Consider the following 1,029,033-nt stretch of genomic DNA (forward strand, 5'->3'; position numbering starts at 1 on the left):
CACACAAGCTAAAGCCACGTAAGAGTCTTCAGGGTGGACAGGGTTCTATAAACCTCCCACGACAGCACACGGGTTTTGTATATTTACTTGATTACTGTTTAGCGCCACAGGGTGAACCCAACCCGCTCATCGTCTTCCTATATTCAGCTGAAAGACTAGAAGATTCCTCCGTCAGTCCGCCCAGGAACTTGGGAGACCTTCCTGGATGATGCCTGGACAGATGAGGGGGGACGGGAGGCCCCGGTCCTTCGTTTCTGCCTCCAAACGCCCAGGGCGAGAGCTCTGCAGCAGGCTCAAGTCGGGGGATGGCAAGTCCCCATCGCCTGACTCCCCTTCTCCCTTTCCTCGCCAAGTCCTTATGGAGAACACGTGCTGTTCACAGCGGGGTTAGTGGTTCTCCGTGTATCCTGAAGATATACATTACATCTCTGGTGGAAACGGTTTCTTTTTTTATTCATGTTTGTTTATTTTGAGAGAGAACAAGCAGTGCAAGCTGGGGAGGGGCAGAGAGGGGATCCCAAGCAGGCTGGGTGCTGTTAGCGTGGAGCCCGACGCAGGGCTCGATCTCCTGAACTGTGGGATCATGAGGTTCGTGAGATCGTGACCTGAGCTGAAGTCAGACGCTTAACCCCTAGGCGCCCCTAGTGGAAACGATTTCCGAGAACAGTGGTTTTCAACCCAAACCGACAACATCAGTCCACTGAGAAACAGTCACCTGTCTTCAACCTGCCTGAACTCCCATGAGTCAGAGAATTTTCTATTTTTCTGTAGTTTTTCTATACTTTGTATTAAAAAAACAAAGCAAAACAAAAAGAAAAACCCACAAAACCCATTAAAACAGTGAGGGGGTTTTGTGTTCGTGTTTTGTTTTCCTGAATCTGCAATCTGCATATTTCTCCGAATATGCAGAGCAGGATTAGGAGACGCCATCTTGGAAGAATCAAAGAGCTGTGACGGGAACGGGTATTTTACTGTGACTTTTGTCACCTTGTGACTCAGGAGACGACAGTGTACGAATCCCCGCGGCCTCCGATGCGAGTAAGCGAAGGCCGTGCACAAACCACGCAAAGAAGTAGTTACTGGGTCCCACGTTTCAGGGGCTTTTCATAATAAGGTTACGCCAGAGATACAGCAACAAAGAAAGAGTAGTTTATTTAACAAAATTAGAACCCTCACAGCCACTTTAAACAACGACACAGACCGCCCAACGGTTCAAGCACGCTCGGGACATTTAACACTGCCGGCGGCCTTGAATCTCGAGTTCCGCTCGGAGTGAGGCTCCCCGACCGTCTCGGTGACCAGTCTTCGCCCTCGACGGCGCCCCGAATGGGATGACACGTCAGGACAGACGACGCAAGGCTCACACCCCCTCAGGGCGCCTGCTCGCCTGAGACGGGTCACATGGCCTTCGATGTTTCTCGACGCACCTTCTTTCGTGAGAAAACAATCATCAACGGTTTAAAAGTAAGTTTCTGAAGCCGCGGATAAAACACATTCGCCACGGAAGAACCCAGCACTGGCGAGCTCGGCGGCTTACGAGCGAAACCGCGGACGTGACCTTCGCACCAAGTCCTTGCGGCACCTGCCCACGTTCTTGTCTCCCGAAAAGCCCTCCCGTTCAAGGTTGAGCGGACGCTTCTCAAGCACAAGGAAACAAAGCGAGAGGATACGGTCTACGGGCAGGAGGCCACAGCGTCTGCTACCAGTGCCAGGATGCGGACCAGACACGCGGTCTCGGGCCCTGGTCGGCTCCGCCGCGGGTCCCCGTCCGCGGGGCTCGGCTTCTGCCCCCGGAGGGAAACCACGGAAAGGCACTTACCCAGCTCATCTGGGAGAAGGGAAGGGAAGAAGGGGCTGCCCCTGCACCGCGACCACGAGTCCCCAGGTCCGGCCGGCGCGGTGCACGGCCCCCCTCCGTCCTGTGGACGTGGCCTCGGGGCCGTCAGGTCCTCCTGCCGGCGGGCGCACCGATGGCCCGGGACCGCTGACGGTCGTACCTCACAGACACGACGAGGAACAGCAGGAGGGTGGCTCCCTGGATAGCAGCCAGGAGGAAGAAGTAATAGTTCAGATGGCAGCCGTTAATGTTCCCTGGGGAAGACGAGAGAGGCGTGTGAGCTGCGCTTGGGTACTTCCGAAGGTTTCATCTATCACCTTCGGTCCCGAGCAAGGTCAGGGTGATTTTCACCTGCAGCTGTTAAGAAATAAGCGGCTAAAAGTCAAAGAGCCCCGTGTCTCCGAAACTCAAGATACACAGCGCTCTGAAGCTGGCTGCGTGTCTCCACCACGGGTGGGGTGGGGGGTCCCTGGCATGACCCCTGCTCCTCAAACGTCTCACCCTAGAAGACAAAGGAGGAGGACCAGGGGGCTGCAGCGACACAACCTGTTTCTTTTTTTTTTTTTTTTTTAATTTTTTTTTCAACGTTTATTTATTTTTGGGACAGAGAGAGACAGAGCATGAATGGGGGAGGGGCAGAGAGAGAGAGGGAGACACAGAATCAGAAACAGGCTCCAGGCTCCGAGCCATCAGCCCAGAGCCCGACACGGGGCTCGAACTCACGGACCGCGAGATCATGACCTGGCTGAAGTCGGACGCTTAACCGACTGCGCCACCCAGGCGCCCCAACACAACCTGTTTCTGTCCACACCCCCAGGGGAATCCGGGCGGTGGGCCGAAGAGAAGCGTGCGACAAGGCGAGTGACGGGAGTGCCGACTGGACGCAGCAGAGAAAGTCTTTTTTTACTTCAAGTTGCTCCCGCCCGGAAAGAGCGGGGAAGTGAACAAAGGACCCCCTGCGTCCCTGCCCCCGGAAGCAGATACGTGACCACAGGGTGTTGCCTTCCAGTCTTTTCCTGCAGCGCTTGCCCCTCAAGGTCCATGGTCGTGTCCCCCCGCCAACGGCTGGCCTAGCGCGGAGCCGCCGTCCTGCGGAACAGCAGGAAGGCGACTAAAGAGAGACCATCTCCACGCGGAGTCCTGCGGGTGGTGTTCCCTGCAACTCGGGTCTCGAATCTGGACGTTTCTCAACACCGCACGCAACACCAGAACACAGCCTGGACGCCGCGGCCAGTTAGGGCTCAGGATTTACCGCATGGTTCGGTAGCTCAGGGACACCGAACTCACTCCAGAGCGCGTGTGCCCTTCACAAACCAGAGTGCACGGTGACATACACTCTACGTACCACAGGAAGACAGAAGTGTGTCTTTAAATGTCTTCCCGCAAATGTGCAGGTCTCAGCATCCTCAAGGTGATACAGGAGCGAACTTGACCCCAGTACCTAACATACCAAATGCTCAACTCGGCCCCAAGCACTAAGCGCGGCATTTCCCATGCAATATTCCCTTTAGTTCCCAATAAATCCCGAGGAGGCGGAAGAGGTTCCAGCCACAGACCGTGGAGCTCAACCAACAAAGGTCAAATCCAAATGGCCTGACAATCTGGGCTGTTTCCTCATCTGCAGAAGGGGGCCCACGAGACCTTGCGGGCAGCGTCATCATTTGGAGGAAACGAGCAGGTAATGGCCCTGACACAGTGCCCAGCCCACCCGTCTGCCACCGTCCTGTCCTCAGTCTCCAGGTGGGTCCAGGACCATCCACCCCACGGACTGGCGGTCTCTCCACGGGAGAAGCGAGTGTTTAAAGCACCGCTGACCCAACCGCTCAGCACGGAGAAGGAGGGACGCGTGGACAACATACAGCGATGTTTCTACACAAACATCCACGCACAACACGTTGCCCTGGGCTCCCTACATGGACTGACCCTGTCACCACGGCCCAAAGGCGTCCCACCCCTTCCGCCATCTGTCACCTACTGAAAACGCTCCCTGACACAACTCTCGACAGATGAGCAAACACTGTACTTGGTCCCACAGCAGCTCTGACTTCTTACGAAACGGGGGCTTTGTTCCTCTGAAGGGCTTTGTGAAGCTGGCTTATCCTGGTACATCCCTCTGTCTGAACATATACTCATCTGCACCAACGTTTCCGGAAGCCTATATTGATAAACGCAGCTAACAATACATCGAATGTAAGTTTGTACGTGTGCTCACACACTTCTAGAGAACTCTCGTGCACACAGGCTGCGGGAGACCATGATCTCGCACGCGGGCTGGTTTGGGAAGGGATGTGGGGACACCTGAGCTTCGGCAGGCCACCTCTCAGCAGACAGGCAAGAACAGCGCTTGAGCCCTCACGGCGGGCCAGGCTCCATTCGGGCACTGGGAGAGAGCCGCACGCCCTTGGCGGAGCCCAGGGTCTGTGGCCACCACCGTGGTGTCAGCATTCAGCGCTAAGAGACGAGGTCGTTGTCAGGACACCGGTGACGTCCCTCTGCCGGCCGATTTTGAAACGCGCATCTCCCCAAAGTGAAGAGCCATTTACAACTTCGAAGCTTAGAGCAGGCACGCGCAGGGACTACACGCTGCGTTCCCTGGCAGGTCGGCCTGTGGGGGTGACAGAGGGCATTCAGAGATGGCGTCACCCCGTAGAAGCAATCGCCCCGTGCTTTCTTGGGCTCTTTACCAACTGCAGGACGATGCACATACGGACAAACTCTGGGAGGTTGTACTTGGGAGGACAGACGCTTGGGCCACGGAGAACTGACCTTACACATGCCCCAGACACATGTGTGAGAACCAGCATTTGACTCACGACAGCCTCCAACTGGAAACCTCGCTAGCACCCAGCAGGAGAGAACAGGTAAGTGAACTGGACAGACCCTTCCCCCGGCTACTCCTCAAATAATAAAGAACCAGCCACGGGAGGATCCACACACGAGAGCGTGGAAGGGAGCGGCCACAGCAGAGCACAGAAAAAGGCGGTCCACGGTGCCGGACATCACAGCGCTCTACACCTAGCGGGGTGGGGAGTGGGCTGGCCGCAGGGAAGCCTCCCGAAACGTCCTGCATTCTGATCTGGGTGGAAAACGTCTCAAACTGTGCACTTCAGACTGGTGCACCTCGCCGTATGAATCACTCTGGGCCCGATGAGGATGAAAACCAAGCACGCCCGCAGAACAGGTAGGGAAGGAAGGAGGGGGAAGGGTGGGGGCTCTCCCTTCACACCGCAGTCCTGTGACTGCAGGGGAAGCCACTTCTGGGCCGATCATGACACGCTAAGCCAGCCCTAATGCTGCTTCAGCAGCAGCCTGAACACAGAAGCTGAAGGGAAGGAGTGGAACAGCAGAGAGCCAGGAACAGCACGGACGGAGCCCAGGATTACACCTGGGCTATTAAAACCAGGTTTGATTTTGGAGGGCGGCTACCGTGAGCCATTCTCTGCCCAAATCCCCAGGTGGGAGGGAGCAGAGAGGGAGCTGCCTGGACCACTGCACAGTTCCTACATCTGCGGCCCCGCCTCGCCTTGCCTCGCCACCCAGGCTGCGGGGGCCGCAAGCACAGCTCACCAAAACTCTCCTCACTGGCGTGGCAGTAAGGAGCGGGGAGCGGCGTGGGGCCGTCCCAGGCTACACGCTCTGAAAACAACACCAACAGACAAGACCCGGTCCAAGCTTGTGCGTGTGCCATGTGCGAGAACTGGAGACAAGCCTCGCAGGGCAGGGCTGGAAGCGACCCTGTCAGAAATGAGGGGTGAACCGTAGTAAAGTCTGAGATACTCAATTAGTGACCAAATACTAAGTTAGCCCAGAAGGGATCAAATCTCTGGGAAGCAATGAGATTGACCAAAACCAATCAATCCTTCAGGATATGCTGAAAACTAAGAGAAAGACATAGAATCCACATTGAGGAATCACAGAGACCTGGTCTCTGCAGCAGGGCTCTCTCTGAAGGAGGGCTGTCCTGCGTGCACAAGAACAGATCACGGTCACCAGGACCCATGAGATTTCTCGGATGCCGTGTGCACCTGCTGTCCCTCCAGGGGCCCTGTGTGCAGAAACCAAGTCCTCGACCTGCCGCTCTCTTCAGGACGACCGGGTCTGTGCCTGCCATGGAGACGCTCCAGCAGCTGGAATGCACTGCAGCCCACACCCCAGGGCCCACACTGACGGCCTAGGTTTCTGGACGTCACATTGGGACTCCACAGGCTTACACTCACCCCTTAGGATGGGAATTTAACTCAGCGCAGGGCTTTTGGAATTCTGTAATTTCTGGAAAAGTCCCCACGCTTTCCTCAGAGTTTTAAGGGGATTTAAGACCTGAAGGTGGCTAAGAGTGCTGACCTGAGTTAATGCTGCAAGATTACATAAGAATGTAATGAAGTAATAAAGTTGTTTTCAGAGGCAAAACGGTAACATAAAAAGAAAGAAACTTCCTTCATCTCCTGCGTCCATTTAAAAGCCACCATAAATCTGGAAACAGCAAAACTCTGGTCTTTTTTGAGTGACTCTGTTTAGCACCCAAGATGCCACCTACTGGTATGAGCTGTAAAATCCCATTATGACAGGTCACAAGGAAAGAAAAACAACTATTTACCTACCTGTTTTTTTAATATCAGAAAATGTAAAGCTACTGTCAGGAAAAGAAAGGAAAATACAAACCAAGATTCAATAAAGGGAATTATGTGCTAGAGCGTTTATCTGCCTCACGAAGATTGTGGTCCACAAGGGGGTCCAAGACGTCTCCGGAAGGCAGCAGCCCCAGAGACTGGCCCCTGGGGCAGATAGAGGCTCACAGGGGCCTCGGGAAACTGGTCAGGATGAAGGAGATCAGGTGTTTGGGGGGGGGGGGGCGGCTCACGCCAATCCAGGAACTGCACACGGCCACCCCCGGGCAGCCCACCTCCCCTAACGTGACCTTGGCGCTCAGACGCCTGGCCTGCCGTAGCGTAAGCAGCGGGTTCTGCCAGTGGCCGTTTTCAAACCGCCGGCGGGGCCCTCACCGAAGTCTGTGTGGTTGCTCATCCAGCCGATGGCTTTGATGGACACCAGCTCCAACAGTCCAGAGCCCACGAACGAGCCGACGCCAGAGAAGAAGAAGAAGAAGCCCATGATGGCGCTCTGCATGGACTTGGGGGCCGCCGAGTAGGCAAACTCTAGACCTGTAAAAACAAGGGGGTTGCTTCTGTGAGAGGCGGGGGCTGACGGTGCCCTGCCTCAAACGGCAGGGTGAGCACGGGCCCCACGTGGGGACTCAGCTCCCTGCCCTACTCTGAGGACCGTAGTTAACACAAGGTCAAGAGGTCAGGGGCCCCTTCTCTTCACCATGACAGTCCTTCCAGTCACGGGGCAAAATGTCAAGTCCTTGCTTTCAAACTGAAGGTAACATCTGACTTCTCAGTGCTTGGATTTCGGGATGGATCCGTATGGAAAGGAAGACGTTAAAGAATCAAACTTCTATATTTTCAACCGAGAGGGGTCTGAAAACAATGTACGTACACTAAAATGGGATTCTGTGTTAAGACTTCTATCTTAACGGCAATATATCTTAAAATAATTTCAACAGAGACATCTATAAGTTCCGGTTTTGATAATAACTAGATGTGGAGATGTGCAGTGTAGACAACGGTTTGATTTATATCTTTCACAGATCGTGAGCCAATTCTGCGGCAGTCACTGAGAGGTGAGGAGGGGGAACCACCGCCCACATCCCCCCACAACACACCCGGCTCTGTCGATAATTTTCTCGCCCTCCCCCTCCCTCCCAGAAGCCGGACACGGGCCTGCACACAACACACTCGTCCACACCCCACAGAACCTCACTCCCAGGACAAGAGAGGCTCGTGCAGACACGTTTAGCAATCGGGTTTGCCTCCTTCACGAAGCCGACCCAGCACACCCAGACACCCAGAGCTCTGGCAGCGGCCCACGGCCGGGGGCCCGGGGGCCGCAGGGTAACCGCAGAGCTGTGCTCAGGAAGCGCCTGACCCGGGACTTCCTCCTTCGCCACAGCAGGGGACAAATGCATGGGAATGTCTTTGGGAAGCCTGCTTTTATACCCAGGAAGGAAGGAGAACCTCACTTCTACAGGATTACCATACTTACCAACTCACATTCTGAACCATAGCTGTTGCCAGGAGATACAGAGGCAATCTGCTGTCCCTGCGTCACCCCCTCAACACAGGGACACGGCCTCCTGCCTTCAAACCAGACCCCAACCCCGACCTCAGAGAAGCCTCACCTGATATACTTGCAAAGATCTCACTGACGCCAATCAGCACGTACTGTGGGACCTGCCACCATATGGGCAGGTCGGCAGCATAATACACGACTCTTCCAATGGTCTGATTAATGGTTTTCTCTTTAACAAGGTCCAGCCTTTTGCTTTCCAAAATTCCTGGAATTAAGTAGGAAATAAGTAGGTTAATAGAACCTCTATTTGTTAACATTTGCAATTAAACTAAAAAACTACAGGTCTGTTACGATTATTGATTATTTTGAAAATCACATGAAGGAACAAGGCCCAGGGACACAGCTTTCCCCGGAGGTCCCCAATCTAGAGAACCTCCCAGCTCCCAGCTTCCTAGTTACTCAAACACTGATCGAACCATACACAACTCATGTGGGCTTTTCACAGCGCCTCACACAGGAGACTCAACACGTGGGGTTTAATCCTCAAACGTCCGGATGGCTCACCTGTACCCCTTCTGTTTCTAACAGGAGGAGCCAGGCCACGCTAAATAGCGCTGTGACAGAGTAAGAATGCGTCCGCTTGTCAGAAGGCAGTGAGGCTGGAGACGTTTCCTCGTCCTGGTACCCGACTCGGGCTGCTGTGCTGACTTATCATCGTTACTCCTGCAACCTGCTACTGACAGTGACGCCAGGTTCCTTGTGACCCCAGCGAGCAGACCGCCTTCAGCGGCCCTGTGACCCCGCTCAGCTACTGGTCTTTCGTCAAGTGCAACAAAGAGACACTGGAAAACAAGCAGGAGTACAGACAGCCACTCCCTGTAACACGCATGCACGCACACGCGCACACACACACGCGCGCGCGCACACACACACACACACACACACACACACGGAGTGAGGCTTACAAAGAACAGCCGTAGCACCAAGTTCTTAGGTGGAAGAGGCCACCACTTTTGTTTCTAAAGAACTCTGTGAATAAAATCATGGACCCTAGCCTTTGAAAAGCACGCCAACGCGTACGTATTTAAAACCAGAGAGTGGGGAGGGTCCAGGCTACCAGTGAGGGGGTGGAAGACACATTCTGGAAGCTGTCCCCAAGCTATGTGTCCAGTGAAACGTCCAGAGAGAGAACGCGTGGAAGGAGCAAGGGAAGGGGACGCCTCCGGCTCACTGCCATCAGAGACACCTGCGTCCCTTCCCTGGCCGCGTGTCCAGGGGACCCCAGCCCCCACACCACGTCCTCTCACGGGACATGCAGGTGCAGAGCCGTCTGGCTAGTGCTCCCGCCTGCTGGGGACAGGGCATCTGAGGCGTGCGGTGCCTTATCCACAAGTGACAGCTGTCCTACAGCAGGGCTGCGGGCAGCAGCGTTAGCCCGGCTGGAGCATCTTCCAACCACGGGACAGAGTGTGACCCGCTTCCTGTGGGTTGGCCGAGGCTCCCCTCAGACTGCCAGGTCACGGCACCGGCCACCAGCGTGCAGCTGGGTCTGCAGGGAAGGACCCTTCCAACCAGTCCTGGGGGTGAAAACTGAAGCGGGAAAAAACTCTCTTCTTCACAGGGAAGGCCGCACAGTTAAGGGGACGTGTGTGCGTGAGTGTCTGGGGGCAGGGACACCAGCAGGGACATCAGAGGAGAGATGTGACGCGCCGTGGGACAAGACCTCTGTGGTCTCAGCAAGACAACATGGACAAGACACAGACTGCGGGAGAGGAGGCCGGGACAAGGGGCAGTGGCCAGGGGGACCCAGGTGACAGGCCCGGGAGGGGACATGAGAAAACAGATGAGGGTGCTCCTGTGGGGGCCGTGGGGCCAACCCCACAGCAGACAAGAGGACGCTGCCAGTGGAGGCTGGGGGGCTCCACCAACGACAGAGGCCTGGGCACAGGCCGTCATCAGTGTTAACAGTGGGAAATAACGAGGAAGCACAGACCTAACGGGAAGGAACGTGCTGGAACCGCCAGTGTGGCAAACTCTTCAGTGGAGGACGTGACTCTGCACAGGTCCAGACGAGCACCCGCGGCGGGGGCCGGATGAGTGCCACTGCCCAGGGTGAGGGGAAGGACCAGCCACGACACAGCCGGCAGGCAGGAGTGAGGGGAGAGGGGACGCCCAACAACATGGCAGAGGAAAGATTTGAGAAACACACACCTGGAGTAACAAATGGGCGCCATTTACGGCGTGTTCCTTGAGCCAACGGGCAGCCCTGTGCTCGCGGCTTCACAGACACAATGGCATCTGTGATTCACAGAACTGGACAGAATCCCCTCCAAGCTCTTTAACCACGAGCAGCGCTAAGTCTGCCCCCCACCCCCAGCCATGCCCAGGTCTCAGGGGCCCCACGTGCTCTGCCTCGCTACCAAAGGACCATCCTCCCTTGGTGACGCAGTCAACCCCTGGAGAAGCGCGAGAACAGCATCATCAGCTCGAAACACAGGGACGACCAGACACACACCCCTCCCGGTCCTTGACACAACGAGTAGACAAAAAGTAAGGCTTCGCGTGGGGCAAGGGCTGCAATCTGGAGACCCGCAGGCAAGGCCTGGGCACCATCGATGTGACACACAGCTCAGGACTCACTGAACGGAGGGGCCACAAAGGTCAGTGCTCGGGCGGCAGTGTGGGAGGCCCACACAGAGTTTCAGGGAGGGTCTGGGCAGGATGCACAAACTACCGCATTCCTGGACCGCACGCTCATCCGTGTGGCCCCAGGCCCCTTGAAGGCACTGAGTTTAGGGCCCCTGCTCTAAAGCATCTGATGAACACAGCTGATGGCACAGCAGAGGAACCATCGTATTCAGCACCCTACAGACGTCTTAGGAAGTGCTACCAGGACAAGAGAGGAGGGCCCGAAGTCCCCAGTGCGGGAGTCATAAAGCCATGATCTCTCCCAAATCCACAATAAAAGTAGGGATCCTTAACCTACGGTTAAACATCAATACCATGGGAACAATTCTCTGAAATTACTCTTGGGTCATACAGGAAATACAATCCCATTTCCACACGCTTAGAAAACAACAGACATTACAACAAATCCAAGCACAGGAAACCTGACAAAGCAGCAGCGACAGGCAAATTCATACCATTCCGTGGTTTTCACTGTTAAACAGGAAAGAGTGAGTGAAAGTAAGTGAAGGATCTAACGCACAAGAGAGAGAAACAGAACAAACCCGAGGTAATAGAAACGCGTCCCTTAATTGTTCTCTGTTACTAGAAAACACGGAGAAAGCGAAATTGATAAATTCAGGAGATGTGTCTGCGGAACAATGTAAAACACATACAGTTCTGGCCAACCTAATTTGAAGAAGAAAGAGCACAGAATACACGAAACTGTAAATGAGGAAGGAGTCCCAGCAGGCTTATTTAGAAGACTATATTTATCTCCAGCCTAGAACTCAGTAAAATGAACGGCTTACTTGGGACATTGGAGAAAAAAAAAGCTTAAGGGATTGCGGAGAAAACACAACCTGCACAAAACTGAGATGGGGTGAAAAAGTCACCCCACGTCTCCTCAGAGTGAGGGGCTCACAGGACTCTCCAGGCAAAGACCTGGACTCCCAGGGAGGAGACGATCACCGTCCCCTGTGGAAATATTCTCCTGCGCACAGGGCCGAGGGGTGCTTCCGGGAGGCCAGGCAAGGTCAACCGTGGTGGGGGCGAGCGGGCGTCAACAGGACAGCAGACTCCAAGCAGTCGAGGCCAGCACCCTCCCACCCTCTCAACACACAGGTGTTTCAGAAATGCAGGAACGAACATCAGGAAGTTAACAGAAATAAAAAACGTGAACATCCCAGGGCGTGGGGGCGGGGGGGCACACACGTAACCCTCTTGGAAACCAAAACATGGTACCTGAGGAAAAGCCAACTTTCATTTCTGCCAACGATACTCAGTAAACGTGAAACACAGCTTACAAATTTGGCATCGTCGTGAGTGTGTATCTCAAACTCAAGTTCTAAGCTTCCCGCTGAGCCGCCCAGCGGACGCCCCCTACCAGCCTGGCAGGAAGCCCAGCCAACACCGCCCAACAGACACAGGGAGGGAGGGTCACCGCGAAGGCAGGAGAAGAAACCATGTGATCTGAAGGCAACACGTGACCATTTGAGAAGAATTCACTGAAACTCAGGATTTAAGAAACCTCCGTGTGAGCAAGCGGAAATACCTCGTGCAGCGAGGAACAAGCCTAACAGGACCTAAAGTGAAGACGTGTTTAAAACTGCAAGACTCCGGGGTGCCTGGGGGGCTCAGTCGGTCGAGTGTCCGACTTTTCTCAGGTCGTGATCTCGCGGTTCGTGAGTTCGGGCCCCGCGTCGGGCTCCGCGCTCACAGCTGGGAGCCCGGAGCCTGCTTCGGATTCTGGGTCTCCCTCTCTCTCTGCTCCTCGAGGCCCTGCTTGCTCTCTGTCTCTGTCTCTCTCAAAAAGAATAATAAAAAAAAAAAGAAACCTGCAAGATACCATAAATAAAGTTGACGGAAAATGACTCAATTGGAAAGAATATGCCTAAGATGAAAGTCTGGATTTCCACATCAGGATAAACAGGAGGAGCCCAGTAGAAAACGCCACAGAGCATACACGGTACACAAATATCAGGGCGGGTTATTTGGGGGAAAATCACCACCACCGCCACCACACGCACTGAAGTGAAGACATAGCGTGTTTAAGCCCCTCAGGTAAGAGACTTCCAGAAAAGGTGCTCAGTACGGACAGGGGTGCTGATGGAACGGAGCGGGCAGCGAGCCACGAGCAGGCACGTGGACGGACAGGCGTGTGCGCACAGACTGGAATCCGCCAGCGTGTGCGGCAAGAGAGGCTGGCTTAAAAAACGACAGGACGTTCAACAACGGAATATCACGTAGTTGTTAAAAGCCATAACTCAAGTGTGTAGCCGCCACAGAAAAACGGTATGTGTAGAGTAAACAAGGAGAGTAGATTATAAATGTGGCTGGCTCGTTTCGTTTCTATTTATTAAAACAAACAAACAAACAATTTACCTGTAACAGAAAAAGTTCTAGGAAGACATGATGTGGTGGTCACTGGATGGTGAGGTTCTGGATGCACTGAGGTCGCCCCTGCTTCCTCTGTGTGTCTGTAATGACCACGGATTGACTAGGTGACACTAATTTCTAAAGACCCGCTGTGGACCAGGGGTTCTTAACTAATGAAGGCTATAGCCCAAAAAAGGCTCTCAGCTGGTTCTGCCCCAATTTCAGGATGCTCTCGGGCCCTGAAGTCTGCGCAAGGACCCCTGCCCACACCCGCGGGACAGAGTCCCACGACACAGTCACGAGGGACAGAGGGGCCGGCAGGCGGATGGAGGGCACCACCAGCCCAGGACAATGGCAGAGCCAATCACCACCTTCCCGGAAGAGAATTCTGTCAGGTTATCAAAAGCCTCCAAAGGGTGCCATGATTACGCTTCTGAGTATTTGGAAAGGAAAGAAATTCCACCGTAGCGGTGACCATGGCAGTGAAAACAAGAGCCTTGACACCCAACACTAGAGAACTGTACGTGAGAGTCGGACACGGGAGGATCTTCATGATACTTCAGGGCTTTGTAAAGCGCATGACAAAGGAAACGAAACACGCCTACCACACAGCACACAGATAATTTTGCCCAGGCACCTGCAAAGTGGTAATTGCAGATTTCCCTAGGCGGTGGAATGATGTGTCCTTAAATGTGTGTGTGTGTGTGTGTGTGTGTGTGTGCACGTGCGTGTGCAACGGCTCATCTGTATTTTGGGGGTTTTCTCCTTACATGTAACATGCATAGCTTTTATTATACTCTGTGGTTTTTCTGACGCTTCTGTTTTCTCATCAGGCTCAAATCAGCTTGCACAACAGGATTTCACATTTGCAAAATCACAAAGGAGGTGCATGTGCACAGACACACAAAGGAGATCAGGCCAGTTCACACCATCCCAGGAGAGAGGCTCTCTAGGGAAATTACAGCTGGTTTTTATCTTCTTCTCTATGCTTCCAAGATTTCCTCTCTTCCCGTGAGCACGTATCGCTTCAGTAATTTAAGAACACACACACAATTTTTAAGAAGAAAAGGAAATCTAACCAACGAACACACTTCCTTTTTTCTTATGCACACTTGAGAAAACCCCTCGGGCCTGCCTGATTCTTTTCATCTCAGGGACGCTAAAGAAAACACTATTACCAGCAGGCATGGTACTAAATGGAAGCTATTGATTGGTTACGGGAGAAGGTAGTAAGGTCAAAGGCAAAACAGTTTCCTTTCGATCGAAATTTTGGTTTGCTACGATAGTTTCAGTCTCTACTCAAAATGTATTAATGTTCCAATTAAGTAATACTCGCCAGAGCTGGCAGTGACGCTGTGTGAAGCTCGGGCCCCTGTTTACGATGCAGTTAATAAACTGCTGGACTCAAGCACGAGACATTTAAAACCTCTGAACCAGTGACATCGAGGCCCCTCCCCAATATCCGGCCACCAAGCACAGAAGAAAGCCTTTTCAAGCCTATTAAGAACAAGCATAGCGGGTGTGTTCCGTTTCTGAGAAATCAATTCCTACGCGGAGTCTCAGGGCCGTTTGGCCACACGAGCGCCCCGCAGGGCGCGAGCAGCCACTCAGGGCACGGCCTGTCCGCCCCACTGGCGCTGGTGACGGGCGGAACCGCCAGGCCGACCGGGCACTCTCAGCGGTCACCGTCTGCCTGCTGCCTCCCACACGGACACGTACAGAGACCACCGGAATGCCCTCCCCGGTTCTCAGGGTGCCCCCCAGAAGCTGTCCAGCCGGAAATCAGACCAAAGCATAGACGATATTAAAGGAGCCCGAATTTAGAATCTGCTAGGAAATGCCTGAAAACCGAGGACACTGCCCTGCCCAGAGGGACAGAACAAGCTGCCTTCCCCAGCACGTGACCAGCGTGGCCATGGTACAGAGAGGGCTCCCCGATGCAGGGACAGAGGGGGGCTGCCCAGGCCAAAGCTGAGCCCACAGCAGGTGCTCAGGGGAGGCGGGACACACAGACACCAACTCCAGGCGGCTCTGTTACTCCAGACGGCCCCGACGATCTCTGACCCTGCTCAATGAGACCTGCAATTAGAGCCCCACTGTAATTTAGTTTTTATTTGCTTTTGCTTATTTCCCTATGTGCCCCAGGACTGGAAGGGAAACAGAATTATAAAGAAAGCACACAGTAAAAACTTCATTCAGACACAACCTCACTTTAATTATCTATTTGATCAAGAGAAAACGTAATTGTCTTCTAAAATGTCCCGGTCGCTGCAATATAGATCTCTTAAGCCTAGGGACTCATTTCTTTAAATCTATTAAGTACTATATCAATATGTTCACTCTGGGGACAGTGCAGGGAGGCTGCTAGAAAACACTGCCGGAGAAAATTAAATTCCGTCTCGGCAGGGCTTCACGTTAAATTCCTCCTAACACCGGGTGATATATAGTTGGTTCAAGAACATCAGCTTTTCTGTTCTCGTTATGTAACTACGCTATCTTACGATTCCATAATTTTCAAATATTGATGAAGGAAGAACTCCAGAGCAAGTTGAGGAAGTCAGTGATACCTCAGTTTCATCAGCAGAAGATATTCCAATCTACGGTTCAGAAGAGAAGAATCACGAAAACACGAGGGAGGCCCCAACGGAAAACTCCCCCCTCAGGGCTGGGATACTTGAGGCATCAGCTCTCAACCGTTTCTTTCTAGGGGGTGCAGGCTGGTCACGAACCTGTGTTTGATAAAACCTTTCTTGTCACACGAAATGCACAATTTTACATAAAAACGCAAAGGGTCCGGGGCAGACTGAAGCCGACTAGTGGACCTAACGTTAAGAACTAAGGGTTGAGAATCCCCATCTTTGAGAATTACATCAACATTCATCCATTCGGCAATCGACAGCTGTCCAAAATCTCAATCAGCAGGAAGACAACAAGCCTCCTTTGATCCAAGCCAAAAGTCACCTTCCAGAGTACGTGGTTTTGGCTCTAGAAGGAAAATGGCGGAGCCGCGGGAAGAACATCTTACACGTCACATAACGGAAACTAGAAAACCACCACCACCCACGTTCACAATGTTCTGTTTTCTGGTGCACACGCGGCAGGACCGGGGGCCGGTCACCGTGCTTGGAGTCACCCACGGCTGCCGAAGCCAGTTTCGGGCTCTCCGAACGAGACACAGACGCCATCTCACCTGCAGCGAAAGCAGAGCACATCACAAAGAACATTCCAACGGCAATCCTTTTTAGGGATGATGGGAGTAGGCCATTTCTTCGCAGAATGGGATCAACCAGTTTATCCTTCAAGGGAATTAACAGCAGGATGAGAACCGCGTCGAACATGGTCAGCCAGGCCGCCGGGAACTGGAAACACACAGACAAGGTTAGTTCTTGGGAGGAACATGCAACCACATAACTAACGTCCAATGGGGACAACTGTCTTTCCAGAACAATCCACTCCTACCAAGTGGAACTGCCTAAGGAAAAAGTCCAGGTTCAAGACACTAGAACTGAAAAAGACCTCTTTCTAAATGCCTCTTCGTCTGCGCTTCTGTGCTTTAAGGGGGGCAAGTGCGGTGAGGATGCTGGTTTAGTGACGTTAGTCAACAATCGGTAAGCGACTCAGCCGACCAAGACCCGTCTCTAAAATGAGCAGAAGCCGCTTCCAGCAAGAATGCTCCTGGTTCCCGCAAGGGCCTGCGGGAGGACCCCATGTGTCACACAAGTTCCAGGGAGACAATTTCCACATCGCCCCCGTTGTTCTCACCGTGTGAGGAGTGGCCGTGAGGCTGGAAATTGCCGGAATCTTCAGGTGAAGACTCTGCAGAACATACGTTGTCTGCATCTGGGTGAGAAAGCGGTACGGTTGGTGTGCGAAGGCTCGAGCACGCGCCCGCCCCCACCCCGCTCTGGGAGCAGACGCGCAACGCTCAGTTTGCAAACAGCCCGGTTATTTGGTCCCCACACGCATCGTCTGCAGAGAACTTCGAGAAAGAAGGAACAGAGAAATGAGACTCAAAGGGGGGGCCTGGAAAACCAGGAGCGCAGCCGCTCCTGGCTCCTCTTGTCGAAGGGTTTTCACGACCCTGAAATAGGCGGAAGGGACTCCGGCACCGACAGTGGGACGCCAAGACCCCGGAGACTCGCAGGAGCGCCACCGAGGCACCCGGGAGCTTCAGGGACGGGCCGGGGGAGGGGGGAGCCCCTGGCGGCACTCACTTGGAAGTACACGGTCCAGTAGGGTATCAAAGCCAAGAAGACGGGGACGATCTTCACAAGGGCCTTCACGTCGTCCACCGTGTCTTCCGTAAACGGCCCTCCGCGAGACCTCTTACATGAATCAAACAGACTGTGTTTAGAAGGGTGCTGAAGGGCTCCAACGCCTTCACTTTGGGAGACAAAATGAAGGAGTTAGTTTTCTTCCACCCCCGGAAATGGGCTGTCTGGCAACAATTTCAGTCTGGAGGCAGGGAGGCAGCTGGCTGCACTGATGTGCCTTCCTTCAGCCCCTCGCTTACTGACTCACGCCGGACGCGGTTCCTACACCAGCGGCCGCACCGCACGGAGGCGGCCGCGGCGGGCACCGGGTCTCGTCTGGCCTCCAGCTCCGCTCACCCACACCAAGGAGGGCCCACAGCTGCCTCTGCTCCGGCTGCCACCCCAGCTACGTCGCTGCACCAGCGTTTAGGAAAAAAAGCTGCGCGGGATGGTGTGGATTCTGAATCGCGCTGCTTTTCAAACGCGAAGACCTCGCGACCATAATACTGAGGTTGTTAACAAAGCCGTTTACTTAAACGCAGCCACCGACGCGGCCGTGAGGAAGGGATCCGTTCCGGGGGGGAGGCTGGGGGCGTGACGGTAACACGACGAGGTCACCTGGCAGCAGGGGGCACTGAGTGCCTGCCCGATAACCTCGACCACGAGCCACGACCACCAAGACGCTCCTGCTGGCCCCACTGCAGAGGAGGCAGCCGGGCCGAAAGGGTAAGGACCCCCTGCTGCGGTGACAAAGCCGGGGGCCAGGACGCCACCCGTCCACTCTCTGGCCACAGGCCTCACCCTCACGCTCAGGCCTTTGGGCCCTGGCTTGGGCACTAGCAACAGAGCTCGCCCGCTTACTCTAGGCCACTGTCACTAGTCAGAAGATGGGCAGGTCCCAGCGGGCAGCTCTCAAACTCTCCAGCGGATATGGTTGCTCCTAGGTCCTTAGGGGTGAAACAGAAAAATTTGTTTTGACGACCAACTACTTTCTAAAGCCAGAACCACCAGGACATAATTAATTATCTTCCAATTCTGCAACTCGAATATAAACGGCTTTCTAGTTGTCTGCTTTGTAGCTTAAACTATCCAACTTAAGTTACCACTATTTTAAATCATTTTTGTCTCATGATTGTTTTTTTATAACGTTGACATTTCTTAACCTGAACGTTCAAGGGGGGGCAAAACACTGAAAACTAACTTAATATTTTAGCTATGTTTTGGACAGGAAAGGTAGGTTCCGTTCAACAAACATTTACTGAGCGCCTGCATGTCTGGGTCCATTCTAGCTGGGAGCCAGGGTCACAGAGATGGCACCCGAGCCGCACGCAGCTTATCTAGTAGGGAAAAGAATCGGGAAAACCACGCTCAGGGAGAAATGCTAAATTCCCAAGATAGTATCAGACTCTTTTGAAAATATTCACTAAGCTTCTCCAATTTTATTTTTTGGCCAGAAGATGTCCAGTCCTAGGTACCTATTACAGACACGGTCGGTGATTTACCACATCATCTACCCATGTGTTTCTCTAAAATCCTGTCAGTGTCGAAGGACAAACCCATTTTATACATCGAATCATTCCCATGTTACTGGTCACACAACTTGCATTACCAACTGTTCTGAATACCGCTAAGTCAAATGCACCTAACGCTTTCCCTAACTCACGCATGTTGTTAGCGTGTTATTGTGCAACACACAAGGGTCCGACAGGAAGCCACAGACACGAATGCCCTGGAACACAGACAGAACCCAGAAAGGGCCCCAGCGTCACGAGGCCGGTGCTCCCCCAGAACTGTCTGCAGAGGCTGCTGTGTGCGCGCAGGCGCGTTCTCCCAGGAAGAGGGTCTAGTGACTCTCAGATTCTCAACCCAAGGTGTGCGTCTCAGAAAAGGATTAGAACTATCCCCACTCAGCCTGACGAGCGCATACACATCAATTTTCTCACGTGACATCGACATGGAGTCATCTCCAAAACACAGACCAGCCCAGACCAAAAAGAACCTGGAGCCACCAGAGCAGATCAGCACCCCGGCAAAACCCCAGGTGAGGCTGCTCATCCCCCTCCCGGCCACGCAGTTCACGGTAACCGGGCTCTCAGCACGGGCCGGGCCACGCTAACAGCCATGCACACGCCAGCTTCTCAGGCTCCACGACGACCCTGCAAGATGAGCCCCTGTCCCCTGTACGAAGAGGGAATGCGGGCGTGGCAAGGTCATTAGCCTGCCCAAGGTCACAGAGCCCGGACCCGTGCGTCAGGAGAACATAGCTTGAGAACTGCCGGGTCCACCAGCTTCTCTGCCAGACAGTCCTTTCGGCCTTAACTGTGCCAGTCGCCCAAAACCGAACCCACAGGGAAATCAGATTCTGAAGTAAGAGTCCAGACCTTTTTCATCATGCCATTTGTGCAGGTCACCCCAGAACGTCCGTGAGGCCGTGCCGTCCTCCTGCAGGAATGTCTACCAGGTACCACACGCACCGACACCCCAAGCCTTCAAGAGGATGGGTCTGCTCACGAGTACTCGACCCAAGGACCGAACGCGTGGGATGAGAGCCCCTGCTTGCGCCTGATGAAGGCAAGGCCGAGGCACAGCTCCAGGAAGACGGCACCGCCACCATGTGCGGTCAGGAATTAGGGGTCTGGGCGCCGCACGGACCCGTCAGAATCCCCGGACGGGCGGGGAGAGCTGAGGGGCCACGGCAGCCCCGGGCGGAGGGGCAGGGCCACGAGAGCTATTTTGGAACAGCTTCAAACCCACCGCATGCGACGAAATACCACACGTTCGTATGGCTCAGGGCACCAGCCACGAGAAGGTGGGTGTGGGGGTTGGCGCACGGAACCTTCCAGAGTTCAGTGCCACCCAGCAAGGAGTGTGCCGCACAAAGCCCTGTGTGGCTGAGGGGTCGGCCTCTGGCTCAGGGACCGCCCGCCCACCCATCAGGAGTGCCTATCAGAATTCTCCTTGAGGGGGTCCACTACCAAGGGTCCCGGAGACTTTTAGGGGTGACAAATATTCTAGATCCTATGTCGAATGAGGCCGTCCTAACTCCAGAACCACACAGTATGAAGGGTGCACTGTACTACAGGTAGATCACGCTTCAATAATAAACCCCGAAACTGCTGAGCTCTCTTCTTGGGCTAAGTTCCGGACTTTTCTGTATTAATATGCATCGAGGGTGACCTACCATCTGTCCCAGCTTGCCCGGGACTTCCCCAGGACGTGGGACTTCCAGCGCTAAAATTGGGAAGTCCCATGCAGAGGGGACGATGCAGTTCCCCTACTGCCTCTCAAAATTCTGCTCTTGTGTCGTCCTGTCCCAGAGCAGCCGCAGGGACCAGTGGATGACGGGGCCCACACTGACCCACTCAGCAGCCGATTCAGAAGACAGACACAACAGCTTACTGTTTCGGAAGTACAAGTTAGCGATTGCTGATGTTTCATTCAAATGAATTCCAAAGCTTTTTAAAGCCAAAAGGGAAACACAGGGAGTATGTATAACGTCTTTTCTCTACTCTCTGCCAATGTCTATCTCTGTCACTTTTACAGAAGTAAGAGGTCCATCCGAACCAGTGGTGACGGGAAACTCAGGGTGGAAGTTAAACACTAAAAGCATGAGTCCCGGAATCAGGCTGCCAGTCTGCCTGGAAGATGGAGACGGCAGGGGCGCCTGGGTGGCTCAGTCCGTTAAGCGTCCGACTTAGGCTCAGGTCATGATCTCGCGGTCGGTGAGTTCGAGGCCCGCGTCGGGCTCTGTGCTGACAGCTCGGAGCCTGGAGCCTGCTTTGGATTCTGTGTCTCCCTCTCTCTCTGCCCCTCCCCTGCTTGTACTCTGTCTCTGACTCTCAAAAATGAATAAACGTTACCAAAATAAAAATAAGAGAATAAACGTTAAAAAAAAATGGAGACGGCAGCGCCTTACAACGTCCTCGCGTGCGCGTGAGACACTGAAGCCGCCAGCCCAGAGCCCTGCACACGGTAATGTGCGTCAGACACAAACCAGTATTGTATCCACAGCGCTGGGAGCATCGTGTCTCAGCCGGCACTCACCCACTGTGACCGTGCTCTCCGATCCGCTTCTGGGGACGGCACGAATACGCCAGTATCCTGAACACATGCGTGAAGGCACTGCCATCGGGCGGCTTGGTGATGAAGACGCTCTGGCCACAGAGGAAGACCAGGAAAGCCACCCCGATGCAGACCGCTGGGATGAGGTAGCCGGTCACGAAGCCCACGTTCTGCTGAATGTAGGCAATGCCTCCCAGCGAAATGATTGCTCCCAGATTAATGCTCCAATAAAACCAATTAAAAAATCTTCTTGTGGCTTCTGGACCTCGGTCTTTAACCTAAAACAACGGGGAGGAAACAGACTTTAAAACGTGATCATCCTCAAGGAAGAGAAACCTGTGTAAGTGACTACGGTCACCGTCACTGTGGCAGCTTGTAAGAAACGCAGCCCCACCAAACGGTGCCTACAGATACATTCGGGGCGCCTGACAGAGGAGCACCCCGTAACTTTAATTACTGCACTTTCTGGGGGTGCTTCTCTTAATCATGCTGAAATCCAAGAAATCCAAGAGAGTTTCTCAAAGTTCTGGCTGGGACCACCTGCTCTGGAAACACTGGAATGTTCCCTACAAGTGCCCATTCACAAGACTCGCATTCCAGACCCACCCAGTCACCATCTTGGGGGTTGGGGCCCAGGAATCGGCATTTTAAACATTTTTCCAGGCGACCTGTAGTCACAGGTAAGTTTTAGAACCACCGTTGTACAACTCCACACCTTGGTAAATCTGGGGCAAAAAGGAAATCCCAGACTGAACCTAAAAGTACATGCTGTTTGCAGGTTAGGAAGGCAATCCAGGGAATCGGGAGATTCTGATAAGGGAGAGACTCCTGGGGGGCTCACGAACCCCTCATCTCCTGAACTCGGACATGAGCCCCAGGTCACACTCTGAGAAGACCATATAATGGGCCCCACAGTGCTGCTGACGTTCCACATGGGGACAGGCCCCTCACACCTTCCCACCTTACCTTGATTTCCACATCCACACGGACACCTTGTCTACACCAGCCAGTGATCTCACACAGTTTTTATTACCTTTCCTAAATATTTGTTAACGTTAATTCATTTTTGAGAGACCAAGAAAGACAGAGTGCAAGCAGGAGTGGGTCAGAGAGAGAGAGGGAGACACAGAATCCGAAGCAGGCTCCAGGCTCCCACCTGTCAGCACAGAGCCCAACACAGGGCCTGAACTCACGAGCCGTGAGATTATGACCTGAGCCAAAGTCGGACGCTTAACCGACTGAGCCACCCAGGCACCCCATCTCACACAATTTTTAAGTAAGCTTCCTAGCTGTGGTTCATGCTGGATTGCATACAAGGACTGCCCTAGGAGCCTCTGTTGTCTCCTCCTTAAGTTATGAAAAGACTAATTTCTGTTCCAGTAACAGACCTGGTTTGTTCCACAGGGCAGAGGCCACACTACCCAAGAACACAGAAGGTTCTCAATGGGGGCCCAGACCACCAAGCACCAGATACAAAAGCACCTTGGTAGCAGTCATATAACCTGATGTGATATTTTCACCTCTATGCTTTAAGTACAGATAGGAAATAGCCAAATCTGTGACTGCAAAGAAAAAACATATTCTAATCCGAAATGATTAAGGACGCCTACTGTCCTGGCAAGAAACCTGCTTCAAGTAATTACATGGGAACCACCACCCCAAACTGAAAATCTGAGTTTTAAATAACCCGCACGTTGTCAGGAGCTTCAACTCGTCCCCCACCCCCGTCAGAAGCGGACAGAGGTCCTAGACCAAAGGCCGGCATGAACGCAGGCTGAAGGATTTATCCTGAGAATTTCTCGTATTCCAAGACAGTTCTTCTGTATCAGTAAACTGGACACGAGTGTCCACCCTATCCCAGACACAGACCGCAGGAAACACCAATTGTAAGCAGAGAAATGGTTACAGAGAAAACACAACGAAGGATAGAAATAGCATGAGAGGTGGTAGGGGTGGGGGGCAGCCAGCCTAGGGGGGAAGAGAACCATGCAATTAATGCAGACAGCGTTCGTATCAGTTCAAGCACGTCGGGCCCTTTTCGTCACCTACGGCAGCACCGCACACATCGTCCTGTGTGAACCTGGCAGTGAACCTGTTCGAACTTCCAAGTGTACTTCACCAGTGTTACTTTAAAAAAAATTTTTTTTTACATTTATTTATTTTTGGAGAGACTGAGACAGAGCTTGAGCAGGGGAGGGGCAGAGAGAGAGGGAGACACAGAATCCAAAGCAGGCTCCAGGCTCTGAGCTGTCAGCACGGAGCCCGACGCGGGGCTCGAGCTCACAAGCCGTGAGATCAGGACCTGAGCTGAAGTGACCTGAGCTGAAGTCGGACGCCCAACCAACCGAGCCACCCAGGCGCCCCAGCCAATGTTACTTTAGAAATCTAAGCCTGTTACTAAGGCCCTAAATAACCACATACCAGTGTTGTTTTTTTTTTTTTTTTCCACAAATGGGAAGCTGGCTCCTGTAAGCTGCAAATCACATGCTTCTGTGCCCTGAGCTGGCAAGCCTACAGCCAGCCACATCACATCGTCATCTGCTCCGGGGCTCATGCCCTTCCCCACCGCGGGTAAACAAGTTTCTCATGTGACCGGTCCAAAGGAGCTACGGCAGTCAATTCAGAAAAGTCCAGCGAAAAGAACAGAACCATGTACAGTAAGTCAAACAGCTGGCAGATTTGGAAAAATTCCTTAAAATGCACAAGACTGCAACTTTTTCCCCCGCCAGGAAAAAAAAAAAAAGTATCATTTCCTCTCTTTATCTGTAAAGTAAGTTTTTCTTCTTTCAGTTCACTATTTGAAAGGACGGTTGCGACCTCTGAAAAAGGTTAAACACTGGGGAGAAATAAGGGGCTGGCAGGACTTCCATCGAAACGGATCGCCTTGGAGTCCTCAGTGGCCCATCCGCTGTCTCAGGGCCGCAGAGGCCCCTCAAAGCTACACTGCCGGACCCCACTCATCTCTCGCTCAGAATGCTCCCTCGAGACCCTGCTGGGGGGTGGGAGGGGAAGGGGACAGTGATAGAGAAGCTTATATTACCTTAAGAACACAAGCAGACGTCCTGGACACAAGAAGAGCCGGGAGGTGACGAGCAACCCACCCTGGAGAGCAGCCCGACCGACCGGCTTCACGCCCAGACCTCCCTCCACCCGGCAGTCAGCACCCGGCACGGAGCGAGCCTGTTGCAGAACAGCAGCAACGCTTTCCTTCTGAATGCTTTTCTCCTGATACAGTCCGCATACGAAACAATTCCCCATTTGGAAACGTCCATCTCGGTGGTTGGTGGCCTACCCGCACTTGAGCAACCACGGCCACCATCCAATTCCACATGCCATCACGCCACCAAGACACTGTTCCTTTTCAGGCACCTCCCACCCTGTCGCCACTGGCCCCCCGCTACCGCTGTTCTGGGAGTCCTCTTGGGCTGTCCTTTGTGGGCATCTGCGTAGAAATGGAACAGAAAGGACACGTCGCGTCTCACGTCTGGATCTTTCACTTGACACAGTGTTGTCAACATCCATCACGTCATAGCGCCCATCAGCGCATCATTTCCACAGCTGGGTGATATTCCATTGCACGGAGGGACCACATCCACCTTATCTGTGCATTGGTTCAAGGACCCCTCACCATTTTACTGAAATGTTTTAATCTTACAGAAAACCTGAAGGAACAGTAAAACATACGCTTTGTGTCCCCTTCACTTAGATCCTTAGTTCTCTTTTTCTGCACCTGTAAATGACATACTCTCCAGGCTGAATGATTTAAAAATAAGTTGCAGCAGGGTGGCAGTTCACCCCACATGAATCCTGAAATAAAGCCATTCTTCTACATGACCACAGACCATTATCGCACTAAGAAACTTAACGTCGGGGCACCTGCGTGGCTCAGCCGGTTAAATGTCCGACTTCGGCTCAGGTCTTGATCTCATGGTTTGCGAGTTCGACCCCCACCTCGGGCTCCACGCTGACAGCTCAGAGCCCTCATCGGATTCTGTGTCTCCCCTCCCTCCCACTCTGTCTCTCTCTCAAAAATAAACATTAAAAAAATTAAAAAGAAACAATGTCAATGCGATTTTATCTAATATGTGGTCTATAATCCAAGTACCCCAACTGCCCCCCAAAATGGCTTAAAAAACACCGAGGATCCCATCATGACACACACAATGCATTTGGTTCTCAAGTGTAACGTCCTTGAATCTAGAGTGGTCAGTCCTATTCTTTTCAGCATTGGGTCATATTTGAAGAGATTAGGCCAGTCATCTGGTCGAAGAGAGCACTTTTTTTTTTAAATGTCCATGTGATTAAGCATGGAGGGTTCCTTCTTTGTCATGCATTCTAAATAACCTTTACAAGACCATTCACTCCTTATGAATGTTAATTGCTAGTCTATTATCCACTGGGAAGAACTGACTTTTAAGTCAGACAGCCCGGGCCCAAACCCAGCTCCCACTCCCCTGCTATGGTTCTGCGCAGGCCAAACGTTCTCAGCCTGTTTCTAGGAAGACAGGTAACTCCAGTACATAGATCGTCAAGAGGCTCAGATCAGGCAGCGTAACAAGAACAGTGAGGGCCATGGCAGGGGATCGCGTGGCTGTGCGGCCCATTCTGTGCCTTCACTGACGGCCCCCAAGCCCCAAAGCCACAAGCCGGGCCTCGAGACCCAACTCTGCACGCTTTGCGTTTCTGCCGCGTTTCTGCCGCAGAATGCCCACGACCCTGGCTTGACCACTTGCTACGATGAAAAGAAACTATCCTTTGTCCATCCACCTCCTTACTGGAAAGGAGATTCAATGACTTCACGTACGCAAAGCACGTTTCACGGGGCAGAGAAGGAAGCCTTCAGGACGTCAGGCATCCATCATTCCCAACGTCATTAGAAGGTGCCACCTTCCTGTAATGGGTGGCCTGACACAGGTACGCTTACAGCTCAGGTTCAAAGGACAGGCTCTCCCATCCTGGCTCAGTCATGTGCTGGCTGTGTGACTTTGGGCCAAAGATTTTTAACCTCCCCAGCCTCAGTTTTCTCATCTGTGAAATGAGCACGACAACAGGGGCGGTGTCACATGGACTCATACACTCCCTGGCATAAGGGCCTGGGGCAGAGCAAGCCCTCGGTAAAAATCACATGGTCATTCAGCACAAAAACCTACGCGTCGTCTTTCCTGTTGCTCACAGATGACCCGCCAGCAATTCCTGCCCACTCCACCTCGACCTATCCTGAATCCACTCTGCCCACCTGAGTCCACATCCCCGTCTCTAATCCGGCCAGCGACATCTGTCTCTACCTGGTCCACGTGTGGGCACCACTTCCCTCACTAGTCTGCACTCCAGACGTCACAAACTTTTTCTGGGAAGGGGCAGAGCGTAAATATCTTAGGTTTTACGAGACCTCCAGTCTCTGTTACGACTCCACAATCTTGCGACTGCATCGTGAAAGCAGCCACACCACAGCTACCGTGTGACCAGCCAACAGGGAGGGCTGTTCCAATAAAGCTTTTTGTACAGAGACTGAAATGTTAAGTTTCACAGAATTTTCACTTGTCGCAAAACACTCTTTTCTTTCCCCCCCCCTACCACTTAAAAACTTAAGAACCGTTCTTATTCTTAGCTTGTGGGCCCTCCCAAAAAAGGAAATAGACCAGCTTTGGCTGTCAGGTCACAGCTGCCAGGCACACCTGCTCTAGAGGCCCCCCTTGCAGAAACACACATCCGATCATGTTATTTCCTCACTCAAACCCCACAATGGCTTCCTACTGTGTTCTATTTCTTTTAGTTTTATTTATTTAAATAATCTCTGCTCCCAACATGGGGCTTGAACTCACAACCCCAAGATCAAGAGTCTCACACTCCTCCAACTGAGCCAGCAAAGCACCCCTCAAAGTTTTTTAAAAACTTCCCAGGACCTGGCCCCTTCTTACCACCTCTCTCCTCACTTCTGTTTTGGGTTTTGTTTTTTTTAATGTATGTGGCATACAACCTTACCTAATTCTGAGTGTGCACAATATGTGCTGACTTAATACATCTCATTTAAGTGTTGCAGCATGACTGTCACTTTAACAGCTAGGGCAACAAGGGCATCCCCTCTCTTGCTGGCCCCAGGCCCTTTGCACCTGTTGTTGGCTTGTCCCCTAAAGCTCTTCTGACAGCTGCTACCTTTGATAGCCTTCAAGACTCCACTCTCAGAAAGGAAGTGACTTCCACCTACAGCCACCTGGCCATCACTCCCAAGAGACCCCTTCCCAGAAGGGAAGGCCGCTCCATGTGCGGGCCCCCTGGCCATCCCCTAGGAGTGCTCACCCCTCCCCAGGGCGCATCGCGGCCAGTCCCTCGGGCCCAGGCTGCCCGCGGCCCAGCCCCGGCGCACATCTGGGCGCACCTGGCGCGCCCGCGCGGCGCTCACCTGGTCGGCGCCGAAGGGCGTGACGTTGGCCTTGACGGCGCCCACGCCCAGGCCGACGAGCGCCAGCGCGGTCAGCGCGGCGGGCGCGCAGTAGCGGGCGGGTGCGTCCGGGCAGGGCGGCGCCGAGCAGTTGCGGACGCGCGTGGGGCGCGGGGCCCCGCAGAAGGCGGGGCGCGTGGCGGGCGCCGCCAGCAGCGGGAAGGCCAGCATGCCCAGCAGGTAGAGCGCCAGACTGAGCAGGATGGCGCGCGCGCGGCCGAGCTGCGCGTCGGCCAGCCAGCCGCCGAACGGCGACACCAGGTAGGCGAGGCCCATGAAGAGCAGCAGCGCCTGGCTGGCCTGCGCGCCCTCCCAGCCGAACGGCTCGCCGTTCAGGAACAGCACCAGGTTGGCCGTGACGCCGTAGAAGGCGGCGCGCTCCAGCAGCTCCGTCAGCAGCACGGCCGCGCACGCCGCGCGCCGGCCCTCGAACGCCTCCCGCCGCGCGCCCAGCAGCGGCGCCCGCTCGCCGCCCGAGCCCTCCATGCGCTCGCCGCCCCGCGCCCCGGCCAACGCGCAGCAGCCGCCGTGCAGCCGCCGCCGCCGCCCTTCTCGCGAGACCCACCCAGCCGCGCCTCGGCCCGCCCCCCCGGAGCCCCCATTGGTCGCTGCCGCTACCTGGCTTCTCGCGAGACCCGCCCCTTCGCGCCCCCATTGGCCGCCGCTGGCGACTTCCGGTTCCTCCCGGAAGCCCGGCCGGGCAGTGGGTCAGCTTCTGCCGGGAGTGGAGCCCCGGGCCCAGGGCGTTGCCATCTACGGGGTTTTAAAAGCAGAATTGTTCCTGTCACTCCGTGGTCTCCGACCTCCGCCTACGAAAGCGTAGACACACCCCCATATGGCGGCTCCGGGTTCTGCCGGTCTTCCAGGCTGATTTGCAAAGCTGGCGCCTGCCTGCGGGCTCTTTCCTGCCCCGGCACGGGCTTCCCGTGCAGGTGCAGCGCTGACGATTGGGGCCGCCTCTGCACGGTAGGTCGGTGAGCGGCACCCCTAGCCTCTGCTGTCCTTCGGGGGCCGGTTCCACCCCCGTCCCCCAGAGTGGCAAGCACCCTGTGTGCAGACGGTCCCCAGATGGCCCCCAGGAAACATCTCCCCATGAAGAGCCGCTACCCCAGGACAAGTCAGGCGCCGAGTTTCCTTCCTTGTCTGTTGGCTGGCATCCCGTTTTCCCTCAACACTCAGCTCCAGCGTCCATCCTTGCAAGCATTTCTCCACCATCCCATCTGAAGTGCATCCCACCCCATCCCATTGCCTTGTTTTAGTTTCTGCATAGCACCTGTCATGGTTTTTTTCCTGTATTTCTTTGTCCTCCCTGGCTCGTACTGGTCCCCACAAGTATAAGTTCCATGGTGGCAGGATCTCATGTGTCTTATTCTTCACCACGCCCACAGCACCTGCAATAGTGACCACTGGCACATGGTGGAGGGGAAGAGCGTCCTCCAGAAACGGCCCCGGCATGGCTTGAGATATTGGGACCCATGGCTGGATGATGGCCGTTCGTGTGAGACCGTTGCCTCTTCCTTCCTCCCTCTTTGAGGCCAGCCAAGAGAAGGATGGAGCCGTTACCTGGGGAGTGGGCTTTCCGGTAGGTCATCTGGCTGAGAAATGCCTCACACAGTGCTGGTGCTGGCACAGCAGGCAGGAGATAAATACTTACTACCCTTTAAAGAGAGAATCATTGAATGACAGTATAGGACCCTCCCATCCAATCCATTAATGCTAATTGTCCTCAATCATTGTCACATTCCTGGTCCTCCCAGAATAGGTCGCATCCCTTTTCATACGTCTTTAGAGTACTCGCTGCGTGTTGTTTTCACAATACTCTTTTAATTTACGATTACATATTTTGCAAAACGATTTAATGTCAGTCTTCAAGCCAGGGAGGGCTGTGATTTTGTTTGTCCGTTACTGTATTTCTAGAATCTACCACAACCCCCACCACGATAACTATGTATGGAATTGGATGATTGAATGGATGTTTGAAGTTTAAATGGTGCCCAAATAATATTTTATATTCATTGTTTTCTTGGTGTTTTTTGTTTGCCTTTTTGAGACCCCTGTGATTTCTACAGCATGTTAGTATCCAAATTTAACTAAAAGGCAAACCACTTAAGATTCCTCTCCAGGATCACACACGTAGTAGACAGTAGAGCTCAGTCTTATTTATTTTTTTTTTAAGTTTATTCATTTGTTCTGAGAGAGAGAGCACGGGAGGGGCAAGAGGGAGGGAGGGAGAGAATCCCAAGCACTGAGAGTGTGGAGCCAGACACGGGGCTTGAGCCCACGAACCATGAGATCATGACCTGAGCTGAAATCAAGAGTCGGGTGCCCAACCAGCTGAGCCCTCCAGACGCCCCGGTGGAGCTCAGTCTTACATACGAGGCTTTTACCTAATTCCTAGTACAGTGCAGTGCTTCTTCCGTCCTCTGGCTGGTACGTGAGACAGAACCTTCAAGTATTTGTTCAAGAGACTGATACAATCGCCACTCTCGGGCAAAGTGCAGGGTAAACATGGGATAAAAATTAAGCCATTCGACGCGGTTCATGAGATGAGTTCTTGTGAAACTCCGCCCGATACAGATGTGCCATTTTGGATGACAGCAGACTAACCCAACTGGATGATCTCCACTGAGAAGTGTAAAGCTAAGTGAACAAAGTGGGGGCAGGAGTTGGAGTTCAGGATGTACACTGAGGAAGTGTGGCACTTCCTGGTCCTGGGGAGGTCTGGTCTGCACTGCAGTCTGACATCTTGAGGTTGCAAAACAGTCCAACTGGAAGAAGTGTTCCGGTTTGTTTGCAGTGATTTTTCACGCGCAGCCCCGGCCCCATGAGTTGCTTCGGTGAAGAGAACGGCGGAGCGTCCCTGGGCCGGGTCTGGGCCTAAACCTTAGGAGGTTCTGGCAGCTTCTCCGATCACAGCCGCCACACTTCAAGCGCCCAACGGCCTCGTGTGTTTGATGCTTCCGTGGTGAGCAGAATGGTGTGGATTACCCCACCACTGCAGAAAGTTCTGTCGGTCAGTGCCGCCCTATACGGATGTGCAGCGGGCACGACCGGTTACTGCCTGTCCAACACGCCCACCCGCCTGTCCTGCAAACAGAATCCTGGTTCCGCTTGGCTGTCTGTTCTCCATTTGTCCTCCCCCAGCCCGCTCCCCACCAGCTAACCGTGTCGCTCAGGAGAAGCTAACTTCATCTTTGTTTCTGGATCCGACTAGTCAAAACCAATGCTAGTCTGTCATGCCTCTTCTGAAACCCAGACTCTACCCCGTTGAGACGCGACGTTCCCCCACGGCCCAGCAGAGGACAAATGACGTAAATTGGCCCAGTCAGGCTGAAAGAAAGGACTCTTGTACCAGGCCTGCAAGAGAGACACTCTTCCAAGGGGGATATGGATTAGGAAGCCTGAGGCCCTCATTGCTGCTGGCAGCTGTCTCACACTCCCGAGACGAGCCAGCTGGGGATGTGGACAGCACGGTAGAGAATCAGGGAGAAGTTAGGTAGTGAAAGATCACAAATCGTACACTGTTTAGGCCACGTGCTGGGTGTTCTGTTACTTGTAGCCAAGACTCACCCGTCATGATTCTGTTAAAAAGTAAGAACATAAAAGGAGAGGGGGTGCCTGGGTGGCTCAGTCGGTTAAGGGTCCGACTTCGGCTCAGGTTGTGATCTCGCGGTCTGTGAGTTCGAGCCCCGCATCGGGCTCTGTGCTGATGGCTCAGAGCCCGGAGCCTGTTCCAGATTCTGTGTCTCCCTCTCTCTGACCCTCCCCCGTTCATGCTCTGTCTCTCTCTGTCTCAAAAATAAATAAACGTTAAAAAAAAATTAAAAAAAAAAAAAGAACATAAAAGGAGAGGGCAGCCTGATTGTTGTCTCACATTGGGCCAGTTTGTGCTTTGAGCTCCTGCCTGGCCCCTGCAGCCCATGCACTCTGAGCCCCTGTGCTAAGCCCCAGTGATTGTAACACTAAATAATTGATACAAGTTGACGGCTCACCACTGTGTGGAGTAGACTCATAATACATGCCTGTTCCTGGAAGTGACTGTGTGAGTCTCTCCTTTGAACCGAAAATAAATGAGTAAATGACCTGAGTCGCACAGCTGGCGTCTGGGGTATAAGTATGGCGTCTGTCATTTTACAGAGTACAGCTTTGTCACAGCCTCTTCGCCTCAAGGGCCCTGTGGGAAAGCGAGCCTTAACTGCAAGGGCGCTGGGGGTGCGGACTGGGGTGCACCACTGGCTGTCAGACACGGGACCCTTCCCTGCTCCAGCACTGCCCTGTCCCCTGGGAGGAGGTGCGATCTGATGGAGTGAATTCAGAAGCCATCAGAGACTGAGCACATTTCAGGGGCGGCCGAACCTCTGACCTTTTCATAATATTTCTGCGGCTCATTTCATCTCTGCGTGGCTCACCCCTTGCTTCCAGACAGTCGTACCTGTTTACTCACAGTTTCGGCTTCCTCAAAACGCCGGTTCACAGCTAGCCGTCACGGATGTTCTGTGCCGTCCGTCGTCACCAGTCAACCGTAGTCCGCAAGGTGCGACGGCTCGGTGTCAGCGCTTGCGGCCCATGCTTCTGCTTTTCTGCTCCCCGGTTCCATCCTGGGGACCACGGCAGGCCCTGCTGGTCTCTGTGCACCAGACCGTGGTGGGAGGCGTTAGCAACGTTACAGTCAGGCCATCCTGTCAATCTTTGGACTCTCCTCTGGGACAGACTTGTCATGAGTTCTGTTTATTTCAGGGAGTCCCTGTTGTAACGGTTCGGTCTGGCTGCAGAGAATCTAGGCAGAAGCAGAAAAGATAAGCAGTAGAGGCACAGTCAACCCCCGGGGTGGAGTCAGGCCTTCCATTCTTTGGCCCACAACAAAGCCAAACTCACCTGCTTGCGCTGCGTGAATTAATTCAGCTCTCGGAATGACGTGTGTTTTCTTTTTACCGGGGAGGGGAGAGTGCGTGGCCAGGAAGTCGGGTTTGTTGGCTTTGCCTTTTTTTAAGCACTCGTTTTACCTGACCCTTGTGCGTAACGACCTCTGCTTCTTGGGGTTATGTTCTCATGTGCTTTAAAAAACCCCGGGCCATCTGCAACAGCCAGGCATTCACCGGCAGAGAGGGAAGGTAGGAGAGAGGGGGAAAGTGAAAGATCAGGAACTTCCCCTTCCTCCCTTTTGAAGACGTGCCAGGTGTGGGGCCACACCTAACCACCCTGTCATAACCACCACTCTACAACTCCTCACGAGTGTCTTAATCCCTATTGCAGTCATAAAATAGGTAATCGGTACCTCCAAGTGTATTTATTTGGTTTTTAGATTAGGGCTCACAGAAAAGGTCAGTGCAGAGAGGAACACGCGGGGAAGACCATCAAAACACACGCATAAAATAATTCAGCAAATGGTAATAAAGGCATTTCCAACCCATGGAGAAAAGCACGGAGTATTCAATGAATTCTGTCGGAATAACCAACTATTACATGTGGGAAAAACAGTTTTCACACTCCGAACCAGCATCAATTCCAGATGGTTAAAATATTGTCATGGAGAAATAAAAGAAAAAGCATTAATTAAAAATGTTGGCAAACGGAAACTCTTAGGGCAGAGAATGTTTTCCTAAGCCTAACAGTAAAGCCACAGGCCATAACAGAAGACTGTTAAGTATCTGACCACATAAAGACTTAAAACTTCCTTGCGTAAAAGAGGGTAATTGCTGTTGACAGCAAACAAACTTAAAAAGTACTTGAAATGCGTATGCCAAACTTAGCGTCTTCGTTTTACCAGTTCTTGGGAGTCTTATGGGATGTATTGGGTAAACATCCAGTAAATAAAACGCGCAGAGTGAGTGTCCGGGCATTCTGGAGGACAGGCTGCCCCGTGGCCCTGCTTAGCATCTATTCTGAGGACAGCACCTTCTTTCTTGGGTTAACCTGTGCCCCTGTGGTGCAGGCAGGACTGGCCTCCCCTGGGCGGGGTGTGGTCATGTGACCTAAGCCTGTCCACTCTGTTGAGCTACGTGATTGGCTCAAAGATGGGATAGTGACCCAAATTGGTCTAATCCGGGCTAAGCCGTGAAAGACATTTCTGGGTCTAGGTTCTGCCCATCGCTTAAAGTAGGTTTTTTCCTGGACATTCAATTGTGACCCCATAATTTCTCTTTCTGATTAAGCAAGTGTGGCTTGTCCCTTGCAATGGAAAAGTTCCAGCTAATAATACAAGCAATAGGCGCACACGCATGCACACAATTTACACCCACGTGCACACACATCACACGCACACACATATTACACATGCATGCGTGCACCTTACACATGCACATATGCATTACACAGGCTTACACAAGCATTGCACACGCACACATTACACACGCATACACATTACACACATGCACACACATTTTTTTTAAAAATGCCCTTCAAAGGGGAAAAAAAAGTTAACACTAATAATTTAAAAACGCAGAAAGACGGGACACGTCACTTGAACTGAAAGGCAGTTTGGGGGAAGTGAAGTGTGTGTGCCCATAAATGGCCAATGGGGAGATACGTTTGGTGCAATGTTTCTAGAGGGCAGTGGGTGTTCATTTCAAAACCACATTCGCCGACACTCCGTGCGTAGTGCCATTTCCAGGAATTTAGAATGCACAGAGACTTAGCTATAAAACGTTCGTCGCAATGTTGCCTAGATTAGCAGGATTGGGAGCAGCAAAGATGTACAGGAGGAAGGCATTGATTGTAGCGCATGGGGACTCTGGGATGCTGTGTCCTTCCTCAAAGGATACAGGGTTCTGAGGTGGAAACCATTTAGGACACACTGTATTTGTTTTCTCTTGTTACTAAACAAATCACCACAACTGTAGCGACGTCAGCACCACCAGCCCACGCTTGTGCAAGTCAGGAGCCTGGGCGTGGCTGACTGGTTCTCAGCTCAGGGTCTCGCACAGCAGAAGTGAGGTCTCATCTGGAGCTCTTTCTGGTTCCTGTGGCCGTGGCAGGATCTAGTGCGTTGAGACGGGCGGTAAAGGTGCCAGTTTCCTGCCAGCTGTCAGGTGGGGACGTGGGGGTGGCCTCTGCCCCAAGGGCCTGCCTCTGCTCTGTGCTCATGGCCGCCGTGGGCCCCAAGGGCAGCAGCAGAGAATCTCCCCGACCTCGCGTCCCTCTCACACCAGAGCCTTGTTGACATCAGGAAATGCCCAGCACCTTTAAAGGGACAGTTACTGGATGAGACTCGCCCCGCATAATCTCCCCATTTTAAGGGCGACTGATTGGGAACTTAACCTACAAATTCTCCTCACCCCACCACCTGGTTGGGCGTTTGATTGAATAACTGGAAGGTGACACGCATCAGGAGGCTGGAAATCTTGGGGCCATGTTAGCACTGTGCCTACCGCGATTATTAAGTAAAAGTGAAAAAGAGCAAATAACAACAGAACAACAACAAAAACCCAACCCGTGTAAAGCATTTTTACTTTTTGTAACGCAATGACAAGCACAAACCAAAGCAATGAAAGTCAACAAAATACCGTGTCCGTATAGCGAGTCAAAGGGACCGCGGCATCCGTTCTGTCTGCTACTCTGGGAGACATCCCACCTTCTCGAGTCTCCGTTCCTTCATCTGTAAAGGGCTGAGAACAGTAGTGCCTACTGTCCAGGGTGGGGGGAGGCCTGGTGGGGGAGAAAACTGCCCAGTGCCTGCGACCCTGGCGGCCGCAGGGGGGTGGGGGGGTGCGACTGTTTTCGTGATTAGATTCACAGACTCTGGAGAAACCTGAGACCCAAGTGCTCATAGTGTTTACCTCAGGGCGGTGGGATTCGGTGTGATTTTTAAGTTCTGTTTTGTGTATCTGTATGTGCTAAACATATGTGGGCGTTTAATACAAATAAATGAAAAAATTTAAAGAATAAATACGGCTCTCAGCATACAACAGGTTGTTACTAGCAGCAGGTGAAATATCTTCCCTTTCATCAGCCTCTGACGTGCACAGAATTGGACCTTTGTCTCTTGTGTTACGAGACCCATGGGGCCATAGAGCAGCAACGGTGCGTTCACGCAGACCATCTCGCGTGGCAGCGATGAGAATCTTGGGGATGAGCTTCCTTGTGCTGCAGAGTTAAGAACCCACCACGCCCCACCTTCAGAACAGCAGTGGGAAGAAAGGGCTGCTTGCTTTTTGCTGAAAGCTCGAAGGGAAGATCATCTGGTTCTGGTTGACTCCCCATTCCCCCCCCCCCCCCCCCGTTCGCCAAGCAACACTAGAAGAAAGCAGTTACTTTAGACCTGCGGCTTTCTTTTGCATTTGATCATGTCAAGTGCTGTCCGGAAAGCCAGAAAAAGGAAACCTAACCAGGGCACTTAAACCACAGTTGTACTTGTGTCTTCTGTTTTTAGGAAGATCCCCGCCCCCCACCCCACACGCCACATTTGTAGTTCTCACTACTGTGGTGGGGGGACAAAGACGGTGCAGAGACTGGAACCTGATAGAAAAAGAGGAGCGTACCTCGTTTGTTAATGTCATGAAGCAAAAAGAGAGAGAGAGAGAAAGATGTCAAGGGTTGATTTTTATCATGAGCCATTTCTACAGTCAGTATCTCGCCCTGAAAATGCGATCACTTTTACACGGGGCAAATAACATAGTTTCATTTTTCCTGGTGCCGTGAACTGGAGAAATAGTCTAAGCAAACACTATGATGAAAGAAAAAACAGATTTTGCTTTACATATATTTTAAGACCCTTGTGTTAGAAGCATCTGGAGAAGCATAAGAGATGCTTACGACCTTTTCTGTTCTAGTCGTGCCCCCCCCCCCCACTAATTATTTCTATGTCATCCCGTGATGTCACATTTGCCTTTGAACCCTTTTCACTGCCTTCTTGGGAGAATCACAAAAGACTTCACCAAAATGAACTAATTAGCTATGATACTGTTTACGGTCCTTCTTTTGTCTCCTAAATGGGCACACGGAAGCAATGAATGAACAAAGAAATGGGCCCCCAAAGATCTGTCAGAATCTCCTACCCTACAGAACAGGTGTATGCCAGAGAAACCCAACGACAGTGAATTTCAGCCCAGCAAATCCTATAGCAGCACTGACTTCCATTAGGAAATCAGGAGGGGCGCCCGGCTGGCTCAGTCGGTGAAGCGTCCGACTTCGGCTCAGGTCACGATCTCGCGGTCCATGGGTTCGAGCCCCGTGTCGGGCTCTGTGCTGACCGCTCAGAGCCTGGAGCCTGCTCGCTCTCTGCCCCTCCCCCGCTCATGCTCTGTCTCTGTCTCAAAAATAAATAAACATTAAAAAAATTTTTTTTAAATCAGGAATGCATCATCGTGGGAACAAAATTTCACAGCAGTGCAAATTCAATGATTTCACTTCATTCAACAAACATCTACCCGGTGCCTACCCTACCGATGACATCTTCCCAAGCAAGGGGGAGGTTGGAGCCGTGACTAAGCTCAGACTCAGGGGTAGGAGGATTGGGAAGGGTCCCAGCACGGCGGTCAGGGCGTTCACACAAGCCATCATCTTTGATATGGGCCTGTTAGTGGGTGGAGTGCTTTGCCTTGGAAAAGATCTGTCCACATACAAGCCCCTGGAACCTGTTATTGCTAAGTGACTGCCATTTGATTCAGGGTGATGATGTGCCCAGCAGTCACGCTACGTTTCCCAGCTGCCCTGGATAGAAGATGTGGCCAGGTACACAGGAAGATAAAGGCCTCAGGGCTGGGTGACACTCCAGGAGGAGCTCTTAAAAGTAAAAGTGTCATTTTGCTGTGCCCTTTTGCCCCTGCTCCCTGCTGCCTGGAATGTGAATGTGATGGGTGGGGCTTCAGCACTCAAGCTTCACCTTGTGGCCCTGCTGGGAACAGAGGCCAAACACTGGGATGCTGGAGTTAGAAAGAAACCTGAGTCCCTAGTGACTGTGGAGCCAAGAAATAAGCTTCAGATTCTTCTTAAAACAGGAATTGAAATGGAGATCATGAAGGAATTGAAGTGAGTCATCAGCCACCATGGTGAACTGAAGAGCCCAGCCCCGTGTGTTAAATTAAACAAAGGCCACTAGACCCACGGGGCTCTGATGCCTTGGTGCTGATGTGAATAAGCCCGGAGGGAGCCTGTAAAGGCCTCAAGGTTAAGGTTACCGAATCGAAATGTAAGAACAACCAATCGGAGACAGCCAACTAGGCTTCAGGCTGTAGCCAATTAACCATCTGGCTTTGCGTCAGCATTTTCTGTGTACAGGTCTCTCCCGGAGCTCCTGTCCCGCCCCAACCTCTTCCAGTTTAGTACTTCTCCACTGGAATCAACTTGTGCTCAAATGAACTTAGAAAAGCTCGATATAGCCCAGTTTATCTTTAACACATCTAAAGGGGTCGGTTGCCTCTTAGATCTGGTCAGTTGTGGAAATGATGGCTTCCTATCTGATTTCTCAAGCATCATCATAGATCCCTGGTGCTGATACCCATCGGGCAGACGCTGGCCACCCGGGTGCGGAGGATGGCAGTCCTTCCGTGGCCGCCTCTGGCTCCTGAGGGAGGGAATCTACAGTCACCCCTGCTGCTGGCCCCTGTGGAAAGAGACCCAGCGCCTCATACATCCCATGGGAGCAACCGGCAACTACCCCTGGTCCCAGGGGGCTGGGGGGGGGGGGGGGGTGACCGACCCTGGTCCCTGTGGGAGGGGACCCCAGATCCCCTCTGCTGCTGGTCCCCAAGGGAGCAGACCCACAGCCTGGCCCCCTTGGGAGCAGACCCACAGCCACACCTGGTCCCTGTAAGAGCGGACCCACGGTTTCCCCTGGACCCCTGAGAGTCCAGCCGTGGTCTCTTCTGGTTCCCCGGGGAGGGGCCCCGAGGAACCCGGGGTGCCGGTCCCGCGGGAGCGGTGTCGCGCTCCCTCCCTCCCGCCCCCCCCCCAACCCCGCGCGCGCGCCTGGGACCCCAGCGCCGAACCGGCGAGCGCGGGCGAGGCCTCGGGAGCGGCGGGCGGGACCGACCGAGCGAGCGCCACCGCCCGCCGCCGCCGGGGTCCGGGTCCGCGTCCCCGGCCCCGCCCCCGCCCTGGGCCTGGTCGGCGGCGGCGGGCGGTCGATGGCCGGGCGGCGGCGGCATGCGGCTCCTGTTCCTGGCCGTGGTGCGGCGGCACACGGGCAACGCCGTCACGGCCGAGCGCGTCCGGTAGGTGCCGGCGCGGGGCGCTCCTGGGCCCCCGGCCCCCCCAGACCGCGCGCACAAACGGACGGGCTCGGCGCGCGCGGGGCCTGTGCGCGCGCGGGGCCTGGACCGCGGCTCCCGGCTCCCGGGCCCGCCGCACGCGCCGCCCCCACGGGCCGCTGGGGGAGGGGGGTCCGGGTGGGGGGGGGGGTCCCCACGCGGGTCCCGGCGCGCCTGGCTTCCGCGTCCCCGGAGCGCCCAGGTCTGGGGACTGCGCGGCGCCTACACTGCGGAGGGCAGAAGACAGCGAGGAAGCGCAGGGCCGCACGCGGTGACACGCGCAGCGTTATCTGATGGGGCAGGGACCGCTCTGTGCACGGGAGCCCTTTGGGCGGGACGCTCCGGGAGACCTCGCGGCCGGAGAGGCGTTGGCGCGGAATCCTGGGTGCAGGAGGGTCCGCCGAAGCCCGGGCTTCGGGAGGGTTTGCAGCCCAGGGCGCGGCACACGTGCGGGCCTGCCCTCCTCGTTGGGTGGGCGCCGGGGGAGGGGGGGGCAGGGGGCAGCGGGGGCGTCATTGCTCGGGGCCCTGCCGCCCGCGGGGGCCTCCCGGCGCCCCACCCCCACCCCACCCCACCCCCGCGCTGTCTGGGCGCGTCTTCCTCTTCCAGGGTGCTTACCTGCTCCACACTCACTTCTGCAATTATCTTGTCCTTTGTTTCCCCGGGGACTTGTTCTCTCCTCCTCACTGGCCTGTGAGCCTCCGGGGGGGGGGGGGGGGGCGGGAGCAGATTGCTGCCTGGGCTTAATGGAAACTTCTTCTTTTTTTGAACCCGCTTGCTTCATGAAATTTCTTAATTTACTTCCCCTCTGCGGGTCAGCTTCCCCATCATTAAAATGAGCCATCGGGGCAAAGCCCGCCCTTTAACGTCCCTTTCCACTGAAACATGTTACAGGTCTTCTAAAGATGGAGAGCAGCAGGATCCTCTCTCACGAGGGGTAGAGGGTACATCAGTTTTCTGAGCTTGGCGATTAGGATTTCGCGGTGAGGATGGGCATCATTCGGGTTTATCTGCCGTCGGATGGCAGTGACCCTGCTTCACTCATGGGCACCCACAGTGAGGAGGGCAGGGTGGCCTCTGCTCTCGTGGAGCACCGTGCCAGCAAGCGAGAGACTCTACGGGAGTGAAGAGAAGTAAAGGAGGCAGCTCCAGATGGTGATTAGTGCCGTGGGCTTAGGGGAGGCTCTCTGAGATGGTGACATTTAAGCGGAGACCTCTGTGACCGAGCGGGCAGTCCCTGAGATCTGGGAGGACAGCTGGGGAGGCGGGTAATAGCACGAGCACGGGTCCCGAGGCCAGCTTGACATGCCTGAGAGACAGAAAGAAGGCCAGGCTCTCTGGAAGACACGAGTCAGGGGGCGAGTGCCGGGAAAGGGTGTCAGAGAGAGAGGCCAGGTCCCACAGGGAGCCAGAGAAAGCATGTCTTTCTGTACCGTTTGGCTCTGGATGTGAACTGTCCATGTGAACCTCAGGATTCCAAAGGCCCCCGGGCGCTCCCAGCCAGGGGGCCGTTAGCAGAAGGAGGCAGGCATGTCCAGTGAGACCGCTGGCCTTTAGCTGGGGCGCGGGGCCCCTGAGTGACTCTGCTCTCTTCCCAGCTGTGCTTCATGAAGCATGACAACAATTGTTCTTTGTGCTTTGGTCTGTTCAGGGCCAGCTTTGTCTGCCCTTCGCCCCGGAGGGATTGCAGAAAAAGAAAAATCAGAGGTTGTCAAAGGCGTCTTGTGTCGTGTAAAAACGGAGGTTCCTGGAGGAGAATGCCAGGTGTCCTGGAAGGGGAGGGGACGGAGGTCCCTACGATGACAGAGGTTCTTGTGGAGCCAGAGCCAAAGACCCCTCTGACCCTCAGGTGACCCTGGACAGTGGGGGAGGGAGACCCCCAAATGCGTAAGACTGGGGTTCCCTTCAGTCTAGCAGAGGAGGGTGTCCGAGTTAGATAAGATTGGAGCTTTACAGAGGAAAACGGGGCCCCTTCTGGTGCATCTGTTTGTAGTTGTAAGTTAACCCCCTGTCCGTAAGTAGGGACGCTGAATTGTCATGAGTACATCCATAGGCAGGTAAGGTGAGGTGTCCCGAGAGCAGGGAGGTGGGTGATCCATCCCAGGCTAGGGGAAACACACAGACCGGTGGAAAACACAAACTCTGGGGCAGGGCTTCCTGCCTTCACTTTCGGGCTCCCTAGCACGTGCGACGTAGGTCTGGTCACCTGAGCTTTGCTGCTCAGAGTTCTTATCCACAAAGAGGGGCTACTGATATGACCTGCCTCATAGGTTCCTTAGGAGGTTTAAATGCGAGTTCGTACATTTTCAGCATTTACAACAGGGCCTGGTGCTCAGTATGCATTTAATAAATGTGAGCGATTCATGATACCATGGGCCCTAACTGGCCAGGGGGGGAAGGCTGGACGTACAGGGAGGACGGTGTCCTAGGCAAAGGGGCAGCGGGCAGGACCATGGGGGAGAGTGCATCCCTTTCAGATCCGAGTTGTGCGGCCTTAGCAATGCCCGATATGCTAGATGGGTGATTCTTAGTGGGATCAGGGGCCAGAAGGATGTGCAGAGGAGGAAGGAGCAGTTTTGTCCCCCGGGGGACGTTGGGCATTGTCTGGAGACATTTTTGGTTGTTACACCGGGTGTGAGAGACCACTGGCATCCAGTGGGTAGGGCCAGGGTGCTGCTGAACAGCCTACGATGCCCGGGGTGGTCCCCACAGTGGAGAATGATCCAGCCCCAAATGTCAGTAGTGCTGAGAGAAAACCCACTCTGGCTGAGGTGGGCGGATAAGGCTGGAGAGGTAGGTGGGGCCCCGTCACACCGGACCTACGGTTTTGGGCCACCAACAGAATTAAGCCACCAAAAGCTATCTGACTTCTGTGTTGTAGAAGGTCCTTTGGACTGCATTCTGGAGGGTGGATGAGGATGGGCAGAGGAGGTTAAGTGTGGGTTTGCCACATTTCAGGAGTAAAATAAACAGGGCTTGGCTGTGGAATGTGGAGCGTGTCAACGACAAAGCTAGAATAATCGAGTGAGAGGTCTGGTGCCCTTTATCCAGGGGAAAACGAGGCACGGAGCAGGGCCGCCCCGTCTCACAAGCAGCGGAGAACTTCCCGAGGGGTCGGGGACAAGAGCGGGTTTCGTGGAGCCTTAGAACCGCAGGGCGGAGACAGGCCTGGCCGGCTGGGAGGTCGGGGCTCCTGGGTCCCGTGAGCCAGCTGAACCCAGTCGGAGGGGCCCGACTGGTGTGTGCTAGGTCTCCTCGAAAGTGATGCATTTCCTGGCTACTGAGGTTCAGGTCTGGGACGTGGGCCAGGCCAACGGGAGGTCTCCATTTTATGGGTCCCGACAGATGAAGAGTTTTCGAAGGTGCAAGCTTGGAAGACGCTGTTTGGGGGGAATAGTTTGTCTGGGGATCAGTCACTAGACAGGGACACTCTTACTGTCTGTGTGGCCCTTCAGGTACCCCTCCGTGTGCTGTGCATGTGAGCTCACCTTGTGTTCTTTAAAGAAAAAAATTTTTAACATTTATTTATTTATTGAGAGAGCACGAGCAGGGGAGGGGCAGAGAGAGAGGGAGACACAGAACCCGAAGCAGGCTCCAGGCTCCGTGCTGTCAGCCCAGAGCCTGACGCGGGGCTCGAACCCACGGACCGTGAGATCGTGACCTGAGCCAAAGTCGGACGCTTCACCGACTGAGCCACCCAGGCACCCCAAAAAATTTCATTTATTTTTAGAGACAGAACAAGTGGGAAAGAAGGAGGCGGGAGAGAGAGAGAGAGAGAGAGAGAGAGAGAGAGTCTCAAGCAGGCTTCACGCTCAGTGCAGAGCCCATTGGGGCTTGATCCCACGATGCTGGGATCATGAACTGAGCTGAAAACAAGAGTCAGATGCTTAACCAGCACAGCCACCGAGGCGCCCCAGTTCATTCTGTGTTCTAACTCCGGGGCCGGCTGTTAATTAGCATTTTAAATACCCTAATCTGGAGTTGTTTCCTAAGCACTGCAAATGTTAGATTTGTTCATTAGCGTAAAGCATCTCAGAAATAATTACCAGTGTCGAGGTTCTGTGGTTTACTGGAGGGGTTCTGGGGGCCCCTGTGTGAACACGTAGTCAGGGAGTCAGCCCCTGGCCCCACTGTGGCACAGATTCAACCGCAAGGTTGGCTGGTCTGGCTGTCCGAGCGGTGGGCAGAGGGGACCTGTGGTTTCCCCACCCACCTCTAATCCCCTGAAGCTGTAAACATTTCCCAGAAGAACCTGACAACAATCTTGACAAGCCTCTAAATCAGGCGGATGGGTTCAGATCAGCCCTTAACAAAAAAGGTCACAATTAGGAGGTGCTCTGGTAAGTTAAACACAGGGTCAGAAACCTAGGGAACAAAGTTCATTTCACTGGTGATGGAGAAATAAATTGCATGAGTAATGGATGTAAGATATATATATATATATATATATATATATATATATATATATATATTTTTTTTTTTTTTTTTTTTTTTTTTTTTTTTTCCACACAGTTGTTTTTGTGAAATGGGGGATCCATAGTCTCAAAAGTGGGAGGCTGGTCCTCAGAACCCTTGAAATAATCTTCTCGATCAAGGCCGGACAAAGTTATGGCCCAGGGCCAAGCGAGGCAGGGCCTGTCCTATGAGTACAATCTGGAGGACGTGGCAGCTCCCAGGGGTGGTGCTGGCCGCTGCTTGCCAATGGCGGTGGCTGTCCGAGCGGCTGGACCGCGACCAGCTGCCCACAAGCCCCAAGGTGTGTACTGTCCAGTCATTTCCAGGAAAGGACTTCTGACCCTGCTGTGAACCAAGCTCTTGTCGGGGCACTGGGGGCCGTGCCTGGAGCTTTGACTGCAGGGCTCCCAAGGGCACAGGGAAGGGCAAGGCTGAGGCTGTTCCAGCCCGAGAAGGGCGTTCTGAGGCTCAGTGACGCCCACGGACGATCGTGCCGGCGTCCCAATGAGCACGAGTGTCACCCACGGGGCGCTGGACTTTGCACGGAGGCTGTCGCTGGCTTGTCCTCTTTCTCCTTCCCGAACAGGGTGTGCAAGACTGGGCACCGCTGTACATAACAGAGGCGAACAGAAGCCTGTATGGAGATGCGCTGGCAGGAAGGGAGTGTCCCCAGGGTGGCGTGGACCCAATCCGGGCTGCTCCCCGCTGCGGTAGTCCTGGGTTCCACGGTGGCCGCCCAGCGTTTGGGAGGAAGGAAAAGTGAGAACGGAGCGCTCACAGGACCACAGGCCGCTGTGGAGGCCACCGGGGTGGGGGTGGGGGGGACGAGGGAGAGCGGGGGCCTGAGAGCGATGGGAAGGGCTGGGAGAGGACAGGGCTGGTTCCGCGGACCTGTGTGTATGGCAGAGTGGGGCCAGGCACTGCAGGGGGTACACACTGCGAGCACATCCTGTGTGCCGTCCCGCCAGGGGCTGCGAGACCACAGAAACACCCCTGGCCCGGGGCGGGACACACATGTCCCAGCCAGGCCGCGAGAGGCAGACACCCAGGCTGGGACCCAGGCGGCCCTGGCTTCCGGGGCGGAAAGCGCAGGGGAGCCAAGGGAGAGGCACGCTCCGGTGAGGATGGCTCCGGTGAGGATGGCGGGGAGCTGCGCCCTGCGCTGGGAAGGATCCCTGAAATGACGAGCAAGGGGGCTGGGAGCTGGCGCCCGGGGCCACGGCCCTCCCACCCCATCTCACCCTGCAGCCCTGGCCAAGCCTAAGCGGGTGGCTGGAGCCTTGCTGGATACACCGAGTGTGATACAAAAGGCCAGGGGAGAGGAGAGGCCAAGGTATTGACAAGAAAATCGCTGAAATGACGGGAAAAGGAATCTTTGCCGGGAGTGGGAGGCGAGGGGCTGTGAGGTCAGAGGTCTTTGTGGTTTTCGTGATTGAGGAGCCTGGGGGAAAGATAAGATTGCGGTCAGAGACTGGATGGCTTCACACAGGGCCTGATGTGGCAAGCAGGTGAACGTGAGCGGTAAAGGCTCTATGCTCCTTGTCCGTAGCGGCATCAGAGTTTTCAGCTTTAAGTAAGTGAAAGCCAGCGCAAACTGCCTGGAGAAGGCAGGGGACTGAGCGGCTCATCCTGTCAAGGGTCTGGAGGTGGGGCAGGCTTCAGGCTGGGTTTTGCAGCTCAGACGGTAAGGACAGGAGTCCACTCTTGCCTTGGCCCACTTCCCATTCCTGCCGGATTTTCCTTGCTGGTCCCTCCACTTCCGGCCCAGCAAGAAGGAGAGTCTGAGTCTCCGCAAGTCCCCCCCCAGGTCCCGGGGCTACATGTCCAGGGCGGGGGCTTGGCCACCAGTATGGGTGTGAAAGCTTCACTGGTTTTTATCAAGGAAAGTGGAAAGCAGACCCCCAGGAACTTTTGAACACATTGGAGGAGCAAGAAATACCTTTGGGAACATTAAAAATCAGAAAATTCGGGGGCACCCGGGTGGCCCAGTCGGTTAAGCGGCCGACTTCCGCTCAGGTCACGATCTCGCGGTTCGTGAGTTCGAGCCCCACGTCGGGCTCCGTGCTGACGGCTCGGAGCCTGGAGCCTGCTTGGGATGCTGTGTCTCCCTCTCTCACTCTGCCCCTCCCCTGCTCACACTCTGTCTCTCTTTCTCTCTAAAAAAATGCAAAATCAGAAAGTTCTCCATAGATACTGAAACACCTTTTTTCTCCTGGTAAATTGGCAGAACGGGCAGTACTGGGACACCTGCCTACCTGGTCCCTGAACCGTGCGAATGAGTGCGTCATTTTACATATTCCAGTGGCCACATTAAACAAAGCAAAAAGAAATGCATAAAATTAATTGTAATGTATTCTTTTGAACTCAGCGTGTGAAAAGATCATGTCAACATTTCATCACCCCAGAAATTTTTAATGAGCTGTGTACGCATTTTACACTTAGCTCATCTCTATTCAGGTGCTTAACACACCTCTTCAGGCACTTAGCACATCACTTTGGGCATTTAGCACATGTCTATTCAGGCACTTAACACATCTCTGATGGGGTTTTGGAGCCTTTGGGGGGGGGGTTCAGAGCCAAAGGCCAAGAAAGAACTCTTGACATCTTGGTGCGAAAATATGATTTTATTAAAGCTCAGGGACAGGTCCCGTGGACAGAAAGAGCTGCCTTTGTAAGTGTGACTGTTTATATACTGTGGAGTGGGGGGGAGGTGAAGTCAAGAGGAAGTTTCTTAAAGGGATTTCCATCTGCTGAAGACCCACAGATCACTGGAGGCCTGGCTGTTGTCAAGCTAAGGCTGTTTTCCCTCTAGCAAAGCATTAGCCTGAAGACAGTAGGGAGTTCCCAGACATGAGGCTATTGATAAGATTGCCCTTTTCTTGTAATTTACTAAGATATTTGTAAACTGATGGAGACTCTGGTCCTGTGATCTCTGTCAGTTTAACCATTTGTTTTCTGTCCTTTCCTGTGTTCTTGGGCAGCCAGCAGTGCCTGAGGAATGTCACACACATCCCACTTGTGTGGGCGGGGAGGGGGGGTGCGGGGGAGGGGAAGGTGTTGTTAGCTCCTGCTTGGCCCTCAACTTGCCTTAGGCTCCCTCATCATCCCTATTCAGGCACTTAGTGCATCTGTTTGGGCACTTAGCACATCCCTATTCAGACACTTAGCACATCTCTGTTCGGACACTTAGCACATCTCTATTCAGGCACTTAGCATATCTCCATTCAGGCACTTAGCACATCTCTATTCAGACACTTAGCATATCTCCATTCAGGCACTTAGCACATCTCTGTTCAGGCACTTAGCATATCTCCATTCAGGCACTTAGCACATCTCTATTCAGGCTAGCTCATCACATCTCGTGGTTTTCCACCCCATTTATTTATTTACTTACTTACTTACCTCACGAGTCCAATCTCAGCAGGCCCTTCCTGACCTGGTCATTTTGCCTGTTTTCTCATGGGACTTTGCACCCTTTTAAAAACGACTGGCTCCACAACAGTAACCTTTTGACTACCAGATTCCCATTAGAATCCCAGTCAAAAAGGAGATAACTCTACAGTTTACAAAACACACTGACAGCATATTATTCCAAGTAATACCCTGTCCTGCAAATGTATTATCAGCTCTCGTAATCCACCGAAGTTTCCCTGGGGCAATGTCTCCTCTGGTTTGCCATCCCAGACTAGGGCCTGAGCCCTTGTGCAAGGCCTTTGCACATCTCCACGAGCGCCCTCATCCCAAGACCAGCACGATGTCTTTGACACATCACAAATTCTTGAAATGCTGTGCAGAGAGCGCCGTTCTGCCCCAAGCCGGCCAACTTTCCCCCGCAAGAAACAGCACATCCCCGTGTCTCCCCGAGCTGCCACTGAGGCGGCCGGCCGGCCAGGTGGTGCTGTGTCCTGTGAGAAGCACTGGGCCTGGCCAGGTGCCCCCAGTCCTTATTTGCATAAGTTCAACACACAAATGATCACGCTTCTCTACCCACTGAGTTAAAGAGGATGGCTTTCAGGCAGGTCGAAGCAGGTAGGATCCCCTCGAATCTGGAGTCAGGTGTGTGCATAGTTCCGTCTCTTCCTAGAACTGCCGAGTAAATGCTTAAAACCTCTTAATTTGTTGGCGATGCTTTCTTTCTCCAAAAAGCCTTCAGTCAAGTTCAGGTTCAAGTTTAGTTGAACCAAATGATCACTTACAGAAGGAATCGGGACAGAGCAATTTATTTTTTTTTTAATTTCTTTTTTTCAATGTTTATTTATTTTTGGGACAGAGAGAGACAGAGCATGAACGGGGGAGGGGCAGAGAGAGAGGGAGACACAGAATCGGAAACAGGCTCCAGGCTCCGAGCCATCAGCCCAGAGCCTGACGCGGGGCTCGAACTCACGGACCGCGAGATCGTGACCTGGCTGAAGTCGGACGCTTAACCGACTGCGCCACCCAGGCGCCCGGGACAGAGCAATTTAAAGGCATCAAAAGCCACCCAGAAACAAGGGCAAACCCTTAGTCATAGAGAATTAGGGAGATTATATATATACGTAGGAATATTTATAAGATCATGAAGTTGGCGTTAAAATGCCATTTAAAAATATGTTTAATAGATCAAGAACAACCCATTATCTGTACCTAACCACCTCCATTCCATATGTCCTATCGTATCAATTCCACATAAGCCAGCAGTGGATCCTCCAAGTGGAATTCAAACTGTTTCTTTTCCACTCATCAACACATTTGTTTTTGGTTTCTTCTTTCTTAGAGCTTTAAGGAAATGGAATGACGGTTATTCGCCCATGCTCAGAAGCACACTGAATTCTTATTTTTGTGCAGTACCCATTTTTAGGCTGATGTGAGCTGATTCTGCTCGTAGGTCGCCCTCAGCCCTGTCAGAGGAGTCGAGGTGGGGTGAGGGGAGGAGGGGCGGTGCTACTGGCCGACAATGATTGATCAGCGTTAAGGGCGGAAACGATAAGATCAAGGTACTCATTGCACTTCAACAGCTTATGCAAACTTACATGTCAGGATCTCAGTTTGTCTTTATTTGCTCAGTGACAGCTGCAACATTGTGCATTTGATCACAGCACAAGAAGAGAACACAGAGAGAGCCATTATCATGCCCAGAGTAGTGCAGGTGAATGCTTCTCGCCCTACTCCCCAGAGTGGGCGGGAGCAAGAAGGATGAACCTGCTGTTTGTGCAGAATTCCTTAGTTTGCATGTGGCTCCCACATTGCAAACAGCTTGGCCATTTGATGACCACTTTGCTTAAAGATTCTACTTCCCTCGTTCTTTTATTCTTTTCCTTACACTGTTGCTCCTAAACGCAAGCCAACTAATTCACCCGGTGTTTAGCTGAAGAAATAACAAGCCATTTTATTGTTGCAGTAAAAACAAACAGAAAAAAGGCTTTCTTGGACTTGAACTTTGTACTACAGTGACTTCTGGATGATTTAAGATGCTCGAGTGTAATTTTAAGTGTGTTTGATCGTCACCTACGGGCTGGCTTTGTAATCAAAGCTGACGTGCAACGTGACTCCCTTATCTGCAGCTCAGAAGGATCATGACAGAGAGAGAGAAAGAGAGAGAGAGGCTCAGCGTGATGGAGAGACAGATGTGTAATGCGATCAGGGGCTGTCGGATGTCACTGAGAAGAGCTGGCATCAGGAAATGGCCTGTCGTGGCCATGGGGACGCAGAATGCATGCCGCGTCGGGTGCCCTGCAGGTGGAAGGCAGGTCTGGAGCTCAGGTGGGGGGTGGGGGTGCGGCTGGCACGTACCGGCAGGGCATACAGGCTGTTGAGGGCGCTGTGTGCTAGGCCAAGGCATTTGGACTTCATCCCGGAGACCCATTCAGCCGTTATTTCATTCAGGTGGCGAGACAGATGCGGGCCCCCTTCTCACAGCTGAGCTGGTGACCCTGAGCCCTTTGAGGGTTTCAGTCAAGGGAGACCTGGGTCGGTTCATTCTAAGTACTCATGCACACGTGCCTGCAACAATGGTAAAACACAGTAGCTACCCGTGGTAAAAGTATCCGGTGTCTCCTCTGGAGACACAATCCTCCCGATTTGTCACTCACCCTACAGATATTCTGGGCACACACACTACATATATACAAAGTATTCTTCCCCTGGCTCTTTTCATTAACCACGGATCCCTTATCCCATATATCCGGGCAGTTGATTCCAAAGTAGAGCTGACTTTGGAACAACATGGGGTTTGCACTGTACCGGTCCACTTACATCCAGAGTTGGTTTTTTTTTTTTCCCCCCAAATACAGTACAGGACTGTAACTGTATTTCCTCTTCTTTATGATTTTCTGAATAACATCTTCTTTTCCCTAGTTTATTGTAAGAATACGGTATATCCTACGCGTAACATACAAGTTCTGGGTTAATCGACGTGTGTGTGTGTTGTTAGTAAGACTTCCAGCCAGCAACAGGCTGTCAGGGAAGTTTTGGAGGAGTCAACGTTATACATGGATTATCAACTGTGTGGAGCGGGAGTGACACCCCAAAGTCCCATGTTGCTCAAGGGTTCCACTGTGCTTTGCAGAGGTCTACCGCATGAGGGCAGGGGAGCTTTAATGGCAGGAGAGCTTGTCTTGTACGTGCCATCATGTAAACCAGTCCCCTCTGCCACACACTGAGGTCACTTCCAGGCTTTTCGGTAGGTGAAACACAGCCGAGGAGCCTCTTCATGGATGCATGTGTTTGCACTCACATCCAAGTGTGTTTTTGGAATTAATTCCTGGAAGTGGAGGTGTTGGGTCACCGAGTGTGTGCATTTTAAATGTGCTAGCTGTTGCTTCGTTGCCCACCAAAGAGGCTGTACCAGTTCACCTGCTCAGAAATGATGCAGAGGGGTGTTTATTTCACAAAGCCTTAGGCAGACTTTTGATCTTTATAGATATTCTTTGTTAAAAAGACGACTAAAGTTGGCCACCATTTCCTGTATCTAAGAACCCCAGGTGAATTTCTGTTTCTATGCACTGCGATTTAGGTCCATGCCTATTTTGGTATCGAGTCGTTACCTGTTTTTTTCTTCTTATTGATCTATGAGAGCTCTTTATTTATGAAGCAGATTCGCTTCTTTCCTTTTATAAGTGTTATAAGTAGTTTTTTTTTCCAGTTTTCTGTTTGTCTTTTGATTTTGCTCATGCTGTTGTCATTCAGAAAGTTTTTTTTAAATCAGATTTATATTCTAGATTTATGTTACAAGGAACTGAACTAGGATGAGAAGAAAGACACGTGTGAAAGGTATTTTTGAGGTAGAATGGAAAGGCCATGAAATGTCTTTTGAAGTCTCTATTAAGAACTGAATTTTAGGGGCTCCTGGGTGGTTCAGTCAGTTGGGCATCTGACTCTTGGTTTGGCTCAGGTCATGATCTCTCGGTTCATGAGTCTGAGCCTCACGTCAGACTCTGTGCTGACAGTGCAGAGCCTGCTTGGGATTGTCTCTCTCTCTCTCTCTCTCTCTGCCCACCTCCTGCTTGTGCTCTCTCCCTCTCTCTGTCTCAAAATAAATAAATAAATAAACTTAAAAAAAATAGCTGAATTTTAGATGCCTAAAAGCAAACTTTGGGTATCATCCATAATTAAGGGACAGGAGAAAAAAGTGGAATCAAGGACATAAAACACAGAGCTTTCTGGCACAGCAAATGCCACTGAAAAATGCGCGTCTTTTGTCTCAGGGCTGCGGAGACTTCCTGAATTAGCCCTTCAACCCGCTGGCCTTGGTCCTGACCACAGTCCCAGGGACCGGACCCTGGTGGGTGAATGGTTGTCGTCAGTGGCTATGAGCCTTGTCCTGTATTTTGGGAGGATTGCCCCTTACAGGACAATTCAGAAAATACGTTTTCTTAACTTTTTGACTTAAATAACCTTTGGAGTCAAGATCTCAGTCGTAGCGGCCGCCTGGGGTATATTTACCTTTTACCTCCTTTTTTTTCCTCCCTCTGTTTGTATTTGTCGATAAAGGGACCACCTGGAGGCTGCAGGCCACGTGTGTATTCTGAAAGACGCCTCCGACTTGGAAAGCTCGTCCGAAATCGCCAAGCTCATCGAGGCCGAGAGCCTGGAGGCAGCACTGGCCCTTCATCTGTACAGAGGAGGCAGACTTCTGCAAGGTAACGGTCTTTCTCGTCAACGTTGACACACCAAAAGCCATGAGAACCAGACGCACGCACAACCCCAGACTAAACAGCTGAAACGGTTTATCCTGTTTATCCGGTTCGACACTGGGAGGGACACAATCGTCTTTCTGCTCTGGCCTTCTTTGTGAGTAAGCTTCTAAAATGACATAACCGTGCCAGTTGGGGACCGATGGGTGTTGAAGGTCTTCTGCTGCGCTGAAAGTATAACTTTCAGAAGTGAAACATACGCGTCTTTTGCAAACACAGAACGGGCACGCATGAAAAACTGCATCCAACACTAAGATCCTAAAGCCCGCTTAAATACCACTCCATTCGAGGAACTGGGTGTTAAATAGGTGATGTAACGCAGAACATCAGAATTGGTTTGCTATTCATGTCCAGTGGGCAGCGAACAAAGCTTTGGGGCTATCTTTTCTACGGGTGCGTTAGGCAGGGCTCTCCGGAGAGACAAGACCCAGGGGACGTGGAGAGACACATTTAAGAGGAGATTTATCATGGCGAGTGGCTTGTGTGAGTGCGGAGGCCCCGGGGTCTCATGGTCTGCCGTCGGCCGGCTGGAAACACCAGAACAGCCAGTGCTGCATTTCAGTCTGAGTCTGGAGGTCTGAGAATCGGAGGGGCGGCTGGCGTAAGTGGCTGGTTGAGCCTGAAAGCCCGAGAACCGGGCACTGGGATGTCCGGGCACAGGGGAAGGAAGAGGGCCGTCCCAGCTCAACAGAGAGAGTGAATTTGCTCTTCCTCCGCCTTCTTGTTCTATCTGGGCTTCCGGCAGATTGGGTAGGACCCGCTTGCATCAGACTGGAATGCTGATTGATCCCACCCAGAAACTCCCTCACAGACACACCCAGAAATAAAGCTTACCAGCTGTCCGGACGCCGACAGGGCACAAACCTTCACCGCTGCACAGAAATGATGTACTTCTCTCTCTGTGGCCCAAAGCCGCATAGTATTTAGTGTAGCTTTACAGAGTACGAGCTCTTAAGTGGTAAATAGTGAAGGTGAACAACAGTACCCTCTCTGAGAAATTAACCGATCATTCCACGCGGGACCTTCAGACGCTGCTTCCCAGGGTCATTGAAAGCACGTGCACACAGTCCCTCTTTTGGGTGTAGCTACAGTTTGGGATATTTCTTGTTAACACTCACGAGGCCAGCTTGACTCCGCGAGAGCACAGAGACCGCCACGTGAAGGCAGAACAGATCATTTCGTCGCAGCCACACAACGCGCGCCTTTTTCCAAACGTGAATTAACTGACATGGCACCGGTGACACATTTCGGGAGCTTGTGTGTCACTTGAGGGCCCCAATTATCCACGGGAGTGCAGCTGTAGTCGGAAAAACGCGCCACGCTTCTGAAAGTCTCGGAAGCGTCATGGCCAACGGTGACGACCTGCTTCTGAACACAGCGTCCAAAGTCACTTCCTGTTCTCGGGCTCTCCCCCCTGCCTCCCGTGCCCACCGCAGGGAGCTGGGTCCTGTCTGGGTGCTCATGTCGTATCTGGGCGCATTCTACCACGTACTCTTTGTAGGGGCTCCTGGTGGCTCAGTTAAGTGTCCAACTCTTGATTTCGGCTCAGGTCCTGATCTCACGGTTCGCGAGATCGGGCCCCCCATCGGGCTCTGCCCTGATGGTGCAGGGCCTGCTTGGGATTCTCTCCCTCTCTCTCTCTCTCTCTCTCTCTCATAATAAATAAATAAACATTAAAAAAAAAACCCAGTATACTCTATAAAATTGAAGCTGCTACATGCACGTGTTAAAACCTCCCTTCAGTGTAGCGCGAACGTCACGGAATGATACAGCACAAAAAGCAAACCTTTCTCCCAATTCTTATTCCACCTGTCGAATTTCTTATCCCCCGAGGCAACTACTTATCATTTTCTTGTGTGCTTTCCGGGAACTGTGTTAGAAGTCCTGTACCAGTTCTCTGTTAGTACCTAACAAACTACCCCCAAAGGCGAGCAGCATGTAGCGATACACGTATTATCTGAATCGCTTCTGTGGGTCTGCAATCCAGAATCAGCTGCGCCGGGGGATTCTGTCTCAGGGGTCTGGCAAGGCTGCAGTCGAGACTCCTTACCACATGCCAAGGCCGGGGCCGCGTCATCTGGAGGCCTGACCAGTCCCGCGTGAGCCATTTCATTTGCAAGGTGGCGCCGTCACACGACTGTTGACAAAAGCCCTCAGTCCCTCGCCACGCGGGCCTCTGCCGAGGTTTCTGGGGTGTCCTCAAGACGGTCAGCTTCTCCAAGAGAGGGCACATGGGAAGCTGGTTTGTCTGTTATGAGCCAGTCTTCGAAGCCATACGGCGTGAGGTCTATAGCCTCTGCTGGTTACACGGGTCATACCTGTGCTTCCGCATTTTTGCCACCCTGCCTGGAACCGTCAGCATGAATTGTTTTCTGCCAACAGAGAAGATGTTCCCGAGAGCATTTCTCCCAGACGGCTCTTTTCTGCTGAACAAGTTTATGACGGTGGATTCTGTTGCAAGTGTCCCGGGACACAGAGTCTGTGGTTGATCTCAAAATAGGAAAAGGAACAGTGTGACTTGCGTTGTGGAGGCCAAGATAAAGTTCACGGCTCTTCAAGCTCCTTGGGAACCTTTACGAGGTTGTCACTGACTGTTGTAGGTGCTGTGCACTCACAAGGCTTCAAGCCCTGAGGCTGGTGGTTCTGTTGACCTTCAGCTGTATTATTGTCTATAAAATTATGTCTGTTTTTTAAATGTCCTGCACACACACGCGTGGAGCGTGTTTTGTGTCCACAAGTGGGTGACTCAGCATCTGCACGGCACATCTCAGAGACCTTTCCAGATCAGTAGGGCTACTTCTGCCTCACTCTTTTTCCTGGCTGTGTGGTATACCTCTGGAAGGATGCGTCGTGTTTATTAAAAGTCTCTCCAGGTCTCGCTGTCACAAGTAACGCCACAGCAGCTGTGACCACATTTTTCACTTCACTCTGTGGGGACACTGGTGGTGTGAATTCTCTGAATAAACCAGCGGCCAGAGGACTGTGTATTCTTCGCTTGGATGGACACCAACAAGTCGCCCTCTAGAAAGGCTACTCCCGTCCGTGCTTAACCAGCAGATGGGAGGACCGATTCGCCCTCACTCTGGTCACGGCCCTGGGTTTTTCCCTGCAAACTTCAGTTTTTCTCAATTTTACCGTGCTTGGCCTTTCTTTCAGATAAATGGAGGAAATGCACAATGTTGCCCAAGGCTGTGCTTTACTCTCACGATTGGCAGGAGGAAGGAAACCCTCCCGAAGCCTGTTGCACAAGGGAAAGGGATCTTACTGCTGGCGGTCCCAAATGTGGAGAAGTGAAACAGCGCCCCCCTTGGTAGATTTAGTTAGACTTTCATGTGTTTATTCCCAGCTGCCCTCTTTATGGTAGCTACACGCCATTTATTCATTCATTCCCGAGGGTCATCTCTTTGAAAGTCAGCCCCTCCTCTGAGCAGCAAACCACAGAAAGCATTAGAACCGCTGTCGGCAAGTCGAGATGGCGCCACGCACCTGGTGACTTTCGCTTACCGTGTCTGGGGGTTTCCATGCACGGGACCGCGTGGCCACCCTGTGCTGTCTCTGTGCCCTGGGCCACGGACGCCGCCCCGTGCTGGTAGCTGGCTGCGTAGGATTCCATTCTGTGCTATGTTTCTGAAACAGTCTTCGTTAGATTAAACTATCTTTTAAAATATATAGCATTCAGGGGCCCCAGGGTGGCTCAGTCGGTTAAGTGTCCGACTTCACTCAGTTCGTGAGTTCGAGCCCCACGTCGGGCTCTATGCCGACAGCTCAGAGCCTGGAGCCTGCTTCCGATTCTGTGTCTCCCTCTCTCTGTGTCCCTCCCCTGCTCACGATGTCTCTCTCTCTCTCTCTCTCTCCCAAAAATAAATAAAACATAAAAAAATTTTTGAATAAAAAAATAAAATATATGGCAATTATTGGTTTATTAAAATTACATATAAGCGGGATTTGGAAACTTCATAAAAACACAAAGAAGGAAATACAGCACTTCAAGTTTCACTACCCAGACATAACCACTGTTCTATGTGTTTGTTTTTATTTATTTTGTATTTTTTTTCAAAATTAAGTTTATAAAACAAGAGGCACTCCTGCAATATAAACTTGCAACTTCTTTATAAAAAAAAACATGAATTGTTGCCTGTGCCAAGAACTATGGTAATTGCTATAAATGTCTGGTAATGTCCAGTCTCCCTCTCTCTGCAATTTGTGTGTGTGTTTTAAAAACCACGATCAATGTTTATAGCAGCGCTTTCGACAATAGCCAAGTCATGGAAAGAGCCGAAATGTCCATTGACTGATGAATGGATAAAGAAGATGTGGTTTATACACAATGGAATACTACTCGGCAATGAAAAAGAATGCAATCTTGCCATTTGCAACAACATGGATGGAACTAGAGGGTATTATGCAAAGCGAAATTAGTCAGAGAAAGATATCATATTACTTCACTCATCTGTGGAATTTGAGAAACTCAACAGATGAACATACGGGAAGGGAAGGAAAAATAAGATGAAAACAGAGAGGGAGACAAACCCTAAGAGACAAATACAGAGAACAAACTGAGGGTTTATGGAGGGGAGGTGGGGGGGGATGGGCTAGATGGGGGATGGGCATTAGGAGGGCACTTTTGGGATGAGCACTGGGTGTCGTAGGTAAGAGATGAATCAGTGGGTTCTGCTCCTGAAGCCAAGACTAAATCGTATGTTAACGAACTTGAATTTAAATAAAATAAACAAATAAATAATAAAAGCCGATCCTATGACAGTTCCACAGTCTGGTTTACCTACCAACACATCAGGGACATTTCCCCGTCACTGAATGGTCTTCGACGGCGTGATTATGAACGGCCACGTCTTACTTTCCGTTTTTCCCCTCAACTGTGAACGATGAGCCGGTCTCTGCAGGAACCTTGGGGACCCGTCTCTAGGATTTTCTCAGAGTGGCACAGCAGCCTCCCAGGCATGTGCATTTTTACAGCTGGCGCCGATGCATACTGCCCAACAGTCGCTCGTCACTCATCACTTGTGTATGTCTGGGCGCAGTAAATATATCTAAATAAAACCTTCACAGCATGGACAAATGGAAGTTCACTTTTCGCTTTAAAACCAGTATTTGCGGGGCGCCTGGGTGGCGCAGTCGGTTAAGCGTCCGACTTCAGCCAGGTCACGATCTCGCGGTCCGTGAGTTCGAGCCCCGCGTCGGGCTCTGGGCTGATGGCTCGGAGTCTGGAGCCTGTTTCCGATTCTGTGTCTCCCTCTCTCTCTGCCCCTCCCCCGTTCATGCTCTGTCTCTCTCTGCCCCAAAAATAAATAAATGTTGAAAAAAAAATTAAAAGAAAAAAAAATAAAACCAGTATTTGCTGAGCGGATAATTAGGTAACCGCGGTTGCTAAGACCAATAGTCAAGGGACGAGAAAAAGCACATTAACAGTATGAATATTTACTGCAGCTATATTCCAGGTGCAATGCAGTTATTAAAAAAAAAACCATATGAATTTCAATGCTTTATTTAAGCGACGGACCGATGACCAGATTAGCTTTCAAAGTAACACATTGTATTTGTTCTTCCCTCCTGCACACGTCTGTGAAAGACTTTTGACGTGTATACCCACCAGTCGTTCAAGTATATGGGAACAGAACTTCACAGCTACCCTTGTCTAAAATATAATAGAAGACTGCTCTTGTGCAGGACGCCCCCTGGGGTCTCCTTCATATGCCCTAAATGGCGCACCAAGCAAGTTTCCCAGGTGACCTGACGTTGGCAGGAAGTTGCACGAGAAGCGTTTTGATGACGCCCTTTCTCCGTTTCTCGTTGAGAATCTGCTCAGGCTTGAACCTGGTGAGGAAGCAGGTGGTGCTGTGTGGCTGATAAAGGAGCCGGGTTCAGGAACCTGTGGTGTTTCTTCCCGGCAGACTATTGGGAATGAGACATTTCTAGCAGAGCCACTGATCTGTGAAATATGACCAGCCACTTGGGTGGCTCTGAGTAAATGCACTTGGAAATGGTTTGTATCCCAGTTCTCAGGCTCAGCTCATTTCCACAAGTGCTGTTGGAAGATTGAACTTTTAGCAGGTATCGTATTAGGAGCAAGGGGTACAAAACTAATAATCCACAATTCCTGTTCTCCAGGATTTTCCAACCTACAAATCAATCCCAAAGCCTTATGGTACATGGCCTGGCATCCAAGTGGGGTGGGTGACTTCCGAGGAACTTGGAGAAGACTTTAGCGAGAAGGGCATGGCTGAGGGAGGTTTTGAAGGGTCAGTAGGAGTTTGCAGACATTTATACACATCATGCTATAGCAGAGGACTTCTAGAATTTTGGGTGCGTTGCTTTGTTTTCTTAACCGTAGAACAAGTGTTGAGAAAAAGATAGAAAAGTAAATGAAATATCCCACATTCCATTCTCCCAGGTGCTGACTTAATTCAGACAGCTTCCGGATTTATGTATTTCGAAACTTCTTCAGCATAAAGCACACTGATACTGTGTCACATGGAGTCCAGGCTGTACCCGTACGGCTTATGCAGGGAGCCATTTAATCTCCTGAGTACGTCAGCCAATTGTGACGTCCATTTCACAGACGAGATGGCTGAGGTTCAGAAAAACTCAGTGACTCACTCAGTTACGCGTTTTCCAAGTGGAGAACCTGGATTCTGAGCAAGGGTGGTCTGCTGTTAAAGTCTGATGTTTTCCTACTAAATTAGGTTTGATATATGTGAGCGCTTGCCAGTTGGCTTAATTAACTAGCGGGGCTGATCATTTTCATTCCGGAACGTTCTCATAACTTTCGAGCAGCTTCTGTGATTACTCGGTGTAATATCTTTCAGGTGTCCACTGTTCTGTCTTTGGAGATTTCAAGGAACGAGACTTCCTCTGCGATTTTCTTTCCCCTCCCAAAGTGGCAGTTTTTGTTAGGGGGATGCCATCCATATTCGCCCCCTGTCGGCACTGTCACAATTCGCCACAAGCCCAGGGGCACAATACAACACACATATATGGTTCTCCAGCTCGCCAGGTCACAGAGCTGAAAGGGATCTCATGGGGCTAAAATCAAGATGTTGGTGGGGGCTGTGTTTCTCTCTGGAGGCTTTGGTGGCAAATCTGTTTCCTTATTTTCCACCTTCTGGAGGGACACGCACTCCCATCCCGAGAGCCGGTGAGGGCAAGTCTGGTCCTCCTCACATGGCGGCCCTGGGGGCTCATTGGCCCGCCTCTTCCACCTGTAAGGCCCCCGTGATTACACTGGCCTGCCTCGGTAATCCAGGATAATCTCTCGCATTTTAGGGTTAGCTGACCGGCCCCCTCGATTCTAAATAGCTTAACCTGCCTCTCCCCTGAAACATTCTTAGGATCCAGGAATTAGGAATGGACATCTTTGGGGCCCATTATTCTTCCCACCTCATACCTCCCTCCCGTCCCCAAAGATCGGTGTCCGTCCCACATGCTAAACCCATTCCCCCTTTCTCGGCATCCCCAGACGTCCACACCCATGACACGCGGTGACTTATCTCTAATGGGAGTGGTTTTCTACAACTATCTGTGGTTTTGGAAAAGGGCATACCTGTCCATGGTAAACAGCACCGACAACATAAAATGTTAGAGTGAAAAGTAAGTTTCCCTCCCATCCCAGATCTGTGGCCTTGTGGGTCCCTTGTCCAGAGGCAATGAAACCAGTATTTTGTGTATTCTTTCACAGAACTTATACATATATACAAATGTGTATTTATATATGTATATGTATATGTGTATGTATATATGTAGATACGTATACATATATATATATGCCAGTCTGCACTTGATTTTTCTCATGTGACAGTAGATTGTTTTGAATCTTTTTGTGTCAGTGTAAACACACACACACAAAACATATGCGTCTCTTGTTTCTTTTTCTTTTTAATTTTTTTAATGTTTATTTACTTTTGAGAGAGAAACAGAGAGTGGGGGAGGGGCAGAGAGAGAAGGAGACACAGAATCTGAAACAGGCTCCAGGCTGTGAGCTGTCAGCACAGAGCCCGATACGGGGCTTGAACTCACGGACCACGAGATCATGACCTGAGCCGAAGTCGAGTGCCTAACTGAGCCACCCAGGTGCCCCATTTTGAAAATTTTTTTAATGTTTATCTTAGAGAGAGAGAGAGAGAGAGCACAAGCAGGGGAGGGGCAGAGAGAGAGGGAGACACAGAATCTGAAACAGGCTCCAGGCTCTGAGCTGTCAGCCCAGAGACCGACGCGGGGCTCGAACCCATGGACTGCGAGATCATGACCTGAGCCAAAGTCGGACGCTTCACTGACTGAGCCACCCAGGTGCCCCTCTTTTTTCTTTTTTTCTTCTTCTTCTTTTTCTTTTTTGCTAAAGGCTGGTCTTCACTGCTGTATCTGAGTTGTTTCCCATCTTTGCTTTCCCCAGCCACCTCGTGGTGCCCGTGGGTGCGATTCTTGGGCTGAGTATCTAGAGGCTGAATCCTTAGCCGTCAGATTGCAGGGAAAGGGCCACCTAGCCAGAGAGGAACAAAGACGGAATGTGCTAATTTGCACTGACAGAAAGAACTCTCAGGCGAAGAAGAGGGAAGGCGAGTCCCCTGTGACCGACACACTGAATCTCGGGCGGGATGGCTGGTTTGAGAAATCCCAGTAGGAACACTCCGCTTAGAGCTGGTCTGTTTGGTGGCTTGCTGGCCAGTGTCTCCTGCAATTTTTGGCCGACTCTGCAAGTCCCTCTGGGGAGTCGCTTCTGCTAAGCACGTCACGTGGCTTGATCTGTGCACACCCGATGCCTCACACGTCTGAGCTCATCCAACGTCCCCTGACTCAGCCTGTCAGCAGCCCAGAGTGCTTCACTCGGAACAGACTTGCTCCCTGGCAGATCTCCTCTTCCTTTACATGTGCAGGGTCTCGGATGGCTCGGGTTCCTACAACAGCCCTGCATTATGCTCCCTGGAGCCATGGTGGCCCCGGGGCGCCCTACGTCTCCCCTGGGCCCTCGCTAGCACGGCACCTGCTACTCCGATCCCCAGCCTGGCTGCACGTGGACTGCTCCTTCTCCGTCACAGACGCCGGATGAGCCCGTCTCCAACGAGCTCGGCTCTGATGGATGGTGGCCACAGCACTGGCTTTCACCTGTTAAAATTTAACGCTAATTGATTTAAAATAGTCCTGGCACCCGTGGTCTGACGTGACCAATCCCCGTGTCGTGTTTCTAACAGGGATACCTATTCTGTTGCTCAGGCGAGCTGGATAAAATGAAACAAACAACAAAGCATGGTCCCCGGGTTTCCATTGCTTGGGGGTGGGCTGGCGAGGGCTGTTGGCAAAGGCACGCTCTGCCTCACTAAGCGTCATAATTTTGCAGGTCACGGGATTCCCTTCGGAATCATCTTCGGTGGAACCGATTTAAATGAAGATGTTAACCATGGAGAGAAGAAGAAAGTGATGGGGAAAGTCCTGGAAGAAGCCAGGTAATGCCTATGAGAACTTCAAGGCCGGGGAGGTGGGGAGGGGGAGTTAACCCTTTGGGGCCTGGTGCATCGAAACCCAAAGACTCAGGAGGCAGTAGTTTGGGAAGTTTCCATCTTCACTTAATAAAGCCAGTGTCTGCGTTTCATTTCTTTCTTTTCTTTCTTTCGCTCGGCACGTTTGAATTCTGCCAGGAAGAGTCACTGTAAACAAGTCATGGCATGAGGATAAACTACGGTTAATATTGGGCCAAGCTTCGTAGAACAGGCTGGCAGGCAGGGCCCTGCTGTCCTGTAGCACAACACACGCACGTCCCAGATCTCGGGCGCACGAAGCAGGGTGTCTGCAGTGTCCTGAGCAGGGCTCTGAGCCGCGTGGGTTTCTGAGCTATGTGAAGCCGTCGGGACAGGGGTCACCGGCGGGATTGCTCAGCGGGGTGCCCTTTGACGAACACCTTCCTGTGTCCCCCTCCCCCGGCCCCTGGCATCCACTGTCCTGCTCTCTGCTTGTCTGCATCTGACTCCTTTAGACCCTCATGTCAGTGGGACCATGCAGTGTGTGTCCTTCGTGCCTGGCTTGCTTCGCAGAGCACAATGTCCTTGATCCGTGCTGTTACAAGATGGCAGGATTTCCTCTTTTTTCAAGGCTGAATAATAGGTCACTGTATGTGCTCTCTACATTTTTTTTTTTTTTTTTTGGTGAAACATATACTACCTAAAATTTTTCAGTTTATTTGTTTATTTTGAGAGAGAGAGAGGCAGGGAGGGCAGACAGAGAGGAGAGAGACAGGATCCCAAGCTCTGCACTGCCAGCACAGAGTCCGACGTGAGGCTCAAACTCATGAACCGTGAGATCATGACCTGAGCCAAACCAAGAGTCAGAGGCCCAACCGACTGAGTCACCCAGGCGCCCCTACAGTTTCTTTATCCACTTGTCTGTCGACGGACATTTAGTTTGCTCCCATGCCCCCAATAAATGGCCAACCACAAAATGTCTGGTCCGTCTCTACCCCTCTCCCAGCTGGGAAGTCGCGGTCAGGGAATCCAGAACTCTTTGAAGCTTTATGTCACCGGAGCATTCCCGATCCCTTTAAAGACAGCGCTCCAGGGTCCACGGTGCAGCCTAAGGCAGCCCCCTCCCCTTTTTATAAGGTGGGAGTCAGTCTTGCCCCTGAAAGCTGGGGTTACAGCGGTGTATTCGTCCATTTCAGACCCACTTCCTCCTGACAATGTCCTGGACGTGAATGTGGGGACACAACCAAGTCCAAATAGACAGTTTACTGTCTGCGTGTGTGTGTGTGTGTGTGTGTGTGTGTGCACCTGTGTGTGTGAGGGAAAGGGAGAGAGGGGGAGAGAAAGAAGGAGGGAAACGGGGAGAGAGAGGGAGGGAAAGGGAGAGAGGGAGAGAGAGGGAGAGTGAGAGAGAGAGGAAGAGGGAAAGAGAGGGAGAGAAAGGAGGGAAAGAGGGAGAGGGAGGGAGAGAGAGGAGGGTTACAGTAAACAAAGGTATACAGAGTTTGGGTTTATCTTGAAAGGTGATCTATCATTATAGGTTTTCTTGATGTTGTTCTTACGCCCTAAACATCTATTACCCTTTGATTCATGCAGTTTGCTATGCACGGTCTTACAGAAGGAAAATAATTCTGCTTGGTAGAAACATTATTGAATGAATTCATCTTGTGGTATTATCATTAGCATTATTCATTGTGTTGTTATTAAAACACATTGATTTTCATCTGGGAGGGGTATTGATTGAAGCCCGTGCGTGGGAAGTCGGATGAATCCTAGATTCCCCGTCGGACAGCACATGGCGTACTTCTCTGTAAAATATTGAACTTGTGTAGCTTTATAATGAGTTTTGTTTTTAATCAAATACTTTTGAAATAGTTATATTTTTCTTATAAAGTCTATTTTTGAACTTTTCCAATGTTTGGAACCTTTTTCCTCTCTGGTATAATATTGAAATTACTTCAGCACCAGCTATTTGGGTCGTATTATAATGTGGTAAGTATCTGGGACTTGTAAATACTAAATTAAGTAAGGGGTTTGAGGCCTGTGGAAATTGTTTTGTGAAGGATTGTGCAGGCTCACCTTAGAGAAACCTAATGTTGCCAAGCAAATGAGCAAAAGAGCTTATGTGAGATACACTGCCTCAGAGATAGTTTCGCCGCTAGGAAATACGTAGCACGTGATGGGTTAAAGCCCATGGGATGGTGGGTCAGAGGGTTCAGCATGAATAATTTCGAAGGGTCTTTGAGCTACAGTGTTACTAAAGATGTTTTCCACGAGCAAAATCACGAGTCAACGTGAGTATGTTTTGAAATGGCGATATTCGTCCGAAAGCGGGAAAGCGGTAGTTTTCTCGTTTTTGTAAGAAATGCATTATTTTAGGGTCACCTGGTGGCTCAGTCGGTTGAGCATCCGACTCTTGATTTTGGCTCAGGTCATGATCCCAGGGTCACGGGATCAAGCCCCACGTCAGGCTCCAATGCTGAGTATAGAGCCTGTTTGGGTCTCTCTCTCTCTCTCTCTCTCTCTCTCTCTCTCTCTCCTCTCTCTGCCCCCTCTGTCTGCCCCCCTCAAAATAAATAAATGAGTAAAATAAATAAATATGTATTTATTAATGTTATTTTAAATTTATTTTCTTAGGATCGTGGGGTCAGAAGCTCTCTTAGTGGTTATCTGCTAGGTGGGTGGGTGTGAACCCAGGGTGCCCCAGCACATGTCCTCTGTCTGATGCAAACCTTCCCAAGGCTGTCGTTGCCCCCTTGACGCCTTGACCCCCTTGAGGCCTAGGTCCTGAGCGAATGGGGCGCCCGGGCAGAAGGGGTCACGGGGTGGGGTGGGCGGGGACAGCCCCTGGGCGAAGGTGCCCGACCCCCCTCTTCTGCGCTCGGGCCCACGCACCTGCTCTTCCTGTTGGGATGGACGGCAGGACTCACCTCCGTTGGCTGGTTGGTTTGTTCAGTCCGCGGGTGTTTTTGCCGGTGTGCGGGTGCCGGGCACGAGTCCAGGGCTGGGGGCGTCCAGCGCGGAGCGATACTCTCAAGGGAGGTGGGGGTGCCGTCCTGCTTGCCAAATGAGGGGGTTCACTTTGCGCAAAGCACCCGGAGGATGCTTTCAACACGCGCCACCAGTCCTGAGCCATTTCTCCCGGCAGGGGGCCCCCCTGAGATGCCCCTGGCTCATCCCGTGTGTACCCAGCCCTAGTTCTGGAAACACCATTGCTCAGTGAATGTAGACATGAACATTCCGTGACCACGTGCCTTCAGTAAACTTTGAAGACGTTAGCACCGTCCTCCTGTGCTGCAGTCAGGGCTAGATGGCCTGTCCTTGGATCTTTTGCTCGTCTCCCGCTTCTGGCTTTCCGGCTTTTTCCTGGCTTCCCTGACCTTGCATGGCAGAAACAACAAAAACAACAAATTGAAATTCTGAGCTTCGTTTGTTTATTCCTTGCACACCCAACTTGTTTCGATGTGCGTGGAGATTAAACCTGATGGCCTCTGACCACACGTGATAGAGATTGATAGCACCTGAAACTCAGCGCCTTGCTGTCTCTGACAAGTGGTCCCAAAGAGCTGTTCCATGGTCATGCTAATTGAATTCTGCCCTAATTGTTTTCCTCATTTTTGTTCACTTTTACTAGATTTGCCGTCGCCTTCACAGAGTCAATGAAGGAAATGGCACAAACACAGTGGGTATGTATTTATTTTGTGATGTTATTTGGGCCGTGCTGGTGAGGTTGGGGGTGGGGGGGCGCTGAAGGCACTTTGATTCGAACTGACGATGTTCCCATGGACAATGCTTACTGTGGCCACAATAGTGTATTATGTTTCCCGTATATCGATGTTTTTTATTTGTGTAGATGCTCTTTTTTTGTTTATTTATTTTTGAGAGAGACAGAGATAGAACGTGAGTGGGTTAGGGGCAGAGAGAGAGGGAGACACAGAATCTGAAGCGGGCTCCAGGCTCCAAGCTGTCAGCACAGAGCCCGACTCAGGACTCAAACTCACGAGCTCTGAGATCATGACCTGAGCCAAAGTCGGACGCTCAACCAACTGAGCCACCCAGGTGCCCCTGTGTAGATACTCAAGATGTCACTGTTTTTTTTTTTTTTTTTTTTTTTTTTTACATTTCTGTTTTCCTTTTGTGCGCTCAGATTGGGTGATTTACAGGCTGTGCTGCAAATGTTGCAGCCAACTCAGGTGCACGCAAAGCAAGTCTTTTAGGCGGTAGATGTAATTTCCAAGGTTGGACCATTTATCCAAAGAGCTTTAAAGCATAGAGGACTTTTTGTAGCTCTGCAAGTTAATTCCCTTATTGACTTCTTTATTCACGATGGCTGGGGGGAGGGGGGCAGGGGAAGGAGCTGGTGGCAGTCTGAGTTCTCAGCGGGGAGTCACAGGAAGGCCTGGCAGAGCGGGCTGGAAATGGAAGGAGCCAACCCAGAGGCCACAAGCACAAGGCTCTGCTCTCGGGGCGGGGGGACCTGCAGGGAGCCTCGGTCACCAGCTCACCCGCTGTGCCCAGCACTTAAGCCCTTAGCATTTGTCCGCATTATTCCTGTTGGGAGTATTTTACAGGCTAGGCACTTTCTTTATGGGATTTCTGTAAGATTTGGTGCTTGTATGCTGCCGCGTCGGGACAAGGGCAGAGGCAGTCTTTCCTAGGACCGGTCCCTCACCAAAAGCTCTGGCTTCTGTGGGCATGTGGGTGCGCTCACCCCCCACGGCCGGGGCGCACACACCTTCTTTCTTCACATCAAACGCTTCCCGGGCAGGAACTGGAGGTGGCCTTTTCCGGCGCAATTTAATACATTGAGCATCTCAGAAGGAAGATCGACGAGCTTCCTGGCCCTGAGTTCCATGTTGCGCCTGTTTGGCCATCTGCGTCCTCGTGGCGTGCCGGTCCTCTGAAGTGATGCTCGTCCCCCTGGGGGATCCCGGGACTCTTTCAGGGTCTCCACAACGTGGAGCCTATTTGCGTAAGAACAGGAAGCCGCTGCGTACCCTTCTCACCATTGCGAAATGAGTGTTGAGAAACACCGCTGACCGCTTTAGTCCCGGTGAAGGCCACCAGTGGGAGCCAGTAAGAGTTGATTTTTCACACCACCCACTTGTAGTTTAAAAAAGAAATCCCTTTAAGATTTCCTTGCTGAGCCAATAATATTGTTTAATTTTATCAACTCTCAACCTTTGAATGTAAGTTTTTTTAACGTCCCGTGTAATGACACAGGGAGTCTACCTAAGGCTGTCTGCTGCCTTCTGAGTGAAGCATGGTGTTTATCTGGAGATAAAGGCGCTTGTGTGGTTGAGTCGCAAATGGAACCAGATACTTGAATGATTGGCAGACAGGCTTGGGCGTTTGTCAGACATTTTTCTTCCAAACGAGTGGCTCGAGCCAGTCACGGCAAGCAAGACGGCTGGCATTGTCTGTTGCCCACAATAACATTTGCCCTGTCGGGCAAAAAAAAAATCAGAATTTCGGAAAGCCACCACGCGGTCGACAGCTTCCCTGGTCATGTTAACACAAGACTCTCCTGGTCATGTTAACACATGAGATTTTTGTTTTGATGTTGTGTCACGAAATGCCTCAACATTCGGAAGATCTGCACCGCTCAGGGAATCCGGTCTTTTTCAGATGACGGAGGTGTGGCTTGTGACATAGTCGTGCACAGGTGAAGTAGCCGTCCAGAGTGCAAGATGGACCCACGGACTTTACTGGAACAGAGCATGATACGATTTCGGGTTCCTTTAGGACGTTCCCATTGGTTGAGTTTTGGTGCAAGCATCTGAGAATAATGCTTGCAGTGATCTGAAAGGCCCCCCCTTTCCAGCCACCTCTCAGGGAGATGCTGAATTTCTTCACATTTCTTCACATACCTGAGTCCAAACAGCATCCTCACACAGGTCCAACGGAGCAGCAGATCTGGGACCCCGCCTGTCTTCTGTTAAGCCAGACAGGAAAGGAAGCTTCTACCTGTTGAAGCGTATGTTCCTGGTCTGTGAATCTGTATGTAGCCCTCCCCCCCCCGCCCCCCGAGCTTCTCCATCTCCAATGTCACCTCTGTCCGTTCACCCTAAGTACAGATGTGCTTACTTACTGTACGTGTTAATTTTTGTTACGTAACAAGCCACACCAAACATAGCGCCTTAGATCAAACACTTGTTATTTATTCTTTGCGTTGCCTGGGTCAGCTCAGCCAGGCTGGGTAGTCTGGGGTGGCCACCTTGCTAACACGGCTGGGGCCTTCGCTAGGATGGTGGGGACAACTGAGGCCTCTCCCCCCGTGGTCTGCTGTCCCCCACGAGGCTCCGCGGCAGGAGAGAGCAGGCACCGGTGTGAAAGCTTTCAACCTGATGCTTGCCTAATGTTTGGCCAAAGCAAGTCAAGGAGTGGAGATAGGGTCTGCCTCATCATGGGAGGGGCTTCAAGGACAGGGACACAAGGAAGGATGCACTTAGCGCCGGTCCGCTCCTTCGCCCTATGTGGTTGTGAGCTCCCTGAGGACGGGGACAAAGTATGGGTCGCTAGTGCGTCCCCAGAGGGGTCACACCTGCTCGTGTTCAGTACACACTTGTTGAATTGGATTTACCAAGGAAGGACCCTTCTTGAGAACTTCTTAATGTAGAAATTTCCACACACAAGCAAAAGCAGCAGGAATAGAAGAGTGAACTCCCATTACCTGCCACCTGCTTACACCCTTCAGTGCTTACTTAACCTACCGTCATTCTTCCCGCTCGCACACACACTCACACACACATGCGTGCGCCCGCACACATACATACACACACGCGCACATGCACAAAGTCACACACACACTCTCACACGCACGCACTCTCACACACATGCATGTGCCTGCACACATACATACACGCGCACATGCACAGTCACACACACACTCTCACACACGCGCACACTCTCACACACGTGCACGCACACACACGCACACACTTATTTTCTGGAATATTAAAAAAAATCACGCCATTTCACCCACAAATATATGCCATTTTACCTACAAATGCACTTTGATAATGATTTTTTTTTTTTAAACCTACGTACCACGTTCTGGACAAATTTTTGTGTGGGAGGACCGTGGGAAGCATGTAAGGAAGGAGTAAAGCGGGACTCGAGGATATTAACGTGATTTAAGATTTTTATCAACAAATTCTGGACGAGCTCGACTGAAGGAGTTTGGATGGGGAAAGGAAGGAGAACGAAATGGGAGCCCCAGGCACGCTGAATCTGAGACAGATATGGGACTCAGTCGTAAATATCCGGAGCGTCGCCGCGGCGTGAGGCTGTCCCGGGGACGAGGGCGCAGCTGGAGATACAGAGCCGGGAGTCACCGGTGTCACAGTGATAACTGACGCGTGGGACAGTTACTCTTACGTGGGTCCAATTTCCTACGTGGTGAGGACCGCACCGAATGCACAGAGCCGCCACGGTCTGGGTGGGTGTGGCAGTAGGGGTGACGATGCCCCAGAGGTACCCGTAGAAGGGCCAGCTTATGTCTGGGAGCTCACCTGAGACCACTCGCGTTCTCAAACGGAGGTGGCCACACCAGAGGGACTGTAATCCCAGGTCAGTGGTCTTTGTTTGCAGAAGAGTCTCTTGCAAGTAGCATAACAAAGCTTGTTTTGTTTTGTTTTTTAAACCAAACAGGAAGCAAATGTTCAGTCTGGGGTGATGATGTAAGAGACCGTATATACTAAAGAAAGGAGGCATCTCGTTTGAGAGTTTAAAGTGGTGGCCGTTAGTTATTAAATTCGAACATGAGCCTGGGTTTTTAATACAGTGTTTTGTGCTATTTTTGGTGGATGATTTTTCAGCAAAGTTCTGCTCAATACTTCACCTGATCAGTTTTTACAGATAAAAAAAAAAAAAGACCTATAAATAATGTAAAGCTTCATTATTCAGCTGCGTTTGTATAATTATTTTAGATGGATTTTTGTAGACAGATGATTTTTTACTTAGGTCTTCTGAACAGAGATACGGTTTTTGAGTAATTACGTTTGACTCTTCATTATTGAATTGCCAGCTTTTGTTTTTAATTTTGTGCCCCTTCGTTTCGGGAGCAGGCTCGACTCGGGTTGTTGTTTACTGCATCCTACCTAATTATTATGAAACCGGAATCAAATTCCGATAGTCTCAGATTAGAAAGATGTGTGGCGTTTGCGTCTGATTGCACAGAACTCACTGACCGTCATTCTGCTCGTGGTTGTGGTTTATTCTTGTGGCTGCTCTTTATCAGGCTCAAATCGGCCCAAACAAAGAGCCGTGTAGGGCCAAGGTGCCATTGCCTTCTTCCCCGTGGAGTCCAATCATTCCACCCCCTGGTCATTGACCTGAGACAATGTGCATGGAGCATTAGCCACCCAGGGAGCTACCCAAGTTGAGGGTCCAACATTTTTATTGGAGCTTCATTCTGTAGGTTTGGGTGGTTGACAGCTCATGTGCAGGAATCCAGTGTTCAAAGGGGACAGATGCCACTTGACTCCAAGTTCCCACCCTAAATGACCCGGTTGGTCTTTGTGGCATGGCCGGCCCCCACCCTAAGCCCATTGGTTGTGACTGGCCCTGCCCTAAACAAAGACACTCCTATCATGTATCATGTAGATTATCTCCCAGAGGTCACATGCAAAGGCCAAGTTCTTTATTGTACTTCGTCCAGCTCCAAAATCTTATTATTTCAGCATGTCATCAATATAAAAATGACGAATGAGATAGTTCACTTTTTTCCTGGTTTGTTTTTGTACTGTCTTCAAACCTCATTGCGCCTCAAGTGCTTAGGGCACATCTCCGTTCAGAGCAGCCCTTGTTCAAGGGTGCCCTGGTCTCCTGTGTCTGGTGGCTGGTTGGTCAGCCCAGCCCTGTACATACAAGTGGGGGATGAGCTTTTTCAAGATTGCAAAGACACACTCTCGCACAGCATTGGGGAGTGGGAGATATCTTAACGGAAATGTATCCAGAACGGGTGTATTTTGCCAGCCCTGGGTCTCTTCCCGCCCTCTGGGAAAGCCAGGGTACTACTTTGGAGGCTGTTTATGGTCCCCTATCAATCTCTGGCTGACTACACAGATTAGTTGGATTGGATTTCAATAAAGATGATTTTATTTTATCTCTTTTAATTGGAAAAGCCTTTGTTTGGGCTCATCGTTATTATTTTTTAGTGTTGTTTAAATCACCCTTAACGTGACAACGTGCCTACTTTGTGAAGGGCACACTCCCAGCGGGCTCTTTACCGAGTCTGCACGCTGTGTCGTTAATATTTATCACACGAGTTCAACGCCGGTCGTGTTTTGTGAAAACGCTGCTCTGTTGGTTTGTGAAATTATAACCTTGATGTGGCGTTTTTAGGAATTTGATTCACTACCCATCTCTAACTTTGATGTGTGCCTTATGGAAACGTAAAGCTAATCTATACAGAATGTTGGTTTCTTATTGCTGTATGTAATACACATTTCAGCATGCAAATTTGGTTTAAAAGTGAAGGATGCTTTCTCTGAATTCACCAGACTTTCACCAGAAAGTGTGACTATTTCACAGGAAGAAAGAAAGAAAAAAAAAAAGAAAGAAAGAAAGAAAGAAAGAAAGAAAAAAAAGAAGGAGAGGAAGGACGGAAGGGAGGAGGGAAGAAGGAAGGAAGGAAGGAAGGAAGGAAGGAAGGAGGGAAGGAAGGAAGGAAGGAAAATTAGGTATACATCTTAATGGAAGTTTTTTCTCTCCACGGAAGCAGTGATCGTGGGTTTAATATGTCTCCGTTGGGTCCAAAACCCCACAGGCTTACAGAAAATTCAACTGCACTCTTGACCCACTTTCTCTAAGAAGTTCTCTGCTGAAAGGACTTTCTCCAAATTCAAATATTTATAAGCTGTTTTGTAAACATCTTGAGTTTGAATAAATATTGCTTGAAGTGGTTATTGAATTCGAAAAACCACAATGATAACCAAAATGGCCCATGTGACTCTCTGCCGAGGTTAGCACTGAGCTAACTAAGCCTTCTGGTGTCTTGACATTTTGGAGTTTTTTGCTTTTTTTTAGTTTGGAGACTGTGCGTCACTGCCTGCTGGGGCTTACCGTTCTGTGGCTCGCCTCGGCACTCATTAAAGAAAAATAACTTTCTCGAAGCAGTTTAGGTATAGGCAATACGTAGAGTGTACTTTTACTTTCAGTGTGTGCGTGTACTCATCAAAATTCTTTTGGAAATTGCAATGCAGAAAGCAAGACAGATTTCGTGGGCTGTCACCTGTGCAGCTGGCAGGACAGGTGAGCTCACTAAGCCAATGGAGGTGCTCCCTCATGCCCGCCCGTCTGAACGAGCCGCGTGTGAACTAATTGCTGACCTATGTACTGAATGCATGTTGTCCTGTGAACGCTTTCTCGCCTCCTTCCCGCATGGTCCACTGCTCTGTACCTGATTATCTCTGAAAATCACACCGGCAGCCGCAGGAGTCGTGCAGACCACAGCTTTTGTTACGGTTCCTACTGTCACGGAAACTCAAAAATCATTCCCCTCGTCAGTTTCGTCCTTAGACGCCCTCCCTACTTGTATGTGGCCCTCCCTGCAAATACCCTGTAACAGAAACTCCAGGGACTGATCACACCCTAGGAAGCTAATCGTTTTTAATAACTTCCATTAAGATTGGCTTTCCTCAGAGATTTCTCGATAGAAATGCAAATGTTCTTTGCATTTTTCTTCCCCAAATGAGATCCCTGGGAATTGGAAAGTTTTAATGTAACCCAAGAATGGAAAACTCATCAGTTCCAGAGCGTAGACCGCCCCACCCGGCACCTTTTACACGGTCATGACCTGGGGCTCAGACATCTGGAATGATCAGAAGTGCTGAGAATTCCTCAAATCACCAAGGAACAGAAAGGCCGGGGAAGCTTTTGAATCACATCAACGATTCCCAGTAAATCTGTTCACTCCATAGATTTAACTGTTGTTGTTGTTGTTGTTGTTGTTGTTTTTTTAAGACGTCTTCCTTCAGGTTTTCCTGTTGGTGTTTCTATTTCCTGTGCTGCCAGTTAGCTTTGGATCCCATGGGACTGGATCTCGATCCAGTCTTCATTCAGAGATATTCCTCACCCCATTCATGAATCCTTTCTTTTCTTGAAAAATCTCTCTTTGTCTGGTTCAGTTGCAAGAGCTCAGTGAAAAGGCTGTGCCCCATCTATCTTCTTTCCTTGCTTAAAAACTGATTTCCAAGGGAAAGTGTAGGGAGAAAGGAAGAGAACCACGTTCCCTGAAAAGAGCCCAAGTCCTATGCGTTTTTGTTTTTATTTTTTTTTAACAAAGGTATACTTTGAAGCTTTCCACTTATGAGCCATGAGTTTTGTAACTCTCTGAAAAGCACTTTTAACGAAGCCATCGTCAAAAGTCACGTTGTAATTTCAAAGTAAAAATCAGTATTTCGTCACAGAGCCTGTGCGTATATTTCAAAAATAATACTTGCTGTGGTTTCTACTTGCAGAGAGCTTGATTTCAGAAGGTTATGTAAATCAAAAAACAGGGGGTTTGTTGTCGCTGCCTGTTATTCCATTATAAAAAGGCATCAGTTACCGTTTGGACCTGCTAGAAAGTCAGGTGTATTTGTAAGTACCTATCCGACGGGACACTGGCTTTTTATACCTACTAGGTAGGTCATGGACAGCCAAATTAAGAGAATGGGCCAACTTAAGTAATGGTTTCTCATAGACAATGGTTTCTCCCCACCCCCTACATGCACACACGCTCACACACAGTCTTCTTTCTCATTTCCTGCATCAATGAGCTAATCTTGCAAGGGAAGTGATATACAAGGATTTTGACTCTTGTGTTACTTCAAGGCAAGAGAAACAATAATAAATATTGAGAAAAGAAAGCTAATTTGTACTTAGAGCATTTTAATATAGATAATGTTTTTCAAAATCAATATAAGCCAGTTGGCTTTTGCCAGATTTCTTTTATTACAGAGATTAAAAATAACCCAGGTCCAGATTTTATATATATATATATATATATATATATATATATATAGTAACTGCATTTTCTCGACTTGCTAGGATGAGTTCTTAAAATACCATTCATAACATGTTTTAAACATCTATATAGGACTTGATACTTATTTTCTCGTGGTCTAGTAGATTTAGGGGAAATAATGCTCAGATATATGCCAAGACCAGCAGATAGATCCAGAAGTTTCCACACAGAGTCCATTCATTCTGCTTATGGAGTTTGGATACCAGTTTAATTAATTTTTGTTTGTGTCAGATGGAATTTTCTTGAAGGCAGCATTTTGGGCCTATGCATTTCTACAGTAGATGGAGCGTATTTCCAATGAAAACAGTGGCAAGGCAAAAACCCTATTTTGCCTTCCCTCAATTAATCAAATCTATGTAGAATTATATTGAATCTGTTTTTGTCAAACGCTGGTGTTCACGTTAATGTCCAAATGCCAGGCTGGTCTGTGTTTGCCAGTGTGTTAGCCTCGCTTTCCGAGCCAAGGTTTTAGACTTGGGGCTGGCCGAAGGCACCCATAGGCAACTCCATACTCCAGTAAAAGTCTCTCCAGCCTTCCGGTGAAATTATAATTACACAAAAGGAGTATTTTAGGGCTCGGAACTTCTATTTCTAATTTCACATTGTTGCTAGTAGCCATTTTTTTTCCATTAAAGTTAACTTTTTTTTTTTTTTTAACTGGTAGGGAGGAGAATTTTTTAAACTTTTTTTAATGGTTTATTATTTTAAGGGCATTTTATTTTAAAAATTTTTTAATGTTTATTTTTTGAGGGGGGCAGAGAGAGACAGAGTGTGAGTCGGGGGCAGGGGGAGAAAGAGAGAGAGGGAGACACAGAATCCGAAGCAGGCTCCAGGCTCCAAGCTGTCAACACAGAGCCCGATGCGGGGCTCGAACTCACGAACCGTGAGATCAAGACCTGAGCCGAAGCCGGACACTCAACTAACTGAGCCGCCCAGGCGCTGCTTAGGGGCTTTTTAAAAGGGGGGTTCCTCCCTGCTTTATGGAGAATTGAGGATGGTCCAGGCTTTTGAGGTCTTGGGTGCTTCTAAGGATTCGATAGAAAACGTAACACTCAGGACCAAAGCAAAGAGCACCAAGTCTCTTGTCTGTGTACCGAGTTGCATTCAGCTCCCTGGAGACGGCGGGATGCTGTGCCTCCTACCCCCTTCCCATCCACCGGGTGGAAGGCAGGGTCACCCCCTTCTCCCTGTCCACTGGCCCCCTTGGTGGGACCGCTTCGGCGTTGGCTAGTTTTCCAAACCTAGAACTGATTGAGGGTGTGGGTGGAAGTGGGTCCGCACCCACGTGCACCAGCATGGGCTCCACGTCACCTTGGGGGTGACGGCACCCATCCACACACATGCAGGCGGGGGAACACCATTCCTGAGCTGGGCTGGTCCCCTCATGCACCGGTGAGATGCGTAGGTCTCATGACAAACCGGTAAAGACCTTCCCTTCCCGTCATGTTCTAAACAGCCATTGGCGCCTATGTGACCCCGCAGCCTTCCGCGCTTTGTGTCGAAACTCGATTTTAAAAGTATTTAAGCCACCGATGCAAAATGAGTTTAAGAAATGGATTCTTTTTCTCTCTAGTAGTTTTCTGAAGGTCCACCAGAAAACACTGCCAGGAGGAGTAAGTTTATATCTTGGTACAAACGTGCTCCGTCACGCAAAGTGCCGCCTGGTCCAAGTCAGAGAGGCGCTCGGGGAGGGTCCTTACAGGGTCCTGGAGACCAGTCCTTCCCGAGCCTTGAAGAATCTGCCCCCACCCCCCCACCGTGCCTGTTTTCCTGTTTCTCAACATACTGGATGTGCTTCTCCCCTCCCCTCACGACCCTCCCTTCCCCCCTTCTCTCCCTTTCCTCCCCTTCTCTTATCTTCTCCACAGGTGGGGGTTGGGGAGTGTATTGTTTCCATTCAAGGATATGTGTCCCCAAACCGCTAGGGCACAAGGTAGACAGACACCACACGGGCTCTGCCGCTGGCTTGTTCTGTGTCTGACCTTCAGTAACTTTTCTACTAACGTCGTAACTGGAAAATTGTGATAACGCACTGCGCCTAATTTAAGGGACCTCTTTCTTTGTGCTTCTGACCTTAAAGATGCTGTGTTTTAATGGGCTAACCCCATTAAAGGCAGAAGGTAGTCTGCTTTTAGAAAGTAACTAGTCTGTGAGCATCTGTGTGGATGATCCTTTGTGATGTTTTCCAAGGCGATTTTTTTAATGGCCTTCCTTTTACTTCTAAAAGACACTTGTAACGGGCTATCCGATTTACTCTGTTTTCTCTCTCCTCTCTTTTCAAAAGCCGCATGCTAGGGGTAAGATCTATGTCCAGAGTCAAGGTAAGAATTTTAAAATGTACGTATTTTTAAAACATGAGTCCATTCAGAGACCTGCCCTGAAGTGTTTGCGGATGAATACAGTGTCTTAGACTTACCTAATAATGATTAGTAGAATGGGTATGCTTGGTATTTCCTTACACGAAGATGAAGGACAGACATGAGAGCATTATAAAAGGGTCATTTAAAATGCAGTTCAGTTAACACTTTCCACCAGCAGAAGCACGGTGCGCTGTGCTCTCGATGGCGTGTTTACAACAGGAGACCCGAGTGTGTCTCTTTTAGTTGGGATGAGGGGAAGTGCACCCCCCGCTTCCTGCCCTCACCCAATCCCAGCCTTTCAGGAAGCTCTCAGCATCTCCTAAACACAGTGAGGAAACCACTGTCTTATTTTTTTCTAATGTTTATTTATTTATTTTAAGAGAGAGAGGGAGAGAGAGCAGGGGAGGGGCAGAGGGAGAGGATCCCAAGCAGGCTCCACACTGTCAGCACAGAGCCCGACACGGGGCTCGAACTCGTATACCGTGAGATCGTGACGCGAGCCAAAATCAAGAGTCAGACGCTCAACCCACAGAGCCGCCCAGGCGCCTGAAAGCGCCGTATTATTGTTTACACGACAGAAATTACAGAAAGAAGTGGTTCCAAAGAACGTGTAGCTGCAAGCTTAGGTCAGCATAGGTGTTGCGGCCAAGGCCATGAGTTCTAGTTTCGTGAGGAGTTTTCCAAGGTGCTGAGCCCCAGAGGGGCCCGGGGCCCCCAGATCCCACCTCAGCCGCACGGTATAAATCCTCTAGGGGGTTCGGTGATATTTGTAGCAGAAGAATCACTTATCAAATAAACCCTTTCTTGGAACTCCCACTTTAAAAAGAGATGCCGTGACTCAGTATGTACAGAAGGCGTGTGAGTGTCAGGGCAGGTGCGGGGTTAACACCTCCCTGTTCCTCCGTCGTGGCCTGATTTATAGCCGGGGAGCACATGGGTGCACCACGAAAACACGGCTTTGAAGCACACATGGGTTTGGACGCAGCCTCTACCCCCTACGCCCTGAGTCGCTGTGAACACCGTCTGAACCTTAGTTTCCATGAACCTTAGTTTCCAGCCGGATAAACCGGAGGGGTCAGTCTGCCTGGCGAGGCTTTAAGGGTTTCCAGGAGTGCGTGGGCGCCTGTGCCCAGGGCAGGCATGCGTGCATGCTCATTAAGTAGGACAAAACTGAGTAAATCTGCATAGCTCAGGGCAGATGACAGTCTCACAGGTACATTGCAGACAGGGTTACATGACTTAACTTACATTTCATAAAATGTCAGATTTTCCCCGTTACCAAGATAAGCCGTTAAGCGTTGCCTCTGAATTTTCTACATCTTAAGATGTGCAACTCAGAGAATGTTAAACTTAAATCCATCCGAGGTGATGATACAGGTAGCAGGATGTGTGATTTGGAGAGGGTTGAGATCAGGAATTTTAGATTAAGAGGTAATTGCTACAGGGGGGCTGTGTTTTAGAGGCCCATATCTTGCATGCATTTTTTAGGGACTCGCGTTTTCCATGACCTGGCGACTGTCCCGCCCAGTAACAGATGGTGAGGTTGAGGGGGTGCACCTTTTCTAGTTGGGGACCCGTGGGCTCCCATGCTGGAGGGATGAACAGGTGTTCACGAAGCACTCAGAACGTTGAGTTCTTTGTAAGAACCACGCGTGAGACCATTACGTAAACATCAGCACAAAATAGCTGGTTACTTCTCATCATCATGGACTTTCTTTCTCTTTCCCAGGAATCGTGACAGGACCAAACTCTGCCTTTAACTGGAACACCTTTCTTCGCCAGTCAGGTGAGAGATGAATCTTCTTACATGAGTTTGACTGGAGTGCATCTTGTCACTGGTGTCGCGTACATGGTATGCTCACGTGGCTTTGGAAAAGAGGCCCGAAGAAAGGGGCTTCCTCAGGTCAAAGAAGTCTACGGTTTTAGGTGAACAAGGGAAGGAGGTAGCAGGAATGGGAGCCAGACAGGATTAGGACAAACGTGGCTTCTCTCCGTTTCCGGAGACGTCATTAGTGGTCTCGTCCTTGGGAGAGCAGGAGGAAGCACGGGTTTGTAGGAGGATTTTTTTAATCTGTTCTGGGTTCAAATCTATTAGATACATGTATATACGGGGGCACCTGGGTGGCTCAGTGGGTTAAGTGTCCGACTCTTGATTTTGGCTCAGGTCATGATCTCACCGTTCATGAGATCAAGTCCCACATCCAACACTATGCCAACAGCATGAAGCCTGCTTGGGATTCTCTCTCTCTCTCTCTCTCTCTCTCTCTCTCTCTCTGCCCCTCCTCTGCTCACGTGCTCTTTTTCAAAATAAGTAAACTAAAAAAAAAAGAAGGTACATGTATATATGTGAATATTTTCTCCTATTTCCTCTGGTTTACCTTTTCATTTTCTCCTAGTTCACCCATTTTTATTTAATGGTTAATTAGCACTGTTTGAGCCCTAAGAAACCTTTGCCTGTTCACAGTTCACAGAGCTATTTCCCCTATTTCTTTTCCTCCAGAGGAGGAAGTGTTTTAGTGTTTTGGCTCTTTCATTAGGATCATAATCCATCTGAAATTAATTTTTAATGGACTGAGCCACCCAGGCCTTTCCATCTGAAGTTAATTTTTGTTGTTGTTTTTGTTTTTTAAAATTTTTTAAATGTTTATTTATTTTTGAGAGAGACAGAGACACATTGTGAGTGGGTTAGGGGTAGAGAGAGAGGGAGACACAGAATCCGAAGCAGGCTCCAGGCTCTGAGCTGTCAGCACAGAGCCCGACACGGGGCTCGAACTCACGAGCCGTGAGATGGTGACCTGAGACAAAGTCGGACACTCAACCGACGGAGCCACCCAGGTGCCCCTGAAGTTAATTTTCATGTGTGGTGTGAGATAGGGAGGAAATTCATTTCTTTCTGAAAGTGGTTCTAGTCTCATTCGTTGAAAGTGTTTTTCTTTCTCCATCGAAATGCTTTGCTGAAAATCAGCTTTCCATCTACCAGTGTCCGTTGATCTATATACGTCTGTCCTTATGCTGATATCACGTTGTCTCCTGCTGTTGGTTTATATAGCATGTCGAGAAATCAGGTAGTGTGAGTCGACAGCTCTGTGTCGGCTAACCTAGGTTTTTTGCATTTCCATATATACTTAATACACCTTGTCAGTCTCTATAAAATCTATAGATCAAGTTAGGGAGAATTGACATCTTAAAAATAATTTGTCTTAAAATCTATGAACATGATATATCTGTCCTCTTATCTAAGTCTCATTTATCTTCATAATGATTTGTACAGGTCTTTATGCCTTTTTTAAAAAAATTATTCTTAGGGATTTTATTATCTTTGTTGCTATTATAAAGGCTTTTTAAGTTTTACTTTTGAATTGTTTGTTGCTAATACGTAAAAACACAATTGAGTTTCGACGTTATATTCTGAAATCTTATGCACTGACTTATTAATTCTAATTACATCACAAGTTTCAATTCCTTTATAGTGTTATTTTGAATTCTGTAAACTTATTTGATCCGTCCCTTCTTAAACTTTTGGATATGTAGTGGCGGAGATGCTAGGATTTCAGTCTTCATATATTTGCCAAGTTGTTGTCTTTGGAACACCTAAAAACAGAAGCTGTGGGTTAGGTTATGCCCTTAATCAGAGCGTTCATACCTGTGCGCAACGTCTCCTGGAAAGGTAGCATCAATGTGCATGTCTGTCAGCCATGCTGCGAGGGCGCCATTTTCCCTACACGCTGCGAGGGCGCCATTTTCCCTACACGCGGTGGAAGTAACAGTCTAGCCTTTGTATCTTCTGTATATGGTATGATCCAACTGCAGTCACAATGTTGAAACAAAACTTTGTCGCACAACATCTTTTTTTTTTTTTAATTTTTTTTTTTCTCAACGTTTATTTATTTTTGGGACAGAGAGAGACAGAGCATGAACGGGGGAGGGGCAGAGAGAGAGGGAGACACAGAATCGGAAGCAGGCTCCGGGCTCCGAGCTGTCGGCGCAGAGCCCGACGCGGGGCTCGAACTCACGGACCGCGAGATCGTGACCTGGCTGAAGTCGGACGCTTAACCGACTGCGCCACCCAGGCGCCCCACAACATCTTTAAATGTAGAGAGTTTGCTGTCCACAGATGAGGCCCCTAAGTGTATACTATTGGGGACTATCACTCCCCTATAGTCTGACCAACCCGGTAGCTCTGCTAAAGATGTGGGAACAGCTGAGTGGACTCACCAAATGCAATGTCAAGTTTGGGAATACCTCTGTTTTAACCTGAACTGCTTCTCCCGAGAGTCAACGGTGCGAGGGGACTGTAGGTGGGGAGCTGACGTTGCAAGCCCGCTGGTAACTTCGGAGAAGAGGCTGAAAAGACAAGACTCCAGGCCCCGTCCGCAGCCAGCATCTGTGTAGCTGGTTTTCACTCCAAGCACAGCAGACAAAAGCCCCCCCCCCCCCCCCCCCACACCGAACGTCAGAGTCAGGTTCCCTTGGAAGAAGAACATTTCCAAGCATTTTATTAGAAACGGTTTTTGAAGTGCATCCATCAACCTCAGGGCCAGCAGCAGGGCCGTCCTCTGCCTCGCGAGTGAACCCTCGCTGTCCCGCTGCTCTGTCACACCAGCAGGTGTGGGCCATTAGTCAGAACCGGTGCGCCCATTTGAAATCGCCTCTTGTGCAGTGACTTCATCGTCCATATCTCACGGGACGCCCGTTGTGGTGTGCCTAAGAGTCATAATTCCCAACGGGGGAGAGATTTCTCATCAAGCCCAGAGTCTCATGGCTCATCGTTTCACCGGTCTTCCTGTCGAGTGATTAACGGAACAGCCGGGAGACATTCAAGACGCCTCAAGACGGCCCTTCCCGCAGAGACCCGCTTGGCGGCTCCGTCTCGACGTGGACGACTACACGCTGTAACTGTGTCCAGGATACACGGCAGAGGCGAGCTCACTGGGGTCGTGGTAGCCGGCTCTGTCGGATCTTGGCGCAAGGATGGATGCGGAATTCATCGGTGTCTCCGGGTTTGGTGACCAGGCGTCCAATCTCATTTGTGGAGCCGTTTACCTTTGTCGCAGGTGACTCTGGAGAGAGACTGCCTTCCCCACCCATCCTCGATCGTACCCTGGCCTCCACAGCCCGTGATGGTGATCTGTCACTTCTGCTTTGAGCTTCAGACAGCAAAGACAGAAGAGACGGTGAATTGGACACAGACTGCTGGTGATCAAATACTCACCCTCAGAATCCTTGTGAACTGTGTAACCTTGCGATCAAGGGGAGGGGGTGGGGAAGGGCCTTGGTTAGCAGCCCAGACCCACAGGGGGGTACTCGATTAGTCACCAAAGTGTAGGGTCTGTTTCCTCAGTATCTGATGTCGATTTGATGACGCATCCTTCCTCACGGTATGACACAGGTTTTGCCAAAAATACTCAGTTCTCTCTCCAAGTCCTAAGTTTCAAATTACTGAATCTTTTGAGTCTAAAACATTGCTTTTATGCTAACCAGATTCCATTTTCCAACAGATCGACTAGGAAAAAATAAAGACTAAAGTAGAAGGGCACCTGGGTGGCTCAGTCGGTTAAGCGTCCGACTTAGGCTCGGGTCATGATCTCCTAGTTTGTGAGTTTGAACCCCGCGTCGGGCTCTGTGCTGATGGCTCAGAGCCTGGAGCCTGCTTCGGATTCTGTGTCTCCTTCTCTCTCTGCCCCTCCCCCACTTGTGCTCTGTCTCTCTCTATTAAAAATAAATAAATGTAGAGGCGCCTGGGTGGCGCAGTCGGTTGGGCGTCCGACTTCAGCCAGGTCACGATCTCGCGGTCCGTGAGTTCGAGCCCCGCGTCAGGCTCTGGGCTGATGGCTCAGAGCCTGGAGCCTGTTTCCGATTCTGTGTCTCCCTCTCTCTCTGCCCCTCCCCCGTTCATGCTCTGTCTCTCTCTGTCCCAAAAATAAATAAAAACGTTGGAAAAAAAAATTTAAAAATAAATAAATGTAAAAAAAAAAAGACTAAAGTAGAATTTTTTCACATGATATTTACAATAGTTATCCTGATCAGGAAATAAAAGCACAGACCTCAGGTTGGTTACCTCGGAGTTTGTGCATTTGCAGGTACAACTTAAACATTGCTATGGTTCAGTGATGGATGATTCTTGCTTCTCGATGGCAATGACCGACACATCGAAAGTTAGTGATTCTTTGTTGGTCATCAAACCCCGAAACTATGAAACCTTAAATTTGACCGTACCTTCCCAGTGTTCTGTTTCCCGTTTTACTCAATTTCTATTGTTAATTTGTTTATTTCATTTTCTGCCTCTCTCCTTTTGTAAACTATACTTCTATTTTCCTGTGTTTCATATGGAGAATTCACGTTACCAGATCCCGCGATATATCCACAGCCTCCAAATCAGATTTTTCAGCTAACATTCACCATGTCTAATGCACTCGACTGAAGTTCTTGGATTCTTTTCTCCTTATAATAACCCATGAGAAAAATACACAGAAGACAGCAGAGAACGTGGCTCACTGCGGACTGGGTTTGTGTCGTGGAGTCATCTGACGAATCACCGGGGGGCTGGGCAGTGGGACTGGCACCTAGCCTGCTGGGGCCCATACAGTGCCAGACCGCGAGAGCGACTCACTCTGTTTTGGAGACAAAAATACCACTCTCCAGGAAATGGTAACATCGGAAGGACGGACGTATAAATCGTGCATTTGTGAGGGATGAGTTCAGACCTTGAGTCACGGTAAACGTGGTTGCTCATAGAAAAACAAAGGGAAGAAAACTAAGTGTGGAGTTAAAAGGAAGAAATGAAATCCACTAAAACGTTGCCGAGGCGTCTGCATCACCTCCAGATGTCCACGGGCCAATTTCTTTTAGTTCTGTTTTGAAATCTAAGAATGGCCACCGTACGTGCCCGTAACCCCGGCCAAGGACACAAGGGGAGTCTGTGCTTCTGTGTGCTGCTTCGGCACATGCTTGTTTGATCATGATTTTCCAGCTGTTATCTTTATGTCTTTGACAATGCTACCGTTGTGTGTGAGAAGTGCACAGAAGCTGTTCAAACCCAAAAGCTGCGTCTGCATTTTATTTTTAAAAATCTTGGAAGTCCTAGAATAAAGCAGAGCATTTAGTCCTTTGTCCTGCCGTTGGCTAACTTTGTTTCCTAAAGTCTCATGACATTTAATCTCAACCCGGGAAGGAGATGAGGAGAGAGGCAAGAGAATGTTAGGTTAGCACTGTGTCCCTCCAGGGTCTGGTGGGTCGGGGCCCTCAAAATCAGTGAGCGAGTTGGGGGCCAGCACATTTAAAACTCGAAATGAGATGAAAGGAATACTTCCATCAGAGTTCCTTGTATGTAATAAGGCTAATATTGTTTGGAACTGTGTGCGTATACAAGCTGTATCATGTGTATGAGGTCTCAGTACGGTACGTATATCTTACCATAAGTCGTGGAACATTTTGAAGATCAATGTTGTAAACCGTGCTTTGCTCTCCCTCAAGGTCGGCTCCCCAGGCATCTGGGGTTGGGGGCAGGTGGGACCTCTGAGCAGAAGGTGAGCACATCTCCCGAGCCTGCTGTTCCGGGTAGCTAACGTGTGTCACATCCAAACAGAGGAACACAGCAGGTTTTCACATCTGTGCTTGCCGCACCGCAAAAATACAGAAGAGAGTGGAGTCTTTTTACCAAGACGTCACATAAGTCCTTAGAATACTGCCGCTTTGGCTGCCGTCTCTGGACGCCATCTTGCCGTGTTTGCTTCGGCATTGTTCCTTTCCTCGGTTCAGTAACACAGGTTCTCTGATTTCCCCCATGTGGGCACTCCATGCTCCTTCTGTCTTCTCTCCTCCTCCTCCTCCTCCTCCTCCTCCTCCTCCTCTTCCTCCCCCTCCTCCCACCTCCTCCTCCTCCTTCTCTCCCCCTCCTCCTCCTCCCCCCCTCCTTCTTTTCTTTTTCTTCTCCTTCTTCTTATCCTGTAATTGAATAGATATTCCACGTACATCATGATGATGATGCCCGTGATGTCGTGCCCTGCCCAGTGGGCCACATGTGGAGATACATCACATCAGTTTCTCCCTCACTGGGGATTTTTTAAAAATATAAACTGAGTGCATGTTTGTGTGTGTGTGTGTGTGTGTGTGTGTGTGTGCGCGCGCGCGCACATACCTTGTGCCCTGGGCTAAGTCTTCCTCCCCTAGTTAAGTGGGTGTCCCCTGAGTTTCTCCTTGTACAGCTGTTACCTTTCTGTTGTAATTAATAAATAATTTCCATGAAGGCACTTGTCATTTTTGTCCTCACCACACGTTCACTCTCTGGCTTCAGTGTTCATAGAGGTTCTGGCCTAGTGATGTGATTTATCTTTCTCACACCTGACCTTCCTGTCCTTAAAGGTATTTGTCAAGGGAAGAGCTTGTGTCCTGGCCTCAAACCCCTCCACTCTTGAATTCAGATTCTGCACATAGCTTCTAGCTTCAACTTTTGGTCAAACAAATACTAAACTTTGTATTTTTTTTTAATTTTTTAAGGTTTATTCATTTTTCAGAGACAGAGCATGAGTGGGGGTGGGGCAGAGAGAGAGGGAGACAGAGAATTCGAAGCAGGCTCCGGGCTCTGAGCTGTCAATGCAGAGCCCAATGTGGGGCTTGAACTCACAGACCATGAGAACATGATCTGAGCCAACGTCAGACGCTTAACCTACTGAGCCACCCAGGTGCCCCTAAGCTTTGTATTTCTAAGCTTAGTCTCAGGGTACTCAGGATATTGGGGAAATATTTTACAAATGCAACATACGTCAATGCAATTGTCAACAGTTACTTTAAAGACTGTGATGTATTTTGAAGGGTTTTCTCAGAGGTACATCCCAACCTTAGCCTCTCAGTAGAGAGTTTTCTGAGACTTGGTCACACACGAGTGTTGTGATTCTCCAGCGTTTGTGATTGTGTGAAGGTGGCATCACTGTGTCTTCTCACAGTCACCCCGATTATATTACAGTCCAAGGTCTGCAAAAGCACAGAGTAACTGAAACTTTTTGTATTAAGTCATGGGGGAAATGAAATGCATGAATGAGAACCCCCCCAACCTCGTGATTTTACGTCCAGTCATATGTGTGGAAATGATGAAGTCATAGGTCAGCTTGCACTAATTATACGGGTAATTTCTACTGAGTCACTTACCTGCAGCCCCACATCAACGCACCTCAACATTAAGGGGCTTCAGAAACCGGCTGGTCTCTCACGACGGAGCGGCTGGCCGCTCGGCCCAGGCCCGGGGAGCGGCACCTGCCGGCTTCACCTGCCTGTGGCTGGGCTCATCCTCCCTTTGCAGTGGGCTGAGGCCCACCAGTCCTGCGTGTGGCCTCCCCGAGCGGGGGTGGTGAGGCGTCTGGCCGCAGAGCCTCGTTATCGAGGAGGCCAGATCGGAAGGTAGTGATGCTCCAGTGGGCAAGCGAGACTGATGCACGCGCCTCCCACGGCTGTGACTCGGAAGGAAGTCACTCCCTGTCCTTCCCCTGGGCTCTGCTGGTCGATGCTGTCACCAAGCCAGCCCAGAGCAGAGGGGTGAAGAAGCGGGTTTCGGCTCTCCAGGAGAGGGGCCACGCTGAGACCTAACCCCTTTATATTTTGGATTTGTGGGCACATCCGCGTTCAGTGTGGGAACCTATGTGTACATGTGTGGACCCGAGAGCATATGACTATACAAAACCGCATCTTACTGGCATTGTCTCCAGATATTTTCCAGGGCCACATTTCTGTAATAATTACCCCTTCTCACTGCACAGAGGAGTTGTGTTTACTGGGCTGAGCTCTGCTCAGCTTTCCCACCAGGACAAACTATTCCCTGCCATGTTGTGTGAAGGTTAGAGGTCAGGGCCCCGTGGCTTCTGAGCTCTACCCCCATGGTATCAAGCTGCCCTCTCTTCTCTGAAAACATCTCAACTCCTCTGTTGCAGGGATTAACCAAAGTGCTGATAATTTACACATCTTCCTCCTGGTGTGTGGGCTGAGACAAGTGAAGGACCCTCTCTATCTGGTGGACGCGTTCTCAGGTACATCTGGTTTATGGAGCTCTGTTTGGGGGTCTGGCCTTTGCGTTTCCGTCTTTAGGGTTTTGAGTTTTGCTGTCTCTGTGTTTCCACACGAGCAGAACGGCTTCTCGATGGTTACTCTGAAACAACCAGAAAAGGAACCATGCTGCATAGTGACCTCCGGTGCCCTTGGCGTCTGAGGAAATAACAAAAATAGTGAATAATTGCAAAAATAATGTAAATGAATCCAAAAATATTTTACACACGTCAGTTTGTACGATGCATTTGGACTTTTGTTGCATAGCTTGAGTTAAATGCTTTGGTGCATCCCAAATTCCATGCTGGTTTGCTCAGTGATCACTCCTGGTGGTCCAGTCGGTGGGAGATCTGGACAGTGCGTAACGTTCCAAAAGGGAGCATTTTACATAAAAGCATAAGGTATCCAACATTTACATTTCAAATACAGGAAAGGCTTGGTTTGCAAGCATAATTCGTTCCAGAAACATGCTTGTAATCCGAAGCACTTGTCTATCAAAGCAAATTTCCCCATAAGAAATAATGGACACTCAGATGATTCGTTACACAACCCAAACATATTCATATAAAAATGATTACAATACTGTAATATAACACAAAATAATAAAGAAAATACAAAGCATAGAGAAAAATAAACAAATTAACCTGAACTTACTTTTGAAAACCTTCGTGGCTGGTGTGAGGGTGACAAGAGAGTGGAGGGTTATTGTGTAGGACGACTTTCACAATCACTAACGGAACCACTGCTATCTACTGGCTCCATGGAACCTTTTTCTGCATGGGGGCCATTATATATGCTCACACGGATGTTGACTTTATTAATAAACTCTTGTCATATTCTGTATTTAATGTAACTGGCAATAAGGTGGCAGAGGAACGGGTCTATATCCGCAGGCAGCCTGACCTGGAATGAAGCAAAGTATTCCTAAGCTCAGTCTTAGATGGAAAAGCAAAGGACTGTCCACAGGTGCTTTGGAAGTGACAGAAAATACACCAGTGCCCATTGTGGGCACCTTCTAACATTCTGAAAAATCACTGATTTCTGCCAGACACCACAGCCTGAGACCGAGTGTGGGAGATAATCACCCACAATCCTGCAGAGAAAGAGAGAGAGAACCATTGGCTCAGCTGTGATCATGTGACATTGCACATCCTGTATGACTCGTATTGCAAGGCATCGCTCATTTATCAAGTTAAAATGTATTAGAAATGTTTGCTCGCTTTGTGGAACACGTGCAGAACAAGTTACTCACAATCCAGGGTTTTATTTTACATATAATTTGACTGTAGGAACGAGAGCCAAATAGTATGAAATAACTCATATTATCACGAACTTAATGTTAAACTTAATAATGTTTTCAGCTGTGACATAAAACCATTAACGTTATTTTTTTTCTCTTTTTCTTCCCAAGAATGGCACCGAGAAGAGCCTAACGTTTACATGGTGATCGTGGGTCCTGAAGTAAGTTGATGCGCCATACACGTGGCCCTCATCCCTGCTTTCTTCTTTCTACGGATTTCCCAAAAGTAGCCGAAGTTCCTTTTCTAGCCAAATTTCTTCCTTTTTGAATAACTAGAGTCTGCCTTTTTAAAAATGAAAACCACACCAAGATTATGAGGCTTTGTAAATCTTTACGGCTAGTTTATCGCTACAAAGGCTAGGTCTGTACAGAAACACGGAGGAGTCACGTAAGGAGAAAGTCCCGTGAAGAGAAATTCTAAGCCGGTGCATAGGCACGCCTTATGTGTGGCCCACATGGTCTCTGAAAGCCCCCGAAACTGCACGACAAACCAACACAGAGCTATTTCTTCAGCCGAGCAGCAGATTAACTGGCTGACTCACATGTAGGAGCCAAGTGGCTTGGAAAACGGCTGTCTGTAAGCACGAAAAAGCCACTCGGCCCGGGGAGATGCTCGTAGCCGTTGTCTGGGGAGTGCAGGCGGGTGGAAGGCCCGGGGGACCCTGCCTCTCGTTCCACGGGCCTCTGGGGTATCCGCTTGTCCCCTGGACGGGGACGCAGGTCAAGCAGGTGCTGCTCTGTTCCACACGCAGGTCTGAGTGCTCAGGATTCGGAGACTCTGGGGGGACACAGCTCTTGAGAACGAACCTTGATTTCCTCCAAGCAGCTTGGAAAATGAAGCACGCTTGGTGTTTCAAGCCGGCAGGGGTGTGACACTGTAGGAGCAGCTCCCGTCCTCCAGGGGGCAGCAGACGGCACCTGCCTTGGGAACAGCATCGCCCACTTTGTCCTGTCTGCCATCCTGGGTTTAGCTGAGCTTGTGACCTCGCCGTGTTCCCCCACTTTATACGACGGGGGCGCCCCTGAGAACCCGACTGAGTGTGGATTCCCACACGACTCTGAGTCCTATCTGTCTTGCGGTGTCCCCGCTGTAGGTTTTCTGGCTCCCTGGGGACCCACAAGGCACGTGGTGGGGGACACACACTTGTCTCGAGGACTTTGGGAAAACAACCCGTCTACCTGGAAAAAGGCTACTTAACCTAATAAATGTATCAAGGGCTAGAATCTGCAGCATGGAAAATGAATGGCCCCATAATCCCTCCACGTGTTTGGTGGAACACGTACTCACGCTCATAGGTACACCTGCATATGCACGTTACACGCGCATATACGGCTGCTCAGTGCCAGCCCGTCAGTGGCAACAAGATTATACCCAGTGACTAATTAATGGTAAGTCCCATAGTGGCAGAGTTGTTTATTATGATTTAAAAAAGTGTTTTTTAAATTTTTTTCATGTTTATTTATTTTTGAGAGAGGCAGAGACAGAATGCGAGTGGGTTAGGGGCAGAGAGAAAGGGAGACACAGAATCCAAAGCAGGCTCCAGGCTCCGAGCTGTCAGCACAGAGCACGACGCGGGGCCTGAACCCACAAGCTGAGAGATCATGACCTGAGCTGAAGTCAGACGCTCAACCGAATGAGCCACCCAGGCGCCCCTAAAAAATTTTTTTTTCAATGTTTATTTATTTTTGAAAGAGAGAGAGAGAGAGAGTGGGAGGGGGGAAGGGGCAGAGAGAGAGGGAGACATAGAATCCAAAGCAGGCTCCAGGCTGCGAGCTATCAGCACAGAGCCCGACGCGGGGCTCGAGCTCACAAGCCGTGAGATCAGGACCTGAGCTGAAGTTGGACGCTCAACTGACTGAGCCACCCAGGTGTCCCTAAAACAATTTTTTTTATGTTTATTTATTTTTGAAAGAGAGAGAGAGAGTGGGAGTGGGGAAGGGGCAGAGAGAGAGGGAGACACAGAATCTGAAGCAGCTCCAGGCTCTGAGCTGTCAGCACAGAGCCTGATGCAGGGCTTGAACTCATGAACCACAAGATCATGACCTGAGCCCAAATCAGATGCTTAACGAACTGAGCCACCCAGGCACCCCTATTATGATGATTATTTTAATTCTCTTTCCACCCTTCTGTTTGAAGAGTGTATTTGGAAGAGAAAGTTTTAGTTTGATGCTAAAATCCTTGCTAACCAAGAGAGAAGGCCTCAGGCTCAGACAGAATTTAACGATGTGGCTTTTGTTTTCCACTGTTTCCATTTTCATGGCTACATTCTATTTATGGCGCATGATCCTGGCTTTCCAACTATGAACACTTTCTTTAAAAATAAATGGAATTGGCTTCAAAAAAAGTATTAAATCAGCAGCAGTACAGATGGTATGCAGATAGGACAAATTATGAAAATGCACACAAGTGGCCGAAGTTGGGGGAACAGTTGTTATAAAGCGCTTGCGTTCGGAGTGGAAGAAACATGGGGAAGAAGGCTTGGTGAGCAGAAACGTTTGCCAGCACTGAACAGAAGACGACCCGACTCCTCCAGCAGACCCTTCCTGTGCCGTGTTTCCTGGAAGGAAACCTGTCGGGAGGTGGCCCTCTTGGAATCACACGGAAAGCACCAAGTGCATGACAGAGGCCCCTTCCCAGGAAAGTAGTGACCAGGAGACACAGGAGCTGGTGTGTGTGTGGCAGGGGGAGGGGGGGCATGGTACTTTCCTGCATCCCCCCCCCCACCCCAGGATCCTCCCCTCGAGCCCCGTCACCTCCAGGTGAGGGACACAGTGCCCCTACGTTCTTGAGGCTTCTCAATCCAAAGCCTTTCAGGACAGACACGGCCATTATTTTGTTGTGTGTACTGAACAGTCAACCACTGTTTCTCACTTCCCAGAGGAAAGATGTCTTTTCTACCATTTGCCTTCGGAACACATCCCTTTCCTCTAACTTTTGCCTGCCTACTTCTGAAAGAACAGTGCACGTCCAGAAATGTGTCTCTTCCCCCCTAATTTCAGCGCAGGGAAACTTGTGGGCTCGGGCAGGAGGTCGGACAGCAGGGGGGGGAGACCGAGGGGACAGTGGTTCAGCTGCACGTTTTTGTGCCCAGACCTGCGGGCCCTCTCTGGACTCCCCAGAGGAGCCGCGGGTCCACACGGCCGCCTGGAAATGGGTGTGCGAAGTGTCTATTTTTAAGCGGGTGCTGGGAAGTAACTAAACACACCCATGTGTGCACACACATACACGCACAGAGGCCCTACAACTCGCCCCCTTGTAGTTTCTTTTTATTTCTTTAACTCCTGGAAGGAGGTGACAAGTGGCTTTGCCAAAGGCTGTGACGACTCCGCCTCGTGATGAGCTGATTGGACCCGATGTCCCAGGATGAGGGGCCCGGCGGTGGTGCGGAGCCCGGTGAGGCGAAGCTGGGCCGCGGTGATGCTGGAGAGCATGTCGCCAGAAGCCTTCTTTTTTTTTTTTTTTTTTTTTTTTAATTTTTTTTTTCAATGTTTATTTATTTTTTTTGGGACAGAGAGAGACAGAGCATGAACGGGGGAGGGGCAGAGAGAGAGGGAGACACAGAATCGGAAACAGGCTCCAGGCTCTGAGCCATCAGCCCAGAGCCTGACGCGGGGCTCGAACTCACGGACCGCGAGATCATGACCTGGCTGAAGTCGGACGCTTAACCGACTGCGCCACCCAGGCGCCCCGAAGCCTTCTTGATTCCATAAGCTCCAGGGGCCCCTCCTCGCTCTTTCCTAGCTAGCCTGATAAGCCCACGACACCTGGGGACAGGCCCTTGCTTAATGAATGCAGACCCAAGACGAGGCCCCGCTGACTGGACCACCTACCGGGGCCCTGAGGACCGTCTGGTGTGCCGATAGCCCACACACTCCTCTGCTTGCATGCAGCTCGGAACACAAAGTGGCGACGGGAGAGGGGAGCCCGGGAAGGGGCGCTTCAGGAGGGGTCCCGGGACCCACGGTGAAGGGTTATGACCTGAGAGTCACTGGCCATAAGTGACTCAGGATTCTAAAGCACCATTTCCACAAGGCCCTTCCCCGCAGGAAATGGGGAAGCACATCCACTGGGTGCACGTTTGCTGCTCAGCAAAAGCAGGAGCCAGCACGGCAACCTGGAGCTCCGCTAGGGTTCGCCCGCCTCCTGCACCGCCGAGGGAGACCACGTCTTCCAGGCCCGAGTCCGCTTAGGGTAACGCAGCGCCGCGCCCCGGAGAGGGCCTGCGTGCAGAAGCGAAGGCTTGGGGTCTCGCCAGTTGTACGCGTCTTGGTCCCTTTGGGCGGCTGCGACAGAATCCCACTGGTGCGATGGCGAACCAGCCACAGAAAAGTATTTCTCACGGTCGTGGAGGCTGGAAGCCTGAGAGGAAGGTGCCAACACGGTTGGGTTCTGGTGCGGCCACTTTCTTCCTGTGTCCTCACGCCAGGGAAGGGGACGAGGACGATCTCCGGGGTCATTTGCGAGACCTGATCCCTCTGGGTAAGACGGATCCTATTCCCGAGGGCTCACCGCCTTGACCCACTCACCTCCCAAAGACCTCACCTCCTGACACCATTGTCTTTGAGAGCCAGGATTTCGATGTATGAATTTGGGGGGCGGGGACACAACACTGAGGCCACAGCAACATATCCCTGTTCATAAAATGTCGTTATCAAATCTAAGGGACAACGAAAGTCACCAACAAAACCTTGATGTGTCACCGAGGAGACAGAGTAACTTGAGCTTCTAAATAAGGCCACGTTGAACCAACAAGTCACAGATTCGCGCAGACAACCTGTCTTCTTGATTCCCTGTGTCCCACAAAAGATACAAAACTGATCTATCGAGACACACATCTCAGATCCTGCAGTGACTCACGCGGCTAGCGTCTTGTTTGTTTGCTTCGTGACCAAAACGGGGGGCGGGGATGCTGGTAAGTGCTCAACAGCTAGTTCTCCTGGGGAGCAGGACAGGGGAGCCCTAGTGCCTGGAAGCCCGACTGGCGTATTTCCACGGTATAGAAGCTTCTAGCATGGTCAGTTTCAAGTTATCAGGGGAGATGATTCTAAAGAGAGTTGAGATGTGTGTGTGCATATGTGGCTGGCGTGGGCAGGAACCAACCCAGCACACGGTAACGTGGTGCCCTGCTCACGTGCTTGCAAACGCACACACACGTAGGAACACGCACACGCACGGGGGCACACGCACCAGAAACCAGCTTTACTAGACAAAGGCTTCTACGGCTTCATTCAGTTCTGTTCTCCGGTCCTTTCTAAAAGACTGCTCTACCCCACTCTTCGCTGCTCTCTTCCATGTCACTTTTAAAAAGCTTGTTTTTACCCCAAAATCGATTTCATGATTTGCTTCCCAATCTGAAGTGTGAACATCACCCACTTGGCCACGCTGGCTGGCGTGGTTGAGTGAGAGTCCCGCTAAACGTATGTGCCCTCCAAGGCCCCAGATGCAGGCCCGGCTCTGCGGGGACCTGACGGCTCCGTGGAAACCAGCTCTCCCTTCGTCGTTACAAGATTTCCAAACATCTGTCGGCTTTCACCGCCAAGGATTCAGCCCAACATCACTTGGGAGCACGAGGAGGGCACTCCAACTTCGCGCTTGAATTTGAGTCCTTGCTGTGACATTAGTGGGTTAATGGAGTCGAGAAGTGGGTCAGAGTCAAACCTCGGGAGACACCGAAACCCACGCTTAATGGCTGTGTCATGTGTGAGATCGACCACCCTGAACATTACCATTATTTTTGGCGTCTGATGTGAGTCCGGTCCTCCTCACTCCGTCCCCTCCTTTGTTAACCGCCAACCTCAGAGGCTGAATAAACTCTTTAGGTACAAAGTACACACTTTAGAAGGGCTGTGGCTTTTCCAGGTCCTATGCAGGGCCTCTCAGCATAAAAGCGCATTGACTTGGTTAGCCGAGGTGTCTCGAACAGTGCGCCATCTGGTATTAGCAAATTAGTGAGGTGTGGGCAGCAGTGGCCCCTCTCGTCCTGTCTGCACGGAGCTCAGCCACAGGGAGACCCCAGGGCAGAAGAAAGTGCTGCCCGGCCAGTGCCCCTCGGCTGCAAGCATCAGACCAACCCCAGCAAATGCAACTTACCGGAAGATGACAAGAGTCACCAAGAGAAGTGTTGGGAGGCTGGAGACCGGGCTTGGGTTTCTGCAAGAGCCCGGAAGCTCCAGAGGCCAGGGGAGTCTTAGCCGGGGACGTTCCATGCAAGGCGCCCCATGGGAGAGGGGGACAAAAATGAGCTCTATCCACTTCTTAGTCTCTGGATCCTTCTGTTCAAGGTCTGAGTTCCAGCTTGGGTTACGTCCCACCCTTTTGTAAGAAGAGGACCAGGCACCCAGTTGATTCTACTTTGAGCAACCATGTCTGGGGGAGGAGACAAGGAAAAGCCCAAAGGAAAGTAGACTCTGGCAGAAGAGGGGACGCTGAAGAGTCACAGAAAAAACAGATGCTCGCGGCATGTGTGGTTTCCCTGTTTGTTTTAACGATTGGACACAAGTGGATACTTAAAAAAATTTTTTTTAATATTTATTTATTTTTGAGAGACAGAGAGAGACAGAGCGTGAGCAGGGGAGGGGCAGAGAGAGAGGGGACACAGAGTCCGAAGCAGGGTTGATTCAGGCTCTGAGCTGTCAGTACAGAGCCTGACATGGGGCTCAAACTCACGGACCGTGAGATCATGACCTGAGACGAAGTCGAGTGCCTAACTGAGCCACCCAGGTGCCCCATTTTGAAAATTTTTTTAATGTTTATCTTAGAGAGAGGGAGAGACAGAGACAGAGTGTGAGAGGGGAAAGGGCAGAGAGAGAGGGAGACACAGAATCCAAAGCAGCTCCAGGCTCTGAGCTGTCAACACACAGCCCGACGCGGGGCTCGAACTCACGAACCGTGAGATTGTGACCTGAGTCAAAGTCGGACACTTAACTGACTGAGCCGCCCTGGCGCCCCAAAAGTGAATACTTTTATAGGTCAATTGATGGGAATAATACAGCCACTCTCTTTGGTCCCTAGCATTTATTCAGGGCTTTTCCTTCAGGGAAACGGAAAGAATGCCCCTGAACGGTGACAATTGTGCTTATTGGTGAAGCTACAGTGTGTCCCTTGCTGTGTCATCCTTTACGGACGTGTCACTGTATGACAGAGCTCGTGGGCAAAGCGTCAAGAGGAGACTTGGTTATTTTTATTTATTTCATCGCTCATTTTCATGGACAATATGTGTGTGTGTGTTTATGTGTGTGTATGTATGTGTGTGTGTGCACGTATGTTTACACATATAAAACCTGACTCCCCTAGGCAATCCTTCAAGAAATACTTACCGAGGGCCACCGTGTTGTGGGCATGTGGACGTGTCCCAGTGAATAGCGCAGACGTGCCCCCCGCCCTCATGGAGCACGTAGTTCAATGCAGACAGAAGCCCACAGATAATTAGGGGCTGGGGGCGTGTCAGTAAAGGAGAGCCAGGGGCTGCCGGGCATTCACGCGGGCTCCTGCCGCTTCCCGCGGCCCAGCCCAGAGGGCAGGTGCCACACCGCTCTTCCGAATATCGTGGCTCTGCCTTTCGACTAGCATTTATCGACTCTAGCATCTGTTTAGAAAATGGCGTGCGTGTTCTTAGGTCACTGGAAAAAAAATCAATGATGTTGTGTACGTTTTATCCTGTAGATGCCATGCATATGTTTATGTTTGTGGCAGTTGTTAGCAAGCACATTCTAGAAAGCTGGCTCTCAGTCCCATACGGAATCTACAGAATCACACATTTGCTGCTAACCACTGGCGGGTGAGTTAACGCCCTTGGACCAAAGGGCATCGTCTGTGTCGCGGACAGGGAAGTTCTGCATGGCCGTGTAGTACGGCGGCTACATTCACAGACTCCGGAGTCAGCTCATGATCGGTGCGCCCGGTGCCTCAGATTCCCCATCTGTGAGGTGGGTACGACCCAGAAAGTGCTGCCTGCCTCACCCTCTGCTGTGGGGACCAGACGGTCGAGCTCTAGTACGGTGCCTGGTTCACAGGCAGCATCGTTCGACGTTGAGGGAAAAAAGACTTCCCCATGCCAGTGTCTCCTTTCGGCGTGGACACACTAGGATCCTGCCTTAGCAGCAGGATGGTTTGAGTCTGGCCTTGGTTTTCTAGTAAAGCTTCCTTGATCTCTCAGTTCAACCATTTTTGCAAAGCGTGTGGCAAGCTCTCGAGTGGGTACGTTTCCTGGGCTCTTTGATAAGGAGTGTGGTATGAACACTGGGTTTGAGCACAGCAGTTTAATGACTTCCCACGGTTACTTCTTATATCAAAGATTATTTTCCTTAAGCCTGGGAGTTGAAACAATATATTTTGCTCAGAAATAAATAAGCGGAGAAGGAGGAAATGAGAATTTTCTTTGATGCCTGAAATGCTTTTGCTTTTTAAAATTTCATAACATGTGCTTTCATTACCTGGAAAAAAAATCTACCCTTCTTTGTTTCTTTATCTTGCGTTTTGTTCCACTTGGCTTCACTAGGAGATTTGAAAATGAACTGATGTGGAAGATAAATCCAGAAAACTTTCATCCAGTTTGTATTTCCAACTTGAAAGTTATTGTTCATACCTTCAGCTACATTTTAGTTAACACGCTAGGTATTTCAGCAGATTTCCAAAATTTTCCCCGATGAATTACTTTTCTCTAATAGCTAATCATGAGGGCAGAGCATGCTAATAAAATTAAAAACGGGGGATCTCTAACTAAAACTTATCGTAAAATACGAATTTGAAAATCAATATGTAAAGCCAAAAGAAGGTTTTCATTAGGCTGTTTCCTTTTTCATGAAAAGATGTTAGGGTTGTGATGCAATTCAATTATTTAAAATCACTTCAACAGAGAGAATCAGAAAAGAGAGACGGAAAGGGTAGGGAAGCCGTGCATTTAGCAAATATCATCAAGCAGAGAGCTGTATGAAAGAACGCGGGCCTGGCCTCAGAGGGAAATGGATGTGCATATGGGGACAAGACGGACATGTACCAGACCAGGCAGGCCTGCATTTGGTAGCAGCTGGAAGGAAGGTTGGGGAGGAGACACTGCTTCCGGTGTAGATGATCGGGGAAGTTCTCCCAGGGAAGTGGCTTGTGCCTTTGCCTTGGGGCTGAATAGGTGTTAGGGATGCAGGGGTGGCATTCCTGGTAGTGAGAATGCAATAATCCAGGGGTGGGGGTGGAGGGGTAGAAATAGAAAGCTACAGGTGGTAAATCATGGGGAAATAAATAGGTAATCCACGTTGGCTTTTTATGAACTATTTGATCAAATCCATGAGTAGACACCAGAGAGGCAATGGAGGACAGCTTTGAGAATTCAGTCTCCTGGCCCAGCACCTGTGCAGCTCAGTGATCCTGGTTAAATCACAGAAGCTCTGTGAGCGTCACTGTCCTCTTGTGTAAAATGGGGTACCAATAGCATTGTTGGCAAGAGCAGCTTAGTAGAACTTAGCCTAGAACTTAGCCACGTTGGGCCCAGAGTACATGGCGAATAAATATTGACTCCTGACAGCAGTAAACAACAAATCATCCGTAAGTAGGAGTTTTTGCTCTTCAAAGATCCATCTAGGAACAGGGGTGTGTTCGCAGCCTCCGCACGTCTGTCTCTAACCCTCCAGCCCAGCGGATGGCTGGCCGAGCTCCACCGCGGGAGGAAGCTGGGAGGTGAGGAGGCCCCTAGACCATGGTTCCTGCAGAACCTACTGCCTGCGGGTTGACCAGCCGACCGGTGGTGAGGGCCCCGCCAATGTGTGGCACCTGCAAGCGTGTGCCCTCTGCTGGGGGCTGAAGAAGCTTCACCCTTCCGGGCCCGCCCGCACAGGGTGCTCAGGGAGAACTGTCCTTCCCGGAAGTGACGCAGGGACTTCTCCTCCCAACATCCCGTGCACAAATTGCTTGGACTCCTGAACACATCTGAGCGTCCAGGGCGAGGCTGTTGCTGGTTATCAAGAGGTGACCGAGGCCTGTCTGGTTGTCCTTGGGGAAGACACCGGCCTGTGTGACACCCCCGCAAAGTCCGTAGGGACTTTGCCAAGGGACACACGGCCAGCACGCGGCACACACGGAGGACATGCTTAAGAATCCTCTAAAATGGGAAACTGCTCGTTCTGAAAACAAAAGCTCTCCTCTTGTCATCGGTGGTCCCGAATATTAGAGATTTTCCCCCCCAGGGGGCCAAAAGGCACCCACCTATGTGATCATGAGTGGAAAAACAGGGGCAGAAATCAGGCATTGGCAACTTCTCCTTTTTCATTTGTGTGCGAATTTTTCATCTAAAAGTGGAGATTTAAAGCACGAAGGCAGGTCGAAGTGCCCCAGCGAGAAAGTTCAGCAACCGGATTTTATAACAATTATACACAAGCCTGTTAAGTTTTCCTGGATCATGCAAGCGTTTGGGGTTTCTCAGCAAACTTTGTCGATGGCAACCAAAAGGTGTTGCCGAATTGTACTCGCATGGTGGATTCCGCCCGTTTATACTCTCTCCTCACTGAGGTGTCTACACCCAAGTACATCTGTCCTCTGTGCTGTTCCTGTAAGTTCGCTATGCAAATACGTTAAACTCTAAAAAGATGGTTTTTTTTTCTGGGAATAATCTCAGTGTTCCTTATGCATCCACGTTTGCTATGTTAGCTTTGAGGGATGCATCTCAAGTCATGCCAGTTGTTTGAAGGATTTGGGGTCCAACACACATGCACACGCGCACACACACACACACACACACACACACACAGTGCTTCCTGGCCAAAAGAAATGAAAAGAAAGTTTCAAGAAAGCAACACGTTTTTTTTTTTTTTTCCCTTCCGTTTGCATGATAAAGTACAGGGATATTGTCATATTCATTAAACTGGCTTGTTTTGTAATTCCTAACACCTGCTGGCAAAGCGTGGATGAGACTAGAAATTGAATCTACCCTCGCTGCTAGCTCACGGGGAGTAACGGGCCAAGCCAGCAGGCACCATATCAGTAAAATGTGTTTATGCCCTCATTGTCTGTATCTTTGGTGACGTGCTCAGAATTTCATGTCACACTGGCAGAAACTTAATATTTGTTATTCTTCATGTTTGTTTATTTTTTGAGCGGTGGGGAGGGACAGAGAGAGAGGGAGACTCAGAATCTGAAGCAGGCTCCAGGCTCTGAGCTGTCAGCACAGAGCCCGACGTGGGGCTCGAACCCACCGAACTGTGAGATCACGACCTGAGCCGAAGTCGGACGTTTAACCGACTGAGTCATCCAGGCTCCCCAAACTATTTTAAAAGCGTATTCGTTGTTGATGACACCAGGGGAGGAAGGGCCAAGGGCAAACCGTGGTCTGCTGGTTGTGTCTGCACTTGGGTGAACACGCGCCGTGTCCCCCGCCCAGGGGGTCCCCTCATGTTCTCCTGGTCCCTCAGAGAGTAAGCTCGATGGATAAGAGGTCACGTGTACCCGCGGTGTCACGGCCTCGGCTCCGAGGGCCAGGCAGGGTGCGAACCTGTGGGCACCGGGCACCTGGCACCTGGCTCTGCACCTGTCAGTCCTGCGCGTTGAGAAGTGAGGCAGCGTCGCGGGCACCGTGCGTGTGAGGCGATGTTTACAGGCCTTGCCGGTGCCGTGGTGCCGTCCGCAGCTCTTTCTAGGACATTCAGCCCTTTCTTCTGCTGTTCCTAACGGTCATGGCCCTGCACTGACGCCTTTGTTCCTCCCTGCAACCCTGAGGCGCTGCTCCGACGCTCACTCGACGGCCGAGGAAACTGAGGCCGGGAGAGGCGCACGAATGCAGGCGCGGCCAGGGGCTCTGAGGGGCCTGGGGGGATCTGAGCCCCGCTGGCCTGCACCCCCTCTCTTCCCATCCCTTCCCCGTCTGGGAATGCGTTTGCTGAAAACCACGCGGACTCTCTTCCGGGACGACACAGTACGGCTACGTCAGTTCAGCACGTCCCTCAGCAGGGCTACAACAGACGAAGCCCGGGCCCTTTCCCTGGGGACAGAACGTCTCCAGACGTGGAGTGGGAGCAAACTCCAGGCTCGAGGACATGAGGTTGTGACTAATTAAAGTTTCACTTGCCGCCCCACCTTTTCTTGAGATATAATTCATAGGCCATCAAAATCACCATCTTAAAGTATGTGATGCAGTGGTTGTTAGTATCTTCACATAGTTATGCAACCATCACGCTTCCCTAATTCTGGAACATTTTCCTCACTGCACTGGAAACCCTATGCTTATTAGCGGCCGCTCCCTGTTGTCTCCACCCCTCCCCCCATTGTCTCCACCCCCACCACCAGTCCCTGGCAGCTGCTTACCTGGTTTCTCTCCCTTTGGATTTGCCGCATTCCGGACGTTCCATGTAAATGGGGTCACATGGTATGAGGCCCCTTTGTGACCACTGATTTCACCGAATGTCTTGTTTTAAGGGTCACGCATGGTGTGACAGGCGTCCGTGATTCTCCCCTGCGTGTGACTGAGTTATATTCCATCGTGGGGGTGGACCTATTTGTGTATCCACACATCCGCCGATGGACATGCCCTTGGCTTTAAAATTGCGTTTCCACGAAGACGCCCTGTCAAAAATAAAACTTTGGGGCGTCTGGGTGGCTCAGTCCGTTAAGCGTCTGACTCTTGATTTCGGCTCAGGTCGTGATCTCCCGGCATGAGATTGAGCCCCACATCCAGCTCTGTGCTGACAGTGTGGGGCCTGTTTGGGATCCTCTCTCTCCCTCCCTCTCTCTCTCAAATAAGTAAATAAAATTAAAAACTATTTTTTAGAAATAAAATACAATGTTAATTCTGTTGGATCCTTTGTCTTAGTTCTGCTAAGGATTCCGACTCATTCTGCCCGAAAGGTTTAGGACAAGAGCCACCACTCGGTGACTCCACCAGACCTTCACGGGACAGCTGTGTGGCCGGCAGACCGCACTGGCTGTGGATGACTTCTGCTCGACACCGTCGGTGGCTGTCCCCGGGGCTCCCCCAGGCTTTGTGTGACAGGCTGAACAGCAGACACGAGGTCATGTGTGTTTCTCTGAACTTCGTCCCCAGTGCGACTCTGTCCCTCGTCGCTATTACCTAGGAGCAGAACCCGTTTGACTTGGTTTTCTCCTTCCTGAGTTGTTGAGTCCGACTCTGTTGCCGTGACATGAAATTCTCTTGAGACCGAGGCTCTTCCTAAAATGTATCCTGGTGTCTTTTCAGGTGGACCCAGTGTTTACAAGGGAAGTGGGAGCCAGAGTAAAGAGGTAAGTGTGGGACGTGAACAAGCATTTCGCAGGACAGGAAACCTGGAGGCTGGTACATCCCCCGCCCCCGACTCACGGTGCCCAGGCTCTGTTCCTGGCCCTTCTGAGCGTCACCCCCTGTAATGTCCCGATGATCCCGGGAGGTCCGAGGTGCTCTCCCTCCCCCCACTCGACAGGAAGGACACCGTGCAGGTAGCGTAATAAATCCCCGCGGGAGTGGCGATGCCCAGCCTCGCTCGCTCAGGGAGATGCGGATGAAGAACACTTAGAATCGTCACTGGTCACACTGGCCAGAGCTGAAAAGACCTGAACTGTCCAGAGCGCGGTTGACCCGGGGGGAAACAGAAACACAGGCTTCAGCAATTGCTCACATAAGAAACAGCCCGGACCAAGTATGAGCCCAGTGACTTGGGTCCTGTCTCTGTCCCACTGTCCTCGACCTGAGGGTGGCAGGTGGAAACTGTCGCCTGTCCCCCTTCCCGCCCCCTCCCCACACGATTCGCAGGGACAGAAGCACGTCCCCACTCGTGTTTCAGGGCTGCGGGCGTGCGGCTGATCCGAGAGATGCCCCAGGGGGACCTACACGCAGCGCTCAAGAACTGCTTCGCGGTGGTGAACAGCTCAGTCTCCGAGGGCATGTCTGCGGCCATCCTGGAGGTAGGCACCAGCCCCAGTCCCGGCACAGGAGCCTGCAGAGGGCCCCTCCTTCCCGAGCTCCTGGGCGGAGGGGGCGTCCTGGTCAGTCGAGGTCCGCACTTGTCACAGCCGCAGGGAGCAAAACGGCATTCCCTGGGATTTTCGGAAGCCGGTTTTAAGTTCTACGCGGGACTTAACACCGTTTCCTGTCTCTTGGCCGTTTGTCCTTGCCAGCTACAAAACAAGACAAAACTCGCTGGCCTCTCTGAGCCGCTAAATCTCTGTGATGGGAAGGCGCTGACTTGTAAGAGGCTGGGCCGGGAACTGGGATTGGGGGGGGGGGGGCGGGTATTGTGGCACGGAGCCTTCTGTTTCTGGATTTCTTCTCCCCCTTTTCAGTACGCTCTCTAATCCCAGAATTCCCGGGATGAGGACGGGTCGGACTCTGGCCTGTGGCGGGGTGGGAGTGGGGACGTGGGGGGGGGGGGTTACAGGCGCAGGGGGAGGGGCCGGGCCGAGCGGATCCCCTCACCCAGCATCCGGCTTCCTAGGCACAGAGACTCGCCTGTTCTGCGGGGGTGGGGGGGGGTGGGAATGGAGCCTGTCTACTTGGGGGTCCTGAAACAGGAGTGGGCACATGCTGTGTCCCCCCGCCCCGACATGTTGTGGGGGGTGGGCGGCAGGCTGTGGCTTCTGAGAACGGGCTCCATCCAAGCCCTTGAACCTTCCGGCTTGAGCCTCTGCAGTGGCTGGGTGGCTCACCAGGGTATCTCGGCATTTCTTGGGGGGCCAGCATGCGTCCAGCCCAGAGGACCTCCCTTCCCCTTGCTGCCACTTCATCTCACTCTGGAGCCCTTTTCCAGAGGGGGCTGAGCGGGGGACGGCCTGCGTTGGCCTGTGGCCCTGACAGCACGTCACGAGTTGCAGCACATACCTGGCTTTCACGGCCCCGAGCACGCGCCTTGCACGCGGTAGGCACACCCAGGGTCTAGGGCAGGATAAGCCCTGCTTGGAGAAGGAAACGGTGGCCATCGGGCCTCCAGGACCGTGGACTCGGTTTCTTGTTTTCTTTCTCGCTACGTGGCTTTCTCCTTCCAACGGCTACCTGGAGTGTTGCCATCTTTTGTGGTCCGTAAGATCCATTTCTTCCCTCGGACACCAGTCGAATTTACCGAACTTCCGGGCAACAGGTACCATTCGGTGTCTCACAGAACACGGTTCGTAACTAAAGCAGGAAAAGGAATAATCCTCCCTAAACTAAGGAACGACTGATGTGGGTGCCTAATATTTTCTCGTGGGATCGTTTAAAGAAGTTAAACCCAAACAGCATCAGGAACAGGGGTAGAAGCTGAACACGGGTGCCTGGATGCCAGCCCCAGGTGCCCCCAGAGCGCACAGCGCGGACCGAAACCCGCTTGTCGTCAGGCACAGCCGGGACCTCCATCCGAGCTGGATGATGAGCGTCTGTCTCCACGAGGCTTGTGCCTGGGGTCAGTGCAGGCCTTGGGGAGACGCCTCCCCTCCTGTCCCAGCTTCAGAAGCGCACGTCTCACAGCCCCAGTCTGGTGCCGATCAGATTCTTTGTATGTAAATACACATTTTCTTGTTCAAGTTCCCTAAGATTCAGTGCAGTCAAGTTCAGGAATGATTTCATAACCAGCACACGCAGCGTCTGACAAGGCAGCTGGGAGCGGATCCGACCACCCCCTGTGTGGCTGTTGTGCGCCTCCTGAGAACCCCAAGTGACCGTTGGGTTGAGGGTTTTGAATGAAACTGATTTTAGGGGAGCGGTCTGGGTCCTCGTCATTAGTGGCCATTCAGAGAAGCAAAGTGGTGAATCACAGAATGGATGCCTATCACTTTTGAAGGAAGCGATCTTCCGACCTCTCAGAATTAGCTTTGTTTTGTTTTTCATGGAAGCAAATAAAAATCTCATTTGCTAAAACACATCTCTTCCCGAGAAACTCCAAAAATCAAGCCCTAGCTGGGTGTGTGGGCGGTAGGGTGAATATTCCTACGGCAAATTCGTGGTTTCAAGTTTGGACTCATTATGGAGTTGAAGTCCCCTGGAATCAAACTGAAGTAATATAAAAAAGTATGCTCTTACTCCAGTCTTCCTACTTAGGGCCTCCTCCCCAACCCAGAACACACACACACACACACACACACACACACACACCACTCTGTGGGTCAAACTCTGTGGGTCAAAGTTTCTGATGCCGGTGGGGGAAGGAAGGCTGTATTCTAATGTTTTTTTTTTTTTTTTTTTTTTAAGAGAGAGAGTATGAGGGGGGAGAGGGGCAGAGAGAGAGAGAGAGAGAGAGAGAGAGAGAGTATCAAGCAAGCTCCACGCTTGGCACAGAGAATTTATGTCCTTGTTTGGGGCAGAAAGGAGGAGCTGGAAATAGGAAGGAGGAAACCCATAAATGAAGGTGGGGTTTTTGGAAAGTAATCACTGCTTGGCAAGAAAGGCGGCTGCATGATTGGGACAGGGTGGGAGGTGAGGCAGCGGTGAGTGGCCGGGGAGGGAGTGGTGGTCAGTGGTGAGTGTTAGTGGCTGAGCTGTGTCCCTGCAGGAGCTCAGGTGTTGGAGTCCTAGCCCCCAGAATGCAGTCTCTTCTGGAGATGGGGCCTCTACCGAGGTGGTCACACGAAGATGAGTGGTTAGGGTGGAGCCCAAGCCACCACGCCGGGTGTCCTCGTGAGAAGAGGCCATCTGGACAGACAGGTGCACACGGAGACAGGGAGAAGATGGCTTCTCAGAACCAAGGAGGGAGGCCTGGACCAGACAGATCCTTCCCACGCCCTCGGAAGGAACCGACCCTGAACCTTGATCTCAGACTCCCCGCCTCCGAACTTGCGACCGCACATCCCGCATGGCTTAAGCCGCCCTGCTGCCGTGCTGTGTTAGCCCTCGCACACCACTGCGGTGGGAGGGGTGCCCGACCTCGACGCTAGGCATTGTGGCGAGCTGCTCTCGTTGGGATCCAGGGGAAGAGGGACAGAGCAGGACGACTAGTGGGGCACCGAGAACCAAACGCATTCCTGCTTCTGCCTGATTCTAAGCTGCTTTCCTTCCGGGAGGGATGGTGGGGCTTTTACAGAAAACAAGTGTCCCCACCAGGCTGTGTAGCTGCCATCCTACCTCGATCCTGTGTGCTCCTCGACACTGGGGAACACGCCTGTCCTGTGACCTCACCTATTCCCGACCAAGGCAATCTCCAGTAAGCGCTGTTTTTCTACGGCCAGGACAAGGCATTAAAGAAAGATAAAGCCACAACATTTATCACCGGACTGAAAACGAAGAAGTTTCCGAGATAAAGAAAAACTCATTAATTTGTGTTCAGTGACATCACCAGCCGTACACACAGCATTTTATCGGATTTAGTACGGTAACAGTAAAAAGTAGGGGCGCCTGGGTGGCGCAGTCGGTTAAGCGTCCGACTTCAGCCAGGTCACGATCTCGCGGTCCGTGAGTTCGAGCCCCGCATCGGGCTCTGGGCTGATGGCTCGGAGCCTGGAGCCTGTTTCCGATTCTGTGTCTCCCTCTCTCTCTGCCCCTCCCCCGTTCATGCTCTGTCTCTCTCTGTCCCAAAAATAAATAAAAACAAACGTTGAAAAAAAAAATTAAAAAAAAAAAGCAACAAAGTAGTCGCTTACTGTGCAAATAAATTTATTGACAAACGATATTTGGGCATGCGTTTTACAGATTGTTATCCTGGGCTTTTGTTCTGGACTGTGGGGCCCACTCTGAATATAGTGAGAGGTATTTCGCACTGTGTCTTTTTTAAATGCTTCTTTAATACAACAATTTTATTGAGCTATAATCCACATAATGAGCGTGTACATTAGTTCACTCATTTAAAGCATCAGTTCATTCCAAGTGTGCGAATTCAGTAGCTCTTAGTCTATTCGCAAGTTGTGAGCCATTAGCAGCTTTAGAAAATTTTCATCGCCTCCCCCCCCCAAACATTGCACACATCATCAGTCACTCGCCGTTTCCCCAGCATCCCCTGCCCCCACACCAAGCCCAGCCTGAGACAACCACTGGTCTGCTCTCTGGTGTCACAGATTTGCCTCTTCCGGACATTTCTTATAAAGCGATCCGACAACACGTGGGCTTTTGAGACCTGCTTCCATCACCGACACGATGTCATGTTCTAGGATGTGTGGGTAGCTCCTTCCTTTTCACTGCTAAACGCACCATGGTAGGAACACACTGCGTGTACAGATCCACGCACCGGCTGATGGACGTCTGGGTGGTTTGCACTTTTTGGCCATTATGAATGCTGCCGCTGTGGACACCTGTGTACACAAGTATCTGCTTGACCACGTGGTTCCACTTCTCTTGGGTTTACATCCAGGAGTGGAGCTGCTGTCCCTTCGAGGAGGAGCCAGTCTGTCTTCCAAAGTGGCTGTGTCATCTCATATCCCACCATCAGGCCATGGGGAAGATCCAGGTCCTCCACACCCTCGTCAACGTGTTACTGTCTTGTTGGCGACAGCCGTCCTATGCTGTGTGACGTGGTTGCACGTTGTGCACTTGACCCGTGATTCTCTATAGATGAATGATATTGAGCATCTTTTCAGGCGTTTGTTGTCCTATTTATATCTTCTTTGAAGAAATCCCTTCTCAAATCTCTTGCCCATGTTTTAAAACAATTTTTTTTAACATTTGTTCATTTTTGAGAGAGAGAGAGAGAGACAGAGACAGAGACAGAGAATGAGTGGGGGAGGGGCAGAGGGAGAGAGGGAGGCACAGAATCTGAAGCAGGCTCCAGGCTCTGAACTGTCAGCACAGAGCCTGATGTGGGGCTTGAACTCATGAACCTCGAGATCATGAGCTGAACCTAAGTTGGACACTTAACCAACTGAGCCACTCAGGCGCCCCTCTCTTGCCCATTTTTATTTATTTATTTTTTTATTAAAAAAATTTTTTTTCAACGTTTATTTATTTTTGGGACAGAGAGAGACAGGGCATGAACGGGGGAGGGGCAGAGAGAGAGGGAGACACAGAATCGGAAACAGGCTCCAGGCTCTGAGCCATCAGCCCAGAGCCTGACGCGGGGCTCGAACTCACGGACCGCGAGATCGTGACCTGGCTGAAGTCGGACGCTTAACCGACTGCGCCACCCAGGCGCCCCTCTTGCCCATTTTTAAATTGGGTTGTTTCGCTCATTATTGAGTTGTAAGAGTTCTTTATATATTATAGATACAAGTCCCTTACCAGATAGATGCTTTACAAATGTTCTCTCCCATTCTATGGGTTGTCTTTTCATTTTCTTAATGGTTTCCTTTGAAGTTCAAAAACTTAAAATTTTTATCAAGTCCAATGTATCTATGTTTGTTGTTATTACTGTTGCTTGCGTTTTTGGTGTCATATCTAAGATTGCTTGCCTAATCCAAGGTCTCAAAGATTTACTCTTGTATTTTCTCCTAGTAGTTTTACGAGTTTAGCTCTTCCATCGGGTTGATGATTCATTTTGAGTTAATTTTCATGTATGGTCTAAGAAAAGGGTCCAAGTTTATTCTTTTGCTTGTGTATACTATAATTTTTATTCCAAACTTTAATATAATTTAATTCACTTTCTTTCCAGCTCCCTAGTTCCTAAGGGCACCTGTTATTTATTTGGGATTTGGGGGTTTGGAATGCAGTCTTGAGCTCTGGGACATGTAGTTTTGCTGTGTGCATCTTACTGATTCAGGTAGAGAAACGATCAGCAACCTTAATCTTACTTGTAATGATAACTATGCCCAGAAATGAGTCTAAGCTCTTCAGTACCATCACTGAAACCTCCCATCACCCTTAACGAAGGAGATTTTATTATCATCCCGATTTTACATCAGAGGAAATAGGCGAACAGGTGAGAGAGCGTGACATTGGCTCAAGATCAGACAATTAGTACAGTTGACCCTTGAGCAACATGTTGGGGGGCGGCGCTGACCCCCGCACATCACAAATCCACGTATACCTACTGACTGCCCCTGAACTTAACTACTGACAGCCTACTGTTGACCAGAAGCCTTACCAATAACATAAAGAGCCAATGAACACACATTTCATATGCTGTATTCTTACCATAAAGTTAGCCAGAGGAAAGAGAATGTAATCAAGAATCATAAGGAAGAGAAAATATGTTTACAGTCCCGTAGCATATTTATAAAAAAAAATCCACATGTAAGTGGGCCCACATGTAAGTGGGACCCTGTTGTTGAAGGGTCAGCTATACGTAAAAGGACCAGGATTCAGACCCGGTCAGAATAGCTTCAGAGCTTTTACTTTAAGAAAATTATTATTATTATTTTTTATCTTTAAAAGTTTCAGCCTCAAATTTAAATCCTGTTACACAGGGTCTTTCTTACCCCCCTCCACTCCATATTTACATTCCCTTCTCCCATAGCCACACTCTGGTTCCCAAAAATGTGATCAGAGAACATACTTTTTATGACTTCAGTCATTTTGAATGTATGGAGTCTTACTCCTTTTGACTTAACATATGGTATGTTCCGGAGGGAAAAAACCATGTGCGCTTGGGAAGAATGTGTCTTCCGTAGTCATTGGAGGCTTGTGCTGAGAATGTCAGGTTAATTTGGTCAGTCCTGTTCAGGTCGTCTGTCTCCTTGATGGTCGTCTGTCTGGTTACTCTATCGGTTATTGAGAGTGGGGTATTGAGACGTCCCATTATTATTATTAAATTGCCTATTTCTCCTTTCAATTCTGTCAGTTTTTGCTTCACATGTTGTGGGGCCTTGTGTTTAGGTGTGTGCACATCTATAATTTTTATGTTGTCCTGATGTATCAATCCTTTTATCGTTATGAAATGTCCCTCTTTGTCTCCAGTAACAGGTCTTGCCCTAAAGTCCATTTCATCTGGTGTTAATACAGCCAGGGCAGTTCCTACGGTTACTGTTTTCGTGGTATATTTTCTCATCCTTTTACTTTCACACTTTTGCATCTTTGAATCCAAAGCGTATCTCTTGTAGGCAGTGAATAGAGTTGTGTCTTGCTGTTTTTAACGGAGCCTCACAATTTCTTCCTTTTTAGTGCAGCGTTTAGTCCATTCACATTTAATGTAGTGACTGAAATGGTTGGTTTCCATCATTTTTTTATGTGCTTCTGGATTCTGTTTGCTACTCTTTTCTTTAGGAATTTTATAGAGAGATTTATATGTGAGATTGGCCTGTGGCTTTCTTTCCTGTGCCATCTGTCTCATGCTTCGGTATTATTGTTGAGCTTGTTTCATAACAACTATTTGGAACATTTCTTTCTTCTCCGTGATCTGGAACAGTTCCTGGAGCCCTAGGATTATGCAGCTTGATGATTTTGTCGAATTCCCTTGTGACACCGTCTGAGATGATCCTTTTGTTGTAGACGGTTTCCTTGATGACTTCTCTGTTTCTTTTATAGAAACTGATCTGTTTTAGCTTTTCTACTTCTACCACGTTTAATTCAGTAAGATGCATTTTTCTTGGAAACTACCCATTTCAGTTAGATTTTCAAACTTATTTGCAAAGATTTCTATAAATATCCTCCTAGAACTTTAAACTTCTTTGTTTCAGTGGTTACTTCCCCCCTCGGTCTGTCTTATTTGCTTTCTCCTTTCTTCTGGTGATCAGGGTACTGGTGACTTCTTTGTTTCATTGGCTTTTTCCCCCCAGTGAATCTCCACATCAGTTCCTTTGTTTTTGTTTTCTACTTCATTAATTACACTTCTATTATTGCCTTTCTCCTACTTCCTTTGTCGTTGTTGTTGTCTTCTTTTCAGGCCTTTCGAGTCCAGCAAGTCTCCTCTACTGTGTCATACCACCTCATTACCTCCCCTCAATCAGCTGGTCCCATCACCTAAGCCTCCTGCATCCTGCCATTTGCAGGTTGATAACAAATGTTTATCAAATGAGTGGACAACTCTCAGCGGTGTGCAGCCTTACGTGTAGGGTGGGTGCTCGATGAGCGCTGGCTGGGTTGATATGCGAATGAGTCTACACAACAGGAGGGGTGATCATAAGATCATTTTTGCGTGAAACAGGGATATGAACTCTGTCATCCCTCAGGATCGGCGGGTCCTGTGACTCTCTGATCACCGGTTTTACAAATCTACCCTTGTCTCTTTAGTGCTACATCTACCTCTGTAGATATCTCCTCTCAATCTCTGTATCTGCCACAGATTCCTGACAAATACTCCGGTGCTCAACCCAAGTTGGGGGATGAACGTACCACTCGAGTATGCAAGTGCTGTGGGGCCTGCCTGGGACAGAGGAACACGCTACGGAGCTCACCATGCACCCTGACGTGTGGCTCACCTTCTTTCTGAACTCTGCCCTGACACGAGGCAGTGGGTGAAACAAGACAATCTCAAAGGTCTCATCCGTGTGGAGGATTCGGCAGTTAGTTGACAAATGTCTAGAAACGAAATCACAGTGTGTTGCGTGAGTTTAACGAGCTAGCGACCTGCACTGTGTGACAAGCAGAGAGACAAGCCATATGACTCATAGCTTCAGTCACCATAATTATGTTACGACCTCGTAACTGATGGAGTTGATGTGCCAGTCAGCTTATGCCACAAACCACATAATGGTGTTTGCGCAAAACGACATCTGAATTTTTCATGCACTGTGGAGAGGAGAGTTTAGTCCCTTCTTCCCAAATGATGCAGCCGAGACCCAGGGAGACGTCCAGGACCTCGACAGTATACTTGCTCCGTTGGCGGTTCTTGGATTGAACAATAGGAACTTTCACAAATGCCTCATTGTGGGGTGGGTGGTATGGGGCAGGAGCCCGGTCAGTTTTCCTCCAGCCCTCCAGGCAACTGGGCTGTACTCCAACGGGGACACCCACTGTGTTCGCCTGGAACAAAGATAATAAGACCGGGATCTTAATTCAAGACCAAGGCCTCTTGATCCCCAGCCCGTGCCGTCATCCAGGATGCCAGACCGTGCCTGCGATGTGTCAGAACCCAAGGGGCCCAACCGGGAATCCATAAGCACTTGAGACCTAGCGTTGGGACGTGACCATTTCAGGTTACTTTTCCCTGGTGCCATCGAGGTGCCTCGTTCCCGAGTGTGATGACCATTGAAGATCCCGGTCTTGGCCCTACAAAAGGAAAATGGAAAATCTGACTCGGAGACCTTCTGTGTGCTTGAGACGCCAACAAGAGAGACTGACAAAGACGGACCCATCACTGCGTTGGGGACACAGCCGGGCGGCTGGGGAGGAGCAGTTCAGCAGGGGCTCTCGTCCACAAGTCAACCTCTACCGCTTTCCCCGGTGGTGGAAGCAAAGTAGCCCCAGAGGAGTGCCGATAGGAAGGGTGTCTCCAGCTCCTGCATTCTCTAGGGCCTGGATCTTGAGCTCAAAGTAGACCTGGAAGGGGTAGGTGACGAAGCGCCAGAAAACAAGGCACGCTCACAGAGACAACAGCGGGTGGTTAAGATGGCCACGGTGAACAACGCAACTGAGAATTCACTCTGCAGATGCTCCTGGGGCATGGGCCCCACAATATTTATTGAGCGTTTACTATGTGTGACGCCGGGCTCTGGTGTTCGGTGGGTGTTGCTGGCGTCCCTGCCTTACGAAGGCTCTGGCGTCACAGAAGCGGCTGTGGTTGGGTAGACTTACGTTTCTGCGAATGGAGTATCACCCCTTCGTGAGCAAACTTTGATTCCACAGAAGCGGACGCCGCAGGCAGAGGCAGCGTGCCCACGACGTGCTTTTGTGGAATGAGAGCCATATTATCGGTCCGCTGTTGGCGCAAGCCAGTCCTGCCCGTGGGCACCAAGCCGCAAAGGGCGTTCCTCGTACCCGCCGGACGGCACCCCCCCGCACGAAAGTCCCAGGTGATAGTAGCCACCGGATACTCGCTGTCGGAGGCCGGAATGGACCCGGAAGAACTGGCCTCTCCCGATACCCTTGCAGGCCGAGCTCCCCAAAACTGCAGGAAGAGAACCAGAGAGGTGCTTCCTTGCCGGGTGGGCGAGGCCAAGTCTTCCTGCTGTGCTCGCGGGCACCGCCCGAGGTCTCCATGCCAGCTCCTGCTGGGCTGCAGATGCCATGTGCGGGCCCCATTCCCTGGGGGGGTGGAGAAGCTGCTTGGTGAATAATCAGGATGATGAATCACGCCCCTTCTTTCTCGTGTGTGCGTGCCGAGGAGACGTGCGCAGTCCTCCCGTTCTCACTGCTTGTGCTGCGGGCAGATTACCCGCCGGGGGAGCGCTGAGGGTAATTAAAGATGTGTACCGCAGGCTGGCACTGCCCAGGCGTCCAGGGAGCGTTTGGAGAGAGCGCGTGTCTCTGTGACACTGTGGCAACCGTGTCAGACAGAGCCTCACGGTATGTAGCTTTCCAGAACTAAAATTCAGCACGTACTTTGACAATGGCGTGCTCCGATTGGCTCATCGCTCTGGCAAGCGGTGTTTCTATGAGCTGCCAGAGGTCCGGTTGCCATAGAAGTTATTCCCCCCACAAACTGGCTCAGGCCGCCGGAGAAGCTCCCGATCGCGACTGCCCACCTGTCTCCTCTCTCTCTTACGTCCTCAGGCGATGGATCTGGAAGTTCCCGTGCTGGCCAGGAACATTCCCGGGAACGCGGCAGTGGTGAAGCATGAAGTCACGGGGCTGTTGTTCTCAGACCCTCAGGTAAGGGAGGTGGGGTCCCCGGGATCGGCTCATCAGAATGATTTTCGTTCTGCGGTTCCCATCTTTTCTCCAGCGCCCAGCGCCCCCCTCCCGCCTGCTCCCCCTCGGCGGGAGCCCTGTGTGCAGCACGTGTCCCCGCCCAGAACAGTCTGATTCTGCCTCCAACAGGTGGCGTGGCCTCGAGCAAGTCAGGTCACCTATGAGATGCTTGGCTGTCTCGCTTCCAAAGCGGGCACGGCCTTCTATTTCTAGAATACCTGCTGGTTTCTAGAAGGTCGCCGTATATCCGATCACCTGTAATGCCTCACAACAATGTACAGGATGAGCGGGGGACTTGCGTCTATGCACGCGCACACACGTGTATTTTGGAAGTAAAACAGGACGGTGCCTCTGAGAGCGGGCACGGCTGGGGCACGCGTATGTGTGTGCCTGGATGTCCGGGAAGCGTGTGAAGGGGTTTCCCGTTTGCAAGCTGCTGAGGTTTCCAGGCTACTCGTGTCTGCCTGCACCCGAACCCCCAGGGACCGCGTGCGAGGCATGTGGCCGGGTCTCCAAGCCCTGTTTTGTCCTCTGGGCACGTGCAGCTCATTGCACCTCCTGCCGCCTGGAGGTGTGAGGGGGGACACGCAGGGCTGAGCGTGTTCACGCCCGCGGCAGAGCCCTGGACCTGTCATCACGGAAGGAGAGGCACTACCACTGACAGCGCCTTGTGTCAGGCGGTCGTAAAGGAAGAGTCTCAGGCCCGAGTTCTGTTCTTCAAGTCTTTAAAAATCAGGTTCTACTTCCCCGCGTCTTTATTAAAGCACATGTTCTATTCAGAAATGGACGGATGTGTGCTTAAAAATTACAGTCCATTCAGCTGTTTGAGAATGCGGTTCTTCAGACTTCCCTGCGGCAGGCGTTCAATCCGAGGCGGCCCTCCCTTTCCCTGGCCGTGACGATGGGTCACCTCTCGTCACGGCCGGCTGGCGCGTTGGCTCGCCCGGGGGGCAGGTGCACCAGCCAGGGGGGCCGGGGGCTTGCCCTCAGCACCAGGGCCTTCCCTTTCAGCAGCAACACAAGGCACAGCCATACGAGCCCGTGAAGCCTTTAGAGTGGGCACTTGCTGATTCTCCAAGCGACGGTTTCTGGATAGCCAAGCTTTTCGGCCCGACGGCATCGTCTGCACCCTGGCAGCTGCTTTCACTTCCATGTCCCCAAAGGCCACGTCTACTCACTTTATAGCTCAATTTCAGAGCGCTGTAACTTTGCCAGCGAGAGTCCCTCCGGTGGGGGATGCCTTCTGACGTCAGCAAGTAACCCCCCCCCCCCCCCCCCCGCCATAGGTCAGGTCACTTCTGCCGGTGACTGGCGTTCCGACTCTCAGACACGGAGCCGCGGCACTCACAGAGTTAAGTCAAGGACTTCCTTTGATTCCAACACCTCTACGTTGGTTTTCACAAAGGATGTTTTTAAAAAATGATTTGGATTGCACATGGTGGGGGGGGGGTGGTGGCTGTGTTTTTTAACAGACTTTAAAAAGCGCGCTAGACGCGGCTGTCACGCACGGCGTTGTTTGTCTTCTTTGCGGTTGGGACCAGACTCGCCCAAGCCCAGAGTGGGAGCTTCCTTCCAAAGCAACATGCGTTTTAAATAAACCAGCACCTCTGGTTATAGTCACGTCAACCGAGGGGCTCCAGTGGGACCGGCCGCTGCCTGGCTAGTTCAGCGCTAGCCCTCGGTCCCCGGGGACGGGACGCAGAAACCTGACGAGGCCCCTGGCTCATGGGCTCCATTCCCCGCTGGCCCACCCTTCCACCCTTCGAAGCAGAAGACACGCTTCGCATAGGTTTTGCCTGAAGGGCATCAGTGGTTCTCGGGGGGGGGGGGCATCCGTATCTATCCTCTGGCTCATTTTGTGAACCTTTTATTAAAACCAACACAACAGCAGGGGCAGAGATGTGACCTTTCCCCCGAGAGCGTAGCCCACACTCGGCGACGGTCCCCATCAGGGCCCTCACTCCCTGACCCTTTCCCTGTGCACCCGTGGCCCCGTCTTCACGCTCCGTGACAGCCAGCCTGCCCGTGGCCGGGGGGGCCAACCGCGTGCTGAGTCCTGAGGGCTCACGTCTTCCCGCCATCGGGTTCGGAGCCAAGCCAGCTCTGTGTGCAGGCCTTCTCCCGGAGCCCCTGGTGGTGCCCGTGTCTGGCCCCAGAAGGTAAACGATCAGGGCGGCGGCAGGAGCCACGGTCATACCTGGTCAGCCCGGACAGCAGAAGTGAGGTCGGGGGAGGAGGCGCATGACGTATGCGCGTGGCCGGGAGCAGGGAGAGGGAAGAGAACAGAAGCGGGTGTGAATGGGGCTCTCTCGGGGCCAGGTGGCTGATGCCCTCATGTCTGGGCACGCGGTGGAGACCACACCCCCTGGGGGAGTGAGTGCCAGCCACCCCGGGCCCTCGGCTGGACTCACGGTCGTCGTCGTGTTTGAAGAGAGGCTGGAAATCCCAGATTGTACTTGGCTTTTACCCATTTGTAAATCTCGATATTTCGGTTTTTAAAGTCATTAAACACAGCACGGGCCTGTCCCAGCATGCAGGGGAAGACTGGCCGTGCAGGCTGCCACCTTGATGTCCGCTCCGGACGAGGGCGGCCCCATCTCTGCAGGAAGGAGAGATGGACATTCCCAGCGAGGTCGTGTCCCAGGTGGCACATTCCTAGGCCCGAGGCTGCGTCTTGCCCTCCGGGCCGCAGGGTCTCATGAGCCAGAAAGAGGGGTTTGGGCGGGAAGGACAAGAGTGGGGGGTTCTCCCCGTGTCTGCGCGACAAGGCACGTGAACCGGTTCACGCACGAGGCGTGTGAGGCAGAGGACTTTTACTGAGCCTCCTGTGTAGCAGGTGCTGAGCTCAGTCCTGGGGACAAATGCTGGGAGAGAAAGGGTCCAGGCCCCCCTGGGGCTCACGGTCTAGGCAGGTGGTGGCAGGATAGGGCAGTGTGTCCCTTTCACGGCCCTCAGCACGAGGGGCACCACCCCTGATGGGAGGCTGGCCCCGTGCTTCACAGGGATGGACTCCTGTCACGCTCACAGGTCCTGCCTGCGGTGGACAAGGCCGGTCTGGAAAGAGGGAGGTTCCCTGCAGGGAAGGGCACTGGGGGTCGGCAGGGCCCCGCACGCGGAAGCTGGGGTGCGTGAGGGCGTGCGTCGCGGGAGAGCTGGAGGCAGTGCAGTGCGCCGCAGGGAACAGCATGAACGAACGAGAACTCACGAGTAGGGTGCCTGGGACTCAGGAACGTGGGGGGCACAGATCTGGTGGGGTCCCCGCGGTCTCCGTGTCCTGGTGCTAGGCTGTGGTTATTTACATGGTACATTTTTTATAGGAAAGTTGACAGCATAAAAATTAAGAAGTGGCCACAACTGACCATTTGGAGACAGCCTCCTCTTTCTCCAGGACACATGCGCACATGGCCACCCCTTCCCGCGTGGACGGGCCAGTCTGTCGCATCTTGGTTTGGTGACACGTCGTGAGCTGCTGTTGTGTCCACGGCCACGGGACGGAGTGTCGCTCCCGTGGATGTAGAGACAGGGGGCCTTTTCTCCCCGGGGCGCCGCACAGCAGAGGTCAGGTGTGTGTCCAGCAGAGCAGGTGGGGGGCGGGGCACGCTGACCCGATGCCTGGGTTCTTTGCCAAGTACTTGCTCCTGCTCTGTCGGGGCCGTTCCCGGAGCTGGTGGTCCCGGAAAGCGTGGCCTTCAGCTACCGCCCCCGGGAGGCACCGCTGGTGGCTGAGGTCCGAGGGAAGGAGAGCGTGACCGCCACGAGTGAGGCTGCGTGCGGACATCCGTGTGGACGAGGGCAGCGCTGTCACCCTCCCCTATGGGTCTGTGGGCCGAGGCGGCCACGCCCGGACTCAGCAGGACAGCGCTGGCCAGGAGGCTTTGCAGGGGCCAGGGGTGGTCTCGGCCGGGCTCTACCCTGACCCCCGGGCCTGCCTCCCACAGCCCGCCGCAGCCAGCCTCGTATCTCGTGTCCCCGAAGTGCGGCCGGGCTACCTTCATGGCCGCTCTCCTTACACGTTTCTTTTTTTTTTTTTTTCAACGTTTATTTATTTTTGGGACAGAGAGAGACAGAGCATGAACGGGGGAGGGGCAGAGAGAGAGGGAGACACGGAATCAGAAACAGGCTCCAGGCTCTGAGCCATCAGCCCAGAGCCCGACGCGGGGCTCGAACTCACAGACCGCGAGATCGTGACCTGGCTGAAGTCGGACGCTTAACCGACTGCGCCACCCAGGCGCCCCTCTCCTTACACGTTTCTTGAGGGCTTTGCTCTTTCTGGCTCACTCTGTGAGGCTCCTGACCCTGCTGTGGTCACCGTGCATCCCCCAGAACCGTCCCCCGGCCACCTCTCCTCCCAACGCCTTCTCTCCCATTCTGGTTCTTTGCTTCCCGAGACCGGAGGCTGAAGGGTCTGAGTGTAATTCCCGCTTCGGCCACTTTGCCTCTTACTGTGTGACCCTGGGCACAGTTCCTGGACCTCTCTGTGCTCCTGCCTCCCTGTCTGTGCGAGGAGCCGTGAGAACAGCACAGGGTCCCCGTCCCTTTCTGCAATTCCGAAATCCAGAGAAGCGCTTGGAAAACAATCTAATTTTCCGTGAGCTTCGTGCCAAAACCGACTTGGCAGCGAAGTCGTATCTGAGCCGACGCGAAGTTATTTGCGGCTTTGTTTATCCTGCTTAGGGTGACCGTTTGGACGTTCTGATTCGGAAATTGTGGTTTGTCGCGTACGGGGCGCCGTCTGAAGCCACCGCAGGGCGCGCGGAAATGGAAAAGGGCACAAACGCCATCGTTAAATCCCCCAAGTCCCGGATTCTGATCATGAGCCGCTGCCCGGCAGAGAGCACGTGACAGGTGCCGGCTGCCGTTCGCTGCTGATCTGCGGCCGGTCCCAGCCCCGCTGGAGGCTCTGGGCCAGACTCCGGCCGTCCTCGCGGAGACGAGAGTGGGAGCAGGCTTGCACCTCCCCGAGGCTCTCTCCTTGACTTGCTCGGGACCCGGAGAGAACGAGGAGGGGATTAGCTTTCCCACCACGTGGATCACATGGGCTGCCCTTTCCCCGCCTGTCCCACGCAGCCCAGGGGGTCAGAACACGCGCCCAGGCCTCCGGCACGCTGTCCCTCGTCCCGGGGCATCGCCGGCTTCGGGGGCCTCGTCTGTGGGGTGACCGGTTGGGCACGAGCCAGGTGCCGTCCTACAAAGCGGCCTGAGCGAGGGGGTTGTTTAATAGCCCGAAGCTCGGCTTTTATATGGTCGGGTCTAGCTTCTCTTGGAGGAATAAGGATAAATGGCTCAGAGAAGGTGGTTGGAGGGTAGAACTCTTGAGAACCATCTAGTTAAGCGCCAGCTGCGGCATTCCGGCTGCAAGGGCGTTGCTTTCCAGGGAGGCTTCCCCCCTGCCCTGTGGCGTTAGGGGGACGTTGTTGTGACAAGGGTGCCAACAGGGCTTTAAATGTCAGTTCTGTGAAACTGCCCCGGCTCGCCATGCCCTGGACCTTGGCGGGTGCCACCGGGAGAGAAGGCGGGTCAGACGGACTCAGTGGCGAGTTTCCCACCAGCCACGGAAGACTCCTCGGGGAGGAAGGGGATCAGAAAATGGCAAACTGCTCGCTGAATCGTTGGGAAAACGAAACCACGCTCTTTCGCGTTGAGTTTTGTGTTTAACTTTAGAAACGTGTGACCTGAGCCCTGGTTTGCACACCTGTGGCCCTGGGGTGGCTCGGGTCCACACCTGCGTCTCACTTACTTTGCCACGTGCTTCACGTTTTGCGTTACTTGTTGGTATTTATCGCGAAGAGCTTTTATGTAAACATCCGGAATCTGGGCCTCTCTTGAGGAGCACGGAGAATGTGACCTCCAGTCCAGGCCTGTATTTTCTGTGGCTCGGGTGGGCGCTCGAGTTTCCAACGCTGGCCTAGAACCCTGTCTGGATCTGGATCTGTCTTTGAGCTCTATACGGTGGGATGTGGGATGTGGGATGCCCATACCTGGCTTCTGTTTCTTTTTCTCTTCTTTTCTTTTCTTTTCTTTTCTTTTCTTTTCTTTTCTTTTCTCTTTTCTTTTCTCTTTTCTCTTCTCTTCTCTTCTCTTCTCTTTTCTTTTCTCTTTTCTGTCTCTTCTCTTTTCTTTTCTTTTCTTTCTTAAAGCTCACTTATTTTTCAGAGAGAGAGTGGGGAGAGGGGTAGTGCAGAGAGAGAGGGAGAGAGAAAATCCCAATCAGCAAAGAGAGAATCCACTGACAATGCAGAGCCCGATGCGGGGCTTGACCTCACGAGCCGCGAGATCATGACCTAAGCTGAAACCAAGAGCCGGGCGCTTAACCGACTGAGCCCCCCAGGCCCCCACATTTCTGTTTCCTCTTAACTGTCTCAGCGGATGTGCCTTTCACACCTTTTAACTTATTCTGAACGACCGGCAAGAGTAGACCGTTACGCTGCATGAAGCCCCTGATGAACGTCCCCGCCCCCAGTATTTGCCCCGTGGGGGGAGAGTCAGCTAGCTGATCAGTTTTCTGGCAAGTTCTACGGCCAACAGCTCTGCAGAATCCAGGGCATTCTGGCCGGCCCGCTGATGCCTTGGGACCTGTGCTGGTTTCCGAGGAGCTCTGCTGAAACTCTCACTGCCTCGCTGCCCGGCGTGTTTGGTGAGGCACGCCTCCGCCCCGGTCCTGGCGGGCATCTCTGTCCATGTGCTGTCATCCTCAGGCAGGCCAGCTCGGGTTTCTCCAAGTGGCGACCTCAGGGCCCGAATGCGAGCAGAAGATGCCCAGGGGCTTTGCGGGGAGGTCAGACACATCACCCGTGACACATCCCACCGGTCAAGCAGGGATTCAAGAGCTGGGGACCCACCCCCACCTGGTGTGCGGGAGGAGTGGCTGAGTCGTACTACAGAGCAGGGTGTACGTGGGGACGGGGGGTGTGGCCACGCCCTCATGTGCAGTCGGCCCCGGCAGGTGCCCCGCCATCTGTCCACCGGCGTTCTTCAGGGTCCATGGGTGTGCCCTCCGCGTGTGGCCTTGGCGGTCATGCAGAAGCTGGTTTAGTCCAGAGGAAAATAGTCCCAGAGCCCCCGGGAGGGAGTCTGACCACCCACCAGTCAGGTTCCCCTTTTCTTTTCCCTGATACTTCTCTCCCTTTACCTCTGGCCACTCACCCAGGGTTTTGTTATGTGATGGCCACGGTGTTTCTGATTCCCCACCTGAGTCTCTCGTGCTAATTTATTTAAGTCTGCGTTCTGTTTGGTCTTCTGTGCTGAGAGGAGACAGTGCACTTTGTCACATTCCATCCGTCCAAGCTCCATCATTCAGGATTTTGCTGCCAAACGGTCACACATTCTGTAGAAATCATAAAGTCCGTGCGTTAGATAAATCCAAGATATGACCAGAGTCGTACAATAATATGCCAAAGCCATAAGCCTCTCGAATAATTTTTATAAGAATGTTGTTCTACTATAAGGTGAGAATAAATATGTTACATTTTTATTATAAAAGAACACCCATTTACTAAAAACTATGTACATAACACATAAAAATATAATTCCGCTCTATCATAAATATCGCTGTTTATATTGCTAGCTATAAAGAGCATTCAACGTTTAATTAACAATAATTTTGAGAGTATGTGGACATTCCTTTCAAACAGCAAAGCATCGTATGTTAATCCGAGTCCTGGCTGTCTTCTTGGCGTTTGCACGGGCTTCCCGGAGTCCTGGAGACAGTGATGGCCAAGCGTGTGCCGGGCTGTGCCCGGGGCCCTCTGTACTGACTCGTTCAATCCCATAAGCATGTCACGAAGCAGATGCTGTCATTGTCCCTCAGTTACAGATGAGGAAACACAGGCACAGAGAGGTTAGGAAGCGTCCCCATCTGGAGGTGGGGTGTGAGGGTAAACGCAGGCCTCCTGGCTCACGAACTTGGCTCTTGGCTGAAACGCAGTATTAACACGTATGCGTGTGACCCTCCTCTCTCTGAATACTGTTGAACAACCGAAAAATAATCATTCTAATTCTTTCCAGTTTTGAAGGGCTTTGATATTCGAAACCCGTCAGCAGGACCGCACTTGGGTTAGTGATGATTGTCTGAGGGTGCCAATAGATAACGTCAATAGATAGTACAGTTACTTAACGGAGGAAAAGCCCAGAAAACCGAGGACATTCGGTCTCCTCTCCCTCCTTCACCCGGGGAGTCTGGGGCAGGGTTGGGCTGACCCATCTGGTGCCACTGACCCTGAAGAGAGGGTAAATGTGAGACTCAGAGAGTTAACTGGCTTGGCCAAAGGCACACAGCTCACTTAGGTCCTGCAGAAGGGTTGGAGCCCAGCTCTGACTCTGCAGCCTGGCACTCTCCCCCCACGGCAGAGCATCTGAAGACAGGCTCTGTGCCCGGGAGGGAGGAAAGAAGGCCCAGCACAGTGGGAAACCGATGGGGCAGGGGTAGCATCGGACAGCGTGTGGGGCTCAGATCCTGGAGCAGGACCCAGGTCACCTCTCAGCCGACACTCATGAGCGAGGGACCAGAGAGTGGACCTAAGAGTCCTTGCGGAGGAAGGAAACAGCAGCTCTCGGCAATCCAGGGAAGAGAGGGGGGAGGCATGGTTGGTGGCTCCGCAAGCTTTCCCCGGACGGTCACCCAGCACGTGTGTGTGTGTGCTTACACCTGTCTCTCTCCCACCCGTCTCTCGGCAGGAGTTTGTGCAGCTGGCAAAGAGACTGGTCAGCGACCCCGCACTAGAGAGAGAAATCGTGGCCAACGGAAGGGAGTACGTGAGAGCGCGTCACTCGTGGCAGGCGGAGAGATGCACCTACCAGAACCTCATCAGGATCCTCGAGGGAAGCATCCAGGACTAAGGGCGCTCGCCCGGTGCCCTCACGCGCCCGCCTGTGGCCGCCGCCAGATGCGCAGCCCCGGGCAGATACCCAGAGACAGAGCTCTGGGCCACCGGGTCCATCCCGGGACAAGTCACACCGGTTTTATCGGAATCCTAGATAAACAACGTCAGTTATAAGGCAGAACCGCATCCGGATGTCTGTGCTTCCAGATAACATCCCGGATGTGTTTACAGATCGGTCCTGATGGAGACGCGGCAGCTCCTGGGCTCATGGGGGTGGGGGGTGGGGACGGGGGAGACCACGTTAGCTGCCGTGGGACCCCAGGTACCACGGGGCCGCATTTGCAAACCACCCAGTGCAGACGCTTCCCTGTGGGTCTTCTGATGACTTAGGACCCGTCGTTGTTCAAAACGCAAAAGCAAAATCGCACGTCCGCACAGAGGGGTCCTGGCAGGTACGTGCACGGGGCCCCCGGCCCGGGGAGGTTTGCTCCTTGGGACACCAGACACAGGGCTGTGGGTGAGTCTCCCGGCAGCACGGCTCGCTCAGCAGTTCCACAGCTGAGAGGCAGGGCATGCGCCCTGGGAAAGCGGCTGGGAAAGCGGGCAGTCCACACTGCAGGCTCCCTGGGAAAGCGGGCAGTCCACACCGCAGGCTCCCTCTGGGAAAGCGGGCAGTCCACACCGCAGGCTCCTCCTGGGAAAGCGGGCAGTCCACACTGCAGGCTCCCCCTGGGAAAGCGGGCAGTCCACACTGCAGGCTCCTCCTGGGAAAGCCGCTGGGAAAGCGGGCAGTCCACACTGCAGGCTCCTCCTGGGAAAGCGGGCAGTCCACACTGCAGGCTCCCTGGGAAAGCGGGCAGTCCACACTGCAGGCTCCTCCTGGGAAAGCGGCTGGGAAAGCAGGCAGTCCACACTGCAGGCTCCTCCTGGGAAAGCGGCTGGGAAAGCGGGCAGTCCACACTGCAGGCTCCCTGGGAAAGCGGGCAGTCCACACTGCAGGCTCCTCCTGGGAAAGCGGCTGGGAAAGCGGGCAGTCCACACTGCAGGCTCCCTGGGAAAGCGGGCAGTCCACACTGCAGGCTCCCCCTGGGAAAGCGGCTGGGAAAGCGGGCAGTCCACACTGCAGGCTCCTCCTGGGAAAGCGGCTGGGAAAGCGGGCAGTCCACACTGCAGGCTCCCCCTGGGAAAGCGGCTGGGAAAGCGGGCAGTCCACACTGCAGGCTCCTCCTGGGAAAGCGGCTGGGAAAGCGGGCAGTCCACACTGCAGGCTCCGGCTGGGAAAGCGGGCAGTCCACACCGCAGGCTCCTCCTGGGAAAGCGGGAGCAAGGGGACGGGGTACACGGAGCTCACAGCCTGGAAGACACTCCAGCAACCCCCAGATGGAGTCTGGGTCATTGCGGTCAGCGTCAGGGACCCAGGGGTGGGGGCCCAGCGGGTCACAGGCTTCCAGCCCGTGGCAGGACCGGCCGTCTGGTGACGTTACCCAGCACCCCACCTTGGAGACCCAGCGTGGCGAGTTTAGCCAAGTGGAGCCGTCACTGGTGTGATGTCCCTGCCGCGGCAGCACGGCGTCCCCAGAACCGGTGCCTACTCGCCTTTGGAGGCCACGCCGGCCCCCGGTGGGTCTTGAGTCACCGCGTTCCCGGGGACGTGCCGTGGCAGCAAAGGGAGTGGAGAGTTCCACCGCGTGGTGGGAGGTAGAGAGCAGTGGGGACTTGAGAAGGTAGAGCAGCCTTGGGAGCCCACGGCACGTGGTGCTTCGTTGGTCGGTCTAGACGCCGGCAGACCCGGGGGCAAGCAGTCACCTCGACTGGGGCTCCATCCAGGACGCAAGGACACGTTCAGGGTCCGGACGCTCCCTGTCCACCTTGCTCAGAGCCGAGCCAGGAAGGCAGCCGCTCCTCACGGCTGGGGTTTGCGCTCGTGACCCTGCCGGGGCCGAGGTTCCTTGGGGGGCACAGCAAGGAGGGGACTCGAGGGAGAAGCCGAGCCCGAGGCGGCTCCCTCTGAATCTGGAACTGGCGGTGCCCCTTAGAGAGAGCCACGTGATGGCTCAGGGGCCACCCAGCGGTGCTGCTGGTTAGAAAACTCTGGTTGTTCGGAAGCTTGAACCCATTCCCTGTTGGAATGCTGCAGTAGATGCTTGATCACGCCGTGCCTGAACGCCATCGGTGTGCGTCCCTAGATAAACACGCTCCCAAGCTGGACGCACTTTGGGGATGGGCGTGTTTCTGAACGAATAAAGTGCGCCACCATCAGCCCAGGGAGACGGCTGTCGTGTGTTCACGTTGTGTGCGGCGCTCTGCGAGAAAGCGCCGCCAGCACCCCCCCCGCCGCCTCCAGCCCCCACCCAAGAGGTGCCAACGCTCCAGAACCTCATCAAGAGGGGTTTCAAACACCATCGCTGTTTTAATGCCGAAGCGCAGACGACAAACGGTGCTTTTCCACAAACACGGCAGATGATTCTACTTTCATACTCAGTTAACTTTACGCTTAAACGTTTTGTGTATCGTTTTCAAATCTGCTGACGCACAGGCTTGAGTGACGCCAGGACTGAATCTCCAGATAGAGCTGAGACACGACAGCCTTCACATACGGAGGGAAACTGCATTTTAAGGAGGCATCGTGTGAGGGAGCCAAGGGGCGCTGCCTCCTCGCAGCCTCTGGTCCCGCGACAGCTGGCGCTGCTGGCTTCCCGTTGAACACCCCCCTTGCCCTTCCACCCTGTTCTGGAAGAGCTCACTGCCTCGGGGCCCTTCTGATCTGAAAGCTTCCTCACAGGCGTTCAAGGCTTACAGACGCAGACCACGCGGGCTCTCTGGGGGCGGCTCTTGGTGGCGGGACTTGCCTGGCGTTGACCCCGAGCTTTCCGCCATGTGGGGAGGGCAGCTCTTACGCGTTTCCCCGATGAAGGACGCAGTCCGTGTCTTGCTCCCACCCCCTAGCTCCTCTTTCCTTGCCTCTCCCCACGCCCCACCCTCCCTTCTCCTTCCTGACCCAAAGTCCTGGGAGGGTCAGGGGGCTCATCTGGAAAGACCTCCCCCTCTAGGCAAGCCGCCCTCATGGGAGAGGCCACTTTTTGTTTTTTAAAGTTTGCTTATTTGAGAGAGGGAGAGAGAGAGAGCACAAATTGGGGAGGGACAGAGGGAGAGGGAGACAGAGAATCCCAAGCAGGCTCCACACTGACAGTGCTGAACCGTGAGATCCTGACGGGAGCGGAAGTCAGACGCTTCACCGACTGAGCCACCCAGGCGCCCCAGGGACAGGCCACTTGTCGAAGCAGTGGTTCGGAGCCTTGGCTTTTAAACTCCTGGCGCCCGGGCCGCATGGCAGACCAGTGCCGTCGGCTCTCGGGCGTGTAGGCTCCCAGGCCCGCAGCTTCTCAACCACCCGGGCTGCCGCCGAGAGGGACCCCTGGGGTCCTCGATGCTCCATCTGAATAGGGACCAGAAGTTCGCTGAAAACGAACTTCTAGGAAGGGGTTGGATCGTGACCTTGTATTGAGAAGTGAATCCAGAATTAAGCACACGGGTTACATTTGCCTCATGTTTAAGATGATTTGTTTACACACGTAGAATTGAAACTCCAAGGGCAGGGCCGAGACGTACTTCCCCCAGAGTAAAAGGCAGGCACGACAAAAGCCCCAGGACCTGGCCCGTGTCCCCAGCGCCTCTCCGTCCTCTGACTGAACGTTCTGTCAGCAGGTGCAGCGGCCACGAGATACCGTGGCTGCAGACTCTGCCGTTGCTTCGGGCATCCCACTTTGTTTTTTTTTTTATTTTTTTTTAACGTTTATTTACTTTTGAGACAGAGAGAGACAGAGCATGAACGGGGGAGGGGCAGAGAGAGCGAGGGAGACACAGAATCGGAAGCAGGCTCCAGGCTCTGAGCCGTCAGCACAGAGCCTGACACGGGGCTCGAACTCACGGACCGCGAGATTATAACCTGAGCCGAAGTCGGACGCCCAACCGACTGAGCCACCCAGGCGCCCCTCGGGCATCCCACTTTGTACTACTCGCTGGGTACTTTTTAATGCCAAGAGAAGTGTTTCTTTCCCACGAGGTTTTAATTTACCCACCCAGACACAGCTCACCTTTTCTCCCCAAAATCTCATTTGCATACAAGCTCTCAGCTAGTGCAGAGTATCGATTAGTGCCTCACACCCCGCAGCTCCTAAATTAAAGGCTCTGAGTCAAAGAACACGGGTTTTCACCCGGATCTCCTAAGAGGTTCACCCGTCTTGGGTGAAACACCACCCCGGAAGACACAATAACACGGTTAAATGGGATTATGTAATTCCAGCCGCTGTAAATGTTCTCGTGATCGCCCTGGACGCATAGGCAGGTCACCGTTCACGTTGGAAGGTCTTGGGAAATTGAAATCTTTTCTGAAGGGATCCGTGAGTCACAGTTTGGCCCAAAGGAAGAGTCTACGTCAAAAAGAAGATACAGCGAACGACCTTCTTGCCTAGGGTTTAGGCTCTACGAGTAGCATTTAGAGGAAAAGTCTTGTGTGGTCATGTTACCAGCATGAACAGCCTGGAGTGCAGCGCCCTGTGCATTCAGTCCTGGTCCAGGCAGGTTGTAGAACCCACCGTGTGAGGTTAGGGAAAGCCGACCTCTGCATGTCTGGTCGTCAGAGGGTTCCAGATCTTAGATGGAGAACTGAATCCCTCGCAGGAAGCGGGGAAGCCTCCCCATTTCCCGCTGGGGGTGATTTCATCCTGTTTCTTTTGTTTATTTTGAGAGAGAGAGAGTATGAGCAGGGGAGGGGCAGAGAGAGAGGGGGGAGAGCGCGAATCCCAAGCAGGTTCTGCACTGTGAGCACAGAGCCCAACGCGGGGCTCCAACTCACATCGTTGAGATGGTGACTTGAGCCAAAATCAGGAGTTGGGCACTCAACCGACGTGCCACCCCGGCGCCCCTCCGTTTTCCTGTTGGCCGTGCAGAGAAGTATTTACGGGAACAGCGAGCCAGGCCCCGTGCTGGGGCCCAGGCGCGGATGTGGGGATGTCGTGGGGTCAAGCCACAGGCAGGACTTGGGGTCAGAGTCAGAGAGGACACGCCCTGCAGACCAGTGAGGCCCCAACCGTCTGTCAGAATGGAAACGGCGGCCGAGCAGTTTCTCGGAGAATCTCAGACTCCAAGGCGACTTCCGGTAGAAACGATTACAAATAAGGTGCAGGGGGGCGGGGGGCGGGGGGAGGGGGGCGTTAGATAAAAGGAACAACTTCATCTTTGTGGCCACGATCTATTCGGAAGAGATTATCTTACAATCCACTTCTATCAGACTCGTAAATAGGCCTTAAAAATCCAGGCTGGGAGAAACGTCTCTCCAAAATGTACACAATTCAGCTAAATCCCAAAGGCTTTGTTCCTGGGAAGGAGAAATGAGCGCAGTGAAGCCTTTCTCAGCAGAGGCCCTGAGCTCACTGCGCACGTCCCAAAGCCTCCGCCCTCAGAAGGCTCGTGCTCCGCTTAAAACGGATTTTCTTCTTTAGCTTCTAATGTAGAAAGACGCTCAGCATTTTCCCAGATCAGAAAGGCCAGCAGGCAGACGTCTGCAAGAGGCCGGAGGCCAAGGGGCCCGGGCGTTCTACGCAGTGAGCTTTCTGACGTGGGTTTTCCGTGCCCGGTTCTCGCATTTTCGAAACGCCCAGAAAAACGGCTTACGGGGTCTCAAGAGCTGCTGACTTCCGTCCTCGAAGGCTTCCTCCCCTCTTTGCGCCTCTGGCCCGTGTTCCCGGATCTCTAGACGCGTTTAGAGGCTTGGCGGGCACAGAAACACCTGGGACTGCAAAGGACCTGCGTTTGTGACGTAAACAGTCTCGTGACCCCGTTTGTGTCACTGAGGGTGAACGTGAATGCCCACGTGCCGGCAACGGTGACCGTCCCCCGAGCTCCTGGAACACAGCGCAGGTTGGGAGGTGCCCCCCGACTTGCACCTTCTGGAAAGGACTTACCGCACAGGACCCTGTCCCCACACGACTCGTCTGGACTCAGGGACGCCCCACCCGGCAGACACAGATCCTGCCAAGGCCCAGCTGGTCTCACCAGGGGTCAGCCCAGTGGCTTTTCCCTGCCGACCAGTCGAACGACACGCCCGCTCGCCAACCTGTGTTCAGGCTCTTTCCCTCCCTGGGTCTCCCCGGAGCCACTTCCGAGCCCCGTCCTTCCCAGCCTTGGGGGCCTCCGCCCATAAGAGGGAAGCCCACGTGCCCAAACCCACGAGACGCCCGCTGCTCTCACGGGCAGAGTCCTCCCTATCGTGAGAACCCTCAGGCGTCCTTTCCGATGAAATGTCTCTTTGCTCAGCGGGGTTTACTTCCCATTCATAGTCTCTCCTCCGCAGTAAGTCTGTGCTCACGACAGCCCCGGGACCTCGTTCTGGCTCTCTCCTCCTCCCCCTGCCTGTCTCTCCCTGTCACTCTCTGATGGGACGCGGGACCGTCTCCATATCCCATGCAGCCATCATCAGCTGGACACCGAGGAATCTCATTTGCATGGCGGTCAGACAAGGGTTCAGCCCAGGTCAAAGGCAGCACCAAGTTGGCGCACTTGAAGGAGCTTTACTAAACCACCCTTATCTCCCGTGAGTTGCCCTCTGTATTTACCTTCCTTCCCACACTGTGCTGCCCTACGAGCTCAAAACCCTTCTCCACAAATGTATTGCCTCTTGTTAAAGTGGGTTTCGTCCAAGTCTGCGGGTCTGGCCACCACTTTGGGGGGATTCGGTTCATTTCTGTGAGCCTCCCTTCCCCACATGCACAAGGAATAAACTTTTTTCTCCAGTTTATGGGACTTGGTTTGCAGGCCCCCGGGTACAGAACCTACAAGGGGGTTTCCTCCCCTCAGCTTTCACATCAGCACGTATATTTTGAACGAGGTACCTAGTTACAAGAAGTGTTATTATTTTTTTTTTTTTGGTGATATGGAAATGGAATTCTGATCCATAGGACTTAAATACAATAAGACTTGATTGTTTCTAGAGTGTTTCTTAAGTAGTTTCGGAACAAGTATTCTTTGAAGAGCCTCATAAGCTGACATTCTGCCTTCACGCAAATTTTTTTCTATTTTTTTTTGACGGAAGAATAACATGCCAGCGTATTAATGGATACGTGTGTATATCTGTGCATGCACACACACGTGTGTAATTCTTTGTGAAGATAAGACCGTTCTGAGCTTATTACGTTTGGGGACGGAGATGGGCTCACATCCATGCCAGATTCGAGAAGAAATAGTCGCATCCTTGGCCTCCGGTTTCTGAGGGGGGCTTTTGAATTTCCTGACGGAGAAAACAAGTCTTGGAAAACGAAGCTGTTCGAATCGCAGAGCAGGAGTGTTTGAGAGAGGAAGGTTTTCATGTCCAAAATGCAAGGCCCAGGCAAGTGTCAGAAGCAAGCTCCTGAAGGAGCCGATAGCTGCTTTCATGATCCGATTAGAAAGAAATGGGCGGGGGGTCAGGTGAGCGGGCGGGGTGGGGTGGGTGGGGGGCAGAAAGCCGGGAGCTGAGCCTGAAGCCTGGGTGCCGGAGCCCTGCCTCCCTCTCCCACCCCGCCTGGGGCATGCACTAAGTGCGGGGACCCTCCCCTCGTGGAGCCCAGGCAGGGTGCGGGCCCCAGAGGCGCAGCCTGGCCCCCGGTGACGTCGGAGCAGAAAGACGTGACCGTTTATAGCAGCTGTTCTAAAATACGCACATTAGAACATTTGAGGTAGGGTAAAACCAACACTTAAAAGACGGATTTTTAGGGGCGTCTGACTCTTGGTTTCGGTTCAGGTCACGACCTCACAGTTGTGAGATCGAGCCCCGCGTCGGGGCTGACGGCACAGAGCCTGCTTGGGATTCTCTATGCCTCCCTCTCTCTCTGCCCCTCCCCTGCTCGTGTGCTCCCTCTCAAAATAAATAAATATACTTCAAAAAAAGAGATTTTAACTCCCAGTCCCCAACAGGGCCACAGGGAGCACCAGGGCCCTCAGGAAGCAGCAGGAAGGGGGCAGATGTGGGCAGCAGCCTTTATGGAGGCCTCCACAGGGACGAATGGGCTCGTCAGGGGGAGCACGATTAGGGCTGGCCCGTGTGAGTGGCTTTCATGGGCTCTAGGGCCTGGGGACTGTCCCTAGTTGTCCGGCACGAGGCTGTCGCGGGTCAGGCCGGAAGAGATTGTCCACATCTGGACGCAGGGCCGATGTTAAAACCTCAGATCGACCAAAGCGAGAAACCTAGTTAACGCACTGTCAGGGACCAGGGGAAAAAGGAAGGGGGAGGGGGACCCCGAAACGGTTGAGTTTAAGCCCAACATCCAAAGTAATAAGAATAATACCAAAGGCTGGAGAGAGCTCACTCTGCACCAGACGCGATCCTGAGGGTCTCCTACTGATTTTAACCCCACAAAAATCCCAAGTTTTGTTGTGATTCCCACGGTACACAGGAGGAAACAGAGGCACGAGGGGGCGGAGGGGACGTGGGAGGGACACGTCGGCCCGGAAGTAGGCAGATGAACGCGGCAGCCAAGGGGTGTGACTGGTGGCAGAGGCTGCGAGGCCTCCTCCCCTCTCCCCTCCAGAGGGAGGCCTGGCCCCCCGTTCCTTGCAAGCTGCAGACAAACCCCCCGCCTTCTCTGGTGACGGCCTGAGCCCCAGAGAGCTTCCTTCCTGGGGGGCCCGGACTCTGAGATGATCTGACGTGGGTTCTAGAGGCCTGGCCCCCTCACCCACCCCGGACGGCTTCCAGAACGCGGGGCTGAGGCCGTCCTCGGGACAGCATTGCACATCTGCGTCTCCATTCACTTCCTGTCTTTCTCTCCCAAGACGGTCTCCGTGTTGGGGTCTGCCTCCTGGGGACCCCAACCTGGGACGGGTCCAGAAAGATAACTCTGCACCTGAATGTGTGACCTGAGACGCCTGCGGCCACGACGAATGACTTTCCACACCCGGGACAAATTCTTCTTGCTTGAGAGAATGTAAAACTCATCTCCCTCCGCGGACGCAGAATCTCCCCGAACTCGCACTCAGAGAAAATTCTGTGGGAAAGGCAACGGCCTTGCCCTGCTGGCCCCGCCCAGGGAGGAAATGAGGTCGAATTCGCTAGGACTGGTGCCATCGGGGACATTTTTAAAAACTGTAAAGTAAGATCAGGTAAAGCCACAAATGTCGTGGTTGACTTCTCTAAATCAACTGCGTTGCGATTATGACAAGAATCATTTGGTTAATATCTGATTTTGCAGATTTCTACGTGTCTGAGTCCTAACCAGTAACATACACATTATTACCAATAATATACGTAACGTACAATCTCTTCCTCTGGCTACAATCCGTTCGTTGGTCCAGAGATGAACATTTGATCTAAGACAGGCAATCGGAATCTTTCTCTGAGAATTCTGAGCTGGGATAAACAGGGAAAAATGCAACAAATATTCAGAACAGAGCAGAATGTGAAACGGAGACAGAGGCGGGGGCAGAGACAGAGACGGGGACAGAGACAGAGACGGGGACAGAGCCAGAGACGGGGACAGAGACAGAGACGGGGACAGAGACAGAGGCGGGGGCAGAGACAGGGACAGAGGGTTTTTTTAACGTGTTCAGTTCCCAGATTCTGGTCGTCCGTGCTATAGTTCCAGCCCTTCGGTTCCAAGGGACCCCCTTGTCTCTCAAACAGATTCTCCTGTCATCTCTTGTTATTTTCGGTTGCACGCGACGAAAAGAGGCTACAGTTACTCCAGAAAGGTGACACTCCGGGCTGTTTGGAGACGACAGTGTCATCGGAACCAGGCACCGGCAGGTCGAGTCTAAATGCTCGCGCCCGAGTCAAGCTTAGCGGTGGGTGAGTTACACCATTCACCAAATCTGGGGTCTGGTCCAGGCCCTGCGGGAGCACCGGGTCATGCCTTTCTCAACCCGTGTTGGAGCTGCTGGGTAGGGACCCTCCCACTGGCTATGAGACTTCCGGCAAGTGGATTCACGGTGGGGGCCAGAGAATGCTAAACGCAGGCCCATATCCGCTCTCTCCTTCTCGCTTACCACCAAGCCCTGCTTTTGCTCAAGGAGGCAACGCGCCCGTTAAAAACACACACCGTGAGTCCAAGTTGTAAGCAGGATTTTCCAGGTGTCACATTACGAGACACAGATGACCTCTGCCCTTAACCTCTTCCCCTTTTTGCTCAGAACTCAGGCGCAATGGCTGGAACTCCAGCAGCCATCTTGCAAGCATGAGGATGGTAGGAAGCCGGCAGCTGAGATGTTCTTGAAGGATATCTAGAGGGTCTCTTTCCATGGGCACAGTAACCCTTCTTTTAAAAAAAAAAAATTCTGGGGCACCCGGGCGGCTCAGTCGGTCAAGTGTCTTGGTTTCGGCTCGGGTCGTGATCTCACGGTTTGTGAGTTCAGGCCCCGCATCGGGCTCTGAGCTGAGAGTGGAGTCTGCTTGGGATCTTCTGGCTCCCTCTCTCCCTGCCCCTCCCCCACTCTCTCTCCTTTCTCAAAATAAACAAACATTAAAAAAAAGATCTGTGTACAAGGTAAATCCATCATGCCATTCATTACGATACCCAATTTTAAACAATGCAAACATCCAGAAATAACCAATTAATTATTATCTGGTGATATAACACGGAATCGTGTGCTGCCTTTAGAAATTATATTATCAATGATATGACTGAACAGGGAGACGTAGTCACCATAGTACGTGGAGTATGGTGACAGTTTTATCAACACTTATGCATAGATATGCATAAAGCGGGACTTACAATGATGCACATGCATCCATGGTTGGGGTGCTGGGGTGACGGATGGGATTTATTTTCCTAAGCGTTCTTCCTGTGGCTTTCTGCTTTCCCAAAACGAGCATGTAATACATTGTTGCAGGTTAAAACCACGTTTTTCCTTTTTTAAGTGAAGGAAACTAAGCAGGGAGATTCATCACGGAGCCCTGAGTCCCCAAGTCTCGCTGACTGTTTCCCGAGTTCCCACTAGGTCCAAACACTGACATGCCGTGCCTATGTGTTATTTCTGGAACAAACCGGCTGAGGCTGTGCCATGAAACGAAGGGCTTCCTTCCCTCTCATTTCTGGGGGTCTCATGGGAGCTATCTCTTCCAAAAAAAAAAAAAAAAGGCTTGAAATCTTCATCAAAAGCTAAAGTCATGCTTTGTTTTCATATCTCACAGGCTTCTGGTTTAAGGCTGTATTTTGATCTTCTTGGGAAGTAGTTAAAGAAATGGTAGCAATAGGGCACGCACCAAATACGGCGCCGTGGGAGTTCACCACCCACCCAGACCAGCACCTGCCTTCCACCTGCGAGGGCTTTAAGGGGGAGATCTGGAGTCACTCTCCGGGCAAATACGGCCGAGGTACTTCTTAACCCGGCTGACACGACCCTGAGCTGTGTTGTGACTGTCCAGTCACAGTGGCTTAATGTGGCTTAAGTCAGTGGCTTAATGGCACACATTGGGGATGCCGGCTTCCATTCACGGGTGCCCAGGGTGACCTAAAGCCCTAGCGGCCCTTATCCCCGGAGCACCCAACTACCCAGATCGGAGCTCTCCGAGCTTAACTTTCGTCGTAGCATAACCTCAGTCATGAGAACTCGAGAATCTCCGGGCAGGAGGCTCTATTTTTCCAGGTGGAAGGCAGTGATGAGCCACGTAGGCAGAGGAAGACAGCCCTCTTTCTCCTTGAGCAACTTGTAACTCAAGCTGAGACCAAACACATGATTAATAACCCACTATAATCGCACGCGCAAAGCGCCATCCGTCTGCGGACTCTCTCGTCCTTCCGGCCGTGGCTGCTGATCAGGCAGGCTCACAGACGATGCTGTAGTTGGGCGAGGAACTTTCTGGTTAATCTTCTTCGCCCATAACATTTCCACGAAAAAATAAAGAAACGGTTTGTCAAGGGCTCGTCCCAGGCGACGAGGCTTCCGTGTGGAAGCCAACGATTTAACGCCTCAGCGGGAACCGAGAATTTCCCATTAAGTCGTCCAGTGCAATCTCGTCATTCTGGGAAGGAGCCCCCTTTCTTCTGTGCTTCTGGGTCGGGCGGAAGCCAGATGCCAGAAAGTCCACACGCTGCATCTAGGTGCCCCCGCTTCGTGGTCGGGGAAGAATTCTCAGAGCGCGCTCTCGAGATGCATTGTTTACCGGTTTGCTGTTCACTGACTTGCGAGCACTCTGCCCGCGGCTTTGTTCTTCCAAAGGGGACACTGGTTGATTACCCCCAGGCCTGCCCCACACTTCATCCGCTGTCCGTTCCGATCCCACCCAGTGTGCCTCAAACGGCCTTCGCGCATTCATCCACTCATCCGTCGTCCCCACAAGTCGTTTCCGAGCACTTACTCCGGGTCGGGCCCTGTTGTGGCCCTGGGGGCCACGGCCGTGAGCCAGGAAAGGCCAGCTCTGCTCGCTGCCCTCATGGCTGGCGATCTTCTGGTGGGCGGAGTCCAACCGTGTACCAGGACACAAATCAATTTTTCAAAAGGTATTTCCAGGTTGTGATGAGTGTGGCGAGGAGACAAAACAGGGCCGGAGGGTGGCCGGGGTCTGGGTGAGCTGGGCGAGATCTCCTGGCATCAGGGCAGGGGGACCTTACACTGATGTGGGTGCACGAGAGGCTGGAACGGAAGGTACCCCAAGCCGGAGGAGCAGATGCCGGTGCCCTGGGACGGAAGGGGGCCCCGGAGCTGGGGGAACAGGAGAGGCGGCGGCCACGGGTGGAGCTCAGGAGAGGCCTGGAGAGAGGTGGGCAGCTCTCTTAGGTCTCGGGGGTGCGGGTTGCGGAGGCCCCTGACGGCCCCGGGGTTTCAATGCCAAACCAGAGAGTTTTGAGCAGGGAGGGGGTGGCCCGGTCAGACTTTGCTCCTGAGCAGAGGTGGATGGCAGGGAGCAGAGTGGTGCTGGAGGAGACCACAGTGGAGGCTTGCGGAGGACGGAGGAGGGGAGCAGAGCAAAAGGGACAGCTCGGGGTCCGTTCTGGAGGTGGAGCTGTTGGAGTGTGCTGTCCCCTCGACGTGGGGGGCGCAGGGAAGGGAGGAGTCAGGGGCGCCCCCTGCTTCTGGCTGGGCAGCCGGGTGGGTGCAAGCACCGGGAGGTGGGAAAGCGGGCGCGGTGGGCGTGGGTGGTGCAGCTGATGCCCCCCCCCCCCCAAGACGACCACAGGACCTTGGCTCTGCTAGGGGTGACACCTTCCCCAGGTGACCGTCCACGCGTCCTGGCTTCCCTTGACCGCACAACGAAGTCCTGGTCAATCTGACAAAAGAGGCAGCACCGGGAGACCTTTCCAGAAAGATCTCTCACAGGGAGCAGCCCCAGAGGCTCACTTTCTCCTTCTCGTTACTTGGAATGATTATGTGAGAGTCGGAGCTGCAGGGTTCGTCTTGAGGCCTTGAGGCGGGAGCCCGGGTCTCCGATGAGGCTGCCGCCCCTCCGCCTCTGGAGCCCGCTGTGTTTATGTGGCTCTTGCCTTTGTCCCCCGCGGCTGCACCCTACCCGTAAGGGGGGTCGGAGGCGGAGGGTCTGTCTGGGCCGGAGCGCAGGGTTAATTAATTAGCTCGTTATTAGTCCTGACGCTGCGCAGTAGGGAAGGAGGCTGCTTTTCACGTCCTACGAGAAAACTTCTTCGGCAGCTTCGCAAGATCAGAGAACGAGGACCGTCCTTCCAGAAATGTTCCAAAGTGACAGTAACCGGCTCCCGCTTCTCCTGACGGGTCCGGTGTGTGCCCGGGGCCCGGGGGGCCGGGGGTGGGGGGGGACCCTCTGTGGCGTGTGGGAAGGAGTGCAGGCTGGGGTGAGTGGGTCAGGGCTGGGGCCTCCTGCCGAGACGCCCGCGGTGGCCCCCAGGTTTTCGGGAAGTGCCAGAGGAACGGCGCGACCGGCGGAGCTCTGCTACGAGGTCACGGTGACCCAGGAGGACGGGCTCCAGGCGCGCGTCCGTCACCTGCGCCGTGGCTCTCGCGGCTGTGACATTCTCCGGGCTTATTTTAGAGAGATTTCACCACAGCGGTCCCCACGGGGAAAAGCAGGAATCGCAGACACTCATGGGTTCCCTGTGCGCCAAGCACCGGCCGCCTCGCCGGCCTGGAATCACGAAGGGCGTCCACGGAGCCTGCAGCCGGGCCACGGGGTCGTGCGGGCCGGACGCTGACGACGCCCCAGGGCAGCTGAGTTTCCCAGGGGCCTGAGAGCGGCCTCCCTGCGTCCCACTTGAAAGGCACGGCGGTCCCATCTCCGAGGTGCAATGAGGACACAGAGAGGGGAAGGGTCTGTCCAAGGTCCCACAGCTGGGTGAGGGGGGGGGGGTGTGGGACCTAGGGCGGTCCTACTCCCGAGCCCTGCTTTGCTTGGGCCTCTGCCCGGTTCTGCTGAATCGGGGCCTCTGGGTGGGGCCCAGAGACTATTCAGCAGGTTCTCCGGCTTTATGCCCAGAAACGTGAGGAGCGTGGTCTGGTTGATTCCTCGGGTGAGGAGCAGGGCAGACGGGGCAGAGCTGAAGCTGGACCCTGGGCCCCCTGCCTCCCTCAGCCCGGAAGAAGCTTGCCGGCCTCTGGGGGTCATGGGGTCCCTGTGGGAGCACCCAGCTCTCCCTCGGCGGCCCCTGGGGGGGCGCGGGAGTGGCCACACAGGTAGGCACAGCAGCCAAGACCTGTCACCCTTCCTGTTAATTCAGTGTGGTGAGCCTCTGTGTGCACCTGCTCTGTCCCCACCTGTGAGGTCCCGGGTCAGGCTCAGCGGCCACCGCCAGGTTTGCGACAGCCTGGGGACAGAGCCCTGGCATTGATTCCAGCCCTTCCTGCCCCTGAGCCTCTGTGACATCCCCCAGTGGCCAGGCACCCCTCCCCCGCCAAGCTCCCCCACCCACAGCCCCACCCCTACCGTGTAGAACACGCCGGTGACACTTTGAAGGCCCGACTCCTATTACATCACGTGGCCATGAACGCTAAGCGTGAGGGCAGGAATAACTTGTCATCTTTTTTTTTAAGCTTATTTATTTATTTTGAGAGAGAGAGAGAGAGAGAGAGAGTGAGCAAGAATGGGGAGTGGGAGAGAGAAAGGAGAGAGAGTTCCCAGCAGGCTCTGCACTGTCAGCACAGAGCCCGACATGGGGCTCGAACCCACGAACCGTGAGATCATGACCTGAGCCAATCAAGAGTCGGATGCTTAACCGACTGAGCCACCCGGGTGCCGCTCATCTTTTTCAAGACACACACACACACACACACACACACACACACTAACATAAGCACAATAAAATAGCTATTGCTCAGGAAAAGAAAAGAAGAAATAAATGTTCCAAATCAAACACACGTGCGCCCTATCCACCTTTACAGTATCCGGCAATTTCCAGCCCGTCCTTCCGCACGGCACGGCAGACCGCACTGTGGGCGAGCCTTCCAGACGAGGGGACTGGAGGGAAGATGGGGGGGTCTGTAGAGTGTGAGCTTTCAGGGTGTGAGCACACGCACGTGTTTCTCTACAGGGAAGCAAGGATGGGCATCGGTAAGACAGAAGCGAAGGGGCACTTTCAGGGGTGCTCTGGATCAAGGCTTTAGGGAGCTGGGGACCAACGGGATATGTGTCCCTTTACATGACTCGTCTTTCCCGCCTTTCTGGATAAAGGTCATCTATCGCTTAAGCTTAGTCTAACCAATACTTAAGCAGCCATTCAGCCGGGTCGGAACCATTTTCGGAGGCTACTCACACCACAGAGGGATCCGAGTTATTGCCAGGGCCCTGAGGAAATTAAATGGGAAGCGGTAACTTTAATCTAACGCAAGTGATCCGGCAAAATTTATGTGTGCAAACAGGCCCATACATGTGCACACACGCTCACTTAGTTGTAAGGCTTGCACAGAGAAACACTGCCCAGCGGGCTCGAGTCTCCTCCTGTCTTTGGACTGAGTTTGAAATGGCAATATGTTACATTAATACTCTGTTAGTTACTATTTTTTTATTTTTATTTTTTATTTAAAAAAATTTTTTTAACGTTTTATTTATTTTTGAGACAGAGAGAGAGCATGAACAGGGGAGGGGCAGAGAGAGAGGGAGACACAGAATCGGAAGCAGGCTCCAGGCTCCGAGCCATCAGCCCAGAGCCCGATGCAGGGCTCGAACTCATGGACCGCGAGATCATGACCTGAGCCGAAGTCGGACGCCCAACTGACTGAGCCACCCAGGCGCCCCTACTGTGTGTTTTAAAAATGGGTTTGAAGTCCTGGGGACCGGAGGTACCGCACGCAGATGGAGGTCGTCGGTGGCGATTAGTGTTGCATGGTGACACGTAGCTGCTACACTTGTGAGCACAGCGTGATGTATAGATGTGTCGCCTCACTGTGTCCTACACCTGAAAGTAACGCAACACTGTGGCAACTACACTTCAGTTAGAAAAAAAAAAGAGGGTTTGAAGTTCCCCAGGAATCAGGCATGTTTTCATACATAATAACCTTTGTTTTTATCGCTGGAAGCTAGAAGCACATTTCCTGCGTTAATTCACGTGGTCCTTGCATTCTTGCTGTGAGGCATGGGCTGTGACTGTCGCCCATTGTGCAGATAAGGAGACTGAGGCACAGGGGAGTGGACAGCCATCCCTCCCCCTCCCCCGGCCCTCGGTGTCCCTCCCGTAAGAAGCCGTGAGCACAGGGTCCACCTGGCTGGTCCGGGCAACCTCCTTGCCTCCAGCCCCCGACCTTCATCCCATCTGCAAAGTGTCCTTGGTCACGGAAGGCAACATATCCATCCACGAGTTCCAGGGATTAGGATGTGGATCTTTTCTTTGGGGGGGCGGGGAGGGTTCACATTCTAGTTACCACATCAGCTAAATCAAGAGTTGGGGAGAGATGCCTGGATCGAATCTGATTCATCCACACTGCTGGCTTCTGCGAACCCATTTGTGCTGGGTGTGCCCTGTGAGTGTCTCATTCTGAGAAGCAGGCCGTCAACCTTTGTGGTCAGCTGTCCCTCCACTCAGTGCACGTTTAGTAAGCCCTCCAGCACATTTGCGATGTCTTGCTTTGAGTAGGTTCTCAGCAAGATTTTCTGGGATTTGAGTGATCATAGTGAGTTTGCACAAATATTGTTTACCTTTGTTCTAGGAACTGTTCTATTTTTAAATTTATTTTATTTAAAAGTTTTCAAATGTATTTTCAGAGAGAATCGGGGAGAGGCAGAGAGAGAGCGAGAGACAGAGAACCCCAAGCGGGCTCTGTTCTGCCAGCTCAGAGCCCGACACGGGGCTCGAGATCGTGACCCCGGCCGAGATCAAGGGTCGGACGCTCAATCACCTGAGCCACCCAGGCGCCCCACTGTTCCGTCCTGTTAACGCGAATCCGCACATCCTGGAGGAAGGCAGGAAAACCCTCTCTGCTTGGGCCGTTAATGCAGCACCCAGCTTCCATTTTTGCTAAGCCTGTTCACTTTTCCAGCATTTGCAAGGTTTGCAGTCTATAGAACTAACTCCCGATGGTGCCTCTAATTTCAGCTTCCTTAGATGACTGTTTCCCTGGGAATAGGAGCAAAGATTAAAACTGGGCCTGAACAGTTGGAATTTATCAGGTGTCGATGAGCCACTTCCCTTGATCGCCCTTCTAAAAGCCTAATTGCTCTCCCCACACTTCGGCTCTCATTCAAGTAACCGGCCGAGGCTTCGGAGGGGAGTCCACACCGAGGAGGCGGCAGGCCGGCCCCCAGCTGGCCGGGAGGCGAGCACAGACCCCTGAGCGAACCCGGCCGCAAGCGGCACCCAGTCCACGGGCAACAATTATAACCGTTAGCCAGCCGTTAAAGTAAAGTGTCATCATAAACTGTTTCCTATATCACAATTAATAAACGACAACAATAAACGAAAACAAAAGGTCCACCATTTCATTTTTATGTCATGGGGGTCTGCTGACGTCTGTTACACAGTGACACGCGCAGTGGGTTCGCAGTCAGAAGAACCGAGGGCCAGCGTTGTGTGGGCTCCGCCAGCCGGGTCTCCGAGAATCACCGAGACGCCACGAGGCCGCTGTCAGCGTCTTCCAGCCCCGTATTTTTATCCAGTTCTTATCCAGAGGTTGTGACGTGATCTAACTGAATCAATACTTAACTGAGACGTTTCGTAAGGAAACCCCCTTTCTGACCCCTTTCAGGAGGATGCGGAATATGCCCTCCCCGGGGGCAGCAGGTGCACAGAGCGGACTCCGGCTGCGGCCTCCGTGTGGTGCACGCTTCCGCCCTGCCCGCTCGGTCCCGATTCGGCCGCCTGCTAGCTGCGACAGCAGGTGCACTGCTCAAATCTCTCTATGGTTCGGTGTCCTCCTCTGTAGGATGGGGATTTGAAGGCCGGCTGTGAAGCTCGGATGATCGGCAGCAGGCAAGGCAGCTTGTCCGGCGCCTACCACCCTGAAAGCAACATGTAAGGGTTTTCCACTATTTGTTACGATTATTAATTACGATTGCCACTTTGTGTTATCAGCTATGCCCTGCAGGTACGCGAGGTCTCAACCCCTGCTCTAATGCCTTTCCACTCTTCTTTCCCACTCTGTTCCCGCGTTGGCAGTCTATACCAGGAAAAAGAAAGGACAGCAGTTGGAAAACAGATTGGCGTCACTGTAGGATTCCGAATACCTAGATTTCCAATTCTCTGTGGAGGTTTTCCACAGACTGCATGGCAGGAAGCATCCTTCAGGCCACGTTGCCTTCGAGAAAAGCCCATGGGTGTCATCACTTTGTAAGACAGTGTGGCGGGAAAGACGGAAGCTAAGGATGCGATGCTCTGGGACCGCGACCCCCTTTCTGAAAGGCCACTCGAGAGGGTACTTGCGCGAGTGCACCGGCCATCAGGATGACACGTACAAAAGTGGTTAACTTTTAAAAATTAACCGAATCTTTAAAAAAATTAACAAACAACATTCTCCTTCTTTTCTCTGTAGTTCCCTGAGTTTTAACACACGTATGGGTTCTGGAACTAGCAGCACAGCCAGGGCCCATGAAATTCCCTCGCGGACATTCCTTCCCTTTATGCTCCCGCCCTCTCCCACCCGCCTCTGGCAACTGGGACCGCTTCTCCATCAGTACACGTGTTGGGTTTTTTGTTTTGTTCTGTTTTTGAGAATAAGACAGAAATGGAGAGATGTGATGGGCCTTTTGAGATAGGCTATCATCTCTAATAATGCAAAATCGAAACTAACCTAAAAGTACACCCACAGGGGAATAGTTAAGTAAACAGGTAAAAACAGCATATGAAATACCACGCAGACGTAAAAAAAAATAAATAAATAAGGTAGGCATATATGCGTTAACACTGATAAAACTCCATGATACGCTACGTTACCACTTATGCGAATTCCCTCCCCTACATAAGGTTCTACATAAGCGCCCAAAAGACTGCCAGGAAGACCCCAACGAAACGAATGGTTATCTGATAGGGGCTGAGATGCTCTCTGCAGACAGCCGATCCCTCGTCCTTCTAGCCCACGGCCACCTCCCTCACTGCCCCACCACCACTCCCCCACCTCACCCCCGGCTCTGTGACATGTTGGGATAGAGACTCTCCAGCACAGTCCCCCCAGTTCTGCTGTTCACGCCCGCTCTCCTTACCTAGTTTAGACAGCACGTTCTATGGTAATCACCAGACTCTTGCTACACCCTGCCCTTCCCCCCACCAACTCTCCTGGCTGTCTTGCCATGTGTTAGACTCACCTAGAGAAAAACCACCCCCAGCTAAATCTAACCCTCGTTTCCTACATGGTGGCACCCAGGCAGGTAAAGGTGGTTGGGGGAAACGTCCACCTGCACCCACTGGTATCACTGTAAATTCTCAACTGACAACCTGATAATTGATTATTATCCCCAACGGCTTCTGGTACAAAAGCACCAGAAGCACGTTAGCAGACCAGCTTTTCTCTGCCCCCATGTATGTAAAAGTTCCCACTGGCTGGGGAAGGAGAAGGGACCAGAAGCCTTCTGCATACCGGATCGAGATGGAGATAACGAGTGTCTTCCACTGACACGATCCAGAAGCCCCGAGAGAGCTGGTTCAGCACCCAGACTTACTTCTCCTTCCCGTCCAGCGAGGACGTCTGACCAAGAGATGGCCAGTGAGATGTCTGGTTTTGATTTGCAAGAACCACCTCCGAGATGGGTTCAAATGACTCCTAAGAGTGTAAGAGCCCAGGACACCTGGGAGGGTTATGTGGTATGGAAATAAAACCGTTCTCTCGGCTACAGCAGGATTAGGAAGAAATAAGTGGAATTTCCTCTCTGGGCACTAACAGCTGCACGGACCACCCTCTGGTAGGGTGATGTGAGTGGAATATGGCATAGCCGATGCCCAGCCAGACTCCGTATTCCCGGGGAGGGCGACTGAGCCTACATGGTCTTTGCTGAATAACTAAAGAGGCGGGTAAGCTGGTTCAGGGTAGAGGGAGAATATCTCAACGAGGGCATCTCGGGCAATGCCCAGATCCCAGCGGAAGGCTTCTGGAACGTGAATATGGGCAACGCCTGGTCAGGGCCGGGTTAAGTGATTTAACAGTGGTCGTGTTCGTGTTCCGGGCAGGTGCACAGAGGGCGTCCTCCACATGGTGACTCTGGGACCCAGGTCCTCTCCACCTTGTGGTTCTGTCCTCCTTCGAGGCTTCTTCGTCCAGCTGGTGGATGGGGAACGAGAGCCGGGCTTCTCCGGGCCGGGCCTTCATCGGCACATGCCGTGTCCGTGTGCAGTGCAGTGACCAAATCTCAGGCATTTGCTTTATGCGGCTGCGGGGACACCAGGAGCTTTAGCTGAGCTGCGTTCCCAACAGAGAAGGAAACTGGGGTTTGGTGAGCCAGCAGCAGCGTGTATAGTCTCCAAACGAAGCAGGTGAATCTCCTTCCTGCCCCCTCGCCGCCGGGTAGGACCGAGCTCCCCTAGGCTCCCTGGCGTCGGAAGCAGGGGTGTGAGGTCGAGGTGGACAGCGACGCAGGGGGAACGAAGACACATCGGAGCCAGGAGGGCTCCCTGACGAATTAGCACATGCTGGCCACAGAGGCTTTCCTGGATCACCTGTAAGTGCACCCCTTGCTGTGCAGACCGTGGCTAAGTATTTTTAGCAAGGCCAAAAGTTCCCTTAAGCACCGCAATTATCCCAGTTGGAGATGTCAGGAGAGTTTACAGTTAAGGAAGGAGTCGGTCTGCCGTAAGCATGATAATGAGGTACACCCTGTGCTGTTTTTACGGCTTTGGAACGGAACATTCCTGCGGCCGCCTTTACATACGGACGGAGGACTCGATTGTCCTTTGGGGAACCATCGAGACATAATTTCTCTTCAGTAGAGCAGGGTAAGTTATTCTGACCCACACAGCTCACACCTCAGGAGGGAAGAATATAAATCAGCACTCTGTGGAAAATCTTCCTTCATTAGGCCCGGCTCTGATGAGGCCCCGTGGGCCTTGCTGGTCTGAAGGCAACACGCAGGCGGACTTCTCCAGAAATAAAAAGAGACCCGAGGTTATGTAAGAGGCTTTCCCGGAAACCGAGGGCTGTTGAAGGGAAATGGGACACGGAACTTGGGTCCTCGCGGGAGAGAAGTCATCTGTCGTAATAAATGGCCTCAGAGAGGGGAGGCGGGCTGCGACGCGGAGGGTATGGGGGGGAGGGAGTCAACACAGCACGTGTGTGGCCAGCTAGGCACATACACGTGCACATACAGTAACACACGCAGTGGTACCCACTTCTGGGGGAGCACCCCATCACGACACGTTTTTTCACATTTACGCAGCAAAACGCACACAAACGTAATTGCAGTAAGTGTGCTAAACGAACACTTGACACGGTTCCTCATTATTAGACCGGGCAATACTTTTGCCGCAAACCTCCAGAAAAAATTTCTGGGTCGTAGAGACATATTTTATGTAATTTGGGAATTGTGGATGAGGGACTGCAGATCGGTCAGGGTGCACAGAGGCCCTTGCACAGTCCCGGGCACGCGCAGGAACCCTGTAAACGTCGACACTACATCTTGGGCGTTGGAAGAGGGTTTCGAGGATCGGTCTGGCAAGGCCAACAAGAGAAGAGGGTTGAGGAGTGACAGAGATCCAGAAGGGCACTGTGTAGCCTGAACGAGGAGGTGGGCCACCGAACGCTCCTGTCCCTGGAGAAGCAGGGTGCGCATGATGAGAACACGTGCTTTGGCACTGGATCAGCTCACACGGGCCCCCGGCCCCAGCATCTCCTCGTGTGTGACCTTGGACGAGATACCTAGCCTTTCCGTGCCTCCTGGAACCCGGCTGTGCCGCGGAGACGCGAAGTGGTCTCTCCTCGGGGGCCCTCGGGGGCCGCCACCGGAGGCCGGGCCCCGTGACGGGTAAGTCACTACTTTTGTCAGTGAGGAACAGGCGGTGGAGACAGACTGCATTTGGGGAAAAAGCACGTGTGCCCGGGGGCAGCGAGGGAAGGAAATCTTTCTAGGGAACGTTGTTTCGGTCACACTCAGGGAATGCAGACTCCTCACTGGACACACGGGCTCAGAGAGGTAAGGTGACTGGCCTGATGTCACACAGGAAATCAAATCCTTCACAAAGCCTGCTGTGGGACTTCTGTCTTCTCCTTTCGGGTGCTGCCTTTCCCCCGCCATATTCCTTTATTTTTCTACTACAGGAGCAAACGAGCCCAGGTTTTCTTGGGATCAGTGTCAGTGTGACTTCAAGGGGGATGGAAACATGACGTATTGAGCACGATAGATGGGGACCGCATTCCCGAGTCCGTGGCTGGTGCAGCTCACACCTACGAGAGCCGGTGGCCCGCAGGTCATGCTCCGAGATGCAGACAGATCCGGAACGCTCCGTGAGCGTGCAGTCTCCGGCCCGGGCTCGAATTTAGAAAAGGCTGCCTCAAACTGTTCCTGCGCTTTAAGATGCGACCAGGGCCCGAAGCCTGGGGTGAACTACTCAGAACCAGGCTGTGCCCCGCCTGCCAGGGATACTGTCCGGGCGGGAAAATCCGTTGAGTGAGGCAGAGCCCGAGAGAGGGGCATACACAGTAGAAGCCACGGTGCCTGGTGCCGCGGAGCAGAGGCACCAACATAGGACCATTCGGGGAAGTCTTTTCACCTGCCCAGTCCTTGCACCTTGCCGTACCGCCCACAATGTCCTCAGGGTCCACCCGCATTGTAGCACAGTGTCAACATTTCCTTTTCTGGACGAATCCCGTCCCCTTGTAGTCAGGCGTTGTGAGTAACACTGCTGGGAGCACAGGTGGCCAAGTAACCATCCGGGTCTCTGCTCTCAGCTCTGCAGAATCATTCTTGCCGATCCCTTACAAGGCGCCGTGCCGGAACCTTCCGCAGCTGTCCCTGTATGGGAAATCCGGGACGCACAGCTTTTCTTTCTACTACTCGTTCACCTTCTTTGCCTCTGAGCAAGTGTCAGTGAATCTGCTGAATTTAATTGTCCTCGTTTTACTTAGGGGTTCTTCTAAATCGCTAGTGTTTTAGCAAGCCCCTTTTATCATTCCTGGAAGGTTATATGCTCCTTTGTAACGGGGACCTCAACTAAGGCATTCCCCTCCCACCACTGTCCCCAATCCCCAGAGAAAACGTACCAGCCCTGTGTGCCACCTTGCTGAGTAATGACGGCCACTCTTATTGAGCCATGTCGAAAATAACGGATTAAAGTCACTCTTCCCTGGGAATACACTGGCATCCACCTAAGACCTAAAGCATCTTAACCGAAAGCAATTTCTAATGCAGGGATTTGTGGCATCTGGCCACCTAGATGGAGGGAAGGATAATCGGAATTTGAGGGCTTTTTTAGGTCAGGAAGACACCTCAGCACAACACGTGCCCATCAGCTGGGTCTGTCAGCTTTGCGCTTAGCAGCGTCCGCAGTCGGCCACAAAAGCTGCCCGCGCCTCCCGGCCTGGCGGCTTCGCCAGCGGCCCGGCGGGTCCTGAGAGGGAGCCTGTTCTTCACGGCCGCCCGGTCCTCCTAACAGCCGGAACATCCCCTCAAAGGTCATTTTTGTTTTCGAAAGATGTGACATTTTTTCAGTTGGTTAATGACAAACTGGGGATCTGCAGTGTGTAGGTCTGTGGTGCTCAGATCAGAGACAGCCATATGGCTCGTGTTTGAATTTCAGACCGTGGGCGAATTTAGGAGAATTTGCTCCTTCACGGGCTCGCTCCCCATCCGGCCCCCGGGGAGTCACAGCTCGTGACACTTAGGTGTCGGCTGGTCCTTTCCTCGGGTGGCTCCCGGACTCACGGCTGGCTGTTCTGTTTTCCTGGAGTGGTGATTTTTAAGTTATTTTGGTCCCTGGTCCCTGGGGGCTTACGCGCCCCACCTGCAGGGGGCGCCCCTCTCTCCCGGCTGGCCTCCGCGTTCACCCCTCCAGGTCCAGACTCCACCCAGCACTCAGAGCCACCCTGCGCGAGCTGCAGACAAGGCTCCCGTCCAACCAGGAGTTCTCCTTGCACTTAGAAGGATTCCCATCACAGCCAGGTGGCCCCGCCCAGGGCCCCCGTCTCCCGCCCCAGCACCGCCCTGTGCCCCACCTTCCCTACCCCTAGGCACGATGCACGTCAGCCCTTGGGGTCCCCTTTCCTGTGAAAACCAGCCCGCCTCTGCTCAGAGCGCTGGCTCAAATGTCACACCCTCTGGGGACACCACTTCCTCCAAAGGGCCATCCGCCCCAGGACTTTCATGTGTGGCCCAGTGGCACGATCTGAAACGACCTTGTCCGTTTACTGCTTTGCTCGTGTGCTGCGTGCCCCTTCCCCGCCCCTCGCCACGAGGACTCCGGAAAAGCGGTCACACTGGCGAAGCTGCGTCCAATGCCGTGAACCCCGCCCGGCCCGCGGCAGGTGCTTGAGGGGCATCTGGAGAACAGACGAGCGTATCCCCGAGTTGCTAGAGAATTGCGTGACACACGGTCTGTGAGGCTGGGCGGGGGCTGGGCGCCGAGCTGAGGCTGTGCCGACGTCACCAACCTTCACGATGACCGACAGGTGCCACCGGGCGGCAGAGGCTGCAGACTGGGGACCTCCCTCGATGTCACGTCTGAGCCCCAGAATGACTATGCCAGGTCAGTTTTCAGAATGTTTATAGAGACTGAGCCAGTATGAACACATTGGAGGGTTTATGTTAAATCCTGGTTTCTAGATTCTGTCCCTATAAGCGCCCCCCAATAAAAAAATCTGCCAGCCCCAGACTCACATTTCACATGGCAACCTGAGGCTGGCGCTGGGCAGCACCTGCTCCTTGTCACTGGGGCTGACTGCTTGCTACCGCGGTCCCAGCCATTGTTACCCTTGCCAGCTGGCTCCCCAGGAGCATCTGAGTTCCTGGGATGAACAGGGGTGCGGTGATCACAGCAGGAGCCTCGGACCCCAAGGGTCTGCCTTTCTGCAGCAAGGGCGGGTTGAGGCAGGAGAGCCACAGTGGCCGTAACCTCCCCCACCTGAGGCAGGCCCCCTGGGGTCACGGATCGGGCTAACGTGGCTGGGGGTGATGCTGGCCGCACGCCTGCCCCCCAGGGAGCTGACGGCCACCAGCTTTGTGCTCCCATCCCGCCTGGGAGGGCGATTCCACTCCGCCTGTAAGTCCAAGCCTTCCAGCCCTCAGGCGCTGGGAGCCAGGCAGCGTCCCACACTGCCACCTAGCTCTCCACCGTCAGCCAGGAGAGGGGCGGAGACAAGTGCGTGTCTGACCGTCCGACACAGTGAACAGGGAGCTCTCACAGGCGCGCTCTTGCTCAATCAGGCCGTGCCCCACACCTCCTGACGGCCCGCCAGGATCGGGCAGGGAAGGAGCTGGCAGGTGGCCGGTGTTCTCGGATTTGCCCCTAAAACCAGGGCTTGAGGGGAGGCACTGTGTACGGTCATCTTGGTCCTGCTTGACGTGCCGCTCCGCTTCTGGACCCTTCCCTGCACACACAGACACACACGCACACACGCACATACAGGCACACGCGTGCACGGGCCTCGTCTCCCTACTGCGCGGCACTCGGGAAAGACGTTGTCAGAGAAAAGCTGTCAAGATCCGAGGTGCAGAGTTTAGTTTGTCAGGTAGGACCCCTGGCGCTCGGCTTTTCTGTGGAGCTCTAACACCACCTAGAACGTGGTAGAACACCTCTTAGGTTGGTCCTGTTCCTCACCCCACGGGGTGCTCGTCTCCTCCCGGAGTCGTCCCTGTCTGTAGTGGGATAAAGAGGTCCTCTCAGATTGACGTCCGCCCGGAACCCCAGGGGTGACCTTATTTGGGAACAGGGCCTTCACAGATGTCATTAGTTAGGGATCCCAAGATGAAGTCATCCTGAATTCAGGGTGGGCCTTAAGTCAAGGACTGGTGTCCTTATACGAACGAAAGGAGCGGCAGAAAGATGCATCGGGGGAAGGAGGCCACGTGAAGACAGAGGCAGAGGAATGCCTAGGGCCACCAAGAGCTGGAAGAGGCAGGACGCGTTGAAGGGGACATGGCCCTGCCCACACTTTGATCTGATTTCAGATCTGATGCCTCCAGAACTGCAAGGGAGTAAAACTGTGGTTGTTTTAAGCCACCCAGCTTGTGGACGCTGGCATGCTTTGTGGGGGATTGCAAAGTCCTGAGGGCAACGTGCTCATCACCCTGGACTGTAATTACTGGTCTCCTCATTTGACCGTAAGTCTCTGTATCCTTGGTTCTGACCATGGCATGGAGCCAGCAGGATTCAGAGCTTGATGGACGAGTGAGCAGGTCAGTGAATGAGTAAACGGATGTGGCTGAGTGAGCCCATGGTGCTGGTGGAGCCACCGAGGCATCATCCCACCCAGAGCCGCGCCCCTCTCTCTGGGCTGAGAACACAGGGAGGCGACGGATCCGGCCTGCAGACCCCTCGTCCCCATTCCGGTCCCGAGAGTGGTCAGATTACTAGGGCTCAGTTTTGGGCATAATGCTCAGAGCGGCCTCTTGAGGGCATTCACCTAAAAGAAGTCATGCTGTCTGTTGCAATTATGAGAGGCCATGCAGGAGTGAGCAGACGCCTCTGTGCACACCTGCGCTGCCTCAAAGCTCAGTCACCATCATCGCCGTGGGATGGCCCGTGGGAGCACAGAGGAGGCGTGAGGAGGCGGCCTCCACCCCGCTTCCCCACGGATCCTGTGCACAGCTGGCAACAGTGACCGAAATGTCCACCCTCGCCACCCCGCCCGCCCTTTGGCTGTCCGGTCTGCACCGGAAAGAGCACGCACGGTTTGAGGACAGGAAAACGTCACGACCTCGGTCCCCGATCGGCGTGTCGCGTCTGCCGCTCTCGGCCTCCGTGGGCCTCGCAGCACCAGGTTACCTGACTGAGAGCAGGTCCGGGAGGGCAGGGGGCTCCTGGAAGCGCTGGGTGTCGGGGGCGAGGCGGACGGGCAGGTGGGAAGGGGTGGCCAGGAACCTGCCCCCATGGGTGGGCTCTGTGTCCCCGCACAGCCACGCAGCAGGACAGGACAGCCATGCAGCTGAGGAGGAAGGGCCCTTCGGCTGGGAAGGGTGAAATCCAGTTCGCCCCGCTTGGAGGCTGCAGGGAAATGGGGCGATTTCAGGCCCCGGGCGACATGAGGTCGGCTTCCGCCGCCTACAGGAAGTCTTTCTGTTCAGCCGAGGAAACGAGCCGGGGACCTGGTTTCCAGGCCAGCGGACATCCGAACGCCTCCCTTGTTTTCGTCACAGCCTCCCCGGTTCTCCTTTCGGGAAGCCGCCTAACACACCGCAGCCATGCTCCAAAGGGGGTCATGTGACCCGTGCCCAGCCAATCCAAAGATGGCAGCCTCAGGCCCATCGTGATTGGCTCGGAGATAGACACATGGCTCAGTCGCGAGCCAATGAGGCTCAAGTCCGGGACATTTACCGGAAGGGCCCGGAAGAGGAAGAGAAAGAGGTTCTCTGTAGGAGACCGGGCCTCTGTGCTGCAGCAGGTGACCCGAGGGACGACGTGTCTGAGACCGGCTGCGGTGTCCGCACCAAGCGAGGCCGCGTCTGGGTGGTGCCCGCCCTGGGAGTCCCGCCTTCTGGTTACGGCGGCCCCGGTGTGGCGGAGCTGTGTGGACGGATGCCCGCAGGTGCACTCGAGACCCGGGGAAGGTGGCTTGCGGGGAGGCCGACCACCACGCGCCCGGTGCTGCAGAGACCACCCATCAGCCGTGTTCGGTCTGAGGCCCCTCTTCTCGGAGCTTCCCACTCACAGGAGTCAACATTTTATCTTCCACGGACTTTTCCTAACATGGGAGGCATCTCATACTTCCAGAAGTTTCTGCCTGGTTGATGCTTCCTGGTGACATATAGAGGCACTCGCATCTCATCAATAACTTCTGTCGGAGATGTATTTTTCAGGAAGATTTGCTTCCAGGAAGCGTGTCTGCAGACAGCTGATTCCATTCGTGTGATTTGTTACCATCTCACAGTTTGATTCACACCGTCTCTGGAAGATGAGGGGAGCATCTTTGGGGGTTCTTCCAGCGTTCTTCGGTTGTCAGTGACAGGTTGCTTTTGACCAGCTTAAAGACGGAAGGGGTTTCGTAGAAGGTTATGGGTGGGGCGCCTGGGTGGCTTAGTCGGTTAAGCGTCCGACTTCAGCTCAGGTCATGATCGCATGGTTGGTGGGTTCAAGCCCCATGTGGAGCTCTGTGCTGACAGCTCCAGAGCCTGGATCCTGTCTCCCTCTCTCTCTGCGCCTCTCCTGCTCTACACGGTGTCTCTCTCTCAAAATAAATGAACATTTTTAAAATTAAAAAAAAAAAAGAAGGTTAAGGGGTACCTTACGAAGTAGAAAGTTAAGCTGAGACTCTGGACTTAGGCTGGAGAGGAAGGAACAAGGCAGCAGAACCGGGGTAGGACAGGGAACAGAGGGCACCTGTGGGACGCCCCGTGGAGGGGATGTCTTGACTGATGGCTCACCCACATCCAATGGGAGGAATGTCGCTCCCAGAGCAAATTCGGGATGCTGCCACCCAACAAAAGGGTGATCAGCAAAACAGCACATGCTTGTTATACCCTGTGTTGCCCTGCTCTCTCTTGATGGACAGAGGGATTGTAGTCAAAATATTTAAGGGCCAGTATGACACTGACCAGAGAGGGAGTCATGGGGATGGGTCTCCTGGACATACCAGCTGAACAGCAGCCCAACTGTAGGCGTTCAGATTCCACTCGTACAGAATCATTTCTTTCCCTGAAGGCTGGAGAGGTCGACACAGAAACACACTGCTTTCTTGTTTACCTTGTCTCCCTCCTCTGTATATTCTCTGGATAATTTCGGAACCAGCGTGTCTAAGGGTATGAGTACCGGGTTAGGAATTCTGACATTCTGTCATTTCAACTGCCCTACTGACATTGAGCCCCGTCGTCTTATTTGCGCCTCAGATTTCCCATCGTGAAACTGGGGTTGTGGTCCTTTAACTCTAATCGAATCCGACAACAGTTCCTTAGAATCCTCCTCACCTAGCATCTCTCTGTGACGGATGACAAGTTCATTCGTTAACTGTCAGAAAGCAACGTTTCTTGAGTAAGACCGCCACTCGTCTTGCGGCCGCTCCCTCGGATGGAAAAGCACAGTCACCAAGGACTTGAAAGATCCCTGTCTCGTGCTCTGACGACAGTTAGAAGTACACACACTTAGCGTTACTGCTCTCGCAGCTAGCTTTACTTGGAGAAACCCACCTCCTCTTCCAAAGGAAAAAAAAAAAAAAAGTACAAAGCCAAACAGTGTCTCTTTTCATCCGGGAGAACAACAGCTTAATTGCCTCAGCCATTTGGTTACCAAATGCAGTGATACGTTCACTAATGAAATGTCTCATGCTATTTGGCTCCTTTGAGGGGAGAAAAGAAAAAAAAAGCTCACCCCAATCTATAAATCAAGTTGAATAATTCTGTTCCCTTCTAAGGGAACTTTTCCCACCCTCTGTGTGTTACGTTATCTGTGTCCAACAGACGGTGGCAGAGGGAAAGATGACAGGACGCTCTAGCAAATCTAATGAAGGAGCTCCAAATATCGTCTCCAAATAAATGAAGTGAATAATGCAAGCGCTCATTCCTGGTTTTTTGTTTTTTGTTTTTGTTTGTTTTTTATAACCACCCCCAGCGCGCGAACCACAAGAAGACGTGACTCACGATGGCTGAGTTGCGAGGTGCCACCAACACGCGTTTCTTAGCGGAAAACAGGCAGCGTCATCGCCGTATTGGATTTCAGGACTTTGTTCGGGAAGTGAGCAAGAACGGGAAGGTGGGAGAAGAAGAATCACGGCCTTTTTTCCAAGTCCAAGTTTTTGCTTCGGATTCCATCGGACGGCAGAAGACAGGTTCCTGGAGTGAAGTTCTTCCTGGATCCGTGGGCGGGCCACCCGTGGGAGATGTCGTCCACGAGGAGAACGCTGCTCAGAGGCGGCTCCCACCGTGGCAGGCCCTTGTCATTTTCTGGCTGTAGCACTGAGATCCTTCTCGGGAAGCCTCCCGGGTGTGGCAATTTCAACAACATCCTAGGGCTGAAGATGAGGCCGTGCTCAGCAGATTCACTGAGCGCTCGCCATAGGCCAGGAATTGCTCTAAATAACTTATTATTTCTTATGACAAACTACAATATAAAATTAGTGAAGTATCCTCATTATAAAACAGAACAGCTCACTGGAATATCACTAATAGTAACATTAAACATTAATTATTATTATTTTATTATTTATTTATTACAGATAATTATTACGTAATTATTATCAACTCAATCCTGCAATTATAATTGAGGTGGCTCGTATTGTCCCCATTTACAGATTAGAGAACTAAGCAGGGAGACTTGTAAATCCGTTACCTGCACGGGATCAAGAGGCAGAAAGGCCCGCAGCTGAACCCAGGAAGTGTGGCTTTGGCTCCTTCTTGCCTTTTAAGGACCACATTCCATTGCCTCTCTTGAGGAATAAAATGCCTCTAGGTGCCCCTACGGATGTCTGTTTATAACATTATACAATTCTTGGGGCGCCTGGGTGGCTCAGTCGGTTTAAGCGTCTTACTTTTGGTTTTGGCTCAGGTCATGAGCTCACAGTTCGTGAGTTCGAGCCCCGCATTGGGTTCTGTGCTGACAGCTCAGAGCCTGGAGCCTGTTTCAGATTCTGTGTCTCCCCCTCTCTCTGCCCCTCCCCCGTTCATGCTCTGTCTCTCTCTGTCTCAAAAATAAATAAACGTTAAAAAAAAAAAAAGAAAGACTATTGGTTTACTTGGTAGATAAAGTTGATTTGGTGCTAATGGGGGTCCCCTGAGCATCCTCCCCAAACAGAGTGGCTGACTGAAATTCCACTTCCCTCCCGCCCGTGGTACCACATCACTTAGGTGACACCACAGACTGGACACCTTACTGATCTGGAAACGGGGGACGGCGTCTGCTGCTTTACCAATCATCCGGTGGCTGTGGCCCCTCTGTGTGGGTCCTGGCTAAGTTTGCTGTGCCTGGTCCCCCCCCCACACACACACCTTAGAGAATTTGGACTCCTCCTGTCCAAAGACACTGCGATACGGTTACAGCACAGCTCCCTGCATCTTGCTTTGTTATTTTCATATAATTTACGGACCACACAGTTAAAACACCCAACCTTTGTAGTCATATGGTGTTGAAATTGAGGAGCGGCAGTGCACTCGAAGTAGTTTTTGAAATCAGGAAAGGTGGATGGGGGGTACTTTCAGAGTAACCTTGTTGGGGATGCAGGAGGCTTGCTAAACCCCACCCGGGGCTTCCTGCAACCCTGGGGGGGGGGGGTGGTGCTGAGCCCTGGGCTCAGCCTCAGTGTCATAAACACACGATCGCCGGCCCAGCCCAGTTAAGAGATTGAGGGGCTGCAAGTAATATCATGTTTTGCACATGACATTTAATCTACGGATATAAATCACAAGGAACACGCATCACTGTTTTCAGCTAAGGTGTGCTCCATTGAATCATTGAGAAGCACAGCCTCACTTGAACGGCTGAATGCTTTGAAAACAAAACGGAAAATGGAGAGGTTACATTAAGTGGGTCTTATCTGTAGTAGACATGCACAGATACAAAGTGGGATCGTCATGTTGAGCGTGTGTGTGTGTGAGTGTGTGTGTGTGTGCGTGCACATGCACCAAGCATATCCATAGGATGCAGGCTCTGGAAACACCCAGGCTAATGTCGTATCCTGGGTGAGCTACTTAGGAGCTGTGTGATCTTGGGCAAGGACCCGGGAGCTTGGAATTCAAGGCCAGGCATTCCGGTTCCAAGTCCTTGCCCTCAACCATTATGCTGCCCTGCTTCTCCGGCATGATAATACATGGGAAGTCAGGAGACAAATGTCCTTCCCACCCCTTTGCCTCTGATTCCCTCCAGAGCCAAACATAATTACTAATTTCTTACCTATCATCCCAGTAATACAGAGTTTGATTGAACGGCTACCTGATCTAGTCCTTACATTTGTACATGTTTGACATAACAGGACGCAATGTTTCACACCATGCAAAGGTATTCGTTTCTTTTGACATCTTTTACCTAAAGCCCATTACATAGAGCTGTCCCTGGTGTGAGCGGTGGTGAGCCACTCCTGGTAGAGTGACATCATGCTGGTGAACTAAGGGGTGGGCAGCTCAGCCCACATCCAGATTGACTTTCCCAAATCCAACCACAATGACAAGACCCCCTTTGATGGCTCTGATGGCACTGTGGCCATCGCTTCCCCAGAAACCATCATACTACCAAAGACACCAGGGACCTTGTATAACCCCATAGACCCTACATAACCGTGGAGTCTGCAGGATCCTGTGTGGTACTAGGAAGCCACACTGGTCCTATAAAGACTAGGGAAACCATCATGGCCCTAGCAAGGTGTCCTAGTTAGCTACTGCTGTATTTACATCCAAGCATGAAAATCTGATGGCTTAAGTTAATAAATACTTGTTCAGCTCACGAATCTGTGCACTGGCTGCACGTTTCTGCTGGTCTCGGCTGGGCTTACTGTTGTTCCTATGTCAGCTGGTGAGTCAATCGTCAGGTTGACTTTGCTGATTTTGACCAGACTCTGGTGTCTGGGGCCTTGGCTAGGATGATGCAATCACCTCTACTAGTCTACATGACGCACTCCCCAGCAGGCTGGCCTGGGCTTGTTGATACGGAGGGGAGAAGCTTCCAAGGGTGACCAGGAGCGGGGCTGTTAAGGCCTTGGGCGGGGGGGGGCGGTCCAATGTCCACCCCACCAAACAAGAAGACTAGCTCAAGTTCAAGAGCGTAGAAATAACGCTCCACCTCTTGATAGACGGGGTTGCAAGTCACATTGGAAATGGCGTGTGCACACAGGCAGGAGAACTGGAACCCCTTTTCTGCAATCAGGCGGTCACAACAGTGGAGTAACTGACCCAGGAGCCTGGAGACGCTGTGTCTACAGAAGGCCTGCGGAGCCAGCCTGCCTTCAAGGGAGCCCCGTGGATGCCATGGCCAGTTCCCTGTTGACAGACATTTAGGTTGTCCCCAGTGTTTTGTTACTTCCAGAGCTCTGCAAGAAGCATCTGCACATCCCCATCTGTCTTGTGCAAACGTGCAGGTCCAGAGAGAGGATCAAAACCCAGTGTGCTTCGCAGAAGGAATCTTCTCTTTTCTGGGCAGGGGCGGGGGAGAGGGAGGGTCATTTGGCGAGATATCTAAACAAACTACACGCAGGCCCCGCACGAGAACAGAGCTCCTTGAGACCTGCTCCCGAAGGCTCGTTCGTCATCAGAGGCAGTGGTCCTGGGCCCGCGGCCGTCTCTGTGCCAAACCCATTTGCTCAGCACACTTCTGCGGGAGTCAGCATGGGCCTCCCGCGCCTTCCACTGAGTGCGCCTCCTCCCGGGTCTCGCCCTGCCATGCACGCGGAGCAAAGGGATGCAGTAAATCAAATCTCTGCCTGATGGTTCAATACTGCAGAGCACCCCAAATCCCGCCCCACAGGTCAGTGCTACTGTTTAAGAGGAAAATTCCTCGCCCATCTCTGACCTTGGGAACCAGCCCGGCGCATGCATAGGCATGCCAAAGGCTAAGAGGAAAGCTATTGATCAGGCCTGGAAGGAGAAGGGATAACGGGGAGTCATAAACGCTTATTAACGGCAGAGAAGGGGCTGGCGCTGGGGTTTCTGGCATGAAAATAAAAGGGCAGAGAGGGAAGGTACAGAATTGGAACATAAAATCTCAGAGTTGGAAGGAACCCAGCCATCTACCAAGGTCAACTGAGGGAAGCTTTTAAACATACCAGCCCCCAGGCCCCCTGCCCCAGATCCACCAAGTTGACATTTCTTAGGGGTGGGTCTCTCCATCTGTATTCCCTAAACGCTCTCTGGGTAGATTTTGGGACTTGCTGACACAGCCCAGGGCCGTCATCCACACCCCGACACCCACAAAAGATGGACCTGGACATATCTACGATGATGACAATACCTGTTTACTGAGCACTTACTATAGCCAGGCGGTGGGTTTCATTGCCCAGCCGTCCTCGCCCCCGCCCCCTACGCTGTGTGTGTAAGTATTTGCCCTACTTCCCATGTAAACAACTGACCGTCAGAGACCGGAAGTGAACAAAGGCCCAGGGCTGGGAGGCGGCAGAACCTAGCTTCACACCAGAAACAATGTGATCCCAAAGCCTGTGCCCTCCTTGTCCCTAACTGCCTCTTCTGTGAGATGGGGTGGTGGTAGCGGCCAGCCCAGACCCGTCCCCAAGGCCCCCAAAGCCCTCGCTCTTAGCCCGTAAACCTTACTGCACTGCATTAGGGTGTGCTTCTCCAATTAAAGATAATACCGAGTGACTCTTATTACAACCGCTACCTGTTCTAGGTTCCTCTGCCTCTGGGGAGGGGGGGACACAATAAAATACAGAGGTGTGTATAAATATATAATAATGCAGAAATATATTTATGTGCATGTGAAGATATACACGTGGTGTATATGTGTGTGTGTGTGTGTGTGTGTGTGTGCGTGAATGTGATAACACACAATCCTCTCCACACATACCCAGCCAAGGTAACTGGAATTCATGGGCCTTCTCGGCACTGCCTTTGGAAGACCCCGTGAGATGGGCTTTCCGAGAGGTCAGGGCCTGGGCAGAGACTGCCCGTGGTCCCCAGAATCCATTCTTCCCGCCTTCCTTTGCGTGAAAGGATCCCCCAAACTTGAGCTAGGCACATGGCTTCCCGGGTGGTGATACTTCCCAGCGTCCCTTGCAGCTCAGGGTGGGTGGGGACGAGTCCAGGCCAATGGGACGTGAGTGGAAGAGAGGTGTGCAACTCCAGGGTCACGTCCACCTGAAGGGAAATTGCTCCCTCCCCTCCTCTGCCTTTTACTTCTCCCTGGAGGCAGAAACGAGGGCTCGGTTCATTGGAGGAGAGGTTCTTGGCCAGAAGCAATTTTGCTGCCTGTGGGACACTTGGAAACGTTTGGAGACATTTTCCGTTGTAAAACAAGGAGGGGGTTGCAACAGGTGCCTAGAGAGCAGAGGTCAGCAGCACAGTAAAACATCCTTCAATAGTTAAAAAATTATGCAGCCCCCAATATTGATAATTCTGAGGTTGAGAAAGGATGTAATGAATGTATTTTCTTTTTCCTGGAAGCTTAGCTTGTATCCTGATATGGGACTTTAATCAAAATGTAAGGCAACAGATGGGGGGTCCCTGGGTGTTTCAGTCGGGTAAGCATCTGACTCCTAATTTCAGCTCAGGTCATGATCTCATGGGTCATGGGATTGAGCTCCACATCGGGCTCTGTGCTGACAGTGCAAAGCCTGCTTGAGATTCTCTCTCTCCCTCTCTCTGCCCCTCCATCTCTCTTTCTCTCTCTCAAAAATAAATAAATAAACATCAAAAAAAAACCCATAAGTGTCAGAGATCCCAAATGACTGTGGCCTGGCTGTAATACTAGGAGAACAGAAATGCCCCGTTATTATCAGGAAACATATGATAGGAAGATCGGTTTGTTTGTTTTTTTTCAGGTAGAATGATTGAAGGCAAGGAACTGACTCTTATAAATACAAGCAAAGTAAAATTTTCTGGAAGGCCACTGGAAGCTCAGAAATTCACTGGGGAGAGAGGACACAGGCAGGGACCAGGGTAGCTTTGGAGACTGGGAAGCAGAAGTGGCAGGAAAGGTCCCAAGCAGGGACACATGGGTTGAGCAGCTCCTGAGAGAATGGATGCATTTCACCAGCCCCTTCTGTCCTTGGTCATTTGTTTGAGAGGTAATGGCCTGAGAGAGCATGTGCCTGGTTAACCAAGCCTAGAATGTGAGTGCACCTGCTGGCTGGGCCCCCAGGTGTGATAGAAAAGCTCCGGGTCAAGGGGCGTCCAGGTGATCTTTGACTTCTGCGCAGAAGGTCAGCCACCTGTCTTTACTGTCCCACCGAGAATGCACACAACTGAGGTCATCCCTTAATAACTTGGACTGTCACTAGGAAATGGGGCTGGATAATACAGTGGCCCTAACCAACAAGCACTGGGTGCGAAGTCAGGAGACAGGGTTCAAACCCTGGCTTTGCCACTCACAGGCCATGTGACTCTGAGTAAATCCCTTTGACCTTTTCCGTCTACAGCTCAAGACCAGGCTCTCTCTCTCAATCCATATCCACCGACCCAAATTGCTCAGCCCTGCTCGAGCGTGGGTACAATATGCTTAATAGCTGCTGGTAATATGTCATCCTCCTTGCCAAGATCTATATATTGACGTGTATGGCTCAGGCTATTTGTCTGTACAATTATACATCAAAAAATGGACAATTTTAATTGCACACATTGATTACGGCTCAGTTATTTGAGGAGCATTTAGACAGGCTGGGTATGATTTTCAAAGCCTTCATATACTTTAAACCATCTCAGCAATTGGAAAGAGACAGAACGGCCTACTGTGCGGTGAATCGCCCCGGAAGCCCAGAGAGGCAGCGGTGAGGTCTCCTCTCCCCTTCATCCCACACGAAAGGTCCCCAAGTTGAAGGTCTGACGCTCATTGATTTACTTGGTGAATGAGGAACAGGGCCGGCAGCCAATTCTTCATTCTCTGAAGGAGCAACCAGAGCCTTACTTGACCTTGGTTGATCTTCCCTGTTCCTTATCCGTTCCCCTTTTTTATGGAAATAAGAAAGCTTACCTGAATTTTCCAAGAGGAGTATCATGGGATTTGGGCGGGAAGGAGTGGGTCTGAGGAGTGGGTCGAAGTTTGGCCAATGGAAGATTTCCATTTTCCCCTGGTTATCTGGTGAGTGGTTCAAGGATGGGTACCTAACTCAAACCAGACCAATGACTCCCTTTCTGGACTCTTGTTGGAACCACTGGGAAAGAGATATTCCCTTTCCTTAGTGGTTTTCTGAACAGTTGGATATAAGCTCATCAATATGGAGAAGGTCATTTTTGTTAGTAGTTGGACAGAACCTACCTGCAAGGGTTGTGATCTCCAGTCTGCAAGATGGCCCTCTAAGATTCTTTTTTTATTTTATTTATTTATTTTGAGAGAGAGACAGAGAGATAGAGAGGAGGGAGAGAGGGAAAGAGAGGGAGCGAGAGAGAGAAAATCCCAAGCAGGCTCTGAGTTATCAGTGCAGATCCCAGCGCAAGGCTTGAACTCACAAACCGTGAGATCATGACCTGAGCTGAGTCAAGAGTCAGACGCTCGGGGCACCTGGGTGGCTCAGTCAGTTAAGCGCCTGACTTTGGCTCAGGTCATGGTCTCATGGTTCGTGGGTCTGAGCCCCGCATCGGGCTCTGTGCTAACAGCTCAGAGCCCGGAGCCTGCTTTGGATTCTGTGTCTCCCTTTCTCTCTGCCCCTCCCCTGCTTGTACTCTATCTCTGTGTCTTCCCAGAATAAGTAGATATTAAAAAAAAAAAGAGACACTTAACCAACTGAGCCACCCAGGTGCCCTGGCCATCTGTGGTTCTTACCTACAGGTGTTCAGGGCCTTGTGTGGTTCCCTCTCATACTACATACAGCTAATCTGTGTGACCAGGAGAATACCAGAAACGATGACATGTGACTTCCAGAGCCGGGTCATGAAACACACTGTGGCTCCCTTCCTGCTGTCTCTCGGATCTCCGGCTCTGGGGCAAGCTGACTGCCAAGCTGTGAGGTCACTCAAGCAAAACTTTAGCAGAGTGGAATGTTCAAGACTTTCAAACAAGCACTAACTTTCCAGACAAGTGGGCGAGCCACCCCAAAGTATATCATCCAGCCCCAAACTGACAGATGCCTGCAGCCTCAGCCACCATCACGACACACCCTGAGCCATACCCCCGAGGGACGGCTCCCAGATTGTGACCCTCAGAAATTGCGATGAGTAATAACTATGCATTGCTGTGAGCTGCTAAGTTTGGGGGGTGTTGTTAAGCGGCAGTGAATAATGAGTACATGCTACTAGCTTGGGTGCAGAAGCACCCCGCCTTGGGGAAGGTGGGTCCTGCCCCATTAAGCGCTCACTGAAACCCTCTTGCTCCACACGGTGGTTTGGTTGCTGTCTGTTTCCGTGGGGGGAGAGTCAGCCCTGCATTCACTGAAACACCATTGGGGGACTGTTTGGACCACAGGCTCGTTATTTAACCCATGTGTGAGCTCTCTCTCTCTCTCTCAGCCACAGTTATTTTCAAATACCTTAAGGAGAACACTGAGTTTTGCATATTCCTTGAGGCTTTTTAAAACTGGGAGCGTAGAGATCCACAGTCAGCAGCGAGAGGCACCTGATGCGGTGGCACATTGATGGCAGCCAGTGGGGCCAGGGCACAGGCGGGACGAAGGAAGGACACAGGGCATGAGGACCGTGCCCCTTCAGGACAGAGGGGACAGAGGGAGCCCAGATCACCCTCAAGACTTACGCTCCTTCCTTTTGGGAGCAAGGAAAAATCTGGAATATCAGTGGGATATTCAGCTGAATCTGGTGACTCGGTAGATACTCTCGGGTTGACATTTTCCTAAGATTGTGGGAAAAAAGGAAGGCGCTAAAAGGAAAACGAGGATCTCATCTTCCGGGGCGTCTGTGTACGTGCTGGGATGGGACAAAATTCCCACTTTCACTGGTGTCCATGTCTTCCGGGGAGTAGCACGCCCTTCCCGTTTTAAGGCTGAAAGACCACAGTCTGTTTTGGTAGAGGGGCACAAGGTTCGAGAAGGTGGCCGGCGGGGGACCTTAAATCACTCCGGCTGCCCTGTAGACCCACTGGGCTGGAAGGGAGCGAGCGCCAGGCTCACAGCCCAAGAGGATGCCCCACGGCACCCAAGCCCCAAGGGTCCTCCAGGCCCAGTGCCAGTCGGCCGTCTTCACCGCGGGCTACGGCGTTCTGTGTCCACGCCAAGAACACCTTGCTGCTTGGCCAAGGTCCCATGGCGACACCTACGGGATCGCTCCCGCCATCTTAACGAGGCAGCCTGGTCCTCCCGTGGGACCGGCTCGCCTGCTATGGCAAAGCCCCGAGTAGTGCACCAGAAAGCATACACTCAGCCGTAGGACTTGGCTGGGGTCACAGGGAGGTGGCTTCCAGCAGGTGAGAGCTTCTAGGGCACAGGTGTGAGAAGCAAGGCGTCCGCAAGGGCTTTGCAAGGGGTGCCCGGGCCAAGCGACATTCTCTCCGCACTGTAGGTGGTGAACTGAGGCTGGGGGTGGTGAAGGGACTTGTGTCTGTCCCCTGGCTCTATCACAGGGTCACGGCAGCACCACAAAAGGCTGCAAATACTGACAAGGGAGTGATCCCAGCTGTCCTCTAAGCAGCTGAGGCCACGCCAAGGTCTGAGCCTGGAAGTCCGCCCACGTCTGCCCCTGGGGAGGAGTGGGAGAGCCCAGTCCTGTTACCTGACCTTCAGCAGCCGGTTGTAGGAGCGCCATGACACCTGCACCCCATGTCCACACGGCTCCAAAGGGCGGATACGGAAGGGGGCTGGCGGTGTGGCCAGAGAACCAGCCAGCACCCAGGCCGTTGGGGGAAAGTCGGGCTCTTGGGTGACACCGTCACAGGCAGAGCAAAGCAGGCACAGTTCTTGGCTGACTGATTCGCCTGCAGCAGCAATGAGAGGCCGACAAGTGGGTCCCCAGTGTTTTCCCCACGCTGGCATCAGAATGAAGATTAGGACTCCAGAGAACACTCCTGTCTCTAGGTGGTGCCTTCATCCTGCTCTTCCTGGCCCAGCCCACGGGGGCATCTAAGTCATGCAGACCCTTGATGGGGGTGGGGAAGTGGCTGGTCTGCCAGCAGTCCAGTCCCCTCCTCCTGCCCTCGGAGCTCCCGCCTCAGCATGGAGGTCTGCTCTCAGGAATCCAGCGGCTCAGTGAACCAAGCGGCATGTGATGAACAGATCGTATTACGATATTGTATCCACCAGGTTGCTGCGACACTAAAAATTCTAAAAATTACACCGTAACAGCAGTGATGTAACAGAACACAGGCTCCTTTCGTGTCAAGAGGAGTGTGGGAGGGTCGGTGCCCTCTGGGTGGGGGGTCCAGGCTGCTCTGACTTGTGCCCCATGTCAGCATGTGGCTTCTGGGTCACCAAAACAGGATAAGAGAGAGTATGGAGAACTCCCACTGTCTCTTCCCCTCCCGCACTGGGAGTGCCACCTGTCACTACCCTTCATAGTCCTTGCTGGTGCCAGTCATGTGGCCCCGAGTGCAGTGCAGGGCAGGCTGTGAGCACCCCAACTCCCCCATGCCCAATCATGTCCAAGTACCTGGGGGCTAGAAAATTCGAAGAAGGGACCCCCATCCTGTCCGTGGGGACAAGAAAGAGCCAGAGAAGTTCTCTTTGTCAGCAGCCTCTGGGGATAGGTTGTATACAACACAACTGGCAGAACACTGAGACGTCTGTCCAATGAGGTTAATCTGGGAAGAAGAGGGATACTGAACTCATACCATGCTTTGTTCACTGAAGCTTAGGCCTTCAGAGCAAGCCAGAAAGGTCTCTATAGAAAGACGAGAAGAGGTATCATCATCTGTGTGTCTCCCGAGGACAGGAATTGCAGCTCCTTTAGTTTCCCTCCCTTGAAGACCAAATCTGGACTTCCCTATTGGCCCAGAGGAAGATGCTTGTGTCACATCCACATGGGGCAACAATTAGATTCTATTTTAAAGTTCCCCTAGTTGTAGTTTGGTTTTCTGGTTCCCACTAAATACCACCTTAATTTGTTAGACCATGCCTTTATCTTCCCTGATCTGTAAGTCATTCATTTTCCATCTGTCCTTCCATCCATCCACGTAAACATAAAAACATCCATCCAACTATCCAGTCATCTGTCCATCTGTCTACCCACCTCTCATCCACCCATCCAATCATCCATGCAACCATCCATCCACCCATGCACCCATCCACATCACATCTGTCCATCTATATGGACATCCATCCATGCAATCAAACACCCATCCATCCATCCATCCATCCATCCATCCTTCTTCCCATCCATCCATGCAAACATACAAACATCCATCCATCCATCCAGAAAATGCTTATTGACTGCTGACTCTTGCTAGGCATGGCTCTAGTCACAGGGAATATAGCATAGAACAGGTTAGACTAGGTCCTTATTCTTCTGGAAAGATAATCTACGAGGGAAGACACAAGCAAGAAAGGAAATACTTAGAAAGGACAGCTCCAGAGTGTTCTGTAAGCCATGGTAGGCAGAAGAGGGGATTGTAGGGGGGGCCGACAGGAGAGCATGAGGTTGCTCTTAAGGTGGTTGGAGCGGGCCTGCGGAAGGGCCAGAGGAGCTGGGGCCCCAATGATGAGGAGGCAACGAGGGCAGAGGCTCCGAGGTGAGGACGAGCCTCTTTTGTGGGAGGACGAGACTGAAGGAGACCAGTGAGTCTGGACTTTGTGAGAGATGTGGGCAGAGGCTGGGTGGGGGCAGGGTGACGGGTGAGGCCACATCACCCTGGGCCTGTGGGCCACAGTCCCGACTCCGGACTCCATTCGAGGATGTGTGGGCGTCACTGGAGGGTTTTAAGCTGGGAGTGACGCGATTGATGCTTTTAAAAGGTCACCCTGTTCATTTTCATTTAGCAAACAGTGAAGTGTCTACCTGGTAGATTCATCCAAGAGCCATGAAATGCTCTGGACGCAGAGGGAGCAGAGTAGAGCAAGGCAGGAGCTTTTAAAGTTATAAACCAATAAACCAAACGCTGGCCAGGGTGCGCTGAGCCTATTAGCATGGCGGGTGGATCCGACTTGATGGACCATCAGGGAACGGCAGCCTTTCGGAAGCCCAAAGTCTGGCCGCCCGGGAAAGAGGCAGCGTGTGGCCCCGTAAGACTCGGGGGGGGGGGGCGGCGCCCAGCCAGAGAGTGGAGGGTGTCTGCAGCCATCTGTGAAGGGGGCTTGCTCTCGCCTCCTCAGCCTGGCCCTCGGTCTTCTGGGCTCCTGCATACGGTTCCAGTGCGGGGTGCAAGAAAAGGCAAGGAAAAAGTAGCAGCGTCAGTTGCTTTGCGGGAGCTGACCCATTCTCACGGCACGAGTCTCGATTTTCCTCTCGGAAACCGTCCTTTCTCTACCGTGAGCCCCTGTGGTTTAGGTGGGGACCTAGCCCTTCGCCAGCTTCCAGGCCTGGAGGGAGACACCCATGAGCAAGGCCTGGGTCACTACATCTTACAGGTGGCAGATTCCTTTTGGCTTCAGCTCGTGACCCAAGCTGGCCTGCAGGGGTCAACTGAGCGACTTTTTCTTTTTCTTTTTTTTAAATGTTTATTAATTTTTGAGAGAGAGAGAGAGACAGAGTGCGAGCAGGGGAGGGGCAGAGAGAGAGGGAGACACAGAATCCGGAGCAGGCTCCAGGCTCCCAGCTGTCAGCACAGAGCCCGACGTGGGGTTCAAACCCAAACCATGAGATCATGACCTGAGCCGAAGTCGGATACTTAACTGGCTGAGCCACCCAGGTGCCCCCCGAATGACTTTTTCTGAAGGCATCCGGACAGTCACTGTCTTTACTCTGAGATTCTTAGCTGGGGAACCAACGAGGCTGGAGCTTCTGGGGGCCCCGTGTGAAAGAGCTCTGCCTGAGAATGAAGTCAAACGGGCAGGTGCAGAGCTGGGACTTGGGGAGGGTAAGACACAGGACCCTTGGGTCAACTGTCTGGGAGTCCGACGTGCTCCCTGGAATAATAAATTCTGTGCCTTCCCGGATTTTTTTATTTTCCTTTCCGAAGTCCAGTTAAAAGATTTTGAAATATCATTTGTGATAAGAAGATTCTCACTAAAGCAAACATCCAGACAGGTCTCCTTCCCTCCCGAGGGGACTACTTTGTCCCTGGAGTGGGTACAATTGTCCCTCCCCCCAGAAGAGATACTGAAGTCCTGACCCTCAGAGCCTGTGCATATGACATTGTTCAGAAAGAGGGTCTTGGCAGATGGAACTGGGCTCAGATCGGGTCATACCGGAGCGGGGTGACTGCAGCCCCTATTAACAGGGGAAAATGTAGACCCAGAGACACAAGGAGAAGGCGGCGTGGTGACAGGCTATCATGAGGACCACCAGAAGCCAGGGAGGAGGCATGGTCACAGCTGTCGGGGGGAACCAAGTCTGCCCGCACCTTGATTTGGGGGCATCTGGCTGCCAGACCGGGGACAGTCGGTTCCTGCTGTTTGAAGCCTCCAGGTTATGGGAGCTGTTGCGACAGCCCCAGGGAAATGAACACACCTCCCAGAGTCACTTAGCCTTTCCGGCACCTTTCCTGCTCCTGTCCACACACGTACGATACGCGCGATTAGCGTCCTTTCCCACACACCCAGCATCGGGGCCAGGGCCGGGGGCAGGCGCGCGGCAGAGAGGAGGGCCTTTTGGCCCTGAGCGGGCGTCCACTGATCCGAGTCAGACTTCCGTTAGACCTCTGGCCACAACGTCCTTCTCCCCCTCCCCATCGCTCCGTCACCCCCCGCCCCCCCCCCCCGGTCACCCCCGGCGCAAACCCAGGCCCTCGATCACCACTGGACTGGGGGACACAGGCCGCCCGCGGGGTGCATCCCAGTTCACCCCCATCCTGCCAGAGCCTCGAGGGCTGCTGCTACAGCGGGGGGGGAGGGGGAGGGTGTCCCCCAGGGAAGCGCTAATGACCACACCCGCGAGGCGCCCATCGGGGTAGTTAATTCACAGTTACGAGCCTTCCCAGAGGGAGAGGATACGCGTCCCCTCACATTTCCAGGGTGTCCTGGCACCACCCCGCTTGCAAAGCGGGTGTGGACAGAGGGACGCAAGGCTTTTGTGGACGCATTCGTGGAAGCCCGCTGGGCCTGTGCCCGGTTCTGGGTTGGCCTGTGTCACCGTCAGCTGCCCTCGACGTGCTCGCAAGTGTAGCTGCCGGGCCTCTGGCCAGAGGTCACGGTTACGGGTCAAAACGTGTCCTGCCCAATTCACACACTGAAGTCCTAACCCTCGGTGGGAGAGGGGACCTTATTTGGAAATGGGGTCTTTGGGGTTCTTACAGAGGCAATTGGTGAAAATGAGGGCTTACGGAGGGGGGGGGGGCCCTCCGATGCGCCTGGCGTCCTGACCAAAGGGGGATCTGGACACAGACACACACAGTGCGCGGGCAAACACCACGGGAACATGAAGGCGGGAGGGGGTGAGGCCGCTACGAGCCCGGGAATGCCAAAGACGGCCAGCAGAGCAGCAGGTGCTGGAGAGAGGCCTCCCACCCTGCTCGCCCCTGACACAGCTGATCCAGCACTTGCGGCCTCCGGGCGGGGAGACGGGAAGTTTCCGCGGTCCGAGCCCGGGTCCGGGACGACGAAGGCAGCCTAGCAGAGCGAGGCCCCTGACGGCAGTCGGTCGGCCACGTCCCGGGCACCGAGGAGCCGTGAAGCCGCAACCTCCAGGAGGCACGGGTGAGCCCGGTTCCTGTTCCCCGGGGGCCTGGCCTCAGTCGGCAGCTGGGCAGCTTCCTGGCTCCAGGGGGCCCCGCGGGGGCAGAGGTGAGGGCGCAGGCCGGGTGCGAGGGACGGCCGGCGGCAGCTCTTTATTACAAAAGACACCGGCTGAAAAATCATCCCGTCAAGACTTTCACACGGCTTCTTCCTTCCTGAGCTCTGGGCAGAGATCGCGTTACGGGCTGTGGGGTGGTGGCCTCTGGGTTGCGTGTGTGTTAGACAACGACGTCTCTGTTTTCCTGGGAGACCACAGGGCTGTTGTTCTCCGTTTCATAGAGCAATATACTTTCCCCTAATTGTCTTGCGAACACAGCACTCCCCTCAGCCTACATTTGCCTCTCTCACTTTTGCGTAGTCATGAGCAGGGAGAAATATTCCTCTATTATACGGAAAGTTGTGGCCCAAATGGCAACTCTGGGTCAGGGAGACAATCTGGGTGTCCTGCCTGGAGGCGGCAATAGCAAACCCACCGTTTCCAACCAGGGCCAGGTTGGGATGTCAGCCCCATTTCGCCAAAGTGTCCGAATTTTCAAAAGGGGATACGAATCCAGATTTTTAAAAGCGAAATGGCCGAAGCGTCTAGGGTCGGCAACGTCTCCGTCCCGTAACGTGTTTTATCTCCTGTCTGTAACGGAGGACGATCTGAAATGTGTTTCGAGGTCATCTCCCTGCCCCCACTAGATGTAACATCCCGGAGAGCAAGTATGTGATGTTTCCTGTCCCACCTGTCACATTTACTGTTCCATCGCCCAAGCCTGCGGCAGTTTCTAGCACACAGTAGGTGCCCAGTAAATGCCAGTGAGTAACTGGCCCACTGATGCTGTTGCATGAATGCAAGAATTTCACGCGACTTCTTTTTCTGTGGAATGGCCTTGGGGCTGCAGTTGACTATTAGGGGAAAGGAAAAGTCAACCTTTTTCATTCAGCCCAGAGCCACGGTGGGCGTCCCTCAGGAAGCTGACATCTGAATGCACACGTGAGATCCAAAAAAAAGGACAGAGCAATTTTCCCCGCTGCAGCCCAGAGGGAGCCGGGATATACGCTCGCCTGCCACGGCTCTCACTTACCACCATCCGTCAGCAGGCTTTTAGCAGGGAATTGCACGTGTGATTTATCTGAAAATCCTTTCGGGTCCTGAAGGAGAGATACTTAGCACACAGTGCACTTTGTCACCATGTGTCAACATTGTCTCGGTGCACAGACCACATTACACCGTGTAAGAGTGTAATTGGATTGTGCTGGGCCCCTTCAATCTGCATTTTCATTTACCAGAAGCCGCAGCGTTTGGAGAGCCGTCCGCCTTGACGCCAGCCCCGCGGAGGGGGTCAGAGTGTGGAAAGACAAAGGACAGCCATAAAGCCGCTGAATGCAAACTTTATATTTACAGTCAGTAAGTTTATAAACATATATTACATCCTTACGACCTACAATACATTCTGCAGGGAGGCGGATCTGGGAGCGGGCAGCGGCTGCTGTATTAAACGACATCACGCGGGTAAAAATGGAAAGAAATACAAGGAGGCTACAGAGAGCAAAGCCCCGTCATTGAGCGAAAGGGTGACAATTTAATTGTCCAACCAGACAAGGTGAGTAGACTTGGGGACAGGAGCAGGTGGCTTATGGCTGCTGGAATCCCAGTCTTAGAGCAAATGGGGAGCACCTCAGTTGGGGGGGTGCTAAGGTGGGAAGGGTGAGCTGGCAGAAACGACACCCATGATCTAAGGAGAATTCAGTTATATGCACTGGAGAAGGGGTGGGAGAAAGAGAGAGGGGAGGAGGAAGGGGGGAGGAGGTAAAGGAGGCGGGAGGAGAAGGAGGACAAAGGGAGAGGAGGGGAGGAGGAAGAAGAGGAGGGGGATGGAAGGATGGGGAGAAGGGGAGGAGGGGAAGAGGGGTAGGAGGAAGAGGAGGAGGGAGGAGGGAGAGGAAGAAAGGAGAGGAGGAGAGGGCGGAGAGAGGAGGAGAGGGGAGGAGGGAGGGGAGGGAGAGGAGAAGAGGAGGAGGGGTGAGGAGGGAGAGAAGGGGAGAAGGGGAGGAAGGGTGAGGAGGGGGAGGGAGGGGAGGAGGAGGGAGAGGAGGAAGGAGGGAAGGGGGAGAAGGGAAGGAGAGAGAGGAGAAGGGGAGGAGGAGGAGAGGGAGAGAAGGGGAGGAGGGGTGAGGAGGGGGAGGGAGGGGAGGAGGAGGGAGAGGAGGAAGAAGGGAAGGGGAGAAGGGAAGGAGGGAGAGGAGAAGGGAGAGGAGGGGAGGAGGAGAGGGAGAGAAGGGGAGGAGGGGTGAGGAGGGGGAGGGAGGGGAGGAGGAGAGAGAGGAGGGAGAAGGGAAGGGGGAGAAGGGAAGGAGGAGAGGAGAAGGGGAGGAGGAGGAGACAGAAAGGGGGAGGGAGGGGAGGAGGAGGGAGAAGGGAAGGAGGGAGAGGAGAGGGAGAGAAGGGGAGGAGGAGGGAGAGAAGGGGAGGAGGAGAGGGAGAAGGGGAGGAAGGGTGAGGAGGGGGAGGGAAGGGAGGAGGAGGGGTGAGGAGGGAAGGAGGAGGGGGGAGAGAGGGAGGGAGAGACACAGAGGAAGCAGAGAAACAGGGTCAGGGAGACACAGAGACAGGAACTGGAGAGGAGAAGGAAGGCAGAGGGACGGAAAGTGACAGGGAAGACACCCAGAGAGACCCGGCCTCTGTGCCCCAGGCCGCTGGCCCTCTCCCGCCCTCCCCCACCGTGGCGGGAGCTGGAGCTGGGCCGGAAGCCGCTCCCCCCCCACCCCACCCCCGTTCTTAGGCTTCCACGGAAGGGAGGGGGGCATTCTGAGTCCTTCGGATTCAAGCCACAGCAAACCTCTCAGGGCTGAGCAGGGTCTCGTCTGCACCCCACGCGCGGACGCCTTGGTCCCCCACGTGTCCAAGCCCGCGCAGAGGGTGGACGGGCTTCCTGCCCCGGCTCTCCCCGGCCCCACACCCGCAGGGACGCCAGCACGTGTCTCTGTGGCCGCGGAGGGAGGCCGGTGTGGCCGTCGCAGGGCTGTCTGCGAACAGCTCTCCCGTCTTTCCGGAGGAACAGGGGAGCCAGTGTCCCTTGGGGTTGAGTTCACGCGAGAACCACTTGCCGCAGAGACCTGCCTCTTCAAGAAGGACACGTGACGTTCGCCTGGCAGGGCCACTGCAGACTGTCCCCTGGAGCTGACACACCGGCCGTGGGGGAGAAGAAGGACGCCGTGAGCGATGGAAAGGCCCCACTGCCCACGAGTGACCAAACGGCTTTCAGAAAGGTGGCCGGGTGGGGGGGGGGGTGAGTACAGATTCTAACACAGTGAACTCGTCCCCAAAAAGCCTGGTTCTTGGAACCAGCCTGACATTCTACGCCCTGTATCCCGAGCTTACGAAGGAAGGAACCCCCGGACCGCTCCGAGGGTTCTGTTGGTTTCTTCTCCGCATCCAGTTACAGAGACATTTGTGGCCCCTCTGCCCACGCGCTCCCTTTCAGTCCCCGTCAGCAGCGCCCCGGTCTGTCGTTGGGCCGGGCTGGGCTTTGGGAGACAATCCGTCGCGGTGACGCCTCCCAGGAGCTGCCTCGCCCTGGCCTCTGCCCCCGACCCCGCGCACGGCCAGCTGTGCGTCCGGACCCCAGCGACACGCCGCCTCCCAGCGAGGCACACGCTTCCGCGGAGTCTTGGTCGCCTTCCACGGTCTGCACGACCGCACACGGGAGCCACGCGGCTTCACAATCTCCAAAGTGCTGTGATTAAAGACAGAAAGAGGGCCGTGGGCAGAGGGGGGCTGCTTATTCCCAGAACCTTTCGGAAGCTCAGTGATTCAGAACTCGGTTTTTCCTGCAAGTTTTAAAAATCCTGCCATGCACGGCGAGCCTCTCGGCACTGACCAAGACACCGTACGGTGGGACGTGTGCACGGGTCCCGACGTGGGGCCACCCCCAGGCGAGCCGGGGGCATTTTCCAGGGCTCTGAGGACAGGGACGACCTCATCGTGTCCGGTCGCTACGCTCCGTCCCCAAATTAAAGGCTGGGAGTTGAGTGCGAAGCAATGTGTGCAAGTGTCCCGGCTTACACGTCCTCACGTAACCTTCCCGCGTAGCGGTGTGGCTGTCTGCTTTCCCCAGGGTCCAGATCCCCGCAGACCCAGTCTGTGTCCTCACCACTGGTCGGGACGGAGTTCACGGCGGGGCACCCTTCTTTATCCGAGGGGATGGTGGTGAAGGTGGTAAATTTTACCCTTTTCCTTTTTGAGGTCGGGGACGTTGGGGGCTCACTCTTCTGATCCTTCCCATCAGCAATGGTGGGTCCCGAACACTTGAACAGCTGCCCGTTGATGCTTTTCTGGGAGTTTGTGCTCAGGAGATACTTACTCTCCTCGAAATACATGTCCCTGTCAATGGCGGTGATCTGCTCATCTTGGGAGGAGGCGAAGTTAATGTGGTTCTCCAGCAGTTCTGACCGGTGGCTCAACCCAACCCAGTCATGGGAGTGACTCATACCTTCTTGCTCTTTGAAGGGAACCTGTTTGTGCCTGTACTTCAACGCAAAGGCCACACAATTTATCAGGAAGACCAAAATGGCCAGGCAGAAGACACCCAACAGGGCGTACATGCCGATCTCCAAGTCGCTCAGCCCTTTGGATGCCTGTGTGAGGCCGTTCTCGTCCACTTCCCCATTGCTGCTGGGCGGGCCCCCCTGGGTCGGGAAGCTGGTGAAGTCAATGGCGACGGTCTGCAGATGGCGGCCATCGTCTAGGAGGCTTTCTTGGTTCTTCTTTCTCTGCAAGGTTGGCCTCTCTGTCGTGGACCCCCTTCCTTCCATGAGGCCCATGGAGGAACTCCCGTAGTACGGTCCCCCCTGACCCCCCCACTCTTGCAAGGGTTTTTTGGGTCTTCTGTCACTGACATTATTTTCTAGGTGAACTCCTGCCCCCGTGTGTCTGCTGTCACTGGTGTTGGGGTTAGCATCACTTTGGCCAAATTTAACTCTGACGTTGGCCGTTCCCACAGCCAGCACACTCTTCCGCTTGGACTTCTGGCACGATTCGCTAATAACCATTTCGACCTTGATCAGAGGACCCTGTCCCTCAGTTTCAGCGGCGATGATCGGCCACTTGACTTTGGGGTCTTGGTGGATGGAGACCACTTTCTCGTCCAGGGACGTGGTCATCAAGGAGAAGTCCTTCCCATCGTAGATATCCAAGGGGGTGACGGAGCCATCGCTGAACTGGACCCAGCAACTGATGGCTGCCTCCTGTCGAATAAAATAAACCAATCAACATGGCCCCAAAGCTCACCGAACACCAAGTCTTTGTAAAGTAGACATTCTGTGGCCAGGATAACACGACCAGAACAAAGGAAAACCTTTTACGCAGCGCAGAAATAAGAGACAAGACGCACGGGAGGTCACGGAAGAAAACCAATTCTTAGGAAGACGCAAAACCGACAGCAAACAACCACCAGACTGAAATGACAGTGAACCCGGGCCCGTAACAAACACTCCAGAATAAGATCCTCTTTTTCCCTCTGGGGTGTGGAAAAAAAGACGGGGTTTTGAGGCAGGGCGAGATCTACGTCTGCGCAAACATAGATTGCACGTCAAAGGAGATTACTGGTTAGTGGGATCATTTGCAAGTGTTACACGTTTACGCGGAAAATATTTATTGTGTTACTTTTTAAGTTGCTTTAATACCGAGTCTCTGCTCATGACTCACAACACAGATGAAAGCCCCTGATGTGGACAGGGGCACACAGAGGAGTGTGGGCTTTGGTCCCGCCTCACCTGGGTCTACAGGACCAGGTTTATACGCGTTTCCGGACCCAGCGTGGGCTTGGGACACCAGGAGTCAAACCAGCCAGGGAGATAAAGCCAGCGCTATCTGGCTTTTCTTTCTCTGCCAGCCACTCCCCCCTCAACCAGCTGGGGAGATGGGGAGGCCAAAGGGCGTCCAAGGCCAAGGTCTGCACACATCTCAGTCTCTTGCCTTTTTACTTTGTTGCTTTAGACCAACTTTCCTTGGGACTAGGTGCACCAGGCAGACGAAATCACCTCCGATTTAATGGGAGTGGAGACGTCACCGTGCTTGACAGAGAACTGGTGGGCCCGTTGCCACCTGCCTCCCCCAGATGTCGGAGAACCTGCCCCACCCCAAGCCCGGAAGGATTACTAGCCTGGACAGGCATGTGATTCTGTACACCCAGCCCGGGCGGACTGGACCAGGGATGAGGCGCACATCTCAGCAGCTCCCAGCCAACGGGCATCTCTCTCTATCTGTCAAACTTGAAATAAGACAGACAGGACTGACGCCTTAGCTGTGGGAGGATGTGTGGGGGGCTCACAAAAATCTGGGGGATGAAGCCCCCCTCGGAGCAACCGCAATGGAGCAGGGCTAAGCAAGCGTTTGGGGACAGCGCTTATCTCCAGGAAAAGAAAAAGAGACAGACCAAAAGGAGGTGTGGCCCCCGAGAGACCGCAGACACTCTTCCTCCTCTGAGCTCCTACAGCCGGGGTCCGTGAGAGCCCCCAATCCTGGTAAGAAACCCCTTGTTTTCTTAAGCTCGCCTGAGTGGATTTCACCTTCTCGCAAGCCAAGGGCCCCCGAGCGTGACAAAAGCCAGTTTCGCACGGGGGCTGTTCAGTCTCTGGAAGCAGGAAGGAAGGCTCCTCCAACGTGGCTCGTGGCTTCAGCTCCTTGGGCTCAGCCACTAGACTCTACTACTGGTCGGCATCGGCTTAGCCCAGCTGCTAGGTGCCAAACGCTACCAAGACGGTGCAGGAGCCCCCGGACGGGACTCTGATTCGCCGGGTTCTTCCGACCTGCCACGAAATCAGAGCAGGAAGTTCAAACGCTCCTGGGCTTCTAGCAACTGAAATGTCAGAGCCAGGTACAGGCAGGGACTAAAGGGCCATCCAAGCCACGCACGCAGGGAGCAAACCCAGGGTCCCCTGTTGAGCTCTGCCTGCTGGGAACGGATTAGCTCTTTGGCCTAATTCTAACTCTATCTTACCGCTTCCTTAACGCCTAGCTGGTGGTCACCTGATTTTATCTCCCCACGAAGACGGAAAGCGGCCTCGGGGTATCTCTCCTTTGTGACCTGCACCTTGCTTCCTGCGGGGCATCCCGCCCCGAGAAAAAGGTTGGTCTTTGGCGACCATTCACATCCGCTACGGGAATCACGCCCTTCCCAGGGTTTTATAACCCAGACCGCTGCACGCACAGGCCACAGCGAAGGGGCCGAGTGACGCCTGCCGAGGAACACCCGGTGAGCGGTACAGGCGGGGGGGGGGGGACGCGAAGGCTCCGTGTGTCCTGGGACAAGCCTGGCTCGGCTCGGAGCACGGGTACAGCCTCGGCGGCTCCGCGGGTGTGGGTGCCGGGGGAGGGGGCTCCCGTCCAGTAGGGAAGCTGCCAGGAACACCCCTGCGTGGGCTGGCGGCCTCCCCGCAGCCCCGTGGGAGGACAGTCCTGCTTCACGAGGCACGGGGCGAATCAACGGCCGGAGACCACGGCTCTGTTGCTCCGCAAGGCTCACTGGCGCCTCCGTGTTCCCCCTAAAAAAGAATGCTTGCCCCCTCTAACGAGGGAGGAGCACATCCAACCTTTGCAGATGGCCTATCTGCAGCACCCTTCGTTTGGAAACCGCGCCATCAACACGCAAACACATACACCGCACGATACACATCGCACACGTACACACACAGCGCCCCGTTGGAGCACGCGGGTTGCGAATGCGGCTGACATCCCCACGAGGTCCTTCTGCCCTGAGCTGAACTATAAACCTGGGGAAGGGAACCTCCGTCGCCCCAGACCTGCCGCCCCGTCTTCCTTGCGGGGACTCGGCAGCAGGCCGCGGGCACCTCCCAGAGGCACTGCTACCCCAGTGCTGGCCGAGGGGCAGCCACGCCTGATGGGCGACCCGCCTGCCGCGTGCCCCCACCTGCTGTGTGGCCCCAGCCCCGCCTCCACACCTGTCTGGGCCTCTGAAGCAGGTCCTGAGCCACCGCAGTGGCAAAGACGGCTCTGTTGCTCCCTGGGCTGAGCTGCAGGGAGAGTGACAGCCCGGTCACCAGCTGGACCCCGAGGTCTGTGATGGTCACCTTCTCATCCAGCACGGAGATGGTCTTTTCCGCCAAGATGGCGTCCGACAGAGGTGACAGGATCTGAAAGGCAGAACCAACACAGAAGGAAAGGCTTTCTGTGGTCGCAGGAACTCCTGCACTGGCGTCAATGATGCGCGGAGAGACAGACGGATGAGCCAGAATGACAGAAACGGGTCTTTCCCACGGATGTCTTCTTCCGAAAGACGTAGCTCTCTTGTGAAAACACGATGCACTTTTAAGCGTTTATTTATTTTCGAGAGAGAGAGAGAGACACAGAGCACAGATCTGAAGCAGCTCCAGGCTCCGGGCCGTCAGCACAGAGCCCGACGCGGGGCTCGAATTCGCACAACGTGAGATCTTGACCGGAGCCGAAGTCGGACGCTCAGCCGACTGAGCCCCCCAGGCGCCCCTCCCAGCCCTCTTTAACCTGCTCTCCTGACACGTTTCTCGGTGCCTGTTGTTACTGATATTTATGAAGACATGTGTCACCGTGGCAGCTCTTCCCAGGACCCCCACATGCCACCTTCCGTCTCTGGGTCCGGTTAGGACAATTTGAATGGCAGTCAGCATGACCTAAGAGTCCTCAGACAAAGCGGACAAGCGGACTTATAACTCAGGAGGACTCGGTGGGAGTAGGTAAGAGGGTCTCAGCAGCAGCTGTCCCACCAGGAAAGACTCTCCAGGTTTAACACGTGGGAAGCTGGCCCGTTTCCCCCTCCGTAACGCCTGATTCGCGAGCACAATGCTGTTCCCCTTGTGCCCACGCTACCATGTAGGGGAGTGATTAATGCCCCGTGTGTGTATCCGGTTTCCAGGCATTAATTTAGCCTGTTGTAGACAGATTCCAGGAATTTAGATCTTTGGTTTAGATCTTTCAATTAAACGCCAACCGTGGAGGTTTCGAGCTCTTGTCTGCGGGGCAGATGTATTTTGTTTCACATAAATAAAACTTTAAAACGGAATTAATGGCCACCCTTAAGACAATCAGAGGATTTACTACAAAAAGATTTCTCGCTTTTCTGGAAAGGCTGCAACATCTGGCCGTACGAGACTCGAGTTTTCGTCGGCAGCTTTAGGATATGAGCAGCAGCCCGGCCCTCACCACTGTCCGCACCGACCCCTACGGTGTTCCCAGCGCTTGGGGGCCTGAGTCAGTAGCTGTCTTTCAGCTCACGCCCGGCCTGCTTTGCTCACAGTTACTTTCTCAGGTCTTAGAGGTCACTGGAGCATGTGACCCCTGGGTCACCTCAAACCCATTTATTTTCTTCCTTGAGTAAAATGATCTCTTTTAAATACCAGCCGATTTTCCAGAACGGACATGCTTTAAATCTTGCACAATCCAATACTTCCCTGACAACAATCCAATACTTCCCTGACAAGGCCTCCTTGTACACAGCTGTGTCAGAAACCCCACTGAATGGCTAAGAGCGGGATCGGGGGCAGCCACGGAGGAACCATGCTTGTTCTCAGACCAGAGGTAGACAACTAGCCCCAAGGGCCCGCCCGGAACAGCGTCCTGAGGAGTGTTTATTTCAAAACTCCATGTTGCAGGAATACCTGGGGTGCTCAGTCAGTTGAGCTTCTGACCCTTGATTTCAGCTCAGGTCGTGATCTCAAGGTTCGCGGGATCAAGCCCCGCATCCGGCTCTGCGCTGACAGCGTGGAGCCTGCTTGGGATTCTCTCTCTCCCTCTCTCTCTGCCTCTTCCCTCTCTCTGCCAACCCCCTTGTTGTACCCTGGTCCTCTCCCATTCATTCCCAGCTACGGGTGCTCCCGACACTGTGGGGGCGACATAACTTTGTTCCTCTCCTCAGCACATTTCTGACACGCCCCACTTTTCGTCCAGCCTGGGGTGGGACCTCACACGGCCGGGCATCACGGCGGATGGAGAGCTGTTCCACGCGACGATGGGCAGCGAGAAGCCGCTGGCCATGCCCACGGTTCCCGTGAGGCTAGCTCGGGCCAAGAGCCTTCTCCCCAGGATGGTAACACCCGCCATGGCGTAGACGGACAGCGTATTCGGCTTTCAAACAAGACCCGACCAGAGGAGCTGTCCAGGGTCTGCCAAATAAATGCAGGCAACACGCGAGGAATCTCGAGATTCCGGTCACGTCATTGCACCGCTTGCATTATTTGGGGGACGATTTCTTTCACTCTAGAAATAGGTGTTGTCCTGAGCAACGACCGACCGTTCTCGTCTGGCCAGAGAAGAGGCAGGGATACAGAGGGCCCCTGCCTGGCGCGCTGCTTACCTGAATGGTGGTCATGCCGAGCTCCTGGCCAATCAGGACTTGGCCCCCTTGCAGCCTGGCGATGCGGGGTTCTTCCACCTGCGTGAAGTCATTCACCAGCTCCGTGATGTCCACCTGCCAGTCTGAGCCCAGCAGGTGGACCAGGTGCCCCCCACGGTCCGCCGCCTCGGCCACAAACTGCGTCAAGACCCGCACCATGGCGTGCTGGTATTGGAGAGTGCACCCACGGCCCCCTCTCCTCTCGTCCTCCTCCTCTTCCTCGCTGTCCCGGGCCGGCCTGTCAAAGGGTCAGCTCAGGTTAACAGGTCCTGATCTGGGCCGACGGCAGGGGCTGCAAGGGGGAGTGGGCAGCGAGCCCAGCCCGGTGGGTACACAGGTGACACTCAAATGTATGAGTCCTGACAGTCAGAAGGGGCTGTGGTGTGGTCAGCAGAGATCCCAAGGTCCCCGGGAGCCCCACCTCCAGGAACGTGCTTGGTGGAACCCCTCCCTTGAGTGTGAGCTGGAACTGGGAACCTTCCTCCAGTGCAAGACCACAGCCAATGGTAGGGGAAGTCGCTTCCAAGATTAGGGTCTGAAAGACTGTGACACGTATCCTTTCCTCGGTTCCTCTCTCGCTTGCTCTCCTGAAGCAAGCTACGGGGTCGTGAGCCACCCTATGGAGCTGGCCACATGCCAGGACAATGAGTGAGGAGCCGGGGCCCTCCGTTCCACGGCCCGGGCCGGCCGGCAGCCACGTACGTGGGCTTGGATGCAGAGCCTTCCCCACACGAGCTCCAGCTGACCAGACAGCCTGTGGGAGACCCAGCTCAGCCACGCCTGGACAGCCGATCCGGAGAAAGGGTGAGATCATACGTGTTTCCTTTCGGCCACTAAGTTTGGGGATAGGTCGTCAAGCTTGGGCATAGGCCACTAAGTTTGGGGATACGTCATTAAGTTGTGCAGTGATGGGTAACTCCTATGACAGGGCTGGGGACGGTGGGAATGGCCCTAAAACCAGCACCGCAAGGAGGTCAGTGTTGAGCTCAAAGCAAGGTCACATGGCAGTAAGTGTAGAAAGGGCCGCCATGGTTCAGCTTGGGGACAGATGTTAGCTGCTCCCCTCGTGTCTGACGCCTTCTACCCAGCCCATCCTTTCTGGCACGTCGTGGTCTCTATCTGAGCGACAGCCCCGTTCTGTTGTCAGAGCTGAGCAGGACAGCCGTGACACTCTGCGTCTTGATGTACCGAGATCAGACTCGGCCCGTCCTCGGGGGAGTCCTGGCACCCACCTGCCCTCGCGGGCTCAGTCACCCCTCCTAAGGCCGCCCTGCCACCTCCACATCAGAGACCCCGGCCACCAAGGAGAGGATCACTGCCGAACCCATCTTCCAACCACATGTGGGACCCACGGCCTGCAAGCTTCCCGCTCACCCAGCAGCACAAAGACTAACAGGGATGGAGCTCCAAGGGCAGGGGTGTAAACAGAGGTCACCCCTCAGACCAGTGCCAGTCTCCTCCCCCGCTGAGCACACAGACACCAGGAGAGCTTCCTCCTCCTCTAATTCCGCGCATGCTCATTTTTGACTTTCTGTAGGTCGCCGGCATGCGAGTCCTCAGGCACGGGTTTCTCCGAGGCGACAAAGTGCCTGAACAAAGAGCCTGACCTCTTGCAACTCTCTTGGTATCTGGTGCCCGGTGCAGACAGAGGGGACCTGTCACTGGGGCACCTGGGGGGCTCGGCTGGTTACGTATCTGACTCTTGATTTGAGCTCAGGTCATGATCTCACGGTTGTGGGATCGTCTGTGCTGAGTGCGGAGCCTGCTTGGGATTCTCTCTCCCTCTCTCTCTGCTCCTCCCCACTCCCCCCCCCAAATAAATAAACTAAAGAAAAAAAAGAAGACCTATCACCCTATCAGGCACCATCAGCACAAAGGGCCAGGCACGCAGGTCACAGGCTCTGACTTCATCTCCCCAGGACCAAGCAATCTGAGAGCTTCTGGGCTGGGGGCACGGAGAGGTTGCCCAGGTCCAGCCAGAATGTATTCCCAGGTCTTCTCCTTCTGGGATCAGCCCATTGGTTCAGGCAGGGTTGACCTCTTCCTCCAGGGGACTGTGGATGAGGCCTCACCAGGCAGTGTATTCCGTGTCCTCGCCACGGTGACTGGATCAGGGACAGGCACACAGCCCAAGGGAGGGTAGCCTAACCCCAGGACTTCTGCTGGAGCCACTGGGGAGGAGAAGGACGCACCTTCTGTGGGTGGAGCGCAAGTCTGGAGCCTCACGTAAAAAGAATACGGGGCCAACACATAGCAAACCAGGCTGAGAGGTAGGGAGAGATTCCACCCGTAAGGGATCCCCGGGTCCACTCAGGCCTGAAATTAGCTACCCTGCAAATTTCCATTTTTAGCCGAAGCCTGTTTGGCGTGGGTCTCTAATATGGAGTCCTGACTAACACGCCCACCGTTTGTTGGAGACGATGGGCACCCTCCAGCCCTTGATCTGGTTGAGCTCGGTGTCCGAGACCTCGATCTGCAGCGGGAGCCGGGGCACCCACACCGTCATCTCCAGAGGGCTGCTCAGGTGCTGGTAGGTGAAGTTCACCACCACGTTCACCTTGCCTTTCATTTCTTTCCCGTTGACAAAGACGTAGTCACAGCGGTCCGACACCTGCGAAGAGGAGAGAGGGGTGGGAGGCATGTGAGTTCTCACGGTATCCCCATCGCCAAAGGAACAGCGGAGAAGGCGGAGGAGGCGGGGGAGGTGCCCTCACTCTCTGAGGAATAAGCCATACTGGTTCGTACACAGGTGCCAACGCAGGTGCCCTGCTGCCTCTGTCCCGCTGCACCTCTTTTGACAGGTGGCCATTGGGTGTCGGGAGCCGTGCCCTCAGTTACCCGGGTGCCGCGTGCTGCCCACCCTCCTCTTGGCCTGCTGGCCCCCCGCTTTGCCTGGTGAAAGGACCCGCTGTGCACACAGCCACCACCCCGAGCACCTCCTGGGGTCAGGCGGAGGCTAGGTTTCGCTGAAACTGATCCCCTGGGTTCCGTCATGCACCAAATTAACGGGTTTAGTGAGCTGGGCAGGGCGAGGAAGACACACGAAGGCGGCGGAGATCATGAGCAGGTATCTGGGAAGATCCTAATTCTTGAGAACACAAAATGAGCCGCGAGTGCAATTGGGGCCTGCAGTGGGGGCCAGAGGTCTTGGTTATAAACTCGGATCTTTCCTTTATGCCCAACGTAGGGGACCCCCTCCCCCCACCTCATGCTAACGGCTTTCTAGTGATGGAAACTGTGCGAAGGAAGTAAACTAAAGATCAGGGAGGAGTGACCCACGGCCTTGCAGGCTTCACCCTGGGGGAGAGTTTGGGAGGGTGGGGGGATCACGTAGTGTATAATGGGATCTCACAGGGGAAGGGGCTGGTGGTAAGTGAAAGGGGTTTCCAGGGGCATCTGGGGGGCTCAGTCGGGCAAGCATTCTCGGCTCAGGTCATGACCTCATGGTTCGTGAGCTCGAGGCCTGCGTCGGGCTCTGCGCTGACAGTGTGGAGCCTGCTTGGGATTCTCTCTCTCTCCCTCTCTCTCTGCCCTTCCCGTGCTCCCACTCTCTTTCTCTCAAAAGAAAGAAATAAACTTAAAAACACATATATTGGGTTTCTGGAGCCTATGTGCTGGGGACTTAGGGGGTATGACACCTGCCGGGGGTACTGACGCTCATAATCTCATGGCTTGGGGCCTATGGTACCGCCGGGCCTTACCTGTTGCCATTCTCGCATGGGGAGGGGCCTCCAGCCTGGGGGTGTCAGGGATACTTTGGGGAGTGCCCGTGAGTGAGCTTGGGTTGCAAGTCCAGGGGCTTCCCCCTTGCTGGCTCTCCCCGTCCCTGGTGGCTTCTAAGTGCCCTCCAGCCCGTCCAGAGTAAGCAGAAGAGGGGGTGTAAAAACACCCTAGAGAGAGGGAGGGAGAGGGAGACAGAGGACAGGGAGGGGGATTCACGTGGCAGACGTAATTCAGTTTAGGATTCTGAGATGAGATTATCCCGGCTTTGGGGTAGGCTGCAAATGCGATCGGTGTCCTTATAAGGAGAAACAGAGGAGGATTTGGCACAGAGACCAGGAGGCCATGTGTAGCTGAGGCCGACGCAGCAGGGACTGGCCACGTGTGCCTGGGCACCGGCTGCCCCGAGCCCCAGGAGCACGCAGGAGCAGATCCTGCCCTGGTGGGGACATGATTCAGGCTTCTGGCCTCCAGAGTCGTGAGGACAGCACGCCTGTCGTAAGACAGCCAGCTTGTGGTCATTGGTCAGAGCGTCCATGGGAAACTAACTCGCACCTGCGCATGCTTCCCCGGCTCTGACCTTCCCCCCCCCCCCCAAACAGGCCTTACTTCTGGGGCTTTTCTCACTGAGCCTCCCGCACGAGGCGCTGGCCCACCCTCGTCTCCAGGGAGCCTGACCCGCGGCTGGGCCGACCCTGACTTGGGAAGACCCCGGGCTCATCCCTCCACGGCCCGCCTGGTCCCAGAGGAACGTGCCTCTCCGGTCCTTGGGCCCCTCTTCTCTCCCTCGCCCTGGCCATCGCCAGATGAACGGTCCAGGTGGGCGGACAAGACCCGCCCGTTGCCTCTGAGCCACCCCGGCACGGTGCTGAAGGTTTGAGGGGACGCTCTGGTGAGACCCGAGACCCTCCTTCGGAGTCGGCTTCCAGCCCGCGGCACCGGGCCACCGTGAGGACGTAGTCAACTCCGACTCCCGCTATGCACCGTCCATCACCTCTGTGAATTTAATGCCATTCCTCTTTGCTGTTTGAATGCCGTATGAATTCAATCTTATTTAAATATCACCAACATTCATGGTAAAATTTATGTCCTTCTTGATACTTTTTCTCTTCCCTTTTATCCCCCCAAGAGCTAGAGGGAAGGATGTTAAAATTCTGTCCACCCCCACCCCCAGATTTGGCAACAAATAAACAGCCTACAGGGATATTTTGCATCCAATTCTCAAGCTACGTGTTACCTTTTTTCAGATTAGTCTTTACCGTGCACGAAAATGATACCATTGATCATCGCGGTAACAAGAAAAGCAGCTAATGTTTACTGAGCGTTTGCTACACGCAAGGCGCCCGTGTGGAGTATCTAATACCTCATTCCACGTAATCCGCAAAATAAGTCTGTTGGGGAGGTGCTATTACCCCATGTTCCAGGTGAGAAACTGAGGCACAGGGTGCCGCAGCCACGAGGGACGTGTTACACTGGGCTAACTGATCAGAAGAGAACTTTACCCAGTTTACGTTGCTGGAAGGCAGCCCACCTCACTCACGTCTGTTGGTGCAAAGCCGACAGGCTTCTGCCAAGGGACAAGCAAGTTTCCAACGAACACACGGAGGAGGAGAGGCGCTCGGTGTGCAGAGGGAGCGGGCCCTGTTAGGGGCTCACCTGCGGTCCCCCCAAGTCCTCTGTGAAGCCCTGCCTCCCAGGACCCCAGACTGCGACCGTATTTGCAGACGGGACCTTGGAAGAGGGGATGATGTTAAAATGCAGCCTTTGGGGGAGACAGGAAGGCACACAAGGGACCCAGAGGCGCTCAGACCAAGTGCGGACACGGTGAGAAGGCGGCCGGAGTAACCAGCCCTGTGGGAACCCTGACCTTGTACTTCCAGCCCCAGAATTGTAGGAAAAGCGTGCTGGGATCTGCATCCGGGCCGTCCCGGCCCCCTTCTCCCTGGTGCCATGCGGTGTGACCGTGGAGCTGTCTGGGGAGGGGACCCCGAGACAGAAGGTCTACCAGGCAGTGGTACCTGTGGAGGACGCGGGAAGGGGCACAAGAAGGGCGGGGGCTCTCAGGTCAGATGCAGACCGGCTGCACCGAGGGGGCGGGCCAAGGCCAGCTGCCCAGGAGGGGAGGGCCGTGCGGGAGAAAGCGGCCAGGCCCTCGTGTCCCCGTCTTCGTGGTCAGCACGGCCCAGCTCGGAACTGAGGGACCCGCGGAGCCAAGCGCCAGAGGACGTCGGCAGAGCAGAGACCCCTTTCTGGAGCTGCGTCCGAGTGGCCCGTATTTATGACACCGAAGTCGGAAATTCTAGCATCTTCAGAATGCTCCATGCGCGACGGCCTATTCTCCCCTCTGAAGCCCTGACTTTAAGTTCCCTGGGAAGCTCTGTCATTTTAATTTTTTTTAATGTTTTTTTTTTTTTTAATTTTTTTTTTCAACATTTATTTATTTTTGGGACAGAGAGAGACAGAGCATGAACGGGGGAGGGGCAGAGAGAGAGGGAGACACAGAATCGGAAGCAGGCTCCAGGCTCTGAGCCATCAGCCCAGAGCCCGACGCGGGGCTCGAACTCACGGACCGCGAGATCGTGACCTGGCTGAAGTCGGACGCTTAACCGACTGCGCCACCCAGGCGCCCCTTTTTTTATGTTTTATATTTATTTTTGAGACAAGAGAGAGAGAGAGAGAGACAGAGCATGAATAGGGGAGGGGCAGAGAGAGAGGGAGACACAGAATCCGAAGCAGGCTCCAGGCTCTGAGCTGTCAGCACAGAGCCCGACGCGGGGCTGGAACTCATGGACCGTGAGATCATGACCTGAGCGGAAGTCGGACGCTCAACCCACTGAGCCACCCAGGTGCCCCAGCTCTGTTCTTTTAAAACCCAAACGAAACACGCTTACACAAGCCCACGCGCCCACCTGCTGTGTTTCCCGGGTCAGAAGGAATAACGCGCTCGGCGAACGCTGCCTTGTCTTTGTTCTGAAAGCCGCCGGCGCGTGGCCCCTGCCGCAGGATCACGGTCGTCTCCTGTCCTGCCCCACGCGGCGGGCCGGCAGGAGCCACGCACACCGAGACCCTCCCACATCCCTTCTGGCTCGGCTGCAGAGACAGCTCCCTGTTAACCACGCGCAGACGCACAGACGCGGAGGGAAAACCGGTATCTTCGGGAAGAGCACCCTTAGCTGAAGGGACCGACTCCTCTCCTGCCGGCAGCTGTTGGACTGCGTTCCCCTGGTGCGAAGCCTTCCCTCAAATAACTGCTCACGGTCCTCGGAAACAGGAAGCCCCTCGGGGACGCTACAGCGTGCGCGTCTCTTTCTTCCGTCTCTCTCGCGTCACACGACGCTCCTGACACGGAAGGAGGAGCTAAGGTGAGGACCAAGCCGACGCCCGCTTCCTTCGGGGCCCGAGCGTCGTTTTCTCTTCGCGCTCCCTGGAGCTCGTGCAGGCCAAGGCCAAGGTCTTGGGAGCACAGAGCCTGTGTCCCCTGCCACGTGCAGAGCAGCGGCTCCGGAGCCCCGCAGAGTGGGTTCTGCTCCGTGGAAAACGCCACGCGGGAGACGCGGCTGTGGGTGCGTGCTACATCAAACGCGGAGGCAGGCAGTCACCGTCTGGGAGCCCCGGCCGCCCCGCCAGCCTCTGGGGCGCGACCCCGCAGAGCACAGGTCTGATGTGCTGGCCCACGGCTCTAGACCGGACATCTCATCCTTGGCCCTGGCTCCTGCTGGGTCCCCGGGGGGCGCTCGGTGACCGGGACGCCCGCACTCCTGTCGTCCGGGTCCCCGCGCCGCCAAGGGAGGACAGGGACGGACGGACGGGAGGACCGTCATGTGCTCTCGGCGTGCAGGCAGGTGAAAACCAACGAGTGGGCACTGTCCTCACGGGGACCCGGGGGGGGGGGGGCGGCGGCCAGACAGCCCTCCTGCTTTGTGGCAGGGAAAGGAAGACGAAGACGCTTCTGGGAGCTGCACAGACAACACGTTCCTCTGACCCACGGCGAGAACACGCTTTCTATTAATGGCTCTCCTCTCCTCATCAATCCCCATCCGACCTCCTGTCCGTGGGGCTGTGATCAGCATTCGGCAACCGCAAAGCGATCCGTCTCCACACAGGTCATGCCTGCCCTCTTCTGTGCTGGTAGCGCCACCGATCGCGGGGAGTGGCCCGGGCGGCTCCTGTGCCAGGATGTCCTGCTGGTGGAGGGTGCCCAAGGCCCGAGCCAGCTCACTGCTGCCCTGCCAGCTGTCCTTCAGAAAGAAGGAGTGGGCATCCTTCCTCCAGGCTGAGGCATCCGAGCGAATGGCACCCCTCTGCCGGAGTCCTGCAGTGCACAACCTGTCCCACCACACACGGCGGTTCTGGAAGACGGCTCCTGACTTCGTAACACTGGAAAACGACCTTAAATCATGACACCACCGGCCCCGTTGCCAAATGCCTCATGGCCTCTTCCTGCTCAATTCCTTTCCTGGCGATGAGCCCTCCCTCCCATGCTCCGTGTGCTGGGCGTCCCCTCCACCATCGTTCTGGTGGCTGCAAAGCACGGGGTGTTCCGGGACTTCTGTCTGAGACTTTCCCAGTCAGTGTTTACTGGCAGGTGGCACCGCCCGCTCTTGCTCTTGAGGCCATCTGTGCACCTGCCCCAGCCTCCCTCCTTCCACCGAGGCACCTTCTGCAAGTGACTGAACAGGAGGGTCCCTTCGTCGTCCAGGCGCCTGCGACGCTTTCCCCACTCGGAGGGGCAGAAACCCCACTAACACCCCACAGACGGCAGCCGGACAGGGAGGGGCAGAGCAGGAGCGCGGACCTGGCCACAGCGTACCCGCCAGGTGTCCCTCCCGGAGACGCAGGACCAAATGACAGTCGCTCCACACACCGGGAGCAGGTCCCAGCACGTAGGAGGGAGGACGGTACACTTAGGTGAAATCACGGAAACGTTGCTCAGCACCCACAAAATCTACAAGCCACTGGCGGTGCCCTTCTGTGTTTGCCCATCGGGGAGACGGTTATTTCTAAAGTCCCGAGTCTGGCCGAAATCCACATGGCTGCAGGAGGTACCCATCCCCCGGCTGTCTCTCCCAAGCAAACCCCATCAGCTCTCCGAGGGCCGTATTCCTGCGCCCAGGCCCCAGCCTCGACCCCGTGGCACCGAGGAAGCTCACTGCGAGCTACTTTTCCCGGATTCTGGGAGGTCGGCCTGAGCCAAGCTGTGTCTCCTATTTCCCGGCCTGGTTTCTGGGCGGCACCTCAGGGTTCGGGGAGAGGGCTCGGATCCGACACCTTTGGAGGCCTGCTCGACTCAGCCGTGGCCCCGCAGGGAGAAGGGAGGCCACAGGGCTCGGATGCATTGTCCCGGGAGGCCACGGCCCCACTCAGGGGCCGGGGAGGCTGAGCCACCGGGGTCGCCCAAACTCTTCTGTCCCCTCTGCCGTCCGGGGAGCCCTCTCTGGCCATCACCTCTGCTCACTCTCTAACGCGGCGTTTCCCAAACTCCCGCAGTGGTCCGCCTCCCCACGGAACAACTGTCAGAGTCAGACGTCGCCTCTGGTTTTAATATTTCGATCAAAATGTTTGACCTGCTTTTCCAGCACGTTGTTGTGACACACTTTAAACATACGGGAAAATCCGCATCGTACAACCAACACCCATACACCTGCCGCCTATCTTCTACAGTGGACGTTTTCTGTGTTTGCTTCAGCAACAGATCTCTCCGCGTTTCAAGCCTCCGTCCCTCTGCTTTTAGGATTCCCTCCAAAGGAAGCTGCAAACATCAGTATCTTTAATGCTAAATGCTTCAACTTGGGGCACTTCCTGCCTCTCTGATTTATCCCTTGCAGGTGCTCCCCTCGCATGATCGCCTGCGTGCCCAGATCTGCCCGCTCCCAAAGATGCACACGGCCCTTGAACGTGCCCCATGTGCTGGGATCTGAGAGCTCGGCGGAGGCAGGGAAACGGCACACTCCATCAGCACTCCTACCCTCCCCCGTCCACCACTGAGAAAACTCACCAGTGGTGCGTCCATCCTCTGGCAATAAAGCCCTTTGGTCCCTATTAACCCCAGAGTGGACTGAGCCATCCTGAAGTCTTTGTTTTCTTTTCAATTTTGCATTCTCTACTTTTTCTCTTCGGTCACAGAATATAACATAGACGCAGCAGAACATTAAACACGTACGGCTGCACGAGAATTATAAAGCAAGCACAGACCAGCAAGTCAGTGCCGTGGTAACACCCTCCCTCTCTGTCTTATCGGAGGTGCCTAAGTCAGCAGAGGTGCTGGCAGGGAAGGGGCGGGAGGGCCGTGCTGGGCCTGCTTCCCCTGTCCGCACAGACCGCCCAGCCCGACCTGGCCCGTGACTCTCCTTGTGAATCACCCAGGCGCTTGCTGACCACACGGCTCTGCGGGCCACACGCACCACATGGGTGCAGGAAGGAGCCAGGAGTGCTCTACACTGACGTGGAGGGAGCACCAGGGCGGATCCCCAAGTGAGGGAGCACCAGGGCGGATCCCCAAGTGAAAACGGTCGGGCAAAAGCACTCGGCGTCCATGGCAAAGGCCAAACACGCCCTCAATGCTGACATTCTTCTCGGCTCTTGGCTGTCACTGCCTCTGTGTCTCAGTGCCCCCTGCATCCTTAGGACACCGGCACCGCCCCACTGCAGAGCAAGGAAGGGGTGTACGTGCCCTGGAAGGAGGCCGTGAGGACCCGGACAACAGAGAAGCACACGGAATAGGGAAGGTCAGAGCATATATGTATATACGTCCTCCAGAGGGACATAGAAAAAGGCAACGGAACCCATAGAAGCAGGGGAGGAAGAGGCAGGGTCGCGACCCATCCTCGGGGAGCACGTGGGCAGCAGACAGCCGCCTGCTGCCATGACAGGTCACTCCCGGGGCGGGAGCCAGGTGGGGACACTAAGACCCGCCACGCAGGACACGTGGACGCATGGGCCGCCAACCTGCGGCCCGGCTCCGTGGTGGCCTGGCTTCTCCCCCTGCTGGTTCTGTTTCCCCCTTTCCCCGCACAGCGGCTGGCCCCCCTCAGAGGCGGTGGCCCCTGATTCCAGCCCAGCACCTGCTCCTGGAGAGCCCGCCTGGTCCACTTAGCCCGGCCGCTGTACCCAATCGCCAAGACGCGGAGACTGTCAGCAGCAAGGGTTCATGTCTCACATTTGCGGAGGCTGGACGTCCAGGGTCAAGGCGCTGGCAGGTCCGAGGTCTGACGGAGCCCGCGTCCTGGCTCGTAGACGCGGTCTCCTCGCTGTGCCCTCCAGTGCTGGGAGGGTGGCACAGCTCTCTGGAGTCTCCTTTATGAGGACATTGATCCCGTTCGTGACCAGCTAACCCCCAAAGACCCTACCTCTCAATGCCATCACCTTGGGCATCAGGTTTCAACACATGAATTTGGAGGGGCTTGGGCGTTCGGTCCACAGCACCATCTATGGCAGGACCTTAGTGTGTCCCTTCCTCCAGGCAGCCCTCGGTTTGCACTGTGCTGGTGAAACAGGTACAGGTCGGGGTGGGGGGGTGCTCAACACATGGTCACAGACCGACGACAGGGTCCTGGAGCAGGAAATCCCACTAACGGAACGCTACACAAATGAGAACTGCCCACCTACCATTATTCTTTAAACCCAGGTGAATATAGCACCAAGAAGAAACCTCAAAACTGCTGATCTCCAGGACCGTCTGCAGACCTTCTACAGGGGGCTGAATCGTGTTCCCCAAATGCTTGTCTACCTAGACCTCAGAATGTGACCTTATTTGGAAATAGGGTCTTTCTAGACATAGTTAGTTAAGATTCGGTCATACTGGGGTCAGGTGTACGCTGGGTCCGGTGAGCAAATCCTTGTAAGAGACAGACGAGGAGAGACACAGGCATCCAGGGAAGAAGCCACGAGATGATAAAGACAGAGGCTGGAAGGAGGCGGCCACTGGCAAGAAGCTGGACGAGGGGAGGAAATGCCGTACCCCAGAGCCTCCGGAGTGGGCACAGCCCTGCGGGCTCCCTGGCCGTGGGATCCTGGCCTCCAGGACTGAGATAGAAGGGAAGTCTGTTGCGGAAAGCCACCAGCTCGCAGTCATTATTACGGAAGCCCCGGGAAACTAACCTGTCCACTGAGTGGGACTCCTGAGCGAGGCCAGTGAATCTGCACCCTGACAGACAATTCTCATTTCTGATTCTCTTTCACCCTGTGAGCTGAGAGCCTGAGCCCAGAGAAGGGCTGACCCAAGGGGCTTCTTACAAAGGTGAGACCCACCCGTAGGTTCTGAAAGGTGTGGGTTTCCATTGCATCTTCCAAAGTGGATGAGCACTGATGACAGAGTCCTCCCTCCCTGTCAGCTCCTCAACAGAAGCCCAGCTTTCCCAGCTGCTCTGGACTGCAGGACTGTCCGATTAGTAGCATTCGATGTTGCGCGGTAACCCTCAATGGGTCAACGTGAATGCTCACACGGGCATTTCAAACACAACCGTGCAGCGTGGGTCGACTCAGCATTACCTACTCAACGTGCTCCCTCACACCTGCAGAAGTGGTGTCACTGGTGGCCTCGGGACCTGGGCCAACAGTCCAGGGGCGCCACGATAGGACCTTTGCTCAGTGGGAGCGGTGGTGGCGGGGTGGCAATGTCATGACCAGAAATGTCTGCTACTCCTCTGCTTCCTCCCTCCCTCCCTCCTCCTTCCTCCCCTTATTATTTAAAAATTCATTTTATGGGGAACCTGGGTGGCTCATTCAGTGAAGCATCTGACCCTGGATTTTGGCTCAGGTCATGACCTCACGGTTCATGACTTGGAGCCCCATGTCAGGCTCTGTGCTGACAGTGCAGAGCCTGCTTAGGACTCTCTCTCCCTCTCTCTCTGCCCCTCCCCTGCTCTCTCTCAAAATAAGTGAACTTAAAAAAGTGCATGGGGCATTCTTTTACAAAATGCAGACTTATCATATCACTACCGCGTTATTCTTGGGACGCCATTTTAAAAACTCATCCATGGTTTTCCATTGCTTTGGGGTAATACAGGAGATTCTCACTGTGCCCCACAAGGTCTGACGTAGCCTGGCCCCTGCTGGGTTCCTGGGTCCCGTCCAGCACACGTCCTCCTCGGCATATCACAAGGTGAAAGAAACGTCAGTCTGAAAAGGAGCCATACCATGCGACACTCTGGCAAAGGCGCAACTATGGACACGGTAAAAAGATTAGCAGACAGACCAGGAGTCAGGAAGGAGGGAGGGATGAACAGTAAAGCACATGTTCTCTTTGGGGCCAAGGAGCCATTCTGTATGATGCTGAAACGGTGGCCACGTGTCATTATGCATCAGCGAAGACTCCCCAAACTCACAGCCAAGAGGGAACCCTAAGGCAAACAATAAGCCGTCATCTCTAATAAAGCGTGAATATTCGTTCAAAAAATCCCCAACACGTACATAACGTTTACTACGTTGCACGCACTCTTCTAAGCGCTTTCCGTTTTTTATTGAATCTCTGTAACAAGCCAGTGAGGCACGTATAATTACCGTGACTGGTTTACGAGAGAGGCACAGAGCCAGAGATGATGGCCCAGGTCTGAACTGGCGGCAGCCCACGCGGGGCACCATCTCGCCGTCTCTAACTCAGTAAACCCCAGCGAGCCCCTGTGACAATCTGATCTCGACTCGACTGCAATGAAAAGAAATACTGACATCAATGAACACGTCTCCTTTTAATGATTCTTTAAAATTCATAAAGCTTGGTCGTGTGTTATGAATGTTTCATGCCGGCTTTTCAAGTCGGAATACCTCATTGGAGATTTTCTTTCCAATTGGTAATTTTTTTGGCATCACAATGGAAAGTGGATACTGGCTCATGGTCTAAAAGTTAAACAGAACAGAAAAGAGAAAGAAGCATGCGCCTGCGAGTCATATGTCCCACCCACACCCGCCAGGTTCCCTGTCCTTCACCCTGAAAGTGATCGTCGTCCATACAGACTCTTGTGAAGCCCTTCTGAGTCTCCGTGTGTCTATGCATTTAAGTATGTACTTTATTATTGGTTTCTAAAATCATGGTGGCCAGTATTCTACCTTCTTTGTTTGTTTGTTTCTCCCTTTAAAAATGTAGCTTGTAGAGAGTCCTAAATCCTTCTTGGTAATATTCAAAAAGTCTGTGAATCAAAGTCATGCTTTTGAAGATGATGGTTGAGTGGCAAAGGGACGCCCCATTTTCCTTTAAACACAGGTGACGGAAATCAGCACGGTGGTCTTCTGAATTATCGGGAACGTCTGCGCGGGGGCCTGGCCAGCCGCTCCGGGGTGCATCATGACGCAGCAACGCTTAGCGCCCAGGATGCACCTGCCCTCCAGCCTCTGTGCCCCCCCACCCCTGGGGCCAGCAAGGTGTCCCTCTCATCTCTGCCCTGCTGGACCCTGGGACGACGAACACAGGAAATATCTAGTTGGAAGCGTATGTGTTCTCTGGTAACTGTGACATATAGTAGTGATCAACCTGAGGGCCTTAAAATTCTGAGTTAAAAAGCAACATCAAAATGGGTCCCTGGGTGCCCGGTGGCTCAGTCAGTTGAGCATCCGACTTCGGCTCAGGTCATGATCTCACGGTTTGTGAGTTCAAGCCCCCACGTCGGGCTCTGTGCTGACGGCTCAGAGCCTGGAGCTTGTGGGGCCGTAGAGGAGGGTGAACTGAAATGGCCAGTAGACCAGCTCGAGGACACGAGACACAGCAATGGTGTTACTTGACCGGACTTTGTATAAAGGAACGTAGCTGCCACATCTGCAATGAGGCGCCACCCTGGAGTCTGAGGAAGGTCACTTGGACCAGCGGGGCTAAGTGCTCCTCGACGCGGCACTGGAGAGAGCCACGGACTGGACATGTGAAGTGAAAGGAATCCGTTCATTCAACAAATGTTTTATGAGCACCTTTGTGTCCTCAACACTGGAGATAAAGCAGTGAATCACACAGATACAGTTTCCTGATTTCAAGAAGTTGATGGTGTCGTCGGGGGCAAAGACATAAATCCCGCCGGCGTCAGGGTCCGGGAAATGAAATGAAGCCGCTTGCTGTGGAGAGATGGGGAGAGGGTGCTGGCGGGAGGGGGGCCATGTTCTCACCGAGACCTGAACCGTAAGTCTTGTGTCAACCGTGGGAGGGCCCGAGCCAGGGGATTCGGGGGGTGGGGCGGGAAAATCGGACAGTGGGGACGAGTGTGGCATCTTGGAGAAATAAAATAAATGGGAGGCGCTGTGGCTGAAGCCTGAGCGAGAGAAGAGGCAGAAGGAGTGTGGGGGTGGGGCATGGGGGTTGGCAAGGCCAGATCACACAAGGCCTGAACGTCCTGGAGAGGAGGTTAGATTTTACGAAAAGCACCACCTGGGGCCATTAGGGTGTTTCGTGCATGCGAGGGACACAGCCTGAGTCACGTGGTTAAGAAGCCACTTGGGCACCTGGGCGAGGAGTGGGCTGTAGGGATGCTGAGCTGAAGCTTCCTCCCACGGACGGGACCACCGGCGTGCGGACGACTGACGGGGAGCGGGCTCGCGGCCTGGTGTCGGGACGCCACCTCAAATGGATTGCAAAGGCAGAGAAGCAACTTCACAGAGGGGCAGCCCGGCAGACAGCACCTTAAGCAAGGGGTCTACGCTGACATCATACTGATGAAAAGCACACCCCTGTCCAATCACGAGAAAACACCAGACAGACCCAAACTGGGAAGCGTCCTTCAACATAGCCACTCAGTACTCTTCAAAAATGCCAAGGTCAGGGGGCGCCTGGGGGGCCCAGTCAGTTGAGCGTCTGACTCTTGATCCCAGCTCGGGTCATGATCTCACGGCTCGTGGGTTCCAGCCCCGCGTTGGGGTCTGCGCTGACAGCACGGAGCCTGCTTGGGATTCCCTCTCTCTGCCCCTCCCCCACGCTCTCTGTCTCTCAAAATAAATTAATCACAAGAAAAGGAAAGGTCATGAAAATAAGGAAAGACAGAGGAACCGTCCCAGATTGGAGGAGACGTAGCAGCCACAAGAGAGAACTTCCCACTCCGCTCTTGTCCCTTCCTTCTTTTCCATGGTCCTTTGGGGCTGCAAGAGCCACCTTCTGGTCACGAGGGGAAGCTCCCTTCGAGGTCACCAGGACAGTGGCCAGCGAAATGCTAACTTGGTCCTGGAACTGCCTATCCCAAATCGTTCTGTTCAGCGAGACAAGAAACATCTCAGCTGTGGCTGCACATCAGCGTTACTTGGGGGGAGTTTTTGAAAGTACGGATTCTTAGGTCTCACCCGAGGCCACCTAACTCTGAACTTGGAGGGGTAGAGGGGTAGTTACTTTTTTATTCTTCTAATGTGCAGCTGCGTTGACATCACTGGCTTAAGCCACCGTTGCTGTTGGACACGGCGTTACTCCCAGCCGGAAGCAGCCTTGACCGGTCCCATCAATGTGTCTGCGTCTACCTATGTGCCAAAAATGACGGAACTCATCGTTCATATGCCATCAACTTCCGGCCTCTTGGAGGCTGGTGAAATCTGGCTCAAATTCCCGCCTCCCCACCCATTTCGCAGTCAGGCGGGAGTTTAACAGAGATGCGTCCCTGAAGAGATCGACTCTACGGCCAGTCAAAGGTCAGCAGCTGCCTTGAATGGTTCTTCTCCCAAGCAATGTGTTCAAATGCTCAGGTGCTGTTGCGCTACTGGCAAAGTAAGTGATTTAACCATAATTATTTAAAACCACTGTCTCTTTCCATTACAACTGTATCTTCCTCAAGCTTAGTCCGTGCCAGAGGGGTTTTGAGTGGCCATGGCATTTTTCTGTCCCGCTATGGGGCAGTTGGACTTGGGATATTACTGGATGTGGGTCTAAGGGGATCCATTTATGTGATGTCCAGTTAGTTCCACGGCTGGCTCTCCTGGTCTAGCACGACGTCAGAAACACTTAGATGGTGAGCTACGACAGCTGGAGCATGTGACATACTGCCTACCGTGAACTTGCATGTGGCACCGGGCTCTGGAAAATGTGGACGGTACAGAAGAAGCGAGGTTTGCGGTCCAAGGAGTCAAAGGCTTGACTGGAAAACTGTTCCCATCACGTGACGTGCAACATTGGGGGTGGAGAGTTCCGTGTCCCTCTTATGATCCGCTTAGAAAAACGTACGCGCTAACATGTCAGAAACCGGGCAGCCTATCAAGTAATAAACACACTCCACATTTTCTTCTTGGAGTGGGAATTATGCAAATTGGATTTTATCAGAATTTCTGTTTTAATGTCTTGCTTACTTGACGCGAAATATTGGCAATGACAAAGATGACGTAAAACTCCTAACACATCAATCTACAAAGATTCCGATGGCAAACTGGTTACAGTTAATGACTGCCAGGAATTCAAAGAGTATCTAAGATTAGTCACTTTGTAAGGAAACGTGAAATGCCCTGAAATCTTACAACTCGTAGAAAGAAGACACAAGAGGGTTTGCCGAAATTTGAGAACAATTATACATGGGGTTAAGCATGTCAGGTTATAAAGCTAAAGGAAAATTTTCTAAACTATCAACATTAAAAACATTTAATGTTGGGGCGCCTGGGTGGCGCAGTCGGTTAAGCGTCCGACTTCAGCCAGGTCACGATCTCGCGGTCCGTGAGTTCGAGCCCCGCGTCGGGCTCTGGGCTGATGGCTCAGAGCCTGGAGCCTGTTTCCGATTCTGTGTCTCCCTCTCTCTCTGCCCCTCCCCCGTTCATGCTCTGTCTCTCTCTGTCCCAAAAATAAATAAAATTTGAAAAAAAAAAAAAAAACAAAAAAAACATTTAATGTTGATCTGCGATGCTAAAAGAAATATCGAATTGCCTTTCAATTCTATCACTAAGTAAAGCACTTATAAGATCATTGTCAGGAATGCTCAAAGTAGATACTGCCAGAAATACGTAGGAAAAGGTAGGACAGATTAGTTACCGATTTACTTAAAAATAAAGATGTTATAATACTTTTGATATGTTTGCTACATTTTGTGATGTCTGTAGCATTTTCCCATTTTTTGCAACTTGTAAGTTGCTGATTCCTTTACTTGATCTAAATAAATATTCAGTAAGCTTGCGTACATGGTCTTGTATTCATTCTCTTAGACGTGCGCCCCCAGCCCAACGGTGAAAGTTTCAAGCTGCACAGAATCTAGGTCTGGCCCCGCCGCATTTCATGGTTTCTGGGTGTTCAGCTCCCCTCCCTGTGCTGTCCACACGGGCTGTCTCAGACCCATCCCAGGCCAGCCCGGAAAATGGCCCTCCGCTGGTTTCCACGACAGAGACCCTCACGATGAGTCTGTCATAAATTCCCGGGGGGCGCACAGGTGACGGGGGCTCACAGTGCCTGCAGATGTAGGCTGGCCTCCTCCCTTCCTCCCCCTCCTCCAGAATAACACACTCCGTGCTCCCCTTGACTCACCAGGAGCGACCCCATCCACTCAGGACCTTGTACGCACGGGTACTTTTGTTTCCACAGAAGCTGAGTTACAGCCTAACGTTCGGATGTGCACACACCTTAACTGGACGACTCAGTGGACATCTACCCAAGCGCGCACCTGTCAAAGCCTCCCGAGCTCAGGACCTCCAGCACTCACACAGACGCCCCAGCTCCTGCTGTCCGTCACCCCCACGCCTCCCATTAACTATTATTCTGACCGTTCTCCCCATAGATTAGTTTTCCCCATTCTAGAACTTCAGAGAAGTAACCACACGGCACATTCTGTCTTGTTTCCAGCCTCGTTTACTTGCTGTTAGGTCTGCGAGGTGTGTCTATGCTCAGTGTTCTCTGTTGCTGACAAGCGTAGAGATGAGCACACAGCGTCCTGTTTATCTCTCCTACGGACGGGCGTCTCCGTCATCGCCAGCCGTCGCTTATCATGAACAAAGCTGTGTACATCCTCATGCACAGCTTTTGCGATGCATGCCATTTTTCTCGGGGTGGAACTGCTCGGTTTTGGGTAGACACGCGTTTTCCATTTTTCTCGGGGTGGAACTGCTCGGTTTTGGGTAGACACGCGTTTTCCATTTTTCTCGGGGTGGAACCGCTCGGTTTTGGGTAGACACGCGTTTTCCATTTTTCTCGGGGTGGAACCGCTCGGTTTTGGGTAGACACGCGTTTTCCATTTTTCTTGGGGTGGAACTGCTCGGTTTTGGGTAGACACGCGTTTTCCAACCCCATAACTCTTAAGGGCTTTCCACCTCCGTCTCAGCCAACAAACTCGGTTTCTTCTCTAAGAGGGATCCTGGTGCCAGCTAGGAACGTAATTATATTTCCCCGTCTCGTTGCAATGATCTGACTGGGGCTGGAACTCATCCGCACAGGAAGACCAGAAGAAAATGGCGTGTTTGCTTTTGGGATGAAGGGTATCTTGACAAGGCTGGGGGGGGGGGGGGGCGGAGCGGGGATGCCTGGCATTTATTAATGGTGCTTTGTGCTTTTCCGTTGGTTTGCACAGATCGACAGCATGAACCAACCCAGAAATAACGTGACGTGTTCCCGGAAGTGTGTTCGTTTCTGGAGGGATTATGCGTGTCGATAGCTGGAAACTCCTGATCAGCTCTTAAGTACCTTCTGGGACACTACCTCCTAATGGACATGTATGTGATCAGAGCCGCTGAAGGACACAGCTCAGAAACCCATTCCTTCTACCCTTTTAGAACATCAGCAAGAGACTAGCTCGGTGCACACGCAATCCTTCTAGCTCGGGGCTTCTTACGCTTTCTGTGATGAAGTTACGTTTTTTTTTCTTTAATTTTCAATCCAGCACAGACTAACACTTCTGTAAAACACGATAAAAATGTGTCTGGAGGATGTGATGCTGTCCGGTTGCTGTCGGCATTTCTGGCTTACGCTGGACTCCTGTACCGATCTTGCCGAGGACTGGCGATCAGGTCTCTGGACCTGAGCTAGCATCCCAACCACCCTTGGTGGTACACCCGAGCCTGTCTGCTCCCCGGCCAGGAGGCTCCCCTCCAAACATCATCAGCATGGTGTCCCTTGCCCCCACAATGCCCCTGCTAATTCTTGCCATGTACGGGGGGCAGGACGTCTCCTGGAGGATGTGCCCGGCTGTGCCAACCCGCACGCGCCTCTCTGTGGGAAGAAGGGAGCGCGGGGGGCATTGCCTGTATGGCTGCTTCTCTGCCCGCAAGTTCTCCCAGTAAATTTCCCTTTACTTTTTTGTTTTTCAACGTTTATTTATTTTTGGGACAGAGAGAGACAGAGCATGAACGGGGGAAGGGCAGAGAGAGAGGGAGACACAGAATCGGAAACAGGCTCCAGGCTCTGAGCCATCAGCCCAGAGCCCGACGCGGGGCTCGAACTCACGGACCGCGAGATCGTGACCTGGCTGAAGTCGGACGCTTAACCGACTGCGCCACCCAGGCGCCCCAAATTTCCCTTTACTTTTGCTCGACGTGTCACAAGAAGTGCATGTGCTTTAAAATTCGCCGAGGCGTGACATACCGGGTATTTAAATGCACAGATATTAATATCTATAAACCTCTCCCTGCGTTTGTATCTATATATCCATATTCATACCCATTGCTGTGGCGTCTGTTTCAGTGATACTCGGAACCGGGAGCACTCTTTGCGTGGTTCTGTGACCCTGAAGACGTGGCTTCCCCTCTGATGCCTTCACTTTCTCCTTTTCCAGCAAGATCCAGTCTGCAGTTTCTGGCTCCCAGACCTCTCCACCAGCAGAGATCCTGGAGCACCGAGTGCCCGCAGAGGGGACAGACGTCACAAACAGCAGCTTGAGAGGCTACGGTGGGTTCGTTCTCTCTCACTTTAATTAGCATGGATAACATCTCGTGTATACTAACCCACTCAAGGCTGCGAGCACCCCATCAGCGTCTAAGGGATTTGGCTCATTAAAGAACAAAAATATGCCAGCCCCGTCAGGGTGGTGGGTGCATGCTATGGGAATAATTACGATACGTATGCGTTTGGCAGGAATTTATATTAGGTATTGAATTAGCATCCTTGAATTAACACAGGGTTCTACTTTAATATATTTTTCAAGAGCCTGATAAAATGAGCCAGAGAAGAGAGTTTTTATCTTCGTCGCTCCAAAATTTTAAATTAACAAAAGCTTTTTTCTCTTCATTATTAGCATCAGGCAATTACAAACCAGGGCCAAGTCCTGCATGAAAGGATGTGTCATTAGAGCTAACAGATCTGTCACTGGGATGCCAAGACGCTTCACCAGGAGGATGTCATATCTGCAGTGGTTCTGGGCGTGTGATGCTCTGCGTTTGGGGACACCATCTAAGGGACAAGTATGCCGTCCAAACCAACCCAACATCTAAAGGGGAAACACTGGGTGCCAAGGACCGGCGGACCCGCCCATCAATCACGCACGCCGAGGGAGACAGATTCATGACACATGCACACATTCGCTTCAAGGCTTTCCTATCGGACTCACGCTAAACGCACCAAAGCACACATTTCCTTGATTAAATTTCTGATATCTCCAATCACTCACCTCCAAAGAGTACTTTTTCTCCTCACCTTGCGATCTTTCAAAGCAAGACCTTTCAAAGCAAGATCTTTTCAAAGCCCGTTCGTTGCCGAACGCGGCACAAACCAAAGTTCCGTACCTCCCTGTGCCAAATGCCTCACGGTCCCCAAATCCAAACGAGTCTGGAGCAGCTGAGGCTCGTTTCATCACCGTGGCTGAGACTTACAGTCATCAGATAGCAGGGGGGTTGGGGGGAAGGGATTGGCAGGTGCCGTTGGCTTCCGGCAGGTTCTGAAGTCTTCCCAAGAGCCAGATTTCGGGCTTTACTCACACAAACGAAAGGAAATAAGCCGAATGCACAAGAAAATCGGCCGTTTTAGGACATGCGAAAAACCTGCTATCCAGGCGTTTGCTAAGTATTGGGGCTTTTGGAAACGCTTGTAGTCTACCCTTGGTTTCTGGGCAGGTGGAAAGCAGAAAGCCGCATAAACGCGACCTCAACCGCAGCGAAGGAGATTTTTGTACACTCGCCGCATTTACGTCTCGAGTTCAGATGCCCGGCTGACCGAGGGGGCGGAGATCGAGGCTGGCTGGCCGTTTGTGCCAACGCCCCGGCGTCCTGTGTCTGTGTCCCCACTCACCTTCTAACCAAAGGGCCCGCTGGTGCCTCACCTTGTTCCCCGAGGCTTCTCTGCGGCTGCCACACGGGCACCTGGGGGCACCGCTTGGAGGGCGACCACCTGTCTCGGGGTGCCAGGACCGCAGAGCTCCCTGGGACGGGGGACCTTCAGCACCACGTCTGGGGTAGCCATGGGCAAACCAGGACAGTTCGTGCCCTTCTGCTCGGTCTCAGGGACCCAGGCGCACACTTAGAAGCGCAAGGAGCTAAGAGCCTAGCAACCCTCCAGCCACGGGGGACTTGGGAACTGTGGGCAGCGCTCCCCTCCTCGAGAGTGGGGCCCCAGCAGCACCGAGCCCCTGAGCTTACGGACGAAGGCCTGCTTTTGTTTTTGGAGGCGGGGAACGGAAAGACACATCGTCTGAGATATTGTTTGAGCACTGCGGTGGTTGCTGGGGTCCGGCTGCAGAGGCCAAGCCTCCTCGCTCAACTCGGGGCGGCTCAGAAGGGCCGTACCAGCCCCAGGACCCCCGTGGGGGCTTTGCGGCACTCAGCGCCCCGCTCTGTCCCATCCTGCCTCTGTCGCTCCCCCCTACAGGTGTGGGTCCCTAAGCGATATCCTGCCTGCTAACCTCCACCTCGGGCTCTGCTTCAGGACAGCCTAACCTGCCACAAGCACTTTCTGGACGCTGAGGATGCAGCGGTTAGAGCAAAACGAATCCTGGCCTCATGGACTTGCATTCCAGGGACCCATACAAACGATAATCCGAGAAGCAAGCAAATTCCCTGGCAGTGAGACACGGTACGGGGGACAGCAAGGCAGGGCTGAGGGATGGACAGTGAGGGGCTGTGCGTCCACACAGCGTGGCCAGGAACGTTCCGGGCGAGTGCCAGGCTTTCCAGAACCTACCGGTGCGGACGTCCGTAGACTACTGCAGACAGTAGACGTTGGTGGGAACCACCCGCCTGTGGGTTACGTGCAACCTGTTCTTACAGGCAGACTAAAGCTCGCCCACGAAACGTGGTCCTCACCCCTTAGAATCATCTGGGAGGCGGGGGTGCTGGAAAAATGCCGAGTCCCAGGACCCACACGGTTCCCAGGGGTTCTGATTCCCCTGGACGGTGGTGGGGCCTGGGCCTCAGAATTTAAACAGCTCTCCAGGTGATTTTACACGACGTGGGGTGGACACCAGCGGGCTAAACGCTCCCTGAGTTGCTCTGTGTCGGAGACTGTGACATTCAGGTGACACAAAGGACTGGTGAGAAAACCCGAAACACAAATTGAGTCTTTTACGTGCAGGTAGGTGCGTATGCGGTCACGTGCACTCACCCACAAGCACCCAGCAGAGCCAGTCCGGACTCTGGCGCGTTTTCCTGAGTTGGGGTGGACAGGCGCCTACTGTTGGAGAAAATCAGCACCCTCACACGCGAGAACTCCTGCCAGAAAGTAGCACTCGGCCACCAGGGATCGGAACCAGGCGCATTCAAAGTGTGCTTAGGAAAACGTGAGGGACTGAGGGCGCATGGTGCCCCGGTCACCGCGGCCCTGCAGGAGCTTCTCACCACGGGGCTTGTGAGACTGGCTTCCAGCGAGGGGCCCAGGTCAAGGGCCGCAGACACTGAGGGCAGGGACGCCCCTGCTGCCCGTGCAGATGCATGAACAAATGTCACCAACTGAGCCTTTTAAAAACTAAAACTTCATTACGTTTAAATCATTTTTGGACATTTATTCATTTTTGAAAGGCGGAGAGAGACAGAGCATGAGCGGGGGAGGGGCAGAGAGAGGGAGACACAGAATCCAAAGCAGGCTCCAGGTTCTGAGCTGTCAGCACAGAGCCCGACGCGGGGCTCGAACTCACGAACTGTGAGATCATGACCTGAGCCGAAGTCGGCCACTTAACTGAGCCACCCAAGTGCCCCAAAACTTCATTACATTTAAAAAAATACCCCAAACCCTGAAAAAGGACCCATCAAGCAGTGCGTGCAATGTTATACTGAAACACGCCCCAGCTGTGTTTCTCTGCACACCCACGGAGCCCCTGGACCAGGAACTCATTCTTTTTTTTATTTTTTTATTTTTTTTAATTAACATTTATTTATTTTTGAGACAGAGAGAGACAGAGCATGAACGGGGAGGGTCAGAGAGAGAAGGAGACACAGAATCCGAAACAGGCTCCAGGCTCCGAGCTGTCAGCCCACAGCCCGACGCAGGGCTCGAACTCACAGACCGCGAGATCATGACCTGAGCCAAAGTTGGACGCTCAACCGACTGAGCCCCCCAGGCGCCCCTAGGAACTCATTCTTATATTCCAGTTCCCACTAAGTGCCCGCAGTCTTTGCTCTTGGAAACTTCAGTGAAATAACCAAAATTAAAGGCAAATATTTTCTCACCATTCTGAAACTTTTTGCTGGAGGACAAATACTGAACTCTCAGCTGGGTTTCGCTCGAACGATTGCAAATTTAGCCGTCCCAAGTTGTCGAAAGCAAGAATTCATGGCACAAAGCAATTATCCTCTGTTTACAAAAAGGTTGGATGAGAAGTTTTCTCCTACACTTTACTGTCGTGTTTATTTGCAATAAGTGATGTTAAAAGCATTTTTGAGAGCAAGAAAAGCTGCAATCAGTTGCTTTAAAAAGAAGAACACTTAAAAAATAGCTTTGCCCGGAATTTGTAAAATAGCAGAAAAAAAACGTATGTGTGTGTATACACACATATAATATGTAATTATATGTTATAAGTTACATAACACATATAATCACACACAATTATAATGTAAGCATAATAATACAGTTGTAATTATACACCTATATATTAAGTTCCTAAATATGTAAGAAAGATTCCGTCTTGAGGAAACGGCAACGTAGTCCTTATAACTGGAAGCATTTTTAAAAAATTAAATTACGGGCAACGGTCTCTGCGGTCAACTAAAAGCAACAATCTCCGTTTCCAGAGACCTTTCACAAAGAGACACAGAGCAGTGTCTGGGGCACTCCTGGAGGTGACAGACTCACCCGAGGAGCGCTGGGCACGCAAATGGCACGGGGCTGGTGCTCGGTTAGCGGAACAGGCTGCCGTGTCCGCGACACTCATTGCAACTGACGTCCAGGTTTCCTTTCAAGGATGCTGGCTGGAGGGCGTTAGCTGCCACTCCCACGACTTGGGATCGGATGCCGATGCCGGTGCTGAGATCCCCTCCCCCCCACCTGTTTCTCTCTCCCTTTCCTGCTTCTCTCTTCTCCCTCCCTCCCGTTGGCCCCTTGTGACTCAGGACTGGCGCCCTTCCTTCTATGTCAACGTCTTCAGCTCAAGGTAATTCTTTTCCTTGACCTGGACAGGCTGGGAATGATTTAGAGCCCTTACTATTTGCCAGGCATTGTTCCCAGGACCTGCAGTACATTATCAAATAGAGGCCCCTTGACCAACGTAGGAGATAATTCCTATTACTCCCACTTAATAACTAGAGCGCGGAAACACCGGGGGAAAATCTGTGTAACGTTACTCAGTGAGGAATTAACGGGGTCCGGCTTTGATCCTGGGCACTCACCTCCGGAGACTGACTCCTCCATGTTGGACCGCGCAGCGCGAAGCAGGACCGGGGAGGCTGGGGCTCTCAGCTGGTCAGACACACCGTGTTTGTGGCTCAGAGCCTCATGTCTGTGGCAGAGACACTGGGTTTGAGGTCCAGCACTGCCCTTGCTAGGGGGTGACTCCTCTCACGGCCTTGTGTGGGATCACACCCTGCTTCCTCTGGGACAGACCTCATCCCCGTGCTGCACACGAGGCACGTCTCGGGCAGGGCCGACCCCAGCCCGCGGCCACAATGGCGGGTCCATGGCTGTGTCTCAAATCAAAGCCAGTCGATCACAGTCCTGCCCTGATATCCTGCTTCGAGTTAAAGTCTGTGAAGAGACATTCTTTCGTCCTCTCTGGTCATGGGGACAAGCGGAAGAAGCAAATGGAATTTCTCGGGGCCGTGCTGGCCTGGATGTGGGGGGAGTCAGGTGAACACAGATCGGGAAGACCGGCCAAGGCGCAGAGATTACAGACTGATGGTGGGACCTTAGCCTCTTCTTGAATCTCACGGCCTTGACCGTCTTGGGAGCACCATTCAGTTACTTGGTAGAATGTCCCTTGATGTGGAGACCCCGGGTGTTTTCTCGTGATTAAGCTGAACTCGTGTGTTTCTCAGCGCCTCGTCTCAAGGGTACGTTAGCACTGCTTGGAAACTCTATTTGAAAATAGCTTCCTGTAGCTTCCCTTTATAAACCCTGGACGAAAACCCACCGGAAGCATCACCGACACCATCTTTTACGACGGCCAACCGTGTGCCAGGTGCTGCGTGACATACTTCATAGTCACTGACTCGCTAACTCCCGTGGAAATCCACTATGACAGGTGCCTACTGCCCCCATTTACCACATGAGAAACCGAGTCAGGGGGACTAAGTGACTTGTCCGAGGTCACGCTGGAGTATGTGGTTAAGTCAGAGCTTGAATCTAAGTCTTAGTGATGGCGTGCCCCACTTTATATTCCCCCCTCCTTGAATGTGACATTCACCTCCGCCTGCCCCTGTAATGTTCAATGCTGCAATGCATTTACCTTTCCAAATTCCCTTGAAGGTGGTAGTGGTTGTGATACCTTGGGGACAACAGGAAATAAGCTGATGGGTTCTGGAAATGTTCTGCTTTCCTGATACACCCTGTGCCAATTTCTGCTTCACTCTTGTTCTTGCTTGGAACGCAGAACTGCGGCTGGAGGTATGGCAGCCATTTTGCAACCATAAGGCAGCAGACATGAGCAAGAAAGTGATTCTATTTCTGAGTATTTACTTGAAGAAAACAAAAACACTAGTTCAAAAAAAGATAAACGCACCCCTATGTTTACTGTAGCATTATTTATAAGAGCCAAGATATGGAAGCAGCCCATCAAGAGATGGGCTGAAGTGGGGCTTGAAGGGTCCGTCAAGAGAGGAATGAATAAAGGAGATGTGTGTGTGTGTATTTATATATGAATAAATGGATACATCTATATCATATATATTATATGTATCATATATATATAAATGGATAAATGGATATATATAAAGGATATATATATATGTATGTATATACACACCACATCTCTTTTACCCATTTATACACATCCATGTGGATATATACAAGTGGATCCTTTATACACACACACGCACACACACACACACACGCACACACACACACACACGCACACACACACACAATGGAATATTCCTCAGCTCTAACAAGAAGGAAATCCTGCCATTCACCACAACATGAGTGCACCTAGAGATATTACGCCAGGTGACATTAGCATAGCAGAGAAAGGCAAATACAGTACGATTTCACTTACGTGTAAGTCTAAGTAAAAAAAATCCCAAATGAACAACGAAGTCGACAAACAGAATTGCAATAATAACAACAAAAAAGAGGAAGACTGGTAACTACGGAGAGCACCCTACTGTTGCCAGGGGAGGAAGATAGTGGCGAAACGGGCGAGGGGCATGAAGACATATGAACTAACATTATATATTAGCTACACTTTAACTCTTAAAAAATCTAAAAACTGGCTCCAGGCTCTGAGCGGTCAGCACAGAGCCCGATGCGGGGCCCGAGCCCACAGACCGCGAGATCATGACCCGAGCCGGAATCGGTCGCTCAATTGACTGAGCCACCCAGGCGCCCCTCGATGCAAATGTTTAATGTAACAATTCCAGATTTTCAAATCCTGGCCAGGATTCGGAAACGTTCAGGCCAAACACAACGTGCGCATTGCGACACAAGACCCACGGACGGACCTTCAATTTGCAACCTCTGACTCCGACAAAAAGCGAACTTCGCGACCTTTGTTTCCTTGAGGGATGTAAGAGAAGGGGGATGTTGCAAGAAACCGGGATGGAACTTTTCTGATCTTTGAACTGGCAATAAAAACGGACAGCAAGAACAAGTTGACAAATAGTATCTTCTCACATTGCCATCCTTCTTCAACCCGGAGGCTGCAGACCATGAAATATGGTGACAGGAAGCCCATTCTTCCAGCCTCGCTGGGTCTCTGCCGGCAGCACCACACCAACGACCCCGCCTTCGTGCGGATGACAAACGGCCGCCTCCAGACTCAGCCTTGGCACGCTGACTTCCGGGGCGGCACACGGCAGCCCCGAGAAACCGTCTCAGCAAGAGCACATTGAAATCCTCCCCTTGTGCACACTCTATTTTTTTTTTTTTGCAACATTAGTTAAAGCTTGCAGGGAGGAAGAAAGATGAGTCCCAGTTTACAGTTAGGAAAATAGAGGGGGGAAAAAGTCAATTCTCCAAGGTCCTACTGAAGGAAGTGCAGGGTTGCCTGGAGGAAATGAATTATTTCTTTCCAGTTGAGTTTCTGGCTCCAAAAATAGGTATGTGGAGGCATGTGTGTGTGTGAATGTATGTGTGTGTGCATGTGTGTGCATGTCCATGTATATGTGCATGCATGTGCGTGCGTGTGTGTGCATGTGTGTGAGTATGCATGTGTATGTGAGTGTGCGTGTATGTGTGCATGCAGGTGTGTATGTGTGCGTGCATGTGTATGTATGAGTGTGCATGTGTGTTCTATGTGTGTGCGTGGCCACATGTGTGTAAATATGCATGCATGTATGTATGTGTGCATGTGTGTGAGCATGTGTATGTATGTGAGCATGCGTGTGCGTGTATGTGTGCACGCAGGTGTCTGTGTGTGCATGTGTGTGCATGCATATGTGTATGTGTAAGTGCATGTATGTGTATGTGTGCATGCATGTGGGTACATGTGTGCGTGCATGTGCATGTATTTGAGTGTGCATGTGTGCACGTGTGTGCATGTGTGTTATGTGCACATGCGTGCATGTATTTGAGTGTGCATGTGCGTTCTATGTGTGTGCATGTGCACATAAGTGTGTAAGTATGCATGCATGTGTGTATGTGTGCATGCATGTGCATGTGTGTGTGTGCACGTACGTATGTGTGCACGGACATGTGCATGCTGGCAGGTACAAGCTGTTTTCAGGTGCTGTCACACGCAGTGCCAATTTCCAGCATATTCAGCCACCAACACGGCCTGGCTACAAGGCCATCCGGTCAGACACGGGCCTTCAGTTCAGCCAGGCCAGTGCAACCCTTCTGAGTATCACCCGTGGTCACAGGGAACACCCGAAGGGGTAAGGGCAGAGGGAGGGGAAGGAAGCGGATTTCCCCGGCCAATAGCACTCGCCACTGGTAAATGACAACAAATAAAAACACATTTCCTATCCTGTCTCTACCGTGGAACTGTTGCCTGGCCCAAAAAACAAGTGACAGCTCTGTTGGCTTTATGTCCCTATTTTAGTAATACACTTTGTTTTGATTTTATTTATTTTTAATTTTTTGCATTTGAGAGAGAGAGAGAGAGAGAGAGCAGGGGAGAGGGGCAGAGAGCGTGAATCCCAAGCAGGCTTCATGCTCCGTGTGGAGCCCAATGAAGGGCCTGATCCCACAACCCAGGGATCACAACCCGAGCTGAAATCAAGAGTTGTAGGCTCCACCAGGGGCCCCTATTAATACATTTTAGAGTCTGTAGAGAAACATGCATTTTTAAACTTGCCATGGACTTCTCCTCTTGTCTCTTAGGGTACTATTCACATACAGTAACGTTTGATAACATGAAGCATGCACTTTGATGGTGTTTGGTGATTTGCACACGATCGTGTGACCCCCCACCACTGAGACACGGGACACGGCCTCTTACTCTCAAGGTTCTCATCTATCTTCATATTTGATTTCCTTTCCCACCATGGGCCACGGGTAACGAGTCATTTGCTTTCTGCCATTGCAATTTTTCCCCCCAGAATTTCATGGAAACAGAATCTTTCAGCATATAATCTTTTATGCTTGCTTCTTCCAGACAGCACAATGCTTCTGAGATGCACCCACATGGCTGAATGTGTCAATAGCTCACCCACGCTGATGGCTCAGAAGCATCCCCTCTCCATGGTTTATCCACCACTGGCTTATCCATTCACCACTTATTATTGGACGTCTGGGTTGCTTCCAGGTTTTGGCTTTTATGAATAATATCACACGCTCTGAATTTCGGCTTGATTTTTTAGCACTACGTATCCCATGGATGACCTCGCAACTCTTAGCTTGAAATATATAAAAACAGAGAAAGGGAAATAACTTTGCTTTCCACAAGTTGGTCACTGGCCCTGCTAAAAACTAGAACAGCCCCAGGAAAGTGGATGCCCTTGGGTTTACGGTCCGTCTCAGGTTCAACGGCCAACATGATTAGATGGGAAATGATCCACTCATCCGACAAATGTCTGCGGTGTGCTTTTCTGTCAAGGCCCCTTCCCGAACTTGGAAACACAATTGTGAATTAGAGTCTTTGCTCTTGCCGAGAGGGCAGCTGGTATACAACCAGAAAAAAAAAAGTCCATGAACAGGTCAGGATTATTTTTGGTGATTCTGTGTATGACAGAGAAATTAAAACAGTGTGATGTGATGGTGAGTACTTCCTTGGGTTGAGTGATTAAGGAAGGGAGGGGCTCCTGGAGGGGTGTCAGCAGGAGAAAGGCGTAGTCGCTGGGAGACTTCAATTGACAGCTATCTTTAGACCTAACTGAAACAATCAGGCATTACCTAGAACAAGTGGTTGGAAAAAAGTGGTTGGGCTGCGTTCTACGGGACCCCAAAACCAGTACAATTTTCCCGGAAAAGACGAGCTCGTCTAAAGTAATAATGATTAGCCAGAAGCAACACAACGGATGTCTTCTCCTAAGTGGACAAAATGTATCTATAAAAAACAATCTCGTGCAACCAGTCATACATTTGTGGACCACCTTGGGAGGTGGTCTCTTCCATAAACATAAACATTTGTTGGACGAACGAGTCATTTCCCATCTAATCATGTTGGCCGTTGAACCCGACCATACACCCTCAAGTTTCCCGACCCCAACCCCCAACATAGTGATCACCACCTGCGGCTGACGGCAGCCCCGATTCTCTGTGCTGACGAAGAACATCACACCCTCCCCAAAGAAATAATAACACGAATCAGAGACCACGATGTGAGCTTCCGTTTACAGCCAGTGTAGCCCATGGATTGGCCTCATAGTCCTTGTTCGCTGTGTGTTTTGTTGAGTTGAATGCATTTATGAAGATCTGATATAGGAGACTTTGATTTCAATGGAATGTTGAGAAATGTATAATTAAGTTGGTAATCAATATTTAAATACAATTTAACTTAATACGTTAGATTTGTTAAATTAAAATTTTTAATTTTAAGCCTATTTATTGTCGGAGTAGCTTATGGCCTTTAGAGAAAAGTTAATTGTTTAAAGACTGAGAAATTGGATGGGGGACACAATACATGTCGTGAGCACTGAATTGCAACGGTAAGGGGGTCATCGGGAAACCGTCTCTCTTCGTGGCTTTCCTTTGCTTCCCTAATCACAGAGACTCTCCCGTAAGCATGGCGCCTGTTGGCATAAGATGCCTGCGGGTAGTCCCAGATGCTTTTCTAATAGCACCCACTGATTTCCAAGATCAAGTGTGATTTGACCGAGTGGCGTCCCGTGCCCGCCCCTCTCCCCATCGTGATCGACACGATAAAATTCTGGTCTGCAATTCTGGAGCCAGAGAGGGTTAGAGTGGCCCATTCAAACCACAGGAACACATGGGGTATTTCCCCCAAGGAAGCTAAGCCTAAGGGGAATTGCTGGGTAGAACCAACAGCCATACACGTATATGAACTTCGGGGAAAAAAAGGAGAGACGTAGCAGTTCTGAGATCTGAGTTCCTGACAGCACAGGATACATGCAAATGAAAAAGGCTTTTTATTGAATTCCCAGGCTTTGACATTGTTCTTACTTTCCTCCGGAAGGTCAGTGCAGTTTGAGAACTCAAATTACGCCCCTCAGAACAGAAGTGAGCGGGAGACCCGCTGAGCTGCACTGACGACTTTGAACTCCCGGGGGAGACTCCCTGCACCATTCGTGGGACGGTTAATTGGGGCTGTCTTGTGACAGCTGGGCAGATGCCTTGATTTATTATTTAACATTTCTCTGCTGGACCCTTATCTACTCAGGTGGTTGATCAGTGGCCTGAGGGCCAAGGTGATATCTACTTATCTTTCTTGGTATTCTCTCCTAACAGAGGCTTTCCTGCAGGTTCTCAGTTAATGAAGAAGAAAGGTAGAAAAAAGGAGGAGCAGAGTGGGCGGCAGGGATGAGCCAGGGTGGAGGGCAAGCCTCGAAATTCTGGAACAAGCAGAACATGGGAGACGGGGATTGTGTGCTCGTCACTCTCTGGCGGAGGTGAAGCCAACGGTCTCTAATAAATCACAGACCCTTGCGCAATCCCTTCCCACATCACCTGTGGGCTTAGTGTCAAAATGATGATGTTCAGATCTGCTTTGGCCAATGTGACATCAGCTAGCATGACGCAGAGGCTTGGGGAGTGCTCGCCCACCGGAGTGCACCCTTTGGAGGCCAGGGGCCACCTGCCGTGCAAGGAAGTCCCACTGGCCCACGTGTGAACCCTCGTGCAGGAGAACCAGGGCCCCGGCTGACCGCTGGACTCGTGACTGAGGCGTCTGGCACCATCCAGCCCTAGTCTGGCTTCCAGACAATGGTGGCCACTCATGTGATGGCAGCTGAGACCAGCCCAAATTACAGAGTCATGCGTATATGTAACTGATGGGTGTTTTAAGCCAGTCTGGCATGGTTTTTCACGCAGTAATAGGTGGTTGGCACACCCTCCATTAGCAATAATCTAAGGCAGTGTGTGTGCGTGTCTGTATCGAAACACATATCTGGGTTAGTTACATATATTTTGTATCTTACACATCTATCGGTCGAAAAACCGATATGCGTGCCATAAAAGTGCACATAATCAAAAGTTATAGAACACAAGACTTCTCCTGCATGCGATGCCTGATAATATTTTCTACCCCTTTCCTTCCACTCTTTCCCTCGTTCCCTCTCCTTCTTCTTCTTTAATTCTGATTAACAATCCCCTAAATCGACTGCACAACTCACTAATGCCTCGTTATTCATTTTTCAAAACCCCTGGTCTAGAGAATGTATTTTTTTTAAATTTTTTTTCAACGTTTATTTATTTTTGAGACAGAGAGAGACAGAGCATGAACGGGGGAGGGGCAGAGAGAGAGGGAGACACAGAATTGGAAACAGGCTCCAGGCTCTGAGCCATCAGCCCAGAGCCTGACGCGGGGCTCGAACTCACGGACCGCGAGATCGTGACCTGGCTGAAGTCGGACGCTTAACCGACTGCGCCATCCAGGCGCCCCGAGAATGTATTTTTAAACTGGGTGGGGGGAGGGAGGGTAGCAGGGATGAGCTGTATGGGGCAGTTCCTTACATTTGTAAGATGACTTCTCTGTGCAAATGGCCGTGTGCCTTTTCTGGGAGCAGGCCCCAGACTTCTGTCACACTGAAAGAAGCAAGCTTTGATAATGAGTCACTCCGTGCTCTCCGGCCAGATGATGTCATCCACGGTCACACTGTCGCCAAGCTGAAGGCGATAACCCTGAATCTCTATCTTCAAACCTGGGCTCTGGATTCGCAGCCAACAGCCTACTGGGTATTTCCACCTAGATGTCCTAAAAGCACCTCAAAATCACTGGTTTCCAAGCCTTTTCAATGTTTTATTACCCCTTCCCTCTGCCCAAACCCAGTGCCTCCTGACATTTTCCATGCCAGAAGTCTGGGAAGTCACTCTTGATGCTTTCTTCTTACCAAGACTATGTAGAATCTGAGGGATTCAGCTAGATACCCTTGAAATCCTTCCTTCCTACCTAGCGTCTTGGCAATTGTCCTGGTTCCAATGTTCACTATCTCTTTCCTGGATTGTCACCAGGAATCGTTAGTGGCTTTCCACAGGGGATTTCCATTTGTCGGGTCTATTTCCTACCACGGCCACCAGAGTGGTCTTTGAAAATTACACGCCATGACATCACTCCCCTCTTTGAACATTCATTAATTCCCCAAACACCATCCATACTACAGAATGACAAACAACAGACTCCTGTGCATAGGCAAAAGGCACTTCACGACTGGCCCAGCTCACGTGTCTAGCTTCGACTTAAGCCACGTCCCACCTCGCAATGGAGTCTTTAGTTATTCCCCTCGACACGCCCCTGCTCAAATCTTTGCACACTTCCCCTGTGGCACGCTTACCCTGTGCGTCCAGCGGGCAAACTTCTACACATGCTCTAAACCTCTGCCTAAAATCTGCCTTTTCTGGAAAGAGTAACAACAGTGGTGGTCAGTGCCTGCTGAGCACAGAACGCTCCACCCAGGGCTTCACATGAATGAGTCCATTGGAGCCGCACATACCCCCACAAGGGAGGTGCTGTTAGTACCCTGATTTTACCAATGGGGAAACTGAGGCCCAAAGGAATTATGAAATCACACAGCCAACAGGAGGCCACTGGCAAGACACAAACCCAGGCAGTCTGGCTTCTGAAGTCAATTTGTTGGCTGAAAAATGCTTTTTATTGGAAGTGATTCCAAACTTATTGAAAAGTTATAAGAAAAATACAAAGAATGCCTTATGCTCTTGACCCAGATACACCTACTTTTAGCATTTTGTCTACTTCCCATTATTTGTTCTTTTATCTATGTATCTATCCATCTATCTGTGTATCTACCTGTGTATCCATCCATCCATCCATCCATCCATCCATCCATCCGTGTATCTATCTATCTACCCATCTATCTGTGTATCTATGTATGTATGTATGTATGTATGTATGTATCCATCTATCTATCTGTGTATCTGTCCATCCATCCATCCATCCATCCATCCATCTGTATATCTATCTATCTATCTATCTATCTATCCATCCATCTATCTGTGTATGTATGTATGTATCCATCTATCTATCTGTGTATCTGTCCGTCCATCCATCCATCCATCCATCCATCCATCCATCCCTCCCTTCCTCCATCCTATCTATCTATCTATCTATCTATCTATCTATCTATCTATACATCTATCTCTCATCTATCCAATCCATCCATCCATCCATCCATCCATCCATCCATCCATCCATCTGTGTATCTATTTACCTACCTACCTACCTGCCTGCCTATTGGCCTATCTTTCCTTTCTGAACAATTTGAGAGTAAATTACACACAGCATGCCCATTTACCCTTGGACACTCAAGCATGTATTTCTCGAGGATAAGGATACTTTCTTACATAACCTCAGTACAGGTATCAAATTCAGGAACCTTTTAATTTAAATTGACCTAATCTTCTGTCTGTAGTCTAATTTGGTCAACTGACCCAAGAACGTTTTTATAGATTTCTGTTCCCTTCCAGTATGAGACTCTGTCTTGGACTGGGTATTGCATTACACATCATGTTTTTCTTTAATTTGGAACATTCCTTGACCTTTTGTTCTCTTTCACAGTATTGACAGTTTTGAAGAATACTGCCAATCGTTTAATAGGATGTTGCCCATGGGGGTCAGTCTGATAGTCCCCTGTGATTAGACTACTCTATGCACGCCCCCCTGGGATATCACAGAGGGGATGTTGTGTTCCGCTCACCGGTCACATCACAGGCATTAGATGTCCACCTGCACCTTATGAGTGATGTTAATTTCGATCACCTGGTCAGGGTAGTGGCTGACTTCCCCATTCTGCAGCTATTACTTTTTCCCCTGTAACTAATAAGCTTTCTTTGGGACACAATTAAAACCACGAGCATCCTGTCCGCCAAATCTCCTCGTCCTCACCTTAGGTTTAGCATGAATTACTGATTCTCATCTGGACCAGCTTTGGTGGATGGTTTCAAAATCATGATTTCACCCCCAGTTTCCAGCAATCTCTGCGTGCTCTCCGGTTAGCATCTGGCACCTGCTTCCGCCTCATCTCCAGACAGATTTGGGCGTCCCTTACCTGTATCCCCATGCTACTACAACAGAAATTAACTGTCTGGCTCACTCAACTCTGTCACCGCCAAACCTGTGGCTTCTTGAGGGCAACCACCCCGTCTTTCCACCTTTGTATTCATGGCAATTGTGCAGAGCTTGTCCTAAAATGATCAGGAATATTTACTTTCTTTTTCTTTAAGTTTATTTCTTTATTTTGAGAAAGAGAGAGAGACAGCGTGCACATGTGTGCATGCATGAGTGGCGGGGTGGGGGGAGAGAGAGAGAGAGAGAGAGAGAGAGAGAGAATTTTAAGCAACCTCCGAGTTCTCAGCATAGAGCCCAGGGTGGGGCTCACCAACCATGAGATCATGACCGAAGCTGAAGTCAGAAGTTGGATGCTTAACCGATTGAGCCACCCACGCGCCCCAGGAATATTTGCTTTCAAATGAGATGAAATCTGTCACCTAGTGCGGTAGACGGAATAACGCCCCCACCAAAATGGGTCTCGTCCTGATCCTTGGAACTTGTACATGGGTCACCTTACATGGTAAAGAGGACTTGGCAGGTATGATTAAGTGAGGACCTCGGGATGAGCAGACTACCCTGGATATTCTGCCCGGGTCCACTGTCATCCCCAGGGTCCCTCTAAGAGGGAGGCAGGTCAGGGAAAGAGATTGGAAAGTGCTCTCTCCTGGTTTTGAAGATGGAGGGAGCCAAGAGCCAAACAGTATGAGGCGCTTCTGGAAGCTGGAGAAGGCAAGGGCGGGATTCTCCCCCAGAGAGAAGGAGTGCCCGCACCGGGATGTTAGCCCCTAGAACCCGTTCCTGGACTCCTGCCCTCCAGGACGGGAAGAGAATAGATTTCTGTTGTTAAAGCCATCACGTGCGCGGCAGTCTCTTAACAGCACCGAGGAGACACTGATGCTCCTGTTTCAGTGGGGACTGTTGCCCTCCTCGCTGGCAAGGAGGAGAAAGGCCTCCTGGCATGCACCCCTCGCGCCCCCACCACCTCTGAGGGTCTCCTGCTCTCTAAACCACCTTGCACGCACCGGGTCCCGGCCTGGGCAGCCACATCTCCGGCTGGCCCCCCTTTCGTCGGAAGGAAGGTGTTCTCCATCGTGGGCCTCCCCAGCTTGCTCAAAAGGGATTCTTCAGAGAAACACTGCCCCAAAACCATGGGGCTCAAGTCTTTCCGCCCCTGAAACAAAAGCAGGGGGATGCTATCCCAGATTTCTGTGATGGCTCAGGACTAAGGCTGGAAAAACACACAACACAACAGGCGACCGGGCGCCACCGGGGAGACCAGAGGGGTTTGCGCTTCTGTCCTTCCAGAGCACGAAGTATCTCTCAGGGCTTCCTGGTCTCTTGAGATCTGCTGGACTTTGAAGATGAAGCAAAGCATAACGAGAAGGGGAATGGAGGCGGTGAGGGTGATTTCGCCTTTAAGTCCTGCCTCTTCCCTCCCAGAACTGTACATCCTCCTCCCGCACGTCCGTGCGCAGCGCTGGGGACCGGACGCGGCATCGCGAGGGACAGAAGTGAAGCTAGCTCACCTGAGACCCACGACCGCGGCTCCCACAGCTAGCTCGCGGCTTCTCCGATTTGTGAGCCCGGACGCTCATCTGTTTCTTCTCTCAGGGAACAGCCTAACCCTTTTTGTCAAAAAACCTAATGGACGCCCCAGAGCAGAGGGGAGCGATTACTGACAAATTGGTGCTATTCTTCCGCAGATGTAGAACACAGATGACAGCAGGCAGGAAGCCGTGACCCCCAGGGAGGAGCACCTTTCTGCCCACACCACTGCGCACCCCGAGCAAGCACCCAGGGCGTGGGACACCCGGGTCCTGCTCTCGGCTGGCCTTGAACGTGCCGTGTGGTTGACTCATGAGCTCGTGTTCTCCACGAACGAGTGGGAACAACACCAACATTGCTATGCACGCTTATACATACGATCTCGGTTATTCCCCGTGACACCCTGTGAGGCACTGTCCCCCGTCCCTTTGTTAACCATCAGGACGCCTGGGCTGAAAGGTGTGAGCGCCATTTGCCCGGTGACAGGGTGAGTCAGGGGCAGAGCAGAGGCACGGACTCAGTGCTGGTTCCCTATGTCCGAAGTGCTGACAGGCTCCATCACGGAAGAGGACGAACACACAGCCCATCCCTTTGCCCCAAACCTGCACAGCCGTCGCGGTTGGCCACACTAGGTGGAGGGTCAGGAGCCAGTCTACAGGTACGCCCACTCGGAAGACAGCGTCTCGGGTCTCCCCGGAAGGAAGGAGAGAGAGAAAGAGAGAGACAGAGACAGAGCACGAGCAGGGGAGGGGAAGGGAGAGAGGGAGACACAGAATCCCAAGCAGGCTCCAGGCTCTGAGCCGTCAGCACGGGGCCCGACGCGGGGCTCGAACTCACGGACCGCGAGATCGTGACCTGAGCCGAAGTTGGACGCTTCACCGACCGAGCCACCCAGGCGCCCCTTTTGCTTCCTGAACCTCAACACCGCCACCCGCACACCACCCGCTCTACCGGGCCATTTTCCCCGTGGAGCTGGGAAGGTGTAAGACAAGAGGGATCTTACAAAACAAATCTATCACAGTGTCTTTGACGCTTCGGGGCCTCCCTCCAGAATGTGCCGGGTGGGGAGAAGGCACTTCTCTGGCAGCCCAGGACTGCGGGGCGGGCACACAGCGCGGCGATGGCTCAACGTTAACGGGGCGTTAACGTTCACCAAATACTCAAGGATGCCACGTACTTACCAAGTTATAAGATACCTGAACGTACATGGTGATGATGGGACAAACGTTTACATTGTGAAAGGATCCCCCCATCTCGTGAACACGTTTGTCACCTCACCTATTTATCTTTTGGGGCGTGCAAGTTCTGCTCCCAGCAAATTTCAATTTGTCGATGCAGTGCTATCAACAGTGGTCACTGCCTTTTACGCGACACCCTCAGACTGCCTTCATCCCGTACACCTACTGAACCCACTTGCTTCGAAATCAGTTCACTTTATTATTTTCATTTTTATTTATTTATTTCATTTTTTAAATGTTCACTATTTGAGAGAGAGACACACAGACAGACAGAGAGCAAGCAGGGAAGGGGCAGAGAGAGAGGGAGACACAGAATCGGAAGCAGGTTCCAGCCTCTGAGCTGTCAGCACAGAGCCCGATGCGGGGCTCGAACTCGTGAACTGAGGTCATGACCTGAGCCGAAGTCAGACGCTTAACTGACTGAGCCACCCAGGTACCCCTCAACATTGCTGTCTTTTTTTTATTATTAAATTTTTTAATGTTTATTTATTATTGAGAGACAGAGCATGAGCAGGGGAGGGGCAGAGAGAGAGGGAGACACAGAATCTGAAACGGGCTCCAGGCTCTGAGCTGTCAGCACAGAGCCCGACGCGGGGCTCGAACCCACAGACCGTGAGATCACGACCTGAGCTGAAGTTGGCTGCCCAATTGACTGAGCCACCCAGGCACCCCGAAATCAGTTCCCTTTAACACCCTGGAGGTTTCCACAGGCTGGGAATTTTCTCTGGAAGCTTCCAAGGGCTGGGGATTTTGCTCCGAGGTCCTGCAGGTGCTCTGACACTGAGGAGTAGGGAGTTGGAGCACAGCGTCTCTCCACATTCCCACCAATCTGGAAATTCTATCTGCCGAGGTCTTCAACCTGCCTTTTCATCAGGGTCCGGGAGGAAGACCACGGGTAATCGGGTTTGCGGTCTCACCCCCGCTCGTGGCCTCCTGCTCGGCAAGGCAGGAGCACGGAAGGCGCTGGAAAACACCCAGGTTTGACCCCACGTAGATCTGGGCTCCTGCGCGAAGGCACCGTAATAATGAGCCGTTTCGAAAACGTCCAACCACTCACTCCTGCAAGCACGTTCTGTCAGCGGGCGGTGAAAGAGGGGTCCCAGAGAGACGGGGTTCTGGAGCATCTGGGGGAAGCTAGTGGTCTTGATACTGGCTCTGTGCACTCTTCTGTCCTTCAGAAATTATCTCCCGGGTGTCTGACGTTTCCTCCCAGTCGCTCCCCTCCCTTCCTCTGTTCCAAGTCACAGCTCTTTGCAAACCATGCCCGGCTGGCCACCACGTGGTGGCAGGCGGGGCGGAGGAGGGGACATGCTGGGGGACTTCTGCCCCCATCCCTCCGTGCTCCCGACAGCGTCTCTGCTGGAGGCCGGGTTTCCAGCTCCCACGCGGCCCCTCCGTGACGCCAGATCCTCTGTGCGTCCCCAGACCGAGAGGCGGTCTTGCCTGCCGGCCGTGGCTGATGTCGGAGTGTCTCCCGATTTCCCCTTTGCCCCTTCAGGTCTACAGCTCTAATCCCGCACATTCAGTTCCCTCCACCGAGCTCTCCTCGCTGTGTTTTCTAATATCCCGATTGGGTCCGGCTTCATGCGCTACTTTGCGTCCAGGGCCGTGCCGGACACGGCGAGGCAAGACGGAGTCGGGACGTGGTGACGCATCGCAGACGTGAGCCAGAGACGCGTGCGCGGTGTACCTGGGGGGGCTCGCCAGACGCAGAACTTCAACGTGGGCACGCAGGGTCTCGTGCGGTAAAGATCAGAGGTTTCTGCCTAAACAAGTGGAAATCAATGCTCGCTGGCTTTTGCTTTCTCCCCCGCGAGGCTGGATCTCGGTGCTCAGGTCGCAGTGAAATGTCACAAACCCCCCCTCCCCCAGGCTGCGCTGTGAAAAACGGAAGCAGATGTGCACATACTAACTAATTCCTTCTACCTCCTCACGCTCCTCGTGGCAATTCTCACAGGCTGATTTATGAAGCATTTTCGTACTTACAAAGAAATATCATGAATGTTCCACCTTTAAGGTACCTACGTGCTTTTCAGAATGCCGGAACCAGAAGGAAGGGGTCTTTTCAAAGGACGCCGGACTCAGCTGGTTGAGGCCGCCCCAACAGGAAGATGAGGAGACCCCGGGGCCCCTCATTTCACTGGGGATCAGTGAGGAAGGCAAAAGCATCACGTGCAATTTACGGGAGAGATTTCGGGGGGCTGGGTCCTGTGTCTTCTGTGTGCCTGGGACCGGCGTGTGGCACAGGATGTGCACTCACTCCAGATGAGACCGTCCAGAACCTTCACCGAGTTTCTGGTTAGTCTTTCATTGTCAAAATTTGCTCTGAAACCATCACTAATCTTGTATTTAAAGTTCAAGGGGCGCCTGGGGGGCTCCGTTGGTTGAGCGTCCGACTTCGGCTTGGGTCATGATCTCACGGTTCCTGAGTTCAAGCCCAGTGTTGGGTTCTGTGCTGACAGCTCGGAGCCCGGAGCCCGCTTCGGGTTCTGTGTCTCCCTCTCTCTCTGTCCCTTCGCCACTCTCACTCTGTCTCTCTCTCAAAAATAAACATTAAAAAAAAGTAAACTTCAAGACACAAGTTCAGTGAAGTCTCAATGCCTCTACCTGGATGACCAATAGCAGACTTGACACAAGGTGGTCCACAGCCCAGGTTTTGGGATGGGATGCACCGGGGATGCCATGAGGGGTGGAGACAGTGCAGGTGGGAGTCCCCAAGGGAGGCAGGACGGCCTCACAGGACACACAAGCAGGTACCAGTATCCACGGGGCCATTCAGATTTGAGTGCTGCCCTCCCCCGACCCCACACGTTTAGAAACCGTGGGAAATACGCGTTGGTTTCCCAAAGTTTGCAATTTATGTTAGCGAGCCAGGATGCGACGGCTCTGATTTATTCCCTAATTCAACAAGTACGGACTCTTCAGCACCCATCACGATACAGCACTTCCAGGGGTGTACAAAAGACAGATCCTGCTGTTGGGTGCTGTTTTCTCAACATCTGGCCTCCTCAGATGAGTTCATGGGGCGTCTGGGTGAAAATCACTAACTTATAAATACAACATAATATTTAAAAACTTAATGGTAATGACACTTATTACTAAGCAGGATCATATTGTTTGTGATATTACCTTGTGACACCTGTGTCTGACTCAGTGACAGATGGCTGGTGCCCTTAGCCATTTTTCGTAACCACTTGGCTACTTTTCATTTTCTCTTCCTCCCTCCCTCCCTCCCTCCTTCTTTCCTTTCTCCTTTGCGCTTCCTTCCTTCCCTTCTCCCCTCCTTCCTTCCTGCCCTCCCTCTTCCTTCCTTCTTCCCTCCCTTCTTCCTTCCTTTCTCCTTCCTTCCTTCCTTCCTTCCTTCCTTCCTTCCTCTCCCTTCCTTCCTTCCTCCCTCCCTCTCCCTTCCTTCCTTCCCTCCCTCCCTCTTCCTTCCTTCCTCCTTCCCTCCCTCCCTCTTCCTTCCTTCTTCCTTCCTTCCTTCCTTCCTTCCTTCCTTCCTTCCTTCCTCCCTCTTCCTTCCTTCCTTCCCTCCCTCCCTCCTTCCTTCCTTCCTCGTTCCCTCCCTGCTTCCTTTCTCCCTTCCTTCCTTCCTTCTTCCCTCCCTCACTTCCTTCCTTCCTTTCTCCCTTCCTCCTTCCTTCCTCCCTTCCTTCCTTCATCCCTCCCTCTTCCTTCCTTCCTTCATCCCTCCCTCTTCCTTCCTTCCTTTCTCCTTCCTTTCTCCCTTCCTTCCTTCCTTCCTTCCTTCCTTCCTTCCTTCCTCTCTCCCTTCCTCCCTTCCTTCCCTCCCTCCCTCTCCCTTCCTTCCTTCCTTCCTTCCTTCCTTCCTTCCTTCCTCCCTCCCTCTTCCTTCCTTCCTTCCTTCCTTCCTTCCTTCCTTCCTCATTCCCTCCCTCCTTCCTTCCTTTCTCCCTTCCTCCTTCCTTCCTCCCTCCTTTCCTTCCTCCCTCCCTTCCTTCCTTCCTCCCTCCTTCTCCCTTCCTTCCTCCCTCCCCCTTCCTTCCTTCCTTCCTCCCTCCCTCCCTTCCTCCTTCCTTCATCCCTCCCTTTTTTCCTTCTTTCCCTCCAACCCTAGTTTGTTGGTTCCAACAGTTCTGGTGGTTAGAAATGATGGCACACCCAGAGCATTTGCTGTGGCTTCTCATCGCTGACTACGTCCTGGGAGTCATGTAATTACTGCCCAGTTGTCTGCACCTCCCACTGAAAGGACACATTCCCAGTGGGTTTTGAATCATATTTACCCTTCTCTGCCATCACAGAGTCAAGATCAGGGAGCACACTGTTGACCACAACATAACAGACTATGGTGTCATTTGCCGTTTCTCCCTCATGCTCGCACAGCACAGACGCCCAGAGCTGTTGTGTATGAAACACACACATCAATGAGTCTTTGCAAAGTAAAGTATTTGCGAGACTGCAGGTACAAGTAATTGCCTTTGCACACAGAATGCTGTCTGATAAAAGAGGTTCCCAACACCGCCTCGCACGTACTCTCTGAGCCTCTCTGACATGCAATTTGCACCTGACTTTGCAAGCTCCGCAGAGCTGGGCTAATTTGTACTCATTTTATGCTACAGGGAGCCCATGCATCTTTGATGGTGATTATGCGGTTTTGTTTTCTTTCCCTTTGACCATAACGTGAGCTTGGTAGAAGAGCACGACGTTGTTCCTGTGGCAAGAAGCTTATGAGAGAGGTATTTCTTCCGAAGGATTGGAAACGTTCCACGTCAGTTTAATACAATCCAATTTTCAGGGAGTCATTAGCATTCATACTCGTCACCCTTTTCTTTGTTATACCAGATCATCGTATTTCCGGATCCCCTTGTCTCCTGTCCACTCGGTATGTTAATTCCATCATTGTAGATGTAACGCTAATATTATTATTTTAATCACTATGCTTTGCACCTAGTTAGCCTGCATTGATCTATCTTTACGAATTCGGAATGTGATCCCAACGCAAGGGAACCAATGCGCATCACAGACTTCAGAGACGCAAAGGAGACATGCGCGCACGTTCCCCCAAAATACGTCAGCTGATATTAATTATACGCTGATAGCTGAGTGTTGGCTGAAGATACAATCCCAGGCCATCTGGTCTTTGCAATGCCTACACACTTAAAAATTGTAGTGATTATTAAGAACATAATGTGGTTTTCTTAATAAGCGTAATTAATCTCACATTTAAAATTTATGACACATACGATCTCATTGCTTCTCCTCTGTGGCTGTCCAGCCACTTGCTACCCTGTGGTACATACTCCGCCAGAGACGGGGGGTCTAGCCGGTGGGGGCGTGGAAGTTACAGCATGACGTGCTTACGGAAAGGGGGTTCGGTGTGGCTGGAGAAACGCAGCTCGACAGGTGAGCGGGGGAGGAGGGACGGGAAGGGGTGGCCGGTGCGTATCTCGGAGACCACCGTGTGCTTGGGGACCCACATCAGGCAGAAGTGCACCGACTGCCCAGCCGGACGGGGAAGCGGGCTCAGCTCTGCAGACTGGCGGAGCCCCCCGGCTGGATCTCGGCACGGGTGCAGCTGCCGACAGAACGCAGTCCGCCGAGAGCCCCGTCTCTGTCTGATCCCCAGTGATTCCTGGGAGGGGAGACCCAGGGGGCCTCCTGGGAAGCGTCCCGCAGCTCTGGTGTCCCCGGACGTCCAGCCGGGGCTCCCCTACCCACTGCGGAGGCCACAGGCCCAGGGACCCTCGTGGCCTGGTGTGGGGCCAGCTGGGGTAAGGCCCTGCGGTCAGTGCTGCTGTTCACCCGTCTCGTGCTGTCCTGCTCGGACGGGCCTCCACACTCCCGGATTTTCGGCGGTGCCTCGTCGATGGACAGCTGCTAGCTAGGATGGCACGGCCTCCAGGGGCTGTCAGCTCACAGCCGAGAGGGGCCGGAGCCAGCTCGGGGTCACCTCAGTATCCACAGCCAGGACCCAGGCCCGTACGCCCATCGCCCAAAGCCTGGGTGGCCGAGACTCCTCCGGGCGGATGATGCTGGCGACAGAACCAAAGCCAATCGAGTCCTGGGCAGGCTGCTCTCTCTGGCCACCGCGGGGACCACGGCGGCCGGGCTGCGTGGAGGTCCGCCTTCAGATGGCTCTTCTCGGTCTTGGACAAGCTCCCACCCGGCTCTCACCAGTCCCACAAAGGCAGTGGGGATGCTGCAAAATTATCCTTGAGGGGCGGATGCCCGTGGTGGCTCCCGGTCTGCAGTTTCCTTCTGCTCGGCATGAATTCCCACGGCCACTGGCGCTCTGGACTCATCCAGGCTGTGTCTCTGGGCTGCTGGCCCCACAGGCGGGCAGGACTCAGGCCTGGGCCGCTGGACAGTCACCTCTGCCGCCCCGGTGACTGCTTCAGCGACACACACGTGGCCGGGGCCCTGCGGAGAGGCGCTCGCTTCTCCCCTCGTCCTGGAGCGTGGGCAAGAAAGTCTGAAGGAAGAGCCTGCTCGAGAAAGACGCCGATGTCGAGGAGGACGGGCGGGCAGAGACCCGGCCTGCCCGCCGGGCTGCACCCCAGCTGTTACCTGCGGACGTGCAGCTACGTTCACCAGTAATCCCCTCGCCTCCCTTGTTCGGGGGCAGATGAAGCCACTGTGACTAAGCCTCTGTCACGTGCAGCCACGATTCCGGACAGAAACGCCGTCTCTGGGGGTTTTGCTGCGACCGCGCTACGTGCGTGGTAACTGTGCTGAGTGACCAGACATAATGACGTGGTTAACGACTAAGAAATAAGTGTTTCTCCAACTCTCTGCTGAGGACGTGCGGCTTCAGTCCCCAAACCCACGTGAGGCACGTCTCCAGGCACGGTAGAAGCAGGGACCTGGTCTGCCCTGGCTTGGCCTCCGGCATCCGGGGGGAAAGCCAGTGCACCCCTGATCGAGTCGGCGTTTATTCCGAACACGCCGTAAAAATCACCTTTACCCCTAATGCTTACAGGAACACCAAAACCAGAACGAAAATCTTAGCAGGGGTCTTTAACTGAACAGGTTAGGTTTTTAGAACAGGCTGTCGGACATCAAAACCCAGAACCTTCTGGTAAGCCAAGCTTTGTGCGGGCACTTAGCATCGTAACAGGCTTACCTCAAGGAGCGTATCTCGGAGGGCTGGGGACAATTTATAACAGATCCCTTTTATGTTAACAGAGCAAAGCGAGTATATAGTACCCTTCATGTGTTTCCAGTAACGTTGGAGCCTCTTGCGCGACGGTTAATGAGTGAGAAGTTAGATCACAATCCAACTATTTCAACCTGCAGAGAGCACGGCTTCCCAGAGCTCGCTAGAAGTCACGCACAACTACGTTCGCCTTGTGCTCGTCTCGTCCAGCTGGACAACTGCACGGTTTCTTTTTTTCTGAGTTTCTGACACTTTGGAGAAGTTTGCCATAGTCCCCAGCAACGTCAAGATCTTCCAGAGGGAGCAAAACCTTTCAGCAGGTTCCAAAAAGGACCTCTCTCCTTCCTTCACCTGCTCAAGCCCCCTCCCCTTTTGTGGTTGTGTCCTAAGTGCCTGCATCATAAATTCCTTCCGCGTCTCTGCGGTCTGGGCCGGTTGGTCCCTGGGCCGCTCGGGGCCAGGCCCGGCTCTGAGTACCAGCAGCCCCACCAGGAAAGGCCAGCCGTGGTCCTGTTCTCTGTGTCCCTTCCCCTCCTTGGGAACTTGTACTCTCTTCTTGGAAAATAGCTGGGAGATATGGGAACCCCCCCCAAATGCCTATGAGTGAGAGACCAATGATGTAAATCGTAACACGTGATGCGTGATTCCAGGCCACGGAATAAATACTCTGGGGCAGGTAAGACAGACTGAGGCAGGGGCGCCTGGGCGGCTCCGTCGGTTGAGCGTCCGCCTTCGGCTCAGGTCGTGATCTCACAGTTTGTGAGTTCGAGCCCCGCATCAGGCTCTGTGCTGACAACCCGGAGCCTGGAGCCTGCTTGGGGTTCTGTGTCTCCCTCTCTCTGCTCCTCCTCTGCCCATGCTCTGTCCCTCTCTGCCTCTCAAAAATAAATAAACGTTAAAAAAATTAAAAGAAGAGGACAGAATGAGGCAGTTGTGTGCTAGTTTGGTGGAAAGCCAGGCGCACAGCAGACGTGGTGAGTCACATTCTGTGCATCGCAAAGGTGGGGGGTGGACACGCGGATGTCTCGACCGTCCCCTGTCTTGAACTGGACACTTAATGACAGGGCAGAGGAGCTGGGCACCAAGGTCCGGGAGTGCCTTGACTTCATTTCACGAGCATCCGTGTGTGGGTCCTGTGACCTGAGTCCTCATCCTGCCTCCTGCACAGACTGCGTGTCCCCGCGGCCAAGCTGCTGAACCTCACCGTGCCTCGGTATTTCCATCTGTACAGTGGGGAAAATATCAGTGCTTCCCTCATACGGTTGTTACAAAGGGTAAATGAGTTAACACATGAACAGTGCCCGGTTCAAACGATGTGCCGAATGAGTGTTAATTATAATCCCTGTTTGAGCGCCTTACCAGGCACATGGAAAGCCTTCTGTAAATCAGGGGAAATGTGTGAAAAACAGGCGAAGGTAAAAAAGGAAAACATTCTAGGTTCAAAATCTTATTCGGACTAAGGAGACCCTTTTCAAGCCCAAGAAGCGATCTTGTCTCTTTGCTGCTGCCCCCACTTAGCTTCCAGCATAAACAAACACGGAGGCAGAGAGAGGCCCAGGCTGCCTAGAGGAAGAGACAGAGCTTCTGAAAAGGACTGAATAATCGTGCGTGGACGCAGGTCAGCGAATGCCACCGGGGACGTAACCCATTTGCTTTCAGGCTGGGCAGCGGGACGGTGGGGGGCAGGGGGGGGGGCTCCAGGAGCCAACTCTGGCTTGAAAGTTCAAATGAGCTTTGCCACCACGCACAGGTCCCTCCTGGCCCCGAGAAGCGGACAATTCCGAGATCTGCCCACTGTCCCACTCCGTCTGTTCTCTGTCCGTGTCCGCATCACCCCTGCGTCAAGAACGCAAAAGCCTCCACCCCTCCTCCAGAATGTTCCGGGACACAGCGGACGCACCCGACGCTTGCTGACGGTTTGGGCACGGAGGGGCTCGAGGGGCAGAGAGCAGGCAACACTGGGGACGTATGGGGACACCTGCCGCCAGAAGGACACAGCCCCGTGTCCTGCCACGGGAGTGTCCACGGGCCGCTGGGCTCTGCCCTCCCTTCCCACAACCTCCACCTTGTCGCACTTCTCCTGCGACAGATCACATCCTCTCCTTCCAAACCACACCTGTTGTCACCCTGAAACATGGAGGCGGCGGGAGAGAGCGCAAGGCAGGGCCGCGAGGGGCACTGGCTCACTTGCAGTCCTCAAACAGCCATTAAACGTTGCTTTTCTAAATACATCACAACAGTTTCCTAAAGCCATCTTCTCTGAGACGGCTTTTGCCTCTCTCTGGGTCCCTCTGCTCGGTGGAGATTAGGTTGGAGAGCCCCTGAAATTATCTTCCAAGTGAGGCCAGCCTCTCCCTTCAGGATGACCTAGTTTGCTGTGTGCGGATGTCATTGTTGTGGAATGCAGGGCGGGAAGCACCCGCTGTCCTGAGGGCGTACGGTGACAAAAACTTCCCTGGCCCTCTCATGCAGGGCCCTCACAGGACCCCTGGGTTGCTAGGAGGGAGGGAGGTTTTCAAGACCGTTTGGGGGTGGGAACCAGTGGTCCAAAGTGGGGGTGTCATCAGAAGTGCACACGGGTCTGCATTGGTGACTCAGGCTGACGCAAAGCCCCACGGATTTGCTGGGGAGCATTTAGTGCCACCGACCGCAATGTCGTGTCTTGGAGAGTAACGAAGAAAGCTACGGCCTGAACTGTGCCCCCCGCCACTTGTATGACAAAGCCCTAACCCCCCAGGGTGACTGTATTTGGAGACAGGGTCCTCAGGGAGGTGATTACGGTTACATGAGATCATGGGGGGGGGAGGGGCTGATCCTTACAAGAGACAGCTTGAAGCTGGAAGGCGGCCGGCCGCAACCCGGGAAGAGCTCTCTCGCCACGGGCCAATCCCGACGGCACCTTGGTGTTGGACTTCTGGTCTCCAGAACTGCGAGAAAACAGATCCCTGCCGTGCGAGCCCCCCCAGCCCGCGGTGTGAGTCACAGCGGCCCAGGAGGCTGATGCGCGAGCGTGTGACGGCCAAGCGCGTGAGTGTTAAGACAGGTGTCCACCATGCGGGCCAGACCTGGGCCGGCAAGGTCACCAGCCAGCATCAAGCACGAGGCCGTCGGGCTGTGCGGACCCCATCCTCGACAGAGACACCACGTGGCCGCTAGATGCCACGCAGCTTTGCGGCGTCACAGCCCCCCTTGCCTCCCTGTCCTCACTTGCTCCGTGCAAGCCCCCCACGGTCCCCAGACGAGGTGCTGAGTGGGTGGTCGCTGCAAGGAGAGTCTCCTCTTGATAATAAGGCAGCCGTGTTCTTCAGGAATTAGTCCGCAACAACGTAAGAGGTAATTGCATTTGCGTCTGGAATCGGTGAAGCGAGGCGTTTCTCGGGGTAACAATGTTAAAGCAGTTTTAACAGCTATCGTTTCAAATAGCGTTTTAATTTCTTGCTCCTACATCCGAGCAACAGCTACAATGAATTCAGTGAGCTTCGGGACCCTACTGCGTGTTTTTTATTTCCTCTTTCTGCCTCTTCAGACACACGATCGGCCCTTTCCTGTCCCCGGCCTCTCCCAGAAAGCCCACTTTTATGGAGTGTGTGGCACTCCATCGCTCTTCCCCGCCCGATTCTGGGCTGGGTCCGGCCGGTGGAAGGCAGTGGCAGGAAATCAGAGCAGGAGGAGAGAACGGCCGGGGTGTTTGTTCCCTGCTGGGCTGCTGGTGTTACATTGGGTGCCTCTGCCTGTGCACGGAGCCCCTCGCGGTGCCATGGCTCCATCCGGGGTCCAGGGCCAGCCCCCCGTCCCTCCCCTTCAGGCCAATGGCTTCCCACCGTGACGGCTCCCTGGGCTCTTCGTCGTTCCTGCCCTCGCCTCTGAAGACGCCCCTTCCCTCACGTGTCATCAGTTCCCTCTGCACCTTTCCGGCCAGCCCGAGTGACAGATCCCCAGCTTCATCTTTGCACCCCTTCACCCTCTGTACTCGACACGGCAATCCTCTCTGCAGGAGAGACGATCATTTAGGTGCACCAGCTGGAGGGAAGTTGGTATCAAACGACTGTGCATTCTTGTTCAAGGACGTGGCTTCTGTGCGGCTCCCGTGCCCACCCTGACCGGGGCTGGGGACCCGAGCACGGTGGCCGCCAGCTACCCTGCGGGCAGCTCGATTTGTGCGCAAGATCCTCGGCGGCAACCCCCGACCCAAGCTTGGGGTCTGGGGGCTGGCGGGAGGTCATCGCAGCTCCCGGCTTCGCGCTCACCGGACGATGCTCCCTGGCCCAGCAGCGGCAGGAACGGAATGCGAGGGCACCTGCTCTGAGCCAAGTGGGACCCCGACAGCCCTGCTGCCCGTGCCCCGCGCTGGCCTGGCGGCTTGCCCACCAGTGAGATCTGCCGAGGGTGCCCGCAAAGGACCAAAGCCAGCCGATGGCGGCGAGGACCGGGGACATCCAGAATACCCAGAGTTTCTTACAAAGTGAGGTGAACACTTGGCGCGTGACCCCGGCACTTCACTCACACGCATTTACCAGAAAGAAGCGAAACACGTATCCGCATGCTTACCTATGAACGTTCACACCGGCATCCACGTGAGCTGAAACCTGGAAACACCCTGGGTGCCCATCCCCGGGAAATAACGCTGGGAGTGGCATCGTCATGCAATAAAAAACCACTCACCCGTAAGAAGGAAAGGATTATCGCCCCAACGATAGCTTGGTCCAGTCTCAAAGCTATTGCGCAGAATGAAAGACGCGCTCCCCACCCGCTGGATGTACGATCTTAAGACAGAACAGCAGTGGGACTCAGCACCTTGCGAGCTCAGCAGCAGGGTCTCCCCGGCAGCAGGGGAGGCAGAGCCTCGAGCAGGGAGGCAGGGAGGCTCCCCAGACAAGCCCCAGCAACGGCTCATACCTAAAAGCAGACGGCGGAGCCAGCTGTCTGACCGCCCAGCGAGATGGATTCCACACCTGCCAGGTAAAAACCGACACCGGCGGCAGGAGTCAGCCCCCCCCCCCCCCCAGGGACGCAGCCCACAGTCCCAACATCTCTCCACGGACTGATGCCAGGTCAGGGTTCCACCGCCTTCCCTTGCTGCTCCTGGCTTCGTAATTTTCCCCAGTAAAGCCCATTTCTTGACACGTATCACATGACATCGTGGAGTCTGCCTTCTGCCCCTTGGCACCACGGTAGCCATTGCTGAGATCTCTGGGAGGTGCGGCTCTTTAACATTAAAACAATCTAATTTTGGATCCAAATGGCAGTCTGACAAACTGGGAACCAGCCAAGCCCTGCGTTCAGAGTTGCAAAGATACGGGAGATCACAGAGGTGCAAAGAATTACCCTTTACCCAGAACATCGCAGGGGGCGGCCGTGGGCACGGGGTGGATGTCTGTGGGTGGACGGAGCGAGCCTTCCAGAAGGAGAAAGCGGTGGAAAACAAGTCTTTCTCCTCTGGTCCTCCGGGATGACCACACAGTTGAGCCGTTGCCGGGGGTAAAAATGGCGGCCGCACTCACCGAGATAACGATGACGAAGGCAGAGTTCATGGAAGGCAAAGTACGAAGTCATGGCGATTCTCGGAAAAATGCATTCACTTGCGGAAACACTGAAGGGATTAGCCGTGGGGTGGTGGGGAATGCAGCTTTCTGTAAGACTTGTAACTGTGGTTTCTTAACAGAAAGAAAAACGCCTACCACCAAGAATGGTTTTGCTAAACAGTCTTCCGCTCGGACCCTCACGTCACGTCTGTCCGCACCCAGCCCCTCAACTGTGCTGTAACTCACGTCCCACACGAAGAACCCTTCCCCGGCGTATACTGGTTGTAGCGTCTCCACAGAGCTATGCACCCATGACCCTTCTAACCACTGGCACCCCCCCAGCCAGCCCCGGCCGGCCCCCCGCAGCCACCAGTCTGCTTCCTGTCTCTACGGGGTTGCCGATTCCAGATATTGGCAGAAGTGGGATCCTACAATGATGGGAGGCTTCTTGTCTTCTACTTAACATAATGTTTTCAAGGCCCGTCTGTGTCCCGACACGTCGTGAGCTACCATGTGCCCCCCCCCCCCCGTACATCTAACCTTGTGACCGCCGACGCGTTGGGCTGGACGCTTCTCTGTGTGCCGCACGCTGTTCAGGACCAGCCCTGTCCACCACCCACTGGACGCCATGGCATCCCCTCCCATGTTGGTGGCAACGACAAATGTCTCCAGATATCGCCAGATGTCCGCGGGTGCAGGACAGGGTCGCCCCTGGTCGTAAGTCTTGGGAGCCACGCTCCTGACAAAGCCACGCCTCGCTCCGCCCCCATCGACATTTAGACACACAGAATCCGGGGAGGTCAATTTACATCCCGAAGCCGCACACTGAGCTGGTGGCCAGGAAAGGGGCTAGAAACCCCAGCGCGTGACAATTTACCTTTCAAATTTGCCTTTGCTGAAATCGGGCTGCTTGTTACCCAAACAGTGCTTTCTTAAAACAGCAGGTTTTTAGACCTCACCTGGCAATCAACTCATCGAAAGGGCTTGTTAGGACACAGATTACCAGTCCGAACCCTCAGGGGTTTTGATCTGATTTGATAGCTCTGGGGAAGGGCCCTAGAATTTGCACTTCTATCCAGTCCTCAGGTGACGTCAATGCTGGGCCTCTGGGGATCCTACCTTGAGAACCATCTCAACTCTTGCAGGAGAGTAGGATCCTCCTGTCCTTTTTATGGACCAAGACTCTCACAAATTTCTGCTGTGGGCAAACAGGAAACATACCTATGAGGCGTGGTGGTGCGAGGATGCTGTGGCTGGAGCTGTGGCAGCCACTCTGGGATAGTGAGTACAGAGCCAAGAGAGGGGCTGGGATGCCAGCCTGGAGGCCTGGCAGCCTGGAGCTGCTGACATAGCCACGTCTGAAACTGGCAGTCTGTGAGCTCGTTATCCTGCAGCATGGACTACAACTCGTTTTATTAGGCACTTCTAACCTGTCGTTCTGTTATTTTCACCTGAGAGCATCTTGATGAGTGCATTCACCTTGTAGAATGCAAATACGACGAGGGAACTTAGCCCACCTATGTTTTGTTTATCTCTATACGCCCACCGTGTGGGAGCGAGTCTGACACAGAGAGGGGATTCAAGACGTACTTGGTGAATGAAGGAAGGGATCAGATGCCGAGACTCTTCTCAAACTTCTGCTGTCTACACATCCCGTTTTCTGGACGTAAAACGCCACGTCCACTGAGACTGTTACTTTACGAGAATTCCCTTAAGCTTCTGCTAACGCAAAACATCTGCGATGCCAGTGTTGATGTGCTACTCCTATTTTCCTAATATATTAAACTAGATGCACAAATACCGTATTCCAAAAACATCGATCTATGTGCCATCTAGAATCCTTATGGCTGCAGTCCCGGCCACACGTCAGGAGGCCATGCTGGACCGCGGCCAGCGCTTAACTGGGCCCTTGGGGGTCCAACTTGTTCTTGAATAATCGTGAAGTCTCCAGGCCCCTCTCTCATTTAGAGCCTCTGCACTCAGGTCAGGGGTGAGGCGAGGAGAGGCGGGGAGATGGTTTCCGAGCGCTCTTACCATACGTGCACCGAACACATAGAAGATGGTGAGATCTGGGGCCGGTCCGGGGGACCCTCGGAGCTGTGGCTGATTCACCGGTGCACTCGGGGTGTGGGTTAGGGTGCAGGGAGCGAGCAGGGAACCCCCGTGTTTGCTGATACACAGAAGAATGAGGCTTGCCTCTTCCCAAAGTATTCAAAACGGGCTGTGTTAGGAAAAACTGCTTTCGACACGCACAGCATGATGCTTTATGCCCCCAGACGATTTTCGTATTTTGTACCTAAACATTATAAAGCAGGATGTTCCCTAATGATGCCTTATTTCTCAACACAAGCTTAGGCAGCCTTTATTGAGCTGGCTCCTTTTGTCCAAAGCCAGGCTTTTTCTCACCAAAGATTTCCAGCCAGAGGGATGCTTTGCCCGATGAGTGGATGATCTTTTTAACACCTGCAGTTTCGGACTCTCGTATCGCATTAAACCAATCTTCTTCTGTGATTTATATTTATGTGTTCAATTCTAGCACCTTCTCCTACCCGTATTCTCGATTTCCTCTCTGATTCCTTTTGTCTCGATAATATCATTTTGTAGCTAAGTCCCAGGCTGTCGCTTTGCATTTACGAACCGAGATATAAGTGTGCATGATTACTTTTGCGAGTATCCGTAAGGACTAATGCACTGACTGGATTTCTAAGACGGGGCTGTAACTTCTACTTAACGGATTGTCCTCACCCCAGCCCTCCAAATGCCCAGCTTTTTAACAATCCACACAGGCTGGAGAGGTAAACATTTGTTAATTCCTTTTCAGGGGTTTTCAGATGTGAAGAAAGGTAGGGCTGTATCAAAACTGTCTGAATTTGGGAGTAATTCTAAGTTGTGGTTCAAGAGAGGAGGGGAATGGAGGTCTATTTGAGTAAGAATGGACCGGAAGAAACCTAGCCAGGCTACATGAATACTCATCCAAAGTAAAAATCAGACCGTCTAGGAAACGATGCAATGTGCTGGAACAAAAGTGCCCAGGATGTGGAACCAGGTGTTTAAGCTATCATTACCTAACTGCCCAACTGTTATCGAGAACGTCCAACATTATGTATTTCAGCCCCCTTGTCTGTCTTACAATTTTTTTTCGCAATGAGGAGACTGTATGAGAAAACCGCATACATTCTGAATACGTTCATATATTCAGAAACACAGCACCGCATCAGGGAAGCCATCCCAGCAAGGCAAAGCCGCCTTGCTGCCATACCCCCTTCGCTCTCTCAGTTTGCCAAGCCTGCCGTTGCAAATGCAGTGGTAATGTGTCCGCCTAACTTCTTGGAGGTAGTGTCCTCAGCTTTGTAAGTTTACTTTTGCCACGTCCAGGAACCTTCTGGGTTTAGTCTCACACAGGGGTTGGGACGGGAGGTCAAATATTCTGCAGAGTGCACACGCCCTTGCAAACTCCTCAGGGCAGCGTCGTGTTGGATCCGGAGACCGTCCCAATAATTCCAAAACGTTCACGCCCCTCTCCGCAAGGGAACTGCTCACAATTTCTCCGGTCAGGGATGGGCTGTGGGGAGGGGGCTCGGGTCAGGGACCCCGCTGCGTGGAACCTGGTGTCTTCCCAAGCCAGGGCAGCCAGATGCTGACACCCCAGAAGCATCTGGGAAGGGAGTGGTCCCCGGGGAAGGCAGATTTTGGCTCTCTCCTCGCTATAGCCACAAGGGGGATCCTCAGCGCATGCGAGGTGGGTGAGATCTGCCTCCTTATCTGATGATGATTTCTCCGTCTCCCCCCTCTAGCCCACGTGCATAACAGCGTGGCTCCCCTGTGCCACCCAGAAGCATATACGGCTGGGCTTCCTCATGCAGTCTTTGGGACTCATAACCTTAATTCCTGAATCTCGGGAAATCTTCTGACGGCCTGGCCACGGCCAGGGACGGAGATGAGCCTCCGGGAGGAGAAGCTGAGTTCTGACACAGTCCCCCCTTCTCCACGCCAGGGAGAGGATTTCACCTCCTGGGATTCGCGACCCCCGTCCAACACTGCAGAAGACACACCGCTTTTAATTACAGTGAATTGGAACCCATTTAGAGACTCGCGTGGCCCCAGAGAGAACGTCAGCCGTCTTACTGTCAGTAATTAGCTCTGCAGAAGGGCGGCCAGTGACGGCAGGCCTGGCGTGACGACCAAGTCCGGTGATTAGTGTCCAGGAAATCAAACGATTTCCCTCCACTGGGTCGTGGGCATTGCCCGTCACAGCTGTCAAGAGACTAAGTGCTAGGCACTGAGGTGTACTTAGCCTGAGAACAGAAGCTGCAATTGGTTAAGCATCCTGTCGAGCGCGTTGGGAGGGAAAATGCAAATCCAGCCAGGGCAGCCCTCGGTCTCGTGGCCGACCTCTCTCCGAGCGTCTTCACTGGGATTCGGTGCCCGCTGTGCAAGGTCCCCCCCAGCAGAGACCTCCGCAGCCTGGAAGGGTATCACGGCGGCAAACGCACAACTGGAGAGATTCGGTTCTTGGGAAACGGGGAATTAACGGGATAAAGGAAAAGTGCTGTGAATACTTACAAGGGGAATCACAAGTCAGAATGCCTTGTGAGTCAGGTTCTAAAGTCAATGAATTCATTCACTGAAACAAAGGCTTAAGGAGGTCCTAATGAGGCATGTCCCCATACGGGCTCTCTCACTCACCGGAAGCCGGGGATCCTCACTCACAGGATGGGTGTTTGCGAGAAGATGGGGGTGGCAGTATGTGCTTGTGCTCCAGGCGACCGGGGCTGACCCAAGGCTGAGCTCCCCGCACGCGAGGAGAGGGATCTGATTTGCTACACAGACCACACAGAACAAAGGTGCAAATTATTTCCCTGAATCTCAAGTCTAAAACCAATTAATGTGAGCCTGGTACAACCTGAACTGAACCCATTCATTTTCTCAAATTACAGAATAGCCTCCCACTTGAACTTGGAGCTGACCTTAAAGGTTAAAATTCCCAGTTCTGCCTTCAGGGAGGAAGATCCAGGGGCTCATTTACACCACCCCACAGAAGCGGGCCAGAGGAGAAACCGGGGGTCGGGCACGAGCGACCATCACGTTTGAAAAAGCATTTCCAAGGTTTCAAAGAAAAGAAGATTTCTGTTATCTGAAATAAACTAAAAGTGTGGCGATGCAGAAAAAAAAAATCACATTTTCAAGTCAAAAGAACTTTTGGAAACAAAACAAATGAAAACAAGTTATCACATGGCAAATCCTCAATTAATCTGTCCACCCAGAAAGTCAATGTTTTTCCCAGGTGTTTCCAAATATAACAACAATTGGTCATTTAGTATGTCCAACATTCCACATTTCCTTCTCAAAATTGGTTGACTTAAGATTTCCTTTAAGAATGCTTAAAGCTTATCTATATTTTATAACCATCCATCCACCCTACCTATCTGTCTATACACCCATCCTATCTATCATTCATATCTATCTTTCCATCCCTATCTGTAAGTCATATCTATCTAACCCATCCATCCATTCTTTCTATCTACCCATCCATCCATCCATCCACTCTATCTATCCAATCTATCTATCCATCCACCCATCCATCCATCCATTTTGTCTACCTATCTATCCATCCATCCATCTGTTCATCCACGTATGCATGTACATATCCATCCATCCATCCATCCATCCGTCCGTCCATCCGTCCGTCCGTCCATCCATCCATCCATCCATCCAACCATCCATCTATCCATCCATCCGTCCATCCATCCATCCATCCATCCATCCATCCATCCATTTTATCTATGTATGTATGTATCTATTCATCCATCTATCTATCTATCTATCTATCCATCCATCTTTCCATCTTTCCATCCATCCATCCATCCATCCACCCATCCATCCATCCATTTTGTCTACCTATCTATCCATCCATCCATCTGTTCATCCATGTATGCATGTACATATCCATCCATCCATCCATCCATCCATCCATCCATCCATCTTTCCATCCATCCATCCACCTTTCCATCCATCCATCCGTCCATCCATCCATCCGTCCATCCATCCATCCATCCATCCATCTTTCCATCCATCCAACCATCCATCTATCCATCCATCCATCCATCCATCCATCCATCCATCCATCTTTCCATCCATCCGTCCATCCATCCATCCATCCATCCATCCATCTTTCCATCCATCCATCCATCCATCCATCCATTTTATCTACGTATGTATGTATCTATTCATCCATCTATCTATCTATCTATCTATCCATCCATCTTTCCATCTTTCCATCCATCCATCCATCCATCCATCCATCCATCCATCCATCTTTCCATCCATCCATCCATCCATCCATCCATCCATCCATCTTTCCATCCATCCATCCATCCATCTTTCCATCCATCCAACCATCCATCCATCCATCCATCCATCCATCCATTTTATCTATGTATGTATGTATCTATTCATCCATCTATCTATCCATCCATCCATCCATCCACTCTATCTATCTATCTATCTATCATCTATCTATCTCTCCACATCACTGAGTGTAAGCCACTGTGTTCTGAAATACACTGCATATACAGCTCCTGAAACAATCCAGAGGCCCTGGAAGTGGGTCTGGTTTTGATGAAGTGATCTTACTGTGACAACCCCACAGAAAACCTCTCAATTGAACTGCCACAACAAGAACTCCTCAGAGCTGCCGAGGGTTCCGCAGAGGAGTCGGAATAGGGCGCTGAACTCCCGACTGCCATTGACAACAGAGCTCAGGGAGGTTTGTGACCCGAACAATGCCAGGCCTTTCCTTCAGGAGCCTCTAGCACGTCCATCGGGGGAGTGGGTGCAAGCAAACGTTGGCCCCCACAGGGGTTTTATGTGCTCATCTCTTGAGAGAGCATATTTATTTATTTTTCTGAAAGTATTTTTCTGCTTTTCTTAATGTTTATTTTTATGTGTGTGAGAGAGAGAGTGCGGACAGGGCAGGGCCAGAGAGAGGGAGACACAGAATCAGAAGCAGGCTCCAGGCTCTGAGCTGTCAGCACAGAGCCCGATGTGGGGCTCGAACTCATAAACCGTGAGATCATGACTTGAGCCAAAGTCGGTTGCTCAAGCGACTGAGCCACCCAGGTACCCCAATGTTTATTTATTTTTGATAGAGACAGAGCGCAATAGAGGGAGGGGCAGAGGCAGAAGGAGACAGAATCCGAAGTAGGCTCCAGGCTCCGAGCTGTCAGCACAGAGCCCAACGCGGGGTTCGAACCCACGGACCGTGAGATCATGACCTGAGCCGAAGCTGGACGCTTAACCGGCTGAGTCACCCAGTGCCCTGAGAGTGCATATTTAAAATTTAGGTGATCCCAAGGCTCCCTGGGGCAGGGCCGACTCACATCCTGCTCCTCCGGGCCTGCTCTGGTCGCTGGGGCTGGTGGTTCTCTTTGCCTGTGCGAGGAGCCTTCAAGCCCACCCTGCCTCTGGCTCGACTCTGCCTCCTTCCGCACCTCTCCTGGGGCAGGGACTCTGACCTGCACTCTTCCGGGGTCACTGTTCCTTCCACTGGGAAGGGGTGCGTGGCCGGGCTGCCCCTCCCCACCACGTGACCATCCCCCCCGAGCCATCTGCATTGTCACTGGGACCCACTGCCTGGCTCTCCTGGGTTCTGTCTCTCGGTGTCTCAAGAAGTGTGTTTATTTGTGACAGGTCCTGGCACACGCTGGAGTCAGACCGCCTGGGTGTAAACGTGGGCCGTTCTTCCGACCCCTCACCCGTAGCACGGGCCCCACCTTCAGGGGGCATTATGAAGCCGACGGGCGCTGTTGCACGTAAGGGCTCAGAACAGTCCCGGGGCCGGAATGACCACGACAAGTTAGTTACCTACCACCGTTCGCTAAACTAGAACGGCCGCTGTAAATTCGCTATAAATAGGACAATCTCATCTTTTTTCAGATTTGATTTGGCACAGTACTAACATCGCATGAATGTTCAGAATTCACTGAATTAAACCTAAGTATTTAATCCATTTTGATACGATATTTTTACGTATTACAAAATATGAGGTAAATCACGCACTCGTCGCACGCTACGTATTGAACAACTACTGTCCGTCTAATGTAAATAATCAGCTGCTCCTCTGGGTTTCCGGGCCCTCCAGCCCGAGAGTGCCTCTTTACTTCACTTCTTCCCGGGTGCACGGCTAGCCTCCCTGTCAGGTAAATCCTCAACCAACTTGTCCACCTAGAGAGTCAGTGATTTTCAGTAGGCAGGACGGTGTGACTGAGCTGTAGTGAATGGAACACATCCAACCAGCATCGTGCATGATTCTGAGACGGCTCTCCATCCCGGAGAGCTGGGCAACAGAGTAGCCACAAGATGGCAGGAGCCTGGGTCCCCGAATCGTCTCGGGGTGGGGGGTGGGGCAGGGCAGGTGATGTTGGCTGTTGTAGAAAGAGAAATGGATCCTGAGTGTGTTAAAGTCTCACTCGTTACAACAGCGAGCCTCCCTCTAACCAGTGCGGTGGGAGGAGGGCAGGTGGTGGGGCGCTAAGGAGCCTTACGGTCTTGGAGGTAAAACGAGGCAGGGGGGATTTGGACAAGGGTGTCGGGGAAGCAGTGGTGCTGAGGGAGGGCCGCCGGGGGTGGGTGTGCGCAGTGAAAGTCTGGAACGGTGCTACTTAAAAGTTACTTAAAAATCAGCTCAGGTAGTAAACCTCCATCACCATCATTAAACCAGAGCCACTGAATTTTTAAAATAGCAAGAGACCCGGCTGCGCAAAGCGAGCGTGGTTTGTGCTGTCACACGGACACAGTTAGAAGTGACAGGCTGCTGTTCTCCCCTCTCTGCCCCTCGGAAGCGATGGAACTTGACGTGTTTCTTCTCCCGCACAGTCGTCTCCCCGCCAGCGTGAGACAGAGCGACCGCGCGCTTCAGTGACGAGGCTCACCTGTGCTCACCGATGAAGGGTAAGCCCACTTCCGGCAGCGGGCTCGCCAGTGGACATCTGCCCACTTAATGAAGTCCTAGGTCAAAGCGGGATTTTCTGAGCATGGTGCACGACCTTTACTGCTGGTGTATATCCACCCACCTCCGACTCACATTATTCTTTATCAAGAAGCTTCTTTACCTCTTCTTTACCCTAAGTGCTTTTTCAACTGAGTCTGTTCCCAAGAAAGAACATGCAGGACAAGCACAGTTGACTGCGTCAGACATACGTCCCTCTAATAGACATCAGAGTATAATCCTCCTAACACAGAGGATGTTCTTGTCGCCGTCTTGACAAACGTGGCGAATTACGCCTGAGCAAATACTACATGAAAATATCCAGGACACGTGGCTTCCTTAGCACCACGCAGCTCGGTGAGCGAGCCCTGGGGGCCTTCAGAAATCAGGACCGTGTCCTTTCTAGGTCTCACCTTGGGGGTGATTTTTTCCTCTGGAAACAAATCATAGGAAACAAAACATTCAGTAAGACGCTGCTTTGGGGTCTCTGACCCACAGAAACACATCGATGTTCGCCGCTCAGGTTTTAGCTGTGCTTAGAAATCTCCCCCTGAGTGTGAGGTCCCCCTAAATATGAGGTCCCCCTAAATATGAGGTCCGTTCTTGCTCCAAGAGGCAGTTCCTGCTTGGCCCATATCTGGGGTGACCACACATGTGGTTTGTCTAGGACAGGACAGCTGTGCGCCTCTACTCGCGAATAATGTCTCATTTCATTCTAAAAAGTGACCTAGTGGGAGGAAGATACTAAATTATATTCCACTCGGAAATGGCCCATCGGCTGCTCCCATCACAGGATCCCTCAGCATCTGAAGCTGTGAATGGCATGTCTGCGCGGTTCCAACTCCCTTTATCCTCCTGCCCCCCACGAACCTGCTTCTTTCCAAGTTCGGTATTCCTGACTGTCCCCAAATCTGACCGAGCCGGGAGCCTGGGCACCATCTGTGGACTCGGCTATATCACCTGCCCCTTCTCGCTGGCGGTACGTACCCATTTAATCCCTCGCTGTGGCCTACGTCCACTTTCCCTCTGCAACCCCCGCCACGATTTTAGGTTATCACTCTTCAGGTCTTGCCTTGCCCGACACGTGGCCCCTTCTGCCTTCCAGTCCCTGTGCTGCAGCCAGAGGGATGTCCCTACAACACACACTGCTTGTGCCACTCCAAGCGGGCAGACGGGACCCCGAGAGTCTCAGCGTGGCGAATGGATGAACTACGTCCACGCTCTCGTGACTTCGAGCTTCCCCCATCAGGACCTAGCGTCTGTTTCCTACCGCGTGAACTGGGGCATCGAGACGTGCTGGCCAGTAGAGCCGAGCGGCTCTGAGACCAGGCTGCAAGAGACTTTGTGCGTGTACCCCCTTCTCTTAGACCCCGCCACGGCCCAGGTGGCCTGCTGGGGGATGTGATTCGTGCGGCCGGGGCATCTCCGACCGCCAGTCCCAGCTGACGTCCGTCCCGGCTCGGCCAGCCCTGCGGCCCTCCAGCGGGCCCCGGGTGCACGAACCAGCTGGGCTCAGCTGAGGCCAGCATCACTGCCCGGCGGACCACAGGCTTCTCAGGGAAACCAGTGCGGACTTCAAAATCGTTACTTCTTATGATTTTTGCTAGGTAGTGTCACTGTGGCAACAGAGGACAGCTACACACGGGGGCTGCAGCACGTGGGTTTCATGAGCCCCCACCCACGGACATGTCTCTGGTCCCCAAACGGGGGCGACTCTGCTCCCAGAAGACGGTCAGCAATGACCAGAGATGTTGATCAGCTGTCACCTACGGGCATCTCGCAACCCCAGGCCGGCGTCACCTCCTACCCCTTCAACGGCCACGCTTCAGACCCTATGGCACACGGCGGCCCTCGGTTCTAGCATTCTCCCTTGGGTTCCCTCTGCCTGGGAAGACTCACCCAGTCTCTCCTGCGGCCCCTTCAATCCACAACTCTGATGCCACCTCCTCCAGGAAGCCTTCCCACACTCCCCTTACCAGAGGCAAGTCCCTCCTCGGTGAGCTGAAGTACCTCCCGTGACACCCATCACCTTGCACTGTGATGACGTGTCTGTTCCCAGTGCTGAGCTACTCCTGGGTCTATGGAGAACGTACCTGGGGTGCTAACCAGACAGAGAGAGGGAGGCAGGGAGGCAGACTGAGATGGAGACAGAGAAAGAGAGAGACAGACACAGAGAGAGAGAGAGAGAGAGACAGAGATAAAGAGAGGGACAGAGACAGAGAGAAGTTTCTGCCTCTATGAGCTCCTCCAGAACTTTGAAACCAGAAACCCTGGAAAACAGGTAAATGTCGTATCCCACACGAGACAGGGTGGGCTTAAGTACCAAGCTGGATCCTGGCTCACGGCACACACCATTCTAAGTGCTGAGACCACCCACCCTCCCGAAGGACGCACAGCGCTGCTCGGCTGCAAGAGAGCCAACACTGTCCACCCCTCGCTGGTCAGCCAAGGGCTGGGCCTCCAGGCCCGGAGGGGCTGTCCCACTGGGCGAAGCCAGTGCTCCTGACAGAGAACCATCTGCGGCCCTCGGTTCCCCACGAGGAAGGAGAAAAGCCCCTGAGAGGTTACCGCCCGACGGAAGCCAGGGGAAGGACGCCCCGAAGAGGCACCCAAGCGTCTGGATGTGTCCAAGCCGTCACCCGTCACAAAGCCAGCGGCTCGTGACCTGCCATCCCAAAGTTGGGGAGCCCCCGGACAACAAAGGGCCCCGGGCTGCTCGGAGATGACAGAAGCGAGAATAAACAGACAGCCTGATGCGGAAACCTGCACGTCTGCACCTGCTGGCCAGTAAGGAAAACAGTCCCCGCTCGGGCCTCAAGAACGAAAGCCCAAAGGGGAGATGATGCTGGAACTCTGCACAAGGGCCCGAGACCAGCTCTGGGCAAGGGGGACACACCCAGGACCTGGACACGGCCCCCGTGGGGCCCTCGCGAGGCCCGGCAAAAGGGAAGCATTGCAGGGACCAGGGGCTGACCAACAGCCCGGCCATCCACAGGGATCAAGAAGACACGTGGAGGGAGGCTGTGTGTGGCCACGGGCCACAGGCTCCTATCCTGTCACCTACAAATCAAGAAAGAGGGCTGTGTGTCCCGTGCCACCACCTAAACATCAGAAGAACACATCTCGTCAGCGGAGATGTTGGCGAGGTGGCCCGGGACGACGTGTCCCCAAAGACGTCAGCACACGGATGCCAGCACCTGTGAACACATCAGGGAAGTAAGGTCGTGGAGCAACTGACCCTGAGATGCACAGATGTCCCGGGCTGCTCGGCGGACCCAGTGCGGTCAGAGGGAGGGGCGGCGGGGAGAGAAGGGGAATTCTCAGACGCGCGACCTCGGTAACACAACAGTGGGAAGAGCCACACTGCAGGCTTTGGACACGGAGGAAGGGGCCACGGGCCCGGGGACGTGGGTGGTTTTCACCGCACTTTTTCAAAGGCATTTAAAACTTCACAGGACTTAAAAACTTTCAGCATCTGAAGGGGCGCCTGGGTGGCGCAGTCGGTTAAGCGTCCGACTTCAGCCAGGTCACGATCTCGCGGTCCATGAGTTCGAGCCCCGCGTCGGGCTCTGGGCTGATGGCTCGGAGCCTGGAGCCTGTTTCCGATTCTGTGTCTCCCTCTCTCTCTGCCCCTCCCCCGTTCATGCTCTGTCTCTCTCTGTCCCAAAAATAAATAAACGTTGAAAAAAAAAAAAAATTTAAAAAAACTTTCAGCATCTGGGGCGCCTGGGTGGCGCAGTCGGTTGAGCGTCCGACTTCAGCCAGGTCACGATCTCGCGGTCCGTGAGTTCGAGCCCCGCGTCGGGCTCTGGGCTGATGGCTCGGAGCCTGGAGCCTGCTTCCGATTCTGTGTCTCCCTCTCTCTCTGCCCCTCCCCCGTTCGTGCTCTGTCTCTCTCTGTCCCAAAAATAAATAAACGTTGAAAAAAAAAAAATTAAAACTTCACAGGACTTAAAAACTTTCAGCATCTGGGGCGCCTGGGTGGCTCAGTTGGTTAGGCATCTGACTTTGACTCAGGTCACGATCTCGTGGTCTGTGAGTTCAAGCCCTGCGTCCGGCTCTGTGCCGGCAGCTAGGAGCCTGGCTTCTGATTCTGAGTCTCCCTCTCTCTCTGTCCCTCCCCCACTCACACTCTGTCTCTGCATCTCAATAATAAATAAACGTTAAAAAAAAAAACTTTCAGCGTCTTTGGCATTTTAAGTAACAAGCCTCTGCCTTGTGCCTTCGGACACCCCTTCCGTAAGGATCCTGGAAAGTAACAAAACACCTTTAAAGAAAGTCATTTGCCCAAAGCGCAATTTACGAGCCCAGAATTGTGCTCCTGAGGGACAACGGTGCTGCTCAGTTCCGGGAGTGTCCTCTCTCCCTCCCGCCCTCCCTCCCTCTCACCCTGCCGTACTACGAAATCAATGTAAAAATCGATGATGAATTAAATCTGATGACATATTAAAAACTGATTTATTCTTTTATCTTTGTAAGTATTAGACATATTTCATTATTTTATTTAACTAATTTGATTACACTTTATTATTTTGTTATTACTGCTGTCATCATCCCGCGTGGTTTCACACGTTTTCTTTCACGGAGAGAGAACACTGCAATAACCCTGGCTTCAATATGAAACATTTTTTTCTGTGGCTTTTTACCCCAGCTTTAATGAGATATAACTGACATAGAATACCGTATGATTGTACGACACCGTGATTTGACCCATGTATCTTTTGTGAAACGGTCCCCGCGACAAGGTTAGCACCTCCTTCACTGCGGTGAGAAAATGTAGGCTCTGCTCTCTTGGCGGCTTCCCAGTCCCAGTGCGTAAGGCAGGACCGCGAACTCGGGCCCCCGCGCTGAACGTCAGATTCCCAGAACCTATCCATCTTGTCACTGGACGTTTGTGCCCTTTGACCCACAGCCTTCGAAGGGGGAAAAGTGACGGAAACAGATTCTGCCCTGGAACCGTCCCGAAAGGACGCCGCCCTACAGACCCCTTGATGTCAGTCTGCTGAGACCCACGCTGGTCTTCGAACCTACAAACCGCAGCACGATAGACGCGTACTGTTTCGGGCCAATACGCTCGTGGTACTTTCCACAGCAGCCGTGCAGAACCAACACAGATCGCAAGGGGGTCCACACAGCAGCAGCCGGGCCTGCCACCACCTCCTGGCCTCACCGCCCCAGCCCCGGGCACCGCAGAAGGCACGGTCCTGGCTCTCTGGCGGCCCCCTCATGTGTATCGCACGCGCCTGCCCCACACGGTGCCTCCCACCCTCTGCCCCCCCTGCTGCTCTTCAGGCTCCCAGACATACCATGCAGCTCCCACCCGAGAGCCCTCTCCCTGCTGTTCCTCCTCCCCCAAACACTCTTCCTTCCTGCCCACCCTCCCTGGGGACTCGTTCCCTCCTCCTCTGGGCCTGGGCCCAAGGTCCCCTTCTCAGTGAGGCAACTACACTCTTATATGAATATACACATGTATGTGCACACACACACACACACCTTGCTGGGAAGGCACAGAGGAGGAAGGCAGACGAATACACATATATGTATAATTATAATTATATGTTATATTACATATTGCAATTATATGTAATTATAATGTATTTTTCTGTTTAAGATTGTATAAGAAGACTGTATATATTCTATTACACGTAGGAGAATATATATATAAAGCTTTCATATAAAATGTAAGGCACAGAGGAGGAAAAGAGAAGCATATATATTCTAATATTATGTATTAGAATATATGTATTATAATTATATTCAAACACACAATTATATGTTTTATTCTATTTAAAATTGTGTAAGAAGGTTATATATATTCTATTATATATAGGAGAATATATGTGAAACTTTCACATAAAATGTAAGGCACAGAGGAGGAAAAGAGAAGCATATGTATATATATTCTTATATATAAGGTTCTATAAGAAGGTTTTATATATTCTGTTTTATATAGGAGAATATACGTGAAACTATTATACAGGAGATACATGATAATAAAATACATATGTGAAAAAGTATGCATGTGTAGGATATACAGAAAAGTAAAAATATTTTTCCTCCTCTGTAAAGGAAACTACACGTACGAAACTCTATATAGACTGTAGATAGCTTATATATGCGGTATATGTTAATGTGCAGATGACTAACATGTAAACAGGATAGATTCTCCCTCCCCTGTATATACACCCTGTTTTCTTCCTCTGTGGAGGACGCTACATATACATGAAATGATACATATGGGATATATTCTGTCTACATTTGAAGCTATTTATATAGGTATATGTATATTATATGTATATGAAAAATACCTATTTTCCGTTTCTATAAAGAAAAAAATTATTCACATATTTATGAAAAAATATGACATAGGATACTATATATGTATCTCCTATACTTGTATAGATAGGATTTCCTATTTTCCTTGTCATGAGGGCAGGAATTTTGTTTTGTCCGTGGCTCAGTCTACAGCACCTGGAACCGTGTCCTGTATGCCATCAGAAATTCAGTAAATATTTGTTGAATAACTTATGTTTATACTTAAGACTCTTTGTTAGACTGTTTATAAACATTTTAGTATGGTTTTAATTTTGAACTCTATATGGGAGCCTCCATAATATCTTCTGAACTTTGGGTCTCTAAAATCTTCACGTGTTTTGGAAAAAGAGTATTTCCATGTAGAGAGGTGGCCAAATATTACCCCGGGCTGGGCCTCCCCTGTGTTCTGCCACAACATGACTTGTGTGTAAGCCTGCCGGAGAGGCCTCTCTGGAATAGACCCCTGGACCCTCCATCGTGGTGGCTTTTTGTCCCAAGAAATGTTACTCAGAGGCCTGAGGGTCCACATTTGGGACTAGGGACCAGGCTCATTCTCTCACGGACTGAGCCCACCGCGTCCAACGTGAGAAATCTGGTTTTACCAGTGTAGAACTGCCTCGGAACTCGGGTGTTCCTTTTGGTCACAAACACACATTGTACCTCCTGGTATGTTCTTTCTCTCTCTTCTTGGATTAAAGACCTTTCCCTCAGGGAAAGACAGCAGAAGCTTTCTGTGACTCACCCTAAAATTAAACTCAAGACTCAATGTCAAGCTCTTGGGAGACAGGAACTCACAAGACTCTGAAAGAAAATAATAATAAAAAAATCCCTTTGGACAAGCATAGTCTCTAATTTTGGTTTCTACATGTACATTTTTTGCCACCTTTTCCTTTCTCTTAATTTAACTCTGTAGAAGCAGCTGACAAGGGTGTGCTACTGGGTTGGTACTAATTATCTATCAGATAATTAGTTCATTAATGAGAGTCTCTGCTGTCCATTCAGGTTTGCAACACAGCAGGTGTATTGTCAGCTCAGATACATTCAAAATGTGATGTTCAAGGGAAGCCTGAGTGGCTCAGTCGGATGAGCATCCGACTCTGGCTTAGGTCACGATCTCACCGTTCAGGGGTTCCAACTCTGAGCGGGGCTCCGTGCTGTCAGTGCAGAACCCACTTTGGATCCTCTGTCCTCCTCTCTCTCTGCCCCTCCCCTGCTTTCTCTCTCTCTCTCTCTCTCTCAAAAATACACATTTAAAAAAAATGTGATGTTCAAGCGGGCCTCTGCATGCCTCATTTTAGCACCAGTGAAGGTTTGACTCCTAAATCGTCAGGCAAGATAACAAAACAAAAAACAAACCACTACCATTGTAAGGCTGGGTTTTAAAAAAACATAATACAATGGCTTTGTGCCAACCATGCACATTCTGTATATACCACACACTGCTTCACTGTCTGGGTGCTGAGTGACGATTTAAAATGAGTCACAACCTGCATCTCATGCCCTAATGCACCTGTTGTCAGTATGTTTTCCTTCTTCCTAGAACAGTGTGTTTGTAGTCACAGAGCGAGTCGGATAAATGACTTCCATCACAGAAATGGAGGGGGATTAAGCCAGGCTCACCCTTACGGGAATGTTAGAATCCTGGAAGGTACTACACCTGCAATTCCAGCTGCTGCCACCAGGTGGTGCCCATCAGGTAACCCGCGGTTCATACCCAAAAAGAAAAACAAAACTCACAATTTCAGACTTTATAAACTATATTACAAAGCTGTAGTCATCATAGCGAGAGTCTGGGTCCATCCAGGTGGGCCTCTGCCGCCTCCAGCTGATGCCTCCAGGTGTGCCCAGCTGACAGCTCCCGAGCATGTGGCCAACAATACATCCAAAACCCAAATTTACTAAAGGAGCCCATTAAATTTTCAGCGTTTATTTATTTTTGAGACAGAGAGAGACAGAGCATGAACGGGGGGAGGGGCAGAGAGAGAGGGAGACACAGAATCGGAAACAGGCTCCAGGCTCTGAGCAGTCAGCACAGAGCCCGACGCGGGGCTCGAACTCACGGACCGCGAGATCGTGACCTGGCTGAAGTCGGACGCTTAACCGACTGCGCCACCCAGGCGCCCCTAAAGGAGCCCATTAAACACAACGTATGTGTGTTAACGATGTCCATTTAGCCAGAACTATCCCAGAACGGTAAAGGAGGCTGTGATACTTTTATAGCTCACTGGGTGTTTCTCAATGTTGAAATACAAATCTAGGTTTATTCTTCCATCATTCATTCAGCAAATAATTACTCAGGAACTGCCACGTGCCAGGCCTGCGGTTTAGTCCGGGAACCCAGGATTGCGCTCGATGGGTCCCCAGTGTAGGATTTCCGCAAACCCATCAGAGGTGCCCACACACAGACAACTCAGGATGAGAGTGGTCCAAGCCCAGGGTGGTCACGTCTTACCTAAAGAAAGGTCAGTCACCTGCAGTGAAAATTACTCTTGCAAATCTTTTAAATTGAAACCTTTTGGCCACGGACGCTTTGTTTGACTTCTAAAGTCTGACTTTTGCCATTTTAATCCTTAAAACCTTGGAAGTAACGGTGCACGGTCCTCCTGCTGAATCTAATCACCTACACGGTGTCTGCAAAAGGGACACTTGGCCCATGGCCTCCTGTTCCCATTGAAGCTTCAGAGAATCCCAATTAACGATACATTTCACATAGGAAACGGGAAGTATGGAGTAGTAATCAGGCCAATCCCTGTCCTGCTTACCTCACCCCTGCTCCTGGCCTTTCCATCCAGAATGTTCTCTCTCTACAGCCTTCTAAACATACTTTACTCCTGAACTGGACCAACAGAGCTGTTCTCATACGGTTCTAAATACCATCCATCAACTCACTATCCCTATCCATACTCCCTCCTGGGGCCCGGAGGGTGGGCCATCCACCGTGTTCGGGATGTTTTTGCTTTTTTATACGAAGGTCCAGGGAGATCCCACTGCACAGTCAGTAAACAGGCATCTCCCACGTACTGAATTTTTCCTACTGGAGAGAAGTTTGTCTCTGACATCAGCATCCTCTGTGTGGCAGCCCAGAGAGATGATGCTCTCTGCCCACGTTCGCGGTACAACTTCCTAGCTAAGGGCCTTCCTTTCCGCAGCTCCCGGCAGAGGGCCCACGAGATGCACCAGGCACTGGGGGACCAGCGATGACCCAGCCTGCAAGCCCCTCTCCTCGGAGAGGCAGACAGCCAACAAACGGACAAGGGAAGATACAGTAAGACAATGGGGGTACGTTCCACGAAGAACAGTAAGTCCGAGAAGGGGGTGGAGACGGGTGGGAGCCACGCCCTGGAGGAAGCAGGCGGTGACCGGGTGTGCCTCTGGCAGAGGACAGGACAGCAGTGCGGCTGAGGGGAGAGTACGGAAATGAGGTCAGGGAGGGAGGGTGCGGGGCGGAGGGTGGGGAGAGGGACGGCCGTGGTGCGACTGAAAGGAAATGCAGCCTTTTCTCCGAGGGGGATGGGAAGCCACAAGAGGGTCTTGAGGGCACAGCGATGTGTTGCGATGCGCGCTTCTAAAGGGATGCCTTCGCTGCTGGCTGAGAAGAGAGTGTGGGGCACAGGACAAAGCCGAGGGCAGCGACCAGTGAGGAGGCTTGAGGAAAGTCCGCTTCACCCCCCGAACCCGGCTCCGCTCAGCCAGTTACAGATGGAGAGAATCTGTGCGACATTCTCCGGGCTCGCAGTGCAGGGACAGGCATCGTCCTACTCACAAGACGAGCAGACGGCCAATCAGAACGACTGTAAGGTGCAGGAGCGGACCTGCCGCGGGAACGTCATCACACCCACTTCCCGAGGAAGAAACCGAGGAACAGAGAGAGACCACGTATCTAGCGCTGGTTCTCATCTAGAAGTATCGGGGCCAGGCTTTAAATCCAGGCAGCCTGGCTCCAGAGGCTGTGCCCTCGAGAGCCCCGCGCGCTCTTTCCGCAAGGCGAGTCAGGTAGGACGCAGTCACAGCTGCGCCCCCCAGTCCGCCGCAGGCCCCACCCCTCCCTGCTGTTCACACGTGTGTTATCTCCTGGATCTGTAGTCTGCTGGGTTTGTGACCCCTGGTCTCCGCACTCCGGGACCCCTCACGTACATTCTACGCGAGCGGGGGTCGCGGTATGCGGTTTCCTTCTCGGTCTGGGAGGACGAAGGGGTGTTGTCTCTTCTGCCCACGCTGGCCGCGTCGTGAGGGGTTTCCGGCCCAGTGTCTCAGCACAACAGAAACACGTGCCGAATTCTACTGGTGATGTCTGCCACGGGGCTGGCGCTGTCCTAGGCTAACCCGGGGTGTGGGGCCAGGCTGATCCCCACCGCGGACGCATCTTGCCCCCTCTCCCCAGAAGGCAGAGTCTCGGCTTGTCCTGATTTTTCCTATCACGGAGGAAAGTGACCCAAGCAAGTCCATTCTGACGGAAACGTCTGGAAACTGATACATACAGCGTCTCCCAGGAGTATAGTTGCTTTAACAAAGCATCGCAGGGAGGTGTTCGCGCTCAATCCCACGGCAAGGCATCTTGCCGGAAGGACGGTAACCATCCATGGAGGAGTTATTTCTGGCCAGGAGCGCAGGGTCTCAGGGCGCCCGGAGAGTAATCGCCCGCGGAAGAGAGGCCCGCGTGGAGCCCCTGAGCAGAGACCCGTAAGCCTCTCTGTAGGAAACGGATGGTGAGGGCACCAGGCCCTGCAGCCCTACGGCCCTCCTGCTCCCTCACTGCCACTCAACTCGGCCACGGCAGCGCAAGAGCAGCCACGGAAATAATACACGAATGGGCATTCCCGGCTGGCTCCCATGGCGGGAATCGTCCGCCAAACCCTGTCCTGACGGATGAGTGATAGAGGCAGAGAGGGAACGGGTCTTGGGTACCATGGCAACGGGCCCCACGCATCTTGGTTTCTGAAGACGTGTCAAAATTCTGCGTGTTCAGAGCGGCGTGTCCGGAGACGGCCACGGGGAGCCTCCTAACACCACCCATCCGCACGCCTAGAAACCGTTAAGATGGTACATCCTATGCTCTGCGTATCCTGCCACCGTCTTACAAACCCCTTTCTCTGGGTTCCCTTATGCAGAAACAGATAATACTTCTTTCACACCATTGTTGTGAGCATCAAAGGGGTGGACGCTGGGCTGCTGTGCAAGGACTGAGCAACACACACTCAAATGCTATTTCTGTTATTATTGGCACGACACGGGCTGCCTACACGTGACCCGAGGCGGAAGCCAAGGGCGCCCCAAGCGCGTTGTATATTAGAAACTGATAGACACGGAGGAAAACAGTTGGAATCTAGGAGACCGGCCTGTTCATGGGGAAGGGAAATGCTTCCTATAAACCCAAACATCGAATTGCAATCAAGGAATCACAAAAAGCTGACACTAGGAAGGAAGTCAGCTTCAGGCAAGGAACACCATTATTTGGTGTCGAAAGAGATGAGAGAAGCAACAGCACCAGACGACCCCCAAGTCCCTGCCCACCGCCTCCGGGCTGTCTTCCATCATTCCTCTCCTGCCCCGCCTTCGTGTGCATCCCCGGCTCCCATGGGTGGCTTCACCTCACTCTGCAACTACAGACTCCATCCCGACGTGGGAGACACCTCGTCTACAAGTGGACTGGCGGAGGGGTGTCCTGGGGGGTCCACCTGCTCCGAGACCCCGCTGGGCCCAGGAGCCTAAGAGGGGCCAGGTCACGGACGCCAGCGCGTCCCCCCCACCAGGGCAGGACAGGATCGCGCTCGAGCCTGGCGGGGGACGGGGTTAGAGGTCGGGCTGCTTTCTGACGGCGGCTCCTCCCTGCAGGGGACCCAGGAGCCGTCTCCAGCGGGACGGCAGAGACAGTGAGGAGCTTTAATCCCTGCTGCTGCCTGTTCCTTCGAGGGATACTTACGAGGCCATCTGGCTGCAGTCTTGGAGAGAGACAACCGAGCTGCCCTGCAGAGCAGAACCGCAGCCGGAGGGTAAAGACGGGACTAACGCGGGCCTTCCTGCTCGCGGCTCCCTGAGCTACCCGGTGACTGAACCCGGCAGTGCCCTGCAGGGCTGTGTACCAGCCCTGGCTCCCTCTGTTGAGGCCCACAGCCCCCGCCAGGAGGAGCCAACCAGCAGGTGCACACCCAGCGCCGTGCCGGGGGGACCGACGGCCGGGTGGAGGGCCCCCCGCCCCTCCGGCCACTCTCCCGGCCTCCAGCTCGTCCACGAAGCTTGCTCAGTGTCTGGCCCCTCGCTTCCCCTTGCAGAGGTCAGTAGCCGTCTTCTGCGGGGACCAACCCTGGGAGAACGTGCCGGGCCGGGTTACGCCCTGTTCCCAACGGGCATGTCTCTGCTGGACACACAAGGGTGGACCCTGAGCTGGGAAAAAACCGCAAGGCGACGAGTCCAGCTGTGACGGAGGGGCTGAGTCCCCCGTCCCCACAAGGGACCGGCCAGTCCACTTTGGAGCTGCTCGCGAACGCCCAGAACCACAGTGGAGAAGAACAACTCAGCCCACGTCTTGGTGATACTCCAGCAAATCCGTCTTTTTTTCCCACAGCCTGTGATAGACCAGCTGCCCATGGCACCACTTTGGGGATTCCTAAAATCCCCTCACCCCCAAAGCCCAGTCCCACGCAGTGGCAGGGTGGATGCATCTACAAAGCCCGTTCCCCTTCTGTGCCAACAGCACACAGAGCTGTCCTGGGGCCTCCCTTCCCCGCCTCTCCTCCGCGGATCATGTACTTTGGGGTGATCAGGCTTCGGACAGTTGGGGGGGTCGGAGCTGCAGGCCAGGCTCAAGGATAAGGAGGACCACCTGGGTGGGTCCCAAGAAAGCAGGTGCCAGGACGGGCCCAGAAGGTCTGCCTGGGATTCGAGCCACGAAGAGGCGCCTGTCTCCTCCCACAGGGTGGCCTCTGGGAGCAAAGCCATACAGGATGAGCTCTGTCTCCAGGTGGGGGTTGAGAGAGACAGAGACAGAGAGACAGAGAGAGAGACAGAGGCAGAGACAGATGCAGAGAAAGAAGGACAGAGAGACAGAGAGAGAGAGACAGAGACAGGGAGACAGAGGGAGACAGAGAGTGAGAGAGGCAGACACACAGAGAGAGACAGAAAGAGACAGAGACAGAGAGATACAGAGAAAGAGACAAAGACAGAGAAAAGGAGATACAGAGATACAGAGAGTGACGTATATAGAGACAGAGATACAGAGAAACAGAGAGAAAGAGAGACAGAGTCAGAGAAACAGAGACAGAGAGACAGAGAGAGACAGGAAAGAGAAAGAGACAGAGACAGACACAGAGATACAGAGAGATACAGAGAAACAGAGAGAAAGAGAGACACACAGAGAGAAACAGAGACAGAGAGACAGAGAGAGACAGGAAAGAGAAAGAGACAGAGACACAGAGATACAGAGAAACAGAGAGAAAGAGAGACAGACACACAGAGAGACACAGACACAGAGAGAGAGGAAGGGAGGGGTGGGAATGTTCTCATGATACCTTCTGAGAGGTTTTATTTTATCTGAATAAAACCCCCCAAACTATCCCTGACTCTGGACTTCCCAGTGACATCAGCCAGCAACACTTTTTGATTTTTTTTTCTAAACTGGAGTCGTTGTGGGTGGGATTTCCCGTCATTTCCAGACCCCAGGACTCACGACGGACGTGACCGCTGAAGTCTGCTGGCTCCTAAGCTGAGCCTCCGCCCGTGCGGCTTGAGATGCCCTTGAGACCCCGGGTTTCTGGGGGTGACTGCATGAGCCCCGGGATCACTCGGGTCGGTCTGGACTCTAGAGCATATGTGTAAGTGAGGACGGACTTCTTTGGTGACTGGTATCCCAAGCCTAACTCAGACCGCTGTGCACAAAAGGGATCCAAGTTCGGGAATGTTCAGGGCAAGCCTGGCTGGTCTGGCGGGACTCTAGCTCTCGGGTGCCCTCACAGGACCTGGCTTCCCTGCAGAGTGCCTCTGCCTTCTCTGTTGTTGGACGCCTCCCTGGCAGGTCCCTTCCTCGAGAAGGCGACTGCAGGAGATCTTGTCGGGAGGGGAAATCTTTCACAGGAGTTGCAGCCTGCGTCTCCAGGCTGCCCTCGTCGGCTGGGATTAGGGACCGTCTCTCCCTGAGCCAGTGACGGGGTCCAGAGGGACGCAAGGCTTTATGGCCACGCTGGGTCACTCTGGCACCAGAGGCTGGCGTGGGGACGGCACCGTTTGTTACGTGGATTACGTGCAAAGACATAGAGGAACTTTCTGGAGAGCACGTTACTGTTATGGGAAGACGGGCAAGTGAGAGCTAGTGAGAACACACAAGGATGTCCTTCACGGGAGCCCGCAGCCCTCTCTGTTGCACGGACGCGTCCTCACCGCCCTCCTTCCCACCGCCCCCGCTGCCCGCGATGTGCTGCCATATTTTGTTTCGTCTGGCCGACCGCGTGCAGAACCACCCTCAGTGTCTGCGAAGTGTTTCCACGATTCAGTGACACGTTTTCCCTTCTAGCTGGTTACCGACCGCACGGTTCGCTCATTCATTCAACACACATTTGCTGAGCACGTCCTACGCGCCCAGGGTTGTAAGTGACGGGACAGAGCGGCGCAGGGAGGGAACCCGACAGCACTGCCCTCCCAGAGGGCACACGGAACACCCCCACTGACCTTGCTGTGAAGTCATCCCGGAGCACGGCCGCACCCTGGCCAGTCTGGGTCTGGCCCTCCTTCCCAGCCTCTGCACCGCCTCCCCTCCCCCCCCTCCGCCCCGCCACGGCCTCCCCAGGGGGTGGGAAGAGGCCCGAAGCACCTGGCAAACGCCGAAGGGCAGGAGCTTTGCAGACCAGGCTCAGCCTCCAGCGTGGGTTTGTACCCTGTTCTACTACTGTGCAGGGGAGGGTCTCCGGACCCCAGCGGTGCGGCAGCCAGGACGGGCCGGGAGGGGCCGGTGGTCACAGACACCGCCATGGCAGCGGAGTCCCGGGGAGGACAGGGAGGTGGCGACTTGCCTTGATGACATCCTCGTCGGACGACCTGCACTCCACAGACGTGAGCACATCCGTCACCGTGCCGTCTTCCTCCACCGAGACCACCTTCACCGGGACGGCCACCGTCTTCCCCGTGAGGATGGCCGTGTTCAGGATCTCCGCCTCCTGGAACAACAAACACCTGCCCGTCACACACCTCCCGCTGGGCGGACCGCCTCCCCGCCACCCCTGCAAACGCCCCAGCGCCAGCGCCGCCCGGAGCCGACGGTCTCCCGTCACCCGGACGTCCACAGGGAGAGTGTGATGGGGAGGGATGTCACGTGCGGAGGGGCAGGGGCGCACCTGACGAACGTCACCAAGTGCCAGGAGCCGTTCATCTTAATTTTCAGATGAGACCAACAGGCATTCGTATTCTCTCCGTTTGGTAGATGGCACAGAGAGGTTGTGTCACTGGCCCGAGGTCACACAGCTAGGAAACAGTGAGGTGGGACCTGAAGCCAGGGAGTCCGGCAGCTCAGTCCCCGCGAGAGCTATTCCAGCAGGTCTGAACTCACACAACACGCGTCTGCCTTAAGCAGTGAGCTGTCGGCCAGGGGCGCAAAGCGCCGTAAACGGAGCTGAGATCACCTGCTTCCCACAGTGTGTGGGGGGCACGTGGACGCTGAGACCCTCACTCTCTGACTCTCCCGCTCTGCCCGTCTCTCACCTCCTGTCCCTTTTCCGGGCTCTTGTTGGGTCCTGGCCCCTGTGCACATTTGTAGTGCCCTTGTGGCTCCAAGGACACACTCAGCCCCACCGATGTGACACTTGTATGCAAAACACACACACACACACACACACACACACACACACACTCACCCAAACATGCCTTCTGCCTGATAACCACGTTTTTCAGCTCAGCTCAAGGGGTGTGCCGCGGGATGTCCCCACCTGCCCTTGTTATTTGCTTTACCGAGCTCCCTGGAGCCTGGGAAACACAGGCACAGAATCTCCTCTGTGGCACCTGTCACTGCCACTGTCTCACTTGGGAGTCAGTCAGTCGGTCATACCTCTTCTAGGCCACCGGGTCCACGGGGCTGGATGTGCCTTCTGCCCCCCCAGTGCCCGGCGCAGTGCTAAGCTATGGCGAGCGGTGCACGTCTTCAGAATGTACGGCTGAGGACTTCAACAGGAGGACTGCAATCCACAACCCCCTCCCTGTTCTCAGTCCTGCGCACGAACCCCGACCTGAGCAGCGGCCGTGCTCCACACCTGTGCCCAGTGCACCTGTGCCTTCTTCAGCTACTCCTACAGGGCTCTGGGAGGCCACATGAGCCCATTTCTCAGATGGGGAAAACTGAGCTCCAAGAACCAGAATGGGTCTCATTTCCCTCTGCGGGGACCATCTCCTCCAATCACATGGCGATCAAAGTCCCCATGTAACCCGCAGCCTCTGTACAGCACACGTCCCGAGTTCCAGCCCACAGTGTCATTGACCACACGCGACGGCGTCCCCGAGAGGCGTCGTATCGGCGCGAATGCGGAGTTTCCTCTATAGGTCCGACCTTGTCTGGCCCATCCTTGGTAGAGCCTGGGGGGCTGCTAGGAGGTACATCTCTGTCTCTCAGAGCCAGGCTCGGGCAGGTTCTAGCTAATTTGATTTTCATGTGAAATCACAAACGCCCATTTTCGGAGTGTGCCAGCAGAAGGAATAGAAATGTATCATCTTCGCATTGCATAACTGTTTTCCTTATGTTAACTTTATTTCTTACGTAAGATCTTTTTTCCTTATAGGATGAGGTTCATCTTATAATTAGCTCCTTTGGTTTAGATTTGGATATATATATACACACACACACACGCATATATATACATCTGCATATGTATTTTTTTCTTTATTTAATTCTGAGAGACCTCCAGTTTGGAATGTTCCTGAATCTCAAAGACCATGCCTGATACTGTCTCAATACGCAGGAGCCTCCAAAGGCCCGTTGATTATGCACTTGGGTTTGGTTTTGTTCCCTCCTCTGAGTTCCCAGCCCAATGTGATTTCATCTTGGGCACAAACACCGTAAAAGAATGAAGGGGTGGGGGAGTGAGGCTATGGTGCTACTTTCTGCTGCGTCTGGGGAGGGAGGCCCGCGTGCACGCTCCTACTAAACGGGTAGAGATCCAAGAGGACCGTTCACACTTTGGAAAAATACGGGAAAATGCTCCTTAACTCTCTGGCCCAAACTGGCTCGTCCCAAAGGAAGGAGCAGACCGGGGTGGGGAGGGGGGCATCATGACCGCTGACATGAGTTTCAGGGAAGAGGAGAGCGATTTTGCACCTCCGTGCAGGAAGGGTTACGAGCATCTCTGTCCACCGATAAAACCCGAGAGGCCTTCAGCGTGTGCACACGGACGCCAGCACGGGAAGGAACGGCGGCGGCGGGAATTAGCTGGCGACCATCTGTAAGCCCCGATGTCTGGGGTGCTCCCCTGGCCTCTGAATGGGCATGCCACTCTGCCTGCAGGACCTCGTGGGGATTCATGAGGCAACTTTCAGGTCCTCCCTGCCTTCTCTGTGCACGTCCAGTTTTTCGAGGTCAAGAGCGCTCTCTCCGGCGCAGCTCTGCCGTCCCCGGGAGGCGAATGACAGGTGCACGGCTCGTAAAAGTCTCCAGGTAAGAGGTGGTGGACGTGCCCTGTGCATTCGACCCACAAGTGCCCGGATGATTAGATGCCATAAATCCCTAGAGAGCTCAGCTGCCTTACGGTCATGGGCTCTCTTCACCCCAGGCCTTCGGAGCTGGGAAATCAAGGAAGGAACCTCTTGAGAAAGCTCGTGTCCGTCCTCACTGGTGGCTCCATGCTCCCTCTGCTACCTGGATGCCGTGCACGCCAGCAGTGACTCAATGGGTATCTGACCACAGAGCGTCGGGCTCTCCAGAGGCCAGGAGGAGGCAAAAATGGCGGGAGAAGGTGACGGTGCCTTGAGAAAAAAGGGGCAACCTCGTAAGAGAGGCCACAGATACGTTTCTGGGGATTCGACTCTTTATCTCTTGTAAGGAAGCAATCCCTGTCCGGATTTTGCTGGAGAAGCGATGACTCACATCTTCGCTCGGATCCCCTCTAGAAACCGACTCCGGCACAAGGATTCAACGGCGGTTTATTTGGGGGGTTCGGGAAGTGTCAGTAGGGGAGCAGGGAAGAGAGAGCCGGGAAGGCGCGTGGGCCACGCCAGCTGCCACGGTGGACAGCTGGAGCTTGATCCCGCGGGACTGGGCTGTGATGCAAAACACACCATGTGTGTTAGATTATTTCAGACATTCCCTTGCAGGGAAATTACCTAAAATACACACTTAAAAATAATTCCGTGGTGGGGCGAGGGAGCTGGGTTATTTATACGGCACCTCCTGAGAGGTGCTCCGGGGGCCGACCGTGCCCGGCAGGTCCAGAGTTCCATCTGCGCGAGCAGACGAGGCAGCCCTTGGTGGTTTCAGAGAACACGCTGGACGGGTGCTGTCCAGGGCGCTCTGCCCGCGTGGGGTACGGAGCTGGTGCACGGGGCAGGATCTGCTGCGGTAAAACCGAGGAATATGGTGTCTCATACCAAGGTCTGATGGATTGGGCCCGGAATTAGAGTGTTTGTTTCTCTTAAACTTCCTCATGCCTTTGGCAGCCTGATTTTCTGCTTTGTGAACACAGTGACTGGTTCACCTTCACCCTCCAACATCCATTTGAAAAACAGAGGGGAGGAAATGATGGAGAGATAAACATGGCACGGGGGCCCTTCTAGAACGCACCGCGAGGTTGACCTGGGGGTTGCCCACTTGGTGTCCACCCTCCTCTCTGCCCTCCTCGAAAACCCCCCATGTTGTCTGAGGCTGTAAGATGCCCAGCTAAAATTACCGTTTTTTTTTTTTTTTTTTTTTTTTTTTTTTTTTTTTTTTTTTTTTTGGGCTGCCCTTACTTAGTGACACAGTTCTGGTCCGTGAGATATAAACGGAAGTCAGTTGGTGAGGCTTCCAAAAAAGTTTGTTGAAAAAAAAAAAAAGCAGATTCTGAAGGTTGGTTTGTGTTTCCCCATTCTTCCTGCTGTCAGCACAGAGGATACTGGAGTTGGGGCTGTATCGTGCACCCCAGAGGTGAGGGCGTGAGGCTAAAATGCATCATGTGGGGGGTCGAGGGCAGGGAATCTGTTGTCGGAGCGTTGGGTGCAAATCCCGCCTCGGACGAGGCCCCCCGGGTGACCTCGGGTGACTCACCTAACTCTCGGTGCCTCATAAGCTTTGACTATGGACTGAGGACACAGCAGCGCCCCCCTCCCGCGTCTGCCCCGGGTTTGGTGAGTTAGTAATGCTGGAGAGCTCACGACAATGGCCGGTGCCTCGCCCACCCTGTCTCTGCGTTGTCTGATAAGCACACAGGTGTGAGTGGTGGCTGGGCCAGAGTGGACAGCGTCCCCCCAGCATCCGCGTCTGCTCAGAACCTCAGAATACGACCTCACGCGGGAAGACGGGGCTTTGCGGATATAATGAGTTAAGTTCAAATGAGGTCGTCCTGGATGGGGGTGGACCCTCATCTAATGGCTGGTGTCCTCATGAGACCAGAAGACACAGACAGATGGTTCTGTGGGGCTGCAGGCGGGGGACATCAAGGAAGCCAGCAGCCACCGAGGCTGGAGGAGATAAGGAAGTATTCTCCCCCAGAGCCTTGTGAGGGAGCGTGGTCCTGCCGCCATCTTGATTTTGGACTGTGACCTCAGAACGGCGTGCGGACAGACGTCAGCTGTTTTTCGGCCACCACGTTTGTGGTGCCGTGTTTCGGCGGCCCCAGGAAACCGGTACGATGGCCGAGCCAAAGAGAAGGAAGCGGACGCCAGCGAGATGGAACAGGACGCCCCCTCCAAACGCAGGGCGCGGCAAATTCTGAGACCTTGCTCATTCACACCTGTGTGCGTGTTCTGTGGCTCGCAGACGGGCCACAGTCCCATCACATACCGCCTGCCAGAAACAGGCCCTCCCTTTTCCCACGTCTTGGGCTGAAACCAGCAAGTCGAACTGCTTATTGTTCCTAATGAGGGGGGAGGAAACACTTTTTTTGTCTCACCGTCACCGTGGCCCCTTTGGGGATCGTGCGCCATTTTAATATGTGGTTCTGAGACCATCCACATATGTCGTACTGGAAGCGTAAGGTTGGAAGAAATACAAAGAAGCGTGGTGTTAGCGGTCTCACCGCTTCAACCTGAACCAAAGCATCGCGGGTAAGCTTCAAGCAGCCCGCCGGAGGAGGGCAGACAAGGGCAGACATCCCGTAACACCACTGGCGGCCGCCGGCCACGTCCCTCCCCTGCACACGCTGAGTGTGTCAGAGCATCTTACTCCCTGAGAGAGACACCTGGGAGACGGGCATTTCCAGCAGGTGGAAATACAGTCAGCGGGCACACTACGCCTGACTCAGAGTGGACGTGCACAAGGGAAGCATTTCCTACCTGGGCCGCCAACGAGGACCTTAAGAAAGGGTACAAGCTCTCCCCCAAACAGGACTTGAGTGCAATACCGCAGCCGAGCTCCTTATAACATCTTTTATTACGAGTCCCGCGGACGGAAGCTTCTGGTTTTGCCTGCCAACCTCTTGTCCGTAACCGTGCACCCATTTTCCTCTGGGAAAATCATCCCTTTTCCTTCGGAAGGAGAGTCACAGCAATCCTCCCTGCCCCCGGCCCAGAGTAGGCTGGCATCCTCTACACGCGGTGGGGCCTCTCCCCCTGGGACAGAACTCCACTTAAGGGGAGCAGGCAGGAGCCGAGATGCTGGGATCTCCTACGCAGTCAGCGGCACCTGAAAACTGTTCAGCCTGTTGTCTGCATTTCCATGAAGGTCCTGGCTCCCACCTTTCCGGCTGTCCCATCCATTCTTTGGGAGAGCCCATGTTCTCTCACTAAATTCCTTTCTAAAATTTTTTTTAAATGTTTACTTATTTTTGAGAGACAGAGAGAGAGCAATCCAGGGAAGGGCAGAGGGAGAGGGAGACACAGAGTCCGAAGCAAGCTCCAGGCTCCGAGCGGTCAGCACAGAGCCTGACGTGGGGCTCGAACTCACAAACTGAGAGATCATGACCTGAGCCAAAGTTGGATGCTTAACCAATTGAGCCACCCAGGCGCCCCATCACTAAATTCCTTTTTAGAGGATGGGTCTTATGTTAAGTGTTCTAACACACACACACACACACACACACACACACACAATAATGATGATGATGATGATGATGATGATGATAATGGAAACTTTGTAAGGTGATGCCTATGTCTGTGGCCTTGATCATGAGGCTGGTTTCACAGGTATGTATACTCCTGTCCAAACTCAACGAGCTACATACATTAACTATGCACAGCTTTGTAAACGTCAACAATACCTCAAAAGTAGTAAAAAAAAAAAAAAAAAAAAAACAAAAACCAAAAAACCAAACTTAACCAGAATCAATTTCCTTTGCTTCCAAGGAACTGTAATCAACACAGCTGACCAGGGAGGTGGATGAAAGCACATTGGTTCACAGGGTTTCCTCCCAATTCTCACTGGGATGCAGACTCCGTACTTCGTAACAATTACCAAGCTCAGTCCCCCAACTTGCGGGCTGGAGAGGGCATTAGTCTGAATCTGCACCAGAGCACAGCCTGGGGCGGCGATGGGTGGAGTCGATTTATTTGCAAGGGGGTGGGGGGTCAGGGGAGAGGCGTGGGAGGCAGACAGGTGGTGCTATCCACCTTGCAGCAGGGACCCTGGGCACTAGCGTCTGCAGAGGCCTGGCCTCCCAGAATTGTCTGACGTCAGGCTGGAAGCAGGAGTTCCCTCCAGGGTGTCATCTGCCCACCTGTGCGGGGTCAGGTGGCTACAAAGTTCTCCTGTGTCAGGAGAGAAACTGCCCACGACAAAGTCTGGGACACGTATCTCACTTACTTTCTAAAAAACAAAAAGAACACACCTAGGCTTTCTTGTTTGCACGGAGACTTGTGGCCAGAAATGACAGTAACTCACACAGCAGGTTTCAGAAGCAACGCTTCTACTCTGTTCTGCTTATAATCCTCGGAGAAGGGAGACACTCACTTAATGAGACGGCATCAAATGCGCCGCTGAGGCAAGGACACACACGTGGGTGCGTCCCTCCAGGTCATCTGGAGACGACTCACATGCCCTGCGTCAAGGATCCAGGCGGACAGGGCGAACCCCCTCTGGGAAGGTCCCCTGCAGGGCTCTGGGAGCTCACTGCACACCTACCTGCAACATCGTCCCTCCCTCCTGCTACTTCTGCAACTGCACTGCTCCTATTATAAATGTGCCCCACCTGTCTCCATATATTTACTCCTTCTTCAATATCCTGGAAACCACCGTCAGTCTTTAGAGATACTGTGCGGGTCCAGGATCTTAGCCGTAGACAACGCAATCCACTCCCGTTCATTTCAGCAGAAAGGGGTTTGCCGAGGCATCGGCGCTGTTGACGGGGTTGCGGAAACAGACCCCCACTGACCTCCCGAGATCAGTGTGTGGAACCCCTCGGTGTTCCTGCCACGCACCTGCTGCTTCTGCCCCGACTGGGATGCTGGGAGATCAGGCACGTTGGTTTAGACCCTCGTTGACACTCCCCAACTCCCACATACATCGCTTTCCCGCTGCTGGAAAGAAAGCGTCACACAGGCACATCCAATTGGCAGAGACTGAACCACAAGCCTGATCCCTCAGGGACACTCCGCTCTCTCCCAGGGGAGGCTGAGCAAAGTAGATTTTTGGAATTTATTTAGAGAACACGAGATTTCCACAGCAAGGGGCTGTAAAGGATGGAGAGAGAGAGTGTCTTCTGGGCAGCTGCATTTGGTGGTTTGCCACGACCGGTATCAGCATCACATGCCCTGGGATCTTCGTGATGTTTAAGTACAAAGAGGCATATTCTGCTAGGTCTATTGGTTCTCTTTAATCGAAATTTTACTGATTTTATATTTAGTATTATTTTTTAAATCATGGTTTTAAATTTACACCCAAATTAGTTAACATTTAATCTTATAATGATTTCAGGAGTAAAATTTAGTGATTCATCACTTACACACAACACCCAGTGCTCATCCCAACAAGTGCCCTCCTTAATGCCCACCGTCCCTTTAGCCCATCCCCCACCCCCCACCCCCACCCCCCCCCACCCCCACCCCCTCCAGCACCCCTCAGTTTTGATTTGTGTTTCCCTGATGATGAGTGATGTTGAGCATTTTTTCGTGTGTCTGTTGGCCATCTGGATGTCTTCTTTGGAGAAGTGTCTATTCACGTCTTTTGCCCATTTCTTCACTGGATTACTTGTTTTCTTGGGAGTTGAGTTTGGTAAGTTTTTTTTTTTTTTTTTTTTTTTTTTCAACGTTTATTTATTTTTGGGACAGAGAGAGACAGAGCATGAACGGGGGAGGGGCAGAGAGAGAGGGAGACACAGAATCGGAAACAGGCTCCAGGCTCTGAGCCATCAGCCCAGAGCCTGACGCGGGGCTCGAACTCATGGACCGCGAGATCGTGACCTGGCTGAAGTCGGACGCTTAACCGACTGCGCCACCCAGGCGCCCCGATAAGTTCTTAATACATTGTGGATACTAACCCTTTATCCGATATGTCATTTGCAAACATCTTCTTCCATTCCGTCGGTTGCCTTTTCATTTTGTTGACTGTTTCCTTTGCTGTGCAGAAGAAGCCTTTTATTTTGATGAGGTCCCAGTAGTTCATTTTTGCTTTGGTTTCCCTTGCCTCCGGAGATGTGTCTAGTAAGAAGCTGCTGCGGCCGAGGTCAAAAAGGTTGGTGCCTGTTTTCTCCTCTAGGATTTTGATGGCTTCACGTCTTATGTTTAGGTCTTTTATCTAATTTGAGTTTATTTTTGTGTAAGATGTAAGAAACTGGTTCAGGTTCGTTCTTCTGCATGTCGCTGTCCAGTTTTCCCGACACCATTTGCTAAAGAGACTATCTTTTCTCCATTGGATATTCTGTCCCGCTTTGTCAAAGATTAGTTGGCCATACATCTGTGGGTCTGTTTCTGGGTTTTCTATTCTGCTCCATTGATCTGAGGGTTTGTTTTTGTGCCAGTACCATACTGTCTTGGTGATTACAGCTTTGTAATATAGCTTGAAGTCTGGGACTGTGATGCTTCCTGCTTTGGTTTTCTTTTTCAGCCCTCTAAGACCCCCTAAAATGTTATTATATTGGCATCATTTACCCTTGGCTCTAGACCCCACCTCCAACAACACAGAGAAGTATGACCTTATGATTCTTTGTCCACAAGAGACTGAATTCTAGGACGTCAAATGTCAGAGGGGCGTAAGATACAAGAATTCAGTTTACGTTAGCCAACTTAACAATAAAATATAAAGAAAAAATAAATCTCTGTAAATTTGCAAAAATTTGTATAAACTTAGAGAAAATTTTAATATTAAAAAAATAAAACAATATACTCTGCAGTTAAAGACAGATGCTCATATCTGGTATAAAAGTGATTTTCTTCCTCCTGCTAAATTATATCGTACTCAAAGGTGATATTTGAAATACGGAGGGAAAACCCTAAAACACACAGTATGGCATGAGTCGTGACTGATCGGAAGACTTACCTGGTCAGTCGGCCTGGATGCTGATGGTTATGTCACATGATCGGATTTCAGTGTAAGACAGAAAAAGGAAGGCTCAGGAGGCATGCCACTTGTCCCCCTGTATTTTCCAGGTCCCTTGCAGTTAGACAGAGCCACACGACACTCATAGCTCCCAAAATGGGAGGGAAGTGTTGTCTTACTTCTTGGGTTGGGGCAAGAAAGCTTTCATGCACAATTACGACCTTTCTCATCCGCTGCCCTGGTGACTGAGGAGGCCGCCATGTTCCAGATGGGACCGCCATGAGATGGGAGAGCCTGTCAGCCTGGTTACCCCAGTCACCGTGCGGAGAAGAGCTTTCTACCGACCCACGCAGGACAGGAAGCAAGAGTAATGAATACGCTTTCCTCGTCTTCAGGCAACAAAGACTTTCGGGGCCACTGGCTACCGGATAACACCTAATCTATCCTAACTAACACACGACACTTCCCAATTCCAGTTTCCAAAAATAAAAATATTCATGAACACTCTGAACTCTGCCCCAAGCCAAAACAGATTGCTCAGGTATGAAAAGCTAACCTTGCCTCCACATGCTGGGCGGCTGGCCCTCCGTCTCCTAATTTCTGTTGTCGAGAGCTCGGACAGACCCAGCCCAACTCAGTGCAGAGACCAGACCCCTCTGCAGCTGTGTTCTTCCTCAGTGTGATTTCTTAACTGTGGTTATTTTCCTAAGTCTTTTTCGATGCATTTCCCCACAAAGATCAATAACCCAATGAACAGAAGAATGACTCATCACCCTGTCCTTGTTTTTTGATGGTTTGGTCAAGCTCTGTTATTCCAGCCCCCGCGACCTATGCCCCCATAAATAACATACACTTACTAGACGATGGGCTGCAGTCTGCCATTCATGCCACATGAAACAAAAGAGCTAGTACGTGACCATCAAATACTACATTTCACTAGCAATAATGCTGCATCATAAGTAACTTGCATGCTTCTTTTAATTTATATTTTTTATTTTTAAATATAATTTATTGTCAAACTGGGTTCCATACAACACCCAGTGCTCATCCCAACAAGCGCCCTCCTCCCATGCCTTTTTTAAAAAAAATACAGAATGCCTGGGGCACCTGGGTGGCTCAGTCGGTTGAGCGTCCAACTTTGCCTCAGGTCATGATCTCGCAGTTCGTGAGTTCGAGCCCCGCGTCGGGCTCTGTGCTAATGGCTCAGAGCCTGGAGCCTGTTTCAGATTCTGTGTCTCCCTCTTTCTCTCTGTGCCTCCCCCACTCACACTCTGTCTCTCTCTGTCTCTCAAAACTGAATGTTAAAAAATTTTTTGAAAAATAAAATACGGAATGCTTCAGAAATTTGTGCGTCATCCTTGCAAAGGGCCATGCTGATTTTCTCTGTGTCGCTCCAAGTTTAGCAGACCTGTTGCCAAAGGGGGCACCTGTGTGCTTCTTTTAACAAGTGGGGCGCATCCGTCAATTTGGCCTGTGCTGCAAACACATTTACGAACCCCTCTGTTTTTAAAAGGACATCAGCGCCTCAGTTTAATGGTTGTGGCACAGTATGGAGAATTACCACATTCTAGCAGCCGTAGCAGGTAAAATACAATTATCGTCCCACCCGTGGGGAAGCGGCAAAGATGCCACACAGCAGAGCCCACACGGGGCTGATGGCAGCACGCGCCTCTCGCCAGCCGGGCCGTCTTCCGGAAGCCGCTGAAGCAAGCCAGGTGCATGGTGCTTCTTCTCTATGTGAATGAAAACATACCACCTCATGGTTGAAATGCTCCACTTGTGGAAGGGTTTACCATAAAATGCCACCAAAGACCATCCTTATCTCCATTCCTTACCACTGTTTCGTTCCCCTCCGGCAACCACTTTGGACTCCTAACTGTCACCGAGGCGTTTTCACCTGTCTAAACAACACGCTACGTTACACTTTCTTGGTACAGCGGGCTCAGCCATCATCTGCCGATTTTCTGGCACGACAGGTGAAACCTCGTCTCTCTCTGTTTTCTCAACCACCACAAGTAGATTCCTGATTTGGTTCCTCCGTTGGCTTTATTTCTACCTTGAAGCAAACACACCTCTAACTAATCAAGACATAACGTGTTGCAGGTGCCTGGTGGCTCAGTCGGTTAAGCGTCCGACTTCAGCTCAGGTTATGATCTCGCAGTTCGTGGGTTTGAGCCCCGCGTCGGGCTCTGTGCTGACAGCTTAGAGCCTGAACCTTTTGGATCCTGTGTCTCCTTCTCTCTCTGCCCCTCCCCTACTCACGCTCTGTCTCAAAAATGAATCAACGTTAAACAGAAAAAATTAAAGAGATGCTGTGTCGATTCCTGAGGGGTTGTGTCTGCAGAGGCGGTGACACTCCTCCTGGGTGGTGGCGGACACAGGGTGCCCTGGCCTACAGTACGGGCTGGCCTCTGTGACTGACACGTGTGGTCGACATGCCGTGCAGGTAAGGTTGTGTTACTTGTGAGGCTTGGCCACGGAGCCCCTGTGTTTTCTCCGATGATGCTCGTTCGTGGAACTCGGCCGCCAAGGTGTGTGGAGGCCCAGGTGCACAGGAGGGGCCAGCGGAGGTGGTCTGGTCCACGGCCATGTCTGTGACCCATTGCCCACCCCAAAGACACGCCCACGAGGAAGCCTTCCAGAGGACTCCCTGCCCCAGCGAGTCCCATCAACTCCTAGAACCCTAACGAGAGCGTAAGTGGCCGCTGCTGCATGACCACCGGCGTCCCCTCACGCAGCCACGGACGCCTGAGACCCCCACGCTCCGTAGGAAACGACAGTATGAGCCTGGTTCCGACTCCCGCCCACTCTTCCTACCACCGCGGCCTCCCAACTTCCTCTCGTTTCCAGCTGACACTTCCTTCTTCCCAGGGCTGACAACGCCCCCACCGTGCCCCCAACTACCACACAGCCTTCCGTGCTTTATACGAAGGTTGAGTCCAGAAGCTGGAATCTGGAAACGGGCCTCCGATGCTCACACACCGTGGGGCCGTTTTCCAGCCTCCAGGCTACTGCTGTTCTGGGCCAGAGAATTCCTTGTTCTCAGGCTATCGTGTGCACTTTGTATGTTTAGCAGCATCCCTGCACTCAACCCACTGGATGCCAGGAACGGCCTCTTCCAGCCGTGGCAACAAGAGACGTCTGCAGGCTTCTCCAAACGTCCCCTGGGAAGCGGTGGGGGGCGGGCGGCCTCGAGAACGTGCTGCAGGAGTGAACCGTGCCAGGGACTCTGTCCTGTGTCCTCCTGTTATTTCTGTGTCCACGTGTTCCTGGTCGCCTCTTCTTCCGCCTTGCCTTTGCTTGCTTTAATAAACAGAACGCACCAAAGGATGGGGGAGGTTTTCAAAGCGCAGAAGCAGGAGGGAAACCCTCAATTTTCTTCCTGTTGGCCGCAGTTACTGGCTCTGCAGCATATACAGGGCTTCGTGTGACCAGAGCCGGCAGGCTGTATGTGGTCGACGCACTCTTGAAAACCAAATATAAATCAACGTTTAAAATCGTATTTTTTACACCAGAGGAGATTCCTATTAAAAATGATCCTAAGAGGGGCACCTGGGTGGCTCACTCGGTTAAGCGTCTGACTTCGGCCCAGGTCACGATCTCGCGGTCCGTGAGTTCGAGCCCCGCGTCGGGCTCTGTGCTGACGGCTCGGAGCCCGGAGCCTGCTTCGGATTCTGCGTCTCCCTCTCTCTCTGCCCCTCCCCCGCTCATGCTCTGTCTCTCTCTCTCTCTGTGTGTCAAAAATAAATAAACTGAAAAAAAAAATGATCCTAAGATAGTAAGTTCTAGGCCCAACTCAAATGCTACATCTTTCTTAATCCCTCCAGGTGGAAATAATCAGTGTTACTGTCTACAGTTTATTATCGACATTACATAAGAAAAATTATATATGGAGGCAGTAGAGCCTGGTTCTGGGGCCAGACAGCGTGACTTTGAACCCTACTTTCTACACCTACTGGCTCCAGGACTGCAGACAACCTAGGTGGGGACTGCACCGTGCCTCAGTTTCCTCATGTGTTCAATGGGGACCGTGAACATTTCCACATTATTGGCTGGAAGTGAGGACCGAATATGTGAGAGGCACTCAGAACCGTGACTGGCAGGTGGTAAGAAAACCACGTGTTAGCATCGTCATGATGGTCACTCGACGTGGCCTCAGGATTCCTTCCCGGCGTGCCTAGAAGCCTGAGACCAGGAGCCGGGAAGGGGAGCCCAGGCTGAATAGCGTGAGCCCTCCCTTGGCACGGCTGGGCGATCTCGGCCAAGTCACGTACCCCCTCGGGCCAACTTTCCCGTCTTTCAAGATCTCAATGGCATCCGGTAAAGCCTGCTCATGTGCGGGTCACGTAAGCACTGTGCACCTCGTTTTTCTCACCTGGAAAGTGGGGTTCTAGGTAGCATCTACCTTGGTGAGTTCTCGTGAGGGACGGGTACGCTAACGCATGCCAAGTGTTCAAACGGTGCTTGGCATCACCAATTTTTCGATAGGTTGGCTATTATTAGTAGTATCATAAGACATGCGGTGACTTATATTAATTCAGGACGTTCTTGGCAGAAGGAAAAAGTGAGAGAGAGACTGAGAGAGGGAGGGAAGCAGGGGGTGAGCGAAGGGGAGGGGAGGCGGGGAGACACAACCCAACTGCACGCCCGTGAGCGCTGGCCCTGTCCTGGAGCGAGACTGCGGGGACAGGCAGGGACCCAGCGGCCCACAGCGTGCGCCTCTTACAGCACTGACAGGAACTTCAGAATTAAAGGTGTATTTTTCACCCGCAGGTGCCCCAAGCATGAGCCAGCCGCTCACCTGGAGCCCAAGCAAGGAGCATTCAAGTGTCTGAACACGGAAGGAAAAATGGAGGTTTTGAGGCTTAGAGGCTGTGTTTTGCAAACTCAGGTTTTGCACATTTCCTGATTTTTTTTGAGAGAGGCTGAGAATCGGTATTTCTATGTGAAATCTCCTGAATTTCACATTGGGCTCACGTTTTGTAAAAAACACCAAGAAGCCGGGACAACATACATTTACACGCCGTGTTGACCTCCGTATGGGCTCCAACTGGTGACTTCTCTCCTGGTGGATAATGAATCGCCCCTAACCATGAGATCCCTTGTGGGTAAAAAGGGTGAGATTTTTAAACTCTTGCTCGCCTGCCCGCACCCACCAGCAGGGCCAGTGTTTTCCCAGGACCCTGGTTCACTTCTCCCGGTCACCCCACGACCCCTGCTGTCTGGGAACGCGGCCCCCTTTTATCCTGTGCCACCTGAAGAAATCTGGTCTCATAAAAGCACCGCTCAGTTTTGCATAACTAATTTCAAATCGTATTTAGCATCAAGTTTCAGAATTAAGGAGCTAAGTGACAGCTGTTTAATTAGCTCCTTAAGCTGATTAGACGGCATTACCAAAATCCCCTGAGGAGGAGGACGTCACCGTGGGGAGACCCTCGGGCCAGGTTCCTGCCACTGTTCAAACTCAGTAAGCTGCTAAGCCAATTGGTCGAGCATTCTTGACATCCTCAAGGATGTGGTCAAATAGAGATTTCTATTTATGACATTCACTGCTGCAGGAGACTCTAAGGGACAAAAATAACGCAAGCCTCTTTCGGGATGCTAGGCAAACAGACTCTGCATTAAAAAAAGAAAAGAAAAAAAGGAGTCAATTGGGAGTCTCAGAAAGCACTTTAGGATGCGCATAAGCCCCATGTGTTCCATCCTTGTATTGTATTAAGGAGAGGGGCGAAGATTAACCCTTCGACCCCACCGAATAGGCTGTCTAGCCTCCTCTTGATCAGTAAGACAAAGGCATATTAACGAATTTAAGACTTTAAGCCAATTTTATCCGTGAGATTAGTGCTTTCAAAGTGGCATTTCCAAGAAAGACGGGGAAACTACAGTATATGCCTGACTTTGTATGTGAACCCAGGAATGGACGGACAGCCCTGGCCCTGGAGAAAGTGTACAAAATGATGGGTTTTCGTCGCGCTGTTCCTTTTTAATCCTCGGCAACACTGGCAACAGGACGTGTGGACGGAGCGTCCAAGACCTTCTCGGCAGGAAGGGAGGCTAAGTCAAAATGCACACTACCATCGGCCTAAATTTTCTGGAAACAGGACGTAAGTTTAACTTTTGAATTGAGTTTTAGGGGGGGGGGGTGCTTCCAGTGAGCCAGGGTGGGCGGTGGTGTGAATCCCAGACTTGGTGGGATCGGTTTTGGGTGCTGAAAATTTCAGCTCCCTGCTCGAGGGAGGAAGAGCGGGTTTTGGGAGCCGTTCGTGTCGTTATTTTTCTTGACAGCTTTATTGAGATACAATTCACATCCCACATGAGTCACCCATGAGAGTGTGCAATTCGTTACTTTTCAATATATTCAGAGATGTGTGCGACCATCACCACAGTCTATTTGAGACCATTTTTATCATCTTGAAAAGAAGCCCGGTGCCCTGTGCCCTGTGGCTATTGTCCCCTCCCCTCCACCAGCCTGGCTCTGGCCGTCAGCCATTGCCAATCTACTTCGTGTCTCCATGAATTTCCCAGTTGTGGACACTTCACAGGACATGGGGACACATGGTCTCCCATGACCGGCTGCTTTCAGGAGGCACCACGCCCTCACGCTTCATCCACGCCGCAGCGTGTGTTCACGCGCCCCTCCTCGTACGGCTGGGTGACGTCCCTCAAGGCATCGAAGAACTTTAAGTCTTCCATTTCGCACAACTCAACTCTCCCGATGCCGTTCAAATCACAGTCCGTAAATTAGGGTTGTGTCAAGCTGAATCCAGCTCACGGAGGGCTTTGCTTGAACTGCACAGATTTAATCAACTGTTCACAACATTTAAAAGTTGGGAGATATGCGAAAATCTGGATTTCTGGTTTGTCTCGAGTAATCAGAACAGACAACTCTGGGGTATCATTCCGTAAGCTCCAAGTAGTGACTCCCCACCCTTCCACCAAAGTTCCCATCTCCTGTGTGCCACACGGCTGGCCGCAGGAGGCTGAGTCTGGGACGCCTCGTGTAGATGATTCTGGACTGACAACACGTGTGTGATCCAGCAGTCCAGGACGCAAACTTCGCCCGATCCCAACAGCTAAACTGAAAATAAGCAGGACACATTAAGGACACAGGGGTAAGGATGTGGCTTCGTTTAGAACTTTTATAACTTTTTTGTTAAAGCAGGCTACCGTGTGTCGGAAATGATACATCCAGGGGCTCACTGCTCTCCCTGATGAGAAAAGCCTGACGGAATTACAGGATGCCGTTGAGTACCCTCAACATATATCCGTGATTGACGACTGAGACTGTCATTGATGGTTCTTTTGAGAATCTTCGCTTCAGCCTTGGTTCCAAACAGCAATTCTGTGAAGCTCGGCATGAATATTTAATTTATGTCTGTTGATAGAGTTCTCTTGATATCATAAAGTATTCGCTCTTTGAAACTGGGGGAGTTTTTGCCTGTAGCCTTTAACTAAACGAGCTGTCAGCCCCTTTCTCTATCACTACAGAAAAATGCATGTCAAATTGTCAAAGGCAACAGAATTTTCCGTAGGCTGGAAGAAGCCTATTGGTTTTATGGTACGTGAGACTAAGGAATTAATTCAATCGGTACGGAAAGGTCATACAAAATTAACAAACATGAAAGGGCTGCTGCAGACTTCATTTGACTCAGTGGGCACCTGAAAGCTGGTCTTGCTTAGAACCCCAACCCTCCAGAGGGATGGTAAGCAGTTCCGAGTCCTTTTCTGACCTGTAAGCCATAGGGGTTTCGGAGAGACTTATTGGTGGGGCTTGGAGCCACGTCTCGGTTATCTATGCTAATGAACATCCAGTGGCGTGGCTAATCCCAAATCGTGTGAAGTCCAAAAGTCATCTGCAGTCTGGCCCTGGAATACATTATGGGCTTTTTCTTTTTTTCCACCAGACAACTTCTTAATTACGTTTTTCTTAGGCTAATGCAAAAAATGAGTTTGCATGTCTTGAGCCCACACTAATTGGGAATTGCGGGGGGATGCAATTAAGATTGTTCTGGGAGGCAAGGAAAGAGGAGTCTGGGTTTTTTCAATGACCACAGCCATCCCTGCGTTGACTTCACCCCCATGATGTACTACTGGCCGTGGAAATGTTTCTTAGATCTCTGCTTCCCTTTCTGGGGGGTGGGGGTGGGAATGCCACCTTTAGGAGGAACAAAATCAGTATTCTTGGCTACTCCCCCAGCCGGAGTCTTTCTAACCCCATCTCTTCTGGGTATCCAGGCCTAGGATTCCAGGATTCACAGCTGTGCGTGGCTGGCTGGGCAGTCCCCCGCGAAACACAGATGGGTGCCGGGCGTGCTTGACGAAAATGAAAATGATTCTACGCCGTCCCGTACAGCGAGGCTCTGTGAACGAGACTGTGGACACCGATCTAACTCTCACCCATTTGAAATGCAGAGAAGTGTGGGCGAAGCAACTCTGTTGTCAGGTGTCGGCGGCCCCACGTGACCGCGGAAGGCCAAACCATTGGAAGTGATCTCATCCAGTCCTGAGATAGCTGGGTTCTGCTCATTTGCAGACTGACGTCTCCGGCTCTGACCTCTCCCATGAGCTCCCGACTCAGATGTTCCCCTGCCTGCCCGACCTTTCCAATGGGGTCTGTCCAACTCCCTGGGTCCCAAACAGAACTCTTGCTATCCCCGCCTTGAAGCTCTCCTCTTCCAGCGCTCCAAATAGTACATGGTGCCACCTGGTTGCTCTGGGCAGAGCCTCAGGGATCGTGATTCATCCTTTAGTCCGCCCCCGTGTCCCATCCAGCAAAGCATCCTGGGAGCACCAGCTCCAGTGTGTCCTGCACACCCAGCCACTTCCTCCCACCTCCACCCCTGTCAACTTCACTCAAGCCGCCATGATGGAAACCAGCGTTAGGGAAAGCCACTCGTCTTGGTATTCTACAACATTGCCCTGGTCATTCCCAGAAATCACTTTTCTCTACACATCTCTTGCCTGTTTGACCACACCAGAATATAAAGCTCCAGGAGGGTAGGGCTTTGGGGCCGCTCCACACACAGCCCTGAGTACCTGCGGGAGACACCGTGTGAGCTCTGCCTCTGGGTGTCATGCGTGCCTAGCACGAGGCCCATCAAGGGCCAGTCAACTCCCACTTTCAACAGGTAACTCGCCTCATGGCCGTGTTCCCTTCAGTGTTTCGTGCCACACTGAAAGCGAAAATGCTTCACTGGTGGATCCTTATAGATATCTCTAGCTTTCACGTTGCCTGGCTGGACTCAGGACATCTTGTCACAATCATAAAGCCTGCAGGGGAAACCGAGTCACATGGTTAAAGCAACTCAACTTTGTCGGATGCTGCTGAACGCAGAGCAGGGACATAAGGAAGCGTGGCTGCATTTGCTGGGATCGCGGGGAGATCACCACCTTGTGCCGCCATCATGATTTTTTTTCTACCGAATTCAGCTGGGCTTTGGCAGGCATGTTCCAACCGGTGTGTAGCCAAGAATGCAACTGCTGCCGATCTGCCCAGGTGGTCCGTGCATGGTATCATTGAGTCCGAAGTCAGGGGTCTAATCCCGACCTGGTCACAGGTTTGCTCAAAAGCAGCAGGCTGACATGGTGACCCTGGCTCTGGCCGACAGCTTAATACTTCCAGGAGAGAATCACTTTCAGTCCAGCCACCACGATGGGCAGCCAGGGGTGTGAAAAGCGTCGGACATATCGGAGCCTTGTCCTCCTAAGGCTCTAGCACACCTGAGGTTGAGTTCAGAACTGTCCTCCTCAAGCAAGGCTGCAGGGGAGATCTGACCAATGCCAGGGGACCTGGGGAGATGAGTCCCAGACACCAGGAGTGTCGTATCTTCACCGGACATTCTAACCCAGTGACTTCCAAACTTAGTGGCTCCTGGCATCACTGGGGCAGATTAAACAGTGCTGATGCTGGATCGTGCACTCAGAGATTCTGATTTAACTGTTCGGGCTGCCGTCTGGACCTTTGGAAATTTCACATCTCCCCAGGTGATTCTCACAGACAGCAGCGGTTGAGAACCACCGGGAATTATCTCTGCCCACGACAGATGGCCACTTTCCCTAGTGATTCAGAAGCCTCCCCGCCCCGACTGGATCTCTAAAACACATGCACACACCCCCACGGTCCGAGGCAAATGACTCAGCAGACAGGGCAATCGGCAAACCAGCGCGAGGCAAAAGGTTTACGGCTCCACGTTTAAGGGATATTAGAAGAGAGCAATGATGCCATAAAGGAAACACGGCAGCGAGGGAAGGATTCACCGCAGAGAGTGGGATTCAGGAAGAGTAACGTGAAGCTTGGCTTGGGTGGCGCGAGGCGATTCCAAGTGAGGCAGGTGCAGGGGGTGAGGCAGGACCTCACAGCCCTGGCCCGTCCGTCACGCCTCATCTGTGGTATCACCACCTCCAAGAATCTTCTCTGACCACCAAGGGGCTTCTGCTAGTCCTGGCCCCCAGTGTACAACCCCCCCCCCACCATCCATTCCCCATTAGAACGCTCCCTCTTCAACTCTGTAGCACGTACAATTAGAGATGACCCTGTTTTTCACGTTGAAGGTTAATTTGTTAAGTTACATGATTATTAAGATGAGAAAAAATAAAAATTATTAAGTAATTCATTGTTTAGCCTTCTCAGTTGAGAGATTTACACTTTTAAAAATTTTTTAATGTTTATTTATTTTCGAGAGACAGAGAGAAACAGAGCACGACTGGGGTTGGGGCAGAGAGAGAGGGAGACGCAGAATCCGAAGCAGCTCCAGGCTCTGAGCTGTCGGCACAGAGCCCGACGTGGGGCTCGAACCCACGAACCGTGAGATCGTGACCTGAGCCGAAGTCGGACGCTCAACTGACTGAACCACCCAGGTGCCTCGATGGTTTAGACTTTCAAGCTGTCTCCTGCTCCAGACTAAAAGATGGACAAAAACAAGGACACCACGTGTCTCGCTTACTTCTGTCTTCAGACCGCAGGGCAGTGGGCACAGCACCCCAGTCCTCCCTGGGTAAGTAACTGGGTGAATGCTACCACAGGTTTGTAGAAGAAAAGGTTCTTTTCTCTCCTGGCTGTTAATTCAGTTACTGCTGCTGGTCATTTGCAAATTTAGGGAGCTTTGGAAATGTGAAATCCAAGAAGCTATTATGAAGAGACATAATCGGTCTTGTAAAAAATATTCTTAGAAATGACACACAGGTAAAGGCTTCGGATCCTTTCTCATTGTAGGCATGGCAGGAACCGTTAAATACCTAATCTTTTCAGACCGGTAGCAATAGAATTTATGTTAATGCCCGCTCTGTGTGCTCACGAAAATAAATCTGGGCTTGACTTTGGCTTTCAAAGCTTGTGCCTTGAAAAATCCACATTTCTCCAAAAACCTGATTTATAGTAACTTGCAGTCTCTTCTCACCTGCCCCAAACACGAGATCGGTATTTCTTTTGTGTTTCTTTTCCAAAATGAAGTACATTTCGTGAAATTTCCAATATTATCTAAATCTCTTTAAAATACCACAGGCGCACAGAGTCACAAATCCATAAAGAATGCCGACAGCAGCGACTCCTTATGTTAATTGGATAGGTTTTAATAACTGATAGAACTCTAAGTACTATTATTGTGGGTGAACATAATGGTTTTCATTCACAAAGGCAATCTATGTGGGTGAAATCCATTATCTTAAAAGTATTTTGATAAGGACAGATCTATGTAGAAATGGCTACGCTTCTCCCCTGCAATTGTGAAACCCCATTAAACATGCCTAATAATTAGCTGGCCGAAGAGTGTCATTAGATGTACATTAAATGTGTATTTAAGGCATATTTGAGACACTTCATTAAAGGTGACACAGTGAGCCTTACTGAATGACTTTAATAAAAATTGTAGTCAAATTAAAACTTGAATTTATGGTCACTCCTTTCTGTGAGAACAGAGTGCTGCACTGAATTCTTGTTTTTTGTTTTGTTTTTCGTCCTCGAGAGATCAGTCCTGGTCATACTATGTATTTTCTTACTTTATTTAGCTAAAAGTTATATAAAGTGAACGCAACCATTTTAAGTGTCTAACTTGATGACTTTAAGTAAATTAAAAATTTTTTATTATTTATTTTTGAGAGAGAGAGAGATGGGGAGGGGCAGAGAGAGAGAGAGAGAGAGAGAGAGAGAGACGGAGACACAGAATCCGAAGCAGGCTCCAGGCTCTGAGCTGTCAGCACAGAGCCCGAGGCGGGGATCGAACCCACGAACCGCTAGATCACGACCTGAGCCAAAGTCGGAGGCTTAACCAACTGAGCCACCCAGGCACTCCAAGTTTTAGTAAATTTATATCATTGTGCAACTATTACCACAACCCAATTTTAGAGCATCCCGTTGTCTCTGAAATGTTCTTCTGTACCCTGGTATGGTCAGCCTCTCTCCCAATCGATGACTTTGAGTTTTTCACCACCCTTGTGTATTCTCCAGATATTTCATGCATGCATCATCAGGCAATACATCCTCTCTTTAGCATGACGTTTTTGAGACTGATCTACGTTGCTGTGTGTTCATTCATGGGTTCCCCCTTTTTACTGCGAAGTAATATTCCACTCTGTGGATATATCACACTTTGTGGATACATTCGCCAGTGGGTAAACACCTGGGCTTTCTCACTCTGGCTACGATGGATGCAGCTGATGTGACCATTCAGAGAGAAGTCTTCGTGGGACGTACGTTTTCATTTCCTCTGGAGAATGGAAATACCAGGTCACAGAGAAGTTCACGTAACTTTTAAAACCTGTGCACCGCTTTTCAACATGGCTGCAACACTCCCATTCCCGCCAGCAATGTCTGAGGGTTCCGGCTTCTGCACATCCTCTCGAGACTTATATTGTCAACCTTTCAGATTTTTGCCGTTTTAAGGGAGCGTGTGGACGTATCTCTTTGAGACGTTAATGTGCACTTACCTAATAACTAATGTTGTTGGACATATTTTCAGGTGCTTTGTTTGACATTTGTAGGTCTACTTTTATGAAGTATTTATTCTAACAATTTAGTTATTTTTATAGTATAGTGTGTCCTACATCCTAATTCAGAGATGAGATTTGCTAAGATTTTGTAAAGCATTTTTGCATCTGTGCTGGGAGATATTGGTCTACAGTTTTCCTTCTTTTGATGTCTTTGTGTGGTTATATTATTGGAGTAATCCTAGCGTCATTAAATAAATTGTGAAAATGTCTGTAATTTTTGAAAGAGAATGTGCAGGATCTACTTCATTTTTTAAAATTAAATACCTTATTTAGTTTGTTAAGATGTAATACATCTTGTGGTGTACTTTATTGAGGTGTACTTGTCACGCAATCTTTATTGAGGTGTACTTGTCACGCAATCAAACACACTTATTTAAAATCCATGACGGGGGTGCCCGGGTGGCTCAGTCGGTTAAGCATCCGACTTTGGCTCAGGTCATGATCTCGCGGTCCATGGGTTCGAGCCCTGCGTCAGGCTGTGTGCCGACAGCTCAGAGCCTGGAGCCTGCTTCAGATTCTGCGTCTCCCTCTCTCTCTGCCACTCCCCTACTTGTGCTCTCTTTCACTGTCTCTCAAAAATAAATAAATGTTAAAATCACTATTTGCAATCTAAGGCACATATCACCAGCGTCAAAATTTCCTTGTGGTCCTTGACCATCCTGATTTCCCATACTTCCCTGTCACCAGCTCCCTTCCCACCCCATCTCTAGGCAAGCAATCATCTGCTTTCTGTCACCATACATATATAAAAAAAAAATATGTACATATATACATAATGGATATATATAAATGGAATCATTTAGTATGTGTTCTTATAACACACAGCTAAGTTGGAGGATACATGTATTGACGGTTGAACTGTGTCCCTCTTCCCCCCCCCACCCGCCCCACCAAAAATGATACATGCAAATCCTAACTCCAGTAATCTGTGAATGTGACCTCTGAAAATGGGGTCTTTGTATCAGTGATCAGGTTAAGATGAGGTCCCACTGACTTAGAGTGGCCTTAATCCAGTGACTGGTATCCTTACATGAAAAAGGAAATTTGGATGCAGACACGGAAACAGGGAGAATGCCCAGCGACCCCAGAGGCAGAGATCCACATGCTAAGGAACGTCAAAGATTGCAACCACCAGAAGCTGCAGGATGGACCCTCCCTGAAAGCCTTTGCAAGACAGCACGGCCGTACCCACACCTTGACTTCCGGCTTCTACCTCTAGGGCTGTAAGAGAACACATTTCTGTTGTTTCAAGGCCATCCAAGTTTGTGGTAATCTATTACGGCAGCCCTGGGTCACGACTACACTTTGTTTGGAACAGTTGTGATTATAGTCCCCTGGGTCTGGAGCCAGATTTCCTGAACATATTTCCCTCTCAATACCTTCACAAAACTGGCCTTCTCTTCGCAAGGAAAGGGCAGGAATGGCTCTTAGGTTGCCTTCCAGTCCAACTAGATGGATGGCCATTCTGTCCCTTAGAGATAAAGCTTGCATCAGCTTCACTGTAGAACATTTGGAAAATACATGGGAAGCATAAAGAAGAAAATAGAGGTGAGCAATAATCTTGCTACCCAGACACAACCACCGTTAGATTTTGATGTCTATCCTTTAAGACTTTTCCCAGTATCTAGGACTATTTGTTTGTTTTATGTATAAAATGAGTCCCTGGCTTCCTTTTATGGCACTGTGGATGGGTCTCATTTCCTATTCTATAGCTAATGTAACTTTGTTCACTTTTAGTTCAGTTTCAGTAAATTGGTTTGCATTTTCCCGAGGGGGGCAGTAATTACGCCGGCCAAGCAGACGTTACGCTACAGAGCAGCTGAGGCAGCTGGGTGTCATGAATTCTCCGAATTTTTTTGTTGAATGAATACAAACTTCAGAACTGTCCCGAATGAGAACGTATCAACCTAGACACTATATTGTTTCCAAACCGTAACATCAGAGAGCAGGAGAATGAGGGAAGGCTTCAGACGCAGACCAATTTCTTGATTTGTGATTTAAAAAAAGTAATAAAACCTTTGCGATTCTGAGTGTTGAATTCACCTGTGTCATCATTACCATTTTTAGAGATATTTCCTCCCCCAGGCTGACCTCTCTGAAGTCCAGGCACGGGACCTCGTGTATAGGTGCACTAATGCTCAATTTCTAAGGTCAAGCTCAACGTATTCGTACCCAAGCTAATGATCTTCCCCTACTTGAGTCTCCCCATCCCAGACAACGACACTGCCTTCCACCCAGGTGTTCAGGTAAGGGAATCTGGGGAGCCCCCAGACATTCTTCACCCATCGATCCAACCATCCATCCATCCATCCATCCATCCATCCATCCATCTTTCCATCCATCCTATCCCCATCCATCCTACATCCATCTTTCCATCCATCCATCTTTCCATCCATCCATCCATCTTTCCATCCATCCATCCATCTTTCCATCCATCCATCCATCCATCCATCCATCCATCTTTCCATCCATCCATCCATCCATCCATCCATCCATCCATCCATCCATCTTTCCATCCATGCATCTGTCCATCCGTCCATCCATCCATCCATCCATCCATCCATCCATCCATCCATCTTTCCATCCACCCATCCATCCAATCATCCATCCATCCATCCATCCATCCATCCATCCATCCCTGTATCTTCTCCATTCAACCTTCTGGACCTCCTTCAAGGCCGTCTGCTTCTCTCCATACCCATCATACCCACCCCAGTCCACAGACACCCTTATCTGAAGTGCCATTTTCTCCTGCCAGAGCTGTGCCACCAGAAAGAACCCCCCATTTGGCCCACCCACTCCTGAGCCCCATTTAATAATCCGCTCACTATACCCCAGTCAAAAGGGCCTTTCCCACCTCCTGACACCCCATTCCCCTGCCTTACCCATCCCTGGCCAAAACCCGACCTCAGTATTTTCCACTGCTCTTGGAACAGCCAACACCTCCCTTGATGTGACCCACGAGGCCCTTGGTGATGTGGCCACTTGCCACCTGCCCATGCACACCTTCGAGACACTCTTCCTGCCCCCTGTGCTCGCTCTGGTTCCTGCATCCCTGCATGATGCCCCCTCCTGCCCCACGCTCTCTGCATGCCCTATTTTCTCACCCTGCAGCCCCGCCCATCCCCCCGTGCCAGGTTTCCTCGTACTCATGGAACTTTGGGTCTCTGACCAAGCAACACTACCTTGGAGAAGCACCCTCCACTTGTCTTGATAAGCTAACCTCTACACCACAGCCCTTCCGGCATGATCTCTCTCCTTCCCAGCACTCGTCAGAGGTAAACCTTCACATGCGTTTGTGTTCATTATTTGATTCAGATCTTTCTGACTCATACTGGAGTGCTCGGAGAACAGCAGATGACCCAAAATATTTACTAAATGGATGATGCAGAGGAGGCCCTCCTAATTATAAAGATGAATGCATGAAAGGGAGACCAAACTTATTTAAGAACCAGAAAAAAAATCATTATCTCCTATAATCTCACTAATCTGAGGGAGACAGAGACAGAGAGAGAGACTCCGAAGACTGATCCATTGACCCGGGGCACTTGGGTCAAGGGGCACTTAGTAACATCCATCTCTAGTGTTCAAAGGTCTCAGTTAGGACCGTAGAGTCCCTCAGTCAAAATGCCATTCCGAAAATGGCTGTGGCCCTATGCTTTCAGATCTGTGGAGACCGGCTTCCACACCTTCTCCCATTGACCCGTTCTAGAGTTCAGTCCTCCATTCAAGACATGTTTCCTTATGTCTGATAAAGTTGTTCTTTTCCTCCTAAGAGGGGAATGAAGTTTCAGAAGCCTACTATTTTTGGTGAGATACTTATGCACGCACCAAGTGTACAGAACATATGTATAAGGACAGAGGCCATTTTCACGTCTCCTTCTACCCTTTGCTCTAAAGTCTATGTCACTTGATAGTTATATGGCCACACTAACTTCCTTTTGGGTAAGAATGGCTTTGTATGGTTTTCCAACCTTCTTTCAGTCCTGCCACATTCTTAATTTTTAGGAGTGCATTTGTGTGTGTGTGTGTGTGTGCGCGCGCGCGCGTGTGTGTGCGTGTGTCTAATGAAACAATACAGCTGAAGTCTACACGCATTGTTTTAATTTAAAAAAATTTTTGTCTAATGAAACAATATAGCTGAAGTCTAAAGTCTATACACATTGTTTTAATTTAAAAAAATTTTTAGTGTTTATTTTTGAGAGAGAGAGAGAGAGAGAGAACATGAGCAGAGGAGAGGCAGAGAGAGAGAGGGAGACACAGAATCTGAAGCAGGCTCCAGGCTCCGAGCTGTCAGCACAGAGCCTGACGCGGGGCTCGAACCCACAAATTGTGAGATCGTGACCCGAACCGAGGTCGGTCGCTTAACCGACTGAGCCACCCGGGCACCCCCTACACATTTTTTAAGTTTTCTCTGATGGTCTTGGTTTTTCAATTGCAAAGTTTAATTCCTTTTCATTGGAAATCATTACCTATGTATTTGAATTAATTTATTTTGTGCTTTATATGTTTTGTGTTTTCTATTTGCCCTGGTTTTTAAACTTGCTTGATTTCTTCTTTCTTCTCTTATTACTTTTGTTTTGTTTGGTGTTTTGGGCTGTTTTTCCTCCCTTCCTTTGATCTTTCTTCTTTTTCTATTTTCAGAAGTTAAACACTCATGTTGCTCCTATTTCCAGCAATTATCCTAGAGATTTGATTTTTAATGATGCCCCTCGATTGGTTCTTTAATCATTTAATTATTATTCAGCGGCTACAAAATGCCGGACACTGGGACTATGAAGGCGAGTAAAACACTCTTGAGGACACTCCTGTGTAGGGTGAGAGGCAGTATTTTTAACGTAGGGTAGGGTCTGTAAGTCCAGCCCCTTTCGTGTCTTGTCTACGGAAGACCTTGTTAATGAATCCCACGCCGGGTGCAACGCCAGCCTTAGCTTCAGAAGTCCACTCAAAACCAACAGCTGGACTTAGCCCTCAACTACAGCACAGTGAAGAAAGCCCACGCGTGTGGGCGCGCACAAACACACACACACACACACACACACACACACACACACACACGCTTTTGCTACCTCCGATCACAATCGATAAACTGTAATACAAATCACTCGATGCTCTTTCAGAGGTGATGTAAGCAGATGTAGGGAGCCCTGTATTCATTGCAGTAAAAACTATTATTTTTTGCAGCTATTTCTTGTTGCAGGCCCTTCTGATTCGCTTTTCCAGACGAGGACTTCGAGTGTAGAAGTCAGGAGCGTTGAACCTAAGATTTATGAACCAGCCGGTACCTTTTCTACTACAAGGCAAGGCTAAGTGGATTTGCCTACATTGTATCCATGGCCTTATCTCCCTCGCGGCTGGTCCTCTGCAAAAGTCCATGTGGGTTAGTTAGAAGCTGGGGGGAGGGGCTGCAAATACCAGTTTAACCTAGTCCCACTCTGGGTCCACACATGCAGCTGCTGCACAAACCTACTTCTGCAAACCAGATTAGAACAGCTGGAAAGAGTTTGGCCTCTGGCTTGTTTCCTTGCTAACAGAGGGCTTCATCTCCAGTAACTTTGAATCTCATTATCATCATCTGGCGAGACTTGATTTCAATTCTTGTAAAGGTGAGTTTAATGCAAAGTAAATTAGATTCTTTAATGGGATTTTCTTTAGCATGAATGAGAAATATAAAATGTCAATATCAAATAGCAAATTATTCTTGATTAATTTTTTTATGGGTTTAGCTAACAACCGATTGACTACATTGTAGATAATTACTTCTATTACTATCCCATCTTGGAATTTTAATTAACCGTTGAAATGTCCTCATTTTGATTGATTTGGTTTTCTTGAGTGAACGGAGCAGGTGCCTGGCTTAGGTCTGCCTCTGGAATCCTAACGCTCCCTGGGGAGGAAGTGCTGGGGGCTCCTATGTTAACAGTCACTTTTCCCACAGGGACAGAAACACCGGTGAACAGCGAGGGGTCCGAGGAAACGGATTTGCTGCTGACTACAAAATAAAGGGTAAACATTTCCCACGGCTTCGTGCATCTTGGCTCTGATATGGAGAAAACAGAAAGGAACCACAAATGATTTGGAAGCTAGGGAAAACAAAGAGGGCAGACTTAGGATTGGTCTACTCCCCAAAATCAGGATCTAAGGAGCAACTCCGTAGCTCTGTCTTCAAGGCCGAGCCACATCCCACCGTCTGGATGGGTGGGGCTTTGTGCCTCCTGAAGGATGCCTCGGTTGCTTCCAATTTGGGGCAATTATGAATAAAACTACTATAAACATTTGTGTGCAGCTGATTTTTTTTTCATCATTAGAACGTTTTTTTTTTTCTGAATAAAGACAGCTCTTGCGTTTACTAGATTTCTGATGTCGGCTGATGGATAATAACTTCTATTCCCCCTGTTTTTAGGGGGTAGTGGTGCATTTGTAAAAGCACCACTTTTGTGATCGTGGGCTATAGCGGACGAGCCACTACCGCTTTGGGCTAAAAAGCAAGCAGGAGGAAAATGGCAGAAGCAGAAGAAAATCGACACGCCAGCAGACAGAGCGTGAGAAACAGCGTCCCAGCAGCCAGACCTGGCCTGCAGATGCGTTCTGTTTAGCCTGTCTGGTATTTAAAAAAAAAAAAAGGAATTACTTGCCAGACTTTAAAACCCAGCAAGTTTGGCATAAAAACACTGCATTATAGCTTTTATTGGAAAACCGGAAAATCTGCGAACGCGGGGTGCAACTGGGGCATGATGGCATTCGGCTGAGTGGGGGGGGGGGGGGGGCGGTGGCCACGGCAGCCGGACTGTGTATCGTCTGGCTTGTCGTCCATCCTGCCTGACTCACTTCATCTCATCCAAGCTCCCAGAGACTCTAGGGTTTCCATCTCACAAAGCAGGTTACCATATGCGTGGAGAAGGGAAGGCATTCTAATGCAAAGGCGATAGAGGAGTTAAGAGTTTGAGAGGCGTGGGCGTGAGAACAGAAAGGCAGGGTGGTCATCACGGCATAGGAACCAAGGAGAAGCGGTGGCTGCTTCTCCTTCCAGGTGCAGGCGGAGAAGGAGACTGAAACCAAGGTCAAGAGATGGGCCAAGAGCCCAACAAGGGCACAGGTGAAACTACACAACGGACCAAGACGTTATCTTCTGTGGCGAGAGGACGCAGTGACGTGACGAGTGCATGACTATTTAGCGACAGGCCAGCTCTGTTCGCTTACTGGAATGGGGAAGGTGCTTTTATGGCCCAGAATAAATTATATCCCCATCCAACCAATTCTCCCTGCTCATTAAGCTGGTATCCAAGGTATAAAAACTGTACAAGCTATAATATGGATTTTCTTGTTAACGTATCTGCCTCCCTAATCGAAAAGGTGTTTCAAAAGCCTTCTAAGTAGCTCATTTTAGTTTCCCTAAAAATGTGTATCGGCAAATTGCTAAAGCTAAAATCTGGAAGTCAATGTACAGAGTTTCTTTAGGAAATGTACAAATTAATGTCAGTTTTTAACTTTGCTAACTCTTCAGATTTGGGGTTGGCTGTGGAGGTTTTTCTGCATTTGGTGTACTGGAATGTGAATGGACAGACCTCATTTTGCAGCTGGCAAGTATTGGGATCGATATTTAAAAAGATGACATTTATAACAGATGTCTAGACCAAATGGGCAGCCCCTCCCTTTCTGGCTTCCAGAATTCTCAACACACATTATGCTGTCAGCCTTCTAAAATATTACTGAAACAGGTCATGTTCTGGACTTGGCCAACGAAATGTCACTTCTTCCAGTATTTTGATGACTAGAAAAAAACACATCCTCAACTACTTTCTCCCCTAATATTATTCTGCACTTTCTCATTCTTCTTCATCAAAACATGAAACGAAATCTTAATATGCATTATCCCAATAAGATTCACATAGATGTGGAACAAAGGATAGACACAACACTATCTAGAACAACCAGACAGAATGCTATCTACAATAACCAGACAGAACACCATCTAGAACAACCATACAGAATGCTATCTAGAATACCTAGACACAGCGCTATCTAGAACAACTACACAAGACGCTATCTAGAACTAGACATGAAACTATCTAGAACGACTAGACAGAACATTATCTAGAACAACCACACACAACACTATCCGGAATAACTACACACAACACTGTCTAGAATCACTAAAATAGTCCCTAGTTCTCAGGAAATCTCCCTCAACATGGGCAGGTGTCTCTCCTCACCATCTGAAGTCAAGGTGACAAGTTGGCTAGTGTGGAAACAGAAGATGATTCCACCTGACTAAAAAAGCGTGTCATTGAAAGTGGAGGCTGCCTGTCTTCAAGAGCAGATTTTCATGATAAAACTTGAAAGAACAGGAAACTTTGAGGCAACAAAGCTCCCAGCTGGCAATTAGATTTTAATAGATAAACAAGGTTGTATTGATAGAATATTCATATACCTGTAACATAAAATTTAAGTCAAATCTATAATTATTCTATCTCGATATCCTGGAGTTAAACTTCTACAAGTCTGTTTGCAAAGAAAGGCAAAATGTATTCACACAAAATTGAAGCATCTAATAATTCTCAGCCCTTCTGACTTGCCATTTTGAGACCAAGAGAGATTACTGAGGGCTCTACACTTTTTGAAATGTTTGCTGAAGGAAATAGCGTCCGCTCACTCAGTGTGGAAACTGTGTCATATAGTTGATTTCCCCATCAACTTTGTGATAATGAGCTCAATCCGACCCTCTGATCTCACACTAATTAACTCGACTATCACAAAAGAACGCCATAGATGGTCGTGGTAGTACAAAACAGCAAAGGCAATCCTCCTTGAAAAACCTGTTCTACAAGTCAAATGAAGACAACTCTAATGGATTAACTTGAAAATGCAGACTCTCATTGTGCCAAAGCAGAGACATCATCGAAGGTGCAGGATGAGAACCGAGTAAATTGCTATTTACGGCCACACAAAGGACTTAGGAGCTGGTGGAAACAGAGGTTGACCCTTTATTAAAATGCCCATTTAAAAATTTCGCTCCAGACGAGATCAGGGATTACAGACCCTCCCCCCCACCCTCACTGTGTAAGACCCCTTGTGGCCGTGACACGCCTCCCTAAGCAGTTATGAAATCACCTTGGCACCTGCCCGCTGCCTGTCCCCATCATTAGGTGCTTTGTCCTGTCTGAGAATATTGAGTGGGTGCTGACTCGCAAATGGCAAAGTCAGATTTATAATTAGTGCTTGGGGGTGCCCAAACATGCTTCCCAAGTCTTCCCTGACTGGTTAATCTAGGCACTCCCTCACGTCCAGGCACCCTGAAATTCCCTGAAGGATGTTTTTCTTCTCTGCCACTGTCACGCCTGCTCATAAGTTTACTGACTGTCTTGTCCCCCTTGGCGGGGGGGGGGGGGGGGGCAGCACAAACAAAGAGGGAGCAGAGGATACATTTGGTGGTGCAGGGAGTGAAGGTGGCCGGCTGGCTGTGTGTCCTCACGGGGCTGCTGTGCGACATGACTGTGGCTGTCACCCTGGATGCCCGGTCTCCCTGTGCTCTCCCTGCTGGCCTTCTTCCATGGGCCCCTTCCACATGGAACCCCTCGCTCTTCGCCCCTGCTGCTTGGTCTGGGTGGGGACTGGTATAAACCACAGTCAGAAACCCTTCTGCCCAACCGGCTTCTATTTGGACTCGGGTGACGGGGGGTGCCAGCGAGGGTCTGACGGGTGGAGCAGAGGATCCCTGGGTGTTCGCGCCTGGTCCACCTCCCTGCAGGGCTTCCCCTGGTGGCTCCATTCCTTCCACTGAGGGTCTCAGCAGGTGCAAGTCAGGCTGGTCGCACAGCCCTCTGTCCCCTGATCCCGGTCATTACTCTCTCCTGACCCGGTCAGGTCTCGGGGGCTGTCCCCATCCTACCGCACTTCGCCAACGTCTTCGCCAGACCCTGTCAAACTCTCTTCAAAACATCCTAGTGTGAGCGTGCTGTTTCCTGAAGGGATCCTGATGCTCTACTGGCCATTTCCCAAACGTGGTTCTAGGATTTTTCCCCATGATTCTGTGAGCCACAGGGGGTCTTTACACCCGAATTCCCTTCCGGTCTCTATCAGCCAAGGCAGGTATCTATTATTGGAACTGGGAGCCGCGGTGCACACAGCGATTGGCCACTCCGCACGGCAGGACCCCGGCCCCGTTCGCCTGCACCTGTTATGGGGGACCACACACAGTGGACACTCGGGGAATGTCTGCTGAACGACGGCAGGCGTGTGGCTGAAGAGACAGGACTGACACGTGTGCCACAATCCCAGACAGACGCATTCTGGGCCGTTCTCAGCTGTGCCCCCTCCAAAGCCCTCTACCTCACTGCTCAGAGTACTCTTGGAAAGTCTTCTTTGGGAATTACCTCCAGGGTAGACCCTTTGTTCTTTGAGTGAACAGAGTGGAGACAGGCACCGACTTTAATCTGCTCAACAACACGAGTCCCATGGGGCACCTGGGTGGCTCAGGCGGTTAAGCGTCTGACTTTTTTTTTTTTTTTTAATTTTTTTTTTTTTTTTCAACGTTTATTTATTTTTGGGACAGAGAGAGACAGAGCATGAACGGGGGAGGGGCAGAGAGAGAGGGAGACACAGAATCGGAAACAGGCTCCGGGCTCTGAGCCATCAGCCCAGAGCCCGACGCGGGGCTCGAACTCACGGACCGCGAGACCGTGACCTGGCTGAAGTCGGACGCTTGACCGACTGCGCCACCCAGGCGCCCAAGCGTCTGACTCTTGATTTTAGCTCAGGTCGTGATCTCACAGTTCCTGAGTTCGAGCCCCGCATTGGGCTCCTTGCTGACATCTCGGAGGCTGCTTGGGCTTCTCTCTCTCTCTCCCTTTCTCTCTGCCCCTACCCCACTTATTTTCTTTCTCTCTCTCTCTCAAAATAAATAAGTGAACATTAAAAAAAAAAACCCCAAACCAAGCAAGCAAACAAGGACAACATGAGTGACTGCAATCCCCTCACGCTGACAACGTCTGGGACAGACACGCACTCCTGCAGGCGAGGCTAAAAGAGTGTGTGGTCCCTGAACTCCCCTTCCTCTTAGACCAAGAGTCCACCCCTGCTTAATGCGGTGAGTGACCCACTCGTGTCCTCCGTGGGGTGGCTGAAAACGGTTCCACGACAGAGCTCCCCGCTCTCCCGAGGGTATCAGACACGTGCAGGGGCAGGTGCCAGGGGCTGGCTCCGGGGAGGAGGACCAGGTTACACCCCTGCCTGGGGCCAGGCTCCGCTCTTTGGGTTGCACGGCCCCGCCCCGGGTTTCCCTGTGCAGAGGATCGGATACTGGATGTCAGCAGCTGCATTAGGTAAAACCGTGTGTAATCAAGGCTGGCTTTGAAAATCTGCTTAATCGCTCACCAATTTCCATTTGCCTGGGCTCGTGTGTGCAGTCTCGCACGCCGAGGATTGGAAGCACCACGCAGAACCGGACACGGGGTGAACGGAAAAGCTCCTTCGAGGACCCTCGGTGGCTGACACTCTTCTGCCTTCGAGCCCCGGGTCCCGTCCAGTCCCTTGCATGGATGAGGGGTGTGGTCCTCATCTGTAGGAGGCTCTTCACCTCACCTTGTATGAGGCCTCCCAAGTTTCTAATGTGCTCATGCTTCTTTTGAAGGCTAAATGACACACAGGAGCCGCGAGCGGCACTGAGGCGTCAAGGTCAGTCAGTGTTCTTGGCACAGACTATGCTTATCCCCTGGCTCCAACCCTCCCCTTTGCCGAGCGCACAAGGCTAGACTACATTTCCCAGCGTTCCTTGCTTCTGGGTGTGGCCGTGTGACCAGGAACGGCCAACGGAACGATGAAATGGTGCTTTTGGACAGGTGCCTTTAAGAGAGGAGGTGTGCGGGCTTTCTGCGCGTGTGCTGGCTGGACCTCAGATGTGGTGACTCCTTGGCCGCCCAGACAGCAATGAGGTTTGGGGACGGCAGAGCCACCAGGTGGAAGGAACCTGGGCCCCTAAATCGCCACACGCAGGGGAGCCACTCAGGAATGGGAACAGCCTCCTTGTACTTCCAGAGTGAGAAATCCGACCGGGCGTGAGCCATCGCGTTTCGGGGCTTATCTGTCACAGCGGTTTAGTGGACAGAACATATCCAAACCACTCACGTATCCCGTAAGTACTCCTATACCCACGTCTGGATGCTGGGAAGTTAAGAACCTCCCTGACGCCCGTGTTTCAAACTTACAAGCCTGAGAAAACTGGGCTTGTCCGGGAAAATAAAGGCAGGAGGTGGGACGCAGGCCTGACGCCACAGCCTGATGAAGAATGAGAGGGACGAGGACTGGACAGATGGTTTTGCCCAGAAGCAGAGGACCCGGTGTGGCCCTGGGTGCGGGGGGGGGGGGGGGGGGGGGGGGCGAAGGACAGGTGACTCCTGCCCCTCGGGCTTCCTGGTGGTGCTGATGGAGAAGCAGTGGGAATGCGCGGAAGCGCGTGGCGGTGAAGGCAGGCAGGCAAGGCTGCGGTTCCCTCCTGGGAAGACTCTGGACTCCTGAGCACCGTCAGGAAGCCCTCAGAGCCCCGATTCCCGGCCAACACGAGCGGGACCGCGGCTGCCCAGTGGCGACCAAACCCGGCAAAGAGTCTGAGGGCCTCATGGGCACAGCTCACCCACGGTCCGTGTGCTATGAGCCCGCTCACCCCTCCCGTGAACAAGCTCAGAAACAAGCGAAACGGGACTGGGGTTAATTTTCCTGACAAACCATAACAAATTGGGAGCTTGGAAAGGTAACCGCGTTGAGGTACCGCGACACAAAGAAATAAATGTTTCTTGATCAAGTGAGCCATCTGAGTATGATTTATACCCAAGGAAGTCAGACCTGAGATGCTGAGCAAAAGGGACACCCGAGGTCCGCGAGCCCGGAGCGACCTTTGTCTGGGCGTCTCGGCCTCTTGCGCGTGGTGGGTGGTCGTTGCAGAGCAAGGAGAACGCGTTCCGAGCACGGGCAGGCTGTGCTGGCCTGAGTCTGGGGGTTGCCTTTTCTCTTCACTTCCTTTTGTGGGAGGGGGAGGGACCGACTTCTTTGCCCACGTAAACCCGGGCTCGGGAGTGAACACGTATGCTTCCAATGAGACCAGATCTGGTCCCTCCTCCCACGGAAACAATCAATTTGGAAGAGAAACACAGGTGGCCTCGGTTCAGTCTCCGGCCCTGCCACTTACTAGACCTAGGACTGTCCCAGGTTAATCCCTGGAGGCCTCAGATCCCTCTCCATCCAATGGGAACAGACAAGAGGGTCTAAACCACAGAGCTGCCTCGCGGATTAACTGGGATCATGCCTGCCCGGAGCTTATCCAAAGGCCTGGAGCGTCCGAGGGCTCACTGCGTGCCGTGGGGTTTTGTTTCTCCTACAAAGGGCACAGCTGTCAAGGACACGGCTGTCCTCAGCACTTCTAGAATGGGCACTGCCCGGGGACACTTCTTTGGGTGCCCTTTCTCGTTCTCCTCCACCTCGTCATCCCCTTCCGATGTCAACGTGTGTCCTTCCGTAAGTTAACCAGCTGGCAATTCAGTCTTCCCAGCCCCGGATTCTCAGCCCTTGCCCCAAACTCCCCGCGCACGGCGGTTGTGACAGTTGGGTGAAAGTCACAGAAAACCCAGGCTTAAACCGAAATGGGAACTCATTGTTTTGTAACTGCTGCGTTCAGGCAAGGCTTGATCCAGTGGCTCGAACCATGTCACCCTATAGGAAATGCGTTTCTGTCCATCTCACGGGAAGCTCTGCTTTCCACAGTATCCGCTTTACAGGGTTGCTAAGATTCGGCGAATAAAAATACAAGATGCCTTGCCGGACTTCAGGTAAACTACGCTTACTTTTTTAGTACAAGTACGTTCCAAATATCGTACATATCCGGCAAGCCTATGGCTTTGAGAATCCTCTGTCTCTACTCCCCCCTCCAAGCACACGCCATCTCTGCTCTCCAGGCTCGGCGATCTTGACAGTGAAATGGCCAATAGGACTTCCTGTCTCCACAGCGAGGCAGAGATCCACCGTGTGGGACGTGGCATCCTGCCTCACCTGGAGAGGCTACGTGTCTGCACGTGATGTGCCAAAGGCACTTGGGAACAATGGTGTTTTCTGGACAAACGGAGCCGAGGGAAAGCGAGCTTACCTGTGTGCGACAAGTCAGCTGAGCCTGGCAGCTGGAGCCGTTCTAGCGGGACCCTTGTTTGTGACAACCATTCACTCTTCTCCTGCTAAGGACACCTGGGTGGAGCCCCGAACTACCCCTGCTCTCCTTCTCAGGTAGCCCAGGGTGAGCATGTGACCCAGACCCGGAAGATCAGAGCCTTCATCCTTCTGGGCACAGAGATGGGTCTAGAGACGAACGTGCCACCCAGGCAGAGACGGCGACGCACGAGAATTTCGCCGGGAGTTCTAGGAAATACCCCTGGCATGGAGTCTAGGAGACTGTGAGCTTACATTTGAACTCCAGCTACTGCAGGTATCCCAACACCACAAGGCGAGACGCTGTCTGAGAGATGGGGAGAACACAGATCCTAGCGACCCTCTTTGAGCTCCCGGATACAGCTCCACCTGAAGCTGGCGCTCACTGGCTTGTTCTATTACATGTTGTTCACATGCGATCCAGAGTTGCACGAGCCCTTTGCCTAGGCTGTTTGGGGTTAGGTTATGTGTCTTCAGCAACTAAGAATCCTAACCAATTCAGCAGTTAAGGAGGACACACAGCCCACGCACGCCCCACTGTTCAAACAGGACACGGTTTTCCATAAAACAGGACATGTGTTTGAACCGCGGAGTCTAATCCCTTCTGGACGGCTGATTTGGGGCAAGCCATTTAACCTGTCGAAGCTTCAGCGTCCTCCTTTGTAACACTGGGCTGGATCCCACTTAACTGTTTTCAGAATTAAGTAAAACCGTCTGTGTAATTCGAATAGTGCATCTATGAACCACAGTCAGAACGCTCCCAGTATTATATGCATATATTATTACCAGCCCCGTTGATAGTGACTGGAGCGGGGACGTGAGGCGACACTACGGAAAAGACACAGTCCGTGCCTAGAAACTGCTTATCCTCAAATTGGGAAATGAATCATCTCTAATACATACCGGCTTACAGACGCCCACTGGGAGAAATAACTTTTGAATGGTGAGGTTATGTGACTCTCATAAGTTAATTCAAATTGACATCCGCGAGGGGAAAGGATGATGACCCAGGCCATGTGCCACTTTCTGCCTCTGTGCCCAAAGACGGTCACTTGGCTAGGCAGTCACGGGCGACAAGCCGCCCGCGCTCGGCGTGCATTCCCTCGTTCTTCCCTTCGTGTTCTCACACGGATCTCTGTGCACCGAGCACTGCCCTTGAATGGCACAGGATACGGATCGCCCACTTTCAAACAACCTCCAGCGGGAGCAAAGGACGGAAAATAATAAGTACACGGATCGGTCTGTTCGGAAATGATAAGGCTTCACAGTAAATAAATAGGCAGTATTATCCCCCGGGGTAACGTGGGCCTTTGGTCTAGTTTCCTAGAGGCGAGTCTGAGACACGGGCTGGGGAGCGCGTCACTCTTCAGGAAGCGCCTGTGTGAAATGAGGGGCAGAGAGGAGCAGGGACGTGTCTCAGGTGGAGTCTAGCCCCGGCCCGTCCTTGTGACCTCCTGGGGTACAAAGCACACAGCAAGCCTGTCCACAACTTTGGCCCACATGTCAGCCAGCCACCAGCTCTGAGCCACCCTCGGGAGGGACACTGTCTCCCAGGTTAGGTGGCCCCTGAACCCCTTGGGTCATTCCCCAGAGCAGGCAGTCCAGCCGACAGCTGGGGGCCTGGGCTGAGAGCCGACAGCGTCCACACGTACGATGAGTGTTTTAAGCCGGTCCGGTAAGGGTGACATTCTTGTGTCGGTGACATGTGAGCTGCTACCCGAAGCAGAAGAACTAGCCACGATACGATCCAGGGGAATATGTTCCAGGTGAGGGAGGAAGCAGTGCAAAGGCCCTGAGGCACGAATGAACTCAGTGTGCTAGTACAAAAGGGCTGGAGTCTAGCGAGGTGCAGAAGGGAGGTTAGAAAGGGGGACAGAGGCCAGACCACATCTTTGAGGAGAATCGATGGTAGGAAAGCCGGGGAAAACACCCAGGGACCGGGCGGGAGGCCACCCAGAGGGCCCGCGTGTGACATCCCGGGTTTGGAGTAGGGTGGCGGCTGGAAGGGTGGGGAGAAGCAGACAGATTCGAGAACCATTGCAGGGGTGAAGCCATCGCGACTTGAAACAGCCTGGGCGTGTGGGATGGGGGTCGGCGAGGGGAGTGAGACGGCTCCTTGCGTTGTGGCCTGAGCGACAGGGAGGATGTGGGTGCCATCTCCTGGGTGGGGAGAACAGGGGGCCGGGCTGGGCTCAGAGGCTAGGACACAGAGCTTGGAAATGAAAGGGAAGAGGGTCCTGTGCAGAGGGAGACCTGGGCCACTGTTTCTGGACGCTGAGCACAGGGGACCAAGGAGGAAGGGACCCCGAGGAGCAGAGGAGAAGGTGGGAGAGGCTGAGGATGCGGACACTGAGAGCATCCGATGCCTGATGGATGAGGGGCCTCCCTGTCCTATGTTGTCACAGACAGGTGGTGACAGGAGAACGGCAGGGGCGGGGGGCATTCCACTTGAGGCCCGGCCACCAAGAGAAGAGAAGGGAGAGCTGACCAAGTCGGGGGGGGGGGGCACTGGCTTCACAGCGTCCCAGGACGATGGCTACGGGAAGGGAGGGGGTCTAAAGGAGGGGGTTCCTGGGGGTGTCTGAATCCGTCGGCTCAGGCTGTGGGAACAAACAGACCGGGGGGCCCGGACAGCACACGCTTGTTCTCAGAGAGAGTTCTGCAGACTGGGCGTCTGCAGGGCTGGCTTCTCCCGGGGCCGCCATCACCCCCCGTGTCCCTCGTGCTGATCTCCCCACGCACCAGCCGGCGCTCAGGACACTGCAGAGGCTCCACAACGTGAACGGGTGAAGGCACGGGACAGGACGGGGGCAAAAGGAGGAGACAGGAGCCTCGGGACCTCTGTACCCAACACGAACCCCGGGGCCCCTGTTCCCCCCCCCCCCCCCCACGCCCAGATTCTGCTTCTTCCCTGCGGCCCCACGGGCAGGCTTGGTCCTTCGTGTGTCAGTCCTGGGGCAGCTAATCAGCTGGCCGGGCTTCCTCGGAGCACAGACCACGTCGCGTCCTCGATGCGGCGCCTGGCATCTCGCTAGTGAACGCGCCAGAACGGCAAGGCATCCGTCACCGCCGCTTAGTGATGGGTGGGGAGGTGACCCAGGTCCCCCAAGAGAGAAGGCCGCGCCGTGAGCGTGAGTGACGCTGACGGCCGGGCCCGAATGGAAAACCCAGCGAGCCACTCGGGAGAGCCGCGGGTGCGTGAGAGAGGGTGTCGGAGCCACCTGATGCGCTCTGGCTTTCTGGCTGCAATTTGTGAAGTTTTGGTGCTGGTGCCGGGGTCCTGCAGGCAGATACGGCGTCTCTCCCTTTGTCCGTTCCTCATTTTCCTTCCAGCGGCGATTTATCGCCCGCATGGCCGCCTGAAAGGTAAGTGTTGTCGAGAGAAGGTTTCCTGTAACGGAAGCTGAGTCGTTGCATCAGGACCCGAAACCCAGCCCCCAGCAGTCCGGCCTGGTTTCCACAGAAACGCCCAGAATGCAGGTCCCACCTGAGCTGAAGTTCGCAGACTGGAGAGTCGAAGATGACTTCTGGAAAATGCCTGCATCGTTAGGCAGGAGGGGCATCCGTGAGCACGCGGGTGTCACCGCACGTTTCCTCCGAAAACCAGCCGCGTCCGCGACTTAAACGCCACTGGATGACATGTAGACAACTGTCCATCGAGCGACAGGAGCAACGCGATACGTGCGTGGACGCCCCCTCTTCCGTCCCTGTGGGGGCAGCACATCCTGCCCGGTCGGAATGCCACGCTGCCTAGGTGGGCGCGAGGGCGGGCATCGGGCGACTGTGACGCCACTTACGGCTCAAGTTAATTTGGAAAAACACCTGCTCCTTGTTTCGTGGCGCGAGTGAGGCTCTGACGGCTTCTCTCCGCAAAACGGCGAGGCGCTTTCGAATTTGTCCTCAGCCTCAAAGCTGGGCACGTGTCAAAATATCAGCATCCCTTTGGAATTCGTGGCAGATGATTATAGTCACGACGGGGCTTCGCTCGTGCTTTAAGGATGGCTGTTGTTGGTATCTTCCTCGGGCACCTGCTGGCTGATGGGCAGAGCTATCTCTGCCCTGGCGTTCCCCACGACCACGGCCCAAAGGCATCATTGTTAGCAGCGAGAGAGGGAAGATGCTGGTGTTTTATTAAGCCACTGACACGCACACAAAGGTTGGTTTTTGTTTTTCCGTCTCGGAGTACATCTTCCCTAAAGCGGTAGCTTTTAAGCAACGCTTGGGAAGTTCATTTGGAAGAGAGACCAAGCCCTGTTTTGCTGGGAATGAGTGATGTTGTCAGAGAAAACAAACAAGACGCCCAGACAAGGTGCCCTTGGAAGACCAGGGGTGCTCCCTTCCATGAGTTTAAGGTTGTTATTCTTTACCGGGTAGCCCCACAGCTAAACACAGGAAAAGAACGATTTCCTGTAATGTTCTGCCTAGAAATCCACGCTCCTCCTGGGGAAGGACAGACCTCAGGAGGATTTTCCCTCTGCCAACCTGGGAGGTGGCTGACTGCCAGGTGCTAAAACGTCCCCGGGGATGACAGCTTCCCAAAGAGCCACACAGCACCTCGCTACTCCAAGAGCACCAGGGAGCACTCCGGGCACCTGCTAGAAGTTCAGAGTCGCAGGCCATTCCAGTGCCTTTCAGCCAAATTCTTCATTTTCACCAGACTGCTAGCTCATGAGTACCCGAGTCAAATCTGAGAATTACTTGTCCAGCGAGTCAGGGGACCAGGTCAGCCATAACCCCCGACCGTCCTCCTGGAGGACCACCTACCTGCTTCCTCTGATGAACTCCCTGGAAACATGACTAATGTGTAAGTCCCTCATTTGAAATTCCATGATTTTGAGCAGTGTGGCCCCACAAGGTTCTTCATAAATTGGGTATTTCTTTGTTATTACAACACAGCCCCATCCTTAAGAGCATTTACATCTGACTTCTAGTTCAGGGTCCGCAATGGCTTGACTGTGCCGATAATGGGCACCTAGCTCACACGCACCCTGTCCTGGCCCCAGTGAGGAAAATGGGTCCTCTCTGACGTGAGGCCCATCGTTGTGGGCTAAAGAGAATGAACTTTAAATGCCCAGATGCCCTCTAAAAAACTGGGGAGCTGGACGGAAGCATCGAAAAGGGTTCGGGGTATCTTTGTTCCCCCACCTCTCCACCTGGTGGGAACATTTCTCTCAAAACTGCAGGCTCTCCAAGATGAGAGAAAGCAGGACGGTGTCCACGGCGATAATGACATCTTTGCAATGGAATTCGTGGGGCTGGAGTCTGCCGAGGGTAGAATTAGGAGCGGTTTTCATTAGTGCGTGCAAACTGCGAGGAGGTACCACTGAGTTGCTCGTACTGGGACACAGGACCCCTCCTCAATTCTCCAGCAATGGCTCCGAGGGCTTCAGAGGGCTGATGCCAGTGTGGCCTGACCGTCCTTCAGCTATCGCCAACCCACAGCCCCGCCCCATACACACACACACACATTTTTCTTTTATATTTTTAAGGTTTATTTATCTTGAGAGAGAGAGAGAGCGTGAGAGCAGGGGAAGGGGCAGAGAGAGAGAGAAGGAGAGAGAATCCCAAGCAGGTTCCATGCTGTCAGCGCAGAGCCTGACGTGGGGCTCGAACTCACAAACAGTGAGATCATGACCTGAGCCGCGAACCAAGAGTCGGACGCTTAACTGACTGAGCCACCCGGTGCCCCTACCTTTTTCTTTTCATAAAGACCAAGAAGCCCCTTCCTGGCGAGGAGATGCTCAGGAATCGTTTTATAACATAGTTATTTTTTACAGTTGCCCTATTTTCAAACCCTACTAATAAAAGTGATACAAAGTATCTTTTAAAAATACATTTATCAAATTAAAAATTGTGCCTGCTTGAGGAACAGCATTAGCTTTAACACAAGGAGGGACACAGGAGTACCCCAAACCACGAAGGTTGTGCTTGCCGCCGAAGTTGGGCAGTCCTGCCACGACTTAAGGAACAGTGTGTTTATTCACTACCGAGTATATTCTGTGCCACTCGCCAACTTCGATCAGCGGCTGAAAATACAAACCCTGTGCTCAGAAAACTTAACCGTCGCCTACAGCCGACTCACACAAAACGACGTGATCGAGGCGGACCGCAGGCATCTCGGCGGCCGCACGCCGGGCCACGGGATGACAGAGACAAAGACCACAGGGATGTCGCCCCACGTTTGCCCCCTGAACATTTCAGACCCCTGCCAGGCACCAGGTCCCTCGTGTGACCCAAAAGCCATCCCTGAGACCGGGCACCTGGCTTGCGCCCGGCGAGCGGCCGTTTGCAAAGGCGTGAGCCTGACCGCTGCAAAGATTTTTCAGGGATAGGTCCACTGAGGGAAATAGTGTCTAAGTAACTCACTGACCGTTCTCCCAAGAGAAATCTCTCTCTGTTGGTGCCCAGAGATAGGACGTTTGCTACCAAAGGCACCATTTTGTTAAAGAGCAGCTTCTACGGGGAACCCTGTTATCAGTAACTCTGAAAACTCGAGTGCCAATCTGCAGACAGCACCGCATGTTTTCCTCTCCAGATAGCTTTCAAGGACACTTACGATAAGTCTATGAAAAGTGAGCTACTCACAAGCCAAGGATTTGTGGAATTTGCCGGTTATTTGTGTCTCTTCTTTTGTCAGTAGCCTTACGAGTTGCTGTTTGCGCGGAATCATCCACCGACCTAAATCCTAGCAGGCTATCAAAATCTGCTTCCCAGATAAAGTCGTGCGGGGCTGGGAGACATCTACCGGTGCCAGGCACGAAGCCACTCCTCGGAGGGGGCAGCTCCGCCTTCTTCCAGTGCCAGGCAAAGGGGTCGTGCAAACAGGCGGCCACCCACTGACGCAGACTGTTCTCAACAAATAGTCAGCGCCTACTGTTCACAAAGTACGGTAACACAGTCTCTGCCTTCTGGTTTCCTGCAAACTTTTAAAGCATAATGACACCCAATTTGTTTACCTAATGCACAGCCCCTGAAGATTACCGACAAGGCCGGCGTGATTTATTGTTCTTGCATTATGCAAACTTCTCTGGATGCATCACGCCTCATCACGCAAAATGAAAAGCACCTCTATTCACTTGAGTGAGTGTCCCTGCCTGAGACTTCAAGGCAAGGCAGGATCCCAAGTAGAGCCCTGAGGGAGGAGATGCTAATTTGGACCAAAAGGCTGGGGTCCCCGAGTCAGCAGGAACAGACCAGCACACACGGGGCTTAGGAACAGAAAGGCGAACCTTGAGATCTCAGGTCACGCGTGGGAGAGAAAGAGGCACGTGTGTGTAACACGGAAACTTCAGAAACGCGCGTGCCTTTCTTTCTCCCTTTACTTTACGTTTCTGGCTGGAAGGATTTGGTTTTGTGTGCCTGTGAGTTTTGAAGGGAGAGATGAATTCTTCTCAACCGGGAGACCCAACTCTTAGAGGCATTGATGTCAACTTACAGCTTCATCATTATTTTGAAATATTTGACACCAAAAGAATTGTTTGATCAGAGAGCGGCTCAGATTGTCACGAGACATTTCAACATCCAATCTGTCAAGGAATTAAAGAAAAAAAGATGTAGTTTCAGCTGTTGTAGATTTCTGAATGCTTGTATAAAATGGTTTTAAAAAAAAATGTCTTTTATCACCTACTCATCAGTGAGGACCTATCAGGAATTTGGAAGGTGGGGAGGGCGCCTGGTGGTTCAGTCGGTTAAACATCCAGCTCTTGGTTTCGGCTCAGGTCATGATCTCACGGTTCGCGAGTTCAAGCCCCGCGTCGGGCTCCGTGCTGACAGGGTGGAGCCTGCTTGGGATTCTCTCTCTCCCTCTCTCTGTCCCTCCCCCGATGGCTCTCTCTCGAAATAAATAAAAAACTTAAAAAATGTTTGAAGGGCTTAGTAAAAAAGATCCGATATGGCCATTTCAAGAATGAGACCAAATATTTAAGTTGTGCTCAGGCAGGCATGCTGAGGTCTCTTATTAAACATTTAGAAGGTTGGATTTGGAAGTCAGAAACAGATACCATACCCTATGTGTCTCTTAATTGCTTGCGTTGTATTTTTCTCATCATGATCATAGAACATGAAGAAAGAGCCCTGTGGGTGCTCTGAAGCCCCTCCCCTTCCCCCAGGGCCCCTCACGTTCAAGGACGGTAAAGCTTGGCAAGTGCCCCCCCCCAAGGATGCCCCCTCACAGGCAAGAGCTCCCCTCTGCCCCACCGTCTCTTAAAGCCCCAATCTCTGTGTAGACAGGAACCCGTCCAGGCCCTCGCTGAGGATCTGTTCTCTGCTGGCCCCCCTTCCTTCTGCACCGAGAGAAGCCCAGTGTCAGGGAGACAAGGGAGCCCAGGCACAGACCAGGGCAGCAGAGAGCGTGGGGGACAAACAGGGGGTCGTCCTGGGGACTCACCTGGTCTGGGGTCAGCCTGGGTCTCGACTGCCCCCCTTTACACGGCAAGCCCATCCTTCCCAAGCTCTCAACTGCAATGAAAACTAGAAAAGCACGGGTTCCCCAAGGGTGCTAGATGGACCCAGCAGCAGACTTCACATGGGGGGGGAGGGGCTCCAAATGAGGATGAGCCCAGTGGCAGGGTGTAGATAGACATCCAGGGACTGTCACTCCCAGGCCTGAGAGCGACCCGCAGGGGGCAGTTTAGCACACAGCCCCAGGCTCCCGTGGGTGAGGCTCTATGTCACTGCCCAGCCGGGTCTCCACGGTGAACGGAGCCCCCGGAGAGGAATTCTCCACAGAAGGGAAGGGGCTGGCTCAGGGGCGAGCCCTTCCAGACCAAGCCCCAGTCCCTCTCCCAGGTCCCAGCCATGTCTGGTGAAACTCTTGACTTTCCAGGGTCGGGGCGGGGGACATCCAACCGCATTTGGGTTTCTTCCTGAGGAAAATGAGCTTAATGCCATTGCACCCGGGCTTCTGTGGGGTTCGGCTGGAGGAGGAACAAAGGGAATTTTGCTTTAGAAAGGATCGTGCTGGCCTCCCTGCTACGGGCTCCTAACAGCCAAGCCTGAACTGCCCAGGGGGGAAGGAAATGCAGGGAAATTAGCACAGACGGGTAGGTGCCGCGGGCATGAGCCACTAGCTCGATTTTGGACAAGTGTCTAGATGGGGCCGACACGCAGCGGGCCAAGCAGGTCCCGGGGCCCCAGACACGCAGGGTGTGCAGGGGGGAGCTCGCTCGGGGCCCGCCGCTGGCACCCAGCAGGATCCCCACCTGTGCGCCAGTCTCTACTTTTCTAAGAGAACTCAGACATCCGGGATTTCCTGTAAGATTCACTGAGGTTAAAGTTATCGATGAAATTTCAATAAAGCCCTGTGAACAACCAAGTGCTCCTTTCGTGGGTGAGCGGGTTCACAGACTGCCGTTTTTTTCCGGACAGTGGGATGTTGTTTAGCACGGGAAAGACGGGCTAGGAACCACGGAAGATGCGGCACAAAGCCTAACGGTGCATCGCTGAGAGGAAGAGGCCGGTCTGAAAAGGCCGCGGCATCCCGACGCTGTGACATTCTGGAAAAGGCAGACCTGACAAGAGCACCATCAGTGGGTGCTGGGGGTGGGTGGGGAGATCTGAGGGCAGTGAGAGTGTCCTGAGTAAGGCCGGGATGGTACAGACACGTCATCACACACCTGTCCAAGCCCACGGAATGTCCAACAGCAAGAGTGACCCCTAACGTGCGCTACGGGCTCGGGTGACGACGTGTCCGCGTGGGTCATCACTGTGACAGACGTCCCATCCGGAGGGGATGCCGGCGGTGAGGGAGGTCGTGCGTGTGGGGCACAGGGTAGATGGGAAATCTCGTACCTTCCCCTGAATTTTACCGGGAACCTCAAAAGGCGCTAAAGAAACAGTCATTTCAAAAAGGCACCGCACAGCCTAGGCACAAACATATCTGGCTCACGGGACACCAGGGTCTGGTTTTTGATCCAAAGGGAGATGCTACTGTCATCTAAGTGGTTTTTAAGAGAGAAACGTAGGAAATCGGATTTTCTCTTGCAGGATAACTGTCAGTTCCTAAAACTCAGCACAGCAACAGCACATTAAATACACGTAACCCTAATGGACCCTGGCAAAATAATGAATGTTGGGGCCGAGGATATCTTCCCCCACTTCCTTTGCCTCCCAAAGGAATGTTTGGGAATGAGGACTTCGTCCTCACTTAGGAGAGAACGGACCAAGCGTTCTAGCAACATGTGAAACGTGGTCGCAAAGCCTGTAAACCCAGAGCAGAAGCTGTAAAGAGCAGTGTGGCCATGAAACGTTTGGGCAAGTGGGGATGGGGCGGGGTCTGAGAATTCCCCAGTGGCTATGCTCTTTAATATCTGATTTCCTTAACTTGATTTTTTTTTTTTTTTTTGGTAGAAAAACAGAAAACTTAGAACATCTTTTAGTGAGACATTAAATAACGGATTAGAGCCAAGCCGTGAAGGCGATCCATTCGCGGGGAATCCCGTCGCCCCAAAAGACGGAGCTTGGGGTCTCGCGCGTGTTAACCGGGAGGTCCCAGAAACGTCCTCCCCAGGACGGCGGGGCAACATTAAGGACGATCTCACGTTTCACGCTGCTGCCTCTGTGCATTTCCAAGTGACACGACTTCCTAATGGACAGCACCAGACAATCCCACTGTATCTGAAGTTAAGTACGTTAATGTAGCGCGAATTAATTTTCCCGGTGTTAAAGTGCAAACCGGCCTAATAAAAGTGACACATTGACTTTTCCAGAGAATAATGTTCGGCTTATGAGGAATGGCCGCTCAAAGGGAAATTAGCCTCAAGACAATGTTAATTACACTTTATCCATTAGTGGGAGGGTAATTGAACTGTTCATTTCACAGCAAAGAAAACCCTGCTGGCTTCATAAAGGGAAAGTATAGTAGTTAATGTTCTCATTAAGGCCTAACAACGTGGCTGCAGAGACAAGAAAGGAAGTGAAATACGCACCGTCTGTTGGGGAGACAAACCGTGAGAGCCATCTTGTTGGGTTCCTTGAACATCGCCAAGGTCCCTCTGATTTGTAAGCAGGTATTGCATAAAAGGCATTGAAGTTGGGTGCAGTGGAAACAAAGAAAGAAAGAAAATCCGATGACTGATTTTTACAACAAACGTGAGTTTGCTTAGGTCTTTTGAGAAGTCAGAGGAGATGGCTGTGCCCAGGCCACTGGTGGACATGCAGGGACTTCCCAGTGGGATGACCCTGAATTTTGTCGATGGAGAGACACTGGTTTTGCGAATTTTGGAACAGTGTGGCTAATCTAGATGGCAGACTCACTGAGAATAGGAAGAACCTTCTTGGTGCCCCAGTGGTGGGTCATCTGCTCCTTGGCATCCAATTATCTTCCATTCCTAGATAAATGGGACCATGGATGCCCCAGCCCCAGCCCACATCCACTGTGAGGGTTGGGTGCTAACAGCCCACAGCTCAGGGATCTCCTGAGATCTGCCTTGGGCCGATGGCCCCTGCCTCTCTTGGGGTTATCTGGAAGGTTATGCTCTCCCCCAAAGCACCTCCCATGCCTGACTGATGGGGAGGACAGCCTCATGAGGGCTCTGCTCAGAGATGCCTTTCATGTCCCAGGGCTCTGTCTGGGGTCAGGCTGTCGATGGACTTCTGTGAACCCTTTGCACACTTCTTGCCCCTCCCTGTGTATTCCCTTCCCTCTCCTGAGAATTCTCCCTCAATCACTCACTGAGAGGGGCACATGACTGGCTCAGTCGGTTAAGCGTCCGACTTTGGCTCAGGTTGTGGTCTCACGGTTCGTGAGTTTGAGCCCCGCGTCGGGTTCTCTGCTGTCAGCACGGAGCCCGCTTTGGGTCCTCTGTCCCCTTCTCTCTCTGCCCCTTCCATGCTCACCCTCTCCAAAAATAAACAAACATTCACAAAAATCATTTAGGCAAGAATCTGCATCCTCCTTCTAGAAAGCCCAACCTAGGACAGAGCTCAGAGCCGTGGTATCTGTAACCCAGAGATTAGTTCAGAGTCAGCAAGGGGCTGAGGGCTCTTGAGGAGACGGCCACACCCTGACTCCTCCCTGGGCTGAATTCCCAAGGCAATCAGGGCACCTGCAGGTGAGACTGGGAATGTGACAGCACAGAGAACAGGTCTCTTCCCCTCGCTCTGTCCCAGAGCGTAAGAATATCTGTATGAAAATAAGGTTCAGGACAGACCAGAGCCTCCTGTCCCTCCCGGTGGCGTCTCCGGTGAATGGCACAAGTGTGGCTCAGAAAGCTAGCAATCTGCAGGTGACCACTGTCCAGGTAAAGACGAGCAGTCATCTGGGTTGACTGACGACCGGAGGCCAGGTGGGAAGGACTGCTCTGGAGGCTCAGTGCCCTTCCCCGGAACCCAATGCACGGCTCGGCGATAAGAAAGTTCCATGGGATTTATGCCCCGCCCTAGACAAAGTGGGAGTTCAGCCCAGAGACGTCTGAGATATGGGTGGAAGGCGGGTGAGTTTGAAAATACAGTTGAGAGGTACAAAATCAGAGAAATGTACGTTTCTTGCACATCCATGTTACTGAGATGATGGTTGCAGCCAGTAGGGCTTCAGAAGCATTTAGGGTTGTGGCCACCTGCTGGATGACGTAGCCAAAATGCACCAGCCGTGAAGGAGAAGGGAGGTAGCTGTGAACTTCTGGGCTGGCCCTTCTCACTGGTGAGGCCAGACAGACACCCCTCGGTCAGTCACGTCTTGTGGGAATCAGGCTACTGTTTCCGGTTCTCTGTGTCAGAAGGTGTGCATCTCCTGGCACCAGAAGATAACAAATCTTTGGTTCCCGAGTCCCCTCGGAGGCTGGGTTTATACCGAGTAACAGAGAGGACTCGTCAGGCGGGAAAAGATAGCTACGGATCTGCCATTCATTCACTCATGAACCAAACAATTATTTACTGAACACCTGCTATAACTCAGACGTTCCTCTTGGCTTTAGGCTTGTAGTGGTGATAGCAACAGAAAAGGAGTCCCTCTCATGGCGCTCACACTGTAGTGGGGAAGACAGACAATGAATAAATAAATCATCAATATAATTTCAGACGGTGATAAGCACTCTGAGAATGATGAAGTATGTTCTCCATACATCAGACCTTCTCGTGAGCGCTTTACAGGACTCAGTCACTCAGCCTTCATAAAAGCATCCCGAGGTGTGTGACAGTGAGGTCCTAATTCAATAAAAGCAGAAACGGGGAGGGACACAGGGGTAAGAGATGTGCCCGAAGTCATCGCCAGGAAGTGGCTGGAACGTGGAAGGCCATCGAGGCAGTTTGGTTTCCGTGTCCATGGAATGATGTCAAGTGTCGCTAGACTGGCGTTACACTGTGGCCTCGATACACCGTCCCTCGGCTGCAGCGTGACACAGGGAACTAAACGTTGGGGTCAGACACGTGCAATGGGTACAGTGCTCAGGGACAGCCTGCGGTCTGTGCGGTGGGAAGGAAATCAGCTGGTTTAGTTGAGGAGAAAATTATTCCAGGCAGAGGGAATATAGATGTGGGAATGAGCCTGGCATCTGAGCAGAACAGAAAAAGAAATCTTCATGAACTTGGCCCCCACATATATTTTCGAACTTCCACGGGGAGAATTCTTAGCACGACGTCCCATCCTACAAGCTTCAGGAACACCTCGCCCTCACCATCTCAGACGTGATGCGGGTTCCTGTGGCTCACGCATTTGACTCCAGGCATCAGGCACCTCATACACAACTTTCCTCAGTGTGCACAGTAGGCATCCATCCAAGTCTCGTTCCCCATTTCTTCCTCCTCTTTCTTACACGGGTTTATCGGGCTTGCATAATTATACAAAACACCTTCGACTAACATGGGTTTCTTCTAAAGCACGGAGTGCTTTCCAAACATCCCCCTGAAAATGGAATTGTCCCTGCATGGCCCATGATGGAGACGTAAGACAATGGCCACGGAGGGTCACCTGGCTGGGTGTCCGTCCTCTAAAAGTCTTAGGCCACTAACCAAGATGAGAATGTTGGTTACCCCACGACAGACACCAAGCTGTCCACACAGTTCCAATTCTCTCAGCAACGGCTCCCTGCCTTGGGGCGTAGTGAGTCTACAAACATGGCCCCGGACATCTTTGTGCCTGTGCGCCCTCGGGGGTGAGCGAATTCACCCCCTCCCTGAATATGGGTCTGTCCCCACAATGGAATATACTCAGCCATAAAACGGGGTGAAACCCTGACACCTGCTACCACACAGGTTCACCGCAAAACACTATGCTGAAGGAAAGAAGCCAGACCCAAAGGGTACACACTGCATGAGCCCATGTAGAGGTAACGTCCAGAAGACATGCACCCACAGAGACAGAATGCAGACTGGTGGCTGCCATTGGAGGGACTGGGGAGAAGCCACTTAATCGGTACGGGACTTCCCTTTGCAATGGTGGAGATGTTTTGCAACTAGACACAGGTGGTGGTCCCGTGGCTCTGTGTATGGATGTAACTGAGCTGTTCGCCGAAACGATTAATTTTATGTTACTTGAGTCTGACTGTCTCCCCCAGTCAGTCCACCAGGATTTGCTGAGAGGAGAGGCTGCATCTAGATTTTCTCCGGTAGATCCTTGTCGAAATGATAGAGCTTCACCAACCGTGCCTCGCCGTGTCATCCTTCTATTTATTCAGAGAAGACGATTAAAAAAAAATCTGCTATTAAGCCCATGATTTTCTTCTTGCTAACAAGGAAGGTTTATTTTTTCTTTAAAAGAACAGTTTATAGAAAACTGTGGCAACCAACCCTTGAGTCCAATTCTGGAGAGAAGTTTTCTCTAGTTTTTGGGTTCATTAGGAAGAACACGGAACTAAAAATAAGATAACTAGAAGCAGAGTCTCAGACATAGCAGCTTGCCACAATCCACTTGAGATCATTATACGGGAAAAACAGCTGATGATAAACCCAGAAAGAGTGCAGAACCCAAAATACATGTGGGCATCAGTGTTTCGCGTGTGGTGTTTAATAAAATTCAGAAAACATATCACCAGTGCCATATTTGAAGCTGTCCTAATCTTCTTATAGTTCAGCTGGGATATTTTTTAGGGATGATGCGCATAACAGTCTACTGGGAATGTGACCAAGGAGACAGGCTTGAGGGAGTGTGTTGCAGGGTTATTTTCAAGAGTGAAAAAGTGGAAAGCAATTATATGGCGAAATAAGCTGGAGGCTAGTCACACCGAGGAACTCTACTGTGGAGGCAATAATGCTGCCTGTTTATCACATTGTTTTGCCCGACCGGAAGCAAAGAGAAAGACTTCTGGGTCTCCCTGTGTCTCAGGCTGGGGCAGGTGATGGCACGCTGGCAGCTGGGAAGGAGAACAGGGCGGGAAGCGCTCTTTCCCTCTGAAGGCAGCGAAGGGCAAGCGAATGCCTCTCACACCAGATCTTGGAGTCTAAAGACCGTCTCTCAAAGGAACCTGGGCTCCTTGGAGAAACAGCAGGCCCCAGGGTAGGGCAGGAAAGGTACAGGATGAGCCTGGGACCTCTTAGGGGGGCAGATTGTACCCTAACAGGACATAGGAGCCAACTGGAGGCATTCCGAAAGGACAGATCCGGGACAATTTGTGCAACAAATAAATAATGATAGCAAAGGATTACGATCCACAGAATAAAGCAAATATCTAGGTGTCCGTCAGTGATGTAAGTGCATAATTGAAGAAATAAATGAGTCCCAATGAACAAACGTAGAAGGAAGGATGGAACTAGAGAATTGACATTTGGCAAGACACTGTGGGGAGGACCGTTTCAGAATCGAATCGTCAAGGGAGGCTGAGGTCGGTGGGCAAAGTACGGCCATTAATAAGATATTTACGTAGTCTCCATGCATCTCTACGTTTGTTTACTTAATGCGTCAGGGAGGACGGAAGCATCACAGTTGATGAACACGGCTGATACCACCTTAACCAAATGCTCAAAGCCCACCTCCCCCGGAACAGGCTATACTGACATCATCTGCCAGATGACATCACGTGACGTTGACGGGACAGGGAAAGTCACAGCACAGCTTCCATGATCTCCATGCCCAAACAGTATAACCGGAATCTAATCATCAGGTCACACTAGCCAAACCCAAACTGAGGAGTATTCTATGAAGTAACCGGCCAGTACTCACACACACACACACACACACACACACACACACACACACAACGGCAAGGCCACGGAAAACCCAGCCGGCATAAGGAACCATCCTCGGAGACATGGCGCCCATCTTCAAGGTGTGGCCCCGGACTGCTCTTTGCCAGGCAAGGGCCTTTGTGCGCCAGCTGGTGGGATTCGGCTGGATCTGTATTTATTATTAGTTTTGTGTCTGTGTTTACTTTCTGGTTTTGACCATGGCATTGTGTTTCTGTAACACGTTAGCATCTGGTGAAGTCAGTCAAGGGACTCTGGGAATTCTTCCTGTGATCCTGGCAACACAGTTTCGAGCCCAAACTTGTCTCAAAATAAAATGTTAACAGACACAAGCCAGTGTATTTCTTCCACGTCTCCCTCCCCTTCCATGTTAATTTTGGGAGTCATGCACTGAGGCGGGAGCATCACGAAATGGGAAAAGTCTGGATCCCTGAGTCACTGGCTGCGAAAGCACCCATGGCAAACCGAAGTCAACTTTACGCGAGCGAGAGAGAAATTTCTGTTGCGTGGAGACACAGAGCCTTCAAAGAATATCTGTTACGGCAGCATATAACCTACCTTGTTCTGAGGCAGGCAACTATGGGCCAGTTAACAGAAATCACTAGTCCTGTGTGTACAGACACGCAGAGCTTTCTGGAAACACTGCCGATTAAGGAAATTGTAAGGTCACAAACAATAGCTACAACATGAAACCTTTTATGCAAAATCATGAAAGTTGAATGCAGCATTTCTATTTGCAGGAATGTGCGCATAAAAGCACAGAAAAAGCTCGGGCAGGATACCCAACATGAAACAGAGGTCATTTCCGATGAGGACAGAAGGCCGCGCGCGGGATGAGGGACGGTGACCTTACCCGCAGTATTTTAGACACGATGATACATTCAGGAATCATCTTTGCAATTAAAATTCACAATAAAAGCAGGCAGTCTGTTAAGCTGTTGACCTCAACTAAATGATTTGTAAATCCACGGCAAAGATACATTTTCATTACAGACATCATTAATTTGGCACGGCCAGATTCTCTGTTTACTGTCTAATGAAATTGCCTTTCCCCAGAGGATTAAGTCCCAGACTCAGAGCTGAAGGCAGAAACTGCATAAAGCTCATTACTCCTAACATTTTCCTTACGTTGTCCATAAAGTACAGGGGAGACGGTTTCCCATATCCAATGCAGTACAGAGGTTTTCACGGCTTGAATGTCCAGGACTTGCTGAACTACACTAAAGAGAGAGGCCAGACAAAACTCCAGCAGCAGACATCTGGGCGAAAGATTTCCGCTTTTAAGTCAAGCGCAAAATCCCTGTCAGTCCCTGGCGCGTGGCCGGAGAACCACGCCTGCGTGATTTCTTCTGTTCTAATGTTATGCTAGTTTTAATGCATGCTAATAGGTGTGTCTACTGCTGGGGAATTGAGTAAAATAACGAGGTTTCGTCTTCCCGGGGTTCGCTCCTAAGGACGGTTCAAACGTGATGGCAATCATGGTGTAGCTTTGCTTTACGAGGCTCTTATAAAGGGGATGGTACCTTGTCCATAACCTTTCCTCTGGTCTTCCTGCCAAGGGTGTCAAAAAATTACAATTCTTTTGTTTTGTTCTTACCCTCGACGACTTTCTGTCTTACCGAAGTAAGACTGGGACGGGAAATGCTTGGTGAGATGCTCGCTCATGACTGCCGTAGGACAGCACAAGGGCGACGGAAGGAAATGCTCAGTACAAAATGGGGCACAGGTTATGGAATCGGAATCTGATGTCTCTGCAGTCTGGTTCTCACTTGGGGTTCCTCTGGGGTCCTGGGAGGGGTGGCGAGGAGCAGAAGAGCTTGGGGATGGCTATGAGGCCATTGTAGGGCAGTGGTTCCTGGCCTGAGCAGAGGCAGGGAGGCCGGGGGCCACCCAAGCAGGTGTCGCGTCAACGGGAGAAGGCAAGGAGCTGGCCACAGGGGATCAGAAAGAGCGAATGGGTCTGTAGAGGCCACGCGAGAAGCCACGAGGTCGTGAGAGATGGGGAGGAAGGTTTCCAGCATGAGCCCACAGCACAGCCTGTGATGGAAAAAATCCTACAGGATTACAGCCTGCCCGCCATGTTAGAACACCTACAATCTCAAGGCGGAAGAATGTTGGTCAGGGACAGCATTCACGTCTGTTGGCCTTATTCACATTCTTTCTGTGATTTAGCAAAATCAACTCATTCTCATCCATAAGAAGACTTCTCCACCTTCCTTTCTTTTGCATTGATAGAAAGCTTGGCTCCCATAAAGACACCTCCTCTCCCATTTCCAAAACATAGCCCTAATGCCATCAGCAGAGGAGCAACGGAAGAACCCATCATCTTACTCCTCAGTAGCCTGCCCGAGTGTGCCGATAACTAACACTGGAGCAGTCAGAGATCCTGTTAGAAAAGGTGCCAGGGGGGCCCCTCACTGCCGGCCGGATCACATCCGTGAGAGACACTGAGATCGACCCATCCCTTAAGGAGAACCCTTTAACGAGGGGAGGGCCAGGGCTAATCAAAGGAAAACAGCCTAGCACACTTGAACTCGGTGCTTGACCATCTCAATTCCAGCCTCAGCCTCTGGCTGAGATGGGTGGTATCCCGCCACCAAGGGTCACTGGTGTAGACGGATATGGATAACTCAAGTGTCACCACCCAGAGAATCCACTGATATTGTTGAGGTTCGCGAAGATGTTACTTTTATTAATACCAACAGATGGTTGATCATGCCATTGTGTGAGATGAGACGTTGAGAACAGAGAGCAGAGCAGGAAGCAGAAGAGGGAGGGAAAAATCTTTTCCTGCCTTTGGATTTCCAAAAACCTACACCATAAGAGAAAAAGACCACAGGCAATGCTGAGACTTGAGGGAATAGGAGGTGGGTAACAGCACGTTCCTTAACTTCTGGATCCTTCCTCCTCAAACCAACAGGAGGGAAGGCAGTGGGCGGGGAGGTGGAGATCAGTTGTGGGTTCTCGCACGAAGCCTTGGTCTTCTGCTCCCCAGAACAGGCTAAGCAGAGATGGGACCGGCAAAGGGGGAAGCATGTGCTTCCCAAGGAGGGCTTCCCAAGACGCCCATAAATGCAGGTAGGCAATTCTCCACGGACAATCCAGATTCAGCAGGAACAGTCTTGGATTGTTTCTTATGTACCAGGAGAACTTGAACACATCATCTCATTTAATACCCCCAATGGTGTTGCACAGAGATGCTTGGAGCAGGTGAATGGCTCGCCAAGGAAAAATGGCAGTAAAGGTATTTTTTTTTTTAATTAAAAAATGTTTCTACAGCTTTATTGAAGTATAACTGACACGGAAAACTGTAGTATATTTAAAGTGCACAATGTGATGGTTTTGCATTCGTGCGCATTATGAAGCGATTACCACAATCAAATTAAGACATCTATCACTTCACGTCGTTCTTTTTTTAATTTTATTAATTTTTTTGGTGAAAATATGTAAGATCTACTGCCTTAGCAGATTTAAACGCACAAGATAATATTGTTAGGTATGCTCCCTGCTCTGTACATCACATCCTCAGAACTGATTCAACTTGTAACGGGAAGTGTTTCCCTTTGCTCAACATCTGATTTCCGCCCCCCACCCCCCAGCCCCTGGCAAGCACCACTCCACGGTTTCTATGACCTTCTTGGTTTTTTTTAGGTTCCACAAATAAGTGATACCATACGGTATTTGTCTTTCTCTGTCTGGCTCATTTCACTTAGCATGATGCCTTTGGAGGAAATGCAAACTGGAAGAGCCATTATGGAAAACAGTATGGAGGTTCCTCAAAAAAAAACCAACAATAGAATTACCCTATGATCTAGCCATCTGTCCCACTTTTGCATATATACAAAGGAAATGGAATGGTATCTCAAAGACATATGTGCACCTTACGTTTATAGCAGCGTTATTCATAATGGCCAAGATATGGAAACGACTCACATGTCCATCAATGGATGAACAGATAAAGAAATTGTGGGCTCATGCATGTACGTGCACGCGCACACACACACACACGCGCGCACACACACACACACACACACACACACACGGGAATATTACTCAGCTATGAGAAAGAAGGAGATCCCGCCATTTGTGACCACAGAACAGGAACTGTAAGCTAAGCACAGAGCCCACTACAACACAGATACCTCCCTAAAACACCTTTACGTTCTGTTCTAGAAGGAACACGATGTCCTTGGGCACCACCAAAGAATCCCTGTATCATGTCCTTTGTCTTCCAGCTTTTCATAGCCATGCCGCATGGTCAGCAGACAAGTGTTAGACACTCCCAGACTATACTCTTGTTTCTACCCTTGAGTACCAGGAGGATCTAGATGAAGCCTAGGGGTGCCTGGGTGGCTCAGTTGGTTAAACACTTGACTCTTGGTTTTGGCTCAGGTCCATGATCTCATGGTTTCATGGGTTTGAGCCCCAGGTCAGGCTTTGAACCAACAGCATGGAGCCTGCTTGGGATTCTCTCTGCCCCTCCCCCACTCACACCATCTCTCTCAAAATAAATAAATCAATTTTAGATGAAGCCTGTAACTCTGCCCTTCTGTGCCCGACACTTCCCTCCCCACAGTGCACTAACATCCTAGGTGTGTGGGGGCCCTTTAAGGCCTCTAAGAGAGAAAGTTTACCTGATTCTTCCAAATGAACCACAAATCACAGTTTAGCCTGTGTTCTGCAGAGCCTGGAGCAAGGGTTATAAATAAACATCCCTGGAGGGCCAGCCCAGGAGCAGCTGTACAGGAGAAGGTGTGGGGCGGTGCGAGCACAGGGCTGAGGGGGCCAGTGTTTGGTATCACACATGACAAATTAGTAGACTCTGCCAGACTGTTTTCCGGGAATGTTTCTGAGAATGGCCCATTTGTGGACAACTTTATCCACTGGTTTCCATCTTTTGCCAGTCAAAGCTGGTCCCTACAGGTGCTAATTCTTCTCTGCTTCAGGGTAGCATGTGGGTGCTTCTCTGGAAAAATATTCACATTCTGGAGTGAGCACGAGAGGCCTAGCGCAGGACGGCAAGGGCTTGAGGTCGGACGCTGTCTCTTGTGCAGAGAAAAGTCGCTGGAGTCAGAGTCTGATGCAATGGCGGCAGCCGGGTCTGGAAAGCTGGCCCAACACCTGGAACCAGGTGGGGCTGAGAAGACACAGCTGTGTCCAGTCCCGTTTCTTCAGTCCAGTTCTCTTCTCCTGCCCTCCAAAGACCCCCTGAGTGACTGGGGCCTGGCTAAATCTTACAGTGGGCACAGGGCAAAGCATTCGCTCCAGGCAGTAGGAGGCGACTCTGGATAGTTTCACCAATGCAGGGATTTACCGGAAGGATACTGGGTAGCCACCGGACTCCAAAGCACAATCACGAAGCAGGTCTCCAGAAGGACAGGAGCTTGCACATAAAGGGGCCTCTGCAAAGACGCAGCTTCCAAGCATTTTGGGGTCAATGGCTCTCCTTTCAAGTAGAAAATTCTTAAGTCCGATTGGTTTGGCTTGCATGGGTGTTTCCATGCCTCTGTCACTCAGGGAGGCCGCAGGTTCGTGGCAGGTGAAAGGTGGGCCCGTCAGAACCCCGCGTCAGTCTGGATAAGCTAGGTTATGCCGCAAAAAAGAACACCCCCGTTGTCTGCTTCAGCCTTCATACGCGTCACAAGTTGGCTGGGCTCGGCTCTCCAAGACTTCCCGTTCTGGGCCCCGGATGACCCGCACAGCCGGCACGTCGGACATCCTCAGACACCAAGCCGGAGAGAAGGTTGTTCTGGAATTTTCTGAATTGACAGTGAAAGGTTCCTTAGTAAGGCCCGGTCATTTGACTCCATCCAACCACAAGGGGAAGAGGAAAGGTAAGTCCATGATGTGACCGGAAGTGAGGAGTAACGGAAGCCTTTGACCAACAACGTTAATCGATACCACAAACACCGGGACGTGCTGGCAGAGGATCATTTCCCAGGGGAAAGTGAAAGAGGCTCCAGGCAGACCAAAAACCCATGGCTGTTACAAGCAATGATGAAGGTCACGGTATATCAGAATTCTAGAGTTCAAGGAAACCCATAGTTTGCCAAGTAACAGTCCTACTTTTAGTCAGTGGCAAAGCTGGGACCAGACCCGAGGTAACTTCCAGGCAAATGTTCTCCTTTATATGCACCTGTTATCAAATGCTCCAATGGACCCCGTGTTAGCATGAGGCTTAAAAAAGGGCCCGGTCAATGTCAGGTAACTGGCTGACTTTCTGCCATTCGAACCATTTTTTTTTTTCTAACTTTCACATCAGAACCTTAACTTTCCTTCAGGAGAACAAAATTCACTTCACTTTCCAGCCAAGTGCTTCAGAAAGAGTTTCCGGATGTGGATATGTGACTTAGGTGTGGCCCGCCAGAGCCAAATGGTGCAGACGTGACATCCAGATGAGTCCGTAAGAACCAATGAGAGGCCATGAGATGTTAGCTGGGGCTCTTGGGAGATACACGTCTGCATGGACTGTGAGTGATAAAAATGATGTGGGCTTGGAGGTACTGGGGTCAGCCTGTAGAGGGTGACAAACACAGGGGAATCCAGGGTGACAAGCTGAAAACAGCAAAACTGGTCCTTACGATACTATCCGAGCTTCTGGATCCAGCTGTACCCGATGAAGTCTAAACGCAGGCTCTTTCTTATGAAAGTCACATAAGTAAGTCTTTTCTGTTTCACCCAGTTGAACTGGGTTTTCTGCCACTTGCAACAAAGAGTTTTAACAATTTCACATTGGACGGATGTGTCTCCAAAGCACATTTTGGGACTCATTTAAGGGCCATTTAAGGACTCATTTACAGAAAGCTAGGAAGGCTTTGAAAGTATTTTGTGTGTCATGACTCATGGCGGTATCCCCTACCCCGCCTCCCGTCAAACTGAACAAGCTTTTTTTTTTTTCAAACTCTTGGAACTAATGTGTGCAGTATTAACAATAAAATATCATATTCTCTTCTTCCTTAGTATCCAATTTAATTCACTGCTGAGACAAGAGGGAAATGGCCATGGCCTCTTCCCCCGACGTCCTTCAGGACGGTCCACGGTGGTGCAAAAGAGGAGGAAGCTGTTATTTCTACGAACCTTTCATGCTGTAAAGTTAAATGGGTTTCTGCAGCGAACCATCCCGAGCTGACTGCCTTCTGATACGCTTGATTGTCTGCGTAGGCAAACTTCAAATCTCAAGCGCTTTCCTAGCGCTTTCAAAATCCGAAATTAGCCAAACATACAAAGATGACTTTAGTGCTTTAAAGGTTGACCAAAAAAAAAAAAAAAAAAAAAAAAGTGAAAACCGGGAAGCAAAAACATAAAACCTCACATCTTTTTCTTTTGTGAGTCCCTGCACATTTGGAACTTGGGCACACAGAAGGTTCATAAAATAATGACTGTTTTAATAGCCCTTTCAAAATGTGCTGGGGAGCCAAGTCTTCTTAGAGGAGATGGTGAACATTGGAGCCAGCTGCTTAATAAAGACACAGAAGCGTGTGGCCCGAATCCGACACTCCCAAGGCCAACCGATGCGCAGAGAAGCTATTAACCTGCAGAGCAAGGCACGTTGCCAAATCGCTCCCCTGGAAAAGGAGAGAGTTCTGAGCCATCAAAATGGGAATGCCATTGATCCGTTAAGGTAAAAAGGTATTCGATTCTGCTTAGTTGCCAGGGTGGCTTGGGAAAGCAGAACGTGATGACCGGCTATCGACGGCCCCCGCCTCTCGAGAGCTCACATCCATGCCACCTGCCTCTTAGGTCCTTGTTTGGGTTTCCTGTTGCCATGGTAACACATGACCATGAACCTAGCGGCTTAAAACGACACCAACCTATTGGCTCTCACTTTTGCAGGTTAAGAGTCCAAAATCAAGCTGTCGGCAGGGTCTGTTTTCCTGGAGGCTTCAGGACAGCATCTGTCCCCTTGCCTTCTCAGACTCCTGGAGGCCACCTGCATTCCACTGCTGTGGCCCCTTTCCAGCACCTGTCCCACCTGTCACTTCCCTGCTGCTGCCTCTTTATCCTCCTGCGTCCAGATGCAGGCCACTTCTTCCTCCGAGCGTCCCTCACAGAAGGCCTCGCGTGGTCACACGCACACAGGCAGTGAGGACAGCCTCCTCGCCTCGCATCCTCAACCATACCTACAAAGGCCCATTTGCCACTGCAGTTGACATTCACAGGGTCCAGAATTTAGGATGTGGGCATCTTGGGGGACCATCATTTAGCCATATGGTCTTCAGAACAGAAGACGGAAACAAGGCACGAGCTGTCCTGCTGCAGAAAGGACTCTCCTCTTGGAACAGGGACCGGTTTTGCTGTGCCCTTTATTTCAACTTCTTGGTAATGCACACCCTTTCCCAGACTTTGGTTCATCTGGTGCCTGGGTTATCAATACCCAAATCCTCTTTTGTGCGTGTGCATAGTTCATACAGCCATATGGAGCTGTGGGAGCCCGGGGAGATCTTTGGTCAACTGTCCACCCTGCCTCCGAACGCTGGGTCAGGAAATGTTGAGGAAGACCTTGTCGGGAATGTTTAACAAAAAGAGGCCCACAGAGGAGGTTCAAGCGCCCATGGTGATTACATCCTCATAAAACTTGCTTCAGAAGCATGGACATTCTTCGTATTTTCCAGATTGAGAACTGACGGATGCACGGTTGGGTCGGCGTCTGACCCCTTCACTTGCGTCTGGAACGACGCAGCAGCCACCATCATCCCAGCCACCATCATCTGCGAGCGTGACGGGGAACATCTACTGGGCACTCGTACTGGGCACGGCTCTAGGCGCTTTTAGGCATTACTTCATTAAATCTGCTCTCCTTTCCAATCCCGGTGGGTGGCGAGTCATTGATTTATTTTCCAAAGAGGAAACCAAGGTTTAGGAAGGCTGAACAAAACACCTAACGCCCAGAGCTAGTGAATGGAAGATACAGGATTCACTCTCGCCTCAGTCTGATTTCCAGGCTCTGCCTCTCAAGCACCACATTCTCTTGTTGCAGATGACGACGTGGCCGGCAGGGAAGACGATATTTTAGGAGGTACACTGGAAAAGACCATCACGGCACCGATACGCCCGAGGAACTCTCAATTCTTCCTTTCACCCAGGGTCCACGGCATCTATCCGAAGGTCATAAACTGCAGTGACTGTGAACCTGGCAGACTCCTGGGCTCTGAAGACTTTGCCGACGCCAGGCCAGAACAGGGCCCGCCAGCCCATCAGGCTCCCGAGGCGGGGCCGGGACGCGTCCCTGAAGGGCCCCGCTCTAGCTACCAGGGTTTGGCGAACGGCACCACGCACCTGTTCTCGCCACCACCGACGTGTGGATTGGCAGCTCTGCTTCAGGCCGTGGGGCTGCAGGTCGGCTGGGCTCTGAAGGTCCCGGCACCAGGACCGGCAGACTGTGGCATGTTTTCGTCAACGATGGCAGAAGGTACAAGAGGGCGGCCCCGACCGCGGAAGGCCGTTGCCTGAGTCTGCCGTGTTCGTGCCTGCCACCATCACCTTGTCCCAAGCAGGTCGTGTGGCCAAGCTCAAAGTCAACGGACAGAAAGCGGCTCCGCCCTCCCGGAGGCCGCCCAGCGACGCGGCCCGAGAACCAGTGTAGACCCCAGTGTGGTCCACCACAGGCTGCCTATTTCTGGTTCTGTCTCCCTGACTGCGAGCCCCTCCCTTGTGCCGCCGCTTCAGGCGAGGAGGAAGCGAGGAATAAAACCCGGCGTCTTCCACCCCCTCGTGTCTACACTGTGGCCACTGGTGATCTTTACAAACGTGAACTCCCTGCATCCACGACAGAATTCAAATTCCAGGTCATGCCCTGAAAGACCCCATATTCTCCAAGGCCTGCCAACCACTCTGCCCTCATCCTGTAACGCCCCCTATCCTGACCTCACGCTCAAACGTGGCCTTCTCTTCGTCTGCTGTGCTGGGACCCCGGGCCTCCACACTGCCGGCCTCCTTGCTACTCAGGGCCTGCACACACACCCTCCCCCACACACAACCAACTCAGCCGTTCTTAGTGTCTTACTACTTGGGGACGGCTAGTACCTCCCACAGAAGGCAGAGAAGGGACTGTAACAGAACCTTAGGAGCCCGCCTCGCCACTCGGCCGCCCGTGGAGAGCACAGTGTCCGCTTCTATCAACGGTTCCTGGACTACGTGTTGAGTTACAACAACGACCAAGCAAGGAGTCACGAACATGACACTCGCATGGGGTCCAGAAGGTTGGAGACAGGGATGCTTTGTAGCCATTACTCATGTCTAAAGAAGAGTCCTCCGAATATGAGCCCATCACCACCCTCAGCACACACTCGGGAATGCGTCTCTGACGTTTGGGAAATGTCAGCCCGATGGAGTTTCAGGGAGTCCGAGGGCCAGTGTCTCTCCTGAGGCTCGGCCTGGGTCTCGAGTCAACCCCATGCCGTGGGACATCACGTTATGGGGGACTGGGAACTGGGCATGAACGCGTGCACAGCTCAAGCGGCGGTCTGCAAGGCTGAAGGAAGGCAGCACGGCGAGTCTGAACTCTGGAGCCGGACTGTCTCAGTTGTTAGAATTCTGGACAAGTTCCTTGGCCTCTCTTGACCTCTGTTTCGCCATGATTCAAATGGGGACCGTAACAGCACCTTCCTCACGGGTTACCAAGATTAAACGGGTCAGTTTGTGCAAAGCCCTTTGTGTACCGTGGTCGGGTACCTAGTAAGCGATCCATCTGGGTTTGCTATTATTAGTATAAATAAATATTAATTTGGATCAAATTGCAGTTGCAAAGCAGAGAGAGAAAGAAAAAAAATCATAATTAGAGTTGTTAAATAACACTTGTTATAATTTCCCTGTGGTGCCTTCTCAAAATAAGGTCTTCTGTAAATGCCACTTCAAATCTCAGAGCTTAACAACTCACCCACCAGCCAGCTGTCGGGAATGGGCCTGGCTCACAGAAGTGGCTCGGTACAGCCATTTCTCCTTCTCTGACAACGCTATCTCAGGGTTACCCGGTAGAAAAGTTACACGGCTTATTATAACCACAGTATAAACAAGGCCTGGGATTTACATAACACCTCGGTTACCGAAAGATAAAAAGCACATCTAAGTGTTGAAGTGATGTCTGTACGTACCCACAACAGCCGTGCAAAATTAGGAAACTTTGGTATACACCCCATTCGCAGATAAAGAGAGGGGAAAGCAATCGAATAACTTGTTCAGGGTCACCCAGTATAGAAGTTAATACAATCGCTTAAATAATCCATCGACCGAGTAAGAGATCCCGATTGCATTCCACGGGACAGGTACAGGTGGTAACAGGTGTGCTTGAGAAAGCAGGCCCTCTGCGAGCAAACTGGACCCCACGGAGAAGAAAGTCTGCGGAACGTGGCAGTATTTTAATGCCTGCAATGGGGAATCTGATTATTATTTATGGCTCCGAGTGGCCCCGCTGCGGGGAAGCCTGCTAACTGTGTTCACTCAGCATCTGACATGCCTCCCAGAGCATTTTGAAAATACAACATCAATAGTATTCAGAGGGCCAGTATTCAGATGTGCTGTGGTGGATCATCTGGTGGGGAAATCACGGTGCAGGGAAATTAGGGGGACGGATGAGAGACCGAGGGTCAGGCGGGTGTGCACGAGTGAGCATCCCGCTGGCCGAGGAAAAGGCCGGAAGACGGGTAGCTCTAAGCGTCGGCTAACGGACAGGTAGATCTGGAAGCAGGTAGTTTCTGGGGATTGGATGAGCCTTTAACTCAAGCTCAAAGACTTTAAAATCTGAAATACAGAAGCGACACAGGACAATGAGCAAAAAGCAAAAAGACTACCCGGGTTCTGTTTTGTTTTTTTTTTTTTTTTTTTTTTCCCTAAGCAAATTTAGCAGTTCCAAATTCGACTCGTGACATTCTTAGAGGTACTATTTAAATTTGTTTTAAAATTTGTGCTACTAGTTTGAAAATGGCCGTGTATGTTCATGCGGAAAGACTTCACAGAGAGTTTCTGGAACGAAGGAGAAACTTGAAAACACCATGGGAAGGACATAGCTCAGAGAACGATGGCGATCGGGGGGAGCCCAGGAGAGGACCCCCCATTGTTCTGTTGCCACAGCACCAGTGGAAACGCCACAGCCTCCTTAAGCTTCAGACTGTGCCCAGCCGCTCGTGGGAGGCGGGAGATTTTTCTTGGGGCAGTGAACCTATGACTTACATGAGGTTCGCTTCATCACCTTAACCCTCCTGTGTCCCCAGCGTCGAAAACTTTACATTTCCAAACCTAAACTCTTGCTTTCCCCTTGAAACCAGGCTGTCCCCATCGTGGCCGGCTCAGTACACGGCACCCCACATTCCCACTTGTCTGAAGACAGACAGACAGACAGACCCCCGCCAGCGGGCCCTCTCCTTCTCGCGGTGCCTGCGAGGGCACACCGGCTCCTCTGGAGACGCTGCTCTCTGGCTCGGATCCCAGCCACGCTGGCTGTGTCCAGTCCTTTGAGCCAACCTGCGGTGTCCATGTCCCTGCGTTTCGTGCGCCGGGCATTTCTTCGTCCTTTGAGCCTCATTTAAAGAACACCTCCTTAACGCAGATCTTCTCTGATCTTCCAAATTAAGTATTGCTTTTTCCCAACTCTCAACTCTCTGTCACCAAAGTCTGCTTGGTATCTTTAACCTGCAATTTCTACTTACTTACTTATTTCCCTATTCACTGTCTGGCCCCTACATCTTCACTGCCACGGGGAATCTATGTCTGTTTTATTTGCCAAATCTTACACTTTGCCTGAAATATTCCAGGCATAAGTGCGTGCGCGCGCGCGCGCGCACACACACACACACACACACACTATATGTACATATATATATTTATCAATCTATCTTTGTAGGATAGATGCAAAAATGAAGGAGGAAAACCCCACAAGGCATTCCTTACAACAAAAGAATAGAGTTCGAATGTGTGGCACATTATAGAAATAATTTGCAAAGCACCCAAGACAGGACGGTTCATGACTTAATTCCCTCCCATTTCTCCACCGCAAAAGCCACTTGGGCCAACGTCTCAGAACGCGAGCAGGTCCTGCCGTCTGTCACCTTACCTTTAAAACCCTCAACGACTCGCTGCCTTGCTTAGAAATCATAAATGAAATACAGTGGCAAAATGAAAGCAGATCTCCTCCTCGTTAGTTCTCAGTGAATGATGAAAAATGATAAACAGCGCCCAGCACTGATGCAGTAGGTGGACTTACTAACTAGTTTGGGAAAAGAGAGGGCAGTGGAGACCCAGCTTTCTGGGTTAATCTCTGCTACACACGGGTAGAGAATGTCAGATGGAATAAAAGCGCCCCGGGTCAGAGGTCTCGATCTGCCAACGAGTGGTAGAGAGCTGAGTCTAGGCAGCTACTGATTAAGACGCCATGTTAGATGTTAAGCCACTGGAAAGGACGAAGGTAACGGTAGGTTTTACGTCTAAGTCTCCAAAGAAAAGCCCCTAAGGGAGCGTTGACTTCGCTAGTGGAAGGCCAAGGAGCATTAGTCTTCAGGGTTTGTGGGCTGCACTTCATAGCCTCAGTTTACCATCCACTAAAGGAGCCCTTCTTTCTTCTTTTTACTCGCACAACCTCCGGAACAAACACGCTCAAACAGCGTTTATGCAGTGTGGTTGTTGATAGCAAAACGCATCGTCATTATCTTCTTAAACAGAGATTTCTCTTAGGTCCTACATTATGCATTCCTTCTGCTTTGTTTCGAATGTTGAGTTGATTCTTAACGTCTTTTTTATGGCTGTTGGTGATACGGTTTGATGCGGAGGAAAGGAGCTGTTCAATTACGTATCTAATTACCGGCTCAGTAATTACTTTATCACTACTTAGGTATCAACTTAATCTAAACAGTGTTTACTCCAGGATTCGTCTTCAAGGTCCTCCTTGGATTTGTCTCCTTACCGTACTGTTGGCCCATCTCTTCTCTCGATACACACTCTAGAGTGTGGGTGGCGTCCTTGGGCACGAACATGGGATTCTACTGGGTAGTCCCTTGCTTTAGGGTCTATGTAGTAGATGGCCATCCAGCCTACAGTCTCCATTTCGCAAGCAACCTCAGGCAGACCATCTAGAGGAAAGCAGGGTCTATGAAAATCGACTTCAGTCTTCGTTGTTATTGGTACTCACTCTTTAGCCCACAAAGATGAGCACAGCAGGAGCCTCATGGGCTGGACCACTGAGGTGTGAACATACCGCCCTCATTGAAAAAGAAGCAGAGGGCAAATCAAACTCCCTGGGGGTGAACAGGAGGTCAAACCAGGTAATTGAGGAATTCTAGGAAAGAAGGAAAGCAAAGCTAGATCTCAAAAGCCCATAAGAAAGTAGCCCGTGCAAGCTAGAAAGGAGGGACTCCTTACACTTGGAAAGTTCCCACAAGACACCGTGGCCGAGTGGAAGTGGCCAGTGTGGCAGGGCCATGTTACAAAGTAGGGTCACAGAAGAAAGCCAGATTATTAGGAGTCTCAAGAAAAGACAAAAAACCAATTCTGTGGACAGAAAATCCAGATGAAATCTAGCCGGGTGGGAAAACTGAAATTCTGATTTCCTAACCCAAATGATTGCTAGAGGAAGAAAAGTCAAAGGAATCCAAAGGTCTATGGCTGGCCAGGAGACAACATGGGAAGACACGTGGCAAGAAATGGGATCGGTCAGCACCCCAGCCGAAAACAGAAGGGCAGTCTGGGGAGGGCTCATTTAGAAAGGCGGGGTGTTGGGGAGCCATGGAAAATGCTTCCGTAACACAGAGCTAGCAGCAGCTGAGTTGTGGCCACCCGATGGCCTGGGGGGTGAGGAGGAGACAAGTATGTTGGGGGGCAGTCACGTTTGGTGATGGAACAAGCCCAGCCCACCTCGGGGGACCTTGTAGACGAGGAGCCAGGAGGGAAAACGCTCTGACGTTCTCTGGCCAAACCTAGCTGGAATCTGAGGGCCCTGAAGTCCCTTGATGTAGGACACGCAAGAGAACAGTGATAACGGGTCTGGGGAAACAACAGAAATATCCCAGGCAATGGAAGTGCTTCACAAAATGACAGCAGCTCCTCACTCCCCTTTGTGCCTCCATTCGTGTTGTTGGAGAGGGTCATCGTACTAGACATAAAAGCGATTAAGAAGGAACTGGATCTGCACGTGGTGAGCACTTTTCGAGCCATCACTGAGCCTTTTTATGTGACCTCAAGTCTCCTGGCTTGCACGTACCATTCCCTGGGACACCAAGACGCAATCTATCTGTTCACTGAACCCATGAGGAGCTATGTATATGGAGAAAGGTCCTAGAATAATTCTCAATGAACAAAAACGACATCAACGCAGACAAGAGTTAAAAATATCACGGTGCCTTCACAAAGACCTGATAATCAGTAGAAGACAGAACAGCCTCAATAAGGACTTGTCGCATCTGAATAATCTCAGCTATGATTTGTTGATTATTAACAATAACCTCAGTTATTAATTCACATGCGCCAGCATTTAGTCATTCAACAAATATTTCTGAGCCTCCACTATGTGCCAGTTAATGTTCTAGATGTGGGGATGCTCCATCAATCAAGGCAGACAAGCTCCCTGTCCTCAAGAGGTTTACCATCCAAAGGGGGTGGGGAACACTCACAAGTAAACATAAAAATAAACAGGATAATTTTAGGTAACTAAAGGTAGAGTGAAGCAAATAAGCCATGTGATGGAATAAATGGTGTCTTAACGGTGAGGTTGGGGGGGGGCAGCATTCATCAGTTGATTCAAGAAAGCTTACCCAGAGGGTCCCACTGAATGTCGGGTAAGTTGGCTGAGACACATGCTGGTGGCAGAGATTTCCAGGAAGGGGAACAGTGACTGTAGACACCGAGAGGTAAGGGTGAGTTTCAGAAATAAAGCGAGGACAGGGCATGTGAAACCTACCAGCAAGTGAGTCAGTTTTAGGAAATGAAGTCAAGGAAGCAGAGAGGGGTCAGACCATGAAGGGGGTCCCTGAGTCTTGGTAGGAAATTTGAATTTTATTCTTTGCATAGATGGAACTGCATGTAACAGCTTTAAGCAGAGAAGAAGGCTATGCACACTGCATTTTAAAAAGAGCTCCCTGGGGGCACTGGGGTGGCTCAGTCCTTTGGGCGTCCAACTTCAGCTTGGGTCATGATCTCACGGTTCGTGGGTTCGAGCCCCATGTCGGGCTCTGTGCTGACAGCTCGGAGCCTGGAGCCTGCTTTGGATTCTGTGTCTCCCTCTCTTTGCCCCTCCCCTACTCACTCTCTCTCTCAAAAATAAATAAAAGCATTAAATAAATAAATAAAACTCCCTGGAAGCTCTGAGGAGAATGGGAACAGGAGGGGGTGTGGGTGGCAAGAGGTGAGGAAGGGGGACCAAGGGAGGGCAAGAGTATCTTGAACTTAGCAAACAGCAGAAGAGATCAAACTCAAGACTATACTTTGGAGGGGGCACCTGGGTGGCTCAGTTGGTTAAGCGGCCGACTCTTGGCTCTAGTTCAGGTCGTGGCCTCACGGCTTTGTGGGATCGAGCCCCACATTGGGCTCTATGCTGGTAGCGCAGAGCCTGCTTGGGATTCTCTCTCTCCCTCTCTAGGTGCTCTTCCCCCACCCATGCGGTCTCTGTCTCTCTGAAAATAAATAAATAAACTTAAAAAAAAATTTAAAAAGACGATACTTTGGAGGCAAAACCAAGAGACAGGGTTCTAAGTTGGCTTTTAGGGTAAGAGAAGTCAGTATCATGGAGAACTCTTAGGTTGTTGGTTTGAGGACCAGGTGGAATGGGGTGAAATTTATTGAGGTGATGAAACCAAGGGAAGAAAAGGTTTAGGGGAAAAGAAGAATTTATTAATTTTTAGACTATGGCAGACATGATTTATTGGGGATATGGGTCCAACGGTGATAAAATCTATCTCATCATGTCACTGTGGACAATGAGAAGTGACGTGAGTCTGAAGGAGAGGGCATCTATCACTTATTCATTAACTTACTCATCTGAAAATATTTTTGAACACTTACTATGTATTAAGAAATATTTTAGATACCAAAACTAACCATAAAAAAAAAGACGAAACAACAATTTCATGCCCCCATGGACTTACAGAAAATCATGTAAAATTGGTGGCATTTCAGATGATACTTTGGGCTGTGGCATTAGCATGAGATCGGGTCAGGTTCTGGGTATCCTGTGAAGGCAGAATTACTTATCAGGATCAACCAAGAGACTGGATGCTGGGTCTGATAGCAAAGGCTTCCTCAGGTTGGGTCTGAGCAGCTGCAATAATGGAATTGCCACTGACTGCAACAGACAGGTGTCAAGGACCAAGGCGTTTGGAGAGTACAGATGATAGATGCCGGACAGAGAGGTCTATTAGACAGAGCAGAGGTGCTCTGGAACCAGGCAGCTGAGAAGTATTCCAGGCTATAGGCATATGCTTCAGAATTATCAGTGAATAGGTAATACTTAATGTCACAAGGATGAAATCACCAAGGGGCTCAGCGTAGGCAGAAAGGAATTCGAAAGACTTCCTCAGAGCAGAACAGGTGGGTAGGTGAGAAGTTGTGAGTGAAGAAGATCAAGAAAGAGGAGCCTATGAATTAGTAAGAAAACATGAAGCATGTGTTGTCTCAGGAACTTGGGGTTCCACAGAGGGTGTTGTTCTCTGTGCAGAATTTCAATTAATGGATTGAAAGGGCAAGTTGATAGCATGCTAATCATATTACACATGACATAAAGCTGAGAGTTATAATCGAAATGCTCAATCACAGATTCAGGATCCTAAAATATTTCAACGGGCTGTAATGATGATGGAGTGTGTCCAACGCGATTCAATTTTAGAAAGAAACGCCACATCTAGCTTCCTGGCTCAAAGCCCTCACCAGACTAGAACAACCATGGTTGAGACGCAGCTGAGGACCAGCATGTGAGAAAGACAAAGAGGTCTATGTAATTGGCGGTCAACAGTGCAACGTGGCTTTTCCCAAGGAGGGTCTCGGCAGACTGGCTGGTGTCAGTAGGGATACGGTGCCCAAAGGGAGACACTAACACACAGCTCAGCTCTTCTCTTGGTCAGCCCACACCCTGAATGCCATTTCCAGGGCTGGGTCTACAAATTAAGTCTGGGACCCAAAGTGACACTGATGGGCAATCGGGTGAAAAGACTGTCCCCTCCAAGAATCCCACTCAACTCCAGGGTGGTTAGATAAGAAGACCCAGCACAGTCAGAGGAGAACAGTAGTCGAAAGAACGGAGGGATATTCAAACCTGAGAGCTACTCCCGGTGGGACACTGTGTTGGGGATTTACCAACTCCTTCCTGGGTGGGGAAAACTACACTCGCCCACTCTCGTGTAGTCAGGAAGGGCAGGAGACAACGGTGGAAGAGGCTGGGAAGGTAGGCAGGGGTTAGATCCCACGGGGTCAGCCTCATGTGCCATGCCAAATATTGTGGTGTCTCTTCTAAGAGCAACAAGATGGCATTAGTCTGTTTTATGCAGGAAATAGGGACATCATCAAAGTTGAGTTTCTAAAAGATTACTATCTGCATGCACGTAGGGAACAGAGCCACGAAACATCAGGTGTGGATGGCACATCTATAATGTAGACCAGAAAGGATAATTTGAGCTACAATATTGGCAGTGGACGCTGGAAGAAAAGGACAGGCTTGAAAAACAGGAAGCAAAATCAAAAGGACTTGGTATTGGGCTGGACACGAGGAAATGAGAGGTAAGTGTGTCAAAGGTGATTTGAATGGTAACAAAAAGGAGAAGCCACCCACTGGATATTGAACATTACAGTTTTCTCCCTCTCTCTGTATATATGGACAAAACAGGATATCTATCTATCTATCCGTCCATCCATCCATCCATCCATCCATCATGTATGTATGTACGTATCTACCTATCTATCCATCCATCCATCTGTCCATCCATCCGTCCATCCATCCATCCATCACGTATGTATGTACGTATCTATCTCTATCCCTATATATCTTTATATCTATCAACTCTGCATTATCTGTTTCTATCATCCTCATCCATATCTACATTTACCCATATCTTTATCTATCATATCTATGTATACAGAATGGCACAGGTTTCCTTAAGAAGGTAGTGCATCATTTCCAATACCCAGAAAATACCAGAAAAGAGCCTAGGCAAACCCCTAGTGAGGATGTTGTAGAGGGAATTCTATCACATTATGGAAAATGAATAGGTTGTTTTGAAACGTATCCACAGATCTTTCTAACAAAATGTCAAGAATCCCATTAAATGGATGGGGCCCATGTGACATTTTTGCACAGATAAGAAACGGGAGGTACCAAGACAGAAACGTGCCAAGCTTACTCCGGGAAGGGGTGGCAGAAACGTGGGTTTTCCTTGTGAGCCTCATCTATTTTCCTCTCTTATTCCAAAAGCTCTGAACATCATTCCTCCATCACTCAGTCACATGACAGTCCGGCTCTATCACCCTCCAGTTTGGAGATAAATTTATCCAGGTCCATTGCATGAACACATCTTCCCCATCCGTCCGTGTGTGGGGTTAATGTCTACCTTCTGTTCCTCTGTAGGCACCTCAGAGGGCACGTGCTGGCTCAGTGTATTCTTTCTGGCAGAGCTCCACACTTAGATCCTGGACATCGGCAAGCAAGAGTCTGGAGGAATTATGCTGAGTGAAATAAGTCAGTCAGAGAAGGACAGCTATCATATGTTTTCACTTATACGTGGGTCTTGAGAAACTGAACAGGAGACCGTGGTGGAAGGGAAGGGGAAAAATAGTTACAAACAGGGAGGGAGGGAGGCAAACCACAAGAGACTCTTAAATACGGAGAACAAACTGGGGGTGGACGGAGGGAGGGGAAGATGGGTGATGGGCATTGAGGAGGGCACTTGTGGGGATGAGCACTGGGTGTTGTATGTAAGCCAATTCGACAATAAGTTATATTCATAAAAAGAAGACAGATGCTCTCTAGCCATGTGAATTTCAGTAACTTATTTTCTTTCCATAAATCGCAAGTTTTCCCATCTGAAAAATGACCATGAGACCGCTCTTGTGATGTTGCCGTGGAGCCTGAATGAGAAGTTTTGTGAAAGAGCCTGTACAGTGAGTCAGGTAGCAAAACACGGTAACTCCCAATGTACTTAGTAAAGGAGACGATCTGTTTATTTTCCAGGGTTGAATCCATTCTCAGTTGTTGAACTGCACGTTTCTTATTCCCCAGCTTCATTATCAAGAAGGGAATTCCATTAAGTCAGAGATGGGTTTTCTAGAAAGACCTGGGTCCTGGGTTCCATCACCACAGCTGGACTCAGGTACTAGGAAGTTAAACTTGCCATCTGTCCCCTACCTCAGAAATGAGTTCAATCCAACTTTTTCCTATTATTTACTTATTTAATTTTTTATATTTATTTATTTTTTGACAAAGAGAGAGAGAGAGAGAGAGAGAGAGAGCGAGCGCAAGCCGGGAGCGGCTGAGAAAGAGGGAAAGAGAGAGAATTCCAAGCAGGCTCTGCACTGTCAGCACAGAGCCTGACATGGGGCTCGAACTCACGATGGTGAGATCACCACCCGAGCCAAAATCAAGAGTCGCATGCTTACCCAGCTGAGCCACCCAGGTGCCCTGACTTCTGTTTTTTAAAGACGAACCTTTTACAAGCAGTAAGAGGCAGGTAATATCGAACACTCTTCTATTGGGTAAAAGCATTAACCAGCTAATCACACACATTTTCGAAACGGAAATACAAGATTTTTGGTATTTTGCTAAGCTGGTAACAAGCTTAGCAAAATCCTCTCCTTAATCATTCCATTGTGTTTCCATATGTCGTTTTATTGTCCTTGCATACAGCTAGGAATTTGCAAGGACAGATAGCCTCCGTTTCCATCTAAAAACGGTCAGGAAAACAGATCTACACGGAACACACAGGACAGTTTAAACACTTGCGTCTCCACAGTTTGTTGCTGACAGGTTTAGGAAAAGTAAGTCCCGTAAAAGTCACTTTGAACTGCAGCCACTAGGGGCGCCTGGGTGGCGCAGTCGGTTAAGTGTCCGACTTCAGCCAGGTCACGATCTCGCGGTCCGTGAGTTCGAGCCCCGCGTCAGGCTCTGGGCTGATGGCTCGGAGCCTGGAGCCTGCTTCCGATTCTGTGTCTCCCTCTCTCTCTGCCCCTCCCCCGTTCATGCTCTGTCTCTCTCTGTCCCAAAAATAAATAAACGTTGAACTGCAGCCACCAGATCACTAAAGTAGTCATTCTGAATAATTCCACGCAGGGCCGTCATTCTGTTGTTTTGTGATACATCCACCTCTTTCGACAAGGCATAAAAAGTCCCTTCTTCCTAGTACAATGGACTTCTCTCATGGTTTTACAATTAAAAAACTTAAATACCAACTTTCCCCATCTTTTCTGAGCTGGTCACGTTACCATCTGACACACACGATCATTCCGGCCGTGGAAAGAGGGATACACATCCGTCTACTTGTTACACATGGCCTTAGGGATCAACGCCGAGCTCTGTGAACAGACGCCAGATAAGACAGACAGACAGACACACACACACAAAACCAACCTAGCCTGAGCTGAATTAACAGACCAGAGAATCCCTACCAGTGAGCCAAAGTAGACTGATTGGGAATAACAGTGACAATTCTAAGGAACTGTGGTCACAGGTAGTTTGGAGTCAAGCGTAAGATGGTCAGAAAACTCTGTTACGTTTGTTAAAATTCCTCTTGATGGGGATTTCGCAGGTTATAAATAAATACATTTCTTTTTTAATTTTTTAATGTTTATTTATTTTTAAGAGAGCTAGAGAGACAGAGCTCAAGAGGGGAAGGGCCAGAGAGGGAGGCAGACACAGAATCCGAAGCAGGCGCCAGGCTCCGAGCTGTCAGCCCAGAGCCCGACGCGGGGCTCGAGCTCAGGAGCGGAGCCGTGAGATCATGACCTGAGCCAAAGTTGGACGCTTCACCGACTGAGCCACCCAGGCGCCCCTGAACAAATACATTTCAAAGCTTCAATCTTGGCTGAAGCTCAGTCTTCAACTTTTAATGTCACCGGTGGGGCACGTTGACGTAGCTATCAATGACGCGCTGCAGCCAGATCGGTACTTTTGTTTCAGGAAGGACCGCGGGGCCCCTGCTTTCCCAGTGTGCACAGCTGTGGTTCACTGACAAAGGTCAGCGTGCACGTTCCGTGTCCACGGGTCATCATTGTTATTCGCCAAGCACCCTTTCCATGGGACATTTTTGCTGTTGCTGAAGGTTGTAATATTCGGCTGTTCATAAAACGTTAAGGTGGGTACAGTATCTCCTTCACCCCAAGCCCTGTGCAAGCACATTTGTCCCGTAGTTTTCCACCGCGGATGTCCCAGCGACCTTGTGTAATACCACGCTTTCATTCTTTCTTCTCTCCTTCCTACCAGAACCATGGTTTTCTTCCAGCAGCTATCCTGACTTACAGCTTGTGAACTCGGAGGATGCTGACAGCATCCCCACCCCAGCCAGGCACGGCCAGACTATTCCCTCGGCAGTGATAAGTTTAAGAGGTCTGCTTAGACCGATCAGAATATGTGGCCATTTCGTCCAGGCTGGGGGCAGGTGACGGCCTGATGTGGCACGGTCTGACCGCCACGAAGGGCTCCCACGCGCAAGATGGAGGAGAGGTGTTCTCCTTCCTCTGGCTGGAAGCGAACGACCTCCCTCTTTCCTCCAGTGGTTGCTGAGGACCACGAAGGGAGGGCAAGACCAAGGACAGCCAAGACCGAGCTCCCTGGACCGGCCGCCCTCTCCGTCCAGGCTGCCCTCTGGACGCCCCAGGGTGTGCCATGGGAAGCTTGCTTGTCGGGCGAGCACGTTTGAAGCGGGGCTCCTCTTGCTTGCGTTCCGAAAGCACCCCCCACTGATGACACCCTGCTCCCTCATAAAGAATAAGATCCTGAGGAGCTCCTCAACCTGCTGTCTACAAGCTGGGGGCCCAGAAGAGCTTGTGGTGTGGATGCCAGCCTGAGAGCAGGACAGGAGAAGAGGGGACGCCCCGGGTGCAGCCGTGAGGCAGGGACACGGGGGCAGGCTTCCTCCCTTTCTCAGCCATAATATCATATGATTTTAATAATATTTATACACATTCATATTTATAATACATAAAAATACCTATCATATGTCCTATTGGTTCTGTCTCCCTGGAGAGCCTGGCTAATGCAGGAGGAGGGAAAGGAGGGAGGAAAAGACAGCTTCCTTCACCAAAGTGGGAGGGAGGGAAAAAAATCTGCATTAGCATTCGTATCTTCCTCTTTAAAGCAAAAGAGAAATTGAGTTCAAGGGTAAAGCAATCATTTTTGTTTGGGCTAAATTTAATCGGTAATTTACTTGCACTACTGGAAGACTGGTTTATACAAACGCAAAAACCAGATTTCTTTCCCTAATTTGCCCACATTGGGAAGTCCTAAGCCCGCATTTACTACCCAGCGTGCAAAGATTAACAGAGTAAGGAGCTCGTGGAGTGGTGACCTAACCCATATTTTACTGTAACTATACATCCACTCATATTCCAGCATCCACTGAAATCTCCAGTTGCCTCAGCATCTGTCAAGAAAATAATGGTTTTGTTGAAAACTTCCGAGTTAAAGAACGTTGGAAAAATAGCTAGGGCCCACATGAGAAAACCACTACTTGGTGAAAATACATATTCTAGTGTGCTAGTTTCTATTTTTTTTAATGCTCATTTATCATTTATTTGGGGGGGGGGGTGAGAATCTTTAGCAGGCTCCATTGCTGTTCAGCACAGAGCCGAACGCGGGGCTCGATCCCACGAACCGAGAAACCACGACCTGAGCCGAAATCAAGAGTCAGGTGCTGAGCCAACTGAGCCACCCAGGTGCCCCACAAAAAATTTTAAAATATATCTTTTTCTCCCTAGGGACCAATGTGTAATTGCTAACACCCTGACACTGAGGTTCTGTGAGTTTTGTATGGAAAGGGAGTTTTCCACACGCCCATGTGTGTCTGACAGCCGGGACCGGTGAATGCCGACTGGTGTCTTGCCTGAGATGAACGTGTTTTACGAGGAAGAAACAAACATTCCCTTTAGACTGTTCGGGGCTGTTCTTCACGGGCATTTCTGTCACACCCTGTCTGCATTTTAAACTCTTGAGCTCTTACTAAAAAGGCAACTAATGCTCCATTCATGCCCTGAAGATGCTTCCAGATGGGGGAGGCGTTGGGTTCTGGGCGGAGTGCACATCCCCAGGCTGTAGGTTGATGCAGTTCTACAGGAGCCTCTGCATCCAGCCCCAGGGATGGTCATGTGACTGACTACAGGGACCAATGCAATGGAGACTCCTTGCAGGACGCGGGCTCTGATGCTATGTCTAAGTCTGTAGCTCCAACATGATGGCTGGAGCTCCACCGGCCTTTCTGGACCAGAAGGCGGTTTGAGAATGGAGTCACCTGGTAGAAAGACACACCCAGGTGCCCGAGGAAGCCACCAGGTTCAACTCACAGTGTCTACCTCTGGACTTAATTCACGCGCAAAAGATGAACGTCCACCATTGCTAAAGCCATTGTATTCGGCGGTCTCTATGTCTGTGTCATGTAGCCACACGGATGCAACCTTACACAGGGGGCCCGTAAGTTCTCATTTCTGCATAAAACCAGCGTGGACTGGACTTGAAAAGTCCTAACGGATTCACTAGCGGTATCTTGTGCCTGTCCACCGGGCCAGCGAAGACTGCCGTATGGAACACGGCCATGGTTCCCATTTAAATTTAAATTATTTCAAAACTGGTAGGTTAATTGAGTCTTTTCATTTCTTCAGGACATGGCTTTTTCCTTAATTTCTGGCAAAACTTGCAGAGGAACATAAGAAGAAAAGCACTTAACCGCTTCAACTTTTTTGTGCAGATATTCCAAAACGTGCCTTCTCTCTTGTTGTTACTAATAACCGCAGTGGCCGTAATTCTTTGACAGCCAGGTACTTCCAGGCCCCGTGCCAGACGTTTCACTTTGCCTCTCACGAAAGCCTGCACCCCCCCCCCCCCAGGAAGTAGAAATCCCAGAACTCATCCACACTTTACAGGTGAGAAAAGTAACGCACAGAGAGGTCGTTGGACTTGTCCAAGGTCCACACGCTCACGAACTCTCAGGGATGTGAATTCAGCTCCATCGGGTTCAGCCTCCACTTCAGGATGTGTCTCCAGCTTCTCCTGTGGTCAGACACTGGTCTAGGGGCTGCAGACGCAGCGTCAACTCCGCAGGCAGCGTCCCTGCTTTGGTCTTCATATGCTGGGCAAAATCAACGTATGACGCACTGGGTCTCAAGAAGTACCATGGAGAGAAGAGACAACGCAGCCTCTGACACAGGCTGCTTTCTGACGTGGTCCTGACCACCGGCTATGGGATGCCTAAAACCTAACTGACGCTAACACAGAAGCCAGGTGGAGCTGGTGGTACCTCAAAATCACATGGATCCCGATGTTGGGTTTAGGGGGTCTCTACTGAGAGAAATCTAACAGATTTCACAGATACAAGAGACGCCACGGGCTCGGCAGCCGGCGTGCAGCCTGGAATGCTCAGGTACGTGCATGGGACCCGGCTGTACTGCGAGAGGTGTTCACCTGCTGGGAGTTGCCGAGATTTCGGGGGTACTGGAGCGAGCCAGCCTTCGGGAAACGATCTAAGAAGCAAGAAAGTGTTGGGTCTTGAACCTGGGAATTTGCTGGAATCGTGCTCTTAAATCGGCGTCCGTTTCTCTTTGTGGACAGGTCTCTTCAACTCTTTGAGAATGAGGTTAATCGAAAGGTTAATGGCAGCTGTGCCACTGGCGAGGTCTGCCACTGTCCAGGGGATATCGCCTAAGAGGAAGATGAAGTTAATCAAAAAATGGGAGGGATGCTCAGGCAGATTTAGGAAGAATAACTACCAGGGATGTGGGGAGCTCCCAGGGCTCTGACAAGGTGGAAGGCGCTCATCCCACTTTAGGGGTCGAACCATCAGAAGGGCTTACTGGCACAGGGAAGTCATGGCACAGGGCACAAGGTGGGGGCGCCTGGTTCGAGGGAGGAGCCAGGCTCCCTCCACCCGCTCAGGCTGACCTGGGTCTCGTGGGGACCCTCCACTGAGTGCAGCACAGCGGGAAACGCACACTTTTCTCGTGGAACGATGCTTTTCAAAATTGCTTTTCTTTTTAGGGATCCCTTCCTTCAAGGAGGTTAAGCTTTACATCACGACTGGACCACAGAGGAGGGCCACTGTCAACCTCCTGAAGGCTAAGAAAAGGCTCTCTCGCGAATGGACGCTTTTCCAAAGAAGACACCCAGATGGCCAACGGACACATGGAAAGATGCTCAACATCACGCATCATCAGGGAAACACAAATCAAAACCACAGTGAGATACCACCTCACACCGGTCAGAGTGGCCAAAATTAACATCTCAGGAAGCAACAGATGTGGAGAAGCGGGAACGCTTTTGCACTGTTGTTGGGAATGCAAACCGGTGCAGCTGCTCTGGAAAACAGAATGGAGGTTCTAAAAAAATTAAAACGAGAACTACCCCTATGATCCAGCAATTGCACTACTAGGTATTTATCCAAAGGATACAAAAACGCTGATTCGAAGGGACACATGGACCCCAATGTTTATAGCAGCGCTACTGGCAATAGCCAAAGTATGGAAAGAGCCCAAATGTCCATCAACTGATGAATGGATAAAGAAGATATAGTATATCCATATCCATATCCATATCTGTATCCAGACACACACACACACACAATAGAATACCACTCAGCAATAAAAAAGAATGAAATCTTGCCATTTGCAACAACATGGATGGAACTGGAGGGTATTATGCTAAGTGAAATGTCAGTCGGAAAAAGACAGATATCATATGATTTCACTCATATGTAGAATTTGAGAAACTCAACAGATGAGCATAGGGGAAGGGAAGGAAAAATAAGAAAAAAACAGAGAGAGAGGCAAACCCTAAGAGACTCTCAAATACAGAGAATAAACTAGGGTTGCTGGAGGGGAGGGGTTGGGGGATGGGCTAGATGGGGGATGGGCATTGGGAGGGCACTTGGGATGAGCACTGGGTGTCATAGGTAAGAGACGAATCTCTGGGTTCTACTCCTGAAGCCAAGACTACAGTGTATGTTAACTAACTTGAAAAAAAAATAAAAAAGAAAAGCTATGTCTATAGTAGACCAGGAATGGCCTTAAAAATTACGTACCACAAACTCTAGGTTTTTGTATCGCCTTAATGGTCTTTATATTCATAAATGGTTGAAAAACATTTAAAAAGCATACTTCCTGGGGACATGTGTTAATTACATGGAATTCAAACTCCGGCCTCCACGGACAGTTTTGGTGTCACTCAGCCACCCCATCCGTGTCTGTCACAAAGCCAAAGCTTTAGAGCCGTGCTGTCTAATCCAAGAGCCATTAGCATGCATGGCTATTTAAATCTAAAGTACAGTTGGCCCCTAAACAACGTAGGATTGAAGTGCGTGGGTCCACTTGTACATAGATTCTTTTTTCTGATAAATCCGGTATCGTACTGTAAATGCATTTTCTCTTCCTTGTCTTTGTAATACTATTTCTTTTCTCTAGCATACCTCATTGTAAGAATACGGTGTATAATACACAGAACATCCACAGTCTGTCAATCAACTGTTTATGTTATTGGTTAGGCTTCTGGTCAACAGTAGGCTATCTGTGGTTACGTTTCTGTGGAGCTCTGAGTTATACATGGATTTTTCAATGGTGCAAGGGGCTGGCGCCCCTAACCCCTGTGTTGTTCAAGGGTCAAGCGTAATTAAATCACACAAAAATTCAGTTACTTGCTGACATTAGTCATGTTGCCAGAGCTCAGTGACCACGTGTGGCTGCCATATTGGACGGCTCAGGTAACACAACCAACATTTGTATCAAGGCAGAAAGTTCTATCAGTACTGTCTACTCTAGACTCATTTTTGGCCTCGCCCGTTCAGAGAAACTCCTGGTCTTACCTCTAACCAGGTCCCAATGGCCATACTTAGGAAGCACACCCCGAGGTCTTTAATTTGTCTTCAACGCCGCCATCATCTCCATAGACCCAGTCCTCAGCGCTTTCTGCCTGGACTATCAATGGAGCTCCCAGCATGGTCTTCCTGCTTCCAGGGCTCACCCCCCCCCCAATTTTGTTCTCCTTTTGGTATTCAGAGCGATATTTTAAAAGTAGATCATGAATCAGAAGAGATTTAAACACGATAAATGAGAAATCCTTCCGCACACCTCATGGCTGGTGAGGGTCTACATGATCCAGAGCCTGCCTCCTCAGACCTCATGGTCTCCAGTCACTACTCCCCCGCTTCCCTCGACCTTTCCATCCGGAGGCGCACCATGCTGGCCTCTGCTTTGGGTCTTGGCAACCACTTTCCCTTCTGTCTGGAAAGCCAGCTCTTGTCAGATCTTCCCACGTTGGATCCTTCTTGGCATTCTGTCTCAGTTCAAATGTCACCTCCGCAGTGACGCTCCAGCCTCCAAGGGCTCACCTTGCTACACCCTGTTTTATTTCCTGCCAAGCATAGATCAATTTGGAATTCCTATTGCTCAATGATTTTTTTTTTTTACTCATTTGCCAGCCGCTCCCCTGAGTGGGATGTGAGCTCTGCGGGCTCCCCAACACAAAGGCCAGTGCTCGGCACATCCCGGGAGCCCAGGAACTGCAGGGATGGACTGTTCTCTGGAGCGCCTACAAAAGGAGTTACATCACGAGCATATCTACGCACTGACAGCAACTGGTCATACACGAGCCGGGGCTGTGATAAGCACACGGAAACCAGCAACAGCAGACACACTCTGACTTATTTTGTGCGACGTTGCTTTAAAGGCGCTGGGGTTCAGCCGCCACCATCTCATTATAAATTACCTCCAGAGAGGACGCCTCATTAGGGGCATCAAAGGCCCCAGAGTGGGCTGAAAAGAAAAGGCAGTGGCTTTGTGCGTGATAAATAATTCATTTTCAGACGCCTTTCCTATTTCAGTAAGACTTCTCAATTTCATATTTTTTATGAGCATGATTTGTGGATTTGCATCTTCCAAAGATCCTTTTGCATACTGAACTGATCAGCAGTCCAATCCCTGTTTTGGCAAGGAGGGCGGTGGCGGGCACTGGTGGGGAGCACGGCCTCCGGAGCCCATCCGTCTGGAATCTATTTCCAGCTCAGCTTCTTGGCTGGACTGCTTGGGGCATCCTTCAACTGTGTGCCCTCCCGCATCTGTGAAATGGGAGAGAAGCAGCCTCACCGGGGCCTTGTGGGAATTTAATGCCTTAATATATAGAAGGAGGGGCACCTGGGTGGCTGAGTCGGTTAAGTGTCTGATTCTTGATCTCAGGGTCATGAGTTCAAGCCAGTGCTGGGCATCTCTCTCTGTGTCTCTCTCTGTCTCTCTCCAGATAGATGGATAGATATGGGAGACAGGGAGAGGGGTGAATGTAGCGCCGTGCCTGGTACATAATTAGCATCAGGAATCTGGTGTCACTATTGTGAACGCTCTTTGGGGCGGCCATGCCTATTCACCAAGCACAAAGCGAGAATGCTTCTTGAAAGCAGAGACTTTCCTCAAGGGCTATTGCAGCAACTTAATTTGCACTTGGTGGAGAAGTATAAAAAATGAAAGCAGGGGTGTGCTATCCAGTGTGACTGAATTTTCAAAAAGTCTGAGTAAAACAACAGAGGGTATCTGGCATATTAATTAACAGGATGACACAGGAAAAGAATACCATGAAAAGTCAAACAAAAAAGAGCCAAGAATCCGCTTTTATGCCAAACATAAAAAGAAATGTCATTACTGGAGCCAGGAAAGATAGTTTCCTACTGTAACGCGGGAGCCTCTTCTCTGGTTCTGACCATGGCGGGTGACTGGCAGGGAAACGCTACCTGTGCTCACTTCGGAGGTGGCGGGGGACAAACGACCCTGCGTTACCCTATCTCCGCGTGCAGGCCAGGGGGCGGTGAGGCCGCTCTCTGGGCATCGACGACGGGGCGGTACCCTGCCTTCTGCGGGGTGTGCCGATACGAAGAAGGCCTGGGCTGGTGGGAGAACACGCAGGCAAGGAGGATATGCCAGGAGACTAAGTCGTGAAGGTCCTGAAGATCAGCGAGAGTGTGGGCCGGTAAAAAGAAAGTTCGTTTTCTAAAAAAATTTTTTTAACGTTTATTTGTTTTTGAGAAGAGAGAGACAGAGCATGAGCAGAGGAGGAGAGAGAAAGCGGGAGACACATAATCTGAGGCTCCAGGCTCCGAGCTGTCAGCACAGAGCCCGACGTGGGGCTCGAACTCAGAACCACGAGATCATGACCTGAGCCAAAGTCGGACGCTTAACCGACTGAGCCACCCAGGCACCCCAAAGGTTCGTTTTTCACTTGATTCTTAACGCAGGGCTTAGGAGCACCGACCCCAGCACAGTCGAAAATCCACATACAACTTTTGACACCCCCCCACCCCAGAACGTAACTATTCACAGCCTACTGGTGACCAACATCCTTATTGGTAATATAAATAGTCAGTGAGTACACATTTCGTGTATTCTGTGTATTATACTGCACTCTTGCAATAACGCAAGCTAGACACGATAAACGTTACTAAGAAAAGCATAATAAGGGGCGCCTGGCTGGCTCAGTCAGTTGAGCACCCGACTTCGGCTCAGGTCATGATCTCATCATCTCATGGGTTCGAGCCCCATGTCGGGCTCTGTGCTGACAGCCTGAGGCCTGCTTTGGATTCTGTGTCTCCCTCTCTCTCTGCCCCGGCCCTGCCCGTGCGCTCTCTCTCTCTCTCTCTCTCTCTCTCTCAAAAACAAATAAACATTAAAAAAAAAAGATACTTAAGAAAAGTATGAGGAAAAGAACACATTTATAGTACTGGACTGTATTTACTGGAAAACCTCCCCTTTTAAACAGACCTGTGAAGTTCAAACCTGTGTTGTTCAAGGGTCAGCTGTGCTTATGGAGAAGAGGGTATTAGATCCAGGAAAGCTTGCTTAAGATGCATTTCATCAGAATGTTTACAATATAGTAAGTTATATGGCCATCCAAATGTGGGCGAGCTTTGCATGCTGGGTTGATGGAAATGGAATAGTCTTCTGATTCAGGAGGACAGGCCCCGATCAGAGAGTGAAGAAGGGGTACATGAGACAAGGAGGGAAGGCGCTGTTTGATGATTACTTTCTCACAATGCCAAGAATCACGTAAGACGAGAGCTGAGCAGCAGTCAGGTGAGTGAAGGTTCTGGTGAGGTCTACGCGTCACCGCTCGGGCTTGCGGTTCTCTGGGCGACCACATCCCCCATTCACGCTAAGAAGCAGAAGGCATCTGAGTGTGGCATCGCCAGTGAGTCAGGAGAAGTACACTGGCATCTAGCCGCTTCTACTTTGGAAGGGGACCTGAAGATCGGAAGGGCTTAGGTGGGGTTCGAGCAGGATGGAACGAAGGAGGACACAGAGGGTACGCAAAGGGATGCACTAGGGTGTCGTCTCTATGGCTCTTATCTATTACAGCTGCCGATGGCGTGATCTCAACCACCAAAAATAACTCAAGAGTGTTTGCATCCTCTGACTTGACTACTGTCCCCACCGTGCACGAGGAAATCGTGGGTTGGACAGAGCGGAAGAGTCAACAAGGATCAAGGAAGACTCCCCGGAAGAGGTGACAGGGGAATGGGCTCTACAAAGACCTGTGAGATGCATTTGTGTTCTCATTAGGGTAAGTTTTAAGGTCATATACTGTACTTCATGAGGAGCATAGGACATACCTGACTCTTTGATCTTGTTTAAAAACCCTGTTGGCCTTCCCCAAGGATCTAAAGACACATCTACACCCTCACATCACTGTAAACATCACAGAATGTCACCATCGCCAAATGGTTCATTAGGGTGAGAGTCTTCTGATGGTTGGCACAGATTATGATGTTCCACTTGACTATATCTCTGATTATGTCCTGCTGAAAGTCTCACCCCACTTCCGATGACTAACACTTGGCAGTCAAGGCTGAACGGCACACGGTGGGAGCCCCATCAAGAGCCCGAGAGAGGAGGCACATTCCTACCATCCACAGAGGAGAGTGGCACCACCCACCTGTATTCCCAGACTTAGAGCAGCGCCCACAACTACAGCATCCAGACAGCCACCACCCAGCAGGATCCAAAACATGTTAGTTTTACTTTGGAATTGAGAGCACGTGCTACTGTTTTCAAGGACTAGCTCGTACGGCATTCACGCCGATAAATACCAGTTATTATTGGGCGGAAGCCCAAAACACTTGCTTTACCCAGACCCTGGAGGCAGGTAGGAGAGAAGGATGTTGAAAGGCCTTGAGGAACCGGAGCCTCCCTCCCCAGCCCCCACCCAGAACGTTCCAGCTCTTTTAAGAAGTGCAAACACTTCTTTCCAGAATCAGACACTGACAAGCAGTTACAGACGTGCACCAATTGCATTAATGTTAATGCACACTTAATGACCTTTTCCTCGGGATTCTCTTCCTAAGGACAAAAATATATCTACCTACAAGATCGTAAGGCATCATTTCCTGAACGTAAAAAAGTAATGTAATAAAACTCTTAGAAATACATGAATGGATTTTTTTTTTTTAAAAAAAGGTTTTATGGCCGTAGACATCAGGGAAAAAATGGGCAAAACACTGAGTAAGAAATAAACGTCTTTTGGGAAATTAGCTTTGAATGTTAGTACTTAACCGCGTCTCATTTCAAAGCTTTCCTGGGGATGGAATCGTACGTCACACAAAGAATGGAGGGGCCGTGAGCCCCACCCCAAATGGATCTTAAATCCTTAATAACAGTATCAGCTGTCACAACTGCATTTGCCTTCAGCATTATTTTCGGAAAACTACAGTTCTCTCCGTTCAAATGCACGGTCCGGGGGTATTTTAATTTCCGAGATTTTACAAGAACAAGTGAAACAGGCATGTTTTTCCTCTTGGTGGTAATTAGGGGGAGAAGGGGGATTTCTACTACAGGAAAGGTCTGTGGATGTGGCTGCATGGAAATTAAATACCCCCCAAACTTCTGCATGTTACAACCCACGACCTGTGGGATTAGAAGGCAAGTGGTACATCGTGGAGAATACGTGCAGTGATGTGCCAGTCAAAAGGTCAGCATCGCTCATATACAGAAACAGAACGTAGAAGGTGGTGTCCGTGGGCTGGGGCTAAGAGGAGGGAATTCATGTGTGGATGGTGGAGAGGGTTTCAGGGCTGAGGGATGAGAAAGTTTCTGAGATCTGTTGCACAACAATGTGAACATATTTAACACCAATGGACTGCACGGTTGGAAGTGGTTAAGATGGTAAATTTCATGTGACGTGTTTTTACCATAATAAAAAAAAAGATTTTTTAATAACAAAGTCATAAGAAATGAAATTCCCAATAGGGAAAGGAAATGGGTAAGAGCAAATGTTTGATGGGGAAATTTGCAAATGAACCAAAAGAGGGCAAATTTAGGCAGCAATAAAAAAAATTGAAGCAACGACGAGGTATCATTTTTGCTTAATAAATTGCCTATGTTAAGATTTTAATATCCTAAGTCTGTGAGTCATAGGGAAATGGGTACCATCACACACAGCAGGTAGAAATATATTGGTTAAACTTACCGGAGGGCAGTTTGGTGACTGTTATCAGAAAAATTACAATATTGCATATCATTTGATTCACATCCCTTGGTTTGAATTTATTCCCAAAAGTATGTGCAGGAGTCAGTCGGAGCTGTGTGCAAAGATCTCTGTGCAAAAATGTAAACCATAGGCTATTTCATAATAGGAGATCTCTTACCTATTTTAGGTCTGTGTGTGAACCGTGGAGACACAGGGGAAGCTTTCTGGATGAGCCTAAAACCCAGACTCCTGTTTTCCCCCCCATCTTTCCTTCACACCCGTGCCCAATGCAGGGGAAAGTCCAATCACCTACCCACTAAGACGGACCTGGAAGTGTCCACCTTGCCATGTCTCCACTGTCCTGGCTGCAGTCTCCTGGGGCCGTCCAGGATGGCGTCAGTGTCCGTCCTTCCTTCTCCCACCGTCACATGCTTTTAGCTGGACACATGGCCTCTTGGGATAGAGCTCACTCTCGCCCCTCCCCCGCAGCTACAGGTGGTCACTCGGCTGAGTTCAGGGCTGGCGGGCTCGGGGCACAGGTGCTGTATTCAGGGACAGGCCGTCCTTGACAGAAAGGAACACATCCTCCCGCTGTCCCTCTGCCTATTCCTGTTGGCTGCCACAGGGACATGTTTGTTATTATTCTGACGCCATGGGGAGGAGGTCAATAGCTTTGGGGATAGAGGGAGGCTATGTCCTAACTCCCTGGAGGCATCAGAGAAGCCCCAGGCTGCTCACACTCTTACAGGACAGGTGAGGGACGAGTAAACGCCTAGCTCATTAGATCCGGGTTATTGGACAGCAGCCAGTGTGCAGGTCCTAACTCTCTCTGACATCTCTCTGGCTCTCCCAAATCTACTCTCCACCTACAGCCGGAGCATTCTTCTAAACACATACATCAGTCCATGTGACACCCTGCTGAGAGCCTTGCAGCGGCTCCAAATCACATTTGAAGATCCACCCCCTTGTTCTAGCTTATGAGCGCCCGGTGACCACGATCTCAACCCAGAGCGCCTTCTCCTCACTCACCATGGTCCCGGTGAGCTGGCGCTCCTTCCGTTTCTCTAATATTTCAAGAACGTGTGACGCAGATGAATAGACGCATGGATATCAGATCTCCTTCAAATATCTCGCAACGAACACATGTTGAACAAACACACAGTGGAAGTGAAATGAAGTGGCAAAACGACCGTGTAGTGAGGGCAATCTCTCTAGCAATGGCCAGAGTTCTTTTCCCAACCAAGTCAAAGGTAAAATGAAGCCGCCTTCTCAGGAAGGGGGACTCAGAACACTCCAAATATAAAAGACTGGGGAGTCAGGACCCTGAAGACTTCACCCTTAGCTCCAAAGGAAGATATTCCAAGATCACTGGTAAAACGTCATCGGACCTAAAGTGCTCTTACAATTCATTCAATTCAGCTCAAGGATCAGTGAGCACGTACACAGTATCTAGCACTCTTTTTACGCCATGAAATATGGCGGCCGGGGCCAAACCCCTTTCCCGGAAGAATTTACAACACTGTTATAAAGGGCGCTGTCTACCCTTTGCATCGAGGGGTGAAATGAACAAAATAATAGCTACCATTTATTGTATGTTTGCTCTGGACCGGACACAGTTCCAAGCACTCCTGAGTTATCATTTTAGCCTCCTACTAGCCTATGAGTAAGTATCTCTTCTCCCCCTTTAGATGAGGAAACGGAGGCACCGTGAGTGAAATCAGCACGTTTGCATAGCTGGCAAGCGGAGGCTCGGATTCCGTTATGTTATTTTGCTTCCTGGGGGTTTCCTAAAGATCAAGACAGAAAACACACACAGGTGTTCAAGATGAATCTCCACTTCCTCAAGTGGAAATGAAGTAGGACTGTTACAAATATGGCACAAATAATCATTTTCCTCTTGTTTCCTTGCAACAGAGTTTAAGCAACGAGCCATGCTAAAATAGAGATTAACTAGCCTTCCTTCCAAGGAGGTACGGCCACACGACTACGTGCCGATTGGATGTAAGCAGAAATATTGTGTCGGATCCTTCTTTCTCGAAAGCTCATTTTTTTGAGTTTCTTCACTTCTGACTTTTTCTGGTCTACCGAACATGGATATGTTGGCCAGCCCTCCGGCAACCATCTTGGACCCTAGGGTTACCATGAGGGTGGAAGTCACGCCCTCAAACCACCGAGGCAGAAAGAAAGAAGGAACGAGGCATGGGTCACCACACCGAAACCACACCACTAACCCTAGGAGTTCCTTCACGTGAAAAAAGAAACGCATCTGTATTTTAGCCACTACTGGCTGGGTCAGAGCAGGCTGGGTGGGCGAGGAGCCCTCTTGATTTCAAACAAATGCAATTCCTAAATGGCGAAAGGCACGACTAGGTCTTGGCTGTCTCATCACGCGATCGTACGGTACTACACCCATCGTAGCTAGACGGCGGGGTAAGATGAAAATGGTCACAGACCAGCAGAGGCCCGAGAGGCGCCTTGTCGGAGTGGGGATTCATGCATGTTACGGGGAACGGTGGGGTTGGGGATACGTGATGGGGGCGTCAGGGACACGTGAGGCAGGAGGAACGCTGAGTGCGGGAAACGAACAGGACGCTAACCTACGCTGAGCAAAGCCACAGAAGCCGTGCCGAGTACTGCAAAGAGCTCATTTGATCAAAGGTGCTGCACAGGAGCAAATTCAAATAATCCCTTGTTCGAGATAAATGGTCTTGCCATCCCCAGTAATAGAACCACTCACTAATAGCCTAACCAAAGGAGTGCTACCCTCACACGTGGAAAGATACACCAAGGGAGGCTTAGCGCCTCCAAAAAAAAAAAAACAAAAAACACAAAACAAAGTTAAAAGGAGCCCTTATCAAGGACGTACCCCAAACTGTTACATTTCCTAACAAACGGCATAATAAGGAACCTGCCGTCACTAGGCAACTGTCCATGCTACCTTTTATTGAAAGATTGATTCCCAATGCTCTTTCTCTACGTATATAATAACACTTGTCGATATTTTCTAATAGATGGTGTGGAGGAGGCACCAGGCAGGCAGTGGATAGGTCGACTCATGTTTTACATCCGACAGGAAAAGTAGTTTTTGTAAACAGGGGGAAGCTCACCTTATGGTCGGCAGACCAACATGCCCAAGCTTTTGCGCTGTGAAAATTCACAATTAAAAAAGGTATCGTTCCTCTGTAGGGGCTCCTGAAGAGTCCGAGGTACAGGCAGGGCTCTACGGGGCATGTGTGTGTTTCGCTTAGGGGAACGCGGAGGACGGGTGTTCCCACAGGCGGTGGACTGTGTGACACAGAAACCAGGGGCTGGTCCTTCCAAGGAGAAAAGCCCATCTCTGTTTCATGAACCCTAAAGAACACGTAGACAGACTTACCGTCTTTAATCTTTTCCAAATAGGTAACCTATGAATGGAATACCATTAACTTCTTTCCTAGGTTGTGTTTTATTTATTTCTAACTAGCTGCCAACATGAACAGGTTGGCATTTCACATTCAAACTGGATTTATGGCTTCCTTGGAAAATCGGTAGCTCGTAAGAACTGAGAAGCCGGCGTGGCTTTCCTGCGTGGCTAACACTAGCTGCAGCTTTGAGAGGGGGCAGGCGTCTGCCATGCGACCTGCTACGTTTCCCTCACACTTGATCGATGTGGTCTCTGGGGGCGGACGTATTTGAGATTGTTAAAGTCTACACTGTATGATGGAAACACATTTATTAAATGATCCATATTTTTCCATATAATGAAGATCCAAATCTAATACCTGGAGTTTGATGATTTTGTAACTAATATTCTCAGAATATGATTTAGAGAGAACACATTTTTGAGACTCAGCTTTGTGTAGCAGACTTTGCGGGTCAGGTACCCCCTCACAACCCTGGTTCCTGGTTCTCTGACAATTCCCCGCCAGGTGTGGGGGCAGCCGGGAGCCTTTCTTTCCCTTGGGTTCTGTATTAACAGCCCAAGGCAGGGACCTTCTTACCATGGCCAGCGGTATGACGCCCATCAAGTCCTTCGGACTCACGTAGATCTTGGATACGCCCAAGTCAGACGTGATGTCTCCTGGATACTCGACCTGCCACGTGACAAGCTGTGTGGCCGGCGGGTCACTGGGCTCCTCTATCTGAACGTCAACCTGCATGACTTCATCGGAGGCGTCATCCACACTAGAGAGAAGCAGAGAAGAGAAACGTTGAGAGACTGGCGAGTGGTGACGCTCAGCAGGCCCTGGGCCGCACCTGTCATTTCCGCACGTGCGTCCTCGTGCACGCGTGTGTTCCCATCGTCCCCGTGAAGGGCGTCTCAAGACGCAGCGTCAAAGAAACATGCCACGTCCAACGTGATTCGCGGCACCGGGCCGGTCTGAGACATCACCGCTCCCTGTGTTTGAGCAGGCGCTCGCGGAGAGTCATGAACAGTGGGCATGCCTTTTCCTAAATGCTTTCCCTCGCCTCATCCCCTCATCATCATTAGGATTCTTTCCCCTACTCCCTGAAATCTATAGGCTGCTTATATCGGACTTTCCAGAGCCACGGCCAGCCCGGAACTTTCAAGGTGTCCGAGGGAGACGTGGCTCTGCTATCTGGTTGGGGGGGAGACAGAGCTGCACAGACACAGAGGTGAGGCATGAACGGGAGGGCGAGGCCACGGGGGCCATGCTGATAGGCAGGGAGAAGCGGCCGGATGTCGCTTGGGGATCGGAGTAATCGCAGCAATTATTAGTGTTTAGACATGTTTTTCGCCTGTAAACATGCGTCTGGAAACGAACCAAGTGAGACTATCAGGGTGATTTTTGCCACTGTCTGTGTCAGTTTAATTAACCGGCCACCTCCTCTGCCTCTTCACAGACTGCTTTCACAAAATGCCTGCTCTTGTATATCATGGGTGGAAGAAAGGCAGGGGTGGGGCCGGCCGCTCCCTGAGGGAGGGAAGAGTGCAGAGGGTACAGGGAAGGATTAGCCGAGGAGGCAGCTACAAGAGATGCTTTTTAAGCCTCAGTGGCCAACGCAACTCTCACCTGTCAGATCCGTCTCTGAAGATTCGGATGTCAAGTAATTGCAAAATGACCACTGACACCTGACACTCAGGACTACAAGGTTTGTCCTCTTATACCCACAGAGCTACTGAAACATGTGTCTCACACCATCAGACCCGAGAAGAAGCTCAGAGGCACATGGTGGGGCTTCCTGGGGGCTTTCTTCTCAAAGTAGGGGATGGGCTGGAATACTGGAATAGGGGCAGCTAGAATGAAAGGAGGCAGGGGGAAGAAAGGAGAAAGAGGAAGGGGGAAAAGGGAAGGGGAGGGGAGGAAGGGAGGATGCGAAGGAAGAGGGTGCGGACGGTGGGAGGTGGGAGGTGTGGATGAACAGTGAGTGAGTAGGAGAACAGGAAGGTGTGGGTGAGAAGGAACAGAGGAGTGAGATCAGGAGCCATCCCCAGAAAGTAAAGAGGCCAGACTGAACCCCAGAGGCTGACTTTCTCCTTGAGCAGCTCTAGCACGGAGCAGGGACAGGGACAGGGACAGGAGCAGTGGCAGGGGCGGGGGAGGGGCAGGGACAAGAGTAGCGCGGCAGGGGGAGGGACAGGGACAGGGGCAGTGGCAGGAGTAGCTGCAGCGGACGGTGAGCGCTGATCAGGAAAAATATGGCACCGAGTATGGAAATCCCACAGGACTCCCTCTCTCCCGACCTCTGCAAGAAAGCGGAACTCTTTGAGAAACGGTGGCTGTGATAAAGAGTCAGCCACCGCCTGGCTGGAGCCTCCCCCTGTCGTTTCCACGGGCAGAGGGATCCTGCGGTCAGGATGCTGAACACACCTTTCTGGGTTTGGGATTTACGAGAACTCTGGCGTCTCCTCCCCGTTCCTGAGACGGCGCGTCCTTCTTGCGGACGTACCGAGCCCTGCCTTCTCCACCTACGCACGGGAGAGCGAGATCTACGGGACAGAATGTTCAGGGACCCCACGCCACAGCGGACACCTTACAGCGGAGCTGGGACCCTGCTGTATACACGGCTTTCTGTCCCGCATCCTCACAGGTGACCTAACGTCCAGCAAAACCCCACAGGCCTCACTCCCCTCGACACTGGATTTCACCGCTCCCAGTGCCCGCACGCTCGCTTCCGGAGCTCACTCTACCCAGAAAAGCCTTTGTCAACCTCTCCACGGATGCAAATTCTTCCCACTCAGCAAGAGCTAGCCATAAAAGCAACACCAGGAACTTTAAAAGGGCTCTACGTACTTCATTAGTTTACTCATTCAGTAACCTTGCCCGGTTCTCTATAAAGTTTATTTTCTCTTTTCCTTTTAGGTCCCTTGCCTGGCCGAGATGTGAAAGAAACACGGTCACTTTTGAGCGGCCTCTCCTCTCTCTGATGTGGTGATAAAAACTCCCTTTGTTGGGAATTCTTAACCCGGGGACCACAGCAGACTCGTGGATTCCGGAACTGCGTGCAAATGTGTGTTTTTCTCCAACGATTCCTTGGCTTTTGCACGGGCTTCTCGGTGATTCTGATGCAGTCGGGCTTTGGGGCACGTTCCTGGTAGTTTCTTCTGTAAATTCTGCACGTGGTGATCTAGCTTTAGACTAGCTCGTCCTGTGTGTCTTGGTGGGTCGGTGGAAATCTGAATTTTAATACCTTTTTTGCAAATAGTTAACGCGTGCGGGATTGCAGGACGCTTGCCTACTTGGCGACATTGACCGCTTCTTCGTGTTGAAGTGTGAAGCTAGGGACTGCACCTTTGCGTTTGTGTGTTTAACCGTGAGTGTCCTGAAGAGGGGCCGATGCTTGTTTTGCACCAAGTCGTGCCCAGCAGTGTCTGACGCCCGGTACTCATCAGAATGGAGTCTACTGTGTTCCAGGGCGTAAGCACAGTAGGTGATGGGAGCGCTCATACACTCTGCCTAAAGCCATGGTCTCCGTCTTGCCTGTGCGTGAGCACTGCTGGGGGAGCTTTGTAAATAAACCGATGACCAGGCACCACTCCAGCTGAGTTTCTCTCTCTCTCTCTCTCTCTCTCTCTCTCCTTTTGTTCCTTCCTTCCACCTGTCCGTCTTTTTTATCCAGGAGACCCCACCACGCCACCAAGACTGTGAACAACCGACACAGGTGTAATTATGTGGATATCGGAGCTCTGGGAAATATTCTGGAAATGATGTGTTAGAAATAAAATGTATTCAATTAGTGGATTTGGAAGGTATGCCTGGAAAAATCAGTGAAGGCACAGGGGAGCTGTGAAGAAGGTTTCAGATGCCCATGAGCACAAGGGTGAGGAAAGATAGGAAAAGAACGCCAGCCAAGGAGGCGTAGGGGGTGGCTAAGCATGACGTGTCCAGAGGCCACCCCTGCAGCCTCCCTCGTCCCCTGCCCCCCCCCCCCCAGGTCAATCAAATACCGAGCAACAAGGATGCGTTCCGTGCGTGAGCTCCACGCAAAGGGTGATACTGTGGAGTCGGGAAGGTTTTGCGTGGACACGCTCCATGCGCCATCAGACTTGGGGACTTGCCAGCCTCTGGCCACGGGGGCCACCTGTGGTTTTAGTTTCTTCTGCCTGCGTGGGTGCTACCGGCAGAGGAAAGCCAAGAGGCCGCCTCTCTGTCCTGTCTCGCTTGCGGATGGTAAGTGACAGGGAGCAGAGTGGGGACGCGGCCCCTCACCGCACGGGCACCTCAGATCCCTGCACGCTGGCTCCCTCCATCTGGGTTGGGAAGCCCCTTTCTGCAGCCTGTCCTCCGTCCAGAGATGAGCACGTCTCCCTGGCCTGGAGACTTCTTCCCATTCCTCCACAACCTTCCCTCACGCGGTCGCTTTTGTGCGCTGGGTTCAAGATCTAAACCTTCTCGCTAAGAAGACCCTCCTTCAAGCGGACAAAGGCACAGTCGGAGACTTCCCGACATTTAAGGGAAATGAAATGCCCTTTCAGATAACCAGGCTCTCAGGCATAGACGGTGACCACAACCCTCAGGGCCACGGGGCTCAGAAAACCAAGAAAGAAAACGAAACTTGAGGCTTTGCAAGACCACCTCAGCACATCCCGAGGCCAAAAAGGGCATCGTTTTCGAAAGAAAAAGTCTCGCTTTCGGATCGTCGCAGCTCTTTCCAGAGCGATGCAAACAACTAACCTTTACCGAGTAGCTCTCATGTCCCAAACACTGATTTGAAGGGCTTTTTACGTCTTGTGGCGTGCGTGTAGCCCTCACGGCGTACCAATACAGAGCTGCGATTCACTGCCAGTTGCAGACGAAAAGCTAGGTTCCAGGAGGCCAAGAAATTAGCAGGGTCGCCCCGCTGACAGCAGAAGGAACCGGGAGAGGTGAGTGGGCAGGCCTACTCTTGATCTCCGTGTGCTGGGCTCCCCCACCTCGTTCTCCGGGGCAAGACAGGCGTGCTGAGCAGCGAAGAGGATCCAGGATGGGAATTCTCGGCCCCCGGGGGAAACACAGGTCAGTGCGCCACACCAGGAGACCAGATGCCTCAAACAAACCGGACAAGCAAAGCTGGCACACTTTTGCGACAAGAGACTTGGACATCAGGCTGCCTTTAAAAAGGGTCCTCAGCCGACTTTCAGTTCTATGATGTGCCTACAAATCCAAGCAGAGATCTGGAAACGGGAGCTCTAGACAGGAGAGCCTACCCTCCATCGGAGGGAGGAGAAACCACGTAGACACGGACCTGGTAGTAGGAGAATGATCTAGAAGGAAGCATCTGAGACGCAAGGCCACGCATGCCAATGCCTGAACTGCCAGCCCCCACGTGGGCACCTGGCTTCCGGCGTGAGCGTCCGGGGGAAGCTGGTGGGGTGGGGGGCGGGGGGAAGCCCAGAGATTCCGTTTCCAGATAGGCTTTGCGACACGGTACTCTCAAAGATAACTGGGTGACATTTCTGAGACCAAAAGGAAAGCCGGAGAGAAGGTGAAGCTCGTGTCTAAGTGTCTGTGAACTTAGAAAATAATTTGAGGTGCGCCCCCCCCCCGCCCCCAACAATTCAGAACACTCCCCAGAGGTCATGGGAATGAGAGTCATTTACCACGGGGCGGAACTTACCTCCTCACCCTTGCGTCATTCCACGCGCTTCACCTCTGGCTGGTGAGCGCTGCTGTTCCTGAGGACCCTGACCTGTGACTTTCCCCAGACACCTTTCTTTCTTGAGTGTCCAAAGCCACACTGCCCACTCCAGAGTGTCCCCCCCCCCTCTGGGGTCGGGCTGGAGCCGCCCTCCACGTGCATGGGTTCTCCCTCTCGGTTCTCTTTCCCCTGTCTCCCGGGACACGTCCTTCCTAAATGGCTTGCACGCAAGGCTTTGTCTTCCAGGGAAACTGAAGGGGGTTTTGAGGCAAGGAGAACACCAAAGGCGGCTGGCAGATGCTACGTGAGACAGTCTGGCAAGAGAAACGACGAAAGAGTGAAGGGGCAAAGGGGCCATCACACCGGGTGCTCAGCCTCGTCGGCTCCACTCGGAGGAATCCTCCAGACCCAGCCAACGGTGGCCCGCGGTGGCACGTTGGAGATCTGTGCCAGACGCAGACGCGGGGTTACCGGATGTCCCTCCGAGCAGAGGAACCTCCTTCCCCCTCCCCTCCTCCACATCTCATTTTCCAGATTCAAATAAGGATATTACTCAAATTGTTTCTTCTTGGACATTATCGCCAGTATTCCAGTTTTCCATTACGGACGTCTTTTCTCCTAACTTTTTCATTAGCATTCTCAGAATAAAATCCTTTCATTAGGAAGTAAAATATGCATGGACCCTTTAACGTATGTACTTTGTAATGAGATTTTTGTCACCATAAATTTGTCTTCTCGTGTCCTCTGTTTCTACCTTATAATCCTCTCAGGTCTGCTAACCAGAGTCGTTCTGGAAAAGACAAATGGGAAAGTCACAGCTTGGACCACATCATGCTGTCTCTCCTCCTTTGACCTCAGGGCTTCCTTCCTCCCGTCCCCACACTCCCTCCACCCATCCAGGGAGAGGCCTTGGATTCCTGGTGCTTGTTGGATACTGTGCTGGGTGATGGGGAAGCGGACGTAAAAGCTGGCTTTACGATCTTGGGGCGTCTGGGTGGCCCTGTCGGTTATGCATCTCTTCAGTTTTAATTTTTTTGGAAAGTTTTTTACTTATTTATTTTGAGAGAAACAGACAGACAGAGACAGAGAATCCCAAGCAGGCTCCACATTGACAGCAACAAACCTACTGTCGGGCTCCTACTCGAGAACCTTGAGATCATGACCTGAGCTAAAGTCAGATGCCTAACCGACTGAGCAGGCACCTCAGCATCAGATTCTTGATTTCAGCTCAGGTCATGGTCTCACGATCGTGGGATAGAGCATCATGTCAGGCTCCGTGTGGAGCAAGGAGCCTGCTTGGGATTCCCTCTCTCATTCTCTCTCTCAAAATAAATAAATACTTAAAAAAAAACAAAAATAAAACTTTAGAAATGATAAAAGAACATTTATTTCAATGTGCAAATGCTTGCAGATGTCTTCAGTGAGTGACATAATGAGGTAGTCAAATATTTATTTCCACCGAAAATGAGTAAATTTGGAATTAAGCGTTGATCTGAGACTGTTCTACATTAAGAAGAACAGGAGAGGGGCGCCTGGGTGGCTCAGTTGGTTGAGCGACCGACTTCGGCTCAGATCATGATCTCACGGTTTGTGAGTTCGAGCCCCGCGTCGGGCTCTATGCTGACAGCTCGGAGCCCAGAGCCTGTTTCGGATTCTGTGTCTCCCTCTCTCTCTGCCCCTCCCCCACTCATGCTCTGTCTCTGTCTCAGAAATAAATAAACATTTAAAAAATTAAAAAAAAAACATATTAAAGAAAAACAGGAGAATGAAAGAGACAGGCGTATGCACCGGCCCTGGAATAAATCCTGCAATTAGGAGAATAAGTCATAGACCAGATTTATGTGTATAAGGTAATAACGAAAGTACGAGATGATCTTAATTGACCTAGGAAAAGTAGGCTAAGCCAAGTTGTAGATTGTTGTAAAGGGGGGAAAGTGACAAAAAAGGGACACTCTCTGAGATGAGTTGAGTTAGGAGTCCTACAGGAGTGTCCACAGGACGTCAGAATGCCGAACAGGGTAAGGAGCCAAATGCTTCCTTGTGTGGAGCCACACCCCACACGGCAGGATGTCTGTCATCCTGGGCCCTGCCCAAACTCCAGTGACAGTGACAGCCAAACCACGCCCTGTGCTCCCCAAAGAGAAGCACAGCTCCGCCGTGGGTCCGAGACCCCTAGGCACCCTTCTCTGACTTGGGCGGGGTTCAGGTGCTCTCTGCCAGCCACACCCCTGTTTTCAGCAATCAGTGAGCTCCTCTAGGTCAAGCTCTGAGAGCGGGGCCAACCGGACGAAGGTGGGGGCGGAGAGAACAAAGGTGGGGATACTTGTCAAGGCACGGGTGCTTCGGAAGGTGGGGAGGGAGGCAGGCAGCGATTATTTGGCTCTTTCCACAGGGGAAGGTGGGAGAGCCCCCCTGAAATCTGTGACCACACCCACCCTCTATCTGATCGCCCGGTTTGGGTTCCTGACCAGGGGATGCTGGTGGGTCTGCAGTGGGAAAGGGGAAGGAGGGCTCTTCAAATCAGCCCACAGATAGGTGGGGGTCAGGAAAGCCTACGGTCGGGAGGTCGACCCAAGAAGGGACGAGGCCTCTCCGGAAAACATGGCCACCGTCTTCCTGACCAAGCACTTCCCGATCTGCACCTGGATGCTTCCCACGGCGCAATCACGGCTCTTTTGTAACTTGTTCTGATGACAGAGGCGCCTCGTAGAGCCCGTGTGTCAGCCTGTGGCTATTCCCTGGAGGGGCTCACCGCTGGGGTCCAATAAGGGGGCTCTAGGGGTCCGGCAGTCAACCCATGAATGAACGTGCCCTTGTCTAGAAACTCAAGTGACGCTTCCTGTGCTCAGGGCATCCTGGGGCACATGGGGACATCTGCACCTGCGGAGGCAGCCGTGGAGTCCTTCTCATCTAAGTGAGAGTCCGCTGAACTGTCTTAAGCAAAGGTTCATGGCTTGAAAACATGACCGTGAGTGTCCCGTGGAGAAGGGACCAGACGTGGACCAGAGACGATGTGGGCAGACCGGGCAGACGCGAGAGAAACGGGGCCGTAGGGGAGACACATCTGGGCTCGCGCACAGCGGGGGAAATCTGCGGGCTGACTGGTGGCGTGTGCACGAACTTCTGTTCTGTTCCGCTGACGGTCAAGGTCTTCCAGCCCCACGACCACCTCCACTGGCTACCACCCACACCGTTCCCGAGAACCACAGAGCCGCCGAAGCAAATGGCCCACCTGTCCCGGCAGCAAGTAAGGGTACGATTACCCCCCAAAAGCAGAGAAGATACCTGAGTAACCATGGGGGGCTCCCTGCCTCTGAACAGGGTGATGTGACGTGCCGTCGACAGAAGACGACGATCTCTCCTCGCTGAACATTTGCATCCTAAGCGTCCCTCACAGAGGTCACTGTGGACCGCCATTCGTACACATGACATATTGGCACGCAGATGCCACCGGGATATTTCCCGTCTTGGAAAGGACGTCATACTTAATAAAACCCGTGAATGGAATCTTGGAGACAGCCGCTGGGGTTGTCTGATTCACGCCTAAAAGGACTGACAAACCAGGACGGGGCAGATTCAAACAAGTTAGCGTTTGAAAGAGAGAAAAGGGACAAGGGACAATGAGGAGACAGGCACTTCGGAAACACAGGATGCCACTCACCAAAGCGCAAGATAAGCCTTCGAGGCAATTTCATGAAAATCTAGGTTACTTTTCGAAACTGACCAAAACTGAGGGTTTTTTTTCTGAAAGGTGACCTCTCCCTCCCAATCAGTACTGATTTCCATCTTTATCTGAGAATAAAGCCATTGTTACAACTTTTGCATGTTTAAGGTGAAGTCACCTGATATTTTGTGTTAAGCTTCATTTGTAAAAAGTGGGTTCCTAATCAAGCTTCATTTATAGTGACTTTCACTATGATGCGGCAGCCTCTTTTTTATAGGTTGACTTTATTTTTTTTTTAACTTTTTTAATGTTTTATTTATTTTTGAGAGAGAGACACAGAGTGCAAGTTGGGGAGGAGCAGAGAGAGAGGGAGACACAGAATCCCAAGCAGGCTCCAGGCTCCGAGCTGTCAGCGCAGAGCCCGACGCGGGGCCCAAACTCGTGAACCACGAGATCATGACCTGAGCCGAAGTCGTAAGCTTAACCGACCCAGCCACCCAGGCGCCCCCAGATTGACTTTAAATGATCTTTAAAGCATGCCTATTAGCTCAGTTAAAAAGGGCTTCCAACATTTCAAAGGGAGGCAGCCGTTGGGGGGGATGGGGAATCAGAAGCCCCAAAGGTCTTCAATCAGAAACCGGAAAGAAAAGCAAATCCCATTGAAAGTGAAATGACCTTGAAGTGTCCTGGAGCTGCCCCCACTCATCTCCCCCCCCCATCTGAGGGTGTCTCCCGGACGGGAGCTACAATGGCTGCTGCAAACATAGGAAAAAAAAGAGTAAAGCAACTTTTGTCTCCACATCGTGACGTTTTCCTAAGCATACTCAGAGACGGAGAGCTATTTTCCTTGTATCTATTTCTTTGTGTTGGGAGTTTTTTACTTAAAAAAAAAATCCCATTTGTACGCCACAGACACATTAGCATTCTTGCCTGGGCTGCTGACTCTTCGAGATTGAGATCACGTCTTGGCTGCATAAGCAGGTAACTAGGGTGCCATACAGTCTTTCTGCTCAGTGTCTCTGGCGAAGCCGGGCTGTGACTTGGGCAGGACACCAGGGTCACAGTCACAGAGCGGGGTGGAGCCGGGAAGGGAGGTGAGCGAACCGATTATATACAATCAGCTCCCGTCTCCCCTTTGGGGACTGGGGAACGGTCTGTCTTTGAAGCACCTTCCGCCTTCGACGTCCAACTGACAACTGTACCCGGGACGCCATGTCCCCCTAGACCTTGCCCTGGAGGATTTTTACGCTAAAAAGCTTTCCTCGGCTACATCTGGGAACTCAGTGCTGCTCCCTTCTTCCACTTCCACTCCCGTCATTCTTACTTGTTTGTTTAAGAGAGAACGTACTAAGAGGGGGTCTCTGTTCAGACCACACGTCGGCAGGCTCCATCAGGAGACAGATCAGAGGAAGACAGTTTGGAATGAAATTCTTGGTGTCCCGATGAGGGATTTTCGTGCCTCGTCACAGGGGAAGTGCATTCTTCTTCATCTGGCCACGATCTCTTGAAGCTGAACTGCTGGGGTAGAAGGAAGGTTCCACATGCATTTGAAAACGCGAACAGGATTATTAAGGGAGAGTGACAATCATTGTTCCCTCCACTAATGGTTTTCTCAACTGCCATCTGACACGACAAACACAAGCCCTGAGAGACTCGGATGCTCGACTCCTTGGCGACAAAAAAGAATTCAAACACGTATCTAGCTGATTCCTCGTACGGAAGAGAGGACTCTGTTTCTCGAGGCTTAGCTGGTAAACTGCCACGCAAACGAGCCACGCCGTGTCCTACGATCAATACGTAACCGCTTCTGCCTTCAAGTGCTCAGGGTCTGGGGCTGAGGAATTAATTTGCTGGTTGAGGTTAATAGAATGTCAATTAATTTCTTGGTGTAGATGTCAATACGTTCTGGTAAGCCTTGTGATTTAAATATAATTAAAGATAAACTTTAAGTCAGTGTTGCCTTTTTGGATTTGGGCATGATGGGTGACTTACTAAAATCTCCCCAGGCTGCAGGGAGGAAGGATTTCGTCAGGAGGCTCGATTTTCTCGTACGAGCAGTGAGGTATGTTTGTTATCGGTGTCACGTGAGGAAGTGGAACCGACTGTGCCTTACTTTACCTATGGCTTCATAGGTTCAGACGGCTCTTACCCAATGGCCTCGTAACAGTTCATGACACGCACTGGGAGTTTAACAGCCTAGAAGGCCATTTGGTCACCACGAACTCACTCTAGTTCAGACAGCGGCTATAGGCCGTGACACGGAGTGGCTGAGACAACGGACTTGGCACTGACTTGCCCCCAGGAGGGAATCCGGACTTGGCACGACTTATGTTATCCAACACCTCATCTCCCGAAGCCTCGGGTTCTGCAGCCACAAAACGGTCAACAATCACAGCCATCTCTGTGTCCTCGTGATCTCCTTTAATCATCATTGCCAGGGCTAGGACCATCTCGAACATCTGTGAAGGCTGGGCACTGCACACCTCAAGGATAGCCCACTCTGAGTGTGTGAATGACGCACCCAGAATTGTTCAGTGCACCACCTGTACACCACACTTAGAGGCCTGACCACCATCAAAAGACATAGTCGTGATTGACTGATTAATCACTTATTCACGGGGGTAATTTTCTAAGCACGGAGCGAATGAGTGCTCGGAGGACAGGAACTATTCCTTCCTCCCTCCTTTCCTTCCTTTCCTTCCAACCGTTCCTCCTACTCAACCTTGCAAACCCCGCCATGTTCTAGATTCTCAGGAGATGAGTATTCAACAACAGAGTGAGTCAGTGACTGTGTGGCCGGTGTTGGATGTACTCAAAATCCATTCTTCCCTTCCTCCTTTCTGACAGAGCCCAGTTCGGTCAAGTTGGCAATACGTGCCCCTTGCCAACAAGAAGCAAATGACTGGGAAGCTACTGGCCAATGAGACATAAGCAGAAATCTGTTCTGTAAGGATTCTGGGAAACAAGGTTTTCCCTTGGTAAAGAGACACGGTTTCAGAGGGCATGTGCTTCTGACCCTCCTTCCTTTCTCTTTCCTGCCTGGAATATTGATGTGATGCCTGGATGTGCAGCAGCCATCTTGTGATGGTGGCACATCAGGAAGATAGGAGACAAAGACCCCATTGCATCATTTCGTGATTATACCAGCCATGGAGTACCTACATGCATCTTTTTTCTGTTTGGGATACACAAACCATCATGTTTTAAAGGTCACTATATTCGGTCTTTTGTTCCATGCAGCTGAACGCTACCTTAACGGAGCAGAGAGGATGCACACCTCTTGCTGTGATGTCTGTGTGAAGGTCTGCTGGGAGACAGGAAACAAAGCCAGGACAAGTGATGCCCATCGCCAATCTCCCTCATCAATAACCCACCTTTTAGAAATTTAACTTAATAAAAATATCTGTTTCTCAAGCTCGGTTTTTTTTTTTGTTTTGTTTTTGTTTTTAATTCAGGCATCAGTTCCACGGTCTTCCCAATTCTGAGTGAGTCCTGCCAGGTGTCTTACGTAGAAAACTGATGGAATTCAGTTGTTGGCACACTAATCTTCGTTAGAATGCTTGAGAATACACACAATCATAAAATTACACCATTACATTTAAGTGCTCACTGGTAGCTAGCACCCGTCTATCATTTATTCTTTAAACATCCCATCTAGCTGTTGAGAGGCAGCTTGGGGAATATCTTAGTAGCTGGGGCTCTAAGGGATAATTTGCAAATATTGCTGCATGAAGAGGTGACATGAGATGTGTCAACTGAATTTTCCAGCCATACAGAATGTAGATGAGAGCCGTGAATAGTCATCTTAAGCTACAGACACAGAAAGGGAGGGGAGAGACTTCTATTATGAAGAGATCAAAGCCAGGTGAGACCAAGTAATTTTGGTGCCCTTGTTAGCTCCCTTTATCCTTTGACACTTCTAAGGCTATAATACCGGGGACAAGATCCTCACCTTCAGACAGGCCAAGCGCAGAGTGAGGAGAGCGGCCCACGGAAGGAAAACAGCAGTGGTGGGGTCTGTGGCTAACTGGAGAAGGTTTACCATCCCTCATGGGACTGTCCCCACCCAGCCCTCACCTGTTGTTCTGGGAAGTATTGAGAGCTGTTCTCAATTTGCCCCCAACACATCCATTTTTTTTTTTTTTATTAATTGAAAGCCCCTGATTGTCAAACACTGACAATTAATTCAAAGTTTCTTAAAGCCACCAGGTAGCCCAAATAAAGGTGTCTTTAGGCCAGACGTGGCACAAAGTCCCTTGGGTTTGCAGTGATGATGGTGATGGTGATGTTGGTGATAACGGTGATGATGTGGAGGGGATGATAATGATAATGGGGCATCGACTGGAACTGGGGAGATACTCATGTCTCTTCATATCTCTACGTATCTGTTAAACCTGGCTCAGTGTGTGAGGATAACGAGCAACATTTAACAACTCATCTGCCCTTTGCTTTTCATGTCACAGTAATGAATGGCAAGGCACGTGCTGGGGGCAACACGCATTCTGCAGCCTAGACCCTGACTACATCCAAGTGTTAGTTCCTGTGTGGGCCAGTATTCATTGGTCAGTCTGACCATAGGATACTAGTTGTCCTTCAGCTGCTAACAAGAAAGGGAGGGCTAGTGCAGTCGGTGCCAAAGTCAGTCCCTTTAGCAGCAGGGACGATTTGCCATTGGTTGCTGCCATTGGACGATGTCACCCGGCAGAAGGGGCACGTAGAGAAGAATCCATTACCGCGTTTGATTTGTTCCTATGTCATATCTCACATATTTCCTTCAACGAAGAACAAGTATGGTCCGTTGAATAATGACCCTGAAGATGTCCACGGGTCTAACTGACAGAAAATGCGAATGCTACCTTCCACAGCCGAAGGGATGTTGCAGTTATGATTAAGCATCTCGAGATGGGGTGATTTTTCCAGCTGAGCCCTAAGTGTTATCGCAAGTGTCCTTGTAAGAAGGAGATTTCACCCCAGGAGAGAGGAGGCCAGGTGACGATCCCAGAAACAGAAATTAGGAGGATCTGCTTTAAAACGGGAAGGAGGGGCTACAACCCACAGAACACACGTGGCCTCTAGAAGCTTGAAAAGACAAGGAAACAGATTCTCCATCACAGCCGCCAGACGGGCTTAGCTCGGCCAGCACCCAGTGAAAATGCTTTGAGACTTCTGACTTCCAGCACTGCAGGGGCATAAAGGGGTCATGCTTTAAGCCACAAGGTTTATGGTAATCGGTTCCAGAGGCCACGGGAAACAAATACAGCCAAGGACTCGGTCCTTGTAAGTTGTTAGAAAGACCAACTTACTAGGGGAACATGCTGTTTCAAAGACTGAGAAAGTCAGATGCCAAGTTCCACAGTCGACACACGTGTGTCGCTCCAAAGTTCATGTTGAAACCTAGATGGTGTCAGGAGGCGGGGCTTTGGGGAGGTGATGAGGTCACGATGATGGGTGTCCCATGATGGGATTAGTGCCCTTACAAAGGAGACCCCGGAGAGCTCCCTCCCCTTCTCCTGGTGTGAGGGCACAGCGAGAAGACGTCTGTGAGCCAGAAATCTACCCAAACCAGACACGGAATCTGCAGGTGCCTTGATCTTGGACTTCAGCTTCCAGGGCTGTTGCTTATAAGCCCCCCCCCATTGGTCGTATCACAGCAGGAGACAAAGAACCACGCTTTTATGTAGATACAGCGTTTGGAAGCTTGAGCATCTGAAACGGGGACTGCAGAGCGGGACTCAACACCGTCACTCACACGAACAAATTCTTCCAGCCTGATCTATGACCCCTCCCCCACCTCACGTTTCGAGCCCCATTCCAATAACAAATGTACTCAAACGATCAAAGTTTGGGTCCTTGCCATTCCAATAACAAATGCACTCAAACGATCAAAGTTTGGGTCCTTGCTCCGAGCTTCACAAATTTGTAAAAAGAGAGAAAGAAAAGAAGAAGAAAGGGGCAAAAAGCAGGTAGGGAACTTCTTGGTATTGACTAAACACGCACTTCCTGTTTCCTGCCAGTGTCATCTGGGTTGCATGTCTAGAAGGCAAAGACCCTGCTCAACCCTCAGGACTTCAAGACGTGACATTAAGCCAAGCCGTCCGAGGACGCGGCGAGCCTGGCCAGGCAGAGGCCGCGGGCACTCGGTGCTTCTGGGAGAAACGGACGAGCGTCCTGGCTTTTAAATTTCAGACGCCTCGGGCCTTAGGGAAAAATAAAGATAACAAATAAATAAAGGAAATAAAGATGTAAACATTTAGAAGAATAAAAAAGGACGCGTAGGGAAGCGTTCCCAGCCCTCCCCAGAGAACGGTCAGATGTGCTGCCTCAGTCCGCTCGGCTCGGGCTGCCAACAGAAGCCACGGCCTCCGGGCTTACACAGCAGAGATCCGTCCGTCCTTCCGGTTCCCAGGGCTGCAAGTCTAGATCGGGCTGCCGTGGGGTGAGGTTCTGATGAGAGCGCGCGTCTGGCTTATGGACGGCCACCTTCCCTGTGTGTCCAGATGTGGCGGGGAGAGACAGAGACAGAGACAGAGAGACAGAGATCTTCTCTCCTTTCTCCCCTACTGGGTTAGGGCCTCACCCTTACAGCCTCATTTAATTGCCTCCTAAAAGCCGGTCTCCAAATACAGTCACAGAGGCAGTTAGGGCTTGGGCACATGAATTCTGGAGGGAATCAATCCAGTCCAGAGCACATGCCCTGGGCTGGAGGAGGGGATTCAGAGACGGTAAGAACAGGTCTCCGGGTGAGAAGTAAGGGGCCAGAGCTGAAGAGAACAGGGGAGGGAGCTGAGTCCCAGCACAGACTCCCAAGGCTTGCTTGGAGAAAGCCAAAGCATCCCCAGGACCCGAGGCCCACGCTGGCCACTTTCAGGTTGTGCGAGACTCTTTCCCTTCGGCAACCACAGAACAAGGGCTGACGAATGACAGCATGACAGCAACTTTTGCCCCAAGACTGCTCACTACGGTTTGGCTGATGGCATGTGAACAGTATTTCAGGAGGCCTGGAAGGAAGAGGCCGGGTGCCCGCAAGGTAGCGGTGATGTAGAATATAACGCTCCCCAAACTATACTTGGGTGTGGCTTAAGATCAGTCCTCGGGGGACCACCCGCCCCCCCCCCACCCCGAGCCGAGAGACTGCTCCAGCTCCGGGACAACACAGTGATCCCCCCCCCGGCACACCCCCTCCCTGGACCACCCTGCTCGGGGCCCGGCCCTCCTCTGACCGCTCAGATTAACCGGGCCCTTGCAGGCCGACCAGAGGGAATTTTGGTGATGGAAACCTTGGGGAGCCTGATTCCTTTTTCTCACATCATATCTGCCACAGTAAATACAGCAGGCATTTAACCACTTTATGTAGAGTAGATGCTAAATTCGACACCTCGCGCATTATGCTGAACCTTATAATAACTCAATAAATTATTCAGTACAGCCGTCAATAAACACAGAGCAATTTACAAATAGCCCAGTCACGAGATATTGTGATTCAGGCTCAACATCTGTACCTCGTGTCTGCACTACAGGCTCAACACTGGAGTCAGTGTAGAACAGAGGTTTACGACGTCGGTGACACTTGGGGACGTCAGGCAAGACCATTAACAAGGTCCCGCCTCCCAGAGATTTGAATTTAATTCCCCTGCGGTGTGCCGGGAATGCCTCTGGTTTCTCTGTTTTTTTTTTTTGTTTTTTTTGTTTTTTAATTCCTTGCATGGTTCGAATGTCGCGAACACCATTTTTGAGCTGCAAGGAAATCAAACTGTTTGGGGCACTTGATCCTATGAGGTTTGGGGAGAAGGTGTGGAGAAGGCACCACTGAAATCAGTTGTCCTCAACCTGCAGAGCACGACACAATCGCCCGGGGCAGCTATAACTATGGCTCAGCCTGGGTCCCAAGCTCATTCTGATTCCACGGGTGTGGGATGCCGTCTGGACATCTGGGTTGCAGAAACATCCAGGTTATGGCAGCACAGGACTCCTCCAAACTGGTCCTCCGTGTGCTCAGCGTGTTAGGATCGCCTGGGAGTTTTGCAAACGCATGTCTGAGGCCAAGCCCCAGAAGCTCAGATTTTAAATTGCGCTGGGGTGCAGCCTGGGCACTAATTGTTTTTAAAGCTTCCCGGAGCCTTCTACAAGCACCCAGAAGTGGGAGCTACTGTTTTAGACATTTTCGGGTGGACACAGCCGGAATAGGGAGAAAATGTGATCTTGCGGTCCCAGAGGTGAATGTGGATGTCAGGATGCTGAAAATCCCCATGCGAATAAATGCGTCACGATTGTGGGCATTATAAAAAAGCAAAGTGCCATCTGAAGGGGCTCTGGCCTTTCAAACCGTCTCCCTGTCACCCCCACCCCCCACCAGCCAGCAGGTTGATGGCACCACAGACTCGTGTTTCTGTTTGTCCCCAGGCCCCTCCCTGCTCACCTGCCATTATACCGCGAGATCTGCGTGCAGAGCCATGTGGAAGTTTCACTGGGAAGGCTCTAAGGAGATACACCCTTAGGGGAGTGAGGAGGAATGACAGGGAGAGGGACACCTGACTGATCCAACAGGCAGCTCCAGGGCTGGGTGAGCAACGAGGCTTCATGCCCCTGCCTCAGCCGGGTTTGGCCAGGGACCATCTCCAGAAGGGGAGTAGCTGGGACGGAACAGTGTCTCCTGGGCATCGGGAATTCGTTCTGCCTGGTGCCCAAGGAGAGGGGACCCAGATCAGGCCAAACAGCGAGATTAGATAGTCTATACTGTTCTCAAAAGAACTGAAGGGAACAGCAGAATGTCACTGGAAGCAGGAAGGGTGGTAGGTGCAAGGAGCCAGTAGCTTCCCACGTACAACAGACATCTACTGGCTGCTTATGATGAACAGAGACTGTGCCCCACAACTGGGTGGTAGGTGAATGAAAGACGTGCCCCCTGCAGGGGGTGTGCTATTTTCTCGGCCCCCACCCTTCATTCTTCTAACTGCACCTTCACAGCATTTTGGAGGGGGCCTCCCCTCCCCACCCTCTGCCCAAATGTCCCAGTCCCTGGTCAATCCACAGCACCTGTGGCTCTCGGTCACAGGGGTCTGCTCACAGGGGTGCGGCACACTCACTTAATTTTTTTTAACGTTTATTCATTTTTGAGAGACAGAGAGAGACAGAGCATGAGTGGGGGAGGGACAGAGAGAGAAGGAGACAGGCTCCGAAGCAGGTTCCAGGCTCCGAGCTGTCAGCACAGCCCGACGTGGGGCTCAAACTCACAAACCGCGAGATCATGGCCCGAGCCGAAGTCGGACGCTTAACCGACTGAGCCACCCAGGTGCCCCTCGATTATAAATTTTTTTTTAATTTTTTTAACGTTTATTCATTTTTTGATAGACAGAGTGTGAGTGGGGGAGGGGCAGAGAGAGAGGGAGACAGAATCTGAAGCAGGCTCCAGGCTCCAAGCTGTCAGAACAAAGCCCGACGCGGGGCTCGAATGCACCATCTGTGAGATCATGACCGCGGCGCACTCATTTAAATAAACCCACTTACATTTACGGAGCACCCACGAGGCCAGCAATGCTCCAGGCACAGGGGCTAAATCCGTGGGCAAAGTGGACAGAGCCCCTGTGTTCAGGTGCTCACGATATTGGGAGGTGGGAAACAATGAACAAGCAAGAACAATTAAAAAACAAACAAACAGGGGTGCCCGGGTGGCTCCGTCGGTTGAGCATCTGACTCTCGGTGTTGGCTCAGGTCGTGATCCCAGGGTCGTGAGATCAAGCCCCACCCGGGGCTCTGCAGCCAAAGTATGGAGCCTCCTTGGGATGCCCTCTGTCCCCGCCCCTCCCCTGCTCTCTAAAAAAATAATAAGATTCTCTCTCTCCCTCTCTCTCAGAATAAATAAATAACTAAAAACAAATAAAAATATGATGACTGGTAATGTTCAGGGTGTGGTGGATGCTGGTGTTCGTCTCACCCCTTGGGACACCTGTCCCGGGTGTGCCTCGAGGCGGGGCCCAAGGGGTTGGTCAGCTCCGAGAGGCCCACCCAGCTCCGGAGCTGCCTGTCGGATTAGCGTAAACCGCGACGGATGGGAAGTCAGGTGTCCCTCTCCCCAGGCCCCCCGCTTCTCTTCCTCACAGGCGCATCTCCCAAAAGTCTCCCCAGTGAAACATCCATACCCAGGGAACCCAACCTAAGAGAAAAACTCTAAAGCAAAGCAAACACAGCAGAGGGAAGGGATGGAAGGTCCACGTGTCACGGGGTGGCTGGAGAAGGCGTTAGGGCCGAAATACATCCCCGGACACACACGGGCTGGAGTCCTGACCACTGGGACCTCAGAATGAGACCGTGTGGGGAGACACGGCCTCTCAAGAACCAATCCAGGTGTCATGGGGTCACTTGGGCCTTCTTGAGCCTGTAGGACTGGTGTCCTTAAGAAAAAGGAGACCAGAGGGGCACGTGGGTGGCTCCGGTCAGATCTCACAGTTCGTGAGTTCAGGCCCCGCATCGGACTCTGTGTGGGCAGCTCGGAGTCTGGAGCCTGCTTTGGATTCTGTGTCTCCTTTTCTCTCTAACCATCCCTCACTTGTGCTCTGATTCTCTCTCTCTCTCAAAAATAAATAAGAAACGTTAAAAAATTTTAAAAAAGAAAGAGGAGACCAGTTAATAGAATGACACACAGGGAAGACCGTGTGAGGACAGAATACGGCCATCTGCATGCCAAGGAGAGCGGCCTCAGACAAGACCGGACTCGCCGTGGGCGCCCCAGCAAATTGGTACAGAAGGTTCTCTGGGGGCGGACGCTTCACACGAGGCATCACTCAAGCGAGGTCATGAGCCATGGGGCATGTTGGAGGACAGCGTTCCTCGTCAGGAGAAGGGCAGATAGCTCCGTTCTCGGTCCATACTGAGGAACGTTTAAAGGAACAGCAGCAGAAAAATTAAATACTCTTCCTAATCGTTGCGATATTGCCAAGGGCGTGGTCTGCCATGTGGCACCGAGTCCCTTCTGTGAGGATGCACAGAATTCCATCCAGGTCCTGCCCCCAGGAGACATCGTGCTTCTCCCCGGGAACCAGAATGGCCACTTTGCAGCTGCTCAGAATCTTTTCCGCGATGGCATTCTTGCGCCGGCTAAAGGCTGGAACTTTCTGAGAGAGGCGCCTGGCCTACGGTCTGTGACTGTACAGAGCCACAGGGTACAAATGCTAACTGGACTTTCCTATTTCCATCCACAGTCTCCTTTCATGCATTTTTTAAAAGGTTTTATTTATCTATTTTGAGAGAGAGAGAGAGAGAGAGAGAGAGAGAGAGAAAGCGTGTGTGGGAGGGGAGGGGCAGAGAGAGAGGAAGACAGAGAATCCCAAGCAGACTCTGTGCCGTCACCACAGACCCCTCCCGGGGGCTCGATCTCAGGACCATGAGCTCATGACCTGAGCTGAAATCAAGAGTTGGGCGCTCAAGCAGCTGAGCCACCCAGGCGCCCCCGCTCATTATTTTCATGTGTCCTGTGGGCAACTCTGGTGATCAAGCCACGCTAAGTCCTATGAGAATGAAGGAGGTATAAACACATTAAGCATCAAGTCCAACTACTGTCTATATGCCTGTTAATGACGTTTCCCAATCGCCACGGACTCGTTGCCTTTTCAAAGGCTGTATCCAAACGATCGTTTTCTCAAAGTGAAGCTTCAAACTATACTGGAGAACAATTAGGGGCTGCGCGCCTCAAGAGGTCTTTTAATGACAAGACGTGGGGACGTGTGCAGGGTGAGGACAGGCACACGGCGAGTCCCCTCTTACAGAGGCAGCGAGCCCGGCCTGCGTCTCACGCGCACGTCCCCAGGTTGATCAAAGCCGGGCTGCTTTGAGCTCTCCAGCCTCTGGGAGCGTGCCTGCCACCCAGCACTCTCGGAGCTAATTGAAAGCCGTGGTCAGGCTGTGTTCTGAAACGCAGACCCTTTCAAGGCCCTCAGTAGCGGGGAGTAGACTTTTCAGGAGCTAATCAAAGGTTTGGGAGGAACCCGAGATGAGTAATTTCACAAGGCAGCTGAAGCAGAATTAAATAGGGGGGTCTCTCCACGCTCTGCCGGCTCCTTCTCAGACCCCGAAGCAAAGCCGGCTCTCAGCAGAGGGGGGCCGCCCTCCTTCCCAGCCAGCCACCTGCAGGACGGCATTTCCCTGCCGCTGACGCTCGGTGGACTGTACCAGAGCCGGGCTATCTTAAAACGTACTCGGAAGCACATTATTGCTTTTGGCTCACTTATTTCACGGGGGCTCCGACCACTGGAAAGTCCAGTCGGTGCACCACTGGCCCAGGCTGAGGGAGTCAGTTTTGAAAGAAAGGTCTTAAGCAGCTTCAGAGACAGAAACAAGTGTGGGCCCCCAGCCCGGGTTTCCGTTGCGGCTTGCCTGCGGATGCCGTCAGGAGGCAATCGCCCAGGAACACGGGCGCACTTGACCAAATAGGTCTCTGGAGAATATGCTTTTAATTCAATCAATGGAGTACATTTAATGAACCTGATTATGGGTAATAAACGATGGAAATGTGTTACTCTGGAAGGGGTGTTCATTCTGACGCGGGATTTACTGTTCTGGAAATAGTAGTTAGTCCCTTCTTAGAGTCTGCTTAGTTCATATGTGAATTCGGCCACCGTTCTGCTGTCCACACACACACACACACACACACACACACACACACTGTAGTCAACTTACCAGCTGAAGAGTTTGCACTCATCAAGAAGAGAAAGAAGAAAAGAGACTCTGTGGCCTTTAGAGCTACACCTGTCTCCTAGGTGACAGCAATCCCAGCAAGTCTAGGAATGGACGGACAGATGAATGAACGAATGGTTGGATCAATGAATGAATGCATGAATGAATGAGTGACACTATAGTCATGATGTCTCTTTCCACAGACAGACATTTATACCACAAGATACGCTTTACGAGAGGTGGTTGGAGACATGGCGTCACACACAAACTGAGACGTTAGAAAGGGGGAAGTATTTTGTCCCCAGACCCTGACCCTGCTGAATCGTTCAGTCCATGTGCATTAGTGCAGGTGACAAACCGAAGGGGCCTTATGTGGCTGTAGGACGTCTGTTTCTATCACGTTCCCCAGACCTTAAGAACGGCATGGCTCCTTGGAGAGAGACCCTACCCCTTCTTCACTTCCTCAGTTCTTAACAGGACTTTTTCCTTTTGCACCTAACATCTTTGAAACGGGCAGGATGGTGTTGTCTTCGCGCATGTGTGAGCTCAGTTGTTTTATTGGTGACATAACCGGACACATGCAACCCTTTGACATTTTAGTCAGTCACCCACTTTGAGGGACATCTGAAGGACGAATACGAGACCTGGGGGTTGGTCTGAAAGCCTTCCGCTGACACCTGCTAATATCAGGAAAGGGTCAAACCTGAAATTGGCAAGGGTTTGGAAGGAAATTCTGAAAACAATGGTTGGGAATCCTTTTAAGAAATCCTTGCTTGTTATAGGCAAGAGGGTGAGACTCTGGGAAAGTGGGGCCATTGACAGCTCGGAGTTGATGTGACACAGAGAAGTTAGTGTCAAAAATACGAGAGGCTCGGACGTGCCTCTCAGTTTGCTTTCCTCTTAGTTTACGTATGTGTGATGCAGGCACGTGATAAAAACCCAAGTCTAAATGAGCCTAAAAGAGATCTTTCATTTGGCAAAAAAATAATGAAGAGGAAAGACTGTGTTGTAATTTAAACGGCATGCTGTTTTCTTACTGGGAATCAAAATAACAGTACATTTTATATCTTCAGGTCCAACCGAATATGGCAATGACATCCATTTACATGACAATGCATTTAATAAGGTACATATTTAAAACCACTAGACACATACGTAATATGCTGCTGTTATCTTCAGGATCCACTCAGCAGATAAACACGGAACCCAAAGAAGAAAACTCCCCATTTCTCAGGGGAAGGACTTTTTAAATGATTACTGTTCAGAGTCTCCACTTTTATGGTATTTTTTTAAAGACTCCCAACGAAATTTTTGAGTGGCTTCTACACCCAATGTGGGGCTCAAACGCACAACCCCGAGATCAAAAGTCACGTGCTGGACCAGCTGAGCCACCCAGGCGGCCCTACGGCATTAATAATTGCTTAATTTAATGTAAATTGATACTGGGGTCATTGCAGTTTCATGTTGAGTTACGAGAAATAATAGAGAAAGATCCCCTTTACCCCGCTTCTCCCCATGAGGACATCCCGCGTGCCCTCTGGCACAACATCACGGTCAGGATACAGGTAGCAATGAGATTCACAGATGGTAATTTCCCAGCTGGACTTGTGTGTGTGTGTGTGTGTGTGTGTGTGTGTGTGTGTGTGATTCTATACCATCTTATCACACATGTTGGTTTGTGTGTCCACTGCCACAATTGGGGTTCATCACCACAAGGACCCCTCCCCACTGCCCCCCTACAGTGGCTCCACCCCTCCCACCTCCCTACCCCTACCCTTAATCCCTAGCAACTACTATTCTGTGGCCAATATCTAAAATGCTATCAGTTCAAAAATGCTATATAAATGGACACACAATATGTAACCTTTGACGACTGGATTTTTTTCTTCCAGGTTGTCCCAGGTGCCAACATTTCTTTCCTTTTTGTTGTCTAATTAAGTATTTCTTAAGAGACCTTTGAGAATTGTTTTGAGTGGGAACTTAGGTAAGTGTATAGAGAATGTCATTTGTGTGGTCTTCCTACAGAAGACAAGGGATCCTTCAAGTAGGATTACAGCGACTCTGACAGAAATCACCCCACGCAGTCAGGAGTGGGTGGAGTTGGAGCTGGAACTCACAGGTGCTTCCGGAAGCCCACTGCATTCGAAACCATCCTTTCCACACACCGCTTGCTCGCTAAGCCAAAGTTATTACTAACAGTGGCTATGGCCATTGGTATCGGATTTCCTGTTTCCTTCCTCCTAGGGACTCTTACAGATATACAAACAACCAGTGAGAAGGTTGCCAAGAAAACCCAGCAAAGAAGGAAAGTTACGCTCTGAACGACTCTCAAGAGGATTATTTCCCTTGGAGAATATTGGAAAACACTCCCTTCCCTTCAAATATTTAACCGACGTGGAACCGTGGCTTTTCACTGCAGTGAGGTTTGGGACGTCCTTTCTGGTTTTTAGCATTCATTTAACAAAAACTTCCCACTGACATCCTGTCGTAGATTTTCTAATTCTTCCCGTTTTGTGTAGGAGAAAACTTAAACCCAGCGTGACTAAGGGAATTCCTCCAGGTTCCCTGGCTCTAAAGTGGAAAGTCTGTATCTGATTCCTTGCAGTCCGACTCCACAGTTGTCCGTACGGCTGTTAACTGCTTAGATGTTTCGTTGAGGGTATATGATACCTATGAGCAGGTGCACGTAATATGTGTAGAGCTTGACAAATTCTCGCACCTGGCCCTCAGCTCCTGGATCAAGTAACAGGAACATTCCAGAGGTTCTTTTCCAGATCCTGCCTTTTGCCCCCAACGTAGCCACTCATCTGGCTTTTTTTTTTTTTAATTTTTTTTTTTTTTTCGACGTTTATTTATTCTTGGGACAGAGAGAGGCAGAGCATGAGCGGGGGAGGGGCAGAGAGAGAGGGAGACACGGCATCGGAAGCAGGCTCCGGGCTCCGAGCCGTCAGCCCAGACAGAGCCCGACGCGGGGCGCGAACTCCCGGACCGCGAGATCGCGACCTGGCTGAAGTCGGACGCCTGACCGACTGCGCCCCCCCGGCGCCCCTCGTCTGGCTTTTAAAAGCAAAGATTAGAGATGAATCGCTGGCTTCTGCTCCTGGAGCCAAGACTACACTGTATGTTAAGTAACTTGAATTTAAATTAAAAAATATATATGTACGTGAATCAGCATGGCTGTGTTCCAATAAAACTTTATTTAAAACCACTTAAAAAAGGCAAAGATTAGTATTGCCTGTTTGGGTGCTTGACGTGAAAGGAATCGCACAGGGTATACTCTCCTATGTGCAACTTCTCTCATTTAACACAAGCTCGTCCACGCTGCTGCATACACTGAAAGGTCATTCATTGTCGTGGCGGGATAGTATTCCGTCACGCGAATGTTCTAAGTTATGCATTCATTCTACACTTGATGAGCATTTGAGTCACCCACCATTTGAAGCCACATTCTAGGAACAGTCTAGCACACATCTTTTGGTAACATATGTGAGCCTCTTGCTTCTCAGAGTTACCCAGGGGTGTAATTGTGGGGTGGAATCCATACTCGTAAGCACCGCCACGTTCTTGGAAAACCTGTCGGTGGTGCACGTACTGGGAAAGCCTTTTAAATTTCAGGAGCAGCGGAAACTTCCATTCTGCTACCACAAAGGAAAGTAAACGCTGAAATATTCAGCAGTCAATCTGAATATCAAAACGTCCCACTTCGCTCTGGTAATCAAACATCAACTCCGAAGCTGGTTTAAGAGACTTTTTCTTTGAAATTTACCACCTTTCAAGCCATAGTCATTTTAATCAAGATTAGAACATCTGATCACAGTTTTCTGAGCACTGAATTTCCTTCCAGTCCATTAGGTTGACAAGGGGCATTCGATTACCAAGTATTACTATAATCATCGCTGGAAAACGGCCTTGAGGCAACTGCCAGCATAGAGACTTGGGCAAAACAGTAGTCATCAGCCACCCGTCATACGGAAGGGTGGTGCCAGACCCAATTCCCTTAGCGGGGTGGCTCACAGGTAAGGTGATTTGTGGAGTGGATGCGTGTAACCTGCCCCCTGCTTGCGGTTCTGATCATGTGAGGACAAACAACAACAAGTCTTAAGTCTCGACTGCAAAAGAAAGTATCAATTCAACTGAACCAGCCCGAAAGGGAAGGGAGAGGCCCTAATTATCAATACCAGGAAGTGCTAGTAACTAGAAAGCATCGCTGTTTTCATGATCATACACATTACTTTCTTGGTAAGTAAAAAAATGCTAACCCGGGTCAATTTTCACACCGTGGTGCCCCAAGTTTGTCAAGCGTGCATGGAATTTAGAAAACTGGCCTCTTTTCCTGAGTATGTGGTTTGGGGGAAAAGTCACAAGCGAGAATTGGGATGAACGCCTGCTTAGAGCCCGATCCGTGTTCCTAAGAGCCAGGAGTCCAAGGGTGGGAGGGCCAGGAGTCCAAGCACGGCTTTCCTTCCACGGCTACTGGTGCTGTTGCAGCCCATCTCCCCCTTCTGTTTTTGGCAGAACTGTTATTGATCCTGTAATTCCTTTGTGGTTTTTGTTGCTCTGCGTTTAGGCACAGAGGACAGAATCCACTGTTTTGTTTTTTTTTTTTTTGTAGGGCGCTAATGACGTACGGTGGTGGTGTCTAAGAGGCAGTCCAGACTGAGTTTCCACAATTTAGGAAGACCTGACCACCAAGATCCCCCTCTTTTTTTTTTTTTTTAATTTTTTATGTTTCATTTTTTATATTTGAGAGAGACAGAGCAGGAGTGGGGGAGGGGCAGAGAGGAGGAGACAGAATCCGAAGCAGGCTCCAGACTCTGAGCTGTCGGCACAGAGCCCGACGTGGGGCTCAAACCCACGAGCAGTGAGATCATGACCTGAGCTGAAGTTGGAGGCCCAACCAACCGATCCACCCAGGTGCCCCTCCAAGAGCCCCCTCTTGTCCCAAGCAGAGAGTTCTCAAACTCTGCACGCTGATCTAGGCTACTGACTCCAACCAGCCCCAGCAACAGAAGATGCCCCACACCCTGCCCGTCTCCCCAGTAATCCAGTTCCAAACACCAATTTACCTGTGTGCATCTGACTGAAGAAATCTAACTCACCTCCAGAAATCCTCACTTCAAGGACATCTGGGAAATGCGTACGGAGATTACTAGAAGGACAGAACGCACACTGAGCCCATCGGCCACGCCCTCAGTGCTTACAAATACTATCAACGGAAAGACGGAAGTTACCACTTTCTTGCCACACGGCAGCCCTGTACATTTCAAACTCAACTCTGCAGACAACCTTTATTGAAGCTGGGATTCCCATTAATTAGACTGTCTTTTAAAAAATTTTTAATGTGTATTTATTCTTGAAAGAGAGACAGAGTGGGAGTGGCAGAGAGGCAGAGAGACACAGAATCCAAAGCAGGTTCCAAGCTCTGAGCTGTCAGCACAGAGCCCGACACGGAACTCGAACCCATGAACCGTGAGACCCTGACCTGAGCCGAAGTCGGACGCTTAACCCACTGAGCCACCTAGGCGCCCCTAATTAGGCTGTTTCTTCACCTTCATGGTGTATCAGATGCATGAGGACACATGGGCTGAGTCCCAACTCCTGCAGGTCCTGACTCACCAGTTGAGGGTGGCCAGGAGAGCCCCTGGCTAATTCTCATCTGCGGCCAGAGGTGAGGAACAGTGTCAGAATGCACTGCAGAGATCTGGGAACTGCTGTCTTTTGAGAACCACAGAACTTCACGGAATGTACGAGAACTTCATGGAGCTCACCAGACTGCAAAAACAGACGACACCTGAGAACACAGACTCAGGAAGATGCTCCAAACGCCTGCATAGCAAGCCAATCATGAGACACGAGAAGCTACAGACAGAGTCACATGGAAAGTCTTTGGGTGCAGGGGGCGCCTGGGGGGCTCAGTCAGTTGAGTGTCTGATTTCTGCTCAGGTCATGATCTCACAGTTCACGAGTTCAAGCCCCGCATTGGGCTCTGTGCTGACAGCTCAGAGCCTGGAGCCTGCTTCGGATTCTGTGTCTCCTTCTCTCTCTGCCCCTTTCCCCCTTGTGCTCTGTCTCTCTCGCTCTCTCTCAAAAATAAACATTAAAAATAATTTTAAAAGTTGGGGCGCCTGGGGGGCTCAGTCGGCTAAGCATCTAACTTCGGCTCAGGTCACGATCTCACAGTTCACGAGTTCAAGCTGTCCAGCTTGCTGACAGCTGGGAGCCTGGAGCCTGCTTCCGATTCTGTGTCTCCCTCTCTCTCTGCCCCTCCCCTGCTCACGCTCTGTCTCTCTCTGTTTCTCAAAAATTAACACAATACACATTTTTAAAAATTAAAAAAAAAAAGAAAGTGTTTGGGTGGACACTCTGATTAGCAAAAACCTTATGCATATAAAAAATGGAGAAGCTGTCAGGCCAACTGCTGAAAACCTGACAGGAGCTTATCGAAGCTTCAAGAGGGAATCAAACAAAAGAAAACAAAGCAAAACGAACGAAAACAGACAAAAGACAGCAAGCAACAAAGGGCATCACAACCTCCAAGAAACTCCTGGGGGTTTAAACTATGTTTTCATCTTCTCTCCAGACAAAGCACATGTATGTGACGGTCTCAGAAGCCCTGGAAAAAACCTCCCTGTGCTTCTCGCCATTCTACACTACACGGGCTTATGCTTACGTTTTAAAGTGTAGCATCCAGGGGCGCCTGGATGGCTCAGGTGTTTGGGCATCCGACTCTCGATTTCAGCTCAGGTCAGGATCCCAGGGTCGTGGGCTAGAGCCCCGCGTCGGGCTCTGCGCTGGGTGTGGAGCCTGCTTGAGATTCTCCCTCTCTCTCTCTCTCTGTCCTCCCTTCCCCACTCGCCCTCTCTCTCTCTCTCTCTCAAAAAATCTTAAATAAAGTGTCATATCCTATTTTAAAATTTTTGAGAATATTAAAAAGGAAGCAGTATTCCAGTGTGCTGGCTCCGAGCCAACCATCCCTCACGTGACAGAAGGCGTCGATAAACCTTCACCGTCCAAACGGTTCTGTTCATCACGAACTCTCGACACAATGTGAGCAGACTCTGAACCTGCACTTCTGTCCACCCCCCGGATCCTGATGAGCATTTTAAGTGGTTAAAGTTTTCCTTAAACACACCAGGGTACAGATTTACCAGGACATTTAGGGGGAAAGAGTTTTGCATCTTGGATATTTCCCGGGCTCTGAAAGCAAACAGGCTGTTCGTTCCCTCCTGTCCACCAACTGACTCAATAACTAACTGATCTCTGACGACGGTCGGGTTGGTTCTAAAAAGAATGAGACAGAAATTTCCCTCCTTCTTTAAATATGCAGCCAGAATTAGTTGGAAACTCAATCAGATCTCCTATGCGCTGACAAGAGAGCAGAAAGATAAGATTAACTGTAAAAATGCCTCTCCATCTTATCTTCAGGTTTAATAATTTAGAGCGTGAATTGTTTGCTCAGAAGGCAAACAATATCTCCTGATGCATATTTTATGACCGCGTATTCCAGAGAGGAGCTGGCCAGGAGCCGAACCATTGGTGCATACTTAACAGGCTCTCCGGAGAGAAGCGGTCCTGTTAGGGAGGCGTCTGGGATCAGCCCTGACATTCCAACCAGAGGCTCTGACAGGTGCGTGTTAGAACCTCTTCATTAATTTCCCCTGGAGACGGGCCACTCTGCGATGTACGGTTTCCCAGGCTGTCCCCAAAAGTTCCTGTCTCTGATGTTCTCTTCACAAACTGGCCAATTAGGACCAACACATCCTTGTTAATTCACCATGGCACAGACCCGTGTAACCACTTGGTTTATAAGATAACGCACGCACCTGATCCCCCGTCACATCAGGGTATCTGACATCCCGGATGGAACCGAGAACATGATCTTGCCCGATTATGAAAACAGGACCTGTCGTGGACATTCTCTGTAACAAAGGCACAGAGTGCTTGTTTCTCAGGACCGGAGACAGCAATACTCATAATGCAAACACTAATACTAATGTTAACGCCAGTGTTAACGCTCATACTATTCTATGTTGATACAAATATAAATATTAATGCTTATGCTAATTCTACCACTAACTATATTCAATAAATAAAATCAGAATAGCCAGCACACATTAAGCATTTACTCTACGTTCTATGCTAATTTAAAATCGTTACTCATTTAATTCCTAAAACAACTCTTAACGCAGGGACTATTATCGTTTCCGTTAGCAGATGAGGAAATTGAAGCAGAGAGTGGCTAGGTTCCTTGTCCGAGGTCAAAGAGCTGCCTGTAAAAAAATTGAAGAAATAAAAGTTTGGAGATGAGCAGTTGGACACCACAGCGTAGGCTTGTGGTGTCTCTTCTGCCGTGGGGAATTTAAGCTGTACTGTAGGCACAGCAGCGTGTCCTAGGACATGCCGTGCGGACCCTTCCCAACGGTGAGCATGGGGACCCCGTCTCCCACATGCAGACCTCGACACAGGCCGCATTTCTGGTGGACTGGCTGGGGGTAAGAGCATCGTGAGCGGGCAATCACCCTGTTGCGGATGAGTGTTCAAGCTCGTCCCGTGCTTCCCTCATACCAATAAACTCTTCCAAGGCGCAGTCTACACCTAGGGCTGGCAAACCGTACCCGAGGCCAAATCAGGCCTCTCTCTGCTTTTGTGCACGAAGTTCTAGGACAGCACAGCACACCCGTTCACTTGCAGATGGTTCACGGCTCCTTGGGTTTACAACGGCCAAGCTGAGGAGTTGTGCCAGAGACCATGTGTCACTAAAGCCAAACGTGCTCACTCCTCGACCACGTTCTGGTCTGCCACGACCTACCTGACCCTCGGTGCTCATTCACCCCACCCCTTCCTCCAATGGCACGTCGGAGTCCACCCCACTTATCAGAAACAGGTTTCTAACAATTCCAACGTTTCTAGAAAGCTTCTGGATACAAGGCACAGACAACTCAAACTGGCTTCAACCACAAAGACAATGTTGGTGGGGTTTTTTGTTTGTTTTTTTGTTTTAGCTACAAAGTTCCGGTTTTTGCTTCAAGTGTGGAAAAAGCCAGAGATTCCAGAGGTTCTCTGGTGTTCCTGCTGGCAAAGTGGGTGCAGGTGCTGGCAGGTAAGGACACTTGTTGGTCCTCAGGCTTCTAGCTGGTGGCGCTATGATCACCACGCCTCCTGGTCTTGTCACGTGACCCTCCCCGGATTACCCCTTTCTATCCCAGAGCACCCTATCAACAGTAAGCTCACTGCCCCGGGATCCGGACTCAAGGGCCATGCGTGTGGCCAGTAGTGGCCATCCCACTATTGGTGGGATGCTGGCCATGTTACCTAAACTATCCAGGTCTTAGTTCATTTATTTGTAAAATGTCAATATTAATATCCTCTAGCATGGGATTCGTGTGAATCTAAATTATTTAATATGTGCTAATACTCAGACACATATATGCACCACATACGTATCTAACACATCATAGATACTATATATCTGTTAATTATTATATCTGTTGATTAAAAAGATCATTAACCTTTCCATGGCTATTTTCTTCCCTCACCCTAACAATGTCATTCCCAAGTTTATATCATTAGCATGCTTCTTGTAATTTTGCTCTTCCTTAAGTGAACTCACTTTTTTTTTACTGACATAATGGTAACAGTGTGACATCATCATCATATTGGCAGATGACATAGTGTGTTTGCAAGGGCACCTGTTCTAAACATTCTGCATATATTGTTGGATTTGTTGATAAAGCCCATCCCCCAAAGGATAACAACAGACCAATGTGGAGTCCCCAGTCCAGCCTCATAAATGCCAGCAGGGACTTGTTTGAAATATAATTCTTGGGCCCCCTCCCATGGATACCAAATCAGAAACCATGGGTGGGGCTCATAATCCTTGCTGTAACAAGCCCCCAACCTCACTCTTGTGTGAAATTGATTGATGCACATGACGATGGGGGACCATCGTGATGTGACATCCCCACTTGAGAACATCTGGACCACACTGAAAGTGACAAAATCAAATGCTCACAGCCCAGACAGGTAATCTGACTGGACAGACAGGGCCAGTGTTAAGAGAAGAAGTAACAAAGAGTCAATGATTCACAACTCATGACATCACCCCCACTGGGGAACTAAGCATCAGCGGGAAAGACTAGTACAACCTACAGGATAAACCCCACCCGAACAGGCAGCCTCGGCTTGTGTCCGGTCTACACGACAGGTGCCAGGACAGGCTCACCGTGGATGGGTGTTTCTCATTTCTCAAGGGTGAAAGCTCTTGACTTTTCAAACAAGGCACATAATTAATTTTGATTGAAACACCATCGAAGTGTTATCTGCGGGACAGGCTCAGTCCCTGGCTGCAAGTTTCTGACATCTGACGTACTCTGTGAACTCTTCATTATTTTTGCCCCGTGTGGGTGACTGCGGAGGGCACAGAATAGATATCCAGTGAATAAATCTGTGAATGAGTGAATGAATGAACGAATCAATCAATCAATCAATCAATCAACACTGGCACTATCCAGCTCTTTGTTAAAAATGTCATTTGTCTCATTGTGGTTTTGATTTGTGTGTCCCTGAAGAATGAAATCTTGCCATTTGCAACTACGTGGATGGAACTGGAGGGTATTATGCTAACTGAAATTAGTCAGAGAAAGACAAAAATCATAGGACTTCACTCATATGAGGACTTTAAGGGACAAAACAGATGACCATAAGGGATGGGAAACAAAAATAATACAAAAACAGGGAGGGGGACACGACAGAAGAGACTCATAAATATGGAGCACTAACTGAGGGTGACTGGAGGGGTTGTGGGAGGGGGGATGGGCTAAATGGGTCAGGGGCACCAAGGAATCTGCTCCTGAAATCATTGTTGCACGATATGCTAAGTTGGATGTAAATTTAAAAAAATAAAAAATAAAGCAAATTAAAATTAAAAAAATTTAAAAATGTCATTTGTCGGGGCACCTGGGTGGCTCAGTCGGTTAAGCATCCGACTCTTGATTTTGGCTCAGATCATGATCTGATGTTTGCTGAGATCATGCCCCGAGTCAGGCTCTGCACTGACAGCGTGGAGCCTGCCTGAGATTCTCTCTCTCCCCCCCCCCCCACCTCTCCCCCTCCCCGATGCATGCACACTCTCCCTCTCTCTCTCAAAATAAATAAACTTAAAAAACAATGCCAATTGTCCCTGGCACTCTTGCTGGATTAATCCAAATTCAGATGCAGTGACTTGTTGCGGATTTTCCCATTTCTCTCCGGGAGAACAGCTGCTGTGTCTGAGGCAGGGGGCTGAGGGCACACAAGGGGCTTCCTGAAGACACACGTCACCTTCCGCTGGGTGGCACCAGGCCAGACTGCAGCCTTCGTGCTTGCTTTTTGAGGGGAGCAAAGCTCACCCGACAGCCCCACGCTGCTTCTCAGAAACCTGGAGCCCTGGAGAGCTGCTCTGTTCCACCCGCCTGGAGACACTTCTCAAAAGGCCATCCTGCAAAGCCTTGAGTGGCGTCCCCTTCATGAAGAGAAACAGATGCCAGCTGACACCAACCCTCCAGCCAGCCATCGATCGCGCCAACCTGAAGTTCCTCCCCTCTTGCAGGTAGCGTGCATCTCTCAGGAATGCCCATCACGACGCACAGCGACAGCCGTACGACGAAAGAGCAAAGCAATGTTCTCCAGCTTCGGCGGGGCAGCTCTTCCCCGGGAAACGCAAACACCGCCCCAGAGCTCCACCCCGGATCCATCAGACTTCTCAGACAAGACGTCCACCTCGCCACCACAGAGCAGTGTTTGTCCTGGCAGGATCGTCGGGCGAAATTCCTACTGAAATAAGCGACGATGCGCTCCATCTCCCCGCTTCCTCCTCAACGAGGCAGAATTACAAATTGAATTAGGCGCCTTCGATCCCCACGTGTTCCAGTGGCGCTGAGCGTGCTTCGCCTGAGAATGCGAAGCCGTTGATCCAACTGTGTGATCTCAGAATGATAAGGGAGAGAAAAAGCTGGCCTCGGAGCTGGGACTTGGACCCACTGCTGTCAATTCCACTTTCTGCCCAGAAACACGGAGACTTTCTTCCTGCCGGTGTGTGTGTGATTGCTGTTTCCCTCAATACATTTTGGTAAGAACGCGGAATACACCCTGAACAGGAAGGGGGCCTGTTACGGTTGCCTGCCTGGGCTGAAATACTACCTCAAAACTCAAGTGCAGGACCCAGCTGGTCGATAAAATTATGGAGATCGGATGGCTCTGCAGCGCCCATGAGGTTTTTCCCGATAATCCCTACGAAAGACACAGCTAGATGTCTCCGGGCCTGCCTTGTTTCTTGGGAGCCATCATATGAGGTTCCTGTGCCGGCCATAATAAAGGGCTCCCAAATGTGGGCCACTCTGGAGTTGGGGGGCTTGGAAGGGGTGTCCCCAGGGAAGGATCTGAGAAGCAGGCCGGAGAAGCGCAGAATCACAGGCTGGGCATGGTGGCTCTGACGTGCCAAACCGTGCACACAAGACCCCCACAGAGGGGCTCAAGGATGTGTCACACCCTACCCGTGTGGAAACACAGTGACCTGGAGAAGGCCACGTCTTGATGGGTCCATTTACATGAAATGTCTAAAACAGCAAGTGTATAGACAGAGAGTAGGCACGTGGTCACCTGGGGCAATGGGTGGGGGTGGGGACCGGCTGCAGAGGCTCACAGGGGTCTTTCCGGGGTGACAGAAGTGTCTTAAAACCACATTGTGGTGATAGTTCCACAGATCTGCAAATATGCTGTCAGTCACCAAATTGTACACTTAAAGCAGGTGAACTCTGTGAATGCAAATTATACCTCCACCGAGTTCTTAAACAGTAACGACCACAGGACTCTGTCATCCTCTCATTGTGCCTGTAACCACACGTCCCTCCAAGGACAGGAATGCCCTGAATCATGCAGGGATTTCCACCACCAAGGGGAGCGGAGGCTCAAATAGAAACCAACTTTTATTCTGGGAAGTTACAGGGATCCTTGTTTGCCGGTTAGACTGGTGCAGATTGAGGTGCCTGATAATATCAACGGGAACAAGAATGAGGAACAGTGTCGTGATGGAAGCCTGGGGACATAGTGTGTCCCTCAAGCCACTCTGGAGGGGAACTGGACAGCATTTGGTACAGCAGAGAATATTCGTAACTAGCGCCCAGGAACTCTCTAGAATATACCTGAGAGGAACATTATCACATACTCACTGAGATCTACACAGTCATGCTCGCTGCAGTAATGTTTATCTAAGTGAACAAGAGAAGACAGAAGTGTCCAAACAGGTGATTGAGATATCTATGCCATCTATGTCTACGTCTGTATCTATCTAGATCTACAGACAGATAGATATAGATATAGATATTTATCTTATGAGATATATATGACCAAACAGATAGATATCACCAAACAGGTGAATGAGATGTCTAAGTCTAATGTCTAAGTCTAAGGTCGAAGTCTACGTCTACGTCTACGTCTACATCTACGTATATATATATATATATATATATATATATATATATGAAAATCGGCCTATTTTGTGTGTATATACCAGTGTGAGTATGAGTATGAATAAACCTCAAAGACAAATTCAGTAAAACTAAAAACTAAAAAACCCTATGCTTAAGTATCATTATTCATTTGTGTGAAGTTAAAGTAAACACCCATTTCTGTGAAGGTAGAAGGTGCACACCAAGCCGGGGCAGTGATGCCCAACAGGGCACCGGGCGAGGGATGGGGCAGGAGATGGTGGTCCCGGCAGAGACAACGAATTGTCTCCCTCTTCACTACATACCCCTTCCTCTCTCCCTCTTAATAACAGAAACCCCGGGTTTGAAATGTGGGCATACGGCCCACTGTATTCACGTGTGGCCACGCGGCATGGGGTGGATGTGTGTCCACCCCATGGTGGATGAGAGGCATCATCTCTGCCATTTCGAGGTCATGCCCGTAAGTGGAGTTTGCTCGTCCGCAGCCGCCTCCCCGTCCCCCTTCGTGCCAGCTGGATGGAGCACTTGATGGTGCCGGGCCATCTGTGTCTCCGTGGATGAGGGAGCCGCTCTAGGAGGGAAGATGCAGGGAACCGGGGTCTAGGACGACCACGTCGAACAGAGCTGCCTCCCTCACCTGGGCCGCTTACCAGCTCAGACTTCCATACAAGAGACAAATCACTCTCTTACTTTGTCCACATATTGCTAAGGACTCGTTCTTCAAGCACCTCAGACTCAACGCTCTACATAATGTCATCTTTAAAAGATGACCTTCACCTGAGTATTTCTCTTAACAAATCCAAGGACAATTACGATAAGACGGTATTTTAGTGTTTAATGGAGGTGAGCTATGTCCGCACGGTTATTTCTGTCTGGGTTATTTTTGTGTTTGCCTGAAACTTTCCATTTACCCAAGGAAATACAAAGCCAAGCCACACTGTTTGCACGCCTGGAACGGTGGCTCTTCAGGACGTGGCTCCACTGGGGACGTAACACACACACTTGTTGGTCTGCAGGTGAATCTGGCTGATGTCTCCTCTCTTCTCCCGTGTCCTGTGCAGACTTACAACCCTGCTCTCAGCCTTACGGGAACATGGATGGTGCTCTCGGAGTTTCAGTCCCACGGTGGGTGTGCAACCATCGTCCACGTTCGACAGTTCACCACCAGTTCACCTGACGTTACATCTCGGCAGAGAAGACGCAGTGGATGCTTACTAACCTCTTCCCATGGCCTCTTATAAATCCCTCTTTGCCTCGTGAGCTTGTGGAAAATCTTGCTTGTCGGGTGGATGAAGTTTCCCCAGCCCATCACTCACCAAGAGTGTGGCTGTCACTTGGGGTCAGAGACTAGATTTAATTGTGATGGTGATGAACAGGGGTCCTTACACCGCGCTTATCCTTAATCATGTTACGCATTTAACCTTTCTAACTAACACTATAAAACTTAATGAAATATATCCCTGGAAGGTGATCAGAGTGGTATCCATCAAAAACTTGATTTAATGCTTTCTCGTTTGCATCCAGATGATTTCCTGAAGCCTATCTTGGGACCGAAGGTGAGTAGAGGACAGAAACTGGGGCTGGGGATTCTGGAAAACCGCAGTGACAGTATCTTTGTTTCCCATCCTCTGTGTCTGGGAGCGCGTCTAATGCCGTCAGCGGTCATTGCTGGCTGGTTGAAAGCTTTTCACAAATCATTTTACTATTTTCTCTCTGCCAATGCTTCTCTGTCCAAACGCCGCCTGGAAGAGAAGCGAGGTTGGATAGTGGCATCCAGTCCTCAGGGTTCATTCACCTCTGCTCTGGCCACACTGAGCTCTATCTACTTTGTCCCAGGTTGTGAAGCCACCGGCTTCCGAAAAAGCTGCAGCTAACCCAGACACAGAGGCCACAGCCCTGCAACCAGAGTCTCGTACTTGGGGCTAAAGCTTCAGGAAGCACTGGAGAAGTAGGTGTGTGGTACCCAAAAGTCACGGGAGATGAGCAGGAGGGATGGGGAGCTGCCTGCACCCCAGGGGTAGGGGGAGGCCCACCGCATCCAGTAGGGGGAAGAGGCCCAGGGCAGGGGTGGGCGGGAACCAACACAGAGGCCACAACTCCCAAACAATTATCCAGACGCAGACGCATTACGAAGAGCGCCCTTTCCGTGTGGCCTCGTAGGCTTGCACCCAGTGCCGGGAACCCCAGCGTAGGCGTGCCCAAGCCTGCTGATGGTGACACGGTCCACGAGGGCCGCCCTGGCTGCCTTGACAGTGAAAACCATTCCTCCCGCACCTCCAAGATCCTGTAAGCAGACTTCGCGGCCCAACGGACAAAACCCCAAAGGAGCGGGATGGGAAGAAGACGGTGACTTGGTGCCTTCCTGAAGAAAAAGTCTTGGGGAGAGTATGTCGTGTTTGTGACAAGTTAAATCTATACTATTTTACAACTAACCATCAGTAGTTCCACGGGGGTGGGAAAGCCACCAGTATCTTCGTGGGGAAAATGTGACTCGTGTCCTGTCGGTCATTTAGAAAGTTTTCCACAAAGAAGAAAAATAACGTCATTTTTCCAAACCTGACCTTGCAAACGTGAGGAAATTTGGGCACGGATGTTTACAACAACGTATGTCATTTCTCCACTTAGGGACCTGGGGTGAGGCTCCCCCACTTTTGTGACCCACCCCCTGCAGAGTTTTCACTGAACCCCAAGGACGGTTTTGTCTTTCTGCACCGAGTGCGCATGACGAACCTGCATGGTCTCAGCATGAGCGCAGCTCACCGCGACCCTGTCACTGCTCAGCCAGCACAATCTGTTTGTGAGGAGATGTGACAGGACACAAAATTCTGCCTTCAGAGAGGTGACGTGGCCACCCAGTGTACCAGTGTTGCCGTCAGATGCGCTTTGCACACGTTGACTCATTTAATCCTCGTGCTTAACCACACGGGGAAGGGAGGCAAATGAGCAAGAGGGTGAGGGAGTGCTCCTAGGTCACAGAGGTAGGGGGTCGGGACTGGGGACTTGTGCTCAGTGCGCTGTCCAGCAACGAATGGTGCTGAAGGATGTGAGAGGACCTGGCCAGACAGGCTGTGGGATAACGCCCGCCCACTTCTCCCCACGTGCCCACGGGCTTGGAGACTGTGTGGGGTGCAGCACGACTGATGGACGTGGGTGGAGGGGAGGGAGTGCACAGTGAAGCCCAGCCACCCAGGCTCCCTTCCCATCTGTTCCCACAACCCACAGTCTCCCAAAGGCAGGAAGCAACTCCCCAGTCGTGGGGGCGGACGCGGACCACCGGGCTGGTGCCCACCTGCCATCGAGGTTCAGAATCGGCTTGTGCTGTCCAGCTACAGACCCACAAGGAGGGAAAGCCGGGAAACTCTCTGGGGCGTCTTGAGGCCCGACTGTCAACAGCTTCTCCCAGAAGCATGCCCCGAGGCTGCCATGGAAGCCATCAAGCTCCAGTGTACCTGATGTTATCTAGAATCCCACAGCCGGCCGACGCTGCACAGCTCTGGCACAGTGACATTTTCCCTGGGGCCAAAGGAAGATGGGGGTGACAGCCCCTCAGTGTCCCTCTGGCAAGTGCCCACCACACATTACACAGATCTGTGAGTTTCCTTACTTGACACCCAAGTGGAAATGGTACATCTCATGAAGTCAGCATGCCCCAACCCTGTGGTTCAAGGGAGGATGTGGAAGGTCCATTTCACTTTTCAACTGAAGGGGTAGAGATTTTCCCTGCCGCTGGCCATGACACCAGAGGAAGAGCAGGGGGTCGGGTGGGACGGCCGCCCTCGGGCAGCGGTGGAAGAGCCAGTCCGAGACTGAAGCACAGAGTCTGAAGACCTGGCCGGGAACATTTCTTGCAGGACCCAAGGTCAGCCTTACTTCTGAATTTCCACCTACGTAAACCAATGATCCTTTGTTTGGCTAGATCGGGCTGTACTTTCAGTCCCAGACTATCAAAGAACACTCCATGTGATAGAAACATGTACCAGGATTGTGCTGGCCCTTCAGAAACCCAAACTCAGGGCTCACTACAAAGTATTAAAGCACCTTGTTATGAATGAAGGATATCATTCGCCTAGAAGGTCCGTCCAAACCAGCTCATCACCCAAAGGGACACGGTCCCACGGCTGGAGCATTCTTATTCCTTGCTACCAAAGATTTGCCCAGCAAGGCTCCTGCCACAGCTCAGTGGGGTCAGAACACTGATCCAGAATGCCGAAAAGCTGCACGTGGCTTTAGAAAATGCTCTCAGGATGCATCCATGCCACACACACACCGCATCGTGGGCATGCACATCATCAGTAATGAGAGGACAGAGATGGGTTGTCTGCTACGCCTCACAAGCTATAGGTAGCACAGTTAGACTCTAGTGCGAATGGCAGCCCAGAACCCTCCCACCTGGAATTGTGTAAGTGCGTCCTACACTCACAATACAGCCGTTCCTGGTTATGGACACGGAATGCATGAGTTCTGTTTCCAGCCTCTTAACGATCCTGCTTGTCTGGTTCCTCTATGCCTCCAACACAGCCAGCACACTAATGAGAGTTTAATTTTCTTTCGACAACGGTCCCCATCAAATTGGGCGAAGGTCCCCTTGATCAAAGAAAAATTGCTACAGGAAAAGGCAACTTGAAAAGAATCTTCTTAAACCAGGGTCCCATACTTCAAAATCAACAAGGCAAAAATCAATTTTTAAAGGCTTAGGACGAGGCATGAAGCTAAAATTATTACAATAAGTTGGCCTCCTGCCGCTTCAGCAAAATTCGAGTTACATTGCAACTTTTTAAATAGAAAGGATGCACGGCAACTCTTGCCCTCAGGATTACGATGTCTACAGAGGTTTAAAAATGTTAATTTGTTAAATATAAACCTTTAAAATGTAGCACAGTCCCTTTGCTGTTTCTTCACGCAAGAATTGTGGAATCCTTGCAAACTGGAAGGGGCCCTTGCCTCTCAGTCCCTAAGAAGCTTCGAGCAAAAGGCGTAAGGGTGAGCTGTACAATGATCACGTATTTATCTAAAAGAGGCAAAGAGAAAGATATCTGGCCAACTGTGGTGGAAAGAATGGAAACATCGCCATGAACAGAGGCTGTAATACAAGACACAAGAGTCTGTTTGTGGTTGTGAGATCTGTACCCTCGACCTACCCTTCCTGGAAGCCCGAACAACGTGCGTCCTGCGTACCCTGACATGTTTCGTTCGTGACACGCTGTTCTGTTCTCGCCCTGGCTCTTCTCCGCTGGCCCCTCCCTGTCTCTGCAGAGAAGGGGGGAGATGTTCCCTTTCTTGCTTCTTGTCAGCGATCAGAGGGGGCCCGACTCAGAGGAAGCCTTCTGTCTAGGCTCGCGGGATATTCTCGTGCCAGCACGTTGTAAGCATGCCGTCCGTAAAAGTGTTATTTGTGAAGTATTTGTAAGATGTGCCTTCCTTCGTCACTTCTTGTCTGCAAGGATTTGGGCGATTTTATACATAATTTAGGAATATGGAGTGCCTAATTAGGTCACTTGAGGAATACTTCCTACCTCTCAGTAGAGTGGTCTGGGATTTTCTCCACACTGCTCCCAAATAATTGTTCTTTTGAGTTTCCTCCTGGGAACTTTTACATTTTCACACAAGGCAGTTTAGTACCATTGAGAGGTGTTCAGAGAAAACACATTAAGTCGGGGACTCCAAACTTTTCTGGGTCATGAATCTCTGGGAGTGTACGATGTATATTTATGCACTCTCTGTACACGTGTCTGTGTGTAGGTGGATGTGCACCTACACGGACCTGGCACACGTTCTACGCCCATTCAAGGGCCACGAGTTAGTTAGGTGAACCATGTAACGACTTTTTAAATACAGAGACTGCTTCACCTTTGGAGAGAAGTCCTCTTTATTCAAAGTGATCGTTATATAGCTACGTCTGCATTCCAACTTAACTTATGTCTCCCTTGGGAAAAAACAAATATCAACGAATGAAGGAAAAGTAAGGGAGAAAGTCTGTCTGACTCTCTCTCTCTCACACACACATATGGACAAGGACAAGGCGACCAAAGATGAAAATATAAATATTTTGCTGGATCCTCTTGGAGAAAATGTAAAGGCTCTCGGTGTCTTTAATCATTCCTGTGCCAGCAACAAAAACACCATGCGAGAGAAATTTTCCTCCTGTGCACGCTGAGAACCTGGTGGGAGAATCGCCTGTATGAATTACGAATTTACTATTTTCTACAATTTGGGGAGGTAATCGTCACGAGCTTTATGAGACTCTCATATGTTGTTCTAACTTCCATAAAATAAACAGAAGCATTTCTTTACATATGGAGTGTGAAAACCCTGGGTACCTATAAATAGCATCCTTACATATTTGAACACTATGTTAGTTCATATTCGTATGTTACGGAACTCAGAATGTGGAGCTTATAAAATAGTGCGTGTAAAATAGTACACATCACGCCCTCAATGCGATTCGCACACAGAACCACGACTCACACGGCTGATTGGCCCAGAAAGTCCGGCTTTCTGGCGAGAGCGTCGTGAAATCTGTTCGCTCTGGTGATACTGGTGGAGGCTGACGTCCTACTGGAAAGTCTTTTCTTTTTTTCATTTTCATTTTAAAATACTTCTATAATGAACATTCGAATAATAAAATCACAATCAGAAAAAGCAGTGAAGTTGTTCCATTGGTTTCTTTTTTTAAGTTTATTTATTTCTTTTGAGACAGAGAGAGAGAAAGCGTTGAGTTGGGGCAGAGAGAGAGGGAGAGAGAGAGAATCCCAAGCCGGCTCCGAGCTGTCAGCACAGAGTCCGACGCGGGACTCGAACCCACCAACCGTGAGATCATGACCTGAGCTGAAGTCGGACGCTTAACCGACCGAGCCCCCCAGGCGCCCCCACAGAAACCCTCCTTCGCCACTGTTTTCCTGAGCACACGACGGTCACTCCCACGGGGTCTCACACACAGACGGCATACGTAACCACTTAGGATGCGGAAACCTTAAAGTTTTACTCCAAGTCTCGAGAACTCATTCATGTAATGTTTGGACAGCTGAGCTCATTTGCTCTGTGGGTTGACCCTGCACCGTACTGCTTTCCAGACCGAAATTTGTAAAACTTGTGTGCGGTCATGAGGCCATTTCCTTAGCCATAATGAGAACGTTTTTTGTGAAATTCATCTCCTCCCACCCCTATTTTACTGAAAAGCAGTTCTGATCTAAACTCTGTAAACATCTATAACTAGTATTGACTGAGGCTGAGCTGATGTCTTCCCCGACTAGTTATTAGCAAGTAAGTAAGAAGCCTTCTGTTTGTCACACACCCCTTTCTGTGAGCTCTGGCTTCCGTTCCAACTAAGCAATGGCCCTTTTGAAAATCCGTGTTTTTGCAAGCATGTGGGGCCACAGCATTTTCTCCAGGAGCAATTACACTTACCATGATGTAATCTTTGATTTTCCCCTCAGTGCTGCTTCAAAAGTTATATGCTTTTTTCACAGTTCTTGCTTGTCATTTTGGTAAGTGTTCAAAATCAAATGTCATAATGCAAGAAACTTCCTAAGAACGTCAGGATATAAGAATTCACCCTCTTTTCTGAAAGGATAATTTTTGGGGGAAGAACTTGTCTTATGTTTGTTCATGCAAATGTCAGAGACATGAATTTACCCCAGACTTTCAACTCCAAACTTATGCTTTTCCTATCACACTGTGAAAGAATTCACAAATTCCACACTCTCTCTTCTGTGACTCAGGCCATCCCTGTCAAAATTCCAGTAACTTTGCATTACTCATCCCCCTCGGGACCGAAATAGCCCCCACTGCCTATTACATGAAGAACAAATACCTCTGTGTGGTAGCAAAATCCTCTCCGAGGAAGCCACACTCTTGGCATACAGACAGCAAAGATTCCTGCCTGACGAAGACCGAAGTTCTTTAAGGTAGATTTTTGGGTTTTAGTATCGCTAGGGAAGTCACATTCAGGTTCTAGGTGCTTCATGAGAGCATAAACTCTCATCTAAACAGAAATAGAGCTATGCCCACCTGGTTCCTGCCATGCACCGCAGAGGAACAGAGCTTTCTCCCACGGTGGACCTTCCATCAGCACCTTCCAAAATGGCAGCCGTTGGCCACATGCGGTTATGAAGCACCTGAAATGTAGCTAGTGTGAGCGAGGGTCTGAGCTTGTCCTTGAATGTAATTTGAATTTAAACAGCCACGGGTGGCCGGTGATGTTCGTGCTGGACAGCACAGAACGGAAGTGTGCTCCCACCTAACACTGGTGAGAAGCACACATAGGAAGGACGTAAAGCACTTGGTTTGTTACTACTGCTCCCACCCCAATGCCATGGGATGAACAATGCCCGACACTGCTCCCCAGGAGGCAAGCTCACCGCACTCCTTTGTGCAGCTCCGAGCTCTTCACGGGGGCTTACGCTGTCTTTTCTCAAGATCTCCTGCCTCCCCTCCCACGTAAAGCTCACAAGACAGGTGTCCGTCTCTCATCACCATTCACAGCACTTGAACACGACTCGGTTGCTTGCGATGTCATTAGCACGGACGAGGTACAATAACGGGGTGCTGCAGCGGGGCCTGCGCGGTTCAGTTTAGACGGACCCTGTCCTCCAACTCCAGACCCCACCCGTCGTTCTTCTCGCGCATGCAGTCTTGTGCGTCTGCACCTTTTCCAATATTCGGCAGGATTCACCGGAGAGAGAGGTCGCCACGGGGACTGCTGGCCAACGGGCAGAATCATATGGACGTGCTGGGATTCCGTCGAACTCTCTTCCACAGGGCCGGGCTGTTTTTCATTCACCAGAAATGCGAGAGCTTCTTGGCACACGGTCATGCCCTTGGAGGGTGCTGTGGGTCCTTCATTAATCGTGAAGGTGACACATGGGATCTCAGAATACTTTTCATTTACATTTGTCTTTAATGAGCAAGCTTGAGCACATTTTTATACGGCTAAGATCTACTCACTTTTATTTTCTGCACACCGATACGACTCTAAACATTTTTCTACAGGGCCATTGATCTTTTTTCCTTCTCTGGCTTTAAAAACTCCTCCTAGGGATATGGTTGGGTCTGTTTTATAACTTGCAAGTATTTTCTACAGTCTTGTTATGGTTCCCCCACCCTCCCATGCATGGCTTATGTCATCCTTTTTATGTACATTTTTCCTTCTGAATTTTGAGCCCAAGAAGAATTTTCCTCAGTGTCTGAGCATAGAGAAATCTATCCATATTGTCTACTAATACTTGTATTTACCATTTCACTTGGCTTTGATTTTACGTTAAAATCTCTGCTTCATTTGGTATTTACCTTGGTATATACCTGAGTAGTAGCCCCAATTATATGATTTTCATATGGCTTATCCAGCTGTCCCAACACCTCTTGTTTTAAAAGTCTGTCTTTTCGGGGCACCTGGGCGGCTCAGTCGGTTGAGCGTCCGACTTCAGCTCGGGTCATGATCTCACGGTTCGTGGGTTCGAGCCCCACGTCGGGCTCTGTGCAGACAGCCCGGAGCCTGGAGCCTGCTTCGGATTCCGTGTCCCCCTCTCTCTGCTCCTCCCCCGCTCACGCTCTGTCTCTCTCTGGCTCTCAAAAATAAATACACATTAAAAAGAATTTTTAAAAGTCCGTCTTTGGGGCGCCTGGGTGGCGCAGTCGGTTAAGCGTCCGACTTCAGCCAGGTCACGATCTCGCGGTCTGTGAGTTCGAGCCCCGCGTCAGGCTCTGGGCTGATGGCTCAGAGCCTGGAGCCTGTTTCCGATGCTGTGTCTCCCTCTCTCTCTGCCCCTCCCCCATTCATGCTCTGTCTCTCTCTGTCCCAAAAATAAATAAACGTTGGAAAAAAAAAAAATTTAAAAGTCCGTCTTTTCTCCACTGTTTCATGATGCTACCTTCCTCTTCTACTAAATTTCAGTATGTTAGCGAGTTTCCAAAATTGTCTACTGTGTTCTACTGGTTTCTGTCACTGTTCCCACAGCAGTAATGCATGTACCCGTACTGGGATCCCGCTCTAAGTACAGACGCTCTAATGCGTGTTAATGTCTGGTAGGTGTACCGCCTCCTTATTCGTTCTGTTCAGAACATTCCTGAATCTGCACATCTGTTTAGTCTTCTAATGGAACTTCTGTAGCTCCGGAAAAAAAAAAAAAGAAAACTATGGTAATTTCATCGGAAACGCACTGAATTTATATATCACTTTAAGGAAAATGGACATCTTCGGGATATAGAGATTATCTACTCATGAACATGGTATGTTTTTGTCATTCGAGTGCATGTGTGTGGAATTTTCTGGAAACGTACTTCTGTCACTGCAAAGGAAGATGGTTTCCCTTCTGCCTCTCTGATTCCCGGGTCTAGAGTTGCTCTCGACTATCTGACCGAAGGATGGATGCCACCACAGGGTTACACGGCTGGGAAGACACAGGGCCCCTTGTCCCTAACTTTGGTTAACTGCCTTCAGCACTAGTCCTGCTGGGCCTGGTGTTTTCGAGCCAGAAGCTCTCTGAGGTGCTGGGGGGGACGCTGGGTCTGCAGCCCCTCCCCTGGCTGCATGGCGGTTCAGCAGCCCCTCCTTCCACAGGGACCCCCGTGTCTCCCCTCCCCCGGGCCCTCACGCCCAGCCTCCTCGGGGTTGTGTCCCATCCCTGTGGGGATGTTCCCTCCTGTGTTTGATACGGCTCCTTGTAGAGGGGGTGTCCACAGGTGCGTGCGGCCCTCCCCCTCAGCCCGGAATCGCCAGGTGGGAAACCAAAACACAGCACCCTCTTAAGTGTCACTCGTGTTCCTTTGTCGTGAAAGCTAGTCTCTTAACCATCTGTACGGGAACGATTAGCCAAAATGTCAGAAAATACCACTCAAAGCCATTCTACGTAAGTTTATGTGAACGTGCATATCTATCATCTATCAATCATCTCTTCTATCTATCATCTATCAATTTATCTATCTATCAATCAATTTATCTATCATCTACCTACCTATCAATCATCTATCTGTCTCATCTATGTCCATCCATCTACAGCTGTCATCAAAATTCACAAAAACACCCATGGCTTTGGCAGAGTCCAAATTCTCGTTTGAAAACACAAACGCCCAAACAAACAAAAAACCAACCGGGACTGGGCTCTCTCTCCAGAGCATGAACGGCTTGGATAAACCGACTTGCTCATTCAGGCACACTCTGTGGAACAGACTGCTAGTTGCCTAACCACAATCCTGGAAATTCACCTGTTTGGGTTGGCAATGAATCTGAACACACACAAGCTCTCCCCTTGCATTCGGGGTGGCCGAGGCACAGCTTTGCCTAATATTTTAGGAAGCGCAAGTCTGCTGTGCCCTGTGAACGCCCTGTTTCTTTCTTTCTTCCAGCTCTTCCCTCAGAGAAGGAAGGACAGGGAGTTCCCGTCTTAAGACCACTCCTGGGATGGACAGCAGAGGCACAGAGCCAACACTGGACACAGGCTGGGCCAGTCCTGGACAGTCTTCATCCGCACTAACATTTTTGGATGGGATTATAATCCTCTGTCAAGTCAAATTACAGTAGTCCAGTGTCTGCCGCACAGATTCAAACAATATCTGATCAATACACTTTTCTGGATATTTAACATGATTAGTTTGAGACTGAAAATTTCCCTAGAAAGTAAGCCAAGCCATTTCCTACAGCTTGGGCAGAAAACTCCTTTGGGAGGACGGAGTGGTTTTTGTAACTCTAGGGAAATAGAGGCTATTTTAGGAAAAATTAGATAAATCCCCTTTTCAGCAAGTATGCTTTTAGTTACTCTGGACTTTCGAGGATGATAATACATTTCCCCCAAGGTTTTGAGTTCCCTGATCACTGACTGAGTGCTAAGTACTTTGCTTAGTGCCAAATGCATTTGAAACTCTTACCTTGCCCTTGGAGAGGTCACACCCTATCTATTCCAGGAGACGCACAATCAAACAATGTGGTAAACGCTTTAACGGAGGTTTTGGACAGAAAGCTACTGAAACGCAAAGAAAGGAGTCATCATTCCTTCCGCGGAGTCATAGGAATTAAGTAATGCGAACACCTCAGCTGGCCATGAGCGAACAATGTTCAATACTCAGTAGGTACTCACGAACCGTTTTCGAAGTGGAATTAAATCATTCGTCCACATCAGCAAGCAGAACATGACCACGCCCATCTCTGAGTACACTGGCCCTTTAATGTTTTATCATGAAGAATCATGTCAAGTCTCTGGACGTGAACTTGTTTTCCCGGCTCACTGGTCCCCCGGCCGCATCTGAGAGCCCTTCTGAATCTCAGTGAAAGCTGGGACGCCTCGTTCTTCCCTGTTGGGCCACCATACCCTCTGTCTTCTTCGCATTTACAACAATTTGAAGTTAAGTATTCGTTTTGGGCTCATTTCTAACACCCATTAATTTAACGACACCAAAACCCTCATGAGGGAACGGAATGGATCTCTCAGCGCTTTATTCCCCGCTAGCGCCCAACACGCGGTAAGTGCCCAATGATTCCACGTGACATAAATAAATGAGTTTCAGTGTCGCTGTGAATATTCTTCTAACTTTGTCCAGAAGTCACTCCTTCCTGTGCAGAGAGAAGCTCTGGTCTGACACTGTGACTATATTTGATGGGGAAACGTCAAAGCAGAAAGGAAGTTCTATTCTTCTACTTGAAAAAATATCTCAGGGGCGCCCGGGTGGCTCAGTTGGTTGAGCGTCCGACTTCGGCTCAGGTCATGATCTCAAGGTCCGTGGGTTCGAGCCCCGCGTCCAGCTCAGAGCCTGGAGCCTGCTTCAGATTCTGTGTCTCCCCCTCTCTCTGCCCCTCCCGCACTTGTGCTCTGTCTATAAAAAATAAATAAATGTAAAAAATATCTTATACAACGAACGCAAGTGAGTGCACACATCCATCTAACAGTTCCTGCCACAGGCTAGAGTCACTAACCAAATAGTGTCCCTGGCCCGTAACTGTAACTCGCGACGAATGCTGAATTCACGTCCAAGGGTAAATGCCACTGACACCCAACAGGGTGGGGTCCACCTCTGAACCTCGCCCACTGTCCCCACATTAGCGTCCAGCTGATGCCAAAGGAGCTACCCCTTCGGCAAAGACCGCCCATCCTGTCCCCCAGCAGTCACAAGGACGTCTGGGCACAGAGAGAGGAAGTGGTGCCTGTCACTACAGATCACTCACGTCGTAGATCTGGTGGCCAGACGTCAAGGCTGAGACACGGAGGTCAGCACGGAGATGAACGAGACCCTCACTTTCCGCCGGGGAGTTCAGGCCTCTGCCCTTCTTTGCTGAGTGTTAGTGTAGCACTGCTCGGCTTACGGGAGGGTTCCTTCGGGCCTCAGGATGTTAATCGTGTCCCCTCTATACTGGGCGGAAGTGTGTCCCTCAAATACTCATGTGTCCTTGGAGCCTCAGAATGTGGCCTTCTGGAAATAAGACCTTTGCAGTTGTAATGGGTTCAGATGAAGTCCTACTGCATTAGGGCAGACCGCGAATCCAACAGCCAGGGTCCTCAGACCAAGGCCATGTGATGACACACGGGCACAGACTGGGAGAAGTCACGTGACCACAAAAGCAATGCAGCCCCCCAGCCAAGGACACCAGACAGTCCCGGCACCTCCAGGCTGGGAGGGAGGAAGGGAGGACCCCAGGGCTTTCAGAGGGAGCACAGCCCTGTGGACACCATGGTTCCAGACTTCCAGCCTCAAGCCTGAGAGAATAAATTCCTGCTATTTTTGCCCAGCGGGTGGCAATTCCTTATGGCAAATTAGAGGCAGGAAACTGATAAACCACCTTCCTTGTGTCTTCTGTGGGAGGCATCCCTTTCCCAGTTTTAGCCCCAGGATCAGGTTGGGCTAACGCCAAGCCCATGACCTCAGGGTAGCCACAGGACCCCCATGTGGCCAATCAGTATTGACTGGGATGGGGTCACGAATAGGGATGTGACCCAGTTTGGGCCAATGAGAGAGAGCAAATTCCAGAAATCCCATGTTTCCTAGAAGAGTCTCTCTATGCCCTGGGTGTCCTGGGATGAAGATGTGAGTGCAGGTGTAGCTGCAAGCATTTTGCCACCATGAGGGAGTCAGGTGCTGGTAGGAGACACCACATGCTGCTACCTGAGGACAAAGACTTCTACACAAGGAGACAGACTCTGCCCCCAGGAACATCAATGATGGTAACTAGTAAAGCTTTGCCTAAAACCAGAACTGCCATTTACCTTTCAGTTGCATGAATATTACCTTTTATAGGCAATCCACCTCTACGATATTTTCTATTACTTCCAGCCAAGAGAATGTTAGATATAATTTTGTTTGAATAAAGCTATACAATACTATGTTTTCTCTTTTACTTTAAAGTTTATTTGTTTATGAGAGAGAGAGAGAGAGAGAGAGAGAGAGAGAGAGAGAGATGTTGAATGGAGGTGGGGCAGAGAGAGAAGGAGAGAATCCTAAGCAGGGCTAGAACGAATGAACTGTGAGATCATGACCTGAGCCAAAATCAAGAGTCAGATGCTTAACAGACTGAGCCACTCGGACACCCCTATACTATGTTTTCTTCGCTGCATCTACAGTTAAATCCTACCCCACATGAATGTAAAATGCCACGTCTGTGGTCTTCTCTTTCCGAGGTGGCAAATTACCTTCAGGGAGATTTTATAGAGCTGTGTCTTAATCTTCTTTTAAATGCAAACTAATTTACATAGAAGTTATTTGGAGCTAATTTACTTCTGGTTGGGGGCGGATGGTAATTTTTGTTCTGTCCTGCTTAACTACACATCATCCTTGGACCAAACCATTCTGGGAATTGAAGGATATCAAGGATATTGATATTGTTGTAAACATAACTTTAGGACAAGACGGGCATACTAGCTTTATCTTCAACGGCCACTGTTACAGCTTGGTAGGGATTTCTGGAGAACTGTGTTAAGGAGGAGCCCAAGTTCGTGACGGCTCCATGGGAAAACACTCCGTGGTCAGGTAAGGATGCCTGTTACAGTGCTGGTGGGAATAACACTAGAACCGACCGATACTGCCCTTGGCTAGAAGACACACGCAGCCAGGCGCTGTGTTTTTTGCTTTAACCACCCCAAACAACATGCTGAAGCTCATCTGAAGTGATTACACATTTTGGGGGGATTATCTGGGCCACTGCCATCCGCAACACTAACCGTGAGTCCTCTCTACTCGTATCCCGCCTCTGGCGGGCTCTACGCTGGTTTCCACCTGGGCGCTGTCCATTTCCAGACCATCTCTACAGCAGCGTGGGTTGCGGGGAACAACATCGCCACAGACCTGCCAAATAAACGAAGAAAACAGCAGGAGAAAACAGAGCCACGAGGGCAAGGCACGACATCGGGAAGGAAAGCGATCTCCTCTGCTGGGCCGGTCGTCGGCGTTGCCGGCCCATCTCAAGTCCTGCGGGACGTCACGAAGGCGAACACTTAGCCTTACTGCCAAGGATCTCTCCAGCACAACCACTACCTGGCGAAGCGGCGAGGGACAGAGTCCCCAGGAGACACCCTCGTCTTCCGCCTCTCTCCGAAACCCGCCTCCAAGCGGACCGACACAAAGTAACCACAATCTGCGCTGCCTTTAGCACCATACTCAACAACGTGCTCAAGAATGGACTGTAGACGCCTGACGCCTTTTTGACCCTGACATACGACACCTGGCCTAAACGCATTAACTGAAGAAACGTTTCAGGGATGTTTTTATGTTTCAATAGTCAAGAATCACATACGGCATTTGATGCAGGATTTGAGGATATAGTCTAGAACTAGTTAAGGAAATCTCCCATCTATTCCTGCATCTAAAAGGTTGAGTTATTTGCCTATCTATTTTAAAAATCAAGAAATGGGGGGGGGCACCTGGGTGGCTCAGTCAGTTGAGCGTCCAACTCTTGATTTTGACTCGGGTCGCAATCCCAGGATCGAGCCCCACCTGTGGCTCCGCACTGAGCGTGGAGTCTGCTTAAGATTCTCTCTCTCCTTCTGCCTCTCTCCCTCTCAAAAAAAAAAAATCAAGAAACAGTATTAAATTTTATGAGACATTTCATTCGGACATTTATGAGCCATCCGTTGAGATGATCATATATTTCTTCATTTACTCTGCTAATCAATTACATTAATCCAGTGGTGCTCATGGGGAACTCTGCCATCCAGGGCACATTGGCAGTTTCTGGAGATAGTTTTGGTTGTCCTACGATGGGCGGTACTAGGTGGAGATCAGACGTGCTACTGAACATCTTAAGTGTGCAGGACAAGCCCCCGCTCCTCGACAAACGAGGAATCACCTATTCCAAACACCAGCAGTGCTGGGACCAACAAACCTGTGCTGACGGATTCCCTAACACTGACCCTGTGGACTCATGCTGAGCCACTGATGACCTGTGTTCCAAGAGAAACTCCACTCGGCCGTATTTTTAACTCAGCGCTTGATGTGATCTACCAATATCTTGCACACGATTTTTGCACTTACAGCTAGTTGTAAGTGATGTGAAGTGCATTTTCCTTTGGTTTTTAAACGACTGTGAGACGTCACCAGGATAAAGCTAGGCTTACACGATGGCCGGGTATCTTCCCATTTTTTTTAAAGTTGTTATTTACTTTTTAATTTGAGAGAGAGAGCACGAGTGGGGGAGGGGAAGAGAGAGAGAGAATCCCAAGCAGGCTCCACACTGTCAGCACAGAGCCTGACACAGGGCTCGATCCCAAGTGAACCTGAACAGGTGCCCCAAACACAGCTTTTTTTTTTTTTTTTTAAGTTTTATTCATTTTGAGAGACAGAGAGAGAGAAAGAGAGACGCTTAACCAACTGAACCACTAAGGTGTCCCAGGAATGTTTCATGTTTTGAAGTTTACTTTTTTAATGAACATGCTGTAACATTCCCCCTTATGGTATGCATTTCTTTCTAAACTTTGACAAACGCATGGGGTCACGTGACCGTCCCAACAGTAAAGATCCAGAGCAGATCCATCACTGTTCCCAACCAAAAATGACCCCTGGTCCCGCCTCCTCCTGGTCAAATCCTCCCTCAGCTTTCTTTTCTTTTTCTTTCTTTCTTTCTTTTTTAATGTTTATTTATTTTTGAGAGACAGAGAGACACAGTGTGAGCAGAGAGGGGCAGAAAGAGGGAGACACAGAATCCGAAGCAGGCGCCATCCAGGCTCCGAGCTGTCGGCACAGAGCCCGACGCGGGGCTCGAACTCACTAACTGTGAGATCGTGACCTGAGCTGAAGTCAGACGATTAACCGACTGAGCCACCCAGGCGCCCCTCTTTTATTTTTTTCTGAACTGTATTTCTAATTATAAAATTGACTCATGGTCATTGTAATCTATCAAACGAAACAGCAATGTTAAAAAAATGCTTTTCTGCTTCTGGGTCATCCTACCCACTGCTGGCACTAAAGTTTCTAATATTTAGGAGAACATTTACATATCTGAAGATTGGGAAACGCCTGCTGTGACAGATAAAGATGGACCTTCTTACAGCTTAACAATTTTTTTTATCGTTGTTGGTACAAGTCAGCATGAACAAAGCTCGCAAGACTGTGCTCTCAATGCAGATAAGTGTTGCTTAGCCGTCCTGGGAGGAGAATCAGCTACTGAAAGATAAGATAAAGACAAACAAGGAGGTAGAAAACAATTAGCCCAGGATGTAAACAGGCAAGTCACAGAAGGGAGACGCCAGCAGCCAGGAAACATCTAGAAAAAGGCCTCCTTCATTAGGAGTCAAGTAACTGCAGAATAAAACCACGAGGGTAACATTTTCCCTCATCAGATTTAGCAAGACACAAGCTAGGTTGGGGAAGGCTGTTGGCTAAGTAAGAGCTTTCACGAACGTCGTCAAATGGGCCGACTCAAGTTCCCGAGAATTACCCTGGCCGTGTCTCTCATCATAAAAAATTCACATCTTCCTTGACCCACAGATCTCACCTGGGATTCTCTCCACAAACATAAAATCACCAGGACGGAGGAACATGGGCAGAATTATGCAAACTGCGAAAAGTTATCGGGAAAGAGACTGCCGGTAGGTGAACGGCTGAATAAATTATGGTAAAACTACCCTGTTGATTATCACACAGGTGTTTGAAAAGGAAAGAATTCAATCCATATGTATTGATCTGGAAGAATATACCCGACGTATTTTTAAGCAAAACTAAGTTAATCCCAGTTTATAAAAAAAATATACACAGACATGTTCAGCTGGGGCTGACATTTCAGGTCTGAAACGGTATCATTTGGTAATTTCTCTTCTTTCTTTCTCCTCCCCTGCCAGGAACCGTGAAGCAGAGCTCTGTGGGTTAGAACGGGGGCACACGGTGGAATATGACTGTAGGCGGGCCACCTTACACGGCAAGTTGCTCCTCTGGTGACAGGGACTGTCCTGCAGCGTCCTTGCTTACCCTTGGGTGACATGCTCACGAGGACGCCTGGTTCTTCGGGCGTTGGGCTGGTGAACCTGTCTCGTGTCCAGAGCCAAATGAGACTGACCGCTGGTGGCTGCCTGGAGCCACGTCAGGGCTCGGCGGAAGAGGGTCACGGAAAATCACCTGTGTTCCCCAGGTGGGATGATGGGACGGCGGATGGACACTCTGTGTGCGGCCAGACGGGTCCCAGAGGCGGCTCCAGACGGGATGCAGTGACGGGAAATGGAAACCAGTGAGGCTGAGAGCAGCAGAAGCTGGGACCCCATGGCGGCCGGGTAGTTACGAAATGCAATTTCCTAAGCAAATAGTAACGTCTGATACTATTCACGGTCACATCTGGACTTGAACTCGGAATATGTCTCAACTTTTGACGAGGAAAGCCCACTGCATCCCAAATTTGATATAAATTTTCCAACCAGAGAAATTTTGGGCATGGAATCCAATTCATTAAAGCCAAACAAATCATAAGTCTGAGATCCCTTTAATTTATAACAGCCTCACGGGGAGGTCTCCCAGGAAGCTCTGGCTAAGAAAATATTTGACCTTTCTAGGAAATTACATAAAGTTTCCCCAGCCTTGTTTTAATCGTGTCCGTGAAGATATACTATTTCCTATGAACATTATATTTGCTTGGTACTAATTACAATTATTATTATTAATAATAATAATGATCAATAATAACAGTATTTAGAAGCATCTCTCGTTGTGGATGATTTACTTTCCTAGGAGCTACTGGTCAGTTCTCTTTCTGCCCACGAGGGTCTAGGGCAAAAGTGCCATCAGCAGGCATTCCGCTATTTTTACCATGAAGTTCCCCCCCAAAATCTTAGTTCTCTTCTGAACTGGTACCAGGAAAATGGGCAGTAGATGTCGAGCTGCCTCTCTGGTGACACACGTACCCTCAACGACCAGTCAGGCCACTTCAGGCTCCCGTGGCCCGAGAACGATCTAAGAAATGTCTACGCTCGGGCTGAGACGCCGAACTCATTCCCTCTCAATCCTGCATCGAGTTGTTAGACCATCGGAAGCAGCACGTACTGACCATGAGGTCATTCGCAACAACAACAACAACAATGTAACAGTAACAATAATGGCAGCCGCTGATGCATGGTGCTCACTCTGGGCCAGATTCTCTGCTAGGCTCCTTACACGCATTAGTTAAATCTGAACCCACAACCGTCACCTGGGGGAGGTACCGCGATCACCATTTTTCAAGGGGAGGGGAAACAGGCACAGAGAGGTTAAGCAGTTTGCCCAAAGTGGCACAGTCAGGACGTGGCAGGAAGTGGAAGAAACAGTTCCCAGGTCCCGGTGTGGGTCCTTCCCCGCGACCCACGGCCAGTCGGGCCCAGAATGTCCCGGTCAGAGACCCACGTCCACGAGAGATGCGCACGTGCCTCTCCCCGAGACCCCGAACACGAGGTGCACATCCTGGCCGGCCCCTTCACTGCCCTCCTGCTCGAATGCTTCTCATCTGAATCCGAATCCCACTCCGCGTGAGGCGCAAGCGGTGTGGAGGGTAAGACACAGGGAGACGGGGCGGACACGGGGGGAGGTCCCCAGGCGTGCAGGGCAGCGACGCGCCCTGCGACCTTCCGCTTGTCCGTCAGGCCCGTGGCGTCACTCCCTGCGCGTCCCAGCCTGGGTGAGAAAATGGTGAGATGACGTGTGCCTTTTGCTTTCCTTCTTCCTTTTTTATTTCTGGAAGAAAACAAACCTCGTACATTTCCTACAGGAGGAAAATAAAATAATGGCTCTTCTGTCCCGGCGATGCAACCGGCAGGGAGGCTGATTTCGCTTCACTTGCCGTAATTCACGGACTTCTCAGGCACGAGGTCCTTCTGAGTGATCCCGGCCACCCTTCCCGTCCTGTCTCCGTGCGGCCGCTCAGTATTCCGAGCCTCTCCAGGACCCACGGGAATCTCCGTTTACGCTTCCGTAAAATTTTACATATATCGGCAAACATTTTCATCCACGCGATAAACAAAGGAACGAGCAAGAAACCACAGAGACGGCAGGTCAACTGTCAAAGAGTGGGGGGGTGAGAAATCTGTTTTTTCCTTGTGAGTTTACAGATCCGTGTTTAAACTGGGTAATTCAGCAACCAGGTGTGCTTGGCAGATAATGTCACAGCAAGAGCGCCTTATTAATAAAACATTCAACAACACCTTTCCTTCCAAAAAACAAACAAACAAAAAAGGGGGGAAAAAAACCCAAAAAACCAGAGAGCGCTGCAGGGCCCACGTGTGAAATTTAAAAGATGAAGGGCGGGGCGCCTGGGTGGCTTGGTCGGTTAAGCGTCCGACTTCGGCTCAGGTCATGATCTCACGGTCCGTGAGTTCAAGCCCCGCGTCGGGCTCTGTGCTGACAGCTCAGAGCCTGGAGCCTGTTTCAGATTCTGTGTCTCCCTCTCTCTCTGCCCCTCCCCTGTTCATGCTCTGTCTCTCTCTGTCTCAAAAATAAATAAAAAAAAAACGTTAAAAAAAAATTAAAAAAAAAAAAAAAGATGAAGGGCTCGTCCACAAGGCTGTGGTTACCGCCACACATGTTGAGGAATTCTTAACACATGTCGCTGGCTCGATGAGCAGGCCCGTTGCTTCTTGACGGGCAGGCTTCAAACAGAAACTCGGGTTTTTATTTATTTGTTTGTTTTTATCCCTAGGACCAAATGGGGTTTTCCTCAGCCGAGAGACTTATTAGCCACGGTCAGTGCTCCGCATTACAAATTGGGGGAAGCTGGGGTGAACACTATTTGCCATCGGGAGGCAGTGTGCTTTTTACGTACTGCAGGGCTTGGATGTGCTCTCAAGGGGACAGCTATCCCTTTGAGCACGTGAGCTTTACTCCCTGAGACGGCCCCAGAGAATGATGCACTCCTGTCCCCACCGAGCTGCAGGGGAAGGAGACGACCTCAGCAATCGCCGGACACAGAAGCTCCTGGACCTCAGCGCACAAAGCACGGAGGCTGTGTTCACGCGCTGCACGGCTTACGCGGCTCGGGCATCTGGGAGCTGGCCGTCCCCGCGGTCCTGCCCCATGGGAGAAGAGGGATCCATCGGTCCGTTGGGGGGCGGTGCCTTCACAAAGACCACCCTCGTGGCTTGTGCAGAAGAGGCGTTGAGCGAGGGACTCCGGTGACAACACTGCTGTCCCTGCTGCAAAATCGGGCCAACACTGGCCCCCGTGACGGCCGTCGAGGATGGCTCCCGGGGAGGAGCCCTGTGTCAGGAAGCGGGTCCCACCAGGGCCCCTGGGGCACGCCTGGCGGTCACCCACAACTGCGGCCTCCAGAGCAAGGCCGGCCACCGACCCGCCCCAGCAGAAGGACGCGGCCGTGGGCTTCCCGCCTCTGCAGGGTCCCAAGGGCATCCGACTGTCCGTCCTTATTCCGCAAGGGGGTCCAGCGGGATCGCTTTTTGCCTTTCCATGTCTGCAGTGCTGGAGGGTGTTGGCACAGGGGTGCACCAGTGTCTCTGCCCTCTGCGATTTCAAATCCAGACCCCGCTTCGCCTCTGGAACACCCCGGCCCCACTCAGCCTCAGCCTGAAGCCTGTAAGAGGCTGACAAAAGTGCCTTTCTCCCGGGGTTGTGTGTCAGAACAAAGCAACCCGCGTCAAGTCCGCCAACAGCGGACAAGCGCACGGTAACTGCTGGTTCCCTGTGTCCCCTACTGGCCTCCAGCAACGGAAACTCGCGGAAAGGAACAACGTCGTTGTGTTTCCTCCCTGACGCTGGGCAGGCTGGTGGCACAGCGGCTCAGGAGGTGGAGGAGACAGGCACCGTTCTGGGCCAAACTAACTTGCCTACCGGGGTCATCTCTGGGGCTCCAGGACACCTGCCTGCTTGAGGCACCTGGCCTGAGACCAAGCACAGCGGTGGTCAGCAGAGACCCTCGGGCACGGAGTTCCAGGAAGGACCAGTGACTCAGTCCACAACCTCAGCAGCTGCACCCACAGCCCGCGCTTTCCCGCTCTGCAGGCTACCCCCCTGCACTCGCCACACGAAGCCTCCTCTTGGCTTCGGATTTTCCAGAAATCCAGTCTCCTTCCTGTTTACCTCTCACGGGGATTAAAGGCAAAGACACATCTGTCACGTCTGGGCTGGGAGCCTGAGCCCCTGCGCCCAGCGGCTGGCAACGTCTCTCGCCTTCTCCAAAGCAATGCACACGGGGGTCCTGTGGGTACTCGACTCCACACCGTGGGCTCTGCCTTACAGAGCAGATCTGGTTCCAACCACAGTCTACCGCCTCCCTCCCCCTTCCTGGGCTGTTTCCATCACCTAACTGGTCAGCTCGCCTCCGCCTTTGAGCCCCCACACTTAACTGCTCACGCGGCAGCCAGAACGACTCTGATCATGCCCCTCGGTTTCTAGAAACCTCCAATGGTTTTTCCACCTCACTCTACATAGAACTTAGATTCTCACCTCCTGCTCGAGCCCCCATACAGTCTGGTCTTCGTTCCGGGTCGCTCCCCGTTGTTCCTCTGCTCCATCGCCACCGGCCTTCCCCTCGCCCTCCCTGAATGTTCGAACCACGCTCCTACCCCAGGACCTTTGCACAGGCTACCCTCCTGTGTTCACTGGTGTTCCCTTACATACGCACAGCTCACGTGGGTCTCTGCACAGAGAAACTCCTGGGGGTTTAAACTATGTTTTCATCTTCTCTCCAGACAAGGAGGCTTCTGGGAAAAGCAGGGAGCACGTGACACAGAGCCGGCAGCACAGGGCACGTGCTGTGTCTGACAGGCAAAAAACGCTGAGCTTCCGGCATGAAACCTCGGCGTGCGCCCGTGGGAGGGGGCCGCCGCTGGAGCTTCACCTCCCCGCCGTCCCCGCCTCGTTCACGTTGCTCTCCTGGCCACTGTGGGTGGCGACTGTGACGCCCAAATCAACCCTAACTTGGGTTCTTACCGCCTTTTTCCCCCACACCGGCCTCTAGAGATGATCCCCTCTCCACTTCTCCTCAGTAACTCCTGATTCGTCTCCGGGATTACATCCTCTGGGGGCCACCTGCGCCCCACTTCCAACAAGGCCCCGTGCACACTTCGAATACCGCATCCCCCCTGCTTCTCCCTCCTGCTGAGGCCACTACCTGGTGCTGCTGTGAGCTTTACGCACAATAAATCATTGATTCTTTACGACCCGTGAGGAAGGACGGCTCTTGTCTTCGTGTACAGAGGAGAAAACGGAGGCACAGAGACTAACAAACTTGGCCAAGGGTATTCACCAGGCAAGTGGCCGAGTCAGGATTTACTCCCAGGGTATCTGGCTCCAGAGCTCAGGTTCTTTTTTTTTTTTTTTTTAATTTTTTAAAACGTTTTATTTATGTTTGAGACAGAGAGAGACTGAGCACGAGCGGGGGAGGGGCAGAGAGAGAGGGAGACACAGAACCGGAAGCAGGCCCCAGGCTCTGAGCCGTCAGCCCAGAGCCCGACGCGGGGCTCGAGCTCACGGACCGTGAGATCATGACCTGAGCCAAAGTCGGACGCTCAACCGACTGAGCCCCCCAGGCGCCCCCAGAACCCAGGTTCTTAATCAGGACCTGATGCAAGTCCCGTACCTGCTAACTTGTCTCATTCCCCAGTGGGGGAAATCCCAGGCACGAGGGGCTTGTTCGTGGCCTCTATCTCTGAGCAGAAGCTTTCGTTCTACGGGGAGCTCGTCCCCATGATACGCGAGATCCTAACGTGTCTTGCTCCTCGAGTCGTAGCATCAGGTGCGTAAGAAATACCTCTTGCCCTGTTTTCTGCAACCCGAATGAATTTCTCACTGCAGACCCCACCTGTCTGCCTGATGAACACTTGGCCTCTGTCCTGCTCGTGAATTTTTCCCCAATCCCCCTTTTAAAAGAGTTTTAAAAAGGAAGGGAAATGTGGTCCTCTTTGCATTTCAGAAAGATTGAGCTTAAGTTTAAAAAAGACCTTCTGAGGGCGCCTGGGTGGCTCAGTCGGTTGAGCGACCGTGTTCGGCTCAGGTCATGATCTCACGGTTCCTGAGTTCCAGCCCCGCGTCGGGCCCTGTGCTGACAGTTCAGAGCCTGGAGCCTGCTTGGGATTCTGTGTCTCCCTCTCTCTCTGCCCCTCCCCTGCTTCTGCTGTCTCTTTCTCTCTCTCAAAAATAAATAAAAGTTAAAAAAAAGTGTTTGGGGCACCTGGGTGGCTCAGTCGGTTAAGCGTGCGACGTCAGCTCAGGTCAAGATCTCATGGTCTGTGAGTTCGAGCCCCACGTCGGGCTCTGTGCTAACAGCTCAGAGCCTGGATTCTGCTTCGGATTCTGTGTCTGCCTCTCTCTCTGCCTTTCCCCATGCTCACTCTCTTCTCTCTCTCTGTCTCCCAAAATAAACATTAAAAAATGAAAAAAAAAAAAAAACCCAAAACCTTCTGAGCATCCCAAAATGTCGGTGAGGATCTGCAATGACTCCCGGACGTACCCTGCAGGGGGGGGGGGGGGGGGGGGGGGGCATAAATTGTAGAGCCAGTTTGGAAAAGCGTTTGCCAGGATTAAAGGCCAAGTGCGTCTGCCATACAGCCCAGAAATCCGATCCCAGAGAACAGAGCCTCCAGTAGGGCTCATGTGCACGCATCACTGCGTGTGCGGAGAGCTTCCGTGTTCTTCCCTACGACCCCTCGACGGATCGGATCGCTAACGCGCGGTGTATGAATACGGATACCGCCCGGCCACCGGCACAGAGAGAAAACACTCCTCCACGGGTCACACGGCTAAGGCTCAGGGACGCGACTTTCAGGAAAAGACGCAGACCCCAGAGAGCCTATGCCGCACGGCTTCGCGAACGCAAGGAACCACTGCTCTCGGCGAGAGGGGGCAGCACAAGACCCGTGTGCGGGTGGAGGCGGGTTCCGGCACGCAGGGAGGGGCGCCCCCGTGCGCTGCTGGCAACGCTCTGCGCGGGGACCACGCCCATGCACATGCGACATTCCGTCCTGACGGGCACGCCACACTCGTGCGCTTTTGCTGTATGTGCTAGAGCTTGATCGTTTGAAACGCGTCCTTCCGTCACCAGCCGAGTACACGTTGCACAGAAGGGAGTTTGAATGGAGGGGGCGGGGCGACGCACCCAGTTTCCCAGCGTTTCCGGACTCCGCCACTCGCGGGTGCGCCGCCCGGGAGGCCGTACGGGGCCGTCCAGAAAGCCTTCCGCTGGCCGCCGTTCCCAGTGGGAAAGCTTCTGGCCGGGCTTTCCTCCCTCCAAACCTTCCAAACCCCGTGTGTGGCGCCCGCCACGGGGCTAAAAATAGACCGGAAGCTGCTGGGATTCGCAGCTCCACCCCGGGGCTTCCCTCCCAGGAAGGCCGCGGCAGGAAGCCAGCCAGACAGGCGCTGAAGAGTGAGGTGGGACTTCGGGGATGACGGGATAAACGGAAATGAGTACGAATACCCCAAACTGAAGATGCACAGAGTTAATCAGATTTATCTTTGGCAAAAGATCCGTTCTCGGGGGGCGTGAGGAGTGGGAAGGCGGCCCGTGTCTGGGCCAACTCCCCGACCTGGTAACAAGAAGAATACGGTGGGCCCAAACATCGGAAGGTTAATCCTCGGCTTGCATTTATGCAAAACCAATATGTTTTTTTACTTTTTAAAATTTATTTTGAGAGAGAGAGAGCACGCGCACAAGCAGGGGAGGGACAGAGAGGGAGACAGAGAATCCAAAGCTGTCGGCACAGAGCCCAGGGTGGGGCTCGAACTCACAAACCGTGAGATCACGACCTGAGCCGAAGTCTAGGGTTGGACACGTAACCGACGGAGCCCCCCAGGAGCTCCCTGAGACCGTATTCTTAAACACACAGCTTGGGTCCCTCCACCCACCCACCCTTTTGTCTCTGTCCACCTTCTCCACCATTCAAGCCTGAGCTAGTCTGTTCTGTTGTTAACGTTCAGTAGATGGTGCAGACACGGACTGCTTCCCGGATGCTGAAATGTCAGAAACACAGCTTATTCTATGGTCCCCACTCCGTGCCGGCCCCTCCGCTGTTTGGGGTGATGGCTGCCCGCCCAGGCCATCGGGCCCGGACACGTGACTTCCTTTGATCCACGAAATGAGAACTTAAGGAATTATTATGTGGTTTCAAGATCTTTCCTCTCCCTCTTGCCCAAGAAAACAAGTCCCAGATCGTGGCGGCTCTCTTGGCCTGGCCCCATAGCGCTAAACCCGGCTGGACACACACGTGCAGTGACAGCATTCAGCAAGCTTCTGTTGTCACATGCCTCGAAGACACCGGGGTCATTGCTGACAGAAACGGATTTAAGCAAAATGTAGCTACCCGGGAAACAGAAAAGACTGGTGTGCACGGAGAAAGTAGCAGATTTGGGGGTCTCCACAATGACGGAGGAGAGAAGTATCCAGTTCTGAAGACAGAAATGCTTGGTAAGGAGGTTGCAAGGTGGAGTTTTGAAAGGAAAGCAAGAAGCGAGCGGACACTGGGGGCCAGGTCTCTGCCGCCAGGTGTCCGGGAGAGGACACCGCAGACGAGGGAGAGAGAGGGAAGGGAAGTTAGCCAGGAGACGGTGGCTCGAAGCTTATGTGGAACAGAACCCAGACAGGGACAGGAACTCACTGAACAGGGTCCGGGAGGGCGTGGACAGCAGGGCCCAGTGACGGGGGAGCCAGGCAGACTTCCCGGGGGTCCCCGAGATGCACGGGGGCGTCGGAGGTGGACGTCCACGCAAGTCGGACCCGCCGAGGGAAAGCTTCGTGACACAGAAAACACCTGTGTCATGACCCACGGCCGCAGGCTGGGCAGTGCAAAACTCGGCTACGATTCCACAAGGAGGCAGGACGCCTGGACTGGAGGGGGTGTGTCTCAAAGAGCCTCTGATGGCGGGGGCTGAGTGCTTTCCCCCGACAGAACGGAAGTTTGAAACACACGGTAGGGTCGACGCGAGACGCTAACGCCGTATCTTGCCCGCGTGCGTTTCTAGATTGGGATTTGCGTCCACCACGGTTCTATTTACCAACTGTCTCTGAGCTCTTGTTTGTAAAGCCAGGGACACCGTCTCCGTCTGGCGTTTCAGGGAGTGAATTTAATCCAGGGGACTAGTTTGAAAGATGCTGGATGACCGCTCGCTTGTACAAAATCATGCGAATTTCGTTGCAGTAAAAGCCGCGAGAGGTACTGTGAGAAACAAGGACGGGACGAGGGAGCCTGGGCTCGGGGCTGGCGGGACAGAGCGGACCAGGGGGAGGCGGTCTGATCGGAGCCAGAGAGCGGAGATGCCCCACAGGAGCCGGGGTCACGGCGCAGGCCGTCTGGTGGGAGACAGAGTGACAGAGGGCATCCGTGTGAGATGCTGGTCCGACCAGAGAGACCGGGAGCGTGGCACGTAGCCTGGGGTCTCCTTCCCCGGGTCTCACACGTCCTGAACTTGCCCTCCACCAACCACACCGAATCAGCACCCGGCGGGCGAGGGAGGGAGCCTGAGACACGGCGTTTGTGGAAAAGAGCCTCTGTGGCCCGGCGCAGAGCAAGGGAAGTGAGGAGGGGTCTGCGTGCAGGGTCCCCGGCGATGTGGGTCCACATCTGACCGGGCGATGGGGGCAGCCGTTCTCGGGACCCTGGACGGAAGAGTCCCGAGACGCTGCTCTTTCCCAGCTGTCACCCTCGGGCACGTCCCTGAACAGTCCCCCGCACCGAGAGACACAGGCTGGGACCCAGAACGTCTTCTGAGTACGCACCCCGTGCCCCCTGCATCTGGCACGGTGCTTTGGGAGCACACACAGCGACACGGACCAGCAGAGCAGGGAACACACATCCTCTGGTCGACTGCCGCGTCTGTGCCCCGCCTCCCGTAAGCCGCACGTGGGGAAGGCCAGAGGCTTTCCTTCCTTGAACACAGTCCAAACTGACACAAGGCAAGAGTCAAGCGCATTTCGTTTGTGACCCAGAGGCCCGCCCGCGCCTTCTCTTTATTCAACCTGCTGTGTGCAGAGGCGCTCGCGATGCTGCGGGGGCAGCCGAGCTCCCGGCACTGCCCCAGCTGCCCCAGCTGCGGAGAAGACACCTCCCCCGGGGGTGATGTCCCCCTCCTGGGCAGAAGGCCCCGTCTAGCGACTGCTCAGGGCGGCTTCTCCCGGCTGCCCTGGGATGGGCTGAGGCTTTGTCGGGACCACGTCCGACGTGCCCAGTCCTGTTCCTCCACCATCTTTTCCCCGGGGCACGGCCCCCCAAACTTCCTGCACATGCAGATCTCCATGCCGGAGTCCCGCTTCCCGGGGATCCGTGTGCATTTCGGTGGCAGCGCCTCTCAAGGTTACCCGGCTTCCCCTCTGCAGCCCTGTGGGCACCGCCGTACCCTAGTATTTGAACCGTGGAGACCATTCTGGTATCATCAAAATGCTTCCATGCTCTCTGATCTGATGAGAAGTAGGAGAAGATAAAAGCCAAGCTCGGTGAGCAATGACTCATCCTGCGGATTCGCTCTGGGTGTCCCTGACACCTTCCTCCTCCAGTCGCCCTCCGCCTCCCCAGCCTGTCCTTCCCCCACCTCCACCATCCCGAGCTGGCCCGCTCCCTCCCCCCGCTCTACACTTATCCTTCCTCCTCCACTCACCTCTCTTCAGCTTTCCCAGCTGTAGCTCACACCCCGTTTCCCCCTTCTTGCCTCACAGCGTCTCTCTTCCGCGTCGGAGAGCCGCCCCTCCTCTGCCCTCCGCTCGGATAAGAGCCCTGCCTATGCTTCCCTCTCCATGCAGAGATGAGCAAAGAAACCAGGCCTGATCGAGAAAACATATTCCACACTCTTTGTGCACCGTGACGGCTTTCAGTTTTGACCGTGTGACCCAAATGACGGCAATGATCGAAATCCCAAAATTTACTTTTTCTCTGAACCGACAAGGGAAACATGTTCTTTCTTTCAGAACCAAATGTACCAGAGTCTAAGCCTGCCATTCCTGGAGGCCGTCTGCTCACTGCCTGGGGTGTGTGCCTAAGACTGAGGCCAACCCAGAGGCAAGGGGATGACAGAGGTGGCAACATACGAACTCCTGGATCCAGCCATGCCTGAAGCTCTCCCTCTGGATTTTCGGTTTACGAGTCATTCAATTACCTTTCAGGGTTAAGTGAGCATAGGTTGCATTTCTGTCCCTTTCAACTTGAATTTCTGGAGTTCAGCCAAATAAATCAATCACGGAAAATCTCACAGCATAGACACAAGTTGTTTTTATTTTTAAAAATGTTTTAAATGTTAACTAAGCAATAGATAGAAAGAGAGCATGTGAGCAGGGAAGGGGCAGAGAGAGAGGGAGACGCAGAATCCGAAGCAGCTCCAGGTTCCGAGCTGTCAGCACAGAGCCGGATGTGGGGCTTGAACCCACGAGCTATGAGATCATGACCTGAGCCGAAGTCGGACGCTCAACCGACTGAGCCACCCAGATGCCCCGTAGGCACTTTTATTCTTATGTGGTGCAGGTCAGGTTTCCCATGCAGCGGACTCTGAGATGGAAATGTGCTGAGGAGTGTTCTGGGGATAAACATTTGTGGGGAAAAGAAGGAAGCAGGAGGGGGGAGGCGGGAACCAAAACCATGATGCGGTCCTCACGGAGGTATGGAGCTGGGCTTGAGACCAGGGCGTGAGCCTTCGCACAGCTGCGTCCTCCAGTCACCGGACATGAGCTGCCTCCAGGAAAGGGGCAGGACCTTGGATGCCACTCAGGACAAGTCCGGAAAAGGGACTCAGTCCACAGTCACCGGCTGCCACACTCCTAGGAGATGGTGGAGGGAGAGAGCCTCAGCCCTAGACGGGGAGAGGTGGGTGGTGCCTGGAGACACCCAGCAGTGGTCTGGAGAAAACGGTGATCTCGGGGAGAACGTGGCAGGGTGTGGTCCGTCCTCCCATCGCTGACACCCCGGCTGGAACACTGCTGGTCAAGCTCTGCACAGCCGGACTCCCAGGGGTTCCGGATCTGTGCACCTCAGCCATCCTGCTGATTCCCTTGCAGAAACAACTCGCCTCCTCATTCAGAGGTACTTCTGGAGAACACCACGACCCAGATGGGAGTGAGTGACGGGGACAAGATCCCTGCCCTGATGCCGAAGGAGACAAACAGTCCGCAAACGACCGCATCTTTATGAACGGCTGCTTCGGGTCCATTTCGCGTCCCCGAGCCTTTCTCAGATCTCGGCTCCTGAGGAGCCCAGCCCTGCCTGCCTTCTGAGCAGCGACGCGCAGTAAAGACGTCCACCGCGTTCCTGTTCCACACGCAGCGGTGAAGTGCTGTGTAAAACTGATCAGAGGTGGGGAATGAAAAGGGGCCGACAACACCATATTTCAGGCCTCTCCCACGATTCCTTCTCCCGTCACTTGAAGGAGGAAAACGATTTGAAACAACGACACCTGCCAGGTTTTAATCTAGTTGCCTGGTCGTGAGACCAGGGGCGTGCACGGTCCCCAGGACATAAATGCCTGTGCCACTGAGCACACTATTAGCACGCGGCCAAGTCCTCGACTGGATCACACACAGCACGTGGGACTGTCCTGTGAAGCCCCAAACAGGCTAATCTGTGTGATGAAAACCCACCGCTCCCCGGGAGCCCCGGTGGTCAGCTTGCCCCACGCACACACACGCACACACACACACACCCTCCCAACAGCCTCTCCCGTGTCCCTCGCGTGGTCTGCCCTGACGCAGGGGGAGACACGAATGCACCCTGACACCCTCAACGTGCTCTTCCAACTACGGTTCAAACCCCAGCACTTTCTCCAGTCTATCTTGTCGCTCAAGAGCCATTTTTATCTCAGTAAATCATGTGGCTCAGGGTTTTTGACTTCAGTCGTTCTGGAATCTGCCGTTTGCTGTCTGTATATAGCCGGCACTATTATGTAAACTGAGTATTTTTTATTAGATTCGCTTGCTTCCTTTCCTTAAATGCATTCATTTGGAAAGGAGGCTGTACTGGCCTACGGTTTGGTGAAGGCTGGTGTCGTTTGTCCTAAGCAGAAGGCAGCCGTAAACAAACAGCCAGGAAGAAAATAAAGCAACCTTATTAATTCTAACTAGATACCGTTGTGTGCCAAAGGCTTTGCGTCCGAGTTGTACTTCTCTTTGAAACACGAGGTAAGCAAATATTAGGATTTAAAGACACCCTACTATCAAACAGAGACTTTCTCTGGGAGGTAATCCGATCGGCTGGGAAAGAGCTGCAGAAAGGTTAACTTTCTGCCGTGTGATTCACGGCTCTCTGCAGCTACGTCCGTGTTCTATACATATATCAGCTCACTCCCTTCTGGGGAGCCCGGCGGTAGATCAAGCTCTCCCAGACGCGCAATAAAATGTGGCAATGTGGGCACCGCTCAGGACCGGGACGCCTCGGCTCCTTGCTATCTCTGCCACTAACGAGCTGTGTGCGTCCTGCCTAAGCACTTTGTCCGTCTGGATGTCGCTGCCCTGAGTTGTAATAATGCGTATGCTGCCTTCTGGCCTCCAACAAGCCACGAGCGCCGGGAAGACAAGAATATCTTGTTTATCTACGCCTTCCGTATGGGCATAAAATGTGACAGGGACTGTATACCGCGAAGCGCGATGCTCGACACGTTGTAGGTGCTCAGCAAACTTCTCTGGAACGGAGGAAGGAAGAGCAGCGGCGTGCTGGACGCGGCCTGTGTGCCAGGCACTGTGATGTGCACTTTATGTATTCATCTTTCTGTCTGTTGCAACTATTCAATGTAGCGTTCATTCTGTGTGTTTCCCAGACGAGGAAAGGAAGGCTTATTTATTCTGGCTAGACAAGTTCCTCAGATGGGCAGAACAACGTCTGGGGGAACGTACGTTTCTTAAAACTTCATCATGAAACCCTTCGCGCCTCCAGGAGACATACAGGAAGCGGTATAAGGAAGGTGTGTGTATCCTGTGCCTGGATTTCAACAGGTGTCTGTGCTTTGCCCTATTCGCTTCATCTAATCCTGCAGGGCTTAAGAAGTTTGAAGGATGCTATTAATTCCTTTACACTAATTACCCCTAGAGACTGAATGTTTGCACCTCCCTCAGAAAAAGTCACGTGCTGAGCTCCCGATCCCCAAGGTGATGGTAGGAGGAGGCAGAGCCCTTGGGAGGCAACGGGGATGGGAGAGTGGAGCCCCCATGAGGGGGTTGGAGACCCTGGAGAGCCCCCTCAGCCCTTCCAACCCGGGAGGCCGCAGGGAGAGGACAGACGGCCGTCTACAACCTGGACCCACCCCAGCCTCAGACCTGCAGCCTCCAGACCGTGAGGGATGAACGTCCGTTGTGTATGAGTCCCCCTCCCCCGTCCGTGGCATTTTGTTTCAGCAGCCAAAACAGACTAAGATACGTAGTATCTGACACAATGCCAGTAACACATCACAAGTCAGATCGTTTTAAACGCCCGGAAGTAATAAAACGTAGCATGTGTTTCCGAATCTGGGAAAAGGCAGAGGACGTATCCTGGATTCCACGTGGCCGCTGGCAGAACACACACAGCGGGGAACACGCTGGGACAACGTTGGGACGGTGCCTTTGTCTGCGGTCCACAGGGCGGATGGGTTTGGGGAGGGGGCCACGGCCACGGGTGCGGGGGGACCAATTCAAACCCCGGGTCAGTCACTCCTCTGTCGTTGACCCGCACCTATGCGGTGGTAGGAACTTAAAAGTGAACCTGGCAAAAATGCTTTAGACACAAGCTGGTTGATAACCGTGATGATGCTGCCCAGTGTCGGACGAAAGGGACAGGTAAGGGCCACCCCAACTGCTAACAGCCACACAGAGTTCGAGAAGACGGCGGGTGGGTCCGGGTGGGTCCCTCCTCCCACGGCCGTCGGGGTTTCGGGGGCTGGAGACAGGGCTCTGAGTGTCACGCGTCTTTACGCATTCGGACTGTGACACGGCAGCCACCAGCGTGTGGGTGGGCACCCTGAGCCTGGAACTTTCCTCGTCTGGCTCCGTGTCCCACGGTGGGAGGCCCGGTTCTCCTGTCCGGGCCCTCAGCGTACCTGCCAGTGTTGCCAAGCGTGAGGTCTTACGGTGCACGGCCAGCCCTTCCCTCCCCGTAGAGTCGCCCCCAAGGGAAGGACACGGGGTCCCTCCTGCACCACAGGAGAGGCTCCTGGGGTCCGCTGCCCCAGGGGGTCACTGGACGGGGCTGCTGCACTCAATACAGACGCTGTGTCGCTTCGTCCTCCGGGCAGGAAGGCAGGTGCCCGCACCCGGGCCTCATGTGTTGAACCCCCTCGGGCACCCCAAGCCTGGGGAAGGCATGGTGGCCCACGGTCCGTGGCGTGAAGGATCAGGGCTTTTGCCGCCCTGTGCCTGGCTGGAAGCCGGATCTCCCTGCCAGACTCCCACAGGCCCCTCGGAGCTGTGGGAGGGGGGAGTCACGGCTACAGGAACATGTCAGGGCACTGAGTGTGAGTCCTGCTCCGGAACGTTTTTCCAGTGTGGCCAGCCCGCCAGTGACTTCTCCGCGTACTCCGACAACACTCATCAAACCTTCCGGGACAGAAGCCCTGCTCCGCTCGGTGCTGGAGGTTCAACAGGTGTGTTTGATTCGATGAAAGCAGATGCATCCATCTTGGTGTAAGAGATTTTTCAAGAACCATTCTGACGCTAAATGATTTTATTTGTTTTTTTTCAATGTTTATTTTTGGGAGAGATAGAGACCGAGTGCAAGCGAGGGAGGGGCAGAGAGAGAGGGAGACGCAGAATCCGAAGCAGGCTCCGGGCTCCGAGCCGTCGGCACAGAGCCCAACGCAGGGCTCGAACTCACGAACCGTGAGATCATGACCTGAGCTGAAGACAGCCGCTCAACCGACTGAGCCCCCCAGGCGCCCCAACACTGAACGATTTTCAACGCTGCTTTGATCTCACAGTCTAAGTCCAGGTACGACTGGGAGTTGGGGTGAAATGCACCTGAAAAGTAAAGCAAGCAGGGTGATGTTCTGAAACAGTTTGATCAATAATGTGCTCATAGCGGCGTCCACGGTAGACCAGGCCTTGCAAGTTCACCGCTATCTGCAATGCGGTTGGCTGGGCGCTAAGAAATGACTTAGTATCCAAACAGGCGTCTCAGCGACGGGAAGTTTCCGTGACTTCTTATCAAGCCCCCTGAGCTGCAGCAGGTGTATCTGTCTTCCGCTTCCCGGTGCGCTGAAAGGACACTCCCCAAATGCTCGGGGCGCCCGCGAAGGCTCCCTGCATGGGTTTCCTGCACAGTCACTGACACTCCTCAAAGTTGTCAAGGCAAGTAAGACACACAGGTGCTGGGAAGGTCTTCATAAATATACATCAGGAGGGGCGCCTGGGTGGCGCAGTCGGTTAAGCGTCCGACTTCAGCCAGGTCACGATCTCGCGGTCCGTGAGTTCGAGCCCCGCGTCAGGCTCTGGGCTGATGGCTCGGAGCCTGGAGCCTGTTTCCGATTCTGTGTCTCCCTCTCTCTCTGCCCCTCCCCCGTTCATGCTCTGTCTCTCTCTGTCCCAAAAATAAATTAAAAAAAAAAAAAAATACATCAGGAAAATCTACTAGAATTGACCCAGCCGGCAGCACGGACCTCAGATAAATAGGCATAAATGAAGGCAGAGGCATCATTAAAACTCAGGTCTGCACGGCTGCCCAGCTGTACCCCGTACGGACCCTGTGTGCCCGTGTGAACTTCCTGCTACATATCTGGCACCTGCAGAATGAGCATTAGTTCTGGTTCGTACGGAGGTCACGCTGATGTCTGAGTGGCAATCACGGGGTGATAAATCAGGTAAAGAAATGAAACGTCCGGAAACAGGGGAACCGGCATATTGATAACCAGGCAGAACTATCATGTTCACACATGTGAGGCCAAAGAAAGGACTTGAATGATGAGGCCGAAGTGGAGTGAATTCGCGAAAGATGTAAAAAATCAGAAACCATGGGGCGCCTGGGTGGCTCAGTCGGTTAAGCGTCTGACCTCGGCTCGAGTCATGTTATCACGGTCTGGGAGTTCAAGCCCCGCGTCAGGCTCTCGGCTGATGGCTCAGAGCCTGGAGCCTGCTTCCAGTTCTGTGTCTCCCTCTCTCTCTACCCCTCCCCCATTCATGCTCTGTTTCTCTCTGTCTCAAAAATAAATAAACGTTAAAAAAAATTTTTTAAAAAATCAGAAACCTGTCTACAGAGGTCTGTCCCGGTCTGTTTGGCATGCCGCCACATTGAGATTTTTCCCCAAGGAACAAGGAATCCAGAGAAAGGGGCACCCTGGAAGGAGGGAAAAGGGGCCAAGACTGAAGAAGTATGCCCTTTAAATATATTCGCCTAGACGCTTCACCTAGAAAATTCCACCTGTACCGACTGACGAGAACTATGTCACAGGGCCACTCTAAGGGACCGAGTCCGGGAGGGTAGTTTGACCTGGGATGACCGCTGTCCTCGGAAGGAGGAAGGACAGAGTGGACACCAGGTGTACAGACAGAGGTCACCATAATGGTGCAGAGGCGGGAATGAACAGCTCATCTCGAATCCGGACTCCTAGGGGTCAGTCCCCAAGCCCCGGCGAATTCTCCCGGGGCCTCATTTCCTCTGAGACGTCGGGTGGGAACCGTGATAGATGGTACCTCTGCACTATTCATTTGGCCCACTTTTCAGAGCAGTGAGACTTACGGGATTTTGCCTGAAAGGGACCATCATAGTGCCTGGCCGGGGGGGAGAAAAAGGCTTCTGACAAACGTGGGAAAGCAGGTCTCTGTTAACTGTGAAAACAATTAGAAACGGCTTGGGTTTTGCAGATGGAGAAGCCAACGCTTCGAACCTGTTTTCCTGTCTATCCGTAAAGCTCACGATGCCCTTCCCACGGGGCGGATGCTATTTTTACCATCATTTATGGAGGGCTTCCGGCCACACTCCCTCCTCGTGCTGTTGTGGATGCTGACTTAATCGGGCAAGGGCCATACCCGAGGACAAAAATCCTCAATACATCTCAGCAAGGACACTCAGGAGCCCAGGTCTGCAACAGAGTCTCTCCATCGATGTACAGGTTAAATAAAAGGGCGTTCGAATGAGCATTAACACTGTCTTAACGGAAACACGCTAGGAATTCCTAAGTTGATCATTTTTCTTTGTGAAACTTTTGTTGATCCGTGGCTTCTGGGTATTTTTAAGAGATTGAGGGAGAGAGAGAGAGAGAGAGAGAGAGGGAGAGGGGAGCTCACTTTGTTTTCCTCCTCTCACTTTCCACCCCCGTCCCCACCCTGTGCAACAGTTTAACCAGAATACAATATACACATTCTTTGGAAACATTTTAGGATTATCTTTGCTTTGCAGCTCTTAGCACAAGCTTGGGGGATACTGTAGATGGTCTGAGGCTCTCCGCAGACCCCACGAAAGCCCGTTCCGTTTGTTCCTTCTCTTGGCTTTTGAGCGCGGCGTTCCTGCGCCCGGAGCCCCTACCTGACACCCACCCCTTCTAAATCTGCACTCAGAGAAGGGGCCACAGCTGCTCTTTCCCACTGGATAAGGCTCCGTCTAATAATAACACATTCTCATCTCAGTTGCTTGCAAATAATAGAAACTTCGAACTAACTGATGCCAAACAGAGAAATTTTCAGAAGGATTTATCCACATGCCAATGGAAAATTCTAGTGGTGGCTGGACCCAGGCGATCAAAGCAGGTTGAGGCTTGGCTTCGTCTTCCAGATGCTTTTGTGTGTTTTCCAGCTTCATTGGGGGTATAGCTGGCGTATAAAATTGTAATAATTAGTGTCCGGCTCTTAATTGGCTGTGACCTAACCTTCTCTGTGATTCACCCGTGGGAATCCACCGGGCTGGACACGGTGTCGTCAAATCCGGAGGACTGAACGCATCTCTCCTTTGATTGGTACCCAGCAGAACTGAGTACTCCATGTCCGATGCACTCGGCTTGGGTCCTAGGCCCACTCGTGAACCGATCCCTGTCCCTGCCCGCACACTGATGTGAAGCTGTGTTTGGTTCAGCCCCCTGGAGCCGGTGTCACGGCAGTGACTCCCTAAACGCCTGGCCTGACGGTGAGGGAGGGCAAGTTGAAGCTCTTTTTCCAGAACAGATCTCAAGCGCCGACTCCAACGATCATTCTGTACCTCCACTCAAGTTGTACCTCGTATTATGAATCCGCAGAGCCCCGTCAAGCTTCGGGCCAGAACATACTCCTGGAGGTCAAGTTCTGTGTCTTTGAGCTTTGTTTCTGGCTAGCGTTGAGCAGGGTGCACGAGTATCTTGCACCGAATAGCCACACCGAATGGTGGTTTTCAGCACTACTCTTACTCTTGAATGCAATATTCAACTGTTCTTAACTGATTCAGTAAAAAAAGATTGGACTTCAGATTGAGGGAAGGTGCTCCCATCTCGTGTTCTCCACGTCAGTGGGGTCGCAGCGTGTGGTGCAGGTGACAGGTGCGGGAACAAAAGCCCACAGGAGCAAAACTAGCTGGGAAGCATTCAAGGTGGGTTCTCGTGAGAACCTCATGTAGGGGGCTGCGGCCGACCTCAAGAAGTGTCCCGTTTCGCTTCCAGCTGGGGACAAGAGCTCTGAGATGGCAAGTGAAGATGGTCCAGACACGATGACGCTGCACCGTGCAAAAAAAATCTCTTACCAACTTGCTAAACCAAAGGGTCCTTCAGCTGGTGCGTAAGTCAAGGCTAGGAAGCGTCGCATTTGCCTTTTAAAATGCTAAGGGCTCTCTCCCCAGAAATCGCCTCTTCAGTGGCTGCGTGGGCCGAGGACGATATGGTCTACAGAGAGCGGATTCTCCTGCGGGAGGGTCCACTTCCTGTCTCTCTCTCTCCCTCTCCAGTTTCCAGCAGTCAGTTCCGAGACCTCCTCTGTAACTGTCACAGTTGCAGGCAGCCCGTGTGCGTGTTCGCGCTCCTCAGTGAACTCCGTGGGAGGGACCTCCCGTCTCTAATACGTGACAGCCAAATCCAAGGATAAAAATCCAGCTAATTAACAGTTGACCTTCCAAAGAGACTCTGAAAAGCGTCTGAAACACAGCGAGGACTCATAACCCGGCTCAGTCTCACGGAACCACAGGCGGGGTGCCTGAAGTGGACAGGAGTAGGGACGTGTGACCAAAGGCTCGCAGAGTTCATCAGTTAACACGGTCGAGTGTCTAAGCTCTGGCTGTCAACTCCAGAAGGGATGACTGTGTTTATCCCGTCAACGGGTTCTTGGTTCTGCCGGTTCTAACATTATAAAAGTGTAGCGTGTTCACAGAAAACCATATAAAGCCACGGGGATGTGACACCCGCAGAGTGAATATGTAATGCTACAGAGTAACGGAGTTAGCAAAGCCCCATCGCTCATGCTGTGCATCTCTGGGCAGAGTGCTTAACCCTTCTGAGCCTCCACTCCCTCAACTTTAATTGAGGATAATTGTAGCATTATCTGATGGTGTTTTTAAAGCACTAAATGAGATAACATATGCAAAATCACTGTGTTACTATTTTGAAGAGGACAGATTTGAGCCGGAAGCTGACCTCAGCAATGTGATCACAGTACATCTTGATGACAACGCACAAATAGGAGAAAACACATGGAGGAGAAGACAGCCCTGGGAGCCGGGGAAGGCTCTGGAGGGCCTGGAGGCATTGCGTGTTGACTTGTTAGGAGGGATGCACCGTGGAAAGAAAAGGAAGAAGGGAGCCGAGCATGTGCAAAGGCACGGGGGTCTGAGAAAACGCCGTGTGTTCTGGGAGGGGGGAGGGGTGCATCAGGAAAAGCTACCAGTAAGATGGGTCTGGACCACGTCATAAGGGACCTCGCCTCATATGGAAAGGTGACGGAACTGGTCCTCGGAGGAGCCACAGGTGTTCAATCCAGGGTAACACACTGTTTTCAGGAAGAAGAACCTATTCTTGGTGTGCAGAATGGATTCAGGGGCAGGGGTGATGGAGGCGGGGAATGATCTCCGAGGCATGGCAACAATCCAGGCCAGAGACAGACGTTTGGGGGGAGGTGAGGAGGGGGGTTGGGAGATATTTGCCAGGCGGAGCACACAGGGACCCACACCGATCCCACGGGCAGAAAGGCCACCGTAATCGTGAGGAGCGAAACCTTCAGAGACAAAAAGAACCTGTTTAGATCCCGATTTTGCTGCGTAATCACCTTGTTGGATAAATCATCGCGCCTGCTAATGTTTCCTCATTTCTTTTTTTTTTTTAATTTTTTAACGTTTATTTCTGAGACAAAGACAGAGCATGAGCATGGGAAGGTCAGAGAGAGAAGGAGGCACAGAATCCGAAGCAGGCTCCAGGCTCCGAGCTGTCAGCACAGAGCCCGACGGGGCTCGAACTCACGGGACCGCGAGATCGTGACCTGAGCTGAAACTGAGTCAGAGGCTCAACCAACTGAGCTACCCAGGCGCCCCAATGTTTCCTCATTTCTAAACTGGAGATCTCTTCAGGGGCCCTTTCCAGGACCATCACGAGGAGTAAATAAGAGAATGTATCAGCAGTCGTCCACATAGAGGTGGATGCACGGAGAGCGTTCAGCAAACGTTGGCGCTGTTTGCCACCACTGACTCTGCTCCTGGGGCGGGTTCTGGGCTCCCACGGTCCTGGGGAGCCTGTGTCACCAGGAACTCTGGCTCAGAAGCCAGCCCACCCTCCCCTTCTTCCCAGCACCTGCCAGACCCTTCCGGGGGCAGACGGAGCCACCCCTCCCGACGGCTCTCCTGTTACGGGCACAACACAAACGATCCTCTGTGCCAAGAATTTGAGCTCGTCGCTCAGCCTGTCTTCCTCACCTGCTCCCTTCGTGGGTCAGTGACCACAGGGCTGGGGTTTCCCTCTGGGTCTGCTGCCCACCCACCATCTGTCACCCTGAATCCACTCCCCTTTGCTGAGCTGCCTCTCCCTGGATCCCTCCCTCCTGGCAAGTGATTGATTGTGGACAGTGAGTACAACAAGACAAGGAAGACCATTTATTCCCTGCTTCTCCCTGATGTGTTGGAGACCTCCCAGCCCGGGGGCCCCTCCGGGGCTCCAGCTCTTAGGGCGCTCCGAGCACACGCTCTCCCTCTGTCCTCCAGACCGGCAGGTGAGAGCCTCCAGCGCTGCTAGGACCTTACTGGGTCCTCACCCTGCCCACACCTCTGTCAACACGCTGCGCGCGCAGTCTTCCTCTGTGCCCTGACCGAGCGCCTCTCGTGTTTCCCGCCGAGCCCCCGGCTGTGGCAATCCAGGGGACAGAAACTCAGCCGGGCTGGCTAATCTCTCGGCATGAGTCCTCTCTCCCTGCTGGATATTTAAGGGTATTTAAACAATAAAATGAGGGGCGTCTGGTGGCTCAGGCGGTTGAGCGTCCAACTTCGGCTCAGGTCACGATCTCCGGGTTCATGGGTTCGAGCCCCGCGTCGGGCTCTGTGCTGACAGCTCAGAGCCTGGAGCCTGCTTCGGATTCTGTGTCTCCCTCTCTCTCAGCCCCTCCCCTGCTTACGAGCATGCTCTCTCTGTGTCTCTCTGTCTCTCTCTCTCTCTCAAAAATAGACATTAAAAAAATTTTAAAACAATAGGTGTAAATAACCTTTTTTTTAAACTTGTTTTGGGGGCGCTTGGGTGGCTCAGTCAGTTAAGCGTCCGACTTTAGCTCAGGTCACAATCTCACGGTTCATGGGTTCGAGCCCCACGTCGGGCTCTGTGCTGATGGCTCAGAGCCTGGAGCTGCTTTGGATTCTGTGTCTCCCTCTCTCTGTACTTCATCCGCTCATGCTCTTTCTCTCTCAAAAATAAATAAACACACTAATTTTTTTAAATTAAAAAAATAAATGAAACCAATAAAAAGAGAACAAATACAGGTTTCATTGTTCCTTTTTTTTTAAAATAGGACTTGAGTCCATCAATAATGATACCATGAGACACAAGCTAAATTGATTACAATTTTCAGCCTTTTCTACCAAAAGACCTTCTGAAATGGTTTAATCAGACGCATCTGATAAGGACAATTACACAGTGAGACTCTGGGCATCACACAGAGAGAGAAAGGGGTCTGTGAGGAGAACTGGTGACACTCAGTCCTGAGGGGATCTGAACTCACAACCTTCCAGCCAATAGTCATTCCAGGGAAGGGGGACGGGCTACACAATGGGGCTCAGACGGAGCACCTCGTGGGGCTGTTACTCCCCGGAGCAGGCCCCTGTCGGTCCCGACACGCGGCAGATGCCACGGGAGACTAGAACTAAACACACGCAAATCAGCCATCAAGCTGGGAGCATCTCAAACAGCGAGCGGGGACAGGTGATATCCGACTTGGAGGGGGCTAGGAGGGGGGCGGTCGGTAAAACACACCGAGTCGTGGACGGGGGAGTTGGAAGACAGCTCAGAAACCGTGGCCTCCACGCTGTCTGCCGGGCAGGAAAGGGAAAGACATTTTTCTCAATTACCAAGAAAAAGCCTAAGGCTAGCTTTTGCTGTCTTTGGTTTGGCACATCACACTCTTCCAGAATTAGCACATCAGGCTCTGTGCTCAGCGGGCTGTAATGGCACCAGAAATACCGCCTTCCGGGTTCCTTGAAGGTCGCCAGTGACTTTCCCTTCACCTCGGCTCATGGGGGGACACGTCGCTTCGTGAATGTCCCGGGGCAGCTCAGGGAAGCGCTCGCCGATGAGCGTGGGCTGCAGACTGGCAGTTCCAGTGGCTTCCACGAAAGGATCCTTCTGCGTCAAAGTCAAGAAAGCATTTCGTTCGACGACCAGGGTCAGAACACGCTCTCCTCATTTTCAACGTTTTCTGTGCACAGTGCACACCCTGAACGGTCAGTCTGCTCATTCAGCCACTGACCCATCAGATGGCGACTGAGCTCTGACGACTGGCCAGGAGCTGTTCGTGGTGCTGGCTTTACCCAGGCAGCCTAGACAGACCAGTGGTGTCTTTCTTTCAGGAAACTTCCATGACAGCACGTGAGACCATTAACAAGGTGATTTCCATTCCGGATGGAAAGACGTACTTTATTTTTAATGTTTATTTATTTTTGAGAGGAGAGGGGCAGAGAGAGAGAGGGAGACACAGAATCCAAAGTGGCTGCCAAATACTCCCGATATAATCCTAATCATCTTTTTTTTGTAACAATTTATGTCTTAAGCATGAATTTCACCGATCCTTTATTATTTTTTTAATGTTTGTTTATTTTTGAGAGAGACAGCATGAGTGGGGGAGGGGGCCGAGAGAGAGAGACACACACACACAGAATCTGAAGCAGGCTCCAGGCTCTGAGCTGTCAGCACAGAGCCCAACGTGGGGCTTGAACCCACGAACCGCGAGATCATGACCTGAGCCGAAGTCGGACACTCAACCGACTGAGCCACCCAGCCCCAAGATAAAATTCTTTAACGTGTATAAAGCCGTCCAAAGAGCGTTTGGCATGTAATTAACGTTCCATAAATGCTCCAGTGAATTCAGTAAATGTCTCTCGGGTGAGAGATGACAGTGGGGATTGCTCAAGAGCACGTACAGATGAGCAGGGACGGATCTGCGAGGACCATCACAATTTTTCACGTGCTTGCGTGTGGGTGCTATCAATCCCTGTATGAATCAGCCTGACAAAGAAGATTCAGGCACCAGGGGATCCACACGGGAAAAGGTTTCAAGTGACTATAAAGACCGTATTTTCCACCGGAGTGTTGCTCAACACCCCCATTTCCTGATGCCTGTGGCCGCAAAGGCACAGCCAGGCAGCTGAGCAAGTGTGGCCATGAAGCAAACGTACGGATGTGTAGCACTGCGTACCCCGCGTGCATCTGTGAGAGAAGGACACGGGGGCTGGCCAGGTGGGAACGGAGGTGATCCTTGGAGGGGCTCAGGCTCTATGGCTGCCAAGCTCACCAGTGCAGTCTGAATTACAGTAGGGCTAGAAGTTCTAATGCTCTGCAGGGAAAGGCTGCGGGCGGCGGGGGGGTGCAGTCAGTACGAACTCTAAAGAGTAGAGGTGTTGAGGAAAAGGGCTGGGCGAAGAAGGAGAAGACAAGACAAGAACCAGCTCAGAGACTTACAGTTCAAGATATTCTCACCCAGGACAGACAGCCAGAGCGAGGACTCCGGGAGCAAAGCCAGGGGTGGTCTCTGAGTGAGCTTTTCAGGGGATGCAGGGGAAGACATTTAAACAGAAGCCAGAGGACAGGGGTAGAAATGTGGACCGAGAAGCCAGGCCAGAGGACTGACCAGAAAGAAGGTTCAGTGTGCACACGGGTGTGGGTGGACGACACGAAATTAAGACAAGCTGGGAAAGGGACACAAAGTCTTTGTATCACACGAATAGACCCATTTAAACGAAAGTCCCATCCGCCTTTTGACTCATTCGTTTATCATCTTCAGGTGTTCACATCAAACTGGAAAGGTTCGTGGGGCTGAGCGGATACACGTGTGCTTCTGCCGAGACCAAGGAAAGAGAGGAAACGAGTCCCCAGTGGCAGGTGACTGACAGAAATACACAGGTAGGTCCATACACACATACTTACGTATTCTTATCAGAGACAGAAGGCTTGGTTCAGGAAGACTGGGCAAGCGGACACCCCAGGAACCCAAGAAGCATCTCGTTTGGGTCTCCACAATTCTGGACGCCAGCATTGCTAACTCATGACAGATAAGTCATTTGAGCTGGAAGGGTAAAGTAGGTCACTCCAGGCGACAGAGCCAACAGGTTGGCTGAAGATCCCAGAGAAGCATCTTGTCCTGAAAGTTATCCGGAGGCCGGATGACAGACGATGGCTAAAGAAGCGATGTGGCAGGGTTCCACTGGAGGGGACAGACGCAGACACAAGAGAGACAGACCAAGAGGGAGGCAGAGACAGAGCGACAGGGCCACGTGGAGGTACCTAAGAGAAAGGCGGGTGGCCTGACTTTCACCTTAAATGGGACAAGGAGTTTTAGAAACTGAAATGGCTTTTTTGAGAGGAGGGAGGCAAACCATAAGAGACTTTTAGACACAGAGAACAAACTGAAGGTTGAAGGAGAGGGGAAAGTGGGTGATGGGCATTGAGGAGGGCACCTGTTGGGATGAGCACTGGGCGTTGTATGTAAACGATGAACCACGGAAATCTACCCGAAACCAAGAGCGCACCGTATACGCTGTATGTTGGCCAACCTGACAATAAATTATATTAAAAAAATAAAATAAATCGAAATGGTATCACCGACCAAAAAAAAAAAAAAGGCATTACAATATGAGTTGCAATTTTCACATTTGCGTGATGGAAGGAACATGATGCTTTGGAGAGAATTTTATGCCTGCCCTTGCGAAGGAAATTATTATGAAAGCTGTATGGTTAATAAACACTATTCACATTACCACTCTCTCAGCCCTTGCCTATTGTGGGGGTCGAAACATAACACACCCAATTAATTTTACAACGGCACTAAATATTCCTCTTTGTTAAACAGAAATTGCCTGCACAAACAAGCTTCCAGCAATTAAATTTTGGCTACCCTTGGGATACAGTAATGAAGAATTCTTTTGTCCAATTAACGATTTCAAATTGATTATAAACGGGACTTTGAGAATCAGAGGTCAAGGCAGTAGAAAATTAACCCATTGGATTCCAAGCCGTGCACAGATGAGACTCGTATTCCGTAACCATGGCCACGCTGTGTCTTTCACTGTTTTTCGAGAAGGGATCTTGACAAATAGAGAGGTAGGCTCCGTTGCTTTTGAACCAGGGAGCCCAATAGAGGATTTCTCAAACCACCAAACACTGGAAATACCTAGAATAGCACTTGCCAGTGATGTTCATTCATTAACTCATTCACTCAACAGATATTCATGAAATATATTCCCCAGAGAAGACGCCGGTCTGTTACGTACTTTGGAATTCAGCGGGAATGCCAGACAATCTTCCAGCCACGATGAATTATGTGCATTCCCCCCAAACTCACTATCCTTGCTCTGACTTGTTCTCGTGCATTATTTCCTAAGTCTGGAGTGCTCATTCCCCAACTCCCTTGTGGCCTGTGTGGCAAACTCCTATGCATCTTCAACACTCAGCTCGTACATCACCGCCTGCAGGAAGTCTGCTCAGGTATGCTCAGGGTTGCATGAACAATACTGATCCTCCAAAGTGTCTGTTGAGCTACTTTGCACTGCTAGAATGATCTCTCTCCCTTTAGTAGGATCCCTAGCCCTTCTAAGGCGGGCACTGCCCCTGGTGCTGAACAGGGAATCTGACAGATACCATGTAATTGAATAAATAATATATGTTAACTGAGTAATTGAGAATAAAATTAAAAATACCACCCATAATTATAATCCAAACAAGTACTGCTTTGGTAAGCACATGAACAGAAAACACAATAACACAACTGTGGCTCAGACCCAACAATAATACTTCATTGGATTCTATTCCTGGGGAATTCTCACGGTGGCTCTCAACCCAGACAAGGCTGAAGCCAGGGTTTAAACTCTCTTCAGGATGTGCTCTTGACTCAGCTCTTTTCCACCTCAGTTTTATTCCCAAGCAGGCTTCCAACGACAGTGACGTACAGGTCCAGGCTTTAGTGACATCCACTCCCACCTGCCTTGGAAAACAGCTGTTTTCCCAATGGCCCCCGGCAAAATCTAAGAGTGGAATCTCATTGGCCATCCGGGAGTCACATGACCATCCCCAACCAATCACTGCAGCCCAGGGCCTGGGATGCCCTGATGCTGGGGCTGAAGTGGGTGCCCACACCTGTTACCGGAGGTGGAGAATGACAGGAGGCAATGTCAGAAAAGGAATGGATGGTGGGCAATCAGGAAAGCAGGCTCCACCTTCGAACCTTACGAAGAAACTGAGATACGCGTAGAGGGGCGCAGAGGTAAAGGCATTTGCACTTGGCCTGCAAGCCAGGAAGAGGTTAGACGTGTAGACGGTCCTATGGGAGGCATAGCAGGTGACCAGTCCACCTTCACGCTCAAACTTATATAACGGACTAAACGTTGGAAATGGGATTTAGAGCCAGCTCCCCAAAGGCCTCAGATGTTGGGGTGCAGGGACTGGCTTTCATTCAGAAGGCAATGGAAGGCCACTGATGCTTTCACTTGGAAGGGGGCCAGACCAGAGGCACGCTGTAGAGACATGAGGCAGGACAGCTGGTGTGAGGGGCACTGGTGAAGTTGGAGGGCACAGGTAACAGGTAACTGGGATCTGAGTGTGATCCATAGAGGCAACTCAGGGATGTGAGCCACAGAACAGGTGGGATGGAATCAATGATCCTGAAATAGCTTTTCACCCAGGCTGGCAACTCCAGTCCAGCCCACCTCTGGGGATGCTGTCGAGGAGCCAACGTCTGGGGACGTGGGGGGACCATTTCTGGGCATTACACACGGCTGCACTCCTTCCTGGCTTCTGCCTCCAAGGGCTGCGTTTCCCTTCGCTTGCAAGAAGAAGGCAGGTGAGCACAGTAGGTGAGCCCTGCCTCTACCGGTGGCACTGTGACCCCAAGGGAGGCCACTCACGGATGGTTCTGCTAAGACTGGAGACACAGAAGCAGAATGCTACGTCCCTGCAGATGGCCCCTGACACACACACACACACACACTCACACACACACACACACACACACACAGAGGCATTCGTGACGACGGAGAAGGCGCGGAGGATACGACGCATCTGTCACCCACACATCACTTCTGCATCCACAATCAACAGAACATGTCCCCATCTCGGGTCTCAGAGAGGCTCCAAGCATCTACACAGTCCTTGGGGACCTCCGGTCAATAGGCTTTGTGGCTCCAAAATGGAAGTCGGGAGACATTAATCAGAAATGCAAGTACATCCGTAAATATTTCCCCAATTGTAGCTCAGTGATTACACTTCTTCAAAATCCCCCTCGGCAGCCTCTTTTTCTCTTCACACTTCATAAAACAATATTTTACGTAAGATGCTTTGCCAACTGCTCTCCCCCCCTGACAGCAGTATATTTCTAATTACTCCAAGCCGAGGGTGCTTGCTACATTTTACTTTGCTTTATCTTTATGATTAGATAAATCAATTTTAATGTCATGCCTTTAAAATCTGGCTTCTTCCAGATGGAAACAGATGTTCTGCTCCCTTGCCGGGGCCTGTTTTACCGCGGCATTCTCAGAAAGAGGCCCGAGAGGTAGCGACAGGCCATTTAATAAACTCCCTCTCTCTCGCACCCTGTGCTCCAAACCCGCACGTCACCTAATGCATTAAAACAACAAACAAGCAAAACTCTCCTCCCCGACTTAATGAAGGAGGCTGGCCCACAAACAAGGGATGCTGAGATCACGGGGACAGAACACCGCCATGCCATAAAGACGCAAGAGACTGCGTCCCTACAGCCGCTGAAAAAAGGATGGCCTCTTTGTCTTCTGTTTGTATGGGAGGCATTTATCTACTGCGTCACATCGAGAGATTAAAACTGTCTTTGTTTGGTTGGTGTGCCTGGTAGCCAAACGCTTTCTGCTTCTACAGATGCTTAAGACAATTAAGGGAGAAGAAACTTGATGGGAGTCCTGAAAGTGAGTCCCCAGCATCACCCAAAGGCACTTCTTCTATCGTTAGAAGAAGTGCAAATTTCCGGACCTACTGAATCAGAAACTCTAGGTGTGGACCTAGCAATCTGTGTGTCAAGAAGCCCTCCGGGTGACTCCGGGGAGTGTTCAAATTGGAGAGCCACTGCCGGAGGGCAAATAAGAAATCGGAACATCAAAAGAGCCCCAGTAAGAGAAGAGAATGCCCATTCCAGCCATCATGCAAGAGATCACACATCGCCTGCTCCGTCCAGGATGGGCTGACCATCCCCGCCGGACACACAGCAAGAATCTTAGCGGCCGTTACCGCCGTTGCTGTCCAGCAGCTGGTCTCTTGCACAACCAGAAAGGGTGGCTCGCTCTTGTCTGCTTCTGACACACACCAGAATGTCTCGGGGTCACCAAGCACCACACCCTGTGGGCGTCCCACAGGGGCAAGCCTGTGTACGGCGAAATGAGATTTTGGAACGCCGGACGGACGAACCTCACATCACCCCGACTTTGCCATCTGTTGTCGCTGTTGAAGACCAAAATCACGGACGTACCTCCAGTGGAATCACAGGACACGCTTGGCAGAACAAGGCTAAGGAACTAGAGATACGAGCCCTCAGTCCCTGCTGGATGCTGGACGCCGAGTGAACCTCTCCGAACTGCCCACTCCCCTCCAAAGCGTTCTCTCCGGGGTCACATTCCCTTCCAGACATTATAGGACTGCTGAGAAGCACAGGTATTGGCTAAGTAATTTGAAGAGGGATGGTGGGGGAGGGGAGGCACAGCTGCCTGGCCTGTGTGTAGTGTGTGAATCAACCTAGAATCTACTGACGGGAAGGTATTGGGCTTATCCATCTTTATTCCTAGGCAATCAAGCAAGGGAGCGTCTTCAGGACCCTCCACAGACAGCTCATAAAATGGGGGTATTGATCAAGGGGTCTAATTTGTAGTCTGGCTATAAAAGCAATTTGTTTTTTGTGGAACGTTCATATAAGATGAATGCATTGGGTTATTAACTTCAGAAACAATTCCTCCCGGGAACCTTGTAAGGCTTTGCAGCAGGGTTTCTTTGTGAAGTCACCGAGCAGTGCGCAAGCATTTTTTTTCTTATGTGTCTGGTAAATTATTTTAGGCGATCGAGGTGCCTACCAACACGTCTAGGAGTACGGTTTACGTAACAGATACCTCGAGGTGCTCTGAATAACAACGCGTGAGCCAGCATTTGTCAAGGGCTCCCTGGTTTGTGTCAGCCGTAGAACAGGGCTTTTGCTAAACATTCCTAATTTAATTTATCCTCCTGATAATTCCATGTGTTTGGCTCTTTGTCCTTATTTTACAGATGAGGAAACTCCTGCTCACAGAAGTGAGGTGCCCAAGGACACATAGTTTGTGGGCCAAGAATGGAGATCCAGGTCTGTCTGTCTCTAAAACCTGTACCCTCTAAAGGGGTTACAGATGTCTTGGAAATTGCACGTGAAGAATCCCATGTCACCCAACCACACCGCACGCGATGATTTGCGCAGTTCTAGAAAGAGCTTCTTCCGTAAGAAACTGACATCTACTAACCAGTTTGCTCCTCCAAGGGCTAAAACAGACCCCCGTTTGTCCTGGCACGTTTTGCCTCCAGAGAAGCAGAGGAAGCTCGTCATTTGCTGTAGATTTTGGGGTACCCGTGGGGGGGGTGCAGGCAGGTCGGTGAGCAGCCGGAGAAGCCAGTCGCAGGATAAGAAGGACGAAGGAGACAGAGGACGTGAGGATCCCAGACCAGGAGAGGAGGAGGGCAGGTGCCGAGAAGTTCCGGGCCCGCGTGCGACCTCTTCCACACCCAGCTCTTCACCGCAGACCCTTCACGACACAAGCCCGCGTGGGTGAGCCTCTCCGTGCGAACGCAGTGTCGGAGCAGACCCTGCAGGTGTCTGGCAGGGGGGAGGCTGGGCGGGGAGAGTGTCAGCTGCAGGACCAGTGAGCCCCGTGAGGCCGTGGGGCCGCGGGAGAGCGCACAGGTGGAGAAAGAGGGCAGACAGCCCGGAGAAGGAAGGAAGCGGGGAGGCTGGGAGGCTCCTGTCCTACAGTCACGGAGCGGAGAGCGCTCTGCGGACACATGAAGTCATCAGAGATCTCTGGCCCAGCTTTGAGCAGCGCTGTCCTACAGGGCTTTGGTTTTTTATTTTTTAAGTTTATTTATATTTGAGAGAGTGTGTGAGCAGGGGAGGGGCAGAGAGAAGGAGAGAGAGAATCCCAAGCAGGCTCCACGCTGTCACCCGCGGAGCCCGATGAGAGGCTCGAACTCACAAAACCGTGGGATCATGACCCGAGCCGAACCCGAGAGTCGGATGCTTAACTGACTGAGCCACCCAGGTGCTCCCAGTCCTACAGGACTTGCCGCAGCAATGGGAATGTTCTATAATATATGACCATCTCAATCCTGAATCGTAGCTTTGAACCTCCCCCCCCATATTTGATCATTTCTTCATGGACAGCAGAGGAGGGTGGGTCTCCGGGGGCTGGAGAACATTGCCGGTGACGGCAGAGCGCTGGACGATGCCGAGCGTTGGCGAGAACGTGGGGAGAGAGTCTGGCACGACGGGAGGAACGTGCCCAAACGGAGCAGACACGTCCCCTCGCCCTGCCGTCCGCTTCTGAGACGCATCGGGGACGATTCCCACACGGGACCGCAGGGGACACACGCACCCGGGTTCGGCCACAGCCTGGGTCGTGGAGCACGGCTCTGTGGCCACCGCGGGTGCCCTCAGTGGGGCTCGGCGGGCAACGGGGGCCGTGAGCACCATGGGACTCGTGGGGCACCTGGACGTCACCCCACCGGGAATGCGGTGGCGCGGATGGAGAAACACGGGACTCAGATCAAGGCCTAGGGGAACATCTGAAGTCCACAGATGCAGACAGGGGCCTCCCACCGAACTAGACTTAAGGAAAAACTTAATCTACCCAGAAGATGCCACAACACTGTGACAAACGACCCTACAAAGGCAGAAAAACATGAAACAGAAGAGGGAAAATTCAATTACCAACCAATGTACGGAAAGGATTTCCGATCTTACTGATGGTAAAGGAAACAGTAGTAAAACAGCAGTTTTCACCCATATCCTGACAAATCAAAAACGTGGGCGTGACCGGTAGCCGTCACTTTAGGAAAGGAGGTCTCTGACACATGACGGGCGGCGATGTGGACGGCCGCCCCTTGGGTGGAGGGGCCTTGGCCGTGTCGACCAAAACCGGGCGGCAGACATCCTCAGGCCCAGTGAGCCTCTTCTTCGTGACCCCGATATGCCACCACCCCCAGTTCTGACACCGCCCTGCCTGCTGCTTCCACACCCGACAGACGCCGGGTGTGAGCGGGCCGAGCGGACAGGAGCACGTCTGACGCGTGCGGAGGCTGCATGAGGTCTCCTGGACAAACCCTGGTCTCCCGAGGCCGCCACGTTGCTAGAACCCCCCACGGGCCCGCAGCAGACAGGGGCCCGCGGTCAGGGAGCCGGGGAGCCCGGCAGACCGGCCAGGACGAGGCCCCGGACACGCAGCTGTAGTTCACGTGCTGGAATAAATGTCAGAGAACATGCGCGGGAGCGTGGGAGTCCCCGAGGGGACAGCGTGCGGGCTGGTGGCTCTAGCGACTTCAGGAGGCAGCCAGCGCTGACATTTAGATACGTTTTTAGAGTCATTTGCTCATTACACGGCTGTCATCTGATGACGAAACGGGAGAAGAGGACAGCGTTTTGGAGACGGGCATCTGGCAACTGGTCTGTGGGCTTCGCACAGGCTCCAGGTGGAGTCCCATGGCCTGCGGGTCACGTCGGCCGCCTCAGGGTGACACGAATCCCGCAGGAGGGTTCAGCAGCCTTCGTCAGCCCGGGTTTCCGAGGCTCAGTTTATGTGGTTGCTTGGCTCTTTCCTAACGCTTCCCATTGCAAAGGGCAAACGTCTGGGGGATGTTTGTGGGGGGTTGTGCAGTGTGATTATGCATGTGGGGTGTATGCATTTATCTGCGGTGTGCGTCCCTGGGGTGTCTGTGTCGGGTGCGGTGCATGGAAGTGTGCGAGCGTGGGGGTGGGGTGTATGCGTGTGGGGTGTGTGTGTGGTGTGTGTGTGTGTGTGTGTGTGGGTGCAGGGGGGCGTGCCAAATGATCCAACCTCCAAAAATTCCTTTTACTCTGGAATTCAAACCACCTGAGAGCTTTCAAGAAAAAAAAAAAAAAGAGGACACTTGTTTCCTAAATAACACCCTCAAGAGGGCACCTGTTGAGAGGAACACTGGGTGTTGTACAGAAACCAATTGACAATAAATTTCATATTAAAAAAAAACCACCCTCAAATGCTAACGTGACAAAGAAAATGTGCTGTTGGACGGCTGTCATTGTTTCCACTCTTAAGCCTTGGTGGCACTTTTCTAAATTGAAGTGTAATTGCCACCGATGTGCCGTTAGCTTCCGGGGTGCCTCCAGCGATGCGACCTTTCTACACATCACCCAACAGGCCCCCGGTGCGTCTAGTCACCATCTGTCACCAGACACAGTTATCACAGTATTATAGACGGTACTCCCGATGCCTCACGTTACTATTCATTTTATAAAAACTGGAATTACGTTTCTTTTTTCGAAGGAAACATCTGCACGGACGTTAAGATCTGGCCAAATCCTTGCCTACGTGCTTGGCTTTTTCTACATTTTGTCTGATCCTTCAGCTCTCACGTTTGGCTTCCCGTTAGAATCTTCCAGAGGGTTTTGAAAGAAGTACAAATTGCCGGGTTCTGACTTAATTTGGTCAGAGCCTGACCCCAGAATTTGGGAGCAGTCTTGAAGATGATTTAAATATATACCCCCGGCTGAGAACCACTGGTCTGGATGAGCAGGTGTAATATTCTCAACAATCCTCCTAGAATGTTCGAGTTCTGTGTCTTGACTCAATGACGGATCGAATTATATTTCATAGAGTTTTAACACCAACTGTACTTTACTGAAGCTCAGTCATTTGAAAATTGGTCGAAGAAAATGTCATTTAATCTAAAATCTCAGGCTACCCGAGAGGTGTCACGTGCAGCCCACCCGAGTAGGCAGGTGGCTCCCCGATGCCACCGTGAATGTCTCCACACCCATGGGAGTCGGGCTATAGCTTGGTGGCATTTGGTAGCTCTGTTGGAGCATCTCGGCAGGGTTCCGGCATTTCATTCACAAAATTCCGTCTATGCGGTGATCCCGATGAAACCACCTGCGTTTCTCGAAGATTTTCTCTATCTCAGCTTGGACCCATAGCGAAACCATCTGTGTGCAGACTGTATTTAAAATCGTGAACTTGCACCCCATGGGACGATGAGCCCTTGATTTACTGCCCGAAATGCCCCTTAACTCTCGGGCTGGACCATAACTTCAACGAGGGACGGAAAGTGACGTTCTCGGCCGTGTCAGGCATACAACGGGGTAATCCAGTCTCCGTTCCCCGATAATATTTTTGCTTGGCAAAATCGTGCGTGCTGTAAAATGCCATCCCGTGTGCCGGACGAGTTGCGATGATTCTTGCAGGTTGGAGGAGAGCCGTCCACTCTCCAGGGACTGGACAACTTAGCGCCTTTACTCCGTCGGTGGTGAGACGAACTGCACCTGGCCACTTTCCTCGAGCGGTCAAACGCGCTCGCCCCCAAACCGTGCGTCCGGGCGCCTCTCCCTTCTCCCCGTGCCCAGTTTCTGGGAAAGTTGGGGCCGGTTTAGCATCCTTGGTTCACGAACCGAACGTTGTCTTTCAAGCAAGGCTGTTGACTAAAACTCAACCTAAACATAGTTTCCTTCCATTTGTTAGGAACAGTTGACACGTCTCCGCAAGAATCGGTAGGTATCACAGAAGAATTCAGAAGAGCTGGGTTCTTAACAATGTAACAATAATAGCACAAGCGCCCTCACGTCGGGCTCTTACTAAGTGGCAGGTAGGGCTCCCGTTGTAGCGGTCCCAGCTCTGTTTCTGATCCCTGTGGGGCCACCTGATGCCACGACCCCCTCCTAGACAGGGACCCGGGTGCGTGAAGGCCATGAGGTCATACGTGGGTGCAGCACTGGCTTTGGAAGGTGACGCCAGGAACTGTCGCGGAGGAGGGTGGACGTGGAAGGGAAGGGACGGGTCAGGAAGTGGCGTGTGATGGAGTGTCCCCGTGGGTCAGCGTGGGCGTCTCGAGAGGGGCGAACAGGCCAGCAACCCCGGGAGGAGCAGAAGGGACTCCAGCCGCCACAGAAAACCCCCAGCAAGTCACAGGCGTTTGCCCGCAGGGTCAGCTCCAGGGCCAATCACGGGGGGGTGGGGGGGGGCCGTGGCGCACTGTGGTCAGCACCATCAGTGTCCGCCACACGGGGCCCGAACGTGCCGCCCAAATGGACCCAACCCGCGTCCACGTCTGCACATCCTCATCCCGGGGGACCTCCAGGGAGAGCCGCACGGCGGTGCATTTGCTGCTGGACCCAAGGGTGGCCGGGAGCGGCTGTGAGCAGGGCACACCCAGGGAAGCGCCCGTGAGGCGGGCCTCTCCACGTGCACGTGCACGGCCGGGAGGCTGGCCGCCCACGGGCCGCAGGGCCCAAGGCAGAAGCGGAGCGGTCCGAGGATTCCGACGGCACCCTCGCCTCCCAGGGAGCCGTGAAGGTACGGACGTCACGGCGGGAGGACACAACAGCTTTTATTTATCGGCTTGTTAGCTTGATCTATAACTTTTGCGCATGGAGACATACGCCGCCTTCGCAGATGCTGCTGGCTCCCGGCCCGTATTCCCCGGGCTGTGCCACTCCAACTGCCGAAATCTGCACCTCCGTGCCTCCGGGCCCTTCATCACTGTGGGGTCCCCTCTGCTGCTAGAACAGCAGGCCGAGGACGCAGGGGAACGGGGCCCCCGGGAGCAACCCTCACGCGAGACCCATGGGTGTCGGTATAAAAATATCCCAGCTTCCGCAGCCCTCGGGCGGAGCCATTTCTGGGCGCGTCCCCGTGAGGGGAAAGCTGTGCCCGTCCACAGGAATCATCACGCTTACGACGCCCGTCTCATCGGCTACCTCCCCGTCCCCTCCCCGCTCCTGGCACTCTCCTCTATGTCCGCGAAGATTACCCGCACCCAAATGCTTGTGTAGCACCTGCTCCTGGGAGAATTCACAGCAAGGTGGCATATGGGCCTCTGTTGATTACACGCGTGTCCCAGGCTCACAGATGTGACCTGGAGTGGCCCCATTTCCATTCTCTGACTCCTCGCCACAGCCAAATGAGGAAGGGGACATTACGATCCCCATCTGAACAGTCTTAGGGCACTGAAGTCATCTGCCCAAGCTCCCAGGCTAATACACAAGAGAAGAAACGATGCCTGGAATCTTGGTTCCGTCCCTTACCTGCAGTGTGTCTGTGCAGACGGCATCTGACGCTCAGGTTCTTCACCCGTGCGATGGGAGGGGGAGTTATATCCACCTGACCCATCTGCTGGGTCACTGCAAAGGTCCAGGGACATGACCAGAGCAGGAGATCATACGCACTATAAATCACGCCATCAACGTCAGGACTAGGATATCGGTGCCGATGTAATCCCGGGACCCGAGTGGGGCCTCACCTCCATGCCAGTGGCTCTTCCCCACTGGTTTCCTAATTTCTCCTTCCCTTCCCTTCCCTCCCCTCCCCTCCCCTCCCCTCCCCTTCCCTTTCTTCCTCCCTCTTCCTCCTTCCTTCCTTCCTTCCTTCCTTCCTTCCTTCCTTCCTTCTTTCCTTCCCTCTCTCAGATTAAAGGTAAGAATGAGGATCTCTTATCTACGGAAATCAATATTAATTTGAAGGAGCATTTTCTCTTCTGGAATCAACTGAAAGAGAAGACAATTTTGTCTCTTTGTGCCCATCTTTCTTGGTGTCACTCCCAGCAAACAAACATCAAAGTGTCTACTCCGGGCTCAGTGCTCCATTAACCATGGAAACCCTCGCCCTTGGCATTCCTGCTCAAAGGACTGGCAGGGTCTTGGGGACACAGGGCCTCTGTACTCAGGGTTTCCCCGGCGTCCAAGAGTGTTTGGACACTGAAAGAAAGCAACAGAACTTACTGACGACCCTTCTCACTCGGGCCATAATTTAGAGGTGCTGAAACCACTGAAACAAAACGGTAAGACATGCTTGAGCAGGTTAAGTGACACACAGACCCTGGGCTCTGTGGCCTTGACGACAGTGGCTGTAAATGTCACGTAGCCTTGGTCTTTTCAATGATGCCACTCTTATGTGTTTTTTTCCTGTGAGGTATCGGAGGGAAATGGAAAGCATTACAGTACAATATCATCATCACTCTTAAAACTCCGATTGCCTTCTAAACTGTACAAACAGTAGTTCTAAACGGTGGACGTGTTCATAAACAGATACACAGTGGATTCTGAAAATCACCATTCTGGAATCCCATCATCCAGAGACAATCACCTCCGCGTCCCAGTAAAGGTTGCTCTTAGGTCTTTCGTGTCTATAGTTGACCAGTCGTCCATACAGCCAGCTGACCCGTCACCTTGGGGACAGAGACTAAGCCCTCCCGCCTCCTGGAGATCCGGTCAATATGAGAGTGTGAGAGAGAGAGACAGAGAGAGAGAGAGAGAGAGTCAGAGAGACAGAGAGATAGAGAGAGACAGAGAGACAGAGAGAGTGAGAGAGAGTCAGAGAGAGAGAGACAGAGAGAGGAGGCCAGCAGCTAGAGGCCCGTGGGGACAGAGACCAGACCCAAGTACCTCATGAAATCACAGGAAGGACATTCTTTTAAATGTATGGCATCCTTGGGGCGCCTGGGTGGCGCAGTCGGTTAAGCGTCCGACTTCAGCCAGGTCACGATCTCGCGGTCCGTGAGTTCGAGCCCCGCGTCAGGCTCTGGGCTGATGGCTCGGAGCCTGGAGCCTGTTTCCGATTCTGTGTCTCCCTCTCTCTCTGTCCCTCCCCCGTTCATGCTCTGTCTCTCTCTGTCCCAAGAATAAATAAAAACGGAGGAAAAAAAATTAAAAAAAAAAAAATTATTTAAATGTATGGCATCCTAGCTACTGACCACATCTTATTCTGTGAAATGTAGCTCCTGTAACCCACTGAGCCAACTCAAAATAAGTGGATACGTGGGCTTTTCTGGTACAAAGCTACTACGCACCGCGCTCAGAAAGAAAGAACCTTCCCCAGCCACCTGACTCTGGATGCCACCCGAATGTGTAACAGAGGCCGAAAACGCTCAGCCACAGTTTGCAAACCAATGACCCACAGACAGTCCACTGGTAGGCGCAGATGATATTTTCAACACTGGAAAACCTCGCTTGAACGTCTGAATTTCTTCCTTCTCCCGAAAGCCCTGCGCAGCCACGGCTCACAGAGCGTCGGTGACCCAGTAGTGCGCGCCTCCGCCCACCGCAATACCTCCCTCCTTGTCCCACGCGTGGTTCCTCTGCTCATTTACGGTTCCCACCTGCCCCCACCCCCCTGGCGTCTCACCGTGTGACCCTCTGTTGGCCGCAGGTACGGGCTCCCACAGCCCTTAACGTACCCGATGTGGGACTGCGGACAACCGATCCCCGGGAGACCGAATTTCCCCTTCTGACACCATCACCCGATTTGCTCCTGGTGGTTGTGAACACCATCCAGAGGGCTCACGTCGAAAGCCCTCCGAATACCGCACAAGCCCTAAAAACCTGTGTGCTGAAATCATCCATCCACAGGGAGGATCTTCTCGCCCCGTCAACCGGATCACGCTGACTGCTGGATGGAAACAAGGGCAAGGGCGGACCAAGGAGGCCGGCTAGGCCACTGCCTTACCGGTTCTACTCTATTTCTGTCACCAACACTGGGGGGCTCGTCACCGAAAGCCACCTCTTCCCAGTCGTGGCACAGAGCTGGACTACGTCTCCCAGGCTCCCCTGCAGGAGGGGTCACAGGGTATGCCGGAAGTGATCTGGACACGCGCAGGCCATCCTGGCAACTTCCCCATGAGCCTCCCTGCCCTTCTCCTTCAGTTCCTGCAGAGGACCTTGGTAACCATGGCAACCACGTGCTGAAGACCAGGGAAACAACATTTAAAGGAGCCTTGGGGCGCCTGGGTGGCTCAGTCGGTTGAGCATCCGACTTTGGCTCAGGTCATGATCTCACAGTTCGTGGGTTCGAGCCCTGCATCGGGCTCTGTGCTGATGGCTCAGAGCCTGGAGCCTGCTTCAGATTCTGTGTCTCCCTCTGTCTCTACCCCTCCCTCACCTGCACTTGGTCTCTATCTCTCTCAAAAATAAACATTTAAAAAAAGTGAGGGAGAGGGGCGCCTGGGTGGCTCAGTTCGTTGAGCATCCAACTTCAGCTCAGGTCATATCTCCTGGTTCATGGGTTCGAGCCCCGCATCGGGCTCTGTGCTGACAGCTCGGAGCCTGGAGCCTGCTTCGGATTCTGTGTCTCCCTCTCTCTCTGCCCCTCCCCTGCTCATGTTCTGTCTCTCTCTGTCTCGAAAATAAACAAAAACAAAGGATCCTGGGTTCTCAGGTCTTTGCTTGGTGGAGAGCTTTCTCTTAGCAATACCTGTTAGGATTCTACACGAGTGAGAAATGAACCTCGCTTGTGTGGGGGCCCTAACCAACTAGGCTTTGTTTGTTAAAAAAAACAGTACTGTTCAATATCTAGTTTGTAACGCCTAAAAGAATACCAAGTAGGAAAACTTCCAGGATTTGGTTTGAATTTCTCCTCCTTCTTTTTTTTTTGGGGGGGGGGTTAAAATTAGTAAGAAAAATGAGCAAATGTCAGTTTCAACCCAATTAAAAATAGTTTTGGTTACAAATGCAGCACGTGGAGACCGGCTGATTATGAAATACTTCCTGGGAGACGCATCTCCTTGTCAGAGTTCTCTGAAAAGCAATTAATTTTTATTTTAAGGAAACATGAGAGAGCTTTTCGGTACGGAGGAAAGAAATCAAGAAAGAAATATGTCTGTAAAGTGGGGGAACAGAAGTACACTTAGACACATGGCACAGAACATTTAATTCTGCACCTTATCATTAAATACATTACAATAGAATGACAATTTGTGCGCAAAATAAAACCAGATGCAGCCCCCATTTTTCTCTAAATCCACTCATGTGACATTGGCTAATAACGTTGTTTTGTTTGCCAGTTTGCCTGGTGGGCGCTCTGTTCCCTCGACGTCCAGAGGAAACACAGTGTGTGCAATTCAAAGTTGACTTCAGACACCCTCCTGGTTGACTCTTCCCTGTTCGTAAGAGGAAGGTACCCCCTTGATTGGGCAATGGCACCCCAAGTACTGTGGGGAATTATCCGTTTCCCACATGTTGGGTTCATGAGAGGCTGTGCTCCCCCAAACTCATATAACCTGCCCATGAACCAAGCCTGGACAGCTGGGGATGTCCATGCTCTAAAAGAGGCTCGGAGGGGCGCCCGGGTGGCTCAGTCGGTGAAGCATCCGACTTTGGCTCAGGTCATGATCTCACGGTCCGTGAGTTTGAGCCCCGCGTCAGGCTCTGTGCTGACAGCTCAGAGCCGGGAGCCTGTTTCAGATTCTGTGTCTCCCTCTCTCTGACCCTCCCCCATTCATGCTCTGTCTCTCTCTGTCTCAAATATAAATAAAGAAAAAAAAAAACGTTAAAAAGAAAAATTTAAATAAAAGAGGCTCAGAGGGGGCACACGGCCCAAGCCAAACCAGAGAGGTGCAGACCTTGAAGTTTTTCTGGGATTGTTGGGAAACAGAGACCCCATTTTCCCTGACGCTACTCTCTACCTGGAGAGCCGAAGCCACCACATGGACCCTCCCGAGGAAAACAGAGGTGACAAGAAGAAGGCTGAGCCCAGCAGTGGAGAAACTATGTCCTCCTGACACCATCTGTGCCCCTGTATCCAGATGTCCCTGATACTATGTGCACTCATCACACTCAGGCCCTCGAGCCAACAAATGCACTGTCTCGCACGCATGCACGCTTCATTCTGAGTTTAAATTCCATAACTTGCAAACAAAGAGGTCAAATTGATCCAAGCGTTACTGGAAACATCTTTTTTTTAAGTTATTTATTTTGAGAGAGAGAGAGAGAGAGAGGGAGAGAGAGAGCAAGGACCAGCGGGGGAAGGGCAGAAAGAATCCCAGGCAGGCTCTGTGCCAGAGCCCGATGGAGGGCTCGAACTCTCACACGTGAGATCATGGCCTGAGTTGAGACCAGGATGCTTAACCGACGGCACCACCCAGGCGCCCCATGGAAACACCTTTTGGTAATGGCTACCATCACTGGGAGTCTATTATAGAACAGGCATCAAACCTGGTAATTAATACAGCCCAATGTAGTGTCTGAAACAGCACTGGAATTAGTCTCAGGTAACACTTAGTAGGTGCTTGCTGTATGCCGGCACTGTCCCGTGTAATTGATACGGTTTAACAGATACACATTGTTCTAACAAATTCAAACAGGTACAAACTGCTGTACAAAGCTACGTCTCTCTACTGTCCCAGACCTCAACTTCCGTTCTCTTGCTCAGAATCGTTACTGACGCCAGTAACTTTGTATCCTCTCAGAAACATCCTTGGAAATAAACATGCATTAGAATAAAATGGACAGATACATGCACGTGAACCCGCGTTCACTTCACACGCACAACACCTGCCACCCATAGTTGGTTTGCACAGACTGGGTACGACTTAACACACCGGCCTTCCAACGCTATGCAACCCTCCCGATACTCGTGAAGCAAGTAACCCCCAGAGGAAGCCAAGACGCCCCGGAAAACCAGGCAGCTGCCTCCAGAGCGTGAATTCCTAACAACATCCCTGCTCTGCTGACACGTTAGGGGATCAAGAAAAGCACAGCCCCACTCTCTGCCCAGGTTTGCAAGGAACAGAGATCGAGTGCCGGATTCTGAGCTGATGCTCAGCACGTGCTAGACCGTGATAAGGTCAGGTGGCAGGGTGTGGCGCGGGCAGACGTCAGCGGGGCATCCCCACGTCTCTGGCCTCCGTCCCCTGCCACCATCCAGTCTGGAGTCTGGGGTGGGCCACCGGCAGGGAGGTTCGTGTCAGCAAAGCATGCCCAGCCAACATCCCCGCCTCAACTCTAGGGGGTGGAAGGAAAACTGAGACCTGATGCCTGGGTGGCCCAGGCATTCAACGGAAACGAGGATTCGGGTGGAAAACTGGGTGGAACCTGTCTGCCCAGCACATACGAGGCAGAAGTGTCCCCCGTGTGGACCCAGGAAGGGTACTGTTCTTGGAGACCTCCTTCACATCCTTACTAGGTTTGCGAGGAATCGAGGGCCAGGGGAGTTAAGCAGTACACCCAAGGTCACACAGCGGGGCGTGAGGGTTGGAAAACCGCCATCCAGGGAGCTGCTCCGCAGAGACACAGCCGGCAGGTACAATCGGGGCCACCTGCAGGCACGCAGCTTTCTTCTTGAAGGGACTCCTACGTCCGATTTTCTCCTCACTGCCAGCCTAGGGCAGGATATGCAAATGTGTTATTTACATTTGCATATTAACAATTGGGCAAAGCGCTCTAAATCAGCATACAGAGAATAGATATTGCGGCTTTGACCAGCGGCTCGGCCTCCGTTTCTTTGTGAGGCAGAGCGTGCCTCTGCTGGCCTTTGATGATATTTTATTCTAGAACGACTGCTCCTCCCTTTAAAAAAGCAAGGACTGGACACGACACGTGCCCCCTCAGCCCGTCCTACATCTTCCCATCACTGAATAAAGCCAGAAGTCTGAATCAGGGCCCCTGCCCCACACCTGCCTCCTTTCGTCCCCGCTCCCTCTGTCGGCTCCAGTCACCCTGGCCTCTCACGGAGCCCGCGCCGCCTGTGTTCACCAGGGATGCCCGGTGCCTAGAACAGCGCCTGGCAACAGGCACGTGCTTGGTCAACACCAGCTGAGTAAATGAGCAAGGCTTTCCTGGGGGAGCGATGGGCGCACACAGAGGCGGGATGGCGAGGCAGGCTGGTGTCACTGACCGGGCTCCGCGTAAAGGGGCTGGGCAGAGGTGGGCTCGGGCCACATTCTGCAAAACCTCATTTTCTCAACCAGGAGGTAGGGAGTTTGGCCTCAAGATAACACAAGCCCGGGGACCGTCGGCTCAGATTCACGCAAATACGAGACCAAAGCCAATATCGAGCTCTGCCAGTAATTCCACGGAAACAAACGATTGATGGACACAACGTGGGAACGGCTGCAGGACGGCAGGGGCGGAAACCCAGGATCTGTCCCGGCGCTTTGCACACAGCCGACCCCAGGCTAACACCGGAGGGCTCCCGGGGACAAACGTGGTGGGTGCGTGTGGCTGGGAACAGGGCTGGCGCTCACCAGGCATCTCCGCTTTACATGCAGACGGTCACACGGCTGATGTGACTGTCCTACGAGCCACGCCCCTAAGCCCATCCACGCCAGGACTGTTGGCCAGAAGCGATCCCGGGCCAGCAGGTGCACTCTGCTAAGGTGCTAACCAAGATAAGGACTGTGCTGTCAGCAAGGGCCCGGAGCCTGTCACTGTGAGGTGATGGGAGGGCAGTCCAGAGCACCTGCCTTCCCTCCTCCCCAGAGGTGCCCCCACCACGCTGTCCCGGAAGGACAGATGGCACACCGAGCGCCGGCCGGGCAAGCCTGCCCCTCCCAAACCCACGGCTGATGGCGGCTTTGAGGGGCTTAGCAACGGGAGCATCGCATCCGACTGTTTATGTCAGAGTTGCCCGAAGAAAAGGACACAGGATCAAGATCCTGGGGACGAGGGGCCACATCCCAGGCTTCTCCGATTCCCACTCAGCCCCAGGGCACAAATACCTGCCTGTCAACAGACGTCTGCTGAACGGACTCCAAACTATGAGGCGTTTCGTGTTCATTTCTGCAAACGGCTTATAAAATATAATAAGATAATAGGATAAACATAAGAAAATACAGTAAGATAACACACAGCAGGTTAGGGGCCTAGACAGTCAGTGTGAACACACAGAGAACAATACACACGCTGGCTTTATGTGTCTGTTTTTTTTTTGCAAGAGATTTGTCCGGAAGCTCTATTAGTGAAAAGATTAAATTGTTTCATTCGCCGCTGTATGCCTCATATTTCGTCCGGTATACTCATACAACTAATATTCTCTTGAATGAACGTATTGAGTGAATATGTACGGAATTGAAAAAACACAGCAAGCTATTAAGAACGAGAGCTGATATGCTGAGAAGCATATTAGTGGGGTTGGCATGGATGAGTTTGAAAGTGAATACATATCACCTTAGAAAACCACTAACCCCTTAGTAGAGGATCTTAAAAGTCAGGAGAGCTAAGGGGCGCCTGGGTGGCTCAGTCAGTTAAGCGTCCAACTCTTGCTTTCGGCTCAGGTCACGATCTCGGGGTTCACGAGTTCAAGCCTCGCACTGGGCTCCGTGCTGAGAGTGCAGAGCCTGCTTGGGATTCTCTGTCTCTCCCCCTGTCTCTGTCCCTCATCCCCTCGCGCTATCTCTGTCTGTCTCAAAATAAATACAATTAAAAATTTTAAAAAAAAATCAGGAGAGACGTCCTGGACTGGTTTTAGCAAGCGGTGGAGACAAATGTCACTGAATGACAAGGCTGGCTTGCTGGAGGAAGAAAATAGTTTGGCCCACTCATCCTAGACCCCCCGGTGTTTGAGGAGAGTAAGGGGACCACAAAGGAGGAAGTTGCAACCGTCAACGTGGGAAGCGGTTCTGCCCGAATCATGACCAAGGTAAGGATGAACTTTGGAAACGCTCCCAAGACGGGAACAGGCAGCTCCCTGGCAAGACACAGCCTCGCGGGAAGGAAGGAAACGATGGAGATCAGTGTAGCAGCATCACTGTGTCCCCCACGGCGGCTAACGGTGCAGGGAGCAGAGAGAAGGGTGCACCCACAGGAAGACAGAGAGAGGAAACTCCCAAGGGTTTGCATGGCTTTGTGGGAAGGAAGGCTCCCAGCTGAGCAAGACTGGAAGGGGGAAGATGGTGGAAAATCATGGTGGCCTGGTTATTTTCCGTTTGCCCTCCATTCCGCGAAATTCACTCCTCACCTCCTCCGTACCCAGGATTGACTCCCACAGGCTACGTCATTGGCTCAATCAGGGTCCCCTTCGGCCTTGCGCATCCAACTGGGTTTGCCAATGGGGTTTCCTGGCACGAGACAGAGGCAGGGGGTGGGTTGGTTCTCTCTCCCGTGGCCCTGCTTTGTCTCACGTTGCTGCCACCACCTGTGTTCCTTCAGTTCGCTGCTTCTGGCCAGTGGCCCCTCCTCTGGGACCCCACCTCTTACTGGTAATGCTGTCCCCCTCTTTCCCCTGTGTCCTGAGGCCCAGCAACTGTCAGGGCTCACTAGAGCCAGTCTCTGGGTGAACAGACACCCCAGTTTCTCCCGTGCCCCTGCCCACCTTGCTGTGACCCCTCTCTTTACTAAAGTCCCTTTGTTCAAACCATCAGGGTTTCTTGCTAGAGTCCCAGCTCACGCAAACTATTTCAAATTGTTTAACAGGGCACCCGAACACATCTAGAGCCCGAGAGTGACCCGGAAATGTCCAATGTCTGCGGCTGAAAGACAGAAAGAACTGTCCACTGGCTTCAAAAATTTTGTTATTTCATGATCTTTTTTGTTTTTTTTGCTTTTGTTTTATTTAGCCACACTATACTGATAAATTCCCCAGGCTTGCTGATTTGTTTTCCCCCTTTGAGCAGTGAAATTAAATCGCTAAGAAGAAATCACTCGTACCCCGCTCCCCCGTGGTGCACCTTCCCATGTGAACCCAGAGAGCAGAGAGTACACAGGAAGCTCAATAATAAAACGGTTCGGCGTCTTCTCAGCAGGGTGAGGATCTTCTGGGAGCACGTGAGAACGAAGCCCACGGGGCTGTGCTACGTGCGCCACGAGGAGACATGCGCTACCAAAAGTCTCACGAGGGGAGACCACGCTAATTACCACTGTCTACATCCTTCTCTTCTTGGAAACTCTACCTACCGGTCGGCTTGGGTCAGAGTAGAAAGCTCAGGGTGCTGGCCATCCACGTGCACTCTTGGGCAAATAAAGTATTCTACTCGGTCCAGGGCACTGTGTCCATTGAGCACACCCCCCCCACCCCGTGTGCCTGTATCAGCTCATGTTCCACGACGTTTCAAGAGAAAGAACGTATGGAACCCCTGTCAAGTGCACCATGTTGTTCTAGAAGCCAGGGGTAGTGTAGGGAGAGAAAGGAGGGCGACCAAGGCTCTGCTCTTGTTTCTTGCCCAGGGCGAGAGGCAGGGGAAAATAAAAGGAAGCGGCTTGCTACGTGATTTGTTTCGTGTTTTGCCTCAATTACACTCGTGTAAGCAAATGACATAACCGATGTTTAACGTTTACCTTAGCAAGACGATTTTATGTTTGGAAACTTGAAGTCCCTGCAAAGGGGTCACGGCGGTGTTGCTCAGAACAGAAATACGTTTTGCCAGAGGAGCAAACAGGGGACAGGCGGTGGGTACCCAGAATGAAAAGGTACGAATCCGAGATGACGTATGCTTCAAACAGTCTCCGTTTCTCCAGGAGAAATGCAGCGTCCTGCCGGGTGGCTCTGGTCAGGAGATAACACGGGGGACCCGGAGTGCCGACCTCCCTGCACCCACGAGACTCATGGGATGAGCTGCTAATACAGTGGGGCCCCCACGCAAGAGTCACTCCTGACGCCCCAAGAATGGCCTCCTCCCCGTGCTGGAAGCATCGTGAGCCACACGACAGGAGGCAGGTGAGAGGGAATCAGGTCCCCGGGGGGACCTCCACTGTTGGGGAGTCACCAGGGTAAGTCAGAGGAAGGAGGTAAGAAAGAAACAAAGATTTGGGGCGCCTGGGTGGCGCAGTCGGTTAAGCGTCCGACTTCAGCCAGGTCACAATCTCACAGTCCGTGAGTTCGAGCCCCGCGTCGGGCTCTGGGCTGACGGCTCGGAGCCTGGAGCCTGCTTCCGATTCTGTGTCTCCCTCTCTCTCTGCCCCTCGCCCGTTCATGCTCTGTCTCTCTCTGTCCTAAAAATAAATAAACGTTGAAAGAAAAAAAAATTAAAAAAAAAAAAGAAAAGAAACAAAGAGCAAGGGCGTCGTCGGGTGCGGGGCTCGGAGTGCAAGAGGGGTGGGGCAATTGGGAGCCTCGTGACGGTGTCCTCCAGCGACCCAAGCACCTGATGTGGCTCAGAAGGACTCCTGGCCCGCAGGAGACGGACCTCAGCCTCCTGACGGCCTCGGGAGCTGCCTGGATCGCCGGCAATTGTTCCGTCCGCCTCCGCGCCCGCCACCAGAACTCACAAGTCATGCCCGGAGGACACGGCTGGGTCCGCTCAGACACTGACATCCTAGTGCCCCGTCCAACCCTCGATGGACAAAATATGCCGTTCCGTGTATCTGGTTTCCTGTGAGCCGCCCCTCCCCTGCCCTGCCCCGCTCCTGAGGGACAAAGCGAGTGTCAGCACAGGACACCGGGAGCGGCAGAAGTCCCCCCGAGCGGGACTCCTCTCTGCACGCAAGTGACGCCCAGCTCCGAGTGTGCTATTATGAATCTCGCTCCTGGGCACCTGATAAAACATCATGTGGGTCCACAAGACATTTTATGGTGATTCCAATGGATCACAAGAAAACCGGGCGGGCAAGACGGGGTTCACGTCTAAACACTGTAATTCTGATTATAACACATTCGCTTCTTTCCTGCTCTCTCTGTACAGCCTCCCTGGTAAGCGAGGGTGCCTTGAACACCTTGTGTCTGCCTCAGGGCACAACGCATTCATAAAAAACAGAACCTAGAAACTGCGGCATCAAAGTAAAATTAAATTTCAGGCTACAGGAAAAGGCGCAAAATCAAATAAAACTCCCAGGATTGAGGGGAAATTCATACTTGAAATGACAGCCGAAGTGGAAACCATTTCGCAGAGGTGGAGAGACTCAAGGTTGATCTCCTCGGATTAGAAAACGAGGCAGGAGAGGAGAAACGGAGGCTTACACAATCCTAAAGTTCCGTCTCCCGTCTTGGGATTGCCGAGGCTGCTACGACACGGAGCCTGGGGAGTCGCCTCGCCATTCCTGCTTTGAAACGGAAGGCTGATCCGATCAGAGAGACGAGCTCATATCTCATTTGACAACTTTCTAAAACCTCCACACTCCAGAATATCCCCCAAGCAATGCATGTAGAGAGCCATCAAAGGTTCGCAGCAGATTCTAAATTCCACGTCGTGAGTGGGTCATCGCAGCTGCCCGACTGTCCTAAGACCAGGCACCCCCAAAATTTCCTCGGCACAGGTGTGGTTTCTCAATCTGCAAAATGCACCTTGTGGACCAAATGGTCCCTACTCACAATTTCTGTGATTCTCTTAACCCGAGTGACGTTGCACACCGTCGGGAGACTGGTTATCAGGTTTTCCACAAGGGCTTCCCAGGCAAACCAAGTAAATAAAACCACAGATTCACTTCAGACATTCATATATTCCCCACTTGAAATCCCAGATCCGGGGAAGAGAGGCTCAGAGGGCATCCTCCCGAAGACGGAACATTTCTGACACGAGCAGCACCCAAATTCAGAAGGCTGGAAATCTCGAGCTCTCTGCATTAAACCATTTTAAATAAACGTTTTTGCACAGGGGCCGGAACCAGAAGCTCTTCTCCTTGTGCTGTTCTTGCAATCCTGTGACACGTGCTATGAAGTAAAATTTGGAACTTTTATACTTATTAACTAGAATATAGTCAGGACTATAACCTGGCTTTGGAAGACTGGCCTGCAAACGACAGAAATCCAGCTTCGACTGGTTCAAGCGACTAGACATTACTGGCTCACGTATGTATGCAAAAAGCCCAAGGACGGTTCTGATTTCGGGCGGAGCCGGATCTAGGTGTAAAGCGAGGCCACAGCCGGCCAGGACCTCCCCCTCCCCTGTCCCCTCTTCTCTGCATCCTATTCCCAGGCAGACTTGGGCCACATTACGGCAAATGGGTCCCGAGCAGCTTCAAGCGTACCTTCTACCAGCTGGAAAGGAGGCGTATTTCCCGCAAAAGTCCTGGGACTGGCTTCGCTGTCCTAATAACACGGATGTGCTATTTACTATTGTCCAACTGCCTTAATAGTTATGTGTCACAGGCAGAGTCCAGAAGGCGGTCCGAAGATTCCCTGAGTGTGGACAGGGAGAGAAAATCCAACGAGCAACTGAGCTATGGACAGCGTGTTATAGGAGCAGCAGAGAGACAGGTCCTTTTACCTTCGTTTGGGGGATTGAAGGGCGGTGACTCCCAGACGCTGGGGACATTTAACCCAACAAAGGGGGAGTGTATCTGGATGGGCAGAGATAGGAGGGAAGGACATTCCAGGCGAGGAAGCAGAGTAAAGTCTCTTGTAAATACCTTGTTTTTTGAAACGATCTTGAATTTGTTTAAGTTTTATTTAAACTCCAGTTAGTTATCATACAGCATGATATTAGTTTCAGGTGTGCAAAAGAGTAATAAAACCTTGGTTTCGCAGGCATAACTCGCCCCGGAAACACGCTTGTAATCCAAAGCACTCACATATCAAAGCGAATCTCAAAACCCAGTTGTGATCACGTGACATTCGGCGACGCGTACGACTGGGATTACAAGACGTCGCTCGTTTATAAGCGAAAACGTATTAGACGTGTTTGCTCGTCTCGCGGAACGCTCGCACGACAAGTTACTCGCAACCCAAGGTTTTACTGGATAGCGACTCGACCCTCCTGTACAACGCCCAGCACTCGTCACGACAGGTGCGTTCCTTCATCCCGTTCCCCTCCCCATCCCCCACCCCGCCCCTCTGGTGACCATCAGTGTGTTCTCTGTGGTTCAGAGTCCATTTCTTGGTTTCTCTCTCTCTTTTTTACTTTGCCCCTTGGTTTTGCTTCTTGAGGTCCACAGGAGTGAAATCCTATGGTGAAATCCTAACGACCTTAAATATTTTATTCACACGTTTTGAATCTGGAAACTACAGTTACTTCACAAATGGCACTGCACAACGCCGTAACTTTGCTCACACAGCCCATCCACCCTCTGGGTGACAAGCACGATAATCCATAAAGTCAACTCGTTTACCCTATTTCATCAATCCTAACAACACTGCGGAAGGAGCCAGAATGTGGGAACAGGAGAATGGAAGACGTAGGGAAAAGACTCCCCGTTTCCAGACTGCTCCCTCTCTCTGGTTGCACCTGACCGCCTAATCCCGCTCCCTTTTCTCTCTCAGTTTTGAAACACGGTCATCCAGACCCTCCTCCTCCCGGTTCTCCTTTCTCCAAACTCTGATTTCTCATCCGAGTCTTGTCTCTGGAATTCCAAAGCCTCCCTCCCTCCTGCAGGAGCACCTGACGCTTGTGGATTCCCACATCTGACCCTCATGTTGCCGGCTGCCCCTGCTCCCCTCCCCGCCCCACCCCGGTTCGTCCATACGCTCCACGGGGTCGACCGCCTGCTTCGCCCTGCCTGTCCTCCGTGCGCCCTTGCAGACGCAACTCCACCCATCAGGTCTGTCATTTGAGGGGACGGGAGCGACAGCGGGGCCCTCTTGCCAGGCTTGGGAACAGCAAGAAGTTCGGCGGAGTCTGGAGGCAAAAGATACCCAAGGGGCAGAATCGAGGGCGTGAAGGGCTATCAATATGCCAGAGACTTTAATTTACCTCATACAAGAGTCTTTTCAACTCGTGCGACACTATCCAATATGGACAGGTGATGCTCCGGAAAACGTTTTCAGGTGTCGGCACGGAGGGGATATTTGATTTAAAATAAACAACAATGGCGGGAATATTCGAGAAGAGATCAATTCAGTTCAACGTCAGCAACAAGGAAGTGTTGTGCCGGCTGAAACCCGGATAAACCAGGCAGGGAGGCAGAAAGCAAATGGGACGGTGAGCAAGCCATTAGTTTACAAATAACTGCTCTTTTCCTCCCCACCCTCCTCCTCTCCACACTGATAGGGAGCACTGCACAGGACAAAGAGGCCCCTTGAGTTCCAGCTCTAAAAATTCCACCCACGTGGCCTTGGGAAGGTTACGGCCTTGGGAAGTATTTTTTAAAATACTTTTTTAAAAAAGTATTTATTTTCTTCAGAGAGTGCAAGTCGGGGAGGGGCAGAGAGAGGGGGACAGAGGATCCGAAGCAGGCTCTGAGCTGTCGGCACAGAGCCCAACGCGGGGCTCGAACTCGTGAATGCTAGATCGTGACCTGAGCCGAAGCCGGACGCTCCACTGACGGAGCCACGCAGGTGCCCGCATTTTTTGACTTTATGTTTCCTCCTCTGTAAGAAGGAAACAAGAGTATCTACCGTGCAGGAATTACTACAGAAAACGAAAGGAGACGATGCACGTATCCAAGCGCCTGTAAGTGCATACCCAGAGTATACACGCTGTATCGACGAAGGGTGTTAAGAGAAGTACCTAACAGAAGTAATCAGGCATTAAAAACGAGAGGAGGCAGACGGAAGCGCTGTCACTCACACAAAGGGTGCCGACCGCCCTCCCACTAATCACTGCCACGGCCACGGCCACGCCAAGGTGGAACTCACTGTGTTGCATGAGAAGCCCAAAGTCTACATTTGGATGTGAAATTTCCCAACTCCAAAACACAGTGTGGGTAAAATAGAACACAGAGGGGATCTGATCTGGTCCGCCATTCACCGCCGTGCACCCCGCGATAACACACATTATCACCGCACCTACCACCTTGAGCAATTGAGCGGCCCAATGACTCAGGGCGTCCCTGCCGGCTGTCCCCAAATGCCCGGAGCTGCAAGAGCCCCCATCCCCAAGGCCATTTGAGAAGGCCCTGGCTGCTTCCACGCGTCTCCAGCGTACCCTAAAATCTGGGGTCGGCGAGGCCGTCGGTAAATATCAACTTAACTTTAAATGACATTTATTGAAGTGCAGTTCACATACCGTAAAATGCTCCCGTCGTAAGCGTCCAGCTGGATGCAGAACGACAGAGGTCCAGCCGTAGAACCGCAGTCCCAATCAAGACGTGGGGCACATCCATCGACCTGGTGAGTCCCAGGTGAACCTGAGTTGTCACCTCCCAGCCCTGCCACCGCCCTGGGCCACGCCCAACTCGCCTTCCGTCACCAGTAGATTTGACATCTACGGCATTTCCTATAAACAGAACGGTACAAGGGCCACTCGCTTGTGTCAGGCTCCTTTCACTGAGCAGAACGTTTTGTTTTTGTGGAGATTCATCCGTGTTGCATGTTCTGGGTTTGTTTTCTCTCAGAACTAAAAGCGTGGAGAAGATTTTCACCTGCTTTCACAGCACTGATGTGACGGCTGTATGTTTTCTTTTGGGAGACCCGCTCAAATAGTTTGTCCGTTTTTTAAACGGGGTCCTTTGCCTTGTATTCTGGATATCAGTCCTTTGGTGGCAGTAAGATTTACAAGAACTCTCTCCCGGGCTGTGAACGTGGTTTCAGTACTGAAAACAATACTATCCTGTATTTTATATACTGTTTCCACATCCATCACCTCATTTTATCCTTGGAAAAAACTCACCAAGGGAGAGAAGACATATCGTATCCTGATTTTTCAGGTGAGGGAAGCAAGACAGAAGAAAGCGACTTACTCTGTGTTACGCGGCTGGTAATTAACACGTACCGTCCATCCGTGGGATCTGCAGTGTTTTGAACAAGTCAGATTTCAATCACCGGAATGAAGCAACATGAAGAAGAAAAATTTGTTCTTCTCAGGTTTCCTGATGTGGGCTGTGCCTGGCACACAGCAGCCACTCAAATAATCGTTGGCTGCGTCCCCCTTGGTTCTCATGAGAAGGCGATGATGGTCTGGTGGAGAGAAAACTGTCCCTCACCCCAACCTCTGTGTTTGCTGACAATTCCTGTCCCTCCAGCCTGTGACCTAAGTCCCAGCCCCAGTGACCCGTCCAGAAGGAGGCAAATGACCAAGGCTGGTCCCACCGGAGTCCGTTGTCGGACTTCTAGGGAACGACCGGAGGGATTTTCAGCACGTCTCTCCTGCTGGCCCGGAAACCGGGAGGCTCTGATGCTGGAACGTAAACATGACTTTTCCACCCAGGGAGCAGAGCCCTTCTGAGCCCTTGTGAGAACACAGCCAGCACGGAGCAGAGCCAAGCGACAGAGAGAAGCCGAAGAGTGACGCCGTCTCCTCAGCCACAAGCCCACCTGGACGGTGACCACCAACAGCGGGAGGTGCTTATGTTCTGCATATTCTCTGAGGTCGGGACCTTCGCAGCAGCTGCACGGGGTCGGGGTCTCATCAAGAGGCAGCTAGGGCTCCGTTTCCAAAGGCTGGCCTGGGGCTGTCGGTCGTGCATCTCGGGGGGGCTCGTGCACGTGGCGGAGAAGCTGGTGCTGTGGTGCCAGGAGCCCCCTCCCCACCCCCACCCCGGCCCCTCCAAGGCTGCCCAGTGTCCACATGTCATGGCTCCAGCCACTGTCCCGAGGCGAACGTGTCAAGAGAGAGCAAAGCAGGGGTGCCTGGGGGGCTCCGTCGGTTAAGCATCCGACTCTTGATTTTGGCTCAGGTCATGATCTCACGGTCGGCGAGTTCGAGCCCCGCGTCGGCCTCTGTGTTGACAGCTGGGAGCCCGGAGCCTGGTTCGGATTCTGTGTCTCCCTCTCTCTCTGACCCTCCCCTGCTCACGCTCTGTCTCTTTCTCTCTCTCAAAAATAAAATAAACACTGAAAATAAAGAGTCAGATGCTTACCCGAGTGAGCCACCCAGGTGCCCCATTCTACGTATCTCTCAGTCAAGATGCCTATCAACTTCCCGAGGAGGCAGCCAGGCAGCCACGTCCATGACTGTCCCCAGGGTCAGAATTCCGCACCCCCATTACCACCCATGTTGGCTTTCAGCCTTCGACCATCATTAGAACTCATTTCGGGGAGGACTTTTTGAACCCCCCCCCCCCCCCCCCACAGACCAGTTACAAATAAAATGGGTATGAATCACCGAATGAAGGAATGCAGAGCGATTCAGCTTTGACCTCTAAACCCTCGTGGCCTTCGCAAGTCTTGTGGCGCCTTCTGTTAATTACCAAATGCGATCACGATGTGAACAATGAGGTCCGTGGAAGCGCGCCTCACGCAACCGCTCCCCCATCCTCGGGACCCCCCCAGGCTAAGTGCAGCTATTCTGTTCATTTTGCGCGTGTGGACAGTGAAGGGCAGAGACCATGCATCCCGGCCGAGGCCACACACTGCTGGTGGCAGGGCAGGGCTCTGGACCCGAACCGTGGGAATCCACATCGCCATCCGCTCACCCACTATGCTCTCCTAAGTCCAGGGCATCTGGGAGTCAGACGATCTCCAAGGCCAGCGCCACGGCTGACGGCCCAAGCCTGGCACCTGCCTCCCTGGGGCTGACACCTGTTCTATGGCTGCTACCGGGTGAGCCAGGGAAGTGAACTCGGGACCCCTGGCTGCTGTACAAATTCCCACAAACGTGGTGGCCACGGATTACACACACTGGCTCTCTTCCAGTCCTGGAGGACAGAGTCTGGAGCCCAGGCACCAGCAGGCACGGTTCTCATGAACAGTCCAGCAGAGAACCCTCCACCCTGAGTCTCCAGCCTTCAGAGGTGGCCTGTGTTCCTTGGCTCCTCGTCCTCCTTTCTGATTCTGTCACATCTCTGACCCCGTTGCATTCAACCCTCACAGGGACCATTATTACATCCCCATCGCATCAGGTCGGCCGGGACGACCCCAGAGAGCCTCCCCATCTCAAGACTGGCACACACAGAGGTCCTAGGAGCTGGGACAAAGATGTTCCACATTTTGAGAGGAGGAGAGAGGCATCGGTCGGCCCATCACAGGGACCGATTTACATAACCTGCCTCCGCCTGGGTCTCAGCTTCATGGTCCACAAAACGGGAGCGAGCTCTCTGAGCCTTTCGCGTCAGGAGAATGAGCTACTAAACTTAGCGTGGTTACAGGTACAACACCCAGAAGAGGCTGGTACACGTTGATCTCTTAATAAATGTGAGATATTCGTAGTCAAATGACCGTGTGTCGGTGTCTAGGAGCAGACCTTACACTCTAGTGGGCAGGGGTGACCCTGAGGTTCTGGTAAATGCACAGACAACAGAGGTCACAGCGAGACGGGTCTGGCCATTAGGTCGGCAGAATGCTGAGCCCACTGCTGTGCCTCATGTTTCCAGGGACAGTGAGAGCCTACCACGCGGCTGGCACGGGGCTCAGGACCGTCTGCGAGGGCGCCAGGCCATCCCACTGCCCTGTGTTAAAACAGCACTCGACAATAAATACTAAATGAAATTTTCCTTGCCCATGCAAAACCCAATTCTCATCCTCTCATAAATCCTGCCTGAGGGTTCTGCTACAATTTCTTAGGCTCATAACCCCATCACAAGGTCACTCTGAAATTAGTTGGGAGGCAGTTTTCGCCGTGGCAGGCACGGTTGAATAAAGAACAGGGGGAAATTGGGATCGGCTGTTTCGGCTGATATTTATGCTTTGAAAAGAAAATCCAAGTTCTGATCCTATCAACGGCATTAGAACTTGTTGATTTCCTTTGTTTTTATACGATTTTAATGTACGCCCTAAGACTGCTCTATAACAGAATGAATCGATTTTAATTTATCTTGCAAAAGATAATCAATGCGCATTGTAACTCAAAAGCGTCGCAAGTATTTCCATTCCCGCAATCCCGAGACGATTTAGCATTTGTGTCCTTAAAGGTAGACACACACACATAAAATGTACAATGTAGGCAACCGCCAAGATGATCAGAACGCGGTCCCTCTTCCCAGACAGTTCTTCTCCCAAAGACAGTAAACAACGTCGCCAACACCTGGGCGCGTCAACCCCGCTTTCACTCTTGAAGGAAACGCGCACGTGTCTCTTCGGCAAGTTTGTAATAAGAATAAAAGAGTGGAAGCCTCTGGATATTTTTGTAATTAGTAAAACTAATGCAAGCTTACCGGAAAGACTGGCAAACGTCGAGAATGTAAGATCCGTAAGAAGAGGTGTCACGTCTAACACTGAAGTCCTGTACAATCCAGCCCCCGGTACGCGGTAGGTTCTATGGCTTGACTTCAGGACAAAGTAAACACCACCCATAATCTCACTGTTACTGGATTTTGTACCATTTTACCTTTAGTCTCTTGACTGTTGTGTGTGTGTATGTGTGTGTATACGTGCCAGAAAGTTGACAGCACATTCTTGGGCCAATAAATATCTTAAAACACCATTTTATTGGCCCAGTTACATTTTGTTGTGTGAGTATGTCAAAGTCACTCAATTATTCCTCTATCCTTACCTGGGTGGCAGGTTCCAAATTTTTATTATTTTTTTTTAATTTTTAAAATGTTTATTTATTTTGGGGGGCAGGGGGGAGGAGCAGAGAGAGGGAGACGCAGCATCCGAAGCAGGTTCCAGGCTCCGAGCCGTCGGCACAGAGCCCGACGCGGGGCTCGAACCCACAGACCGTGAGATCATGACCTGAGCCGAAGTCGGACGCTTAACCGACTGAGCCACCCAGGTGCCCCTCAAGTTTTTATTATTAATTCAAATGTGAAAAACATGCCTGTGTATCATATTCCCGATTACGTACTTAGGATTAGTTCCTGGAATACAGGACCAAAGAGTCATTAAACACGATAACAAATCTTGGCACGCACGGATATATTGCTTTTCTATATGGGAAGGTTTTCTGATGTTTGCAATTATATTCATGGAAAGCTGTAATATAATATACGTTTCTCAACTGCGGCACAGGGAGGGGTAGGCCTGATACATTAGAAGTATTTCGTTCTTTTAATTATGTCTCATCCCACTTCAAGGTGCCCAAACTTGTTTTAAGGAAGGGTCATTAATCTAGGGCCCCAAGGAGATGGAATTCAGGGGTCTATACACCTGGATGGGGAAAACGCATTTTCATAATTGTTTTTTTTTTTTTAGCCCGGAACTGAACATTTAGCACATCCTTCAATAATGAGTGTAGGCAACAGCCAGAGAAGCAATGACGGTGACTTTTCACCAACCGAAGAGGCAGTGACCTTCGTGTGACACTGCATTTATAACAGATGCTTCAAAACATATCCCGCCCTTCACACTTATCTGAAATCCTAGCGGTTATGAGATGTGCTCCCCAGGCTTTTACGAAGGAAGCACGTACAGCACCTCGCAATTAAAAACATTTTTTGAAGCCGGGTTTTAGTACAACCGCCCTCCTCAGTGCTGCTATGAATTCGAGCCTATGAAATGAAAAACATCACCCTGAGAGAAGATTCGTAAGCATCACCGGGCCGCCGGCGGAGTCCATGGCCCCGAAAAGGATGTGGACGCTCGCTTTAGCAGCAGATGCAGAGCCATCAGGATAAAACACGTCTCACACACACACACACACACACACACACACACACACAACACCGTAAGACACATGGCCAACTGTAAGGGGCCCTGGGAATGCGCGAGTCCGGTGGAGTCAGAGCCACGCAGGACAGCGTTAGTGCAGGCCTGGCATCTAATAAGGAACTCTGTTCAGTCGCTTTGAGCCCCTTCTGAAGAAAGGCTCAGCCGGGTCACAACCGCCCCATGCTCCTGGAGGACTCGTGGACCATCCACGGTGACACAAAGAGGTGGCATTCGGATCCTGCTGCAGGCAGAAGGCTGGACCTAGAGCTCACTAGCACTGCCTTCTTCCACCGTCTGGATTCCATGGCCACCTTGGGCACCCAAGCCACCCCGGTTTCCTGCCGTGGGTAAGATCAACCCCCTTCTGAATAAATTCACTCCCATTCAAGAGCGCCCGGAGTTCAAGGAGTCAGTGGGCGATCCTGCGGGCGAGATGGGAAACGGTCCGCTGCAACCACAGCGTGCGGCTGCCAGAGCTTTGGGGAACGTGGACCAACCTCAGCTGTTTTGACCCCATCACACCTCCGTTGTAACGAATGCACGGAAAACAAGCAAGCCTGCACACAGGCATTAAGCTGTGTGCGTTGAACACAGCCCGTTTCTGGATATTAACACCAGTGTGCTACTGGGATTCGAGATCCACCCACCCACTCCACGCAGCCCCTGGACACCCACACTGTCTCCTCCCTCTCTAAGGGCTCCCGGCCGGTTCTCTCTCCAGGAGGACCGGTTATAATGACACCAAGCCAGATGCGGTTCTCACCCGTGTTCCACTTGCCTCCGGGAGTGGGCAAACCAAAACCACCCACAGCAAGCATCTCAGGCTTCGAGAGTTACACAGGCACAACGCTGAGCAGTGACAGAGACAACCCCAGTGACAAACAGTGATGTCGACCGAATGGAAAAGTACCTGCTTATGCTTAGAGAGTCCCGAATGATCGCTATGCATTTTGAAATGGATCCTGACAGGATTACATCCTGTGCTGGCATCTCTCCACAACTGAAAAACCCACTTTTCACCCTCCGGAATATTTTAGAGTCAAGACGGTAGAAAAGAGGCCTCGACCTGGGAGTTGAGGTCATACGTCTTGTTTCTACGGTATGAAGACAGGGTCTACCTTTATGTCAAAGATGAAGGGTCTACAGCCCCCTGCATTTTATTGATTGGGATCTTTTGTTCAACGGGGTAAATCTCTTTAACACAGTAGGATGGAAACCCTTCCATTGCTGCCTGGAATTAGATGGGCTGGCTGGCCAAGGCATCACTCCCTCGACGGCTGATCACAGAGCGTTCACTGTGAAGCGAGGGTTCCACTCAGAAAAAGTTCCGAAATCTTATACGAGAGCAAATTCGTGTATTAAAAAAAAAAAGGAAAATGAAAGAGTAATTCGGGAAGCAGTGAAGTGGTCTGGTGCCTCGTAACGTGGCGGATCCCAGTGAGAAGCTGAAAACGAACTGCCGTACAATGAGGTCTGGGAATTGCACAGAAGCGGAATGACACAACATGCCATCTTCCGCCTGTGGCTTCCAGCCCCCAGGCCACGCCGCTGAGGTTTCCCCAAGCCCGTGCACGCACACTGGGAAGTTCTTTTTCATCACTGCGTACTATTCCTCCGCTAAGGGGCAGCTCAGGTTTTTAGCTACTTGTCAGTTGATAGATATCTGGGTTGTCTCCAGTTTGGGTTCTTATGGAAAATGCAGTATTATGGGGACAGAAATGAGACAAAAATGATTGCTTGGAATTGGAAAAGAAAACTCACAGCAGATGATTTAAAAAAAAAAAACAACTTTTTCTGGTAATGGAAGAAGTCTAATAGCAGATTGTGGTGATGGTTGTAGATTTCTAAAACTCATTTAACTGCACACTTTCCATGGGCGAGTTTTACAGGATACAATTTATAACTCAAAAGCTCTAAAAGAAAAAAAAAAGAGCTCTAAGTAAGAATATAAAGTTCCATGCCCTTCTGGCTATCTTCTCCAGCTCTGTCTCAGAGGAGAAGGCACAGCAGACTAACCCGTGACAAAATTCATCACGAGAGTTAGAAGGCTAACAAGTCACTAAGGAAACTTCTTGAACTCATTGGCACACAGCACGGACGTGGAGAGCTGTCAGAAGATGGGCCTTTTGGAAATGATAGAAAACCCAAAACGTGTACATTTAAAAATAAAATGAGCCATCCTGTCCAAGAGAACAATAATCAGAATGAAATTTTTAGAACATAAGAAGCAAGATGATATTTTTCACAGTTTGACTATAAATAAGGCTACTTTGGATGGATCCTATCATCTTTCTTTTGTTTCTTTTTTTAACGCTCCATGAAATACTATTATCTCTCTAAACTGCTCCCCAGGCCTTCACGAAACAGATCATCCAAACACAGCATCGGTTCCATGCAGCCAAGGGCACCAGCGAAAGGGGGCGATTTCGGGATGCCGGCAGGTGTTTGCGCTCAACAGCTGGGCAGTGAAGGCAGAGATCAGAAGGACAGAGTAGCCTGGGCAGCTCGATGCTCTAAAAATGGGCTTTTCCCCAAGAACTTCTCCCTCAAAACATCTAAGGTATGCAGGGATCTATGCACCTGCCTTTTTTTTTCAATAGGCTTTTTTATTTTTAACCCCAAACGTGGCTTTAAAGTATATGCCTCAACATGAAAGCTTCATAGGAAAATATTTCATTAAAATGAAATTCCAAGGAACTAAAGCTGACAGTTTTATAGATTTCTTTTTATTTCAGTTTATTTTTTTTGTTTACATCATGATCCCATTTTTATTTGATTTGATCTTTTTAAAATACAATTTATTGTCAAAGTGGCTAACATACAGCGTAGACAGTGTGCTCTTGGTTTTGGGGGTAGATTCCCGTGGTTCATCGCTTACATACGACACCCAGTGCTCCTCCCCACAGGTGCCCTCCTCAGTGCCCATCCCCCACTTTCCCCATCTCCGAAACCCCCATCAACCCTCAGTTTGTTCTCTGTATTTAGGAGTCTCTTATGCTTTGCCTCCCTCCCTCTCTGTTTGTAACTTTTTTTCCCCTTCCCTTCTTCCATGGTCTTCTGTTAAGTTTCTCAAGATCCACATAGGAGTGAAAACATACGATATCTGTCTTTCTCTGGCTGACTTATTTCACTCAGCATAATACCTTTCAGTTCCATCCACATTGTTGCCAATGGCAGGATTTCAGTCTTTCTCATTGCCAGGTAGTATTCAATTATATATATCAACCACATCTTCTTTATCCATTCGTCCGTTGATGGACATTTAGGCTCTTTCCATAATTTGGCTGTTGTTGAAAGCACTGTTGTAAATATTGGGGTACTTGTGCCCCTATGAATCAGCACTCCTGTATGAACACCCACCAAAACAGTATGACTACAGAGGCTCATGACTCTTAGCGGAGTTTTAAAAAATTGTATTTCGCATTATGCATATATCCACATTACGCATATGTATATGCACAAATATAGACGTGGTATAGATAAGATACGGATATGAATACAGATATAGATGACACAGAGAGGCTGATACATGGATACATGGATACAGAGATACAGATACAGATATAGACCTATTTTCCCGGTAGGACTTTGACCGATCATGTTTTCCATCTTCAGAGAGAAGGACTCTAAGGGCTGGGCCCATAGGGCGTGCACACACACACCCACGCAACCCACGCACACACCCATTCGCTTCACGTGCACATTCAAGTTCAGAAACATATAGGAAGACGGACTGCATCCCACAGCGTTCTGCATGGGACGTTACGTGTCCCGTCTGCTATTTCCACCACTGCAGATGCTCCTGGTGATTCCAACGGACGAGGGGCTTCTCCCTCCTCAGAGCAGCACACAGTGGGGCCGGTCGGCTTTGTGACATCACAAACCACCGGCAACCCCACACCAGCCAGTCTCCACAGCACCGAAGCGTGTTTAGGAAGCACTCTGATGAACACCAGCTACCGGGGAAACACAATCATCGCTGCTACTGGGGGACCACTCAGGCCGCGGTCATTGGTTCTGTGGCCGTGGCAGCAAACCCAGCCAGTGCATCAGCCTGGAGGTCCTACCGAAGGCAAAGGCAGGTGCTGCGAGCAAAGACGTGCGGCCCCAGCTCACTGCCGTGGCCCGCTACAAGTGGGTGTTAAATAACTTAATTCTAAATTTGGTGCTCTACTTGGAAACAGGAGGCACTAAATATCAAATACATGGGTGTAATAAAAAGAAAAGCAACACGGGGTAAATTAAGGCAAACCTCACACTCCCTGTGCTCCCGCAGAATGGGCCTGGGGGAGGCAGATCGAGGTAGCATTTCACAGAGACCTGGGCTCGTGACGTCCCCCTAACTGTAACGCCGTGTGCTTGAATGATCACAGCGCCTCCCTCAGTCTGTGTGTTTCTAAGGGGAGCCGCACAAGGAAGCTTCCATTTCCTGGGACAAAACGCAGTGCGGCCCTGGGAGGGTCCCAGAGCTCCGTCCTCTGGGCCGTCTGCCCACAGAACACCCCTGCACACCTTCCTCCGCACTGGGTGTCAGAGGCCAGCCTTTCAGACAGCATCAAGGTCTCATCCTACCTCTGACTGTATTAACTCAGCGTCTTCCTCGAAAACGGCACACTTGTGTGGGTCTCTTTTGTAATCACTTGACAGGCAACATCGTACGTGATATCCACACTTCCTGCTTCCCACGACGTTGGACTTTTTTTTTTTTTAATGGTTTTTATTTATGTTTGAGACAGGGAGAGACAGAGCATGAACAGGGGAGGGTCAGAGAGAGGGAGACACAGAATCCGAGGCAGGCTCCAGGCTCTGAGCTGTCAGCACAGAGCGCAACGCGGGGCTCGAACTCACGGACCGTGAGATCATGACCTGAGCCGAAGTCGGCCGCTTAACCGACTGAGCCACCCAGGCGCCCCTGGACTTTCGGCTCAACTTAAGGTCGACACACGCACATAACGAGATCTAGGCTACTCCTCACAACGGCAGAATGAATGCACCATTTTTAAAACTCGGCGTGCCTCTTGATGAATATTATTTTGTTTTTGGACACCAGCTGTTTTTAAAAATACAGCAATGAATGCTGTGGTACACGTCTCCCCGTGTCCGTGGCTAAGCTTTAATCTGGACCAGATGTATCCAGAAACGCAATTTTAGGGTCATACGGATTCCCGTCTTAAATGTGATTTGCCAGATGCTGACAGATACCTCTCCAAAGTGGATGAAGTATTTTATAATTAGTCCAGCACACAGCATACACATCCTCAGGAAAAAAAAAAAAAACATTTTATTACGTGCATCTCCTCCCTCCAATATGATCAGAAGAAATGATGTCTAGCAGCATCGGAAACAATACCTCGGTCTGTTGTCTCCCTAATGCAGAAGTTATTAAGACACACTTGAACCAAATGGCTCCTGGCAGGTTCTAAAGTCACACACAATGCTTAATAAAACCTCCACACACAACTAATGTAATTCATCTCGTACTCTGGGAAATTTTCATTTAGAGTATGGAAATAACGTGTAATTCTCCAGGATCTTGGAGGACTTGGGTACGCGTGCTTCGTATATTATACGGTCATCTAAACGATCTGAAAATGATCGGTAGATGGTTTTCTTAGAAAGGTGGTCTTGATTCTTTCAGCGTGCTCCCGCACAGGATTACGTGGGGTTCTCACAAGAGTTGGGCAAAGGCCGACGTCGCGTTGCTGGTATTATAGAGGAGGATGCCCTACCTCTTACCACCTCTCTGGTGGTGAGATGTGAGACGGCCAGCGTGAAAATGAGAAACACGTATCAGCTCTCCTGAAGGATGCCCGCGTTCCTTCCACGCCTTGTGAAGGAATTATCACCCAGATGGTGCCGTGGATGCATGGCGTAATCCGTTAAGTCACTGGTAAGGATGACGCAATCATTTAAGGCATCAGACAAACCACACTTGAACAGGAAAGACTTTGTTGTTGTTAAGCCCGGGTTCTGGACGTCGGAAGAGGTGAACTGTCTCGCTGGTGACAGACTGCCAGAAAATAAATCTAATCAAATTACTGAATTAATGCAAAAAACAATCTCAAGGTTTTTATTTTCCATCCCTGGGTCTGTGATCTTGGCATGGCCAAGTAGCAGTCAAGTGCAACGATTCAAACTTGGCTTCGTAAAGCAAAATGGAGCGTTGACAAACAGTCTACAAGGTCTCTGTTACAAGCTGTTTTTGCCAGAAACCAAGAGGCCAGATCTTGCTGGCTTCAAATCTGGGCACCCTTGCAGATGGACAAAGCATCCCCAAACAGCCCGTATTCCATTCAGCAATGACAAGGACCAACATCCAAGACTCTGTTGAACAAGATTTTCCACAGTGAAATCCAGCTTATTTTTTATCCCAGTCTTCCATACCTTCTCTTTTCCTAAGTCAGAGACAACCCACGTTCACAATGGGAATTTTCAGAAATACACACGGAGCAGATGAAGGGGACAGAACACGGGTCCCACGTGGCGTCACCATCTGGGATTGAGCAGTGTCAACGTGCCTTGATCTGTCGGCCTTGATCGTTCCTGCCCTCTTCTCATTTACACACAAAATCGGTATGACCGTGTCAGCTCTTGTCGTCTGCCGACTTTTACAACACGTTAATCGAGACGGAATTCATATGCTGTAACACTCACCATTTTAGAGTGCCCAAGTGAGTGGTTCTGGCTCATCCACAGCGCGTGGGACGGTATCCTTACTACTTCGGGAAGACACCCCCGTCCGCGGCGGTCAGGCTCAAACCCAGAGCGGCGAGCAGCTCAGACACAGGTCTCTGGGCACCAGCCGCTCTGCACACATCGTCTAAAAGGAGCCACACAGCGCGTGGCCTTCCACCGCTGGCCTGCGTCGCGGGCTGTAGCACCTTCAAAGCCGACCCGCGTTGCACAGGGCCCGGCGCTCCTCCCCACGTAACTGCCGAGCGACATCCCCGTGCGTGGACGCGCCACATTGGGCCGCCGTCCGCCTTCCGGCTGCTGTGGGTGGTGTTGGCGAGAAGGTCTGTGCGGCGGCTCTTCCGCGGACTTTTGCTTTCGGTTCCCCTGGGTGGGTAACTAGCCGCGTTCGACCTGGTGGCAACTAGGTTAGCTCCTCCCAGGGGCATAAGTAGCAGGGTCCGACCTTGTGGTAACGGGTTAGCTCTGCCCGCTCCTTCGTATACTCTCGTCGGGCTGGGCTCCAGGGGGGTGCTCCTTACTTCCAGCTCTTTCTCACGCTCTCCTCTGAAGTTTCCGTGTCCCGAAGGTTTGGCTCGACCCCACTGATCTGTTTCCACGGCCGCGGCGGCCCATCTTCTCACCCCCTGCCTGGTCCCGCGGCCTCTCGTCCCGCGGCCGGATCCTTCTCTTACGATACGAACGTGGGAACGCCGACCAGCGCACAACATCCCCCCCCTTTCATGCGGGTAGTTCTGGCTTTGCCTCTGGTTGGCGAGGGTTTCCCCCGAATGCTCGCTCAGGGCGGTATTTCGTCTGCTCCTGGGCAGGCCGGGGCCTCCTGGCCTCTTGCAGCCATCCGTCCAGAGAGCGAGGCTCGCCAGCCCCGGCCTGCCGTGTGCGTCCGGCTCCTGGTTCTTCTGTCCGGGTGTCCACTCACATTCCGGCTCCCTCGGGATTGGCCACCTTTGCACCCCCGTTCAGCTCAGTCCTGTCTTCACCTGGACAAACTCTTCCCTAAGTTGCCAACACGTGCATGACGTTTCGGGTGAGTTGCTAGGTGGGCCTCCCTACCCCTTACGTTTCTCTGGAAACCTCGGTAGGAGCCTGGCAGAGGGAAGGAGATCACCGGGTACCGTGAGCTTGTCATCGCGCTCCTGGAAATGCCACAACATCTGCTCACTATAAATTGAGAAAGAGGATTCGGGCTGCCCAACCCACTGTGTCTGTTCTTCTGTCTTTGGAGCAGAAAAACGGTTCTGAGCTGGACATACCACTGTCCGTAATAAATGATGTTTCCCACTTTCCTTTGACATCTGGTGCAGCCACTTGGCTAAGTCCTGGCCAAGGAGCTGTGAGAGAGAACTGGGGGCTGGCATGGGTTTCCGGGAAAGTTGCTGAAAGGGAGTTGACCCAGCTCAGAAGACCCTCTTCTGGAGGGCAGGTGTGATGGCCGGCACCCCCACAGCCATCTTCATCTGTGAGGACGGAGTCCTTGCACTGGTGCGTGTGGAAGAGGGGGCCTGGGACCCTGGAGGTGCTAGGGAGTGTCATACCAGCCCCAGCCGACCCACCCACAGCAGGCTTTTTCTGGGTGGGAGAGAAATGAACCTCTGTCTTGCCTAAGTCACTCTTTCCTGCAATAAAAATTAAATAACCAAATAATCCTAACAAATATAGTTTGAGATACAGTGATCGATGCCAGAAAGTCCTCCCTTTGAACATACATTCATGGTTTTGTACATCGGTCTGTATTTGAAATATCAATTGTCTTTATAGCAGTTCACGTATTTATCTAAAATATGTACTTCTTAAAGTGAAAAATACTACCTACGATACACATGAAATTAGTGCATGCACAATAAATGGACAATTATTAAAAAAGATTATTCCAGCTGTGCACTTCCTGTCTACGATCTGCTGACAAAGGACAGGTGCTATAAAGACAAGGTAGATGAGCATGTCCATCGAAGTCTCGCCAGAGAACAGAAAACCATGGAAGCTTCTGTCATTCGAGTTGATTCAAACCCATATCTATGCCCCACCTATGCAACGCGGCAAACCTCTGGAAAACACTCATCTATGCGGGGAAGAGCAAAGAGATAAAAAATACACGACTTGGGGCGCCCAAGTGGCTCAGTCGGTTCAGTGTCTGCCTCTTGATTTTGGCTCAGGTCATGATCTCACGGTTTCGTGAGTTCCAGCCCCCAGTCATCAGCCCTGCTGGTGGTGCGGAGCCTGCTTGGGACTCTCTCTCCCTCTCTCCCTGTGCTGTCTCTGTCTCTCTCTAAATAAATAAACTTAAAAACAAATACACAGCTTTTGTCATACATTGATCTCGGTTCGCATTGTGCCTTAGTGAGGAATTTGATGGAGGGACATTAGTTATTCTACCCTGTTCCACACTATTTCTGGCTATGTTAGTCAAAAAAGACCAGAGAGGGGCACTGGGTGGCTCAGTCATTTAAGCCTCTGACCTCGGCTCAGGTCATGATCTCGCGGTCCGTGAGTCGAGCCCCGCGTTGGGCTCTGTGCTGACAGCTCAGAGCCTGGAGCCTGCTTCAGATTCTGTCCTCCCTGTCTCTCTCTGCCCCTCCCCTGCTCTCTTCTCTCTCTCTCTCTCTATCAAAATAAATAAAAATGTAAACACACACACAACATTGAGACAGTAGTTTTACATGGCCAAGCACATTGGTTAATTAAAAAAAAAAAAAAAAAACAAAAAAAAGACCAGAGAGTTGTGATACATTCGTATGTTAATACTATATAAGGTTGTCAGCAACCCAACTTTTCCAGAAGGAAAGGATGTATTTCAACTCAGATGAGAGATCTTCACATCCTTCCTACTGAATTCATCATGACCACAAGTGTCTCCTTAATCCATAAAATTACACCTGTCACAGTGATTTAACTTCATTAGCACAACTTCGTGATCCGTGGTGAATTATTAGCAATACAAAATCCATGACTCTCAAGCTAATTAAGACTGCCTCTTTACATTCTGATGATCTGATTCTGACTTTTAAGAATAACTAAAAAAAACATTCAAAGGGACTAGGAAGAATTTATAAAGCAAGACAACTTCTGAAGCAAAACCTTCTAATAGTAAAACATCCACTCTGTAATACACTTTCCAATTATCCTTCAGATAAAGAGAAATAGATCTCCTCCCAGGCCACTCACTATCCCAGATCCTGGAACATGATGTTTCGTCATTGAATTCCATACAGACAGAAGTAAGATGAAAAATTCTGAAGTGAGGATAAAAGTTGACTGTATTAATAAATGTATCATATTCAAAAAATGTCCATTTAGCTATCTACATTTTATTAAATGGCAATACATGCACAGAGCAAACCATTCATGTTCCAAATGGTTCACAGGATAAAGCAACCCACATTCAGCCTTCTCCCCCAACTTCCTGGCACGCTCCTCCAGTAGAAATCACAGTTGCTGGACCCCTCCGCTCAAAAAAGTACCTTTCTCTTGGGGTGCCTAGGTGGCTCAGTGGGTTAAGCATCCGACTTCAGCTCAGGTCATGATCTCACGGCTCGTAGGTTCGAGCCCCGCGTCGGGCTCTGTGCTGACAGCTCGGAGCCTGGAGCCTATTTCAGATTCTGTGTCTCCCTCTCTCTCTGCCCCTCCCTCGTTCATGCTCTGTGTGTGTGTGTGTGTGTGTGTGTGTGTGTGTCTCTCTCTCTCTCTCTCTCTCTCTCAAAAAATAAATAAATAAGTAAACCTTTAAATTTTTTTTAAAAAAGTACCTTTCTCTGGGTTTTCCCCAACCTAGGCTTCAACACACCTTGTTATATGCCTTACTGTTTCAAACAGGTGTACTGGAAAGGATTCACTATGTGTGATTTGCATCGTAACACTTAGAATAACAGAGATGAGGTGTAGCTCCAGAACCGCAGCCGACCAGCATGTGTGGGGAGCCCCATGCGCACCAGGCGGTGCCGTCGGGCTGGGGCCGTAGCTTCGGACGAGACAGACGTGTCCCCAAACCAAGACGGCTTCCACTTTTAAGCCTCCTCACCGAGCAAAGCCTTCCTAGCTGTAGCGTGAGAACCGAGTTCCGAAACACGAACTTCCCCCTCGACAGATGTGAGCACAGATAAATCACGTAACAGCGTATGCATACACGCAAGCACACACTAACACCTCCATCGTATGTATGTTCTGTAGAGTCATACGATATACGCATACATCTCAGTACACACACAAACACGTCGTGCCCGTATACATATGCAATATACTGTTTATGCGCATATAACGTAAGTGTGTGCGCATATGTTTGTGCGTATGTGCCTGCTTTTTTCCTGTCCTCTGGACCCATAGGAAGAAACAGAAAACGGACATCGGGATCTACAAAGCGATCAGGAATATTCTCCATAGGGGGTCAGGACTTTGAAGGAATAACGTGAAATTCCATTCAGGGCACTTGCTTCTTAAAACAAGATCCTGATACACAGGAGAGAAGAAAAAAGGCAAACGCCATACATTTGTGTGTTTCTGTGTATTCTGCAGATGCTGAGTTTCCGTTCCATTTAAAGAAGGGTTAAAAGCGATTCTTGGGAGCCCCTGAAGTTTTGACCCACGGAAAAGCAGCTTACGCCTTGATGGGGATGAGCCGTGTTCAGAAATTTTCCTTGTTCCCTCCTCCAGGCCCGGGATAAACTGAGCTAATCCTTGGCCAGGGACTCAAAAGAAAAAAAAAATCATAAAAGTTTAAAACTGCTCAAACCTTTTCATATTTTACAGAAGATGCTCCAACCACTCCTACTTACAACAACCTACAGAGGAGAGGGCAAGAAAGAGAAGAGAAAACAGAACAGACTAGTCGAGAGCCCTCCTCCCAAATTCCTCTCCTCGTCTAGTTAAGAATCAAATAACCTGATTGCCTGCCTGACTACCCACCTGCCTCCTACCCGTCATGCATCTATCCACGCATCCACCCGCCCAGGCTTCCTAATTTTTGCTAACGTCACAACGCAGGAGAAACCTTTCTAGGTGACAGTGTCACGGCCATCAGCTGGGATCCACGACCTCGAGATTAGAGTAAGTAAATGGAAAGAAAATAAACGTATTTTTCCAAACACTTGCGCGCTGAGGTCTAATCACCTGACACCAGAAATAACGTGTTCATCTGCTTGTTACTTTCCAATGGTCAGTAACATAAGGAGCAAAAGCACACCCAACCTAGAAGTGGTAAAAATACGAGACCAGACTAGGGATTCTCCAGAGCCCCAAATGAGGCTTCCGGAAACAGGAATAAAAATCGAGAATTACTGAGCTTCCAAGTCCCTCTGCCCAGCCGTGAGTTGACGGTTTCTAACTTGCTGGGTATCAGACACAGATTCCAGTTTTAATTGGCCTCTCGGGTGACTGACAATGCCCTATGATCCCACAGCAGACACTTCCCCGTGCATCGGAAAACGCGTGCGCACCAACGCAATGGCGTACGTGATCCCGGACTCTGCACGGCAAACGCGGAGCCCGTGTGCCAGAGATTCACACGTTCTCGTGTATAGGGCTCGCGGGACAGGCCGCTTCATCAGAGATGGCCTTCTGGCCGGAGGGAGGCCTCGGCCACGCGTACCCCCAGCTGTAGGTTAGATCCCACCTGCGCGGAGCGGCCCCTGCGGGTGACCCCGGGGCTACCCTGGAATTTTACGGAGGGCCAGTCTGCAGAGCAGCCCCCCTTCCCCAACGACGGATTCCGCCCGCCTCTCTGAGAAGCACAAGGGTTACGGACAGACAGCAGGTGCCGATGCGGGCCGCGGTGCGAGTCTGAATCTACCGCGGGCCGCGGGGACTCACCCGGTTTCCGAGCCCGCGGATTTCTTCTGGCAGAGGATGACAGCCGGTGCGTACTTGCCAGTGTGCTCCGTGCCCTCCGTGACCTCCCAAATGGAAGGGCTGCTGGCTCTCACCCCCACGACGCTCACGCCTTTCTTCACCTTGGCCCTGGGGAGACAGAGAGAGCACAGCTCAGACGGCTCTGGGGAACCCCAGGGGCGCCGCTGCTTCTGGGACTGGGGAACCTACTGCAGGCGTGAGCCTGTGTTAATCACATCCTCGCCACCTCGCCATCACCTTGCAATCCCTCTGTCCTGACTGCCCCCCCCAGCTCTTCCCAGCTTTAACAGAGGAGCCCGGACGGTGCACGGACAGTCTGCAGGCACAGAGGGTCAAAGCCACGCTCGTGGGTGGATTTAGTTTAAAAAAAAAAAAAAAAAAGAATCACCTGCAAACCTCCAGACCATGAGGACTGAAGCAGAAAAGGGAAATGAAGGAAAACGGCCTAGGCGCGTCCGCTGACCGTCTCCTCTGCACCAGGCGCTGAGGACGCCTCGCCTGTATTGGCTGATGCCCTAACGATATTCTCACTTCAGAGTGGGGGGCTGCAGCTCAGACGGGGTGGGGGCCCCAGGAACGCAGGTGCGGAGGTTTGAACAGACCCGTCGACTCCCGTGCGAGCCCTTCCCACCCCACCGTCCCCGTCACGGCTGCTGTGAGCGACCGTGCACCATGCACCGGGCGCCCTTCACGGGCCTTGCGGCCTCACCTCTACGATCCCACGTGCCCGTGGGGCCAGTGCCGCTGTCATTCCCCCCCAGCGGCTGAGGACCCGGGCGTCACCCAGCTCACGAGCAGGGGACCCGGGTGTTTCGTCACCTGGCTGGGCGGCCACGCAGGTCGGGCCGTGCCCTGTGCTACCCTTAGCACCACACAAACCCACGGAACTCAGGAGCCACGTACTCTGATCCCACGCACGTCCGCGGCCATTCAACACTGGTCCGTGCGCGTCTGGAGGTCCCACGCCCACCAGACTTTACACGAACACAGATTTCCTGATACAAGTGTGCCACCGTGTACACACTTGGCACGTGCACACACGTGCCTCCCTACACACACGCGCGTGTCACCCCATGCCCGTTCACTCGTTCTTCCCCACCGTCCGAGGCAGGGGGCAAGTCATGTGCCCAGAGCTCTGTGCCCAGACAGGAGGGGCCTCGTTCCTTCCTGAGAAGCTGGTGGGTGAGGAAGGAGGTTCCTTGCCTGCCTTCCTCTCTCTCCGACAAGTTTCAAGTGGAAAATCACACAGAATGACAAGTATGCAGGAAGACGCGCGAAGCGTGGCAAACCGTCTGGTTTACAAACCGGACTCGTGTTCGGAAGTCGTGTGTGTGGCTGGGTTTGCTCCTCCTGGTCCCCCGGGGGGTGCGGGGGACACACAAGGGGCTTTGCAGCCAGAGCAGAGGAGGGACGAGCACACAGTCGGGGACGAGACGGTCCGGGAGGGGCAGACTCCGAGGTGCACCCTCCAGATGTGAAACCGCTGTGCCCGCGCGGACACGGAGGCCGGGCGCCAGCCTCTGAAACCCTGGTGCACGCTCACACCATGCACACGACCTCCCACAGAAACGCCTTCAAGGCGCACGGTGGCACAGAGTCAACGGCAGGTCTGAGGCTGACGTTCTAGAAAGGCGGGTGGCAAGGGTGCCCCTGGCTGGCATCCAGGCACCGGCCTTGTGGGCAGGGGGATCCCACCATCCCCTGAGGAGAGGGTCCACTGTGCCCGACCTGTCTGCACAAACAATACAGTTTACGTCCGACACCCGCTTGCTTTCTGGAAGCCTGGCATTATGGTGCGTGCCAGCCAGAGGCGCCTAGCGACCAGCCCCCAGGGGACACCCTGGGCATCCAGGCTCGGGTCAGCTTCCCGGGGTGGACGACACTTAACACGTGAAGCCACAACTTACTGCTGGAGGGACTTGGGGCGTCCACAGCGACTCCCCGGGAGAGGGCCGTGCCCCCCCCCCCCCCAGACCTCACCCCACACGTCTTTTCCCTTTGCTGAATTACTGTTCTACCACGAGAAGAGGCATCGTCTCTCATGTGGGACCCTCGGTGCTGAAGCTTGCAGTTTTAGGAGTTTTATGGACAGCCTGGTTTCTGCGTGAAAAAAAAAAAAATAGCATGCTTTCTGTTTTAAATAATCATCGTACCAGCCAACACTTGGAATGCAGTCATCTATAAACCGGGAAGGGCATGCGGTAGGCCAGGAAGCCGTCTCGTTTTCCAGATACTCCGGTGAGATCGGCAGGTGAATAAAGCTATGATTTCTGCCTTGCGGGAACTCAGTTAAATAGCAGGCAACCGGGAGGTGGTGGCAAAAAAAAAAAGTTCAATTCACTGTGGACAGCTGCTATTATACGGAGATGAATTCTAAGGGCCGTCCCATTATTGTGCACTGGAATTTTATTGAATCAAATTTGCTTTAAATAAATAGGTCATCATCCTGGATTTGGTGATCTTTTCATTCTACAGGACACATCAGGGCATAAGACTTTTCTGATACAGAACAGGCTCACATTTTTCTTACAGTTTATCCACAAGTAGGTCATGTGGAGCTCTGACAATGTTTCTCCCATGAATCCTTTTTAAGTGCTCAAGAAGGAACCTGGCTGACTATTTAAGCTAGGAAGTACCCAGCTTTTGTTGCTAATAATTACTGCAGCTACCTGAAGTTATAATGAATGGCGTTATTTCTAAGGGGACACGCTTTCTGAAATTTAGTGCAGGACGCTGGGAAGTTGCCTCTCATAGACACAGAACATTTTCAGGAGAAGAGACACATTTCCAGGACGTGTTTCAGATGTTCCGAACTGAAGAATGGATCCTGGCTCCAGAGAGAGGGCGAGTGCATTTCAAGTACGATCGCGTCCAAGAAAGTGGGTGGTCATTCCTCGAAGACACAGCTGTGGCATATACTGAGCACGGTCTGCCTCAGGTGAATCATTTTCCCACAGTGATCTCCGAGCAGCCTTTTGGAACCATTAAGATCATTCTTAGGACACGTGCACTTTGGTTTCACTGGGCTTGAACCAAGTGCTAATCCCTGCCTTGGTTTATGACAAATGAGTCACTTGTATTCATTAACGGAAGTCTTACAACCTACTTGTGGCTCAATAAATACAGGTTACGTTGACAGCCTCATCACACAGAGATAAATAGGGCACTTGATTTCCAAAGACACTCTGTTACTCTGTTGTCCATTTATACTTGAAAATGTATCTACCATAGTGACAGGGAAAAGTCGTAACTTTCGCCCACAGTAGGCACATGTACTATGGATCGATACGGGTAAAACCTGCTCGGGTTCACGGTGTGCTGTGTTTTGAAAACACAACTGAGCTACAGTGCACATACACCCACGACTATGTGCACGCATCTGTATATGTATACAGTTAACCCTGGTACAACATGGGTTTGAGGTACACATCCACTCACTTGCACATGAATCTTTTTCGATAAAGACAGCACACGACCGTAAATGTGTTTCCTCTTCCTTATGGTTTTCCTAATAACGTTTGATTTTCTCTAGCCTATCCTACTGCAAGAACACAGGATACAATACAGAGGACACACACGGAATGTGCTAATCGATGGTATATGTTGTTGGCAAGGCTTCTGATCAACAGAAGGCTGTTAGGAGTTACGTTTGGGCGAGTCAGAGTCATACTCGGATTGTCAACTTTCCACCGGGCAGGGGGTCGACACCCCTAACTTCCGTGTTGCTCAAGGCTCAACTCTACACACATACACATATGTGGACACACACATGCACACAAATAAACGTGTGTGTGTGTGCACGCATGTGTGTTCCAAGTACGGCATCCAGGAACCTGCTGGAAAACAGCTAACGGAAACAGCCGGGTGATGTCTGCAGCGCATGCTGGGTGACCCCGCTCCCCACACCCAGTCCCTCCTAGCCTGGGTGACACAAGACGCCGCTCACTCACTATCCTGGGGGATTTGGTTAACGGCAGCCTCCCCCATTCGCTGATAGAAACCTGTATTTCCCCACTGGTTCAAAGTCCGATGAAAACCCTTTGGGGCCAAAGCAAAGCTTCAAAAACAAAAATTCCCCTCCCGTGTTTACTTGTTTCCTCTCATTAACTGTGGAAAACAATACAACCTGCCCCATACGCCCACGTGCAATGGCCACAGTGCCGTATTCCACAATCACACACTGCTTCTGTGGCTAGTTGACCAGGAACAGTTTACAACAATGAGGCTCCCCACCGAGTCCGCGTGCTATAGGCACAGGGCGACCTTCTCTCCGTCCCCGAGTCCTGGCCCTGCCTCGGCCAACGAGTACCTCCGTGTGCTTGTGAACGACGTTATTAGCGGTTCTGTGTGGATCGCGTGACCCTGGGCCCCTCTTTCTACCTCTGGAAAGTGCTTGGCTGAGTGTCCGTGCCTTGGCTGTGGGACGATCCCCAGTATACGCAGTGGCATTACGGAAAAACTGAATCCTGTGTACGTAAAATCGAAATGTGAAGCAGCAGGTTCCAAATACTCATCTACTACTATGCATTCATGCCAGTAAATTATTTCAGCATTCACCCTTAACACGGGCATATTCATTTATCGGTTTGGTACCTGGACTACCGCAGCGTAAAATATACAACAGACACACGACGGGATGCGTCGAAACGATGAGAGGAAGGTGGACGTGTTGAGGTCCAGATTCTCCACCATCTCGTGGAATCACGCTGCCCACCCCATGGGGGGAACGTGCACGAGGAAGTCCCGCTCAAACTGACGCCCAAGTGCAGGGTGGATAAAGGTGACGGGCAGAGGTCACGTTCCAACGAGGCGGGGGGGGCGGGTGTGGATGAGAAGCCGAGTCTCCGGCCAGCTCTGCGTGTTCACAGCTTCCCAAGGATGAGGGAACCTGTGTGCACGTGGCCAGTTTGGGGGTAATGCTAAATTTAGAAGGAAGGCCAGTCACTTCACGGAAAACGGTTTCTGACGTCACGTCATCAGCGAGGGACGCAAGGGACTGCACGCACACGTCCCGGCTGTCAAAGGCGCACCCTGTGGGGAACACTGTAGGACAGACGATACACATGGGCAGGAGTCTGTCCCCACGAGAAAGAGGTATCTCCAAGAGCCCCAGGGGAAGGAGCCTGGAGTGGGGGAGGCCTGGGGGAGTGGCCTGGGGGTGCCAGGACCCACCACCAGGCAGGAGGGGTGAGGGGTGAACGGCTCTCAGGAGATGGTTCAGTTACTGGACACTACGAGGCCCTGCCTGTGGTCTGTCACCACTAGAAAGGACCAAGTCAGGCTGGGAGCTCCGGCCTCGCCTGCGGGGCAGAGCCCTCCCTCCAGCTGCCGTGCAGGCGTGGCCGAATGTGCAACGCTGGAGACAGTCCAGAGGGCCTCACTTTTAAAAACAAATTTTGAAAACACCATCCTGGCTTTTCAAAACACGTGAGGACTGGAAGCAGCCACTGTCGCCAGCCTGTGGCCTCCGTTATCTGGGACTCTGTAAGTCAGGCCTCTTCAACTTGCGCACTGACCAACCCCGGGGCAGCATCACTCATGTAGATCATGATGTGAAGTGAGGTTTCCTAGAGTTGAGCAGTACACAACCTGCACAACTGTATTCAGCTGCTTTCATTACATGCTGCTTTATTTACAGATCATCCTGGTCTCTCTTCTTGACTAGCTCCAGGGACAAATAAAATAACTTAGAGCAGGGACCAGTCTGGCTACCAACCAACTCAGGAGAACCCAAGGAAGGCAGAAAAACAGAGTGTTACATCTTACTTGGCCCCAAGGGTAAGCAACATGTGATGCCAGGCAGGCTGCTGGCTCTGATGACGTCCCGTTTATCCTGGGGCCTCGATAACTCAGCACTTGTCCTCCTATTGAGCCTGGCCCCTGGGCTTTCTCTGACAGCCCAGACAGAGGCTGCACGACTTTTGAAAGACATCTTCGAGGGGCGCCTGGGTGGCTCAGTTGGTTAAGCGTCCGACTTCGGCTCAGGCCGAGATGTCATGGTTCGTGGGTTCGAGCCCTGCGTCGGGCTTGCTGACAGCTCAGAGCCTGGAGCCCCTTCTAGATTCTGTGCCTCCTTCTCTCTCTGCACCTCCCCCGCTCACGCTCTGTCTCTCTCTCCTTCAAAAATAAATAAACATTAAAAAAGAGAAAAACATCTTCGATCCGAGTGCTTCCTGCACACAATCTTTAGTCTTTCTAAGCGCCTAGTTTTCCTTCCGACTCTCCGTTCGTGAAGAGGGTGCAAAGGCCAGTCTTTCCCACAGACACCAGTTCAAACAGACATGCAGTCGCTAGAAACAGGACTGCCTGGCAGATGGAACCGTGCGGGCACAATGAGTGTGCGTATCACTGTCAGAAGCTGTGGAGGGAGTAAGGCTGGCCCCACTCCACCCCCCAAAACAGTTTGGGAAATGCGTGACTGTGTACGTTGACTGGATACGTGACCGAAGCAGGTCACGAATAACACAGTAAACCAAACTGTCTGTTTATTCGTTCAGTGATGCCTTCAACAAACACCGTTGGACTTTCCAGGTGACATTCACAGGGCTGGAAATGCAAATAAGGATGAAAAAGACATGTTTTGTATTGACAGGGAACTCCTATTCCAACGAGAAAGCGCGCACACACATACACACACGTTTTATGTTGATAAGTTCTATAATGGATAAAAAAAGGAAGACAAGGGGACAGACAGCCCAGCATAGGAGTGGCTATCCTAGAAAGATTTAGTTTATTAACGACATATCTGCCCAGTGGGAAAGCCAGCAATTAAACCAAGTGGGCCGGCAGAAGGGAAATACGTATACGTATACGGACGGGTGTCTTCTATGTTGGATTGGTTTTTGCCTACCAGGTGACTGGGGAGGGAAACCCGCCTTGTTCCTACTGAAAACAGACCACCCCTCAACACTCAAGGGCACCGTTTACATGCTCCACAGCTGATTATGTGAGCCCACTGTCCATGGTTTCACGGGGATCATGACGACCCCACGCGAACCAGCGAGTCCCGTTTGGAGAAGCAAAGCCTTGATGGAATCAGCATCCCTCGACACAGCTCCCCCAAATGATGGCTCAGCCGGATGGCGGTAAGAGAGAACAGCTCATGACCGTTTCTAGAAAGACAGAGTAGTTGCGTCTGATACCAAAGCAATAAACGCACATGCTCTCTGCGCCGCCCACACACAGGCACCGCCCCACTCATTCTGTGTGTGTTATCGACTCTCCCGTCGTAGACTCGCCTCATGAACCAGCAGATTTGCAAGAAGAAAGCCCTGTTCTTTCTTGAATGTCACGGACTCTCGGATATAACGGTACACCGAGTCCTTCATACAGTGCCCAGAAGAAGACAGACTTTAGCTCCCATCATCATTATTTTTACAAAGACCTGCACACCTGACTATTTTGAACTTCAGCCTCTTTCCATCTGGTCCGTGCAGTAGTCAATTGCTCATCAAAGCTCTGATTTTGAAAAAAAAAAAAAAAAAAACACAGCAAAATAACACACAACCCCTGCAATCCACTGGGAGACGGGAGTGGGGACTCAAAGGTCTACAGGGTGTCCAAGTTTCCCATTTCGCCGGGGCCATCATCTCCTAGAGCAAGCAGGACCCGTATTTGCAGAAAGCAAGTTGGGTGGGCTTCCTCGCCCGTGACTAGTCTTTGTGGACATTCGGCTGGGTTCCCTGCTCCGGGCACCGCCACGCCCTCGGCACTGCGCTGTGTGGTTCCCAGGCTTTGGGATGCGACTTGATCTCGCTGCCTGCGAGAGCCCAACCCTCCAATTTCACAACAGCACGTCACAGAGCAGGACGGCTGTCTTCTCAGTCCTTGAGGTTGCCGGTGTTTCGGAGGAATTGCTTCAATATACTTCTTTAGTCAAGGGAAACATTCTAAGTCAAAGCCAGAGCTCTGGGCAGCAACCTCACACTTTCAGGGATGTCTTTGGGGGTTTGTTGATTTTTAATTAACATCTTTTTTTTCACTGAAGAAATAATCCAGGCATGTTGTAAATATTCAGATGTTACAAATGGGGATATGTAAGGTTTCTCTCCCTGAAGACTCACCTCTCCTAACTTGTACCCAATTTAGTGTACGTCTTCTGGGGGTTGAAACTACATACGTGTTTAAAAGTGTCTCTGGTAGGTGTTTTGAAGTAACATCCGGTCACCCAGTGTCCGTCCGATGGAGAAACAGGTGATCTCCAATCTTTACTGCTGCAATCGGTGCTCAGAGAAGCCACACGCACACGCACACGCGCATGTGTACGGCATAAACATCGACAGAGGGACTGTCATACCAGAAGAGATGCCCAAGTCCAGTTCTGACGGAACTCGCCAAACTGCCGAAGAGAGTCTACCAAATCACACCGTCACCGAGAGGGTCTTACGTGCCGTTCTGTCTGCCTTTTGGATTGCCACAGATCCGACAAATGAAACTAGTATTTCATTACGTCGGAGGGTCGTTGGATGTGTTTTTCACAGGCTTATATTTGAATCACCTTTTTTTTTAATCAAATGCCTGTTCACATTCTTTGTCCGTTTCTCTGTTGTTTGTTGGTCTTATTTTTATTATTAATTGGGAAATCTATGTATAAGAAAATTCCCTTGGTCCACCTGGCATTTATTTTCGTGTGAGATTCTCCATATGGGTTTCGTTGGTACTACTTATTAAACGATTCACCCAGTACCCCGTTGATTTAAAATGCCAACCTTGATACATACTACATCCGTCTGCTTATTTTTGGCTTCTCTGTTCGCCTTCATTGATCTGTCTGCCTTCTCATGAGGCGGCACCCAAATGTTTTAAACACAGTATCTTATAACATGTTTTAATATCTGGTAAGGTTATTTCCTTCCTAGTCCCTCTCTTTTTTCAGGGATATCTTGATGCTTACTTCAACAAAAATCATCTTCTGTTAGCATATTTTCAAAGACAGCCTTTCAGTTTTAAAGAAGAGAGAGAGAGAGAGAGAGAGAGAGAGAGATGTGCCCCTAAAACATCCCTCTCTAAAATTGAAAATAACACCCAGCAGGCAATTATGGGGTGATGGCGCACGGCAGAAGTTCTGTCCCCGAAAGACAAAAGGGAAGTATTCTGTCACTGGGAACAGGTGCCTCCTGAGTCCGAACACCAGACCGGCTGCCTCCCACACAACATCCTTCAGAACAATGACATCCTCACAGGGACGGGTGGCTGACCTTGACCGTGTTCTATTTCTTTGGGCAACAGCCTTGGGTCCCAGAAACAGATGAGACTACCCACAGACAACAATTACTTTTCCTCCTTCTGGTGACAGTGACTGGGTCCAATCGGATGGGCGGGCTCAGGAATGTGCCAGGAGCTACCAGAAGAGCGTCCCTCTCCCCCCAGGTCCTCCTCCCTGACTTAAGGTGAGCGACTTCAGCCATCACACCCCAACAGGACCAAGCGAGACGTGAGCTCATGGGGTGGGAGAGCCAGGAGAAAAGAGACAGATCCTTGTTCGTATACGAGCCCTGGATCCAACAATTACAATAAAATAAATGGAGACCAGGCTTGAAGACCGCCCCCCTCCACGCCAAGCAAATACATCCATTTAAGCCACGCGAGCAAACCTAAATCCAGCTGATGTCATGAACGTATGCGAGACTCAGGTCATTTCTTTTAAGTGCCCCTGATAATCGTCAAAGAAACTTAAGAACTCTTCCTCAAAGTGATTTTCACCAACCCCCTGCCAGCCGGGAACCCCACGGTGATATCCATCCTCCTAAAGGTTAAACAGCCCCCTCCTTCACCTGGTAACTCACCTCTGATATCACGTCCCTGCACGTTCCCATCAATTTCTAACGTGAAAGCACCCAGTCTGAAAACCGGTCTTCTGGGCACGACACTCGTACTCCACGCTATTTTACTGGTCTCGTGGGTTTAATTGTTGCTATTTCCGGATTTCTGACACACCCAAGGCCGAAAGCAAGAGTCACCAATTCCCCACCATCCCAACATTTAATCTGGTTTTTATCATTGTGAGTTCAGGTTTTATTTTTATTCCACTTTGATTTTTTACCTTTTTTTTTAATAGTGAAAAGAACACTGATCACAAGATCCGCTCTGTGAACACATTTTTTTTTAACGTTTATTTATTTTTGAGAGAGACAGCGCAAGCAGGGGAGGCGCAGAGAGAATCCCAAGCAGGCTCCACACTGCCAGCGCGGAGCCTGATGCAGGGCTCGAACCCACGAACCGCGAGATCATGACCTGAGCCGAAGTCGGACGCTTAACCGACTGAGCCAACAGCGTGCTGCAGGGACTGCGTCTGCAAAGCCTCTACCTCCAAATGAGGTTCCGTCAGACCCTGGAGTCCGGCATCTGGGGAGACAGAACTCGGCCCCCAGCTCAGCTCACCACGGTGGGTTCTCGTCCCTGTAAACCCCAGTGGGCAGGCTCTCATTCCTGCAATCCCACCCAAACACGATGGCCAATTAAAGTCTGTCTACACAACATCCTCTCACCAGAATCGGGCTGGAAAGTATCAGGGGAGCAAACTAGACAGTGGGTCTTTCTTGAAGACATTCATGATTAAATATCACTTCTTAAAAAAATTAATAAGCTTTCGTTTTTAGAGCAGAAAGTACAGAGTTTGTGCATGACCCCTGTCCCCCTACACAACCCCCCAGCTGTCAGCAGGATCCCGGAACACCCCAGCCGTATACCCCTTACCATCGATGAGCCCACAACCGTGCCTCTCCTGAGGTGTCTGTGGACTAAAAAAAAATCAATACGTTGCATAAGAGTCTCGTGTAAAAAAAAAAAAAGTGTATTTGTACAAGTGCTGTTGTGAGACAAGTTTTATCCCATCTTACGGGCGAAGAGAGGGAGGCACAGAGAAGTTAAGTAACTTGCTCGAGGCCACACAGCTACTGCGTGGTTGACGCTGGTTCCGGGAGCCCTACTCTGACTCCCTGTGTTCTTCTGCAACTTTTCTGTCCCTGCGGGGTACCTTCTGGGAAACCCAAGCCCGCCCGCCCCTCTGCAGGGCACACGGGGGCTGGGCGTGCGGGTACCTCTACACTGCCCCAGTGGAATCAGACCTAGCCTCACCAAACCCTGATTCAGTCACTGCGTTACGAATGCGCGGGGCAACCTGCTTCCAGAACCCAAATGTGGCTGGCCAGCACAGACCCTTCTGGCCTTGGAGTTCCTGCTGGTCTTCCCGGAAAATTCCTCTCTCCATCATCAGGGGGAACTGAGGCATGCCCTCCCTTGTTCCCGCCCCCCTCCCCTCTGTCCTTTCCACGGTCCTGCAGGCCCAACCCATGAGCACAGAGGTGGGATCTGGTCTTTTGACACATCATTTGCGTCCTCCCTGCCCCTGGAGTGTAACAAAATCTATTCGTTTGATCCTTCAGGGCTCCTCGTGGTGTTGAAACGGGAGAGTGTGGGGAGATGAGAAAGATTTTCAGAAGATTCTTCTCTCGCTCACTCCCTGACATCCCGGCTTTCAGGCTGACTGCCTCTCTGGGCACAAGAGAACCCCACTGGGGACACGAGAGCCTCAACAGCCTCAACAGAAGCCCCAGGGCTTCTGGCTGTGGAACCGCATGTTCACAGAGCTTCGAAGAGCGTGTGGCAGCCCTACAGCTCTCCCCCGTCACCGGCCACGCGTCACTTCTCACGTTTTACCGGACAAAGCAAATCACGGCGCAACCTCAGGAGCGATGGGAGAGCCCATCCTAGCGTCTCCCATCCCGAGGCCAGCGGATGCCTCGACTAAGAAGAAAGTCCTCTCTCCAGAGACGCGGAAGAGGAAACCCATGAATGCATTCCCAAGAATGGTCACCTTTCTCCCCTTGTCAACGAGACACCAAGGTTTCACAGAGGTCCCAGAGACGGACCGCTTCCTGAGCTCACGCGGGTGGACGGTCAGACGCGGAAAGGAAAGGGGCCCTGGGGATGCGGTTCTGTCACCTGCCCAGTGTGGCTCCCTCCACTCCCTTTGAAGTGGGGTCTGCCCCTGTGGCTCTGCTCAACACATCGCGAGCTGCACGGACACCTCCCGGCACTGGCGGAAGCCGTAAGGGTTCACGCATGTTCTCTTGTGGCGTCTTTCCCCTGGAACCCCCTGACCGTGAATGTCCCAGATGGCACAGCTCCCTCATCCGGACCCCAACTGAGGACACACCATCGTGCGGGCTTCAGACACTGAGGCCTGGGGGTTATCGGGGACGTGGCAGAACACGGACCAGGCCGTCACTTGCAAAGCCTCCTCTGTGCTGTTGTGTGGCCAGCACGTGAGGATCTGTGGGCGCTCCCTCAGCCCTGATGACACAAGAGACAGACTGACCTGGTAGCTATTGAAAGAGGTTCTGTCGTGCGTAGAACACAGATGATTCTCCAGATTCTACAGCACTGGGGAATTTCTCTGATGACACCAATTACTATTCCACACTGATATGCTTTCCCATGTTTTCCTATTAAAAAAAAAAATCCCTGATAGAGAGACTTGGTTTTGTAGCCTGGGAGCGGAAGGGGAGGAGTGAATCCCTCTGCTTTCACGATGGCAAGAGGGGGTCTGTTGAAGGAGGGGTGGCTCCGTGCTCCTGCGCCCTGACTGTCCCGCTGATGACCCCTGTGACAGCCTCACACTCTTGACAGGCACGGAGGCCGTGAGCTGCTGCCTCTGCACGCACCTGCTCCCCCGTCCCCAGCATCAAGTGCCGATCCCACAGCCGTCCCGGTCAGCGCAAAGCCAGGCGCTAAACTGGCCGCCAACGACAACGAAAACCAGGCGAGGTGAGGACAGACACTTTGATAAATAAGGAAAGACAGCTTTGCATGTTAGCTGGCGGACTCGGATCTCCATTCAGCTCCCCTTTGATCGTCTCGATCTGCGTGGTGTTCGGCAGACATGGAAGGTCGTGTTTCGCAAAGGCGGAGCCCGTGTCCTGCTGCCCACGCTCTTGCTCCGGTGTGCCGTCGCCTCCCCTGGCGCCCAGGAGGAAGGCTGGCAGCCATGGGGCAGTGACGCAAGGGGACCCGTAAGTCCCACGAGCTGAGCAGCTTCGATGGCTTTGCAGGATGCTTGCCTTGGGAGCTCGCGGCCTCCTCTCAGAAGGAGCCCGCTGTCTGTGGGGAGGCCCGGCCACCAAGCGGGGCGAGTATCCGTCTGACGACCCCACTGAGGTCCCACCAAATGCGTTCGGAGTGAGGCTTCCGAGGGTCCAGCCCTTAGGGTCTTGTCGTCTCCTCGGGGCCTTCCTGGCTGAGGCCCCCAGCATCACGGAGCAGAGACAGCCACACCCCAAACGTGTCCTTCCCGATTCCTGATCCACGGAAGCCGCGAACACGAGGAAAGGTTTTGTTTAGAGCATTCAGTGTGCAGTGCGGCAAGAGAAAGCAGGGGGACAGTGTTTGGACCCAAAGTGGGAACCACTGCCTACCCGCCTTGGCGCTCATCAGAGGCTTGGGTCTCTCCCTCGGTCATCTAGTGGCCGCTCACGGGCTCAAGGTAGCCAACAAACCTTGTCTGGCATAGTTTTATTCCATCGTGAGCATTTGAAACAATATTTTAAAATTACAGGGGCGCCTGGGAGGCTCAGTCGGTTGAGCGTCCGGCTTTGGCTCAAGCCATGATCTCGTGGTTCATGGGTTCAAGCCCCGCGTAGGACTCTGTGCTGACAGCTCAGAGCCTGGAGTCTGCTTCGGATTCTGTGTCTCCCTCTCTCTCTGCCCCTCCCCCACTGATGCTCTATCAAAAAATGAAATAACATTAAAAAATTTTTGTTTAAAAGATTTATAATCGAGGGGCACCTGGGTGGCTCAGTCGGTTAAGCGTCCGACTTCGGCTCAGGCCATGATCTCACAGTTTTTGAGTTCGAGCCCCCACGTTGGGCTGTGTTGACAGCTCAGAGCCTGGAGCCTGCTTCGGATTCTGTGTCTCCCTCTCTCTCTGCCCTTCCCCTGCTCACACTCTGTCTCTGTCTCTGTCTCTCAAAAATAAAAATAAACATTAAAATTTTTTTATTTGAAATTACATTTCCTTTAAAGATCCAGATTTGGGGCTTGTCTTGAAATAGGACTGCAGTCCTTGGTCTGCATGACTTAATAGCACCAGCCAGCTGAGGCTGTTACCTTTAAACAGCACAGATGTTCTTTCCTCTTCCCCACTCCCCCCTCACCCCCTCGTGCCTCTCCAAACACAAACACCTTCTTATGTCTGACCTGGACTGACTCACTCAATTTTATTAGCTGCCTGTCCCCACAAGGCAGCTGAGTTTGGGATCCCCGCTTTTGCCTTTGGAATTAACAAAGGGTCCGAAGTTGCAACCACATCAGTGACGACAGATTCCAGTAGTCTGATTACAGTCCCGTGCCATGAAAAAAACAAAGAGAACCCAACACCCTCCGATATTTTAGTTGGGGTGTAGAATATTTTGCTGGTACGACAAGAGTAACATACACGGGCACAAATACAGACAGGTTAGTCCTTTTCTGCCGGAAAGTCCTTATGCGTAGACTAGTGAGGTTTCTCTCTTGCTCTAAATTCCTTCCCACAAGAGTGAAGAGTGTGTCTGTTGAGGCCTGAGAGGGAATGAAAAAACTGTGTTTGGAAAGAAACGTAACAAAGACATGATGAAGGTAAATCCATACGTCACACGGACAACTTCCGACCAAATTGTTTAAACGTACAGAGACTGGCAAAGGAAAGACTGAATTTGCAATGGAAAGTTACATTGTAACCGTGTTTGCTCCTGTATTAAATTCTATCTATCCATCTAACTATTTAACTATCCATCTATCCATCCATCCATCCATCCATCCATCCATCATCTGTTATCTACCTATCATCTATCGATTATGTATCTCTACCATCTATCTATCCTCTCTAGTGATGAACTGCCTCCCTTTTAGCTCCATGCCTGCTTTTTAAATTTTTTGTGTGTGTTTATTTATTTTTGAGAGAGACAGAGACAGTGTGAATGGAGGAGGGGCAGAGAGAGAGAGGGAGACACGGAACCCGAAGCAGGTTCCAGGCTCCGAGCTGTCAGCACAGAGCCCGACGCGGGGCTCGATCATGACCTGAGGTGAAGTCGGACGCTTAACCCACTGAGCCACCCCAGGCTTTTTTAAATTACCCTCTCTTTTCTGAGTCCACAATCCTGATACCTTGCCCCTCTATCACCACATTCATCCCTGGCAGAGACACCCAGAAAACGTTCCCATTTGTTGCATCTGGTTATCTCCCAGCAAGTGACTCTCCTTTGCTGGAAAGAGAGACCTGGAGACCAGCTCCCAAGCAGCCTGCAGGCTTATGGTGCGGAAGGCAAGGGGGACCTGAGTCCATGTTGCCGGGATGTCTCAGTGATGCGGACTCCAGCTACAGCAGGGCCTTAAGTCACCAAGCCCACGTTTCTGAGACACCGAAAGCCGGACCCGCTTCGTTGCCTTCTCCTATTCCTGACGGGGTTCCAGCCACGTGGATAATCCTCTCCTCCAGCCCCATCACCGCTTCAAACTTCCAGTGCCCCAAACGGTACGTTCCCTCCAGCTATGTTACTGTCTCTGTCCTTCCAAAACACCAAACATCCTGCCAATTTGTAGGCTGTCAGTAAAAACAACGACAATAATAGGAACTGCTAAGCCCAGCAGAGCGCCTTCTCTTCCAACTTGGAAAGGGAAGCCGATTACTCAGAACTTAGGCGGCCTCATTGTTGACGGGGACCCGACAGCTCAGTGGCACCGATACAGAGCCCAGGAACGCACTGTATGCATGGGGACGTATCTAACCGCCCTGCCAGAACGAGAACGCCCTAAGGAAAAGGGAGCTGGGCGTCAGGCAGCCCCCTTTCGCAGACTGGCTGGAAGCTTGGGTCTGCAGCCACAGAATCACCCTGGGGTGACCTCTGGGTCTCCTGGATGTTCCAGAAGAGCTGAATCGTCTGCTAGGCACTGTTACAGCCCGTTAAGTACACACAAGTTTGAACAAGACATTGATCTCACAGGTTTTGATCTGTAAAAAGATAATCACCGGGGGGGGGGGGAGGGACACAGATTCTGCTAGTAGTTCATATTTTGTTTATATTTCAAACCGACGTGCAGAGAAAGGGAGGTACGGTGATCTGCCAGTCGCCAGGCCTTTCCCAGTTGTCAGCACGCCTCTGCCCACACACTTCTCCTTCCCAGACCCTGAACGGGGTGAAAAGCAGCAGAACGTAGAGATGAGCAAGAACTTGTTTATTTATATTAGATAAGCGAGAAGATTCCTTGACATTCTCGTGTTAATGGGTTATACTCCTCCCTGTAGAAAACGGGATAAAAATACAGGTAGGCATAAGAAAGCTAGACGCGCACGTCAAAATGTGATCGTTGAATCTTGGGAGATTGGGTCCCCGGTGATTTACGTGTTCCGCGTGGTCTCTTCTCCATCACAACACCAGTCGTCCGTCATACGCACACAGGACGCGTGTCCTCAGGTGAGGTTGAGAGGGTGTCTGTCCCATGGAGTGTCACTCTCTCTCTCTGATCCCCCTGCTTCCCTATCCAAGTTTCCTCCAGAAGGACGTGGGGTGTGCGGGGCCGTGGGAGGAACGCTCCCCCTGTTTTCCGATGTGGTCCTCCTAGAACGTCAACACCTTGTAGCCGTCCCTCCCACCCATCACCTGTCCGTGCACCTGACCGGGCGGAAAATGTGTCATTACTGCCTCACCTCAGCCTCTACTCCGCCGACACCTGGCCACCTGCACCTGTATCCACACGGAGAGAGGTCTCTGAGCACCTTCTTCACCTTGTGAGCTCAGCCGGAATCCTAGCGGACCCCTCGTTACCACGGGGAGGCTCCTGTCTCCCCTGGGGACAGAGTGGGGCTCTGTCTCCCAAAGGTGTTCCGGTGTGAAGCACAGGGTTGTCTCAGCGGCGGTTAAAATCGCAGGAAAGACCGCAGACGTTACTACTAGAAGGGGGCCCCCCTCTGCGACAGCGGCAACCAGAAATCATTTTGCAATTTGACTCGGTCCTTTTAGACACCTGCTGGTCCAATCATATACTCTGAAAAAGTACTGTGCAAAAAGGCAGCCCCCCCCATTCATGTGCATCTATTTAAATTTAAAATAGTTAAGAGAAAATAAATTCAGTTCCTCACTTTGCACGGCCACATTTTAAGAACTTGAGAGCCACATGCAGACAGGGGCTACCAAAATTATACAGTACAGGTAGGGAACGTTTCCATCACCGCAGAAAAAGTCATGGGACAGCACTGCGCGAGAATAATTTTCTATGCTTCCCCAGGCACATTTTAAAGCTGACATTTAAAATTTTCCCTCCTAAGCTGCAGAGGTTGAGATTTTCAGTATATTGTAACTATTGACATTTAAAATTAAACTGTTATATCATTCTTTTAAAAGTATTCACTGGAATCCAAATACCATGGTGATTTGATACTCACCATTATTCATTTTAAAAAAAACATGCAGAAACCTCTTCTTTCCCAGACTCGAATTTTATATTCGTTCTTTTTATCCTTGAGCTTGCATATTCATTGTCTCTTTCACTGAATTTTACCCTAATGTGTTCTGTTTTTTATGTCTGAAAGTCCTTTATTGATCACTCTGTCATATGTCTCTGCAACAAAAGTACGTATATGAATTCAAATTCATGTTTTGTCTTCGTCCACCAGCCTCTAAATGTGGGTTTTAAAATTCTAGATTGAGATTCATTACAATTGGATTCAATACACACTCAAGCAGGGGCGGTCTAACTTTTAAAGAACAGTTATTCAACGCGAGACAGGGAGGGAGTAACAGAAATGCAGTGATTCATGGTGGGAGTGGGCTTACATGCTGTCTTAGGCCAGAGCAACCCTGGCTTTAACTGGCTTAAAACCGCAGATTTAGGGGCGCCTGGGTGGCGCAGTCGGTTAAGCGTCCGACTTCAGCCAGGTCACGATCTCACGGTCCGTGAGTTCGAGCCCCGCGTCGGGCTCTGGGCTGATGGCTCGGAGCCTGGAGCCTGTTTCCAATTCTGTGTCTCCCTCTCTCTCTGCCCCTCCCCCGTTCATGCTCTGTCTCTCTCTGTCCCAAAAATAAATAAACGTTGAAAAAAAAAATTAAAAAAAAAAAAAACGCAGATTTATTTTCTTGCTCATACTTGAGGTTCTATGTGACCAGAACTCAGGCTGGTGGAACCCATATTCTGGTGATGTCATTGCTACCCGGGACTTCAGAATTTCCCAAGCCCAGGAACACAGAGCAGGACACCTCACCTTGACTTTCACAGATGCATCTACGCGGAAGTGTTGGCCAAAGCAAGTCACATGGCCACGGCTTCCCGCGTGGAAACAGGGCCTGCAGGGCCCCGCCTCGACTTGCCCCATGAAGCAAGTCTAGCACAGTCCAAGCAGAAGGTCTTTAAGAGGAGGACGGAGAAACCACTAGCAGGCTGGAAGGAAGCGTCGCAAAGCGTCCTGCCTGCAGCAGGAATGGGGGTGACTTCCAACCCTAGCTCCCCAGCCTCCGGGGATCCCAACAATCTCCGCGAAGCCACAGGACAACAGCGCATCGTTTTCTACTTTCCAAATCCTCACGCCTCTCCTCTGCAGACTCTAACCCAGCACCACAGGAAAAGAAGGCTGGGGACACGGCGGTGTGGGTTCCTGTCCTGAGATGCAGAAAAGAACATAGAAGGGGGTGCCGGTCACCATGACTTGGTAAGAGAGATCCCAGAGCAGGGACACTTCCCCCAGTTACAGCTCGTGTCCGTGGATCACCGGAGGCCCTTCGTTTATGGCAAGAATGAGATGGGCTCAGGGTCAGTTCGGGTCCGACGTTTTGTGGACGAGGTCCTTGGAAACGCTGAACAGAGTGCACTGTGATACAGCGATATACCTCGATGCTTTGAGGGAGAATGTGAGGATGGGCACCTCCAGCTTCGATGCTTCCTTGGGTTCAGTTTCAGGGAAGAGGGCTTCTGGAAGCAGAGAACTCCGCCAACAGATTTACTTAAAAAGAGTTATGTCTGTATGCTCCTGGAATGGTTTTGCAGAACACCAGCCATCCTCACGGCCGAGGGCAACACCTCCGGACTTTAAAACTTCCCTCAGGAATCCAAAGGGGGGACTCATGTTCTGCTAGGTGAATAACCACAATGCGACCCACCAGCACATAACTGGACTCACCAGCGGTTTTTCCCAACAGGTGCAGAGGCTGTGAGTGCTCTGTGTGTGTAAAAGTTTATGCACCTGACAGGCTACACGAGATCAAGCCCGAGAGAAGAGATGGGAATCTGTGCGCTTTTTTTTTTCTTTAATGTTTATTTATTTATTTTGAGGGGGGAGGGGAAGAGAGAGAGGGAGAGAGAATCCCAAACAGGCTCCAGTCTAACAGCACAGAGCCCAACTCAGGGCTCGATCTCACAACCCTGGGATCATGACCTGAGCTGAAATTGAGAGTTAGCACTTAACTGACTGAGCCACCCAGGAGCCCTGGGAAATCTGTTTTAATTTCCTTCTACTTCACCTAACATGCAGAGGCCACGATTTAACCCAGAACCTTCTTCCTCCCTAAATCCCAAGTGTTCACTAACAGCTCTTCTGCCTTGGGCTCTCAAGTACAGCACATTCCGGAAAGCCACCTGGGACAGAATTTTTGACATGGAACTCACCTTCTAAGACTTCAATTCCCGCATTATTATTTTTTAATGTAGAAAGAAGAAGCATACATTTGCTTTCTGCCACATAAATTTAATCAAAATCCAAAGATACAAGGAAATTTTCATATTGACAACCTGCTGGTAAGAGAAGGTTCATGTAGGACACAGATGCCAGGTTCAAGTCAAAAGAGAACCACGAAGGGAAGTGGAGTGTGGATGGCGAATGACCAACTGGAGGGGCCAGAAAAACGCAGGAACGTTCAGAGAAGATATATTTTTGTTCAGTAGGAAGAGTCTCCTAATGCTCAAAGCAAACTGAAGTTTAAGGGGCAAACTCACGAAATGTGGAGCCATGGAGATTTCCAAGGCCGGGTCTCAAATCCATTGATGAGCACTGAGAGATCCAAGGTTTCGGTGAGGAAACGAAAGCACAGGACGTGGGTATCCCGTGTGCCAGGCACTTGCTAACTGCCGGGGAAACAGCAGAGGACAGACCAGCCCTGGTTCCTCCCGGCACAAGTGGGAATGAGCCAGTCAGGGGACGCAGACCACAGTAACAATGCCACCTACAGAGCGGGCACAGGAGCTCGTTGCTGCTTCCCACACACGCGCACCCGGGGCCAGTGCCTTCTCCCTCGGGGACAACCCGCAGAGGCTGTACCATCAGGGGTGCTGACAGATGCCTCATTTGGGGAAGAAAAGATGGAAACTCCCCTCCCAGCCCCTCTCTGTGCTCCCCTGGGAGTGACGTGTCACTTTCCCTTATCTGTCCCTTAGTCTGAAAAACCATGTGAGCTCGGCGAGGGGGGAGAATATCCCACTTCTTTCCAGAGGAGATTTGAGCGAGTGGTAGCAACGGCCGGGAAAGGGAGACAGACGCTAAAGGATGAGGTGATGACAGACAGCGGGGAAGAACAGTCTCAGGTGCCAGGAGGACGTCGACGGGGCCTCAGTGTGGTGGAGGAATTCACAGAATGCCTTTCTGTCGGGAGAGGACACAAAACGCGGACTCAGAACAGAGCTGGTTGGGCGAGAACCCAGAAACCACCACTGAGAGTCAACGGCCTCACCGTTATGACTCGACCTGGACCCTAACTAGCCTTAACTTGGGATCCACACTCTGAACCACTCCACCAACCAGTCTGTGGGCACCTCAGTATGTGAAGGTCACTCCCAAGACCCAGGCCATTCCCAGTGCTTTGAATGCTCCCGCCGGGCTTCTCACGCAGCAACAGACAGCACCCCTGGTTTCTCCAGAACGAACCTCATTTACGGCACACGAGGCGTGGAATCAGTGCTGTTCTTAACAGGAGGAGGCTCTGAGCTCTTTCATGACACACTAATAGTGTCACTGATTGAAAATCCGCAGCAGACAAGAACTGGGAGTCCCTGAGACGCTGCGGAGTTGGAATAATTTATGGAGAGCGGTCTGGCACAACATAAGCTATTTAAAGCTGCATAATACGCCCGCAAACTCTTATTAAGGGCCGTGGTTTTCAACCCTATGAGACAGAAGCCAGTTATCATTATGCATCACCACGAAAGCAGATTAAAATTAAGTCAATTTGTTTATCTCTGGGTTCTCCGCCCAATTAACGGTTCAGAGCGAAAGGCATTCTGTCCAGATACGAGGACAACCCGCTTTCAAACCGAGATATTAAAAACATAAGCCTCAGAAGGTGTTGGTGCTCAATTTAATTATCAAAAGGGCAGGAGACTAGTTGGGCCTTCGCTTATGAAAGGTCTGTGCTGTGAGTTTAGAGCTGGGCCTTCCAGACACCATCCACTTGAACTGAAAGAAGGTGATAAGCTTCTATGTAAATTAATTCAGAGCACAAGTGGATTTCTCTCCAGAAGTGGAAATACCACTTGATTTTGATGGCTTTTGTGTGCGTGTGTATATGTATGTATATATATTGACACATTTTTAAAAATAAAACACTAAAACTTTGGATATATTCCATATTTATTAAGGGATTCATCAAATTTAAATTTTTTTTTTCAACGTTTATTTATTTTTGGGACAGAGAGAGACAGAGCATGAACGGGGGAGGGGCAGAGAGAGAGGGAGACACAGAATCGGAAACAGGCTCCAGGCTCTGAGCCGTCAGCCCAGAGCCCGACGCGGGGCTCGAACTCACGGACCGCGAGATCGTGACCTGGCTGAAGTCGGACGCTTAACCGACTGCGCCACCCAGGCGCCCCAAGGGATTCATCAAATTTAAGAGGATTTCGGTCTCAACTAACCAAGGATTTCTCCAAGGTCCCAAGCCCCTGGCTCAAAGCGCTTGCTTCTGAGTGTCAGTAATCTGTTCTAGATTGTCCACTAGACAATCCATGTCTGGGTAATCCCGAGTTCCCAAATCACCTTTGAGAGGTGCCATGGAATTTACCAATTCTTCCAGAGGAGAATTTAATGGATCTGGGGCATATTCTACTCTTCATGAGGAAGAGAACGTTGCTGTAAATTCATTTCCTCAGTTGGAAGGGTTCTGCTTACCAGCAAGCAACGGACTTTCCATGAAGATACTGAACACATCACTGACAGATAGATAACCAGAGAGCAGAGAACAGATTACAACAGGTGACTGTGAGAAGCCCCCCGTCCTCTGCGTTTCCGAGAACCCCAGGGAGCTGTACAAAGATCCCAGCCTAGCAGAAGGAAGTCCCGGATTCCAACCCAAGACCCAGCACCCACGCTTTTCATCCTTGGACAATGAGCCTGATGACCTCTCTGAACCCGTTTCCTCATAAGAAACACGGTTAACCACAAACTCAATCCAAGTACGGGTTTACCTTGAGGATCAGCTTAATACTGCATATGTAGAAGACCTTAACCACGGACATAAATTTCCACCCTTCCAGAATGCATAGAGCTCTTCTTTGTTTGTTCTTTGATGTGGTTTTGATCGCAGTGCTTCTGGTGTGAGTGTGTCTGTGTATGGATGGAGCTGTATGTGGATATCTTTCCCCCCATCCTTCTGTCTTTACTTTCCCCTAACCCTTCTTGAGAAGGGAAGAGAGAAGATTACATGACAGACACACAGTGTGGTCAGCATAACCGAGCATTGCAGCAGACCTGTCAGGAAGGTTACAAGATGGACGTTTATTTTTCTGGTAGATATTTCATTCTGTAAAATCTGAAGGACCCAAGGCCTCCTCCTGCAGTGAACACCAAAGATCAGATGAAGTTCTCCCCTTGGGATGGATCGAGGACCCGGGGTGGGAACAGCACGACTGGGAAAAGATCTAAGATTTCGGGGGAGGAAGGAGAGAGACACCAAACCCTTACCCGAATGCCTATCTGAACTGGAGTCTTCTATCTGGTGGCAAGAACCAAATGGTTTAACAAGTCCTATGTGACAGGAACCAATCAGGGCAGCCATCAATACTGACGCGGCTGTCCTTGACCTGGGACAGCGTCCTTGACCTGAGACAGCGTCCTTGACAGTCAAGGGAAATGATAGCAAATAAAGCATCAGACCACTGGCCGAAAGGAAGCAGGTGTCTAGTTTGGAAGACGAACAAAAGCGATTCTCACACGTCAGTGTTATTTCGGGCATAACAAAGGCATTTCACAGGATTTGCACTTACTTCGCCCAGAGAAGCTGGTATGCCTCAATTTTGGCGATTATCTAGTCAACCTGCCTTATTTCACAGACAGGAAAACCACGGACGGGAGAAGCTGACAACGTCTGAAGTCAAGCACTCATCAGCAGCAGCGCCGGCCTTCCGAGCTAAATCTCCTCGACTTGCTGAATTTTATTAAAGAAAAGCAGGCATCTTCCCGATAGGCCACGTGACAGCTCCTACCAAAAGCCACGGCACACGTCACAACACGGTGGCGACAAGATCCAATGGAGAACGGGAACATGACCAGACAGCCTGGTGCTCCCCGCAGTGTCGTCGTGGCATTGTCTGGGACAAGGACATTTTTTCTCCTCCTCGAGAACTTTGTGGACAAAGGGCCCCACAACCTCCTTGGACCACTGTCCTGAGCATCCGCTATTTTTGTCACTCAACTTTCTCTTACACTTTTTTGGGGAAACAGTGCACTTCTGTTTCCCTACAGGACATTTCCATCACCCCCTCACACCCTGTGGCTTCTGGGAAATGACTTCACTCTTAGGGGACTGAGTGACAAGAGGGCTCTTGGTGGCTTACGTCAGTGACTCTCCGAGAGGGATTCACCACACTTCCAGTGGCACTGCAAAGTCACAACTATTTTCGTAAGAAAACAAAGATGCCAATTCACATTTCTCACTGTGCCGTCCTTTGTCCGAACGGTGCAAAGGCAGCGGTGGGTGAAACTGCTGTCAGCTCAGCACGGATGGAGGCAACGAAGCCAGCTCTGCTGGTAGTTATTATATTATTCACCGCAACTTGCATCGTGAAAAATGCCAACCTTACTCCAGGACATCCGTGATGCAACAGTGAAAGTCACCTGTTTTTGTTAAATGGGTGTCCTTGAGATCACATCTCTTTAATATTCTGTGTGACAAAACACACAGGCCATCTCTACTACCTACAGAGTTCTGGTGGCTGTCTTGGGAAACACGTGTGCGCTAGTCTCTGAACCACAAGCTGGGCCAGCTAGTTTCTTCCCTCACAAAACACCATTTTCACTTATGAGAACGACTAGCAAACCATGGTCATGCAGTGTGGGTATGTGACAAACATCTTCTTCATAATGAGCGAAGTCAGTACGCCACTTTAAGACAAAAAACTCACACGATTTGTTCCTGATGACCAAATTACAGCTTTCAAGCCAAAACTGCCAATTTTGGAAAACTGTTATCTGCCACTGTGATTCCGGAAGCTTCTTCAATACACACAGGCTTTTGCTGATGACACTGGTGCTGGTATTCAAAGGAAAATGTGGATGTGGGGTACTGAAAAATGGAACGGGTCCACACTGGGAAGTCTTGTATAACTGGAGAGTCAGTATTTTCCAAACAACAAATGCATGACGGCACGCCACAGTCAGGCGTGGGCAAGGGAGACACTCAAGTCCCGGTACCCACATTGCAGCTCACCTTCCAGAAGCCACTACGCGACAAGTTTTGGTGTAGTATTAAAAGAACACATATACGCAGTGCTCTGAAAAGGCTATTAAAATATTCCTCTCTTTTCCAACTACATAAACCTGTGAGGTCCAACAAGTCTATCTATACTTCAATAAAAGTCTTGACACGAGCGAGTGGTAAAGAGAATCGAACTACTAGGCTCAGACATTAAAAAAAACTGACCAACTTGGAAAACAACGCTGCCTTTGTCATCCGTTTGGTTTCATTTTGGAAAATAGTTGTTTTCCCTAAAGAAATATATTATTCACGTTAATGTGCGATGGCTTTATGACTGTTATTTAAGTCAAATCAATAAACACACAATTTAAAAGTACCTGTTTTAAGGTTTGAATGTGGTATAAATTGATGGGCATCACCTAAATGAACAAACATATTTTGGAGTCCTCGATAATGTGCATGGGCGTAAAGCAGCCGGAGACAAAAAAGGTTGAGAAGCACCGGTGGAAGCCAGCAAGCACCTGCCACCGTCTGACCATCGGATAAGAACAGACCGAACACAGCAGTAATTAAGGAGATGTGTACAATGGTTGGGGGAAAGGAGGGTTTATCGTATCTGGAAGGGTCTGCCAGGGGAAGCGTAAGGGGACAGCCTGCCCTGGGTACTGAATGCGGATCTGTGGACGGAGCTGCTAACTCAGAAGGCAGAGACCTTGATGTGGAGTGCACCCTTGATGCACTGTGCTGAGGAGCACATCCCCGACCCCCGCTGGGACACAAGGACACCTTCACCCCTCGGGAAGCAGACACGCCCCAGAGGGTTCAGTACCTGTGATTTTATGACAGAATTGTTCCTGTGTCTGTTTCGTAAACAGTAGCTTTGATCATGTTCAAATCATTCACTCTGAAGGCATCTGTTGTTCTGTTATTTTTTTTAAAAAAGCTCAAACCAAACTGTTCTCTCCGCTAAGAAGTACCACTGAGCGGTGCCTGGTGGCTCAGTCCATTATGCATCCGACTTTGGCTCAGGTCATGATCTCACGGTTCACGAATTCAAGTCCCGCATCGGGCTCTGTGCTGACAGCTCAGAGCCTGGAGCCTGCTTCGGATTCTGTGTCTCCCTCTCTCTGCCCCTCCCCTGGTCACGCTCTGTGTCTCTCTGTCTCTCAAAAATAAATAAACATAAAAAAACCAATTATGTAGAAAGGCAGGGCACTTTCTATACAGTGTTTCTAAAAGGAAGAAAGCAAGCCCTTCAAATATATTAAGCAATACTTTAGCAATATAAACTTCCATTTGGGTCATTGTATTTCACGTTATTTTATGTGATTTTACTTTATGTTATTTAGCTTGAATTTACTTTATATTATATTATTTTGTTTTACTTTACGTTACGTTATGTTATTTTACTTTCAGTGATTTGCATCTCCGACTCGCTACAGCATGTGTGAAGAGAATCTACATATTTGTCATTTTATTTCTGAGTTGGCTCAGCAGCGATGGAAACAACACAGGCACACGTTTCGGTGTGGACGCCCACAGCAAGCGGCTCCCCAGGTCAGGACTGAAGCCTCAGGAGAAAGAGGGATGGACGGTCTGCCAGCAGGGCAGCGCTTCCCCAACCCCAGCACCGCCCGAATCACGTGGAAGTCCTCGCAGCACAGAACGCTGGGCGCCACCCCAGGGTTTCTGGCTCCGCGGGTCTGCAGACTTTGCAAGTCTAAGTTCCCGGGGGAACCCTGGAACTGCCAGTCCACGGACCACACTTTGAGAACCAGTGTTCCCTAGATCAACCGAGAGCCGTTGTCAGAGACAGGCTTCCATAAGTGAGATCTGGAAAGACCAGAACAGTACGAAGACGTTCAGCCGGTGATGCAAAGAGCATCCCAATGACCTGACCAGTGAGACTTCAAGGGACTATAAAATGGCAGCGCTCTTCTGGCTTAGATCAACCTACACGTTGTTTCCCATGGCACTGAAGGTGCAAACATGCCAAGGAGACCAGAAGTTGGGACCCTACTGAGGGCATCTGGGGATGGTTTCATTGACGCTGGTACAAAAAGGGAGAACGGTTTTCAGATACAGCGATGCCCTGGCCACCAGCCTCAGCAGCCACACGCACGTCACCCTCTCTTCTGGATCTGGTCGGTGATTTACATGCTCCCTGAAATCCCACTATGTGTTAGACCCTAAATAAACCCTGGGGTGATGGAGACGAATGAACAGCAAGGCATTTCTCCTCTGTGTTTCCCTGTGGAATTAAAACATTTCCGTGTTGCATATTTTAAAGACAAGTTTTTGTTTGGCTTTTTGAAACTACGACAGCAGAAGGCGTAAGCACAAAATAAAAGTATTCATGAGGTTATGCAACGTGCCAATTACATAACGTCCATCAAAGCCCGACCTGCAGGCTTCTGATAAGGCAACTCTAATGAGGTAACAGCTTCATTTTACTGAGCTCTGCCGGGGAGATGACCATCTGATGAGCACGGAGATCTGGAAACAAAAGCCAAGGCCAATTATCACTCAATTGTCACTACGATGGCGAGAGAAAGGGGCTTTTTCTTTTCTTATTTGGGATGTTGTGGCCTGTGGGTGGAAAGATGCACTGGTAATTTTAATGAAAGTGGACACACATCCTATTTCAGCTCTAAATCCCCAGGAAGCAGCAGGTGTGTGGATTTCAGTGGATGGCAAATAACGCCAGCAGCTTCTTCAACTTTAAAGGAAGAAACTCATGAGAAAGAGGCTGGGTGATAAATGTTTAGTATTTTTCTGTTGGCTGAATAAAATCAGGCAGAAACAACTTAGTGGATATGACGGCAGGATCAAAAATCCAAACCAAATGTTGGTTTGTTAGTTTGGATGCTTTTGGCTTGAAGTAACAAAAGACCATCTAGAAGTTTCTTAAGTAGATTAGGGGTCTTCCATTGGACAAACATTTAACCCAGATGAGCCGCCGCTCAGTAAAGGCTCTGCTTTCTGCCATCTAAGCCCGCAGGTCAGTCTCCCCTGGGTCCCAAGATGGCTGGGCAGTTCCAAGTTTCTCATGGCGACACAGGGACATCTGAATTAATTTCGTGTCGTCTAGAAATAGACCCTGAGACAAGGACTCAAGGGTGAAGAGTCTGTTTGAGGAGCAACCCAAAGACCACAGGTAAAAGCTGGAGGGAGCTGGAAAGGAAGGTAACATCAGGGTGACCCAGAGGGGCCCCAAGTGCTACCCACTCAAGAGGTGAGGGAAGGGGAGTGTTTGGAGCTGCCTTGGATGCCGGATGAGATGAGCACTGCGCCTGGTGGGTGCTAATTCCATGCTGGTTCTGACCCCAAGGGGTTGGGCCACATGAGCACCAAGGAGCCCCCAAGGAGCCCCGCATGAAATGGGGGGCACCAGCACTAAAAGTCAGACTAGACGTATGGAGGAGATTGGGGTAAGAAGTCTCCAGGGCACCAACACCACCTGCGGAAACATCCACTGGACAGTGGGGAGCCCCCTCCCATAAGCTTTTGACTGTTGTTTCTGGTGGTTATTTAAGGTATTCCTGTCATAGAAGGACAAAACCTCAGGGCGCCTGGGTGGCTCCATCAGTAGAGTGTCCGACTCTTGATTTCGGCTCAGATCATCACCTCTCGGTTTGGGAGTTCAAGCCCCACATGGAGCTCTGCACTGGCAATGCAGAGCCTGCCTGGGACTCTCTCTCTCTCTCTCTCCCCCTCTCTCTGCCCCTTCCTCTCTCTCTCTCTCTCTCTCTCTCTCTCTCTCTCTCTCTCTCTCTCTCAAAATAAATAAAGAAGTAACCAGATCCGATTCTTAATCTGGTATTGAGGGAAAGGGAAGGAAGGGAAGGAGGGTACTACCCACTGCCCAACAGAAGGGTGTCATTTAGAGACCTGGGTGGGGGGGAAGCACTGCCAACAAGAAGAAACTCAGCAAAGTCTGCCGTCCCCCATTATATAGATTTTAGACTGTGCAGCTCCAGAGGGCGAACCCTTGGAGCTGGGAGATGAAGGGAACCTTCAGGTGAGAGCACAAGCTGTGCCCGTGTCATATGCTGACAGGTCTGCTCATGTGAGAGAGGCAGAGGGGCATGAGGAGAAGTAGCCTGGAGACGTGAGCTGGTCCTGCACCACCCAGGGCACCAAGCTTCCGCCCACCAGCCTCTAGCCCATCCCCACAACACCAGGAGTATAACCCCTACCTATGGACTCTGACACGGTCATTATCTTGAGGATCAGACACAGCACGGTTGGGATAACAGAAGCAGAGAGCAGAGGGCGCTGAGGAGGAGGTCCACGGTCGACAATTCCAGACAGAACTATGCCCGATCTTCGGTGTTTGCATACAGACCGGAGGAGCCCAATCGGAAAACAGCCCATTTGATATGTGCATTGCCCTAGTAACATTTATCAAGCACCTAGGAGTTTCAGCTTGTTGGGTGCCCACCATGTGCGATCCAGAGGACGCCCCATTAAGCCACAGCATCTTGTTTTCACAACCAGGTGAGTAATTAGCATGTCCGTCTGTATTCTGGTCGGATAGGGAGGTGGAGTCAGCTGCCGGTCTCTCTGACACTGAAGTCTAAGATCCAAATTCTCCACCGATGCTTCTTCAGCATAAAACTGGGGATCATGACAACTTGGAAAGTGTGTGCACGGATTTTCTTTATTCAAATAAGTCACAGTAGCTTCATTTATGGTAGCCCCACCTAGAAACAGCCAGGTGACCCCAAGAGGATAAGGAATCAACCATTGATGGTGTATTCCTACAATGAAAAATCACTCACTGATGGAAGGGAACGCACTAATGATACACAGTACGACATGGATGAATCCAAAATATGATTCCGAGTGAAAGAAGCATTGTACAAAAGAGTATATTTTGTATGATTCTGTTTATTTAAAAAACTCTTGACAGGGGTGTCTGGCTAGCTCAGTCGGTAGAACACGACTGAACTTCGGTAGAACTCTTGTTCTCGGGATCGTGAGTTCAAGCCCCCCTGTTGGGCGTGGAGCCTACTTAAAAAAACACCCTAGAGCATGCTAACGCCATCTGTGGGGGGGAAAAACAGAATACTGACCGCCTCTGGGCGGCGGTGGGAAAGAGTGGGCCCAGCCTAGAAGGGGCACCAGGGAGGTCTACGGAGCCGGTAATCTCTATCTTGATAGGGGTCTGCATTAGGTAGAACTCGTCAACCGCCACATTTCACTGTGTGTAAATTTTACAACAAGAAGAACTATCCGTAGATATTGGACTCTTAACAATAGGCATCCTAAAATATTTGGATGAAGTATACTGATGTTTGCAGCTCATTTTGAAATGCATCAAAAATATGACAGATTCATACATGCAAAGAAGGATAAATTGAGAAATACATGAACACACAGACATAATTAAAATGTTAATTATAGAATCTAGATGGTGATGGTATGGGTGCTAACTGTAAAATCTGATCAACATGACTGCATGTGTAAAGTCTGTATAATCAAATAGTGAGGAAAATATACATGCTCGAGTTCCATCCATTCTAATCAGGATCTTTGGGAATACGAAAACCCAAAAACTTTCCCAAAAATCTAATGAAAGGCAAAGATGTGATACGCACTACGATTTGGATTTCTGTTTTCCTAGGGAGGCCACTGAGCTACAGCAGCAGTTGTGTGCAAAGCAAAATGCCTTTCCTACCCACTAGCTTGTCCGACGACAGTGGGGGCACAGGGGTCGGGTGTTATTGGTGCCATTTTGAGCAAGGAGGGAGCTGAAGCCCAGAGAAGGAACGTGATGTGTCCAAGCTCATAGAACCCTTCAGAATCCATTAGGATGAAAACCCAAGGATCCAGTCCAGGGCTTTTCCACATTATCACAGTGGGTCCTAACACGAATACTTTGGAAATCCGAGGTTTGCCCTGTCCCTCCGTGCTCTCCAGTATCAAAGGACAGATGAAAGAATGCAATATGAAGCACATGGAAAAGACCCCCAACTAAGGAAACAGCAAGGTCAAAGTGATAGGAGAAGCCCCACGCCAGAGGAAGCCAGATGCAGCTGCCAACTGTTCAACCAAGTGCAGCCGCCTGCACCGAGAGACGGGGCCAGAGAAACAGACGAGCCCAAACTCTCCAGGAGGATGGCTAATTTCCTCATCATGTCTGCCAGGTGGTGGAGACGGAGTCTAAGGAGGCCCTTCTGCCACCCAGAATGTGGAAGGATGTTTTCTGGAAGAAGTGGTCGTGGAGATCCTCAGCACCCCAGACCATTTCCATCCCATCAGTACAGTTCATGGTTCATGCATGATTATGGCTCTCCAGCGCCTGTTTGTTGAAATTATTCAATGCTATTTGCTTGCCTGCAGGTGTTAGAAATTTCTCCCTAAATCAGTGTGGAGATAATCCTTTGCTGCAACGGTGAAAACCGAAATGATTCAGGGATTACAAGAGCCAGTTGGTAAAATAAATGTGCAGGTGTCAAACGGAAAATAGGGAGTGGTGTTAATATGTCACCAAATGAAACGCCAGGGTCCCTGAAGTCATACATGCTAGAAAGATCCAACCAATCGCTGCCAATTGGAAATATGGACCGAGTGTTGTCAGATCTGCTTATCCAACGAAAGAAAAAATGTCCAGTTTTATGTGAAATCTACACATACGTTGGGTATTAGTTCAATTACGTGTTGAATGCTTCAAGTATTTTTCAGGCAACTCTCGCATTTATGAGCCAATTTCAACCCATGGGTCTTTGTGTGCAACGTTCACATTCTTTCTCTGGAATGATGTGTCATGCTCCACGTCAGTTAGCTACATTCAAAACAATGCCATCTAACAAACCAACCCCAAATGCAGTGACTCAAAGCAACAATTTTTCTTGAATGTTGCCTGCGAAGGGGGTCTTTCAGTGTGATTTTTAACAATTAATAATTTTCTGAATTTGTAATTGAAAGAGACAAACAGAATGAGCTCCATGAAAATGGAAATTCTGTCTTATTACCACAGTAGGCCATTATCCAGAAGGACACTTAGCAGTAGGTGTTGATCATTTGTTAAAAGAATAAATGAATAGTTGCCTTTCTAATATTAAATACATTTTCTAAGGGGGAAAAATGCATTTCCACCATGAATGCTGATCTATCCTGTTCTTTGCCCTTTTTAAGGAGAGAAGCTCTGAATTTATTGACAATGTTCCCACAAGAGGAAATTAGAATTTCAACTCCATCAATGTACCTTCCTTCGTATGTCATGAACATTTAGAGAATTTTTCCCGTTAGAGATATCTTAGCCTAGATTCTTCCAGAAATAAAGTCTCAGATACGTCTGCTATGAGTGGTTTATTTGGAAATGTGATTTCAGGGTGCAGGAGGAAGAGGAACAAGGCATGCGCAGAGAAAGGACAGTAAACATGAGACGTGTCATCAAGCTGACTATCAGAGGAGGCAACCGCTTGCTTGACCCAAAGGGTTTTCTGAGAGGCAATGGGGTCGGTGCTGAGCCATCACTTGAGGGAGGAGAAGGGGGAAGCATTTAACTGTTGGCTTCAGCTCCTCAGTCAAGCAAGGATGGCCCCAGGAGGCATCTGCTCTCCCACGTTTCTGGGACGCGCACACCTGAAGGCCAAGTGGTTCCTTCAAGGCAAGAAGAACCCCAGGACAGAAGCAAGATACCCACACGCTGAGGTGTGAAGTGGTCAGATTACACCTGCACGCACCTAGCTGAAGCCCGGGCAGATCTCGTCACTGCATCCGTGCCTGGAGTCAGAGTTGAACTTGACAGAACATGAAGGAGTGCCCGAAAGGGTCTGAGCCATAAATGTCTTGCAGTACAAGAGTCCCCCACACGGAATATGTGGGGAAGTTTGGGGAAGCTAGGTCCATCTCTGCCAGTAACAGAAGAATCTACATCCTTTTGAGTATCGCCTTAAAAATCTCAAAATACGAATACTAAGATTCCTCAAAAAGTCACAATTTGTCTTGACATTTCTCCTGTTAATGTAAATTAGATTGGCATAATCCACTACCAATCTCTAGAACTCTCAAGTCACGGGCAGGATCCCAGTGCGAAAGCCTGCCTCGCTAAACTGGCACCAGACAGACAAAGGTTAACGAGTGATAGTGATGATGGTTGGCTACTCCAGACGTGACTAGGTCATTCCTCAATGCATTCTGACATCCTTTTGTTAAAACCACAAACACTGCTGTAACATGATGTTCTAGCCAAGTCCACAGCCCTCAACACCTTCACTGGCCACAGGGGTGGTGTTGACACGGACAACACATGGGTGATGATACACGGCATCAGCCATCACAGCTGGCACAAATGGACGTACCGGTGTTGCTGACTTATGCCAAAGTGCTCATACGTTCTCTCTGGTTCTTCCCCGATCTCGATGAAAAATGTCGCGTTTTTACACCGTGGCACAACCAAAGGATATGGCTTGTATTTCACAACCCACGTGGCCTGTCTCATGTACTGACGTTTCTCTCACGATTGTGACCATAGCGAAGTTCTTTTTTCCTTCCAGAACGGTTGAGGGGAGCTCGTGCCCCATCAAGGTGGCTGGATCTTGGTTTGTTGGCATTTTTATTGGCCACCCTGCAGTGAAGCTCACCAGATATTTGTTTAAGAGCACGGCATTAGATCTGATTCCCAGCAGAGGGTCTGCATTCTCAGAGTCATGGCTGTGGCTGTGGAACTGGCACCTGAAATGTACACCTTGCCATCCTCTCGGATGCCTCCGAGCACCAGAAGCAGTCTGCTTAGGAACTCTGGCTTGCTGGGTCCATACTTGGGTTTATACATCAGCTCAGCCACTCCCTCCCCAGTGCTGAGAAGTTAGGTAAACAGTACCCATTATCTGTGAAACCAAGCCTCATTTTCATTATCTATCTACTGGAATAACACAGAAGATATTTTGGAGATTATGCACGGGAAGCATTTAAATTAATATCCGGCACGTGGTTAGCCCTCTCAAAACTGATGTTCTACTTAGCTTGTAGCTACTTACTAATCAATTGCACTGATTTTACAGTTTGGAACAGATAAAACCATGAGTTGGTAAGCAAATCAGTGGTCGCCAGGTGTTGGGGGAGAGGGAGGGTTTGACTAACGGACAGCAGGGTGACAGTAGTTCCTAGGGTGACGGAATGTTCTGTGCCTTGATCGTGGTGGTGGCTACAGACCTCTATGAATTTGCCAAAACTCATAGAGCTGTGTACCAAAAAAGAGTTACTTTTATTGTTGTTCAAAATCAACTTTACAAACATCATTTGGGGTGCCGTCATTAACAGTCATGGTCCTGGGCACTTTGGATTCAGAGGTAAAGGGACTTGTTTTCACACGGCTTACTTTCTAGCAGCAAAGGACTTGTAAACAAATAAGCAAGGTAACACCACAGGGTAGTGAAAATAGAGCGGATGATATGATAGAGGATGAGCCGTGGGGGTGGGAGTCTGCGTTACAGAAAGCAATGCACAGCCCTCTCTGAAGGGGAGTCAAGGTGACAGCAGATTTTACTAGAAAGAACCAGCCACATGCAGAGAGGGATGTGGTAGCTTCACCAACCACACTTTTGTCAACACATTGGGAGTCCTTTCCTGACTGAAAAGACCAAATGGGGGGAAAAGGTAACTTGTTTCTGTTCTAAGTGGCCCTTTTTTTAATTATTAGTTAAGCAGAGCATTCTTACATATCTTCTCTCTTACAAAGAAACAGTTCACTTTATGAAACTCAATAGCGTACATTCAATACGGAGAACTTGATTTTCTTACCTCGCCTCAGTTCAACATGGATCCAAGTTAGAAATCTTAAACCACCCCCCGTCGTAACCAAGTGAGAGAGCCAATAAGTAATTATTTGGGAACAAGTCACTCTAAGTATTTAAACATCTGACTGAAGGAGCACACATGGCAAGAAATTCAAATTGTCAGAAAGTTTCAAAGAAGAAAAATGAGACTCTTTTCTTCTGCCAGTCTCCGTGAATGCAACTTCTATTTCAAGTTTATTATTCACATAATTGATAGCTTTCTCCATTCTCTGTACCTTTTTTTCCCCACTTAATAATAGATCTTGGAGATTGACTCAGATCTGCCAATTACACACTGGTGCTTTCTCTCTCTACTTTGTACTCTGCCATGATTTAACACAGCCCATCACATAGTTGACCAGCATGTCGTGGCCCCCAGCCTTTGACGATGTAACTGATGCCACAGTGAGCGTCCCTCTACAGAATCTCTGCACGCACGGGCCATAGGTCACATTCTTAAAAATGGAATTTCTGGATGGACAATGATGTTCATTGGAGAAAACAGTGGCGGATGTCCAAATGCCTTTCAACATGATTATACTGGTTTAAACTCACAAGAACAGTATGAAGAGAGCATCCTTTTACAAACCCTTCCTAACACTTTTCTTTATCAAGAATTCTGATCCTCACCAATCTGTTCGATGACAATTGGTACTGCTTTTATCCTGAATGAGGCTGAGTATCTGCTTTGGAGCCATCTGCAGAGAATTTTGGCAAATTTTCTGTTCTTGTCATTTGACTATTTTTACATCGAATTGCTAGAGGATTTCTCATACTTTGTTAGAGCTCTTAATTATTTAATAAGTTAGCCCCTTTTATCCCAGATTTATATATAATAGTTACTTTGTATGCACTCCAAACAGTCAGAGGCTGTTATCACTTGGCTAGAGCTCACTCTGTGCCAATGTATAACCTTTGTATCAGGGGTCAGTCAACTATAGGTCACTGGTCAAATCCATCCTATCACCTGTTTTTTACGACCTGCAAACTAAAACTTTTTTTTTTAATTTTAACATTTTTAATTGTTGGGGAAAAAAGAAGAGTAACATTTGAGGACACATGACACATGCAATTCAAACGTAAATGCCTGTAAATAAAGTTTTATTGGAAACACAGCCACATCCATTTGTTCGGGCAGTCTCCAACTACTTTCACAATATCGTTGAATAGCTGAAGAGCTACAAAGCCTAAAATATCACCAGACGGCACTTTACAGAGTAAGTTACTTTCAGGGGAACTTAGAATTGCTCTTGGTCCTTTCTAGTCGAGTAAGAATTCTCTACAGATTCAAATTCAAAATGGCGCTAGGAAGACATGACCAACTGGTCAAGTTGCACATGAGTGATAAAACTCATACACCACTCAGGTCGAGATTCAACTCTCCTTTTCTTTTCTTCATTGTCTCCTTTGGAAATTGTCATACATGGGATGTTTAAAATTAGTTAGTTTTGAAACAAACTTAAATGTGCCTAGAAAACATTATAGTGATCTTGCTAGAAATCTCTTAGCTACTTAAGTGGAAAGTCCTCAAATTAACTTGCCCAGTGGCACATTGCTTTTAGATTGCTTCCTTAGAATTCTCCGTCCTAGGAACTGCTAACTTACCAGGAAAAACATTTTCTTTGATTAAGGAAATATTTGGGGGCGGGGGGGGGGAATGTATCTTAATCATCAAAATCTGAAGATATTTTCAAAAAATATCTAGATTATTTTTTTAAAAAATCTTGCTCTCCTAATGTGCAAATAAGGGTCTTTTACAAAGGACTGTTTTCTGATATTAGAAAATTCGATGCTAGGGGTGCCTGGGTGGCTCAGTCAGTTAAGCGTCCGACTTCAGCTCAGGTCATGATCTCGCGGTTCGTGAGTTCGAGCCCCGTGTCGGGCTCTGTGCTGACAGCTCGGAGCCTGGAGCCTGCTTTGGATTCTGCGTCTCCTTCTCTCTGCCCCTCCCCTGCTCATGCTCTGTGTCTCTCTGTCTCTCAATAATAAATAGACGTTAAAAAAATTTTTTTTAAAAAGAAAATTCAATGCTGGAAAATTAACTGTCCAAAAAGTAATACCTACTGTCTTTACATCTCTGTCATTGAAATAGGCACGAGATCAATATTTTAAACAAACATTTGGAAAAGGTAATAAAATTTCAGACTCTTTATATAATATTTTCAGAGGTTTTCTCATTTTTGAGATTCAGTAAGATTGTAGGCCTTTGTATGAATTTAATAAACTTGAACTGGACTCCAATTGCTATATTCAGGTTTGAATTTTTAGCAGGTGACTGTGACACTGTCATGTAGATGTTTCATATCCGTTTACTTTTCGTGATGAGGAGAAGCATCATTGTCATCATACCTGGTCACACCTATTACCCTATCAACCTACAAAAGACAGGTTTTCCCAAGAAACAGTGTTATGCTGCTTTTTAAAATTCTACCCACGTTTTCCTTCCTTTCTGAGAAAGACACTTTCTGCTCTCTTGGAAAAGGCTTGCTCCCTGCCATGAATTAGATGGAAGTAGGATCTTAATGACTCCACAATGGAAGATTCATGGACACTTAACCCCAACTTTTAAAAGGGTCACAGATAACTTAATGTTTTAATTCTTAGACTGCTATTACTATTCTTAAGAAAGTTTCTAGAATAACATTTTTTGCGGGGGGGAGGAATAATGTATTTTAAATAAGAGCAAAGAAACTTCTAAAAGTATGCTTTTTCTGGGCTCCCATCAAGTAACATTTCAGAAAAATAATTTGTGTAAAGAGTTGGCTAAGGGGAACCTGTGTGGCTCAGTCAGTTAGGTGTCTGACTCTTGATTTCAGCTCAGGTCACGATCTTACGGTTCATGGGATCGAGCCCCTCGTCAGGCTCAGTGCTGACAGTGTGGAGCCTACTTAAAATTCTCTCTCTCTCTCAGTCTTCCCCTCCTCTTCTCTCTCATTCTCTCTTCCCCTCCTCTTCTCTCTCTCTCTGCCCCTCCTCTATTCTTTCTCTCTCTCAAAGTAAATAAACATTAAAATAAGAGTTGGCCAAGAAGTTCTATCAGAAATATCCAAAAAAATTGCATTCCCTGGCTGTTCAGTTCTACATTCTTCTTTTTTTTTTTTTTTAATTTTTTTTTTTTCTCAACGTTTATTTATTTTTGGGACAGAGAGAGACAGAGCATGAACGGGGGAGGGGCAGAGAGAGAGGGAGACACAGAATCGGAAACAGGCTCCAGGCTCTGAGCCATCAGCCCAGAGCCCGACGCGGGGCTCGAACTCACGGACCGCGAGATCGTGACCTGGCTGAAGTCGGACGCTTAACCGACTGCGCCACCCAGGCGCCCCAGTTCTACATTCTTCTATCGGCATGAACTGACTGTAGTGAACGCTGAACACGGGCGTCTCACTGCATGCTATTATTGGTAACTAAAGAGCTGGCTTAGACCTTGTATTCGTGTTAATATTTATTTTGATTTAAATAATCTGGAATTTTTAAGTCTTGGGAAATTTCTCCATATCTTTAAAAATCCAAGGATAGTTTAGACATTGTTCCTGAAGCAGGGGGAGGAGTAGATAAGATTATTATGTATAAATAATTGGCACTTTGTGCCTTACTGATCTTTGAGTCTGCTGGGTGGATTCCATTAGCAATATGGTGGATGAATGCTACCTGCCCCATCCCTTATGTTTGGGGTCTCCATGCAACTTGCTTTGGTCAACAGATGTGAGCAGGTACAGCACAAGCAGGTTTCATCGGATGTTCTCAGCTACATCCCCACCTTCACAGTGGAGAACGTTCCCTGGCTACACACACTGGTCCAAGGAGGGTGTGGGAACTATCTGGCCCTGGCCCAGGTTCCATGGGACTTTGTTCCAACCTGCAAGTTAGGTATGCTGCATTAATTCGAACGACGTTAGATGACTTGGGATAGTGGAAAAAGATCAAGGCTGCCCGCATTCATTCAATAAGTGTAGTGAAATAACTAAGTAGGACGACAGAACAGCCCTAAATGTGTGTGTCAGCTACCCACAGGGAATGGGAAGGGAGTCCCATCACACAGCGGAAGGAGGTCCAACCAAACCCAGCGTATGGGACTGTGCTTTCAGTCCAAGGGACCTCGGGAAATTACTTTATGTGCCTCAGTTTCCTCATCTCTAACATGAAGAAAATAATAGGACCTACTTAATGCATGGATTTGAGGATGAAACACATCGATGCAAATGAAACCATTAGAACAGAGCAGACACACAAAACACGGTCAATAAACAGCTTTGGTACCATTATCAGTAATTAAGTAGAGGCTTCTTTATTCATTAAAGATGGCTTCATCTACACTAATGAAGCGTATGTGATTATTTGAGCGGTATTAAAATTTTTAAATGGTTTCAATAAAAGGCAAGAAAAGCCTTATCTGCTGCTAACATGAGCGGAACATCTGAACAAGGACTGTGCTCTCCTGTGAAGACTCAAGTGTGACACCTACACACGGCCCAGCCCATGGCGGGTACAGAGCGGGGAGGAGGTTTGGGAGAGAAAGAGGGCACATCATCATGTTCTCAAGTCTACCACTTGTTCTGGGTCGCAACTCAGGAACCTGCGTAAAAGATGGGCAATGTTTCAAAACACTGGAGAATGGAGGGAACACATGGCAGGCAGCAAACGCTGTCCTCTGTGGGACACACACCGGCCCTGAGTGTCCCTGTGCATTGCTCACGACTGTGCCTCATTACGGGTGGTCTCAAACGATTCCTTAAGTGCACAACTGACCAATGGACTGTGTGATGCTGACGTGCATTTCCAAGCTTGATTTTTAAAAATATTCCCGTAAGTAATTTTTATCCCTCGGCAAATGACCGAGGGCTTCTTCCAAAGGGACTTCAAATTAAGATTTTGGATAGTTTTGTTTTGTTCTGTTTGCATAATAGAGGCATTTGGAAGAAAGGACGAATAACATACAGATGTCGATGGTTCCCCAGAATGAAATATGAATACAATGCATTTTCAATCAACATGCCAATGAGATGCGTGTGTGTGCGTGTGTGTGTGTGTGTGTGTGGGTGTGGGTGTGTGAGGCGGGAGAGAATATCTTGATAATTTTATTAAGTAAATGTATTTGCATAAGAAAACCCATGAATATTTACAGGGGAAAAAGACATAAGAGAAAAAGATTTGCTGTAGTATATATCAATGTGCACTGTAAAATTTAATAACAGCAATTAAAAGAGAATTGTGTTGAAATATGAATAAATAGTTCCTTGGAACTAAATAGAGCATCTAGAAGACAAACCACGTACCTATTGGTACTCCACTAGAGACACTGCTGGTATTGCCCGTTGTAGCTTTTCCTCTCCGTGTGCACACGGGATAATCAAATTTCTCAACCGCCTTTGCAATTAGATTGAACATGTACTAAGTTTTGCCTGTGGAATATCACGTAAGGCACATCTAAGCTTGCACTTAAAATCCTGTGTTCGATCCCCCAGCCTGACTCTGTCCTGTAGCATCTGTCCTGAAGGGCGTGGAGAGTGGATGCCATCACACCAACATGGACAAGGGACCCTCCACCACCCTCAGATTGTGCTATGTGGGGCAAACACAAGTTTATTCGCTACAACACAAGTTTATTCACTACACCAATGACTTTCAAAGCTCATGTGTCACAGTACCACGGTCTAGCCTATTAGAACTATTAAGGGCATGTAGTGGGTAATAGAAATAGCAACAGTATTTAACATAAAGGGAAAAGATGAATCAATAAATGGCATTCAAATAATTACCCGTTCACGTTGAAAATGAGAAAACATGAGACAGATACCATACACAGCGCACAAAACTCCACTGGGTTCACACAATAAAAGTGTATTTTCATCCCGCATACTGCACTTGGATATGGGGCTAAAGACCACGAAATCAGGGGCGCCTGGGTGGCGCAGTCGGTTAAGCGTCCGACTTCAGCCAGGTCACGATCTCGCGGTCCGTGAGTTCGAGCCCCGCGTCAGGCTCTGGGCTGATGGCTCAGAGTCTGGAGCCTGTTTCCGATTCTGTGTCTCCCTCTCTCTCTGACCCTCTCCCGTTCATGCTCTCTCTGTGTCCCAAAAATAAATAAAAACGTGGAAAGAAAAAAAAAAATTAAAGACCACGAAATCAGTTGGAAAAATGCTAACAAAATATTAAGTGAAAGATACAGAGTTTGGCAATAATATGCATGTAGTAATTTCAACTAGAGTAAGACTTGTCATCGAAAGAGAATCCTTCCAGAGACCCCAGAAATCACACTTCCACACCCGTACATGCAGGAGGACTTGTATTTGTCAGATAGATAGATGCTGGGTTTCCTGCAGAACCCCACCCCGTGAAGACCCGTGTGCACCTCGGCCTCCAGCTCGCCCCGTCACGAGTGCCTCAGTTCCGGGGCGGGTTCCACCGAGCTACCCCACCCTCATCACGGCCAAGGCTCAGGACCCAACACAGCTGCAGGGAGATAGCAGAGCCGGTGAGCAGAGCACCGGTCTCCTACGGCTGCCGACGTGGATTTCCAAGGCTGATTCTGTTTTTAGATTTCATGAAATAATGCCCATCTCACTCGTGAGGCTTGGGTGAGCCAAGCTTCACCCACAGTGCTCTTGGCACAGCTCCTGAGGATGGCCACCCTCCTGGGACCACCAGGACCCAAACATACCTGTTCGCACTACCCAGTGGTCCGGGGACCAGACGACATTGCAGTTGTGGGTTGTGTTATGATGGAGAAGAAAAAACAAAGAGTATCAAGGACGACCAGGAATCCCCAGAATGCACACGAGGGATAAAAATAGGAGACCTTTAAATCAGTTGGAAGGGAGGGAGACAGAAAGGCAAATCTGAATGGCGGGGGAGCCCTGGAAGGAAGGCTGAGGTACAAAGAAATTGCGAAGGTCCTGGCAGATGAAATCAGGAGACTGGCAAATGAGTCTCACCACGGCTTTCTGAAAGTTCCTGATTAACCCTCACATGACACCATCACTTATTTATCCCACGTCTTCTTTCTGAGAATGGCGGCAGTGGGAGAGACCTCCAGCTTCGATCGTCCACACCACAGAACGTCACCGTGTGTCAGTATCAACAAGGACATCACGCTTTGGAACAAGTGTGTAAGGAAAATGAAGGATGAGCCCTGCACTTGGCAGAATATTCCAGTCTCTCTTCCCGAAGAGAGGCTTCCCACTAAACAGAAGTAATCCCACCATTCAACCAGTGTTCTGGATGGGATCTGGGTTTGCTTTTGTGTTTCAGGAACCATGGTGGGGCTATAAAGACACAGTCACTCAATACATACTTATCAAGTGTCTAGTAAGAGGCAGTCACGTAGGTATGGTGCTAGGTTTTAGCCCTCAGGAAGCTTTTTTTGAATGGGAGGCGGGAGACAGGTATTGGCCCAAATTCATGAGGGATTCATTCTAAGAGTGAGAATGCATGAAACATGGATGCTGTAAGCTTGAGAGCACATGATCTGATGCTTCTTCTGAATGGATAATTCTAATTGCTTAATATTTAATCAGAAGAGTGACTAAAAAGTCATCTCTTTCTTTAAGAAATTCAAGGTGCATCCATGGTGGTAGTGAAAATCAGCATCAACAAGAGAAGTAATACTGAGTTGTTAACCTGGAGAGTTCATACTGACAAATTGAACATTTATCTAAGTAACATTATCTGAACAGAAGCAGATGTGATTTCTAAATCAAATTATTTTTCCTATTTCTTATTACAAAAAGGGTCACAGGTCATTGAATCTCAGATACCAATGATTGCAAGACACGCCTTCAATGCATGTGTGACCAAGAAGGCAAAATTATGGTGGAACGTAACGGCAAGTTACCCCCAAGTAGGACACCCCTCTGGTTGCAGGGAGGGAGAAAAGAATGACTTGAAATTGGTAAAACAGGGTGAAATATCTTGCTTTCTTTTTGCAGACGGTCTTCCAGACCCAGGTTCTACCATCAGCATTCCAGATGAAACAGGCTAGAGAAAGAAAAATCAATGCTACTCTTGCCTATGAAATTGTTCCCGCTTTTGAAATCCACCATTTCACAGGACAATCCAACACACCTACAGAATTCGGTAATATGTCTCCTCCGACTCAACAGCTGCGCATTTAGCCTGCAGCCATGTTTCCAACATGGACGAAATGATACATACACGAGAATATTCTTTGCAGCATTATCTGAAATGAAGAATGGGAATAAGGCAATACCCAACAGTAGGGGACTGATTACGTAAATAATGATACTTCTGCCCAATAACATATTACGCACCGATTAAAAAGAATGAGCCAGCTCTATATGTTCTGATATGGAAATGCCATGCAAGATATAGTCTCAAGGGACACAAAGCAACGTGCGGAACGTGTGTACTGTTAATGGGTGTGAGGACAGAACAAGAATTACGTAGGTCTTATGTAACATAGGTAATTATATAATCTTACGTATAACAAGAATTATGTGTCAGTAAGGAGGTATGGGGAAAGGGTTGTCGGGAGCCACTGGAAAGACGATTGTATTAATCATGTAGCCCTTTGTGCTTTGTACTTTTTTCAGGTACTATATTGCCTATTCAGTGATGAGGATGAGGAAAATAATTCAGTTGAGAATGAGAAAGAAGGAGAAGCAGGAGAATGAAAATCAGAACAGATTTCCAACCTGACATCACACTAGTTACAAAGAAGTACAGAGCCCTTCGAGGTTTGCATCTTCTGAACTTTCTTCCTATGGTCTAAATACACATTTCATAAGACCAATCACCACGCACAAAGGCTGCTGAGGCACAAGCGTGCGTAAAATGGTTGGGGAGAGCAAAAGTCGGGAGAGTCTCGCGCTGAGCTACCGTCTAGCAGCAGGCCGGCCAGGGCCCCGGATGGGGGGAAGCAGGCAGGCTTTCTCAACATTATGTGGGTCAAACCACGCTCACTCAAGGAAACAGAAAGTGAAACAGCCTTGTGACGCCAGATTTTGTATTCTGCCATAAAATCCCCATTACCGGCATGGGAGAAAGGCAAGGAAAACTGGTCACGTACATCCCTGAATTCAAGTGTGTGCTAATATATCAATGACACAGATCAGGTCTCAGGCACTTGAAAGCTGGGAAGGGTTTTTAACACATTTTGAATGTGCTGGAAAGTAGAAGGGCAGCAGGAGGCGGCGAAGGGGCAAAGGGTGGGTTGAGAGAAAAAATAGAGACGCCAAACGCTGAGATACTGTGACCTTGGCTTTTGGACAAGATAAGCAGTGGTCGCCAAGAAATGGAGGCCACCTCTGATCAGGAGATACCTTTCCTTTACCTGGTCAATATTCATTCTCTTAGGATAAAGTGCATTAGCATAGGGCTGAGTTTGACACCCGAAAGCGTCAGGGGGCACAGGGAACTTCTCTTCCACTTGGCATGCATTTTTCTGAAATATTAAAAGTTCCTTAGGGCCGCCAGGGATTTTAAAGCTTGCATGACTTCAATAGCTGCTTCCCAACACCTTCTCCACCTTTGTACATATCCTCCTGGTGTTAAGTGACCTCCTATCATGTAGCGTTTGATGTCAGACTCAGGTAAGTCCTTCTGGGTCCCATTTTGACAGCTGTCTGAGGCATCCTACCAAAAAACGAGGGGCTTGCTTTCGGGCTTCCATGGTTCACGTTTAAGCCACGAGTACAGGAGACCACGTCACTCTGGCCTGCGGGGCACAGTAAGCAGGAACGCCGTAATGCCACAAACACGGGGCACTTCCCCAGGCTTCCTCTCAGGATTCACAAAGGGTTTTAAAAGCTTTTATTCTATAAGCCGATTCAGTTCTGCAACCCCTAAGCCACGCAGCCTTATTTAAGACAATGATTTGCTTCAATGTGATTTGTACATTTAAGATTAGTCAAGAGATTTTCTGGACAGTCGTTGGATAGATTGCCGGCTAAATGAACATTAATGTTTCACCCAAGACCAGGGGCAATGAATACACTGTTTTCCTAACTGTCAGGAGGAGTGACCATCAAGAGAGAGTCTCTGCCTTGCACGCAGATAGATGCCTTCAGTTTTTACTGGAACAAAGATAAAAAGGGATATATCACATATGATGCATTAAGCCAAAACCTATAGTATTTGAAGGCGTGGCATCCAATCCAGAGTGGCTCAAATCAGTTGCCACTAAGGTTAGAGGGATGTATGTAGCTGGAAACTATTTCAGCAACCCCACTCAGCCCTGCACCCATGTCCCCGGAGCTCTCCCGGATCTCGTGGGAATTACTTCTCAGTACTGGGCTCGTTACCCGTTGATATGGGTGTCTCGCATTTGCTGCCTGCCTGGGATATCTTGTCGTCCAACTCAGGCGGGGCACGTGTGTCTCGTAGGGATGTGAGTGACACTTGCTGAGAAGGAGAGGTCTGTTCAGACTGAGGGCAGACGACTTCCGCAGCACTCAAGAGTGAAAGCAACGTGAATCCTTACCTTATTCAATAGGCTCAAGGACTATAATCACGGACAGGCAGAGCTGAAAAAAAAGCACGAACCCACACAACTTAATAGCTTCTTTTTTGCACAGGTGACGAAGCGGGACAAGAGAGAAAATAACTGGCTTCTGGACACGGATTGTGTTCAAAGTAGATCCCGAGCTAGCACCCTGCCCTCCTCGTTAATTCTGAGTGAAACCAGACAACACGCAAACAGGAACGGGAACGGAAACCGACACTGCACACGGTCATTAATGCGACAACACCGCACCGAGCGCCAGTTTTGTGCCTGTGCTGATTCAGGCGCTGAGGGCGGATTTATGGACCTTCCGTTCCAGTGAGGAGGGAGGGACACACGTGTACATGTGTAAACAATATCCTTTTAGGAAATAAGGTGCAGCAACGAAATAGAGATGCCTCCAGCTGCAGGTGTGTGACTGAGTCTAGCTGGGACCAGAAGAGTCACCAGCAGAGCCCAAACTGCACCGGCCAATCTCCAGGTGACCCTCAGCTGCCCGGCGACACAGGAGCCATAGAAATGTTCACTGTTTCACACTGCCCATCTCTATTCTACAGTACATCACGGCCCTAGCTCACCGATATGCTGACGTGAGAAACAGATATCCCCCCAAAATGGACCAGTAACTTCAAAGTCTCCAAAGGTAGTACAGGTTAGACTCTGAGGAACAGGAAGGAGTCAGTCCAGTGTGACTGAGTAGCTTGTTAAAAGCGTGAAAGCAGGGGCACCTGGGTGGCTCAGTCGGTTAAGCATCTAACAGGTCACAATCTCGCGGTGCCTGGGTTTGAGCCCTGCGTCAGGCTCTGTGCTGATGGCTCAGAGCCTGGAGCCTGCTTCTGATTCTGTGTCTCCCTCTCTGCCCCTCCCCTGCTCACTTGCGCTCTCACTCTCTCTCTTTTTCTCTCTCCCAAGAACAAACATTAAAAAAAAGTTTTAAGTGTGAAAGCATAGAGGGAGACACGACTGCACACAAGGAGAAAGGGGACAGATTGAGCGTGGCCCTGTAGGCTGTGGTAGAGATTTCACCATGATCACAATGGGAAGCTATAAAACAAGAGACTGACATGATCTATTTATCTTGTTGACAGATAACTGGATACTCTGTAGAGCACAGAACACAGGTAAGAACAAAAACACTTGGATGAAAGGAAACTACTTTGACAGTTCAAGTAAAACCATACACCTCCTCCTATCCCTGAAAAAGCACAGGATATATATGATGTAGCTATGAAGAAGTACATGTTACACATAAACGTAATCAGATCTCTCTTTCATATATGTATGGTAGTGGACAATAATACCAAGACAGTGGATAACGGTTGTACACATATCAATTCGAGGGTGGGGGTATGTTCAAAAGAATGCTGATATAATCCTGCCCAATTTATCTGCATACATAAACGACCAGAACATCACAAAATGTTTTTCGGGTCCCGAAGTATTTAAAAGAGGTACACCTACAAGGAAAATCTAATCCAATCTTCTCTAATGCACACCCAGTATTTACATAAAACATAGCTGTATTGCTTCTCAGAGTGATAAGTAAAACGGTTATGAAGAGAAATGTTCCATCGGGATTACCCAGAAACGCATAACACAGCCATGCAGGACGAGCGGGAGAGCCCCCTGGGAAAACTGTATCATCTCGCAGCCCATCACGTGAGCATGTTCCCTCGGGCAGCGCAGAGACGAAAATGTCATTCCCCTAAAAGGAAGGTGGACAAATCCTTTTAAAAATAAAAATGGATAACCAAGAAATCCAAATATTATGTTCAGACTCTTACCTTCATTTCAACCCTGACACAGCATTTAGAACTTGTAGCTACAGTGGCGGAGTCATTCTCTGAAGATCACAAAGGCCCCCAAGGCGGCCTGTCATTATCTGTAGGACCACCATTTCCCATCAGGCTTGGTCTACTGGTAGCTCAGAGAGTCACAGGATTTACCACTAAGTTCAAACTGGGTCTTCGGTTTATGTGAGCCTTACAGGGCAGGAAGTGATACGTATACTCAAACATGAGTTTTTTAAAGGACATTTGGATAAGGTCAGAGGCATATGGAATTCAGACACAAGTAGTAAAAAGATATAGGAGAATTTCAAAAGTAGGAACCCAGCCATGACATCCTTTGCAAAAAAAAAAAAAAAATTCTACAATGAAATTCAGTCACAAATATAAATTGTACACATTTGGGAGGTGTGGAATTCTAGCACATCGTAAGCCAGATTCCTAGGACAGATTCTTATGAAACCCAGAAGTGTGTTCACACATTACATCTTCCACGAGGAAAATGCATCCTACGAAATGCTCTTTATTCTTTTACGGGCTACTGAGGAGCACAATGTACCCTGGAATGACTCCGAGGCATTGCTTCCAGAGCAGCTGGAAGGACAGAGATACAAGAGGTCAAAGCCCCTCGCCATCTAAACACACCAACCTACTGCTGGTGGACCTGGCCCAGAGCAAAGAATCTAGATCCTACATTTTCTGTGATGTTCCTTCCCCCTAAGAGAACCATCATCACCCCTCCCTTTCAGCAGGTTCCAACCACCACTGCAAAGTTAGAAACAGATTTTCTGTGTTTGTATTTTCTATTGTTGTTGCTATACTTCTAAGCTCTTCTTGGCAACAATGGCAGAAAACAAGAAAGGAATGCCATAATCATGACACATATAAGCCAAAGGAAAGCCACCAGGGGATGGGGGTGGGGAACCCACCCCAAACACAACAAAAACTGATGCAAGGAGAAGTCACGGCTCACAGAAAGATTGCACCGATGTCTACAGATTTGTGTTTTGGTAATAGATGTTGGACATCAGTTTCCCTGCTTTCCAAGAATTCATCCCCTCTTTTCTCTGATACCACAAGCTGTATTTCCACCTCTTCCTCACTCAAAGTCCATGTGGACTGGGTAGATTGATTCTATTCCAAGCCAAGGGGGGATTTGATCAAGGTCTGGAAAGTCATACCATTTCATGGCATTGCATCAAAAGTGGTTCATAGATGGGCATTTGATGCAATTGAGCCAACCACAGAAACCCCCACACTTCTGAGGGTCACTGGGGAGTCCTCTTTCCCCTGGGATTGTTGAGGGATAGAAAATGGGCTTGGGATTTCTGGAAGCCACATTTTCATCGAAGAGAAGAACTACTCTTTGAATGGACAGAGGAAGGCAGAGCTGAGAAGCAGAAAAGGATTTATTGCCAAGGGCTCTGTTTAAATCCTAGAACCAGTCATGCATGAAAGTAGTGCTTCAGAATTCCCAGTTTTATGAACCAATAAATTCCCCATTTTACTTAATCTGGCTTCAGTAGGGTTTCTGTCTTCCGCAATTAACATATTCACAACTAATACGTACTGGTGCATGCATTTGTAATTCATTGTTTACAATCTACAGCAGAAGTAATAATAAACATGTGACTTGGAATTATGGAAGCTTTAAACACCAGTGATTATATGGTCCTCATACAAAAATTCCTTCCAGTCAAATAGAAAAAAGAATTTAAACCCAAAATATGACTACTCATATCACATAATTTGTTTCATCAGTTAGAAGGTATAATTGCTCCCAAGTTTTTACATTTCAAGCATCACCTTACAACCATAAAAAAGTCCATCGTCATGAATCAGTAGAATTCATGTTTTATAATTCATGCATTTTAAATGTTTCATCTATATTTTTCACTATCACTTATACTGAATGGAGTTGTAATTATTTATTTCCATCTCCCCACTTGGAACTGCTTCCCGCCTCTAAATTCAGTACCCTGGACAGCACCTGGCAAAGACAAGGCTCTCTGTTGGCAGGACAGGTCCAACTGCAAACTGATAACCATGAAAGCCGTCAGGAAAAAAGGTTAAACGTAAAAGCTGAGTGGCCTATCTCAAATTATTACATCCACACTGTTGGTTAAGAATGTGCCAGCATCAGGGCGTCTGGGTCGCTCAGTCAGTTAAGTGTCTGACTCTTCATTGCGGTTCAAGTCATGATCTCATGGCTTCACGGGTTTGGGCCCCACATCAGAGAATCCCCTGGTTGGGATTCTCTCTCTCTCTTTCTCTCTCTCTCTCTCTCTCTCTCTCTCTCTCTCTCTCTCTCTTCCACTCCCCCACTTGTGCTGTCTCTGTCTCTCTCAAAATAAATAAATAAATAAACTTAAAAAAAAAGAATGTTCCAGCATCTACCCATGTCTCAATACCCATCTCCCCAAAACTAGAGTACCAAGGAACTATTATTAATCCTAGGACATACAAATACAGCTACCAATGATGTTCTCAAATTTTGCTTCTAAAAGTAGACTACACTAATGCCTGGGATGTCAGTGGTTTATTTAAATGTGGGAAGGAAAGAATGATAGAATATAAGATCAAAAAAAAAAAAAAAGAGGAAAAAAATGATGAGTAGAAAAAAAGAAACATGGAGGAAGTAGGCAAATAGAGGTAAAATTGGAGGTTGACACCAATCACCTCCAGCTCTTAGGACATAAATTTCACGGCCTCGTTACTGCAATTCTTTGGGTCTGCTACTGATTTAGTCACATGGGCATATGCCATTTTTAATTCAGAACATCACAGATGTCATCATTTCCAGACCTGACCCAACTGTCTAGCCTCTGGTAATTATTTCCAGTTGCATTAGGAAAGAAAAGATGCATTCAGATCACTATAATGCACCTAACCAATCGGAAAATGTCACAGAATGGAGAAAACTCCCTCCCTCGTGCCTGAAGCATTATCATACTTAGATACCGAAGCATGGGATTTAATTATCATTATCGTTACTGAAGCTTGGCTAGCTGCAAATGAATTGCAAGTTCCAGGTACCCAGCCAAGGCGCAAAATTAAGATGCTGTGAGCAGACTTAATTTTTAACAATACAAATGCACACCTTCATAAGAAAATGGTTCTAATTAAAACAGCCTTGGCCTTGGGGAGAAGGGGTGGTAAATAAGAGGTGGTATGAGGTATTAATTTTAGAACAGAGTTTTTTTCCCACTTTATAACCTATCCACATGTTAATTTTAGAATTTTTCTCTTCTAAAAAATGAATCATATACCCTTAAAAATGAATCATATACCCTTAAAAACATACTAGAGAGATAAAACTAAGACAACTTTGATGGGGCCCACTCTTGAATCTTCTAATTATTGTTCTGTTTTAAGACTTTTTTTTCTCACATATTTTGTAGTTTGTTCTGCCCAGCATACAACAACACATCAATATGTCACTGAAGACTTTTAAACACAATGGGTGTGATTATAAAAATGATGGGCACTTGTGGGGACATTACTTTTTATTGTGGTACTGGGGGTTTCCCATCTTACTGAATCATCCCTAAAAGTGCGTGTACAGAACAAGTAAGAGGCAAGTGGGGGAGAACGCAGATGGATGTGACTTTAAATCCCCCAAATTACATGGAGGACACACCACCTCTCACACATCGGGAGAAAAATGACCCTTTCTGACATGGATGGTCCTTGATTGGCACTTGGACCTCAGCAGTAGAAAACCCAATTAATTTCTCTTCTGTCTCCATGCCTCCTAAGCAGACTTGAAATTATTATAGGCAATTAGGGTTCCATATATTCGAAGATGTACTGATTAGCACTCACGTGGATGCCTAGATAGTCAAACCTCCCATTGTAAATCAATGAACAGGCAATGGAGGTCTTAATATATCACTAGTTTTATGGGTCAGAGTTCTTGGATGCAATCAACAGCAGCCTTACTGGATCTGGTGAGCGCCACATAAACAAGCTTAGATGCTCCAGAGCCAAAAGTAGTACAGGCAGGAAAATGGCTCAATTATACCACTGCACTGTTCTAGCAAAAAAATCATGGTAGATGCTATTACTTCCTATGTAGCTATACACACTAGGGATGGCATGATACACACACCATCAAAGCTGGCTAAGAGGGACCAGAGTCCTTAGTCACTGTGCTTGTCAATTTCTCTGCACAGGGTAATCTGCACTTGTATAGACCTCGCTTCTCTTCCTTGGTCTTATAAGCAGGGTCTTCTTGGCAGAACCCAGGTTACAGGTGGAGCCCTAGCTACAAGGGTCTTTGGGAAATGCCACTTTAGTTTTTACCCTCTACGTTTCAGAAAGAAAGCTAGAAGGGGATTGGAATGAATATTGGTAAAGCCAATACATAGCTTCTCTAGACTTTCTTGAGTGCGGCCCAGGGAAAGTAGGGAAATTGGCAAGAAAAATGCAGGAGGGTAGAGATAGGTCTGTCATGTGTAGGTATAGAGACCCTAAGATAGCCTCAGAGTTTGCCATAGCCCCAGAGCCACTTGAGAAAGCAGCTAAAGTTCCCTGTGTCTGTGGAATGGTGTAGACCAGCTCAGTCAGAAACCAGGGCAGCAAATGAGCAAGGGCACAGCTTTGATGAGACAGGATGGAAAGCTGAGAATCAGGCTTAACAAGGGAGACCAACGGCCAATGCCACCCTCCGTCACTCCAACCCAAGACAGGCACTACAGAAATGCTTGAGACTTAGAAGCAGCTTTTGGAAAAGGGCAAGAAGAACTCAGAACTAACAAAAAACCACACAGACCTACCTGTGACTGACTGAGGTGAACTTTCTGCCATGTGGGTAGAAAGTGGAGAGCAAGAAAGAGAAGTTACACTAAATTTGGAGGAATAAAAATCACATTTCTTACACACCTGAGTATACCATCTGATTGAAGCATCCTCTACAAAAATGCCAGATGTAAGGGCAACTCTCAGAATGCAACCTGCTCCAAAGAATATATTCGTCCATAGAAGGGGTCACTGGCAGTAGGTATAGTCATCCCCTTGATTGCCAAAGGGAATTTTATGATGCTTTTCTGCAGTTGTTGGTTTCTTTGTCTATCTTGGAAATGAACAAAGAGACTGTGTTCTCATCTCTGTGTCTCCAGTGCTAACGTACGTAGCCCCTGACTTTTTGCACAGGCTCTTTGTAATTCAGGAGCTCCCCAAGACCGCCTGGTGCAGTATGTCACCAGAAGTCACAGAATTCGGTAAGACTGCTACACTGAATTAGGGTTCATTCAAGGAAAGGATGCAAATGAAGATCAGCAACCGGAAAAGGTCCTTTGGGTGACGCAGGGGTAGAACTTCCAGTTGTCCTCTCCCAGCACAGCCCCACAGTGTTCACGGTATGCATGGGTACTGCCCACCAGGGAAGCTTACCCAAAGCTTGGTGTCCAGAGTTTTTACGGGATGTTGGTCCATTAGGCATGACTGACACCTGCATGGGCTGACCTTAGTCTCAACCCCTCTAAAGATGGAGTTAGTATCTTGGGTATCACTACCTCCGCCATAGATCCCATTGTTAACACAGACCATCTGGTGTGGCTTAAGGTCCCCAGGTCCTTAAACAAAGACATTCTTGTCAGGTTGAGAGGTTATCCCCAGGAGCAAGGGACAAAGGGCCAAAACTGTCTCTGGGTAAGGTCAGTCCTCTACTGCACATATTTAATATCTGTTGAAGAAAACGAATGGCTGATTACTGGGTGGATGGATGGGTGGATGGATGGACGGACGGACACCAATTCCAAAATAAATTAAGTATGCATTCTGAATGTCTTTTCCTCTTCATGAGCACTTGCTGATTTCTCACAGGCTTTCCCCTACAACTCTCAAAAGATTTAGAGGTTGCTTGCTGAGTTGTTCATGGCATGAGTCCAGCGTTTAATTCCACCAATCAACGTATAATATATTTTGCAAGGCTGGAATCACCACCACCCAAGTAATGATGCCCAGCCCCCAGGGAATATGCCTCCTGGGGTGAAAGTGGGGGAGTCTGACAGATGAGCACTTGTTTCTGCTTGGTTCTGTGAAATATCGATTGCTATGGAGGAACACAGATAACACATGGCAAGAAGAACAAATCCCTGGCTTTTAAACTGAAATCACTGTGAAGGAACCTTGAAGTGTGTTTTAAGGAGTTTTAATTCAGCCCTTTTGACCCTGAAGTGGCAGAAATAAGAACTCTTATGTTTATTCACTTGAAACGCACTGACTTTCCACTTAACAGATCAGAGTGGTTTGCAGAAGCTAATAGAATACCGACCTTTCTGCAGGGAGTGGGTGGTGACGGCCGGCCAAGAACACTAAAGGCTCTCTTCGGAAACCCATTTTCATGCCATCCAGATGCGGAACTGCGTCCCATCAGCAAAGATGGAATGCAAATACGTCGATGATTCGATGATGGATGAAGGCTCAGATGTCACCAGAAACAGAAAGCCTATGAGGCAGGACAGCCCTTACAGGACCACAGCTCCCATCTGACAAGTCATGGATACTGTTAATAAGAGACCAGTCTGTTCACTGGATGGAGATGGCAATCGATTTTCTTTCTGAAACCTGTAAAGAGTCTCCTTTGTACTTACTTTTTTTTCCCTGAAAAAAAAATGCTAAGTTCACAGGTAAGAACAAAACTGTGTGCCCTGCAGAAAACCAGGTGACCCCCATTAACGGAGAAACTCAAAATATCCAAGTCAATGTCCTAAAGCCTCCAGCTTCTGTTTTATTCCTCATTCCTTCCCATCTCCCAGTTTCCAAACAACACTGTTTCTATTCTGGCTGCAAAGAAACCCTACTAGAGCACTGCTTCTCAAAGTTCAGGTGCACCCAAACCACCTGACAGGCTTGTGGAACCACAGGTTTCTGGACCTAACCCCCAGATCTTCCAGCTGTGTATGTCAGAGCTGTTTTATTTCTAATATTTTCCCAGGTGATGCTGATTCTGTTTGTTTGGGGACCATCCTTTGAGAATCGGACTCATCACACCCTCTGCCCATTGGTATGGGTGGCCTCCCAAGAGGGATGACAGCCTCTTACAAAGTTCGGGCAAGTGGACAATGCTCAGTGCTTGAGGCAATCAATCGGGGTCATGACAGGTCATGGAAGGTCATAGTAGTTCATGGAGACTCAGCCCCATGACTCAGCCTTCTGATCATACCAGGGAGGGGCTGGTGCTCCAAGGAGCACTCAAGTCAAGACTCTGTCTACCATGTTGTTATCTATGCTCTAGCCCCAGACCATGCCAGGTGGGGGGGGGGGGAAGGGGAGAGGGCAGTACATTCTGCATCAAGTTCAAGGGTTGCCCAGCAACATTAATTATGAATTAAAGACAATGTCATGGCGCCTGAGTGGCTCAGTCAGTTGAGCGTCTGACTTCAGCTCAGGTCATGATCTCGCAGTCTATGAGTTCAAGCCCCACATTGGGCTCTGTGCTGATGGCTCAGAGCCTGAAGCCTGCTTCGGATTCTGTGTCTCCCTCTCTCTCTGCCTCTCCCCTGCTTGCTCTCTCTCTCTCTCTCTCCCTCTCAAAAATAAACATTAAAATTTTTTTTAAAAAACATCTAAAGACAATGTTAAAATGTACTCCAGAGAAAACATTTTTGGAGCACACAAGATTAACAGGGCAGTAAATTCTACCCTTCTCTTGATTTCATGCTTCCAAATTTCCGACCTAAATTTTAGATCCATTCAGACGCTCATATTGAATAAAGGATGTGCGATGAAAGTAACAATACCCAGGTAGTCAAGACAGTCAGCCCACAATATTAATATATTCTATCCTCCAAAACCTGGAGATGAAAGGTATGCAAACACGAATAGGAAAACACCCTAAAAGTCACCATCTGCTGAATTCTAGAGCTAATATTCAAATAAGTCCTATCATGTAAGGTTAAACCTGGCAAACGCTACAAGATTCACAAACTAAAGCTGTAATTTCTCACAAGGAAGCAAGAGATCATATCCAGTGGAGAAGACCAGAGAAAACGTCTTGAATCAGAAGATACCTGAATGAATCGCTGAGAGATATTCCCAAACGTCGATGGGCACACATTTATCCACAAGAAGAGAGTTGTTTTCTGAACACTCTCAACTCATCCACATGTACTTGAGTAATTTCTTTTCATTAAACAAGCTGGTATAAAATTGCTTAGATTTATAATTATAAAAGGGAAATAAAATAATGCATTTAACCGTCTCCTCTTGGACAAAATAAACCAAAGGAATGCCTAGAAATAAAAGTAAAGACAACTGGGAGAAAAAAATGGTGGTTCTTTGTCAGGAACACAGCAGGAAGGGCCAGAGCATTTGAAAGAGCAGAAAACCTAAAGGGCTCCCCTCCTTGGCCATTTTGTTTATAAGCCTATTATTGTAATTACATGTCTACTTCTAAGAATCGGCTGATATTTTTGAGATTAAGGGTTATGTGCTAGGTCAACCTTTCTCAAAGTTTAAGTTAAAGTGGAGATTCTGATTCTGTGTGTGTAGGCGGGGGAGGTACCCGAATTTTAAATTTCTGAAGAGCTCCCAGGTGATGTGGTCCAAACGTTAAGTAGCATGCTCTGCCCTCATCTTTTTCTTTTTTAATTCCAAGATGGTGTAGAAGAGTAATTGGTACGTAATAGGCCCCAAATTGAATAAACACTCGCTTAATGGGAATATGTAAGCACCATACTCCTGAATTACTCAAAATTCTTCATGGCAAACAGCAGAAACCAACTCTGGCTAATTTCAAAAAGACAGAGCCAGGTGCAAGGGCACTGGGGGGGAGAGGGGAGGGATCCATGGGATTGATGAGAGGTGAGGTATAGGGCCGGGGGACGGGTGGGACATTAAAGGAATGGGCGCACGGGTCTTGGAGCCTGAGCACTGTGGTCAGAACTTTGTCCCTCAGAGGGCAGGGACCCTGACCACCATTTAACCATGTCTCTCAATGCCTGCTTCATGTCCGTGCTCCACAGGAGCCCACATGGTTAGACTGGTTTGGGTCAAGGACCTGCACTGCACAGCAGAGGAGCAACACTTGATCTCCTCTCCCTACACCGTGTTCAATCCACAAAAGATAATTCCAACTTAAGGAATCTGGGCTGCCCTCAGGAAAGGGAAATAAATCCAGGACAGGCGACCTAGAGGGCACCCATCCTCTTAATTTCAGAGACACTGAGGGAGGTGAGAAGATTATTAGCACACGCCCCAATCTATTGCTTTTAAATGAGTCTGTGATGACCAGCCTTAAAATTTTACCATCATGCAAAGAATTTGTTACAGAGACCTATATAGAAAAATACAAGCCAGACCTTACGTGAGAGCTCAGAAATCAATAGGTTTCTAACTTTGGGCAAGTTGTTTAACCTCTCTGTGTCTAAATAAATGAGGGTAATAATCCAGGCTTTAAAACTTGTTGACAAAGTGCCCGTTGATGGATGAGTGGAGAAGCAAGATTTGATGTATACTTGCAACGTATAATACTCAGCCCGAAAAAGGAAGGAAGTTCTGACAAATGCTACAACATGGATGAATCTTGAAAACATTATACTAGTGATGTCAGCCAGACACAAAGGACAACACTGAATGGTGCCCCATCTATGAAGTCCCTGGAGTTGTCACATTCATAGGGACTGGCAAGTAGGTGGTGGATGACGGAGGGCTGGAAGAAAGAGGGCGATTAGTGCTTCCTGGGGACAGAGTTTCAGTTTTGCAAGATGAAAACGATCTGAGGGTGGATGGAGGCGACAGCCGCAAGACAACGTGAAAGTGCTGAATGCCCCCGAACTGTATCCCCAAAAATGAGTCTCATAGTGAATGTCATGTCCTATGTACCTTAACACAATAAAGGAAAGGCAAGCTTGTTGAATTAAGCAAGAGTATGCAGGTGTTGTGGAAGCACAGGACGGGCATCATCTTGTTTCTCTGTTCACTTTAACACAACGGAGTCTGAGGCTGTCCGTGGTAAATGTATCCGGGGCCCCTCCGGCCTTAATGCACCCATGTATTCTGTTCTGCACCCCGCCGGTCAGTGGATCTCAGGGTGAAAATACAAAAGGAAGGAGGACACAGTCCGTGATCTCAAGAACACACTGCCAAGTGGGGATTCACCTCTCAGTTGCTGGCCAAGACAGGAGCTTCAGCTACAGCTCCTAAGGACCCTGGTGCGATCCTCTCCCGTAAGAACCAGAGGGTCCGGGAGTCAGTACATCATTCTCTGGAACACCACCGGTGACGCCCTTTCTTCTACCGTAAGCCTTGCAACCAGCTTCTGTAGCAATCCCCTGATGCATTCATGGACCCCTGCCTTGTTCGATGCTCACTTCTCCCTTTTCCTCTGTCACCCAGCTCAACACTGAAACAGCCCCCAACATCCGAGTTTCTTCTTCTACAAGTCTGGCTGCTTCCTGGAGGGCGGGGTCTCTGCGAAGGTTACGCTACCATCCAAGCATCCAATGCTTCCTTGCTAGAAGGAAGGGCCGAGGACATTCTAAGTTGAAGAATAACATGTGGCCCGTCAGCACATGCCAGGCATCGCTAAGAACTTCAAATTTACGCACATGTGGGCTTCCATTCCTTGGGCTGCAAGTGGGTAAGTAATTAATGATGTTAACACACAAAAACTACTAGGACGCTGCTGTGTTGTCCATAAGTGAATAGAAGCGTGTTCCTAGGACGCATTAGGAAGTAAACAGCACGTAATCGGAGGGATTTACAGGGCAATTAGGTTAAGTACTGACGAAAGTGCATTAGTCTGATGAGGCACCAATGTTCTGATAACAGATCGACAGGGGCATTGGTCCAAATTTCTCCCCAGGGAGAAGCCTGAGTTCACCTCGATCCGGAAGAACTGCCATATTCATTAATCCCCAACCTCACCGTCTCAGATGCACCACAGGAATCAAAACATCTGCAGCAGAATTCAAACCAGGATTGCTTAAAAAGTATTGGGAAGATTCTCTCCCTCTCTCTCTCTCTCTCTCACCATGTACCAGACACTGTCCAAAAATCTTTACATGTGCTTTATATAATCTTTACAACACTCTACAAGTTAGCTACTTTTATCAACCAGATGGCATTTATGAGGAAACTAAGGCATAAAGAGGAAAAATAGCTTGCATAAGCAGGGTCACAGAGCTAGTGTATTTTAAGGGTAATTAGCACCAGCAATACCCAACACGCAATGATGGACCAGGACACAGTAAGTAACATAAGCACATCCATTTGGAAAAGGAAAGCTGGGGACCACAGGGCAGGCTGTGGTCCATGACTGTGGTATTAAGAGTTAGCATCAAACCCAGGTAACGCGGGCTCCAGAACCAAGCTCTTGGGTGTCATATAGGTTAGCAGTGTACTTAGGTGCAAATAACAGAAATATAATGAGAGTGGCTTAAACCAGAGGCATTAATTTTGCCCACATAACAGAATGCCCAGAATCCAGCTATTTCTAACACAGTTTCAATGGCTCAGCAATTTCCAGACCAGAATGAGTCATCCCAGCTGTAAAGAGGCTGGAAGGGGTGGGTGAAAGCTTTGTCATGAATGGCCTGGATTCACCAGAGTTCTGTAATGGAAGAAGATAACTGGATGGCTGACAACCAACAAGGGCAGATATGATCCCCCTGCTACGCTCCCTCTCGTTAGAACAATTCTCTTCCTGGAAATTCGATTCCAATCACATCTCTACAGTATCTTGACTGTTGTGAATTACAGGACAGAATTCTGCTGGGAAGGAGCAGAACTTAACCAAATGCCTACAGGGTCCAGAGGGATAGAGGAAATGAGCAAACAGACTGGGTGGGGGCTGTGGGAACCTGGCAAGAGCACACACATGTCGCACGGAATCATGGCAGCAGTGGTCATTGCGATCAGGTCACACCCACGCGTGCCAAGGACTCCCGGATCTCCCGGGATTGCTGAGGATAACGGAAATGTGGATTTGACGTGACGTAGCTTGTAAAAGGTTCGCGTCGTCTGACTTTCCACGTGCACAGCAAACTAACCCCTCTTTGATCTGAGACTCTTCCATGTCTAACAGCTGACCCACTCTATACAACCATCTGGCCTTGTCCCCTGTAGTTTTGTTCTCTTACAATCAAATCACTTCTGAAGAAATGTCTAGGGATCTAAGGAAACAAATGTTTTTTGTCTAATGTTGTCTAAAGGCTTATCATACAGCAATGCAATGGCTGCTATGAGGCTGGACACACTAGCTGTCCATCCCAACATCCTAACACAGAGAACAGAGATGTGTGGATTGTTGTCTGGGAAGGAAATCACCGAACGATTTTACTTCCAGGTGGACCTGGGGTCCATAGTAACCCCAACACTGGAGTCGTACCTGCAGATATCTGGCCTGTCGGGATCGGGAGACCAGGTTTGGGTAAAAGGTTGCAAAAGAATGGCTCACAGTTCCTCACCACAAATAATGTTTAATTTGGCCGACACATAGTTCGTTAATTTGTAACTACATTTAAATCAGAAAACCTTCCTTACAAATCTATATATGAGCTCCTTTTTCTTAAATATTTATTTTTGAGAGAGCGATGGGGGGAGGGGCAGAGAGCCTGACGTGGTCCTCGAAGTCACGAACCATGACATCATGACATGAGCCGAAGTCGGATGCTCAACGGACTCAGCCACCCAGGTGCCCCTATGCGAGCTTCTTAAAAAGAAAAACAGGCTCTGAAAAGCCTGGCACCGCTCCCCCACCCCCGCCAGTCCCTGGGACATAACCAGCCTCCTTCTAACATTCCTGGCACCTGCAGCCTGGAAGGTATTTCAGTTTGCAGTGAGACCACTGAGCAAAATTAACACTACTAAAACACAAGAAACCAACAAATGAGAAGTTAGATGTGACAAAGGTGGAGACACCTTACCACCACCCCTCTGTTTGGTGGGTAGGTAAACAAAAAGAGCCCACACTGTAATTTCACTACAAGCGGGATAGACGCCAAAATCGGAGGGCACCCGTGTTTCTGAGACCCAGACCCTGGAAGTGACAGCTGCAGGGAGGCACTGTCACCCTCAGCCCAGATGCATCGTCACCTTACAAGTCCATCTCTGGCTGACCTAACACCCAAGGGGGAGGGGACAGAATGGGGGAGGGCACAGAGATCACCCAGAGGTGATTCAATGGCTGAGGGGTCTTGGGCTTCCCAAGGGGGGCAGGACATATGCTTTTGTGTGCTTAATGTGGGAAGTGGGGATCACAGAATTATGTGTGTTGTATTTTTTTTCTTACTGTTGAAGTTTCTAAATTTAAATATGAGTTCAGCCCGTGGCTGGAGGCCAAGCAGACAACGTGATGGGGGATACTGGCTCCTGCCGCACACACATCATTCCCTTACTTGCGTTCCCTTCTTTTATCCCCACTAAAGCACGGGGCTGGGAGCCAGGCAGCTGCATGCAGCAGACCCCGATTCCTCCAGAATTCTGGATGTAATCTTCATTTTGCCAACGCAATTCACTTGTAGAGTATTTGGAAAGGAGCACGGGATGGCAGTCGTTCCTGCTTCTTTTCACGGCGGGGCCACACCCGCCACCCGGCAGGTGTGGTTTGCAGTGGCATCTACCCTCTCTGCAGGGGCCCTCCTGGGGACGCTGGGAGCGGCACCAGCATTCCCAGGTGGATGGCCAGACCACAGCTTTCGTACCCTCTGGGTCCAGACATGGGGGCACAGCTGACAACCTTCGCAATTTTGTGAGCGTCTCATTCCCTCCGTTAAATACCTTCCTGCTCAAAACCTTGAGCAGTTCTGTGAGCCCGAACCTAAGTGATATGGCAGCTTTGGTGCAAGCAGAGTAGGCCTGAGCCAGCGAAGTGAGATGGAGACTCGGAGAAGGAGCATAGTCCTGATGGAGGTGGATCCCCGGTCCCAACACAGAGATCCAGGGTAAGGGAGATCCAGGGAAGGGACTACGGTAGCCTGGCTGTGAGTGATCACAGGAAACAAGAGGAGAGCTCAGGGCTGGAACTAGGACACACGCAGGAAAGACATTCAGCAAGTCTGCAATGCTGAGTCACAGACTCCTTACAAAGACCCACAAGTGCCCCACAACTGTGGGCGGAGCCTGAGAGCCACGTGTGCCGGGTCAAACCCTCGGGTGTGCACTAGCAGAAGAAGGCAAGGCCAGGGTGCCAGCCATTCAGGCGCTCTGAAAACTTCCGTTTTAAGACTAACACAGAAATGAAGAATGAGAAAGATAAAAAGAATCGAAAAAAAGAGATTCTAGCCACCAGGCTCAGGTGAGCAAGGTTCATGTATAGGAAGGCCTCCCTCCACTCGTTAGACCGAGTTGTGCGAAGGCACCTCAGGGTCAGCGTTGCCTCCCGTACCCGATATACCTCCATCAGTGGCTTGGGAAGCAGACTGGCAATTTTTTAAATCTCAGGCCTGACACCTCTGATGCCTCCTAGGTAGTGTTAGGGCCTTGGGGAAGTCACTTTACCTCCCAGTGCGTGAACCTCCCAACCTACTACTAGGGGGCATCTGCACCTACTTTGTGGTGCTGTTATGAGGACCACAGACAAAGCTGGGGGCGTGCCTCACACTGTGCCTGCTGGTGATGACACTTAAATTCAATAAAACAAAGCAAAATGCACGTGGAAGATTACATAGACGCAACTGTCTTTTTCCACTGAGTTTCAAAGACCACATGTCATTTGCTGGTCTCGGAACCCTAAGCGTGAGGTGACTTTTTTAACAAAAATACCTAAAAATACTTTTAAATAAAGCAAACAAAAATGAAATAAAATAATAACCAAGCTAGACTATAAAGCTTTAAGCATCCCAACAACACCGGGAACCCTCGGAACTCCAGGCCTTAAAGGTCGTTCACTTAACAGACAACTGCTTATTCACGTTGCACTCGTGTTCTATCTCGTGGTCTGGCAAGCGTTTGCCATGAAGGGCCAAATGGTCAGTATTTTTGGCTTTGTTGGCCCGACAGCCTCTCTTGCAAATACACAATCGTATCCAAGCTACACTCGGTACTAAGAGAGAAGCCACACGGTGAGAATCAAATTCCTTACAAGTTTTGTAGCTTCCATGATAATTAAAGTCAACGTCGTTTTTAGAATTTTTTAAATACGCACACACACATTTGTACTAGGACAGAAACACCGAGGACCCCACTGAAATGCACTTGTGAACATGCCAACCTGACACAGGACAGAGTTCACTTCCACACAAGACCTGCATCAAACCTAGCACAGGACTCAACAGAGACTAACTGGGTGCTGTTCAGGAATGTCCTTGCCAACGCAGGACTTATTACCTAATTAAATATGGAAACACTTAGCCAATTTCCCTACATTTAGCTAATTTCCGAAGTGTTCCTATTCCTAAGGCACTCATTTGTCTTGGCTTATCCGCCCCTCCTCCCCCACCCACTTGATTTTTCAACTTCAGCCAAATTGCCTTCATTTAAACTCAATTAACTTTTGAAAGGAAAGGTATCACCCTAATCCCACTTGCTGAACTAAATTCTCTTAATGTTCCCATTACAAATTCCTGTTTTCGATGTTTTAAATATGAGGATCATCTGACATTTGGTTTAAAGGTTTCAATCAGTAGTGTTAATGGAACTCCTTAAATTTTTTTTTTTTTTCAACGTTTATTTATTTTTGGGACAGAGAGAGACAGAGCATGAACGGGGGAGGGGCAGAGAGAGAGGGAGACACAGAATCGGAAACAGGCTCCAGGCTCTGAGCCATCAGCCCAGAGCCTGACGTGGGGCTCGAACTCACGGACCGCGAGATCGTGACCTGGCTGAAGTCGGACGCTTAACCGACTGCGCCACCCAGGCGCCCCAATGGAACTCCTTAAACAACCTTCTTTGATTCAAACTGAGTTTTGGTAATCATTTTCTTCTTAAACACCATGAGGAAGTTTTCCTTAAAGGACATTTCATTTTACCATTGAGTGTGTTGCCCTAACAAGAAAAGGACATTTAAAATACAAAAACCAGAATTCTTCTCCAGAAAGGCATCTAGAATCAGTTGTATTGGATTATGGTACCCTAAAATGGCCCTAAAAAAGGGGCGCCTGGGTGGTTCAGTCAGTTAAGCGTCTGACTCTCGATTTTGGCTCAGGTCATGATCCCAGGGTTGTGGGATTGAGCTCCACACTAGATCCAAGAGAATCCCAAGCAGGTTCCACACTCAACAAGGGATTCTCTCACTGTCCCTCTCTGCCCCTACCTCGCTTGTGCGTGTGCTCTCTCTCTCTCTCTCTCTCTCTCAAAATAAATATATATTTAAAATGGCCCCAAACTACCCAACCCAAGTCAGCGACACATCTAGTCTACACAAATTTATTTCTGGTTTTGTCCCCAAATCTGCTCTTCCTCCTAGAGCCATCTGCCATGTCTATGGGGCCATCATCTGACTCTGCACATTCTTTCAGAGTCACAACCAGCCCAGCAGCAAATGCTGGCAACTCAGCCTTGGGGGCTTACCTAGCACCCAGCCCACCTGTCACCGCAACCCCTGCTACCACCCTGGACAAGCCACCGTCTGCTCTGGTCCAGACCGTTGTTGGAACAGCACCTTCCCCTCCTGCTTCCACTTGTCCCCTTCCAATGTGTTCTCCACACAGAAGCCAGGGGCATCCGCCTAGAGTGTGTCAGGCCGGAGTCACTGCCCAGATCCAAGCCAACCATGGCTTTCCATATTGCTTGCAAAGGCAAAGGCGAAGTCCCTCCTGTGGCCTCTCTGGCCTCTCGTGTTCGTGGCCATCCCGACATCTCAGAACACCTGTCTTCCCATTTGCTCTCCTCCCCCCAGCCACACCTGCCCCTTGCTTTCTGGAAGACGCCAAGCACACTCCTTCTCAAGGCCTCCCTACCACTCCTTCCTCTGCCCGAAGCACACGGGAGCCCGCCTGTCCTCCTCCCGCCAGCTCTGCGCCTTCCCCACCAGCAGCGAGGAGCAGTCACCTCCCTTAGGTCACCCCACCCTCTCACGCTGCTATGTTTCTCCCCGGCGCGCTTGGCATCGCCTCGACATGCAACACGTTTGCGTGTTACCTGCTCCCTCCCCCCACTGGAGTCTCACGAAGCCGGGACTGGGTCTGTCTGTTCACTGTCGTGACCCTACTGGCCACAACCGTGCGCTTCACGCAATGCCCTGATGACGATGTCTGATGCCATTGATGTCCACCCCCTGCTTTAGCATCCTAATAAAGGAAGCTGATGCTGAGGGTGTGCTAACAGGTGCCTGGCATTGTTCTGAGTGTTTAAAGGACGAACCCGTTGGGGCGCCTGGGTGGCTCAGTCGGTTAAGTGACCAACTCTTTGATTTCAGCTCAGGTTGTGATCTCACACTCCGTGAGTTCGAGCCCCCGTCGGGCTCTCTGCTGACAGCTCAGAGCCTGGAGCCTGCTTCCGATTCTGTGTCCTCCCCTTCTCTCAGCCCCTCCCCTGCTCATGCTCTGTCTCTCTCTGTCTCAAAAATGAATAAAAAATAAAGGATGAACGCATTAAATCTCTCAAACTACGTGAGCTGGGTCCACCAATTATCCCATTTTACCAATAAAGAGTCTGAGGCACAGAGAGGCCGAGTCGCTTGCCAAGGACACCCAGCCGCTTGGCAGAAACAAGCTTGGACACCAGGTGGTCTGGTCCAGAGCCCTTGTGTGGAAACATCACCCACGGCTGCTCCTACTTAGCACTTAGTTAATTTCCTATAATTTATCTATTTTGTCTATGCTACTGTCCATTCTCTACGCAGAACCCCACGGCCTTTTCTGGAAAAGTAAAGAAGGTTGTGTCCCTCTCTGACTTGAAAACCTCAAACGGTGCCCATCCTCAGAGAGGCGACTTCTCCTTTTCTCAGAGATTCATCGGGTCCGTGGGGCGAACTCTCTCTCTTAGATACCACGCCGAATCCATAAAGGTGGAATTGTTCAGAACAAGAAGGACCAGCGGGCTAACCGATAGTGTGTGGGAGCCTACTAGCCCCTGGCGGTACAAGCTCAGAGACAGAGACAAGCCGGGCTCCCGCTGGGCTTGTGGTCCCGTGGGAGACACCATGACGGGAAATCCGCAAACGGATCACGGATGGCCAGGACGGTGTGGCGTCTGCGGAGGGGCCTCCAAATGCAAACGTCGGGGCCGGAAGGAAACCAAGAACACCCAACATGTAACATAGGGAATTGAACGTGGGTAAATTTTGGGAGAAAGCACATCCAGGAAAAAGTTCAAGAGTCAGAAGTTAAATGGAACTTTGATGTGCCCACATCCTACATCCTGGGCTATATCCAACTTTTCTAAATATAGAAACACCCAGGGGCGCCTGGTGGTGCGAGTCGGTTTAAGCGTTCCGACTTCAGCCAGGTCACGATCTCGCGGTCCCGTGAGTTCGAGCCCCGCGTCAGGCTCCTGGGCTGATGGCCGGAGGCCTGGAGCCTGTTTCCGATTCTGTGTCTCCCTCTCTCTCCTGCCCCTCCCCCGTTCATGCTCTGTCTCTCTCTGTTCCAAAATAAATAAACGCTTGAAAAAAAAAATTTAAAAATAAAAAATGTTAGTATTTACTTATTTTTGAGGAGAGAGACACAGAGTGCGAGTGGGGGAGGGGCAGAGAGAGGGAGACACAATCTGAAGCAGGCTCCAAACTCTGAGCTCTCAGCACAGAGCCCGAGCGGCGGCTCGAACCCACGAACCACGAAATCATGACCCGAGCCGAAGTCGGACACTTAACCAACTGAGCCACCCAGGTGCCCCATCTTTTGTTAAATATTCTTATAACTATCACCAACTAATCCCTATTTCTGTAGTGGTCACACGCCTGCTTTATCTCCCAAGCACCCCGCTCTTATCCAGGAGACGTCAATCATGGGTCAATCATGGTGCCCCACCTGCTAGACACAGGAGCCGTCTTGTGACAGAAGGGGGTGGCCAGTTAGACAAACCCCTCTTCACTGCCCCGGCGCTTGGCCAGGATATGGACCAAAGACCCGACCCAGGACTGTAGCAGTCCTGCTCAGGCTGTCAAAGCTAGTGGGGTAAGCCTGGCTTTGGCCAGCAGAGGAGTAAACATTAGGGCTGCGGGAGACACCTTTCCTGGCCGCACGGTGCCACGAAACTTCATCTGCGACAGAGGAAAACATAACACAGAGGAGATCTGTGCTGAGAGGAAGGAAGGTAGGAAGGAGATAGAGAGAGACATAGATGACTTAGCCATTCTTTTCTAAGTCACTAAATCATGGCATCGGTGCCCAACATTTTGTAAAGTTCCAAGGAAGAGACACAAAAACATAATATTCCTCCAAACAGTGACTATTCTTTTAACCTGCTTCCACTTTTTTTTTTAATTTTTTTTTCAACATTTTTTTTTTTAATTTACTTTTGGGACAGAGAGAGACAGAGCATGAACGGGGGAGGGGCAGAGAGAGAGGAAGACACAGAATCGGAAACAGGCTCCGGGCTCCGAGCCGTCAGCCCAGAGCCCGACGCGGGGCTCGAACTCACGGACCGCGAGATCGTGACCTGGCTGAAGTCGGACGCTTAACTGACTGCGCCACCCAGGCACCCCCTGCTTCCACTTTTTAAAATTTGTTCTTTTTGGGGCACCTGGGTGGCCCGGTCAGTTAAGCATCCCACTTTGGCTCAGGTCATGATCTCGCGGTTCGTGAGTTCCAGCCCCACGTCGGGCTCTGTGCTGACAGCTAGGAGCCCGGAACCTGCTTCGGATTCTGTGTCTCCCTCTCTCTCTGCCTCTCCCCTGCTCATGCTCTCTCTCTCTTTCAAAAATAAACATTAAAAACCATTTTTTAAATTATTCTTTTCTAACCTTAAAACCGACTCTATAAGCCGGGAAGGTAGAACAAAGGCTGGGAAGGTAGGCACGGCTCTGCCTCCAGAATCAACATTCTCCCCGAGCCAGGAGCCCTTCCCGGCTCCAGGCGAACATTATTCTTACCGTTTGTACAGACCGCTCCAGCCCACAGACCAGCAAAGCCATTACTGTGTCTCTGACAGTTAGTGTGGATGAGATTGGCATCACTTTCCAATTCCTAGTCGAGCGGGAGGTATTTCAAAGAAAGCCCCATACAGTAGTTGCATTATTTAAAGACAGGATTTATTACCTTCAACACAATTAGACCCTTCACACCCACAGGAATTCTGTATCTCCCCCCCTCAATCTGTGAGGCTGCATTTAAAAAACACCCACTCAGAGGGGGTACCTGAAGTCTCAATTTCGGGTGTTTAAAGATGATTGCTGTTGTTGCAAATTACATAAATAACTCCAACTTTAAACAATTTAACTTGGAGAACTCTTCAAATGCAGGTTGAAAGTATATAATTCACAGAAGCAGTGAATACTCCACGGCTATTATAAACTTATCAACTTACACTTGTTTTCCAATTCTGTTTCCTGGAACACTAGTTTCTAATGGAATTTTAATCAGCATTAAGCTGAAAACAAAAAAGCCCCATGGTCTATTAATTCTGAGAAACCCTGGGTGGAAGAAAGCTTAGAGGGCTTCCCGGCTGCCTGGCTTCGCAGAGGCTCTCCCGGTCCGGGGCTTTGCAACTCTCCGGGAGGAGGAAGACACGGGAGGCAGGGCCCTCCAGACGCGTGTTACAGTGACCCGTGTCCGGGAGGCATGCGTCCCCCCAAACGACTGTAGAATCCCCCCGCCCCACAGCTGCAGGAAACCCTCACGGGGGGAGGAAGAGTGGTGCTGGGTAGGTTATATACTTGCAGACTCGCTGAGCTGCTGAAGAAGCCACACGGCAGGGGGCAGACAGGACGAGACACAGAGGCAGCCCGCTCAGCCCCGCACCCTGGGCATTATGGGAGGTCTTCCCACGGTGAACACAGCCATCTGCAGGCGGACAGGCTTGTCCAGCCAACCCTGGACTTTTCCTTCACTTGACAAATACACAGTGAGCACCTGCTACATGCCAGGAACTATACTAAGCTTTGGGGACGCAGCAGGAAACAGCAGGGATAGAGTCCCCGCCTTTGTGGGACTTACTGTCCAACTGAAACCCTCAACAGACACGTAGATGAACACATGGGTACGGTAAGTGCAGATGGTTAGTGCTGGTCAGGGAAAACAGAGAACGGGGAGGGTCAGTGTGACGGCCACATCCTTGACCCCGCTCACATCTGCTGGTGACCTTCTTCTTGCACTTACTATTGTGTTTAGAATAAAGCCAAAATTCCTCACTCAGGATGCGTCCTGTGCAGTCCTATTCATCCACACTTCTGTTCTTGCCAGTCCTCTGTCTCTCCCTCTCTCTCTCTCTCTCTCCTCTCTCTCACTCGCACACACCCCCTCTCTCTCCCTCCTCCATCCCTCCCTCTGCCCGGTCAAACCCACCATGTTGGAAAGCCTTTGCCCTCCCCACACACCCCTACCACAGTACCTTTGCACATGCCACCTTCTTTGCTGGCACATTCTTCCCTCCTCTCAACCCCTAAGTAGCCTTCTACCTATCCTTCAAAACTTGTCTAGAGCATCTCGGCCACTGGGTGGCTTCTCTGTCTGTGTGGGGCCACCTGCTCACCCCAGTGCACACTCTCGTACGGGCCACACTCCTCGGTGGCTCTCACCGAACTACGAATGTAGCCCCTATGCACCACGTCCGCTCTCGCCCTGGCACCCAGCCCCGTGCCCGACACGAAGTCACACTCCACATACGTGTGACCAGTGCCAAGGTCAGTCACGTGTCTTCCCCAGGAAACTTTCTATAGTCTGGCTCCCACCTTGAAGACCACTTGGTCACTTGCCCTCAGTTTTTCGACGCCTCTTCCAGGATGTCTGTTTCCCACATTCCTGCAGAGTTGCTGACTCCTTACTTCCTATTGCTTTACTGGTGCTGCCGTATCCTGCTTAGGAGTTAACGCACGAGGAAGAAAAGTGGGACGATCCAGATGGTCCTCGGAAAGCCCCCGATGACCTATAAGCTCAGCATCCATGACGCTGCACACAAACCCACAACGATGTGTCGCCCCTCAACACAATCACCACAGGGAAGCCGACTGGCATTTTCGGTGGCACAGCCCATGACGTGGTTTGGCTCGTGTTTGACCCCTTGCGTATAAAAATTGAGCGCATGCAGTTGAACGTGTGCCGTTAAGTATCCGTTTGGAAAAGTACAATGTATCCTTGAAGAGCAAGATCTGTTTCTGATTCATCTTCGGCTTTACACAGCAATTGAAAAGCTTTGCAGAGGGCAGGCGGTTGATACATAGTTGCTGGGTGGCTGGCTAAACAGTTTTTAAGAAGTGGCTTACGTGGCCACACATCAAGCACACAGACGGCTGTGGCACGTGGTCAGTACACGCAGATTTCCAGGAGCCCCGGTTCACTCCCAAGGCCTTCATGCGATAGCGGGTACCGTTCATCTTTAACTGAACGTGTTCCATCTTGGAACCCAGATGATACGTGGCATGTGTGTGTTTGGGAAAAACAGACAGATGGAAACAGTGGGACCAAGTGGTGCAAGACTGGAGTTCAGGGCAGCGAGGCCCAGAGAAGGAAAAGAAAGGAAAACCACATTGCAGAGACTCAGAAGACACCTCGAAATCATCTGGTGGGGTAACGAGGAAAAGAGGGGTCCAGAGGGTGCACCTGGCTTGTACAGGCAGAATACACAGAAGGGGCGAGCGGTGGCAGGGGCAGCAGAAGGAAGGTGTCGACCCAAGCCGCTGAGTCTAAGCTGACGGAGATGTGGCGGTTACGCGGGCCCCGAGAGCGCCATCGGCTCTGGCACGGTGGCGGTCACAGGGGACGCAGCGGTGACAGGGGCTCCTGAGCACACGGTCAGTCCCCACCTGACGTAAGACTCGCATGGACTCCCCAGGGAAATGGGAGCACCGCAGTTATTGTTACCATCACTCCCATTTTATAGCTGTGAACACAGGGGTTCCAATGTGACGGCCGACTTGCCAGGAGGTGTGACCTCAGACCCCGCCTCCTTCGGGGGTACCACCAACTTCCGCTTCTGCACGGCTCAGCTGCCCCCTGGAAATGATTACAGAGCTCTGCACTAAAGCCGTGCACCGTCCTGAAACCTTTGTTCAGGCCTGTCTCATAAAAAGAGCAGCTAAATGCGAGCGAAAGACGAAGAGCTTCACTTGACCATCAAGAGAATGGGCAGAAGGATCCCGAGATGCTCACCCTGCAAACCTCGCAGACACGGCCTTAGAAACACCCTGCACGCCCACAAACAGGGGTCACAGGGGGCTGGGAGGGGCATGCTCCCAACATCCAACCCAGGAAAGCCCGGACGTCCTCAACGGAGCGGAGGCGAGCGGCGGGGACAGAACCGCATGATTGATGATCTCCGCTGACGGGTCTGACAAACTCTTCTCCGTGAAGAGATCATTTAGAGACAAAATGAGATGTCAGGATTCCGCAAAGTCTCGCCTCTCAGGCAAATGAAATCACCGCAGAGCTGCCGGGCTGTTCACATCATTGCAACTGACAAGCGAGGGGCGCAAACCGTACAGGCCCCCGGCATCCTGGGGAGGAACCCTTGTGATGGGTTGTAACATGACCAACTCCTAAACCCTGCAAACTCCCATGGGTCCTCAAACTCATCACGCTGCAACTCGAGAATCAGAGGCTGTTAATTCCATATCCCAGGGACTAAAGCTGGGCCAAGGGAAACACGTGAAGATATTCTCTACAGTATTATTTACAACAGCAGCCGGATGAGGGTCCCCAGGGCTCTGGGAAGGGACCGCCGATCTCCTGGTGCCTACTTGTGAGTGGCTATTAAAGGGTGGTGAAAACTGAGATTAGGAGTTAACTTCACATGTTGTGAAATGGTGACACAGAAACGGAAGAGGCCAGACCAGAGCCGTGTCCATATATAATTATGCCGAGGTGACAGTCTGCCCACAGTGTCCGAGCATTGAAAGAAGACACAGAACAATTCGCCGAGTCGGAGTAGGAGGACGGGAGTTTGATTCTGTTCTGCCTTAATGCTTTTTAGGCCAAAAAATAAAAACTAAAAAGAAGAAGAAAAGAGTAGTATTATGCTCAGCTCTAATGATACTCATCTTGAGTTCAAAAGTCATTTGTGTGCCTGTTTTTCCCTCTTCCTACAGACTGGATCTCATCATGGAAGGGCAGCTTTCAAGACCCGCTGGGACAAGAAACCAATCTCAATTTCACCTTACGTCCTGCATCCGTGCTGGCTGGTGGGGTCTCATTCCCCCGGGAGCGGCCTGAGGCCAGCAGACGAGGCTCCCGCTCGGGACACTCTGCTGTTCCCTCCAGGGAAGTCACCACATCTGGTTTCTTCTCTCCCCGGCTACAGAACCCTCACGAAACCATCCAGGATGATCTCGAGACTCTCCCGGGACTGTCTTCTCCTGTCCGTGCCGAGTCCTACAGACTCGGCCTTGTCCAGCTGCCTGTCAACAGCGAGCATTCCCATTCCGTCCTCAGTCTCAGCTACTTGGGTCCATTCATTCACACATTCTGTCGTCCTCCACAGATCATCCCCCTGCCCCTGCGCAGACTACAAACTCCACGGTGGCATCTGATTCACCTTGAATCCCCACAAGGGAAGTAGGGGCCTGGCTATGATCCCGGACTTCTGTACCCAATGCTACTGAAATTGTAATGTCATCATCTGCCCCCCAAACTGGAACAATGAACTCTACCTTACCTGCCACCATGTCACAGATAAAGCAAAAAACAACAAAAAAAACAAAACTGTGTGCCACGAGGTGAGTGTCTTCCCCACAAGTTCCGGCTCACCTGCCCCTTGTCGTTCGCCCCCACTGCTCCAAGGCTCTTACAGCACTGTGGATCAACCACGTGTGGATATTTGAAACCAGGCAAATCCAAAGTTTTCAGAAGTCACCAAGTTTCCCACTATTACAAAAAGCTTTTACCTATTTAAAGGGGAGAAACCATTTAACTCCACGATCTGACCGGGCTCCAAACTGGGTACATGTTGGCCCCTGGCTGGAGAGATGGGATCTGCGAATTACCGCGCCAGAGGCTGCTGGCCACTGCTGTGCCGCAGAACAGGAAAACTCATTACGCCTTTTTGTCCCTCGCCTGAGCAGGAACAGGAATTCTATAGGAAAATGAGCCTGAGGGCTCTGCGAACACAGACTCCTCGGCTTGTGTGTCTTCATAGGTATTAATCCCCTTTGAAGTCTGGGAAGCAGGATCGACGGCCTGAGCCTCCCCCCAGTTGGATTCATTTTACCAGCTCTCTGGGAATTTAAGTACATCCGAATGACACCGCCGTTCTGGCGAAGTGTGATGGATGACAGGGGAGCCACGCGCAAACCCGCCTGCACGCAGGCTGTCAGGACCCATCCTGCCCGCCATCCATTTCCCGCTTACCCGCCGGCCCGACAGCCTTCCTTCATATTGTTTCATTTTCTTATTGCCAGGGAGCCGCTAATGTGTGCCTCACAGGGAACTCAGAAGCAACAGAAACGAAAACACAGTGGCTTTGGAGACTTTTGTCCCCCAAACTTAAAAATACTCAGCCAAAAGAAGTTAGGCCAGTAACTCTTGAGACTCGAGTTCCCATCTAAATTGATAGGACAATATTAAAAAAAAAACAAAAGAAGAAACAGCAACCTTCTTCACTAGGATCCATCTCTCTGTTGCAGAAGAAGCAATGAGCCTTTGCTGAAACTATTCCGATTCTCAAAACACCGTCTATCCGGCCCATCTGCACAGCCCCCGGCCACCTCCCTGCCCCCCACGGCTGTCTAGGGCCTGCCCCCCTCCATGGCCGGCACCCTGTGCCCATGTCATGGTCTGGTGCTCAACAGGTGCGGAGGGAACTGTCCAGAGTGCTGCCGTACTTCTCAATGGATTCAACTTCTGCACGTATGTATTCAAGAATCTTCACAACTTTCTCTCGAAATCCTGGGAACAATTCTGGTGCTGTTTATCCCTTTCTTGGACTATTCTCAGCTATTCAAGTAATCATTTTCTGTCTAAAGCAAAGCGTCAGAGACAAAGAAAACGGGATCTTGACGCATGAGGGTGCGAATACTTTATTCAAAAAGTTACATGAAGGTATTTTGTTTTATAGCAAAAGCTGCATCGTGTTTGCCTTCTTAGTGTTTTCTAGGATCCCACAGTAGGACTTAAAAAAAGGTTCTGCCTTTTTAAAAATTCGTGTTATGGTTTCATAAACACCTAGGAGATTATGAAAATAATTTTAAGTCACTGAGCTCTGCTCTGTAGTTCACTCATGTAAACCTGTTATACCCTTTAGAAGACAGAAACCAAGTCTGTGTAAGAATTTTAACCTTTGGGGTAAAAAGGTAAAATGAATGTCTTCACTGAAAATGTCTGAGTTTGCAAACCAACTCCACAGCTGGACTGAAAGGCTTTCCCACGAAGTATCTGTATTGTTCATTTACATGCACACAATGCATCTTTAATTACAAAGAACGTTTCTAAATGTTACGTCTAATTACAACACCCCCACCTTCCCTTGGAGTCCCAGCAACTGTATACGTTGATGTCTCTACATTATTTGCCTTTATTTTTTTTTAATTTTTTTTCAACGTTTATTTATTTTTGGGACAGAGAGAGACGAGCACGAACGGGGGAGGGGCAGAGAGAGAGGGAGACACAGAATCGGAAACAGGCTCCAGGCTCTGAGCCATCAGCCCAGAGCCCGACACGGGGCTCGAACTCATGGACCGCGAGATCGTGACCTGGCTGAAGTCAGACGCTTAACCGACTGCGCCACCCAGGCGCCCCCATTATTTGCCTTTAAATGTTTGGGACTGAAGTCTTGAGTTAATCAGGGTTGCCGTAGGCTGCCAGGTGCCCGTTTCCTTCTCTCTCTCGCTCTCTCTCTAACTTGATGCGCACCATTTTCTCTCTGCTGCCATCTCCATTGTGCTAGGTCCTCAAACAAACGCACGTGGCAGAGAGGTGCAGAGAGACTGGCAGAGCTGGGAGGGCAGCGAAGAATGGGAGGAAGTGGCCCCGTGAGCCACGGTCGCCCCAATTCATGAGGCCTCCGCACCAGCAATCACCCTCCACTCCGCCAACAGCTTCATTCCAAACATTGGCAGAGATTGAAACCATCAGTCAAAAGGCAGTGCTCAGTCTTCATTTGATGGTGGAGTGCTCCCATCACTCAGAGTCAAAGCCAGTTTTAATTGATTGACTTAGGCAGAGATGACAATTAAGTATTCAGAGAAGTACTTTGTCAAAGTCGCTGTGGTCCCAACTCCTATGCTCTGCGTGTTCCCTGGCGTTTCCCAGGTGAGGAGCCTGTATTCAGATGTATTCGGAAGCAGGTGTGAGAGACAGACACAGAAAGAGGCAGAGAGGGGAGGAGAAAGGGGGATAGGCAGAGCTCAAAAGTTGGAAGTCAGGCCTGAATGTCCTCTTATTCAGAGTGAGTTTTTATCTCCACTTTTTGACAAATGAAGTCTGCGTGAAGGTTTATGACAAAGGCGGATGGTTACCATTACAAGGGGCCACCGCATTCATAAAGTTCGCATAATAAAGAATGATTCAACAATGCCATAGACATCACACGGCTACGTATCAACCCCCATCCCCGATGCCGTCACACGGAAATTCTGCCACGTATATTCCCACACGCTCCCTCAGCATGCAGTGAACACACACATGCATGCACATGCACACACACACGTGCACACACAACACACACACACACACACACAAGGCAAACTTCCAAAGCAAAGGAGACTCATGGCAATACTCTCACTGCTTTGTATAATTTTTTGTCTCAAAAAGCTTTTATTTTCCTAAAATAGCCCTTATTTATGGTCAATTTTGTTCCCTCCTATTGCAAGTAACTGCAGTTTTTTCAGCTACACTACATTCAGATGCACACTTCTCCAAAATTTACACTGAAAAGTGAGTTTGTGAACCTACCATCGTCTTGGAGTCCTCGTGAGTAGGTTCTTTGAATACACGGGGGAAGGTCATTATTAAGAGATTTTGTTTTGTTTCGTTTGTTTGTTCTCCTATAAGGAATCCATTGGCTATAGTGACAGTCGCTCTCTAATTCACTTTGCAAACAGATGTAAACTTTCTAGTATCAGCTTTACACATTTGTGTTGGGCACAGTGTCTGAGTACTTACCCAAGATGAGGAGGGTCTTACTGCCCCTCAGCCGCCACACATCAACCAGGCTTCTCCCACCCAGGGTCCTCTCCTGCCCTCACAGAATCCAATGGCCTAACCACAGAGGTCCCCCCTCCCTTCTCCTAGAACGTTCACTTTAGAAAAATTGCCATTGTATCTTCTTTCTCTGTTGCCTTGAGACGTAAATCTTTTTAAAAACCTCTTGCCAGATTTACAACCCTAGAGAGTTCTTTCCAGGGACCTCGTAGCCACCCCTTTGAAATGTAACCATCAAGAATGACGCCTATCCATATCCTAGCCTCTCTAGGAGAAACGGGACCAGAACTTGGGTTGGAGTCACGCTCTCAACTGTCAATCTCCCTCCTGTCCTGAAGACAGGAGAAAGTTGACTTTTCCTTTGGGGAAAGCCATTAGCAGACACCAGCAACGGACTAAGATTCCCCTCCATCCCGGCTCTTAAAAATTCCTCCGTCCGTCCGTCTTGGGTGGAGCTGGGCTCAGCCCGGGCTCTGGCCTCTCTCCCCAAGTGCAACAGCCTTGAATAAAGTCTTCTTGCTTCTTTCACCTCATTCAGTGTGGTGTTTTCCTCAGGTGCCCTTATTAGGTTCATTACTTCCCACAACAAAATTGTCAGCCAAGTATTACAATTTCCCCTTCTAGAGGGAAGAGGCCACGACATGCCCAAGGTCATACCGAGTGTACCTGCTGTGGTTCAAACCCAGGCTGAGACTGAAACTCCAAAGGGCACTTCTCAGCACCCCCCAAATCAGAATAAGGGGACAGGTTTGCCTGGAAATAGCTCACACGTTGAATTTCTTAACTCTCACACTGAAGCAAAACCCTTCGTTGTAAATGCTAATGGCCCATCTCTTCAATCTGCAAAATTTGTAGTGGAAAAGTCATCAGGAGCTGTGAATCTTGCAGGCTACTATTTAAAAGGCCCTGAACAACTCCGTTGCATTTTGTGACCGAGAGAAATGGGCTGGGTCTCTCACAGAACTTCTCTATAATGGAAAGGACAACGTGAGCCAGCCCTCCAGCCAGGTCCTGGAAGACGTTTTCTATCCATGCAACAAAACCTTCAAAATGACAAATACAGCAAAGAAAAACAAAGGCAGGACAGCTGGAGCCATACGTCCTTTCTTACTTGTTTTATTAACTGGTCTCATACCATCATCTTGATTTCAAAGGAGAGGAGAACTCTGCATGGAAAAGCTCCAGTAAATAAGATTCAACTAGATCACAAAGTTCTCTAAAATCCTCAGTTCCTCCGCATCCCTGTTTGGAAAGCTCGTGAAGTTGCAAATGGCTCCACAGGAAAATGCATCATTTGACTTCAAGGATTATTTCTCCTCCGACAGCAGGTGCATAAGAATAAACCCCAGGATGCTACGCGGGAACGTCCAGATTCGCTCTGCCTCGCGGCTGATGGAGTCGCCTCCCACCTTTACCCACAGATACTGGACACATCCGGGGTAAAGAAGGGCATATGTTCTGGGTTCGGCCCGACTACCTGGAGGGTTCTATTCGTGAAGGTGAAGCAAAAGCCGTAACTGGAATTTGAAAATTTTACTTTCGTTTTCACGGTCAGAAATTTTAGCAGAAAGGTATTTTCCCCCGGTCCTCTGAAGGCGTAAGGAAAATGAACTTCTGAATTCTCTGCGCAATTGTGGATACCCCCGGTGTCTTTGCACGGAGGGTCTTCTCAGCTTTGGCAGGGGGACTTAACAACCGCACGGGTGTGATGTGTGCAAACAGGATCCCCACGCGAGTCGCCACGTGGTAAGCAGCCCTGCAATTATGTATCTACAAGGTAATTAACACCAAAGGTGCCCGCAGGGCTTCCTCATTTAGGTCGGCAAGGGTGAAGGCACATAAGGTTAAGTAGAGATTCGTGGGGCACCAGGAAGCCAAGGGTTCGAAACGGCAAAAACAAGACCCGGGGGGTTGGCGTGCGGAAAGGGAGGATGTCTTTCTAACCATCGGCTTGCACAGCATGACGTCTAGTGCAGACGGATTTCAGTTCGGGTCGGCAGCTCCTCATCGTGGGTGAAGGAACAGTTGTGGGCGATACTCAAACCAGGAACCGCTTACTTATATCGCTTCAATACGTGGGCACAGAATGACCCTGTCCACTCTAGGGGCATCTCCACTGCCATCTTTTTGGGGTTCCTGTTCCTCCTGCCTTCCCGGCACCCCCTCTGCGCAGCTCACTGTCCCATGGCCCAGACTGCAGACGGCACTTTGCACGGGGTCTGCACTCGCACGCCAGCCCCACTGAAGACTTTTTCCTACAAGCAGCATCTTTAAAACTGTGAGTAGGGGCGCCTGGGTGGTGCAGTCGGTTAAGCGTCCGACTTCAGCCAGGTCACGATCTCGCGGTCCGTGAGTTCGAGTCCCGTGTCAGTCTCTGGGCTGATGGCTCAGAGCCTGGAGCCTGTTTCCGATTCTGTGTCTCCCTCTCTCTCTGCCCCTCCCCCGTTCGTGCTCTGTTCTCTCTCTGTCCCAAAATAAATAAAAAACGTTGAAAAAAAAATTAAAAAAAAAAAACAAAACTGTGAGTCAAGCTGCACGGCTACCCTGCTCAAGACGCCCCCCCGCGGCTTCCCTTCCAACTGAGGTCCAAACTCCCAAACGGGTCTACACTGCTCTGGGACAGGCCTTCTGAGAACCTGCTCAAAAGTCTGGCTTGAACCTCCCTCATTCTGAATGAACTTTTCCTCTAAATTTTTGGCAACCGAAAACCAGGCGAAGGTGTAGGGCAACCACGTGTCAGAGTCGTAACAGGAATTTGCGTTTATAAAGGAAAACTGCTGTGACGTGCGATGTGCCCCAAAACGAACATAATTCAGGATGCTACCACACTTACTCCTCAGCATGCCATGGAAATAGCACGTGCGCACGCACCCACCAAATTTCCAAAGCCAAGGAACTCCCCTAAAAGGCACGGCCTTTCAAATGACGCTATTTCCCTCCGCACTCGCTTTCGGGGCCAGTGCCCTTTTTCTGCAAAGGGTCAGAGAGGAGATTCTTCAACACCCATCCTCCGGCTGACCTCACTACATGTAACGTGGATCCCCCCAGCCACAACCCCCTACGCTCCCCCCGTTCACGGGTCAGCTCATCAGTCACCTCCTCCGATCCCGTTGTCCGAAGCACCTGCCAGCACCGACAGTCCTTCCCCGTGAGCTGTGGCGCAGGAGGAGCCACGAAAAGCTGGCGGGGTTGTTACAGCCAGCTCTGGTGGAATCTGGGAGATGGGAACCTGGAGGGGTTCCCATCGGTCGTAACCTCCCGTGCATCCCAGGACCCCATTTCAGCGTATGATGTTATCATTTCCTGGGTCAGGCATGGCAAGACGAGGGTCAGGAAATCCTGCTCTATTCCAACACTCGGAGCATTTACCATTTCCGCACTCACCCTACTTCCAGTCACTCATTCATCTGGTCATTCATTCATTCTCAACTGAACTTAGAAAGTAAGCTCCATGAACACAGCCACGTGGTCTATCCCCTCTCCAAAGCCCAGATCAATGCCTCACCCATAAAAGGTTGTCCATGAATGAATGAATGAATGAATGAACGAGTGAATGAATGAACTTTGCAAGCAGCAGAAGGCTGGCACCTGAAAGGGGCCACACAATGCCTTACAAAAATGTCTGAACAGCCTTTAAAACGAAGCTAGGTCGTGTCCTATATTTTCTGATTTCCAGTGAAGCCTCCAGGAGCCCACCAGGACCCTCTGTGCCCAGTGACGTTCTGGGTCGCGTTAGCGTCATCCGGGCTGTCCCGATGTAGCCACAGACCCTCAACCCCCTGTCCTCCCCACACCTGCTCTGCTGGGGGGCCCGAGCGCCTCCATTTCTGGAGCCGGGCTGGGCAGGCAGTGGAGATTCACTCCTGGGCACTTCCCTTTTGGATGCATCGGGGGTCGGGGGGGGGTGGGGGGGGGGGGGGGGGGGAGGGGGGGCGGGGCTCGAAAGACAGCTTTCCTTTTACAATAACAATCCTGCAGTGGCGCATTTTAAGAGCCCATTATTCTATTTCCAGGTTTTAACAGTGCAAATGTCTCACTGCAGCTCATTTTGTAGCTTACTGAGCTGAGCTGTATCATGAGAAAAAGTTGGGAAATGCGCTAAAACCACCGAGTGCAGCCAAGAGTGGCGGCTTCCCAGAGCAGCTCAGCGGGGTGAGCTCTCACTGTCTCCCCCACATCTGATCCCAGGACCGGCTCTTCCTTCTGGTGTTCTCTGACCGCCCCCCCCAAACTCGGCCCAGTTCCCAGCCCCCAGCTGTGCCTCCGAGCTCTCTCGCAGACTGGTCTGTCCCTAACTAGCTCAAACGACTCCCGCTCCGCTCCCTTCATCTGCCACAAAATGTGGAATCTGAACACGAACCGTATTGTCCAAACCTCAGATGTTCAAGGAGACCCTTCGTGATTTTTTTCAGTACCACCAATATTGTTCTATAGTACACAGTGCCCTTTAAATCAACTCGCTTTTTTTTTTAACCCATTTATTTTGAGAAGAAGCCTCACATTATTCCTGTAAATTGAACCTCGACTGTATTCCAGGAAAAGGCTTAGTTTCGCCACGGTATGTCCTTGATAGCCATCTTTCCGCTGAAATCAGAAATTTCCAAGAGTTAGAGAAATGTTACATACATTCCGGCAACGATCGAGAATTTCTCCTTGACGCAGACGGAAGGCCTTACACATAATTTCAAAAAGGAATTACTTTCTCCTGATGGGCGTAAGTGTTACATGCGCTGTGTCGGTACATCGCCTAAAACCACCTGACTTGCCGCCAACAGAACATCCCAGCCACCAAGGCCAGCCCACCACCGGCTGCTGCAAATCGCCTCATAAGAACACGGTTGTACACATTCATTGCTCCACTTGCCCTGCGGCTGCTTCGTCTACACGGTGGCAGAGTCGGACAGCCACGGCAGAAACCGTATGGCCCGCAAAGCCAACAATATTTACCACCGCCCTTCACAGAAAATGCTTGCCCACCCCTACGCCAGTGGATGGACGATTCTGAGAGAATCGTGCATGGGACCCTTGTGTCCGTGGACAGCCATCAACCCTCTGCTTCCTTTCCACTGAGATGGGAGCTACAATACCCACCGCCATGCTACAATGACCATTAGAGAAGGACGCGCGAAAACCACCACGCACGTCACACCACGGTCAATGAGTGCTCTGTGAATAAATGAATGGATAAATCCACCAGTCGGTGTATTTTTAACTCACACCGATTCTCCCCTTCATCCCCTACCTAAACCTTAGAGCCACGAGTAATTATCACCAACCAGCGTTAGCGTAGTTCTTCGAGGGCTACGCTGCCCAGTAAAGCGAACGCCAGTCACTGAGTAGCATGTCAACCCGTTCTTAATTGACATGAGCAGTGGATTGACATGGGACACTGGATTTCAAAGACCCTGGACACTGGACACTGGATTTCGAAGACCCTGGACGCTGGATTTCAAAGAAGAACGTATCAATAATACATGCACGTTGATTAGGTGTTGAAATGACAAGAATTTGGGGGTTTTTTTGAAGCTCATTCATTTATTTTACTTAAGTAAACTCTACATCCAACATACGGCTCGAACTCACGACCCCAAGATCAAGAATCACACGGTCTTCCGACTGAGCCAGCCAGGCATCCCAGTAATTTGGATTTTTTTGAATGAAATAACCTATATTATGAAAATTAATTTATCTGTTTGCAATTATTTATTTTCTAGTGTGGCTATGAGAAATCCAAAATGATGTTATGTGGCACTCCTCTGCAGCTCGCTCTGTGTTTCTCTTGGGCAGCACTGCCCCAGGGTTGGCACAGCACACTTACTACTGCGTTACCTATTCTCCACGGCCACCACTGAAATAGGCATCATCCTTCCTATTTTGCAGACAGGATGGGGAGTGTCCATGCAGGTAAGTATTCCGTCTACGGGAACATGCTAGTAACACGCTAGAACATTCTAGAACATGCCAGAACATGCTAGTAACTCGCTGGCAGGAGATCACACTCCTGATCTGTCTCCCATACACCAGAGCCTCTCCTGGTCATAATGGCCAGCACCCCCGAGGGATTCTTAGGGCGTCTGCTCCCAGAGGTCAGCAAAGTAACAGAGGGGCAAGGGCTTCTGTATCAGGGAATCTATGAGGAATACAGAGGATGTAGACGTATTACAGCGAGCGGCCATATCCCCACCACCCAGCTGAAGAGATAAATTCTCTCCCCAGATTCTACTGTATTCTCTCCTTCCCTCAAGATAACTAGTACCATCAACTAGAGTTTATCATTCGCAACTGTGTTTTTCCAGAAATGAATCCATACCTGTACGTTTGTGCGTATGTCTACATAAACGTGTATATACACGCATGCGTATATGCACACCAATACTTTTATACGCATGCATATTGTAAGTATGCGTGTATGTGGTCAACACACATACACACACAACCCAAGCACGTCATCACTTGGCATGATCTCCAGATGGCCGCAGTGTCACCTCACAGCGCCACCAACCATGTCAGTGAACAATCTCTGCCTGCTGCCTCTGGTTTCAGACGCAGACTATCTCGGGGGCGTCTATCCAGCAGAAGCACCGCCAGGTCGCGGAGGAAGAGCACCGTGGCTGTGTGAGACGCTGCACAGCGATCTCCCCGTGGACACACCGGTTTACACGCGCACCGCGGTGCACACGCGTTCCCGGTATTTGCTTCTTGTCCGACTTTCCCTTGTTGCCTATGGGATAAATACGGAACAGGATCGAGTACTTTGTTTCCCTGAATCCTGGAGACAAAGAGCTTTTCGCGTGCTCATTACTGGCTGGTGGCATTCTCCTCTCGGAGATTGCTTGTACCTGCCCTTTGCTAAATTTTCTGTGGCATTGTTTAGCATTTTCTTGCTAATTTGCATGAGCCCTTTAATTATTCCGGTTTCTAATTCTTCCTTGCTGTTTTAGACACAGCCTGTTTTATGATTTTCCTGTCATACATACACTGTGCACGCAGCCCAGTGCCAAGCACACAGCCTGTGTTTAAAACAAATCAGTATTAATGATTAATGAGTTTCACCCTTAAGGATGTATCTGTTTATGTTCAATTGTGATACAAGTCAATTTTATTTGCAACAAATCACGTATGTTCTGTCTAAACAACTGTCTTCTATTAACATAGAATTTGATCTTAATGAATAATGCACTAAATAAACAGGAAATTCTCCAAAATTTTCATGTTACACATTTTCACTCAAATGAAATCTACCTAACAGGGTTTTACCTTCATAAATGGGTGCGTATAATTGGTCAAAGAAAACTGCAAAGGGAATTAACTACAGAATGCCGAGCGAAACGGGGGAGTCTCCCAGACCTGACGGTGAACGCCCTCCATGCATCCACTCTGAGGATACAGGATGACAGAGGACACATCCACCGGGGGCGGGCACAGCCTTGCAAGCCTTCCTTCTCACCTGCACGTAACCTTTACAGTAATCCTGTAGGGAGGATAGGATTTTCCCAGATTTCCAAGTGAAGGAAAGACTCAGAAAGGATCAGAAACTTCCCTAAAGTCAAAGCACGAATGATGGACTCACTGACTCACACTCAGATCTCCCATTTGTTCTTCAACAAGAACGTGTTTACCAGGTGCCAGATACAGAGTTCGAACGACAGAGATAAACGAGGTGTCCTCACGGAGCTGGCTCCCAAACTCTCTGACAGTTATTCATCATGATAGCAAATAATTCAGACTTGTATTCTCCCATGTGACGCCTCACTGGCTCAGTCGGTTAACATCCTGCTCTTGATTTCGACTCAGGTCATGGTCTCACAGTTTGTGAGTTCGAGCCCTGTGTCGGGCTCTGTGCTCACAGCAGGGAACCTGCTTGGGATTCTCTATCTCCCTCTCTCCCTCTCTCTCTCTGCCCCTCCCCACCCTCTGTCTCTTTCAAAATAAATAAACTTTTGCTTCATAAAGAAATGTCCCTTCCTCCCCTGTAGCCCACCCCCCCTCAAAAACTATCAATTCAGTAAATACCAATTTAAGCCTAAGAAAGCACCCAAAAAAGATAGGGCATCAAATGAGAGGGGGACCTTCTTAATCATTCAATGTGCACCCGTTATCACCCATTATTCTCCCAACTCTGCAAAAAAAAAAAAAAAAAATTATGGTGGACGTAACTTTTTCTCTGCTATTTAGAGAATCCTTAAGAAATGACTGGTTTCATTTTAACATTCTTTTCTTTTTAATGTTTATTTATTTTTGAGACGGAGGCAGAGTGCAAGTGGAGGAGGGGCAGAGAGAGACAGAGACACAGAATCCGAAGGAGGCTCCAGGCTCCGACCTGTCAGCGCAGAGCCTGATGCGGGGCTCGAACCCACAAACCGTGAGATCATGACCTGAGCCGAAGCCGGACGCTCAACTGACTGAGCCACCCAGGCACCCCTTGTTTTCACATTCTTGACCAAACTTCTACACCATTTCAGACATACAGTCAGAGGAAAGGACCTAACACTCAGCCGAAGAAAGAAAACCATACAAATCCGATGGAGGCCCCACGTGACTCCTCCTCCTCCTGTTTCGACCCCTGCACCTGCCTCCCAGGCAGGAGCAACTCCTCTCTTCTTTATATAAAGTATGTCATAACGTAGGTGCCTACCCAGAGGTCGATGTTCTTCCACAACAGGCTTGTGATAGTCACCCGGCTTCTGTTCACCCAGCCCCTCTGCTGTGGCACACACATCGAATGGGTATTTCATCTTTTACGTATGCGGCCCTTTTGGGATAAACTTGTAAGTTGTTTCTGATGTTTTACCACCCGATGCTGCTTCGAACGGTCTTGTACTTATCCCACTCTGAGGCTCCCGCACCTTCGAATCCACCAAGGACTGCAAAACCCCTTCTCAACACAGGTGTAACTACGGATCCGGGAGAGTCCCTGGGGCTCCATTCCATCACCTACAATTGGTATTCCCACACTTCTTAATTTGTGTCCAACTCACGGACCTCCATTTCCATGGCTTCATCTGATTTCCTTTATTTGCAACACTGAGCATCGTTTCCAGGACCACTGAGCATGCATGCAGGTTTCCATCTATCATGAACTGCCTCTTCACGTGCTTTTCCATTTTGCTTTGAATATTCCTTGCGATAAGCCAGCCGCCAGTGACGTTCACACCCTTAACACTTGAGAGGTACCTTACTGCTACGCTGCTTACCCTTGGATACCAACTAACTCCCGGGTGACGGGAGATCAGAACCACTTTCATTGGTCATCTTTCCTTGAGGATGAGCCCCACTGATATGACAAGGCAGGGGTGCGACAAGAGAACTGTTCATCTGTGATCCCCAATTTTTAAAAATTTTATCATAAATTCCACTGTAGTTAACATACAGTGTCATATTAGTTTCCGATGTACAGTATCATGATTCAACAATTTTATACATTACCCAGTGCTCACCTCAAGTGCCTTCCCTAATCCCCATCACCATTTCACCCATCTACCCACGCACCACCCCTCTAGTGACCATGAGTTTGTTCTCTGTGGTTAAGAGTCTCTTTCTCGGTTTGCTTCTCTTGTTTTTCCCTTTCCTCATTTGTTTTGTTTCTTAAATTCCAAATATGAGTGAAATCATATGGTATTTGTCTTTCCCTGACTTACTTCACTTAGGATTATACTTTCTAGCTCCATCCACGTTGTTGCAAATGGCAAGATTTCATTTTTTATGGCTGGGGAAAAATATGTACATATATATATATATATATATATATATATATATATATATATCTCACATCTTCTTTATCCACTCACCTATTGATGGACATTTGGGCTGCTTCCATATCTTGGCTATTGTGAATAATACTATAAATATTGGGGTGTATGTATTTCTTGAATTAGTGTTTTTGTATTTTGGGGATAAATACCCAGCAGGGGAGTTACTAGGTCATATGGTAATTCTATTTTTCACCTTTTGAGGAACCTCCATACTGATTTCCACAGTGGACACACCAATTTGCATTCCCAACCACAGTGCAGGAGGGTTCGTTTTACTCCACACCCTTGCCAACACCTGTTGTTGTGTTGTTGATTTTAGCCATTCTGACAGGTGTGAGAGGACATCTCATTGGGGTTTTGATTTGTATTTCCCTGATGATGAGTGATGTTGAGCATTTTTTCATGTGTCTGTTGGCCATCTGGATGCCTTCTTTGGAGAAATCTCTATTTATGTCTTCTGCCCATTTTTAGTTGGATTATTTGTTTTTTGGAGTGTTGAGTTTGAAGTCCTTTATATATTTTGATTACTAACCCTTGATCAGATATGTCACTTGCAAATATCTTCTCCCACCCAGTAGGTTGCCTTTCAGTTTTGCTGACTGTTTCCCTCACTGTGTAAAGCCTTGTTACTTTTTAAGTTTACTTACCTTGAGAGAGAGAGAGAGTTTGTGTGTGAGCAGGGGGAAGGGCAGACAGAAGGGGAGAGAGAGAATCCCAAGCAGGCTCCGAGCTGTCAGCACAGAGCCCGCTGCAGGACTCAAACTCACAAACTGTGAGATCATGACCTGAGCTGAAATCAAGAGTCAGATGCTTAACTGACTGAACCACTCAGGCGCCTTGAGGCTTTCTATTTTGATGTGGTTCCAACAGTTTATTTTTGCTTTTATTTCCCTTGCCTCAGGAGACATATCCAGAAAAATACTGCTACAGCCGATGTCAGAGAAATTATTGCCTGTGTGCTTTTCTAGGATTTTTATGGTTTCACGTCTCACATTTAGGGCTTTACTCCATTTTGAGATTATTCTTGTGAATGGTGTAAGAAAATGGTCCGTTTTCATTGTTCTGCATGTAGCTGTTCAGTTTTCCAACACCATTTGCTGAAGAGCAAATTTTCCCCATTGCATATTGTTCTTCCTTTGTCTGAGATTAAATGACCATACCATTGTGGATTTATTTCTGGACTCTCTATTCTGTTCCTTGATCTATGTGTTTATCTTTGTGCCAGTAGCATACTGTCTTGATTAGTACACCTTCGTAGTAGAACTTGAAGCCTAGAATGTGATGCCTCCAGATTTGCTTTGCTTTTTCAAGACTGCTGTGGATATGTGGGGTGTCTGTGGTTCCATACAAATTTTAGGATTGTTCTAGTTCTGTAAAAAATGCTGTTGGTATTTTGGTAGGGACTGCATTAAATCTGTAGATTGTTTTGGGTATAGTAGACATTGGTTCAATGTTCTCTCTCCCAATCCATGAGCATGGAATGTCTTCCCATCTCTTTGTGTCCTCTTTAATTTCCTTCATCAGTGTTTTACAGTTTTTGGAGTATAGGTCTTTTACCTCTTTGGTTAGGTTTATTCCTAGATGTCTCCAAGTTATTTTTTTAACATTTTTTATTATTTATTTTTGAGAGACAGAGAGAGATAGAGCACGAGTGAGGAGGGGCAGAGAGAGAGAGAGAGAGAGATAGAATCCGAAGCAGGCTCCAGGTCCGAGCTGTCAGCACAGAGTCCGACGTGGGGCTCGAACTCGTGAACCATCAGACCATGACCTGAGCCGAAGTTTGACACTGAACCGACAGAGCCATCCAAGTGCCTGGTGGAAAGCTACAGCCTATTAAAGAAAGTTTCTCTAACATTATGATGACTGTGAAGTTAAACAACCTAAACAAATCAAGCAGATAATGTTGATCAAATCAGCACAGGAATTCATGCACTTTGACTACAAAGTGCAAACAACTGAAGATATCTTTTCCCGGGCCTCCTGAGGACATGCACGTACACAGTAGGAGCTTTGCAATAGTGCCAGAGACTAAGGGACTATACGGGACTTTATAAAGTCTTCAGCAAATTGGAGAAAAAACAGATTCTAGTCTTTGAATTCCAAATTTCTGTAACTTTGATAACTCACTTAGGAGGTTCCTAGTAGTAAGCTTTAGTCACATGTAAAAATGAAATCAATGGAATTTTAAATGATCTACCTGGAAGAATCAAAGCAAGGATGTGCAGCTTTAGATAAGAGCCTATAAGGGGGTTCTTATCAACTCTACCTGTGCTTTGAAGCCTAGATTATGACTCATTTGTGGAAAACACTTTTTTTAATCAATGTAATACCCCAGAATGTACCTTCGTTCCACAGAGAAGAAGAGTGGTATCGAACGCGGTCATCAGATGACTGCGGAAGCCACCTCTACCCAAGAAGGTTTGAGGTAGGGCACTCGTTCATTTACCCATTCACCCATTCAACCGTTCAACCATCATATTTTGAGCACTGGTCGTAGGCAGGAAAATGGCCACCGAAGGTATCAATGTCCTACTCCCAGGATCCTGTGACCTCGTTATGCTACCAGGCAAGGGTGATTAAAGTTGCAGGTGGAATTAAGGTTTCTAACCAGCTGACACGAATGTAAGGAGACAGTCCTGGATCATCTGGGTGGCCCAATATAAGCGTAAGGGGTCTTTTCACATGTAGAACACAGAGGCAGAAAGATCTGAGGATACTGTGCCTGCTGGGTTTCCAGATGAAGGAAGGGGCCACAAGCCAAGGAATACAGGCGGCCTCCAGAAGTTGGAAAAAGCACAGAACAGATTCTTCCCTAGAGCCTCTAAGAAGAAAATGCACCCCTGCCAACATCATGATTTAGCTCACTGAGATCTGCTTCCGACTTCTGGCCTACAGAAATCTAAGCTATAAGATGGGCCGTTGCAAGGCCCCCCGATTTGGTGGGGTTACTTTTACAGTGATGGGATAACCAGAACACATGTTTTTATTATGAATTCCAACATTACATTATAAAACTGACTGCTATATCGTGCTGCCACACAAAAGGAAACTTTCTGAAATGTTTGGCATAGGAAAAAAAAAAGATAATTTTCTTACATTCCAGCTACTTAGAAATTCTCAAAAGCAAATAAGCGTTTACTTATGTCCTCTGCTCCTATGGAGCACAAAGGAGTAGTCAGCTTGAAAGGTTGTTATTTTGTGAACTGAGAATGGCTTGATTATCGTCTAATAATGGGTAAAATAACAGGTAAATAAAAAAAAAAGCCAAAACAACTCTGCTCTGTTAAGCTTTGTGCAACGACTCTTAAGAACACAGAATATCTTTCTTTTGTGGATTGTTGTAAACAGCTTTTGCAATACGACGGTATATGACACAGTAGAGTAGATTTTGATTATAACTGCTTTCTTATGAAAAGCAATTCAGCTCTAAAAAATAACAGCTATTTCCGAGAATGATTCGGCTGGATTTGTTTAACAGCATTCTCTAAATCTTCCAAGTAGGTAGAATTTTCAACTAATGAACAAGTGTGCCCATCCTTAGGATGCCATATCCAAGGAATGTTATTTCAGCACACCTGTGAGTTAAGGATAAACTAGACGGGATTACAGCGGCATCGATGAGAAGCCCACGGAAAGGGCGCTATCCGAGCTGTTCAAGGGGGTTACTGCCGGGTCACAGTTCAATCGTCACCTACATCCCCCAGAAAAGGGACGGTTTATAGAAAGTGGCAGGGGCAATGGGTACTGGAGGTGGAGGCCAGGGGGTGGGAGGGACACGTATTGCAAAAAAGGCAGGCTCGGTACTCAGGTAAAGTAATCACATTACAGCTGACCCTTGAACAACGCAGGGTTGAAATGCGTGGACCCACTTCCATGCAGATATTTTTGGGTTTTTTTTAGAAATACAGCAGCACAGGAATGTAAATGCATTTCCTCTTCCTCACGATTTTACTAACATGTTCATTTCTCTAGCTTAGTTTCCTGTAACAATACAGTACACAACACACATGGCATGCAAAATAGGTGCTAATCAATTGCTTATGTTATTGGAAAGGCTTCCAGGCATCAGTAGGCTATTGGTGGTTAAGCTTTGGGGGAGTCAAAGTTATACATGGATTTTCAACTATGCATGGGGTCATCACCTCAACCCCTGCGTTGTTCATGGGTCAAGTGTACATGGATATATAGGGAAGTAACAGATAAATAAATGGAAAAGGTGACTCATTCTGTACCCAAGTCTTTGAGACCTCCTAGGGAAGCTGACTGGTGCAGTGTCTCAGATGCAAAAACAGCCCCCAGGGAAGTTGTCACAACACTGCTTTCTTACCATCACCTCTGAAACAGTCACTTCCTCTTCCTTCTCTTATGCTTGTATCTTATGTCCATAACCCGTAACAGACAGAGGTCTCGTGGAACCGGCTGTGGCCATCCAACATGGAGAAACACGCCGAATGGAAACCATGCTGTAAACTGGCTGTGGCCATCCAATATGGAGAAACATGTTGTGACCTGGCTATAGCTACCCAATGTGGAGAACCACACCACCGTCTAGACACTGCATCAAGTGCCATACTGAATATAACTCACTGATGAGGCTGGCCCTCCTTTATGTCTGGACTGCATCTTGTTGGTTTCTCTGTTGATCCCAAACTCCGGTCCAATCGACTGGGCAAGTTGGTAAGAGGGTTTCCATGGCATGAAGCCCACATGCTGTTGCCTTTCCTCTAAAAGGGGGCCATCCAGTAGAACATAAGGAGCAGCCCAAGTTTCAGAGTGCAAGTGCCGATCTGTACACGTGGCACCAAGATGCACCATCTTGATTCCCCCTGTCTGTGGGGCTGGGGATATGCCACGTCTTGGGAGCAGATGCACCAATGGGATTTGGCAAATGACTCTCCATGATAGCTGGTTTCTCTTTTTCTCAAGTGGAAATCCTCTAGACACAAATTGGTGAGCACATCATTGTTGCCATCATCAGAATGGAGGCAGGAGGGACCCGGCTGGCTGGAGATGCACTGGTGTCACTGTCCGTCCTAGTTTATTTTCCCACAGCCCAGTGCATTTCCCCAGTCTGATGTGGCCACTCGCAAACGGTGCTGCTAGAACCCAAGCCACAGTGGGGCAAGGGGGTTGGGGGGAGCAGTAGCCATTTGCATGCAGTGTGTCACCTTGGAGCTGGTATTCTTAAGCCCCTGGAAATGCACGCATTTGAGTGGCTATCTCAGGGCCATTACGTTTTAATGGAAATGAAGCCATAAAACATTTACTTCTGTTCCTCGGCAGCTTCTGGAGCGAACACATAAAAAGAAATTTACTGAAAACCTAATTTTCAAAGATGGCAAAACACACTTGGAGAATGGAGGACAGGGCAGAATGGTTACTGGTGTTCTACAGCGTTTCGGTGACGTGCTAGCCCGTGAGTCCCCGCAGCCCATCAGGCAGGGCGGCCCCATAATTCCATAAAGGGCAAACTGTCGTTGACTCCTAACACCTGAAGGCGGTTCGGTGAATCTCACCGCAGATGCTCAGCAAGGGTACAGGTGCATCTGCCCTCACAACATGCTCTCCAGACGCGTGGCTCTGTGCCTGCACCTGCTTCACCTCCGGAAGCTGCATCGCCGCGTGATGAACAAGGAAACACAGTGACACGCTTGCTGGCTTCTCCGTGTGTGTGTCCGCACACACGGTCAGCTCAGAGCGACCCAAGCATTTCACTTTGCTTTGGCCAAAGCAATGTCCATGCAGGAGTCATACGCCCCTTGTCATCAAGGACTAGGAAAAAGACAGTACAGCCATAATAACGGAGTAAGACAGAGTTCGTGTTTTCTCCTCCTCCTCCTAAGTGGTTCCCCTTTGGATTGAGCAGATGACAAGATTTTATTGAGCCCACAAATCCGTCCTGGGCTACATGCGTCCTGTGGGACATTCAAGTTGTAGGAAATGGGATTGCTTCCATCTTCATAGAAGAGTGAATACAATTAATATTTGAGAAACAGAGGGAGACAATGAAGCTTTAGCGTGCGGTATAGACGAGATGTGCAATAAAATTCAGGTGAAGGGATACTCTGCTGGGCTGAGGGCGGGTGCAGGTGGCATTCTGGCAGGACACACGGGTCCTGACAGAAGCATAGTTGGGGCCTGCTCTTTGTGCCCCCAGGCCACACATCTCAGAGGCTACCTCTAACTTCGCCTTAAACTCAGAAGGTTCTTCAGAGTGAACACAGCACAAACTCTCCTTCGACCCGCGTGCAGAGGCATTTCCACCTCAGGCAGTGGGCTCTGCGGGCTCGTCCAAGCCTGGAGCCCTCTCTTACCAGGTCTACCCCCACTCCCCGATTGTGTCTAAGGAGTGGCCAGGTTCAAGTGTGCAGTCTTATGACTCAGGAAGGCTAATCACCAGGGGCACCTGGGGGGCTCAGTCAGTTAAGCATCTGACTCTTGATTTTGGCTCAGGTCATGATCTCACAGTTCTACGTTCAAGCCCCACATCCAGCTCCGTGCTGACAGCATGGAGTCTACTTGGGATTCTCTCTCTCCCTCTCTCTCTCTCTCTGTCCCTCCCCAACTCATGCTCACTCACTCACTCTCTCTAAATAAACAAACATAAAAAAAGAAAGCTCATCACTCATATGAACAGAATACACAAACTTGGCTTTAGGGGGCGCAAGGCTCAAAAAAGCCCACCTTGTAGGAAAGGCAGAAACGAGAGTCAGTAACAGGAGTGCCTTGGGCTGCAGGTAACAGATTTAACCACAGGGGTTTAACACACCAATGATTTGGTTTTCGCACGTAGAAGAAATTCAGATGTCGAGAAGCCAGGCAGGGCTACCGCTGTGCACTTAGGAGCTCTCGAGGACCTTGCCCCTGAAAACACAACCTGCTTGCCCACATTTGGGTTGTGACTCCCAGTCGTGTGGCATTGTTGCAGGAAGGGGGAAGGTGGGGGGAGGCACGTCCTGGCTGTGTCTGCCTTTTTTTTTTTAATCAAGACAAGAATAGGGTCCCACCAAGTCATTCCCAAGACCCCCACTCAGACTTGACCAGAGCAGACCAGATGAAACAGCCACCGAGAACCACAAAAGAGTCTAGAAGTAACGATCGTAACCAGACGCTTTGCCCCCTGCATAAAATCGGAATTCTATTAGCCCAGAATAAGGAGGAAGGGGATGCTGGCCCGGCAACTAGCAGCTGCGATCGGGACTACATTCCACACAATTGATAACACAGCACCATACAGGCCGTCTGTGACCATCCACACGAGGAGCAAAAGGGGAAGAGAGACCTTTAATCCACGGCAGTGACTATATCCAACCTCCCCCAAATATTCTGCTTTGCACGAGCAGATACCCCAGGGGGAAACCCTTCTCTATGTCATCACGGAGTGCTTTCTATCTCTCTCCTTCTCCAGGGAAAAAAGTGATGTGAGACTAAGAGACTTTGACAATTATCCTCAAATTAGGAAACATCACCATCTGGGGGCCCTTTGCAAAGGGGTAGCCTGTGCATTCAGAAGAAGAGAGGAGACATGTCACATTTGCACATCTCCTGCATGCAGCTTTTTGTGATTAGGAATCATGGCTTGATTTTTGGGATTCTATTAAAGAAAAAAAAATAATAAGACCAGGGAGAAATTTGCCTTCAGGCTTTCCATGGAGGCTGTGTGATTAGAGGCCCTCAGAGACTCACGGCAGCAATCCTGAGAAAATCAACACTGGAAGAGGGGTGCGCCCGGCTTCTCCACCCCTCCACCCCAGGGCTCTGGCCGGCAGACCCTGACCTTCTGGACAACTACAGAATTCCACCTCTACGGCTGCATGGACAGAGGCCAGTTCTAGCTTGAACCAGCCTGGTATAATAAGAGAAGGCACTAACAGAGCGAGACCAAAACCCTCTGAACTGCCTTATCTCTTGGTGTTCTGCAATTTTAATCAGAAGAATTAAAAACAAAACCCCAAAAACCTCAGAAAGAAGGCTTGCTCGGAGATGTGAGGGATGCTCAATTTTGGTCAGTCCTTGGAATAAAACCACAGACACAAAATCACTGAACGCAGCAACGGTGGTAGAAAGGGCAGTAACCACTGACACTTACTGAGCACCTCCTGTATGCAAAGCACCATTTCTCAGTGACTTGTATGCATTTCCCATCACAAGGGGTGCATGCTGAACCTGTCCCTAGTTTGTGGTTGAAGAATCAGACCTTCGGGGGACCCAAGGAGCCTGCATTCTTAACCACACCCTGTCACCTTCACACATAGGGGTATGGCCAGCACTTGCTACCTGCATAGACTCTGGCTGCCGCTGAGTAGGAGAGCAGGCTTGGTGAAGGTCCCCAACGCCACCGTATTTCAGACTGACTGCCTCCAGCTTGGCCGACGGGCGGGCCATCTCGGGTGGGGTGATTTGCTGGTCTTCCCACAACAGCCGTGATGTGCCAGGAAGAACCGGCCCAAGTCAGCCCGGGTAGAAAACTAAGAACCAGAAGGAGGTTTAGACCTACCAGCATCGGGACCTGCTCCCGTCACCCATGGAACATGCCAGCCTAAGGGCTCTGTAACCAGGGCTGCTGACAGACCCGGGAGAAGCCTGGAAACCAGCTTGTGTCCAAGATGAGCGAGAACCAGACGCACCAGAGCGTAGTGCTCGTGGCAAGTCCAAGGTTCGAAGCAGAGGGCATCAGCCTCTTTCAGTCACAAAGGGAAAGTGTTGCATTTGAATATTCTGCCTAAAATACCGCTCCCTCTCATACAAGGACCAACTGGGCACTTCCTTATCCTCCAAGTCACTGTAAATAGTTTCAGGCGGGTTTTTTAACTTTCTAGCTCGGATATGGGAGTCTCCATGGGGAGAGACTACTTACGCTATTGTTTTCTATATATTATGTATGTATGTATTATTATATATACGTATTATATATTAGACTACTTTTTTTATTTTTTTAACGTTTATTTTTTGAGAGAGATACAGAGTGTGAGTGGGGGAGGGGCAGAGAGAGGGAGACACAGAATCCGAAGCAGGCTCCAGGCTCTGAGCCGTCAGCACAGAGCCTGATGCGGGGCTCGAACTCACAAACCATGAGATCATGACCTGAGCCCAAGTCAGACGCTTAACCTACTGAGCCACCCAGGGGCCCCTAAGACCCGTTTCCATTATAGGCATGCGTCTGCGGCCACGGCTCCACCAGAACCGAACTCCAGGGGGTGAGCCCCCCGGAGCCAAGTGCCCAGGGACCCTGGGAGACACACGTGTCTTACATTTGCCACGGGTCTGCACCAGATCTCTTCCCCACTTGCAAAAGCCAAAAAAAACGCGTCTGAATTTGGAAGCTTTTCCTAAAAACTTTGGAACCGATTCTGATGCTCCTTTCTCAGGGGTGAGGAGACACCGAAAGCTCCGTCTGGCAGGAAGCGAGGAGACAGACAGAAAAAGTAAACACTAACGTGATATATAAAACTCCCGCTGCTCGTTGCTCCTTGCCAAGAGGTTCGAAGAGCAAACCTTTGCGGCCAGAGGAAAGAAGCCACACATGCAGCCCGCGGCATGTTCGGGGGCTTGTACCGCTCTCGGGGGAAGAGAGGGGCCCGGAGAGATCCACGGTGGACCCTCGACGGAGCATGTGAGCTCCAGTCGCTGGTATGACAGTCGCTTCCAATAGGCTTCCAACATTAAATTAAAAACGGGTCTCCAGGGGGAAAATGCATCCCAGTAACTGAAGGTGCACGCACTCAGATAGAAAGAAGTAAATAGGGTGGGGACCCTGGCCCACGGAAGGGTTATCAGCCCTTCAGAAGTCATAATACCGGCTGTTGAGGTCAATGAAAGAGTGTTGAACACTGGGTAACTACCAAAGGGAGCGTAAGAAAATGAGAAAAGAGGGCCAGGCAAAGTGGGAAGGGAAGCCATATAGAAAAAAGAAGGGGGGCTTGAGCAGCTGAACAACGTGCAGGGGACAGAGCAGTGGCCACAGGTGCGGCGGGTGAGGGCCCGGGGACGGGAGACCCCGAAGACCAAAATGGTGAGCGGAAGGACCGGTCTACGTGGCGGTCCCTGAATAACAGAAGGACAAAGGCACCCAGACCGGCTATTTAAGTGAACAATCCGTAATCTGAAAACGTAGGAGAGACTGTAGTTCATCTGACCTTGAGAGCACGAGATGGGGACAGCAAGGAAGCAGTCAGCTGCGGGGAATGGAGGGTCGCTATTCCGTTAGGTCACGAGCTGGAGAGGAAAGACGTGGGAATCAGACGGTGGGGGGTGAGGGCCGAGACCAGAGCCACGCTAAGGGTCAAGATGTGCCACCGCCTGAGAGACCCTGGGGTGTTCTAGTTACAGAATTCCCACCGCATCACCACACATGATAATGAAAGACGGCAACCAAAAGAGGTAGATCGTGCTTCAGGGTAAAGGCTCAGGCAGGCTCATTTTCTACCGTGGAGGCCCGAGAATAAAACCAGGGGGGATGTGGAATGACCACTATGTACACACCAAACCAGCTCCTTCTGAGCACACGGCCAGGCCTCGCATCTCCACCGTCTGCTACACCTGGGCAAGCGACCTACGGCGTCTGGCCAACAGCATCCGCACAACGCGACGTCCGTTTCCAGGACTGGAAGCCCTCCTCCACCATCCTCCACACTCTCACCGCTGGCTCCCTATCTACTAGCTGGAAGTGAAGGACTTTAAGTCCCAGAGGATGGCTGGGCCTCAGGGGAGCCCCGGTCCCCACATCCCCCGTGGAAGCTGCTCGGCATGAACAGTGGACTTGGTGTGAGGAGGGAGCACATACTTATTGTGCCGAGCAACTGAGAGTAGGCGCTGGTCCGTTACAGCTTCCGGGGCTACCTACTCCAACCAACACAAAGAGCGAGACTGTAGCTTAGGTGACCCGAGGTAAGCAGAACATCTATGCTTACGAAGATACAGACCGACACGACCCAGGTGAAGAAGACCTGTGCTTTTCCCACTGACACTAGGAACATGGTCAGTGTTAGACAATAAAATATGAGGTCAAAAATCTATGTTGTTTCATATAATTCATCCACGTCAAATGTCTGTTGAGTCTGGACAATTTTATAGGCTCATGGAATCATGCAATCTACGCGGACACGTATACGTACGCGTGTAAGTGTACCTAAGTATTTAGGGAGAGAGCTGGATGAGGTTTCAGACCTGTCTAGATTCAGGTAACCATCACCACAATCAAAATAAAGATCAGTTCCTGGGGTACCTGAATGGCTCAGTCGGTTAACCATCCACCCAACTCTTGAGCGTGGCTCAGGTCATGATCTCACGGTTAGTGGGATCAAGCCTCAAGTCAGGCTCTATGCTGACAGTGCAGAGCCTACTTAGGATTCTTTCTCTCTCCATCTTTCTGCCCCTCCTTCCCCTCTCAAAATAAATAAACACTTAAAAAATTTTGAGAGAGAAAGAGAGACAGAGCACCAGCAGGGGAGGGGCAGAGAGAGAGGGAGACACAGAATCTGAAGCAGGCTCCAGGCTCTGAGCCATCAGCACAGAGCCCGATGCAGGGCTCGAACTCACAAACCGCGAGATTGTGACCTGAGCTGAGGTCAGACACTTAAATGACTGAGCCACCGAGGCACCCCTGAACACTTTTTAACATTTTATTTAAAAAAAGAGATAAAGAACAGTTCCATCACCCAAATACCCGCCTTGTGCTTTCCTGACGTGGCCAAACATCTCCCCTCACATCCCTAGCAACCACTGATCAGTTCTCCATCCCTGGGTTTTGCTTCTTCCAGAATGTCACGTAAATGGAGCCATACTGGTATTGGAATTACACTCACACCCTCACAAGAGGCAGGGAGCAGACAATCAAAATACCACACTGATAGCTTCCGAGTTTGCATTTTTAGGATCTGACTGCTGGCTGTGTCTAATGAACCCAGCTGCAATGTCCTACTTCTCTGGGAAAAAAAAACAAAAAACAACCAATATCAAACCTTTCCTCTTTGCCAATCTGAGAATCCCTTAACTTTCTGACTCAGAGGTTCAATACAACAGAAATAGGCCAGCTCCATCTACAAAATGGATAGGGGACAATGAGGGCAATCTACTATGGAAAATGAATTCTGCCCCTTCTCCAAGATGACAGGTCTGTAGGGAGAAAAGGCTAACTCTAGGCACGGGTATGGGCGCCCCACCAGCCCAGCACTGACAGGACTCCCGTGCACAGACTCACAGACCGCAGCCGCCCCTGAGTTTTCTCTGCTGTAACGGGTCCAGAGTGTGAAAAGCAGAATTAAAGTAAATCTTCCTCAAATCAACGGGAAAGGGCATCAGGTGCTAGTTTTGGAGGCAGCAGGGAATTGAAACAGGCTCTAGAAAGGGCACATTTTCTGAGCAGCACCTGCACACATGTCCCTTCTGGCAAAGGGAATGGAAAAATCCACCTTAAATTTTTGTCAGATGGTTATTCATGCACTTAGATTCTACCCATACAGAGAATGTCAGAAACGTCATTTTCTTCCCATACGTGCATCTTAGTTGTATCAAAGTAACCGCGTTTGGGCATCTTTTCACAACAAACCACACCGCAAAAAGAGTCTGTCATCCATATAATTCTTGGTTTAAAAGGCACTTCAAGATTGAGCCACATTTATTTTATTTTTTTTAATTTCTTTAATTTAAATTATTTAATTTTTTAATTTTTTTTATTTTTGTAATGAAATTTATTGTCAAATTGGTTTCCATACAACACCCAGTGCTCATCCCAACAGGTGCCCTCCTCAACGTCCATCACCCACTTTCCCCACCCTCCCACCCCCCATCAACCCTCAGATTGTTCTCAGTTTTTAAAAGTCTCTTATGATTTGGCTCCCTCCCTCTAACCTTTTTCCCCCCTTCCACTCTCCCATGGTCTTCTGTTAAGTTTCTCAGGATCCACATAAGAGTAAAACCATATACGGGAACCCTCTTGCACTGTTGGTGGGAATACAAACTGGTGCAGCCACTCTGGAAAACAGTGTGGAGGTTCCTCAAAAAATTAAAAATAGATCTACCCTATGACCCAGGAATAGCACTGCTAGGAATTTACCCAAGGGATACAGGAGTGCTGATGCAGAGGGGCACCTGAGCCACATTTATTTTATGTTTTCATCCTAAACAACACCCAGAATGCGGGCTTCGCCCTGTAGAATGTGGTGCTTCTGTGTATTATTCCAGAACCAAGAGTGCTCTGCTATACTCTGCTTGCTCTTAGCATGGGGCTTTGGGACCCTCAACACCTCCCTCTGCTTCTTCCGTTTCCTCTCAACAGAATGTAGGAAGTGGAAAACATTGCTCGTTCTCAGACCCAAATGAGATCTTCCACCAATAATGCCTAGGAAACACAGTGAGAGCAAGGTGGAGAAATATAAATCATGGCAAGTCAAAGAAAATGGATACAAACCTCATTGCAAATTACTGTGTAAGCCAGAAGACAAATCTGGACTTCAACTAATATTTCATTCCCTGAGGAGAAGGAAAGGTTTCCTTAGGATAATGGACACTGGGCGATGTCTGGGGACATTTCTGGATGTCACAACAGAAGAGGAAAGCACACTGCCATCTACTAGTAGGTGGTGGCCAGGGATGCTGTCCGTACCCTAAAATACACCATCTGTCCATCCGTTCATCCGTCTGTCCATCCATCCATCCATCCATCCAATACAACACTGTCAGAGAACACCACACACACAAACACACGCTCCAAAGAATTACCCAGTCCAAAATCTCAGTCATGCTAAGATTAGGAAACCCCCAGCCTTAAGATCAGAGTTGGGAAAAATCGAACCACAGAGTCTTGAGATGTACGGCCATGGGTAAAGGTGGTCCCAATTCAGCGTCAGCAAATCTGGGCTCCATTAACATGCAAAGAATCTCTCTGGGCCTTTGAAATTTGTCAAGATCTTTGGCTTTAAATTGATCAAAGCATTGAGTCAGCAGAGCTCTATTGAGATCTATGCACTGTGGTTTTTGTGGATGCACCACAAAGACAAATGCCTGCTCACGTGGAGTCTGCAGAGAGAGAACACTAACACGGGCAAAGCACACTTACGGAAACAGCTGGATTTCAGGCAATGGTAACTTCTATTAAAACACAAACGAGGGGGCGCCTGGGTGGCTCAGTCGGTTGAGCGGCCGACTTCGGCTCAGGTCATGATCTCGCGGTCCGTGAGTTCAAGCCCCGCGTCAGGCTCTGTGCTGACCACTCAGAGCCCGGAGCCTGTTTCAGATTCTGTGTCTCCCTCTCTCTGACCCTCCCCCGTTCATGCTCTGTCTCTCTCTGTCTCAAAAATAAATTAACGTTAAAAAAAAAACACAAACGAGGGGCGCCTGGGTGGCTCAGTCAGCTGAGCATCAGACTTGATTTCAGCTCAGGTCATGACCTCACAATTGTGAAACATAGCCCCGCATCCGGCTCCACACTGGGTGTCGAGCCTGTTTAAGATTCTTTCTCTCTCCCTCTCCCTATGCCCCCTATGCCCCCTATCCCACTCACTGCTCTCGCTCTCTCTCAAAAATTAAAAAAAAACCCACAAATTAAAGGGGCTCCTGGTTGGCTCAGTCAGTAGAGCATATGCAACTCTTGGGGGTTGTAAGTTCAAGCCCCACATTGGGTGTACAGATCACTTAAAAATAAAATCTTAAAAAACACACACAAATTAAAGCAAGATGATATGGAGAAGGGTGGGATTCTACCTGAGACGCAAGAGTTAAAGAAGACTTACCAATATCTATTTGTCTATCCATCCACCCACCTATCCATCCATCCATCCATCCATCCACCTACCATCCATCCATCCATCATCTATCCATTCATCCATCCACCCATCCTTCGTCTATCCATCCATCCAACGATCCACCCACCTATCTATCATCTATCCATCCATCCTATCCCATCTTTTGCACTTCACTTTTTTGCACCTAATGCTTTGCAAAACTTTCATATCATAATAGCTATATAGTATTCCGTGAAATAACATTATGTGACCGTAAAATAACCAATGCCTTTAATGAACACTTAGCAATTGTAGTCATTGCTCTCTTCTGACACTGAATGGTGCTCAATGTTTCTGTGGAGAAGTCTCATGCCAGCCTGAATTTCTTCCCCTCGTGACAGAGACTTGCTTTTTCTTGACAAAATATTTTAAAATTTGGCATGTATCACACACGCGTGCACGCACACACTTAAGTATATATAAAGCACTGGTGGAAATACACACACACACACACACACACACACAGTTTAAAAAGTGTATCATGCATGGACATTTTAGAAGACAGTAAGCAAGCCATGTACAATAAGCAGCACAATGAAGAATGTCTTTGGAACCTCCTGTATGTTCCTCCCCATAAAATCCTCATCTTCCCCACTAACACCTACTATTCTGAATTTGGTATTCATTCCCCTGTTCTTTTACATTTGCGCCTAAATGAATGCATATATCCATCATCCACGAGCCGTTTGTTGTTAATTCGATGCCTACATCGCATCTTCACAGAAACGTACTTTTCTGCAACTTTCGATTCCGTTCCATAGTAGAGATCAGGGGTTGCTCACACTGATGTCTCTCGCTGTAATGGAACAGTCTTCATGAATGCGTGGGATCCCACTGCAGGAATGTGTCCCAATCTGTTTATCCATTATCCTGGCAATGGTCACTTGGGGTCTGCCATTAATGACAGCATGGCTGCGGATATTGCTGGGGGCCTTCTCGCAGACAAGTGCGAGAATTTCTCTAGGTTCTATACCTCAGAAGTGGAAATTTCGTGTCACGGTCTATGCTTATCTCTCCTATTATGGGGTAACTCCAAACCACTTTCTTGTTTTTCAATTGACATCCAAGTTAGTTACCATAGAGTGCAAACATGATTTCAGGCATAGAATCGAGTGACTCATCCCAACAAGTGTCCTCCTTGAAGACCCTTGCCCATTCAGCCCATCCCCCCACCCACAACCCCTCCAGCAACCCTCTGGTGTTTTCCTCCGACAGCAAGAGATGAGGCTTTTCCAACAACTCTGGAGAGGAGGAGGCTGCCTGACTCTTGGCAACCGGGTGGTTATAAAATTGAAATGCATTTTGGTTTTAATTTGTTTTTCCCTAATTTCTGGTGAGATGTTGTATTTTTTCTTAAATTTATTGCTGCTTTGTGTTTTCTCTTCCGAGAGAGTCCCTAACCCATTTTTCTATTTGTTTATTTGCTTTTAATTGTTGAATTCTAGGCATTCTTTATATATCATGCATCCTAATTCTTTGTCGGTCTGATGTGTTACAAACACCTTCCCCAAGTTTATGGTTTGCTTTTTGATTTTAAAAAAGTACTTATGTTTCACACATAGTCAAAAGTATCGCTGTCCCCTTGGTGGTCACTGTTCCGGTATCTTCTTGAAGAAATCTTTTCCCCGCAGAGCTTATAAAGACTTCTTTACTGTTTTCTTCTACATTGATTTCCTTTATTTCCCCCTCTGGATACTTAATTGATCCGCAATTGATGTGTATAAATGGCATGAAATAGAGATTGGATTCCTTTCTTTCTCACTTGGATAACGCCCCAGTGCCATTTTTGAAAAATATATCCCTTCTCACAGATCTATAATGGTAGTTCTGTCACACGAAGTCTCATATTTGCATGGTTATGGACTTTCAGCGACCTATCTGCATTTGTCTTCTCTTTAGTGTTTTACCCATCCTTGGCCTTCTGGTCTTCATACAGATTAAAATTCAACCTGTCAAGCTCCTTGAAGGATATCCCAGCTGGTATTTTTATTAGAATTGCATTGCCCCTACGTAGTCATTTGGGGAGAACGGACACTTTCACGACATTCCGTCTTTCTGTCTCCGAACACAGCACACCCACGTCTTTAAGTTCTTAGGAATATTTATTCTGCCTGAACGATTAGCTAACTATTTCATTATGATTGAAATTTCATAATTAGGTGATACTTTCGTATTGATTTTTTTAACTTTTTTTTTTTCTGCAGCATTCCTTAGTTGTAATTTCCGTTTTATGCTGTTTGGGGCCTCAATTCACATATTAGCTCTCTCGTCTACCTTACTGCCTCTATCTTTGTTTTCTTTGCATATCTGAATTCTTGATGTATTAAGTTCATATTCTTTTTTAAAAAAACTCCCGAGCCATTTAAGCACTCACAGAGAAGTCTCTCTGTTTTTTCTCTTGGTTTACGTTTTCTTCCAAAATAAATTCGTCCTCTTATGTTTGTCCTTCTTCCCTTCCTTCCCCGTCCCTTCCCTCCTTCCTCCTTCCTGCCTGCCCGCAACGTATTTACAGAATGTCCTGCCATCTGTTTTAAGCGGGTCTGTGTGCAACCTGGACAACTCTGACCCAGACCCAGGCCTTCCATCAGCGCTGACGTGCTGTGGATGAATTTCACTTGGCATGCTTTATCTTTCAAAACGTGTTATCAACACCCGAGCTTTCAACAGCCTGGGGTCAGGGAGAGAGGAAGAGAGCGCAGTCAGGGCTTGACGGAGGGAGCCCTGTTCTCCCTGTATGCAGCTATTTCCAAATACTCCATGCCTGAGTTCACTCAACCCCGTGTGCACATCTTCCGCGCGCTTGGATAATCCTGGGCTTCAGGTGCGTACTCCAGTTCACCTCTGCCTCTTGGACCCTTGCCCAACACAAGAAAGGGAAAAAAATACAAGCACTGATTTTTCACCTACACACAAGGAAGTTCACAGACTGGAGACAAATATATTATCTTGCCCCGCTGTGTTCTCTCTCTGCTGCCTGTAGGTCTTTCGAAGTTTGTATCTTATTTATTACATTTTCTGTGTCGCTCAATTCATTTCTTCCCTGCCTGAGACCTTCGGGCCTGTGCTCCCAGCTGAGACCGACACAGATGAGAACCCCCGATGACTGTCTTCTGCATCTGGAACAAGGTGGAGTCCATCAGATGAGATATTCTGTTTCCATAAAAGGTATCTTCTCAATGGGGCGCCTGGGTGGCCCAGGTGGTTAGGCGTCCGACTTCAGCGCGGGTCATGATCTCACGGTTTGTGGGTTCGAGCCCCGTGTCGGGCTCTGTGCTGACGGCTCAGAGCCCGGAGCCTGCTTCGGATTCTGTCTCCTCTCTCTGCTCCTCCCCGCTCACGTTCTGTCTCTCTCAGTCTCTCAAAAATAAATAAATGTTGAAAAAAATGTTTTAAAAAGATGTCTCCTCAAAGTGCTACCCCCACGTCAGGGATGAGATCCCATAGCAGACAACCGACCAGAGCACTTTCATACACAGTAGTGGTAAGAGGTGCAGAACTTGCCGGAAGACCGGCCAGACAACGGTGGCGCGACCTGGATGTCCACACCTGCGGGACGCTGCTAGCTATCCTGGGTCGGGAGGACACAGCACAGAGCTGGGGCCGCGAGGGGCCAATGGCAAGGTCTCCCTGTAGGAATTAGAGCCAGGGCACGGCTGCCCCATGGAGGGGCGTTCACACCTGAGCCGGGACCACGAAGCGAGCCAGAAGACGATTACGCAGACTTCGTCTTCCCACACGCAAGATTCCTGCCAACGGGTCCTCTCGGCCACGTGCACTCAGAAGCCCGACGCGGTCCGTGTAGGGCGTGTGGGGAACGCAGGTTCTAAGGCAGACCCAGCAGAGCAAGAGAAGGTGGGAAGGAGCTGAAAAGCAAGTGACCTCAGGCACCTGCTCTGCTCCGTCCTCCGTCCTTGGTGCGTGTGTCACGACCGCTGCTCGACAAAGTACAACACGGTCTTCTTACACACGCCAACCTCACGTACCAGAAGTGGGAGCAGGGCTCTGCTGGGAGGTCGAAGCGTTCCCCCTGGAACTTGCTGAGGTCACCGGCTGAGATCGCTGCCTGGTCTACAGCATCCCAGAGAGTTTCTTTCCCTCGTGCGTCTGGGGCCTCGACGGGATAGCGAGAAGCCCGGGCCCTCCTGGTCCCTCCCTGTCCATGCAGACGAGCTGGCCTTCTTATGTGGCAGCTCAGGCTTCAAGAACAAGTGCTCCTGGAGACCCTGGGGGAAGGTCAAAGCTTGCTGCGGGCTAGCCTCAGACCCCCAGATCCTCGCGACTGCCCTGTTCTACTGGGAAAGCGGTGCACTGAGGTCGGGGCAAGGTCAGGGGGACCGGAGCCTGCCTCCCCATGGGAAGGACGTCGGAGATGCACAGCCATGCTAAGCCCATGACCCTGTGGTCTCCCCTCACAGAGGCTCGTGGGAGGGGAACACACGCGCTGTGGGTGGATGCACGGGGCCGATTTCTGGAAACTTCTGTCTCACTCTTTGGCTCACCCCACCACTAGTCCTTTCTGTGTCTGTTGATGCTGGTATTACTTCTGCTGATGTACTTTTTCATCCACTGACTTTTTATACCTTCAGATTTGGGAGGAGGGAGGCTGACGTCTGGCTTCACTCTACCTTCTCATTCCAGAATATGCTGAGTTAGTGGCTTCCCTCAGTCATCCGGGGAAATGCCTTGCATGCAGCTTTAAGCACGCGTGGCTTTTATTATCCTTTCCGGTTAAGGCAGACGTAATGTGAACCTCGTGTTAACTCCGCCCTTTGCAGAGTAAACTGACAATGTTGTTTGGGACTCCGGGTCACGTCTGCACTTCAGCCGGTCCCTGACACACTTCCCGGTGGGTGGGCTACTTACTAAATGCCCAATCCGATGCCACACGATACGCTCAAGGTTCCCTGTGGTCTTTGACTTACACCCCACGACACCAGAAACTGAGGCTCTGGGAGCTTGGATGGCCTTCCCAGGGCACAAAGTCAGGGACAATGCCAGGTGCCTGGGGCCCCGGGCAACACACCCTGTGCCCTCCTCCCAGACCCCATGTGGTCTCCAGCAGGTGAACTCGGCCCTTGGATTTGAAAGTTCTGTTCCGCATCATAGCTACCACGTGTGACACGCTGGGACAGGGCCACCGCAATCCGCTACCGTCCCTCAGAGCCGCTGAACTCGCCGTGACCGGGGGTCCCACCGGAGTGGCTGATGCTGGACACACCTTCGCCGGACTCCTCTGGAAAGCACTGGCCTGCGTGGGCACCTGCTCCCCGCAGCTCGATCCCTCGGGGAAGGGCCCCGTCCGGGTGATCTGCTCGCTGTTGAGTCCCCAGCGCCAGGCTTCCCACTGGACAAACGGTTGGGAAACAGTGAGAACACTCCCGGGAACTCGTTCTCTTAAGTGACGTAGAGGCTGAGCCTGCCCCCCCACCCTGCACTTGCGAAGACGAATTCGAGGTGTGCTCTGGGGTGTGTGACAGCAGGGGTGTGTTCGCAGGACGTTAAGTCGATGTGTTAAGCTCCAGGGACTCTGGCAAGTCGTGTGACCCTCTGTGCTTCCGTTTCCCCCTCTGGAAAGGCGGGTAATAACTGTGGCCAATTCATAAGGCTCTTTCAAGGATTCAATGTGTAAAAACCATGTGAATCACTCTAAGCAGGGTCTGACACAGATAACAAGTGTTGGCTAGTATTATCTTTAAACATTTCTTTAAGTTTTTTTAATGTTTGCTTCATTTTTGAGAGAGAGAGAGAGAAAAACAGAGTGTGAGTGGAGGAAGGGCAGAGAGAGAGGGAGACACAGAATCGGAAGCAGGCTCCGGGCTCTGAGCTGTCAGCACAGAGCCCGATGCGGGGCTCGAACTCACGAACCGTGAGAGCATGACCTGAGCCGAAGTCGGACGCTCAACTGACTGAGCCATCCAGGTGCCCCGGCTACTCTTATCACCATGGTTCCTACTGTTGCCGTGTTCCGGGGTCTCACATGGCTCCCGGGCCCCGCACGTCCCCGCTGGCTTCCTCAGAGGAGCCTGGAAGCGGTACCCACACAGACAGAATCTGAATGTGCAGGAGGAGGAATGAAGACGCTCCCTCCAAAGCTGCTGACCAAAGACCACCTGAGACAGGGACGTCTCCGTGGAGACCTTCATGCGCAGATGACATTTAGGGCCAAAACCCATGTCTGACTTCTCCTCGCCCAGGCATAGGGTGCCCCTCCACAAACGCAGCCCTGTGCCCGGAGGTTGGGGGGAACATGCAGAATGAGCCAGCCTGAGCCTGCTCACCCAGATCTGCGGACTGAAATCCACCCCCCGCCCAGCCCTGGGCCATCAGAGCGCTCCAGAGGGTGCCGGCACCAGGGCCCTTTCCCTCCCGCGGCTCTGAGTCTGGTTGACAAGGGGACCATGGGTGGCCCCACGACGCAGGTGAGATGATGCCGAGGCACTTCTAGGGACATGGAGGTCAGCCCAAAGTGACAGAGGCCAAACATGAGTGGCCGGGAGTCTGCAGGGTCAGACAAGACCACAGAGCACCCGGCTCAAGACAAGGTCTGTGTGTCCGTCCCGAAAATAACAGCAAGGATTACAGCATTTAAACCCAAAAGGCTGACCATCCTAAGAAATCCCTTTTGTACGAATTCCGGCCGGACCGGCCCTCTGGTGGAAGGACGGACAGCAGTTTCCAAGGCCGTACCCGCACATTCTGCCAAAACCACATCCACACGTCGGTCCACCCGTCCCCAAGAGAACCTTCCAGAACCACGAGGAAGACGAGAACCGCCACGTCCACTCAGGTCCGCTCATTCTGTCTCCTCTCCCACATCCCTGGATGCGGTGTCAAGAGGCAGACACTGGAGGGGAGTGTGGAGACCCTCTTTCCTGTGCCCCCCCAGCCCCCAGCCGGGTGCCCTGGTGCCCGGAGCAAGACAGGAGCGTGTGGAATGCTTTCCTGGGCTTCGCGGCTTTCCCCCTTGTGGCTGTTTCCCCGGTCAACGGGAAGAGGAAGTCCATGCCTGTGGCTGACTTTCGCTGACCTTGACCTCACGTGCTTCCAGTGCAAGCAGCGAACGGTTTCTGCCTCACGGAGCAGACGTTCTAGTGGAAGAAAGAAGGTACGTTGCGTGCGGCTTAAAAGATTCCCAAGGACAACATGAACTCACGGAATGTCGCCTTCACTCTAAACTCTGAAACTCCCTGGGGGTAAGAGGCGAGCTCCCTCTGTAGATGTTTCCTTTTGTCCCCAAGGACCAGAATCTCACTCAACGGTCTTTAACTTGCTGGGGTGCCTTCTCCCGCAGGGCACGTGTGGCAGTATCCGGGCACACTGTGGGGGTGTCACTACTGGGGTTTCTGTCCTTCGTCATCTCACAGGTGCAGGCCAGAGAGGCCGCAGGACACAGGCTGAACCCCCACCCCCAACAAAATACTACCCGATCCGAATGCCAGCAGCGCGAGGCTGAGAAACCTAGCCCGCTCTACTGGCTTATCACCCAAACTGTAGAATCAATACCCAGACGCCCTTACGGAAACAAACCCATCACCCCTGCAGAACTCCGAGGGACTCAGGCAGATATGACGGCTTCAAGGAGATGCAGTAATTGCGTACCTCACTCTAATTGTGAGCGTCCCTCCAAAGCAGGCAGCGCCGGGAGCAGGGGGACGGGGGCGAGGAAGGGGGCAGCCTCCCGGTGGCGGGGCGAGGGAGACACGCCCCCAGCCGCTGGCAAGGGTACCGTCGGCCAGGGTGGGTCAGCCGGGTAGGACGCATCCCTGATGCAGTGCGGTGACCGTGGTCCTCCACCTCCGTGGTTTCAACCCCATGCCCCTCACAAGGTCTCGTCTTGAGAAAACCAGCAGAAAACCACCCCTCCCACAGCCCCCGCCCCTGGAGGCACATTCTTCACATCTCCCTACAGTAAACTCTCAAAACTGCCAGGGTCATCAAAAACTATGTGTGACTGAGGCACCTGGGTGGCTTAGTCGGTTGAGCATCCGACTTCGGATCAGGTCAGGATCTCACGGTCTGTGCGTTCGAGCCCCGCGTCAGGCTCTGTGCTGACAGCTTGGAGCCTGGAGCCTGCTTCGGATTCTGCGTGTCCCTCTCTCTCTGCCCCTCCCCTGCTTGTGCTCTGTCTGTCTCTTAATAATAAATAAACATTAAAAAAAATTAAAAAACAATGTGTAAGAAACGGTCACAGGAATCTCAGGAGACCCAATGACCACACGTACATGACATCATGGACAGGCTCCTGGAACAGAAAGAGGGCAACGATTAAGGGAATACGAATGAAGTGTGGCTCATTAATTGTGACAAATGTAGCATACTAACGTACGATGTTAACAACACGTGAAACCAGCCGGGAGACTGTCCTACACGACTTCACAACCTTCCTGTATGTCGACATCTATTCTAAAGCCAAAAGCTTCTTTAAAACCGACGGAACGCCCTCCTTTCTCTGTCCCCCTCTCACGCGCTGTCCACCCCACATGAGGCCGTTAATGCCCACTAGCGTCCCAGCCACAGGTGTCAGGGACCTCGCTGGGGTTTGGGGAGGCCCAGCACGCACCCCCTTTCCGAGGGCACCCCAGGTTCCCCATGAGGGAAACACCTCCTCCCGCGGGAGGCGCTCTTAGTGACAGGCAGGGAATGGCCGGAACCTATGTCTCATTATGGGAGCCACACCGGGCCCCTGTGTCACTCCGGGCACAGGCAGCAAAAGTAGACATGAGAGCCAGCGGGAGCCTCCCGAGAGTCTGTGCACCTGTTGTGAGCACGACAAGGACAGATGAAGGGGTTCACGCTGGCGGGTGGGAAGACGTGCTGGGGGTAGGCTGTTCCGTCCACCTCTTCTCAGACGCGACGCCCGGTGCCCCTTCTCTTATTAATTCTTGAGACCCATGATATACATCCGGCAAGCCCTTTATTTATGTATTTTTCTTAAATGAGCCAGACGGAGATTTATGGTCTGCAGCTAAGACTATCACTGGCTACAGCAAGGGCATATCTTACCTGGAACAGAGTAAGACGAGGGCCCTATTCTAGGTCAGGGCAGGTTCAAAGGCTGCATCCTTCAAGTGAATTGAGCTCAGGGCCAGTCTCGAGCCACCACATTATCCTCCAACAACCTCAGGATCTGGCACAGAGGGCTTTTCAAGCCACCACGAAGCCCTTTCGAGCCTTACCCATCCCGGGCCCCCTTTCTCCCCTCATCAAATACTCTGTGTTGTTCTCTCACGGCCGCCTTCACAACCCTCATCTTTGCAAGAACACCTCCTTGGTAATAATGTCTGATTCAGAGACGACCTCGCGTCTGACCACCGTGCCAGACACGACGTATGTCACACGCTCTTGAGGGACACGGCAGAGACCTCAGGAAACTGCCTGCGTTCGTTCATAATCAATGATGTGTTCATTCACTCACTGGTTCAACCAACTTAAGAGTATCTCTGACTTTGACAAAAGCCCCCATTCATCTGAGTTTTGTGCCACTGTTCTGGACCTTTCCACCTGCACTTCCCGGAGTGGTCGGGAACCAAGCTCACATTATGCAAATACTTGCCTCTAGCCCCACGTTCAGATCTGATGACCCGGACCCCTTTCCAACTGACGTCCTGAGGGGAAAGGAACGGAAGAATAGGTAGGGGGCATGTGACAGCCCACATTCTCTTCTTCCTCCAGACACATAATCAGGTGATTAGAGACCTCGGATGCTTCTGAAATTGGCCCTCTGTGGGGGCAGAGACGGGACAGAACAGGAGGCAAGAACACAAAGAAAGAACCCAACTGCAATGGGATGCTTCAGTTGTCTCCTTGAAGGAAAACATTTCCTGAAATTAAAAGGGATCCTTAGATGTCTAAGGAATGAAAGCATTTATTTGTTTTTCCTCTTTTGTGGAGCTCTGTCCGGGAGAGCAGGAGCTATGAGGGAGAAGACAGTTCCTAAGATGACGAGAGCCCCACCCAGTTTTCGTCTTCTCGACAGTTAACACACACACCCGGGCATGAACACACGCACGTATACGTATGCACGCATATGCACACACGCATGCATATACACACACACCTGTGCAAACACACCTACACACAAGTACACGTGTGCACACATATCCGCACACACCTGCCCACATGTACACACACCTGCACACACGTATACACACACCTGCCTGTATATACACCTTCACACACGTACACATATGCACACATATTCACACACCTGCCTACACACACATGCAGACATGCACACTCCTGCACACACACGTACATGTATGCATGCACCTGCTCACACACATCTGCACACACCTACACATATGAACACATCTGCACACACCCACCTGCACACACACGTACACACATGCACACATACCTGCACACCCATGCACACCCACCTGCACACACACACGTGCACACACACACAACTAAGGTTTTAAACCGCCCTTCCTGATGACTTGCAGCACACAACTGGATTCCTGCCCTGTGTGTTAGCCCTGGTGCCACACTCAGGTCACAGGCTCAGAACAAGCAGGGGAGGTGGCAGAAGGCAGTGAACCACTCTCGGCAAAGAGCTCAAGGGGCAGCAGCTGCATGGACTGGAGGGCCCCCTCCTGCTGGTGGCACTGAATTTGGTCCCCTTCCCACTCTGGCCATCCTTCAGTGGCCATGGATGTCCTGCTGACACCTGACCTGTATACCTTAAGCCCACCCCTGACCGCGTGAGCATGTCCTCACGGAGCATCTAGAAACAGAAGTCACAAATGCAGACAAAAGCCCCCGAGGACACGCGTCTGGGTCCTTCGGGGTCATTTATAGCAGGTGGCCAGCCAGACGGAGCAGACCCACACTCATTCTGAATATTTGGAGGCTATACTAAATTAGTGTCAAACTGACTTCATTAAAAAAGACACACGGTCTTACTACTTTCTAATGATGAGAAATCAGACTGAACGCTAACAGCTCGACCAGATTCAGGATCACCTCCAGCCGTTACCACCAACCCCAATGACTCACCAGTAACGACAGCGTGTGAAGGATGCAGCAAACACGTTATCAGTGCTTTCCAAGGGGCACAAGGTGTGCCCCTCGCCAGGTTCAACACACATATATGAACATTAAGTTCACAATGATCGTAACCAAAAAACTAAACTCTTTTACCAATTTCTAACCAGGGACTCTGAACAAACACACCTCTGCTCCACACCCCAAGTGCTCAAATCTTTACCTTCTAAGTGGCCACGCCGGGGTGTTTCAAATGTGTCTGTTTCTGATTTTGCAAAGATGTGGGCTCCTCGGATTATGTGGCCCAGCAATGCCAATTTCCGCTGGCTTTGTTACCGCTCGCCAATGACCGAGCGGCCCTCAGGACTCTGATGACCACGCACGGTGTGCGGGAGGCGGTCACCAGCTACAAAGCTTTCTGTGAAGTGTAATACTCCATATGCAACTGCGTCCCCCAAAAAGCTGGATGTGGACATCATCTCCTGGAGAGTCAAGGCTTCAAGAGGTTTGGGGTTTTCACCCTGGGTTCGGGAAATCAACAATCAGCACTTGGCAAATCTACCGGACGGCAGAGGGTCCAAAACCACCCAAGAACAAAGCTCCCCTTATTCCAAACCTTTGCCTTGTCTCAACAGAACAGCTCTCGACATCAACAGCCACCTCCACAAAGAACACTATAGAAGACCGTATGTGGAGAGGCAGAGAACAGAGCCAGCAGACCTGTGACCAGCTGCATCCAGGTCTGATTCCAGAGGACGGAGGGAGAGCTAATGAGGCCTCAGCCCCGCAGATGTGTTTACGTGACCTAAATCCCTGTGGTCAATCCCCAGCCGTGCCGCCGGCCCACGCCGAAGGTTTGACCTGCCGGAATCAGCTGCGTTCAACCGTGAGATTAATGTTGTGCATTAGTTTCTGTTCCTTTGGTCAAGATTAAGAGGTCATAAATCAACAAAGCTTAAATGTGCACCGTATAAGCAAAAGAATGAATCCGTTCTGAAACTCACCCACCCCTTCACAAAGCCAAAGAGAAAGGGGAGAAAGAAAACAAAGAAAAAGCAGGTATTAAGCCCGCGTGGAGAAGGACGAGACAAGAGGAGCATCACCGTGTGAACTCGAAAAGCCGCACAGACGCTGGGTCTCACGTACGCTAACAGCCCCTTTTCAGGGATCATGACAAATGTCATTACGTAGCGCGTGAGACCGCGTCACTGCGCTCGCTAACAACGTCAGGGCACTTTGAGTGACCCGATCAGTCACGCCCAGATAGCTGTATACTGAAGTCTGTCTTGTGTTTAAAACAAACAAAAACCGATGTAATGAAAATCCAATCAGGCCAAGGCCAGTAGCTTCTGTGACATATTACATCCCAAAGAGAAAACTAACCCGTTCTCCCCCCCCAAAGTACCCAGTCCTCCGTTTAAATGTCTTCTTGTCTTTGGTACGCTCTTAAGTAACACTCTCAACAAATTCTACTATATATTCTTCACATGTTGTGCTCTTTTATATTTCGAACACTGCGTTCTACTTCCAGAGAGAAACAGAGTGAGGCTGGTACCGTATCATACTGAGAGCTCACGGGCTCGGAACAGACTTGAGTTGGCAAAACCCTATCGTCTCTCCTTCCGACAACCATCGTGATCCCATTCGCCGACTCGTTTCAACTGCGAGCACCGGGCCCCCCGATGCTCCAAGGGCCCCAAGGGACCTCGCTAGCATTCCTACAACTTCCGAGGAGACCCCACCCTCAGGCAAAGGCGCACATCAACGTCCCGCGGGCTGCTCTGGGAGGGCCCAGACCATCCTGTAATGAAAAGGTCTTCACCACCAAATTGCCTACCGGGAAAGGACAGCCCGTTCTATTTTCCCAGAAAAGGGGGTTCATAAAACTTGGGAGGCAGTAACTCAGCGCTCGGGGTCAACGAGTGGGTCTCTGGAGGCACCGTGTGGCCTCAGAGGCACATGGACAGATGCGCACGGACAGGTGCCGCCGGGGAACTCACCTCAGCGTGAAGCGATCGGCGCTGCAGTTTCGGGACACGGCCACAGGGAAGGTGAGCACTTCGCCCTGCCTCGCCGTGCGGGCCGAGTACCGGATGGCCACGTTGCTGTCCAGACGCAGCTCCCTCAGGGCGGGCCTGCTGCCCGTCTGGTAGAGGAAGACGCTCCCGATCCTCTGCAGGTGGGGCACGGCCTCCTCCGGCCCGTCCCTCCCCGGCCGGATGGAGTTGCCCTTCCTGGCGTCCCCGCCGCCGGCACAGTCCCCGCGCCCGTCCCCCGGCTGCACGGCATAGTAGAGCTCCACGGGGCTCCCCTCGGGCGGCCCCGGCGCCTTCTTCCTCCCGGCCAGCACGGTGGGGGGCCCGAACCAGCCGGCCAGCAGCTCCAGCTCGGCCACGCACAGCCCCAGGGCCCCCTGCAGCCGGCAGCCGGCCCGCACCTCCCGGGTCTCCCGGAAGGCGAACACCCGCAGGCAGGGCAGTCTCTCGCCCGGGCTCCGCGCCGCCCAGTCCCGGCCCAGCAGATGGAAGAGCACCTGCACCTTGGGGCGGCTCAGGTACACCTTGTCCCGCACGATGTGCGCCCTCAGCTTCCAGTTGAGGGAAAACTTGCTGGTGAAGCCGAAGGGGCTGGAGGGCAGCATTAAGTCCTGGGGCACCACCTGCTCGATGGAGAAGGGCCCGTAGCTGGCGTTCAGGACGGGCAGCCGCTTAGATTTGTAAACCAGGAAGGATTCCACGCGGGACTGCAGGCTGGAGTTTCTCATGATGTCCTGGTTGGCCTCCTTCAGGAAGAAGGACACGTCGGTGTTCTTGATGTGGTAGGTCACGGGCAGGTAGGTGGGCAGCAGGGAGAACCTCTGGATACTCTCCAGGACCCCGCGGCACTCGGTCACTGCGGGAGGGAATCGGGGCAGAGGCGTTAGAAACCCGGGGCGGCATCTCCGCGTCCCTTTGGTACAGATCACCCCCTTTGTCCCCACCACCCAACTCTTTACCCAAACCTTCTAAATCATCCACTCACTTGGTACGAAGTATGTCGCTCTTATTTTTTTAGTATTTTTAAAGTTTATTTACTTACTTGTTTTGAGAGAGAGAGAGAGAGAGAGAGAGAGCGAGCGAGCAGGGGAGGAACAGAGAGAGAGGAAGACACAGAATCCCAAGCGGGCTCTGCACTGTCAGCTTGAAGCCCGATGAGGAGCTCGAACTCACGAACCTGTGAGATCATGACCTGAGCTGAAACCAAGAGCCGGACGCTTAACTAGCTGAGCCGCCCAGGCGCCCCATTGAGTACGCTGTTTTTAAAATGGGGTTGTGCCTAAAACTTACTCTCTTTGCTCAAAGGAGAGGGCATCTGGCATCGGGAAAGTCTTAAGAGTGTGCAAGCACCAGAAAGAGGAGGCTGTTCTCGTTAGCTCTGTCAGACAGACGGACGCTAGGTGGAGAACTCACTTCCTCAGCGCGGGGACTGAGGCTGCGTCCACCTCCCACCCATGACACACGTAAGGACACGCCGGCCACTGGGAAATGACAAGGGACTCGGGGCAAAGGGAAACCAAAACGGGCCACGACAATCACGCGGACGTCACGCGCACCCCTCGGGGTTATGCTGAGAAATGAAAAGCCCAGAAGGATCTGCTGGGAGCAGCACTCCACAGTCACAGGAGAGGACCTGACCACGGCACGGCAGACCCGCGTGTCCCAAGGCAACCGGCCCCTCCCATCACAGCCGCACCCCCCCCCCCCGAAAGCCATCTTGATAGTAGTGCACAAAAGGTATTCTTTTCTTCCCTCGTTGAACACAGCCCTCCGTCAGGGAGCGGGGGCAAAAACCCAAGCTGTTTTTACAGTACACCTTATTTTCTGTAAGAAAAACACAGACGCAGAAACTGCACAATGCAAGAACCAATTTAACAGCTTTTAGAAATGGAAATTATTGGCCTCGGGAACACTGACTTTCCAGGCAAAGTTCCACAAGTCACACAAAGCCCTTCTCATTAGTAGCCATGTAATTATCTCTGGTTATTCCGCGATAAAAGCTACTCGAGCCCTGACACTCATTGTGCCAACCTGCTTCAAAGGCCCGTGTGAACACCTGTTCCGGCACACGACGCCTCCCCGAGTCTGGACCCCTCGCAGCAACTGTCTGCGAGCAGAAGACAAAGCAAAGGACTCAGAGGAAGGGGTCCTGTGCCTGACTCTGCTGTACGTGTTTGGGAGGTGACAGCACTGCCGGGAGCTAAGCTACACTCACTCCACTTCTGGACGCGAAGCCGGTTCGCGACGGACGTTCGTCCCGAGCGTAGCGACAGTCGTGAGTGAAGAACTCTCTCAGTCCCACGGCTTTGTCAACCCCAGGCCAGGCGGAGTCCCAATCAAGCAACAGGGTTTGTGTGGTGCTGACCCAGTGGAAGCGGCCGAAAAGTGAGCAGCTGTGACTGACCGGAACAGCGACGTCATACGGTTCAACCTAATAAGGAGGACTTTCTGTTCCCCAAAATCAGAATATCAGAGGTAGAACCAGACTCTTTCATTCCTTAACAGGATTGAATTTTTTAAACTTTCTGGACATCATTCGGGAGTCATGTTTCCTATCCTCCTGTATTTTCCCACGTGAGTTTTAGTGAAAACAGAGAACACGGAGTGGATCTGCCGCTAATGTTCTGGACTGAACGCTTTGTCCCCTCACTGGCGCCCCGTCCCCACCCTCTGCTGCGCTCCCGCCACGCTCAAAGTCACTTCTCTGGAGTGCTTCCCCGGACTGCATGATTCTGGGCCACGAGCCCCATCCACGTCCCGCACGCCCCCACGCAGGGCGGGAGGGGGCCCAGAAAATTTCAGGTACCCAATAAATATTTGATAAATGTGTGAGTGGTTGAGCCGACAAATGAACTATGCCGTTAATATTACAAAGAGCGGATTATACGTTTACAGCGGGATTTTAGCTGCTGTCTTCTGTCCATCATCTCTTTATAAGCGGAATCCTCGATCCCATTACGGGCTCCATGAAACATTAGCGATGTGGGGCCAAGGAAGACATAAGCTTCTCCAGGCCATGAGATCTCTGAAGGACCTACATCAATGACACAGTGTCTCCTGATTCTTTTTTTTTAAATGTTTCTATTTTTATTTTTGAGACAGAGAGAGACAGAGCATGAGCAGGGGAGGGGCAGAGAGAGAGGGAGACACAGAATCCCAAGCAGGCTCCAGGCTCTGAGCTGTCAGCACAGAGCCCGATGCGGGGCTCGAACTCACGGACTGTGAGATCATGACCTGAGCCGAAGTTGGACGCTTAACCGACTGAGCCACCCAGGCGCCCGTCTCCCGATTCTTAAAAAGACACCTGGGCACTCGACAGAACAACTGCCTTGAGCCGCCCACACCAGCTTCTCATTCCTTCCAGAAACTGCCAAAACCAAACCACCAAGTTACAGAAAGTTAAACATCCACGGTAGACACCGAAACTGTGTGCACTTTCCTGTTGAACCCTGACCCCCACTGCTTGAGGACACCAAACTTAATTGTGCAACTAATTACATATTCCAAGGGCAATGACTACGGGTCCTATGACTTTATTTGGGAAAGCAATAAGGGGAGGTCACAGCAAACATTGTTGAGAGGGAAGCAATTTCTAAGCTTTCTTCCACAGGTGGCTTACTTGTCTTTTTGCCTGGTACCTGACCCACATGTTTATTGCTTAAAAGCGCTCCGAGTTGACCTAAAGCTAGTGTTATTTCTTTGTCCTTCCTTTTTTCTTTTTCTTTCTTTCTTTCTTTCTTTCTTTCTTTCTTTCTTTCTTTTTCTTCCTTCCTTCCTTTCTTTCTTCCTTTCTTTCTTCCTTTCTTTCTTTCTTCCTTTCTTTCTCTTTCTTTTTCTTCCTTCCTTCCTTTCTTTTTCTTTCTTTTTAACCAAACTGCAAAACTCAGGCCAATTCCATTCCACAGTGCACAAAACGGACTAAGAAGTAAAACTCATTGCCCTTGAATCCCCACGGGGTGGCTACTATAACCTAAGAATACCAATTCTCCATCAACATGAGCAAGGTGTCAGATAACCAAGAAGCCATGCCCAGTAAAGCTCAATTAATAACCCGTTAAGAAAAAAACTACATTTGGTTTTGAAGCCATGGCTTTAAACAGTAATTTGAAGGAAAGCGACATGTTCCCATCTTAAAGCAGTTCAGAGTGGCATCAGAGAGACTTTATATTAATTCTAGCATTTTTGAAAAGATAACTTTTCCCTAAATAATAACTTTTAAGAAAGATGGGGAAGATGGCAATTTGAGCACAGACTTTCATACTCTCCTCTGGGTGGGCCCGAAAGCAGTAACGGAGGGCATACAGTAACAAGTAGAAGGGTCATTACCTGCACTGACCATGAGGTTCAGTCTGCACGCCAGGAACCATGGGAGGTCCCGAGAGATCACAGGGGTTCTAACCCCACCAGCAAAAATACAGGAAGCCAGGATCAATTTCCAATAAACAGAGACATTTCAGGGCCATGCTTATAAAAGGAAGTAAATCAATGCGTTGTTTATTTGAAATTCAAATGTAACAGAATTCCGTATCTTTATTTGCTAAAAATCTGGGATCCTAAGCAGAGCAGGCAGCCGGGTAGAAACTATCAGATATTCCTCTTTTTTTTTTAATGTTTATTTATTTTTGAGATAGAAAGAGAGATAGAGAGTGAGTGGGGGAGGGACAGAGAGTGACAGAGAGAGGGAGACGCAGAATCCGAAGCAGGCTCCAGGTTCTGAGCTATCGGCACAGAGCCCGACGCGGGGCTCGAACCCATGAACTGCGAGATCATGAACTGAGCCAAAGTCGGACGCTCAACCGACTAAGCCACCCAGGCGCCCCTAAACTGCTTGCTGTTTCTAGGAGCAAAAGTCCTGAACCCCACGGATCCTGTGCACTTGGTGAGCTCCCGATGCTGGCAGTGAACTTTTGCAATTAGCTGAGTTGAAAGACCCAAGAGGAGGCCTGGCCTCTCGCATAGAAAGCCCCACAGAGTCAGGGTGTCCTGCTGACAGGGAACAGAACGTGAGACAAAGGCTCCCACTGCTCCTGGGATGCACCCAGGCCAACCCTAAACTGGTCCAGAGCACAGTAGCTGGGCATGTCCACAAACCCAGTGCACCCTTGCACTGCTCAAGCTGCAGGGCCCCCCACACAGGGTAATGAAGGATCAACACCCCCCCCAGGTAAATTTCTGTCATGAACACTAATAGAAGAAAGAAAACCAGGGACAGAAGAATGCACTCCATTATGTGAAGGGAAATTTCCCTGCAAGAGACTTCCCTCCTACAGAGACAGTGAAACAGAAAAAGCAAAGAAACAAAAAGCAAAGAGGAATGGAATCCACACGCAAAAACAGCAAAGCAAAAGAAACAAATTTAAAAAGGCATTCAAGAGGCCAAGGAAGGACACAGCTTTGAAGAATACTCATCAGAGGGGAGGGACGTGCATGTTACCCAGGACAACTTTCAAGCTCCCCACAATTAAGACCGTCTCGGCCCTTTGCCATTTCTAATGCGATAAAGACTAAGGGGTAAGAATCTGGCAGTCTTAAAAGTGAAGGGTTTAAAATGATTTCAGAGGCAATAAAACAGATTTGAGAAAGCAGAAAATTGAATCTATCATATGAGAAGGGGAACTTTGGAAGCCTTCCCTAAAGGTAAATGGTAAAACACAAAGAAATTAAAGCGGCCAGGGACAGACTGCCAACAAGTGAGTCACACATCAGTTGTACAGGGCAGAGAGTGGGGCTTTTGGGGAAGATACCAGAAAAAGCCAAAAGCAGCATCGTAGAAAGACAACCGAGAAAAGAAAACGTTCCTGATTAAAAACAAAAAGAAACCTATTTCACCTAATTTCAAGGAAGCAGAGATCTGATTCCACACACCTCCTACCTGCCCCCCCACACCCCCCATCCGGTGACTCCAGGCCCTGGGCGCCAGTCCCCCACGGTGGCAGCACGTAGACCATGGAAAGAGACAGACCTTACGGATCAGGGGTCACCCTCCCCGTCTCCTCCCAGAGCCAGCTGTTAAACGTTCCCTGTCTGACGACTGGGGTTTCGCTCCCCACAAGCCACTGGGCTCTTACGGCTTTGCTGTTGTCCTTCCTGTTTGTTGTTACCCCTCAAAAGGTTTCCGCGGCTAGGCAATGACTCCCACGTCAAATCTGTACCCTGCACCTCACCGTTCACAACGTCCTGGTATTTATAATGGTTGTAATGGCCGGTTATAATGGCCTCTCCCGCAAAGCAAATCTCTAGCTGGAAAGATGCCATCTGTCCCAGCCTACAGCATTGCTATCTGGGGCCTCCGCTTCTAGGCAAGTCAGCCCATTCATTCACCCCACTCCCACGGGGTCTCCAACACGTATGCAGTCCTTGATGCTGTCTTTCTCCTTGGGTATGCAGCAAACCCCCACCAAGTGACTTAGGTAATAATTATGCTTCTTTACTTCCAGACGCTGTCCTGTATGCTCTAGAGGGGTGGGTGACCCCGCGATGCTCAGCAACCCCACGTGGCAGGTGCTCTGTATCACCCTTACTTGGCAGTGAGGAAACGGAGATGCTGAGAAGCTGAGTGGCCTGAAGTCACGCAGGTGGTTAAGTGGCAGACACGATTCTCACCCCAGAGTCCGGCTCCTTTACCACCACACAATGTGACCCTCCAGGAGCGAGTCAAGGACTCAGCCCTGTTCTGTTCGTCTTTCCATGTGAATCCATGCTTTTCCTAGAATGTGGCATGAGTGTCAATGGCACGACGATTGACGATTCCCAGTGGCGCACAGAAAAGCATATTTTTAAAATCGCAATGAGCCAGGCATCTCTCTTAACAAATACGGGAAACAATGTAATTCCTACATCATGTCCAAGAATCTTGGATAACACTGCTTAGGTTGACACTATGGGAGGTACATCATGCTAATCTGTCTACACCGGCAGCACGGATTACAAGAAAAGGGCTTAAAGAACCTACTGCTGCTCAAAAGTTATGAAAACAACACATGTGGGGCCCCCGGAGCAAGCGCAGAGCTGGGCAGTTTGGGGGCTTTATTACCTATTCATGAGAATGTTAGCTCCAGAAAAACACATGAGTGGTTCTTCAGGATCTCTGTCAATAAAAGGACACTTTTAGAGACACTTGTGGAGAACTGCACCCCCCCCCCCCGCCACCGCCCCATTTCCCTGAAGCACCGGGAATAAGGAAGAATGTCCCAAGATGGAGATTAACACATTTCCTTTCCATGCACGGTCCTTAATTGGATTCCAAAACCCAAGTTTGTTGTTTCAGATATTTCAGAGGCGAAGCTGTCTCCATTTCCCAAGCACGTTTTCATGCCTTGAATGAGTCAGGCAATGGGCATTTTACTGCCACTTCTCCAAGGAGCAGCCAGGGGCACAGGCAGCACCCCCCACCCCCGTGTAGATCTAAGTGTGAGAAGCGTCCCACTTGAAGAATCATTTGTCATGAAAAACGTGTTTGGAGGCTGTGAAGTTATCTTCAAAGCAAGACACGCTTCTGCTTCTGTGGTCACGGTGCCTTTCACAGTAGGGACGGACGCTGTCCAAGGTGCTGAGGAGACCAGCTTAAACAAGAGGAACAAGGTCTCCATCCCCAGGACTCCATGTCCTGGTGAGAGGGGCACAATTAAAACACAAGCGATGAGTCCCTGCCACATGACCCAATGTAGCAGCAAGTGCCGTGTCGGAAACAAAGCGGGGCTGGAGGGTGGAGGGTGGCACGGCCAGTCACGTGAGACTTCCGCCTACGACAGGGAGAGGCAGTGAGGAGTTCTGTAGCCCCGTATGTATCACTCACATTCAGTCCTTGTCAGTCTTGACATTTCACGAGCTAAATGCAAAAGCCTGGAAATGGAACAGAAACTCCAACGGTCTCAATCGGGAACTCTCAACTGAGGACTACGGAGGGAACTGGTCATTGTAGAAAGTTGTTTTGTGCATTGCTGAATATTTATCAGCAACCCCGGACTCAACCCACCAGATGCCAGTAGAACCCCCTTGCTCAGCTGTGACAGCCACTCATACCTCCAGACATTGCCAAATAACCCCTCCGGGTACAGGTGCCAGATAAACACAGGCACTTATTTAAATGTGAACTTCAGAATAACAATGAATGCTTTTCTTAGCGTAAGTGTGTCCCAAATATTGCATAGGACATTCATTGTTTATCCCAAAATCAAATTTAACTGGAAGTTCTGCATTTTTATTTGCTCTATCTGGCAACCCTCATTAGGAAGCAAAACCACTCCTGAGAACCACTACTCCAGTTTTGCAATTTAAACACTATGTGTACGCACACCACGTATGTATGTATGTACGTATGCATGCATACCAGGAACAGATTTACGGGCCAAAAGGACACAATCAAATGCTCTGACCATGCAGATTAGTGAACGCACAATGGCAACTGACCTTCCAGACAGACTATCAAAGATGAGATTAAAGAAACCAGGATCTGTTATTACCAGATTCTGAAAACAGAGCTAAAACTCTATTTTTGTCTCTACGAACACGACTAGAAAAGTCACGTTCAATATAGCGTATTTTTCCTCTCAGACTCGGCAAACAGTCTTTAACTCACAGTGAACAATGCTGTCCAGAGTTCAGCCACAGCTACACTGGTAAACAGGGCTTGGTGTAGAAGCATATCTAGGGCCATATTGCCTAAAGATGACTGACGTATCTAAGAGAAAGTTGGCCTCATTCATCGTATGCTTTGCCATCTATTCCTAGACTTGAAAAAATAAGGAAACGCACGGGACAGTCTACATTTTAAGACTGTTCAGTGCAGTGTCAGACTTAAAAAAAATGGCAACAAACTAAGTATCAAGTGAAAGTGTATATAACCACTCCAAACCCGTTAAAACAGCCAAAACACAAAGTACTGACAACAGCAAGTGCTGGTGAAGATGTGGAGGAAAAGACCTCTCATTCATTGTTAATGGGAATGCAAAATGGTGTAGCCAATTTCAAAATCAGCTTAGCAATTTCTTACAAAACTAAGCATACCTTTACCATCCAATCCAGCAGCCATGCCCCTTGATAATTACTCAAAGGAGCCAAAAATTGATGTCTACCACAAAACCTGCCCACGAATGGTTGAAGCAGCTTTGTTCCTAATTGCCACAACACGGAAGCAACCAAGATATCCTTCAGGAGGTGAATAGATAAATAAATTGTGGTACATCCAGATGATGGAGTAGAATTCACCACTGAAAAGAAATGAGCTGTCAAGCTCTGAAGACATAAAGGGACTTCATATGATTATGGCTAAGTAAAAGATGTCAACCTGGAAGAGCCGCATTCCGTCTGATTCCATCTACATTACATTCTAAAAAGGGCAGAACTATGAAGCCAGTAAAAAGATCAGCGGTTGCCAGAGAAGTCTGGGGGATATTTGAACAGGTGGAGCACAGAGCGTTTTTAGGGCAGTAAAAGTATCCCGTATGTTGCTATCAAAGTGCACACGTCATTATACATTTGTCAACCTTATTCTTGCTAACCATCAATATTATTTGGATTTAGCATCATGTGTACATTTCCTGATGCTCGTCTACTGGTGATCCTCTTACTTCAAATGAGTAACACCTCTGGGCATAGTTTGTGTTGGGCTTTGTTGATGTAAATCATTTCCTTCACCTAAGTTATTTAAGAATATGTTCGCCACATATAGAACTCTATCTAGATTGGCAATTACTTTCATTCAGCAAGCGTCGGTCCATCGTCTTCTTACATCCATAATTTATGTACATAAGTCTGCTGTAAGGCTCATATTCCTCTTTAGAAGATAATTGCTCTCTTGTGGCTGCTGTTAAGGAGTCCTCTTTGTCACTTGTTTTCAGAAAAATTCCTAAGATTTGTGTAGGGGTGTGTGTGTGCGTGTGTGTGAGCGCGCGCACGCGCGTGTGCATGCATGCACTATTGGGATTTCATGCTCCTTCTTGAATCATCAGCTTAAAATCTTTCACTAGTTTGGAAAAACTCTCAGCTGTAATTTCTTCTTCAAAGTCTTTGTACCTTTTTATCTCCCTTCTCTCTCAGACTCCAATTATACCTCGGTTAGAACTTTACACAATGTCACATATGCTTATTACCATGTTTCTTCTTTCTTATTTTTTATATTTGTGTATTTTCCAAGGGTCTATTTTTCAGTCCCGATTCTCACTCCAGCTCTGATTAATCTGCATTATAACACATGTATGGAATTTTTAATCACATTAATTATACTTTTTCAGTCTAAAATTCCTATTGTATTTTATTTGGTAGATTCTAGTTTTCTGCTAAAATATCCTATCTTGCCATTTGTTTACTTAAGCATATGGATCCCATTTATTTAAAATTATATATCTAGTAACTCACCTCTAACATTTGTATTACCTCTGTGCACGTTTCTATAATCTATTTCATTCTTTTCATCTTGTCTTCTGGTTTACCTCGAATGTCTCTGTTGAGTGCTAGGCATATGAATAAAGGGTTATCCAGAACACCCAGATGGAGTTATATTTGTCCCGGATGATTCAATTTGCTTCTGGAGAACAAGTAGAAGAGGGTCATATCACCTTCATCCAGTAGGAGTTGATCTGATTTGAAGCTGGATTATAGTTTTTGTGAGGACTAGTTATTTCCAGTATTTTTCTTACCCATAAGGTAAAGCCTTCAAAAAATCTCTCTGAAAGCCTAGGGACTTTACCCCTATTTCTTGGCATAAAGATAAACTACTTTTGTTTGCCCAGCTCCACGACATTGTGAAAACTTCATTCAGCTTCCAGCCCCTCAGCTACTACTTTCTTCTCAGCTTTTAAGTTTCTTTGTCTTGTACCAACTAAGCAGAAGCAAATGTCCTGAGGGGAAACATCTCAGGATGTTGGATTTGCCACAGTGTGCCTCCCTTTCCCCCGGCTTCTTTACTCCTTAATATCCCGTCTGCCTCCAAAGCTCACTAATGCCTTAAGGCATTTCTTTTTTCACTGTATTATTCAGCTTTTCTACTCAGCAGGAAGTCTGGTCTACCAGCCTGAAGCAAATATCACACAAGTTATTATTGCTTGAATAAAATGAGGATATGTAGTTTATAATGCAAAAATGCATATCGTATTTTATAGTCTCTAAGATCCCATTAATTTTTAGATAAGCCATTATTTTATGTACCACTAAGAGATTAAAGTAGGACACTAAGCTTTTCATTTTTCTATCGTATACTTACTGAAAATTTATTTACACATAGCGGCAATGAATTATGAGCAGGTATGACCTGGACGGCAGGTAATACTAGCAGGAGAGCAATGTGAATCATGTGACAACTGATTTCAGAACGCTAGTTAATTTAAGATGTCATGAATTTTAGAGATCTATATATTAAAAGCAAGACTCGGTAACAATAAAATACAGTATATCCCCATGGAGGGCAGGAGAATAGAAAGCACACCAAACAGGAATGAGTTGTATCTCCTGATGAGACTTAGTGTTAATTTTCTCCTTAAGGTTTTTCCCCTAAATTTCCCAATTACCTCTGAGGATCGTTTGCTAATTTTCACGTGAATAACATATTATCCATTACGTGACATGCCCAAAGTATAACGTTTCATTGGTACTTATAAACCCTCTCTGGCTACAGCGTTCCCATCTTGGAAAATGCGACTTCATTAGTCCAATATCCTTGACAAAAACTTGGGAGTCCTAGCTTCCTCTTTTCTTCCTCTCATATTGCGTAGTGAACCCCTAAGCTCTCGGCTCTGCCTTAAAACGTGCCTGGAATCTGAACTCTTCTGTCCATTCCCATCTGTCAGGGCCTCTCCGTCAGTCAGGGTCCCTGCAGAAGACATTCACCCTGCTACAATCGGGAGGTGAGGATGTTTTACAACGGGTTATTTAAAGCTGTGGAGGAGAGAAAGACGCATCCTGAACTAGCAGTGGCCGGAGCTGAAGCAGCACAAATTCCAGGCTGGGAAAGGCGTGCGGAAGAGCAGGTGCCAGATGGCGGTGGCCACAGCCGACGGAGGGCTTCCCGGCAGCGCGGCGGTCCTCAGTGGGGAAACACGGCCTCTGCCAACCCACGCCTTCTTCCTCGACCTTTGACCCCTGTCCTTCCCTTCCCACGGCCAAACTCACACGGGAGCCGGAGAGCAAGGAAGCCCGTAGACACAGTTCATAACTGTTAGCATTTCAGGGTAGAGTGGGGAGGAAGGAGCAGAGCGTGAATCCACGTGGATGAATGCACAGTGGAGCCGCTCTGCACCGAACAACCTCCAACTCTCAGTTGGGTTATTGTAGCAGCCTCCTTACTGGCCAGCGTGCTTCCGTTCATGCCCTCGCACAGGACAGTCTACGCTCTACAGTCTAGTCTACTTATATTGTATAGTGTATTAAATATTACACGGCATATTATATAGCACATGGTACATTGCACATCATGTAGTAAATAATATGCTCTATGGTACATGTGCTAAAATAAAGCAGCCAGAGTTACTCTGTGAAAATACAAAGCAGTCTTTCCTCTGCACAAAACCTTCGAGTGCTTTACTCAGAGAAAATTCTGAAGTCCGTATGAACTCCCAAAGACGCTACAGGGTCTAGCCTGTTACCCTCTGACCTTGCCCATGGCCACCCTCCCCTGCTCCTCAGACACATCAACCCTGCATCTGTCTCGGGACCCTTGCACTTGCCCTTCCCTGCCCTGGCATCCCAGCATTCCTACATCAAGCCTTCCTCCCTCTCTTCCTCATGATTCCGTCTCCAGGGGCAACTCCCCGGGAGGCCTTCACCGCCCTCCGTATAAAGTCGCAAACCCCTCTCCTTGGCTCCCCTCGTCTCCCGCCTTGTTCCACATCTGCCTTTTTCCTTCTCACACATCGCACTGGAACATATTACATAACTCTCTCCTCTGATGTGTACAACATCTATCTTATTCGAGCACCTTTCATGCAGAACATCCCCAGTAAGTACCAACTGGATGAACACATTCTTCTCTGTGTACTGGCCTTATGTCATTTATTATATATTTACATTATCTTCATATTTGTATCATAAATTATATAATATATAATAAATTGTACATACCTTTATGACAATTTACATGTCTGTTGGCCCAATACCCTGACAGCTATGTGAAGGCCGGGACTTTGGCCATTCTGTTTGCTCACTGTTGTGTCTCTGTTAGAATATGAAAGTGCATCTACATTGATTCATATGTAGATCATGAGTTCACATACATAAAGTGAGTGAAAACATGAAGCTAACGGTTAAATGCCGATATGATCCTTCAGATCAAAGTCGTAAGGTTGAGTTTAAAATGAGGCAAACCTAGGACTTTCTAAGATTCTGAGCATCAGAGTTTCAAGCACCTAAGAGCATCTGAGATCCCATCCAGCTCAGCCTGAGATGCCTTTTACTTAGTGCATGCCCTTGGTCCTGTGATAGGAACAAAAAGTTATTCTGTAAAATCAGTTTTCATGTGTTTATCACAATAGGACCCCAGTTTTAACAAGGACCCCCTGCCAGGGGGAGAAAAAAAACACATTCCCAACTGGCGGGAGTGGCCACGCCCCTAAGCTCTAGCCCCTCCCAGTCCAGTGGAACTTTCCAGGATCGTGAAAACTTATTTATCCGTGCGTTCGATGCAGTGGCCACAAACCACTTGAACGGCTGAAATACAATTAGTGCTACAGGGAAAATAACTTTTGGAATTGCACTGAATTCCAGGGACTTGAAGTCAACAGCCTCACGTGGCGAGTGTTTTCCACACTGGGCTGCTGGCCGAGGGGGGTTGCAGTTTGCAAGAAGTGATAAACGGAGCAGTGCAGCCCCGCTCCTTTCCTGCCTTCCCTCCTCCTGTGGCTGAAGCTGAGTGGGCACACTGACCTTGAAAAGGGGGCACAGGCTGTGGACAGAAGGACTCTGGGTCCCGGCCGACCGAGCGCGCCGCTGCGTGAGCCTGAACTTTTATGGGACTGAGAAGCAATTCTCAGCCACTTTCAGCTCCTCCGTTTTGCAACTCCTGCTACTCACAGCGGAGCCAATCCCTGGCTTTAGACAGAGTCATCTTTCCCAAGCTCTGTGCTCCAGCAACGTGCCCTCCGCGGACGGTCCCCACGCGCATCAAATCCCCTGGGAACTGGTCAGGCGGACGTGCGGATTCTCAGGTCCCACGACTGACGCTTGACTCAGACACCCTGGGGCTGGGGCTCAGCGATCTTCGCCAAAACAATCCCCGAGGGATCACGGGCTACCGACTGAGAACAGCTATTCTAGCGAATTTCGATAGAAGGGTTCTCGCGTGTACAGCCATGTGCAGACGTGCATTCACGACCGCATACGTACGTACAAATCCATTCGCGGAAGAATTTTGTGTGTGCGTGGTTGTTCGCGTGTAGATCCCTCTCATTCCGGAATTTGTTTTTGTTTTTGTTTTGTTCCTGTTTAAGAAAAACTGCAGGGGCGCCTGGGTGGCGCAGTGGGTTAAGAGTCCGACTTCAGCCAGGTCACGATCTCGCGGTGCGTGAGTTCGAGCCCCGCGTCAGGCTCTGCGCTGATGGCTCAGAGCCTGGAGCCTGTTTCCGATTCTGTGTCTCCCTGTCTCTCTGCCCCTCCCCCGTTCATGCTCTCTCTCTCTCTGCCCCAAAAAATAAATAAAACGTTGAAAAAAAAAAATTAAGAAAAACTGCAGGGGCGCCTGGGGGGCCCAGTCGGTTGAGTGTTTGACTTCAGCTCAGGTCAGGATCTCGCGGTTCGTGGGTTCGAGCCCCGCATCGGGCTCTGTGCTGACAGCTCGGAGCCTGGAGCCTGCTTCGGATTCTGTGTCTCCCTCTCTCTCTGTTTCTCCCCCACTTGTGATCTGTCTCTCTCTCTCTCTCTCTCTCTCTCTCTGCCCCTCCCCCACTCATGCTCTGTCTCTCTCTCTCTCTCTCAGAAATAAACATTAAAAAAAAATTTTTTTTAAAGAAAAACTGCAAAATTCCTTCAAATAATGGGTGTGGACCAGCTTTGTGCTTTTAGGGGCACACCCAATTTTTAAAAACGTAACCAGCCAGGCACAGCAGGCAAGCCGCACACAGGTCTGGCCCCAACCTCACCCAGTGTGTTTCAGTGTCTGTGCCCACATTCCGTAACTACACGGAGGGTCTCGGTGGGGAACCGTGGCGGAACGGGAGGCGTGCGAGTTCCCCCTTAATGTCTGACACTTCGAAGGAGCAGACTCTGAGCGCAGCGGTTCCCCAACTCCGGCCCGCATCGGGAGGCCTGGTCCTCCCGGCTTCTGATTTACTGGGTCTGGGGTAGGCCCCAAGGCCCTGCCTTCTACCCGGTCGTGCAGGTACGCTGGTCCAGGAGCCACACGCTGAGAACCGGTTACTTCCTGCATCCCTGTGCCTGGAAACTGCCCCCAACGCTGGTAAGAAAGAGAACATGAATGGACAAGGCATATACCCCACGATGCACATGAGGTGACTGTAAAATCCTGCAGGAAGAGGCCGTGGCCTCTCTCCGACTGCCACAGCCCCCCTGCCCATCTGCATCTGTTCACACTGCCCTGCACGCTCTCTGCCAGAGTCCTGCCTCAGGGCCTTTGCACCGGCCTCTTCTTCCACCTGAAATGCTCTCCCCCGGGCCTTTTGCACGGCTAACCATCCTAATTCAGGTCTTGGCCTAAGAGGCACCTGGAGCTGGCCTGAGGTCGCCCTACCTGGTCACTCCCTCAGGCCCTGTGTCCTTGCTTCCTATCTTTCGTTGCCTTTCCTATCTGCTTTCCCGACTCAATCTGCAGACCCCTCCTCCTTCGGCAAACCACTGCAGGTAGAGATCTGAGCGGGCTTGCTCAGGGCCATGGGTGTGCAGGCCCGGAAGGATGGCAGGGACGAAGGGACACTAAGTAAACGAGGGGGGAAGCATGAAGGGGCGCGGGGCAAACAGGCAGAGCCAATCTCCCACGGCAAGGTCCACGGCTCATCACCCCACACCTGCACTCCAGAAGGCCGCGGGGGCTGAATCTTCCAGAACGCCGCACAGATGGAAGGCCAGCGAGAAGACACGGTGAGGGTTCAGAGCCCTGACGGCACCTTTAACTTCTCGCCCACACCCGCCCCCCCGAGGCCGGGGGCCACCCAGGATGCGGTGCAAGGACTCCAGTAAGTAGTTTCATATAAAGACCAGTACAATGTCAGAGCTCGTAATTTTTTAAGGACTGTTGACATTCATGTTTAATTAGTCCTGGGATTGAACAGCATTTTAAAAATCTCACAAACAACTCTCCTTCTTCCCCACTTCCTGAGGGCAAAGTCCTTTTGGGTGATTTAATCAAAACGTCATTTCCTGAAGGAAGATAAAAGAGAGGGAAAGAAAAGGTGAGGAGAGGGAGGAGAGGGGAGGAGGAGGGGGAGGTGGGAGAGGAGAGGGAGAGGGGGAGAGAAGGGAGGAGGAAGGAAGGGGAGGAAGGGGAGGAGGGGGAAGGATGAGAGGAGGAGGGGGAGGAGGGAAGGGAGGAGGGAGGGGAGAGGGGGAGAGAAGGGAGGAAGGAGGAAGGGGAGGAGGGGGAAGGATGAGAGGAGGAGGGGGAGGAGGGAAGGGAGGAGGGTGGGGAGAGGGGGAGAGAAGGGAGGAAGAAGGAAGGTGAGGAAGGGGAGGAGGGGGAAGGATGAGAGGAGGAGGGGGAGGAGGGAAGGGAGGAGGGTGGGGAGAGGGGGAGAGAAGGGAGGAAGAAGGAAGGTGAGGAAGGGGAGGAGGGGGAAGGATGAGAGGAGGAGGGGGAGGAGGGTGGGGAGAGGGGGAGAGAAGGGAGGAGGAAGGAAGGTGAGGAAGGGGAGGAGGGGGAAGGATGAGAGGAGGAGGGGGAGGAGGGAAGGGAGGAGGGAGGGGAGAGGGGGAGAGAAGGGAGGAAGAAGGAAGGTGAGGAAGGGGAGGAGGGGGAAGGATGAGAGGAGGAGGGGGAGGAGGGTGGGGAGAGGGGGAGAGAAGGGAGGAAGAAGGAAGGGGAGAGGAGAGGAACCACATCCCAAGTGTTCCAAGTGTCGCCTGTTGGTCTTTTTGTAAAACCTGTCGGAAAACCCATACCTGTGCAAGTTAAGCAGTGTCGGTAATTTCTCTTACTCCAAAATCTGAGGGATCCAGATGTGTAAAGAGTCAGGACCCAGGTTTAACAGCATCTTTTTCCCCAAAACTAATGGCTTATGTTGAGGTTGGCCTAGTCACATGCCCGTGGTCCCCAGGAGCTCCTGGCTTCTCTCCCCCCAGGGTCAAGTCCAGCAGAGTCCGTAGCTGCTTTTCCTTAACAACATCCGAAGCCTGGCGCTCACTGGGCCACACTGGGTCACGTGCTCGTGACAACAGGGATCACAGTGGCCAGGGAGATGGAACACACAGACTGGCGGCATGGGCCACACCCGCACCCTGACACCGGCATGGCTTCGGCCCCAGCGGGGTGTCTGGGCGGAGGCGGGAGGCAAGGGGAGAAGGTTCCCCGGAGGAGCTCACAAAAGCACCATGAAGCCTCACGTGCCATGTTGCTACGACCGTGTTACCTCTGGTTACGTAAAGTAAACCCCGACGGTCCGGGTTTGCCCCTTATTTTATTCTTTCTGACAAGGCTTCACACGTTTGCATCTTGCTGTCTCTGGAAGTCGGTTGACTTCTGCAGGTGTTTCGTGGGAAGGGTGAGGAAGACAGACCAGGAAAGTGACATTTACTGTGTTCTCGCCCATTTAGTACGGTATCCTACGCTCATCATGGTGCCAGGTGAGCATTTTATTATCCCCACTTAGTAGGCAAGGGAATACGACCCAGAGAATTTTCGATGCTTGAGACAGAACGTGGCCAAGCCCCGCCCGACTCCAGAATGTGAGCTCCTCGCCTCTGCAGGGCCTGGCTTCCCAGCACAGCGGAAACGGATTTATCCTCAAAGTACTAACCCGGGTAGTACAAGAGGTGATTCCCCTTCTGTGCATCTCCAAGGACAAAGGGGTCAGAGGAGCTGCCACGCCCCCAACACACTCCAAGTCAGAACTGACTTTCCTCTTAATTTACGTCCTTTCAGCAAAACAAGCAGTAAGCGGCCAATAAGTAACTCGCTTTTGCCACCGTAATAAGGGCAAAATAGAAGCTGAAATTCAGGCAGGGAAGGGGGTGGGTGAGAAAACAGGTGCTGGGCCAGGCCGCCTGGTCTGCTCCCCGCTGCAGCCCGAGCCAACTCTCCCTCCCGCCAGCCGTGAGACTGGGAAACCGGTCAGTCGCCATTCTTGTCCCCCCCACAAACACACACACACACACACACACACACACACACACACGCAAAGTTTCAAGTGGGCCATTAAAGACTCGTGATCGAGAATACAGCGAATGATCTGATAGGACTAAATCATGGAAAGGTCCTCTGCACGGAATGGGTCCACATTCGAGGTGCAGATACACCATTATTTAAAGACATGGTTTTAGTAAATGCATTGCATACGCCAAGGCTGTCTTCCCCCCCACTCTCAGGCTAATGACAGCAACGTTGAAATGGAAAGAAAGGTTGAACTGCCCACCCACGGCCGATCTGTCCACTGACCCATCCAAGCACAACACGCCCCCGTCGGGGGAGTGATTTGCACCGAATTCAACAGGTAACAAAAGCAGGTGGGAGGCCCTCACAGTCTCTTTCTCTCAGTGCCCAGAAATAATCCACGTCTCTGGGTCAAAACCAACAAGTGAATCAGGGCTCTGCCCCCAGAGGGGAGGGGTGGCCCCCTGCTAGTGGGTCCCTGGAGCCACTTGTGGAGTCTAACCGCAGGTGAACAGCTTGTCAGGCCTGACCTCCCCTCGGCTGCCCCACTGACCTTCACCAGCTGGGACGCTTCAAGGACAGGTGACCGCGGGGGTCGGGAGCGAGACGGACAGAGCACAGACCCACGTGCACCCTGCGCGAACTCTGGCCCCGGGGCAGAGTCCCGTGGTGAGAGGGCTGCAGACACCCTCGGGAGGGGCCTCTGCCCGCCCACTCCTCACGCAGAAGGCACAAAGCTCCCTTCACCAGCTTGGGTCACGGGAAATGTAACTTTCTCACTTGGCCGTAGTCACGTCCTCATTCTGCGCACCAGCCTCGTCGATCCCCCCTCCCCCATATCAGTGAGCCGCTTTTCCGATGATCCCTCCTTCCCAGCAAGAAACGAGGGGGGCCCTGAAGAGCAGGCCACGGCAGAAACACACCCGGCTGGCGGTCAGAACCCCTCCCGGCCCGGCAGAGGGTGTCACCGGCTGGAGGTTGTGGGCTGGGGCGAGCCCAGATGCCATGTGCTTGTCAGGGTCCGCCCGGCTGGTGCCACAGCCTGACAGGTCCCACATCGGTCTGTTCTCTACACAAGGGTTTCCCAAATCTTCCTCGACCACGGGAACACCAGACCGTGAGAAGGTTAAGAATCCTGAATACCAAATCAGCGACTGAAGAAACGCCCGGCCTTCATTTGCGCATCTGGACGCCCTAGGCCTAGCACAGACTCCTGAATAGGCCACATTTAAGCAGAGACCCCTGGGAAGCTAGGACGTGGTGGCCACGCAAACACAGTCAGGGATGCTGCCCAGGTTGGGGGTACAGCAAGAGCAAAGGCCCTGGGGCAGACGCACAGCCATGGGCCAGACCAGGCAAGGTCTCTTGTGCCACGGTGCACTTTGGACTTTATTCTATGTGTGATTAGGAGCCCTTGGGGTTTTGGAGGAGGCTAAAGTGTGTCCAAAAGGCTGAACGGGGAGCTTGTGAGGAGGCTGACACGGGTCAGAGGCGAAGGGAGTCGGCGGACACGGCGATCTCGGGGCAGAGGTCTGGGGACCCCTCCGCAGCTGAGCACACGTGCCCAAGGAGCCGCGTCCCAGCTCTGAGCCCGACTGACAGGAGCCGGACTCTGTCCAAGGTGGACTGAGCTACATCAGCCTTGTCCTGCCTTTTCAGAGAAACGCGAACGCCCACCTCACCCAGTGCCGATGTATTCCTGTGGCTGTGGCCCGAACGCCAGAACTTTCTGTTAGAAACTCCCAGGTGAGTCCAAAGTGCAGCCCCTGACGAGGTGACCTCTGAGGACTGTCTTTAGATCTCCTGTATGACGATGTGACCGTCCCCATTTTAACGACAAGACAAAACAGAACAAAGGCGCAGGTCGGGGGCGCAGGGCGATGAGAGGGGGCAGCTGGGATCACGTGGGTCCCTCTGTGGACGCCCCAACCCCCCCCCCCACCAGCTTCCACCAGCTTCTGTTCCCAAGATCTGGTTACTCAGCATGAGATCCTCTTTTCCCAAGTGACTTACGATAGAATTAACAATTTAAACGGGGAATGTTAAGTGTGGGTGGATTAGCAGGGTCTCACTGGAACAAAATTTGAAACGGCAACCTTAAACGCTTTGCATATGCTGGGGGCTGATGGAAAAGAAGCGAAACTCACAGAGCAAGGGCAGGTAGCTAAGCCCCGGCTACCCCTACCATCCTTCCCAGTCGGGACATCCCCGATCACCCTCTTCCCCGATCACAGGCTGCACCCAGCATGGCAACATCTGTTTCTCCACCAGGCTCATTACACTGGTTCTGTGTGTGTCTATCTCTTGTGTAAGCATGTTAACAGGTGGAGGTCCAGGGCGGGGAGCGGGGAGAGGGGTCTCCAGAGAGTCTCCCACTTCGGTCCATCATAAAAGAAAAATAAAGACACAGAATGGGCGGGGGGGGGGAACACAATATGACAAGAAGCCAGAGAAAAACCCATCAGTACAGACGGTTCTCGAAAACGAGGACAGACAGAAACTGTTTTCTTTAAAGCATTATCAAAGGCTGAAATTCACATCTTACAATATTTGTTCCTGTGTCTCAAATTCATTTGACAACAAATTTTGTCTCTGAGCAAGCACAGCACATTTTTACTCTGTGATGTGAGTGATTGCAATTAATGTGCAATCCGCTCAGGTTTGCCTGGAAATTCTTAACCTTAAGGCAATCAGCCCCGTTCTCTCGAGGGAACCCCGGCCGGCCGGCATCCGCAGTGTGGAGCTGAAAAACGACCTGGGAAATCCGGACCCATCAGAGCCTGAAAGGCTTGGTCTTCGTTTAGAATGTTAGAGGACTGAAAAGCAATGGCCCATTTAACTTCTGGAGTAAATTCTGTTTTCCTGCGCTCAGGTGCTGGCCATGTGAAAGGGAAAAGGGCTGATTTCAAATCCTTTTAAGAATTATTTTCTAATTATTAAATTCTAAGATCGCCTTCCCATGGCAAAGGGACATCTATAGTTATAACGAGGGAGAGAGGGGTCCCTGGGCCTTCACGATGCCAAGAAGAAACCGTCAGTCCCCAAACACAGTCTCAGGAGGAAGCCCAGGTAGATGGCCATAGAATGTCACCCCACTTTTCCTTCAGTTGTTTCTTTTTTGAAAACCCTCCCCATTGGTGCGTGATGGGCATTGAGGAGGGCACCTGTCGGGATGAGCACTGGGTGTTGTATGGAAACCAACCTGACAATAAATTTTATACTAAAAAAAAATAAAATAAAATAAAACCCTCCCCACTGCCCACAGCAGATGTAAAACTGAAGCCCCAGGACCAGATCTGGCTCCAAAGACCGTTGGGTTTGATTCTTCATGGTGTTATTTTAAATTCATAATTTGCTTTAAACGCCAATATTTGTAAAACAGAAGATTTCACATAAAAATCCTGACTTTGAGTTTTTCTTTAAAATGTTGCAAGAGGTGACAAGTCTGTAAATCCACTTGTTACCGTAACAAGCAAGAGAGAGGTGCCCATTAGGTGGGGCAGGAACTTACGAGGTTGCTACAGTCCCCACCCAGCCCTTCTGCCTCATTTGTAATCATGCTCACCTCCTACAGGCACTTGGTTTTTTGTTGTTTTTCTTTAAAAATTTTTTAACATGTATTTATTATTGAGAGACAGAGCGTGAACAGGGGAGGGGCAGAGAGAGAGGGAGACACAGAATCGGAAGCAGGCTCTGGGCTCCGAGCTGTCAGCACAGAGCCCAGTGAGGGGCTTGAACTCACCAACCATGAGGTCATGACCTGAGCCGAAGTCGGACGCTTAACCCACTGAGCTGCCCAGGCGCCCCAGGCACTTGGTTTTTTAATCTCTAAACTGTAGGATCATCTGCTAACCCCAGATATTTGAAATGATCAGTCTGAAAACTCTATGGAGACAAGGTAGAGAGAGGGAGCAAGGATGAAGAAGGGACCGACGGGCGGGGGGTTGGGGGGGACTGCAAAATTCGAAGCGGGGGCCCCTGGGTGGCTCAGTCGGTTGAGCGTCCAACTTCAAGTCATGATCTCACGTCATGAGTTGGAGCCCTGCATCCAGGCCGACAGGGGAGAGCCCACTTCGGATCCTGTGTCCCTGCCCCTCTGCCCCTCCCCTACTCACATGCTCTCTCTCACTCTCGCTCTCTCTCTCTCTCTCTCTCTCTCTCGGATCCTGTGTCTGCCCCTCTGCCCCTCCCTGACTCACATGCTCTCTCTCTCTCTCTCTCTCAGATCCTGTGTCCCTGCCCCTCTGCCCCTCCCCTACTCACATGCTCTCTCTCTCTCTCTCTCTCTCTCTCTCTCAAAAGTAAATAAAACATTTAAAAAAATCAAGGTGACACAGGATGGTGGTTTGAGCCAAGGTGCAGCCAAGAAGGTGGTAAGCAGTGGCCGTAATATGCGTAGAGCTCAAAGGCTTTTGCTGACGGACTGGACAGAAGCATCAGACATGTACCACCGCAGACGCTTAGCCAAGCCAGCCTTCCGCATTTCCCCCCACATTCCACATTCCTTGTTTTCATCCTCCTTGCAAAGCACCTCGGGAGACTGAGAAGGTAAACGTAGAGCCCTGTCTCATCTGTTCTCAGATGTCACTGGCAACCTGGCGTCAGAGACAGTGGCTTTTAAAACAGCTTGCGACACACACATCAGTCATTCGTGACAGAAACAGGACGATGTTGGCCAGCGAGGTGGGACCCACTGCCAGCTCCCCTTGGAGAACAGAAAATCATGATGCTTAATTACCCATAATCAGCCATCTTGCTCATTGCACTCATGCTGCCCTTGTATTCGAACCTAATGCAAATGTAAAACGTCATGGATGAAGAGGATGTATTTGCAAGCGCCACAAACGTCTGCCCCTTTAACCCAAACCCTGTTCCCGTTTAAGCACAGACCCCATCCTACCCGCCCCCCTCCATGAGGCTTTTTTCCTGACCACGGCCTTCCCTGTTCCCGTTTGTCCATGAACTTCTGTAACAATTAGCATTTGTGCAGCACGCGATACAATTAGCCTCGGCGTTCCGTGCGACGCTCCTTCCGCCGCCGTGAACGGCTACCGGGATTATAAACTGTTCTGAACGACAGAATGCTCTCTCCCAAACCCACGACCCTATAAACTCAATCAATAGGAGCCAAGTTCACCCAAACGGAGAGCCCGTGTTCTCTGGACACACTGCTTACGAAGAGAAACACTTTTGCATGTTAGCAGAGGATGGAAACGATCCTGTTTGAGAATCTGATTCCCAGCAGACACTCTGATCCCACCCACCTGCTGTTGTCTCCAGGCTTAAAAAACAAACGACCACAGGACTCGGCTCTGTGGTGTTGGGAGAATCTGTTCTCTTCACTCACAACAAAGTAGCCTCATCGTGAAGGCATCCCTGGCGTAGATTTCCGAATCTCAACATTCTCTTTCTGGATAGACTACAAGGACCGGGAGAAAGTAAATACCAAAGCAAGTAGAAAAGGCAGTCCCTCTGACCACCGCTGAGTCAAAGCATGAAGAATCAACGGGGTCCCCATAGTTGCTGGGACATCAGCTGTGAGACCAGACCTGGAACCGCCCATTCAGGGCTGGGACGATCTGAACATTCCTCCTTCAACACGTCATCGTTCAGGACAAAATACTCGAAATTCTCAGCCACTGTCTGGCCGCCGCCCGTCGCACGGCCACGAGGGGCTGACGCACAGGCCGCGCTGGCACACCCTGCCTTCGTCCCCATCGCGAGCCGAGCGCGTGCAGTCCCGCTTCTGTGAGCGGAATGCAGAAAGCGGGAGGACCGCGGCACCCAGCGCAAGGTGCAGCAGGGGGAGACCTCGGTCCAGTGCGGCCCGTGTGCCACAGGCACAATGCTGACAGCCATCGGGCAGCCGCTGACAGGGTCTGGGACAAGAGGCTTATGCGATGACGCGGGGCTGTTGTCATCACAGGCGCACATGCACATGGGACCGTTTCCTGGGAACAAAAACACAGAACCCTGCATATTCGTGCGCACACACAAGGCTGGAAGAACAACACAGAAAGTCCAGCAGCATGTGAGGCAGGAGACCCAAACGGACCTCCCAACCTACGTGGAATTCGGAAACGTGACACAGAGCGTTAGAAGCGGTCCATGCGTCCCTGCTGGACACGTGATGCCACCTGCGTAAAGTTCGACACCAGGCACCAGCAACACGTGATCGGGACAGCGGTGCCCGCCGGGGACAAAGGGGTCTCGACCTGGAGCAGGGCGCCACAGAGGTCCTACCCGTTCTGTCTTCTTTTTCGGCTTTATTGAGATATCAGTGACAAAACTGTCAGATGTTTGAGGTGGGTGTACATCGTGGTGATTTGATATACGAATGAATTCTGACAGGTTTCCCCTCATCCAATTAACACAGCCCTCCCGACGCATCACTATACACAGTGAGCGTTTAATTTCTTCTCCCTTAGCGCGTTTCAGTTATGCGATGGTGTTGTCACCTACACTCACCATGTGTCACATCAGATCCACAAAACTCACCCATCTTACAGCTGGAGGTCTGTTCGTTTTGCCAGCCTCTCCCCAGTTCCCACTGCCCCCCCCAACCAAGCCCCAGGCAACCACATTTCCCTCTCGATCATGGATGGGTTGATTACTTGTAATTATTCGTTTGTCCCCTCTTCCTTTTTTTCGTAACCCTTATTTTTAACCTCTTTAGTTGTACTATCGCTCCCTTTTCTTCATAGGTTTTATACTTCAGTGAATAACATTTATTTACAAATATTAGCACGAGTTCTCCCTGGGCATAGAATTTACGAGTGATGCATTGGTTTTCTTATTTTTGTTCATCCCCTTCGTTTTCTATTTTCTACAGTGATCAGGTATTACTTTTATAGTAACTGTATAATATTAAAAGTATTTTTATTTCCATCAGAGCACTCTGGACCTCTGTTAAAGCCCCACGGATCGGCGCAATCGGGGAACATACAGCTCGATCAAACCGGGTGTCTCAGGGCAGTTCATGCCGTGAAATCCACCAGGTACGCGGCCGTCCCAGGGGCAGGGGTGGGGGGCGATGGGCACCAGCGAGTTGTAAACATCCCAAACCCTGCTCATCCCTCCTGCAACCCACAAAGATCACCCTCCTGGGACGCCACGCAGGTGGGGAAGACTGGACGTGAGTGTGGAGTGACCAGTCTCACCCAGCGGAATCCCACCCTGATCTGTGATCTCAGGTGCCCGCACCTGCTGACCTCAGGCATGACCGGCCCACCCGAATCCACACACACACACACACACACACACAGAGACACACACACACACACGTTGTTTCCTGAGATCCCTCTCTCCACACTTGCAACTCGGGTCCGTATCTCGCCCGCCCACGTCCGGATTTCCACTCTACTACAAGTGTGTTTTTCTTTTGTTCCCATGTTCCTGCCTTTCAGGGAAATCGACAACCTTGGAAAATAACTGTACTTGTATCGCTGCTCCTGCAGTCACCCTCTGCCCACACAGACTTCTCATTTCTAGCAGCGTGATGCTTTTTTTTTTTTTTTTATGCTGCCAGGAACTGGTTTCCCATGATGCTGGTGTCACATAAGCAGGAGGAAATGTTACTGGACAAGTGGTCGCAAAGCCAGTCACACGGAGAGAAATACACTCTCCATCTGAGAACCGCCCTCCCCCAGCATTTCCATGAACCCTCTCTGCCTAACGTATCCCACCACAGAATGTTACAGCACGCACACTGTGTTCCAGGGAAGAAAGGACAGCAGCTCGCAAAGGGATCCTGAGACTCTGGAGTCGGGGTCAGTGAGGAAGAAACAGGCAGCATGGGATTATGAGCTTGCGAAGGAATCACTACTCCAGCTAAAAACAACCACAACCAGCTGATAGTGAGAAACACGTACCTGCCACACATAAACCCCAAGACCAAGATGTTCTGAGACGGACCTGTCCTTGCTTTCTGTAAGCATGAATTTGTCCTTTTTTTTTCTTCTTAAAGTTTATTTATCTTGAGAGAGAGGGAGGGAGGGGCGCAGAGAGGGGGAGGGAGGGAGAGAGAGAGAGAGAGAGAGAGAGAGAGAGAGAGAGAGAGAATCCCAAGCAGGTGTCAGCACAGAGCCTGATGCAGGGCTCGATCCCACAACTGTGACATCATGACCTGAGCCAAAATCAAGAGTCAGATGCTTAACCAACTAAGCCCCCCAGGTGCCCCTGGATTTGTACTTCTTAAAAGAGAAAGTCTGGGGCACCTGGGTGACTGAGTCAGTTAAGCGTCCGACTTCGGTTCAGGTCATGATCTTGCAGTCCGTGAGTTCGAGCCCTACGTCGGGCTCCGTGCTGACAGCTTGGAGCCTGGAGCCTGCTCCCGATTCTGTGTCTCCCTCTCTCTCTGCCCCTCCCCTGCTCATGCACTCTCTCTCTAATAAATAAATGTTAAAAAATTAAAAAAATAAAAGAGTAAGTCTTAGGCATGAATATACAGCCCTGGCTTGATGCTGACCCGAGATGCAGGTGCTCCCCCCACACTGGCGACCGTGGGGCTGGACGGCTCTGTGGCATGAGCTGCAGCACCTGTGGGCCCCACCCTGCGGCCAGCAGCACCTGGGTGTGTGTCACCCAGATGTGACACCCAAAAACACCCCACACGTTGCCCAATAACCTTTTAATATGTTCTATGGAACCCTTCATCTCTTCTCTCTCTTGAGGTGTCAGAAGACAGGGCACCTGGAAACGTGACTCGCCCTCTCGTCCCAAGTGGCCGACAGGACCAGCAACGCCGCGCGTCTGCAGCTCCGCGCGCGTCCCGAACCGCTGTGGCCGCGGCCACTTGCCTACGGCTCCACACGGTTCCTTCCCGCTCACGCCTGCCCGCTTCACTCGCATACATTTCACCTCTGGCCCCTATGGCGTTTAACACCAAACGCAAAGGACCTAGACATTTCTGCGGTGAACGAATAGCCGATTTGGGGCAAATAAAATACAAAGAGCAGTAACGGAATTACCTAGAGAGCAACGTAAAGGTCACCACGCTCGCGGAGGCTCCGTTAGCCACCCATTATCTAACCTGTAGGGTGAAAATCACCACATCGTGCTCGTCTCTGGTTTGTAGACGCTGTGACAATCAATGTCACAAAGACTCACCTAGAGCCAATAAAGCGAAAATTTAAAAAAACAAAAACCAAAAACAGTTGTTCCCTGATAATCGATCGGGGCCATTCATCATTTCTATAGCCAATAATGCACCGTATTGATCGGCTATTACTGAACAAGCAGAGCAGATTAAATGACTCCATGCGTTTCTCAAAGTCTTATTTAAATTGTCTCAGTTATAATATTCTACCAAATACCAGGAAAAATCAATGAGATTAGAGACCCTGTCGCTAAACCTGAGCGGCCACGTTAGTCCTCGCTGCGCAGTGAAAGGGATTCCAATCACCACCGTGGCTCCCCGAGTGCGCACCTCCAGGAAACTCGGAGACGGAGGGGAGGCTTTTGCTGGAGAAAAGAAAGAAGAGAAAGATGGGTGGAGAGGGAGGGGAGGGGAGGGAAGGATCTGCACGGGATGCGGGAAGCCCCCTGTGTCTGCGGGCTGGACAGCCAGGGGCACCAGGGTCTGAGGGCAGGAGGAGGTGGTCGTCTCAGCTCAACCGGAGGGAGAGAAGACGTGTCCTTCCAACGTCTTTTCTCTTCAGGCTCTCAAAGGACCGGCTGCTGCCCGCCCACGCGGGTGAGGACCATCTTCTCTCCTCTACTTCCTGATCCAAATGCCAGCCCCCCCAGGAAACACCCTCTGGAAATCGTGCTGACCAGCTGTCTGGGCATCCCTCCGGCCAGTCAGGCGGACACTGAAAACGAACCATCGCACCGAGGAAGAGAATGTTAAGTGAAATTTTGGCGAGCTCTCCTCACCAAGGCAAGCATACAGTGGCAGGTGCGTGAGGATGACTTCCAACAACAACAAAAAAATCTTTTGTTTTTAGCTTATTTATTTATTTTGAGAGAGAGAGAGAGACGACACGCAACCAGCAGAGGGGCCGGGAGAGAGGGAGAGAGAGAGAACCCCAAGCAGGCTCCAAACCATCAGCACAGACAGAGCCTGATGTGGGGCTCGATGTCACAACCGTGAGATTGTGACCTGAGCCGCAAGCAAGAGTTGGTTGAGCCACCCAGGCACCCCCAAAACCGTCTTGAGATTCAAATACTGAAAGGTTTTGACTCCGGCCGTAAGAGAAGGAAGGCATGCAGAACACATTCACGCTGCATCCTGAAACAAGTAAGGTATCGCTGTCCGCGCAGCTGCAGAAAATAGACAAAACTCGAACCACACAAATTACGTCTTCCAGGAAGAGTCGCTTTCCCCGGGGCGCCTGTGATCTTTGCCCTCTGGGAAGCCTTTAAAGCAAACTGCCGCCCACATGCATCTGAGGCAGACCCCTGTCTTCCGGCTCCGTGACTCCACGGACTGGCTCCATCCCAGAGGCAGAAACTGATGAAAGTCCCATTCTTTGAAGCGCGGGAATGCGAGACTTTCATCAACTCGAATGGCCTTCTGCCTTCTGCAACAGGAACCCGCCGGGAAGTCAGATGGAAGACGGCGACCCGGCAAAATCGAGAAAATGAACACGCTACCTTTGTTTAGAGTCACCGGGGACCCACTGGGAGCGTCGCACTGGGAAAGCGTCCCCGAGAAAGTCTTCGGGACGCTCCCTCCAATCCAAGGGCAAAAATCCGACCTCTTGGCCTCAGCCTTGTCCGCAACGATCCCTGCTCATCCTGGTCCAGAGGCCGGCTGCAAGGGCCTCTGCTTGGGGGGAGGAAACCGCCCACAACCGCTCAGCCTCTCTCCTGCACTGGGAAACTCCTCATCTGCTCTTGGGGACTGTGGTAGGCAGGATAACGCACGTCCTCCCAAAGATGCCACGCTGGAACCCCAGGACCTGTGCAGATGGGACCTCACACCGGAAGGGGGCACTGCAGATGTGACCCAGTTAAGGACCAGCAAACGAGGCTCTTCCTGAGGGGTCCAGGTGGGCTCCGTGCGATCACAAGGGTCCTAAGACAGGGAGCGAGGGAGGGACACATTGAGGACCACAGGGGACGGAGTGACGCTCCCTCCAGATGATGGAGGGAGGGCTGGGAGCCACAGGGTGGCCGCTAGAAGCAGGAAACCCAAGGAAACAGACCCTCCCCCAGAGCCTCCAGAAGGAACACACCCCTGCTGACATCTTGATTTGATCTCCTGAGACCCACTTCCGACTTCTGCCCTGCAGAACCGTAAGAGGTAAAACAACGTGTGTCATTTTGAGCCACTACGTTTGCGGAGATCTGTTTCAGCTACAGGAGATGCGTACGGGTACCCACGCTGCTGCCACGAGCCCGTGGCTCAGAAGCCACGCCAAGCAGAGTCAGCCTGCGACCAGCTGTCTGGGTAAATGACCTCACCTTCCTCACCTGTACAACGGGGGTGACGGCAACCGCCCCTCACGGGCTAGGAGTCCCCGTAAAACGGTGCCCAGCACATGCCAAGGATGACACACACATCAGCAATTACTGTTCTCCCGGACGTCAGTTTTCAACTGCTTAATGCTGCAGGCTTGACAAAGTTAGGACAGCCCCAGGGACGCCCACCCTTAACCCAGTGTGGGGAGTATCAGTGCTACATTTAAGGCTTCTCCTCCAGAATCCCGTGTGCCTGAAAGATTCCTGCTGAATTATGCAAAGCATGTGGGGAGGGAGATCTGACACTGGCGTTGGAGCAGGAAACCGGCTGGAATGGCGCCTGTGACAAAAGAATTGCAAAGAGCCGAGCTAAGTGTGCAGACTGCATAACTTGGAGCTCCGAGAATATCCCGGGGCCGCGCGGCTCACCAGGCCGGAGCACCTGCAGGGCGGGGCCAGGCCGGGCAGGTGCACAGCCCCGGGCTCGGGACGCAGGGAGCCCCCGTCTGCCCCACACAGACCAGACGCTGAGTGTGCCAGGCACCCCACCCGAGCGACCTGGCCCTGAGCACTTCTCAACTACACAAAGGAAAACACGCAGCGACACGAAGGCAGAGAATCTACATAAATCTGCACGTGTTAGCTTCACAGCCAATCCTAAGACACCGGCCTCAAGTGCCGGGTAGGGCACATTCGGCTTCCTAGCGTGGGCTCATTTTTAGACTACTTCCTCATGAGTGACTCTTCCAGAATCGATACCCACAAACACGGATTGGGGCACTGTTCCGAGCCCCCGGGTGCACCTGCTCACGGATGGTGGGTGTCTGGGAGCTCCTACCTTCTCACAATCGGCCCCCGCATGGTGCTGTCACTCAGCCATGCCCGGAGTGTCCTCAGCTCTAAGCTGAGCAGCAAAGCGTCCCAGGCTGGGGCGGGGGGGAGGGGGGAGTGCAAACCCCCTCCTCTCTCAGAAACCTGTCCACCCCTCACTTTCTTTACTTCAAAAATGGAAAGCATAATAGTGGTGTGTGAAGGTTAAATTAGTTCATGTGTGTGCCCGGTGCTCAGGATGGGGTCCGGTCTCTGATTGCACCTCTATCTGGAAATCACTCTTTCCCACATGCAAACAGACCCCGGGCCCTACAGAAGGAGGGTCCCAGAGAAGCTCTCAGTGGGTTGGGGGGGGGGGACGCGTGCAGTGTGGGAAGAGCTCTCACAGGGGGAGACGCTCAGCCCGGGACCTGCGTCCGAAGAGAGAGCCAGGCCAACGGGAAGTGGCATTTACGGATGAAGGAAAAACAGCCCAGGAATGAGCGTTCCAGGCAGAGCAGACGCTCGCTGGACAAGAGCGGGGGTGGGGAAGCCCCGGGGGGTGGCTGGTGCAGGTCCCACACCACCGGCCGACCTTTCAACTGCGGCGACTTGATGCCCTTTGCACTTGAGATCACTGTTGCTGCCGCGAGCACGGGAGCAGAACTGGGGCCACGGATTAGGGGACCAGGAGGGAAAAGACATCGTCGGGGACGATGGCGGACTCGGAGATAGGAAGACGTCATCAGGCTGAAAGGCAGTAGTCACACACATGCATACGTGCACGCACACAGACCCACGCCAGCCTCTCCAGCCGGCGGGAAAGACCTCCCGTCACTTAACCCTGCAAGGAGGCCCTCCCGAGGCACAGGTGCCCCGATCCTGCCACGCGCTCCGGGCCTTTCCGCTCCTGAATCTGCCTCTGCTGACTTCTCCCCAGCTCCGCGGGCAGCAACTCTGTCCTTCCCCGTTCGGGGACCAGCACGGACCCTGCTCACGGCCCAAGTCTGTGGGCCCCCCCTCCACGTGGCGTGCAGACGCGGGCCTCGCTCCCACCGCCACAGCTGCTCCTACTCTGATCTGGCCTCCTCGCGGGTCCCCGGCCCCTGACGTCCCCGCTGTGAGCTGCTCCCTGCACAGCAGCCCATGAGCCTGTTGAGACAGGAGTCAGTGCAGGGAGCCCCCGAGGCTCCCAATCCCTCCGGACTGGTGCAGGGGGTGCAGAACCCCCTGGCTCCCAGCACCTGTCTGCCCCTCTCCTCACGCTCTGCGTCCGGCCACACTTCCCTCTTGGCACTAACCTACTGACGGCCGCCGTCCTGCCTGGGCCTTGGCACCTGCCGTTCGCTCCAGAGCGAGCCGTCCTCAGGCACCTGGAGCGCTCATCCCCCTGCCTCTGACACTTCTCACTTGTACATGTCTTAAATCACATGCACACGCCATAACTCACCTCCCTGCTTCATTTTTCTATCTGGCACGTTTCTGACCTCTGACATCCTGTATTCATATTTGCTTATTTACCTGCACACAGTCCGCTGGAACGGACTCCCCATGATGGCAAGAACGGGGGTGCTTCCTGTGCGTCTACAGCAGGGCTCGGCACATGCGGATAGTTATTTGTTGAACAAACGGGTCACTAAGTAGAAAGCACGGAGCAGTAGGACAGAGGCTGGTAAAACCACCCGGACAGGAAGCAGCCCAGGCTGTCTCTGCCTGCGGAAGAGACAGGGTGCAGAAGACAGGAGATTCTGAAGAGTCTCACTGTGGTTTTGACGGACTCTCCTGACTAGCAGTGAGGGCCACACTGCTGTTCAGCTAGGTGTGAGCAACTCCTCCCCAGCGCTGTCCTCCTTCGAGGAGGCATTACTCCCCCATCGTGTCCCAGCCTCCAGACCCCACCGGCTTCCCAGCAGGCACTGACTCCGGACCTGCCTTCAAAATGTTGGTTAGCTTTGCAAGCCATTTGCTTCTAGACTGTTGCCGTGTTACAGACTGCACCATTAGCACTCCGGGATAAACGGCAGACCTGCCTGGTTTTTGTGCATCACAGACGGATCGATCACCTTGCAGACAAGGCCACGTCTGCACATACTGACTAGGGTTGCGACTTCACAAACACCATGATGATTGTGTTTCCTGTTGAAGTGTTTCCCTAAGAGAGCGTCAAGGCTTTCCCAAACAGCTTTGTCAGACATAAAGCTGATTTTAGCATGATTTCACTCCTGCCTTTACTATGTGGTCCTCCCTTCTCAGTGTTTTCTCTTCCCCGTGATCTTAATTAAAACTAATCCCACCAGAGACTTAATACTACCTTAATCTTGGGTAATACGTCTTCACAATCGCACGGTTATTTGCTTAGCAAAATCCAAAGCTCTAAAATGATGGGTACGGGGGTGCATGGGTGGCTCAGTCAGTTAAGTGTCCGACTCTTGATTTGGGCTCAGGTCATGAGATCACTGCTCGGGATTCTCTCTCTCCTCTCTCTCTGCCTCTCCCCTATTCGTGCCATCTCTCTCTCTCTCTCAAAATAAATAAAATTTAAAACAAAATGAAATGATAGTGACAGAAAGAGTAAAATAAAATAAAGTAAAATAAAATAAAATAAAGTAAAAAATGAAATGATAGTGACAGAAAAAGTAAAATAAAATAAAGTAAAATAAAATAAACAAAATGAAAGGATAGTGACAGAAAAAGTAAAATAAAATAAAATAAAGTAAAATAAAATAAAATAATCAAATAAATAAAGGCAACAGAGACACATCCATCAACAGTCTACGTCCCAACCCCACTACTGTGAAGGTTTTCTTTTTAGTGGATTATATAGCCCCAGTCTTCCAGATGTGGAGGAAAACCCACATGACTTCAATATTTAAAGGCTAAAGAAATGTTAAAAAGGAAAGTTTTGCTGGATTTTCAATGCCTGCATTTACAATCTATCTCCCGGTATCAGTGGGCCATCACTAGAAGGTAATTCAAAACACCAAATGTAAGAAACTCCAAGAAAGGGAGACTTTGTAAACCTTATTCCCCTCTTACACCCAAAGGAAAGGCTCTACTTCTGCCAAGGCTTTGGTGGCAGGAATTTCAGAAGAAAGAACTATCAAATCAACCTTTCATGCATGGGAACACTGGATAAAATGAGCCTTAGGGGTTGTGTGCCCAGATAAAGTCCATCAAATTATCCCTCCATGCAACTTGGCAACTGGAAGATTCTCTAATGCTTTACCCAAAGGTTTCTGCCTGCCACTACATGACTCAGTATCAGCGTTCCTCGGTGCAAACAGGTTTTAGAAGTCTGTGGGGGTCAGTCAAAGGGATACAGTGAGTTATAACAAGAAATAGATGCTTGGTCTTTGTCCCCCCATTTCTGACTCACAGCTCCTAAAACCCTTGCAATTTCCTGTAGGGAGAGCCATTTAAATGTCTTTTGTTATGTTAATGAGGCAGCTTTTGGACAGCAAATAAAGATAGGTGCAGGTTGCCAGAGGCACCCAGTATGCAGCTGGAGGGTTGGAAATTTCAGTCCCACCCATGACCTTCGGGGGTCTGACCCAATCTACAAAGGGAATTTATCATTAGAGGCCCGTGATTTATCAATCATGTCTGTGTAATGGAGCCAACGGAAAACCCCAAATGGACAGGGTTCAGAGGGCTTACGAGTGGGTGAGCATGAAACCAGATGCGAGCATAAAGTTGAACAAAAATCAAAACGGCGGCAGGGAGCCTTCAACAAAGCTGGATTGTAAACCGGCTCTCTTCTGCAAGCCTCCCCTCTTCCCCTTTTGTTTCAGCAACAGGGCGCCACCTTGAAAACGAGACAAAGGAGGCTGGTAGCACTGACCCCATTCCTGTCAACACCAGTAGATCCTGTATTTCTCTGTAAGACCCCCAGCCCCTTCCTCCAGGCGGGCTTACAGTTTTGAAGGCATATTTTTCCGCAGCCTCCTGTGCCCACAAAGCAATAAAGCTATTGCTCCCCATATCCCAAACCCTGTCTTCACATTACATCTTGGTTCTGAAGCACAAAGTCCGTTTTCAACAAGAAGCACATGGAGATTCAGGGTTAGTGGTGCCCAGAGAGGGCATGAAGGTCCACCCCCTGCCCCACACCCCGTGCGTCCCCTCCATCTGGCTGGCCTCAGTTACATCCTTTACCCTAAGTCAGTAAGAGTTTCTCTGCATTCTGTGAGCTGCTCCAGCAAATTAATTAAAGCAAACAAGGGGGCGGGGGGTGGGAGGGAAGCTCCGATCTACAGACAGTGGGTCAGAAGCCCAGGCGACAGCCTGGACCAGTAACTGGCACCTGCAGGAGGGCAACCTTGTGGGACAGCGCCCCTCACCTGGGGGATCTGACACCACCTCTGGGTGGACGGGGTCAGGGTCAAGTTTAAGAGGAGGACCCCAGCAGGTGTCAAAGCGCTGCTCGCTCGCTCAGTGGTGTGGGAAAGCCCCCAACACACACTCGAAAGATCCCAGAAAAAGTAGTCACTGAAACAAAACCAAACTTGAAAAGTCACATTCCTGAGCAGCATTGGTGGTAACAGTGTAAGAACCAGGAGAGATCATCTCCAAGATACCCCGTTGGGATAAACTCATCATTTCTAGTCTCTGGGAGCCATTCCAGCAGCAAACGGCCCCCCAGATGGGTCCCGTCTGGTCACAGGACCACCTGCTCCTTGGCCAGGAAAAGCGAGGGATCTTAATGTTCCCAAGACCGCATCCAAAGCCGCTTCCGCAGGAGACTATCGGAAAGGGGGCGTAGATGCTCAACAGATAGGACGACAGATGCCCACCAGCCTGTGGCTGAGCGTTTCACATCAACATTCCGGACCAAAGGGCATGGCTGCCTTTATTTGATCAGGATTCGCTTCAGGGCAAATCAAGTGAAACTGATCTCTCAAGATGCTGGAGACGTTGTCTGAACATAGCCTTCAGCGTAGCCCAGGTTTACTCGAACTGTCTGTGAGTGCCACATCCTCAGAACTTAGGATCAGATTCTTCCAGATTCCCTTTGATCCGCGCCCCACATTGACATCAGAACCCCTAAGAGACAACATCCCTACGGGCATCATTTTTCAACATCCCTGTCCAGAAAGTACCGAAGGGGGTGCAATATCCGAAAAATTCACAAAATACGATGTAAGGTATGAAGTCCCTTAAAACAGCTCTTGCATTATTCAGATCTGAAAGAAATCAGGAAGAATCTTTGTTCCCTAAACTTAATCCAATTGATTAAAGCAAGAATTGTTTTCTTATAGGCCTTCCAAATGTTCTCCCAATCACAAAGAGATTCCGGTGAAAACATTTCAGACCAAATCCTGGACGTTCACAAATCGGCAACCACGTTTATTTAAACAATTTAGAGTAATTTGAAATGCTTTCTTTTCCTGAAAAATAAGGGCAGGCTGACAAGTTAATTGAAAAAAAGACAGACGTACTTACACAGAATCACACGATATCCGGCAAGGACTGGAAATGACACGCTTAAAATCCATCAATTTCAACAAAAGGAAATTAAAATGGCACATTTCCTGTGTATCTCCGACTTCTTAAGGCCTAAGTGTGCGTTCAGTGACTGTATGTGCATTTCTGTATACCCAAGGTGCTGTGGAAGGAAAACGTTTTTATCTATTACTTGCTCCCTGTAATTTGTTTACCTTTGTTATAAACCTTTCCTTCGTGGGGCGCCTGGGTGGCTCCGTCAGTTGAGCATCCGACTTTGGCTCAGGTCATGATCTTGCAGTCCGTGAGTTCAAGCCCTGCATCAGGCTCTGTGCTGACAGCTCAGAGCCTGGAGCTGCTTCAGGTTCTGTGTCTCCCTCTCTCTCTTCCCCACTCCCACTCTGTCTCTCTCTCTCTTTCAAAAATAAATAAACATTAAAAAAAAATTTTTTTTAGGGGCGCCTGGGTGGCTCAGTCGGTTAAGCGTCCAACTTTGGCTCAGGTCATGATCTCACAGCTCACGAGTTCGAGCCCGCATCAGGCTCTGTGCTGACAGCTCGGAGCCTGGAGCCTGCTTCGGATTCTGTGTCTCCCTCTCTCTCTGCCCCTCCCCCACTCATGCTCTGTCTCTCTCATTCTCAAAAATGAATAAATGCTAAAAAAATATTTTTTTTAAGGAAAAAGAGATATGCAGACCAAGAATACGAGAGGATGCTGGAAGGAGATTCTGAGGAACAGAACTCTGCCCTGCCAGGTCCACAGAACCCCCTCCAAGGGGAGTCTGGGGTGGGGGAGACAGAACGAGCCCCTCCCCTCCAGATACAGTGGGACATAGTGAAGCAGAAAGACCTGTGCCCTAAATTCCTGCATAGAATCCTGGGTGTCCCACCTGTCGGTCCCCAACTCCACCAGGGCGTTGGTACATCTGGCCGTTAAGTCAGGTACTTTAGAGGCTGAGGCAACGTGCTAAGGGCCTGGGGCCCCAAAGAAGGCCAGGAACACCGTTCTCCACAAGCTCATGCTGTGCGGGAAACGGGGCTGGACAGAGAGACCACACGGTAGGAGGAGACGTGGACCGGGCACTGCCGGGAGCAGACAGGAGAAGCCACTCTAAGAAGATGCCAACGTGTAGAGGTGGAAATGGCTGGTTTCCAGATGGGATAAGGTGCATTGAGCGCAAAGAGGAAGAGACCCCGTCCCCACCCGGGACTGCGATGCCTCCCAAGGGAAAAGAGAGGTGGCCATCAAATTCACACCTGATAAAGCAGCCTGGGAGATCACATCCATTCGGGGGATTAAATAAAGACCAAAGAGACCAGAAACCTGCCCTCAATAGCATAGAGTCCAGACCCAGACTTGGAGCCCAAAACAGAGAAACGGTCCAACGTACACTCATGTGGGGACTGCGGGCACCTGGCGACATCTCTAAACGCAGCAGAAATGGCGGTGACCAACGCCACCCCATTCTTCCCCGCCAGGACCTGGCGTTTTCCTACAGCCGTGAGATCTTGTGCAAACCCTCGCACCGAGGCAGAAGGGGACTCCTGTCCTTTCATTAGGCTCAGCTAACGTTCGATTTTCTAGGAGAAGCCACCAGGTTTGACTTGCTTATGTGCTCCCGGTGTGCCACGGGCACACGGCCAAGCTCTCCGGTAACTCGGAGCGATGGCTTACTGCCCTGGAGGACCCTGGACTGTGGCAAACGTGGCAGGTTCGGGGCCACAGTCCTTCCTCAACGTGCCTACAGACACGCGGTCCTCCGAGGGGCTGTCGAGGCGGCTCCCTCCCTCAAGCACAGGTGCGTGATGTGCAGGGAACCGTTGACATGTTGGTGCTACATTTTCGTGACAAGGGCTGTTGTATACAAATGGAGAATCAATTTCCAGATGTGTCCACTGTATGTCCGGCCCCGGGGGGCGGCCAGCCCGATTCGGGCAGGGCAGGTGGAAATCCTGGGCCGCAGGCTTCTGGGATCCAATCGTACGCATTCAGTTTCTGGGGTTTGGGAGGAAAACGCAGCGAGGGTGCAGCAGCCACACTGAGGTCTGCCTCTAGGCCTGGGATCTCTCTCTCTCTGCCTCATCCGTCTGCCTTTTATTGGGTCAAAAGTGGACGCAGAATGTTCCCCTGGCTTCCCCGTCATTAGCTTATTAGTTTGAATTTGAGAGACGGGCGAGGGAATGAAAAGGTAGAGCTCAGGTTCTGAGAGGGCTCTGAGCAGGTTCGTTCTCAGAAAAGGGAGAAAAGATCACAAAAGCCTTCTCCACTCCCACCCCAAGCACAGGTGACGCCCTCCTGGTTTTCCCAGGCCCCAGTCCTGCCGCCCCACCCCCGAAGGCCACGGGGAGAATTCCCTCCACGCCTGCGCTCAGGCACTACCCGAATCATCTACGATTTCATTTTTGCCTGAGCCAAATGATACACACATCTGAATACAATTAAGAAAAAGTCCTCGATCTGTCCGGCTGTGGCAGATTTATTTCACTTCGCATGCTGAGCAGGACAAATACTGCATTATTCCCCTCCCACGGGGCATGGAAAATAGTCACTCTCGCAGAAGCCGAGGGTTAAGTGGTGGTTTCCAGGATCTGGGGGAGGGGGAAGCAGGAGATGCTCATCGGGTAGGAAGTTGAAGCCCTGCAAGATGAATGCGTTCAGAGACGTGCCGCTAATAATGCAGCCTTGCACACGTAAACGTCTGTTAAACGGGCACATCTCACGCGAAGTGTTCTTAACCACAACAGAAACCAAATGCGGTATGCACACCCAAGGGAACGGTACTCCGCTTTGAAAAAGGAGACTCTGGGGCGCCTGGCTGGCTCAGTCGGTAGAGCATACAACTCTTGATCTCAGGGTCATGATTTCAAGCACCACACTGGACACAGAGCCTACTCGAATAAAAGGGGGAAGAAAAAGGACGCTGTTATGACACCTGCTACAACATGGATGAACCCAGAGGACGTGATGCTCAGTGGAATAAAGCAGTCACAAACAGAAAACAGCGTAGGAGTCCACTCACACGAGGCCCCCAGAGCAGTCCCGTTCACGCAAACAGAAAGCAGAGGGTGGTCGCCAGGGGCTGGGGGGCAGGGGGGGGTGTGAGTGTTTCCCGGGGACAGAGTCTCACTCCCGCGGGATGACAAGAGTCCAACCGCGGTGATGGTTGTCCAACCGTGGGAATGTGTTTACTGAACACCACTAAGCTATTCCTTTAAAAAAATGGTTAAGACAGCAGATTTTTGTTATCCGTATTTTACCACAATTAAAAATAAAACCTTAAAAAGGAAAGAAAAAAAGAACAGTAGCCGTAAGGGGTCACTGTATTCAGTGCCGGAATAATTAAAATCGAGCTTCCCCGGCCCTTGCCTCACCGGTCGGCAGGGCTCCCGCACCCAGAAATCTGCACCCTCCACCTGGCTCGGGGCAGAAAGGTCTGACCCTGACATTTCCTTCCCGGGGGTGGGGGGGGGGTCTCTCTGCCTCCCAGGCTCCTCTCCTGGCCTCCCTCTGCACTCTTCCCGAACAGGGCTCACAACTGCAGACGTGTGCACGCAAAGCAAACAAAACGGGGGAAAAAAAAAAAGGCTGTGTTGCAGTCATTCGGGAAATGAATACAAGCCGACGTCAGGGTCAGGGTCACGGGGGAAAGGGCGAGGCGTTATTGAATCCGCCATTCACACCTGGAAAGTGGGTCTCAACGTCTCAACATCAAAAAGCAAGTTTTACATACACCCCCCCTCTTGCCAGCCTGCAGACTCTATGCTTATTTCAAAAATTAACAGTGCTCGTGGGCTGGCGGAACGCGGTATTAAAGAACAATCCGATGCGAGTAGTCTCTTGTTTCGCTTCTGTCAATCTCGGGTGCTGCAGAGGGGTCGTTCCTTGGAGGCTGGCAATTCAGTTCTGTTCTGCCCGTATAGATGTCGCTTCAAATACCATCTATATGCCAGTGACTCAAAACTCCGTATCCTCGGCCAGAATCCTGCCACACTGAGCTCCAGACCCTTGCAGCAGCCACCCACTCAGCAGCCCCATCTGGACGTCCTCCAGTCATGGTGGCCAAAGCCAGCCTCAAGGCCACCCCCACCCCCACCCCCGCCCCGCGGCTTCTCCCAGGCTGGAGGAAACCTCGGGGACTTGCCACTTCCTTTCCTCCCAACCTCAGTCCGTCATTTGCCACGTCCTCCTACACCTGCCCGCTCCTCATCACGGCCCCCACCCGGGTCTCTGTCGCCTCCTGAAGCACCCCCGCGGTCCTCAAAACTGCTCAAAGCAGCGAGAACATTTTTGTTGGTTTCTCCTCAAGGCAGGCACAGGCCTACTTTGCTGCAACGCCTCCAAGGGTGTGTCCGTCCAGACCTTCCCGACCTGTCACATGCCTCCTGCCTTCTTCCTTCTCCCTACCTGCTGGAGTCGGCCACCTCATTTTTTTTTTTTATGTTTATTTTTGAGAGAGACAGAGCATGAGCAGGGGAGGGGCAGAGAGAGAGTGGGAGACACAGAATCCCAAGCAGGCTCCAGGCTCCGAGCTGTCAGCACAGAGCCCGACGCGGGGCTCGAACTCACAGACCGTGAGATCATGACCTGAGCTGAAGTCGGACGGTCAACCGACTGAGCCACCCAGGTGTCCCAGCCATGTTGTTCTTCCTTATTTTACTATTATTTTCTTAGCAACCCCAGCCTCCCTCCTGCATCAATGAGAATATATAAGATAAAAATCATTAGTTACATTCTCAAAAGACATTTAAAGACTTGAAGTAGCTGCTGCCCATGCCGTTTCCTGTCTGGGACACACGGGAAGTCTGCCCTGAGATTTCAGGGGGGACGTGTGAATGCCCAACTTTATCTTCTTTTACTACACAGATCTCGGACATGGGTGTGTTGCAGGTGTGGGTGGGGGGGGTCACTGCGGGCCACAAGCGGCTGGACACCCAGGTGGCCAGGGACTCTGGATGGAAAGGGGACAAGGCATGAGGAAGAAACACAGATGTGCTATATGAGACAACTCATCTTCGGGATTGATCTGCTACCACGGCTGAACCTGTCCTAATAATGATTTCAAAACATACACGGAAGGGGCACCTGGGTGGCTCATTCGCTTGAGCGTCTGACTCTTGACTTCAGCTCAGATCATGATCTCGCGGTCCTGATCGAACCCCACATCGGGCTCTGCACTGACAGCATGAAGCCTGCTTGGGATTCTGTGTCTCCCTCTCTCTCTGCCCCTACCCCACTCGGCCTCCATCTGAAAAATAAACATTAAAAAATGATAAGAAAAAATCCTAAAAAATTTAAAATGAAAATAGAGATTCTCTCTCTGCCCCTCCCTTGCTTGCATGCACGCTCTTTCTCAAAAAAAAAAGGCAAAAATAAATAAAGTGTATACATGAGACAGCCCCATTAAACAAGTGTTTATGACCCCAGGTAAACAAAGATCAATAAATAGGAAAAAGAAAAAAAAGGCAAAATGATAGTTACCAAATGTCAATACTTGCTACATCTGAACATCAAATTACTAAGAGAACCTTCTTCTTATCTTCTTCTCTATTCAAATAATTGTCTACTATGCTATGTACAAGATTTAACTTTAAAAATACGTTTTAAAATAATAAAAAAAAATCCCACATAAAATCAAACTCCTCCAAATGCACTGCGGGGGTTACACTTTTGGCCCTGAATTCATCTGATCATTATGATGTGAAGACCCATTGAGAGAAGTTATGCATGTGGCTATAATTATGGGCTCCAAATATAGGAGTTTAAGACACAAAACAAACACGCCCATCGTGAGCCCATCTGCAGAGATGTGCTTCACAGCATCTGGTACAGCACGGGGCTCAGGACGTGCCAACTGCTCTCTCTATGCTCCACGCACCTTCGCGCTCGTAATCCATTAGGAGGTCGATGCCTTTTAAAGGTGAGAGGGTGACTCAGCAGACGAGGGGCTGTGAGACCCGACTGTAATCTCTGAACAGTGCGCAGGCTGCCCGAACGGCAGCAGAAAGGGCGAGCCTCCTTCAGGCACAGACACACACGGGCGAGGACCCGGTGGGCTGCTTCCCACAGGGCGCCTGTTCGTGTCCCTCCTCCTCCTGGGATACACGAACCTGAACTGTGCCACTCACCCCCCAACACGCACACGCTGAGGCGACAGCATGCCAGCTTCTCTTCAGGCTCTGGGCCACGATGACTCCCGAGAGCACCTCCTTTCCTCCAGATTCCCTTTCAACAGCTGACGATTTCTGTGCGAGGCTACAACAGGTTCCTGGAAGCTGACGTCACATCCCTTCCCCAGGCTAAATTCGTCAGACTTTGCCTCCTCCTGGTCAACAGCGACCGACCGGTGCACAAGTGAGCACCTGAGCAAATGGGACCCACCACGGTGAACACTAAGACACAGTGCTCCAATGCTAGACCAGAGTGCTCGTTTCGCCTCAGGCCTAGAATCCATGCGGGATCCTTCGGACATAAGAAACGATAGCCTGAGGATAAAGCTCAGACCTGGAAGAGACCAGAACGAGGACAACCACAGAGAGGTGAAGCCAGAGCCTCTTTAGAAAGCACACCGCTGGATCCATCTGTACCTGACGCCGACCACCCCCGGATATTTCAGTTACGTGCGCCAACACGTTCTTTTTTTATCGTTTAAGCCAGTTTGTCTCTTCTGTTATTTACAAACAAAACATCCTGGGTGTCGGGACAGGTACGCGATTGCCTGAAACAGTTGTGAACTAATTTTCTATTCCCATCGATCGCATGCGTGAGCGATCTCTGCCTACTTAAGACGAACAGGCTGGTTTTGTTTTTGTTTTTTGTTTTTTTTTTCCGAGAGCGGCCACTAAAAATTTAAAAACCTCCAAAAAGGTTTTTCTGGTTCTTTGCTTTTAAATCCCAGAATCAAGCTATCCTACAGTGACTCTTCCTTCAGCGTCCAGAGAAGGATTCCAGTCAGGTGCCAGGAGCTTGCTCTGGGCAGGTGGGCTGCCCCTGTCTCCTGCCCGCCCGCCCTTCCAAGTGCCAGGCGGCCACCCAGGATTCCAGGTCAGCATTAGCATTCTGCCTTCATCAGCAAGCAGGTGAAAGAGACAGAGCTAATGGATGAAGACGCCTCGTCAAAGCCGCTGGCTCCAGGGGCTTCCTGTCACGCACAACGTCCCCTGATGTGGAGTCTGTCTGATCTACCACGGCCAGGCAGCCTGCTTCTGGAGTCGGAGCCATTTATGGTGCAAATCGACTGGTTTATCCCTGTTTGGGGAGATGGATGCAAAGCTATTGCTGTCACTCTGTTTCACGCATCAGCTCGCCGGAAAAGCCATCCAATATGTTTCGTGCCTCCCACGCAAAGGCACCGGGGTGGGCGGACGCACATCCGTGGAACGCCACGGTTCTGTTTTTCCTACACTTTGCCTGAAACGTACAAAAGGCTAGATTCCGTGCAGATGGTATTAACGTGCACTCACTCGCAACTCCAGAGCACTGTTGTTTTTTCACATTTACATTTAAAAGGAGAAGCACCACGTACGGTTATTAAGCCAAAAGTTGCAACCTGGCCTCCCGGGGCTAAAAGCTGATCCATACACTATGTGTTTCTTAAGTCGAATTAGAACTCACCTTTTCAAAGGACAAAGTCGAAAGGGGAGATCTGGTTGTGGGGGGAGGGGTTTGCCCTGAAATATCAAAGCACACTGGCAGAGCTCCAATGCCAACCCGCGGTTACCACCCTCAAGTCTCTTGCTCTCTACACATACGGGTGACCCAACTGGCCCCCGAGACGCTTAACTCCCCAGGAAAGACTTCCCAAGAAGACATTCCAGTCTTCGCAAATACTCTGAATAACGGAAGCCCTCAGCATTTACATTGTAAATGGTGGCGATCCCATCCTATTAAGTTTTCTTTCTTTTGCCTCCTGAGAATCCAAGAGGCAAGGATTGGATATAAAGGACTCTAACCCAACACACGGACATCCCGTCAGCATCGGGAAGCAGGAAAGAGAAATATGAAACCCTAACGTCTCCTCTCTCCTGGGCTTCTCCCCCCACATTCGAACGATAATAAAATACTAACATCAATAAAGGCGGAAAAGCAAAATCACTTCTGCACCACAGGGAAGCAATCCGACAAAGAACTTCGCAAATTACGGGCTTCTATCGCCAGTAGTCTTGGCAATGGACAGAAACAGGTGACGATCTCCCGACAACAACCCGGTCACGTCCCTCGCGGACAGACGCTAACGTGTTCATGTGACGAGTCACGCGGCAGGCTGTGTTCGGGGCTTCCTAGTGGCCAACCTGCGCCACCTCCCTGAAAACCAGCACCCAGTTAGCTCAGGTTGTAGCCAGCCCTGCACCAGCCCGCCCTAGTCCAATCGTGGCAAACCCATTCTTGTTCACCTGGGATCCCCCGAAAGGTGGGCATGTGACCCGGACTCGCCTTGAGGAAAATGTGTGCGCGTCTGCGGGGGGCCCCGGGGGCTGTCTGGTTACACGGATCACATGGCTCTTTCGCAACTCTGTGGTTTACAAAAAACGATACTGCCTGGTATCTGTCACTTTTCCCCAGTAAAGTAGCAAAGCCTCTCGAGGAGAATGCGTGTGTGCTTTCTCCCGTGTGTGTTTATGTCTAGGCTTTGCTTTTACTTCCATTGTGATAAAATACACAACACACACACCATAACATTTATCATATTAATCACTCTTTTTTTAAAAGGTTTATTTGTTTAATTATTTACGGAGCACGAGCAGGAGAGGGGTAGAGAGAGAGGGAGACACAGAATCCCAAACTCCAGGCTCTGAGCCGTCAGCACAGCGCCCGACGCGGGGCTCGAACTCACAAACCGTGAGTCAGACGCTTAACCGGCTGAGCCAGCCAGGTGCCCCGCCGTATTAACCGTTCTTATTTGTACACTTGGGTGGTGTTGTGTATAGTCACACTGCTGTCCCCAGCCACCGCCACCCTGTGTCTTTGGGACTTTGCCATCTGCCACCTTCCCGAACTGAAACCGTCCCCGTTAAACGCTAATTCCCCCCCCGTTCCCCTCCCCCCCTCGCCAGCCACCACCCGACTCCGTGTTTCTATGACCCTAACTCTCCGAGAAACTTCACGTAAGTGGAGTCTTACAGCATCTGTCCTTTTGTGTCCTGCTGTTTCGCTTTGTACCATGTCCCCCAGGTTCACCCCTGGAGTGGCAGGTGTCAGAATCTCCTTCCTGTTTAGGGCTGAGTCACATCCCATCGTGTGGGGGGGCCGCATTTTGTTCCCCCCCGCTCAGCCACTCAACCACGGAAGGTCACCTGGGTTGCTTCCATGTTTTAGCCGTTGTGACGAACGCTGCTGTGCACGTGGCTGTGCAAAGGTGCCTCCCATGGCTTCGATGATCTGTGGTACCTACTCCAAAGTGACCCCGCGGGATCACGGGGCAATTCTATTTTTAGCTTTCTGAGGCCCTACGTCCTGTTGTCCACGGGGCTGCACCCACCAGTGCGCATTCCCACCGACAGTGCACGAGGGCTCCCTCGCCCACATCCTCACCAGTACTGTTGTCTTTTGATTTTCCCACAGTGGCCATCAGACAGGTGTCTGATATCTCCTTGTGGCCAGGTCCCCCCGCTTCTGCCTGCTTCTGTCCATCTGTCCCCCTGACCTCAGAGTGTCGAGGGTGAGGAAGAAGTCAACATGCTGAAGACCGTGGGGGCAGAAACGGGGACGAGCTTGGAGCCAACGGCCGGGTCCACAGCCTCGGCGACGTCAACAAACGCCTCCCCCCAGACTTCTTGTGCAGTTAGAAACATGCGCTCCATTTCCTTCAAGCACCAATAAACTGGCTTTCTGTTATTGCAGCCCAGAGATTCTTACATTCATCGGCTGATACACTTCTAGCAAGCTTTAAGGATACGGTGGGATTGTGCCTTGCGTTTGCAATTTGGTCCCAAAGTCACCCGGCAAGGAGACAATCCACTTGCTCCGGACCATCCTCAAAGCCTCCGCCAACACACGGGAGAAGCGGTGACCATGGGGCACACGGTCAAGCCTGCACGGTCGTGGTGGTGATGCAGGGAAAGATTACAGACTCCCGGCTCGATAAGATTTCTCCAGGGAGAGAGGAGGACGGGAGGGCCCTGCCCCCAAGCCCTGGACACAGCAGAACGGCGGGGTTTTCTACTCCCCAAGCACACACGGCTCCTCTCCGAGAACGGCCTTGCCCGGGAAGGGCGGCAAGTCCTGGAAAGCCACTGGAAAGCATGCTGACCACATGCCTGGACGGAGGGCACAGTCTTCATCCAGGAGGACTTCTGGAATCTACAGGGGATGTTCACCCAGGCCCATAAAATAGTGAAGGTCAGAAAGGACTCACACAGGAGGCCAGGGGGCAAATCAGTAAGGGTCCCCGTGCACGTCAGGGGCTTGCCTCTAGGACACACAGGACTCTGCCGGAGTCACGGGGCTGACTTCTCCTGACTGCAGACCCGTGTATGCACCACCTTGGAGAGAAACTCTCCCGCGGGAAGGTGCCACCGAGAACCCGATGAACCAAGGTGTTTTACGCTGAGGTGCAAGGTATTTGCACGTCCCTGAGATCTGAGAGGCCCGGGGCCCTGGAGGCCCCTGAACACACAGCCTCCCGACTTGGGGGTGCCCGGGGTGTCCCAGGGCTCCGTGCGCAGGAGGGAGGGAGGGCGGCTCGGCCCCGAGCGCACGATGCGATCAACGCACCTCCACCAACTTCCCAACCAGCGCTCTCACCCCGCTTGGCTTTCCCGCACGAAGGCAATGATGGGCCGAGTGCCGGTTCTGCCCGCCCTCGTCCTTGTGTGGCTTTGGGGGAAGTTTAACCGCCCTGTGTCCCAGGTTCCCCACCCGCAAGATACCAGCACCCGCCTCGCTGGGGTTCTGTGATGATTAAGGTAAAATATGAACACGACTCAGCCCAGGGTTTGGTGTTTGCTCACGGTCACGGGAGGGTCCGCTGTTATCATCACCGACCTGGTAAAACGCAGCAGCGTTTCTCGATCGCTATGCGAACAGGAGCCGCCCTTCCTCTGCCACCACCAGGCCCGCCGACCCGTGAAGCGACGCCCTCCGCGTGCTTGAGAACCATGGTGATGCCATGGTTCCAGCGAGCATCTTGGCAGCAAAGGTCTCGGGAGCAAGACGAGAGCCACCCTCTCCCCCGATCTCTGCTTTCTCGTGGCCCATCTTGAGCCACGTCCACTAAGTAATGCCCTGAACAGCTAGACGTTTCTGCCAGCTGCCTGTTGAACAGAGTGGGGGATGCTTGACGGTGAAGGTCAGGGCAAACGAATCACTTTCACACACACGTAAGCCTGTGACAAAACGTCTAGTGCTTCACAGATACTAGCGCATTACCCTTCAGGACAAATCTGTGTGGTCAGTACAATTCTCCGACTTTTCCCCAAGTAACTGCCCGGGTCGGACCCGTGGTACCCACCCGGGAGGGTAAAGCACCAGATTTCCACCCAAAGCAACAGTGGGGAGAACCCAACTCGTGCACCTAGAATCCACAAACGGGAATCACCCGGTGACAGCACTGTGCCTTTCTTCACTTAACGAGTCGGACGGCTATTGCTAATATAAAAACCACTGACCTACCTCATTCTTTCTAATAGCCGCAACATTCCCAGGGATGACCGAAACGGAATCTGGGTAAATTTCACACACGCATAATTTAAACTGATGGAGACCTGAGTCAAAGATTCAATTGGTAAAATCTGAAGTTTTTGCCATAACAAAGTACAGTTTTGTAGGGAAGACTGTACAGTTTATTTTTTTAATTCAATGATTTGGATTCCATACACTTGGAGTGATGTGGATTTGGAATTCCAAATGACTTAAGGATTTGGACTGTGTGCGCAGTGAGGGACGGTCCATTTAACTTCGGGGGAAAAATCAGGATCAAAGAAGGGAACGGCGGGGTATTTTAGAGAACGTAAATGTGTACATTCAGGCTGCATCTCGCATCTCTAAATCCCGCTGACGACCTGGAAAACGGGCTTCGTGTCAACAAAACAGACACACTCAACTTGCCCCGGGGCGTGTCTGCAACGGACCCCTGGAAACACAGCAGTCCTGCCGCTCACACGTCAACAGGCAGTGGGTTATCGTCTCTTCCCACATCGTCATTTCCCGGGATAACAGCACCTAGATGTCTCTAAGCGCCTAACAGGAAGTCCTAGGAGCGTCTGACAGGAGATCATTTAAGCCAGCAGAGGCCCAGGACTGCATAACCGTGTTGCTGACATTTCCAAAGGCTGACCAAACCCAAGTCCGAGGGCCCACAGGGACGGAGCCACTGGGCATTTAAAGCCAGGCGGAGCCGGGACCTCCCCCCGTGTCATTTATCTTTCTCGGCATCTTTGAGGAACGGAGGAGACACGGACGCCGACAGAGCACAAGATTCATTGCTGTGCCACCAAGCAAAGGAACCCGGAGGAGAAAGACCTCTTTTCATCTCTGTGGGGCAGAACACCCCTGGGAAGAGTCGAGGGTCTGTTAGAGCGAGCCGGGGGGAACACAGGCTGCTTCTGTGCCTGGGCCACTTCCGGGTGCCCGGGTATCTTGGATACAAACTTCCTCTGCGCAGAATAATCCCATTCCTGGGTGATTCAGGCTGATGAAATAACAGAACAAAACGGAAAGGTACACTCGCTCGCTGTATCACGTGTTCAACGTGGAGAGCCCGCGGCATGCTGTGCACCATTCCGGGTGCACCTACCGGGGTGCAACTACCCACCGGCAGACACGGTGTGTGGGCGGGAGACGGGCACGAGCAGGGACGCAGCCGCTGGGATGGCTGGAGAGCGCGGTAAGTGAAGACGTCACAAGGCGATGCACAGCAGGAGGCAAGGGCCGTGGCGGTCGTTACGAGGCACTTGAGAACGGCCTTCCGCAAGAGGTGAAGTTTGAGTGGAGGGCTGAGTCAGGAAGGAGTTGGGCGAGAGGAGATTCGGAAGTAGCAGAATGTTGCAAGCACCAGGGCAGCGAGTGCAAAGGCCCTGGGGTGGAAGGAAGTTCGACCTCTCCCAAGGACAGAGGGCAGGCTCCAGCGGCTGCAGTGTGTCCACTGCGTATCTCTGTACGCCCCCAAAGGGTTCAGAGCGGGATGATCTTCACTGCGGAAGACTGGGAGCCACCTAAATGCTAGGAGCGCAAGGATGGTTAAATAGGCAACATCACGTCGGTGGATGGAATCTGCGCACTGACCAGGACCCCAGCGTCAGAGGGACGGGAAGAAAATTCTAGCCCCGCTGCTTTCGATCCGTGGGAACCTGGGCAAATCCCTCAGAGCCTCCACCTTCTCAGCAGTTAAATGGGGACAGCGAGGAAGCTAGCTCTGCGGGTTACTGTCCGTAGCAAGTGGGGTAACGCTCGCAAAACTCGTGCAGGACGCTGGGAATCACGGTGTTCGTTTAAAAACCGTCTGCCTTTACTTACGAGGTGGAGGCTGGTGATGCCACGTGAACAAAAGGCAAGAGAAAACGACTGTCAAAAGACCACACACGTAAACGGAAAGTTGCACCAGTCCTGTGGCTCAGAACCGCAGGGCACCGTGAGGGCGTAAAAAGAGGACCGATCCCATCAAGGAGGCGAGAAAGGCATCCCTGGGGAGGAGACGGTTACCATGGCCACACGGGGACACGTTTCATCTCCGCGTCTGGGGAACCTTGGTGTCTTTCTCTTGGGGAAAAGCATACGCACAGACACGGCGGTTACGGCCACGGTAAGAGACACGGCCGCTGAGGGCCAGAGGTGTGGCTGAAATTTCGTTTTGCAGCCCGGGTGTATTCAAGGCACACCCCGTCTTCTGGTGCACCCTCCCCTGGCCCGGCACTCCGCTCTGGGGCCACCGCAGGGTGGTTTTGTTCAACACACAAAAAAACAAACAGTTGGGCGCGTATCTGAAGGCACACCGCTGCGTCCCACAGGCATCGACCCAGCCGAGTCTCCTGCTGAAGGGAGCGTCCTAATTCACCAAAGAACCAGGTTTCTGAGAGTCACCGGGCTGCACCCAGGGATCCCTCCCCGGCTGGCGGAGACAGGGACACACGGCCCCCGTGCACAGCTTACTGCCGCCCTGGGATTTTCCGAGCTGTCACATTTCTGCCGCCGTTAGCATTTCTGTGGCAGAAGCTGAAGCCAATTAACTAAGGGACGGAAAGCGACGGCATCTGTAAAAGGGATGCGGGCAGATAAATGCAAAGGGCAGGAGAAAACCAAGGAAGTGTGGAGGGCGATGATGCCACAGGTAACACCAAGTGACAACCTGTTACGAGTGGCCCGACTTCCTTCTGGCCCCCAGGGACACCCTCCTGTGCTCTCTCTCCGTATGCCAGCTCCCGGAGGCAGAAAATCCGTCCCCCCCCAAAAATACACACCACCTGTCATTATGGTAAAGCATAAACACACACAAGCACATAGATACAAACGTAGGCACGGTTGTATGTATGTATCTACATGTGTGTATATATGTATATTTTGATACTGAGTATCGGTACCCCACTTCAACAACAAGAAAAAGTGTCTTCTGAGAAACCGCGATCCAGCAACTAATGAGCCCTAAAATTGAGCCGTAATGAATTTTGTGTTGTGCTGCTGATTTGAACAGAGTCATCCCAGGAAGGCTGGGAAAGGGGAATGTCTTTAACCCCTTTGTTCCAAGAGACTAGAGCCTTGGAAAGAAGTGTAAGCAGGGGATGGGACGCCCGGGGGGCTCAGTCGGTGAAGCATCCGACTTCGGCTCAGGTCATGATCTCGAGGTCTGTGAGTTCGAGCCCCGCGTCGGGCTCTGTGCTGACCGCTCAGATCCTGGAGCCTGCTTCAGATTCTGTGTCTCCCTCTCTCTCTGCTCCTCCCCCGTTCATGCTCTTTCTCTCTCTGTCCCAAAAATAAATAAACGTTGAAAAAAAAAATTAAAAAAAAAAAATGAATAAACATGGGGCACCTGGGTGGCGCAGTCAGTTCAGCGTCCGACTTCGGCTCAGGTCATGATCTCGCGGTTCGTGAGTTCAAGCCCCGCGTCGGGCTCTGTGCTGACGGCTCGGGGCCTGGAGCCTGCTTCGGATTCTGTGTCTCCCTCTCTCTCTGCTCCTCCCCTGCTCGTGCTCTGTCTCTCTCTCTCTTTCTCTGTCTCTCTCAAAAATGAATAAACATTTTTTTAAAAAAATTTTTTAATAAAAATAAAAATAAACACAGTTGCTGAGATCTGGAGACTGCCATTTGGGAAGTCTTTCCAGAAGCTAAAAGGGACAAGTCCAGCCTCTTTCAACAACTGTGTTCTCCCCTTACTTGTCAGGCACTAAAGGTCCCCCAGCCCCACCCAAACCCCCCCAATTTCCCAAAGACTGTCTTTTTCAGTTCTCTCCCTGGACTCGTGGTCGATGGTGTGGCGTGCCCAGCCCCGCTGTGAATCCACGGGGCCCCAGCCACCAGCCACCAGCTCCTCACCTGTCACAGACACGGAACGTGGATCCCTCACTGCTGACGCATCACAGCCCTACCTCGCCGCTCGCCTTCGGTGAGCTGCTTTGTAAAAATTGCTTAATTCATCTTCTCAAGCAGCAGCATACTTGGTGATAAACATATTCAAATTGGATACTTAAGAAACGAAAGACTGTGTTCCTTAATCATTTATGCAAGTTCTTGCTTCTTCACTAGGGATAAAAGTAACAAGAACAGCTTGTCAGGTCTGTAGCTACATCTTTAGATAATAGGCTTCAAAAAAATGCCTTCTTTCCAGGGAGGGAAAAAAAACAAAAGACCTCCCCTTGAAATCACGAAGTCCGCTCCTTCTTTAACTGTTGCTAATGGACGTCTACACCCTTGAGGAGGAAAAGAAATCCATACCTTGAACAGTGGCATTTCCAACCACAAAGTCAGGCACTGGGACGTCTTCGGGTTAACAAAGGTGTTTTTAAACAGCAGCCGCGTATATCCGACCACTCGTTTTACAAAATGCTACAGAGACGCTGAGGCTTGTTACCGGTTGGGCGACACATTGTAAACCTTCCCCAGGGCAGTGTCATTTCTGATGTTTGTTACTGTTATTTCCTGTGGCATTTATTTAAGCAGAAATGGGAAACCCAAAGTGCTGGGGGTGTCAGGGCTAGTCGGGTATCAGGACTTCGAAGAGGTACTCCAGGGGGAGCTCCCTGGATGGGGAGATGATGCCTTGTCTCAAGAGGAAGTCAAGACGCAGTGCCCATCATTACAGACCGGGAGAAGGCGGACATCCTTTTGTGTCCTCCTAGGTGACACTGCCTAGACTTTAAAAATGAGTTGGGGCGCCTGGGTGGCACAGTCGGTTAAGCGTCCGACTTCAGCCAGGTCACGATCTCGCGGTCCGTGGGTTCGAGCCCCGCGTCAGGCTCTGGGCTGATGGCTCGGAGCCTGGAGCCTGTTTCCGATTCTGTGTCTCCCTCTCTCTCTCTGCCGCTCCCCCGTTCATGCTCTGTCTCTCTCTGTCCCAAAAATAAATAAAAACGTTGAAAAAAAATTTAAAAAAAAAAAATGAGCAATTCATCTCAACTTTAAAAAAAAAGTTTATTTATTTTGAGAGAGACAGAGACAGCGCGAGTGGGGGAGGGGCAGGGAGAGACGGGGAGAGAGAGAATCCCAAGCAGGCTCGGCGCTGCCTGAGCAGAGCCTGACGTGGGGCTTGAACCAACAAAGCCATGAGATCATGACCTGAGCCGAAGCCAAGAGCCGGACGCATCACCAACTGAGCCACCCAGGAGCCCCGATCCAAAGTTAAAAAAAAAAAACAAAAAACAAAACAAACAAACAACTAAATGTGGGACAAACACAATACATGTGTAAGTGAGATTCCACCTATGTGGAGCCCCCCCATGACCCTTGGTGGACAGTGTCTCAGTGGGACCAGAACAGCCACCCGGCCTGCCTCACCCCACCTTGACTCTCCATCACCAGAGTCACCAAAGAATAAGCACTTAATCCTACGAATACAGAACGGTCACGGGGACATTCTGAAGCAAGTCTACAGGATTCGCCTCTTCTGTAATAACCACCCCCCCAATCTTTTCACCCTTTCATGAAATACAAGGTCATCAACGGCCACGGTCAAGAGCACCCCAAACACACACACACATACACACACACCTCAAATGCAAAGAAACACACACACACACACACACACACACACACACCTCAAATGCAAAGAAATTTACATTTGGAAAACAAAGTTAGGAATGTCAGGTTAAAATCATTCTACAGGCCACGGATGATTTTTAACAATCTAAGACAAAAAGGAAAACTTTTTCGTAGAGGGGAAAAAAAAAAGACAAAACAACAAAAATCTTCTCTCCTCCTTCCCTCCCTCCCCTCCCCTCCCCAAAACGAAAACTATTCTTAGAAACTACACTCTTTAAATTTCGAAAAGCTCTGCTAATTCACGGAGCAAACCCAAGTGTTCTACCTTCCTGATTAAACTGTTCCCAAGCCTGACGCTCAAGCAAGCCGGGGTAGATGCTTAGCCCAATCCTATAAAAGTCTGGATAATGTGCCTTGATCTAGGATGAACACAGTTGCCAACACACCGGTAAAAAGGCAGCTGGAGAATTTGTCAGTAGTTATTTCCAGCTGTTTATTATTCCTGGAAGACGCAGAGGAACACTCAGCACGATCAAGTTCCCGTTAATGGGACTCAGTCACGCCGTTGGGCACCATAATCCTATGCCTGGAAGACGCTTTAGAAAACAGTTTGCAAGTTGCTGATGCACTGGGATGATTTCAGACAACGGGAGGCTTTTACACTGAATAAATGTTTGGAAGGTGTCACTGTGGAAAAGAGTAACTTGAACTCTGACCCAGGTAGGGCCTTATTTTTTGCTTATTTGGGGATGAGATAACAGTATGAAGGGAGCTGCTACAATCCTGAAATTGAGGAGCTTAAGCTGTTGTACATCTTTTTGTTTCACGGCGGGGGTGGGGGGCTCTCTTAACAACATCTGGATTTGCCCATCATCTTTAGACGGCTGCTGACTGCCACCCTCAACAATGGACGCTGGACCCTGGACTTGTGATAAGGGCTCCACGGACAATACAGAACAGAGGCTCCAACCAGGCACGGTGACTTCTCTCTCACGGAAACACCATCCAGCGCTAAGCGCTCCAGGACTGATCTGTGCCCCCATGACCAGCGGAGAGCTTGGCCCCTTCCGTCTTTCTCCACTCAGGTCCTGAACGTTCTCATGAAACACAGTGGTTGCAGCAGCTCCGGGCCTCATGTGCAGAATCCAGCCCACAGGAAGGATAGAAGGACAAATGCTCTTCGAGGACATTTCTCAGAGGTTCATTGGACACGTCCACTTACAGCCAAGTGGCTATACCTAGAGCTACGAGAAAACATAGCTCTCATTTCGGGTGGTCGTGTGCTCGTTTTAAACCAGGGTCCTGCTTCTAAGGAAGGAGAACGGATACTGGGAGGGACCATGCGAAGGTCCCACCGTTTTCAGTCCCAGCCCCTGTGCGGGCAAGTCTCACATACTCGCGACTTATCATTATGACGATTCCTTCGTCATTACTGAATGCCGTGGGGCCATGTGCTACAACAGGAAATGCTTACGACTCTCCTCCAAGGCAGAACCCTCAGCCGGTGTCTACAGCCGAGTCTGGCCCAGAAGTGTGCCCTGCCCACAGTGACACGGTGAGTTGTGTGAAGAGCCCCTGCCTGACTCCAGCGCTAGAAGACTGCCGCCTCCGAGAAGCCCACGGGCATGCTCCCTCCTGCTGAGTCCGGTCCTTGGGTCCCTGGCTTCAAACCCGCGGGGATGCGTCTCGCCAGCTGGCCCAGGCCCGGGACGCACTGCTTTCCTGACGTTTGCGTATTACCTATTCTCACTTGAAAGACGCGGTTCCCCAGGTAGTGAGCCTGACTGTGTGCGAGGCACCGTGCCGAGCCACGATGCGGGCCCATCGGGCATCCGCAGGCCAGCGGGGAAGTGAATTTCAAGCTTCTATCGGCCCCCTATACCCGCTCCACACATACATGACCAAAAAGGATCCCAGGGCTATTCATCCAGGACCCTTTGTCATCATTAAATTGAAGATAAAAATGGAAACAGTGGCTGGAGTCTCTCTTTGATCTACAGCAAAGGCATGTTAATAAGCACGTTTCCGAGGAGAGGGCTGGGTAACAGGGAACTTAGTGGTATTCCTGCAACAGCCACGGTCAGGAATATTCACAGGAAATGAATTCCTGACCAGCGTGAGAATACACGAACAGGGAGATCATCTGGGTTGCTAAAGCCCGTCTGTCTTGACAGCTGACGACAGCTTGTGCACTGGGGGCTCAAAGGCGTGTTCCGGGGGTGCACAGCGGACGATGAAAGGTTACGTCGTCAAAAGCTTTGTCATAATCTACATTTTAAGATCTGTAACATCTTAAGAGGAGGCTCCAGGAGCTACATTCTTAAAACTTATCTGGGATCCCAGAAGACACTACCAATACGGAAGGTGCCACATCTGTCTTTCTTGGCCCTTTATCTATACACGTTAAAGTGGTCCGTCGGTCTTCACGCACACAAACCTCACAATACTTCTGACTCGTGTGTCAGAGTCAATTCCAAGCACGCAATGAGGCAGACTTTACAAAGCAGCCTGGGAAAATTCTGAGGACGGCCAGAAGCCAGGCATATTTCCGAGTGTTTTTGTTGGGATACCATGAAAAGTGACCCCAAGATACAGTGGCTTACACAAGACGCAAGTTTACTTTTTTTTCCCATGTAGGGAGTCCTGGGCCAGCAAAGCCCTTCCAAAACTCTCAGCATATGGCTTCCACCTCTGGGTTCAAAGTGGCTGCTTTGGCTCCGCTCTCACATCTACATCCAGCCAGTGGGAAGCAAAGATACAGGAAGCACTTTTTAAATCCCTTCTCGCGCCTCACCGGCACGAGGTCCGTCACATGGGCTCACGGCACCGCAACAGAGGCCAGGAAACGCAGCCTTTAGCTGGGCGTCCGTGTGCCCAGGGAGAAACCGGGAGTCACTTCATTAGAGAAAGAAGGTGGGAAAGGACGCTGGCGGGCTGGGGGGTAACACACGGCCACATCCACGCTAGAGGAGAGAGGGCCTCCCGAAAAGTTCAAACTCATCGTAACCTCTCTGAAGACAACCTCAACTGCAATGCAGCGGTAACTCTTGGGAAAGACAGAGGGGCGTTCACGACGAGGTCCGTGCATCACATGATCCCCCAGGCGGGACCGCGGAAACTTGCCGAATGGCATCTCAGACCACGGGCTCTGCCCCTGCATTCTGCTGCCGCTTCTTTCTGGCTGTGTGACCCTGGGCGAGTCACACAACCTTTCTGTGCCTCTGTTCTTTTCTTTTTTTAGGTGTATCGACTTTGAGAGAGCGCGTGCGTGCACGTGCAAGCAGGGGAGGGGCAGAGAGAGGGAGGGAGAGAATCCCAAGCAGGCTCAGCACTGCCAGCGCAGAGCCCGACGCGGGCTCGAACCCACGAACCGTGAGATCGTGACCTGAGCCGAGATCAAGAGCCCGACGCTTAACCGACGGAGCCCCCCAGGCGCCCTGCCTCTGTTCTTTGTTGGCCCAAACTGGGGTGAGAGTAGCCCAGATGTCAGTGGCACAGGGTGAGAATTTGCTGGCACGCTGTGGCCGCAGCTAGAGGACCACGCCTAGTTTCTGTCCCAGCATCCCGCGTGTGCCCCAGACAGGGGGGAAGAGGAGAGACCCGGAGCCGCTCACGCCAATCCCCTCCAGGCAGCACACGTCACTCCCGCTCACGTCTCCGTGGCCACACGTCAGCCGCACAGCTGCACCCTGCAAGGGAGGCAGGAGAGGGAGTCCGGGTACATTTTTCTCGGACAAAGGGACGAGCCCCCACGATGCGGTTCAGTTCCCGCCCACGGTAACCCCTACCCGTCCTTCCAGACCTGGGCTCTTAGCTTCCGCCCCTGCTGACTCAGCATCAGCTGTGGGGGGAGGGAGGTCAAGTCCCCGCCAGGAAGCGTCACCTTGTCCTTGGACCCAGACAGCGTCCTGCTTCTCTGAGCAGCAACACTGGTTTCTGGAGGCTCTGGGGTTTGAAGACATGATGTGAGCGCTTTCTAGGAAGAACCCCCATGGCAGACGCGCGGGTCTCTTTCCAACGCCTTCTGAATGTACCACCCTGAGCCCAGAAAGAGGTCTGCTGCAAATCAGAGCTCGCAGCAAAGTGAAAACCACAGAGGGTGACGGTTAGTCAAACACGAGGGATGTCCCGTGTTCAGAGACGCACATGGTCACAAGGCGGGCGCAGACACGACCCGGTCACAACGTCTGGAACCACCTCTTTCCTGCACAAGGTCAGGGGGCTCACGTGGGGCCAAACGAGAGTTCTCTTCCAGGCTGCCGTAGGGCTCGATGTGCGGGGAAAGCAAGAGTGAATGCTTAAGGGCTGACAGCGGGTTGCATCTGAACCAAATGCTCACAATGTCTTCAACTTCGAAGGTTCTGGTTTGAGTCAAAAGCTCGGGATTTGAGATTTCTGGAAGCTGAATGCGGTGGAGGCCACGAACACCAGTAAGTAGCAGGTGTTCAAGACAGCACTGGTGACGTGGCCGCTTGCTGGTGTCCTGTGCCTGTCTTACCAGCAGAGGTCAATTCTGCCTGGGAGGGGGCAAGAAAGGGCCGCAAAGTACGTCTGAAATCCCAGCACGCCCCCACGTGGTGAACGACCCTGACGCCCTCAGAAATTCCAAAAGTCACAGTTATACGTGTGCTTCTCTCCCCCCTTCACCCTCTTCCAAGATCAAAGGAGACAACAGTTTTCTCAGGACATCCCTAGGTGACGTCACTAGCTGGCACTCAGGGGCCTGTTTTGTAGGAAAAACTCATCTTGGAATCCTGCAAGTGCTCCCCGAGTAGCAGGAAGCTCATTCTAGGAATGTGAAGCGGGGATTTAATGCCAAAACAGAAAAGCACGGACACCTGGGGGGCGGGCTCAGTCAGTTGAGCAGCTGCCTCTTGATTTCAGCTCAGGTCGTGAACCCTCAGTTTCATGGGTTTGATCCCTGCATCAGGCTCTGCACTGAGAGCATGGAACCTGCTTGGGATTCTCTCTTTCCCTCTCTCTCTGCCCTTCCCCTGCCTGTGCTTACTTGCGCTCGCTCGCTCTCTCTCTCTCTGTCAAAATAAATAACTAACTTGAAGAAAATCTTAAAAATAAAAAAAAAAGCAGAAAGCAACACCTGTCTCTTTGGTTAAGGGCACAAGGTCCACGTGCAGAACTTGGTGGGTGCACCTGCCTGTGTTCGTGGTTTCTTTCTTCCTCCTCCTCCTCCTCCTCCTTCTTAGTTTTTCAGTATTCAAATTAACTCTTGAAAATCCATTCTATTGACCATTACTGTCTTTCAAAACTGTCGATGCCCATCGCGTGGCAGACAAAAGGCAGAGGGCGTGATGTTTACGCTCCAGCTGCTTCCGGCGGATGGGGAGGACAGCCCGTGGGCTTTTTCGCTCTCGTTTTCTCTGTCTCGTCCCTGCTTCTGCAAGCACGTATTTAAACCCAAAGCCAGCGGCGCTGGGAACGTGTGACCTAGTCCCCTGCTAGTAACGAGCAGCTCGGAGTGAACCGAACGCTGATCCCTTCACACAATTTCCGACGGGAGGCTCATCCCCAGAACACGCTGCTGGGTCTACAGAGGAAGGCTTTCGTTTTAATCCCACAGACCCTGAACGGTCCGCAAGCCGACCCACGCAAAATGTCACGAGCTTTCCCCTTAAGACGCAAGTTTCTGAATTCTCCCGCGGCCACCCGCGGATAGGACGCACCTGCCCTGGGCCAGGCCCTGTCACCGCCCGCCGATCGGCCCCATCCACTCACGGCTACGTCTTCTTCCTCCGGTGAGCGTCAGACTCTGCAAACAGTGGTCACGCTTCTGATGGGGACCGTGCCGCGGGCCGGCTGTGAGGCCAGGCACGTGCGACCGGTAGGAGGGTCCCGTCTTCCCACGGGGGAAACGGAGGCGGTCACACCTCCCTCCAGGGGCTCGCTACGTAATCAGGGGACACACAGGGCTGCCTGGCAGACACAGGTGCTAAAGACGCTCTGCCTCTCGACTCCGGTCAGTCTCCACCTGGGAACGAAGCCACGCGGCCTTGAGGAACCGGACACAGTGTGCAGGTGTGAAGTTTCACCACATGCCCGGTCCCTGACACCTGCCAAGGACACAGCTGGGCCCCCCCGAGCCCTCAGCACATCCCCGCGGTGGTACGTGACCTGGGGCTTTGGGGAGACCATTAGGGTTGGCTGGAGTCACAAGGGCCCCGTCATGGGATTAGTGTCTTGATAAGGTGGGGGACAGACACCAGCTCGCTTGCTCTCTCTCTCTCTCTCTCTCCCCAGCGAGGACACAGCGGGAAGGCAGCCAGAGCTGGGACCCCCGGCCTCCAGACCTGGAGACAAGCAGTCTGTGCAGTTTCAGCCTCCGTCTCCGGTGTTACCTTACGGCCGCTCATCGCCTCAACCACAGCACGGGTCTCCTACCCCACGCCGGGCTTCACCTGAGACTTGAAGCGCAAACACACGAACCGGGGCTTACGTTGCGAGATCTGACCAGCCGCTGTCTCACACGCTGAGCCCAAGTTTGAAACAGAAAAGATGTCAGGGAAGCACACGCACGAACACAGAACACGAGCCGTCGGGAGCACAGATCACGGCGCGTCCGCGTGGAGGGCGGAACACGGGACGAGGGGGCTGGTCGGTCAGGAACACCTGTTCCCAAGAGAAGACCGGGACCACGGAAATACAGATCGGGGGCCTGAAGACAGACACTGGCGTGTCTCCCTGTCTTCCCAGACAGCTCTCTGGCAGGGGGCAGGGGGCCCCGGACGGCCACCTTCAGCAAGGCGGGCAGTCGCTCGGGCACAGGAAAACACACCCCGCTCCGCCCACCGTCCAATGCGTGGCTGACATCCAGCATAATCAGAAACGAAGTTAACTGTCGCTGAATTTCCTGACAGCTACACTGTCTCCCGTTTCACTGGGTGTATTTATCACACGGTTCCGGCAGAATGTTGGACTCTGGTTTATTCCATCGGCAACACGTGGGTTGGAAGTTTGAAGGCTGGTGCTAGCCAATCACGGCTCCCAAGCCTAGAAGGGACCCCAGGTCCTGTGCACGTGTGCCCTGCTTGGTCCCTGGGAGAGGAGCCCACAGAAAAGACACCTGCATTTAACGGATCCCTGAGGGCGGTGCAGACAAACTTCCCCACGTCACAGAGCCCTGTTCCTGCCTCCACTCCAGGGGCACGAAATGTCCCACAGCCAACGAACAGGGTGGCCCCAAACTGTCACAAAAAACAAGAGACAGAAATGTTGAAGGCGTGAGCCCAGAATATACTCAAATGAGACGAGCCACGTAGAGCATGAGGAAGGGGCTGGAGAGGCCAGAGGGTTCTCCAGGGACCCCACGAAAGGAGGGGGTGGGGGGGCTGCAGGGGACGGTGGCCAGGAAAAGCTGCGCCCAAATCAGGGGAAATCAACCCAGGAAATACCACTCTCGGTCCTCACTGCAATCACTATCAAAAAAATCTCCCCAAATGCTACCCATGGTACTACAAAATCCCTTTATTTATTAAGACTTTGATCTCAAATTTTCAGATATTGACGTTTTGGCTACTAGTGATTTGTTGGATGGATGGAAGGGAGGAAGGAGGGAGGGAGGGAGGGAAGGAAAAAGGAAGGAAGGCAGGGAGGGAGGAAGGAGGGAGGAAGGGAGGGAGGGAGGGAGGAAGGAAGAAAGGAAGGAGGAAGGAGGGAGGGAGGGAAGAAGGAAGGGAAGGAGGGATGCTGGGTGGGAAGGAAGAAGGAAGGGAGGGAGGAAGGAAGGAGGGAGGGGGGAGGGAGGGAGGAAGGGAGGAAGGAAGGAGGGAGGGAGGGAAGGGGGGGGGGGGGGGGAAGGAAGGAGGGAAAAAAGGAAGGAAGGAGGGAGGGAGGGAAGGAAGGAAGGCAGGGAGGGAGGAAGGAAGGAAGGAGGAAGGAGGGAGGGAGGAAGGAAGGAAGGAGGAAGGAGGGAGGGAGGAAGGAGGGAGGGAGGGAGGGAGGAAGGAGGGAGGGAGGAAGGAAGGAAGGAGTGGGGAGGAGGGTGGGAGGGAATAGGGAGGGAGGAGGTCTCAGGGAAGCAGGGAGGAGGAGGAGGGAAAGGAAGTTTCCACAGGAGGTGCCCTCCTCCCTTTACAGGAGGCCCTAGAACTCTGGTCCAGGGGGGAGTTTCATGGCAGTGACTATAACGCCGCGGGTGTCTCTCTCCCCTCCCTGGGCCTCCGCTTCCTCTCAGCAAATGAAAGTATTGCACTTGGCAGTTTCTAAAATTCCTTGGTTGACTCTTAATGCTGAAAAAGGTGTCCAAACTGACCCGAAAATAGACACGATAACATTTAACTGACTTTCCCTAAAACCTCAGTCCTTAACTTCCCAAAGGGTCACTGTGGGCACTTGCCTCCCGAGAGAGAACGCAGAAACCCCCCCAGGGGCCTGCAGCTGGCCTAGGGGCCCAGGGCACTGCCCTGCTCCCCATGAACACCCTGCCCTTGCAGGGGGAGTGCAAGGCCAGGGGAGCCCACAGGTTTGGGAGGGCGAACCCGAGGAAGCAGGGGCAGGTGGGTTTCCAGAAAAGGGAGTGGGCAGTGCTGGGGGAGGGGCCCGGGGGCAGGGGAGGGGTGGTGCCCCCCCCACCCCCCACCCCCCCTCCCACCCCCACCCCTGGTGCAGGTTCCAGGAGGCCAGAGGAGCAGGAGACTAGGTTCCACATCTGTGATCCGGACCCAGCCCCCCAGGACACACGGAACCCACAGGAGCCCGAGTGATGGGACACCAAAGCCCTAAAAGGGGGCGCTCTCGGAATCCATCATGAAAAGCCCTAGCGCTTCGGCCTTCTCTGTCGTCTCCACGGACCAGGAACTGGATTTTCCTGAGGGGGCGCTCCCAGTGCACCCCAGAATCCTCGGCATAAACAACTGCTTCCTGCGCCCCGCGGTCCATTCCACGCGCGAGGCCACAAACTCGGAGAGCGCGGGGGCTTTGTCCTCCATGCACCTGCCGCTTCGAAGCGCGTGGCCTCGCGGCTTGCCCACGTTTGTACGGGACCCAGAGAACAAGTCAAGGATCGGAGGGTGACGCGCGGAGGTCAGGACAAAGGGAACGATCACGGTCTTGGGCAGGATGCGTGGAGAGAGGCGCAGGCACACGCAGATGGAGACCGTCCCCGAACCCAAGCAGAGGAGGCCACAGGCTCAGTCCTCGGAAAGGCTTTCACATGCAGGGTGTGTAACGACGCGGTCAAACTCGGGAGGGAGAAATGGGAACCCCACACGGACCGGCTCATTCATCCGCCCACCCCACTTTTATCGAGGCGCATGCCGGTGTGGGGACTCACCCCCGGACAAGACTCGGGTCTCTGCTCTCAGGCGGCCGATGTTGCCTTTGAGGAGCGGGTGTTGGGCGTACGTGACAAGGCAAGGGCCCGGGGAAGAGCCTCCCGGCTGGATGGAAGAAAATAGGCAGACAGGAGCCAGGCATCTCTGGGGAAGACAGAGAAGGCCAGCGCGGCGGAAACCGCATGGGACAGAAGTCAGAGCTGAGACGAGAAGAAATAAGGTCCCACGGCGGGCCGGGGACGAGTGTGGACTGGGGTCCGAATAGGACCAGAGCAGGATTCATTCAGCACCTGCAACCCCCCGATGTTTATGCTGGGACAGACCTCTTCAGGGACTGTCTAGAGGGGCTACAGGGGCAAGAGCTACCTGGAGGAGACCCAGCGCGGCCTGGTCAGGGTGCGTCATGGAGGGTTAGGCTCACAGTGCCTTCCAGACACCTGCCCACAAACCAAGGAGCCACAAAATCCCGTCACCGTGGACACTTCTTGACAAACCATCGAAATCCACCAGAAGTAAGGATGAGCCTCTGCATCGTGGCATGGCGCATTAAGACAACACGCGTCTAAACCCACAGCTCAGCACCCAGGCCACCCTGGGCACGGGCCGCGGTGCCACAGTCCTCATCCTGCTCTCCCAACAAATAAACACCTGGTCCCCCCACCACACCAAGCCGAGCATCTGAAACAGAAGGATGCGTAACAGCGAGTTTGGTTCGAATGCGTCGGAACTTCCCAAACATTCAGATTACCCCCATCTATGAAATTCCGGGTTTGTTTTCAATGCGAAGCACTTCTAAAAACTGGCAATGGTCTCAGAGTCAAAAGCACGGAGACCTTTAATCTGACACTAATGGTGTCTCTACAATTTTGGGGGCCTCAGTCCCCACTGGAGGTCGCAAGTTGAGTATAAACTGTATGTTCCTCCAGTTTCAACACCTTCATGACTTGGGGCAGCAACACATAGTCCCATCAGTGGTGTCGGGTCAAAGACTTTAGGAGAGACAAGATCCTACCCCATTAGCATCACTAAAGCGTGCCTTTTCATTTGAGTTGCTTCCAGAAGCAAGGTCCGAAAACACATGGGTCAAAACTAGAACACGGAATAAACCTTATGGAAATGCACCCACAGACTCCCAACAAAAGAGAAATTGACCTTCCACGATTAATTATGTGGAGCATTAGGGACCGTACGTATATGAAGTTACATGCAGTTTCATCATTTTGAAAATAAAATATTGCTTCCAGACCAAAGTGGTGAGAAAAATAAAGTTATTCATTCTGACTCCCTGTCAAGCTACAGAGGTGGTTAAAAAGAATGTTTTAAATGGCTTAAAAAGTCATGGCCTTGAACTGACCACTGCAGACTACAAAACAAAAATATTTTAATGTTGATTGTTCTCCCCCTGCCCCCGCCCCGTCCCCATCACAAACATCCTATTCCTTGAAAGGAATAGCCTGAATCGGCCTCCACAGTAACCAATCTGTGCTTCTCTGCACGTCTGCAAAAACCAAAGTTATGATTTTTCAAAATCTAATTACCAAATGAATCTCTCAATCTCAGCCAGCTCTTTTGAGTTTTTTTAGCCACTGATGCCAGGAATCTTGGCTGTAAAAAATCAATCTGAAAAGCAAACAGCTTCCGAGCCATCAGCAGCATCTGACAATCCACAGACCCGCTTTCCAGAGAGCATGCTTAATAACCCCCATGCGTGCGACACTTTAAGGCAAAGACAAAGAGGCTGTAGGCCCCCTTTACCCATGCGCCTCTTGACGGAGGGAAGATAACCCGCTGTGACTTCCGCAGGGTGATTTTATTACAATGCTAAACTACAGGATAAGTAAACTGATCTCTTAGCATGCCTTTCAGACTCCAAAGCCGACGTCTGAATTACTCTGGGTGAAAAACAGAAGCACTGCATTACTGATTCCTGGATGGACTGAGCATCTCGGTGTAAAAGATGTTCCCGTCTAGTCAGCCTCACTTAAGGTGTGTGTCTGCTGGGTTTTCTTTATATATACTGCTACTTTTCCTTGTTATCGGGTAGGATAGCGCTGGACATGGTGGTTCAAAGCAGCAGCGTTGGGACTTTATCTCAAACACCAACTCTCCTTGCCAGCATCTATGTAGTCTTGAATAGGGTCTTTACTCTCTAGGAGCCTCGACTTCCTCATCTGTAAATGGGATACGTGTGAACGTGTTGGCTGAAACCATGACTTCTACTTAATACTGCGCCTTGAGCGCTTAGAACCTCAAGAATTCTGTAATAAATAAAGACGCAGAGAATATATTTGGGAGTGGATCTTAGCACACCATCCCATTCTTTTTCCCCATGGGATAATTTCTCCAGCTGTGTTGTGAGGAAAGAGGTTAAAAACATTTACACGTCTCTAGTAAGTATTACTGAACTGCCTTTAAAAACTTTTTTTTTACATCGTCTCTGGGATCTGCTCTCTTCGGGAGGACAGGAACACCTCCACACCCCCTACCTGATCAATCCCCAAACCACTGCCACTGCGTTAGGAGAAAATAGCACATTGTTGTTTCTTTGCTTTACGTGAGGATGACAATATTTCTCAAATTGTTTAAAATGTTTATTTTTGAGAGAGGCAGAGAGAGCACAAGAGGGGAAGGGGCAGAGACAGAAGGGGACAGAGGATCTGAAGAGGGCCTGGCGCTGACAGCAGAGAGCCTGATGAGGGGCTCAAACTCACAAACCGTGAGATCACGACCCGAGCCAAAGTTGGACACAACCAATTGAGCCACCCAGGCGTCCTTTTTCAAAGTTTGTTATAAAATGTTCTGTGGGGGCGCCTGGGTGGCTCAGTGGGTTGGGCGTCCGACTTTGGCTCAGGTCATGATCTCCTGGTTCACGAGTTCAAGCCCTGTGTTGGGCTCTGTGCTCACGGCTCAGAGCCTGGAGCCTGCTTCAGATTCTGTGTCTCCTTCTCACTGCCCCTCCCCCACTCACACTCTTTCTCTCAAAAAAAAATTTTTTTAAATATTCTGTGAATTGTCTGTTAATGTCCTGTTTTATTTTTCTATGGGATCTGTTACAAACTCTTCCACAATTACTTGTTATATATAGTTAGATGTTTATAAAATGGTGCCATAGGACAGCAAATCACTTTACTTTGGATATAGTGTGGGGGTTTTTTTTGGTGGTTTTTTTTTTTTTGGAAAATAAGAAATGTTTTCATATTTTTTACTTAAATTCAAGTTAGTTAACATACAGTGTCGTCTTGGCTTCAGGAGAGGAACTCACTGATTCATCTCTTACCTACGACACCCTGTGCCCATCCCAACAAGTGCCCTCCTAATGCCCATCCCCCATCTAGCCCATCCCCCCCCCACCTCCCCTCCATAAACTCTCAGTTTGTTCTCTGTATTTAAGAGTCTCTTTGGGGTGCCTGGGTGGCTCAGTCCATTAAGCATTCGACTTCACCTCAGGTCATGATCTCACGGTTTGGGAGTTCAAGCCCTGCATTGGGCTCTGTGCTGACAGCTTGAGCCTGGAACCTGCTTTGGATTCTGTTGTCTCCCTCTCTCTGCCCTGCCCGTGCTTGTGCTCTCTCTGTCTCTCTCTCTCAGAAATAAAGGTTTAAAAATTTTTTACGGAAAGAGTCTATTATGGTTTGCCTCCCTCTCTGTTTTTATTGTATTTTTCCTTCCATTCCCCTATGTTCATCTGTTGTGTTTCTCAAATTCCACATGTGACTGAAATCATGATATTTGTCTTTCTCTGACTTATTTGGCCGAGCGTAATACATTCTAGTTTCACCCATGTTGATGCAAATGGTAAAATTTCATTCTTTCTCATCACCGAGTAATATTCCATTATATATAGACCATATCGTCTTTATCCATTCATCAGTCAACGGACATTTGGGCTCCTTCCATAATTTGGCTATTGTTGATAGCACTGGGAAATACAAATCAACACCACAACGAGATACAACCTCAAACCTGTCAGAATGGCTAAAATTACCAACTCAGACAATACCAGGTGTTGGTGAGGATGTGGAGAGAGGGGAATCTCTTTTGCACGGCTGGTGGGAATGCAAACCGGGGCAGCTACTCTGACAAACAGTGTGGAGCTTCCTCAAAAAATCAAAACTAGAACTCCCCCTACAACCCAGCAACCCACTACTAGGTATTTACGTGAAGGATACAGGAGTGCAGATTTGAAGGGGCACATGCGCCCCCACGGATATGGCATTTTAAGTACACAGAAACGTAATTCTCGTCTGTAAGTAATCAGAGTTATCAACGTTTTAAACGTGTTGTTCTTTTGTAGAAACACACATACACGCTATCACTAGGCTTTCTATTTTACTCCGTCAAACTCATTCTTGGGCCTATACTGTAGTATTTTATTAAATTTTATAGTCTGTTTTTTTGTTGTTCCTTTTCTTCTTTTTAAAGATTTTATTTTTGGGCGCCTGGGTGGCTCAGTGGGTTAAGCGGCCGACTTCGGCTCAGGTCACGATCTCGCGGTCCGTGAGTTCGAGCCCCGCGTCAGGCTCTGTGCTGACAGCTCAGAGCCTGGAGCCTGTTTCGGATTCTGTGTCTCCCTCTCTCTGACCCTCCCCCGTTCATGCTCTGTCTCTCTCTGTATCAAAAAATAAATAAACGTTAAAAAAAAAAAAAAGATTTTATTTTTAAGTAAGCTCTACACCCAACGTGGGGCTCAAATTTACAATCCCGAAAATCAGAGTTATGCTCTACTGACTGAGACAGCCAGGCGCCCCTATAGTGTGTTTTCATATCTAACAGTACAAGTCTTCAACGTTATTCTCCCTTAAATATTTTCCTCGTTACACTAAGTCATTTATTTTTCTTAGTGAACTTCAGAATCATTTTGTCACATCACCCTTAAAGAAAACACTGCTATTTTTTATTGAAAAGGTAAAATCATAAATTAATTCTGGATAATTATACTAGATAATGATCTATGTAACTATATTATATAGTTATATAATATGGAATCTGTAATTTTGTGTAAGTGGCCTTTTTGCCTTCACTTGTGGTTTATAGGTTTTAGTTATTTATATAGTTCCCTCAATTTAGAACATTTTTGTTAAGTTCTTCCTAAATTATTTATATTTTTGTTATTTGTGAGTGGGTTGTCTCCATGCTATGTGCAAAGCAAGTGCTGTTATAATCAGACAAAATTATTATTTAAAAAAAAATTTTTTAATGTTTATTTTTGAGATATAGAGAGAGAGACAGAGTGGGAATTAGGGGAGGGGCAGAGAGAAAGGGAGACACAGACTCTGAAGCAGGCGCCAGGCTCTGAGCTGTCAGCACAGAGCCTGACACGGGGCTCGAACTCACGGACTGTGAGATCATGACCCGAGCTGAAGTCAAGTGCCTAAATGAGCCACCCAGGTGCCCCATTTTGAAATTTTTTTTAATGTTTATCTTAGAGAGACAGAGAGAGAGAGAGAGAGAGACAGCACAAGCAGGGTAAGGGCAGAGAGAGAGGGAGACACAGAATCCAAAGCAGCTCCAGACTCCGAGCTGTCAGCACAGAGCCTGATGCGGGGCTCGAACTCATGAGCTGTGAGATCATGACCTGAGCCAAAGTTGGACGCTTAACTGACTGAGCCACCCAGAAGACCCTACTCGGACAAAATTATTGTTGTGGCTTTACTCTGCGCACCTGAGTTTCTCTGACTCTCTGGAAGACAACCGTATCATCTCTTGATAACGAATTTCCTCGTGCAAATAAAAAGGAATGCACATGTAAATGCATTTCTGGAAGAAATCTAAAGAACGGTATTAAAATGTAGTGGACATGAGCAGGCAGCCTGATGGGGAAAGGCTTTTTCTCACTCAGCACCGGACTCTACATATTTATTTGGTTATTCGAACTCTGTGGATGTATTTCCTTTATTGTGTTTTAACAGGAAAGAGGTTTATCTGAGGGAGATGAATTATCGGCTGTTGTACAATGTTCTTTATCTTCTTTTTGTTGAAAGCATTAATAATTACTTAACATGATCCATTGCCATCCTTTCCAATAGGTTGTCGTGATGCTTTTCTTGCCTCACTGCATCGGTTAGGGCAAAAAGTCTTGATTGTTTTTAACCTCAGCAGAAAGCATAGAGGGCACTCCCACGCTCAGAGGATCCCCGGGCATGCGCTGTGCACCAGGTGAAATGCAGAGTTCCCCGGGTGTGAGACACATCTTCATAGGTGCACACGTGCACGAGACCATGCCCAGGTGGAAGCGACAGGGTGCACCAGATCACAGGGTGTCATTTATACATTCTGAGGCATATACACCATGTAAGAAGCTAATCTTGACTGACCTCACAAGTGATTCTGAAACGAAAGTTCAGGACACCAGAGCTGCCGGCCTCAGCTACAAACATGCTGCTTAGTCATGATGCCAATAACGGGCATCCTTTGTCTCGTGGTTCCTTATATTCCACCATGACGTGTAAGGTGTCTGCTGAACCCAGATACTATCAGGTATCTACAATGTGGGAAGGGGTCATTCCGCTCATGTCTTACTGCTTTTATATCTTTAAATTAGAAATGCATGTTGAGTTTCACCCAAACAATTGCACATCAAGAGGTCTCCTTTAATACATCTCTTAATGCTATACAATTCTTGCTGTTTTTTTTTTTTTTAAAAAATGGTTTTACTAATGTATTATATTACTCCATTTAATTTGTTAGTGGTTTTTAGAGTTATTTTTGTGGATGAGATTTTCCTCTTTTCTGTTTAGAGTTTGGTTTGAGCTTAGGTTGGCTTCATAAAATTCAATGAAAGACCTTTATTTTTACCTACAACTTATGTCTCTCTCCTTTCTATTTATTTATGTGTATAGCCAATGGAATTGAACACTCCTTTAAAACGTAGAGGAAAACATCATACAAACCCATCTGGGCCCAATGCCTTTTTTTTCTTCCAGGGGAGAAGAGTTTAATAACATTTTAAGTTTCTTTCCACATACTCATTTGTTACAATTTGTGTTTTTGGTTTAGAACAAAGTTCACCTACAAAAACATTTACTGTTTCCGCAGTTTTCATGTCTGTAAACAAGTTGGTTTCAAATGTGGCTCTTTTAATTCTTGCTTTCCCCACTTCCGTCTTCTCTGGTTTCAAATGTGGCTCTTTTAATTCTTGCTTTCCCCACTTCCGTCTTCTCTCGCTACCTTGGCTCAGCTTCCCGTCTTACCCAAGTCTGTCCTACCCCAGTGTTATTGAGGTCGGCTCTCAGCAGCATTTTCTTTCAAAACTATACACGTCTTCTGCACCTTCAACGCCACTCTCCTCATCCTTTATGGAACCAAGTCATCTCATTCTGTTATGTCTGTCTTCAAATGTGGCTAAGCTTTCCATCCAGCCCAGGTTCCATCAAGGGTCTCTTCCGAAGGGATCCTGACTGTTCTCTTGGCTTCGCATACATCATCAGCCAAAGGGCTAAGCCCACTTTCTTCAGGTACATGTGTGGGGGTCACTCTCTTCAGCCCACTGTGTTGGGGGCGGGGGGGGGGGGTATCTGTTAACCCTTTGGAACAACTCTCTAACTCCACCACATTTGAGACATGGAGGCTAATTTCTCAACAAGATGGCACATGAGGTGTGACCACCATATTCCCTACTAAGGAGCCCCCACAGAAGCCTGTTCACGTGGACCTTCCGGGGTTGCCCTTTCCTGAGGCCACCTGTCCCTTCCCCCACATCCACGGATGCTTCATTACATTGGAATTATAATCCCAGGTTAATGTTAATTGAAGACCCCTGGGTTGGGAAGGCGGACGGGGAGGGGATGCCTCAGAAGGTTCTAGAAGTAGCCTCTGTGCACTTATTAGGAAAACTCCCATATATCTCTAGGATACCCATTACACATTATTAAGGAGAATGGAAACCTACAGTCCTCCTTCCACGCCATCCCCCATCCCCCACCGGGGTAGAAGGGCCCATGGGCTTCCTCCAAGGACATCTCCCAACGCCTGGGAAACTGCAGATATTCTGAATTCTGGGTCACATGCCTAACTCCTTAAGAAGACCCAGGGAGCAGCTGGTATGAGAAAAGGAGGTCCAAGTGTCAGATTTCAGAGTTTACCCCTGGACTAATTCATCCTTCAAAAGAAACACAGAGTAACATAGTTTTCAAACGTCTCTGAGGCTTGGGGACAGACATGCAAATGGTCAAAGAGATGTTTGTTTATTAATACAAACGCTCCGGAAAAGCCAAGCAGGTTATCTGGTTTCACATTTTGCAAAGGAAATTAGAAAGCTAAGATAATTAGTAGAAACACATCTAAAGGCATTTAATTTTTATTAATTTAACCGCACGGAATCAGCCAAATTAAAGCAAAAGGAAAGAACACAGGAACTATTTAAATAGTGCAGGACAATCTTTGACCACAGGCTGCCTTCTAAGGAGTTCATGCCCTGGAGGAAACAGGAGTTGAAGTGCCACAGTGAGCCCAGGGGGCTTGCCCCGCCCCCTGACCAGGGGTGGGGGTGAGGGGCGGGGGGCGGGAGTATCACTGCTGGAGGGGAGGGGGGTGACTGCAAAGAAAGGCAGGTTCTGGCTTTCCAGAGACTGCCTGTTCTCGAATTCCTGGCTTCTGGCTTGAGCGGAAATTGCAAATTGGTAAACTGCAGGCCAAATCCAACCTACCAACTAGTTTCCTCTGGCTCACACAATGCTGCTTTGTTCTTTTTTTTTTTCATTAGTCGTGAGCCTTAAAGAATTGGAAAATTTCACCTGAAAATACAGATTTCAGGCTTCCTTTGGACATAGGAAGTTCCAGCAATATTGGGCAGGCATTCCACAGGTCAACTGTCACCTGGGGGTGACGATTCGGGTCCCCGTGGGACCCAGTGCCCTCCAGGGCCAGACTCCTCCCTGGCAGTGGTTTTGTGGCCAACCCACTTGATTTGCGGGGGGCCTCATGTTTGCATACCTCACTCACTTCCGTGATATGCCGGTGCTTACGAGCAAGCTTGTTTTCTATCGCTGCTCTAGACAAATCTAGAGGCCCTGAGACTGAGGAGTACCTACTGGCACTGAGCTGTCAAGAAAGGAATCAGCCCCCTCGACCAGGACACCCTGGGGGTGACAGAAGGAGATGCCCTCATTTCTGCAGCCTGGGGACTGCCCTTTCCATTTGAGACTCCCTCGCATTTCTGCCAAAACTCATTTTCTGCCAAAACTCATTCCACCCGGGGAGAGGCGCACAAACACGGTGGTCACAGTGTTTCTTACTCCAGCTTTGGAACGAAGACATCCTCCTAGATAATCCTGGGACTCTAAAAAAGCATTCTATGTGACACGACGCCCGAACCCCCAAACATGTCCCCACTGCACCTGAACCTCTCCTAACAGGAAGGTAAGTCCGTCGTTGTGTGATCGACTCCACGGCCGCAGAGACATCCCTCCAGAAAGGGTAAGATGCGGACCGAAGCGGGGGGACACGTTCTGCTAGCATCTTTCCAAGATTTTAAACAGGGACAGAGGGGCAGTGGTAAGTGTGTAAATGAGGGAAGGTGTGTCGAGAAGCAGAACTGAGATCTGAGCTTCTACGGGTGGGGGCGGGGTGGTTCAGAAAGGGCGAGAAGGAAGAAGATGGGGGGGGGGGGGGTTAAAGCCGCAAAAGAAACGTCTGTGTTTCTCCGGGTCTGCATTGAGCCTGTTGTGTGCCAGGCCTTGGGCTGAGCTCCGGGGGACCCCCCACGCTCCCTGCTCTGTCTCCCTAGAATTGTGGGTTTCGGCCCAGACGCTGAACAAGAAACTCGCTCTCTGTGCAGGGTCCAAAGTGGGGGGCGGCATCCCTCATGCTCAGGGCTGCAGCAGGGCTGAGGGCATCTTGGGGCTCAGGGAAGGGGTGATGGGTAGATGCCCCCGGGCACCTGTGCTCTAGAGTAGCCAGAACATGCATTGCCCGGTACCTGGAGTGAAGCCTAAGGAGTCTACAGCCGCGCCTGAGCAGGTAGGAGAGTGCTTTAGTGCGTTGTTTACCTTTTTGCTTACAATAACTGTCCGAGGAAAACATTAGGAGATGGGACGTAAAAATGCAGATTTTCTGATTCTGTTGAGCAAACAACGAAAGCCCTGACTTCGCTGGACCCCCGTCCACTGGTGACCAGCACTAGCGAGAAGCACCCCAGGAAGGGCTGTGAGTTTGGGAGACCGGCCATAAATGGCTCCCCAGGGTGCCATCTTCCAGAAGCCACGACACCCTCTACCGTTCCAGACAGGCCTCTCCGTCACGGCCACGCCCAGTCCCCATCACTGCTTGATGGAAAGCAGAACACAGAATACTCAGTCTCAGTAGCCACATTCCGCAGCCCTCCCCTCTCCCAACTCTTGGGTATAAAGTCCTCAAATCTGGCACCGCCGCTCTTGTATTTTATGTTTGCAAAGTTCGGACAGGACGTAATACCGATTGCTCAAATCTGTCTTGGGTTTTTCCTTGTCTCCTACCTGAGAGCATTTCCTGCCGTGAAAGGCAGGCAGGCTGGACCCATTTGGATTGAGCTGGACTGACGGAGATGAAAAGAGCCGCGTGTGCCTGAGGTCCAAGCAGCCATTCACCTGCAACCACCCTACCTCGGTCCATTATCACTCCTTTTGCAGCAATCCGTGTTATCCTACACAGCCCTCCGGTTTAGCATTCAGTCTCATCGTGCGGGAGGTTTACTGAACAGGGTGCAGATTTAGACCTAACAATGAACTCCGAAGCAGCGGGCAGTCTTGGGAATTACCATGAGAAAAACCTTAAACGTGTCATTATTTTTGCTGACAAAACTCTTATGTTGGTCTCGACTTCTTATTCAACACCGTGGCGTTACACACATGGGACTCGATTTAGGAAACAGTGATTTCGATTCTCAGCTGAAAGGAAACAGGTGCATGCAGCCTAGCACCGTTAATGATAAAAGAAATGTAAATCACACAAATATCGCAGAGCACAGCCTACTTGAACTCATGACACCTGCATTCTCCTGCCATTTCGGCCTAAGGCAGTCTATTCTTTATTCAAGTGATGGAAACTCGCAGAATTCGGTACTGTCCCGTCTAAAATATAGATGGAGAAGCAACACGGGGACGTCGAATTGTCAAACTCGACCCCTCAAAGAAAGACACTCTCAGACTGGTTCAGAAAACAAAATCTACCCATTCCTGAAACGCAGTAAGGACGAGGATAAAGGCTGGGCACAGTTATTTCAAGAAAGCAGGGATACAACAGTAACAGAAAAAGTAAATTCAAGATCAAGGTATGAAATGCACGAGTCTGAAGATTAACATGTACGACGTAGCCACAATGATTATTAATTCTCAAAGGCTCACTTGCATAGCACTGGAATACTGAAAACCGAATCAGATGTTGAAATATATAAAGCAAAAGTTGTTACACAAAGAAATAAGGGAAAATTGGACAGAACACAGTAGAAATGGAAGATATTTAACACACTACTTTTTTTGACAGGTCCTGTGCATGAAATGGAAGGAAACAAAGACAGACAACATGAAAAATGTAAGTAGTAACGTTTAATTAACAGCCTTCTGAACACACGAAACTAAAATATTACAAAGGTATATACACTTTTCCAAATGCCCCACAACGCTTAGAGACACTGTCCACAGGAAATGTCAATAAATCCCCGAGAAAGAAACAGAATAAACGTTTAGACCACAATCTAGTAATGTTGTAGGTTCTTTTAAAACAGTAAGAAGGGGCACCTGGGTGGCTCAGTCAGTTAAGCGTCCAACTTCGGCTCAGGTCACGATCTCGCGGTTCGTGGGCCCAAGCCCCGCGTCGGGCTCTATGCTGATGGCTCGGAGCCCGGAGCCTGCTTAGGATTCCGGGTCCCCCCCCTCTCTGCCCCTCCCCTGCTCGTGCTCTGTCACTCTCTCAAAAATAAATAAACACTTAAAAAATTGTTTTTCAACAGCAAGAAAATAAAAACAAGTTGACTGCTTACAAATGTATAAAGTCTTCTAGCGAAAGCCTTGGCTCAAGTTGGAAATGAAGGTCGTGGTGGAGACTGACAGATGGGGAGAGGAGGTACGGGGAGCCCATGGGTCTCCCATCTTGGCGGAAAGAAGACTCCTTCAGGCCCCGAATGAAGAAGTCGGGCAGAGTTCTGCTCTAACACATAACCAATATCAATAAATCCTATGTTTTTGAAAATCTTCTAACCTCAGTGTAGCTGGGGAAAATAGCAGCTGACATGCATGTTTGGAAAATTAAAAAAAGAACTCTTTAGAAAGACCAATAATCAAAAATGGTAAGCCTCCGATTAATCTTGGAAATATGGGCAGGAGCTATAAATGATGAAAATTAGGAACGAGAAGGTAAATAAACACAGATGCTCAGGAAATTTAAAGACAGAATACTGTATAAAGCCCTATGCTCATAAATTCGAAAATCTGAGGTGGAAAAAAGATGTTTCTAGGAAACTGTAACATGCAAAAATGGACTCTGGAAAATATAGCAGCCTAAATTGGAAAAATGAGCATCTAACATATTAGAAGTTACCGAGCAGTGGTCCCTAAGAAAAAGCACTAGCAGTGGGAAGGAGGCGGGAAGGAACGTCTCACCAGCCAGTAACAGAAGGCAACGCTCTCAACCCGGAACCTGCCAAAACTCACGACAAAACACAAATACTACCTTAATGGCAAAAATATTACTAGCATTTTTTTACGGAAGAAGGGCAGAATACCTCTATCGCCAGCACTTACCAGCAGAGGTCCTAGGGAAGGAAAGGAAGCAAGAAAAAGTATGTAAGAGACATACGGATTTGAAAGAAAGACTGATTTACTAATGGCAGACAAAAGGAGTGTCCGTCCACTGACAAATCTGAAAGCCTGTTTTTCTGTATTTAAAAAAACCTAAAGAATATAAAACTGAGGGGCGCCTGGGTGGCTCAGTCGGTTAAACGTCTGACTCATGATCTGGGCTCAGGTCATGATCTCACGGTTCGTGGGGTCGAGACCCCATGTCCGGCTCTGTGCTGACAGTGCAGAGCCTGCTTGGGGTTCATTCTCTCTCTCTCTCTCTCTCTCTCTCTCTCTCTCTCTCCCCCTCCCTCCCTCCTTCTCTCGCTCTCCCTCCTTCTCTCTGCCCCCCCCCCCCGCTCCCTGCCTGTGCGCACGTGCTCTCTCTCTGCCAAAATAAATAAATGAACATTAAAAAAAGAATACAAAAAATCACAAAACGTTAGCATTTCTTCATTTGGAGTGGTCAGTAAATGAGTGATTATTACATTGTTTTGGGGTAGTATCCAGAAATATGTGTGCAGGTGTGTGTGTACGTGTGCTTAATATTTACCAAAAAAGGGGCAATGGGAGATCGGGCACCCTCGGTGGTTTCGTACGTAAACGGTTCCCCATATTCAAGGAAAAGATACACACTTGTACACTATATAACCCGTTCCCTAACCAACAGAAAAAAAGTGTATCCCAGTAGAAAAACAATATAGGAATGTATCAAAGACGGGATTTACGTAACATTTCTAAAGCTCTAAACAAAATAAACTTCAGCATTGTGACTAAGTGGAACCACTCTAGGAATTCAGAAGAAATAGTGAAACATTTGCTAATTTCTTACTCACCATATTAACAGAACGAAGAAGAAAAAGCATGTCACCATCTTGAGCCATGCCCCAAAGATCCACTTAAGGAAAATCAGAATCGCCCCTAATTAAAAAGCCCCAAGCAGAATAAAAGAAATGGGTATTCTTAAAGAAAGTATTGGTTATTTACCACTGATAACGCTACCCGCCTGGAAAATCTATTCAAACCTCCAGAAAAACAATCACAAATCATAAGAGCTTTCAGTGAGGAGGGCACAAAACAAAGTCAGGAACCTGTTTACAGGAAACCATAACCCATTACAAATGCAGCGGCAGAAAGTTTCCATTCATACTCTCCAGTGGAGAATACAATATCAAGGAGCAGATTTAACAAGCAAACTGTCAGACCCCTCGAAGAAAAGGCTTAAACTCTACCGAGGAGCGTAGAGTGTTGGGGGAAATTCCAGCTACTGATTCTTTCCAATAATAATCATTTACTCCGCCCTTAGCATGCCTGGGGCTGGATTGGGGTCAGCCTGGTCCTGCTTCCCATGCCCCATCCTGCGAGGCTCACACTAGTGGGAGCCACCCCACCTCCTCCTGGGGTCCCCCTCTATCCCTCCTTCACCTGAACACCCGAAGGCTTGGCTGTGACGAAGAACCACCCCAGAACCTCAGCGCCTGTTGACATTCTCAGTGAGACCTCAACATCCACAAAGACGACCCTCGGACCTCTGGGCTCTTGGTTCTTTCTCAGATTCTGGGAGGGGCGCGCAGAATTGCGGGCCCCAGGAAGGTTCCTGCCCTAGTCCCAGGACCATGACGGAGAGGAGACACGGCCTCTGTGAATGTGTCACCAGACAGCGATGCAGGCAGGCCAGGTCCTGGGACCCATGACCAGAGAGGGTCCCCGGCTAGGCTCAACGAGAGAGTGGGCAGGAGGCGAGGGCAGAGCTCACTGAAGGCAGACAAGAGTGCGGGTGGTCTGGGATTCCCATTCGATGGCTTCATCCGGTCGTGCTCTCACCTGGGCCTGTGACCTATTCTAAAGAAACCACTAAGGCCTGGTCCCTCACAAGGAGGCCACACAAGGCCTGCACCCCCAGGCAAGAGGAAAGTGGGGGGTGCAGGTTCTAGCAGGAACAAAGGAGCAAAAAGCAGGTTTTAACGGAGTCCTTCTGCTTCCCTACCTCAACAGGGCAAAATGGACTCTGCCGATGTGATTCGGGGTGACTCTGGCACAGCAGGCATTCTGGGTTCCCCGGGGAGGGCTCACGCAGCCACCAGAGCCCCTGAAAGGCGACCCAGGAGAGGAAGCCGGACAGACCGAAAGATGAGGAGGGCCCAGCGTGCTGCTGCTGGCTCTGGACACAGAGGTGGCCACGGGGGAGGGCAGGAGGGCCACCCAGCCGACAGCCAGCCACGAGACAGGGCCCTTCATCCTAAAACACCCAGGAAATAGGTCCTCCTGGCCGCTTGGGGAGCCCGGGGGCAGCGTCTCCCCCAAAGCCTGCAGCTAAGAGCCCAGCCCCCTGACCCCTGGTGTCAGCCCAGCGAGACCCTGAGCAGCGACCTGAGCCCGCCTGGACGTCTGCCCTGTAGCCCGAGCGCTAAGCCCCGCGTGCTGTGCAGCGGTGACGTGGCCACATCCCCCACTCGGCGGCAGAAAAGGCCATTCACCCTCTGCCATCCAGTCCCAAGGGTGCAGCCAGGCTGAGCCTTCATCAGGAAGGGCACCGTCTACACCGCCCCGCACCCGGGCGCCCACATGCTCCCCACAAAGCCCGACCCTCCCTCCCTCTCTCCTCCCCCCGCCCTCGCTCTCCTGTCTCCGTGGAGCTCGGCGCTGGGTCCACGGGGAGCCTCTGGGCACTGTCACTGGGCACAGCTCCTGGCCACGGCTCCAGCAGCCGTCCTGCCAGCCTCCCAGAGTCCCCGTGGACCACACGCACACCTTCCGGAGTCTCCTCTTCTGAAATCTGCCGGCCTGGATTTGCCGTGGCCGCCAAAGACCACGAGAACCACGACCAGGAGGTGCCACTTTGCGCCTTGAAGAAATTCCGTCTCCCTTCACGGCTCTCTGTGTTCTGTCCTCAGCCCCACGGTTCAAACCTCTGTAAGAATCGGCTCCGGACCCAGACCGTCTCGGGTTCCTGCCGCTCAGTCCTGAAGACCTTCCAACCCCGTGTCGTCCCCACCGCAACCACCAGCCTCGGGTCCGCGCATCACAGGGACGGCGCCCGTCCGTCCGTCCGTCCCGCCCGCTCAACAGCGTCTGGGAGTCAGCTCCTCCCTGGGCCACACTGTCCCCTCCTGGAGGCGACCAGCTCCGGAACCTTCTTCACACCGGGTCCCTCTGTCCCTCTCTTCCTGGATAATCCTCTGCCCACAACTACTGAACTTGAACTTCTCCAGATGTGGTCCCTTCCATGCCCTCGCCACACTCGTCCCCTGGGGCAGCCGCTCTGCTCCTGTGGCCCTAAATGCCATCAGTGAGTGCTCCCCTCCTCTGCGTGTCCAGGCCTGCCACACCCCTACTCCCCACGTTTACAGGTGCAATGCCTACCTGACATATCGGCTTCTTCAAACGGGGCTGACGCACCCCTTCCCGATGTCCTTCTGCCCACCTGTTCCTGTCTCAGTTAGTGGCACCATCGGGACAGCGGCTCAAACCAGTCTTCCCCATTCCTCCCCTCCCCTTCCTGCCATGTGCAGCCGTTGTCGGGGTGAACTTGAAAATAACGTAAACGAGACAGAAGCTCACCTCACTTCCCTCTTAAAAACCTTCCTCGGCTTCCTATTTTACCATATAAAGTCTGAAGTTCCTGGTCTCTGGGCCCCACATGTATGGGACTGTGGCTTGGCTTCCAGCTTCGCTGGTAAAGAGGACGCTCCAGTCGTCTTTTGGCCCCCGCTACAGACAAGCCTCCCCCCAGCCTCTCCATTCCCCATTATTCCCATCAAATTATCTTTTCCATTTCTTTCCATCTGCAATTCCACCCTTACCCGTGTGTTCTCAGCTGCCCCCAACAGCCTAAGAGCTCCATCAGGCTGAACACTTCTCCTGGAACATACTAGATGCATAACGGGTATTTATTGGTAAAATATCTTAGGACCTACACAAGAGTGTTAATTGCGCGGTAATGAACCTAAGGGCATTTGTTAAATAAAGGTTAATACGTGTGTGTAATGTAGATTCATATGCAGCCATTAAGGGAGGGATGTAGTTCTTAGTTCCATAAAAACATGTCAGAATCCAGGATATATTGTGGGGTGAAAACGCAGGTTTTAAAATATCATAATAATATGATTCTCCCAGGCACCGCTAAGCAATGTAATATATGAGTAAGTCCCTGCCGCCTCTCGGGGAAGAATGCACGTGTGGACGGCAATCAGAGCCACCCCAGCCCGCACCCACCAGAACGCGCCAAAGTCTCCCTGTTCCAGGCGCTGCCCCCACATCCAGGGTCCCTGCCACATTTCTAGAGGACCAAGGGCTGATATTTTGTCAAACCATTCCAAGCATCACTTTTTCCTTTGTTTTTAACAATTTATTAATTTTTAAAGACAGAGAGAGACAGAGCGTGAGCAGGGGAGGGGCAGAGAGAGAAAGAGAGGGAGACACAGAATCCGAAGCAGGCTCCAGGCTCCGAGCCATCAGCACAGAGCCCGACGCGGGGCTGGAACCCACGAACCATGAGACCATGACCTGAGCTGAAGTTGGACGCTCAACCAGCTGAGCCACCCAGGCGCCCCCCAAGCATCTCTTTTTAAATTAGATGGCCATGTAATGGCCGTCAGGGACTTAGTTTCTGTTTATAAGGGTTTGTGTGTCTGTCTGTCTGTCTGTGTGACCATCGGAAAGGAGAGCCCCCCAAACATTCAAGGTGTTTTCTCTGGGTGGTAGGATTTCACCCGTTACCCATTTTTTGCTTTCGGCTGGTCTTCACCATCTGAACATTCTACCATTATTTTAGGTTCCTTTTACAACTAGAAATCAAAGTTCTTTTCCCTTGGAAAACAGAGACAGAAGCAACGCCTGAGACACGGGATGAGTTCGGCGTCAGCTACGGAAGGCTGCTGACCACAGGGAAACGCTGGTTAGCAGCTGCAAACCCACAATTCACGGGGTTCCTTCTGAGGTCTCCCTCCCCCTTGCATCGTATCTTTGGGACACGAGGGTGAACAAAAGCATGGGGGGGGAGGGGGAGGTATCTACTCTGCCCGGGATCAGCGTTTGCGGAACACTAACCCAAAACCACAACAGCCACCAGGCAGGTGAGCAGGGCAGACTTTCTAGAAAACTGCCCTGCACCTACCTCAGCATCTCAGACTATGTCTTCTAGAACCAGGGCCCTCTTTTTTGAGAACACAGAACAGAGGATCAGCCAGAATGCGAATATCCGCACACACGTGTGACTACAAATGAAAACCCCGCTATCTTACGACTATACTTTGCATTTCTCACAAAGTGTTACAATGTCTGCCATTTGTATGCCCCAACCTGGGTCAGAGCGCAACATGGGCCGGTATCGGCTCCATTTTCCAGACAGAAAAACTGAGTTGCTACCTAAGGCTCCCTTCTGAGACAGTGTGGGGCTAATTTATTACAAAAGGCACGCACGATCTTCTGTGCAACTTGCACGGAGGAAAAGCTAAATATTAATTACAGGAAAGCAGAGATAAAATAAACCATACGTAAATAGAAAAAGTCAAAAGAAAAGAGACGCGAATTCTGTCTTCGAGCCCATAAATGGAAGATAAAAATGATGAACGCCACAATTAAGAGGAGATGGGAGAAAGATCTATTTTGTAATCACCAGCCCTCCCAAGTCCCGGGGAAAAGGTTTCCCCGTAAGACGTTATGTCAGAGACTTATTGTGAGCTCATCCCGAGACTATTCACTCTAGAGCTGACGTTTCTTCTCCGACGTGAGGCCTCTGATGACAGCATTTGCTAAAACGAACACAGAGGATATTCTCAGGCCCGAACAAGTAATTCCAAAACACTGGGATCGTTTTATCGAAGACAAAAATTCTGGAATGTGATCACACACGGGAACATAAATAGATACCATATCTCCCTATTCTGATAATGAGTCAGCTTTTATTACAGCCATCCAATTTTATCCAAGAGCATGTGGCTAATTAGACAGGAGTCAGTTTAATAACTAGCTGACGTTAGTAAGAACAGAAACGGAGTATAAGAAAAACCACGTACAACAGCAAAAGAATGGCTGAAGCTGATGGTAAATTTATTTCTCACGAATATACGATGCTTGCAATTAAAGTCCCTGGCAGGGAGATCTTGACCTTAATAAACTCATGCAGTGGCCCAGTCAACACGTTTAGTCTCTGCAATTAAGAGCCTGGGAAGGGGCGCCTGCGGGCTCCGTCGGTTGAGCATCTGACTTTGGCTCAGGTCACCATCTCGCGGATCGTGAGTTCGAGCCCCGCGTCAGGCTCTGTGCTGACGGCTCAGAGCCTGAAGCCCGCTTCCGATTCTGTGTCTCCCTCTCTCTCCGTCTGCCCCTCCCCTGCTCATGCTCTGTCTCTCTCTCTCAAAAATAAACAAACATTAGGGAAAAAAAAGAGAGCCTGGGGAAAGTCTGGCTCTTGACCACCAAGCATTATCATCTGTGTGTGATTCCCAGGGCTCTGTCGGGAAAGCCTCAGAAGGTCCTCACTCCGTTTGAGAAGCGGAGGCCAGACGTCAGCAAGCAGGAAGGACAGAAGGATGAAACCCACAAGTAAAGATAAGACGGAGCGTGTGGATGTAGGTCTTTGCGTGAAGGCGGGCGGGCTGCCTCTCACAGGAAGAGCGTGCCGAAGGACGGACGCACTCGTGTGCACACAGGCAGCCCGTGTTGCCGCTCTCCTTTCTTAGGAGCTACTGAAGTTTGCATGAAGCCTGTCTACCCCCCACCCCCACTCCCGGCCACTTGCTGCAGAAAACTCTGCAACAGAATGAAAACACAGATGCACGCTACCAAGTGCAAGAACGTGTTCTTGGATCACACACTCCTTAGAGACAAGGAGGCCCGTTTCACCTTGTTCGCACCCACCCCGCCCCGAGCGCCCAACGGGGCAGCGCCGTGCTCCTGAGGCCGGCTGGTGCTCCGCGAACGGACATCGGAGCAGGGCTGGGAAGGAGAGCTGGCCTCCGGTCTCACCGTCCCTGCCACTACACGTGTCCTGCCTGACAAATAAAATATGCTAAGAAACAGTCACAGTGCACGCACGTTAACGTAGATGCCGGGTGAAATCTGGATAAAACCGGTCCCAGCCTCTGGTGCCACCCTGTGCGGAGGTACGGGTCTGTCCCAGGTCCCCTGTGGCATTTAGCACGGGGAGTATGGTGTAACCTCTGGAGTCAGGGCGGATCTGAGCTCCAGGGAGACTGTCACCTCTCTACGGCTTCCTTCACCTGCGAAACGGGAACAAGGACGGTCTTTGTCATTCAGAGTCCGCGCAACTCGGTGTGAACGGCGGGCCCGGCGTGCGGCCAGCTGAGGGCAAAGAGGCCGTCGGCGGTCGGTGAGGCTGCTGGTCCCACCCAGCCCGGCCGCGACTCTGCCAGCACCACCCGCTGTGGCTCCTGTGGTTCTGGGCGAGTCCTCCACTCTGCTCCCCCGGAGCGCTCGCCAGGGCCTAGGCGATGCTGGCCTCAGAGGCCACGCGGGAGGATCGCCGTGTTGACCATGCCCTGGAATCTTCCAGAAGCCGCTCAGGGCAGCTTCCCCTTCCCCAAAGAAGCTGGCATCACTTCCTCCTCCTTCCCTCCTTCCTCTCCTCCCACTTGCTCCCTGAAGCTGTCCTCTCTCCCAGCGATCCTAGCCGCAGCAGAGACCGCACCCTGGAGGACCCAGAATCCCTCCAGGACTTGTTTTCAAAGACCACTCTCCCTCCGCCAGGAGTTCAGCAGGCAGCAGTTGCAAAGTGCGGGGCTCCCACCGCGTTGTAAGCACCAACAAAGCCCTTTCCAGCCTCCCTGTGCGGGGAGTGGGCACGGTACACACCTTTTGCGGGTAGGAGTCAAGGCAGGGAGAGGCGCTGGGTCTTACTGACGTGTGGCAGAGCTGGGGCACAGAGCCAGGGGACTCTGACGCCAGCCTGGTGTTGGTTTCCACTCCAGAACACTTAGCCCTAAGTTATAAATACCTCACACTCAGATTTAGCCACAAGGTTCAAGTGGAGTGCTCATATGTAACGGGAGGTAGACCAGAAAGCCATGTAATCCCAACCATGCGTGCTGTGTTTAATGCCCATTACACAGAGGAGCACATTGGGAAGACCGACTGTAAAATACATGTGAGCCCCCCCACCACGAAGGAGCTCCTATTTGGGGTACAAAGATACCACATATACACATGCCAAAGCTAGAGGAACAAGCAAAATTGAATTAAGTGTCCCCCAGATTTTCATTAATAAATCCGCAAGGACCCAGGAAAGGTTCACCACAAGCCCTGGTGAATCTGACAAGGAGCATAGAGGACTTCAGTCTCTGGTCAGTCCCTCCCTTATCCTTCCTTCCCTTCCTTCCCCTCCCCTGCCCCTCCACCACCATCCCTTCTAAACCAGTTTTAAGAATGGGTAGAAATTAAGCATCCTGAGGTGGCATTTTCTGATTCCGATTCTTTTTTGTTTGTTTGTTTATTTATTTTTGACAGAGACAGAGCATGCGCAGGGGAGGGGCAGAGAGAGGGAGACACAGAATCGGAAGCAGGCTCCAGGCTCAGAGCGGTCAGCACAGAGCCCGACGAGCCCGACACGGGGCTCGAACTCACGAACCGTGAGATCATGACCTGAGCCGAAGTCGGACGCTCAACCGACGGAGCCACCCAGGCGCCCCGATTCCGATTGTTACACACTCTACAGTAAAAGCAGCCCCTGGTCAGAGTCATTCGGGAAACACTGGGTTCAAGGAGTGGAGACATCTTCTCGGAGACCCCTTAGATTCTCTGACATGGGGATGATGCATGCTGGGAGTCTGTACCGCGGGAATGTATCTGCCCAGGGAGAACTTGATTTCCTTTCCGCCTGGGGAACACACGTGCACAAGTGCAACGAGAAGTCAGGTACTGACTGCAGGGTGTCAGAGGGCTGCCCCTCCGGGAGGCTGAACTGTAACGGGTGACAAAGCCACCGGCTAACTGGCACCTCCACCATCGAGAAATGGGCCCATGGGGCGCCTGGGTGGCTCCCTCGGTCGAGCGTCCGACTTCGGCTCAGGTCATGATCTCACGGTTCGTGGGTTCGAGCCCCGCGTCCAGCTCAGAGCCTGGAGCCTGTTTCAAGATTCTGTCTCCCTCTCTCTGACCCTCCCCCCATTCATGCTCTCTCTGTCTCAAAAATAAATAAATGTTAAAAAAAAAATTTTTTTTAAAAAGAAAAGAAAAGAAGTGGGCCCGTGGAACTACCCGGAAGGCACCACGAGTCAGCCTGCCATCCCCCAGCTTCAGGGTTTGGGTATCTAAGCCCTCTGCCAAAACTCGGGTTGCTGCAAAGGCAGCCAGAGAAGGATCTCTCAGAGAAGCTGGATTTCCAGCAGGTCTGCGTCATCTACTGGGTCTGAAGAAACGTGAAAAGATCCACTGGAACAGGACTGCCGTCAGGGAGGAAGTGAGGGAAAATACACGTGGGCCATCTGGACTTCCAGGTGAACCAGCCGGGACCTTACCGAAAGGCAGATTTTGACTCAGCAGGTGCGGCAGGCGGGCGAGAACAAGAGTGCGCGTTCCTATCACACTCCCAGGGGCTGCCGGGGCCCGAGGCCTTCCCTGGCCACGGGGCCGACCAGCAAAGATTCGGGGAAGAAGGAGCCCTTCTGCTCTATGGAGGAGGGTGAGGGACGTGGTCTTTGCGCTCACAGAGCACGTTGCTGGGGAGACAGAAAACCAACACGTCAGAGAGACCCTGGGGAAACGGAAAAATAAAGCAAACAAACAACGCTGGCGGGATATGTCAGGGGACAGCGGGCTGGGTGGGTGGGTGTCTCCGAGGACGGGACAGGGAACCGCAGCTGGAGAGGAGAAGGAAGCAGGCAAGGACTCCTCAGGACCCCTGAGCCCAGGGACTCACTAGGAGAACCTACAGGACGCAGCAAACAGCCATGCTGGTGACCGTGACTCCTTCCGGCAAAGGGACACGACACAACACTAGCACAGGGAAGAGGGGCAGGAGGGGAGGTTCCGGGGGAGCCGCGCTCAGGCTGCCAGAGTCCTCTCCCAGGGGAGTCACAGAGGACACGCTTGGCGCCCCCTGCGAGGAGTGGTGATGTGAGAGCTCACCAGGAACCGTCACCGGGAAGCCCACCCGAGACTCAGCACCAGGGCGTTTACTGCTGTCGCTGAGACACCTTCTTCCCGGCATCTACCAATACCCAGTCTGCCCGAGGAGAGCAGGTGTGAGGCCCGGTGAGCCACCCTTATCAGTCAGGCAAGGGGGGAGCCCTCCTACCATCCGAGGTCCCAGACCCCACCCAGGGGCCAGCTCGGCAGGCAGCCCTTCCAGGGAGAACAGTCCCAGCGGGTGCGTTTCCAACCTCACGCCAGAGCTCCGGGCATGGGCGCCGGGGAAAGGAAAGCAAGCTAGTTTGCTTGGAGCTTCAGGGGCTGAAAGAACCCAGAGAAGAAGGCAGCGGTCACATCCCCGGGCGATCACATTCCAGGCTCCATCACTTCCGGGCTAAGTCACGTTTAACCTCAAATGAGGCCGTCATGCAAAGCACTGGATGAGAACGTTCTCACCATCATCAGCAGGTAACTCAACCTCCTCCTCATTTAAAGAACGGACATCGACTGAGGCCCTACAATGAGCCAGGCATTAGCGTACAAAAGGGCTTTTCCAAGTGCTTTTCATCTCTTAGCACCTTCCATCTGGACACCAACACTGCGAGGCACAGTCTATCATGCTCCCATTTTACAGGTGAGAAAAGAGAGGCAGGAATTCAAGCTGAAGCACCAGGAAACCACTTTGATCCGTCTTCCTTGTTCCAGGGACATCATGGGCCGTGTTCCAGGAAACGTGACTCTAACTGGACGGCAGGCAGGCTCCCTCATCAGGGTCTCAGGGCAATTCTGTATTTTTTAGTTACTTTTTGTTTTCAAAAGATGCTTCTTACGGCTATGAATAAATACTCCGTTCTGTCCACTTCCCATCTTGCAACCACGTGTTAGCCCGTCAGCCCCCAGCGAAGGTAAGGTCACATCAGGGACCGAGGGTCTGTGTCCCAGGAATTCACGAAGCCTAACCCCCAACGTGCAGGTTTGGAGGTGGGGGCTGTGAGAGGTGATCGGGGTTAGAGGAGGTCGTGCGGGTGGCCCCAGGTGGGGTCAGCCTCCTTAGGAGGAGGAGAGGGACAGATGCCAGCATGCGCTCTCTCCACCATGTGGGGACACGGGGAGAAGGTGGTCCTTGGCAAGCCAGGACCCTGACCTTGTACTTCCAGCCCCCACCGCTGGGAGAAGAAACTGTGGTCTCTGAGGGGGCACACTAGTTGTGTGGTGGCCTGGAGGGGGCCAGGGGGCGCTCCCGCCACCCGTTAAGTCCTCCTTCCACTGTCTGGCAGAGAGGAGCGGGGGGAGACACCCTTCTTCCTGAGGGCGTGTGCCTGGACAGTCCCCTGTTCTCCACTTGGTCGTTAACAACCGTTGCCTGCTCTGCGAACCTGTTCCTTTAACGCAGATGGGCAGTTACGTTCTCCGGCCACCTGTCTCCAAAGACAGCTTTCTCTTTGGGCTCCTCGGAGTGTCCCAGGAGGCCCCACCTCTCCTCGAGGGGCTACGGGGTCCAGGCTCGAGCTCTCCCCACCCGTCCATCCGTCCCAGCCAGGGGGCCCCGAAGCCTCCCGCCTGCTGTCCCTCGCCCCCTGGCGGACCGGCCTGGCAGAGGGACGGCTGGTGAGGGGCTTACGCTCCGGCCGCTCACCTGCGGGGAGCACGAGGGTCTCTGCCGTGCCGTGGGGCCCCGGGTCTCTTTCTTCCCTACGTCCCACGCCCATCACGTGAATGGCTGGGCTGGCGGATCCCCTGCGTGCAGACCCCCGGCACATGCCCAGGAGGGGCAGGAGGTCTGGGAGGGGACGGGGCAAACACAACGGCCCCTGTGGTCACCCACAGGCCCGTTCACAAGCAGCTCTCCTTCCAGGCACACCCCCTAAGGTCAGGACTGGCCATGTCACCTGCTTCACTCCCGGAATGGGCACCAGTCCCGTAGGTCGTTGCCGGGTACAGATTCCAAAGCCCAGCACCGGATTCCACGGGGAGCCCAAGGGCAGGTGTCCCCAAGGAGCCTCCACCGACCACGTCCCAGAGGGAGCAGGGCTAGAGGGACCCACTCCTGCTGGCCAAGGCTGGGCGCGACCACCCGGTGAGCGGATCCAGTGTAACAAAGCCAGCCTCTCCTGGGAAGGAGACTCTGAGCCCACCTCCCCTCCCTCCTGCCTCCCTTCCTGTGTTTCTGGATGGTGAGCAAACACCTCTGAGGGCACAGCCTGGCAACACGGTACAGAAACAGACAAATGTAGGGGGTACCGAGATGGGAGCCCATCGGAATACCGCTGCGAAACAGAAAAGGGTCGGGGGAGACCACCTTCGTGAATTTTCACAATGAAACGGGGGAGAGGGGGCCTGGCTGGCTTAGTCGCACCAGTGTGCAGCTGCTGATCTCGGGGTCACGAGTTTGAGCCCCACGTTGGGTGCAGAGATTACTGAATGATAAATTCTTTAAAAGAACAAAATGAAAAGGCACATACGGAAGGTGTGCAGCATGACAAACTCATACACGTGCACACGGGGTGGTGACTGTCACCGTGACGCTGATTGCCCTACGTCCTCCACACGGCGTCCACTGTGTCGGGGGGGGAGGGGCACCCGAAATCACTCTCAGCAAATTTCCAGGACCCAGCACGACCTCGCGACTGGTCACCCACCGTCCACTCGCCCTCTAGAGTCTCTCGTAGCCTCTGCCCGGCATCTCCCTGTCCGGGGCTCCCACCCAGGGGCAGGGGGTGCCTTCCCAGCAGCACTGGCAGTGACACCGGATGGGGAGGTGACACAGGACGACATCAGAAACCCGTGCGCCTGTGAACTCAAGCGGGAGAGCCAGCCAGACGAGCTGTGAAGGGGTCTCCTCGGAAAGCAGAGTCAACGAATTCTGTCCGGAGCTGACATGCAAAACTCAACCCGGGCTGTGCTAATAGGCCCATTCTGAAAATGAGGCTATGACAAAATGTGAAAAATACAAAACTGTTTTGGTGAATGTCATATCGCAATCTGGCGGCTCATGAGGCAAGGGCTTACATATCTCATAGCAATAAACGGGAATAATGGCAATTAATAATGGGCCACTTGTCTTTTTAATGGCTACTTTTTATTTAAAAAAATGTCTGATGTTTATTTTGGGGAGAGAGGGAGACACAGAATCGGAAGCAGGCTCCAGGCTCTGAGCTGTCAGCACAGAGCCCGACGCGGGGTTGAATCCACAAACCGCGAGATCATGACCAGAGCCGAAGTCAGACACTTAACCAACTGAGCCACCCAGGCGCCCCCTGAGCACCTTTCTGTTTAGTCTTGTCCTGAGCTCTGTCCACGTCTCACCTTCCTGTAGCGTGTGAAATAAATACTATCATTATCACCCCCATTTTCAGGTAAAGAAACTATGTAACCTGCCCAGTGGCACCTAGTTAACACACAGCAGGTGCTCAGTCTCTCTTGGCCCCAAAACGCAGGTTTCCACCCCACGTGGTCGGTCATCGCCGAGAGCACTGGAGACCCAGAGTGTAGACAAAAGGATATAAACACCTACACCAACAATGGTTCACTCCTCCCATACCAGGGGCTCGCAGGACACGGAGGGCAGAACTCGTAACAGAGCACCTGATGCTTCTTCAACTACAGAGCCTATTAGACACAGTCCATGGTCATTTCTGTCCCAACTCCCGTTGTTGGAATCCACGTTCTGCACAAGGCACCTAGGATGCCTCGTTTCCTGTGCTGACATTTCACTGAGGCACCTCCTTGCCGGAGAAGGAGCCATCCCCAGCCAGGAATCACACAGCGAGTCTCAGAGGTAAAAGGGTGTCTGAGAAAGTTCTCGTCGCTGGAAGAGAAAAGTTCTTTTTTTATTTTTTTTTAACATTTATTTATTTTTGAGACAGAGAGAGACAGAGCATGAATGGGGGAGGGGCAGAGAGAGAGGGAGACACAGAATCGGAAACAGGCTCCAGGCTCTGAGCCATCAGCCCAGAGCCCGACGCGGGGCTCGAACTCACGGACCGCGAGATCGTGACCTGGCTGAAGTCGGACGCTTAACCGACTGCGCCACCCAGGCGCCCCTAATGTTTATTTATTTTTGAGACAGAGAGAGACAGAGCATGAATGGGGGAGGGTCAAAGAGAGGGAGACACAGAATCCGAAACAGGCTCCAGGCTCTGAGCTGTCAGCACAGAGCCCGACGCGGGGCTCGAACTCACGGACCGCGAAATCGTGACCTGAGCCGAAGTCGGCTGCTTAACCGACTGAGCCACCCAGGCGCCCCGAAAAGTTCATTTTTAAGCCCCTCACCTCCACGAAGCCCATCCTGAGCTAACAGATGCAAAGTGCTGTTCTTAATGCGAACACAGAACCTGGGGAAAGCACATCCATTAAAAAATAAAATATGTGTAAGCTGCCTGCTACATTCGCTAAGTGATTAAAAACGTAATCTTCCTGAAGAAATGTGCCACATATTTGTTTATATTAATGTTAATAACGTGCTAACTAATGATAAATGTATGATAATTTATTCTAAGTGAAACGAAGTGTGCCCTAAAGACAGACTCTCTAAATGAAAGCTTATGCTCACCCGACTTTACAGCAGGCACATTAATAACCATATTCTCTTACCAGGGTGAAAATGACTGCATGTAAATTATATGCAAAGACACCCACAGTCACCAAATAAGGGCAAAGTGGGGGTCCTCACAAGCAGAAATTATTGGCAAAGGTTCTAGGACATGGTCTGGCCCTGGCTGCTGTGGCCCAGAAATTCATCTCATAGAGCAAGAGAATTTTCTACAACACGCTCTTTGGGCGCATTTAAGATTCAGGATTCTTAGTCTTTGCTTCTCCACACATAAATAGAATTAATAAAAACTGCCTAATGTTCCATTGTGTGCATTTAGAAATCATTAAGCCAAACTATTTCTGTGAATTTAGAAATTATATAATTATTATCTTTATAAATAATGTTAACAATTCTAATCTACCCATGCACATAAATCTCAAAATATCTATTAGCATTCACAGCAGTCTTACATCACTCCCCACCCCCCACAGCCACCGCCAAATTACAACCTATCACCTATGGTTGGGTACAGTTTGAGCACTGAAATTAAATCCAAGCAGTTATCAGTGGCTGACATGGTTGGTTGGCTGGGCAAAGACCTTTATTCTCTTCTAGGCTAACAGAAAGGAGGAAGAGAGGGAGGGAGGGAGGGGAGAGAGGAAGGAGGGAGGAAGGAGAGGGAGGAGGGAGGGAGGGAGGAGGAAGGAGGGGATGAGGGAGGGAGGGAGGGATGGAGGGAGGGAGGGGAGGGAGGAAGGAGGAAGGAGGGAGGGAGGGAGGGAGGGAGGGAGGGAGGGAGGGAGGAAGGAGGAAGGAGGGAGGGAAGAAGGAGGGAAGGAGGGAGGGAGGCAGGGAGGGGAAGGAGGAAGGAGGGAGGCAGGGAGGGAGGGAGGAAGGAGGGAGGGAGGGGAGAGAGGAAGGAGGGAGGGAGGAGAGGGAAGAAGGAGGGAAGGAGGGAAGGAGGGAAGGAGGGAAGGAGGGAGGAAGGAGGGAAGGAGGGAGGAGGGAGGGGAAGGAGGGAGGGAGGGAGGAAGGAAGGAGGCGGGGAGGGAGGGAGGAAGGAGGGAGGCAGGGAGGGAGGGAAGGAGGGAGGAGGGAGGGAGGGGAGGGAGAAAGGAGGAAGGAAGGAGGGAGGGAGGAAGGAAGGAGGGAGGGAGGGAAGAAGGAAGGAGGTAGGGAGGAGGGGGGGAGGAGGGGGGAGGGGGGAGGAGGGGGGAAGGAGGGAAGGAGGGAGGGAGTAAGGAGAGAAGGAGGGAGGGAGGGAGGGAGGGAGGGAAGAAGGAAGGAGGGAGGAGGGAGAGAGGGAGGAAGGAGGGAGGAGGAAGGAGGGAGGGAGGAGGGGGGAGGGGAGGGAGGGAGGAGGAAGGAAGGAGGGAGGGAGGGAGGGAAGAAGGAAGGAGGGAGGAGGGAGAGAGGGAGGAAGGAGGGAGGGGGAAGGAGGGAGGGAGGAGGGGGGAGGGGAGGGAGGGAGGAGGAAGGAAGGAGGGAGGGAGGGAGGGAAGAAGGAAGGAGGGAGGAGGGAGGGAGGGAGGAGGGAGGGGGGAGGGGAGGGAGGGAGGAGGAAGGAAGGAGGGAGGGAGGGAGGGAAGAAGGAAGGAGGGAGGAGGGAGGGAGGGAGGAAGGAGGGAGGGGGAAGGAGGGAGGGAGGGAGGGAAGAAGGAAGGAGGGAGGAGGGAGGGAGGGAGGGAGGGAGGAGGGAGGGGGAAGAAGGGAGGGAGGAGGGGGAGGGAGGAGGGGGGAGGGGGAGGAGGGGGAGGGGGAGGGGGGAGGGAGACAGGGGCCAGGTCTGGGCCACAGCTGGGACCTGGGGGCCGGCGGGAAGGTTCCACCCGAGTGTGGGAAAGGGTGTGCACTGTGCCACCCGAATTAGGATGAGTGTCTCTCGACACTCGGTCTGAAATGACAAAGGTCCCACAGCAAAGCAGAGCTGTCCCTCGTGAGAAATACGGGGTGTGACCACAAATGAGGGCAGCGACGGCCAGGGGCGGCGGACTTTGGCATCAAACCCCGTTCAGATGCCCAGCTGGCACGCCAGCTGACCTGTGTGTCTCCCTGAGGGTCGGGTGTCACCTCTCACTTGTGGACAAGAATCTGGATGGTGCGGTCGCGGCACCTGGCGCCTCTTGGGGGCAGAGGGTCCAGAGCTCAGGCTCAAGCTGCATCGTGTGCCCGAACCCCACCCTCCACCTGTGCACCCGGGGACACAGTCCCCACTCTGTTCGGTTGCTGCAAGGATGGAAGGAAGGGGCCCAGGGACAGAGGCCGACGCGTGGATGGGCGGATGGATCACGTGCCCACCCCCCCCCCCCCACACACACACACACCCAGAACGGCATGTGTAGCACAGGAGGTATTTCATGAGGGGTAGTAATTGTGACCACAGGGACTGTTACAAAACTACAAACCCAAGTGTCTTAGTCAGAACTTCCAGTAATTGGGGACAGAAAAGTCACTGTAATTGGACAGACGCTGAGAAGTGACTTTTCCTGCCACCCGCTACTCAAATTTCTAAGTGGCAAAGGACTCCCGGGGTCCACCGGTGTGGGTATTCTCCCTCCCTCCCCTACCTGCTGCCCCTCCGCCCTCCTGCCCACGACAAGAGCCCCTCTCCCACCACGGCCTCTGAGGGGCCAACACGTCCCCACCCGGAGGACAGCACGGGACACAGACTTTATGTGACTGGCACACAGTCACCATCTAGCCGTTTACAGAAAGTCGGCCCCCCCTCCACGACAGCACGGAGAGCCGGTCCACTTACGAAGCAGGGATGGTGGCCATCCAGTTCTCCCCACCGGGCCGCAGGGGGAGTCACATGTGAAGCTGCACAAGGAAGTACTGTGTGGTTGTGTACCACGAGCTAACCACCAGCCACGCCTCTCCCCTCCTCACAGGGGGCTGTGCTCGGCCCCTGATCATACAGGTTGAGGCGTGGCCACGGCTGCTCAGCCCTGCCGGTCACCATTGCCCTGAGCCCAGCCATGATCCAGACAGAAGGCTGTGTCAATCGTCACATCTCTGTCCCGGGGACGTCCCGCAAAGACGACGCCTCCGGGGACCCCACTTTTACCTTCAAGGAGCTTTATTCCCTTGGGTCCACCCTCCCCGCTCTGGCTTCCACCGAAGGAAGAGCAAATCGACCAATGACACATCTTCAGAGACTCGGCCTCGTGCACCCGGGTGTCCCCGCAGGGGTGTCACCCGCAGGTGGTAAGTGGCTCTCACGGGCCTCAAGGCTTCAACCTCCAAAATCCTCACGCTTGACTTTGGGTTGTGCTGGGACGCAGGCGTGCCTTCCAAAACACAACTCGGTTAGCGTTCACAAACTCCCGGGAAGTGTCCCCACCTAACACTACGGTCGAGTCCACAGAACTTGTCGCCGGATCCCCTGCAGGCCGTAGGGAACACAGCCCTGCACACAGAACACAGCCCTGTTTCCCTTCTCCCCCCTTCCTTCACCAGTGGAGAATATTTCCTTTTGGATTCGCTTACATTTTCACGCGAATTAGGGCTTTCTACGAAGAAGAAAGCTATGCCAAAGAGAAACCCCCACCCCTTCCCCACACTGGGCTCTGGTTTCCACCCATGTCCCCACGGGCCACCCATCGAGCCATCTGGCGTGTGTCCTCCCCAGATACTTGTCAGGCTGTGAAGTAACTCAGTCTGTGCATCTCTGTGTTCTTTACGACCGCCTGGAACGAACGGGACGTGCATCTTTTCAGGGCCCGTCAGCCACAGAGACGCGGTGGCCAGGATTCTCCACTTTCCGACGAGCTCTCCAGGAGACTCAGCTGCCCCGCCCGGTTTCGGAACCTCTGATGGGGGGGTCAGCCTGTGTCCCCCCCCCCAATAAGCGGAGGATGTTTCCGCCAGCCTAGGCTCCCGAGCGGGGGGCTCTGCTGTCTGGCATCAGTGTGTAAGACCAACAACAAGTGTTGGCTCGGCCGGTTGAGCGTCCGACTTTGGCTCAGGTCCTGACCTCACGGTTCATGGGTTCGAGCCCCGCGTCGGGCTCTGTGCTGACGGCTCGGAGCCTGGAGCCTGCTTCGGATTCTGTGTCTCCCTCTCTCTCTCTCTCCCCCTTCCCTGCTCGTGCTGTCTCTCTCTCTTCCCCCCTCTCTCTTTCTGTCTCAAAAATACAAAATAGACATTCTTTTTAAAAATGTAAGCGCAACCACGATGGTGTCATCATTTCACGGCATCAACGTGCAGCAAACACACCTCGTACGTGGGATGTGACGCGTGCGGAGCCCCTCGAAGAGGCCGGGGCGACCACCACCGTTCCACGTCCAGCGAAGCTCGCTGCCATCCCCTCCCTGACCTCCGCAGCCACGTGTGGCTCAGACCACAAGACCTCGGGGTCCTCTGGGGACGGCAGAGGGATGGTTTCCACCTGCTGGCTCTTGATATCCACGCGTGGCTTCGTACCATCTGCAGGACGGCTGTTTGCACACTGAAGAGCTCTTATCGTCGAGTGCTTGGCTCGTGTCTCCGGGGATGGAAGCTGTGTGTGCGCGCACGCGCATGTGTGTGTGTGTGTGTGTGTGTGTGTGTGTGTGTAGCACGCGCATGTGCACATGAATGCTGACAGCATGCACCACGGCTCAAGTGCCTTCTGCGTTTCTTAAATGAAAAGGGGAATAGATTAGCTCTTTGCCAAGCCAAAGTACGGCTCACCTAACAACGGAATGACAGTTTTCCTTCTATGCACATAAAATAAATGCTTCCCATGAATCATTAAAATCAGAAAGAGGATCCTCTCCCTAACACCATAAAGGGATAAATTGCTGCAGTAAAGTGACTCCCTCGCTGTCTACGGCTGTTTACACATACTGTTAGTAAAAAGCAGCAGTCGGAGGCAACATTATACTTGGATCTCTACAAACCTAAGAACTTTGGGCACCCCGCAAAAAATTACCTTGTAGCTACAGCCATTAACAGACTACTTAAGGCAACCAGTAAGGAATCTATTCCCTAAGTGATTCCAAATTTTGCAAAGCAAAGAAGGAAAACCAATAAAAGGTGGGGGGCGGGGAGTCTATTCTCTACCTACAGGCGAAAGGGATTTGTTTCAGAAACAGTCTCTAGGAAATAGAAAACGGGACTCTGGTGTCGGTTGGCTGTCTAAATACCTACGTGTGCGACCACCGCCACATCACATCTGCAAGGGAAATACGGTGGCATTTACACGGTAACAAATGTGCCATCGAAATCTCATGTTTATCTTTCATAGATGCTGCCTGCTTTGTTTCAAGGATGTAGATTGTGGCAAATACTGTCTGATAATTTTTTCATTTGGCATCTCCCCCAAAATAATTTATTCTCAAGGATACTACTTTTTTAACATTTTACTTATTTATTTTGAAGGCGGGGAGGGGAGAGAGAGAGAAAGCAGGGAAGGGGCAGAGAGAGAGGGAGAGAGAGTCCTAAGCAGGCTCCCTGCTGTCACTGCAGAGCCCGATGTGGGACTGGAACTCACAAACCGTGAGATCATGACATGAGCCAAAACCAAGAGTTGGTCGCTTAACCGACTGAGCCGCAGAGGAACCCATCGAGGATACTGCTTTTAATTTTTTTTTAACGTTTATTTATTCTTGAGAGAGAGACAGAGACAGAGCGTGAGTGGGGAAGGGGCAGAGAGAGGGGGAGACACTGAATCCAAAGCGGGCTCCAGGCTCTGAGCTGTCAGCACAGAGCCCGACGCGGGGCTCGAACTCACAAACTGCAAGATCAAGACCTGAGCCAAAGTCGGACGCTTAACCCCCGGAGCTACCCAGGCGCCCCTCGAGGGTATTACTTTTAATGGAAAACACACCTGGAAACACGGAAACTAACTTCAGCTCCTCAGCGCTCTTTACAAGGGGAGAGGTTCTGTAGGGAGGATTTTAGGACAAAATTCACGTTTGCAAATGAATCCACTTGAATGACCAGATTTACAAACAAAGCGCCCGCTAAAGCGCCCAGTACTGGAATCTGGCAAAAAACAGATCGCACCTGGCCAGCGCCCTCCTCAAGGAGGCACGTTCTCTGAACAGAAGCGCCTCTGTGTTTATGGAAGACGAAAGAAGGAAGAGATGTATTCTGTCTCTAAGCTTGCTCGGGCCTCACGAGTAGGGACCGTTCTCCACCCAGCGAAACGCTTGGCTTTAGTGGCTCTGTGGTTGTGATTTGCTGTTAGTCTTTTTAACCCCAAACACCAGCGCAGACGATCTGGTCCCCTCCGCGTACTGCCGGGCGACGAAGCTGCAGCCTCAGGTTGGTTCTCCGATGTCCGTGGCGCTTTGGGGCCCGTGAAATATACATGAGGTGGCTTCCTGCCACGTGCAAATGAAAACGTCAAGTAGAACTTACTGTTTGGAGGCAGATCTCCAAAGGCCCTGGCTAATTTAATACGTCTGTCTTACACGGTTACGCGCAAAACGTAATCCAAAACATCTATGTGTTCTTTCTTCAAACAGAAAAATGAAGCGATTTCCCAGACTTGACACTGAACAGCTGCCCCACCGAAGAAAGATACGAACCCTCTGACATTTTCATGAACCGATAACATCTGATCGCTCAACGTGCTTTGCGGGAACAGCGGCTCTCTCCGTTACAGAAACTGCTACCCTGAATTCCTGCTCTGAAACCCTGGCCATAAATCAGGATTAAAAGCCGTGGGGGGAACTGCTATTATAACTCAGAGACGTCAATGGCATCTTCCCTAAATCACTCTGGAGCTCAGAGAAAAGTAAGTAAATAAGATTGCCAGAGACGTAATCTCCAGAGCAGAAACCCCACTCTAACCTTCTTCCTAAAACGTCCCAGGTGGAAGAGGGCGTATGTTGTCCAGACTCCGTCTGAGTTCATGGATCCCTCCGAACGCAGGGCTGGAGGCCAGGCCACCAGAGGGTGTCTGTCTGCGGGGACAGCGAGACGGCCCCAACGCCCAGCAAAGGCCTGGTTCCTCCTCCACTCAAACTTTAGATCAGGCCCCTCTGCCCTGAGTTACAACGAAGGGAAGTAAAATAGGGCCGGCGTGACACAGACGTGGGTCTGCGTGTGGCAACTGCTGCTACTGCTCTGGAAAAACAAAAACCTTAAAACGTGAAAGCTGACCCTCCCTGTGAAACGGCTCCTAGAAATTCATTTTTTAAAAGGATGAAACCCCAACATTAAAAAATCGACATGGGGCGCCTGGGTGGCTCAGTCGGTGGAGCGTCCGACTTCGGCTCAGGTCACGATCTCGAGGTTCGTGGGTTCGAGCCCCGCGTCGGGCTCTGTGCCGACAGCTCGGAGCCTGGAGCCCGCTTCGGATTCTGTGTCTCCCTCTCCCCCTGCCCCTAACCCAGTCGCATTCTGTCTCTCTCTCAAAAATAAATAAACATTTAAAAAATTAAAAACAAAAAAAAACAATCTTTTAAGGGGCGCCTGGGTGGCCCAGTAGATTGAGCAACCGACTTCAGCTCAGGTCACGATCTCGCGGTTTGTGGGTTCAAGCCCTGCATCGGGCTCTGTGCTGACAGCTCAGGGCCTGGAGCCTGCTTCGGATTCTGTGTCTCCCTCTCTCTGTGTCCCTCCCCTGCTCACATGCTCTCTCTCTCTCTCTCAAAAGTAAGTAAACATTAAAAATTTTTTAAAAAACATTGTTTAGGATAAAATTTAAATACAGAAGTGGAAGCTCCGATATTTTCTGTCCACACCGGCAAGGACACCACCCTCTTTGGAGAACGATGCTCAGAGAGGTTGCTCTCTCCGTCTTTCCGAGGCACCAGTTGTGGAAAGGGGGGCGGCTGGGAGTGAGGTAGACCTGCCCATCACGGTGACAGCCCCAGGGCTCCCGCCCCTCACCCGCAGGGGCCCTGAGCACCTGCCCCACAGACCTGGGCTGTAAAGATGGACGACAGAACCTAAGTCAAGTTTCTGCAGCCTAGTGTTGAATTCCTTGATTTACTTGTCAGCATCTAATAAGTGGGAATAAAAAACCCAGACCTTCTACTTCAACCCAGGAAGCAAATCACATACACTTGGGGAAAAGTAAAAACAGAACGATGATCCAGACCTTCTGAAACACACACATTAAAAGTGAAAAGTTCAGTTCCACGGGCTGTGCCATCCTGAAGCCGTCGCGAGTGGCCCATGAAGCAGTCCCTTCTCCAGCCACGGGAGGCCAGCTTGTCCCTTTACTGCTCGGGGGCCTGGGCAAGCTTCGGAAGCTGTGTCCCTGTCCCTCAGCTGCAAGGCGGACGACAGAGGCCCCCACACAGGACTGCCGTGACAACCCACGAGGCCACACCCAAGCACAGTGGCTGACCAGCGCTACCCGCTTAAGGAGTATCACCCAGAAGCGTTACTGCAGACCACGTGACCAAATTTAAGAACTATCTTTAGTCGTGTGCCCTGCCGTTTGATTATAAAACAGCGGAAGTCTACAGAATCGTACAGGTTGTGCTTATGCAACTTTATCACAACGGCTGAGCTACAGACTGGGGAACAGTAAATACACACACACGTCCATACATAACACACATTCCATGGCCGATGTGCTATATGCATGCACACACTTAGAGGTGCACATACAAAATTATGATTTTGTAAAGTCTCAGGAAGGTAGTCACCGAAAGTTTTCAGGTGCTAGGCTCCCATGCTCTTCGTTCTTGGAAAATTTCGAATCTCGGATGAAAGAAACAGATTCACACACCTCTGAAAATCCCCTTCTAAGATTTAAAAAAGAAAAAAAATATCACCATAGGTTGGTTCTTTCAAAGTCCCCATAAGATTGTCTAATTAGATCAAATGACTTCTTATCTCTGGCATTCAAGGCTGAGAGATGGTGAAATCCCAGTTTAATCAACCCTAAGTCCCACTGTTCCTTGGAGAGAACATCTTCTTCAAAGCCATGAACTTCAGCCAAAAGTTTGTTAATTTTACCTTGTGTATTTCCTTCCCTGCTCTGTAGTAATAATGAGGTGCCCTGAAATGTTAATGCTGTTTGGAGTTTTCATTTAAACGATTTCTTAAACGTATGCCCTAAGTTCTCTCCCTTTAATAGATAAAGTTAGGATTCACAGAGGGAGAAGCAAAGACGGAATATGGCGGGAAGAACCAAAAGCCAAAGGTGAGTAGTCGGCACTGAAATATTAATTGTATGTAAATGAGAAGTGAACCGGAGCAGTGACCTCAGTAACACTCAACAGAGGAACGGGTATCCAGTCCCTTTAATAAAAATTAAGATCAGATATAAGAAAACGAAGAAGAGGAGGAAGAAAAAGGGGAGGAGGAAGGGAGAGGGAGGGAGAGGGGGGAGGAGGGAGAGGGGGAGGGGGAGGAAGGGGAGGAGGTTGAGGAGGGGGAGGAGGGAGAGGAGGGGGAGGGAGGAGGGAGAAGGGGGATGGGAGGAGGGAGGGGGAGGAGGGAGAGAAGGGAGAAGGGGGATGGGAGGAGGGAGGGGGGAGGAGGGAGAGGAGGGAGAAGGGGGATGGGAGGAGGAGGAGAGGAGAGGAAGAAAAGGGGGGAGGAGGAGGGGGAGGAGGGAAAAGGGGGATGGGAGGAGGAGGAGAGGAGAGGAAGAAAAGGGGGGAGGAGGAGGGGGAGGAGGGAAAAGGGGGATGGGAGGAGGAGAGGAGGGAAGAGGAGGAGGGAGGAGGGGGAGGGGAGGGGGGAGGGGAGGAGGAGGAGGGGGAGGGGAGGAGGGGGAGGGGAGGAGGGGGGAGGAGGGGGAGGAGGGGGAGGAGAACGGCTAACATCCCTTGTCCTCACCAACAGTCAGGGCACTACTGCGCTCTCACTTGGAAACATTTCACTGGACAATCCCAAAACCCAGATTCCCCGAAGACTCCAAGGGACACCTGCCAGCCCACACACAGTGACTCCGGTAGGCTGACACACCGATGGAGGACACGGTCATACCATACATGGTAGGACTTTTTCTTTTTTTCTGCGTCTTTCCAGCTGATGACACCAGGAGAAAACGGCCGTGTCAGGCTGGTGCATCCAATTTCCAGCATTACTGCTCTCCCCTCCAGACCTAGGGAGACAACACTCATTCCATTTTCGCTGTGTTTAATTGTTATTTCTATTTTTCAGAATTCTGGCTTCCCGTTTTGATTATAACATAACATTTTCTACCACCTCTTTTATTTACAAAGTGTCTTCTTTGCAAAAAAAAAGAACATTAAGCAAGCAATCGTGCTGTTGATTGCAGAAACGGCAGGCATTGCAAAGGCCAAATGCAAAGGACTTCCCTGCGTTTGAAAATCCTGGTGGTGCGCACAGATGTGGGGCCGCCCTTAGAAGTATGACCTCAGACAAGTGTCATCCCAGCCGCATTCCTTCAGCGTGTTTAACCGCAGGGGCCATTTTTTTTTTCAACGTTTATTTATTTTTGGGACAGAGAGAGAGAGACAGAGCATGAACGGGGGAGGGGCAGAGAGAGGGAGACACAGAATCGGAAACAGGCTCCAGGCTCCGAGGTATCAGCACAGAGCCCGACGCGGGGCCCGAACTCACGGACGGCGACATCATGACCTGAGCTGAAGTCGGACGCTCAACCGACTGAGCCACCCGGGCACCCCCAAATATACTGCTTTTATAATCAAAAAAACACAAGACCAAATGCACAAAAAGTTGCTACTGATAAACGGATAAAATAGATACCAAAAGATACTTTAATGACTATCTAACCTTTATCTGGAATCTATTCAAACTTGTTCCCTGGAACAGGCAGGCAGCCTTTCTATCTTGTCCGTGGTGGGACGCGTGTTTTTAACATACCTGAAAACAGGATTCATCTCACAAGATGACATCTTCTTTGCAATGAAAAATAGTAATAAACCAATTTAACTTCACATGCTCGGAAAAACTGAGAGAGAGGGACATGGCGGGGAAGAGAGAGAGTAATTTAAACAGTGCAGGTAATCCTGCAAATTATTACTACCTGAGCACCTGTCCTGGAGGGCGGGCGAGATAGGGGAGGCGGGCTACATAGCTACCTCGACGTCAGACTTCTGGGCCCCCTACGCCTCTCCTAACTTAAGTGTCTTGCTGAGACCAGTGTGACCCCAATATTTAGGGATATCATTTATCCCTATTGAAAGATCCAGCCGGGGCACTTGGGTCGCTCAGTTGGTTGGGCATCCAAATTAGACTCAGGCTGTGTGCGGACAGCGCGGAGCCGGCTTCAAATCCCATCCCCCTCTCTCTGCCCTGCCCCCACCTGCACTCTCTGAAAAATCAACCAAAAAAAAAAATTAAAAATATTAAAAAAAAAAAGATCCAAACCTACCTGATGCTCATGTGAACACAGAGGACCTTCCCTAGCTCTGAAAGACAACCTTCCTGTACTGGCCTCGCTGAGGAACACACGTGAGCCCCTCGCGTACGTGTAAATAAGACGGAACACCACTGCGCGGCTGGAAACGCCTCGAGTGCGAGCAGCTGTCCTAAGACCACAGTTGTGACATCACACTTTCAGCTGCACCACAGCCAACCCTCTCCCCTCTACGGTTCTTCTGCACGGACAAGGGGCTGAGTCACGGGCCTCCACGGATGAGTAACCATAGGATGCGGACTTGGAACATGCTGCCCAATTTAGCTTGACAGGCTGGAGGTCACGCTGAGCATTTTCCATTGGGAAAAATGATGGAGGGGCCCCTGGGTGGCTCAGTCGGTTGAGCATCCAACTCTCGATGTCAGCTTGGGTCGTGATCTCGTGGATGTGGGACCGAGCCCTGCGTCAAGTCTCCAGGCTGAGCTCGGAGCCTGATTGGGATTCTCTCTCTCTCTCTCTCTCTCTCTCTCTCTCTCTCTCTCGCCCCTCCCTCCCCCACTTGCAAGTTCGCATTCTCTCTCAAAAAAAGATGGAATCGCATAATTCATGAGGTGGGGGGACACTGTTAAGCTCTGTGAACAGTCACATGTCCCTCCTTCACCTCTGATGTGATTTCGGTGAGAAAGGTTGGGTCATCCTGATGAAAACGTTCCCTGTGTTCTTGAATCAAGTTTACCTATTGGTGGGCACAGAATGGGTAACATCAGACCCCTTCCCTGTTCATTCTATTTCAATATTTAGAAGGAAAATATATGCAAACTAGGGAGATAAACAAGGACCTGAAATACATATATGTATATACATACATATTTTTTAAACATGCATCTGAAGGTGATGTGTCTTGCGGCTAATATTCCAGGGATGGTTCATAATCAAAACACCACTTCCCTGTAACAGTGTTTAGAGGCAGAACAAATTGCCGGAAAATGGCTTCATGTAAAAGTAGCGTCTAAAACCCCCAGGAAACCTGAATGTTTTTTCCCTGTCACTGTTATAGACGTATGTGTGTATATATATATGTGTGTATATATATATAGACGTATCCAGAGCCACCAGTCCTACATGAGTCAGAAACCAACAACAGCAAAACCATTTATAATACTTTTTGGGGAAAGCAAAATGTTTAAGACTGAAACCATCATGCCTATAATCCCCATAATTTCCCACTCTGTCTTACTAGATTTAAATTCCAGGGGCACCTGGGTAGCTCAGTCGGTTAAGCATCCGACTCTTGATTTGGGCTCAGGTCATGATCTGAGGGTCGTGAGATCGAGCCCCAAGTTGGTGGGGCTCCACGCTGGGCACAGAGCCTGCCTATGATTCTCTGCCCCCCTCTCGCCCCTCCCTTCCACTCACGCTCTCTCTAAATAGACAAATACATAAATAAATTCCAGATAGAACAATCACATTCAAATGTCATCCCACGAGGGCCAACCAGTAGCCCGCCGGTAAGATATATCTCAAAATTTAGCTATGAGTTTATAGGAGATTTATCCCAAATTAAAATGAGTGGCAATAACAGAATCAGCATGTCACAAACAAGCTCCATTAAACTTCAAATACAGCGATCGCTGACAGTTTATCCGATCGTTACTCTGTGCGATCAATTTCCTGCACACTCACCACTATCCTTTATCCCACCTCCTTCCCTTTTGTCATACCTTCCACAGAAGACATCTGGGACACATTCTCTGTGCTTTTGTAGGAAACACAGCATGAAGATGGAACAAAAATATCAGAGGTTACTCTTCATTTGTGAACAATGCATTTTCAAGTGTGTGACTCCATCGTCTCCCAAGTCTCATTATTTCCACTGAAAAGTACACGGTCACTCTTCCTAGTTCCTCTTTGAAGTTAAATGCCATCTTTCTGTTTCGAGCGGGATGCGGCTCCTTCTGTGTCTGTGTTGAGGTCACAGGTCTTCTGGACTCCGTGCCTCGATGGTTCTCACCTCTTTGGGGAATTTCTACCATGCGCTGCTCTCTCTCTCCCCCTCTTTGCTCTTCAGAGTGTGTTTTACTGACCTCCATTCCAGTCCCTAATCTCAATTTGCTTGTAAACCAACTATTATTCTTGGGGCACCTGGGTGGCTCAGTCGGTTAAGCATCCGACTCTTGTTTTCGGCTCAGGTAATGATCTCACAGTTTATGGGTTCGAGCCCCATGTCAGGCTCCGTGCTGACAGCCAAAGCCTACCTGGGATTCCCTCCCTCTCTTTCTCTCTCTCTGGCCTTCCCCCACTCATGCATGAGTTCTCTCTCAAAATAAATAAATAAATGAAAACTTTTTTAAAAACCACTATTCTTATTTTCAGTTACTCTACTATTCAGCCCTACCACTTTTATTCGATTCATCTGAACATATTTTGATTTCCTGCTAAATCTTCCCATCACATCATCTGTTTTCTTGAATACATTTAGGACAGGTATTTTTTTTTTAATGTTTATTTATTTTTGAGAGAGACAGAGATAGAATGCAAGTGGGTTAGGGGCAGAGAGAGAGGGAGACACAGAATCGGAAGCAGGCTCCAGGCTCTGAGCTGTCAGGACAGAGCCCGACTCGGGGCTCGAACTCATGAGCCATGAGATCATGACCTGAGCCAAAGTCGGACGCTCAACCGACTGAGGCACTCAGGCGCCCCCAGGACAGGTATTTTTAAATACATTATGGAAATCCCAGTACCTGGATCGCCCTGGGTCTACATGTGCCCTCTCTACCGTTGGTCCTGGCTCTTTGTGCATCTGGCAATTTTTTCCTGAATGTCAGACGATGCATACGAAAACCTGTAAAGGCTCTGGATTATGTTAACTTCTCCCCAGGGAGAGCTGATTTTGTTTCTGGCAGGCAATTTGAGTTAGAGGAAACTATCTTACTCCAGCCTGCAACTGAGCTATTTCGAAGCTGATGGTGAGGCTTTTGTGAGGGTTACTCTAGCTCTGGTCCACGCATACTCTTGGCCCGAATCTTGGCCCTTCGGGAGCCACAACAAGGAGCCTGAGTGTTTATGGGCCCAGGTCCCAAGGGCTGGTCTGGAACCCGATTTTTGTCTCTGGCAGACCGCACCACGAGACTGCCGAGGGCACTGGCTTAGCTCATCGGCCTTGGAGCTGCCACTCCGTTCCCTTCCTCGGTATTCCCGCTGTCGCTGTTACTTGGCAAATACTTCAAGGGAAATACTGGTGCACAATGTTGGGCCCCCTCCTCTGCCTCCTCTTCCTCTGTGTCCCTTACGTCAGCCCTGTCGCCTGCACCACCCTGACCCCAGGGACTTCCGACCACCCTGGTCCACTTTGTTTCCTTAACATCAGCAAACGCGCTGGGTCCACGGTGATTCCGAACATCGGGATGCCCAAGGTATTGGGTCTTCTGTGGTGGATGTAGGCATCTGCACGTTCTGACCCCCGCCCATGGAGAGGGGAGGCCCGTCCTCAAATCTGAGCAGGTTCAGTGACCTACGGAATAGGAAAGGGATGCTCTGCCAGCCCCACACCCAAAGGCAATGGCAGCTTCCCCTTCCTGAACCTTGGAACACCGCTGCGGGAAAGGAGGTCCCACGCAAGAAGTCTGACCACCATCAAGCCAGCAAGCTTTGAGGAAGCCCGAGGCAGCCGAATGGAGAGGCAGCATGGCATCATCCAGCCCCTGGACCAGACAGGACCATGGAGAAGCCTTGGGATGATGCCAGCCCCGGTCACCACCTGCCTACAGTAGTGCTGGGGACCCCAAACAAGAACGACTCAGCTGAACCCATCAACTCCACGAATCAGGAAGGATACTGATAAATTATAGGCTTACTACACTAACTCTGCGGGTGATTTGCTTCTGGAATATGTAACCACAGCATCTTCTTCCTTCAAGTTCTGGTGGCCTGGTAGTCTCTCCAGTGTGTGTGTGTGCGTGTGTGTGTGTGTGTGTGTGTGTGTGAAGCTGTGCGTCTGTGCCTGTGTCTATGTGTCTGTGTCCGTGAATCTGTGTGTGTGTGTGTGTGTGCATGAATCTGTGTCTTTCTGTCTGCATGTGAATCTGTGTGTATCCATGTGCCTCTGTGTGTGAATGTACGTGTGTCTGTGTATCTGTGTCTCTGGCTGTGTCTGTGTGTCTATACGTGTGAATCTGCGTCTGTGTGTCCACATCCATGTACGTGAATCTGTGTGTCTGTGTGTGCCCACCTGCGCCTGTGTGTATGTATCTGTGTCCAGGTGTAGGAAAATCTACCCCAAGCCACTACTCCATCTGAGCAAAAGTTCTGGTCTAATGTGAGACAGCCTATCCCAGCCGGAAATGGAAGCTGTGCCCATTATAAGCACAAAATCCTCCATTAAGCCTTAAAAGCAATCCGAACCGCCGTTGGGCCCGAGTAACACAGACAGACGCCGGTGGCCGGCCTGGTGGCTGCACTCAGGTCCCTGCAGGAGCGCCGGCTCCCCAGCGGGTCTCTTCCCGACCGGCCCTCGGTCACCCCGGGTCATCTCCCAGCCTCGCACCACCTTCGCCTCTGTCCGTGGCGCTCACCACAACCCACACCACACGTGGGCGTCTCCCCCCACCCCCCAGTAACTGCTGTGAGCGCTGAGAGACAGCCCGTAACCCTCTGCACCACGTTAGTTCTCCTTTCGGGAACACGGTGTCCCTCCCGGAGAACGCGTGCGTGCACAGCCCCGTGGCCCCGTGGCTGGCTTTGGTCGGTGGAAAGTTACAAAGCGGACTGTGTCACTTCAGGCCTGAAGCCGTGTGAGCACCTGTGCCAGCCTGCGTCTCCCTCCACCGCCCGGCCAGCCCGGCTCCAGGTGGGGATGCTGCCCCCACCAGCCTGGGTCCCAAATGGGAACCCAGAACGCCCAGCAGGGCCCGTGGCTGAAACTCATCGGACGCGTCGTGTGAACAGACATCAACCTTAGTTGTTTTAAGCACCAGAAACTCAGGGGCTGTTTGTTCATGTAGCAAACGATAGCCCACCCTGACTGCATCGAGCAGAATTCGGGGTGCTACCCTCGTGGCCGTGGGCCGGCACCCTAGCACGCGGAGAGGACGTTCGTAAGCACCTGACAATGAAAACAAATTCAAGGGATTCTCTTCCCAATGTCATTTAAGACACAGCTAAGTCTCAGAGATAATGAGTTAATTCTCTCCGTGACACCATTCAGGCCTGAGGGCAGAACTGCACGGAAAATCATTTATCCCCATGTTTACTTCCCTTGGATCAGATTTTATTCATAGCTAAATAATAACCCAAACTTCACATGCTCTCCAAGGCAAGCCGACCACCGCCACTCGCCCAAACTGCCGTATTTTTAGAAGAGAGAGAATGAATATTATCTAAAATGGGGGTGTGTCCGCTCCAAATTAGAAGAACTGTATAAAACCTGCAGCTTAGCAGGGCATCATTAGTAGACTATGAATCTACTGAATTAAGTCAAAAGAGCAGAGGACATACTGCCCTCCACACGGTGAACATCACGGTTACTGTCCACCCAGCAGGATCGTCCCTGGGAACCGCGGGTACCTTCTCTGTATTCGACATCTGAAATGCCCAAAGATAATCCTAATGGCTCCTTTGAAAATTATCACAGAGATTTTGTAAGACTTGCTGCAAATGGTCCCGTTCAGGATCTGCCCTTCAATGAAACGTGGAGGACTCGGGACACAGAAATGACAGTTTTCTTCCTCGATACATAAAGAGAATTGTCACCCAGTACATAAATACATCAGCTTCGTCTTGAGATAAAAACAGCTTGTTTGGATAAGTTGGTCCTATTAGTAAAGGAGATTTGAAAATAAAACACACACACACATACCCCTTTTTCCACTGAAGAAAAATGCAGAAAAACATCAAGAAGATAAAATGCTCTACGTGACTCTTCCCCATGCCCAGCAGGCCCTGGGTAGACGCCACTGGGTAGAAAAAACGAAAGACTACTTTCGGGAAGACTTGGGCACAGCGGTCCTTTCTTGGGTTTGAAAACCCTTTGATCGGTCACTTCCATTTTTTTTCCACTCCTCATCTTGTTCCATAAAGGTAAGAAATAATTTTGAGGTTCCATTTCAGTCATATACCCGAAGATTCAACTGGCACAGCAGTTTCGAGGCGTCTTTGGCGCGCATGTGTCGGCCGAGAGGAAGAAGAAATGAATTCCCGTGTTCTGGCTCGCCTTCCTTCCCGCCGCGCAGAATCACATTCTGTTGTTCCTGGTAATGCCCTCTGGTTGCACCCGGACCACTTCCCCCCTTTCCCCGCCTCCGGTTAACCGCAAAGTGCCACGTCCAGGCTGCAGATCCCAGACTCGCGCGTAGGCTCAATACTCAGAAGGGAAATGCTCCAGAGAAACGTGTCTTCGGTCACGGGCAGGAGTTTATCATGCCGCAAGGTTGACCTTACCCACCTCCAGTTTCCCAGTTTCCTCTTTCACAAAGGGACACATCGGAGCCGCACGGTGGTATAACCGTGTTAGAGCAATTCTCATCTTCTAAACACAAAGAGCTATTCCATTCCCATCTTTTATATATACATATAAATACAGCTCTTAAAACGTCGCGTTTAAGGATACGAATGAGCTCTCTCCTAAAACGCAGAACCAAAGCCCAAACAAATGCAACCATAAAACCACACTTGTTTTTCTAGGCGGAAAAAAAAAAAACAAACCCTCCTTTAGTCTGAACCATCAGTCCACAACCAAAACCAAAACCTTCGGGTGCAGTTCGCTTTGACCCTACAAAAAGCTAATTGCTTCATGGGGTGTCTGGGTGGCTCGGTCGTTTAAGGGTCTGACTTCGGCTCAGGTCACGATCTCGCGGTCCGTGAGTTCGAGCCCCGCGTCGGGCTCTGTGCTGACAGCTCAGAGCCTGGAGCTGCTTCGGAGTCTGTGTCTCCCTCTTTTTCTCTCTGCTCCTCCCCCGTTTGTGCTCAGTCTCTCTCAAAAATAAATACATGTAAAAAAAAGTTTTTTTTTACAAAGCTACTCGTTTCATTTGCAGGATAATCAGATTTGAATCTACCTGAGTTCTGTTGATACAGGCGCGCAGAACGAACACACACACAGCATGATTATGAAATGTCAACGCCGCTGACAGAACGAGGTACAGAAACTAGGTGGTCACTTTGTGGACGGGGCCCATCGGGGAAGCAGGAGACAAAATTGCAGGAGGAAACTCTTCTCTATTTATTCCAGTGCTTGAAGGCAATGTGCTCGCTCTTTCACACACAGTACCTCACTTGAATCCGGTGACACGACTGTGATACTAGGTCACGCGTCAGGCAGGTAAGGGACGGGGTCAGAGAATGCTCGGACTGAACAGTTAATCTATAAGCAGAGCTGAAGACTTACGTGTTGCCGACCGACCACCTGACAAGCCCAGGGTCTCCCCCACGCCATGGCAGACCCCCCCACCTGTCCTGTCCAACAGACAGGGGTATCTGGGGGCGCTCGTAACAGCGGGAGGAAAACATGCGGCATCGGCCTTCTGTTTGGTAAGAGCTCCCACTGCAACACCGGCTGCCCACCAGTTAGATTTCAGTTGTGGAAAGCATGATCCCAGACTTAATTCGGGGTTATTAAACGTGAGAGCTGAGGGATGTGTAGGTCCAGGCGTGAAAGCAGTGCTGCTCTCTGTCTCGTGCTCACATTGGAGGAGCCACAGTCAGGGAGGCGGGTACAAGCCGAAGAGACAGAGGAGGAGCCAATCAGAGAGTTCTCTCCAGTTCCGGGCAGAGAACATTCCAGAACGCCCTAAGCAATAACTCAACTCTGAATGTGTTAGCACACATACCTTTGGAATGCGCCCACCATGCCCCTCCGAGGACATGTGCCAGCTGCTTATTTTAAAGCTTTTGAAAATAATCTGCCATGCAAATACGAAACAGGTTAAGGGGACACCAGGGGCAAAAACGTCAGCCGAAGGTGACATCCAGCCTCGTGGAAACATGAGTTGTACACCGTGTGGGCCTGGGGTGGTCTGGTTGAGCTGCGCATGGGGTTTTGATTTCTGTTTGTTTGTGAGTCTGGTTGTGAACAGGACACTTTACAAACATGCTCTCTGTCAGAACCAGAATGCTTTCTAAAATACTTCGCAGATGGGGCAGCTGGGGGGCTCAGTCGGCTGAGCATCCGACTCTTGATTTCAGCTCAGGTCGTGCTCTCAAGGTTTCGTGAGTTCAAGCCCCACATCGGGCTGTGCACGGACTCTGCAGAGCCCGCTTGGGATTCTCTCTCCCGCTCTCCTGCTCTCTGCCCCTCCTCGGCTCATGCTCTGTCTCTCTCAAAATAAGTAAATTAAAAAAATTTTTTAAATAAAATAAAATAAAATAAAATAAAATATAAATAAATATAAAATAATAAATAAAATAAAATAAAATAAATAAAATATAATATAAAATAATAAAATAAAATAAAATAAAGTAAAATATAAAATAATAAATAAACTAAAATAAAATAAAGTAAAATAAAATAAAATATAAAATAATAAATAAAATAAAATAAAATAAAGTAAAATAAAATAAAATATAAATAATAAATAAAATAAAATAAAATAAATAAAATAAATAAAATATAAAATAATAAATAAAATAAGATAAGATAAATAAAGTAAAATAAAATAAAATATAAATAATAAATAAAATAAAATAAAATAAATAAAGTAAAATAAAATAAATATAAAATAATAAATAAAATAAAATAAAATAAATAAAATAAAATAAATAAAGTAAAATAAAATAAATAAAAACTTCCCAGAACTGAGTAAGAAGACTGACAGGCCAGATTGATGTCATTCAGTCAAGGGAAACTTTGTGCAGATATATCTGGACCTTCCAGGACGGGAAAAGAATCCATATTCTACATTTTCAGGACACCTGCTGCCCATCACTGCCAACCATGAGTCATTAATACACGCGCTATTCCACACGCACTGAGGACTTTTTCATACAAATACACAAACTACTTTTCTTCATTAGATTCTTTTAAAAGGAGCAGCACATCAAGAGATAGCGGGGGGCCAGACACTTCTATTGGTTCTAGCGGATTCCACCACGAGGAAAACCCGATCTCATAAACAGTTACCGGTGGGTGTTGATCCGAGCACTCAAATCAGAGCAAAACTGAGGTGAGTATTTACTTCGGAGGGAACATCTCAGTATCCACGCAAATATTAGCTCAGTATGGAAAACACAGCCTGTATTCTGAATGCTTTCGTTCAAATACTTTCACAGACGCAGACAAAGGCAGATGTTGCTATCCACGGCGAAAACCGACTTCTACAAGTAAATCAGGATCACATTTGCAGAGAGAACTAATCTGAGCACGTGAGAAAGCTTTATTTTCTCCATACTGAATAGTTTCCCAATTATTTGGAAATTAGTTGACTTGCCTTTCATATTTAGGATTTTAAAACCTCCTGATTCATTATAGACTTTTTTTTCCCCCGTAACCAGATTTTCTTCTCTTAGGCTGCCGTCATAAATATTAAATTGAAAAATTGTTCATTTACTACAAGTTGCCACATTGTTGATTAAATTGTACACATGCCAGCATTTACGTGGCTCTCAGCTGGAGATAATTGTAACCTCAGTAACATGCAGAAGGCTGTATGAAGGTACAAGGATGTTTACCACAGCATTATTTGTAATAGTGAAAAATTACAGGCAACCAAAATGTCAGCAGTGATAAAACAAATTACCGCATGGTATAGCCTTGTTTTATTTGGTAAAATATGTGCGCCCTTGTATATGCAATGCTGCTTCAATACAGTTGTGCGTGTTGTGCACTTCACAACTCCAGGCAGGGGGATGTCCACATCGTAGTCCACGTCAGGGCCCAGCAAACCGTTTCTATGAAGGGACAGACGGTAAATGTTTTAGACTCTGAGAGTCACAGGGTCTCTGCCACAACTACTCAGCTGAGACTACAGCAAAAAGCGGTCAATGACATAACTGAGTCACTGTGGCTATGTTCCAATAACACTTTGTATTTGGACACTGAAATCGGAAACGCCTATAATTTCCTCCTGTCACACGATATTACTCTTTTGATTTTTTTAGCCATTTAAAAATGTAAAAACTGCTTTTAGCTCGGGACCACCCAAAACGGTGGGGGGGGGCGGGGGCAGGTAGAAAATGACCTTTGACCATGAGCCACCAATCGCTGACCCGGATCTCCATGAACGTCAGCCACTGACGGTGTGCCACGTACAATCTGCACCGCCTCACAGGTAAATGGAGCACAAATGCATCAGGGCTGACACTTGTCAGCACACAAACAGCTTCAACAGGTGTTATCTAGGACCTTCTGGGACTGGGCAGTGGGGGCAGGTGCTGATGCAAAGTCTGCAAATCATACCTTAGGAGTAAAACCGCGGATTGCAAGTGACTTGCTCTGTGCATGTTCTGCAAGATGGGCAGACATTCCTAATAACTCTTAACTCCATAAACGAGCGATGTCTTGTAATACGAGTCGTACGTGACACCGAATGTCACAGGATCACAAATGAGCCACTGGTTGTTTCCTCTCTCCCTCTCTCTCTCTGCGGGATTGTGGGTGATCATCTCCCATGCTCAGATGCTCATTCTCAGGCCACAGTGTCTGGCAGAAATCAGTGATTTTTCAGAACTTTGGAAGGTAGCCATGTATCTTGTTTTTATGTTCATTTATTTTGTGAGAGAGAGAAAGAGAGAGAGAGAGAGAGAGAGAGAGAGAGAGAGAGAGAGACAGCAGGGGATGGGCAGAGAGAGAAGGAGAAACAGAGAATCCCAAGCAGACTCCACACTGTCAGCACAGAGCCCGACGCGGGGCTCGAACCCATGAACCATGAGATTGTGACCTAAGGTGAAATCAGACACCTGACCGACTGAGCCCCCCAGGCACCCCCGGAGTCAGACATCTTGCTCTCTACCTTTGTTTTTAAAATACCAGACTCGCTGGTTCTTAGGTCCTTTATCACAATGTTTTATACAATTTCCCTTATCTCTTTCCAAAAATGGCATTAAAGGTTGTGTGGCTGGCGGCTGCTTGTTTATTCCGTTCTGGGCATGTCAGGGGTAGGTTTAGGGTAAATGTGACCCCAAACAAACTCACACTACTAGGTCTGATCTACTCCTCTGCACCGTTGCTTACTGTCTCCCTCTCTCTCCATCCGGTGTCCAATTCGGACAGTGCTCTCTCTCTCTCTCTCTCTGCCCGTGCTGCTCAGTGAACCAACCTCAACTCTCCCGCCTCCTTCCCTCTCCTCCTCTTCCTCCTCCTGACCTTCCCATGCCCCATCCGACATGCAAACATTTACAGGACCACCAACACACTGGCTGAATTTCCCAAGGTAGGTGTTTCGTTACAGGTTTTCACAATGAGTGATGTTTTAACTCCACTGAACACACACGGCATGGAATATGGGTAAGATGGTTTGGAAGAAATAGAATACAGTCGAAAGAAAGCAAGACATAAAGGTTCCAGAATAGATCTGTATGACCTGCTTTGGGCGTTAGTATGTCTTTCTGGGATCTTTTCTGATTTTCTTTCTTTTTTGAAAGTTTATTTATTTTGAGAGAGAGCATGCATGCAGGAGAGGGGCAGAGACAGAGAGAGACAGAGAGAATCCCAAGCAGGCTCTGAGCTGTCAGCACAGAGCCCAATGCCGGGCTCGAACTCACGAGTTCTGTGAGATCACGACTGGAGCCGAAGTCAGACGCTTAACCGACTGAGCCACTCGGGCGCCCCTCGGAATGTCTATGGAGAGATCGTAGGCTTTCAGTATTCCTCAAAATGTTTGCCACCAGACAGAAAAGGATAAATTTCATTTACTTCATTGGACATCTGCGTGCCCAGTGCACCTAAAGCTTAACGTGTAAAGTGGAGGAGAGACAGAGGTTCCAAAGTGACGCACGGAGTCGAAATCGTCGCTGAACATCCCTTGGCTTCCGATGGCCTCACGTACGCGTTCCGGTACCGAACTCTTCGGCCTCGTTCATTCAAGGACCACAGAGCCGGAGGAAAAGACAGGTCTGCAAACACACACCGGACGCAGCCGCTCTGCCTGGGGCGACACGGTGGGCGACCGGCACCGGGGTCTCCCCGCTGCCTGTAGGTTCTATATGGTTCTGTTTTAATCCAAAGTTACTGTAGAACCTACAGTCATGACAAGACGTCTGCTTTCACGTGAGCCTTAAAGGGGCCACGGAAGTTTGGAAGCAGCCCTCCCTGAGCGTGTACCGCACGGTAGGTACCGGGTTGATGGTCTTAGACGGGAGTTGTGCAGAGGTGCACGTGCTCACTGTCCTGCTCTCTGAAGGGCCGCGGAAGAGGACCTCTTTGCAACTGGCCTTAACCACCGGGGTCCCGGCTAGATGCTTCCGCCCCCCGGTCAGCGGTCTCCGTCTCCTTCCAGGGGCGTCTCATAGGGCCGGGGCTGTGTTCGGGGGGAGGGGTGGCTTTCCATTCGGCACACGGACCATACGACCCCACCCCACGACCCACACGGCACAGGGCTGACTCTGGGAGGTGCCAGGACGGGCACGACAGTTCCAAGATGACAGAGTCCACGCGAGCCGGGCAGGAGGGCAGCAGTGACACCGTGCAAACTAGGTGGGAGGTGATGGCACACAACCCAACTCACGGTGGCCCTTCCCACGACACGTCACCTCCAACACTTTGTGTCTGCGACGTTCCAGGGCGTGGAGCGAAATGACAGCTGACGAGGCCTGCGGGGTGGTCACGGGATAACACGAAACAGCCACCTTCAGAGCGGTCACTCTGTTCCAGGCGCTGTGCCACGCTCTTCCCGTAGGCGACCCCACGTAGCCCCACCCAACCCTCAGAAGACGGGGGGGGGGGGGGCCCAGAGCCCACACTGCAGACCAGCAATCGACACACGCAGGAGGCGCCCCGAGCGGTGAACAGGGTGGGCACAGCAACTCCTCCGCGGCGTGAAAATCCCCGAAGTCTCCCTACGGCCGTCAGGAAAATCCCCAAAACTGGGCGAACGAAGGTTCGAGAAAAACCAGCCTCGTGGGACAAAAGCAAAACCACAGTGGAAACGGCACCCCCGGAGAGGGGGGGCGGGCGGGCACGCGAGGTGACACATGCATCACGTGCCAGGGCTCTCCTGCCCACCTCCCCGCGTGCAGCACGCGGGCCCCATCTGTGCCCTCGCTTCAGAAGGACCCGGCCGGCAACCTCAGACCTGCTTTGTCTCCGCTCAACGAGCTGCCCGCATTTGAAACTTGGGCATTTCCGTAAAAGTCTGGACTTACAGCTTCTCGTGGAAAATGTGAAGTTTGGGGGGCAGGACACTCACACGGCTCTTGGGAACAAGCTCGTGGCTGGCCTCTGACGGGGCCCCCACGCCCCGGCCGCATGGGGCCGAGCAAGGTGACGGGTTAAGGAAAACCACACGTATTTCAGAAATAAGGCCAAAAGATTACTGCCTGCCCTTTCAAAGTCACGCCAGAGCACTCAACGAGCCCACCCAAATGTCACAGGATTCGCCAGGGAAAGGGGACTTGGCTTGACTATTTACTATTGATCAGAGCCCAGACTCCGTAAGTGTAGACGTTTCCCTGAAGGAGATGGTAAGTTGCAAATGACTGGAGTCACATGGAAAGAAACCCCACTGGTGTCTGTGTCCTCGTCCACGGGGCTGTGCCTGCGTCAGACCCCACAGGCCTCCCGCAGCCCCCTTTCCTTTTCCGCTGAACATGCGTGTATGCGTGTGCCCGTATGCGTGTGCACATGCTCACCAGTGTGTGTGCCTGCATGTGTGTGCACGTGGGGGGGGGGGCCTGTGTGTGCACACCTGCATGGGTCTGCATGGGAATGTGTGTGTGCATGGGCACGTGTGTGCCCTGGGAGTTTCTCATAACCACCTTGTGTCCGGCTGTATCGTCAAACAAGTCTCTGACCCTCGCTCATGGGCCACGCGAGGATTTTAACCGCTTGGGAAAAGTTAACTTCTGAAAAACTGTTTGGTTTCCTGCAAATGGTGATTTTTAGCAAACTACACATCGACACGCCTTTGCTGCGGCGGAAGGAGCCCAGGGACGCCCTGCCCTGCTGAGCGGCTTTTTGAAGCCCGACTCCAGAAGCCACAGAAGGCAGGTGGGTGTCCTCTCCCGGGTCCCCCAGGTCGGGCAGGGGTTTCCAGGGCAGGAGCCAGGGTGGGAACGTTCGTCCCCCCGGGGACCAGGACCTGCCATCATCGCCCAAGACACAGACCCGCAGGCATCAGGTGCCGCACGTGCAGCACATTTCGACGCACAGGTGCGGCTCTGTCCACACAGCAGACAGCAAACCTCCCCTCGCCACTCACCCTGAGCCCCTGGTTCAACCCATTCCCTCTCTGCCCTCTGAGCTCTTCATTTCCGACAGATCCAGACTGACTCACGGCAGCCACACGGGTTGATGGGCGAGGCCCTTCCGGTCGCATCCTGGGAGCTACGTGCTGACATCCTTCAAAGAATTTAGCAATAAATCTAATAGAGGGCTTTTCACGCCAGAGAACTGTTTATTCGAATTCCATCAAGAGGGAACACCAATGTAATCAGCGAATGGTCTGCGATTCAAAAGCACTTAGCCAAGCCCCGTACCCCCGTGCGGAATGTAACCATTCATTCCCTTGTCATGAAGTAAAACACCACTGAAAGCTGACACAGCCCGGGGTGAAGGCTGGATGCTTTAAGCAGCAGCAAGACGAACGTCGTTTATACGTGTGTGCGTGTGTATACATCGGTCCACGGCAGCCGGGCTACACGACAGCCGCACGGCACGACAGGCGTCCGCATCGTGGTGGAAGGAGCCGGCCGGCTGCCGCGGACCCGCCCTCCGCGGTGCTGGAAGAATTCCGGGAGAGATTTAAACGGGGATCCAGGGACGTTCATCGGTTCATTCGGAGAACCGAGGCATCGGAAAGGGGGCAGGCTGCCTGTCAGACAAATATGGGCCGTGTGGCATGAAACCCACTGTCATTTTTAGCTCAGGCAAGAGCACGAGCCCCAGACCTCTGTGCCGGGCTTAGAGGCCGGGTTAAAAAGGAGACGGGGCTTTTATGCGCACGTGTGGCAGGCAGCGGGATGAAAGTCCTACACAACAGTGAGGAATGGACCACGGACCCGCGGGGAACAGAAAGGAGCAGGTGCCCGGAGGCGAAGCCACGGCCTTCCCCAGGGACAGGAGGGCGGGCGCCCGCCTCCTGCCGAGACTCGGGCGGGCGTGTGTACCATTTCACACCGACGTGGGGAACCCAGTATTTTCAGGAATCCGTTGGTCTGGTCTTTGGTAAAAGGAAGGCTCCTTTTACACAGCTTCATTTCTCCACTTGACAGCGAAGGCTTTTCTTCTCTGGTATTCTGAGCTCGCTAGAGCAGCCCTGACACATCCCCAACTCAAGCAAGATTGCTGGCACCGCCTTCGAAGGGCCGACAGAAAACAAGAATCCAAAACCTCTGGGGTTGGTGTAGACTCTGGCCTTCCCCAGGGAAAAAGGAAGTGCTGTAGGCCCAGCGTATTTTAATACATAAAGTGCCACTGTGGCGGCATCTGGGTTGGGGGCGGGGGGCAGGAAGGAGAGCATAACATTCTTTTTCATCCTTTCCGGGTGACCGTGCCCCCACGAACCACAGCAGCCAGCACCCCCCCCCCACCTCGCAGGAGGGGAGCCCAAGAAGCAGAAGCAGGGATGAGACCGTGTCTTGCAGTCACGGGCACGGAGGGACTCTGGCCCTGCGCTAAGTGCGGGGGTCTGGCCTGCATTTTCTCTCATCATCCGGCTGCCGAGTGACGTGGGAGCAGAAGCCACCAGCCGGACACACAGATGCCCGGAGCCGGTCACAACTGATGGGGCTGTGGGGCCTCCTCTGTGCGGGGCACAGCTCTGAAGCGCCCCCCACCCCCGGGCTGCCCTCACTCACTTCTCCCAATACCACGGAGGCGGGTGCTCTATCATTTCCACTCGGCAGACAGAGGGACGCAGGGGCAGCGTGGCCCGCGGGCACGCGGCCAGCGGGGTCAGGAGCCTGAGCCCCCTCGTGGTCTCACGCTTACTTTCCTTCCGGACCGGGGTGCCCCAACAACTGAGCCGCCGTTAGCAGGGCTTGGGCTCGTTTTCCTCTCACGCTGTTGAGGTTCCAGTCAACAGGCCTGGGGTCTAAAAGGTACGGTCCACAGCGGCAGGGGCTGCAGGGGTAAACAGCAATAATGAGGCACCAGGGACAGGGTGGGGCTGACGTCAAGCGGGCAGAAGGTAGTTTCTGGGGTGACGGAAATGTTCTCCGTCTCGACTAACAACACTGACATGCACCCATTGGTAAAAACAAGAAAACAAACAAAAAAAAAAAACACTAACTATCCACTTAAAGGGGGCGCACTTTATTGTACGCAAATTACACCCCAAAGAAATTGACTTCGAATGTTTTGAGAAGTGTGTATTCACTTCAAGCAAACAACTTCCTTTTTGGATTAACGCGGGTACACCCTACGTGTGCAACGAAAAGCCACCTCGGAGCCTCCAGCAGAACCTCCCGGAAGATCCAAGCATGAGCAAGGCCCTCCTCCAGCCCCCGTGGTCGAGACACGCTCCGTCCACGGGCAGGATTCCACGCGGTGAATGCATCCGGGCTCACCCGCCCACAGCAGGTGCCAGCCGTATGGCTGTGACACCCAGGCAGGGCTGCAGGCCGGCCCTTCCGGGGCTGAGCTTCCGGAAGGTCATTCACTAGTCCGGCAGCCGTGGATACAGCAGGTGTGCCCCGTTCTGTCTTCCGGCAGAGGAAGCGAGTCCAGAAGGGCCCGTCCCGCCACCGAAAGGCAAAGAGCAGGGCAGGGGCCGTCCCGCGACAGAGTAACACCAGCTTCGCGTCAAAGATCCAGGCTTGCAGGGCTCTGGGCCCCGGGGCAGCGACACTGGCCACGCCTCGCCACCCACAGCCCCCAGAACCACTTTCCGGGCCGCCAGTGTTACACCTTGGGTTCTGTTTGTCTTTTAATGTAAACGTCTTTAGGCGGGACACCCCCCTCCCCACACACCCCTTACGCCAAGCGGACTCCACACGAAGGCGCCTCCTGGTGCCCAGAGATATCTGGGTTTGTCGACTTTAGACCAAGCACCTCCTTCGCGGGGAACGAAGCAGTTCAAATACCCGGTCAGAAGGGACCACACTGCGGGGCACCTGTTGTGTTTCTCAGCCTAATTTTATGCATCGAATTATAACAGCAGCCAAGAAAAAGTCCTTGTGTTTCAATGTCTGGGCATGAAAATCCTTTTGCATCTGAGTGAAAAGCAATGACCTTGACGTCCTTCTTGGGCTGTGCGCTACCTGCAGAGATGTGCATGAGAAGCGGGTGTGTTTCACGATTAATGGTCCCACACGCTATAGGCAACGCACGGCTCTCCGTCCACACCTGTGTCTCCACGCCCGCGCCCACACCCACACCGGATAGAATGAACACCGGACCCGCTTCAGAACCCTTGGAGTTTCCTCAGTGACAAGCGTCTGGGATCATAACGAACCCCTTTCCACCGCACCGGAGTTGACGCTAAGGGGGTGACTGACAGGAGGGAGCGGCCACGGCACAGAGACCACACAGCCCCAGCCTTGGGAAGCAGGACCATGATTTTAACCAGCCGTGCCCACGTATCGGAACCCCACATGAAACCCTGCACCCTGACGCTCACCTGCCCGGCAAACACATCCCTGTGGGGGGTTGGGGGGGTGCCCAGATTCCACAAAAAGCTCTGCGCCCACCCCCAGACCTTCCTTCCCTATGTGTCTCCTCCCCTCACTGTTCCTGACTCATACGCTTTATAATGAAACTGTCATCGTAAGTATGGTTTTCCAGTGAGTTCTGTGAGTCCTACAGAAGCCATGACAACTGTGAGGGGCTCATGGGAACACGGGCTTCATAGACACGCTGGACAGAAGTGCGGGCAGCTGGAACGAGGGCAGTCGTGTGCTGGGCCTGGGAAGCTGCCGTCGCAGTTAAAGGGCTGTGACGTCAGCCCGTGGGGTCTGAGGCCCACTCGGGGCCGTCACTGTCGGGGCTGAACCAAACTGCAGGGCCCCCCCCCCCCCAGCTCGTGTCAGAAACAACACCAGCACCGCTGTCTACATAAACACCCACAGAGGGCAGCCGGAAGCGGTCTGCTGGCCGCAAGGCTAGCACCCCCAAATCCTGGCCTACGACACTCACGCACCACACTGGGAAGCAGCCAGGGGCCCAGGAGAAGCGGGAACCTGCTCTCGTTCTCCAAGTCCTGCCTCCCCTGGATCCTCAGGCCACAGGCAATCAGTGAGTCATGGAAGTAACCGATGGTTACGTGGAGGTGAGCCTGCCCGGAAGCAATGGGAGTCTAGTCTGGAACTTTCTGGAAACCCTCGAGACAAAGAAGCCCCTCTTTCTTGCTGCTGAAGCAGCTCGGCAGACGGGAAGCGAGACTGGAGCTGTTAACACTCACCCTGCTCTCCTGGGGACAGGTCTGCCCGAGAATGAAGCCGCCATGAGATCGGGCAGAGCCACGACGCGAAAGAGACGGCTCCCAGCGGCAGCATCTGCACCCTCTGTGTCCCCCGGGCCGAAGGCAGAGTGCCCCCGCACGCAGTGAGGGAAGTCAAGAAACCCCCCCCTCCGCTGGCCAGTTTTGGGGGGGGGTTCTCTCCCAAGCATCCCAGTGAGTCACCTGAATTCTCCCCACAGGCAGAGGCAACTCACAAAGGTGCTACTACTGGCCCTATCCTGTGTCGCTGGGGTCAGCTGTGAAATCTCCAGGCCCTTTGCACGTCCACTGTCAAACTCTCAGCAGCTGGAAATCAGCCCTGCAGGTGTGGGAAGCACTCTGGTTCCAGCGTTTGGACCAAAAACCCGTGTTTAGAGGCTGTCAGGCGGCTCGTGGCCGGTCTCTGGGATCCCCGCTAAACCCCCGGCCCCTCCACTGTGGGGGGCGGGGCCTTCTGTTCCAGCCCAGCCAGCAGAGGGGAAGGGACGGGTCAGAAATGCTGCTCCTGGTCCACATCCGTGTGGGTCTACGTTCACCGAGGACCTGCCTTCCTCAATTCACAGCCTTGACTCAGACAAAGATACGGGCTCCTGGAGGTTATCAAACCCTTCGGTGCCACCTGCGCTCGTCCTGCCAACCTCCCTCCAGCAACTGCAATCAAAGACCATCGCTTTCTAAATTGGGTGACTTCTCGGTGGCAACAGAGGCTCCAGAGATAGGATTAAATCCCTCCCAAGCACGGAGGCTGCTTTAATATCCCGGCTCTTTTCTCCGATAGGAGAAAACCTCCCCGAGCAAAAGTAGGAGATCAGAGGCCCAGAACTCCTAATCCAGTTTGTACAGGAAGTGGAAAGACGGAAGATGTTTCTGGCACGAAGCACGTGACCTCTCTGATCAAAGGGCCGTCTTGATGTCCAGACTACCATTCAGGACCCCCACCTCCCTACCCCGCTCAGGGCCCCCAACCTCGGTATGATCGCCTCAGCATTAGCGAGTTCGTGAGACGTTCAAAGACTTCTCATCCGACTGCGCAGTAACTTACACACTTAACTCCCTCTTGATCTAGGAGCCGGAAAGGTCAAATCTGCTCCACCCGCAGAAGAAAACGAGCGTCCACCTAGGAGCCCAATCGGCTACCTCATCCGGGAAAGCTCGTTCACCACGTTCAAACACCTCTGAGACCACGGGGACTAGTCTCCAAGGGAAGTTTCTGGGTTAAGTGCTGAGCAGGATGTCGGGACCGTGCATGCTTGGACGGGTAAGGTCATTTCCATCACATCAACAAATTCATTAATGAAAGGTGTATCTTGGGCAAGACTTAGCAGGCTCGAACCAAACACGGACTGGACATCATGCACCTCCTCCGCCACGCGTGCAGGTGAACAGAGAGACCCGGGAGCCTCTCGGTCAACGCCAGAAAGCTGGGCTTGCGCATTCACGGACGTTCCTTCGTCCACAACGAGGCAGGCAGGTCTCCGGTGAAAACCGGAGTCCCGTTCCCGTGCACAGAACCGTGCAAGCCGGCCCCTGGCGGCCCCATTACAAACTGGGGGGGGGGGGGGGGGGCGTGCCGGGGAGTCCCAGAGCCGCGCGGTGGCCAGGAGTTGCTATCCGGCCGGGTGCCACCCCAAAGTCACTGCATCAGACGCAGGCAGCAGAGACGGCCCTCAAATTTCAAATCTCCGTCTCGTCCCGGCATCTGATGGGAGAGGGGCTCAGAGCAGATGCGGTCCTCTGATTGTGATTAACCAGCGGAAGGGGGACCGCACGACACGAGGGAAGAGGTTGCTTTGATTGCCATTATCCCACCATCTCGCTGATTCGCTGCAGCGCAAATGTGGGCAGAAACGAGGACAATTAAGAGACAACCAGACTGCTGTCGCCTACGTTATTATAAAAACAAACAATAGGAATTTAAGCTGACTTGTCAAAAGCAGCAGGAAATCTCAGCAACAGAATTTTTTTTTTTTTAAGTCCCAGGCTCTTTGCTGACCGGCTTCCGTGGCTCGACGCCGAGCCAGCGTGAACCCAGCTCAAAGACGGGTCCGCCTCGTTGTGACTCCTTCCCACCCTGTCCCAACCACCTCTTTTTACCACAAGACCGAAGAAACGAAACCCAAGCAGACCTGACTCCACAAAAGCAACAATGTACTCTTTTGTGTTCCTTTTCGTGGGTGAGAAAAAGGGGGGCTCTGAGGGTGAATTTCACATAATTTGCAAAAGAGAAGTATCCCACCCAGAACTGAGGATGGATGAGCCCGTTACGTTTTTGTAATGTAAATCGGATCACACAGGTTACTCTGCTTTTTCAAACCCGCCATTGGCTTCCCCTCGATCCACGATCCACGCCACAAGCCAGCTTCCTACCCACATCTCAGATTCCACCGCCTGTGGCCCTCGTCATTTGCGACAGGCCAAACACACAACACAAGTCAGAAAACTACGGCTCCTGGCCCAGATCCAGCCAGACGGCCATCTGCTTCCGTATAGCCCACAAAGTGAATATGGTTTCCCATCTTTAAATGACTCCAAAAAAAATCTATCAAAGAGTATTTCATGACATGTGAAAAGCACGTGAAATGGCACTGTTAGTGTTTATGAATAAAGTTTTACTGGAACAGGGGCCGGGACATTTTGAGTATTCGTCGTCTGGCTGCTTTGGCTTTTCAACAACAGATGATCAGCCACGACAGCAATGGTAAGTACCACCAAGTCTGAAGTAAGCACGTCAGCGTTATCTATGCTCAGGGTCTTTACTTGGACCCCTAGAAAGTTCTGGTCCCAAGTAATCCTCAAGTGCCTCTGGGTCAATCTTTCCGGGCCACCATAACACAGTCCGCAGACTGGGGGCTTATAGACAACATAAATTTATCTCTTCCACTGCCAGAGGCTGGAAACCCCAAGATCAGGGCACTGGCACAGTCGAACTGTGGGGAGGCCCCGCTTCCTGGGCACAGGGCACAGGGCAGAGAGCAGACATAGGAAGCAAGCCCGCCTGACTCAAAGGAGAGTTAATCCCATTCACGGAGGCTCTGCCTTCTCATCAAATCCCAGTCACCTCCAAAGGCCTCGCCTCCTGATACCTTCACGTGGGGTTGGGTTTCAACCTATGAATCCAGACACAGAACAGGTGTCTGCTACCCAAATACCTCCTCCACAGAGATGGCTTCCCTGACGTCATCCAAACACCACCCCTCACTCCAGACACTCAGTAGTATTTCCTTTCCAGCACGTAGCATTTCTGGAATGATTCTACTTACCAGTTTTCTGTCATCTGCCTCCACACTAGAACATAACCTCCGTGTGGCCAGACACTTCTGTCCTCCTATTCAGTATGGTGCCCTGCACACCACAGGTGTCTCCAAATATTGGATGGATGGATGGACCGATGAATAGACGGATGGAAGGATGGATGGATGGACAGATGGAAGAATGAACGGATGGATGGTTGGATGGATGGATAGACAGATGGAAGAATGGATGGATGGATGGATGGATGGACAGTTGGAAGAATGACTGGATGGATGGATGGATGGATGGATGGATGGATGGACAGTTGGAAGAATGAATGGATGGATGGATGGATGGATGGATGGATGGAAGAATGAATGGATGGATGGTTGGATGGATGGATAGACAGATGGAAGAATGAATGGATGGATGGTTGGATGGATGGATAGACAGATGGAAGAATGGATGGATGGATGGATGGATGGATGGATGGATGAATAGATAGATAGATGGAAGAATGAATGGATGGATGGACGGACGGATGGATGGATGAAGTCACAGCAGAGGAAGCACCAGGAGAACTATCTGGCCTTACCTCACTGTTCCCAAAGGGCCTCCCACAAAAGCAAACATCTAAATTGCTTACAAATGAGATCTTAAAGGCTCATTATGTGTGTGCACATGCACTGGAAGCAGTGATTTATTTGATGGGAGTCTCGAATCATATCAGAATTTGGATTGCTCTGTTGGGCGTTTCTTCTGCTTCTCGTCTCCCATTTTTTTTTTAACCTCTTTTCCTTCCATGTAATAACAGACTCAAAAGGTGACAAACCTGTGCTGTCCTGACTGATACTTAGGAAAGCCCCTAGATCCAAATTAGGACAAACGTTCCAGGGACAACACATGAACCTCAGCGGGTGGGTGGGCACAGCTCAGGACAGGCACAGGCATCTTACCCGCTCCAAGGCTTGGCTCTGCATTGCGTGGGGGACAAACATCACAATGAGTGGGGCTGGCTTGGTGGGCAAACGGAAGGTGAGCGTGTCACTAGAAGCCACAGCAGCCACGAGGCACCAGAGAGGAGGGCCCGTGGGAACGGCAGCCCAGCGAGGACTGCCGGCTCTCGAGAGACACCGGAAATCCAAATTCATGTTAATTCTTCTGATTTGAGATGCTGGCAATTCAATTCCGAAAACAATGGCAACATTCTAGTGATCGAAGATGACATGTCCAGAGGCCACGTCTGACCTGCCAGCTGCCATTTTGTTCACTCTGGCCCGGAGATTTCCAAATTAATCAACACTGACGTATTCACTCATTCATTCCTTATTTACGAGAGCTCTGAAGGCCTTCTCAGGCTATGTTCTCAGCATTGTTAAAATGCCGACGCTACGTTTCAGAGGCCCAAAATAAACACAGCCCCTGGTCTCAGACGGCCCACCACGGCGCTCCGGAAAGTAGACAAATGCATAAAAGCACGAGCAAATCAACTTTAAGTGGGGTCCGTGATATCGTGTGTGGATTCTCACGACTAAAGAGCAGGCAGTGTGCCAAGAAGCATTCATTGCATCCCAAATACAGTTATTTGGTGATGTAAACTCAGCTGTTAGCATCCCGATCACTAAATTCTACCCTTTAAAACAGGACTTCCAACGTTTTAATGATGCTAGCACAGTCCAGAGGAAGAGTAAACACCTCTTTGTTGCCAACTCAGCAAGAGTTCTTCACTTAGAGGCTTGTTTTGAAGTTCAGTGGAAATACTGGCTGGGGCTTTATGTGCTTGGCTGTCACTTCTCATGACTATTTCCATGGCCATCACTCTCTTCCTTTGGTGACTATATTAGTCAGGATTCTTCCAGCAGTGACTGAGAAAAACCTAGATAAAATCAGCTTAAAGAAGAAAACAGAAAGGCTTTACTGGCTCATGTAACTGAAACTTGAGCTTCAGGCACGGCTGGATCAAGCCTCAAATACCACCACCATGCTTGGCCTCTCCCTACATCTTTGACTGCACTCGGCGAGGTGACTTCCAGCAGCCCCAGCACACCCGATGCTCACGGGTGAACTCATCCCCACAAAGAGTGAACTTATCTTTTCCACGGTTTCCACCAAAAGTCATAAGCCTGCCTCTCTTTTCCTGGAATGGGATCGGGTACCGATCCTTGACCAGCCACTGGGCCAGGAGGACGGGCCGCGGTGACCGCCTCATCGCTGGGCCACGTATCCACCTCTGCCACCAGAGGTGGGCTCAGCCTGCCCTCACTGTACAGACTGACCCAGAGAAGGGGTGTCCTCTCCCCAAGAGAACCAAGATGCTATAGGAGACCTGGGAACGGAAGCCGTGTGCGCACACACGGCTGACACCCCCCACGATGACAGTGGGCTCCCCCCTGAGTCCAGGGTGAGGGAGGCACGGCTTTGTGAAGAAACCGGCTCCTTCCGACCCCTTCAGGAAGGAATACAAAATACCGTCCTCCTTTCCAGGGCTGAGACGGAACCAAGACCGTTCGCCACGGCTAGGGGGCACACGCGTCCGGGGAGCCAGACCCGCAGAGACGTTTCTGTGCCCTCTCCGAAATCCCAGCCGTTTCCTGTGCGCACGTCGGCCCCGCGGATCCGGCCGGTCAAGGGCTGACGCTCCGAGGCACCTGCCAGCGGAGGGAGGGATTTGCTCCGCTGAGAGACACCCTCAAACGCGTAGGGCAAATAAGGTCACGGAGAGCCAGCCTCCTTCACGTGTCTCCTGCCCTCGGCCCGCAGACGGACACGGCTCAAAGAGCAGGCCGAGCGACTCCAGGGCGGCAGCCTAACGCGACCTGCCCCCGCGCATGCGCACGCGCCACACGCACACACGTGCGCGCAGCGACCACCCAAGGCCTCGTCCCGCAGCCTCCCCACGGCGCTGTTCGGGCCGTGAAGGCAGCCTGTTCCGGAACGCTGACTCCTGGCGTCTGTGACTCGGCACAGGGGTAGCCGCCGCTTCTCCGGGCCGGAGTTCGCGGGCCTGACGTCCTGGGCCCAACCACGCGCTGAAACCTACACGCGCGGGGCCGCCTGTATCCTCAGCCCCGGGATGACGAAGGGACGCCGGCATCCCTTCCACACACTGAGGTCGGCTTCTGTCCGCTGTGCCCTAGGCACGGAGGCCATCTGCGTCCAGACACTCAAGCAAGAAGGCTCAAAACTACCACCGTCTGTATCAAAGCGCCTTTACAGTCCGTGCCAGGAAATGCCCGCCTGGGCAGATAAGGCCGTGAAATAATAAATAACCTCCCTGTCTGCTTCAGGAAGTCGCCCGAAAACTGATTTATGCGAACAAGAGATTGCTCATCGGGGCAAAGAGCCCCCCCCTTCCCAGAACGACAAAGGCTCGCCTGGCCGCACGGCTCGCTCAGCCCCTAACTGCGGTGGCACAGGATCCTCAAGCCTCTCGCTCTCGTGTGCCCGCGATGCCCGCACGGCCTCGCCTTCAGTCGGCTGGGCGCAGACCCCCAAGTCCTCTACCTCCACACCTGACCTGGAGTGTCCTGGGATACTACCGAGAGTCTCTACAGATTTCTCCTTACTGCAACAGGTAACAAAATTAGCTTTGCTTAATCAGGTGGCTACACTCGAGGTCTCTGGGAGATGGCTGGTTGCCACCTGTGAGCATTTCCCAACAGTCCTCTTGTTCCATCCGGCCCTGCAGGCACATCCTGGCTCCCAGGTCAGCGGGCCTCATGGAGGACGGGAGAGGGGTCAGGACTTCGGCCCCATACGCGGTGTCTGGGGGGCTTCTAGCAAGGCAGCTGTATCTTTTTCCTTGGGAGCCCCAGCAGCAAACACCTGTCCAGGAAACTGGACCGGGGGAGCCCAGGCTCCTCCCCTTGTCCCTTCACCTCAAGACGGCACAGCCCCTGCTGCAGGGAATCTGTCACGCCTGCCCCCGCCGGCTGTCGGCCTCTCCTCACCTCTTGCACTGAAGTGTCCTCGCAGAAAGGATCTGACGTGCTTTCTGTCTTCCGGGTTGGACCCCCGCGGGGATCCATAACATAACTCACCAGGGACCTGAACGTCAGGAAGTAAACGTCCTTCAAGAAGACGAGACCTCACCTGTGCCGGAGCCACAGGAAGAGACTCCAGGTGCCCCACAGGCCGAGGCTGGTGGACAGCCTCGTGGCCAGATGGGGGTGGGGGGGTTCCGGCAAAGACGCGGATCTAAGAAAATGTCAGACGGAAACACGAGCAATCATAACGTAACAAAAACCTCACACAGATGGGGAATCATCAGTGGGCTTACTCGTGGACCCGAAAAGGGCCAAGGGAAGCATCCGTGTTAGGAAAACAGGTCAACAGAAATCACTGCCCCTGAATCTGTGCAAGAGGGAAGCAGAGCATCCTGGACCGCGGGACGCTATGCAAGAGGCGGCCCGACCCGAACTGGAATCCCAAGGGGAAGAGAGGGCGGAAACAGAAATGAGTGCCAACTTACCCAGAATAACGAAAGACATCAAACCGCACATCAAGAGGCTCAAAGAATCTCAAACGGTGAAAATAAATGAGAAAGAGCATATGTTGACCCGTCATCTCCAAACAGCCAAGAAAAATAAAATAAGATTTTGATGGCAGCCGAAGAGACACATTACACACAGAAGAACCAAGATGAGGATTTCAGCGGACTTCCTCTCGGAAGCCACAGGGGCCAGGAGACGATAAAGCAACATCTGTAAATAAAGAACATATTTTCAGGAGATAAAAATATCCCCAAGAAAGTAAAAGCTAGGGCTACATTGCCATGAGACCTCTAAGACCAGAGAGGGCAAAGGCAGTTCTTCAGAGAGACAGAACACATCACCAGGCAGGGACGGGGATCGACACAAAGAAATGGAGACTCCTGAAAATGGTTAAAGTCAAAGCAGATATAAAATCCAATTTTCTCTTATTTTCAATTGCTATAAAAGATAATTGACTGTAGAAAGCAAAAATCATAACAACATCGCGTGGGCTTTTACCATGTCTAAAAATAAAATAAAGGACACTAATAAAACGAACAGGAAGAGAGAGAAATTGGAAATTTACCGTTGCAAGGTTTTCATGCCGCATGTTAGGTCGTGAAATACTGCTTGTAAATTAGATTGTGATAGAGGTCCATACCGAAAACCCTAGGGCAGCTACCACCGTGATTTTTTAAAGGTATAAATAATAACCTAACACTCAAGATAAAATACAACTGTAAACAATATTCCATTAACTGAAAAGTAGGCAAGGTGGGGGCACACACACACACACAAAAAAGAACAAACAACACACAACTGAAACGATGGTACATTTTAACCCAAATATATATATAAAGTTACATAATTTTATGACATATAAATCGTCTAAACACCAAATTAAAAACCAAAGATTGCTGGGGCACCTGGGTGGCTCAGTCGATAAAGCATCTGACCCTTGATTTCAGCTCAGGTCATGATCTCACAGTTCGCGAGTTAGAGCCCCTCATGGGGTTCCGTGCTGACAGTGCAGAGCTGGCTTGGGATTCTTTCTCTCTCCCTTTCTCTCTGCCCCCCCACCCCCGCTCATGCTCATGCTTTCTCTCTCTCTCTCTCTCTCTCTCTCTCAAAATAAATAAATAAACATTAAAAAAAACGATTATTGTAGTGGATTTAAAAGCAACACCCAGTCATATGCTATCTATAGAAAATATACTATAAATATAAATACATTAACTACTTAAAAAAAAAGATGGGGAAAACATAGGTAACTATACCAGGCAAACAGTAACAAAAGAATAGAAGTAACTCTATTAAGATGAGAAAAAAATAAGCCATAATATGGTGGGAGGAGAGGTATTACATGTTTGTAAAGGGGCCAATCCACCTACCATACATAGCAATCCTAAATGTGTTTGCATTTAACAAAAGGACTTCAAAAATATATAAAGCAAAAACTTGCAGAACCAAAAGAGAAACAGAAAAATCCAAAATTATATTTGGGGAGGTCAACACTCCCCTCTTAGTTACGAAAAGAACAGAAAATCACTCAGAATTTAGAATATTTGGAGAACACTATCAACTGAGTAAATTAACTGACAGCTACAGAGCACTCCACTCAACAAAGCAATAATACAATATTCCTTTTAAAATGTAAGGAGCACAGGGGCGCCTGGGTGGCTCAGTGGGTTAAGCGTCCGACTTTGGCTCAGGTCATGATCTCGCGGTTTGTGGGTTCGAGCCCACCATCAGGCTCTGTGCTGACAGCTCGGAGCCTGGAGCTGCTTCAGATTCTGTGTCTCCCTCTCTCTCTGCCCCTCCCCTGCTCATGCTCTGTCTCTGACTCAGAAATATATAAACATTATAAAACTTTTTTTTAAAAAAAGAAGTATTAAAACCAAAGCCACAAAATGAAATAATCAAAATAAGACTAGAAATCAATAAAAATGGGGAAAAAAGAAAAACAAATGACAAGTGAAAGCAGGCTCTTTAAAAAGACACATAAAATTCATAAACCTCTACCCAGACTGACCAAGAACAGAGAAAAGAAACAAACCTCTAATTGCAGGAATGAAATAGAGGACATCACTACAGATCTCACAGTTAGGAAAAGGCAGATAAAGCAATATTATGAACATTATTCCCATAAATATGATAATTTAGATACAATGGACCAACTCATCAAAAAAACATATACTACCAAAACCCACTCCATACAAAACAGGTAATGTGAATAGTCCTAAAACCATTAAATGATGTAAATAGTCCTAAAACATTTTAAATTTGCAATGTAAAAGTTTCGGAAAGAAAAAACCTCCAGACCCAGGCAGTTTCACCAGACGACTTAAACTGGACATTTTAAGAAGCACTACATTGAATGCATACAGTCTTGCCCAGAAAACAGAACAGGAGGGAACATTCCATGTCTCATTCCACAACACCAGGATGACTCTGACACAAAAACTAGTCAAAGACATTTTTTTAAAAAACTGTAAAAAAAGAGCTTAGACACAAAAACCCTCAATATTAGAAAATCCAAGACAGCAACACATAAAAAGAATTATACCACGACTAAGTTGGGTTGGTGCAAGGAATACAGGTGATTCAATATCTGAACATCGACGTAATCTACACTATGAACAAAAACCACAGGACAATGGAACGGACACAATAGAAGGGTCAGGCAAAGTTCAAACTCCATTTATGATAAAACCTTTCAACACACAAGAAACAGAGCAAAACTTCTTCATCTTCATACAAATCATCCACATGAAACCTCCAACATCACGGTTAAAGGCGTGCTATTGGGAACGGGGCAAGGATGGGAGGTATTCCCACTCTTACTCCACATTATCCTGGGGGTTGTGCAGAGGGAACAGGGCGGGGTGGGGGGAGTCCTACAGATGGAAAACGGGGCCGTAAAACCATATTCACAAATGGCATGGCTGACCATGCAAAATATGCCCAAGAGTCTACCAGAAAACAAAACCAAAAATAAATGACTTTGGGACACAAGATCAATATACGAAAATCAGTAAACAAAATCAATATACAAAATTAGGTGTTCCTATATAATTGCAATAAAGACCGTAAATTCAAATCTTAAAAAAGAATACCATTCACAACAGCTCCCCAAGGACATGGAACACTCCGGCATAAATCTAAAAGTCATGTGCAGCATCTGTATGCTGAAAATGATAGCACAGTGACGAGAAAAACCAAAGAAAACCTAAATACACCATCAGATCAGAGGGCTGGTTGCTAAGGTGGGAGTTCTCATTATTACAAAGGTGCATCTTCTGCTTAGTCGATGCAATCCCAATTAAAATCCCAGCAGTTTCTTCCTTTTTTTTTTAAAGAAATTGACAAGGGGCGCCTGGGTGGCGCAGTCGGTTAAGCGTCCGACTTCAGCCAGGTCACGATCTCACGGTCCGTGAGTTCGAGCCCCGCGTCGGGCTCTGGGCCGATGGCTCAGAGCCTGGAGCCTGGTTCCGATTCTGTGTCTCCCTCTCTCTCTGCCCCTCCCCCGTTCATGCTCTGTCTCTCTCTGTCCCCAAAATAAATAAACGTTGAAAAAAAAAATTAAAAAAAAAAAAAAAAAGAAAAAAAAAAAAAAAAAGAAATTGACAAGTTAGTTCCAAAATGTAAACTGCAGATCAAAGAAACTAGAACATCCAAAGCGTTTTTAACAAAGAACAGAATTGGAGGATTCACATTGCCTGATTTCATGATTCATTATAAAGAACAGCCATGGAGATTGGGGCGGGGGGAGGGGGGGGTCTCAGTGAAGGAACAGACGTGTGGGTCAGGGGAACAAAACCAACAGTCCGGAACATGCCTACCACATAAGGTCGAAGGGTCTTCACAAAAAAACAGCTGATTTAAGAGAGAAATAAGTCTTTACAACGTGTTATGCCAGAACAATCGGGCATTTGCATGCAAAAAAAACCCTAAAAGTTGACCCAAAATGGATCATGGACCTCAGTGTACAACCCAAAACTATTACATTTCCAGGAGAACATGCTTTGTGACCTTTCATTTGGCAAATATTTCTAAGATAGGAAAAGAAAAGCAATTCCATAAAAGACAAAGGGAACTCGGACCTCATCAAAATAAAGAAATCCACTCTGCCAAAGGCCGGTTACCAGGAAGAAATGACACATCGCAGACCAAGGAGAAACGATGTTCAAATCACATATGTGGTAAGAGACACATATCCAGGTGACACAAATAATTCTCCGAACGGAGCCAGACAGCCCACATTAGTTGCCTGGTTTTTTTTTTTAATTTTTTTTTTTTTTTTTTTAATGCTTACTCATTTTTTGAGAGACAGAGACAGCATGCGCAGCGGAGGGGCAGAGAGAAAGAGAGAGACACAGAATCCGAAGCAGGCTCCAGGCTCCGAGCTGTCAGCAGAGAGACTGATGTGAGGCTCGAACCCACGAACCGTGAGATCATGACCTGAGCCGAAGTCGGAGCTCAACCGACCGAGCCACCCAGGCGCCCCTAGTTTCCTGTTTTAAAACAGCAAAGGATTTGAAGATACTTTACCAAAGAAGATACACAGATGGCAAAAAAGCCACTAAAAACCGTTCAACATCATTAGCAATCAGGGAAATGACGGGATATCATTACACACATATTAGAAGAGCTCACGTAAAATTGCAGCGTGAAAATATCAAGTGTTGGCAAGGGTGTGGAGCAGCCGGAAGGTGACACGTCCCCGTTACAGACGCCAACCGTTCAACCACGTTGCAAAACAGCTTGAGAGTTTCTTACTCTGTGAGCCACACATTCAGCACGTTGCCCAGCCGTCTTACCCTCAAGCGTGTACCCGCAAGGCAGTGGACACGGACATTCACACCAACACTTGCCCACAAATACCTGTAGCGGATTTACTCACGCTGGCCAAAACTACCAGCAAATTGGGCGTCTTTTGTCTGGCAAACGGAAAAACAAACTCTGGTCTGCCATACGGTAGGACGCTCCTCGCTAAGGGAAACAGGTGAACTCCCGACACATCCGACCACCGGGAACAAGATCGAATGCGTTGTGCTAAGTGAAAGGAGCCCAACTCAAAAGGCTACACAGCGTGTGACACCGTTTATAGAACATTCTGGAAAAAGGCACAACTACAGAGCAGCGGCTGCCGGGGGATGAGGGCGGGAGGAGGTACCAGCCAGGGAGAGCACAAGACTCTTGGGGGTGATGGAAATGCTCTCTGCATCCTGACGGTTACAAGATGATCTGCATTTGCCAAAATTCAGACATGTGCCGTAAAAAGGTGACCTGTACTCCATGCAAATTTACCTTTATTAACGGGACACACACAACCCCCCAAAAATATCCTCTCACGGGATTCTAATGTGCAGCCAGGTTTCAGAATCACTGCTTTACCTCTCGTCCACAAAAACAGATGCCTTCCTTTGATGGCTTTGCCTCACGGCTCTCAGCCTCGACTGCCCATCAGAATCACTTGGGGGGCCCTTCAAAACCGCCAGTGCCCTGATCCCAGGCTATTCTGATGTCCTCAGTCCACGGCGTGGCTTGGGCCGCGGGATGCTGAACCACTGGACGGCTGATTCCTCCCGAAATCCCTACGAGAAACCTTTTAAAACTATGTACCCCCTCACACGTATAAAAAATGATCCGTATTGTTTCTTATCAGCGTTCCAACAGTTGCTAAGGATAAAGTTTCTAGTGTGTTGTAAATCTTGACATTTAAGATTAAACCGTTGTATCACTCTCTTAAATATCTCCACTGGGATATAAATAACAGAATGCCCTGACACCCACCACCATCCATTTATAAAACCCATGAAGAGCTCTCCATTAACAACCAGAAATGTGCCGTTGTTCCCTTTTCTCCCGAACTCCTATTTCCGTTCTATTGCCTCACAGAATTTTATCCTAGTGTAACGTACCGTACTCTTGAAAATAATGTATCCATTATCCCACTGTACCTTTTTACAACAAAAAAATCTATGTGGATACACACAGAACTTAAACTTTTTTTTGTCTCTTCTCAGTGTAAGAGTCTCAGTACTCAAAAAGGTCTTCAAGTTGGCATTATTACAATTTTGACTGGGGCACAAAACAGCATAAATGTCTCCCATTTCCATACATAACTTTTTTTAACAAAAAGCAATTCTCCTCCTGTAAATGTACCTCTTAATGCACTATATGGGGTGGGAGTATTCTGCTGTCTTGACCAAAGGAATTGTCTCACTGTACTCGCGGGACAGTGGAGGTTTTAATGCCCGTAAGAAATGAATCACAGTTAAGACCGTAGATGGAGGAGAACCTTTCTATCTTACAGTCAAAGCTGTGTGTGTGTGTGTGTGTGTGTGTGTGTGTGTGTGTGTGTGTGTGAATGAGAGAGGTGTAGACAGACAGACACAGAAGATAACAGGCCGAACTGTAAATTTGGAGAGATCAAGTTAAAGAGTGAATACTACACCTGAAGCTAGGGAAACCTTGTGTGTCAACTATAGTAAAAAAAAAAAAAAAAAAAAAAAAAAAAGATGACATTTAAGAGCAAATGCACGGGCCACCTGGGTGGCTCAGTCGGTTGAGCGTCCCACATTGGCTCAGGTCATGAACTCACGGTTTGTGAGTTTGAGCCCCACATCAGGCTCTGTGCCGACAGCACAGAGCCCGCTTTGGATTCTCCGCCCCCCCTCTCTCTGCCCCTCTCTTGCGTGCACTGTCTCAATAAAAAAAATAAACATAAACGAGCGAATGCACGCAGAAGTTAAGGATCTGTGAACTCGTAACCTTTCAAACACTCCCAGTGAACTCCTCCCAGGTCTCTGCCTTAGGCCCCCCCATGCATACATCCTATTTCAAGGACACACTGCTCCAAACAAACAGAGTAAATGAAAGGGAGGACTGACACCACCCGAGCTGCTCGTGCCCCCACCGCCAGGGCCCGGGGAGATCACATCCAACACACGTGGGCTGTCTGTATTTCGTTTCCCCGCTTTTGGTGGACACGGAGGACAGAGAAGTCATTCTCTGTCCTACAAAACAGCACTTCCAGCCCAGGACAATGGTGACAGGTGTGGGCCCCACAGCCACTGCGTGCGTAGCTGGGGCCACCTGTCACCACGCAGAAACATCCATCAAGGGGAGCAGAAAAACCCACATTTTTATGAAGATCTCCTGATTTCAAAATACTGACGAGACATTCGTTGTGGCAGCCACATGAGACGTACCTGCGGACCACAGTCTCGACCTGACTCCCGTCCACCCAGAGCCACACCCCGGACATAAGGTACACAAGGCAAGAGAGGGCTTTTTCTTTTCTATCTGGTAAAGACATGACACACCCTGTTTCTCTGTTCTACCTCCTTCAGATTCATGACGCCTGTGTTTAAGTTTAAATTGCACAAGAATATGGGGCACCTGGGTGGCTCGGTCAGTGGGGCGTCCGACTTCGGCTCAGGTCATGATCTCACAGTTTGTCAGTTCGAGCCCCATGTCAGGCTCTGTGCGGACACAGCTCGGAGCCTGGAGCCTACTCCCAATTCTGTGTCTCTCTCTCTCTGACCCTCCCCCCTTCATGCTCTGTCTCTCTCTGCCTCATAAATAAATAAACATTAAATTGTACAAGAATAGTGATAACGCCCCCTTCCTATCAAAAATCTCTTTACCGCAACCAACACAATTCCAGGAAAATTACTGTGGAATAGTGAAAATGAGACATTTGGCCCCGACCCACCCTACAAGCCGTTTTCCTTTCGAAAGCCTAAATAGTAGGCTATCTAGAATTCAGAACACCTTGGAAACTGTGTCACTACAGAAGAAACCCGAGCCCCTGCCGTCAGGCCCAAACTCTGCAGAGAAATCAAGAAGAACGCGCCCTTGGTGACGCACTGGGACCAGACGCCCAGAACTCGCTAAGCTCCACGCGTGTGGCCCCACCCCTAAACCGCCGTTCCCTTCCCAACACGCCGCTGCTCCCTGGAAACGCAAACGATACCGTCTGAGTGGGTTTCTCTCCCTTCCAACAGAATTCCCCAGGCTTTCGGGGACCTCACGTTTCAAAATACTGAATGCTTGTAAAACAAGCAATTGCGCGTTTTGATGCCTGCTTTTAACAGCACATAATGCAAATATTTAATCACAGCAGTAATTCCTATTGTGCATAGTTTTTACATCTAATTAAGGACTCTGAAAAATTACAACCATTGGAAACAAGCTTTCATCACATTTAAACACTGGAAGGGATACAGAGTCACTTTTCTGGGAGGGGACAGTTCTGTACGGAGAGCGGTCACCTGAGCAGGAACCCAAAATTCCCCGTAAGGTTAAATACTGGAGACCGTGTGAGCGTTTTCATTTCAGGTTTAAAACTGCAAAGACCGTACGCGTGGAATATCGCTCTTACGGTGAACATGCAGCATCCACGATCCTTTCTGAGTAACGGCGTTCCAAATCATACGTACCATGCTCTCCCCATTCTCATACCAGCTGATCTGGGTGGATTCCCACTCCTGGCTCTGCCTAAGGAGGCTCATGGGGCAATGTGGCCTCTCCAGAGCGGGTCCAGAACTTTGATGGAACTGCGAAAGGACATGTTCTTTCTTTTTAGCGAATTTTGGGTAAGAAGATTTAATTCTGAGCTGGAAAGCATCCTGCCTAAATGAGGGGCAGTGTCTCTAAGAACAGAAGCAATACAGTCAAAGAGGAGCAGAGAGGCTCTAGGGCCTTGAGGCATCACACACGCACCTGGATCAAGCCTTGCCTGATGCCAGCTTACCCGCAGAACTTCCCTTACAGGAAGCAGCATGTTTCCTTCTCCCTTCCGGCAGCGACTGTGAGTACTCACCACGTGTAGGGACACGTGCTGCTCTACATTTTCCAGCCCCCCCCACCCCCCGCGGTCAGAGGGAGGCCTCGCTTCTAAGTGCCGGTCAGTGGGAGGTGCGCATTAAGTAGTGAAGCCAGTTCCGAATCTGGACTTTCAAAGCATCCCACGTGATCCTCTGGCCCTCTCTTCCCCTCCTGTGATGCCTTCAGAGGCCGTGTGCTCCAAGCGGCATAACAAGAAGGTGGAGGCAGGTCAACTAGGCTTTAAGTGAACAGGAAGTAACCCCTTCTCAAATTAATCCACCAAGACGCGGCCATTTGCTTACCCCTGTACCGTAGCTGGCCTATCCTCACTCCTGTACCCCCCAGGCAACCCGAAAGCTTTGTTTCATGCCTGCAACACAAACACATCCAATTACCGATCAGTACAAAGTGCCACCTTAAGTAAATCTCAGGTAGAACGTTTCTGTTCAACCCGCAGGTTCTGGGAGACTGTCCTATGCCTCGTTTTACATTCCAGAAGGGGGTCGTCCCAGCCCGAGACCTGCTCTGATTCCTCCCTTGACAGCACCTGTTAAATGCTGACTGGGAACAGTAACCTAGAGAGAGGCCCTTGGGATGATAAAACGGAACCGGTCCTCTTGAGGGTCTCCTGCTCAAAGAAACACAAGGACTACGTTCAAATCCTAGAAGGCAGAGGGATTGCCTAGAAAACCCAGAATCAAATCAGCTACGGATTGAGCATTTCTTTCCCAACGCCATGATAAGGAATGTCAGAAACACACAGGAAGACTTCTTGCTTCCTTTTTTTTTTTTTTTTTTTTTTTTTTTTTTGTTAATGTTTCTTTGTTTTGGGGGGAGAGAGAGAGAGAGAGAGAGAGAGAGAGACGAAGACAGAATGTGAGTGGGGAAGGGGCAGAGAGAGAAGGAGACACAGAATCCGAAGCGGGCTCCAGGCTCCGAGCTGTCAGCGCAGAGCCCAACACGGGGCTCGAGCTCACAGACCGTGAGATCACGACCTGAGCTGAAGTCGGACGGTCAAGGGACTGAGCCCCCCAGGCGCCCCTCTTGCCTCCGTCCCATAGCCTTCTTGGGAAGAGAAAACTAACAAGGGTGAGATACTCCAACAGGACTGTCTCGGCAACATCAATAGCATCAAAAATCAACTTTAACACAGTGCGAGTTTCTCTGGATTCCAAAGATCGGAACATTTATCACCAATTCCAGATCCCTTCGGAGTTGCCTTCTTGAGTCCTGTTAACCAGCCCGGCAGGAACCTCCTGGAACCAGGGTTCAGGGCTGGCTCAGGTACTGGGGGCCCCGGGGAAGCAGCAGCATCCAGTCCCCGGGCCCCCAGGTCCCGGGAGGAGGGCACTGGTGAAGGCGGGCTCTGGGCCAGAATGGGAGGAGACTGTGGCTAGGGGTCTCCCCACCCCCCACCCCCACTGGTCCATCAGCAAACTGGGCCCCCAGGGCGCCCTGCGGGTCTACACACACAACCCAGCAAGCCCCCCTCCACCGGACAGAGCCTGCGGCCAGCAGCTAAGAATCCTGGCCAACACAGAGCGAGCGGAGTCCGCAGGAAAGAGATTCCAAAGGGTTATTCGGGGGACACCAAGGACGCATCCTTCCTCTCACCACATAATCAGAGAGCGTGTCCATCCCTGTACCGATCACACTGCTTTACCAGAGACGGTTATGACTGTGTCCCACACTTCCCTGCATCATCTCGACGGCAGAGCTGACTTCATACTCCTTTCGGCCTCCTGAGAACCTAGCTCACCGATAGGTAAACAACAGCCCTCAGTGCCCAGGACCGGTGGCATTCCTTGCCGGAGATAAAAAGTCAGAACTGGGTAGATCACAGCCTGAACTTGAATATTCTCTGCTGTGTGTGGGCAGCGGGGTTCTCTCAAATGCCATCAAAGTCACAGAACCGTGAAATTCCAGATTCGCTTATGTAATGGTGATTCCCAAACAGCATGTCCTAGAGGGGACCTCATCTTCCCGGCCAAAAAAACAGCATCCTAACCGCCCTTTCCCTTCCTTTCCTTTCCTTTCCTTTCCCCTCTCCTTCCTTCTTTAAATCCAAGTTAGTTAACATACAGTATAATAATGGTTTCAGAAACAGAATCTAGTGATTCATCGCTTACATGTGACACCCAGGGCTCATCCCAACAAGTGTCCTCAGTGTCCATCCCCCATCTAGCCCATCCCCTCACTCACCTGCCCTCCAGCAACCCTCAGTTTGGTCTCTGTATTTAAGAGTCTCTTATGGTTGGTCTCCCTCTCGGTTTTGTATTATTTTTCCTTCCCTTCCCTTAGGTCCATCTGTTGAGTTTCTCAAATTCCACGGAGGAGTGAAGTCCTATAATATCTGTCTTTCTCTGACTAATTTCACTTAGCGTAATACCCTCTAGTTCCATCCACGTTGTTGCAAATGGCAAGGTTTCATTCTTTTTCATCGCCGAGTAGTATTCCACTGTGTGCATGTGTGTGCGTGTGTGTGCGTGTGTGTGTGTATTTACCCATTCGTCAGTTGATGGACATTTGGGCTCTTTCCATACTTCGCCTATTGTCGATAGCACTGCTATAAACTTTGGGGTGCATGTGTCCCCTCGACTCAGCATTTTTGGATCCCTGGGTTAAATACCTAGTAGTGCAACTGCTGGGTCGCGGGGTAGTTCTATTTGTAACTTTTTGAGGAACCTCCACACTGTTTTCCAGAGGGGCTGCACCAGTTTGCATTCCCACCAACGATGCAAAAGAGATCCTCTCTCGGCATCCTCGCCAACATCTCTTGTCGCCTGAGTTGTCTTAAACACATTTTCTTAACACATTTGCCTTGTCCCTCCTCCCCTGAAACCACCATCGCTCTACCTCCAAGTCACCTGCTGACTAATGACCAAGGAGGCTCCGGGTCTCAGCCCTCTTCACAAAGCGTGCCCGCAGAATGCTTGCCGCAAGCAAGTCTGGACCTTCCTCTCTGGCCACAGACTGTGTCACCTCAGCCACTGCAACCCCACAGCCTCCAGACGCCGAAGCACCTCGGGGCACCGGACCACACTGTGGGGAAAACAGAGCTTGGGGCACTGGGAGCCACATCCGCAAAGAGCGGTGGCTTCCGCGTGACGCATTTACAACGGTTTCCAGGGACACTCGAGGCACTCGGCAAAGTTCATGGGTACCGCACACATGGACACGTGCCGTCACCAAGGGCATCACGGTTCCACGAAACCAATGCTCTCAGGTGCGAGGGAGACACCTGTGCAAAACCTGTGCGGCAAGGGACAGACGGCCCTTCTGGAAACAGGAATTCTACCCGTACTACGTGGCCAGGGACTAAACTGCCATAAATCTACCCAAAAAAGTAACTCAAAGCAAAAATTACGCACGAGGATAATTATTTCCTTAGAACAGTGGAAAACAAGAAATTCTGGAAATGTCCAGCAAGAGCTAAAACCTTTAAGCCACGATGCATATAAGTACGTTCGCGGTAGGTTTTTATTTATTTATTTTTTTAACGTTTATTTATTTTTGAGAGAGACATAAACAGAGCCCAAGCAGGGGAGGGGCAGAGAGAGAGGGAAACACAGAATCCCAAGCAGACTCCAGGCTCTGAGCCGTCAGCACAGAGCCCGACGCGGGGCTCGAACTCAAGAACCGTGAGATCACGACCTGAGCCGAAGTCGGACGCTTCACCGACTGAGCCCCCCAGGCGCCCCAAGTTCACGGTACGTGTTTAAAACATGGAAATATTTACGTGAACATACAGCTCAAAAGAGTCCAGAACGCAAACTGCGTGTAACATCCACAGGATGAACACAATGATTCAAAGAACCCACGGAAAACAACTAGGATGAGACACATCACAACAGGAAACGGCCGTCCTTGGGCAAGGAGACTGTGTTTACCTCTCTGTCCTCTCAAAATTAGCTTGAAGTAGCTGCCATGGAGGTGAGGAAGCAGACAGGAGGAGGCGAGGACACAGGCAGGAAACAAGATAAAGCCAAGGAGAAAGCTGACGTAAGAGACGTGTCACTTGCTTAAAAAGAGCAAACGTGGCTCAGAAGAGCCCCAGGAGTTGGAGCAAAGAGAGACACTTAGAAACTCACTTACAAGATTCGTGGTGTCCACAGGATAAAGTGCAAACCATTTCTTTTTTTTTTTTTTTAATTTTTTTTTTCAACGTTTATTTATTTTTGGGACAGAGAGAGACAGAGCATGAACGGGGGAGGGGCAGAGAGAGAGGGAGACACAGAATCGGAAACAGGCTCCAGGCTCTGAGCCATCAGCCCAGAGCCTGACGCGGGGCTCGAACACACGGACCGCGAGATCGTGACCTGGCTGAAGTCGGACGCTTAACCGACTGCGCCACCCAGGCGCCCCACCATTTCTCAGGATAAACACAGCTTTTTTTTTTTCCCGCCCCCTCCCCCAACCCCCCCCCCCCCGAAGTACTAAGACCTAGCAAGTATTTCTCAGGAAAGGCACTGAGGAAAGGGATCGTGTTCTAATAGCCAAAATCCTTGCACCACCGCTCCACTCGGCCGCCCACGGGGACACAATCCTCACGGGCACCCCGAGCCCCTCCCACGCGCTGCAGCTCGGGGGGGGGGGGGCACGTTGTGTGGCCCTGGGGTCAGTGTGCCACACGCATCCCGCCCGCCCCATTTGCTAGACGGTTCCCACGTCGGGACGAGCCGGGACGGAGCACGTGCCCGTCTGCAACCAGAGCCAGCGTCCGTGTGCCCGAGACAGTAACGCTCACCTGGGAAGGGCTGGCTGGGGACCCCGGGACACCACCCCACAGACTGTGCTCAAGGCGGACCCCCAGCCATCTGCCACCATGGAGCGGCCAGACCCACCGCGCCCGGCGCGGCCCGTGTCTGCTCTTCACCATGTCCCCAGGGGCACCAGCCACACGGCCACCCTCAGTCCCCAACCTCAGCGAGCCAGAAATGCCCATTTCTTCCTCCTGATGGCAGGGACCCCGTGTCCGTCTGGAGTCCTCGTTTCACCCAGAGGCCAAACAAAGTCTCCGTCAACACCCCCCTAGTGGTTCCAGGGACCGGGTCTAGGTTCCGGAAGCCCAGCAAACCAGAAGGGTTCATTCCCACCACAGCCTTCGCCATGTGTCCAAATGGCATCTGGTCCCCTGCGGGCAGTCCCTGCAGACCTCGACTGGACCTCCACGGTCTTTGTTTCTTTTTTACTTCTTTTACTGTTTATTTAGTTTGAGAGAAAAACAGAGCGTGAGCGGGGGAGGGGCAGAGAGAGAGGGAGACGCAGAATCCGAAGCAGGCTCCAGGCTCCGAGCTGTCAGCACAGAGCCCGACGCGGGGCTCGAACCCACGAACCGTGAGATCACGACCTGAGCCCAAGTCGGACGGACGTTCAACCAACTGAACCACCCAGGTGCCCCTGCACCCCCATGGTCTTGACCTCAGGGCCTCCTGAGGTCGCCCGTCCAGCCACGTCCGCACCACACCCAGCCGGGCAGGCAAACGTTCTGGGACTCCCAGCACCTCGAGGGAGCCCCCTGCCTGCTCACCGCGCAGAAATGTTTCCCCTCTGCCCCTCACCCCCGACGTTCAGGGCACGCGGCCCCCACCTGTGACTCCCCAGTGCACCTGGGAGGACCCTGTGTGGCCTCCGTCACCGACGGCACATGGCGATTCGGGGCGTCTCAGCTCAGCGCTACCCTCTCCTCCCTTGGAGCCAAACGTCAGGCCCTTGGTCGCACGCTTTCTGCCGCAGCGAGACGCAGCAGCCTCCACGTGTCCCCTGCCTGAAGAGAGGGGTCCAGGGAGACCGGGAAGGGGGCCAGGCGGGGGAATCTGCAACATGGACCCACAGCCTCTCACTGCCCCACAGGCTAAGCGAGAGGGTGTCCAACACCTTGCACCTCGACCAGCTACGTGCTCACTTCAGCGCCCCGCCTGCCCGGACGGCTTTCCCGACGAGACGCCAGCCTGAGGACGGTCATCTTGCCTACGTCGTGAACCTGCCCGGCGATTTCCCCCACCGACGTGCGAACTCGCGGTTTCTCACGCCAACAGCAGAACGTCAAGTCCCCAAGAGCTAAAAACACCGTGAGACCGCCCGTCTTCTCAAACCCGGATCTGACGCTCCATCGAGACGCTTCACTCCAGGCAGAGAAGGCAGGACGTCCGTGCCCTCTCTGCTCTTTCCCTCGGCCACTGTGGTGCCATCTGCTCTGACAACACGTGCTCGAGTCTCTTTTCCAACACGTGTCGGTATTTTGTCTACCCTGAAGTTCACGGACCTGCCTCTTTGCGGATCGGTACACCGTTAAGCGGCGGGGCGTCTTGGGCGGTATTTCTGCGTCAAAGGAACCCTCAAAACCAGCGTCCCACAGCAGAAGTGAAGGAGACCGGCTGCGGGCTGTCGGGGGCCCCCCTCATTCCTTCCTAGAAGCAGGGTTTTCTTTAATGAATGACGAAAGCAATGCAGGTGCGTTCTGAGCCTTTGGTCTCACGTCGGCACAAGCCCGCGGTGGGTCCCCACGATCCCCACCACCTCCCTGCCGCCGGCCTCCCTCGAGACTCACTGCTCGGTCGGGCTTGGGGTGTGGCATCCGAGCCAACCTCACCGATTCACCCGTTCATGCGACACACCGTCCCCCTCTCGAAAGCAAATCGATACGTGTCTGTCTGCCTTCCTCCTACATGCTTCTGCCTCTTCCTTTACCTCTTCTCTAAAGAGCCACCCCCCACACCGCATCCTGCAGGTCCCTCCCCCCCCACACCTGGGGCCTAAGCGTGCCGGGGACGTCAGTGATGTGAGTCAGAGTATCACTTAACCCTTTGCGACAGTCTGGGAATTAAAAATCTACGTTGGTAGGGATTGTTTTTTTAATTTTTTTTTTAATGTTTATTTATCTTTGAGACAGAGAGAGACAGAGCATGAACAGGGGAGGGGCAGAGGGAGAGGGAGACACAGAATCTGAAACAGGCTCCAGGCTCTGAGCTGTCAGCACAGAGCTCGACGCGGGGCTCGAACTCACGGACCGTGAGATCATGAGCTGAGCCGAAGTTGGCCGCCCAACCGACCAAGCCACCCAGGCACCTCTATATTGGTAAGGATTAAGAGATTAAGAGGTACCAACTACCAGTTATCAAGCAAATAAGTCTCGGGGAAGAAAAGCACAGCCTAAGGAAATCCAGGGGATACGGCTGGAGCGACGTCCTCCCACAGCGCCAGGCGGTGACTGCTGAGTCACACGCACGACGGTCGATTCTCCGCGTTGCACACGTGACCCCACCCGGACACGGTACCCCCGCTCCACCTCAACAGTGACCGTTAGGACATAAAATAAATAAGACAACTACCGAAGGCATGTTTAAAAATCTACACTTCAGCCCCTGTTCGGCACCATTTCCCATCGCTGCTGGAAAATTTCAGGCCGAGGAGATTACGGACGAGGACGTCCTTTCGCCCACCTGTTCAACGCGGGTTTGAACTCACACGGGCACCGTTTTCGAGAACGACAGTCCTGGAAATGCACCACGTCACGGTTCCCTTGATAACTGGCTCTAGCTCCCTTTGTCGTAAGAACGCGGTAAGAAGTTCACAGAACACGGAAACCCGCGCTCATCGACTGTGTCCGTGGTCCGTAAGGCTTCCGGTCAACGGCCAGCTACTGCTGGCAGCCAGATTTTGGGGAGTCAGAGTCCTAAGTGGAGCTTCTACTGCGTAGGGGGGAGGTCGGCGACCCCGTCCCTTGTGCTGTTCAAGGGCCAGATGTGTGGAGCACCAGTCATACGCTAGGCTCTGAGCTACAAGTCGAACGAGGGCCTCTCCGTACTCAACGGTCAGCGAGTCTGGAAGACGAAAGAAGGGACTGGTTTTCAGGTGTTATAAACAACCACGAGCGGCCACGCGCATGGGCTGATCAGAATCCAGACCCTGCCCGTTTCTCCTTGTGAGATCTTGTCTGAGCCTCACTTTCTGCATCTGTAAAATGGAGTTAATAACAAACCCCAACCAGTTAGGTTTATCTGAAAAGTCCCCCCAGAAATCATTGTCCTGAATCACTCAGCACAGTGGCCGTACAATAATTACTCCCAAAACTAGCCATCGCTATTATTGACCAAAGTATTTCCTACGGCACTTTGAATTACTGAAGGAAAAAGACAGACAGACAAACAGATACGCGATTAAATTATTTTACCCTCGGGCAAAGTGCCTTTCGGGGGTATTCCACAGTCTTGAGCATACTTGAACACTGATTGTATCTTTGCAAGGTCCAAAGAACCATACCATGTACTGGAGAGAAATCAAAGCTACGTAGAAAAATACACAGTGTGGCCCCTAGAGGAACTTAAAGTTTGGGACAGGAGAATCTAGGTTTAGAATGTAACCCCCAGAAAAGGTTGAAAACGGACGCGCAAAAGGTATGTGTCCAAATCCCTTGCACGCCTGTGTGTCACCTTATGGGGGGCGGGCAGAGGGGTCTTTGCGGATGCGACTGAACAGGATGGGAGATGATGTGGATTGTTCTGGTTGGTTCCCCTGCAAGTGCGTGCTTCTACAGGGAGGCGGGGAGACTTTACACACAGACACAGAGAGGAGAGGCTGAGAACGGAGCGGAGAGGCGGGTAGCACCAGCCAGGAAGACTGCAGTGAGGCTGCCGGTGGCCAGGTCTGCGGGCAGGCGGCCACCAGAAGCTGGAGGAGGCAAGACACGATCTCCCTTGGAGCCTTTGGCTGATACCTTGATTTCAGCCCTGCGATATTAAGTTTGGACACCTAGCCTCCAACACTGCGAGAGAATAAATTTCTGTTTTTTAAGTCCCCACGTCTGTGGTAATTTGTGAGTGGAAGGATGGATGGAGGGAGGGATGGATGGAAGGGGAGAAGGGAGGGAGGAAGGAAGGGAGGGAGGGAGGAAGGGAGGGAGGGAGGGAGGAAGGAAGGGAGAAAGGGAGAAAGGAAGGGAGGGAGGGAGGGAGGGAGGGAGAGAGGGAGGGAGGAGGGAGGGGGGGGGGAAAAAGGATGGCTAGATGGATAGCCTGATGAACAGAAAGACAGATGAATGGGTAACGACCGGTTCAACGAACGGAGGAGTGGCTTCAATGCCCAGATGACACAGAAACATAGGGTAGTAGAAGCTTCTGCAGTAGGGTATTTTTGGAGCTTTTGTTTTGTTTTTCTTTTTTTTCTTGGCTACCGAAATGGAACCAATTAAACAGATCCTCATACTCAGAATCCTACCTTTCTTTGCGTGTAAGTATTTGTTATAAAACCGTATCTGTTGTTTAACTTTTCTAATTTGGAGGAAATGAAAGTCAATGACCCCCCTGTTCCCCAGCCCTTTAACATTGACGTGTAAGCAGCAGAGTCCCCCCACGTCTCCGCCTCTCACACAGGCACCGGCCAGCTCCCTCCTGGATAGTTCTGCCTCCCGGCCAAGCCCGGACAAGGGGCGGCTGTAAACCAGAGCTGTTTCCGGTCCAAGGCTGTACCGGATTTCTCCTGACACTCCCTCCACGGAGGCGGGGGTTCTCCCCTCTCCGACACCCCTCTCTGGTCCTGAGACGGGACCTGCATCGCTGCAGTGGCTCCTCTCCCAGCCCCCGGGGTCGCCGAGGGTCCGCTTCTCACTGCCACGTACGTACAGGAGAACCCACCCTGGAGGACGCAGGTGCGGGTCACGACAAGCGACCTAGACGCGGTGACCTTCCTGTGTTCGTGGAAACGTGCCCGCTCCCCGCCCACCTCCCGTGTTCTCATTCCTTTGTCTTGTCAGCCCCCACTTTCCATATCGCTGCCCCCCCCCCCGCCCCAGAAATGAACAGCAGCGTATAAAAACACAGTCCTGGTTCACATCAAGTTCCCGACAGGACTAGACCTACACGTAAGACACAAGCTCTCTGGCAACCGGACAGAAGACCATTCTCCAGGGAAGTCTGGGACCAGAGGACAACGTGGCCAATCACTTACTGACCTCATATCATCTCTAGGTCCCCAGGATAGAAGTACCAACAGCCGAGGGCCTGGGTGGCTCAGCTGGTTGAGCGTCTGACTTTGGCTCGGGTCATGACCTCACTTTTCATGGATTCGAGCCCCGCTTCGGGCTCTGTGCGGACAGCTCGGAGCCCGGAGCCTGCTTCGGATTCTGTGTCTCCCTCTCTCTCTGCCCCTCCCCCACTCACACTCTGTCCCTTTCTCTCTCTCTCTCAAAAATAAACATTAAAAAAAAAGTTTTTTAAAGGAGTACAAACAGCGAAGCTTTATTTTTACTTGCTTTTCAATCCATAGAAGAGTGGGTTTGCTCTGTGACCAATCACCGCCTGCTCACGAATTACGTGAGGTTCTAGGACATCAGCCTGGAATTAAAATCTGCATTTCTGTTCATTCAAGGATTCATATTTGGAAAGAATGAGAGCGATACAGTAAAAGCAACAACACGCTGAAGCAGATATTCAATATTTGGAAGTCATCTCCGTTTTTTCATCGGCCCCAGACCCACTGGGCACTTTGGGTTACGCGCACGTGTCCGTGCGTGTGCAGACCTACATTCGCTTCCAATTAAAATCCTTCAAAACAGAGTCCATATTCGATGTCAAGCTGGTCTAAAACTTTCAGGTGGTCAAAGAATCTCAGGGGAGAAATGCAATGTGCACACGCGAGCCAGAACGAGCCATCCCTGCATTTAGAAATCACATCTGCACCAGGAAATTTTATATAACATGATGGAATGGCGGGGGGGGGGGGGGCACACTTTTTCCTGTTCTTCGGTATATTGGGAAAAATCACCGAATAACCGACCTCGGGCTCAGCACTGTGCTTGCCGCTGTAGGAAAATCCACACAGCACTGACTCACTTCTGAACAGTTTGGCTGAGTTAAGGTCTCTAAATTCAACACACAAAATATGCCACATGCTGGGCTGATGGCATCATTTCACACGCTGAGACTCCCCCCCGCCCACCCCCACCTCGCACAGGCCCTTGTTTTAAGGACATTTTTCAGGGTTTCCACTTGAAAAAGTTGAATGGCATCGGGGAAAATACAGTCTTCTCCAACACTGCCCAATCTCATAAAGAAATCAGTAACGGAGCTACGTACACACCCGAGGAAACGTGAGAGTTAAGTCATATTTACCCAGCTATTCTGGACCTTTCTCAACAACATAAAAACAGAGAAGCCTCTTCCTTTCAGAAAATCAAGTGACAGCCAATAAAGAAATATGCCTCACAGCCATATGCAAGACCGCTGCTGTTGCTGTGAATTGGTTTTTTTTTTTTTTTTCTTTAACCTCGCGTCTGCCTGGGTTGGATTCACTGAATTCATCAACCTTGTCTTTGGTTCCGTGTGCACACCATAAATCCCGGAGGCCCTGGTCCTCCGGACTGCTCTAACTCCTAATTAGGAGCCGTGAACCCGCTCCAACAGCACTTGAAAAGACGGCGAGCGGGGTGGGCGACCCTCCCCTCCCCGGACCACAGCAAGCGAACGGTCCTCGTCTGGCCTCGGATCCCGGCCTTCCTCACCTCCGCGATTCTGCAAGAGCTCGCAGAGATTTCCTGTCATTAAAAGGCTCTGTGCATGACAAGTGGCTTTGAAGTTTCGGAGCTCTCCTCTCGAAAATCTTTTCAGAAAAAAATCTGTCGACGGGGATTGGGGGGCACCCACTGAAGCCTGGCACGAATCTCCACTTTCCTCCTAACATGATTCCCTGCAGGAGGCAGGCGCTGGGAGGGGACCGCTCACAAAACCGAGAGTCCGGATCGATAAGGAGAAAGAATTGCTGGTACTTTCCACCGTCTCCGGCGTGAACCACGTAACTCCTCCTTCAAGGAATTAGCGCCCTGAGCCTCCAAAGCGGCTGCTGGATGCGGGTCTGGGTGCTGACTGCAGGGGAAGGGGGCACACGGGGCAGGGGTCCCTGCCTGCACTCAAGGCTCCGGGTCGGGGCCCTGCTGACAAGTTGCGGTCAGAACTCCGCGGCGAGGCCGTGCGGACGCTGGCGCGGCCCCGCGGCCCCGGAGGGCGGGAGCCTCGACCCCGCAGGACACCCCTCCCCGAGGTCCTGGGGGCAGTGGGGTCACTCCGGGGCCCCGTTTTCGGCAGCCCGCCAGGCACTGAACGCATTCCCGTACACAGGAGGGCTCTGGAATGCTTTCCTCACAGGTCGGCGCCGGCAGGGAACGCGCCAGGTGCACGCTCCGGGGCCCTTCCAGGTCATTCCAAGCCCCCTCCCCCGGCAGGGCCCGCCTCCCCTCCCCTCTGCGGCTTCTCCGCGGCCCCCTCCCCCGACGCAGGGCTATTTTTCCCGGCGTCCGTCGCCAGTCTCCCCGGGGACCTCGCGGCCAAGTCCCCCCGGGAGAGACCTGCAGCAAGAGGGGCCGCCGGCGCGCGTGCACACGCGCACACGACACCCACGCCCTCCGTCCCGGCCACCCCAGCCACGCGCGCTCCCGCACCCTCACTCGCGGCAAAGTTAGTCCCGGGCCGGAGGCGGCGGCGGCGCTCACCTTTGGAGAGCAGGGCGGCCAGGCTGATGAGCACGGGGGACCAGCGGTGCCACGGCGTCCCCATCTCAGAAGGGCACATCCCGGAGACCCGAGCGCGGCTCCTCGGCTCCCGGCGCCGTCGGGGCGCGGACCAGCGGCCGCCGGGCCCGGGTTGGCCCCGGGGGTGGAGGCGGGGGGGTGGGGAGCGCGGCTAGGGGCGCGAGCAGCCGCGGGGCCCTGCGCCCTCCGCCCGCCAGCCCATGGCCGGCCGGGCGACGACCGCGCGCGGCTCCGGACTGGCTCCCCCGAGGCCGGCGCGCGCCGCAAACCCCACCCTCGCCCCCGCGGGCGCCTCGCTAGGGTCCGCGCGGGGTCGGGCCTCCCGCTCGGCGGGCGAGGGGGGCCGCTCGGGAGCGCGGGAGCCCGGTAGCGCGCGCGGCGGCGGGGCGGCGGGGCTGCGGCGGCGGCGCGGCTGGCGGGCGCGGGGCCCCGGGGGGTGGCGGGCGCGCGGGGGGCGCGGGGCGCGCGGGAGCGACGGTCCCCATGCCGCCCGCTGCCAGAAGTTGGCGGCGCCGCCCCGCGAGCATCGCTCCGGCCCCCGCCCGCGGCCCCGTGCGCTTGCGGAGCGCACGGCCGGCTCGGGAGACGCGGCCCCGGCGCGCGGAGGAGCGGCCGCCGGCTCGGGGACCCGCGCGGTGGCCCCGCTCGGCCGACACCGCAGCCGGCGCGGAGCCGAGCGCCGCCGAGCCCTGCGCGCCTGGGAGGTTGGGGGGGTGGGGGGTGGGCTTCGCCTTCCGAATTTGTCTGTTTTTGAAAAGCCCCACCCTTTCGGAGTGACAGCCGTGAGCCCCAATCCGCGAAGTAGGGCCCACCTCTCCCCCCCCCCAACCCCGGGGCCGCCCGCTCGCCCCGCCCTCGCCGTCCCCCGCTCCTCCCCGCGGGTGCGGCTGGGAGGGGTTGCCGGAGGCGGCTGGAAACCCCGCCCGCCCGGAGCGCCCCGAGCCGGCCGCCCAACCCCCCCCAACAGGTGGCGAGACGGCCATCTGCCTCCCCTGCGTCCCCAAACCTCCAGCGAAGGGCCAGCCCTCCGGCCTGGGGGGTACCTCGTGCGCTCCGCCGGCCAGTGGACGCGAAGGTCGCCACAGAGGGTCCCTCGGCCCGCCCCGGGCATCCCCGACTACCTCTGAGGAGGAGGGCCTCCGACAAGCCATCCGGCCCCCAGCCCCCGGTGCTGGAATGACCACCAAGTCAGGGACCCTGAAGGGATTCCATCTTGACCACCCGCCCCCCCCCCCCCCCCCCGCTAACCCCTTCCCCCCGGGCCTACTGGAACTGGGAATTGATGGGCTGAGGGCCAACGTGGCCTTGAGCATATCAGACACAAGGTTCTAGGTTTATACCTTCCTGGATCCCTAATTAAGACAGCCCTGAAACCGAGATCACTAAGCATCATCCTCTGAGTTTAGTCCAAGGACCCCTGCGCTCCATGTGAGCCTTTGAATTAACCGGATCAAAATCAGAGAGACAGAGAAAGCATTCTGAATATTTTGAAAATACTGTAAAACAACAACACCCAAATCAAATGAGGCGAATTTACCCAGTAGGTGAAAACGGGTCTTTATCATCCGGCTAACAGAGCAGATGTTTTGATTCTAGATGCCGTGGTTGTGAAAATATGCCAAGGGTTTCAGGGTTTTTAGCTTTCAAAGTTTCAGGGAAGATCAGACAGGCGGGTGCTTGTCTCCCCAGGACGGTCTCTGCGTTTCTCGGAATGTCTGTCTGTCTTTCTGTTTTTCTTTCGTCTGTTTCCTAAACATCTGCTCCTCCTCTCTGGGTCTCCTACAGCATGGTAAAGAGTTAATGCAGCAAAGAACGTTAAGAGGTTGTGTATTTCAGCACTCGAAACTTGGGGAAGCGTCCCCATCACTTGGAAGCTTGTTAAAAATGCTGCTGACGAGGGGCGCCTGGGTGGCTCAGTCGGTTGAGCGTCCGACTTCGGCTCAGGTCGTGATCTCGTGGTCCGTGAGTTCGAGCCCCGCGTCGGGCTCTGTGCTGACGGCTCAGAGCCTGGAGCCTGTTTCCGATTCTGTGTCTCCCTCTCTCTCTGCCCCTCCCCCGTTCATGCTCTGTCTCTCTCTGTCTCAAAAATAAATAAACGTTAAAAAAAAAATGCTGCCGACGAGCCCACCCCAGGAGCCTCTGATTCGGCAGTTCTGGGTGGTATTCCTAAAAGGGGCTTCAGGTGAAGCTGACACAGCTGGTCCCAGGACCCCTGGCCTAGCTCACGATACTCACCTCCAAGATGGGGAAACTGAGGGCTAACCCCTGCCCACCTGGCCTCCTCATGGCAAGGCCAGAGTCTGCACTAAATGCAGATTCCAGGTGGCCAGAGTCGGTTTTGATGGGAAACAAAGACTGTCTTTTGAGCATTTCCCCAATGTGTAGACTAGAATTAATAGTCCCCGTTCTTTATTAAAAACAACCATCTTCTATTCTGAAATCAAAGTAAGTTGTTTTTATTTCTTCCAGAATTGCAATCATCAGATGCTCCTTTATGGGGAGGCGGCAGGGAGGGGGGGGTTCATTGCAAAAGATTTCTCTGTGTCCTTAGGGCCCAAAATGTGAAACCATTTCCCCGTTATGCAGAGCTGGCCAAGTTTTTTCTACTCTTCGGTGCGGACGCTTTTTGGGAAGCCGAAACTCCAGAAACCTGGTCAGTGGCTACAATAAGACGTAAGAACCGCTTCTCGGGGATGCTGTTGCAGCTAACACATCTAATCTTCTTTGGGTAATTAGCCCGGCTAGCTGTGGGGAAGCCGAGCCTTCGGAAGCCTCCAGAAGCGCGCCAGGCCCGCCAGCTCCCGATGCCTCCGGGACCACCTCCCCATCAGAGCGCCTGCCTCGTTTCTCTCCAATTAATTGTAAGAAATCTGCTTTCCTGCAAGACTGTGGGTTTCATCTGCAGGGCCATGGCCATGAATCAATTTGTAAGCCTAATTTTGTCAGTAATTAAATAGTACTAATTGTTCCTGCCGTGTGGATTATGCTTTTACATGAGGCAGTTTGGGCCCTCATCTTTCAAGGAAACAAAACATTCTTTGAGGCAATTTCAAGTGGTACCAGCTTTGACGACATGGAGCCTGCTTGGGATTCTCTCTCTCTCTCTCTCTCTCTCTCTCTCTCTCTCTCTCACCCTCCCTCTTCCCCCTCTCCCTCTCCCCCCTCCCCCTTCTGCCTCTCCCCCCCTCACTCCTCTCCTACTCATGCTCTCTCTCTGAAAATAAATAAATAAACTTAAAAAAATTTTTTAAAGAGGTACCAGCTGGTAAAGGTGGAAAGGAGTCTGCTGGAATCCCCATGTGGAAGGGAACTGGACCACTGGTGGTAAAGAAGGTGCTGTTAGGTCCTACAAGATGGGGCCCTGTTTAACTGACAGTTCTCCCCCAGTCCTCCCGGATGCATCCAGCAGAGAGGCTCAAGCCTGCAACAATTGTTTCACATTTGCAAACGCCCTTGCTTCTTTTAAAACAGAGGAAACCTCTTTCTGCCCAGAGTGACGCTAGCTAGCTAGCTAGCTAGCCAGAGTGCATTAACGCGGCTTTCTTTTTGTGGCGAGTATTAATATCTTTACGTTCCCACTTCACCTTTACTTAGTGGCAGGTTTCCTTTTTCAAATCCACCAAGGTAAGTTTTTGAGGAGTGGGCTGACCTGAAGGGGAGGACCACATCACCACTGATGCAGGCGTATACATCATCTTTCTCTGCAACACGACCTGGGAACGCAGGGAGGAGTGCGTGGGGGAGACACTGGACGTGAGCCGCCAGATCAATCCCTCCTTCAGGTGCAGGCAAGCCGTCTTGGATCTCTCTGTTTTCCCCCTCAATCTTCCCAAACCGGCCCAGGAAATAGGCCGGAAACGGCTTATCTCGTTTTAAAAGTGGGGACAGAATTGTGATTTGGAATTCGCCGTCAGGAACACCCATGCGCTTCTCGGGGAGCCGGGGGGGGGGGGCGGGGAGAGCATGTCTCCAGCAAGATTACTCCAGGAGGTGGCCTTGAGATTGGCGTGACCGCTGTTGGCCAGTCCCTGTCACTGTCCTTCGGGACGCAGGGATGACTGTGCCTCTCGGTCCCCGGGAAGGTGACGAATGGAATATGAACGGAAGTGGTGAGGGTCTCTTCCGAGATGAGGCAGTGAAAAGCCCCCCGTGGTGCTTCACTCCGTACCTCCCCACCAGGAGGCTCGAGGAGACCATGCGTTTGAGCAGGTGCAGCTGCTACGGGGTCGCGAGTCCCTGTCCGCCAGCCCCGCAGGCCCGTGGGGGTCAGAACACCTGCCAAGCCGCACGAGACACCCAGCAGCAGCCACGGTTGTCACTGTGTTAAGTCACTGCACTTCCGGATCCTTCCTGGTTGCCTTACTAATATGACACTGTCCTTTACTCTCCCCACTCGGCCCTCCCTTACTCGTCTCCTTGGGCTCCATAAGCAACTGTTAAGAACCCAGCATGCCGGCCTCCCAAGCAGCCCCCGCCATCGCCAGGTGACCTTAAGGAACAGCCTCTTTCCTGAAGGCCAGGAGTACCGTGCCCCGTTTGCCTTAATTTCCTGAGTCGGGGATCCGTGCAGACCCTAAACGGTCTTCTTTGACTTCTTTGGAGTTGGATGCTGTACCCCCTCGAATAAATCCTGCCTTCGTACTCCTGGCCGGGCCAGGCCGGGTTCCTCCGTCAGGGCTGAGGATTCTGCGGGGGTCGGAGAGAAGGCCCCTGCGGAAGGACCTCCTCGACGTGCCGTGCCCTTGTCCCTCGCTGGAGCCCCTGACGGTGCCACTAGCTGTTTGCTACGTTAGATCCCACGGCCTCCACCCACGAGGCGCACAGGCTTCCTAAGGGGAGGTGTGGTCCTCACGGGCCGGCTACCCAGGGGAGAGGGACGTCCAGGGACCCCTTACTCCATGCCGTGCATATTTATTACACGTGTCATCGGCCAAGCACGGTGGACCCAGCAAGTCAACAAGGAGCCACCACGGAGCTTACGTTCTCACAGGGACAGGCAGACGGGGAACCAGGAAACAAGGAACGTGATACTTTTAGAAAGACCCTGGGAGAAACTCAGGCAGGATCGTGTTTACCTTGAGAGAGGTCGGCCAAGGCTTCCCTGACGAGGTGGCCTGGGAAGCAAGGCCTGCTGACGCGAAGGACCCCGTGTGCAGATCTGGGTCATAACCACGCTGCTGGAGGGAACAGCGAGCGCAAAGGCCACGAGGTACGTCAAAGCCGGAGGCTCCGAGAGAGAAGCCTGTGGCTGAAGCGGAGGGAGCCAGGGGAGGAGGGGGAGGAGGTGAGGTCAAGGGTACGGGCCGGAGACACAGGCAGGAGGACGACGGAACCTCTCCAGGAAGGAGAGAAAACTGGAGTTTAGCAACCCCCCCCCCACCATCCGATAAGACGGACACATGGAAAAAGGCCGTGTTTGCTTTCCTAACTGAGCACTCCCAGGGTTTGGTTTCCCGAGGCCGTTGAAAACCAGTGTCTCTCACGGCTGTGGACGCCTCTGTCGGGGAAGGACTAAACTCATTGCAGGCGCCTCTGAGCCATACGTAAGTGGTATCCCAGTATTATTACCGAGAAAACGGTTCCCCAGCCCTGTCCACACAGTGACACGCAGGGACCTGATCCTGCCTGGGGTGCGCCAGCGCGGCCACGGAGGGAGAAGCTTTGCTGGCAGTTTGTGGATTTTGCCAACGTCAAAGAGACCTGAGGTCCCATGTGAGCGTATAACAGCTTCAAAGCTGAAATGGGGGGACATTTTCAATGGCCTAATTCAGAAGAGATTTAAGGTGCTTTGGGCAACAAACAAATGGAAATAATAGGGCTGGGAATGCTTCTGGCTTAGAACTCGATTTTCCCTCCTAATAAAATTCCTCCACATCCACCTCGTAAATCATGTGTATGCCCCAATTTCTTCCAGAAAGTGAACCGTCCCCCATGACGTAGACGTATGTGCCTGGGATTTTAATGATGGAAGAGTGGAGACCTGCTGGTGTCCCCATATCTCCCCACGGACGCACGGGTCCAGGGCGGGATGGAGGGCCCCCGCATGCACAATCACAAAAGTCTTTTTAAAAACTCCGTAACAATTCTTAAATGCCACTGTTTTGTTTCACCAAAAGGTCTCTGCTTGGCGCTTAACTCGATCAACATTGAGTAACCCGCTGTGACTGCATGCGATCAATTATCTGTACACGGATTTTTAACTCCTCGCGGGACAGGCCTCCGTGTCTGCAAAAGCGACTCATGGCCAGTAGGCAGCTGAGTCCGTAAGTGAACGCATGGCAGGTGTGGCTGGAGGTAAGTTTGACAGACCAGTTGAAATTGTTCCTCGACAACAGTTAAATTGGTGGCACTGGACCAACGTTTTCATTATGACATGAATGGATCAAAAAGGCTGAAAAGCAGGACCTGAAGACCGGACTCTCTGGAACATTCCCTGTTGTACAGCCAGAGAGGACAGTGATACTGAACTGTGGTCCCGGGCGTCGAGGCCGCATCCGTGGGCCTGCAGTGACCCCTAGTGGCAGCCCAAGACACCTGTTTTCCCACAGAAGAATAAACGAGGGACGTCTCCCGCCAGGTTGTCACATTTGAATTAGATTGTATTTTTAAACGAGCTCACGCACCCATATTGATTATCCAAGCGAATGTTTCCAGATGAGACACTGCGAGAAACCCTCCGCTTTCTCAGGTCCTCTGTCCCCTACTCCGCAGGATCCTGTGGTCTCTCCAGTAAAGGTGAAACCCTGGTTCCTTGGCTGCGGGGGCCAGGGGGAGGGGTGTCCCCAGGGTGCTGCACAAGAAAGAGACACCTGAAGCAGGGAGCCCCTGGGTCCTGCTCAGAAAGGATGTAGTGTTGTGTGTCATTTAAAGACGAGTGAGTTCGGGGCACCTGGGTGGCTCAGTCAGTTGGGCACCCGACTTCCGCTCAGGTCATGATCTCGCGGTCTGTGAGTTCGAGCCCCGCGTCGGGCTCTGTGCTGACGGCTCGGAGCCTGGAGCCTGCTTCGGATTCTGTGCCTCCCTCTCTCTGCGTCCCTCCCCTGCTCGCACTCTGTCTCTCTCTCTTTCTCTCTGAAAAATAAAGATTTAAAGCAAAATTAAAGACAAGTGAGTTTGTAAGAAATATAAAGTCGTACCAGTGACATTGACCCTGGCGGTCCCCAGTTAAAACAGAGGGCCTTCCGGCGAGATATCCGGCCATCCCCCTGGCTCAGTCTCTCAGGTTTGAGAAAACGAGAGCCAGAAAGAGGGAAGCTATAGACTTCACTACTGCGGCCTTTTAAAGACGCTGCCACACGGATTCAATAACTTCGCGAGTCTGAGCGTGAGGAAGTCATGACGACTCACGGTGCCGGGTGTCTCCTGAAAGGGGCCGTGGGGGAGGGGCTCCGTGCAGCTGTGGCCCAGCTTCGTGCTTCAGATAAACTAAAACTCAAGTCGCTGGGGCTTCTTTGTCTTGTCCTCTGTTTTTATTCTGGCGTTTCTGCACCGAGACCACTTCGGAAGTTACTCGTAGAAAATCTGTCACGAGAAATACGCTCTGAGAACGTATGTGTCTGTCAGGTGTTTCGATTTCTCTCCCGAAACTGGCCTTCAAAAATTACAGTTGGGCTAAAATGACCACGCTAGCAAAACCAGGGTTCGCCACACATGCACGCACTTTGAGGGGATGCTTAGGAGTAGCTGGAAGGTTCTCCGACCCTGGGCCTTGTTGCCCCAGCTGGCCCTGCTGTGTTTCCCCTGTAAGACTGTGCAGCCTTCCTGGGAGTGCTCCCACCGTTGGTCTAGAGTAGCACCTAAGCCAGACCAACCACAGTCCTGCCCCAGGACCTTTGCACCTGAAGCGGGAGGGGAGAGCCACCTTTGGATGTCTGGAACGTATTGTGGGAAACTTAGACGTTGCTGCGTTGCTGGCCCTGTGGCCCACGACACGATCTGGAGCCCTGGGCGAGGCAATCCCAGGGGAACAGACTTGAGACAGAGTCTGGCTGCCTTAGTTGTTCATCCTGGCCCCTTCTCATGCCCCAGGAAGCACCCTGGCCTCCACGTGAACTCCACTGTGTGGAGCCAGTCCAGGTGGGGGTGTCCCCTGTTTCACTCCGCCAGCCGGGCTCCTGTTTCCAGCCCGCTTTGGAGAGACATGAATTGGTTCTTGTCACCCTAGCTCAGAACCTTCCATGGCTCCCACCTTACCCAGTGAGGATTTCAAGTGCCCACAGTGCCCTGCAAGGGGGCTGTGAGCTGCCCGCCTTGTCCCTACTTGTCCCCTATTTCAGCCGGCTGTGCCACCCTCCTCCAGTGCGTAGGCGTTGCTCCTGACACAGGGCCTTTGCACAGACTGATTCCTCTGCCCGGAACACTGTTCCTTCTGACACCTATGTGGTCACCCTGGTCTCTGCTAAGTATCACTCTACAGCAGATTCCTTCCCTGGATATACTAGCCTCCTGTCCTCACCCTGTGCTGGGTGTCAGGTCAATTATCAACCCAAAACACTATATACTAAATACTAAAATAAAATACTGTATACAAAATGCTAAATACTACGGCGGTTTAATTTTCTCCCCACCCCCCACCTCGGAATGTGAACTCCCTGAGAGCAATAGCTTTCTTCACTGCCGTATTTTCACTGCCCAGAGCAATGCAGGGTAATGTAGGCATTCTATAACATTTTTCTTTCCCCGACTGGGCTTGGTTACTGAGGAACTCACCATGACTGGTGATTTCCCAGTTCCCCTGGCCACCCAGTGCTGTTCTGTAGGATGGTTGCAGAGAAGCTCCTGCTTGGGTTTGGACTGACGGCTGTGTGACCTTGGCCCAGTTACTTAACCTCTCTGGGCCGCCGTTTCCTTACCTTAAAAACTGTAGAGTACGCTATCACCCAAGTAGTTGGGCTGTCCCTGAATTAACTGAGGATGCCCACATAAAGCACCTACATGATGCGCATCCTAGCACAGCGTTCGCGGTAAAGAGAGAGCGATGGCCAGATACTCTTTTCCACAGGAGTAGCAATACTTCAAAATGTGTTTTTCCTCGTCTGGCTTCCCTGTTTGACTGTCCACATAATTTATGGGGTTTCTGCAGGGTCAGGGCCAGATACAGATTTTCCTAGCATGATGCTAAATGATCTCCATGGGGATCAGACTCATAAGCAAAAGTCTTGTCGGTCTTAGGCTCACATTAGACCTCTAAGAACGTCAATAATGCAGAAGTCAGAGAGAACAATTCTTACACATCGGCTTTGCTCACCCTGGAGTTGGAAATAACTCGCTTTTTTTGTGGTAAAGTTTTTCTTTTCTGCATTAAAAAAAAATTCCAAGCCTTGGGGGGAGGGGGAAGAAAAAAACAAAACCAAAAAAATAAAGAAAGAAATAGACCCTGGAAGACACCTTATATAATCGCAAATTTTCCACGATGAAGTGTCTGCAGGTGTAAGCTCCGTTTGTTGATTTTTCGTTCTGGCGCACACACGTCGGGGAAAATGCTGACTGCTGTAAACCAATGGTGCCACAGTTCAGGTCGTGTGCGTGAGCTGTTGCACCTCCGAGATCAAGTTGAGTGTCAGACTTACCGTTTTAAAATGGTGTTGCTGGGTGTTTATATAACGTGTGCAGCATGCTGTGGCACAGAGACGGCACGCGTCCAGAGTGCAGCCCCAGCCCGTGCCCGCGATCACGCGACCGGGTGCGTGCCATCGCCTTCCAAGGTCAGTGAGGGTCCCCCTTGCCCCTCCGCCTCCAGAGAACCCCTGTCCGCGCCTCTCTGCCTTCAGGCAGAGAAACCGAGACTACGAGAACTGATGTGAATAAATAACAAATAATCCGGTGCTAATTCCGAGAACCTACTTCGCCCAGTAATGCCAGCCTCTCCCCTCCACCGACCACATCAACGTCCTGCCGCATGCTAACTGGGGCACCCGTGCTTCCCAGAGATGGTTGCAATCACGTCCCCCAGCCGGGCGCTGTTTTCAGTGCCATCCCAACACTCGCCCACCCAGAGGCGGGTCTCGGTCCCCTTACCTGAGACTCTGAACAGACTTGGGCCTCACAAGAGACCCCGGAGGCTCGAGGCGCACGGAAGGAGTCTGACTACCCCAGGGGAGGGGCAGAGCCACACGGAGAGCCCATGTGCTGGCTTTCCAGAGAACAGCCCTCGTCTCAAGCCCGCAGCGGCACCCCCAGACGTGCGGGGTACAGGAGCCTTCAGATAACGCTGAATCAAGCCTAAATGATGCTAAATGATCAATAATGCAGAAGTCAGAAAGACTTCTGCATCAAGCCTTCCCAGATGAGGCCCCTACTGTGACCAAACGTTTGAAAAAGGGTATTTTAAGCCCTTAAGTGTGCGGGTGTGAGCAAAGTAGGCCTTCGTTCATTTCAGCTCAGCCAATAAACACTAGTTAGGTACCTACACTCTGTCAGGCCCTGGGCTGGGCTGTTGGGATTCAGGATCCACAAATGGTTCCTGTCCTGTGTTAGTTTTGACCCATGAATTTGCAAGCTAAAGAAACCCAACTTAACCTGACTGGTGGGTCATCGACTCGAGTAACTGACAATTCCAGGGAGGTCCTTCAGGAAAGGCTGGACCCAGGGCATTCAATGGCATCACCAGCCCCTAGCCTCTCTTCGTCCTCCCAGCTCATCTTTCGTCAGTGTCGACATCTCTGTTCACTCCCTTTTTCTAATCGTTCCCCGGCGTCATCTCCGATAGGGCCACGGGCCCTCTGCTAATTCCCGTCGCTGGAGCTTGGGGACGGTCTGGCTGCCTCGGATTTGAGCTGCACCGAGGTGCTGAATGCCCTCCGACGGCGTGCACTGAGGGTGGGGAGGGCTCTATCGCCGAGGAAATCCACAGCGATGTTATCAAAAGAGAGGAGTTTGCGGGCGTCCAGACACAGCACGGGTCCCGTGCGCCTGCTCTGTTGAAGGGAAGAATGAGGATCCGTGTGTACAAGGGCGGTCAAGAAAGTCCAAGATCCAGGCTGACCAGTTCTGAGTCTCCTCCTCACTTTGGAGGTGAAGAAATCAAGACGCAAATACGTCCGCAATGAGTCAAGATGGCACCTGTATCCAGACGAGGCGCCCCAGCACGCGGCTTGCTCTGCCGTTCTGCCACAGACGATACCAACCATCACGCCAGGCACAACCCTGATTTCTCCCAGTTGAAGGGATTTAGACTCATGATTATTTTTGTGTAAGTAAAAAAAAAATTCTTTTTAATGTTTATTTGTTTCTGAAGGAGAGGGAAACAGAGCACGAGCAGGGGAGGGGCAGAGAGAGAGGGAGACACGGCATCCGAAGCGGGCTCCAGGGTCTGAGCCGTAAACACAGAGCCCGACGCGGGGCTCGAACTCACGGACCGCGAGATCATGACCTGAGCTGAAGTCGGACGCTCAACTGACGGAGCCCCCCGGGCGCCCCGGGCTCATGATTATTGATTCCAACTTCAAATACACAGGAGAATAAATCAAGTTCAGTTATTTCCTCCTGTCTTCTGCCAGCAAACTCAGATGCTTCAAGCCCGTCTTGCAAAGCTTATTAGGTAGAGGGCAACGGCGTCTGATTCCCCCAGATGGCAGAAATCTCTGTCCCTTACAATAGATTTGACCACTGACAAGGTGACAGCCCATCTAAGCCTCTGTTTCTTGACCTGGAAACAGGAATGGGGGATGAAAATGAGGCTTCAGAGCCTAAGCTGAGATGTGTTTTTATTTCGTGGGACGTTTGAGATACAAGCATCTGTTTGCACAGGTTGATTTGCAGGGGGAGGGGGGCAGAACTGGCCCGGAAGGTTTTCTGCGCAAGCGTCTGTTGGTAGAGGTGGGAAGCTGATTGCAGGGGACAGTCAGAGGTGCGTCTTCCCCGCGCCTTGCTGCAAACCCTCGGACACAGGATTGGGCTTGTGGTCTATACTGGACCCACCAATACGTATAGCTCAGGGGGCCGAAGAGCCCTTCCCTGGAGAATTTGCAAGCTGTAACCGGAAAACGCAAGCCCTCATTTCTCCTTGCAGAAATGCTGAAAAGGTCCAGAGCGTCTAGTAACTGGGTCCCCCGCCTGGTAGAAAGCGGGGCTTAAAGATTGAAGCCAACATTTAGAGAGCAAAAGAGAGAACCCCGGGCAAACCTGAGTAAAGCTCAGGTTTGAGGAAAGCTCAGAGCCAGTTAATGTGAGCATCAGTGTCCACGGTCACGTTTGTTCTCAGGGACCCATGGAGCCTGGAGTTGTAAGGGTGGGCGAAGAAAACAAGGTATGTAAACTTTCTGGCTCATAAGAATTATTCAATGAATGTTAGCTCCCTTCTGTTGGATTTATCCCACCCGTACGAGGCATCCATTTGCATCGATATTCGATTCCCCTCAGAGAGCATCCATGTTCCATCGGCTTGGAAAGCTATGGTCCCAACTACAAGTATCAAAGCTCGACTGTTCACTTTGCCGTTAATTTCTTCGTGTGTCTAAATGTGAAATCTTCCGACGAGTAGAAATCTCCCTCACTAGTTGGTCACAGAGTACAAATGGTCATTGTTCCTTAATTGCTAGAATCTGGGGTTTCCGTTGAAAACTTCTTTTGTCTGCCAGTCCTAAATAGATTCTCCATTCTTCAGCCGACTACGATGTATCTTTTCCCCATCAATCCGGGGAAACCATTTCCAACATGTCACAAGTGACCTGCTGATTGCAAATCTCAAGGCTGTGTTGAATGTCTCATTGGCCTTACTTCTCTGTAACAATTAACACCACCCACGTACTTCCTCCTGAGCCTGCGATCCCACTGTTTTGTGACCATAGTTTTTGGTTTCCCCTCCCTTTACCATTTGTTGTCAGTGTTAATCCGTGGTTTTCTTCCTCTCTTGCCATCTCTTGGGCACCGTGTAGGAATAGAGTCTTTCTTCAATTCCGCAGACTCTCCTCAGCACCTTGTCGACACTGTAGCTTCAACCAGCAACCGTGAAGAGACGCCACACGTCACGCCCAAGAAGTCGCTCCTGAGACCCACACTGAATTCCCAACTGCCTGTTGGACGTCTTCTTTGGACAATTCAAGGTGTCACTTTTCTGTAACGTCACAAAACGCATCCACTCTCTCTCCCCTTTCTCTGTGCCGTGTCGTATTTAGTGCCCAGCTGCTCATGGACTTGAAGGTCTCCCCCAGTTCTAGCCCTCCCTCACCCCCACGTACAATAAATCATCCAACCCTGTTATCTTTCACGCTGAACATGTAGGCGCGTTCTCTTCTCCCCTGGGCACCCTGCCCCTGCTGGGGTCCGTGGGGTTTCTCACGTAGGGTGGGTATAAACAGGGTCCCTGCATTATCTTCCCTGATGCCTCTGTCGGCCCCACGGCCTCCAGGGTGATGTTACCGCAAAGGAATCTGATCGTGTTCTTTTACCGCCGAGACTCTTGTGTGGCTCTCTGAGACCTTCTGGACAATGCCTAACCCCTCTTGTGAGCCTTCTTCCCCACCACACACCTCCTCCCCACCTCCATTCCATATACTCAGGGTTCCAAATGCTCCGAAAACAGCCGTGTGGGGTGACCGGGCTCTTTTCCACTGCACGCTTTTGCATGTACTATTCCATTTTCTTGGAAAGAGAGCATCTTCTCAGTGTCCCTGGTAAGCTGTCCCTTGAAGACTCAGATGCCATGTGTCCCGTCCTTACCTGACTCCTCCCTGCAAATGGCGGATGCACAAGGCCACAGTCTCTAATGACTGGAATGGGACAGAAGTCCTGGTGTGTGACTTCCATGACTGGATCTCAACAGGGGTCTTACCGCCCTCTGGTTCTCACCTTCTTGGAACACCTGCTTGGAGAGAATCCTCAAATAGCCCCATGGAGAGGATCAGGGGGCTGGGAAGTGAGGGCTCCTTCCAACAAGGATGCAAGGGAGCCACTTAAGGAGTGGCTCATCCTCTGCCCCAGACGAGCCTTCAGATGGTGCAGCCCTCGCCCAACAACTTCGTGGCCACCTCCTGAGAGACCCTGAGCCAGAACCACCCAGCTAAGCTGCATCCAAATTCCTGAGCCACAGAAACAACGAGAGAATCAGCATTGCTTTAGGCTAGTAAGTCTGGGGCTTGTTACCGCCATCATCGGCCATCCAGCAAAATCGTTTGAGAATTGTCCTAACCGTGTATTTCTATGTACATGTGAGCCATGCCCCTCCCCCACACGTCAATACTGTTTCACGGCTGGGCATTTTGTGCACACTTATCATGGCTTTCATAGTCACAGAGATTCCAGAAATGACATGACCTTCTTTAACAACCACCCAATCCCTGCTGCTGGAGATTAGGTCACTTATGATTGTCTGCAATTATAAATGGGCTTTGAATATTATAGTAGATAAAATTTTAGGGCACGGATATTTTCCTTAGGATAAATACTATGAGTTTATTGCTACATCAAAGAGGATGTACATCCTAAGTCTTTGGATAAACGTTTCTAACTCATCTGCCAGAAACATACCGGGCTACAAATTTTCTCATGTCCTAACCAAGTGGGCAATTTTGGCCCCTGGCGATGTTTGGAAATGTCTGCAGACATTTCTCGCTGTCACTTTCGGAGGGAGAGGGCCGGCCACTGGCATCTGGAGGGGACAAGCCTGGGTTGCCAGACACCCGTCCCCCACAAAGAATCCTCCAGAAATGTCAACAGTGTGCAGGTGGAGAAACACTGTTTACCACCAGATAAGGGTGTTACTTTTTTTGGTAATGTTTATTTAGTTTTGAGACAGAGACAGAGTGCGAGCAGGGGAGGGACAGAGAGAGGGAGACACAGAATCTGAAGCAGGCTCCAGGCTCCAGGCTCCGAGCTGTCAGCACAGAACCCTACTCGGGGCTCGAACTCACAGACTCTGAGATCATGACCTGAGCTGAAGTCAGACGCTCAACCGGCTGAGCCACCCAGGCGCCCCTCTCCCTCACTTTTTTTAAATGTTTATTTATTTTTGAGAGAGATAGAGAGAGACAAAGTGCAAGTGAGGGAGGGGCAGAGAGAGAGGGAGACACAGAATCCGAAACAGGCTCCAGGCTCCGAGCTGTCAGCACAGAGCCCCACGCGGGGCTCGAACTCACAAACTGTGAGATCATGACCTGAGCTGAAGTTTAACACTTAAGTGAGCCTCCCAGGCGCCCCAGGGAGTTACTATTTTTAAGATTATCTGCCAGTTTGAGAGTTCAGAAGTCGAATCTCATGGTTTCATCGTTTCTGCTTTTATTTCTTGCTGTCGCCACCAGGAAGCACACAGCGTTTTCACATGTTTTTTAGTCCTTGTTGTCACTTGCTTGTTCGCGTGAGCCTTCCAGGGTGGCCGGTAAGAGCCCTTAGTAAGATGTGAACGCTCTGTCTTAGCTAGCAAGCACTGCCCCCCCTCAACCGGCCGGGTGGTTTATTAGCTCTTTAACGGTATTTATGGTCTGGGGGGGGTGTGTAGAAACGTGTGTGTTGTTCTAGTCAAAACCGATCGTTAACCACGTCGGTTTTCGTGGTTTCATTTTTTTAATTAAACTCTAATCGATCTGGATTTCATTGTTGTCTACGGTGTGGGGTGAGGACGTGATTCTCTTCTCCTATGTCAACAGCCAACCGTCCCCATGCCGGGGGTGAAGCCACCCAGCTCCCCCCCACCCCCGAAACGGAAGTGTGAATGGTATGTGTGAACTTCTTCGGAACGAAAAGCAGCGCTTGTGAGATCGTTGGCGTTCTATTCCCAGTGTGCATCGGCCGTGTCTTAATCACAGCGAATCGTAGCTGTGGACGTGGGCTGAGTTTAACAGTCGGCAGTTGACCGAACACCGAGCGATTCGCTCTTCTGAGTCCACCACCCTTCGAGGTATGAGGTTGCTCCTTAAAAGTAAGTGCTTTGTTCCAAATCTCGCGCTCCTCTGCTGAACCGCCAGGGCCCGTCGCAGTGGAATCTCTTTGTGTGTCCCTGAGACTTGGAGCCATTTCTTGGGCATTGGCAGAAATGAAGCTTTTCCTTCTAGATTCCCCACTGCAGGATTTCCAGAGCCATATTTACTCATAGTCTAACAAGAAGTAAACCTCACCAACCGCCCCCCCCCCCACAAATTTACAAGTGTCATGAGGAGGCAATGTGAGATCTTGTCACATTAGTAAGATTTCATATTGATCGGACACACGGCTGGTAAATGGAGTGATAAAAAAGCTTTCGTTAAAATAAAGAGGTAACTCGGAAGGGAAGCTGTGTCCTACTGACGCTTTTACTTGTATTTATTATGCATCTATGTTTCCAAGTGCATTTATTTATTCCTTGTTCCCTGGCAAATTGAGGTGATCTTTGCTTCAGAGGAGAGAGACCTCCCACCTTGGGAGCTCTCAATCCGCGTGGAGAACGGCTTTGTGGAAATGGTGGTTTAGGAGAGGCAGCAAGCACCTGCTGGCTGGCCCAGGGAGCCTCGTGGTACGTGGGGCCACGTTCTCACTCACTGCCCCGTCTCAGGAGGCTCAGGGCCCAGCAGCTGCCCCTGCTCCTCCGCCAGCTGGGGGCAAGGGTCCCCTGAAGCCCCTTCTCCCTTCCTCCTTCCTCTTTACCCTCCGCCCCCTCCCCTGCACCAGAATCAACAAAGGTCCAAAGACCACTTCCTCTGCTCTCCGCCGTGGGCTCCTGGCAGGTTTGTGGGTGCAGCAGGACGCTTTCTCGTGGCCACTGTTGGTTGGACCACGGCGAGGTGACCGTCGCGTGCCAGACAGGTCAGAGAGCCTTCCCCGAGTTGGGAACTGAATCACGAGGCAGGATGTCAGTCTCAGGGAGCTGGGGACGCGTGTTCTCCACCCGCCACATGGACGGAACAGCAAAGGAGAGCCCACTGCAAAGAAAACAGATTCGGATTTCTTGGTCATCAGGGGTGAATCCGACGGAAAAGGAGCTTCTTCGGGCTGGTTGTGGAAGAAACCAGATAATGTGAAGAAGGAGACAACTTCCCCCAGACCCAGACAGATGGTGCGCTAGGGAAGAAAGAAACCGGTGCCGGGGAAGGCCAGAGCATCCAAGACTAAGGAATCTCCATTAAATAATCCTCAGGGTCTTGGAATGTTCACCTGTACATATTATGGTTCTCTGTCAACCTGGACGCCTGCGGTAATGGTGTTTGTCTCTACTCTAATCAACCGGCTGGGAAATGGGCTGGTATTAATCTCTCACTCCTGGGAAGCAGGTGGGGGAGAAAAAAGGTCTGTGCTCTGAGGTTACAGCTCCTTCTGTCCCCGAACATGGCTTCAAGTCATGTCGAGCACATTCAACCACACAGGAGTAAGACAGTTCTTCCCCCACACGCCAGGCCTCCTACCTGGAGCTTGACACAAAGACCGTGGAGAATGCTGCAATCTTCTGGAAGAGTGACTCAAGCATTGAGAGCGGAAGACATAATCAGAAGTGACAAGTGTCTTAAACACCTTTCTCAAAGTTCAACGAGTGAACATTTATGTGTTTTGCCGGCTCTGGATCCGTTCTCTCTTCTTCAGGATCAGGGATCTTCATCCGTAGTCTTTGCGGACTGGACGCGTCCCCCACAGGCAAGCCGAGCAGGGTGGATGGAGGTCCTCAGCCCTGGTCCTGGGGACATGCTGCCTGACAATGGAAACAGCTCAGCAGAACACACAGCTTTGTGATGAAAGGAGATCCGGCCATCATGTGAGCGCCTGAATCCAGCCATGCCTGAAGCCAACCCTTTGCATCCCCTCCGTGGTGATACGAACCAAACTCCCTTTTCTGCTTAAATAAGTTTGGCTCGCGATGCTGTTATTTGCAGCTAAGAGCCCTAACTAACAAAGCACCAAATTGTCCATGGACATTAACAACAAAACGGATTGTGTCATGGCCAGGTGACATTGTACCTTTTTTCAGGAGTCACTGTGAAACAGCTCTCTACTACTGTATTTTTTCATTCATTCACAAAGTGAAATTTTACCAGGTGCTTACGGTTTGTTAGTCACTATGGTAGATTCAGGGGGAGATTATCAATGGTTAAAATAACAGGATTAAAATGGCCCAAGCCCACTGTGAACTTGGACATCTTTCTTAACCCCTAAATCACAATGCTATTGGGAGAATTTAATCAGGTCATGTTTGTAACCCCCACAGCATCTTACACATAGTTTATACCATGTAAATGTTAACCAATATTCCTAAAGAGAGGGTTACAATGTGGTCCCTGCTCTCAAGCAGCTTACAGTCCAGGAAAGTTTTTGTTTTTTTGTTTTTTGTTTTTTGTTTTTTGTTTTTTTGTTTTTCTGGTATGAAACAATTATATGGTCATCTTTCATTGGTTTAAAAAAAAGCCACATACGGATTTCAAAGCACCTATAAGATCATTTATCTTAACAAAAGCTATTACCATTAATGAAAAAGAATCTAGAAAAAATAAATATGAATCTGACTGATAAGAGATATCTGTTGTATTTCATTTAGGGCTGGCTAATTGACTTCTGGCAGTCTTAATGAAGGAGGGGAAAATGACACAGCTTCGGAATCATCACTCCCACAGAATTAAACAATTCCATGAATAATTCACTCTCAAATCTGTTTTATAGGAATAAAAATGGTAAACAAAGGTCTGTTTCCCAAATGACATCAGACATGCACAGAAGCCACCCAAGATATCAAATTAAATAAGCATCATTAATAAATAATTTGAACCGCTTTGCCTAATGTGTTGGATAAACACATTTGCATCCCGAAAGCTGGGGGGCCCTCAGCTAAGTAGGAAAAGAAAGAAATTCAGATTCCTGGGGGCATTGTTTGTATTTTAATAATGTATGACCATAACACCACATTTTCTTCTTTTTATTTAATTATTATCTAAGAACAAAACATTTGGGCACTAATGAAATTTTCAGAAGTAATTTATCTTTAATTGCCTCCATTCCATCCATGCCTCTTGTTTTCAAGCAGAGAACTGATTTCAAGCCTCTCCCTGCGCTCCCCCCCCCGCCCCACCCCTGTCGCCTCCCTGCGTTCCATCAGTTCTCAGCTCCTCCCCCCCTGCTCTCTTATACCACTAAAGATTGACCTTTGGAGTTTATTTTTCCCAGGATCCCTGGCCACCTGGTTTCTGACGACGTTGGCCAACAGGGGACGTGGGTGGCAGGAAAGGTGTCCCCGTGGCAGTGGTTCTCAGCAGGTGGCCTCAGGACTGTCACCTCCATCCATGTCCTCAGCCTTAGGATGTTAGCAGCTCCTCTGGAGTTCATGCCACCCTGTCTGGTGCTTCTGTTCCTCCAAAAATTTTAATACTTTATTTATTTTTGAGAGAGAGAGAGAGAATGAGCAGGGGAAGGGCAGAGAGAGAGGGAGACACAGAATCCGAAGCAGCTCCAGATTCTGAGCTGTCAGTGCAGAGCCCGATGCGGGGCTCGAACTCATGAACGGCGAGATCATGACCTGAACTGAAGTCGGACGCTCAACCGACTGAGCCCCCCAGGCACCCCTTCTCCAACAATTTTAACTTGTGCTTTAAGTGATGTCCTCCTGTACTTATGTAGTTGTGTCCTGGTGTGGACAGTTTTCCTGACCAGACTCTGCCTACTGTATGGACTCGCCTGTCTCTTCCCGCAGAAACTGTCCCCTGCACGTCCTAATCCCTCCTTAAGGCTTCTTCCTCCTGCCCTGAGGCCTGCATTCCTTCCAGAAGGCCACCGATCTCCCACCCACCTAACCCCACTCCCGTCGGTGACCCTCTTCAGGCCATCTCCTGGTTAACGGTTGTCTCCTCTGGAGCCTTCCTCTCCTGACCTCAGACAGAAAGCTTTCCCCTGCTGAAGCTCACACCAGCAGATCCCCCGCCCATGCTGGTGTCTCTTAAATTCTGACCTTGGGGACAATCCATCAGCTTTATGGAGAACTGGCCACTGCTTTGCTTTTCTACCTGAATGTTCACCACTGCTGGGGGCGGGGGCACATCACCTCATGTGAAGTTCTGTCCCCTTCTCTCCTGCACCTCCTCACGCTCCAGAGGTTCCCAAGGGGAAATTTCGTCCCAGCTCTACCATTTGCTGAGTGTGCTGTCTTGAGCAAGTGACTTAGCATCTCTGAGCCTACTTGCCCCATTCCTGCACCAAATTGTTCCTGAGGTTGTACCCTGCCCAAGAGAGAAAGCATCAACCAATATTCCACGACTGTGTCTCTGTGCAGTCAATTTTCTAGCAGAGGAACAAAGTCGTAAAAATTCATTATACTTACAGTGCTGTCAATGATGTAATTATTATTGTGAGAATTAATGCAAGGGGGAGGTACAAGAGTGTATCACAGAGGGAGGAAAAGGGTCATTTTTTGTCTTCTGAAGCGACCATCTTCTCCCTGCGTCTTGAGAGGCTAAAGCTCCTTGTCACTTATTACTTACAGTGAAAGCAAACTCAGTTTTGTGTGTTGTTGCCTCATGGCCGAGTCTTGGTGTTGGATCAACAAACAAATGACTCCCCGAAGGACACGGACTTCCACGCTTGGGTCTCTTGGTGAACTCAAGGGGCAAGACTGCAAATGGCGGGTGGAAAGAGCTCTCTCCTGACCCTTAGCACAAAGGTCATTTGGGAAATAAATGGGTCACTTTTCTTCCTTTGTATGAAGCAAATAATTCAAGCTACCCATCCAACAGGAACCTTTTGCCATTTGATATATTTGCCTAGAAATGAAACTGTCACCACCCAACCCAAGCTGACATGAGGAAGGTAATAATTTATTAGACAGCATAACTGGAAAGGCTCAGATCCGGTTTTACACATGGCTCGAGGTGAGGTCGGATGATGTTCGGGAATCTGATTTCTCTCGCTCCCTCTCAGCTATGCTTGTGTCCCCCCTCAGATCCGGGCCTGGGATGATCAGTCTTCTACTCTGTTGGCTCGTGCAAAGCCTTCCGCCTCCTTCTGATTGGACCTGCTTCGGTCATGTGCCCACGGCGGAGCCAATCAGCGTGGCTGGGAGGATGCTGAGGATGCTGTCCTTGGTCCTGCCCAGCACTGGCTCCTGGACCACAGGAGCTCAAGCGAAATCTGGGCACAGTTGCTGCCTTTGAAGGGTCCGGATACCGGGAAGCCAGACCCAAATGACCTCCTAGATCTCAAAACAAACAAACAAAGATCCTGGAAGTGGATGCTTTCCCCATTGCTCCTGTGAAGTTCTTGACCTCTAAAAACCAAGTCACAGATTTGGGGGAAGGTCTTACATATACATCAACCCCTGCCCCCTTCCTGCGGGGGTGGTTGCGGCTGTCACTGAGCTTCCGTCTGGAGGGACGGCTGCCTGCACTTGTGCAGCCCTGAGCTCAGGGAGACCCCCCAGCAGCCCAGCAAACCCACACAGCAAACCCCATTTCGGAAAAGCCTCACGCGTTTCCTACTGACCTTTTAATGATGTAAGCAATTAATCCACACAGTTTTCCGGACAATTAATCTTATGGAAAGGTCCAAAGTCTGCCTGCTTGCCGGAGGAAGAAAAGAGAACTTTTGAAAAATAAGCAAAAATAATAACCTTTGAGATATTCCCCCAAATTTCTGTGGTAGGATACACCATACTTTTCCTAAAAGATGAGGAATGTAGGAGGGCCCACTAGTGCGCTCAGACTGTTATAATAAAGTAAAAGAGACTGGGGGGGGGGTGGTGGTGCTTAAAAACCGGAAGTTTTATTCTCTCACAATTCCAGAGGCTGAAAGTCTGAAATCAAATATCAGCAGAGCTGTTCCTCCCTGGGCCTTTCTCCTTGGCAGCAGTCAATCTCTCCTCCTGTGTCCTTCTGTGGTCACCCGTCTGTGTGTGTCCACACTCCCTCTTCTTAGAAGGACACCAGTCAGATTGGGTCAGGGTCCACCCTAGTGATCTCCTTTTACCTTAATCACCTTTTAAAAGAACTTATCTCAAAATAGAGTCACATACTAAGGTCCTGGGGTTAGGATTTCAATCTACAGAGGGAGGGGAGTGCACAATTCAGCCCCTAACAAGGACTTACTGCTATTCCTGTTAAGAGAAGTAGCTCTTTGTAGAAATGAAAATGGGGCTTCATGAGGATTTAAAAATCTTATAGTTGTATATTACTGTTTTTGCCTTTAAAATGTGAACATATGGGGGGCACCTAGGGGGCTCAGTCCATTGAGTGTCCAAGTCTTGGTTTTTGCTCAGGCCATGATCTCATGGTCTGAGATTGAGCCCTGTGTCTGGCTCTGTGCTGACAATGTGGAGCCTGCTTGGGATTCTCTCTCTCTCTCTCTCTCTCTCTCTCTCTCTCTCTCTCCCACCCCTGTTCACACACTTTTTCTCTCTCAAAATAAATAAATAAACTTAAAAAAATAAAATGTGAACATATATATCTTTTAAGATTTTATTTGCAAGTAATCTCTACCCCCAATGCGGGGCCCGAACTCACAACCCCAGATCAAGAGTTTCACGCTCTGTGGACTGAGCTGTCCAGACACCCCATAAATGTGAACACATTTTAACCACCCTCTCCCCAAGGAAGATTACATGGGGCACAGGAGATCAAGACTCAGAAATATGTCACCTTTGGCAGTGCTGGGGACCAGAAGGCCCTGACACCCAGCGGTTGTGCGTGTCCAACCAGCACCCTCCCAAGCCTCTGGGAACAGCGCCTGTTTTCCCTAGAAGGACCTCCAAGCCACTGTGCGTGGCCTTGGCCCCGGCAGCCACGTGACCAGGCGAAAGGCATCAGGTCGTCCCCCAGGGACCTGCATCTCCCGCTTGGTGACGGAGGTGGGAGATGGTTGGGGTGGATCCATGCCGGGGGCAGACTGTGGTCTGTGCACCTCTGTCCTTTCAAATTCACCTTCCCTGACTCGGGAGGGAAGCGTGCGGACACGCTCTTCTTTTTTTTTTTTTATTTTTTTTTTCAACGTTTATTTATTTTTGGGACAGAGAGAGACAGAGCATGAACGGGGGAGGGGCAGAGAGAGAGGGAGACACAGAATCGGAAACAGGCTCCAGGCTCTGAGCCGTCAGCCCAGAGCCCGACGCGGGGCTCGAACTCACGGACCGCGAGATCGTGACCTGGCTGAAGTCGGACGCTCAACCGACTGCGCCACCCAGACGCCCCCGGACACGCTCTTCTGAGTGGCTGCGGGACAGCATTTGCACACACGAGTACCCAGTGGCACACCTCTGTGCGTCTCGCAGCAGAGACTCCGAGGGCGGGAAGGAGCCCCCTAGAGGAAGCCAGGAAGTGCGTCTGGTTCTCACCCCTGAAGAACAGCATCTCAAGTGTCCCTGTGGACCTTCACCCACACGATGTGAGGAGCCCGGCTGCAGACAGAAATCCTGTATGTGATCTTTCAGGCGGGATCACGGGCCTCGAATGACGAGGCCCACGGGCGACCCTGACCTCCCAGCCAGACCTGGTGCAGGCCGAGCAGTGTGGTTTTCTGGAAGGAGGTGCGGCAGGGACCCGGGCGTCCCCGGGCCAGCCGTGGTCACGCACACATCCACGTTCCCGGCCCAGCCGTCTGAACTCAGACGCCTCCTCGTGAGGCCCCAGGCTGACGGCCTTTCTCCTCTCCCTCTCCCATCCCCTGGGACCAACAACAAGGAAACCACAAAATCAGGAGCCTTCTGTGTGGGGCTCCTCAGGAGAGGGCTGGTCGACCTGCCCCTTACCCTGTGCATTTCCGTGAGGAAGACTGGAATGTCAGGAGCTGGAACGTGTGTGTGTGCGTGCACACACACGTGTACACCTGCCTCCTATCCCTGCAGGTGTGTGCCACTCCTGCAGTAACATACTTGAAGGGGAAAAACTCCAGACTCTGAGAAGGAATGTTCTAGAATGGTTGGGATTGTCACCCGCAGCCTTATCCCTCGTAAGCCTGGAATGAATTCATGGGGATCCACACGTGTGGGTTGGGGGGGGGGGCATTGAAGCAAATGGAATGAGAAGACAGGGCATAGGCATATCAGGGCTAAGAGAATGTCAGGCGATGGGAGTCTTAATGGACCACTCGCCGGTCCCACCATCTTCCTGGGACCTGAGTGCCCCCCTCCGTCTCCCCCAGAGACACTGGTCACTCAGGCTGAGGCAGAGCTCCTCCCCGGCTGGTCTGCCATCATCCGTCCTCCCAGTCACTGCAGCCCACTGGTCACCGCATGCTCTCTCAGGCGAGATGGGGCCCCAGCGTTCTGTGTGGATGTCCACCAGCGTGTCCCTTGACCTGCCTTCTCCTGGCCTGGGTCCCGACTTTATTTGGCCCATGTGCCTCCAAGTTTCAGGTTCGAGTCTCCCTTTAGAGACACAGGGTGTCTGTAAGCCTGAGCTTCGGGGAAGCAGCACCTGTGTCTGAGGCCTGATTCTACCACTCGTGGGCTGTGTGACCTTAAGCAGGTTATTTGACTTCTCAGAGCTCAGTTTCCTCAGGTACGAAATGAGGATGATGCTAGTGTCTTCCTCTAAGGATTGCACGGGGGTTAAACGAAAAGCCGTAGTTCAATGCTCGGAGCTCAGTGTCCACTCCAGATGCATTAGTCGTTAGTGGTTAATTATTAATGATTAATATTATCCAGTTTGTCCCCCCCGGACCACAGTACAGCTAACTGGCCTCTCCTCTGAGGTGCTTTCTTCCTTGGGGGGCTCTCGGGAGGGGCCTGGAAGATTTCGAAGCTGGGAACTCCCCAGTTTAGCTGCAAAGAACTACACCTTTTCAAGGCTGTTACGTATAAACCCCAAGTTACAGTAGAGACCCCAGTAACTCTCAACAAAGAAGCTCAAATTCCAGATCTGGAAACAAAAGACAGACCCCACATCGCCCACGTTGGCAATAGGTTTATGTCGGAACCAACAGAAACGTCTGAAATGCAGACAGGAACCCCACGCAGATTTCCCAGCCGCTCTCCGCAGACTGCAACTGGGAGAGATAATTCATCACCATAAAACAAACATCCATTTCACACTTGCTTGGCAATGAGGATGCTCTTATTTGCATAATGATGGTGATTTGCATATGATAAAAATTTGCCTGAGTGAGTCTTGAGCTCCAAATACATTCAAATATGATACCGTTGGTACAATTTTCTCAAGGATCCCAATTTAATACTATTTATCTAATGAAAGGAAAAAAATAAATATTGGCTGTAACATCCCATTATGCTCGAGAGTTGGTGTTAAATTATAGTTGAGTGAAGTAAGCGTGCGAGGAGCGGTTTGCCTTTCTTTGAAGTCCACAAAGTCTACAGGTGGGAATCCTGCTTGAAATGGATGTTTTCAGTCGCACATGTGCGAAATTGTCCACAAAAGTCAGGAGCAGAAAGGGTGTCTTGAAGATAGGCGTCCTCAAGAAAGAAGGAAGGAAGGAAAGGGAAAGAAGAAAGAAAGAAAGAAAGAAAGAAAGAGGAAGGAAGGAAGGAAGGGAGGGAGGAAGGAAGGAAGGAAGGAAGGAAAGAAGGAAGAAGGAGGGAGGGAAGGAGGAAGGAAAAAGAGAGAGAAGAAAGAAAGAAAGAGAGGGAGGAGGGACAAAAGAACCAATGAATGGACAAAAGAAAGAAGGAAAGAAGGAAAGGAAAGGAAAGGAAAGGAAAGGAAAGAAAAAAGAAGGAAGGGGGGGGGAGAAAAAGAAGACACCCTCCAGGTGAGGAAAAGGAGTTCCTCTCGCAAAGGCGCACAGGCAGAAACAGGAGCACAGCTGAGCGCTTCTGGAAGGTCCGCGCCCTCCCAGAAGCCGCCTTCCGTCTGGCTCAGCAGAATCGAGAACTGCAGCGTGTGCCTCTTCGGGCCTGATTGCGCCTCACGCGCTCCCCACGTGGGTGGCTGTCTAAAATATGCTGCGTGTCCCTCTTTGGTCCTTCCTGCCTCCGAGGGTGGGTGGACGGAGCCTTCTTTGAACTCGTATTCTGAAGGGAGGGCTTGGGGTCAAAGCTCGAGGAGTGTTGGCGTGATGTGCACGTGCGTCCTGCCCGAGGCCGTGTCGCCCTCCCTCCCCAGCAGGGCTGCTGGTGGCGGGGCTGTTGGGGCCGGGCCGGGGCAGCGAGGACGGGGACGTGTCCTCTCCTGCAGTTCAGGCCATGACGCTTTCTCGACGGCAGTCGGAAGTAGATTTGCCACAACCCAAAACACGGAGGCGCGCGCACACAGGTCTCGGCTGCCAGGAAATTTCGGAAAACCCTGCTCACCCTGATACCCGTATCCTGTGGCACATACCCCCTGTCACCTCCCCTCCTGTCCTGTCCTGCGTTGCCCTAAGCTGCTTTCTTTCTTCGTACGTGACGGCCACATCCCACGATGGTGATTTAAACACTCGGGAACGAATTGAGGTAACAGGGATGGAGATTCCACAGGAGAGAGCGGAACCCCCAGGATTTGTGTAAGAGTTTCTGTTCCTGCTTCCCTATCATCTCCCTTTTTCTCTGCCTTAAACAAAGAGAAGCTAGCCCTTTGGACCTGTTGCGTGTGGATTCTCGAACTGCTGCATTCGTCTTACAGGAAATCTCTGGTGTCGGCTTAGAGAAGTGACATTATGTCTCCACTGAGATTGTAGAAAAGTTAATTAAGTAAAGAGCTTCTTGCCCCAAAAGGTGTCGTGGGTGTAGGAGCTCACCCGTGCACGTGGGGGCTCTCCGTGCTTTGGCTTTATCGGGGGTGCATTTTGAGCCAAGAAGGAGAAAGGCTTCTGGCCGCCCTCGTTTACATACCTGCGGGGAAAGCAAGCCCACTGAGCTGACCACGCGCAGCGGCCCCAGGGCGTCCACGGGCGTCAGATCTGTGAGCCCTGTGATGCTATTTCCTGGTCCTTCCCCCACGACAGACGTCACCCGCCAAATCGCTCTCCTCCTGTCCTCGGAGCCCGAGCCGACCAGAATCCCTCCCAACACCTGGGAGTGGTCGGAAAGGTGGACAAAATCCTCTTGAACCTCAAGGGGACACACAGGCAAGCGTGCGAGCCTCCAACCAAGCATCAGGACGTGTGCCAGACCCTGATATAAGTGAATATTTTACTCTTCATCGTGGACTCTGGTGTTGGATAATTATGACCAGCGTCTGAAATGTTGTTGTTGTTGTTGTTGTTTTCAAGAAGGAAAGGAAAGAAAGATTGGATTACCGTAGAAGTTCTGAGTGACGAAGAAAAGCACTCCCTCAAATGTCACTGGCTCTCATACAAAGTTATCTTGAAAATCTCTCGCAGCTCTGGCTTTCGATAATCACACTGAAATCAAAGGCAGGTGGCGACTTTAATTTTGCCAAGTCCAAGGACGGAAAACATACCGCTTGATAATGAACGGAGACCCCTTTACTTCTGCGAACAGATCCCACAAATATTTATTGAGCACGTACTAGGTTGGTGGGTTAAGTGGGTAATATGAATGGGTTCTAGTCTCCTTCCTAGTGACTATACGGAGTGGTTAATTAAGGTCTCTCATAGACTAAATCATTTTTGATATTTGGAGACTGTGATTAAAACAATGAGCCGGAGTCTCAAACACAGGAAATCACACCAGGTGGGAAGAAACGGCCCTCTGAGCAGCGTTTGCTCACGTTTGCACGGGGGCCCAGATCGGCCAGGAAAGGGCGCTTGTTTGCTCCCAGATGTCCATCTGCTGGCGTGACCCAAACACGCCTGGTTTTCTTAGACCAATCCCGCTGACGAGGCTGGTGAGCTGTTCAGATCTTCCCAGGAGCGATCTACGCCCCGTGATTTATCTGTCTCAGCCACGGACGCGCCCAGAAGTAAAGTTCAGGCACGTGTCTGGGCATCCTGGTATGCGGGTATGTGGGTCTGTTCTCAGGAGAGACTGGATATTCTTCCTGTACTCAAAATGCCTCTGTCTTGTGTGGCATGAAATCCAGATTCCCTAGAGCGGTCGATGCGACCCTGCATGACTGGGCATCATCTTCACGACCATCCGTGCTGGATACCCTGAATTCTGTGCCCTCCCTGGAGCTCTCCCCCCACATGCCTGGCTTTCTCTCCTTCTGCAACTCTCCTATCAGATGCCACCCTGTAACGTCCCCCCCCCAGGACCTTAGAGCAACAACTCACCAAGGAGGGGGGTTTTCTTAGGCTTCCCAGGCAATTGCCACCACCACTGCATTGTCTGAGGACATCTGGGCAGACTTCCGAGTCCCGAATATCCCCCAGCCGATGCTTACAATTCCACCCCAAAAGTTCTCCTTTGTGTAAGGAGTTGTCTCCTCCTCAGACTCTTATTAAAATGCGAACACTGTGACAGATTACTTAACACATTATTTCCTTAACACTTGAGTAAGACAGAAGGTATCAGACAGAGTTCTCTTCTAGCCCAAGAAAGGAAGTTTGAGAGAGAGGTACAAAAAAAACAAAACAAAAAACAAAAAACAAAAAACCATCTTGTCTTTCCCAAAAGAAAGACGGGACATTGTTCCTATTTAACAGGTTTACCTAGAGTAGATCCGGAAAGGGGCTCTTAATGTTTCAGTCTCGGTGTGTTCAAAATTGGTCAATTTTAGAGTGGATTTTTGGTGAAGGGTCTGACATAAATCCTACAAAATGTACCAGGTGGGCGTATTACCTTACTGTGGCTGTTGTGATGGGTTACAACAAACTTGGGGGCTGAAAACATCACAAATGCATTCCCGCCGTCATGGCGGCCAGAAGTTTGAAATACATTTCACTGGGCATCAGCAGGTGCCAATCCAGCAGAGCCGGTCCCTTCTGGGGGTCCCAGGGGAGAGCCCATCAGGTGCCTCTGGCTTCTGTGACCTCGTCTTCTACGGTCGTCTGCGACCCGCCTGCCTCTTTCTAACGAGGAAATCGTTCCTGATTGCATCTCAGGCCTCCAGATAGTCCGGGATAACCTAATTTAATCGTCTGTGCAAAAATCCCTTTTCCCACGTGGGTAACATTCACCAGTTCGGGGATGGGGGCTTGGACGCCACGGGGGCCATTACTCAGCCTTGAGAACAGGATTGTCTCTTACTTTCACCCGTGGTATTTCTAACCCAGAGCAAGGACCTTAGCCAAATCCAAAAACTGACAGGAGAGATTGTAGATATTAATTGAATCCCACACGATTCTGCACGTTAGGTGAGGTTCAGGGAGTAGCTCTCAGAGAGAATTAAGGCAGAGCTTTGGAGCAAAATGTTGGCCAAGTGACTTTGCTGCAGCCGTCTCAGCAGAACTGTCCCGCAGGCATTTCCTTTCCAGCCCTGGGTGGAGGGGTCTCACTGGGGCTGTTAAACAGGCCCCCGACACCACCGTTCAGCAGCGGACAGTCACGGTTCGGGCACATTGTTTATTTCTTACTCATCCATTTAGAAACCATTCCCTGGGACCCGCCGTCATGACTCGTACGAATAAAAAAGCCGTTAAACTTTTAATGGAGCGCGACCTCTGCCAGGACACTGCTGGGATTCTTCCTCCGGCTGCCGCTCACGTCTCAGGAGTAGGAATGAACAGACTAAGAGTTTGCGGCTCAATGTAGTTAAAATCTAATATATAAATTTTTTTTTCCAACGTTTTATTTTATTTTTGGGACAGAGAGAGACAGAGCATGAATGGGGGAGGGGCAGAGAGAGAGGGAGACACAGAATCGGAAACAGGCTCCAGGCTCTGAGCCGTCAGCCCAGAGCCCGACGCAGGGCTCGAACTCACGGACCGCGAGATCATGACCTGGCTGAAGTCGGACGCTTAACCGACTGCGCCACCCAGGCGCCCGTAATAATATAAATATTTGATAGGAGTGAGTTTTGTGAACAACGCCCCAAAGGGAGGAGTCGCGAAAGAAACAAGTATCGATCGGAGAGATTGGATGAAACCCGACTCCCCTGGAATGCCCAGGCCTTGCGACGCACTTACACGCGCACGCACGCCAAAGAGGCAACCGAAACGTAGGCGCCACGTTTGCAGAAGCTAGAAGATCACGTCTTGAACGGCTAAAGGGTGCTTGCACATCAGTAAGTGAAAGACAGATGGATGTGGTCAGAATTTCTACAATGTTAGGGGAAGGGTACTCCTCAGTAAATGTTCAGTTTTACCTTCAGTTGGTTGTGTTTTTCAGTTGCTAGTACTTTTTTTAATGTTTATTTATTTCTGAGGCAGAGAGACACAGAGCATGAGCAGGGGAGGGGCAGAGAGAGAGAGAGAGAGAGAGAGAGAGAGAATCCCAAGCAGGCTCTGAGCTGTCAGCACCGAGCCTGACACAGGGTTCAATCTCACGAACCATGGGATCATGACCTGAGCCGAAGTGGGATGCTTCACGGACTGAGAGCCCCCCCAGGCTCTTCCCATGAGAAGGTAGGGAAATTGGAGCCCAGGGGGGTCCCACAACTAGGAAACGTCGGGATGGGGGCGCAGGGCGGGCTCTCTGAGCCGGGACTCTCCAGGGCCGTGTCACTCAGCCTCCTCCCGCACAGTCAGGACCGTGGGCCACAGTCTGATCGGGAACCAAGTGACACACGGCTCAGCGAGGCCCCTCTTCATTCTGTTACCCATCCCCTTTCTGCCAGAAGGGAAGAAGGGGTGAGGTGGGTGCCCGTCAGCGTCTTCTGCCTTGGCCGTATGACGATGAGTTCAGTTCCCCGTCATGACCCGCTGTGCCCTGCCCTCCTCCCACTCCCTGGGCCACCTTGCTTGGCTCCCTTGGCTGAGGGCTGCTGCCCTGCCCGCCCATCCTCTTTCCTGGAGGGCAGAGGACCAGTGTCCCCAAGCACTGCCGGGAAAGCCTCAGGGCTCCCCAAAGCTAAGTAGCCTTCTTCATCCAGCCCATCCAGTGACTCCCTTTGTGTCCCTGAGGCTCACTGCTTCCCTTGTGCAGAGGATGAAGGGAGGCACACGGCCCCGAGTCACCATCTCAGCACCCTGCGCGTGAAGCGTGGCCCTGTCGCCGTTCAGCGGCCGGAGCACCTGTTACCCGCGAAGATTGGTTGAACTCTTGGGTGGGGAGCCTACGTGCCCGCTAACGGGACAGCTTGAGTTTCTCCAGATGCTCCCATTCCAGGGTTCTGTCACTCAGCAGGATGGCTTCCGCGTTTATTAGTATAAAAGAGAGCAATCAGCTGAAAGCCGAGGCACCATCTGGAGGAAAAAAATCGATGTCTCTATATTTAGGCCAGATGGGAGCAGATTCAACCCAGCCGAACGGCACGTGTCTGTGCAAGTACGTGCCAACGGCATTCTGGACGCTCCGTGGCACATGCTCGTTACTTACCAACTTGGAACAACGACGTTCAAGCCAGGCTCTGGGCAGCGCCCCTGTTTATAGGGAACCCCAGAGAACAGCCTGCAGAAATAGCTGCGGGAGTGGGGACAGACAGCCCCCTCCAGGCACTCCCAGCCGCCGATGGAAAACGCGGCTTTTGTGTTCTGCCCTGAGTCCTGTTCCAACGGAGCCCAGCTGCCAGCTCCCCCCTCGCAAATGGAGGGACATGGTGTCCTGGGCATGATGTCCCCCTGGGCCTCACGGTCCCTGCTGGCACTTGGGTCGTCAGAGCTCTGTGTCTGATGCGTGAATGTCCGGCTCAATCTCTAGGACTCGGGAGGCACTTAGGAGTTTATCATGCATTCGAGGCAACTATGTGCCAGGCAGCTTGGTCAGTGTGTTTAGTGGGCAACTGTGTCCTTTCCAGCTTTGCTGAGGTATGAGGGACACGTGCCAGCTGTGTGTGTTCCAGTTGTACACAACCGCGTTCTGGCACACGCTGTGGAGTTGTTACCATAATCACGCTAACGGACGTCCCCGTGTTTCCCGTAGTTGCCCTTTGTCTCCCGTGCCGCGAGAACACCGACATCCACCCGGAGCGCGTCCTTCAGGCTCTGGAGGCATAACCGACAGAAACCAAGTCTGGCTGACTTCAGCAGAAAAGGGATCTATTAAGAGGACCGGGGGTGACTCACGGGACCTCTCTATTCGGAAGCCACACGACAGCGATGATGCCAAACGTGGTGTTGGCGGTTTGCCGTGAGAAACACGTGTGCCCGGCCCCGGTACAGACGCAGTGCCCCTGTGGGAGCCGGGGCGGGCACGAGGATGCCCCCCATGGCAGCCCCGGCCAGCGCTGGCTTCGTGGTCCTTTCCGGAATAACAGGCACACAGTGAGATCAGTGAGATCAGCCGGGGACGGATCCCAGCTGGAAGAGGCCATCCCAGGGACAGTAGTGAGCCAAGAGGAGGAAGGGACGGGATCCGCCGGTCCCGCTGGCCTGTGGCGTGGAGGACAGACGGACTCCCTGTGCTCAGACACGGACGCGCCGTAGTTTATCCGAGACACCAGCCAGCGTTACGTACCTCAATTAACACGGAGACACCGCCCGAAGCAACCCATTCCACGTACAGCCACGTTCACGGGGGTTCGTTTTCTTATTTCAACGGTTACAGGATTGCCAACGACTTGTACGTATTTTCCTCTGAGTTTGTCTGTGTTTTCCAGATTTGTTTACCTAAAAACACTTTCCAGGGCACCTGGGTGGCTCAGTTGGTTAAGTTCCTGGCTCTTGATCTCGGCGCAGGCCATGATCTCATGGTTGGGGAGTTTGGGCCCCGCGTCGGGCTCCGCGCTGACAGCGTGGAACCCGCTTGGGATCCTCTCTCTCCCTCTCTGCTTCATATGCTCTCTCTGGCTCTCTCTCAAAATAAATCAATCATTTTTTAAATTTTTTAAAAATTAAAAACTTAAAGCTTCTCAATTGTGGCAAAAATATATTCCCATGAGGCTGGTGATGAAGGCTTTACGACATCCACGAAGCAATCACTGTATTTCCTGTGACTTCATAACGGAAAAATAAATGGTAAACTGCATTAGCCCTTTGAAAGGGACAAAAAGAGAGCGCCTGCCCTGCCACCAAAAGTCGTGACGTCTGGACACAGGCTACTTGAGACATTGAGAAGAGGGTCAAGATTTCATCAAGCGAGCAACTGGCACAATATGGGGACACGGACCCCATCAAAACCGCAGAGACTCTATCAAGTCCGGTGTGGACTGATGTCTCTGCTGAACCAATGTGCAGGATGGTCATCGTAATCATTGTGCGGCTGGGCACTTCACATTTATCGAGTATTTAATCTGCGTGATGCCGTGTAGTCAACCCCAAATCAATTTCCAGCCTCCCTGTCCGTCTGCTGCTTTCAAGTAAGGCTGGAGGGGCGCCTGGGTGGCCCAGTCGGTTAAGGTCAGGTCATGATCTCACAGCTGCGTGGAATCGCGCCCCATGTCGGGCTCTGTGCTGGCGGCGTGGAGCCTGCTTGGGGTTCTCTCTGTCTCTCCCTGTCTCCGTGCTCCCTCCCGCTCGCGCTCTCTCTCTCTCTCAAAACAAATAAATAAAACTTTGAAACAACAACAACAACAACAACAACAATCAAACAAGACTGGAAAACCAAATACCCTTCCCTGCAGCAAAGGGAGGCCTGCACACAGTACCGGCCAATAGAAATCTGGGAGAGAGGGAAGAAGAACCACATGGCTGTCGCCATCCCCAATTGTTCCTGCCTTGAAGACTGATGCAATGGCAAGAGTTGCAGCAGCCGTCCTGTGACTACGAGGGAAAGACTAGGGCAATCCTAACCGTACAGTCCTGAGACACGAGCAGGCCGTGAACGGATGCCTTAGGACTAGCTGTCTGTGAGAAAAAAAAACTCCCCACTGACATGAATTACTAGCGGTTAATGTGTTTCTAACTCAAGGGAGTCTCATCTCCGCGTTACACATGAGGAAAGTGAGGCCCAGGGAGGTGAAGAGACTCTCCCAGGGCAGTGAGCTGCTGGGCCAACATCGGAGGCAGAGTCTGCACAGTTCATTAAAACCCTGCACCGTGGAAAGCGGGGGCTAGGAAGTTAAGGGTACGAGCATCTGCTCAGTCCTGTTTAGGGGACAGTTGTGTCATCTCAGGTGAAAAGAGCACCAGATCACTAGAAATACTTCGGTGTAGTAGGACAGGGGTGACATGGGGCATCTTTCGTGGCTTGGGGAAACCTGCCTGAGGATAATGCCCCCTCCCACCTTCCCTCCGTGTCCACGTGTACCAGGCTGCTCTGCTGAGAAGTTACCCTGTGAAGCAGCAAACAGGAGTGTGGGGCCTCCAGAACATTCTGGAAAGTCACAAGTATGCTCACGCATGTCTTTGGAGCCTGGCCGCGAGAAATCACGTACCCACGGCCAAGTCCTCCTGGATGACCCGATTTTTATCAAAGCAGAGAAACCCAACTTGGCAGAGGGATTCCTTCCAGGAAGCGGAGCCGCGAGTCCTGAAGCAAGTGCAGGTCCCAGTATCCTGCGAGGGCGAGGGCCCTTCTAGAACATTCTGTCACTAGGATAGCAGACAGACCTAATCCAATATCTATTCCATAAGTACGAAGCAATGCTAGCTCTCGGTGAGGGCGTGGCAGCCTCAAATGGGAAGTTGTTAGCTGGCTTCTGTGACATCCTTTCTTGCCAAAAACGCAGGGATTATCGGAGGCCCCGGGGACCGCTTTGCCTCGGCTCAGACAGGTTCCAGAGACAGGAGTGGGTTTCGGAAAGGGAGTCCCTTGTGATTGATGCCCTGTCCGGGTCTGCTGTCCTGGCGTAGGCCTGCCTGGGGCGTCTGTCCTTGAATTAGTAAGGACTCCTCTCTGCAGGGGGGGTGCACTGGCTCAGGGGAACTCAAGGGGGGTGGGGCGTGGGGGACATTTAACAGCAGGAAGGGTGTGAACGTCCGGAGAAGAAGGAGGTTAAAAACCACTTGGACTCTCTTTCCGTCTCTCATCCCTCTACTCTGCACATCACTTCATTCCCTCTGCCCCGGGGACCTGGATTCTTCATCGAGTGGGAAACGTGGCTGCCAGCAGCAACCAGTTTGGGTGGATAAAGGTCCCACTGGGATCGGGGACCCGGCTCCCTCACCAGATCCCAGCTCCAAACATCCTGGGACCGTATCTGCAAGGGGGCTTTCTGGCCAGCGTGGACTAACCGACCTCGGGGACACGGAGGGAAGGCGATGTGGAGGCACGGCCATCCTCTGGGGAACGTGGCAGGTCCCGTGGAACTGGTTGCTCCCAGAACTGGGGCAATGTTGGCGGCAACCGAGGTACCCCCTTCCCCCGCCTAGGCACGGGACAAGCCAGGCAGAGTCTTCTCCTCTTTCTCTCCTTCCACACCCCTCCCCCCCATACTTCTCAGGTTCCTGTTTGTCTCGGGCTGTTCCCACAGGGATGCTGAGTGTGGGCAGTCCAGAGCACTGAGCGAGAAGCGATAGCAGCTGGCCGTGGCTGAACGCTTTCCAGAAAGCCCCCAGCCGTCTCTTGTGTTGGGGAAGAAGGCTTCATCTTACGTGGAAAGCCAGAATAGGAATATCACGTCTTAGGCTGACATCGCCATTATCTCCCCCGACCTCACGCTTACAACTGGTTTTCTGATTTATAACAGTAGCATGTTAATTACATTTTAGTTGCGCCAGGAAAATATACGTATATATTCTCCTTGTAAGATGCTGAAATTCAGGGGTAACGCTGAAGTTCTCAGCAACTTCTCCCTCGAGCGCAGACCCTCCTTCTCTCTTCCCCAGAAATAACCACCGGTCCCTGTTTGCGTCGTATCTCCGTGGACTTCTTTCTCCGAATTCACACGCATGTGTTGGAGCACAGAACTTGAGGAAAAAAGTCGACAGAACCGTAGATGATCTCAGGCAGCTTTTTTATCCGACAGAACATCAGTGAGCTATTCGCACATCGTTGCTTGTCGGTCCACCTCTGAAACCACACTTCCCTACTCACGGACATTTGGACAAGTTCTTTCTAACTTTCCCCCATTAACTGTGCTGAAATAGACGTCCTTGTGTGTGGAGGGGAGCGTTTCCCCAGTGGGGTATCGGAGGCGTGGAATTTGTGTCTGCTTTTAAAATCCCATCGGATGGTCCTACCCGCACAGCGAGACGACACCTACCTCCAACACACTCATCAACACCGGACACCGACAATCCTTTACCGTTTTGTTACCGTTCTCTCAAGTGGCAGCTTGAGAACCCGAAACGTGATCCACGAGCGCCGGGTCTGCGTTTCGCAGGCAGTTGATGGCGCTTGCAAGGCGTGAAGACAGTTCCTTTTTTTTTTTTTTTTAACGTTTATTTATTTTTGAGACAGAGAGAGACAGAGCATGAACGGGGGAGGGGCAGAGAGAGAGGGAGACACAGAACCGGAAACAGGCTCCAGGCTCCGAGCCGTCAGCCCAGAGCCCGACGCGGGGCTCGAACTCACGGACGGTGAGATCGTGACCTGAGCTGAAGTCGGACGCTTAACCGACTGAGCCACCCAGGCGCCCCAGGCGCGAAGACAGTTTGAGCAAAGCACAGCATTTCATTAACAAAAGCTGACTTTTAAAATCAAATGACCGGCTATGTGCAGGGTTTCAGCCATTCACTCTTACCAACAGTTATTTGTGAAATTGACAGTCTTTGTGAGTTGTTACCAAATGATAAACACTTAGATTCCAAACGAGATGTCATTAAGAAGCTCCGCTTTATGTGTGTAATGGGATAGCAGCTGCCTCTTTCCCAACAAAAGAACAGTATTTCTTTAAAAAAAAGAGCCTTAAATTAAAGTCAGAAAAACATTCTTGGACATGATTCTGTAATAGATGGAGCTTTGGATTCATGGGTTGGGCAGAAAATTGGACTGGGAGAAGTTTAAACTCCTTCCCAACTTGGAGAGCCTGCGTGTCCGTGATTCATCGGGTGACTCTCAGCCACGAGGACGACTCAGTCATTGGACACACTTTTACTTGTCTCCCGCCATCTGCCTGGTGCTGCCGTGGGCGTCGGGAGTGGAGCAGGGATCGGGACGGATATGGCACCTGCTCTCAAGTAGCTTCCACCCTAGACGGAAGAAGTGGCATTCATCCAGATAAGGCACACCCCAGATAATTTCAGAAGAATCTCGGAAGAAAAACGCGGGTTGTCATGATGGAGACGGGCTGGCGTGGGAGTTTACGTTACCGAAAGGGCCCTCGAGCTCGGCTAGTGGCGACAGACTCATTGAGAAAGATTCGGAGGAACTACGTTTTGGGATGAGGTCCTGGGGGCGGGGCTCACGCTGGCTTCCTGGCCACCTGTGGGGGAGGAGAGGATCGTCAATGCTTATCTAAAGGCGGGGGGGCTGGACGGAATGACTTCTCAGCACCCCTTCCAGACTTGGATTTTACAGCTTTCCAAAACATTAGCAAATCTTACCTCTTTAAAATTTTTTTTTAACGTTTATTTATTTTTGAGACAGAGAGAGACAGAGCATGAACGGGGGAGGGGCAGAGAGAGAGGGAGACACAGAATCGGAAACAGGCTCCAGGCTCTGAGCCGTCAGCCCAGAGCCCGACGCGGGGCTCGAACTCGCGGACCGCGAGATCGTGACCCGAGCTGAAGTTGGACGCTTAACCGACTGAGCCACCCAGGCGCCCCAGCAAATCTTACCTCTTAACCTCCCTGTCTGCGGACCCGGGAGCCCAGGACAGGAATGACGTGGGCAGTTCTCGGCGGGGGTTGGAGGGAGCGTCCCCGGGCATCACCAGCTCAGCCCTGACGGTAGGCACCCCTGGAAGCTGGCAGCTTTCTGGAGGTCCTACTAGGTTTAACCAGTTTGGTCTTTGCACGCAACGGTGGAGGCAGCTGGACGTGTTGGGCTTGAGCCCTGGTTCTGCCATTTAGGAGGTACGTGACCTTGGAGGAGTTCCTTGACCCTTCTGTACCTCAGTCTCCCCGCCTGTAAAGTCCTCGGACGTCTGGGAAGGGTGAGCTGCTTAGCACCTGCAAGGCACGTGACCTCTGGCACACAGCAAGCGCTCAGTACGAGCCGACTACCCTGATCCCGGGGGATCCCTCGCGCTGATGAGGTTCCTTGGGGGAGGTGCCCAGGGAGACACAGGGCCCAGATGACTGCTGACTGGTGAGCGTCTCCCTCCTGCTCTGTCCGTGGCGCATGACTGTCTTTGCAGGGGTCCTCCCCAGCCTCTTCTTCCGAGGCGGACCCTGCACTGCCCTTCCAGTTCAGGACGCCTCGGCTCCAGCACCAGGACGCCCAGACTGCCCGCTGGCCTGTGGAGAAGCCCCTGCAGGACCCCTCCTGCTTCTGAATTAGAGAGTCTCTTTTCCCGATGCCCCCTGCACCCTGGGGTATTCGATTTGGAGAAAAGCCAAGGATTCCCAGGTGATTTCTTCTCCTTTCTCTATCGTGTCCAGAGACACCGAATGTAGAGCATCCTCTGCTTGAGGGAGAGGGAGAAGAAAACGATCCGTATGACACAGAAAGATCATCCCACACGACGTGCACGTGTCCAGGCAGCTGCCGGGGCCGGCGTGTGGCAGCCGGGGCCAGCCGTGCCCAGAGGCTGCAGCCCAGCGTGGGGACCCAGCAGGGAAAGGGTGAGTGGGAGGCACACCGACCCTCTCCCCCGCCCCGTCTCCTGCCAGTGTGCCCCATTGGCCAGATCTCCCCACAGGATAATGAAACTGTTGCGCGGTGCCATTCACAAAATCCAGTCCCTGAGGCACAGAGCAGTGGAGAGGAACCCAGAGGGGCCGAAGGGAAATGCCTGGTTCAAAGCTTCTGCTCTGATCTGACATGATCTCTTCTCTGCAGGGGACGCATTTTGTCGTGCTTCCTGCAACTCGGACGTCTGTTCAAGGGAAGAGGCTGAGGGATGCCTCCTGTGACACCCCCTCACTCCCCCCAGGTAGAAGGTGGCCAATGGACGGTATCTGTGCAGGAAAAACATCAACTTGTGATCGTTACTGCTGCCTTCAAGGATGGAAAAGGGACGGCCCCCAAATGACACCAGATAGTGAGTGCACGGTATCGTCTGAAGGATGGGCTTTCCGCTTACAGGTAGAATCATATTTAATCATAAGCTTGAGGGAAGACTGTGCTACCTTACATAACACCCATAAATTATCCCGGTGTACTTAAGAGTCAGGTTCATTGATTTATAATACAGTTCATTTATAAAAACCAAACTTATTTCACAGGCGACAGCAGCTGCTTGAAACACTCTTTAAAGTGAAGGTGGCCTACAAATTATCCGGCGGTTTCGTTTGAAACAAATTATTCATGAGAAATGCAGTGTCGGCAGGAAGGAGGCTACATATTAATCCCTGACAAAATGAGCCTGTATCAGTATCTGATCATTGTTTTGACACTTCAGGACGGGAACACGGCACTCCGATGGGTGAGGGGAGCACCGAGGGAGACGGCAGGCTCGCGGTGGCAGAGAAATGCCACCCATGATACACGGTCCCCCAACATATGCAGGCCCTGCGGAGTCTCCTCTTTTAAAAGGGGCAAAGTGGGTCTATCAATCGCTTTGTAAGAAAACCGCACGCTTTTACTGTCTCCGTTTCTGAGCGAGGACGTGGCAGGGCCGTGCCGAGTCCCCGAGGGCGGGTGGTCCATGTGTCATCGGGGTGATGTCTCATCTGAGGGCTTGGCTGGGGAAGAGTCAGTTTCCACACGCTTGCTGGCCGCTGGCAGAACTTTCTTAGGCTGCCGCCTGCCCCCTGCCCTGTGCCCTAACGTGGCCGCTTGCCTTCATCGAGCCAACAACGGATCCCAGCGAGGTGGCCGCTACAGGACCGTAAGCCATAAACAGGCACGGACCCCAGCCGCACTCGGGGAGGGGGCCACACCGGGGATGACTCTCAGGAGGGGTGATGATGGGACCACTTGAGCACCTGTCTGCCGTGGGAGGAAAGGCCAGAAACGGGCTCGGGGGGTGAGGAGAGCCGGCAGCTGAGAAGACAGCGGGGCAGACACAAAGACACAAGAAAACATGTAAACGAGAAAATGGTTCAAAGACATTTGTTAGTTTTGGATCGCTGATCTCCGGCACAAAGTGATGAAACTTCACTCCAAGCAGGTGCAGAGCAGAAAAGCACCCCCCTTGTTTTATCTAGTGTTGAAGAGCAGAATTGTAACCAGTGCCAAAGACGTCCCCACTGACTTTATTTTTTTTTAAGTTTACTTCTTTATTTTGGGAGACAGAGCGAGCAGGGGAGGGGCAGAGAGAGAGAGACAGAGGGAGACAGAGAATCCTAAGCAGCCTCCAGGCTCTCAGCACAGAGTCCGACAGGGGTTGGGGGGTGGGGGGCTTGGTCTCACGGTTCATGAAATCATGACCCGAGCTGAAATCAAGAGTCAGAGCTCAACCGACTGAGCCGCCCAGGCGCCCCCGACCCACTGGCTTTAATTTTCTTTTTTAATGTTTATTTATTTTTGACACAGAGACAGAGAGAGAGCACGAGCAGGGGAGGCGCAGAGAGAGGGAGACAGAATCCGAAGCGGGCTCCAGGCTCTGAGCTGTCAGCACAGAGCCCAACACGGGGCTCAAACCCACAAACCGAGAGATCATGACCTGAGCCGAAGTCGGACGCTCAACCGACTGAGCCACCCAGGCGCCCCCCGCCCCCGCTGCCCACTGACTTTAAACCAAAGGCCCTATCACTGTCCTCCAGGAAAGCCCGCCAGGTGCGTGTGGCTTCCTTCACCTGTTGGCCTCATGTCGGCTCTCCAGCTGTGGACTCGCACGGGAGGCCCGGGCACCAGGCTGCTGACGGAAAGCCTCCACTCTCCTCCTAGGTTTTCGTGGAGTCACTGAAAGGCAGGCCTCTGTCGGGCTTCTACTTCGGTACTTTCCACGTAGCTTCCTCTGTCTCCGGACGCTGAGGGGAGAATGAGGACGTTGGAGTCATGCCTTCTGATTCTACACAAAATAATCACTTCGCGCAGTGAAAATATCTCTCCCTTGTAAGCCCTCCACTTGATTAAATGGCTGAGTGGGCAGGTTGGCATTTCGGGGAGACATTCGGTGAGCGGAGCTACGTGTCTGTGTCTCAACTCAGAAATCAGGTTACAAGCGCAGAGAATCTTCCACTTTTTTCTCCAGCTTTCCAGACCCTGTTACCAGATGAAATGCCTGTCATCCTGTGTGTCTTCAGACAACTCGAAATTCATTGTGGAATCCTACGTTGTGGGTTACGCATGCCCTGGTCAGGGGCTTAGATAATGGATCCTCTCCCAGCAACACTGAGAACGGCCGGGTTCGGGGGGTGGGTTACTATAGGACAATGGATCACAAGGTCAGTCTCAAACAGACCCAGGTATGTAGGGAGAATAAGGTGGCTTCTTCAGGGGACAGAAGAAGGACACTCGAGGACAGGCACACCGGGACTCCCGGGGGGCTCAGTCGGTTGAGCTTCCGACTTCGGCTCAGGTCATGATCTCGTGGTTCATGGGTTCAAGCCCCGCCTCAGGCTCTGCGCTGACAACTAGGAGTCTGGAACCTGCTTCGGATTCTGTGTCTCCCTCTCTCTCCACCCCTCCCCCGCTCACGCTCTGTCTCTCTCTCGAAAATAAATAAACATTAAGAGGGCAAGCACACACGTGACCTCACACAACACCGCCGACAAGGAAGAAGCGACTCAGAGCTGGGCTCCCATCGAGGGCCAGCCACTTGCACATCACCCGGCACGTTTCGTCTTAGCAAGGCCGTAACGGAGACGTTTTGAGTGGCGTCCACAGAACTGCCGAGGGCCATCCGTGCAGAATAATTTGACGCAGAAGGGTGGGTCCCGTGGGCAGGATCCGCCCACGTGGCAAGACAGGAAGGGCAGGGATCTTGGCCAAAGAGGGCTTCGCGTTGCTTCGCTGGAATTAAGCACTAAAATTAGTCCGGAGTAACGGTCACTACGTTTGTAAACACCACGAAAGAAACGTAGTTTAGAGTGGCCACCCCGTCTTGATTCTGTCGGCTTGCCCGTCAGGCATGTGGCAGCAGGGGCCCTCCTGGCCTGGCCTCCCCGCGTTCAGGTGTGCTCAGTCATGACCAAGCACAGGGCCAGCGGGAGACCTCCCGGCCCTTTCCGTCCGCGGGCTCGGTGACCCACAGCTTTCTAGATGGTGGCTGCTCTCTGATAATACTCTGTCATGTGCTTGAAAGTTGCCAAGAGAGGAGATCTTAAATGTTCTCATCACACAAAGGAAACGGTAATCATGTGATATGATGCAGCTGTTAGCTAATGCTACGGTGGTAATCATTTTGCAATATGTAAGTATCAAATCGATATGATGTACACCTTAAATTTGTACGATATTACGTCAGTTTTATTTCAATAAAGCCAGAAAAAATAAAAATAAAAGTCAGGATAGCACACTCGTGGCTGAGCTGTGGACACGTGTGCACCGTGACCCTGACGTGAACGTCGTTTTAAGCTGCTGAGATTCAGAGACTGTTGATTCACAGCGTAACTTAGCCTGTGCTGACCTGTACAAGTTTGTGTCTGTTACCTGTATTGTCAACGATATGCTGGTGGTTTGTATCTTATTCTGTTCTACTCTATTTCGTTTATTTCTAAAATGTTGGTTGTGGGTGTCTGGGTGGCTCAGTTGGCTAAGTCTGACTTCATCTCAGGTCATGACCTTGCAGTTCGTGAGTTCCAGCCCCGGGTCGGGCTCTGTGCTGACAGTGTGGAGCCCATTGGGATTCTCTCCCTCTTTCTCTCTCTCTCTCTCTCTCTCTCTCTGCCCTTTCCCCACTTGAGCTCTCTCTCACCCTAAAATAAATAAATAAACTAAAAAAAAAATTAAAATGTTGGCTGTAATCCGATAGATCTCACAGCTCACGATGTTTTTGAAAAACAGCCTTGCGAATACACATTTATTTTGGGATTGGTGGTTAAGCCTCTGCCTCTCTGCCCCGGCCACACGTTCGATGAGGCTGTGGCCGGGTCAGTGAGCATGTGGCGAACGAATGAGTGAACGAACAAATGGAATGATTTTATCTACTTATTTATTTAAAAAAAAAATTTTTTTAACGTTTATTTATTTTTGAGACAGAGAGAGACAGACCATGAATGGGGGAGGGTCAGAGAGAGGGAGACACAGAATCCGAAACAGGCTCCAGGCTCCGAGCTGCCAGCACAGGGCCCAACACGGGGCTCGAACTCACGGACCGCGAGATCATGACCTGAGCTGAAGTCGGACGCTTAACCAACGGAGCCACCTAGGCGCCCCTTATCTACTTATTTAAACGTCCTGATCCCAGCAGTCCTTGAGACCCAGCATAGGCTGAGCCAGCGAGTGCCACGTCCCACGCAGAGAGCATGGTGGCAGGGGCAGCAGGGCTGAGAACGTTCCTGGTAACAAGCCAGCGCCCATCAGTTTTCCCTGTGATCTCTACCCACCATCGAAGGAGTGGATCCCCTTCCTGTCATCTCCTCGTCCGAAAGAGATGCTCACGTTCCCAGCTTCCCTTGGAAACGAGCCCGCGCTGCTCCGACTTGCAGGAACTCAGGCCATCCATACGCTAGGAAATTGAACATTAAGGCAATGTCTCGGTAAGGGAAGCTCGGAATGAGATCCATTCAATTATTGCAAGTTCAACCTCCATCCGGAAGACGCTTCTTAATCGCCTTGGCTGGGCTGTGGGTAATGGAAAGGTTAAATTGGCTTCAAACCTTTATCTTATTCACTGTGGGATAACTGATTTCAAATATTGAACTTCCTTCAGAGGAACAATAAATTACCTTGTGAAATATAGATTATGCCAATAACGGATGAGCTAGATATAAATGGAATCCCAATATCTTTGGGATATATTCCTGCGTGCATGTCTCTAGAAATTGGAAGAAAAGAGAGCACCCCAGTAGTGAAATAAAGCAGCATTGCTGATGTGTGTTTTGTATACGTGGGATGCTCAGACCGGTGGCACTGTGGGGGGCTGTCCTAGGCGTGCTGCGACGGTGGCTTCCCTGCCTCCCGTCCATCAGGCCCGGTAACATCTCTTTCTTTCTCCCTGTGCCCAAACATCTCCAGATGTTGGGACACGTCCCTTTGGTCGAGAGAGAGGGGGCCCTCGGCTGAGCAGCTCTGAGCAAACGGGAAGGCTCTGCCCGGGGCGGAGCGAGCAAGAGAGTCACAGCCGAGGTCAGCAGGGGCCACGGGCCACGCGCAGGTCCCGTGCGCCATCCTGAGGCCTTGGCTTGTGTTCTGCACGAGGCGAGACGCCGCCAGGAGGATGCCCTGGTCTGAGCTACGTTGTAACTGCCTCGGCCGGGCTGCCGCGGAGGATGAACGGTCCGGGGACAAGAGCGAGGACAGCAAGAACGGAGCAGGGGGTGCGGGGAAGCTAGCCAGGGATGAAGCCGTCCCGGGGCACAGCAGGTGCAGTGCAGGTGAGGAGAGGGGCCAGCCCGGCCCCATCCCGAAGAACAGCCGCTGGGGATTCGGGCGAATGTGAACGCGGTCTTCCTGGGGGACCCTCACGCCTCCGAGCGACGATTCTGGGCGAGCGAAGGTGGGGCTTAGGGACTCAGTGGGCGAAGACAGGAGTCAGAGGAACCAGGGGGACTTTCTGCAAATGAGGTGTTTGGTGGTTACTTGTGCCTCTGTTGGATAATTGCCACATTCGAGATTTAAAATCCATCTTTCTGTGATTTTAGTCATTTTCTCGTTTCCAGAAAATCCATAAAAATAAGTGTTTTAGCGATTTTGGTTTTCTGCCTCACATCGTGTGCCTTCCGCAGCAATGGATGTGGGTTCCCTCTCCGACTGGAAACCTTCCGCGGCCTCTGGCTCCCTGTGAGGTGTGGCCAGCGGTGGTCAGACTGGGTGTCTATGCCCACGGCCACCAGGGGTCACCAGGGGTCACCTGGGTCCTCCACCGAAGGCCACCGCCCCGGCAGGTGGCCCCATCCAGAGCCACCCTCTCCAGGTTCCGCGGCACTTCCTGCCGTGCCCGCCGGGTCCCCAGACAGTAACGGTCCCCAGCGTCAGCTGTCCCAGAGCCTTGCACCGTCCCACACCCTCGCGGGTTTCTCCGGATCCTGTCCACCTGGGTCCACTCGGTGGCTGTCTCATGGGCTCTGTTTCCTCCTGGGGCTCCGATCCATGCAAGCTTCACAAGAAAACCCAGACACGAGTGACAAGTACAGGGGGCACCTGGTGGTTCCATCAGTTAAGCGTCCGACTTCGGCTCAGGTCATGATCTCGCAGTTCGTGAGTTCGAGCCCCGCGTTGGGCTCTGTGTCGACAGCTCAGAACCCGGAGCCTGCTTCAGATTCCGCGTCTCCTCCTCTCTCTGCCCCTTCCCTGCTCACACTCTCTTTCTCTCTCAAAAATAAATACATATTAAAAACAAAACAAAAGAATGGGTAGTACTTTATCCTGCAGGGTTCCCTGGGTTTAGTCCAGCTCTGGGGACACGGTTTATGTCTCCTTCCTGCCCAGATGCTGTCAGTTTCAACGTTGCTTAAAGAAGAAAACAGAAGCGTGCAGCAAAAGAACACCTTTGGCTTTTAAAATAGACCTTGTGAGATGGAAAGGCTTCCAACAAGTCCCGTAGCCGGAGGCCTTCCGCCACACTTACAGACGCCAGAAACACCACGGCAGCTGTTTCTAAAGTTTGCAGCCTTTTAAGCCCCTGCAGCCACTGCCGGGGTGACTGGTGGCAGCTCGCCTGCGATCTGGGCGAGGCAGAGGGCCCCCATGCCGGGCCGTTTGGTGGGGTTCTAATTCCAAACACCACACCAGGAGGGTAAAAAAAATTTTTTTTAAAAACCAGGAATTAGAGTGGCCTCCCAAGGCAGGTCATTTGGAATGAGAGATTTATAGTGAAGGTTTGGGAAAGTCATCTAAGAGTTGCACCGGAGTTTTCTGAATTGCACGAAATGGGTCATGAGGCAGGAGGGAAGAATGCGTAGCATCGTCATCTGTACGCGGGGTTGGGGCCCGGGAGACGCGCCTGAGCGCTGCTCACACCCACCTGGGGCATCCTGAGCGTGAGAATTCCAAACATCCACTTCTGGGAGGATGGGTGGACGTGCTGTGTCCTATTCCTCGCGCTGAGCACCGCTGACCGCCACGGACATCACATACAAAGAGACACCGGGAGACTCCGAAGGGTCAAGAGAGAAGGCAGACCTCACAGGGAACTCAAGTGCGAGCCCCGCGTCGGGCTCTGTGCTGATGGCTCAGAGCCTGCTTGGGATTCTCTCTCTCTGCCCCTCCCCTGCGTGCGCTCTCTCTCTCTCTCTCTCTCTCTCAAAATAAATAAATCAACGTAAAAAAAAAAAAGACCCAGGGTGCAGCAGAATGGTCAGCTTGCAGATTGGGTACTGAAGGAGTCGGCGACCAGAAAGGCTGCTCTCTTTAGCTACGGGAACAGGAAAGGGACAGACTCTCCGATGGAAAACCTGCCCCCCCCCAACAAAGGCTGAGTGGGGAGCCTTGACGTCCAGCCTCGCTGGTGGCAGTGAAGTGTCCCCCGGGCCCCTGCTGGAGTGGAGTCCGGGAACCTGGACATCAGCAGAGGCCAGATGGGGAGCGGGAACCCGGCAGACGTCCCCTCCGAGGCGTCGGGTGTCAGTGGAGGCTCCAGAGTCTCAGCAGGAGTGAGCAGCCCCTCTCCCTGATATCAGAGGAGCCAGAGTCTCGTGTGAAACGCCTCAAGTGACAGGATTCCAAGACAAAGTCCGTCAGCATAGACACAACCGGGAAAACCCCAACCTGAGCGAGAGAAAACATCGACAGATGCCAACAGCGATGTGACACATTAGCTGACCAGGATTTTATTGTATTTTATTTCTTATTTTTTTTAAAAAATCTTTAAACATTTATTTATTATTGAGGGACAGAGAGAGACAGAGCATGAGCAGGGGAGGGGCCGAGAGACGGGGAGACACAGAATCCGAAGCAGGCTCCAGGCTCCGGGCTGTCAGCACAGAGCCCGACGCGGGGCTCGAACCCATAAACCGTGAGATCACGACCTGAGCCGAAGTCCATTAAGCGACTGAGCCACCCGGGCGCCCCTAGCTGACCAGGATTTTAAAGCGGTCTTTGTAAAAATGCTTCAATTACAAACACAATTTAAACAAATGGCGACCAGAAAGTCTCGGCCAGGAAGCAGAAGACGCCGAGAAGAAACAAACAGGAATGTTGTCCCTGAACAATGACAGAACCGAAATAAGGTCGGGGAATCGTTCTCAAGAGCAGAAGGGACCCCGCTCGCTGTGAACGAGAACAGCAGCCTGTGTCTGCCCAGCCTAGACACAGAGAAATGTGGGCCAAAAGGCAGAAGGAGCCACGCTGAGACTGTGACAAGAGACGTCACGTCTGTGTCCCTGGGTCCCAGAGGAGAGGAGTCAAGGGGTCGAGCAGGAAGGAGAGAATTCCAAGAAACGATGGCTGTGAATTGCCCGATTTTGGAAAGAAGGGGGGCAAAAACAAACACGTATCCGCAGATTGGAGACCAAGTTAACCCGAAACGCAGAGGAGAGACCCCAACGACCCAGACGAAAGCCAGATTCAAGACGGAAACCAGAGAATGCGCTGGACCGTCAGCACGGTCACATCCCAGGGCGTGCTAGGAATCCAGGCCACCGGCATGGCCGGTACTGTCGCCCCAACACTCACTCCCTCGTCCGCGGGGCCACAGACGCTCCCGGAGACACGTGGGGCTGCTTGTTCCGAAGCCCTGAGCGACCCTGGCCTTCAGGTGGAAACTAAAGAACCTGATCTGGGTTAACCTCAGCGAGAACAAGGCTGTGCCCTATGACCCTGTTATAAAACTATGAAGGAGCTGGATGGCGAAAAGCTTCAGCCAGCAGAGAAGGACGCCCCAAGGGTCCGCGCTGGTGACCAGTCTTGTCGGGATGTGGCCCCTGCACTGAGCCGTCCGCTGCCCTCCATCGTTCCTCCCTCTGCTGAGACCCTGCGTCCTGGGGGAGGGTGTGGGGGCCGGAACAGGCGCTCACGGTCGTGGAGGGAGCTGGGGTCTCAGACCAGCGCTGCCCCCCACACGGCCACAAGCCATAACGAAGAACTCATTCTTCAAGAAGCAAATGGCGGTGATAGGGCTGTGATGACACAAGTATCCTCGAATGAGGGGCTTACGCAACAAACGCTGGTTTCTCACCGTCCCGGAGGCTGCAAGGCCAAGACGAAGCAGCCAGCAGGTTCTGGGCGTCTGGCGGGACCCGCGTCTGGTTCACAGACGGCGTCTGCTTCCTGTGTCTGCTCCTGGTGCGAGGGGCGAGGGCCCTCTCCGGGGTCTCCTTTGTAAGGACGCTAATCCCGGCCGTGAGGCCCCGTCTCAGGCCCGATCGCCTCCCGAAGGCTGCACCTGCTGGCACCACACACGGGGGGCAGGATGTCGGGATGTGCACTTTGGGGAGGGGGACACAGACGCTCAGCTGGTGGCAGTGCTGCGAGCAAAGGTCTGGGATAGAGGTGACCGACACAGTCAGGCTGTCCCCACAGCCCAGGAAGCGGGTCGAGTGCAGGCGGGCGGCAGGCACGTTTAGCGGCTTTGCCGGTTGGAAGGACAGGGGCTTGACTTGAACCAAGGTCTGCGTAAGAAAAGGCAAGGAGGGGAAAAGAACACGGCAGAAAACAGAATTGTCTCTTTGCCGGGGGAGAGCTCTCGGTGGCATTTGTTACGAATCCGGTTTGCCGTCGGTGAATCCGGTTTGCGGGTGAAATACCTAAGCTCTTCCTGAGGTGTCCCCGGTGGAAGGTTGGAGGCCAGGCGGTGGCTGGGGACACAGGCAGATGGGGAGAGACAGAGGCAGGCAGACAAAGGGCCCCATCCTCCTTCTCCAGGGGGCAGGTGGGGACACCTACATCGGCAGGCCAGGCAGTCCTGCCCAGCAGAGTCCCCAGAGCCCCCAGTAGAGCCTGGCTGGGGCTCAGGGAACATTTCTTAAATGAACTTCCTGAGTGAATAACCGGTCGGACGGGAATGGCTCGTGCTGGAATCATTCCTTTCTTGCTGCTTGGATACCTCTTGAACCCCTCTCCTGCTTGGCCCCCACGTGGGAGCCCACAGAACAGAAATCCCCGCTGCCGTGGCCCTTTCGACGAATCGACTGGCATCCGTCTCAGGGCCTGGCGCAGAGAATTATTACGCGCTGGCTCCTGTCCCACGGAAAGGCGAAGTCCGTTTGCCAGGCTCCACGGTGCTCCAGGGCCACGGGGCTCACGTGGGCCTCTCTTCACCTCTTGAGTTAATCCCTCGATTAGCAACACCACCGCTTTGCTGCTGGGTTTACACGTATTTTGTGAGGCCGGGAGAAGACCAGCGTGTCCTCACTGGATTATGAAAGGGGCTGCGTGTCTGGCCCCCTGTGCCCCACGGGCCGGGCCTCCTTGTGTCCCTTGGCCTCACCGAGTTGGGCCACGGAGATGGGGTCGAGCCATCGGCTGAGGGTGAGGGAGCCCCTTCACCTTCTCGGGCGGGCGGAAATGGAGGTCGTGGCTGGGCACGCAGGGGGTGCACAAGGCCTCCCGGCCACTGGGGAGCATGGTGGCTCTGGGTGGGGACCCGGGAGCCCGGCGGGCCACGAGCAACCCTGTCCCGTCCCTGCCAACAGTCCAACCCTCCGGACAATTCTGCTTGGCAACGGGAGACTTTTTTCTCCCTGTGGTCATTTGCTGGGGGGCCAGCTCTGCTCTTGTCATGCGAAATGGCTCTGTGCTGCCTCGTTCAGCATCCAGTGTGGACAATTTAGCAAAGGGAATACGGGAGCCAGAGGAGGGAGAACCGTGTCCCTGGAAGAACAGAACAAAACACAGACATCACTCTTCTCCCCCGTCTGAATACCCTGGAATTTGCAGAAACGTGTCTTTATGGGTATGTGCGGGGGGGGGGGGGTGACACTCCTCTGACTGCCCTGGCTTCCCGGCCCCCCACCGGCGGGATCTGAGGCGCAGGGGCGTCGGTTGAACAAAGGCTGGGGGCGCTTGGAAAAGAAAACGTCTGTACATCGCTCACCGGGCCTGAAAAAACTAAATGAGGGTTTGGTTGCAGATGGGAAGCGACAGGAACCTGTTGCGGGAGAGGTCAGCACTCCTGCGTGGAACTCAAGGGCTCCGGGAAGGAAGGGAAGGAAGGGCCCCCCGCCGGGGTCTCTGTCACAGCGGATTGAGCCTCCGAGGGGTGGGCCGGGCCGCAGCTTGGATCCTCCAAGGAAGGTGAACGGTTGGCTCTAAATTCAGTATCCACCTGAGGCTGGGGTGGCTCACTTGCGCGTTCAGACCCTCGGTGACCTTGTGGTTTGGGGGGAAAACATCTGTTTGGCCTTTGTGCCCGTTTCTGGCACAGAGCCTCTGCAAACCTTGGAATTTCCTGGAGGAGAGTGATAAAGGTGACTTTTGTTATGTTAACGGAGAGACTTTTGGAAAGCTCCTGGGGGTGGGCTGGCGCTGGGAGCCCCGGTGATTAGAGGGCTGGGCTTGCCATCGGACCTGAAGCGGGGAGGGGATCTGGAGGCCAGGTCAGTGGAGATTCGGGGCGAGTGGTGCCCAGAGAGGCTATGACCGTCCGTGCCCCCTGCCCCACACCCCGTGCGTCCCGTCCATCTGGCTGGCCTCAGTTACATCCTTTACCCTAAGTCAGTAAGGGTTTCTCTGCATTCTGTGAGTTGCTCCAGCAAATCAATTAAAGCAAAGGAGGGGGCGGGGGAGGGGGGAAGCTCCGATCTACAGCCAGTGGGTCAGAAGCCCAGGGGACAGCCCGGACCAGCGACGGGCACCTGCAGTGGCAAAAGTGGGGGGGGGGACAGTCCTGTGGGAAGGAGCCCCTCACGGGGTGGTGGGGGGAGAATCTGACGCCACCTCTGGGTGGACGGGGTCAGGATCGCATGGCACCCGAGGATCCCATCTGGTGTCGGAGCTCAGCTCGGTGGTGTGGGGACCCCACAATCGGAGGTGGGGTCAGAATTGCTGTTAGACCAGGAAGCTGGGGTCATTGCTCGAGGGGCCCCCAGAAGGCAGAATGAAGACTAGGGTCCTTAGGGAGGCCCCAGGACTTGCACCGTGGGTCTGGGGATGCCAGCGAGGCTCCACCGGGTCTTGGCGGGACAATGGGAGAAAAGACAAAAACATCGCTTGTTGTTCCTTTTTTCGTTTGTTTCCTTCGTGGTCTTAGAAAGAGCACACTCTGAAGAGAAAGGCAAACTCAGAGACAGAAGCTCAGCTTCCATTCATTTCCTTTGCGCGTGTGTGTGAGTGTGCACGTGTATGTGTGTGTGTGTATGTGTGCATGCGTGTGCGTGCGTGTTTGTGCGTGTGTGCCTGCATGTGCGCGTGCACGTGTCTGTGCATGTGTGCACACGTATGTGCGCGTGCAAGTTTGTGTGTACGTGCACACGAGCGTGTGGGCGTGTACACGTGTGTGTGGCCGTCCAAGCCTCACCTGCGACATTCTGATGGGAGTGCCGGCCACGTGCGACACCGCAGGAAGCTTGGGGTCTGGTGACTGCAGCCTCCACTTCCGGGAGGTGGCGCTTTGGCTGGGGGTCCCCTCCCCCACAGGAGACTGAAGATGAACGGGTGAATGAACGAACGAGGGAATGAATGAGTGACTTAACGAATGAGTGAATGTGCAAGTGTAATCGAGTGAGTCTGACTCTCCTCTTGGGCGAGTCCTCTTGTAGTTCAGGCTGATCTCGTTTTTCGGTCAGGAGCACCAGGCTCTCCGACGAGGCCCGCGCTTTGCCATATTCGGGACACAGAAGGCACACATTTTCCACACTGCATTTTGCCAAATCTCTCTTTGTTTTGCAAGAACCCCTGAAACAAGTATTTCTGCTTCGACTGCCGGGGCCCCACCTCCCCAAGTGTTCCCTGGTTACCGATCGCAGAGCCCTTTTCAAAAATCATGGCAACGAAGCTATCACTTAACGGTTTTCTCTGCTAGCTCCAAAAGGGTCACTTCGAAATTTTATTCGTTCAGATGAAGCAACACCAAGGACTCCCCACACATAGCCCCCGCTCCATGTACGTGATCACAGCGGAATTTTGTGGGTGTTTTTGCAAAACCCACAGCATGTGCCAGTTAATGGCGGGGCCGGGGGACCCCATGGAGTCAGTGAGCTGGACTGCTGTCAGGCAAATGGCACGCAGACATTAAGAGCGCGCTCAATTATGGATGACACAGAACAGCCGCCTCCTCTCGAGGTTATCAGCGGCTGTGATGCTGTGCCTTTAATTACGCCGCTCCCGTCTATTCCAGAACACTAACTCTTTAGAAAAGCAGTGCATGGAAATTCTTTATTAATCACCAGTGGGAGATTCGCCTGCCCATAGAGTGGTTGTAGCTTGCTCGTGTGTTTACTTCCAAAGTCTTGAATCCTACTAGGACATCTGCCTACAGGAAAACTCTCTGGCAGCTGACGCCAAATGGAGTCGACCAGGGGTGGGTAGTTCCCCGGGAGAACTACCCAGGGAGCACCGTGTAAGGCAGTGTGCCGCGTGTCTCCTTTACGCCGTGGCGGTGATGGGGGATTCACGCTCGCTTAGGGGACAGGGTCACATTGGGGCGCCGTGGACTCCTCCTTCGGCAGTTAATGGAAGTAGATAGAGGTGAAAAGGGTCAGCGTCCTTTTACCTGCTGGGAACTCGAAAGAGCTTTACAAAGGCGTGTGTGACAGAGAAGGGAAGAAGAAACAGAGGGAGCTCGCGGGGGAAGGACTTTATTTCTGGGGGAGGACGGAAAAATGGTCCTCCCTGAGAAGGAAAGGAGAGACAGGAAAATACGAAATGTGCAATCTGATCAGCTGAGCGCCACAGCACTGTTAGGTCCCAAGTACAAGATGTGGAAGACTGGGCTTCCCAAAGATGGCCTTGTCACGCCTCCCTCCCACATGGTCTTCTATGAGGTGTCCTTGTCACTCCAACACAAGGAGGAGGCCATTTCTTTCTCTGACGATTCAGCTGGGCTTGGAAGTGACACTGTGATTTTGTGCACTGGGTGTATCCGACAGCAATTCTTGGGAACGCTTATGGCCCCGAGCCACCACGTGAGAAATCCACGGACTCCAGGCAGCCATGTTGTGGGGAAGCCCCGGGCAGGCACGTCGGTCTGCAAAGCACCCGGCATGAGAGTGAACAGCCTTCCCGTAACCCCAGCAGCCAGCCTTAGCGTCCTCCCGGGTGACAGCCAGACAGTGGGGAGCAGAGAAAAGTGATCCCCGTGGCGCCCTGTCCAAATTCCTGGCCCACAGGACCCATGAGCGTAATTAAACAGTTTTGTTTGGGGCTGATAAGCTTTGCAGTGATTTGCCACTTGGGAATAGTAGCTGGACGCCGAGATCTCAAGTCTTGCCAGGAGGGAAGGGCTGGGGGTCGGTCTGGAGATATCCAGCATAATCTCAGGGCATGCCTCCTTCCTGGTGAAGATTTGAAGCATCCTGTGTCCCGTGTCTGCAGTTGACCTTCACGTGCTTCAAGGTCAACAAAGTGAGAGAGAGAAAGGAGAAAGGTAAATATGGCAAAATGTCAACAGCAGTTGCATCTAGGCAGAGATTATTCTGGGTGAAAATTAAACGCAGAGGAGAAGAAAACATGGAGAGGAGAACCTTCAGTTGACCTTTCAGAACCATGAGAAGAGAAGTAGAAGAATGGAACGGTGTGGAACGGAAGGGGGGCCTGAGGACCCGTGAAATCCCTCAGTCCTGGTCCAACCTACTGATCAGGTTATTTGGAGGCAACATGACAAGGAATTAGCCGTATTATGGCAAAGTAGCCAGTTGTTCAATAACAGTGATGGAAACAGGGCAGGACTTGGTCTCTCCTCGAACAGTTTCACAACTTCAAACCCGATGTCTACAGGGACACGGAAAATACCGTAAGGGGGTGGCGGGGGGGGGGAACCTAGAGGAGAAAGATAACAATGCATGAAGCCTTGTGCTCTGTGTGCAGGGGAGGCTGTACTCAGCTCCAGGACACGACTGCCCTTCAGGGACATCAGCAAAGTCCTGTCCAACGGGCCCATTTCGTTTGGAAGTCAGAAATCAGGATGGTTATGTGAGGCCTTACAATTTTTCCAATGTGGAAAATGAATTCAAAATGTGAAAATACAGTGCAGGCCAACTAAAATATGTCTCTGTATCTTATTCGTTCCAGAAGCTGTTAGTGTGAGACTTCTGCTGAATTAAACCTGGCTGATTAGTCTCTCACCTCTGCCCCTGGGGGTAGTTTTGGACACCATGGAAATGAAAGATGCCTGGGCTAAAGGGACATACTGGTGTGACATTTGGCTCTCTCCTCACCACGATACCTACCTCTCTGAGAGCCATCACACTTGCCACGAGGTCAGCACATTCCCCCCTCCCCCCGCCATGGGTCCATCCATCACACCTTGAGAAGGTGTCCAGGACCCCACCCTCCTTCTCTGAGGACCTATCTGTGTCCTGGGACTTGCTTTTGCCCGAAATTGAGTGGTCTTGAGGACAGGCAGATGTCATTATTGTCGAACGGCCGACGAGCAAGGACAGCTTGGTTGTGCTACCTGGTTGGGGCAGGTCATCCGAGGATGCTGTTTCAAGCTCTGCCTACAAGGTCCTCTTGGCTGAGGGTCTCCTATGTCCACCTCCCCCCCGCCCCATCCCATCTCTTTCTCCCTTCTCTGACCCTCTACTCTATCCCCGGGGTACATTTTCTATCCTAATATTCTAAAAGGAACTCTGGATGTAATTCATCGTGTTTATTTTATACACCAATTTCTCTCAGAGCCCAGGCTCTAAGGCTCAAGTTATTTTTTTCTGTGGCAGCCTCTTCTCTGAATCGATGTCGGATGGATAGATCCCCAACCAGATGGAAGCAAAGACCGAGAACAAAAAAGGAAGAAAATACCATGAAGAAGGAAAAAAGATCAGAACATGAGACGTTGTCTTATGCTTTATCTTGTACAAACATGAGTGTGAAGGGGTAAGGGAATTAGAAAAAAAATCAAAAGGAGGAAAATGGAATGAATCCAGACACTAGTTCACAGAAAGAGTCCCACCTTGGAGTGGGCCACCAAGTTACCTCTAGGCTTCCTGGAGTCTGTGTGAGCCGTGAGGTCAGACTTCATGTCAAATGCTACTCTCTCTTCCAAATACAAGTCAGGTTCCAAGTAGGTTTGCCCAGATAAACTTTAGGGATATAGGATTAGACCATGGTTGTACCATGTTGAATGCTAACTTCTTGGCTGTTGTTGCATTGTTTTTCTCTGCTTGGAGAAATAAGGGGGTGTTTGCTACAATAACCGGGAATCCAGAGACAAGGATGGCTTGGTCCCCAGCACCATCATGTGAAGGGCTGGGGACAGGGAGAGAAAGACTATGAAGCCGTTATGTGTATGACCAGGGTGGGATGTCTCTGTTCAGTGACCCAAAAAGTTCAGACCTAAACTTACTGATCAATTTCACGAGTGGTATTTGTTGGATTTGCCCACTGTAAGAACTCACAGCTAACCTGATTCATGGGGTGTTGGCTGATCTGATCAAAACATAGGAGTGGTCCTGCTTGTTTAGATGTGGGAGTGGCAAGGTCTCTGTGAAGTTAGCACTTTTTTCATGGTGCCATGTTGGTGAAGGAGAAGGTCTGAGTGGTCATGCTGGGTGAAAGGGAGGATAAGGGTGACAATGTTGGGTGAAGGGTAGGGTATGAGGACAATGTTGGGTGAGGGGGAGTGTATGGGGGACAATGTTGGGTGAAAGGGAAGGTATGGGGACAATGTTGGGTGAAGGGGAGGGTGTGGGCAACAATACCGGTGAAGGGGAGGATATGGGCAGCCATGATGGGTGAGAGGACAGTTTTAGCCAACAGTTACAATGTCCTAACCACACTGGGCTCACCTCCTCCCGCCTACCCCGCCCCCTTTCCCATTTTTCTACTGAAGACAAACTTGCTGATGCAGTAGTAGTCTTGCAACCACAATATCTTTGCTTTAACCATCCTTTCGAGAAAAGAGTATTAGGAAGGGCCTCTTAGGTGTCACAGTGAAGGTCATCTGAATGATGATAAAAGGCTCTACAGAAATCATAAAGCTCCTGAGAGAACAGAAAGTACCGAAAGCTTTCTCCCGGAAGAGCCTAATAAGCCAATAAATGGCTGACCCTCGCCTCACCTCTCCAGCCTATTTGTCGCACAGATGATGGAGAAGTTTTGATATTTGAAATGACAAGGAGCAAACCACGACCTAATGGTGGCTGGCTGAATTCCGGGGCAGAGCTGTGCGGGATGTCCTGGTCTGTGACACTTAGTGGCTGTCCTCTGTCTCAAGTAGAAAACCCAGCAAACAAAGTTGCTTGTGATGCAGAAGTCAGCCAACTTTCTCTGTAAAGGTCAGAAAGGAAATGTTGAGGCTTTATAAGCCATACGGTCTCTGCCACAACTACTCAGTTTGGCCACCGTAACGTAAGAGCAGCCATAGGCATTGGATAAACCAATGCACATGGCCGGCTTCCAATAAACCTTTATTTACAAAAATCGAGAGGGGACCAGATCTGGTCTGTTCACAGATTACTGATTCTTGTTCTAGGACACCACTAACTTCAAGATATTTTAGGGAGGCAAAAAAACATATTTCTAGCTATCACCCAGCTGGGCTGTGTTGTATTAAGAGTAGACAACGTAGCTGGTAGATGTTTGTGTTGCAGGATCATATTTTGATTCTTTTTTCTTGTTTTTCCTGGGACTTTCACCTTTTCAGAGGGTGAGAATAAGTCATCCATCACCCTAGGTGAGGTGAGGTTTTTACAACAGAATGAATAATAGAGACACATTCTTAAGGTTCTTTTTTCTTTAAAAGTTTAAATTTTGGAGTTTTTTTTTTAATGACAAAAGTGATATTCTAGATACAGCAATAGTGGTGGTTCTTCCTCATCTGGTCAGGGTGGTTTTTGGGTGGAAAGTGAAGATGTGAGAGAAAAATCTGCAGGTAGACTTGCATTTTCTGGAGGAGGAGGAGTTGAGGGAGCTCCCTCTGAATCTTGGGCAGCTGGGGATCAGGATGAAGATGTGTGCGTCTGGGAGGCTCAAGAGCTGTGACAATGTAAACTATGTCAATTTCCATCAGCCAGAACTGAATTACAAACAGAGACCTCATAGCTTCCAGCGAAAAGACTGAAATGATCCGAACTTGAGCTGTTTATTAATGCTAAGACCAAGAATCCTTTCCTTAGCTACCTGCTAGCATTTATTTTTGTCTGATAACACAAAAATAATATTTGATCCTAGAAAACATACACACTAACTTTGAGAAGGGTAAATAGACATACTTACATGATCTGTTTTGAGTTTCAGACTGAAGTCGGGTTGCTTGCTGGACAAAAGGATTGCAGCTCACACTGGAGAGTTCATCTCCCCTCTTGTACTCCCCGCCCCTGCCCCAGACTGCATACGGGTCCCAGGAGCTGAAGAGAAAGAAAACCATCAGAGGTGAAGGTATGTCAGTTTCTCAAATTCGAGTCACTCTACAGCATGTCTGGTTATTTTTGTTGTTGTTGGAAAGTATGGCTGGAAAGTGAGAGCTTTATCTGTATCGGCTGTCTGTATCTATCTGGTATTAGTCAGCGTAAGCTAAGTTGTGCTGCACTAACGACTAACACTAAACCCAATGAACAAATACCTATTCCTCCTTCGTGTTATATGTTCCTTATGAGTCAGCCACAGTCTATTCCAGTGTCGCTTGCTCTAGGATTCAGAGTAAAGTAGCATCTTCTAACGGCCAAGAGAACACAGCAGGACGGACAGGGTTCACTGGATTTTCCCCTGGATGTGGCATGCTTCATTCTACTCAGATTTCACGTTCTCAAGAAAGCTACCTGGGTATGCCTGCCATTGGTGGTGTTGGTATGGAAGATCTTCTACAAAGGAGGAGAGAGAATATTGAGGCAAAAAAAGAATTATATTATCGTCTTTTTAAAAATGTTTTTTTAATTTATTTTTGAGAGAGAGCACAAGCAGGAGAGGGGCAGAGAGAAGGGGACAGGGGACCCGAAGCGGGCTCTGTGCTGATGGCAGTGAGCCCAGTGTGGGGCTTGAACTCACGAACTGTGAGATCATGACATGAGCTAAAGTCGGACACTCAACTGACTGAGCCTCCCAGGCGTCCCTATTATTGTCTTTTTAAATATTAATTATGGTACACAAATTTCCATTTTGAATTCCAATTTGATTCATGCTCTCCGAGTCTTCAGGGGAAAAAAAAGTAAATTATTAATTTTCATCAGTAATGCAAAGCCAGATGAGGTCATCAGAATCACAGAGTAGAAAAGTCAGTAACTCGAAAGACTTGGGTCTTCATCCTGGTTCGTGGGTGGGAATCTCAGGCTTTCCAGGTGTGGTCCCCAAGTGGGGTACAAGCTGCCCCCCATCCTCTTAGCTGGGATTGCGCCCAGACTGGCCTCTTTAGTTAACTTCACTGGGAGGAACAGGAAGTCCTCAGAGGAAGGCAGCCTGGAAGATACCAATGCAACCTTTTTGGGTGATTTCTTCTTATTTTATAGAACTGGTCAACCATGTGCCTGTGTGTGTCACACCACAAGATGACAATTCACGGGAGAAAAATTGTCACTTTTCATAATTCAGAGGCTGGAATGATTGCACTATCCCCCCAAAGATGAATATTCCCAGCCATTATAAAAGCGTAGTGGCATTTGACAGATGCACTGGAAACACCAGAGAACCAAAGAGCCATTTGTCACTGCTGGCATTTAGATTGTCAGAGTCTGTGTTGGACCTTCACATTTTGCTTCTGATCAGAAACAATGAAATGAAAAGTTCTTGCAGAAAGATGTGCAAGTGCCCATAGAAATGTATGTTTTCTACTTTTTCAAAAAGCAATAGAGAAAACCCATGTGTGGCTTCCAGGAAGGCTCTTCCTGCATGTGGGATGGGTCCAGTTTGGAGTTTGAATCCTCACCATCTTGGTGAGCCCTTGGCTCCTTTTCAGGTCAGGTCAGACACACTTTAGGTTACACCTGCCAATGAGCCCGGAAAAGACCTCCTTACAGGCGGGAGTCTGCTCCTGGGATTCGGGTTGAGGATTTCCAGTATACCCACACAGACACTCAGAAAATGGTTTTGGAGAATGGGTGCCAGGAGGAGGAGAGGGTAGTGTGGTATCACAAAAAGGGATTCTGGAGAAGTGGGCTCCAGAACCATTGGAGAACTCCACTGTGTCTCCATTTCTTAATCTTGGAGGCGGAGGATATGAAAGTGTTTGAAAATTTGCAATGGAGTAGATGGCTCTGTGGGATCTTCATTGACCTGTGTGACCTAGGGGTGTGTGTGGAGGGGGAGGGGAGGTGTCTGGAGCACTTGGCGACGGTCAGTGCAGCCCTGCCAGAAGGTGAGTTGCTGATGCTCATCAACATCTCCATCATCGCCATCATCACCGCCATCATCGTCACTGTCGCCATCATCATCGACAGAGAAGAGAGAAAACACTCAAGTCCTATTTTCCCCCTAAGTACCACCTCCCCCATAAGCAGTTGATTTTGAGGTTCTAATCACCCACAAACAGGTACCCAAAGACAAGTTCCAGCTCACAAACATATTTTATTTGTTCCACCCCAACCTGGTCACCCTGTGGTTTTAAAAACACCTTCACCATTTTCAAGCTGGGGGACTTCCCCCTAAAAGCCCTAGCTTCTTTTGAAAATTGGAAGATTGGGCTACCTTGGGCTCTTCCATTGGCAACAATTGGCTCCAACTGAGGAATCACTGCCTCCTTTGGAAGACACGCTCTTTGGAGCTCACCACAGTACTCACCATCCTTCATTGCCTAGGGACTGTCGGCTTAGATGACAGTCTACTTATATTGCCTGGTACGCTCCTATGGGTATATGGGTTTGCTACCCCATGCTCGAAAATGTTTGACTTTGACCTCTCCTAATCTTCCCGTTTGTCCTTAGAATAGGTTTAGCCTATAAACGCAAATAGTACTTAAGATTTTAGAAGTTTCCAACTCCGTCTGCCCAAATACTTAAAATACACAGTTTTAACTGACTACCATTTAAGATTCAAGGTTTCTGTCGTCTGTCTCAAAGAGGCAAAAATATTTTTTCCTGTAAGTCAAATCAGCAACAATATTGTAAAATATATATTATTCAATAATGGTGTTAGAATAACTGGGTGTCCATATGGCAAATAAATGAAAACTGCATATTCTCAAGTAGAAATGCCCTTTCTAGGGTTGACAGATGAATTTAACTATTTATATAAACAGCACCAAAAGGCAAATGACAAAATGGGGAATATTTGATATTTCCTAAGTACACAAATAAGGCTAAATTTCTCCTCTATAAATATCTTTTACAAATCGATGAGAAAAAAAAAAAAGACCTAAAACCTCAATAAGCTAGTTCACACTGGTGATTCATCGTTGGACATATAAGCTCTTCGGGACTACAGGCAGGTGCTCACATCCATGCACGTACGATGGGAATCGTCATGGCTTTCCTGTGGGTCCATAGGTCTTCTCATAAGGCTGATCTACGTTGGAAAAAAATCAATTATTCCTCCTGGGGGGATGTTTATGCCTTAAAACCTTTGGCTGATCGATGTGACTGCTGGCTCTGCAAATGGAAAACAATCTCATCCCGGGGCCACCGTGCAATCCAGATGCTAGAGCCAAAGTCTAGACTCCACGGCTTTAGCCAAACTGTTGGTAATCAACAATGCACACCAGCTGAGTTAACTCGTCTCTTGGTTGCAAGTGTTGGATGTTGGATGCCGTGAAACACACCCAGTGGCAACCGCTAACCAGGGAGCTACCACAGAGCTGGAGTCACAGTCAAGGCCAATTCTTGATGACAAGTGCTGGGACTCCAACAAAGATGAGCCATCCTTCATCACGTGAGACAGCAGAGGACAGAGGCGCCCGGGTCTCCAACACCATGATGCTGCCCGCACTTTTATTTCCACGTAGTTCCTGTATTTTGGGTTCCCTAATTACAACAGCCCAGGTTGGACTCACTGATAAAGCTAACCCCAAATGTAACCCCATGCCCACCCCACCCCCCAAGTGTACATGCTAATTAAGGAGCTCTTTGTAGGAAGATATCCAATCACTGGGCATACTCTTTATCATTCTTTGTAACCAGCAATGGTCTCTTGTTTGTTCTAAGCAAACCGTCCATGCATTTGGCCAGACCATGTTTTTCTCACCTTGTACAAACCTCGCTCCTACTAGTTCATAATTCACGCAGCTGTCGAGGCAGAAAAGCGTTTCCCTTGTTCTGGGTTTTTCAGTAGGTCTAATAACTAAATCGATACGAGACAGATTAACAGGAGAAAGGCAAACAAAAGTTTTATAACGTGAATACCTCCTATACACATGGGAGAGACCAGGAAAACTGAACAGCTCCCCAAAATGGCTGAAGCCATCACCTTCCACGCCACTGTCATCGAGGGGCAAAGATGTTGGGGGTGGGCAGTGGGTTATGGGTGGTGACCAGGAAAAGACTCAGTAAACAGAGCGAGCTTGCTGTGTGGACTCCTCCACTGGTAACAGTTTCTAGAGACTGAGAGTCCTCCCCCCCTTCATGGTACCAACACGGAGATGCCCTTACGAACGCAGGTTTCCTTCATGAATGTGAATGTCTCCCATAGAAGGGTAACTTCACTGTTCAGAGCTTTCCCTGTGTCTGCTGTTTCTTAAACAAAAAAGTAAAAACCACCTTAAAATAATCAGTATGCAAAAGAGGCATATTCTAGGGTGGTGTATTTTGCCCCCTTCTCCATGTGCACATTGAACCAACGAGTGAATGACTTTCTCTAATCTCCCGCAGAGACTCAGAAATTGACCCCCTATATGCTGATGTCTTTAATACGGACCTCATTTTAGTACTAATCTCAAAGGAACTGACACTAGCCATCACAATAGACAAGTCAAAAAACATCGCTTATTTGACACGATCATGGTTAATTTTGCTCACAGCACAGACGTGTTCCCTGGGGCAGCTGTGCCCATGTGACGACTCCAGAAGCCAAGTTGCTTCCCTATGGGACACAGAACTTCCGCGTTTGCAACCCAGTGACACGAAGGGTTCGAACCACTTCCTGAATGTTTTTTAAAAAATTTTTTCATGTTTTATTTATTTTTGAGAGAGAGAGAGAGAGCTTGAGAAGGGGAGGAGCAGAGAGAGGGGGAAACACAGAATATGAAGCAGGCCTCAGGCTCCGAGCTGTCAGTACAGAGCCCGATGTGGGGCTTGAACTCACAAACCGTGAGATTATGACCAGAGCTGAAGTCAGATGCTTAACTGACTGAGCCACCCAGGCAGCCCAAAATGTTTATAAGGGCCATTCTTGGAATGGGTTACATCACTTCTGCCCATGTCTCTTTAGATATTGATCATATGGCCTTGCCCAGATGGGGATGTGGAGATCGTGAAGTCGTGCATGGGCGTTTAATAACTCCACAGCAAACACACAGAGAAATATGGGTCAAGTCACTTGGTCTCTGCTTAACTTGCAAAATGAAAAAAAAAATTGTCCTAATCAAAGATTCCTGTTTGAGAATATGCATCCAAATGACCCAGAGAGATTTTTCAATAATCCAGATTCCAGGATGTCACCCTAAAAGTACCGAATTGGAATCGGCAGGGACAGAGACCTCGTGTTTCAGATTTCAAAGCTGTTCCTCAGTGACTCTAAGCATGGTTGAGCTGAGAACGACTGAAGCTCGTCATTCTAAACCTTCTCTCGGCTCTTACGTTAATTCTGTGGTTTTTCCTATTAATCGACCAGTAGAGAAACGTACAGGGAGGACCCCTAGCCGGCCACGCTCTGCCACCCGCTTCCCAGAAGACGGAGGTCCCAGCGTCCTGTGTCCCAGCCCTGTGGGATCTCAGCGAGATTCCCACATCGGACCCTCCAGTGACGGTTCTCGGGACCTCACCCCGTTTTGTCCTCGGCTCGATTCACCGAAGCCGCACCCAGTGTTGCAGAACTGGCGTCCCGGCTGGAAAGCCAGCCGCAACACAACGTCTTCTTCCAAAGGACCCTAGATGAATCGGCATCCCTCTTTCCCCTGGACCGGCTCCACAGTTATCAACATGCATTTGCCCCTCTGCATCTAAAATATTGGAACGCAAGAGTGCCGTTGTCTGTAAAACACAGCGTACCTCCCTGTTATGTCAAGGTTCGTAACACTGTGCTTGAATTAACTGCCATAAAACGATGAACGCGGCTGTGCTGAGTCAGAAGAAAATGGTGGGCTTTTTTTTTTTTTTTTCTACTGACCTGAAACTTTCTTCCTTTTGTTAAAGAGGTTGGCCTGTTCTTTCCAACTTAAAAAACAAAAACAAAAACAAAAACAAAACTATTATTAAGTTAAACTCCAGGGGATGAAGAGATGGCCCAAATGAGAGCCACCGGGGACGCTGAGTGGGGCAGGGGGCCCTCAGGCGGTCTTAGGACCGCATAGTAAGAGGACTTGCCTGGTGTCTGGGTTCTAGGACGTTCGCTCTGGAAAATCTGATCCGAAAATGAGACGACACGTGAGCAAGGAGAAGAGTGAGGTGTGGGTGGGGTAGGGGCCCCGCGTGTGCTCATTTGGTCTCAGCCCTGTTCCCAGCCCTCTGGGATGGCCACTGTTGGGGCCGAGAGTCGGGACGGCACGTCTCCAGGCTTCCGTGCCAGCCTCTCCCGCTAGGCTCTGCCTGGACTCTCCTGCTTGTCTCCCGGCTGCGTCCAGACACGCTACAAGAGCCGGAATCGTGTCGGTGACAACTGCACGCTCGTCAAGGGAGCATCTCTCGGATGGGACCTTGAGATGGACCGATGGGCACGGCCCACACACGCCCTTTGAATGCCGCTTCAGTAAATAGCTGAAACCTGGGGCGCCCGGTGGCTCAGTCGGTAGAGCATCGGACTTCGGCTCAGGTCACGATCTCACGGTCTGTGAGTTCGAGCCCCGCGTCGGGCTCTGTGCTGACGGCTCGGAGCCTGGAGCCTGCTTCCGATTCTGTGTCTCCTTCTCTCTCTCAAAAATAAATAAACATTAACAAAAAATAAAAAGTAGGTAAATAGCTGAAACCACGCTCGAGGCACAAAGGGACATATTCAGCCCCATGATGGGAGGAAGTCAGATCCTCGCCACCTGCCCTCTCCAATGCCCGGTCCAGCCTGTAACAAAAAGGAGACATTTCCTGAAAGATATCTCAGAATGAAGAAAAATTAGGACGTATATATACGGACCGGAAGTAGGAGATATTCATGGGAGAGCTGTTCGGATGGGGAAGATATTGGAGACCGAGGACGTGTAGGGACCCGGCTTGTCTGAGCCCCGTTCCCTCATGTCCTGAAAGGTAAAATAAAACAACGCACAATTAATGTGTGGGTTCGAGAGGATGCCACATGCTCAGAGCCAGGCCCACAGCAGGTGCTCAGGATGCAAGCTGAATTATAAATCTCTTTTTAAAAAACTGAGCCATCGTTATAATTATTATAGTTACAATGACTAAAAGCAGCTCAAACTTCTTTAGAGGTTAATTGATTGAAAGCTCAGTGGAAATGTGGGCGTCAGGAACCACCTGATCCAGGGGTTCCCGCGAGGCCGCCAGGACTCCGTCTTTGCACATCTTACGGTCCTTCTGTCCCCACGCGGGCTCCACCCTGAGACTCCATGTGGCGGCAAGATGGTGGGCAGCTGCCCAAAGCCAAAACCATCTGGGGCAAGTGGTGGGGGGGGCTGTGTGTGGTGTGCTAAGGAGTGTGAATACATTTATTTTTCAACAGTACCGGGAAAAACCCCAAATCAAAACAAAATAATCTCATCGGGCGCCTTTGGCTGTAGTTGAGCCAAAGCAGGTAAGCTGCTTATCCCCCGCTGATCACTACCCTTAGGGGATGTGATGCTCTGATTGTCACATGACCACCCCTGGACCAGGGGATGGGGACCCCTCTCCCCGACGCACCTGAACTGAGAGAGAGACCGGAAGAGGTGGGGTCCACGGAGGGAAGTCAAGTCCCCCTGCCTGGAGACGAGGAAAAGCAAACAGCGAGTAATGAGTCTCCTGCAAACCTCCACCTACAGAAGGGGCCGTGCGGGGTATATTTCCGTGTACTCGGCAATCCCCTTGGTCTAAGAGCGGGGACCCCTTTGGGAAAGTAAGCCCCCTTCTGGAAGCTTCGTGCCGCCTCCCTGCCCTGGAGCTTGACTTCCACGGGAGCCGACGTGTTCTCACACGAACACGCCTGGGCCCCTGGGCCTGGCTATGCTAACAAACCACCTCCCACAGGCGTCTCCGCGCAGGGGGAAGAAACTCCAGTTGATCTGTGTCAGCTCAAGTGTCAGGCTCTTAGTCACAGAAGCGGTTGATACTCGCGTGGAGAACTCGGGAGTGCAGAGAGTGACTAATAAAGCTGACACACAGCTCACGCGGCGGAGACGAGGAAAAGCAACCAAAAGCGAAATCTGCCCTACGGGGTACAAGTCCCAGATTCCAGTTTCTCCGAGACCCAGCTCTCTTCCGGGCGCCCTTGCCCCCTCGGTGCCGGGGGGGACGCGGTTCCCGCAAACAGTAACCTCCGCCCGCTGCGTGTCTGTGTCTGCAAATCAAGAGATTACAGAGGTAGCAGTAGGGGTGGGGGGCGGTGAGCCCCAGCCTCTCATAGACCAAACCCCTCTCCTTCGTTGCTGCTGACGGGTCAGAGGCAGCACCATCCAGACCGGGTGAGGCCTCCTGGGGCCGCTCAGCGTCTCACATCCAAATGCAGGGAGAGAAGTAAGAGCGCAGCAGAGGGAAGCTTCTCCGCGAAAATCCCAGGCTGACACCCACGGCCAGGCCAGGGGCCTGTGTTTAGAGACAGTAGAGAGCTGGAAAGCAAGTCGCCACCCTGGGGCACCGTGTCTAGAGATGCCTTCCGACCGAAACCACCCCCAGCCAGTAAGAATCCAGGGAGCCACCTGACCTGGACCAGGGGACCGTCCTGTGTGACCTGGCCTCCCTGGAACCCGCACCCCCGCCTTGCCGGGCTCGGAAATGCAGAGCTCCAGGAGACGCTGCCTTCGAAGCGCTCGGGACACCTTCCTGATCCCATGCAATGTGCTAAAGCCTCTGTAGGGACCATTATCTCAATCCTGGCAGCAATCTCGTGAATTAGGTGCAGTCACTGTGTGCGTGCCCGTTTGGGTGGCCCCCATCAATACCGCCGGCCCAGTGTCAGGCGTGTTCCAGTTGGGATGACGAATGTCGTCCTAATGATCCGTTCTACCTACGAGAATACAGCATCCCGGCCTCCCTGCCCGAAGCAATGCCCAGCTTCACGGCCTGAGTGGGACGAGAAGGGTCTGGCAGTGAGGATGGGACCCAGGCCTGCCCCCTGGGCACGTCCGTCCTCCTGGCCCCAGGGGCGGCCTCGAAGCAGGGTGGCCTGGACTGGAGCCAACAGAGGGACAGGGAACCCGGAGACTCGGGGCGGTGAAGCGTGCCCATCCCCGCCTCCTGCCTCCTGGCCGGATTGGGTCTCTGCCTTCGAAGCTGGAGGGGCCACGGATGGCACAAGGCAGGACGCAGAGAGCCGAGAGGCACCCACAGGGGAGCAGTGAGCACGCTGGCCGTGCACTCGGCGCCGAGGCGGGGTCCCGGGCGCCGCTCTGAAGGGCCACGGGTCCCCTCCGGGGTCCCCTCTGCGGTCCGCTCGGCCAGCCCCCACCCACGCAGCCGCGGACCCTGCCGTCCGTCCCCAGGGCAGGAGGGAGCCGGCGACACCCGTTGGCAGAAAGCCGCGGGCTGACAGCCCGCCCACCTTCCCAGCTCCCGCACGTCGGGCTCCAGGGGACTTAATAGCAGCACTTGATTTCCGAGGACGGCCCAATCAGATGCCTTTCTTGAGGTAATAATGCTTCATTTTCCCCCTTTTTGTGGGATGGAGATCATCTCCTACACTCTCCTTCCCAGCTAAGCACATCATCAAAATTTAACTTCCTGCATCTGTGGAGATAAATAGGGCTTTGCAGAAACGGGCTGCAACCCAGCGTTCGCCCTCCTCCCCCCCCAGAGCTTAGGACCCCAGCCAATCGCCGTGTCCGGTGAGGGAGAGGCGGCCGGAGCCCCGGACCCCAGGGTCGGTCAGCCCTCTGCCCCGGGGTCGGGGTCACGGGAAGGGGCCGATGAGGAAGGACGGCAGGGATGCAGAGGACCCAGCGGGGAGGCGAGACACCCCCCGCCCCCCCCCCCCCCTGCAGCCGGGGCAAGACCCTTCGGGACCGTTCCTTGAGTGCACGGCACCCCTGATTTGATTCTCCTGCTCATTCTGTGAGATGATTTGTTTTTGCAGGATTTAAAACATGTCAACAAAGCCCTGACCCAAGACGTGGAAGAGGTTTCTCCCAACCTGTTCAGAATCGGTGCAAATTTCATTACCGGAGAAACGCTGGCGAAGCGTTCACACGATTCGGAAGCACAGAAGCCCCCTCCCCCTCCCTCTCCCCCTGCCCGCCTCTCACGCACACACACTCCAGGGCACGCTGGGTTCTGAACCTTCCGGCGTAAGGCAAGCTGATGCGGGAACGCAAGTGTGAGACCCCTGGGTGATGCGGGGACGTAGCAGACGCCCGCGGTGTCTCGTCCCCCTTCCCTGAGAGCCCAGCCCACTTTGGGGTCACGATCTTCCCGCGGAAAGATCCGGGGGCGTCCAGGCACCACGGTTACCTCTCCACCTGCTCTCAAGGGCCCGCCGTCCACCGCACCTGCCGGGCAGCACGGTCTCCCAGGAGATGCCACGTAAGCCCGGCTGCGTCTACCACCGGCCCAGGCAGCCTCTCTCTCCCACCGCACGCACAGATGGCCTTCCCATCAGTCTCGAACAGCCCAGGCACCACGTACATTAGAGGAAAAAAAAATCCCTAAGTTCTGCAAAGATCTCGTGCCGGCAGGTTTAAAGCGATATATCGTGTCTCAGAACCACAAGGGCGGGACTCCCCTTGTAGGGCAAGGGTTCCCATCTCAGTGTCCTTAAGCCTCAGGGCTCCTCGGGGGAGCACGACAGTATGCCTGCATCAGTCAGGGTTCTCCAGGGAAACGGCACAGCCGGTAGGATACAATATATACAATATATACATGTGTGTCTATGTCATAAACAGGATACGTGTATGTAGTACGTAGGATCCACAGGATATAATGCATATATTATGTATCAGATACAAAAATTTATATGTAGACAGAGACAGAGAGGGACGAAGGAATTGGCTTCTGTGGTTACAGGGACTGACAGGCCCCGAATCTGTAGGGCTGGAAACTCAGGCAGGACTTCTGTGTCACAGGCTTGAATCAGGATCCTTTCTTCCCTGGGAAACCTCAGGTTTTGCTTTTGTAAGTCCCTCCACTGATTAGGTGAAGCCCACCCACACCGGGGAGGGGAGACCTCCTCTATTTCAAGTCAACCGATAGTAAATATTCACCACATTCACAGAACACCGTGATGTCTAGGCTAGCGTTTGGCCAAACGGCTGGGCACCCGAGCCCAGCGAGGTGGACACATCGAGGTCACTGTGTGCCTCACGGCGGGGCGGGCCCCTTAGAAGGGGATGTGGGGCGGACCACGTGAAAGTCAACAAACTGAGGGAACCGACATTTTCTGCAGCCTGGACCAAGGGTGGGGGGCGCAACGCTGGGGTGTGATTGGAGCCTAAGAAGCTCGCGACAGGTGCACCCGTCTCCATTGGCAGGGGTTCTAGCTCTGAATGTTCTAGATTGACCAAGTGTCCTTGTGTCTCGCTCTTCAGACCCTGAGATGAACAGCGTTGGGCCGGGCTTGGGAGGCGCAGGGGCGGAGAGAGAGGAGGAGAGCAGGGAGAGGAGAGGATCCAGGTCAGGCAAAGTGGAGGAGCTGGGGGCAGAGGGGAAGGAGGCCGAGCCGCACGTGTGAGTGGGGCACCTGCTGGGGCTGTGACTCCCCCGCCCCCAACCCCCCCCCCCCCCACCGGGAGGCGGGGACGCGGTGCGACGCTGCCACCCGGTGTCCCTCGCGGGTATTGCAGGCGGGGACGCGGTGCGATGCTGCCACCCGGTGTCCCTCGCGGGTACTTCCGCGGGAAGGTTTCCTGAGTTCGTCAAGCCTGTCCCTTCACTCGCCCCTCCCGACCTTCCGAGGAATCGCTCGCTCTCCAGTCGTGCCAACACATGTCACAGACTATAAAAATGTAAGCAGTAAGTGACAACCCGGCGGGCGGGGGGGCGACGAGGCGGGACACGGTGTGACCGTCCCCTCGTCTGCGCCAAGAAGCCAGCCGGCTTCACGGAGTCCAGAGTTCCAGGCTCTGGGCTCTGGAGGAGGGCGCCGCCCATCAACACGCCTTTCTGCGGGGCGCGGACGACCAGAACCTTCCACGGACGACCGACCAGAGCAAAGCTCAGAGGCGCGGCAGCACGAGCCCCCCACCACACACCCAGCCCCCCGTGCACGCAGGGAGTGGGTCCCGCCGCCACTGGCCGCCGGCCTCCACCTGTGTGCGGCCCCGCGATGCGGACCAGCCTCGGCCCACGGAAGTCAGATGCGGGGCCCACGCAGCTGTAGGTTGTCCGGCCGCCACCCTTACAAAGGTCAGGAGAAACAGGTGGCAGTCTTCCCACTCGTTGCTGTTTGGATCCGCACCCTCCCTCCTCCCCCCAGCGCCTCCCCCCTGCACGGTCAGGACCTGCTTCCGAGCAGGGAGGGTCAGCGGAGGGCCAGAGGGGGTTTGCATCCTACTGTGGAGCAACTTGCGCCTCTCTGTTCTCCTTCCCCTTTGAAGCCCCTCTCCACACCCGTTTGTTCTAAAGGTACCGGTGGACATAAATTTTATGGGGACCGTTTTTTAATTTTGGTTTCTTAGTGTTTATTTTTGAGGGAGAAACAGAGACAGAGTGTGAGCTGGGGAGGGGCCGAGAGAGAGAGGGAGACACAGAATCCGAAGCGGGCTCCAGGCTCCGAGGTGTCAGCACAGAGCCCGACGCGGGGCTTGAACTCACAGACCCACGAGATCATGACCTGAGCCGAAGTCGGATGCTTAACTGAGCCACCCAGGCACCCCTACTTTTTCTTTTTCTTTAATGTTTATTTATTTTTGACAGAGTGTGAGCGGGTGAGGGGCAGAAAGAGAGGGAGACCCAGAATCCTAAACAGGCTCCAGGCTCTGAGCTGTCGGCACAGAGCCCGACGCGGGGCTTGAACTCACGAGCTGTGAGATCATGACCTGAGCCGAAGTCGACGCTCGACAGACTGAGCCCGCAGGTGCCGCTCTGAGGACTTCTACAGTCAGTCTGTCCGTGCCCTCCAGCTGGAAATTCTGCGGGGATTGCACTGAATCTGGAGACCGATTTGAGAAGACGCTCTGTCCTCCATCACACAAACCACGGCATCCGGACGAGAAGATGAGAAAGTTCTCCCGCCTTCGAGGCCGCACGCCCTCCAACTCTCCTCGCTCAGCCCAGTGCCTCACGTAAATGCTTGGGGCGGCTGCTGGCATAGTGGCCCCTGGCCGGGAGCCCGAACTCGTCCTACGGGAAGGCAGGCCTGCACCCCGGCTCCTCCAGACCGTTTAGGACGGATTTCCAGCGGCTCGGCCTCTGGGTGCCATCGTGCCGCCGGAGACCTGAAAATACAGCCCACGTTAAAGAAGCCATCGGGGAGGAAAATGGAGAGGGAGTAATTTAGGGAGACGAGATGGGCAGGGCTGTGGCCACTTATCATTGTCTCTGGGACCGGGGGGGACGTCTAAGTGCAGAAATGTCAGGACAATCCATCAGCCTGCGACGTTGACATGAAATGAGATCGTGTCGTTAGCCTGTAAAATATAGGATTTTGTTTTCCCTCTATCTGTCAGTCTGTTTTATGGTTGGTTCAGCCCTGCAATAAAACGGGAAGGAATTAGGGAGCCTGCTGGCTGCACTGGTCCTCGAATACACTTTCCGAAATGATAGAGCCGCGGGTACGGACGTTCGGGCCCCGGGCGAGCACTGTTTATGCAGACGGCACTCGGCAGTGCCTTCCGGGCCACGGGCCCAGCCAAGGGGTGCGTGGTCTGGGACATAGCACGTCTGCAGTGAAAACTAACCCGCGGCCTGCCGAGTCGTAGTTCCAGGCGACCCCACGGAAAGGGGGCAGGTTACCACAAAGCTGACTGCCTCAGCGGGAAGGAGAGCCTGGTGGTTCACGAATTACTTGTCAGTCGGGTGAGGGGTCAAAAGTATAAACTGCCAGACAGAAGATACATGAGTGATGGCGACGTAAGGTAGAGCATCGTTTCTATGGCTAACGATACAGTATCGCGTATTCGGAAGTTGTTAGAATAAATCTTAGAAGTCTGCGTCACAAGAAAGAAACTTAAAATTTTTTTTTAATGTTTACTTATTTTTCAGAGAGAGAGAGAGAGAGAGAGAGACAAGGCATGAGCAGGGGAGAGGCAGAGAGAGAGGGAGACACAGAATCGGAAGCAGGCGCCAGGCTCCGAGCCGTCAGCACAGAGCCCGACGTGGGGCTCGAACTCACAGACGGCGAGATCATGACCTGAGCCGAAGTCGGACTCTCAGCCCACTGAGCCCCCCAGGTGTCCCCCACGGCCTTTTTTATTTTTTTATTTATTTATTTATTTTTTTTTAATTTTTTTTTTTCAACGTTTATTTATTTTTGGGACAGAGAGAGACAGAGCATGAACGGGGGAGGGGCAGAGAGAGAGGGAGTCACAGAGTCGGAAACAGGCTCCAGGTTCTGAGCCATCAGCACAGAGCCCAACGTGGGGCTCGAACTCACAGACGGCGAGATCGTGACCTGAGCCGAAGTCGGACTCTCAGCCCACTGAGCCCCCCAGGTGTCCCCCACGGCCTTTTTTAAAGAGTAATCTTTCCTGGCAGATGTCTTCAAAAACTGAAATCAGTTTTCGAAAACTGAAACCAGCAACGACAATAATGATTTTTTCTTATCTGTTTATGACTCCATAAGCCGGAAATGGCTATTTGTATGTATGATATCATGATTTAAAAAAAGCTTCAGTGTGCACACAGAAACAAAAGAACTGCTTCTCCCGCCGTTCTCTGGGCGTCCCTGTCACCTGTGGTGTCGAAAGTCAGAAGACGGTCGGCTGGAGTTTGCTGTGATGTTCTCTGCCCGCCGCAGGGAAGGCACGCGGCCCCGCTGGTGGGGATCGGGCGAACGGGGGAGGCGCAGGCAGGGCACCTGCTCAGGGGCGTCCGTAGCCCCCCGCCCCCACTTAGAAGGCGGCTCAGCCGACCGTCACGCTGAGGACGAGCCCCTGCGCCCCAACTCACAAACCCACCACCCTGAGGAGCGAGCAAAGGAACCACAGCAGCGCGGGCGGGAGCCCCACTGGGTCGCGTGGGCGGGAGTCACCGCCAGGCCCCTGTTGGTGGACCAGCGGGCGGGCTGTCCTTCGGTTCTTGGCTGAGGGAGGGAAGCGGGGAGAGAGACGGTCGAGCGGCCGGGGGCAGGAGGGCCTCGAGCCGCGGTCCCCGAGGAAGGGGAACAGTCGGGCAGGGCGCGCGCACCTGAACCCCGCGCGCACTCGCGCCGCCTGGCAGCACCCCGGTGCAACAGCGGGGCGCTCTCTCCCGAGCTCACGCGGTGTTCTCGCGTCCTGCTTGCGATTCTCCGATGGCTTCCCTTTGCCGCTGGGACCCAACCGGAGCTCCTGTGCGCGGACCCGCCAGCCGGTCCTCCCTCTCCTCGGCGCTCTGGGCTCGCTCTCCAGACGCCCTGCTCCACGGCTCCTCCTCGAACAAGCCAGGCCTTTTGCACCCCGGGGCCTTGGGACCTGCTGTTCTGATGCTCCCGGCTCTTTGCGAGAGCATGCCTCCGTTCTGCCCCCTGCCTTCCCTTCAGAGCCACCTCTGCGGGGACGCGTCCCCTGACTGGTCCCTCCGCACGCCCATCACAGCCCTTCGCTACCCGCGATGACGTAGGGATTCGTCTTCTGGTTACAGTGTCTTCCCGCCAAGGACGTGAGCCCCCCGAAGCAGAGGCTTTGTCAGTTTGGGTGGCTTCTCCACGTCCAGTGTCGCGGACGGGCCTCGCGCACGGTCGGCCGTCAGTAAATATTTGTGAATGGATGAATGACGAAGAAATGATACGGGGCTGAGGTCACTCAGAGCTTCCTGTGAACTTGGGAAGAGGCTCTTTCTTCCACTTCTGAGCCCTGGAACCAACCGGTCGTGCATCCTCCTTGTGACCCCAAACAGAGAGAAGGGTCACAGGATCCTGCCCGATGCTGTTGCAACCCCTGGTCCCCCCCCCCCACCCCCCGCCCTTCGTCCCTGTGCCGTCATCCAGAGCGTCACCAGGCCGGGTGATGGCCAGAGCCAGCACGACGTGGCCGTGCCTCCTGTGGGCTTTGGCACCCAGGGAGCGAGGGGCTGGCCGGGCCTCCAGGTTGAGAAGCCCACAGCCCCGTGTCACACGTACTACAAAGCCCAGGCCTGGCTGTCACGGAGCCCACAGTCCCCGACTGTCTCCGCCCGGCAAAGCAGAGGGTTCCAGTGACCTCTGAGGACTCAATGCCTGGAAATGGGACTCTGGCTGGAGAAGGTCTCACGCAGGGGATGCTAACGTCAGCAGCGGGAGGAGGCGGGGCTCCGGAGTGAGCGTGGGGCTGCTGTGCACCCAGGTCAATCCAGAGGGGCCCGAAGCCTAGGAACCCCTCTCCCTTCGCCTTCTCGGATGTAGCGTCACATCAAGAGCTGAGGCTGAGAAGTGACAGATTTCCTGGGTCCTCTCGAAGGAGCACGTCAGAGCTGTGGTCAGAGGAGGCTGTGCTGGGGCCTTCACGTACGCCCCGCAAGGGCCCCGTGGGCCATAACCTGGCTCCGGAAGAGAAGCCGTGGGGGGCCGGCTCTCCTTGCAAGCCGAGAGAGGCTCAGAGCCCCCAAGGAGGACCTGCTCCCCAAGTCCGTGCACATCAGGTAGTGACAAGCTGGCTCACCGCCCGGGTGCCTCTGCGGCTGCCGTGGGGGTCCCGGCTCTGCGCATGGCTGTCCGGTCACAAAGGGCAAAGGGTTGACCCCACGGCCAAGCCTCCACCTCTCCCCATGCCTCTCGAACATTCCAACACAGACCGCCAGGGCGGAAAGTCAGAGTCACGAAGTCTGCCATGCTCGGGGGTGCTTGGACCTTGGCCCGTCCGTCCGTCTGAAAGTGTCTGTCCAAGGGCTCGAGGTGCAAGATGATTCAAGTACCCAACATCTATCGGTCCTATGTGCCGTGCGCCATTTTGAGCGCTCGGGCTTATCAATAAACCAGGAAACATCTTGGGCTTTGAGCTCTGACCACAGACTGGGCACACTTGCCCTCATGACCCTAGAACATCCTGACTGGTCAACCTGGGAGGTGCAAACCCTGCTTTGATCACATGAACATATGAATGAAAAGAGAACGATGGAGTGCACTGGAAGATACTTCTTTGTAGATTCTAAATTTCCTAGTGCGGGTTCCCTCGGAAGGAGAAGTAGGAAACGCCTGTTCTCCGACTCAAAGAGGGGGGGTGTTAGCACTTCTGCCTTAGGATGGAAGTTCTCCGGATTCTGTGAATCAGCAAACGATAGCACACGGGCCAGCTGCTGGCTTCTGTCGATAAAGTTTTATTGGAACGCACCCACAGCCATCCATGGAACAGGTTTCCTGTGGCTGCTTCTGTGATGTAATGGCAGAACGGGGTCATCGCAAGGGGTCGTTGGATCCCAGAAAGCCTGAAAGAGTCATTATCGGGCTTGATTCTGAAAAAGTCTGCCAAGCTCCAACCTGGGCTGCGTGCCTGTTCCAGTCGGGAGTCAGCGACCAGAACAGGAAGTGCCCTAGCTCCCGCGAGCGGAAAGTGCAAGGAAGTGGCTGCTTCTGAATGCATCGCGAGGGCGAGAGCAGCAGCCCCACAGACCCGGCCCCCCGGGGAGTCTCTACCTCCACCATGTTTGCCAGAGTGGGGACCCAGGGCAGACTATCGTCGGCGGTCAGGAGGCCATTGCCTGGGAACTGTCTCGGGACACCCGGGAAGTCGGTGAGTGTGCACTGGCCACAGACGGAGAGAAAAATCCCATCACCTTCCCAACTGCGTAGAAACAGCAGAAGCTTCGGGGGGGGGGGGGGGGACAACCTTGTCTCCCAAATGCAGAACCAAAGGCCCCCGGACTCCCGCAGCCAGGAGCCCAGTGTGGGACGGCACGGGGCAGACAGGTGCAATGTCCATCCAAAATATCTATCGTGATGCCAAAGGCACAAGTGAAAATTAACACGGGGACCTGCCACGAGGCAGTTCCGGCCCCCGGTCTCCCCCCGAGAAAGTTTCCCCAACTTGCTCTGCGCCCCACATTGCGGCGGAAGGCTCGGAGCCCAACACGAAAGCTAACGGGTCCTGTGTCTAGCAGATGTGGTGTCAGCCACACAAAATATGCCAGCGAAGGTGCCGGCTCCCACGTGTATCTTAACGAAATTGACGAGCTGTAGACCACGTGACCGATCAGAGGCGGAGATAAGGGGACGCCCTAACATTTCCCGTTTACCACTACCACCGTGCACGGCTCGCCAGCAAAACAGAGTGCCATCCCAGCAAGTATGAACATAGACTCAATGTCATAGCCTTTGAAAGAACAGGGTGATAGGATTATAGCTAAGTCCTCCATCAATCTGGAAAAATGAGGGGCCTTTTCCCTCCGTGTCCCTGAGTCCAAAGCATCTTACTCTAGACGAAGGGTCAGGCTTCCCGTTGGAGAACAGATGGAGAATAGACCCCTACAGAGGCCCTCGGGTGGTGAACTCTGAAAGCAAAGCAGAGCCTCTTACCTGATCGGTAACCTGAAAATAGATCCTCACATGCCTGAAATATCTTTGGGTTAGCCTCGATCTTAATTAACATTAAAACTATTGGCCACATGTTTTTAATCCCTTGAGAGTATAGCAAAGCAGTTCACACAGGCACTTCGACAACGCAAAGCCCTTTTTAAAAAAATTTTATGGGGCGCCTGGGTGGCACAGTCGGTTAAGCCTCCGACTTCAGCCAGGTCACGATCTCGCGGTCCGTGAGTTCGAGCCCCGCGTCGGGCTCTGGGCTGACGGCTCGGAGCCTGGAGCCTGTTTCCGATTCTGTGTCTCCCTCTCTCTCTGCCCCTCCCCCGTTCGTGCTCTGTCTCTCTCTGTCCCAAAAATAAAATAAAAACGTTGAAAAAAAATTTTTTTTAAATTTTATTATTATTTTTTTAATCCAAGTTAGTTAACATACAGTGTAGCAAAACCCTTTCCCTTAAAAAAAAATACAGAAGGAAGGTGCGTAAATACTCGCAAACTAGTTAACCTAAAATTTAACTCGAGATATTGTCATCAAATGTTGAGTTCCTTCCGAGACAAAGAATTTTCTCTTTCTATGAAAATATTTGTTTTAACTGTTCCGTGAAGCATTGACAGGTGTCTCGAGACTCAATGCCAAGATTTTGCGTGAGGCAAAAAAGAAAAGTGTGTGCCCTGTGCACGTGATTTTATGTGTTTTTGTGATGGTTGTTTATTCCCGGAATTTTGAAGCAGTTTAAAAATGCTGAAAACCTGGAAAGGAGGTACGTTAAAACTTACGGCATGATTTTAAGTATACGTATTTTATTTCTACCTAAACAGAATCCACTTGATCAAGAGAAATGACCCTTCTCTCGGCTGCAAACGAGACAGAAATAGAAGGTTTTGAAAATATTGTCAAAGACTGCTCTCACACTGTCCTGCCGGCTCAGCCTCCGTACGGATCACACGGTGGCGGTCCTCACGCACACTTTGCCATTTTGTTCCTCTCGGGTTCCTTGCATTAATTTAAAATTCTGTTCCTGCGGCACGTGCCCCCCTCTCTCCAGCCTGGGGTCCCAAACGAGGCAAGTCTGTTCTAGAAGGTGATACTGCACAGAAGCGTTGCCGCAGAAAACCACACAGGATCATTAAACATTCTAAGGTTGGCACATTCTGCATAAAAGATTGATTTTCCTCACCAGCCTTGAGACCATCAGCCTGAGAGCTGTGACCTCATTGATCTGACACTATTAAAACCGACCGACATCAAAACTGTGCTGATATGGTTATAATTAGGAACACAGCCAAGGCGTTCTTCCTCGAAAATAAAGAGTTACTTTTCAAGGAGGATTAACGAGAGACTCTAACAGAACTCTTTGAGCACAGCGAGCACAGTAGATTTTCCATGACAAGAGCTTTGTGACCACATAAACAGCGAACAGTAAAACAAAACAGGGCGCAGGGCTGATCAAAGACAGACTCTGGATTATTTTACTAATGTCTTAGATTTAATCTTCTCATAATCCGGCTCTAGAAGAATTCACTGAAACCAACTTTTTTTTTTTTTTTTTTTAGCGATGTGGTTTCATCACCATTGCTTGGTGAGTAGATTGTAGCACACGAGATTTCCTACCAAGTTACAAAAATGCTTGCCTATTGACCCCCTTCAAGATGACCCCACATGAGGGATAGTCAAGATGACTTAATGGGGCTCCTGGGGGGCTCAGTCAGTTAAGCGTCGGACGTCGGCTCAGGTCGTGATCTCTTGGTCTGTGAGTTCGAGCCCCGCGTCAGACTCTGTGCTGACAGCTCGGAGCCCGGAGCCTGCTTCGGATTCTGTGTCTCCCTCTCTCTCTGCCCCTCCCCGACTTGCACTCTGTGTCAATCTCTCAAAAATAAATAAAAAATTTGTTTAAAAAAGATGGCTTAATATTTTTTTCCCCCTAAAAACGTTTCCTGTGACTTGGGATCCATCAGAAATGGCCGGGCTTCTTAGCAAATAGACCAGATGGCCTGAGGCCACCCTGTCCTGTGTTGTGCTCGTGGGGCGCGTGCCTTTGCACAGACACACAGCCTGTTTGCCTGGAACCACTGTCCATTCACTTCCCGCCCTTCCAGTCGACTTTCTGAATCTGGGGAGGTCAAAGCCTTCTGTTATTTTTATTGCATTTTTATCTCGCTAGCTCTGACTTCATGCTTCAGGCCACCGGGAGCTTCTGTATTGTAAGTATATTATCCAAATATCTGATTTTTCTGGGTCATCCTAAATCTGATCAACATGCTCCGAGGCTTTGATAACATGGTTGAACAGAATACGATTAGGACCAGATCTTAAAATGGTTGAACAGAATACGATTAGGACCAGATCTTTGTGTCCCTACAGCCAAGACTGCCCTCCAGGTGAGTCTTAATCTGGTAACAGCAGATAAGAATTTCTTCTAGCTCTCCCGCCTCAATACATTTCCCTTGCTGATCTTAAATGCATTCTCTCACCTGCTAAAATTCAGATACATAGAGCTGAGCTACCCCCCGATCAAGAAATTCATCTCAGAAAGGAAGTAAACTTGGCTTTGATGTTGGGCTTGCTCTCAGTAAACATAAAAAGTTTCTCATTTTCCTTTGGAGAGCTGGCAACTCAGGTAATTCGTAAAGGATATTTCAATTACAAAGGACAGAAGCCATGGGCTTGACAAAAAAAGGAAGTTATAGGATCACATAATCGAAAAGTCCGGGTGTGGTGCTAGCTAGCTTCAGGCATGGCTGGATCAAGGAGCTCAGACATAGTCACCAGAATCCAGTCTCCCTCGGCCTTTCATCTCTGCTTTTGCACATGTGTTGGCTTCTTTCGTAGGCAGTCTCGCCCTATCTGGGAGGAAGATGACTTCTAGCATCTTCAGCCTTCTTTCAGCTATAACTCCGGTGAGAAAAGATTTCTTAAAAAGGTAAGTTACAGACACGCTTTGGCCTGACCACCCAGCTTGCATCAATGATCTACTCCGGATCAATCACCGTTGCCACCCATCATGATGCTGTGATTGGCCAGGCCGACTCGGGTCCCGAACCGTAGCCCCAGCTATCGGGAAGCGGGGGCAAAGCTGTGCAGACCAAACGGAATGTGGGGGGGGGTTCCCACAGAAAATCAGGGTTGCTGCTCACAGAGAGACTAGATTTCTGGAAGACAAGAGTGTAGACGGTGCCGAGACCGAGGGCACACGCTCAGATGTACAGGTGTCTCAGCTCCACGGAGCCGGGACGGGAGTTCTTACAGACTGTCCCACGGGACGTGTACGGTCCTCGACCGTCGCTCACACACCCACCCCTGCCTCCCTGCAGCCACAGCCTCCAACGCGGGCTTCAATTTCTGCCAGGTCACAGCCCTGCTGTGTTTTCCTCTTGGAAGGAATTCTGCCAGCGTGTTTCTATATTATTTGTGTGCATTTATGTTACAGCTCGGGTTCCTGTGATGCTCCTTTAGGAAAGAGCGCCTTTGGAAAAACATAGAAAATGGTTAGCAAAAGAACTCGTTAAAAAAAAAAAACAACCTCTTCTTTCTTACTTTTATCCCCCCTCTCTTTTTTTTTTAACATTTATTTATTTTTGAGAGAGAGAGAGAGAGAGACAGAGCACGAGTTGGGGAGGGGCAGAGAGAGGGGGAGGCACAGAGTCGGAAGCAGGCTCCAGGCTCCGAGCTGTCGGCACAGAGCCCGACGTGAGGCTCAAAGCTGTGAACACGAGGTCTAGACCTGAGCCAGAGTCGGACGCTTAACGGATTGAGCCACCTAGGCCCCCCTTTTCATCCCTTTCAAGCGCAGTTTAAAAGGACATCTGAGAGGAGCACTGATTTCTCCATCCCTCCCGTGGAAATAATGGTCAAACACTTGGCTTGGCCTTTGCTGGCATTCACCTCCCTCCTGCCTGAATCATGCACCTACTGTGCGTCCGTCGGGTCCCACCCGGCGCTCGGGACCCTGGGGGCACGTCTTTCCCGGCTGCTCCGTCCTCGTGGGCACCTGGGCGGCTGCCGGCGCGCTGCGGACTCGGCTGGCGTCCCCGCTGGACCAGTTTGAACTGAACGCCCCAACCAGAGCTGAGCTGCCAACCACTGCACACCTTCCAGAATTCCCGGGGAACCCCTCTGTGGGTTGGGAGGCATGGAACGCCAGGGGACGCTTGGAAGTGTGGGAGTGCTGCTTCTGTGTTGAGAGGCGGCTCCGACCTGCCTTTGGGGGTCACGAGGGAGATGACGGGAAGGTCCCCGGAGAGTCGGCTGTCTCAGCTCCACTGGGGCAGTGCGGCCCGAGGAAGGTGCACACGGGGTCCGCCGTCGCCCCGCCAGGCCCGGGCGTCGTCACCCCCAGAAGGGGCGGCCCCGGCTGGGCCGTGAGCACCCGGGAGGCCTGCCCCCCGTTCTGCCCGCAAAGGGGGCGCCAGCGGAGACGGACCCCGAGTTACCGTAAACGCCAGGGGTGCGGTTTCCGTGTGGGAAATCTGTGCTCCGGGCCCGCCGGCTGGAAACAGCTTGGGCACAACTTCCCTTTCCCCTGGACTTTCTTTTTTTACACCTAGTATTTGAAAGTGGGGAGATTTCCTGTGAAGACAAGGATTTATGGATTCTTTTTCAAAGTCAGAATTTCTGGGGCGCCCGGGTGGCTCAGTTAAGTGTCTGCCTCTTGATTTCAGCTCAGGTCACGATCTCAAGGTTCACAAGCCCCACATCGAGCTCTGTGCTGACAGCGTGGAACCTGCTTGGGATTCTCTCTCCCTCCTCTGTCCGCCCTCCCTGGTGCATGCTCTCTCTCTCTCTCTCTCTCTCTCTCTCTAATAAATGAATAAACTTAAAAAAGGTCAGAGTCTCTGCCGATGCAGGGCTCCGCTCTGACATCTGCAGTGATTGCTGAGAGCAGGGCCGGCAGACCACGACCGATGCCCCAAATCCAGTGCGGGTCCCGGTTCGGCCAATAGTTTTGTCTCATTTCACCCAAGCACCTGCCTGCCCTTTGCGGGGTCTCCTCTGCCACACCAGCACCACGGAGCAGCCGCCACAGAGGCCACGGGGCCCACAAGGCCCGGAGTGTTTGCCGTCACCGGCCCTTGACGGGAGACCTGGCCTTGGGGTGGGCAGCCCGCCGTCCGGCCGAGCACACGCTCCCGGAGACCGACAGCCACTTACCGCCGTGTCCGTGTGTGTTTCTATTGTTTTCTTTTTATGACGGCTTTCTTTTTATGAAGGAAAGCAGGGACTTTTGCTTTCCCTGTAAAAGAGACACATTTGCCTTGGCTTTTTAGTTCTCAAAATCGCTAACAAAAGACAAACCATTTTACCAAAACACATGGAGTGAGCGTATAAACATATTTGCTGGCAGAACGGAACAAAGATCCTAAATGTTAATGTGCAGGGGGTGTCTGTGCGCTAAGAATTCTTGTCGAGAATGTTTCATCCACGGCAGCCGTCTCATCCTGGAGGAAGTCAGGCTCCTTCTCTGACCTAATACTAACGTCTGCTGATTCCCGGGCCTTGAACCTCCCTCAACTGACCCTTGTTTATAAAATCATCCGGGGGAGAGGGGGCGCCTGGGTGGCTCAGTCGGTTAAGCATCTGACTTCGGCTCAGGTCACGATCTCGCGGTCCGTGAGTTCGAGCCCCGCGTCGGGCTCTGGGCTGATGGCTCGGAGCCTGGAGCCTGCTTCCGATTCTGTGTCTCCTCTCTCTCTGCCCCTCCCCTGCTCATGCTCTCTCTCTCAAAAATAAATAAACATTAAAAAAAAAAAAAAACCCACAGGAAATGGCCGCACAGGTGAGTACACAGAGAGGCAGGGACGGGGTGGGGGGACCTCGTGCACCACTGGGGACCACATAAGGCGGTGCAGCCACAGTAGCAAACGAGTGGCGGGTCCTGGAAAACTGCACACGAGTTGCCATACGACCCAGCAGTCCCACCTCCGAGTGTCCACACGCAAAGGTCGGGACTCGAGCAGACACGTGCACACCCACATGCACAGTGGTGACACAGCCGCCGAAACGGGGAGCAGCGCAGGTGACCAGGTAAACAGGGGGAGGTCCATCCACGCACTGGGACGTGATTAACCCTAAAGAGAAAATTCTGGAGGGACCGTGAGGTCGTGATGCTGAGTGAAATGGGCCAGTCGCGGAAGGACAGAGGCGCTGTGCGATCCCACTGCTGTGATGTTTCCGGAAGAGCCACATTCGTAGAGACAGAAGGCAGGAGGGTGGGCACCCGGGGCTGGGGGGCTTGGGGATTAGAGTTTAATGGGGGCAGAGTTCCAGTTTGGGGCAGGTGGAAGTTTCCGGAAGCTGCACAGGAATGTGAACACTTCGAAACCACACGCGTAAAACTAATTAAAGTGGCAAAACTTACGTACATTTGACCACAGTGAAAATTCCTATTTGCAAACATGTTTTAAATGTCATAGGCTAATGCCGATTTTGGAGAAATTCCATCACCCGGATTTCTTTGCCAGTTTCACCTCAAGTGCGTAAGGACAGAACCTTCCTCACACACACAGAGCAGCTGGTTAATTCACCGTTTCTCTGTGCAGGACCAAGAAACGAGGAGACAGGTGCACAGGGACACAGTGCTGAGGAGTGTGTGAGGTCAGCTCAGCAAGCGTGACAAAGCCCGCAGCTCAGCCTCCAGCCGACAGAAGCGAGCAGGAGTGACCGCGCCCTTGGGTCGTGCTCTTGCGTTCCCGCCGCGCGCGGTGGGGAGAGAATCCCGGCTCATCCCAGACCGAGGCACAGGGAGCTGCTGAGCCCACAGCCTGAGCCCGGCGCTGAGCCCTGCACAGCCCCGCTGAGACCGGTCGGCCCCCAATAACCCGCAGACTCAGGAGCAAGAACACTAAGGTGTATTGACGCAAAACCAGAGACGCGGGGCTTGGTTGTTACGCAGCAAAAACGGGCCGATACGCCTCCAGCAGCCCCTCCGGCAGAATCGTGACGCTGCAGACGCCCTGAATGACGTGCTGTCCAAGCCTCCGCCTCCCTCGACGCTCCGACTGCTTCCGCTGCTGTCTGCTGTTCCAGCCCGCCAAACTCGTCCTGCTTCGGGATCTGTGCACCTGCTCCTCTGTCTTCCTGGGAAAGCTGTTCTCGGCAGATCCCGCGGCCGACTCCTCCTGACCATTCAGGCGCCTGTGTCTCAGGTGTCCCCTCTTCCACGGCTACTCTGCTGACGCCGTGGCCCTGGGTCCCCTCCCTCCCTGCGCCACGTCCCGCACGGATCTCAACACTTCCCTCTTCTTGTCCGTGTGTTTATCCTCCACCGTCCGCCTCCCGTCCAGACTGTGAGCATTCACGAGAGGAGGGCGCGTACCTGTCCTCCCACTGCCGCCCTCTCGTAGCAGACGCTCAACAAAAGTTTCCTGAAATGCACCTAAATGAATTTCCGTCTCAGACATGTGAGGGGAGGCAATGGCCAGATACCACACACCCACAGCGAGAAGACTGTAAGAAGAATCAAAACAAGGAGAACGCTGGTGGGGAGCGCCACGAGGTAGGTCTCCGGGGGCACCGGCCCCGTGAGGCGGGTTGGCGGGGAGCCCTGGGCGCCGGGCAGGTGGGGGCCTCCGGTCTGCCTTCACGCAAACTGCCGAGTGACTTGCGGCGAGCTTCTCGGGGCTCGCCGATCCCGTGGGCAGCCTTGATTGTTTGCGTCAGACAAGAGAAAGCCTTCCTAGGTGGGAACCTTCCTAGGGTTAATCGTGTCCCAGTGCGTGGATGGACCTCCCCCTGTTTGCCTGGTCACCTGCGCTGCCTTCCCCACCTCCCTGCCTCAGAGACGAGGCAGCCTGGAGACGGGACGTGTCGTTGCCCCTGCCCCGCCAGAGAGAGGCCTGAGAAAGAGTCTTGTCCTGGGAAGTAATGATCCAGATAACGACGTGCTTGTCTGATCCGGCTCCCTTCATCTGAGCACCTCGGAGCACTTAGAAGTGGTAATGATTTAACGAGTGTCGCTGGACACGAAGGCGTTCAAACGCAGCCCGTATCTCGGATCCCCCGCCTGGGAACTGGGCTGAACACAACCCATCATAATGACAGCCCGCGGGCAGGGTATCATTAGACAGTTTCGTTTGGGGGAGGGAGACACCAGGCGAGGCCAGTAACACCACCGCCTGCTCTCTGTGCCCGGGGATGCCTGCAGGCCAGCGAGGCGTCCCTGGAGGGGACCCAGGCGTCTGGGCCAAGCAGAAGGGACCGGGGGCGCGGAGGCCACAGGCTGGAGCTCCGCGGGGAGCGCCCAGAAGGAGGGTGGCGTGGACGCACAGAACAGAGGCGGCCCCCTGGCTCGGCGAGAGCGGCCGAGCGGAAAGACAGACAGACAACCCCATTTACGAGTGGGCAAACGACTGGGGACAGACATTTCTCCGACCAGATAAACAGGTGTCCGACGTGCCAGTAGGTGGGAGGACCTTGGGAACTCGGTGCTCAGTGACAGAAGCCACACACAAGAGGCCCTACTGTGCGATCTCGTCTACGCCATGGCCGCAGAGCGGTGATCCAGAGACCAGCAGCCGGGCGGTTTCCGGGGAGGGAACGGGAGCAGGGGGGACCGCTAGCGGGGCGGGGGCTTCTTTTGGGGGTGACGTACTAAATGACACGGGATTGTTCGCTTTAAGATGGTTAATTCTGTGTTAGGTGGTTCAAATCCTATTTCTTTTTAAAAATTTTTTAAAATTTATTTTAGAGAGAGAGAGCAAGAGTGGGAGAGGGGCAGAGAGAGAGGGAGGGAGAGCGAGTCTCAAGCAGGCCTCACGCTCGTGCAGACGGAGGAAACTCCCACCCCGGTGATCCACCAGTGACAGGGGGATGCCAGGATGACCCACGGACGGTAGCACCTGACCGGGTCAGGTCAGCACCACGCCTGGCCCGTAGCCATGCCGGCCAGCCGTCTGTGAGGTGGGGCCAGCACACGGGCAGATGGCACGGCACGCACAAAGGTCCTGGGGTTGAACGGAGCTTGGTAAACTCAAGGAACCGAAGGGAAGAAAGACAGTGGGAGACAGGACTGCCAGCCTGCGGGGGGCGTGGGGACAGCCAGGGGAGACTCAGGCAAGCCAACAGTGGGGACGGCAGAGGTCTTACTGGGGGCAGAAGGGGCCAGTTCCCTTCAGAGAATGCTTCTCAGCGGCCTCCCCGCCTGGATGCTGAGTCTGCTCGAGCCGAAGGGGCATCTGACAGGGCACCCATGCCTCCAGATTTGAGCAGAGGGGCCCCCCCGAAATCGTCTCCGGTGTTGCCTGAGCCCAGCATGGTCAATGCCCTGCATCCCTCACCCCACCTTCACCGCGAAAGCTGCCACCTGTTTTGAAAGGGGAAACTGAGGCAGAGAGGCGAGGACAGCTTGTCCCCAGGGGGCAGAGCTGCTCCGGGATAGGTCCAGCCCCCCCCCCCCCCCCCCGCCGCCGAGCCAGTGCCCACCCTGGCGAGTCTGTGCGCCCTGAGCTCCCCGGCCATGGCCGCCCCGCGTTCACGCCCATGCGTGTTTTTCTGAGTCAGGCGCGCCCGTGTTCTCTGGCCTGCAGGTCAGTGTGCTCGGCAAGAAGGTGCCCGCCCAGCCCCGTGGCAAAGGCCGGGCCGAGGACTTCCCCACCGGACCCAGTCCCTTGGCTGCCGCAGTGCCCCCAGCGGCCACCGGGGGGCGGCATCTGCGCGGTTACGTGCAGGCGACCAGCCGCAAGGGCCTGCCGTGCTGGTCCCTGAGCTCCGTGCCCGCTCCGCCAGCCCCGCCGGGTGCTCCCGGCCTGTTTGGATCCCCGTGTCCCCATCCTCAGGGGTCTCTGCCCACCGAATTCCCTGCAGAGCTCACTCGGCCGGTGAGCACCACCAGGGAGCGGCTCGTCCCAGAAGCAAGACCCAGGCCTGCCATGGGGGGGGGGGGGGGCGGGGGGAGAAGGGGGGAAAAGGGGGAGGGGGAGGGGAGAGAAGGGGGAGGGGGAGGGGAGAGAAGGGGGAGGGGAGGGGGGAAGGAACTCCGGCGGAAGTGTCGGCTCCGGGCCAAACCGGCCCCGAAAACAAGACGCGCAGGGCAGCGCTGGGCGTTCGGAAGACCATGCGCTCACACGCATGTGCCCTCACGTACACAGGTGCACACACACACGCACGTGCGTGCACGAGCCCCCCCCAAACGGTGGCTGGAGCCCGGTAGGGCTGAATTCCGCGTCGACCAGCTGTGGCAACGTGGGCCTGCAGGCCGCACCTGGCCCACAGATGTGTGCCGTTTGGCCCCCTGAGAGTCAGAGAAAATTTCTTGAGTTGCCAACATTTAAAAGCCGGGTATTTTCAGACACACTCACGAAATCCCCGTGCCCTGGGGACAGCAGGGGCCTGGCCGGGTGGACTCCTGTTCCACGCCGCCGGGTGGGCCGAGGCTGAGTGGAGGCCGTCTCCCCCTGGGTGCCGAGCCCGTGTCCCCGCCCCCGGACCGGGGTCTTGCGGGGGGCGCGCACTTAGCACGAGCACGGCCATTGCGGGCCTCCTAGGATGGGAGAGTGGGGAGCCCCCGTGCGCCAGCCCCCGTGTCCCAGGAGCTCTGAGAGTGTTCTGGCTGGAAGGCACCCACGGGATGATCGGGTCCTGTAATGCAAAACATCTGCGAAGCCCAAGGGCACAGCTTGACCTGCCGGAGAGATTGAAAGAGGTTCAGAGAACGCCCACCGCGGCCCGGGCCGTTCTGCTGTGGTCTGCTCCCTCTGCTAGAGCCCCGGCCACACACACGCGTGCTTGCTTACCCACACGTGTGCACACTCGCAGTGCTGGCTCGTCCAAGCACAAGTTCAGAGCCAGACGAGAGCCCAGACTTGCATTTTCCCCATGAAAATCATCTCTGCCCTCCCCGCCCAGCAGGTGCCCCAGGGTTCTCTGCGCCCCTGGACCCCCAGGCCCCCCCCAAGCGCTGAGGCCTCCCCATCCCGGCCTGAACTCGTGTGGCCTCCAGAGATCGCGGTTAAAGGGGAGTGTGTGGAAATGAGGGGTGGTTTCAGCTCACACCTGCGGGGGGCGGTGTGCACGGGGGCCTCTGGTGCTGCCGTGGCTGGAAGGGCCGCAGGGACCCGTGAGACCGCCACGTCCGCGTTTCCGAGCAGCAGTGCTCCGCAGGAACCAGGCGTGCAAGGCTCCGTGTCCTGCCCTGCCGTGGCCTGAAGCCGGCGACGCGAGAAGGCGGAGGTTTCCAAGGCCGGGGTCCTGCAGCCTGTCCTGCTGCCTGGGAACTGAGCTCGAGGCTTCCAAGGACTTCCTGGAAAGGCAGGAGGTTGGAGATCCTTTTAATGAGTTTACTCAGCCTTTGGAATATCAAGTGTTTGTTTTCCTAAGACTGGAAGGAAAGGGGCAACAGCCGGCCCCCTCCTGGGCAGCCCAGCTGGTTTGTCCTCAATTTGCTGGGGCCTCTAAAGAGCTCGCGGTGTTCAAAGGCCTTTCGCACCTGAGGCCCCCTGGTTCCGAGCCTGCGACACAGGGCTTTGTAATCCCTGAGATCCCCAGGCCAAACACGGGCACCAAACAGCCCTTCCCCACGTCGCTTTGAACTTCAGTCCCGGGGGGCGTTTTGGTGTAAGCAGGATGGGCTTTGAAGAGGAAGTTGCTCTGTCCTGTGTGGGGATGGGGGGGGGGGTGGCAGAGGCCCAGCGGTCGTGACCAAGCCCACCCTCTGTCTCGCACCCGTGGGGCCCCAGGGTCTCCACCTCCCTGGCTGGAAACCCGGGCAGGACCTGCTGACACAGCTCTCAGGGAAAAGACAACCAGGCCCTGCTTACCCCTTTAAGGATTTTTGCAGTGCGCATCTCTGACGCGCTTTCGGACCTGTGGGACGGTACTGAGAATAGCACGGGAATTCCTGGACGGCCCCAATTTCAGGAACCGCAAACGGTAACACCCTAACGCTTTACTATGTCGGCTTTGTCTCTTTATGTAATTTCCCTGTGAGCTTTTATTTATTTAAAAAAATTTTTTTAACATTTATTTATCATTGAGAGACAGAGAGACACAGAGCATGAGCAGGGGAGGGGCGGAGAGAGAGGGAGACACAGAATCCGAAACAGGCTCCAGGCTCCGAGCTGTCAGCACAGAGCCCGACACGGGGCTCGAACCCACAAACCGTGAGATCATGACCTGAGCTGAAGTCAGACGCTCAACCGACGGAGCCACCCAGGTGCCACCTCCCCCCCCGCCACCCTCCGCCCCGTGAGCTTTTAAAAGGTCAGTCTCTAACGACATAATTGTCACTGCAATTCCTTCTCCTTGCAAACACGAACACATTCCAGGCACAGACAGCATCCCTGGCCGTCCCCACGTCCCCGCGTGGCCCCCCGCTCCTCCCTGGAGGACGCTGCCTTGTGGGCCGCGGGCGGTGCCCCAGCTGAGTCACTGCCCCTCGCTCTGCCTCCATCCGTCCGCCGAGGGTTTGTCTGCAGCCGCCACCGGATTCCATCTCTCAACAGTTCTGTCTCCGAGATCTTGCCAAACTGGCCCATAAAGTCTGAAGCTTTCTTTTCCAGCCGGTGCCGCGTTTTGTTCTCATCGGACGGGCCCCAAACCAAAGTGTGATGTTCTCGAGCATGAAGGCAGGCGTGGGGGGAACTTCTGGTGGGCAGGCGTGTAAACGAGGGGTGGGGCATTTCCACGTTCCCCTCGAAACTCACAGCGCGTCTTCCGTCCAGCCCTCCAGTGTGGTCTCCGGGTCCAAAGGAGAGGCCGGGACGCGGGTCCGGGCTCGGGGGGGCGCGCTGCCCGCCCACACGCACACACTGCTTGCACACGCTCGGAGGCTGAGCCACACTCCAGTGGGAATCACCATGACGGGAGGGAGGGGGACTCTCGAGCCCAGCCGCACGCGAGAGCCTGGGAGTGCTCTGCAAACGCCGAGCCCACGCCACACCCCCAAGGAGTCTGTTTCCCTCGGGGCTCTGTGAGACTCAGGCACCGATCACCAGTGGTTGTGGTATTTAGTGACCTCATCCGCGGCTTCCCCGCTGGCCGGCCGAGTGCAAGGGCCAGACCCCGTCCCTCGGCTGTGTCGTCCCCTGGAGCTGTGGCTGCCTCCGGCGCCGTTCGGGGTCAGGGAACTTCGTGGAGCTCCTCGATTTGGCACAAACCCCCGGTGACCACACACCGAGGCAGGGCCTCCTTGTGAGTCTTTCGCCCCGTCCCCTTGAGCGGGTTGCGTACTGCACAGAGACCCCTGATGATCATGATGACGGTGGTGGTGATGGTGGGGCAGGTGGTGATGACGATTATTCAGCACCTGCTGCGGGCCAGGCCACCGCGGACACCTTTCAATGCGTGATTTCACTCATTCCACCTCCGGATCCTACAGGATGGGTACCCGCATCCGCTCCCCGTGGAGAGGAGGGAACCGAAGCGGCAAAGTGGTTAATCTGACTTTGTCCAGAACGCGAGGCCAGTGGGTGCAGAGCCCAGACCCGAAGCTCTGAGAACTGTGGTTCCCAGAGTGCATTTGCGAGGCACCCTGGGGCCTCCCCAGCAAACACGAAAACGCCCTGTGTTCAAGGACAGCGGCTAGCGTCTGTCAGGCACCACGCAGACTGCTCTGGTGCAGCCATTTGGAACTCCTGAATAACTAGGAAGCTGGTAGGTGTTCCTCTGGGCCTCGGGTGGTGTGGAAATACGACTAGGACTCTAAGGAAATCTGGGAACGTCGCTCTCAGATCTGCTCTTTACGGCGTATGACAGCCTGGTGTCACCCCTGCCGGAGGGCCTTTCCGTGGCTCCCTACTGCCACTCAATGAAGCCCCAGCTCTGTATCCTGGGGTTCCAGCGCCGAAGGTCGCCTCCGTCCGGACTTCCAGCCCTGCGGCCGGTGAACCGGGGAGCCCGGCAGCTCGCGGTGGTGACTGGAGCTCCCCGCGGCCCCCCGGCCCTCCTCTGCGGCAGCAGGGGAAGAAGCCGCCGCGGAGACATTCTGCTCTGTCTCCTTAATGAGCCCGGGGCCGCCCAGGATGAGTTTCCCTCTGAATTAGAAGCCGCGGTGCCTCGCAGACCGCGGGAGGCCGGGCTCCTCTGTTCTGTCGCCGGGTCTGTGCGGCTCCCCAGGCAGCCTCGAGGCCTCCCCCACCCCCGCCCGGGGCCCGCGGATGACAACGCAGGGGCCCCGAGGAAAGCGGGCGTCTGGCTCTCGGCCAGGGGGCCCCCAGGGGGTGGGGTCGGGGCTCCCTCGGGACGGCGCCCTTCTCCAGCTTGCTCCCCTTACCGGAGCATCTCTTGGGCCGTGAAGTGGGCCCCTGCAGCCCCACGTGTGGGGCGTGCGTCCCGCCTCCCCCCACCAGCATCCTTGGGAGAAGGACGGGCCCGGGGAACAAGCGCGGCCCCTCCTCACTCACTCCACCCGCACCCACCGGGCTCCCCTCTGCCTCGGGCGTGCCCTGCCACAGAGTCACCTATAAAAACAGGACATCTGGTTAGATTTGAATTTCAGATAAACAATGGGAAAAAAACTGTAGCATAAACTACACTAATATTCATTGCATTAAACTAATATTCATCGTGACTCTGAAACTCGTATTTAACCGGGCATCCAATTTGTCCTGTTTATTTGCTAGCCACGACCAACCTGCATACCCACGAGAGCCCGTGCTCGGCAGAGAGGCCCTGGGGACAGCTGCCTTGGTTTCAATCCCAGGTCAGCCTCTTGCAAGCTCTGTGACCTTGAGCGAGTTAACTAACCTCTCTATGCGTAGATTTCTACACCTGCCTATTGAGGATAAGGGTGGTGCGTCCTCGGAGTGCTCGAGGATGACGTGGCTGTCGGGGCGTGTACGAGCGCCCCCCGCACGAGCCAGCTAGGCACGACCTCAGAAGCCCCGACCGAGCCGCAGAATGGAATCGTTGCAACAGAGGCCGTGTGGCAAAGCCCAAAATATTTATTTTCTTACCCATTGCACAGAATGCTTGCCAAGGCCCGATCTCGATGCTGGGAATACAGCGATTAGGACAGACAATAAAATTTCTGGTCTCGCAGAAACACCACTCGGCGGGAGGCACCTAAGTAAAGGGCGTCACGGCTCCGTGACGGGAAGCATTACACGGAAATGAGGCGGGGAGCCCATGGGGAATGCCACACGGGTCTCTCCGTGTTAGACGCCTGGTCAGGGAAGCAAGATGTCCGTACTGACGCTCTGGGGGCGAGGGGTCCTCACGAAGGCGCCCAGAGGGGAGAGTTCCAGCAAAGGAAAGAGAAAATGAGAGCTCGGCAGAGGGAGCACCCCGGCCCGTCTGAACAGCCTGGAGCCCGCTGTGCCCGGGGAGGGGACAGGCCCTCGCAGAGGTAGGGTCCGCGGGGCCCGGGCCCAGGGCTGGTGAGCACAGTCAGGGCCTGGACTTTTCCCCGGAGATCGATGGGGAGCCACCGAGGGTTTGTGTTGAGATGAGATTCGCAAGAGGCAAGTCTCCCATTTTAAAGTGAAGGACCCACCGGTAGTACAGCCACGATGTGACCCAGACGCCACTTTATCTGGTCCCAGATACTTCCAGCGTCTCAAAGGGTCTCTCTCGTCCACCCGCCCTGGACTCGGCCACACCACCTGCGGCCTGTCTGTGTGGCCTCACCTGCCCGGGTGTCTCGCATACGTGGAACCGCGTAGCCGTGATGCGCGTCTGGCCGCTCTCGTTAGCCTCCCGTGCTTGAGGCTGAATAATGTTCCATCGCGTGCACGGACCGCTTGTCTGTCCTGAGACACCTTTGCTGTCTGGCTGTGAACACGCGTGTGCGTGTGCGTGCTTGAGCGGAGGAGTGACATTTTGTAACCTATACCCTGGCGGGAGCCCTGTGGCTGCTGGGTTGGGATAAGCGGACAGTGGAGGCCTGGACCCCAGTTAGGCCTCGGGGGGCTGGCGAGGGTCCCGGGCGGCGGGTGCGGCCTCCGGCCCCCGTGGAGTGGGAGCGGCAGGGAGGAGGAGGGGACCGTGAGACTCCAGAAGGACCAGGTTGAGTTGATCCGAGACGGGGACAAGGGTGGAGGGGCAGGTGCCAGGGAAGGCGGTGCATTTGCTTTGGGGACAGGTGACGTTTGGGAGGTCTCACGGGAGCAGGAGGCCGCTGGGTCCCCGAGCCTGAGAAATAGACTTGGACGGGTCTGTGCACACACGGGACTGGCCTCGGTCACCAGCACAGACAGGACATTCTTCCCTGAGTGCACAGGCTGAGCCAAGGGGCCCGGGAATACAGCCGGGCGGCCCTCTGGGCTTCTTGGGGTGCAGACCTCAGTTGGTAAGTGAGTCACAGCACGGAGCACGCTTCAGGGTTCGGTTCCAGCGTGACCCGCAAAAGCTGTAGGGCCTTGGACAGACGACCCACCCTCTCTGTGCCTCACCTGCAAAGCAGGAGTCACGATGGCCTCGAGGATGGACTGAGGGCTCACTAAGCACGTGTGTGGAATGCACTGTGAGCCACATTGGACATCTCGTGAGCACCGTGTGCACGTGGTCCGGACCGGGAATACTCTGCAATGTGACCCTGGGCCCCCTCGTCCCTGCAGCCCCGGGGCCCAGCGCAGGGTCTGGCACTCGGGGCCCCAGAGTGCGAGCTTTAGCAGGGACTTCGACATAGACAGAGGCTGTCCCTGAGCGTGAAGCGGGGGGCGGTGCAGAGCCGGGAGGAGCCAGGCCGGAGGGCAGTGTGGTCGGGAAAGAGGGGAGGGAGGGCAGCACGGAGGAAAGAACGGAAGAGGCTGGACCGACGTTGGAAGCGAGCAGAAGGGACGATGGTCCCCGACACGTGCTGAGAGAGGAGACCACAGTAGGCTGACGGGGGAGCACAGACCAGCTTGCGGTCGACACGGGAGGTGAGCACAGGACGGGACAGGGCAGGACAGGGTGGGAGAGGGCAGCACAGAAGACACCATAGCGTCCAAGTGATGACACATCCGTTCGGGGCGCGCGTGCGGGCCGGGCATGAAGCGAATCCCCTCCTCGGCTGGGACGGAGCCCGGTGGGTGCGGGTGGAGTGAGTGAGGAGGGGCCGCGCTTGTTCCCCGGGCCCGTCCTTCTCCCAAGGATGCTGGTGGGGGGAGGCGGGACGCACGCCCCACACGTGGGGCTGCAGGGGCCCACTTCACGGCCCAAGAGATGCTCCGGAAAGGGGAGCAAGCTGGAGAAGGGGCGCCGTCCCGAGGGAGCCCCGACCCCACCCCCTGGGGGCCCCCTGGCCGAGAGCCAGACGCCCGCTTTCCTCGGGGCCCCTGCGTTGTCATCCGCGGGCCCCGGGCGGCGGGGGGGGGGGGGGGGAGGCCTCGAGGCTGCCTGGGGAGCCGCACAGACCCGGCGACAGAACAGAGGAGCCCGGCCTCCCGCGGTCTGCGAGGCACCGCGGCTTCTAATTCAGAGGGAAACTCATCCTGGGCGGCCCCGGGCTCATTAAGGAGACAGAGCAGAATGTCTCCGCGGCGGCTTCTTCCCCTGCTGCCGCAGAGGAGGGCCGGGGGGCCGCGGGGAGCTCCAGTCACCACCGCGAGCTGCCGGGCTCCCCGGTTCACCGGCCGCAGGGCTGGAAGTCTGGACGGAGGCGACCTTCGGCGCTGGCCCTGCCAGACGCAGCCGGCCACCTCTTCCTACAACACAGTGTTTGCCAATGAATGTATCATTGTACCTTCGTTATAAATCAGCATAAATCATACACTCCTCGCGTCAGCCTATTCCATCCTGGCGTCCTTAGTGATAATAAACACAAGTTTTGCCCAAGCCGATAGCCACTGAACAGCTTTGGGGGAAGAGAGTCAGGGGCTGCCTGGGGAGGCCCTGAGCCATCAACTCCTGTGCTGTTTTCCGCACCCCGTGAGGACCCGGGGGGCGAGTGTGGCCCCTGGGCGCTCTGGGGGCTGCTGGGAATAAGGCAACATTCATGTAGAGCCAAGTGGCTCAACCCTCGGAAGAGCCGGGAACCGTGACCTGTGTCTGTTGGAGGCAGGCGGGTTCATGGTTCGAGTGCGCCTGGCGTGGGACAATAGGGAGCAGTGGGGACTGGGGCAAACTGGAGTTGCCTGGCCCATCTAGAAGGGCAGCCGCTACTCGCCTCTGGCCACCGCCACTGGTAGCAGTATGCCAGATCTCCCACTTTTCAAGGGAGGTTGAGATCTCGATTTTAAATTTTTTTTTTCGACGTTTATTTATTTTTGGGACAGAGAGAGACAGAGCATGAATGGGGGAGGGGCAGAGAGAGAGGGAGACACAGAATCGGAAACAGGCTCCAGGCTCTGAGCCGTCAGCCCAGAGCCCGATGTGGGGCTCGAACTCACGGACCGCGAGATCGTGACCTGGCTGAAGTCGGACGCTCAACCGACTGCGCCACCCAGGCGCCCCGAGATCTCGATTTAAAAAAAACCCATCTGAGTACAGCTGACACCCCAGTTACGTTAGTTACAGATGCCCGACATAGTGGTTCAGCTTCTCTACAAGCATCGCTGTGCTCAGTACAGCGTAGGGACCCCCGACACATGCAACATGATTCCCGGATGGTTCACTATGACCCCTGAGGCGGCTCAGTTGGTTGAGCATCCGACTTCGGCTCAGGTCATGATCTCATGGTTTGTGAGTTCGAGCCCCGTGTCGGGCTCTGTGCTGACAGCTCGGAGCCTGGAGCCTGCTTCGGATTCTGTGTCTCCCTCTCTCTCTGCCCCTCCCCTGCTCGTGCCTTGTCTCTCTCTCTCCAAATAAACAGACTTAAAAGAATACTGAAGTGCCCTGCATTCTGTGTGCACAGCAACAGCAAGTGCCTGGCGTCCACCTCACGGGCACGCGGACAGACGTGGGATGGGGCAGACGTCCGCGCACACACGGGCTCTCACCGAGGGAGTTCAGCCGGGCAGACTTTAATCAAAATCGAACACTTGGGAAGTCTAGAAGGAAGGTGTTTTATTTCAGAGTCCAACGGCAGGCCAACCCGTCACGGGCACTTACTGTGTGCCTGGACCTCGGCGGGTTCATGTGCGCTGACCCTGTCATCCTCATGATGTTGTGGCGGGTGAGCCCTGACAGCCTCCTTTTGCGGACGGGGACACTGATTTAGATTCTCGTGGCCCGGGCCTCTCCATCTTCCTCTTGCAGGCGGGAGGGAGGAGGCCGGGGAATCGCCCGGCGGGTGTTCGGGCCCGGGGGTTGGAAGCACGCTGCTGTCGCACAGGCAGGTCCTGACCCCGGCCGGTGGCGCACCGGGCCCTCCCACCGGCTCCCCGAAGCGGCCCGTATCCATTCCTGAACCTGTTCATGCTAGTTGCATCTGCTACTGTCAGTGTGTGATTTAATGTAATATAATCTCAGCCAATGAAATACGAGCACAAAAATCGTTTCTGTGAGACATACTTAGAATGCTTCGGAGAGATCTAATAAAAGCCGTTGCCAAAAAATTGCCTTCAAAGTAGATGTGGACCAGACACCTGAAATATTTGAGCGATAAATCACAAAGTGCATAAAAGAATCCTCAGCTTGGGGGGGTTTCTCTGCGTGCTCACCGGGCTTTAAATAAACCGGCTCGAGTCACAGAGGTGCCTTTTAGGCTGGTTTTTGTCACAAAGAGAATGAAACACCTATCAGAAGGCACACGCTCAAAACAAAGTATTGTCCCCATACTGAAGTGTTGGCAAATAAATGCGTGTCTCTGTGTTTGTAAGTTAAAACAAGACACGTCGGTCTTTGTTCAGAACCCATCGTGACATCAGATGATTGGGCTCGTAGACACCTCATGTCAACGGTTACTTTCTAGAATTTCCGCGGCTGGGATTCCATGACGCTCACGCGGACAGCATCACTTATTTTTCAAATCCACAAAATCTATGTGTGAGCACAAACGAGGCTCTCCGAGTTCCTGGGAACGGTGTTCTGGGAGAACTTACTGCAAAAGTGGGTTTCCCTTTCCCCACCACCTGCTTGCTCCTGGCTCACCCACCAGCCAGCTCGTGCGAATGTGCCTTGCTGCCCTTCCCCCACCACCTGCACGGGCCACCGGGACGCTGAGCAGCCAGGCTTGTAATCGGGACACAGGGCATGTTTAGTGACTGTGTACCGATTGGCAGAGCAAACACTCAGCTGCAAGGAGATACCCCATGCCCCAAGTGAAGCGCCTCCTTAAAATCGCAGACGGGGCTCCCGTGGGTAACGTTCTTCTCAGGGACACTCTGCACCACGGCCTGGGAGAGGCTCACATACAGGTCCTTCTGGGACAACATGTCTACAGCCAACCCCAGACATCAAAACCCTCCCTGTGAATCTCACCGTGGACTCCAATGGCACTTTGGACAATAGTAACCAGACGCTTGTAGAAAACAATAATATTTTCTAGGAAAGGCCGGGAGAGGTCCCTTTCCGTCTGTCCTGCTGACAGAGGTTTCGGTGACCTGATTTTTTCATCTGAACGAGCCCCGAATGAATGTAGCTTAGCCGCCTCAGGCCAAAATAAAGACCATTTGTAAGGAACTAGTAGATGAAAAGTTCATCACCCTCCACCCTGGACTTTACAGGAATGAGATTTGAGGGCATCTGAAGACAAGGGCTAACGAAAAGCAAGACGAGGGGGATAAGAGCCCGTTATCTGGCTGGATACGCGCAGAAAGTCAGACTTTCGTCTTGGCCATGGGCCTGTGTAAGGTCATTGCTCTTGTGACGGCTTAAAGAACGTCCCCCAAATTCATGTTCACCCAGGGCCTGGCAGCCTGGCCTTCCTCAGGAGTGGGTCCTCTGCAGATGGAAGTAAGGGTTTCTGGGTGAACTCACTCGGCTTCCGAGTGGTCACGAAATCCAAGGCCCAGGGTCTTCACAGGAGAAAGGGGAGGGCGGCTTGGAGGCAGGGAGGCGGGGGGCCAGAGACAAAGACTGCAGGGACGCCCCCACAAACCAAGGGCACCCGGGCCCCGGGCTGGACGAGGCAGGAAGCTTCTTCCCCGGAGCCCCAACGCGGCCCTGCCCACAGCCTGGTTTCAGACTTCTGGCTCCAGAGCTGTGAGAAAACACACTGCTGTTTTTTTAACACCCCCCCCCCCCGCTGCCCCAGTTTGTGGTGGCTTATTACGGGGTGGGTGGGGGTTGGGGGAAGCAACTGTGAGTAGGCATCACCACCGGGAAAATGTTCGATAGCCCCAGGACCTCCTGTTCATCTGTTCCTCCTGCTTCTCTCCTACCTACTCTTGCAGATAAAATCTAGATCCACGCTCTTCCGCGGGCAGGGGCACTGGGGTCAGACGGGGCCAAACCCTGATCTCACCACCCACGGGTGAGCTGCTCGGTCTTGCCCTGAACCCCAGATTTCTCACTTAGAAATTGGGCATAGGAACAGTGCCAACGCGTGAGACGGTGGGTGCTGAGCGGACAGGCGCCCGGCGCTGGTCAGGAAGCCTTGACCGTGAGGGATGGGAGGGATGGGGGGGCTCCCCTGCCAGGCCCCCTCCCGTCCGGGCGCACGGACCACGGCCACACGGCCCTGTTCCACGCCTCTTTCCTCGTGCTCCGGGTGGGTAAGGAAGGCAGAAGCGGCCCGTTCCCCAACCCCCCACCCCAGGGAGGACCTTAAGCAGCAGAGTGGGGAGGGGGCTCCCGGCTCGGATCCTCCCCGGACCCAGCGGAGAGAGGCCGGCCTCTGCGCCCTGAGGCCCGCCCACTCTGGGTCTCCGACTCAGCAGACCTGCCTTCCCCCAGAGCTCGGGGCCACTGCCAGCTGGGCGTGGAGGCTCCACCTGGCTGTCGGGACCTGCCCAGATTTCCCGGCAGAGGCAGAGTAAGTGTGAGGCACAGATAAGCATCTGTGTGTGCAAACAAACCGGTCTGCTCAGCCCGGCCCACCTGGTGTTATCGCTGCCCCCCGAGGAGCTCAAAAGTTCTGCCAAGGCCTCCCGGAACCTGAGGGCTGAGTTGCCCTGCAGCACCCGCGACAGCGGGGGGGGGGGGGGGGGGGCGGCTCCCCACGTGCCTCAGACCAGCCCGGTGGCCTCACCCGGTGGGTAGACTGGGTGGACGGCAGAGGTGGCCGGGTGTGGAGGCAGGAACCTCCCGGCCGGACGGGAGGAGAGGTCAGCAGGCCCAGCCCACAGCCAAGGAGACGATCCTGAACCGAATTACACCTGCAAAGACCCTGTTTCCAAAGAGAGTCGCTTTCACAGGGCCTGAGGGTTAGAACGTGGACCCGTTTTGGGGCCACAGCTCCCCCCGCCCCAACCCCCATGAGTGAGTTCCAGGGTCACGTCACGTGCCGGCGGTCTGCGGCTGTGACAGGCCACTCCAGGTGCAGTGGTAGGAAACCGCAGCCAGCTTCTAGGTTCAGGGGTTCTGTGGGTCAGGAATTCAGAGAAGATACGACAGGACGGCTTTTCTCCGCTCCATGATGTCTGGCGGTGGTGGGGGGGCGGTCAACCAGCAAGGCTCGAAGACTGGGGACGCCGGAGCAGCCAGCCAGGAGTGGGGAATCTTCCGGAGGCTTTTTCTCTCACACGTCCAGTCCTGGCTCCGCCGGGCCTGTCCCCAGCACCTCCGTGCACCTGCGCTTGTGGCTTGGCGGCCACATTCTAAGCAGGGGGCCCCGGGAGAGAGTGTCCGGAGAGCTGAGGCTCTAATACAGCCAGGTGGGATCTGTGTGCAGGCCCTGGCCTGGCCTTGGAATCGGGCAGAGTCCCCCCACCATGTTCCATCAGTTACGAGCAAGTCGTCGCGGCCAGCCCGGATGCAAGGCGAGAGGAGGTTGGTCCGTGCCTTATTGGGAGGGTGACTAACTCACTCTGGGGAAGCTTGTGGGACACATTGTGTGCACCTCTTGGGCTGAGAAGCGGAGACATAAAAAGGCCACGACTGGTGAGTGGTGGGGCCAGGAATCTATCTTCGGAGCCTGTGTTCTTGACAGGAGTGACGTCCTGCTTCCCCTGGGGCCATCCTGCCCTTGCCTGGCCCTCCCTGTGGTTCTGGGATGGACGTGAGGACCCGAGAGCCACCTGCTTAGATGCTGGGGTGCCTGGCCACCTGCCTTCCTCCGTTGAGGATGGGGACCACCCACATACCCAGGATTCACAGGTAGGGGGGATGCCTGGTACCTAGAGGAGCCCGGGTAAGCAGACAGGGTCCTGATTGTTTAGGTGAAAGCCACTGTGAGTACTCAAAACCTATGCATCTTCTCCCGCCTCCTCAGATGGTGCCACGGTGCCATGACCCCTGCCAGGAAGCGTTCGCCATATTTAGGCAAGGATGCATTCCCCATGTGCCCTGCCTGATTCACCAGCCAGGTCCCACCTCAAAGAGAGAAAGGAGAAGGGCTATGGGTCATTTCTGCAGGGCCTCTGTCAAGTTGGAAAAACACTCCCCCTTGGGGCTGACCCAACCACCCTGGTGCACAGCAGTTTTGTGTGGATTAGAAAGAAGTGTTCTTTCCTCCAGCCTCCTTGCCTGGTGCCCTTATGCAGTGTACAACTTGTCCGACCGTACAGAGCAGCCCAGAGTAATAAGATTCTCAGCTCCCTCTCCCGGCTTACAGGGTTTTGCAAAACCAGGGTTAGCTGAAAGTTACTTCTTCTGTAGCGGCTCCATACCCTCGCGGGCTCCTTACTAGGATGAGGGGCCCAGCCCAGACTGATCTGGTCAGGTTTCACGTTGGGGCCAAGAAAAAACACTTATCAACTCGCCTTTGCTCTGAATTCCCTTGTCTTTTATTTTCAGGGGGAATGAAATACAGGTTCGATTCATAATTTTATTTCAATCACCAAATTATCGATGAGAATAAAAAAGTTTCGCACAAAATAAAATCGTTCAGCAGATGCTGTGTTCGCTGCCGGTCGGCCGAACGGAAAGTAAACAGACATAGAAGACTCGGGAGCGGCTCAGAATGAGTCACGCTTGCTCACAAGAGCTAAATGTCAGATTTGCAGGGACTTGTGAGCGGGAGGCCACAAGTGGCCACGGGGGCGGCGTTTACACCACAGAAATTGGCAAGTGCTGCGGACGCGGGCTTACTGTGTGTACAGCCAGTTGTTAAACATTCTCTGCACGCCGCTGACGCGGGGGCAGAACGGACTGAGGGTCAGATACTGTCTTTTAACCTAAAAAGTGTATAGAAAAGAGGACAGAGGATGTGTTTTGAAAAAGCATCCCCAGAAGGTCTGAGCGTGAGTCCCCAGGCCCTGGGACAGCACGTGCCTCAAATCAATTCAGATTTCTGTGGCCCAGACGCAGCCTGGCTCCATCACCTCCTGGGGCGGGGTGCTCCCCCCTGAGCCCTTGGGCACCTAAGCCCCTGGCTCTGAGGCGGTTGTCAGGGAGGAGCCCCGAGGAGAGTCGGGTGAGCAGGGCAAACTTTCCAGGCCTCAGAAGCAGAGCCCAGTGCTGTCAGGAGCCTGGGGGGCCCAGGAGGGGACGTGGCCTCGGGGGGCTTCTCACGCGTGGGCTCCTGGGCACAGCGCAACCTCCTGACCTCTTTCCTTATCTTCCATCTTCCACACGGGGACAGGTGGCTCGTCATCAAGGGTGGGTGGGAAGGGGGTGTGCACGTCAGTCGCAGAACCGGGCGTCGGGACGGCCACGCACAGCAAGTCTTACGGTGACACAGAGACCCCAGGGTGGGCACGAGGGTGTCGCGGCCCACGGGATCCCGAGGTGCACCCCGGCTTATGATTCTCGAGGTCCACGAAATCAGATGGCGTGCGCGCACCTGTACGGCCAGCAGCTGCCGCCCCGGCCGGAAAAGAAGTTCCATTTGAGGGGGTCTGTGGGTGTTTCCACGGCCACGGGACTCCCGCTTCTGTCTCCATTTTTCCTCTTTGGTTCTTGACGATGGCGTCTGCACTCGGGCCATGAAGACGTTTGGTTTAGGTCACGGGAAGCAGGACCCTCAAACGCGGGGACCCCCAGCTCACGGACCTGCGGGAGGGAAAAGAAAGAAAAGCGGGAAGGGAGGCGGCTTATGGATTGTTGCCGTTGAGCGAGACGGCCGGTCAGCGACCTCCTGCTGCTCTGGCCTTGCTGGAGGCAAAGCCAAAAGCAGGTGCCGTGAAAGCCCGCGAAAACCCCGGGTCCCAGCCACAGAAGGAAGGAACGTTCGGGAAGGGCGAACGCGGAGCGGGTAGAGAAAAGATTGTTTCGAAAGGTCACTCGCGTGTGGTTGGCCAAGCCTCTAAAAGTAGCCCGATGTTCTGGTCTGAAAGGTGATAGGAGCCGCGAGTGTCTGAGAGGCGGGAGGGCCGTGGCTGTCTGCACCTTCTTACTACTTTTTAGCATCGAGGGGAAGCCGGCGTCCTGAATGTTATCGAGATCCGGGCAGCGTTAGCGCCAGATTTCACGCGACCGACGGTCATCAGTATGTGCGTCCCCCAGCGAGGAGCACACGGTGGAAAGAACACGCCCGGTTGTGTCTGTGCTTTAAAAAACGTGAGTGTAGGGCAGTGAGGGTTCGTGGGAGTGAAGCGTGTCTGAGGCCCCAAGCGGTCTGCGTGAGGCGAATTCACTGAATCCTCACGATAAGACCCCTGCCCCGTGCCACTGTCACGGGCACGTCACAGATGGGGACACGGAGGCAAAGTGGGCACGGGAGCTTGGCCAGGGTGGTCTGGGCGGTGCTCGGGGGGGGGCGGGGGCGGGGACCAGGGTTTGAACCCGCTGGCCTGGCTCCGGGCCCCCTCCTGACACTGTGTCCCAACGTGTCCCTCTGTGTTAACCTTGCCCGTTTCATCACCTGCGTCTGCTTTCAATCGCAGTCAGAGCGCCACAGAGCTCGCGTCACGTGGGCATCGGTCAGAAATCCGGTTTGCGTTCGAAGTGGCAATTCCACGAAATGACTGGCCCGCGGGCACCCAACGGGCCACACGTGGGGCAGACGTTCAAACCCAGATCTGCGGCTCCCTGGCTCCTGAGAGAGCCACCCAAGCCCCCCGTCCCTTGTTTCTCTCGTCTCTGAGACGAACGGGACCTCGACGTGTGCCCGCCAACCTCGGGGCGCGGCCGCGAGGACCCGGCGTGACGGGCGGGGTCCACGGTCGCAGGCGAAGCTCAGACCCGCTTCCCGCGGCCGGCCGGGGTGGTGGCGAGCACCGCCCTACTTGGCAGGCGGGAGCGTTCAGACGCTGCCCCAGATACGCGCTCGTTAGCGGGGCCGGCGCGGAGAGGGGGTGACCTGGTGGCACCCCGGCTCTGCACCGGGAAAGGCACGAAGACCGCCCTCTGCGCTCCGTTAGGGGGGAGAAGCTGAATTGTACTAAGCGTCCTGTTCCAACGCGATGGCCCACGAGGCCGGGAGGAGGAAGGGGGGCTCGGATGTTTACAAAGTAACTGCAACGTTGCCCGCTGGGTGTTCCGCTCAGCTACTGACCTTCCTCCCGAAGCTCCTTCTGTGTCCCCGGAGCACACGGGGCACCTGCGCGTACACGGAGCACGGCCGGCGGGCGTCCACGCTGGGGCTCACGTGTCTCGAATACCTGGGGAAGCCTTAGAGGGCACGGGAGGCGGCGACGTCCTTCCCGGAGGGGCCGTGGGGACCTGTGTCTGCCCCAGTCGGGCTGAAGGAGACACGGGGCCCAGGAGACACAGGGGAGCCTGGGGGGAGACGCGGCCGGGCCCACGGTGGTGCAAAGCGCAGCCCGTCACCCCCCGCGTGTCCCATCGGCAGCGACAGTGGCCACCGGCATGTTCCCGACGGCTCCCGAGCGCCCGCTCTGTGGCCTGGTGCCACGAGCCCCGGGTGACGGTCGTGGAAATTCTGTGTCCCACAACCCCGTATGCGTGGCCGTTACCCCTGTCGCGGGGGCGGAGCAGAGAAGCGTGGCGAGGGGCACACCCAGGACAGAGTGTGCAGAGAGAGCAGGCGACGGCTAAGGTGGGCGGGGGGGGTCCCGGGACACCCGCTGCCGGGTGAAAATCGCCTCCGGTGCAACCAGCGTAGACGGCTTGTGTCCGTGGAGGAGAGGTTTGGGGCTGGCTCGGGGGCCCTCACGAGGGCGGCCAAGGCCAGCGGCAGTCCTGAAGGTGGGCAGGGGGCTCCGCTGGCTCGCCGGAGGGGCCGCCAGCCGGAGGCCTCAACTCCCCACCCCGCCTGCTTGGCCCCGCGACGCGGCCTCTGCTGTCCCCAGAGTCAGTGGGCCGGATGGCCAGCGGCACGTGCCGTGCCCCTGGTGACCCCGGCTCGGACGTGGCTCGCGTCCGCCTGCCAGCGTTTACCTCTCAGAGATGAGCCACGGAGCCTCGCCAACCCCGAAAGGGAGAGCAGTCAGTTTCCACCCCCAGCGAGCCCGCCTTCCGCGTCGTAGATCCACGGACGTGTTCCAAAGCCACTAGAGAACTTTCTAGCGAGCAGGGCTCCACACACAAGTGGCGGGAAGGGGCTGGGGAGACGCAGGTGGGTGGCGGGGGGGGGGTCCCGCGGGGGTCCACGCGCCAGCACGGGTCTCACCTGCGCCCCAGCGACCTCCTGCCTTGCCCTTTCTTCTCCGGGCGCTTGGAGAGCTTCTGACTCCTGCTCGGCACGGGGTTAATTCGGAGGCGCAGACGGGGCTCCGGGAGGTGGCGGGAGGCAGCCCCATCAGGCATACACACTGGTCACGCGGGAGAGCCGGTGACAGGAGACAAGGCCCTGCCCTGCTGGAGGTGGGTGTGCCCCCTCGGTGCCCGAGCCCACGAAGCCACCGTCAGAGAGTTTGGTCCTCTGACACTGCGTGGGGGCAAGACCACGGCCTCAGGGGCTTGTAGGCAGGCAGACGCCCGGGGTGCCCCGGGGCTGCTGTTCCCCAGTCCCCATCAGCCCCCCGTTCAGCCCCGAAGCCGATGGTGGACCCGCGAAGGAGGGGTGAGCACTGTGGAGCAGGGGCCGTGTGCACCTGTTGTACAAGGTCAAGGGCCACAGGCCTGGGGCTGCTCGGGGGGGGGGGTGGCCGGGGGGGCCTCACCGTGGAGGTGCCGGGAGGCCCCGCGTGCAGGGAGCCTGGGGTAAAGACACCAGGAGCAGATGGGGCCCCGGGGTGACTGTGCACGTGGCGGGAAAACACGGGGAGGGGGGAAGGAACGGAGGTTGAGGCAGGACCAAGGACGGAGGCCCTGGTCAGACGGAGACATTCTGCGATTACCCAGAGCCCCGGACGTGGAGGGAACCCTCTGGAAGGCAAGGTGTTTAAGCACGTGGACTTACGGCTCGTTCGCTCCTCCGCGGACCGCGTGCGTCGGCCCTGCTGTTGTGCCCATTTCGCAGAGGAGGACACTGAGGCTCGGAGAAGGAGGCGACCGCTCAAGGTGGCGGAGAAGGTGGCCGTGCGCGGGTGTCTCAGGGAACGACACACAGGGGCTTCAGGAAGTGTAAGGGTCCGCTGACATTCTATTTATTAATCAACTTTCCTGCACATCAGCGCCGGGAAGGCGCTGCTCCTCTCCGATCTGCTGTGGGGTGAAGGCGGGCGTTTTGAAACAGCGCCTGCGGTCAGCCCAGCAAAGTGCGGGCCGGGGGCCGTTCGGAGGCTCCGCCCGGCCTTCTCAGAACGACCTTGGCCCCACTCCTAAGGCTCCCCCCCAGGAAAGCAGGGCTGCTATGAAAGTGCTCCCTCGCTTTTTGTCTGCCGGACATAAAGGAAGAACGCGATCGGCCTGGGAACCGTAACAACTAGTATTTTAGCGTGTTTGCTTTTCACGTTTCCCCCGCATTGGCGCGTGTGCGCCTGACACTGTAATTCGGGCCAGTGAGAAGCATACGTTACAGAAGTGGACCAGGGGCGCCCGGGGGGCTCAGTCCGTTGAGCGTCCGACTTCGGCTCAGGTCATGATCTCACGGTTCGTGGGTTCGAGCCCCGCGTCGGGCTCTGTGCTGACAGCTCAGAGCCTGGAGCCTGGAGCCTATTTCAGATTCTGTGTCTCCCTCTCTCTCTGCCCCTCCCCTGCTCACGCTCTGTCTCTCTCAAGAATAAAATTTAAAAAACATTTAAAATTTTAAAAAGAAAGAAGTGGACGTTGTCTCGGTAAAACACGAGGAGATCCGAGGGGCCCGCTGGTGCCCGACAAAGGCCGCCCGGGGCCCTCTCGGGTCTTCCCGGAGCACGGTGACAATTTCCTCTGCCTTTGACCAGAGAGATTACATCACCGTCCCCTCGCTCTCTTTGTTTAGTTTTGTTTTAGGCTGTTTTTGAAAGTGTCCAGACTTCCTGCAGCCTTGTTTGCTTTCTAAACTCTTGTTATCCACTTGTCCTGTGCCTTGATTGCACTCTCAGCGGACCCCCCGCCCGCCGGCTTTATTCCTCGGCGAGCTGGGTCTCCGTGAGAGGCGGTGTGAGGACGTGCCGGCCGCGGTGCCGGTGATGGTGGGGACAGCAGGCATTGCTGCCACACGAGTCCGTGCCCCGTGCTGCGTCCCAGGGTCCCCGTGCTCTCAACGCTCCGAGATCTCCATTTGCCAGGTGCAGGCGCCGGGGCCTGAATCATTTGCCGGCACGAGTCTCTTCGAAGCCGTGTCCCTAATCACTGACAAGTGTTGCCTCAGGAGGGGGCAAGAGGGAAAGAGATAAAGAAAGACGCAGACGCAGAGATATCCAGACAGAGACACAGGTGGAGGATGTCTCTCGGGTGAGGCAATGAGATTCCGTCCGTGCTCAAAAGCTGACGATGGTCAGCGACGGTCAAGGAGACCGGGCTCAGCTACCCTGAGACCCTCCACCCCCACCCCCCACAGTGGAGAAGCCACCCGTGGAGGCTCGGGGACGGCCCCAGCCAAGCCCAGTTCTGCTGAAGGTTTTGGAGGAGGAGTGTTTTGGAATTCAGCAGCGCATTAACAAGCACCCGGGCAAAAGCGTGCAAAGAACAAGACAGACATTTAAAAGTAATATTTCCGGATTATTTGTTCTCACGATCGGAGGTGGGTTAACTGAACAAATAGAAGATTAAGTATCAGGACTAATTACTACGAGTTACCTTACTAAGGAGTTTACGCTTCTAGCGATAGGAGGATTCTGGAGGCAGGAACACCTTAGCCGCCCAAACAACCAGGTTCCCTCTCTCTTCTTGCCCCGCTGTGTTTGTATGCGACTTTTGTCCTCATGGCTGCAAACTTGCTCCAGAAGGTGAGGGTCAACAACGACAGGTGAGCCCCGCGCCCTCGGAGGAGCTGGGCTGGAAGCCCCGCCCACTAACCCCTGCGTCCATCTCATTGGTCAGGACCGGTCACGTGGCCGTCCCAGCCGCAAGGGAGTCTGGGAAATTGAGTGCTCCCAACTAATTGCGCTTCTGCTGGTGAGGAAGATCGAGAGACCCGCCAGCGCTGATGTGTCCCCTGCAATTATGCCACCAGATTATTCCAGACCCTCCGTAAAAGGAAGGGTCTCGTGCTCCCTGTTCTGCGGCCCAGTGAGGACAACGGTGCCTGGCACGTAGCTCCACGAGTATTTGCTGCCTTGTGTCCAACGGCCAGGGGTTTAGGGAGGGCGGCACGAGGCTGGGGGGGTGGGGGGGGGGGTTGTCCGTTGGCTCGAGCTCCCAGCTCTGAACGCCAGCCCAGAAAGGACGACGATGGCAAGGCAGATGTTCTCACGGTGGGGAGTCAGGAGCGAGCTCAGGTCGAACGTGCTGCAACGTATCTAGAGAAAGAAACACGCTTTGCTGGAAAAATTCATTGAAACAAATCAGGGGGAACCGGGTGGGGAGACCCCGGGCCGGGGGGCTTGCCTGGCTCCCTCCGTCGGGCGTCCTTCACGGCCGGGTCGGAAGGATGTCACCCCCGAGGAGCAAGTCTTCAGAGGCTAACTGATTTCACTCTTGGGAAAATTACCCTGGCCATCAGCCCGAAGCTTCTGTCCCTTTCATCCCCTGCCTCTAATAGCGCCTCCTTGGATCAGCATGAAAAGCCGGCGGCCCCCCCCCCCCCCCCGATGTTTATCCTGCTCGGGCTTATCGCACTAGGCTTCGCCATCACCAGACAAGCTTTCACGTTTACGGAGTGGGGCACCGACCTGCCCCACAGGCTGTGAAACTTCATGGGTGGGTGGGAGACGGGAGGGGGCTGGGAAGCGTCCAAAAGTCATTAAAACTAATTTGGTTCCAGGTAACAATTATGCCCCAGCCGTGTGGCTTTCTTCCCAACCACCCAGACGCTGTGGGTCCTTCCTCTGCGGCTCCAGGCGTGGGGTCCAGGAGGTCTGGGGGGAAGAAGCTGGTGGGACGGAAATGACGGCAGAATCCTAGAAGGGGGATGAAGTGCTGACCGTGAGCTTGACGATGGTCCTGAGCGCAAGCAAGGGGTCCAAACCGAGGTAAGAAGGGACACGGCGGTGAGCCGTTCAGCTGGCATCTGGTCGACCTCAGTGGGTCCCTGCTCCTCGTGGACTCAGCCATCATTTTAGCGCCCACAAAAACCCCACTCGGGGTCGCAAAGCTAAACGCCTCTTCGATGAACGCACAGGCTGGGCTGGGCACCAAGGGATGCCCTGTCTAAGGAGGGCGCGGTGACCCCGCCCCTGCCGAAAGTCACCCCCCACGAAGCCACGAAGGTGCAAAGTAGCAAAATCTCGGGTCTTACCCGACAAGCGAGAAATCAAAACGTTCGCTTGAAATTTCCTGTTGTTTTACAATTCTGGCAACGTAAAACGTTCGAGCACCTCGCAGGTCAAACAAATACCTGGGGACAAAGTCGCTGCACATGCCACCAGCAGACAGCCCCCACCCCACTCGGTCCTGAGTTGGGAGATACGCACCCTGTGGCTGCCTTTCTACTTCCCGGCCGAAGCTCTCTGGGTTCGGGTTCGGTTTTGGTTTGCTCTTGCCGATCCGGCTCGACCCTTGTAATTTGTTCCCTCCCGGTTTTACTTGAGAGCAAAACGTTCTTGCACCTGTGTGACATTTGTGCTTTTTGAAATGCCCTGATATCTTCTCCCACGTCTGGTCCTCACAAGTGGGAGGTGGACTGGTCACGTTACTGCCGAATAAAACAGAAGCAACTTAAGGGCTCGCGTGACACCTTGAGGATTGCAAGACTGGCGTCTAACCCCAAGGATTCTGGATTCCCGAGAGCAGAATGCATTGACGTGCAAACACCGGGTGGCGGGTCCTTTCCAGCCAACGACCCCAAGCCTCCGTTTCTACGAGTTACTCTCACGAAGCAGACAGGAGACTGGGGGCCACTTGAGAATGACACCCAGATGTGGCTGGACTTCCCCAGACTCCTTTCCGTCGGCACAGCACGTTATCAAGGCGGGTTAACCCAGATGCCTCAGAGTTCAGCCCCCGTATTAGCGGGCATTAATTCCTTGTTCCCCGGAGCAACAGCTTCGTCTAATCAAAGCAAAGGATCATCTACGGGAGCTCCACGAGGAGCTTCCAGAACCAGTGGGAAGGCTGGAGGACCCGTCTTGGGAAAAGAAAGTAGCTCCAAACAGCCGGTGGCAGGAAGAGCTTGAAGGTCCCCTCAATTGTCACTGAGATTAATCTCCTTCGTTTCATTAAAAAAATTTTTTTTTCAACGTTTTATTTTATTTTTGGGACAGAGAGAGAGACAGAGCATGAACGGGGGAGGGGCAGAGAGAGAGGGAGACACAGGATCGGAAACAGGCTCCAGGCTCTGAGCCATCAGCCCAGTGCCTGACGCGGGGCTCGAACTCACGGACCGCGAGATCGTGACCTGGCTGAAGTCGGACGCTTAACCGACTGTGCCACCCAGGCGCCCCTCCTTCGTTTCATTTAAAAAAGAAAAAAAAAAGTCTGTGCTAGGGGCACCTGGGTGGCTCCATCGGTTAGGCATCCAGCTTCGGCTCAGGTCATGATCTCGCAGTTTGTGAGTTCGAGCCTCCCGTCGGGCTCTCTGCTGACAGCTCGGAGCCTGGAGCCTGCTTCGGATCCTGTGTCTCCCTCTCCCTGTCTTCCCCTCCCCTGCTCATTCTCTCTCTCTCTCAAAAATAAATGAACATTAAAAAATTTTTTTTGAATTCTGTGCTAGCAAATGTCACTCAGGTTTCAAAGTCACGGGAAAAATAGTCCGGTTGGCCAAGTTAGGATCACCTGCGTCTGCCTTGGTGGGAAGGGGCAGGCAACCTGATTTACAGACCCACCAAGTCCGCACAATGCGGGGGGACCCCCTCGGGAGATGGTGCTCCAAAATCCTTTCTCCCTCCTTCTTTCTGGCAGACGGCTGCCTCGTGCTTCCCAGCCTCCTGTGCAGGTAGACGTGGGCACAATCCTCGGGTCCAGCCTCTGGAAGGTGGCAAAGTGATGGGACCCACCCACCAGACCTCTCTCCACTGCCAGCTGCTGGACCGGCAGGTGCCACGCCGCTCAAGACAGGGGGTCTCGCTTAGCCTGGGTCTCTGAACGACCACGGCGAGCAGAGAGCCCCCGCCCCCCCTCCCCCGCTTGTACGATCGCATGAACGGGCATGAACTTTATCAAGTTTGTGAGGTACGGACCCTGTGGTCTACCGTTCAGAGCTTGGTCTGCCTTAACCAGAAACGCTTATTAACCAAACAGGGGTAAAGGGGTGGTTCTGTGGCCAGAAAGCAGCAAACGTCCGCGATATTCCAGAGACGGAATGGAAGTAAACCTTCCAACACGCAACAGCCTCCCTTTTCTTTTTTTAATTTATTTTTTTTTAAATTTTTTAAACGTTTATTCGTTTTCTGAGAGAGAGAGACAGAGCATGAGCAGGGGAGGGGCAGAGAGAGAGGGAGACACAGAATCCGAAGCGGGTTCCAGGCTCCGAGCCGTCGGCACAGAGCCCGACGCGGGGCTCGAACCCACGAACCGCGAGATACGGCCCGAGCCGAAGTCGGACGCTCAACCCACTGAGCCACCCAGGCGCCCCCAACGGCCTTCCTTTTTGCGGTTCCACATGTTAGGGCGAGTTCAGCCCCATGTGGGGAATTAGAACACCCAGCTTCTCGAATGCCATCTGTACCAGCTCACGTGCCGCTCGGACATTCCTCACAGACCCTAAAAGGAGCCAGATCCAGATTCCTCTGGGTCCGCCCCCTCCCCAGCTGGTCTGTGAATTCTAATAAATCCTGATTAGCAGGGCTGTTATCACTGCTCGGCGTTGATTTTCCTCTTCTGCTCCAGCACGTTCGTTGGCCCGACGCGGGGACTGCAGACGCGGAGAGATTTACACACCTTTTCTCTCGCCCTCGAGGTTACCGAACCACATAACTCAGGAACCTGGCCCCACCGGGGAGCTGACACTGAGACACAAGATCTTTTTGAACACTTGTGGGAAAATCAGAAAGAGAAACGGGCTGGCCCGTGCAAACATTCCAAGCCTAAACACAATAATGAATTTTGCACACATCAGTGGGTTCTCTGTTGCCAATTAAGCCCTCCGTGGGGGTCGTGCGGTTCACTTAATCCTTGCTGCCAAAGACACGACCCCCCCGAATACCACAGGGATGAAGGGCTGGAAACTCCATTACGGAGATGACCCAGAATCCTACCCTACTTTTCTGAAGTTTAAACGAGTATTTTTTCGGTCTCCTCTTTTCTGACTCTGTCCAGCGGTCAAGAGTGACCAGAAAAATGGAGGGGAGCAAGCCCCCCACTGACCTCTGTTGTTAGAAGTAGGCGTCTGTGTATTTAACATGCCCAAAAATGAGTAGTCAGCCCCCAAAGGGCGGCTGTCGCATGTAGCAGTCAGTCAAAGGGAGGCTTCTGGAACGATAACGAAGAGGGTTGGGGGTAGTGTGTATGAAGTTTTGCGGATAACGTCATTCAGAAGCAAAAAGGTGATGGAGTTTTATTTCCTTCTTTGTTTTATTAAAAATAAGAACAGCCAAAAAAAGAAAAAGAAAAGAGAAGGAAAGAACAACCAAGAGGTGACAGAGTCAAAATTATATTCAAAATAGTCTTTAAAATTAAACTCAGCTTACAAAGAACCTGGCCCCAAGTCTAGTGAGTGAGTAGAGGCAAGCTGACTGGACAGTAGAGGCACGCTTTGCAAACGGGGCCTCCCAGGTTCACGTGCAACCCTGCCCTGCTCGCGGCTCCTTATCGCGCAAACAGCCCGGGCTACCGGAGAGCCTCCAGGGTCCAGTCCGTAGGATAAACACAGTACTTTATAGGTGCTGTAGAGTTTCAGGTATATAGTAGGAGCTTATTAAATGTTAGCTGTGATTAAGAACAAGGGTGTTTAGGGGCACCTGGGTGGCTCAGTCGGTTGAGCATCCGACCTCGGCTCAGGTCATGATCTTGCGGTTCGTGAGTTTGAGTTCCACGTCGGGCTCTGGGCTGACAGCTCGGAGCCTGGAGCCTGCTTCGGGTTCTGTGTCTCCCTCTCCCTCTGCCCCTCCCCTGCTCATGCTCTGTCTCTCAATAATAAATGGTAAAAAAAAAAAAAAAAATTAATAACATAAAATTAAAAAAAAAAAAAAAGACAGCAATGCTGAGGAGCGCTTGGGTGGCCCAGTCGCTTAAGAGTCCGACTCCAGCTCAGGTCATGATCTCATGGTTCGTGGGTTCGAGCCCGGCATCGGGCTCTGTGCTGACAGCTCGGAGCCTGGGGCCTGCTTCGGGTTCTGTGCCTCCCTCTCTCTCTGCCCTTCCCCCACTCTCACTTTGTCTCACTCTTTCTCTCGAAAATAAATGAATGTAAAAAGAAATAAACAATAAAAAAAATAAAATAAAAGAACTCTTAAAATACAGAAATCAGCTCCTGGGTGGCTCAGTCAGTTAAGCATCCAACTTCGGCTCAGGTCATGATCTCGCAGTTCATGAGTCCGAGCCCCGCATCGGGCTCTGGGCTGACAGCTCGTGAGCCTGGAGCCTGCTTCTGATTCTGTGTCTCGCTCTCCCTCTCTCTCTGCCCCTCCCCTGCTCATGCTCTGTCTCTCTCTGTCTCAAAAATAAACTAAACATTAAAAAAAAAAAAAAAAAAAGAACAAGCCGTGTTTAAACAGAACTTCAACGGCATTTCCTATAAGGACGTCATGAGTTTGTTGGCCTAGGTTGGGCTGAAGTCTGGTAGGAAGGAAAGAAACGTTACCCAGCATGCATCCAATGTTGGTGTAGATACAGGCATCAGAACTCTCACGCACGCTGCTGTTTCCTCGTGTCGGCTCTGTGAGCCTGGCAACACAGACCCCTTCTCTAGTGTCTCTCTTTTCTCCAGAGGAGAGAACCGATGAGATACGGTGTATTTCGTATATACGATTATATGTTCTATTTAATACCTGGCCGGTTTGCTCCTCCGTAAAATATATCTTATATGGGATACGTGTGTGTGTTTACGCACAAAGCCGTAAGCCGTACGCGCGCGCACGTCCTCACGTCCACGCGGACCGCGGCAGTTAGTGGGGAGCACGTACCCGGTCAGCAGGCGGGGCTGGCGCTGACCCGTGACGAGGGAGCGGCGCGAGCGTAAGGGGACGTGTTCGCGCGGGAGCGGGACGCGGGGGTGTCAACGTGGATCCGGCCAGATGTAAGACTCGGTGCGGCTCTGGGGCGCACACACAACAGGGAGGTGCAGACGCGGGGAAAGGCCTGCAGTGACCTCGCAGGCGGGGACTGGTCCGGAGCCCCTGGCACGCTCCCGAGAGCCCACCCGAGGAGGGAAAGCGGCCGGGCAGACGATGTGGGCTGGCGACAGGAAGCAGACGTACCAAGGGCACATCAGTGCGTGACCTCCCGGCGCTCAGACAACCCGAGGGCCCATTTCCACCGTCCCGGTTGGTGACAACAGCGAGCGTCGGCAAGTCCGTGGGGAAAGGCTGGTGTGGGGCCGCGGGGGCTCCCTCCAGGCTCTAGAGGTTGGCCCGTGGCTTTGACTCGGGGACAACCCTTGCGCTCTCTGCCCCAGAGGTGCACCCTGCTAGTGAGGCGTGTGCCCCGATGTCGTGAACCTGCGTGCGTCAGAGAGTCTCAGGGACGGGGCCTCGACGGGGAGATGGGGACCCTCAGCACGACAGCCTCAGCGGGTGTGGATGCCTGAAGAACTGGGGGGGGGGAGTTGCTGCCTCGTAGTACAGGCACATTTGGCGTGGACGGAACCATCCACAGTCCACGCCCAACAGTCGGGGACACCGAGACCCTGCCCTCCACACCCTCCGGCAGCGCTAGCTCTTCCCAGGGTGACCCCACCACACACACTGAGCCTGCGGCCTCCGGCACTCCTGTGAGCCACGCTGTGTAGACGGCGGTCTGCCGAGCCCCCCGTGCTGGGTGCGTGAAGGATTCCGAAGAGAGAATCAACACAATCACACGAGTGATTGGAAAGACGGCCATGAGTGGGACTGGACGTTTGCGAAGGCGAGCACGGGGAGGGGTTGGTTTCGAGGCTCCCCGGAGGACGGGGGGGACCCAGGAGCATGCTCTGGGCGACAGCCAGTTCACTCGTAATCAGGCTCCCACTGGCCAGCAGTGCAGGAGCTCACAGAGTCCAAAGCCCTGGGCAGAGCCAGCCACCAGAGGACCACCGGCTCCGTGCTCCCCCAGCACCAGCGGACTCCTCCGAGCCCGCCAGGCCGGGATCTGCGCCTGGCAGAACTCACTGCCCCGAGAGCCGCCATCTGACCGGCACACGGCCTCCCCCGAGCCTCCTTCCTCTGACCGCCCGCTTCTATCCGCGCCAAAGTCCCGCCGGCACCCAGGGCTCCCCGGCCGGAGGACTCTGTGTCACCAGAGACCGCAGGGCCCCCCCACCGCTGCTCTGCTCCGCTAAACGAGCGCGGCCGGGAGCCCCGGGTACATCAGGGTGTGTCGCTGAGGGTGTCCTGGCCGCTAGGCCTCGGGCATCCTTCCCTGGCCCCGCCCCCGCCCCCAGGCGAGTGGGGGGAAGCGGGGAAGGTCCCCGTCCCCACCCGCCCCAGCCCCGAAGTTCCCATTGTTCTCGCCGCCCCCCCTCCCGCGCTGCTTCGGGACGAGAGTGAGTCCACTTCCTGCCACGACGGGGCCGCGCTTGCCTCCACCGCAATCAAAAGCCGAGGGCTCGCACATCTCCGTGTGAGGAAAGATAAAAAAGGAAAATCCTCGAGGAAGCTCCCTGGCCCCACGGCGCAGACCATGCCAGGAACCGCCCGCGTTCAAAGGCCGCGTGCGCCGGTGTCCGCGGCCTTCCCGCGCCCCTCACATCCTCCTGTCTGTCTTTCATGTCGGAACTGCGGAGATTCTCGGGACGGATGAGCACTTTCTTCCGAGGTGAGATCAAAGGGGCTGCGCGAGCCTGCTCGTCTGTTTCTGACAAAGCGAACTTCCCCACGTCTGTTCTGGCCGCCCGCCTGGCAGGGAGGCCGTCGGGAGGCCACGGGAGCGGCCTCGACTTTCCGGGCCCGTCCCAGCTCCGCCCAGAAGAGGCCCACGGCCCCCGCGGGGCTGCGTGCCCGAGACGAGCCCACAGAACAGGCAGGGGGCTTTCACACCCACCGAGCGGCACACCCGTTACCTCGAGATCGGGGCGTTCACGGAGGGAGCGAGAGCTTAGGGTCCCGCCAGGTACCGGCCGGGGGCAGGGGGGCTGCTTGCGAAAGTCTTGTCAAGTCTTTCCTCGGCCGACACGTCCAGATCCTAGCTGAAGAATGTTCGCGGGCGAACACACCCGTGCAAACGGCACTCCGCCCCGCTTTCAGACCGTCTCCGGTCCCCTGGAAGCCGTCCCCGTGACCCTGCCTGTTTGCTGAAGGTCTCGGGGAAACACTCGCTGGTTTATGACCTCAGGGCCATGGGACTGTAATAAAAACCACTGCGGTTTGTTAATCTAGGGAGTGTGGGGTTCATCTCCAAGGTGAGCTGCAGAGGCCCGAGGAAGGAGTGTGGGGGCCCGTGCGCGTGTGTTTGCACGTGGGCCTGTGTGTCTGTATGTGCACGTGAGTGTGTTTGCACATGTGCGTGCACACGCATGAGTGCGTGTTTGTGCCCGTGTGTGCGTGTGCGTCTGTGTGTGTTCAGGGAAGACCAAGAGTGCTGTCCCTCGCTCTGTTTTCGCGCTGGGGACACTCAGGCATCATAGAAGGCCGCTTGCCTTTTCAGTCACAAGCGAGCCCTCGTGTCCAGACCAGTGGTAACCGCGACCGCCCTGGCTGTGTCCGCCCCATTAGCTCGTTCACGTACATCTGCGGGGCCTTTGATCTGGACAGTGCTTCCGGTCACAGCCCAGAAGACAGCGGTGCCCCTGAGCTGGGCTCCTAAGGGCTCAGGTCCCCCAGGGTGGGGCCGGCCTCCCCCCGCTGCGGGCGGGCCCCGGTTTCCACGGGGCCCCATGACCACATGCACAACCGCTGCACCCAGTCAGGCCCCTCCGGGTGCAACCCTTCAGAGATTCTCCAGATGTTCCAGGAAGAGAATTCCGAACCTGGCCGGGAACCAGCACCCACGGCTGGCGTCGGCGAGGGCCGTCCTCTGTGCCCGACCTCGCCGGCCCTCGCCACGACCGGCACAGAAGTGGTGAGGATCCGGCGGAAATGGTGGTGGGAATCTGGGGGCTTGGGGAGGCGGGGACACCGGCCAAGGTGCACAGTGAACACGTGTCCGGAAGCCACAAAGAGCCGCCGGCCACCAGGGAAAGGCCAGCGGACGCCATGGCGAAGCAGGCTCCCCAGGACTGCCCAAGTGAGAGCGCGCACGGGTGCGCCCGGCCTGTCCGTCCACACGGCGGGACACCGCTCAGCCACACTTCCCGTGACGTGGCTGAGCCTGGAAAGCAGGACGTGGAGGGAGGGGAGCCAGACGCACCAGGCCACGCGCTGGGATTCCGTGTACGAGGAACGTCCACAGAAGCGAAAGCGGAGACGGGGGGGGGCTGACGGGTGGTGGCTGGGGGGGGGGGCGGCGCGGCGGACGAGGGAGGACGGCGTCCTGCGGGACGCTGAAGTGGCTTTGGAGCTAGATGGCCCAGCAGTGCGAGTGCCCCAACACCACTGAGCTGTGGGCACTTGAGTGATTAATTCTGTCTTAGGAGCTTTTCCCCAAGCCCAAATAACGATGAACAAAGAAACAAATGCTGTGCTGAGATGGTCCCGCACACAGTAGGACGGCCGGGACGGAAAGACCCAGGGTAGGGTTGGAGCCTCTCGCGTCCTCGGCAAGACAGCGAAATGCTGTGGCCACTGAGTCAGGGCAGCTGTGACAAACGACCGGGGCCCCCCAGCTGCAGACAGACCCTCAGTGTCTCCCAGCGTGGAGGCCAGAAGCCCAAGGTCGGTGCTGGGCCCCGTGAGGCCACGAGGGAGGGATCTGTCTCCCTGAATCCTCACGTGGTCTCCCCCCTGAGCGTGTCTGTGTCTACGTTCCCTCTTGTTGAGAGGACACAAGTCCTGCGGCATTGGAACCCACCCTGGTGACCTCGTTTCACCTTATTATCGTTGTAAAACCCTCTCCCCCGATACAGTCACATTCTGAGGTCCTGGAGGTTCGGACGTCAACGTACGACTTTTCGGGGGGCCCACGTCAGCCCCTAACAACTGCTCTGAGCGCTAACATATGGGTTGAACACATGCTCACCATCCAGTCTGCCGGTGAGACGGTCTGTATCTCATTGCGGTCTGAATGCCTCCTCCTCCAGGCAGCCTTCCTGTCTCTGGAGCACATCACTTGTTATTGAAAGGCCACCCAGGCACACAGGCAGCCCAGGGGCATTTCTGGCTCACAGATACGTCTCTTGGGTTCACATGTGATTTTAGTTTGAATCTGAACCTCTTGCCAACTTTTTTTAAAGTACCGGATTTCACATAAAAAGTCCAGATTTCCAGCTTCCGTTTAGAAATACGGAAGATTTGGCAAGAGCCGTTCACAGTTTATTGAACAAAGTCTTGTATGGGTCTCACCGTTACAGCCCTCCTAAGAGCCCTATAACCAGGGACTGTTAGAGCCCCCTTCCGTGGCCGTGGCCACACAGTCAGGATCGTTCAATAGCCACACACGTGCTCACAACAGCGCCACCCACAGGTGCCAAGACGTAGGAGCAACCCGAGCGCCCGTGGACGGACGACGGACACAGAAGATGTGCTCCGGGCATTCGGGCTTTAAAAGGAAAGGCATTCTGACACCCGCTACCACATGCATGAACTTGAGGGTGCTGCGGCCAGGGAAATGAGCCGGTCACGAAGGACAGAGGCGGTTCGAGCAGGAGTCCCGGAACCCGGGGTCCCTCCGAGGCGTCGGGCTCGCTCGCTACCCCTCCGCCAGTGCCCGGAGCACAGCAGATGTTCGAAACTGGAGCCGGCGCCAGAGGAACGGTGGGGGCGTGGCTGTGGTTTCCAGGTAGGCGGGCGGGACGCTCTTCGCTATTCCTTTGACCGTTAGAGCTTCCTGAAGGAGCGTGCACTTCTAACCCTCCCGAGGCCTGCAGATTTGACGCACCGTTTGCACTCGTGGTTCTCGGGAGGACCCGGCCAGTTGTGCTGCTGGGCCCGCCCTCCCATACGGAGGGGGCAGGGGCGGCTGCCTCTTGGTCAGAGCATGCCCCCGGCCCTTTGCACCGGTCCTCACCGCCCCCGGCCGCCTCCCCCGGCCTGCGCAGCACCCTTATGTCCCCCGGCTGCACCCGGGGGACGTTTCAGTTCGCAGACGCTGCCTAAAAGATGAGTTAGCCGTCCCGTGAAATTGACCACGAAGCCCCAAAGAAGATTGCCTCATTTTAGTTCAGATCCTGCTTCCCACGGGGCACAACCGGCTTCCGTTTGGGGAGAACGGCGGGAGCCCCGGAACCACAGCCAAGGTCAGAGGTGAAGAGAAGCCCGAAATCCAAGTGTTCAGCCCGCTCTCCAGTGTAGGAAGCGGCCGTGTTGAGAGCCTCTGCGTGCTGCCTCCGAGACACCTGTCCTGCCTGGGGGTGACGTGACGTTGGGGGGGCAGGGGGGCCGCGCTTGAGAAAACACAGATTCCGGGGCCAGGGGCTCCGAAACCAAGGGCGTGCTAAGCAGGGTCATCATACTCATTAGCCACACGCTCGACAGCAGTCGACGGTAGGAGCTGGACTCGGGCAGAGATCAGCGACGAGGACATACGAAAGCCGAGGGACAGGCCCGTGCCATCAGACTTTTCTCAAGGGCTGGGCTACCTGGTGATTTACAAAGTAATGAAAGACTCCTGCAAGAGACTCCGATCGTCACATTGAGTCAAGGTCTGTAATTGGCCTTAATTGGCCCAGAACTTTGGCACAGGCCACCGTGCGTTTTATTTGGGATCTGATTCCCGGCGCCCTCCTTCTGCACCCCATAAAAAACCCACGTGCGTTCTGCCCCGGAGTTGCCCTGCCAACTGGATCCGAGAAGGCTTTGGAAGCAGCTCATGCACGCGCTCTGAGTGGAAACCCGCCTCTGCCCAGCTCGATGGCCTCACACAAGTGAAGAGACTTTGTTGAGCGCGTCTCCCCGTCTGCTAAGGAGGATAATTACTCCTCACGAGGGTGTTACGGGCATCGCGTGAAATACGAGGAGGCTAGTGGCCAGGAGTGACTGGTCCCGGGCGGTGCTGGCGGGGTGCTGGTCAGGGAGGGGGAGAAGGTGGCCCGGTCTCGAAAGTCAGCAGCTCGAGCCCCACCCCCAACGCCCCCAAGCCCGGTGGCTTTGTCTCCCGGTCCACGACGTGGCTCTAACTAGCCGCGCCTGCTTTCCTGTGGGCAGTGCGAATCACGTGGGGGTGCTGGGCTCGTGATCATTCCGTCCCCGATGGGCAGGAGCCTGAAGGTCCCCAGCAGCCAATGATCATTCTGGCCCCAACAGACAGGAGCCTGACGGTCCTCAACAACCAGTCACGAGAGCAGCTGCCTTAGCGATATAAGGCAGTCAGATTTGGGAAAGACGGAATGAGAATTCCTAATTCCTGGACACCCGCCGGGCTCCCTGCCCTGTGCAGGCCTCCTCAGGACCCTCTGGAGGGCAGGTGATCTTACACCTTGGGTGGAGGCTGACCCATGGAGAGGCCAAGTGGCCTGCAGAAGGCCTTCCAGCTAGCTGGGGACACCAGGATTCAAACCAGCTACGTCCACTGCAGTATAGTTACGGGAGATCCCCAGTGAAGGGAGACAGCAACAGCACCGTGGGCCAGAACATCCAGGAAAGGCTTTGCAGGAATCCAGAGGCCCCGATTGTGTGGCTTGGGGTTATTCATGACACCTTCCTCCCCGGGAATCTATCTCTGCAGCCGGAAAACAAACGGGCGGTTTCGCCCCGGACCTGTTTGTGTCTGGGCACCGCTGTCGCCAGACACGAAGAAAAGTTAACTTCGAAAGGAAATGTGTAGTACGAGGATAATTCACCTACCTCACTAGGATTTTGCCCACTCACCACGGAGATCTTTCCCGCGTCACCTCCAAGCCAATAGTTCAGGTCCAAACAGCTACTGGGGGCTCCCATTCCTTTCGTTCCTCCCCACCTCCAACCCGCCCCTCTCAAATGCACACGTCCCTCAAAACCCCTTCCCGGACCATCTTGCCCGCCACGATATAGCCCTACCGGCCTTCACGACTCTCAGGCACGCAACCAAACACTGTGCCCATAGCAACGGCCCGCAAGGGTAAGCTTTTAATTACACCACATCCAAATGGAAAGCTCTTCGAGTCAGATCTGGCGCTTTCCTTTAGCGCGCGTTACGATTCTGGGTTCCATGGGCGGTCTTGATTTCTAGAAACTCCAGATGTTCAAAGGCAGACGACCATTGTGCTTTATCTCTAAGTGCCTTAATGGAAGTTCGCAGCTACCAAGTTTCAAAGTCCCCCAAAGAGAACCTTTCATATTCAAGAGCAAAGTCACTCAATTCAAAACTTTTATTAATAATGTAAAAGGCTTGTGTGACACACAGAAGCCAGAAAAAACAAAATATGGGGAAAACCAGAGGAGGCTTTGCTTTATCAAAGAGCAGCCCAAATAAAGGTTGGTCTTAATTGGGGGGTGGGGGGAGCTTCTGCGAGGAGGGGGCCACTGCCTGTTTCTTCGAGGGTCCCCGAGTCACTGCCCGCCCCGCCGCGAACTGCGTTCCTACCGGCCGCGCGCTAGGACTCACCGCAGTCACACTCCCTGGCGCAAATAAGTTTGCCTCCCGTACCCACCCCCTGCCCCCCCGGGGCCTAGAGCTTGTCCAACAGACCAAAAGTGATATGCTGACGTCATCTGCACTTTGGCTGTTAGATTATGAGTAAAGCTGAGGCTTTTCTTTCTTGTGTTTATTGACTTCTTCCTGGGCACGCTGGTAATGTTGTTACAAAAGGCAGAATCACCAAACCAGCTGGTGCACCTGCCGGGACCCAGAGAAATAAAGGACAGGAACATGCTGAAGTTCATGGCCTGCAGACAGTTAAAAACAAGGAGGACCAGACAAGTTGCTCTAGAAAAACACCTCCCAGATACAGAGTAAATGAAGAAGGCAAGAAACCAAAAGCAGGTATGGTAGGGGTCAGCCTTGGTTTAAAAAAAAAAAAAAAAAGACCCGTTTATGTGCCACAGAATTCTGGAAGAATATTCTAGAATGTTCCAGGGAGGGTGGCGGAGGATTTTTACCCTTAATTTTGTTTTGACTAACCTTCTTATGGAGAAATTTTGATTTACGGTAAACCTGACAAGGCCGTGCAGAGAAGCTACGAACGGAAAACGGCTCCAAAAACCAAAGTGCATTCATTGTTTTCAAAGATGTTCCCTGTGTCCCTCACCCATTTCAACCTCCCCAGATCGGCCACCCGCCATCACCACGGGACACTTGTCACAGCACGATGGAGCGTCACCATGATCTCCGCCCCAGGCTCTCTCCAGAAGCCACCAGCCTTCCGCCAACGCCCCATCTGTCCCCGAGAGCGCACGGCGTCACATCTGTGTCCTTGGGCGCCTCCGGTCTGTGGGCCTCTCCACTTTCCATTTTCCGGGACCTCTGCTGACGGTGTTGAACGGTGCTGGTCAGGGATGCTGGGAAGTGTCCCGCAGTTGGGGTCTGTCTGATGGCTTTTCTCGAGATCCGACTGGGCTTGGGGGAGAGAATACCGCAGCCGCGGCTTCCCTTTGTGTCCTTCAAGGGTCCCCAACGCCCACCTTGTCACCGCGATCACCAGGCCAAGGCGGTCCCTGAAGGTGCCTTGGCTTCAAGGCCCTGCTGGTCCCTTTCCTCCTCTGTCCTTAGAAGTGACCTCCGTACCGCATCCCCACCTCGAGTGTAGGGAGGGGGCCTGGGAAGACCCTCCCGGAGGGGAAGAGCCGCGTGCTGTATTTGGCATTTTTCTTTTACCTTTAAGCCCTTCTGTGGCGTTTGCGTCTTCAACCTGTGCACGGATGATTTCTGAAATTTAAAACTATTTCGTTCCCTAAACAAACGTGAGATGCTGAGCAAAAATCAGGCAGGCGGGGGTACAGTTCCGGTGATATTCAGCCCCGAGCGAGGCTCTCTGTCCTACAGCAGAGAACGTACCGGCAGCCCAATTCCAGATCCAGGGGCAGGCGAGGTGACGATGACTCCACTGGTCTATTTTGATGAGCGGCCGTGTCCCTGATCGTGTCCCCGATGAAGGCCGGGAGGGGAGCTGCCGCTGGCATTCCGGCCAGACGGGCGGGGCCCCGCGGTGACCCGGGAGGGGACCAGGGGGCCCGGGCGTCCTCAGGAGCACAGGAGAAACCAGAAACTCATTAGCTGCAACCCCCGCTGTGACCTTTGCCCCCCGCGTGACCTTGAGAAAGCCTCTTAGCTTCCGAGGCCCCTTCCGTGGGGGTCAAGTGAGCTGTGAATGGAGTCCTGCCTGCCTGCGTGGAAAATATCTTTTGATGATTGATTAGCTAATGCTTGGAAACAGCTCCACTGCTAGAAGCCAGTTCCCCAGAAAGTGCTAAGCAGTGTTATTAAGGGATCAAACAGGAGGACTTTTGTGTCTGATGCCAAGATGGTTTTGTTAAATTATGAAACTCGCTTTGATAAACTGCCTGGGGGTACCATCTGTGACATGCTTAATGTTTTTTTTTTTTTTTCCCCACTTCCCCGAGCTTATTGAATTATTTGTACACAATTTATTTTACTTTCATGGGGCATTAAATTACTCAGAGACCTTGAAATATTTTTTAGCCAATTCAAGGGCCCCGGATGCCGTCAGGAGAGTCTGTATTGGGTTTTCGTCTTTGGGAGATGAACCGGGGGGCGTGTTCTCCCGTCTGGGGGTGGGGGGTGGGGGCCAGCACCTGCAAAAGAGCTTCTAGATCAGGTGCACGAGGCCCTTTACATCCTCAGCTGCCCCTGCAACACGTTTTTAAAACAGGCAAACAGATCGGGGTCTGTGTAACCATCTCCGTGTTTTAGGCAGAACCATTATGGAAACTTCTAATGACGGGAAGTTTGGAAGGTACTCCAAAGTGGAGACAAGCCTGTGATGAATCCGTGTACCCATCGCACAGACCCAGCGGCCATCGGGTCAGGGCCGACCTCGTGTTGCCCACACACCCGCCCACGCCATCGGTCCCTTCGGGTTGCCTTGAGACCAATTCCAGATCTCGTAGCATTTCATCTGTAAATAGGAAACATACTTCTTACTAGGATAAAAGGGTTGTGGCCACTTCCCGAGGACACGTCAGCTGTGACCCTGGAGAAGTTAGTCCCTTTCCGTCCCCACCAGGTAGAGCTGCTATAAACCACCGATGTTGCTTGGGCATCTCCGAAGGTGGCTCGGTCGCCGGCCCCGGCCGGGCCCTCCCAGGACGTCTAGTCCCGGACGCTCACCTTGGAGGGAGGGATGTCCTGACCGGCAGCAAATCCCCGGGCACCCACGTCACTCCCGCAGCCAAGCCCTGGCCCCAGGAAAGGCAGCAGCCGGCAGAGAGGTTCCTCTTGGTTGATCGTATGTGACAGGGTACAGCCAGCTGGACCGTGGCTCAGGTGTCCTGGCTCTTGGGCACGGGTGCGTCTGAGTCTCCTGGGCGGCAAGTTGAGGGTCTCACCTTCCCTCGCACGTTACTGACGTGAATGTGCTCTGGTGACAGCTATAGGGACGATCACAGTTTTAAACTGCACACGCCATTCGACCCCGAAAGGAGACCCTGTCTCAGACAGACTTGCCTTTGTGCACATGACGTCCATGTGGCGTCACTGATCGTGGCCGAAGACCGGCCAGGGATATAGTAGCCTCCACGAGGGCCCATCCATGCAACGCAATATGCTTCGGGCACCAAAAGGATAAGGAACGTTCTCCAAAACGTGTGGGTAAGTGGAGAGCAAGGTGAGGGGCTGTGGAAATAGACGTTATCATTTGAGGAGGGAGTGCGGTATATGCATATGCGTTTATATTTGTGTAGATACGAGGGCAAGGAAACTCATCTATCCGCTTTCGTTCAGGAGGCTGGATCCATGTACACACATGGACTAACTGTGCACACCTCTACATACATGTAAACAGTAGAGGCTCCGTCTTGTACACGCACCCAGCCACGTATATTTAAACAGACACCTGGGGCGCCTGGGTGGCTCAGTCGGTTAAGCATCAAACTCTTGATTTCGGCTCAGCTCACGATCTCACGGTGCGTGAGATGGAGCCTCGAGTCAGGCTCTGGGCTGACAGTGTGGAGCCCGCTTGGGACTCTCTGTCTCTCTGCCCCTCCCCTGCTCTCTCGCTCTCTCTCTCTCTCTCTCAAAACAAATGAAGATAAACTGTTAAACAAACGCTTGTCTGTGCCTGAAACATCTCTGTAAACATACCCGAGAAGTGGAAACAACGTCCATTTCCTGCTGACGACGGGGCTCGGCGGCTGGGGTCAGAGGTGGGAAAGAGGAAATCCTCCCGTGTATTCTTCGGTCCTGATGGATTTTGCCCCTGAGGTGCGTATGACCTTTTCAAAAAGATAAATCAAATAACTCGTTCGATTCAGTTACCTAGACCCCTCTCCAGATCTACCAAGGAATCCGTGTTTGTAACAGACCCGCGCTGGTTACCCTGGCGCGCTCCGGTGCTGAGAATCTCTGCCCTCGGGCTCCGCACTTTTGATCTGGATTAATCTGCACTTACGGCGTGTGCAACAAAAGATCTCTTCAAGTGGCTTTGCTTTGTCTCCCCAATTACCTAAACTTCTGAGGGCAAGCAGTGATTTTTTACATGCGTGCTCGGAAGGCGGGAGGGTTTTGAAATGCACGGACTTGAACAAGGACCCAAAACACAGCAATGCTGCTGCCCTGCTACTCAAATCCTTCCCTCGACCCCAGGTGGCAGATAGGAACCGACTGCAGATTCTTCACGACCCCTCCCTTTGACAGGGGGAGCGACGCTGCCTTCGCCCTGACCATTTGCTCGATCAACAGCGCAAGGTAGAAGCAATGATGTGAGACGCTGCGATGAGAAGCCTTGCGGCTTTTCCTCGGGCGTCCCGGAACATTCGCTCCGGAAGAAGCCAGTGACCACGTCACGGCCGATCCCTCCCGAGACCACCATGCCCCGAGGAAGCCCAAGAAGCTCTCCGGCGCACGTGGAAGGAGCAGATAGCCAACCGATAGCCAACACGAGCTTGCTGCCCACGTGAGGGCGAGCGAGCCCCTCTCCCCCACCAACACCGCACGGAACCCGCGGAACCAGCGCCCGGCACCTGCCACCCAAGCTGCAGACCCGTGAACAGAGCAGACAAGGGCTGCTGTTTTAACCCCCAGGCTCGGACGGGAGCCTGTTACCCAGTCGTGGATTCCCAGAATGCTCTGTGCACGCGGGGCGACTGTCCCCAAGCCCTCTGTTGTGCTACTGGGGACACGGGTTCTCTCCTTTCTCACTGATGAATAATGACTGCCATTTCTGAGCCGGTCTCTGTGCCAAGGGCCCTCTCGAAAACCTGTAATTATCCTATTTTACAGATTTTACAGACGGTATAAATGCAGTGAGTGCTACCAACAGGGATGTCTGTCGGGCTCTCCCCTTTTCTCTAAGTGGCCGCAATAGTGCGTCACCAATAGCCGTGTCGACCCACGGCGGAGTGGGCCCAGAAGGGACACTGTCCCCAAGCTGGGCCCCCGGCTCCCTTCCCGGGGCGACAGGCGGGAGCCCTGAGGTCGCCAGCTCTGTCGGGCTTGACCCGAGGACGGGACGACAGGAGGGATGGGAGGGGCTCTGCCACCACGAGCACCGGGCAGGGGTGAGGGGCAGGTCTGCACGCCCCGAGTAGGGCTGAGACAAGGCGCTGCGTCCCCCCCGCGGCCCCGGGCAGGGCCGGCTCCCGGGAGCCATCCTCTCGGGCTTCCCAAGTATGGGTTTCTGTTCCCTGCGTGTGCCGCCTCTCGCTGGTTTCTACTGGTTCTGATGAAAACGAGTGTGTGAGATGCAGGGGGGCCACTGGGCTAGGGTCCCCCCGCCAACCAGGGCAGGGGAGCGCCGAGCCCCGTGCTGTGGGGCTGGCTGGCAGACCTCTCTCTGCTCTTTCCGAGATGTAATGACATATCAGCAAAACCACAGCACCCACAACCTTCAGCACTAGAGCCTGGGCCCTCCCGCCGCCCTGCCAGCTAATTTCTGGATACATTTTAGGGTAAGTTGCAGACATCAGTACCCTCCTCCCCTCAACTGCCCTTCACAGACCTTCTGTGATCTTATCTCAAAGCCGACAGTGCGAGTCCCCGAGACTTGAGTTCGCAAAGCCTGTCGGTCCAACGAACCGTGTAGGGGGAGGCGTTTGCAACCAGCCCCGAAGGGACAGGACCTGTGTGGCTGCATAGAACCTTCCATACAGCACGCCGTTAGAAACATTTTAAACGTCCACAGACGTTGGAAGAATTGCCCAGCAAGTGCCCACGTACCCACTACTTACTTTCTACTATTAACATTTTCCTTGTTTTATTCCATCAGATTTCTCTCCGTCTGTCCAGCTACCAGCGCCTCTTTTCTTAAGATACGTTTCTGACAGGCGCCTGGCTGTCCCGGTCGGTAGAGAGGGAGACTCTCAACCTTGGGGTCTTGAGTTCAAGATCCATGTTGGGGGTGGAGCCTACTTTTTTAAAGAAATACGTGTGGGGGACACCTGAGCGCGAGTCAGTCGGTTAAGTGTCTGACTCTTGCTTTCGGCTCGGGTCGTGATCTCGCACTTTGTAAGTTCGAGCCCTGCGTTGGGCTCTGTGATGACAGCATGAAGCCTACTGGGGATTCTCTCTCTCTCCCTCTCAAAATAAATAAGAAATACATTTTTTTGAGTAGCCGCAGAGGTCCGTGTACTCCGCCCCCCGGCGGGTCAGCACACGGACCTCTCTCTCAGTTCTGTAACTACGGCGTTCGACATGTCTCTCTACCGTCTCCTCCACCGCCAGTGATTAAAAAGGAGACGATAAAGCCAACTTTGGAGCAGAAATTTAGGGTAACCTGGGATGTTTACCCTCAGGGCAAGCAGGATTGCAGACTGGATCTGTTTCCCAGTTAGATTTCCTCCGTCTCAACAGCCCCGATACGATGGGGACAGTGAAAGGAAACATCACATTGTCTCTCCATCAGGACGGACGCCGTATCAGTTAGCGCTCTGTGGGGGACCAGGCCGACCAAGCCAGCGGAGGTGAACTCGAACACAGAACGTGTTTCTGTTGGATGCACAAAAGCTTAATAAAAACGAACTCTCGGGGCGCCTGGGTGGCTCAGTCGCTTGGGCGTCCGACTCGATTCCGGCTCAGGCCACGATCTCACGGTTCATGGGTTCAAGCCCCGCGTCGGGCTCCATGCCGACAGCACGGAGCCGGCTCAGGTTTCTCTCTCTCTCTCTCTCTCTCTCTCTCTCTCTCTGCCCCTCCCCCACTCTCACTGTCCCTGTTGCTCTCAAATAAATAAATAAACTTAAAAAAAAACACAAGGAATACCACGTAGGGTTGTCAACATAATAAGACTGTGTGTACAATAAACACTCGGGATGAGCGAGACATGAAGGAAGCGTTGACAACATTCGCCACGGTTATCGTCAACTTTCTCTCACCTCTTTCCTCTTCCTGGACTGGCTTGCTCTCCGCATTCAAATGCAGCGGGCTTTACAGAGGCTGCAGGTGCCAGGGACTACCCCGTCCCCGTTTGCCTTCCCGTGATGTCCTGTCAGAGGTAGGAAGCTGAGGCCCAGAGACGTTCTGTCACCGCTTCAGGGTCACGCAGCTAGCAGGGGCCACAGCAGGTCCGTCTGGCCACACGCCTGAGCGGTTTGTGCACACCCCTGTTTTCTCAGCGCTGGATGCATGTTCCTATTGTGCAGAAAGCAGATGCACGTAAACATTATTGCATAAAGACTACTGTATTTATTTATAATATTAATATGAGGGGCGCCTGGGCGGCTCAGTCGGTGAAGCGTCCGACTTCGGCTCGGGTCACGATCTCGCCGTTCGTGGGTTCGAGCCCTGCGTCGGGCTCTGCGAGGACAGCTCGGAGCCCGGAGCCCGCTTCGGATTCTGTGTCTCCCTCTCCGCCCCTCCCCCACTCAAGCTCTGTCTCGTGCAGTCTGTCAAAAAATAAATAAAGGTGAAAACATTTGATAATATTAATAAGGAAAATATTTACATATGCCACCAAGTGGGTAGCTCACAGATATTTTTGCATACGGTGAGGCCAACATAGCGACTAAGTCTAATTTTTTTAAGTGTTACTATTGAGTACGATTGTAGGTAGTTACGTGCTCCCCCTAAATTCTGAGAGTGTTTTCGCCCCGTTTCCCATAAACTGACGTCGCAGTGTGGGTCCGAAGTTTCTGTCTGGGAGGGTTTCCTGCATCACAGCAGATGTCACGCACGTAGCACACGACTCTGTGCTGAAACGTCCAGCAATCACGCGAAAGGCCAGAAGGAAATACATCCAGGGAAAGAAAGAAGGCTGACGCTTCCCTCCCAAACTTGAACCGGAGCAGATGCGACGCCCTTCGCGCCTCGCCTGACGGTTTTGAAACTCAGACACAGAAACGCTTTGAAAAGGCTCAGCCTCCTGCGTTTCATCGGAAGTGAGCCCTTTCGGCCAGCTCCCCGTTCTCCATCATCGCCTGATGCTTCTCCAGCCCCGGCTGGGACGGTCCGCCTGCTTCCAGAACGTTCTGGCTCTCTCCCTCCTGTCCTTCCTCCAGGCCCCGCCCCCAGCCCTCCCCTTCGCCTGGCAGAGGTCGTTCTCCCAACCTCACACCTGTCGGGGAACGGGAGTTGAAGTCGCCCCAGGGTGTGTCCCAGGTCGCCCGCCCCCCAGAGCACACTCTGATGACCACCCTGCAGGCCCGGGTTTCACGGGACGCCCTCTGTGCGGGGAGACGAGGGGACTGTCTCCGAGAGGACCTCAAGCTTCTTGTGGAAAATCTGCCGAAGTCTTCCTGTTCCATAAATGCCCCTCAAACGCCATCCGGCCACGAAGCCGCCAGCTGCTGCTACCGTTAATACGGACCATGTGTCCAATCGCGGGCCGGGCACGAAGCGAGCCTTTTCCGGCATTCTCTCCGACATCCTGACGCCCGTCCCAGGAGGCGGGAAGGAGGGAGATCCCACTGAGGGCTCGCAGGGGTGATCTCCAGCTCACGCACCTGGGTGACTGGAGCCCACGCAGGAAGGGCCCCAAGGACGGGCTGGGTGGCCTGGCCCGGGCCAGCACGGACTCAGGGAGTAAACGAATGACCGGCACCGAATGGAGAACAGTAAAAGGATTCAGGGGGTGGGGCCTGGCTCGGGGCCCCGCGGGGTCTCCGCGGGCATGGGTGCGGGGGCTGCGTTACAGGCAGGGACCGCCACCCAGCACAGCCCCCCGGCCCCCGACCTGCCCCTCGAGGAGGGCACCCGCCCCTTCTCCCATATGGGAGGGCGGCCAGCCCCGTGCGGGTGACACCATCCGTCCGGCACCTTTCTTGTGAGCAGCGGGAGGGGAGCCGGTAGTGAGATGCTCCTGCCTTCAAAGAGCAGGCCGGCGGGCGGGCGGGCTGCCCTTTCAGCCCTCCGCCTCCCCCCACTCCCTGCAGGGCCGCCCTCGTCCTCCCAGGGCGGACCCGAAGCCCCGCGCCCCGGCCAGTGGGGGGCAGCAGCCCCGGGGTCCCACCCAGGATGGAGGTCCCCCCCCCCCGCGGGGGTCAGGTCCCTTGCTTTGTGTGGAGTTCGGAGAGTCTATGAAGAAATGAAGCACCCCAAGAGTGTCACAATTCAAGTAATTGCGTCCAATCCGGAACACTAGGACTTCTGCGGGAGAATAATGGCATCTTCTCACGAAAATGGGACGCGGGGCCTGATGACAGCTGTTTGCTCCTTGCAACGTGGAGACTTAACTCTGTCTCCAGGCCACCTATGCTACCCGCGTGTAGTGCCCGGATGTGACTGTGTGGCTGGAGAGATAGCGGTCAGCCGGGGAAGCCTGGGCTCCCGGGAGGCAGGGAGGCCTGGCGGGATGGGGAGACACCAGCCACGTGGACCCCTGAGGTCTCGTCCGGGCCAGACGCCGGGAGGGGAGACAGGAAGAGGCTGATACAGAGGACAAAGGGGTGGGGTGCTCCGAGACCCCAGTCCCCAGGCCACCGTGGCCTCTGTGACTACAGAGAACATTCCAGAAGGGTGAGGAGGATGTTCACCTCCGGGGCAGGAGGCCTGGCAAAGAGCCTCTCGTGTGTCGGGTTCAAGGTGAGCAAGACTGGACACTCTCAGGAGCCCCTCTGGGCTCCGAGACCCCCGGCGCGGAGGGAGGGCCAGGGCCGGGGCATCCTGCCGAGCTGGTCCCGCCTGCCCCCGCGCCTGCTGGGGTTCGTGGGCTTGTATTTTATCGTCAAGAAAACCGCCGTTTTCCAGGCAGCTTCGATTAAAGCCGCCCCCCCTCCCCACCTCTAGTAGTCACATCGCTTACGTTTCAAAGGCCTGATCCTGACCTTGCTTCTTGCGTGATCCTTGATGAAAAGCATTTGTTCGGGATTATTCCTGAACGGCAGACGAGATTCCCCCAAGACAGCCGGGCTCTGCGAGATCCGCCTCACGGCTCCAGTGGGGGCTGGGGGTCTCTGCAGGAGGGGTCAGGCCGACCCACTCTCCTCTGCTGCCCCTCGGCCTGGGTGCCCAGGGCCGGCCCGGGCCCCGGACGCATCACCACGGGCACAAAGGGAGCGGGTGAGGAGAGGCCGGGAAACTGAAGGGCTGTTTTGGCTTTGGTTTTGAGGCCGTGGTCCACGTCCTAATAATGCCCAGGGCCCGGGGTCAGGGAGAGGAGACGCGGCTGGCGAGGTTCGGGAAGGGACCGGAGGCTGCCTGGATGGTGTCACCATGGGGCCCGAGGGAGGCCAGAGGCTCCGAACAGGAAGTAGATGTGACAAGGGAAGCGGGGGAAGAGGTCGGGAGCCAGGGGACGCGGGCAGCCTCCCGACAGGAGACAGCTACCTGCCTCGTGACAGCCTTCTGGGCGACCGCAGCCCTGCTCCCCCTTGGATTCAGCCAGACTCGTGTTAGCGGCCGGGCCTCCAGGGCTTTGGGAGCACTGCGTCTGAGGGCGCCTGTTCCCACAGCCGCGGTCCCCTGCTGCAGACACGCCTCTCCGCCTGGCCGGGACCCCCTGGGGGACCGCGTGGCCCGCAGGCCCTGCCTGCCGTCGCCGAGGGTCCCGCTGGAGAGCAGCGTCCGACGCCGAGGCCGCCCAAGCAGGGATTCGCCGTCTGTCTCGGGGCCACCCCACACAAAGGCCTGGACCCCAAAAAACAAAACCCGGGGTCCCCGTGGCCTTCGGCAGGACACCCAAACTTTCCTCTGCCCCCCCCCCATCCCGCTCCAGTGGGCGCCTCTCGACCTGCAGCCCTCCAGCGGAACTAATCAAGAAGATTACAGGGCGGGCGGGAGAGACAAGTCGGTGGCTCGAGGGAGAAACCCGAGGAAAATCCCCTGGCCCCGTTTCCCCAAACTTTCCTTTGATTTCTTTTATTTTTATTTTTTTTATTTTTTCAAAATTTCTTCATCACAGATTTCCGGATGCGTCGTCCCTGGTGGCTCACACAACAAGTTTTGGCAAAAGTCAGCGTCTTCCTTCTCGTCCCCCGGCCCGGCTAAGGAGCAGGAAGGGAAGAGAGAAATTCCAGCCTGTCCACAAACCCGATTTCTCGTCTCCACGGAGAAGTCACAAGACGGGACTTGCCGCCCGGCTGGCTTGGGGGGCCCGGGGTTGGGGTGGGAGGCTCGCGAGGAGGCCGGAGGTACAGTGTCACCGTGGGGGCCCTGTGTCTCGCGCTCCCCTTCTCCACCGTGGGGGCCCTGGGCAGGTGAAGGGGGCTCGCCCGCAGAGCCCGTGGGGTCGCACAGCCCTCAAAGGGGTGGCAAGGACCACCCTGCACAGGGGAGCCCGGGCCCAGGTGTGAGTGGGCATGGACGGGACAGGGTGGTTGTCACATTCTCCCTGCCGGCATGGGCTGCGCCACTCACACACACTCGTGCACGCACACTTGCACGCACACTCACACAGCACACCCACGCCAAGCCTTCCGGGAGCGGCTGCACTCTGGCCCCGGCCCGGGGAGGGGGGCCGGCCGGGCCCAGCCGGCTGCAGGGTGCCCCTCGAGGCAGAGGCCTGGGAGGGACGCCCCGCCGTCCTCCCGGACAGGCTGCCTGACTCGGTGCGTCTGACGCTGCCCTCGGGCCGGGACTCCCCCCTCGCGGGCGGGGGCCGCAGACACAGCTGCCGGGTGGGGAGCTGTCCCCGGACATCTGACACCTGGGTCTGGAAAGCCAGCAGTGGCTCCACAGGCCTTTCACACCCAGGTCAGCCGGGTCCCTGGTGCCCTTGAAGCACCGCGGGGCAGGCGGGAGGTCGAGGTCGAGCGCCAGCCCGGAGCCCAAATCCGGATTCTTGCAGGTGCCCACGGGGCAAGGTCCCCGCCTTCTCCACGCCAACTCCAGGGTGGTGTCGAGGGTGAGCTGGGAGGCGACGTGCCCAGCCCTGGTTAGCCCGGGCGCCCACGGAGGCTGAACACGAGTGAACCCTGGGGCCTCGGGGTGAGCCCTCACTCGCCGGTGGGGCCGCGTCTGCAGCCGCTCCGGAGGCCAGGAGCTCTCCCCAGGGAGGGGGCGGCCAGCCCGGCTCACGCACCGCAGATGCTCCGGAGGGTGCGGACCGTTCTCTCTCCAACCCGACGGAAGCTCCACAATCCTTGGGGTGGCTGGGGGCGCTGGAGGGGGCAGTGAGAGGGAAGTGCTCCCACAATGCTCCTCGAGCCCAGAGCCATTTCTGCTCCCTCCTTAAAAGGGATCTCAAGGCGCCTGGGGGGCCCAGTCGGTGAAGCATCCGACCGGCTCAGGTCACGATCTCACGGTCTGTGGGTTCGAGTCCCGCGTCGGGCTCTGCACTGACAGCTCGGAGCCTGGAGCCTCCTTCGGAGTCTGTGTCTCCCTCTCTCTCTGGTCCTTCCCTGCTCACATACTGTCTCTCTCTCAAAAATAAGTAAGCATTAAAACAAAATTTTAAAGGGATCTCCGTCCGTGCAAACAGCACCAATGCCGTGTGTTCTCCACGCAACAGGCGTCACCCGGCATCGCAGGGAGTGGAGTCCTCGCACCTGCTACAACGTGGTTGAGCCCCAGGACGTCATACGAAGCAGAGGAAGCCAGACACAGAAGGCCGCGCGTGCCCTGCGCGCCCATGTGCGCGGGAGCCAGCGCTGGGGCTCCCCGCGCGGCTCCTGGCAGGGCCGAGGGGTTTGGGGGGGCTGATCGCCGTTCGCGATTCTGCGCGCTGCACCGCACCAACTCACTGCCTTTACTAACCCTGAGACACGGGTCCCCCACATTTTGACATCTTTGAAGCTGGGATGGGACGTCACAGGTTAGCACTGGATGTCACGAAATAACGCAACCAGTGAGGTCTTCGTGTGAAAAGCGAGAGCGAGCCAAGTTCCCAGCACCCACGTTTCCTGTTTATGGCAGACACGGACTTGGGTGTTGCTGCCGTTGCCCGAAAGGTTTTGTTTTTTTTTTTTTTTTTTTTTTTTAATTTTTTTTTTTTCACCGTTTATTTATTTTTGGGACAGAGAGAGACAGAGCATGAACGGGGGAGGGGCAGAGAGAGAGGGAGACACAGAATCGGAAACAGGCTCCAGGCTCCGAGCCATCAGCCCAGAGCCTGACGCGGGGCTCGAACTCACGGACCGAGAGATCGTGACCTGGCTGAAGTCGGACGCCCAACCGACTGCGCCACCCAGGCGCCCCCCGAAAGGTTTTAAAAAAGCAACATGCGCATATGAAACCTAGCGTTCAGACGACCTATTACCGTGTAATAAATGATCCCAAAACTTAGTAGCTTACAAAAGCCATTTTTTTTTTCCATCTTGCGATTCGGGGGGCCTGGGATCCAGCAGGATTCAGCGGGGCGATTCCCCCCCCCCCCCCCCCCGCCACGTGGCACGGACAGCGTGTGCTCGGAGGGATTCGGCCGTGGGAAGGGTTCCCTCATGTCCAAATGCCTTCACTAGCATCTCGAAGGGATGGCTGGGAGGCCGGGCCCCGTAGGAGCCGCAAGAAGAGAGCCTCACGTGCGGCCTCACCAGCAGGCTGGCCTCACGTACAAGGACTTCTTCCACGGTGGCTAAAAGCCCGGGAAGCTTGTGTCTCCAGACTCCAAGGCCGAGCTGCAAGGCCCCCGACAGACTGCCTGATTACCCGTGGCCGGGACCCCACAAGGGCACGACCGTCAGGAGGCGGGGGTTGGGAGCCACGTCGGAGGCTGGCCTCCACGCCAGGAATGACCATGGCCTCCTTCACCTTGCGTCCCGGCTTCACGAAATGGACGCCTGCCATCTGTCAAGCACTGTCCTCAGCGACAAGTAACCAGTCACACACGGTCCTGTGCTCACGGCGGGTTACACTCAGTGGGAGGGGGTGGAGGGAGGCAGGCAGATAGCAAGAGAACATCAATGGGGCAGCTGGGAGAGTGACCATCGTCGTCAAGACCCTCGGTGGGGGTCGGAAGTGCTGGAAGGGAACAGCACATGCGCGGGCTGCGGGGCGGAGTGGGGCTGAGGTTTTCGCGAGACAGACGACAGGCATGTGTGAGAAGGGCGAGTAGTGGGAGGAGTCTGGGACGGGGCCAGACCACAGGTGTCGGGGACCTGGTAAACGGCGTGGGTTTTCTCCCCAGAGCACTGGGACTGATTGATCCAAAGCCTTGCCCCAAGGCGGGGTCACTGGGTAGTTGGGTTGTGGGTGGCTTGTGGCCGGCTGGGCGCATCCAGAGGTGAGCTGGTTCGGCAGGACCAGCTTGTGTAGCCCAGCCACGGCAGGGGGGAGGCGTCTGCAGCACCCTGCGTCTCAGACGACTGCCTCCTGAGGCTTGTCGCTCCCGCCTACACGTGGCCCGTGCCTCTCTCATGCCCACACCAGGAAACCACACGCCTTTGCGGGGAGAACACAAGGGCCCGGCCACAGGTCAGGGAGGGCAAGGGCTGGGGTGCTGCCGTGCTACCGATCTTTCTTGACTTTATTCTTGTTCGTAACCCCTTTAGCCACCCCCAAAGAGGATAGCATACAATAGGTGCATAATAAATGCTTGCTAATCGTGTGACAGCGGCAGACAGAATGATGCCCTCCCCCGTGATATGCAATCTGTGACTGTGTTACCTTCCATGGCATAAGGGACTTCGCAGATGTGGTTCAGAGTAAAGACCTGGTGATGGGGACACTGCCCTGGAAGGTCCAGGTGGGCCCGGTCTAGCCACTGAGGATTTCATACTGGAGAGCCTTTCCCAGCTGGGGTCACAAGGGGACACAATGACAAGGGTCAGGGAGGGGCTGTCTCAGGAGAAGGAGGGAGGCGCCCTGAGCCCAGGGGGGCGGGAACTTGAAGGAGCTGGAGAGTCAGGGAACAGATTCTCCCGAGAGCCTCCAGAAGGAACGCAGCCCCGCAGACACCTTGACTTCAGGCCGGTGAGACCCGATTTGGATATATGCGTAGGGGAACGGGTGTTACGGCAGCCTCAAGCCCTCCTACAGTAATGCTAACTCACGCCGCTCCCTTCTGCTCCGTGGTGAGGTGCACATTCTCTTACAGGATACATACTGCTGTGTTTGGGGTGGGGTGGTGTTAGCTGGGACTTTCTCACCGGCAGTTCCTAAGACCCAACTCAACGTGGCTTAAGAAACAAACAGAAGGAATGTTCTGACTCACGGGGATGGGATTGGTTAGATTCACGTGCTGTCATCAAAGCCAGCTCTGGGTCCTGCTCTCTCCTGAGAGCCCCCACTCCCACACGTGGTCCCCCCACAGCGTCCCTCCTTGGGCCCCAGCCGACACCCTGTCTGTTCGGACCCAGGAAACACGAACATTCTCTCCCTCACCTGTGTGAGCAGACGCTTGCGGCCAGATGCTTATTGGCCAGGACCGGGTCACCTCAGTCGAGCGGCCAAAGACGCCCAGTGTTGTGGAGGGTCAGGTCTAGTTCAGGGTCAGTGAGGGAAATGGATGCTGAGTGCCCAAACAAATGTCTGCTCCAGGAATACCAGAAATTCGCTGGTTTGCTGGAGGGCCACTACGTGGACCCTGTGATTGGAGGGGGGTGTCTGTGGGTGTTGGGGCAGCAGGTATAGAAACGATATTCCCAGCGAACGCTCGGCTCAACCCACAGGGTCACTCCGGCATGAGAAGTGGACACGGTGGCCGCCCCTTTGTTCCCATGTGAAAGTCTCCTTCTGGGTCCGGGCCTGGGCACTAGGTCCTGGGGTCCTTTCCAACCCTGGTTCCTCTGCAAACAGCCTCCCATCCCCGCAGCTGCCCTCTTGGAAAGCCTCCTGATTGTTTTCTGTCTGTCATGCTGGGACTGGAACATTCACTCCTGGGTTTGTTTTCACAGAGTGTGCAAGCCTGAGTCTTGGCCTTAAACCAGGGAAATGATCGACTTTTTCCATCCGCCCGCTGCCATCCCCAACTGGCCTCCAGAAGGGCCCTGGGAACACTGTGGGCAGGACTCCTGAAGGGCCGGGCTTGCTGGCCGCCGCTTAGCTCCTGCCCGCCACCGCCGGGCTCCGGGACGGACACCTGGGCTGTGCCCTTGTTCCCCGGGCGTGGGGACGGACCGTCTCCCACCTTGTGCAGATGCTCAGCCGTGGCTCCGAGGGAGGACGCGCTGACCAGGTCCGTCTTCTTTCTCGTACGCCTCTGTGACACCACCCGCCCTCAAGCTCGGCTACCACCAGCCCGGAGGCCGGAACGCGTTCACCCCAGGATGTCAGCCCTTCGTGCAGCAGGGGAGTGAGTCACCGCTCACCCGGCTGAGGCTGCACTCAACTGGCACCACCAGACGAAAATACTTTGGGCTAATTCCTTTGGCAACAGCATCAAAGCCCAGAGAGGACCAAGGCCAAGTTTTCTCCTCTTTTAAAAATAAAATAAAATAGAAACAAAAACAAATCCTGGCACGAAGAGAAGGAAAACTCTGATTAGCTCTCATCGCCCATGTTTGCTAGAGTGGGAGGTGTGGGAGGGTGCGACCCGGGTCTGGTCTTTCTCACCATCCTATCCCTGTGCCTAACGTGGCACCTGACACACAGTAGGTGCTCAAGAGGTATTTGCTGGACGGTGTTCCGGTTTCTCCAGATGAGGCTTCACGACCGTCTCATTAGGCTCATGGGTTCTGCGGGTTGAGAAGCTGGAGAGGGCGTAGCAGGGGTGGCTTTGCTCTGCTCTGCAGCACCTGAGAGCTGGGGGGCGGACGGTGGAGTCACCCGGAGGTGTCTTCACGCACCTGTCTGGCGTTTGATGCTGGCTGGCTGTCAGCTGGGGCCTCGGCTGGGATGTTGGCCACACGCCTCCGCAGGACCGGTCCGTGTGCCCCTCCCGCTTGGGGTACCTCGGGCGTCCTCACAGTACGACACCAGGGTCCCGGGACAGGCACCTTCCAGAGAGCCAGGGGAAACTCGTCACCATTCGTGACTTCTCAGAGGTTAAGTGGCGTTGCCTCGATGCAGTCTGTAGCCCCCTCAGATCCAAGGGAGGGGAACACAGGTCTCTCCGCTCGATGGGAGGTTGGGGGGCAAAGTCGTGTTTCGATTCAGTGACGGACGATCCGCGTTGACTCTCGATTTCGGCTCAGGTCATGATCTCACGGTTTGTGAGTTCGAGCCCCACGTCGGGCTCCATGCTGACAGCTCAGAGCCTGCTTGGGATTCTCTCTCTCTCTCTCTCTCTTTCTGCCCCTCCGCTGCTCACAGTCTATGCCTCTCCCTCAAAATAAACAAACGTTTTTCGTAAAATAAAAAAAGAGAGCACCTTGGTTGAGGAAACAGCGTATCAACGGGTGTGGTGACCCCGCAGTTGATTAAAAGTGAAGCCAGATCATGGGGCGCCTGGGTGGCGCAGTCGGTTAAGCGTCCGACTTCAGCCAGGTCACGATCTCACGGTCCGTGAGTTCGAGCCCCGCGTCAGGCTCTGGGCTGACGGCTCAGAGCCTGGAGCCTGTTTCCGATTCTGTGTCTCCCTCTCTCTCTGCCCCTCCCCCGTTCGTGCTCTGTCTCTCTCTGTCCCAAAAATAAATAAACGTTGAAAAAAAAAAAAAATTTTAAAAAAAAAGTGAAGCCAGATCGGTGTCCACAGCTTGGTTACGCCGTGGTGCCACGGTTTTGCAAGATGCCAAGATGCGGGAACGGGGCGAAGACGCCCGGAACGTCTCCGTCCGGTTTTTGACGACCCTCTAGCTACTTCAGCTAAAACTTCGGTTGGGAGAATGTGAAGCCAGGCTCCTGGGGTTCGAACCTTGATTCTGTGCCCAGCAAGCCGGGTAAACACAGAGCAAGTTTCTCGGCGCCCGGCTTCCCCCGTGTCAGGTGGGGCCGCCAACGGCACGGGCTCCGTGCAGCCGTTGACGAGGACAAAGCCAGAGCACGTGAAGGGGTAGCAGAAAGCGCTCGCGCTGACGTGGCATCACGGGCTTTCGCCGCCCTCCTCGTGACGGGACCAAACGCCCTTCCCTCGGGCCCACGGGCGTTCAACGGGACTCCCGTTCCGGACAATCAGGAGGAGAAAGCCGGAGTCCGCCCCGGGGAGGTTCCCGCGCCCGGGGCCCGCTTGCCGGAGAGACGCACCGGAGACCTGTCCGTCGGCCAAAGCGCTTTCTGGCTGCAGGGGAGCCCTGTGACACGGGCGAAAGGAGCCGAGGTGGAAGCACACGGCCGGGGTGTAAAACATCTGCTGTGCGGCCCGGGAGCGCAAACACACGGGGCCCCTAGGTCCACCCGACTGACCGCGTGGGCGCCGACCCCTCTTCCGGATGCTGGGACGTCCACGCGTGGAAAACAGAACGCGCGGACCCGTGATTGGGAGGCCGGCGCCTAGGACACCGTCATGATCTTCCTCGCGCGATGGGTTAGTTCTCGGAGGCTCGAGGAGGCCGCCATCTGCCTAAGGCCACGCAGCTTGGACCTCGGCGGAGCCCGGTTTGCAGCCCGCCGGCTGGTGTGCAAGTCTGTTTTCTGCCCCCGCTCCTCCCCACTTCCAGGAGCAGAATCGACCCCTCGAGTCCACCCGGAGACGCGCCCAGGTGGGAGCCGCTCGGCCCGCTGGGTGCACGGAAGGCAACAGCCGGACCTCCGGTGTCACGGGTGTTGTGACTGACGGTCGTGACGGCCTTGCCCCTTGGAGCTCCGCTGGGGACAATTGTGCCCGACGGCTGTCACAAACGTGTTGGCGGGGGGCAACCCCGGAGACAGACGAAGAGGGGGGCTCTTCAGCTAGACCATGTGAGTTTAAGTCTCACTGGGATGACCTTGGCCTCAGTCTCTTCGTCTGTAAAGTGGGCATCGTAAGAACGCCAACATCGTGGCGGGGTGGTGGGGTGGGGGGGACTCTTTCGAGGCTCAAACCAGCCGGTACAAGCAAAGAGCTTTGGGCTCCCCAGAGAGAAATCTAGATAAAGTTTGCAAACGAAAGGAACGTGATACCTGGTGACCAAAAATCAGAAGTCAATGGCACTTCCTTCCTGCGCCTTAGGGGGGCGTCCCCTCCCTCAGGAAGCCCGGCATCCCTTTCATGAGTGCTGTGTGTGCCCGCACTGCAACCCTGTCCATCTTACTCGTGGCGGGGGGCAGGGGCTGCGTTCAGGACCCTCCCAAACAAATGCTAGCGGCGTGCTTCTTCCCCCTCTCCTCCCTTCTGGGCATCAAAGGGAACGTGAGTCTTGGGGCTCCCTTGCCATCTGGTCTGGGGAAGGTTCTAGCAGAGGAGCCCCTGGCAGGCAAGAGGTCTGGAGGGCGGAGCAGGGGGAAGCACGGCTCTCTCTCCCTCTCTCTCTGCTCGGGCAGAGGCAACCTTTCTGCTGTGGCTTGGGCTCCAACCTCGCGGGCCCCGCTCCTGTCCGGAAGGCCCGGCCCCGGGGGACTCCTGCTGATCTCCCAGGGAGGCCGCACCACCGCCCGCAGCCCGCAGGGGTGGCGGCCCCCTCCCTGCGCGTGTTCACCTCTGACGCTGCCCCGTGCCTCCCGTCCATCCTGCGTGGCCTACGGGGTGGGGTGGCGTTCATGGGAAGCCACGGCCTGCAAGTCCTGGAACGGAGCCCCCCCGACCCACTGAGCTCCTTCCACACAAACCCAGGTGCTCCTGGCAGTGGGCTGAATAGCCTCCCCCCAACACGCATGTTCACCCCAGAATGCGACCTCCTCTGGAATGAGGGTCTTTGCAGATGGAATTCAGGTAAGGATCGCCTGAGGTCGCGCTGGACGAGGGTGAGCCCTAAATCCAATGACTGATGTCCTTACAAGACTAGGAGGGGATGGAGACACACACAGAAGGGGCCGTGTGACGAGGAACCCCGGGGGGAGAGAAGAGGAACGGACTCCCCCCGGCACCTGCACAGGAACCAGCCCTGTGATGCCTTGAATTCGGCCTCCAGCCTGGTTCATGAAACACTCCCCCCACCCCCGTTTTGGCCAGACGTCACAGCGCCCCAGGACAGTCACACGCTCTTCTCCCCCCGCCCCCGCAAAGCCTGGCATCAGCAACCCCGGGGCCAGGACGGCGTCCGTGGCAAAGGGGTCCTGACCAGGTCCACGTGGGAAGGGCCTTTAAGATGCAGTAAAAGAGATGCTGTGAAGAGTAAAAAAGAAACCTGATGAACGAGATAAGAATTCAAGTTGGTGAAAGATGGGGGAAAACACAGCGGTCCCAGCTCTGCTCCGTCCGCCCAGCACCGGGGGCCGCCAGGCGCCCCTGCTGCCGCGAGAGAACGGGGTGGGGGGCTGGCCGGGGACGCGTGGGCCCTCGCCACTCCTCACCCTGCGTCCCCGAGCCCGGCCAGCAGGGACCTCTGTCAGCGACGTGCTTCTGTGTCAAAGGTCTCTGCCTAGCGGAGGCTGGATGACAGCGGAGTGGCCCTCGCACAGACACCTCCTCGCGGGGCGGAAAGCCAGGCTGCAGGTGCGCGTCCGGGTTTCTCCCCTGGGCTTTCTTCCTCCGGCTGGAGCCCCGAGGCACCTGTGCTGGGACTTTCCCACGCAGCGCCCTTCCCCCCACTCTGCGTCCACACTGTCTGCCTTTTCCAGTCTCACCGAGGAGCCCCCCCGCCCACCGTTTCACGGAATTAAGTGTGGCTTAGTGTTGTGGGGCGAACCGTGTCCCCCAAAAAGACGATGCAAAAGCCCTAATTTGGAAAGAAGGTCATCGCAGCTGTTAGTAGTTACAATAAGGCCATAGCAGGGTAGGCGAGGCCCTAGTCCCACATGACAGGAGTCACACGGGGAAAAGGAATGGGGGCGGAGCTTGGAGAGACGCAGCCCGAAGCCAGGGACACCGGGATGGCCGGCATCCGACAGAGCAGGGGGAGGCGAGGAGGGACGGCCCCGGAGCCTTCCGGGGACAGCGTGCGGGGCCGACACCCTGATTCCTGACTCCTGGCCTCCAGAATTGCGCAAGAAGGAGTGTCTGTTGTTTCAAGCCACCCGTCGGTGGCACCTCGTTTGGGCAGCCCTGAGAGATGAACACGTTGGCAAAAACAATTAGAGAGGTCCCCGCAGTCGGGCGGGTATGACAGGTAGCCGTGAAGGGCGAAGACCGTGTGTGTCCAAGTTTGTCCCACTTAAAGCCCGCGGACCGGTTCTCCTAAGGCGGCCGCACTCAGACTCTTGTTGGCACAAAGTTACAGCAGCTCAGCTGCGGCAGGAGCCCCGCGCCGGCCCGGCTGCGTGCAGCGGTGTGCGGGGGGCCGGGGGGGCACACGGCGACACGGCCCCGTCCCCGTCCCCGGGGACCGGCCGCGCCCGCAGACAGCCTGCTGGGTCACCGTGGCTGGGTTCGACCTCCCCACGCCTGACTCAAGGGGTGACGACAGATCAACTAGACAGACAGGCAACGCGGTGAGTTTGCTCCCCTGGCCTGGCCTGGCCTGGGGGCACAGGGGCCGCCTCTAAAAGCTTGTTGGCCAACCCGCCCAGAGACGCAGCCCGCGCTGGCCCGTCGCCAGTCCCGGGGCGTTGCAGAAAAGTCGGGGTGGGAAGGTGCCTCTGAGGGCGGTTCAGACGCTCCAGGGGCTCCGGCGGCTGCCGTATGAAGTGCAGGGAGTGAGCAAGCCCGCCGGGGATTAGACACTGGCAGCTGCCTGGGTAAGGGCGCTCGCAGGCCAGGACAGGTGCGCCCCCGCGCAGGGGGGTGGACCGAGGCGGGAAAGACCCTTGGCTTCGGGGTCAAGGAGAAAGCCCCGCGGGGCGCGGCCTGGCTTGGGAGGGGGCAGGAGGTCACGGCGGGGACAACACCCAGGACATGCCCGGTGGTGACGCCGCAGGACCGTGAGCGAGAGCATTAGCGCGTGCTCGTGCCGCGTCTTCCGAAATCCCGCCGCTGTGGGCCTTAATTTCCGAATCCAGGGCGATCGGCAGAGGCAGACAACCAGGCTTTGCCACGGCCTTGGCGTCCCAACGACAGGGACCTCGCTCGGTGGACTCCTTCCTTCCCCAAGCTCCCCCATCCCCTGATGTCCAAACACTCCCGGAAAATGATTCTGGTCGTGCTGTTCTGACGTTTGTGCCAAGCTCACTCCCTGCCTGTCTGCCTGTCTGTCTGCCTGTCTGTCTGTCTTGAATCACCAGATGTGTCGCCTTCTCCCACCTGGAAGGCGTCGCGTGAAAGTGCCGCGAGCGGTAGCGTGTCCTGCGGGTGAGCTGAGCCAGGACAGGGCCTGGGAAAGTGCGGCCCCAGGCAGAGGCGATCGGAGGTGACTGTTCCACATGCATCAAGCCCCAGAGGTGCCTGAGTCACCGACTAGGGGAATGAACGCGGCCCCGCCCAGTCTTCTTTATCACTGTGATTTACCAAAGTCCCGCTGGGCCTGCACACAGTCCTAGGTGCTCACGGAATCCTGACCGCCAGCTCTGTGCATCAGCCGGGGTCCTCCAGAGAAACAGAACCAACAGGAGACAGACGGAGGGAGGGAGGGAGGGATAGACAGATGGATAGAGAGATTGCTAGATAGACAGACAGGATGGAGGGAGGGACAGATGGATGGATGGATAGATAGATGATACACAGACAAGTGATAGATAGATAGATAGATAGATAGACAGGATGGAGGGAGAGAGGGAGGGAGGGATGGATAGACAGACAGATAGATGATACATAGACAGATGATAGATAGATAGATAGATAGATAGATAGACAGGATGGAGGGAGAGAGGGAGGGAGGGAAGGATGCATAGACAGACAGACAGACAGATAGATAGATAGACAGACAGGATGGAGGGAGGGAGGGGTGGGGGGGATGGATGGATGGATGGATGGATAGACAGACAGACAGATAGATAGGTAGATAGATGATAGATAGATTGATTGATAGATAGCCAGGATAGATGGATAGATAGATAGATAGATAGATAGACAGATAGATAGATAGATAGAATGGAGGGAGGGATGGCTGGATGGGTAGACAGACAGATACATAAATAGACAGATGATAGATAATAGAGTGGATGGAGAGATGGATGGATAGACAGACAACAGATGATAGATAGATAGAGATTTATTTTAAAGACCTGGCCCACGCCACTGGGGGGATGCCAAGTCCGCAATGCACAGGGCGGAGGCCCAGGCAGGCTTTCTACGTCACCATCTTCAGGCAGAACTTCTCTTCAGGAAACCTCGTGTTTGCTCCTATGGCTTCAACTAATCGGAGAAGGACCACCCACATTACGGAGGATAATTTCCTTCACTTAAAGCCAACCGATCGCAGATGCTAATGACGTCCACAACATGCCTTCACAGCAGCACCGAGTTAGGGTTTGACGAAATCACCGGGAAGGGTCACCAAATCAACACGTAAAACTAACCACCCAGATGAGAAGTTAATTAGAGGCTCGGAGAGGTCATCCACCTCGCCCGAGATCACAGAGCCAGTAATGGGTGGGAGGAGACAGAGTGCGGCACAGGGGTCCCCGTCAGCCTCCTCAGCTGCCGTTGACCTGAGTCGTGGCGCCGGGCACGGGGGTGACCCCAATGCTGAGTGGGACACGGGAAGGGACAACGTCCCCCAGCAATCACACCCTGTTGTCCAGAGCCCTGTCTTCCTTCCTGAGAAGTTCCTCCACGTGAGGGGATGGGTGGGCCGCAGCCCCTAGCACGTCCCGGTGGCCCCTGAGCTGGTCTCAGCTTTGCAGACCCCCCCCCCGGAAGGTGCCCCGCCCTGCCCTGAACCCCCCGCCCACACCTGACCCAGCCCGCTGACAGCTACGGCTACCCTACCCGCAGGAATTGGGGTTTCCCACAGAACACCGTCGCATGATCCTTTCAAGAGGGTCCTTGAAAACGCAGGCCCGCGGGAGCGCTGCTTCTCCGCGGACCCTCCCAGGGCCCCTGAGGGCCATCGCATTGTTTCCGGTTGCGTTCGTGGTAAACTCAAGACCGTGAAACACCTCTGTCTTCGCAAAAGATAGAAGGCATCTTGGAGATGCCTGAGAGACAAATTTTCATCCTAAATCTTTTAGGTGCACTTTCCAGGTGGTAGACTTACATGAAAAAGCAGAGAGGCACCTGAGGGGAGACCTCGGCTCAGGTCACGATCTCACGGTTCCTGGGTTCGAGCCCCGCGTCGGGCTCTGGGCTGACAGCTCAGAGCCCGGAGCCTGCTTCGGATTCTGTGTCTCCCTCTCTCTCTGCCTCTCCCCTGCTAGTGCTCTGTCTGTCTCTCTTTCAAAAAGAAACAAACATTAAAAAAATTTTAAAAATAAATAAATGAAAAAGTGCCAAGTGGCTGAGCACAGAACTGTTCTGCCCTCCTAGCCAAAGATCAAAAACTGAAAAGCATCAGGTCAAGATGGAAAGGACAGGAGATCGTCTGCAAACGCACAGCTCGCAAGGAACGGCTGGTGGTTTAGCCCAGGGATGCTGAGCTATCTCCAGGCGTGCCCCTCGGGACGGAGGGCTGATGAGCAGGCCACGGGCTGCAAAGAACAGGACACAGATGTGGCTTCGGACTGTCAAGGGACGCGGGAGTGTCTGTCACAGGCGAGGCCTCGGGGGTGCAGACCCCAGCTGGGGGGGGTGGCGGGAAGGGCAGGCCTCACGGTTCTGCTTCCTCCCTGGGCACGACTTTGCTGTGTGTCTGTGGGCCACTGTCTCAACCACCCTCGTCCCGCCCATCTCACCTCTGGAAACCTGTCCGTCCAGACACTGGTGTGTGGCCTCCCCCACACCACATTCTCAGCCCAACCCGAAAACCGGATGAGCCGCCGGCTTGCATTCTGCCCCGGGGCCCGAAACCAGGACTGGGTAAGCCACGGGCCACAACCAAAGTCAACCTCTCGCTGCACGGCCGGGAGCCCCAGGCGCCAAGGCGTTTCAGGGAGAACGAAGCCAAAGCTAGGGCACTCTTCTAAAATGTTAGAGGGGCGCCTGGGTGGCTCAGTTGGTTAAGCATCTGACTTTGGCTCAGGTCATGACCTCGCGGTCCGTGAGTTCGAGCCCCGCGTCGGGCTCTGTGCTGACAGCTCGGAGCCTGGAGCCTGCTTTGGATTCTGGGTCCCCCTCTCTCTCTGGCCCTTCCCCTCTTGAGCCTGTCTCTCTCCTTCTCTCTCTCTCTCTCTCAAAAATAAACATTAAAAATAATAATAAAAGTAAAACGTTAGAGATGTGATACTGTTGATAAAAAATTACACTGAGAATAAAATACTGGAAATTATCGAAATGTCCCATAATGGGGGAGGGGCGGGGATTCCTTCAAAGCTTTTGACGCAGTGGGATGTGATCATAGCCATCATGATGATCTTTTCAGGGAACGTTCCGTGATCGGGGAAGATTCTCACGATGGTGAATTAAGTGAAATCCAGGGCAGGTTACGGAAAGGTGTCTACAGTAAGGATCCGTGTACAGAATCGTGCATTCCTGGGGATACAGCCTCCCAGAAGAACCAAAGACAGGAAGGCTGTGCATCGAGGAATGAGAGCATGGGGATCTCTGGGTGGGGGATTCCTGACGACCTTTGCTTGGATCTCTTTGCTTGTATTTCGTGTTATGTATGAACAGGTATTAATTCTATAATCATAAATCATCCGTTGTGTTTTATTTTTAAAGCAACATGGTAGGAGGAATTTCTGGAAAGGGTCACTTCTCTCAGACTCCCCAGAACTTCAGGGGGCTGCCTGTGAAGTTTGCCCAGGCACCACAGAGAAAGGCCAAACAAAGACACAAGAAACAACGAAAAAACCCCAAACCCAAGGGAGAGAGTTCTTGTCTGCAAAGAGGCAGCGTCTTCAGAGGTCAAACAGAACACGACAGATCAGGCCACCCTCAACGGCACGACCCAGATGACAGGGACAGCAGAAGTTGGGAGGAAAGTTGGGGAGGGGACAGTGAGCCAAAGGTGGCTCCAGAGGGAGGGCAGGGTCGGGCGCTCAGCTGGGAGTCTCACTCAAGTCCCTCAGGGTCTCCTCCCTGCGGGGTCGTGGGATGGACTTTGAAATCCAACGTGATAACGTCCGTGCCACCGTCCTGTGCTCCCCGTGCCCTGACGGGTGCCTGAATGAGTACCCCGTCTTATAAGCCACTCTGATAGTGCCAACCTGTGGCCGGGCTCCTGGCTTCTCCTTTCTGGCCTTAGTCTCGGCCCGGGGACCAGCAGAGCACTGCCTGTGGGTCCCGAGGACCAGCAGTGAGGCAGGACCACCACGGCTCGGCCACGGCCCTCCCTCCCTCCGTCTGTGGCACCCCCGTCCCCGGTCCCCGGCGGACCCTTCCTTGCCCGGCCCCCTGCAGCCCACCCCCGGAACCCCTGCCAACGGTCGGCTTCGTGGCCCGGAAAGCAGGCTGTGCCCGCAGAGAGCCCGCCTTCTGCCTTCAGCCCAAGTTCGCGCTCAGGTGGGAGTGTCCCCCGTCATCCTCCAAAGGGAATAGGATCCGAGGGCTGGACGGTGAATCCGACCGGCCCGTGTCTCCTGCACCTGGAGGTCCGATGTGGTCTGAGGCGGCCACGCAGAGCCCCCCCCCGTCTGTGCTGGCTGACCGGCCGCACGCAGGAGCCAGGTGGCTCACCTTCCCTTAGCTCGGCGTGAGAACCGACGCCCAAACCCCGATGAGAACCCTTTGCACGGCTCGTGAGCCAGTCTCACCGTGGGGCTTCCCAAATAGTAATCACACGTCCCCACTCCTGCTCTGCGCCGGTGATCACGCTGACTTCACACACAGGGAAACTGAGGCAGGGACCTTCCCGGCCTCAACTGCGTGACGGGCTGTCACCCGAGTGACCTTGGCTCATGGTCGAACCCGGAAGCGGGGTCATCCCGGATGCGGGAGGTGGGATGTCCTCCCTAAGCCTGGGAGCTGGGTCGGACACGGCCCAGACGCGGCCCCATGAAGGTGACAGCAGTGAGGGGGGCTCCGCAGAGAACCGGGCTGCAGGGGGCCGGGGCCACTCAAGGTCTCTTGAGAAGCTGAAGCTCCATTTTTGTGTGCGCACGTATTGCAATGGCTGCACGTTGCCTAATCGGTTCAAAAAGCTTGAAAGCACAGGACAGGCCAAACCACACTCGTGTCGCCGGGGCGGGGGGTGGGGGGGGTTCGGCTCTTAAGAAACAAGCGTGGCCCATTTACCCAGATCGGCACAGTCCGGTGGAAATAGAACACGCGCCACCTAGGTGTTTTAAGTGTCCTAGTAGCCGCTTGTAAAAAGTAAAGGGAAACAGGCACAGTTGGTTGTGATAACACACTTTAGTCAACCATACTCCAAAATAGGTCACTTCAGCGTGATCGGCATAGAGGTTATTTGAAACAATTTTTAAAACTTATTTATTTATTTTGAGAAAGAAAAAGAGAGAGAGAGACGGAGCACGTGAGCAGGGGAGGGGCAGAGAGAGAGAGGGAGAAAGAGAATCCCTAGCAGGCTCCAGGCTCCGAGCCGTCAGCACAGAGCCCGACGCGGGGCTCGAACCCACAAACCGCGAGATCCTGACCCGAGCCGAACTTGGACGCTCTACTTGGACGCTTGGATGTAGAGGGTATTCACGGGAGGGGGGTCGGCACCTGCGACACGTGTCCGGCTCCTTCTCTCCCCCGTCCCTTCCCACGAGGAAGCCAGCATCTGACCTGTCACAACACACGTCCCTAGGGACTCCGCTCCCCACACTGCTGTGATGCTTCGAGACGCCATGCCTGGGTGTGAGCTCTTCCCTTCCCTTGCTTGTCCTTGCTCCTTGCTTAGTCTGGGAGCTCCTGCCCACCTTTCGAAGGCCCTTTAAACGGTGCCTCTTCTGGAAATCCCTTCCATGCACCCCTGTCCCTTCGTATCAGGCACCGCCCCCTGAGTCCTACTAGGATCAGCCCCATTTTGCAGTGAAGAAAACCCAGACTCAGAGAGGTTAAGCAACTTGCCCAAGGTCACACAGCACGTAAGTGGCAGGGCCGGGATCCCAACCCGGAAGTCTGGCCCAACTGTTACATTAGGCCACTTGTGGACTCCTGAATGGTGACAGGGACCATGACTTAGCAATATTCTAGCTCACGACTGGCAGCCAGAATGGGTCACGCGCTTACTGGAACCTCATCAACAAGGAACAATTGCGGGAAGGGGCACTCTGAGCCCCAGCGCCCAGGCACTTGCCTGGGTCTCCGTGCACCTGTGGGGCCACGGCTGAGCACCCCTCAATGCAGGCAGTGACCGTCCTGTCTCCATCCGGTTTCCCTCATTTACCACCCTCACGGCACACAGAAGGCTCTGAGCGTATCTTGATATCTTCTCTGTCTATCGCGTGTGCCCCACTGCAGTATCTGCCCCACGGGGAGCAGGGGCCTTCTCTCCCTTGTCCGTGGCTGAGTCCACATCCCTGACTCGGTGCCCGGCACAGAGGAGGCGCTCCGTGTGTACCTGCTGAGGCACCGAAGGAACGGTGGCTGGGTGAGTCTGTGGCCCCTGCTCGGAGGCTGCCTTCTGCACCAGTTCCTGGCCCCCGCCAATCAGCCTGGACAGAGGCAGGTCACGCGGGACACGGGGTGGCATCCAGAGGGCACCAGCGTGTCACGGTGCGATGACCGTGAGTCACGCAAGGCTGCAAATCTGCCCCCAAAACGCAGGCAGGTCAAATCACACACCGGCCGGTGTGGGCCAAACCGACATGAGTCGAGTCTGTTTTGCCCTCTAAGAGCGGGGCGGGAAGGAATCAGAGACTTCCGTGGGGGAGGGGGGCGGGGGGCGGCCCTTTCTGCTCAGGAGGCAGGTGGATTTTTCTCTCTGCCAACGGTTTGTGCGTCCCTGTGTTTTACGGTAACTGCTCGTGTCGGATGGCACAGACCTGGTCTTACCAGGAGCAGGAGGAGGGAGCAGAAAACATTCCCCACGTCCCTGCAAAGCTAGGACCGGGGTCTGAAATGCCCCGCTCTAGAGAGCGTGGGTCTAAGCACCTACACTTCACAAGGCATAGTGACCACGTGGCTTCATACACCACATCAGAAGCGTTTGTCGACGATGCCTTTTCCTCCGCGAGGCCTGAGGCCATAAGGGGGCCACTCTGACTGCTCCCTGGGCCCCCCGGATAAGCGTCCGAGCTGTCAAAATAGGAAGAAGCGAGTGTCTTCCTCGGTGGGATCTCAGGGGCCAGGCGTCTGTCCCGGCAGCTCTGTGTTTACACGGGGGAAGGGGCTCCCTGTGTGCCCTCCCGGGGGGCGTCACCAAGCCAAAAGCAGACTCCTCTGGTGTCACCGGCGAGCGGCTCACCATCGAGCCGTGCGGTGACCAGACGCTGGTTTCTGGGCACTGTCCCCGAGGAAAGTGCATCGGCTGCTAACCTGCTGTCACCCTGAGTTTACTGCCTTGACCAGCCTCTGGGGGACAGAGGCCAAAGCAGACCCGATGGACGGACGCCTGTCCCCCACCCTTTCTCCTCCTCCCTCGCTGGCCAACACCCAGCTCCCCTGGAAGTCCGCCCCCCTCCCTGGGGCCCAAAGGGCACATCCCAGCTGGTCTGCACCAATCACAGCCTCGGCCCTGAGCCCCATCCTTTCTATCCCAGACAGAGGAAGCTTCTTTGCTTGAAGTCCGTTGGAGCTGGGTCTTGTCACTTCCTTACAAGACTCCTAACCTTTGCGGTGATGAGCAAATGCAGTCTTCCGACACATTCCACCGTGGAGGGTGCCGTGAGCCGTTCCCATGCATCGTGTCACGTAAATCCTTTCGACGACCTTTTGAGGACACAACGTTCCGCGTCCAAGGCCATCCACGAGGTGGCCGCTGGCCCTTGGGAAAGGGGTCCTCCCAAGGGCACACAATTCGGGGGACCAGGTTTGGGGGTCTGTGAGCAACCTGGAAGAGGGAGCCCTCGCTTCCACAGGCCGGCGCCGGGACGTGTGGTTTCGGGGGGGGGGGGTTGTCCCGTGCGGGACCCGAGTCCGCACACCTGGAGGGGCCCTGATTACCCCACTCACACCTCCTACGACCGAGCCTGGAGCCCGGTCCTTCCGGCCCCAGGGCCTCATGGGTTAGGAGCCTGGCACGAAGCCAGAACGTACAGTAGCAAACCTGTAAATACATAAAGAGATTCGTTGCAAGGAATTGGCTTACACGACGGAAGGAAGGGGAAATGTCCTTCCCCGCTGGAACCTCACATCGTTCACCCTGCCACCCCGCCCCGGACCAGGCTGACCGCACTGCTGAGGGCGGTGACCTCCTGACCGCAGCTGTGGGTCACCTGCGCACACACCTTCCCCCGGACGCCTGGGTGCTGTGACTGTTGCCCGGCCCAGCGACACAGAGCGGGCGGCACGGCCACAGAGATCGCTGCCACTTGTCACTGCGTTGTCACAGAAGAGTCCCCGGGCACCCTCCCGCCTGCCTCACAACCCTCGCCCAGTGGCTCCTGCGGTCACGCCCCACGACGTCGCGGCCGGGTCGTAAGTCACGGGGCGCGTCCACGGGGCACAAGCTGAGCCCTGCCAGCTTTCCCCCTGCAGAGTCTACACCACCCGCCCTTCTCTTTCCGTGCCGCCTCCCTGCTCCGGCATCCCCTGGCTCTTCTGTCGACACTGGCGGACGGGAGAAGGGGGCCGAGGGGTGGGGAGAGGGGTCCGCAGACCCCAGGATGCTTGCACGGCTTGCTCAGGTTACTCAGCCCTGGGGCACCCTGGGGCTCAGCCAGTTGGGTGCCCGACTCTTGATTTCGGCTCAGTTTGTGATCTCAGGGTCGTGGGAGGGAGCCCCACGGTGGGCTCTGTGCTGACAGCTTGGGATTCTCTCTCTCTCTCTCTCTCTTTCTGCCCCTGCCCCTTCCCTGATCGTACTCTTTTTCTCAAAAAAAAAAAAAAAATTTACTCAACCCCCTTTACACTTCAGTCACTTGGGGGGACGGAGACAGCAGCCCCAACTTTATGAGGTTGTGGAAGGATGAAAGGAGTTCAATGGAGTTTCCTAAAAGGCTGGCACACCTGTTGAGTAAGCAGGAGGCAGCCGTACGCTCCCGTCTCCCGCGTCCCCACGGCCTGAGGGCAGGGGACGGCTAAGGCTCCTCTTTTGGCTGGGACCTTGGGGCCAATCCAGCCTCACGTGTCCGTCCTCGGTGCGTAAGTGGGTCAGTAGCACATCCCGTGGCTCCCGGCCACGGAGAGAGCACAACCTTCCACGTAGGACGGCAGCGTAGGGAAAAGTCATTTGTTCGATTGCTGAGAAAACATGAACTGGGCCCAGGTCTCGGTCCTGGGGACGCACACAAGGTCAAGCTCAGAAAGGCAGCTTCACAATTAGAGTATTTATATGACTAGATTTTATAAGTAATACATACGTGTTAGGGAGGAGGGAAGGAAGGAAAAGGAGAGAGAGAGAGAGAGAGAGAGCCTGACCGTCATCGAAGGAGGGAGACTGTCCGTCCCCGAGGTCTGTGGCCTCAGCTACCAGAGCAGGAACAAAGACCTTCCCGAGTCTTACTTTGTGGCAAACAGTGAAATGCAGGCAGGAACAGCAAAACCGTCTGTCCTGCCCTCTTCCGGACCCTAGACAAAAACATGCTCACTCCTGCGAACCGCCGTTTACGACGAGGGACGCAAACGGACGGCTTGAACGTGACTTTGTTTCCTGCAGTGAAATATGAGGCCAAAGCTTGACCTCTGTCCTCAAGGCCGCAGGTGTCTGTCTTCGCGGGACAGTGGGGGAGAGGCCCACGGAGGACCCGGAGCCCCTGCCGGGAGCTCAGTGGCAGTGGTGGCTGGACACGCCCGTGGGAGCGGCAGAGGGTCCGCGCTCAGGATGCGGCCGCCGCTTCAGGAGGCCCTCGAGGCGGCAGAGAGCCCCCCAGCTTGCCGGCTGCCCGTTCCTGGTTTCGCTGGAGGAAGACGAGGGAAGCCACGAGGGTAGCGGTTCTGCGCAAAGAAAAAGGCTCGCGGCTGATGCTCTTAGGAAACCGTCGGCCGTCTAGCGGGCCAAGACACGTCGAAGAGCTGACCGGACAGAGCGGACGGACCTCAGCGTCGCGGCCAAAACCCCGGTGCCAGACACACCTGTAAGTGCTTTCTGAGTTGTCTCGCTGGCTCCTACCCCAGACCAGATAAAGGAGGACTTGGCATTATCCTCATTTTATGGCGAAGCTCAGAGAGGTTAAGCAACTTGCCTGAGGCCACACAGCCCAGGACAGGAATAAACCAGTACGCGCTAGTACCTCCCACATGGTGTTTCCTCCACGTTTTCCTCACTGGTGACCCTAAAGGATCCCTTCAAAGGCAAGAAAGCACGCGAACAAGAAAGCGATAAGGAAACACTTGTCAAGATGATAAGACAGTGGCCGACGCGTCTCAGCCCAGAGGAAAGGGAAAAGGCCACCATCCGGGCCTTTATCTTTCTCCTGGCTGCCGACATGACACCAGAAGAGGGTCCCCAGCCGAGCAGAAAGCTCAGGCTGACCCACAGAGCCTACTGTGGAGAGGCCGTGGTGGAGGGAGCCCGGAGCCCCCCGCCCACTGCTGACGGCCGTGGGGCCTTGGACAGACTCCTTGGACGCCCAAAGTTTCCCGTTCCTCATCTCTAAAATGGGCATCTCCCCTGGACAGGCTGCTTGGGGTGCCTGTAAGTGAGTCACCCCCCAGGAGAGGCTCAGCCAGTGCTGGCCACTCATCAGATGCCCTGTTGGCTCCTGCTCCTTCTAGCATTTTCTAGCATTTTCATCATTCACTTACAGGAACATCCGCTCGTACGTATCACCTCAGTCCTAACACTGTGCTTTCCCCGGACGCTCGCTCCCAAGTGTCACACCCTGGGCAGCTCTGGATTTCGCTCCCTCCTTCCGTGGACGCTGGAGCGCTGCACCGTGAACCGAATGCTTGCTGCACGGCGGCCTGGTTCTCTACGCGCTCCCCGTGCGTTGTGACATAATCCTACCCCTGCCCTGGGAGCCTGGAGCCCTGCCGGAGCCCATTTTTCTGCTGAGAAAACTGAGGCACGAGACCAAAGGGACCGCTCCCTGGGTCATGTGGGAGAAGGTGGCGGAGGGGATTCGGACCCAGAGCCCACGCAGCTCAGCACCGCGGCCTCGGGCCGCCGTGCGTTCGGCCATGTGGTTTCAGACTCAGCCAACCAAAGTCCAAAGTGGGAGTGTGGCTCGTTCTTGATTCTTTTTGAGGCAGGACCAGGCTTTGAGGGTGTCCTCGCTCCGCCCCTCAAGGGATGGTTTCTCTGTTTAATCTCCCTCTGTCACCTGTGCGGGGGCAGCGGCCCTGGGGGGCGGAGAGGGGCTGACCTCTTTCTGGGCCTCCATGTGGTGGCCCAGCTCCCCGGGACAGGCAGTGAAAATGCTCTGGGGTTGGGGGGGGGGGTGAATCAGAAAGCAAACAGATGGGAACGTGGGTAATTAAATCAATATATCCCAAACAGACGAGGCAAGGGGGGGAGGGGGGAGGGGGGAGGGGGGAGGGGGGTGGGCCTGGAAGGAGGGGGGAAGCAAAACAATTAGGTCAAAAACTGAAGTTTGAACTCATCACACGCATTCATTTCCAACAGACTGTCCCTTAAAGCTGTGCAGAATAAAAACGCAGAACAAAATAAAACACGCACACGCACATTCTAGAATCTCTTTTGTTCCGTTTTTCTGGAATTCTGTGATTTCTTTTTTTCACATAATTCTTTAGAAAAAAAAAAAAGAGAGAAGAAAAGAAAAAAGAAAAAGGCAGTCCCATATAGAATAATGGGTTTAAGTCCTTCTTCTAGGGGCCGGTTCTGTCACAGGTTAAGGGTCAATTTGGTTGTGTTTTAGAGCAGGCATGTGCTAAGCCTTTCCTATATTTTAAACAGATAATGTCCTTGTAATTTGGGAACACTTACACGAAGGCTGGCTTTGTCCCTTTTTTCCAGTATGTTTGTGGCTGCTGCTGTTGTGTTGAAAAAGAAATACTGTACCTTTAAATTAGGAGGCTCTGAATAATCAACCTTGGGCAGTGAAAAGACTAATGTGCTGTGGAGAACAAGGAGTTTAATCTAATTTAGTTGGAGGGTGTCTGTCTGCGGTGTTGTTTTTTGGAGTGTGGGAATAGGAGACTGAGCTGGCTCCTTGAATGGTCCCTCCTGCGCCAGAAGCAGCGGGGAGCCCCGTAGACGCCCGGGATCCAAAGCCGGCCCTTGAAAGGGAGATTAGAAGCATGCTCTGATTTGCAATTCACACTGGTGCACCCCGTGGAACCTTTGGTAATATTTCAAACCACATTTCAGGAGAAGTGGCCTTAAAATAGCTGCCTAAATTGTATCGGAGTAACCCAGTGCATGCCAGTCATCTGCTTCACGACGTGCATGCTTTTGGGGAGCTCTGCCCTCCGCACCCCCACCGGCATCTTACAAGGAGCGTTTTTAGGTGTAGTGCAAACTTTTGTGCCTGTTGAATTTGCCGCATTGCTTCCGGAGGCACAGTGTGTTTTTCCCTAGTAAGTACCACATCAGAGGACGAAAGGTATTTTCCTTGCAGAAAAATGGGGGGCCAGGGTGCCTGTTGGGTTAGAAAATAGAATTTTCCCTGACTGCCTTTTTTTTTTTTGTTTTTTTTTTGTTTTTTTTTTTAAGTCTGGTAATAAGTTTCTGCAGAAATGTACCACAGGATGAGGTCAGGGAAACAGCGCCAACTGGTATCAGAGACCTCTCTGCACGTCAGGCAATGATCAGCAAAGAGACCACGTTTTCCCCTTGCTGGGAAGCAGCCTTGGAAAAGTTCGTGGTGAAATTACACACATTGATGACACTGGAAGTTGAAAGACCACAATCCTCGTTTCACGGGATCGCCAAACCTGAACGTGCCGGGAGAGACCGTCCACGCGAGAGCCGGGAACAGGCAGTGAGAGGCAACCTGAGCCACGTTTTATCTGAAACTTCCCCAACGCTCTCCTCTTTCTTTTCACGAGCTCGGCTGACACGCTACAACTCTACTCTCGCAATTAGCCTGTACCGTGCAAAGCCTATGCTTTAATTTCTTTCTCTTGCTGAAAGTGTCAGTACTTTAATCTTAAAGAGATTATATGGGTTTTCTCTAATCTCATTTCAGAGAGCCGAGCACAGCGCTTATAAGTTCCACTGACTATAACATAATAATAAGAGATGCAACTTTGATTTCTAGCAACATCCGTGTCAAAGTATTTTATACTTTGGCCTTTGCCAGAATGGAATGTCACTGCCTCGCTTTCAATTCCCTTCCATCCGAAAATATTTAGGTATCGTTCGAGACACTGCCTGACTTCAGAAATAGTCCCTTTCAAAAACCTTCTACTTTTCTGGGGGAACATTTTGCAAGAGCTCGAAGGTAGCCCGTGTGTGAAGAGTAGTTCTTGGATATCTTTTTTTTAGGTGGTTGGGGTAAAAAAAAAAAAATTATATTCCTTGTCCCTGCATGTTATTTGAAATCATGTTTAATTATAAAGTTTCATTAAAAACCTTTGCTCAAAATTTTAGAGGCCTAATAAGATTTCCATTAATTTAAACATATCACTATTCCCACGACAGCCCCAAATGCTTTCTTTCGCCGCTTTCATCCATGGTTAAATATGTAAATAAAATGTCTAAAGTCATTCTTCAAAGAAGACAAAAGAAAAAAGAGCTGAGGGGAAAGACAGCCATAAAATTCCTCCCAATTCTCCATAACATTTGCCAGAGGGGGGCCGGTTGCCAGCCAGGGCCGAGCAGCAGGGGACCTCCCTGCTCCTAACGATCACACATCTCAAATCCCACACACAGGAAAAAAATAAAATAAAATATCTTTTCAGCTGGAGCCATCGAAAGGCCCTTTTCATTTATTAGTTACAGAGTTATCTCACAGCTGTTCATTTCTCATCTATAATAACGTCTATTTGTTGGTTTCTGTCTCAGCTGGGCAGAGCGGAGCCCTGGTGCAGACATTTTTATAAAAACGAGGGAAGAAAGCCATCTGAAGTGGTTATAGCTAAAATAATGGGTCTGAACATGGCTGAATTAGAATGGCACATAAAAGATCGATTAGGACGCACTTTCTCAAATAGCTCACGCCCACTCCTGGCGTTTGGGGCTCTCCCTTGCGTCCAGAGTTTCTGTGGGAGAGAAGCAAAAAAGGAAAGGAGAGAAAATGGGACCAATGAAGGACCTCGGCAAGGAAGATTCTGGAGAGGCCAAGGGATGCCTGCTGAATTTTTTTTTTAACTTAAAGGTTTTAAAATAAGTCACTAAACAAACAACAACAAACACAAAATCATAAGAAGAATGGCAGCCTTTAAAACAGCAGGGGTTTTTTTGGTTTGGTTTTGTTTTTTAACTTGGGAAATAATGACACGGTTGAAGGTGTCTTTTCCACTCTCTCCCTCCCCGCAGCCTCCTCCAACACCCCCACAGCGAGAGTCAGGGCAGCGATTCAGGGCCGGCTGCACAAATCTGCCTATTAGTTCTGGGGTCCTGGGCAAGCCTCAGCCTCAGTCTTCTGGGTGTTTACTGGACGGATGGATGGGTGGATAGGCAGGTGGATGGATGGAGGGTTGGTGGGTGGGAGGACGCTGGGTAGGTGGTGAATGGGTGCGTGGATGATGGGTGCATGGATGGATGGATGAATGTTTGGATGGGTGGACAGATGGATAGGCTGGTGGATGGGTACGTGGATATGTGACATCTCCCAAGTTTCTTACAGATGTAAAAGAGTACCACTCGTCTTAAATAAAAGCCAGTATTCCGAAGAGCCTTCGCAGAGGAAGGGCCCCCCTTCTGCCACAGCTTACCAAAAGCTTCCCGGGGGAGGAGGAGTGCCTGCAGTCGCCTCTCCCGCGGGAGCACTTCCTAGAGATAGCCAGCAAACCCGCAGCGCCTTCCCCTGGAGGGATGCATCCAGCTCCCCCAATGCCCAGTGCAGGGCGGGGAGACTGAGGGGGCCGCAGCGATCCACACCGCACACCTCTCCACTGTCAAACCTCAGAAAGGAAGGCGGAGGAAGAAGGAAGGCCCGCTCCTCCGACCTCTCCTCTGGCCGCAGTCATCCAACTGCCCCTCTATACGAGATCCTGGGAGTCTCAGAGGAACTTAAAAAAGATCCTGACCTAGAGGGCGTCTAAGAGGAGAGAGACCCGCCCGGCCACCTCCTAGGGGAGCTGTTTATTTAAGGGTCACTACGGGCTTTGCAAGTTCTTCCGGAGGCCAGGAGTGGTGTGGGTGTGCCCCCCCCCCGCCCCCGCACGCCCAGGGCGGCAGACCCTGTGTCCCAAGTGACTTGTCACAAACTGGCTCCTGTATGAGGGGGTGAGACAGGGGCGTCCGCCCGGGACGCTTCTTCTCCACTTTCATCGAAATTGAGTGGCGTGCGCGCCGCCCCCCCCCCCCAGCCCGCCTCCCGCGGGAGTTGGGGACCCTCCGCGCGCGAGCTGACGCCGCGCGACCTCCCACCCCCAATTCCGCATCGTCTTACGGGTCTGCGGCCCAGGAGGGCGCAGGCCGGGCAGATCAGTCGCCAAATAATATAAATACCCGACGAGCGAATGACTTCCTATAATAAATAAACTCGGCCGCCTAGAAGAACTCAGCAGCCCTGCCTGGCGCGAGGCCCCTACACTGCGCGGCTTCGTCGGGGGCGACGGGGGGTCATCGCACAGGCCAAGCCCCCGCTTCCCGGGGGGGGGGGTCGCAAGCGCCCCGGGAGGCTGCCGCCCCTCCCCCTCCCCCTCCCCGCCCGGCCCGCGGAGCCCTCGCAGGAGCGGCCCTAAAATCCGGATTCCCCCGGCCCCTCCCCCTGCCCCGAGCTCTTCCCTTTGAAATTTCAAAGGCAGCCCCTCCCCGGAGCCGCGGCCCGGAGCGCAGGCCTGGTGACTCCCGGGCCTCGGGAGGATGCGGGCAGGTTTACAAGCCAAGGGGCCACTTTACGGCCAGGGCTGTAAAACGCAAATCCCACCTCGCTTTGAAAGCGCCCCCCGCCCGGGGCCCACCGTCAGGGCGAGGGAAGATGCGCCCCCCCGGCCCCCCGCCGCGGACCACCCGCCCGCTCCGCCGGCCCCGTCTCCGAACTTCGGCGAGCCGGGCCCCCCGGCGGCGCAGGGGGGCGGGGGGGGAGGGGACACCCGGGGCTTCCCCGGGCGGGGGCGGGGCGCGCGGGGGGGCGGGGTGGGGGGGGCGGCGGGCGGGCCGGCGGGGGGTCCGGCCGGCGGGGCGGCGGGAGCGGGCGCCGGGCCGGCTTTCTCATGCAAAGCGGCGGCGGGGGCGGGGCGCGCGCCCGGGGGGCGGGGCCTGTCGCCGCCCGGCCGCGCTCCCCCCGCCCCCCCTCGCCTTTTGCGCGTCTTCTCCGCCCGGGACGCGCGGCGCCGAGCAGCTGCGGCCGGGCCCGGCGAGGCCGGCGCGGGAGGGAGGAGGCGCCGCCAGCCGGCCGGCCACCGTGCGCCCCGCGCCGCCGGCCTCCCGGACGCGCTCGCGGAAGAGCCCAAAGTTTGCCGCGGCCGGGAGCCGCCGCCCGCCGGGAGCCCGGGGCCCGTCGCGCTTCCCGGTACTGTTGGCCAACTTTGCCCGTCTCTCCCCCGTCCCCTCCCCGTCCCCTCCCCACCCCTGCCCTCCCCTCCCTCCGCGGCCCCCCCCCCACCTCGGCCGAGGCCGGGGGCGCGGAGCGCAGCGCTCGGGCCGGCCGAGCGGGCATGGGCGGGGGCCCGAGCGGGGACGGGGAGCCGGGGCCCGCGGCCCGAGCCGGGCAGCGGCGGCGCTGAGGGGAGCCGACCTCCCCGCCGGGGCACCTCCGACGCCAGCATGCCGCGGCCGGGCCCCCGCCTGTGGCTGGTCCTGCAGGTGATGGGTTCGTGCGCCGCCATCAGCTCCATGGACACGGAGCGCCCGGGCGACGGCAAGTGCCAGGCCATCGAGATCCCGATGTGCAAGGACATCGGCTACAACATGACCCGCATGCCCAACCTGATGGGCCACGAGAACCAGCGCGAGGCCGCCATCCAGCTGCACGAGTTCGCGCCGCTGGTGGAGTACGGCTGCCACGGCCACCTCCGCTTCTTCCTGTGCTCGCTGTACGCGCCCATGTGCACCGAGCAAGTCTCCACCCCCATCCCCGCCTGCCGGGTCATGTGCGAGCAGGCCCGGCTCAAGTGCTCCCCGATCATGGAGCAGTTCAACTTCAAGTGGCCCGACTCGCTGGACTGCAGCAGGCTCCCCAACAAGAACGACCCCAACTACCTGTGCATGGAGGCGCCCAACAACGGCTCGGACGAGCCCTCCCGGGGCTCCGGCCTGTTCCCGCCGCTCTTCCGGCCGCAGCGGCCGCACGGCGCGCAGGAGCACCCGCTCCGGGACGCGGGCCCGGGGCGCGCCAGCTGTGACAACCCGGGCAAGTTCCACCACGTGGAGAAGAGCGCCGCGTGCGCGCCGCTGTGCGCGCCCGGCGTGGACGTGTACTGGAGCCGCGGCGACAAGCGCTTCGCCGTGGTCTGGCTGGCCGTGTGGGCCGTGCTGTGCTTCGTCTCCAGCGCCTTCACCGTGCTCACCTTCCTCGTCGACCCGGCGCGCTTCCGGTACCCCGAGCGCCCCATCATCTTCCTCTCCATGTGCTACTGCGTCTACTCCGTGGGCTACCTCATCCGCCTCTTTGCCGGCGCCGAGAGCATCGCCTGCGACCGCGACAGCGGACAGCTCTACGTCATCCAGGAGGGGCTGGAGAGCACCGGCTGCACCCTCGTCTTCCTGGTCCTCTACTACTTCGGGATGGCCAGCTCGCTGTGGTGGGTGATTCTCACGCTCACCTGGTTCCTGGCGGCGGGCAAGAAGTGGGGCCACGAGGCCATCGAGGCCAACAGCAGCTACTTCCACCTGGCGGCCTGGGCCATCCCGGCCGTGAAGACCATCCTGATCCTGGTGATGCGCCGGGTGGCGGGGGACGAGCTCACCGGCGTGTGCTACGTGGGCAGCATGGACGTGAACGCCCTCACCGGCTTCGTGCTCATCCCGCTGGCCTGCTACCTCGTGGTGGGCACTTCCTTCATTCTGTCCGGCTTCGTGGCGCTCTTCCACATCAGGAGGGTGATGAAGACCGGCGGGGAGAACACGGACAAACTGGAGAAGCTCATGGTGAGAATCGGGGTCTTCTCGGTGCTCTACACGGTGCCGGCCACCTGTGTGATCGCCTGTTACTTCTACGAGCGCCTCAACATGGAGTACTGGAAGGTCCTGGCCACCCAGCACACGTGCAAAACGAACAACCAGACCAAGAGTCTGGACTGTCTGATGGCCGCCTCCATCCCCGCCGTGGAGATCTTCATGGTGAAGATTTTCATGCTGCTGGTGGTGGGTATCACCAGCGGCATGTGGATCTGGACGTCCAAGACGCTGCAGTCCTGGCAGAACGTTTGCAGCCGCAGGTTCAAGACAAAGAGCAGGAGGAAACCGGCCAGCGTGATCACCAACAGTGGGATTTACAAAAAAGGCCAGCATCCCCAAAAGACGCATCTGGGGAAATACGAAATCCCTGACCAGCCTCCCACCTGTGTGTGAACTGGCTCGTGGGGGGGGGGAGGAGGGGTGTGTGGAGGGGGTGGGGGGGAGGGGAGGCTGGAGTGGAAAACTTTTCCCAGACAGGACACGGTGGCAGTCAGAGCCACCGGTCGGTCGCTCGGTTGGTTTTTTAAATAAAAGTGAAAGAAAAAAGTTTTTGCCCTGAAAGTCAGGATGCTGTGATAACACTGAAAGTAAATATGAGCTTACAGGTTTGTTGTTGTTGTTGTTGTTGTTGTTGTTGTTGTTCTGTTTTGTTTGCAGAAGGAGAGCCCCTCGGGGTTAAGTAACCCCTGGTGTAACTAATTTGTGGCAAAGTGGTTGGTTCAGCTTTCAGGAGAAAACTTTTGTTTAGAACCTTCCGTACATACACGGTACTGTGTTGAGGTTGGCTTGGCTACCCATTTGCAAATCAGAAGGGATGACTTCTCTGTCACTTAAAGAACTTCTTTCTGCTGGGTGGCGTGGAGGGGGACAGGGAGGGAGGGAGGGAAGGAGGCGAAGCGGGTGTCCAGGAAGGAGCCATCCCCGGGGGCCCACTCCCAGGAGGGCTGTGTATGGGACAGCAGTTTCTGTGCAGACAGGAAGAAAGGGGAGCCCTGACAATTCAGTACACTCCAGTGGGTTCGGAGTCACTTAAAATAGACTCCAGCCTTCACAAACGGTCTTTCTCCAAGACAGAAACTGTCACCAAACCCCACATTTGCAAATGCAAACAATGTGCGATACATTTCTTCCCTCTTTCCTTGAAAACGAAAAGACAAACAAGTATTTTGCTGTTCCAGAGAGACAACAAAAGAAATTTCAACAAAAGCACGGGGAGGCCCAGCCCTCAGAAACCCTCTAGTGTTACATTTTGTGGCTTTTTAATGGAAACCAAGCCAATGTTATACACGTTTGGACTGATTTGTGGAAAGGGGGGGGGGGAGGGGAGGGGAGAAAGATCATTCAAAAGTACCCAAAGGGTTTATTGACTCTTTCTATTGTTAAACAAATGGTTTCCATGAATAGATCCAGAAGCACTAGACAAGTCTAGTGTAACCTCTCTACCACACCCGGAAAGAGTGGTGCTGCTTGTACATATTTGTAATACAGGGTATTTTTCACGCTCCACTATTTTTCTTAAAAATAAAATCTGTTCTCTAGTTTGGTGCCTGTCCCTTGTGCATCATGACGTTTCCCTCTCCCGAGTGGGGAGAGACTAGAGAAAACTTCCCCTCTGTTGGCTTTTTGGGCAAATCCTGAGTGTGCATCTCTAGAGATTACGGTGCTCCGTACGGAATGGCAGATGGGCGGCTGCTGAGGTTGGCAGGATAATTTAATCTCAGTTTCAGTGGAATTAACGCAGGAAATGCGGAAGGCTGGATGTGAGGGCCTGGTTGGAGGCGCTTCCTCAGGCAGTGACTTGGCCGCAGAGTGGGGGTACCCTGGTGAGCCCCGGACCAGCCTCCGGTAATATCTCCGGGGAGTGGGGCCAGCCCAAGTAAGAGGACCAGGTCGGGGTAGTGTTCAGTTGCTTGCTGGGATCAGGTCGTACCTAGACGGTTCTGTGCACCCGTCCAAAGCGTGCTGGCTTTGTGGCAAGTCTCGGCCATGTTTACGAAACAGATTATAGACCTGGACAGGAAGAAAATAGCTGCTAAGGGTGGGCAAGTCGTTAAGGAGAAGTTAATCAGCTCTGTATGTCTGTGAACTTGATTCTTCTCCTGTGCTGGCTGCGGGAGGGACGTAGGTAATACCTGAAGGAGCCCAGGTTCAGCGGTCAGAGGCACAGCTACACTCAGGTCCTAACCCGGAGTTTCCAAGGGCACGGTCCAGACCCACTGCCATGGGAAACCGGCACAATAAACCACACTATCCGTGGGGTCGTGGTGAAGTCAAGCTCTCGGTTGAACAAAGAGCCCGTAAGAATTTTGAACGTGTGTTAAGGGCTTACTAAAGACAGACAGAAGCCTGGAGTCAGGACAGCCTGTTTCTTGAAGAGGGTGTTTAGGAATTGAGCCTGATGACGGTAAGGCCACCCTCGCATCGATACCAGAGCCGGGCAAAGGTACGGGTCGGTTTGGGGGCACCACCTCCCGTGGACGTGTATGGCTGCGGCCTTCCCGAACAGGGACCCCGGGTGGTTTGGGATGACGTTCGAGAAACACCACCTGAGTAGGCAAATTAATTCAGAATAAAATCCAAAATTGCCTTCAGCGCATTGAAAAAGAAAGACAAAAGTTTTTTTAAAAATGCCCGCAAATAAAAACCTATTTGTGGACCGTTCCCCCCCACCCCCCCCCCCCCCAAAAAGACCATCTAGAGATACTCGTGTATGGGTGTGTGTATGTACGTCATGTTCCCTTAAAGTGACTCTTAGGAAAAATAGAAATGACGTGCTGACAGAGCTTTGGAAAGTCTGGAAAGATAACACTACGGAGAGCTGCTGTGAGCATCAGAGCTGAGTGTGACCCCCAAATTCCTCCGTGGTGAACTCCGTGGACATCTGCCCGCGTTCGGCTGTGTCAGCCGCAGACCTCAGTCCCCGGGAAAACTAAGTTCCGTGGCACTGGCATGCGTTTCGGCGTGGATACAGACCGCAGGAGTCGTGTTCGCAGATGTCAGGGGCTCTTACCACACGGTCGGGGCAGGTGCACAGGGCGGGGCCGAGTCGGCCGGAGATGCATGCCCGTGACCACAGAAGGGATTTCTTACCAAACTGCTTCTTGGGGCGCTTTCCCGCGGAGCCCCCATCTGACCTGGGTCACGCGCAGATAATTTGTGAATTTTAGGAGAAGCATCGAGGCTCGAAAGCGCAAACGCCACCACTAGGCCCTCGGGTCGTCTCGAGCCGGACTCGGGACTTCCGCAGGAATTGTCGCCTGCCTTAACGTGGCGATTTCCCAGCCTCCCGGCCCTCGCCTTCGCTCCGGGGAGACGGAAGCCCGCTTTGGGGGACGGATCCCAGCCGCGAGGTCGTGGTGAGAAGCCCAGAGCAGGGGACTGTCCAGAGTCACGCTGCAGTGCATCCCCGTGCGTTCCGTCATTCTTTCCCTCTGCCGCCCAGCTCCTCGCCACCTCCTCCGCGCCAGCGCCCGGGAAACGGGGCACCGTGGCTCTGAGGTCGCGGCCCGGTGCGGGAGACCAGCACGCCGTGAAAGGGGCTCGTGAGTGACGCGTCTTCGGTGTACTTCTGTTTTGAGCGGGGGAGGCCTCCCAAGGGTGGCCCCAAGTGCACGCAGACAGCAGATCCCACACGAGTCGTCTCACAGCAAGGTGATGCTGCAGGGACACGGCAATGGCCAGGGCAGAAGCCGTGAGCCGCGCAGAAGCCTCCGCGCGGCCCTCGCGGTGCCCGGCGCCCGGCGGAAGTTCCCGGCATGGTGACAGTAACTCCAGCAGCAGCGGAGACAGCAGTCGTTGCTGCCGGGCCGAGTGCTTTCCGGGAGTGTCTCCTTTCACGGTCGCCCAGAGAGGTGCCGCTGTCAGCCCCGCTTTCCCTTGGGGCCCAGAGAAGTTCAGTACATTCCCAGGGTCACACAGCAAATGAGAATTAGAGCCGGACAGGACAGGCAGTCTGGTCATGGGTCCTGGACCACCGACTCCGTCGGTTCTCGTCGAGCGAATGAACGATCGCTGAGCACTGGATGCCACGTGCTTGCTCGATCCGCTGACCCTTTCTGGCAGGACCGTTCTCATCCCCGTGCCGCAGATGAGGACAGGGGACCACAGAGAAGTCGAGACACGTGCCCAAGGCCACGCGGGGAGCCAGCAGGAGCCCGATCGTGGACCTGGCTGTGTGGCTCCAAACCCACACCCGTGAGCACCGGCCCTCCCACCTCTCTCCATGGTCCTAAGGACTCCATTGCATTGAGTTCCTTGGCCTTCACAGCAGCCCCCCCATGCCTGTGCCGTGAGCCGGGGGGCAAGGGCATCCTGGCACGGAGCACAGGTCGCCTCGCCGGCTTGGGAGACAACAGGAGGGGGTGGCAGCCGCTTGCCACCTGGTCGCCTCGCTGGCTGGCTGAGTGAGCCCAAAGGTGGGCGCTCAGGGGGCGGGGAGAGCAGGGCTGGGCCCAGATGGGTCGGAGGGGCCGGGTGGTCAGGGATGGCCATGGTTTTGACTGGGGCGGCCAGGAGGCGCTCGCCAAGACAGAAGAGGACACGTGGCCGCAGGCCGGAGGAGAATGGAAGGTGAAAGTGGCGGGAGACGGGGCCTCTGATGTGCCGGGTGGAGGTCAGCACACAGGCTGTGCCTGGACTGCGGGACTTGGGAGGGAGCCTGGGGCCAAGGGTGGGTGTCCCAAAGCGGTCAGGGTTGGAGGAGGGTTTAATTGGGAGCAGAGGAAGGAGGAGGAAGAGAGGGATGAAGAAAAGAGTGGGGAGGAGGGGGGAGGAAGGAGGGAAGAAGGAGGGAGGGAGAAGAGGAGAGAGGGGGAGGAGGGCAGAGGAAAAGGAGGGGGGAGGGTGGGAAGAAGGAGGAGAGAGGAGGAGGAGGGAGGGGGAGGGAGGAGGAGAGAAGGAGGGAAGGGAGGAGAGCAGAGGAGGGAGGGAAGAAAGAATAGAGAGGGGAGGACGAGGGAGGGAGGACGGAGGAGAGAGAGGAGGAGGAGGGAAGAAGGAGGGAGGGGGACAAGCGGAGGAAGAGCAGACACTAAGTTTCTCAGGGTCACAGTGGGAGGGTTGCGGGAGATCACGTGACGGTCTCATCTGGAGGTAGATATGTGGTCCAGATAGAGGTAAGGGGAGCTAGGAGGGTGGGCGCCTACGAATCCCTCCCCGCCACCCTCCGGAGCCTGGGGCATTCGCCTCTCTCTCTAACTTAACCCTTGGGCCACCCAAGCAAAATTAAAATGATCTCCGGGGGCTGGTATTCTTTAATCCTCTACCGGCGCCCGCGGGAAAGCTGCTTCAAGACCGAAAACAAAAAACAAAAGTCAAGAAGTGACTCCAAGCAGTGGATGTCATCCGATTTCCCACACCGCTTTCTCGGGGCTGCAGACAAGAGGCCGGGGTCCAAGCTGGCGCCTAACACTTGCAGGGCGCGGGGCCGCCGTCTGATCTGGGACCGAGCACCGTCTCGCCCCCACTATGCCCCTGTTTCCAGTCGGCCTCGCCCGCCGGGGCGGGCTTCTGGACTTCTCTGCCTCCGTTTCTCCGTTTGTAAAACGGGGGCGCTGTCAGTGCCTGCCTCGCTGGGGGCTCAGCGTCCCCTAAGTGGTCCAACGTGTTCACCTGTCTGTTCCCCACGACTGTCCAGAGCCCGGAGAAACTCCCGTGTGCACGGTACCCAGAAGACGATCTGGCGGAGGGCAGAGGAGGGCTGGCGTTGTGTTTACGGCCTCTCCCTCCCCCAGAAAGTAAGCCCCGCAGGCTAATGAGGAGTGATCTTTAAAGAGAATGAGGGTTTTTTTTTAGAGAAACACTTTCCCAATGCCGTGTTCGGGTTACACAGGATACCCACTGGTCTTTCAAGTTGAAAAGGCAGGTGCAGTGTCTCTGCCACGGTGGAGAATGTGCTCGGCCTTCCTCTTTGAACACGATCACATCACACTCACTTCCCAGGGACTCAGACCTCATGCATGGACATTTCTGTACGCAAATGGATGGAGGTGGCTGTAATGGGCCGACGGAGAAAAACGGCCAGACTTCAGGGAAGCTCGCTGAACACGCTCAGGCAACATAGCGTGGCGTATTTTTTAATGTTTTATTAAGAGTGTGAAGGCCAAGCTGGAGGGAGGAGGGAAGGAGGCGTTTGAAATCCATGCGGGTGAAGTTTCTGCTGCTGCCGAGGTGAGCCTTCGTAATTGGGGACTCCCGACAGTCCCGCCCCTGGGAAGGTGACGCTCCCGGACCCCGCACACCATCCGCAGCCGAGGGGCACTTCTCGAAAGTCCCTGAGTTTCGCTTTGTTGTTCTAAGACACATCTTTTGTGCAGGGAGGAGGGCGGATACCAAGCCCGCATCCAGAGGGCTTCAGTTTGTAGGAAAGAGTTCTTAACATCCATCCTTGAAACACACGCTTCCGTCCCACACGGAGGGACTCTTCTGGAATCGGTGGCTTCCGGGAGCGCAGTCATGATGGATGGGATGCTCTCGGGCGGTCTCTGACGACCCGGGGTCTCTCCCAACAGATGTCCTCAAAGGGAGCACTCCATGGCGTTTGGGGGAATATTTGCACTAGAAGAAAGAAAGGGGGAAAAAACCGTCTTAAAAACCTACCTTAACAATGTTTTTGTAACTCAGGCAGGACTACAAAGTTATCAACCCTGACAGGTGATCTATCCCGGCCTGCTTTGAAAGGTGGGCGCCCGTGATTATGGGGGGCAGGTGCCGGTGCCGACTTTGATCAGCAGAGACAAGCTCTGGGGTCGGGGCTGCGTCCTCCCTCGCTCGCCCCCGGGGCACGGCAGCACCTGTTTACCTCCGGGCCACCCTCTCATAAAACACTTGGGCTCTGCTGGCTCCCAGTAAGATTTTTCATTTGCAAAAGGCTTTTCTTCCCACAGCTCATCTGGAGTCATGTTAACCAACCTGTGTCCATGTTGGCTAACTGTCCTTGCATTCAGGCCGCAGCTTAAATTCAGGAACCCTGTGAGCCAGCTGACACTTTTTTCTTTTTTTTTTCTTAAAGGGGAGACATACTTTCTTAGGTACTGGGAGAATAAAAGTCAACTTGCCCTTCTGTGCGTGGCATAGCGGACAGAGGACGTGAGAGATTGTATAAAGAATTTGTGGTTCTACTTTGCTCGAATGCTAATACAGGCCTGCGCAGACAAAAAGAAACACAATCAGAATGAAAGGGAAAGGTCAATTACAAAATGTAACCATTCGTCTAAGGGTTTTTTCCGCCAATGAAGCCCGATACGGCAGCCATGTTCACAGTATTGCGTGACATCTTTTGGGTAATAGAGGGCATTAGAGAAAAGAGAGACAGGGCATTAGAGAGAGAAAAGCGTAAGAGAGGAAGGGGCATCAGACAAAGTTGGAAATATGTTTTAATTTCCAGCCCACCTCTGTCTTCTCAAGGTTTTATTCTTGTAAATAAGATGATCCCACTGGGTTAGGGGTGTTCAAATCACTCAGTCTGGCCAAGCAGGTGGGACAGAAGAGTGGGTGCGTGTAGGTGAAAGTCAGGGAAGCTTCTAGGAAAGATTGTGCTTTGTGGTGAAAAGACAGATGATGAGGAAGCCTGTCCTTTTCCTGCACAGAAGTAGCGTGTGAAAGTCGTACGTGGAGCTGTTGCAACCGTTTTGTGACCATGAGGCAATAAACTCGGTATTAAAGCCATCGCTCTGAGGATGGCAGGTGCAAAACGAGAACGCCAGCCTCACGATGACTTCGTCAAGCTCCTACACCTCCAGGCTTCTTGATATTTGAGGTAATTAACTGCCTGGGTCCTCCGGGAGTCCTTGAGTTGGGGGTCTTATGACTGGTAAGAAAACATATTTGATATGGTCAACTAGTCCAGTGCTTCTGAAATCTTAATGTGCATACAAATCACCTGGAGGTCTTGATAACCTATCAGATCCTAATTCTGTAGGTCTGGGCGGGACCCAAGAGTGATAAAGAGTAATAAAGTAATAAAGTTTGTAATAGACTCCCAGGCGGTGCTGACCTAGTCTGAGGAACCATCCAGCACCATCTGCACTGTGAAGTTCTTGCACATTGTTCCTGGCCACAATGAAACGGCCTTCGCTTGGGCACCAGCACTTGGGTGTCCCAGCTTGGATTAGCTCTCCGTTTTTAAAAACGTCTTACATTGAAGTAAACTCTGCTTCCTTATGACTCTTGCCTCTTGGCTCTCCTTCTGACACGTGGTCTGCTATCCTTCATCTAACTCATTTTCCCCACGAAGCCCCCGTGTCTTTAAAGTTGAGCGTTATGTGTTCCCTGCCTCTGGTTGGATTCTTAAAACTGGGGCCCAGACAGCTTGGTATCACTTTGCTGACTGTCCTCTGAGTACGCTCACCCGGGTCTAAATTCTTGTTCGGGAGGGTGCCCACAGGCGGCTTCGACTCTCCAGGAATTGCCGAACGAGGACCCGAGGATCACTGGACCCCTACAGCACACAATGTCCGTAACAGTGGGACACTAGAGGCATTTTTATGAAAGCGGGAACCGAACAAGGCTCTCGACGGTTGTCCAACGTCACCCCAGACGTGCCGGACCCACCATGCCGTGAAGTAAGGCACACGGAGGAGACACAAGGGAGACCGGCGGAAGCTGTCAGTATTTACAGACGATGTGATCGAAAAGACGATTAGCTTAAAACAGAATCTGTGAGAACGGAATAGAATTGATAAGGAGACGAAGAGAAAACAAATCTGCAGAATTATCAGCTTCCTTAGGACCCAGCAGTAACCAGTTGAAAATATAAAGGACATAAAGGCCACCTTTGCAGAACCTATGAAAAGTGTAAGCCGCCAAGAAACAAGGTGTGCAAGCCCTTTGGAAGAAAATGCCACTTGTTTCCGAAACGATAAAATAATTGGGTCAAATACTTGCCAAATGATACCATGTACCTGGCCAACATGTCAGTTGTCCCCAAGTCAATCCCTAAATATAATGCAATTCCTATGTAAAAGCCTGTATTCTTTGGAACTCTACAAAATGATATTAAGCCATCAAATCTGAGCAAAGACCCAAAGGAGGGCAAGAAACTGAGACAATGGTAAGAAAGAGTGTACTTTATGGGGCACCTGGGTGGCGCAGTCGGTTAAGCGTCCGACTTCAGCCAGGTCACGATCTCGCGGTCCGGGAGTTCGAGCCCCGCGTCAGGCTCTGGGCTGATGGCTCAGAGCCTGGAGCCTGTTTCCGATTCGGTGTCTCCCTCTCTCTCTGCCCCTCCCCCGTTCATGCTCTGTCTCTCTCTGTCCCAAAAATAAATAAACGTTGAAAAAAAAATTTAAAAAAAAAAGAAAGAGTGTACTTTTCACAACAGTCGGGTGCCCTTTAAAGCTACAGTAATGAAAACAGTATGGGAAAACAGCATTAAAACAAACAAAATATAAGGCCCAGAAGGAGCCTTAAATGTGTTTGGGACTTTATTTCCAATGAATGAGAAAGAATGCCTTATTCAATCAATAGTGTTGAGGCTTGTTTTAGATTGGGGGACATATTTATACAGAGCTCTCATACATTTATCAAAATCTATTTTGGACTGTTCAAAAACGTAAATGTCAAAATAATACTACCATCAGGGGGAAAAAGCTATTTGAAATTGTCATTCCATGCCAAGTAAATTCTGGTAAATACTACCTATCACTTACCAGGAAGGAATCTTCCTAGTATGACACCACAGCCCAAACCAGTAACAAAAATGATTTGACTCCATCGAAATTACACATTCTGTATGGCAATAAAATAAAATAAAATAAAATAAAATAAAATAAAATAAACAGAAAATTTTAAATGCAAAATCCCCAGGAACAAAATTAAAAAGCAAAAACTATAGTTTCCCCCATGGGTCTATACAGAGGCGATTCAAATGGGAAGAAATACAATCATCCGTAAACCTGTAGAAATAAAGTTCATCTCACCCAATGTAATCAAAGCGTGTGTGTGCGTGAAAACATGATTATTTTTGCCTAAGACGTTGGCACTCTCGTTTTAAGGCTCCTAATACCTAGATTTGGCTTGGGCGTGGAGAAACGGGTCCCCCGTGTCATGCCAGTAGGGATCTAAAGTGGATTGTCCTCACTGGAGCAAATGCAACGTGTATCCAACACCTTTTCAAATGGGTGGACCCTGTGAGGCAGGAATTCTACTTGCATTAAACGTATTGAAAGATGGAAACAATCTAGGTGTATACCAGCAGGTTGACTGTTCAATTCAACCGTGGTAAATCCTTAGAATATCATGTAGTCATTGCAGTAATTATGTAGAAACATGTTATTAACGTGGGCAGATGGCCAACCGTGTTACTAAGCAGGTGGACACCAGCCAGAGAAGACCAGGGCAGCCCTCTGGCTGTTGACGATTGGCATGTTTTCTGATTGGTTCATACCTGTGCCACATCAGTCGTTAGGCATTTTGAATATTAATCTGCTGTTAATTGAACAAGGCAGGGCATGCGATACATTCTGTGGACTGTACCATCTCATTTTTCGTCAAATGTGTGTATATTCCTGGGAAGACATGAAATGTTTACAGTGGTTATCTGTGCTTGGCAGGATTTATGGACAATCTTTATGTTCTTCCTTATACTTTCTCAATTTCAGTGCTTAGTGATAAATATGTATTATGTAGAAACAAAGAAAGAAAAAAGAGAAAGAAAGGAAGAAAGAAAAAGAAAGAAAGAAAGAAAGAAAGAAAGAAAGAAAGAAAGAAGGGAGGAAGGAAGGAAGGAAGGAAAGAAAGATGGATGAGTAGGTGGATGGATGGATGGATGGATGGATGGGAGGATGGATGGATGGGCAGACAGATGGACAGATGCACAGGTGGACAGATGGATGGACAGATGGATGGACAGATGGGTGGGTGGACAGGTGGATGGGTGGGTGGAAGTTTGGATGGATGGGTGGACGGATGGGTGGACAGGTAGTGGATGGATGGACGGACGGATGGGTGGATGGAAAGATGGATGGATGGATGGATGGATGGAAAGATGGATGGATGGATGGATGGATGGATGGATGGATGGATGGATGGAAAGATGGATGGATGGATGGATGGATGGATGGATGGATGGAAAGATGGATGGATGGATGGATGGATGGATGGATGGAAAGATGGATGGATGGACAGACAGATGGGTGGATGGACAGGTGGTTGGATGGATGGATGGATGGATGGATGGATGGAAAGATGGATGGATGGATGGATGGAAAGATGGATGGATGGATGGATGGATGGATGGATGGATGGATGGAAAGATGGATGGATGGATGGATGGATGGATGGATGGATGGATGGATGGAAAGATGGATGGATGGACAGACGGATGGGTGGATGGACAGGTGGTTGGATGGATGGATGGATGGATGGATGGATGGATGGAAAGATGGATGGATGGATGGATGGAAAGATGGATGGATGGACGGACGGATGGGTGGATGGACAGGTGGATGGATGGATGGATGGATGGATGGATGGATGGATGGAAAGATGGATGGATGGACGGACGGATGGGTGGATGGATGGATGGATGGAAAGATGGATGGATGGATGGATGGATGGATGGATGGATGGATGGACGGATGGGTGGATGGACAGGTGGTTGGATGGATGGATGGATGGATGGACGGATGGATAGTTGAATGGATGGATGAATAGATGGACGAATGGTTGGGATGGGTGAGAGAGGGTTTGCAAAGCTATTAAAAACAATAAAATAATTGCGTACTACTTTGTGGATCAGAGGCTGCAAATCCAAACGCCCGTAGGGCTAGAAAAACAGTGAATGAAGCAGATAATGGGAGAGAGTAAACAAGGAGAGTTATAGGGTCTCTGGATCTATGTGTCCTGTCTGAAAGGCTGCTGCAGCTAAGCTCCAAACCACTGCTGCAGTGCAGATTTGGGAGCCTGGTGTTAACAGAAATTCTGATTTTTCAAGATAAACCAGAAATCTTGATTTTTTTGGAGGGGGGGCGGTTAGTGTTACGCTTTTAAATATGGACAACTAATCACAACTTGTAAAAACACTCTGCTAGCCTGCCATGTCTATGCCCTGTTCTAGACCCCAAATTTGGGGGAGAATTACAGCGGCTTTCCAGCGGGTCCCCGGCATGAATGATTTAAATTGGGCTCTCTCGGGGCGCCCGGGTGGCGCAGTCGGTTAAGCGTCCGACTTCAGCCAGGTCACGATCTCGCGGTCCGTGAGTTCGAGCCCCGCGTCAGGCTCTGGGCTGATGGCTCGGAGCCTGGAGCCTGTTTCCGATTCTGTGTCTCCCTCTCTCTCTGCCCCTCCCCCGTTCGTGCTCTGTCTCTGTCCCAAAAATAAATAAACGTTGAAAAAAAAATTTTTTTTTTAAATAAAATAAAATAAAATAAAACATAAATAAATAAATTGGGCTCTCTCCCCGCTGTCCTCCACACCCCGCGTCTGACCCGTGCTCCCCCGACCCCTGTCCCTATAGGACTGTGCTTGCCTCCCCCCGGAGACAAGCGTTACATTACCCTGTGACGTTTCCTTCCCCAAGCTCACGGCCGTCCCTTTGGCCCGACTTGGCTCCCCCCTTCCGGCACGTGCCTGGTTCTGAGCTCTTTCTGACACCTACTTCTGTCATACAACGTGTGTTGTTCTTTCCGCGTCTCTGTCATCCCAAACTTGACCAGTGTTTTCTGGGGCCTTCTGGCTTCACAAATTCGTTGTGGGAGGGGGGAGCGGGTTTTCCAATTCCCTGAGTTGGCTGTTGGGAAACAACCAGGGAGCGGCTAGCAAAGGCAGCCGGTCCTTGGTAAGCCCGGCTTTGTTTCCGGCGTGGGGTTCTGACGGCGCTGGGGACGGCTTTGGTCGCAGCGACCCGGGCAGATTTCTGCGTGCCCCTCGATGCTGACATTCGTTAAGGGATGTTGCAGAAGTTCGGGAGCTGGGTGCGAGATCCGGTTGTCAGCATCCTTCCTGGCTCCGCGTGAGGCTGGCGGCTTGAACTGCACACAGTGGGAGCGTTTACACCGCAGAAACTGGGCAGGTGCCCCCAGCGAGGGCAGCGTCTCCCTCTGGGCAGCTGCCCGCTGACTTTTTCCAGCAACCACCCCCCCCCCCATGAGCTGTTTTTGTTTTTATTCTCAGATAGAAACGCAGGCAGCACAGTCTTCAACGCATGAGCCGAAGTGTATGTGTGAGAACTTCTCACACCTTGTTTTCTTTCTCTACTTTATTTTTTTACTCTTTATTTATTTTTGAGAGAGAGAGAGAGACAGAGAGACAGAGCGTGAGCAGGGGAGGGGCAGAGAGAGAGGGAGACACAGAATCCGAAGCAGGCTCCAGGCTCCGAGCCGTCAGCCCAGAGCCCGACGCGGGGCTCGAACTCACGAACCGCGAGATCGTGACCCGAGCTGAAGTCGGATGCTCAACCGACTGAGCCACCCAGGCGCCCCTCTTTCTCTACTTTAAATATTACCTCACTTCTTATAAGTGTATGATTTATCTCCTGCTCTTGAATTACGGTAACAACGAGCAGAAGTTGGAGGTCTTTCTCATTGTAGGGAAAGTGTGGCCGTGGCATCCGTTTCACGGATGGACGTGAGCTGGTTGCCTCCCCGCCCCCACCAGGATTCACCGGATCCTTTCTCTGTTCGGGGCTCCGTGTGGTTACAGGGGTGCAGGCGCCCGCTCCGGCCTCCATGGGCTCCCTCCATCCGGCTCCCCGGGGAGGTGGGCATGTGCGGGGTCACACTGCGCCTCTGTCACCCGGTGGGCACAGGCCCTCCCTCCCGGGGTCCGGTGGCATGGCAAGGCCAGTACCTGGAGGGGAAGGTATTTTCAGAGAATTTGAACCACAGCTGTGCTCACATCATGAAACGCTGGGGCCGTCCGAGCCTGAATGAGGTCATTTGGGCTTCTCGGTCCCGAAATGACTGTTTAGATCGTACGGCAGGGTCTTCTCCTCCTCGCAACCTACTGACAGAGGGGCTCCCACTGGCACAAAAGCGGCTCGTGAGGGCTTCGTAGGAGAGCCGAGGAGGTGAGTGGACCCACCCTGGGCTCTGGCCGTCTGTCCCTCCGTAGCAAGCACCTAAAACTCTTTATTCCCAGTGGCGCGTTGGTTTTGCCGGTGATCTGGTGAGTCGGGCATTCTGGAAGGGCTCGGCTGGGTTGTTGGGCTATGATCGCCCTGATGATGGCCGTCCTCTGTAGGGCCTCCCCGCGTGCGGCTCGCCAGCCCCAGCGCTGGGTTCACAGAGGGTGGCCCCTCCGTGCGGGCTGTGTGCGCGAGGGCCAGGCCCGAGCCCTGTCTGACAAGGGAGTCTCGGAGCCACCTGGGTTCGAGGAGAGAAGTTAGTCTTCACCTGCCCGTCGGAGGAGGCAAGGACGCTGTGGCCCCCTCCAGGCCCGGGAGACGGGGCGCCTCCCAGCTCACCCAGAACAGAAGCTCACCTCCTTCCCCCTCCCGCCACGGATCCCCCACCTTGTGGTTTTGGTTTTGGTTTTTTTTTTTTTTCTCTCATAAATTGCAAGAAAAGGGTCCCCAGGTGGGATCATTCCTCCTTGTCAGAATCACGCTGTCCCTGTCTTCAGCGGCATGTTGACTTTCAACCAGAGGCCCTCAGCCCCGGAAAGAGCGCGCGTTGGGCCGTTTTGCCCAATGTGCTGACGGGTCTGGTCTCCAGGCCGACGAGGGACACTTTTTGTGGGCCGAGTCTGTTTACTTCTGGAAAAACCTGGCTTCCTGTCTCTAAGGGGGAACAGGTTTAAAAGGCCTCATAAAAAAGTGCTCAAAGCCCCTTAACATCAAATGGTTCTTACAGGACAGCGTCTGATGAGTTAAGTGTAAAGGAATCAGAAACATAAGGCTTGAATTTCCTCGCAGATACACATAGGTTATAAATTAAGGGGGAAGAATCATGTCAAAACATGTTCTGGCATTTAGCCAGAACTGAAAATGTTTCAAAATTGGTTTTGAGATGCTGGACGTTCCCGTGTCCCGTCTCCGTGGATCCCCTCTGGTCTGCGAGGTTTAGTTATTTTTTAAGTAAACGGCAGTGGAATTGCGGGACGGGGGAGCGGCTCCAACTTGAGTTACCAAATTTAAAAAAAAGTTTCCTCCTGCAAGACAGTCCCGCACGGAGACTCGAAACGCTCTCGTTTTTGTGTTGGTTTTAATTGAGGTTTCAAAGAAAGGGCCGTAGCTTTTATGGCGGTTGGTATGGTTCTTATTTAGATTAAGGCTCCAGGAAGGATAAAGCTCATTAAATTCAGTGCTCGACCAGGGAACGGCTGCGTGGCCTTTGTTTCACCTGTTTTCGGGAGGTTTATGTACCTACAGCCCCGCGTCTGGCCATGGGCAGAGCCCGCGCGTGCACGGAGACACGGGAACCTTTAGGAGGGAAGGGAACGTGTACGACCATGTTCCCAGGGGAACGTCTGTGATCCGGGGCTGCAAGGGCAGGGACGCACCACATTTTGCGTTTAAGCTTTTCGTTTTAAAAACTTGAGACGTGTCATACTTCTTAAAACGGATGCCCCAGTGCCAGCTCAGCCCGGAATTGATCAGCGTCTACGTTGCTAGGGGTCCTCAGCTGGGACGCTCCCTCCCATCCTTAAAAAATCAGCTCGGCGGTAGGAATGTTGTCCTGAGCAGCCCCAGCCACCAGGGATGTCACAGACCCTCCCGCCCCTCCCCCGCCAGCTCGCAGAGACCGGCAGGGCTGATCCCCGGGGCCCGAAAGCCAGTATGACCCGCCCTGTCCCTCCAAGCCACCTTCGGCCAAGGTGCAGGCCGGCGGGACGCCGGCTGTCCCTAGAAATACCTTCTAGTTCCTGCCCACAGGGCTGTGCGGCAGGGTGAAATGAGGACACGGGTGTAAGCAGCCGTCAGAGCGGCCAGCGGGCATCTGGCCTTAGCTGAACGCCTGCGTGCGCGCCGTGCCGTGGGCGCGTCCACACCGTGTCTACGCTGGGTATTTGTCAGGTTCCAAGTCCCTCCGGGAACCCACGCCGGGCTGCTCCCTCGCCGTTTGCCCCTTCGGGCCCTCGGTCCTCCCTGCTCTGCCCGCAGGAAGCCGGCCCTACTCACCGCCTCCTGCCCTGCGCTCTGGGCCCGCCTGACAGAGCAGTGATGGTTTCCCTCTCCCCACTGCCCCGCTCCTGTCTGGCTGTGGCTCCCGTCCCTAGGGGTCAGCCCTCTGGGGCCGAGACATCACGGTGCCCCACCCGGGTGTCCACGCAGCCCTGCCGTCCACTGCTGGGCTCCCCACGCCACCCACACTTGGCTAGGGAGTCAGTGACTTAGATGCCCTCCAGGTGGGCCTGCCTGAGTGATCCCGGGCGCCTCCCACAGGACACGTGTCCCCCTCAGGGCTCTGCAGGCGGGCGTCCCAGATCTGGACGCTGGCAGCTTCCGTCCCAGGCGAGGGCGGCGTCCTGGCTCACGGACGGCCACCGTCCGGCCGTGTCCCCCCCCCCCCACCACCTTCCCCCGAGTATGTAGACACTTTGCTGATTTCTGCCTCCCACAGAGGTGCCGACCCTGTCGCATCTAAACCTGGTCACCCCCAGAGGCCCCGCCTCCTCACACAGTCCCACTGGGGGCCAGGACTTCCACAAATCCACTTTGGGGGGAGCACAAACGTTCCCGCGGATGCCGGCCGCTTCCCGCAGGAGCCCCGGGTGCCGCACGGTCTCAAGACGCGAGCTATTGGCCTCGTTTCCACGTTTCTCGAGCATCTGCAGGCAAACAGACGGACCTGACAGTTGCACGAGGGCGAGAGCTGAGGGAGCGTGCGAGGAACGTGATCCCCACTCCCACAGAGATGCGGGGCCCCCCCACCTCACAGACGGGACATGACGATTGAAGAGAAGGAGGAGGCAAGGACGCCACGTGACAGCGCGGTGGTCCATCTCCCCCCCTTGCTCGGAGCCTGAGCCTCAAGGTGCAACGTGCTCAGTGAATCTTTAGGTTTCTTTTTAACGAGACGGCGACGCTCAGAGTAAGGCGGTGAGTGGCCAGGTCTGCCAAGCTCTCCCAAAAAGTCCGGAGAAAACGGGCACCAGACGCAGGCGGGGAAAGGCAGCCACGATGTCACAGTGTCGCACGCAGACCAGCCGCCCGCGGCTCCTCCCTTTCCGCAGCCTGGTTCTTCCAGGGCTCTCGCGGGGGAGGCGGAGGCGGTGCTCCCCCCGGGGCAGAGCCTCCGTTTCCCCTGACTTTCCACCTGTCAGAGGCGTCCGCAGAGGGGGGCCCCGGGGCACGTGCCCGCAGGCGAGGGTCCGCCCAGCCCCGCGGCCCAGGGACGCTGGTCATTCTAGAACAACGTCCATCCGTGTCCACCCTGAGAGACATTCTCTGGGACACACGCAGTCTGCCCCGTTTAGTGGCCTCCTGCTTTGCCCCTGCCCACCGCCCACTCGCTCCCCTCCCCACACACCTTTAGGTTGGTTTTTCTCCAAATAATTTATTGGGCTGAAGTTCACGTGAAGGCGAGGATTCAAAGTGAACAACGTTGTGCGGCCACTTCTGTCGCGTTCCAAAACATCTCCACCCCCGCTCAGGGGGACCAGCCACAGGCTTCCCTGAAAGGCCATCTGACAGGCCCCCCTCCACCCCCCCAGGATGTATGCCGTTCCCCCTCCAGATGCAGGACGCACAGTTGTTCCCATCATCTTACTGTCACTCCTGCCTCGAGCCCAAATCTGTGCCCTCGTCTAAGCTGGAGGCCTCACCTTATTCTCTGTCGGTCCCTCCTGAGTTTCCAACGGCTCATTTTCTCATTTCCCTCAAAACTTAATGAATAAACCGGCCGCAGGGGATTGGGTTGTGTCCTGATGTCGGGTTCTGTGAATGTGCCCTTATCTGGAAACAGGTTTTCTCAGACGAAATCGAGTCAAGGGTCCTGGGATGTGATCACCCTGGGTTTAGGGTGTTTCTGTAAGAGGAGGAAGAAGATGGAAACACAGAGAGCTAGGGGAGAGGACGAGGGAAAGACAGGGGCGGAGACACGGGTGATGCAGCCAGGGGTGCGGGACGCCTGGGGACACCGGGAGCCCAGGAGGCAGGAGGGATCCCCCTGCAGCCCCAGAGGGAGCGCGGCCCTGCCCACGCTTTGCTTCCAGACTTCTGGCCTCCAGAACTCTGAGAGGATGAATTTCTGTTGCTTGGAGCCACCCAGTTTGTGATCATTTGTCACAGCAGCTCCGGGAAACTGATACACCCCCACAAGTGTGTCTATAGACGGGTTGTTGGGAACACAGGTGTGTGAGGAACACAGGCTCGGGCCAAGCCTGCCTCCCGGCACCTGCCGGCTGCGCGACTGTGGGCAAGGAAGTTCGCATCGGTGTGGCTCCCAGGGCAGCGAGGACGCACGAGTCCCTCCACCTGCCTGTGCAGAACACCGTCAGGGACTCGGGGCTGGGTCCACCCCTGCCTTCTCAGCGCACGAAGGGTGCACACGGGTCCAGGCCGGAACCCGCGAACGGTGCACGCGGGGTTTACACTCAGACCCGTGGATGGTGTGCCCGCGGTCCATGCTTGGACCCTTGGCGCATCTCGGAGCCCTCCTCCCCCGTGCTCCTGCATCCGGGCAACGTTGCTTGCCCGTAGCAGGGCTCTCCGGCTGTCTTCTGCATTCGTGCGCCCAGCCGGGCCCGGGCCGGGCTTGCAGCTCCTCTGGGGCGGTGGGGAGGGCCCCCCGTTGGTCTGCTCGCCAGGAGTGTCCCCTGCCCTCAAGTGTGCAGGAGAGTTTCCATAAAGTCCAGGGTTTCCCGTAAAGTCAATGCTGTGATTCTCCAGAGTCCTGCTCTCCTCCCCCCGAGAGACGACCACGTTTTTATTGGCTAAGAGGTGTGAAGTCTGTGGGCGCCTTTACAGGGGAAATGTGGGCATATCTGGCCTCAGAAATGTGCAGGCACAACCCCCGGGGGCTAACTGAAGCCAAGGCACAGAGGAGCACCCAAAGGCGGGCACACAGCCCCCGATCCTGCAAGCAGGGCCCCGGGCACCCAGAGATGGTACCGGGCCACCTTTCCCGCCTTGCCTCCAGCCGCCCAGCGCCACCGTTCTGGGGCAGGGGAATTTGCTGTGGCCGCCAGGTGTGGTCTCCAGGAGAGACCAGGAGAAACAGGACAGGGTCAGGAGCTATTTGGGTGAAGAGTACACATTCTCGGGCCTGCCACCCCAAACCCTCAGGTCCCGGGCGCTCAGCGTGGAGTCTTGTCACGTGATATCAAACAGAAGTCGGCAGACCGCTCTGTGCGGGTCCGGGATTTAGGCCCTTAGAAACGGAGGACGTGGGGCGCCTGGGTGGCTCAGTCAGTTGAGCGTCCGACTTCGGCTCAGGTCATGATCTTCCGATTCGTGGGTTCGAGCCCTGCGTCGGGCTCTGTGCCGACAGCTCGGAGCCTGGAGCCTGCTTTGGATTCTCTGTCTCCCTCTCTCTCTGCCCCTCCCCTGCTCTCTCTCTCTCTCAAAAATAAACATTAAAGAAAAAGAAGAAAAAAGAAATGCAGGGTGTGTAGCTGCCTGGCTGCCCGTAGTTGTGCGGGGCAACGCGTCTGACTCTCTAGCACTCTCCACAGGGGCCCCACCCGGCTTGTCTGTGGTGCGAGGGGACGGGGGTGGGAGGCCGGCCTGCAAGCCGCCGGGTCCCCGGACCCCCTGGCCCGTGCCCCCCGCCCCCAGCCCCTCTCTGCTGCCTTAGCAGCAGCCCTGAGGAGAGGCCAGGGATTCCAGGAGTCACACAGAAGAGAAAACTGCCCCCCCCCGCCCCGCCCCCGGGTCCTGCTGACTCAGGCTTTCGGGGCAAACGGACAGAAACAACTGTACCTGGTTTGTAATGAAACACTGACTTCAAAAGCCTCAGCAGCTGTTTTCTGGGACTCGGTGCCCAGCTCCAAAGCCCCGAGCTCCCGCCCCAGCGTCGCCCTGGCCCAGGCCGGACATGCCAGCCACGGAGCAAAGTCGAGGAGGACGTTTGACCATCCGAGCCCGGGAAACCGGGCCGGTGACCTTAGGTCCTCGGTCACGATTTTCCCAACTCCCTTTTCCACGGGCCGAGCAACCTGTGGGATTCTCGGGGCTCCCCTGCGAGACCCGCTCCCCGGGTCCGTCCCAGCAGGCAGGGACCGGGTGACAAGCAACGGGGCTCACCGTCCCCAGCAAGAGGGGCTGTGGGCGGTGGGGAAGGCGAGTCCGAAGGAGGCCTGAGGTCCAGCACCGGGACTCAGGAACCACCCGGCAGGCGTGCCCCTGTCCCCAGGCCCCGTGTGACCATAGTTTATAAAATAATCTCCAGCCGTTCCCACTGGTTTGTGTCACCGGCTGCAGAATCCCAGCTGGGGCGGTGCCACCGGCCAGGCCAGGTGGGAGAGGGGTCGGTCGCCCTTGGGCCTCCGTAGTGGGAAGAGGAGTTCTTGAGGAGGCTGACCCTGACCGGTGTACCTCCGTGGAGCGAGGCCTGGAGGGCGGGTAGCCCCCTCCCCGGCAGGGGCCCGAGTCAGCCATTCCACAGCGGCGCACCTGCGAGCTCCAGGTAGGAAGCGGGTCAGCACCAGATGGGAGCCAGGGTGCCATTTTCCCGCCCACTCTGCTGTGATGGCGGGACCCCCCTCCCCGGGAGCCGTGGTGTTCTCCGTGCCTCTTGTGGGTGCCCCCCTGCCCGGCCTGCGCTCGGGGGTCTCTACAGACAGCAGCCGCTGGAATAGGGCCGGGGCTCAGGGGTGGCCTCGCTCTGTTGCCCAGATCCGGTGAGCCAGTCGGACGGGGCGGAAGGCCACACCTGCGCCAGCTGGGACCGGGACCCGGCAGAGGATTAGGCCGGGAGCTCTGACCTCGGGGCGGCCTTGCCAAGTGCAGGAAGCTGGACGCCAGAAGCCAGACCCCACTCGAGGCTGGGCACACACAACGTCACGTCCTCTGCACGCGTTCCGTCCGGGCGGCCTCGGCCACCACAGGGATTTCCTCTCCCGCCGGGGCCGCGCTACCTAATAGCCCGACAGATGACGCGCCTGGGATGCCGGAAAACTATGGGCGCCAAAGCTTCATCTTAAAGCGTTTAATATTTCAAAGGGAGCCTGAGGGGGAGGCCAGCACGGGAAATGCTGGACATTCGCTCGCATATTTTGCCCTTCAGAGTTGCTTTTGCTTTGAGTGATTTGCAGGGGCACGAGGCTGCTGGAATGTTCTTCAGTGTCACACGTGCGGGCACACCCCCAGCTGGCCAGGAGGCCCCCCCAGTAGTGTGACGCTCCCGGCCAACAGCCGACCTTTTCTGTTCTCTCTCCCAGGGGCAGCAAAATTAAAAATCACTTTTTTTTTTTTTTTTTTTTTTTTGCCTTCTACTGCACTTGGATGACCTTTCCGTGACGTGTCGGGATGTGCCGTCTTCCTGAAGCCGCTATCTGCCGCTGATCGAGACCTCAGGTTCTCAGAGTGGGGTCCCCGGAGCCGGCACATCAGCGTCACCTGGGAGCTGGGTAGAAACAGAACGGAGCCTTCTCACCCCAGACCCGCTGCGTCAGAGTCCCCGGGACCGGCCGGGCAGCGCGTGGCCGTCAAGCCCTCCATGATGCCGTGCGTGGCAAAGTTCGAGAACCGATGGCTGAGTCAGAGCAAAGGGGGAAGCCAGACGCACGTGCTTCGCCAGCACAGGGCACCCCGCCCTTGCAGACACACCTGCTTTCTGCTTTCCCTGGGAGCCTCCCCACGACCCCGGTGGCCGCGCCCGTGAAAGAAGGATCCCATAATCGTCGCACGCGAATTGTATATTAAAATGTGTTACATTCATTAATTAGTTTGGATAGTGCCAAGAGCTTGTAAATCTACTCAGGCCCTTTTTATACGAGGCTTGGAAAGGTATTTTCGTTTTCTTCCCGGTTTAATATACCATTCATCCCCGGAAGACAAAACAGAACAATACATACTTGATGTGTATTTGTTAAATGTATTTATAACAATTTTTGCTCTCTTTTATAATCGACTTGTTTCTTTTAGCTTCAATTTCTTTCACCCTTTCACTTTAATAATTGTCTGTATTTGAATTTATTCCTCAGTTTATAGCATATCCTTTTTACAGATGTGTATGTATACATCATTCTGATACAGTATTTGTTACATTTGTTAGATTCTTGATGTAAATGTGTGTCTGCCTTCCACCATTTTCCTGTTTTCTCTCCGAAACATTCTTTAAAAAAAAAAAACCACCGAACCCACTGAAGGTGGTAAAACGTCTCACGAGAGCAGCTCTGGGCACATCCTGTGCATTCTAAGATTTCATGTGTTTGTAATTGTTATTCTAACGTCCGCAGTCGGAAAGTCTATTTCCTCCTCCTTGACAGACTTTCAGAAGGCAAATTTTTATTGTTGGAAACCTGAGTTTCCTATTTAAACCTTCACAATGACTCCTGCATTCTGGACCGTAAACATGGACGGGGCTGACACTTTTTAAATGTGCTAAGGTTTCTTGGTGCCCGATCTGTCCTTTGTGTCACCGGCATGCAGGTAGGTTGATAAAGGGCCTGCTTTCTGGAAGGCACAGGGCGGTGAGTTGTGGTCAATCTTAGTGCTATGTGGTGGGTGTTTCTTCTTCCCTTCTGTTGCATTAGGAAGTTGGAGGTCGGTGGGGGCTGCTGGCAGGAGCCTTTTTTTTAAATGTTTATTTTTGAGAGAGAGACAGAGAGAGAGAGAGAGAGAGAGTGGGGGAGGGGTAGAGAGGGAGGGAGACACAGAATCCGAAGCAGGCCCCGGGCTCTGAGCCGTCAGCACAGAGCCCGACGCGGGGCTCGAACTCACAAACTGTGAGATCATGACCTGAGCCGAAGTCGGTTGCTCAACCGACTGAGCCACCCAGGCGCCCTGCAGACATAGCATAATTTCAATGGGAAAATGACTATATTTTCCAAAACGGCAAAAAAGTAAAAATATAAAAAATAAGAGCATTGTGGTTTTTTCCAGATTTTGTGAATCTCTTTCCTCTCTGGCCTAGTAAGACAGTGCTGGTTTCTCATCTCTGCCTCTGTTCTATCTGTTGTCCTATCACGTGCCATGTAGCTTCTGGAACACTCTGCCGTACTTCTGTGAGATAGTAGAGTGAATATGTGTCCAGGATCCCTCGTAATGGCCTTGGGGACGCCCAGGGGATGCCCCAGATCTCTCTTGGAGAAACTGTAATTTTTTATGCTTAAACCCATTTCGAAAAGTACTTGCTGTACCTTTGGCATAGGTCGAGGAGAGGAAGACCCAGCGATCTGAACGGCTTTTGCAGAAAACAAGAGCCGGAGGTGTGTCAGCCCCACTCTGCCAGGCACCTGTCTTGTGCGCCTCATGCGGTTTCAGAGACAAGAGCACGTCGTGGGCAGAGACCCTGGATCCCACGTCCCCAGTGCACACAGGTCTGCTGACTGTTTTTGGTCCCACAGAAGGGAGCCCAGACATTTAGGGCGGTTCTCGCCCGTCTCCCCTTTAGTTGAGGATCTGCCTTTGTTTCCCTGACCTGTAACGGCACGGAGGGGCGTGGCCCTGCTTGGCAGGCGCCTCTGCTCCGTGGGGTCGCCCCGCCACCCAGGTTCCCTCCGCTTGGTTGCTCTTCCAGTCCCTGGAGCCTCGCCCTCACCTCCCCGAAGCAGCCGTGGGAGTGGCCGTGGGCACCGACCGGGGTGGCCGTGGGCACCAGCCCTGGTGCCAGGCGAGGTTTGATCTACACGGGCGTTTGTTTTTGAGAACGACAGCCCAGCAGCGTCTCTGTCGGCTCCGGCTGCTGCCGTAAATCACCCCAGGCCGAGTGGCTTCAACAGACATTCGTTTCCCAGGGTTCTGGAGGCTGCAAACCGGAGCCCGGGTGCCGGCACGGTCGGGATCTCTGGCGAGACCTTCCTCCGGGCTCACGGAGGGCCGTCTCCTCCCTGCGTCCTCACGCGGGAGAAAAAGAGTGAGCTAGCTCTCCTTGTGAGGGCCCGGGTCCCATCCTTGGGGACTGCACCCTGTGACTCATCACCTCCCAGAGGCCCCACCTCCTAATACCAACATCGCAATTAGGGTTTCAACACACGGGTTCGGGGAGGACACCGAACATCCAGTTCGCGGTGCTCGGCAACCTTCCCCTGAAGGTGCTTTGTCAAGAGCGGCCGAAAGGGAGGCGGCCCCTCTGGCAGAGCAAGAACCTTCCAGAAGCTTTCTCAACGGACAAGACAATTCGCATTTGGTTTGGTTTGACTTTTTTGGTTTCCTTGTTTGGTCTTTGAGACCGTTGACCTGGTGTACCTAAGAGTCTCAGTGACCGTGCCGTCACCTTCTCATCAGCCAACATGGCACGCCATCTCAGAACAAGGCAAGCAGAAAACAAAGCAATACAATCACAATAATCATCATAAGAAACCAGCAGTCCTGCATTGTCACATCTGAGAACTTGGAGAGTTCTGTCCGTTGACTCACATTTTGATGGGGCCTGTGGACTAACCAGTATTTCATTTCCAGGAGCTTCCTCGGAGTTGTGGCTCCGGTGTCTGAATGAACAGGCAGGTGCTCTCGATGAAAGCCCCGCGGAGCTATTTTTGTCACAATGAATCCACGGCAGGCCGCAGTGCCTTCATCCTGACCTACTTCCCTCAGCCCCTTTGCAAGTGCACTCGCGGCCCGAAGGATTCTCTATTAGCGTCTGGCTTGCCGTTCCCCTCTTCACCCCACCGTCCGGGAGAGACAGGCTGTCTGGCCTGCATTTGGCGCTTGGGTTATTAGACGGCCTTCCTAAACGTAAGGACCGGGAAACACAGTGGGGGAGCAGCCCTTGCTACTTCAAGGTTGTGTTATCACCTGCGGCTCCTGCAGACGCAAATCTCCGTTTGTGTCTGGACCCTGTTTCCCTGTCTTATAGCCGGACCTTTGGCCCCAAACCTTCCTCGAGAGCCTAGTTTTCGTAGGCAAGAGGCAGAAGGATTTTGGACAAGGAGGGAAGGTGTTAGGAAAGAGGCACGCGGAGAGGACACGTTAAAGGCTCAAGAACAGTGTGGTGCTGTTTTCCCGAAACAGAGGCCGTCGTGGACGGTTCACGGCGTGACACCCACGCGTGCCCCACAGGACTTACACTCGGACAGAGAACTCCGTATTTAGGAAGTCAGATAAAGTATCGAGCCTCGGAAGCCTTCGTATGTTCCTCAGCCCGTGCTGCTGTCTTTGAACAACCTACAGCTACTTTGCCCGCAACTCAAAGGGCGGGACTCCGTCACCTGGTGACATTCTTGTTTCTCAAGACCGTTGTTGACGATGTCTTCCAAATGCTCCAGCTGTAGTGCTCAGCGATAACCAAGCTCCTCCTTCCTGAGCTATTGGCCCACCAGCTCGAAGGTCTCCAGGCCCTGCTTGTCACGGGCTTCTCCAACGTTGCGGATCAATAGGCCGCCGTAGCGCAGGAGAAGATGCCTCCCCGCCTGACGCTGCTAGAAAAAATAATCACTAATGGGAAAAGTGGCACTGGCATGAGAGGAATACTTGATTAAGTATCATAAATAAACCTTTACTTCATGCCAGTACTGGAGGTGCTGAAATTACTGTAAACGTCACGTTGTCAAAGGTGTTAGCGCAGTAAGACAATGAGGAGAGCCCATCCACGGTCACCTGAAGGCCTGTCACACTGCTGTGTGGCCCGCACCTCGGATGGGCACAGTACAAACCGTATCTCAGAGCCACTGTGGTTATCCCCTGAACGCGGTCCTCCGGTAATACTCGCATACGTGCGGGCAGGTGTTTGTGGCATCATTTTTTTTTTGATTCTTTTTAACATTTATTTATTTCTGAGACAGAGAGAGAAAGAGCATGAACGGGGAGGGGCAGAGAGAGAGGGAGACACGGAGTCCGAAACAGGCTCCAGGCTCCGAGCAGTCAGCACAGAGCCCGACGCGGGGCTCAAACTCACGGACGTGAGATCATGACCTGAGTTGAAGTCGGCCGCCTAACTGACTGAGCCACCCAGGCGCCCCAGGATGTGCGGCTTTAAACACGACATCAAGGGGCGCCTGGGTGGCTCAGCCGGTTGAGCATCCGACTTCGGCTTAGGTCACAATCTCGAGGTTTGTGAGTTTGAGCCCCGAGTCGGGCTCTGTACTGACAGCTCGGAGCCTGGAGCCTGCTTCGGATTCTGCGTCTCCCTCTCTCTCTGCCCCTCCCCTGCTCACGCTCCATCTCCAGGGCCACCTGCAGGGCCTTGGAGCCAGCTCTTCGGTTCACACGTGGCCGATGGTCACACATGGCCAACGCTCCTGAGTTCTCGGAAGAAACTAGGCGCGCAGATAGGGGTCTGCCTGCCGAGGCTGCCGAATTTGAGGAGCACTCACTCTGGGGGCAGCCCCGCCCCTGCAGACCCTCAGACCGAGCAGGGTGGGGGGACGGGGGGGTAGTAATTATGTGGCCCAGGCTTCAGCTCTCCTCCCCCAGTCAGGCCCTGTCCTGGTGGGACGTTTACCTCCTAATATTCAAATATTGGCCACTGATATAATTGCACGTGAGTGAGTGTGTGCGTGCATGTGTGTGAGCGTGCCTACAGGTGTGGGTGCGTGCATACCGTGAAGGAGAATGTGTCTGGGCACCCCTGGGCCCACGGGTGAGCAGAGAGTGATTCCGGAGCTAAAACCGTCCCTGTGAAGGGTCCTTTCCTGCTGGAAGGCGGAGGTCCTAACAGCAAGCCGCAGGTGGTCGAAACAGCCCGGCGATCCGGTGACCAAAGGCCGGAGGGAAGGTCGCTAGAGGGGCGCCAAGGTTGGCTTGCACGTACGTCAGAGTCTCTCTAAGTGTGTGCTTCCTCTATACATACCCTGTTCAATACAAAGTGATTCTGACTCCCTCGGAGACACCCGTCCATCCAAATCCTCGTGTTGGAACCCCTTGTCGGGTTAAGAGTCTTTAAAAGACGTTTTGAGATATAAACGGGGAGCACGGCCCCAAGGTTTCCTTTCATCGCAGAGATTATCATCTCATGGGGCTGCAGGAAGTCAGCAGATCAACAGAGAAATGAGCAAGATCTTTCCAGAAGGGGGAAAGGGGGCCCCCGGGGGATGGCTACGCCGGAGGGGCGGCTGGGGACTGAGTGGCCCGCGCGAGGCCTCGTTCCAAGGACCAGGACGCACGGCTCTTCCCGGCCCAGGCCCTGCTCCGGGCCACGTGCGGCCGGGCCGGGGAGGCTCGCTGATGCCCGGGGCCGAGATAACCCGCAAACCCTCTCGCACTTACCCCCTGCCCGGCCTCGCTCCCGTTTCCGCTCTCGCGTTCCTGCGCCTTCACTTCCCGCTCACCTGCGTCAGCGCTCTCCTTCGGCCCCCAAGGGATGACGGCTTCGGTCGCGCTTGGGGCCAGGTGTGGAGAAGGGCGAAATCTGGGCTGGAGGCCCCGTGACCCGAGCCGGCGACGGCGCAGCGGAAAACCCGCCTGGAGAAAAACCGGAGGGGCTTTTAGAGGCTCCGCCAGGTGGCTTCCCTTCTTGTTCCCCGTCTTTAACTTCAGGCCAGGATAATGCCGGGGGAGGAGCCACTTTGGAAAAGTGGGGGAGCCTTCCACCCCCAGGCTGCTGGAGGAAGAGGTTCCCGCTGTGACACTTGAAAGCCCCGTAGACACGTCTGAATTTATAATACGCTCTTGAAGTGCTCATTCATAGTCCTGAAGGCAATTTCAAAGCCACGGAGAGGACGGATGACGCGTGGCCGGCTTAGGTGCTGGCAAGGGTGTCTCCGGGGCTCTCGGGGCAAGGGCACGAGCCAGACTCTTCGCAAACAGCACCAATGGCCAAAACTCTGGCGCTTAATTCGATCCGGCACACGTTTGTCGCGTGCCGTCCGTGGAGCACAGGTCGGGAAAGGGCAGGAGGTAAGGATCCGAGGTGCCCGTGAGGGCGCGCGGCCCGCGTCGGGAGGGGCCTGGGTGGGGCTCCCATTCGCTCTGGACACACGGGGGCGGGGCATCTGCCGTGTGCAGGGCTCTCTGCTGAGCACCGGTGCCCAGGAGGTGCCCGTCCTGGAGCAGAGAGGCGGGAGGCGGGTGCACGGCAGGCACGGCACCGGGCTCACCTCAGAGCGGGCCACACCAGGCTGCCGGGTGTGTGCGCCATGCCACGGCATCCGAGCGGATAGCGAACAAGGCGTGCGGACGGTAGGGATACGCACCGTTGCGGGAAGTGAGGTGGGGCCGGGGGGGCTGGGGTCCAGGAGGCTGTTTCGAGGAAACCGTGTGCACGCGGGACGAGAGGCGACGGGTGACAAAGAGCGAGTGACTCCGGGAGGAAAGTCATTCCGTGAACTTCAGCCAGAAAGTTACCGCGGTGAGCCGGGCACAGGCCCGTCCCTGGGGTAGAGGCGCCCGCCGACCCGCTACCGTGGAGCTCACGGGTCAGGGCTGTGCCCGCTCCAAGACGGGATGTGAGCGGCGGGCGCTGCGCGATAAGGAAAGGCACTGGGGAAATGGGGCCGGGCGTCACCTTTTCGAATGGGATCGCAAGGAGAAGCCAGTGGGAAGGGGGTGTCAGAGGAAGGCCCTGACGGAGGTGGCCCCCGGACGGGTCAGAGAGAAGAGCGTTCCGGGCGGACGGACCAGGCTGTGCAAAGGTCCTGAGGCAGGGACAGCCCGGCAGGCCCAACGAAGCCGGCAAGCTCGGCGGGAGAAGGATGGATGTGAGGGTGAGGGGTGGAAGACGAAGCCACGGTGGGGGCGGGGTCCCACCGTACTAAGCCTCAGCGACCGCCCAGCGCTCTGTGGGTTCGCCTTGAGTGAGATGGGGGAGGGTCAAGGGTTCAGGAGCGGGAGCCGGGATCGACATCCCCCGGGACGGGATGGGGAGACCGAGGCAGCGACAGGTGTGAGGGTAGAGCGGGAGCAGAGGAAATGAGAGTTCACTCCTCGCGGACCAACCGAGGGGCTGAAGCAAAGCCTCCAGGAGCGGTGTGGTGGGCGCCCGGGACCCCATGCTCCCTGGAAATCCCAAGGAGGGGCGTGCGGCCGGGCACGGTCGGGGGGGCTCCACCCGCCGCATCCGGGTCCAGGCGAGGCCGGCGGTAGCTGTCGGGGCCCTCGGGGGTGCTGCCGCGGGAGTCCCGCGTCTCCTTCCCTCTGAGGCATCGTCTGCCGTGACACCTGCCACCAGGTTGCGTTCCTTGAAGGAAGAAACTGGGCTGACAGCTCACGTTGGGGCCTGGTGCTGTCTCACCACCTGGAATTCGCATCACGTGCGTGTTTTGCGCACGTGGCAGGAGCTCTTTGAGACGAGCGTAGACCCCGAGATTCGCATCACGCAGCTCTCTGCGCGTGCAAAGTGCCAAACGCACACAAAACCAACCTGTCAAGGTGTCTGCAAACTTGTCCGTTCAGAGTCCGACTCCTCTGAAACGTTTGAGGCCAGAATCGTGGCTGCCCAGGTTTTCCCACACGCCTGGGGGCAACGGTGGTTCCGAGTCATGGGCGAGGCTGCCTGCCTCCCTCCCTGCCTCCCTCCCTCCCTCCCTCCTCCCTCTCTCCCTCCCTTCCCTCCTTCTTCCCTCCCTTCCTTCCCTCCCTTCCTCTTTCTTTCTTCCTTTCTTCCTTTCTTCCTTTCTTCCTTTCTTCCTTTCTTCCTTTCTTCCATAATCTCACCTACTTTATTCAGAGAAGGAATTTGACTGAAGCAATATGACTTAATTTTGAGATGATCTTGAAATGTTTAGTGAACTGAAGTGTAATTACATTCGGTCTTAGAAGTAAGTACACTTTTCATCTGTACTACAGCGCTTTCTTTTTCATTCTTAGCGCGTCTTTTACCTTTAAAATGTTCGCTATTGGAGTACAGCCGGCATTCAACGTTACGTCAGTTTCCAGTGTACGATAATGCTCCCTTTCCGGAAAGAGCCCTCCGCTGTGGGCCCTACGGCTTTCTCAGACCACCGGTAGCCGTTCTGCAGTGTTGAACTTAGTGCTGTCTCTCCAGACACATCGCTATTGTGTTGGGCGCAGTCAGTTACAAAACACATCCTCGTACCAGAAACGTCAATGCAAAAAGATACACCGTTTAGAACCAACGGCAGGTGGTGGGATCGACTGCCCAGCGACGCGGTCCAGGCTAACAAGGGGAAAAGGAACGCACAAGAAATGCCTGTGCTCAAGCAGGCGAGCGTAGGAGCTGCGGTCTGGACAAACGTCTCAGGCGGCCACGGCCACAGACCTCAGAGGCCGGCGGCAAGTGTTGGTGGCTCCCCGGTGGGGGCGGTCCGGGGCTGAGCGGGCCTGCGCGCGTGCGAGGGGTGGGCTGGCCGTGGCTCCGTGGGTCTCCTCCCCAGCAGGCGCGCCTCCTCGTGGTGACAGAGCACGGGGACAAGGGCAGACACACAGGCCTCTTGAGGGTTGGAATGAGCACGCTGTCCCTTGCATCCCACTCTGCTGTCTAGACCAAGGGTCGCCGGCCTAGACTCAAGAGGAGGGGTTGGGCGTTCACCTTTGTGAACGTGCGGGTGAAGTTTGGAGGCCTCGTTCCAACTTCCCCGGGGAGGCCTGACGAGCACTGTGCCCCAGAAACACGGGGACAGCAGCCAGGGGACACGGGTGCGGTCAGACTTGCAGGGGGACAGCGGCGAGGGGACACGGGTGCGGTCAGACTTGCAACTTCCTCGGGTGAGATCATTGCAAGGGCGTCGGACCCAGGGTGCGTCCCTGGTGCGGGTGACCAAGGTCAACCGGAGTGATGGGGTCCCAACTGTCTGGCCCTGACTGCTGGAGGGGCTGTCTACATGGGTGGAGAAGTCCCCCCGGGGCTGTGGGTGGGGAGGACAGGCTGGGTGTGCGGATCCTGTAGTTTCATAACAAAGAGCCACACCCGGGGCGCTGCAAATAAGAGACACTTGTTCTTGCTCGGTTCCCGAGGCCAGAAGCCGGAAAGCAGGCGTCCAAAGTGCCCTGCTTTCGGCACCCGGGTGGCTCAGTCGGTTGAGCGTCCGACTTCGGCTCACGTCATGATCTCACGGCTCGTGAGTTCGAGCCCCACGTCAGGCTCTGGGCTGACATCTCGGAGCCTGGAGCCTCTTTCGGATTCTGTGTCTCCCTCTCTCTCTGCCCCTCCCCTGCTCGTGCTCGCTCGCTCTCTCTCTCAATGTTTTTATTTATTTCTTTGGGACAGAGAGAGACAGAGCATGAACGGGGGAAGGGCAGAGAGAGAGGGAGACACAGAATCGGAAACAGGCTCCAGGCTCCGAGCCATCAGCCCAGAGCCTGACGCGGGGCTCGAACTCACGGACCGCGAGATCGTGACCTGGCTGAAGTCGGACGCTTAACCGACTGCGCCACCCAGGCGCCCCACTCTCTCTCTCTCAAAAATAAACATTAAAAAAAAAAGTGCCCTGCTTTCTCTGAAGGCACAAAAAAGGGGCTCTGTCTGTGGCAGGCCCGCTGATGGCCGGCCACCCCTGGCTTTCCTTGGCTCGCAGACGCATCGCTGGGTGCTTTGAGCATCGGGATGTCTGGCACCGACTCCACGGGGCGCCCCTCTCCAGGCGCCCCTCTGTCTCTTTCCCCTTCTGACAAGCACACCAGTCACCTTGGGTTTAGAGCCCCCTCCCGCTCGCAGCGTGAGTTCTTTTTGACACATCCCATCTGCAGAAACCCTATTTCCCACTAAGACTGCGTTCTGAGGTCCTGGGTAGACATGGACTTGGGGGGCCGGGATTTTGGGGGCCAGTGCTCACCGCAGGCAGAGAGTCAGTACTCCAAGTCTCAGTGAGGGGGGCACCGCAGGGAGGTCGGTAGAAGGCAGAGGTAGGAGGGCGGAGAACACAAGCGGATGGCAAGGGCCAGATGCACGGGGCCTGGTGACCTCGACACCCTCCCTCCGCACTGGCTTGGCCTGATCTACCAAGCAGAGTGCTCCCTTCCTCCCGTGCCCCGGCTCAGCTCAGGGAGCTGCGGGACCTTGATGGTGGCTGGTCCCTTGACCACCTTGACCGGTCCGCCCACCGGCACTGGTGTCTCTGACCTGCCCTTGATCCTGGGCCATCCTCGCCAGATACGGGCTCCGGGCACCTTCCCAGCCCCCTCCACAGCCGCCATTCTATGCAGCGACAAACAGGACTGGGGAAGGGAGGCCTTGGGCGGGCATTTCTGGTTCCCTCTCTCTCCTTACTAAGAGCGTTTTTCCCCCTACGACTTGCATTCCTCCCCTTGTCTGTTGACGTCGTCCTCAAATGTACAGGCTTCAAACAATAGCTCAGCTTAATGCATTCTAGCAGAAGGAGAAAGCGACGAGCATGTCATGGAAATGTTTAATTCCTTGTTTGCACACAAGGCCATTGCTTACAATGTGCTTATCAAAGGCGGAATCATGAAATAATGTCCCCCCTGCCCGAAGACGTCCCTGCCCGGAGCCACAGAAGCCGGGGGTTTGTTAGGCTGCAGATGCCACGAAGGTGGGAATCATCTGACCCGACAGAGGGAGAGTCCTGGGTTTTCCAGGTGGGCCCAGTGATCACTCGAAGCCGATCTGACGTCACCCCTACCTCCATCCACTTTCCCTTCCCCGGATGAGTTGGAAGCAAATCCTAGACATCATATCATCTACTATTGATGATTTCAGAGCATCTCTGTAACAGACAAGGCCTCTTTCTTGAGCAAAACCGTGATACCATTAGGTTCATAGAGCAGTAAGCCCCTGACCGCGTCAAAAACCCATCAGTGTTCGCATTTCAGTCGCCTCATGTACTTTGTGCGGAATCCGATCACATCTGCACGGTTTTATTCATTTATTTACGTATTTACCTAATTTACGCGTGTTGATTTGAATCAGGACCCAGAATCACTCCACACTTTTGCCTCGGGGGTGATATCCTTAAACCTCAGCATTCGTGGAAAAATCTAGTTTCCGTGGTCTGGCTGTGCTTGTGAGTTTGGGTTTGTCAATCACGGCCTCGTGGCGATGCTAATATTCTTCTCCGTCTTGTGCGTTTCCCGCCAGTTGGAAATTGGATGGCCAGGCTCGATCGGTTGTCACCTGGATTTTCGGCAAGCTGCAGGTGTGCGGTGTTGTTCTCCCCTCCCCCAGAGCAGGGAGGGGCGCCGAAATCTGTCGCCTTCCGCTCTGATGTCTGGAGCCATGGTGCGCGGAGCCTGGGCCTGTGACCTCAGTGCAGCGGTGTTGTGGTGGCTCCACATTCACATTCTGGTCTGGGCGTTCTCCTTCATCTGTCTGCTGGACCAAGCCCGCAAAGAGAAGATTCTCCTCAACTGTCCTTGGTTATCATTCGGCAACGTTTTCTGAATCGTTTCTTGATTAACGAGCATCGGCAACAAACCTAAGGTCTGCTCTGTGTTTGGGGGGCTAAGGCCTGCGTGTCACTAGAGACCCACGGGGCTCCCGGTGGTTGAACGCTCACACCCGGTCCCTCTCTGGCCGAAGCAAAGGGGCCCCGCCTTCTTGAAGGGGTCTCTGCTGCCCCAGTTAGTTATTCTGGCTTGAGGGCCCTCCACTTCTCCACGTTGGGTTGTGTTGAGCTGTGTCCTCCTCCCCCCAAAATCCCGTGATGAAGTGCTAACACCCAACACCGGAGTTAATTAAGATGAAGTCGCGAAGGTGGGCCGCGATCCAATATATCTGCTGTCCTTTTGAGGAGGGAACGTTTGGACACAGACATGCACACACGGAATGAGGGAGGCGTCCACAGCCGGGAAGCACCGACGGCAGCCAGTGCCCGCCAGAAGCCGGGGAGAGCCCTGGGAAGGGGCGACCCCAGCACACGGTCACGGCTGCCCCTGGGAGCAAACGTCCACTGCACAGAGGTCTCCTCTCTGGCCGTTTCTTTTCACACACGCTTGGTGCATCTCCTACTGGTCTGGCATTTTGCACCCGGAAGTCATTCAAAGTTTCAATCCAACAAATACGTACGGAGACCCTACGTCAGGTGCTGCTAAGGATAATGGATTGAAAGAGGAAATAAGTCGTGTCCTCTACCCCCGTCTGGAGGCATGCAGACACTTAGCAGGTAAATATATCAGATGGTCACTCACACCGATGGACATTTACGTTTGTACCACGAAGGGCAATGAAGCCAGAGTGGGGTGGAGGGTTTGGGAAATTGAATGGAGATGAGGGAGGTCGAGGCTGCAGGGCTGGGGGCAGCTCGGGAGCTCGGGTGGACAGCTGCCCGCCCCAAGGTGAAGACATGGGAGGAACCAGCCTGCGACACAGGGGCACGGGGCCGCGGGGCCTGCAGGACATCAGGGGTGGGGGCTCTGGCAGACACTGTGGTCCCCGAGCCCCGGCTCACGGGGACAGCCTAAGGCACAGGGCTGGAAGAAGCCCACGGAGACCCAGGGACAACACTTCTTAGGACCATTCTCTTAACTGACGAATATATTGGGTTGGGGGGAAATGTTGTTCGGATGATTCACAGGCTTCTCTGCGGTTTCCCGTATCGACTGGTGATCGGTTGGGGGGTGGGGGAACGTGAAGGGAAACCCCGTGGCCTCAGCATAGCCCTAGAAACTGGACACAGGGAGCCAGCAGTGGGCAGCACAAGTTGCCTGGTTCTGCCCTGTTTCCCTCGTATTCCCCTCCGGTACCCGGGTAGGAGTCCCGCATCGACCGGCTTCAGCCCCCTCACCGTCTCCAGCATCCCGCTCACAAAAGCAGTGTCCTTGCTGCGCAACCCCAAGCTGGGGGCGGACCCTGTGTCCTCGTCCCTCGGACGGTTGTTGGAAGGACCTCATACGCGTAAGCCCAGTAGCCCCAAGCCAAGGCCAAGGGCAGGAGAGCTCAGCACGAGCTCTGGAAGCGGACGGGGCTGAACCATCACTGCCCAGCTCGCTCTCCACATTTGCGACACGGAGACAATCACAGGGACTTCACGGTCTCAAGAGGAGATGAGACGAGATGGCACCCAGCCCCCACCAGCCCCTTCTTGCCCTTTTGACACACTCACTGTCCCCACTGCCTTACGTTCTTCTGACACGAGGCGGCAACAAGAGAACAGCGCAGAACGCTAAACGAGGGTCCGTGAGCGTGAGAACCGGTCTGAGATATTTGCTGGCATCCCCGGTGCCGAGCTCCCAAAGGAAAGATCAATCGGGACCCCCTCAACCCTGGGTTTATCAGAAAAAACGAGCCGGCCGTCGTCAGGGTCACACCCTGCTTTGTGGACTCAGAAGTCCCCACCGTGTCTGTGCCACAGTTCCCGATGCTTAGAAATTCGTCCGATAAAATTCTCAGGAAGCAAGAGGAGCGGGGGCCTGTCTTCTCTTGTCACAGCTCCACGGCTCTCGGCCTGAGAGGATGAACGTCTGACGCGAAGGGAAGTAGCAGGAGCCCCCCCACCCCCCGCCCCGCTCAGCTTCGTTAGGGAAACCCAGGAGTGTCCGAAAACGGCAGAGAAGAGTGCCCACGTGCTCATGGGACAGGAGAGGCCATGCTCCTGGTTTTGCAGTGGCGGGAACGTCATGGGGACAGCCGCTCCAGGATGCGGAGGGGGCCGTGTGACCAGGCTGGGGGAGAGGCCCCATGAGAGTTTAGGCCCCTGAGAATAGCTGATGGGGCCCTGGGATACGTGGTATCACGTTCCATCAATATTTGAAGAGACTGAAGGAAAGGGCCAAGTTTTCCTTGGAGCATGCTGCTATAAACCGAGCCCTATTCCAGGTTTTATTTGGAGGGTGTTACTATAAACCGAGCCCTATTCCAGGTTTTATTTGGAGGGTGTTACTATAAACCGAGCCCTATTCCAGGTTTTATTTGGAGGGTGTTACTATAAACCGAGCCCTATTCCAGGTTTTATTTGGAGGGTGTTACTATAAACTGAGCCCTATTCCAGGTTTTCCTTGGAGCATGCTACTGTAAACTGAACCCTACTCCAGGTTTTCTTATCAGCATGTTACTGTAAACTGAGCCCTACTCCAGGTTTTCTTATCAGCATGTTACTGTAAACTGAGCCCTATTCCAGGTTTCCTTATCAGCATGTTACTGTAAACTGAGCCCTATTCCAGGTTTCCTTATCAGCATGTTACTGTAAACTGAGCCCTATTCCAGGTTTCCTTATCAGCATGTTACTGTAAACTGAGCCCTATTCCAGGTTTCCTTATCAGCATGTTACTGTAAACTGAGCCCTATTCCAGGTTTCCTTATCAGCATGTTACTGTAACTGAGCCCTATTCCAGGTTTCCTTATCAGCATGTTACTGTAAACTGAGCCCTATTCCAGGTTTCCTATCAGCATGTTACTGTAAACTGAGCCCTATTCCAGGTTTCCTTATCAGCATGTTACTGTAAACTGAGCCCTATTCCAGGTTTCCTTATCAGCATGTTACTGTAAACTGAGCCCTATTCCAGGTTTCCCTATCAGCATGTTACTGTAAACTGAGCCCTACTCCAGGACCAGGATGCACATGTGAAATTTGGCTTCATCAGAATCAAAGACAATGAATTGGATCGTGCAGCGACCATACCACAGGAGACCATGAGCACTTCCCCCTCAGGCTGTCCCTGGCCACTTGAAGACACAGAGAAGCAGGTCTCCTGCGTGAGAGTCTGTCCCTGCTGTCTGCGTGGGTCGGCGCTGGGCGGGCAGCGTGAGCTGAGGCTCTCCTGGAATCCAGGGGGAAGGCGGTGTGTGGAACAGCACAGGCCGGTTAGGGGCCCGTTGGGACAGAGAGCCAGGGGGAGCTGTGCTGCTGGAGACACATGGGAGGGGGATCCTGCGGACAGGATTTACTCTTACCAGGTGCCCCTCCAAGCATCCGGCTGGCTGAGTGCTGCTGCGGGAAGGGCCCCCTCCAAGGTCGGAGCCTCGAGCGGGTATGGTGAACAGTGCCTCCTGGTTAAAGTGAAATACAGCCTCACCAGGGCCCCCGTGTGGTTCTGGTGACTACCGTCCTGCTTTGCCCCGGGATGGACGGGCTCCCTGGAACACAGGACCTTTGGAGCCCAAACCTGGAAAGTCAGCCGCCCGTGACCACCTCATGTGGGGTCACACGGGGGTTTCTGGAACACCCCGGCTCCGGGCTTCGGCCCTTGCCCCTCCCTTTTCCTACAATACTCTTTGACCCAGACCTGGACCCGGACCCGGACCTTTCAACGGTGACCTGATTCTTGTCATCCTGGCCTCAGGTCCCACACCACCTCCTCCACGAAGCATTCTTGGTTGCCCCCCCCCCCCGCCTCCTCCCCTGCTTTCCCGGTTGTGTCTCTCAGGAGGGACTCTATCTGGGTGTTTATTGTGCGCTTACGGCTGCGTTGTTTCTCTAGGAGGTAACCTCCGTGGAGTCCAGTCCCTGAATGCAAACGGGACGCGGGTAGACGGCAGAGGGAAGAAATTCTACGCACCCAAGCGCACAGACCAGGATCCACTGCCCCGTGATGCCCCACGATGCCGGCACACCACGCCCCGAGCCTTCGAGACAACGCACACGCTGGGGCGCGTGGGCGGGGGTCCAGGTGTGACCTCTCCTGGGTGCCCCTGTGGCCACACTCCGCCCACGGGCACCGTCTCCCGGGGTCCACCGTCTTCCCAGGCCCCCATGCTGTTCCCTCTGTGTGTCAGAACCGGGCTTTCTGAGATTTACCTGCGGGCCTGCATTTTCCGCTGGGGCCCCTTCCCTTCCTGCCCGCGGCCTCCGAGGCTGCTCCCCCTGCCCGGCTTCCACTGGCTGCCCTCCCCTCCTTTGCTCCCCAAACCGCTTGGTCTCTGTGCTGCTACCGTGCGGGACTCAGGCCCGAAGCAGCTTTGCTTATGTTTAAAAACTTCTGTCCAGGGGCGCCTGGGTGGCGCAGTCGGTTAAGCGTCCGACTTCAACCAGGTCACGATCTCGCGGTCCGTGAGTTCGAGCCCCGCGTCGGGCTCTGGGCGGATGGCTCAGAGCCTGGAGCCTGTTTCCGGTTCTGTGTCTCCCTCTCTCTATGCCCCTCCCCCATTCGTGCTCTGTCTCTCTCTGTCCCAAAAATAAATAAACGTTGAAAAAAAAAAAAAAATTTTAAAAAAAAAACTTCTGTCCATCCCTCTTTCTCCTTTTAAATAGACTTTAACCCCTCAGGTGCACGGCCTCCAGGCCGTCAGCATCCCCACCAGGGGGACACTTGTCACAACGATGACCCACACGGACTTGTCGTCCTCCCCAGAGTGCAGCTCTTAGGCTGGGGTTCGCTCTTGGTGTCGGATATTCCGCGGGCTTGGGCGAATGTCTGCGGGCTCGGGCACACAGCGTGGTCTCCCTGTCTCAAGCCGTGCCCCCCCCCCCGCCAGGGATGCCCCCGTTCACGCCTCCGCTGCTGTGCCTTTTCCAGAATGTCACCGAGCTGGAATCGCCCAGTGAGACCCCCAGAGCTTTTCGCGCATTGGCCCTGGTTAGCTTCCCGCATTCCGTCCGTCCTCCCCGCAGCCTCTAGAAGGCTCCGCGTCCACGGCGGAGTACACACAGGCCGCCACGTCCAGCGAGCAGAGTAACCGGCGTGAAAGGAGAAACTCGGACATGAGTCTGACCCCGAGGTTGGCGTCGGGGTCCTCCAGGCTGCCCCCGGTCCCGGCTGGAGGGCCCTCCTTCCCCGCCCCGCCCCCCACCGGCCCCATCAAGTCTCATAAAAATATCAAACGAGGAAGTAAAATCTCCCCCTGTTTTTCAAAAGCAAAACTTTAACGAACGGTCTTTGATCCACAAATGTAATTGGAGATGGAACGGATATTTGTCTAAACGCATTAATTTAATTCCTGGCCCAGTTTTTTTCTTTCCCCCTTATCGGAGCCCTTGTTCTAACGGTGCCTCCGGCAGAATCAGAAATCAGAGGGAAGGAACAAGTGACTCTTTGTGCAGCAAAAGCACAAATACAACTTCCACTCAAAATATTTTCAGAACCAAGGTGCACGGAGCGGCCCAGACAAGTGGGCCCGCTCCGCGAGCGCGTCAGAAACCCAGGCTCGCTGCCGTGCTGACGGCCACGGTCTGTCCACACGCGTTCTCGCCCACGCTCAGCGGGGGTCACGTGTGGAGCTCGGCGCTCAGGCCACGAACACCATCTGCCCAAACGTTTCTCTCGCTGAAATTCACGAGCTGCTGATGTCACGTCGTGTTTACAGACAGTGACTTTACGGCCCCCGTTGCGAAGTTCCGACGAGGTTTTTGGGGATGAGATGTCTTCTCTTACTCAAAGTGGAAGAGACATGGGGATTTAAAGCTGGATTTTTCCAGTCACCTGCCGGGTGCGCGTGCTCAGGCCACCTTCACGAAACGCCACCGGCCGGGGGCCCAAACAGCAGACGTTTGTTCTCAGGCTCCGCTCTTGGGACCCCCACAAATGCCTCTGGGGGCACATCCAGCCCACGGCACCTGCTCGGCCAAGCGTCCAACAAGACCCCGCCTCTGGTGTCACCAGCCGGGGAACCTCAGCGCGCCCCTGGTTCGCCAGCCCTGACCTCACGCGTTCTGGGGGAAACTCGGGGTCTTGGCGGCCACCGGAAACGCCAGAAGCCCCCCAGGGGCCTCGCTGCCCCCAGCCCGTCTCCGATCACCGAACGTCCCCGCAAGCTGGGTGGTGCGGACCGATCCCACGCTTCTCCTTTGCTCCCCGGAAGCCGCGCCGGGCCGGGAGCCCACCCTGTGGCGCTGACGTCTCTCTCCTCGGCTGCAGGACCGATCGGCAGTGTTGTAAAGGTTAACGACGTGTAGCTGTTTCCCCGTCCCCTGCACAGTGTTGTCAACTGCCATCTTTATTCATTTCCCAAGGAGGAGAGTGACTCTGGCGGAACAAAGGCCGCGTGGCTGTGCCAGAGACGGCCCTCGGAAGCGTATCAAAGCCACGCCGAGTGGGAATAATTACTCGCTCTCAGCTGGGGGTGCCAGTGACACCATCTGAGCACCAGGGCCGCTCATTCCTTTCAACGAGGAGAAGTAAGAAGAAAATGCAGGAGCGATTCTGGGGAGAGGCCGGGGCCCGGGAGACACAGGCAGGACAGGGGCCTCCTTCCCTCCAGGGCTCACCAGCGGCCGTGTCTGAGACGAGACAGCGGCCTCGGTTCTAAATGGTGTTTTTAAAGAGCCTCAGGGGAAGAGGAAGGAAGACAAAACCTTTCTTTATCTTCCACCCAGAAATCGAAATACATAAATAATAGAAGGGTTGGCCGAGGAGGAAATCGCGGGCTCGTTGAAGGACTTAGGCTGTTATTCACTTCTTATTTCAAAAAATATATACGAATTCATAGAAGACAACATCTAGGAGCCGAGGCCATACTGTGCACCCTCTGGCCCCCTGGGCGGGGCCGCGTGTCGTGTGCTTGCAGCCTGACCAGAGCGTCAGTTCCGGGGTCCCCAAATGTAGTCGTGACCAAAACAAACCCGGTGCCCGTCGCATCCTTCCACCCTCCCCACGTGGTGCGCTCCACAGAAGAGCGGGAGGTGTGAGCAAAAACCCTTCAACAGAGACAGGAGCGTTGTACGGGGGAGGAAAGGGACGAAGGGTGGGGGTGGATGTGCCCACATGTGTGTGACTGTATGTGTATGTGTGTGCACGTGTATGAGGATGTATGTGCATGTGACTATGTGTATAAAAGTATGCGTGCATGTGTGTGTGCTTAAGAGTGTGTGTGCACATATGTGTATACCTATGTGTGCACATGTGTGTGTGAATGCCTTGTGTAACAACGTGTGTGCATGCAAGTATGTGTATAAGAGTGCATGTGTATGCATGTGTGTATATATGTGCATACATGTGTGTGAAAGCGTGCACACATGTGTATGTGCGTGCATGCGTGTGCATAAGAAAGCACGTGCATGCAATTATGTGTGTAAGTGTGTATGCATGTGTGAGAATGTGTGCAAATGTGTGTGTGTGCATATATGTGTATAAGAACGTGTGTAGGCAAGTATGTGTATAAAAGTGTGCATTCATGTGTGTATGTGTGTGCATGAGTGTGCACACACGTATGCACATATGTGTATTGTGTGCATGCGTGTATATATGAGTGTGCGCACATGTGTGCACATGTGTATCGTGTGCGTGCATGTATGTATAAGAGTGTGCACACGTGTGTGTTGTGTGCATGCATGTGCGCACGTGAGTGCGTGCACATATATGTATTGTGTGCATGCAGGTATATATGTACGAGAGCGTGCATGTGTGTGCGCACAGTGCGTCCGAGTGTGTGTGCATGTGTGGGTGCATGCGTGTGCAGGAGAGAGCGTGCCGTGTGCTTGCTGAGGTCAAAGCACAGAAGAGCCCCCTGCCCACCTCCACGATCTCTGGTCGTTCCCGCCACGGCTCCCGTGTGAACTGTGACCCCGCTGCCGTTGGATCTGGAGCCCTTGATGCCCCGAACCTGGTCCATCCCAAGCTTGTGACGAGCAGCTAGAGTGACGGCGGGGTCTCCTCTCCTTTGCCTTTGCTCATCTGGATAATGACTTTATACAGCTCATGGAAATGAGCCCATCCGCCTATAGGATTCGCACTCTTTTGGAGATCAAAAAACATGCTTAGTGGGCTGGACGAGAGGGCAGGGTAAGTGGGATGAAAGTCCCGGGGAAGGACTGAGGCAAAGGCAGACGCGATCCCGGTGCAGTGAGCTGGTGGCCAAGGGCGGTGTCGCTGGCATTGCACCTGCTGGGGGAAAATGCCCGCACTCGCCGAAGACACGTGTGGCCACTGCTCTTTAGGGAAAGTCGAACGACGTGCCGCTGGTAAGAAACGAGGGGGCTGGCAAGCTGAAAATGCGGACGGTCTCATCTCCACGCGGGTCCCCTCTCAGGGGGAGGCGCCTCATCCTTCTGCCTGAAGGGCGTCCCCCGGGGCTGTGCACGGCCGTCCCGAGGGCTTGTGGCCACCACGCCCAGCTTCCTCAGCCCTCTGAGCCACGCGAATAAAAAAACAAAACAGGTATTTGGGACCTTCGGATTCCAGGATTTGGAAGACACAAGGAATAACAAAAATGCAGTCCCCGGTCCGGTGATGAGTGGACCACTCGGCACACACACAGACGAGCCCCAGGCCGGGCACGCTGCACACACGCACACCAGGCCAGGAGCCCCGGCAAGGGCGCTCCAGAAGTGCCCCCACACGCGGCTCTGGCAGATGCCTGCTTTGCGGACGGAGCCGGGTAAGCCCTCCGGGCCACCCTGAGTCGCGCGCGCTTTCTGCCATTGAGGTGACCCAGGCAAATCCGGGTGGCGCGTCAGGGGCTCCGATCGAGGTGGCAGTGGAAGAACAAAGCTCGCGGAATCGCAAGCTGGGGCCCGCGTGGGATGGAGACCTCCTTCCTGCAATAAACAAGTTGCTGCCCCCCCCCCACTCCCCCTCCGCCACGCACACACCCACTCCCCTCCGCCGGGGGCTGCTTAGATGTTCTGTAATAAAAATACCGCGCGCATGCTATGTATTCCGTAAGACTGGTACAGCCGTATTCAAAATGAGTTGAGTACCAGGGGAAAAATGTTCCCCATTGTCAAAAAGAAATGGTTGGTAGGCCTTTCATTTTTTTTTTTTTTCCTTTAAAAAAAGCAGTCGCTACTTTCAAAGTCAGGAAAGGCAATTTTTTTTTTTTAACACAAAGAAAGAGATAGCAACAGCAGGGTGTTGCCTTACTCTGCCTGTGCCCTTTAAAATTCCAGCTTCAGGATACACTATTAATTTTCCCCTTTCTCTTCCTGCATGAGGTTCTGAAAACGACCCATCATGCTGCAAATCTGCAGGCAAATTAGCTGAAGATCGCTTGCCTGGTGGGATGTGGGGTGGGTAGGAGTTCCTTCTCCGACTGCCCCCTGCCCCACGTGCTCTGACTCCGTTTCTCCCCGGGAGCGACTGGCGACCGCATGGCCCGAGTCCTGCCGACGTCCCGCCCGGGCTCACGGAGACCGATGAGGCCTGTGTCTCTGCCCTGCCGCACAAGCCAGAGATGCGCCGCCGCGGTGACCCCGGGGCCCGCGGTTATTGTCAGCAGGTCAAAGCGCTGAATATCAATAGAGTCGGTCCTGCGCCCCGCAACCCACCCTCTGCCGGGAACGTAAACTTCTGTAACACACGTCTCACCTCTGCCCCCCCGTCTTCACGGCTCCTTGCTTCAAAGGACGCTCCTCACGTGGAAAGCGCTTCATGGAGGAAAAATGGCCATCGCCGCACAATTATTTCAGAAACTCTGCATTGTATTTTAACGGAGGGCAGACGCCCTGGCTGAAGTCTGGAGTGCTTTTAAAGATGAAGATCTGAATCCTGAGGTTTAGAAACGGGCGCGTCAGAAGTACAATCGTGCCTGCACACGAGTCGGGTCTTTGCTCCTTGAAATAGATTAAATTAAAGAATGAGTCTCGGCTTGACAACTCGCCACACCGTTTTCAAATAAAGGTGACAAAATCCCAGTGCTAATAAAGCCACTTTCTTTTCCGCAAGTTGGATGACACTGTTGATTATTTGATAGCTCTTTGAACCTTCAAACAACGCTGACTTTGAAACGCTGGCTGTGCCGGGCGAGGAGTCCGCTGCCCTCTCCGAATGGGATTTCTCTTCCGATTCCACATCACAAGCCCTTCCTCGGCCAAGTACAATGCGAAGACGGTCCGTGTCGGCCTCGCAAGGAGGGACGCGGGAGCCGGAGCGCGGGCGGGGCGGCGGGAAGGGGGTGGGCGGGCGAGCTCCCGGGGGGGCCTCCCGGCTCAAACGCGTCCTTCGGGGAAATGTTAATGCAACAGGCGGGTTGCGATCAACGCGGCGGCTCGACACACGGAAAGTGGGATCCCGCGACCCAGCCCGCTTGTCCGCTCCCGGAAAACAGCCGAGGGCTGCGTCCGGGAAGACGTTTTCCTGTGTCCTCTGGCGCGATACCCGTTTCTGCGAGAAAGTTTCTGATGGCGAGGGGGGCCCCCCGGGGACACACCTCTGCTTGGCACTAACCTTTTCGTGTCGCCGCGCAAATACTCGCGGGTCAATCAGATGGTTTATAGGCGGGTGCTTGATGTCCCCCTTTTAGAATTTCCGTGTATGGGGCCGGAGGACGGTAAAAGGTGACTTTTGCCACCTTCATAGAGGTGTCTGATCTTTGGGGAAACGGTCCTCACACACATATCCCCACAGAAAAACCGTAGCAAACATCCCCGTGGCGATCACGTGGGGCCCCCTTCGTGGGTTTTGATGGGATGCGCGTTCTCGTGAGGAGAAAAAGCACAATGAGTTTGCGGTCAGAACGCAGACAGCTCAGGACATGCCAACCGGCCGCGAGTCCGCTCCCCACCTCTGCCCCCCGCTCACGTCCACGCGCCCTCGCCGGTGGGAGCACTGTGACCGATTGTTCCGTGTGCTGGGCTCCCTGCCTCCCTGAAAGACGGAAACTGCCCGGTTCACGGAATTCCCCCCAGTGTAGAAAATGCCCGCTGCACAAGGCTCTCCCCCACTGCTGTCCCCTGGCCGGTCCTGGCCCGGGTGCCGAGGCCTGCTCCAAGCAGCGGTGGGCAGGGCGTTCGGACAGGTGATGTCTGACGGTTTCAGAAGCTTGTCTTGGCCCCGTGTGCCCTCCCGGGTCCCAGCCGGGGCTCCCAGTGCTTGCGTGCGAGCAGGAGGCAGGGTGGGGGGGGCCCGTGGGGAGCTGTGCGAAGACGGGGCTACCCGCCGACCCTTCCGGGAAAATCCCCCCCGAAAGCCAGACCCTGGCTCCCAACAGGCTACTGCCCCACCAAAATGGTCATCGCGTGAGAAGCTCGGTACATCTCGTATTTCCGAAACCACGGGACGCTGTCTCTTTCCAGGTGAGTTGTGGGAACAGGGCATTCGAGCTGGTCTCCAGCCTCCCTCTGTCCAGACTCACCCATCCGTCCTCCACAGGACAACCGGAGCGAGCCTCTGTTGTTGGAAAAGCCATGTGCACTCCTGGTTTAAAATAAATTCAAATTATCGCGTATCCATGAGGAGGGCTGCTATGTAAACAAACAGAAAATAACAAGTGTTGGTGAGGAAGTGGAAATGGGGAGAGATGTGGAGAACTGGGGACCCGTGGACAGCAAAACACCAGGAGGACGCACCCACAAGCTAGAAGGAAACGTGGAGCTTTTAAAATAAAACGATAGGAGGGGCGCCTGAGTGGCTCAGTCACTTGGGTCCGACTTCGGCTCAGGTCATGATCTCGAGGTTCATGAGTCGAGCCCTGAGTCAGGCTCTGTGCCGACAGCTCAGAGCCTGGAGCTGCTTCGGATTCCGTGTCTCCCTCTCTCTCTCTGCCCTTCCCCCACTCATGCGTGTGTGTGTGTGTGTGTGTGTGTGTGTGTGTGTCTCTCTCTCTCTCTCTTTCTCTCTCCCTCACAAAAGTAAATGAAAAGAAAACATTAAAAAATAAATAAATAAAAATAAAATGATACGAGATTAACTAAAAAGAGAACAATATAACTTGAAACCAGCAACCTCAGAAGGGTTTTATACCCAGCCCTGCTGGTCATCAAGACTGTCACACACCTAACGTGTAAGGACCGAGCCAGGATGCATCTGTGGATCTTTCTGGAGAACCTTGTAAGTTTATAGCTTCATACAACCAACAAGAGCGGAGACACGTCAACACAGCTGGCGTGAGCTGTGAACGTGTCCATTTGTTGGTGAGACCCGTTGAATGGTGTGAGAAGGTAAGGAGGGTGTGAAGGCACTCTCCGTCCTGACCACGTCAGCAGAGGACAGCGGTCATAAGCAGAAAGTGGTGGGAAAACAAATGCGAACGTTTTTGCTATTTTCAAAGGAGGTGGCATTGGTTTTGCTACTTTGAGACTGTCATGAGTGTGACACGGGATAAGGCACCGTTTTAACCAGTGTCCTATCACACTGACGTCCTTGAGAACGAGGCCACTGTGGTGGCAGCCAAATGACACATGTAAAGTAGGAGACATGACATTAAGAACCCTGTAGTCCTGGGGCCCCTGGGTGGCTCAGTCGGTTAAGCGTCTGCCTGCGGCTCAGGTCAAGATCTCGAAGTTCGTGGGTTCGAGCCCCACGTCAGGCTCTGTGCTGACAGCTCAGAACCTGGAGCCTGTTTCGGATTCTGTGTCTCCCTCTCTCTCTGCCCCTCTCCTGTTCACGCTCTGTCTCTGTCTCAAAAATAAACATTAAAAAAAAAATTTAAGAACACTGTAGTCCTAAATTTGAGCGGGGAAAAATCAGCACGAAGCCCGGAGGTATTTTTCTTTACAGATCTTGATATGTAAACCTGTATTTCCCGCCTCTGTCCACTGGAAGGTCTAGAATTCATGAACAAATTAATGGAATGAACACACCTAGCATAGATTGTAGTCTTGAAATACCATTTCCAACGTAAACTAACAAATTAAACAAGACTTCTTTTCTGGAGGGATGACTGATGGCTGTCCCCAGGTCTGGGGCAGGGGAAGGACAGAGGAAGCTGGCACCAGACAGCAGTGAGGTCCCCAAAGATTTCTAGAGTCCAGCAGAAAAACAATCTCAAAAGCCAACTTGGAAAGGCTGCCACTAACCAAAGGTGAGAGAGCACAAGCATCGCTAGGAAAATGACTATAATGAATTAAGACGCGTTAAGCATGTTTAAATCCATGAGTTCACAATGACGTTGCAGACATAGAATCGGTTGCTGTTGACCATTGGAATAGCTCAAAATGTTGAAAACTGACAGCAAAACAGAGCTCTCCTATGTGAACTGTCCCATGATAACTGTGTCACTGCATAATCAAATAATAGATGGAGGAAACTGCCTTTTTATGAAATTATCCCAGCTAAGAAAGGAAGAAACACTATAGAATTATAACACCATCATCAGCTACTTCTAGTGAATTCAAGGTCCTAGGCGTCCAAGGTCACATTTGCCATAACAACCACTTGTGTTTCCAAAGGATACCACTGTGCGGTTGATGAATTTGTCTCGCTGAAAAAAAGGTTGAACCTGGCGACACCTGGTTGGCTATCGGTTAAGCATCCAACTCTTTTTTTTTTTATTTTGTTTCTTCATGTTTATTTATTTTTGAGAGAGAGAGTGGGAGAGAGAGAGCCAGCATGGGAGGGGCAGAAAGAGAGAGAGACAGGGAGACACAGAATCCGAGGCAGGTTTCAGGCTCTGAGCTGTGAACACAGACCCCGACGCGGGGCTCAAACCCACGAGCTGTGAGATCATGACCTGAGCCGAAGTCGGACGCTCAGTTGAGCCCCCCAGGCGCCCCAGCATCCAACTCTTGATTTCAGCTCAGGTCATGATCATGATCTCATGGCTCACGGGATGGCACCCCAAGTCAGGCTCTGCACTGACAGTGCAGAACCTGTTTGAGATTCTCTCTCTCTCTCTCTCTCTGCCCCCTCCATTTGTGCACCCTCTCCCTCCAAAAATAAACAAATGAACATAAAAAAAAATTGAACTGGAATCTGATCAAGCCTAGATAGCCAACTATCAAACTATCAGTTTACAGGAAATACAAAGAACAGAGGAACATGGTGGGGACTGGTCTATAGTGACGCTTTCGGGAAAACCCCAACCGAGGGAATACACCACGTCCAACAACCTGGTTTCTTCACCAAACAAATTACACAGAAAACAGAAAAGGGGTAAGAGAGGAGTCCATAGATTAAAAAAGACTTATGAGACATATTAAAACGGATGAAACCAAACACGGCGTTGAGAGATCACACCTGAGTGATAAAACTGTGGGAAAAGGCCAGGAAGTAACTATCGGGAGACCAGGGTGGTGGTGATTTCGGGAGCAGGGGAGAGGGTTGGCGCCCAGGGGTCCCGGGCCTCGGAAGCGGGCTGACGGGATTCTGTTGTGTGACCCGCATGATACCTACAAGGGTTTCGGTCATCATATTAAGTGGGCTATACGTTTTCTTTATGTAATTTTCTGTATCTGCTCCATACTGCATATTATATATGCATGATAAAAGTTAAAAGCGTCTATAACAAAGAAAAAAATGCACATAGCATGCAAACACATTCAAATGTATTCCACACACTTTAAAGCTGCATTAAAAAAAAAAAGAAGAAGAAGCCCTGTGATTCTCTATCGTGTATCATTAGACGGGGCCCTTGAAATGCGTTTAAAAACAGACAATTCTGTAAGCAACGATGAGCAAAAAAGGAAATCTGAGTTATGTAGAATGAATAAAGCTGTAAGTTTTGAAGGGCTGAAAGGTAAGGAGTGTGTGTGTGTGTGTGCATCCTGCTGGAAACCCCAGTAGGAGAGAACAATTAACTACCGTGATGCATGTATTTCTAGTCTCAAGACGATTTATTTATTTAAGGTGTTTTGTCTCGATCAGAAGTGTTATCACATGTGCATGTTTGATGAGGCTGGTTTCCTGATGTACAGGGCAGGCGCTGTGAGCATCAAGTACGAATGAAAAATGTAAGTGTGTTCATTTGCTAAAGGAAGAACTTTTATTTAAATCAATATATAAACAGCTTTGGGAATACGGGGATAAGTAGACACACAATCTGTGAGTGTAAATAAATAAATACCGTGCTTATTAATTGGGGCATTACCAGCGCTGGCAGTGGGACCTTTCCCAAGTTCCTTCCCTCCTCTGACTGAAAAATGGGAGTGCCAACCTTGGAAGTTTCGTCTGAACACAAATGAGGGCACATTTGCAAGTGCTTGGTGAATGTTCCTTGAACAAGCTGCCCGGTGATGCTGATGCACGTTCCTGGGACAAAAAATGAGCTGGAAGGAAAAGAAATTACTACCTGGGACAGAGATTAAGGGCTGTGAGAGCAGTCCAGGCAGGAGAACGGTCCAGATCCAAGGGGCAGAAGAGATAAGATGTGACGTCCGATTGGGGAAGGTTGGGACGCCATTGATGTAGGGAATGAGCCCGGAGGAGTTGGGCTCGGGTCGTGGGATAGTGAATTTAATTACAGACTTGTTACACTTGAGTCTACAGTCTATTTAGAAGGTCACGTTCAAGAAGCTCTCAGGAAATGGTCCATCGGCTCAAGGGAAGGTTCGAGGCGGAACAACGGAGTTGGCGCTCAGTGTGTGGCAGAAACCAGGGCAGGGAGTGTGACCCTTAGGAGTGCTCTGCGGACGCGGCCAGGGTGACCAACCACGGGACTCATAGCCACAGAGTCCGGGGACAGAAGAAACAGAAAAGGAGTAGCCAGATGGGCAGAAGGGCCACCTAGAAATCGAAGAAAGGGTGCATTTCAACGGGCGCCTGGTCCGCAGAGTAGAAAGTTCCTAGATGAACTTAACATGGCATTTAGTCTTTGGAAGGTGAACAGGGCCTTCAAACGTGGGTTTCTATAGAGAACACGGGGGCTGGGAGCCAGGCTGGTCCTGGCGGCCGAGCGAGCTGGAGAAAAGGTGCTCCGGCTGCCCTTGGGCTGCCCCAGCGCGAGGGAAGCAGCTGGAAGGAGAGCAGAGAGAGGGAGGACAGCTGAGCTCGGGGGCAGGTGGAGGCGAGTTTGGTGCCTGAAGGGAGGCACGAGCTGCGACAACGGGGACGAGGGAGGGCATACATCCCGTGGGGGGGATAATGCGTGGAAGGAAAAAGAGCTGTGTTTTCCCCCAAAGAAGAGATGGGGACCATTGTAGGTTTGTTTCTAAGCAGGGGAGGGGACGTCAGGGGGCACTGTGGCTCGGTGACCTCTAGTTTCCCTGGGACGGAGACAGCAGAAACAACGGACCCTGTACAAAGGGGAATTTGTACACACTGGGAGCAGACACCTGGAAACATACGGAGGCACGTGGCCTTATGATTCCAGCCTCAGGACGAGCGCCCTTGCCCGGAGTTGGCCAAGCACAGCCCGACGGCTCGGGTCTGTTTTCACGCCCAGGGTTCGGGGACTGACTTTTATGAACTCTTGGAAGAAAATGGGATGAAACACAACGGGCTGGGGGTTGCGGGGTGGGGGTGGGGGGTGGGGTGGCCGAGAGCCCTGGGGCATCAGGCGCCTTACAGACCGAAGGAAAACTCTACTCATGAAAATACACCAGCACTGAAGTCAAGACAGAGAACCAGCATTTGTGGACGGATTTGATCATCAGACACTTTAATTTGGAAAACATTTTGAAGTAGGGATTTCCTTTCAGGTCCCCTAAGAGGTAACGGAGGGGGATCTGAGACATGGTCCCCCATGTTCTGGAACAAGGCGGAAACGCTTTCATCATTAATTGGATTGTAGTTGGGTTAACAAAGAATGCGTTTCAGTCTCTCCCTCCCTCCCTCCCTCCCTCCTTCTCTCCCTCTCTCTCTAGAAAAGGTATTTGGCCCAACTTTATTGTTCAGTAGACATTACGCTCCACTCACCCATTTACTTTGCTCCTAAAATGTTTCTAAGATTCTAAAATGAGAGCGACCCATGCATTCCCTATGTCCTCCCTCTTTTCTACGTCCAGTTCTGGGATCACGGCTCCCCTTTGGTTTTGTTCTGGTCGGATGCCTTCCTTCTTTTATTTTTAAATTTTCTTTCTCTCTTCCTTTCTTTCTCTCTCTTTCTTTCTTTTCGCCTGCCTTCTTTTAACACTGTGCATCTTCGCGGCCGCCGTGTTGCAAAGACGGTAAAGCGGCCCGGGCTGAGTTCCACCTAATGGAAACGTGCCGTCCAGACAGGAAGCAGGGACCTGTTAAGGCTTCTCATGAACTGGGATCTTGGTTTTTGCAAAATACACGGAGGCTAAGAAAATGCCACCACATTTGCTTTGCACTTCTCCTGTTTAAATTTTTTTTAATGTTTATTATTTATTTTTGAGACAGAGAGAGACAGAGCGTGAGTAGGGAAGGGGCAGAGAGAGAGGGAGACACGGAATTCGAAGGAGGCTCCGGGCTCCGAGCTGTCAGCACAGAGCCCGACGTGGGGCTCGAACCCACGAACCGTGAGATCATGACCTGGGCCGAAGTCGGATGTGGAACTGACTGAGCCACCCAGGCGCCCCTGAACTTCTTCCGTGTTAAAGACTTTCCGTCACGTCCAATGTTCCTGTTTTACCTGTGTGGTTTGGGAAGGATTCACGTCACGGTCTGTGCAGAAGACCTGGGTAGAGACGAGTGGGAATTGAACGCGTACGGGTCGTGAGCTGGGTATAGAGTCCAGGAGAAGAAGAAAGTAGCACATTATTTTCAATTAGGAAGTGGTACCTGCGTATCAGCCACACGCTCTGCTGCCCTCACCCGAGCTTGACCGGGCCGCTCCCCCTCTTACGCCCCAGATCTGGATCCCCCCTCCTTCCCCCCCCGAGTGCTTCCCACCAGCCTGTAGGTGTGCTCTTAGCCGGTCTTAAACGAACAAACCTCCCTGGACCCCTGTCCCCTCCAGCCCCCGCCCCGTTTCTCTCTTCCCCTCTCCACAAAGCTCCTGGAAGCTCCTGTCGGCCCCGGCTGTCTCCGTTCCCTGCTCTTGTCCGCTCTTGACCGCTCACGCCTGGTGTCCGTTGGGCAGCCGTGGGGAGATGTCAAGGAGCCGGCTGGATATGCGGGCCTGGGGGTTGAGCCAGAGGCCGACGGTGGTGACTCGGGGGTCGTGATGGTGGAGGCCGTGGCTCGAGCCTTGGGGCCGGGGGACTGCCCGGCAGGCAATGGTGGGGAGACGCGAGGCCGCGCCTGGGCTCCGGGGGCCCCCCGGTTAGCTGGTCCGGGGGGAGAGGTGCGGGCTGGGTGCTGGGGGGCTTCCCCAGCGGCGGGCGGAGAGCGGGGTGTGGTCCCCGGGAGCCGAGGGAAACAGGGTCTGGGGAGAAGTGAGCTCTGGCCTGCGTCCCGCCGACAGATCGGGAAGAGGGAAGAGCGGAAGGGCCCAAGGAAGCCGGTGGAGTCCTCGGGGGGCTTGATGGGAGCGGCCCGGCGGGGGGGAAGGGGGGGCGGGAGGGTCACGGGACTGCACGTAGCCCAGCGAACCCCACCTCAGCCTTCAGGCCCCAGAACTGAGAGGTGACATTTTCACCGCCACTGAGTTCGGGTGGCCTGTCCCAGGAGCCTCGGGAAACGAACCCAGTGCCCGATGCTGCCAAAGAGCCGTGAGTGAAGATCACGGCCAACCGGACTCTGCGGCGGGAAAGAACGAACACGTACAGCTGTTGCTCTCCGTGCAGATGGAGACACAGACACAAGGAGGAAAGCGACTTTGTAGCGGCTGCAGGGGACCCAGCCCCTCTCTCACCGGCTCCGTGCAGAAACTGAGCGGAGAGACCGAGGGACGCTCAGACCCGTGTGTCCGTCTCCCTCCACCTGCTGAAGAACAGACCCCACACTGCCCACCCGCCGCCCACACGCCCTCCGCCGCTCACCTGAGTGATTCCTGCCTGGTTTCACGGCCTCTGCTCTCACCGCCTCAGCCCCAGAGCGACTGCCTAAAACTCGGTGGGTGCCTGTCGCGCCTCTGCTCCGACCCTCCCCGTAACGGCCCACCTCTCCCAGAGAGAAGCCGACGTCCTTACTGGGTCTCCGTGCCTTGTGGTCTCACCTCTCCTCCCTCCCGGGCCTCAGCTGTCACTTTCCTGTCTGCTCATTCTGCTCAGTTCCGCAACAGGCCACACCGGCCCTACCGCAGGACCTTGGCCCTTGCTGCGCTCTCAGCCCGGAGTGTTCTTCCCTCTGATTTCCACCTGGCTCGTTCCCCTTTCTCCCTAAACCCTATGCTCACCTGTCCCCTTCCCAACAAAGCCCCTTCTGGAACGCTGTCCAAAAGTGCAGCCTGGCTTTCTTCACCGCTTCGCACTTTCCTCAGTCTGTACCGCCACCTGACAGACGCTCCAGATGTTAGCTGTTGACCTTGTGTGCTACCTGTATCCACACACTAGCTCACGGAGGCAGCAATTTCTGCCGTGTCCTGTTCGCTGCTGTGTCCCCGGTGTCTGGGACAGCGCCCGACACGTAGCAGGTGCCCAGTAAACACTTACTGAAAAAATGAATGAGTGAAATTCTACATCGGGTTCGTGGACACTGGACGGTCATGACGGTGGGCCAGAAGTTTCCTTTTGTAGCACAAGAGAAGGAAGCACTGAGGCCTTCGGCCGGTTTTGTGAGGCCAGCACCACAGTGCCCTCGTCTTCGGCAAGTATCGCCAAGAGTAGTGTTATCGGGGGAAGCCGGAAAATTCAAACCCTCGGATCATGATCCATCCGTTGATTTTTCAAGAGCGACTTTAGGTGGGATTTTGACTGCGTTCGATGTACCTGATTAGAAAGCAACGCCCCCCCTCCCCCCACCTAAATTCCTGTTTTAAAAGCCCGAATCTCAGTCCCAAATCCAGGTGACGGCAGGGTCCTGCTCTCTCGGAGGTTCTGGAGAACAGTCTGGTCCGTGACACCATCCGAGCTTCTGGGGGTTTCTGGCAATGCTCGGTGTTCCTCGGTTTGTAGAGCGATCATCGGAATCTGTCTGCCTGCACGCGGCGGTCTGTTCCGGACACGAGTCGCTGGCTGAGACCTGCCTTCGTCCGCCATGACCTCACCTCCACCCTGTAGGCTAAGACCCTCTTTCCAAATAAGGTTTCCGGTAGATGTGAACTTGAAGGGGGGGCAGTACAATTACCCCCACATTATATGGAAAGGGAGCTGGGAAAGGCTGACCTTTCAGAGGCCACGTTGCCCAGTTGACAGAGAATTAAAATCAAAATATGAGGCCTTGTGATCTTCCTTTTCTTATAGACGGCAACACTCTGGGGGGCTAGCGGTCTGCTGTGCACCCCGGGGAAAGAGGATTTTATTTGGAATATACCGTAGTGGTGCTTTTGCAGCAGGCGTCCAAGGAGAGGCCTCCGTGATGAGCCGCTGGGGATCTCGTCCCTCCCTCTTCCCCACAGTCACGCGCTGTCATTTGAGTCTCTGCTTCTCCATGACCATCCCGGAGATATTTACACCCACAAACACCCTGTCCAGTAATGCACTCCGGTTCGGACACGGATAAGGTGCTCCCACACCCCGGAATCCTCAGGAGACCCCCACGTCCCAAGAAAATCCGGCGTGTGACCCAAACCCTATTTCCACAGAAAACCTCCGGAGGGCTGATCTCTAGCAGAGCTCTTGTCTTTAGGGGAGAAACAGACAGGAAGCCGCTGACGGGGCTCGCAGGTGTTTGCCACGAGGAGCTGGGAGCACAGCCCCTCGGTGTTCCCCGTGCCACGTAAACCCTTTCCGAAATCCCTTTGCCGGTGTGAACGACTTGGCTGCTCATGTCAAGGCACTATCACAAAATCTGCTTTCTAACTGCACAGAATCTGCCAAGATTGAGTTCTGTAGTGAAGATCCCACGGGTGTCGAGCGACATGAGGGATGTGCTATAATAGTAATAGCTAACCTTGATGGAATATTTGCTGTTGATCACACTCTGTTCTCAGAGTTTTGCACATCCTCCTTAATTCATCTTTAAAGAGCCCTTGTGAGTTAATTGCTGCTATTACTCCCGCCCTACTGAAAAGATAAAGTTCAGAGGGTACCAGTGACCTGCCCAAGGTCACGTAGCTAACAAGAGGCACGGGGACTGTAGCGGGGTTTTGTTTTAATGCGTGGTTGTATTGAAAAGAAACTGGCAAAATGAGGTAAAAACACAGAGGGAGGCAAACCCTAAGAGACTCTTAAATGCAGAGAACAGACCGAGGGTTGCTGGAGGGGAGGGGGGTGGGGCATGGGCTAGATGGGGGATGGGCCTCAGGGGGGCACTTGTTGGGATGAGCGCAGGGCGTCGTGTGTAAGAGGAGAATCACTGGGTTTTGCTCCCGAAGCCAAGACCACAAGGTACGTTAACTAACATGAATTAAAATTCTAAAAATAAAATAAAAGATCCTGGGAAAAACCACCATTGGACACACGGTACGATAATAATCATTTTAGACAAGAATCATCCATGGATGCTAAAACCAGTGGTGAAAGTTTGATGAGAAAGCAGCTATTTGCAGAGTCCCAAAGTATCTCCTCGGAAGACACTAATTCCTTACAAAGGGAAAGACGGCAGCTCTGCGGTAGAGAGATCTGGTCGACCCCCCTCTATCCCCGAATAGAGTTCCATCATACGCCCTGTCAGCATCTAGCACCTGCCTCGGTGGTCACAAAGCTGAAGAAAGCATCATTCTCGTCTCAAAATAGTTGAGAGCGACAATCAATCATCTCTGCATTTCTTCGGGTGTAGAGGATGTTTGAGGTCAAGCCAACTTTAATTACTTGTTGAAAAGATTAAAAGGGGAGTAGGTGTGAAGGGTGGGGGCCGGGGTGGAGGGTGAGGTTGCATAAGAAACGTGTTGTGATCTCACTCCCACCGGTACAAGTCACAACCTGGAGAGAAAATCCGGCCAAGTCGTGTCGCTGCCGAGCCCTCTCCCCTGAAGAGTTGAGCACACGGCTTCCCCATCGAGCCGAGAACGATCCCTCCAAGGACTTACACATCCATCAAGGGTTCCACCCTCTCCCCGCTCACACAGCATGAAGATTGATAACAGACACCCCGTTCCATTTATCTCCGTGTCTTGAAAACACTTGGAAGTTGGTACACTGCGGGCTCAGTGAATATTCCTGAACGAGCCAATTCATCAAGTCCTTGGGGCTACCTCGGTTTGAATCTCAGCAGCTGTCAGGCAGCGTTTAAGAGAAGAAAATGATGCAGAAAAGTCAAGTCCAGGCAACAGATTTTCATTTTTAAAAATGCAGAAAAAGCCTTCGTTATACAGTATAGTTGAAGCAGAGCGAGATGTCTTTAAACTGTGTTCTGTGAAACCGAAAGATGCTTTTGGGGAGTATTAAATCACCCCTTCAGGGTGTTTCCTATCTTCAGCTGATGGGAAACTCCAGTTTGTGGTTCTTACCTTCTGGCTTCAAGCCCCTTTCCCCTTCTGTATCCCAGCGCACCGTGCGGTGGTCATCTGTGGGCATTTACTGAGCGCTCATTTAAGTGTCCGGCAAATAGTCACCGATCGCCCAGCAGGACCTGGCGGGACTGTGGATGAAGACAAACCTGCTGGGGGGGGGGGGGGGGGGCTTCAAGTCGAGCCACCAGAAGAGATACTGAGCAAGGAGTTAGAAGTGGGCGTCGGGCCCCGGGGGTGGCCCTGGGGCTGGGAAAAGGAGAGAACCCCTCGTCGCTCTCTCCAAGGGACTCAGATGATCCTTAGGGGTAAAGAAACCAATAATTATCACAAAGAGGAGAGGAGGGAAAGAGGGGGAAGGGGGGGTGCGGGGGGAGGGAAGGGGAAGGGGAGAAGAGGAGGGGGGAGAGGGGCGTGTGGGGGGAAGGTGGGGAAGGGGAAGGGAGGAGGTGGGGGAGGGAGGGATGGAGAAGGGAAGGGAGGGGAGAGGGGAAAGAGGAGGGGGGAGAGGGGGTGTGGGGGAGGGGATGGGAAGGTAGGGAAGTGGGGCAGGGGAGGGGGGTGTGGGGCGAAGGTGGGGAAGGGGAAAGGAGGAGGTGGGGGGGGAGGATGGGGAAGGAGGGGAGGGGGGAGGGGGGAAGATGAGAGGGGAGGGGAGGAGGAAGTGGGGGAGGGCGTGTGTGTGGGGGGAGGGGGGAAGGGGAAAGGAGGAGGTGGGGGGAAGGAGGGATGGGGAAGGGAAGGGAGGGGGAGGGGGGAAGGAGGAAGGGGGAGGGGGAGGGAGAAGGAAGGGACGGAAAGAGGATGAGCTTCAGTACCAGACCGGCCTGCTTTCCAGTGCTGGCTTTTCTCTCTTACAAGACGGTTGTCCTTCCATCAATCAGCTAATGCCTCTGGGACCTTGACTTGCTCATCTTCCAACTAAGGGTCACCACACCTATGTTTCGAGGCTCTGGATAAGAAGTAACCAGGTGGATCCATTATTTAAATCTGTAGAAACTGGAAACATGCATTCAAAAAGGACGTTTGATCCAAATGCCCGTTAACACCGCCTTCCCCTTCTTGCTCCAAATTCGCAAAATCCTGGAAAAAAGCATGGGTTACATATACGTTTCAAATCTAAGATCCGTGGAAAACAAGAACGGTGCCATGAGCGAAGGGGAAATTCCAGAAATACGTGGAAATGGGAACCAGGTTGGGCGGACGGGATCGGTGGTGGGTCAGTGTCCCACAGGCCACCAGGAGACGCACTGGCTGTGAGGCGAGAGCCATCTTGTGACAACCCCAGAAAGCTGGGGGGGGGGGTGGGGACGGGAGCTGGGAACACGGAACTGGGGCTCTTGTTGCGTTTGGCAGGTGAAGCCACTGATTAATATTGGCTATATCGATCCAACTAGAAAACTGGATATGGTGATTACGTTTTTCAATGACCTCTGAAGGTAGAACCAGGTTGCGTATCTGCCACCACAGCTGCGAAAGAGGCGGTTTCTGGAATGAATAAGCCTTGCTTGGCTTAATTTGAAAAAGAAAAAGGCACCAAAAAAAAGAAAAAAACGTAAGCAGAAATAAGCCGTGTTGAAATCACGAGGTAACCCGTGCTATTCGGGCAATTCTGCCAAAAAAAAAAATCAATCGATGAACGAAAGTTGCACCCACTTGGGGAAATACAGAAAGTCGGCAACATGCTGTCCGCAAGAGGTGCGTTGATGATACAAAGGTTTGAGAGAGAAGGCGACGTTAATACTTGACAAACTCACAGTGAGAGGCTGGAGAAGAAGGTGTCAGAAGTAAGACGGCTAAGAAAACATCCCAAGCACAGAGTGCCCCCCGCACGCCGATTCTTCCGTACAGATAAAGCGGATGTCGTCGGCCGCCAAGACCCTAGATCACCGCGAAATGCGGTCAAATCATCAGGAAGCGACCAACTGCGGGTTGGTCGCCTTTACTTTGTGCGTTACTTAATTGCAAATATGTAGAAGTTAATGTTGAATGATGGCTGGGTTCGACCACCGGCTCACAAAACCGCTGAAATGTAACGGCCGGTGGTCAGAAGCCGGTAGGGGCTGACCCCGATGCACCACCGCCTGGTGCTGAGAAGGACCCCGGGTGCAAGTGGGTTGAAGGAACGGCCGGTAGCCAGCCCCGTATGGCTTCCCCTAAACCACAGTCTCGGGGCGCCTGGGTAGGTCAGTCGGTAGGGCGGCCGACTGCGGCTCAGGTCATGATCTCACGATCTGTGAGTTCGAGCCCCGCGTCGGGCTCTGTGCTGACGGCTCAGAGCCTGGAGCCTGTTTCAGATTCTGTGCCCCCCTTCTCTCTCTGCCCCTTCCCTGCTTGGTCTCTGTGTCTCTGTCTCTCTCTGTCAAAGATAATCAACATTAAAAAAAATTTCTTTTAACCACAGTCTCCTCACTTGCTGGCACACAAGGGCCAAAGCCGTGTTCCGGCGCAGACGAGGGTGTGACGTGTTCGTTGATTGACTCATGGTTCTCCGCGGCAAACCTCCCTTTCTGAGCCGATCTCGGAGTGTGAGATAAGTGAGCTCAGCTCTCCAGAATCTCAGCTAATTCAGCTAATAGGAATGCAAACATTGATCTAAACTGAGGCCGGGAGACCGGTCTCTTACATCTCCCTCGCCCCAGGGGGATGCATGAGAAAAGATTACTCGTGGATTATAATTGCTTAAAATAGGTTGTGATGTAAAACTCTAATACCCTCTCCCCTTCAATAGTAAAGTTCTACAGACAGAGAAATTATGCTGAATGCCAGTGTCTTGAAGGTAAAAAGAAAATTCTGTTCTCCCTTTGGGGGAAAAGAAAGGACATCTTTTTAGAGCTGTCAGAATTCACAAGCCATAATAAATTATTCTTTTTCATTACTGATTTATTAAGCAGGCTGCTTGGTGTAATGGCAGAAAATTTCTGTTTAATTTTCATAGGACTAGACGACTCTGATTCCTGATCTGAAATCAAGTTGTTATTAAAAGAAGGGAACGTATTTAACGTCATGCATCAGGGTCTGTCTTTACTAAATTCTTCTAAGTGTGGAGTTTAAGTATTTATGTGATGCGGCCATTGTTTGGGTACAAATGAGACATCGGCCTATTTGTGGGACGGGTCCCTGTCGGGTGCACGACCCGGGGCTCCGGTGTTGGAGGGACTGGTGGGGAGGTCAGCTCTGGAGCGCTAGAAAAGGTTCTGCAAATCCCAAGCCGACAGGTCAGAGGATGCAAAGAATTCTCATTTCCCCTGGAAGTAGAATTTCTTAAATGGCAAACGACGGACCACAAGGTAAGCATCGTTGATGTAGCCACAGCTGGGGTAAATGTGGAACATGGCAAGAAACTCGCCACGATCTACATAAAGTTGTAATTCTGTGAGCCGCGTCCGCACCCCTGGGAGGAAGGAAAGGCACCGGGTTACCTTTGCACGTGGCCTCAGCTGGGTTCCGGGGTTGCGGTCTCGGGTTCACGCATCTCGCGTTAAACAAGCGTCCACCACAGTCTCTCTCTGGGGTGATGCGGCCCTGGAGGACGTCTTGAAACATTCTGGGAAGACGGCGAGCGAGAGAAGGTCTGGATGAACTACGAGATGTTCCAGGCAGGTGTGGGAGAGTGTGGGGCAGCACCTGGGGGGGGGGCTCGCTGACCGGGGGCCCTGAAGCCGAGGCTCTATGGCTTGTACAGAATTGACCTGAAATCGAGATCGCCTGTAAATACAGCGGCTTCCTGCCATCAGTAACGAGAGAAAACTCTATTTTACCGAATGGGCACAGCCACTGAGTGGATAGGTGCTACCCAGCTCCAGATCATCTCATTTCTGGATTATTCTACGGAGCTCACTTTTTAAAATCAACCTCTTAACTTGCAGAAACTAGTCAGGTATGAATTAAATGCATGCTGACACATCCGAGTGAGCGAACTTGGGACTTTTGCCCACGGTGCAGACTTCTTGGTTGGGAACCCACCCTTCCCGGGCTCAGCCAGCCGAGGGGCTGAGACCATCTGTGGCAGCCTTTACGGGGCTCAGACACGGAGGCGTCCTTTACACGTGGTGCCCTTCGTGCGAGGTGTGTGGTGTGTAGGGGAGGCCCGCCTTGACGCTCGGCTGAGGCCCGAATGACCAGTCGGGGAGACAGGGGGACACCCAGGGAGGCGTGGGATAGCAGGAGGAAGGTGGGAGGGGAGCGGGGGGATGGGGAAGGCGTGGGGGAAGGGGAGAAGGAAAAGTGCCGTCCCGGGTTTACGCTTTTCCGCCTACGAGCGGGACGGTTTGTGACCCGCTGGCCCGTGGCGGGTGGCCCCCTCCCGGTCACCCCCGTGGCGGGCCTCCAGAGGCGGTGCCAGAACCCACAACGCCGAACCCTTCAGGAAGGAAAACAATCCACGGCCGAGGGATCGCAGCCATTCACCGAGGAGGGGAGGGCGGCCTGCGTGAGGCCCGGCCTCCCCCGGCCGCTCCCCCCCCCCCCACCCCAGCGCGGGTCACCCCGAGCTCCTCCTCCGCGGACGCCTGGATGCTGTGCCCTTGGACGGGTGGCCCAGTTTGCAGATGGCGGCCAAGGCGCGGGCGTGTATCCGCCAACCCCAACGATGCAGAAGACCGTCGTAGGGCAGGATTTTCTCTTTCACTGGGGCCGGGGTGGGGGGTGGGGTGGGCAGGAATTAAAGGGGAAGAGAAAAGGAGCAGAAACAAAATAACAAGGCCATTAATCTTTCATTACGTTAAAGGGATGAAAAGGAATCACTTACAGGATCGTTCTTTCCTTGCGCCACAAGTGTGCTGCCCCCGCTGACTTCAAAGGCGCCGAGGAGAAGTTGGTTAATGTTGTTGGCACAGTATCAGGCTGTGGTTTACTTTTGCTTAAGTGTGATCTTTTTTCCCTTCTCAACAAAGAAAGCGTGAGGGTCGGGCACTGGCGGATGGCAGGAGGCACATCCCACGACCTAGAAGGTGCCTTTGTGCCGTGAGCAGAGGCCTGGGGGTCGGGCTCTGCCCACACAGGGGGTCTGCAGACTGTTGTTGTAGAGGCGAGCGGCCGCCACGCACGCGCACACACGCACACGCACACACGCACACGCACACGCCTGCCGTAGGGCCGTCGCCCTTCTCTACACTCTGCCCCCCGCCTCTGAGGAGTCAGGTCCAGTCATCCGGGCTCCTGGTGGCCTCATCAAGAGGCAGTTTGCAAGAAAGCAAGAAAGCCCCACAGATGGTGGACCCCAAGCGTCTGTCTCCTGCCGGGGGGGCGGAGGGGAGGGATAAATCACCTGGCTCCCTGGAAGGCCGTGCTTTCCTCCAAGGCCGTGCTGTTTACGCTGGTGGCCAGAGGCAGGGTGTTGACGTTAGGCCCTGGCTCTGTGCCGGCGGCTACAGAATGGTGAAGGCAGGCTGTCCCACCTGGCAAGTGCAAATGGCCTGGGGCAGAGGCACAGGAAAGGGGGCTGTTTGGGAAGGTCTGGGGGCAGGTTTTGAGGGGGGCTTAGTGGGAAGCCCCCCGGAGGGCTCCTGCCACACTGCAGGATTGTTCCAATGCCCGTTTTTGGTTTGTTTTCATGAGAGAAGGCAAGGAGTGGGAGGCAAAACGTGACCCCCTCCAGGTAACGGAGGACTTGCTCCTGGGCACCACGACAGGTAGGGGTTGAGGGAATCTTTGGGGCCCAGGGGTCATGACCTGTGGTCCCAGCTTTGCCTGGACTGTCCTGGCGTCTCTGCAGTCCTTGACTTCTGCTTTTCCAAGCACTGTGAGCCCTGCCATCGACGTTTTGGGGTCAGATTAAACCAGGTGGAGTCCTGGCTCTGCCGTAATGCCGAACGGCCGTACCTCCCGGGGTCACTTAGCGTGACGACTCACAGAAACACGGGCCCTTACACGGGGTTCGACACAGGCTGGCTGGCTACTGTCATTGTCACAAACGTCTACTGCATCCATCGATTGTGGGAAATGTGGGCTTTTCCAAAAAGTATTTACTGTAGAGAAAGGGAGGGGATGTTACGGTTTCTTTTTTAGAAACGCCAGGCGTGTGGGCTTAAATAAATTCTCCGAACAGCTTACCTCCGCACTGAGGACTGAGCGGGGCACCTTGGAGAAGCGGGGGATGTCAGGAGGGACGAGAGGGGTGGATCCCACCACGGGGCCAAGGATACACCTTTGGCTTCCTCACTGCTTGGAAACCACGTGACAAGAGAGTGACGCGGGGCAGGTTCCTCCCAGGGCTTTTGCGACCGTGTAAATGGAGCACGGGGCCCGCACGTCGTCACCTCGGTTAGGAGTTAGCTGTTCGTACAATTGCCGCGTTTAATAAAAGAGCCTCTGACCCGACTCAGGCCGTTTGGAGCAGAGAGGTCTTAATCTGGAGTGACCTGGGCGGCCCGGGTTGTAAACAGCTGCACCAGGGGTCCTAACGTCGTAGGTGCCTCGGCACACGGTTTTCTCTGGAATCCCCGACCTACGTATGCCACACGGATACGGCTCTGCCGTTCTGGTTTTTGAGAATCAGAAGTTGGACGGGGTCTCACTGCCGCTGTGAATTCTCACCTGAGGCTGACTTTCTGCACAGGGCGAGCCCCAGTTTGCCTTCATGGGCATTCCGATGGCCACAGCCAGCCATTCGGAATCTAATAAATGTGTCGAACAGATGATGCAAACCCAAACCTCTGGCCTTTCTCCCAGACACACCCCTCTACCCATCCCCGGCTCACTTGTCCCCAGACACCCCCCTTCTACCTGTCCCTGATCACTTGCAAGTGAATCTGTCCTTCCAGTTAGTTGCTTAGACCGAAACGCTTGCGTTATCTTGGACCATCCTTTTCTCTGAAACCTACATCTAAACGGTCACAAGTCCCACAAACTCCCTCCCCAAAATACCCAGAATCTGACCTTCCCCTGCTGCTTCCCTGATCTGGGCCACCAGACCTCTCTCCCGGACGACAAGGTCCAACCAGGCTCTCTGTTTCCACCCTGGCAGCTCCTGTCTAATGCTCAGCGTGGCAACGAGGTGATCCTTTTCAAAGCTGAGTCACGTCACATCACTGCCGTGCTCAAACCCCCCGAAGGCTTCCCAGGAACCCAGAGCGGAGCCTTTTGCGTGTGTGATGGCCTCCGAGCCCTCCACACCCTGGCCCTGCTGCCCGTACTGGCCCATCTGCGGCCCTCGCGCCTCCCGGAACCCCCGGACGCGTCCACCGCAGGCTCCACGGCCCCCACGTCCTCTGCCGGGGTCCCCCCCCTCAGCTCTCTGTGGGCCGTGTTCTCACCTAGTCGGGGGGGCTCAGGTGGACGGACGAACACGCACATGACCCACACATCTGGAGGCCCTCCCCGCAGCTCCGTGCGGCCCAAAGGGTAAATGCAGGTCCCCGATGTGGGGGGGGACGAGGTGCAGGCGATTTCCGGGTCTCCGCCTTCCAAACAAGGCCGGTAAACCACGCCTAGTGCGGCCAGCCTGGCCCAGGAGAGAAGGCCGTGTCCCCGTGGCAGAGCGCCCCGTGGCCCGCACCGCCTCTCTGGAGGGAGAAATCAGCCTTGTCCTCCAGCCTCGTGGGAGCCGGTCTGTCCTGTGGCCCCATGTTTCGGCAGCTCCCCCTGTGCCCTTAGATGTCTCCACAGATTTTCAGGTCAGAAAACTGACTGAAAGTCCTGTGTGTCTGGCACTGTATTCTGGAGTATGGACCGAGGACGCGGTCCTTTGAAAGCGTCTCCGCGGAGAGCGGACTCCCGGGAGGAAGCGTGCCCGCACCCGCCTGGCTGCGGAAGGCACCAGCGATGGCTGAGGGTGCCTTGAGAATCCTGGAATCAAGGGGAAACGATCCAGTATTTCAAACCGAATCGTGTCTCCTACGTGTCTGCTCCGTTACAATAGGGTAAGTTCGATCTGGTCTTACCGGGCCCTGCTATCTTAGATGTGGGACTCTCTCTCGGCGCTTAAAATGTCTTCTATTTTATTACATACACGAAGGAGCTCTTTACTACAGCTACTGTCCGTGACACGGAAGTCACGTCTCCGTTTTCTGTTTCGACGGAGACCCCTCGAGACGAGCGGGCAGTCCCACCACTGAAGAATGTATCTCACGGGTGTTCGGCACAGGGGAACGGGCCACGGGCATCGTCGTTTCTTTAAAGGACACTGTTCGTTGACCAGATTACCAAAACAGTTCACCTGTCTCCAGTAAGTTACACATTTTTGTGATTTTTGGTACCTGCGAAATATTTTTTGGTCAAAATGTAAAGCTATGAAGTGAGTGTTTTCTCTATAATTAAAGGGTAAGTCCTGGGTAATTATACATCCCCCCCCCCGCCCCCGCCCTCGTTAGCTGTTGAAGAATCCGATTGATGAAGGGTTTTGAAAAGTAACCTTTCTGGGACGTGATTCCGGGTTAATAGTTTATCCACGAACGCACCATCGTAAAATCTCATTTGCTCCGTAAAAGCAAATCTAAAATGCAGAGTTAACGAACCAGAAGAATTTTGCAAATCTAACACCGAGATTTTTGGCCCCACGGAAAATTTATCCTTATAAATGCCTAGTTTTGGGCCCAAGCTCCCAAGACCGTGGCTTCTGTGGTCCTCTCACGGATGAAGCGAGGTGTGATGGCTAATGGTCAGTGCAGCCACGTGGTTGAACAGACAAGGGGACGAATTTTGATGTTTTCCTGTTTCAGCATGTGCCCTTGAGAATCTAGGGTGTGCAGGTGATGAAAACTGTCCCTGTCCTCACGACGGTAATCAAGCGGGAATACAAATGAACATACGGGCATGTGAGGCACCCCTTAACACGCGCAAAACCGTGCTGGCGTTTTTCCCAGGTTCCTATCTTTTCTTTTCTTTTCTTTTTTTTCTTAACGTGTCACTGATGTAGTTTCTGAGTATGATGCCTCAACCCCTTGCGTCTCATAAGCGGCATGAATCGTATTCTGGGACTTTGCACAGCACGGTGAGTTTTAGGCACGCGTGTGTCCCATTACAGCAGAACTGATTACAATGATCTCTGCTAAGTTTTCTCGACTCTCAAAGTATTTTGACCCTGATTCTGTCGCTCATAAGAATCGATGTTTCTAATCTTCACGTTAGGCATGAATCGCATGAGAACATTAAATGCCTGTAAATCACCAAGAAGATGGAAGACTGTATTCGGGACTACAGCCTGTGGAATGAGGTGTTTTCAGGGTAACGATGAGGTTTAAATAATGTTATTGATTTAATAAGCTCTTTTCTGTGTTTGCTTCAGGAGGAAAAGACATTTCCCCTGGCTACTGAAATCCTTAAGAACCATGGGGCTGTGGACTTTGGGCAGCGTGTAAGGATTTGCCTAGCATGATTTCCTCACTCAAGACGCGGGCCAGCGTGGCTCTGGGGACGCTGGGGACGGAGCCAACTTTCCAGGCTCCCAGTTCATGGCTGTTCTTACAACACCGGGCTGAGCCCCGCGGTCACAAGTCGTGCAACGTCACGTCCTTGTAATGACAACACTACAGCTTGTCCCAAACCGGACCTCCCTGTTCCCGCGGGATGGTCCTGTGTTGCAGCAGTTAATCAGGTTGGGGAAGAGCCAGGAGAAGCTTCCCAAAGTGCCAGACGCCAAGATGCAACCGGCCGGGCAGCCGGGACCTGCCAGTCGGCCACCCACCCACCGGAGAGGCGTTGTGCAGGCAGGTGGATGCCCGCCTTCCACACTCACACCTGTGACGGGAAGACAAACACGGCTCCTTCTCAGGAAGCCCTCTCTGGAAACGGGGGCAAGTGACTTTCTGGAGCTTTCAAAGTCCACAAGACCCTTCATTTGCCAGTGGCATAAGACGCACACGCACATGCTCTGTTGGTATTGTTTACGATGACAAAATCAGGCCGGAAGCACCGGCCGCAGTCTGGATAAGCTCAGTCTCTTGGCTTGCCTAGAATAATTCTGATTACTCCTATGTTTATGCCATCAGAGCGACTTATTTAATTATTTAGCTTACAAATGTCGAACTGGTGAGGAGCCTCCGCATAATATCTTCACATATCCATTCATGTACGTGTTTATTTATTAATTAACTCACTTCTCCACTTATTTATCGCCGTGGAAGCTCCTGGCTTGGAGCATTCCTTCCTCCGTTGGCTCGTCTGCTGCCTGAGAAGAGGTACGGCATCCACAGGGCACACGGGCTCAAAGGCGTCACAACACAGGGGTGCCAGGGGGGTTCCGTTAGCTGAGCGTCCGGCTCTTGATCTCGGCTCAGGTCCTGATCTCACGGTTCGTGAGTTCGAGCCCCGCGTCGGGCTCTGTGCTGACAGCTCGGAGCCTGGACCCTGCTTCGGATTCTGCGTCTCCCTCCCTGTCTGCCCCTCCCCTGCTTTCTCTCTCGCTCTCTCTCAAAATAGATAAGCATAAAAAAAGAAAAGGGTATACAGCAAAAATAGATCTCCTTCTCTCCCCCGCTCTCACCTCGCCTGGGAGAGAAAACTACGTTTTGACAAATAAGAAATGCGTCTCCCTTTCCCGGGTGGCCCACGCATCCACAACCTTGTGTGTGGTAACCACGAACCCGTTGTTCTGGTGCTTCTCACCAGGAGTGGATTTGCCTCCCGGTGATGGCGGGCGGTGTCTGGGGATAGTTTGGGTCGTCATGACCAGAGGTGGGCTGCTACGGGCATCTGGGGCATCTGATGGGTAGACACCAGTGATGCTGCTCAATGCCTCACGGCGCGTCCCAGGATCCAACTGGAGCGTCAACAGCGCAGAGGCTAAGATAACTAGATTTTACCGTTACCGTTTCACTTCTTTTTTAATTTTTATTTTTTTACGTAGAGAGAGTGTGTATGAGTGGGGGAGAAGGGCAGAGAGAGAGAGAGAGAGAGAGAGAGAATCCCAAGCAGGCTCTAAGCCCGGTGTGGAGCCCAACATGGGGCTCGATCCCGCAACTCCGGGATCACGACGTGTGCGGAAATCAAGAGTTGGACACTCAAATGACTGAGCCTCCCCAGTGCCCCTGTTTTTGCTTTACGTCTCAAGCTACCCTGTTCTTCAAACGGTTTAGCCAAGCTCTCCTCAGAGCATAGAGGGGAGAAAGTTGTACATGTGATACAGAACAGGATCTCCGGTCTGTTTTTTTGGATCCCGGCATGTGGCAGAGACACAGAGAGCACGGCTCTCAGCAAGTAGGAGTATGCTTTTAATGCATAAATTATGAATTAATTATGGATGGGAGACGTCCGAGATGAATAAAACAAAACAGAACGTGCCGTAAGCTCTCCCATCCTTCAAATCCGAATTTCCCACCGTTCCCACCGTTCTGCCGCACAGCTCGGCCCGCGACTCAGGAGCCACCAAGGAGGCAGAGCGCACAATTCTTTGGACCCACGGGAGACACCACGGCTCCGAAGAGACTTTCCTGGCTTGGAGACAGGCGCTGGAGAAATTAGCCGCCCAGAAGAGGTCCCGGGTCCTTCAGCTGTCCTCATTTACAAAGACAAGTTATTAAAATAAACAGGAAGCCTGCCTGGTTTTTTCAACGGAGAGGCAGCCACCCTCCATAAAAGGCGTTAGAACCCACATCAGTGAGAAGGGTAGAAGGTGTTTCAAGTTCATCAAAAAGCATGAGAAGGAGGACGTCCTTTGTATCTGTGCTTTCAGGAAGTTTCAGGATTGGTATTTATTTTACATCAGAGCCGCGCACATAGCAAGCCCCCCTTTACGACACGCGTGGCGTGTGGCGATCCCAGCGACGACCTCTACCCTCCATGGCTGGACCGAGATATCATTTTTATGGGAAAAATGGGTCTCTTTAATCAGCTTTAAAAAAAACATCGTGACCAGTCGTTTCTCTTATTTAAAAGTTTGACTTTACTTTCATCAATTTATAATCAGAGTACCCCCGGTATGTTTGATTCCTGACAAACAAGGATAAAAGTCTTGTGCCCCCATTGCTAATGAGATGATAAGACAGCAGGGATCAAGTTTTTAATTACTACAGGCGAGGCACTGGAGAGGTACCGATGATATTTTCTATTGCATGTCTAAGTTGTAACTTCAGGCTCATGACAGTCCTGCTGAGTTGCACTGTCTTTGATGATCACTCATTTTTCTCTCCTGAGAACACACAAAAATTTCTGAGCTGGGATCCTGGGGGGCTGGCAATTATTGGCATAACCTGGTGCCGGTTCCCTCTCTAACCATTATGCTCAGTAAGGACCCCGTCTCTTAATGCCTGCCATTATCCCAAAAGGGAAATTGGACCCTGGAAATGTCTGTGAACTCTCCCACTCAAACGACACCCATTCTCCCTCTACCAGCGTGGGCTTTCCATTAATAATAAAATGCTTAATTGAATTGGGACATTTTTAATATAGACTTTTTCAAAGTCAGGCTTGAAGTTTTTTCAAAAACCTTATTTTTATACACTTTTGCAGACGTGTATTATACTTCGCACGCCAAGCTATTTAAACATTTCTGACAATATTCTTTTTGTTACTGTGGACAGTCGGTACCTGGAATTTTTAAAGGTGCCATTTTGGGTCAAGTGTGTGAAATGTAGAGGTTGCATTCTCCTTGCCCTGATTGAAATGGAAGCTGGGAGTGGTTTTCATTAATTCTTGTGTTCACAAGCCACACGGACACACACACACACACACACACACACACACACAGGCACGCACTTCGCTGGATGGCCACAGTACTCGACAAATGCACCCTGACCCAAAATCTGTTTTCAGCCCTAAAGACCAGAGCACGGAATTAATCCGACGTACGGACCATCACCAACCAAATGTGAATCTAACCAACAAGCTTATCTACCATCTACCCAACTCATCAAACAACTAATCTCTGATCCCTCAAGTCATTTCTAAATTAGGAAGAAAGGACTGAGTGTCAGAATCACAAGCATAGACTGAGTCTAATCTTACATTTCTACGATTCGGGGTCATAAACAGAAAAAGGCATCCTCACATACTACATTGGGAAGAGCCCACTCACGAAGAGAGCTTCACAAATAATAAAGGTAAATGGACCTCTTTCGTGTCTACCACCTCTCAGAGCCTAAACGTGCAACACCCACTAGGACTTTTCTAGGGCGATCGGCATAATTTTAGGGCTTTTAAAAAGATGCCGTGTCCGTGACACTTGAAGGCCAGATACTTGTGCCTTTTTTTTCTTCTTGGCGAGGGGAGGTTAAACATGTTTTCATTGCTTAATTTACGTATAACACAGCATTGGTGTTGTCTGTATCAGTCAGGCTAAACCAACTGCTGTAACAAACAGTACAGAACCTCAGTGGCCGAACACGGCAGGTGTTTGGTCTTGTTCGTGGAAGCCCACGTGGCTGGCCCTGGTTGGGCAGCGCTCCCGTGCGGTGCCCCGCGGAAAAGGCCAGCTCCTCGCACCCAACAGCCCCCTCCCCCCCTCTTTCTTTATAGCCGCTATCAATAATGCTTTATGGTTGTTGAGAGATTTGCTGATACCAAATCATTTCATCTTCAGAGTCTTGGGAATTAGAGGTTATTACTATTCACAGATGAGCAAGCCAGAGTTCAAAAATATTCATTCCCTTATGAGAGTTCAGGCAGCTACTAAGAGCTAGAACCAAATGCTGGTTTCCTTACCTCTCCCTTCCTTTGATGTCTGCTGTGCCACAGGCTTGCCTCGATTTATGAAGTCCATTGTCCTTTAGAAGTAGTTATTATAAGGCCATTTATGCTGCAGATAAACAGTGTCACAAGACGTGTAATCTTCTGCGTAACTTGAAATGAAGTTCACAGTAAAATGCCAGTAATCCAAGCAGCAGAAATCTTCTCATTTTTAATGCTTTACTCACTCACATACTCCCAAGTCTACAAACTTCGGCAAAATGTACCCACAGACGGAATAAGTACCCCAACTATCAGAGTGATAGGTCTTGACGTTTGTTTGCAGATCTTATCGTCGGGGAGACCCTGACAATTTTCATCGTAGTGTGGCTCACATTTTCATGATTCCAGTGACTGTGGTGTAGTTAAACCCTATATTCTTCTCCTGGCAGACCAGAGCACAAGGGATAGATATTTATAACAATGGCCGAACATAATTATCGGGATATATTCATACAAATGCACAACAAAACCGTAAAAACGCGAGTGAAGGCTGTTTTAAAAAAAAAAAAATGTTTCCTTCAGAAACACATAGATCTGAACCCTGTAACTTGGTCAAACAGCTCAACTATGAGAATTTTTTGAGCACAACCACCGATGAAGCAGGTTAGATTTGGGGCAGGTAGGTAGGTAAGAGCAGACATCGCCGGGGTAGCTGGCGGGTGAAGGGTTGCAGTCATGAGTGGACCAGAGTGTAAGGGTTTGTGTCCAGTGACACCAAAAATCGCAGAGACGGATGGATTCCTGCAGGATGCCAACCACTGTGCCCAGAATCCCACGTATGTTATCTTAAATCCACACAGCGAAAATGCAAGGTGGTGGTATTACTTTCCTGCTAACCAAAGACACACGGAGAAAAAAATGGGGGGCGGAGCCTCCTTCAAAGTGGGATCCGGCTGATTCTGAAGTCTGCGTTGGGTTGATTGCAACGGACAACACAGCCCTGCACAGGAGAGACGGGCCGCCAGAGCGGCCCTGTGGCCCCGCGAGTGTGGACAGTGGTTCCAGGCCGCTGGATCCTCCCACCGCTTGACCACGTTACTTAACCTCTTACCCCGTGTGTCCTTGGCCTGTTTGTAAAGTGGGGGTGATAATGGCACCCAGGTCCCCGTGTGGGTAACGGGGGGAGGATGCACCCTTCCGGCACGCGCTGACGTGCTGGCTGTTACTAGCACCCCTGTCGGCTCCCCGAGCTCATCAGTAGATCAACAGGCACATGTTCAGGGGCTCCTGGGTGGCTCAGTCGGTTGAGCATCCGACTTCGGCTCGGGTCGTGATCTCGCAGTCCGTGGGTTCAAGCCCCGCGTCAGGCTCTGTGCTGACAGCTCAGAGCCTGGAGCCTGTTTCAGATTCTGTGTCTCTCTCTGCCCCTCCCCTGCTCATGCTTTGTCTCAAAAATAAATAAAAATATTAAGAAAAAAATTTTATTTTTTTTTTTAATTTTTTTTTCAACGTTTTTTATTTATTTTTGGGACAGAGAGAGACAGAGCATGAATGGGTGAGGTGCAGAGAGAGAGGGAGACACAGAATCGGAAACAGGCTCCAGGCTCCGAGCCATCAGCCCAGAGCCTGACGCGGGGCTCGAACTCACGGACCGCGAGATCGTGACCTGGCTGAAGTCGGACGCTTAACCGACTGCGCCACCCAGGCGCCCCAAGAAAAAATTTTTTAAAAATAAAAAAAAGAGGCACATGTTCAAAGCACCAACTACCATGCCGGTCCTCAGAAAGCTGAGGAAATAAATGTGCATTGTCTACACCCCCTGCTGACTCCCATCCCGGCAGAAGGGAGCGTCCTCAGCCTCCCTCTAAATAAAAATCGACCCCGCCATGCGGAAGCATCCCGTTCTTTCGGAGAGTTGGTGATAACCAAAGTCAACCCGTGACTTCAGGCAGAAAACAAGACACACACGGTCTTCCTCGGGAGGAAGCTACGCGCAGTTAGCTGAGCAAGTCCTCCGGAGAGCTGTGTGCCCGACTCGGCCCCAGCCCGGGCCCTCTGGAAGATGCCACATTTCCTGACCGACGCCCAGGAGAGCCGTGGGAAGGAGTTGCACACCAACTGGCTTTTTCTGCGAGGTGAAGACAGAAGGCAAAGAGGCAGCGTCTGCCTCCCGCTCGTGGGTTTGGCCAGAGGCTCTCCTCACACACACTCAGCGCCGGGACACCCGCCACGGGCCCCTTCTGGCCCTTGTGCGCTTGACCCACACAGGAGTGGTTCACACAGGAGTGCGTGGGGGCGGTGTTTCTGAACTTGGAAAATTTGGCGTGCGGGTGAGAATCGTGTCCTTGGCGTTGTCCCCTCTCCCCAGCCCCAACCTCGTAAGCGTCGCTGACTTGCCCCGGGGCCTGCAAAGTCACGTCCTCTATGACACGTCTCCGTCCTCGGCACCCAGAGACGGATGAGACTCTGCCACAGGACTCGTGCATGAACCGTCTCTGAGCCAGGATGCCATCAGTTTTAAAATGTTAAAAATGTGTAGATCTTCATGAAACGTGAGCCATGAAGTTGAATGTACCCGTGAGCCCCTTAGTATATCAAAACGTCCGCACCTGGCTACTTTTTAAATTCCTTCTATGATCTCTAAGGCAGTAAGGATAACGGGAAAATGCCATATTTGTTCCGTTTCTTTTTGTAATACAAAGTTGGTTAAATGAGAGCTCCCAACAGTCAAATTCGCCGTTAGGACTTACATTCAAGAGAAAAGGGTTTAAAGTTTTTGAATTTTCATCTATGGTGTGATGGCTAATGTTAGTCAGTTTTCACTCGACTAAGGGATGCTCAGATGGCTATGGCGTGTCTATGAGGGTGTTTCTGGAAGACATTTGCCTGTGGTTCCCAGGCCTTGGCCTCAGACTGAATTACACCGCCAGCCTTCCCGGGTCTCCAGCTGCAGGTTGCAGATCATGGGACTTCCCAGCCTCCATAACCACATGAGCCAATCCCTCTAATAAACCTAGCGTCGGTAAATAAATAAATACCTTATGAGCTCTGTTTCTCCGGAAAATTCTAACATGTACAGTTTACGAACCACCCAGACCTAATGTCCGTTGGTTGTTCAGAGCTTTGTTATGACCCCCATCATTGCCCTTTCTTTCATTAAAAGAAAATAGTAACATTTATGTTTATGATCACATTGATATAAAGACTAATGTAATACGGGCCAGATTATATGCGTATTTTTTCTTCTGTCAGTCCACTCTGTGTCTGGCCCTTAAATATTACATAATGAAAATTGACAGCAGAAGTAGTGACCTTCCAGAATTAGGATGTTTAGCCATCGAATACCTAAGTCACTCATTAATCGCATATAATAAAATAATGTTTTGTTTTCGGTATGGGTAAGGCATTGTTTTAACTACTTTTATATTTGCAAACTCTTTCAATGCCTGGAGCTACTTCATTAGGTGGTTACCACCATCATCATCACCATCATTTTCATTTTTATCACCATCGTCATCATTCTCCATTTTATAGACAAGTCGAGTGACTTTCCCCGTGTCACACACCAGTAAGTGGCAGCGGGGGGATTCAAGTGCAGGCAACATGATCGCAGAGTTCACATTTTGAACCTGCACGCCCCACCACCTCTTACATGCCCTGCACTTATTTGAGGCAGCCAACGCAGACTTGCTATTAAAATCTTCCTGGCAGGGGCGCCTGGGTGGCGCAGTCGGTTAAGCGTCCGACTTCAGCCAGGTCACGATCTCGCGGTCCGTGAGTTCGAGCCCCGCGTCGGGCTCCGGGCTGATGGCTCAGAGCCTGGAGCCTGTTTCCGATTCTGTGTCTCCCTCTCTCTCTGCCCCTCCCCCGTTCATGCTCTGTCTCTCTCTGTCCCAAAAAATAAATAAACGTTGAAAAAAAAATAAAATAAAAAAATAAAATAAATAAAAAATAAAATCTTCCTGGGGCGCCTGGGTGGCGCAGTCGGTTAAGCGTCCGACTTCAGCCAGGTCACGATCTCGCGGCCCGTGAGTTCGAGCCCCGCGTCGGGCTCCGGGCTGATGGCTCGGAGCCTGGAGCCTGTTTCCGATTCTGTGTCTCCCTCTCTCTCTGCCCCTCCCCCGTTCATGCTCTGTCTCTCTCTGTCCCAAAAATAAATAAACGTTGAAAAAAAAATTTTTTTAAATAAAAAAATAAAAAAAAAATAAAATCTTCCTACCACGAAGGATGTTAAGATTTAACAGAAAAGCACTGGACTTAAAAAGAGACGAGGGGAATGCTTTATTCCTTTGATTCCGATCCGGATTTTTTTCACTTTAGTGAGAATTTTAAAATATAATTATACGCAGATTATTTTGTAGAAAATACTATTTTAACAAATCCAACTTTATGTAAGTTTTCTTTATGAACCTATCCTGTTAGAGTTATGGCAAAACAGACGGAAATTTATCTTGCTTTTTTCGCCTTAATGTTATTCTTACATCGTGTTCCCCTGTGTTAATGGAGCTACTGTGCTTGGTAATCTGAATACTTACATCATATTCAATTATACTGATAAGTCACGGTTTTCCAGAGCATTCCCAGTTCCTGGGCATAGAATTCTTTCCAATTTCTCACCATTATATATATAAAAAAGAAAAAACAAAAACCAAGCTTTAAATACTCTGGATAAGATATTTTTAGATGGGTGGTTTTCTGGGTTTTATTCCACAAGGTGGGATTAGGCTGTGGATAATTTTATAGCTGTCTTCACATAGATCCTTATGAATAAACTATCTTAAAGCCTATGGAATATACAATTTATGATAACTTCTACAATCCAGTTATATCAGTTAGGTTGCCCTGAGATACAAGTAACAGAAGACTATTCAAGATGACCTAACAAGAGGTTTGGAGGAAACATGGTTTCAGATATCTGTTGGGACCCCATGTTTTTCCACCCGGGGCCCAACATGGCTGCTCGCATTCCAAAGGGAGAAGAAGGAGGGAGGAAACAGGACATCTGGTTGCCATGGCCAGCAGGCCATGGTGACAATTAGGTGAAAGATCGTGGTGCTCTGGGCAGGTGGTAGCAGCGAAGATGTGTTCAGATTCTAGAAATATTCTCAAACTCACGCTGGGAGAATTTTCTGATGGCTGGACATGGGTTGTGCGGGAGACACATTGAACATGACCGCAAGACGGACCTAGATCTGCCTGTACCCCCAAGAAAAGATCCTTAGGACGGAGGAGGGAACAAACATCATGGACGTTATCTCTATACGGACGTGTACACACATATCTAGGTGAATCGACAGAAAAAGGCTGAGACAGACTACAGAGCTTTAACAGCCGCCATTTTAGGGACGAAAACTCAGGGCGTAGGAGGGGGAAACAGCAGATACGGGGGGACTTCGAGTTTTTACACCATATATTTCGTTCTTATCTCTCACTATGAGCAGTAACTCCTTTACTACCTCTGTGACACTTTTAAATGCTTGAAACAAGTTCTAAAAATTAAGTTTTCAGGGTGTAGCGGAATAAAAAATATGGCAATTAGCACGACGCTATTGGAGAAATATTTAAAAGCATACATATGGAGACAGACCGATAGATCTTACACAGACAAAGATGTCTCTGGAAAGACACATAAGAAAATGGTAAGAATGGAAGTCTGTGGACAGAGCACACAGGAAGTAACTGGCTGGGGAGTGGGGGAGGGGATTGTGGCTTCCTTTCCATTTGGTACCTTTTGAATTTGCTACCTTGTACACGCATTACCTACTTAAAGTGAGTTACTTAAACGTTAAAATAAAGGATAGAAAGAAAACAATGTAGATGCCCAAGAAATAAATTAGTGCAAATAAAACAAAAATTACCCAGTCCTAATAAAGTCCCTTGGGTCACTACCATTGCTTTAGAGTGGTTCTAGGTGAAGTCTGGATGAGGATGAACAGGACAGGTGATTTGGAGAAAGTTCCCCAGACCCTAAAAGATCCTATAATTTCTCACGATCCGGCACAGGAGGAATTGATCTGGGTAGCTCAATTTCTGAATTAAAAGAGGAAACGGAGTAATTCTAGAAGCATCTAATCATCCCAAGTCAGTAGGTATTTGTTGAACCACGTCATGGAGCTAGGTGCTTGCTTGCTTGCTGAGGACAATATAAAACACGAAGTTATTTTTGTGGAAAATATAAATACTTAAAATAACAATAACAACAACAACAACGAAAACCCCACAGTGATCTCCCTAACTTGAGAAAAACCATTTGAGTCTTTCAGGACCCGGTGCTGAGATAGGGTAACAGAGGGTAGAGATTGCCATTGCTACTGGACTTGTTGTTTCTTTTTTTTTTTAATAACACTTTTTAAACATTAAAAAAAATTTTTTTTTTAATGTTCTTATTTATTTTTGAGACAGAGAGAGACAGAGCACGAGCAGGGGAGGGGCAGAGAGAGAGGGAGACACAGAACCCAAAGCAGGCTCCAAGCTCTGAGCTGTCAGCACAGAGCCCGACGTGGGGCTTGAACTCACAGACCGTGAGATTGTGACCTGAGCCGAAGTCGGATGCTCGACCAACTGAGCCACCCAGGCGCCCCTAAAAATTTTTTTTAACATTTATTTATTTTTGAGAGAGAGAAAGAGACAGCAGAAGCAGGGGAGGGGCAGAAAGAGAGGGAGACACAGAATCCAAAGCAAGCTCCAGGCTCTGAGCTGTCAGCACAGAGCCAGACGCGGGGCCTGAGCTCATGAACCTCGAGATCATGACCTGAGCCAAAGCCGGATGCCGAACCGACTGAGCCACCCAGGCGCCCCTGGAGTTGTTGTTTCTAAATATTGTTTAAATGTTTGTCTCTGATAGTAGTTAGTCTCATTGCCTTTCGTTCCTCCACTTACAACATCGGAGAAATCACTTCCTTTCCCCTCTTGTATTTCAAGGGGTGCCACATAGGAAAGGAGCGGAGATAAGGAGGGGCTTGGTAAGAGCGGACGCAAAGCCACCACCACTCTGGAGAACGAACGAAGGCTCAAGCCTAGTGACCAACAAGCACCCTTTAAAAGTGAACGTGTCTTGCGTCCACCGTTGACCGAAAGCGTGAAAACGTCCCTCTCGTGATGAGCAGAGGGACAGGGGTAAGTTGTTGACAACCTCTTGGCTTTCCTTCCAGATAAGGTCAGTGGCTTGAATGACGTCAACACATTCTGAACGGCAGATTATTTAACGATGTCAAAAAAATTAAATTATCCAGTTAGCCGAAGGTCTGGCACACAGACACAGGTCATCCAGCCCAGGGCCGGGAGATAAAAGGCTTTTCCTAGCCGTTGGTGGCCGAGTGACGCATTACTACTGTCTCCCCGAACCCGCCATGTTCACACACAGGGATCCTCGGGAGACAAACGCGCAGCCATGTGATTGTCCCCTGCTATGTTAAAAATGCATTTCTATTTTTTCAAGCGTGCTTCGATTAAAGAGGGCACATCTGTTTTAAGTCCTCTTTTATGAAAATTACTGAGCTTCCTCAGTGTGCTTATCTTTTAATTTCGGAATTCTTTGTAGCAATAACTTGAGATAATAACGAACCATATTTCTGGCCCCTTTCAAAAATAAAGGGGGGGAGGAGAAAAGAAAGCATGAATGAGCCATTTTAGAGCTTTGAACTCTGTCTCTAATCCTCCCCTTTGGGCCCCGGTGGAAAGGGCCCCCTCATTTGCGTTTAGAACGGCTGAGCCCCGCCTTGATCGCAGTGCTGGGTCTGGCGGCCCGCGGAGAGCCGGGCTCAGTTTGAGGCTCCAGGATTATTCATCAAGTCCCCGGCAGGGGGGAGCGCCTCTCACTTCCAAGGCGCGGCCCCAAGTGTTCCCCTTCCCTTTCTAAGCCGTCGTCGTCCTCGTTGGCCTCCTCAGACCCTTTCACAAAGTTTCCCCCCCTCTCCTTCCCTGCAGAGGGGTTTGCCTGAATGTCGAGGACGCTAGATCGCGTTTTAATCCCTAAATCCCGCCCCCCCCCCAGCATTTCTGTTTTGAATAGCACATAATAGGCAGGGGTTGATTTGCCGTGTGCCTTTCCACTTTTCAACTGTTGTCCGAGGCTCGGACCCTTCCCCCACCGAGTCTGGGACCGAGCAGACCCGAGTCGGAGAACCCGATGTGCGCCCTCTGGACTGCCACCGTCCCTCTCTTGCTTCCCCTGAGCACCAAGTGCCAGGCTCCGGGGCGAGGTGGGAAACAGGACGGCTCCATTTGTCCGGGGACTTGGGGACAGGGGGCACGTCCCGAGGCTTCCGTCTGTGGCTCGTGCACTGGTCTCGGTTTGAGGACCTTCAGCAGGAGACCCGGTTGAAGTTTTGGTCTTCCTTCCCGCCCGGTGAGGCCAATGACATTTCCCAGAGTGTTGATCATCATCCAGGGGAAGGGGTTCCCGCACGGCCACATAGGTTTTAGCGCGTGCTGTGCTGACAGGTGAAGGGTCAAACAAGCGGGAACGTGAGGTTCCTGGCTCCTTCTCGTTCACCGCGTAGGAAGCCCACATATTTCCATCCCGGAAGTAACCACTGCCGCACCCACATCTGCAATAGCGACTTGGGCATTTCCTGAGCAAATGACCGCGGAAGGCAGGAGGTGATCATCCAATTCAGAGAAATTCGAGGACATCTGCCTTCCTCCTGCCCCCGCGTGATGGCAGGGTCTTTCTGTCTTGGTGGACAGGGACGGAAATAGAAGCAAAATCTAGAATTACCCAGTCCTGTGAGGTGAGCAGCTCCGATCATCAGTATTTCTGTGGATGCGGGAGTCACAGCACCTTCTCTGCCTCTCCCTAGGACATCGGACGTTGAATTTACGTATGACTTAAAGATGAACCGAATCAAAAAACCTTGCTCACCATCCACAGGTTACATTTATTGTACACCTGCTATACACAAGAAGCTTCCAGGCTAGGCATTCAGGACAAATGCAAATTATCAGAGGGATGGGTTTTTAAGATTTCAGACCTGATCGGAGAGAGGACGTCTATGAAAAGAAAAGGGGCATGTTTGGGGCGCCTGGGGGGCTCAGTCCGTTAAGCATCCAACTTTGGCTCAGGTTCTCAAAGTTCGTGAGTTCGAGCCCCGCGTCGGGCTCCGTGCTGACAGCTCGGAGCCTGGAGCCTGCTTTGGATTCTGTCTCCCTCTCTCTCTGCCCCTCCCCCATTCACGCTGTCTCTGGGTCTCTCAAAAATGAATAAAGGTTTAAAAAAGAAAAAGAAAAAGGGCACGCTTCATTCAGGATGTCATTCGAAAAGTGTCCACAACAGTTGCAGGAGTATTATTCAGAAATGAGTGAACAATGTTATTCTTGGTTCTGGGATCATAATAATAAGGAGACATGCAAAGATTCTGCTGCTGTGGAGGGTACATACAAGCTTGCAAGGAGAGTGAGGCAGAAAATAGACATGCAAACACAGAAAAAATTGAATTCCAGATAGGGATACAAGGGAGGAAGGAAACAGCAGGGTGATGAGCTGGGGTGTGGGTGATACTGTAACCATCTCTGGGAAGGTGACCTTGAAGCTAGGCCCGGCCAGGTGAGGGGTGGGGCCGGCCAGGTAGGGGGTGGAGTCGGCCAGGGGAGGGGTGGGACCAGCCAGGTGAGGGGTGGGGCCGGCCAGGTGAGGGGTGGGGCTGGCCAGGTGAGGGGGTGGGGCCGGCCAGGTGAGGGGGTGGGGCTGATCAGGTGAGGGCCTGGGGCCGGCCAGGTGAGCGTAGGGGAGAGAAGGGCTGCATCATCTAGGGTGGAGTTTCGTGGGCTTTGATGTGCATACGACCCACTTGGGGGATCGTGACACAGCGCAGCCTGCTTTGCGGGGGAGAGAGACGGTATTCCTAACAAGGCGATGTGATGCCCCTCATGCAGCCTCACTCATCGCGGCGGGGACAGGAGCCATGGATTCCCACCCGGCCTCACAGATGCTGGGGCCGACCCCAAGGGACCGGCATGTGCAGCCAGCACCGAGAGTCTCAGCCCCCCTTGCCTGGGTGGGGTTGGAGTGTCTCCACCACCAGAAGCAGCGGGCAGGAGCCTCGGCCTGGCCTGCGGAGAACGGATCTGCGATTGTCTCTGTGGGACGGGTGTGCTCACGAGGACGGGCCGAGGGGGCCTTCCGGGCGCTGGAAGGGTTTGCCCTGGGGAGCAGGGTGGCGGCTGTCAGAATGCCTAGGGACGTCGAGACGGGTAGAGGTGAACACCTGAGTTGCGCGCTTGCCTGAAGTTCTGTGTGCACGGAAGGCCCCCTTTCCGTGAAGCTTCGAGCTTCTAAAGCTATTTCCGAGCCTGACCCAGGGAATGCCTGGCTGATTTCTGTCTGGATGATGAGATTTGTGTCGAATTATTGTCAGCTGGGCACAGAGCTGGGTGGAGGAGGTTTGTGATGGAAAAGTCAGCGTCCAGCCCGGGAGGGGTGGGTGCTGCGGGCGCGTACAATTCTCTCTTCCGGCTGCCGGGATGTCTTGCCCCTTCGTGCTGTTTAAATGGGCCAGAGAGAGAGTGGCTGGCAGTTCGGATCAGGCCCCTGCCATCAAAACCTGAAGATGGGACGATGGGTAAGCAAACGGACGGACAGACGGAAGGTAAGGCAGCTCCAGCAGAGGGTCCGCGTTAGCGTCCAGGAGTGGGCGTCCTCCCCGCAGGTCTTTGAATTTTTCTATATGTTTGAAACATTGCATAAAACCTGGGGGGGAAGTTGGGCCCCTTGTCTCTCTGTTTCCGCTGAGCCAAAACACCGTGAGAGCTTGTATATAATGGAGCAAATCTCATTTTAAAGCTCTAGCTGCTGGGGCTCCTGGGCGGCTCAGTCGGTTAAGCATCCGACTTCGGCTCGGGTCATGATCTTGTGGTTTGTGGGTTCGAGCCCCGTGTCGGGCTCTGTACTGTCAGCTCGGAGCCTGGAGCCTGCTTCCGATTCTGTGTCTCCCTCTCTCTCTGCCCCTCCCCTGCTCATGCTCTCTCTCTCTCTCAAAAATAAATAAACATTAAAAAGAAATTTTAAATAGTCCTATGCACACGTGCAAAATCCAACACGGGGCTTGAACCCATGAACCGCAAGACAATGACTTGAGCCGAGGTTTGAGGCTTAACTGACTGAGCCACCCAGGCGCCCCTATAATTACATTTAAATTATACGCATAATATATGTAGCCTATGTAATATAGATTATATGTAGTATAGGTGATATTAACCTGTATTCTACATAAAAATAAACATAGAAAGAAAGAAATGTGGTGTCTCTAAAATTTGACTATATTCCAAAGGATTCCAAAGTAACACTAAAGACTATTATTCGGGACATCACTCATATTATCAAGCCGAAAAACGAGCTAAAATTTTCAGACTTAAAATCTCTGATTACCAATGTTTACAGACGCCAATTTAAGGCATTTTGTTTTGCAACAAGACGATCTAAAATATTTACTTTGGGAAAAACAAAATAATAATCCTCCAGCGATAAGCTTTTTTGCGTAAACAAGACATCAACCTATAGGGCTGTTGTAACTCGGTGATGAGCGCTCCTTGGAACGCCATGGCCCACGTGGCTGCCTGATTCCCTAGGATCGTTGCAGCTGAAGCTTATAAGACCCAGGGCCTTAAACTTCAACCCAGTAGCAGAGGCGTCCTCCCCCAGCACGCCCCAGGTGCCCTGGATCAGAGTAGTTTGGATGAGACAGAGAACACAAGGCCGTGGAGGACAAGCCAGAGTGGACGCACGCACGCGTGTGTGTGTGAGTGTGTGTGTGTGTGTGTGTGTGTGTGTGTGTGTGTGTTTAAATCTGTCTAGGTCTATGTGCTCTCTGTATTTCTGTATTTTCGCACGAGTCAACTATAGCAGCATTGACACAGCATTCGCTGTGTGTGGAGGGCTGTGCTTGGATGGTTCCCCGACTCCTTACCCCAACTCCTTAGATGTGTTTTGAAACTGGGGTAACCTCTGTAACAGCAATATCCAACTCCACGCGGTAATATTCCATAAAACTACAAGTAGCCTCATTACTTACTGTCAAATGTAGGGTCTCGGAGCTATTTGGATTACACAAAAGGACTTAGGTCACTTTGTTAACTCTCAGAACAACCCTATGACATTGCTAATATGATTATTATTCCCACCGTGTGGATGGGGACACAGAGGCACCATGAGATTAAGCCGTTTGCCCACATCTCGTGGCTGATGCGTGGGAGATGGGGGTTTGAGCCCCGGGGCTGGTTCCGGGATTCAAGGTCTTGACCCCTACACCTTGCTGCCTCCAGTTACTTCCATGAGCTCTGCGTTACACCGTTCTGCTCTGGTTCTGTTCTGTCCGGCCGCCGCATTCACCCAGGCACCAATGAATGTAGACATCATGTAATGGGAAAATCTCTCGGAGAAAAGTCTGGTGAAATGAAACTCTCACCTCAATGTGTGCGGACATCCGTCAACTTGTGGTTTAAATTCCAAAGCACGTCCGCGACGGTGTTGTTGCGGATGGGTCCGGGTACCCCCGAGAGACCCCCATGTCTGTGCACCCAAAAGTACGCACACCCACGCACACTTGTGTGCACACACTCTATTTTGCAGGTTCCTGAAAGAGACAGCCTGGGTCAAAATTCTGCTCGAAAATGAACCCGTGATCCTCAAGCTGGCTGCACGATATCTCCGAGCCAGGGTTTCCTCATCTGCCCCACGCGAGGAGTGCGTGTGTCAAGGGTGCTGTTACAGTAATTGCACTGAGCTGTCTCGTCCGTGGCCTTCAGGGCTGCACGTCAGCCACCGTTAGAGGATGGGCTGCAGAGATGTGGCTTTGTGGGATTCCGTCTTCATCCGACCCCGAAAGCAGAGGACGGTGGGACCTGAAAGAAAGATCTCCCGTCCAGGTGCACGCTGCCTGTCTCCCCAGGTTTGCGTGGCCGGACCGGCAGGTGACAACATCGGGCAAGAGTGTGGTGATGGCCACCGTGCCCCCGTCTGCAGGCAGAGCAACTTGGGTCGTCCGAGAAAGTCTCTTTCCTGTCGGATAGACGTTTTAGAATCATCTCCCATCTTAACCGGTCCGTGGCATGCGACACATCCCCAGGGCGGTGCGGTCCTCACCACCACCCACCCCCGGACCCCTTTGCACCCTGCAGAACTCTGCGCCCGTCAAGCACTCACCACCCACTCCCCGTCCCTCCGGCCCCCGGCAGCCACCGTCCCAACTTCCGGCTCTGCGGGTTTGCCGACGTCCTTGGGGTAAATCCCTTTCCTGCTGAAATTCGCCAGAGTAGCGTGCGGCTGCTTCCAGGGAGGAACGTGGAAGGCGTTGACGCCGTGTTTGTGTTCCCGAAGCCCCGGAATCCTCGCCGCCTCGTAGGAAACTGCTGGATGGTTGCAGTGGCTAAGACACCATTTCCGGGGAGGCTGCTCATATACCCAGCAATGCACTTCAGTAGGCGACGCCCATCTTTCCGTTCTGCCTGTAGGGTTAGCCAGAAAAATCCTCTTGTATGAAGAAAGGCAAAGTGAGCAATTGCCAAGGATTCAGTTTTCTGAAGGCACGATGCACACAACCGGACAGCGTGTGCCCTCGTGATGTGGCGATGCTTTTAAGGGACTTCAGAATAAATCTCCTTCTGCAGGACAGTCAGGAATGTGGGTGTGAACAGCTGGTGGGTTGCCTCAGTCCAACTATTGCTGGCACATTCCACACCAGCTTCATAACTAATTGAATCTGCAGGGAAAATGTCATTTGATCTGAGATGCATTCTTTTTTAAAGAGGTTGAGGCACCCAGTAGACTCGGTCCAGCAACTACAGAAGAAAATGTGAAGGAAAACCGAATACGCCACTCAACAGAAATCCCGTAATCAAAGGGCGGGGGAGAGAGAATCTGCTGTGGATTGAAGGGTGTCCCCCAGAATGCATGCGTTGAAGCCCTGCTCCCCCACGCCGTGATGATATTTAGAGATGAGGGCCTTGGGTGGGGGGGGTCATGAGGGTGGGGCCCTGGTGGTGGGATTAGTGCCCTTAGAAGGAGGGACTCCCCAGAAGGTGCTCTCTCTCTCTCTCTCATCAGCACGTGAAAACACAGCCAGAAGCCAGCCGTCGGCAAGCCAGGAAGGGAGCTGTCACCAGAACCCAGCCGTGCAGGCACCCTGCTCTCAGACTCCCAGCTTCCAGAACCGTGAGAGTAGCTGTCTGTGGTCCATGCCGCCCAGTTGATGGCATTTTGTTACAGCAGCCGAGCTAATTATTATTATTTTTTTCTGATAGTGAGTAAGAAACACATGCCCGGGGGCGTGCACGACACTGAGGGGAGCCCCGGCTTGGTCTGCCGACACCTGGGGCGGTACCGCTGGCGGCCGTGGGCGAGCCAGCTCGTGCGCGAATGGGCTCTTGTCCGGGAGCGGCTGCTGACCACTACGGCGGTCGGCAGGCTCTTCTCCCTCCCGGCCGCCCGGGCAGGTGGCCTCTGTCTCGCCAGTGCCTTCACCGTGTGCTTCCGGGCTCCTACAATGTGCCAAGGGGTGCGCCGGGGGCTGGGGAGCAGGATTTGAGTGAGGGAAGGCTCCCCCCGCCGCCCCGGAGCTTGCACACGCGCACGGGGGGAGGGGCGCGGGGAGGCTTGTGCAAAAGTGAAGCCGAGAGGGGGCAGGACGACGGGAGGCGTCATCTCAGAAGGGGCAGGTGCCAGCCCAGTGCGGTCGAGGCAGAGGCCGCGGCGGGCGTTTCAGCAGGCGGACGCAGCAGCCCCGGGAACGGGTCACACGGGGGGCGGAGGGCTGACAAGAGCCAGACGGAGCAGGGGGGTGGCCCAGGGGTGGTAACCGCACGAGCCACGGCCATGCTAGGGCTGGGGGAGCGGGGACAAAGTTGGGGCTACTCCGGAGAGGGGGTGCTGTCCCCTCGGTGCAGGCAGCTCAGGAGCTCACCGGAGGGGCCTGCTGCTGGGACAGCCGGGCTACTTTGGGGGGAGGGGGGCGGCTGGAACCGCCTGCTGCATTGGAGGTGGAGGCAGTGCAGGTGCCTGGTGACTCGGACAGGGCCAGCCAGCGAGCAGGGAGGAGCGGGCCCCCCCTTCTCCCCGTGGCCTCTCTCCCGCACCGGAGCTGTCCCCTCATGGGTTGAGGCAGCCGGCAAAGGAGAAACAGGCCGGGCAGAGTCCTGACCCCGGCATCCAGGCGGGGCGTGGAGGGCCGGGTGCGCCTCTGACTGGGGGTAGCTCAAGAGCGAGCAGGCAGAGGTCGAGTCAAGTAGAGATCGGTGCGTGCTGGCCCCTGGGGGCGGAATATCTCAGGCGCGAGGGAACCGGCGATGAGGGTCCGCTCGCGCAGTACGGGCCACGGCCAGCGTGCGGTGACCAGAGGCCGCTCGCGTGTATGACGCCCGTGTTTGCCCGCCAGCAATACAAAGAGCCCGATTGCTGTGTTCCCCGAGTAAGCAGAGCCCCGCTGTTGTCTGATACTCTGAACAGTTCCTTGCAGCCCGTCGTGAAACCCTTTCTAGTCAACTACCTGTTACGCCCCTCCTAAACACTAAGCCCTCTTTAAAAATTTTTTTTCCCGAAGGTCCTAGAGGCCGATAAGAGACGGTTTAGAGACCGTCTAAAAGCTCAGTTTTAACGTTAGCCCTCGTCCGGAGCTTCCTTCTCCTTTCTGCCCGGAACGCAGGTGAGTCCGGGGCAGCGGCAGCTGTGTTGCAACCGTGAGGTAGCCGTGGAGGTCGAAGTCACTCCCCCCACGGATGGTGGAGCAGGAAGACGGAAGAAAGCTCGGGTGACGGTCAACCCCAGAAGTCGCCACACCAGTCTGGCTGGCCTGTCTCTTGACTTTTCGTTATCACACAAAATTAACGGTTGTCCGTATTTAAAAATTTTTTTTTTCAACGTTTATTTATTTTGGGGACAGAGAGAGACAGAGCATGAACGGGCGAGGGGCAGAGAGAGAGGGAGACACAGAATCGGAAACAGGCTCTAGGCTCCGAGCCATCAGCCCAGAGCCTGACGCGGGGCTCGAACTCACGGACCGCGAGATCGTGACCTGGCTGAAGTCGGACGCCCAACCGACTGTGCCACCCAGGCGCCCCGGTTGTCCGTATTTTAACTGAGTGAAGTTCGAGGTTGGTTTGTTAGACACTAGCTAAGAAAGAAAAGTCCCTGCCCGTTAAAGTATGCCACAATATCTTAATGAAATCTCACGGACACATGAACGGTCGTATCATGCCCTCTCGGCTGTGAGATTTCTCCCATCTCTCCGGAGACACTTGACTGTCCCTGCTGTCCCTAGTCGTGTTGCTTGGCCCGTGCTGGCCAATCTAGCTTCTATCTTAGCCTCTTTCGTTGCTGGGTGTTGGCGGGTGTTTTCTTTTCTTGGATTCCCGGAAGCACTTTAATGTCGCCTTGGAAGGAAAATGTGGAACCCTACTCACTTCTCTTTTTTTTTTTAATTTTTTTTTCAATGTTTATTTATTTTTGGGACAGAGAGAGACAGAGCATGAACGGGCGAGGGGCAGAGAGAGAGGGAGACACAGAATCGGAAACAGGCTCCAGGCTCCGAGCTGTCAGCCCAGAGCCCGACACGGGGCTCGAACTCCCGGACCGCGAGATCGTGACCTGGCTGAAGTCGGACGCTTAACGGACTGCGCCACCCAGGCGCCCCCCGACTCACTTCTCTTAAGACAAATGTGTGCCTTTGTTCATAAGCCCGCTTTCCAGAAGCACATGGGTGCGTAGTTTTGGGCTCACATCTCCACCACCGCTAAACCCAACACACACAGCGCTGACGTTGTACAGAAGTTGAAGGAAGTCGCAAAAGATGAACAGCTGTGGCCAAGTTCGAGCCCGGGCAGGAAGCTCTGGCAGCTGTCACACCTGCCTCCCGGCCCCAGCGATTCTGGGACACCACCAAGGACAAAGCCGACGCTGTCTGCAGAGATGAGAAATACGTCTTCCAATCCACGGGGCGCTGAGTGCTTCACAAAGGTTGTCATTGTCAGTGTCATTGCAGTTGTGAACTTTACCACCGTTAAGAACGCTTGTGTGACTGTCCCACCATTGAATTTGAGATGTACTTGGAAACCTACTAAGTTTCTAAACTCCAAACATGAGATTCATCTATGAGACCAATCGGTGTTTAATTCGCGTCTGTACCCCCAAAAACATTGGGGAGGGGAGTGTCCGTGTAGGTTAAATAATCTCACCCCGAGTAGACTTTTCACTGAAATAACCCAACGGGTGTGGTACACGTTTCAGCTGCCTGCATGGACGCTGGACAAGCGGGGTCCCACCTACAGTCCGCTTCAGGAGCAAGGGATTCAAAAGTATCAAAGTCAAGGCCCCCCAGTGTGAGACATTGCCAGTTAGTCACGTGACCCGTATATCGGAGTGCCAGATAAAATCCGATGTCAACCCTTTAGAAATATATGACATTTTTTAGCCTCAAGCCACCCACGGATATTTTCACATTTAAATACCCTTGTAAACAAAACTCCATTGTGAAATGCAGCTTTAAATATTCTAGCCTTGAAGAAAAAAAATCCTATCGTGGAGATTTCTTTCCACTCATAAACGAGTCATGCATTGACGGAGCACGGAGAGTTTTTATTTTTAATTTATATTCCTTTGATAAATAGCTATCTATGGTGACAAATATTCTATCCTTTACTTCAGAGCCCCAGAGATCAAATCCTTATTATATGATACGGTGTTATAGATCATATTACACTGCTTGATTAATTCTAAACCAGGGGTATTAAAAGAGATTTAGAGTATGTGAGGAGCATAAAATGTTTTTAAAAAAGAGCCTTTGATGTTTACAAACAAAAATACTTTATTTCATTGCCGAGAAGGGATTTTTTTTTTTTAACTTGAGATGCTAGAACATATTTAAATGGGACAGAAAACAGAGAGGCAGGACCACTCACTCTGAAGGAATTTGCTAAGTTTCTACCGATGTAATGTGAAGAAATTTGAGCACAGGGCCGCAAAAGAGACCCGTTCCCTCCTGCTGAGGACGCCCCACCAGAAAATAAACACAAGTGACCCGACTCAGAAGAATATAAATTGCACGGTAAAGTGACAGTAATATGGGTTGATTGTCACGGGAAATTTCAAGACCTCCGAACAGCTTTATTAAAATACACATTCTTTGCAGAGATCTTGGCCAGGCCACAAGAAAATACATTTTTCCCCCCCAAGGGTCTGGAGTTTTTTTAAGAAGTCGCGGAACGACCATGCACGTGCAATAAAACTGACCCTTTGCAAGCCTACAACTCGGGGGGGTTTGCACATGGTTGTGCAGCCGTCCCTGCTAATTTTAGGACATTTTCATCAGCACGGAAAGAATGTGCGTACCCGCTGGCAGCCGCCGGCCCCGCGTCTCCCCCACGCCAAGCGTTCGTTAGCCTACCTCCTGTCTCTGTGGCTTTGCCTGCTCGAGACGGTTCACGTAAGGGGAATCCCACCACACATGGCCTCTGGAGCCCGGCTTCTTCCACTGAGGGCAACGTTCTGAAGGCTCGTCCGTGTTGAAACGTGGCCAGCGTGGTGTTCCTGCCTCTTTAGGGCTGAATAATAATCCATTTCAGGGATAGGCCACATTTTGTGTTTTCGTCGGCCTGTTAACGAACTTTTGTGTTCCTTCCGCTTTTTGGCTCTTTGGTGCAAGTGTTTCAGGGGATCCACAAGTTCGGTTTTCTTTCAGAGTGTGTTCTCTCACAGCTCCGGAGGCCAGACGTCTGAAATGAAGGCGTGGGCAGGGCCACGCTACCTCTGGAGATTCTGGAGAGGGGTTTGCCAGTGGTCTCCCCGGGCTTGTGGCCACACCAGTCCGGTCTCTGCCTCTGTCCTCACGCGGCCTTCTCCTCTGGGTGCCACTCTGTGGCCTCCTTGCTTCTTATAAGGACACCGGCCTTATAAGCCCCCCGCCCCCCGTCCCTGATGATTCTGTCTCGAGATCCTTAACCGATTGTACCTGCAAAGACGCTTCCAAGTAAGGTCACGTTCTGAGATTGTGTGTGGACGTGGGTTTGAGGGGGCGTCTGGCGATCGGTCAGGCAGCCTCGCCCAGGGCCCCCTTGCCGGCTGCCTTTGAGCTGGCTACAGTCAACGGGGGCACCAGCAGCAGCCAGAGGGTGGGAGGAGAGACAGGTGGATTTCTTGCCACCCCTGCGCCCCTGCCCGCCTGCAGGTTCCAGGCGTCTGTGGGCTCCGCCATTCAGACCCCGGGCGGGACACCCCCTATTCCTGCTTGCCTGGGGCCCCCACCTCTAGTGCTGCCTCCCTTAACCCTGCCCACCCTCCCAGGGAGCCCCTTGTTTCCACATCCTTTAGCGACCCACCTGCATAAATTCTTTTTCCTGCTGAGACCCTGATTGATACAAAGGTCGTCCCTTACTTGTGTTTCTCCGTGCTGACCACAGACAACCCTTCCTGGGGTGAGAGACTTTTTTCACTTTATGTACAAAATAACAAAACGTGGACGTGCCGGGCTCACCTCAGCACTCTAGAAAACACGTCTAGACTAAGAGCAGCCCTAAAACCCAGGAGTCCTCGGGGAGAGGTGCTTCATGAAGCCAGGGCACATTTCATTCTTTTTCTTGGTTTGATTTTTTTTTAACCTTTATTCATTTCTTTGAGACACAGAGAGAAAGCGAGCAGGGGAGGGGCAGGGAGCAAGGGAGACACAGGCTCCAAAGCAGGCTCCAGGCTCCGAGCCGTCAGCGCGGAGCCCCACGCGGAGCTCGAACCCGCCAACCGCGAGATCGTGACCTGAGCCCAAGTCGGACGCTTAACCGACTGAGCCACCCAGGCGCCCCTTCCTTAATATTTTTTAAGGGGTCTGCCTTTTCTGTCTGTGGAAAAAGATCCTTGAGCACGGAAACATAAACATATCCATGTAAAATCGGGTTCTAGTGTTTCCTTGGTTTCATTTTTTTTACATTTAAATATTTAAACCACCTAAAACATATTTAGAGAAAGTTACAAATTACGGGTTTGAGTTAATTAATTTGGTTCTGCGTGGTTATGTAATTGACCCCAGACACGTTATTAAGTAATCCACCTTTGCCCCTGGTTCGAAATACCTCATCCTTCTTCTTTGGCCCCATCCTTAAGTTCGTACCCGTGCTGACGATCTGCCCTGCTCTGGCCCTGCCAGGCCCCCTCTGTCTTTACTGTTATAAATCTATATTTAACGAGAAGATGAAGCCTCTGCAATATTCGGGATTCTGGACCGGGAGTGTAGCTTCCTGTCTATTCGTCGTCGCGGCCGTCCGCAAAGTGTCAGGCTCTCTTCTTACACATGGTTCGTCTCAGTACCTTCCTTTCACTGCTCATACCTCTTCTATTTCTTGCCTTCCTGCATCAGCTAAAACATTATCAGATACAAGTCACCGGTTTTTAAATCTTTGATTCTGGTTCTCATACGAACACGCCCGTTTCTCGTGTCGGGGAGGTTGTTGGCTAGTTCAGGGTGGCGCTCACCCCACCACGTCTGGCTGTGCCTCTGTCTTCCCGGTTTCTTTTGTGTGCAATCAAAAGTCTCCCTGGCATTTATCGGCCTGGTCCAGTGGCTTTCCTTCTTTATCCATTTCACGTGATGAATTATATCATTAAGTTTCTAAGTAACGGGCTACCCTTGCATTATCAAAATAAACCTTAATTGGCCATGGCGCATTATCTTACAGCATAGTACTGAATTTGATTTTCTAGTATTTGGTTTAGGATTTAGAGATCTTTAATTATAGAGGAAATGATCTCTATTTTCTTTTTTCAACTGTTGGGTTTGGGGAACCAGGATTAGACTGGTTTGTAAAACAAACGGGGAAAGATTCCATCTTTTCCTCTGTGTATAAACTAACGAATTTTCAAGTTTTGGGAATTTGAACCCCACATAGTTTCTTCCATCTGTCTTTCCCATTCCTTCTTTTTTTTTTTATTTTTTAATGTTTATTTCTTTGTTTTGAGAGAGAGAGAGAGAGAACAGGGAAGGGCAGAGAGAGGGGGAGAGAGGGAATCCCAAGCAGGCTCAGTGCTGTCAGCATAGAGCCCCACGTGGGGCTTGAACCCACAAACCATGAGATCGCGACCTGAGCTGAAATCAAGAGTCGGACGCTTAACCGACTGAGCCTCCCGGGCACCCCAGTCGTTCCCAATCCTTCTGCCGGTGCTTGCTTCTGGCCCCTGTCATTACAGATTCCCAGCCGGTGTCTCAGCCTCCAGTCTCCGCCCCTGGAAAATTCAAGGTAGATGTTATGATTCAAAACCAGGCCCCAGACCCCATGCTCTGAGCCACCCTCCTACACTAGTGTCCGTAGGGTTCAACACTGAATTCCAACTGCCTGAGCACAGATCCAGGCCCCACCCATTGCTGTGTGACCAAAATCAAGTGACATAACCTCTCTGTGCCTGTTTCCTGGTTTGTCCACGAGGATAATGATAATTCCCTCGTGGGAGTTTCCTGGGGCCGTCATAACGAAGCACCACCCAGAGCGTACTGGAGACGAGTGAGTACGGAAATTAGGAGTCAGCACCACTACAGTGGTTTAAACTTTATTTATTTAAATTAGAGTTAGTTAGCATACAGTGCAGTGTTGGTTTCGGGACAGATATTGGCACGGAAGCAGAGAGGGGGCACCAGTCCAATCCGATGGTGCTGTTTGTCAACGCTAATTTTAAAATTGAGCTTGTATTTTGTACGTCCTTGTTTTCTCTTCCTCTCACTTTTCCGGACACTCGTTTTTGTCCTATTTTACAAGAGTAGCGGTCCGTGGCACGCGGGGCATCAACCGCAGCAACCCAACAGTCTTCGCCTGCCGATGGTGCGGGAGCCCCGTCCCAAACAGCCTTCGCGCTTCGTCTCTGCAGCAACTCGGGAGTCCCGCAGATCGCGCCTGAGACACGCAGGACGAGTGGGGCTGTGCTCACACCAGGCGCGTGTCATGTGTCCGTCAAGCTCTTGGTGTAGAAAGGATTGTTTCAGGTTTCCAAGATTCCCCGCAACCGGCGGAGGCTTCCAAAGTTGAGCAGACCATACGAGGGCTCCGATCCGGGAAGCAGCAAAGACAGAACCCAGTGGTGCTCCCTAAGAGCTGAAGCCCACGTTCCTGTGGCCGGTGAACTTGGGGGGTGGCGTGGGGGGAGGTCTGCGTCCATCACTGACAAGCACAATGAGATAGGTTCCCAGTCCAGTCGTGGTGAACTCACAGGTGCCTTTTAAAAAGAGAGAGCAGAAAACCCAGGCGCTGTCTCAAATATTAAGAAGCAGAAGGAATCGAGCCATTCCAACAGCCCATAACCGAAGCACGGTAGCTAGAAAAAGCAACCTTTCAAACCTTATCCTAGGATACTAGTCGCTTTTTTTTTCTTTTTGAAAAAAAAAAATGACAAAACGGAGCTCCAAGATCCAGCAATTCAGATGGTCAGATTGATCCAAAGAAGCAGGACAATATTTTCTCAAACGGCAAGCCTGTCTGCGGATTAAAGGCAAGCATTTGAAAAATTACTCTGTAGCTTAAGAAAACATACTTCAACAATTACTGTTTCCTTTTCCGTGTAACCAAATTCACTGTACATTACAACTTTAAAGCTGAGATCTAAGGTTTAGATCAGCCCTTTAATCCTGCCTGTGGCTTTTGGTCCTTCCTGCTCTTTATGAGAAGGGCTCCAGGCCAGCAGCTGCCTCTGAACAAAAAAAAAAAAAAAAAAAAAAGGAAAAGAAAGAGAAGAACATAGCTGACTGGGACAAAGTTCCACAGCATTATCAAGGTTAAGCCACGGCATTCACAAACCTGACACTTGAAGGGTACGTAACTTTAATGACACAGCTCGGCCCTTGTGCCAGGGGTCAGATACAATCACTTAGGACAGAAGTGGCATCGAATCTCCTTCTTGTCAAGCATTTAACTTGAAAACTGTATTCCAGACCAGGAACACCTAACTTTGGTCTTTCAAAGTCGAATGCACTTTTGCCTTAATTTGGTGTGCATCTTTCCAGATTTACCTCCTTTTTTTTATTCATTGGTCTTCTTCTACGTCAGCTTAGTTTCGCCGTGCGTTACGATGGTGTTGTCATGGGGGAAAGCCCAACATGGGCTACTCACTGATCCCGCACGCCGGGACTCCATGCCAGCTGTTCATAAAACGTGGGCCCGTGCGTGGCTCGTGACTCACCACTGCGTGGCCTCGGGCCGGTTGGGTACAGCTTTGGGCTCTACCCAAGAATCTCCACCTGCCAGGGTTCTTCTGGGAATGAAACGAGATGGGAAAGTCATGTGTCTCGTGACAACACCTGGCCCTCCGGTGTTGCTTCTCACGTCGTATTGTGCAGACATCACTCCCTACGTCCCCTACCACGGCTAACTGCACTGTCACCAGGCCAACGGCCACCGAGGAGCTCTGTGGAGGACAGAGAGACAGATACTGTCACACCCTCTCAGAAAACAGAAAATGCTTTGTTTTCTTGGCTCCGCCTCCCTGAGCGAGTTATACCCCGTGTCAGGGAGAAGGAAGGTTTCCGCCTCAGTCGCGTCCGCCGAAATGAGAAACAGGAAGTTCAGGTCCACAACTGTCACGAAAAGTCTTCCCTCCCATCTCCTTCTGCTTGATTTCAGCAGAAACATTTGTTTCTTGCTCAGAATGTTCTAGAACATATTCAACACAACACCGGAGACCCCGCAGTGTCTCTGAAAATCAAATGAGTGACGGGATTACGGATTTTGCACGTGTAACTACTGACACCCTAATGCAGTATACGTTCCAGGTCTCCTTAAATGGGACCAGCCTGTGTCAAAACACGCTCGATCCAGCAGCAGGCGAAGACGCGGGAAACCCCAAGTTCCCAGCGACCCGCCCCCCCCCCGGGCAGTGTGGGGGACCGCCGACGGCTGCGGCCGGCCTTAGCACCCTTCACACCCTGACGGTCATGCAGAGGGCAAGTGTTCAGGCTCTCTCCAAGGTGCACCCCTGTATCTGGGAGCTGACTCTCAGGAAGTCAGGTACGGGCTCCATTCTGCCCGTGCAAAGGGGACTTAAAATAGCACGAGAGAACGTGGGGTCTTTCTCGAGCCCTCTCCTTTCCTGTATTTTCTTCCTTTGCAAATTCACCGCCGACATGCGTTAACAGCCGTCTGCTGAGCGATTCCGGTCTCCTCAGGCATCTCTTTCCTGTTTACACTTGTACATCAAATGTGCCTCTGGAAAGTTCCCTGGTTTCTTTTGTCCTGTTTTCTTTGTTCTGTTTCCATTTAGACATGACATGGAAGGGAAGTGGCTTTACTGCAGCAACTGGGGATGGTGGGAGAGGATGCAGACTGTGCAAAAGAGAGCACACACGCACACGCCACATGGGCACACATATCGTACTCACACATATGCCATGTTGACACGCACACACACACACACCATATGCACACACACATATACACACACGCACACCATATACATACACATATACACACACCATATGCACACACACATACACACACATACACGCACCATATGCACACACATGTGCACATACATATACACACATACACACACCATATGCACACACATACACACACTATATGCACACACAGGCTCACACACATATACACACATACACACACATGTGCACACACGTATACACACACCATACGCACACACATATACACACATACACTATATGCACACACCATATGCACATACACACACACGCACACCATATACACACACATATACACACACCATATGCACACATACACACACCATATGCACACACAGGCTCACACACATATACACACATACACACACTATATGCACACACCACACACCATGCACACACAGCACACGCATACATAAATCACACACCACGCACGCACGCACACACACACCACCCACCCCACATGCACACATCCACACACGAACCATGAGAAGGCAAATCTCAAAGCCACGCTTCCCAAATAACCACTGACCGCTACCCCTCACACACGATCGGGCACATCGAGACGTGAACGTCTTTGGGGGAAATTTTGTACAAAATGGCATGTCGTGAGCTTTTCTGGAACTTTCAGCTTCACAGCTACTTTGTTTCTGATCATCAGCAGGTGTGCCCCAATTCCAAGCTGCTCAGTTCCTCCCAAAGCCCCCTCGACCCAGCGATTCCAGTCTCTTTGGAACCGGCCACATCCCGCAGGTGATGGGGATTAGCCTTCCTCAAAGTCACCACGAGGGAGCATAACCCTGAAGGGAGAACGGCTTGCTGGCTATCCAGGGGGGCCGCCCCAGTCCCCACAGAGGCACGGGGTCCCGCACCCGCCTCGAGGAAGCCTTGGCGGGGTCACCGTTGGCCCCGGCACCATGACCAATGAAATACCCTCAGGAAAACAATACTCACAGGCATTTATTGTAATTGACAGCACTTTACGGACCAGGGAGGGACCAGGGAAGACCATCTCGAACGGTTCCAGACTAAAACCAATCCAGATCTGTAAACGTAGCCTCGGGAAGCGGGATGGGCGCTCTTTCGTGAAAGCGACACTGGTATTTACAGGTTTGGTTTTGCTTAGACTCCGCTGCCCTCCCTCCTCCCCCCACCCCCACGGCAGGGCATTTAACTAATATCGTGAAAAGGCTTTGATAATCCTTCTGTTTATCTTCCCGACAAAGCTGAGCTCAGATGATTCTCAAATCATGTTCCTGTGGCTTTAACCCCTGACCCGCAGGAGAGCTCAGCTGGTTACTGCAGAATAAAACTCCCCACTGCGGGCAAAGCGCCCAGGGCAAGTTCAGTGCTAATCAGGAGAGAGCACGCCTTGCATAACTGTGCTCTGTTTTGATGAAATATTCATCTATATTGATATCGAAGCCATAAAAATTATGGTTGAAAAGTTCCATAACCTCTTCGTGAGCTCAGTCCTGACACGCTAAATGTCATCCTTTCAAAGGGTCACCGACGTGTTGATTGGGTGATACGGGTTCCTGGCCTTTTCGATGAAAACCAAAACACAATGGAAACCTTTGATCCACTAAGACTATTAGTCAATCGCATACATTGCCTGGTTGTTGTTTTTTTTAATAGAAATAATTCCGTTGTTTTTGTCTATTAAAAAGAGTATGTCCACACAGAACTCATATGATTAGAAAAAGACACATAAAGGACAACTAAGAATGATGAATTTACCTCTCTCCATTGTATCTATCCTTCCAGATTCCCCCAGACTCACACACAATACACACACACACACACACACACACACACACACGTGCAACATATGCACATCCACACAGAGGATATGGTTCCAAATTTGTGGAAAGAGACGGAGATACAGGCAGGGACAGGGGCAGGGGAGGAGCAGGGAAGAGGCAGGACCTGGGAGGAGAGGGACACCGAAGAGGGGCCGTGTGCCACGGGCTTGTTTGTAACCGGCTTTCGCCCATTAACAGTGAATGCTGTGCCTTTTGACATCAATAGACATAGACCGACGCATAATTTTTCAACGACTCTGTAGATTACTACCATCCACACCATAATTTATTCAGACACTCTCCTACTAGTGGGTGCTTGTTGTATCCATGTAGCCTCCGTTCTAATACCATATGTCCTTTATGATGTTTAGAGGCTGACCCACCCTCTAACCCTCAGTTATCCTTGGGGTGAGTGAATACAAGTCAGATCGGAACAGAACCGTTCCCAGTTCTCAACCGTTATCAACTGGGCGTTTATGAATTCACTTCCGTGATTTCAAATCCCCTGGAGCAACAAAAATGATTGGCCTGGGGAAGAAGTGAACTAGATCCAAGAGGGGAGAATAAGGAGGAGGGTGAATGAGGCCGGATTTGGGAAATACTGTCAGATCCTAATGGGGGCAGAATACATCAGTTTGGTGAATACCAAACCTACGTCTGCAAAATTACCGTATTTTACATACGTTTGTAACTTCAATTTTCTAAATTTTTTTTTCAACGTTTATTTATTTTTGGGACAGAGCATGAACGGGGGAGGGGCAGGGAGAGAGGGAGACACAGAATCGGAAACAGGCTCCAGGCTCTGAGCCGTCAGCCCAGAGCCCGACGCGGGGCTCGAACTCACGGACCGCGAGATCGTGACCTGGCTGAAGTCGGACGCTCAACCGACTGAGCCACCCAGGTGCCCCTATTATTATATATATATATTTTTTAATTTTTTTTTTTATTAAAAAATTTTTTTTCAACGTTTATTTATTTTTGGGACAGAGAGAGACAGAGCATGAACGGGGGAGGGGCAGAGAGAGAGGGAGACACAGAATCGGAAACAGGCTCCAGGCTCCGAGCCGTCAGCCCAGAGCCCGACGCGGGGCTCGAACTCACGGACCGCGAGATCGTGACCTGGCTGAAGTCGGACGCTTAACCGACTGCGCCACCTAGGCGCCCCAAGTAACTTCAATTTTCAACCAGCGATGTGGCTTCTTCATCATGGTATCGCACACATCAAAAGCGTGTTTTTAAACTGTGCCAAACCCCAAATGCAGCCATTTGTGTCGGGAGGGCGGGGAGCACATAGGCACATCATATGAATCTGCAAATGTCACTTCCTTGTACTAATAAATTCACGCAGAATATAATGTCCACCGGCCATGCGTTGAGAATTCTGTCAACGTCGTTGTGAGGTCCTCACTTGTGCATTGAACGGCTCAGGGCGACCCCGACCCACAAGCTCCGATTCTTGACCTGCCCGGCCTCCATTTCTCCATCCGTAAACCAGGGCTAACTACAGAGCTTCCCTCGGGAGTGTGGCGAGGCCTGAATGAACGGCGGCCTTAAACCACCCACCAGAGCGCCCGATGCACGGAGCTTGCACACGACGTCACGCAGCGTTTGTGTGCGACGATGGGGCGGTCACGAAAACGACGGTGTCTCTCAAGCCGAAGCTGAGACGCCGCTTACAGCCGACTGAGTGCAGGATGTACAGGCGAGCGGTGGCCTGGCCAAAGCACGTGTTCGCGCCACGTGAGCTGAAGAAAAAGTCGTGTTGGCGTGGGCTGCCGCACTTTCGGATGGAAAGATGAAACTTTATACAGATGACAGTTTGTCCCAAGTTAGCACGGAGGTTCCTCACACGGCCAGTCCCGCTGGGACTTGTGCCGGAGCTCACGAGGGGTGGTGGCGTCACTGAGTCAAGACTGTCCCCCGGTGAGAGTTTAAGCTGCACCAGCCTATTTCTTTACATTCGCCTCCATAACGGCTGTCTTGGGGTCTCGCACAATTCGTCCATTCAGAGCGTGCAGTTCGGTGGTTTTCAGCGCATTCACAGGGTTGTGCAATCCTCAGCGCTATTTGAGAACGTTCTCACCGACCCCTCCAAAGGAAGCCGCACACAGCAGCGTCACTGCCACCACCCCTCAGCCACGCCGGCCCCGGCAATCGCGAGCCTAATTTCTGTCTCTATACACTTGCCTCTTCTGGACCCTTCACGGAAATGGAGTCATAGAGCACGCGGGGTCCCTTGTGTCTGGCTTCTTTCATCTGGCATCACGTTTTCGAGACGCTTCCGCGGAGGAGCAGGTAGGACTGTCTAGCTTTCCGTGCTGGTGTTAAAGTGTCCGGTCTGATTTTGATTAGCAGCCTTTGACTTGTGGCCTCTTTCTGCCCCTTGGGTATCTTTCTTTTAATCCCTGAAATTCATGTCTTTTGCATTCTACTACTTGAGAGGCTTAGCATTTTATGGCCATTCTGTAATGCTCCCTTCTGGAACACGTACTCACCTACTCACATCATATCCTTGCTGCTCTGCTAGATTACGGGCATTTTTCATACAGTATAGACGGGACCCCTTATCTGTCGTCTGCATTGCGGCTAGCTGCTCCGAAAGGTTCTTTGTTCACGTGCTCTATTTATGGGACCCTGTGGCACACCAAACTTTTTACATCCTTAAATATTTTCATCTCTCTATGATAGCTTTGGGTTTTCTAAGTCACAGAGGCCTCCTCAACACCCAGGCTGCAACTTAGTCTCCCAAAGGCTTCTGAACATTTGCATCATTTCCTCTGTACGTGTACATCTGGATGCCATCGGGAATTGCATTTTGTATGGTGCCCAGTTTAGGCTAGAAACGCGACGTGACTTTCCCCTAGATACCACGTTGGCTGTGGCACCCATTTATTTCAAAAAAGTCTATGTTCTCCCCACTGAGCTGAAAAATCACCTTTGCTCTCTCAGGTCCCCATTTATACTGGGGTCTCTTTCTTAGGATCTCCCTGTTGGTCTATCACGACGTCAACACCACATTGTTTTCATGTTTGATAAGGAAGACGAGTGTCTTGTCACTTCCCTTTCTGATGGTGGCCCTTAGAGGACGCAGTAAAACTGATATCTGGGTAGCTAGTGGCAATGGGGAGTAGCCCAATCAGGACTTTTCATAAAGCAATTATGTAATATGCACAGGGCCCTAAAAGTGAACAGTTCCCTGGGAGATAATATCACGCTTTAGGGAATTTATCCTCAAGATATGTCTAAAAGAAAGAAAAGGCTACATATGGGGTAGAGCATTGTTTACAATGTTGCGAATTATGAATCAACAAAAAATCCAATCAAAGAGAGACGATTTTCAATTTGTGATGAATCCACGTAATAGCATAAGCCATTAGAATGGTAATTTGAGGGGCGCCTGGGTGGTTCAGTTGGTTGAGCGTCTGACCGTTGGTATCGACTCAGGTCATGGTCTCTCGGTTGGTGGGACTGAGCCCCATGTTGGGCTCTGTGCTAAACACGAAGCCTGCTTAGGACCCTCTCTTCCTCTCTCTCTGCCCCCCACGCACACCCCACCTCACGCTTTCTCGCACACGCATTCTCTCTCTCTCTCAAAATAAATAAATATATTTTTTAAAGCAATTTGATTAATTTCAAATACCCGTGGCAGCAACGTAATGGTGCATTTGCAAACAGAGATAAAGGTAATGTACTATTAACAGGTCGTATGTGACACGATAAGCCAATGGTTTGAGAACGGTTTTCTCTCCTAAGTAGGTTAGACTCGTCTCTTCGATTGTGTTCGCACAATTGATTAGTATCTGGAGCCCTTCTTGAAGTACAAAGATAAACTTCAACCCAATTAAGATTGCATTATCCCTGCTTCTCATTAACAAAACTCAACATAGCAAAATTTCCCCACGCATTATCACTTACCAAATGAATACGGTTTTGTGTTCACTCGCGTAAGGAAAACCAGCATAGCTATAACTTTCCCACCTATAACTCAGGTTTACAGACCCCCCCTCCCCCCAGAACTGGGTACAACAAGTGAATTCATTGTTAATCTATGACATGATGGGAATAGTTTTAGGCATTTTATGTGTATTACCTCGTCTGGTTCGCACAACGCTCCTGTGAGATTGGAATTATTGATTCTACTGTAACCATGAGACACTGGGTGTCAGAGAGCTGTGGCTCGCACACACAGCCCTAGGTGTGTGCGCTCAGCCATCTGTGCGTTCAACAGACATTCACGGAGCCACTTTGTTCGGAGTAGAAATTAACAGGTGCTGGATGACTGTAACAAGAACGTCAGGGTCCTTGTTTACCTCGAAACAGCTCCCCAAGGTCAGGTACATATTTGTCAAAACCGGTGTCCTGGACTAAATTCGGAATTTAATTTCTGCTTCAGAACAGACTTTGAAACAGAACTTATCAGTGCTTGTCAAAGTTTGATGTTGATGTATCGACACAGAATCAGCGGGAGAGCCTTCTAAAACCCGAGATTTCCTGCGGCGTATCGTCCGAGTTCAAGGCTGTGGGTTCACGGCTCAGCCTTGGAGCCGGGAATTCTCGTTCTCCGAGTTCCTGTGCAGGTGCTGCCCTACGGGAACAGCTACCTCTCTGCTCAGGTGTCTTCGGCCGCAGTTACAGGCATTCAACGGGGTTCCCTGGATTCAGCGGGGTTGAGCCTCGAGGACAGTAGTCTGGACTCACTCTGTTCTCAGCCACAGGACGGCCACAGCACTCTGGACTGCATCTACTTCAAAGTCCAGAGTCAGGAAGCACCGTCTCTTTGTGAAGCTCCCTCTCTCTCTCTCTCTTTTTTTTTTCATGTTTCTTTTTTTCACTGACCCCAGCCAACGACCTCTCTTGTGTCTTTGGCCAGAATTGTGTCACATGCCACTGTCAGACATAAAGCACTCGCTGGCAAAGGTTTGGGGGCCATCGCCAATAGTTCAGCCTAATGTGCAGTGAGCCCCGAGTCACCTGGGGAGGGGGCAGACACCCACCGAAACGCTGGGCCGCGACAGCAGGGAAGGTGGGAAATGGCCGTGGGGGTCTCGGGCACCAGGAAGCTGTGTTCAACTTAATTTGGGAGGAACACGGCCGGTCGCTACTGCCACTGCAGAACAGAAGTACACGACAGAAAGCAGAACACCTACAGCTATTAGCCAAAGACAAAAAGTCCAGAGCGCAGGACACGATGATACTTGAAGGGGAAGGAGACGCCAGCACGTCCATGGCAGGTGACTTTCACCCTTGCCTGGCCGCCGGGAGGCACGCGGGAGTGGGAAGGCCGGCGTGCTCACAACACAAAGGCTTATATAAAGCTGAACACGGCAGCTATGCTCGTGTATTCCATGGCATTTCCTCAGTTCACACCCAGCTGAGGGAGACAGGGTCCTGTCCTCAGGGAGCTTCCTGAATAACAAAGGAACTAGGGTGGGGGAGGAGTACCTACTTCCAGAGCACCCAGTGGCCAGCAGGCCATGGGCGCTCTTAGGATGTACGCAGGTCAGGAGCCGCAGGCCCAGAGAGCAGGGCCCTCCGGGGCCCAGTGGCCCCCAACCGACCTCCAACATGCACTTGTCACAAGTTTTTGGAGCAGGTGCACCCAAGACATTTATATTCATTTATGGCAAAGCATTACATGTATTTACAAGATACAGCGCCCTATTATGCTCGTGATAAATATGCTCCAATATAAAAAATCTCAAAAATTTCATCTTGCAAAGCTTTATTTTAAAGATGAAATTTTAGGGGCGCCCGGGTGGCTCTGTTGGTTAAGGGTCTGACTTCAGCTCAGGTCATGATCTCACGGTTCGTGAGTTTGAGCCCCATGTCGGGCTCTGTGCTGACATCTCGGAGCCTGGAGCCTGCTTCGGATTCTGTGTCTCCCTCTCTCTCTGCCCCTCCCATGCTCATGCTCTGTCTCTCTCTCTCTCTCTCTCTCAAAAATAAACGTTAAAAAAAATGTTTTTAATGAAATTTTACTTTTGACCTTTGTTTTATAAAATGATTTGATAATATTTTATTACTTACATATTTTATTTATTTACATATTATTTTCTATTTTGATACGTTACATATTTTATATGATGCTATATTTGTGTATTACATATTATTATACATTCTCATATTTCTCAAGAGAGCAACGGGGCTGTTAGGCCTGTAGGATTCAGCACTTACAGCCCCACAAAAAACTGACTAGCGGAAGCGTCGGTTTCAACACCTTCTTATTGTTTGGTCACGTTTGCGTTTTTCGTTGGTTCTCCACCATGTTTCGGCGGCAGGAATCTTTTGAAGCAGCTTTCTCATTTCGTGAGGCTTGGTTCAGAGTGAGTAGGATTATGTAACCTGAGCCACGGCCTACAGACCACATGCAAACGGCAGCCCGTCCCAGTGCTCACGACAACAGGCGGGTCGCGGGACAGCTGTCAACCCCTGTCCACCCACTCACTTAGAGACCCAGGAGCCACGGGAGGGCACCAGGGACACCCACCTCTCAAATATCACTGAGGCTTCATTTCTTTCCTTACTTTTAGAAAAAAACCGGCTATGAGTAGAAGCTCTTGCCCGACTTCCCACAGCTGTCCTGTGCCTGCTTACGAGACTACTGCCAAGGCAACTGAGAACGGAGCGGCTCCTGCCAGAATATGCCAGAATGGAGGCTCAGGAGCCACCCACAGACTTCAGGGCCATTGCACTAAAGAGGCCATCTGAAGTCATGGTGATAACCGGGCTCCCCCAAGAGTGAGCAAGGTGGTCAGCTCAACCCTTGGCTCAGGGGCTAGCTCAGGGGAGCACCTGCTACCCGCTGAATCAGAACCCACCAGCAGGCTGCTTAGATACAGATTTCTGGCCCTCGCCTTGAGTTCCTGGTTCGGCAGGCCTGGGGTGGGACCCAAGAATTCCCCGTAGGCTCTAGGTGACGCTGATGCTGCTGACCTGGGGACCACGCTTTGAGAACCGCTGCAATGAACGTTTAGGACATGGGCAGGAAAAGACACACCCGTGAATCGCACGAAGGAGGACTGGCCTGAGGCAGAGGAAGGACAGCCGGGTCATGGCAGGCGGGACAGGATATATGTAAATGGAGCGTGCATCACTCTCAGTGCTACGGAGAAGACAGGTAGGTCCAAGAGGTGCGCCGGATTTGGAAGCAAGGATGTGATGTGGCCACAATGCCCCTCAGCACAAGTGCCACCAACCCATGGCCATGGGCTGACAATGAGCCCACAGGTCTCCAAGAGCCCTGCTTCTCTTTGAGAACATTAGACTCTTCCTTCAAATGATAAATGGATAGACAAACATGGTCTTCCCATGGTCTGTGGGGCATCATTCGGCCATAAAAAGGAACAAAGGACTGATGCATGCTACAGCGTCCAAGGACCAACCTTGAAAACACGACGCTCAGTGAGAGAAGCCAGACCCAAGGGACCACGTAGTGTAGGATTCCGTTTACATGACGTGAATAAAGTCGGTAAGTCCATAGAGACAGAACATAGATTTGTGGTGGCCAGGGGCTGGCAGGGAGGGGGCAACAGGGAACTGGCTTTACTCGGGGACACTGGAACCAGACAGAGGCGGTGGTTGTCCTGGCAGGATGCATTCAATAGTCTGGACATTCAGTTTTTTATGGTCACTCAGCTTCTAGAACACGGTCTGCCCCTTCAGTGTCATCACCTGACCCTCTTCTGCATGCACTTGTCACTCCCGCCCGCAGCACCAAATCACTGGCGGTTCTCGAAACACCCCTCCCTGCTTGCACCACAGGGCTCCCTACAAATCCCATTCACCCTTCCAGACTTCAGCACCCACGTGTGCCAAGCGACCCTCCCTCCCAGCTCCCAGGTCACTTGAAGTGCTCTGCTCACTCTCAGTGATTGATTCCCCCTTTTCTCCTGCTCTTGACCAAGCTCCCAGAAGGAGGATCTACCTCCATTCATTTTTCAGTTTCTAGAGTGTGGCGCATAGTTGTATCCAGTAACTGGTGCCACTAGGTCATGAGGTCAGTGTAGAAACTTAAATTTTAAAAAAAGTTTCCCCAACTTCTCTTGTAGCTCTTGTTTATTTTACACAAGCACTGTGTCCTTAGAAGTCCCAAGGAGTGTAGGCACATAGAGCAAATAAACTGAGGGAAAAGTGTTACTTCTACCCTGCAGGGTGCATTCCTGGCCTCTTTCTCCCCTGCATCCAGGGGAAACTGTAGACTTATTTCTTGTTTTCTTGCCCCATCTGCTGGCAAGATCACAGAACATCTTTCCCGCCAACATCTTCGATCCTTCCCAGAAAAGTTAATGTTTGCCTTTGTATTCCCAATGGTGCCTTTTGCTTTTTAAAAAGTGAACAGTGAAGCTGTTTCCCCCAAAACTACTGGCGTCATGTGCCACGGCTTTTTGGGTAAATTCCTTAAGCGTGCACGTTGTCAGGCTCACACGCATCCTGCCTTAAAGGTCTCAAACTTCTCAGCATAAAAATCACCTGGTGACTCCTTAAAAGACAATTCCTCGCCCCCCTCCCAAACCTATTGAATCAGGATTACCTGGGAACGTGGGTTTTTACAATGCAGCAGGTGCAGAATACGCTGAAACCCAGCCTGTTCCTTCTGTCCCACAGAGGAGACCATAGACTTGGGGACGTGGTTTGGGAAAACTCCCAGCCCCCTGAATACACGCTTAAGAACAAAATAGCATTCGCTGTGCAAAGGCAGCTTTAAGACAAGTCCGTCTAGGCAACTGTATTCCTGCTCTCCCCTACACTCCATCGTTAAGAAACTGTTGAATATTACTGGACTTAACTAGTTACATCAGTAGTCTCATGTCCCATCCTGACAATCCTGTCCTATTGGACAATGTTTACAATAGTTTTAATTGTGTTGGGGTTGTCCAATGAGGAAACGAATTCCCACTGAAGGCATCTAACAAAGAGCCTCGGATCAACGTGGACCCAGAGCAGCGCGCCAGCATCACCGGCAGCTCGTCAAGAAATGGACCTCAGCCGACCCCACCAGCCGAATCTGCAGAATCCGAATCCCCAGGGGAGGGGGCCAGCCATCCGTGCTTTAACTGGCCCTCCAGGTGACTCTGATGCCGGTCAGTAAAGTTGAGAACAGCTGCCGTACACGTCAACACGCGTGCACTCAGCACACAATTTGCGCCCACTGAAATTTGCAGGTGCACAGCCGCCTGGCATTCTGGCTCCGGAACGGCTCTGGCTCTTTCTTTGGGGCAAAAATCCAATCTCATTTCTCTCTCTGATGAGCTAAATCGCTTCTAATTTTAAGCGGCCACCCAAGGTTCAGTGCACCACTTTGCGGCGGGGCGCTCACAGCTAACCCAGTCCCAGCGCCGTGCACCACGGTGTCCCCGGAGGGGGGAGCCCGCCCCGCCCAACCGCCCAACTGCCCAACCGCGATTGCAGCCCCGGCCTCCCTCCCGCAGTCCTGAGCTGGTCTGGCCCCGCCCCCACGGGCAAACGGCCGTGGCGTGTCAGCCAATCAGGGCGCAGCGCGCGCACGTCCTCGCCGCGCCGTTAGCCGGGTGTCACGTGCAGACGGGCTCACCGCCAGGCGGAAATGTTCATCCGCCCAGAAAAGGAACGCCGCGCTCCTTCGGCGGGAGTCCGCGCCCCGCAACCGCCGGCAGGTGGGAGCCCCGGCTGGTGGCGACGGCGAGCGGCAGGGCTTCGCGGGCCGAGGAGCGCCAGGTCACTGGGGGGGGGCGTCGGGGCGCGAAGTCCCGGCGCGGAGGGATCCGGCGTGCGGTGACGGTTGGCGCGGTTCGGTCGGCGGAGGTGAGGCGAGGGGCTGGGGGTCGCGGGCCCCGCACGGCGTGTCTGCTTCCCTGTACCTGCAGCCTCTGGGCCTGGTGAGGCCGGGCACCGCGGCGACGATGACGCAGGGGTTGGAGGGGGCCTCGCCGGTGGGGAAGGGACAGGCCCAGGGGCGGGGAGTGCGGGGGTGGGGGGCGCATATCCGGACACTGCTGGGGACTGGAGGCCACTTGCAAGGTCAGGGGGGTATTCCTGGACGCTGCCCGGGTTCGGGAGGGTAGTGTCCGGGTCAGAGGGCATTTCTGGACACTGCCCGGGTTTGGGGGGCCCTATCTGGGTCAGGGGGCATTCCTGGACACTTCCGGGATCAGGGAAGGGCATTCCTGGACACTGCCTGGGTCGGGGGGCCCTATCTGGGTCAGGGGGCATTCCTGGACACTTCCGGGATCAGGGAAGGGCATTCCTGGACACTGCCTGGGTCGGGGGGCCCTATCTGGGTCAGGGAGCATTCCTGGACACTTCCGGGATCAGGGAAGGGCATTTCTGGACACTGCCCGGGTTTGGGGGGGCCCTATCTGGGTCAGGGGGCATTCCTGGACACTTCCGGGATCAGGGAAGGGCATTCCTGGACACTGCCTGGGTCGGGGGGCCGTATCTGGGTCAGGGGGCATTCCTGGACACTTCCGGGATCAGGGAAGGGCATTCCTGGACACTGCCTGGGTCGGGGGGCCCTATCTGGGTCAGGGGGCATTCCTGGACACTTCCGAGGTCAGGGAAGGGCGATCTCGGGCGCTACTTGGGTTGGGGGCACCGTCTGGTTTGGGGGACATTCCCAGACACTGGGTCGGAGGGTATTCCTGAACGTTGCCTGGGTTGGGGGGGCACTTTCTGGGTTGGGAGGCATTCCTGGACACTCCCGGGTTGAGGGGGCACTGCCCCTGTCGGGAGGGCATTCCCGTTACTGCCCAGGGTGAGGAGAGAGGCACTGTCCGGGTGGGGGGAGCTCACGGGGCCCTTCTTAGGGGGTTGGTCTGCACTGGTCTCCAGTCCACAGGGGCCGGGGCAGCTCTCGTTTGGGGGCAGGTGCTGGGGTTGCATTGCCTCTGGATGGAGCACAGTTTGACCCGGTGTGGTTTCTAGCTGGGATGATGATTAGAAGCATCGCCTCCAAGTCTTACTTGAAAGTGACTAACTCGTCTCCCGTTCTGGGGCGCCCTGAGGTTGGAAGGACGTAGCCGAGAACCGCAGCTGTACCGGCCAGCCCAGCACGGGGTCTGCACACCCCACCTGTGTGTGGTTACGTGGTTGTCTTGGGTGATGGTGAGAATCACCTGGAGGCCCGCTGAAACGAGCCGTGGACCCCGTGGGTCTGGGAGCAGGGAACCCCCCCCTGTCTAACTGGCGTTTCCAACGAGTTCTAGGTGTTGCTGAGAGAGATCACGTTCTGAGAAGCGCACTAGGAAAACGTTTTCTGTCGGAGGTGGCAGTTCAGCTTTTTACCAGGCTTAAAAAGAAAGCCCAGACGTGCACTTGGGCCGGGCAGGTGTGCAGGACTGACTAGGACCAGCGTCCGCGTCTAGTGAGGGAGGGAATTATTGGGCTGTGCGGTAGCTGCAGTAATGCTGGTGGGACCACAGCCGTGTGGAGGAGGTAGGGCACCCCGTGGTACAAGGTGAATGGTGGAATTTACCGGGGTGCGTGCGGGAAAGAAAAGTCTCATTCTGTACCCCTTCAGTAAGCGCCCTGAGCACGTATGCCGGTAGGCCCAGGGCGGGAGTTAGGTGCGCATAGCCATTGTCCTGATACAGGCAGTATATGCGCGGTAGTTGAAGACGGCATTAAACACGGGTTCTGATACGTGGGCCCCTCGCAAATGATGTTTTATAAGCTGCTTTGGAGATGGCTGACTTAGAATCAGATCGTGAAGGTTTCTACAATTTGGTAAGTTTGAGGATTTGCTTCCGATCCCGTGGAACACAACGGGAAGTCAAAGAGGGGTTTCCCAGTTGGAGGATGTCATTAGGTTGGTCTTTCTAGGAAGGCCCTCGTACAGCAAGGATTTTAGAAGCTGTTCAAACTGGAAAAAAAGATGAAAATGTGATGTGAAGCAGAGTGATCTTAAATGTAAGTGTCACAGCCCGCCCCTCTGTAATTAGAACCTTCGTGGCACCCCACCCCGTTGTCTGCAGGGCCCTGTGCATTCGGATCTGTGCCTGCCTCCGAGCTCACCAGCTTTCCTTCCCGGGTACCTGGAGTCCCCGGGCGGCTCCCAGTCCTGCCGACCAGCCACACTCAGCACCTCGCCCTGCTGGGGAAGACAGGCACCGTCTCCCTTCCAGTTCTAATCTTCCAGCTCCGTGTAAGTGCTAGCTCCATTGGAGGCACACTTCAGTGTGTAAATCAGTTCCTGCTTGCTTTTTGTATGAGAACGTTGTTTATTTGCTGCGTTAAGCTTTAAAAAATTTGTAGCTCCAATTTCGCGTGCCTTTCCTACTACAGCTGATGTTGAACGTTCACTGTGTGTCAAGTGCCTCATGTGTGTTTTCACTTGAACCGCACACTGGACCTGTGTGGTAGGTTATTAACTCCCTATCACAGATCAGAGAGGAGTCAAGGTTATGGGATGTGCTCAAGGTCACTTCTGTGAAGGAGTGGGGTTGGGGCAGACTAGCTCTGAGGTCTACACCTTAACAACCCGACGATACTGCTGTCCACTCTGGTGGGGGTGAGTGGGTGGGGAAACTTGGCGTGGTAATGTCTCTGACGCCCAGCACCCGTCCTGGCCCCCAGGACCTTGCGAACACGGTGTCGGAGAGAAGTGTTGGGCCAGAAGTAGCAAGAGCAATAAAGGAGTAGTTAAACGACTCCATCCTTTTTCCCTAGAGGCAGTGGGTGGTTGTGCTGCTCACCGAGAGATTTTGGAGCACGAGTGATGTGCTGTAACAGACACTAGTTTGGGTGCGTTCACACGTGAACCTGTGGGGAGATCCCAGAAGCTGTGCTACGGGTGTGCGCGCACGCGCATGAATTCCGTGAAGGGCCTGCCCGTGCCACCAGTGCGCGGTGTCCTAGATACGTGTCCGGATGTGAAAGAGCTAGTCCCCACCCTCAGACGTTTCTTAACAGTTTTCTCCCTGCGTCTGTATAAAACAATAATTCAGGGCGCCTGGGGGGCTCAGTCGGTTAAGCGTCCAGCTTTGGCTCAGGTCCTGATCCCGCGATTTGCGAGTTCGAGCCCCCGCTCTGTTTTGTCAGCACAGAGCCCATGTGGGATTCTCTCTGTCCCCCTTTCCCTTTCTGCCTCTCCTGCATTTGCATTCCCTCTCTCTCAAAACGAGTAAACTTTTAACTATTAAAAAAAAACAGTAGGGCAACGAAAACGAGACACTGATTAAAACAGGTCGTCTGCTTTAGCGCCGCCCTGCCAGCGCTTGAGTTCGTTAGAGGACGGGTTAGGAAGATAACGTGATAATTCAGGAGCTTCTTTTAGAATCTTGAAGTTTAAAGGTCACGTCGTAGAAACAGTCAAATTGTGCACACTGAGTATTGTGTTTGTGATTATTTCCTCTCAAGGAAGAAAAATGACCGGGCGAGCCAGAGCGAGAGCACGAGGAAGGGCTTGCGGTCAGGAGACGGTGCGGCACGTGGGGGCCCCTGCTGTGAGTGCTTTACCATTTTCTAACTGCAGAAACGACCTTTAGGAAACAAAAATCTGTTAAATCTGCTTTTTAAACTTTTCTTTAATGTTTATTTTTGAGAGACAGTGGGGGGGAGGGGCAGAGAGAAGGAGACACAGAATCCGAAACAGGCTCTGGGCTGTCAGTACAGAGCCCGGCCTGGGGCTCGAACTCACAAAACGTGAGATCATGACGTGAACCGAAGTCAGACGCTTAACCGACTGAGCCACCCAGGCGCCCCAAATCTGTTAAATCTTTATCAACTTAGGCTGTTGAAAATAAGTTGAAAAGACTGTCCTATGATGGACAAGGGAGGAGAACTAAGACGATCATGTTCCCTTTCCTGAGGATCTTAAGAGTTGGTTCTTTAGTTAGTGACCGTTTTTGAAGAAACTGCTCTGTGGGAACACAGCGTTAGATTTCTAATTTAGGTGACTTTTGTTTGAGTGTCTCAGTCGTGTTTAAGACGGTTTCCTCTGTTGTGTGACCTTTGACGTGAAAAGCCTGCTGTTTATTTGCATGTGCCTATAGAGTCAGCCCCCTGGCTTCGTCCAGCCTCGGCCTCAGCAGCCGGCAGCAGAGGGGGAGTTAGTTGGCCGTGGACGACAGAGAGGAGCAGGCGGAGCGCTGGCCAAGTCACAAGGTGAAAGGAGGGTAAAAAGACTTCGCGCGCGCGCGGTGGCCCTGGCACGGCAGCCGCTGTGCAGACTCCTTACGATGAAAAGCCACAGTCCTCTAAAGTATGACAGGCACGCTCAGGCTGTGTTGGGCGCCACGGGGTTTCTCTCCTTCTTGGAAACGAAAGAGCGTGTCCTCGCCAGGCCCCCAGAGTGGCTCTCACAAAGTAGTTCTGAACCAATCCTACGTCTGCTTCTTCGCCGATTAGCCGCTTAGAACATTCTTTGGGCGTCTTTAGTAATTTCACCAAAAGCTAGACCACCTGTAACGTTTCTGACTTTGCTTTGCAGGACACGGTGTCTTATGTGTTGGCTCCCCCCATTTCTCAGGCACAGAAACTGGGGGCCAAAGTTGCGACAGCTGGTGAGGTCAGAACACCAGTTCTGATTCCAGAAATTGTGCTTTTTCATTACTTTGTTACAAACCTGGATTACTTGGGCGCTTGATGTAAGATTCTTCAGCAGTTAAGTTTGGTTTCGGTGTAGGAAAAGCTCCCCTGTACATGCGGGACCTGATGTAATGACGCTAGCTTTCCTGCCGGGGTGGCCACGGGAGACGGGCTGTTCCGTGAACTAGCGTGGGGACAGCTGGTGACGAGGCGAAGCTTGTCCCCGGCTTTGCTCCGTGGGTGACGCCCCCAAGTACTCCAGAGGTCTGGTCCTACCCAGTGAGATCCGCGAACGTCAGAGGAGCCCCTGGATGAGTCTGTGGTGTCAGAGCCACGTAAACGGTGCCGTGACAGCCGCTGTCCGTGTCAGAAGCCTGGAAACTTGGGGAAGTGATGGTGGGGCTGGGTCTGTGGCCCACACAACGCTCCTATAAAACCCGTGATGTCTGACAGGCTGCAGGGAGGCGGGCAGAGGAGAGGGGAGGGCAGTGCACTGAGAACCGCAAAGACTAATGAAAACAGTAAGCCTCGTGAAAGAAAGTGAAATCAAACGAACATTTTGTTTACCTGTCTGTTGTTCTGTCTTACCGCTTTCCCGATGTTGGTGGTTGTCAGGCCGGCACTGTCCTCCTCCCTGAGGGGTTGTACGGTTGTACCGACTTTTGTAACGTGTAGCAGCCGTGACGGTGCCCTGTCGTTAGCACGTCCCCTCCTGGGAGTGCACCCGACGGACCGGGGCAGGGACGGCATGACCGCGTAAGGGCCGTCACACACCCTGCCCCACACTGGGAATGCCTGCCCAAAGGGTCGGAGAGAACTGTCGCACTAACGGCACGGCACCTTGTTACCACGCTCAGGGGTGTAGACCCTCGCCTGGGCTACGGCAGACAGGATCGGGTGGTGAGTCAGCGTTATCTTCGTATTTTTAATGAATACGTGAGTATGTGTGTGTTTTTGTTCAGAAACGTTTGAGGGAAAATGTCAGTTAATAGTGCTACATTTGAGGGGCACCGGGTGGCTCAGTTGTTTAAGCGTCCGACTTCGGCTCAGGTCATGGTCTTGCAGTTTGTGGGTTCAAGCCCTGCATGAGGCTCTGTGCTGACAGCTCAGAGCGTGGATCCTGCTTCAGATTCTGTGTCTCCCGCTCTCTCTGCTCCTCCCCTGCTCACGCTTTCTCTCTCTCTCTCTCTCTCTCTCTCTCTCTCTCTCTCTCTCTCTCTCTCTGTCTCAGAAAGAAATAAACATTAAAAAATTAAAAATAGTGCTACATTTGAAGAGTCGGTGAGAAGTCTGGAATGGTCTTTTGTTATGTATCCAATTATCTGTTAACTATTCTGATATGTGATGTTTTGTTTTTTAAGCTGCCTGATGAGAATTCATTTATAGGCATTAATCTCTCTAAATTTATAGGGTGTTAGGCAGTCACTTCCTCTTCTAATTTTGATGCCTTTGTTCCTTCGAAACTTAGAGTACTTGACATGGTCGGTGTGTTCGCCAACAGCTAGATTTGCTAAAGTTGTTTCAAAAAACATTTCCCTACTGTTGCAGCCTTAAAATTACGATAAGATTGTGGGAAATACGTTAATTTCTTAAACATGCTCTATATTGACCGTTATTAATCATTAACCGTTGTGCATGAACTTAAATTTTGTGAAACTCAGTTTCCCATCTATAGAAAGGTAGCATCTAACTTTAAGGACCATTGTGAGGATTAAATAGTACTTGGAATAACAAATGATGTCATTTCACTGCTTTGGGGAGGGTCGTCATTTCACTTCACTGGGAACTGCTTGCCCCAAATGTTCACGAATCTACTAGGTTTTAGAAACTGAAGTGACAAGTTAGGTTTATTGTCAATAAACCTTGTTTATTGATTTTCATTCCCAAGGACTCTGTAGTAGAGGAGTAGTGAGGTCTAACGTGTAGTTGTAGTCGTTCGAGCAGCTGCTCGGAGGGGGAGGTTCTAGGTGCACCTCAGAGATACGGCAGGCCCGGTTCCAGACGCTGCAATACAGCAGCTGGAACAAGGCGAGTCGTGTGAATCGTTGGGTTTGCCGGCGTGTATGGAAGAACTGTTCGCACTGCTGTAGTCTGCTAAGTGTGCAACAGCATTGTGTCCAGTGTATGCACCTAATTCGAAAATACTGCTAAAGAGCGCCAACCATCATTTGAGTTTTCAGCAAGTTGTAGTTACTGATCACAAATCACTGTAACAGATACAATAGCGAAAAAGTTTGAGACGTTGTGAGAATTACTGAAATGTGACACAGAAATGAAATGAGCAAATGTTGGAGAAATGACCCCAGCAGACTTGTTTGATGCAGGGTTGCCACAAGGCGTCAATTGTAAAAACTACCTGCAAAGCACAATAAAATGAGGTATGTTAACAATTAGCAAGTTTTTTTCTTTCTGAAACCTGTTCTCTTTACAGGTTGACAGTTATGCTGTTGCTAAATGTGATAGCAATACTGTGTGTAGAGAGAGGGGAATGGACTTCATTATTTGTATTCAGAAACTTATAGTTGGGTTTTTGTATCTGGAATGGAATTTTAAGACAAACTCAGATTTTTTTCAGGAGAAAAAAGCCGCTATGACCTGTCATTGTTACTAAGTTGGATTCAGTACGGTTGACCTGTGTTAGTATACAGTTAATCACCCAGTGCCGAGGATGCTCTAATTTGAAGGTTTTGGGGATAAAAAATTCACCAAAGGAGACAAAAATAGTTAAGTAGTTAAAGGATTTTTTATCTTTAAGAAAAAATCGTATTCATTCGAGAGAGCACTCGTGCACGTGAGAGCAGGAAAGGGGCAGAGACAGTAAGAGAATCCCAAGCAGGCTCCGCACTGTCAGCGGGGAGCCTGACACGGGGTTCAGTCCCAGCTGTGAGATCATGACCTGAGCTGAAACGGAAACGTGGATGCTCCACTGACTCAGCCTCCCAGGCACCCCAAAGGACTTTGAAGTAGGGCCCCTGAATATCGTGGGGCGCAATAACCAACATATTTAGCAACACCTTTGAGGAGTTGTATAAATCATATTCTCACTTAAAACGTACGACATACCCGTAAAGTTCCTCACTTTTCCACGTAAAGAAGTTGAAGCTGATGTTAGAATACCTGGTTTCCAAGGTGTTTCAGGAACCCGATATTTTGCTCAAGCTGCTGTGTCCTCTAATGAGAAGTCCAGAAGTTGGCAATTGGGTGCTGAATTTGGAACTTGACACCAGAGGAAAACTGGGTTCTTTAGTCCCTTTGTTCTTTTGTCCCAACTTCTTGTCATTAAGACATATATTTGGTGATCACGACCAGAGTCCAGGCGAGATTGGCAGGCAGGGGCACAGAGAATGTAAACGCCAGCCACTGGCTCTCCTCCCAAGGTGCTTTCCCCGAAGTTTCTGCTTAAGTCTCCTCCGCCGTCCTTGCCTGCAGATAAGGTGGAATTCTAGTCTTTTAGGTACATTGTTCCCTAAGTAAGGTATTTTAAAAAAGAAGGCTGAGAGGTTGGGAAGGCTGAAGTCTCTAGTACATGAAGTATCATGCCGATTAACTGAAAGCTAGAATTCTAACACACGACCACAAAGCCCGTGTTCATTCTTGGGCCCACATCGTACTGTGATATGAGCTGCTTCCATATGTTGTAAAAATTGAAAGCTTTAATGATTTTGGATATTATAAGCAGTTTTTGCAACTAAGCATGAGCTGATAGTTAACCTGTCCCAAAAGGACAGGTGCATGATGGCCATGGGACAGGCACCACAAGGTTCCATCTGTTATGCTGGGTGTTCAAGGAATTAGTGAGGAAATTATGCTTTAGACCTGTATTTTCTATTTCAGGTTACACGTTGAAACCTAGAAACCACTAATTCCTGTAGCTATAATTGTATCATAAAGCTGTGAAAAATACTGATAAAAAGGTCCTTAGGTTGTTCAGAAGTTAGATTCGAGAAGAATAACTTCCTAGTCAACAAAGGTACTCCTGAGTTGTTGAATCTCCGTCCAGTTGTCTTAATCCTTTAACGGTACGTATGTCCTATGGGGGAGCGGCAGAGCTTGGCTAGGCCACGGCGAGAAAGGCTTTATAGGAGAAGTCCTAGCTAGGATGTTGTGATGGCCAGAGATACCTAAAACCCTCTGACGGGACCCTTCTACGTGATCTTTAGCACCTCAGTAGCTTTCGGGTCTCATATGGCATCATTTGGGGTGTTGATGCTGTTGTCGTTTATTTCGTGTTTCACGTTACTGTGTGTATAATTTCTTCTTCTTTTTTTTTTTTTTTTTTTTTTTTTTTTAAGACCTCCAGATATCCGCTGGATTTCAGGAGTTATCGTTAGCAGAGAGGGGAGGTCGTCGTAGAGACTTTCATGACCTTGGCGTTAACACAAGACAGAACCTAGACCACGTTAGAGAATCAAAGACAGGTAAGCGATTATGAAGAACACAGTGTTCACGAGATTACGTTTCAAGTACGTAGGACGCTGAATTGAGGCTCCGCGCTTCGCACATCCACGCGTGACGCGGTCCTGGGGAGGAGAGGCGCATCTGCATCTACTCAGGGTGCCACGTGGCTGTTCCACTTGCCCCTCTCTCTCTGCTCTGACGAAATAAGCTATAGAGGTCTTCAGCTGCATTGCAGTCTTTTATTACGTGTGATGTAGATAACGTTTTTCTTTTGGAGGGTTTTGCCATAGGTTTGGTTGGTTCTGTTGTACGTTGCTTAGTCTGAGGGGGATTTACTCCTAAATGTATGCTTTTAGGAACTTCTCTGGACAGGACAGTGGTCCTCAAAGTCAGATGTCTGAGAACTCTAGTGTCCTGTACTATTCCCAGCCTTGTGTTTGCAGAACCGTGTCTGTTTGCCACAGTAGGAAGGAGTTCAGGGAAGACGAAACTTGTTTTGTTGATCAAATGCGACTTCCTGTTTGCAGGGTCTTCAGGTATTATAGTAAGGCTGAGCACTAACCATTTTCGACTGACGTCCCGTCCCCAGTGGGCCTTGTACCAGTATCACATTGACTATAACCCGCTGATGGAGGCCAGAAGACTCCGCTCAGCTCTCCTGTTTCAACATGAAGATTTGATTGGAAGGTGTCATGCTTTTGATGGAACGATATTATTTTTACCTAAAAGACTACAGCACAAGGTTATTTGAAAACATCGGGTCGGGGAGAGGGTGATGAAGGATTCCCCACTTTAGAGCAGAGCTGCCACAGTCTAGGGTAGCTTTTAGAGAAGCACCAGTGGCCTTCAGTCTGATGTTCCATGTAATAAACCCATGGGGGGACCTGGGCAGTTTCATTTTCAGATCCACCCAGTAACTTGATTACAATTACATTCATAAATCTTTTTTTAACGTTTTTATTTTTGAGAGATGAGGGTGAGCAAGGGAGGGTCAAAGAGAGAGGGAGACACAGAATCCGCAGCGGGCTCCAGGCTCTGAGCTGTCCGCACAGAGCCCGACGCAGGGCTCAGACCCACGGACCGTGAGATCATGACCTGAGCCGAAGTCAGATGCTTAACCGACGGAGCCCCCCAGGCGCCCCACAATTGAATTTATAACACGGGCCGCAACCACTCTTCCTCTCCTAGCATTTTTCTTTGTTTTTTTTTTTTTAATTTCAAACTGTTCTGTAGTCCTGTCGTTGCCTTATTAGCAGGAATTATGTGATTGGGCTTACTTCTTTTAATAATTACAAGTGTGGTTTTCCACTGCTCTGGCTTCAGGTTACTGAAGTATTTAGTCAGACCCGAAATGGAGAGCACGTGAGGATAACGATCACCTTAACAAATGAGCTCCCACCTACATCACCAACTTGTTTGCAGTTCTATAACATTATCTTCAGGAGGTATGTCAGTGTTTTCTAACCCTCTGCACAGAAAAATTAAAAATCAAGGGGAAAGTTGAAAAACCAGTGCGGTGAGGACCTGTGTGTTGGAGATGCTTGTCAGTATTCACATCTCTGTTCTGACTTTTGAATTTCTAGGCTCTTGAAGATCATGAATTTACAACAAATTGGACGGAATTATTATAACCCAAGTGACCCAATTGATATTCCAAATCACAGGTTTGTATAAGGCGGAAGCTTTCTATTCCTTGGGCTTAATCGTGGACTTGGAAAGGGGTGCTCCAGTTTGCGACGATCAGATTGACTACGGTGGCTGTTAGCGGTGCCCGTCCTGGTACGTGAAGTTTCAACTTGGTCCGAATAATAAAAGAGACCTCCCGGATTACTCGGCTTTAAAGACGTCACATGCTCTCCATCTGTCACTGGGGAAGCATAAAGAGCTGTCCAGCATTTGTATTTGGTCTCGGGTAACCAAACTTACGAGCTCAGGAGATTGCTTCAGAAGTTCCTTTGTATGGCTTGCGTTCAGGTGCGGCCCACACGGGTCAGGCTTGTAATCACAGGTGCTTTCAGTTAGATCGGCAACTTTGTTAAGGCTTAGTCCAGCGTCAGCAGTAGTTTGAGTGTATTCAAAATGGAACTTAAAAATTATGTTATGAAAAAACATTCGTTGTTGAGATCTTAAAAAGATGGGTCTCTATATGGAACCGCGTGAAACCTAGAAATAACAAAATTTACTCACTTCAGGAACTTTTGTACTTTAGACCCAGTTAAGACAGGAGAAAAAGACAACGTGATACGTGCAGACCATGTTTGGGCGTTAGAGGTTACTTCATATTTTCATTCTGCTTGACAGGTTGGTGATCTGGCCTGGCTTTACCACTTCCATCCTCCAGTACGAAAATAACATCATGCTTTGCACCGACGTCAGTCATAAAGTCCTCCGGAGTGAAACCGTGTTAGATTTCATGTTCAACCTGTACCATCAAATAGAAGAGCATAAATTTCAAGAACAAGTTTCCAAAGAACTGATAGGCTTAATTGTTCTTACCAAGTAAGGCTTTTTTTTAAAAATGCGCAGCAGTCGTTTTGCAAGTCTTAAGACCTCATGGCTTTCTGGTCCATCCTGTTAGAAAGTAGGGTCCACAGTTGACTGGTGGGAAGAGCATGAAAACGGGGAGGGGTGTGTGTCACCCTTCGCAAGACACGAGTTCTCGGGGAGTACAGTCGTCTGAAAAGGGTATCTAATGACTTTTATCTTTGTCAGTCTTTGTTTTCTGGTAGTAATTTAGTCCCTTCCCCACCCATCTAGCATGGTCTTTAAGAAGATTTCCCTTTTCTCCCCAGGACGTTGTATATCGCTAAGCTATTTGAAATTTTATTTTTTAGGGACTACATACTATCTCTATTTAGGTTCTTTTTAATAATATCTCTACGTGTTCCAAGCAAATACCAGTAAATCTCAATCATTTCATAGGTATAACAATAAAACATACAGAGTAGATGATATCGACTGGGACCAGAATCCAAAGAGCACCTTCAAGAAAGCAGACGGCTCTGAAATCAGTTTCCTAGAGTACTATAGGAAGGTAAGGGGTCACCATGGACCTGATCTTTTAACGTGTGGTATTTAGGCCTTAGAGGAAATCTGAACTGTACTCATTGGGATTTTCTAACGCTCGTACACATGGAACAAATTGCTTTGAAAACTGTAGAAATGTGTTTGTTAAGGCGGTCGGAGCATAGTTCACTTGAACTCGTTATCCAGTGAGAAGTGCTTGGGCCCGTTTCCTTTTTCCCAGCCGAACAGAAGATGACCTTTGAATTTAAGCACGGGGAGGACAAACAGGATGATAGGTAGTGAACACCAGAAGTTCACTGTTCTGACCCATATTCTGCAGTGGACACTTTTTTAGATTCACCCAGGGATGGGGGTTAAAGATGGCTGAGTCTTCAGCATGAGCTCAATCTGCCTATGGGTTACTCTTAACTTGCATCTCCCGTATCGACAACCTCAGACCAGCTTGTATCATCCAGGCTAGGTCCTTTGACTACGTGACCTTCCAACGCTAGTTTTATACAGAGTAATCGCTGAATTGACAACAGCGGCAAGAAAGAACCGCTGGGACTAGAAGAGAACACAGTGTTTGTGCAGGAGCGCGCACGAACGTTGCTGTCCCGAGAGGGGCAGATCTGGCCCCTCAGTCCTTAGAAGGTTGCATATGCTCTGTTACAAGTGCTGGAAAAGCGTTTGTGAAACGCTCTGCACTTAAAATTTTAAAACTTGGTTTTGAAGTGCTAAGATTTATCTTCTTTTTTCTACTTTCAGTACATTATTTCCTTTTCCTAAAAAGCTGGGCAGATGAGCTGTTTGTTGTGTATTTATATCTTATGTCAGAATCATACATCAGGTTGGTGACCCTGAAGTGTCTTGTTACTTGCTGGTTATCGACTGTTGTCTGACCTTCAGCTGCTCTGCTATGAATGAAAAGATCAGACGCTCTGGAGGGAGAGGATTCTCTGTGAAGTCGCATTAAGAGCTGTTCTCATTTTGGGCAAGGTGAAAAACCGGCCAGGGGCCATCTCAGCTTGATTTCCCTACTGCCCTTTTCAACCTCTAACTGCTTGAGGACTCCGGCCGTGTTTAACCTAGATTCCTTCCGGGCGTTCGAGGCTACCGTGAGAAATGAGTTGGCATCGTTGTGTGGTTTCGTAATCCCTGTCAGGGTTGGGAAAGGTTGGTACGTGTCAACAGCAGACACGAAGGAGTTCTCAGCGGAGAGTTTGGTTTAGACCCAAAGGAAGGTCAGAGGAAAGTCCTCCCCTCCTCTGCCTGGTATTGAGTCTCAGGTGGCAGCTCCTTCTCCGAAAGTGGCCTTCTACACGTTGGCATACTTAGAGGCTCTGCCTCGACCCCCGACCTAACTATATTTTAACTTGCTAGGTGATCTCCAGGCTCGTCTGTTGTCAGACTAAAAGTGTTCTACGTTCACAGTTCGGTTTCCAGCTCCAGCCCAGACCTGTCTAAGCCTTCCGGTTCTCAGTGTTTCCAAGTCTTAAAGACTCCTTCCACGTGACCAGCGCTGAGCATGTTCTGTCCCATGACCTGGCCCCTGTGCCCCGCTCTGGGTCACTGCAGGGACTGTCACTTCCTCAAGGGCAGGGATTTTGTGGTTTATGTGCCCCTCCCCCCCACCCCTGTGCCCGCATAGGCACTGAGGTATTTGAGTGGACGAACACATGCCTGACGGACAGTTACAACCTCCTGCCAGCGGACAGCTATGCCACCTGCCACCTGCTTACCTTGCTGTGTTCCTGGTCATCTCCCTGCCGGAAATGCCTGTGTCCTCCCCCCGCTGAGGGGCTGCCCTCTCTGTGGAGGCCCCTGCTGTCTCTCATCCCGCTGGTCTCTCGGTTTTCATTTCTCCTGCTTCCTGATCCATTTTCATACTCCTACAGATGGGGTGTTATTTTCTACCCACAGCACATAAGTGGTTTCCCCTGCTCCCGTGGCCTGTTGAAGTGCACTTGGTCTGTATCCAGTGAGCCCCTGAGCAATGCGGCCTTGGCCTGCTTGCCCTTCCTCACCTCTGTCACCCTGGCTGTCTCCTCTAAGCCTGGGGCTCCCCCTGCTTGGAACGCTCTCCATGCCTCATTCGTGTTCTGAGGCCTCAGTCTCTGCTCAGATGATTTCTTCTGGAAGACTTCTGTCACAGCCAGGCCTCATTGGGTGTATCTGCTAGCTCTACAGTTAATCACAACGGGGTAAGGGTGGAATGTTGGAAGGATTCCAGGCATTCTTAGGACTTCCCAGTGGAGAGGCAGTTTCAATGATAAGTGATAGCTTGGATGTTCTATAGCAAAGGTCATATTTAAGGAAGCACAGAGAGAGCAGGGCCTTTGAAAGGAAAGATCACGGTCAGTTTTGAGCTTCTGTTCGGGCCCTGAATATAGAGAGCGGGTCCCAGGGTTCTGCAATAAGGAGCCCTCAGTGAAGTAGGGACACACCTGCCTCCACTCCCACACCCCCCCCCCCGTGGGTGCACCCAGGTAACAGACACAGGAGGCAGAAGGGCGGGGGGGCTCAGGCAGTTAAGTGTCCGACCCTTGGTCTTGGCTCAGGTCGTGATCTCGCAGCTCGTGGGTGGGTTTCAGCCCTGCATTGGGCTCTGCACGGACAGCCCAGAGCCTGCCTGAGATTCTCTGTCTTCCTCTCTCTCTCTGCCTTCCTCTCTCTGCCCCTCCCCCACTCGGATGTGCACTCTCTCTAAATAAATTAAAAAAGAGCGCTAAAATCGGTAGTGTAGGTGCACGGAGCAGAGGTTAGATAAGAGCACTGATGTTTTCTGCCCTGAAATAGGAAAATTAGCTTTCTTCCTGAATGGTTGCTGAAGAGTTCAGTACAGGACAAAGTCAAGAACAGACTGGGATTCAAGGTCTTCATTCACGAGGGTGGGTGGCCGGGACCTTGTCATGGGATGGGAACAGGGAACAGGAAGTAGTTCTTACTGTGTTGGTAAGAGACGGGAGCCAACGGAACGGCCGTGCTGATTAAGCTCACGTCCTATGTGCCAAGTAGAGAGGTGTGGTTCTCTTAAAAAGAGCCCGATGAACCGGGGTGTCAAAAGATGCCAGGAGAGGGTACGAGAGATGCCACGAAGAGGGTCTCTAGGAAACCAGGCCAGAAACCCTGGTGAGGTCGTGCAAGGCCAGTGCCGTGGTTCTGAGGCCACAGGGCCGAGCTGGAGGCCCGCAGGCCAGCGCACGCCTCCATTAACCCCTGGAAGTCAGCATTTTTGTCTCTTTTTGTGTTGTAAAAACCTGGCGATTGATGTGGGGAATCTGAAGGCTACTCACTGAGGGCAAGTTCAGCTTCTACCAAGTGTCAACATTTGGTAAAAACTATTCCTAATTAAAAATGTTCTCTGGCATGCCAACCTCTTCCTCCCCCACATTTATCGTTCTAGCAAGACTTGTTTCCCCCACGCTTCTTGCCGTAACATTAGTAGTTTTGGGGGGATTGTTGTGAGGACCCAGAGGTATACAGACTACTGTTGGTAGGCCAAGAAGTCACAAAACGGAGTGAACTGTGACTAAAACTCAGAGTTGAGATAAAGTCAGGGACAGTGAGGCTCTTAAGTTCTTGGAAAGAACGATGAGCGATCACATAAATCACACCTCGTTTTGGTAGGATTAAAAACGCGCCTTGTAGGGGGCACCTGGGGGCTCAGTCGGTTAAGCGTCTGACCTCGGCTCCGGTCATGATCTCGCGGTCTGGGAGTTCGAGCCCCACGTCGGGCTCTGGGCTGACAGCTCAGAGCCTGGAGCCTGCGTCAGATTCTGTGTCTCCCTCTCTCTCTGCCCCTCCCCCGCTCATGCACGTGTTCTCTCTCTCTCTCTCTGTCTCAAAAATAAAAAATAACGTAAACAAAGTGCACCTTGTTAGCTTTCCTTAGAAACTGAACTGATACCAGCCTTGCTGTGGGCGTCAGTTCTCAAAACACAAAACAAAAACCCCTCGGTCCTCCGACCTGTTAGCAGAGGCATTGCCGTGAACGGTGACGGCGTCTTTTCTTGACCAGCAATACAACCAAGAGATCACGGACCTGAAGCAGCCGGTGTTGGTCAGTCAGCCCAAGAGGAGGCGAGGCCCTGGGGGCACCTTGCCGGGGCCCGCGATGCTCATCCCGGAGCTCTGCTATCTCACAGGTACTGCTGCGCCCCGGCTCCCCCAGCTTGCTGCCCCGTTCTCTTCGGGGAGTCCTGAAACCCTCGCCGAGACGCCTGCCCCCTCCCCCTCCACGGGAGCCCTTCCTGCTGCCCGTCCCGTCTCCTCACCACCCTGCACCCCAGACGTTCACAGACTAGACCCTTGTCACTAACCCGCGCCTTCCGACATCTCGTTTAAAGGTCTAACTGATAAGATGCGCAACGATTTTAACGTGATGAAAGACTTAGCTGTCCATACCAGACTAACTCCGGAACAGAGGCAGCGCGAAGTGGGAAGACTCATTGACTACATTCATAAGTAGGTCTCCCCCCACGGCTCTGGAGTGTGGCTTCCGGTTTGTGGTATTTTCTGTGGGTTTGGGGAGCGACAGAGCGCAGTTTTGGTTCCCTTTTGCGTTTGCGGTCTTCGGGGCGGGCTCTTGGTGTTTGTAGGCGAGGCTGCTGTCGTCAGGGCGTGTCGCATTCTGTAGCCCGCGGCCTAATTCTTGGGTTAGAAGAAGGTAGTAGAGCAGAAGGTGAACCGTTTCGGACAGACGGATTTTCTGTCTTGGTGACGACATCGAGGGGGTTACTTTGAAGAGGTGGTTCGGGCATCAGAACTTCAGGTGAAAGGCCATCGCGGAGGGACCCAGGGCTGCGGGGAGGGAGCAGCGGCCGGCACCTTGCGTGTTTCCCGGCGCTGCGAGGCTTCCGGTCCCGGGAGACACGGGACCGCGCGCTGTAGGTCGGAGTGGGTGTGTTTGCCTGCGTCTGTTCCTGCCGTTTCCTTCTGTTGAGTGGTACGTAAATATGTTAAATTTACAGAGACGATAATGTTCAGAGGGAGCTTCGAGACTGGGGTTTGAGCTTTGACTCCAACTTACTGTCCTTCTCAGGAAGAATTTTGCAAGCAGAAAAGATTCACCAAGGTGGAAAAACAGTAAGGCAGTTCTTAAAGTTGTCAATCACGTCAGAATCGGGTGTGACTCGTGATAAAGTCCCACGCCAGTCTGCTGCTGTGCCTACTCCTCCCCTCCCCTTCCCTCGCCCCTCCCCTCGCCCCTCCCCTCGCCCCACCGCCTCCCAGGAGCAAGGAGGTGGGCCTGTGGGAGCCTGGGGCTGGGTCATCGGTGAGACTTCACTGAAAGCCGGCTTTACTTTTCCTCGTGACACAAGTCGTTGAGCTAAGGTATTGGGTTGGCGTGATGTCTGCCGCTGAAGTGATTTTTTATCCAGGAAACTTCCAGTCTATTTGGCCTCGTCTTTGCCTGGATGACTTGTTTGTAGAGAAACATGTTAAGTGTTGCGATGCCTTTTATGCTTTATGCTCAGGAAAGGGAAGCAAGCATTCTGAAAACATTCTGGTGTGTAATGGAAACCCACAAGTGCTAGAACTTGAAAAACCCTTTTATAGAAAATGATGCCCTCCCACCTCGTAAATGTTCTGCGAATAACAGCCCGATGAAGTAGTTTCGTATTTTAACAGCAGGTGTTTTTATTACCCCCGTGGCAATGGTAAAAGCATCCACCCCCACATAAAGGTTGTCGGGAGGTGGGGAGGACGTGCAGAAAGCACTGGGTGGTTTTCCTCTAGGGGGAAAGTAGCACCAGGTCACTGAGCTTCTGGCCTGTGAGCCCTCTGTCTTGCTGTCAGACATGGTCACCGCTCACTTTTGGTACTGACACCTCAGCCAGTTGCTCCCGTCTCAGAGCCTTGTTTCTCTTGGGTCTTTATCACAAGGGAAGTACCTCTTGTCCTTGTGGTATCTCAGCAGAGGAAGGCGGGTACGGGAGGCGGCGGGGCGGGGAGTGCCTGGTGGGATAGGACCCCGTCGTCTGTGGATACCTCCGTGTCCCTTTCTCCTCCACCGAGGCCATTTTGTCTGTCACCACAGTCGAAAGTATAAGAAGTTCTGTAAGGTTCAGGATATGCCACGAGAAGAATTATCACAGACTTGTTGGCTTTGTCACCGAGAGCATACCGTGGAATTCACAGTGTCTCTGAACTTTCTTCTAGTTTGATTACAATCCACAATTTGCAGATTGGTCAAAAGAAACCAGAGGTGCACCGTTAATTAGCGTGAAGCCACTAGATAACTGGCTGTTGATCTATACTCGAAGGAATTACGAAGCAGCCAATTCGTTGATACAGAACCTATTTAAAGTTACACCAGCCATGGGCATACAAATGAAAAAAGCAATAATGTAAGTCTATCAAGTCATTTCTACTCTGAAAAACTGATGAGTAGTCATTTGGAGGGTGTGGGAACGCAAAAGCGATGAAAGTGTTGGAAACGTTCTAGATGACGGGAGTTTAAAGATCTGCTCCAGTCCCCTGTAACGTGGATGCGGAACTGTATTTGAGTAACAAAGAAGGGGCGGGAGAGCAGGCAGTGGCTCGTCTCAAATCATCTCTGCTGTTTGTGTTAGAACGACCTTTGCCTGAATGACCACTCTCGGCGGTTTATTTCGTATCTGGTACGGAACGTGTCATATGTTACAATCTATAGGAAACTGTTTATGTTGGCACGTTTCTCATTGCTTTTTCTGAATGTTGGATGCCGGGTTTCCATTCCAGGATTGAAGTGGATGACAGAACCGAAGCTTACCTGAGAGTGCTACAGCAGAAGGTCACATCAGATACCCAGATAGTAAGTAGCACGCAGATACGTAGGTGGGTGTCCCGGAGTGACTGGTTTCAAACACGGCATTTGTAAATCTTAGTGTTTGAGTTTGAAATGTCGTAGTCAGGGTCATAAAGTAGCCACACGACAGAGGTCTCACCTTCACGAAGTGGCCCTGGTGATGCTGGCGTGACTGTGCGCAAGGAAGGGCCGGGGGAACAGCCGTCTCGAATTTATTTGGATTCGAAGGCTTTAACTGTGTGGGTCCCGCTCTGGGTTCTCTGTCCTATTCCATCGGTCTGTGTGCCTCTTCTTGTGCCAGTGCCCTAGTGTCTTGACGACGACAGCTTTGTAGTAGAGGCCGAAGTCTGGGATTGTGATGCCTCCCGCTTTGGTTTTCTTCTTCAGTATTACTTTGGCTCTTCGGGGTCTTTTGTGGCTCTAAGAAATTTGAGAAGAACGCTGGTGCAATTTGGATTGGGATTGCGTCGGATGTGTAGATTACTTGAGGTGGTATTGGCGTTTTAACAATACTTCTTTTTCCAGTCCCTGAGCATGGAATGTCTTCTTGTTTCTTTGTGTCTTCTTCAATTTCCTTTATAAGTTTTCCATAGTTGTCAACACACAGACCTTTTACATCTTTTCGTTAGGTTTACTCCTAGGTATTTTATGCTTCTTGGATCGCTGACAAAGCGGGAAAGAGCATCCAGTGAAAAAAGACCATCTCTTCAGCAGATGGTGCCGGGAGAACTGGACAGCGACATGCAGAAGAACGAGCCTGGACCACTCTCTTACACCATCCACAAAAGTAGACTCGAAATGGATGAAAGACCTAAACATGGGACAGGGAGCCATCCGAATCCTACAGTTGGAGGAAGTAGGCAAAAACCTCTTCGACCTGGACCACGGCAACTTCTTACTCAGCACGTCTCCAGAGGCAAGGGAAACAAAAGCAAAAATGAACCATTGGGACCTCATCGAGACTAAAAGCTTCTGCGCTGCAGAGGAAACAGTCAACAAAACTAAAAGGCAACCGACGGAATGGAAAAAGGTATTTGCAAATGACATACCGGATAAAGGGTTAGTCTCCAAAATTGGTAAAGAACTTAACCAAACTCAACACCCGTGAAACAAATAATCCAGTGAAGAAATGGGCAGAAGACATGAACGGACACTTTTCCAAAGAAGACATCCAGATGGCCAACAGACACATGAAAAGATGCTCAGTGTGACTCATCATCAGGGAAATGCAAATCAAAACCACACTGAGATACCAACCCACACCGGTTAGAATGGCCACAATTAACAACTCAGGAAACAACAGATGCTGGTGAGGATGTGGAGAAACGGGAACCCTCTTGCACTGCTGGTGGGAATGCAAACTGGTGCGGCTGCCCTGGAAAACAGTGTAGAGGTTCCTCAAAAAATTAAAAATATAATTACCCTATGACCCAGCAATAGCACTACTAAGAATTTATCCAAAGGATACAGGAATGCTGATTCATAGGGGCACATGTACCCCAGTGTTTATAGCAGCACTTTCAACAATAGCCAAATTATGGAAAGAGCCCAAATGTCCATCAACTGATGAATGGATAAAGAAATTGTGGTTTATACACACAATGGAGTCCTCCTTGGCAGTGAGAAAGAATGAGATCTGGCCATTTGCAGCAACATGGGTGGAAATGGAGGGTATTGTGCTAAGTGAGATAAGTCAGTCAGAGAAAGCCCAATATCCATTCATATGTGGATCTTGAGAAACTTAACAGAAGACCATGGGGGAGGGGAGGGGAAAAAATAGTTACAAACAGAGAGGGAAGGAGGCAAACCATAAGAGACACTTAAACACCGAGAATAAACCGAGGGTGGATGGGGGGTGGGGGAGGGGGGGAAATGGGGGATGGGCACCGAGGAGGGCACCGGTGGGGAGGAGCACTGGGTGATGTATGGAAGCCATGAACCATGGGAATCTACCCCCAAAACCAAGAGCACCCTGTACACACTGTGTGTTAGCTAATTTGACAGTAAATTATGTTAAGAAAAAAGGCTTTAATTGTAGAAAATTTTGTGGGGAAGAGGCACAAAAGTAAAAATCAGTACTTAGTTGGTGAGCATGCGTACAGGTACGGCTAGGGTGGTGGCAGAGACCAGTGTGATGGTAAACAACATACGTATGTTGCTCTAAGCCTGAGAAGTGAATTGGCTTCAACTAATCCGTTCCCTTTTCCAGCCCTTCATCTCCTACTTAAGTGCCGCAGGCAGATTACTATTACGTTGTCGGGAATAACAAAGACACCTAGGAAAGCAAAGTGATTTGGTTGGGGACTAGAGAAAAGAGAAGAATCGGGGACTATAAATTAGGAAAACACAGTGAGGTAAAGATCTGCGTTCAATTCTAGAACACAAACTCGGATTGGGCAGGAATTGGTTGTTTTATTCCCAGTGTTTCTAAGACACGGTGGACACAGAGCAGCGTAAGTTGAAAGCGTAGGGTGTACAGTGTGATCGTTGGACGCGCGTATATGTCGCAGAAACGATTATCACGACAGGGTTAAGGCATAACGTGCACAGCGTGATCACTTGATCATCCCAACAGGGCGATTTCTGTCCTCCGTCACCTCACTTACAGTTTTGTTTTTTTGAAGATCTGGTCTGTAGTACCTTTCAGGTGCATGACACAGCCTTGTCACCTGTGGTCACCTGCACCGTACATCAGATCCCCAAAACTTAATTTATAACTGCAAGTTTGTGCCCTTTGACTAACATCGTCCCATTTCTGGCCGGGACATATTTAGATCGGGCACTCCATTTTGTCCCCAGAATTGTCCATGGACTTCCTGAGAAATTTCATAGGGTGATCAGGTTCTCAAGCCAGAGCTTTAAAAGTTTCAAAGCCATGGCACGCCTGGGTGGCTCAGTCAGTTAAATGTCTGACTTCGGCCCAGGTCATGGTCTTGCGGTTCGTGGGTTCAAGCCCCGCGTCGGGCTCTGTGCTGACAGCTCGGAGCCTGGAGCCTGCTTTGGGTTCTGTGTCTCCTCCTTTCTCTCTCTGCCCATCCCCCACTTGTGCTCTCTCTGTCTCTCGAAAATTTTTTGTGCACCTGTAGGTTACCAGTAACTTATTTTGCCCTATTCTTTATCCCTAAAGTACTCCAGGCTGGCAACAGAGCGTGTTTAAGTAGGTTCTCAGGTTTTCTTGGCCTTCAGTTTTGAGTTGTTTGCTCCACGTGGTTTCTTTCCTCTGTGAGTGTCTGTCACTGGGTTGAAGGGAATGAGCAGACCGTATCAGCTGACGTCACGCCGGTCAGCTCATGGTGGAGACGTGGCGGGTGGGCTTGGTTCTCTGTTCTCTCCCCTGAACTTGATCGTCACTTTCCTAATCCTCTGTGACGAGAACGTTTTTTGGTTTTCAGGTTGTTTGTCTGTTGTCGAGTAATCGGAAAGACAAATACGATGCTATAAAAAAATACTTGTGTACAGATTGCCCTACTCCAAGTCAGTGTGTGGTAGCCCGGACCCTGGGCAAGCAGCAGACGGTCATGGCCATTGCGACCAAGATCGCCCTGCAGATGAACTGCAAGATGGGAGGGGAGCTCTGGAGGGTCGATATGCCCGTAAGTTTCATTGATATAATTGGTGCTTAAATGCTTTGTTTACCAAAAATGGAGTTTTTAAATATTGCTGGTATTCCGTTTATCTAAAAGCACAGGGTTTTTTTACAGCTGAAGCTGGCGATGATCGTTGGCATCGATTGTTACCATGACACCACAGCTGGACGGAGGTCAATTGCAGGATTTGTTGCGAGCATCAACGAAGGGATGACCCGGTCAGTGCGGTCAGGTGACGGGCGGTTGGCTGTGGACACCGCAGGAGAGGTGTGCGTGCAGGGCCGACTTCTGGGGTCTGCGAGGTTCTCTTGAACCTATTGACTTCTCTGAATTCGATAATCAAGAAAGTCAGGGAAGTGGAATAACAGCTACCTGGCCATTTTCTACTTTGTCCCCTGGCCCTTAATCTGTACTAGTTAGATCACATTTCCGGCTGTTTTATAGGTGATTTCTGGGGGGGGGGGGTGGGGAGCGGATCTCCTTAAATGCGGCCATCTCTGAAAAGGTCTCTCGTAATTTTTATTGACCGCTGAAACGTACCTTAAAGTTTTGGTGTTGACTTTATTTTGGAAAACCCGTTTCTTCAGTTTACCCAGTCACTTGTGTTTTGATGGAGTGAAATTGCTTTTCAGTGCTTTTCTTAGAACTAAGCATTGCCAAGAATAGGAAAGGATGAAAATTGAGGGAATGTTGATGTGTGAGCTTTAGTAACGGCATATTTTAAGGTATTTTATCTTTTTAAAAGAGTGAAATCTGTAATAAATGTCTCCTGATGAGCAGAGCGAGAGGGGGTGTGTGTGTGTGAGGGAGGGAGGAGGTGTCTCTGGGTATCTACTTCCGATTTCACTTTCGCCTCAGCAGTGGAATTGTGTTGATCTGTAACGAAAGAAAGCTTGGTTTGTAGCGTTATAAGTGGCTTGTCATTGCTGTCCAGGGTTTCACAAAGCACCGGACATGCCAGGGGACCTCTTTAAAGGGGCTAAAGAGGAGCTGCTGGGAGGGAAGCAGTGGCGTGAAAGGAACCGCCTGCGGGCAAGGGCGTTCTCACCGCGGTCCGGTCGCGGTGTTTCTCCCAACAGCTGGTTCTCTCGCTGCGTCTTTCAAGATCGAGGACAAGAGCTGGTAGACGGTCTCAAGGTCTGCCTCCAAGGTTGGTCTCCTGTAGCCTTTTCACCCTGGTCCCTGACGTGGCCCTCCGAGAGGTGACCCCAGGGTTACGTGGCGCGGTGCTGGCTTTCCCGCAGCTGCCCTGAGGGCTTGGAACAGCTGTAACGAGTACATGCCCAGCCGGATCGTCGTGTACCGGGACGGCGTCGGCGACGGCCAGCTCAAAACCCTGGTGAACTACGAAGTGCCGCAGTTCCTGGACTGCCTCAAGTCTGTCGGGAGAGGCTACAAGTAAGCGTGCGTGTCGTAAAGCGTTCTGTGTCTGTACGGTCACGGCTTTTTATCTTCGAGGTCCGTGTGGTAGGATGAAAGGTAAGGGAGCCCTTACCCTCAGGTGTGGGGGGGCGGGTGAGATTGCGGAAGGGGCAGGAGGTGCTCGTGGAGCCTTCCCTGGGGGCGAGGCTGGAGGTGTGGAGGGTCCCTTCCTTCAGGGAGGATGCGTGAAGACACCTCTGCCAGTGGTCTGCCTGCGGCCTTGTCGCCTGGGGCCGTGGCGCGGGATCTGAGTATTCGGAGACGTCTGCAGGCATGTGCAGAAGCGGTTATTGGAATAAATTCCGAACAGTCTGCGTGTACTTTCTCGATTGCTTTGCCCAGCGAATACTTCTTTGTGAACTTGACTGACACTGATGTCTTACTCCGTCCGTGGGGATGGCGTGCACGTGCGAGGGACACGCTGGTCCTCCCCGAGCACCCCGCCTGTGCCCTTGCAGACCGTGCTGCTCTCTGCCTTCCTCCGCTCCCCCGCGGGAGTGAGACTGCGCCGTCTCCACACGGCCCTTTGGAGAAGTTACGTTTTGCTAGTCTGTCGGGTGGTGAGCAGGCTGACGTCCGTCCGGGACCGTTGTGTCAGGGGCTCACTGGTGCAGAATGACGGCCGGCGGAGTCCGTGTTTAAGGAGCCCCAGAAGTTCCGAGAGGCCTGTTTGTGCGTTCAGCCAGCAGTTGGCATCGTTGCAGAAAGGAGGGCGTCGGAGAGCCCTTGAGTGCACCTGGGCTTGTGGCGGCGCTGGGCACCTGTGGGCTGGGCACCCGGAGCCGCTTGCTTCGCTGGAGTGGAGGGTACTTCCGGGTCGGCCTCGGCCAGCTTCTTGGTGTTGATGGCACCCATTTCTTAGAGTGAGTTTATTAGTAAGCTCTCAGAGCAAGTCAGGGAGGTTTTTCAGATTTAAAACGCTAATAAGCATTTTCCGATATTTTGGAAGTGGATGTTAATGTTCTTTTCTGTCTCCTTTAAAAACCTTAATGCTTGCATTTTCTCACTAAAAGAACGGTATTTGCTTTCGGTCTTCGAAATGTTGTAAGCCTTACTGGGTGTGTTTCTCTGAGTTCAGTGCTCCGTCCGCACGGACAGAGTTGGGGGGGGGGGGGTGGGTTGGTGGGCAGAGGAAGGTGCGGAGAGGCGGCTGCCTGCTGGTCTCCTTTTCAGGTCCCTGCTCTAGCCCTCAGCATCTTCTAGCCCCATTGCCTTTTTCTCACACTGAGGGGAAAGGAAATTTCCAGGAAGTAAGGAGGAGACGCAACGGTGCAAGTTGATCTCCCAGCCCCGAGCTGCATGTCGTTTGGGTTTGGGGACACACCCTGTGGCCGTGTGGGGCCTGGGGCTCTGCTGCTGGGAGTCTTTTGAGTCCTGTGGGCTTGGCTCCGAGGGGAGTCGGTGAACCGGGTCCTGCCCGGGGCGGTGTCACGCCCAGGGTGGCTGGGGGGGGGGGGTGGGACCCCTGCGGACCCCTGCCGGCTCCCGCTCCGCTCCGGGGATGGGCTAGGCGGGTGTGGGGGAGGGGACTTCACGCCGAGGCCGCGCGAGCCTGACCAGCTGCCACAGGACTGGAGCCACGTTGTGAGTTGTGCCAGGACGTGGTGGCTGCGGGGAGAGGTGACCGAGCGCAGGGTGTCTCAGGAGCAGGGCCAGGTTCCACCCAGCTTCACCTGCTGCATCTGGGAAATGGGGAGGCGACCAGCCAGGGTCGTCAGAAGGGATAAAGGAGAGTACTTGACACGGTACCCGATACGCACTCCATAAATGGTGGAGAACTTGTGTGTGAAGTAAAGTAATACCCGAGAGTCGTTCCTCACTTTGAAGAAATGCAGTTTGGATGTAAATATCCGTATTCTTAGAATCACAGTATTTGTGTTTTGATTGAAATGGTGATGTTAACTTTATAAAAATGCATAATGGATTAGCTGATTTAGAATATTTGGCAGAAGAAGAAATCAAAATGTCACCTCATCCTTACGACTTTGTTTTGTGACATTTGCTGAATCGCTTCCTGTGATGTCAGAGGGCCGGAACCCACCTGCCTTAGGTTCCTGGGACTGGCTTTGTTCTATCCAGAGCCGCAGTGACTGGGCAGCAGGGTGGTGTCTCTAAAAATACTTTGTTTATTGAAGGGACATCACCTCCCTGCCCCTTGTCTGTTTAGTTACTGCTACCAGGAAGGAGTGAAATTAGGTTTACCACGGAACAGAAGTTCCCATTTCGGGGTCTCTTTGACCATTTGTCCAACAGTGTACTTTAGACCACCTTCCCAAGCCAAACGTTCCAGATCCCACTGCACGTAAAGCTCGTGGCGTCCCCAAGTTTGCAATCCAGTGTACTGAGGCTCTTCAGCAGCCAGTGCTCTGGTTGGGAAAAGGGCACAGGGGAAACCGAGGCATCGATAACTGTCCTGTTTATCAAACGTCCATCCCATGCCAGCAGGGTCCCGAGTGCCTTCCATGCACCAGTTCACGTATTCCGTGTTTCAAACGCTGGATTTGACATGGGCCTTGGAGGTGGTAGAGAAGGTGTGAAAGTAGTCAAGCCGCACGTGCTGCCCTTGAAGGGCTGCCCTGCGGGGATCCAGGGCTAGGTTAGGGGCCAGCACACCTCCTCAGATGCAGAGCCAGACGCTCGGGGAGAGGGACTCAGTCCTGGTGCGGGAAAACCAAGCAGAGAGTCTCACTGGGGGAGATGCAGAGGGCACATTCTCTGCTGCCGTGGGGTGGGCTGAGGGGTGATTGGGCCCCGGGAGGGAGATGGAGACAGGGACCCCCGATTCCTCGTGAACTGGTAATGCTAGGCTGCACTTGGACACTGCTCGCACCAGCCCCCCTAGCAGGGATTTTAGACTTGAGGTCCTATTTTCCACGTAGAAGAGGCTCCGAACTGTGTGCCGAATTTAGTGTTTCAGTGTGATAGGCAGATGACGTGCTTACCTGTTGATTAGACACCGGGCACATGCACGCTGTCCCCTCACACCCTGGATCGGTGCCCTGCCCTGGGGGGGGGGGGGTTCTGGTTAGAGCCACATGAGTGGGTTGTTGATTGACTGAGAGTGTGGCTAACTTGGTGTCGTTACATTCATCCGCATCTGCATCGTCATCGTCGTCATGTTTTAAGCCCAAGACTAACAGTAATTGTGGTGAAAAAACGAGTGAACGCCCGATTTTTTGCTCAGTCTGGAGGAAGACTTCAAAACCCACTTCCTGGAACAGTTATTGATGTGGAAGTTACCAGACCAGAGTGGTAAGTTGTGTAGTGTTCGCTGAACATTGTTTTCTGCTTTACCCACTTTAACTCGTTCACTTTTTCTTATGCTTTTTTTTTAATTCATTTGAGAGCAGCTCACATGTGAGCGAGCAGGGGAGGGGCAGAGAGGGAGGGAGGGAGAGAATCCAAGCAGGCTCCACAGTCAGCACAGAGCCCGACACGGGGCTGGAACTCATGAACCACAAGGTCAGGACCGGAGCCTAAATCAAGAGTCAGACGCTTAACCGACTGAGCCACCCAGGCGCCTGTTACTTTTTCTTCTATTTCTTACGAATCCTAAAGTCCCCGATTAGTTTGATCCAATAGTGTTACTAAAGCTTACGATTTATTTACATCTGAAATGGTCAACAGGTTTCTGTGCAGTTTTTCTTTGGGGGAAGAGCGTTCTTGTCTGCGGCACTAATGATCTAGAGAGGTTAGAACTGCTGCTGTAGATTGCTTTTTGTCTTTTCTTTCACATCTGTATCTTCAGATTGTTTTCTCAGCAAAAATTTTTAGGTCTGTAATGCTTTTAATTACCCAGAGGTCAAAACGTTTCATCTGAAACACAAGCACAGGTAAGAAAAGTGGCTTCTGAGTAACATTTTTATGCAACCTGGGCTACACTTTGCCGTAGGAAAATAAGCTAGTAAGTAGGACCTGAGGGGCACGTGGTAATGAGATTAGCGCACGGTGTTCCGCTGTCCAGTGCTGAAGCCCGCTGGCCCCTGGGAAAGCCCCGTGTGCGGCTGGGTGCCCGGCCCGTAGGTCCTGTGGGTAGTGGGAGGTCCTCCCTCGGCCCAGGTTAGCCCCTCCTCGGGAAAGCACGCTGTTGGGACTGTTCTGTTTCATCGTATTGGCGCTTTTTCAAAAGGCAGATCTGGGGCGCCCGGGTGGCTCCGTCAGTTAAACAGTGACTCTTGGTTTCGGCTCAGGTCATGATCTCATGGTTTATCAGTTCCAGCCCCACGTTGGGCTCTCTCTGTGCTGACAGCGTGGAGCCTGCTTGGGATTCTCCCTCTCCCCCACTTGCTCTGTCTCCCTCAAAAATAAATTTAACCAAATTAGAATTCCAAAGGTAGATTTACCCAGAATCAAGTGCAGGCCTAGGTGCGAAGCTGTTAGTGTGCTGCTCCTGTATAAACTGCGGTACAGGAGGGTTTCTTCTGCTAACTTCGTGTGGATAAACGATCATACAGGTTTCAGTTCTGTCAAGCGACCGTGAATTCGTGACCTTGGATCGTGGCAGTGCTTCAGTAGGATTCTACTACCGGCGGGGGGGGGGGGGTCAGCTGAGAAAGACGGAATAGCTAAGATACTAACTTAGGTTCTTTTCCTGCAGGATCCCTTAACCAGTCAGAATGACCCCATGGTACTTTCTAGTAATGGTATTCCTGCTGTGGTAACCAGAGCTCAGGGGGTAACACGGACCCGAAGACAGCCGATGTAAACAAATTGGGTAAAATCCAAGTTGAATTAAGTATGAAAACATTTCATTACTTTTATTAGATGCTATTTAAAACTTAGCTGATCATGCTATTGACATACCTGGAGAAGTCCACTTTTAAAAACGTTTCTGTTTATTTTGAGAGGGAGGACAGAAGGGAGGGAGAGAATCCCAAGCAGGCTCTGCACCGTCAGCATAGAGCCCGACCTGGGGCTTGAGCTCACGAACTGCGAGATCATGACCTGAGCTGAAATCGAGAGTCAGATGCTCGACTGAGCCCCCCAGGCGCCCCTGGAGAGGGCCACTTTTAAGGACTAGACCAGAGTCGGTGTCAGCTGCCAGCACTTTGGACGGTGACTTGCCTGTGTTGGGAACGGAGATTTTGACTCCAGCTCTGGTGTGAATTCTCTGTTCTTTGGGGCAGGTTGTCACTGAAACCCCCATTCTTCTAAAACACTACAGTGTTACAGATCAGTTCTGATTTTTATAATTTCTGTAGTTTTCAGCGGACCTAGCAAGTTGCACACGTAATCCACTTCAAGTCTGGTAACAGCCTCTCTGGATTGATGTTTTGTTGTCCCGTCTTGTCCCTTTATGCTGCACTCCTTGGTTTTGCTTTACCGTTTGGGTCCTGAACGAATTGTGCTTATGTCCTTGGACGCTCTAGTCTAAAATTTGTTTTTTATCCTTGACGAGTAACATTAAGTGTATTTTTGTTAAGTAGCACTGGGAACAGCAAGAGGGGGAAAGGTCCTGGGGTGAAAGCAGATTTTGGAAACCGCAGAGCCCGAAACGAGACCTCCTCCACTCACCCCCACCGTCGCTGCCTCTCCGGGCCCATGTTACGGCTCCGTCCTCCCCTGAGCTCCCGTGTTCACCGCCGTGGAAGCAGCCCCGCCGGGTGCCGAAGGTCCCAAGGCGTCAGTGACCGAGACCTCAGATACACGCAGTAGTGGCAGCTTGAACATCCTTTGCACATAAGCACTCCGAGATGGTCCGCGAACCGCAGTCTCTGACTTCAGGAGGCGCGCTCTGTCTTGAACGAGGAGGTCACGTCAGTGCGCGGGATCCCTTCGCCGTCCGCTTCAGCTCTCGTTCGCCTCACGTCCGTGTGGTTTTTCTGCCGTCCTTGCAGGTATGACTTTTTTATCGTGAGCCAGGCGGTGAGAAGCGGCAGCGTCTCGCCCACACACTACAATGTCATCTACGACAACAGCGGCCTGAAGCCGGACCACATACAGAGGCTGACGTACAAGCTGTGTCACGTCTATTACAACTGGCCGGTAAGTGTGTTCGTTCACTTCAGCGAGACTCGGAAGGCAGTTGCTGGGTTTCTAAAGGCCTTTTATGGTTAACACTGACATGTGTCATGCACACCAGATTTAGAGTAACAGGCCCTGTGTTTCTTCCTCTAAAGGGCGTCATCCGGGTCCCGGCTCCTTGTCAGTACGCCCACAAACTGGCTTTCCTCGTGGGCCAGAGCATTCACAGGGAGCCCAACCTGTCACTGTCCAACCGCCTGTACTACCTCTGACCTCCACCAGAGGACGACACACAGCGGTTTCTGTGTTGGGAATGTAACGTCGGGTTTTTCTTAAGCTTTTTATTTCTTTTAGCTGTTATCTTTCTAGATGAAACTTGGGGAAGGAATTAGGTCTGGAGTCTTATTTCTAGCATTGCTACTTGACTGGCTTATAGGTAAAAATTCAAATTTTATATTTTCTCTTGTTTGTTTCCTCAGCTACAGTGTGAGGATTTTTGTTTTGGAGAAAGATATGGATAAGGTGCTTTGTATTATAAACAGACTTTTAGACTATTTGAAAAGTGGGGATTTACTCAAAAGTACTTTCAGGAGTGAGCAAGTCCTTCTTTGTAAGCCTTACGTTAATTATCTTCTTTTTGAAATATTTTCATTTAAGGAAGCTCACTAGAACTGTAAGGTGGGGTTTTATTTGGGTATCTGATCTATTTTAGAGATGAAAGCTGCCATTAAATAACCTGTACAAGGTGTGGGAACTGTATGAGACTCTGTGGAGAAGTAGGCTAATTTTTTATTTCATTTTGGGGCTAGGTGGTATAGGGGTTAAAAGAAGATGGTTGAAAAGTTTTAAATTTCTGTCCAAAGAAACATTTTAAGACTCTTAAGAGGTCAGTAATCTATATTAACATTACGAGTTGTTTTGCAACTGAGACATTATTCTGCTTGTTATAGAATAAAATTGGATTGTTACCCTGTTCAGGAACAGTTTGTTTTTACTGAAAGCATCTGCATTTTCATTCATTTACTGTATTTTTTTTTTTAAATGGGGGAGAGTTCACTCCGTCAAAGGGCTGTGATCCATTTACAAAAGCGAAGGTCCATGAGTTGGAGCCCCGTGTCGGGCTCTGTGCTGACAGCTAAGAGCCTGGAGCCTGTTTCAGATTCTGTGTCTCCCTCTCTCTCTGACCTTCCTCCATTCATGCTCTGTCTCTCTCTCTCTCAAAAATAAATAAATGTTAAAAAAAAAAAAAAAAAACACCGAAATCCGCATCACTTGAACTTGAGGGTCTATGGCTGCCATCTGCTGAGTTTGTAACACAAGAATGGGAGCCGTAGCTCAGAAGTGCAGACCAAGAAGGGTGTTGTTGAGTTGATAATCGTAGCTGTTCACGTTTACATATCTGTAGGAATTTTCAGGAAATTCTGCAGTTAATGAACGGAATTCACTTTTAAATGTTGCTTGTAAACGTAATGGGTGTGAATGTTAGCTATCATAAACTCGTCTGAGCATGTTATTATACTTGTCTTTTCAAATAAATGCCTTATTAACATGAATGAAAACCATTTTATTTTCCTTTTAGTTGTAGCTAATAACTGTTGTTAACACTGATCTTGGCTATTAGCCCAGGTTCCTTAAACTACTTCCTTAACCCTGTGAACATGAGAGGGAAAGGAACAGGACCTTGCGAGTGTTCAGAAAGCTGCCGGAGACAAGATGCCGTTGCAGAAGTTGCTTTAGAGGCCGTCCCGGTTCAAAGGGGTGTGAGGACGGCTAACCCTGCAGCTGTGACACATTGGTTTGGGGTATTTGTGGATTTGTAGTGCTGGCCAGTGACTGTTAAGTCATCAAAGCGTCATCCGTAGCAGCTTTTACACGATCTCTTAAAGGTTTCAGGTCTTTACCGATTCTTCAGGATTTCAATCTAGAGAAGTTTCAGTGGCCAAGAGACGCTCACCCAAGCCCGAAGACTTTGCCGCCACAGACGGAACATCTGCTCAAATTCGTTCCGGCCAAAAGGGTTCTGGCTTGGCTTGTTCACTCATCCCGGGCAGTGGTTCCCAGATTGAATGTTAAATGTCACCCATTCGCCTGGTCTGGGTCCGCGCCGCACCTAGGCCCAGAACCTCTGCCAGGTGAACTGTCCTGTAGATACATCCCAGGGCTTCGTCTGGGGACTTGGGCCAGTGCCAGTTGAGAAGGCGTCTGGAGCCTAGTCGACAAGAGGATATGGGGGGGGGGGGGGCTCTCTGTTGTCTTGTCTGCTTTCTTCTGCGCTGGTGTCGATGGGCCTCCTGGGGGGACAGAGAGGGCCAGAGGGTCTAGGTTTAGGTGTCCACCTCACCCCCTTGGAAGGGGCACCCTTTCCACAGTAGTGCTGGCAAAAACCCTGGCCGTCTACACCTAAGGGATGCACATCGGGATAGGTTGAGCCTGGCTCCCGTGCCGTGTCCAGGAGCACACGTGTGCGTGATGCCGAAGGGACGGCACCCACGGGAACGGCCGGGGCTGCGCTGTGGGGTCTGTCCCCCCTCTGGTCCGCCTGGGTGGAGAGGGCCAGGTGGGGACCTCGGGCCCCTCCGCTTCAACACGTGGCAGAAACACCCGTTCCGAGCATTCCCTACTTGTCTGTCCCAGGCAAGCCCACGACCCGCCTCGCTGACGCACCGACCCGCGGTCAACGCTGCGTGTCCCCGGTCTGCGCCCTGCCCCCCTCCCCCCCCACCGGCCCTGCCGCTGCTGCCCTGCTTCTGCAGCAGCCTGGGGTCGGCCACGGCCACGTGCAGCCCCCTCCCCCATCGCTGGGGTCCCCGGACTCCCTGCTGCTGCGTCTGCTGCCACACCTGCTCCCGCCCACCTGCGCACCGGACACACCCGCTCCTTCGAGGATGTGGTGTCATCGCGCCTCCCCTTGCCCCGCATCAGCGTTTCCTCTGCCTGCCCCCCTCTCCGGGGCCGACAAAGCCGGCCGTGTTTTTTCCATCCTAAAAAGGCCCCCAGGGCCCCCGTGGTCCCTTTAGGTGGGGGAGGGTCGGTGAGGTGTCCTCCTACCTTCATAGCAAATGGCAAAGCCAGCCACTTACTGGGGTAACTCCCTGCGGGGGGCCCGGTGGGGAGGTCGCGGCCGGCGGGAGGACAGGAGGGGGCAGGCAGAGGGAGGGAGTTCGTCCCGGGACCCCACAGCCCGAGGTCGGCCTCCCGAGCCACCGCAGCAGAGAGGACGGTCACACGAGCCCGCCCGGCTGTGCCGGCGGGAGTCCCTCTCGGCGCACCTAGTGGGGTCCTCGTGCGCTTCGGTGCCACGTGGGGGGCTCGCCCTGCCGCGGGCACTTTGAGGCCAGTGACGGCGTCCAGGGTCGTGCAGACCACACGGCTGTGGGCTCTGCCCTCAGCAACGCAGTGGCCGCTGGTGACGAGCCGGCCCCGCCCCAGCTTTTCTCCACTCCCCACTGGCGAGGGGACGACTGCCCCAGCCTTCCTGCCGCATAGGGGCCTGTGCGCCCCGCACCCAGCCTCAGACACCCCCGTGCTCAGAGAGCCATGATTCTGGAAGCCCCAGGCACAGGCTCGGTCTCCTTGCACATTTCATAGCAAGGGGAGGCCGGGTAACAGTGGCCTCCTCCCGGGAGGTGGCCCTGCTGGGGGTGGGGGGGGTGGGGGTGGGGTTCAAAGTCCAGCGCGAAGCGTGCAAGCAGCCGGGCCGAACGCGGGCCACGGGGATACCAGAGTGGTTCTGCAGGCGAGCAGAGCACTGAACTTCCGGGGCCGGCATCCAGGGGTGCTGCCGAGGCCGTGTTCTGCCCCCCCACCCCCCGAGCTAGTTCACCCTCCTTTCTAGCAGAGGTCGAACAGTCCAGTCCTCCCAGACTCGGCCTAATCGTTCACATAAGTGCGGCAAGAACAGCGACGGGTCGTCTAGGCTCCCTTAACTCTGCTGGGGCTTTTCCTAAAGAACTTCAGTTAAAAGTTTCTTTAATGGCTTCATTTTGGGGGGCGAGTGAAAAGGGGAGGTGCAGGGAGAGACAGAGGATCTGCAGCGGACCCTGTGCGGACAGCAGAGAGCCTGGCGCGGGGCTCGAACTCCCTGAGATCATGACCGGAGCCAAAGTCCGACGCTTAACCGCCCGAGCCCCCCGCCCCCGGGCACGCTTCTCCTAAGGAATTTCAGATGGAGCCTTTAACAGCCGTTCAAGGCCAAGAGCCCCACCAGATGCTCACCCGCCAGCAGACTCGCCTGCAACACCGTCTGCAGCTTGGAGTTCCCTCCCTTCCTGAGTTCCCCAAGACCTGCCGAGGTTCCTGAGCCTGTCGGGCAGCGACCTCCCTCATTCACCTGGTCAGGCTCCCGGGAACCCCGGAAGCAAGGTACCAGGCCAGTGTCTTCCAAGGGCTCTGTTGGGTCTGTAAAGTCAACCCTCGCTCCCTAAAGCCGTGTGGGCGCCTCGGTCTCAACTACACTTTCCAGTCCAAGCCTTGGTGGTAACAGCCGGTGTTTCCAATGACGTCACGTCACAAGAACAGATTGTCCTCAAACTTGTGCGAATAACGAACCGATTTCCTTCTGTTGCCACAAGCCCCAGCCCCGTCCTCCTGGGCACGAACTGACACGGAATTCGCTCACACCCCCGGGGCCTGTACCTGTTTCACCAGCATTTTTCGCCGGGAGAAAGCCTCTTGGATGGCACCCAGCCCCTTCGGCTTCCGAACCGAGCCACATACAGGTCTTAACACCTGCGCTGGTCGGGGACTAAAAGGCCTCCGGGAACCTAACAAGAGCCTGGAATTCATCTTCTGGACGGGGAAGGTTCATGCTGTGCCAGCGACCGCATCCCGCATCACTTTTACCCGATGAACCGAATGACCCCGCCCTGGGCTCTTGCCGGCACCGACCTGCCACCCTCCGGACGTCACGCCGTACTGACGCGGCCGCTGCAGACCGAGGGTGACTCTCGGGGTCCGCAACCTGAGTTCACCTGCCCTGGTTAGATCCAGACCCTGCGGAACGTCTACCCCCACGTGTACGCAGGGATGGGGTAACTACGCGCCAGGAAACGGGGGGAAGAAGCCCGCGGATCCGTAGAGACTAACGGGAGTTTGCTAATCTGTCCCCTGTAACCATCGATAAGCCTTCTCTCTCCCCCAGATTTCAAGGGTTTCTTCAGGTAGGTGTGCGTCCAGCTCCAATGCCTATCGGAGCTGGTTCGGTCTGTAGCAGGACCAGCAGACGCTCGGGGCGCCCCCAGCTGCAGACCCTAGAGGGCAACGTTGTCCCTACCCTGGTCTCCACCCCGAAATTCCTCCATTACCGGACGGGCACTCGGCACACCAGTTTCTGAACCTTCTTTCAAGGAAATAAACTCCTTTCCCTGAGGTCGTGCCTTCCACACGCTAGACAAGACCGGATCGGCGTGTTCCGATTTTCTCGCGGGTGCCAGATGCGACATCTTGCCACAGCTGGGAGAGGCCTGGATGGGCTCCTTCCCATCGTCGTCGGCAGGATCCTGTGTTGTTCCCAATTTTCCCACCCGTCCGTCTCGTCTCCCTGCTGTGGGAATCTCGGCGAAGCCGGTCTCCACCGCGGCTGCCGGAGCAGCAGGTGCGGCCTCCATACCGGCCTCTGAGTGCCGGGCGGGCTGCACGTTCCCAGCCAATCGCATTAGCCAAGGGCCGGGGTCCTCTCGAGCAGTGACTGAGGCCACCCGTGACCCCCCAGACCCATGTAACGTACTACGGTGCCCCCGGCGTCGCAGCCGGGACGCCCAACCTGCCACCGCCTCGGCCCCTTTGCTCCACCAACGCCACGGACAAGGGGAAGGCCCCCCCTCACCCTGGGCAGCCCCCTCGCCCATCCGCGCCTCTCTGGTTTCCGCCTCAGGAGGTGGAGGAGGGTCCGTGTACCCTCCAGACCGAGAAGACCCTTCACTTCCGAAACACACGCACGCCAGCCCACCGCTCGCTGTCGTTCGGGGCGACTTACCGCAGCAGACGACCCAGGACACCCCGGCCACGCTCCGTGCAGGACGGCCCGCAGCCCGCAGCTTTTACGGAGCATGGCCGTGAGGGCCTCTGCGGGTTCTCTGCAGGGGCGCCACCTGTATGCCTGGGGGCGGGGTCTCTGCGGGTTCTGGCAGGGGCGCCACCTGTATGCCTGGGGGCGGGGTCTCTGCGGGTTCTCTGCAGGGGCGCCACCTGTATGCCTGGGGGCGGGGTCTCTGCGGGTTCTCTGCAGGGGCGCCACCTGTATGCCTGGGGGCGGGGTCTCTGCGGGTTCTCTGCAGGGGCGCCACCTGTATGCCTGGGGGCGGGGTCTCTGCGGGTTCTCTGCACTGGAGGGGAACCCAAGATGAAGGACCTAGGACGCCCCCTTAAAACAAAATTCTGTTGCCCTCAACCCTCTCATTTCCTCCGCACCCGGTGGTCTTACCGAGATTCCCGCCCCCCCCCCGTCCCGCCCCGTTCCCGTGTTGCTAATCGGTGGGTTCCCAGCACTCACACCCCACACCCATGTCCCCTGCCTCGGAAGCGCTCCCTGTGTCCGGCTTCTGGGGTGCCGTGCTCCGATGTCCCCTCAGCCCCCCTCCCCGGGGCCTCCCGGCTCCACGGAGGGGTGCCTCCGGGTCTATCTGCGGAACCCCTTGGTAACTCCGTCCGTCCCCACGGCTCACTTCTGCGAAAGCGCTTCCCAGATCCACCCACTTTTATCCCGTCTCCCTCCCGAGGCCGGCTCGGGAGGGCAGTGACTTGTGTCCGCTTCACTGGCGTCTTCGCGGTGTGGTTCTCAGCCACCGAGCCGGTACCGCCACTCCTGCACTCGTGTTCCCTGGGCGCGGCCGAGTTCAGGAACCCTGTCTACTCAGCCACCTGCGGCACACGCCGCGCACCCGAGTCGCTTGTCCTGCGCGAGCATCCGGGCCTGGGACCTGGACACGGGTGCACGCCGCCCTGCCAGGGCTGACGACTGGGATGCCAGCACACCAGAACAGGAGGGGCCGGCCGCCCGCGTGGGCAGCGGCCGTCAGGCCCCGAGCCCCAGCCTGTGGCCGCACCTCAGCGGTCCTGCCGCCGGCGGGTTTCCTTTCTGGGCCCCGGCTGCGCAGGCGCGGCCACCCCACCCTCGTCCGCGCTGCCCAGCCCCCCGCCCCACCCCCTCCCACCCCGCTCCTGTCCGGTACAAGGGTGCGATGGGGGGGTGGGGGGGGCGCCAGGGGCAGCCCTCCGAAGGGGGCCTCCGCGGTCCCGGCTGCTCCTGGCCCCGGGGCCACCACACCCGCCCTGTAAGTGGCCGGGACACAAGGCTTTGCTCCAGGGCCTTGGAGCTCCTACCTTAATCTGCAGTGTCTCCGCCCTTCCCGGTCCGGCCCCCAGGCCTGCAAGCCGGGGGCGGGCAGTCCGCGCACCTTCTTTCTGGACAACACGTCCCTTGTGTTCCCTCTCACCCGACCTCTGTCTTAAATCCACTCACCGAGTTCCAACCTACACCTCCGCATACCCGGCTGGACGAGCTTCGGAAATGCCTACACTCGCTCTCTGCCATCGTCAGATTTAGAAAACGTCCATTGCCTCCCTGCTCCTTTGCGAAGAGTCCTTCCCACCTGGTCCCCAAGCAACCAACGACGTGCCTTCCACCTGCTCTGGGATTTAGGACCACGAAATCCTGCACCCCGTGCTGCTCTGGGCAGAGTGTTTCAAGGACAAACCCACGTGACTGTGTAAGTGGCGTATTTGCTAAGCTGTGTTCCGTCCCGTGCGGTTCCATGTTTATTCACCAACGCAGGGATATTTGGGGTGTTTCACGCGTGGGGCTAGTACAACTAACGGTAGAAATTTCTGAAGGCTTTACGCGAGTATCTACTTTTATTTCTCGTGGGCAGACACGCGGCCACGGGCCTACTAGACCTGCGAGCTGAGAGTCTGGATGGGAGCCGCCAGGCTGTCTCCCAAGTGCCGGCCGCCCGGGCCCCGCTCTGCAAGGCACGACTCCGGCCGCCCCGTGTCTTCGCCCGTATTTGATGATGTCGGTCTTTTTAATTTTCACGGAATTTTAAAATGTTTAAATCCAACCTAAGATTAAACACACCCATAGCAGTGGGCGTAGAATGTTCTCTCGTTTGGGTTATTAACTGCACTTCCCTGCTGGCAAACGATACTGAGCATTTTTTTGCTTGCACACTGGCCGTTCTTACATCTTTTATAAAATACGTGTTCAGGACACTGGGTGGCTCAGTTGGTTGAGCATCTTTTTTTTTTTTTTTATGTTTATTTTTGTTTTTGAGAGAGACAGAGGCAGAGCATGAGGCAGAGAGAGAGGGAGACACAGAATCCGAAGCGGGCTCCAGGCTCCGAGCTGTCAGCACAGAGCCCGACGCGGGGCTCAAACTCACGGACCGTGAGATCATGACCTGAGCGGAAATCGAGAGTGAGATGTTCAACCAACTGAACATATTCTTTCTAATGAAATCTGCATTCTTAAATTAAAAAAAAAAATTGCTTTAATCTTTATTTATTTTTGACACAGAGAGAGCATGAGCGGGGAGGGGCAGAGAGAGAGGGAGACGCAGAATCCGAAGCAGCTCCAGGCTCCGAGCTGTCAGCACAGAGCCTGACGTGGGGCTTGAACTCATGAGCTGTGAGATCATGAGCTGAACCGAAGTCACTTAACTGAGCCAGCCAGGCGCCCCAATCTCCCTGTCTCTACGCCCTTCCCCTTCTCCTGCTCTCTCAAAATAAAATTTAAAAAGTTCAAATCTTTCGCACATTAAAAAAAAAAATTTGGTCTTATTGAATTGGAAAATGTTTTTCTACCTTCTAGACAATTCTTTTGTCAGATACACGTGCTATGCATTATGTTGCTGTCTCCCAGTTTCCGGCTTGCTGTTTTGTTCTCTTAAGTATCATTCAAAGAGAAGACATTTTTAAATCTGCTGAAGTCCTGTTACCAGGGTTTACTTTTTTCTGGCCAAATTTCTCCGTTTTCTTCTAGCAGCTTGATAGTTTTAACTTTTTCATTTAGGGCGGTGATCTGTTTGGGATTAATTTTTGTGCACCACGTGAGAGGAGGGTCAGTTTCCCACCTCCTCCCCTGTAAGTAGCTCTTTCTGCAACATTTCTTTCTAGAAAAGACCATACTTCACGTCTTCCCCTACTGAGCTGTCTCGGTACCTTTGTTGCAAATGAACGCACCACATACGTATGAGTCTACTTCCGGACTCCCCAGTTCATCCCAGTGATTTCAACGTGCGCATTTTACACAAAACCAACACTGCCTCCGTCACTGTAGCCTTACAAGTCTCAAAATCGGGCCACGTGACTCTTTTCAAACTCTGTTC

General features: G+C 52.2%; 5 protein-coding genes, 2 long non-coding RNA genes and 1 pseudogene across 17 annotated transcripts; 3 read left to right on the forward strand and 5 right to left on the reverse strand.

Annotated features, from left to right (window-relative positions):
* Positions 1 to 1,127: 1,127 nt before the first annotated feature.
* Positions 1,128 to 28,264, reverse strand: SLC15A4 (solute carrier family 15 member 4). Its single transcript, XM_030292428.1, has 8 exons — positions 27,725 to 28,264; positions 21,307 to 21,602; positions 17,224 to 17,392; positions 16,772 to 16,849; positions 16,200 to 16,368; positions 8,076 to 8,231; positions 6,838 to 6,996; positions 1,128 to 2,091 (listed from the first exon to the last, which is right to left on the reverse strand). Exons 1-8 carry the CDS (start codon positions 28,247 to 28,249, stop codon positions 1,943 to 1,945), a joined length of 1,701 nt encoding a protein of 566 aa, XP_030148288.1. The 5' UTR covers positions 28,250 to 28,264; the 3' UTR covers positions 1,128 to 1,942.
* Positions 28,265 to 28,466: 202 nt separating this feature from the next.
* On the forward strand, positions 28,467 to 120,265 carry GLT1D1 (glycosyltransferase 1 domain containing 1). Of its 9 annotated transcripts, XM_030292432.2 has the most exons (13): positions 28,467 to 28,729; positions 29,152 to 29,345; positions 51,373 to 51,521; positions 60,922 to 61,027; positions 64,671 to 64,722; positions 71,245 to 71,293; positions 77,139 to 77,195; positions 85,330 to 85,425; positions 86,853 to 86,902; positions 99,917 to 99,960; positions 100,497 to 100,617; positions 111,131 to 111,229; positions 119,942 to 120,265. In XM_030292432.2, the coding sequence occupies exons 2-13, from the start codon at positions 29,314 to 29,316 to the stop codon at positions 120,101 to 120,103; spliced, it is 1,017 nt and encodes a 338-aa protein (XP_030148292.1). In that variant the 5' UTR covers positions 28,467 to 28,729; positions 29,152 to 29,313; the 3' UTR covers positions 120,104 to 120,265. The 9 variants fall into 9 exon arrangements, 8 of the variants coding, with proteins under 8 accessions (XP_030148292.1, XP_030148293.1, XP_030148294.1 ...); XM_030292433.1 differs by lacking the exon at positions 28,467 to 28,729 and having other exon boundaries at positions 28,772 to 29,345; XR_003963951.1 differs by lacking the exons at positions 28,467 to 28,729; positions 29,152 to 29,345; positions 119,942 to 120,265 and adding exons at positions 38,790 to 38,913; positions 108,762 to 110,923 and having other exon boundaries at positions 111,131 to 111,217.
* On the reverse strand, positions 30,028 to 34,105 carry LOC115498787. Of its 2 annotated transcripts, none has more exons than XR_003963952.1 (3): positions 32,639 to 34,105; positions 31,756 to 32,540; positions 30,028 to 31,344 (listed from the first exon to the last, which is right to left on the reverse strand). It is a non-coding gene; the product is annotated as an uncharacterized LOC115498787 (long non-coding RNA). The 2 variants fall into 2 exon arrangements; XR_003963953.1 differs by having other exon boundaries at positions 31,756 to 31,937; positions 32,196 to 34,104.
* On the reverse strand, positions 34,167 to 39,709 carry LOC115498788. 2 transcript variants are annotated; one of them, XR_003963955.1, is made up of 2 exons: positions 39,568 to 39,709; positions 34,167 to 34,942 (listed from the first exon to the last, which is right to left on the reverse strand). It is a non-coding gene; the product is annotated as an uncharacterized LOC115498788 (long non-coding RNA). The 2 variants fall into 2 exon arrangements; XR_003963954.1 differs by lacking the exon at positions 34,167 to 34,942 and adding an exon at positions 38,070 to 38,264.
* A 48,212-nt stretch (positions 120,266 to 168,477) lies between the features above and the next one.
* Positions 168,478 to 725,573, reverse strand: TMEM132D (transmembrane protein 132D). The gene is made up of 9 exons (XM_030292284.1): positions 725,475 to 725,573; positions 576,966 to 577,857; positions 464,619 to 464,765; positions 341,097 to 341,280; positions 250,669 to 250,812; positions 177,647 to 177,852; positions 175,203 to 175,479; positions 172,819 to 173,010; positions 168,478 to 170,103 (listed from the first exon to the last, which is right to left on the reverse strand). Exons 1-9 carry the CDS (start codon positions 725,551 to 725,553, stop codon positions 168,919 to 168,921), a joined length of 3,306 nt encoding a protein of 1,101 aa, XP_030148144.1. The 5' UTR covers positions 725,554 to 725,573; the 3' UTR covers positions 168,478 to 168,918.
* On the reverse strand, positions 261,559 to 261,657 carry LOC115498845 (annotated as a pseudogene).
* A 157,747-nt stretch (positions 725,574 to 883,320) lies between the features above and the next one.
* FZD10 (frizzled class receptor 10) lies at positions 883,321 to 885,096 on the forward strand. Its single transcript, XM_030336483.1, has one exon. It carries the CDS (start codon positions 883,321 to 883,323, stop codon positions 885,064 to 885,066), a length of 1,746 nt encoding a protein of 581 aa, XP_030192343.1. The 3' UTR covers positions 885,067 to 885,096.
* Positions 885,097 to 993,378: 108,282 nt separating this feature from the next.
* On the forward strand, positions 993,379 to 1,020,030 carry PIWIL1 (piwi like RNA-mediated gene silencing 1). Its single transcript, XM_030336596.1, has 20 exons — positions 993,379 to 993,456; positions 994,006 to 994,117; positions 998,833 to 998,958; positions 999,466 to 999,680; positions 1,000,262 to 1,000,383; positions 1,000,522 to 1,000,602; positions 1,001,240 to 1,001,437; positions 1,001,861 to 1,001,972; positions 1,005,966 to 1,006,092; positions 1,006,294 to 1,006,411; positions 1,006,918 to 1,007,032; positions 1,008,110 to 1,008,297; positions 1,008,671 to 1,008,743; positions 1,012,130 to 1,012,330; positions 1,012,439 to 1,012,542; positions 1,013,404 to 1,013,474; positions 1,013,569 to 1,013,722; positions 1,016,873 to 1,016,998; positions 1,019,584 to 1,019,731; positions 1,019,866 to 1,020,030. The coding sequence occupies exons 1-20, from the start codon at positions 993,379 to 993,381 to the stop codon at positions 1,019,980 to 1,019,982; spliced, it is 2,586 nt and encodes an 861-aa protein (XP_030192456.1). The 3' UTR covers positions 1,019,983 to 1,020,030.
* Positions 1,020,031 to 1,029,033: the final 9,003 nt, after the last annotated feature.

The sequence above is a fragment of the Lynx canadensis genome, chromosome D3 (genome assembly GCF_007474595.2).
Source record: "Lynx canadensis isolate LIC74 chromosome D3, mLynCan4.pri.v2, whole genome shotgun sequence".
NCBI classification, from domain to species: Eukaryota; Metazoa; Chordata; class Mammalia; order Carnivora; family Felidae; genus Lynx; species Lynx canadensis.

Excerpts from the sequence above, each read along its gene's own strand:
- FZD10 (XM_030336483.1), top strand. The coding sequence starts at position 883,321 with ATGCCGCGGCCGGGCCCCCGCCTGTGGCTGGTCCTGCAGGTGATGGGT.
- TMEM132D (XM_030292284.1), bottom strand. The coding sequence starts at position 725,553 with ATGTGCCCTTCTGAGATGGGGACGCCGTGGCACCGCTGGTCCCCCGTG. Across the intron at positions 177,853-250,668 it reads CCGACGAGGATGTCATCAAG|GTGTCGGACCGCTGTGACTA; the intron begins GCAAGTCGCCAC and ends TCCTCTTCGCAG. Across the intron at positions 173,011-175,202 it reads TCGGCATGACCACCATTCAG|ATCCTGTCACCTCTGTCGGA; the intron begins GTAAGCAGCGCG and ends TCTGCCTTTCAG.
- SLC15A4 (XM_030292428.1), bottom strand. The coding sequence starts at position 28,249 with ATGGAGGGCTCGGGCGGCGAGCGGGCGCCGCTGCTGGGCGCGCGGCGG. Across the intron at positions 17,393-21,306 it reads GGAGAGCACGGTCACAGTGG|TGAAGGCGTTGGAGCCCTTC; the intron begins GTGAGTGCCGGC and ends TGTCTCCCAAAG. Across the intron at positions 16,369-16,771 it reads TCACGGCCACTCCTCACACG|TTCCCGGCGGCCTGGCTGAC; the intron begins GTGAGAACAACG and ends GTGTGTTTCCAG.
- PIWIL1 (XM_030336596.1), top strand. The coding sequence starts at position 993,379 with ATGACCGGGCGAGCCAGAGCGAGAGCACGAGGAAGGGCTTGCGGTCAG. Across the intron at positions 1,000,384-1,000,521 it reads TATAACATTATCTTCAGGAG|GCTCTTGAAGATCATGAATT; the intron begins GTATGTCAGTGT and ends TTGAATTTCTAG. Across the intron at positions 1,006,093-1,006,293 it reads GGAGCTCTGCTATCTCACAG|GTCTAACTGATAAGATGCGC; the intron begins GTACTGCTGCGC and ends TCTCGTTTAAAG.
- GLT1D1 (XM_030292430.1), top strand. The coding sequence starts at position 38,846 with ATGCGGCTCCTGTTCCTGGCCGTGGTGCGGCGGCACACGGGCAACGCC. Across the intron at positions 71,294-77,138 it reads CTGTGCAGCTGGCAGGACAG|GAATCGTGACAGGACCAAAC; the intron begins GTGAGCTCACTA and ends TCTCTTTCCCAG. Across the intron at positions 85,426-86,852 it reads TCTGGTGGACGCGTTCTCAG|AATGGCACCGAGAAGAGCCT; the intron begins GTACATCTGGTT and ends TTTCTTCCCAAG.